The sequence below is a fragment of the Eretmochelys imbricata genome, chromosome 7 (assembly GCF_965152235.1).
Source record: "Eretmochelys imbricata isolate rEreImb1 chromosome 7, rEreImb1.hap1, whole genome shotgun sequence".
Taxonomy (NCBI): domain Eukaryota; kingdom Metazoa; phylum Chordata; order Testudines; family Cheloniidae; genus Eretmochelys; species Eretmochelys imbricata.
Window position 1 is genome coordinate 61,206,280 of NC_135578.1, and position 968,109 is coordinate 62,174,388.

The 968,109-nt window shown below is 42.5% G+C and overlaps 7 protein-coding genes and 2 pseudogenes across 21 annotated transcripts; 5 read left to right on the forward strand and 4 right to left on the reverse strand.

The window, feature by feature from the left end:
- Positions 1–219: 219 nt before the first annotated feature.
- LOC144267747 (uncharacterized) lies at positions 220–96,602 on the reverse strand. 8 transcript variants are annotated; one of them, XM_077821995.1, is made up of 11 exons: positions 96,429–96,602; positions 95,325–95,454; positions 89,030–89,086; positions 73,097–73,163; positions 36,707–36,759; positions 35,785–35,882; positions 35,027–35,207; positions 34,148–34,427; positions 4,356–4,559; positions 2,384–2,990; positions 220–851 (listed from the first exon to the last, which is right to left on the reverse strand). In XM_077821995.1, the coding sequence occupies exons 10-11, from the start codon at positions 2,790–2,792 to the stop codon at positions 331–333; spliced, it is 930 nt and encodes a 309-aa protein (XP_077678121.1). In that variant the 5' UTR covers positions 2,793–2,990; positions 4,356–4,559; positions 34,148–34,427; positions 35,027–35,207; positions 35,785–35,882; positions 36,707–36,759; positions 73,097–73,163; positions 89,030–89,086; positions 95,325–95,454; positions 96,429–96,602; the 3' UTR covers positions 220–330. The 8 variants fall into 8 exon arrangements, with proteins under 8 accessions (XP_077678121.1, XP_077678122.1, XP_077678123.1 ...); XM_077821996.1 differs by lacking the exons at positions 36,707–36,759; positions 73,097–73,163; positions 89,030–89,086; XM_077821997.1 differs by lacking the exons at positions 34,148–34,427; positions 35,027–35,207; positions 35,785–35,882; positions 36,707–36,759.
- On the reverse strand, positions 48,510–48,671 carry LOC144268494 (U2 spliceosomal RNA; annotated as a pseudogene).
- Positions 66,890–78,580, forward strand: PLAU (plasminogen activator, urokinase). The gene is made up of 11 exons (XM_077821994.1): positions 66,890–67,000; positions 68,656–68,772; positions 69,974–70,031; positions 70,194–70,298; positions 70,941–71,115; positions 71,540–71,637; positions 72,111–72,306; positions 73,108–73,253; positions 74,249–74,389; positions 75,784–75,932; positions 77,221–78,580. Exons 2-11 carry the CDS (start codon positions 68,713–68,715, stop codon positions 77,407–77,409), a joined length of 1,317 nt encoding a protein of 438 aa, XP_077678120.1. The 5' UTR covers positions 66,890–67,000; positions 68,656–68,712; the 3' UTR covers positions 77,410–78,580.
- A 30,473-nt stretch (positions 96,603–127,075) lies between the features above and the next one.
- LOC144268177 (SCAN domain-containing protein 3-like) lies at positions 127,076–134,669 on the reverse strand (annotated as a pseudogene).
- A 76,425-nt stretch (positions 134,670–211,094) lies between these two features.
- On the forward strand, positions 211,095–319,800 carry VCL (vinculin). 2 transcript variants are annotated; one of them, XM_077820914.1, is made up of 22 exons: positions 211,095–211,473; positions 258,455–258,525; positions 268,996–269,146; positions 270,975–271,083; positions 276,473–276,595; positions 279,476–279,636; positions 286,960–287,050; positions 288,714–288,861; positions 291,684–291,837; positions 292,755–292,930; positions 293,958–294,148; positions 297,264–297,463; positions 298,114–298,242; positions 299,503–299,652; positions 300,370–300,478; positions 301,514–301,816; positions 302,451–302,578; positions 303,970–304,155; positions 308,703–308,915; positions 311,741–311,944; positions 312,926–313,030; positions 317,103–319,800. In XM_077820914.1, the coding sequence occupies exons 1-22, from the start codon at positions 211,306–211,308 to the stop codon at positions 317,247–317,249; spliced, it is 3,417 nt and encodes a 1,138-aa protein (XP_077677040.1). In that variant the 5' UTR covers positions 211,095–211,305; the 3' UTR covers positions 317,250–319,800. The 2 variants fall into 2 exon arrangements, with proteins under 2 accessions (XP_077677040.1, XP_077677039.1); XM_077820913.1 differs by lacking the exon at positions 308,703–308,915.
- A 6,439-nt stretch (positions 319,801–326,239) lies between these two features.
- AP3M1 (adaptor related protein complex 3 subunit mu 1) lies at positions 326,240–370,749 on the reverse strand. 3 transcript variants are annotated; one of them, XM_077821646.1, is made up of 9 exons: positions 370,654–370,749; positions 339,472–339,747; positions 338,666–338,837; positions 335,784–335,921; positions 332,966–333,051; positions 332,160–332,293; positions 330,989–331,196; positions 328,984–329,128; positions 326,240–327,295 (listed from the first exon to the last, which is right to left on the reverse strand). In XM_077821646.1, exons 1-9 carry the CDS (start codon positions 370,747–370,749, stop codon positions 327,195–327,197), a joined length of 1,356 nt encoding a protein of 451 aa, XP_077677772.1. In that variant the 3' UTR covers positions 326,240–327,194. The 3 variants fall into 3 exon arrangements, with proteins under 3 accessions (XP_077677772.1, XP_077677774.1, XP_077677775.1); XM_077821648.1 differs by lacking the exon at positions 370,654–370,749 and adding an exon at positions 350,811–350,948; XM_077821649.1 differs by lacking the exon at positions 370,654–370,749 and adding an exon at positions 340,816–340,942.
- A 285-nt stretch (positions 370,750–371,034) lies between these two features.
- On the forward strand, positions 371,035–935,216 carry ADK (adenosine kinase). 3 transcript variants are annotated; one of them, XM_077821814.1, is made up of 11 exons: positions 371,072–371,255; positions 403,061–403,135; positions 433,561–433,614; positions 554,420–554,498; positions 650,175–650,347; positions 660,309–660,417; positions 796,661–796,831; positions 846,378–846,413; positions 857,230–857,344; positions 900,429–900,515; positions 930,505–935,216. In XM_077821814.1, exons 1-11 carry the CDS (start codon positions 371,194–371,196, stop codon positions 930,627–930,629), a joined length of 1,086 nt encoding a protein of 361 aa, XP_077677940.1. In that variant the 5' UTR covers positions 371,072–371,193; the 3' UTR covers positions 930,630–935,216. The 3 variants fall into 3 exon arrangements, with proteins under 3 accessions (XP_077677942.1, XP_077677940.1, XP_077677941.1); XM_077821815.1 differs by lacking the exon at positions 371,072–371,255 and adding an exon at positions 389,075–389,208; XM_077821816.1 differs by lacking the exon at positions 796,661–796,831 and having other exon boundaries at positions 371,035–371,255.
- LOC144267724 (uncharacterized) lies at positions 406,835–409,686 on the forward strand. 2 transcript variants are annotated; one of them, XM_077821958.1, is made up of 4 exons: positions 406,835–407,226; positions 407,925–408,048; positions 408,145–408,532; positions 409,110–409,686. In XM_077821958.1, exons 1-4 carry the CDS (start codon positions 407,159–407,161, stop codon positions 409,601–409,603), a joined length of 1,074 nt encoding a protein of 357 aa, XP_077678084.1. In that variant the 5' UTR covers positions 406,835–407,158; the 3' UTR covers positions 409,604–409,686. The 2 variants fall into 2 exon arrangements, with proteins under 2 accessions (XP_077678084.1, XP_077678083.1); XM_077821957.1 differs by having other exon boundaries at positions 407,925–408,532.
- Positions 935,217–940,281: 5,065 nt separating the features above from the next.
- LOC144268103 (uncharacterized) lies at positions 940,282–942,667 on the forward strand. Of its 2 annotated transcripts, none has more exons than XR_013346707.1 (3): positions 940,282–941,151; positions 941,233–941,354; positions 942,161–942,667. XR_013346707.1 is itself a non-coding variant. In XM_077822702.1 (3 exons), the coding sequence occupies exons 1-3, from the start codon at positions 940,911–940,913 to the stop codon at positions 942,332–942,334; spliced, it is 519 nt and encodes a 172-aa protein (XP_077678828.1). In that variant the 5' UTR covers positions 940,282–940,910; the 3' UTR covers positions 942,335–942,667. The 2 variants fall into 2 exon arrangements, 1 of the variants encoding a protein (XP_077678828.1); XM_077822702.1 differs by having other exon boundaries at positions 941,251–941,354.
- The last annotated feature ends 25,442 nt before the right edge of the window (positions 942,668–968,109 follow it).

The window sequence follows — 968,109 nt, forward strand, 5'->3', positions numbered from 1 at the left end:
CCATCAGAGAAGTTTTGAAAACCAGTTTCATAACTGGCCAGGCTATGGTGTGAAAGTTCTGTTTGTTTCTCCTTGATGAAACCCCCGCCCACCTTGGTTCACTCTACTTCCCTGTAAGCTAACCACCCTCCCCTCCTCCCTTGGATCACCGCTTGCAGAGGCAATAAAGTCATTGTTGCTTCACATTCATGCATTCTTTATTAATTCATCACACAAATAGGGGGATAACTACCAGGGTAGCCCAGGAGGGGTGGTGGAAGAGAGAAGCACCAGGAGAGGTGGTGGAAGAGGGAAGGACAAGGCCACACAGCACTTTAAAAGTTTTAAACTTTAAAACTTATTGAATGCCAGCCTTCTGTTGCTTGGGCAATCCTCTGGGGTGGAGTGGCTGGTTGGCCGGAGGCCCCCCAACCGCGTTCTTGGGCGTCTGGATGAGGAGGCTATGGAACTTGGGGCGGAGGGCGGTTGGTTACACAGGGGCTGTAGCGGCGATCTGTGCTCCTGCTGCCTTTCCTGCAGCTCAACCATACACTGGAGCATATTGGTTTGATCCTCCAGCAGCCGCAGCATTGAATCCTGCCTCCTCTCATCACGCTGCTGCCACCTTTCAGCTTCAGCCCTCTCTTCAGCCCTCCACTTACTCTCTTCAGCCTGCCACCTCTCCTCCCTGTCATTTTGTGCTTTCCTGCACTCTGACATTGTCTGCCTCCACGCATTCGTCTGTGCTCTGTCAGTGTGGGAGGACAGCATGAGCTCAGAGAACATTTCATCGCGAGTGCGTTTTTTTCGCCTTCTAGTCTTCGCTAGCCTCTGGGAAGGAGAAGATTCTGTGATCCTTGAAACACATGCAGCTGGTGGAGGGGAAAAAAAAGGGACAGTGGTATTTAAAAGCACACATGTCAAGGTTCCTCCCCCACTCTGAACTCTAGGGTACAGATGTGGGGACCTGCATGAAAAACCTCCTAAGCTTATCTTTACCAGCTTAGGTCAAAACTTCCCCAAGGTACAAAATATTCCACCCGTCGTCCTTGGATTGGCCGCTACCACCACCAAACTAATACTGGTTACTGGGGAAGAGCTGTTTGGACGCGTATTTCCCCCCAAAATACTTCCCAAAACCTTGCACCCCACTTCCTGGACAAGGTTTGGTAAAAAGCCTCACCAATTTGCCTACGTGACTACAGACCCAGACCCTTGGATCTTAAGAACAATGAACAATCCTCCCAACACTTGCACCCCCCCTTTCCTGGGAAATGTTGGATAAAAAGCCTCACCAATTTGCATAGGTGACCACAGACCCAAACCCTTGGATCTGAGAACAATGAAAAAAGCATTCAGTTTTCTTACAAGAAGACTTTTAATAAAAATAGAAGTAAATAGAAATAAAGAAATCCCCCCTGTAAAATCAGGATGGTAGATAGCTTACAGGGTAATTAGATTCAAAAACATAGAGAACCCCTCTAGGCAAAACCTTAAGTTACAAAAAAGATACACAGACAGAAATAGTTATTCTATTCAGCACAATTCTTTTCTCAGCCATTTAAAGAAATCATAATCTAACACATACCTAGCTAGATTACTTACTAAAAGTTCTAAGACTCCATTCCTGGTCTATCCCCTGCAGAAACCAGCATACAGACAGACACACAGACCCTTTGTTTCTCTCCCTCCTCCCAGCTTTTGAAAGTATCTTGTCTCCTCATTGGTCATTTTGGTCAGGTGCCAGCGAGGTTACCTTTAGCTTCTTAACCCTTTACAGGTGAGAGGAGCTTTCCCCTGGCCAGGAGGGATTTCAAAGGGGTTTACCCTTCCCTTTATATTTATGACAACACATTTTATAGAACAATGGGTACACTCTTTCACGGTAAACCTTGCTGTTAACGTTACATACATAGCACATGTGTTTTCGTTCCAAGGTCGCATTTTGCCTCCCCCTACAGCGTGGCTAGCCCCTCATCCCTCCCCCCTCCCCGGGCTAACGTGTCTAACAGCAGGGAACATTTCTGTTCAGCTACAGGCAAACAGCCCAGCAGAAACGGGCACCTCTGAATGTCCCCTTAAGAAAAGCTCCCTATTTCAACCAGGTGACCATGAATGATATCACTCTCCTGAGGATAACACAGAGAGATAAAGAATGGATGTTGTTTGAATGCCAGCAAACATACACCGCAATGCTTTGCTCTACAATGATTCCCGAGTATGTGCTACTGGCCTGGAGTGGTAAAGGGTCCTACCATGGTGGACGGAATAAGGCTGCCCTACCCAGAAACCTTTTGCAAAGGCTTTGGGAGTACATCCAGGAGAGCCGCGAATGCCAGGGCAAATTAATCATTAAACACGCTTGCTTTTAAACCATGTATAGTATTTTAAAAGGTACACTCACCAGAGGTCCCTTCTCCACCTGGTGGGTCCGGGAGGCAGCCTTGGGTGGGTTCGGGGGGTACTGGCTCCAGGTCCAGGGTGAGAAACAGTTCCTGGCTGTCGGGAAAACCGGTTTCTCCACTTGCTTGCTGTGAGCTATCTACAACCTCCTCCTCATCATCATCATCTTCCTCGTCCCCAAAACCTGCTTCCGTATTGCCTCCATCTCCATTGAAGGAGTCAAACAACATGGCTGGGGTAGTGGTGGCTGAACCCCCTAAAATGGCATGCAGCTCATCATAGAAGCGGCATGCTTTGGGCTCTAATGCGGAGTGGCCATTCACCTCTCTGGTTTTCTGGTAGGCTTGCCTCAGCTCCTTAAGTTTCATGCGGCACTGCTTCGGGTCCCTGTTATGGCCTCTGTCCTTCATGCCCTGGGAGATTTTGACAAATGTTTTGGCATTTCAAAAACTGGAACATAGTTCTGATAGCACGGATTCCTCTCTCCATACAGCGATCAGATTCCGTACCTCCTGTTCAGTCCATGCTGGAGCTCTTTTGCGATTCTGGGACTCCATCATGGTCACCTCCGCTGATGAGCTCAGCATGGTCACCTGCAGCTTGCCGCGCTGGCCAAACAGAAAATTGAAATTCAAAAATTCACGGGCCTTTTCCTGTCTACCTGGCCAGTGCATCTGAGTTGAAAGTGCTGTCCAGAGCAGACACAATGGAGCACTCTGGGATAGCTCCTGGAGGCCAATACCATCTAATTGTGTCCACAGTACCCCAAATTCGACCCAGGAAGGCAGATTTCAGCGCTAATCCCCTCGTTGGGGGTGGAGTAAGGAAATCGATTTTAAGAACCCTTTAAGTCGAAAAAAAGGGCTTTGTCATGTGGACGGGTGCAGGGTTAAATTGATTTAATGCTGCTAAATTCAACCTCAACTCCTAGTGTAGACCAAGGCTAAGAAAACAGGAAGACCATGATTATAATACTACATCAATGTCAGCAAAACAATGTCACGCTGTCCCCTAAAAATCCAGATGGCTCTTAATTTGGCAAAGAAGAAGGTATAAACCACACACAGAAGAGAGATTCTTTAGCTGTGTATTGCTTACATCTTAAATTCTTTCCTTGTTTATATGTTACTTTACATATCATGGTTTTGTGTTTAGTTTAGGTTAAACTTGCAACATACTAAACTAAACATATTCTATTGACTGAGCTAGCCAGGCATGTTGCAAGGTTAAACTTGTTCATCCCAGCCACCAATTCTATTAGAAGTAGTAAAATGAAAAAAACCCACTTACACATAATGAGTGGGATATTCAAAAGAATGTATGTGACTTAAGAACACAAGTCCCATAGACTTTCAACAGGATTTGTGTTACGCCTGTGGCTCTCAACCTATGCAGACTACTGTACCCCTTTTAGGAGTCTTGACTTCTCCCAAGTTTCACCTCACTTAAAAACTACTCACTTATAAAATCAGACACAAAAATACAAAAAAGTGTCACAGAACACTATTACTGATAAATTGCTTATTTTCCCATTTTCCCATATAATTATCAAATAAATCAATTGTAATATAAATATTGTATTTACATTTCAGTGTATAGTATATAGAGCAGTATAAACAAGTTATTGTCTGTATGAAATTTTAGTTTGTACTGACTTCGCTAGTGTTTTTATGAAACCTGTTGTACAACTAGACAAATGTCTAGATGAGTTGATGTACCCCCTGGAAGATTTGTGCGCACCCCGAGAAATATACGTATGCCTAGTTGAGAACCACTGTGGAACATCACATAAATGATTTTGAAAATACCAGCCTAGATGTCCTAGCAATTTTATCATCATCCAGTTAATTTAAAAATATTTTGTTTATGGAAATGTTCAGCATTCCATCATGGGTTTGTAAATAATTCCAGGGTAGACTCACAGGAAGAAATGAGTGAGCAGAGATCTGAATGCAAGTTACTTTAGGAATTACCTGTTTTGTTTGATGCTGCTATAGACATGAAATATTCCATCATCCTCTTCATGTCCAATGTGTATACAATAAACAGATGATCCAATAAACTGGAGAGCCCTATATGTAGGTCTTCCTACACCCAACTCCTTCGGACTATAGGAACTGCGTGGTTGTATCAGATCCATTGTCCATCTAGTCGGTTATCTTGTCTCTGACAGTGGCCTGCAACAGAGATATTTCAGTGGAAAATACAGGCAGATGTAGGATAATCTGCCCCCAATGGTAGGTCTCTTCCTGATCACTAACAGAGAATGGTTTAAACCCCAAACCATGAGATTTAATATCCCTTTCAAAATTTTTATCAAAATGAATTATAACTCTGGACTTCCTTAGAAAGAACAAGGAGTACTTGTGGCACCTTAGAGACTAACAAATTTATTTGAGCATAAGCTTTCATGGGCTAAAGCCCACTTCATCAGATGCATGCAGTGGAAAATACAGTAGGAAGATTATATATATAGATACAGAGAACATGAAAAAATGGGGTTGCCATACCAACTCTTAACGAGACCGATCGATTAAGGTGGGCTATTATCAGTAGGAGAAAAAAAACTTTTGTAGTGATAATCAGGATGGCCCATTTCAAACAGTTGACAAGGTGTGAATAACAGCAGAGGGAAAATTAGCATGGGGAAATAGTTTTTAGTTAGTGTAATGACTCAGCCACTCCCAGTCTTTATTCAAGCCTAATTTAATGGTGTCCAGTTTGCAGATTAATTCTAGTTCTGCTGTTTCTTGTTGGAGTCTGTTTTTGAAGTTTTTTTGTTGAATAATTATGACTTTTAGGTCTGTAATTGAGTGTCCAGGGAGGTTGAAGTGTTCTCCGACTGGTTTTTGAACATTATAATTCTTGACGTCAGATTTGTGTCCATTTATTCTTTTGTGTAGGAGACTGTGTGGTTTGGCCAATGTACATGGCAGAGGGACTTCCTTAGTATCTACATACATGTCCAATTGCTTTTGGAATCTTAAATTCTTGGCCTCAATGACATCCTCGGGCAGTGAGTTCCATAGTTTAATAACACGCTGTGTGAAAAGTACATTTCTTTTACTGGTTTTGACCCACCCCCCTTTAATTTAATTGAATGCCCCCTTGTTCTTATGTTATATGACAGGGAGAACAGACATTCCTGATCTACCTTTTCTGGAGCATTCATTATTGTATATACTTTTATCACCTTCCTTCTTATTAATCTTCTTTCTGAAGTCAATAATCCCATTTTTCCAGTCGGAGAGGTTTATTTTATCTCCTTAATCATTTTGTCGCTCTTCTCTGTACACTGAGTTCTGAAATATCCTTTTTGAGATGGTGTGACCAGTCCTGCACACATTATTCCAGATGTAGCTACACACTGATTTATATAAAGACAGTAGAATATTCTCTGTATTGTTCACCATCCCATTCCTTAGGAATTCTAATACTTCGCTTTTTTGACCGAGGCTGCACACTGAACAGAGGTTTTCATTGAGCTGTCCACAATGACAGGTAGATCTCTTTCCTGAGTTGATACAGTTAATAATTTTGAACCCTCTAAGATGTAGGAGTCATTAAAATTTTCCCTCCAATGTGCATTACTTTGCATTTATCAACACTGTATTTCATTTCCCATCATGTTGCCTATTCACCTAGCTTGTCACGTCTGAAGTTTCTCACAGTCCTCTCTGGTCTTAACTAAGTGAAGTAACTTTGTGTCATCTGCAAAGTTTGCTACCTCACTACTCAGCCCCCTTTCTAGATCATTAACAATTATAATAAATAACATAGGATCTAGCCCAGAATGTTGGAGGACCCAGCTGTTAGCCTTTTGCTATAATGAAAATTTGCCATTTGACTCCTCTCTTCTAGACAGTTTTTGATCCATGACAATACTTCACCTCTCAGCCCACGACCACTTAAACTTCTTTAGTGGCCTGTTCTGCAGGACCTTGTCAAAAGCCTTTTAGAAATCTCAATAGTCAACGATTTGCCATTATCCACTAATTTACTGACACATTCAAAGGATTCTAAGAGATTAGGGAGACAATTTTCTGATGCAGAAGCCATGCTGATGAGATTCTCTCAGATCATGATCTTCTAGGTGTTTTGTTGTTCTGTTTTTAATTATAATTTCAATCTATATGTCAGGTACAGACATGAGCCTTACCTGTCTATAATTCCCTGGATCAACCCTACGGCCTTTTTAAAAGAAAGGTACAACATTTACTGCTATCCAATCTTCTGCAACAGTGGCTGTTTTGAATAAGAGACTGCATATTTTTATTAGCAGCTCAGCTTTTAATATTTAAATTTCAGTCACCAAGAGCACCTTGACTTTAATCCTAGAAAAATACAGGTCTAGGGTAGGAATCTCCCCAATCTTCTCCATGGTGAAGTCTAATGGAAAGAAATAATTTAACTCCTCAACATCCTTATCTTCTGAATTGCTCCTTTTAATCCCTAGAGATTCAGTGCACCCATAGATTCTTCATAGGCTTCCTGCTTCTAACATAGTCAAAGTATTTCTTGTTTGTTTTTACACCTTTAGCTAGTTGCTCCTGGAAATCCATTCTGGTCCTTCTAACTTCCCTCTTACTTAATGCCTCCTGTAATTGATATTCCTGTTTATTGGAGTCACTAGGGTCAGATTTCCAAATTTTGAAAGAGATCTGTTTGGTTTGAACAGCTCTTTGAACTTTGCCCTTTAGCCATCATGATTTCCCTCTTGTCTTTCTGATTCCCTTTTTGTTCAGTGGTTCACATATCTTCTGAGTCTTTTTTTTCGGTAACATCCATCCCCCCTCTCAGGATTTTACTTCCTTTCAAAGAAACAAAGTGCAATGAAAATGGGTCAAATTCTGCTCTGTCATACCCAGGCGTTAAGTTCAAAGAGTCGGCACAAATGTAACTGAAAGCAGAATTTGACGCCATAGAAAAGGGGCATTAAAAGAGGGAGAAGAGTAAGTGGGAAGTTATCTGAAATAGGATCATGGCATTCAAAAACGAGACAATTGGGCAAATGATAACCCCATGCAAAGGAAGCATACAGAGGGCATACCAGATATTACACTGATACAACAGAACTTAGCCATAAGAACCAAAGAAATTATGGAATGCAATAGGTAATGATGAACAGATGAGGTCAGAGCACACACTGTATACAGTGTGGTGTTTGGAGGAAATGAATAAAGTGACCTTATGAAGCCAATCGCTCTATCTTAAAAGTTTTTTTTTAAGTCACATCCTAGTTTGTTTGGAAATGCAACCCACAGCTATGTAAAGAAACACTGACTTAGCGTCAGGTCATGATTGCATAAACCTGTTTACAGTAGTTGGGGTTTGGGCAGAAATAAAGGAAGCAGCATGAGAAAGCCATCGTAAACTGTAAGGCTGACTGATGCAAGGTGAGTCTCCTCACTCAAACCAGGACAGTCATTTCCCAGCTGTGGCAATCTGTAAGCTTTCAAAGGGAGAGACAAGATTTAGAAATTGTTCTTCTGCATCAAATTATTTAATATATATTAAAAAAAGCTCACAACCACATTAAGACTGTGATGTTACTTGCACAGGAAACGCATAGGGATTCAGGTGGTGGTGAGCACCTGAAACATTCTTTTGAAACTCTGATTTCAGCTAGGGGCTTTCATCACATCACCATGTGAGATGGCGCAATGTGCTATGCAACTCCACAAGGATACATCAAACATGCTGTGTAGAAGTTGTGCTATTTTCTAGACTTCTGGGCGGACCAAGTTAAGGCTGCAGAGGGGAAGTTTTATTCTGAATGCCCTGATTTTTGTGCAGCCACAATTGTAACTTTAATATTGCATTGATGTAGAATTTTGCAATTTAACGTTCTGTTTTTTATAAAAGGAAAATACATTAAAAATTGAAAAAAAAATTAGGAGAGGATTTCAACAATGTTAAAAATAAAAATTAAAAAAACTGTACAAATTATTTTTTCAAAGAGAGAACAGATTGGAGAGAGACAAATATATAAAGGAGAAGTCATTTCTCATCCTTCACTACAGCATCAGTAGTGCGACTTCACCACATCCCCTTATGCACTTTATTGCTTTACTCATCATGGAGCCTGACTACAAATTGCTGAGCCCCTTACGTTCCCAATAACTTCAACAGGAGTTGAGGGTGCTCAGCAATTGAATGGTGCCCCATGCAGCTGTTTTCTCACCATCCTTATCCACTTCTTCATGGGCCGGCTCCTGCTCCCACAGAAGACCATGGGTTTTGCAGTAGACTTCAGTGGGAAGAGGATTAATCTGATAGCCGAAATGCACATTCCTTGACTTCAATGGGACTTTTGGGTGTACCAGGTACTCTGCAGCAGGGCCTCGCTGTTCATCTAACCCCCTATAAGCTAAAACAAGTTGTTATGCAAATAAATATAAATGATACATTAGAAAGAATGAGGAGGACTTGTGGCACCTTAGAGACTAACAAATTTATTTGAGCATAAGCTTTCATGGGCTAAAGCCCACTTCATCAGATGCATGCAGTGGAAAACACAGTAGGAAGGTATATATACAGAGAACATGAAAAAATGGGGGTTGCCATACCAACTCTTAACAAGACCCTTTGTCTCGTTAAGAGTTGGTATGGCAACCCTCATTTTTTCATGTTCTCTGTGTGTGTGTGTGTGTGTGTGTGTGTGTGTGTGTGTGTGTGTGTGTGTGTATCTTCCTACTGTATTTTCCACTGCATGCATCTGATGAAGTGGGCTTTAGCCCATGAAAGCTCATGCTCAAATAAATTTGTTAGTCTCTAAGTTGCCACAAGTACTCGTTCTTTCTGCTGATACAGACTAACACGGCTACCACTCTGAAATGATACATTATGTCTTCACAAGTATCCACTTTCCCCCACCCAACTCACATCTGCAGCCTTTACTCATGTCAAATTCACATACACTAAAATCCTATTGACTTCTATGTATGCGGGTACGGAATGTTATCCCTTATATGCTATTGCATGGCAAAATTTCATGCAGCTCTTTGAATATAGATACCTGAATGCATTAGTGGATGCCGGTAAGAAGAGAATCGCAAAAGATCAGAGCCTGATGAGGACAGTGCGGAATACAGGCACTTACAATCATTATGTAGGAAAGACAAGTGTGGTCCAGTGGTTAGAATACAGCACTGGGAGCCAGAAATTCCTGAGCTCTAATTCCAGCTTTGTCGGTAACACCCTCTGTGGTGTAGGGCAAATCACTTTAATTGCCCTAAGTCTCAGTTCCCCATACAATGGAGATTACATTGGTACCTACCTCACGTGAGTGTTGTACGGCTTAGTGTGTACAGTTCTCAGAAAGTGTGACGTATTATTGCACATGAACCTGTGCTGCTGTAGGCTAGAAAATGCTAGTGGAATACACAGATTTAAGAGCTTGTTTTCAGTTCTTCACGCTGCACGTTACAGGGGAATCTGTGCTGATATCACCCCTTTCATCTGAGAATTTGCTGTTATAGCTACACTGGCAAACCTTTTCTAGTTTAGAGCAGGCCAAAGGCTGGGACCGTCAGAAGAGCCTAAAAGAGATGAGTGATCAAATTCCATTGAATTTCAACTCCCTTTGGCTCCTTTGAAATGAGCCTAAAGGACTAAGGCGGGAAATACCACAATTTTGGTTTCATCTGCACCTCCTGCTTTAGTGAAGCAAATGTGATTTGAACAAAACTGGAAGTGTCTGTAGCTCAAAATATATCTGCAAAGAGGCAAAGATTGTGTGAACTATTTGACAGGGAAAATATAAAATTAGCAACATTGACTTATCCTCATTCAAAAGAAAAAATGAGTTCACCCTCTCATTATATATACATATTAAATATTGTGACAGGGTCGGGCTAGATGGCTATAGGAGAGTAATTTTTTTTTTGAAGCAAAAAATCTTTTTATTTGCATAACACACTTACAAAGTAAAAACAGCAGCATATGCAATGTGTAACACAGCAACCAATCACAATTGTTTTCTCATTAGCTTCAGGGGAGGGAAGTGTTCAAGTTTGCCTGGGCCCAGAGCAAGGGGGCTTCATTGACTCTCATGGTCTTCCACCCCCTCGAGTTACCTGGCGCCACGCCCGAGTGTCACCAACAATTCCCTCCTCTGAAAGCACCCAACAAGAGGGGCAGGCTGTGGGGTGGACGATCCGGGGGGGGGGAGACGGGGCACGCGTACCCACATGTGAAATGACCCCTCTAAGGTGGTGGTGTGCGCAGCAGCAATGGCTGGGGCTGGGGTCCCTTACTCTCTCCCCTAATCAAAGGGTCAGACAAAGGGATCCGGATAGGGACACCGAGCAGAGAACCTCGGACAGCGCCCACCGCTCCTCAAAAGCATCAAGGGAGTCGGTGGACGCCGCCCAGAGGAACTCCGCCTGGATACTTGAACGGACCGAGGATCAGAAAACAGCCCCACAGTCACAGGAAACTCCATCGGCCAACCTCCTCTCTCTGGTTTTATAGATGGCCGTTTTAGCCAGGGCCAGGAGGAGGTTAACTAGGAGATCCCGCGACTTTGTGAGGCCACGGATGGGGAGTGCATAAATAAAAAGGTGAGGGGAAAAATGGAACCAAAAATGTAATAGGAAATTTGTGAGGAGCTGGAACAGGGGCTGCAGCCTGGCGCACTCCAAATATACGTGTGCCAGGGTTTCCCTCACACCACAAAAGGGAAAAGTATCTGGGATGGGGGTGAACCGCGCCAAGTACGTGCCCGTTCTCAAAGCTCCGTGAAGGAGCTGCCAACTGATGTCCCCGATAGGCCTCGGAACCAAGGTGGAATATAGGCTGGCCCACCGGGGCTGCTCACCCTCCAAAGGTGGCAGAAGGCCTCGCCACTTTGTGTTGGGGCAGGACACTAGGGTGAGGGCGTGAAGGGTGTGGAGCGCGAGCATGTATAGATGTTTCCTTGGCGCAGTTTGGAAGCGTACCGGCTGCACTTCATGCAGCCAGCTCTCAGTGAAGGGGCAAGGGGGTCGATTGGATCGGCGGGGCAAGGGTCCAATTAAAAAGTCCGGCGGGCCTGGGGTAGAGGGTGGGCGGGGCATGCCCTCGAGCAGGACCCGGTCGAGGTAAGCTCAAGCAGTGGGTGGCAAAGTGGCCTTCACCTCCCGAAATACGCGCCGGGGGGTACAAGGTCTGGAGAGCCCCATGCACCAGGCGAGCGTCAGGGGATCCAGCCAGTCTCCCCAGTCATAGTCCAGGAGGTCTCTGACTCTCGTGACTTCTGCCAGGATCAAGCTCTGGCGCACCGAGCGGGACTCCGCCACCTGCACACGGAGCTGGGGGTTGTGTAGCAGGGGCTCCGCGAGGAGATCTACCCCCTCGGTGGCCGCCACGGACCTGGTCGTTAAAAACAGTTTCCAAGTCCGGAGGAGGTCCTGGTAGAAGACCGGCAGCCCAGAGAGGTCTCGCAGAAGACCTCCCGGATGGAGATAAAAGAGCTGCTGGTCGTATCGGAGCCCTCAGATGCGGCGCAGGATGGTGTGCACCAGTGTGCTCCACGCCGAACTGCCTGGACCATAGAGGAGCCTCTGTAGGGCCTGGAGGCGGAAAACACGGACCTGAGTGTGTAGACATTTCAGGCCCTGTCCTCCTTCCTTCAGGGGTAGATGAAGAACCCCTACAGGGGCCCAGTGCGTTCCTGACCAAAAGAACCCCAGAATCGATGTCCAGAGGTTGGTCAGGAAACCCGGGTCCGGGACCAGGGTGTTGAGCCGGTACCAGAGCATGGACAGGATTAGTTGATTAAGCACCAGCACTCTCCCTCGGAGGGAGAGACATCGTAGTAGTCCCATCCATTTCCGGAGCTGCTCTATCACCCCGCCCTCTAAATTTTCCCAGTTCTCCGGCAGAGAGGGATGCGTGGCAGAAAGATAAACGCCGAGGTAGAGCAGCGGACCCGCGCTCCACCGGATGGTCTGAAGCGCGGGTGGGAGGGAGCTCGCCTGCCGCCAGTCTCCTACCACCAAGCCAGAGCTCTTGACCCAGTTGACCCGGGCAGAGGAGGCTGCCGAATAGAGGGCCTGGCAAGCCTCCACCCGCGCCAAGTCGCCGGGGTCCTGGATCAAGAGGAGCATGTCATCAGCGTACGCCGACAGGACCAGCCGCAGCTCCAGCTCCCGCAGCACCAACCCTGTCTACCTCCTGCGGAGGAGAGAGAGGAAGGGCTCGATCGCCAGAGCATACGGCAGCGGTGCCCCCTCTTGGGCCAGCTGTACTCCTCGCCCAAAGTTGACTGGTTAGGTCAGGGTCCAGTTGAGCTTAACCAGACACTCTGCGGAAGCGTATAGCACCCAGAGAAAACCCACAAACTGGGGTCCGAAGCCAAACGCCTGCAGAGTGCTCAGGAGGTACCTGTGGTCCACCCTATCGAACGCCTTCTCCTGATCTAGGGACAGGAGGGCGAACGACAGACCGTCTCTACCCCGAGTTCCAAAAGGTCCCGAACCAGAAATAGGTTATCAAAGATACTGCGGTCCGGGATGGTGTAGGTCTGGTCTGGGTGGATCACATCCGCCAGCACAGACCCTAGCCGCAGCGAGATTGCTTTCACTATGATTTTGTAGTCCGTGCTGAGGAGCGAGACGGGATGCCAATTTCGTAAATCGCGGAGGTCCCCCTTCTTCGGCAATAAGGCGAGCACAGCTCGTCTGCACGAGAGAGGGAGGACCCCGCTCTGCAGAGACTCGGCCCAGACAGTGACTAGGTCTGGGCCGAGGACGTCCCAAAACACGCAGTAGAACTCCATGGTCAGCCCGTCCATGCCTGGAGACTTATTGGTGGGCATACAATGGAGGGCTTCCGAGAACTCGGCCAGAGTGAGAGGCAACTCTAGCCGGTCTCGGTCGCTTGCGCTGACCGTAGGGAGCAGGTGATGTCTTTTTTGGCCCCCTTCATTTTCTCCAGGGCATAGAAGAAGCAGGAGCCACGATCCATCTCCCAAAGGAGGCGGATGCGGGATCGAACAAAGGTGCCCCGGGCCTGATGGTCCTCGAGGGCCCGGAGCTCCTCCCGCTTCTCCCAGCACGCTCCACAGAGGAGCGGGTCTTTGGGGCTGGTGGCCAGACGCCTCTCCAGCTCTAAGACCTCCCGTTCCAACTGCTCTATCGCCGCATTTCTCCATCAGCTGGTGCCCCGGGTGTAGTCACGGCAGAAAAGCCGGGCGCGCACCTTCCCTAGGTCCCACCATCGCCACACCGAGGGAAAGGCACGCCGCTGCCCTTGCCAGGCCAGCCAGAATTCCTGGAAGGACGTCACGGAGCCCTCATCCTCCAACAGGCTGTTGTTAAAATGCCAATAGGCCGGCCCCGGCCTCTCCGCACAGAGGGAGGCTGTCATGGTGGCTAGGTGATGGTCAGAAAATGGGGCCAGCCGAATGCTGGAGGAGTGGGCTCATGAGAGATGGAAGCGTGATAGATAAATGCGGTCCAACCGGGAGTGGCTCGACCGATGGGCTTCCACCCGGACAAAGGTGAACGTGGAAGTGTCATCCGGGTGGTGGTCACGCCGGATGTCCATTAGGGAGTGATGTTCAACTGTCTCCTGGAGGGTGTCCGCGGCGGCCCAGCACTGCTCGGTCCCCGAGCGGGCTCGCTCCTCAAGGGTGGTATTAAAATCCCCTCCCAGGACCAGGCACTCGTGAGAATCTAAGGTACCGAGGAAGGTGGACGCCTGCTGATAGAATTGCAGCCGCTCCAGGCCCGATGTCGGGGCATAGACGTTAATGAGGTTAACCACGAGCCCCTCTATACGGACCCGGAGATGCAGCAGGCAACCCTGCACGGCCTCGGCAACCCCTAGCACCTCGGGCCGTAGGTTGGGGGAGAATAGGGTCGCCACTTCAGCCTGCCGAATCGTGGAATGGCTAAAGTAGACCCTGTCCCCCAACTCCAGCTGCCAACTATCTTCAGCGGTCGGATCCATATGGGTCTCCTGCAGGAAAATCACAGAGTACCCTCCCTCCCGAAGGAGAGCACCTGGGACCCGCGGAGAGCCATCCTACAACCCCGAGTGTTCAACGTTGCGATGGTGAGAGGGTCATGGGGAGGGCCGGGGGGGATCCTCTCTGGCAGGGACGCTCGCATCCCCCAGCAGGCTGCGCAACAGTCCTTGACCCATCCCGTAGGTGAGTAATTGGTCACGGAAGACGCGGACCCGCCAGTAGGCCGCAGCATTCTGCTTCCCCGTCCCTTTACCTTCCCCCATGAGGGCCCTTGTGGCCCGGAGGATTTGAAAAAAATCCCCCCATCGCTGGAGAGCAAGCTGTACCTTGTTGCGGGAGCCATGGACATCCTCTAAAAACTTCCGCAGCTCTCCTCGCAGCTCATGGGGGGGTGGGGTTACGGTTTCCTGGTTGTTCTCCGGCGGGGCCCTTGGTGCAGCCCCGTGGCCCACTAAAACGGGCAAGCAGGGTGCGGACCCCCGACAGGGTGCCTGATGGGCTGGAGCTTCTAGGCCCGCCTCAAGCCCTGGGGCGATACGGGGCGGTGGAGGGAAAATAGCAGCCCCTAAGGGTCGGGGCAGGAGAACACAAAGGCTGCTCCCTGGGGGTCATCGTTTGGAAAAGGGAAGGAGACAGCCCCGGGGGCAGTGATAACATCGCAGGAGGTAGACTGGATAGGGGTAGGGGCAGGGGCAGGGGCAGAGGCGAAGTTCTGGGTTTCGGGAGGCGAGCAGCTGGATGGTGGCACCTCCCGATCAGGCTCGAGGGTTAAGGGGGTGGGGAGGGAGCTCTCAGTGATACCGGGCGCGGGAAGGAAATCAATTGCTCTGCACCAACGGGGGGTGCCCCTGGTGGCTCGTGTCCCGGTCGCGTGGCGCCGGCTGTCACCTGAGCAGGTTCAGTGGTCGTCAGCGGGGTGCCATCAGTGGCCGGGTCAATGGAGGAGTCCAGGGGCTCTTCAGAGGTGGAAGCAGAAGCAGCAGTTAGGAGGAGGGAGCATGGGGAAAAGAGGGGTGGAGTGAGGTCGCCCAAATCGAGGTTTGCTGGCAAAAGGTCGTCCTCCCCCTGGGGTCAGATCTAGGGCCTCAATCTCCTCGAACATGGAGGAGAGGACACTTTCTGTCGCCCCGGGGTTCTCCCCGCTGGCACCTGCCATGCCAGTTGCCTTGGGGTTCACGGGGGCTCAGGGCAGTGTCAGGACAGAAAGGGCTTCCTCGAGGGTCTCGGAGGGGAGGGGAGACACTACCTTCCGGTGCTACCACATCTTTCCCGGCTGACACTGGTGGATGGGACGAACTCGTGGGCAAAGCGGAAGGTTCGGCATCGGTGCCCCCCTTCCTGGTCTTCCAGGGAGCCTCCGCCTCGGGTAGATGAGGCGAAGCTCGAGCCTTCTGCTTGCCTTGCTTCCCCTTGACTAGGGCCCAGCCCTCCATGGCATCATCTGGGGGCTGGTTAGCAGGGGTCGTGTCAGGGGGTAAAGGCGATGGCTCAGGGGCTTGGGGGGGGATGGTGGGGTGGCATAAGGGAGGGAGGATTCTCCCTGGGGCAGGCTCTCTCCCATGCCTGGTGGTATCTTTGCCACACCCTCCTCCATAGGCCCCGCCAGATTGTCAACAGCGAGGGCGGGGCTCTCCCGCTCGTCTGGGCGTTGTAGGGGAGGTGCCCCTTGGGCCTGAGCGGGAGAAGTGGTGGTACCCGATACCCGAATAGGACGGGGTGGAGGTTCGGGTATCGGGAAGCGGCGCAGGAAGGCGTGCGCCAATATGCTCCACTTTGAACTACCTGCACTATAAAGGAGCCTCTGCAGGGCCTGGAGGCGGAAAACGCAGACTTGAGTGTACAGACACTTCAGGCCCTGCCCTCCTTCCTTCAGGGAGAAATGAAGAACTCCAACAGGGGCCCAGTGCACTCCTGACCAAAAAAACTCTAGAATCAATCTCCAGAGGTGGGTCAGGAAACCCGGGGCCGGGGCCAGGGTGTTGAGCCGGTACCAGAGCGTGGACAGGACTAGTTGGTCAAGCACCAGTGCTCTCCCTCGGAGGGAGAGACATCGGAGTAGCCTCGTCCATTTCCGGATCCGCTCTATCACCCCGCCCTCTAAATTTTGCCAGTTCTCCGGCGGGGAAGGGTGCGTGGCAGAAAGGTAAACGCCGAGATAGAGCAGTGGACCCGCACTCCACCGGATGGTCTGAAGTGCGGGTGGGAGGGAGCTTACCTGCCGCCAGTCCCCCACCGCCAAGCCAGAGCTCTTGACCCAGCTGACCCAGGCGGAGGAGGCTGCCGAATAGATGGCCTGGCAAGCCTCCACTCGTGCCAAGACACCCGGGTCCTGGACCACGAGGAGTACGTCATCGGCATACGCCGACAGGACCAGCCGCAGCTCCGGCTCCCGCAGCACCAACCCTTTCAACCTCCTGCGGAGGAGACAGAGGAAAGGCTCAATCACCAGAGCGTACAGCTGGCCCGAGAGGGGGCACCCCTGCCGCACTCCTTGCCCAAAGCTGACCGGTTCGGTCAGGGTCCAGTTGAGCCTAACCAAACACTCCGCGGAGGCATACAGCACCCGGAGAAAACTCACAAACTGAGGTCCAAATCCAAACGCCTGCAGAGTGCTCAGGAGGTACCCATGGTCTACTGTATCGAACGCCTTCTCCTGATCAAGAGACAGGAGGGCGAAAGACAGACCATCTCTCCGCCCGAGTTCCAAAAGGTCTCAGACTAGAAATAGGTTGTCAAAAATGCAGCGACCCGGGACAATATAGGTCTGGTCTGGGTGGATCACGTCCGCCATCACGGACCCTAGTCGCAGCGAGATTGCTTTCACTACGATTTTGTAATCCGTGCTAAGGAGTGAGACGGGACGCCAGTTTCATAAATCGTGGAGGTCCCCCTTCTTCGGCAACAAGGCGAGCACCGCTCGCCTGCATGACAGAGGGAGGACCCCGCTCTGCAAGGACTCAGCCCAGACAGTGACTAGGTCTGGGCCGAGGATGTCCCAGAACGCGCGGTAAAACTCCACGGTCAGCCCGTCCATGCCCGGAGATTTATTGGTGGGCATGCGACGGAGGGCTTCCGAGAACTTGGCCAGGGTGAGAGGCAGCTCTAGTCGGTCTCGGTCGCCCACGCCGACCGTGGGGAGTTCCTCCCAGAGCACCCCGCAAGTGCCAGGATTGGTCGGATCCGGGGAGAAAAGGCTTGTGTAGAAGTCACGGGCCCTCCCACACATCTCCGGATCTGTGAGGGGGGTGCCGTCTTCCGCAAGAAGGCAGGTGACGTGTTTCTTGGCCCCCTCATTTTCTCCAGGGCATAGAAGAAGCGGGAGCCGCGGTCCATCTCCCGAAGGAGGCGGATGCGGGACCGAACGAAGGCACCTCAGGCCCGGTGGTCCTCGAGGGCCCGGAGCTCCTCCCGCTTCTCCCGGCACGCTCCGCAGAGGGACGGGTCCTCGGGATCGGCGGCCAGGCGCCTCTCCATCTCTAAGACCTCCCGTTCCAACTGCTCTATCGCCGCATTTCGCCGTCGGCTGGTGCCCTAAGTGTAATCACGGCAGAAGAGCTTGGTGCGCACCTTCCCGAGATCCCACCATCGCCGCACCGAGGGAAAGGCACGCCACTGCTCTCGCCAGGCCAGCCAAAACTCCCGGAAGGACATCACAAAGCTCTCGTCCTCCAACAGGCTGTTATTAAAGTGCCAATAGGCCGGCCCCGGTCTCTCTGCACGGAGGGAGACCATTACGGTGACTAAATGATGATCAGAGAATGGGGCCGGCCGAATGGCGGAGGAGTGGGCCTGTGAAAGATGGAAATGGGATAAGTAAATACGGTCCAACCGAGAGTGGTGTGACCGATGGGCCTCCACCCGGACAAAGGTGAACGTGGAGGTGTCATCTGGGTGATGGTCACGCCAGACGTCCACTAGGGAGTGATGTTCAACTATCCCTTGGAGAATATTCGCAGCGGCTGGGCTCGGTTCGGCCCCTGAGCGGTCCCATTCCTCGAGGGTGGTGTTAAAGTCCCCTCCCAGGACCAGGCACTCATGCGAATCCAGGGTGCCGAGAAAGTCGGACACCCACTGATAAAATTGTGGCCGCCTGGAGCTCATTTGCGGGGCATAGATGTTAACAAGATTGACCACGAGCCCCTCCATACAGACTCGAAGGTGCAGCAGGTGGCCCAGCACGGCCTCATTGACCCCTAGCACCTCAGGCCGTAGGTTGGGGGAGAACAGGGTCGCCACTCCAGCTTGCCAGGTCGCGAAGTGGCTAAAGTATACCCCGTCCCCCCACTCCAGCCGCCACCCGTCCTCGGCGGCCAGGTCCGTATGGGTCTCCTGCAGGAAAACTACAGAGTACCCCCCTTCCCGAAGGTAAGAGAGCACCTGGGACCTGCGGAGAGCCATCCTACAGCCCCTGGTATTCAGGGTCGCAATAATAAGAGGTGTCATGCGGAGGGCTGGGGAGGTGGGGGTTTCGTGTTGGCGGGGGTGTTCAGGGCCCCTGGTGGGTTGCGCAGCAACCCGTGACCCATCCCGTGGGTGAGTAGATCGCGTCGGAAGCTGCGGGCTCGCTCGTAGGCCGCAGCACCGCGCCTTCCTTGCCCCCTGCCCTCCTTTATAAGGGCCCTTGTAGCCTGGAGGATTTGATCAAAGTCCCCCCATAGCTGAAGAGCCAGCTGTGCCCTATCGCGGGCGCCACGGGTGTGCTCCAGGAACTTCCGTAGTGCATGCCGCAGCTCATGGGGGTTGGGGTTACAATTCCCGAGGTGTTCCCTGGTGGGACTCTTAATACAGCCTCGTGGTCCGCTAAGGCGGGTAGACAGGGTGCGGACCACCGACGGGGTGTCTGACAGGCTGGGGTTATTAAATTCATTTCACGCCTTGGGGTGGAGGGGGATGGCAGGGGAAAAATTGCCACTCCTAATGGGTCGCGGCTAGAAAGTGCAAAGACTGCTCCCTGGCGGAATCTGCGAAAGGTGGAAAGGAAATAACCCCAGGAGCGGCATTAACATTGCAGGAGGAGGGGACTTGGGCAGGGACAGGGGTAAGGCTCTGGGGTTCAGGAGGCAAGCAGCTAAAGGAAAGTGCCTCCTGAGCAGAGTCAAGGGTTAAGGGGTAAGGGAGGGGGCTCCCAATAATGCTAGGCGCTGGCTCCATGGTGGTCTTAGCGGCCATGGCATCAGGTGGTGGACCACCTTCTGCAGGGTGCTCACCCGGGAAGGCAATTAGGGGGAGGGAGCATGGGGAAAGGGAGGCTGGGGTGAGGTTGCCCAGCTCGAGGCCAGCCGGCAGCAGATCATCCCCTCCCTGGGTGACCGGGGTCAAATCTAGGGCCTCAATCTCCGCATACACAGGGGAGAGGCCAGCTCCTGCCACCCCGGGGGCCTCTCCTCTAGGGCCCGCCTTAACGGTCGCCTCGGGGTCCGCGGGGGTTTCGGATGGTATCCAGGCAGAAGGGGCGTCCTCAGAAGTCTCGGAGGGGAGGGTCTCCTGTGGAGGGGGGATTCTGCCCTCCAATGCCAGTCCGTCTTCCCCTCCCGACACCAGCGGATGGATCTCGCTCGTGGCCGTGGCGGGAGGCTCGATAGCAGTGCCCCCTTTCCTGGTCTTCCGGGGGGCTTCCGCATCGGATGGATGCAGCGGAGCTTGAGCCTTCCGCTTGCCTCGCTTCCCCTGGACTAGGGTCCAGCCCTCCATAGCATCATCTGGGAGTTGGTTAGCAGGGGTCGTGTCGGGGGGCGGAGGCGATGGTTCAGGGGTTCGGGGGGGTAGCGGTGAGGCAGCATTAGGGGCGGAGGTTTCTCCTTGGGGCGGGCCCTTTCCTATACCCGGTAATATCCTTGCCACACCCGCCTCCATGGGCTCTGTTGGATTGGTACTAGCAAGGGTGGAACTCCCTTGCTCGCCTGGGTGTTGTAGGGAAGGTATTTCTTGGGCCCGGATGGGAGCAGCGATGGGTTGAGTAGGAGAAGGGTTGGTTTCAGGTGCTGGGCAGCCAGGGGCGTCGGCAGCGATGGGGCCGATGTCCTGCCGGGTCTCGGGGGTTTCGGGTGCCCCTCCCCCCTGGGCCAAAGGGCAGTCTCTGCGGACATGCCCCGCTGAGCGGCAGAGGTAGCACCGGGCCTCTCCGGTAGAGTAAAAGACCCGATAGCGGGCTCCCTGGTAGGGGACTAGAAAAGACCCCTCAAGCGCCTCTTCGTCACGCGCCCCTGCTGGCGGTAGAAGCTGCACTTGCCGGCAGAACGAAAGGACGTGACGGAGGGTGGGGTCCTTGCAGCCCAACGGGAGAGGGCTGATGACAGAGACAAGTTTCCCCAGGGTGCAGAGAGCGGGTAACAGGGCAGCATTGGGTAAAAAGGGAGGAACGGAGGTGAGGATGAGGCGAACGCCCAGGTCTTCTAGCGGCTCTAGGGGGACAAACACCCCCCACCCCCACTGCCAGGCCCTTCTCCACCGCCTCCTGGGAGGCAGCCTCTGAAGCTAAGAAAAAAACGACCTTCCCATACATTTTGGAGGCTGCCACAATAGCCGTGGGTCCTACCACCTTCGCCAACGCCTGCATGTATGTCTCCACGTGGGGCGAGGCGGGCACCAGGAGGCAACGGACACCGTGCCTCCTGGTCAAAGTGGGGAAGGGGCCCCGGCCACTGGTGATGATAGCAGAGGCAGTGGGTGGGCGAGATGACAAGGCAGCAGGCAGGGGGGAGCCTGCCACCACCTGGGCATACGTGCTGGGGGCCGGGGGAGGGACTTTCGCAGAGCTGGTGGAGGGAACAGCAGGGAGGGAAGCCATGGTCGATGACGAGGCCACAGTGGTGGGGGCAGCCCCTGCCATGGAGGGCCTAGTGGTTTTAGCGGGGCCCTTTCCTTTCTTCCCGCCCTGGCCTTTCCGGCCAACTGGGGGGGGGTTCCTAGAATCTGGGGGGGCAGTGGACGTAGCAGCGGCAGTAATCGCCCCGGTACCTCCTGCTGCCGGTGCCCCAGCAGGGGCGGTGGCAGGTGTTTTGACAGTGGTGGTGGGGGGGGGGGGTTGGGGGTTGAGCAGGGGGGTAGGTGGGGGAGGGACAACTGATATTGTTAGAGGGGCCTCGCCCCTCTCATTCCCCGCCATTGTGAGCAGGGAGAGACGTGGAGACACCAGAAGGAGGAGGGGGGAGGGGGAAGCAGATTAACTGCTCCTCCCTACTGGGCTGCAGGCGGGGGCAGGGTACCAAATGGGTTGAACTGAAGGGGGGAAAAACAGAAATCGGGGTCCGGTGATAGGGGCAAGCTGTGGAGTAAACAGTCCGGGGGGGGTGTGGACCCACGCATGTTTGTCCAAAGAGTCTCGTTTGGTCGGCTGTTATGTCCGGTCCGAAAGGCAAAGCTTCAAAGCAAACAGCTGGATCCGAAGGTAGATGGCAGGTTGCCAGCAGGGACGGATGGCGGGGGGCCGTGACAGCTGTAATAATGTTGGGGGGGCACCGATGGATCGGGGGGCAGCTCCGTGCCACACCCCCTGTGCCGCCACAAACGCAATTAAACCACAGTCAAACTCCCCCCCACGAGAGTATAATTCAAAAAATTACTCAGTCTTATGGCCCCCTCCACGATGATTTGTAGCTTCCCTGGGTGATTTCCTCTGTCTTCTATCTTCTTCTCCAGCTTTGTTGGTTGTGTACCAAGGCTTCCGGCAGGCCGAGAATGTTGCAGAGATAAGAAGAAATTCCGAGCTGACAGCAAAACGGCTGGGTCTGGGGGCTTCCACTCCCCCCTCCGGGTAGCGGGTCGGTAATCTTCCCCCCCTCCTCCGGGGGTTTCAGCTAAGGCAAATAGCTGCACCCAAGAGCAGGCGTGGGGGGGGGTGTGTGCTGGAGGCAAGCTGGCAGCCGACCAGCACTCAAACGGCAGCAAAGAAAAACGGCAAAAAATCAAAACAAAACAAAAAAGCGTCTGGCCCGGTCGGCGGGGGGGACTAAGGCAGGGTCAAAAAGTAAGAAAAATCCAGGCCAAGGGGCTTTAGGAAAGAATAGACAGCAGATAGCTGAGGAGCAAGTGAGGGAGGTCCCGTTTCCCAACAGGGAAGGTTTCAGAACAATCAGGAACCTTCTGGAGACAATTAAGACAGGCTGATTAGAACACCTGCAGCCAATCAAGAAGCTGCTAGAATCAATAAAGGCAGGCTAATCAGAGCACCTGGGTTTTAAAAAGGAGCTCACTTCAGTTTGTGGCGTACGTGTGAGGAGCTGGGAGCAAGAGGCACTAGGAGCTGAGAGTAAGAATGTGGACTGTTGGAGGACTGAGGTGTACAAGCATTATCAGACACCAAGAGGAAGGTCCTATAGTGAGGATAAAGAAGGTGTTGGGAGGAGGCCATGGGGAAGTAGCCCAGGGAGCTGTAGCTGTCGCACAGCTGTTGCAGGAGGTATTCAGACAGCTGTATTCCACAGGGCCCTGGGCTGGAACCTGGAGTATAGGGTGGGCCTGGTCTCCCCCCAAATCATCCCAACTCCTGATCAGACACAGGAGGAGTCAACCTGTACTGTGAATTCAGAAAAACGGCCAAGCTGAGGGCTGCCGTGAAGCTCCAAGGTGAGCAAATCTGCCAATAAGCGCAGGACCCATCAAGGTAGAGCAGGAACTTTGTCACAATATATAAATATTAGTCACTGGAAGGAAGAAAGAAAGGAAGGAAGGAAAGCCCTTCTATCAAAGTAGTGAAAACAATGTTCTATTTTTTCTTTTCCTGCTGAATCTGAATATCTCTGGAGGAGTGGACGTCTGATTCAGAATTTCTGCAAGTTTTTAGTGAACCATAGCAGAAATGACTAAAAGCATGAGGAAATGGGAACAGAGACACAAAAAGGTATCAACTTTTTATCTTTCTAAGAATGAACCTCAGTTTACAGAGCCCTTTCTTTGTAGCCGGACTGACACATGCCGTGGTCTTCAGTGCACTGTAAAATGATTCCTGGCGGCCGCACTTTCACAAGCAATACTGATCATCCAAAATATGGCACTTTTTGCATGGACCCACCCTAGAACCACATGAGAATTGAAATTCACCCAAACATTTTTTGGGGGTTAATACTTTGTTCTGTTGAAAACAAAGCTTCATATGGAGTGTGACTGATCACAGAGAGAAAAAAGGGCACACACTTTAACAAGCAGCAGCACCATAACTAAAGCAATGCCCCACTTACCTCCCCAAGTAGAGAGAGAGCTACTTCAGTTGGTGAAGAAAGCAAACAGTATTTACAGTCTCTTGAGTTTGATCATGACCCTAAGTTGAAGGCCACAGTTAATCATGAGGCGCTTGGTTTCCCTGAAGGTTAGCAATGAGCTTTCCAGCTCCACAATATTTGAATGCTTATTCAAAGCTCTAATGCTATCAGAACCCTGTTCGTCCTATCAAGATTGCATTACCATGCTTCCACCCAACAGCCCCTTGATCCTCCATATAGATCCCCTTCCTCCCAACTGGCTTGTGTTCCCTCTAAGGCCCAGTTACCTCACACCCTCCCCAGTAATCCTCAGCGGGATACATTCTCTCATATCTGAGGCATCCTTGAATGTTAACATTCCCTGTTGTCACTCAAGCTAGTTACCTCCCTGAGGCTCATGGTTAGGGTGACCAGACTGCAAATGTGAAAAATCAGGACAGGGGGTGGGGGGTAATAGGAGCCTATATAAGAAAAAGACCTCAAAATTGGGACTGTCCCTATAAAATCGAGACATCTGGTCACCCTACCAATGGTGGAGTGTGCGCCAGCTGGGCATCCTTTGAAGATCAGGGAGGGAATTGCAGGCTTCTGGGCCTACCCTCTAACCCCATTCAAACCTGCCACAGCATGAAAGAGGGGTGAAGAAGGAGAATAGTTGAAATGCCTGCACTTTGCTTTGGATGAAGGTAGATAGGGTAGGAGAGAGGTGTCCATAACTTACTTGTCTTGAACCTCAGAGAGGTTTGATTTTAGGAATGGATGGAGATTTATGGGTAAGGAGAAGGAGCAGGCTTCCATTTTTCCTTCTGAACATGTTTGCCCATCCCTCGCAGAGTCAAGTGGCCAGCCACTGCAAACTCCGGAGGAGACTGACTTTTTCTGCTGGTGACTCAGGGTGGCCACCTACATTTTCTAGGAAAATGCAGAAACTTGTGATTTTTCTGAAATAATTCCCTATTTCCCAGAACATCTGTGCTCTCGGGCAGTCTGCACCACATGTGCTTAAGCTTCAGTTACATTCTATCATCTCACAGTAACAGAATAGATACAAACACTAGAGGTGGTGCAGATCTAGCATGTATTCTGCTACACAGCTTTGTGTTCCCCACAGGTGCTGCTCTCTACCTCCCAGTGCCCTCTTTGGCAGTGAAAGATACTATTGCAGTTGCCAGCCTGAGAGCACTAAGATGATGGAGTTGCTTTGGTTAATTACTCTACTTTTAAAAGTAAACATTGTAGCTTGGCTTCTGAAGCACTGTGCTGTTTGTGATGACTAATGTTTGTATGTCTAACAGTCAGACACAAGTTTTGCCTATATTACTGCGAGCTGACGGTAATGCCATGTGTCAATGAAAAGGTAATTTCCCGTTTTTAAGCTAATGGCTCAAATTTGAAGCTTTCCAAATTGACCCAGCATCTTGAACAGTTATTTGCAAATTCCTAGGCTATTTGGTGATGAACATCATGTCCTATATCAAAGGAAAGGTTATTATATTTTATTGGTGATCTCAGTATGTCAAATTCTGTACATACGTCTATCTCTAGGCTAGATCAACACCCAGGAGTAAGTTTTATTTTTAGAGAATGTATATTTAGATAACTTAAGTGTAAAGTCAGTTCCTCTAAATGACAAGAGGCAGGGTCTTAGGGTTACAGCACTGGAATGGGACTCAGGAACTCTAGATGCCATTGCTGGCCCTGCCACAGCCTCCCTGAGCCTCAGTTCCCTATCTATAAAATGGGGATAATATTTTCTTCCTCCTGTCCTGTGACTGTCTTATCTATCATTGTAGTACCCACCTCCCAATTATTTAAAATCAGAAACACCTACACTGCTCACTCCCCCTTCCTTCCCAGCCTGGAGGTAAACCAGTTTGATTAGTTTTAGATTGGGGCTAGGATTTTAAAAAGTGTGAGCTTGGAGATGGTGAATTTCTGAAGGTTCCACCTGAGATACTTTCGAAAGGGGCCTGGTTTTCAAAAAGTGCTGAGCACCAACTTGAGACACCTTTAAGGAGCTTGATTTTCAGTGGGTTGAACACCCCAAAAGTGAGCCACCCACAATCACCAGCCACTTCTAAAATAGTGGCCCCAATCTATAAACTAACTGGCCTGGGATATTTTATATTTGTGTGTCAGTGTGTTATTGGGTGTATTGCATGTTTGGGTGTGGATGTAGAAATTAGAAGGAAAGAGAAATAGCCCTCCCCCCATCATTTATTATTATCATTAAAGCAGCATGAAAACACAACAATCAAGATAAGGGCCTCACTGTTTTAGATCATGTACAAACATAAAATAAGAAAAGTGTATAAGCTAAATAGGAACAAGAGGCAGTAGAAGAGTACAGAACACAATGGAAGAGGAAATGGGAAAGATAAGGGTGATATTAACAGTAAACACACACAGCACGTACTATTAACTCTTTTTTAAAATGAATTAGGTGGACAAAAGCTATAGATGAATCAGTAACCACTCCCCCATCTCCCGTCAGCCATATTAATCAGGTCTTTCACTGTAAGCATCATGGCAGAGGTGGGTCTTAAGAAGGGACTTGAAGGACGACAGGCTGGAGGCTGTGCAAATTGATTGCGGGAGAACAATTCACACGTAAGGGATAAACTAGTAGAATGTGTAAAGGCGCTTGGTGGGGCAGAAGCAGACAAGTGGGAAAGAGGCTGCTATTACTGGCAAAGCAATGTGAGTGGGTTACAATGCAATGAGGTAAGTAGGAGAAAGTAGCCTGGGAAGGGCCTTGAGAGTGCCGAGCACTGTTGTGCCTCTCATGTGGCAGACTAGGGAGAGTCACCACTGAAGCAACAAGCTAGGAAGATAATTTTGACTTCACTGTAACTCCTAGTTTAGACAGGTTTCAGAGTAGCAGCCATGTTAGTCTGTATCCGCAAAAAAACTGTATTACACTTGCGTCTTCATGAAAAGACATACCCATCCCATGAAGATTCTCTTGAAAAGAAGTCCTTGCAGAAGGCTAGTAGGTAGTGCATTTAGGGCTTTTTAAAACTGTGCCAGATTTAAAACTGTGCCAGATTTAGTGTAAGCAGGTCCAACTCCACTGAAGGCAGTGGCATCGCAGACTCTTAGGGCTTGCCTATATGAACAGTTGATTTGCAGCAAGCTTGGATATAAATCTGCCCTGCATTAGCCTGCCCCACACATAGTGTCTGTGTGGATGCTACTGCTGCATACTAACATTCCCTAGTAGTGCATTTAGATCAGCTTCCATTTCAAAGCAGTGTAGATCAAAGAGCACTATGGAACTTTTGGTGAGTGGTAATACATGAACACTTAATGTGCAGCAGGCTAGAGCAAGCTAGATTTACACCCTCTAGCGTGCCCTAAACTAACTGTTCATATAGACAAGCCTTGATACCAGCTATTATTTTGACCCACAGAGGCAAGTTCCATTCATTTCAATGGATTTACACAAGTAAGTAGCATGACTCATTGCATGTCTAATCCTTTTACACTAGTTTTCCAGCATTATGGTTTAGCAGATAGTGCTTTGCCTTCTTATGCCAAATAAAGACCACTCATTTAGGTCCATTGTGTAATCTTAGAAATTATAGCCCACACCCAAACCAAATAACCTGCCTACCGTGGATGACCGAGAATGTTCTCAATTCCACTTGATAAAAAGTATGATAAGGAATATGATACCTCTACATGTGTGGGAGAATTACATACTTAGTGCTGTCAAAGTAGTGCTTTGACATACTTAGTCATTTACATACTTAGTGCTGTCAAACAAAACCTATATATTCTACCTTCCTGAAACAACAAATCTATTGTAATTAGTAAGCTTCAGGGACTGACGTAGAAGCATGTTCTTCCAAGCTGGAACATTTAAAATGGAAGGAAGGAATCTGACATGTACAATAACAAGTTAATGCAAATGTTTTATTATCTAGTTTAAAATACAACCCCAAATCTCCAGGAACTAGCTGATATGGAACTCCCCAAGTATAACAAGCTGAAAGGGTATTTATTTCAGCCCTGTTTGTTGGGGTTGAAATAAATTGCAAGATCAGTATCCACAAAGCTCATTTGAAGTATCCATCATGCTACTTAAGGCAGTTATTTTCCTCCTTAGCCTCAGTAAAGGCCAAATCTTTGAGGTGCTGTATACCTTCAATTTCCATTGACTTCAACAGAAGCTGAGGGTGCCTTTTTCTTTGCAGGATGAATCGTTTAAAAATGGAAAATATTTACCAAACAAATGTTTTGCACAACTGCAGATTGCCCATGGGATGTTACACAAAGGTGACAAGGTTTTATCTAAAATATTAATAAACAGGGCATTGGACTAGGACTCAGATACCCAGATTGTTGTCCCTGATCTGCCACTGACCTGCAGTGTGCCCATAGGCAAGACACCTCACTTCTCTGTACCTGTACTTCACCTCCAGCCATATGTCTGTCTATTCAGTTTTTCAGCAAAAGGACTGTCTAGCACAATGGGGCCCTGAGTGGAATTAACACAATACAAATAAGTGCCTCAGTCCAGCCGTAACTTTTTGCTATATATTTTAAGTAATAACCACTGAAAAAGAAATACAGGAGCATTTGCTCACACATTCCAGGAGAATATATTTTCCTTTGGTGAAAATTCCTTCCATTTACCAGCAGGATAGCCAAACAGCCCTTTTCAATCAAAGTGAGCCACCCCACTAGAGAAGCACCATAGGCTGACTTGCTATCCAGGTATCAGCAGTGTTTTCTTAGGCTTTAAATCAGAGGAACCCTTTAATTTTCTGACCTTAGTGACAACTTTATTGAAGTTATTTATGAAAAATAACTAGAGACACAGATGGCGGTGCTCAAAGAGGCCTCTCTGCTATGATTAAGGATGACATTATTAAGAGGGACTTAATACAATTTAGCCAACAGACTGAAGGCCAGATCCTCCAATCAATTAAGTCCACTTTGCACTGCTCCTGAGCCAGATGCAGCCCCACACTCCCAGTATAAGTGGAGGGAGGAGGTATGATGGACCAGCACAAAGAAGAATTTATGACAGTGGCCTGAGTGAGAGCTGCTCCCTTGCAGCTCTAATTTGCACCAGGGCCAGGCAGTTCAGCATTAGGGAGTGAGAGTTGAGACTCCATCCCTACATCTTTTCAGATGAGTACTGAATTCCTAAACAGATCGTTGAACAGCTGATCCCAATGTCCACTCCAGATGAACGACCCCAAAAACATCCCTACAGCATTGGAGATGCAGACTAACTAGTGTGTTATATGGGGATTAGAGAGAAATCTCGGATACATTTGAAGGTCATCAAATGCTTCCCTAACAACCTGACCCACAGGCAAATTTAATTTACTGCATGGGAGAAGACACTGTTGTTGGTGCTCAGTTCTGGGCTGCCTGTTTCAACTGGAAAACTTGTCGTCTTGTTGTAAGAAACAAAAGACAAATCAGCACTAGCCGAGGCAAGCACAATGTTATTTTTGCAGAGTCAGGAGGATCAAACAGCTGGGCTCTACCCAACTCATTCCTTCACTGTGATTCTCCTTCTGAACAGAGAGTACCCTCCGGGATCCACAATTATCCATGCACAAGTTAATAATGTGATGTGTGCTAAAGAACTCAATGTGAGAGATTGGCGTTCATAGCACAACACCTACTTAGATCTAAGTAGTAAGAGCAGAGCAGCGGCCACTGTGCTGCTAACACACAGGTGTTGGGAAGGTTGCATATTTCACTGTGAATGTCTTCTACAACTTCGATACCTCAGCTCTCCGTATTAATAGTCACGATTTCCTGAACAAATGTTAGGACAGCAATAACTTGACTTAATTATAACTTTTTAGAGTATCCCAGTCATTCTTTGTGTGTTGCCCAACGTAATACTTATTTAATATGTACATATAAATATACCACTAGGACTAGTGAGTACTGTTAATCCTTTTAAAATCTGTCACACTAAACTGTTCAGTATGACCGGTTGAAAATTTTCAGACAAGTTTTTTTTCCCCATGGAAAACTGGGCTTTTGATGAAATGAGAATTTTCATGAAAACTGTTTGCTTTCCTTGAAATGTTTTTGATTATTTGTTGGAAAACAGGTTTTTCTGGTTGAGAGTGGGTATTGGCTGAAAATTGTTGGTTTTCATTATTTTAAAACGAAAAAAAGTTTTCTGCTAAAAAAACTGAAGACAAAAGGATTTGATAGTTTTTGTCAATTTTGGTCAGGAAAAAAATTTTTGAGGAGCTCTACTGCTCAGAATAGTGTTACTGAATGATATATTTGCTCTGTAATAGACAAAACAATGAAATTATGCAGTGAAGGTCTTTCAAATGGGCTGTTTCAGTCCAAAAAACTTATAATTCCTTTTATTACCAAAATCAAAACCAGAAATCATAAATAAACACGAGGTTTTTAATCTAAATAAGAGTTCAGTATTGAAGTTAAACCAAAAAAAATCAGTTCATTTATTATATAATATATTTCCACACTTTCACTGGAAATAAGCCATTTAGGATACTTTACAAACCCTAACATTTGCTTGGCTGACAAGATGCATTAAAAATGATAAATGTTGTTAGTTACCTCCTTCATTTTAGGAATGAGGCCTATTTTTTGCTAGCTGGGAACATCAGCTTAAAAAATCTTTAAGCTAACGTTAAGGCACTGATTCAGTTTCAACAAGGTATATAAAGATTTGCCTAAGAGCTTGTCTACACAGGGAAATGGATTGTTTGGAAGAACTATACCAGTATAACTATAGTGCTATGGCTACGCTGGTATAATTCCCATGGGGACACTATCTGAGAATAAAATTGACTTTTTCTAGTATAATTACTGCTTATTATACCAGAATCAAGTTGCCTTTATCCTCAAAGTGTCCACATGGGGAGTTATAGCAGCATAGCTATAGCTGTATAATCATAATTATACTCTGTAGTTCTGCTGGTCAATTGCTAGTGTAGACAAGCCCCAACTTTCAGCAAATGAGAAGACTCATGGGCCTCAATGGGGCTACGTGCTTAAATGAAGGCTCAGACTTTAGTACCTTGCTGACATTGGTGAGGCCTCATCTGAAGTAGTGTGTCCAGTTTTGGGCCCCACACTACAAGAAGGATGTGGATAAATTGGAGAGAGTCCAGCGAAGAGCAACAAAAATGATTAGGAGTCTGGAACACATGACTTATGAGGAGAGACTGAGGGAACTGGGATTGTTTAGTCTGTAGAAGAGAAGAATCAGGGGGGATTTGATAGCTGCTTTCAACTACCTGAGAGGTGGTTCCAGAGAGGATGGTTCTAGACTATTCTCAGTGGTAGAAGAGGACAGGACAAGGAGTAATGGTCTCATGTTGCAGTGGGGCAGGTTTAGGTTGGATATTAGGAAAAACTTTTTCACTAGGACGGTGGTGAAACACTGGAATGCGTTACCTAGGGAGGTGGTAGAATCTCCTTCCTTAGAAGTTTTTAAGGTCAGGCTTGACAAAGCCCTGGCTGGGATGATTTAATTGGGGATTGGTCCTGCTTTGAGCAGGGGGTTGGACTAGATGACCTCCTGAGGTCCCTTCCAACCCTGATATTCTATGATTCTATGAATCAAGGCCTAAAGAAATATAAGGCCATATTGCCCCCAGCTCTTACACAGGTGCCTGGGTATAGGGGGTACCTTCCTGAGCACAATCCCTCGCTGAGCTCCCCCTGGGACGAGGGTGCTTGGGCCCCAAGACAGGCCAGTGCTAGAATGACACAATTTGGCCATAGTCCGTAGCTTCCTGAATTTCTCTCTCTATCTCCCCTCCCACCCCCAACACACACACACACCCCTGATGTGGTGTAATGCACATGTTTACAGTCAGCATGAGTTTGGGACGGCTGCATTACTCATAGGAGGCAAAGCAACAAGTGAAATATACCTGTCATCCCACACAAGTACTGATAACAGTTGATATTGCACCACATATGGTCTATATTATAGAACGTTATTCTAAGAATGTTTGAGAGAGTTTTAAAACATTTTAAGGGGACTATTTCTTGTATCCCTCTGCCTGCGAAGCCATGTGCCTCAGTTTTCATGAGGCCAACTGTACAACGCTCAGAGAAAAGGAAAAAAATCAAGCTAAAAATATAATAAAAATAATAAAAAAACTATTCAAATGATCTAAAATAACTTTCCTATAGCTAAAAATTCAATCTCTTGTTTCTGATGTCATCAAAGTGCAGTTGATTTCAGTGAAAGTTGCTGGGTACTGAGAAATTTTAAAAACAATCAGACCACTTATTTAGGTGCTTAAACATGAGATTTTTAGACACCTGTTTTTGCAAATATCAACTCTGCCACAATTTGAACCTGTGGTTTCCACCAGGCTGCTGTGGGTATTTCAAATCGATGATCGCATCACTAAGCCACCACCCCTCCAACGGATGCTGCACCGTGAGGGTTCTGGCATTGCCTCTTTAAAGAAAATAGATGTATTGAAACATACTTTGCATCTTAGATAATTGACAGATTACACAGATTCAATCACTAGTCAGAACATGGACTCAGCACATCATTAGAAAGACATTTTGCTTGCAGCTGACATAGTTTTGGAACCTGATTCTGAGAAGGCTTTGCTGGTACAATAAAAGATCAAAGCAAGCAGAGCTAGTTAGATTGGCCCAGATCCACAAATCAACAGAAGTTAGAAGCCTACGTACCTTTGTGGATCTGGGCCTTTGTATGTGCCAGTCCTGTGCATATCTGGGTTTTATTTTCATTAACAAGTAGCCTGAGCTCAGTTCTTAAAAGGGAGAAACAAGGGCTGACCTAGGAAAACTCAGCCAGATAAAAGTTTTAATGTATTTTTGTTCTTCCTGTAAGAGGAAGGCAAGTTAAATATTGCTCTTGCAAGAGCAATGCCTTCATGTTGTGCTGTAGCACTTGGCATGATTAATTTATCCTAGCACTCTAGCTACCAAAAAGGCTTTTCCAATTCTGAGCTGATAAGTAGTTAACCATCTTCATTACCAAGAAATTAAATAAATAGCATTTCTATTCAGAGTTTCTTCCAGTAAGTTATTTTGGTGCATCCTGGTCCAACAGTGTTACTTCCTCTTATTGGTTCTATTCTTGATATCAGAAGCAGGGCTATTGTGATCGCAGCTAGAATTGTTTATTTAGACAGTAGATAAACATAGCACAGGATGAAGTATAGGACCTTAAGTTTCCTATTCACACCAAATATTGATCACCATGGACACATTTTGAAGATCACAAATTATTAAGTCAGTGGAGTTGCAAGGGTGTAGTCAAAGATAGAACTTGGTCCCCTATTTGTAAGTTATAAAACAATAAATCTGATATAAAGGAGGAAAGATATGGCTAATATACAAAAAAGCTTCTAAATTACACTAGATAAAATCAAACCATTTAAATAGAGATTTAATGCATTAAAAAGGGTACTACCATGCACAGGTAGTTAAACACTAACATATTTCTATAATACACTGAATAATTTATTTTCATTGTAAACAATAATTACTGTTATGGACTTTTAAAAATACCAATATGAACACAAAATCTGATAACAGTATGGCACAGACAGACTGAATGAAGTTGCACCAGGAAGGCTTTAGTTTCAAATTTTCAAACTTGCTGCCAGTTAGAGAGGTAGCACGGTCTACGGCAATGTTTCTCAGACTACGGGGAACAACCTGGAAGTGGGTTGCACACCAGTCCTGATTGGCTGGTGGTTAGAACTGTTTGGAAAAATTATGAAACATTTAACAGTTAAAAAAATTTTTTTTTTCTGTACATTTCCCCCCATTTTTACCCCCATGATGCAAAAGTTTGTTGGAGTGGGTAGACTGTACAACAGTTTTTTTTGGTATTTTGTGGATTGTGGACCAAAAAAGGTAGCGTCTTCTATCGAGAGGAATGAGATCAGGGTTAGGACATAGTCAGGAGTTTCTGGGTTCTAAGCCCAGATGTTACTCTAGCTTGCTGTGTGGCCTGGGGAAAGTCACCTCATGGCTCTGCCTCCATCTCTGCAGCTGTAAAACAGGAATAATAATACTTACCATGCCCAACACACAGGGATATTCACAGATCTTACTTGTTTACTGTCTGTACAGCACTTTGAACATATAAAGTGCTAAGTATTATTAATAATGGAAAGTAATATTCATGGAAAACTTTAACAGTGAATTTCTAATCTTTTGTCCATTTTTTTTATTGTAAATCTTTTATAACTTGAAGGACAAATGGGAATAAGCTGTAAAATGAAAGGCCAAGTGGTGCCTTCTAGACTTCCAGTTTGGATGTCTCACTCTCACAGGCAATACATGCCATGAGCTCAGTGTCTCAGCTGGTGAGCTCCCAATCCCCAGCACAATGCTGGGGAATGAATGAACAGGTAAGGGAACTCCTCATTACAATACAGTGACACTCAGCACTCTCGTCTCTACCAGTGATCTTCCACCTAACTCCACAAAATAGTCCACCTAAAATAACAGTCCATCTAATTAAATAAAAGATTGTCATTATTAACATTTTCAGGCTTAAGTCACATGGAATGTCACAGGCCTCAAGTGCAGCAGAAGGAAGCAAGAGGCAAATCTGAAAGGTTAACTCTCTTCTCAATCTCACCTTCAGCAAGGGAGGAATATTGGGCTGAGTGAAGTTGCCACCTCACTGGTCTCTGCCCCAGTGATGAGATTTGGAAAGCCAATCCGCTTCTTTGGTGAGGGGAAGCAGGCAGGGGAGTGCCATGGGGCAACTGAGTCAGAGGAGACCACATGCTTGCATGTCTATTCCAGCAGAGTGAGAAATCAGCTAGCCCCCTTGGGTCTTTGTGGGCCCAGAGAATGCTCTTGAAAGAAAGGATGGGCAGCATGCATGATGGGCTGGGTACCTCAAAGGGGTGAGGCTGTGAATTATTTGGGAAAACTTGTTAATGTTTATCGATTTATACCAGATGCTATTCCGTAAGCAGCGAGCCCATTCAGTGTTTTGGGAGCCCCAACCACAATTAAAAAGGTCCATTAGCCAGTGTAACAACCGACTTCACTTCATGATAGGTTAATCCCCCCCAAAAAAGCTCCTAGCAAATAATAAAACTTTCCCTCCCCAAAACACAATGGGCTTTGGAGTGGGGCCAGCAGGTTAAAGAGCTCTAGGATCTAGCAGACTATTATGAGAGTTGTGGAGTTGTAAGGCAGTCAAGAGAACACTCTGCTAACAGCTCTCTCACACGTATATCAAGAGGCTTTAGGTCAGCTGACTGCACCTTGGGCAGAACAAGGGTGTCTCCCGGGGCAGAGTTCATGTGTCTCAAGGAGCATCGTGAATAGGGGGGTAGCTACATGAGATAGCTCAGCACCGCATCCAATTGTCTACAGGATGGGGAACTGGGAGAAGGTCAACTAGTCATTGGCATCCTTCCCTTAAAACTCACTGAGAACAGGGCCTGCTCATAACTATCTGGAGTACATGTATCTAGAGCAAATATGACTAATTCAAAGTTACCTTTATCCTCAGGCACCTGCCCTAAGTCAGCTGCTTTACTCACACCTTGCATTGCCTCTCCTCAGTGACTGATTCAGTGGATAATAAGACAACAACTTCCGGTCTGCCAAGTCTCCTCAGTTTGGTATTTAACGATCAATGGCATGAACTATCTCCAAGATGTTATTTGTCTTCCATGTACCTCAGTAAACAAAGAACAGAAGAGTCAGGTAGGGCTTGACTCACTCAGGATAACAACAGAGGTGCCGTGTGAAATGATTAGCATAAAGTACTGATGTACAAAGTATATTTCTGGGACCAGCTCCTCACCTCTGTTTCAGCCCCTTTATGCTGGGGCAACTGAGCAGGTGAGTAAGTTACATTGTTTCAGTCTCCAGCAGATGTACCAAAATCACCACCTTGCTGACACTCATTTACACCCTTGGTGGTGGTATCAGAAGATAGGTCAGGGAGTGTATAGGCAAAACATATTTTGAACTTACATAGTTTATGTAAGGACCAAGTATAACCAACTTTATACCTATTTTACAGGTAGGGAAGTTGAAGCACAAAGACTGAATTATAGTTGCCTCTAGAGATGATCTCACCAAATCAAGCCTTAGGTGCATTGCAAAGACAGCGACATGCAAGCATTCATTGTTGCTCCCTGTGCTGTGCCTGTTCTGGTGATTTTAAAAAGTATTTTAACTCACACAAATGTCTTAAAGCTGCATTAATGGAATATTGTGGTTTGGAGAAAATACACAAAGCATGCTCACCATTGCCTCAAGTTTGCCCCTCCGTGTGTACTATAGACCACATGGAGCACTCTCTGCAGGGTCTGGGAACGGAGAGCTACAGAAGTAGCTGACTTCCCCTTTGCAGAAAAACAAAAAACAGGGAGGATCTGAGTATGGAGGGCCCTTCTGTATATGGATCATGTGTAACTGAGGCCATAGGTCTATTTATTAAATCCCTCTTCCTGTTCCCACTGTGCTAGCTGCGCCGAGTCTGAAAGCAGAACCCTTCCAACCCTCACTGAAAAGATTTGCCCGAGCATAAAGCCCAGTATGGTACAGCACTGGTTTGCCATAACATTTGTGCCTAAAATTTCAGGTTTGGGGTGGGACAAATGTAGAGACTTTTCTCCCTGTCTAGGTTAACAAGTAGGGCATAGACCACCAGTGGCACCTTGGCCTCTCCCTGTGGCACGTCCTGAGGACTGAAATGCTGTGGTCTAACAAAAGTCTTTGTGCTTACTATTATAGTGGCATCTGGGTTAAAATTAATGGCCTATGATATACAGGAGGTCAGACTAGATGATCTAATGGTCCCTTCTGGCCTTAACCTCTATGAAACTAAGTATATGAGCCACCAGTGATTCAGTATAAGACAGCATGGGTTATGTGAGCACTTCACAAAGTGGCCCGTTTTCCTATTACTGCATTGACTTTATAACTGTGCAGCTCATGAGCTGCCATAGTTTTTGTTGTTAAACCCGGTTTCCTGAAATGGATCACTAAACAGAGCAATATCTGGGTATGTATTGGATTGAAAATTGGCAGACAGTCTCCACCTGGGAGGACAACTGCACCAAATATTTAAAAAACAAATCAATACGGGTACTGCTTTTTAATTCAAAGAATTTTTCAATTGGCTTTCGCTGCCATTTTACATTACTCTAATAAAAAGGATTCTGACCTGCAATTTGGGATGTGTGACTGGTCTTGAGGAGAAAACTTCCTGCAGTTGAGCTAGATGCAGTATAATGAAAATAAAAATAGCAATAAATTATTTATGCTCTGTGATCATGACCATATTAAACTATGGGCTAAATCCTACAGTCCTTACTGAGTCGTCAAGGGTCTGGCCCATTGAAATCCACAGGAGTCTTTTCACTGAGTTTAAAGGGCTTTATATCAGACCTTATAGGCAGAGCTCTCATTGACTTCAGTGGGAGTTTTGACTGAGGCAGGAGTGCAATATTTTGTGCTCTCTCTGAATGGGAATCACTTGACCCATTACTAAAGTGCAGTCACCATTCTGATGGAAAGTAGCAGCTAGTTAATAGTGTACTTCTGCATAATGTAGGGCAGGAAGTAAGGGAAAACAGTACACTAAAGTGAAGAAATGTAATTCAGGCAAGCGGAATTTTACTATTCAGGCTAAAAGAAAAGGAGTACTTGTGGCACCTTAGAGACTAACCAATTTATTTGAGCATGAGCTTTCGTGCTGTAGCTCACGAAAGCTCATGCTCAAATAAATTGGTTAGTCTCTAAGGTGCCACAAGTACTCCTTTTCTTTTTGCGAATACAGACTAACACGGCTGTTACTCTGAAACCTATTCAGGCTAAGTTATCATAAACACTTCATGTCCCTTAAAACAAAGCGATTCCATTGACTATGCCAGTTCCAAGAAAACTATTTAACTCACATTATTTACTGGCTAGTATACATCTCCAGAAATCTTATTTCCACTGTTTAGACTGTTCACCATAACAAGATTCTCTTGCAGAATTTCAGAGTGGAGCAGAATCATGGGATTTATAAAGGTGAGGGTACTTTCAGGTTTGTAGAACTTTTTGAAAAGGTAGGTAGAGAGGGCACCTTTGAAAAAACCCCAGACATGCACCTCTTGCTGTAATTAAACTTACTGCAGTATTTCCAATCCTACACACAAGGCAGATAATGCAAACAGCGCAGGGGAGTGTCTGGTGACTCCAGTTTCTGCTGAACGGGAGAAAGCTTGTAAGATCCCTCATAAGAGACATAAGGCCCAATTCCTATTTACACCACTCCAGCAACCACTCCAAGGCCATTTTAAGGCATAGGACTGTAGGTTCAAACCTAGGGTCCCAGCTGCTAGAGACATTTCATGAATCTGAGCTTTCAGTTAGAGGAGGAAAGTAGCATATTGCTCTCATGCTTAAGAAAAGCTTGAAAATGACAGCTGAGGATGCAGTGACACTTACCTTCATCTGCATACAAGCTGAATCAATTGCTTTGGGGGTGTGAACTGCCCAGGCACCTCAATGAGGTGTTACCACTAAGACCCACTGCTTTGGGGGACCCTGCCAATACCACCCCAATGAAGAACACTGTGGAAGGATAAGGAGAGTGCAGTGTAGCTGGCCCGCCCACCTAAGGGATGTAAGAAATGGGGGACTCCCCCCTTCCCCCGCTGCCTATAAGGGAGTAGAGCTTTTGCTGTTGCTCCTGCAAAGACGGGGCAGCCCAGGCAGCTGTCCCTGCCACTCTGGGAAGAGAAGGCGGCACCATGCCAATGACCAAGGGAGTGGGCAGGGCTATAGGTGGAGCGAAATCATGGTGCACCTAGGGTCCCAGATTGCCCCTTTGCAGTGGTAGAGTAAAGGGTGGTGTAAAGGGGCAATAATGTAAATATAAACCAGGCCCTTAGTACCCAACCTTCAGCCTGCTCATTCCCTATTCTACTAAACTACAACAGCTAAAACATTTAAAGTCAGCTGGGACAGAATCAAAATGTGGCTCAACATATCAGGCCACAGCAGGCACAAACTCACTTCTGTTAACATTGAATATGCCTTTACTAATAGGAAAATCAGCTATTAATTATTTGTATTCTCATAGTGCCTAGGAGCCCCACTCATGGACCGAGACCCTACTGTGCTGGGTGAAAAGACGGTCCCCACCCCAAAGGCTACAAATGGCTCAGATTGTAGTAATCATTCACTGTTCTCTTCCTGCAATCTCTGTGCATGGTCCTAGTGAATAAACATTGCTACATGTCTGAGTTCTCCAACAATAAAAACCTGTGTCTGATCCGTTTTGCCTTCACCCTGCAGGTCCAAGGAGAGGGTAGAGTGAGCCTGCCCTTTGAACAGCCCTTGCTCTGAAAGGTGTGGCTGCCATGGCTGTTCGTTCATTCTCTGAGGTTCTCAAATGGCCAGGTACAGGAATGGATGAAAAGCCTTATTCATGAACCAGGCCCAGCTATGCCACAGGAGGTAGGGACAACACCTTTTGTTTGCTCAGGGATTTTTCACCCAGTACCCTGCAAGGAGTCACTCTGAAGCTGAAAGGGATTTCAGCCACCTAATGACTTCAGCGCTGCTCCATGTGAGTAATGGCTTGGCCATGCAAACTACACTGCACATCCCCACAAACTAGAGGGGAAAACCAGAAAGTCACAGGTTATCAGAAGGATCCTTTTGCTGTGACTCTAAACCCATTTTCAGTTCCTCTGCTCAGAACACCTCACTGACAGCACTCGCTCAGAACCATTCCCCCTCCACTCGCAAAGTTTGTCAGGAGACCGGGGTGATTACTACCTGGGAACTAGGTTTGCCAATTTTGGACAGACATATTCCTGGAGGTTTTATCACATGACATGATCTTTAACTAAAGATTAATCTTTACATTCCGGGAGATTCCAGGACAATCCTGGAGGGTTGGCAACCCTACTGGGAACCAACAGACCCTACCTCCTGGCTGGATTCACCATTACCTCCTATAGTCATTTACATTAGTTTGAAGTGGGTATAAAACATAGCCATGCTGATTTAGGAGCCTTTTACTTTTCTCTGCACCATTTAATTATTTACACCAGTGCAAAGTGAATCAGGCTTAAAATACCTGCAGCTGAGTTGTATTGGCTCCTAGTAACTAAATAAGCATGGTTAGAAAGTTTGATACCCAAAAATTAACCTAAGAACAACTGGCTGGGGAAAGACATAAACATGCAAAGGTAAAGAAGTTTAAAGAAAATCTGCTTCGTGGACACCGCTTCTGTCACCAATGGCAATCCCTTTTAGCTCACCTTAAGTCCAGCCATTAACATTTGATGCCTTCTGCAAATGGATCAAAATATGCACAAATGATGTATATCAGTCTAATAATAAGATACCAGTTAACCTTTGGTCATGTTGCTTTGGACATGTCAGAACATGGGCAGCAGCACCGTGCATACACAGGAGTCTGGATAACTGGGAGGGGAAAGCCAGGGTAGAGGAGATGAGGGCATCCGTGTGGATTCCAGCAGGTGTGGAATTGTGGCATACTCCAGCACTGTTACTGAGGCACTGCTGAGATATTGCAGCTGGGGTTTGGTGCTAACTACCTGAATTGCAGGGATGAATGAGAAGGAAATTCAGAACAGGTTGGTATTGCTGACAAAGTATACAGATAGAACCAAGACATACTGCTGATTTCTTTAGTGTTGCATGTTCTAACACTAGTAGCTGGTTGCTGGTTACACCCAATGCTGATGCTGAAGAACTATTGACAGTAATTGTGACTGACTAAATAGTTTTTCCAGGGAGACTGGCCTTATTTGTTTAAAGGTCTCTTTAGCACCCTCTAACACAGATTTCTGCTCTGGAGAGCTACACTCAGGATCTTATTTTTCAGTCATCGCTTCCTTCTCCCCTGCTCTACTTGACTCAGTGGCCCAGCCCTTCCTCTGACTTCCTCTTCCTGGCTGAGCTTCTGTCAGAGTCCCCTCCCTTCCTTCATGATTGAGTGGGGAATTTTATTTTGGGGGAGAGGGGAAGGCAAGGGGATGGACTGGTAACTACCAAACACCTTCCACATGTCACACAGCAGAATCTGAACCTTTTAAATCTTGACAATGGTCTTTTGGAGCCAGATGCTGTCACCTTTCTTCATGCTGAATAATAACCCCACTCCTCACATAGTCCTTTTCATTTCAGTGGGACCACTCAAGGAGTAAGGTGGTACACTCACCGATAGGAAGGATGGCAGAATGGGGCTTTTATTGAATAGTCAAGGAAAAGGAAGACAACCACTGTGAGGACTATTGTACTTAGGCTGATAGCAGAGACCACAGAGGGCTCTTCATGCAAGGATATCCATCTACAGGTATTTGAAGGTCTTTAAATGTCAAAGAGTAAGGGAGTCCGAAAGGCTGGAACTAGGAATAATGAACTTTTAGGCTAGTTGGCACACACTGAAGTCTATGAGAGAGGGAGAATAGTCTGATGGTTAAAGCACCAGACTGGGATGTAGAATATCAGGATTCAGTTCCTAGCTCTGTTACTGACTTCTGGTGTGACCTTTGGCAAGTCACTGAACACCTCATTTCTCCATCTAAAATGGGGATAATCCTTCTCCTTTGGGCTGTCTTCCCTATTCACATTATAAGCTCTTTGAGGAAGGATCTCTCACTACGTGTACAGCATCTAGCACAAGACTCCGAGAAGCGGGGGCCTCTAGGGGCTACTGGAATATAAATAATTATTATTTGTGGGACTATTTTTAAACACTTTTGCAGGTTGCATTTTTTTAAATAAAGAACATTGCTTTCCTTACAACATAAATACTTCTGCATGCACGTGCTGTAACTCCAAAAGCAACAATTGTGTAGGGAAGGTGGATTTTTACTTTTATAAAGGTGTGGAGTTTTTTTTAAAGGTTTATATTACCTTTAAGATATGGATACTGTTGGAGATTTTGTGAGATACATAGCTTATAACAACATCCATAGGCCTAGATGTGCAATGGGATCTGCTCATACAGACCATGTTCTTTTCCACCCCTACAGAAAATTTCTACTCTTTAGCAAAAAACCAAATGCCAAAATCACTTGATTTGGAAATGGTGCTGCAGTGCCTGATGGGAATTGTATAGTCTGGATGCCTCATGCTCTCTCACTCCTCTGGAGGCCAGGTTCCTTCACTGGGCTACATCTCCCCTGATGCACTACAGTCTCCAATCTTGCCTGTGTGTTTAACATTTATGCATGTGCTTAACTTTAATGGGAGTTTTCACGCGCTTAAAATTAAGCATGTGTGTAATTATTTCCAGGAATAACTAGCTGCACTCAAACACAAAACCCCACTAACTCCCACTACAAACAGCTTTATGTTTCACCTAGCCACCTAAAAAAATAGTAAATTTCACAACTCCAGAAATAAAACCAGTTAAAACCCAGAACATTAATTATGGCAGTTAATCAAATGGTCTAAAAGTAGTCCTATTACTATCAAACCCAAACCATTCACATGTAGCTAGACATGATAATTTTAATAATGCTAATGGTTAGCAAAGAACAAACTTTAGAAAGGTTTCAGAGTAGCAGCCGTGTTAGTCTGTATCTGCAAAAAGAAAAGGAGTACTTGTGGCACCTTAGAGACTAACAAATTTATTTGAGCATAAGCTTTCATGAGCTACAGCTCACTTCATCGGATGCATTTAGTGGAAAATACAGTGGGGAGATTTATATACATAGAGAACATGAAACAATGGGTGTTACCATACACACTGTAAGGAGAAAAGGAGTACTTGTGGCACCTTAGAGACTAACCAATTTATTTGAGCATGAGCTTTCGTGAGCTACAGCTCACTTCATCGGATGAAGCTCACGATGTAGCTCACGAAAGCTCATGCTCAAATAAATTGGTTAGTCTCTAAGGTGCCACAAGTACTCCTTTTCTTTTTGCGAATACAGACTAACACGGCTGTTACTCTGAAACTGTAAGGAGAGTGATCACTTAAGATGAGCTATTACCAGCAGGAGAGCGGGGGCTGGGGGGAAGAAAACCTTTTGTAGTGATAATCAAGGTGGACCATTTCCTGCAGTTGACAAGAACGTCTGAGGAACAGTGGGGGGTGGGGGTGGGGGATAAACATGGGGAAATAGTTTTACTTTGTGTAATGACCCATCCACTCCCAGTCTCTATTCAAGCCTAAGTTAATTGTATCCAGTTTGCAAATTAATTCCAATTAAGCAGTCTCTCGCTGGAGTCTGTTTTTGAAGTTTTTTTGTTGAAGTATTGCCACTTTTAGGTCTGTAATCGAGTGACCAGAGAGATTGAAGTGTTCTCCAACTGGTTTTTGAATGTTATAATTCTTGACGTCTGATTTGTGTCCATTTATTCTTTTACATAGAGACTGTCCAGTTTGACCAATGTACATGGCAGAGGGGCATTGCTGGCACATGATGGCATATATCACATTGGTAGATGTGCAGGTGAACGAGCCTCTGATAGTGTGGCTGATGTGATTAGGCCCTATGATGGTGTCCCCTGAATAGATATGTAGACACAGCTGGCAACGGGCTTTGTTGCAAGGATTGATTCCTGGGTTAGTGGTTCTGTTGTGTAGTGTGTGGTTGCTGGTGAGTATTTGCTTCAGCCCCCAACTAAAACCTCTCCAATGCATCATCAAGGATCTACAACCTATCCTGAAGGACATCCCATCACTCTCACAGATCTTGGGAGACGGGCCAGTCCTTGCTTACAGACAGCCCCCCAACCTGAAACCTAATTCTGTCAAGAATTATAACATTCAAAAACCAGTCGGAGAACACTTCAATCTCTCTGGTCACTCGATTACAGACCTAAAAGTGGTAATTCTTCAACAAAAAACTTCAAAAACAGACTCCAAGGAGAGACTGCTGAATTGGAATTAATTTGCAAACTGGATACAATTAACTTAGGCTCGAATAGAGACTGGGAGTGGATGGGTCATTACACAAAGTAAAACTATTTCCCCATGTTTATCCCCCATCCCCACCCCCCACTGTTCCTCAGACGTTCTTGTCAACTGCGGGAAATGGCCCACCTTGATTATCACTACAAAAGGTTTTCTTCCCCACAGCCCCCGCTCTTCAGCTGGTAATAGCTCATCTTAAGTGATCACTCTACTTACAGTGTGTATGGTAACACCCATTGTTTCATGTTCTCTATGTATATAAATCTCCCCACTCTATTTTCCACTGAATGCATCTGATGAAGTGAGCTGTAGCTCACGAAAGCTTATGCTCAAATAAATTTGTTAGTCTCTAAGGTGCCACGAGTACTCCTTTTCTTTTTGCGAAACTTTAGAAAGAATCCCATAAAAGTATTCAAAAGCTAAACCAAATAAATTTCAATTTAAAACTCATAATGGAAATGAAAGCCATCAAAATACCCTAAAGTTTTCTACAAATCCTTTAAATCATGAAAAATCATGACAATTTTCATTTATAAAAAACAAACAACACAAAACCACACCATCGGTGAGGATTTGGGATTTGATCCTAGGATTTTTTGCAGGAGCATTTGGCATAGTTTTGTACAGTTGGATGCCAACATCTGCTATTTCTAACTTATATTTTTGATTAGAGGCATTATTGGCAAAATACATATAATTTTTACATTTTGGGAATTATTTATTTCCAAAGGGAGAACTGAGGAAGCATCTCTACTTAACCTAGACAAAAACACCACAAAACATTGTGTAGGGAACAATTCTGCACTGGCTAAAGGATGAACAAGGTGATTTAGCAGGCATTTTCCACATCTGATTTGCACATTGCACTCCTCAGTGACACTGGTTAGAACAGAGGAAGTCACAATGGCTGAGGAGGTAGCGTATAGTCTTGTACTACTCAAGTTTGTTTGATCAGTTACAACACTTTATAGAGCATAAAGCAAGGTCATCCCAGGAGAGAGCTTTCCTGTGTGATTCTGTTTTAGCACTCAGAACTTGGATTATAAATATCTGTTCCAGACTAGAGAGAGGAAACTTCACTTCACTCCAGCCCTGTCTACATTACAAAATAGAGCTGTTGCAGAAAATGGTTGCAGCTGAACCAGCATTGATCACTATTTAGCTGTCAGTGGAGACAAAGACAATTTATGTTCAGAGCAGTTTCAATGAAATTGCTATTGTATTGACAGGAGCCAATACAAATACTTTCTGGGTACGTCAGCTGGGATATGCACAGCATGGGCTAGATGAAACGTTGCTGACCAGGTCCTCTTGTACGTACTTACAGCTCAACCAAGGCCAGATCCAAGTCCAAGCAGTTTATTTACCAATTCTTTTTTAACGGTCAGCTTGCTGACTCCTGTAAAGAATTCTCATAGGTTGGTAAGGCACTGTTTTTTTTTTTACTGAAGCCATGCTGGTTAATTCCTATCATACCGTGCGCATCCAAGTGTTTTATTGTTTTTGCTAATTTACTTAGTGCTGACGAAAGGTTCAGTAGTATAATTTACTAGGTCACAAGGACAGTTAGCTTAACACATAGGAGGGGGGGTTCTCTTTAAATTCTGGAGATCAACAGCCAAGCCAGTTGGTGCCAGCTGTGAGCAAGCAGTATGGTCCGAGTTTCTCATGCATTGGAGTCAGATATAATTGTACAATGTGGTACAGAGACCCCAGGTGGAACTTTCTAACAAGTACCTTTGTTTCTTGTGGGCTGCTTAAGATATGCACAGTACAAGGCAAATTCATCCCTGGATTCTGTCCATGAATTTGTCCCTATGACTTACATGAAGTTTATCTAGGTCCCACACATGCAACTTCAGAACCAGTGACATTACAGTACAGCTTTTCTATCCAAGGTAGCAGTTCATCTAGTGTAAGTGACCTCCCAGGGCAGAGTAGGAATCAGAGTAGGACTCAGAATGGGATGGTGCATCTAGAAGGGGTATGGCGAGCAGCCACGGCACCACCTACTTCATGTCCACCTTCACGGGAGAAGCAAGAGCAGTTTTCAGGGTCAAGTGAAGTAGGTAGCTCCTTGCACGCCCTTGCTTCCCTGCATACGTATGCAGGTAAGTTCATGTTGGAGCCTCCAGTAATATCAAATCAGGTCTCTAAACACCACAAGCAATTTATGGGCCTAACTGTGCAAACACTGGCTAGCAGGCACAGTGTTTACTCCTGTGAAGTCTCATTGAAATCAATGAAACTATTAATGGGTGTAAGTTCTACTCCTGATACGAAGTCTTTGCAGAACCAGGCTTTATAATACTTAACCACAATACTCCGCTCTCTCATGACATCTTCCATCCAAGGCTCCCAAAGTACTTTATAAAGCTATGCATGAAAAACATGGGAGACAGCTATAATTTTTATCAATATTATGTTTCAGAGTAACAGCCGTGTTAGTCTGTATTCGCAAAAAGAAAAGGAGTCCTTGTGGCACCTTAGAGACTAACCAATTTATTTGAGCATGAGCTTTCGTGAGCTACAGCTCACTTCATCAGATGCATACCGTGGAAACTGCCTTTAAAAAAAATTTTTTTTTTTTTTTTTTTTTGCATCTTAGAGACTAACCAATTTATTTGAGCATGAGCTTTCGTGAGCTACAGCTCACTTCATCAGATGCATACCGTGGAAACTGCAGCAGACTTTATATATACACAGAGAATATGAAACAATACCTCCTCCCACCCCACTGTCCTGCTGGTAATAGCTTATCTAAAGTGAGCATCAGGTTAGGCCATTTCCAGCACAAATCCAGGTTTTCTCACCCTCCACCCCCCTCCAAAAACCCACCCCCCATACACACACAGACTCACTCTTCTGCTGGTAATAGCTCATCCAAACTGACCACTCTCCAAGTTTAAAACCAAGTTAAACCAGAACATCGGGGGGGGGGGGTAGGAAAAAACAAGAGGAAATAGGCTACCTTGCATAATGACTTAGCCACTCCCAGTCTCTATTTAAGCCTAAATTAATAGTATCCAATTTGCAAATGAATTCCAATTCAGCAGTTTCTCGCTGGAGTCTGGATTTGAAGTTTCTTTGTTTTAAGATAGCGACCTTCATGTCTGTGATTGCGTGACCAGAGAGATTGAAGTGTTCTCCGACTGGTTTATGAATGTTATAATTCTTGACATCTGATTTGTGTCCATTTATTCTTTTACGTAGAGACTGTCCAGTTTGACCAATGTACATGGCAGAGGGGCATTGCTGGCACATGATGGCATAAATCACATTGGTGGATGTGCAGGTGAACGAGCCTCTGATAGTGTGGCTGATGTTATTAGGCCCTGTGATGGTGTCCCCTGAATAGATATGTGGGCACAATTGGCAACGGGCAGTTTCCACGGTATGCATCTGATGAAGTGAGCTGTAGCTCACGAAAGCTCATGCTCAAATAAATTGGTTAGTCTCTAAGGTGCCACAAGGACTCCTTTTCTTTTTATCAATATTATGTGTGTCTCTATTTGCTTGATGATTGTAGGGAGGCCTGCTGTATGGAGGGCTAAAGGTTAACTCAGTACTAGCTGGCTTGTAGCCCAGACAGGAAGCCAGACAGTGACTTCAACTCAACTGCTGGTACTCAGATGGACAATGCAGAGGTTAATTCCTTTGAAGATTACCTCCTCCTGGGCCTCTCAAGCAGGAAAAGTGAAACAAAGCACTTGGGAGGGGTTAAAAGCCTCAGCCCAGAGGCTAAGAGGGAGACAAAGAGAGGCAATGACTGCCATGGAGACACTGTCCCTCCACACCCAGACATTAGGGGTTGGGGGAAGTTACACATGCCTAAAGCTGGTAGGTAGGACAAGATGCATGTAGGCCTTTTGTTATTTTCACACTTTTCTTCTCTGTTCTGTCCTTGTGAGTAAATAGGTAATGCTTTGTTCTGAAGAGGCTGGTCTGAGTTACTGCATTTAACTACTGGTCACAAGCCTCTATGGCAGATACCAAAACCAGCTGGACCTGCTAAGGAAACATGGAAGGCAAACTGGTCTGCAGTAACCTGGAGACCCAGTTTAAAAGCGGGGTGAATCATGGGATTCCACCCCAAGAGAAGCTGAGGTGCTGGGCTTGGCACTTAAAGAGGTGCCCGTGAAGAGACAAAGAGGGTCAAAGGTATAGCTTACCCTGAACTGTGACACTAATTCTCACAGTATACCTGGAAGGAAAGTAGTCTCCTGTGTGCTGTAATGTGGTATCCATTCTGCATCAGCAACAGGTTTTAGAAGGGGAAAGAGAAGAATAACTTTCCCAGTAAAGCCATCAGGGGAAAAGAAGGCAGAAAATAATTTTATAAAGATAATGTTGAAGTAAAAAGAAAATGGTACAGAGTTTAAGCATAGAAGTTTCTGGTTATCAGGGAATAAGGTACAGATTATCAAGGGGTGCGAAATCCCGTTTAGGAACAGGTGGCGTAAGGAATACATAATCTGCAATCTCCCCGATTAGGGGTAAAAGTTTAACCGGTCAAAGTACAGACATTGAGATATGGGGGTATGTTGTCCATATAATGGCTATGTTCAGGTGTGGAGTATAATGAATGGATATGATGATGGGGATGAATCTACCCTCATTTGGTGGGATTTAATGTTCAGTGAGTTTATGGTTCCAGTTCATATGGTCCAGTGGAAAAAGTCTCTCAGTCCCTTTCCCATAGTTGATGCACGATGTCGTACTGGCTCACATCTCCTGGTACTGTCGGTGGCCAGTGATGTGTTCGATGTAGATGTCCCTGGACCATCGGATGGTGTCCGAGACCATGAGGCACCACATGAGCCGTGCGTAGCATCGACCAATCCCACAGGTCTGCAGCACACTCTAGTTGCAGGGGTCCCAAGCGCCCAGGGCTCTGATGATCAGGGCATCCATCTGCACCTCGTAGCCCTTTGCTCTCAGGGTGTCGGCCACGGGGGCGTATTTTTCCAGCTTACGAGCTCGGGCTTCGCGGAAGGCCAGGGTCCTGTTCTCGAAGGAGACCGTGATGTCGACGAGGATGATCTTTTTCAACCACAATAGTCTCCCCAAGGGGAGGTGCACCGTTCCTGGAGGTACTGCAATACCAGGTCAATGCGTGGAGTGGATGGAGCAAGCTCCTATTCCATCTCTCTGTTCCAAAAATCCATTTAATATATAGTCCTCAGATAGAGGACGTAATCTACTCCAAGCTGGAATCTGGCCAGAATGTTGTGGCCAATATCTCTGCTGTCATCAGTAGTGTTGATGAATCTGCCAGTGATCACATGTGGACAGGACCTCAGTTTTACATCTTACCCCCCCTAAAACCATACTGGGGCGTTGGTTCAGCACTGACTCAGAGGGCAGAGTGCCATCTACTGAATCACCAACACCACTTCCTGTAGGACTTTGGGTTTTTGGATGTGGTATTTCCAAGTACTGATTAGATTTGTGGCTGTTTAGCTAAGGATATCACAGAAAGGATATGGGTGCAAGACATATAGGTTTTCCATAGGTACAGAAGAAATATTTGAAATGAAATATCCTGTCGTATTACACAAAAAATTTGAAGTGCGTTATGCAAATATATACTGTTTCTCTGTTAGGTGCTGTTCATGTCTTACAGCAAGGAAAACTCAGTCATTTCAAATACAGGAAAGAAGGCAACATTATCTGTCCTTTGTGTCCCATGCCTCCTCCAAGACACTTTAAGGAATGCACTTCTAAGAGAGGCAAAGAGTCCTGATGGCACCTTATAGACTAACAGACGTATTGGAGCATAAGCTTTCGTGGGGGAATACCCACTTCGTCGGATGCATAGCATAAGCTTTCGTGGGTGCATGTATGCATCCGACGAAGTGGGTATTCACCCACGAAAGCTTATGCTCCAATACATCTGTTAGTCTATAAGGTGCCACAGGACTCTTTGCCACTTTTACAGATCCAGACTAACACGGCTACCTCTCTGATACTTCTAAGAGAGTAGTCATCTTACTTAACAGCTAGGCATGGTTATCTCATATTACAAAAAGATTAGCCAAACTTTTCTGGGAGAGTTATACTTTTATCTGTAACTTTGGTTGAAGAAATCTTCTTTTTAAATAACTCCTAGATACACGTGCGCACACACCCATGCCCCAGCTCAAATGTATCTGGTTACTGATGCTGATAAATGTATTTGTCCCTTGATATGAAAAATGAAAGATCACAGCCTCTGGCTCCTTGCATGGTAGGTGGCTGGCTCTAAATAGTTAAACAGCACATTTTCACTGAGGTGGTGCTGGCATGCCAGCACAAACAGCCACAGTTGTACAGGATATATAACTTGTTCCTGCAACCCTGCCAAGTCCAGGCAACCTCCCCTGGAATTTGACTGCTCTTTTATAATTCCTGTGAAGAAAATTTTGCTCATATAAATGTTTGCAAAAAAGCAGCTGGAAAGGATTAGGAACATGTTTGAAATAAAGTTATAAGTTAGGAGTGTTTGAGATCCTTACGTATGAATTTTTGACTGTTTACCCAACTCTAGCTGTTCCCCCTTTGCTGGCTTTTTAAAATCAATTTAACTGTCTCCATAAGAGGTCCTGGTGAAGAATCCAAAACTTCCCCAAACAATCTTCTCTAACTAGTGCTTACTAATTTTTGTGTCCCTAAGCAAGGTCAAGGATTGAAACAGCTGGAGACTGAGCTAATCCAATTTATAACCAAGGCTCCTCACAAATGGAGCTGTGGGATGCCTGGGAGGTCTTACATCAGCCAGCTCATGGCCAGACAAGAAGGCCCAATCCAACCATGACAGTGCATTAAAATTTCCACATTGCAGTTAATGGGAGTTTCTGGTGCACAAGCACTGGAGCATCAGTGATGCTGGAATAACCCTATTAATGAGTTTCTCCAGACAGTGACTGTACTGTGCGTGTGCTCCCTGAACACTCCGTAAACGGAGACTCAAGCCTAAGATGAGCCAAAAGAGCAGGTTCTATGTAAGCCACTTAGAAGCTGTGCCAGGCTTGTCTCAGCCAGAAGCTGCTTTTGCAGAGTGAGAAGTGCTGCAACCTATGATGCAAGCGGTGCGCTGAGGATGTCAGCCATTAGGGAGGTCAATGGGGCATCTTCTATGGCCACTACAATAAAATATTTTAGCCTACAGGAATCCTAAGGACCCAGTATGCATCAAAAGAGTCCACTGCTAGAGAACACAGATTCCACTAAGCAGGATGGTAGTAATACAGTAAAACAATACTCAATCAGGAGTGCACCACTGCATTCAAGAATTCAGTGCACACTGACTATGGATAAGATCCATTATTACTACAATCCCATGTCGGATTGTAAAAACCAAAGCTTTTCCTTGCTAGACCTCACATCCTCAGCACCACTAAAAAGCCTGTGAGAGCATTTGGGACAGACTTCCAAGATGGGGAATGGCAGATAGCTGGGGCTATATCCCAATAAGCTCACATTCCATGGCCAAGAGACTCTGTCATGTTGTAGAAAGATAGGATGATGATGCCTTTCAGCAGCATTTGTAGCACTAGAGCCTGGGAATTTATTGACCTTTGAGTAAACTTTTCCCAGCCATTCTAAACACTTAATGCTTCCAAAGATGTTCTTCCTTATAAGGATTGAATATCAGTCTCCTTTTCTTTGGTCTTTACTCCTTCTCCTGGATTTATATTTCTTTTCTGCTCTTTTAGGAAGCTTTTGTTTCTTCTCAGCTGCCCTACGTGCCCTGACAAGTGTTGATCCTTCAGCGTATTCCCAGAAATATTCCTCTTTGTGAAGAATTGGGAAATGTGGATCAACTCTGTGGAAGACTCTTTTAGTGAGAATGTCTGTAGCATCTTTGCCAAAAGAGTCTAATAAAGGTGGCTTAATTTTTTTATTTTCCTTAATAGAGCAATCTTGCCATCGGCCCCAGAAATGATGGGATTGTTGTCTGCAACATCCTTGTTATCTCCAACCCATATCTCACAGCATCATTCCTGAAAATTTACATATCATACCAACAGGTGTTTACAAACTTCCTGGCAAGCTGCAATTCTTAACTAAACTACAGCTTCTGGACTACATTTGGCTCTAATGGGGTTGTTCGCAATTGCACAAGAGCTGAATTTGGCCTGCTAATGACATTGGAAGTGTACCATCTGGAAACACCTACTTGTAGAGTCACGCATCACCCTGTTTCAAAGCTTCTAATAAATTCTGGAAATGTTCCACAGCCTTTATTAAAAACCTGAATATGATGTATGGTTCCTCCTTTACCTTTCAACTAGGGCTGTCAAGAGATTAAAAATATTAATCATGATGTTAAACAATAATAGAATATCATTTATTTAAATATTTTTGGATGTTTTCTGCATTTTCAAATATATTGATTTCAATTACAACACAGAATACAAAGTGTACAGTGCTCACTTTATATTTATTTTTAATCAGAGGTGAAAGTAACCCAGTACGTTCCGGTACGGCATACTGGCAAGAGCCGGTGCGCTGGACCGGACCGGCTTTCCCAGGCGGTGATTTAAAGGGCCTGGGGCGCCCGGCAGTGGCTGGAGCCCCAGGCCCTTTAAGTTGCTGCCAGAGCCCCACTGCTGGAGCCCCCAGGTAGCGAAGGTGGCCGGGAGCCCTGGGGCTCCCTCAGCGATTTAAAGGGCCCAGGGTTCCGCTGTGGGTAGCAGCAGCCGGGAGCCCCTGGCCCTTCAAATCACCACTGGAGCCCTCAGCCGCCGCTGCTACCCTGTGGCTCCAGCAGCAGGACTCGGACGGCAATTTAAAGGGCCCAGGGCTCTGGAGCCCTGGGCCCTCTAAACAGCTCCCAAGCCCCGGGGCTCCCAGCCGCCTCTGCAGCTGGTAGCTCCAGTGGTGATTTAAAGGGCTGGTGCTCCAAGCTGCCTCTACTGCAGCCAAAGCCCGTAGCCCTCTAAATCTTGATTTAAAGGGCCCGGGGCTCTAAAGGCCCTGCCTCTTCTGGTTGAGGCCCCACCCCTTCCGGTCAAGGCCCCGCCCCTGCTCAGGACTCCAGCGTACAGGTAAGTCCTTTAAGTTACTTTCACCCCTGTTTTTAATACAAATATTTGCACTGTAAAAAACAAAGAAATAGTATTTTTCAATTCACCTAATACTAGTACTGTAGTGCAATCTCTTTATCATGAAAGTTGAACTTACAAATGTAGAATCATGTACAAAAAATAACTGCATTCAAAAATAAAACAATGTAAAACTTTAGAGCCTACAAGCCCACTCAGTCCTACTTCTTGTTCAGCCAATCGCTCAGTCAAACAAGTTTGTTTACATTTGCAGGAGACAATGCTGCCCATTTCTTGTTTACCACCTGAAAGTAAGAACAGGTGTTCACAAGGTGCTGTTGTAGCAGGCATCACAAGATATTTACCTGTCAGATGCGCTAAAGATTCATAGATCCCTTCATGCTTCACCCACCATTTGAGAGGACATGCGTCCATGGTGATGACGGGTTCTGCTCAATAAAGATCCAAAGCAGTGCAGACTGACGCATGTTCATTTTCCATCATCTGAGTCAGATGCTACCAGCAGAAGGTTGATTTTCTTTTTTGGTGGTTTGGGTTCTATAGTTTCCGCATCAGTGTGTTGCTCTTTTAAGACTTCTGAAAACATGTTCCACACCTTATCCCTCTCAGATTTTGGAAGGCACTTCAGGTTCTTAAACCTTGGGTTGAGTGCTGTAGCTATCTTTAGAAATGTCAGATTGGTACCTTCTTTGTGTTTTGTCACATCTGCTGTGAAAGTGTTCTTAAAATGAACATACACTGGGTCATCATCCGAGACTGCTATAATAAGAAATATACGGCAGAATGCAGGTAGAACAGAGTAGGAGACATACAATTCTCCCCCAAGGAGTTCAGTCACAAATTTAATTAACCCATTTTTTTTAATGAGCATCATCAGTCTAGAAGCATGTTCTCTGGAACGGTGGCCAAAGCATGAAGGGGCATACGAATGTTTAGCACATTTGGCATATAAATACCTTACAATGCTGGCTACAACAGTGCCATGCGAATGCCTGTTCTCACTTTCAGGTGACGTAAATAAGAAGCGAGCAGCATTATCTCCAATAAATGTAAACAATCTTGTTTGTCTTAGTGATTGGCTGAATAACAAGTAGGACTGAATGGACTTGTAGGCTCTAAAGTTTTACATTGTTTTGTTTTTGAGTGCAGTTATGTAACAAAAAAAATCTACATTTGTAAGTTGCACTTTCACAATAAAGAGATTGCCCTTCAGTACTTGTATGATTTCTTTTATCATTTTTACCATGCAAATATTTGTAATTAAAAATAGTAATATAAAGTGAGCACTGTACACTTTGAATTCTGCGTTATAATTGAAATCAATATATGTGAAAATGTACAAAAACATCCACAAATATTTAATAAATTTCAATTGGTATTCTATTGTTTAACAGTGCTATTAAAATTGCGATTAATCACAATTAATTTTTTAAATCATGATTAATTTTTTTGAGTTAATCACATGAGTTAACTGCGATTAATTGACAGCCCTACTTTCAACCCATCTATGTTCCAGGTACAGATTTTTTTTGCAGATACTGCCTGCTCTCGAGGACACATTCTCCACCATATCCCAAGTCACTCCAAAAGCTGTGTAAGAGTACCATAATACTTCAGTACTTACAGACAGCTCCATACTCAAAGAACTTCCCAATGTCATTGCTGCCATTTGGCAGGTATGTATAGTGACGTGCAAAGAGGGTAAGCACACAAAAGATACATGCAGTCAGTGACAAAACCAGAAACAGCACCCAGCTGCCCTGACCCTTAGTTCCATGCTCTATTTCCTGGAACCTATTGCTTCCAAAAGCAAAAGGTATATATATTCTTTCTGCTTAATACCTTGAACATGGATTTCCTTTGGTTTTGCAACATGTGTCTGTTTATCCTCTTTTCCTGTGTTTTCTCACTCATTTGGAGTAGGATTAGTTCTTCTCAGTGATTATTTAAGATAGAAAAAAATGTTAGATGATATAAGTTACATCCTGTGTACATCACAAGATCCAAAGACAGTATACATTCCTTTTTAATATGAATTACAGTGGGAAGGACAGAGAAAACACCATTAGACAGTTAACGCCAAGCAGTGCAAGAAAAGCCGATAAGTAAAATTTTCAAAACTGTCCAAGTGCCTTGGAAGCATATGTTCCATTGACTTGAAAATGGTATGTAGCCTTTGAGTGCCTAAGTCACTTCTGAAAATGAGACATTAAGTTCTTTTGAAAAAAATTTACCCAAAGCTCCTGTATTGATTTTGCCATTTCTGTAAAGATAATAGGGGCATAAGGCTATTTGTTCAGGACCAAACCGTAAGTCTGTGAAGTGTTTCTACTGAGTTTTATCATATGCTGCTGCACTTTTAAGTCAACAGAAAATCCTGTAGCCAAATGCCAAAAGCAGCAGTGTTAACTCCTAACCTAAATGAACCTCTTTCACCACAAGGAAGAGAACTCCACAGGGACTGAAATAGTAACATTAGCAAAGAAGCAAAAAGAAAAGGAGTACTTGTGGCACCTTAGAGACTAACCAATTTATTTGAGCATAAGCTTTCGTGAGCTACAGCTCACTTCATCGGATGCATACTGTGGAAACTGCAGAAGACATTATATACACAGAGACCATGAAACAATACCTCCTCCCACCCTACTCTCCTGCTGGTAATGGCTTATCTAAAGTGATCACTCTCCTTACAATGTGTATGATAATCAAGTTGGGCCATTTCCAGCTCAAATCCAGGTTTTCTCACCCTCCGCCCCCCCCCCCACACACACACACAAACTCACTCTCCTGCTGGTAATAGCCCATCCAAAGCGACCACTCTCCCCACAAATGTGCACGATAATCAAGGTGGGCCATTTCCAGCACAAATCCAGGTCTTCTCACCCCCCCCATCCCCCACCAACTCACTCTCCTGCTGGTAATAGCTCATCCAAAGTGACCACTCTCCTTACAATGTGTATGATAATCAAGGTGGGCAAAGAAGGCGAGGTAAGCAGCACTTTTATAAAATGTTGTCTTTGTTCCTGCTCCTCTCCCTCTTCAAAAGGGAACTCTCAGCTAGAAGGGGATTGGGTAAGAGTCCATCACTACATCGCTGTAGCTAGGCATGGGATTAGCTGCCACAGGGGATATATAGACAAGAAAGGCCATGCTAGTGCACTGCGCTCTATCATGTTAGGGGTGGTATGGATTATAAAGGGTTTTTTTATTGTTTGTGGAGGCAGGAAAAGAGGGTTGTAAGTGCCTAGATACCCTAGGTCAGATTCTCATCCTTGTTACACAAGTATAAATAAGTGGAGTGACTGGATTTATAAACAGAGCAACTGAAATCAGCATCTGGGCTTCTAATTCTACCAGATATTTTGGAGACCAATCCTGTTCCATTGAAATCAGTGGCAGCAAGACTAGGACCATCCTGTTCTCATATCTGTTTCAATACTATGTACAACATTTTAATGAGCATAACACAGTAACTTGGAGTTGGTTCTGTATTCCTTATTCACATTCCTGATTCCTGCAAGCGCTTCCATTGAATTGAATTGTGTTTCAAGGGATAGGTAAGAAATAAATATTACAACTACATGAAAATTCTGCTTTTTTTTGTTCACCAGTTTCTATTAGCCTAGCGGCTCTGGCATAGCTTTCCTGTTAGACTGCAACATGAATAACCACCAGTGTGCTGAAGGGGAAAAAATGAAACAGGCAAATTTTCCACTGAAACTGAGGGGAAAATCTCAGCAAATTTTATAATAAAGTTAGGGAAACTCTCTCTTCCTCCCAACCCCCAATCCACAATTTTACAAAACGTTAGTCTCTCCCATCTTAAAAAATACTACCCATGACCCCACTTGCCTCTCCAACTACTGCCCAATCGCCTTCTTCCTTTCATCTCTAAGCTGCTTAAAGACACAGTTTACAATTGCTATTTGGAGTTACTCCCCTCCAATTCCATCTCAAAGCCTCTGGCTGCCACCCCTTGCATTCCATTGAAATTGCTCTTGCCAAAGTCTCCAATGACTTCTTCTAGCCAGAGCTCAGAAGCAGTAATTCATCATCATTCTCCTTGATCTATCAGCTGCCTTTGACCCAATCAACCATGCTCTTCAAATCTGCCCTCCCTTGGCTTCCACAACAGTCCTCTCCTGGGTCTCCTCCTACCTCTGTAATTCCTCCTTCAGAGGATCCTCCTTATCTCTTCTCTAACTTTCTGTAGGGATTCTACAGGGCTATGTCCTTGGTCCCTTCCTCTTCTCCTTTTATACCTTATCTGTGGGTAACCTCATTCAATTACCATCTCTGTTGACAATTCACAGATCTTCCTCTCTACTCCAGACCTGTCTCTTTCCATCCAAGCTAAAAATCTCTGACATCTTGTGGATGTCTAGCAATCAGCTCAAGCTCAATGTCCCTAAAAAATAAACCCATTTAATATTCCCCCTCAAGCCCTGCCCATTATCTCCTCTCTCCGTCACTGAGGACACCACTGCAATCCTGTCCGTCACACAGGCCTATGACATGGTAATTATCTTCTCCTAAAACCTCTCTCTAGGTCCTCACATCCAGGCTCTTTCTAAATCTTGCAGATTCTTTCTGGATAACATCTCTAAGATACAACCTTTCCTATCCATCCACACGGCTAAAACTCCCATCCAAGTTCTAATCACCTTGCATCTTGATTACTGTAGCATCCTTCTCTCTGGACTTGACAAAGGCCATCTTGCCCCATTCATATCCAGTCAGAATGCTGCTGTGAAGATCATTTTCCTCGCCCATTGCTTTGACCATGTTACATGTCTCTTTGCATCCTTCCACTGGCTCCCCCTTCTCTATTGCAACAAACACCTTATTAAATTGCTTTCACAAATACTGCCATGACTCCTGGGAGGTGTGAGGGGAAGGTGTGAGCCTTACTTAATCAACAATATCGGTCTATATTTATTAACTATTTCTGGCTGTTTATTCTGTGCCCCCTTTTCCCCATAATAAAGTGTTCTTTGTTGTACTATGGACTCAGAGCTTGCGCAGGGGCAATATTACTTGTCAAAAGCACCCAGGGGATGGGAGGGATTCAGTTTTCCCAGGTTTCTGGAATGGGGCTTGAGCTGGTATTATTTGTTAAGTTTTTAGAAGCAACCACTAGACAATTGAATCTGCCCTTGTGCTGCCAACAACACTTGGCAGAAGTGGTACACAGGAAGACCTTTGTGCTTTCTCCCATGTTGCCACTGACACTTGGGAGCAGCTCCCTGCCAACCACTGAAAAGCTGCCTCATTATCCTTCTTCAAAAGACTCCTGTTCTGTGATGCCTACAAAATAATCTTTTCCATGTTTAGGGCACTGGTATGCTGAGACAACTGTCAATTGTGCTGAGCAGTATCATCTCATACTTTCCTAGAACATCAACTTGTACTGTATCAACTGCTGTCTCATTTTAGAATTAGATTGCAAGCTCTTTAGGGCAGGAACGGTCTCTGTCTTTTTCGTACAGTGCTTAGCACCACGCAGCCCCGGTCCATGACTAGGGCCCCCACGCACCATCAGGGCCGGCTCTAGGTTTTTTGCCGCCCCAAGAAAAAAATTTGGGGCTGCCCCCCACCCCAGCCCTGGGGTCCCCCCTTCTCCCCTGTTGCCCCAGCCCTGGGCTCTTCCCCACCCCCCCACCGCACCCCCCTGACGCCCCAGCCCTGGATCACTGGTAACTTGCTCCCAGGGCGGGTCATCAGCATCCCGCTCATGACACTAGCAGGGGCGGTGGCTGCATCCACCCGACTCCTTCCTGGCGCTCAGGGGGCCCTGACTCTGCCCGCTCCCCCCTCCCTCCAGCCAGTTCGGCGCTGGCAGGATCGGGGTAAGCAGTGGGACTCCTGGGATGCGCCTCAGCTGGGGCTCCCACCTCCAAGACTGGCTGGGAATCTGGAGGGCAGAGCCAGGGGGACCACCCAGACAGGGCGCTCAGGAGCCAGGGCAGGGCAGCCCCAGAGGGAGCGGCCAGCGGAGCCCCGGAGGGTGGGACGTGGGCCCTGCATGGCAGCACCCCGGGCACCGGTCCCCTCTATGGCCCCGATGTTGCTGCTGCTCCTGGCCACCATGCCACAACCCCTGGGCGGCTCGGGCCATTTCGCCCAGCCATTGCTGCGGTGCTGGGGGGCGGCCGCCCTGCAACACTTGCAGACGGCTCCTCCGTGCGCCCCATGGGGCGGCCCCCAGCCCGGGTGTTCCGCGCTCCACGTGTCGGACCCCGCTGGCAGCACGAACCACAGCGTCTACCTGGGTGAGCGCCTGCAGGGCCGGCCCCCAAGCAAAAAAAAAAAAAAAAAGAAAAAGAAAAAGATGGCCCGAATACCGCCCCTACGAATGTGCCACCCCAAGCACCTGCTTGCTTTGCTGGTGCCTAGAGCCGGCCCTGGGCACCATAGTAATACACATAATACAGACATATTTTTCTGCATACTCTGATTAGAGGTTCTACTTCTTTAGAAGTTTGGATTGGGGCCCATTTCAAAGGCACTTGATTGATTTACAATCAAAATAATCCTTTTACATATCAGGGATACAAATCTAGTTCCAGTCTGCAGCTGTTGACAGAGCTCTGCAGTTCATGGAAGCTGGGAAGAATTAACACACACCAACTCCTGCCCTCAGGGCAGACAAGTCTCCCCTGCAGGCTACTGTTACAACTCTGAATTCCACCTGAGAGGGTGGAGGTGTAAGAGCTAACAACCACACTCTTTCTTCCCCGCAGACCAGCAAAGGCTTCTGAGAGAGGATACTTCTCCAGGTATGGTAGGAACTATTCATACTTGTTAAGCTGCCTCTCCGCCAGGACACCTGCTATGGTGTTGGTACTGCTTGGCTAGGTGGCCCACAAGGTCAGTGCTTCCTTCCCCATGGGCAGACCAACCTAGGTTAGTCTAGGCATTTGTGGTCCTTTGCTGTGTGAGGGCCTGCTGCATGAGCAAGCAGGGAGGAATGGAGTCTCTAATGGCGTCCAGGGTGGGGATCTCTTGAAGAGAATAGTGCCCAGTGGTTGTATAGCATGAACAGCTGGAGTTAGACTGCCTCCCCAGTTATATTACTACTAAGACTTGCCTTATAGATCTCACCCTGGGAGGTTTGTTTGCTTCTCATCTTTCACTAAATCTCTCTTGTTCCTGTTGCAATGGTCTCAGAATGGAGATGCCCCAGCATCAAGAATCTGGGGGATGGGGAAGTAAATTGGCATCTGGTTCTGACCCAATTTGTCATTTTCAGTGCAGGTTACAGCTTTCTGACTGGCTAAAACGCCGCATACACAATGTTCCCTGTCAGCTCTTTCTGCGAAACTCCTGTAAGTTTCCAAATGCTTGGTTTCAGTGTGCTTTTTTCAGAGCAGTATAGGGTATGTGAACATAGCATTCCCTTGAAAAACTGCCTTACAGAGTTTACGGTCAGCATTAGCAGGACAGCTGACTCACCAAAAGACTCTCTGTATGTTTCTGTTTGTCTTGTTTGCCTTCTGGCCTTGGAGAGTCAAAATGAGGTTCTCACCCCCAATGGGCCAGCTGATTTTAAACTTAAGATGGGCCCATGCCTGCACACAAGCAGACATTTTGGGATGTTTTATAACTGGATCCAACATCTGCACCTCAGACTTTAGACATTAATTGACTCATCACAGCATGGCATATTAGTTTGTACAGAAACAAGTGACAGATGACTATCCCAGCTCTGCACATTTTCAGGCATCTACGCAAACCCAATCAACCCCAGAGAGGGTTGGAAGTGTATACAGATGGAATCTGCTTTGGGCATTTGTCACAATTCATGCACCATAGGTTAAAGACAGATATACTGTGCACCAATGTAGCAACCCACCAATGCAGCCACTTCTGGGGCAAAACAGGCAGCAGTGTGAGAGCACACAGCAACTCTATATTGAAAAACAAGGAAGAAAAACCACACCTCAGATACCCACTTTATACACCCAAGCTCCAAAGCAGAATGAATAAGATCAGAATGATGGCTGGGATTTATTTTCAAAGGTTTCCCAAGGAAGTTAGGCACCCAACTTCCTCCAAAGGAACTGGGTTCCTAATCCTTTCAGCCTCTTTCAAAATTCCAGCTGAAGTGTCTAACAACACTGTACTTGAGCAGGATTATATTGTTTTGATTTTTCAAGCTCCGTTCCTATCTGGGCACCACACTAAAATAGCTGAGCAAACAGTTGGTTTCTGGACTTGAGTGAAGCAAGTTTTTAAGACTGATTACACTGGCATTTGTTCAGGGATAAAAAGCAGACTATTACAGCTATTCATGGAGAAACATGCAACCTCAACCAGCTTCCCAAGAGTGGCCAGGGACCTACAGCTGATAAACTCTGATACTTTCACCAACAGGAATAAAAAAGATCACTGAAACAACACTAAACAGGCTAAGTGCAGGACAGGAAGACAGTTAGTTTAAAAAATACAACTTGAGCAGCAGAATTATACCTAAAGGAAATGAGATCATCTTTCACTCCTTGATTAACACCACAAACAACTGACAAGTAACCTGGAGTCATTAAAGCATGAGAATTTTTATGATTCACATTTACTTAAAAATCAACTTCTTTGGAAATTCCTGACAGCCTACAGATGAGCTGTAGTTTGAGTGTAACAGTTAAAAAGGAAAATCACATATATTTGTTTAAGTTATCACCCTCCAGTGTTGCAAACTTTACCAGTTTATTAAAACATAATTGTCCTCCTTGTAAGAGCCAGAAGTGACCCGATTTGAAAAATAAACTTAACTGCTAAAGGGAGAAAACGAAATGGTTTATTGAACAGGTGCCCAAGTGTGTGAACTTTCAGCTAGAATATTCTAAAACAGTGTCTGTAATAGCACATTCCTTTACACATGTACCATTAAGACTACAACTGAGTATCTTGAGATCCATTCCCCTGTATTTTAGCATAACCCATTATCGGTTAGTTTTAAAGTGTAATTCTACAGTCAAAACAGAACAGATTCAGGAAACCTGTTGTCTGCATGTATTTATATGTTCAGTTTTTTACTCCAGTGAATGCTGCAGAGATTACAGTTTAAAGGAGAATAAGCTGGACTCTACCTTGGCTTGCACATCCTCAGAATTGTTGGCTAAATGTCAGATGCCAGGCTATATCCAATGCTCAGTTGCATTCATGTAACTGCGTAGAAGACAGATGAGTTTTACAGATAGCTGATGGAGGGCAAACTTAGACCTGTAGAATTTCTATGGGCCACAAGCAGGGAAGAACCCAGCTTGACTTTCATATTCCAAGTTGAGTTTGAGTTTGTCCAAAACCACAACAAACAACATTTTACTGGTTGTGGGACTGATTCTGATCTCAGTTATACCAGATGTAAATCATGAGCTACTCCATTGAATCAATAGAGTTACACCATCGTAAAGCCAAAATTAGAGAAATCAGAATCAGGCCCATAACAGAGCAAATACGGAGCCGTGGTCCTGCAACTGCATCCATATAGCAAGCCTGCTGCAGCTGTGCAACCCTGCTAGCTTCAATGGGGTCCTGCGGAAGGGTTTGTCCATGCAGCTGCAGTTGCAGGATTGGAGCCCTGATTTGGAATCACTGAGGCTTTGATTCAGCCAAGATCCTAAGAACGTATGTAACTTTAAGGACATTAACTTTAAGGATTTAAGTGTTATTCACTTCACACATGTGCCAAAGTTCCTTACTGAATCAGGGCCTGAGGCGCTAAATCTGGAACTTATGACACCATTTTTAAGAGGCACTTTTCAGGCTAGAACTTCAGTTCCATGGAAAGTTTCTATATTTTAGATAATGCTTAAATTATTTATTTAACTGACTATTTGATAGTTCTATCTATTGGGCTTTAAATAGAGGCCACAAGAACAAGTGTATGGTGAATGCATTTTATTTCTTCCTGATTTTAATATCTGACTATCACTTGTGAAAAAGAACATCCTGAACAAACAATTCCCAGGCTTTCACACAGGGAAATGAAAGCAAATGGAGATCTACTGCCTTTACAATCTCTCAAGCCCATACTGCTAGATAACCGAGCCCATGCTTTTTTAAAAACAGTCAGACATGTAGCACAGATACACACAGTGAACAATGTAGTGTCATATAGGAAGCAGCAGGCCAGAGAGCAAGACTTGCTCACAGGTCACCGATCTCAATTTCCATATAGTACTGTAGATTCCTTCTTCAGCTACATGACTTCTCAGTCTTTAGTCAAAGTCTTTCCTGGGCACATCAGCTCATTGTGGCATTAGTGCTTTGGTGATCTCTTCAGCAGGCCTTTCATTCCCTCAGTAGTGCTCCCAGATATCTCAGCTTTGGAATTCTGAAGGCCTCCCTTATTTTTCTGTCCCATCACAGCTTTTGCATCAGACTTGCCAAGTGAAAAATCAACCCTATGCAGAGGTTGCAGGCAAGGCCTCCCCATCACTTAAGGCAAACGATAATGGAGAAATCCTGCCTCCATAGCTGCAGAAGGTCCCATGGCAGCAGAACAAGTCCAGCCTCTGGGGAACTGTGCACTCCCACCCCCGTGCAACACAGATCCCTACTGTGGGGTTCTCCCTGTGCATCAGCACTTGGGGGCAAAGCCAGAACTGCCATAGTGCACCTCCTCCTGATCTCTGCCCCTTAGCCTGTTGGATAATGGGTGCACAGAGCTACGCCCACCGCAGCCTCATTCCCCAGCACATTTACTCAACCATTCAGGCATGAGGATTTGGTCTGAAGGAGTTGAGAGGGGGTTGTTGTGATGCAGAAAGCCTTGACAAGCCTTTACTGTGGTGAATGTTGCCCAGTATGTCTCAAATGGAGAGACAGTGGGCCAGAACCTCCCCTAGATAAGGCCTCATTGCTGCATCTCCTCAGCCGAGGTTTCCATCCACCTTCATGCCTGTCAACATGCGACAAGCCAGTGTAGCATGGGACAAAACAGCTGAAGTGTGGAATGCTGGGATTCTGCTGCACACTGCATCCAAAGGCAGATTATGAAGGTTTTTAACTCCAGAACATTGATGTCAATATTTTCTCTGAGTGAGAGGATGAGATGTGGCAAACAAGTAGAATTTAGGGGGGAAAGGAAAAAAATCTACAGCATAATTTAGCCCATTTCTGAACTATTTCTAATGACACTGTTACAAGAGGGAAAGGAAACTAATATAACACTACAGAAACATTTAGCCCTTTTTTATCGACGAGAAGAACAGGTGGTTTGGAGTGATGTAGCTGAAGTGTAGTTCACTGCTTGTGGGTAGTTCATGATGTGTGGGCATATGCTATAAGGGGACAAATTCATCCCTCCTGTAATTTCATTGGCCACAGGGGTTTTACACGAGGGATGGATTTAACTCAGGGACTGTAGCAGGGATCTGAAGCAGTCTATCAGATGTGTAATAGTGAAGAAGGCAAAAAGGATTTTATCAAAGGCTTTTAATGAAGGTCCCATTTCTTCCTTTTCCTACTATCTGAGTGATCTGCCTCCAGTCTCAACTGTGCAAATGGCATATTAAAAGTCAGCAAATAAACCAGTCTTCTGGGTTTCCTTAAAAATCTAGAGCAAGGTCTTTGCTGACTTACACCCTATAAAGCCCTGTTGAAGCCAACAGGGTTTCACTGGGATTGCGGCTTGGTAAAATTTGGCCCATTTTCTTCTTGGTAGCTCAGTCATAGATTTCCAAGATGGACGATTCTTCAAATGATTACATTAAATCACCATGCCAAAAAAAATGAGTGGTTCTAATGAAGCTTAAAGGCCGTGGTTGGTTTTCTACTCACCCTCAATTTGGGGCTTCCAAGTTAATCTATTTTCATCCCCCCTTGATACAGTAACCATAAACTCAACTTGCCTTCCTCAAACAAATGACCTGTTCTAATACTAGTAGCCCTGGCTGCATAAACAGAGTATAGGATTTGAGAGCATAAGTAATCCCTTTACGAGCTCCAACCGAGGGGAGAAGGAGATATAGGAGTCAAAGAAGTTCTGTGTCAGTGGTTCTCAAACTTTTCTTTTTGCGGACCACTTGAAAATTGCTGAGGGTCTCGGTGGGCCACTTAATGTTCTTTCCGAATGTTGGTTTCAGAGTAACAGTTGTGTTAGTCTGTATTCGCAAAAAGAAAAGGAGTACTTGTGGGGGGAAATAACCTATTTCCCCTTGTTTTTTCCTACCCCTCCCCCCCCCCGCCCCTCAGACGTTCTTGTTAAACCCTGGATTTGTGCTGGAAATGGCCCACCTTGATTATCATGCACATTATAAGGAGAGTGATCACTTTAGATAAGCTATTACCAGCAGGAGAGTGGGGTAGGGGGAGAGAAAACCTTTTGTAGTGGTAAATACCCATTTTTTCATGCTTTGTGTGTATAAAAAGATCTTCGATACTTTCCACAGTATGCATCCGATGAAGTGAGCTGTAGCTCACGAAAGCTCATACTCACATAAATTGGTTAGTCTCTAAGGTGCCACAAGTACTCCTTTTCTTTTTTCCAAAGGCTGTTTGTACATTTAGCTAACTATTGTAAAGCGCTTTAGATAAAAGCGCTATATAAAAGAAACCTTAATAATAATTAACGTTTTTTTGTTCTACAAATAAAAGCACACAACTCAGATTTGAATATCAGTACTTACACCTTTCTAACGCAATGGATATGCCCTCTCTCCCCTGCCGTGGCAGCCCCAGAGCTGAGTCTAGGAAGGAGGGCGGTCTCTCCCCTGCCACAGCAGCCATAAACCTGAGGCTGGGAAGGATGGCCATCTCTCCCCGGCAGTCACATCCCTGGAGCTGCAGAAAGTCACCTCTTTCTCTGGCCACTGCAACCCTGCATATCCCAAATTCCCCCCCATCCCCTCTTCTCACACCACTGCCCCCTCCCACCTACCCCTATTCCCCCCAAGGCCACCACCTCACCTTACATGTGCATCTTCTCCAGGGTCCAGGCATCTAATTAGTAGAGCCACACCTGCGCAGCTCCACTAATTGGGTGGGTGGCCCTTCATTCTCTCGTGTGCGGCCGTCCAGGCATGCACCTTAGAGGGAACTATCCGCAGACCACCTGAATGGAGCTCGCAGACGACGGGTGGTCCTCAGACCATAGTTTGAGAATCTCTGTTCTATGTTGTTCCATGTCAGTATATTGTTGCACAATATTATTGTGTGCTGATGTTGTTGCCATTCACCATCCCGCTACAAAGTCACAACATAAAGTGGGAAAATATTTGAGAGGGCAATTTTATTCAAAATAGATAATTGGAGAGCCCAAGCCCTCCTCATTATTCCAACCGTTTCCCTGCTGGCACCAAACAACAGCTCTGCCAGGGATGTTCGATCATATATCCTTGACTTCCATCTATCTTTCAGACCAGACATATGTAGGATGTTGCTCAAATTCTACTGGTCAGTTCGTAACAGGCAAGTCCCTTTTCAAGCACAGATGTTCACATGGGCCAGCTTTCTTAGACGCAATATCCTAGGATTCATACCCAGTGTAACACCTAAAGAAATACCCATGTTCTTGCATGCTCTTTCAGACATGACAAAACTGAACCTCTGTAATCCTCTGATTATTAGAAAGATCCCATAGAACATTTCTCAGAAATACACGGTGCCACGTAGTAATGGGCAATTCCAGGGCAAATCACTTTCAGTAGAACAACAATTGATCCCCATTCCCCGAATCCTGTGTTCTAGCCAAATTAAAGCTAGGGTAATATATTCTGCTAATTTAAAATTACCTCGAGTTTCATCTGGAGACAGTATTCTTGATTCACTGTTCTAAAAGCTTGTGTAGTTCTGTTGGTGCACAACACATGCCCTTTATCCCTAAGTGGTGGCTGTTTCACCTGAAAGGAATTATTTCCCTAACATATAGGGTCAAAGTCTGCCCTAGTCTACAGGTGTGCCCTAACGGAACTCAGATGGTAAAGCAGTGGGATCCTTCAGGATAGAAGGTGCTGTATATTTTTACGTAAGTTTATATAACAGTCACTAGGTGCTGTTACAACACAAATAATGCATTTCCTCCCTTATCAAAAGCCTCACCCATATTTCTCCTCCATTTTTAGATACTACTGTAAGCGATTATTGACTGCCAGGAGGACACATTAAGATAAGGAACTCTACAAAGAGATAACTCAGACTACATTTAACTGTTAGATTATAAATGAGTTGCAGTGAAACTACAGTAGGAAGAGATTAGAATCCCCCTCCTGAGTCATTCTGCTCGGTTTTTGTTTGAAAAGAGGTAAGTGACCTCTTTTCTAAAAAAAATTCTCCCAAGGGTGCAAAGCTTGAGACAACCTTAACCGGTATCAATCTTGTCATCGGGCTGGAATGCTAGTTGGAGCCAGCCAATCATCTTTCAAGCTAAGGGTTTATATACAGATGCACTTCCTCTGCAGAACAGTGAGAAACCGAGCACAGGGCTCAGATTGCTAAAGGACCTACAAGACTAAACCTGCTGCTGAGACAGCACAGAACACTGCAAGCCTTCCGCATTGTTAGTGGAGTGGTAAGTGCAATGTCTTTACAATCTAATTGTATTTTATAAACACACATGCAGTGTGCCATGCCAGTTGGAAATGAGTGGCTGCTTTACTAAAACCCACAGGCACAAGTTATATTTTTAGCAATTTGAAAGGTTCATTTCAATTGCTAGTTCCTACTCCAAACATCATATAATGCAACATTAAAACATCTATCACTGCAGCCTGCAAGATTTTATGATTTGGGGTTCTAAAGAACTGAGCTTGGAAAATTAATGTTGGAATATCAATGACTGATGTCCCACTTTAAACTTGTTAAGAATTGCAGTCCACTAGCTCAATACAAATATTGTTTGTAAACAGAACAATAAGTTTTCTGCAATCTAAAATGGATTTGAGAAACATGTATTTGTCTAGCTACCTGAGGAATGATTTATTTCTTGCAGTAGTATACTGGTGCTTCTTATACTTAAGCTACTCTAGACATTTTTAACTTTTAGATATATACCCCCGTTTTGGAATTTGGGGCATGTAATATCTGATTTCAGGGGGGAGGGAAAATATTCCAATTAGCTGCGCTGATTTTCTTTAGAATGGTGAAAACAGCCATTTTATGGACATTTTTTTTCATTCATCCATCACGTTTTGTAAGCAGTTCGTTTGTTTGTTTAACTAGTCACTTATAGGCAGATTACCATTAACATGCTATGCTGCCTTTGCTGCACATGCACAACACCTCTGGCTGTCAGTGGCAACTACATATGCAGAACCAAGGCAGAATATGCCCCAGCGTCTCTTATATGCCAACTTTTTATATTGTAAATAAATGGGGGAGGGTGAAGAAAAAGGCTAGATTTTTAAAAGAATCCCATATAGGCACCTACCTGAAGAATCCGGGTTTTCTAGAGTGCTCAGCAGCTCTGACTGAGAACAAATTAGCTACTTAAATGGGAGCTGAGCTCTCCTGAGACTGCAGCTCCAATTTTGGGTGCCGAGCACTTTGAAAATATGACCACGAACTACTGAATGCCCATTGAGAATAGGCAACCACAGTTGGACAGCAACCGAACAACACTTACACTGAATTCTGTATTGACAGCTCTGCTCTGCAGTTGTGGTTAAAGAGGGGAGCTCTCCACTTCCCGAGCCCTCTACTCTTTTACTTGAGTTTATACAGATGGGTAGTTTTAAATTTGCACAAATGCTTTGAGAAGGATGCAAAATAACATTACTGAACTGACCATGGCTGGGTGATTCGAGGTGAAGGTTGCAACCAAATCCTTAACTGAGAGCAGGATTTGTCCTTGTGTTTCACCCATGAATGTATAAGCGTTCACACACAAGAGTGGGTCTGTTTAGACTTGCCCAGCTTCCAGTTCCAACTGCTATGATAGAGGTCTCAAGAAACAAAAGCTTTCTAGCTCCAGGAAGGGTTTTAAGGAGCATTAGCAAAATAAATCTATAGGGAATCTATCCTTTAAAACGAGTTCGAGACCAGGTTCAGACAACAAGCTCTCTTTTAGTTCATGGGAAAGAAGAGCAAATAGTCCAAGCTAACTTATTCTTTACTCCTTCTCTTAAGCGTACTGTGGTTCATGCTGAAGTTCAAACTGCTGGACGAACAACTGTAACCTAGCACTCCAAGCCACAACACCACTTTAAGTTCCTCTTTTATTTTCAGAAGCAGAAATACTGCAGGTAGAAGAGGAACCAACCAAGTCACGACTTCCCCAACAGCATGAAGTTACTCATCATTATCTCAGTTATGCTGGGGGCACTCGTCACAAGCCTAGAATCTGTAAGTTTCGCAACAAGCACAGCCACTCACTCAGCACAGATCCTGCTTATTTCCATTTTTGACTAGACGATAAAATCTTCCCCTTTGATCACTGAACTAGGCCTATTATTACCGTCCTGCTTTCTGCCACATGTATGCACCAGGCTTTTTTCTGTGACACAACTGTGGTTTGAACCTTCTTTCCTGTAGTTGTCACCTATGGATATAGAAGAAACACTATGGTTTTCTGGAGAGAACTTTGATGGGGATTAGATAGGATGGAGAGAGCAGCAGCCTCTGCCATTTTTGCTCTTACTTTATTTCTTCTTAATTCTAGCGCTATTGCAGGACACCAAGTACTAGGAATTAACAAAGATTTAATGCAGGATATTAGGCTTTATTTGAATGCCTCCCCCGCAATCCCCATGCTGACTTTGGATATTTTGGCTCCTATCAGCTTGTATCACGTAAGGCAATGCTGTCCATACACAAGGATTCAGCAGAAGCTTTCTGTAGCCAAGTCCTGCTTTTGAACTGACCGATCCCCTTCACCCCAAAGGGCAGAGTGCTAGGAATCTAATCCTGTCTTCTCCTGCTTTCGAGCAGAGGCCCCTGCCTGCAGTATAGTTCCAGTGTGCCAGGCAGAGTCAGGATCTGGAACACAGGACAAGTAGAACTACTGCTGTATAGATCCACTGCTGTATAGATCCACTGGCCATCACTACCATAGAGCAAGGATGCACCAGCAGCAGGGTTAACAAAAGCTAAGGACTGTAGTGGTGGATAAGTCCTGTGCCTTTATTCCACTGTCTGGTGTAGGTGAATGGGAAGGAGGTGGATTCCTCCAATGACCCTTTGCTCACTGTCTGGCCATATGGGCTTTGTTTCTGAGGCAACTTTGGCCTTCTTAGCAGAATTGCAAAAGAAATGTCAATTTGGTGCATTGAAGCAGTTGGGTGTTTTCATTCTACTTTATTGCAGTAGACTTTCACTGTATCCCCACTCATCCTACCTGGACTGCACTGAATGCCCCAAGTTCTGCTGTCAGTCGCATGCATATAACACTAACAAAGTCATTAGGGTTGCAGGCATGCAGGAAGGGACAGAGCTAGGGCCTGTCTATGTAAACTCCAGAGACAGACAAAAGTGAGCACATAAATAAAGGAACAATCTGTAAGAAACTTTCCTTAAAAAATAAACAATTTTTATTTTCCCCCCTTAGGCTGTGACCAGGCAGCAGCGACACAAGCTATCAAGCAAACATAAATCAGGACACCAAGGTAAATACTTGCCATTTCTATTTCTGTCTCTCTAAAACAACACATACTAGACAACAAAATTCCTTTGGAATAGTTACATACCAAACATGCGTCAACTATCCTTCAATTTATGGATCTACTGAAAGATTTATAACTTTGGTTATTGGTGTCTTTTGCTTGCAGATTGTAACTGTGTAAATGGAGGAACCTGCATTTCCTATCAACTCTTTTCCCAGATTAACCGTTGCTTATGTCCAAAAGGATACAGTGGACAGCACTGTGAAATAGGTATGATACAGTGGTTCCTATCCCATTCTATATTCCACCTTCCCCCCCACAACTGCCCATTTTCTAAAATTAAGGTGTTTCTAATCTCAGTTTCTATGCACCAATAAAAATGAAAGTACCACTGACAGAATCACAAATGGATATTTCTTAATAACTTGTATTAATGCATAAGGGAAGGCGCAATGCCTAAATATTAGGGCAAAGACAACCAGGACTCCTGGGTTCTATTCTCTACTCTGTCACTAGATGATTTTGAGAAGGTTACAACCTCTCTAATTCAGTTTACTAGTTTGTAAAATACAGTTGGTTTGTTTTACATTCATCTCCAGAAGTATTGTGAGACTTAGGTTGTGAAATATGCCGAGATCCTTACATAAAAGGTAACAGATTTGATTCAAGACATGATTTTTGTGTATTTTCGGGAGAACCAAAACACATATACATTTAGTCTTAGAGCTGCATGTGTCGAACACAGCAATGAAGTGACATTCCAGTCCACATACTGACCTGTTTGTTGGCAAGTGTGTCAGTGACAGGAATCTCATCCTGCTTCTCATTTGAATGGAATCACCTGGCTTCTTTCCACCGTGGCATACGGTGAACAATCCAGAATATGCTGCCAACTGTGTGTTCATATTTCAGACACTGAAAGTCAATGCTATACTGAGAACGGTCAGGACTACAGAGGGACTGTGTCAAAGAATAAGAAAAATGAAGAATGCTTATCCTGGGACTCCCCTTCACTAACAAGGAGAGCTTACCATGCAGGCATGAGAAATGCCCTGCAGCTTGGACTCGGGAAACACAACTACTGCAGGTAATTCCTACAGCTCTCATGCCTGTTGGGCTGGCTATTCCCCAGAGCACCTGGAGTGATAGGATGCATTCCGTGGAGTACCAGGAGTTTCCAAGACTGCTTGCTAAAATTTGGACTTGGTCCTTCAAGGTGTCTAGTTCCATTATTTTTCCACTGAAATTAATGGTATTTGGGTGCTCTCTGTACTTGCTGTCTTGGGCCCTTCAACAGCCTTATAAAGAAATACCAGTGCAGCAAATAATATGGACAAGCTGCAGGCTTTATGCATAAAATATTTGCTTTTGTCCTTCTGCAAATTTACTCCTTTGACATGCTTTGCAATAGAAGACCCCTGACAGCCCTCTTCAGGGGGAATTCAGATTTTATTGAGTCACTAGCACTTAGAAGCACTGTTTACAAAAAACATGTCTCCCTCATTTTCCAGAAACCCAGATGGAAAAGCTAAGCCCTGGTGTTACATTAAGAGGGGATATCTGACTCTGGCAACAGACTGTGACATACAACTGTGTCGCACAGAAAGAGGTAAGCTAGGATTTACTTGAAAATCACTTGGAGATTTGAACTTGACTCTAACCCCCAGACTTCTACAAAAGAATGGTACAAGATATGTTCAGTGCAAAACAGAGGAGCAGGAGAGTTCCTTTAGTTTTTAAGGCACCTTTTCACAGTACACGGTGAATTTCAAACTGGAGTCCTCTAGTACAACTGGGGGCCAAATTCTTCTCCATTGCACTTCTACAGCCCCACTAGCTTCCATAGATTATCTGCAAGTAGAATTCAACCCATAATATCCACCATTTCGAATTATACATGCTCTTAAGGGCTAGATGGTGTGACTGAATGAGAACATCACAACACATTTTCTTGAAGATTTGTTGGACAGAATTAGTGGTATTTAAGCTAGTTTCAGCACCAGGACTGGTGCTTACTTGTAATTCTATGAGTGCACTTTAACTGAGCACACTTCCAACAAGTTTTTTCCTTTCCTTTCACAGAACCCACATGTGGCCAGAGGAGCTCCAGCAAGTACTTCAAGATCGTTAGCGGGAGCATTGCCACTATTGAGTCTCAGCCTTGGATAGCCACCATCTTCCATTATTCAAAAAGAATGGGGCAGGACAAATTTGTGTGTGGTGGAAGCCTCATTGACCCTTGCTGGGTGCTTACCGCTGCACACTGCTTCTCCCAACTGTAAGCACTCATTACCCCTCCCGTGTCTACTGCTGATTTATTTTTGCTTTGCCGCTTTGGGCAATGCCCCATGGCTAAAAACCACACACGTGTAACTCAGCCACAGCAGGACTGTTCTTTTCTTTAAGCAGAGCAGGGAGAAAGTTAAGCCATTAGAAGCCTATATCTTGTACCCTGTAGCAAAAGGGAGATATTTTGCTAGAGAGTGGAGCTCTGAGGGTGAAGTTTAAAACAAATTCAGATAGCAATTTATCCCTCCCTGACAGCCAGGTTTATGTTCTAGCTCAGCTGTTTTCCAAACTCAGAACTTGTTCTCTGACTGGGGTCTGCTTACCTCCTGCACAGAACATTTGGTGATTGTGGAAAGCTGAGTTCCCCCTGAATTCTAACAGTTTCAAGAGGTGTCATTGCCCAGAAAGCCCTGGACACCTATAGAACCAGCTGGAAACAAGACAGCCAGCTAGAAATACATTCTGGCTGAGGTTTTTCTAAGTAACTGAAGGGATTTGGACACCCAGTTTCCATTCATTTTAAACGAGGGAATCAGGACCCCAAATCCATTAGAAAAGTATTTAGGCTCAGACTCTCAAAGCTGCCTAGCTTCACTTTTCTACATGAACAGTTGCTGTAGTTGACACAAGACTTTTGAAACAGGGAATGAGAAGGGAGAAGTTCACAGGACTCTAAGATGTTGTTCACATTATGAACCAAATTATTTTTAAAACAAACAAACAAACAAACCTATCCTTGCTCTCAGAAACCCGAAAGTTTTCATGTCTCCTTTATTTACCTTCTTCTCAGGGGAACGGATTCATCAGGCTACACAGTTTTTCTTGGAAAGTCCAAGCTTGATGCAACTGATGACAAAGAACAAATATTTCAGGTGGAAAGAATCATCAATCATCATGAATATTCAGATGAAAGAGGTGACTTCAACAGTGATATTGGTAAGTGGTGTCCGAAATACATCTATAATCCTGAGCACATATGAAGTACACTGTTATAGTAGGGGCACTGATGCAGAAAGAAGCAATGCCTAGTAGTTGTCGAGTAGGGGGATGCCAGGAGCCAGGCACTCCTGATAACTAGGCCTGGTTTTGGCTAGAATTCCCTCTTGGGCAAGTCAGTGTTTGTAAAGCACTTTGAAGATGTGAAGTGGAATGTAAATGATAAGTATCATTGCATGACACTTTCCCACGCTGTAGATAAAAATTGATTTCATATTGCCCCCTCCCCCCACAAAATACAGACTTTACGTCTCTAATTCCATTGTACGCAATACAGATTTGCTAGTTTTACACCTGCTAACCTCAACCCCATCATCCCTCCACCAGTTACCCATTAGAAAAGACAGAGGCCTTGTTTTCAGAGATCTAGGCTCAAAACACCTGAAGTTTCAACCAATGTTTAGATCTGAAGGCAGCATCTAGTGGCTGAGTGCTGTAGCGCAACACAGCACATCCTCTTCCGCAGACCCTCAGCTGGAGGGACAGTAGATGCCACCCCCACTCACAAGTCACCGAGCTGTGTTCTTACAAAATGCTGAAAGGAGCACCTGGGGATTACAGTCTCACTTAAGAGAAGTTTTTTCATTCACTGTCACTCAGATGGATGAAGTTAAAGGGTGAAAAACTTGCCAATTTCAATTTGTGAATCTGTGTGACTAAAATAATAGTAAAAAGAACAGGAGGACTTGTGGCACCTTAGAGACTTGTGGCACCTTAGAGCATAAGCTTTGTGTGTATAAAAACAAACATCTTCTGTATTTTCCACACTATGCATCCGATGAAGTAAGCTGTAGCTCACGAAAGCTCATGCTCAAATAAATTGATTAGTCTCTAAGGTGCCACAAGTACTCCTTTACTTGTTGGAAAGTTATCATTCCAGCTGATTATTTTCCTACTTTACAATATTAACTGTAACCACTTTGATTTTTATGTAGCTCTCATGAAAATAAAGTCTGCTTCCGGACATTGTGCAGTGGAGTCTGAATATGTCAGAACTATCTGTTTGCCATCTGAAAACCTAGTACTGAGGGACAATACCCAGTGTGAAGTTTCTGGCTATGGGAAAGAAGACAACTGTAAGTGAATATCATCTTAAACTTATACTGATGGAATGAGGCATATACGGCTAGTCAAACTTGGGAATCTTCTATACTTCAGCTTTTCATTATGGCAACTCAAGTCTGCCCAGTATACAAAGCTAGGCACTGTGCTATGGGGGTGGGAATTGACCAAAGTTCATTTTTTACTACAAATTAGAAGCGTAGGTGAGAGGATTTTTTTTGTCTTGAGAATGACAGGACAAGTCGATGTGATCTGAGCATGGTGTATTAAAACTAAGTAGTCTCCAAAACAGATAATTCATGTGTCTGGAACCACAGTCCTTCTGAGTAGTCTGACTTTTCCCCAACAAACAGTCGCATTCTTCTTCACACCCTCTCCTGTTACAGTTATCCATACACTGAGTGATCTCTCCCCTCTACTGCCATATACCAGGATAGGTTTCCCTCCCTCTCCTGAAATCTCTAGCACCAGTTGATCTTGGGCACCTTTATTCTTGGGAGAATCCTTCTTTAAAACCTCAGCAGGAATGAGGAACAAAACATAGGTACTAGAAGAGAAGTATAAAAATCTTAAAACCAGGAGATAGAAGGTGACTTTATGAAGAGCAATGGCTGCGGATTTTCAAAGGGCCTAACTCCCTTGGGCTCCTTTAAATTCCACCCTATAACAACTGCAGCTTGCTGCAGTGCAGAAGAGGCACATGTCTGGGGCAGCACAGCTTGTGCATGTTATAGAAGTTTTAAAAGAAAGCCATGCAGTGCTACCAGTGTCCACTGAGACCCACCAAACTCAGATGAAACAATCACATTTACGCAAGTCAATGAGTCATGCAGATTGGCTGTTTTGATGTGCCCCATCATGCCAACAATTCAAGAGTGTCTTCCTCCTTTTATGCCACACACATTCTTTTGGGACTCTGAATCCCAGCACCATCTCTGACTCTCCATGTCCATTTCCCTTGATATGCCCCAGTTCTAGGAAGAACTCTTACCAAAATTACCTCACACCTCTATAAAACTACACAAATTAATACAAGAGACACAAAGCATGCCCAGTCTTCTGTTCCTGCTGCAGACCAAAGAGCTGAAAGTTAGATTGGTCTTCTGCATGAATAGAGACTGCAGGTTTGGCTCCACTAAGAGAAGTTATCAAGCCCTGTTTCTGTCTGAGAATCAGGTAAGTTTTCTGTTTGAGAATCAGAAAATTCTAATGGAAACAATACATTTTGCACCTTATTCATCTACTAAAAGTAAAAATAAAAACATTTGTTGTATAACAAAGATGTAGTATTCTCAAAACTGATATTTTGTGTGGACAAGTTAACTTCTTCTGCTGCATGAAGAGGGAACATAACAGCATGAGGGTTTGTGGGGGAAAGCCAATCTAATCAAGCTCCTCGTGTTTGCAGGGGACATTTACTATTCCCAAACACTGAAGACAGCCAACGTGAACTTAATATCACAGTCATTGTGCCAGGATGAATACTATGACCAAACCAGGGTGAATGACAACATGGTCTGTGCTGGGGATGTGCAGTGGAAGTCTGATGCATGCAAGGTAGGAATGCTTACATTTTGTTTTAAAACCATTTGTTGACAGAGTTCCTCTAACATAATCCACATGGTTTGTGTTAATGGTAAATCATTGGAATCTTTGAAGTCCACTGGCCTTGCAGAGAGGGACCAGGGTCATTTTTTGAACAAGAACTCAGTTACTCAGTGGAGTTCACCTTACAGTAATCAGGTGTGATACAGAAAATATTCTGCTGGTGATGGAAGAGCAGCAATCTTTCTCCCCACCCCCACCTCCTTCCAGCTTGTGAAGGAACTGCAGTGCTGTTTCATGGCCTAGGGCAGTGGTCCCCAACCTTTCTGTTGCAATAGCATATTCATGTTCCCAGAAGAGTGTGGTGGGTGCTGGATGACCAGCCGCCGAAATGCCACCGAGAAGCGGCGTCATAGAGAAGCGCCGACACCAAAATGTTGCTGAGAAGCGGTGTCATCAAGAAGTGTCGCTGCCGAAATGCCGCCGAGAAGCAGCGGCATTTCGCTGGTGACACTTCTTGCTTCTGGGCGGCATTTCAGCAGCTGGTGGCCATGCTCCTCGGCGGCGGAAGCACTCCCATGTCAGTAGGCAGGCACACATAAATGCCCCAACGGGCGCCATGGCACCTGCGGGCACCGCGTTGGGGACCACTGGCCTAGGGCTATAATAGCTTCTGTAGCTACTGCATGGCCACTCTGTTGGAACAGAAGTGGGTGGGTGTACACAGCAGTGGGTGGATGTACACAGCAGAGGAACTGCCCCTGCTCTTCTCCAGTTTACTCTAGTTTCATTTAACCAGCTGTGCATGGTTGTGAAAAGAACTATAGCAGAGCTGGTCTCCACAGCCTGGAGGAGATGCAGATTCCTTGCACAGGTTCCTCAAATCCATCTCTGTTCCCCTCGACCCTCACACTGTGAACCAGGCCCTGCACGGAGTTGGAGGAGGAGGGAACATGACTTGCAATTAGCACTAAAATTCTCTTAGTGTTAATGGGCAGACACCTGAATATTTATTTCTCTTTTTCCAAGTGAGGATGGAAGGGGAATGGCTTTTGATCCTGCAAGACAATACCTGCCATCCTGGCTTAGGCCTTCTGTAACAAGAATGCTCCATGTACTAATCTAATGATACCAGACAGAGGACTTCATGTAACATAACTCACTCCCTTCTAGCCCATTGAGGGAGGTGCCTTTTCCCTTACAAGTATAATGCTGACCATAAAAGTTACTTGAGCATTCTATCCTAGCTTTCCAGGATCCTCAAAAATCAGATTGTGATCTTTTTTATTTGCTTTGTCAGGGAGATTCTGGTGGACCACTGGTCTGCGAGCACAATGGCAGGATGTCTCTGTATGGGATCGTCAGCTGGGGAGATGGCTGTGCTAAAGAAAAGAGGCCCGGCGTCTACACCAGAGTCACTCAATATCTTTCTTGGATTGAGTCCCACATGAAGGGAGTCAATTTCAAAAGCCGTAGCCTCGCTAAATGAAAGTGACCTTTCCTCAAAGCCTGGACCCAAAGCAGGAAGTCTAGAGCATTCATTTCAAATAACTGGAACTGAGCCACATATTGATGCAGTACATTGAAACCCTGAATGTTAGTTTGGAGTTGATCTGTGCATGTTTGTCTCTCGGGTCTTCATTTTAAATGCCTATATGGTTTGTTTTCAGCATTCATAGCCACGTATCTGACAGATATCTCCATTGGCCACTACGTGGCGTACCTGAAAGTCCTTCCATGGAAGACTCAAATATTTAACACTGAAATCGTTTTTCCAGTCAAGATACTGTACATGTCATGTTATCTCCCTACTTTATATCTGAATCACTATTAGTCACTTTTATAAGTACCTACACAAGTTTTATCAACCATCCAGTTATTGGTTTTAAATTGTAAGTTTTTTTTTAAAAGTGTCTATTTTGTAAATATTTGGCCTAAATGAATAGTTGTTTTATTTTAACATTCTGAGGAATGTTAGGATACAAATCACTAGGCAGCAGGAACCCTATGCAGTGAGTGCCTGGTGCTAGTGAACGAGAAAGAGAATTTTTATCACTGCATTGCCATGAGCTGACTGCAGTTCTGATTAGACAAAACCAAAACAAGAAAAACGCCACACACCACTCATCTTAGAACAAAGGTAGTGAAGCAATTTTTGGCATAGAGGCTCAATCCTGTACTCCTTAGACATGCCGAATGCTCATGGACGTCAACGGGAGTTTTGCCTGGGTGAGGAGCCCTACTAGGGTGCTTTGGTGTAATGAGGTTAAGTAGGGACTGTGCTGCAAGAAAGCAAGTCATTATAAATAATTCAAGTTGACTTTCAGGCCACCTCTCAGGAATGTTTGGTCCCTTCCATAGAGCTTGATCCTGCCATCTCTGCATTTCTGTCATGACTGATGGCAGGATTTAATGATTTACAATCACTCTTTAAATCTGTGACCAAATGCTGCCCCTGAATACATGCCCACTGTATGTTGCAGGGGTGTAAATTCCAGAATTGTGTCCCCACTCTTAAGTCAACGTTTGGGAGCTACCTCTTTTCCCAAGACTCATAGTATGCCAGTGCATTTTATTTGTTAACTAGCTTTTGTTTTTGTATGAGGGCTGGAACCTCAACTGTTATTTAATGATTTTACTTTGTTTAACTTATTGTTTGTATTTTGGGGGTAAAAACTGTCAATAAAAATTGCTATTCCTATGTGGATGTTTCCCCTCTTTTCTCTATGCTACAGTTGCAAGGGCATGATCTGAACACAGGACTGGGAGCTGTGAACTCCCAGTTTTCATCCCATCTCTGGCCTTGAGCAAGTCATGACTTCTGACTCAGTTGCCAAGTATTTTAAGTGGGGATAAACAACTCAGGGTTGTTGGACTTCATGTTTATAATGCACGCAAGAATAAAAAATGCTCAATATTGGATTAGCTGCTTCAGCCATGGGTAATGCTCAGGCTTATGAGTGAAGCAGGAGGGGGGTGGAGTTTTACACAGTAAGGTTCATTAGGGATTCTGTCATTTTTATGATCCTTAGTCACTGAAGCAAAGAGAACCAGCTGTTCTCTAGAAAGCTGTTTGCGGTATGCGGAGGAAGTGTCGGCACAGCAAGTATGAGGCAACAGAAGGTGCTTCGTTCCTGACTCTGCTATATGAGGTTTACTGTAGCTCTTGGCTGTGGGAAGGAAAGAAATGGACCTTAGGAAAAGAGAGGTGGGAAGAAGATGCACCAGCTCTAATAACGGAATTAAAGTGCAATTCAGACACTTAACCCAATCTTGCTCTCCTTTCAAGCTCACATTAGAACCATATGTTCAGACTTTTACCCTTTGGGGCTGCTATAGATGCCAAGGAGTTAGAAAGCAACAGATTCTCTTTCTTATCACCACCACCAAGGTACCAACCAGGGCCAGCTCTAGGATTTTTGCCACCCGAAGCAAAAAATTTTTTGGCTGCTCCCCCTTTTTTTCCTTGCTGTGCCCCGCCCCCCCGACTCCGCCCCTTCCCAACTCCTTCCCCAAATCCCCGGCCCCGCCTTCTCCCCTGGGCGTGCCACATTTTCCCCCCCCACCCATTGTTTCCCACGGCTCCCCCACTGCAACCCCCCGCCCTAGCTCAGCTCCGCTCCGCCTGCTCCCCTGAACACACCGCCACTCCGCTTCTGCCCCCTCCGTCTTAGGTGAGGAGGAGGCAGCATGTTCAGGGGAGCAGGCAGAGCGTAGGTGAGCGGGGGGGAGCGCAAGAAGTAACTGGGGGGTAGAGGAACCGCTCCCCGCCCCAGCTCGCCTCCGCTGCCGCCTCCCCCAAGCGCGCTGCTGCTCGGTTTCTCCTCCCTGCCTCCCAGGCTTGCTGCGCAAAACACCTGTTTTGCATGCGGCAAGCCTGGAAGGGAGAAAGGGGGGAGAAGCGGAGCGGCGGCGGCGTGCTCAGGTGAGCAGGCAGAGGCGGAGCGGAGGCAAGCTGGGGCGGCGGGGGCACATTTCTAGGGGTGGCATGGCCGGCGCCGGAATGCCGCCCCTAGAAATGTGCCGCCCCAAGCACCTGCTTGTTTTGCTGGTGGCTAGAGCCGGCCCTGGTACCAACAGCAGCTTCTGCTAAGTCTGACAGAAAAATAAGGTCTCTTTGGTGCCGGCATCCAGTGAATATGGCCCCTGCATAAGGAGACGGCAGCGTGCACGGGTGTGTGGGAGCCGACCTGCTTTTCCCTGCTGTCCCAGTGGTATCCCAAATTTTCGGGTGCCCTATGCAGCTGCATATGCCTAAAAACGACCCTGACCACCAACCTAGACTAGACTGTAATGCGTAACACAAATATGGAGTGTTCATTAATGAATGCATGGGTCCAAATTTCACCCTGGCATATACACCTTGCAAAGCCATCAGAGCTATTGGGATTGCACAAGGTGTGAAGCAGCACAGAATTTAGCACATCCTGTTTAAATCCTTTGACAGGAGTGGCCAAACAGTGGCTCACGAGCCACATTTTACAGTTAAAGTGCAGCTCGCGGAGCCCCCCCTGCCTCCCTTTCTCCACGTATCAGACTGCAGGGAGGGGAGCTCAGGAATTCTGCCCTGCAATGGGATGGTGGGGCTAGGGGATTCTGCCAAGCGGGGTCGGGGGGGGGGGGCACAGAGGGGAGGTTCTAGGGCTTCAGCCCCAAAGGAGACACCTGCTGGGGCTCTGCTCTTGCTGAAGTCCCAAGCTCCAGCAGGTGCCTCCCACAGGACTGAAGCCTTAGCCCCACCACCCTGCCACAGGGCAGAAGCCCTGGGCCCTGGCAGGTGCCTCAGGCTCTTGAATGTCTGAAGATTATCGTGTGCAGCTCAGAGGGTCAGGAAGTTTGGCCATCCCTGCTCTATGGCATGTCAAGAGCTCCAGCTTTACAAGAGAAAGCTTCAGAAAAAATATGAATCAAGGCAAAAACCTTACGAGTCAAGTACAATTTGCACTTATTTACACAAATTGCAACATTAAGAAAAAAACAAAACATAAACAGTCTCAATGACACAGATGACTAAATTAAAAAAAAAAAGAAAAACATCCCAGATCACAGGGAAGTTTAAAAACTGACTGTGATATTAAGCAACTTTGTATGTAATTGTCTTTTAAAAGCATTTAGGAAAAACTTTTGAAAGAGGCCTTGATTTCAGTCTCTGAATTAACTCTCAGACAAACCTGTTAACGAAAGATTTGTAACTATAAAGAAGAGAGGAGCAAAATTTGGTTCGGAGCCACACAAGCCAATGTTCTAGATGGAATGGGATTCTAATTAATTGCTTCCACCTCGCATTAACTGTGGCTCAAAATTGTTTGAATGCATTGTGTGTGTAATTTACTAGTACTGGATGACAAAGAACGTCCAATAGACTGCTAGGACCTTATTCCTCCATCAAGCGACCAGAAAAATATGTGTGTATGTGTATGTAAAAGAGACTATGACTGGTGTAAGTGTAAATTGCCACAGAAGGATTCAAACTACAAACCTAGAAGTATGAAAGGCGATACATGAGAGGGGCAAAAAGGATCACATGCTCCTCCGCAGATGCCTGGGGAGGGGGCACATTTAGCAGGGAACTCCTGTGGCGAAAGGAGCCAAACGTGCGGCCACTGCTCCCAGGAGCCAGTGCCCCGCGCTGGCAGCTCCTCCAGGGCAGCTGTTCCAGTACCGCCCCCAGCCCTGTCCTCCGGCAGGGCTGTACAGACCCCAGGAGTTGCAGCCGCGTGGAAGGGCTGGGAGCAGTATAGCCATGCCAGAGGAGCTGCCAGTGTGGGGCCCCACATTCTGCTTCTTTTGCCAAGCCCTGCAGTTCAGAAATCTGTATCTGGCACAGTGGGAGGACCAAGGCCCCCCCAGAGGCAAATGTGAGATGGAGAGGGGACGGTGAGAGCATGGGGACCCCGGGCTGGGGGCAGGGAGGAGTCACATGGGGAGGTCACATGCCCCTTTAGCTGGTGCCCCCTTTTGTGTCCCTCCCATGAGTCGCCTAATCTGGGAAGACGTTCCAGAGATTAAACAAACAGCAAGACTCATCAATCATGGACACCCACACTTTTGAATCTGATGCCCTTTCAGTGACATAATTCCAGCAAGACAGCTAGAAGCATTTCCAATTAAATATTCCCATGGGACAATTTCATCATTTATTGAAAATGGAGTGAGGTGTCCATCCTAACCAGATCTAAAATTTTTGGAAAGTAATTTTTGTTTGTTACATTTGTTATTTTCCTCCTCCTCCTATTTCCATTTGTGTTTCAGTACCAACACAAGCTGACCACCAGAAACCAGTCAACCAATATGCAGCATAGAGCCCTTTGCATTGGGAAATGCTGCTGGCCTTCTACCTGTGTTACATAATCTCCCCACATTTCATAGCACAAAGCCTGTTCTGAACTCCTGGTAATCCACAGAGCTAACCTGCAAATCTCTCGCTCTGGGCTCCCTATGTTGAAGGCCTGACAATAGTTTAACCTTACTTAAACTAAAATATCAGAAACAACCAAACCATAATAAATCAAAGTGTCCCTCTAGTTGTGGAATTTGCAGCTGTTCCAAAAAGAGACCTAACATGCAGAGACACCAGTGCTGCTAGCCATGACATTTTTAAAATCCTTGTCATAAATATAAAGGGAAGGGTAAACACCTTTAAAATCCCTCATGGCCAGAGGAAAAACCCTTTCACCTGTAAAGGGTTAAGAAGCTAGGATAACCTCGCTGGCACCTGACCAAAACGACAAGATACTTTCAAAGCTGGAGGGGGGGAGAAACAAAGGCTCTCTCTGTCTGTGTGATGCTTTTGCCGGGAACAGAACAGGAATGGAGTCTTAGAACTTAGTAAGTAACCTAGCTAGATATGTGTTAGATTCTGTTTTGTTTAAATGGCTGATAAAATAAGCTGTGCTGAATGGAATGTATATTCCTGTTTTTGTGTCTTTTTGTAACTTAAGGTTTTGCCTAGAGGGATTCTCTATGTTTTGAATCTGATTACCCTGTAAGGTATTTACCATCCTGATTTTACAGAGGTGATTCTTTCAGTTTTTTTCTTCAATTAAAATTCTTCTTTTAAGAACCTGATTGCTTTTTCATTGTTCTTAAGATCCAAGGGTTTGGTCTGTGTTCACCTATGCAAATTGGTGAGGATTTTTATCAAGCCTTCCTCAGGAAAGGGGATGTCAGGTTTGGGGAGGATTTTGGGGGGAAAGACGTTTCCAAGCAGGCTATTTCCCTGTTATATATTTGTTAGACGCTTGGTGGTGGCAGCAATAAAGTCCAAGGGCAAAAGGTAAAATAGTTTGCACCTTGGGGAAGTTTTAACCTAAGCTGGTAAAAATAAGCTTAGGGGGTTTTCATGCAGGTCCCCACATCTGTACCCTAGAGTTCAGAGCGGGGAAGGAACCTTGACAATCCTAAATTATTCTTCAAACTCCTTTATCCCCGAGAGTGCTGGTCAACTCCGGTGACCCAGGACAAACTACTGTGTATCTATTGTTTTTTAAACACGCTCATATGCAATGGTAATATCCATACAAAACAGCAGAGCCATATGAAAAACTGCATTTCAGTGTGCACCTTTGATCATCTCAGCTGCATTCTGCACAGTAGTTTGTCTCCACCAGGACTAACTCCAAAACAATGAGCTGCTTTAAAACAGCTGCCATTCGTTTATTTAAAATGGATTTGCCACAAAATTTGCTCTGAGTCTATTGGTCAGAAGAACTCGACAAACAATATTCAGACTTGGATCAATTGTAGACTTAGGGTATGGCTAGAATCCCTGGCAGGAAATGAAGGAGGATGGGAGGGTGGCACACATGGAGCTGGTGCAGTAGAACGGATGAATGCAAGGAGCCCCTGGTGTGTGTACTAAGCTCAGCCTACAGAAGCTAGGGAGCGTGCACTCCCCACGTAGTCCAACAACAGAAATGAAATGGGGTCATCAACATCTCCAATTTAAGCGCACATAGCACATTCTGTTCTAATTCGATTAGACTCTCTATGGCTTTGATGTATATGGAGCAGAAAACAGATTCTACATGAGTCCCTTTGGGTGGGTTGACAAAGAGTACATGCCTGGGAGAAGACCACTAAGCAAAGAAAGTGATGCGGTTAATAAGCGTCTCTGCAAACACAACCCCATTTTCTTGTTGAATATAATGCCTCTCTTGAACATAAAATGAAAGATCTGGGGAATTAGCTCAATTTGGAGATTTGTGAACACAAGGGGATACTTTTTTTTTTAAATAAGGGGGAGGGGGTAAAGCCAACATGATGGAAGTTTCCTCCCCACACCCCTGAAGAGCAAAGGTAGCAAGACTGCAAAATAAATCTCATTTCTGGATTTATTCCACTTGGGTAGATGAATCAATCATCTCATTTCTGGATTTATTCCACTTGGGTAGATGATTCAATCAAGTCCCCAGCAGATAGGACTAGTCCTTCCTTAAATTCTGTCAGATTCTTTGTTGAAGGGGAGGCACCTACTTACCATAATTTATGGATCAGAGATTGGCCAAAACCAAAACTGACCCAAATGTAACCAAACTTTGAGGGAATCCCAACTTTTTTATTTAAATCTGTTTCTAGTTTAAGTACACTACAACCTCAGAGTTACAAACACCAGCGTTACAAGCTGATTGGTCAACCACACACCTCATTTGGAACCAGAAGTACACAATCAGGCAGCAGCAGAGACCCCCCGAAAAAGCAAATATAGTACAGTACTGTATTAAATGTAAACTACTAAAAAAGGGAAAAGCAGCATCTTTCTTCTGCATAGTAAAGTTTCAAAGCTGTATTAAGTCAATGTTCCGTTGTAAACTTTCAAAAGAACCAGAACGTTTTGTTCAGCGTTACGGACATTTCAGAGTTATCCATTCCCGAGGTCTGAGTAATTCTGAGGTTCTACTGTAAGTCTGTAACTCTAAGAAACCATGACCTGTCCTAGAGCTTTGGGAGCAACCATATTTCCCCCTGCCTCCCAACTACACTATCAGATTTAAGGAGTTGCCCCTAGGTGGAGCACCAGCCTCAGACAATGAGATGGGTTCCTTCCCCACAGTCAGCGCTAAGAGTGAACTCATTGTGCCTGCAGACATAAATCACAGTCAAGTGTTTATATTTATATTTCACCCTTTGCTCTCCTTTAATTTCAGCATTCAGAAATAAAAGGGCAACAATAGACACTCACTAAACACCGAGTCCCTCCCTTATCATTTACGGCACTCACAAGCTCGGCTTCTGACAGAGGAGAGCAACCGAATCCTCCACGCTTGTTATGATCCTATACCTTTCTGGTTTTGCCTAGATTTACACCCAATTGTAGAAGAATTACCAGAAAAAAACCTGTCACGACAAAATTTCCCATCAACTCAGAATATCACTAAACCAGAAAGCAACCATGTCTGCATACTGACACACTCACAGAAAAGCAGGCAGGCTGGGGAATGAACAGCTGACAGGTGGTTTTATAAACTGTAGGGCTATTGATTTACTCACAGTTAACCCACGCTATTAACTCAAAAAAAGTAATCCTGATTAAAAAAATTAATCGCAATTAATCACAGTTTTAATTGCACGGTTAAGCAATAGAATATCCATTGAACTTTATTAAATATTTCTGGATGTTTTTCTACATTTTAAAAATATATTTCAATTACATCACAGAATACAAAGTGTACACTGCTCACTTTATATTATTATTTTTTATTACAAATATTTGCACAGTAAAAATAATAAAACAGTATTTTTCAATTCACCTCATACAAGTACTGTAGCACAATCTCTACCATGAAAATGTAACCTACAAATGTAGATTTTTTTTTGTTACACAACTGCACTCAAAAACAAAACCATGCAAAACTTTAGAGCCTACAAGTCCACTCAGTCCTACTTCTCGTCCAGCCAATCGCTAAGACAAACAAATGTGTTTACATTTATGGGAGATAATGCTGCCCATTTCTTATTTACAATGTCATCTGAAAGTATGCCCCTTCATGCTTCGGCCACCATTCCAGAGGACATGCTTCCATGCTGATGACGCTCGTTAAAAAAATAATACATTCACTAAATTTGTGACTGAACTCCTGGGTGGGGGGGAGAATTGTATGTCTCCAGCTCTGTTTTACCCACATTCTGCCATATATTTCATGTAATAGTAGTCTTGGATGATAACTCAGCACATGTTGTTCATTTTAAGAACACTTTCACTGCAGATTTGAAAAAACGCAAAGAAGGTACCAATCTGACATTTCTAAAGATAGCTACAGTACTCGACCCAAGGTTTAAGAATCTGAAGTGCCTTCCAAAATCTGAGAGGGATGAGGTTTGGAGCATGCTTTCAGAAGTCTTAAAAGAGCAACACTCCAATGCAGAAACTACAGAACCAGAACCACCAAAAAAGAAAATTAACCTTCTGCAAGTGGCATCTGACTCAGATGATGAAAATGAACATGCATCAGTCCACACTGATTTGGATTGTTATCGAGCAGAACCCGTCATCAGCATGGACGCACGTTCTCTGGAATGGTGGTTGAAGCATGAAGGACATAGGAATCTTTAGCACATAAGGCAAGCAAATATCTTGCGACACTGGCTACAACAGTGACATGTAAACACCTGTTCTCACTTTCAGGTGACACTGTGAACAAGAAGCGGGCATTATCTCCTGCAAATGTAAACAAACCTGTTTGTCTGAGAGACTGGCTGAACAAGAAGTAGGACTGAGTGGACTTGTAGGCTCTAAAGTTTTATATTGTTTTATTTTTGAATGCAGTTTTTTTTGTATGATGATTTTACATTTGTAGATTCAACTTTCATGATAAAGAGATTGCACTACAGTACTTGTATTAGGTGAACTGAAAAATATTTCTTTTGTTTTTTACAGTGCAAATATTTATAATAAAAATAAATATAAAGTGAGCACTGTACACTTTGTATTCTGTGTTATTAATGAAATCAATATATTTGAAAATGTAGAAAACATCAAAAATATTTAAACTGTATTTTATTATTGTTTAACAGTGCGATTAATCGTGATTAATTTTTTTAATCGCTTAACAGCCCTAATAAACTGCATTTATTGCCAAAATACAAATGGCTGGTTTTCCTGCAATGGTTCTTGTCCTTTTCAACCCCTTTTCTAACAAGTGAGCAAGTTACATCTAATAGTGTAAAAAAGTCATTGACATCTAATACTGACCAATAGCTATGGACAGAAATGGAAGGTATATTATTATTTAGAACTGTCTCACTGTTACCTTTTGCTCCTCACATCTATTTACTGGGTTCACCTTGCCTTATAGTTAGACTGTAAGCTCTTTGGGGCAGCAACCACTGTGCATGTTTGGGGGGGGGGGGAGAGAAGGTGGCAATAAATGGGGACTTGGTGCTACCACAATATAATAAATATGTAGACTGTATATATGGTTATGAAAACTAAAACCAAAACTCTTGGTATTTCACAAGTCACAACATTCATCTCAAGCTCTGTGTCTTAAGAAACACACACACTTACTTGTTCTATATAGCTCTTGGGGGGTGGTACTCAGCTCCACACAGGCCAGTGGCATTGTTTGCCATGAACCACTTGGAGGCGCTAGAACATAGCTCGAAGCCAAGAGGATTACTGCAAGGGCGTCAGCAGCATAATTCAGGGGCAGCAGCATGGGAGGAGAGTCCTAGGAGTTCCCTCACCCTGGCCCTCAGGGAGCTACCTGCCAAATTCTGTGAATACATCTAAAAACTTTTAAAAGGAATAAATTGTTCCCCTTGTGCATCCCTTAAAATGCAGCCCATTCAAGGGGCAGAACCTGCCTCTGCTCCCTTCGCAATGTGCAATACCAGCTTCATAAGGGGAAAGCAAAGGGAGTCAAAGGGCTTGTCTACCCTTAAAAGTTCTACCACTTTAACTATAGCCATATAGTTAACACAGTTAACCTCTCTAGTGTGGACACAGTTGTACTGGTTTAGGTCTGCTAATTCCCATATGAGGGAAACTAGAAAGGAACAAGCTATATTTTGTCAAATGCTGCGAAGTTTTACAGCAGCTTGTTTGGGAAGACTTGCATCAAGCACTCACAACACTGTTGCTTGTGTGTAAAATTGGCAGCCCAAACACATGGTAGAAAGAAGCTAATGGCACCCTATACCATGGCATATTCTTCCACTCTCCCTTCAGGTATGTACCAACATGTGCTCAACTCTGCCACCTCACTTCAAAGGAGCTACAGCAAAACTTTCAGTTTGGGTTTTTATTGGTCCAGTCCATTGAATCTGTGTTTGCTTGGACTTTCTGCCTCCAAAAACAGTTCCCGAAGTCAAAACCAGCAAGCCTTGCATGTACTCCAGTACAGGTGAGTGAGCACTACACAACACCACCACCAATATGTGTTCAAGTTTTTTAAAAAAATTATTTCTGCCTTGGACCTTTCTACCAATATTGGGATGGCTGAGTTCTAGTAGTTTGAATATTTGTAAATAAATACACACACTTGAATACTCTGAGAAAGTAAATTTTAAAATTTGTTCCCCACCTGACAAGTCAGATCATCCACAGAGGAACAGAAATGATAGCATGCGAGTTGTGATCACAGACTAAGAAGCTCAAGTTTTGAACAGCAAATGAGAGTAAACTAAATTTGCAGGAGCCATCAAACAGTTTTGCACAGGAAAAATCTCAGTCTATTCAGGGTTTCTGCTTATAGGGAGAAGGCACAATTCATCAATAATTTGTTTACTACAGGTTAGTCTCTACTCCTATTCCCACCCTAAAAGCAACATAGGTGTAACACCAAACCAGGTGACTTTTGCATGGCTGCAGTGCAGCATAGCCATACGGACAATTGCACGTGAGCCTTTCAAAAACTGAAACATTAGCTGCTGTGGAATAGAGACCTGATTTGCCTTGGGTGCTCAGTTTATGGGCAGATTTGTGTAATCCACTGGTCAATGAATGTTATGACTCTCTCTCTCTCTCTCTAGTCTAGATGATCCAGAGGATGTGAATCTGTTACAACCCATGTAGCCACAAAACCTGGCTCTTGAGCTCAAATGGCAGAAACTCAAGCTTTCAGTTATGTAGATTCAATCACCAGCACTGGCCAAGACAGAGATCATACTTTTAGTACCCTTGATGTTCTAGAGTCCAACTGTGTTACTGTCCAGGGGAGGGAAATCTGTTAAGAAAACAGAAAATCTTAGTTCACAGTCACACTAAAGAGCACTTGAGAAAAGATGAATTTCCATAGACATATTTAACCTAATGAACAGAACTCAATGTAGCTTAAAGAAATGAATGCTGCTTGTTACTATCAAATTCTATGTTTGTTCTGTGTCATTCTGGAAAGATAAAATAAATATCCAGGGACATTTCCAGGGATCAATCAGCATGGTTGTGAAGTTCCACATTTCTTCCAGGCTGTTCTCATTAGAAATGGCAATTCTGCATATTTTGAACAGTTTACACTACAAGGATTATTAAACTAGTACAGCAGCATAATGTACAGAAGTTACTGAGCAGCAGCTCACTTCATTGCAAATTGATAACACTTGAAAATAAGGGTCTAATCATTCATTCCTTTGGCACCAGTCAGTTCTGCCGCATGCACATGACATACCATTTAGAGAAAACAATTGAGGATATATTGTAGGGAAAAGCCCTAAGCTAGCAATTGTGGGACAGGACCTTTTCAAACTAATTTCTCAGACTATTATCCTATGCAAAAAGTGATGCTTCAGCTCCCAAGTGCAACTAGTGGAATTCTGCATCACAAGCAGATTACAGCAACAATCAAAGGCAAGATCCATTTTATTCTTGAAGATACTCTGCAACTAAATCCATTAGAAAAATTAAGTAAAGGATAAAATACTAGGTAAGTAATGAATCTTATCCAACTGGACATTAATGACATGTTAACATCGGTTACTGAAGCCCAAGATGACATAACAGACCATGAGAGAGCACAGTGATGTGTGTACTCTACATGTGAAAGGCATCTTTCATGAATGACATGGAAGCTGGAGTAATCTCTCAGTCATGCAGACAATCTCTCCAGGTCATTAGTTCAGAGACATTAAGTAAGTTTTGTGGAGAAGTTTCCACTGTTACTGCCCCTGCTTCACTCTGTATGGATAGAAGACTCCCTCCTCCTGCACCAAATTCTTGTATTCACCATATTTGATAAGAATCTAAGATATGAATAATTTCAGAGAATTTATTGGATGAATTTCACATTTCCAATCACATTTTCTCTGTGAAGAGACAGAAAAACCAAGAACTGGTCATTCAAAATTAGACAATGAATAATCTGCACAAATAAAGCTTAGAATATTTGTAGCTGTTTCCTGAGCAGTTCATTGTAAAATACTGGATACTCAAAATTACTTGAATTTTGAATATGTAGACTCCTGGAATGGCTTCTCTCCTCCGATTGGAAGAGTGACACTATTAGAATCTATTTTCGGAGGCAGTTGTGCTTACCGATTCCAAATTTGCTTTTCATCATTCTTCTGCAATATTTGCTTAAAATTGACAAGACATTCCAGAGTGAATTAGTTTGATGAACTATTGGTAGAAAACAAATGCAAAGGCAATCATGGAAGCTCATTTTTTAAAAAATTCAAACTGTTTGAAGGAGAGTTTTTGAAGTATGTAATCAGCTCTAGCTGCAGTCGAGACTGCTTTTTACAGCTAAGTAATTTACTCCAGGAAATAGGCTTTGTAACAGAAACAATGATGTCCTGAATTAACAAGGTATGAGCAGCTGCACCTCTGTAATATCAGATCTACAGGATGGTTGCCTTTACGGTATAGTGTAAAGCTTTCCTCTAAAGTGTGTGCGCATTAGGAGTGGGTATTCCTTAAAGAGGGCAGCTTTTCCCATAAGGATTTGCATTTACATAGTGTCTAATCAGAACGTTAGAAGCCCTGGAAGTAATTGTGTTATATATACAGTATAGTAAAATGAAGTGCAAGAGATCAAACAGACTTACCGAAAGTCTCACAGAATGACTGAGCAAGATGGTCAAAGAACTAAGAGGTCTAGTTCCTCAGCCTCTGCTACATCACTTGATCACTCTTCCTTCTAAAACACACTCCCATATTGCAATAGAAGCCACAAGAAGACTCAGACAGCAAAGCAAAGCAAAGCAAATACAAGCCTGAATGAAGCCAGACACATGTTAAGAACCTGAGTCCACAGCGACCAGACAGAATTAAATCCCCCAAGGACATAGGGACAAATACACTTCTGGTTTAACCGGTCATTCAACAGAGCTACTTTCTGCAGCATTTTCCATGCAACTCCAGGGTGAATGAGTAAATTAAGGCTGATCCTTTCTGCATTAATTTACCATGTTGCCTTCTAAGGAGTTGCGGGGCAGTGGATTTTGAGAGATTCCCTGGCAGTGCTCCTCTGGTAGGAGCTGTGCTGTCAGGGATCCAACTGGGCATGAGGCCCCTGCTAATCACCTTGGATCTGCTGGTTTTGAAGGTGGAAACCCCTAGCAAACTAGGACAGGCGAACCCCGCAAAGAAAACATTAGAGTTGACAGCCCTCTAAGCTAATAACTCCTTCACAGGAATGTCCTGTTCATAACCTAAGAACTTGGATTCTTCCATTTCAGCAGAGAACTGTCAGCCTGAAGCCACCCCGCACCTCCATATAGGGCAGTCACACAGGAAGAAGCTGTAGCAAAGAGACAAGTTCAAAGTGGATGATTCAGGCTCTGAACTGAGAGTGGAGAAATGGCCTCTCCCAGTACAAGTATGAAACCAGCAATTCCCCACCTTAATGAACATGGATGCTCAACAGTTCCTATAAGCCATTTAATCTATTAACAAGCATGTGTCTTTCACAGTGCACAGATCATATGGCTTTTAAAAGGGGAGGCTGGAACAAGGGAGACCAGACAAAGGTACAGAAACTTAGTAAGTGCCCTGGGGGTGGCAGCTCTGAAAGCCAACCTGTGAGAGAGTCAAATTCCGATTGTTGTATGCAGTGTAGTTGTAGCCATGTCAGTCCCAGAATACTAGAGAGACAAGGTGGGTGAGGTAATATCTTTTATTGAACCAGCTTCTGTTGGTGAGAGAAAGCTTCTCTCTTACCAACAGAAGTTGTTCCACTATGAGATATTACCTCACCCATCTTGTCTCACTCAGCGTGACAAATTTAACAGGGCTCTGCGCAAAGTCAGCCATGTATGACAAGGACTCGTATCTTATGTGATCAATCTGCTAAGGTTGTTTCTGCTGCTGCTCCTTACCTCCTGCTCAGGAGAGAGTCACCAGGAGGATATGGCTCCACAGAAGCTGGGACCAGTAAGATGTGGAAGCTACCTTACTAGGGATTCTGAAAGGCATGGAGTAGTTGGAGACAGTGGGTAAGGATCTGTTTGGGACCCACCAGCTACTAACTAACATCGGAACTTGCCTGGCGGATGGTAGCACACCAGGCATACCAGGGAGTCTTTCAGGACAAAGTCTGTCAACATGCAATACTGCAACTACTCCATGCAGGAAAGACAATCACACGTGGCTGAAGAAACTTATTTCCAGCCATATGTTGGATTTCACCATTCACAAGACATACTACGTTGATTAGCTAGGAAGCAATCAATTCAGAAACAGACATGAGCTCTGAAGCTCACCCCTCCACAAGCTTTGAATACTCACAATGAACTACCTGTATAGAGCAAAATGTATTTAATGAAGAAATTCAGGAATAGATTTTGAATAAGTAAGCTGAAGTACCTGTCTGATCACCATTTATGGACAGAAAATAAGGGCAATTTGAATTCTACTGCTCTTTTTAGTGAAAATTATTCACTCAGCTCCAACAGGTACGGACATGTGCCTGTGCCAAATGGTTGCTGCCTACTCTATAAGAGCTTTTCGAATGAGGGCCACAAATGATACCACAATATCAGCTAAATAAGCCCCTACCACATGCATGTGTGTTGTGTCTTCTACTATAACCATCTGTCATGACTATTTATTTTAGCAAACAAGAACATAAGAACAGCCATAGTGGGTCAGACCAAAGGTCCATCTAGCCCAGTATCCTGTCTACTAACAGTGGCCAATGCCTGGTGCCCCAGGGGGAGTGAACCTACCAGGTAATGATCAAGTGATCTCTCTCCTGCCATCCACCTCCACCCTCTGACAAACAGAGGCTAGGGACACCATTCCTTACCCATCCTGGCTAATAGCCATTAATGGACTTAACCTCCATGAATTTATCCAGTTCTTTTTTAAACCCTGTTATAGTCCTAAACTTCACAACCTCCTCAGACAAGGAGTTCCACAGGTTGACTGTGCGCTGAGTGAAGAAGAACTTCCTTTTATTTGTTTTAAACCTGCTACCCATTAATTTCATTTGGTCGCCCCTAGTTCTTATATTATGGGAACAAGTAAATAACTTTTCCTTATTCACTTTCTCCACACCACTCATAATTTTATAGACCTCTATCATATCCCCCCTTAGTCTCCTCTTCTCCAAGCTGAAAAGTCCTAGCCTCTTAAATCTCGCCTCATCTGGGACCCATTCCAAAACCCTAATCATTTTAGTTGCCCTTTTCTGAACCTTTTCTAATGCCAGTATATCTTTTCTGAGATGAGGAGACCATATCTGTACACAGTATTCAAGATGTGGGTGTACCATGGATTTATATAAGGGCAATAAGATATTCTCCATCTTATTCTCTATCCCTTTTTTAATGATTCCTAACATCCCGTTTGCTTTTTTGACTGCTGCTGCACACTGCATGGACATCTTCAGAGAACTATCCACGATGACTACAAGATCTTTCTCCTGATTAGTTGTAGCTAAATTAGCCCCCATCATATTGTATGTATAGTTGGGGATATTTTTTTCCAATGTGCATTACTTTACATTTATCCACATTAAATTTCATTTGCCATTTTGTTGCCCAATCACTTAGTTTTGTGAGATCTTGTTGAAGTTCTTCACAGTCTGCTTTGGTCTTAACTATCTTGAACAGTTTAGTAACATCTGCAAACTTTTGCCACTTCACTGTTTACCCCTTTCTCCGGATCATTTATGAATAAGTTGAATAGGATTGGTCCTAGGACTGACCCTTGGGAAACACCACTAGTTACCCCTCTCCATTCTGAAAATTTCCCATTTATTCCTACCCTTTGTTCCTACCCTGTCTTTTAACCAATTCTCAGTCCATGAAAGGATCTTACCTCTCATCCCATGACAAATTAATTTACATAAGAGCCTTTGGTGAGGGACCTTGTCAAAGGCTTTCTGGAAATCTAAGTACACTATGTCCACTGGATCCCCCTTGCCCACATGTTTGTTGACCCCCTCAAAGAACTCTAATAGATTAGTAAGACACGATCTCCCTTCACAGAAACCATGTTGACTTTTGCGCAACAATTTATGTTCTTCTATGTGTCTGACAATTTTATTCTTTACTATTGTCTCAACTAATTTGCCCGGTACTGATGTCAGACTTACCGGTGTGTAATTGCCAGGATCACCTCTAGAGCCCTTCTTAAATATTGGCGTTACATTAGCTATCTTCCAGTCATTGGGTACAGTAGCTGATTTAAAGGACAGGTTACAAACCATAGATAATAGTTCCACAATTTCACATTTGAGTTCTTTCAGAACTCTTGGGTGAATGCCATCTGGTCCCGGTGATTTGTTATTGTTAAGTTTCTCAATTAATTCCAAAACCTCCTCTAGTGACACTTCAATCTGTGACAATTCCTCAGATTTGTCACCTACAAAAGATGGCTCAGGTTTGGGAATCTCCCTAACATTCTCAGCCGTGAAGACTGAAGCAAAGAATTCATTTAGTTTCTCCGTGATGACTCTATTGTCTTTAAATGCTCCTTTTGTATCTCGAAAGGGGCCCCACTGGTTGTTTAGCAGGCTTCCTGCTTCTGATGTACTTAAAAAACATTTTGTTATCATCTTTTGAGTTTTTGGCTAGCTATTCTTCTAACTCCTTTTTGGCTTTTTCTTATTACATTTTTACATTTAATTTGGCAGTGTTTATGCACCTTTCTATTTACCTCACTAGGATTTGACTTCCACTTTTTAAAAGATGCCTTTTTATCTCTCACTGCTTCTTTTAAATGGTTGTTAAGCCACTGTGGCTCTTTTTTAGTTCTTTTACTGTGTTTTTTAATTTGGGGTATACATTTAAGTTGAGCCTCTATTACGGTGTCTTAGAAAAGTGTCCATGCAAATTGCAGGGATTTCACTCTAGTCACTGTACCTTTTAATTTCTGTTTAACTAGCCTCCTCATTTTTGCACAGTTCCCCTTTCTGAAATTAAATGCCACAGTTTGGGCTGTTGAGGTGTTCTGCCCACCACAGGAATGTTAAATGTTATTATATTATGGTCACTATTTCCAAGTGGTCCTGTTATAGTTACCTCTTGTACCAGATCCTGCTCTCCACGCAGGAGTAGATCGAGTGTTGCCTCTCCCTTGTGGGTTCCTGTACCAGCTGTTCCAAGAAGCAGTCATTTAAAGTATCGAGAAATTTTGTCTCTGCATTTCGTCCTGAGGTGACATGTACCCAGTCAATATTGGGATAATTGAAATCCCCCACTGTTATTGAGTTCTTTATTTTGATAGCCTCTCTAATCTCCCTTAACATTTCATCGTCACTATAACTGTCCTGGTCAGGGGGTCGATAATAGATCCCTACTGTTATAGTCTTATTAGAGCATGGAATTACTATCCATAGAGATTCAATGGAACATGTGGATTCATTTAAGATTTTTATTTCATTTGATTCTACATTTTCTTTCACATATAGTACCACTCCCTCACCCCTAGCCCCGCACGGCCTGTTCTGTCCTTCCAATATATTTTGTACGCCGGAAAGATTGTGTCCCACTGATTGTCCTCACTCCACCAGGTTTTTGTGATGCCTATTATATCAATATTCTCCTTTAACACGAGGCACTCTAGTTCACCCATCTTATTATTTAGACTTCTAGCATTTGTGTACAAGCACTTTAAAAACTTGTCACTGTTTATTTGTCTGCCCTTTTCTGATGTGTCAGATTCTTTATGGGAATGTTTCTCGTCTGATCTGGCCCACACTTTGTCCTCTTTCATCCCCTCCTCCTGACTAAAACCTAGAGAATCTCTATCAATAGACTCTCCTCTAACAGAAGTCTCTGTCTGATCCACGAGCGCCTCTGCAGCAATTGGCTTTCCCCCATCTCTTAGTTTAAAAACTGCTCTGCAACCTTTTTAATGTTAAGTGCCAGCAGTCTGGATCCACTTTGGTTTAGCTGGAGCCCAGCCTTCCTGTATAGGCAGGGCCATCCTTAGCCATAGGCAGAATAGGCAGCCGCCTAGGGTACTACTCTGCCGGTAGTCCAGACAGAGGGGAAGCAGTGGAGCATGTAAGAGCATGGATGCTAGGTCCTAGAGAGAGCCGAATGCAGCACAGTCTGAGGGAGGGGATTGGCTGCTGGGGTCTCTGGGAAGGGGTGGGGGAAAGGGTGGCGGAAGGAACTGACCTGTGAGTGTGACTCTCTCCCCTGGCGTGAGGTGAGGCAGGCTCGGCAGTTGCAGTATCCTTTGTTGCCCCCCCCCCCCATAAAGTCCATTCTTCTCCCCCTCCTCATGGAGCACCCCCCCTCCCCTCCCACAGGGCTGGGTTGGGTGAGGGGAAGGGGGGGACAGGGGCTGACTGGCTGCAGTGCTGAGGAACGAAAGTGAAAGTAACTCATTCCTGGGCAGCCAGCCAGGATTGGAAGGGTCACAGGCAGCTGGCTGGGCCAGAGAGCATGAGTGAAAAATCAGTCTGCGGTTTGGGGTAGGATCCCACTTTTATAGGGACAGTCCCAATTTTTGGGTCTTTTTCTTATATAGGCTCCTATTGACCCCCACCCCCGTCCAGATTTTTCACACTTGCTGTCTGATCACCCTAGGTGGGGGTAATTGGTGCCTATAAAAGACAAAGCCCCAAATATCGGGACTGGCCTATAAACTCAGGACATCTGGTCACCCTAGCTGGGGAGCGCGTCTCTCCCCTGGGCTGGCAGTGATCCATCACATCTGGGGGGGGAGCTGCGCAGGGCAGGATGAGCTGCTGTGGCTCCGTAGGTGCCCCGTCCCTGAGATCAGATGCTGTGCTAACTTCACCATGGTCCATTGGGCTGGCAGTGGTGCCCACTGGCGTGTGATTGGACCTGAGGGTTTGCTGCTGCTGTTACTACTTTGCCCCCCAAGAGGTGGATTTTGGGGTACTGCAGGTTTCCACCCATCTCCTCCTCTACTGCAGCTGTTGGACCAGCAGGCTGGGGCGTGAGTGAGCCAATCATGAAAGCAGTACTGTGTTGCCATTTAGATTGTCATTTAACACCTTTGTTTGCCAAAAATGCTTGCTAACAATCCTGAATCCAATTTCAATTAAAAAAAATCAATATCTTAGCCAAAAACAGAAAATTAAGTTGTTGACAATTATTTGTGACAAGTTTGGTTTGGGGCAGGGAGTGGGCCAGTTTTCATCAGAGAAACAAAAAATGTTGACTGGCTTTCCTATAGCCCTGTTACCTCTAAATAGAGCCCTCCAACAACTGTAATATGATCATCTTCTTACTAGTGTATAGAGTGACCATATGTTGTACTAAGATTCTCTTGCTTTTTTTTCCCAGTGAGTCAGCATAGCTTTTGCCAGCCCAGAAGTTGGGCAGCCAATGTCTTACGTTTTCACAATGTTTTGTCCAACTTTCATAAAGTAAATACACGGTTAATATGAGTTAAAAACGCCAGGGACACTTCCTTGTGAAGAATCTGTGCAGCAGATCATGCTAGAGTTGCGAAAATGTCAGTTTTTGATGGAATTTTAGAGGCAGTGATTTATCTTGTTGCCCAAAATATGCTGCTAGTGCTAATGTCTTTCCAAACAAAACTAAGGCAGAATAGGACTTCTGTAACAGTTCTGTGCTGCCTTAATCTAGATGAGATGATTCTGTGCTGACTTCATTTTGGTCACTTTGTGCTTTACCGAGGAGTAAAACTAGGGTTATATTTTGCCACTGTTTGGAAACCCAGCTTATTAAACTGGATAATGCCATTGATCTATTTACAGTATAAGGTTGATATAGAGTTGTAACTAACATTAAGACTGATCCCACTATACATTTAAAACTAAAAAGTGGCTTTGTAAAAATGACATGGGTTTCCAACAATGTGTCTCAGTCAGGGAGGAGCGTCTTGTGAGGTGTCTTCACTCTAGCTCAAAGTCACAGACTCACGATTATTATATATTAGTTATTTTAAATAATACTTCTGATAATCTGATAATTTAAACAGTTATTTCTTTAAAAAACACCCTTATAAGTTATGTCGTATCGAAAAAAACTTTCCGGGTCACAAAAAAGAAAACGGAAAGATGAAATAGGATTAGTTGTACAAGCACAGAAGGGTTCTATACTTAAGTTCGTACATTATGAACAAACGAAGTTGATCAAGATCATCAAGTAACTGCCGGAGAAAATATTTATGCAGGCGAAGCTCAAGAAATGCAACAACACACAGAACAATCATTTGAAACAGATGCAGACACAAAACAAGAAATTACAACAGTTGAAACTCTACTAGCATGGGATATAGATGACATTGGCACATGGCCACAATCTTTAAACAATGAATTCCATAGCATTATACTTGAGAAAGGCCCTGGGAGAATAAAAGGTCTTGAATATCCTAAAGACATCAGAGGTAGGAAATTCACAGAAAACAATTACTACAAAAGACTTTCTAATGGTGAAATTGTCAGCAGACGGTGACTTGTGTACTCTAAATGAAAGGATGCTGTATTTTGTTTCCCATGCAAGCTTTTCAATAGTTGCAATTTTAAGATAGCAACCATGGGTATTAATGATTGGAAAAATCTTAGTCACATATTACCGCAACATGAAAAGGCACAACACCACATTGAAAGTATGCACAAATGGCATGAGCTGAGTGTAAGGTTAAAAATTAGACAACTCTTGATGCCCAAAATCAAAGATTGCTGGAGTCAGAGAAGCAGCATTGGCGTCATGTTCTTGAATGTCTATTATCTATTGTAGAATATCTATCAACAAACAATCTTGCTTTTAGAGGAAGCATTGAGAAATTATTCCAGCCCAAAAATGGAAATTTTGGGGGCCTTGTACAACTGCTGGGAAAATTTGACACAGTGATTCATAGATTCATAGATATTTAGGTCAGAAGGGACCATTATGATCATCTAGTCTGACCTCCTGCACAATGCAGGCCACAGACTTTCACCCACCACTCCTGCAAAAAACCTCACACCTATATCTGTGCTATTGAAGTCCTCAAATCGTAGTTTAAAGACTTCAAGGAGCAGAGAATCCTCCAGCAAGTGACCCGTGCCTCATGCTACAGAGGAAGGCGAAAAACCTCCAGGGCCTCTTCCAATCTGCCCTGGAGGAAAATTCCTTCCCGACCCCAAATATGGCGATCAGCTAACCCTGAGCATATGGGCAAGATTCATCAGCCAGATACTACAGAAAATTCTTTCCTGTAACTCAGATCCCACCCCATCTAATATCCCATCATAGGCCATTGGGCCTATTTACCATGAATATTTAATTACCAAAACCATGTTATCCCATCATACCATCTCCTCCATAAACTTATCGAGTTTAATCTTAAAGCCAGATAGATCTTTTGCCCCCACTGCTTTCCTTGGAAGGCTATTCCAAAACTTCACTCCTCTGATGGTTAGAAACCTTCGTCTAATTTCTAGTCTAAATTTTCTGGTGGCCAGTTTATATCCATTTGTTCTTGTGTCCACATTGGTACTCAGCTTAAATAATTCCTCTCCCTCTCTGGTATTTATCCCTCTGATATACTTATAGAGAGCAATCATATCTCCCCTCAACCTTCTTTTAGTTAGGCTAAACAAGCCAAGCTCTTTGAGTCTCCTTTCATAAGACAGGTTTTCCATTCCTCGGATCATCCTAGTAGCCCTTCTCTGTACCTGTTCCAGTTTGAATTCATCCTTCTTAAACATGGGAAACCAGAACTGCACACAGTATTCCAGGTGAGGTCTCACCAGTGCCTTGTATAACGGAACTAAAACCTCCTTATCCCTACTGGAAATACCTCTCCTGATGCATCCCAAGATCGCATTAGCTTTTTTCATGGCCATATCACATAGGTGGCTCATAGTCATCCTATGATCAACCAATACTCCAAGGTCCTTTTCCACCTCCATTACTCCTAATTGATGTGTCCCTAGCTTATAACTAAAATTCTTGTTATTAATCCCTAAATGCATGACCTTACACTTCTCACTATTAAATTTCATCCTATTACTATTACTCCAGTTTACAAGGTTATCCAGATCCTCCTGTAGGATATCCCTGTCCTTCTCTAAATTGGCAATACCTCCCAGCTTTGTATCATCCACAAACTTTATTAGCACACTCCCACTTTTTGTGCCGAGGTCAGAAATAAAAAGATTAAATAAGATTGGTCCCAAAACTGATCCTTGAGGAACTCCACTGGTAACCTCCTTCCAGCCTGACAGTTCACCTTTCAGTAGGACCCATTGTAGTCTCCCCTTTAACCAATTCCTTATCCACCTTTCAATTTTAAGGACACAAATTTGAAAGGACACAGTGATGAGTGAACATCTCTGAAAAGTAACTGAAAATGAAATACATGACCACTATTTAGGACCAAGAATTCAAAATGAACTGATCATGCTAATGAGTGATAAAGTGAGAGATAAAATTGTTTCATTGGTTACTTTGGCAAAATATTTTGCCGTAATTCTAGATTGCACTCCGGACATAAATCATGAAGAACAGATGTCGTTAGTCGTGAGATTTGTCGACATTAACAATTCAGCACAGATTACAGTTAAGGAATCATTTATCACATTTTTAGACGTAGAGGACACTACAGGTTTTGGACTTCTTCAAGCTCTCCTTGATTAACTAAAACGAATGGGGTCATCCGTAATGAACATTAGAGGACAAGGCTATGATAATGGTGCCAATATGAGAGGATGCATTTCTGGCGTGCAAGCTAGATTGCTGGCAGAAAATCCATGAGCCTTTTTTGTTCCGTATGCATGCCACAGCCTTAATTTGATTTTGTGTGATATGGCCAAGTCTTCTGTAGAAGCTATTTCTTTTTTTGGTTTACTGCAATGCGTTTACGTGCTCTTTTTAGCTTCCACTCAACGATGGCAAATATTCAAAGCACAAGTCAATGGTAATACCGTTAAGCCTCTATCTGAGACACGCTGGGAAAGCAGAGTAGAAAATGCAAAAACGTTGAGATATCAATCTGAGGAAGTTTACGAAGCACTGGTTGCTATTTCGGAAGAAGCCAGAGATCCAAAATCGAAAAGTGAAGCACAGTTATTGGCCTCTGAAATATCCAGCTTCAAGTTTCTAACATCTGTCGTAATCTGGTATGACATTCTTGTTAAAATCTCAAGTATAAGCAAAATAATGCAGAGTCCAATGATGCACCTTGATTCAACACTTACCTTACTAAACAACACACAAGACTTTTTAGTGAAATACAGAGAAAATGGATTCAAAGCAGCACAGGTTACAGCAAGAGAGCTTGCACAGGCACTCCGTGTAGAACCAAAATTTCCATGTCCACACGTGACACGAGTCTCAAGGAAAAAACGGCAAGCGGAATATGAAGGCGCAGATGAGCCCATAGACAATCCAAAAAAGAAATTTGAAGTTGAGTTTTTAATGTTGTGATGGATAAAGCAATATCTGCCGTTGATGAAAAGTTTAATACCTTACGAGCACACCATGAACAGTTTGGATTTTTGTATGACAGAACTAAATTCAACGAAATAGGAAAACAAGAGCAGCAAATGACAAAGTGCAAGAACCCAGAGAGCCTCCTGAAGCACGGTGATAGTTTTGATTTAAATGGACTTGAACTGTACGAAGAATTGAGTACATTGTCATCAATGTTGCCACATGCAAAATCGGTGATGGACATTGTACAGTTTATTCATATCAGCAAACTTGTTGACATATATCCTAAAGTGTATATTGCCACTCGTATTCTACTGACAATTCCTGTAACAGTAGCTTCAGGAGAACGGAGTTTCTCAAAACTAAAGCTCATTAAAAACTATCTCCATTCTACGAGTCAGGAACGATTGACTGGTCTTGCTATTCTTGCAATGGAACAAGACATCACTTTGTCTTTGTCATATGATGACATTATTACTGATTTTGCAGCCAAAAAAGCCAGAAAGATCACTTTAATTAAAAACAAATCCTTGTTTCAATACCTCTTCATAGAAATTTCCAATGAAATGTTGACAAATTTAAAAGATTATATTATTTGCATCATTCTGTCAATAAATCAGAATTTTTCTATAGCGCTACTTCTTTAGTGCCAGTCCACCAGCATTACAGTGTGCTTAATGAAGTTAAACTGTTTTTAATAAAGTGCATGTGGCAAGTTTTCCAATACTGTAAGCTTATGTTTGTGTTGCTAAGAGCAAGTCAGGCATTGGGGCACCAGTTTAATAATCCCGCCTAGGGAACCATAAATCTTAAGGACAACCCTGTGTCTAGGCTCCCCCATCCCAAAAGTTTTCCCAAATCCTAATAAATCTAAACCCCTCCTCTCTACACAATCGTCTCATCCACGCATTGAGACTCTGAAGCTCTGCCTGCCTACCTGGCCCTGCGTGTGGAACTGGTAGCATTTCTGAGAATGTTACCAGAGCGGTCGTGGATTTCAGTCTCTTTCCTAGCAGCCTAAATTTGGCCTCCAGGACGTCTCTCCTACCCTTCCCTATGTCATTGGTACCTACATGTACCACGACCACTGGCTCCTCCCCAGCACTACACATAAGTCTATCTAGATGCCTCAAGAGATCTGCAACCTTTGCACAGGGCAGGCAAGTCACCATATGGTTCTCCCAGTCATCACAAACCCAGCTATCTATGCTTCTAATGATAGAATCTCCCATTATTAACACCTGCCTTTTCCTAATGGCTGGAGTTCCCTCCCCTGGAGAGGTAACCTCAGTGCGAGAGGATACCTTATCATTATCTAGGAGGAGGGTCCCAACTATGGGACGGTTTCCCTCTGTTCCCATTGACTGCTCTCTTTCTCTGGGCTTTTCAAGGTGGGTCAAATCTACAGTGCCCCGGAAAGCCTCAACAACATACCTCTTTGCTTCCTTTAGCTCCTCCAGTTCTGCCACCCTGGCCTCCAAAGCCCATACACGGTCTCGAGGGCCAGGAGCTCCTTGCACTGAATGCACACATACGCCACCCACCCACATGGCAGGTAATCATACATGCTACACTGAGTGCAATAAAGCTGCTGGGCTTCTGCCTGCATTTTCTCCTACAGTTACCTAGGTTAATGATAGGGTTTTTGTTTGAATCAAGAAGTTTTGATTATAATTTAGTTAAAAGGCTCTAAAAAATGGTAAGGGTACCTCACCCCCTTCCCAACTCCCTCTCAACTCCCTGTTAGCAGTCGCAAAGCTCCCTGGTCGCTTGCTCACTGCTTTATAAAGCCCTGTCCTTCTTGATAGCCCCGCCCCCTGATGAAGGCTCAGCCAATGAACAGAGGCGTCTAGATTTCAAACCAAGCTTCCAACTGCCGGCCACAGCACACGGTCCTTCAAACAAACAAATAAAATGTTACTGAGTATGTCACTTAATCAATTCTCCGTCATTGCAGTGGCCCCGGGCCCTGGTGCACCTCGGTCCCTCCTGTTTGCTGCCTGTGGCATGCAATAGTTTAGTCTCCTGAGATGTAGGGGCTGCGGAAGCTTCCTAAAAGGAGTGGGGGGGTCCCACTGGAGCCTGAACCATGACCCCACCCCTCTCTGCCGCCCCTTCCCTCCGAGGCTCTGTCCCTGCCCCAACCCCCACCGCTGCACCACCCCTTCCTCCCAAGATCCTGCCACCTGCTCGCTCTTCTCCCACCCACCCCCACTCTCCCTTATAGCCGGTAAAAAGTGAGGGGGCCATGGGCCCTGGCCCCCCGTCTGGTACCCCTGCCTGGGGGCTGTAATACTTTGATTGAATTCTGGTGGTTGGGCTTGAGGTGGAGGTGGCAGGGTGATACTGAGGATCCAGTAATGCACAGAAGGCCTTAACACTGAGCACAAAGCACTAACAAGAGGCAGTGGTTCTGCAATCAAATCTCATTTTCCTTCCAACCTATGCAAACTGTTGCTAGAGGGGAGATTATATGCGGTCTCCTTTTCGTTGGTTTCAAACTGCCAGCCTAAATAGCAATTTGGTTTGAATAATTCCCCACGTCATAATGCAGATGTCAAATACCAGCCTAAAGAGACACTGGCTACAGTCTATATAGCAGCTTTGATTTAAAAATGAAGGCTATTGAATGAGAAGCTAACAGAGCAGGTACTTTTGATTTTTTTTAATCTTGTTTCCAGCAGGAGACTGGAAATTTCGCAGGCGACAGAGTTCTGAATAATTTAGGATGCTTCACGAGTTGGAGGAAATATTTAAGAGGGTAAAAAAAAAAGTACTTACATTTGCTTAATTTGATGTGTTTGATCTACACAGAGTGCATTTTTCTTAGATAAGGATGTCTAATAGCATAGCAGCCAGAGTCAGAAGCCATTATCATGTAAAGCACCACAGCTTGGAAGGATGCATGAATATGGTGCAGTTTCATACAGTTGATCAAGACAAGGGTGACAAGTTCAGTGGTAGGACTTTTCCTTTGTCATCATGACTGAAGAGGAAGAAAGAGCACTGCTGGACTGTAGGACCTATTCTGCTATTCAGAATAGGCAAAGCCCAAGGGGAGATGGAGGAGGGATCAACCAATTATCACTTTCAACAGTTCTCTAGTGGGTTTGAAGCTTACAACATCAGTCAGTTGAGACAAGTTCCACTTAAATGAGCCAAAGTCAATGGTGATACATAAGGTGGGGTAAGTTAGGTGCTGAAAAGTGGGTCTGAAGGAGTCTAACTTATTATTTACCCAGGCCAGAAAGGAGATGTATAGCAGGAAAAGCAACTAGCAGGGAGTGAGTAAATTAAGGTAAGTTTCTCCTTGTATCCTTTTGTGCATCCCCTTCACAGGTGTGTTGCCCCAACTTAGGCCAAATACAGAGCTGGGGTTTGAAATATAAATAAAGCTTGCATACAGATAAGCAGCTGTTTTACCAAGAAACCCCATCACTCTGAAAACTTTGTTTGTCTAGATACTGCAGGCTCAGTCCTGCTCCCATTGAACTCTATGGCAAAGATTTCATCAACTTCATTAGTGTCAGGACCAGGTCTGAAGGGGCCAATCCTGCAATCAGCAACACCTGCATCAGCTCTCATTCAGCTCCACAGGTGCTGGGCATATGTCTCAAAGACAGAATTTGGCTCAGAGGAGCTGTTTTAACCTCACCATGCTTTTAGGTGACCAAGCACTAGAAATGCACATTAACAAGACCAATTGCCTACTCAGCTAGCTATGAAGCACTGTTTTAGTTCTCCACCTGCATGTATTCAAAGCATGTTAATATGTAGGCTTTACAAGCCCATGAACGTGGAGACATTATGCAATTTGTGCTTTGCAAACATTGGCACAACATCTATTTAGAATTGTAGGACTGCACTGTGTCTTTAGCACAGGGTGGTACACAAGCTGCACTGCTTCAGGAGTAGCTCCAAGAGACACTGTTCCTCAGAGGGACCACTCTGAAGCACAATACCTCCATGTGCTCCCTTCATGTGCAGTGTGTGGGATGTAAGATAGAACAGTTGTACCTCTCATCCAGCCAGAAATGCTATACCCACATGGAGAAAGGTCAAGCCAAGGCTAAAACCTGTGCTAGTTTAGGCCACCAGACTTTTGTGATGTATGCGTCTGTCCACTGGGAACCAAACAGACCATTAGCTCTGTGATGCATGGCTAGAAAGGCATATCCTGCAAAATAATCAACCCACAGAAGACATGTGGGGAGATAATGTCTATGTTTTTGTGTATTTACATATGTATGAGTAGGGTTGACAATATGAAGTCCCTGTCTATGCTGTATTCTGATCATTCAGAGGTCAAAAGAAGATCCTAGCATTTAAATGAATTGTAAACACATCTCTCTTTGAAATGAACTGTGAATGGTGAAGGAAAAAGCAAATGGCCTTATGTTAATTTGTATAGCTAAGTATCGGTGATGGACCTCCTTCAAAGTCATCCTAATTACCTTTTGTTCCCTGACGAAATCTCAACTTGTCAAAGAGGACATGAAACTGTATAAAAGATCCTTGGGTCCTGATTCTGTCATCTCAGATCTGCTTCAGCTTCAACAGGGAAGTTTGAGTGGCAAGACTGAGGTCCCAGTTATGCTGGTATGCCCTGAATGTGATATTTGGACATTGGTCTATGACCTATGAACTGAATTCTAAAGGAACTCTTTGCAACTACAAAGCTCACCATCTCTGCTATGAATCTGAACCTCAAGAATTGAACTCATGTCTGTATGTATATTGATCTTTTAACCACACTCGCTCTCTTTTGTTTTTTAATAAATTTTAGTTTAGTTAATCAGAATTGGCTGTAGCGTGTATTTGGGTAAGATCTGAAACATTCATTAACCTGGGAGGTAATGTGTCCTGTCATTTGGGATTGGCAGAACCTTTTCTTTTATATGATGAAGTAAGATTTACAGAAATTCTCATCATATTTGACATGGGTACCTGGATGGAGGCCTAGGGCTGGATCACTTTAAGGGAACTGAAGTACTTGTGGCACCTTAGAGACTAACAAATTTATTTGAGCATAAGCTTTCGGAAGTGAGCTGTAGCTCACGAAAGCTTATGCTCAAATAAATTTGTTAGTCTCTAAGGTGCCACAAGTACTCCTTTTCTTTTTGCGAATACAAACTAACACGGCTGCTACTCTGAAATCTGTCTTTAAGGGAACTGTGTTGTTTAGACTTCTGAGTAACCAGTAAGGTAATAAAGACGCGGTTTTATGCTGGCCTGGTGAATCTAAGTATTGGAATATCCACCAGCTTTTGGGGGTTTGACTGCCCCATTCTTTGCAATTCACTCTAATTGAGTGACCACAGCTGGCTCCCCACTAGGATCCTGGTCACAGTGGCATAGTCATGCTTAGATACATATTACCACAGGTTAATTGGGTTTTTGGATCAGAACCACACTCTTGTCAAAATTTAATTTTGATATTGGAGAGTTTAACGGTTAAAAATCAGTTACAGTCAATGTTCCCTCTATTTTTTGACAGGTCGTGTGCGCAAAAAATTTCTTCTGCGCAAATTTCTGAAGCAGAGTTCAAATTTGTGCGCCATGAGGCAAATGCGCCCAAGCGAGTAAAATGCTTATATATTTAAAAAGTTTTAATTTGCAATTTGTGATAATAATAGTTTTACACCCTGTTATTTTATAAATGTCATTTTTAAATACTTAGAAAAAGGTAATTTAACCTCCTTTCCCTTTCCCCCTCTTGCCAGCTAGTACAATCTGGCTTTGTTGATAGATGGTGGGCGAACAATGTCAAAAGTCACCCGCATATGATATTTCAGCCTGGCTCCGATGTAGTATTTCATTTTTTGTGCGCGTGATGTTTCGCCATGTGCACAGGGTTTGGGATCTGTGTGCGCACGCACACTCGCACAGCTGAGAGGGAACGATGGTTACAGTGAGTGACCCATGATCAAGATCCTGACAGAAAAAGCCTGGAAGAATTGTGCTTTCAGAGAGGGCTGTATTTTAAGCAAAAGGCCCCAGAGCAGGAACTGAAAAATCTGTTAATTGCCAGTGATAAGGAAGCAGACCCAGTGAAAATGGTTGCGGTGAGAAACCAGCAGCTAGAATTTGAACAAAAGCAAAAAATAGCTGGAAGGAGAGGATTCACAGGATTATGAAGGAGAGGCTGCTGAAAGAGAACACCTGCGATTTGAACGTGAACAAAAAATAGCATATATTCGATTGCAGGAACTAGAAGCTAAGGCAAAAGTGGACAGACTTAAGCTCCAACTCAAGAGAATAAAGGAACAACAGGAACTGTATCATCCTGAAAAACCAGCTCCTCTCAACAGCAAAGATGGAGATAGAATCTATCCAGTTTGTAACAATGTTGGTATGTTGTGTGTGTGTAACCAAATTTACCCCAACACGGCCACCTTTTATGTAAATACTTTTACTATGAGCTCAGATGAAGGTAACCCCATAACTTGTGTAGAGAATGTAATAGTCAATGGTAAAAGCTGTTTAGGGCAAATTACAGCTTCTAACATCAGTCTTGTTAAAGCAGATCTTGTCAAAGAGGAAGTTTACTTACCAAATAAGAGTGTGAATATTGTAATCCTCTATGAGTTTACTGTAAGTGTGCCTTTAGCCAGAATCCATCTTGAATAGAATGGTGTTAAACATGAAGTTATAGCTGGTGTAAGGAAGCTATCGCCTAAGGATCTTTTGATTGGTGATATTAACATTTTGTTCAGTCAAGTTGATGACATAAACCAGTCACAGGAAAGAAATAATCCTGAATCTGTGTCTACTGGGAGCAAGGGTTTGCCTATGGAGGGTTTCTCCAAATGTTTGTATGAGAAAGACAGCTGTTTATCTGTACAGAGAAGCAGTGCATATGTGGAAGAAATTTCTGAGTGTCTGTCTGGTATCTCAGAAGTGAATCTGGCATTAGATAGGACTCAGGGAAATGTTTCTCTAGAGCAAATTAAAGTTGGTGAGCAGGTTAAAGCCCTAACTGAAGAAGGAAGGGGTACATTCTTAGTGAGTGATAAATTGTTGGCTAGTAAAGCTTGGGAAAGTAAACCTGACCCAGGTAAAAGTGATGTGCTTAAAGCAGTTTATCTGTTAAGGGCAGGACCAGATTAACCTTTTGTGGGCCCCTATGTAGTCATTGTGGGCTCCAAGTGTGGGCCTGGTGTGCCATTGCTGCCATAGTATACCCGATACTGAATCTCAGAGACATTTTTCATTTTGATCACATATCTTTACATGACCACATGCATTGCCATACACAGCTCCCTCAGCCCCCAGTTTTTCTCATTGAGCTGTACACCCATGTGAGTATACCAGTGTCCACAGTGAGCAGAACTTTCATAGTGATCAAGGAAACTCCCCATAGATTTATCTCCTTCCTCATTCAGACCTTCAATAGCCATGTCTCCAGTACCACCCTATGTCACCAGTCACTGCAGGTGGTCCTACTCTCAGCTCAAAGTTCCAAAGCCAGTAGATACCTGATCAATTCTGACAAATCCCTCCCTCAGCACCCATCCTGCCATTTGAGCAAGCCACTTGCAAGCACCATTTCCCCAAAGTGAGGACTTAGCCCTTGGGAATCTGAAGACGCCAGCCTTTCTTCCTCTGCTCCCTTCTACATGCTAGTCTACTACCTGATCACCACTACCTCTCCCCATACTTGTTTCCTTTCTACTTTGGACATGCTGCCCAACCAGCTGGGGCTATTCTCCTGCTGCAAGCCTGACCTGCTTCCTCTTTCCCTGCTCCCCTTGACATTCCTTTCCTACTGGTGACCTCTGTTCCTTGAGGTTAACTCCAGTTTCTTTATCTGCGCTAGCTTCATGGCCTCCAGTAGTCACAGAGCCACCTGCAGCTTCTCTGGCTATAGCCATGGGGCCAATTGCCAGAGGCCAGCCTCAGATAGCTGCAGCTACTAGTCAAGGGAGGGGTGGCTATTCCAAGGCTGAGCATGCTTGAACCTTGCAATGGCGGCACTAGGGACTCTAAATCCTCAGCGCTGGACCTAGGCAGCTGCAGACTTGCAGTTATGCACTTCCCTTGGCCATGGCTTTAAGTACCTGAGATACCCATCACCTGCAGCAGAGGCCACCAGTTCCCATGCACCCCTCAGCTAGCACAGAGTGCAGAAAGTGCAGCCTGAATGATTTTGGAGGCTGGGGTGCCAGAAGGTTCCCATCCCTGAGCAGCAGCTCTGCAACAAGCTCACATGCTCCCCCTTCGCTGTGGGACCAGGACCCTGTGAAGACAGTGGAGTTACCCTGTGTATAACCAGTTCTGACCAAAGCCTCTTGAAGTGAGTGGGAGTCTTTTCATCATCTCTAATGGGCTGTGTATAGAAGCAAAGGACCTTATTCTAGACTCTAGGAGCAAAGTGCATTCTGTGGTTCCCCGGTTTACTATTGTAACAGGAAGGTCACACATTACCTAGTGAACAAGCAACACCTCCTACAGCACCTAACTTTTTCTGAGAGGCTTCCCACCCAATTACTAAATGTAAACCTGCTTCACTTTCCAGGGCTGAAAATATCAGGGAGTATGGTCACAAAAGCAAGGCACTTCTGAATTCAGTAAGAATTTTGGATGTGCACAGAACACAGACAGGACTGGTTCCCACATGGTTATAGAACTGCAGTAAAGTGGAACAATTTTCAGTTTGTGTGATTGGAGGATATCTGGATCCATATTATAAGACTGTCCTACATAAATGAGGAAAAGTTGAGGTGTCTTTATTATTCTTTTGTTTCACTCTTCGTTTCTATGGGGAATTTGCCAATGCAATATTACTTTCTTCCTTTTAAACAAACAAAACTGAAAAAAAAAAAAGGTAATGGCTGTTGAAAATAGCAATTCCAGTTATAGTTAGCACTGGGAAGACCCCAGCATTTGTTGCTCAATTTTATCCTACTTTTTCTATAGCAAATTACAGTGCATCAGCATATTTGATTTGGGAGAAATGAAGTAACAGCCGCCCAAATTGAGCTTGAGCATCCTGAATTTTGAGGGTGTTCAAATCTGGAAGGCAGGTGCTAGATTCCCTTTCTGAATATTAGGTAAATCTGGAAAGGAAAAGTCAATTTCTATTTTCATGGCTCAGAAGTGGAAATCCTCCTGTACTGTATCTGAAGCTGCCCAGGTCCTCCTCCCCCCCTTACTTTTAATTTTAACTTCTGGTGGGATCCACATACGTCCCTTGCTAGGCTTCAGATAGAGAGGTGCACTGTCCAATTAGTCCACCCAGTTCCTTCTTTGGGGGCTGCCAGGCAACATCACACCAGCATCCCTAATCCAGTCTGGGGAAGTCTTCTGAGGGTGATATCTGGGCCAAAGCCTTCTACTCCTTAGGCATATTTGTTCCCCACTCACATTGCCACCCCCTTCTAGCAGCCAGCTCTCCATTCACAGCAAGCTGCGGTGCATGGGGTCTCACAGCTTCCCCACTCCCTCCCCTCCCCTGTCCTGTTGATAATGGCTAAGGGAATGCAGGAAATGTAGTTCCTTCCCTGCTCCAGGGCCGGCACTATAGGCAGGGAGCTGGCCAAGAAACTACAGTTCCCAGGGCCCTGTGGGTTCTCAGCTCCCAGGCTGGATCCCTGCCGCTCTGAGGCTCCATTTTTGCAGCGCTGCGAGAGGGGAGGAAGTGAGTGTTATGGGCCCCCTTCTGAGCTTGGGCCCAGCACTATGGCACCATTGGCGCCATGGTAAATCCGGTACTGGTTAAGGGAGGGGAAGGCAAAGAAAGTTTAGATTAGCATAAACAACGGGGAGTCCTTGTGGCACCTTAGAGACTAAAATGTATTTGGGCATAAGCTTTCATGGGCTAGAACCCACTTCGTCAGATACATGGAGTGGAAAATACAGTAGCAGGTATAAATACACAGCACATGAAAAGATGGGAGTTGCCTTACCAAGTGGGAGGTCAGTCTAACAAGACAATTCAATTACCAGTAGGATACCAAGGGAGGAAAAATCACTTTTGTAATGGCCATTTCAAACAGTTGACAAGAAGGTGTGAGTAACTGTAGGGGAAAATTAGGTTTTGTAATGACCCAAGCACTCCCAGTCTTTATTCAGGCCTAATTTGATGGTGTCCAGTTTGCAAATTAATTCCAGTTCTTCAGTTTCACGTTGGAGTCTGTTTTTGAAGGATTTTTTTGTTGAAGAATTGCCACTTTTAGGTCTGTCATTGAGTGACCAGGGAGACTGAAGTATTCTTCTACTGGTTTTTGAATGTTATAATTCTTGACATCTGATTTGTGCCCATTTATTCTTTTGCGTAGAGACTGTCCAGTTTGGCCAATGTATATGGCAGAGGGGCATTGCTGGCACATGATGGCATATATCACATTGGTAGATGTGCAGGTGAACAAGCCCCTGATGGTGTGGCTGATGTGATTAGGTCCTATGAAGGTATCCCTTGAATAGATATGTGAGCAATGCTGGCAGTGGGGTTTGGTTCCTGGATTGGTGTTTTTGTTGTGTGATGTGTAGTTGCTGGTGAGTATTTGCTTCAGGTTGGGGGGCTGTCTGTAAGCAAGGACTGACGTGTCTCTCAAGGTCTGTGAGAGTGAGGGATCGTTCTTCAGGATAGGTTGTAGATCCTTGATGATGTGCTGGAGAGGTTTTAATTGGGGGCTGTAGGTGACGGCTAGTGGCATTCTGTTACTTTCTTTGTTGGGCCTGTCTTGTAGTAGGTGACCTCTGGGTACCCTCTGGCTCTGTCAGTCTGTTTCTTCGCTTCACCAGGTGGGTATTGTAGTTTTAAGAATGCTTGGTAGAGATCCTGTAGGTGTTTGTCTCTGTCTGAGGGGATTGGAGCAAATGCGGTTGTATCTTAGAGCGTGGCTATAGACAATGGATCGTGTGGTGTGGTCTGGATGAAAGCTAGAGGCATGTAGGTAAGTATAGCGGTCAGCAGGTTTCCGATATAGATGGTGTTTATGTGATCATCGCTTATTAGCACCATAGTGTCCAGGAAGTGGATCTCTTGTGTGGACTGGTCCAGGCTGAGGTTGATGGTGGAATGGAAATTGTTGAAATACTGCTGGAATTCCTCAAGGGCCTCCTTCCCATGGGTCCAGATGATGAAGATGTCATCAGTGTAGTGCAAGTAGAGTAGGGGCATTAGGGGACGAGAGCTGAGGAAGCGTTGTTCTAAGTCAGCCATAAAAATGTTGGCATACTGTGGGGCCATGCGGGTACCCACAGCAGTCCCGCTGACTTGAAGGTATAAATTGTCCCCAAATCTGAAATAGTTGTGAGTGAGGACAAAGTCACAAAGTTCAGCCACCAGATTTGCCATAATAGTGTCAGGGATCCTCTTCCTGATGAGCATAGGCAGCCTTCTGAGCTGATGGCTTTGTCTAATCAGCAGTTTGGGAAGGCAAGGTTAGTGGAACATGAGTATCCCTATACCTTACCTGTTACCAGTGTGGAGAATTGTGATAGTGAAGGACGTGTTCCTGTGTCTGTTAGGGGTAATGACTTGCCTACGAAGGGAGCTACCCGAATCTCCAAGTAATTGACCATGAACAGCCATGTGTGCTGGGACAAGGCAAATGATATCCCAAGCTGTTTGTCTGTTCAAGGGGAATATTTCTCCAGCTCTTTTCTGTTTGTAGAGCAGACAGAAGAAGGCTGTCAGCCTATGATGGTTGAAAATTTATCAGTTAACCCAGAGCTGATTCTGGATACAACTAAAGCCCAGGAAGGAAGTGGTCCTGAATTTGTGTCTGCTAGGGATGATGACATGGTAACTAGGTTGCATCAGTTGATGTCATAAATAGCTCCCAGAGACCAAGTGATTCTGGTGTTTCTATTTTACTAGTGTGTTGCTGGGTAAAGATATGACAACCTTGTCTGATCAGGGTGCTATCATAGGCCAGGCACAAGGAAACCATGAAGGTGATTGGACTATGTTACTCACTGACAGTGTAGAAACTTGTCACAAGGAAGAGAAGGCTTCTAATCTTGTGACTATGAGTCTACCAGTTTACCTGAAAGGTGGTTTTGTGAAAATCCTCCTGATGGGCCAGAGGTGATTCTGGATGTATGTGAAACTCAGAAGGAGTTTGGTGATTTGTCTGTTGTGCCAAAGTCGGTTCTGGACATAAATAAAGCTCAGAAAGAACCTGTTGCAGTGCATGATATTGCAGAAGGAAAGGAATTTCTTGGTGAAGTCTGTGAAAAGGAATTGTTTCCACTGACTCTTAAAGGGCAATTATTGATAGTAAACAGTCTCTCTTCTGAGGAAAGTGTGTTGGTGCCTAGTGGCCAAAGTCTTTCAAATGAAAATGAATCCACTGAATTTGAATCCACAGATTGCAGAGCAAGGACATGGTCTCTGCTTTTCCCTAATCCCATAAAAGCATCTAAGGCTACATTTACACTTGGAGCTAGGGATGTGATTCCCAGCTCACATTAGACTTACCTGCACTAGCTTTCATTGAGCTGATGCACTAAAGATAGTAGTGTAGCCAGGGTAGCATGGGCAGTGGTGAGCAGAGGAACAGACTAGCCATGCCAGCTACATACCCACAATGTTCAGGTAGGTTTGTGCTCACCATTGCTAGTCCATACCACCACTTGCCACTGCCCATGCTACTCCAGCTATCTTTAGTGTGCTAGCTCAAGAACTGCTAGCTGGGAATCACATCACTAGCTCCTAGTGTAGATATACCCTGACTGTGGTGTACTGAAAACCATGTTAAAATTATAAACTATTGCATCAAGTGGTAAGAGGTTCCTGGTCTTTCTTGCAGGCTAGCAGGCTCTGTCAGGAAGCATGTGATCAGAGTCATCAAATATTTGTCTACAAAACAGCCGATCTGCAACCCTCTGCCTAAGGGAGCAGCCTGCTTTCTCTCTCTGTGTAGTTGGTTGTGTGTCAGATTTCTGAATTCTAATAAAGAAAGCAGTATTATACTCTTCCTAAAAGGTTGCAATATGGGATATTACCATTGTGTGGGTGGGTTTTTTGGTCCTGGGCTTTCATGCTCCCACATTAGCTTAAAGTCTTGCTCAGAGTTAATCAAAATGCGCACTCAGAAAAAGGAAGACTTTAAATTCATACAAGCAGTGTGAATTTATGCATGATCCTGATAAGCACCATACTTTCTTCTTGCACAGAACTTTGCTGTGAGAGATAATTACATTATCAAAGGCTCTAATCGCTGCATTGTTTCTTCATCCCTTATGCGGATTAATTAAAATGGCACATGAAAGCCATCAAAGCATAGTTCTGTTAAGCAAGAAATTTATCAATTTGGCCTAACATTGATGCCTTAATTGAATTTTTTTATAAAACCATACTAACTTCCCAAATGAACAAAATAGCAAAGACTCTTGCTGATCTTCATCCAGGACAGTTGCCTGTATATTCAGAACGACAGTGTGCTCAGTGCTGTACAGAGATGGGAAAGCCCCAAAGAGCTTACAGATTAGCATAGAAAAAGTCCCAAAATACAGTTACGGGGTGTGGTACCTCTTAATCCCTAGGGTTGGTTACTCCAGAACAAGAAGGCAGAACAGTGGTGGGGAAGCTTGCTCTCAGCTACCCATGCTTCTTTGCATAAAGGCCTTCAGTCTTCAGTGATGTCCAGTGATACCAACACTATCTTTTAAGAAATTTAGGAGTCAAAAGCAAAGGCCACCCAAACTGAAAAGCTGATGGAGCTAGAGTTTCTGAGTTCTCAAGCTCATATGGTGTTCAGAAAGTCTCTTATCAGTACATTACCCACTGATTGCTATACACACCAACAGCCCAAGCCATGCCCCATTGGGAAACCTATGTCTTCAGTTAATCTTTTCTCCGACATTGACCCACGCCTGCAGGAACTAGCAAGAGACTATGGATATAGAAGCTTCTGTCAGAGCACACTTCTGTGTTTGCAAAACACACACAGTAGGACTTGTATTAAAAGGTGACCTGCAATAGATGAAATTCTTCATGGGTCTTTTTTCGTTCCTTCAGCAATGTATTTTAAAAAAAAGTCAAAGTATTTCTACCACCCCACCTCACTCCCTGCAATAAAACCATCCATTAACATATCGGGAATTGTCTAGACTGGAAGATTATCATGATCTGAGAATTAGCGAAGTGATGACATCAAAACAGTCAGAGTGAAAGCTGAGCAACTGAGAGGGGAGGGAAATTTCAGAGTACATCTGCACTGCAAATTAAGATGTGACTGCAGTGCAGGTAGGCATACTCATGCTAGCTTTAATCTAGCTGGCACAAGTAACAGTGGTAGTAAGGATGTAGCCTACTAAGTATTCTGGGTATGTATTGGTTGCTCACCCAATCTGGGATCCATATACAGCTCTGTCTTTTACTACCTTAAAACTAGTGCAGGTATGCCTTCACCCATTACAATTACACCTTCATTTGTGGTGTATGTACCCTTAGATTGCTTTTGTTAATATCTATTTAATTTAAATGACTATTTAAAGAGGCATCTTTGTTAGAGATCTCACACACACACTCTTCAATTACGGTAGAAGAGTTCCCTATGCAAACCTGAACACCTCCCCCAAGACTGTCCAGCAAAACCAGAAAGAGCCAATGTTGGCACACTAAATATTTCTAAGATGATATACAAGCAACATTTTATTTTAAAGCTCTTTGGGGCTTCTTTATACATAATGAAGCAACAGAAGAGAAGATAACCCGGTTCTGCCCTGCGGTGGGGTGGTGGGACTAGGGGCTTCTGCCCTGCAGGGATGGAGGGGGGGGGGTCTAAGGACTTTAGCCCCACGGGTGGGCATCAGTGCAGAAGCCCCGCACCCCGACAGACGCCACCCCACGGGGCAGGTTGGGCATGTCTTGCGGTTCTCGAACTTCTGAAGATTGTATGTGCTCGGAGGTCAGTAAGTTTGGCCAATCCTGATCTATAGTTTAAGGTAGCTGTACTGTTATGTTATTGCTAATGCGCAGTATTAAAAAGCAGAACTGAAATACCACTTCCTTGTGATTGCTAAATAAAACCTTAGAGCAGCAAGCATGTCCTAAAATGATTTGTTTCCATAATGTTACAGAAGAGCTAAATTTCCATCATAATACGGGGACGATTATGGCACGGCAGCTAAATATCAACCACAATTATTGTTTCCGCAGCTGGGGCAGTTATATCCAAGACAAAGCAAGTTTAAAACCAGTCTTCCTGTCTCATTTAGCCTTCTCAGGAAATGAAGACATGGAGTCTCATCTTAAGATGTCCTTGGCATCCATCAACTCAGCATCCTTTCATTATTGCATCCCTAAAAAGGGTACTTCTTGAATCATACAACCTGGTGCACACGGTTCATAGATCTCACAATTTAATCCAATTAAATCAATTCATTTTCTCTGAGTTTGTAGCTCCAAAAGTAGCAACTGGAATTAGTGCTGCAGTGCGAGAGAAATGACACCTTTCATCCCAGCTCTTCTGATGTTTTTGTGAGTCTCAAGATAGTTGGTATTTTTCTTAAAGCTCTTGCTTCTGGCGGGATGGGATTGAGGTGAGAATATCAACTATCATTTTTTTTAAAAAAAGGTTTTAGGCAAGAAAGCTTTAAAATATGACTTGACTATGCCCATAGGACTCAAATTCAAGAGGGTATATAAAAAGAGAGCTCCCCATTTTTTTCAGTCTCATGACTTTTAGGGTCCTGACTCATAAATTTTTTGAGTGTTTGGGTTGGCAAAACTGTAAGCTAGGTACCCCAGTTTTCATGCACCGAGCCTTTGGACAGAGAGTGGCAGAAGTATAACCACCACATGAAAGTCTGAAGACAGAAAGTGAAGAAATACTGTAGCCCACTCCAGAAGAACCCAACTAGTCAGAATGGAATGATCAGAGGTTAGAATGTAGCACACACTGTGGGGCTAAACCCCCTTCTTTTACAAGAAGTGCCATGGTAACCCTAAGTGCTTAGAACTGACACTCACTAGAGGATGATAATTCTGATTTGGGTCAACTTTTAAGGTTTCAAATTTTTGAGGTTAAACCTAGGTCTCCCACATCCCAGGCCAGTCCTATAAACACACCACACAGCCTGCTGCCCTTAATTGCCCACTTCAAACCCCTTATGCTGCAGCTGTATCACTGTAGCACTATAGGCTAAAGAGTGCAGAGAGAAGGGATTCTTCCATCACTGTAGTAAATCCACCTGTCTAAAAGGTGGTAACTAGGGCAATGGAAGAATTCTTCCATCCACCTAGCAGCATTTACACCTGGGCTTAGGTCAACTTAACTACATCTCTCAGAGAACTGACTTTTTCACATCCCTGAGCAACATAGCTAGATCAGCCTAACTTTGTAGTGTAGACCAACCCTCAGAAACTGATTTCCTTCCCCAGACCTGAAGAAGAGCTCTGTGTTGCTCAAAAGCTTGTACCTGCCACCAACATAAGTTGGTCCAATAAAAGATATTACTTCACCCACTGTGTCTCTCTAATATCCTGAAACCAAGATGGCTACAACACTGCAAACATCAATTCTTGAGGCAGATTTACTCCATGGGAACTGGGTATTTGTGAATGGGCTGAGATTCTTGAAAAAAAGGCAGTGCTCTGAATGCTGTCTGTGACCACCTCTGTTCCAGGACGAGAGAGAGAGAGAGCGAGAGAGAGAGTGTGTAAATAAAACAGGTTACACTTCGATTATACACCTGGATTCCATATCAATGATTTCTCCTCCACCAGGAAACTGTCCAGCAAGGATCCTGACATCTGCTACTTCTTGACAAAGGGGAGAGGACTAGACGCCACAGCACAATGATGCTAGAGTGTGAAGGAGCACACTTGATTTTGCATCTCATCTGACAGACTGCATCTCCAGCAACACAGAATTCTCAGCACCATCTTTCATATTAGTTAAGTACCAACTCGGGGAAAGAATGCCACCTTCTCCAGGTGATTATCACCTTCCTACAGGACCCTAGCTTTTTCTTGGAAGGTACTGACTCCAACTAACATGCTCAGCTGGCAGGGGTGCTGGAACGATGTATATGGTGGTGGGGCGGGGGGTGCTGAGAACCACTGAACCAAACTGTAAACCCTGTATATAATGGAAACCACATCAAGACAGGGGGTGCGGCAGCCCCCGCGGTACCCCTAGTTCCAGCACCTATGTCAGCTGAATGAAAGTCTTAAGTGATGTTCGGCATTTACTCAAATGTTTTTAAATAGTCATAAACATGAAAGGTTACCTTTAAAGCAAACAAGCAGCCTATCCATTAGTAACCTCAAGGTTTACGATCATTGCTAATGATCTTATAGTGCTTCACTTAAGAAAGCTGGTTAGTGCTGGATCAATAAGGAGATAATTTTGGACCTCCTTCCTTGAAAAACAAAAAAACGATTTCATTGCTTTTAAAATAAACTGACTCATGAAAGCAGGATACATGTATAGTCTGTTGCCTTTAGAAAGATATCATATGAAGTTATGTACTTCATCCACCTCTCTGAATGCTTTATAGTTTTAAAGAGAAAGGGGAATGTAGAGAAGAGATTTGAAGAGTGGGAATTACTCATGATTCAAAGTTAAAGTATTCTAGTTAGATGACAGCACAAAAGGAACATATACAGACAAGGCCATTTTTTCTTGAGTCTTGCTGAGCAAAGCAAGGCTATCTATTAAATGTCTATACTGCCCAGTACTAGTATCCAGGTGCCTCCCTCAATAGATTTCATGGAATTTTCTGCTCTTCTCCTTTCCCTGGGGACAGAAAACTGCTCTTCGGCTAGATACAGAAGACCAGATCCTCAGGTTCAGCATAGCCGAGCTCAGAACACCCGAAGAAGGGGACATAGGAAGGAAGTGGGCGGAAAGCCAATTCCCTGATCCTTGAGATATTTTGGCCCATCTCAAGATTGAACAGCTTCAGGATGGTTCTAACCTGCCCTAGCAGGAATAGGAACCTGGGGCCATTCCACCAGCTGAGAATTATTTCACCCAGACACCCACATGTCTTTCAGCACACCCACTATGCCAGAAGTCTATGTTGTACAGCTTGCTAGTGGATCCAGCAAGAAAGTGCCTTAGCTAACCTCTCTGTGATTCCCTATGCTCAGCCACCATGACTTATAGGGTCCCCAGTGAGACATGTGACATGGTCTCCACAGCCCTGATTTTATAAAAGGCCTCATTTTGACTACCAGTATTTGTGGGTGCATTTTGTAGCGCTTAGTTATTCTAAGCATCCAATTGCACTTGCAAGACATTTTATAAAACACGCTTACAAATATTTGCACCCACTGATACCAGAGGCCATTTGTAGGGTAGCAAGTTAGGCCCCATGTTATTAGGCTCATAGCAAAATCACTGATGTGCTAGAAGTGATTGTTGTGCTTTGTTCCCTAAACCAGCCCTTGCAACTCTCCCATGCATGGAATCAGATGCAGGAGCAGATAATCTGTGCCATTACTGAATGGCCCATACTTCAAATTAACTAGAGAAAATCCTTTTTTGGGGCATAGGGTATGTCTACAAAGCAAAGAAAAACCCACAGCTGACCCAGCTCTAGGACCCGGAAGTCTACACAGCAATAAAACAGCCCAAGACCCACGCACCCCAGTCAGCAGGCATGGGCCAGCCATGGGGTTTTTTTTTTGCTGTGTAGACATACCCTAAGAGGCCAGCATGCTTATCTAGTGCAGCGTCTGCCCCCTCCCCAAATCCCTGGACAGATATTGCCTATGGGCCCTGGTCTAGTACAGTACAGAACTACATGAAAGGGCCAAACTTGTCTGAATTACCATGTTGGGAATATATTTGTGCTTACAATAGGATATAAACTGGAGCCTCTGAGTACCTGGCCTTGACAGAAAGATCTGAAAATTGATACTTTAAGTGACTTTTTAAAAACCTTTCAATCATGGCTCCTTTCAGGGGGTGGAAAATCGCTGGAGGAGATCCCTCCATACTGCTTCCCTCACTGAGTGAAATACAGTCTTCCCTTTGGCTGTCAGCTCAGGGCTGGCATTGGACTCATTGGGGCCCAGGGCAGAAACTAAGGAGTGGCCCCCACCCCTCCTCCCTAACTTGCTCACACGTTGGATTTCTGCAACGTTTCGGTTTTATCAATATCATAATAGTAATATTACTGCTACTACTGCCACTCAAGCCATCATACAGTGTAAAAAGGACTTTTATGCAAGAAAAAAAAGCAATTCAGAATGCATCTCTTAAGGAGTATGAAACACAACAAACTTATCCAAATCACTTAGAAGGGGACCTTCCTAGCTTTGAGGAGGCAAAATCTTCAATTATTTTAGAGAAGTCCAGCTTGTGACGAATTTTGCGTTCAATTGAAATCTCAGCCAGACCATTCGGACGATCTTATGATACTGTTGAATGTAAATAGTTCTTCAGTAAATTTAAGCATAAGAAGCTTCTCTCTCCTGAGGTCATGGTTAGAGGTACAGTCAAAAGGAGATGCAATGCAATGTTTAGGTTTGGATACAGGTCCAACAACTCGACTCAGTGATTGCCTAATTTTACTCTGCTCTCTCTCTCAAACTGGGGCACAGGAACAGGGGGAGCCAGGGAGCCATGGCTCCATCACTTTTTACCAGCCTGAAGGGCGAGTGATGGGGGGAGTTGGAGAGGAGCGAATAGGGGCAGGGCCTCAGGGGGAAGGGGCAACACGAGGGTGGGGCCTTGGAAAGAAGGGTTGGCCCAAGGGCAGGGCCTTGGTTCAGGTGCCGGTGGCCCCACACACACACTTTTAGGGAGCTTCCGTCGCTCCTGCTCTGGAATCCAACACCAATCAACCGTCAGCGATTTGCTCTTTCGAAGTGCAGATGTAACAAATCAAACAAACACAATGGAGCTGCGATTCAGTAAGCAAATGAGTTCACAAAAAATATGCGATATGAATTTGTTCTGCCACAGTTATTTTTTAGACTTTAGTGAGATTTATTTCCAGATTTACAGATTAAATTGCTGTAATACTTGCATTACATTTACCCACATTGACACTGCAGATATGATATAACTCAGTGGTTTTCAAACTATGGGTTGTGATCCAGTACTGGGTCGCAAAATGGAAGGCACTGGGTCATGGTGGCTCTGGTCAGCACGACTGACCGGGCCATTAAAGTCCAGTGGGCGGTGCTGCCCGGCTCAGGCAGGCTAGTCCCTACCTGTTCCGACGCTACGCTGCGCCCCAAAAGCGGCCAGCAGCAGGTCCAGTTCCTAGGCAGGGGGGCCATGGGGCTCCACGCACTGCCCCCAACCCGAGCACCAGCTCCGCATTCCCGTTGGCCGGTTCCTCGACAACGGGAGCTTGGGGTGCAGTGCCTGTGGGCAAGAGCTGTGCGGAGCCACTTGCACTCCTCTGCCTAGGAGCTGGACCTGCTGCTGGCTGCTTCTGGGGCACAGCACAGTCTGCAGTGCCAGGACAGGCGGGAAGCCTGCCTCTACACCCCAGCTGCACCGCTGACCGGGAGCCACCGGAGGTAAGCCTGCACCCCAACCCCACACCCCAATCCCATGCCCCAGCCCTGAGGCCCCCCTCAAACCCAGAGCCCCCTCCTGCACCTCTAGCCAAACCCAAGAGCTTGCACCCCCATCCCAGAGCCCTGACCCCCTCCTGCACCACAACCCCCTGCCCCTCCCCAGAGCTCCCTCCCACACCCTGAACCCCTCATTCCCAGCCTCACCCCACAGCCCTCACCCCTGCACCCCAACCCTCTGCCCCAGCCCTGAGCCCCTCCCAACACCCCAAACCCCTTATCCCCAGCTCCGCTGGGTCACAGGCATCAACAATTTTCTTCAGCTGGGTTGCCAGAAAAAAAGTTTGAAAACCACTGATATAACTTAGCTTTGTGGGGCCCTGGGCAATGGCCCTGTTTACTACCCCCTAATGCCGGCCCTGAGTCTGCCACAGTGATGATGGGGTCTGCAGGAGAGCCATAGTACATTTCCAGGAAATAGAATTTCCAGTGCTGACTGCAACCACAAGAAAAAACTGCCCCAGCAAAGCATGCTCATTTCCTCTGTGGTTTATGCCTCACCAACAGTCTAGAGCCACACCACAGATGCCTACATGGAGATACCAGGAACTAACTCTATAAAGACACAATCTTAGCTGCCCAGGGTCCTTTAGCTGTGGGCGGGCTTGTACGGCGCCCCCCCTCCCCAGAACCCAATAGGACGGGCCTACTAGTTCAGGTGGTCAGTAATGCATCCCTGACATGGGGCTTTGTGATGAGGGTTTTAAAGTGAGAGGTTCCTGGGACCTTCCCCACATAGGCAGCCTGCCAGCCATACACTCTTGCACACTGTAGATCCCTGCTGCTGTGGCTAACATATCCCACAGAACTGGAGATTGTTACCAATGTATAAACAACAAAAGTGAGCCAGAGCACAGACTAAAACCTCTCTAGTCCTGTGGGGCTTTCACTGCTAATAACATTAGTTTTATTTGCTGCCTCCTGGCCTTTATCTACATACTCTGACTAGATGTATATATGTATGTCACGCACACACACCACCCTTTGTCTTTGATTTTCACATCCCCAGTCAGCAGCTGCAGAAGTCAACACATCTCAATTCAGTTCTCAAGGTCTGGAAAACAGTTCTTTAAAGTGATCAGAGGTCAAACCATGTATGTAAAAACCCAGAGCCAAGACAACAGTGCACTCATCTGAACTGACCCACCAACACGACTTTGTATTACTTCAGCTCACAATGTGTAAGTGGGCTCATGTTTCTCCAAAACAGGTCACGCAGCCCTGTTAGCAATAATATCTTCCCCCGGATGATTTGGAAATTGCAGTTTAGAAGGCTCAAAAGCAATTACCATGCAACTTCTGCTTTGATGGAGGAGACAGAAATAACAATGAATTTGCTTTATAATTGGATGGTGCTTACTAATGTACCACGTAAACCCCCCATCATGACACACTTGTTAGCATGCACTGCAAAGTAACCATCAGCCATTCTATGCATGAATTGTGTGCCCTGTAAAGCACTGCTGAAAAAATTCCATCTATTCATAACAGATTCTTAAAGTTTACAGCTCCCAGGCTACAGATGGAGAGTTTGAAGTCCAGAAATTACAAAGAGCAGGAAACACAACTTCTCTAACCCCATTTAAATTCATTCAGAACATGATCATGTAAGATGGGTTGCAATGACACCTACACACCACTATGACTGGTGCATTAAAACCCAGCCACACTGTCCCAGAAGAGCTTGCCACCATGTGTTGCAACAGCTGTAAAACACAGCTCTGTCACAGAGTGCTTCTAACTGTGCAAGAGTGCTGTAAGTGAGATTTCTCAACATCCCCCCTCCATCAACCCTGACTCGCTTCATATGGGGGTGCCAATGCACAGGTACAACAGAATGCAGCTGATCCCACAATCCTATTCAGCACCTATCCTACCCACTCCACCACTCCTCAACCAACAAGACTAGTCTCCTCAAGCAGCAGCATGCAGGTTTGGTGGTGACTGGCAAAACAGAGGCCGAGCATCTGACCCTGAACTTCCTATTTCATTGGCACGGGAGTGGTAGATCATAGCAACAGGAAACAGCAAGGAATTTTTTGTCTACAAACCAGTCCTATCGAAAGCAGCTGATATGCAGAGAAAACCACAGAGAGCAAAGTACCTGCTGCAGGCAATGAAAACTCTTGCCTCATGCGAGACTGCAGTCAGTTAGGTGCTAAACAGGGCCCCATTTGCCCCTGTAGTCTCTTTTTGCAGCTGTGCCCCATCTGCCAATTGCTCTTCTATAACCCTGTAGCCTGGCTGTGTCCCCTCACTATTTTGCCACAAATGTTCTTCAGTTTTGTAAAAATCCATTTGTGCTGGCTGACACTCACTTCTAGCACCATGCAATGCTGCAGTGACAGGAATGACCGATCACAACAGTGGTAAAGGTTAAGGGATTTATTCAGAGCTGTTTCAGAGTGGTAGCCGTGTTAGTCTGTATCAGCAAAAAGAACAAGGAGTACTTGTGGCACCTTAGAGACTAACAAATTTATTTGGGCATAAGCTTTCGTTGGCTAAAACCCACTTCATCTGATGCACGGACTGGAAAATATAGTAGGAAGATATATAGATATAGATAGATATACAGAGAACATGAAAAGATGGGGGTTGCCTTACCAACTCTAAGGAGACAAATCAATTAAAGTGGGCTATGATCAGCAGGAGGAAAAAAATCACTTTTGTAGTGGTAATCAGGGTGGCCCATTTCAAACAGTTGACAAGAAGGTGTAAATAACAGCAGGGGAGAAAATTAGCCTGGGGAAATAGTTTTTAGTTAGTGTAATGACTCATCCACTCCCAGTCTTTATTCAAGCCTAATTTAATGGTGTCCAGTTTGCAGATTAATTCCAGTTCTGTAGTTTCTTGTTGGAGTCTGTTTTTGAAGGTTTTTTTTTTTAAGAATTGCCACTTTTAGGTCTGTAATTGAGTGTCCAGAAAGGTTGAAGTGTTCTCTGACTGGTTTTTGAATGTTATAATTCTTGACATCTGATTTGTGTCCATTTATTCTTTTGTGTAGAGACTGTCCGGTTTAGCCAGTGTACATGGGAGAGGGGCATTGCTGGCACATGATGGCATATATCACATTGGTAGATGTGCAGGTGAACGAGCCTCTGATATTGTGGCTGATGTGATTAGGCCCTATGATGGTGTCCCCTGAATAGATATGTGGACACAGTTGGCAACGGGCTTTGTTGCAAGGATAGGCTCCTGGGTTAGTGGTTCTGTTGTGTGGTGTGTGGTTGCTGGTGAGTATTTGCTTCAGGTTGGGGGGCTGTCTGTAAGCAAGGACTGGCCTGTCTCCCAAGGTCTGTGAGAGTGAGGGATCATCCTTCAGGATAGGTTGTAGATCCTTGATGATGCGCTGGAGAGGTTTTAGTTGGGGGCTGAAGGTGATGGCTAGTGGCGTTCTGTTACTTTCTTTGTTGGGCCTATCCTGTAGTAGGTGACTTCTGGGTACTCTTCTGGCTCTATCAATCTGTTTCTTCACTTCACCAGGTGGGTACTGTAGTTTTAAGAACACTTGGTAGAGATCCTGTAGGTGTTTGTCTCTGTCTGAGGGGATTGGAGCAAATACGGTTGTATCTTAGAGCTTGGCTGTAGACAATGGATCATGTGGTGTGATCTGGATGAAAGCTGGAGGCATGTACGTAAGTATAGCAGTCAGTACGTTTCCAGTATAGGGTGGTGTTTATGTGACCATCGCTTATTTGCACTGTAGTGTCCAGGAAGTGGATCTCTTGTGTGGACTGGTCCAGGCTGAGGTTGATGGGGATGGAAATTGTTGAAATCCCGGTGGAATTCCTCAAGGGTTTCTTTTCCATGGGTTCAGATGATGAAGATGTCATCAACGTAGCGCAAGTAGAGTAGGGGCGTTAGGGGACGAGAGCTGAGGAAGCGTTATTCTAAGTCAGCCATAAAGATGTTGGCATATTGTGGGGCCATGCAGGTACCCATAGCAGTGTCGCTGACTTGAAGGTATACATTGTCCCCAAATATGAAATAGTTGTGGGTGAGGACAAAGTCAGAAAGTTCCTCCACCAGGTTTGCCGTGACATTATCGGGGATACTGTTCCTGATGGCTTGTAGTCCATCTTTGTGTGGAATATTGGTGTAGAGAGCTTCTACCTCCATAGTTGCTAGGATGCTGTTTTCTGGGAGATCACCAATGTGTATAAAATAAAAGGGCTCCTCAGAGTCATCATCATTGTTTTTAAAAAGGCATTTTACCACATCTAATGTGCCACTGCAGCCTGGCCACTAGGGATTGCTAGAGGATGTCACACTGTGTCCCAGGCAACACAGATCTATGTCACACACAGAAGGTGCAAAAGAAAGCAGGGTCCCACTAGCCAAAGTTCTGCTCATGACACTAGTTCAGGTTCTGTGGGAATTGGGATCTCTTCCTACCTGGTTACAGCAAACAGACACCTGAGTTTGACATCTAGAACAGTGCTTCTCAAACTACCTGATGTGGCGGACTGGCAATTTTTTTTCCCCAATGTGCCAGGGACCCAGTACCATATTTGTGCCATATTATTATCGTTTTCGCATAGGCACATAGCACATCAGATCAGAAAAACTAACATTCTTCACTGTATTAATTGGAATGGGAGTGTGGCGTACATGCGGAGATGTTCCCATTTAAATACACTGAAGACTGACTGAAAGGCTGTGCGTCTGTGTGGATAGTATAAAATGACTATTATTCGTTTACAATCCAAGAAAATATTATTTGAGCATTCGTAGTAATATTAATTTAGACTGGAAACAATATAATGAATAAAATAAAAGTTGGCAGACATTTTTTATTTTGTGTTTATTTTGTAAACAAATAATATTACAATACAAATAAAAAAATATTTAAAAAATCAAACCAGCAAAGTCTCCTAATAAAGATATTATAAAAAAAATTATTAACACAGTAATAGGCATGTTAAAACCTTAACCTTTACTAATGTGAAAGGTGAGCCTGCTTCTTCTTTGTCAGATTATCTAGTTGTGGTTCAATTGAGGACAGTGCCACACACAATGGAGAATGACTATCCATACTATTCCTGGACTTTGTCTTCATGACACTCATGGTTGAGAAGCCAGTCTCGCAGAGGTATGTTGAAGGAAATGGGAGAAGAGTTTTCAGAGCAATTTCAGAAAGCTCAGGATATTCTGCTTTCACTTTTATCCAAAAGGAAGCAAGTGATGTTGTAGTTTCGAAACTCATCTTCAATCTTTTGTCAGCAGCCAGCTCCAACAATTTATCCTCCATAGTGACAGTTAAGTCATCTTTCAATGGAATAAACGGATTTCGGATCCATCCAGTCCCTTTCCGTGGATCTTCTTCTGCTGGGAAGTAAAACTCAAAACGTTCTGCTAAATTCGTCAAGTGTTCACTGATGACATTTCATAGAGATGTAACATCAAGGTCTTCACCTGCATCGGTGATGACTGTCGCTAAGTTGTGAAACACGTCATAACAATCTCTTGACACTTGACTCTTCCATGCTTTTAGCTTTCATTTCTGTCCGTCGATCTTGTCTGCCATTGTAAGACACGAAGCCATCCTTCCCTGCATGGAGGTGTTGAGATAATTAAAGATGGCAAAGATATCAGCTAAATAAGCCAGCTTGGCTATCCAAGCCACATCTTGGAACAATTGTGACCAATTTGGTTTTTTGTCCTGAAGAAACTTGGCAACCTTGTTTCGGAGCTCAAATACTCTTGACAGGACTTTTCCCCTCGATAGCCAACGTACATCAGCATGCAATAGGAGCTGTTTATGATCAGCTCCCATATCTCACATAATGCAGCGAATAGTCTCGAATTTAAAGCATTCGCCTTTACATGGTTCAGAATTTTTACGACCTCGCTGAGCACACTGTTTAGTTCTGTTGACATTTTTTTTGTTGTAAGACTTTCTCGGTGAAGGAAGCAGTGCACTGACTTGCATTCGGGTGCAAGCGCCTTAATCTGGGTAACCACTCCAGAATGCCATCCTGTCATTGCGGTGGCGCCAACAGAACATATGCCTACACAAAACTTGAAATCCAACCCACATTTGTTAACAATGTAGACGCTCACAGTCTTGAACACTTCAGAACTAGTTGTTTTTGTTGGTAGTGAAGCAGAAAACAAAAACTCTTCCTTCAAATCACCCTCATGTTCAAAGCGCACATACACCATCAGAATTGCCGTATTAGCAACGTCTGTACATTCATCAAGCTGCAAAGAAAAGTACTTACCTAATTTAATCTGTCCTATGAGCTGATCTTCCATATCATGAGCCAGATCGTGAATTCGTTGAGCTATAGTGTCATTTGAAAGTGGCACCTGAGCCACTTTCTTTGCCGCCGGCTCACCCAGCATTTCCATGCAGACATCTTTAATACAGCCTATCACTAGTGTCTCACCGATTGTGTATGGCTTTTTAGCCTTAGCAATGCGAAGCGTTACTTTATAAGAAGCTCACAGAGCACAAGTATTTATGTGTGACACTTCAAAGATCTGTTTCTGACAGCCTTTTAAATTAACATGCTTTCTTTCGAAGAACTCTTTCGGCTTTGAACTAATTTCATTATGTTTTTTATTTAAATGCCTCTTCAGCTTTGATGCCTTCATTGTGTTGTTAGCCAACACATCGCCACAAATAATGCACTGCGGTTTTGGCACTCCACCATCATTCATGGCTACAAAACCGAACTGAGGAGTCATATTTCCGAGTAAAGCTAGTATGAATTCTTTTTGTTGACAATACTTCGGTTTCATTTACATTGCCGTCATCTGATTCAGAATTACTTGCGTGTTCAGCAACTGGATGTCTCTGCTTGATAAATATGTCGATTGGGCCTCACTTCGCCGTCTGTAAATTAGGCATAAAAATAATTAATATAAATTCCATTACTCCAGGTATGTACTTAATTTATGATATTAGGATGAAAGCCGAATAAATGCAGTGGGAATGCTTTTATTGAGAAATATGTGCGGGAGAACATTGATTAATAGGGTAAGTAATGTTAGGATAAGAAGATAATATACATTTTAAAATTAAATTGCAAACAGGATAATAATTGAAAAGTTAAGATGGTTTGAACATATGGAAAGAATGAATAATGAACGTCAAAAATAAGATTTACCTGTCTGAAAGATATGGAGTGAGAAAGTGAGGAATTTCGAGAACTTCCTGGAAGAAACACGGAGGTTTGATTCTAAAAGAGGGGAAAGCTATAAGTAAGAACAATGAGAGCATGTATGAAACGATATATGGATATGGAGGAAGCGAGGATGTTATGCTCATACAAAGCACACGGGATCTTTTCAGGGGGAAAAGGCAAATACACCGCATTTATTGAAAATACAACAGTTAGCATATGCTTTTCAGTTACACACACACACACACACACACACACACAGAGTCCTGCCAGTTGTTGTTTATAGTCACCAGTCTGTTGTAGCTCGAGTCAATCTAATGGCCAGTTAGATTGAGCACGAGTGAGGAGCTGGGCTCTGTCGGTCGCGATCTGATGCTCCGAGGCTTTGCAGGACTGAACCCAGAGTTCCATGGCAAAACACCCCAGCTTTATAGTTTTAAATTCCCATTTGAGTCCATGCATTTTGCAGTGTCATCCTGTAATCATTAGTCCTTAAGTGGTGTTAATCTTGTGGTTTTCTGCTGTTATCATTTGATGGTTATTGTCGGGCTTCCCATCATTATCTCCTATTTGTTGTCTCGCCTTCGGGGGTGCCTGTCTCACCTCTGAGGTCGTCAATGCTGCTAACATGCTTAGCATCCGATACAATGGATGTTTTCTGATTGTCTCCTGGTCTTTCCAAGTCTCTCACTTTTTCTTTCAGAGTAGCAGCTGTGTTAGTCTGTATCCACAAAAAGAAAAGGAGTACTTGTGGCACCTTAGAGACTAACAAATTTATTTGAGCATAAGCTTTCGTGAGCTACAGCTCACTTCATCGGATGCATGCAGTGGAAAATACAGTAGGGGGATTTTATATACACAGAGAACATGAAACAATGGGTGTTACCATACACACTGAAAGGAGAGTGATCCGGTAAGGTGAGCTATTACCAGCAGGAGAGAAAAAAACCCTTTTGTAGTGATAATCAAGGTGGGCCACTTCTAGCAGTTGACAAGAACGTGTGAGGAACGGTAGGGGGGAAAAATAAGCATGGGGAAATAGTTTTACTTTGTGCAATGACATATCCACTCCCAGTCTTTATTCAAGCCTAAATTAATGGCGTCCAGTTTGCAAATTAATTCCAACGAGAGACTGCTGACACATTCTTGTCAACTGCTCAAAATGGCCCACCTTGATGATCACTACAAAAGGGGTTTTTTCTCTCCTGCTGGTAATAGCTTACCTTACCTGATCACTCTCCTTACAGTGTGTATGGTAACACCCACTGTTTCATGTTCTCTGTGTATATAAAATCCCCCTACTGTATTTTCCACTGCATGCATCCAATGAAGTGAGCTGTAGCTCACGAAAGCTTATGCTCAAATAAATTTGTTAGTCTCTAAGGTGCCACAAGTACTCCTTTTCTTTTTTCACTCTTTCTTGACCATCTGGATATTTGTAATGGCTTTCATACCTTATCTTTTCCTGATGCATTCATTCCTCATTCACACAAACAGTCTCTCACAGAAACCTTCAAAGGTATACAGACAGCAGTATTTTATATTCAGTGGAATATATTGTAAATCAAGCCTTGCTAAATCTTATAACTAAAACAATTCACATTGGGGCTTCAGGCCCTCAACATTTCTCTAATCTATTTATCATAGACACAATACAAAATCCTGTCTCTTACTAACTAAACTTTATAACAGGTCCTAATTGTAATGCATATTGGAAACAGGATCCCTGTCTCAGACGGTCATTCCTTTCTGTTATTCCAGAAGGGTGGCTGGCAGAATGAAATCAAAGTTTACATCAATTCTTATAGTACAATTAGTACAATTATAAAATCATGCTCCTCCAAGGACTGTCTGTCTTTTTGGCTGTAGGTGTGTGGTGTTCAATTGTCTCCATCTACTTCACAAGGGATATGGTGGGATTGGAGAGAAAATAATTATTAAAATTTATAATATTATTAGTACTTTCATTATCAGATCAGTGGGTTCGGATGGGGTCCCAACTGACAAACGCACAGAGATCCATATGACGCTCTTTATTCAACTTCTCGATGGTAACTGCCGGTGGGGCGGGGTCTTTATATGAGAAGGAGTGGGGTAAGCACACGCTCGCACGTCTCATGCAAAACATGCTGTAACACTATGGCATAATTATCAATATTATAATATGTGCTTCTGAAAACATAATATTATTTAATATTGTCAACCTTTATTGACTGATAATTATTCTTGGTGGAATTCCGGTGCCATTTTTAAATTATACTATTATTTCTCTCTTTCTTTCCTGGAAACTCGCCGCGGACCGGCAGCCAATGGCTCACGGACCGGCTGTGGTCCATGGACCACCACTTTGAGTAGCACTGATCTAGAAGGCTGATATGCAATGTGCATTTCTAAGGCACCTCTCACTGGCAGCTAGAAGCCATTTACAGGAGCTTGAGAATGACCCCAGTAAAGAGGAACCACCTCTCCACCTCCCTGACAAGTTGCCTACTTAGGTAGAGTTGCCTGTCACTTACACCACTAGAGAACAACCAGGGACTAAGGCAGGGGAAAGTCTACCGTTACGAAGGAGAAAGATGCACCTAAACAAGCACAATCAATCCAGTAGGTTTCTCCCTTGCCCCCTTGGGGTCTCCCACCCGCTTGGATGGTCAGGATTCCAGTAATAAAGGGCCCCCAAGCAGGCCAGAGGTGTGCAGGGCGAGGGGGTGGGGTGGAGGGCACACTGGTTCTGTTTGAAATTTTTTCAGCAAAAGGAAAGAACTGCTTCACTATCCATCCCCTCGCAGCCAAGATCTTGAGATGAACTGAATGTTACCCTGAGGATGGGGAAGCTACTTGAATACAAAATATTTTAATTTACTAAAAACATCAAGTTAATCAGAATCACCGGCTTGTTGCCACTTCATTAGGCCTAGAAGTGTTAAGATACAGCACAAGGCTTGCAATTATAGCCTATTAACTGTGGGGACACTAGACGATGCATACTGATTCTATCTTAGAAGTTATTCTATGATTCTATCTTAGAAGTTTTTAAGGTCAGGCTTGACAAAGCCCTGGCTGGGATGATTTAATTGGGGATTGGTCCTGCTTTGAGCAGGGGGTTGGAGTAGATGACCTCCTGAGGTCCCTTCCAGCCCTGATATTCCATGATTCTATGATACACAAGTCACATTTAATTATTGAAATTAGGCAGTAGATAGTAACTTAACTGGAACAATGCCAGTACTTTAAACAATTACATTCCTATCATGACAGAGCTTTGTCTTCTGTTGGAAGAGAGACACTGAGTTCATGACTCAATTTTATATTTGCTAAAGAAAGAATTAAAAAGCTGAAGATTAAATTAAGCATTAAAGCTGAAGATTTCATGGTTTCTAAGAATCCTGAGGACCATAGGAAAAAAAAGGAAGTTGTGCAACCAAGAGCAAGTTTGTGGTCAGTTATTTATTTAAATTACCAGTGATGTTAGACAGTTTAATTCACGATGCCTTTAAATTTAACCTGCTAGCATTTATTTCTCCCCCATCTCTGCACTGTGCATTTATGCAATATTACCTGCCAATGCAGTTTGGAAGCACGGAGTGTGAAGGTGTCACAACTGTCTCACAATTATATCTAGGTATGATTAAAACAAGGAGCAGAGTCCTAATAATTAAAGTTTGGCTCTGGGCACCAACTTGGTCTCTGTGGCTGCAGTGTCTCTGGTGTGCACATAACAAAGCTCCATGTCTGTCTCCCATCAACCTGGATTCTGCTGTTTCTGTATTAACTGAAGTTCAGAGCTGCAGGCAAGTGAGCTAGACAAGACAGAAATGATTCTGGTAGGTGAGGGCATTGTGTCTGAACATGCAGCTGGATGGGTGATGCTCCCCTTTTGTAATATGGGCCACACAATCTTACCTCTTGCTGCTTATGCCCCATAAAACCATTTGCCATCTACAGCTGGTCAGGAGATCAAGACCACTTCTTAGGAACATGGCCTCTGCCACAGATTCTATCCAGATCATCATGGATTTCTGTCCTAGAACCCCTGGATCTTAGAGCAGAGACACTGGTCTTTGGAAACACTTTGCTTGCTGCTCCCAACATGCCATTGCAGAGCAGTTACACTGAGTTTTTAAACCTGTGTCAGCAAGTCAAAGGGCCTACAGCAAGCCTGGGTCTACAGATTAGGCTCACGGGGCTACGCTACGGGGTTAAAAACAATTGTCTTAGATGTTCGGACAAGGGCTAGAGATTCGACTTTGAAGCTTAAGGATGGGGCTAAGCTTCAGAGACTGAGCTCCAGCCTAAGGTGCAATGTCTACATGGATGTTTTTAGTGCTGTAGCATGAGTCTGAGTCTGTGGATTCGGACTCAAGGATGTGAGTTTTAAAACACAGTGTAGACACAGGCTGCTCCAGATTTGAATCTCCTTGTTCTTACTTTCAAGGTCCTGCACAATTTAGTGCCTATTTTCCTTTGGTTCAGTCATCTAAGCAGTACATCTAAAATGCCCTCTTTCACTCATCTGTACATCTTCTTCAGTATAGCCTCCTGCACCCAGAACCTCTTCCCTGGCCGAGACTACCTTTTCCTCCTGCAAACACACTTTTCCAACAGCCATAGAAACACAACTCTTAACAAAGTAGATGCATATTTAGCACTTACTAGCATCAGAGCCTGCAACATGTTCGTGGCCTTCCAAGCAGAAGAGGCCTGGCAGTTCTTCGGGGTAGGAACCAATTAGAGCTGTTTGAACACAGGGTTTTTCAGTTGGCCAGCAATTCTGAAAAAAAGAAAAAAGAAAAAAAATTGCAGGGCAACTCAGCAATGAAAATTTTCAAAGTTGTCACTGAACTGAAGTTAAGAAATTGGGACTAAATTAAACATTTTGTTCAACAAGAAATATTTTGTTTTGATTTTGAGCCATTAAGTTTGTTTTTTTAAAAATAAAGTTGAAGGAAAGTTCTCACTGAAGTTGTTTCAAACCAAAAAATTCAAACATTTCATTTGGAAAGAGTGCAAAAAAATAAATAAACTGTTTTCTCAGGTTTGTTTGTTTGTTTTAAAAAGGATGTTGTGGCCCAGACATTTGGCGAAACTGACATGAACTGGCAAAACAGTCTGGTGTTACCAAACCTGCATTTTTGGCCAAAAAAGTTCAGCTGAATTGTTTTGCTCAGCTTTGCTGCCAATCTAAAGGCAACAGAAAAACAATGAAATGACCAGGATGTTTCTAAACATATCAGCTCAGCTCCTCACTGTTCCTCATCCTGTGGATATTTACACTGAGAGCTCTGCGCGGCCAGGACCTGGTCTCGATGCCTGGCTCACTTGGATCTCAACACTTAACACCTGTGCTTTGTACTCTCCATCAACCAGCATGATACTTCCCAGGGGTACGAAGGACTGGGAGGCCCCTCACTATGACCTACCCTTAGCGTGTGGATGCCTTGTCTGTCCTTGCCAGGGATCAGCTCCCTGATGCCACCAGGCACAGGCAGCACAAGCACTGCCCTCCCAGCTGACACAGGCTGGGCTGTTCCTCTACAGGTAAGAGACAGGCCATGTTCCAACCCCCAAGCATCCATCTGCAGTGCCCAGCCCCGGGTCCCCTGGACACTCGCAGAATTTAAGTAAGGCTTTTGGCATAGTCCCACATGATAGTCTCATAAGAAAACTAGGGAAATACGATCTACATGAAATTACCATAGGGTGGGTGCACATAGAGATGCCAGGCGTCCAATTTTTCACCAGATCGCCCAGTCGAAAAGGGACTGTGGTGGCTCTGGTCAGCGGCGCAGCGGGGGCCCGGGGCTAAGGCAGACTCCCTGCCTGCCCTAGCTCTGTGCGGCTCTCAAAAGTGGTCGCCCGGTCCCTGCAGCCCCTAGACACATGGGCAGCCAGGGAGGCTCTGCGTGCTGCCCCTGCCCCGAGGGCCAGTTCCACGGCTTCCACTGGCCGGGAACCATGACCAATGGGAGCTGGTGGCAGCTGTGGGCACAGGGGCAGCGCCTGCGGGGGTGGGGGTCACGCGGAATCTCCTTGGCCGCCCATGTGTCTAGGGCTGCAGAAACCTGGAGGCCTCTTCCTGGCAGCCATGGTAAGTGCCACCAGGACACCACAACCTGAACCATCTCCCGCACCCCAACCCCCTGCCCCAGCTTGGAGTCCCCTCCTGCACCCAAACTCCCTCCCGGAGCCCGCACACACACCCCAACACCCCAACCCTCTGCCCCAGCCACCTCCTGCACTCCAAACCCCTCATCCCCAGCCCCACCCCCACCTCAGAGACCACACCCTCAGCCGGAGCCATCACCCGCCACACACACACAACCCAACCCCCTGCCCCAGCCTGGAGCCCCCTCCTGCAACCCAAACCCCTCATCCCCGGCCCCACCCCAAAGCCTGCACCCCCAGCCGGAGTCCTTCCCCCCCACCCCCCCACACACACCCTGCCCCAGTCCAGAACCCTCTTCCACATCTCAAACCCCTCATCCCTGGCCCCACGCCATAGCCCTCACCCCCGTCCCACACCCCAACTGCCTGCCCCAGCCCGGAGAAAGTCAGTAAGGGTGGGGGAGAGTGAGTGACCAGTGATGGAGGATGGAGCGTGCAAGGGTGGGGACTCAGAGAAGGGGCGGGGCTGGGGCAGGGTGTTCGGTTTTGTGTAGTTAGAAAGTTGGCAACCCTAGGTGCACAACTGGTTGAAAGACTGTACTCAAAAGTAATTATCAATGGTTCACTGTTAAATTGGGTGGGCATAACTAGGGAGGTCCCATAGGGGTCAGTCTTGGGTCCAATACTATTCAATATTTTCATTAAATGACTTGGATAATGGTGTGGAAGATATGCTCATAAAATCTGCAGACAACATCAAGCTGGGAGGGGTTGCAAGGATTTTGGAGGACAGGATTAGGATTCAAAACAACCTTGACAAATTGGAGAGTTGGTCTGGAATCAACAAGATGAAATTCAGTTAAGACAAATGCGAAGTTCTTCAGTTTGGAAGGAAAAAAAATCAAATGCATGACTACAAAATGGGGAGTAACTGGCTCGGTGGTAGTACTGCTGATCAGCATTGGGGATTTATAGTGGATCACAAACTGAATACGAGTCAACAATGTGACGCAGTGGCAAAAAAAAAAGTTAATATTCTGGGGTGTATTAACAGGATCACTATTGGTAAGACACAGGAGGTAACTGTCCATCTCAACTTGGCACTGATGAGGTCTCAGCTCGTGTACTGTGTCTAATTCTGGATGCCACAGTTTAGGAAAGATGTGGAAAAATTGGAGAGAGTCCAGAAGAGGGCAACAAAAGTGATGCAAAGTTTAGAAACCCTAAGCTGTGAGGAAGATTTAAAAAAATTGGGCATGTTTAGTCTTGAGAAAAGAAGACTGGGGCAGTGGGGGACCTGATAACAATTTTCAAACGTGTTAAGGGCTGTTATAAAGAGGACAGTGATCAACTATTCTCCCTGTCCACTGAAGGTAAAACAAGAAGTAATGGACTTAATCTTCAGCAAGAGAGATTTAGGTTAGATGTAAGGGAAAAAAACATTCCTACTATAATAGTAGTTGAGCTCTAGAATAGGCTTCCAAGGAAGGCTTTGGAATTCATCATTGGAAGTTTTTAAAATTTTGTTGGGAAAACACCTATCAGGGATGGTCTAGGTTTACTTGGTCCTGCCTCAGTGCAGGGGGCCAGACTTGATGACTTCGAGGTCCCTTCCAGCCCTTCATTTCTGTGATTCTGTGAATTCCCAGATCCTCTATTCCTAAAGGAACAGTACTCCATGTCTTATTAGTTACACCAAAGAACACAGCTCCACTTAACACACAGCACTTATCCTTGCTTTCTCTACAAACAAATCTAAGTGTATTTAACAAAGAACAGAGATTCAAATGATAGCAAACAAAACAATATTGGAAAAAAATTCTTACTATCAAATAAGATCATAACACACATACTAGAACCTAAACTTACCTAACAAGACAATCCCATCTCAAAGGTTAGCTGACCCAAAGAATCTCTCCCATTGTCAGACAACCAGACATCCTAAGACAAGCCACCTGGCTGCTTGTCTCCTTGGTGAAGGATCTCTGGGCATAGCCCCCCTCCCCACAGCTTGTCTTTTCCTGTCTAGAATCTCCTCGGGAGGTTTTGCCATCACTCGATTAGCATTTTGCTCAGTCTGTAAACAGGTGTTCATTGCATATTGTATACTTCACAATCTGCACATAGCCAGTCAGGTAAACAAACAAGTTTCTTTCAGGGAGAAAATGCTTAACACCTTCTGGTGACCAGCCCCAATTCACAGCTCTTAAGAACATTACATTTTCAGTATATATACACATATAACTCCTTATAGCTTATCTGTACATACATTTCACAATGATCATGATGACCAGAATGACATAGGATTTCAGTAGAGACCTTACGTGACACCCTTTGGCAAACTAGCGTGCAGATATCAGACCCAGGGGACCTCTGTATCCCTTATGCACCCCTGTGCCCTCTGCCAGTTGGCACCAACAGATCCCTAGGTCACAACCAGCAACCCAGTTCCAAATGCAGCTCAAGGTTCTAATGACAGTCTAACATCCATGGAGTATTCTGGGGTTGTCTTAAACAAGCCTGCTACTATAATAGCTGATGTTCCTTAGACCAGTGGTTTTCAAACTGTGGGTCGCGACCCAATACCGGGTCGTAGAATGTAAGGCACTGGGTTGCGGAGGCTCTGGTCAGCACCATCGACTTGGCCATTAAAAGTCCCATCAGTGGTGCTACCCGGCTCAGGCAGACTAGTCCCTACCTGTTCTGATACTGCGCCGCGCCCTAGAAGTGGCCAGCAGCAGGTCTGGCTCCTAGGCAGGGAGGCCATGGGTCAATCTGTGCTGCTCCCACTGTGAGCACTGGCTCCACACTCCCATTGGCCAGGAACCAGACAATGGGAGCTGGGGTGGTGGTGCCTGCGGGCAAGAGCCACGCAGAGCCGCTTGCGTGCCTCCACCTAGGAGCCAGACCTGCTGCTGGCCACTTCCAGGATGCAGAACAGTCCACAGTGCCAGGACAGGCACACCCCTGCTACACCGCTGACTGGGAACCGCCCAAGGTAAGACTGCACCCCAATCCCCTGCCCCGAGGCCCCCCAAAACCCAGAGCCCCTTCCTGTACCCCAAACCCCTCATCCCTGGCCCCACCCCAGAGCCTTCACCCCCAGCCCAGAGCCCTGACCCCCTCTCACACCGCTGCCCCAGCCCAGAGCCTCCCAAACCCAGAGCCCCCTCCTGCACCCCAAACCCCTCATCCCTGGCCCCACCCTAGAGCCTGCACCCCAACCCACAGCCCTGACCCCCTCCCACACCCTGAACCCCTCATTCCTGGCCCCACCCCGCAGCCCTCACCCAGCACCCAATTCTCTTCCCCAGCCCTGAGCCGCTCCCACACCCCGCCCAAACCCCTCATCCCCAGCTCCGTTGGGTCGCAGGCATCAACAATTTTCTTCAAGTAGGATGCCAGAAAAAAAAGTTTGAAAACCATTGCCTTAGACCACATTGGGGTACAGCTAGCCAAACTCCTCTTTCCAGAGGAGGTATTCTCAAATGCAGGCCCTTGCAACTGTGTTTGGAATTTTCCCCCTCTGACTATTCAGTGTCTGAGCTTGGGAGAGAGATTCACCAGTTGCTTGAACATTTTATGTGCTACATGTATCATTATGAAAAATGTTATTTAAATCCTTTACACAGAACTTGGGTGCTTTCCATAATTAAAAGAACTATACAAATTACATCTCTTTGCAACAGTGAAAAAAATGCAACTCAAAGTCTATCACAGGCTGCATTGGACTCCTGCTCACACATATAAGTTTAGATTAATGGTACTAAAATATTTAGACTGTGTAGTTATTAGTGGAGAGCCTAAACATGTAATGCGTACTCAAAAAAAAAAAAAAAGAGTTCTTTTTTTTCAGCCCAAGTGCCAAAAATGGGGGCAGGGGAAGTACTTGGAATCTTCCAAGTTCAGAATTAAAAGGATCCCTACAGAACTCCCAAAAGACAGCTCTACTCACCAAGTGACTGATACAAGAATCATTCTGCAGGACTAGAAGACTAGACAAGATTGATCTGTGGAACTTGGACAGAACTTGCAATGGTCTCTGTCAGTTTGTTTCTTCACTTCAGCAGGTGGCTACTGTAGTTGTAAGAAAGCTTGACAGAGATCTTGTAGGTGTTTGTCTCTGTCTGAGGGGTTGGAGCAAATGCGGTTGTATCGAAGAGCTTGGCTGTAGACAATAGATAGTGTGGTGTGGTCTGGATGAAAGCTGGAGGCATGTAAGGAGGCATAGCAGTCAGTAGGTTTCCAGTATAGGGTGGTGTTTATGTGACCATCACTTATTAGCACAGTAGTGTCCAGGAAGTGGATCTCTTGCATGGACTGGTCCAGGCTGAGGTTGATGGGGATGGAAATTGTTGAAATCATGGTGGAATTCCTCAAGGGCTTCTTTTCCATGGGTCCAGATGATGAAGATGTCATCAATGTAGCGCAAGTAGAGTAGGGGCATTGGGGACGAGAGCTGAGGAAGCGTTATTCTAAGTCAGCCATAAAAATGTTGGCATACTGTAGGGCCCTGCGGGTACCCATAGCAGTGCCGCTGATTTGAAGGTATACATTGTCCCCAAATGTGAAATAGTTATGGGTGAGGACAAGTCACAAAGTTCAGCCACCAGGTTTGCTGTGACATTATCAGGGATACTGTTCCTGACGGCTTGTAGTCCATCTTTGTGTGGAACATGATCCATTGTCTATAGTCAAGCTCTTCGATACAACAGCATTTGCGCCAACCCCTCAGACAGAGACAAACACCTACAATATCTCTATCAAGCGTTCTTACATCTACAATACCCACCTGCTGAAGTGAAGAAACAGATTGACAGAGCCAGAAGAGTACTCAGAAGTTACCTACTACAGGACAGGCCCAACAAAGAAAGTAACAGAACGCCACTAGCCATCACCTTCAGCCCCCAACTAAAACCTCTCCAACGCATCATCAAAGATCTACAACCTATCCTGAAGGACGACCCATCACTCTCACAGATCTTGGGAGACAGGCCAGTCCTTGCTTACAGACAGCCCCCCAACCTGAAGCAAATACTCACCAGCAACCACACACAACACAACAGAACCACTAACCCAGGAACCTATCCTTGCAACAAAGCCCGTTGCCAACTGTGTCCACATATCTATTCAGAGGACACCATCATAGGGCCTAATCACATCAGCCACACTATCAGAGGCTCGTTCACCTGCACAGCTACCAATGTGATATATGCCATCATGTGCCAGCAATGCCCCTCTCCCATGTACATTGGTCAAACTGGACAGTCTCTACGTAAAACAAATCAGACATCAAGAATTATAACATTCAAAAACCAGTCGGAGAACACTTCAGTCTCTTTGGTCACTCGATTACAGACCTAAAAGTTGCAATTCTTCAGCAAAAAAACTGCAAAAACAGACTCCAACGAGAGACTGCTAAATTGGAATTAAGTTGCAAACTGGACACCATTACATTAGGCTTGAATAAAGACTGGGAGTGGATGTGTCATTACACAAAGTAAAACTATTTCCCCATGTTTATTTTTCCCCCTCCCCACTGTTCCTCACACGTTCTTGTCAACTGCTGGAAATGGCCCACCTTGATTATCACTGCAAAAGGCTCCCTCCCCCCCCCCGCTCTCCTGCTGGTAATAGCTCACCTTACCTGATCACTCTCGTTACAGTGTGTATGGTAACACCCATTGTTTCATGTTCTCTATGTATATAAATCTCCCCACTGTATTTTCCACTGAATGCATCTGATGAAGTGAGCTGTAGCTCATGAAAGCTTACGCTCAAATAAATTTGTTAGTCTCTAAGGTGCCACAAGTACTCCTTTTCTTTCATTAGACAGGCTTTCCATTCCTCGAATCATCCTAGTAGCCCTTCTCTGTACCTGTTCCAGTTTGAATTCATCCTTCTTAAACATGGGAGACCAGAACTGCACACAATATTCCAGGTGAGGTCTCACCAGTGCCTTGTATAATGGGAGTGGCTAAGTCATTATGCAAGGTAGCCTATTTCCTCTTGTTATTTCCTACCCCTCCCCCCCAGATGTTCTGGTTTAACTTGGATTTAAATTTGGAGAGTGGTCAGTTTGGATGAGCTATTACCAGCAGGAGAGTGAGTTTGTGTGTGTATGGGGGTGGGTTTTTGGAGGGGGGTGAGGGAGTGAGAGACCCTGGATTTGTGCAGGAAATGGCCCAACTTGATTATCATGCACACTGTGTAAAGAGTTGTCACTTTGGATGGGCTATCACCAGCAGGAGAGTGAATTTGTGTGGGGGGGTGGAGGGTGAGAAAACCTGGATTTGTGCTGGAAATGGCCTAACCTGATGATCACTTTAGATAAGCTATTACCAGCAGGACAGTGGGGTGCGAGGAGGTATTGTTTCATATTCTCTGTGTATATATAAAGTCTGCTGCAGTTTCCACGGTATGCATCCGATGAAGTGAGCTGTAGCTCACGAAAGCTCATGCTCAAATAAATTGGTTAGTCTCTAAGGTGCCACAAGTACTCCTTTTCTTTTTGTATAATGGTACTAACACGTCCTTATCTCTACTGGAAATACCTCGCCTGATGCATCCCCAGACCGCATTAACTTTTTTCATGGCCACATCACACTGGTGACTCATAGTCATCCTGTCAACCAATACTCTGAGCTCTTTCTCCTCCTCCATTACTTCCAGTGATGTGTCCCCAACTTATAACAAAAATTCTTGTTATTAATCCCTAAATGCATGACCTTGCACTTTTCACTATTAAATTTCATCCTATTACTGTTACTCCAGTTTACAAGGTCATCCAGATCTTCCTGTATGATATCCCGATCCTTCTCTATATTGGCAATACCTCCCAGCTTTATGTCATCTGCAAACTTTATTAGCACACTCCCACTTTTTGTGCCGAGGTCAATAATAAAAAGATTAAATAAGATTGGTCCCAAAACAGATCCCTGAGGAACTCCACTGGTAACCTCCCTCCAGCCTGACAGTTCACCTTTCAGTAGAACCCGCTGTAGCCTCCCTGTTAACCAATTCCTTATCCACCTTTCAATTTTCATATTGATCCCCATCTTTTTCAATTTAACTAATAATTCCCCATGTGGCACGGTATCAAACGCCTTACTGAAATCTAGGTAAATTAGATCCACTGTGTTTCCTTTGTCTAAAAAATCTGTTACTTTCTCAGAGAAGGAGATCAGGTTGGTTTGGCATGATCTACCTTTTGTAAAACCATGTTGTATTTTGTCCCATTTACCATTGACCTCAATGTCCTTAACTACTTTCTCCTTCAAAAATTTTTCCAAGACCTTGCATACTACAGATGTCAAACTAAAAGGCCTGTAGTTACCTGGATCACTTTTTTTCCCTTTCTTAAAAATAGGAACTATGTTAGCAATTCTCCAATCATACGGTACAACCCCTGAGTTTACAGATTCATTAAAAATTCTTCCTAATGGGCTTGCAATTTCATGTGCCAATTCCTTTAATATTCTTGGATGAAGGTTATCTGGGCCCCCCGATTTAGTCCCATTAAGCTGTTTGAGTTTCGCTTCTACCTCAGATACGGTAATATCTACCTCCATATCCTCATTCCCATTTATCATGCTACCATTATCCCTAAGATCCTCTTTAGCCTCATTAAAGACTGAGAGAAAGTATTTGTTTAGATATTGGGCCATGACTAGATTATCCTTGACTTCCACTCCATCCTCAGTGTTTAGCGGTCCCACTTCTTCTTTCTTTGTTTTCTTCTGATTTATATGGGCTATAGAACCTTTTACTATTGGTTTTAATTCCCTTTGCAAGGTCCAGCTCTACTTGACTTTTAGCCTGTCTCACTTTATCCCTACATGTTCTGACCTCAATAAGGTAGATTTCCTTGCTGATCCCTTCCATCTTCCACTCTCTGTATGCTTTCTGCTTTTTCTTAATCACCTCTCTGAGATGCTTGCTCATCCAGCTTGCTCTACAATCCTGCCTATGAATTTTTTCCCCTTTCTTGGGATGCAGGCTTCCGATAGCTTCTGCAGCTTTGATTTAAAGTAATCCCAGGCCTCCTCTGCCTTTAGATCCATAAATTCTTCAGTCAGTCCAATCCACTTCCCTAACTAATTTCCTTAATTTTTGAAAATCAGCCCTTTTGAAATCAAAAACCCTAGTTGCAGATTTATTTTTGTTAATCCTTCCGTTCAGTTTGAACTGAATTAGCTCATGATCACTTGAACCAAGATTATCTCCTACAACCACTTCTTCTATGAGGTCCTCACTACTCACCAAAACCAAATCTAAAATGGCATCCCCTTGTCATAAATATAAAGGGAAGGGTAAACCCCTTTGAAATCCCTCCTGGCCAGGGGAAAGCTCCTCTCACCTGTAAAGGGTTAAGAAGCTAAAGGTAACCTCGCTGGCACCTGACCAAAATGACCAATGAGGAGACAAGATACTTTCAAAAGCTGGGAGGAGGGAGAGAAACAAAGGGTCTGTGTGTCTGTCTATATGCTGGTTTCTGCCGGGGATAGACCAGGAATGGAGTCTTAGAACTTTTAGTAAGTAATCTAGCTAGGTATGTGTTAGATTATGATTTCTTTAAATGGCTGAGAAAAGAATTGTGCTGAATAGAATAACTATTTCTGTCTGTGTATCTTTTTTGTAACTTAAGGTTTTGCCTAGAGGGGTTCTCTATGTTTTTGACTCTAATTACCCTGTAAGATATCTACCATCCTGATTTTACAGGGGGGATTTCTTTATTTCTATTTACTTCTATTTTTATTAAAAGTCTTCTTGTAAGAAAACTGAATGCTTTTTTCATTGTTCTCAGATCCAAGGGTTTGGGTCTGTGGTCACCTATGCAAATTGGTGAGGCTTTTTACCCAACATTTCCCAGGAAAGGGGAGGTGCAAGTGTTGGGAGGATTGTTCATTGTTCTTAAGATCCAAGGGTCTGAGTCTGTAGTCACCTAGGCAAATTGGTGAGGCTTTTTACCAAACCTTGTCCAGAAAGTGGGGTGCAAGGTTTTGGGAAGTATTTTGGGGGGAAATACGCGTCCAAACAGCTCTTCCCCAGTAACCAGTATTAGTTTGGTGGTGGTAGCGGCCAATCCAAGGACAACGGGTGGAATATTTTGTACCTTGGGGAAGTTTTGACCTAAGCTGGTAAAGGTAAGCTTAGGAGGTTTTTCATGCAGATCCCCACATCTGTACCCTAAAGTTCAGAGTGGGGGAGGAACCTTGACACCCCTCTAGTCGGTTCAGCAACTACTTGATGAAGGAATCCATCAGCTATCGCATCTAGGAAAATCTGAGCCCTATTATTATTACTAGCCCTTGTCCTCCAGTCTATATCTGGGAAGTTAAAGTCTCCCATGATCACGCAGTTTCCATTAGTATTTACTTCATTAAAAACATTAAAGAGGGCTCTATCCATATCCAAATTAGATCCCAGCAGTCTATAGCACACCCCAAGCACTATCCCAGGGGAGACTCTAATAGTTTTTTTCCCCAATGTAATTTTTGCCCAGACGGACTGTGTCTTATCCATTCCATCGCTTCTTATTTCTTTACATTCTATATCATCATTGATATACAATGCTACTCCACCACCTTTACCTTTATTTCGGTCTTTCCTAAACAGCACATACCCTTCAATACCCGTAGTCCAGTCATGACTACTATTCCACCATGTTTCTGTTATCCCTATAATATCTGGGATCACTTCCTGCACCAGTAGCTCTAGATCCTTTATTTTCTTACCTGGGCTCCTCACATTGGTATACAAACATCTTAATTTTTGCTGTTTGGCCTCGCTCACATTCTGCACCCGATTAGGCACAGTCTTTCTACAGCCAGTATAACCTATTAGACTGGTATCCACACTGCCCTTACTCCTTATATGCATTCTCCTACCCACAGCTATATCCTTTCTTACTTCGTTTTCTTCCCTCTCAATGCTAAAATCCGGCATGGAGATTACCTGGACATCTCCCAACCATCTCCCCCAAATTCCTAGTTTAAAGCTCTCTTAATCAGTTGTGCCAGCCTCCATCCTAGAAGACTATTTCCTTCCCTACTCAGATGAAGTCCATCCCAAGAGAACTGTCCTCTGTCCATGAATACCTCCCAGTAACCATACATCCCTAAGCCCTCCTTATAGCACCACTGCCTAAGCCATCTGTTGATCATCATAATCGTGTCACACCTTTGTTGCCCTTCTCTAGGAACACACAGAATCCCACCGCTGCTATGGCTGTCTGTGCCGCTGCCTGACAGGCTGGCTACCTTTATAGGACCCCTTCTCCTCCAACAGAACTCCCACTGAAACTCCGCTGTTCACAGCTCTGTTTGCTAGCTCCTGTGCCGCTACAGCTGTCTGTCTGAGGCATCACCTATCCTAAAATGTGAGGGATTGTCCTGCTTTCACAGGGCAACCAGCCATGTCCCAGCATGCATTTCAGACCAGTGCAAGATCATGTCCTGACTACGGTGACCATATTTTAGAATGGGAAAGGGAAAAATAGAAATGGATACCAGATAATTGGCTACAATGGAGGTACAGATTTCTTTATTTGAAGAGACTGTACTCAAAAATGTATACAAAGTAATTCATTTAATTGTACCAATCTAAGCACCAGTAGAAAACATACCATCCTGACTGATGCAGCTAACATCTTCATTGGCAATGTTTCCCAGCAGGCCCAGGAGCAGTGTTTTATGTTTTTTTATAACTTCTCGAAAGGCAGCAAGAGCCCTATAAGACAATATTCGCATTTCATCTCTGAAAGGAGAACCAGCCCACAGTGAGGTGCCTAGTTAGACATGGAGCCTTTCTAAACCTAGATCTGAAAAACAATGGGACTGGGCAGTTTCGGGGGTGGGGAGGAATCAGCAGTGAGACACAGACACTTTCACTTCTAGACTCCTATTGTGAATCCATTCAAGTTCAATAGCAACTGAATATCCCTTTAATCTGGAAGTGAGTTTGTGGATCTCAATCCAGTTCCTAGAGGACAACGGTCCACATCACAAAAGCCACTGGTGTACTGTATTCGGCATGCCTCTTGGGGGTCACCGCAAAAAGACCAAGGACTGAATGGACACTGAGCTACTCTCTCACCCGTGCTAGTGAGCTCTCTGCAACACGATGAAGACACAGTAGCTAAGATAATGTAGGGAAAGTTGCACTGTCACTGCTTGTTCTGTGGATAAAAAGAGGATGCATTTATAGTACTATTAACAGAACCTTTCAAAAGGCTTTTAATTAATTCACTTAGAGTGAAGGGGGATTTCAGAGATTCACAATTAAACCTCTCATCTCACAGGTTGATTACCTGTAATCTCATTTATAGCACTTCATGACTGCAATCAGTGAACATAATCAAAGTCTTTCCCTTTGCACAATTTTTCCCCAAGTAATGCTGCCACGTAAGTTGCCAAGCTAAAACCAGAACCCTTTTAGACAGCCGTATTAGACATATGCACTGTGCCTTATTATGAAAGCTCAGCTCTCTGTACATGCTCCAAAGACACCACCAAGCCTGAGCTGCTTTTGCAGACAATGAAACTGAAATCACTCAGGCCTACCTCAAAGCATGGCTAAATCCTAGAGGATATAGCAGAGGCCTAAGCGCGGGTACTCTGCCCAGTTGGAGCTTTGAATTCCATGCTTTGAATTCCATGAACTAGCAGGTCTCATTCTCACTCTAAGGATTAACCTGCCAAGAGAGATATTTTGCCCAGTTCCTGGGACTACCTTCAAGAGGAAAACTTTACCTTCAAGTAACCCATCCTGTTACTACAAGTGAGTATTTCCCAATGGCTGACAGGCAAAGTCCCACACAGGGTCAAAGGGCATGGGGTCAGAGAAGCTTCAGGTGGACAATTCTCCTAAGGAAGGAAGGGAGAAATATTCTCTTTTCCTCATCAGAGACCCTCCGATACTATATAGGAAATGGAGCACAGGCAGCCTACATACAAGCACCTGAAACAATTTGCCTTTTGATCAGTGGCCCCACACAGAGGGATGATTTTTTTCTCCCAGCTGAGGTTTTGTAGGTCTCTCCTCAGGCCAGTGCTTTCTGCAAATGTACAAAATATCCTTTGGGCTCCATATTTTTATGGCCCGTCTCTCACATGCTGTTGTGCCAAAATAATGCTGGGGTTAAAAACAATTATTAACATTATTAACAATTATTAACAATTAAAATAATTTCCTTTGCATAAATTATTCACACACCAAGCACAAATGACAGCACAATTCAGCCTGCTTGCCCATTTTGCTTTCAACACACAGGGACAAAAAGAAGCCAAAAGACTCCAGACATGGGTTTTTTCTGTACATCATAGCATGGTGCATGTGTACCCAGCAGATAAGGCAAACTGTTTTCAAATAACCCTTCCTTGAAGAGTAGAGGGATTCATTTATCTACTGACATTTACACCTGTCAAAAAGTTGAGGGCTCAATAAGCAGGCCCAGCTTGAAAATAACTGCATTTTTCACAAAGGATGTGCTTTATGAACCTGACCCAAGCCTTAATGCAGCCCTCTGAGACGGGCAGATACTAATTCCCCTGCTGGGGGAAGGCTCAGAGATGTTAAGTGACTTGCCTGATATCAGACAGCAGCTCTGTGGTAAAGCTGAGATGAGAACTCAAGCATCCCAACACTCAAGCATCCCAACACCCAATCCTTTATTCTAACCACTAAGAAATGCTGAAAAGCTAGTTATGTTCTGAAGAGTCATTCAGGTGACAAACAGTTTTCACAACAGCATCACACTATTGACTCATTCAATTTGCGACCATTTTGACTCCCAGATCATTTCCTCCAGTACTGCTGCTTAATCAATTATTTCCCATTTTGTATTTGTTCATTTCATTTCCTTCCTAAGTGTAGTACTTTTCACTTGTCTTTATTGAATGTCATCATACTCAAGTGCAGCAAGCTTGTTTCACTAGATGACTCACATGGATACTGACTGTGCAAGTTGCCCTTGTTTCTCTAATATCCTGGGACCAACATGGCTACAACTACACTTCATACAAGTTGCCCTTGGTAACTTTAAGCAGATGCCTCCAGTTTCACACTCAGGGCCAGTTAGACAGGCAGAACTGCAGGGTCTCAATGTGTAGATGAGACGATGGAGTAGGGAAGAGGGTTTTAGGTTTATTAGGAACTGGGGAATGTTTTGGGAAAGGAGGTAGCTATACAGGAAGGTTGGGCTCCACCTAAACCACAATGGAACCAGGTTGCTGGCAAGTAAAAATAAAATCGTTGTAGAGGAGTTTTTAAACGAAGGGCTGGGGGAAAGCCGACATGTGCAGAGGAGAACACTGGTCAAACTCAAACATTCCTTAGGGAAGGATTTATTAAAGGGTATATTCTATACCCTGGTAAAGAGGAGAGGATAGAAGTTGATAAAGTACAAGTAGGAACTGAAGAGGAACAGTCACACACAAAAGAGTCCCATTTAGTCACATCACATGAAGGCAGACAACTAAATTTTGACAAGTTGTATTAGCGCTTGTATACAAATGCTAGAAGTCTAAATACTAAGATGGGTGAACTTGAGTGCCTGGTATTAAATGAGGATATTGATATAATGGGCATCACAGAAACTTGATGGAATCATGACAGTCAATGGGACACCAATACCAGGGTACAAAATATATAGGAATGACAGAATAGGTCATGCTGGTGGGGGAGTAGCACTATATGTGAAAGAAAGCAGAGTGTCAAATACAATCAAAATCTTAAATATAATCAAACTGTACCATAGAATCTCTATGGACAGAAATTTCATGCTTGAATAATAAAAGTATAACAGTAGGAATATACTACTGACCACCTGACCAGGATGGTGATGGTGAAATGCTCAGGGAGATTAGAAAGGCTATAAATATAATATAATATAGTAATTGGGGATTTCAACTATCCCCATGCTGACTAGGTACATGTCACCTCAGGATGGGATGCAGAAGTAAAATTTCTAGACACCATTAATGACTGCTTCTTGGAGCAGCTAGTCCTGGAACCCACAAGGGAAGAGACAATTCCTGATTTAGTCCTAAGTGGAGCACAGGATCTCGTCCAAGAGGTGATTATACCTGAACTGCTCAGTAGCAGCACCCATCATATAATTAAATTTAACATTCTTTTTTTGGCGGGGGGCAGGAGGGATACCAAACAAGCCCACCGCAGTAGCATTTAACATGAGAAGGAGGAAATACACAAAAATGAGGGAAGCTAGTTAAACAGAAATTAAAAGGAATAATCACAAGAGTGAAAGGCCTGCAAGCAGCATGGAAACTTTTAAAAAACCACCCTAATAGAGGTTCAAATTAAATGTGTACTCCAAATTAAAAAGAATAGTAAGAGGATCAAAAACATAGCACCATGGCTAAACAGAATAAAAGAAGTGATTAGAGGGAAAAAGACATCCTTTAAAAAATTGGAAGTTAAATCCTATTGAGGAAAATAGAAAGGAGACTTGCCAGAATTTATGCAAGTGTAAAAACATACTTAGGCAGGCCAAAAAAGAATGTAAAGAGCAACTAGCAAAAGAATCAAAAATTAACAGCAAAAAATATTTTTAAGTAGATCAGAAGCAGGAAGCCTGCCAAAATCTGTGGGACTACTGGACAATTGAGGTATGTAAGGAGCACTCTAGGAAGAGAAGGACATTGTGGAGAAGCTAAATGAACTGTTTGCATCAGTCTTCACTGCAGAGGACATGAGGGAGATTCCCATGCTTGAGCCATTCTTTTTAGGTGAAAGATCTGAGCAACTGTCCCAGACTGAGGTGTGAATAGAGGTGGTTTTTGAACAAATTGATAAATTACTCAGTAATAAGTCACCAGGACCAGATGGTAGTCACCCAAGAGTTCTGAAGAAACTCAAATATGCAATTGCAGAACTACTAACTAGGGTATGTAACCTATCACTTAAATTAGCCTCTGTATTAGATGACTGGAGGATAGCTAAAGTGATACCAATTTTTAAAAGAGGCTCCAGAGGCAATCTGGCAATTACAGACCAGTAAACCTAACCTCAATACCAGGCAAATTTGTTGAAATTATAGTAAAGAACAGAATTGTCAGGCACATAGATGAACATAATTTGTTGGGAAGAGTCAACACAGCTTTTGTAAAGGGAAATCATGCCTCATCAATCTATTAGAATTCTTTGAGAGTGTTAACAAACATGTGGACAAGGGTGATCCAGTGGATATAGTGTACTTGGACTTTCAGAAAGTTTTTGACAAAGTCACTCATCAAAAGCTCTTAAGCAAAGTAAGCAGTCATGGGATAACAGGGAAGGTCCTCTCATGGATCAGTAACTGGTTAAGATAGGAAACAAAGGGTAGGAATAAATAATCAGTTTTCAGAATGCAGAGGGGTAAATAATGGTGTCCCCCAGGGATCTGTACTGGGACCAGTGCTGTTCAACAAATTCATAAATTTATTTGAAAAAAGGAATAAATAGTGAGATGGCAAAGTTTGCAGGTGATACAAAGTTACTGAAGATTGCAGTCAGCTTTGGACTTAACTAAGAGTTACAAAGGGATCTCACAAAACTGGGTGACTATGCAAGAAAATGTCAGATGAAATTTCAGTGTTGACAAATGCAAAGTAATGCACATTAGAAAACATAATCCCAACTATACATACACAGTGATGAGGTCTAAATTAGCTGTTATCACTCAAGAAAGATCTTGGAGTCATAGTGGATAGTTTAAAAACAACCAGTCAATCTGCAGCAGCAGTCAAAAAGCTAACAGAATGTTAGGAACCATTAGGAAAGCGATAGATAATAAGACAGAAAAATATCAGAATGCCGCTACATAAATCAATGGTATGCCCACACCTGGAATACTGTGTGCAGTTCTGGTAACCCTTGTCAAAAAAAAGATATTAGAAATGGAAATGATGCAGAGAAGGGCAACGAAAATTATTAGGGGTATGGAACAGCTTCTGTATGAGGAAAGAGGAAAAAGACTGGGACTGTTCAGTTTGGAAAAGAGATGACTTAGGGGAGATATGTTTTAAAGGTCTAGAAAATCATGAATGGTGTGGAGAAAGTGAATAGGAAAGTGTTACTTATTCCTTCACATACCACAAGGACGAGACATTACCCAATGAAATTAATAGGCAGCAGTTTTAAAACAAACAAAAGGAAGTACTTCACACAGCGCAATCAACCTGTGGAACTTGTTGCCAGGGGATGTTGTGAAGGCCAGAAGTACAACTGGATTAAAAAATAATTAGATAAATTTATGGAGAATAGGTCCATCAGTGGTTATTTGCCAAGATGGTCAGAGATGCAACCCGATGCTCTGGGTGTCCCTAGGCCTTTGACTGTCAAATGCTGGAACTGGATGACAGAGGACAGATCACTTGACGGTTGCCCTATTCTGTTCATTTCCTTTGAAGCATCTAGCATTGGCCACTATCAGAAGACAGGACACTGGGCTAGATGGACCATTGATCGGATCCAGTATGGCCATTCTTATGTTCCTATTTAGTAAAAACTGGAATAATTGGAATGGGGTGAAGTAATGAGATGGCCACACTGGTAGGTAGCACACTTCAGCAATGAGTTATTTACTTAGAGGGATTTCCATTGCCCTCACCTCACAACAGCACTCAGCTACTCTAGTCAGATATGGGGGGGAATATTAATGAAGCAGTAATTAAACCTTACAGCGTCTCTGAAAGCATCCAGGTCCAATTGTACCCTATAAACTTCATCCAGTTCCAGCCACTCTTTTGATATTTCACCATCATTTTATGTTAGCTGGTAGGCTTTTTTTTTTAATTTTTTTTTCCATTTATTGGATTGCACATATATTTTCAACTGAAATTCTCTCTTGTTCCTGTGATTACATGCCTTCCTAGAATCCCCTGGTGTAAATGTTTTTATTAAAAAAAGACATTTCATCATTAGGGATGGAACACTGTTGCATCTGCTGAGAAGCACATTAACATCAGTAACTCTTTGGCAGACACAGCAGCTGCCATTTACCCAAAGGTAACACAGGTGCGTGAGGCGCACTAGAAGGTGCAGACCTGTTTATTATTTTACAGCAGCCAGGAGGAACACTGCCATAGAAATAAATGGCACAAGTCCGATCCCCACTCCGAAGATCTTACAGTCAAATTTCAAACATACAAAGGGGCAACAATAATAGGATCAGCTGGTTACTGAAAAGTGTTTGTGTAACGTGGCTGAAAATGGTTTGGGTTTCGATATATATATAGTTCCCACAAAACACACACCCACCACACACTTTGCTAACTTGAAGGTGAGGTAGCTCAAGAGTATCCTACAACACACTCAGTAAGAATCAGGGAAACTACTAAATAGTATAAAATTTGTCTGTATATCATTCAGACAAAACAAGAGTCCTGTTCTCCATACAGCTTTGTTAGACGCTCAGTGTGCCAAATGAAGGCTGCATGCATGTGTAAGTGGGGGAATGGGCCCACTATTGTGGGGAACTTTCCTGGCTTCTGCACTTATCCCGGTGAAATGGGCTAGCAGAAAGATCTGAGTCCTCGCTCCCACTTCCTTTACCCAGAGGCCTCCCTGCCCTCAAGGACTCCCCTTCCACTCTCCTATCTGGGAGAGTCCTTGTAAACCCAACAAGGCTGGGCCCAGGATTCCTGGGGGGCTCGACCCCCAACCTTGCTGTGGTCACCTAGGACAGGGGCTAGGGTGCCCCCACTCCGGGGTGCTCTCTCTGCACTGGACACTTCCCTGACATACAATTTAAAATAAATACAATTTATTTAATCAGCAATTAATTTTAAAAAGAATAAGGAAAAATGGGAAAGCTTAAAGGAAAACACATCACCCCACTCTGTGTCAGGGAACATCACAAACAGTTTCTCTTGAATGTCAGGGCAGTTCACATTCTGTTCCTTATAGGTCCCAGGCCTTCTTCTCAGGCCCTGGCTGTGCTGCCGGGATGCTGTGGGTTGGATGCTTGCTCTGGTGGTGGCCACACACTTCCGGGCTTTGGGTGATGGGACCCTTCTTCCCAGCCTCAGCCCCCCATCGGGTTAAGATCCCCCTCCCAGTCTGGCTTGCAAGGACCCTTGTCTGGGGGTGTTTTCTGCGCTGGGCCCTTTGCCCAGGGTCCCTCCTAGGCTGGCCCCAGTTGCTCACCGCACCCAGCTCCAGCCCCAGCTCCGCTGTTCTAGCTCCGCCTCCACTCTGCCTCAGCACTGATGCTGCTGCTCTGCCTCCAGCCCCCTGAGCTGCTTCTCTGGCTCTGTGGGTGCAGCCCTGGTCCCAGCACAGGATCTGCTCCCTGGGCTGCTTTTCTGGCTCCTCTGGCTGGCAAGGCTCTGCTCCCCAGCCCAGCTTGGGCCCCTGTTTTCTCCTCAACTCGGTCCCACTCTGTCTGACCCAGCATATTCCAACTCACACAGAGGATAGGACCCCTCTGGCCTCCTGACTCCCTGATTAGCCTGCCCGCCCTGTCAATCAGGATGACCTGGAGCATTGGCCTCTCCCCATTGTTCCTGGGGACTGTCAGTCTCAGGGTCCTGATTTCCCATCAACCCACCCCCTTTCTTTTGGCACTGGGAGTTAGCCCACCAAAAAAAAAACCCTCACTGAGTTTTAGTAAGGGGACAACAGTCCCCTTACACTTGCACACACTAGAGTGACCATATTTCCCAAAGGGAAAATGGGACAGCATGCGGGGCTGGCACGAGCCCTCCCCTGCCTGCACGGGGCTGGCCTGACCCACTCACCTGAGCCCCCGCACCTGTCGGAGCTGGCCTGAGCCACTCACCCGAGCCTTGCCTCCCGCTGAGAGGCTGGGGCCAGTGTTGCTGCTCACCCAAGCCCTGCTTCCTGCACTGTGCGGGGTTGCCATCTCTGCCCCCCCAACGCATTCCTCCACACTGCACCCCACTTTTTTGACAAAAATGGGTATTTGTCCCGTTTGCTCTTGCCAGCTGATCAAATCTGCAAGACAAATGGGACAAATGCTCAATTTTGCCAAAAAAATCGGGACGGCTAGGACAAGGCTTAAAAAAAAAAAGGACTGTCCCAGCCAACACGGGACATAAGGTCACCCTAGCGCATACGCACTCTGCCTTAACTCTGCTCCTTTGTGTGCATACATTTCTCTTCACTCAGTTATAAGAGTGCACCAATACTTGCCTGACTCAGTGCACTGTAGGAGCTTGTGGGTGGGTCACTCATGTTTTTTTGTAACAATTTGAAAGGTCTCCTCTTGTATCAGAAAAAAGAAATTTCAAGACCTCTACTTTTTTTTTGGTAAAACAGATCTGTTCCTTTTTCAGCCAGTCTTAATAATTAGCCCTGTCACCAAACTGAGTTTTTAACAGAGGAAGGCAAAGGTTAATAAGTCTGACACTTTGAAGAGAATGTGGTAAGGCTCTCTAATCTTTCACAGCCAAGTGCTGTGACAGAGCATGTCGGCACACCATGCCCTGGGAAAGTTCCGTTAATAGATTAGACTGCGAGAGACGCAAGCATTATATTCCTGTCAACAGAAGAAAGAAGACAGGAGTGAATCAAGATGGTAAATAGACCTTTCCCCTTTATTATCTCTGGCAGCTATTCCCCACAAGCCTTTGTGGGGGGAGCTTTGCTTAGGCATGTGCCGATTACATAGCTAATGAGGAAGAGAGCTCTCTTACATGCAGCTTTCAAACTTGGATGCATTTTCTACTTGGATGCCCAACTGGTAAGAGAACAAAAGAGCTGCAGGTCTCTTCAGATAAGCATGGCAAAGAAGTTAGAACTATAAATTGGGTTTTCTTTAGATGGTCATATTCCAATCTGCATTGCTTATTTCAGCTCAAGGCAAACAATTTCACAAGTCACTCGGTCAGAATTTAGGCCCTGACCCGGTGAGATACGGAATGCCTACAGCTTCCACTGAAGCCAATGGGAGTTGAGATGCTCAGAACCTCAAGGAGAGATTGAGTCACGTTCAGAGTTGATTCAATTTTATTATTTACTAGCCTTCTGCAGACTTGCTACTTTGGATTCCTTTTCCCATTTCATTTTCCGTTGCTCGCAAATGTTATGTAGGATATCACTGGTAAGTATATCCTGCAGTGGTGCTGCACTGTCCAGTGGTCCTGACCAGGACCGGTAGATAACTCCCAACAACAGCACCCCAGCACATGTTGGGTTTTGCGTGAAACCTGGAACAAGTAATTTAGGCAACTAAGTTAGATCTCTGCATACATCTGGCTGGAACAGAGCCTTTGTTAGAGCTGCTAGTTCTAAAAATTCCAGTAATCGTCACTCTGTACACTGATCCAATAGCCCTATGGGATTTAGGTTACAACAGCTCTTTGCTGCTGATGTTCAGTTTTACACTGCTTCCAGTGAAAACTGTATTGAACTACATTTGTTTGAATGCCCCACAATCAATTTTCTACACAGAGGAGATCTGTATTTGGATCTTAAGAGAGCTGTCATCTCTGACAAATCCCAATTTTTAAAAAATGACCCTTTTTCTTCTACATATCTTCCCCCTGGGTGTATCCAGAACTGTAGCTGCTAACTCTAGTGATCAAAAATTAGCTTTCCCCACTACCCCTACAGAACTCTGAATTCTATTCTGGCTCATTCACTGTCAACAGAATTGCAGGGTCTTTATGTAGGTTTTTATTCCACGCTCATCACCAAGGTACAAGAGCTCCTCATCACAGGCAATGCATGAGTCAGAAACAATACTCAGCTTGGTTTTCACATTCCAGCCAGAGTTTACAGCACTGGCAGTCAAACACCAACAGAAAAGTTTTAACTTGTAAACATATCAGATTGAGATGAACACTCAGACACAAACACAGATCCTTCCAAAGCCACTTACAGTCACTTTAAAACATTGCCTAGTAATACCAGCTTTTACTGAAGAGGTTGCCTTACATAAACAGATGATCTAACAGCCCAAAAGACAGTGTGTCCCATTAAGTTTAATGTTTCCAGAAAATTGCTCATAGTGAAAAAAAGATGTTTATCTCTATGTGCATAATAGCTGGCTTTCTACAGACATATACCCTCTTTCGCCTATGCCCAGTTTAGTAAAAATAAATGAGATGATTTATATCCCCTACTAATTATTATAATTAGTGTAAACATAGCACCCAGAAGCCTTAAACCATGATCAGGGCCCACTGTGCTAGGTGCTGTACATACACATATTAGAAGACAGTCCCTGCCATGCAATCGAAGTTATAGAGGTGCTACTAATGAAGTGCTACATTTGAGCATATTAAGTCACTAAAACAATGAGTGTAACAACTACTTCCTTTGGGAGACTCTTTCTACAGTTTTGTAAACATTATCATAGTTCAGAAATGTTTGAGGTTAAGCAAAGAAAATTCTGGCTGAACTTTACCCCTTTACTCTTACTTACAGGTTTTGGCCACAGAGCAGAATTTAGTGTGGTCCGAACAGGCCACTTGTATGCAATGGAGTGTTTTATGGGTTCAGTGTAGTCAATGCCAAACATTTAAAAAAAAAAACCAAACAACCAAACAAAACAAACAAAAAAGAAAGATTTCAGAGTAGCAGCCGTGTTAGTCTGTATTCGCAAAAAGAAAAGGCGGACTTGTGGCACCTTAGAGACTAACCAGTTTATTTGAGCGTAAGCTTTCGTGAGCTACAGCTCACTTCATCGGATGTATTCAGTGGAAAATACAGTGGGGAGATTTATATACACAGAGAACATGAAACAATGGGTGTTACCATACACACAACTCTACACAAAGGATATTAGGATGCGGCAGTGGAAGGGAATGTCTCTAAAAGAAGCTACACTTTGGATTCTGTTAAGGAGAATCATAACTCAGCTGGCAGCCAGTATTCCAAGGATTCAAGATCCGTAATGCTCCAGATCTTGCCAAAGATGACTCCTGATGGCAAGGCTGCAAGTTCATGTCCCACCCAACAGAGAGCACCTTTGGCAGCACAATGCCTCTTTAACCCCATGCTGGAACAATGGTCAGCACCAGCTCAAAGAGTGTCATCCGCTTCCTACAGCACCAAGGATGGAGCTGTCCTATGTTCACGCTGACTGAGCCAAACTTGCTCCAGCTTGTGAACTAGGAGGCAATCACAGCCCCAGGTGGCATGGTGCATCTTGGAATGTAACATAGGCCAAGATCTTACGAACCACAATACCCAACTCCTGCAAGCCAAGAAGAGTCCATTCAGCGTCTTTCAGAAAGGAAAGAATTGGCTTCCCTATAGTGAATGCTGCAGTTGAGCCAGGTCACAGCACTTTAAGGCAGGGACAACATTTGCCAGACATGAACCATGTCAAGGTTCCTTCCCCACTCTGAACTCTAGGGTACAGATGTGGGGACCTGCATGAAAACCTCCTAAGCTTACTTTTACCAGCTTAGGTTAAAACTTCCCCAAGGTACAAATTATTTTACCCTTTGCCCCTGGACTTCCACTGCCACCACCAAACTTTATCTGGGTTCCTGAGAAAACGTAGTTTGGACACGTCTTTCCCCCCAAAATCCTCCCAACCCTTGCACCCCACTTCCAGGGGAAGTTTTGGTAAAAATCCTCACCAATTTGCATAGGTGACCACAGACCCAAACGCTTGGATCTTAGGACAATGAAAAAGCATTCAGTTTCCTTACAAGAAGACTTTTAATAGAAGTAAAAAAGAATCACTTCTGTAAAATCAGGATGGTAAATACCTTACAGGGTAATTAGATTCAAAACATAGAGAATCCCTCTAGGCAAAACCTTAAGTTACAAAAAAGACACAAAGTCAGGAATATTCATTCTATTCAGCACAGTATACCGAGTGCGTGTCTGGCAAATGTTGTCCCTGCCTTAAAGTGCTGTGACCTGGCTCAACTGCAGCATTCACTATAGGGAAGCCAATTCCTTCCTTTCTGAAAGACGCTGAATGGACTCTTCTTGGCTTGCAGGAGTTGGGTATTGTGGTTCGTAAGATCTTGGCCTATGTTACATTCCAAGATGCACCATGCCACCTGGGGCTGTGATTGCCTCCTAGTTCACAAGCTGGAGCAAGTTTGGCTCAGTCAGTGTGAACATAGGACAGCTCCATCCTTGGTGCTGTAGGAAGCGGATGACACTCTTTGAGCTGGTGCTGACCATTGTTCCAGCATGGGGTTAAAGAGGCATTGTGCTGCCAAAGGTGCTCTCTGTTGGGTGGGACATGAACTTGCAGCCTTGCCATCAGGAGTCATCTTTGGCAAGATCTGGAGCATTACGGATCTTGAATCCTTGGAATACTGGCTGCCAGCTGAGTTATGATTCTCCTTAACAGAATCCAAAGTGTAGCTTCTTTTAGAGACATTCCCTTCCACTGCCGCCTCCTAATATCCTTTGTGTAGAGTTGTGTGTATGGTACCACCCATTGTTTCATGTTCTCTGTGTATATAAATCTCCCCACTGTATTTTCCACTGAATGCATCCGATGAAGTGGGCTGTAGCTCACGAAAGCTTATGCTCAAATAAATTGGTTAGTCTCTAAGGTGCCACAAGTACTCCTTTTCTTTTTAAAAAAGAAAGATTTGATTTTAAAATCATGAGATTTTTTTAAAGATGTTTTGCATCACGTAGGTATCACATTTTCAACATTTCTCCACAATCATGAAGGCAAGAAACTTTCATTTTAAAAAAAGTAAGCAGAGGTTCTCAGCTTGTCACAAGACTGAAGGAAATGGAGCTTTAAGAAAAATACACCAAGTATGGCAACACTTGTGATAAAAATCTTGTGAGCAGACAACTCTGTGGGCTGATCTAGTGAATATCAGAGAAAACCCTGAACTGAGGAGATACAGATGAGTTTGAATCTGAACAGCCTCATTTACGTGATAAGTAAAAGTGATGTAGAGTCTCTTCCATAGAGAGAGAAGGAAAGAACAAATTGCTGTGATAAGGCAGCCTAACCACTAGAAGTTCTGTGGAGAGCTCTCCAGAATGTCTTGGACCAATACCACCACAGCGGAAGAGTAATTAGCTGAGAGGCAGGTAAGGGGCTCTATGATTAGAAAGCTGATGGCACCTGTGCTCTGCTTTGCATTTTTCTTTTTCTCCTCATGCCATTCTTAGGAAGAAAAGAGGGCTATACTTCCAAAGTTTGGGGATTTACAAGGGGGAAGGGAATAAAAGTTTCAGATATTGACCTGAAGAAAGCTACAGTAGCCAATGCATTGAGCCTCAGCAATATAACAGGTACCATCAAAGGGGTCTGTTTTGGCTGCCCCTCAAACAGCCATGAATGATACTTATGGACTAACTGAGTAGTCTAAAGAGGATTAAAGGAGATCATGTTTTTAAAGGAAGTTTTGTGATGGCTTTCTTCCTTATGCAGACCTTCTCTAACTTTTCTGAAACACCTTTACACAATATTAAGTACTTTGTACCAAAAACTCTGTCTGGTTTGCACAGCTGCCTAGGTCACATTCTGGCATGCTTTCCCACCTTGGTGTTTGTGCTCTTCAAATCCTTTGTTAAGTTCACCTGTGTTGCACCATTAATCTTGCTTTCAGCCTTTGGTGTAGCTACACTGATGCAAACCCCTAGTATGCAGAAAGGAAGCAGAGATGTGCATCAGCAGAGTTTAACCCATTGTTGAGCAAAATGCAAATGGCAGTTTTCCTTGCCTACACTAGGGGTTTGCACTGCTGCAGCTACACCAACAGCTCCAATCAGGGCTAATTCCAAGCAAAGATGAGGTCTTCATCACCGTAATTGACACAATACTTTGCAGTGACTTGTCTACTTCTCTGCCCTCCTTTAGCAACTTACACACTACCATAGAAAGCAGGAGAACTTTTCATATTACTAGCTTTCTGAGTGCTGTCTGGCATACTTGGTACAAAGACATTTAGTGCTTCTCCATCTAGACACATCTACATCGATGTGCTGATGGAATGCTGAGGTTGACCCTTGAAGGCTGGCTGCCAAATGCTGCTTCCAAAGAAGTTGCAGCAGAGTGAGCAGCCATAGTTAATTACAGCTGTATTCCATGACAGCTCTCTTACAAGCACAACTGGGAGAATCTTTATAGCATTGCTAGGGGAGAGGGATCTACTACAGCAAAGTTGACAGCCCGACTTTGTACACAGTGACAATCTGCTAAATTGCTAGCAGATGGCCTGCACTGCCATAACAAAAGAAACACTTTATAGCGATGATTTTAAAATGATCAAAGGAATGTTTTGGCCTCTCAGGAAGATATTAATAGCATTTCTGCCCCTTGCTATCCACATTTTTATAGGAATATCCCAAATAATATTGATTGTGCCTCAGAGACCTGTCTGAGTGACCAGAAGCTTCCTGTCATCTCCACTGGTGGATTTAGAGTTAGTGGGGCCCTGTGCTCAGCTTCATTTTGGGGGTCACCTTCGGGACCCAGCCAAGAAAAAGAACATTCTCTCTTATCTCCCCCATCCCTGTTTTTCATTCTTTTTTTTCTTCATCCTCCTCCTATATGATAAATAATAGGAAGTAAATGAAAATAAAGCAAGGTACCTTGATTGTTTTTGTAGTCTAACCTTTTTTCCCACAGACCACTTGAAAATTGCTGAGGGTCTCAGCAGACCACTTAATGATCTTTCCAAATATTGTTTGTACCGCTAGCTAACTATTGTAAAGTGCTTTGGATAAGAGCCCTTTATAAAAAAATGTAAAAAACCATTGGGGTGCGGGGTCTGGCCAGGAGTTAGGATGTGGGAGGGAGCTCAGGGGTGGGGTCTGGGAGAGAGTTAGGGCTCCGGGCTGGGGCAGAGGGTTGGGGTGCAGAGCGCTTACCTGGGGCAGCTTCTGTTTGGTGCGAGGGGTGCACGTGGGGATGGGGGGTGCAGGAGCTCCCATTTGGTGCTCAGGGTGGGGGGAGGATGGGGAGGTGCAGGAATCAGGGCAATGGGGTGTGGGGGGGCTGGGTTTGGGGGGGTGCAGGAGTCAGGGAGGTCAGGGGGCTGGGGCTGTGTGAGGGAGGTGCAGGAGTCAGGGCTGTATGAGCGGCTCAGGGCAGGTGGCTAGGGTGTGGGTGTGGGTGTGTGTAGGGGGCAGTGCGCGGCGGGGGAGCTCGGGGCTGGGGCAGTCCCAGTCGTGGCCGCTGGGTTACCTTACCTGACTGGCTGGATGGTGGACTTGTCCCTGCCCCGCCGCTGCTCCTGTTCGCTGCCAAAGGGAGCTGTGGCGGCAGCAGCATGTGAGAGATGAGACCCCCTGGCCTGCCACTCCCTTCCCCTGGCTTTCTTCCAGGGACCACAAGGAGCAGTGCACGCCAGGGACTGCACCTGCACTGCCCGGCATCCAGAGAAGCAGGGCAGCAGGACAGGCACAGATGGATGCCCCACCAGGGGAGCACACCCGCCTCCCCTACAGCGCGCCCCAAGCTGGCTCCTCACTGCCTGCCTCCCCTGGCTACCTGCAGCAGGAGTCCCAGGAGCCCGGCTCACCAGCTGGGAGAACCCACCACACGCCGCGCCTCCAGCACGGCTCTTAAACCGCCTCCTCCCTGCTCTCCCCAAGAGCTTCTGCCCCAGCAGCGGTCCTGCCCACAGGGGGTGCTGGACGGTGCAGGGCTGCCCGGCCCTGGGGCCCCTAAGGCACTGTGTGTTTAATTGTAAATCCACCTCTGGTCATCTTCCAGGATAAGTTAGTATGACTGATAGCTCTGGTTACACAGAAGCTGATGAAAACTCTTACACTTCCTAGAGCCCCATGACTTGATGGATTTTTCTCTTGATTTCGATCACGAAAACAACAGCCTCAATAAAACCTGCCGATTCCAGTGCTGGTGTTTGCGGATGTACTTTATTCTGGTTGGCTGCAGCCCTTCTGCAATTTGTTACAAGACTTACTTCAGTGCATAAAGGGGAAGCCAGCAGATACTGTGCACTTTATTCTGTCTGGATGGACATTTTTGTTCTAATTCATAGCTGAGCTGGTAGCTGAACATGTTATACAGGAGTGGTTTGTCCACTGTAGTGAGACAGGCTTGATTTTAAAAACAGAAATAATGTTCATAGTGTGTTTATGACCATAAAAACCAAGATCAAATTCTGCTCTGTTTGACTCCCACATTCCCCAGAGGGTACCATTGATTTCAATTGTGTTGCAAGAGTTTAAGTCAGGGATGAATTTATCCACTAAAAAAAGAGAGTGTAAATATACAAACATTTTATCCATTAGTTTTGTGAATTTCAGTGCTCATGAATATGAGGAGCACTGTTGATACTTAGAAAGGTCATAGTTCTTATTCCTGTCAAAAAAGCACCTAAAAAGGTTAGGGGAGAAACCCTGGCCCTGTTAAAGTTAATGGGATTTTTATTTTGCTATTGACTCAGTGGAGCCAGGATTACACCCAAAGTTTAACGCAAACCTCAAGTCCACACAATCAAACTAGAAATCTAGCAATAATAGTCTCATGTGAGTTCCACTGTGTTCTGCTTCCTCTTGTTCAGCCTAACACTCCTGTTTTGCTTTTTGAAAATCAACCCCATCATGAACAGCTTCCCATAGTATTTCAGTATGTTCACTGTTGGTCTCAACAGCATAGGAAAATCAAAGTTAGACAGATTACTTCCTAGTATTACTATTATTAATCATGTTTATTACATTAGTTCCTAAGAAACAACCAAGATCAGGCCCCCGCATTGTGTTAGGGGCTATAGAAACACAGTAGTAGATGGTCCCTGCCTCAGCTTACAGTCTAAATAGACAAGCCAGGCATGGGGGGAGAGGGCGAAGGGTATAAACCCAGCAGAGTGAACAATGTGATGTCAGGAAAGTCATGTTGGTTCCATTATAAAAAAATTTGTCTGGTGGGGGTGGTTAGTTAGGAGGAGCTAACATAAATGGATAGAAAAGTGAGGGGAGAGAGGACATTGAAGCACAGGGAACAAAGGGTAAGAGGGGCAAGTGGAGAGTGAATCTGAGGTAAAGAGATTAAGAGATTTGTAGCCTCTAAAACATCTTGGATTTGGATTAAAAGTTGGTTCTAGTTCTTAGTTTATCCAAATCAGTGTCCCTATGCAGAAATTTTTTTTTTAAATGACGTTTTAGCATTTAAATGATTTCAGTGCTAGTGAGAGGCTCAGGACCACACTGACAGCCTTGGAAACTGAAGATCACTATCCACAGTACAATACAACGCAGACAACAATGAAACAAACTTTCTCACACTACCCTGCCTGAACACTAGGGCTGGTTGGGAAATTTCTGTCACAATATTTCCATAAAAACTGTAGTTTCTGGAAAAACTGATTTTTCCATAAAACAAGGTGGATTTTTTTAAAATTTTTAATTTCAAATTGGGTAGTTAATTTTGGGTCGGCACTGCATGAAGCATAGGAGTCCCATGACCATGGAGCATCATGGGCAATTTAGTCCGCCCAGGAAACCAAGCCCATAGAGGGGTATGGGGGCATGAAACATTCAGACAATTCTCATGCGGCACTGCAGCAGCTCAGGGAAGGGAACACAGACTTACGTCAAACTACATTTAAAAGTTTTTTAAAATTTGGTTTGACAAAGCAAAATGAAACATCTCAATACAGAAATGTAGAAAAGTTTCATTTCAATCAGAAACATCTAAATGATATGTTTTGACATTTCCAAACTGAAATTTTTTTGAACTTACTGTTCTGAAAACAAAAAACCCTAATATTTTGACATTTTATCCTGATTTTGGAACAAAAGAAATGTTTCAAAATACAGAAATTTTCTACAGGACATTGATTTTTTGACCAGTTCTACTGGGTACCTAGGCCGAATTTGTTTACAGAATATTGTAAACATTTTGAAGCATCCCTGCTCAGGCAAACCGAAAAAACAAGAACTCTCTTACCATTTCTGACCATGCATGAAAAGTTTCTCCACCTTCCTAACTATCAGCAAAACCAACCTTGCTTCTGCACTCCAAACCAGCCATGCAAACTCAGGCCACATCTACACTGGCAAGTTTCTGTGCAGTAAAGCACCTTTTTGCGCTATAACTCCCAAGGTGTACACACTGCCAAGCCACCTACTGTGCAGAAACTGCACAGTTGTAGCGCTCTAAAAAAACCACGCCGCTGAGAGGCATAGAGCTTTCTGCACTGGGGCTACAGCGCTGCCATTGGCCTCCTAGAGGTGTCCCACAATGCCTGTTCTCACCTCTCTGGTCATCGTTTTGAACTCTACTGCCCTGCCCTCAGGTGACCAACCATCATCTGCACCCCATACAATCCTTTGCAAATTTGAAAGTCCCCTTCCTGTTCGCTCGGTGATGCGTGCAGTGGTCTCACTGCATCTTTCTAGATGGTCATGCCTGCTCCATGCACCAGAAGATCCTCTGCTTGGAGCAATGTCGAGCTGCTGGACCTCATCAGCATTTGGGGAGAGGAGGCTGTGCAGTCCCAGCTGCGCTCCAGCCATAGGAATTATGATAACACGGACAGATTTCATGATGCATGATAGAAAGGGGCCATGACTGTGACAGATTGCAGTGTAGGGTAAAAGTGAAGGAGCTGTGGAATGCCTACCACGAGGCACGGGAAGGAAACCGTCGCTCTGGCGTTACGCCCACAAGCTGCCAGTTCTACAGAGAGCTGGATGCAATACTTGGTGGCAACCCTACCTCCACTGCGAAGGCCCTTGTGGACACTTCATTGGCTCACGTGTCAGTCAAGAGTGGACCAAGCCAGGAGGAGGAAATCTTGGACAAAGAGGGGGAGGGGGATCCAGAGGCAGAGGATGACTCGGAGGCTAGAGATGCATGCAGTCAGGAGCTCTTTTCTACCCCAGAGGAGCCTAGCCAGTCACAGAAGTTGGATCCTGGAGAAGCGCAAACAGGAGAGGAGGCCCCCGGTAAGTGGATCTGATTTTGGGAATTGCTGATGCAATATGTTGGGGGCAGGAGGGTTGCAGAAAGCAGGTTGTCTCCCACCGCATGCCAAGTCTGAGCAGCGGAACAGGCTGTTGATAAACTCTCTCACTTCACAGGAATCTCCCTCAGATCTCCAGGAAACTCTTGTGGAGATACTGGGCAATCCACTGCTGCTGTGCCGTCATGGGGCGGGGGTGGGGGCAGGAGGACACAGGCAAGCCGCATAGGGGTCAGGGCGGAAGCCGCAGGCTTGGAGAAGACCCTCCCTTGAATCCCTGCTCACACTCAGCAGCGAGATATCTCCCATAATGATCACCTCCTGTGGAAAGTGTGTGGACAGGAATGATTATCAGGCCCCACCCTACAGTGCTGGCTCTTCCCAAGAGCCACATGCCCAGCATACAGCAGGGTCCGGGAAGAGTGATTTACCCTGCCCCTGCGGCTACTCACTGTTTTGGGGGTCTTGTGGCTCATGTATGCTATCCTGGGGTCAGCCAGTTGGAGACAGTTGTGTGAGTACTGGCTGTGTTTTAAAGCACTGAATCAGTGTTGTCTGTGTTGCAAACAATACTGCTTCTGTAAAATGTTGCATTTAAACTTCACAGAAATGACCTTTGGAGCCCAGCCTCCCTCTTTGTTATCAGCAGCAGAACGGCTGCGCAGAATTAGAAAGTGGCCACAAAGAACTAAGGAAGACTTTCTCTGTGAGGTTATGATGTACTCTGTCGCCGAGAAACAGGAATTGAAGGAGTTGCGGGACAGCGAGAAGAGGGACTGAAAGGAGAATGACAGGTTTCAGAGTAACAGCCGTGTTAGTCTGTATTCGCAAAAAGAAAAGGAGTACTTGTGGCACCTTAGAGACTAACCAATTTATTTGAGCATGAGCTTTCGTGAGCTACAGCTCACTTCATCGGATGCATACCGTGGAAACTGCAGCAGACTTTATATATACACAGAGAATATGAAACAATACCTCCTCCCACCCCACTGTCCTGCTGGTAATAGCTTATCTAAAGTGATCATCAGGTTAGGCCATTTCCAGCACAAATCCAGGTTTTCTCACCCTCCACCCCCCCCCACAAATTCACTCTCCTGCTGGTGATAGCCCATCCAAAGTGACAACTCTTTACACAATGTGCATGATAATCAAGTTAGGCCATTTCCTGCACAAATCCAGGTTCTCTCACTCCCTCACCCCCCTCCAAAACCCCACCCCCATACACACACAAACTCACTCTCCTGCTGGTAATAGCTCATCCAAACTGACCACTCTTGTCTCTAAGTCATTATGCAAGGTAGCCTATTTCCTCTTGTTTTTTCCTACCTCCCCCCCCAGATGTTCTGGTTTAACTTGGATTTAAACTTGGAGAGTGGTCAGTTTCAGAGTAACAGCCATGTTAGTCAGTATTCGCAAAAAGAAAAGGAGTACTTGTGGCACCTCAGAGACTAACCAATTTATTTGAGCATAAGCTTTCATGAGCTACAGCTCACTTCATTCAGATGAGCTATTACCAGCAGGACAGCGGGGAGTGGGGGGTGGGGCGGGGTGGCGGCGGGGAGGTGGAACCTTTTGTAGTGATAATCAAGGTGGGCCATTTCCAGCAGTTGACAAGAACGTCTGAGGAACAGTGGGGGTGGGGATAAACATGGGGAGTGAGTTAAATATGTAGTAATCTGGAATGATTACTTTAAGAAGGTTTAAGAGTACATTTAAAATATAGAATCAGCTTAGAAATACTGATTAAGAAAATGTAAAACAGAGAAGAGCTGCATCATGTATTCCATAATATTTAATGTTGTATTCAGCAGGACAGTTGACTTGCCCTTACTACAAAGTTTTTGCCAATAAATCTCTGACAAACTTCAGGGTATGTCAAAAAACCCACGACTGACATTTTTTATTCCCAAATTTAGTGCTTTTAATTAGGTACCTTCTGCATGCCAGTCTCCACCTTCTAGCTTGCAGTGGAAAACATGCTCCATTTTCTTTAGAAAGAAATTGCAGAAGAGTGTTTTTTTCAAATGTCATTTGCTTCATTTGGATTCAGGGATTTGGCTGGAAGGGGGTGATCAGGAAGGGGGAAGGAAGAGAGGAGGGAGAAAGTGGGGAGAGGGCAGAACCTGGACAGAGTGGGGGTGGGGCCTGGGGCAGAACAGGGGTGGAGTATGGGCAGGGCCACAGGCAGAAGAGGTGGACTGGGGAGCTAGCCTCCCCAAAAGGCAGCTTCATCCACCGCTCATTACAGCAGGTAAGAGCGGGTTGGCTCCCACACACCCAGTGAGCACTGCAGTCTCCTTAGGCAGGGGCTGTATTCACAGAGCTGAATGCGCCAGCACCATGGGGTTCTCTGCGGGGAATTGTGACTCTCCACCACCATGAGGTGGGCCAGGCAGCTTGGTAACCTTTGCTGCCTTGGCCCTCCGCCCCAGGCTACGAGTCCGGGCTGCCGTCAGGCATGGGGCACCAGTTTAATAATACTGCATAGGGCCCCATAAATCCTAAGGATAGCCCTGCTCAACAGTCATTCTGCACTTGCTCAGCCTGTTGTTGAACCGCTCCTTGCTGCTGTCAAATTGCCTGGTGTATGGCTTCATAAGCCATGGCATTAAGGGGTAGGCAGGTCTCCCAGGATCACAATGGGCATTTCAACTTCCCCTACAGTGATCTTCTGGTCCGGGAAGAAAGTTCCTGCTTGCAGCTTCTTGAACAGGCCAGCGTTCCAAAAGATGCATGAGTCATGCACCTTTCCTGACCAGCCTGCGTTAATGCCCACAGGGATCCAGAAGCGCCTGGAGAACCATTGAGAAATACCCTTTGCGATTAATATACTCAGTGGCTAGGTTGTCTGGTGCCAGAATTGGAATGTGCATGCCATCTATCGCCCCTCTGCAGTTAGGAAAGCCCATTTGTGCAAAGCCATCCACAATATCATGCACATTGCCCAGAGTCACGGTCTTTTGGAGCAGGATGAGAATAAGGGCCCTGCACACTTCCATCAACATGACTCCAATGGTTGACTTTCCCACTCTGAACTGGTTAGCGACTGATCGGTAGCAGTCTGGAGTGGCCAGCTTCCACAGTGCAATCGCGACGTGCTTCTCAAGCGACAGGGCAGCTCTCATTCTCGTGTCCCTGTGCCCCAGGGCTGGGGCGAGCTCATCACACAGTCCCATGAATGTGGCTTTCCTCATGCAAAAGTTCTGCAGCCACTGCTCGTCATCCCAGACATGCATCACGACGTGATCCCACCACTCAGTGCTTGTTTCCCAAGCCCAAAAGCAGCATTCCACTATGGTCAACACCGCTTTAATTAAATTGCATGTCCATACTAACAGCTCTTGTGTTGGCACAGCGCATCCACACTAGCAGCTTTTGCAATGACACAGAGCGTGGTCCACTGTGGGTAGCTATCCCACTGTGCAACTGGCTGCTGGGTGCTTTGGGAAGGGTTTGAAATGCCTCATGGGGCAGGAAGTGTCATTTGATGCATGTTTCTCGATTGCATCTTTCCATGGGCATCCTACTAGATTGCTAGCTGCTTTGCAACTGAAGTGTATGTGGGGAGGAGGGGGGAGAGTGTGTGTGTTATGGGGGAGACAGAAACTGTATGTGTTGGGGAAGTGTGTGAGAAATTTGGGGGGGGGAGAGTGTATATGTGAGAGAGAGAGTGAGTGCGTGTGTCTGTTGGGGAAGTGTGTGTGTTGGGAGATGCTGTCTCTAAGTTCAGAGAGCAGGCTAAACAACCAATCCTGGGGGAGGGGGACACCCCCACCATCAGCCCCCAGCTCTGTACAGCACAGCTGTCTCCCCCACCACCACCCCGGTGCAGCCTGCCTGCCTATGGTTCTGTGATTCCCTCCAAGTTCTCCCTCAGTCTCCTCAGATACCAGGAGCAGCATCCTCAGCAGCTCTGTGAGCTTTCCAGGCTGAGGAATGTCAAAGCTTCCCAGAGCTTTGAAAGGGGAGGGGCACATACCTGCAGGGCAGTCGAGTTCAAAACAGTGAGCAGAGCGGTCACAGCAGGCACTGTGGGATACCAGGGAGGCCAGGTATGTTGACATAAAAAATGGCAGCATCTACACTGGCACTTTGTCGACAAGACTTTTGTGCAAAAAGCCCTATGTCTCTCATTGAGGCAGTTTTGTTTTGTCATCAAAGTAGCATTGCAATATGTACACCTCCACTGTTTTGCAGCCAAAAGCTGCCTTTTGACAACAAAATTCTGCATTGTAGACAAGGCCTAATCTGGCAATTTACATTCAGGTTAGGCTCAGGAAATAAGTAAACCTTTTTGTAGATCTTGTTCATCAAGAAGCTGCAACCAAGTAGGCATATGTGGCTCAGCCCTTCTGACTACAGGTGTCCTACACAGTAAGCCACATATACTAAGTGCATTCTCATTCCTAAAGCAACTTTTGTTTAGAAAACATGTATGTTTAATCAAAAGACTGACCATTAAAAAAAATCGTTTCCACTTTTTCTTTCAAGCAAATGTTGTTCCATCTGCAATATTCCACACACATTAGCATTATTTAGCACACTAAATTAAACAAATGAACAGAATGTTTTTCAGAAATACAGGCAGTGATGGTGAGATGGGAGTTTTCACTTAACTACAGTAAGAGAATTTGTAAGAGCACTTGCATCCTTTGCCAGTTTATCTGCAGAGAAGTTGCTCAAAAAAATACAAGTTATATTTGATTTGTTTTTTAAAATCTGGTATTTTATCTAAATGTTTCATGCCATTCAGTACCCCCTTCAGATTGCTACTCTCTTCATATTGCTTTTTCCATTACAGTTGACACTCATTGTTGATTGAAAACCCTCTCCATGCAATTAAAGCAATAACACACCAGAACAAAGCTGATAATTTGGGTAGTGTAAGACACTCAGAATGAAATCAGAAGTGACTGGGTTGGGAATTTCCTTACACACACAGAACTCAGGCCAAGTCTGGAAACTTGGGTTGAGTTCTGAGCAAGTCTGAGCCAAGTAGGATGGCCAGACAGCAAGTGTGAAAAATCGGGACAGGAGGTGGGGGGTAATAGGTACCTATATAAGAAAAAGGCCCAAAAATCAGGATTGTCCCTATAAAATCAGGACATCTGGTCACCCTAGGGCCAAGTCATGGTTTGGGTCAAAAACCATGGAAGACTCAGGTCTGGTCTACACACAGTTTTTACACTGTTATAACTCAGTATGTTAGGGGTGTGACTTTTCACAGATATAGACATACTGGTGCAACCCCTAGTGTACATGCAGTCAGTGGTGAGCTGGAGCTGGTTTGCACTGGTTCGCGAGGGACAACCAGTTCTAAAAGGGCTTCTAAATTTAACTGGCCAAAAGTGGCGCCTTAGGCGCCAACTCCATGGGTGCTTCAGCCCTGGAGCACCCAAGGGGGAAATTTGGTGGGTGCAGAGCACCCACCGGCAGCTCCCTGCCCCACCCCCAGCCCCAGCTCACCTCCGCTCCACTTCCTCCCCTGAACGCGCCGCCCCGCTCTGCTTCTCCACCCCCCCGCCCTGCTTCCCACGAATCAGCTGTTTGCGCGGGAAGCCGGGGGGCTGAGAAGCAAGTGGCAGCTTCCTGCTCAGGCCCAGGGAGGCGGAGGTGAGCTCGGGCGGGGGAGGCACGAGGAGGGCCGCCCGCGCTGCAGCAGGTAACCTGTGGGGGGCGCGCGCAGGGGAACCGCTCCCTGCCCCAGCTCACCTCCACCACCCTTGGCCTGAGCGGGAAGCCGCAGCCTGCTTCTCTGCCCTCTCCGGCTTCCCGCCGAACAGCTGATTCGCGGGAAGCCGGGAAGGGGGGGGGCGCAGAGAAGTAGAGCGGGGCGGTGAATTCAGGGGAGGAGGCGGAGCGGAGGTGAGCTGGGGCCGGGCGCAGGGAGGGGAGCTGCCGGTGGGGGCTCTGCACCCACCAATTTTCCCCGTGCATGCTCCAACCCCGGAGCACCCAGGGAGTCGGTGCCTAAGGCGCCACTTTTGATGTGATCAGTGGGGGAGCAGCTGCTCCCCCTGCTCCCCCATAGCTACGCTTCCCCCCCTACGAGCCAGAGGGACCTGCCGGATGCTTCCTGGGAGCTGCCCCAGGTAAGCACTGCCGGGACTCCCCACCCTCGCCCCCCGGCAGGTGCCTCTGGCTCTTAGGGGTGGGGTGGGCACCCACTACGGTGGCCCACGAGACCCTCCTGCCCGGTTCTGGGGGCAGTCAGGGGACAGGGGAGGGGGGTGGATGGGGCAGGGGTCCTGGGGGGGGGCATCAAGGAACGTGGGAGGGTTGGATGGGGCAGGAGTCCCAGGGGGGGGTGGGCAACGACCCCCTCATGGGGTGAGGAGGGAACCCGTTAAGATTTTGGCAGCTCATCACTGCATGCAGTTATATCAATATGGAGACACCTTTACACTGGTATAGCTTAGTTCCATGTGGAAAGTAGAATAAGTGATGCGAGCATAAGCACATTTATATTGGTATAATTCTATCCACACTCAGCAGTTTTTACCACTTCAACTATCCCAGTATGGTTAAAGTAATAAAACTTTTGTGTTTAAACAAGACCTCAGTAATACCACATGGCTCCCATCCAAAACTAATGGCACTTAATTGGGACAGAACCTCAGCTGGTATAAATTATTAAAGCCAATGGATCTATGAAAACTACCTATGGTCACCAAGAGTCAATGGCAGAGCTAGGACTAGGACCAAGGTCTCATCTCCTATTCAGTGCCTTATCCACGGGACTACACTGCGCATTATATAGCTAGTAGAGATTTATACAAAAGAGACCCAATAGCATTAACAATGGACAAGCTAGCCTTACATGTGACCCACTCCCAACGTAGCTGAGAATGCACAAACAATCATACGATCCAAAATCTGATGTGCTGGGCAAAACTGTTGTGTGCAGAACAATCAGAGTCACTGCAGAAGTACCAATAAAAGGAAACGGTTAAAAAAAAAGAGTAGCTGCTCCACTTTGGTGTGAAAAATGCTGCTTAAAGAACAGATTGACTATTGCACTCAAACAAGTGACTTGGTAATTTCCATTGACAGATACAGAGTAAGAATGACTAGTTTGCATTTATTTCAACTTGTACCCCGTTTCATTATTTGTAACACGAAGAAACTGTTACTTGCCTAACTATGCCCAAAGTGGGAGTTGAGGATTAACTAGCTAATGCATGAATTATCCTTTGAAAAGTGTAAAGTGCTAATATAGACAATGACTTATTTGTAGGAAAAAAAACGTGATAAGAATATACTTGGAAGTAAAGAGAACACCCACCCATAAATACCAGGAAGGTGGTCACCCAATAGAGAATGTATGAATTCATGCTAAAAATGCTTTCAGTCACTAAATACTAGGCCATATTGCTCGTAAAATGGAGAAGCCTGTTTAATGCTGATAAGTATCTGTGGTCAGTCTTGACTTCCTACATCTCCCACAGACTTTAATGGGAGGTGTACATGCTCAGCAGCTCTGTCAGACTAATACCGAATGACTCTCCGACTGCATTATTGGTATCACCATGTGAACTATGCCTATAGAGGGGAGTCTACAATGGATGGACTTTTCAGAATGAATGGGATTTGTATTCTTAAATGACTTAAGTGCTTTTAAAAATCCCACTGAGTATCTACATGTTGCTTCATCTCAACGGGTGGAGAGAATGGTTCCTCCTTTCAAGGGAGAAGAAAAAAACCAAAGATATTTTGCAATTAAATGAGAAATATCAATTCAGCTTCTTAATACCATGATACAGTGATATGTGACAGGATAGCAGCTGGGAACCACATTTTTTTCCTACACTTGGTAAGGGCAGGATAAAATGTCAAAATATTGGGGGTTTTTGTTTTCAAAACAGTAAGTTCAAAAAAATTTCAGATTGGAAACAGCAGTGACAGGTGGGCGGCCCCACAGCCAGCCATACTGGTGCAGCTGAAGTGGTCCTGTGGCCAGCTGCACCGGCCACTGCTCGGGTGGCCCCAGGCAGCTGGCCCCCAGGGACTGCCTGAGCAGCAGCTGGTGCAGCTGGACCTGGGGACTGCCTGAGCAGTGGTCCCAGGGGCGGGGGGAGCAGCAGTGAGTGCATGGCCCTGGAGGCAGCTGGAGCAGCTGCTGCTCAGTGGCCCCTGGCAGTTGGTACTGCTGGCCTCAGAGGCCCACAGCAGCTGGTGCCACTGGCCCCTGGACCTCCCCCAGAGCAGTCCCCCACTCCCTAGGTAAGATTTAGTCACGGGTATATAGTATAAGTCATGGACAATCATGGGCCATGAATTTTTGTTTATTGTCTGTGACCTGTCCATGACTATTACTAAAAATACCCATGACTTAATCATAGCCTTACCTGTACTTTGTATATACACATATAAAAGGCCAGATCACCTCCACTGGCACCATGCCACCAGGGACTAAAGGAGGACCCTTGGGACCAAAGTAAAGGAGTATCCCAGCCCATGCCCCCATCCCACCCACTTGCCCCATGTGAATCCCCACCCTGAGAAAGCCAGTTGTGAGGCCCAATGGAAAGGCAGTCAGCCCTTGCCTCCCCTTCTGTTCAGGAGCAGGGAGATCCACATACTGAGATACTGTTTCAGAGTAGCAGCCGTGTTAGTCTTTATCCACAAAAAGAAAAGGAGTACTTGAGGTACCTTAGAGACTACCAAATTTATTTGAGCATAAGCTTTCGGTGGCACAAGTACTCCTTTTCTTTTTGAGATACGAGGAGAGGTGACAATTTCCCCACCCCAATAACATCGTCAACTGCATATTTCTAATTCCCTGGAATGCTTCTGCAGTGCCAGTGCATTCAAGTGAAATTATGGCACCAAGAAGCTTCAACTTAAGATGTATTAAAATGTTTTATCACTAGCATCAAAGATTACTGTGGTCTGTTACCATAATTTTCAAGTTATTCAACTTCTATTGGGATGCACTTTAAGCTATTTCACACTCAGTAGGAAGCAATGATTGCATTTTGGATGACTTTCTCTGCTGACTTTTTTTTCCCCTTATGCAAGCGAAAGGTAGGAGTTGATCCTCTTATTTTTTTAAAAGCTAAAACATATTTTTTTGGGGTAACTGGATAGCCTTAATTTCACTGCATCAGAATGAAGTCTGGGACACCGTGGACAGGTGCTGGGTAAGATGCCTAACATAGCTATTCTATGGCAATGCACTTTAATCCTCGATCTGCATCACCCCTTGCTATTCTAGTCATGGGTTCCCCATGGAGTGCTGGCCTTGCATCTCTTCCATAATCTTCAGCACTCCCTGTTTTTCCAGCTATGGGCTCCTAAAGCTCTGCTAACCTATCACTCCTAATGTTAAGCACTACCAAGCCCTGGGCTTTCCTGAGCAGAGACTTTTGAAGGTTATGGCTACGCTTAAAAAGCTACAGCAGTGCCACTGCAGCACTTCAGAGTAGACACTACCTATGTCAACAGAAGGAGTTTTCCCGTTGGCAGAGCGGACCCACCTCCCCAAGAGGTGGTATCTAGCTCAACAGAAGAATTCTTCCATCAGCTTAGTGCTGACTACCCCGGGGCTTAGGTCAGTATAACTGTCTCTGCGGGGTGTGGATTTTTCACACCTCTGACAGATGGAGCTATACGGATGTACAGCTGTGCTGCTGTAGCATTAAGTGTAGAATAACCTCAGTAACTCTTGTTGCTCTTTCACAAAGGTGAGAGCTGAGCAATTGCTTTAGCAAGTGCAACACTCCCCAGTCACTGCCCTTATTGCTAAAGTTGCCTTTCTGGGATAAAACCTGTAATTTGCACAAATAGGGACGAGGCTGAAGTCTGCTCACTTTTGCAATGTGAATCAGACTTGAACTTATGAATCGAAGGTCTCCTCTCTCTTATCCCTGCACTGCTGCTAGTGGAGTTATTCCCACTTCACACCAAATCAACAAGTCCTAAGAGGTGAAGTCTAGTGTGTTAAGCCCACGATCTCAGCTCTCAGAAAGCATGTCTCATGTGCTGACCTTTATTGACATTAACAAGTGAAGCATGTGGTCTTTGCTGCTGATAAAAATAAGATTACTAAGTGCATTTGAATACTTGATTAAAACTTCCTCCTGGCAGCAAGAGGTTTATTCTCTGGGCACTGGCTTCCTATGCAAGCTTAAGGTAGATAAGTCCACGGTGGGCTTTGTGCTATGGATGCATGAACTACATGGAATTTAAAATTGAAGCACACACACCATGTTTCTATACTCACCCTTGCTCCATGGATGGAATAAAACCCTCCTTCCCCACCCAAAACAAAAATACAACCCAGTGCTAAACTGTCTCGCAGGAGTTCTGTACAGAGTATGTACAGAGTACATTTTCCCATTAGAAATTCTCTCCCATCTCAGCTCTTCATTCAAATCTGGCTGTTTTCCCCCCACCTCATTTTCAAAACTAATTTTCACACTTGTTCTATTTTTTCACTGTTCTTTCTCCCAGTCTCCAGCAGAATTGCAAACCTAATAAAACCCAAATAGAATTTAAGCCTACCACATTAGAGTGGGTTAGGAATTGGGAGAAAATGAGTTGCACAGAGAACTAGGCCATGAACTAGGCCTCTCTATAAAAGGAGGCAGCCACCTTCCAACCATGATCATTTTATCTAAAGTTTCCCCTTACAAATATTCTCTCAGACAGGGCATGGTGGCATGCATCAGGTCCCCCTTTCATTTATTTTCATACCACTACTAATTTGAAGTGTAAACAGCTCTTGTTTTATATGTTATCTCTGCTATAACAGAGGCTAATGCAATTACCCAAGTGCATTCCAAATACTGAGCGGAAGAAAAGCTTGCTCACATGTGGAAAAGGGAGCAGCAGCAACAGAAGATAATAGCTAGTTATTTTCCTGTCACATAGTATCTCCCTAGGGTTTCTTGTTGGCCTGACAGATAAGCAGCCTCTTTCTTGAGAAAATTCAAAACATTTAGCTCATTGTTGTGTTGAGGCATGACCATTTTATACTGGAGAATATAATTGCTTGAGAGCTGAAGTTTCAGTACTCAACCTGTATCTGGGGGGCAACTCCAGTCCCCTCTGCACGTATGGGAGGCCTAGGCTGCAGCAAAAACAATGTGGTTCTGATGGACAGGATTTGAGAAGCCTGACTATGTCCATACTGTGCCAGTGAAGACTGGGGAGCTCAATTCCACAGGTGCCTTCTGCTGTAGATGGAAACCTGGGACCAGGACTTGAAGTCATTCTCTCCCACAAACAAGGGCACATGTGTGGCCTAGACTCTAGACAATAGGGCACCAGACTGGGGGTCAAGACCCAATTCTGTACCCAGCTCTGCACTGACTTGCCTAGGTAAGCTATTTAAGTTCTCTGTGCCTCAGACTTCCCATTTGTAAAATGGGGGTGGATAATAGCTACCCAGCTTCATAAAGCACAGATGAAATGTCTGTATAGTGCAGAAAGTTTGATTATTTTTAGTGCTTTGTAGGTTACGGCAGCCCGGGACCAGGTGTGAATTGAAGGTGGAGGATTTCATCTCATCAGCTCCAAGCTTTCCTCTGGTGCTAGATCCAGCTTGGCCTTGGGGAGGATTCAACCCCTTGTCTGTGCTGGAGACTCCATTTCCATTTTCACAAGAGCACCACTGCTAAGTACAAGGCAGTTTTGCTTTCTGGTGCCAAAAAGACCTATCTAGAGCTTTTCAAGAAACAGGTACAAAAAAAAGCAGCTGCAGAGTCATGTTTAAAGGTTGTGGCCTTCATGAATGCAGGCAATAAAACCAACCATAGACTTTGCTGATTGAGCACCATGCCATACATCCCTAGGGCTCTCTGTTCTGTAGTGGAGAGGCAGGAAAACTTGCTTGGCCCCAGCACATGCAGATTTATGCACACATTAAAGGTCTTTAAAAGGATAAAAAAAAAAGCCACATCCTGTATCTTAGTTTTTAAGCTACAGCTTCTGTTTAGTTTCATTACTTTCCCCTACAGCTTTAAATTGAGGCCAGATCAAAACAAGAGCAGCTGCCATTAACTGTAATTATTTCCCCCATTGGGTTACACGGTGAAGGTGAGGTTAGTAACTAAGAGCTTGTCTACGCTGGCAATTAACAGTGCTGCAACTTTCTCGTTTGGGGTGTGAAAAAAACACCCCCCTGAGCGCAGCAAGTTGCAGTGCTGTAAAGCGCCAGTGTAAACAGCGCCCCAGCGCTCGGAGCTACGCCCCTCGTTGAGGTGGGTTTTTTTAGAGTGCTGCACTGTGCCGCGACCACACAAGGCACATTAAAGCGCTGCTGCTTTAGCGTTGCCAGTGTAGACACTGTTGAAGATACACGGTATGCCTCTGTCGGCAAATGGGGGTGGGGTGGGGGGGAGTCTGAATGGGAATTGTCCACACCCTGCTCTCTCGGTTCAGCATGCACACACAGTGGCCAAAGTTCACCCGCCTGCAAAGTCTGCCTTTAATTGTTAGTTTTAACAAAATACACTCCTCCTCTCTGAGCCATTACAGTAGCATCTGAAGACTTCAAAAAAGACGAGAACCCTATTGTGCTAGATGTTGTACATACCCTCCCAGAGACAGATCCTGCCCTGAAGAGCTTCAGTGTAAATAGCTTTCAGGATCTGGGCCAAAGAGTTTGAGAAGAAAGACAGAGGGAAGTGAAGTCACAGCAGGACAGTGACAGCACCAGGATTAGCAGGGTCGGATTAATCTTTTGTGGGCCCATCTCCAAACATATTTGTGCACCCGTCCCCCCCGCCCCCTTGGGGAACAACTGTATAAGACAGGAGATTGACATAGGAGTGGTCTTTGACACAGCACACAGCTGCACAGGTTTTATTTACAAATTTAAGTTGCAGATGAAGGTGGCTGCCATTAGGGTACCCGCAATGGGAGCCCACTGGAAAAAAGAATACACAGAAGGGCACATAAAATAAATTCTGAAAGAAAGAAAAAATACAAAATAGAACACAGTGGATAAAAACAGCTAACAAAAACCAAAGCTGGCCAAAACAACCAGCCATGTGCTGCTCCCACTAAAAGGGAACTGTCACACTCTCTCACCCTTCATGTTTTTCATATGAGCTACCACAGCTTGAATTAAATTTTTGTATGAAGTTGGGGTGGATTTAAAAAACTGTTTAAAAAGTTTAAAAATTAAAAAATATGAAAAACTTTAATACATTTTATTTACAGCAGCATTATTCACACTAGTCCTGCTAGTCCTTCCCCCCAGGCAGAGAGGCACAGAGACTAGGATCAGAACCAACTGTGCCCCGAAAAGACCGGCCCAACCCTCTAAATCAGACCAGACCTGCATCCCCCCCCAGATTAACCCCCCCCAGCCCCAAATTGGACCAAACCCCCCTCCAGCACAAACTAGATCAGACCCCTCTGTGAACTGACCCCTCTCAACCTGAACCTTCCCACTGCCTACCAGAACAGGGCTCCTCCTGAACCTCTATTCCCAGACCAGACACCCACCCCTCAAACCTCCAGCCAGACCCCTCTCAGGCCCCTACTCCAAAGCCATCCGCTGCTATCGATATGTCCCTGTTCTCTTCTGAACTGAACTGGGCCACGCCTGGGGTGCAGTTGGCCGGGAGCAGCTCCCCACCAGGCCTGCAGCACAGGTGGGCCAGGGGAGCACAGCGGGCTCAAGTCTCCCCCAGGGGCACTGGTGGAGAGAGATGGGTCAGGGGTGCAGGGGAAGGTCCAGTCTCCCCCAGGGGCACTGGTGGAGAGAGATGGGTCAGGGGTGCAGGGGAAGGTCCAGTCTCCCCCAGGGGCACTGGTGGAGAGATAAGGCGATGGGACTCCAGCTGCTCCACCGGGCCCAAGCTGAGGAGGGCTACCTGGAGCAAGAAGTACCCAGTGGTTGGGGAGTGCAACTGCTAGGTGCTGCTGCCACCGCCTCCTGCCCACCATGATCTGGGACCCCCATGTTCCCTGACCTCTGCATTTGAATAATGGCGGGTTGGGCACATGGGGTGGGGGAGCTATCTGTGCAGCACCCTCCCAGCCATGCTGCCCCAGGCCTGGCAGGGGCTCGAGAGTCCAGGAAGGAGGTGGGGGCTGCACTATCCGCATGTAGGCCATGACAGGGGAGCCCAGGTGTCCCCGGAGCAGCCAGAAACCCCTGACTGGAGCCTGGTGAGCCCTCTGCTCCACCAAGTAATATAAGCCGCTGAAGGGAGGCGGGGCCAGATGCTGTGCCACCTCCCACTCACTGCCTGTGCACCCCCAGCCTGGGATTATGGGCTCCTTCCCAAGTGTGGGCCTAGCACCATGGCACCACTCCAAACCCAGTACTGAGGCTTAGAACACAGCTTTCTCGCCTCTCGTCCAGTGCCCTCGTCCTACAGGGCCTCCTCACATTCTTTTTATGCCCCTGCACTGGATCCCTAATAAGGATCTGCTGGTCTGGTGAGTCGGCAAAGCTACGTCTGCATCTTTACAGTGTCCTAGCAACTGACACTGTCATAGTGAAATCAAAATATATTGTTGCAGCACAGCTAGATGAGTTTGGCAAGGATTTGGGCATGCAAGTGAGAAAAATAAGAATTTCATTGCAGAAAGGAAGCATGGTGAACAGCTGTGTCATATAGACTTCAGCTGTTTATATATGAAACAGAAGGAGCTATGGGTGAGGCACACTGCACAGGAATATACAAAGAGCAAGGACCGAACAGGAGAATCACATACTGTATGTCAAGCTGAAATAAATGCGTAGCGCCGTAGATGCCGTTCAAGGTTTGAGTACGTCAGGCATTTGTCTGAGAATTTATGGCATGCGTTGTCAGATTCTAGTGTTTGTAACTGGTTTTCTATTGATTTTATAAGTGAAGCTCGCAGTGGTGTATAGGACCAAAAAAAAAAAACCCCAAAAAACCAACCCCCCCCCCTCCCCCCCCCACAAACCCCAGATAAAGACTCCTGTTGACTTTGATGCTTAATCCTGCACCATTAAAGGATACTTTATATGAGTATGTCAGCAAGCGTAAGACCCTGTATTTCATTTTTTCCCCTATGAGGATTTAAAGGCCCAACTCCTCACTTTACTGACATGAGTAGAAGTCAGATATGGGGTTCATACCCTGGGTTTTGGTTTGGCCCATGACAGAGATATGGATCAGAACATCCCCAAAGTTCAGAGATGTTACAATTTGGGCCCCATCTCCACTTACAGGCAGTGGGCCAGATTCTGCTGTCTAACACTGGTGAAAGTAAGGGCAACTTCCTCTAACTCAGTGGAGTTAGACTTGTGCAAAGCCTGTGGATGAGAAAGCAGGATGAGGTCCAATGTGTACCTTTAATGACACCAGATAAATGCTTGAGGCAGAGGAAGTGCTTAGCACATCTGTTTCCCTTGGAAGGCTGTGCTGCACTGTTGACACACATCTTAGGAAGTGCCTTTTGGTTTTGGGTGCCTGTTTATTAGCTCAACTTGAGACATCTTGAGCAGGAGTGCTGGTCACCAATAGCTCCCATTTCTGGGATGACACGTTGGGCTACCACAGACTAAGGCACCCAAAACCAGAGACCATGTTTGAAAATGTGGAAGCTGCATTTAGTAAGCAGCTCATTAGCAAGGGCTCTCCTACACATCCAGCACTTACCCTTCAGTTAAATGGTACTTTCAGTTTGCTCTACTAGTGATGTGTCATGGGAAATGTTGATCTTTTTTTTGCCCCCAACATTTCCCACAAGTTTCAGCTTTTGCAATGAAAATACAAAAACAAAAGAATTTCAGCTTTTGAAAAACTTTTAGTTTTCAAGCACCTCCCAACATTTTATTTTACCTCTAATGAAAAGGATTTACTGAAAAAACCTTGAATTTTGGTTTCCAGTTTGTCAAAAACAAAAGGGAAACATGTTTACCGTTCTTAAAATTTTCCACAAATGTGTGTGTTTTGTTTACAAACACTTTTTGGGGGTCTAAAAAAATGTTTTGACAAAACAATTCTGATTAGCTCTATCAACCAGTTCATCACCTAGCTGACTCACTAAGCACAATATTTAATTTAGCATTCTGCTCCTTTAAAGTGAAGTTGAATAATGTCAGATGATTAGCTCCGTGCACATTTTATTGCTAATTCGTGATACACAAAGCACTTTTCATACAGCGCCCCATAACACAGAATTTGTCTAAAAATAACTAAGGGCTTCTCTTCACTACACTGTTAGCTCAAGGTATAACCTGAGTGTTGTCCCAGACCTGACTCCTATACACACACACATACACAAAATCTAGCTCAAGCTAAGTAGTTCTTTAAGCTCAAGCTAGCGGTCCCAGAATTGCTACTGATGCTAAAGCTAGTAATGGAGTGGGGACCCAGCTACTCTGTCCTGCAAATTTATGCAATCTGTGCTGCTCAAGTGTTCTGCAACATGATTACGCTCATCTGAGCAAGCTAACTTGAGAGAAGTTGACTTGAGCATAGATAACTTGAGCTAACACTGCAGTGAAGATAAAACCAAAGGAAACAAACTTTTCTCTGTTTAGTTACTGTCTGTACAAGGAGTACATGATTCACTGAGATGACTAAGGCATAAACCTATATGCTTAAATTCTTGTTTCGCGGGGAGGGGAGGGGTGCGGCAGGGAAAAGAGAGAAGAGAACGCAAAATAAAGAGGAAAACTGGGGGGGGAGGGGTTTGGGAAGTACACAGCCTCAAGACAAGCCTGAGAATAAAGAGCTCTTACAGCATATTAATCCCAAACTCACATTGCTACTGCTATTTCAGTATCTATTTATGATTATTATTAAACTGAAGCTTCTTCTTGTGTTCATCTGGGAATCATTAGTCTTTCATCACCCTCCTCAGCTGGATTTCTATGTAATATGAAACACTAGAGACACAGTCTTCTTGCCCAAGAACAGGAAATAGCTTTTTGGCAGATGAAAATGAACTTTTGCTCCAAAAAATCATGCAGTACTAAAATGACATTCTACTGAGCTGAAGTCTTGAAAGGGCATCCTGCCAAGCTGATTGCTCTTAACTGCCTTAGGCCTAGGGTTGCCAACTGTCTAATTGCACAAACCCAAATACCCTTGCCCCGCCCATTCCCTCAGGCTCAGCCCTTGCCCTGCCCCTTCTCCAAGACCCCACCCCCTGCTCACTCCATCCCCCTCGCTCAGTCATTTGCTCTCTCCCCCACTCTCACTCACTTTCACTGGGCTGGGGCAGGGGTTTGGAGTGCAGAAGGGCATACAGAGTGTGGGCTCTGGGAGGGAGTTTGGGTGCAGGAGGGAGTTCAGGGCTGAGTCTGGGGCAGGGAGTTTGGGTGCAGGAAGGGGTGACGAGTGTAGGCTCCAGTCAGGCAGTGCTTACCTCAGGCGGCTCCCAGAAGTGACCAGCATGTCCAGCTCCTCGGCTCGGGACAGCCAGGCAGTTCTATGTGCTGTCACTACCTGGCCATGGTTCCCGGCCAATGGGAGCTGCGGACTCGGCGTTCGAGGCAAGGGCAATGCACAGAGAGCCCTTGGCCACCTCTGTGCCTAGGGGCTGGACATGCTGGTTGCTTCTGGGAGCCACGCAGAGCCAGGGCAGGTTGGGAGCCTGCCTTAGCCCTGCTGCCCCGCCAACCAGACTTTGGCCTCTTAAAATCTCCTGGATCACCTTTAATAGTCACTGGGAGATGGAGGCCGATTCTGGGAGACTCCCAGCCAATCCAGGAGGGTTAGCAACCCTACTTAGGCCATGTCTACACTACAGGGACTATAGCAGCATAGGGGCCTGATCTACACTACAGAGTTAGGTGGACACAAGGCAGCTTACGTCCACCTAACTATGGACGTGTCTACACTTAAATTTCACTCCCACCAATGTAACTGCCCCACTAGGCTGACTTAATAACGCCTCCTCCATGAGCGACATAGAGTGAGCATTGATGTGCTTAGGTTGCCAGTGTCAGTATAGACACTGCATTACTTACATCAACTGAGTGGCCTCCAGAAAGTGTTCCACAATGCCCCACCCTGAACGCTCTGGTCACCATTGTGAACTCTGTTGCCCAGCAGTCAGCTGGCTAGGGAAATGTCCCTCCCCTTTAAAGCCATGTGAATTTTTGAAATTCCACTTCCTGGTTGCCCAGCTTGGAGAGCACACCTACCAACTGCCCAGCTAACCATGCTGGCTACATACTGTAGACACGCTCCTGCCTGGAGTACACAGCAGGTGGTGGATCTCCTGGGTCTGTGGGGAGAAGAGACTATGCAGGCACAGCTCTGATCCATCTGTAGAAACTTCAACATCCACAAGCAGATTGCTTGGGGTATGTAGCCAATCTCCTCCAACAGGGACCAGCAGCAGTGCTGCGTGAAAGCCAAGGAGCTGCGGCAGGTGTACCAGGAGGCAAGGGAGGCCAACAGTCACTCTGGTGCAGAGATACAGACCTGCTGCTTTTACAAAGAGCTGCACGCCATCCTTGGATGAGACCCCATCATCAACCCCAAGAGCCTTGTGGATACTTGGGAGGAGCCAGAGTCAGAAGTCCCTGCCATGAACAACGAGGAGGTGGTGTTGGATGAGGAAGAGGAGGAGTATGGTGGACAGGCAACTGTGGGATCCAGCTGAGCAGCAAGCCAGGACATGTTTGGACTCCAGTGCAGTCAAACCATTCCCTACAGCCCGGCATGGGCAAGCCTGATACAGGGGAAGGAATCGCTGATAATTATGCTGTTTGCTTTGAAATTATAAGGCTAGAAGCTCCAGAGTAGCAGGACATATCTGTTGATTTAATCTTTTTTACTTATGCTAGAAGAGGTAGAAACCACCAACAGAGGTAGAATTATTGGTTTTTTTATCTCCCTGTAGAGTTAGGCAGAGGGGCCCCATGGAACACTCTGTTTATGTGCACCGGGATGTCCTATGAATCCTCCAGAGAGATCTCGATGAAACTTTCATGCAGGTACTTTGCAATCCCCTGCTGGAGATTTTTGGGGAGGGCTGCCTTATTTCTTGTACCATGGTACCACACTTTCCCATGCCACTCAGCAATTATTTCAGCGGGAACCTTTGCAGCACACAAGCTAGTAGCATATGGTCCCAGGCAACAGCCAGATGCCTGCAGGAGCAGTTCCCATTAAGCCTCTGTTACCCTCAGGAGTGAGATATAAGCTAAAAAGCACCCCTGCCTGTGGCAAAACAGTGCCAGTATGCAGTTCAGTTGCTCTATATGCACATATTCAGCTCCATGAGCTATCCTGCCTCATTTCCCCAATTTGCCCCACAGCCCCAGGACCACACTCACCGTGGATGGCATTGACACTGCTGCCATGCAGAAAGGAGAATGCAGCACTTACAACCTCTCGTGAATACACTGACAGTGGTACCTCTGTGCATTGCATCTTCAACAGCTGCAAATGTGGCCTTGAGGGTCTGTCCATCCACACCAGGAGAGCGGCTCAGCCAGATAAGGAGAAGGAGGAAGAGGACTTGGGATGACATGTTCCAAGAGAGCCTGCAAGCCTCCGATGCTTCAGATAACGGAGCACAAGGCTTGGAGGATCGCCCTTGCAGATAGCATAGGCAGGGATAGACTGGAGAGGACAAAGGCACAGGAAAAGGAGAGGTATGGGGAGCAGGAGATGCTTGTGCTTCTCAGGCTGCAAAACAGACATGCTGCAGACTCTGGTGGACCTACAGGTTCAACAATTCCATGCTCACCTCTGTGTGCAGCCCATAGAGAACTGCATATTGGGAACTCCCTACAGCCCCCTCAACATTCCATGTGGCATCAGGGGCCACTGCATGACACCTACCACTCCACCCCTGGGGACATTAAAGTCATTCACAGCTGCACATACACACTAACCTGTGAAAGACACTGTTGGTGTGTGTTTCTGAAATGAAAATGACTGTTCTTTTCCCTTAATTTATTAAGTTACAAATGTTTTACTATTTGCGGAGTTATGGAATAAGTGTTTTTGGAAATGTAATTCATCTTTATTAGATCACAACATATGCTGGGTGGTGTGGACATCATTCACAAACAGTATTAATAGGTGCCTTGGCAATGTTACATTACAACAAACACAGCATCCAAGGGTTCATACAGGGCTGCAAAAGTGCAAGGCCAGTTATAGCACACTACAGTAACACACTCTACTCTGGTTCACTATTAAAATGATCTTTCAAAGCTGAATAGCTCCGCATTGAGCTCTCCTTATAGCCCTCATATCTGGCTGCTCAAAAATCAGCAGACAGCCACTCCACCTTTGCCCTCCAACCCAGTGAAAACTTTTCCTCCTTTGCATCACGGATATTTTGCAGGACACAGCAGGCAGCTATAACCACTGGAATATTTTTTCCACTGAGGTCCAAATCTCATGAGTAGACAGCACGAGCAACCTTTCAAAAAAACAAAAGCACATTCAACAGTCATTCTGCACCTGCTCAGCCTGTGGCTGAATCACTCTTTGGTGCTGTCAAGGTGCCTGGCTTCATGGCCAAGGGAGCAAGGGGTAGGCTGGGTCTACCAGGATCACTACTGGCATTTCAACAACGCCAATGGTAATGTGCCAGTTGGGAAAGAAAGCCCCTGCTTGCAGCTTTCTGAACAGTCCTCCGTGCTTAATGATGCACACACCATGCACCTTCCCTCATGTCAGTAAAGCTTCCCCAGTGATTCACCAGTGCTTGCATTACCATAAAAAGTAGCTCTTTCTGTTGCTGTACTCTGTTGCAAAGTGTCTGGTGCCAAAATAGGGATATGCATGCCATCTATTATCCCATCACAGTTAGGTAACTCCATTGCTGCAAAACCATCCACTATATCCTGCACATTGCCCAGAGTCACTGTCCCTCATAGCAGGAGGTGATAGATGGCCCTGTGCACTTGGATCATAACAGTGGATTCCCCAACTTCCAATTCATTCCTGACTGATCGGTAGCAATCTGGCATTGCAGGTTTCCCCAATGCGATCACCACTCACTTCTACACGGTCAGTGCAGACCTCATTTTGGTATCACTGTGCTGGAGGGCTGGACTGAGTTTGGTACACAGATCCAGGAATGGAGCCTTGCACATCCAAAAGTTCTGCAGCCACAGCTTGTCAACCCAAATGTGCATGACAATGCAATCCCACCAGTCAGTGCTTATTTCTCAGATCCAGAACTGGCTTTCCACAATCTGAAGCTGCTCCGGGAACATTGCCAACAATTTTGAATACAGCAGGATCAGGCAGCCTGTGCTCGCAACACTCATCACAATAGTGCAGAGCTCTGCAAGCTCCATGGACAGTGAGGAAGGATGGGCCTGTTTGTGGGATTTTGAAGAGAGGTGCAACATATTATGGGATGCCGAACCCATGCTCCCAGTCACCCTTGTATGATTTGTTTCAGCCCCATGAGGCATTGCAGAAACTTCCCAAAACACCCTGCGCTGGATGGGAGTGAACTTCACAGTGGGATAGCTACACACGGTGTACTGCACTCGACATCAATACAAGCACTCCTAGTGAGGACACGCACCCCCAATACAAGGGGTGTAGTGTGGACATGCTCAAGCAATGTAATTACTGTGGTGGCTGTATGCCGACGTACGTTAGGTTGACTTAATTTTGTAATGCAGACATGGCCATAGCTACAGCCATGTAACTATGCTGACATAACCCCAATAGTGTGGACACAGACTCCAGTGATGGAAAGGGTTTTCTCATCACTGCAGGAACTCTACCTCCCTGAGCGATGATAGGTAGGAAGCATTCTTTCATCAACATTGCTGTGCACCATAGCAATGCAAACCCAAGTTTGATGTTTAGACCAGGCCTCAAAGTGATATAGCTTCCAAAAGGTGCAACAATGGATAAAACACTAACAAGACAGACAAGCCACTGCACAAGAGCCACCAGACACGTGGAATAAGAGTCAGGCAAACCAGCAGAAAGGATTCGCCTCACTCCCTTTAAAGTAACACACTAACAGTTAGGGAGACTGAGAAGTGTCATCTGTGCTGTATTCCATTCATTTATTTGTTCTACTCCTGTTCTCCGATGACCCTTTGAATAGGTTATGTGTGAAATAAACCAATGCCAACAAATATGGTGTGGAAAAGTCTGATATACTGTGGACATGTCTGATTTCCCCAAGTCCATACTCCTCCTTTTGCTAATTCACACTAAGTATGTGAGAACAATTAGCTAGCTGTATCACCTTACCTTGCATGCCCTGCCTAGGATACCCTTTCCAACTCCAAGTCCAGAAAGACTGCAAGGCCCAATTCCATAGCAATGGCCTCAACAACTAAGTGTCTCAAATCCAAAAGGCAACCATTACTGAAACTGTGGATGATACAGGACACAATTAAAAAACAAACCAAACAAACCCACCACCAACAAAAACCCCTTAAGTCTTTAAATATAGCTTCTACAGACAGAAGTCAGACTGAGCCAGTTCTCATCAATGTCATACCAGCACTTCCAGAGGCATCATTCTGTGCGGAACCCAGAGGTTTTATTTTTAAAAGTTAAGGTTCTGATACCTTGCACCTTGTGTAGAGTAAGTGTCATTTACATCTTTGCAAAATGGGTGTCGGACTTTACCAGACTGTCAGATTCTGATTTGTGTCTTACAATCAAACTCTGCAGAGGTGGAAGGTGCAAGGCAGTGGAGAATCATGCACCATGTTTCAAGCCCTTGTGGTTGTAATAAGTCTTCCAAATTACTGAGTCTGTAGCTGGACAGGAACAATAGCTTTAACAGTGATGCAGACAGCCCCATTTAACATAGTTAGCATTGAAGCCTAATAGCTACAATTTAATGTCAACACCACTAAATACTTAGTTGAACACTTGTCTACTTTGGAATTAGAAGCCTGGTTTAAGGGAGTAGGTGGAGCTTGAGTAGTGCTTGGATTATGGGTAGGTGCAAACCACCACAATTTCTTTCCATTTGCCTCTCGCCTACAACATCAGTTACTTTTGTATTTGGTGGCATAGCAAATTGCTATAGACACAGAGACATAGGTGAACAAGAGAACCTTGGAATCGGAGGAGGGAAATCTTGGTGCACTGTTATGTTTAAAGAATGTTAAGATTGCTAAGTCAAGCACTCAAAAGTCAGGACATGCCAGAATTAAGGTTACCATGCAACTTTAAATCAGCCCCCTTATATCTGTGCATTATGATATAGTCTTTAATGACATGATCATATACTACTATTTCCACAGGATATGGGACAATGTGACAATTTTCCCAGACTAACCTAGTGCCTGGCCATCAGTCTCTTTGTAGGATATTCCTAGGCCTTGGAAATCACTTCCAAATCCTCTGAAATATAAGCACATTGGTATATTTTCCTGTGAAACACCACCACGGTGGTTCAGTGATACACAATGCAATATCATGGCATCACAATGGCTAAAATGGTCATAGGACAAAGTCAGAAGATAGAAACTCAGGACATAGTCTATTTATTAATCATGCTTCTTTTGGCATGCAGCTCTCTTAGATCTTTGTTCTGAATCTGGGAAAGATGGAGACTGAGGCCTGGTCTACACTGGGACGGGGGCGGGAGGGACGGGACGGGAGAAAGAGAGAAAATTGATCTAAGTTACACAATTTCAGCTATGTGAATAACGTAGCTGAAGTCGACATACTTAGATCTACTTACTGTGGTGTCTTCACTGCGCTCTCCCGTTGACTCCGCCTGCACCTCACGCCCTGGTGGAGTACTGGAGTCAATGGGAGAGCGCCCAGCTGGATTGATCTATTGTGTCTAGACTAGATGCGATAAATCGACCCCCGCTGGATTGATGGCTGCCCATCAATCCTGCGGGTAATGTAGACAAGCCTTAAGATAGTGAAAGAGGATGGTTTTCTTGCGGGAGAGAGATTTACATCTGTGCAACAACAACAAATTAACAATCTTGCAACCCCTTTAAAAAAAATTATTTAATGCAGGTTCAACACCGGTGTCAGAGTGACAACACAATAACAGGGCCAATGCCTCATGCCCTAGCTTTGGAAACATCAAAGTCCAAAACCAGCTTCTATTAGCCCAGTCTAGTTAAGAACAAAACGCAAACAGGGTAGCTTCCTTCAATCCAGTCCAAAGGGAAACCCAAAGATAAAACAGTCTGACTTACAGCTACTACAGTTCCTTTAATCAGTAAGTTTCACAACTCTTTTTGAGGGGCTCTGGGCTTGCCCCTCACTCCAGAAAACTCCTACCTATTCCCTCTCACGCGGAGAAGGGAAACAGAAGCTGTTTTTCTTCAAAAGGGCATCCATTCCAGGCTTGCTTTTTTTATGGCTTCTCAGTTTGCGGGGGTAGGAGCGAGGAAAGTTGTTAATTCCACCTCCCAGCAGCCTAATTGGCAACAGCTGCCAGTACTTTCTGTGGGTTAGGTTTATCCTCTCAGCCCAGTTAAAGGGTTTAACCCCTGCTGAGACGCAGTCAGCAGGGGGCCAGAACTGGTTGGTTGTTTTCGCAAACATAGAAACAGCCACCACTCTGCAGCCCTTTGCTCTCAGAGCTGGCTTGCCTTGTCTGCACTCTGCTAGACTGCATGGCACTACTCTGCTGCACATGCCTGACACACAACTATCACTGCTTCTCAAGGCCAGAAAGCTGGCATATCTGAAATAGTTAAATACATGTTAATCAGCCCACGCCTTCTTAGAACCCTTTCCTGCTATTACTCCTCCACTTTCCTGACTATTTTTCTAAAACAGTGACCCTGAAGCTGCTGTGCCTTATGGGCCTGATTCTGTGAAGCCCTTGAACAAGTGTTTGCAAGACTGGGGCCTAAAGCTCATGGGCCTGAATCAGAAAGTCTGTTCTGAATGAGTTTCTGGCCAGGGATGGTAGTAAATACCACCAGTTTTCTCATGTGAGAAGAGAAACTCTTAAGACCTCAAGGCAAGTTGGCAGACTCAAGAGATGGGGATACCTTGGTTGAAGCCTGCACAAGCATCTGAACTTTTGGGGTACATGCACCATTAACACACTAAGACTGGGATGATAATGGGGAAATGTTGATTTTGCCGCTCTAGTGCTTATCCCCGTATGATTAAACCTCCATGGTATTTGCCTTTCCAGGTGCAGAAGCATATTAATTTCATCTCTTATTTTGACTAATGCAAGTAATACAGCAGTCACCTTTCTGAGCCAGTTTGAAGAGGCCCATATATTCCAAGTATTGGGAAGCTCTGAATTTTGCTTCTTGTCATACTAAGGATGGCTTTCTGCACTACTACTGCTGCAGCTGCTTATATGCTCCCATATTTGGAAGTTGGCCTGCAGCTTGGAAATCCCTTGTGGGCTGCTGTTTAAATTCCAAAGTCACTGTTGCACATTACCATTTCCTTGAACCGATGTAAATCAAATACAGTATGAAGGAAAAATGTGAGTCCAGCCTTGACTAACTACTTCACTAAGGAAATTGGAGCTAATGCAGAAAGTTTGCAGGAAAGGAAAAAGTATTTCAAAAACTTGGTGGGCCTGAAATGCTACTGCCTCGCATATTGTGTTGTCATATATGCCTGTGATTCTGGTATGGTAGAATTTTGCCCCCACTTTGCATAGATGTGAATAACACCATAAAATGCAGGGCAGTGGAGGATCTTGCCCTGTGTATGAAGTACAGAGTTGCTATCATATTCTCCACTCACTGGGAAGGTGTTTGTGGCTATGCACAGGAGACATTTGTAACCACACGGAGCACAAGGATCTATATGGAAACTCACTTTCTTCCCTACAGACCTCAGGGATCTGCACAGAGAGCCAGTCCCTCCAGACTTCTCCCCATCCTCCTGCTCCCCTCAGCCAAGTTTTTTTTTTGGTTCCCTCTACACAGCTCTGTAATATGGTGTGGCAGTACAGGCAGAATGACCCAGTGGACTGTGGGTAGCATACATCTGGGAGTCAGGAAACCTGGGTTCTATTTCTAACTTCCACTGTATGTTACATGACCTCAGGCAAGCCACTTAGGGTTTGTCTACACGGTAACTAGACACCTGTGGGTGACCTGTGCCAGCCAACTCGGGCTTGTGGGGATCGGGCTCATGGGGCTGTTTCATTGCTGTGTAGACTTCCAGGGTCAGGCTGGAGCATGGGAGGGTCCCAGAGCGTGGGCTCCCGCCAGAGCCTGGAAGTCCACACAGCAGTGCGACAGCCCTGCAGCCTGAGCCCCGCATGTCTGAGTTGGCTGGCACAAGCCAGCGGCCACCAGCGTCTAGATGCTGTGTAGACACACCCATAGGCTCTCTGTACTTCAGTTTCTCCACTTGTAAAATGTGGGTAGTGAAGTTTGGCAAACATTGTAAAGCTCTTTGAGATCTACAAATAAAAAGCACAATAACAGCCAAATCTGATTATTGTTTTCCTCTCTGAAAATGCAATATTAACTCACCGGGAAACTGGGTATCCACCAAATAAAACCACTGTTGACTGCAGTAGAAGCACGAGTAAGGCCACTAATAGATAAAGGTGAAATAAACAGTAAGGGTATGTCTACACTACAATAACAGATTCGCAGCATGCCATGGCTGGCCCAGGTCATCTGAGTCAGGCTCTGAAACTTGGTGCTGCAGGGTTTTTTTCTATGGTGTAGATGGACCCTAGGACAACTCTCAAGTTCTGTTCTCAAGACTGCGAATTAATTCCAAACAGGCATTGGGAAAAATCACTTCATTTGTCTTTTTTTTATATTACTTGCCTTCCAACAGGGTTTGGGGAGGATTAGCTCATGTTTGTAGAATGCTGTGAGATAAAAAGCTCTGCATAATGTAAGTGCAAAGCATTATAGCCTTGAGTGTCCTTTTGAAAATAAAATTCCCTTAATAATTACTGTAGAAGAGCACATCCAGGCCTGGATTTATGGGCAGGCAACCACCTGAGGTGCCAGGCTTGGGAGGCGCTGGGCTCTGGGTACTATTTTTGTTGTTAGCAACAAAAGGGAAAATAGAATGTTTGAAGTAAAATGTTTCAGGTATTCCGCATGTGGATTCATTTTTCACTAACTTTCTAGAATGTTCTTGACCTTTGTAGAATCTTATGGAACCTTCCAGACTTTCTGAGAACTACACTTTCCTGGAATCTCCTAGAATGTTGTCAGCCATGCCCTCATGGGTATATAAGGGGTAGGTGTCGCCAGTCAGTCAATGAGATATAGGAACAAAATGAAGTGAAGTAAGAGCCCAGCGGCAATATTGTGAACCTTGTTTTATTGTGTAATTATGAAACTATACTTGTGTTTTAAAACTTGAAGAGTGTAAGTAGTGACTAATAAAGGACCTATTTAATGAGATGCTAGAGATATCTATCAAACCCCTATCTACGCCACAATACAAAAGAAATACTGTTACTTCTTTTGCCATACTTAATATGTAATATTTGATGAATTTCTAAGACTTTCAAAGCTCAGGCTCATTAAAACGTATCTTTGATTAATGATAGCCGATGAGAGACGGACATCGCTTGATATTTTATCGCTTGAAAATGCCATTGGCCAGTCTTTGGATCACTCTGACGCTATGCTTCCGTTCGGGAGGGCAAAAGTGAGAAAAGCAACCTTCTGAACTAACGGAGTAGGGTTAGCATTCTAAGGCTGTCACTTATCGCAGCTCTATTTAATACTGGTCCACCTAATCTTGGTGCACAGTTCAGTTTCTTGATGTTAGTACATTCCAGTTATTCTTAAAATTAAAGTTTCTATAAGCATAGAGGAAATGTATTTTTTATTTGCTTATATATGGCATGTATAAATACAGACTTACAGATCTCAGCATGCAAATTTATCATCTTATATGACAGAGAGAAATCATGCATGCAAATCATGCATAAAAGTTGTGAAACGGGCTATAAATGCAAAATAAATAAAGTATTCAAAAGTTTAACAAATGTGTTGGGTGGGGAGCACCAAAGATGCTCCTCACTTGGGGCACCATTTGATCTAGGGACAACCCTGAGCACATTCCATTCCTATATTGCATGTACAGTTTTGCCACACTGTCCTCCTTCAATGTTGTATGTGTCACAATGTGGCTTAAAGTCTTTCTCAGCATGAATTTGGGATCGCCAAAGTACTCACTTATGGTGAAACGATGAGTGTGTACATCCCACATCACTGCCAGTCATGCATATGCTTCATCTTTAACAGAATAAAGCTATTTAGAAATGGTTTTAAAACATTTTACTGGAACTAATTTGTTCAATTCTTCTATCTGAAAAGCCAAGCTTCTTTAGTCACAGAGTCTGAGTGCATCACTCCCAGCACTGAACAGTTACTCATATGAATAGTGCCCCTGAAGTAGATGGGACTATTCTGTGGGCTTGTCTCCACTTACAGGGGATTGATGCGTGGCGATCGATCCACCGGGGGTCGATTTATCAGGTCTAGTGAAGTCCCACTAAATTGACTACTGATTGCTCTTCTGTTGACCCCAGTGTGGTGTAGACACTGCAAAAGGTCAACCTAAGCTACATCAATTCCAGCTACGTTATTCACATAGCTGGAAATGCGTAACTTAGGTCGACTGTGCCCCATTGTGTAGACCTGCCCTGTGAGTAACTGCTCCCCACTGTAAGGAAGTCACAGTCTAAGCCATTGAGTAACACCTATCCCTAGGAATACAGTAAGACAGAGTGAAGTGAATTTCAATATGGGTAAGCGGTTGACACTCTGACCCTTAGTAACCATGCAATTGTACAGCTGTTGCAGGAGACAAAAGAATGTGACCAGTACCTTTAAAAAGAACCTTATAAAATTACTTACCATAGTTCTTGTAAACATAAATGTGATAAATGCAAAATTTTCCCAGGTCTAGAAACATGTGCTGCATGTCCCCATGGAAAACTGGGACTCCCTGGTTTGCAAACTCCCACCTGTAGCCCTGCTGATTCAATAGTTTGCATTTTTTTACACCTGTCAGTGATGCAGCGTTCAATAGTGCCTGTTCTGGGCTTTAGGTCAAATGTAAGGTGACAGTGGATGGGGAAAGAAAATGATACATTAAGGCCCTGATCCTGCAGTGAGCTCCACTGGGCATATTTCCTGTGCTGAGCCTCCTGCCCAGGTTCTGGGGGGCTCTGTGTGAATGGAGGGTCAAGTCACGTAGAGGTGAGGGGAAGACCAAGGCCTAAGGGTAGAAAGAAGACAATATTGTTGTAGTAGCCTATTTTGTTGTTGTTTAATGCAGATGTTTGAAGCTGCTCTGAGGTTTAGTGTTGGAAACAGTGCTTCTGGAGATGAATTAATGAGCAGAGTATAGGTGAGGCTATCAAACATGCATATTCAAAGTAATTTATCACATGGATTTATAGTCACATAGGATCTATGACAGAGTTAAACGGTTCTGAGTCTAGTCAGTAAAGAGAAGTGGAACCCTCTGCCACACGCACACACTTTATTACTAAATATAGTCTGTCATTGTGGTAGTGACATATTGTGCCACAGAAGCCCTGGAAAGTCACAGGTACTGGCTGTGTGGTGAACAAATACATTCACAAAAGTCCAGAGAACCCAGAACCCTCTAACTCCAGAGAACAGATGTACCACAGAGTCCGCAAATCAGCAAAACACTTGAGTTTTATAACTATTCATGTACTTAAACACGTGCTTAAATGGTTTGGTGGATGAACGTCAGAGCGTGGAGGTCCTGGGAAAGGAGCTATGATAGGCAAGCATAAAATGCCACACCAAAGAGAGATTCGCCTTCTCAGCTGCAATTGACTCCCACAAATGCATGTCCCAGGTCAGTAGTCGTTTCTTATAAATACAAGCAAGTTCAGAAGTCTTATCAGCACTCACAACGTTTACTGGAGAGCACACAGCAATGACAGAAATACTTATGCTTTATATGATGTTTAGAAACAATTTGCTGACTTTTGTTGCCATTCCTTCTGGTTGCATGGTAACTGTGTAATTGAACACAGAGTCAAACCACTTGCATTTGCCCACAGTCTCTTGAAAATCAAACTGTGTTGTGTATAAAGAGTAGTAATGTTATAACCACAAAGAGTAAGGAATTTTCTTTGCTTATAGTGTGTATTTTAACAGTATATACATATCCCAGCCCCTAGTTTATAGTTACGCACATAAGAGAAAAGAGAAGAGAAAATATATTTGTTTGAAATTGTTCAAAACAAGAGAGATTGCATTAGACCTTCACCCCAGAGTCTCTACCAGAGGTTATATTTGGCTTTGTCCCCTTTCTTCCCCACAGCATCTGTTTTCTGCCCTTCAAAACATTTCTCTAGCCAATACTTATAAAGACTGTAACAGCAAAGATACTAGCATAATACTCCAACATAACCTGCTGAAGAATGCAATGTGGTTAATAAAGTGTTTTGGACCCAGCGTAGTTGGCACAAAAACTCGGTGGTGGGGGGAAAAAACAACTTAAAACTTGCCCTTGTTTGGGCTTCTCAGTGAATGTTGCCATTGCTGGGTCTGTCTTTAAGAAAGCAAACACCTTCAGGTAGAGATTGAATTTCTGTCCTGTACTGCTCTAAGCACATGAGCCCTATCATCAGGACTAAAGTTTCAATTGCTTTTGCCTCCGATTAATTTGATCTGAAGATAGAAGACTTCTTTCTGCTGGCCATCTGACATCATGGGACTTATCCTCTCTGTGTCTCTGTTTAAGGCACCTATACATTGAGGATAACAATCCAGCACTTTCCTACAAAAGCAAACTCGCTAAAAAATTACTATACGATTTTCAAAGACATCTGCCTACAGGAAAAAAAGTACTGGCATAGCTTCTTAGTTTTGTTTATTAAATTGTATACATCTGCTAGGACCATTCAGTGCTTAACTACTCTTTAGCATAATAAAGTGAAAAGTGACTACAACATAACAGAACACGGTACCATTGTCATAAGGACACTCAGTGGTAACTAGCTAGCCTCCACCCTGCAGTGGAGGATCTCAGAGCTGTGTGTAAATCCAGCTATCATTTTGGAAGCTATTCTGGGGGTGGAGTGAATGGGGTAGGAGGAGTCTGGGAAGGGCATGGAAAGCAGTTCTGTAATGGCTGCAGGGAGAGAAGAGCAGGCATATGTTCTGCCTTGAGTGTGATTAGGAACTTCAGCATCTGTTTGCTCCTCCATCACTTTTATCATCTGCTCCTGGCCCTTTACAGTGCACTTTTCACTATCCTTTCTGTCCTGCCTTTCTATTTTAAATTTTTCCTTCATGGTCTCTCTCCACTCCCTGTGTTCTCTTTTTTCAGACTTTGAGAATTGGTGTACCTCTCAAAACATGCCCTCCTTGCTCTGCCTTGGTTGCTTCCTAATCTGGCAGGGGCACTCCACTGGTGTGTAGGGGGTTCCCCTGAAGGCCACATCTGCAGAAGCACAAGAAACAATACACAGCAGCATGATTGTTAATTCACACAGAGCACTGAATTATAGTAAAATACACCTCTTGTAACATACCATTCACTTTCCCACTGTCTCTTGGCAAACACACATCTAGGTGAACACCCTAAACATGATGAGTTTGGCCCAGGAGGGGTTGGGAGCTCAAGATGGGGCAAAGGGTTGAGGTGTTTTCTAAAGGTGATCACTGCAGGTGACTAGGGACAATATTGTAAATTCTGCCATTATTTTCCACAAGTGGGGTTAATTGAAGCCGATATATCACTCCTGAGGGTAAGCAAGGATGAAACGGTACATCTTCTGCACGTGTGTGGCTTCTGACCCGGTCCCTATGCAGCTCACCTGTGTGCCGCTTTGGTCCCTGCACAAGTAATTGCTGATTGGCATGGGAAAGTTTCCTACAATGGGAGGAAGGAACAAAGCAGCTCTTCCAAGGAACCTTTGGCAGACGATTAGCGAGTACCTCCAGGAGAGTTTCCTAGAGATTTCTCTGGAGGATTCCCTTGAAATCTCAGTGTGCATTAACACACTGTTCCACCGCTCTACAGAACTGCACAGGGGAATGTGGACCACACTCAAACACAGCTAGTCTGGTACATTTCTATCCCTTCACCCACTTCTACAATATATACAGCAAAGCACAGCTCTACCTCATATAACCGAGCAGCCTCAACTCAAAAAGATGACTTACCATGGCTCTGCTCTCCTGCATCATGTGCACCAGACACAGACTGCTGGGACTGGCTAGACCCTTCTGGAGTGGAAGAGAGGTCCTGGCTCTCCACGCCACCAGACGACCCTGCTGTGTGCTCCACATTGTCCTCCAACTCGACCTCCCCATCCACAACTTTGTCCTTGGGGTTTGGTCCACTGTCCACCTCCAGTCCTGCCAAAGTAGCCACGGACCTGTTGGCAGTGGAGGTGGTGTCACTGCCAAGCATGGTGTCCAGTTCCTTATAGAAACTGCAGGTCTTCGGTGCAGCACCAGAGTGACAGTTTGCCGCCTTTGTCTTCTGGTATGCCTGCCTCAGCTCCTTGATCTTCATATGGCACTGATGTGTCCCCCATTCATAGCCCTTATTCAAGAAGCCATGAGAAATCTGCCATAGCTATCAAAGTTCCTATGGCTGGAGTGGAGCTGGGATTGCACAGCCTCCTCTCCCCGCAGTGCCAGCAGATCCAACAACTCACGTGTGCTCCAAGTGGGAAAGTGTTTGCTGAGTGGAGCCACCATGGTCAGCTGGAAAGATGTGATGTGAGCTGTCCATGCTGAGCAATCAGGAAGTAGAATTTCAAAAATTCCCAGGCCTTTAAAGAGGGAGGGGCAGAGGCCTGTGCACCTGGGTACAGGGCAGCGGAGTTTGAAATGCTCACTACAGTGGTCAGCGTGGGCATTGTGGGACACCTTCTGGAGGCTTACAGCAACATAACCAAGTGCAGCGTCTACACTAACACTTTGTCGATATAACTTTGGCACAAAAAAGCTCTACGCCTCTCATCAAGGTGGTTTTATTTTGTTAGCAAAGCAGGAATGTATTGTCAGCAGAAGGAGCACTGCAGTGTTTACACATCCATTGTTTTGTCGATGAAACCTGACTTTTGTCAACAAAACTGTTTAGTGTAGACAAGGCCTTCTGCATGTGTTTAAATCTTTGGAGGATCAGGGCCTTTGTGCAATCCTGCACATGCAGTATTGATACTTATGGTCCAATCCTTGAAACATTTACTGCCATGTGTAGGAACTTACTACCTACTATAAGCAGGCAAACTAACTTCAGTTGGACTTTATGGTAGCAAGAATATCCCTCAACATTAAGCACTTGGAGCAGCAAGCCCCTAGAGATTCTACTCCACTGACCACGGCACTTGCTATTACAGTACACTGCATCCCCACATAATAGCGTGCAATGCAAACAGCCAAGTACAGGTTTCAAAGTAGCAGCCGTATTAGTCTGTATTCGCAAAAAGAAAAGGAGTCCTTGTGGCACCTTAGAGACAAACAAATTTATTTGAGCATAAGCTTTCGTGAGTTACAGCTCACTTCATCGGATGCATTCAGTGGAAAATACAGTGGGGAGATTTATATACACAGAGAACATGAAACAATGGGTGTTACCATACACACTGTAACCAGAGTGATCACTTAAGGTGAGCTATTACCAGCAGGAGAGCGGTGGAGGGGCGGGGGGGAACCTTTTGTAGTGATAATCAAGGTGGGCCATTTCCAGCAGTTGACAAGAACGTCTGAGGAACGGTGGGGGTGGGGAACAAACATGGGGAAATAGTTTTACTTTGTGTAATGACCCATCCACTCCCAGTCTCTATTCAAGCCTAAGTTAATTGTATCCAGTTTGCAAATTAATTCCAATTCAGCAGTCTCTCGTTGGAGTCTGTTTTTGAAGTTTTTTTGTTGAAATATTGCCACTTTTAGGTCTGTAATTCGAGAGACCAGAGAGATTGAAGTGTTCTTTGACTGGTTTTTGAATGTTATAATTCTTGACGTCTGATTTGTGTCCATTTATTCTTTTACGTAGAGACTGTCCAGTTTGACCAATGTACATGGCAGAGGGGCATTGCTGGCACATGCTGGCATATATCACATTGGTAGATGTGCAGGTGAACGAGCCTCTGATAGTGTGGCTGATGTGATTAGGCCCTATGATGGTGTCCCCTGAATAGGTATATGGACACAGTCGGCAACGGGCTTTGTTGCAAGGATAGGTTCCTGGGTTAGTGGTTCTGTTGTGTGGTGTGTGGTTGCTGGTGAGTATTTGTTTTAGGCTGGGGGGGCTGTCTTTAAGCAAGGACTGGCCTGTCTCCCAAGATCAGTGAGAGTGATGGGTCATCCTTCAGGATAGGTTGTAGATCCCTGATGACGCGTTGGAGAGGTTTTAGTTGGGGACTGAAGGTGATTGCTAGTGGCGTTCTGTTGTTTTCTTTGTTGGGCCTGTCCTGTAGTAGGTGACTTCTGGGTACTCTTCTGGCTCTGTCAATCTGTTTCTTCACTTCAGCAGGTAGGTATTGTAGTTGTAAGAATGCTTGATAGAGATCTTATAGATGTTTGTCTCTGTCTGAGGGGTTGGAGCAAATGCGGTTGTATCGAAGAGCTTGGCTGTAGACAATGGATCATGTGGTGTGGACTGGATGAAAGCTGGAGGCATGTACGTAAGTATAGCGGTCAGTAGGTTTCCAGTATAGGGTGGTGTTTATGTGACCATCGCTTATTTGCACTGTAGTGTCCAGGAAGTGGATCTCTTGCGTGGACTGGTCCAGGCTGAGGTTGATGGGGATGGAAATTGTTGAAATCATGGTGGAATTCCTCAAGTGTTTCTTTTCCATGGGTCCAGATGATGAAGATGTCATCAATGCAGCGCAAGTAGAGTAGGGGCATTAGGGAACGAGAGCTGAGGAAGCGTTGTTCTAAGTCAGCCATAAAAATGTTGGCATATTGTGGGGCCATGTGGGTACCCATAGCAGTGCCGCTGATTTGAAGGTATACATTGTCCCCAAATGTGAAATAGTTATGGGTGAGGATAAAGTCACAAAGTTCCTTCACCAGGTTTGCAGTGACATTATCGGGGATACTGTTCCTGATGGCTTGTAGTCCATCTTTGTGTGGAATGTTGGTGTAGAGGGCTTCTACATCCATAGTAGCCAGGATGGTGTTTTCAGGAAGATCATCGATGGATTGTAGTTTCCTCAGGAAGTCAGTGGTGTCTCGAAGATAGCTGGGAGTGCTGGTAGTGTAGGGTCTGAGGAGGGAGTCTACATAGCCAGACAATCCTGCTGTCAGGGTGCCAATGCCTGAGATGATGGGGACTGAGTATCACTAGAGAGGCTGCATTGTAGCTATGTGACTTGTAAATGTGCAATGTTTTTTCTTTTCCACCATGAACAAATTGTGTGAATTCTCACACCAAACTTATTCTACTTTTAGTAAAAGTAACATGTGACTTTGTTATTACTTATTAAAAAGATCCCTAAAGGAAGTGACTAATGGAGGGGAAGAGGGCACCAGCATACAAACCAGTGACCCAGAATATATTTCCAACAAAATTCAGGGCTGCAACTGCTCAGCCAATGTGAATAACAGAACTAAGTAACAGATCAGTACAAGATAGAACTGAGTAATACTCTGGGGACACTGGGATATTTAGGGTTAAAATGATGGGACAGAGTTGCATTAGTATTCATAGGCACCGACTTCCCCACTTTCATGTGGGTGCTCGACCCCCCATTTGCCCCCGGCCCTGCCCCCACTCCACCCCTTCCATGAGGCCCTACCCATGCCCTGCTTCTTTCTACCCTTTCCCTGCCCCCATTCCAACCTCTTCCCCAAAGTCCCCGCCCCAACTCCGCCCCCTCCCTGCCAACATTCCAACTCCTTCCCCAAATCCCTGTCTCGGCCCCACCTCTTCCCCGAGCATGCTTGCTAACATTGCCAAACAGCTGTTTGGCGCTGGCCAGGCAGGAAGTGCTGGGAGACAGGTGGAGGAGCGGGGGACGCAGCGTGCTCAGGGGAGGAGGAAGAAGGGGAGCTTGGCTGCCGGTGGGTGCAGAGCACCCACTAAGTTTTCCCCGTGGGTGCTCCAGCCCTGGAGCACCCACGGAGTCAGCACCTATGTTCGTATTTCCTTACTTCATTATGGGCCTGATCCAACTACCATTATAGTCAGTGGAAAGACTCCCAATGACTTCATTCCAAGTTGGATAAGGCCCTAGGACGGGGCTTAATCATCCCCTTTATCTGGTCTTGTGTTAAGTTTGTTTAAAAAAAAAGACTCTGTTGATACTTGCAGCAACATAGCACCTTTACATCCAAGGAGCTCTGTCTTTATTCAGGTTATTATCCCAATTTTACAGAAGGGCGGACTGTAATAAAGAGTGAGAGAGAGAGAGAGAGAGAGGGGGGTTACGGCCCTGAAGTCAATGAGGCTCCATACAAGTACAAAGGTCTGCCTGTGCTGAAGGCTTAAATGACTTACTCAAATTCTCACTGTGACAGATATTACAGATACATGGAAACTGATTTATTCTGATGGAAAAATGTGAATCTGTTTTCCCTCTCACCTTGTGCTTCTAGGTGTGAAGGGGTTAATTGCTTTCTTCAAACAGGACAAGCAAAGCAGTGACTGCAGGGAAGTCATGTAAGCATGAATGAGCTATCAGGAACTATCAGCCTGAGAACTGAGCTATAGCATCAATGAAATATTCAAAGACCATCACATCAACTTTATAAATGTCATACCTACCTATATGCGCTAGCATTTCTATTTTAGTTCCATGGGGAAGGAGTTTCTTCAGAGTTTCTTGCAGGAACTAAAATTGCCGGAGGGTAATTAATGTAATGTAAATACCTAGGCAGATGAACAAGCCTGGAGAAATCTCACGCCCTGTGAGAAACAGCATAGACTCATTTTACTTGGATGGAGAAGACTGGTAAGCAAAGAACTGTATAAACTGACCAGCCTGATATAGCAGGAGGGTTCACTCTCAACCAGACCAAGAATTGGCATGAGACTGTAATAAGAGAGAAGATCCTACAGAAAGCGGTTGAAGTACTTTGTTCCTATCAGGCTTTCTTTATGGAAGATGGATTGTTGGATCATATTAAAGAAGTTCTGTATTAAAATCACAAATGAGTTTGATTCCCCAGAGTTTAAATTCCAGGGTATTACTAATTAAGAGGTCTCTTGGTTTTTGGTACTGTTTCTTTCCCTGTATGTGTGAAACTTGCAAGCTGCTAATTGTGTTAGTACATTCTAAGACAGAGTCTATTCTCAAAGCAATTCACAGAGAGAGAGACTCAAAGCAATACTCTAACAACAGAAACAGCACCCAGAGACTCCCCACCCTTTTGTTGTATTAACAATTGTGATTAAAATAGAGATAGAGGATGTATGTGGATGGATGCTTGGTGTGGATAATAACTGAATGATCAGGGAGGTGCCAGCCTAAGAATCCAGTGTCCATCGGCTGAAGAAGGCGTCAAGTGGAAATAACCAGAGGACCACCCAGAGGGCAGACTGGAATCCACCCAACAGCCTCAAGAATGGGAGAACCAAAGAACAAGATAACATCTTGGAGCCGTCAGGAATGTGCTATCTGCTGATTGATTCAGCAACAGCATGATGAAGCAATTCCCATAGACTGGCATAGGAAGAAATTCCTATAAAAATAGACTCTAAAAAGTGAGAACTTTGGGGGGGTCTGATTCTACAAACCAACTTCCAGGAGCATCAGATGAGAATCTGACAAGGCCCTGCTCCCTCCTCATGTCCAGGCCACATGGCCAGTGGCTTGGCATGAGCAACTCTAAGGCTGGTAACTATGATAACAACCTTGCAGAATGTGTGTGTGTGTGTGTGTGTGTGTGTATGAATAAATATGAGATTTAATGGAATGTTATAACTATAACTAACTGCTTACTATGATTCTTTCTGTATTCACAGTAAATGTGGTATTTTGCCTTTTTCCCTTTAATAAGATCCTGCTGGTTTTTATTTTATTGGTACAACAGGATGATTGTCTAGTAAGCTAAGACCTGAATATAGGCTATTTATTGTTTTGAAGCTACCTTTTCTCTGCAATGCTTTTGTTCCGAATAAATAATACTTTGCTTTATGAAGGCTAGCTGATCACTGGTTAACCCTGTCTTTGCTCCTGAGAACAGAATGCAGGTGCGGAAGTAAAGTCAGACTTGCTAAGCTGATCACAGTGAATTGCAGGACAAACCACATCCTAAATCCCCAGCCTGGAAGGAAAATCTCCTGCCCTGAGAAAAACGACAAGCTGCCACTTAAGACCTAAGTGAGGTGCCCTCGGGGGCCAAGAAAGGATCAGAAGTACAAGTTACTTCAGGAACTGTGACACTCACCATGAATTAGTAGCAGAGCTGGGAAAAGAGGTTTCCTGACTCTTAAGCCCTTCACTCTAATCACTAGGACCCTGTGGCTGCTAAGCACTACTGTATTGCTAATCATAATAGGTACTGCTTCTAGACTATATGAAATATTTTTGAAGGGTAAAGAAAACTTCATCTTTTTTTTTATTTGGTCTGGGAATAAATTCTTGTATGTCTGTAATACCAGACCAAATACAGACACAAATAAAATAACTCATACTTCCCACCGTGCACTCAATAACCAGAAAATATTATGATAAAAATCCATCATATTCTAGCCAGCTAGGAGCTGGCGAATTAATAAGCCATAAATGCCAGAGAAAGAATCCAACAGGAAGAACATAATTAATTTAAAATTACAAATATTGAATGTTAGACCAAGCAAGAGTCTGATTTAAACAACAACAAGAGACAACTGCAAAATTATTACTCATCTGGAGTCAAGGAGACAGACTTGAACATTGCAAAGTAAAGGAAAAACAATTTAAAGGCAACTTCTGTTTAATATTATATGGAGCACTCAGTACATTACTAGCTGATCTTTTGTTAAGATATGTTAGTTTATAGTCTCAAAATTAGTTGCCCATGGTACTAACTAGCAGAGCATTTAAATGCTGAACCTATAATGTAGCCTTGTAACATAGTCCTGAAAACTGACCAACCGAGGCAAAAAAACTCTTTGCCCACTATTACCATGACCAAGATGCAGCAGCTTACTCAGCCCTTTAAAAAACAACCAACCAATCACTCTGACCTTTTAGGTAAGCATGATTTTAGAAGGATGCTAAAATGGCCATCTGTTCTTTTATATATTATGCATACAGTAGCAGCACCTATTGGAGCCATCTGATGAAGTGAGCTGTAGCTCATGATAGCTTATGCTCAAATAAATTTGTTAGTCTCTAAGGTGCCACAAGTACTCCTTTTCTTTCTGAAAAGTAGTGGTTTAGAATTGCCAAACAAGATTTGTTTTCCGTCCTTTAAAACATATAAATGTATGCATATTTAGGCTAGAACTCACTAAAAAACCCTGAAAGCAATTGGTTTTTTTAAAATCAGATTTTAGCTCATTTTTAATTTCCACAAAAGAGAATTAAGCTGTTCATCAGTTTTGCATATTTCTGCAAAATGGAATTTCGCAGATGATTAGTTCATAATATGGACTAATTGCTTTTTGTAATTCCCAGCTGCTGCACATTTATTTCCAGGAGGATTTTTACTGGGCGCTCATTATTACTGATTTAGAATATGCAAAACTCCACCTGCTGCGCCTTGATGTGGTTGCCAGTCCCAACCACAGATAAAGTGAGGAGGATTGAGCACAAGACCAACCTAGCCTCATAAAAGCATTTCACTGGTTATAGTAATGGAACCAAGCTACCATTCTAGTAAAAATGAACACTGCCAAGCCCTTGTATTGCATGAAGGCTCTGGCAAAAGTCAGTCTCCAGAAGCCAGGATCCCAAAAAGTTTGATGCTGGCAGCAAAAACCCCTCCAAACCTCCACCATCACTTTCAGAAAAGCAGTGATCTCTTTCACAGGTTTTATTTTTCATGGGTCCTCTGGTGACTGAAGAGTCCGATTCTTGAGCCACAGGCAAATTGATAGACATTGCAGGTGGTGTTTGAAGACAGGGTTGATTCCTGTGTGATTGCTTTAACTTTCTTTTCTGGCATTTTTCTGTGACCAGTGCAAGGCGATTTCCCTCAAAAGTGGACTTCCCTCTCTGACAAGTTTTCACCAGTTATCCTTATCCTGCTGTACCCACTGTGCAGTGTTGATGCCACATCTCTTGATGTTTATCTTGAGGGGGTCTTTAAAGCATTTCTTTTGGACTCCTCATTTCCTTTGGTGAGTTGGGCATCCAGCAGTTGTTCTGGTAAGCGTACATCAGGCATGTGCACACAGTGCCCGCTCCACCTCAGCTGGTGCTGGATAATCAGGGCCTCAACACTGAAGATGTTGGCCTCTGTGAGGACACGGATATTAGTGAGATGATCCTCCCACTTTATGTTGAGGATCTTCCAAAGAAAGTGCTAGTCCTGGCATTCCAGGTTTTTCAGGTGTTTTCTGTAGGTCATTCAAGTCTCACGGCCGTAGAGGAGAGTTGGGATTACCACCACTTTGTAAACTAAAAGTTCAGTATGTGTTCTGATGTTGTGATTGTTGAACACCCGGCGAAACAGTCTGCCAAAGGCAAGGCTGGCACAGTGAATTCTGTGCTGAATCCCAATGTCTGTGTCTGCCCTCTGTGAGAGATGGCTGCCAAGATAGGCAAAGTAGTCTACATTTTCCAGTTCTTCTTTGTCAATATGGATCTTCCTTGCTGGGTTTTGATGATTGACAAGGAACTGACTGATGGAGAACTTTTGTTTTGCTGATGTTCAGACTTAGCCCTAAGCTTTTGAGAAGCAATTAAGGCTGTTTGAAGATCCTCCTTTGAGAGTGCAACTACAGAACAATCATCTGCGTACTGGAGTTCAGTTATTGTTGCTGATATTATTTTAGTTCTGGCATGGAGACGAGAAAGGTTGCAAGACGTTTAACACAGTACTGTACTGTATTTGCTTTGGTTTTTTGGTCTCTGCTGCTGCCTGATTGCATACTCCCAGTTCCAAATGAGGAGTGTGGTTAACTGGTTAGTTCGTAACTCTGGTGTTCATAATTCTGATGTTCTACTGTACTGATAGGAAAACTCCTGAATACTAAGACCAACAAGCTATTGGAAAAGGCAAAGGTGGGGTATAAGAAACAAGACAAAGCAGTGAAAAGCAACATAAGGAAAGATAAACAGAGATAAGTTAAAGATCTAGCAGCTGTAGCTATAATAGGAAACCACAGAGCCGTTTACCAAGTGACTAGAACCCTGTGTGAAAATTTCAAAACAGGACATAGGCCAATAAAAAGCAAAAAGATATAAAATGCTTACAACTGAGGTAGAACAGAAAAACAGATGGGCAAAGCATTTCAGGGAAGTCCTCAATAGGCCCAACCCCACCTGAGGGCCAGATATTGATGAAACATGTGAACCTGATCAACTTGACATTAACATTGGTGTTAGAAGTACGGACTGCAATCAAAATAGCTGAAAAAAATAAATCAGCAGGAGATGATCAAATTACAGTAGAAATGCTTACTACCACCATCCTAATTAAAATGACAGCTATTCAATGAAGTTTGGGTGAGAGATCCATCCTGACTAGTGGAAACATGGAATCATTGTCAGAATACCCCAAACGGGCAATCTTACTCACTGTAACTACTGGAGAGACGTTACATTTATCTCGGTTACATGGAAATCTTCTGCAATATGATACTACACAGGATGAAACATGCAGTGGGTGCAAAGCTTGAGCAAGAAAACCTGTGCAGATCAGATAGTCACAGTGAGGACCATCAGAGAAGAATGATCAGAATGGCAAGCTCCCCGCTTCACCAATTTCACTGGTTTTCAAAAGGCATTTGATAGCCACAATGTATGTCTGTGCAGGAATATTCTTCAGTCCCACAGAATCCCTAAAAGTCATCACAGCTAAAGTCATCATCATCAAGGTTGTGTACAAATCTGTAAAGTGGTCTGTAAGGATGTTGTCTGGTTGTCCATAGTGGTTCAACATGGACACTAGTGTAAAACAGGGCTGCATTTTATCTTCACTGTTTGGCATTGCCATAGAGTGGACAATGAAGGAGGGTGTTAGCAACACAAACTCATGACTTGCTTATCAAGAATATCATGGCAAAATGCACAGAGCAACATTATATATAAAGTTATAAGCAGTAATCATGACTGAAGTATGTTTCCCAGATAAGTCTGGGGAGTGGCCAATCCACTTCCTCAGAGACAAAAGGCAAGCTGATGCCTCAGCCAGGTGTCAACAAGGCCGATGGACGATTACCTGCTAAGTGGCCATTCTCTGGCAAGGAACGAAAGGGGGGAAAACCAAAGGGTTACACCTTAGCAAAGAAACAGCATGGAGTTTCCTTTCTTCACTAGAATCCTGTTACCTTGCTCCCAGCTGGAAATGCTCCTCAAAGGGGGGACAGGACTATAAAAAGAAAGGGCAGGGAGTTCAAGACCACCCCACGCCCCATTCTTCACAGCTGAGAAGACAAAAGGAAACTGCCTTTGGACTCTGGGAAAGGGGTCCTGACCTGAGAGTTTGGTCAGTAATCTGCTGGAGCACGTGATGAGAAAGTTTGCTTTGCAGCTAAGATAGTTTCCTAAATAAATGCTAGTAAGCATTTTATCTGTATTTTTCTTGTAACCATTTCTGACTTTTATGCCTCATTACTTGAACTCACTTAAAAAATCTCTTTTTAGTTAATAAACTTGTTTTACTATTTTATTGAATCCAGTATGTTTAAACTGAAGTGTTTTAGTAAATATTTAAGGAAATAAATTGGCATATTATTCCCTTAAGGAATAATGAACTCAATATATTTGTATTGTGCAGGAGAGTGCCGGGCGATACAGGACATCCAGTACAGGATGTATTGGGGATCACCCTGCAGTATAACCAAAGCAGGTGAGAGCCAGGGTGTAACTGGCAGACTGCAGTTACACACAGACACTCAGGGTGTGGCTTGCATGCTGGAAGGCTGTTTGTGAGCAGCCCAGGTTAGAGTTACTACAGCAAGGCATTTAAGGCACTCAAGTTGCAAGGGAGGGGTGACCCAGCCCACAATAGTCTGGATTGTCCCCCAGTATGCCACAGAATTATACGCAAAGTGTGTCATAGCTTAAATCTCAATAACACGCAAGTCATAATTAATGTGCATTTAGAGCCCATACTCAAGAACAAGTGTTCTTACTTATGCTCATAAGTACATTTTTAATGTTACTAGAAAACTCAACTAAAAACTTTATCAAGTGTATTAACATATCTGCTCCCAAACAGCACTGGATCCCATAACATGGAAATAAACTGTCTGACTTCCCCATTATACATTTCTCTCCGTCTTGCTCACACACACATATAATCCCACCATGCTAAAAGAGCTAGTAGTACGCTCTAATCCATCAATAAGATACATACTGGCAACCCATCACCCATACCAGGAACCCTACTGATTTCACTGGGATTCTGTACAGGTGCAGTGGCCCATCTATGCAAATTCCATTGCAGGATCAGGGTTCTAATGGATTCTTTGTTCATGTATTGCCAAGGAAATTTCAACTAAAGAAGCCATCCTGTTTGTACTGAAGTATGTATGAGCTCTCTCAGAGAAAGCCTCCAAACCACTGATTCACAGCACAAAGTAGCACTATTAGGACAAGAAAAAAAAGACAAGACTCCACAAATGTTGTCCAAATTTCATCGCATGGGGGTATAAAAGTCTCAAATCCTTCAAAAGTTGATGCACATGCTCCACTGTATTACTATGAATAGTCTGGATGTCCCAAAGCTCAGTAAAAGCAAAACCTGCGAGGTGGATGAGAGGGGTAGACTATATACAGGAGAGCACATAATAGTTTATTAGGGTTCAGAGGAGTATTGGAGGCCCTGAGCAATCTCATAAATAACAATGATTTCACATGAAGTGGGGCAGCATTTTGCAGACCTTTTCTGGACTGTGCAGTGGTTTTCAAACTTTTTTTCTGGGGACTCAGTTGAAGAAAACTGTTGATGCCCGTGACCCAAAGAAGCTGGGGATGAGGGGTTTGGAGTGTGGGAGGGGGCTCTGGGCTGGGCGTGCAGAAGGGAGTCAGAGCTCTGGGGTGGGGCCAGGGATGAGGGGGTTGATATGCAGGAGGGGGCTCTGAGTTGGGAGGCGAGACTTAGGACTGGGGGAGAGGTGTGGGAGAGGGTCAGGGCTCTAGGTGCAGGCTCTGGGGTGGAGCCAAGGATGAGGGGTTTGGGCTGAATGAAGGGGTTCCAGGTTTGGGGGAAGCTCAGGGCTGGGGCACAGCCTTACCTCTAGCAGCTCCCCATCAATGGTGCAGTTGAGGTACAGAGGCAGGCTTCCTGCCTGTTGTGACACCGTGGATCGCACTGCGCCCCAGAAGTGGCCAGCAGCAGGTCCAGCTCCTAGCCAGAGGTACGCAAGCGGCTCCATATGGCTCTCGCCTGCAGGCACCGCCCCAATGGGAACCGGACAGTGGGAATGTGGAGCCAGCGTTTGGGGCAGGGGCAGCATGTGGAGCCCCGTGGCCCCCCGCCTAGAAGCCGGAGCCACTACTGGCCGCTTCCAGGACTTTTAACGTCCCAGTTGGTGGTACTCATCACAGCAACCTAATACCTTACATGCCGGGACCCAGTACTGGGTTGCGACTCAAACTTTGAAAAACACTGTGCTATAGGCCACTGTGCTACAGAGGATAACCCCTCATCCTTTGTTACTACCACAACCTTAGATGGATGTTTATGAAGCCGCAATAGTTTTAGAAGTCCACTTTACTTATCACTCTATTTAATTTTTGGTTTTCATTCACACAGGACAAAGAAAACCATTTTCGGGTGCCCAATCCTGCTAAAGCTCTAAATAGTGTAGGAGACTATTGAGGCAAATAAATACAATCATTGCTTGGAATAAAGAATATTCCAACAGCAGAAGTGGTTGTTGTAAGTGTCCTATCAGCGAGAAAAGGTGCAATATATATAATATGTTAAAAACATACGTTAAAAACATACGTTAAAAACATTCAAAAGGGATCTCAGGCCACAAATGAAGGATGCAACTGGAATCCTCAGAACAAGGATGGAAAACTACGTTAGCACAACTTTCCTCTGCACCACAATATCTAGGGGACAAAAGTTTCCGTAATAAGAGCATGACATGTAAAGTGCTACCGCTCTATCGTAGAGCACTGTTTCAAGAAGTCATTTCTTCAAAGAAGGATTCTTCGCAAGCGAAACAAGAAGCAGAGAAGTGGTTTGCTAATTACATCCCACACTCCCCCTGCCCGCATTGGGTGGGGTGTTTGGTTAATATGCCTGTATGTAAACACACAGCCCCAGGCGTGGAAGTCATTGCTGAAAAGCGTGTACAGCCTATCAAGCAATCCCAGAAACTAGCATCGAATGATAGTTTTTTGGAACTATTGTGGGAGAAAGAAAGAAGAAAAAAAGCCCACTGAGTCTTACATGATGTACCTAGGGACGAAATGCCAGTTTTTCGCAACAACACCAAGGACTCTGAAATCAAATCGGTAGTTTTCTGACCACTCCACCTTCCCTCCAGGAGTATGGGTTAATCCACCCCCCCGGCTCCCTCGGAAAACCAGCGCCTTACAAGTTGCTGCAAACTACACAGCTGGCAGCACCGTTCGCTGACCCTAGTGGGAGCCCCAGACTCCCCCACACCTATCAGCTGTCCGGGCAGGGCGTTCCCTCACCCTCAAGCTCTTAGACTCCTGCACTCCCATCTCCCCCTCCCGAGTTAGCCTAGCCGTTCTGGCTTTAACCATCTCCTTATATGGACACCAGAATGTCTGACGTCATCCAACTCTGGGAAACCAGGGCCTATGCAACCAAACTTGGTTGGGAAAAGCGGGCCGGAGCTGTTGGAATGTTGATAGACGCGATGCCGCAGCCATTGGGAGCCAGCGGCAGGGCCCCGCCATTGGGCGGGAGTGGCGAGAGGGCGGGGAAGGGGAGGGGTAGGTTGCGCCGGTTGAAAGCCCCTGCTGGGCCCCAAGAGGCGAGGAGTCAGTGGGGCAGGCGCTGCTGAGTGAGGAGTGTGGCGAGTTCGAGTCCCGCGGTTGGCCGAGCTGGGAGTTCCTGGCGGGCCGCTGTAGTTTTTTCGCGGGGTTAGTAGGGGAGCGGCGCCTCCGCCGGAGGGGAGAGGTTCCCTGGGAGTTTGTCCGGAGTTTGGGCCCCGGCCCCCCGCCACGCCGCCGCCATGCCCGTCTTCCACACCCGCACCATCGAGAGCATCCTGGAGCCCGTGGCGCAGCAGATCTCCCACCTGGTCATCATGCACGAGGAGGGGGAGGTGGACGGCAAGGCTATTCCGGACCTGACTGCCCCCGTGGCCGCAGTGCAGGCCGCCGTCAGCAACCTGGTCCGGGTGAGTGTGGGACGAGGCCAGCCGGGCACCCGCCTGGGAAGGGCTCCCCGCGCCAGCCGCTCCCGGGCCCGCCTCCCCTGCCTCGAACTTCCCCCTCCGCTTAATGCCAACCGCTGCTCGGTCCCTGAGCGTGCCTTTGCTCAGCTCCCATCCCCTCACGCTGCTCGTCGCTCCTCCCCTGCCTCTCTTCCCTATTCGGCGCCCAGGGAAGGGAGCTGAGGCTCAAGGATACTCAGTGTGCCCTAGTCACCAGCGAGCTCCCCTCCCCTCAGGGCCTCCAGTCGCTCTCCTCCTGCCCCCGCTCCAGTCTCCTCAGGGTGCGGTGAGAAGTGATAGCACCAACCCCCGGGCCACTCGCTCTGAGCCGGCTCTTCCAGTCCCTCCCTGTCACAGGCCCTCTACAGCTCTCCCCTAGGTAGGGGGACAGCTCCAGTCCCTCTCTGTCTTATTTTCTCTAGCTAGGGTTTATCAAATCTCCCCACCCAAAAACACTTTGTATCTATATTTTATACTCACATACAGTCAACTCCTAATAACTTGCTCCTTTCTGCATGGCAGAAAGATGCTGGCTTCCTAAGTGGTGAAGACTTTTCAGTTCAGAAATAATTAGGTCTAACGTGGAAAAGCTTTTCTTCAGTTTTTATTTTAAGACTACATCAGATTGTTTGTTGTTTGCCCCTTGAGTTGTTTTGTGAGTTCTGCTGATTGTTCAATAGCCCCATATGCAACAGTTGCTTAAGATCTTAATGGCTTAAAAATCTGTTCTTTTTTATTTTATGCACTCTGTTCAGAGGCAGTAATGCACCATAATTATTGGTATCTGCATCATGCTTTCCATATTGGGAAGGATATATTTTGAAACCGCTAATGGATATCTTTGACTTGATGATGCATCATCAATCTCTTTTGTTTTGTCAATAAAGTGTTTACCTCTATTTTGTAAATTGCTTTCTCCGTGAGTGCAAGTGTTGCTTTGATGTGATAAACTGTTTTCTTTTTTTAAGTGTGTAAGTCAGTAATGATATTCGTGTTCGTTTGTAGTGAAGAGGGTTGCATAGTTAGCACAGCTGTTGGTATGTGTGGAGTCAGGACTTCTTGTTTGTTTCAAATAAAAAAGCTGGGATTGTGTTTTTCGACAGTGAGTTACTGCTTCCCAAAATGCTAACCTTACCTAGAGACAATGAAAAGTCAATTTTAATCTCTGATTTTTTTTTTCCTGAGTCTTCCTTTCAGAGCATCACTTTAACAGTTTACCATGTTTTAGTTGCTAACTGACCTTGTGTCCGGGAAGTCCAAAAAACTGGAAAGCATTAAAATGTTTTCATTGGATATTAAAACATTGATACTAAATTATGTCTAAAGAATAACAAATTACAGACAGGCAACAAACATGCACGTTTTGCTTTGTAAATCCTTAGGTTGCTGTGCCATTTCCTATCTCCACAACTCCCTAGAGATTGCACGTATCTTTTCCTTGCACATCTGTGGCTTCCTTTATAGAGAAGGTGAATTACTCCCATATCACATTAAATTCTTTATTTTGGTCATTAATCTTTTAAGATGCTCATAAAAAGCAATTTCTGCATTGTCAATATAAGTTCGTTTAAAAACTGGGACACAACTCTTTCCCACCTTCTAAGCGTTAATCTGCACCAAAAAATCCTGTAGTCTATTTTAGAAAAGATTTTTATGCTACTTTTAATGTGGTATTGCAGCAGGACATAATATCGACTCTGGGAATATTAACTCGACTTCTTTTGCACATACAGATAAATATTGGATGACTGCTGTACTAATGCTTCAGAAAATAAAACAAAATCTATTATTTAGATGGAATGTCATGCCAAACAGGACTGACTTTCAAGCTCAGACAATGGGGCTGCTGGGATATAGGGGAAAAATACATCAGGAATGCCTCTATAAAGGATAAGTGGATTGTGCAATTATAGGCCATCGTAAGGCCCTAGAAGTGCCATACAGTACTGATTACTGTGGTATTAGTAGAGCCCTGCAAATCTGCAGATATCTGCTTGATATCTGTGGACCACGTTTGCGGATTGGATGAGGATACAAATTTTGTATCCTCCCACGGCTCTAGATATTAGTACTCACTTTTAATTTGGAAATTTTGTTAACTTTATTACATTCTTGCAGTACCTGTTAGGGAAAGAATCTCGGGCACAGAGTTTTAACAATAGTGATGTATTGTCTGGAATATCTGTGCTTTTTGCTTAGCTCCCTCTTGGCAAAGGAATTTTATATATAGGCCCTGAGGAGATGAACCCTAGGTGTCTGGGGTAGTTAAACCCAAATTTTCCTTTCAAGGAGAATTTTGTAGTGAAATTTTGTGGTGTTCACTGTGTCAAGCTGGTTTGATTTTACTTCATTATGCAATCATTTTATTCTGGATAAAAGATTTTGTTGGTAAAAAGAAGTCACAAAATGAGATTCTCTTATTCTTGACTATTAACACCACTAAGTTTGTCTTCCATTTTGGGCTGTGGCTATGGGAGGCATCCTAGCTTCATTTAACAAATAGTTGCCTATTAGCTATATGGAAACCACCGGTCAGGGAAATAACCTACTTCCTCCCCTGACGAACCAAGGAATGCACCCCACCCATGTACCTATTTGCTGCATCAATACTGACTTGGACTCTAAATACATTCTATGGGTGGCATACCTGAGATCACTTATTCACTGACGCTTTAAAAACTCCTGCACCCCAATCTGGGTCTATGCTGATTGTGCTATGTATGCATCTTGTGAACCTTGTAACCGATACTTGTAATCTCTCATAACTCAAGCCTGACCCGATATGTACAGTACCTTCCTTCTTAACTTGTGTAAACTTGATTTTAAACATTAGCTTTTATAACAAGTACTGTTTCTTCCCTGTGCCCATGAAGCTTTGGCTTGCTTCAGAAATACAGAGCAGCTACAGGTGGTGTTGAGTCAGAAATGTTCCTGAAAAAAGAAGGTGCTTTAGCTCCGTGTTCTACCAGACCCTGTTGTGGAGAAGGAACTAAGTTGGTTTGAAAACCATTTGGTAGGAGATGCTGCCAGAGGGTAAATATTAAGCGAAGTTTTATGATGGGTATGTTACGGGACAAAGACCAAAAAGAACATATGCCAGAGGGTGCATGGACACACAGAGGCTGGGACTCCTGGAGGGAAGCGCCACCCAAACTGCTCTTTAGGAACTTCGCGGGTTTGAATTTGAAGACTCAGCAGCTGGAAAGAGGGAGCAGATTCATCGGTTGGCTCCTGTGACTGGAAAAAGGAACCTCTTGTGAATGTATACAATCCCTATTACAGTGTGAACTAGGAAGGTTATTGAAAGTTTATTGATCTGTTTGTGGTGTTTACTCAAGTTAAATAAAAGTTTCGTGTTTTGTCAAACATAGAAGATGGAGGCATAGTCAATTGGTAGGTATTGAAGAGATCTGCAGGACCCTTGACATAGTTAAGGAAAAACAGCGAAAAAGCGGCCCAGTATTTACAGTCGAGTGTCCTGAGATGAAGGTGGAGGGATAAAAAGGCTCGACTGATAATCTGGTGACATGGAAGTTGAATAATGTGTGTGCCAAGGAAGGGGCAGGTTGTGCCACTTGTCCTCACTCTGGAACTTCCATTGCTAATGTCAGAATTTTTTGTAAAAATTCTAAGTGTCATGCAACACTCATAAAGAAGTCACTTTGAAGTTGACCTTTGACAGAAGATCCAGTGGGTCACTAGCTGGAAGACTTATGCCATGTACTATCCCAGAGCCCATGTGGATAAAACTAAGACAATGATGGAGAAGCTTCAGTTTTAGCACACAACTGACACAAATTTGAGGCAATACACACCTCTCTATATTAAGCGGTCTCTCTGTCAATTGAAGAAGCCAGTACTATAAGTAGTTTGTTAGAGGGTTTCCTTTGCTGCCAGTGAGCTAAAAACTAGAGTTCCATGAAATCCTTTTTATTTTTGTATAATTTTTCTTTTTCTTTTTTAGGAATTCTTTGTATTATCTATCTTTTTTTTACCAATCCAGGGTTGGGTCCTGCTCCAGTGGGTTATGTGTGGAAGGCCTTGGTGGGGGTGGTGTTGCAGAATGAACCTGCCCCAAATGCACCCAGCAGCGGTCGTATGCAGTTGGGCCCAGCTCCCCGCTTCAGGCATTGCGACCTGGCTCCTGGGGTGATAGCACTGCCCAAGTTTGGCCCAGCCACCTCTCCATCACGATGACTGGGCTGCTGGGCCAAACCTGAGTGGGACCCAAGGAACAGGAACTGCTGCTGCAGGGTAAGGGTTTTTGTTTCATGTTGCTTTAATCACTGGGTTTTGATTTATTTTGGGGCTCTCTTAATAACTGTAAAACGGAAAGCTTAAACTGAGCAGTAACTGGTGTGGTGAGCAGGCGAGTGTATTTGAGAGCCCTATTGAATTAATTGCTTTGTGAAATGAAGTTCAAAATTCTAACTCTGGTCAAACTTGACTGGACAGAGTTTAGCATAATGGTGATGAATAAAATGAGTTTCTAAAACTGAGTCACTAGTTAATTTACTGTTTTAAGAGAAGTTATAGTACTGTGAAAAATTACCAGTAATTGGGAAGTAGTTTAAAAAATAAGCTTTGTGAACTGTCGTGCTGGGAAGTCTTTGGTCCAGGACTGGTCTCTTCATAATTACATACACAGAATTATTGCTAGGCTGTGAATCTGTAAATGTATCTTTCAGAGCTAATAAAACTAAGGTAGGTAAATCGTATGCTCAAACTGAATTTTGTTTAGAAGTGCGTTCAGCTACTAGTTTGTGCTGTGTTCTGGATTTCTGTTAGTAGTTAAGCACAGTGGTTTTTAGATTTAAAATAATTGTTTTGCAGAATTGAGGGAATATCTTTTAGCCTTTCAGCAACAACCCCAAATGAGCATAGAAGGTTATTATTCATCAGTAAATGTCTCATGGGAGGTTGTAGATATCTTGACCTGCAGCTGTGGTAATTTGAATACTTTTACCTTGTACATACTGCATAGTAAAAGAGTAATTATCTAAAATTGGTTAAACCAGTTCTTGCCACAAATAATAATCTGTCATAGACCAATGGAGGTTTTCTTCAGTAAACACGGCCTTTAGATCTGCGAAAGGGATGTGTTTGTTCGCACGTACTCCAGAAAAGACGGTTTTAGGCTTTTAGAATTAAATGACAGCTTCCTTCGTCAACTAATACCTGTCATTGGGGAGATCGAGGGGGAGGGGAATATTCCATGAATAGAACGTGTGTGAGAATGAAAGGTGCTGATATTGCTCATGAGATGTTTTCCCACACTCTAAGATATACCCTTAATAATTAAAATAAAAATAACATTATCTGGATAAAACTGACATTCTCTGGGTAAAGTGGTCCTTCTTGCCCTGTCCCCAACAAAAACCCATCAGTTCTACACTCTTCCTGCTACCTTAGTTCTATCAGTCCTTGCAACCTCTTGCCCACTATTTTTCAAATCATCATGCTTTCCCTTTCCCAGTACCTCATTGAGGGATTGGCTACACTTGGAAGTTGGAGCCCATTAAATCAGCCCCAGGTGCTCTAACTTCTGAGGTGTCCACACTGGCAAGGCATGTAGAGCGCCCGGACTCTGGCTGGAGTGCCCCTGGTAATCCACCTCCACAAGAAGCAATGAGCTTGCTGTACCCTGGCTGGAGCACTGTGGTGCAAGTGTGGATGCCTTGGTCTATTAACGCACTCTGATCAGCCTCCAGGAAGTGTCCCACAATGCCTGTTCTAGCCACTCTGGTCATCACTTTGAAGTCTACTGCCCTGCCCTCAGGGGACCAACCCGTCAGACCCGCCCTTTAAATTCTCTGGGAATTTTGAAAGTCCCCTTCCTGTTTGCTCAGCTAATCGTGGAGTACTCTCAGCGCATCTTTCCAGGTGACCATGCCTCCACATGCCAGGCGATTCCCAGTATGGAGCAATGGTAAGGTGCTGGACCTAATCAGTGTTTGCGGGGGAGGAAGCTGTCCAGTCCCAGCTGTGCTCCAGTAAATCCAGGAATTGTGATACCTATGGGCAGATATCAAGGGCCATGATAGAAAGGGGCCATGATCGGGACGCACTGCAGTGCAGGGTTAAAGTGAAGGAGCTGCGGAATGCGTACCACAAAGTGCAGGAGGCAAACCGCTGCTCTGGTGCTGCCTCCATGACCTGCCCGTTCTACAAAGAGCTGGACGAGATATTTGGGGGTGACCCCACCTCCACTCTGAAGAGCACCATGCACACTTCAGAGGCCATGGCAGCCCAGAGTGCAACAAGGCAGGAGGAGGAAAGTGGGAGTGAGGGTGCTGAGGAGGAGGTGGGCCCAGAGCCAGACGATGGCCTGGCATCCCTAGATGCCTGCAGCCAGGATCTGTTTTCAAGCCAGGAGGACGGTAGCCAGTCGCAGTGGACGGTGCTTGGGGAAGAACAAACAGCAGATGAGGTGCCTGGTAAGCGGCTTTTATTTTGAGAAGGGAGTTGTTGCGTGCAGGCTGTTGAGGAGAGGAGGGTTGCAGAAAGAAGGGTTAGGGCTGCATACATGCTGAGATGCAGAATAGATCATTGATGTACTCTCTCACATTTGTGGTAATCGGCCTCAGTGATCTCATCAAAGGTCTCGTGCAGAAGCTGGGCAATCCGCTTGCAGAGGTTCTGTGGCAGAGCTACTGAGCTCCTTGTCCCAGTAAGGCTAACATATCTGTGCCACTGTGCCGTGAGGGGTGGGGGGACCATTGCTGCATACAGGCAAGCCACATAAGGGCCAGGCCGGAAGCCTCATTGTTGCAGAAGACCCTCCCTTGTTTTCCAGGTTACCCTCAGCTGTGAGATATCTTCCAGGACGAACCCATCCTGTGGAAAATGTGGGGAGAGTGTTGAGTATAGGGGCCCCCTTCAGCTGTTGGCTCTCCCCGAGGCACAGGACCCCAGAGGACAGTATGGCCCTGGAACAATCAGTCCCCCCTGCTCCTGTGGTTACTCACCATTTCGGGGCTCTTGTGGGTTATGTGCGCTCGACTTGGGACAGGCAGTTTGTGCTGTTGTGTGCACTGTGCTTGTCTAGAAGTTCAGCTGAATCATTGTTCTGTCTAGTGTTAACAATGTTGCCTCTCTTAAATGTTGCGTTTTGGCTTTACAGATGCAACCTTCAGATCCCAGCCATCGTTGTTATCAATGGCTGAAAGGCTGCAAAGACTCCAGAAGCGGCTGCAAAGAAGCAAGGAGGACCTTCTGCATGACTTCATGCAGCAATCCTTTACTGAAAATAAAAAAGTACAGGAGTGGTGGGAGACCGAAAGGCGGGTCCGCCAGGAGAATGCAGATTGCCAGCAACAAACCATGGAGCGGCTCCTAAGCATTATGGAGCGGCTCCTAAGCATTATGGAGCGGCTCCTAAGCATTATGGAGCGGCTCCTAAGCATTATGGAGCGGCTCCTAAGCATTATGGAGCGGCTCCTAAGCATTATGGAGCGGCTCCTAAGCATTATGGAGCGGCTCCTAAGCATTATGGAGCGGCTCCTAAGCATTATGGAGCGGCTCCTAAGCATTATGGAGCGGCTCCTAAGCATTATGGAGCGGCTCCTAAGCATTATGGAGCGGCTCCTAAGCATTATGGAGCGGCTCCTAAGCATTATGGAGCGGCTCCTAAGCATTATGGAGCGGCTCCTAAGCATTATGGAGCGGCTCCTAAGCATTATGGAGCGGCTCCTAAGCATTATGGAGCGGCTCCTAAGCATTATGGAGCGGCTCCTAAGCATTATGGAGCGGCTCCTAAGCATTATGGAGCGGCTCCTAAGCATTATGGAGCGGCAAGTGGACTCAGTGCAGGCACTCATAGCACTGCATAGGGAGCAGATCCGTGCCCGCTCCCTCCCTGCAGCCCTTGTCACAAAACTCTTTCCCTTGTGCTCTCATGTCACTGCCAACCCACTTTCCCCAATATCCGGTTTCTTATCAGCACAAGCTGCCTCCAAGACCTGTAGCTTCACCTCCCAGCCCTGCAAACTATGACCTTTATGCACTACACTCAACCCCCATCACCATGCATTTTAGCCAGCCTGAAGTGCAGCACTCATTGCACAGCACTCCAGAAAGGAAGGCTGAATATGATAACAGGACATACGTAAATCTGTGATTGTTCCATTCCCCACCCCTCCCCCTTCCTTCCTCCCACACAGCACAGATGTGTCATGCTGTGTGTGTTTCTCCAGCAGTTGTGTTTCTTTTCAATAAATGAATTTTTTGGTTTTGGAAACATTCTTTATTACATTAAGTAAAAGATGGCATAGCCTAGGGAAGCAACAGGCACTGCTCGTCAGTGCATCATTCATAGCAAACACAGATGTCTACTAGCATTGGAACCACTGCACTTAACTCCTGTGCAGGGCACCAAACATTACTGGTGGCTTTCAGCATCAGATTGCTCCCTCAAGGCATCCCTAATCCTTATGGCCTCACGCTGCGCCCCTCTAATAGTCCTGGTCTCTGGCTGTTCAAATTCAGCCTCTACGCATTCAACCTCAGCAGCCAATGTCTGAGTGAAGCTTTCACCCTTCCCTTCACAAATGTTACAATGGGTACAGCATGTGGCTATAACCGTAGGGATATTGTCAACGGCCAAGTCCAGTTTCCCATACAGACAGCGCAGTGGCCCTTTGCTGTCATTCTGCACCGGCTCAGCCTGTTGTTGAACCGCTCCTTGCTGCTGTCAAGGTTCCCTGTGTATGGTTTCATGAGCCATTGCATTAAAGGGTAGGTGGGGTCTCCAAGGATCACAGTGGGCATATCGACTTCCCCTACAGTGATCTTCTGGTCTGGGAAGAAAGTCCTGGCTTGCAGTTTCCTGAACAGGCCTGTGTTCCGAAAGATGCATGCATAATGCACCTTTCCAGACCAGCTTGCATTAATGTCCGTGAAATATCCACAAGTGCCTGGAGACGCATAGAGAAATACCTCTTCCGATTTCTGTACTCGGAGGCTTGGTGGTCTGGTGCCAGAATTGGAATATGTGTGCCATCTATCGCCCCTTCGCAGTTAGGGAAAACTGTTAGTGCAAAGCCATCCACAATGTCATGCACATTGCCCAGAGTCACGGTTCTGAGCAGGATGCAATTAATGGCCCTGCACACTTGCATCAACACAATTTCAACGATAGACTTTCCCACTCTGAACTGGTTAGTGACTGATTGGTAGCTGTCTGGAGTAGCCAGCTTCCAGATTACAATCGCCATGCGCTTCCCCACTGGCAGGGCAGCTCTCAATCTCATGTCCTTGTGCTGCAGGGTGGGGGTGAGCTCATCCCAAACTTGCATGCTGATGTGATCCCACCATTCAGTGTGTGTTTCCCAAGTCCAAAAGTGGTTTTCCACAGTGGTGAACATGTCCGTGAATGCCACCAGCAATCTCGTGTCATGTGCATTGTGTGTCGACATCATTGTTGGACTCCTCACTGTCACTTTGTAACTTAAGGAGTAACTCGACTGCAATTTGTGACTTGCTGGTGAGATCCGTCAGAATATTCCTCAGAAGTTCGGGATCCATTGCTGCAGACTGAAAGGGAAGACAGAGCGTGCAGTACAAAAAACTTTGAAAGATGGCACCAAATGTGGACAGAAGCACAGGTATTGCTTGGATGCTAAGTGATGCATCATGGGGCATTGGGACAGGACCCAGGATGCCCGGCGCCCCCCACTCCCACTTCCCACGAGCCTCAATGCTAGAATGGGAAGAGGTGATCTGTGGGATAGCTGCCCATAATGCATCACTCCGAATGCTGCTGCAAGTGCCGCATATGTGGCCATGCCACTATGCTTGCAGCTGACAGTGTGAACACACAGCAGCGCTTTCCCTGCTGCTGTCTCCAAGGGCTGGTTTAGCTCCCAGCGCTCTACATCTGCAAGTGTAGCCATAGCCTGAGGCTCCTCTACCTGGCACCTGTTACTTGGAGCAGCAGTGGTAGCAGGTGGGTTGTCTTTCAACTTTGCTGATAATGGTGGCAGACAGTGGTCTCTGGGTGTGCTGTGATTATTTTGGGGGGGGAAGGTGAGGGAGCAGGCCCTCCTATATATGTGCTGGGTAGTTGGGCATTCTGGGTACCCTTTGGTTCTTGGGGTTATCCCTGACTGGCGGAGAGGTCTCCTTCATCTTATCTGTGTGTGTGTGGGGGGAGTGTCTCATTAAGTACATAGATACAGTTTCCCTTGGCTTATTGATGGATGCACAAGGCTCTCTCCCAGTCACAACTTTTCAGACTCTGTACTGGGGCTTAGCAGACAGGAATAAGCAGCAATAAGGGCTACACCTACGGTGGCTGTGAGACTCCCACTCAATAAATGGAACAAATTCATAAACTAAACAGGAATAAGTCTCCAGGACCTCATGGTATTCATCCAAGAGTTCTGAAGGAACTCAAATGTGAAATTTCAGGACTACTAACTGTCATCTGTAACCTATCATTTAAATCAGCTTCTGTACCAAATGACTGGAGGATAGCTAATGTGGCTCCAATTTTTAAAAAGGGCTCCAGAGGTGACCCTGGCAACTTCAGGCCAGTAAGCCTCACTTCAGTACCAGGCAGATTCGTTTAAACTATCATAAAGAAGAACAGGAATACTTGTGGCACCTTAGAGACTAACCAATTTATTTGAGCATGAGCTTTCGTGAGCTACAGCTCACTTCATCAGATGCATACCGTGGAAACTGCAGCAGACTTTATATATACACAGAGAATATGAAACAATACCTCCTCCCACCCCACTGTCCTGCTGGTAATAGCTTATCTAAAGTGAGCATCAGGTTAGGCCATTTCCAGCACAAATCCAGGTTTTCTCACCCTCCACCCCCCTCCAAAAACCCACCCCCCATACACACACAGACTCACTCTCCTGCTGGTAATAGCTCATCCAAACTGACCACTCTCCAAGTTTAAAACCAAGTTAAACCAGAACATCTGGGGGGGGGGTAGGAAAAAACAAGAGGAAATAGGCTACCTTGCATAATGACTTAGCCACTCCCAGTCTCTATTTAAGCCTAAATTAATAGTATCCAATTTGCAAATGAATTCCAATTCAGCAGTTTCTTGCTGGAGTCTGGATTTGAAGTTTTTTTGTTTTAAGATAGCGACCTTCATGTCTGTGATTGCGTGACCAGAGAGATTGAAGTGTTCTCCGACTGGTTTATGAATGTTATAATTCTTGACATCTGATTTGTGTCCATTTATTCTTTTACGTAGAGACTGTCCAGTTTGACCAATGTACATGGCAGAGGGGCATTGCTGGCACATGATGGCATATATCACATTGGTGGATGTGCAGGTGAACGAGCCTCTGATAGTGTGGCTGATGTTATTAGGCCCTGTGATGGTGTCCCCTGAATAGATATGTGGGCACAATTGGCAACGGGCTTTGTTGCAAGGATAAGTTCCTGGGTTAGTGGTTCTGTTGTGTGGTATGTGGATGTTCGTGAGTATTTGCTTCAGGTTGCGGGGCTGTCTGTAGGCAAGGACTGGCCTGTCTCCCAAGATTTGTGAGAGTGTTGGGTCATCCTTTAGGATAGGTTGTAGATCCTTAATAATGCGTTGGAGGGGTTTTAGTTGGGGGCTGAAGGTGACGGCTAGTGGCGTTCTGTTATTTTCTTTGTTAGGCCTGTCCTGTAGTAGGTAACTTCTGGGAACTCTTCTGGCTCTATCAATCTGTTTCTTTACTTCTGCAGGTGGGTATTATAGTTGTAAGAAAGCTTGACAGAGATCTTGTAGGTGTTTGTCTCTGTCTGAGGGGTTGGAGCAAATGCGGTTGTATCGCAGAGCTTGGCTGTAGACGATGGATCGTGTGGTGTGGTCAGGGTGAAAGCTGGAGGCATGCAGGTAGGAATAGCGGTCAGTAGGTTTCCGGTATAGGGTGGTGTTTATGTGACCATTGTTTATTAGCACTGTAGTGTCCAGGAAGTGGATCTCTTGTGTGGACTGGACCAGGCTGAGGTTGGTGGTGGGATGGAAATTGTTGAAATCATGGTGGAATTCCTCAAGGGCTTCTTTTCCATGGGTCCAGATGATGAAGATGTCATCAATATAGCGCAAGTAGAGTAGGGGCTTTAGGGGACGAGAGCTGAGAAAGCGTTGTTCTAAATCAGCCATAAAAGTGTTGGCATACTGTGGGGCCATGCGGGTACCCATAGCAGTGCCGCTGATCTGAAGGTATACATTGTCCCCAAATGTGAAATAGTTATGGGTAAGGACAAAGTCACAAAGTTCAGCCACCAGGTTAGCCGTGACATTATCGGGGATAGTGTTCCTGACGGCTTGTAGTCCATCTTTGTGTGGAATGTTGCTGTAGAGGGCTTCTACATCCATAGTGGCCAGGATGGTGTTATCAGGAAGATCACCGATGGATTGAAGTTTCCTCAGGAAGTCAGTGGTGTCTCGAAGGTAGCTGGGAGTGCTGGTAGTGTAGGGCCTGAGGAGGGAGTCTACATAGCCAGACAATCCTGCTGTCAGGGTGCCAATGCCTGAAATGATGAGGCGCCCAGGATTTCCAGGTTTATGGATTTTGGGTAGTAGATAGAATATCCCAGGTCGGGGTTCCAGGGGTGTGTCTGTGCGGATTTGATCTTGTGCTTTTTCAGGAAGTTTCTTGAGCAAATGCTGTAGTTGCTTTTGGTAACTCTCAGTGGGATCATAGGGTAATGGCTTGTAGAAACTCGTGTTGGAGAGCTGCCGAGCAGCCTCTTGTTCATATTCCGACCTATTCATGATGACAACAGCACCTTCTTTGTCAGCCTTTTTGATTATGATGTCAGAGTTGTTTCTGAGGCTGTGGATGGCATTGCGTGCCGCATGGCTGAGGTTATGGGGCAAGTGATGCTGCTTTTCCACAATTTCAGCCTGCCCCATAACCTCAGCCATGCGGAACGCAATTTCCATCCCACCACCAACCTCAGCCTGGTCCAGTCCACACAAGAGATCCACTTCCTGGACACTACAGTGCTAATAAACAATGGTCACATAAACACCACCCTATACTGGAAACCTACTGACCGCTATTCCTTCCTGCATGCCTCCAGCTTTCACCCTGACCACACCACACGATCCATCGTCTACAGCCAAGCTCTGCGATACAACCGCATTTGCTCCAACCCCTCAGACAGAGACAAACACCTACAAGATCTCTGTCAAGCTTTCTTACAACTACAATACCCACCTGCAGAAGTAAAGAAACAGATTGATAGAGCCAGAAGAGTTCCCAGAAGTTACCTACTACAGGACAGGCCTAACAAAGATAGTTAACAAAGATAGTTAAGTCCCAGGAAGACTGCGAAGAGCTACAAAAGGATCTCACAAAACTGGGAGACTGGGCAACAAAATGGCAGATGAAATTTAATGTTGATAAATGCAAAGTAATGCACATTGGAAAACATAATCATAACTATACATATACAACAATGGGGTCTAAATTAGCTGTTACTACTCAAGAAAAAGATCCTGGAGTCATTGTGGATAGTTCTCTGAAATCATCCACTCAATGTGCAGCGCAATCAAAAAGGTGAACAGAATGTTGGGACTCATCAAGAAAAGGGTAGACAATAAGACAGAAAATACCCTATTGCCTCTATATAAATCCATGGTATGTCCACACCTTGAATACTGCTTGCAGATGTGGTTGTCCCATCTCAGAAAAGATATATTGGAATTGGAAAAGGTTTAGAAAAGGGCAACAAAAAGGATTGGGGTATGGAACGGCTTCCGCACGAGGAGAGATTAATAAGAATGGGACTTTTCAGCTTGGAAAAGAGGTGACTAATGGGGGCTATGATAGAGATCTATAGAATCATGAGTGATATAGAGAAAGTAAATAAAGAAGTGTTATTTACTCCTTCTCATAATACAAGAACAAGGGGCCACCAAACGAAATTAATTGGTAGCAGGTTTAAAACAAACACAAGAGAGTATTTTTTCATGCAACGCATTGTCAACCTCTGGAACTCCTTGCCACAGGGTGTTGTGAAGGCCAATACTATAATTCGGGTTCAAAAGGGAGCTAGATAGCTTCATGGAAGATAAGTCCATCAGTGGCTATTAGCCAGGATGGGCAGGAATGGTGTCCCTAGCCTCTGTTTGCCAGAAGCTGGGATTGGGTGACAGGCCATGGGTCACTTGATGATAACCTGTCTGTTCATTTCCTTTGGGGCAACTGCCATTGGCCTGTGTCAGAGGGCAGGATATTGAGCTTGATGGACTTTTGGTCTGACCCAGTATGACCATTCTTATGTTTTTATAGCTTGTCCCTATCTCCTGTTTTCCTTGTGTGCTTCTGGAGAAATTGGTAGTGCGGGTTGTGAGAACTATATTGTAAGTACGCCTAGAGGCCTTGGTGTGGGACACAAGCAGAGATCTGCAACCATTGTCACAGTAAATAGCAATAGTAGGCACGCTCAGGTCTGAACACTGTTAGTAAACAGAAATGACATAAGTGTTTGGAGGGTTGATTGCAAAACAATTTATTTTCCATTTGTCACCCCTGTCTCTCACAGTTTATTTGATTTGTGTGATTATAACTCCAGTATGCACAAGGCAATCTTAAAGGTTTTTGCAGGGACTTAGTGAAATGATTCATTGGGTTAGCAATTAGTTTGCAATGGTTATCTTTGCAAGGAAAAGGCCTTGAGAATTTTTTAAAAATGGAGGTTCTCCTTTGTGGGTCTTAACAAAAGATGTTTTGGGGTAACAAAGGACTTGTGCATGCGCCTTCCAGGTCATCAGTGCTTAATATTCTTGACTTTTTTTAACTTTGTAGGTGTACAATCTTACATGCTTTAAAAAGTAGGGCCTTGATAAATCTCTGGTACTTGAACATCTCACTAGGATCAAAGAAACCAGTTCTTATGCCAGCCCATCTGGATTATGTTATATTCCTAAAGCTACTGTCAAATGAAAAATAACAGCTTGCTAGCTTACCCTGCCTAGCTAATGAGAAGATAAAAAAAATTCACTGTAGGTTTGTATAGCTTACACTTGTGAAATAAAATATATGATCTAATAATTGTATTTAAGAAGAGAACTTCTACAGGTGCAACTGTCTGTTTGAGTTTTCTATTCAGAAAGGGGTTGAAAACGTCTGTTTTTCTTCAGTGTACCTGCAATTGCTTGATAATTTAGTGATCTTTAGACATTTTCTGTAACAAGTGGTCATCTGTTTTGATCAAGTAAGTTGATATTTTTAGATGAATAGTCAAAAAGAAAGAAACCAGCTTTGTGGTAATGCCGGCATACATCAATAGCTAGTTCCTTGTTTTCATCATTTGGGAGTGATCTGTAAAGGAGATGAATCAATCTTTCATTTGAATGGATGATAATCTTTTGTTTTGTTGATATGTTCTGTGACTTTTCTTACTATTCTCTGCCATCATTTCTGAAAGGAATCTGCCATTTCTTGTTTATGGGTGTAACTGTCTTTAACTATGTTTCAGTTAGCTAAACAATTAGTGATTGTCTCCTCAACTTGTTCTAGGCAGAAAAATTGGGAACATTGATAACCGGTAACCTGAATGTGATTGACTGGACATAGCATATTGTCTGCATTCTGAACTGCTACATACCACCCATGTTACAGAAAATCTATAATTTGCAGCTAGTCTGAGTAGTCATTTGAAAAGCTGTCTTTTAAAACATTTTATTTCTTACCTGTAACTTTACTGTATTGTGGTGAGACCATTTTCAGTCTGACAACTTTTGTGGCCAAATTGCTGCTGATGCAATTTGTGGAAGCAGATACCTATACTTAATTTATAACTCAACCACTGTAGTGGGAGTTCAGTTGTTAGAACCAGGTTATGTTGATGGGTTGAGGAACTGTGTGTGGATTGATGTGGTTTGGTGATAACTTATGGAGCGTCAACATGAGATACGTAGTGCTTTGTAGAAAGCGTGTGGGGTTTTTTAAATTCTGAAGTGCCATCATGCTCTTGCTACATAATTTTTTAAAGAGAATTTATTAAGTTGACTATGCAGGGCCGGACAGAAAACTGTTTGGAATGTCTTGGAAACTGCAGAATACCAGTGTACTACATCAACTTGCCAAGACATAGCAGTTTGTTTTTCAGCTATTTTTCTCCTTATGGCTGGAATTTAGAGTGTGTAGTTGTTCCTTTAGAAGACTGTGTAATCTGGGTGAAAAAATGGTGTTTTTTAACACATGTTGGCCAACACATATTGAGATTTTTAAACACCATGTAGCACCTAATTACTAGAGACTTACGTTAAAAAAATGTTAGTTGGTTCTGGTGAACTCTGGTACATGTTTCTAGTTCTCTTGTGTTCCAAATGTGGTGTTAATTTGGTCTGATATTAAAATGTCCATTTCCCCTGTTAGTCCCTTCTTCAAGGTTCATAGCCCTCATTTGCTTCTGAATGAGAGTTTTTGTGGCCATCCACTTCAGTTCATCTGATGTTGCCGAAGACCACTGGTCTAGGCAACCTTTTTATGCCCAAGATCACTTTTTGAACTTAAGGGCAACCAATGATCTACCCCGCCCCACCCCCCGAAGCCCCACCACACTCACTCCATTCCCCCCCCCCGTCACTCACTCTCCCCCACCTCACTCATGTTCACCAGGCTGGGGCGGGAGTTTGGGGTTCGGGAGGGGGTGCGGGCTCCGAGGTGGGGCCAAGGGGCTCACAGTGTGGGAGGGGGCTCTGGGCTGAGCCTGGGGCAGGGGGTTGGGGTGCAGGAAGGGGCTCCGGGCCGGGGAGGAGTGTTGGGTGCAGGAGGTGGTGCATGGTACAAGCTCTGGGAGGGAATTTGGGTGCACAAGAGGGCCCTGGGCTGGGGCAGAGTGTTTGGGTCCAGGATGGGGTCCAGGGTGCTGGCTCTGGGAGGGGGTCAGGGCTGGGGGTTTGGGTGCGGCCTCCTGATGGGCGGCACTTACCTGGGGCAGCTCCTGGTCGGTGGTGCAGTGAGGCTAAGGCAGGCTCCCTGCTCCCAGAAGGGGCTAACGCACCCCTGAGGAGGTGGCAGGGGGCATGTGGCTCCGTGCACTGCCCCTCTCTGCAGGCACTGCCCCCCGAAGCTCCCATTGGCCGCAGTTCCCTGTTCCCAGCCAATGGGAGCTGCAGGGACGGTGATTGCAGGCAGGAGCAGCACGTCAAGCCCCCTGTTCCACCTTCCCCCGCGCACGGGGCTGCTTCCCCTGCCCTTAGTGGCAGCCCCACTATGCCACCGGAGATCGCGATCGACCAGTTGGTGACCACTGGCCTAGACCATAGCTATAGGTATCTTGTTTAATGTTATCTGTATTTTATATAGTCACATGATTTGCCTGCTTGTCATCTCCTTTCCTGTTACAAAGTTTTTTTATGTGATGTTTCTAAACTGTTGCTTCCAGTTGCATTGAAGTCCATTGTAAATCTTTTCTTTAAGATGCACCTCATTACGTGCAGAGTCACTGTTCCTAAGAATGTTTTTAGTCAGGTAACACTGCATGTCTTATGGCACTCGCTATATTAAGAACATTCATTGTTGAAATGACAGCTGGAACAGAGAACTAGAAATAGACTGAGCCTTATCTCAAACACTGAACAGAAAGCCTCACTTCTCATTATCCCATACTTAATTTATATTTCTCAAACACTATCATTTTTCTCAGACCATTTGTCCTTTTGAGGTGGATATTTGTAAGTCTTTTTCATTTTATAGTGAATTTCCTTCCCCATAAACTTGACATTTCATTCTTCTTGGGGTATAGCCATTGCAGTTATGATGTTGGAGTCATACCACAGGTGCTACTTCTAAATATGAATGTATGCAGAGAGGTAGTTTGGGTCATTTCTCCTCTGACTTAGGGATAGTCATTTTTAAATGTGGAACAGCTTCAGTTTCAAATGTCCTACTAGTTTCAGATATATGGATTTCTTTCACAAAGCCCCAGTTGCTAGACAGCTTCAAGCCTTAGACTATAATGCAGCACAGTTGATGCAGAGCCAGTTACTTGGGTTTTTTGTTACCAAGCTTCAAATATTCAAAAGCATATAGGGGGCTTATTCATCAAAATGACTCAGCATACTAAAAGTTTTGAAGGGGAGGGGAAGTTAACTGGAAAAAATGGAGTAAACTGACTTTTAATGCATTAAGGCCCTAATTTGGTGAAGAATTTATGTATGGTGCTTAAGGCCTGTTGAAGTCAATGAGACTATTCATATGCTTAAGTTGTTGCTGAATCAAGGCCTTAATACACAATAGTCTTTGGTCATGTGGAAGCATGAGGACTGTAAAAATTTAATGCTGGGTTGCCAGTGTTAATCTTCTCCTGCAGTCCCCTGCCCCAAAATAAGGATGGAGAAAGCCAAATAAATACATTATTCCACTGAGGAATTGGAAACTTTTTTCCCCTTAAAGCTACAGACCCTACCCTACCTAATTAAAATGTTTCTGTTGACGTACAAATGAAGTTTAAAAAAAGACCCCACTCATGGATAGTTTCTCTCATGCTCATTTAAACACTGGTAAGCAATCCACTTTGATATAGAGTTCACTCTGGTGCAAGGGGTTTTAATTGCTGCAAAAGGATAATTTCTTCTGGCATTTATTGTTAATTGTAGAAGCACAGGCCCTATTAGGGAGCAATTTAGTATTTTGTTTGGGCAATAAAATTGCTTCTCTGAATGAAGAAAACATTAAAGTGAATTTATTTGGTGTATAAACTGCATTTATAATTTCTTACCTCTTCAATATTCTGTAATATCAATCAGCCCAGGAGTGGATCTGCCCTTATGAATATATTATCTCAGCTTTCTAGTCAAGGTCCAAAATAATGTATTGCTGGTATAGATGTATGGAGTCACAATATAAACGAGCATGTCTTAAAAGTTAGGACCTTCAGTTATAAATGATGTCCTGGAGTCTCATAAGAGTCCTCTTGGACTCTGTGACCAGCACTCTTAACAATGCAAAAATTGACTTTGAAAGTCTCCTTAGGTTTAAAGCTTGGAAACCGCTGCATTAGCTCAACCTTTCTCATGAGCTCAAGTCATAGTTGCTTTGCAAACCCATGAAAAGGCTTTAAACATCTTCTTCCTTGTTTTGGATAGGAATGTCACAGAGGTTGAGCCATTCCTCTAACCATACTCTCCTGTTAAACTTAAAGAAATCTACAGGGTTACCATCAGCAGAGTCAGCTCCCATCCTGAGATGAGAATCCGTGCTGCTCTTGAAAAGGTTATATAGTAAGTTGTCCTAACCTGCCGAACGGTAAAGCTTTGTGCTACCACGGGCTCACAAGGTGCTCCTAATAGGCTCTCCTTTTTTATGTACAGTAGTAGTCGGTGGCATATTACCCTTGGACGTGGCTATCAAACCAGATACCTGCAATGCCTTCACTTGCCTGTGATAATTGTTTTTACTAACTATATGGAATTAGTGATATCAGCTAACATTAATGCCTCCAAATGGGAGGCCTCATACCTGGCATGAACTCATGCAAGAAATTGGTATCACTTTTGTGAAGTCTGACCTTTTTGTGATCTTTGGTGTTTATTTTGCCTTTTTGTGCATCTCCTGTACAGTTACTCATGTGGACTGCTGACCCTTTGATCAGTGTCAGTGTATAATGCAGTCATCAAGGTGTGGCTAAGGAAGTGAAGGGAGGAAATGGAGAAGCCCATAAGGTCTGTCTATACAGCTTTTTGGAGCCCTCGAGATTGATAGACTTAGGCTAGCAAGGCTTCTGCCCATGCTATAAATATAGCTGTGCTTCGAAGTTGCAATTTGGACTGGAGCTCTGGCTCTGAAGTCCATCCCTTTAGGGTTCAGAACCCAAGCTCCAGCCCAAGCTGTAACTTCAAAGCTCAGCCTGTTCAGCTATATTTGGAGTGGAAGTGCCAGCCCTGCTAGCCCACGTCTGTCAACTCGGGCTGCGAGGCTTGGTCCCACAGTCTGCAAAATACTGTTGTAGGCCAGAGGTTCTCAAACTGGGGTGTGTGGAATGTATTCTGGGAGGGTGAGAAGCTTTAAGGGAAAAAAACGGTGCACGTTTTACCCGCAGCAGTGAATAGGGGTCTACTTAAATCGTGGAGAAATCATACGTATTTCACAGGCTGGTCAGAGGATAAAGAGCAAATTTTGTGGATGTGTTCATTCAGTTGTATATTCCATGCCACCCCTACTTCTGAGCTGCTGCTGGTGGAGCCGCTGCCTTCTAAGGTGGTTGCCCGGCGAACAGCTGTTGCTCTCCGGCCACCCAGCTGGGAAGGTAGCACAGAAGTAAGGGTGACAATACTGCGAGCCCTCTCCCATAATCGGTATCTCACTTAAAATACACATTACTATATGCTTAAATTGCTCTGTTTGAATCAATGCCTTACTGTTTTTAACATTTAATGGGAATTGCATGTTGATTTATTTTTTTTATCAGTATATGTACTTGAGTGGTGGGGTGGGAGGCATCAACTACTACCGACACAAAGAAGGGGCGGGGGCACAATCAAATCAGTTTGAGAACCACAGGTGTAAAGTACTGTAAGTGTCCTGGTTGATGAGGTTGGCAGCTGCTTTTGGGGAAGCTTTTAGAGAGGATGATCAGCTCTGTTGCTACCACTGAAGGAACTGACTGTGAATAGAATCACAGAATCATAGAATATCAGGGTTGGAAGGGACCTCAGGAGGTCATCTAGTCCAACCCCCTGCTCAAAAGCAGGACCCATCCCCAATTAAATCATCCCAGCCAGGGCTTTGTCAAGCCTGACCTTAAAAACTTCTAAGGAAGGAGATTCTACCACCTCCCTAGGTAACGCATTCCAGTGTTTCACCACCCTCCTAGTGAAAAAGTTTTTCCTAATATCCAACCTTAACCTGCCCCACTGCAACTTGAGACCATTACTCCTTGTCCTGTCCTCATCTACCACTGAGAATAGTCTAGAACCATCCTCTCTGGAACCACCTCTCAGGTAGTTGAAAGCAGCTATCAAATCCCCCCTCATTCTTCTCTTCTGCAGACTAAACAATCCCAGTTCCCTCAGCCCCTCCTCATAAGTCATATGTTCCAGACCCCTAATCATTTTTGTTGCCCTTTGCTGGACTCTCTCTCCAATTTATCCACATCCTTCTTGTAGTGTGGGGCCCAAAACTGGACACAGTACTCCAGATGAGGCCTCACCAATGTTGAATAGAAGGGGACGATCACGTCCCCCGATCTGCTCGCTATGCCCCTACTTATACATCCCAAAATGCCATTGGCCTTCTTGGCAACAAGGGCACACTGCTGACTCATATCCAGCTTCTCGTCCACTGTCACCCCTAGGTCCTTTTCCGCAGAACTGCTGCTTAGCCATTCGGTCCCTAGTCTGTAGTGGTGCATTGGGTTCTTCCGTCCTAAGTGCAGGACGCTGCACTTATCCTTATTGAACCTCATCAGATTTCTTTTGGCCCAATCCTCCAATTTGTCTAGGTCCCTCTGTATCCTATCCCTGCCCTCCAGCGTATCTACCACTCCTCCCAGTTTAGTATCATCCGCAAATTTGCTGAGAGTGCAATCCACACCATCCTCCAGATCATTTATGAAGATATTGAACAAAACCGGCCCCAGGACCGACCCCTGGGGCACTCCACTTGACACCGGCTGCAGTTCACAAATTTTTGATTTAGATGGACTAGATGGGCCAAAAGTGTTAATATAAACAGTTTTAAACAAGATTCAGGATTTGGCATGCAGACACCTCAGCCTGCTTAGTACCTTGGCAAGTACAACATTGAAAATCTGTGTTAACTTTTTATTAAAGATACAGAAAAGAGGGAAAAACAGCTAAATCACTTGAAATGTAAAGTATTAAGTTAGGCTTTCATTTCAGCAACATCCCTTGTTCTCTTTCCCTTCAGCTGGTGAGAGTTTTTAGAAGGAAACTCCCCTCCCCCCCTTGTTTGACAGTTTTTTAGATAAAAGATGGTAATGACTCCTTTTTTTGGGGAAAAGGGAAGTTAGTAAGATTAGCTGCAGCCGTCATTGTTGCTGTTGTTGAAGTCCGATCCCGTTTCCTATAAGACAAAACCACACACACACACACACACAAGGGAAGAGAAAAAAATAGCAAAGATAGAAAATACAGCTTCTGTCTTTGCTGTTAACTTTCACTTGCAACCTCAGTGCTGGAGAAACATAGGCACAGCACACGTTCCTATCAGAGGTTCCACAAGTAACTTGTACCAACATTGGGCTGTTGAGGGCATTGCTTTTAGTTGCTTTTTTCTGCTCACAGGCTAGCAGTAGTGTTACAGAATATACAGTTTTAGCCTACTAAGCCGGACTCTTATTAGACAGAAGCAAAAAGAAGAGGAATAGGTATGAGAAGAAATAAGGTGGTGAAGAAAAAGGACATATGGGAGTGGGAAGGAAAAGAGACCAAATCTCACGTTCCAGATGGTATTTGGGATTTAGCTGGAGCCAGTGGAGGTGGCTGTGTCATCTGGGTTCCTCTCTCTGGCCTGGTCCGGTCAAGACATTTCTCAGAATTAGGATGAAGAAGGTCCAGGGTCCCGGGAGATGGTGGCAGTCATGATGGTTATGTAACCAGTTTTTCAAAGTCTTCCCTTAAGGACCCCAAAAGGGGGATTGATGGGCAGAGTAGCCTCATTTCCAACACATCCATTTTGGTTCATTGATTTCTGATTGCACACTTCTCTTGTTTACCAGACATGATCTTGACCCAGCCCTTAAAATATATCAGTAGGCCTTTTTGTTTGGACTAATTCAGTTTCTCTGTCTCCCTTTCAGATCTTTCCCCATCAATATTTATTGTTATGGGTTGATGTTTTATTAACTTTTACAGTTAAACTCACAACTGGGTTAAGTTTGTAGGCTGATTTCAGAGTAGCAGCCGTGTTAGTCTGTATCCGCAAAAAGAAAAGGAGTACTTGTGGAACCTTAGAGTCTAACAAATTTATTTGAGCATAAGCTTTCACGAGCTACAGCTCAATTCATCGGATACATGCAGTGGAAAATACAGTAGGAATATTTTATATACACAGAGAACATGAAACAATGGGTGATACCATACACACTGTAATGAGAGTGATCAGGTAAGGTGAGCTATTACCAGCAGGAGAGGAAAAAAAACCTTTTGTAGTGATAATCAAGGTGGGCCATTTCCAGCAGTTGACAAGAACTTCTGAGGAACAGTAGGGGGGAAAAAGAAACGTGGGGAAATAGTTTTACTTTGTGTAATGACACATCCACTCCCAGTCTTTATTCCAGCCTAATTTAATGGTGTCCAGTTTTCAAATTAATTCCAATTCAGCAGTCTCTCATTGGAGTCTGTTTTTGAAGTTTTTTTGTTTTGTTGTAATATTGCGACTTTTAGGTCTGTAATCGAATGACCAGAGAGATTGAAGTGTTCTTCGACTGGTTTTTGAATGTTATAATTCTTGATGTCTGATTTGTGTCCATTTATTCTTTTACGTAGAGACTGTCCAGTTTGGCCAATGTACATAGGAGAGGGGCATTGCTGGCACATGATGGCATATATCACATTGGTAGATGTGCAGGTGAACGAGCCTCTGATAGTGTGGCTGATGTGCTTAGGCCCTATGATGGTGTCCCCTGAATAGATATGTGGACACAGTTGGCAGTGGGCTTTGTTGCAAGGATAGGTTCCTGGGTTGTGAGCTGTAGCTCACAAAAGCTTATGCTCAAATACATTTGTTAGTCTCTAAGGTGCCACAAGTACTCCTTTTCTTTTTGTGAATACAGACTAACACGGCTGCTACTCTGAAACCTGTTGCTGGGTTAGTGTTTTTGTTGTGTGGCCTGTGGTTGTAGGTGAGTATTTGCTTCACGTTGTGGGGGGCTGTCTGTAAGCAAGGACTGACCTGTCTCCCAAGATCTGTGAGAGGGATGGATCATCCTTCAGGATAGGTTGTAGATCCTTGACGACGCGTTGGAGAGGTTTTACTTGGGGGCTGAAGATGATGGCTAGTGGCGTTCTGTTATTTTCTTTGTTGGGCCTGTCCTGTCATAGGTGACTTCTGGGTACTCTTCTGGCTCTGTCAATCTGTTTCTTCGCTTCAGCAGGTGGGTATTGTAGTTGTAAGAACGCTTGATAGAGGTATTGTAGGTGTTTGTCTCTGTCTGAGGGGTTGGAGCAAATGCGGTTGTATCGTAGAGCTTGCCTTTAGACAATAGATCATGTGGTGTGGTCTGGATGAAAGCTGGAGGCATGTAGGTAAGTTGTAGGCTGAATTATCACAACAGTGTGAGTATTGCACACAACAAACATCACAACTTTTATGGCAAGGGTGAGAATTCTGATTCATGTACTGGTCTTCAAATTAAGAGATGGTTCAGTCTTAAAAGGTCTTAAAAATATATAAATAAATGGTTTGATGTGGGCTTCAATTTCCTTGAGAGAGACACTGTATTGAGTGCATGCTATATTCCCTGTCATTGTGTACACAGGGGTGCACAGATCAGCATTCATGTATGACTCCCCGTCAGTACCCAAGTGAGGCTGGGGAAGCCAATGATCCAAGCAGCGGACCAAATTTGGTGATGAATCCTGGTCATGTACCACCTGAGGCACATTGCACATATGCTAAGAAGAAGATTGCATATTCATCCTGACATTATTGCTAAAATATATTATATTATTTTTAATACAAACTTTAGTTGAAATCAGACTCTGAACACTGTTTTCTTTTTCTATTATCTCAGTTTTATTTTTCTATGAAATATTTGTAGTGAACATGCTTCTAGCAAACTACAAAAATTTAAGAAACGTTGAATTGCACATAAACCTTTATGGATCACTTCTATTGAAGCATTTTTGCTTCATGATAGCATTCCAGTTGTAGTTGCTTTTCCCATTCCTTTTAATGTCTATTGGAGCTTTGACACTGGGCTCAAAATAATTGAGACTTTTGTATACAGAACAGCTAATAGGCTCTGCGTGGATGAACAAAAAATGTTTTAAAGCTAGTAGAATGTCTTATAAATATCTCATGGGTTGTGAACTTGTTCTTACACTGGAAGAACGATCCAAATTTCTCATTCCGTACCCACATGTACTGCTTTTTGAGGGGGAGGGGAACATTTGTTATACTGAATTAGTTCAAAAAGGTAATATAACACAATCTAACAAGGTTTGATTTGAGAAAATGTTGTGGTTGTTAATCTCAGTGTTCTGATGTAAACATTGTGCTGTAACAAAGATGAGTAAAAAGAACGAGGAGTACTTGTGGCACCTTAAAGACCTTATGCTCAGATAAATTTGTTAGTCTCTAAGGTGCCACAAAATACGCCTCGTTCTTTTTGCTGATACAGACTAACACGGCTATCACTCTGAAACCTGTCACCATGAAAGATGAGTAAGAGGATTCAGACAGCAAAATATTGCTTTGGCTGGTTTACAATTTCTTTATACTTGAACGTCTTTGTGTTTGCCAGTTTAAATTGTGTGGAGACACAGCAGCTATTCTCTTGTTTCACTGTTCAGCGGGTCAGCCTTCAGTTCAGATAAATACGAGACAGTAAATTGTGTATGGTAATTCCAAAGTTGTCTTGACTCCTTAGTAGTTCAAAAAGGCACAGATTGGTTCAAGGCAGTCTTTAGCTCAGCTTGGCACCAGTTAAACGGTAGAAAGCTTTGTTCTCTAGGGCTAGTAAAGTCTTACAAAATGTACTTTCTATTCATGTAGAATAGTGCTTGGTATTTTTGGATGGTGTTATCCTGCAATGAGCTTTCAAAGAGATGATGGGGAGCTTTTAAATAGTGAAACACTGATGGCATTAGCAGATGATCCGTTCTTCACATTTAGCTTCTGGTTGTGAAAATAGCAAAGTATGATGGTACTCCAACTGGACTGACATCAATATTTTAATTGTAGGGCTCCTGATTTTCAGTTTTAACTGATGAACACTCATAAAACACCCTGGTACGTTAAAAAAAAAATCCAGTGTTTATTAAATAAACATAAATGGCTACTTGTATCTAAGGTCTTGTCTATACAAAGCAGTAATGCATACTCTGTGGGGTGTGATATTTAAAGCACACTAATGCGTTGCATGGTAATTGGTCTGTCCAGACCCTGCTGGCAGTCACTAAAGGTTCCCTATTGTGCTTTAATGTAGTGAAACAGAACCTTGATAAAGCACACTAAGGAACTATACAGAGACATTACTCATTACAATATATACTATTGTAATGCATAATGGATAGACTGTACATTATTTACTACAGTATACATACGAAGAACCCCGAAAACCCTCAATTTTTGGATATGTATATAACACTCAGAAATAAACCCTGAAAAACAGAAGCCCTATTGAATAGTCCAAACTGTGGCTGGCAAGTAATAGAAGTGCAGCTGTGGTCAGAAAAATGAACCTTTTTTGGGGGCTGGGTGGGGCACAGGAAGGGTTTATGTTTTTCCCCTTTGTCACTGTTCATTATTTAGGATAGATTAATAGTAACCGAAGGAGATCCTCTGAAGAAGAGGAAACTCCTGACTAGATAACGGCCTCTAGGAGGGGGACTAGAAGAGAAGCCATTTCAGGTTCCTCCCTCCCACCCTTCCCTTCTTACCCACTCTACTCCTACTTGGAGACTTACACTTGACACCACAGGCCTCACAAATTGTCAGCTTTGGACCAAAGCTGAGGACCACCACTCCTCCCCTCAAAAGGGTTTTGTAATCTGATGAAGACCCAAGCCCTGATAGAGCAGGTATTGTCAGGCATTCTGAGCATCCAGAGAAGTTGGGTAAAGCTTAAATAAGAACAGATCCATGTGGATTGGTATTGGTTATGACTAGAACTAATTTGCTCTTAACAGAGGGTATCTTCAAATTTCCTCACTCTGGCCATGAATTCCCCTGATCAGTACCGTATGGGAGGTAAGAGCAGGACAGGTAATCATTGGTAGACCATCTGTTGCAGATCCACAGGATCAGTGCTGTGTCCCCACCTTTGGAACAGTCTCCTAGAGGATCACGGTCAATGTGCCAGACCTTCCTTCAGGGTACACCAAGCAGCCTCACCACCTGCTGAGACTGAACCTCTAGGCTTTCAGTACTCCTGTTTCACACCGTGAGTGCTGCTCAATGTCTCCAACTGAGGGCAAGCCGACACTACAAAATTAAGTCAACTTAAGTTACATTGATGTACAGCCACTGCAGTAATTAAATTGATTTTGTATGTTCATGCTACCCTCCATCTGTCGGCGATGTGCGTCCTCACCAGGAGCACTTCCACCGATTTAATTGACAGTATTGGGCATGGACCGCTGCCAGGGGCTCCATTGCCCAGGGCTGATAGCTGCTGGGGCTCTGGCCTGTCAGACACCCGGAACAGTAAACAAAGTGTGTACACTGTGACTAAGCACTGTGCTTCTCACAGAGGTGGAATTATTAGGTTGGTGTAGTAAGTGACAGAGGGTATGTCTACACTACCCGCCAGATTGGCGGGCAGCGATAGATCCAGCAGGGATCGATTTATCGCCTCTAGTCTACTCCCGTACTCCACCGCCGCGAGAGGCGCAGGTAGAGTCGATGGGGGAGCAGCAGCAGTCAACTCACCACGGTGAGGACACAACACTAAGTCGATCTAAGTACCTCGTACTTAGATCAATCCCCCCCCCCCGCCCCCCCCCCCGAGTGTAGACCAGGGCTTAGATCAGCAGGAGCAACATTGTAGTGTAGACGCTTACAAACTTAGGTCAGTGTAAACTACCTTATATTGACCAAACTCTGTAGCGTAGACCAGGCCTGAGATACTCCTGGTAGAATCTTGTACAGTCTTCAGGACTAATGCACCTCACCCAGTATTTGCAGTGATGCTGAAGCAGCATTTTCAGAATAGTAGGGTTTATTAGTTAGCTGGAACACAGAACTGGAAGTCCTTAGGTTAACACAGAGAAATAAAGGTTAAAGCATTGTCCATTCTGGACAGTCCAGAGGAATTCACCAGCCAAGCTGTTGTGAACTCTATTTTCAGGCTGTGTTTCTCACTAACTTCCTTCCTTAGTCAGTTCCCAGGTGAGAGAGAGCATCCAAGCTTCTTCCAGAAGCCAACTCTTTATTCTCCTGCCTCCTGCTCCTTTGTTCTCGAGCTGGGAATCTCTGCTCAGCTAGCCTGCTGAGAGGCAGGGAAACCGTCCACCCTTTGGGTCATTGGTTCGTAGGTATCAGTGTTCTGGTGATCGGGTTTTCCATTGTCTTCTCGGATTTTCCATTGATGATGATTGGCCTTGGACAATCTTTTAATTCAGTCTGCTCAGACTGCTAGGGGACGGACAGACCCCCCCCACCCCCGGGCCTCTTGGTATGCCCTTAGAGCAGACTTAGTTCAAGTCTACACTACCGCTTAAGTCAATCTTACAATTTACGTCACTTGGGGTGTGAAAATACACCCCCCGAGGGATGCAGGTTACAGCTATCTAAGTGCTGTCCACACCAGCTCTATGTCCCGTTGACATAGCTTCCATCTCTCAAAGAAATGGAGTATTTAGAGTAGTTGACATAGAGTATTTTCACCAGATACGCTAGAGTCGCATAGAGTGTACGTCTAGAGTGCATAGAGTGCATACTAGACATTTGAATTTTTTTTCACAGTTTGTTATAGCTTTTACTGCTGCTACTTGTAAGTATTCTGCTGTGTGTGCCTTTCCTGATGTATCAATTGTTTCTGTAAGGAAGACATTCCCTTCTTCTGTTGTCACACAAGCACATACGACAGGATCATTGTGGACATTGCTCCACCCATCAAGACTCAGGTTAACAATTTGACCCGCTAGACCTTTTGCACACTGCTCAATTTCTCTTTCATACATTTTATCCAGCAATTTGCTTGTGACATCTGCCCTGTTGTGTGGACTGTATCCTGGTCTTAATGAATGAACCATGTTAATGAAGTGTGGGTTCTCAATCATACGGAAAGGAGAGTTTGTTGCATAAACAAACTGGACAATTTTTTCATCGATTACTTCTTTTTGTAATCTGTTGGTTCTTATCACAAACTTATCTATGGTTATTTCTGGATGATGGAGATTTTCTTTTCCCCTTTGCTACAGGTGATATACTGTGGCTATGTGACATACATGATGTGACTGAAACACTATCATTGGCAGATAACTCTGAAATTATAGAAAATGATGGTGAACTTGAAGGTGGATAGTCTTCAGAGTCCTGTATGTTGAGGATGGATTCTCCTAAACAAAATAAGTCAATGCAGTTATTTAATTATCATTGCCATACTGCTCATTTAGTATTACTCATTGCATTCACTGACACTCAGTACTACTTTAAAGGTGAAATTGTAAAAGGAAGATCTGCCTCTTTCAGCTATTTATTTTTTATCACAACTGCATCTAAAATGATAGTACCATAGAGTAACAACTATATATTTTGCTCAAACATGAGAATTCAAGAATAGTCCAGAAGGAAGACAGGCAGTCCTTAAGAAAGAAGTATGAAATAAAAAAGTTTACCAACCTGAAGATCCTGCATGTTCAGACATGTTCCTTTCATCATCTTAAACACAGCTTCCTCCTGAGAAGGAACAGTTCTCATGATGTTTCATTTGGGTGACCAGGCCTTGCATTTCTTTGTTGCACTGTTTGCATTTTGCACGCATGCCTGTCTTACCCACGGGTAGAGGAACTTCATTTAAATATTGTCAAACTGGGTCTCTCTTATGGCCTACTACCATTATAGGTTTTCCCTTCTATTGGGAGAATGGTATGGTAGATCTCAAATCAATGAAGGCTACACTCAGAAAGACCTCAAGACTTCTTGAATATGGTGCTCAAACAGTTTCACTTTTGTTTCTACTGCCTTTCCGTCTCTTCTCACACTTATCTCCAGTCTTCTTCTCCTTGTCCAGATCTTTTTGATCCCCAACAATCTTCTATTCATTGAACTTTTTGAAACTTTGCACTTCTAGAGAGAGGTAAGGGATTGACTCTGTGTACACAAATTTGCAGAGGGACAATTGGGTTGAGGTCTTTTATTTCTCACCTCTATATATTATTTATTTATTTAAAACATTTTTGTTGTCAACAAGCATGTTATCTCTGGAGACACAAATCCACAGTTTGAGAACTGCAAAACTAAGCATCTCTGATGGTCTCTTCTAGACTTAGCACTGAGTCCTATTGAGTAGATAGAAAGATTAACCAATCTGTACAGAAGCCTCTGGAACCCCATAAGATTGGGTCTCTGATCCATGAACTATTGGAACTCATTTACAAAACTTTTCTTAAAAATTACATGAATATATTGTCTCATACCATAGAATTAGAATTTATGATCCCTATTCCATGATGAGATACATTATAGTTCATTAAAGATATCTTAATTAAAACTATCTCTAGATAGGTGTTTTTTCCTCAAAAAGCATTTTATCAAAAAAATCTGATTTTAAATTAAAAAAATCATTTTTTTTTAAATCATTGATTTTTATCCACCCTGATTCCCAGTTACTTAGTCAAACATTCCTGTAGTGTTACCTCTGCCAGTAGGTAATGCATTTTCCTAGTGGTCTGTGCAGGATTAGTGTGCCTCCTTTGTTAGCAAGTGTCATAAAATCACAGAAGTGTAGGACTGGAAGGGACCTCAATAGGTCATCTAGTCCAGTCCCCTGCACTCAAGGCAGGACTATCTAATAACTAGACCATTTCTGACCGGTGTCTGTCTAACCTGTTATTAACCTGGTACTACATCAGTGACCCTGTACTTCCTCAGCACCTCAAAGAGGTTGGAAGGTGTGGGGGAAACATGTAGTCACTCTACATTCCATCCTCCTCTTTGAGTTGCTGGTAGGTTGGCGTAAAACTACCCATGACATATCCCAGCATTAAACTGTTCCAAATGAAACTTAATTTTGGTGTTAACCTGATTTTCCAGCCTAATGTTGATGATAATTACTATAGCTTCTACCTAAGAACATAAGAATGGCCATACTGGGTCAGACCAATGGTCCATTTAGCTCATCCTGTCTTCTGACAGTGGCCAATGCCAGGTGCTTCAGAAGGAATAAACAGAACAGGCAATAATCGAGTAATCCATCCTCTGTTGTCCACTCCCAACTTCTGGTAAACAGAGGCTAGGGACACTCAGAGGATTGGGTTGCATCCCTGACCATCTTGGCTAATAGACATTGATGGATCTATCCTCCAGGAACTTATCTAGTTCTTTTTTAACCCTGTTGTAGTTTTGGCCTTCACAGCTTCCCCTGACAATGAGTTCCACAGGTTGGTTGTGCGTTGTGCGAAGTACTTCCTTTTGTTTATGTAAAACCTGCTGCCTATTAATTTCATTGCGTGACCCCTGGTTCTTGTGTTATGTGAAGGAGTAAACAACATTTCCTTATTCATTTTCTCTGCACCATTGATGATTTTATAGATCTTTGTCATAGTCCCAATATTTTTAATCTATCCTCGTATAGAAGTTGTTCCACAGCCCTAATAATTTTTCTTGCCCTTCTCTGTATCTTTTCCAATTCTCATACCTTTTTTGAGATGGGGTAACCAGAACTGCACGCAGTATTCAAAGTGTGGGCATACCATGGATTTATATAGAGGCATTCTGATATTTTCTGTCTTACTATCTATCCCTTTCCTAATGGTTCCTAACATTTGTTAGCTTTTTTCACTGCCACTGCACATTAAGCAGATATTTTCTGAGAATATATATAAAAATACACCTATAGAATAAAACTGAAGTCTGTCATAACACTACTTTATTCTGGAGATTATGTCCCAGGTATCTGGATGCTCTCCAGTTACTCCTGACAGTGACACATGAGAAGTTGGCCTTGCCATCTTGGCGGAGCGACTCTTGCTGTTAACTGATATTAAGAGCTGTTGGCTTTGGTTTAAAGCTGCTTCTTGCTCTTTCTCTCACTCTTCCTGAGAACTCTTACTGTGGCTCTTACATTCCACAACTGGCAGAGAATGAGTGCTTCCTGTTCTTATATGGTGCTCATCACGGTAGTTCTGAGTACCTAAACTGGTAAAGGGTTCATAAACATGATGCATTTTGTACCTGCTTTCTTCAAAACAGAGCACTTCCTCTCCTCAAGACCGGCAGACCCAGCTGGCCTGAGAATCAATAGCCCAAGAATTCCTTTATGAATCCGGGTTTCCTGTACAGTATATTGTAGTGCTTTGGTCATCAGTGTGTCATCTGGTCTTCTGTGGTGCAAGTTGCTTGGAATCTGTTCCTCAATTTCCCATCTGTAAAATGGGATTATAATTTTGACTTGTGTTACTGCAGTTATACCTCCAAAGAAATTTAGAATTCAAAATAAACTAACTGCACTAATTTATTCTCTTCCTACCCTCCCCACGCTTCTCAATCCTGTCTTCAGACACAGAACTGCTATTACCTTGATTTTTCAGAAGAAAGGTGCTTGAGATTCACTGGAATTATCACCATGATACTGTTATGAAGTGAGCTGTAGCTCACGAAAGCTTATGCTCAGATAAATTTGTTAGTCTCTAAGGTGCCACAAGTCCTCCTTTTCTTTTTGCGAATACAGACTAACACGGCTGCTACTCTGAAATCTGTTAAAATACTGGCACTCCTGAGAAAGGCAGGGCTGGCTTCACTCTTGCCACTGAAAAGGGATCTCTATGTTTTAAGCAATCTGGCATTTAGAATGTCAGTGCAAGTATTTGCACATAGAATCATAGAATATCAGGGCTGGAAGGGACCTCAGAGGGTCATCTAGTCCAACCTCCTGCTCAAAGCAGGACCAATCCCCAATTTTTGCCCCAGATCCCACATGATGAATGTAAGACCTTAAAATTCAGTATGTGGCAGCTAGCTGCATTTTTATTTGGATATATTAGAGCTCTTTATGCAACTCAAAATTACTGTTAAAAGTTAGCAGTATGTTTCAAGACTGATTGATGTTTATGGCAATGGAGTATAGAAAGCAATTCAGGTTTTTGTAATTAAATGCTGAAGTGAATCTTGGGACATTTAAAAAAAAAAGAAAGCTGTTTATTGTGGTCAAGTGAGGTTATAGACAACAGAGAAAGTTTAAAAAGAGAAAGTGCTTTAGTGTGGGGTCATCTTAGAATCTGGGTGTGATCATTCTGTTTGTCCTGTCTTTAGTCGTTTCTACAAAATGAAGCATCTTGTGCTATCCCTGTTCATTCAGTTATTTAGTGCCATAAATGTACATGACCTTTACTAAATAAACACAAATGGAAAGAGACATCATTAAGTTTGTCTTCAAGATCCAGTTCTTTAATGAAATTTTTGAACTGTCAATGAGTCTTCCCATTTGAGTGGATTAAGTTGACAGTTTCTAGAACCGTTTTTGTAACATTCCCGTACTTGAAGTATCTGCCTGTGAGATGTTCATGATGGATGATGGAATGAACAGGGAGAAACTCTGGAAATTTGGAATTGTTTTTCAAGAGTCAACAGTGACAAATTTATCCAGTGGTACATCGGCATTTGTCAAAGCTTTGTCAAGTGCGTTCTTTATGTCAACACCACGTGTTGTTTCTTTTAACACCACTAAGTCCATCACCTCTTCTTTCACAGTTACATCTGCTGAAACATATATCCGCTGTTACATCTGCTGTTACAGCCGCTGAAACAAATATCACTAGTTGTGTTTTATCTTGTTTATCTGTGGATTTGTTGACAGCTAGGCTGAATGCTAGAGAATTATTTAGATGGCTTTGTATCTTGCTTGCATTGATCTGGAAGGTACACCACTCTGTAGTCTAGTGCAAAATTGGAATTTGCTTTATTAGTCGTTGAAATTTTGTGTTACTTGGATCTAAAATTGCAAGCACTTCTGCAATATTCTTCTTAACAAATTTTCCATCGCTCTATCGACATTTAGCATGAGCAATACTCCAGGACATAACAAAATTAGCTTAGGTTGTATCAGCTTCCTTACTGAATGACTGACCTGTTTAGGCGTAATTTTAATGTGTTTACTTGTGTTTCCTTAATTCTGAATTCAGGAGGGTATTTAGACGAAAAGTTGTTGGGATTTGTTTCATAGTGACGTTTTAAGTTGCTTGCTTTATAATGAATGAGCGACGCATTGCAGGTGAGGCACAGGGGTTTGAAACCTTTAACAGTAAATGAAAAATCTTCCTCCCATTCTGGCTTAAAATTTCTGTTTTCTTGATACTTGCCTTTCTTACAATTTGACGATGTTGTCATTGTCATCCATGAAATAAACGTAGGGTTTACACTTAAGTTGCATTTGAATAGTTTTAGATTTATGAACAGTAAACACAGCCTGTAGTCTGCAGAATGCAGGGAGATGGCGAGCACATGAGGTCTGCACAGCACAATGTCTGAATACAGAACAATGCAATTTCCCGATATAATGCGCATGTGAGAGCTTCTCTTTCTATTGGTCTCACTCTCACGCTGTTGGGTTCACCCAGGCTTAACTTCTCTTAAAGCGTTGCCTGGAGCCCCCTATGCCTTCCCCCATTCTCTGCCTACCAGACTGGAAGTGGGAGCTCGGGGCTTCTGTCCTGCGGGGGTGTGTGTGTGTGCGCGTGCGTGCCGGGGCCTGGGGCTTCAGCCCTGTGGGGGAACCTAAAGCCCCGATACCCCCGCTCTCCACAGGGCAGAAGCCCATTGCCTCCCCCCAACCCCTTCCACGGTCTGGTAGGTGTAGAAGCTAGTAGGTGTAGAAGAAGGGTGTGGAGGACTCCACGAGTCACACACTAACTATAAAAGAGCCATGCAGCCTGCAAGTTTGGTCAGCCCTGCTATATAAATACATAATTTATAGTTGGTATTTAGAGTACTGGGATCTGTGTCACTTGAGTTTGTCATCTTGCTGAAGGGAGAAAACCAGCCATTAACCTTACTGGTTTAGGAGTCATTTTCACGCATCAATAAGTGAGCTCTTTGGACTGGGAGCACAAGTCATACAGGCCACGTCTTCTCCCTTTCAGGGGAGGAAAGCTCTCTTCCCCCATTAGCAGAAGTGTGAACATTTTGTGATGTACTGCTACATTTTAGAGTGCTAAGAAGAAGTTCCTATCTTTCCTTCCCTCTCAAACGTCCCTATTAATACTTTACATATATTTCCATCTCTGCTTCTCCCTGGAAAAAGACCGCTAAACTTTTATTTTTTGTTGGAGTTGGGGTTGTTGACCAACAGTAGGCCATCACTAACAGTGATACAAACATACCTACGTATCATTGATGTACAATATAGTCTGCCCCGCTCTTCAGACTAGTATGTTTCTATTAGATATGCAGAGGGGTTTAGCCCTACAATATCACAATTGCCCTACTTTTCATGAAACTCCCTGGTGGTATGCTTCAGTTCACACGTTGTCTTTCTCCAAATGTTTATGTATGTCTATAGAATTCTGTATCACCTACTGGAGCCACTTTGAGACTTAGAGATCTTTCACAGCCATAGGTGTCTTAAAAATGGGTCAGAGAACAGTTTTTTGGTATCTGCTGTGAAAGGTTTTCCTGTGTCTCCTTCATGTGAGGCAGAGTTAACTTATTGCAATTGTGCATTTTACCGATGAGACAATTGCCATTTTTCTTATGCATATATAAACTTTATCTGGAAAATCTAGGAGGAAAGAGTTAATCTTTGTATGGGCCTGATTAGAGTGGAGCTAGCATATTATAATCTTGAAGTAGTTCTATTCTCAGAAGTATTGCAGCAGGAGAGAAATTTTTCATAATAGTGCTGGAAAAATTCTCCAATTAAAATATTTTGTATTGAACAGTTCACTGTGCCATACCTAATATTTGCTTTTGTGTTTCCTTCATGTTGATTTATGTACCTTGCATTTAATCAGAAACCTTATGGAGTGGACTCATTATCTGCACAGGGTTACTAGGCTTCTGCAGCATCAATAGAAATCAATTTTGCTATCCAAACGATGTCACTCATTCTGGTTTCTGTGTAGTCTTTTTCTGTAATTAAACTGTTTTAGTTGAATTGTAGGTTTTCATTCTAGGATTTCCTTGGCCATGGGCAGTTGGAACTGGTGTTTAAAAATTTCAGTGTAGCAAGTAGACTTGTTGCCTGATGATGGGGACTGATGGCCAAGCTTTAATTTTCTTGATTTATTGCCAGAGGATGTTGGAATGGTGCCTTGAAACTTCTGGAATTCAGTCTCCAATGTAATCGTGAGAAAACCAGCCAAAAAAAGCATATGTAAATGAAAGATAGGGCCTATAGATGGAACTGATTCAGCAAGGTATTTAACATGCCTAACTTACAGTGTGAATAATTCTGTTGACTTTATTGAAACTACTTATGTGCTTAAAGTTAGGTGTGTGCTTAGGTACTTTGCTGAATCAGGCTATACTGAGGTTGGGTCAAGTGTTAATGTTGCAATGATAAAGATTTATTGTGTTAGAGGACCATAAGATACTTGATATGAACTACAGGTAAGAAAGGAAGAGCTTGGTTTCTTGCTGGTTTACTTACGGGTTTATCTTGCAGCTCCTAAGAAGATGTGGCTACTTTTCACAGAAGAAGTGCTGTATATAGGCTTTATCAAAACGTTCATAAAATAGTGCTAGAGTATGCTTTTTAAACATCTGTCAGTGACACCTTTTAATCTCTTCTTTTGAGCTGGTGCAACTGATTTAAGAGTAGAAGTGGAACAATTTGAAGTTCAAGGTGCTAAATGCGACAGGGATGAATTTTGATTGAGAAACATGCACTAGAGCACCGGCTCTCAACCTTTCCAGACTACTGTCCCCCTTTCAGGAGTCTGATTTGTCTTGCGTACCCCCAAGTTCCACCTCACTTAAAAACTACTTGCTTACAAATCAGACATAAAAATAGGAAGCGTCACAACACACTGTTACTGAAAATTTGCTTGCTTTTTCATTTTTACCATATATTTATAAAATCAATTGCAATATAAATATTGTGTATGTATGTGACAAAGTTCCTGCTCTACCTTGGTTGGTCTTGTGCTTATTGGCGGATTTGCTCACCTTGGAGCTTCACGGCAGCCCTCAGCTTGGCTGTTTTTCTGAACCCACAGTCCAGGTCAGCTCCTCCTGTGTCTGACCAGGAGTTGGGAGGATTTGGGGGGAACCTGGGCCTGCCCTCTACTCCGGGTTCCAGCCCAGGGCCCTGTGGAATGCAGCTGTCTAGAGTGCCTCCTGGAACAGCTGTGTGACAGCTATAACTCCCTGGGCTACTTCCCCATGGCCTCCTCCCAACACCTTCTTTATCCTCACCATAGGACCTTCCTCCTGGTGTCTGATAATGCTTGTACACCTCAGGCCTCCAACAGTCCACGTTCTCACTCTCAGCTCCTAGTGCCTCTTGCTCCCAGCTCCTCACACGCACACCACAAACTGAAGTGAGCTCCTTTTTAAAACCCAGGTGCCCTGATTAGCCTGCCTTAATTGATTCTAGCAGCTTCTTAATTGGCTGCAGGTGTTCTAATCAGCCTATCTTAATTGACAGAAGGTTCCTGATTGTTCTGGAACCATGCCTGTTCCCTTACCCAGGGAAAAGGGACCTACTTAGCCTGGGGCTAATATATCTGCCTTCTTTTACTCTCCTATAGCCATCTGGCCCGACCCTGTCACAGTACATTTTAGTGTATAGAGCAGTATAAACAAGTCATTATCTGTATCAAATTTAGTTTGTATTGACTTAACTAGTGCTTTTTATGTAGCCTGTTGTAAAAGTAGGCAAATATCTAGATGAGTTGATGTACTCCCTGGAAGACCTCTGCGTACCCCCAAGGGTATGTGTACCCTTGGCTGAGAACCACCGCACTAGAATAAAGCGGTTAGGCTGTGTTTTTCCTCATTATTCCTAGATTATTTATTAACTAATTTTCAAGATTATTTCAATTTGGATAAATACATTGTAAAATGGCAAGATGTTTCCATTTGCTTTATTAGGACCTTGATTTAACAAATTAGTTTTAAATATGTGAGTAGTCCCACTGACGTCAATGAACTGGAGTAGCGGGCAGGGAGTAGCCTGTAAAACGGGTGTTCTCCTAAAATAGCCTGTTCACGAGTTCTCCATAGTCTTCATTCATTCTTGCTCGTAAAGCATACTACACCTTCTCTATAGGATGCTGAGGTCATCATCCCATCAGACTATTTATTGGGATTGAGGAGTGACAAGTGAAAACTGCATTAAATCTGACAGCTTACATAGAGTTTAGATGGCTCATGAATCTTTATTCAGAAAATTCAGTTTTTTATTGCTAAACCAGAGCGTGTAAAGTAGAGTTGCCCTAGTTTATTCTTCGGTAATTTTTTAAATTAAATCCTGCTGGGTGGCGGTATATGGGGACCGAGTCCCATAGAGCAACTTCGAACTTGAGCCATATTTAAAAAATGCTGTTGATTGCCTATAGGAGCCAAATGTTTTGTCATGTTTCAGTGGCTACTATTGTGTGTGGCTGCTAAATTTGGTCCTGTATTTACATGCTAAATAAATATATAAAATAAACTGCAAATTAAACATTGAGTTTACAGTCTCAGATCAGAGTGATCTGAATAAAGCATCTGATAATCTCACCCAGTGTAGTAAATATTTTCTGTTACCGGACCTCAAACTTAGCAGTTCTATACAAACAGGAGACTGGCATAAATTTATCATAATTGCTGGCTGATTCCAATAGCATTTGACAGATGCTTATTTTTAGCCTTGCAGCGGAGGCCATTTTTTATTGTTTTAGGGCTGACAGAAATGATATTGACCATCAGCTCCTACAGCCTAAATATTTTGCTCTGGATATTGCAGTTTGACATTAATGTGGGTCCTGATATGTGTGTAACCAGGAAGTTGTTTTCCATTTGCCCTTTAATGCTTCAGTGGGTCATTAGTATTTGTTTTCAAGACAAATTCCTAAGAGATGAGGAAGATGAGAAACTGCAGAAGTTGCAGAGGATTTGATTGAGTTGCACAGATAAGTAGATAATTTCTGACATGAGTTTTAACACACAATTGCTAAAACATCTTCTTTTTCACAGTCTGTGTATTCCTTATTGGCTTGCTTTAAAATCTGCAAATATTTTAAAATCCTGTTGCTGGCTTAATGCATATGCATGTGGTTTGGGGTAGTGATGATATATTTCTTGGATATAAACTAGACAAGTTCGGTAGATAAGGTCATTTTCTGCACAAGCCATTCCTAGCATTTGTTATGCTAACTTTGTTTATTTACCTCTTCGCTTTTTATCAGTTATCCAGCTGACAAACCCCTGGCCACACTGGTGTTCAGCTACAGCACCTGAATTTATTTGTTATGGTCTTTAATAGTAAGGATGAAAGTCGACTGCCGCCTCCCCCCCCCCCCCTCTTTTTTTTTTGGTCTTGTTGTTTGACACCGGTGAATAATTTCATGGAAAACAGATCTTGTTTTAAACAAGCTTTTAAGCTGGGGCACAGGGTCCAGGGCTGCTCCACGCAGCTCCTGGAAGCCGTGGCATGGTTCCCCTCCAGCGCGCCAGTGGGAGCAGCAGGGGTGGTGCCTGCGGACGGGGCAGCGTGGAGAGCCATCTGGCTGTGCCTCTGCGTGGGAGCTGGAGAAGGGACATGCCGCTGCTTCCAGGAGCCGCTTGAGGTACACGCCGCCCGGAGCCTGCACCTCTGAGCCTCTCCCCCTGCCCCATCCCCCGCCCCATCCCTGATCCCCCTTCCACTCTCTGAACCCCTTGATCCCAGCCCGGAGCCCACAACCACAGCCAGAGCCTGCACCTCTTCCTGCATCCCAAGCCCCTCCCCCAGCCCTGATTCCCCTCCTGCCCTCCGAACCTCTCGATCCCAGCCCAGAGCACCCTCCTACACCCCAAACTCCTCATCCCCAGCCCCATCCCAGAGCCCACACCCCAGCCAGAGCCCTCCCCCGCCCCGACTCCGAGTCCCCTCCTGCATTCTGAAGTCCTCATTTCTGGCCCCACCCAGGAGCCCGCACCCCCAACTAGAGCCCTCACCCTTCACACACACTCCAACCCCTATTTTCTGAGCATTCATGGCCTGCCATACAATTTCTATTCCCAGGTGTGGTGGGCCGAAAAGTTTGCCCATTCCTGCACCCTGGGCTAGTGAAGGAGAAATAGAGCTCAGGAACAGGTTTGCGGAGTTGAAAAGTGAAGAAGGGGCACAGCAGGTGGTCACTGAAGGTGGGACGGCAAGGAAGAAGAGAAGAGCAGCTAATTCTATAGGAAGAGGGGAAGAGTCAGTGGAGATAACAACACCAAATATGAGCCCCAGGAGGATACAGGATGGGTTGCAGAGGATTGCAAGGGAGAATAGGAATCAAGAGGACTTGCAGCCAGAGGGAACAGGGGATAGACTGGAGAATCGCACCATCACCAGGAAAAGGCAGGTCTACATGATTGGGGACTCCTTACTGAGAAGACTAGACAGGCCTGTAACCAGAGCTGATCCAGAGAGTAGAAGGGTGTGTTGTTTGCCAGGTGCTAAGATATGGGATGTGGACCTGAGGTTGAAAAGGATCCTAATGGGAGCGAGAAAGAATCCACTGATTGTCCTTCATGTGGGAACAAATGATAGGGCTAGATTCTCTCTGGAATGTATCAAGGGAGACTATGCCAGCCTGGGGAAGATGCTTAAGGAAATCGAGGCTCAGTGGGATTCTGCCTATTCCTAGAGAAGGGCAACAAAGGTGTGACAAGATTATGATGATCAACAGATGGCTTAGGCAGTGGTGCTATAAGGAGGGCTTTGGGATGTATGGCCACTGGGAGGCATTCGTGGACAGAGGACTGTTCTCTCGGATGGTCTTCACCTGAGTAGGGAGAGAAATAGACTTCTAAGATGGAAGCTGGCACAACTGATTAAGAGAGCTTTAAACTAGGAATTTGAGGGAGATGGTCGGGAGATGTCCAGGTAATCTCCACACCGGATTTTAACATTGAGAGAGAAGAAAACGAAGTAAGAAAGGATACCGCCGTGGGTAGGAGAATGGACATAAGGAGGAAGGGTAGTGTAGATACCAGTCTAATAGGTGATTCTGGCAGTGGAATGTCTGTGCCTAATCGGGTAAAGAATGTGGGCGAAGCCACACAGCAAAAATTAAGATGTTTGTACACCAATGAGAGGAGTCTAGGTAACAAAATAGAGTAACTAGAACTACTGGTGCAGGAAGTGAAACCAGATATTATAGGGATAACAGAAACATGGTGGAATAGTAGTCATGACTGGAGTACAGGTATTGAAGGGTATGTGCTATTCAGGAAAGACAGGAATAAAGGCAAAGGTGGTGGAGTAGCATTGTATATCAATGATGAGGTAGACTGTAAAGAAATAAGAAGTGATGGAATGGATAAGATAGAGTCTGTGTGGGCAAAAATTACATTGGGGAAGAAAGCTACTGGAGCCTTCCCTGAGATAGTGCTTGGGGTATGATATAGACCACCGGGATCTAATTTGGATATGGATAGAGCCCTCTTCAATGTTTTTAATGAAGTAAATACTAATGGGAATTGTGTGATCATGGGAGACTTTAACTTCCCAGATATTGACTGGAAACAAGTGCTAGTAAAATTAGGGCTCAGATTTTCCTGGATGCGATAGCTGATGGATTCCTTCACCAAGTAGTTGCTGAACCAACAAGAGGGGATGTCATTTTAGATTTGGTTTTGGTGAATAGTGAAGACCTCAGAGAAGAAATGGTTGTAGGGGACAATCTTGGTTCAAGTGATCATGAGCTAATTCAGTTCAAACTGAATGGAAGGATTAACAAAAATAAATCTGCAACTAGGGTTTTTGATTTCAAAAGGGCTGATTTTCAAAACTTAAGGAAATTAGTTAGGGAGGTGGATTGGACTGAAGAACTTGTGGATCTAAAGGCGGAGGAGGCCTGGAATTACTTCAAGTCAAATTTGCAGAAACTATCAGAACCCTGCATCCCAAGAAAGGGGAAAAAATTCATAGGCAGGAGTTGTAGACTAAGCTGGATGAGCAAGCATCTCAGAGAGGTGATTAAGAAAAAGCAGAAAGCCTACAAGGAGTGGAAGATGGGAGGGATCAGCAAGGAAAGCTACCTTATTGAGGTCAGAACATGTAGGGATAAAGTGAGAAAGGGCAAAAGCCATGTAGAGTTGAACCTTGCAAAGGAAATTAAAACCAACAGTAGAAGGTTCTATAGCCATACAAATCAGAAGAAAACAAAGAAAGTGGGACTGCTAAACACTGAGGATGGAGTGGAGGTTAAGGATAATCTAGTCATGGCCCAATATCTAAACAAATACTTTCTCTCAGTCTTTAATGAGGCTAATGAGGAGCTTAGGGATAATGGCAGGATGACAAATGGGAATGAGGATATGGAGGTAGATATTACCACATCCGAGGTAGAAGCCAAACTCGAACATCTTAATGGGACTAAATCGGGGAGCCCAGATAACCTTCTTCCGAGAATATTAAAGCAACTGGCACATGAAATTGCAAGCCCATTAGGAAGAATTTTTAATGAATCTGTAAACTCAGGGGTTGTACCGTATGACTGGAGAATTGCTAACGTTGTTCTTATTTTTGAGAAAGGAAAAAGAGTGATTGTGGTAACTACAGCCCTGTTAGTTTGACATCTGTAGTATGCAAGGTCTTGGAAAAAATTTTGAAGGAGAAAGTAGTTAAGGACATCTATGATTGAGGTCAATGGTAATTGGGACAAAATACAACATGGTTTTACAGAAGGTAGATCATGCCAAACCAACCTGATCTCCTTCTTTGAGAAGGTAACAGATCTTTTAGACAAAGGAAATGCAGGGGATCTAATTTACCTCGATTTCAGTAAGGCATTTGATATGGTTCCACATGGGGAATTATTAGTTAAATTGGAAAAGATGGGGATCAAAATGAAAACTGAAAGGTGGATAAGGAGCTGGTTAAAGGAGAGACTACAATGGGTCATACTGAAAAGTGAACTGTCAGGCTGGAAGGAGGTTACTAGTGGAGTTCCTCAGGGACCGGTTTTGGGCTCAATCTTAATTTAATCTTTTTATTACTGACCTCGGCACAAAAAGTGGGAGTGTGCTAATAAAGTTTGCAGATGACATAAAGCTGGGAGGTATTGCCAATATAGAGAAGGATCGGGATATCATACAGGAAGATCTGGATGACCTTGTAAACTGGAGTAATAGTAATAGGATGAAATTTAATAGTGAAAAGTGCAAGGTCATGCATTTAGGGATTAATAACAAGAATTTTTGTTATAAGTTGGGGACACATCACTGGAAGTAATGGAGGAGGAGAAAGAGCTCAGAGTATTGGTTGACAGGATGACTATGAGTCACCAATGTGATATGGCCATGAAAAAAGCTAATGCGGTCTGGGGATGCATCAGGCGAGGTATTTCCAGTAGAGATAAGGACATGTTAGTACCATTATACAAGGCACTGGTGAGACCTCACCTGGAATATTGTGTGCAGTTCTGGTCTCCAGTGTTTAAGAAGGATGAATTCAAACTGGTACAGAGAAGGACTACTAGGATGATCCGAGGAATGGAAAACTGGTTTTATGAAAGGAGACTCAAAGAGCTGGGCTCGTTTAGCCTAACAAAAGAAGGCTGAGGGGAGATATGATTGCTCTCTATAAATATATCAGAGGGATAAATACTAGGGAGGAAGAGGAATTATTTAAGCTCAGAACCAATGTGGACACAAGAAGAAATGGATATAAACTGGCCATCAGGAAGTTTAGACTTGAAATTAAACAAAGATTTCTAACCATCAGAGGAGTGAAGTTCTGGAACAGCCTTCCAAGGGGAGCAGTGGGGGCAAAAGACATATCTGGCTTCAAGATTAAGCTTGATAAATTTATGGAGGGGATGGTATGATGGGATAGCCTAATTTTGGGAATTAATTGATCTTTGACTATTAGGGGTAAATATGCCCAATGGCCTATAATGGGTTGTTAGATGGGGTGGGATCTGAGTTACTACAGAGAATTCTTTTGTGGGCGTCTGGCTGGTGAGTCTTGTCCACATGCTCAGGGTTTAGCTGATCGCCATATTTGGGGTCAGGAAAGAATTTTCCTCCAGTGCAAATTGGCAGAGACCCTGGGAGTTTTTCGCCTTCCTCTGTAGCGTGGGGCACTGGTCACTTGCTGGAGGATTCTCTGCACCTTGAAGTCTTTAAACCATGATTTGAAGACTTCAATAGCTCAGACATAGGTTAGGGGTTTATTACAGGAGTGGGTGGGTGAGATTCTGTGGCCTGTGTTGTGCAGGAGGTCAGACTAGACGATCATGGTGGTTCCTTCTGACCGTAAAGTCTATGAGTCTATTATGCAGTAGAGCTGTTTGGGAATTTTTCAGAAACATTTTTTTGTCAGATGTCAGAGTGGTAGCCATATTAGTCTGTATTAGCAAAAGCAGCGAGGAGTCCTTGTGGCACCTTAGAGAATAAATAAATTTGTTCGTCTCTAAGTTGCCAGAAGGACTCCTCGTTATTTTTTGTCAGGAAAATGCTGATTCATCAAAACAGTTTGTAGGAATGGGCTGATTTCAACAAATTTCTTGACTTGAATGTTTTTTTAAATTTTCTAATAAAAAATTCTTTTTTCATTCAAAATGACAGTAAAATCATTTTAAAAAAAGCCAAAATCAAACTGAAATGTTTTGAAATTATCTGTATTTCTGTTGACCCAAACAGACTTTTTTTTTCAAGTTTTTGGTTTGAAAAAATTTTGAGATTTCTACTTTTCTCATCCCAGCTAGTGTTTGGAAAAAATTTCAAAATCTCAAATTTTCATGGGATGGGTAAACAGATGACTTCCCAGCTCTATTATACCAACTTTAAATGCAAAAGACACAGATGTTTATAATTTATTTTGACTTGTTATAGTCTGCATATATGCAAAAAAGAAATTGAGAACTACCTCCACATGAAGTATGGATATTCTTTTCTCAAATATTCACACAGCTCTGATGGTCTTCAGTGGGAGTTTCTGTTATGTATCCAAGGGCGGAAATGATTCCTGTACCTTGCAAGTATAGCACTCCTAAGTTACAATATGTATGTTAGTGGTAAACGTGGACTGTTTTTTCGTGTAAGAACTAGAAAATGTCAGGGCTATATTTTCCTGTGTCTTGTCCCTGTAATGTTTAGAACTGTACTGAAAAGGTCAAATGGGGACAGTGCTGGTGAGCAGAGTGTAGCTTGTACTCCTGAAAGACAGTCAAGTGTTGAGGTTTCAGAATAGCAGCCGTGTGCAAGCTGTGTGTGTGTCTTATGGATTCTGACAAAAGTTTTAATAATATGCACCAGCTTTAACATCTCTTTGGTCTGGGAGTATAACTCAGGCAAACCTCTTCGGTTTAATGATTGTATGTTAAAATATATTTGTGGGTACAGTAAAAATTAGGATACAATGTTGTCTTGTCTGTAGCTCAGGCAGTCCTGGAAGCACTTAATACAAACTAGTGTCTGGGTTAAAGACCTTCTGCTTCCCTGGGCCTTGCTGAATGGTTTATTCAGCTGGAAAATACAGTGAACAATGCAACTGGAAATACTCTGTCAAGTTTATGATCTCATAGACCACAGAGAACCAGCTGCTGATTTAAAAGATTTGTGTAACACAAGAGCTATTGTGTATGAAAACAGTGAATGTTGTTACCCTGATCTTAGTTTAGTCCCATAATTGTTAACTGTAAGGGGAAACTTCTGCACCATTATTTTTGCCTGAGGATAATCTATAGTGTGTGTGCGTGTGTTTACTTCCTAATAGGCTAGTCAGGTCGAAGGGTAGAAGAGGTATTTGTTTTGTTTGTTTTTTACCTTGGAGTCTTCTTTCTGATTCACATTTTATTGGCAAGCCTGCAAAGGTTATTGGGGATATAAAGTTCCTTCTCTTTTCTTGCATAATTGTGCAAGAAATTATGATTTTTTTTCTTACAATTTTTGTAGGGGGAAAAACCAAACTAGCTGCTTCTCTGTTTCTGCATTGAGATTTAGTAGAGGTGTCACACAGGACATAAAATGCCTTTATTCATAATACATGATAATGTGACTAGCACCAAGGTCATGTTGATGTACTTACACTAATGATGCAATGTCCAGTTTTATTTGGCTATTAATATGTACTTTTAAAAAGTGCTCTCATTTAGCATATACGCATGCTCACATAAGTGGAACCCCACAAACCCATAAATAAGATTGCTATAAGACTAAATGTGCAACTCATGTTGTTTGCTTTATAAAAATGATTAGCTATTTTTATGGCTCAGTGCTGCAGCTGGTGTTCTTGAAATGCATATTACCTGTAAAAAAAGAATTGTCTTTCAGCAGTAGCGAGAATTGTTTCCTCGAAACTTGACTGCAGCAATTTTGGAAAGCAATGTTTGTATTGGTATTATTAATTTGACCAGATCTGTACAGGGAGCATTACCATACTGCACTCCACAAAACTTGCACAGTGATTAACAAGCTGTTTATTGTCCATGAATTTAATGCTTTCCAAAAAGAGTAAACTTTTTAAAAATTCTACTATTTAGCACCTATATAATGCTTTACATATTCAGAACTCTATACCAAGGATCTGCAATGTTTGGCACGCAGCCCACAAGGGTAAGCCTCCTGGCAGGCCAGGCCAGTTTGTTTACCTGCAGTGTCTGCAGGTTTGGCTGATTGCGGCTCCCACTGGCTGCAGTTCGCCACTCCAGGCTGATGGGGGCTGCGGGAAGCGGTGCAGGCCAAGGGATGTGCTGGCCCCTGCTTTCCGCAGCCCCCACTGGCCTGGAGTGGCGAACCGCGGCCAGTGGGAGCTATGATCGGCCGAACCTGCGGATGCAGCTGGTAAACGAACTGGCCTGGCCCGCTCCGCCAAGGGGGCTTACCCTGGTGGGCTGCATGCCAAAGGTTGCCGATCCCTGCTCTATATAATCATTACCAAAACTAATAAAAGGGCTTGTCAGTTACTAGTTCCTTTTGTTGGTATATGATCTGATTGATGTAAGCATTAAACTGAATCCAAAGCTGAGGGGTTAAATATGACTCTTGGATTTTTCATACAGGTTGGAAAAGAAACAGTGCAGACAACCGAAGACCAGATTTTGAAAAGGGACATGCCACCAGCCTTTATCAAGTAAGTTTATCAACATATTCAAAATGTCTGTCATAGGTACAGGAACCTACATCTAGAAGTAAATGTTTCTTTACAGTGAGGGGGAGGGGGACTTTATTTTTAATGGCCTTTATTTTAATATATCTTTTACTTCCCTGGTCTCATTTACTTGCTCAGGCAATGTCTACACTACCGCGGTAAGTCGGCCTATGCTACGCAACTCTAGCTACGTGAATAACTCTCCCGTCGACTTACCTTACTCTTCTTGTCCGGGGTAGAGTACAGGGGTCGACTGGAGAGCGATCTGCTGTTGATTTTGCAGCCCTTCACTAGACCCACTAAATCGACTGCCGGTGGAACCATCTCAGAGCGTCAGTCCCGGCTGTAGTGTAGGCCTGTCCTTAGGCAGAAACATTGTAGGCTTTTGCTAATAGGAGTAGCCAGATGCCAAATCTCTGCCAGAGATAGCTACTTTGCTAGCCTTTGCTTGTATGGGTAGCTTCCCCCCTTCTTCCCCCCCCCCCCCATGGTACGTTTCTTTCCCTCTGGAGGGACACTGATGGAAGGCGCACAGTATTTCTCCGTGCATTGGTATTAAGCTGTGCTAAAGAGCTTTTTCTGACATTTAGTGCTGTTCTCCCCCAAAGTGTTTTCCATTCTTTTGGCTGGAGGAGGAGTATGTCAGTGACTGCATAACCAGTTGCTGCATAACAGGACTTGGAAATATTTTTAAGACACCTAAAAACTAAGTGACTAAAAACTAACTCACTTCTAATTAAGTTCATGGCTCAGAACTGAAGATAAATGATTTTCTCCTCTGTGGCCTTGAGTCTTAAAAATGAAACATCACTTTTTAGTGGTCATTAAACTGCCACACCTGTCATTGTCAAATGACAAACTCTCATTGAAAAGACTTCCCTTATCCAGCCACCCCCTTGAATTCAGTGTTTTCTTTATTAGCAATTTCTGCTGGCACATGCTAAGTCACTGAATATGCTAATGTTTTCTTGAGAGAGAGAGAGAGAGACAAGATGCTCAAGAACTAGAAGCGGAAACTACTGAACCACATACTAAAATAATAAACAAATGAGTACTGTGTGTGTGTGTGTATGGGAGGAGGGGAACAGAATGGTTCTCAAAGAGAAACATTTTTGAATAATTTTCTAAGATTTTGTGAAGATTTACATGCATGGCAGGGCTATGTTTATTGTTTTGGAGGCTTACATTTTTTGTATTGCTGCTCCTTTAAAGTTATGCAAAATGGTTTATTTTGTTGCCCTTTGCTGTCCAAGATGTATATATAGATAATAAAGTGAAGCCATGGCTTAGTTGATACCCTTTGTTTAGGAGCGTGATAGAAGAAGCAGGTGGAAGAAATTAATAACTTTCCTGGAATTTAGTGAGCCACCACTGCTTTGTGGAAACGTTTTAAGTATCCGTCATTAAGTCAGTATATGTTAGAGTGAAGCGGAATTGTGTTGGAAGTTTTGTGAAGGATATCTAAGCAGTAGATATTGGGTAAACCCTGAACAAATTCATTTTTAAAAATAAATATTTTGCCAAGTATCAAAACAGTTAGCAAAACAGTGTACTTGTATAAGACTGGGCTTTTATATTTTATCTCTGAAATGTTTGTTCATGTAGATGATTATTCCAGCTGGGAACAGAAGTAAAAAATGGACTCAAAACAGGTATCAGACTTACTCGAGTCTTTTAAAATGGACATAAAAAAAATCTGTATGTTTGGGAAACGGGCCTAAGCGGTCAGTGTTCTGAATAAAGCTGCATAATTAGTAGACCTCTGCCCACATGGGTAAACTTGGCTTACACCGAGAGGTGGTTGTGGAGAGATTACTTATGTATTTTGTCAGTACAATATTTGGTTGGTGCTAAAATATAAATTTTTATAGAGTAATGGTTACAGTACAACTTTCTGGTCAAATCCTTTCTTTAGTGTATTTTAATGATTTTGATATGTCCTCTGCGTTTTGCTGTTTCAGCATTTTTGAGGGGCTGCCAAGCTGGGGGAGGAAATGGAAGTAGCATCAATACATAGGTAAAATAGAAGATGGTCACTTTTTTCTAATTGGGAGCACAAAATAAAGCAGTACAGGTGAATAATTTTGTTCCCTTGTCTTAAAATTTGCTTGCAAAGTAGGTGAAAAAGTTCTAGATTTTCTTGTTTTAGATGGTCTACTACAGAGAAACAATAACACAACTTTATATTGTAGAATATGTTTTGTCTGTAGCTTTCTTCAAAAATTTTAGTGTTGTCAGTTAACTTTGATCATTTTGGAAACATGGTTTTAGTGATCTACATAGCTCATTTTGAAAACAAATTTGCTGATGTTAAAGTAATACTGAATAGGTATTTGTGACTGAAGCCAATGTATTTCATCACTATGGCTGCAAAAACAAGTGCAGTCCACAGAAATGAGGTTTGTTAGAATAAAAGTTAAGAGAAATGAAACTATTTATTGCCCGTGTCTTAAATATCTGAAGTGTTTAAGGAAAAATGAGCAAAATGGATTGTGATTTTACAATAACAAAAACATATAATCTTTATAATGTTGTATACCTACTGTAACTTAACTTCTGCTGCCTCAACTGTGTTGTATTCCCTTATCTTTTGCTTGTAAGAAAATAACATGTACTGCCCACAAAAGTTAGTAATTAACGATGCTGAAGTCTAGAATACAGAGTTTACTTTTGCTGGTTAAATGTGCACCATTACATCACATTTCTTTAAGAGACAGTCTGGGTCTCTCAGGTTCTTTTGAGCATTTGATAATTTGATTAGATCATAACAGTGGCTAAAAGTATATTCACAGCTTTTATTATAGACCTTATTCTGTTGTAAGAACAAAAGTAAAACCTTGGTAACAGGAGTGCATGCTTAATTGATATATATGTCTGACGTTGAGTATTGCTGTGATACCTAAAGACCTCCAGACAGTTAATTATTCCACTACAATTGTGTTATTCCTGATTCTTTACAGAATCTAAAGAATTTAATATCTGAACATAAAAATTGTCGTCATAAATATGCAGACTTTCACAGAACCACCATTTTTGATAAGCACTGGTATGCAGTATAATAAGTACAAATATATCAGTTATGTAATTTGGGTTATTTTTGGGGCTATCAATTAATTGCAGTTAATGCCTGTAATTAACTGAAAGCAAAATTAACTTTTTTTTTTTACGTGTTAATCACATAGCTGTGGGTGGGACAGGAGGCATTGGCAGCGGGGGAGTTGGAGCAGCCCCAGCCCGCAGCTCCCTGGGTGGTGGTGGGGTTGGAGCAGCTCCCGAGCAGGGCTGAAGTCCAGAGCCCCAAGCCACGATCTTGTATTTGAAAATATAGAAAACCCCAAAATTATTTAAATAAATGGTATTCTAATATTGTTTAACAGTGTGATTAAAACTGCGATTAATTGTGTTTAATTTTTTTAATCACTTGACAGCTCTAGTTGTAACTTTCTTGAGTTACAAACTAGCTACCACAAATGACATCCTTGTGGATGGGTTATGAACTATTTTAATATCTTTTCACATGGCTAGGTTTGCTTTGGCACACTTACTAATGGTACTAAAATAGAGGATAGTGTTTCACATAGATACCTATGTAGTTAAATAACTGTTCCTTAATTACTAATATTGGAATTGTATACTAAAAAATGATTAGTCTTTACTATTGCTGTGCCCAGAATTTGCAGCAGAGAGGGCTCTTACATTTTATTCTCTTGTTAATAACAAAAATGCTTTTATCAGTAAAGTGACCTGACTTTTTTGTGTGATATGGCAAAACTGTAGAAATTTAAGACCTTGCAAGAAATTGGTACTGTCATTTAAACAATGTTGAAAGTATGTTAGGTACTTGCAGGAATGAAAAAATGCTCCTTGTTATGATGAGTTTATTACAGCTACATTTTAGTGTCTAAAATGCAGTATCTTTCACTTGCTGAATATCCTTATTCTTCTAATGATTTATCATAAGGTTCTATGCTATAGCCCTTCATCATAGTGCCAGGGGATAATCATTCAATTCAGTTCAGGGAACTTGGAGCTTTTTTGTGGAAAATGTGTAGCCACTTTACCTTGGGCTGTGACCCTATCAGATTGGTTAGGCCAGGTCTATATTTGAGCTGGAGATACTCCTTACAGATCTCCTGCTCAGTCTGTTGTAGGCAGTGCTACTAGTGAATTAAATAGATGGCACACTTCCATTGTAGTTGGTATTGAGGGATGCCTTTTATGATGTTAAATGGATCTATCTTGTTAGAGGTTTCATATTTTGTGTGAGACCCGAAAAGGTCATGATTTCTTATGAGGCGTGCCATGGGAATTTTAGTGAAGGCAAGAGAAGAGTCTCTGAATCCTGTGTCCTAGCTGAATGGCACTTAAGTAATTAGTTTCATTTGGACAAAGGGTAGAATTTTCAAAGGCTCCTAACTTCCGAGATACTTTTGGAAGTGAGATTTAGCAGGCTAAGTAATTTTGGATGAAACTTTCAAAAATAACTTGAGTGTTAACTTCCTGCCCTGACGTATTGTTTTGTTTCTACATACTATCAACCAATTGCCCTAGTCCATCTCAGAGGTGGATAAAGAGATCATTGGGTGTAATTTGTTTCACATGGGATCCTTTGGGGTGAGCGCTGCTGTAAAATGATATATTAAGACTGACTCTTGCTGCTCTAACGAGCAGCTTGCAAATAAAACACTTCAGAAGAGGTGCCTATGGGAAATAAGGTTTGATTGGTTATTTGAGGTCATGTTACAGAATATGAGTTAGAAAAGTTGAGCAAACACGCAAGTGACTACAGAATTTCATTGAACCATGGTTTGTATGTGTGTGTTTTCCATATAACTACCAAACCTGGAAAGGATTCAGAAGGCACTACTTACTTTCATGCAGCATTTTTACAGAGCATTTTGGAAACATTGAGGAATTACCTAGCATTCAACAAATGGTATTTAATTTTTCAGGCTTATGTCCTGTTTGATTTTAGGTTTAAATATCTGTTCAGTATGAGGTATTCTATTAAAATATTTGAATGTTATTTTAAAATTATCACTAACTTGACAGCAGTTTGACAATATGTTGGAAAACTTCCACTCTACTAACTAGATTGCTGTTGGTCAACTTTACATTGTGTTCCTTGTGGTAAATGTCACTGTTGCTATAAATTGCAAGTGTACCCTGTGCACTTATGGAAACTAGTTTCTGAAGAAATGATAATTGATTGCCAAGAGTCCTTTAACATTTTTGTAATTATGAGAAAAGCTTGAAACTGCTCTAATGTCAGTAATTCTAACAGAATGATGCAAATGTCATTGACTGTAATGAAATGTAATATAAAATAATTGTACCAGAAGGGAAGTACATCAGAGAATAAAACATGAGAAAGATATATCGGCACACCTGCAGCAATTAAACTTTATCTTTAGCAACTGAGCTTTTGTGCGGGATTTAAAATTAAGGATTGGCTCTGGTGTTTAAAAAATAAATAGACGTTTTGACACATACGGATCCAATTACATCACAAGTCATCCTAATGTTCTGCTCATGTCTATAAACAAGAGTATCAAAGTATATTTATATATAATTAATCTGCCCTATAAATGTGGTGTTGCTGTCTGATGTTACAGCAGAGGTGAGTTGACAAGTCTGGCAGTCAGATTTCTAGAGCTACCATTTTCTGTCTAGTGGCATTTCCATTTCAAATTATTGTCATTAGCATGCATTCTGTATGTTAAAATGAACAAAGCTCCCCCGCCCCCAAACCCTGAAAAATAGCCTTGATGTTAGCAGAGAAGTGTTAAATTAGTATTTTTGCTTTACAGAATGTATAAACTGACATTAATATAGGTTGAGGGGAAACTGCTCTCAAAATCTTTGAGAAAAGAATAAGAAATCTAAACACTAGATGTAAAAAATAAATCCACTCCTCCCCCTGGATTGGTGTTGATAAAATCTTAGCCTACAGTCTTCCCTCAAGTCCCCCAATAATTTTACTGGGTGGGAGAAAATAAATTGAATCATAAGTTGTAATTAGTTCATTACTTAACTATTTATGTAGCATTGAGCATAAAAAAGAATGAGTTTCTAAACATTTTTTGTCCTTTACACCTACCCACAATCTACCTACCTGAAATTCGTGTTGGCGTAGTAATTAATCTTGTCTAGATAATTATGGATCCTCTATTTGACTTTTTACAAAATAAGAGCATAAGATATGAGAGAGTTGTCTTCAGCCAATAACATCTGAATGATTTTGTAGCTTAAAAGCTTTGTGTTCTCTGGTTGAATCCAAATCTAGCCGTTAATTTTTGTTCAATTTTTTTAACATACTCTATATAGATCCTGTTGGAGGAAAAAGCAGTTGAGTGCTGTGATTGTGTTTTTTGAATGTCTTTCAACTCATACTAATTTTTTTTAATTGGGCAATAAATTATTTTGTTCTTTTACAAAACCCCATTCCTGCAGGCAGAGGCACAGAATCCGAAGTTGCAGTATTTTGAGAGGACTTGGAACATTTCACTAAACTGGGCTTCGTACAATTAAAACACAAATCCACCTCTAAATCTTCTCAGTGTTTTTTAAATTAAAACTACATTGCAGCTAAGAAATTCCATTCACATGCTGACATGAAGATTTAAAGAGTTTTTACTTTTACATCAATTGTTCACAAATGGGAAATAAAGTCCTACCTGCATTCAAACTTTTATACAAACGACCATGAAATTCCGCAGTGCAAATCCAGCAGTTTTGAGCCTATTATTTTGATTTGGGTGGATAGGTGACCTGTTTAATGCCTTTCTTAGTGTGGCTGAAAAGAAAAAATATGACACAGTTTAACTCCTTTCAGCAGTGGGAAACTAACTTTAGTGAAGAATGTTGGACTGAAAGCTACAATTACATTTTACACAGCAGAGACCAGATCATTCCTATTTTCTGACTCTTGTTAGTCTTAATGGATTTTCTTATGCAATTGTGACTATTACCCCTAATGAGCTGACCAGATGTTTCATTGTAGACTACATCTTGTGATAAGGTCTGTCTGCTGGCCCATTTAAGTCTACTCAGGGGAACCGCTGGCTGAAAATCTTGTATTGTTCTGACACAACTTTTAAGTATTATGTTTTATTTCTTAGTGGGTTCAGGAATATAGGATGGATTAGTCAATTTTCAATGATTTCACTGCTCTCAGCACTTTGTCTCTAAATGCTTATTAGGAGGAACTCTGGTCATCATGAAGGAAGTTAGGTATCATGATCCAGTTTCTTAGTGTAGTAAATCTTGGTTTATCTCAGAACTGGTGTAGTAAGAGTTTCATGTTTGACTGAACTTTATTCAAGGATAGCTTAAGATTGAATTGATGGATGACACTTAGATTCTCCTTACACTGATCTTATGTCCTGCGCTGTACTTAACTATCTTGTGGGAGGAAGCCAGAAAATGGAGGGAAATCCATGAGCAACATAATCAGTGTCATATCTCCAGGAAGGTCCTGCATCTTAATTTGTATCTGTTACTAGGCCGGCAATGATTACCCAAAAAGCAAGTATGCGTCACTTTAACAGTAGTCTGTTTGATGCTTTTTATAGGCTCCCAAAAGTGGGTAGCTGGGGAGGATAAGTCTTGTAATCTTGATGTCCTCACCCTTCCTTTTGTGAGCTTCAAACACAGAAGGGATCTGTGATCTTCAAGTACTTGTCCAAGTGTATTCCACCATTGGTGCATGTGTACCTCATGTACTCCAGTTTGTACTCTTTTGGCCAACAGTGTCCATTAGGCATGTGAGGATATGTCTACAGAGCAATGTTCATCTAGGGCTAGTGGGACTCGAGTCAATTGACCTGTATCAGGGAACCCTGGGCATGAGCATCTACTCTGCATTTTAACCCTAGGTTAAGGATTTTCTGACCTGTGCTCAAACCTAGGGCTCTGGTGTCCACACTGCAGTGCACGGACCCAAGGGTGCCGAGCATTCTCCCCCCCCTCACCCTCACTCCATTGACACTCTAGCCTTAAGAATGTGTTGCAAGGTGGGAAAACGATACTGTCCACCCTGTTTCCTAACTGTGATGGTGCTATTGATGGGGCTCAGGTGCCCATGAGGGACACATGAGTACATAAATTGCATACTTAGCTCCTTTGGTAGCTGTCTCAATAGAATGATGGCAATGTGAATCCGCTTTATACGGAACTGAAATCTAATCTGAGCACTGGGTTCTCCACCTCTAGGTTGAGTCACATTGGCAGGAAAGGCCCATGCGCACCTGTTCTGTGGATAATTAGGACATCAGTGTCCAGGGCTGTCAACCCGGAATGGGATGTTCAGTGAAAGGGATTTTGTTTAGCTGGTTTTCTATTTATTTTTGTCTGTTTTTGAAGTTTGCCATAAAATGTAGGTTTTAGAGGAAAAGCACACACATCCCCCAGCCGGGCTGCTGCCAGCTGTGGAGCAGTGAAGTGCATCCTCAGCACCACCCCTAGGATCCCTGCCCCCGCTACCCCCAGGAGGCAGGGAGAAGGGATCTGTGGGGAAGTTGTGTGGCTGGCTCCCACTCACTACTCTCACAGTGCACGCTGCCTGGGCACCTCTGCATATGCAACCACAAGAAGCTTTCTTCCTCCCTATGCGGATGCAGAAAGAAGACAGGACATCTTAGAGTTCTTTGTCAGTACACTTAAATGATTTTGTGTTGTAAACAAACTTTGGTACTAGCCTTATTTCTGTCATGTTACCATTGAGTATGTAACCATGTAAAGTTTCCTCTTTAACAGTCTCTTAATGTTCCTTGTCTTATAAATACATTATTGCTTTTCAGTTGCTTTCCTTGCTGCACCTAGTTAACCACAGACAACTCTACTGAATCTTACTTACTCAACTATAGACACATATCTGAGTACAGTTGTAGTGGAGAATTGTGGTACTTTGTAGGGAAGGGACAGTTTAAAATTGTTAATTCTACTCCTTCAGCCCCTCATTGTCTATGCCATTGCACCTAATGTGTAATGTTTTCTGTTTCCTTCTCTCCCCATGCCCCAACTTCAGGATGTGTGTGTTAACTTCTCCCCACTTCTGCAAATCTAATATAAATTCCTCACTTGTGTTGAGTGATGAGTATTCAGAGTTGTGCTGTTAGGCGTTGGTGCCCAGCTGTGATAGCTAAAAGCACAATTATTGTGGAGAAGGAGGAAGGTGGAAGCTCGTTTTTTAAGCTGTTGAGCAAATTTTACAATTGATTTCTTTTTGGTTTTGTCAAATATTTCCTTGGTGGAATTAAATATACAAAAGGTAGTTGGGTGAGCACTTGTTGAAAATATATGCACACCTATACAAATGCCTGTATTGACACTAAGAAGCACCACTTCAAATGCTTCTGTTTGCATGAATGCTCAGGGAAATGTGAACATAGAAGATATGAATACTGTTTGATCAATGAGTTAAACTTGGGAAAATACTCCACTGATAGCTTTGCCCTGCAACAAAATGGTGACAGACCAGATGCTTGCTTGCTAACGTATGTGCCAGGATACTATCCAGATATGAGAGGCCAAGTTAACGGTTGGTTAGTTTGAACTTCTGTGTTAAAGCTTTAGAGTCTGGCTGGAAAGCAAGCTTTTGCTCTGCTACCAGAAAGCTTCTGATTGACTTGTTCAAAGAATACAGCATTTGTGAAAAGTGAAATAGAAATTGATAACTGAAACAGGGTTAACTCCTTAACTCAAAATAGTTTTCTTTAGTGCTGCATTTTAAATAGCTGGATAGAATTAGTTTAATATTAATTTTAAAGCTCATATCAACTGTGTTAAGAGTTACAATAACACTCAGACATTCTGCATTTGGGACCTTCTCTCTTAGACTTCGTATCAGAAGTTGAGAGATCTTGTATTTGCTAACAAGATAGGAGATTCAAACCGTATGCCTATTCACGTGATATTGATGTGCACAAGTAGTAATATATTTTAAAGAGCTGGAAAGCTTCTTCATTAACAAATGAGGATCTGAGGCGCCTCAATACTTTTCACAAAATGTCCTTTTGTTATCTTAACTTACAGCTGTGACTAATTGCCTATTGATGCATTTGCCTGTTGACATTAATAGAACATAATGCAAATGCCAGGATGTTGCACAGTGATTACTTTGACTTTGTGATCCTGTTGGAAAAGCTCCCCTCTGCCTAACCTCCTGGCTTGTTGGAATTAAAAGGGTATTTTGTGACTCATGTCAGTGTCTCTAATCTGTTACCTCAGTGTTGTTATATATCTAGCTCTAAAGACAATGGCTGATTTAATCAGTGATGTGTAAATATTTATATTTGCACATTTAAACCATGAATGTGTGTTTGTTGGGATGGATGAACAGTTTGCTGGCTGTGTTTTGATGGTAACCCCCTACAAGTTTATACAGCTGTTCACCTCCTGGCAGAGTATTCAGAATAAGTATTAATGGCTGTATCTTATTGTTGCACACAGAGTGGAGAATGCCTGCACTAAACTTGTCCAGGCAGCCCAGATGCTGCAAGCAGATCCTTATTCAGTACCTGCTCGTGATTATCTCATTGATGGATCAAGAGGCATCCTCTCTGGTACATCAGACTTGCTTCTGACGTTTGATGAGGCTGAGGTAGGTGTCCTAGTACCAATAACATCAGTATCATGTTATCTCAAATACCCACTTAATTTACATTTGCTAATTTTACAGCGCTTCCCAAAATTCATTATCCGTGACAAAGACTCTGTTTGGATAGGCACAAAGAATGCTTTCAATTTATCTTCCTGCCAAGAAAAGCCTTTTCATGCTGTCTTGTTACTTATAGATTTTTGTGTATTTCTTAAATCCCCTCCTCCTCCCCCCCCCAAAAAAGGGGGGGCACTCAGGACCTTGTGTAAACCCATAGATAGAAGGAAATGTGAGATTGAGGCTTCTACTTCATCTTGTGTATGTTTGTGTGTCTGGTGTTAGTAATGGAACCAATTGGGTTGCTTCACTTTTGTGACCATGTTTCCCCTTCTTAGGAATACGTTATCTCCTGTTTTCTAGCAACTAGTGTCATGCCTTTAAGAGGGAATGAAGTTAAGATAAACATATCCCCTTTGGTTGAGGAAAAATTGATGCTGCTTACAATGTTTACCTATGTCATACCTTTCAACCTGCAAAGTCTCCATATGCTTTCCTTGCCATGGTATGTGAGCACTCTAGTACCAGTATTGCTGCTTCACTGTTAAATCGCTGATTACTGAAACTATTCTCATCATGGCATCCTGAGGTGAGGCTAATGCTTGGAATTACTTTGTGGCACTAGTGATCACAGATATTCTTGCAGGTGATTATAATCAGTACCAAAAAGAGTTATGGGCATGTTCACCTATTCCACCTATAGATCCAATTCAAGAAGAGAACTCTGTTTTTTTTAAGTTAAACTTTTTAAAAAGCTCTCAACCTCAGCTGTGACATACCCAAGTTCAACAAGACACATATATTTGACTCTGGATTTGATTTTCACAAATTTAGCATGTTCCCAACCACTCATATTCATATCTTTCAAAAGAGCCTTGTTCTAATGTTTGCTTATCTACCTTATTTTTAGCAGTAGTAATGAGCTCCTGTTTTTGAGGACAATTTCTAGAAGCATAATTTCAAACTTATCAACACTTGGAGTTTGATTTGAATCCACCACAAGCAGTACTTTCAAAGTTACATCCTCTAAAATAAGATTTCATGGTGCCATGGGATCTGTCTGTTTTGCCATGCTCTGAAGTATGTGGTAGAAGAATTCAAGAGGCAATATTTATATATGTTGGTGTGAATCTTTTTAAAAGCAGTTAAAAACCTAATATGGATTAACAGAGTATTAAACCAAAGTGTACAAAATCCATAGGGAAGTAAAAGGAGAATAAGTACCTCTCTTCAAATATGCATTGTTTTTTGGAAGATGTAAGAAATTGGATCTGCCCTTCAAAAAAGGTTATTGTATATTGTGTTCTGCATGTGGAAAAATGCCTAATGGATAGCCTTCCATAGGGTAGACTTTGGAATATGCTACTCTGATATAGGTTGGCTTAGGTGATTTCTTTTTTTACCAGTTGAATAGCAATAATAAACTGTAAACTATGCTGTCTTCAAACTGACAGCATTTTCTCTAGTGCCATAATAGTTAAATACACTTCTTCACCATTTTACTACTACTTCTCTGATATTCTTTGTCATCATACAGTTGGAAATTGTTAGAAGCAGGATTTTCATTTCTAAGTACAGATACTTTGATTTTGGCTAATGAGGCTTTCTTGAGTAATCAAATGGTGAGCAGCTTATTCAGCATTCCAAACCACATACTTTTCTATAAATTATGCTACCAAATGCTGTACCTGTTCTGTTTCAGTAATAAACAAGCATTTCTAATTTATTGTATTATAGCTTGGTCTTATAAATGCTGGAATGTTTTTTTTCCTAGGTCCGTAAAATCATCCGTGTCTGCAAAGGAATTTTGGAATACCTAACTGTAGCAGAGGTGGTAGAGACTATGGAGGACTTGGTGACATACACAAAGAATCTGGGTCCAGGTTAGACCTTTCCAGTCCTCTGTGACTATATTCTTGCATGCAGCTTTATTTCTCAAGTAGTTCAGAGGCAAGATCTTGGAGAGAGCTAAAGCTGGGGCTTTGAAAACTACTAGAGGCAAACCATTTTTTACCTCTTTCTGCTTGACAGATATTCTTTTCAGTATGTATAGTAGTTCTAATTAGAAAATTGTGCACCATGATTTAATTGACCATTGTTGGTTTACCCATGTTAGAATATCCATAAGAGAGGTTAATGGTATGCACTATAAAGTCTTTTACTTTGATGGAGTAATGTGCTAAAAGTTGGTATTTGCTGTTGTACTTTTGCTGTACATCATAAAATACAGTTGTGGAAGCTGTGCACTCACTAACACAGAGCTGAATCCCATTTGTGGAAATAAACACTGTGTTCTGATTCAGATGGTTTATGTCTTGAAGGCATCTCTTGGGTTGGTATACATTTAAACCACAGTATGAGTTTGACATCTTCAAGTTAGTGAGAATGCAGAAAATAATGTTCTAAAAGGCCAGCTTGGGCCCTACCCCTTTCCCCCTCATTACTCACCATCCCTTCTTTACTTGCCAGCTAGATTGCAGCCTTTTTATGACCTGTTACCTTACTGATGATGTCTTTCTGTTACATGTATTGATGCCTTTGCCCAAGAGTCTGATAAAGCCTGTGTGACTGGCAGAGGTGTTAGTTGTGATGCAGAAAAGTATTAGATATTAAACTTTGATTTGAATAAAAATAAGTATGTCCATGTAAATAAGAATTACCATACAATATCAGACAAATGAGCCATCTCGTCTAGTACCTTGTCTCTGACATTGGCCATTGTCAGCTGCTTCAGAGAGAGAACCAAGAAACCATATCCTGAAATAACTGGCCCACAGGGGAATTTTAAGTAACACCTGTTAGAAGTTGTCCTGTGGCATGAAGCATGTTTGTCCCGTTATATACGGTGTGACAAAGTCAGGCTGGACGGTTGCAAGAGAGTGGTGGAAGGGCAGGTATGTTAGCCCTAGAGTGATGCGCGCTTTTTCCTACAGGCTGAGAGGGGGTTACCTCAGGTCAGTTAGGGACACAAAAACCCTCCTCTGGTGAGAGAAAGGGAAAAGAGACAAGCTGCTGCAGGGCTAGCGGTGGCAGGAAGATAGGCTTTTCTAGAGTGAGAGGCAGCTCTCCTCCCTACAGGGGAAACAACCAAAACTGAATGCCTCTTTAGGGGAAGGACTGACACCCTCCCCCTACCATCCAGCAAAGGAGCAGGGAAAGGTGCATCCCCTTGTTTTGTGTTTATGAATTGGTTTCTTTTGTTTGGTGGAGGAGTACTCCTTGAGCCTGCCCCGAGGCCTACCTTGAAAATACTGATAAATAAACTCAGAGTGGGAAGACAAACACTGTCTAGAGTGGGGTTGATTTACTCCAGGTCCCGCCACCGTCAAAGGGGGAAGTACTAAGCCCGGCAAGATGGAGGCGGTGCCTTGCCACAACGGGTAATCTTTTTCATCCTCCTACACTCCTGGCCTCAGTGTTACCTTGTAGTAATAAGTTCCACAAGTTGGTTATGCATTGTGGTTAAAAAAAAATCCTGTGAGAAATAATGAAATTGAAGGCAATATATTTGGCATCCCCTTGTTGTGCTTAAAAAAATTAAGAACCATTCATTATTTTACATACTTCTTTTTTGTATCCACTTAGTCATCATCTCTAAATCAACAGTCATATTCTTGCCGGTTTCTTCATATGGAAGTCATTCTATAGCTCTAATTGTTTCCACTGGTTTTCTCTGGACTTCCTTTACTTCGGAGATAGCTCAAAAATAAATAATTTTATATAAGGTTACCAGAACTGAACTCTATTTCAGGTGAGGATACACCATTGATTTACAAAATGAGGATAATATTTACCTCCTTGGTAAAGCAATTTGAGATTTACTGATGAAAAGCGCCATATCAGAGCAAGTTGTTGTTTTTTTATACATCCTAACATTTTTGTTTTGACTGCAATGACTTATTAAGCAGATATTTTCATTGAGCTGTGCACAGTAAGCTCAGCTTGGTTTCCTGAGTGCTTACAATTAATTTTGAACCCAATAATGTGTATGAGTAGTTCAAATTATGCCTATCAGTGTTTAGAAACTTTGCATTTTTCAACCCTGAATTTCATCTGCTATGGTATTATGTATTTTATCTAGTGTTGTTAGGTTCCTCTGAAGTTCTTCAGTCTTCTCTAGTTGCGGTATCACCATAAATGTTAGCTTCATAACTTTCCACTTTGTCATTGATCCCCTACTCCAGAATATTAATATGTTAACATTAGCACATATTAAACTCCAGTCCTAGCCCAGGTCATTGATGGGGCAGTACCCTTTCACAGTTAATCTTTTTTGGCATGCTGAAAATTGACTATTCCTTCTGTCTGTCTCTTAAACAGTTTCTAATCAATGACAATCCTTAACTCTTGCTCCTCATAACTAAGATTATTTTATGGCCTGTTGTGAGAGAGTTCTCAAACTAAATATAGCTCTTGTGTTGTTTACTTTGTTGATAGGCTGAAATTTAGAGTGGATTGGAGAGCCATGATTTTGCTTTGCAGGAATCATGCTGGTTTGTCCCAGTGCTGTTTATCTCGGTATTTTATAACTCTCATTTTCCAGCCAGTTCAACTGCCACTGAAACAAATCTCATGGGTCTGTCATTCCCACAATAGTGTCTGCTGTCTTTCATATAGCTAGGTGCAATATTTTCAATCTACCAGTCATATGGTTAGTGTTTAAAGTGGTCTCCAAAAAAGTGTGTGTGTGCCTGTTGTCACCCCCATATCTGCCCAGAAATCAATTCTGCCCCCAGCCCCAAATCAATCCTACTCCTCTAGCCTCATATCTGCAGCATGTGGGGTGAGGGGGCTACAGTGAGGACCTTTCTGCCCAGTTGCAGGGGGGGTGGGAGGAGTAGAGGAGCCTTGCTGTTGCTTGCAGGATGGGAATAGGGAGTGGAGCCATTCTGAGCTGCTGTGTCGTCGTCTCCCCCAACCCCCCCGCTACCTTCTATCCTTTCATTTCCAATGAGAATGATGTTGGTTCCTAAGGGAAGAGAGCTCTCCCTGCTTTTGCCCTAGTTGGCTGTTTCCTTGCTTGCCCATCTTCTGAGGAAGAGCAGCCAATTAGAGGGTGTTTTCCCCAGGTAGCACTAAAAATGTGTATCCCTCAGTGACCTATCTTGCTTTTTGGAAATTTTATTTCCTGAACTGCGACCCAGCACACTTCAAGCATTGTCTCTGGTATAGGTGATTTTACTGAGATTGCATTTTTTCTGCTGTTTTTGGCAGTGTAGTGTCCTAGAGCCTTTCCCTGCTATCTCCCCCTGCCAGAGCCTTTCACTGCTGTGAATAGCTACATGCTGCAGTGTGAACACTACCCGCTTTTCACTGCGGTGTGTAACTACACATACACTACATGCCACCACTGCAAGTTTAGACAAGGCCTTTGATACCTCAGTCGCTGACAGTGCCTTGTCTTCATTACCAGGAAAGAGTGGATCAGTGACATTCTCCTTTGCTCCAATGCAGTCATGTAGACCCACCAGTTATCTCACAGGTTTCTCCTTCTGGTATAATTGTTGCTTATTTTTAGGCATGGCAGAATTGATTTTTTGTGCGTGTGCAATTTTGACGATTAATAGCATTGATAATGGTGCTGCAGGGGGCTCCCTGCTCAGCCCGGGGGACCAACACACCTGGGTGCAAGGTGCAGGGGAGGTTTTGGTTCTGGCCCCGCAGAGCAAAGGGCTGCAAGGGGGAAGATGAGCCCCCCAGCCATGAGGGAGACCACCCTACTGCTGAACAATTCTTGCCTAGGGATGGAGCCATTCTATAGTGGGGTGGCCTCCCTTGTGGTCAGGAAGCTCTTCCTCCTTACCATCCTGGCCAGAGGACTCTGCTCCCCCTGCCAGCACAGCAGCCTTCCCAGAACCTTGCACCTGCAGAGATCAGGTGTCATCGATTGTGCAGGGAGCCTTCTAGAGCTCAGCTGTCATATCCCCAGTGACAGCAAGGCCACAGAGGGCTTCCTGCACTTGCATAGGGCTGGTGACACCCAATCCCTGCAGGTGCAAAGTTAGGAGAGTAGGCTGCACTCTCACAAGCTGTTACTAGTGGATATTTTTTTCATCTATTTCAGTGAGTCAGCTGAAATCGACATTTGCTGGTATCTATCCATTAAAATCGAACCCTGCCAAGCCTACTTATTTTGTATCTCAGGCTCTTTATCTTCAAAATTTCTCCTAGCCCTCCAAATATTTTACATGTCTAAGTTGTGCTTCTTCCTTTTTGGCTTCACTTGGGCTGGATTTTGATTTAGGAAGAACATTTGTTTGGCTCAAATAGTCACTAAACACTTAAAACATAATATTGATAGTAAGTTTTATATAGTCTTAGGCATAATGCTACTACTCCACCTCTCAGGTTTCAGAGTAGCAGCCATGTTAGTCTGTATTCGCAAAAAGAAAGGGAGTACTTGTGGCACCTTAGCGACTAACAAATTTATTTGAGCATAAGCTTTCGTGAGCTAAAGCTCACTTCATCGGATGCATTCAGTGGAAAATGAATGCATCCGATGAAGTGAGCTGTAGCTCACGAAAGCTTATGCTCAAATAAATTTGTTAGTCGCTAAGGTGCCACAAGTACTCCTTTTCTTTTTGCGAATACAGACTAACACGGCTGCTACTCTGAAACCTGTCATTATGTTCCTCATGTAAGTCTTGAAAGTGCATTTACTTCAGAAATCCAAAGTAACACTTGCTTTGATTCTCTTCCTTTCATCACCAATACGATTTTTTTTAGAGAATTAAAATATTCTTATTTAGTTTTTCTAGGACAGTGTAAATTAATACACTCATGTTGAAAGTCTTTGAAGCCAACAAACCTAAACCTGTGTCAGTTCTATTTTCCTATTCTTGTCAACCACCCCATTATTTAGGTGAGAACTGATCAAAGCTAAAGGAGGAAAAAGAGTTCTAAACTACCTTGTCATACATTGCTAAGCTGACTAATTTCCCTGAAGTAGGCTATTTATTACTTTTATATTTTTATAGTTCTTTTCTTAAACTTCTTGATAAATGAACGTCAAAAATATGAGACCTATATTCTAGCTTGAATTAACAACTAGAAACTGGATCTGTGGCTTCCCTGAAACTACTGAAATATGGTTTAATGAAAAGTAGGTGATACAAAGCTTCTTCAGTGGTGTCATAACTCATTACATTTTTTGCGTTCTTGTCTGGAAAGCTAAAAAATAACTGAGCCTAGACATTCTTTGTAAAATGTTAATAAATCTGGGGAAACTCAATATGAACAGTTTTATCACTTGAACTTCGTTGTATGACTTAGGAATGACAAAGATGGCTAAAATGATTGATGAAAGACAGCAGGAATTGACTCATCAGGAACACAGAGTGATGTTGGTGAACTCCATGAACACTGTGAAGGAGCTGTTGCCAGTCCTTATTTCAGGTAGTTTCTGCTGTCCTATTATCTAATACATAATCTGAAATATCAAATCTAAAATATCAATAATCAAAATCTGAAATATCAAATCATAATCTAAAAATCAAATACATAATCTGAATTTGGATGCATGTGTATTATACCATTAAAAATAGAAGCTTTGACATGCCTCTTGGGCTGACTGCAAATATTTAGATGTTTGGCTGATTTGTGGCAAACTGGGAGGGGATGGCAAGTTGTAACGCCAACTCTCCATATGCATACTCTGGGTATTTCCTATTTTAAGTTCTGTGCACCTCCGATTTAAAATGAGCTACATAAACTAGTGATACACTATTTATATCAGATGTATTTGTGTCATGCATACTTGTCACAGTGTAGAGGGGTTAATGAGTATTTTTAAATGGCAGTCTGCATGTGTGCATTCATATGGATAAACTCCCTCATGGTTGTCTTATTTTTTTCAGTATCTGTTCATAACATGTCTCACATTAATACAATCTAGTTGCCATCATGAAGGATTAAGGGGAAGGATCTAAAAAAAATTTTGAGGGTGAGAGCCATTGAAAAGTATACCAAAAAGGGGGCACACTTCTGCTGTATTTCTCACCCTTTTGTCTGGCATGATATGTTTTTTTTTTACCCTGCGAATGAGCAAGAAGAAAGGAGAGCTTAACAGCTGAAGATTGTTCAGGAACAGAACTGCCAGTCCAACAGCTGAAATAGCTTATTCATCTAGCAAAATTCATGTGGTTAGCCAGAGGGAATGCTGGTCTGATTAAACTACAGAGGAAGGAGGAATATCCTCCCCAAGACAAGGGTGAAAGGTGGATTGGGGGAGAGGGAGGCATGTAATAGGACTGAGCACATTTTAGTATGTCAGGGTTTTCACACTTGTGAACATATTAACCCCCTCCCTGGTACTTTGCTGGGTTTTGCCTAGTGGTATAAGCGGTTTAGTACATTAAAGCGTTGCTTTTATTTTAAGAACTGACCATAAAATGAAGTAGAAACTGAAAATGAATTTGACAGTTGATTCTTGCTGCTAAATGAGTGTCATCTTGTATATCATAAAGCACATTTAACCAAATTACCTACTCAGAGGCCCAAACTAGAGTAGCCATCAGTGTTACAGATCAGGACAGAGGATGGAAGCTTGTAAGCAAAGCTGTGTAGGAAGGCTGCACAGAACTCGCCTGCATCTGGTCCATGTGTAATTCCTCTTAAAGCCCTACTTTTGTCCTGCCTTTGATTTTTAAGTGAATTTACTGTCAAAGGGTCACTCAGATTTTGGCCTCTATCTCCAGAAGAATTTACAGCAGTGCTAATGCCCTGCCAACATGCCTCCGTCTTAGTCTGTGGAACTGATTCCAAGAGGTTGGAGGATTAGTTGAGCATTTAAACAGGATCAAACCAGAGTTAAAGCTTGATTCTAACATGGTTTTGTTCTGGGAGGCAAGCTAAACCGACTTGTAATACATATGGCCATGTCTGCATTTAAGGCCAGTGCTAAAATACAAGTACTTGTGGCACTTTAGAGACTAACAAATTTATTAGAGCATAAGCTTTGGTGAGCTACAGCTCATCCGATGAAGTGAGCTGTAGCTCACGAAAGCTCATGCTCTAATAAATTTGTTAGTCTCTAAGGTGCCACAGGTACTCCTTTTCTTTTTACGGATACAGACTAACACGGCTGCTGTTCTGAAACTTGCTAAAATACAGTGGTGTTTGTAATGCAGATGGGGTTTTTTAATTACTGTTGTCCTGGGGTGGATTGTAACTGGCAACATGGGGGAGAAGAGGAAACAAGCTTATAATTCAAATATCAGAAGGGTAGCCGTGTTAGTCTGGATCTGTAAAAGTGGCAAAGAGTCCTGTGGCACCTTATAGATTAACAGAAGTATTGGAGCATAAGCTTTTGTGGGTGAATACCCCACATGCATCCGATGAAGTGGGTATTCACCCACGAAAGCTTATGCTCCAATATGTCTGTTAGTCTATAAGGTGCCACAGAACTCTTACAAGCTTCAAAAGTGGCAAATTGCCTTTGCATTTTTGCTGAATATATGATAAATTGATGTAAATAGAACAGTAGGATAACTTTTCTTTCTCTTTAAATAAGATTTTTTTTTTTTTTTTTTGGTCACCACATGTATCTAGCCTAAGAATGGGACTGTTGTGTAACCGTGGCAGAGCCTGATTGCAAGCAAACACAGTTGAATGCATCCACACAGCACCATTTTTCCCAGCAAAAACTGCACTGACTGTACTGCACAACCATGTTTCTGCATCTGTGCATTCTGTGAAAACCTGGGCAGCTCTCCCTCCTATGTTGCCTCAGCTGCTGCATGGCCTCCACCTCGAGCAGAGTGTTACGGATGTGTTTTGCAGAGTGGAATGCACTTGGTATCATTCTTCACAGAAATGTGGGAGTAATTGTGACACTTGGTTAGCTAGTCTAAGAGGTGTAGTTCGATTGGTCCTAGCTATAGAGCAGAAAACTTGTCAGGTTGTAATCAAATTCTAAGAAATATGTTCTACCCCTTCTCATAAATTAACGAACAGTACAGTTAAAGTGGCAAAAAACCTCTCTAGTGTAGAAACAGTTATCCTAGTGTAAAAGTGTTTATACTACTATAGCTTATTCTTGTTTGAGCTCTAGTGTAGACATATTTATAACTATCAGCAAAAAACCCACACTGTATAAATCAACATAGATTTACCAGTAAAACTTAAGTGTAGACCAGCCTTTAAAGTCTTTATGGTGTTTTCCTGTCCTGTTCAAAACATATAGCTTACTGTTTCTGAGTTTATGCAGGAGGAGGAGATCTTGTATATGAATCATATCTTAGATAGTTTCTCTAATCTAGAGTGCAATGTTCACAGCTATGAAGATTTTTGTAACGACTAAAAGTTCCAAAAGCCAAGGAATAGAAGAGGCCTTGAAAAACCGCAATTTCACAGTAGAGAAGATGAGTGCTGAAATAAATGAGATCATCCGGGTGTTACAGCTCACTTCCTGGGATGAGGATGCCTGGGCTAGCAAGGTATGTTCACTGTTCTTTCTGGAAATAGAAGTCAGATTCTATTTAGCTTCTCACAGCAACTATAAATTGAGGTTTTCAAGAATGTTTGACTAGAGTGTACACAACCTTATCTTGTAACACGATATAGTATTATATCATAAATAGGCTTGGAAAGACTAGATTTTTCAGTAAATGCTCATTTCACTGTATACACACAATGAAAAATGTTTCCATGATGCTGATCAAAATTTACAGATAGGCAATGTAAGAAAAATGCAACTTGAGAACTTACCAGAGTTTGACTTAAGGCTATTTACGTTGTATATTTTGACATTGGTTGAAATTTGTGTTTTAACAGTTAAGAAGCTTTAACTTTTTTTGAATCTGAATGTCTGTCATTAAACTGTCTGCTCCCCATAGTTTCCCACAATTGTGAAAGATTTTAAATGAATAAAAATAAAGTGCTTAAAATAAACCATCAATATTGTCCATCAAAATTATTTTTAAAAAAATTGAATTCTGCCAAGCTAATCACAAGATACCAAGGTACAAAGAATATCTTTGGAGATAATTTGGTCCCAGTTAAAGCTTGTTTTTAAAAGTAACTTGCCTGTCCCATTGCTTAGTCTTTGCTGATTCCTATAATAGAAACAAGTAGGTTAAAATGCATGGCACATGATCCAGCGGCTTATTGGAAGCACTCTGTATTGCCATGTAGGAGATCAGGGTTTTGTGCTCATTTCTGGTCTCTCTCTTTGGTTTGATAGGGAAGTGCTAGACTTTAGTATGCTCTTTTCAAGGAAAGAGTGTGTTTAATCTCAGTCATGTGGTGACCAAATTTTACACTGTGTGGTGTGAGTTAATTGGGCACACAAGCTGTCCCTTGAGGTCTGTACAAAATTTGTCCAACTCAGTACAGTACTTAAACACCCAATCTAGTATTACTTTAAGGCGCTTCTGTATGTGTCAGCAGGCGGTTAGTTTGCATTCATATTATTTCTAGAAACTTGAATTTGTTGCTCGGTGTAAAGACGAGGTGAAGAACTCCATCTTAACTGAGCAAATCTTTTTGTATCAACCTGGGTGTGGGTGGGATTAGTATCAGTATATGTTCTTCTTACCCCTCACCTCCAAAAAGGCTCTATGTTCAAAACAGTCCTTCTGGAGGAGAAGAGGTGTGAAATGAGACCTGAGAAGTTGGAACTTCTACAAAAATGACTCCCAGTCAACCCAATGTATTTGGGTTTTGTTTGCCGCTACTGGCATGCACATGGAGTGTGCAAGGGATGCCATTGCTCTGCTTTACCTGACTGTCCGCTTAGTACAGAAAATGCTGCCATATCAATGCCTGCCTGCTCACATGGGTAGAGCACAGGCCGAATGCAGAGCTACTGCTGTGTGCATTCACGTCCTGTGTAGCTGCAGTTACCAGCAAACACAGCAGCACAACTAGTGGTTGGGATGCCCACTGTGTTTGGATGGCCTTTAAAGTATGCTGCTAACAGGCTTTTTAGGATCAGTGGCAAAGCAGCAAATAACTGAAAAACGATATTTTAAAAAATGTTTAGACATAAAGACAGACTGGTTCCCCCTTAGAAAACCTGTTGTGATAGAGACATTAAAATCACATTAGCCTATGTATTGGTGCCTTGACCCTGATTTTGCATTTCAAGTATTTTACCACTCTACTACTTCTTTATTATGACTACTTTATGCATCTTTGTTTTTGTTCTTCTGTTTATCTTTTCTCACCTTTAGAAGGTAAGATTTCTTCCACACCCCACACCTGTACTTTTGTACTAAAACAAAAAAGCATGTCTGTGGGATTTTGTGCTGTGTGCTGTGTATATTTTTTTCCTGTGTGCCAGTTGTAACACCATACTTATGTATGTAGGTCTAATAGAGGTTTTTAAATGAGCTTAGCTACCCCTGCTCTGCTCTAAGATATCTGAAGTTTGGAGCAGCTTGTTAGGTGTGAGTGATGACAGCCCAGACTATGCAACTCTGCTGTTAAGAGTTTGATGGGAGTCTTCCCAAGTCTTTAGGACAGGTTCCTGTTGAATGTTTTTGTTTAACCTATGTTACTAGCTTCTGGTGCTCATGATCATAGAGTCCAATTATACAGAAGCAGGCTTTCTGTCTGATGGAAAGCTTTATACAGTAATTTTGCCCATCCCATAGTTTGTGGGAAGAATCTCTTGCTTTTCATCAGCACAGCCCCTCAATAAATAAGTTTCCTCAGAGAGCTTGAGCCTTCTATACAGGGCAGGTGGCTTAGGCTCATAACTTAAGTTACTTTTTTACAATTAGTCTTTCCTTATGGATTTAAACATTTCCCCCACTTTCTTTGAAACCCACACAACCTCACTATTCTAGTGCATGGGAAACCCAGGAAGCTTTCACTGTCCTAAGACGAACGCAGGGCAAACAAGATAGTAAGTGAGATTTTCAAAATTCTTAAGATATATGTGAAAAATTTCTGTTAGTAACACAAGTCAAGGAGCTTTTATACAAATGCTTATATTGACAGTATCTGTAAGTGGAAAATTTTGGCCAGTGTGCATAATACATAAGTATGCTTTGTGGTCAGTATTCCAAGTACATCATTGTGCACTCTAGGTAAATTTAGAGTAATATTTCAATTATAAATTATATTTCAACATGCAGGATTATGATAGTCTGCCTGCATTTTAGACATGTTGCATTGGGCATTGCTTGTGTGTTGAACGGTTCATGGTACAAAGGATATTAAATGTTACAACTGAACGCTTGTGAGAAGAAATAAGTCCTGGTATCGCCTGTCTTGCTAGTGGTCCCACACAGCAGACCTTCCTCTATTGATACACGTGGCAAATGCTTGATTTGGGGAGAGAGGAACTATTAATTTACTTATATTTGCTGTACCTGTTGCATGCTTCTCCTTACTGATGGAGACTTCCAATGGAAAGAGATGATTCCTACAGAAAGGAGAGGGAATAAAGTAAGTGGAGGAAAAAATTTAGAGCAGAACTGTTTTTCCTATCAAGTGCACACCATTATTAACTTCATTAAGATAATTCTAACACTGTTTTTTAGACTGGGTGTTAATTTCAAATTTAGACAATATTTATAGTTCTGGCAAACCATGAATTTGCTTAAATATAGATTTTGTTTTGTTTTGTTTTTGATTAAACATAATGTGAGTGTTGGTTTAGAATTTAAATGCTGAATGAATGTTGACAGTTTTTCTGAAGCAAAACTTAATTGTTGAATAGTTTGGTTGCAACAAGTTTTTCATGTGCGCCCCCCCCCCCCCCCCCCCGACGAACAGTTAAATGAAAAATCCCAGTAGATGAGTGGGGATGAAACTACAAATGGAATACATTTGAGTATATAAATGTGTAGTTTCTCCTTTAATTCAAATGTCTACAGGCTGTAACAAAACTAGGAAAAAAGAATCTGCTGCTACAGTGCTCAATTCATATAATTCCCACTGAGGCTGAAGACGAGCAAGCCGGTAGTGAATAAGGAATGGATTCTGCAAGAGACTGAGCATTTCTTGAGAATTGAGGGCTGTTGGGAAGCATCCAGCAGTCTTGTTGGATGCTTCCCAGGCTTGAACCTTGTTTGACTAAGCTAGTTGATATGCCAGAAAACAGGACTTGCTGTACTTTCCCAACATTGCCTTCTTTGGTAAAGAAATGCAGATATTGCACAGCTTCTCTAGACTTAGGGTACTTAATGATTCAGAGATTATAGTTAATATTTAGCAACAAGAGAAAGTGTCAGATTTTGGAGATTCCCTCTGAGGCAGGAAAATTGCCAATATCATTTTTCCAATCTGGGCTAGCTCTGTGGCTGTTCACAAAATTACTACTGATGGCGGAAGCAGCAAAAAGAGGAAAGTAGATCTAGGAGGTACCCTTGCTGGAGGATTGGCTTGTAAAATGCCCATTGCCTCTTCCCAAGTCAGGCAGTGGTAACCCTGATTGTTTTGCCTGTTTTATTTAGGCTCTGTGAAAAAACAGTTTTGTTTCTAGTATCAGGGGGTAGCCGTGTTAGTCTGTATCCACAAAAACAACAAGGAGTCTGGTGGCACTTTAAAGACTAACAGATTTATTTGAGCATAAGCTTACGTGGGTAAAAACCCTACTTCTTCAGATGCATGGAGTGAAAATTACAGATGCAGACATAAATATACTGACACACGGAGAGAAGGGAGTTACCTCACAAGTGGAGAACCATCTGTAATTTTCACTCCATTCATCTGAAGAAGTGGGGTTTTTACCCACGTAAGCTTATGCTCAAATAAATCTGTTAATCTTTAAGGTGCCACTGGACTCAGTTTTGTTTCTGTTGCTCCACCTCCTTTATCTGAGGAAAATTTAGACACCATAAATTTAGCTGCATCAGAAGGGAGACAAATCAATGGAACAGTTTCAGAACTCCAAGAAGATCAAAGTCCAGAAACTGAAACATCTTTTGTTTCTTTTAAAACATCTTTTAATATTTTGGTACTAAAACTGGCTTCCCTGGATACATTTTTAGTTCCAGGTCCCGGCTTGCCAACCTTTATCAATCAACAGGACTGTAGGTTTCAATGATCTCTGCGCTCCAACCCTCTCCCAAAGTCTGACAGTGGGCCAGGCTCTGTCAATGCTGAAGGGATGAAGCATACAACAAGTACAGTATCAGTGTGTCCAGTTAAGGGGCCTGTTCTGATGGAGTGTGTCCACTAGAAATGAATCCTGACTGGATAGAATGAAAATATTAAAACAGGCTAAAAGCTGAGAGCAATCTTATGCGTTGCTGTTCAAAAGAAGATACTCTAGTACCATACAACCATGATTTGGATAGGCTACAACTGTGGAGCTATCTGGGCAGTCCATGGGTTGATGTGAAGCTTGGTAACTATGCTTTTAAAGAAGAGATGCTCTTGAATTGATTGAAACAATTTATTGGCTATGTGAATGAGTTTCCTAGCAGAAATCTGAAATATCCAAGCAGAACAGATCTTGACTTACCACCACAAAAAAAAGAAAAAGAAAAAAAAAAAGGGTGTGTGTGGGGGAGAATGCTGTTCAAATCTGTGCATTATGTCTGTAGCTTTTGGGGAGCCCCAGGAATTGATGTATTTGATACACAGGATGGCAAGACTTAGACAACAGAATGATCAGGAATGGAGCCCCGGTGCCGAGGGGAAAGGTGATAGAAGACAACTTGGCTCTCTTAGATCCCAGGTTGAGTACGTAGTGCTGGCAGTTTTCAAAATAAAAAGTGTAAAAGCTAAAAAAAAATAAAATAAAGTAAAATCATGTTTCCTTGTGTTTACGAAACAAGAGACTCAGTAATATACAGGAAACCTTCAGTGTCATTTTACTGATTATAAATATACAAAGCAATGTAGAGGACTGCAATTAGCATGATCAGATATAATTCTTGGGCATCATCAGTGCACATTACTGAGGAGGAAGATATGGGTTTCTAAAATTTTTAAGTAGACTTAAAGAGGAAAAAAATCAATGAGGTTTTTTTCAGTCTGTCCTCTTGAAACCTCTTCAATACATAGTATAAATCCAAAGCTTGAAAGTGCAGTGTTCTACTGAATGCTTCAGAGATATGGATGTGAAGGACAAACAAACTTTAAAAATCCTTTCATTTATAAACCCCTTTCTCAGTGGTAAAGCCCTGATTCTACAAAGATTTATGCACAAGCTTAACTTTAAGCACTGAGTGATCCCATCAAGTCTCTACAGGGTCAGAGCATTAATATAGAGACTAGTGACTAATATGTATACCTTTTTAAAGCTTCAGTTAATGCTTTTGTTTTTGGATTATTTATGGAGTGGCAGGTTTGCTCTCCACTATCCATTCAGAGCTAAAACTCCTTTAGTCTGGTATGCAATAACTAAAAGCTGCAACCATCATCACAAGTGATAAGTTTATCAGCTTAGTTAAATGTTTAATAGCTTTATGCATGGTGCTTATCGTTTTATCACTTGCCTTACATTAAATACAGAATTCACAAATTATAGAGCTCTAAAGTTAATAAAAACCAGTATATCCTGCCCTATGATGGTTTGAAGTCATTTAAAAGCTGCTCCAAGTACAGATCTTTCACTTACCCCTGAAGCTCATCAATCTCTAGTTCTGACAGACTATAGAGGAAGCAGGTTCTGAGATCTAGGCCTTCTAATGAGCATGTTCTGTCACCGGACTTGGAGAGCTCAAACCTAGCCCCTGACTCCAAGAGCCACCTAGAAGTTGCAATATGGCATGAGGTGACCTTTAAGGAGCTGGGTCCCATACAATATAGGACTGCATAGATTGAAACCAGTCCTTTGAACTATGCTCAGACATGACTCTGTGGCAGGGGCAGCTCATTAACACCATTTAGAATAAACAAATGTAAGTTACTTTTATCACATGCTTATTGAAGAGCTGTTATTCTGGCCCTGTCTCAGACTTCTTATATTTGATTATTCTTGTTTGCTCCTAGTTGGCTAGCAAACTCACAGTGCCCTCTAGTGGAGAGTTAACTGATCAACACTGGCAAGTACACACAGAGAAAGGACTCCATGTTTTCTGCTTTTCTAGGTGAAGGAGTGTTAGTGAGCCAATACCTTTGCTATTGTTAGAATAGAGCTTCTCTGGAAGAGACTCATTGCCATGGGTAGAGAAGATAAAGTTTTTACTTATTAGAAAGGACCTAAAGTGCATGTATGTCTTAGTCTCCATAGATTTAAAAGTTCTGATTATTCTCTGAATCCTAATAGCTGACAGTAAATCTGTATCTTCTTCCATCCTTGTTATTGTTTCCTCAAAAGTGACACTTAGCTAGTGTCTGACTTTAAAGGGCAGATGAATTCCAAAAATGTAGGTGTTCAACAGATTAGGTAGAAAGGGGCATTAAACTTGTCATTGACCTCTTAACTATAAGACGCCACTTCCAGTAGTATCAAGTCATTTCTGAAAAGACCTATAAACCATAATCTTGTTGCTAAATTTACTATAGTTGCTACAGAGTCTTGGTATACACTTAAAAATCCTGATTTCCAAGATACTATGTCTGAAAATTGTTGCAGCTTTTTTCCTGCAGGAATTGTAGCACAGGGAAAATAACTGAACAGAAAAAGTAACTAAAAACTTGCATGTAAGAGTTCTTTGCATTTTGAGTGAAATGAAAACGTCTTTTGGTTTTAATTCTCAAGAAAAGTCTGTGACCTGCTGCTGTCCAGTACATTTTTGAGCTGTTTTAATAGGAGAATCGACTTGTGTTAAGCTTAATTTTCTATCAGCTTTGATTGTGTTTACTATCTGTGCTTTGGCAAAGAGAATGATTGTGAAAGTTTCTCTTTTGTAAAGGACACTGAAGCTATGAAGAGAGCTTTGGCCTTAATAGATTCCAAGATGAACCAGGCAAAGGGCTGGCTAAGGGATCCCAATGCATCACCAGGTAATAATCAAAATACTCCACCCATGCAGTGTTCAGAGTTTATTGTCTAAATGATTGTGGTTTTTTTAGAAAAAATTCTGGTATATTACTAAATTACAGGTGAAGTATTCTGAAAAGAAATGCTTAGATGTTCCTTCCTTCAAATATTAATGTTAAGAAAATAATTTATATGCAAAGTGCTTTGGAAAGCTCTGTTGGTTTTTTATTCATGTTGTTCAAATGATATAGTTTAAACCATGTGAAAACGAATCTTCTCTTTTCCATTCTGTTAGAAAATGTGTTCCATATTTAATGCTGTATTTATCTTCCTTTGCTAGTAAAAAAGTGTAATACATTACAATTAATATGGGAAAACGTGGCTCTGCAGCCCAGAGAATAAAAAAATCCCATAGGCACTTTCATGCTTCATACCTTTAGTTCTATATAGTATTGATCAGGCTGCTATATTTCCATTATTTATTTATTCCCCCCTTTACTAACCCCCCCCCCGTCTTCTCAGATATATCTTTTTCACATATAAAACTGCTATTTATGACACCTTATCTATTTTTTTTTAATTCCTGTAAGACTTTCCTGTGGCTAAACATAACCAATTGGCAGGGTTTTTTTCATTTGTGCATCAAATATTTAAACTAATTTCTTTTTTTTTTTTAAGGTGTAGGTCAATGTACACCTGAGCGGCAATACTGGAAGTGTTTCTTTTTGCTGTGTATGGTGTCACTGTTTTAAACCTCCCTCTCGCTCTCTCTCCCTCCCTCTACATAGTCAATCGTGGCAACTTCAGTTTCCTGTGGCGAAAGGTCATTGAAATGCATCCTACAAAATAACATTTTAATGAATGTGTTTCTAATACAATCCAGTTTTAACTGGGTTGGCAACTTTCCTTTTAAAAGAAATTTTGTATCTTACATTTGGATTTTAATTATTGTATTAACTAGGTGTGTACAGCATTATAGAAAAGCAATAATCAAACTTTAAGAAGCGAGTCAAACAAGTTTTTAGTTTCTAGATTAAAAAAAATAAATCTGTCTTGTAGCACACTAGGTTTAATTGAAGTAACCTCATTAATCCCAAATCTTTTGTCCGTACTGTTTTGTTGCTTGCTTTCATTGAGTCATTCCTAAACTGTAAGCTCTTTGGCACATGAACGTTCTGTGAGTGCTGGAGGTGCCCACAACACCTGGGTGGTTTTTTTTTAAAAGAAAAAGAATCTAGAACTACCATGCTCTTTGTTGAACACCAAGAAAGCTTTGCTGTAGGCTCCAGCTAAGACTTTGAAAGTTAGTCCCTCTTTCCCTTGCCTCCCACCCAAAAAACCCCACAATTCAAAATCATGTTCTTTTAAAATGTTTTTATATTCCTAAAATTTTCTATAGAAGCTTCATCAGTAGAAATGAAACGATCTTTAGGGATTCATTTCATGCTTAATTCATGGGACAGGATATACTATTAAAACAACACTATGCTGTTGCAGGAACATTGTCTTAGTAAAAGGTATTGGATTTCTTGTACTCTGTGTGCCTTTCCAGTCATTTCAGTTAATGTACTTTACTCAGTGAATGAAGTATGATTAGTGCAGCAGGTTATGGTGGAATTAGCAGTTTCCTCTTAATAAGCAATGAGTGTCTTTCAGTGTACTTATTGACTGTCTCCTGCATATTAGGGGATCCTGGTGAGCAAGCTATAAGGCAGATCCTTGATGAAGCCGGAAAAGTGGGAGAACTGTGTGCAGGCAAAGAACGCAGAGAGATTCTGGGAACCTGTAAAATGCTAGGCCAGATGACTGATCAAGTGGCTGATTTCCGAGCTAGGTAAACCTTCTATTATTAATAAAAGAGTGTCTCTGAAGTATATAGCTGTTTAGGCTGTGATGTTCATCACTGTGGTACAACAGGTTACATTTGTAGGAGCATACATATTATCTTGTTTGTTTGTCTTGCCATCTCTTCCAGAAGGATAAAACACATGGTGATGTGAATTCATATTTACCAGTGTTCTTGGGACAAAGCAAACAATATAGTTGAATTAGATCATTCAGACTTCACTCAATTGTAAACATGTAGCGATCTGATTTGCCTTGAAAAATCAACAAGCAGAAATGGGGTCTTCAGCTCAGTATAAATAATTCCACAAACTCAGGTGCCTTTTATAAATCAACACATTTCATATGATTCAGAGTACCCTAGTCCTTTGGGTTGCCAGAGGTGATGTACCAGAAGATAGCAGTTGCTCATCACCCTGATAAATAATGTGGAAGTTAGTCTTCACCTACAAGTTCTTTTTGTTTCTGTTTTCCATTTGGCCTTGATGAGCCTGATTCTTTTGCTTGCACCATTCTTCCATCTGTGTTACTTCATTGACTGCAAGAGTTACTCCAGACTTACACAGTGTTTTGGGAGGAGAATCAGGCCCACTGTCCCATGATGAAATTCTGGTTCTGGGCTGGAAGAGCAATTTTGTAGCAGACAAGGTTCAACATATGGTAGCCTAATGGGATCAATTAGATCATGTTTTATAGGGCACTTTGAACAGGAAAGGCAATGCCAAAGCACTAAGAACTTCTTATACTCTCAAAAGCTCAGGGGGCCTTGTGTTCCTTTGTGAAAGTGGAAAGGCAGGAGGGTTACAAAATACCTCGTAATATGAATTTTGTAATTGAATTTTGGTGGCTGAGGACACAAAATTGATGTGCAGTTGAAGACTGTCAGTCAGTTTCCTAACACTGATCTTACCTCAACAAAACAAACTGTTCCAGTGATCCATTAGGTAGATATGTGGTGGCTTCCTGGCACAATTATTATTTTTTTTGAAATATTAATGCATCTTGCATATTGCCAGGAGTGGCAACAGAAATTGGTAAGAGGAGAGCATGTAAAAGAAAACTTCATAAATACCATGTTTTTCAAACGTACGTAAACCAAATGGCCTCTTCTGGCATAAGCGTTCTAGTGAAATATGGGTGAGAAGTGAACAAAGCCAGAAATTACTTACAAGTTACTTATTTTGAGCTCTCTTTAAAATAAAGCTATTAAATCCTCCGTATGCCAAACTATAAAACATTCTAATCTTATATGCTCATGCTTGGAATACTTCTTTTATATTTAGCTAAATAAGCACTGGCATACATTAACAGTCGTTATCAGTTCACAGTCCTTGTACATCAAAAAGGCACAAATCTGGAGTATGATCCAACTTCCAGAATATTTATTTAGTTGCTTAATGATTCCATCTGTGCAATTCTTAAACCTGAAGCCTTCTCCAAATTATTAGTTGCATTGTCCTCAAAACCAGTTTCAAGGCGTCGATCCATTTCAGCCTTCATGGGAGCAGTGGAAGAAGAAGGTTAAAACTTCACTCTTTAAAAGCTTCTAGCAGATTCATAAAGAAATAATGCAGGATTTGCCTTGAAATTTTACCTGTTCTTTGCAGAGCGTCAAGGACAAATTCAGTCTCAAGGTTGAGTTTTCTTGCTTTCACAAAGCAACAGTTGGTGCCAGTCTTGTATTGGCTTGAGACGTCTAGGAAGATGATGACATCCCACCCCCACCCCCACTCCCACTCCACAGTTAATTTCTGTGCTGGCTAAGTAGTTAAAGGTCCTTGTATCTAATTTCTTAGAGGTTAGGGTTGAAGAAGCATATCTGAAGTTTTGGCCGGACTCAGGAGAGGGGCCCTTAGGCCTACTACTACATGATTATCCACAATCTCCTCATTTGGTGTTTTTTCTCCCCTGTCATCTATGCCTGCTCTATTAAACTAACAATGTATTCTTTTATAAGAAGAGGAAAAATCTCTTTATGAACTCTAGTACTTCAGACACTTAGAACCTGAGATTCCTACAACCACATCTAAAAACCTGTAAGATTCTTGGGCTTTTACTTTAAAGAATGTTCCTCTTCAGTTGTACTTTATTTCTAAATGTTTGAACAGACACCTGTGGTGGTTTCAGTTCTTCTCCTGCAGAGCCCTGCTGATTTCCTATATGTATTTCAATAACCTTCCCTTGGGTTCAAATTTAGTAAGATGTCCTACCAAGAGCCTATGTGTTTTTCAGTATTCTATCTTTTGAACTGGTGTAAATATGGGAACCAAAGCAGAGTGTACCTTTAAATTGCAGTACATAACTCATTTAATCCAGCCCTCCTTGCTGTATGCAGCATAAGATGTGGAAAAGCATTATTCCCCCTAAGTGCCATGGTTTAAACTGTCCTAGGAGTGTTGAGAAGCCTCTGAGGAATGAACAGAGGAAGTGGACACAGGGCCCTGCCACGGGTAATTCAGTTGCACTCTGCCCCCATAACGCTCTTTTCTCTTCTCGTCGTCATACTAGGGAACCTTCAAAAAATTCAGTTCTTGTGCTGATGTTGCATGTAAAACTCTAGTAAGAGACAGGCACCATTTGTGTTTCCTTTTTAAGAGGCACCTGTCCTAGCCAGTGTTCAGATGAGCTGTTGCCTTCTTGTTCCCGCTCCCCTGTGTACGTTTTAAACATGTTTCCTGAACACCTTTGCAATATCATGATTGTGGTAAGAATTGATGAAAACTTCGAAACCACTGTTAGTGCCTCTTGTAATTAAACTAAAAAAAAATTTTGTATGATATTCCTATGATGATCTTTGTGTTTTTTGAGTAGAGGACAAGGTGCTACACCAATGGCCATTCAGAAAGCACAGCAGGTGTCTCAAGGTCTGGATTTGCTTACAGCAAAAGTGGAAAATGCAGCCCGCAAACTGGAGGCCATGACCAACTCTAAGCAGGCGATTGCTAAAAAAATTGATGCTGCTCAGGTATATAGTAATTTTATGAATTCAAAAAATCTCTCACACTGTGCCTTTAAGTCACTGTGCTGAACTATTGCAGGTATCCCCAAACATGGTGATTACTTTACATGAGGTATATATTGGGGACATTTTCTTGAGCATACATAAGTCTCTTCTTTCTGATTTCACTATCTAGTGGGAGCCCAGAAGAGTTCTCTCACAGTCTCTCTCTCTCTCTCAAAATGGAAATTCTTTTAACACAGATGTAAACTGATACATTTCTGAAAATAGAGCGGGAGGTGCAGTCTAATTTTGGCCATAACATTTTTGTTAAAGAATTATGGAGCCAATACTATGAAAGTTTCACAATGTTGAACTCCCTTGGGCTCTCTGTGGGAAGTACAAATGCAGATTGAGTGCTGCTATGTTTTATGCAAATAGTAAAACAGTACATTGCTTGACCAAGAGGGTAGTTTATTCAGCTCTATAATGGAGGAAGGATATGTAGCATCTTCTTCATAACAAGAAAACTTCATCTTCAATTGTTAGGTCATGCACTCCATTAATTCAGTGTTAAAAAAAGAACTATTATCCAACATCCTGTTGTACAACATTTTTAGAAAGATTCCTAAAAAGAACTCTACATTGTCAAATAAATAAATTTAGACTTGTGGGAAACCTAGGTATAAAATAATTGTGAATACTTAAACAGCATCTAGTTAAAGTGAACTTGTGAAAACAGTCTGTGTAAGTGGGACTTGACAATGGTAGCTAAGATGTACATAACTTAGTATGGCTTGCCTCATATAACAAAACACCTAGTAGCCATTAGAATATCAGGGTATGTTATCAATATGAGAATCTTCTGTGAAATGCCCGTGTTCAAAAGATTTTATATAAGTAGGTGACTTAATCTTTATTTGTACCTATTCCTTTATGTGAAGAACTGGCTCGCAGACCCTAATGGGGGAAGTGAAGGGGAAGAACAAATTCGGGGAATTATGGCCGAAGCCAGGAAAATTGCAGAACTGTGTGAGGACCCCAAAGACAGAGATGACATTCTGCGTTCCCTGGGAGAAATCTCTGCTCTGACAGCTAAACTGTCAGATCTACGAAGACAGTATGTATCTATACTGCACACATTGTGGTATCCGAGCATCTTGCAGTTGCAGTCTGAGTGCATGAATTCGATGGATCAGGAAATTCAAAGTAGTTACACAGAGAAATTTGCATCCTGAAAGTGTAATTAGCTGTTCTGTTGAGAATGAATGTCTCATACTGTGGGTTTTCCTCCTGCATGGAGCAAAACATTTTCATGGGACAGAGAATATCATAGTCTTCACACTTCAGATTCACAAGTAACTTGTAGCAAGGGATTCCTTCCTGTCCCATATCTCTACTACAGAAGATCAGATGGCATGAGGTCCCCCTATAAGAAGATATCTATCTCTGCTATAAAAATTCTCCACAGGCAAGGTCTAGCTAGAAACTGGCCTCTTTGCACCACCGGAGCAGTAGAAAGGAGCTGCAGAATAACACAGAATTTTGCCCACAGTCTGTAATACTAACTAAGGTGCACTTATGCATTTACTGATACAGTTGCCTTCCCAAATGATAACTCTGGTCCTTTAAGAAAGTTACTAAACTATCAGATGGTCTTTCAAGCACTTGGATCATTAATCGTTATGCCTATGTTCTAAATCAGATAAAGCTTAGAAAAGCATAGCATTAAAATGGTCCCACAAGGATCTGTGAGCTTTAGTTCAATACTTAGCTAAAGAAAGTGTTTCAGTATCAGATCTGAAAAGAAGGTGCAGGGTGGAAGAGGAAGGTTACACTTATGTGGGTGTCAACAGTGGTCTTTAATATTAAATCTGTCACTTTTTCCATTTGTAGTTAGTGCTTTTAACATAAGATTTTCTTCAGATTTTGCTACCCTACAGTCTGTACATTGGTGTCTTTCTAACCCCGTAAATAAAGTCCTGTATAAGTCATTATTCTTAATTTCTGGTTTTGTACATAATGAACATAGTTATAGTGAACTGATTCATGAGAGTATTACAGTTAAATCTGTTTTCAGAAATATATAATGTCTTGTATTGATTTCAGTTGAGCGTGTGACTTCAACTATCTTTTTTGATTTTCAGTGGGAAAGGAGACTCTCCAGAGGCCCGGGTACTGGCTAAGCAAGTAGCTACATCACTGCAGAATTTACAGTCTAAAACGAACAGGGCAGTAGCAAACACCAGGCCAGTTAAGGCAGCTGTTCATTTGGAGGGCAAGATTGAGCAAGCTCAAAGGTGGATTGACAATCCGACAGTTGATGACCGTGGAGTAGGTGAGCTGTTTGCTGAATAACTGTTTGGCTTCATAATAAATCAGAACAATAAAACTGCATCTCCTGAGATTTTGTTTAGCACATCTGAGACGTTTGGTTTATGTAGAGGTGCATAGTTTATAGCCTGTGGCTCATAGCAGCATTCTGTGCTGCTTCTGCTGGTGAAGTGTGGTGATGGATCCTCCATTTATGAATTTAAGCAGAGGAAAATGAGCATCATATTGAAGATGGGAGAACTTGCAATGTAGAAAGGGCACAAAGGCTAAGAAAACTTTGAGGACCTTTCCAAGGTGATCATCAGATCAGCTGGATTTGTGAATTTAACATGCGTTCACTATCCTAAATAAAAATTGGTATAAAATCACTGTGTTCACAAAAAACTTGATAAGTCAACAAGTGGTACCATACATGCCTTTGAAGTTATTTTCTAATATCCATACATGTAAGTAGGAACAAAACAAAATGCAGTATTTTTTACACTGCTTTGTATTGTTTGTAATTCAAGTACAATGCCTAAAATACACATTTGTATATCGGCTGGCAAATTAGGAAATTAACTCCCATGTAAATAGAAAGTAGATGTTACATTCTGTAAGGGTTTTTCGTAAAGATATGGCTTCACCTCATACAGTTTCTACACAATCTTATGGAACAGCAATATTGTTTTGTTACCAGCAAGCAATGGAAAAAGTGATCAAATAGTCATGGTATGTCACTTGCAGGCATATAGTAACGATGCAGGAGTTGCTTTATTGTTAATAATTGGAAGTGGTGGGAAAATTAATTAAATCTTTTTTACGAAGACAAATGCTGCATCCCCACCGCCTCACATTTGTGGTGTTTTTCTTGTTTTCTGACCAGCTTTCTAGCTGGCAGGGTGACTTTTATCCAAAAAATAGTTTCAATAAAGGTTTTTTTGAAATCTTCATTTTACAATCTCATTCATCATAATAGCGAGGTGCAGACAGCAGAGCTGTGAAAGCTACGAGGAATCCCAACCTGACCCAGCTGTAGTGCAGTTGTAGACCTTCAGTGCCTGCCCTCACCTTTCGGTGCGGTCAGGATTACGTCTGTTGATGTGTGAACAACCTGATTTTTAGATCACTGGTAGGGTTTGCAAGGCTGGCAGTTAAAGAGACCTTTTTATTTTTGAACTTTGCCAATTTTCTCTAGAAGTTGACAATAAACGTGGAACTGTACCATGCAATTTTAGCCATTTTCTGATGCAGGAACTGTACAACAAAGTGTGATAAGACTCCCCAGGCCTTTTGGAAGCTGTGAAAGAGTGTCCCAGGAGGTCTGGTTGCCTTGGTGGGAACTTCTCCAATATCAAACTGCCCCAGAATCCACTGCATCCTACATCAGCATTCAGCTCCTAGAAGCATGAAATGTAAACAGATATGATTGTTCACTCTTTCCCCTTCAAAAGAAAAATAAGCAAAAGTTTAGATGCAAAAAAGATTTATAATTGCATAGTTACATTTGAGATTTTACATGCAAATTATGTAATTTCCATAGGAATTGGAACTCTCCTGCATTGGAAATATGTTAAGGCTTTAGTCAATAGGTACAATAATATATAATGCCAAAAATGTGTGAAGAGCCAGAATAAGTAGTTGTGGGAGCCTTAACTTTGGAATTTAAGTGTTTAAAAATTTGTTGTAATGTTGCATTAATGTGTGTTGTTTTTGACTTTTATTTTATTATGGCTGTCGGTAAGATTCCTCTATGAAGGATTCATTGGGAACACAGTGCTCTGTTAGATCTCTACAGTATTATTGAAAGAATTTGGCCTGGTAAACTTAGTCTTATGAAAATATTTCTGAGCTGTTCTCTGAACAGGGAGTTTGACCATGTCACAAATAACTTTGCATGTTTACACTTCTCCCAGTGTAAAGTTTGGCCCTATAGGATGGATTGATTGAAGTTCTGAACCATAAAACATACGTTGTTCGAAAATGGTGTGGGTCATTTTGCTGGCATCTCCTGCTGTTTGCTTTGTAAACAGCTTCATTATAATCTGCCTCTACTGAGCGATAAATGGATTAAAATCTTTAATTCTCACTGCCAGATTAAAAATTGGGCAGGATAGGGTGAAATATACCAAATGAATGTCTTCATCACCTGCTCCTTGCTTACTCCAAAACAACAACTTGAATAGATATTACTGGATTCCAACAAGACTCTACTTGGCTAAACTAAGAGATGTCACAAAATGTTGCATCTCGTATATTCTGGGGCTGTGACACAATTATTCTCATCTCTCTGTAACCAAATCTGTAAACTTATCTCCTGAGCTCTAAACTTCTCTGTTGCAGAGTCAGCCAAATTTGTGTGTGTTAGACTTAAGTGAAGACAGCCATACTCCATGTAACTTTAAGACTTAAATGTAATAACTCCCATTTAATAGAACTCTGCTGTGCTATTAGAAAAACAAAGAGCACCAGTCTCTAAACAAATGAACACCGCAGATTGTCAAGACTAAATATGGAGATGATTTGCAAGAAAAAAATGGTTGTCATCCCTCTCTCCCCGCCTCCACCCTAACTCTTGGAAACTTAAGTCTCACATCGCAGCTGATAAATCTCTCCTATGTATGAAGTCTGAAGAAAAAGATGCACATCACTACTCTGTTTTCTACCCCTTTTATTTTTTGTCTCTTCCTCCTTGTTGCCTTTGCTTGGTTTAGTTATTGCACCTAGACTTTTTTCCCTAAAATAATTTTGGGGGGATGGAGGCCAATTTACAGTAATCAGAATCGGTGAGTATTGTTAAGGTGGTATCAAGTTCATGGTGATTAGATCAGTGGGAACACAATTAACTAATAATCTGTTCTTGCCAACCCACCCTAGTTAAGGATGGTGAGGCTCGGGCCAAGCATCAGCATATTGCACAAAAGGAGAGTTTGAAGAGACTTTAACTCTCCATTGGGTTTGAAATGCGGTTGAGTGCAAATCTCGTTCTTCAAATACAGCTGAATAATCAGAAGGTTAAGTTTTGAACCAAAAAATAAAATTAGTCCTTAATTGCTACTCACTTGACAGTACAACTGAGTTACTCCCTCTACCTCTGGGGTCTGTGAATTACTGAAGTACTGTACTTCTTTCTATTGTAGGCCAGGCTGCAATCCGGGGACTGGTCGCTGAAGGTCGTCGTTTAGCCAATGTCATGATAGGACCTTATCGTCAAGACCTCCTTGCCAAATGTGATCGCGTAGAACAGCTGGCTGCCCAGCTAGCTGATCTGGCAGCAAGAGGAGAAGGAGAGTCACCTCAGGCTAGGGCGATTGCCACTCAGCTCCAGGATTCTTTGAAGGTAAAACTTCATTATAGGTAGAATGGTCACCATTTTGTAGCAGTTTAAGACCTGAGGAAGCCTCTGCTCATGCTGGTGGGGTGGGTACATAAATACTAAATTCAGTATGAAGTAGCATAGGAAAACTTACAGTGAATACTTGATTGTGGAAGCAGCTTTCACTGGAAGTATAGAGAGCTCCATGCTTCAGTGAGACTTAAAGCACTTGGTTTCATACTTTAGGGACCAAATCTTGGTGTGCTGTAGGAAAGACAGACTAATTTAAAGAGTCTATTCCATCTGCAGTTCCTGATGAGCAGCAGGATGGGTTTTGTACATGGAAAGAGATGCTCCGAAAACTGGCCAAGTATTTAAAGTTTTCTTTTTCACTTACCAAAGATACCACATCAGCAGCAACTTATCTGAGGACCATCTAGGGTCTCACACTATACTGTTCATTCCCTCAATGGTAATTTGGTCTATAATCACTAGTAGCCAAAGGGTTAACATTACAGATAGCTTTAAGAAGCAGTATTTAAAAATACTTGGTAAAGGATATTTCTGTTGGTTGCCATTTTGTGTGGTCCCATGAAGTTTGTTTTTGCAAGAATGCTGTTTCTGGGATTTGAAGGTCCTACAAAATCTTATGATTTTCATGCTATGTTTTTCAGGATCTGAAAACAAGGATGCAAGAAGCTATGACCCAGGAGGTTTCTGATATTTTTAGTGACACTACAACCCCAATTAAACTATTGGCAGTGGCAGCCACTGCACCTCCTGATGCACCCAATAGGGATGAGGTAAGTGTGGTAGGAACAACCAATATTTTCTTACGTTCAGCTTCTAATACTTAACTACACAGTTTTACAAGACAATATTTTTGCCTTTAGTCTTCTGATCCATAATTGCTAATAAAGAATGGATGAGCAGTAGTCTGAACTACTGGGAGTTGAAGGTTATGTCATGATTCACTAGAAAAGTTAGTCCCTAAACATTCAGTAAATCTTAGGATCTTACCAAGGATCTTCTGTCATGATGCTGTTGACATTCTTAAGCTACTTGTATGACAGATGGGTACTTAAACTAGTTAATCCTTTTTATATCTTTATATGTAATAGATGCTGATCATGTTCATCTAAGGACACATCAATCAATGTGTTAGACCTAATTTTTTTCACTGTGAAACTCGCTTTCTGTGCTTCTGATCACTGGCTTTATGCAAAATGTACTAAGTGCTGTACTTGGAAGTTGTATTTGGCCAGCTGGTTGGCACAGGGCCAGAACGATTCCAGATGCCTGAGAATTTGGCTTTGCAGGATAGATTTGTTTAAAAATTTTTTTTTAAAGACTAGAGCACATATTCAGAAAATAAGTGTATCAAACAAAGTGTGTGTGTGTGGAGAGACAGACATTTTTCTATTTAGAATGTTTTAGTTTCTAGAATAAATATCCACTTTATTATAACCTTCCATGGAAAATTCTTTTCTGTTTTATTTCTTACTTTTTAAATTAGATATATTAAAGCCTTTTAGGAAAAATCTGTGAAACTTAATGAATTTAGAAATAATTATATCAAGCATGACAGTCATAACCTTTGGCATGTGCTGCATTCTTCCCATCAACGAAACCTAGTTTTTGGTAGGCAAATTAATTCCTAGGGAGCTATGGGTTCAAAGCTGCTGTGACAAAATGCCTTTTATTATGCAGTGTGAGGAATTTCTGACTAGTTCTACTACAGAATAATGTAAGACATACCATTCATCAGTGGAAGTGTGATAACACACCTTGGCAACAAGCTGTACAGGATGGATTAGCAGTTTAAAATGTCTGTTAATTTGATTAGAAAAACTTGGAAATAACATAAGAATTAAAAAGTAAAACATTGTCCCAAGCACCTGACTAGCAAATAGGAAATCTTGGGTTCAAATTCCCCCAGTGTCTGAAGTAAATCTATTAGTAGGTCAGACAGCATGGTGCAGAGTGTGGTATTACACTTTGAATAGAAAAGAAAGCATCTCTTTGAGAAGGTAATAATGCACTTTTCCCCCACTCTCTTACAGGTGTTTGATGAAAGGGCAGCAAACTTTGAAAACCATGCTGTTAGACTTGGAGCAACAGCAGAAAAAGCAGCTGCTGTTGGAACTGCTAATAAAACCACAGTGGAAGGCATTCAAGCAGCTGTGAAATCAGCAAGAGAACTCACGCCGCAGGTCTCTTTACTCATCTCATAATTATAATAAATTAGTTGGCATTGTTAATCTCCAAAGGAATTTTCTGTATGATCCCAGTCACTAAAGCATGATGTGGGTGATCTTACCGTTGGCATTTGTGTTAAGATGTAACTAACATGAAGAACCCTGTGTGTATTTGTGTTGTGATGTCCACTTCAAGGTGGAACTATAAAAATGAGGATGTGTTTAGCTATTACACACAACAAGGCTGAATAGATGATGGAGACAGTCTCATGCTCTCCAACTTTTGGGCAGTAATTTCGATGAATTTTCCTCCTAACAAAAATGATTTTTAACAAAACATATGAGTAGAAAATAATGAATTTTTCTTTTAAAATGATTTTCTAACTTCATGTAAAAGCATAATTTTGTACAGTCATATAGGTCTATGTTTGATATATACTGCTCGTTTGCTTTAGCTCCTTTGAGCAAAATTTTATCATGAAAGTGGAGCTTTTTGTGTGACACGTGAATTGCAATTTGAGATACCTGGTGTCTAAGGGCAATTTTAAATCCTTTTCACACAGTGGAATTCTTTGTGCAGCTGAAGGCTTTTCATAGTGGAACTAAAATTGACATATGAATATTAAAAGTAAAACTAGAAAACTAGTTGTATTAAAAATAGTGTAGTTTCATGACAATGTATAGTATCCCTGTGTAACAATATTTTTGTATTAAATATTTTACATTTGGCAGGTAATATCAGCTGCTCGTATCCTCTTAAGAAACCCTGGAAATCAAGCTGCTTATGAACATTTTGAGACCATGAAAAACCAATGGATTGATAATGTAGAAAAAATGACAGGTAAAGAATTCTTGTTGAAAGCTTTGTTACTCATTGCTCATTATGGGTATTTTTTCTCCTGTTAAGGTGGATGAAATGTGCACAATATAATGGCTGCACAACTTTTTGTGTCTGAAAGAAATAGCAGGCCTACAGTTTGACCCAGGAAAACACCTATGTTGCAGAGTACTAACAATACTGGTTTCCTCCTTTTATATAGGTGCTAAATTAAACCCACCCATTATTCTCTAGTTTAGGGGTCCTCAAACTTTATTGCACTGCGACCCCCTTCTGACAACAAAAATTACTACAGGACCCCAGGAAGGGGGACCGAAGCCTGAGCCCGCCCCACCCAAGCCCCTCCACCCCAGGGGGAGCCACTGCCCCAGCCTGGGGGGCCAAAGGGCTTGGGCTTTGGCCCTGGGCCCCAGCAAGTCTAAGCCAGCCCTGGCGACCCCATTAAAATGGAGTTACGACACACTTTAGGCTCCCTACCCACAGTTTGAGAACTGCTGCTCTAGTTCAGACTTGCAAAGGCCTTTCTAATGCATTTTCAGCATGGTATTTCTACACTGGGATATCTTGTCAATCAAAACAAATTTCTTCTAAAAGTCATCCTTTCTGATGTGACTTGTCTTGCTGCCACAGAGCAGCAGATTACTGTTGAGCTCTGTTCCACTGTGCATGTTGCTGCTGGCATGCTGTGGATGAGGGCAGGCATGAGTGGATTGTGGATTGTATGCTGTTCATGCAATAACATTTCTAGATAACAGTATTTCTTGTTCCTTCTTTCAAGGTGACATATGACAATGGTTGGGAAAATTTGTTTTAATTTGTTACAACGAACAAATGATGAAGATAATGCTGTATCTTTGTGCTACTGTATGTAACTTTCTCTGGCACACTTTTCTCTAACAATCTAAACTCTGTATCTAAGGAGCCAAACATCCAGGAGAGTAAATACTTCCAAATGTGAACAACCTCCAGAGCCCTAAATACCCATTTCCCTTTCCATACATGGAAGTGGAATGTTAACATGTTCAATTTTTATCCTAGGGTTGGTAGATGAAGCAATTGATACCAAGTCTCTCTTGGACGCATCAGAAGAAGCTATTAAGAAAGACCTAGATAAATGTAAAGTTGCAATGGCCAATATCCAACCTCAGATGCTTGTAGCTGGTGCCACCAGCATTGCTCGGCGAGCAAACCGAATCTTGTTGGTGGCAAAGAAGGAAGTTGAAAATTCAGAGGATCCCAAATTCCGTGAAGCTGTTAAGGCAGCCTCTGACGACCTAAGCAAAACTATATCACCAATGGTAATGGATGCTAAAGCTGTGGCAGGAAACATTTCTGATCCTGGTAAGCATAAAGCAAAGAGCTTCTCTCAAACATTTTTTCCCCTTTTTGATGCTTGAAGCTTTTGCACGTTTGAAACAATTAGTTTTTCTCCTTGTCCATATATCATGACCTCAAAAACCCCAGTATCATGCAATCAAGATGCACACTACTTAATGCTTTTATTAAGTTCAGTGGGAAAACCTCCAGTGAGTTAAAGGGAACAGGATCAGCCTGTAGTTTACTACTTTTGTTACCACCTATGAAGAGACTTGTATCTTGTGATCTTTGTCCCAGGTGAATATCTGAAATGTGCTGGCAAGAGGACATCTGTATTTTTTCTGTAAAATGGCAAGATGTTGTGTATTTGTGCCTGAGTCTACTTTGGCCATTCATAGTGGATTCTTACTCTAGTCATAGCACTAGTTTAAACCCGCTGGCTATTCTACAGTTAACATTCCAAAAATTAAAACTCACTGTACAACATTCTGTCTGTTGTTTAAATACCATTATATTTTGCAACTAAGTGTTGAAAGTACCTAAATTTGAACCAGGTATTGTGCAAACTGCAAATACTCCTGAGAGTAGTGCTTTTTCCCCCTCTAAGCATGCAGGGTGACAAGGGCATATTACATTAAGCATTGGATTTTCTGTTCAGGTTTGCAGAAGAGCTTCCTGGATTCTGGATATAGGATTCTGGGAGCTGTGGCAAAAGTCAGAGAAGCCTTCCAGCCTCAAGAACCTGATTTCCCTCCTCCTCCCCCCCCTGACATTGAGCAGCTTCATGTAAGTACAATTCAGTTTCTCAGTAATGGTACATTTGAGTTGTACTGGTACTGATTGGCTTTAAGATTAAACTCGATAAGTTTATGGAGGAGATGGTATGATGGGATAACATGATTTTGGTAATTAAATGTTCATGGTAAATAGGCCCAATGGCCTGTGATGGGATATTAGATGGGGTAGGATCCGAGTTACCCGGGAAAGAATTTTCTGTAGTATCTGGCTGATGAATCTTGCCCATATGCTCAGGGTTTAGCTGATTGCCATATTTGGGGTCGGGAAGGAATTTTCCTCCAGGGCAGATTGGAAGAGGAGGCCCTGGAGGTTTTTCGCCTTCCTCTGTAGCATGGGGCACGGGTCACTTGCTGGAGGATTCTCTGCTCCTTGAAGTCTTTAAACTACGATTTGAGGACTTCAGTAGCACAGATATAGGTGTGAGGTTTTTTGCAGAAGTGGTGCGTGAAATTCTGTGGCCTGCGTTGTGCAGGAGGTCAGACAAGATGATCATAATGGTCCCTTCTGACCTAAATATCTATGAATCTATGATTGCATCCAGTGACAATAAAGCTTTTATCGGAGACACTTCAGTTCAGGTAGAGTCGTGTTGGGATGTACCGGACTTGTTTTCACTTTAAATAGTTTTGGTGGTCCTTTTTTAGAAGCTAGCATAATTACTTAATTACTTAACTTAAGATTGAAGCACTTCATCAAAGAGCCTGATACAAAGACCAATGGAAGACTTTCATTAACTTCAGTGGACTTTGCATGAAGTGCAAACATCACGGAACTCTTCTTGAAGCAGGTAGAGAGAGAGAGGCAACCTTTGAGACAGCTAGACTCCAGTCCATTGTTTGCTTTATAGATCCACGTTTCTTAAGTGACAGGACTTTCAAACAGGAAATACAGAAGTTAACTGCATCTTCTAAAGAGACTGTCTTTCAGTGCAATGGTTGTAATTTTTGTCTTAGCAAATAAAATGATTAGAAATATCACCTCACTCTTATATGCTTTGTCTCATGATAGTGAGGAGTGGGGAAGCCTCAAATTCTACCCACTAGTTCATACTAGTTATGATCTCCCATACTTTCGCCTGTGATATGGGTTAGTTTAATGTAGAGGAGAAGTATTGATTTTGACCAAATGGAAAACATTTGTTTTATTCTTTAAATAAAAATGTTAGTTGTATTTGGCTGGTCAGCACCACAAACTTAGTGGGCCAGGCTTCAGTGTGCAAAGTCGTAAACTACTGTGAACGTACTTTTCTTGTGATGGAGAGTCCTTTAAATGTGAGACAGCATGAGCTCCTCATTGTCCTACAGATGCCTAACAACCTGGTACCATGTTTTGTGCCAGTATATTTTCAAGTGTACTGAATATATTCCTTTCTTGCTCAGCTGACTGATGAACTTGCACCTCCAAAACCACCCCTTCCAGAGGGTGAAGTTCCACCACCCAGACCACCTCCTCCCGAAGAGAAAGATGAAGAGTTCCCAGAGCAGAAAGCGGGAGAGGTGATTAATCAGCCCATGATGATGGCTGCTAGGCAGCTACATGATGAAGCCCGAAAATGGTCTAGCAAGGTAAGTGAAGTGTATAAAAGGGCTTGTTTCTATTGACTCTAACAACTAACGTAAGAAAGGTGTTTATCTCTGGAAATTAGAAATAACAATCAAAGATCTAGGACTGAAAGAAATCAGAGTCATTGTCCAGGACCAATCATGAGCTTGACAGTCCAAAGTCAGCTGTTGCCATTCCTTTCATTTCCTGGGATAAAACAAAACATTATAGTTGGGACTCTGTGTATACCATGATTAAACAGCTGGATATTTGTCACAGCATTATGCTGAAGATTACAGGCTTTCATTTTTCCAACCTTTATGGCTGTGAAAAAATTGTATACTTCTCAGACTAGGAGTCAATGCAATGATGAGTGTAAATCCCTAAAAAATGGCTCTGTGAGACATGATGTGCTCCATATGCCTCCATGGGGTGTTAATTTTGAAAACTAATGATGCAGATTTCAGTGGCAGTATTGTTAAATGCTAGTGAACTAGTTTACACTCCAAATTAATGTGCTTATCCCACAAACCCAGACGGCCTTCCATAGCTTCTCAGATACTGAAACCACCTCCTATTTTCCCCTACAGCTGCAAAACCTCCTGCTTTCTCCTGACCCCCTTTTATAATAGAATTTATACATTTGTACTGCTAAGCCCCGCTCTACACCTAGAACTTAGGTCGACCTAACTACATTGCTCAGGGCTGTGAAAAATTTTGCACCCTGCGTGATGTAGTTAGGTCAACCTAACTCCCGCTGTACATGCAGCTAGTTCGATGGAAGAATTCTTCCATTGGCCTACCTACTTCCTCTTGAGAGGATAGATTTACTACAGCAATTGGAATAAACACACTGAAGCAACAGAAGGGAAGTGTCTACATTACAGCAGTGTAGCTGCAGCTGCACTTCTGTAGACATACCCTAAGTTCTGGAGTGCGCTGAAAATGTAAATGTTAGGGGCAGAATAAAATATGTGGAATTTAATATCACATGAAACAAAGGGTACAATTATAATTAGTTTTTTTTAAATTAAATATGAAAATGCAGTTGGAAGATACCACAGAATCTCCTCACTGCTATAATGTGGCTGCAGAATGCAAGAGTATTGCCACAGAATTAGGCCAAGCTTGTTGTGAAGTAGACCGGCTCTTGATTATAGCATCCCTGAATTAGTGAAGCCACTCTGTTTGAATGTTTATACCCATCCACTGGATATCTATTCTTGAATCATTGCCTCTGGAGAAATTAGAAGCTTTTTACCTTCAAAACATCGAATAGCAGAACAGCTGTCTCAAGGTCATTCTTATGTGGAGAGCTACTATACTGCACCTTACATTCTGTGTAAGTATGGATTTGCCTTCCATGCTCACTTTGTGTTTGTGGTCATCAAAGCTGGTTAGTGTGTCACAGAACCATGGATATTTTTTGCCCGTTTAAGGTAGGAAACTGACAGCTATGTTAAAACTACTATAAGTAGTTCTGGTAGACATCACAGAAACCAACCAGTCAGGCTAGATTGGGTGACTGTAGGTAGCTCATTCATTGAACTCTTCTCCTCCTGAGCCATCTGTTTCTAGAAGATGTATCATTTTTGTTTAAAAAAACCTCTACCCCTTTGAGCTGTGTGTTCTAGGAAGGTACTATTTGTTCAGACACCTTATTATTAAAAGCCATTGTATGACTTTGGGGTCAAAGATCATTCAATTTAAAGGGTTAAAATTAGCACTGTATTGGGAGATTAATGCTCAGCGCATTAGAATTCCATATGTAGGAAAAGTGAAACTTGTAGCACTTGTGAGCTGGGTTGTGTTAATTCTGGGGAGAGCTTTTCTACAATAGCTGTATAAATGTACTGTGTGGAAATTATTTTAAAGTTTGTAAGGTTTATGGTCAAAGTGACAGTATAAAAATGGGACCACCTCACTCCTTTTTATTCAGTCACACTTACACATACTGACAAAAATATGTCTTTCCTCCTCTTAGCTATATTGACAGGTGCTTTGAGCATCTGGAGTATTCTGGTTTGTATATCAATGTAATTTTTTAGTTATGTTACAGTTATAGAGACAAATTCTGCCTTTGTTTGCAGCTGTACAAAGCCCATTCTAGGCAGAAGGTGTGGGCTTCCACAGGTGTAACTTGTAGGCCAGAATTTTGGTCTGCAAAATTGCCATTGTTTGGGATGATGTGTAAACCAGAAAACAGATCCTGATGAGTTAGGAGCACTGAGTCGGAAAGGCCTCTTTACTTGTAAAATGAGGAAAATTGATCTGGATCATTGATGTAATAAACATGAAACCCTGCAAATCCATTTTGGAGCCACTTTTCCAACTAGAAATGTGTTTTACATGAGAAGTTCAGTATATTTTCTGCTGGGTTTATTGTTACCTGTGTGTGTTTATATCCCAAAAGGAGTACTCCTTTATCTTGTTAATCATCTTAAAAGGTAATTTTGAGGAACAACGGGTTATAATTTCCACTTTTCAGAAAGTGCTTTGTGGTTTGGATTTTAAAGCTGACAATCCAATTAAATACAATAAGTACTTAAATATTTGTTTACCATATGTAGTTTATATGTTAAGTAATATGCCTACTAAAATATTTACCTACCAGAGCAAAACACCAGTACAGCTTAAAAAAATAAAATGTACAACTTCTCCTATATTTAGCATGAGCCTCAACTCTGAAGTCTCTGGATTATAAAACAATATTTTCAGAACCTTTCAAGAAAAGTGATTCAAACCAACCAAACCAGGAAATTGAAGTCTAACCTTTCATCCTTCGTTCATGCTTTTAAAGTTGCATCAGCTGCAAAGCAAGCTGGTCCCATGAGTACAACTGCAGGAAATTGCAATGTCTCATGGTGTGCATCCCCCGCCCCTGCTCTTCCCTGCAGATCATGGATACCATCTTGGATTTAATCTGGGTTCAGTTTTAAAATGCTTTCTTTTGAGCAGTAATGATCCTCAGAGAAGCTATTTAAAAGATGAGTCTTTAACTTTCCACTGCAGCCACAGGAGGTGGCCTTCTCTTATGAAGATAATCTAGCATGGCAGGCACTGAGCGTGATGTGTGGGACTTGACAGATCATGAGACACAAGATCCAGCTCATCCCAAGCCTGCTGGACTTCAGGCTGAGGCAGGCTCTCAGTGCACAAAGCCAGTATTTCATTTTTGTGTTTTCACAATCAGATGCTTTTATAACTTTTTGTATGGGCGGGGGAGGGGAAGGAATGCTTAATATCTTTTTAACAGGCTTTTCCATTGCTCTGTTTTTATAAGACTCAAAAGTTACCAGTTTAATCTTTTTACAAATGTCATTTTTGACTGGGCAAACCCAGGAATTCTCTCACCTCTGTAATGTCTTATGGAGGGTCCATAAGCCCATGTGGGTCAGGTTTCCCAAATACATAGTTTCTGCCTCTGCATTATCTATATCAGGATAACTTTGGCATTAGGGTTTGCCAGTTTTATAAAGTCTATCAATCAAAAGGGGCTAATATTGTGTAATGTCTGGAAGATGCTCTGCATGACTAAGATTTTTTTTAAGATGAGTCACTTATTGAGTTTAAATTGTAGCTTTTCCCTTTCAGTGTTTTTCTGGTGTAGATTTTGTCCATAAAAGGCCTTGCCTTAAAAACAAGGCTCATTAGAAAATACATACCTTCTTGATAAGGATTGTTTGGCTTGTTTCATTCTCTTCGTCTGGTATGAAGAATGTGATTAGTAATTCTGTATAATACAATGGTCCTGGAAGTGTTGGCTATGGTAACATGCCATGCAAAATATGCTGTGACGTTGTTTTCTTACGTATCTCCTCCCCACACTCTGTACTGTAGCCATTATTTGTAACGGCTTAAATCATCATTTTTTCACACAGAAAAGGTAATAACTGCAACATTATGGCAAAACAATATAGTTCTCTTCATAATCCCTTTGTACTCTAATCATTCGTATTCACAGTGCTTTGTTTTACTAAGTCCATTTTCAGTCTGTTAGCAAACACTAATAACTTAATTTCCAAGAATGAGCTCCTTTCCCTTTAATCTTTTTTGTTCTCTGTGTACTCTGGTAGCCCTTCACTTCCAATCCTGCTACTCCTCTGTTGTTAATTCTCTTCTTTACCTCTCTAAGGGAACAGAAAGCAGTATCTGGAATCTATATTACCTCAGCCTATTCTTATCCCAGCCAGACATCCTTATGTGAAACCGCATCCACAAAGTTTGTTTTCACCATTACCAAATTATACCACCATTGTCTTGCCAGAAAATGTTGTTCTGAAATTCTGATTTCCTTGAAATGCATAAGATAAATCATGTGTACTCATCTGAACAATATTTCTTTCCACATCTTTCAAATAATCCTAACTTTTTCTCTCCTTAACTTCTTAGTAATTCTGGTTCACAGGTGAAATGGTTGGCCCCCTTTCTGCTGATCCTTGGATTGCTTTCATTTTCCTTTCATAGACCAAGAGGTTGTTTGATTACTAAACCAGCTCAGCTCTTTTACCAAATTCTGCTTCTAATACTAACTGTCCCTGTTTCTCCAATCTCCCTGCCACCTTCAAAGCCTGATGTGACTGAGGTTAATGAAGCCGCTGAGGCTGATGTAGATGTAGATGAGCAGGAGGATGCAGATGATGTTGAATTCACTCTCCCCTCTGACACTGAAGATGATTACGAGCCTGAGCTGCTGTTAATGCCAACCAGTCAGCCCGTTAACCAGCCCATTCTGGCCGCTGCTCAGTCTCTGCATCGGGAAGCAACCAAGTGGTCTAGTAAGGTACTCCTCAGTTTCCCACTGGCAACCGATCTGTGTGCATCCAGCCATTTGGAATGCTGACACATTTGCATCACTCTTGATACTTGCTGGGCCCCATGAGTCTGAGTGAATAAACTTTTGCCTGCACTTCATTTTAAGGATTGAGAGTGGCTTCACAAGTTTGGTAGGTCTGTCAAGGCCAGATTTCAGCTTGATTTTTGGGTCACTTTTTAGAATAAAAAGGCTTTTTTTCCCTTTGATTGCATCTTCCTATCTTTCTGCGTATGGCAGTATTTAAAAATGTAAAAGACATTTTTCTGATCACCTGTGAAGCCATGGTTGGTTTCTCAATGACTTCCAGATAATAACAGAACCTAAGTCATTCAAGAAGTCATTTAACATGTCTATTGTGCTTTGCCTCTATCAATGGCTTCAGCTAAAATCCGTATGACAAGGAATGGCTTTGTATGGCAGTGTTATCAAGGAGGACTTTCTGCTGACTTGCACTTGGCTGTACTGCAAATGCTGGCTTGGATAAGAGAACTCCTTTTAAAGAACCTGCACTGAATGCATTAGTTGCTGAGATCAAAACTGTTTATATGGTACCAATGGAGAGCAAAGCTGGAGTTCAGACATTTACAAGTACTCTCTTGTGTCTAAACACAAAAAAGTTTTTGCAAGGCTGGTCACTTACTTCATCATGGAACCGGCGTGCTTCAAGATATGTAAGGTTGTTGCTCTCCAGTGAGTTTGTGTGTGTCATATGTGGTCAGTCATTCATTTTTAATAGAAAGGGCTTTCAAAAATATTCCTGCCCTAGTGCTAGATAAACAGAGGGTTTCACAAATGATGTTGTTGAATATTCCGAGCTCCTTTATCCCTCTTTACGAATGAATGGAAAAGTTGCCTGTTCTTCACCGCTTTCTTTAACAGATTGAAAACGGCAGGACCGGGCAGGCTGGTTGAAACTACCGTAAAGAACAGAATTGTCAGACACAGAGATGGACATAATTGGTTGGGAAATAGCTAACATAGTTTTTGACAAGGGAAATCAGGCCTCACTAGTCTACTAGAATTCTTTGAGGGGGTCAACAAGCATGCGGACAAAGGAGATCCAGTGGATATAGTGTGTTGAGATTTTCAGAAAGCCTTTGACAAGGGCCCTCGCCAAAGGCTCTTAAGCAAAGTAAGCAGTCACGGGATACGAGGGAAGGTTCTCTCATGGATTGGTAACTGGTTAAAAGATAGGAAACAAAGGGTGGGAATACATGGTCAGTTTTCAGAATGGAGAGCGGTAAATAGTGGTGTGCCCTAGGGATCTGTACTGGGCCAGTCCTATTCAACATATTCATGAACGATCTGGAAAAAGGGGTAAACAGTGAGATGGCAAAATTTGCAGATGACACAAAACGACTCAAGATAGTTAAGTCCCAGGCAGACTGTGAAGAGCTACAAAAGAATCTCACAAAACTGGGCAACAAACTGGCAGATGAAATTTAATGTTGGTAAATACAAAGTAGTGCACATTGGAAAACATAATCCTAACTATACATTTACAATGATGGGTTCTAAATTAGCTGTTACCACTCAAGAAAGAGATCTTGGAGTCATTGTGGATAGTTCTCTGAAATCATCCACTCAATGTGCAGTGCAGTCAAAAAAGCAAACAGAATGTTGGGACTCATCAAGAAAGGGATAGATAATAAGACAGAAAATACCCTATTGCCTCTGCATAAATCCATGGTACGCCCACACCTTGAATACTGCATGCAGATGTGGTTGTCCCATCTCAAAAAAGATATATTGGAATTGGAAAAGGTTCAGAAAAGGGCAACAAAAATGATTAGGGGTATGGAACAGCTTCCGGATGAGGAGAGATTAATAAGACTGGGATTATTCAGCTTGGAAAAGAGGCGACTAAAGGGGGATATGATAGAGGTCTATAAAATCATGAGTGGTATAGAGAAAGTAAATAAGGAAGTGTTATTTCCTCCTTCTTATAATACGAGAACAAGGGGCCACCAAATGAAATTAATAGGTAGCAGGTTTAAAACAAACACAAGAGAGTATTTTTTCATGCAACGCATTGCCAGTCTCTGGAACTCCTTGCCAGAGGGTGTTGTGAAGGCCAATACTATAACGAGGTTCAAAAGGGAACTAGATAGATTCATGGAAGATAGGGCCATCAGTGGCTATTAGCCAGGATGGGCAGGAATGGTGTCCCTAGCCTCTGTTTGCCAGAAGCTGGGATTGGGTGACAGGCCATGGATCACTTGATGATAACCTGTCTGTTCATTCCCTTTGGGGCACCTGCCATTGGCCACTGTCAGAGGACAGGATACTGGGCTTGGTGGGCCTTTGGTCTGATCCAGTATGGCCGTTCTTATGTTCTTTTGTTCAGAGAATTGGTACTGTTTGATTTAACTTACTTTTTTTTAATTGGCACTTGTGTTTTCAGTAATGCTGCTTTTATTGGGGAAATCTAGTATGTCTATAACACTTGAACACACTTGTTCTTAAAATCCAGGCAGCAGCCTCGTCACTTCCACTTCCATGGACAAACTAACATTTTGGTCATCTTTTTTTTTTTTTTTCTCCAGTTTTGAAACTTTTTCATTGAGTGTTGGAGGGGAAAGTATTTCACAGACATTTGTACAAATCTTCAGTGCTCTTTATGAAGAATCTTTTTCAATAGACTTGAATTGTTCTTCCTTGACTTAATGAAAGGGTTTGCTAGTGAGTGTGGATTATAGTTCAGGTGTAATTATATTATATATGTAATTTTTTGTGACTGCTGGCCTAACACTGCCATGTCTAACATTCATTGTTATATTTGTTCCCTGCAGGGTAATGATATAATTGCTGCTGCGAAGCGAATGGCTCTGCTGATGGCAGAGATGTCCCGCCTAGTGAGAGGTGTCAGTGGAAACAAGCGTGCCCTTATTCAGTGTGCCAAGGATATCGCAAAAGCGTCAGATGAAGTGACTCGATTGGCTAAGGAGGTGGCAAAGCAGTGCACCGACAAGCGCATTCGAACAAACCTCTTGCAGGTAATAACCTGGGCTGACTTTAAAATAATGCACATACCACTTTCCTTCCTGAGTTCTGCTCCTTCAGTATGGCTCAAGGCTGGAAAGTGAGTTTATTTTTGGCTGAGAATCACCTGTGGATCCCCTTGGCTCTCTATCCCAGCTTTTGTGAGTCTTGAGGCCCAAGTATGTGAAATGTTGATTTTCTTCAACTCCCACTTTGTGACTTCAGGTCCTTTTATTCAGATGGGAGAAGACATGTCAGTGTCCTGTAAGAGAGCCTTTGAAAATTCCATGAATGTCAAGAGACCAGTCTAGCAATGTCTATATCACCTTGGCCATCCACATAGTCAGCCTTATCAAGTCATAGGGTATTGGCAATAGCATAAACCAATACATCCCCGAATCCCATCCTCCATTCCTGATGAAACAGACTCTTGAAGGAATACTGGGCAAAGGAAAAGTGAATTCTGCTTTAGCGAATTGCTAGAATGGTCACCCAAGCTTATCAGGAAGGAATGGGAATTAAATTGCAGTGCCTTAGGTCATGTCTACAAGAACACTTAGGGCACAGCAAATCTAAATCTACAGCACTCCAGGGTGCTGCGTACTAACTGTCCGGGTGGTTCCTGCTGCTGCTTGCTAAAAGATCCTGTGTGCACTTTGACGTTGTGCTGTTTAAAACCACAGTACATCAACGCGCTCTAGGGAACTTTCAGTGTGCGGCAGCAGGGTCCACATGGTGAGTTAGTGCATAACATGCTGGAGCGCTGTAGATTTCCAACCCAACTTGCCGTGCAGTAAGTGTTCATATAAACATGTCTTCAGTGACATCATGCAAGGTACCCTTGAAGTTTACATGTACATTGTATGCTTGTACCTGAGCCATCAGCAAAGAGAAACTGCTGTAGAGTGAAGCAAAATCTTAGTTTTACTTTAAAAATGGGATATCAATTGTTTCGAGTTTAAAAACTAAAATGATGCACCTTCCCAACTTCTTAGGTGTGTGAGCGAATCCCAACCATCAGCACCCAACTCAAAATCCTCTCCACTGTTAAAGCTACCATGTTGGGCAGGACAAACATCAGTGATGAGGAGTCAGAACAGGTAAGAGCTGCATAATTGATTTTAATGTAAACTCCTGCTTGCTCACTGATGCGGGAGAGGGAGGTCAGGTGTGTGTGTCAGGTCAGGTCAAAGCCTCCTCTTTCAAGAGTAATCATGGGATCATAGGACTGGAAGGGACCTTGATAGGTCATCTAGTCTAGTCCCATGCACTGAGGCAGGACTAAGTATTATCTAGACTCCCATGAGTGCCTCCTATCCGCTTGGTGAGATGCTGCAATCTTTTCTTCTGGCTACTCAGAGGGGGGAGGGATAGCTCAGTGGTTTGAGCATTGGCCTGCTAAATCCAGGGTTGTGAGTTCAGTCCTTGAGGGGGCCATTTAGGGAATCTAGGGCAAAAATTGGGGCTTGGTCCTGCTTTGAGCAGGGGGTTGGACTAGATGACCTCCTGAGGTCCCTTCCAATCCTGATATTCTGTGTCCTATATATAATCAGATGTGTCCCAGATACTGAGAGTTAGTAAATCTGACCCAGTGTCCAGTAAATGTGTTAATTTCAATACACCTTGGTATATATTCTGCAGTTAACAATAGGACATTGCTCTGTGTCATAGAGAAGACTTAATTTGCTTCTAACCTGATATTGCCTCTTGTTTTAAAACAATCCACAGTCCAAAACAAAAACGTAGAGCTGTTTTTTTGGCATAGGAGATTATTCATCAGCACCCTCTGGTGGTTTCCAATGAATACAAGTTTAAGAATACTGTAACTAAAGCGGGCAATCATTTAAAACCTTTTTAGTTTCAGCTCTCCCTGCTTCTTAACCAGCAACTGCATCTTTGTTTTGTGAAACTTCGACTTCTGCAGCTACCTTCAATGACTCTGGGTACATTTAGTTACGTTTTTGGTCTAGAATTCCTGTAGGTTCTCTAAAGAAAAGGAGGACTTGTGGCACCTTAGAGACTAACCAATGTATTTGAGCATGAGCTTTTGTTTGGTAGATGGATGTGTTAGGAATAGTGAGCTGTTCAGCTTGTGTTCAGGCATTAGCTTGCACTCAGCTTTTCAAAAGGCAGGCCATGAGGAACAGGAGCCAGTGCTGCTCTTCTTTGAGTAGTGTCCCTGTATGTGCTCTTCAGGTGTGCCTGCACCTTGGATCAGGGATTTTTGGGAGTCGCGCCCATTCGGCATGCGCATGCACCCTCATGCCCTGCACCGAGGCTATATGGGACTGCACAGGCCAACAGGACTCAGTTCCTTCTCAGCCGCCTTTGGCCAGAGACTACGTCTACTGTGTGCCTGTTTGCCATAGTATTTGATAATTAGTTAGTTACCTTATAGTGTATGTAGTTGTTGGAACAATTCCCTTTTTTCCCCTTTTCCTTTAACTAAAAAAACCCCCCAACATTTTATTGCTAGGTAGACTTAGATAACAGTTAAGAGCTTTTTCCCTTCTAGGGGTCCTCTTTGTTATATTATGCAGGAATGCCAGGCTTGCTGGGATTCAGAAGGTGTCTCTCCTGTGGTGAGGTGCTTGCCATCAATGATGGACACTCCGTGTGCGTTTGCTATTTGGGAGGTAGACTCATCCCCAGTAAGTGCAAGATCTGTACTTCCTTCAAGGGGAGATCCACAAAAAATAGGGAAATCAAGTTAAAACTCGCGCAGATGGCACAAACTTAACAACCAGCTTCAGCTCCAGGAGTGGAGGACCCCTGTGCACACAGACTTCCAGTACCATTAGTGCCCTGTTCACATCAAGATCTCAGTCACCAGAGATCCTTAAAGAGAGAGGCGGCACCGCAGCAACTAGTACATCTAAGGTGCAGAAGTCCTTCATAGAGGTAACCTCAACATCTGCCTCGAAGCAGAAAGTGGTAAGGAGTAAATTTCCAAGAAAATCTTCATCACCAATGCAGATGACGACTACGGAGACCTCGGGTCCCAATGGAGTTCCATGTAGGCTTTGAGTGATGCTGGTACCACAAAGATGAATAGGAGGCAGTTGTCTAAGACAGACATGGTACTGAATTCAGGTACCCATACCCAGAGTGGCAGAGACACTGGTGAAAAAAGTTCTAAGCCTGTCCCTGAGCAGCACTGAGTACCGGTAGCATGAACGTCAACAAAGACCGCTCGGCTACCTGTGGTACCAATGGAATCTGAGTCGACTCACTCCTATGTTAAATGTTTGGTACCAGCTGCATGGGTAAAGAGCCGTCCTCCACAGGTTCTTGCTCAACCCTCTCTTTTATACCATCAGTACTACAAGGTCATAGGTACCCTAAAGACCTGCTAGTATCTTGGAAGCCAGTGCCTTGTCTCTTAATGAGCATGGGGGGTTTGTCAGCATCAAGACACTCTCTTGGTCACCAGCTCCTGTATCGCCTAGAGTACCATACTTACCCTCATCATCTTTGCAAGCCGGACAGCTGTGTCACTGCCCCTCCACCCCTTTCCCTGCGTTGGAGTACATGGAAGAGGATATTTCCGACTCTTAGATATCAGTGCAGGGTTCCCCAGTCGAGTCTAGGACACATCGCTGTCCCTCCTCCACTGACTTAATACAGGAGAATAAACCTCAGGTGACACCCACATGGCAGGAACACACATGGACGCCTCCACCTATGCTATTTGGCCCCCATCCATGGCTTCATTGCGTCCTGTGGGCATTCTCTTGTCAACAATTTACAAAGAAATTGTCACACCACAGGAGGGAGCAGGAAAGGGCCCATTCTCCCAAACCTCCTATTCTACCACCTATGCCAGAGGAAGAGACCTGTGAGGAGCAGAAAACAAAGGGGGATAAGGAGATGACTCCTCTTAGTAATATTTCTTCCTCATCACCTGATGAAGCTGTGATGCCTCCACCTCCTCCTATGGCAGATGACTTCAGGCAGTTTCAAGAACTGATGAAGTGAATTGCGGGCATGCTGCGGATTCTCTTTAAGGTATTTCAGGTGTCTCACCATAAACTCCTGGATATCTTGCAAACTTTGACATCTGTGAGGCTCACCATTCGAGGCAATGAAGCTCTTATGGAGCCTGCTAAGACTGTTCGGCAAACACTAGGTACAGCACTTCCTACCTGCAAGAGGGCGGAGGGAAAATATTATGTCCCTGCCATGGAACCAGAGTTTCTGTGTTCTCACTCAGCTCCAAACCATTTAGAAGATCTCCTAGACTATTTGTATCCATTGCGGACAGAAACGAGGGTTCGGCAGTTTCAAAACAGGTTATCAGAGAGGATCTCCAGTTGTATTAAGATTTGTTCAGCCCACTTCAAGAGTGATATCACGTTCGACAAGAACACTAACTGTGTCTATAGCCTTACTTAAGGATGTACCAATTGCAGAGATCTATAGAATGACAATATGGTCCTCTGTGTGTGTGTGTTTTCTCAACATTTATGCCATGGTGCCTACAGCTAGGCAGGTCAGTTCTTTTTTCTGTTTTGGACTCTGGTCTGAACCATCCACCTTCTTAGGACACCTTTGGAGTCACCTGAAGTTGAGCATCCACAGAAGAGAAGTTACTACTTGTGCAATAACTGGAGTTCTTCGAGATGTGTGTCCCTGTGAATGCTCTATTACCCACCCTCCTTTCCCTCTGCTTCGGAGTCTCGCTTGTGGGAATTGGTGGTGGTGAAGGAACTGAGGGTGGTACATCCACATAGCCCTATGTAACCTTGGTACGGGGCACAAGTATATGTGGGGTGCATGCACAGGCTGAATAGGCATCCTTACCAAAAATCTGTCAAAGTTGCAGGTCACAGGCACACTTGAAGTGGAGCACCCATAAGGGGACATGTCTCAGAGAACTCCAGTTACGGCATAAGGTGTGTAACCTCTCATTCTTGTGAATGAGAGAATCACTTGCTACTTGGAGTGAGGGGGTAGCCTTCCCAGTTATGGAACAGGTCATTTTTTACATTTGACTATCATGAAACATACATTAGCGAGAATGACGTAACATCATGTTCCTGTTGTGAGGCCCCAGGCAGGGTGGGATTTTATGCTTCTGTGTTAAACAATTGCTCATCTGAATGTGAACACTGTTTTACCACTATGGATATTTAAGAACTTGAAAGAATAACACCTTTCCTTTGTCCGCAGGCTACTGAGATGTTGGTTCACAATGCCCAGAACCTTATGCAATCTGTAAAGGAGACTGTGAGAGAAGCAGAAGCAGCGTCTATTAAGATTAGAACAGATGCTGGATTCACTCTTCGCTGGGTTAGAAAGACTCCTTGGTATCAGTAAACAACTGCCAAATAACAATCTTCTGAAACATAAAAAGCCTTTTTGAAGCAGAAGAGAATTTTTTAACAGCAAAATGTGCTGTTAACATGAGCTTAAAATTAGCTTATGCTAATGCCCCATTGTAAGGGCATTAATTATAAAAATATGCATTTAAACATCTTCGGAAAGCATCTCAGAATTGCTTCCGACACATTGACAATTTTTATTCTTTTTGGTTTTGAAGATTCTCTCTTTTCATTAATTCTGTAATCCCAGAGACACACTTCTCATTTATGCACTGTATATTTCAGTAGTTTCCATATGGTGGTATGACACATGGACTTTGCTCAAGCTTGAACTGGAGGTCTGGAATACTAACCGTGTTACTTAGCTATTTTGGGGAGACAATCAATGACACTGAAAAGGTGAATTGTTTTAATGACATTTTCAGTTAGCTGTTCTCACACCACAAAAGTGTTACAAGGTATATGTAGTGAAGTTCATTTACATCAGAAGTGACCCCTCTTTTTTGGGGGAGGGGGAAATCACATTGCTAAAATAGTCTCTTATGCTGCGGTTACTTTGTCTGGCAATGATATCCTAGGTCAGGAAATACTGAGCTGTCTTCTTTACTTCCCATTGCCACCTGTAGTGATTCCAGAATCTGCATTCTTGTGCTATACTAAAATGGTTGGCGATGGATGTTCGTCACAAATGATGACAGCTTGACTGTTCAAGTTTCAGAGGCCTTAGAAAAGCACAGACTCCCATCCCTGCCCCCCAGTAAAAATTTGGAATCCATTGAGTTAGCTGCATTAGTCAGTCAATCATGTTCAAAGCAACTTTTTGTATGAAAAAAAATGCTCAGATAGAACACAATCAAGCTCCATCTCCTTTTCTTCGAAACCTGGCACACCCACACTCCACCTCTACACACTTCCTTCAGAGTTGTTTTAGGGGAAAATTACACTGTTTAATGATGCTTGTGCCTCACTGCCCTTCATTCTAATGATGGAGCATGTGGGAAAGTAGAGGCACTCAATTTATGGAGTCTGTTGGTGTTCCTAATGTAAATCTGTTGTTCAGATAACTTTAATGAGCCATGAAAATGATTTCTAGACTGAAATTCTATATACACATTTAAAGCTTAGTAGCAATTAACGGAATTAGATAAATTATTTTTTTCCAATCGTGTTAAGAAAACAGACTTGGGATGGTTTTTGTACTTCCATACTTCTTACATGCCTTCATTTTTAACATGCTTATGATAGCTGTTCAATAATATTTTTTGGCATTTAAAATGAAAAGTAATTAGATTGCTAAAATTTTAGAAACGGCCTTTGTGTGCAAAAACCTTTGCTAACTTGATTATGTACGCCAGCATTGACATCATAATGGCTCCTTAGTTTCCGTTCGGTACGGATTGTCACAATGATCATGCTCAAGCCACCTTTGTTAATGTGCTGTTGCTGCCCGTTGATCAGACACACAGTAACAGCAAAGGCAAGCTGTGCAGTACAGCGTCAGACAACAGTTACTCTACACTTCGTTCTTCTCTCGCCTGCATGGTTATCAAAAAGGGAAATTACATATTTAAACTACATTATAATAATCTGCCTCAAACTGATTTTAGCAAGAGAGAGCCCTTGTTCATCCTTAATTCACTCCTTCTCTCCTGATAATGCCAAATACATGGTACTTAGGGTCTTTTCTCAGACTCCTCCAATAACTACCCACACCAGGAAGGATGAAGGAGTGGGACAGAGCCTTAAGCAGAATGTCTTGCCTTTGGTTGGCTTATATTGGACCCTTAACACTATGTAATGTAGTCATTTCTATTTAATAGTAAACACTGAATAGGAGGGGACTCTTGAGGGTCTTCAGAATAGTCTTCCTGTATTTGCTTTCAAAATAGTTCAAGCTTCTCTGTGGGTACATCTACACAGTAACTAGATGCCCACGACTGGCCTATTCCAACCAACTTGGGCTCACAGGGCTTGGGCTGCAGGGCTGTTTTGTTGCTGTGTAGACTTCTGGGCTTGGGCTGTAGCTTGGGCTCAGGACCCTGGGAGGTGAGTCCCCTGAGCCCAACTTTGCTGGCACTGGCCAGCCGCAAGCGTCTAGTTGCTGTGTAGACGTACTCTGAGATTTTTAGCATCACTGTCTAGTTGCTTGACTGATATTAATGCAATATTACTAATGCCTTTAATACATGATTGTTTATGCCAAAGATCACTTTTTGTTTTATTAAGGAATGTTCGGGAAAGTTATGAATCATGTTTGCCTTTGATATTTCTTCAGAATGTTTGCTATTAGTTCTTAAACTGTTTTGTAGGATCTCAAATACTGTACACCTTATGCAATTTGTGCTTTCTTGAAGACTATTGGTCTTCAGACCTAAAATGAAGCAAAATTTTAAAGACCTTGAATGTTGGTTAGAAATGTTTTACCACTAATACTTTGTTTATAAATCAAAATTTGTTGTATAGTCTAATATTTTCAACCTTTTCTTTTTGTTCTGTTAAAACAAAATAAAAATGCATTTGTATAAATGTGACTTTATGAACATTTACAGGGACTGAATAGTAAGAATGTTCTTTAATTGCAGAAAGAACATAAGTCAGCACACCAGAAATATGAATTTAGAGGGTTAATTATTTTCTAAAAAGTTATAAAACAATTGTATGTTGAGTAATAGTTATGCACCCCCAATGTGCTTAAATAGGTAACCTAACAATTTCTATACATTCAGAATAGGAGTAGTGATTCTATCTTTCTATCAGTTACGTGGGCTTCTGGCTCTGATTTGGTACAAGTTATCTGAAAGAGTCAACACTTATGAGTTTAATACATGGAGGACTCTGACATAACTATTATTTGTCGTACAAAGTGAAAAAAGCATTGCAATGAGGGGTGGGGGAGGTTAAATGTTTTGGTACTTTGTGCAGACTGTTCACTTACCTTGTAGGACAAATTTCTGGTGCCCATACAGGAAATAGTTAATAGATTCATAGATATTTAGGTCAGAAGGGACCATTATGATCATCTAGTCTGACCTCCTGCACAACGCAGGCCACAGAATTTCACCCACCACTCCTGCAAAAAACCTCTCACCTATGTCTGTGCTATTGAAGTCCTCAAATCATGGTTTAAAGACTGCAAGGAGGAGAGAATCCTCCAGCAAGTGACCTGTGCCCCATGCTACAGCGGAAGGCAAAAAACCTCCAGGGCCTCTTCCAATCTGCCCTGGAGAAAAATTCCTTCCTGACCTCAAATATGGCAATCAGCTAAGCCCTGACCATATGGGCAAGATTCATCAGCCAGCATTCAGAAGTGCTAAGTCCTGCTTGAACCCTATGATCAAGCAGTTTCTGGGTGCACACCTGTCTAGCCTGAAGAGTCAGAGTGGTTATGTTGGAGGTTGGAGAAGAGACTACTGGGCACAAGGAAACACCATGGAAGTCCTTGCAAATCCCTGTTCCACTCAGCCAGACTACCCCATGGTTTTGGAGGCAGTAGTCACATGGTGGTGGAAGGCTGCTGTCAACTTTCATCAAGCAACCACTGACCGTGCTGGACGTGGCCATCCTGCATGCAAGTGCCAACAGGTCAGTAGGCAGATTTGGAGGTAAGGAAGGTCAACTTTGAGTTTGCTTTCTCTATTATGAGGGAGATCTAGTTCCTGATCAGATTCCAGCTCAGTGCCAGGTAAGTTTGTTAAGGGCCTAGGGAAACTTAGAGTCTGGTAGGGAAGTTTCAAAAGTGTCTAAATTATACCCTCTCTGGGCATAAGAGGAGCTGCCATGTACTCCAAAAATGAGTTAAAACATTCATAGCTACATAGGAACACGCACATCCTATGGGCTTGGCCTTCTCCAAGTAATGCCTTGGGAGAAGTCTAGCAGTTGGTCAGCCTTTCATATTAGCTAACAAAGCCCTATTCCCATGTGACTGCCATTTTGACAGTGGAGTGAGAGATGAAGGGAAAGGACCTTTTTGCCAGCCTTTTTCTGCTGGTAGCTTCATTCACATCAGAAGGTATATAAAAGATACCCTTAAAATAGATGGAAGGGTTTAGGGTGGGGTGTCTTGTGCTTCAGGTACCAAATCCCTCATCATCCTGAAAAATGGTATTCCCATAAAGCTCCACTAGGATTGGTGTGTTAGTGTTGGACCCCTTGAAGTTGCCTGGTAGCCTGACTCACCTTTGCCTTTCCAAGCCTTTGAGTGTGGCTTAGGTCTCAGGATTTTTTTGGAGTTCTGTAGCTGCCTGAAGACACAAGTCGTGCTGGACAGAAAAACAATAGGGAAAAGATGGCGTTGGTGGGCAGCCAGCCAGCCACTCTGCATTTCATTGAACTAGGTGTGAAGCATGTTCATGGTTTAATTAAGTGTGTTCTTTCCAAAATGGCAGGGAAACCTCAGGGAACGTGAGGTGCAATAGCATGGATGTAATCAGACAAGATCCCATTGGAGTAATGTTTTTGTGTGTTGCTCCATACAGCAGGGACAGCCATTAGTGTGTTTACAAAAGGATCTGGTGCACTTGCCTCTCAGTAAGGCCCAACAAGCTTGCTTGGCCTCATGTCGCTTTCTGCCTAGGACGGGACAAGTGCACCAATGATTGTTGCCTAGAATTTTCCTACCCTAGTTGCAGTTGACGTCTTAAACCAGAAGGTGCCCCATAGACAAGATATCATTGCCAGCATTTAGGTGGAATCAAGTGACTTGGGCACCTGAAAAGAGGTCTGTAAATCAGAGTGGCTCTGTTGAAGGGCTGGTGCTGTAAAGCTCTTTCGGTGGTGCAAGGAAAAGGTGTGTCTAGGCTTCCTGTTCAAGCAGAGGGAAGGTTCAGATTGGCAGTTGGAGCAGAGTGGAGGGCAGACCCCTTTAATTTATTTTCAGTCGATTTAAAAATAATCCCTTAAATAAAAAAAATTAACACAGCTTCTGGTTTAGATAAACGGCACAGCTTCCCTCTTTGTACAGGCACTAGGTTGAATTGGAATTTAACTATGGAGCCAGTAGCAGGCGAACAAGAATGAGAGCTTCTAGGAGTGAAGAAGGAATGGCTCTCTGCCTTGGCCCTCAGATCCTAAGAATAGCAACTTCAGCTGGGAGTAGCAGCAGGAGATGGGATTTCTTTGCAAGAGAGTATAGTGGAAAAGTCTGTGCCTTTCTTTAGGAGCTGCCCTCAATCTCCAGCTGAAGCTGGTCTGATGGGAAGGAACCAAGCTCTGAACTGGAATCCACCTGCTGCCAGGAAGCAGCTAATCAATCCTCATTGACTAAAGGTCCATCCCCAGGCTGCATCCACTTGTAAGATATATCTGCTACAGTAAGTCCAGGGCAACTATTTATACTGTACCCATAATAAATGAGACATGCAAGAAGTTTACCTGCCACCTCCACTGTTGTAGCCTCTGCTGTGGGCTGGTAGCTGCTGCTGGAGAAAAGCTTGGGTGGGCTTCACTGAGACAGCCAGGCAATAGGAGTGTGTGAAGAGCAGTGTGCTAACAGAGGGTTAGACTCGTACTGTAGTGACGATACCCACTAAAATAATAGTGCTTTTTACTTATCGCTAAGAGCTAGGTTTGACGTAGATCATTGTTTTAGAGGCAGTCAAGGGTTTGGTTGTCCATGTAAACTTTAAGAGGGGAAAAAACATGGCTTTGAGTAAACCAACAATGCATTGACAGCAGCTAGATTTTCAACAGGACTGGAGGTCAGCTGGAATTTAAGGGATGGAAACCTGCCACTTGGTACTTACAACATAGTGTTGCACATTAAACCTATCAAAGAGGCTTATTTTGTATAGTGCTCATCCATTCTGTGATATTTTTATAGGCTGGAGCAAAGACAAGGTCTGTAGGCAAAGCAGCATGCTGTACGGGCCTTTCTGTGGATCCAAGCCACGACCTGTTGAAGCACACCATGCTGTAACTTCGCCAAGTACTTTAGAGGAAATAGCACATCTTAAGTGCCCTGAAGATCTAATCTAAATCACATTCCCAAACTAATGCTCGTGAGCTATCACTGGCATGCAGAGACTGGGCTGCTGCTGGCTCTTCCTCATTGCTGACAGAGAGAAACCAATGTTTGGAAAGGGAGAGTAAAATGAAGTGTGATTAACAGAGCCAGACAGAGGGCTTGTCTTCATGTACAGCAGCACATTTGCACCGGTGCTGCTGTAGCGCTTCAGTGAAGACACTCCTCTGCTGCTGGGAGAGCTTCTCCTGTTTGCATAGTTAATCCACCTCCCGAGGAGGCAGCAGCTATGTTGATGGGAGAAGCTCTCCCACCCAGGTAGCTCTGCCTACACAGGAGGATTAGGTTGGTGTAACTGGGTCACTCAGGGGTGTAGATTTTTCACAGCCCTGAGTGATGTAGTTATGCTAATAGAGGTCTGTAGTGTAGCCATGGCCTTAGTACACAAGGCATCTAATACTGTTCCATGTACACAATTGCTGCAGCTCAGAAACAAAATGTTCTGTGCAATTGGGAATAAGTTGTCAAAAGGTCCTTAAGATGCACTAAAGCTGTGGTCCTACTTAAATAAACACCTCTGCCTTCCATAAGGAGACAATATCGTTTGACAGTTCAGGAAAGGATCTGGGGGCTACTAATGTGAGAGAGGAACCTGGCTCTCAGTTCATATAGGGTGCTGGAGAAAAGTAGACACTTGGCAGAGGACAGCTCTAGGTACAGTATGACATGAGTCATTCCAGCATTGCCAACCTTGTTCAAAAAATTGTGAGCCATGATTGTAAACAGGTTGTATTCTCCTTTGCCAGCTGAACCTTTTGCTTTCACATCTTCCATTTTTTCTTTGCAAGAATGAGGGCTAGGAACTTTTTGAAAATGAAAGCTGAGCTTCTCAGCTAGGTGAAGTCAGAATTTGGGGCTTGAATACCTCAGAATTTAGATGCTCGTTCCTATTTTTCCATCAGTCTATTGCATAGTGTAGGTTGCTCCTACTGGAATTTTTTTAGATAAATGACATCTTGGGAGAAAATGTGAACAGCAGTCCCTTCAGATGTAGGAGCTTTGCGTACCCTTTTCCTTCAAAATCAGGACTTTACTCTCATAACAGTGCTGAATATGTTCAGTGTTTGAAACTGGACACTATACTCCAGTTTAGGAAAGCAGATCTGGGTATCTGGCCCCTATGAATCTTGCCCATATGCTCAGGGTTCAGCTGATCACCATATTTGGGGTCGGGAAGGAATTTTCCTCCAGGGCAGATTGGAAGAGGCCCTGGCAGTTTTTCGTCTTCCTCTGTAGCATGGGGCACAGGTCACATGCTGGAGGATTCTCTGCTCCTTGAAGTCTTTAAACCATGATTTGAGGACTTCAGACATAGCTCAGACATAAGTGGGAGGTTTTTCGCAGGAGTGGGTAGATGAGATTCTGTGGCCTGCGTTGTGCAGGAGGTCGGACTAGATGATCATAATGGGCCCTTCTGACCTTAGTATCTATGAACTCTGTGTGGCTCATTGCATGACTTTGTGTAAGACACTGAAGTACACTGTCTAGGGTAGCTTTGTTCACAGCGTAGGACATTTCAATAACACTGGAGTATCAAACATGAGCTCCAGTATGGCTAATAGGATTCATTTTTACTTCTAATTCCATGGAGCTACCAGTTTTAAATGAAGCTGCTGCAGCATTTCCAGGCTGCTGCACTGGAGCGATATAGAGTGTGGTGAGGAGAGCCTGTCACAGAACGTACGAGGCCTTGGGTGTAACTAGTGTCTCTCCTATTTTTAAGCTTGTTAAATCTGCTGTTAACTTTAAAGCCCTCAGTAGGATGTTAGTATAACCTGCACTGCGGATGGATTGGATACAGTCATGCGAACAGTTTTCCTTGGGGAATTGAGGGTAGCAGTTACATTTTAACTGGATATTCAAAGATTGTAATGTTCTATAGTTTTGAAGTTCTAGCTGTCCATTGCTTGTACTTGTGAGATCAAAGATTTACAGCACATTTCTTACAGAATGATCGTTTTTTCTAGAGCACTTGGAAATCACTATGCACTTCCAGTGGCCCTTAAGGGAAAATTCTTGTTACCCATAACACCTGACTGAGGAATTATGGGCTGAATTGAAGTTTTTCGTTGCTCAAGGTAACAGAGAGGCGTTACTCTGCTATATAATCAACTAACTCCCGTCCAATGAGAACACATGCAAATATTTAATTCCTCATTGGTTGAAAAGTAGTAATTATTCGGTCTCTCTCAGAATGTTGATTGCGACATTGGTTGTACCTAGAAGATGATCAGTGTTCCAAATATAAGCGTGGATACCAAAAGTTACGCTTCATCCTAAATAAAATTAGCCAGATTTTCAGACAAGCTGAACATCTACAACTTGCACTAATGTCAATGGAAGCTGGAGTTGCTCAGTCAGGCTTTTTTTTTTTGTTAAGTGCTTAAATAAGAATTAAGAAAGCTCGTTTTACTATCCAGGTTTGAAAGTTTAGGCTGCGGACCTTTGCTTTGGTTAATCTTTTCTTCTCAGGTCAGGTCTTAATACCTACTTACCCCTGTTACAGGTAAATAGGCACAAGTCCAGCAGCAAAGTCAGTGGCAAAGTAGGGATACTAACTGCAGTGTCCCGATTCCTTGCTCCTCCTAACAATGAGGCAATGTTGGACTTCAGTCTATTTCATGGCACATTCATTTAACTGGCAGTCCAGACAATGCCAATGCCTAATAAGTGGTTTTGTTCTCAGCTTTAGAGAAGACCCAGTGGTTAGTGTTAGGAAGGTGATTGACAGTTATACATTTCAATATTTTTTAAGCAGCAAAGCTAAATGAAGTGAATGGCTTATCACCTCCATGTCCTGTTAGTGATGGTACTTATTCCTTCACACTGGAGAGGTGAGCAAGTTGGTAAGGGTAGCTGTAACTGGTGGTTGCTTTGTTTGTATAAGAAAGTTTCATGTGCTGTTTGCCAGAGCAGGAGATATGCAGGTCATAAGCAAAAATACATTTTTACAAGCGGAGATATTTGCAGCAAAGTTCCCTTTTATTTTAATTAATTACAATAAAGCATACCATCTTTACGTACATTTTACATTTTCTACTGTGCTACCTAAAAGCTACACTCCAATGTACACATGGCACACAAGTCTGGAGGCATTTGCTTCGAAGAGGAAGTGCCTCTAAATCAAAGCTGAGGCTTTACATAAAAATAGATTTTCCTTTAACTGTATTTCTAAAAAAATACAAAGTAAGGTGAGAAGTGGAAAGAAAGTGGAGTACTGAAGCAACAATCACTCCCAGGTTTGGATGCAGAAGGTTATTTTATCAGCTCATCTGTTGGTGGCACAAATGAAAACTGAGTAAGGCAAACACTTCCTAAGGCAGTATCTTGTAAACATGAGCAAAAGATTTTTCTGTTCATCAGAAAGGGTCTCAAGGCATGTGACAAATCTGACATGTCCCATGGTCACCTGGAAGCCGACCCATTCTTTCTGCTGCATTCTAGTTCTGAAGAGATATCATGCTGCACTGTGAAATGTTAACTCATGGCAGGCTCTGAGAAAGGGTAGTATTCTCTCACCCTGCAGCAGTAAGACCTGCCATCACAAGAGGGTCCTGCTGGGTTGCATGGCCTTTGCCAGTGTGCTTCACCACCTGCAATTCTGGCTTTGGTATCTTATTTGACAGTGTGTTAGCGGCATTCTGTGAATCCTCAAACAATCCTTGTTCAAAAGAATTTATTAAAAGTGTGAAATTATGTTAGAAAAAAAATCAACCTAGTTTAAAGCCATGTTTATAAAAAACAGACTACACTTTCATTTGAATTGCTGCTGTGAACAGAAATGCTTTGATCCCAAATTAATTAGTGTGCATTATTACTCAATTGGCACCTAATAGCAACATATGTCATGAAGTGGTCGCAGTTTCCAAATCTGAAGGAAAAAATAGTACTACTTGCTCTGGCAAATAGAGCATCTTCTCATGTCCGGACTTGGAATTTTCCTGCTTTTGTGATGTACTTGACACCTTTAAAAGGCTTGTATTTCTCTCCAAACATGTCAAGGCGATTTACTTTCAATCCTACACAAAGGGGAACATGAAGAGCAAGAGTTTACATTTTCACACTCGCCTCCCCTTGAAGTCTGGATAATCTGCTTTGGAAATGACGTGAGCAGAGGAGTTTAGTTCTTCCATCTAGCAAGCACTACTGTTCAGTTTGAATTGGTTTCTCTTCTAACCTTTCTTTCTCAGTTGATTTTTATGCCAGAAGGGATGACTGTAATCCTCCTCTAGGCTAGGGCTTCTTAACCTGGCAGTGCGGCCACCCCATCTCTCCTATATTGCTAAGTGAGAGAGAGAGAGATCCTGGTACACAGACCCATTCTGACCTGTTGCATAGCACATTCTGTACAATAGCTACACCTAATAATTCCACCTCTCAGCTAAATAGGCCATTGGACTATAGCAGAGCTTTTACAAAGACATCCACTCTTGCTTTAAAAGTTTTCAACCGATGGAAAAACTACAGCAGCCCTTGGTCAATGCTAGCAATGGTTAGTTACCTTCACAATTATAAGTTTGCACTTATTTCCAAGCTGAAGTTAATCACACCTTTTTGAAAGTCTTTCCTTAGAACTGAGGCCATTAATCCTGATTTGTTCAAGTCTCCAGTTATTCACATAAGCACTATACAGCATGCGGTCATTAGCAAACGCACGTTAGCACAGGTACAAGAGATGGAAAAAAGCTCAAAATAGAGAGGGAACGTGTATGTCTCAAAAGGGCTTTGGCTGGCAACACAAATTTCAGCCGTTCAGTAAGCTTCGAGGTCAGCGCGGTGGAGTCTAGAACGTCCTCCGGATAGGCCAATGCAAGTTGAGCAGCGTTTCAGTAGGTGAGTGGCCTCCGCAACTGCACTGCAGCTCCAGAGGCTGTGCCTGAGTTGCCAGGTTTGGTCATTTGCTATACACCTGACCACCACAGCATTCTGGAACCTCCCGAGGGAGAAGATGCTTACACTACCACTGTCTTCTGCCCTTGCTAACCCACTGCCCTCACTGATCCTCATTCCCACCTCATTAGGTTGTAAGTAATGTTTTCTGCAAGTGTATAATCAAATATATAGAATACGCCTGAGTTAAGGTTGAGGCCCTGTTCCTGCAAACACTTGCTTATGGGAGTAACTTTACACAAATCCAATTGGTTTCACATACTTTGTTTGTAGGACTGGGGCCTGCAGGCTTAATTTTTCACCTCCATGGTTGTATTAACCCTGTAGCCTTCGTGCTCTGAAACTAGGGGAGTTACTCTGAAGCTGATGGAGGCAGTTAAGAACTTTCAATGATTACCAGAGTTAGGAGGAGGAATAATTTCCCAAAATAAAATGGTCACTGATAATCAGGATGGGTTTTTTCTGTGCTAGGCCCACAGAAGTCAAAGACCTAAGGAAAACCATACTGCCGCACACTAAACTCTTCCTCGCCCTGCACCAGAGAAGTTCATGTATGTTCCAGGCAGAAGCCTGTGAAATGCCCACTATTTTGCCCTGGAAAGGCCATGAGAAATGATCCAAATCAAATCATCAAGATTTCACAATCTTCTACTTGCAAGATGAAACTGTTAGTGTTTCAAGGTAACTTCATCTGTTTGAATGAACTCTGCTTTGTGTTCTGCAGATTCACTGGGTCAGCAGCTCCAATTCAATGCTAGGAGACCCCTATTCCTACCTCCTCCAACCGTATTAGTTCTGATTAATGCAGCTATCTCACCTGAAATAGCTAGTTGTTGTATCTTAAACTGAACATTTAGGCTGGGATTCTCCTCTGGCTTGGGGGCTCCAGATTGTAGATTCACTATGCCCTTAAGATTTGGTAGCTTTTGAGGGGTAATTTTGCCAATGTCCCAAGTTAACACCTAAAAAAAAAAAAAAAGTAGTGAGTGAATTTTAGCAAATACTTTGTCAAGTTAATATCTAGCTGCTAGTTTGTGGGTTGGGCAGGGAAGCTAGTCTGTAGAAAAAAATCTGGCAGCTTGACACCAGGTCTGGGCAGGACCCTTGCCTGGATTAAATCCAAAGTGAATCTGCCTTCTTGCTGCCAGATAAGAGCAATGACCAGGGGTCAGGAACCCTTAATGGGACCCATTTCCTTAGCAATGGTGCCTGATAAATAACTCATAAGTCAACAGGGCACGAGAGATAGGAGGGGAAGCAGCATAAAGCTAGCAGGTACCCAGGTAGGAGAGAATTGGAAGGGGTGGAGAGAAGGAAGAGGAGGGATTTGCAGTTAGAAGACCATCTGCATCACCAGGGCTTTATAGGTTCAATTGTTTCACATGACTGTTACTCTTTTAGAAGGAAAGATTAGTACAAAAGCCCTCATTTGGCCCTTCTCTCCATTCCATTAAAGCTTTTAATGTACCAAAATTAACAGGACAAACCATGCTGGCAAAAGGCATCAGACACAAGTCAGCAGAGCTGTAGGAACAGGGTTTTGCGACTGCAGCCTGATCATACATTGAAGTCAACAGGAGGTAGGAATGGACACAATGTGTGCTTGCCTGGCTCTACAGGGGCAGATCAAATGTCCTGTGGTGCATGATAGGCCAGCAGACTATTAAGGTAAATCAAGTTTTGGTTCCAAGCCATACACAGTCCTTTGGACACAATTTCATGTATCTCTGTACTAATACACAACAAGGTGTTACAGTGAGGGGAAGACAGCAAAATTTTCTGTCTTCTTCCCTACTTTTTATTTTGTCTCTTCCCAAATGAGTTTTCCTGAACGAGGGTAGAAAGGGACACTGATCATTTGCATGATTTTACCAACTTGAGAAGAACCAGAAGCTGGATGTGTAAGTAGGTTTTACTTGTGTTTTGGGGCTATTTGTTCCTTCGCCCACCTTCCCTTTCACCTGGGGAAAGTTCTAGTATGTTTTTTCTGCCTTGGGGTCTCTTCACTTTGATTCAGTAGTTTATTTTCATTTTTAATCAGTCTGTTTCTTTGGGGAACTGTTGCTTCTTGCTCAAAGCAAGAGCTAACTGGCAACTTTCTGAGCTTACTGCTGCCCCAGGAAGTGACATGAAACATACAGTAGTGGGCCTTGGCCCAAACCCCATCCTACTACAATTGCTCTTAAGCTTCAAAGAAAACTTTGAGTTCTGGGTGTCAACCCCCATGTGCAAGAGTCATAAGTTTGACTATATCATTCCAACATAGTTCTGAGAAGCAAAATTATAGGTCAACTGTTTTCCATTACACTCCCTGTTTGTTTACAAAAGTTTTTTGGGTGGCATGAGAGCAACAGCAAACATACCCAAATCCACCCCCTCGTCTGCTACTTGCTGACCATTTTGCCTGTTGCAGCTAACGCCCGCCTGGTACTTGCTGTCTTGAGTTTAAAGTTCTGCTGCAGCAGTTACAAGTAAATGTCTTCTCACAGAGGTTGGGGGAAGGGCAGGCACCACCAGTGAAACTGACACAAAGTGCGAACATGCATTAAACGAACTGGAAGTGTGTGGTTCTGTGGTCCCTTTTAGAATTATGGTAACAGATACAAACTGTAGTTTCAAAGAGGACTGTGGCCCTTAAAAATTTACCAGAAAAAATAATGAAACCAGAAGTTTTTTAGATCATCATAAAACTATACTGAATGGTTAAGTTTGTATTTTTGCTAGGGTACGTAAAGCACTCTAGAGTATGAAGCTCTCTCTTGATTTCTTTAATTTTGTCTGCATTGAATTTAAAGACAGAAATAAAACAGTTCAAGACTTACTTTAAGGACGGGATCAAATGTATAGCTGCCTTGCGTGGAAGTAAGGTTCATGTTTAGTACAGCTTTTGGCATATGAACCGTCACAATGACTCCTTCCACTGTCTTCCCCATATTCTGTTTAGGTCCAATTGTAACGTCGAATCTCCCTGAAGAGCTGTTCTCCTTAAAACTGATTATGTGTTTCACATACACAGGAATTGCTACCAAGCTGAAGACAGAAACTGGGAATTAAAAGACTACTTCAGATACATTAGGGCAAATAAAAGTACAGTTTGCAGAGGATTCTTATATCTATCATGGTGTTGGTAGGATAAATCAAAACCAATTTCTCTTGAAAGCAGAAAGTAATACTCTCCTAAAAAAGATCCAAGGGGGGGGGGGGGGGGGGAGAGAATCAAAGTCCTTAAGTTAGTGGTTTGTAATGCAATAGCAAGTTCTAGTGGTGGTGAACAGTTTTACAACAATCATACAAAAAGGTACTTACAGGCAATCTGACTGGACACATTCTCACTTTTGCCTACATTAAAATGAAACCAAGCTTGAAGATAATTGCAGTTTAGTGGAGGTTTGTTTAAAGCCAGTGAAGATCAATGTACTACAGAGAGATAGCGTCTTAATTACAGAGCAGTTTCTAGCAATGGAAACATCAGGAGTTAAATCTTCCGTTACAAGCTAGTGATCTGCCCAGTTGAACAATCACAGCTGAGATGATATCAGCATCTCTGCCAAGAAGGGTTTATTTATGTTAGAAAAACTGTGACAGAGCATCAGATTAAATAAATCTCAGACAGCTACCCATGAACATGCATTTAGCAATAATGAGAATTCTAGTCATTAAATCATAAATCAGAGCAAATTGAGATGTTCATGAGATTATTCCAGGGCTTGTTTAGAGGGTGCATTAGCCCACAAGTGGGGTGTGGATTCTAGTGCGCACTACCATGGTGTGCACTAAATGGCCCATGTGGCACCTGCTGGTGTGTACTAAAAGCTCCCTAGGGAACATTAATAAATCCTGTTTGAAACTTTTAGTGCATGCCAGCAGGGTCCACACAGGCAATTGAGTGCACAACATCCTAGTCTGCACTGGAATTTGCTCCCCTCTTGCATGGGCTAACGCACTGTGCAGACAAGTCCTAAGTGAAGGCTGGATAGCGAACACAAAACTTACTTTTGGGAGCTCACACGGTAGGATATCAGTCTGAAGTTGCCGTCTGGAGGAATAAATGAGAGCACTCTTTCAGACTCCCAACGCTTGAACCGAATACAGGGATGGAAACTGACATCATCCAGAAGCCTTGGGTTCTACAGGAAGCAAGACAGATGTAAGCTTCTCCCACATCTGGTGAAGGTTTGATATCAGTTGGCTTATTCCTTCCTTCCCACTCCAGCCTCCTAGCTTTGCTGCTGCAGAGAGGTGTTAGACCAGAGATGGGCAAACTATCCTGCCCAGCTCCTGAACTCCTGGCCCGTGAGGCTCACCCCTGGCCCCTCCCCTGCTGTTCCCCCGCAGCCTCAGCTCACTGCACCGCCGGTGCCATGCTCTAGGCAGTGAGGCTGTGAGCTCTTCCAGGCAGCGCAGCTGCAGAGCCGGCCTGACCTGGTGCTCTGTGGTGCGCAGTGGCGTGACTGGCTCCAACCGGGTGGTACGGCTGCCTGTCCTGGTGCTCTGGGCGGTGCAGCTGTAGCGTCGCCAGCCACCGGTGCTCCAGGCAGCGTGGTAAGGGGGCAGGGTGGGTTGGATAGAGGGCAGGGGAGTTCAGGGTGGTGGTCAGAGGGCGGGGATGTGTATAGGGATCGGGGTGGTCAGAGGGCAGTGAGTTTAAATGGGGCAGGGGTCTTGGGTGGGGGGTGGGTGAAGTCAGGAAGGAGGGTGGCGGTGGGGGGCAGCCAGGGAGAAGGGGGGCGTTCTAACTCTGCTAGAAATACAACACAAAACAGTTATATTTAGATGGCCAATTGCACTGCTAGGTTTACCATGAATGAAAGAGAAAGATCAGGCATTCCTGACAACTTAATGCAGGAATCAATGACACCTTGAATTTCTGCAAAGACTGTGGAACCTGGAAAAGTAGTGTGAGAGAGATGATTTAGTATACTGTGGTCAGCTTACCAAATATAACAGGAGGTGCACTAAAGAGGACATAAATGCATCATATACAATGGTGCAGATATCACAAGGTTTAGCACCCAGCTATGCAAACAGAAAGTATCATTCTTGTTACATGTGTCACAGAAGGCTTGCTGGGGTATATCAGCTGCAGCAAACAATTGTTCAGGTCCCACCCCAGCTGATTATTGCTTAATCACACAGGATTTGCTACATTGAACATTGCTGTGTCTAAACAGGCATCCTGTCCCTAGCAGTGGCCAATATGTGTTTGAGAATGTTGTGACAATCTATAACCCTATGTTCACCTCTTTTACAAGACTGATAAATTCTGTCTGAAGCATGCCTTCTGAGGTATCATTTGACAACTCATAATTTGCTGATCATAACTGTCCTGGTAAAATGTGTGGCAACACTGTATGTAAAGTTATAAGATTTTACTGTATGATATTACTAAAAGCAGTCACAAACCAGTTCCTCAGTGACAAAAGGCAAACTGATGCCTCAGCCAGATGTCAACAAAATTAAATAGACCATCACCTGGTTAATTGGCCATTTTTGGGCAGGAAAAAGGGTGTGAGCAAGAAATTTACATCTTGGCAAAGAAACAGCTGGAGGTTCCTGTCCCCATAGACTGTCTCCTGAACCCTAGCTGGAGAGGATTCTCAAAGAAAAGGGTAAGTATAAAGAATGGGGAACAGATGCCATGAGCAGAAAGAAAGGGAGAAATGATTTGGGGCAATACCACTACCTGAAAAACAAAGAAACAGCTTTGGATTTAGGGAGGAATCCTGTATGAAATAAATTCAGCCACCAGTCTGATAGAACATGTGAGAAACTTTTTGCTTTGAATTCACTTAGCTTGCTAAAGTTAGATATTAGTTGTGTTCTTACTTTTTATTTTTTTGTAATCAATTCTGGACTTGTATGCCTCATTACTTGTAATCACTTACAAACTATCTTTCTGTAGCCAATAAACTTGTTTTATCTAAACCAGTGTGTTTGGATTGAAGTGTTTGGGAAACTCCATTGGGGATAACAGGATTTGTGAATATCATAGTCTATAAATAAAAATGATGGACTTTAGATGAGCTTGTATCATCCAGGAGAGGGCTGGCTAGTATAAGATGCACATTTCTGGGGAAAGTCTGTGACTGGGAATTAGCTGGTAATTCAAGAGCGGTTGGCTGTAGCACTCAGACAGTATAACTGGGAGTGATTTATTGGCTGGAAGCTGTGTATGAGGAGACCAAGAGTGGTAGCTCTCATAGCGAAACACTGTAAAAGGCGCCAGAGGCTGGAGAATTGATGGGATCAGCTGTTCAACAGTCGAAATTGTACCCTGGGTAATGTCACATATGAAAGCTTCTCCCCCCACCATTCTACTCCTAATAAGTTGTGCAGTGTTGTATATGGAGGCTGAAGCAAGACAAAAAAACATGTGATATGCACAGGTGATCAGCTCTTGTCAGGAAACACTTGCCTGGATTATCCTTGGCTTTCATAGATTGCCATGTTGTGGGTTACTCTCACTGTTTAGTGAAATAAGTCTCTTACATCTGTCATGTCTTGACAGACAAGGCAAGACCATGAGATTTCTTATCTAGCAAGCAACTGCTTCCTTAAATGCCCCACGGGAACAAAAAGGTCTTGAGTCTTTAATGGAATGCTGGGCTTATGTAGCCATAAAACAGAAGAATTAATTGGGGGGTGGCAATGTAGAAGCTACTGTTCACTCATTTTGAAAGGGGCCAGAAGAGAGGCAACTTAAGCTAATATTTACATTAGTGACGTGCCTGAAGAGGAAGAGATACCATTTCAAATGGACATGATTTGAGAGTCTCTGTGTAAAATGAGGCAACGTCCTATGCTATGGGAGGATCCTTATCAGCTGCATACATTTTAATGAAGTCTAGGAGTCTCTCAAGAAAGTGAGATCCTTTGAGGAACTCAAGTCAAATAATCTTGGGGGGGAGGGAATGTGAACTGCTCAGTACCAGTGAAACGACATAGGATTCAAATAGTCTCAGACTTCGCTGGAAGAGGGAGCCATAATGGAAGTACAGATGGCAGTTTTGTTATACCATTACTAACTGGGTATACCTATTATATTTTTTGGATGGTATTGAGCAAATTAGGTGCAATCCATATTATGTATCAAGGTATTCTGACTGTCATGCCCCCGCATTCAATATTTCAGCCTTCATACTGCCTGGCTACTTGGAAAAGAACATTCTCTCAATGTTACACAGAGGCAGATAATGGGGAAGCTGGAGAGTGACAACTTTTGTCCTGCTCATACGATGAGGAGCCTTGAACATAAGGATGAGTTGTTAGCATAAAAGAATAGTGGACATAAAGATCACAGACCAGCTACAGCTTTGGCCTTAAAGAAATATTTTTCCTTTAATAACTGTAAGAAGGTACCAACAGATAAACCATAATTATCTAGATGCAGATACTTCTTTCAAATCAAAAGCTTGCCGAGTAAGTGGCCCAGGCCATATTGCTATTATGAGATTAAAGAAATAGGTTTGTGCATGGTATTTCAAACTGGCAACATAACTTATTTGTTATGTATAAGGCAGCCAGTTAGACTGCTTGAATTCTCTCTAAACAGCACTAGCTAAACAGAATGTTGAAATGTCCTTTGACAAGCACATCTACGTTGACAAGACATCTTACCTGATTTGTCTATAATTGCATCTATTTCTTCAATTACATCAAAATAGGCTTCGTTGTTTGTGTACTTTACCACTGCTCTGCGCCAAGGAATGTTGGACAGCTGTCCAGTGGGAAGTGTTTCACCCATATTGCTACTGCCTGGGAAATGCAGACAATTCAAACAAACAATCCGTTAGAAGGTTTCTTCCAGATCCCACAGTTATGCACCAGAATAAGACAAACCCAGGAACCACAAATTATAAATATCAGGATTTCCTTAATTGGATGATCCAGAGTCACATTTTCTGAAAGAGTCCTTTCTGACAGTGCTCTACTCTGCATTCTTTGCACCTCTAAATATTTGACCTGAGTCAGCAGGAGCTTTTAGGGTGCTAACAACAATGCAGGATTAGTGATTTAGGAGCCAAAGTCGCTTAAGGCACATTTGAATATTTTACCCTCTCGTAGTCAAAATTTGGATAGAAAAATGGTTCTTAACCTTAAAGGTAAATATAGAATAATAGAAGTATAGGACTGTAAGGGACATAGAGAGGTCATCGAGTCCAGTCCCCTGCACTCGAGGCAGGATTAAGTTATAACTAGACCATTTCTGACAGGTGTTTGTCTAACCAGTTCTTAAAAACCTCCGAAGACTGAGATTCCACAACTTCCCTAGGCAATTTGTTCCAGTGCTAACAGTCAGGATAGTTTAGGAAGTTTTTTCCTAAAGTCCAACGTAAACCTCTCTTGCTGCATTTTAAGTCCATTGCTTCTTGTCCTATCCTCAGAGGTTAAGGAAAACAATTTTTCACCCTCCTCCGTGTAACAATCTTCTGTGTACTTAAACTATTATGTCCCTTGTCAATCTTCTCTTCTCCAGACTAAACTCAGTTCATTCAATCTTTCCTCACTGGTTGTGTTTTCTAGACCTTTAATAATTTTTGTTGCTCTTCTCTGGACTTCGTTAAATTTGTTCACATCTTCCCTAAAATGTGGCACCCAGAACTAGGCAACAATACTCCAGCTAAGGCCTAATCAGTATGGAATAGAGCAGAATTACTTCTCGTGTCTTGCTTACAACACTCCTGCTAATACATCCCAGAATGATGTTTGCTTTTTTTGCAATAGTGGTAACAGTATTGACTCATATTTACCTTATGATCCACTAACCCCCAGATCGCTTTCCACAGTACATCCTCCTAGGTAGTCATTTCTCATTTTGTATGTGTGTAACTCAGAGGTTGGCAACCTATGGCACGCATGCCAATTTTTAATGGCATGCTGCTGTCTGTCGGACCTGAGCAGACAGCAGCGTGCCATTAAAAATCCTGCCCGGCCCGCCTTTTTCCACCCCCCCCGCCCCCGCTCTCTCCTTGCAGGGCAGACAAGCTTCCCCCTCCCCCAGCCTCTTCCCCCTCCTTCTCTCCCTCCTTGTGGCCAATCAGCTGATGGCCCTTGCTACAGGGACCTTGGGGAAGAGGGTGGAATCAGGGCATATCCCCTCCAGTCCCCTGCCGTTAGCCGCTCAGGGCAGGGGGCTGGGAGCACCCCCTCACCCCCCTCACACACACCCAGCCTTCTGCCCTGACCCCTTCACCCCCCCCAACCCCAGCCCTGTGCCCTGACTGGCACCCCCCACACATATCCAGCCCTCTCAGCCCCCTGCCCTGACTCCTGCACCCTCCTCACACCCCCAGCCCCCTGCCCTGACTCCTGCACACCCCCTACATACCTCCCCCCACACCCCACGCCCTGACTCTTGCACCCCCCAAATACCCACTCCCACCCTGAGCACTGAACGGGAGCTCCTGCACCCTCCCCCCCCACATTCCCACCTGCACCCCTCACACCAAATGGGAGCTGCCCAGGTAACCGTTCCACACCCAAACCTCCTGCCCCAAACCTGAGCCCCCTCCCTCATTCTAGCTCCTGGCCAGACCCTGCACCCCAACCCCCAGCCTGCTCCTTCACCCCCAGCCCTGTTCTCAGCACACTCCCACCCTCATCTCAGTGCAGAGAGAGAGAGAATGGCTAGAACCAGGGAGAAGGCAGATACCCACTCTATGTGAGCAGGCTGGGATCCCAGACTGGCAGCGGGCTGAGCGGGGCCGACAGCTGGGACCCTGGCTGGCAGGAGCTGGCAGACGGAACCCCAGACTGACAGCAGGCTGAGCCACTCAGCCCACTGCCAGTCTGGGGTCCTGGCCACCGGCCCCGCTCAGCCCACTGCTGGTCTGGGGTTCTGGCTGCCTGCCCCTTGCCAGCCGGGGTCCTCACTGCAGGCCCCGCTCAGCCCGCTGCCGGCTTAGGTGAGCGGAACCCCAGGCCGGCGGCGTAAGATCAGCATTTTAATTTAATTTTAAATGAAGCTTCTTAAACATTTTGAAAACCTTGTTTACATACGACAATAGTTTAGTTATAGAAAATATAGACTTATAGAGAGACCTTCTAAAAAACATTAAAATGTATTATTGGCATGTGAAACCTTAAAGTGAATAAATGAAGACTCGGCACACCACTTCTAAAAGGTTGCCGACCCCTGGTGTAACTGATTGTTCCTTCCTAAATGGAGTATTTTGCATTTGTCCTTATTGAATTTATCCTGTTTACTTCAGACCATTTCTCCAGTTTTTGTCCCGATCATTTTGAATTTTAATCCTATTCTCCAAAACACTTGCAGCCTCTCCCAGCTTGGTATCATCCACAAAGTGTAAGTATATTTTCGATATCATTATCTAAATCATTGATGAAGATATTGAACTGAACTGAACCTAGGAGCAATCCCTGTGGGACCCCACTCGACATGCCCTTCCAGCTTGACTGTGAACCATTGATATTCCCAGAGAGTAGTTAGTTAATTTTATTTAAAAAATTTCAAAGCTAGCTGGCTGTTTTAATCATACCTGTGATGGAATTGACAACAGAGCGCAGAATCGTGGGAGGTTTAATCAACTCTTTTAAGATATTTGATTCCGTTGCCAATGGAAAGCCATTGTCTAACATTTCTTCTAGAAGCTCATACACAATAACCACATTGTCCTTAATTGCAGTCTCAGAGCACTCTCCAAAATAATCCTAAACAAATCAGAGATTACAAAGGGAAAGGATTTTTATTCATAATAAAAACACTTTAAAGTTTATTTTGCTTATAAAACAAACTAATAATAATGCTAGCAAGGGCATTTCTGGACATGTCTTGAATCATAGGACTATTATAGAGTCCAGTGCAAATATGGGTACAGTCTCTGGTTATTGTTCAGTTTTCAGTTCAAGGAATATTCTGAATACACCACCATGTAGGTTCTTCAGTGCTATTCATTGCATCTGTCAAATAGCTTTATGCTGCAACATGGTAAACTGTATTACAAAAATTACAATTGTAACTGGCAGTTTTATTACACCAGATGCATCAGTATAACAAGAATACACAATCTTATCAAAAGGTTGAAGCTTTTGTAAGTCAGTATTTGTTTTGTTTGAAGTGTAAGTTTGCTTCAAGTGAATATCCACAAGTAAAGAAACAAAGCAAACCTTTTGTGACTTTGTGCTTTATTAAGCAAAACTGTGCTTAAAAAAAAAAATCACAGATCACAAGGGGAATCAGATTATTGACAGGGAGGGGTTTGCTACTATTTTTTCCCCCCAACTTGTGCAAGAGACACACACACTTGGCTAAACTGAAAATTCAAAGAATTTATCAGCGACAGACCTGGAATGTATCTGCTACTCGGTGCAGGAATTCAATTACAAAGAGCGGTGGCACTTCTGTCTGTATGACAGACACAAAGAAGATTTTTTCCCGGTAGATGCTGATGAGGTAGTGGTGGGGCGTTGAGATGACAGGAGGCACATTCTCAACATCGGCTGCTTTCTCCTGAGCTTCAAAGAAATAATCACACACAGATTGGCTCACAACGCTCTTCCAGTGCTTCTCCAAGAATATATCACCAGAACAGTTTATAAGAAACAGACTGTGGATCATTTTCTGTTGGAGACACATTCACACATGTTATACAGATGGAAGTGATTTGAAGATTGACATTACCTCTCCTCCCACCTTCCCTTCACTTGGGTGTTGGCTTTGTACCAACATGCACTGTGAATTTTTTTTTTTTTAAAGTTACTGCATCATATTTTGCATTACTGCAGTATTTGCTGCAATTCCTCTACTTAATAAAAGAAAATACCCACAAGGACAGTAAGCTGTCACTGTAGTAAGTACTTAGAATTTTTTTTAATTCAAGGCACCCACACTTTAAGAATAGCTAAGTAAGTTCAAAGTATTAAAGCTACAGTATTTACTCTGTCCAGCTGCACAAACTGTCAACTGATAAAAACATAAAACTGCACTTAAACATGCAGTTAAGTTCAAACTTCAGAAAGTCAAAACAAAGCATCATAGAAATGTAAGACTGGAAAGGTCCTTGATAAGCTTTTCCTAATCTCTAAACTAGATCTCCCTTGCTGCAATTTAATCCCTTTACTTCTTGTCCTGTCCTCAGTGGCTAAGGAGAACAGTTTATCTCCCCCCTCCCTCTTCTCCAGATTAAACAAACCCATTTTCCCCCAGTATTTCCTGGTAGGTCAGGTTTTCTTAGCATTTAATCATTTTTGTTGATCTCCAATTTGTCCACATCTTTCCCAAAGTATGGTGGTCAGAACTGGACACAATACGCCAGTTGAGGCCTTATCAGTGCTCAGTAGGTGGAAGAATTACTTCTTGCGTCTTGTTTAGAACATAACCCTTGGTTCTTCTGTATTGAGTTTTACAAGGGTACTCTGTTGCGAAAAACCAACATAGTTAATCTGTATCAGTTTCTAGGGCATTGGGGATGGAGAGAACAGCAGCTTCATATATCCAGGAAAAGCCACTGAAAAGAAGTATTTTCATTAATCTGGGTGGTTTGTCCAAGATGTGAAATGGCACATCTTATTCCTCTTATTCCTTAAGAAACACAACTCAGCCACAAAAATATTTACATAGACCTGAAACCTCCAGGTTTAATGACTCACCCACAAAGTTGCCCCTCCCTTCCCGTCCTCCCCAACATACCCTATGCTTGAGACTTGTCAGATTACTGGGAAAAGTGTTTAGTTCCAGACACTTTCTGCTGTTCTCAAAACTCAAGCGTCCTCTCACTTCGTTGAGTTTCCAAGTCACTTGCAATGCTCTAACATGGCTTTTAGGTATTGACCAAAAAATGAAAACACAATAGGTTCATCCATCAAACTGGTCAGAAAAGATATACAGTAGTTTTCTAAAGTAAAAGCTGCAATACTAGAAAGCACAAACACTTGAACATTGACTTGTTTGGCCTTTTTTTTTTTAAAAAAAGATATGCTTGCATCTGCACAGCACTGAGGGTTTCTGCATGCCATGGTTTCTTTAGGGTTACTCTTATGGCAGAAGAGCTGTCTTCTCAACAGCCCCCCCCAACAGAACAAAAAACACAAAACACAAGATGTTGTGGCATGTATAGACACTCCTGTACCTGAAAGACAGTTTGAAGAGATCTGTTAAACAGCCACTTTTTTATTTTAGAGAGAGACAAGGTTACTGTTCTGTAAGATTTATTTTATTGAGTAAGATAATTGAGTAAAAGTTGACTGATGTTTCCATCGGAGAGGGGAGTGGGGATAGGGGTGCAAGGGAAGTCAGCACAAAACCCCTCAACCTTGTAGCCAACACATTGGTCTCGTCTTCACTAGGATTTTACTTCGACTTAGCTAACTGAAGTTAAAAACCATCTTTTTTCCTAGTGAAGATGCAAAGAGCAGCAGAAAAACCGGCCACATGTTGTGGCCCTTATACAGGCTAAGAGTCCCATTGACCCAAGATGGAACTTTAGAAGAGGATACTTAGTAATCATCTATGCTACATAGCTGCAGGAGGAGAAGACGACATTGAAGCTAGAAATTAACAGGGTGGATAAGAATGGATTTAAAAAAAAAAACAAATCTAATTTTTGTAATTTAAATTGGATTTTGATTATTATTTTTAAGTTTTTTTCTTTAAAAATAAACCTCTTTAAAATGAAATCTGACTATCCCATAATATATGTTAAATTTATAATCCCCTAAACATTTAAAATGAAATAATGCACTGAATCTTGAGCCTCTATCAAAAACTTTTTATTTCTAACTATTTTCCCCTGATTCTAACTTTTGAGGTCAAGCTGTATATATGGCACAACAGGTCAGCCTATGTAACTTAAACTGTTTCATCTTCAAGATATTTAGATGAGTAGGAACTTAAACTCCAGTCAATTAGCCATATGAATTTTTTTTTCCAAGGTAACCTGAAATCAATTTAATTCAGTGACTACAGTTAATCCATCTGTTTAATAAATCAATTAGTTGTAAATGTGAAAAATGTTTTGATAAGAGAAGTTTATGTATGCAAAACATTTAAGGTTGTTTTGTTAAATAAAAATAAATTGAATATGCTGTGTGTGTAAATAAATTCCAAGTTACCATCATAATGCTTCATGACAAATCATGAGCAGAAAGTTAGTTATCTAGTAAATAAAAAATATTCTGCAACAGTTTCTCATACTAAAAATGTATTTTAATAAGAATCTGAAAATACTGAGCTAGATATTGCTTAAATAAAATGTATATAGTTCTAGTGTACCCCGCTAAGCAGCAAAAAGATGTACCAAATCTAGTATAAAGGTTCTATTTTATTGTAAATCAACATATTTTAATGATTATATCAACCACTGAGAATGTACCCTTTTTAAAGAAAACAAGTATAAATGAAAAAGTTGATTAAAATCGGATTTCAATCAAAGCTTTCCTCTTGAAGTTTTACATTCCCTTGATTTAAATCAATCCATCCTGGAAATTAACACTATTGCAAGTCTTCATTGAGCATACATAGGGTTAACTCATCCAACGTTTAGTTTGTTACTCGAACAGCAACAGAATTTGAAAAAACTGGGCAACTTTTAAAATGAGTTAAGTGTTCTTGAACACAAGAGCCTGGACATAACCACTTGAATCCAGTTTGACCAACCTTGTCTTGAATTTAGCAGGTACTGCACATTAAATCTCTACAAAGTCTCTCAAGATGGCCACACAAGTGCGATAAGTCTAATCAACCACTGTCAGTATTGTTCCACACCAGCACAGGAGACACACATGAAAGTAATCAGCTATGAAATCTTAGAATAGTTCTTGCATGCATTTTAATGTGGATACAATAGCCTCTTTGTTAATAAAGACAACTCCCAATTCACAGCAAATGTAAACAAAGTTGCACAGGAGAGTTTCAATACAAGCAGCTCTGGATCTGGCTACGGAAATAAGAGTTCATCTCTACAAGGGCCTGATTCAAAGCCCAGTGTAGTTTATAAAGATTCCCATGAACTGCAAAAGGTCTTTGGATCAGATGTCTGAATCATGGAGCATTTTTAAACTCTAGAAATTGTCTTGCTGTTAAAGCCCACAGATTCTATGGACCAGCATGTGCTACATTTTTTATAAACATGCATCACTCATACCGAAATGCTGAACTGCTAAACGTTGATTTGTTTAAATTCTGACCCTAGCAAGTGCTCCTGGATCATCCTTCAAATTGACTGTATTACTGCTGTCACAGCTGAGGTAACAAACCCTGGTTATGGACCTTACAACTGCGAACTGGATAGGTGTTTATTTTATTCCATAAATACCGCTGAGTTTTATGACAGCGTTTGCAAATTTCTAAACTTACAATTTCTCTGACTTTCCAAAATAGCTTTACTATTTCAATCCCAGCTTTAGAGTTCCCTTCAAAGGGACATTCTCTCTCACAGCCCCCAGCCCCAATTTAGTCCTCGTGAGAGGTGCATAGGCAATTGTGACCCCACACTCCTGATCTGGAAGAACCACCATGTCTATAAAATGGCAGTTCTGCCTCCCATTCAATCCTAGGCCTCTTTGCTATTACTGTCAACAAAGGAGAGCTAAGGGTGATGTGGACACTTATCTACAACAAACTGGATTAAGAATGATGATTTATTTCACATAGGGCATTGAACAGCTGGCATTTCGATTATCATAAGTTAAAAAGAGGTTAGCAAATTATGTGCTTCCTTCATTAAATATTTACTGCATGGATCATTGGATTGTTATTTTACTGTTTGCTATTTTAGAGCCTTAGTTAGTAGAAATTTACAATAGTCTCTAGTACAGCGGTTCTCAGACTAGGTCAGGACCCTATTTTAATGGGGTTGCCAGGGAGAGCATTAGATTTGCTGGGACCCAGGGCTGAAGCCCAAGCTCCACCCCTACCCAGAGGGGTGGGGCTCAGGCTCTGCACCCCCTGGGTCATATAGTCACTTTGTTGTCAGAAGGGGCTGCGGAGCAGTGAAGTTTGCGAGCCCCTGCTCTGGTATACAAGCTTCATTAGGCCATGCAGCCACCATTTAAATGCTGAATCCTTATCTCTAGTTATTGATCTGTCCAGAATCAGAGCTCAAGTTTTGCAAGGAAAAAAAAAAAAAAAGAGTCAGACCAGGCCTGTTCTACTTGGCAAAGTACTTCTTAACATCAGAGCATAAGTGAAGCCACTAAAAAGCAAGACTGAATTAATCTTTACACCAAAAGGTCAAGTAAATGACACCAGTAGTCACACAGTGCAGAGTATTTTTAGAACTGGGATATTCTGAGGGTAAAGTTCCTGGATCAAAGCCTAGAAATTACACATATACAGCGACCCACCCCATCAAAGAATCATCCGAGTATTTCCACAGCAGCTCATGGATAACCTTCCCAAAGAGCGCTTTGTAAAACACTAGGCCACAGCAGTTAAAGGAGGTAGTAGAAAAGTTCAATATGTAAAGTGTTAAGAGGGTATGCCTGAGAACAATTAGACTGCACAGATCTCCTGGATCTCTACTTTCAGACCTTTATGCAGGAACAGACTGTGGACGTTCATGGATGATTAACTCATGACAATAGCCCAGGGCAAGTCATTCATGCTTATTTTAATAAACTTGCAGCCTTCAACTGGCGGTATTGAAGAATTGTTGACCAGACTGTTGGGGATCATAAAGGGCTTGGGGGAGCAGTTCTTCAGTAAATTCATTTACTCCTTCCTCTCCAAGAGGCTGCAGAGACTATCTGCTCATTTTTTGTCAAAAGCTCAGCTATGTGAGATCCCACTGGGTTCTTTCTGATCACCCTTCCTATACCAAGGGAACGAGGAACCCCCCGCCCTGCCCTCCGGAAACTGACGTGGTTTTGTCCAATGTGTCTTCAATATGCTGATGATAGCGCGCGCTCTCACTCTCTCTCTCAACTTTTGATCAAATCCAGATTCTACAGTTTCACTCTTTTCTTGTTGCCTGGCCACAAGAAAAATCTAGAGGAAAGTCTGAGGAAGTTCACTGGACTGAAGTGGTATGTGTGGCGAGTTCTATGGGCCGTGGTGCCTGGGCACCAGGAATAGTCCTGGCCCAGAGCCAGCTCCAGCAACGTTTGAGGCCAGATCTCTCCCTCGGCCCTGCCTTCTGCCCCTGGGTGCTCCCCCCCATGCATCCTTCAGGCTATTTAAAACGGTCCAGAATGCACGCCCACCACTGGCAGCATAGAGGAGCTGAGCTGCTTCCTGTCTGCTCGCTCCATGTGGCTGCCAGCCCCTGGGCAGGGTGGGTCTAGGTCTACGTGCACTGCTCCCACCCCAAACACCCCTATGGCCAATAGAAAGCTGCGGGGGCAGTGCCTGGGGGTAGCAGCATGTGGAGGCCCTCCAGCCTGCCCTACCTAGGAGCCCCAGGTAAGCGCTACACCCTCTACCCCCTCCCAGAGCCTGCACCCCGACCTCTTTGCCACACACCCCCTCCCACCCCTAAACTCCCTCCCAGAGCCTGCACCACTCCTGCACCACAGTCCCCTGCGCCAGCCCAAGGCCTGCACCCCAGACCTCCTTTCCCCACCCAAACTCCCTCCCAGAGCCTTGGGCAGGTGGGGGTGAAATTTTGGGGGACAGGCTCTGGGCACCACCAAAATTTCTACAAACCTGCTGCCCCTGTGAAGTGGTACTTATTGGTAAGGAAGTAATATAGGGGCAATCACTCAGGGAGCATGCCTATCCTTTGCTGGCATTATCTGCCCCAAAAATGTATTGAGTACAGTGTTACCCAGTGATGCCCTGTGTCCTTCCAGAAAGTTGAGTTCAGCTACACCCAAAAGCAGGAAACCAAGAGTTAAAGTACGCATCACCATCCAACAGTGCTACCTTAGCTCCGCCCTCTGCAGCTGGCACTAACCCCCGGGCAAGGTTTCAGCAAGGGGTCTGCCATAATAAGTACCCATGGATGACTAAAAATATGCCGGTTTGTCCTGTGTTCCACAGATCTCAATTACAGTGTCTACTTGCACACAGTCCAGCTGCAGTATCAGGAGTAGATATTGAATGGTGGGATTAGAAGCAAAGGGCTGGCAGAGGTTTCACTAATATGAGGAAAGATGCAGGTGTAACTCTGGGGAGCAAGTATGCCTCATTTCAGTGAGGAGGTCTGTGTCAGCAGCAGGGCACAGGAGACTTCTTAGGGATTGTCAGCAGTCTGGTGGCATGTATGCATATGTTCCCCAGGGCTCAGTGAAAGCAATCTCAGCAGGAATCTTCAGGGGAAAGGTGAAGAGGTGATAACACTTTGTAAGATTGCATCAGTTTGTGTCAGGTGGAGGTAGCTCCTGTTTGCTCCTCCTAACCTAAATCCTTTTTGCTAAGGCAAAACATAGAAGTGTTAGACTTTGCCCTATGGTGCTCTGCTCCTAGTGTTATGTGCCATCCTGAGACTAGAGTGCTAATATATGTGTTGTTGACATGTTAGGGTATAACCTGAAGAAGGAAAAGCTAAAGTTGTGTTTTGGGCATGGGGTGTTCTTTAACTATAGTTCTTGATATGTGAAGGTTTGAGTGTAGCTGAATTTGACATTTGGGAAGCGCACCAGGCATCAGACAACTTTAACTCTGTGTTACAAACTTTGGGGGGAATTTGATTTCCTTGTAAAAAACAAACAAACAAAAAAAAAACCTCTCTGCATCCCCGTGCTCCTTCACAGTGATTATCTGAGCCACAGAAATCACTGGCTGTATGTCAGCCCCTTCACTGCCCCCACAGCATCTCTGTGCCTGTCCAGCAGCTTGATCCTCCCTCCCCAGCCCTCTTCCCCGAGGGTTGAGAAGCTGGGGAAGAGGATGTAGAAACAGCGCAGAGACTGACAGAGTCAGGGAGGACACAGCTGAACCCATTCTCCTTCCCCACAGCTCTTCTGAACTGCCCTTTCCCTGAGAAGCAGCAGCAGCAAGGGGAAGGCTGTGCCTAGTGTCCCTTCCCTATTACTGGAGGCAGCATGGGAAAGGAAGATTTGGGTTCCTTCTCTTGATCAAGGACTAGTTGAGGCAAGAGGAGGCCCTAAACTCCCTCCTTTGCCCTGGTTGAACAGCCATGGGAAGAAATGTTGAATAAGGGCATGGAGAGAGATAAACTGTAGAACAGTGGCGGATGGTCCAGCTGACTCAATTTCCCTTCCCCTTCAAGTATGTCACAGAACAGGAAGGTACCCCCCTTCCACTGGTTCTGCTCTGTTAGTGCTTTTGAGCTCCCAGAAACCAAAGGTCCCTTGGAAGATGATCCCTTATTCACTAAGAGATTGTAGAAAAGTTACATATTTGGAAATCCAGTTTTTCCATCACAGCGTTAGTCACTGAACCGGGTTTTCAAAACAGTGGTTGGATGATCCCTTACACTTCATTAAGGGTTGTGGTCTCGGGTTCTGCTGGTCCCTCGGAGCACAGCCCTTGGCAGCGAACGTTAGCAAAGGTGTAGAGTTCCCACTCATTCCCTGCACTGCTCCAACCCCTTCCACATCTCTCCTCACTGCTCACCACATTCCCTAGAGCTTCACCAAAAAGTGGTATGAACAGCTCATGCTGCGGGGAAAGGGCAGACACGATGTCAATTAACCCCTTGACCAAGTGATCCAGAGACTTGCTCAGTCCTGCTGCTCAGGAAGCAGGTGAAACCCTGTGACATGGAGAAACTTTCTTCAATTTACAGGTCACAAGAGTGACTTGTCCAGCATCTCAGAAGTCAGTAGTAGCGCTTTGAGCTACTCCCACCCAATCTTACGCTTTTAAGCACGAAAGCTGGTATTATCACAGGAGCTTGAGAGTTAGATTCCCATCTCCTACTGATTTGTGGGATTTGGGTGCTGAATTCCCTTAGGCTACTTTGAAAATCCCACATTTCCACTGAATGGTCAAGCCATCTGACAACTAACTTGCTACCCACAGACAGAGAACACTCCTCTCCCTTACTAACAGCAGAGGGCTCATGAACATGGCCAGTGAAGTCTCACTTCCATCAATGCTGACTAGTGGTTTATTGAAGGGATGTTAAGATCTGGCCAGATGTGGCCTTCTGATTTCATTTATGTCCCAGATTAGCATTAGGTTCTGTAAGGGCTCAGGTGCAGAAGTTCACAAAGCCTCTGTGGTGATGAAGTTTTGGCCCAGTGATGGGGTGTTCACCTGACACTAGCCTAGAAGGGCCAATTAACTGGATAGGCTACATCTGAGGGGAATAAGGTGGCCTAAATAATCCCCTGAATTATAATATGCCCAGTTGAGAAGGAACAGGTGGGGGTAGTAGAGAGCCAGGAAGCTAGCAGCAGAAGGAGAGTGCACTGGAGGAGTCTATAGCCATGCTCTGGCCTTTAGAGAAGGAAGGATGGAAATAAATCTAGGGGAATAGGTATACAAAAAGGCTCAGGAAAATGGAAACAAGGTTTAAGATGGTGCAGACCTTTGCTGCCGATTAGAGGATGCCTGAGGTAGATCATGGAGTAAAGGGCAGACCCAGGTTACCTTACCAGCCACTGGTGAGGTAGCACGGTCTGGGCAATGAGTGGAAAGACTATCAGAGACAGTTTGTACAAAAAGGCTTTGATTCCCTCTTCTGGGGTAAGGACTATACTAACCTGGCTAGAGGGCTAAGCCAGAAAGAAAGAGCACACGGGAGTCACAGAGTTTTGGGGAGAGAAGTGGCAGGGTGCACAACAAGCTGCAGAAGGGGACATGGGACCTGGAAAGAGCTAATCTCCCAGAGCAGCCAGGAGGAGGCGCTCTACCGGTGAGTGAACCGCCATGACCGATCCTTAACTGGAAAAAAAAAGAGATCCCCCCCCGTTCTCTTAATGTTTATCCTGTCTTACAGATGAGTTTTTAATGTTAAACTGCAGGGTGGCTGGTCATGCCGAAGCAAAGGCAGTGTTAAGTGTTTTCTTTTTTGAAGCCCGGACATACTTGAACTTTATGACACTGATGACTCCCAGATCTTTCCTGTTTACTATTCTGACTCCTAGTTTTTCAGTCAAATACCACACACTAATTACAGATGAATATGCTGCTCCTCACAAAGCAGATACGATGGACAATTCTACCACACAGCTTTTGGTTACATTCAATAATAGAGCCAGAGTAACAGATCCTCTGAATTATCAGACATCCTAACAATCAATCATAGACATTGGTACTGATAACACATAAAACTGAACCTCCGATATTTCTAGAAGTTTAACTGCTGCTTCTTCAAGTTACTCCACATGTAGGAGTGTGCCCCAGCACTGGAGTTGGGAACACTTTCACTGGTTCTGTCCAGTAGCAGTTGTGTTCCCTCACAGTCCCTCTTCCCCCAAGGGCATAAAGGACATAGCAATCCCAACAACAGTGTCCTGCTCTGTGGTCTTTTTTTTTTTTTCCCGGTTTTTGTTACTTAGTCATTAGACTAGTAGTTAATGTTTGTAGTTAATGTAATTGTTACTGTTTCATTTGTCTTACTGGCAGTAAGACAATATAAAATAAGAGAGCACAGAATGGAGCTAATGGTGGAGCCTAGATCTCCTGGCTTCAAGCCATGGCCCTCCTTGAGGTTATTCCTCTGACAGACACCCATGGCTATTTGGGGGAGGAGTATAATCTCTAAGTGTGCTTAAACGCAAGTCTGTCAAGAAGCAAAAACACACAAGGAGAGACAGTCCAGACTGACACTTTTTCCTCATGGAAAAAATCCGTAACCGCTTTGGTAAACTCTGAACACAGACCTGGTGGTGAGAGAATACACCCTTGTATTCCCCACCCTTCACGCTATTCTAATCTATGTACAAAGCATGCCTTGTGAGGTATCCTTTTTGCTTGTGAGGTATCCTTTGAAAACTCAATTTGCTGGTATTGTCCTGGTAAAATGTGTGGCAATGTTATATGTGAAGTTATATGATTCCCCTGTATGATATTAAAACAAGTTCCAAACCCCACAGCATTGTCCAGGCAGAAGTCAGGTCTGTCCGAAAGGAAGGAATGTGTGCTTGCCTTAATTTGCATATAAGGAATAAACAGTCATCAAGTAGGGAGAGAAAAGAAGGGAGGTTCAAACAGGTGGGGGAAAAAACCCAGCAGGGACTATCCTACATATATGCTTTGTCTCCTGGGTCTCAGCTGGGAATGATTTTCAAGAGAGGAACTGAAACTATAAAAAAGGGACAAACACCCCCACCCCCTCACCTCATTCTCTGCACCTGAGAAGACAAAATGGTCACTGGACTCTGTGGGAGGGGTTCCGACCTGAAAGCTTGGTCAGTAATCTGTGGGAGCATGGGGTGAAAGTTTGCTTTGCACCTAAAATAATTTAAGTAGATATTACTAAGAATCTTACTTTTTTCTTAACCATTTCTGACTCTTATGCGTCATTACTTATGCTCTCAAAGTCTTAGTTTTACAGTTTTATCTAACCCAGTGTGTATAAATTGAAGTGTCTGGGTAACTATTTAAAGTAATCAACTAGCACATTATTCCCTTAAAACAGTGGTTCTCAAACTTCCTTTTTCGCGGACCACTTGAAATTTGCCGAGGGTCTCGGTGGACCTTTTAATGAGCTTTCCAAATATTTGTACCATTAGCTAACTATTGTAAAGCGCTTTGGATAAAAAATGCTATATAATTTTTTTTGTTCTACAAATAAAAGCACACAATTCATATTTTAGCATCAGTAGTCTTACCTTGCTAATGCGATGGATGTACCCTCTCTCCCCTGTTGCGGCAGCCCCCGAGCTGGGGCTGGGAAGGAGCGAGGGGCCTCTCCACTGCCACGGCCAAGCTGGGGAAAGTAGCCTCTTTCTCTGGCCGCTGCAGCCCTGCACGTCCCAAATTCCTGCCACCCCCACTTCTCAGCCCACTACCGCCTCCCACCTACCTCCTATTCCCCCACAAGGCCACCACCTCCATGTGCATCTTCTCCAAGGTCCAGGCACCTATTTAGTGGAGCCAAGCCTGTGTGGCTCCACTAACTGGATGGGTAGCCCTTCATTCTCTTGTGTGCAGCTACCCAGGTGCGCACCTTAGAGGGAACTATTCATGGACTACCTGAATGGAGCTTACGGACCACAGTTTGAGAACAGCTGCCTTAAAGAAATAATAAACAATATACTTGTAGTGTCTGGAAAAGGGATGGGCAGTTCAAGACATACATTTCTGTGGGAAAATCCAAAACTGGGTATGTTGGGGGGGGAGGTCACCCTGCAGTATCACCAGGGCTGGTCAGAGCCAGGATGTAGAGCTGGCTGGCTGTGGTCACACACAGACTCAAGGTGTGGCTTGCATGCTGGAAGTCTATTTGTGAGCAGCCCATTTGTGAGCAGCCCAGATGGGAGCTACTACAGCAAGACATTGTAAGGCACCCAAGGTTCAAGAGCAGGGAGACAAATCCCCACAAAGTCTGGACTGTACCCTGGCATGTCACACTGGTACAGAGACTTCTTCATTTGATTCATCCTTGCAATGCTCTTGTCACCAGAGATGTAACACTGAGCTCGGGAACAATCAGGAAGCCTAGAGACACTCAAATCCATCAGGACAGTCACAGATCCCTATTGTCCAAGGACACAGGCTCTGACTCCAGTTCAGTTCCCCAGCACTGAGCCATGTCTCCTTTTCCAGGCACAAGGAAGAGCTCTTCAAAGGAGCTGTTGGCACAGGAAAAAGTTGGAGTGGAGTTCTTGGTGTTGCACCATAGCAAGGGGCCAGTACAAATGATATCTTTGCCAAAAAGAGCTCAAGGGCAAGGATGCATCTCTCATCCTATTTCAGTACCAGATTTATCTGCACGGTCCCTCTCAGTTTCCTGAGCACGCTGGTGCTATCTCAGCACCTCCTTTGTCAGCTCTGGCAGCATTAGCTAAATCTTCCTCTACATAAGCAGCTGCAGTCACTGACAAACTGTTAGTATGGAGGGGGTCAGCTACAGCACCCTTAGCACAGATGCTGCTTAACAATAATTTTATAGCTATCAAGAGATCCACAGGGTCTGACCTCTACCCCAGCTGGTGACCAGTCTCTTGAGAATGACCCTTTAATGTGCTGGACCCAGAACCAGTACTAGGCATAAGCAGACTAAGCAATTGCTTAGGCCCTAAGCAGCTCAAGGGGCTAGCACCACCTTTGGTTGGGCCCAAAGGACCTACACAGTCCCACCAGGGTAGGCTTATGGTCTCCAAGATTGGGCCTTTGGCTCCATCAATCCCTGTCCCTTGCTGTAGCTTTCCAACAGCAAACTCCTGTGGGAGGCTTGTACTATTCCCCCTTCAGGGTGCAATGCTCTCAGCAGGTATTTGCAGCAACAGTGTTTTCAAAACAAGGTAATTTTTCCTCCTTTTATTCTCCAGCTCAGTTTGCATATCCCACTGCCAGGTTTTCCTGCTTTTAGGTGTCAACTCTTCAGTCACTGGGGAGGACAGAAAGGGGGTGTTTTGCTGGATCCTTTGTTGATTTGGGTCAGTTTCAGACCGTTCTTTACTGACCCAGCTATTTCACCCAGACAGTTAGCTGACCCATGTACCTCGTGTGTTCTGGGCTGTTCCAAAAGCGGTGTTAACCTTTTTGCCTCCATTGAGTAGCAATGCACAGTACACATGGGAATCATAAGATTACTACAGAAAACTCCCACTTCATCACAAACAGATTCCTTAGTGTCCTGGAATGACCCTGAGGTCTGGTGAGAACCAGAGTCTTCAATCCTGGAAGTCACCTCAGTTTTGGTGCCAGACTGATGCCCTCCTCAGAAAGCAGCAAGGGTTTGTGTGATGAAAAGTTCTCTGAATCAACATTAAAGTACAATTAAGGATGCGAGTCCCATACACATCCTTCAATCTCCTATTATGGCTCCTGCATTAGAGATTTCCTCATCCAAAAGGCTGACTCCTCTTCACCCTCACACAAGTCTTCCACCAAAAAGGAAAGAAAATAAGACTAGAGAGGGATATGGGAAAGACCCTCCTATTGGACCTGAGGATGTTAATTCTCACAACTTTCCTTGGTTTCCTCGGATTTGGTCAAATATCCCTTTCCTGTATGGTCTGCAACCATGGCCATATTGGCCCTCATGGCCACAATGTAAAGGATAAGTTCTCCTGTAACATGTATCACCCATACGCAAGATTCATGAGACCTTGCATATAACCACTCTCCTCATTAAGTTCAGCAAACAGAAGAACAAAAAATTCCAAATGATGTAGAAATACATGTTCACCAGGAGAATTCTTGGATCTTCCACTTGGTTCTTTGGTACCCAGTGAAACCCTTCCACAGGCTACACTAGTGTCAGCTGATTTTAAAAAAAATCACTCGAATGACTGAAGTGCATGGGGGAAAGCACAATCCCGGACATTCTTTTGGATACAATTCAGAAAAAGCCTAGCAGCTGTTTATATTCTATAACCAACGTCCCAAAGCAGAGTTGCTCTACCTATTAGTGAAGGGATACTGGAGGCAGCACAGTTCTTTAGATGATCCTGCCTTCATTTCAGCTACTTCAAAATGTGCTGATTTTATATATATATATATATATATATATATATATATATATATATATATATAAATAAACCAAGTACTGTCAAAGGTTTTGAGTATTTTTATACCCTGGCTCCATCTTCACTGGTGGCAATGCCACCAGTGAGAGATCAAAACAGTCAAGGAAATCAACTCCCACGGAAAAAGCACCCAAAAGCCTGGATCTCTAAGAAAAATCTACTCTTCGGTTGCTCTGCATATCAGAACAGCAAGCTATCAAACCATGCTAACTAAGTAAGGATTATCTGCAATGGGATAGACTGTCAGATTAAGGACAAATTACCCTCCGTTTAAGACAAGTGTAGAATTAAAGTGTTATCTTAAGGAAATGTGTTATAAAGAAAGGCCCTGACTAGCAAGGAGGAGGCAGGCCTCGAAAGTGAGTTATAAGGCCAACAGGAATGGAGTATGGAAGATATCTGTGACACTATACCTCGGGGGAGTGCCCGATAACCCCCCATATTCCTCATCTATATATAATTTTGATATGGCATATAAAACATGCCATGTGAGGTACTGGGGAAAGGTTATGATCTGCTGAAACTCATTGTTCCAGCTAAATGTGTGGATCATTAATGCATATAAAAATAATCATCTTGTATGGTTTTCACTAAAATATGCTGTGGGTTTGGGAAGTGCCCAGATACTAGCTCTCCAGAGACCATGACAAGGGAGGTAACCAACGCCCAGGTGGGTGCTGAACAGACATCACCAGCCATTGTCCAGTAGAGGAGTTACAATTCCATTACTCACTCACAGGATACATACCTGGGTATTGCTTCACCTTGCCCACCAGACATGCCTGGACTTGTTCTCCAAGCACATGGGCTAAGGGTATAAAACAGAACACAGTGGCCTGATGCTTGGCTTTTTCTCCCCCTTTTTCCCCCACCCCAATGCTGCAAGCAACAAGGAGACTGAGAAGACTGAAGCCTCCAACAGGGGAGACAGTACACAGGTTTCAACTTTGAAACCTGTGTACTATGAACTGCAGTATCGAGTGGGGTGAGAAAAACTGCTTAATCTAGATGTTGCCCAGTCTAATGGAGTTCAGAGTTTAGACTGCGTGCTTATATATTTTATTTTGGTAACCACTCTGACTTGTTGCTTATCACTTACAATCTCTCTCTTAGTCAGTAAACTTGCTTTACTGTTTATCTTTAGCAGTGAGTTTGCCTGAAGTGTTTGGTAAATCTGCTCAGGTTTACGAAGGCCAGTGTATATCCACTTTCCACTGATGAAGTGGGGAACCAATGAATAAACCTGCACTGCTTGTCTTGAGCAGTGCAAGACGGTATATTCCTGAGGTACAAGGCTGGGAGCTGGGGGACAGGATTGGCTGGTGCCTTTCTGTGTGATTCATGAGTGGCTTTGGGAGCATGCATTCAATCTAGCTGGGTGTGGGTCTCCACATGCTGTTGTGCTGAGCGATAACAGCGCCTGGAGCGGTTTCCTGCTCGGCACTAGCCTAGTATTGCGAGAGACAACCCAGGCTGGAGAGTTAATGGGGCACAACGGTCCCACAGTCCCAGGCTGCACCTTGGAGATTCTGTTAGTCTGGTTCCCCCCACCGCTCTCCCAAAAAAGCCTCTAACCAGCAGGGGTGTCTGCAAATGGTTTTAAAACAACACAAAGAATCGGTCTTGAAGGAACCAGCTGGATCTTTCCACCACACATGCCAGTGTTATCTTAAAAGTAAAGCTTATGCAAACCCTTTGACGCAAGAAAATCTCTGTTGGTCAGCAGGGAGGAAAGGCCTTGGGGAGAAAGGAGGTTGTAAATATAATCTGGATTAAGATGGGAAATAAGGATGAACTCTCTCAAAATTGGTCGTTAGCTGAAGTCAGTAACTGACAATCACTTGTTTGTTAAAGGATATAAAAATTAAACTCTTGAAGGGTTTGTGGCTAATACCCGCCTGACCACATTGGGGATGACCAACATGAGACTAAGCACCCCTGGGTTTAGAACATTTATAAGCATCTTGATCAAATGCTTATAAATGTTTTGTTACTGGTGGATGTAGTAAATTGCTTATTTAGGCATGTTTAGAACTGCATAAATTCCATTTGGCCTGTGGATTCAATAAAGAAATTTATGGCTAAATTAGTGTTGTGGTACTACCCTATATAAAACACCTCCAACAAGTTTAAATCTGTAAAGAGGATCTACTGAGTGCTAAAATCTCTCTCAGCGGCATTAGATGCTAGTTCAATGGCTCCAAGTGCTGTGACGCAATGCTCACCATGGTTCTTTATAACAATTTTCCTGAGAGAAGTGCAAGCAACCATTGGCTATTTACCATTCAATGGTCAGAATTTATTTAGTATTAAGGCTGATGAGTCTCCTCATTGAGACTCGAGATCCACTCTCAGATCATACGATTTATATAATCCTATGTTCAGAAAAAAACCTTTATCCTCAATCTTCCTTCTCTAGTACAGACAGAGAAACACTCCAATATGAAGAGAAACATTCTCATAACTGAGCAATCCATAAAGATCTAGATGTTAGAAAAAGCCAGTTCCACTACCCTTGGACTAATCTACAATGACTAATCTTATACCCTTCTACTCCACCCTTTGGTTCCCATCTGTTGTATTTCAAGGAGGCTTGCATGGCGATCACCACAGATCAATGAGTCCTTCAAATCAGGGACCATTCAATTTCAAACCTTGCCTCCTTCCTACCCTCTTCCCAAGTACCATTCTAATGCATGGCACTTGTATGAGAAAACACACCACCTAAATCAAGTTAGGTGCAATAGACAGAGTGCCTCAGGAGTATGTTGGGAAAGGTTTCTATTCTCAGTTTCCTCACCCCCTTGCCCCCCCAAAAATGGGGCTTGCATTCAATTCTATATCTCAGGAACCCCAACAACTACATGTCGAATTCTGTATGCTTGCTAACTCCAGTTATTCCTGCTGTAGGTCCCATGGAATGGTTCATTCCCCTCAACTTGCAGGATGCTCATTTTCATGTGTCAAATATATACACACACACTCACACTCTTAACTTTTATGGCTCCACTGCATCGTTAACAGTGTTTCAGAATTTTATCACCCAAGGGTGTTTACAATGTGCCTACCAGTAATAGCAGCTCATCTACACGGACAAGGGTTGCACATTTAACCTCTAACTGGCTTGTGCATGTGCATGGGGAAGGTGTAGGGACAGGAAATCACAAATGCAGGTAATAGCAACCACAAGGAAAGTGATTTCTTCCCCCCTCTGCCATCCTGGATTTGAGGATCAACTTAAAGTTGAATCAGATTCCATCCTGATCTATAAAGTTCATTAAATTCTGCTAGATTCAGCAGCAGTGAGAGCATTCCTCCCACTGGACAGATTCCTCATTTAAAAAACAAACAAACCAACAACAACTAATCCTCCACTTCTGTACTTGGCCTCAAACAAAAAACAGGATATGTCTCAAACTTCTAGGCCACATGGCTTCATATATGGTCATAACTTCATTTGTCAGACTGTGTCTCAGATCACTTCAAGCTAGAATCAAATACAGTTTGCAAATCAAGACTCCACATGTCATTAAATGTGCGGATTCCAGATTCAATTCTAACCTCTATGGAATGGTGAATGATAGGAAATGTATGTGCAGGAATTCAGATTGTCTTCTCTGATTGTGTCCAAAACTCTAATTGATTAATCCAAGATGGGATGGGAAGCATAAATAGATCATTCAGCCTCATGAATTTAGATCTCATCGAGAATACACAATTTATGTGAATGTGCTAGAATTTGCAAGCTAATCTCATGCCTCTTAAAAGCGTTTCTACCTATATTCAAGGATTTTTCAATCCAAGAGGTCTCAGACAATTTCACAGGGGCCTATTCTATAAACAGGCAGGGAAGTGTGATATTAGACCTTCTTTGTCAGGAAGTCATAAACTTTGGGAATGGAGTATTCAGAAGCGTAGACAGCTCTTCACTTCCCAGGAGTCTAGTGGCCGTACTAAGCAGGAAAATATTCTGTCCCATGAGTGGGAATTAAAAAATTGATTGAATTTTCCAATAGGAGGGCTTCCCCACAGAGACTTATTCATGTCAAATCAAAACAGGGAAGTGTCTGATATTTTGTTCTCAAGCAGGAAAGAATCCAGGATCTCTAGCAGTTGCCGTCATTATTTGTTGGTCACACCATCTGATGGATGCTTTCCCTCTGTTTCCACTAAATCAAAGAGTGTTTTGGAAAATAAGGCAAGAAAAAGCTCGAGCTGTATTGGTCGCTCCTACTTTACCCTAATCCATTTTGGTTCTCAGACCTACTGCTATTGTCAAATTTATCATGACCTTTATGAACTGGAAGTGTGATATCACTGTCTAATTCTTTACCCAAACCCAGCCTCATTGAATATCACATCCTGGATAATATCTATATGTCCTTGGTAAAAAGTCCTCTTCAGAACAGGAAGTTATCCACATATACTGCAAAATGCAAACCGTTTTCATTATGGGTGCGATCTTAAGAGGGTTACATTCCACATTGGTGTTTTAGTCCAGTTATTTTAGATTACTTATTTTTAAAGCACTCTGAATTATCGATTGCTTCAGTCAAAGTCACTTGGCTGCTACATCTGCATTTCTTACTCAAACAGAGGGAAGTTCAGTTTTCCCCCCCACCCCAGTCAGTGACTAGATTTGAGAGGGCTTGTTCATATTTTTCCTTCTGTGAGAGAGCTACACCATGGGACTTAAATATAGTCTTTTCTTCACTTACAGATCCTCCCTTTGAGCCTTTATCAAACTGCCCAATTCATCTGTCAATGAAAGTGGCATTCTTGGTAGCAGTTACATCAACTAGTAGAATAATCAATTTGCAAGCCTTATTGATAAATCCTCCTTGCAGAGTTTCATATGGGTAGGGTAAGTATGAGACCATACCTATCTGTTTATTAACTTACTAGCCTTTTTTCCAAAACCTCATACTTCATTGTCTGAATTTAGATTACATACTCCAGGTAAGAGAAGATTGCTATTTTATTTATTTAGACAGATCTTTTCATTAAGCTTAGACTTGACATTGCTAACGGGAATAAATCCAAGGGGATGGCTTTCATCTTAAACTCACAATGGGTATCTATTTGTATTAGAAATGTTTATGACATTAAGTAGTCGTCCTCCAAACATCTGAATCCACTCCACCAGAGCACAAGTCACATCGGTAGCATGTCTAAGACAAATTGCAATATTGGAAATCTGTGGAGCAGCTATCTGGTCTTCAGCTTATACATTTAGGAAACATTTTTTAGCAACCGCTTCAAGATTTGACCCTGTTTCTGAAGGGAAGTTTTGCGATTTTTTTTCCAGATAATTCCTAGCAGGTGACTGCTGGCTCATCACCATATGCGGGATCCAAAATTACAGTGAAGAAACAACAATGATTACTTAACTTTAGAGTAAATTTTGGTTCTTCAAGATGTTCTGCACATGTAGAGCCCATGACCTACCCTCTGTCCCCACAGCTTGGAGTCTTCTAAATGAAGATGCTGGGGGGCAAAGGAATTAAGTGGTGGTTGGAGCTGCTGTGCTATTTAAGCCCTTGGGGCTGGACGGGAGTTCAAGGGCATAAAAGGTACATACACAACTCCTCCTGAACATTACTAGTGAAAACATTCTGAACTCCTGTGTGGGGGTACGTGGATACCATAAGCAGGATCCACATATACAGAATATCCCAAAGAGCCACAGTTCCTACAAAGTAAGGAACCATTCTTTTTTCCAAGATTCAATCTTATAAAAGTACAATTACTCTGTAACCTTATCTTTGTAGCATTGTCATTTTAATTAACATTCCTTATTTCAAAACAGGATTGTTGATATTCAGAAACTTTTAAAAGCCAGAATTCAAGTGTCATTATTAGGACAAATGAATTGACTGCATAATACATAACTGCTTAGTGTCTAGTGACTCATCCCTTTTACTCACCTGAAACTCCCAGAACCAGAATGGGTATAAGTGAGATTAAGAAGGGCTTCTGAGTGAATGACAGCTGCAATAGATTTGAGTCATATGTTTAACCAGCATTGCTTTATACAGTTTTTTTTTTTTAAAGTTCCTGGTTCCCATGTGTTCCTCAACATTTAATTAGCATTTTTTAAAACCCATTGGTAATCACCTTTTGAGATGCTTTAATTTTTTAAATAAATTGTATTTTTAAGGATGCTTTGAAGTTGTTGTTAATCAGTAATTTAGTGTGCAAAACAACCCTTTCCATTATCTGTCTTGTTTTTCCATAATGGAAATCATAACCTGTGTTTGAAGTAGAGATTTGTACAGTATTTCATCTACCAACTGACAGGCCTTTTATAAAGTATTTACATGCAGCCTCAATTCAGTCTGTTTCCAGACCTGATTCACTCCATCACTGGCAAGACTCTACTAACACAATTGCCCGGACCCGAGTAACACAATTACAGAGATCATTACAGTATTAGCAGTGGAATAATCACATTTCCTTTGAGGGCAGAGGATAGAAAGTTTCATCATTAAAGCTGGAAATCCAAGTGACTTATTTGGAAACAGAATTTAAAAAACCTTCATGTCTAATTCCACATTCCTGGAAAATGTGAATGGAACTGCATCGTAAATAGAAGTTACATCCAAGGAAGTCTGGTAAAGAATGCTGTGGGAATGTCTGAGGAAATGTACTATCCAAAAAACAGGTCAGATATTATACTGGAGAACTAACTAGACAGTAGTATTCCCAAGATCTTAACTATCAAACAGATTTTCATATTCTTTGTAGAACTGGGGACCAATCATGCAGCATGCCAAGTAGTGTCAAATTGCACCAGTACCATTGACCATTAAGAGAACTCTGCAGTTAACAAGATTTGGCCATTAGGAAGCCAGAAATCTGGTCTTGTAGCCCTTGGGAGATTCTCCCAACTGCCCAGCTAACACTCAGAAGCCTTAAAAGCACTAGAGCAATGTGGGGCCTATTAGTCAGCCCCACGCTGCTCCCTTCCTAAGGGACATTCTGAGAGCAGGAAGGGATGTGTTTGCACAGTGCCAAAAAGCCACAAAGTATTGAAATGCAGTACAACAGCCTATAGATAGCCATTGGGAGGCTGTGGTAAGTTAGAGCAGCTTTGGGAGTTGCTTTAACTGATGCCAAGAAATAGTGCTGGCCTGCAGCCATCCCAGAATCTGAGCGGTGCAAGGGTGAAATAAAAGCACTTCCACCTCCTTCCTCCATGAGGCACAGCACACGTTGGACCTCTGACCAGTTTCAATGGCACTCCTGCTCACATGAGCAGAGGCAGAAGTACTCGTAGAGCTCTGCGTGGATACAAATTTATATCTGCCCCCAGCCCTGTCCTCTGGCATGGCTGTACAGACCCCAGACAGGAGACACAGACAGCTGTGTGGAAGAGATGGGGGTGGGTCTGGGGGCGGTATAGTCACTTGGGAGAAACTGCCAGTATGGGGTGCTGGCTCCTGGGAGCAGTGGCCCCACGTTCAGCTCCTTTTACTGCTGCGGTTCCCACCAGAGCCCTGTGGTTCAGCAGATACTGATTTATAGCCACAGATATAAATTTGTATCTGCGCAGATATCTAAGCATTGGGCCTGAAATCAAGTTTGCACACCAATAACATCTAGTACTATAGGGCTGCCTGGAAAAGAATTTCAGAGATCTAAAGGACACAGCAACAGAATCCTTACTTTTAAAACCTTTTTAAAAGATTCAGTGTTTAGAAGAGAGATTTGTTAGAAGTATGTGGTTGTTTACCCACTGATACATCCCTTTATTTAAAAAATAAAAACAGAGACATGAAGTGATTGGAAAAAGTATTCCAGGGGAAAGGGTGGGGAAAAGCAGCCAAGAGATCATAAGAAATGCTGATTTAAAGTTAGTCTTCCACAAGTTTCTAGGTTGTAACTGGGAGGCATTTAGGATCTGTTTCTAAGATGTATTCACAAATGAGTCCAAGCAGAAAAACAGTTGAGTTAGGTTACAGTGTCTATTAATACCTAAGAGACCTTCTCAGGTACTGAAAGGACAGGGATGACATCTGTGAAGGAATTTGTTATGGATGTAGTAAAGACAGATCTGTATGAAGGAGTCCTGTTTGGATGGAGATAGAAGGGGATGGATTTTGAACAAAATATGGGGAATAATCCCACAGTCTGCAGAAGCCTAACTAACCTATTCCTTTTTCTCCTCCAAACACAAAAGGAAGGAGAAAAATACAAAATAAAGGAGTAAGTAGTTCTAAAAGGTGATGTGGGTTGCTTGTTTTCTGGGGGAGAAAATGTTCTTGCATATTAAATTGAATGGGATTTAAAACTCATTGAGTTGCAAATAGGTAAAGACTGTGTCTAGGATTTTTAAGATGTATTTTCCTGATCTTGTATTGTAAACAACATTAAACATCTCAAGTCCCAGAGACTAACAGAAATTCCAATATCCATTTGATTCACTTTAATCAGTACTTGTGGCACCTTAGAGACTAACCAATTTATTTGAGCATAAGCTTTCGTGAGCTACACTCACTTCATCGTAGCTCACGAAAGCTTATGCTCAAATAAATTGGTTAGTCTCTAAGGTGCCACAAGTACTCCTTTTCTTTTTGCAAATACAGACTAACATGGCTGTTACTCTGAAACTTTAATCAGTGTCTTTTACCAGAGCCAAAGCTGTTTCAATTTTTTTTAATTAAAGATTTCATCTGCTGCATGCCATTTTCAAGTGTTTAAAAGGAGACCCTGTAAATGATCACTCCATATCTAACCTCTCAGTCCTTGTCCTCAAAGGAAACTTGTGCAACACCTTCAAAAACAAGCCTGGGAGCTTATATTCATAACCAAATATCATTGATTCAATAGAGACAATGATTTTGTGTCTCATTACAAGAACCTGTAACCCACTAACTCTCCTTTGTCCTACAACTGCAGAGGTAGTAATTGCCTGCTTCATTTTGAGTGGTTTCTTGCAACATGTGCTAACTCCTTATGTTCAACACTGTTTCACCTTATATTTAGCCATGAAACACTGATTACCTTTCCCACACCTGAAGAACAACAACTCTGTAGAGTTCAAAAGCTTCCCTTCCACAACAGAATTTGGTCCAGTAAAAGATACTGACTTACCCACCTTGTCCCTCTGTAAATCTGTCAGTCCAAAACCAACTTTGTATTCAACAGGTTCCACTTTGTTTATGTATGGAAGTGAAATCTTGCTGCATATTCTATTAAATGGGCAAGGCTAGGGGTAAAGGGAGAACAAGAGGGAAAACTGCAACATTTTAAATGGGGAAGTTTTAATTCTGGCTTCTACCAGATATTGCTCCTATGAATATCAGCCAATTGCCACACCAGCACTTACTATCTGCCATTCATACTTTTCCATGTGTATGACCCCACCTTCTCTCCCACAAATAGAAATCTCACAATAAGAGTATGTAATTGCTCAGTTATTAGTAAGCATGAAAAGGCTAGAAAGTTAAATGTCTTTGTCAGAGTTTCAGGATAACTGCACCTGTTTTCCCTGGTCAGGTCTCAAGCAGTCACCTGTCTCCAGGCAGGCACCCTGGTCCCACTCCCTTTTGACTGGGGAGTTTTAAAAGGCTGCACAGCTCCCTGCCTTACACTGATCTCCCTGTGACGTTGCACTCCATATGTTTTACGGAAATATGCTTGTGTGAATATGATGTAACACTCATATGCTTTATGCAAAAGATCTCTTGTAAGGCATAACAAAGGTTATAAACTACTGAATATATTCCTCCTATTTGTATACATGTACCATTCTTATAACTGAAGCTAGAAATATGAAGTATAACTCTGAGGTCCTATTATAATTTATGCAAAGTGTGGGCCATTAATGGTGGTTTAGAATCTTGATAGCTCCCAGTGACTCGGACAATTGATTGTAAATGGTTTATTTACCTGCAAGCCTTCCTGTGTACTTGTGGGCCACCCCCAGGAAAAATGGAGACTACGAGTCTTAGTGACATGTGACCATGTCACATGATCTTGGAATCTATCTTAATCCTTGTACTTTTCCATTGATGAGGCAGGGATGGGGACAAGCACAGACAAAAGATTCCTGCCTTGTGCCAAAGCTATAAAAAGGGGTGGAGCACAATGAAAGGGGCAGCCAGTCATATGAGAACCCCTGCTTACCACCTGACAAGTCTGCTGGATCTATCAAAGACTGTACTGGGGAAAGGATTGGGCCCAGACTAGGAAAGAGTCTAGTCTGCAAAAGCAGTTTACTGGAACATCTTTAAGGGTGAGATATTACCTGTAATCAGCTTCTTAATGTATTAGGCTTAGACTTGCAAGTTGGTTTTATTTTGCTTTTGTGACTTACTTCATTCCATCTGTTATTACTTGAAACCACTTAAATCCTACTTTTTATACTTAATAAAATCACTTTTGTTGGTTAATAAATCTAGAGTAAGTGATTGATATCCAGGGGAGCAAACAGCTGTGCATCTCTCTGTATCAGTGTTATAGCGGGCAGACAATTTATGAATTTACCCTGTATAAGCTTTATACAGAGTAAAATGGATTTATTTGGGATTTGGATCCCATTGGGAACTGGATGTCTAGGTGCTGGAGACAAGTAACCTGCTGAGCTGTTTTAACTTAAAGTCTGCAGCTTTGGGGGCATGATCCGGACCCTGGGTCTGTGTTGCAGCAGGCTAATGTGTCTGGCTCAACAAGACCAGATTCTGGAAGTCTCAAGCTGGCAGGGAAAATGGACCCAAAGTTAATTTCAGCACATCAAGTGACAGTCCCAAGGGGATCTCTGTGACCAAACAAGTCACAATCCCCAGCAAGCTAATCTGCCTAAGGCCAACACTTGTGCTTCGCTTTTTCTCTGAGTGCTATGAACAATGTATTGCCAGCAGTTACCACACAGCTCTTTTTAAGCAAACACATTTACTCTTAAGGTAAAAAAGCATTACTGAGACAACACAGTGAGACCCCGATTTAAACACAACAGGAGTTGTTACCCATCGGTCCCTCCAACCCTTTGCAATGGTGGGGGGGAAGGAGGGAGCCCTTGGAGACAAAGTCCCGTCCATTTGCTAAAAGGAAAACTAGGACTCTGTTTAAATACAGCCTTTTATGCCAATAGCCCTTCCTTTGTCTGTTGGTCTATGTGGAATGAAGTTTGAACCAGTACATGCAGCCTCTGCCAGGGGCGGGACCTCTGTGGAGGTGTTTACAACCTAACTGATGCAATTGCCCTTCCCTGTCTCCAGTTCCTGGAGCTGTGATTAAGCCTCCCTTTGGAGATGTATATGTATCACTCTGAGCCAGGGATTGTCAACTTAATACAATATGGTCCTCGAAGATATTGCATGGGATGTAATATGTCAGCATTATTTCCCCCCCCAAATTCTCACTACCTCCATTTTGGGTTCAAAATTACAAGGTCCCTAGTTTCTCCTGCAGAGGTGTTATCCATTCTCAACCATCTTCGGACCCACTTATCAGGGACAGGTCTTTTGTTTCTATCTACCATTCCTCCATAATGCTCCCAGAAGCAGAAAATTAACATTTACCACAAGGAAAAGGTTAGCATCAGGCTCCTCTCAATGCTCAATTGCCCATAGTTTAAGCACTGTATTACAGAATATTTACCATGCACAAACCCACTGGATAAGTGACTATTCTTTCCATAACTTTTTCAGCACATAAACCAGATGTTGCAGAGGCAATGCCAACTATTGGTTTAGGTTTTGTAAATACTTAAACACATTCCCCACCTCCAATGCCAAGCTAGTAGATTCATTTCTTTTAAACATTTACCTACAGTGTTTATAACTGAAACATTGCTGTGTCCTAGCTAGTTCATAAGAACCTGAAATGGACTAGAAACTTATTCATCTAAAGTTAGAATAAATATACAGCTTAAACAGCAATTAGATTTTTAGCAACTTCTCCCACTTTTAATAGCATTACTATCGGTATCAAAGGGACAAGCTTCTGTCACCCTTATTCATGTTGACTAGCACTGTACTCATTACAGACCTATTGATTTTTAGAGGCATTACTCTGTGGATGAAGTCCATTGCTGTGCAGAAAGGACAGTAAAAAGCCACGGTGCCACTGAAGTGAGTTGTCTTTTGAGGGACGAAGTGAAATTCACATGGTGCATAAATCTTGTTCTAGCCCTCCGGACACCAGTGGACTTCACCCAATAGGACTTAGGATCGCAGGATTAAAAATAAAAACACTTTTTCATGCCTATGTGGAATTTTCATGTATCTACGTACAGATAGAATCTGCTTTTGCCACTTTTCCGAGATTGAGTATTTTCAGTGACAAAATACAGAGCATATTACAGATTAAATCCTTGATTTTTAGTAGCCAAAACCATTTGAGTTCTGTTTTGGTAAATGGAACAGGTTGTATACTGTTCTTAGCCTGTTACTGTAATCAAGATTATTTTTCTGTTACATCTCAAGTCTTCCTTTCACTTTGTACAACATCACTCCTATCAGTTTTAGTGGTTGCACTTGTAATTTACTTGTTTTACTTCTATTTTGCATGCAGAGTAGCTTTTCTTTCCTCCAATACTTTACACCACTCTGTATGAACCTATATTTCTATAGGTATCTGCATTTTATTATGTATCCTGCACTCAGCCAGCTTCTTCCTCCATAAGCTTTTTGAGAGAGAGAAAAAGCCTGCCTCTTGAATTGGTTTTTGGCTCTTGGGCTAACCTTGTTGTCTTCATAAAATTCATAGTGCATTGCATTTAAATGGTTAGTAATACAAATGAATTATTAACTTAAAGGTTCCATTTTTCTCTCCATGTACATAATGATTCAGTAAAAAGACTTTCCTTACTGTTAAGTTGCTTTATATTCAACATTTTAAGAGACTTTAGGGCTGGCAAACCATCAATCACGTGATAAATTAATCATGCGATAAACAAGAATACCATTTAAATATTTTTGGATGTTTTCTACATTTTCAAATATATTGATTTCAATTACAACATAGAATACAAAGTGTACAGAGCAAGGTATTTACATGTCAGATGTGCTAAAGATTTATGTGTCCCTTCATGCTTCAGCCACCATTCCAGAGGACATGTCCATGCTGATGATGGGTTCTCCTCGATAATGCTCCAAAGCAGAGCGGACCAACGCATGTTCATTATCATCTCAGTCAGATGCTATCAGCAGAAGGTGGATTTTTCTTTTTTGGTGGTTCGGATTCTGTAGTTTCTGCATCGGAGTGCTGCTCTTTTTAGACTTCTGAAAAGATGCTCCACACCTTGTTGGTCTCAGATTTTGGACAGCACTTCAGATTCTTAAACCTTGGGTCAAGTGCTATAGCTTTTTTTTAGAAATCTCACATTGGTACCTTCTTTGTGTTTTATCAAATCTACTGTGAAAGTGTTCTTAAAACAAACATGTGCTGGATCATCATGTAAGACTGTTGTAAACAAATATATGCATAATGCACGTAAAACAGAGTGGGTAACATACAATTCTCCCCAAAGGAGTATAGTCTAATTTAATTAACGCACTTTAACAAGCATCAGCATGGCAGTAATTCCTCTGGAATGGTGGCCGAAGCATGAAGGGGCAAACGCAAGGTATGTATGCACAAGATATGCTAAACATTCAACACTGGCTACAAAAGTTCCATGTGAACGCCAATTCTCACTTTTAGGTGACATTGTAAATAAGTAGGCAGCAGTATCTCCCATAAATGTATACAAACTTGTTTGTCTTAGCGGTTGACTGGACAAGAAGTAGGACTGAGTAGACTTATAGACTCGGAAGTTTTACATTGTTCCATAACTGCACTCAAAAACAAAACAATCTACAATTGTAAGTTACACTTTCATGATAAAGAGATTGCACTACAGTACTTGTAGAGGTGAACTAAAAATACTATTTTTTCAGTGCAAATTTGTAAAAGATATAAAGTGAGCAGCGTACACTTTGTATTCTGTGTTGAAATAGAAATCAATGTTTGAAAGTATTGAAAAACATCCAAAAATATTTAATAAAATCAATTGGCATTCTATTGTTTAACAGTATAATTAATCGCAATTTTTAAAATCATCATTAATTTGTTAATCATGTGACTTATCTGCGATTAAATTGACAGCCCTACTATTTTGCTACAAGTAACACCTGAGAAACAACAACTGATAAAAATTCTATTAGTCATCTTAATGCATACTTTGCTTACTTTGTGCACAGGGCAGTACTTTGACTAGTAAATTTTTATCTTTATTTGTATGGGCCTAGAAACAGGGGAGATAACTCACTTTAAAACATTACAAAAACTAAAAATTGGCAGGGAGACTCAGGAGCAGGTGTAACTCCTTTTAAAAAACAAAAAACCCAACAAAACAAAAAGACCTAAAGCGACTACATTGCATGCTAATACTGTTCTCTTAATTAGTTAGACCAAGTAAGAGTAACCCCTTAAGTAGATAGCTGGGATGAAAGGTTCACTACCACTTTAAAGATGAGTACTACTGAGAATCACAACTGTGGTGTATTCAGCTCAACATAAGAAGAGGGAGAAAAAAAGTACATGACAAAAAAAAAAAAGTGACAATGGGTTGGCTGTTGTCATATGTTATAGTAACCGACAATAACATGGCTGCTTACTAATACAAGTAACCCTTGTTGAGAGCAAAACGGAGGAAGGACAGTCTTGTGGTTAAGGCTCTGGGATTCAGGAAACACGAGTTCCATTCCCAGACTTTGTTTGATTGTCAGCAAGTCACTTAGTACCTCAGTTATGTATAATATAGGAATCAATCAATCATTTTTCCCCCCTCCTTTTTCTGAGATGGTAAGTTTTATGGATGAGCAACTGTTTCAATAGCTGCACATTCAGCTCAGAGTACAGCAGGTACCCACTCTGAGCTGGAGCCAGTTGGGGCTACTGGGATGGAACACAAATCAATAACAGAAAAGGGACTAAACACAGAGAGCTGACTTTGAAACTAGTATTAAGGCTGTGTACACATGAGGGACTCTTACAAAAAATTCTTACTGATGCTACCACTGGTGAAGACTGCCCTGCTGGGAACACTAATGACAAGGCAAGGTGCTAGCAGCTCTTTTACATCCATCCATTAAATCTTTTCAGAGCAAGCATCTCATGGTCCTGAAAAGGGCTGCTAAAAACTGAGCTGTATATACTAGTGCTCCCAACATCAATGCAATTAAACCAATGTTAGTAAGGATGGGAAACCTTCAGAAAGTTTCCCCAGGCGTATACAAGATCCATTTGCAGTTAAGCTACTTTCAATACTAGTTCAACTGCACCAATTGCTGACAAATTATCAGCAACTGTTAAACTTCCTAGAATAGAAAAAGCTTCAGAGAAACCAAGTGTTACCAACAAGATATTGTTCCCCTGACTGTTCATAAACAATTAAAGGCAAAGCCAAAAAGTTATTTAGAACCACTAAAAAGATGTAACAAACCTAGCTAACCACATGACCATACTATTGTTAACTCCTCTCCCATCTTCCTGTTCTCACGGCATTGCTCAGATCACTTATTCAGATGTATATAAAATTTAGACTAAAACCTTTGCAGGGCCAAGGACATGTATTTAATGATTTATAATGGGCCTAGAAAACTTAGGTGCTTTATAAATAACGATAAAGTAAACTTTCACCATAGATCTTGACATAACGGACCACTTTGCTTAATATAATGTTACATTGCCTTAATATCAAGCTTCTTGATTGCACTGTTTTTGAAAGATTATGTGACTACTTCTGTGAAATACACATGGGTGTGGCTGTTAAAAATAAGTCTTTAAACTGACCCTTTCTCTAAGAAAGTCCTTACTTGAATTCTGAAGACTATTAAAATTGAAAGAATTTGCTTTTCTATACACATTTACTTCTCACTCAGTTAGAATTTGCTTTTCCATGCATTTATTTCTCAGTTCAGACAATAAAAACAAAACACTCCACATAACTCTCAAATGAACTTTTAAGCACACAGTACAAACCAAAATGTACTTCTGTCCCACACAAGTCTAGTGTTTTTATTTCTAACTTAGTTGTTAAAATCAGAGATTCTGAATTTACAGTATGTTAAGAAAATTAACCCCAAATTTAGAGTGTGAATGTGTATATATACACACATACTCCTATTCTCATAGTTTTTAAAATCTATAATAAATGAGAACCTGAATATGATAAAAATTATATCACAGTTAAACTCTGAAACAAGCCTATTCTTGGGGGAAGAGGTTTCATACAATGATTGAAGTAGAAGAGCTAAGACGTATTAGGACAGTAACAACTCATTTTCTCTTACAGCAAAGAAAGCTTCCAAGATCCAAAGCTAAATCAGTACAGTAGTAAAGATAGTTCTTATGAGTAAAATCCAATCTGAAAACCAAAGGCTCAGTACATAGCAAATTAAAACAGAATCAGATATTAGATCTCATTACAGCACAATTTATGGAGAGGAGACCAGAACAGTTACATTAACTGAAATGTATTTTAAACTTTGTAAAGTTAAAGGAGTTGCTTTGTGAAACTTAACTGGGTCTCTGTCAGACTTTGGGTTTTTAGGAATTTTTCATTAAAATGAATTTAACCAGACAGGAACTATTACCTAGCAAGAATGGAAGAACTAGAAACTGACACACACACAACGTAATACACCTTCGATTTCTCCCGAACTCTCTCTTCCCACAAAAAAACCCGCCACCTCAGCACTCCTTATTTGGCTGGACGACAGCCACGATTCTGTTAACATAAATTCTTAGCACTTCATGCACTTCGCAAACATTAACCAACATAAAAGTAATAAATTCTGAGGAACAGGAGTGGGATGAGTGCCTGGGACTTTCACGGTCGCACAAATGTATGCAGAACAAAAAGCCATCAATCTCTTTTCCAGAAGTATCAGCTCCTCCAGCTATCACAATAACATTTTAACTTTAAAAAACCCGGCCGGGACAGTAGACTATCCGCCCCCGAATTCCGGGGCTAAGACATATTCACCTGCCGCTCCCCGAGCCACCGCTCCCACTCAGAACAGGGACCCCGCTCCCCCAGAAACAGTGGCAAATATGGCTGCGAGGACCCCACACAGCCCATGCCTCCTCCCCCAGACACACGCACAGGCGTCTATGCGACTGCCTTCATCCGTGCAAGACTGTACGCCTGTGAATGTGCAAGAAATCTCGCCACGCTGGAGCCGCTTTGAGTTTGGCAAGCCGTGCATGGGCATCTGACCTCGGTGGCCAGTTAATTTAAACCTGGTCATTATTTGCATTACAAAGAAGGAGGGGATTTGTATCAGATGCCCAAGGCAATATGATTCTCCAGCAATAAAGGCTGTTGCACTGATCCAGCAATTGCCACGTTATTTTAAAAGTGGGTACCCCGCTCCTGACCAATTCTTGAATCAGGCGCTCTGTAGCCCACTCAGCTCCGCGCCCCGCTGCTGCTGGCTGCTTGTTGCCCGGGTTGGAAGCTGAGCCGCTGCTACAAGGGGATCGTGACGAGGCCGGGGCTGCGCGCCTGCTGGATACACCGAGCATGAAGATGGCAGCAGAGGAACCACAAGCCAAGAAGCCCAAGCTGGAACAAAACCAACTTAGGTAACAAATAAAAAGAGAGCGAGCGAGAGAGAATGAACGTCAGCTTCACCCCGAGAGCGGGCATGAAAACGGGCAGCAGGGAGAGTTTGCTATTAAAGGGTTCTTTTGTCAATCTCACTCTGCCCCGGCTAAAGGTTAACACGTGCTGCTCAACTAAAGTGCAGCCTGAAAGTCACCCCCAGCAGGGGTGCACAGACCCCGTAGAACAGAACGGCTGTTGTGTTACCGTGTAGCTGGGGGTACTTGGGCAGCCTCTGTGCGACAATACAATCAAACAATTTAATGTGTTTGTGCGTAGTACAGTTACCGGCTTCTCCACAGCCGGCGCACGTTGTCAGTTCCTGGGTTGCTTTCTAGAAAATGCAGTATATCCAGCACAGCACTCTAACCCTGAGGTAGTTTGTAACGGTTGAATATGTCGTTATAGGATTTGTATGTTTTTCTAAGATTCTTTAATTACACCCGTTACCTGTGGCTGCGGACCGGCGTACTCTTGACACTAACCTAGGGTTATGTTGAGATCGTCCCAGGGAGGAGGGTTCAGTAGTTAATGTGTTGCTGGTAGAATATTTAATTCTTTTCCTCCCCCTGTGAGTAGGTACCGGTATGTTGCTGGATTGTTTAGGTTGCTATCGGGGGGAGGGTGTTTCTGCCAAGCCCCCCAAGTCCTTCATTTTATCGCCATTGCATAAAGTATTCCAATCCAGGAGACAAATGTCAGTGAGTTGAAAATCGCAGCATAAAGAACAATGAGAACTTTGTTTTAAGCAGTCGGGTTTATCTTTCGGTACACGGGAGTTGTGGGTTTGCAATATCTTTTCCTACACGTGGTTGTATCATACATGGTGCCTGCAGTCTTGCTCTGAACTCCATGCATTTGGCGGAGAATAGAAAGTCTGTGTCATGTGCCATGAGGGGGAAGAGGATCGTTACACTTTCCTTCTGTCACGTGTAACCGGATTTTATATAGAACCAGATGATGTCCCTCCATGACACGCTTTAGGCATGAGTACCTAGGCACTTAGTAAGGGCACCTAGGTTCTTCCTATCATTTCAGGCCAATCAGTATTTGGAATGGGGGAAAATGGGATGGTTGCAAAGTGCAGATCAAAGAGTACTAAGAATCCAGCAGACAGCAGTGAAAGAAACAGTGTCCTCTTGAGGAAGTTGACAGTAGGAGCTGCAGAGGAGAGGAAAATGCCAGTCCCTGCTAGTTCATTCAATGACTGATAAGGACACAGCTGCTGGGTGCCAGGAAGGAGAGGGCTACTATTAAGCCTCTGAGCGGAGGTAACTTCCTCACGGCTGTGTGGGGAGGTATCAAGTGGAGTGCCCCAGGGGTCGGTCCTTGGGCCGGTTTTGTTTAGTATCTTCATAAATGATCTGGAGGATGGTGTTGATTGCACCCTCAGCAAGTTTGCAGATGACACTAAACTGGGAGGAGAGGTAGATACACTGGAGGGTAGGGATAGGATACAGAGGGCCCTAGTCAAATTAGAGGATTGGGCCAAAAGAAATCTGAGGAGGTTCAACAGGGACAAGTGCAGAGTCCTGCACTTAGGACGGAAGAATCCCATGCACTGCTACAGACTAGGGACCGAATGGCTCGGCAGCAGTTCTGTAGAAAAGGACCTAGGGGTTACAGTGGACGAGAAGCTGGATACGAGTCAACAGTGTGCCCTTGTTGCCAAGAAGGCCAATGGCATTTTGGGATGTATAAGTAGGGTCATTGCCAGCAGATCGAGGGACGTGATCGTTCCCCTCTATTCGACATTGGTGAGGCCTCATCTGGAGTACTGTGTCCAGTTTTGGGCCCCAAACTACAAGAAGGATGTGGAAAAATTGGAAAGAGTCCAGCGGAGGGCAACAAAAATGATTAGGGGACTGGAACACATAACTTATGAGGGGAGGCTGAGGCAACTGGGATTGTTTAGTCTGCGGAAGAGAAGAATGAGGGGGGATTTGATAGCTGCTTTCAACTACCTGAAAGGGGGTTCCAAAGAGGATGGATCTAGACTGTTCTCAGTGGTAGCTGATGACAGAACAAGGAGTAATGGTCTCAAGTTGCAGTGGGGGAGGTTTAGGTTGGATATTAGGAAAAACTTTTTCACTAGGAGGGTCGTAACACATTCCAGTGTTTCACCTAGGGAGGTGGTGGAATCTCCTTCCTTAGAAGTTTTTAAGGTCAGGTTTGACAGAGCCCTGGCTGGGGTGATTTAGTTGGGGATTCGTCCTGCTTTGAGCAGGGGGTTGGACTAGATGAGCTCCTGAGGTCCCTTCCAACCCTGATATTCTATGATTCTATGATTCTATCTGAGGGAAAATGACAGATTTCAGAGCCGTGTTAGTCTGTCTCAGTTTAAAAACAACAAGGAGTCCTTGTGGCACCTTAGAGACTAACACATTTATTTGGGCATAAGCTTTCGTGGGCTATAACCCACTTCATCAGATGCAGGGAGTGGAAAATACAGTAAGCAGGTATAAATATACAGCACATGAAAAGATGGGAGTTGCCTTACCAAGTGGAGGGTCAGTGCTAAGGAGGCCAATTCAGTCGTGCTGGATGTGACCCATTCCCAATAGTTGACAAGAAGGGGTGAATATCAACAGAGGTAAAATTATTTTTTGTAATGACCCCACCACTCCCAGTCTTTATTCAGGCCTAATTTAATGGTGTCAAGTTTGCAAATTAATTCTAGTTCCGCATTTTCTTGTTGAAGTCTGTTTTTGAAGTTTTTTGTTGAAGAATGGTGACTTTTAAGTCTGTTATTGAGTGTCCAGGGAAATTGAGGTGCTCTCTTACTGGTTTTTGAATGTTCTTGATATCTGATTTGTGTCCATTTATTCTTTTGCGTAGAGACTGTCCGGTTTGGCCAATGTACATGGCAGAGGGGCATTGCTGGCACATGACATATCACATTGGTAGATGTGCAGGTGAACAAATTAGTTCAAAGCAGGAAGCATGTTCAAAACAGGAGCATGTAGATAACCACATATGAATAGAATCATCTTGGAATTTGATCTGGTTGCATAAGTGAACATCATAAAGCAATGAACAATTTGAAACATGGCTTGACAGAAGGGGCTTAGAGTCCAATGGTAACTAATCCTTTTTTTAAAAATGCAGCATTAAGCAAAGGTACTTTTAACACTGGGATGAGAACAGTCATGATAAAAAGTCACAGATTAACTATTCCTCCTAAATTAAGCTTGGCATTTTTTTTGTCAGTGCAGAAATCGGTGTATTTCAGTGATTTGTTTTTTTGGCAGATGAATGACTGTTTGAAGTCTAATAATAGGTGATGTTGACAATTGTGGATAATGGAAGAGGAAAAAATATCTGCACTGCAAAAACCAAAACCAACAAGAAAACCACCAAAACCAAGCAAATAAAATATTATTATAAGCAAAAATATAAATTTGTATTAAAAAAAAACTACAGTTAATGCCAGTGTCCTTAAAGTAGTTCTTAGCATGAAGAGAGAGCAGGAATCCAACACTCTGCTCATATAGCCAAACACAGCGAACTGCATCTTAATCAGATCAAGTTCTACCTAAAAAGTTAAAGTAGATACACTTATATTTTAAAATGAACCATAGCACGTGTAATCCAACACTTCAGTAATAAAGTATATTAAAAAAACTGAGGGGGCAATCTATTGTGACTGAGAATCAAAGGATGTAACACAGAACCAAGAAGGGCTGAAAATTTACCAGGCAGCTACTAGCTGGAGGTCAGCAGGAAAGATGGAAACCTCTCCCAGCATGGTCCAAGGCCACTATCAAGTGGGAAGCTCAAAAGGAATGTTGTTGTTTTTTTTCCCCCAAATGGTGCTTTCTCTGGACTCTGGTGCTCCCTCACCTCCCCTTTAACATCCATCTGTGGTTAGTTGTTGTCTATCAAACTTAAAATTTCCCTCCTCAGTCAGTCACTATCAGTCATTATTTTTGCTATCCTTAATTTCCAAAACAGAATTAATTCAAGAGACATATAAAAAGAAATAACTACAGAATAAGCCAAGTAAAGAAACAATGTGGATCATCGTTAATGCTGTCCCAAAACAAGATATAAAGTCCATAATAGTTGTTTCATTGTTTACAATTAAAGGGTGCCTATAGACCTGACTGTTGCATGCTATATGTGGGGTGGTTATACCTTAAACTGAACCAGAAGCTGAAGTTAGGGCATGGCTACACTTGCAAGTTAGAGTGCATTAAAGTAGCCCTGGGTGCCCTAACTCATGACACGTTCACACTGGCAAGGCACGTAGAGCGCTCAGACTCCACGGCTGGAGCGCTCCTGGTAATCCACCTCCACGAGAAGCATAACGCTTGCTGTGCCACGGCTGGAGCACCGCGTCGCCAGTGTGGACGCCCTGGTCTGTTAGTGGGCTCTGATCGGCCTCCAGAAGTGTCGCACAATGCCTGTTCTAGCCACTCTGGTCATCACTTTGAACTCTACTGCCTTGCCCTTAGGTGACCAACCATCAGACCCGCCCTTTAAATCTCTGGGAATTTTGAAAATCCCCTTCCTGTTTACTCAGCAAGGCGTGGAGTGCTCTCAGCGAATCTTTCCAGGTGACCATGCCTCCATGCACCAGGTGATCCCCAGTACGGAGCAGTGGCGAGGTGCTGGACCTCATCAGTGTTTGGTGGGAGAAAGCTGTCCAGTCCCCAGCTGTGCTCCAGCCGTAGGAATTATGATTCCTTTGGGCAGATATCAAGGGACATGATGGAAAGGGGCCATGACCGGGACGCATTGTAGTGCAGGGTTAAAGTGAAGGAGCTCGGAATGCCTACCACAAAGCCTGTGAGGCAAACCGCCGCTCCAGTGCTGCCCCCATGACCTGCCGTTTCTACAGAGAGCTGGACACAATACTTGGGGGTGACCCCACCTCTACTCCGAAAACCAACATGGACACTTCAGAGCTCAGCTCAACAAGGTAGTAGTAGGAGGAAAGCGGAAGCGAGGGTGCTGAGGAGGAAGGAGACAGCCCAGCAACCCCAGATGCATGCAGCCAGGAGCTGTTCTCAAGCCAGGAGGAAGGTAGCCAGTCGCAGCGGCCAGTGCTTGGGCAAGGACAAACAGCAGAGGAGGTGCCCGGTAAGCGGCTTTTATTTTGGGAAGGAAGTTGTTTGGTGTGGGCTCTTGGGGCGAGGAGGGTTAAGGCTGCATGCATGCCTAGACGCCGAATAGCGCGTTGATATGCTCTCTCACATCGTGGTAATCGGCCTCAGTGATCACTTCAAAGATCTCATGCAGAAGCTAGCGCAGGTTCCTTGGCAGAGCTACTGTGCTCCTCGTCCCAGTAAGGCTAACATGTCTGCACCACTGTGCCGTGACAGGTGGGGGGACCATTCCTGCACACAGGCAAGTTGCGTATGGGCCAGGGTGGAAGCCGCATTGTAATAGAAGATCCTCCCTTGCTTCTCAGGGCACCCTCAGCAGCGAGATATATTCCAGGATGAACTCCTGTGGAAAATGTGGGGACAGTGTTGAACATAGGGGCCCCCTACAGCAGCTGGCTCTCTCCAAGGCACAGAACCCCAGAGGACAGTACGCTGTGAAACAATCAGTCGCCCTTTACCTGGTTAGCGACTGGTTAGCGACTGATCGGTAGCCGTCTGGAGTTGCCAGCATCCAGATTGCAATAGCCACCCACTTCTCCACCATCAGGGCAGCTCTCAATCTTGTGTCCTTGTGCCCCAGGGTGCGGGCGAGCTCATCACACAGTCCCATGAAAGTGGCTTTTCTCATCTGAAAGTTCTGCAGCCACTGTTCGTCATCCCAGACTTGCATGATGATGTGATCCCAACTCTCGCTGCTGGTTTCCCGAGCCCAAAAGTGGCAATCCACTCTGGTGAGCATGTCCACGAATGACACAAGCAATCTAGTGTTGTAAGCGTTATGCGAGTCAACATCATCCTCGGACTCCTCACTGTCACTTTGTAGCTTAAGGAGTAACTCGACTGCAAATGTGGACGGAAGCACAGGGATTCCTGGGATACGAAGCGATGCATTACGGGGCATTGGGACAGGACAGCGCCAGAATGGGAAGAGGTGCTCTGCGGGATAGCAGCCCATAATGCACCGCTCCCAGTGCTGCTGCAACTGCTGCAAATGTGGCCATGCCAGTGCAATTGCAGCTGACAGTGTGAACACACTGCAGTGCTTTCCCTGCTGCGGTCTCCGAGGGCTGGTTTAACTCTCAGTGCTCTACAGCTGCAAGTGTAGCCAGGCCCTAATTTACATAAAACAGCAGCTTGCTTGACACACACAGGGCCTGGCTACATTTGCAGATGTAGAGCGCTCTGAGTTAAACCAGCCTTTGTAGAGCGCAGTAGGGAAAGTGCTGAAGTCTGTCCACACTGACAGCTGCAAGCACTCTGGCATGTCCACATTTGCGGCACTTGCAGCGGCATTGGGAGCGGTGCATTGTGGGCAGCCATCCCACAGAGTACCTCTTCCCATTCTGGCACTGTGGCTTATGGGAAGGGTGTGGAGGGTGTGGGGCATTCTGGGTTCTGTCCCAACGCCCCGTGATGCATCAGTTCGTATCCTAGCAATCCCTCTGCTTCCGTCCACAATTGGCGCCATCTTTCAATGTTTTTGTACTGCCCACTCTATCTTTCCTTTCGGTCTGCGGGAATGGAGCCCGAACTGCTGAGGAATATGCTGATGAGTCTCGCCAGCACATCACGTTTGGCAGATACAAAGTGACAGTGAGGACTCCGACGATGATATCGACGCAAGTAACGCATACGACATGAGATTGCGTGTGGCATTCACGGAAATGCCCACCGCTATGGAACGGCGCTTTTGGGCTCGGGATGGTGGTGGGATCACATCATCATGCAAGTCTGGAATGACGAGCAGTGGCTGCAGAACTTTCAGATGAGAAAAGCCACTTTCATGGGACTGTGTGAGGAGCTTGCCCCACCCTGAGGGGCAAGGACACGAGATTGAGAGCTGCCCTGATGGGGGAGAAGCAGGTGGCTATTGCAATCTGGAAGCTGGCAACTTCAGACAGCTACTGATCGGTCGCTAACCAGTTTGGAGTGGGGAAGTTGACCGTTGGAATCGTGTTGATGCAAGTTTGCAGGGCCATTAATCGCATCCTGCTCAGAAGAACTGTGACACCGGGTAACGTGCATGACATTGTGGCTGGCTTTGCACGAATGGGTTTCCCTAAATGCGGAGGGGCGATAGATGGCATGCATATTTCTATTCTGGCACCAGCCCACCTAGCCTCCGACTACGTTAATTGGAAGGGCTATGTCTCCATGGTTCTCCAGGCGCTTGTGGATCACCGTGGGCATTTCATTGACATTAACACAGGCTGGCCCAGAAAGGTGCATGACGCACGCATCTTTCAGAACACTGGTCTGTGCAGGAAGCTGCAAGCCGGGACTTTTTTTCCCAGACCAGAAGATCACCGTAGGGGAAGTCGAAATGCCTATTGTGATCCTTGGAGACCCCGCTTACCCTTTAATGCCGTGGCTCATGAAACCCTACACAGGGAGCATTGACAGCAGCAAGGAGCGGTTCAACAACAGGCTGAGCCGGTGCAGAATGACTGTGGAGTGTGCTTTTGGCCATTTAAAGAGCCACTGGCCTCTCTGTATGGGAAGCTGGACCTGGCCGATAACAGCATCCCTACAGTTATATCTGCGCACCGTACCCTCCATAACATTTGTGAAGGGAAGGGTGAAAGATTCACTCAGGCAGGGAACTTGGAGGTTCAACATCTGGAGGCTGAATTTGAACAGTCAGAGAGCAGGGCTATTAGAGGGGCCCAGTGCAGGGCTGCAAGGATTAGGGATGCCTTGAGGGAGCAATTTGAGGCTGAAAGCCACCAGTAATGTCTGATGCCCTGCACGGGAGTGAAGTGCAGTGGTTTCAATGTTAGTAGGAACATTGTGTTTTTGCTACTTATGATACACCGACTTGCAGTGCTTGTTGCTTTCCTGGGCTAAGGTATCGTTTACTTTATGCAATAATAAAGAATGTTTTCAAAGCAAAAACATCCATTTAATGAAAAGAAAATTCATTTTTTGAAAAGAAACAGAACTGCTTGGGAAACACAAACGGCAAGGGGGTGGGGTGGGAAACGAAACAATTACAGGTTTGCGTATGTCCCGTTATCATACTCAGCCTTCCTGTTTGGAGTACTGTGCAATGAGTGCTGCACTTCAGGCTGGGTAAAATGCATGGTGATGGAGGATAAGTGCAGTGGGTAAGGGTCGTAGTTTTCAGGGCTGGGTGGTGAAGCTACAGGTGTTGGAGGCAGCTGGTGCTGATAAGAACCCGGATGTTGGGGAAAGTGGGTTGGAGGTAACATGGGGGCACGAGGGAAAGAGTTTTGGGACAAGGGCTGCGGGGGAGGAGGGTGCGGTAGTGCTCCGCCTGCATGGCTGTGAGCACCTAGATGGAGTCGGCTTGGCGCTCCATGATGCTTAGCAGCCGCTCTGTGCTTTGGTGCCGGCAATCCACATTCTGCTGGCAGACCCTCTTTTCACTCTCCCGCCACTCCTGCGCTTTTTGATTTTCATGAAGGGAGTGCTGCATGACTTCATGCAGCATGTCCTCTTTGCTTCTACATGGCCTCTTCCTGATTCTTTGCAGCCTCTCGGCCAGTGATAACATGGATGGCTGGGATCTCAGGGTTGCATCTGTAAAGGCAAAATGCAACACTTAACAGAGGCAGAATTGTTCACAACAGAGAGAGGAATGATTCCCCCGTACTTAAGGGCAAGCACAGTCTACACAATAGCATAATTTGCCCGTCCCAAAGCAAGTGCACATAACCCACAGGAGCCCCAAAATGGTGAGTAAGCACAGGGTGAAGGGGGACTGATTCTTTCATGGCTGTACTGTCCTATGGGTTTCTGTGCCTTGGAGAGAGCCAACAGCTGCAAGGGGGGCCCTTTTCTGAACACTGTCCCCACATTTTCCACAGGAGTTCATCCTGGAATATATCTCGCTGCTGAGGGTGACCTGGGAAGCAAGGGAGGGTCTTCTACCTCAATGCGGCTTCTGTCCTGGCCCATCCATATGCAGCTTGCCTGTGTGCAGCAATGGTCCCCCCTGCCCGTCACGGCACAGTGGCACGGACATGTTAGCCTGACTGGGACAAGGACCACAGTGGCTCTCCCATGAAACCTGCACAAGCACATTGCCCAAGTTCTGGATGAGACCTTTGAAGAGATTACTGAGGCCGATTACCATGATGTGAAAGAGCACATCAACCCCCTATTCTGCATCGAGGCATCCATGCAGCCTTAACCCTCCTTGCCCCAAGAGCCTGCACCGAATAACTTACTTCCCAAAATAAAAGCCGCTTACTGGGAACCTCCTCTGGTGTTTGTCCTTCCCCAAGCACCATCTGCCGCGACTGGCTACCTTCCTCCTGGCTTGAGAACAGCTCCTTGTCCGCATGCATCTAGGGATGCTGTGGTGTCTTTCTCCTCCTCAGCACCCTCGCTTCTGCTTTCCGCCTCCTCCTCCTGCCTTGTTGGACTGTGCTCTGAAGTGTCCATGGTGGTACTCAGAGTGGAGGTGGGGTCGCCCCCAAGTATTGTGTCCAGCTCTTTGTAAAAATGGCAGGTCGTGGGGGCAGGACCGGAGTGGCTGTTTGCCTCACGGGCTTTGCGGTAGGCATTCCGCAGCACCTTCACTTTAACCCTGCACTGGAGAGCGTCTTGGTCATGGCCCCTTTCCATCATGTCCCATGATATCCATCATGTCCCTTGAAGGTGTTGTAATTCCTACGGCTGGAGTGCAGCTAGGACTGGACAGCTTCCTCCCCCCAAACACTGATGAGGTCCAGCACTTTGCCATTGCTCCATACTGGGGATCACCTGGCACGTGGAGGCATGGTCACCTGGAAAGATTCGCTGAGAGCACTCCACGCCTTGCTAAGTAAACAGGAAGGGGATCTTCAAAATTCCCAGAGAATTTAAAGGGCGGGTCTGATGGTTGGTCACCTAAGGGCAAGGCAGTAGAGTTCAAAGTGATGGCCAGAGTGGCTAGAACAGGCATTGTGGGACGCTTCTGGAGGCCGATCAGAATGGATTAACATACCAGGGCGTCCACACTGGCGCCGCGGTGCTCCAGCGGGGGTGCATCAAACATCATTTCACTTGTCGAAGTGGAGTAAGAGGAGTGCTCTAGCCACGGAGTCAGAGCGCTTTACGTGCCTTGCTAGTGTGGACACGTCATGAGTTAGAGCACACTGGACTGCTTTAAAGTGCTCTAATTCGTAAGTGTAGCCATGCCCACACAGTATCTTGTGATAAGGATATTGCATTTTTGCCCTGAGATCTCCACTGGGTGCCAATTGACTTCTCAGCAGTGTGTAAAAGGCATTGTTTATGACATAATAAAGTCTTAAATGATCTGGGACCTACTTGAGAGACTCTCTCCCTGTGACATACTGCTGCCATTGTGATTCTTAGTTGGGTCTGGAATGGCTGTGTAGGATTGGAGTTTTAATAGGTCTTCTGACTGAGGAGTGTTTTGTAGGAGATGGGGAGAAGAAAATAACTGCTTGTTTGTTTTTGTTTTATTTTTGGGGTGGTGGTTGGTTTTTTTGTTACATTGTGCTTTTAATTGGTTTCAGGATACCCGGAGCCTGTGATGGATGATGATTTAAGTTGTCTTTTTTGGGGGGAGGGGAGGGAGGAGAGTTTATAGAAAAAACTCAACAAACAAAAACTGTAATTTAGCAAAAAGAAAAGGAGTACTTGTGGCACCTTAGAGACTAACCAATTTATTTGAGCATAAGCTTTCGTGAGCTACAGCTCACTTCATCGGATGCATACTTACTAACACGGCTGTTACTCTGAAACCTGTATTTAGCAGTATTTAGGATCTAACCAGAATGGTTGCTGCAAAGGAAAATCATGTCTCACTAAACTTTAGAATGCTTTGAACTTGTCAGTAACTAGCTGATACCCAAAAATGGATGACATTATTTATTTAGACTCTCCAGTCGTCTGATCTTTGACTAAGCTCCTCCATATCAGATTACTAAAAGAAACACAGTAGTCATAGGGTGAGAGGTAAAATATTGTCAGGGATCAAAAATTGGCTAGGAAACAGAAAACAAATAAATGGTCCATTGCCATCATGGCAGAAAGTTAATGGTGTGGTGCCACATGATTCTATTGTAGGACCAGTGTAGCTTAATATATTTATCAGTGATCTGGAAAAAGGACTGAGCAGTGAGATGGTAAAATGTACAGATGACACAAAATTGTGTAGGTTAGCCAAGTCTACAGAGGACTGTGAGGAACTTCAGAAAGACCTAACCAAGCTAGGTGAATGGGAAGCATGATGGCATGGCAAATTAAACTCAATGTTGATAAATGTAAAGTAGTTTGCATGGGTGGGAAAAATGTGAACTACTCATATACCTTACTGGGTTCTAAATTAACTTTACCAGCTCAGGGAAAGGACGTGGGCATCACTGTGGACAGCTCAAGGAAGAGCTCTGTTCATTGTACAGCTGTGATTTAAAAAAAAAAAAGGGGGCAAACAAAACGGTCGGTTATTTAAGGATAGGGATAGAGGCTAATACAGAAGATGTTATGTCATTGCATAAATTGCAATATATGTCATTGCATAAATTATTGCTAAGATTATAAAATAATTTGAAAATTCCTCTAAAAAAAATCTCTCTATATATGTATATATGGAACAGGCAAATGAACAACTTCCTTGGGAGCTCTTTCTAGCAAATGCCATTTTTTCCTGTTATAAAGTCCTGTCAGCTACATTATCATTTTCCTGTGGATGCTCTGCATCTCTTATATTAATTGGATGGTCATGATGTAGATGGCAGTTTGAAGAAATTGATTTGTCTACATGCAGAATAGGTAAGCATTGAATTTTGGCAGTTGGTGTTTTAAACTAAAAGTACAAAGCACAATATCCTCCTTTCTCTATTAGTATTAGGCAACTTATTCTCCTTAGACTAAGTTATCAAGCACACAATCGTTAATGGTTTTTAGGAAGAGTTGTTGCTCATAATTAAAGTTGAATTTGGGCCCTGGTCTATTTATTGATGTATTAAAAAAAATGCACAGTTTTTTTTATTAATGTTATTTTACAGTTAGCTTCTTTGCTAAGTTACTAGTATTTCATGCATTTTAAAATTATTCCCTTTCCAGACTTCTTTCAAGTAAAGGAAGATTGCACAATTTTAGGGAAGAGGTTTTATTGTGTCTTCTTTCAGCTACCAATCCAAATAAACTCAACTGTAAACTAGATTGGTATCTTAAATAAACTCCAATAAATTTCCCATCTAGAAGTGAGCAATTCACTTTGTTTCATTTCTCTTGCTTTTTCATTTCACCCTACTCTCTTTTATTTCTGTCCTTTGTTTTCACCCCCTCAGATCTGTGCATCTTTTTTCTTCCCAGATCCCCTTGTAGGGCCCAATTATGCAAACAGGTAAGCAGGTACATAACTTTGTTCATATGAGTATTCTCATTGGCCACATGGGAACTGACTTCACTGTGGCTCTATGCAGATGTGTGACTGTATGTATTAGCTTGCAATATTGGGTCCTGAAAGATGGATCAAACCCGAAAGACAGATAAAACCAATAAGTATATTGTTGACAGATGGAAATTTAGGGAGTAATATTTTACAAAACTCTCTCTTTAGAAAGATGAGCAGAGCACAAAGGTGCTTTGGTTTCATTCTATGAGGGAATATGAGCAACAAACTTTCCTCTGGCTGCTGTTGGGACATAAATATATATCTTCCAAAGCAGTTAGTTGACTGGCCAACTGAAAAATGCCAGCATTATAATGATGAAGGATCTGTTTCACCTTATGCAGTTACTTAATTCTATAATTAGTAGTTAGGGCCCCACATGTCATTGCTCAAAACTTGAAGTAATCATGCCTGAGTTGCCAGAACAAAAATTACCCAGTGCAGTTTTTATTCTTGTCCATTATCAGATTGGAACAGAGACCTATTTATTTTGTTGTTTATTTAAATAATGTATTCATTTCATGCAGTGTATGAAGGGGTATACAAGCACTTTGGGGGTCACTGGAAAGAACTCTCTTGGGCTATAACTATCCGTATTTCCCCTCATTGTCTACATTGTCTCTCTGGGTTCACTGTTCCCAGCAAATATGCAGGTTTGATAATGAATTCTGAAATTCAGTTGGATTCTTCGCAGGTCTTTTGTGAGTTCCTTTCTATCCAACTGGTCTGGGACAGAAGGACGGCAGCTGGGTAGCATTACTCATCTAATCAGGTCGGCTGATCTTACCTACAAATAAACTTGTAAGGTAACTGGAAATGGGTGGGGGCGCGAGAATTTCCTCCTCCTCCCCCTTTTGTGTGGAAATTGTTGGAGAGTCAATGTGGACAAGTTGGGAGTGTAAAAGAAACTGTTGGATCTAGGGCTTAATTTTGGTTTACTCTGTTTTTTATTATTTGCTTATAGAGTGTGCATAACTGTATTATGGAGAGTGATAGCTTGTGATTCAGGGTTGTGATATTGAATTTGAGTTACTGGGGGGTGAGGAGGAAACAAATTATGTTTGTGGGGTTTTTGTCCACTTACACAGCGATGGTTCACAGATATCTTCAACTGTCCTTGGAGCCTTCCCACCAGGGTCCTGCTCTGCCCATGTGTAAGGGTCTGCTGTGTGGTTCCAATTCTAGGATTGGGGAATGTATTGCTAACAAAAGCAACTGACATTTCTAGAGAAGTGTAGGAAAACAGTATCCTGTTGAAATTGATTAGTATTAACCTCACTGGAGTATATGAATATTATAAGGCATCCCCTACAAAACTCACTTCCGTATTTTGATTTTTTAATGAAAACCATAAATTAGATACTTTGATACAAGAGTAATTCATATCTTTACAAATGTTGATATAAGGATATGCAGGTTAGGTATGCTTCAAAAATATTTTTTCGTCCTATGCCTGCATGCAACCAAGTAACAAGCTGATTATATGAAGAAAATTCTTTCTGAAGGTTCCCATTCTGTGAAAGTGGTGCATTTGCTTAACTTTATGTATGTGAATAGCCCCCCTGAGTACACACTGTGTGTGTGTAAAGCTGTGTGTGTGTGTGTCTTTATAGGGTTAGGACTTTGGAGACTGATACTTACTTGACCCTCATCACCATAGTATCCTATATAAATGTTGTAGGTTATTTTTCTGTAAGATCAAAGTTTGCATTTTTATTTGTTTGTTTTAATCCTAGATAAAGAGACAAACTATGAAAATTGAGAATAGAGCTAGGTGAAAAAAATTGTGTACACTTTTTTTAGCAAAAAATACAGATTTGGCAAGACTTTCACATTTTTGAAATATCTTTGTTTCAGTACTAATTTCCTTTGTTTTTATTTTAAAAAGGCTCAGTCAAATCAAAGCTTTTTCATTTTTCATCAAACAATGTTTCCTTTAACCTCAAACTGGTTGTTTGTTTGTTTTTTTTTAAAGTGTTAGTGAACCAAAAAAAACCCCCTGTTGTTCACACAATTCTAGTTGAGAGAGATGACTATTCAATTTATCCTTGAAAGAAAGGAAGAGAGGCAGGTGACCCTCTCTCCATTCCTCTCCCCTTTATTGAGTATACCTAAGAAATATGTAAAGGATGCACTTTCTTTTTTTTCTATTCTTTCCCTCTTCTTTTTCTCTATTCCTCTCTTCTTTGGCAATCACTCAGCTTGATAAAATATCATTCACCTCACTGTGGTATCTGAACTGCTATCAGATACTGTAATTAAAGAAATAAAGCACACTTTGGTTTCAGTCGCTCTCCTATTATTCCTGAATAATAATCCACATAAAAAAATCGAGGAGTACTTATGGCACCTTAGAGACTAACAGATTTATTTGGGCATAAGCTTTCGTGCATCCGATAAAGTGGGTTTTAGCCCATGAAAGCTTATGCCCAAATAAATTTGTTAGTCTCTAAGGTGCCACAAGTACTCCTCGTTTTTTTTGTTAACACGGCTACCAGTCTGAAACCAATCCACACAAAGTATTTCTTGGTGTGTAATAGATACTGAACTAACTTTCAAAAGTTGTACCTAAGATGTATATAAGCAACTCATCTCTTCATAAAGAGCCATCAAAACTAAAAAAGATGAATTAGAGAGATGCATTTTGCCTTTTGTAAGAAGGAAAACACAGAATTGTTGCAATTCTAAACAGAAAAAAATTCTATTTGAAGTAATCCACACTTTATATGATAGAGACAGTAACTATGAATAGATAAACTAAGTTTATAAATCTGTATGAAACCACCTCTCAGCTATTTTAGATGGGACGGGAGACTTTAACTGGGTCCTATGCCTGGAGGTGTGAAGGTAGCTGTAAGCCACCTCAGGATTCTGTTTACACAAGGGAACACCCGCCCCCCAGTGGCTGGCTTTCTGGCTGCCTTGCGTAGTCAGAGGCATAAAGTGGGCTCAAGGATTTGGCACTTTGACTTCTAAAGGGAAGAGCAGAATGATAAAAATAGTGTAGACTACTGTCTGCAATTTGATGAAAACTCAACTAGTTGTACAGATTTCCTTTTTATTAGTACAACATGTGGTCCATAAAATTGTTGTCAGAAAAGCAGTGCTGGTAGAACTGCAATGGAAAGTTAGAACACAACATTTTGTAGTTCTCTAATACAGAATTATTGGCAGATAAATGTTATAGCATTTATGATTGGAATAAGAAATATGAACTTCTCCCCAGCGGAGGTAATTTTAGAAGTTGCAAATGCAAATATGCACACAGTCATTTAAAATTCTAAAAGGGCAGTGGGCAGTCTGAATTACTCTCCCTGTTTGAGGGAGGTAGGTTGAGGAGAAATGATTTTGTCACTCTTAGATAGAAAGTACTGCAGAAATACTAAGCAGGACGTTTTTTGGCATAAATAACGTGTGTGACATCAGTGTTCATGACTCAGTATTTCTGGTAGCAGTAACTTCACACAATAAACAAATGCCAAATCTATGTAGGTTATGAGCACTCTTAGCTGTAAAATAAGGAACAATTTGAGAGGTAGATAACGGAGGGGAGAGAAGAACAATAAATTCTGGGGCTATTAATGCCTTTTACTACTGAAAAAGCACTTGTCTAGGCTCATCCCATGTGTGATGAGGGGCACAAGTCATTTTAGATGGCTAAGGCCACTCTTTTGTATCCCCCAAGGTGGTGTCAACCTTAACGTGTGCAGGGCCCCAACTTCCCAGGGGTCAAACAGGGTTGCAAGTAGCCACCACCTCCAGGGTGGTTGTGAAGGGGTGGGTAATCGTGTGGCCATTAGTTTCATCTTAGGGGAGAACGCTAATTACCTCAGCAAGAGGTGACTAAAATACCTCCAGCTCTGAATATGAGTGGGGGTGGGCAGGGCTGTCCCTAGAGGGGTGCGGGGCCCGGGACATAGGCTCCAAGATTCTAATCTGCTTTGGGGTGCTCCACCCAGGCCCTCCCCCCACTACATCCCTTCCTCCAAGGCCCCACCCTGCCTTTTCCCTGCACAGTTCTGCTCCCTCCCCTGAGTGTGCTGTGCCCTCGCTCCCCTCCCCTCTAGCACCTCCTGACTCTGCAAAACATCTGATCTGCGGTGGGGTAGGTGCTGAGAGGGAGGGGGAGGTGCTGATGGGTGGGGCCTGCTGGTGGGCAGGAGGCACTGGGAGAAGGGGGAGGTTCTGGTAGGGGGGCTCCTCCTTGCCCCTCCACCTGTCGCTCTTCTCCTTGCTGTCAACCCTCCCGCCTGCCTCCTCACCTCCCTGCCGCTTGCTTCCCTGTTTGCCTGTTCACCTACTTGCCCTCCCACCTCACCTCCCTGTCCGCCTCCTCACGATTTTATCAAAGTGCGGGAACCCCCAAAGCACAGGGCCCAGGGCGGTTGCCCTGATTCGCCATACCCAAGGGATGGCTCTGGAGCGGGAAATCAGTCTTGCTAACTCTGACAGTATTTGGTGTAGTTTCTTCAAGCCCCAGATCCTGAAATTGCTTGGATGTTTCACTTCTTGATTACCTGCTTGTTGCTGAAAGAAATGAATGTCTCTTGTGGTCACCATTGCAGAGGAAAGCTGGACACTGTGACCTAAGTGCATCTTAAAGGCTTAAAACCCAGCAACTAAATTAAAATAACCCAATCTGTACTGGGGAAAAGAAAAAAAAAATCCATCTGATTATTTTAAGGCCACACTGATGAGTTGTGGGAGGGACCTGCCTCATGATTAGGGAACACTCAGACTTGGCAATTCTGTGGGGCATAAATAGCTTTTGGAAGTAAGGGCAGGACCTCAACAATGCACACAGGTGCAGCTACTGCTATACCTTCCCCCACCACAGCAGTTTGTTTGTGCATGCAGTAGGGCAGCCCCCTGAGGGAAGATGATCAGGCTCAGAGAGTGTAGTGAGGCACAGTAATTGTGAGGGTCCCCTTCAAACACTTTGTGGCCATCTTTAATATGGGCAGAAAGATCGTTGTGAAACAACCCATTTAACATGGTGCACTGGGTGTGGGTTTTAAAGTTGGGTGACAGATTACGTGAGGGTGTGTGTGCCCACAGGAAAGATGGCGGATAGAGGGAGCGAGCATGGCATTCCAGGTCCTGTAACTGCCTGGTCTCGTGCGCCTCAGGGAGCCAAGGCGCGAGCCCTCCACTTGCCTACGGCCGCTTCGCGAATCTCGCTCCCCCTCGCCTCAGTCTCTTCTTCTCGCAGGGGCGACGCCCACCAGCTGGGTGTTAGCCGATCGCGGCGCGCGCGTGTGTGTGTGTGTGGGCGGGGCTACGGGCAGGGTGAGCGGCCGGGCTGCTCAGGGGAGGTAGAGGGAGCTGAGGAGAGGAGCTGAGCGGCGGCTGCGGTGCTGCTGCTGCGGGGGTGTTGTGTACGGCCGCTGCTGCGAGTGGGGACTCCTCCTTCCAGGAGGGTGCGGAGGGAACCATGCCAGTTCTCAGGTAGCGCATAGACGTTGATGCTGCTGTGGCTTGCCCCCCTAGCGCGTCCCCTAAGGCAACGGGTTGCTGTCTGAGCAGTGCATTGACTTACTACCTCTGCCTAGATTTGGGATGGCTTAGTTTTATTGCCTTCTCCGATGGGTCGTGGGCTTGGGGTGGCTCCGTTTCCCCATTCCTTTCCCTCCCCTCCCTTTTCCTCGGGTTCTGGGTGGGAACTGCTGTTTCACCACCCTTTCCCCCCCCTCCGCCCCCTCCATAACCAGTTCATTTGGTGTTTGACATCCATCCCACTGGGACCCCTTCCCTGCAACTTTAACTATGTAAGTGCTATCTTTAAATCAGATGGCAGTTATCTGTAGGTTGCAAAAAATATACAATATTATGGATGCTTATTATTTATGTGGCACCATGAGCGTACTGGATGGTTTACAGACAAGTACCCTGCCCTGAGCTGCTCCCTTGTCTATTACACTCCCACCTATGGTTTAACAGGGTTTGGTTGAAACAAAATTAAAAGCCTGTCCAATATGAAAGCGAATTACCTGCCTCTTTACATCCTTTTGCTCTTTTTCTCTTGGACACTAGCTGGCAAAGTAAAGTGGTTTTTAGTCTGAAATTGCTCTAAATCTTTGCAGTGTTTAATAATGTGTTGCACTAACGTGGGAGGCATGAGGGCATCTGGGTTGAAATGCAAGTCTCAAATTAGGATGTGTGGAGGGATCTGTCTGTCATTGGCCTGCCATGATAAGCATTTCCAGGAAAATCATTTGGGAGTATGTTGACTTTAAAGTGATGGACTATCGAACTGCTGTAATGCGGGGCAAATGTGGGGCAGTGTGAAATTGATGAAGGACGAGAAGTAGATGCATATATTTGTGACAGTTCTAAAATCATTCTTGGTGTATAATGTTGGCAGGACTATCCATTCTAAAGTTTGGTTTGGAGCTAAGCCTTTTTCCTCTCTATGCTACACATTTAATTGTGGGGAAAGAGCAACTACAGTAATATGGCAGTAACTTGCATAATCTTGCAGTAATAGATGAACATTATGATCCAGTTTTAATATTTGCTACATTTTTAAGCTTAGTTTAGATCAATCCCAAATGCTGAGGAGGATAAAATTTAAGACCCTCAACACATTTATTATGCCAGGGTCACAGATGGGTAATGATTACAGTGACTAGATTTAAAATTTATAGCTTAACATGGAGTAGTGTGAATTCTTTTTTTGTATAATTAGTTTTTTCTTAAAGACCCTCCTCTCTTAAATGGACTTGTACTATCAAGTGAACTGGTGACCTTTATCATATATATTTATATACATACTGATCAGTCCAATAGTTCCTGAAGAGCTGTCTAAAGTTGCTGAGTTTAATTATCATTTCAAGTTGCCTCTCCCATTCCCTCCCCCCATGCAGTATATCAGATGCCACCTTGTCTCCAGTTAAGGAGTAGAGACCAGTGACTCTTCCACAACATGATGCTATTCAGCTGCCAGGTTATGCTGAGCTAATGCAACTGCCTTAAAATCTCACTAGTGGTAGAACAGTGTTCATTAGTATGACAGACCTAGTTCCTACAGGCCTTGGCTTTAAAGTGCTTGGAATCTAAAATAAATTACGTCTTTCAGAGGATTGTGAAATGTGTATTGAAGATACTGCATTAACCCTGTGTGTAAATATGCAATGTGTTAGCCAAATGTTAACTTCATTTCTTTAAAGCCCCAATTCAGCAAAGCATATGAATAGCCCTTTGATTTCAGTGGGGCTACTTGCATGCTTAAAGTTAGGCTTAAGTGCTTTACTTAATAGAGATGTAATTGAAATGACCTTTAAACTTTATAGACCTATGGAGTACTAGCACCATAGGTGCTGGAACTAATGTGCTGGGGGTGCTGCTGCACCCCCACTTGAAGTGGTTTCCATCATATACAGGGTTTATAGTTTGGTTCAATGGCTCTCAGTACCCCCACTATACAAATTGTTCCAGCACCCCTAACTAGCACTGAAGTGCCTCTGGTCTCAGATTAATTACAGTGAAGGATAAATGATCTTTGTGTTGTAGAAGTAATTGGGCTGTGAACAGAACTGTACTGGTCAAAAGCTTTCAGCAGTGTTGTTGCTAGCAAGATTTTAAAAGGGTTTCTGTGAATGAATATGCATAGCTGTTTTATTACATCTTGAAACCCTGTCCTAACTGAACAGTGTACAAGTCTGTCTCTATATAGTGGCTTGTTTGGATTTGCTTTTGAGAACGGGTCTTACATAAGTGTTATAGAAATGTTAAACGCCAGTGTTTTTTTCATGAAATATGCTATCTCTTCATAAATTTAAGACTGGGTGTATAGCATGGTTTAGTAGCAAACTTGTAGTATAACTTTAGCTCCACACAGGAACAGGCCAAACCATGTTGTAAGTATTCGGACATTTTTATTTTTGGGAGAGAGAAGGTGGTGAAGTAATACTTTTATTGGACCAACTTCTCTTGGGGGCAGAAGGGGGAGGGAAAGAAAAGCTTTAGAGCTCTGTGGAGCTCTTCTTTGGGTCTGTTCTGTGGAGCTCAGAAGCTTGTCTCTTTCACTAAGATAATTTGGTTCTATAAAAGATATTACCACACCCACTTTGGCTCTCTCTGATATCCTGAAACTAACATGGCTACAACAACAGTGCAAACATTACTTTTCTTGTAAAGCTATCTGGACACTGAAAAGTGAGTGTCCATCTACCGAGGGAAACTTCCGATCTTATACATACTTTACAATGACCAGCAAAGCTGTTTTTGTAGACTTATAAAATACAATGATCAATTAATAGTAAAATAAGTTATTTGCTGCTATTGTCTAGACAGTGTAGGTCAGTAGAACCTCAGAATTGCCAAACACCTTGGGAATTGAGGTTGTTCGTAACTCTGAAATGTTTGTATCTCTGAACAAAATGTTATAGTTCTTTCAAAAGTTTACAACTGAACATTGACTTAATAGAGCTTTGAAACTTTACTATGCAGAAGAAAAATGCTGCTTTCCCTTTTTTAGTACTTTATGTTCAACACAGTACTGTATTTGCCTTTTTGGGGCGGGGGGGAAGGGAGTCTCTGCTTCTGTCTGATTGCATACTTCGGGTTCCAAATGAGGTGTGTGGTTGACTGGTTAGTTTGTAACTCTGAGGTTCTACTGGTTGCTAATGAGCAATGCAGATCGCTGCTTGGATTTGACGTTTCCAAATGGCATAACTGCTGCAAAAATAATCCAGTGTGTATTTTTCAAATATTTTTTAAGCAAAAAGACTGAAGTTTTTTTCCCCCCGTATGTTATTGGACACTGATACACTTCCATTCCTGTTTTGATGTCACTCTTTCACACTGCTGTTGTGCTAAAGTGCAGATAGATGTGTGAGAAGATGAAATACTTTGATTAAAATCAGTGCTACTAGTGTCTGGTTACCAATTTTGGAGTTGCATAGAAAGAAGAAATATTTATCTAATTTTGAAAACAAGTAATATTATGTACTCAAGATTGCATAAAAAGATTAAACGCATATTCGCAAAGTACGGTCGGTTAAGATTAGTTTGACATTTATAAAAATGACTTGAAGTAGAAGTCAATTCAGAAGCAAAAGAGAGGGTTTTTTTGTTTTGTTTTGTTTTTGGTATGTTGGCTGCACCTCATTACTTCTGTTAATTGTGATAATAAGAGAGTAATATCCAAAATGTTTTGGAAAGATCATTGGCTATTTGTGGAAATTTAATCTCTCTAGTGAACAAACCTACCCCCCCAACATGGTTAGCAGAACATGGCTTATATTTAATAATGTACATAACTTAAAAGCTTGTGACTACCAGTTATTTTCACTAGGTTCTGTAGTAATTGCAAAGTCAATAAAATGCCTTGGTCTTTACTATGGACAATTTGATACTTTTTGTTTTTTGTGTGTATGTATGTGAGTGTGTGCACGCGCACATGTACATGTCCATATTCCCTCCTTAGCAATGTCTGTGTCTTCTGGAAAGTAAGCCACTGGTATTTTTGTGATCTTGGCTTTATTTATTTATTTATTTTGGGTGTAAAAAGCATTTTCTGTGGCAAGGGCTTTTTTTTTTTTTTTTTTTTTTTTTTTAATTATTGCATTGTGATACTTGTAATGGTCAGAGATGCATTTCCTATTGTATGGGAGGGATGGACCTCTGTCTGTGGTCTGACAAGCCCAGATGGACTCAATGAAGGGGAACAGTAAAGACGGTTAAATAAATTAAACAAGATTATTCTAAGTCAATATTTAGACTTCAAAAGAAAAAAAATTGTGGAACACACTCATCCTTAATTCACCAGTCTGCACCTTCTATTTCGTATCTTATCCAACCTTTAACTTTTCCTCCTTGAGTGTAAATAATGTGATAACCAAGATGTGAAATTGACCAGTCCAGTTTTGCTGTCCAACATGACTAAAAAGCAAAAACTAAACAGGATATGTGTTATGTTAAAGAGTTTTTTACTGCTTTTAAGGTGGTGGTAATAACACTGGTCAGAGTTGAATGCGTTTCTTTACACTGTCCAGATTTAACTGTTGTCTGACTTCACTAGTAATTTCAAGCATGTAAATATGGCTTTCATTTTATATCTGTACAATATGGCCTACAGAATCTTGTCTTGTTTTACATAGGCCATGTCTACACTACAGAGTTAAGGCGACTTAAGTTATGTCAACGATCATAAACTACTGTCATTACATGGCTTGTACATTTTTAAGAGCTCCATTTTAAGCTGTGCCAAGACTACACAAGCCACATTAAAGCACTGCCGTGGCAGCGCTTTAACATTGCCAGTGAAGACATGCCCTTACTCAGGTTAGATTTAAGATACTAATGTTACTGTTTGAGGAGCAGTGGTATCTAAACAGTTCACGTGTTTCTGTCTTCACTCCTTATGTAGTTCTCAGCAGACCGCTCTGGATGCTAACGGATAAGATATGCAAAGTCTCATGTGGTATTTGAAAATGAAGTGCCAAATGCTGTTGTGTTGTAATTGCCTCTTTATGGAACACCTAAATTGAAGACAGTAGAAACAGTGTTGGTTCCAAATGCTGAACCTACTCTTGCTGGTGTCAGTTACCTTTTTTTTTTTTAAATGTCATGTTAGGTGTGCCCATGGCAATGTAGCCTTTATAATATTGATGGGTTGATATTACCAATGGCATTAAACCTTAGTAACCTATGCCAAAGGTTTGCACTCCCTAAAGGCTACAGTATCAGAATTAGCAAGGTCAGAACAACTATTAGGCTATGTCTACACTTGAGGAGTTTTTGCGTTGTCAGTTTCACCGGTGATAGTGAACCAGTGAAAGCACTTCCATCGCAGATGAGAACAGCGCACTGAGGGCAGCTATCCCACAGTGCAGTTCTCTCCATTTTGACAATAGGTCTTGTGGGAAGGGGGAGGTGATCGTGGAGCATCCTGGGTCCCTACACGGCATCCTCTCCCCAAACACTGATCAGCTCCAGTAGCTCAGCATTGCTCCAAGCAGGGGATTGTTTGCTCTGTGGAGCAGGCATTGTCACCTGGCCAGATAAGTGAGCATTTGCCAAGAAAACAGGAAGGGGAGTTTCAAAGTTCCCAGGGGGTCGGGTGGATGTCAGTTTACCTGGCATCAGAGCAGCAGACCTGCTGGCCAGAGTGGTCATCTAGGCACTGTGGGATATCCTCCGGAGGCTAAAAGCTCTGTAAACAGGAAGAATGTGTCTTCACTTGCACTTCATTGATAAGAGCTGTATGCCTCTTGTGGAGGTGGTTTTCTTTTTGCGGTGAAACTTCTGTCATTGGCAAGTGTAGATGCTCCCATGGTTTTTGCGCAAAAAAGGGACTTCTTCCTCTTTAAATGGCAAGTGTAGACATACCCTTAGAAATATCGTTACATTTGGAGACTCTAGGAGCACACAAGGAACAATAGCAATGACTACAGTAATCCCTTTATTAACAGCTTCATTAAGCAGATGAGCAGAGCCACAACTATTGAAATATACGTAGCGAGAGACAACCTTTAAGATATCTACAAAAAGAAAAGGAGGACTTTTGGCACCTTAGAGACTAACAAATTTATTTGAGCACAAGCTTTCGTGAGCTACAGCTCACTTCATCGGATGCATTCAGATGAAGTGAGCTGTAGCTCACGAAAGCTTGTGCTCAAATAAATTTGTTAGTCTCTAAGGTGCCACTAGTACTCCTTTTCTTTTTGCAGATACAGACTAATACTGCTGCTACTCCTGAAAGCTGTCTTTAAGATATCTAGTGTTACAGTCAGGCTGGACAGCTGCAAGAGGGTCCTGGAAGGCTGATATGTTAGGCCTAGGATGTTAACTTCTTCTCAGCTTGTAGGAAAAACCGCGTTTATCTTGTGTAAGTTAGAGACCCCTGAATCCAATTAAGGGTTGCCTGAGGCCTTTATCAACTCCTCCTCTGGAGAGAGCAAAGAGGGAGAGAGAGAGACAAGCTACTGCAAGGCTAGTGGCAGCAGGGAAACAAGCTTTTTCAGGCTGAGAGCCTGTACTCCTTCCCACAGGGGAACAGCCAAATCTGAGTGCCTGCTAGGGGAAGGACTGACACCCAGGGCAAGAAACAGGGCGACTCCCTGCCCTAGTGAGGAGGCAGGGAAAGTTATTCCCTTCTGTTTTTGTGTTTGATACAGTTTCCTTTTTGTCTGGTGAAAAATCACCCATCAGGCTGACCCTGGGGCCTACCCTGAAAACACAACCAAAGGAGCACAGAAGGGGGAAGGCCAACACTGCCCAGGGTGGGGCTGGTTTACCTCAGGCCTGCCATCACTAGAAGGGGGATGTGGAAAGTCTGGTGAGACGAAGGAGGTGCTTGTCACACTAGCATCAATGATTTCATACATTCATCTCTGTAGTCCCCTTGGAGATGCCAGTATCGCTCAACAGGTCGTCATTTGTGGAAGGCCTACTTATGAATTCCTCCTTCCTTTTTCATACTTTTATTTTGTATTACTCTCATTGATAACTCTTATATGCATGAGGGTTCCAACCCCTTTTTCCTGATCTGGATATCCACACTGCATAAATGTTGGTATTCCCATCTTTTCATAGCCTGTCCTCTTAGTTTCTCTTATCTTCATTAATGCTTATGTCAACAAGTCCAATGGTGACTTGCAGTTATTGAAGAATTTCCCATGATGTTACCATCAGACAGCTTGTGGTAGTGAGGGGCACACTGTGGAATATTTTCCCAAATATCACCTGTATTTGAAAGAGGACTTTGTGAACACGATACTTTTTAGTTTGCATCAGCAGCGTCCACACAGGGGAGTGGTAGTGCAGTACTGTGGGGCCGTGTAGAGAAGCCCTTGGACCATGAGGCGGAGAGAAACTAGTACGTTTAATTGCATTGCACTGAGACTTTTAAAATTTTTTTTGGCATTTTATGTGCGGTTGTTAATATCCCATATACAACACTGACACTTGTCTGTTCATACTTCAGTTTTGATTGAGATGTTAACTGGAAATAGCACGTATCGTGCATTTCGTCTTCAGGGATCCCAAAGTGCATCACGCAGATACTATATGATTGTTATACCTCTCTCTACAGCATATAAGTAGCAGCTGAGTGGACAATAAATGTAGGCATATGGAATCTTAGGCAAACTCATATTCAACACTTTCAAATATTATGGCTTTTCTCCACCGTTTGTATAAATTCAGATTAATCACTGATTTAACACAAAAAAAACCCCTACTTTTTAAAGTCTTTACTATATCTAGCCTTCTACAATAAACAAATCCTCAGACTATAAAATAAATATGGATATTAAAAATATTGTGGCTCAAAAAGTGGTGAAATACCAAAGACCTGGAAGAAAACAAAATCATCTCTGATAAAATTTGCAGATGATACTTAAATTGGGGGAGTGGTAAATAACAAAGAGGATAAGACACTCAGACAGAGCGATCGGGATCACTAGGTAAGCTGATCTCAGGCAAACAATATTTGTTACAATATGGCTAAATGTATACATGTAGGAACAAAGAATGTAGGTCATACTTGCACTATGGGGGACTCTATCCTGGTGAAAAGATGTGGAGGTTGTTGTGGATAATCAGCTGAACATGAGCTCCCAGTGTGATGCTGTGGCCAAAAGAGGTAATGACAGGTTTCAGAGTTAGTGAGCTGTAGCTCACGAAAGCTTATGCTCAAATAAATTGGTTAGTCTCTAAGGTGCCACAAGTACTCCTTTTCTTTCTGCAAAAGGGGTAATGTGATCCTGCAATGCATAAAAGGGAATTTTACCTCTGAATTTGGCACTGGTGTGACTGCTGCTGGAATATTGTGTCCAGTTGTGGTGTGCACATTTTAAAAAGGATGTTGATAAACTGGAGAGGCTCACAGAAAAGCTATTGAGGATGATTAAGGAATTGGAAAGCATGCTTTATAGTGATTGAGCTCCTTGAGTCTGACTATTTAGCTTTAACAAAGAGAAGATATTTGATTACAGTTTAAGTACCTACATGTGAAACAAATATTTAATAATGGGCTCCAGTGGCTGGAAGTTGAAGGTAAACAAGTTCCGATTGCAAATAAAGCATACATTTTTAACAGTGATGGCAATTAACCATTAGAACAGTTTACCAGAGGTCATGGTGGATTCTCCATCACTGGAATTATTAAATCAAGACTGGATATTTTTCTAAAAGATATGCTCAAGGAATTATGTTGGGAAAGTTCTATGGCCTGTATTGTACAAGGGTCAGAGAAGATGATCACAGTGGTCCCGTCTGGTCTTGGAATCTATGAATATTAAGATCTAGTCTGCAAAATTATTTTTGAAACGAGGATTTAGTCCTGTAATGTTCTAAAGATCTAACTGTTTCACTCTCACACAAAATACTCAGTGATTCTTAGTTCCCCTTACTGTAAATTGTCAGTTTCTAGTTGGTCACAACCTGTGATGAAGTGAGAATGTTCTTAATGTTTTCTCTGAATACTGTGTGGGTGCCTCAGTTTCCCTAGGCATTTCTTAAGTATCTAGGTCGTGGGATAAGGGTGTGTGATTGTTGCAGAGCCCCAGAGGGCCAGCGTGATGGTGTCTGCACAGAGAATGGCAGACACCCTGTCTCCTGGCAGCTGATGGCCTGGGCCCCTCCTCTGCAAAGGTGCCAGAGAACAAAGAGATCAGGTGGTCTCCTGGCCTAGGAAAGAGACAAAGGCAAGAGGAGGGGCAGGAGAGTTTTCAGTTTGGAGCTGGCTGGGGAAATGGAGGGAGGCGCAGATGGGGCTCTGAGCTCCCTGCCCCTCAAGGCAGACCTGACTGAGGGGTCCTGTTCTCTGTACCTACAGGCTCTGTTTTAGACCATGTTTCTGTCATCTAATAAACCTTCTGTTTTACTGGCTGACTGAGAGTCACATCTGACTGCGGAGTTGGAGTGCAGGGCCCTTTGGCTTTCCCAGGAGCCTCACCGGTGCAGACTCACTGTGGGAAGCACATGGTGTAAACGGGGATGCTGAATGCTCTGAGGTCAGCCCCAGGAATGCCAAAGTTGTGTAAGCTTCTTACCCTGGAGACAGTCTGCTCACAGAGAGGAGGCATGTTTCCGCAGAGTCCTGACTGGCTTCGTACAGAGTAGTTCCAGAGCATCGCCCGGTGACTCCGTGACACAACCCCATATTTTATTTTGTATTCTTAGTGTTTTTGGTAAATTGAACATTCTTGGCTATTAACTGCCATATTTACTGAAACATACTATAAAACTTCTATTTTATGATTAAGCTGTCATAAAAGAAAGTGAGAAACTTGAAATAGAAGTTTTTCAGTTTATCAGTCAGCTAAAAAGTCAGCAATTCTCATTTGGTTTTTGCTTGCTTAGGGTTATGAATTACCCAAATTCTAATTTAACTTTATATTGGGCCAACTTCTAGCAGAATTTTAGCTCTATCTTGGTAAATTCATTTGTGTGAATTTGATGCTTAAAGATATAAGGGGGGAGGGTTAGCTCAGTGGTTTGAGCATTGGCCTGCTGAACCCAGGGTTGTGAGTTCAATCCTTGAGGGGGCCATTTAGGGATCGGGGCAAAAATTGGGGATTGGTCCTGCTTCAAGCAGGGGGTTGGATTAGATGACCTCCTGAGGTCCCTTCCAACCCTGATAGTCTATGATTCTATGATAAGCTTATGGCCTTTGGTAGTGGGCAAGGGTGATGCATGCAGAAATTTGATACCTGTATACTACGAAAACGTGGTAGTGCATATCTATTCCAGTACTGGGTGCTTCCGCTGAGACTTATTGCTGATTTCCAATAGATTTACTCAAAATGTAGTACAGGAAACCACGGTCTATTTATTTCTTGTACAGATTACAAGGAAAAAAAGACTGGAAAGGGGGAGTAAATTGTCAGGGGCAAATACATAGTCAAGGTGGTAATTGACCATGTTAAATAATATAATTTCATAGCCCCAGAGTTTAAGATGGGAAATGTTAGTGCCTGGATGAGTTTTTAACTGTAGCCTCTTGGTAATGCTTTGGAAGAGGAAATGGTAAGACTTGAATAGCAACTGGATGTGTGAGGCAATGGAGAATAGTCATGATTCCTAGTTTATGGGCTGGAGTGAAAGGGAGGATGCTGGTGGTAATGGTGAAAGAGGAGAGTTAAGCTTGAGTTGATGGCAAGAGACCCAAGAGATGTCTTCATCCAGCCAAACCCATATATCAGCACTTTCCTGATAAGTCAGGAGTGAAAAGGTAGATTTTAGTAATTGAGGTCGAGATGGTGAATGCAGCTGTGAGAGTAGCTAGGATCTCCCAAAGAAAGGGTGTAAAAAGAGGAGTGGAAGGGTGAAAAGTAAGAGACTTATGGGACCTCCATGGATGGTATATGAGGAGGAGGATCTACTGAAAGGGCTGCTAAAGAAGGAGGAGGAGAAATAAGAGAGGATGTTGTTGCAGAAGCCTCAGTTGAATAAAATGTCAAGAAGCAGAAGATGAGGAGTAGGATGAGCCCTGAAATTTGGCCAGGTGAGGGTCAATATAGATCTTGGTGAAAGAGCAGCTTCATAGAATAGGAGGACAGAACATGGATTGGAGGGGATCCAGGGTGGAGGTGAAAGAGAAACTGGGAGTAGTATTTTATAACTGAAAGTACCTTGACCTAAACAGGAATATCAGGGATTATACCCACCATCCAGGCTTTTTTGTATATAGCCAAGGACAAATATACTTCACAGCACAACATACTTAATCTTGGGTCCTATTAAAAACACAACATTTGTCAGCATTTGAAAAATTCTATATTTAAACATGTATATTCATAAACCAAGATAGTGTGGCCCACTGAATGGGGCACTGGACTGAGAGGTGTTTTAGGTTCTCTTCCAGCTCTGCTGTGTGACTTTGTGCAAGTCACTTCTCTCTGCCTGTGTTTCCCCTCCCACCCCTTCTTGTCTTGTGTCCTTGAACTGTAATGTCTTTGGTGTCAGGACCATGTGGTTGTACAGCACTTATTGCAGTGGGGGCTCCATTTTGGTGGGATCCTTTTGGTGCTACTGTAATACAAATAACCACTTACAATGATTGTAGACAACACATTCAAGAGTCTGTAGCTGAAGGGATATGGGGCAGTTGGAGAAGTATTTGGGGACCAGGGTTGGCTTTTTTTGAGGATAGCAAAAGGTGTAAAGCTTGTATTAGGAGAGCTCCAGAGCAGGGAGAGACGTGTTAAGGAGTGTGAGGACAAGGCCAAGAGAGTGGGAGGTAATAGAATTGCTGGAGCAGGTGGAGAGCAAAGCCAGATCAAAACTGGGAAGGCTTTGCCAATATAGCTGCCGTATATACTCATTCATAAGCCAAATTTTTTTGGTAAAAAAGTGAAGCATCAAAAAGCAGGGGTTGGCTTGTCAACGGGTCTACACCAAAATTTGACGATTTTAAGCTCTATTGAATTGAATATCTAATACATTGTTGTTGTAGATCAGGGGTCGGCAGACTTTGGCTCCCGGCCCATCAGGGTAAGCTGCTAGCAGGCCGGGATGTTTTGTTTACCTGGAGTGTCCATAGGCACGGAGACCCTCAGCTCTTAGTGGCCGCGGTTTGCCGTTTCCAGCCAATGGGAGCTGGGGAAGCGGTGCAGGCAGAACAGCTATACCTCCATGCAGGGTCCTAATATCTGACGACCTGTCAAAATGCCATGGAAACTCCTTCACTTGTGACCTAACGCAGAGTTGAAGAAGGGTCTGAAAGCTAAAGACAGCCACATTAAGTTACTTTGTTGCCTGGCTTTGTTTGAGCATTTAGATTTTAAGGCTGAAATCCTGTGGTAGTGCTTTGGAGAATATTGGCCTAATGAAAATCCTTGAAAAATGAGCAGTTGATGGGGAAGAAGGTGTATATTTGATGGCTTCTGTGTTAAATTTTCAGAAATGATTTCAGTCACCAGATGCTATGGGTGTTTAACCTGCCAATTGGAGCCAGCAGGTGTTGGCTTGGTGGGGAATGTGATGGATTTGAATCTAGTATTAGAAAGTCTAGTTGGAACAGCTGCATTCACTACCATTTGCCTCTGTCATGTATTATCTAGTTCTTAATTATTACTGTATCACTGAAGTATGTAAGATAACTGATTGAATATGCTAATTTTTTTTAAATTATTATAAAAATACTTGATCATTAGATAATGCCTTTTGGTAACTTGCTGCTTTGCATCATACATTGCATGTTTAGTAATTTTTTTTCTGAATTAAAAAAGTCAACATTTTATCAGTAAACAAATACTGTTTGGTTTCAGAGTAACAGCCATGTTAGTCTGTCTTTGCAAAAAGAAAAGGAGTACTTGTGGCACCTTAGAGACTAACCAATTTATTTGAGCATGAGCTTTCGTGAGCTACAGCTCACTTCATCAGATGCATACCGTGGAAACTGCAGTAGACATTATATACACACAGAGACCATGAAACAATACCCCCTCCCACCCCACTGTCCTGCTGGTAATAGCTTATCTAAAGTGATCATCAAGTTGGGCCATTTCCAGCACAAATCCAGGTTTTCTCACCCTTCCCCCCCCCCCCCCCCAAACTCACTCTCCTGCTGGTAATAGCCCATCCAAAGTGACCACTCTCTTCACAATGTGTATGATAATCAAGGTGGGCCATTTCCTGCACAAATCCAGGTTCTCTCACCCCCTCACCTCCCTCCAAAAACCACACACACAAACTCAATCTCCTGTTGGTAATAGTGATTATCCAAAAGTGACCACTCTCCCTACAATGTGCATGGTAATCAAGGTGGGTCATTTCCAGCACAGATCTAGGCTTTCTCACCCCCCCCCCCCGGGGGAACACACACACACACACACACACACACACACACACATAAACTCACTCTCCTGCTGGCAATAGCTCATCCAAATACTGTTTGTAAGGATAGTTGAGGGGTGGTGTAGAATTAAATAGTGCTCTTAACAATTACTTTTATAAGGTTATATTTGTGACTGCTCAGATAAACAACAAAATCTGGCTCATGGAACTCTACAATCTCATCCACCATTGCCACTTTATATGACCTGCAAATGCAACCCAAGTGCAACTCTTAGAAACTAGATTATAGCATGCATGGCTCATTCTCTGATTGAAGGGTTGCTTAAATGAATGTGCATGTTTGAGACTTTTGTATTGTACGCAATTCACTGAGAGATAATAAAAGTTTGCATTTTGTTCAAATTAGCTGTGCTGTCTGGATTGCAAGCAAATTGACCATGAAGCCCATGGTTGGGCAAAATTAGTTTTGTCCTAATCTGTTTGTCAATGCAATATAATGTTAGACTAGAAACATTAAACTACATTTGAAAAAACTTTGGTTCTTTTGTAGTGAAAATGTGCTTTTTGGAATGGGAAATCCTCTTCTTGATATTTGTGCGGTAGTGGACAAGGACTTCCTTGACAAGTAAGTATAAAGATATTTTCACATTAATTTCCTAAATATTGCTGATGATTAATTCTAGAAATTTTAGAAAAGCAACAAGGAATTAAGCACCTGCTTAACGCAAGTACTTAACTTTATCCTTTTTAGTATTGCGGTCTCATGCCAAAAGAGATGGCTAATGCATCACTGAGTTGATTCTCCCAGCACCGTGGTGCGGCTTATTTCAGCCCTTGCTGACTGAGAACAATTACAGTGTCCTCTATCACATCTATTTACATATTTGATGGTAACTATCTGTTATCTAATATAGGCTGTACATCCTCTCTTCCCTTAACCTTAAAGTTTTTGTATTTTCCAAACTTCGTCACTTGTTGCTCCCCTCTGATTTCTTCATATTTACCTAAGCAGATAGCTACATGTACAACAAATATTTGTCTTTCTTCATATGTTACCCCTGATATAGTCCAGTATTGCATTTTCATGGATTTTTTCCTCCTCTCTTTGGGAACCAGTTCATATTTTAATGGATTTTTGTTTGGCCCGTTTCTTTAATTTTCTGGCTTGTGGTATTTAATGTAGTTCTGATGTGCTACTTAAGAGCAGAAACTGTTTAATCACATGGATTGTCCTCTTGACGGATTCTGCAGCGCTTACACAACTTCTCCAAACAGGCCTGCCACTTTACCACTAGTGACACCACCTTTGTCCCATTGGTGGCATGAAGCTTCCTCGTGCTGTGAAGTAGCAGATGCAACTTCAGCTCTCCCATTGCCTGGCTTAGAAAGCTTCAGCTATTAATAGTGCTCCAGTCACCAAGCTGTCTCCCTGGATACTTCCACATAAATTCAGCTCCTTCCAGCTGCTGCTGTTTCTCGCTTCTATTTTGTTTCGTTTTTAGTGAGAAGTGAATGGGTTAGTCGTATCGTTCCAAGTAGTCACAATTTATTCTTGACTTCATGTTGTATAAATATGTTTAACATTCAGTGTTATATCCATTCTTTCCCCTCGGTTGTTAATGGAAGTATTGGACTCAGAATCAGAGGAAGAAAAAGAACAATTACAGTTTTATCATTGACTTCTTATCCTCATCTAACTCACTGCTATTTCTCTTGCTTTCCTATGAAACTTTTCTGCCTTTTTTATACTTGTATTCATTTGCTCTGCTAAGATTAAAAACAAAAACAAATTATTCATCTTAATGATAGAAAACAAACATGACAATATGTATTTAAAGCTTTTATAATTTAAAGGTAAGTTTGATTAGGAGCCTGAATGACATAACTTAGAGATAAGACTGCAATAGAATTGGAAGTGAATCACTCAAAGTATGAAATTTTTGAATTCTCCTAAAAGGGTTTCTGAAACTCTTATAAATGTTAAATAAATAAAACTTGCTGCATTCTCGTTTAGTGCAAGCAATAAAGTGTCCATTGTAATACTTGTAAAACCATTCAGAAAATGTTTCGGGTTTTTTTGGTTTATTTTTTTTAAACCCTTTATTAAACTGAGATCCTAAGAATTGTTTTGGGATATATGCCACAGCAGTGAAGTGATGGGAGAGCATTGTACTGGGGCTTGCTTTGGGAAAGCAACACTATTATAAGCGGTTGACTGAACTGCTCATTGGGTTGCAAGAGAATCTAGGGCTTGTCTAGGTGGTGTGTTAGAATTTACATCCCCGTTGTTGCAAACTAATGGGCACCAGCATGATTCTCACTAGCTGGCCCAGGTAATCCTTGCTATTCTTTGTTCTTCATTCATAATTACACCAGTTTCATGTCCAAATTAAGTCATAAGTTTGTAAACACAATCCCCAACCCAAATATTTGTCATCTTGAGCAGATAAGGCTTCATCAGTTCATGCAAACAATGCTATTTAAAAATATTTACTATCTAATCCAAATGATATTTTGTTCTCCCGGGGGGCTGACTCTTTAAGGGGAGTTGGAATTCAGCCTTATCCCTGACTTTTTAAGCTACCTCCCAGCAGAGACTGATCAGCTGATTTGTAAAAGCAGCAAGAAGCCCAGCTGGGAAGATCCTGGGACAGTGGGGAAAGCTAGAGGAAGCAGGTTGGCTCCTATGGCAGGTCATGGAATATGGTAACTCTCAGGCAGGTGGCCTGTAAGAGTACTGGGGAAGAGCTGTTGGGAGTGAGGAGGGTCCAGCAGGAAGTCCCTGAGTCAAAGGAAGAGACAGGCTTGAGATGTGGAATTTGTTACCAGTTTTATACAGAAGGAAAAAATAAAGCTTGAATCTCTGGGAAAAGGCCTGAAATGGACTCTAAGTGTGGTTTTAATTCTTCCTTGGCTGGAGATATGAGCCAGCAGTCTACAACAGGGGTGGGCAAACTTTTTGGCCCGAGGGCCACATCTGGGTGGGGAAATGGTATGCAGGGCTGGGGCAAGGGGCGGGAGTGCAGGGTGTGGGAGGGGGTGCTGTGTGCAGTAAGGGGCTCAGGGCAAGGGATTGGGGCAGAGGAGAGGTGTGGGGTATATGAGGGGGCTCAGGGCAGGGGGTTGGAGTGCGGGAGGGGTGCGGAGTGCTGGAGTGGTTCAGGCTCCAGCCTGGCGCCGCTTACCTAAAGCAGCTCCGGGGTGGTAGTGGCATGCATCGGGGCCAGGGCAGGCTCCCTGCATGCCGGCCCCGGCCCCGGCCCCGGCCCCGGCCCCACACCACTCCGGGGAACGTCTGGCACCAAGTGCCTGTGCGGCACCTGGGGGTGAGGGGGCACAGGGCTCGGAGCGCTGCCCTTGCTGCGCCCTCAGGTACCTCCCCGAAGCTCCCATTGGCCACGGTTCCCCGTTCCCGGCCAATGGGAGCTGCGGGGGGGAGGAGGGGGAGAAGAGAACGGCACAGTGCCTGGAGGCAAGGGCAAAGCACAGAGCCCTCTGCCCCTCCTCCCACAGGGGCTGCAGGGATGTGGTGCCAGCTGCTTCTGAGAGTGGCGCGGGGCCCGCGGCACAACGGGGGGAAGCCCTGAGGAGCCGTAGTTTGCCCACCCCTGGCTTACAATGTAATTTTGTGTCTGGAGCTGTCTTCCTCTTACTGTATGGTGTGCAGAACGTACCAACAGTGCTCAGTAAAAAAGGGAAACTTTTTATTTATGGTTGGCCTAAAAGTTGCGGCCCTTCCTTTTTTGAAGGTGACTTAGATACAGAAAATCCTTTGTCTCTATAATTCCAAAGACAGGCTACTGGATCCCAAAAACACACCCTAGGATCACTTGATTTGGTCCAGGATCTGAGTATCTTAACTAGTAAAGCTTTTATTGTAACCTTTTGTTTTGAGTTGCATCCACTGTGCTAAACTAATTTTAATTAGTGACTTAGCAGACATCACTAAGGGTACGTATTCACTAGCAATGATAAAGCTTCGGCAGCGCTTTATCATGGCGCTGTAGTCGTGGCACCAGTCCTGGGGGAGAGAGCTCTCCCAGGGCTATATTTAAAAAAACAAAAACAAAAAAACACCAAAAAAAACCTCACCACCACGAGAGGAATACTATCAGTGCTGGGAGTGCTGACTACACTGCCACTTTACAGCACTGAAACTTGCAGTGCATAAGGGTGTTGCTTTTTTCACACCCCTGAGTGAGAAAGTTGCAGCGCTGTAAAGTGGCAGTGTAGACAAGGCCTTAGTTACTGATACATTTTCAATCTACTGAATAATGAATGATGGAGTTTGGCACAAGTTTTATTTTCTGCTGGTAGAGGTTAAGGCAATTTTGTTGTATATGACTTTGAATAAGAGAATCCTTCAGCACCAGGGTATTAAATCTTTAAGGTCATCCTGAGGTTACTGAGTATTCATTCTGGGGAAGCTTGTATGTAACTGTATACGCTTTGAAGTCTGGGTAGAATGTTCATGAATGTGAAATGCTCTGTCTTCTATTATTACCTTCCTCTTTACCACTGTTGTCTTAATTATTTTTATTTTTCAGAAATGGTGTGTCCAAATGTTTGCCTAGTAAATATACTATAGATAAATCTTTAAAATGCTACTACTTTCTTTTAATGCTGCATCAGATATGCTGATCTAACCATGTGTGATGGGGTATTCCAGACCCTGAGGCCCCCTGCTGGAGGCCTTGCAGCCCTACCACAAAGGAGGTGAGTCCTCCACGCAGCTGCTCTAGGCACCCTAGAATGCAGCCAGTCAGAAAGAGACTGCTTCCTTGCAGCCTCTCAGGGCCGAGCAGGCTTGTATAAAAGGAGCTGCAGGGACAGAGTAAGTTCAGTCTGCTGGTAGGGACCAGGGGAGCAAGGAAGGTGTTCCTGGCTGGCTGCTGGGACTTGAGGAAGATCGGGGCTGTGGGGAAGTGGCCTAGGGATGCAGTTAATTAAAGGGATGTTCCATGTGACTGCTACTTACAGAATGCCCCCCAAATAGCCACTGGGGAAGTGGCTAAGCCCTGAGCAAGGGAGTTTAAACAGGCCCAGGGAAGGGCTGTATATGGAATTGTTACCCTGAGCCTTGGTCTACACTAGGAGTTGAGGTCGAATTTAGCAGTGTTAAATTGATTTAACCCTGCACCTGTCCACACAACGAAGCCCTTTTTTTCAACTTAAAGGGCTCTTAAAAAAAACAAACAAACCCTCCACCCCTGACAAGGGGATGAGTGCTGAAATCGGCCTTGCCAGCTCTAATTTGGAGTACTGTGGACGCAATTAGACAGTATTCGCCTCCGGGAGCTATCCTAGAGTGCTCCATTGTGACCGCTCTGGACAGCACTCTCAACTCAGATGCACTGGCCAGGTAGACAGGAAAAGGCCTGCGAACTTTTGAATCTCATTTCCTGTTCGGCCAGCGTGGCAAGCTGCAGGGGAGTGCAGAGCTCATCAGCAGAGGTGACCATGCAGAGCTCATCAGCAGAGGTGACCATGATGGAGTCCCAAAATCGCAAAAGAGCTCCAGCATGGACCGAACGGGAGGTATGGGATCTGATCGCTGTATGGGGAGAGGAATCGGTGCTATCAGAATTCTGTTCCAGTTTTCGAAATGCCAAAACCTTTGTCAAAATCTCCCAGGGCATGAAGGACAGAGGCCATAACAGGGACCCAAAGCAGTGCCGCGTGAAACTTAAGGAGCTGAGGCAAGCCTACCAGAAAACCAGAGAGGCGAACGGCCGCTCTGGGTCAGAGCCCAAAGCATGCTGCTTCTGTGATGAGCTGCATGCCATTTTAGGGGATTCAGCCACCACGACCCCAGCCATGTTGTCTCACTCCTTCAATGGAGATGGAGGCAACACGGAAGCAGGTTTTGGGGATGAGGAGGAAGATAGCTCACAGCAAGCAAGCGGAGAAACGGTTTTTCCCGACAGCCAGGAACTGTTTCTCACCCTGGACCTGGAGCCAGTACCCCCCGAACCCACCCAAGGCTGCCTCCCGGACCCTCCAGGTGGAGAAGGGACCTCTGGTGAGTGTACCTTTTAAAATACTATACATGGTTTAAAAGCAAGCATGTTTAATGATTAATTTGCCCTGGCGTTCGCGGCTCTCCTGGATGTACTCCCAAAGCCTTTGCAAAAGGTTTCTGGGTAGAACAGCCTTATTCCGTACCCCATGGTAGGACCCTTTACCACTCCAGGCCAGAAGCACGTACTCGGGAATCATTGTAGAACAAAGCATTGCAGTATATGTTTGCTGGCGTTCAAACAACATCCGTTCTTTATCTCTGTGTTATCCTCAGGAGAGTGATATCATTCATGATCACCTGGTTGAAACAGGGTATTTTTCTTAAGGGACATTCAGAGGTGCCCATTCCTGCTGGGCTGTTTGCCTGTAGCTGAACAGAAATGTTCCCTGCTGTTAGCCACGGGGAGGGATGAGGGGCTAGCCACGCGGTAGGGGGAGGCAAAATGCGACCTTGGAACGAAAGCACATGTGCTATGTATGTAATGTTAACAGCAAAGTTTACCATGAAAGAGTGTACCCATTGTTCTATAAAATGTGTGCTTTTAAATACCACTGTCCCTTTTTTCCCCCTCCACCAGCTGCATGTGTTTCAAGGATTACAGGATCTTCTTCTTCCCAGAGGCTAGCGAAGATTAGAAGGCGAAAAAAACGCATTCGCGATGAAATGTTCTTTGAGCTCATGCTGTCGTCCCACACTGACAGAGCACAGACGAATGCGTGGAGGCAGACAATGTCAGAGTGCAGGAAAGCACAAAATGACCGGGAGGAGAGGTGGTGGGCTGAAGAGAGGGCTGAAGCTGAAAGGTGGCAGCAGCGTGATGAGAGGAGGCAGGATTCAATGCTGAAGCTGCTGGAGGATCAAATTAATATGCTGCAGTGTATGGTTGAGCTGCAGGAAAGGCAGCAGGAGCACAGACCGCCGCTACAGCCCCTGTGTAACCAACCGCCCTCCGCCCCAAGTTCCATAGCCTCCTCACGCAGACGCCCAAGAACGCAGTCGGGGGGGCCTCCGGCCACCCAGCCACTCCACCCCAGAGGATTGCCCAAGCAACAGAAGGCTGGCATTCAATAAGTTTTAAAGTTTAAAACTTTTGAAGTGCTGTGTGGCCTTGTCCTTCCCTCCTCCACCACGCCTCCTGGGCTACCTTGTTAGTTATCCCCCTATTTGTGAGATGAATTAATAAAGAATGCATGAATGTGAAGCAACAATGACTTTATTGCCTCTGCAAGTGGTGATCGAAGGGAGGAGGGGAGGGTGGTTAGCTTATAGGGAAGTAGAGTGAACCAAGGACGGGGGGTTTCATCAAGGAGAAACAAACAGAACTTTCACACCATAGCCTGGCCAGTCATGAAACTGGTTTTCAAAGCTTCTCTGATGTGCACCGCACCCTCTTGTGCTCTTCTAACCGCCCTGGTGTCTGGCTGTGCGTAACCAGCAGCCAGGCGATTTGCCTGAACCTTCCACCCCACCATAAACATCCACCCCTTGCTCTCACAGATATTGTGGAGCGCACAGCAAGCAGTAATAACAGTGGGAATATTGGTTTCGCTGAGGTCTAAGCGAGTCAGTAAACTGTGCCAGCGCGCTTTTAAACGTCCAAATGCACATTCTACCACCATTCTGCACTTGCTCAGCCTGTAGTTGAACAGCTGCTGATTACTGTCCAGGCTGCCTGTGTATGGCTTCATGAGCCCTGGCATTAAGGGGTAGGCTGGGTCCCCAAGGATAACTGTAGGCATTTCAACATCCCCAACAGTTATTTTCTGGTCTGGGAAGAAAGTCCCTTCTTGCAGCTTTTGAAACAGACCAGAGTTCCTGAAGATGCAAGCGTCATATACCTTTCCCAGCCATCCCATGTTGATGTTGGTGAAACGTCCCTTGTGATCCACCAGTGCTTGCGGCACTATTGAAAAGTACCCCTTTCGGTTTATTTACTCACCAGCTTGGTGCTCCGGTGCCAAGATAGGGATATGGGTTCCGTCTATGGCTCCACCACAGTTAGGGAATCCCATTGCAGCAAAGCCATCCGCTATGACCTGCACATTTCCCAGGGTCACTACCCTTGATATCAGCAGATCTTTGATTGCGTTGGCTACTTGGATCACAGCAGCCCCCACAGTAGATTTGCCCACTCCAAATTGATTCCCGACTGATCGGTAGCTGTCTGGTGTTGCAGGCTCCCACAGGGCTATTGCCACTCGCTTCTCAACTGTGAGGGCTGCTCTCATCTTGGTATTCTTGCATGTCAGGGCAGGGGAAAGCAAGTTGCAAAGTTCCATGAAAGTGCCCTTGCGCAAGCAGAAGTTTCGCAGCCCCTGGGAATCGTCCTGCAACACTATGCGGTCCCACCAGTCTGTGCTTGTTTCCTGAGCCCAGAATCAGCGTTCCATCGCATGAACCTGCCCCATTAGCACCATGATGCCCACATTGCCGGGGCCCATGCTTTGAGAGAAGTCTGTGTCCATGTCCTCATCACTCTCGTCACTGGACTGAGGTCGCCTACTCGCCCGGTTTCGCTTTGCCAGGTTCTGGTGCTGCATATACTGCTGAATAATGTGTGTGGTGTTTAATGTGCTCCTAATTGCCAAAGTGATCTAAGTGGGCTCCATGCTTTCTGTGGTATGGTGTCTGCACAGAAAAAAGTAACAGAATGATTGTTTGCCGTTGCTCTGATGCAGGGAGGGGCGACTGCCGACATGGCTTACAGGGTTGGCTTACAGGGAATTAAAATCAACAAAGGGGGTGGCTTTGTGAGAAACAGAATGGCCCCCTCAAGGATAGAACTCAAAACCTCAAGGATAGAACCCAAAACTGGGTTTAGCAGGCCGTTGATTTCACGGAGGGAGGGAGGAGAAAATGAATACAAAACAAATCTGGTCTATTTCTTGTTTTGATCCACTTCATCTATCTTTATACATCTTGCTGGCAGCAGACTGTGCAGTATGACCGCTAGCTCCTCATCTCCTGGGTGCTTGGCAGAAGATCATGCAGTATGTCTGCTGGCCATCGTCTTCTGCTGGCTGCAGATTAGAGGACAGTGCACTGCTGGTAGGACTGAATCGCCATGAAATGAAACTGAAAAGGGAGCTAACTTGGCTGAATCACTCCCATGTTTGCCCAGGCACCCCTGACCTCATCGAGGTCGGTTAAAAAAGCACCCTGGACTACGTCGACGACAGCTACCAGTCATACTGCACTGTCTGCTGCCAAAAGGCAATAAACTGTTGCTGTGTAGCAATGCAGTACCGAGTCTGCCAGCACCCAGGAGATATACGGTGACGGTTAGCTGAGTGGGCTCCATGCTTGCCGTGGTATGGCGTCTGCACAGGTAACTCAAGAAAAAAGGCGCAAAAGGATTGTCTGCCCTTGCTTTCACGGAGGGAGGGAGGGAAGGGGCGCCTGACGATATGTACCCAGAACCACCCGCGACAATATTTTAGCCCCATCAGGCACTGGGATTTCTATCCAGAATTCAAATGGGCGGCGGGAACTGTGGGATAGCTACCCATAGTGCAATGCTCTGGAAGTCGATGGTTGCCTTGGTACTGTGGGCACACTCCACTGACTACATGCACTTAGACCATTTGTGTGGGGTCACACACAATCGACTGTATAAAAATGCTTTCTACAAAACCGACTTCTATAAATTCGACCTAATTTCATAGTGTAGACATACCTTGAGAAGGGGGCTGAACTGAGACTGTGTCTCAGCTGGGGTAAGTGAACTGAGTTTAAGAATAATGGGTCAGTGGGAGAGCTGTAGTCACTGACGACTCAAGTGACGGCAGAGAGTCTCCAGGGAAGAAACCCTGGATGTGCTGCTCCATTCCAGAGCAGGAACCTTTGCCTGGTAGCCAGACCCCAATGGAGGATACTGTGATGGGGCCTGTTGACAGACTGACTAAGGACTGAGTCCAGGGAAGGCTACAGAGATGTTGCCAACAGAAGGGTTTCATGATGGGCCCTGTTGGACTGTTAATGGACTGAGCTGTGGGGAAGGGGCTTCAGGACATTACTGAGGACATTGAGATAGTCTCAGTTGGACCATATACCCCAGAAGGAGTTCTTGGTTTTCACACACAGACTGTGTGTGACTGGGCTGGAGGGCTGAGTCACCAAAGACCCACCTGATGAGTGCAGCAGCCACAGGGGAACCTTGAGCAGAGAAATTGAGAAAAAACTGCAGGCACTCATACACTCCGCTAGCGGGCACTCACCTGAGGTGAGTGTGCTCTGTAACACTACCTGTCAAAGTAGAAAATGGCTGGTTTTGGATTGATAGTTTGAATTTTTTTTTTTACATGGAATCTAAAGCAGCACATGGGTAGTCTAAGCTCACAACTTACTTAAGAGAATTGTTTTCACAAAACTTACGAAAAAATTATTAAACTTCTTGCTTTTCCTGTGGTGGTTTTTCCCCCCAGTACTTGCAAAACAAATGATAGAGCATTGGCTTCTGTAGCATGGGACTTGCCCCTAAACAAGAGAGTGTCTTAATTTGTATTCACATTCAATTCACTGTGAATTAGGATGGCTTGTTCTCCATCCAAAAGATTGATTGTTATGCCCAGTATACCAAGAATATTTGTTTTTGTTTTTTTCTTTTAGACTGAATCTGCTATATATAAACATGACTTTTAGTTTTGGTATAGTTGTAGACATTTCCGACTGTTTAAGACTGGCTTTGTGCTCTTTTCCCTGTCCCCTTTCTAAAACCAGTATTGACGACAACAAAAACAACAACAAATAGGAAAGAATAGAGGGATGATCCTAGTTACTAAGGTAATGAAGTAAACCAGTCTGATTGCTCAGGAATTACCACCGATAGCAATATAATAATAAAGAGGCACATATATGAGAAACTAGGGACATGATGAAATTTTTTATATATATGATTTGTAATTGAAGTTATTTTTAGGGAAAGGTGTTTTTTTTTTTAGCCTTTTTATTTTAGTATTTTGGAATTCAGTTAATTCTTCAAAAAGAGCTTTGAAAATGTGACTATCAGATGGATCAATGTGACACTGCTCCTTAGTCACTCTAGATTGTATATGATTTCAGTTAGGCACCGTATCCTGTGTCATCTTGATGCATGAATTGTGAGGAAGAATAGTTAAAAAATTTGGTTTCTTCCCTCTCTGGTTTCTAAGTTGGAAAACATTTGGAACCTACTACCTTATTTAAAGCTGAACTTTTGTGTCGAGATATTGCAGCAAATGTGTGTACCAATATATCATTAGTTCTGACTTAATAGCATTGGAAGATCTAGCACAATGTTGATAAAAAGGTATACGTGGAAGCTATATTTCAATATTATTTTCCTCTATCCTTCAATATATTTTTATTGCTGCAATTTAATAATGGCATCCTTGGAACAGATCTGCATTCCTGTAAGATACTGTAGAAATAATAATAATTATTAATAATAATAATAAAGAACCAAGCAGGTCTTTCCATTCTTCAATACACAGGCATTTTGACTGGTATATTTCCTACTTGTCATCTGATGGAGACAATGGGCTTGCTATTCCAGAATCCTAAGCTGCTTTGTCTCCTGCATGATAAAATGATACCATTCTCTTCCCTTCCTCCCTTTCTTCCCCTCTCTGAGCGAAAACCATTCAACTTGAAAGAAGGAACAAAAAGATTTAAGATTTCTGTGTTTATATTTAATTTGACTGGACATAAGAATGCCTAATGGGGCCACCTGCAGCAAGATAGGCTCTAGAACCATGAATTTTTAACGTTGTGTTGTGGGCTCCTTTTGGCCTCAATGGCGTGGAGAGTTCCTTTCCCTTCTCTTAAACTGGTATTCTCCCTTGGTAGCAAGGAAGGCAATAATTATTGGAGCTTTGTGGCCAGTCCAGCCAAGAGATACTGGTTCAGCCTTCTTTGTTAGGAGTTACAGCACAGTGGTTCTCAATCCTTAGGGGTACGCAGAGTTCTTCTGGGTGTACATCTAGATATTGGCCTACTTTTACAACAGGCTACATGAAAAGCACTAGCGAAGTCAGTACAAACCAGAATTTCATACAAAAAATGACTTGTTTATACTGCTCTATATACTATTCACTGAAATGTAAGTACAATTTTGTATTCAAACAGATTTATTTTATAATCCTGGTAAAAACGAGGAAGTAAGCAATATTTCAGTTCTAGTGTGCTGTGACACTTCTGTATTTTTATGTCTGATTTTTGTAAGCCAGTATTTTTTCAGTGAGGTGAAACTTGGGGGCATGCAAGACAAATCAGACACTTGAAAGGGGTACAGTAGTCTGGAAAGGTTGAGATCATAAGATCAAAGAAGGCAGCAACTGCTCTATTCCTGGTTGTTAAGACACTGCAGCCCATCAAGGATAGCACTTGGTGGTTATTGAAATGCTTTAATCTTAATGGCTTGTGCTCTTCTTCTCATGCAGCTATTAATTCTTATTGTCCACTCATGATGACACAGCTTTCTTAAAAAAAAAACAAAACAAAAAAAACGAGGAGTCCTTGTGGCACCTTAGAGACTAACAAATTTTTTTGGGCATAAGCTTTCGTGGGCTAGAACCCACTTCTTCTGATGCATGGAGTGGACAATACAGGAGCAGGTGTAAATACATGTATTCATTTCAGCATAACTGTGCTACACCTTCCCCAGTTTTTCAAAAGAGATGCTAGAGTCATGATTCTGCATATTCTCAGTCTCTGCCTATTAAGCATCCAAAGAGATGCAGCAATCTGAGGAAGAGGGACCGGGGTCAAAATTGAGTTGACGCTGCTGGTGATTAAATTTTAGTTTGGAAAGTATGGAGTACAAAATATTATAACTAGTTGGTTGCAGAGTTGGCAATAGAGACCAGGAGACCTCAAATTCTAGCCCTTAGCTTTATCCACTAGAACTCGGTGATTACAAGGATAATATCCCCTCTGGCAGCTCTTTCAAACCTCAAAGGGTCTGACTCAAAAGTGAAAGTGATTTTCTTTTGGGGGTCTTTGCCTTTTTTCTTGTCAGCACTCAAACTGAAAAATATTTTGCAAGAAAATGTGGGGAAAATCCTTCGTAAAATCTGTGATACTTTTGAACAAATGCTGCCAGCATTGAACACAGGTAAATTCCAAACTTAAAAAAAATGATTGAATGATTTACCTTGATCTTCACTTGAGTGCATGCCTCTTGAGTGTTCCTGGCCTGGGAGTAAAAAAAATGGAATTGGAACGGAACCAACTTGGGTTTGTTGAGAGAGATCAAAGTTCTTAATTCCTGCTCCAGAGACACCTTGTTTAAAAGCTGGTTTCAGTTGCATAAAATCAGCGCAACGTTAATTTTCTTCAAGTTTACTTGAAACATATAAAAGAATGACTTCAATAGTAGACATGCACTTACATCTTGGGTAATAAACATGATTGTGCCGGTGTGTAGTTTGGCCTCACCCTCATGACAAACTAGAGAGGCATTTTACTCAATGTATATGACAAGAACATTGCTGCTTGGGAGAAAAAGACAGTCTTTCGTAGGCTGAGTCCCAGTTGTCATTAGATAATGCTGAGCATGAATGTTTTTATTAGAATTCGTATCTTTTGTTAAAAGTTGAATTTTATATTATCAGTTTATGTGCTTGTATGTCTGTTGTATTGGAAACAGAATAGGAGAAAAGAATGCTTTTAATTCATTATTATTACTTGTTGTTTCAACAGATCTTTTTATGTAAGGATTATGCCTGGAGGAATTTCTTTCCTCAGAGAAAATTCAAATGATTAAAAGATGGTTTTAAAATTAAAGCATCATGAATATGGTTTAACATTTAGCTTTTTTTTAATGTATAGGTACACTTGAAGTAAAAATGAGTGAAATTTAATTCTGCTGCTTGTAGAGTCTCATACTTTACACTACATTTTCAAATCTGATTTTAATGCCATGAAAAAACTGATAGTATTTTTCTACAGTTAGAACTCTATTATGTTCTGACCCAGTGGTGTTTTGTCTGCAGTTTACTGTGTTTCCAGTCAATCCAATATGAAACATTAGGCTCAAAGACTTGAAGTCCAGAAGGGACCAGCATGATTATCTAGTGTGACCTGTATGTTGCAGGCCACAGAACCTCACCCCAAACACTCCTGTAAAAGGCCCATAATCTCTGTCTGAGTTACTGAAGTCCTCAAATCTTGATTTTAAAGTCTTCAAGTTACAGAGTCTACCATTCTAGTTAAAACCCTCAAGTGATCAATCTGTGCCCTACGCTGCCAAAGAAGGTGACACCCCCCCACACTCTTCCCTCCCCCCCGCCCCACAGGGTCTCTGCCAATCTGACTTAGAGGAAAATTCCTTCCCAACATTTAGTCACTACTTTTAAAATATCTGTGACATGTATAACATTTTAAAGTTAATACTGAAGCAGGAAGAAGTGAAATTGAAAAGCTGGAGGACCTGTATGAAGACCAGGTCAGAGCTGCAGCCAGAAACGCAGATAACTGCAGATAGTCATAGTTCTTTAAGGTGAATTTTCTCTCTCTGCTATCTTTTCCAGGATCTTGGAGTGCATATTTTCCCTAAGAAATGCTGTGAAATTCTTCTGCTGCATTTCTGATCTTCCTCTTGTCTTAATGCGTCAGGATGTGTTTTCAATTGAAATTATTAGTTGCTGCACTAATGAATTATCCAATTGACAAGTTCTTATCAGTGGGAAATACAGTAACATTTCTAATCTTTTAATTTCAGTATAACTGTTTTCCACATTTTTACTTTGATCTCCTAGAATTTTAATATTGCTTTCAATACACCCAAACAAAACAACATTTTTAGGCATTTGCATCCTGTAGGCTTTGTCACTAAAATTGTTGCATCTTTGTGCTCTCATAGAAGTCAGAGGTGGAAAAGAACATTTAGATCATTAGTCTGTTTCTCTGCCACTGCAGGATTGTTCCTCACACTAAACATTTTAATCTTTTACTGCAACATGCTAAAATTTAATAATCACAACAAAATAGGCTGTTAACTGATCTACATAAAAGAATTCTGTTGTATTTTCCATATCTGTGAACTTAAGAAGTTCAGTGCTACTAGTATTTGGTACTGGAGTTCATCCTCACTCAGACTGTTGCTTACTAGGAGTTTCCCTTTTTCTAAAGGAACCTCGCAATCTCTTTTTGGATGATTTGTCACTTGATTTTTCTTGTAGTGGCTACTGTGGTTGGGGCATGTTTTAACATACACAGTTTATTTCTATAGTTTGGTTTTATTCAGCTGATTTTACTATCTAAAGATTTAAGTTTATTGAAGCTAGGGTGAAAGGGTGAAAGTTAGCTATCTGCTTTGCCTAAAATGTTGACTCCAGATTATTCCCTTGTACAAGAATGTCTGAATGGTTGCTGGCTTTTTTTCCCCTCATTTCTCCAAGCAGGAAATTGCAAGATTTAATATGTATAGATAAAAAGGTCATAATTCCAATCAATACAAAGAGAAATGTGCCATCCTTCCAGATCAGAAGGGTATCATCTATTTCAAACTTATGCTAACTCACGCGAACAAAACTTCTGGAAACAGATAAATATGGATTTCATCCCCTGCATGTATGGTCCCAGCAAGTACAATGTCCAACAGTACCTTCCTTAAGTTCACTTAGCATAGCTGGAATTTCAGGACAGATGAAAATCCTTGTGTTTGGAGGGCTGGTCACTTGCCTACATCAAGGGGGAAATAAATAAAGGCCCATCAACTGCTTGACAATCTTACTTTAAAGTTAGATCAGTTTCCCTTAGAAGTGAAAAAGGTATGCTTGACCTTACTTATGATTAACATGCTCATGAGAGGGTTGGGTTTTCTAGTGCCTCAGGGTTGTTGTTTAGATGGTAATAACATGTGATTAGTGATATCATTACATCACCTGATTAGCCCAAACAACAAAATATACTTTAAATTGTCTAATAGCAAAATTAGTAAAAATTTTAGGCTTTTTAAACCTTGAAACATGTCCTGCTATCTGGCAAGTGAACCTTAGTAAGGGTTTGTCCACATAGGTGGCGAGTTGTTATATGGGCCCGTGGTGCCTGGGCACCAGGAATATTTCTGGCCCAGGGCCTGGCTCCAGCAATGTTTGAGGCCGGGTCTCTCCCTTGGCCCTGCCTTCCACCCCCAGGTGTTCCCCCTGCGTGTTTCCTGGGTGATTTAAAATGGCCCGGGGTACCCACCCACCATCTGCAGGGCGGCGCAGCAGAGCTGAGCGGCTTCCTGCCTGCTAGCTCCACATGGCTGCTGGCCCCTGGGCAGGGTGGGCCTGTGTCTGTGCGCCCTGCTCCCGCCCTAAGTGCCCTTGTAGCCAATAGGAAGCTGCGGGGGCGGTGCCTGGGAATAGCAGCCTATGGAGGCCCCCTGGCACACCCTGCCTAGGAGCCCCAGGTAAGCGCTGCACCCCCACCCCCCCTCCCATAGCCTGCAGCCCCACCCCTTTCCCACGCACCCCCTCTCCTTCCCACACAGCCCCTCCTGCCCTCAAACTCACTCCCAGAGCCTGCACTCCTGCCCCAGCCCGGAGCCTGCTCCCCTCACCCCCTCCTGCCCCAACCCACAGCCTGCACCCAAACTCCATCCCAGAGCCTGCATCCCTCAACCCCTCCTCCTACACCCCCTGATGCAGCCCAGAGCCTGCACCCCTCATCCCCGCCTGCACCCCTCATCCCCTCCTGCACCCAAACTCCATCCCAGAGCCTGCACCCCAGGCCCCCTCCCAGAGCCCAACCTCTCACTCCTGCTGCTCCCAAACTCCCTCCCAGAGCCTGCACTCTTCCCCAGCCCAGGGCCTGCACCCCAGACCACCTCCCACACCCAAACTCCCTCCCAGAGCCTCAGGCAGGTGTGTTGGGGGAGCGCGCTGGTTCTGGGCACCACCAAAATTTCTACAAACCTGCCGCCCCTGCTTGTCCACACTGGGAGTTATTTGTGACTAATTCCATGTGTGGATGCTCCTATTCAAGAATGAGTGCCTTATTCTGAATTAGTTTAATCCATTTGGAAGTGGATTAAGCTAAATTCAGAATAAGGTACTCTTATTCCAGAATAAGAGCATCCACACATGGAGTTAAACTATTCCCGATGATCTGCTCTAAGATCACCCTTTACCTTACTCTAGGTTAACTTTTATGTGTGGACAATCCTTTAGAATCTACAAATACCTAGCTTAAGTTATTTTTCTTCTGTATAACTACAATAGAAACTCTGAGTTATGAACACTTTGGGAATAGAGGTTGTTCATAACTCTGAAATGTTCATATCTGAGCAAAACATTATAGTTCTTTCAAAAATTTACACTGAGCATTGGCTTCATACAACTTTGAAACATTTCTATGCAAAAGAAATATGCTGCTTTCCCTTTATTTTTTTTAGTAGTTTATGTTTAATACTGTACTGCAGGGGTAGGCAACCTATGGCATGTGCGCCTAAGGCAGCACACAAGCTGATTTTCAGTGGCACTCACACTGCCCGGGTCCTGGCCATCGGTCCGGGAGGCTCTGCATTTTAATTTAATTTTAAATGAAGCTTCTTAAACAATTTAAAAACCTTATTTACTTTACATACAACAATAGTTTAGTTATATGTTGTAGACTTATAGAAAGAGACTTGAAAATGTTAAAATGTATTACTGGCACGCAAAACTTAAATTAGAGTGAATAAATGAAGACTCGGCACACCACTTCTAAAAGGTTGCCGACTGCTGCTGTATTAGCTTTTCTTTTTTGGTCTCTGCTGCTGCCTGATTGCATACTTTCAGTTCCAAATGAGGTCTGTGGTTGACTGATCGGTTCGTAACTCTGAGGTTCTACTGCATAAATAATAGAAAGGTCTGTCTTCTGGTTTTGAAAAATAAACAAACAAAAAAACCCCTATTTATAGCAGTGCAATACCAATAGTAATCTTCAAGGTTGTACAGTCAGCACTTCCATTATACAACCTCACTGTGGTTTACTGCTGGAAAATAACTTTCTGGACTGACTTGTGGAATACCAATTTCTGGTTAGGGAGTAGCTACTGGGTTTTTCTCCTATTGTGAACTGACTGCCTTACTTATATTTGTCACTTGACTTGTATAGTGGAGAGGGTTAGTCATGCATTCAGGAACTCTATTTTAATTTTCCTGTTACGGTGGATGGGTAGTAAGCATTAGTTTATATCTAGACAAGGCTCTAATTCCATTTCTAAGATTCTTCTTTTTGATGATGAAGACTATTGTAATGAATTTACTGTACTACAGCATTACTGCCACTCTTAGTTGACTCCTGGCATCAACTCTTGACTTTAACTATAGAGCTATAGTGTATATATTGAGCTGGATCCAATACCTTATGAACATTGCTTTTAAAAAAAACACATGCAAAGTAATGGTATTCCAGGCTTTAAGATGCTCCATGTGTTGACTTGAATGATTAATTAAACTATGGCAGATAAAGAATAGCCATTCAAAATACTCTTCAAGTCTAGCTGGAGGATTCTCAAGATTGCTTCCCGAAAACCCTGCAACCACACTTTTTGGCAAGTAGGCTTTAAGGGAACTTCATCTTGAAGGGAGGGGAGGAAAGTATGTTACAGTCTGAATTCTTATGGAGGAGCAGGATATCTAGCTGGGGAGGATCACTGTCACTTAGCTCCAGATTTTTCAACCACTCCTAGAGAGACAAGTTGCCATTTGTGTTGGCAGACAGAGCCTAACAAAACATTTTTTGCAAATGATGCTGGCAAGTAGATCTGATTAAACAGTGAGAGAGGGGGTTCATGAACATTTCAGCGGTTTCTAAATAGACTCTTGTTTAGGTTTTGTGTACTTAACTTCTCTGTGAATATTTCGGGGAGTACAGTGTGTTGTTTTTATCGGATTTGTTTTGTTTTTGTACTGATGTTTCTAAAATTAACTTTACATCCAAAGCTGAAACTCATTTAACCACAAAACAAGTTTGTTGCTGGTGGAAGCAAAAACAGTGTATAAAGGTTAGTTTATTCTTGAACAGGAACAATACAACAACTTAAATCATTAATGACACAGCTCAGATATTAAATACTCAAAGGAATAATATTCAAAGGAATATGCAAAGAGCTCAAGCTGTCAATAGGCTGAAATTGGCTTGCACAAAACATTAAATGTGTTATAAATATGTTTATACAACTGTTGCACAATTTTTGCATATTGAAAGCCTAACTTGAAGTAAGGTCTAGAAGTGAGGAGAGCGTAGAATCTAGAGCATCTGTTGAAAATTGTGCTAAACATAGTGAATGTGTTTGGTGAATATAAAGTGCATTAGATATAACTTTCTAAGAATGATTCTTAGAAGAGGGGAGGAATCTTGTACAGTTGCATATGCCAACAGTTCAATTTTTCAGCACACTTTCCTTTTCAAATACTTAAAGTGCTTACCTGTCTTATTGTAATTTCTGATCCTCTGGTTTGGTTATAAGAAACTGTTTCTTACTGTATGCTTCAATCCAGAGCGATAGGGCAAATTAAATGCATCATAGCGCGTGCCTCAGTGTGGTGATTAACAAGCTGTGAACTTTTCTTTCTTTTGTAATCCATTTTAATCATTTAAACCTATTATTGTTTCGACTTTAATTTCCAAAGCCCTTTAAATCTGTCTTACAATATTAATAGCTGCTTAACATCCTGGTTTCCAAACACACAGATTCCCCACTGACTGTTTGGTTGAATGGGCTGTTGGAAAACAAAACTATGCAGGATAATGTTGGATCAACAAAAGCCTACCCCCAGCAATGCTTAAATTTATTAGTGGCCATTACCCATGTGAGGATTTGGTATCCTAATTATGCTAAAACAATCCATGGTGTGAGACTTCAGAGACCTCACTGCAAACCGAGGGAACAGATAACTTTCAAATAACAGATGGCGTAGTTTTATAATCCTTAGATTACTACTATGTTAAAATTCAGAATTAGTGATTTTATATTATAAACGAATAACCCACTGAAAAAATGTGCAAAGGACATGAGCTGAAAATATTGGTTGGCCTTTTTCGCTGAGGGAAATTCTAAAAGTTATTTTTTAAGAACGTTTAAATATGTTCTGGGCCTGTTGCAGGCCAAATAAGCCTCCACCCACATTGGCACATAAGAGTTATTAAAAATCTGTGGCTGAAAAAATCAAAGTATGAGAAACTCCTCCAGCCCAGGTACTGAAAAGTGTGTTTACAATTTCTTCAGAACTAAAAGCAGTCATATCCTAAAAGCAACATTTCAAGTCTAGGAATCTTCTTGAGTAAAACTACCTTACTTTGGATTTCTGCCTTGAGTTTAAATGTCTTTATTTATGAAGGTACCTGTTGACAAGCACAAACACTGCTTGAAGATATGGTTCCACTTAATGTACCAAACCCAGCTCACTGCCAGGGGTAGGAGTGCTCCATTTTTTCCTAGTGTGACCACATCATAGTAGAGAGATCATTAACCTCATGGACCACCTTTCGTATCCATTCACAATTGCATAACTTGTCTGAGGCAGCTGCAGCAATTGGTAATGTTGAAAGCGTTAATTTTCAATCCTCTTTAACATGATACAACTTTTTTTAAAGAAGACAAAGATATCCCCTTTCTCCTTTTGCTCTTAATTTCAGATCTCCTTTCTGTCACTCTTACTCCTCTTCCTCTTTCCCCAGCATGTTTCCTTAGCACTTAGCTTTCTTCTCTGTTGGACATATTATTCAGTTACCTGGTTATCTTTTACAGTGGGTTTTTTTTTTTTTTTGGCCAGAAGGGAATGTAAAATCATCTAATCTGACTGCCTACTCGCTTCTCCCCTGTTTACATAACCAAGTATCGCACTGGACCGCTTTACCACAGCCTCACACTGGGAACTCAAGTTGTTTCTTATCCACTGTGATCCTTAAATCCTTTTCAGAATCCACTGCTTTTCAGGGTACAGTCCATTCCCTTCCTGTAGCTATGACTTGCATTCTTTGTACCTAGATTTGTGTGTCTGCACTTAGCTGTATTTAGACATTTTATTTCAATGGGCCAAGGTTACCAAACGATCCAGATAACTCTGTGACTGCTCCATCCACCTCATTATTTACCAGTCTGCCAGACTTGTATCTCCTAAGAAGTTTATCAGAGTGATTTTATATTTAATTCCAGATCACTCATAAAAATGTTGAATAGCATCAGGCCTAGTACTGATTCCTGTGAAACCCATCTAGAAGCAGCCATAACTTTTCCCTAGGTGAATGCCTGGTGCTTTCTTCTGGACACTGACTCCTCTGCTGTAGGTGGCCAGCAGCTATAGCAGGTTGATTGTTGCAGGTTTTGGATTTGCAGAAAGTACACCTTCATTGTTGGGCCTTTTATCACTGTCATGTACAAATTGCCCTGAATCTTTCAGGTTAATGGAAAAGGATACTAGTTTCTGGACTCCGTGCCATCTTTGGCCAATAAGTTTAGTAAATATTTCTTGAATATAATAGCTTCCCTTATTAAATGTGTCATTGTATAGGAATAATAATTTTTTAATTGAAGGAAATAAATTACGTTGACTTGGGTGTGTCATTGTGAACACAATGCACAATTGCTTGGTGAGCTGCACTGACTGATTGTGGCTTTTGAGGTGAATTCTAAGGTGAGAACCTGGTTGTATCATTGTATGATACTGCCACACATTGTATGGCAGATTTTAAAGAGAGGTGCTCTTGAGACTATAGTGTACGAATACCCCTCAGCTTTGGAACCAGAGTCTTATGATGCTTGTGCTTCAATTATTAAAGGCTTCTCATAATCTTTTGGTTTCAGGCTTCCAGCTGGTAAAGATCTTCAAAATGTTTTATGTCCTATTAACAGTAATGGGATTGAAGCCACAGTTGCCCTCCTGTGTCATTTTGAGTTGTCTCTCAGACTGTCCTTAGTTGAGTAGCTCCGATTTTTATCTACAAGGGTTGTATGGGGGCAGACTCAGTCTCTCACTTTTAGTAGGTCTGAAGTCATGCTGCCCTGAAAGGAGGTGGTGATGTATTAGTGTGTGGTCCAGCTGTGAAATGAGATCAAGTAGACAGGGAAGGGGGAGAAGAACGGGAGGATGTGGAAAGAACAGGAGAATGTGGGAGGGCAGGGATACTTACAGGTGGGAATATGGTGTGACAATGAGACTAGATGACTGCACATGGATATACAGTAGGACAGGCAGAGATTTTTGGGGTGCAGGGTAATGAAACCCTGGTTATACTAGTAGGTTTTAATCATGTCTACATGATCAGGTTTTAATTGTATTCAACACTGGTTCAGCTGCATTAGTGAGCAATAGGTAACTTTCATAACGTAGACAACTTTTGAGAAGAAATGGGGGGAGAGTTTGAGGGATCAGAGACAGGGCGATGGGGGCAAGAGGCTATGGGGGCCAAGGGCTTGGAGGGTGGAAGAAGATAATAATGATAAGGGAGGGTATGGGAGCTTCTTAATCCCAGAAGTTAGGAGACAATAAGTGGCATCTCCCTCTAACAACCAGCAAAGTGACCTTCACTTGTTTGTGCAGAGATATGTTTTTGCTTTGTTTCCAAAAAGGCTATAGACCAAAAACCATCTTTTTTTTTTAAATAATTTTTAAAAACCTCATGCATTTTTGAGGGTTTACTCATGATTCTTTTAACTCTCCTAGCCTGAACCAGTGAAACTCTCCTGACTTTAAGAGTCTTAAGATTCAGTATATGGAATTTTCCTTAAAATGTTTAAAAATATCCATCTGTATGCTGACATAAATTTGAATTTTCCTAGAGTCAAAATGATTGCCATTTCCGATTATTCTCAGGGAGAGTAAATACACAGGCTACTTTCAGTTAAGATGGCTGTCATTTCTCCTATGACCTTTGCAGGTGGATGAGGCAGCCCCTAGCAAAGACGTCTCCCATTGTTTCCAGTTGCACTGAAGCCAGGGTGTCATCAAGTAAAATGGTGGTTCCTTCCGTGCTCTCTAATTTCCTGTCTATTTTTCTAACCATCAGAGGTTGAGGTGCTGTAGAGGTATAAGATAGCAGAGGGGGAAGAGTGAGGGGAAAACACAGGCACATGATTGACAGAAAACAGAGAGCATGAAGGCAGAACTTGAGTGGGGCAAGAGATTGTGTGACTTTCAGGATATGCTGCAGAGTCCCTCTTTTTTACTGGGACTTTAATGAACAGAGGTGATGTCCAAGGACTTGTGTTTGGGGTGGATGATGTGTGTATACTTCAAAAAAGACTTTATACTGGTTTAGTTGGTAATGTCTGGCTTAGATGGAGGTTTGCCTACTGGATTTATATTTATGCTGTGTGGTGTGTGGGATGGTTTTTTTGTTTAAAGAAATATCTGGCATATAGAGCCTAGGACAGGCTACTTATTTCTTTTATAGTGCTAAAAATAAAGTGCATGATCTTACATGTTAAGCTTTATGCTAGTGTTCTCTCTCTCTCCCTGCAATGTAGGAGATAACAGACTCTTTCAGAATTTGCAAGTGACTGGCCGTAACAGACAGTGCAGAAATTTTACTTGACATAAGACAATAGTACTTTCGCTGCTGTTAAAGCAGTTCAGTTACTCTCTCTGGTTCCTGTTTTGGTAAACCCCATCTGAAGCAATGGATAAATGGAATTACCAAGCTCAATGGTGCTAAATAGTGTGATAAAGTAACATTTTTGTTAATCTTTGTGTCTGGTAAGTCTAAACTTTTTTTTCTGGACTCCTAAGTCTGATTTGTTTTTGAATATCTATTGGGCTTAACCACATATATTGGTGATAGTCCTCAGCAAATGGGAAGGAGAATGCACCTTTGTAACAGGTTTTCAATATATCTCCGTTAGGCTTTTTAGCATCGAAAAATCCCAGGGGATCTCTAACTGCATCTATTTAAAGAGTAGCTGATGCACTCTTGAAAAAAATGGACAAGCAAGCACAGACATTCCTCATGCTCACTGTCCTAGTCTTTTTAGATTAATTATTGAAAACATATGTAACAAGCCTGATGGTGGGGTGTTTTGAATCAGACCAATAAGGAGAGGCAGAGGCAAGCTAACTACTACAGAGGCCAAATTATGTTTTCTCAGTCAGTTGAGGGTAAAGTAGAAATCACTTAGGTAGAAAAATAAATCACAAGCAAATCAATGAGTTACTTTTAGTAGGAACTACTACTTAAATTTACACTGTAAACTATTGCTGTTACCAACTGTATATTAACTACTGTTAACTAAATAAAACTCACTTTATAGGTAACAGTTTACATTTATGAAATACAGAATTTGGAATTAGAAAATACAATGCATTAGAATAGACCCCACCATTATATATTCCCTTTTCAGTTTCTCAGTTTTCAGCCTCTGGAAGCCCGGAATTTGGAGGAAAAGTTCTTAGGATTTTAGTTTATATGTTAAGCAATTCTCTTGGTAGCATTTGAGTTCCTGCATAAATAAAGACACGTATTCCTTGATTCAATGTATTGGTTTCTTGATTGAACAATTATCCCTCCACTCCTTTCTGGTTTAGTCTCTGCTCTTTTGACACTCTCTATTCGTGTCCCTTCACCTTGTATACCTTGAGATGCTGTCTGGGTGTTTTGTTTTGCAGTCCTTACTATTTTCTTATTTTTACTACAGCTCACATCCTTGTTATTTCTTAAACTGTAATTAAAGAGAAACGGACATATTTTATTACAGTTTATTTCCTTTCTATTTAATTCTTGCTTTACTTTTCTCACTGTTTTCTAGCAATGTTTTTTTTATTTCTTAGATTACTTTGAGATACTTCAGTTATTTTTCCTCTGGTCTAACTGTACTGTTCCTTTAACATTTCCTCTTTCCCCTTATACCACTCTTTTCTTTTTCTAGGTACTGCCTCTTTTGTGACTATCCCTATTGTTCCTACTATCTCCGTCTTTCCCGGCTCCGCTGAACTGGACTTTTTCCCTTTTCAGTTGGGTTCCTGGTGCCCCTACAATGATGCAACTCAGTCACTGAGGCTGCTTGCGCCCCACTTACTGCATCCCTTCTTTTCTGGTGCCAGGTGCTGCCTCACTTGTTACTGGCCACTGTCTCTCAGTGTGGGCAGCCTCCTTCCAGATACCACATGCCAATTCCACTCCTGTCTGTTTGGCATGCTCACAGCAGTGATCTGGAAGGAAAAGCTGCTGCCTGCTCTCTCCTACTATTTTTTTATTTTATTAATTTATCCCCACAAAATTGTCCTGGGCTCAAGCTCACCCACTTCAACTGCCCTGAATCATTAGTTCAAGATCTCCTTCTCCACTCCCCAGAGTAGCAGTTTCAGGCTCCTCTTCTTTTTAAAAAATACAAAATGACATTCTAAACACCAACTTCACTGCTCTCATTGCTCTTGTGACCCAGCAGCCTCCAGTGCAGGTGGGGCATTACATACACACAAAAGTATCTTTTTTTTTTTTTTTTTTTCTTTTTTGCAAGAGACCAAACGTGGCTTTAACATCACTTTAGGAAACACAACTGCATTGAAGAAGGCCAACTCATTCTTTTGGATGACATCTTCTGATAAACCTGAAGCAAGAGCTGTTTGTGGAAATTATTTGGGTTGCTCAGGGACTTTAATGAGAGTTTCTGCAGAGGTGCATGTGCAAAGTTACATTCTAAAAGGCCCCTTTTAATGATTGAAGTAGAGACTAGCACAGTACAGCACTTCTTTAGAAATATTATACCATTAACTCGTATGCTCATCAGTACAGCTGACTTCACTGTACTAACTACTGCTCTAGGTTTCTCATAGGGCATCCTCAAAAAGCGACTTTCCCAGCACCTCGAGGTGGGTGTTTTTTTTTTTTTTTTTTTACTAAGATGGAAGAAACTCTGTCTGAGAAATGTACCCCTTTCTCTCTCATCATTTTAAAATCGGTTTCAGTAATGTAGTTGATATGCTGCTTATTATAGATACAATTTTGTCACGGTAAAATTAAGCAAAATTCACAGAACAGCCACGAGGGAAAAACAGACAGATTCAGGGTATGGTCACAGTGGCGCTGAAGCCAAAGACGGAGCCCCACCGCCTGGGGCTGAGAGCTGGAGACCAAGAAATCAGAGGTCTGTTAAAGTCACAGAATCCATGACCTCCGTGACCAAATTGTATCCTTACTTATTATAATTGCCAGACAATGTAGTAGTTACTATTTTTAAACAAAGCCCCCTGTGCCAGTGTGTATAATGTGGAACTGGCTTGATCAGCTATAGCAGGAGAGTCTGTATGTAACGTGTTCACATCCATATGAACATCAAACAAGGGGGAAAATGACTGCACGGTTGCAATATACACATTTCTTCTTTCATTCATAGCTTTTTGTCTAGTCCACGTTATAAACTAATAGTTTTTTTTTTAAAAAAACTTGCACTGATAGGACTTGTTCTGTTCAGCACCTTATTTCTTCATGATCCCTTTTTTCTGAAATTATAAATTAAATTTTAGTTTTTATACAACTTTTTCTACTTCTGCGCAATTTCAGTGATGGACATTTAGACTTAATCACATATATGTGCACCTTGCTTGGGGGATATATAAAATTTTTAACTTTGATCTCTACACTGGCTTCATATGCTGTATATATCCGAGGTTTCAGAGTAACAGCCGTGTTAGTCTGTATTCGCAAAAAGAAAAGGAGTACTTGTGGCACCTTAGAGACTAACCAGTTGGTTAGTCTCTAAGATGCCACAAGTACTCCTTTTCTTTTTATATATCCAAGGTAACACAACTTTTTTGTTTAATCTCATTAGTGCAATTCACAGGCAGTCATGAAGGGGAAATCCTTTTTACTAGATATTCTGCTAAACTCAGTTTTTATCTATTGGCCCATATCTCCAAATGACACTTATGTATCTTGGGCCTTAGGGCAGTTATGTTTTCTTACCAGCTTTTCAGGAAATTCTGGTTCATGGAACAGGTCTGGGCTTGATGCTAACCTGGAGTTAATTCTCTAATTCAGTGGAGTAAGGTGAAGGCCAGACCAGTGACTTTTTTTCTTTTAACTTTTCCTTGATTAACAATAAGAAAACGCTTAATATCAAAGGGCAAAACAATTCAAATTTGAACTAGTCTTATATAATGTTCAGTTGAAGGATCTTAAAACAAATGATTCTAAAAAATAGATCACATCTTATCTGAATAACACTTGCAGTTTAACTAGCTAGGTTACGATCCAAGACTCCCAAGCTTCAGAGCATAAATTGATAACTGTTACAGTTAAGACACTTTTTCTCACCATGTTAAGTATTGAAAATTGGGAGGAATTGGCCACTATAGGAAATGGAACACTTGATTGTTGGCCTATTTTCATATGCTCATTTTTACAGTGGGTGGAATGCCTGTGGCAGCAGGTAGTAAAACTGTAAAAACATATGATGGAAAGCACTGATGGGCTGCCAAAATCTTAACAACCGGTTCCCTATAAAAAGTTCTGATTTAAGGGATGTGCCTCTGTCCTGCCCCCATCCCCCCGGCTCCATCTTGCCCCCACAGGCTCTGTCCTGCCCCCCTGCCCTCCCCAGGCCCGTTCTCCATCCCAGGTGCCTGCTGGTGGCACAGGAGTCCTGCAGCCCTTGCATCAGTGGGGTTGCTCCCGGCATGTGGGGCGGCGGCTCCCTGCAGGCAAAGACTGCCATCTGCCTGACTCCCCACCGCGGAATGTGAGCGCCCCTGAGTGTTGGAGGCTGGACAGCACCACAGCACAGGAGCGGGAGAGACTGGGCGGGGGGCTCATCCCAGCATGCCCAAGGCAGCCCCCAGCCATGGCACCAGCCGGCCCTGTCCGGCTCCTGGGGCAGAGAAAGCTGCTGCTGCCAGGGGCCTGGCTCCCCGGCCCTACCTCCTTTTTGTCAAGGTGTAAATGCTGCTTGTGGTGCTATTTTTCAGTTGAGGCTTACAACCAATGAGACTACAATTTGACGCATGAAGGGGAATTTGAATGTTTACGTAAATGGCATGTAAATACCTTGCAGCACTGGCTACAACAGTGCTATGCGAACACCTGTTCTTACTTCCAGGAGACACTGTAAATAAAAAGGGGGCAGCATTATCTCCTTGTAAATGTAAACAGACTTGTTTGTCTTAGTGATTGGCTGAACAAGAAGTAGGACTGAGTGAGCTTGTAGGCGCTAAAGTTTTACATTGTTTTGTTTTTTACTGCAGTTATGTAACAAAAAATAAATCTATGACTGTAAGTTGCACTGTAATGATAGAGATTGCACTACAGTACTTGTATGAGGTGAATTAAAATACTATTCTTTTGTTTTTAAAGTGCAAATATTTGTAATAAAAATAATACAAAGTGAGCACTGTACACTTTGTATTCTGTTGTAATTGAAATCAATATATTTGAAAATGTAGAAAAACATCCAAAATGTGTTTAATAAATTTAAATTGTATTCTATTGACAGTATGATTGAAACTATGATTAATCACAACTATTTTTTTAATCTATTCAATTTGTTTTGTGTTAATCGCATACATTAGCTGCTATTGACAGCTTTAGTGTTTGCCCTTTAAGAGGGTTGGAGTTCAGCCTTACTTTTCCTAGATGTAGCCTACTTTCCTAGGTGTAGAGAGTGAGTCCATGGGTTATACAATGGAAGCCTTGACTCAGCACAATCCTTCTGGGGAAAGTAAGTGCAGCCTGAGTTAGTTTGAGGAGGGAGCTTGCAGGGAGGAGAGGAGGTGAAACTCTCCAAGGCTCCCAGGCAAAAGGCCTTGGGGAGATAGACATGTAAGGAGCAGACACTCATGGGGTGAAAAGCCCAATTCTGAGGCCATGTCTACATGATGGGGTAATGTGCAGAATGGGAATAATTTCTAAAGTGCACAAATGTGTTGCATGTTAATTGGTGCGTGTAGATCCGGCTGGTGCACTTTAATGTAGTGCTGTTTGAAACAGTGCTACCGTAAAGAACACTAAGGAACTTCTAATACACGCCAGCAGGGTCTACACGGACCAGTTAGTAAGTGTACTTATGAAATCTCACCCCTGTAGTGCACATTGGTGCTCTGTGTAGAGATATCCTAAAAGGGATGCAGAGGAGTGTGAGCCTGGAGGGAGACCTATAAGGAAGGGGAAAACCTGATAGAAGAATGGAAAGACTTCTGAGCTGAGAGAGGCGGCTAAAGCCCATTTATAAATTGAAAGGACAAACTAAGCCCAAGGGAGCAGGATTGTGAAAACAACAGATGGAATGTTTTGTTCGCATGATGGAAAGGAAACTGTGGTGGTGGGAAGGCCCAAAGTCAGACTAGTTATGTCCCTCCTCCAGTCATTAAAGATCCCATGGTGTATTTCCTGACTGTTTAGTTCTAGTGTCCTGGACAAATTCTGTTTACTGTACATAATTACACAAACTGAATTCCTCCTTTAGTGTGAAGTGAAGAAGTTCCTTTTTCATGTCTTATCTGAAAAGTTATGTGGAGCTATTGGTGAAGCATGGCTATTGTATTATACTTCTGACAAGGTTCCATTTCAGTGGTGGATGAGGTGATCCCTATATATGGAATGTATTGCACAGTAGGTAAAGTATTAAGGATAGGAATATAATTAATGCTGGTCAATATGGAAAATAGGTCTTGTCAAACAAACCTGATTTCATTCTTTGACATTACAAGTTTGGTTGAAATAGGTACACGTTAGATATTTGTAAGGCATTTTAAGTTAGTATTGCATGATATTCTAATTTTAAAAAATCACTGTGCAATATCAATAAAATACATGTTACATGAATTTAAAACTGGCTAATGGATCTCAAAAAGTAGTTGCTAATGGGGAATCATCATCAAATGCGGCTGTTATTAGTGGAGTTCCACAGGGATCAGTGGTAGGCTTGATGCTAGTCAACATTTTGACTGATGTGGAAATAAATATGAAGTCACTGCTGATAAAATTGGTAGATGGCATGAAGATTGGCAGAGTGGTAAATAATGATGAGGATGGCAGCAGCCATACAGAGGTGATCTGTATTGCTTGGTAAACTGGATCCATTCAGACGAAATGCATTGTAATACAGCCAAAAGGAAGGCTATTAATCTAGGCATAAGGAATGCAAGCCATTGCTACAGAGTGGGGGTGCTATCTCATGGAAATTAGTGACTCTGAAGAAGATTTAGGGGATATAGTTGATAAAGAACTAAACATGCGCTCCCAGTGGAATGCTGTAGCAAAAAGGCCCAGTAAAATCCTTGAATGTATAAATGAGGGTATAGGAATAGGACTGTGATTTTTACCTCTGTATCTGGCATTGGTTAGAGTGATACTACAACACTGTGTCCAGTTCTCGTGTCAATATCTTGAAAAAGGATGTTGGGGTGTAGGATATTGCCACAAATGATTCAAGGTCTGGAGAAAATGCTTTAGAGCAACAGATGAGAGCTCAATCTGTTCAGTTAAACAATAAGATTGGGTTCAATACAGAGGTAAGTGGGTGAAATGTAATGACCTCTGAGATAAAGGAGATCATACCATATAATATAATGGTCCCCTCTAGCCTCTAGTTCTATGGATTTATGAACGAAACAAAGTACCATGGAATCCTTCTGGATATAAATAAATACTGCATATTTTAGCATGAAGAATTCCAGGGTTTATGGTCATGATGTATGCAGATCAGTTGGAGCTTCCCTTCCCCAGAAAAGCATGAAGTAATGTAACACTTAAATCAGCCTGAATTTACATGCTGGTACTTTTTTTTCACATCTGCCTCCACTTCCCTCCTGAAGCTTTTAATTGCTGTGGGTTCTCAAAACTTCTGTACAGTTTTTCTCTTGACACCTCACAATATCCATGGGAATTATTTGTTGGCGGTCTTTATTTTTTGTCATGCAAGATGAAGACTTTGTGATGTTAGCTATGTTAACTCTAAAATGCTGTCTATTTTAACAAATATTGCTCTCTAGTTTTAAAATACGTGAAAAGGCTTTCAGTAGACAAAGATTTTAAGATTGTCTACTTTTCAAATGTAAACTGAAAACAAATTTTTTGTTTAAGAACTAAAGTAACTTTTCTCCTGTTTTTTTCCCCCCCCTCCCCCCCATCCCACCCCCTTTAAGGTATGGGCTGAAGCCAAATGACCAAATCTTGGCAGAGGACAAACATAAAGAACTGTAAGTTTTTATATACTCTTGTATTTAGGCTGACAGACACAATTATGTGCATATGAATTTGCTCCTTCTCCTACCCTTTTTAAAAAAGGTTTGAAACAGTTACTGTAAGAAAATGTTTGCTGTTTTTCAAGACAGTGTTTTTTTCCCCTTAGGGCTTGTCTACATGGTGGGGTAAAGCACCCTATGGGCGTGTATGATTTCTAAAGCACACTGATGTATTGCACTTTGATTCATCAGTACACACCACCACGGTCTACACAAACACTTCCTTGAGCATTTTAACGTACAGTACTGCCTTAAAGTGCAGCGGACCTGTAGTGTTCACTGCCAGGGCCTGCAAAGACCAGTGGTTGCGCAACATGTCACTGAGCTTTAGAAATCACATTTCCCGTAGTGCACGTTGCTGCTCCTTATAGACAAGCCCTCAGAGTTCAGTAGTATCTGCTGCTGTGTGTTACTTTACTGTCATCAGTAGCTACATGGTTGAAGAATACCATAATGTAGCTACTGATGACATACCGTAAGCAAACTTATGGGGAAATACACCCCCATCCCGCACTTCCCCTGCTGATTGTGGTAACTCGCGCTAAGCTCTAGTAATGATGACATAATTAGTGAATGTCCACAAGCAGTGTTTTTGATATGAAATCATTATTCATATCTGCTGCAAACTGAAAAAAACAACTATTTCAGGTAATGTCCTTTTATTTAAACTGATAATACTGCACAGTGCTTTTGCATTCTGTTACTTATTGTCAGCTTCCTAATTTCTGTGATCTTAAAATGTTGCCTATTTTAGCTGAGCTGACTTCATTACTCTTTTTACATGAGAACTTATGAACTAACCTGTGGAAGATTTTCTTTATCTACATAGTTATTAATTCATTGTCTTGCAGCACAACTGGCAATAGATATTTTAATCAAATGGTATAACAAAAACATGAATATTTTTTTAAAAGCTTGAAATCCAAATAATGGTTCCAAATAAATCTCAAAGCAGTATGTGAGAAACCTAGAGGAAACTCTAGAGCCATCAGTGGAACTTCTTGAAAAGCCTATTAAGGATACTTCCTCTGTAAATCAGCATATATCTTCTGTGATGCTCTCCTCAGGGAGTCCAGAACTATAAGCCCCAATGTTACTACTTCACCTCAGTAAGAGAGAGCTTTGCTGGAGCTACAATTGTGTGATAGCTCCCTTCCACGCTCGTCTGGCCACCTCACCAGCAAACTCCTCAAGACACTGCCAGTCTAAACCTTGCCTTGCAGGTAACAGTGAACTCCAGCTCCTGAGTGTCCCCCCCATGTTAGATGTGCCCTTTGCAAATTGGCATAAAGGGGCTCTTAATGTCACACCTTCAGTCATATGAATCACTTAATATAAGTGAACATATGGAATGTTTCGACCGCTCAAAACAAACAGCTTGTCGTTGACCCTGCCAAGGAACCACCGGGTTTTGATTTATGTCAGAAAGTCTGGTACAGATTGAATTGCTTCAGGACATCTCATAGGAGATGTGGACAAACCCTCTTTAAATGGAAAATGAGGCAAACACCTGTATGTGACTGGCTGGTCACCAGGCACAAACGATGGAGGACTTCATGGCTGAGTGTCCCCTTCATTCTTTCATCAGGGGCCTGAAGGACATTCACCAGCTCACTACTGAGGCAGTGTGCTGGCTATCAAATCTAGATATAAATTTGTAGTTGTTGCTACCTACCCAAACTATAGAAAAGAAGACTTAATATAAGGAGGAGAATCCTTTTGCATCCAGAATAACATTGATTTTTCCCCCCCATGGCTAAATATAAACAGTAGTATGAAAAGTTTACATTTAACTTTAGTGCAGGTACTGAATCTTTCCCATATGTAGATGGTACTAATGTGCTTCTGGAATATAAATAATGTTGTTAAAATGTCAACAGAAACTATGCAGAATGGCTAAGTTTCTGAATTTTTTGATCTTTGCATGCCTGCTTTCTCAACCTTAATATTGCAATAATAGTAACTTGATATATAATTTAAAAATATCTACAGGTATCATATCCCTTAAGATAACCTAAAGCTTAAAATAATTCTGTGTGCACCCAGGATTCTAAGCTGCATGTGCATAAAATTCTGCGTTGACATGTGTAACGATGCTGGTTCTGGCGGGACCCAACTGAGAGTGCCAGTTCAGGACAAATTGCTTAAAGCAGGGCAGTTACAGCCCAAGGCAGGTGTTCTTTTGCACACCAAGGCAAGGCAAACCAAACCAGCCAAGTAGAGAAGACTTTGGTTTTACCTCACTGGCTAACCACAAGTCACACAAGCAATTCCCTTAGACACTCCAGTTTCCCAGTATCACCACCAGTGCCACTCGTTATGGGGGCAAATGGTTATGAACGCCAATGCCCCACTAAAATAAAAAAGGTTCTCTCGATCCCAAAGGACCAAGCCCCAGACCCATGTCAATATACAAATCAGATCTTAACCACAAATCACACTGTTGCCAATCCTTTAGAATCTAAAATCTAAAGGTTTATTCATGAAAGGAAAAAGAGATAGATGAGAGCTAGAATTGGTTAAATGGAATCAATTACATACAGTAATGGCAAAGTTCTTAGTTCAGGCTTGCAGCCGTGATGGAATAAACTGCAGGTTCAAGTCAAGTCTCTGGAGTACATCCACAACTGGGATGGGTCATCAGTCCTTTGTGTAGAGTTTCTGTTTGTAGCAAAGTCCCTCCAGAGGTATGAAGCAGGATTGAAGACAAGATAGAGAAGCTGCGGCAGCTTTTTATACTTTCTTGCCATGTGGTCTTTCTTTCTTTGTTCCAAAGACAAGCTGTCCATCGCTTGGCATGGAAAAACCTCAGAGTTCTGTCCATAACATGCCTTGCTGAGTCACAAGGTGTGTCTGCCTTCTGTCAATGGGTCAGTTGTATATCTGATGGCCCTTAATGGGCCATCTAGCAGGATAGGCAGAGCTGACACCAACTTGTCTGGTGTGTCACCCAGAAGCATAACATACATTATAGAGCCAATATTCATAACTTCAACTACAAAAATGATACGCACATATAGACAGCATAATCATAACCAGCAAACCATAACGTCTTACGCAACAACCTTTATGCAATATTTGTTGCAAATATATCACAGTGGTTGCAATAGCGATGTATACGGTTACAGATTCTGTTAATAACATCACAACATGCTAAAAATTTTCTTCAAACTAATTGTTTTCCCTTCCTTTGCCAGGGAACAGCCCAAGTCTGAAAATTCTAGCTTAAGCCCTTGGAGATTTTATGAGTGCAAATTTTGTCTTCATGCTTGAGTAACTCAAAAATGTCTGAACGGATTCAGGTCCAACTTAGAAGAAAAAGAAAAAACATTTGTGCTGTGACCAGGGATGGAAAATTTTAGCCTAAGGGGAATTTGTAAGAAATGTAGGGCAACTAAAAAGGGATTAGGATCTGCTAGTCAGTGTTCACTGCCTTTAAAAGCTATAAAGCAACGTTAAAGAACTGCTGTCTGTTTTTGGAGGTTTGGCTGTAATTATCAAACTTAGGTCAATGGAAGGTGGGGTTGTAAAGGGACATTAAGTTTGGGAAGTAAAAGGAGAGGACGGGACTCTAAGGGTATGTCTACACTACCCACGTTACAGCGCGGCCGTAGCAGCGCTGTGACGTGGGCAGTGTAGACGCACTTCATCACCGGAAAAGAGCTCTCCTGGCGATTTAAAAAACAAACAAACCCACCCCTAACGAATGGTGGTAGCTTTATTGCCAGGAGTGTGGCTCCCGGTGATAACGAGCTGTCTACACTGGCGCTTTTCAGCACCAAAACTTTTGTCACTCAGGGTGTGTTTTTTCACACCCCTGAACGATAAAAGTTTTAGCGCTGAAAGTGACAGTGTAGACACAGCCTAAGGCTCAATGTCCTTAGAAAAGCAGAGCCATTCTGGAGTTTAGTCCTAATTGGCTACCTTAAAATTTAAATGTACGAATGAGAACACTTTAAGTGTATTTGAACCATGGAGAGGGAGGAAGTCTTAATGACCAGACTTAGAATTCTTAGGTTCCTTGGAAAGCCTTTTAGTTTTACTGAAACACAACATTTAGCTTTGAAAGATGATAAAAATAATTAACTAAAGCTGCCTTTATAAGACTGCAGTTCCCAGTAATGAAGAAACGTCTTTTCAAAACCCATGAAGTTGGCTTGGTGGTCCATATGCAGGGAATTGGGGATAATCTGAGATATATGCAAATGGAAAAGGGTAAATCCTTGCATACTGCTCAAAACTCTTGGATAGGTGAGATGTATTGTTGAGGCATCTGTGCCCCTGCTTAAGTATGTGAGGACATGCAGTGATACTCTGTTTCTTTGCTCACAAGAAAAGGAGTTAGTGAGTAATATTGGGTCATGATTGTGGGAAAGTATCAGGATATTCAATTTGATAAAGGCAGAGGACCAAAAATAATGTTGGTCATCAGAATAATTGAGATCTAAATGGAAAATCTGGCAGACTTCTGTCAATACTCATAGGTAAAGGCACAATCCCTTGCTGCTCTGAACCTAAAATCCTGAGTTCTCTCCCAAGTTTGTCCAGTTGACAGAGAACAAAGGGGAAGAAATAGAAGGGTTGAAGACAACCTTACAAGAAATATCCTGCTATATACAAAACACGGCTTTCATAGTGATTTGGTCACTTTCCCAGTATAAATAATGTCAGTAAAAAATTATTAGCTGCAGCTTTGGTATACTCAGTTACTTAAATTCTTGTTAGCAAGAATGAGACATCTTGTGGGAGGAAAGTGTATGAAGGACATAAGAAACAAGATGCCAGGGCCTGAGATGTTACTGGGCAAACAGTCTCGAATAACCAGAGTTTGTTGTATATACTCACTCTTTTTATTCACTGCAAATCCATTAGAGTTGATACATATGTAAAAGTGAATTTGAAGCCATAAAAGAAAATGCTTATTTCCACACAATGTTTCCTCTAAGTCTAAAACAAGTGTTTCTGGATTTCAAATGTTATATTAAATCAGTATCTTAGATGTCTGTATACTAATGCGAGAAGTATGGGGATTAAGCAGGAAGAACTTAAGATGCTAGTTAATAAACACAACTATGACATAGCATGCATCACAGAGACTTGGTGGGATGACACACGACTGGAATATTGGTATAGAAGGGTACAGTTTGCTTATGAAGACAGGCAGGGAAGAAAGGGAGGAGGTGCTGCATTATATATTAAAAATGTATACACTTGGACTGAGGTTGAGATGGAAATAGAAGACAGACTTGTTGAAAGTCTCTCTGGGTAAGGATAAAAGGGGCAAAAAAAAATGATGTCATGGTAGGGGGTCTACTGTGGACCACCAACGAAGAAGAAAGAGGTGGATGAGGGTTTTTTTAAACAGCTAACAAAATCATCCAAAGCACAGGACTTGGTGGTGATGGGGGACTTCAACTACCGAGACATCTGTAGGGAAAATAATATGGCAGGGCACAGATTATCCCGCAACTTCTTGGAATGTATTGGAGACATGTATTATTTCAGAAGGTGGAGAAAGCTCCTAGTGGAGAGGCTGTGCTAGATTTGTTTTTTGACAAATAGGAAGGAACTGGTTGAGAATTGAAAGAGGAAGGCTTGGGTGAAAATGATCATTAAAGGGTAGAGTTCAGGATTCTAAGGAATCATAGGAGGGAAAACAGCAAAATAAAGACAATTGATTTCAAGAAGGCAGACTTCAGCAAATTCAGGGAGTTGGAAGGTAAGATCCCATGGGAAGCAAGTCTAAGGGGAAAAACGATTGAAGACAGTTTGCAGTTTTTCAGAGAGAGATTATTAAGGGCACAAGAGCAAACTATCCCACTGTGTAAGAAAGATAGGAAGTATGGCAAGAGACCACCCTGTCTTAACCAGAAGATCTTCAATGATCAAAAAATGGAATCTAGGTCAAATGACAAAGGATGAATGATAAACAAATAACACAAGTATGTAGGGACAAAATGAGAAAGGCCAAGGCACAAAATGAGATTAAACTATCTAGAGACATAAAGGGTAATAATAAAACAATCTACAAATCCATTAGAAGCAAGAGGAAGACCAAGGACAGGGAAGGCCCGTTATTCAATGGTGGGGGTGGGGGGAACGGCAACAGTAACAGAAAATGTGGAAATCTTAGAAGTGCTAAATGACATTTTTTTGTTTTGTTTTCATCAGAAAGGTTGCTAGCTGTTGGACGTCTAACATAGTGAATGCCAGTGAAAATGAGGTAGATATGAGGCTAAAATAGAGAGAGAACTATTTAAAAATTACTTAGACAAGTTAGATGTCTTCAGGTCACCAGAGCCTGATAAAATGCATCCTAGAATACTCAAGGAGCTGACTGAGGAGATATCTGAGCCATTAGCGATTATCTTTGAAAAGTCATGGAAGACCAGAGAGATTCCAGAAGACTGAAAGAGGGCAAATATAGTGCCAATCTATGAAAAGGGGAATAAGTACAACCCAGAGAATTACAGACCAGTCAGCTTAACTTCAGTAACTAGAAAGATAATGGAGCAAATAAATAAACAATCAGTTTGCAAACATTTTAAAAGATAATGTGATAAGTAATAGCATGGATTTGTCAAGAACAAATTGTGTCAAACCAACCTAACTACTTTCTTTGATAGGGTAACAAGCCTTGTAGATGGGGGGGAAGCAGTAGATGTGGCATATCTTGACTTGAGTAAGGCTTTTGATACTCTCTTTCTTGACCTTCTCAGAAACAAACTAGGGAAATACAAGCTAGATGGAGCTACTATAAGGTGGTGCATAACTGGTTGAAAACCATTCCCAGAGAGTAGTTATCAGTGATTTACAGTCAAGCTGGAAGGGCATATCGAGTGGGTTCCCTACAGGGATCAGTTCTGGGTCCGGTTCTGTTCAGTATCTTCATCAATGATTTAGATAATGGCATAGAGAATACATTTATAAAGTTTGTGGAAGATGATACGCTGGTAGCGGTTGCAAGTGCTTTGGAGGATAGGATTAAAATTCAAAATGATCTGGACCAGAAATGGTCTGAAATAAATAAGATGAAATTCAGTGAGGACAAATGCAAAGTATTCCATTTAGGAAGGAATAATCAGTTACACACATACAAAATGGGAAATGACTCCCTAGGAAAGAGTACTGCAGAAAGGGATCTGGAAGGATTATAGTGGATCATAAGCTAAATATGAGTCAACAGTGTAACACTGCAAAAAAATCAAACATCATTCTGGGATATATAAGCAGAAGAGTTTTAAGCAATACATGGGAAGTAGTAATTCTGCTCTATTCTGCACTGATTAGGCCTCCACTGGAGTGCTGTGTCCAGTTCTGGGCATCACATTTCAGGAAAGATGTGGACAAAGTCCAAAGAAGAGCAACAAAAATGATTAAAGGTCTAGAAAATATGACCTATGAGGGAAGATTGAAAAATGTGGGTTTGTTAACTGTGGAGAAGAGAAGTCTGAGAGGGGATATAACAGTTTTCAGCTGCATTAAAAAGTTGTTATAAGGAGGAGAGAGGAAAAAATGTTCTCCTTAACCTCCGAGATAGGACAAGAAACAGTGCGCTTAAATTGCAGCAAGGGCAGTTTAGGTTGGACATGAGGGAAAACTTCCTATCTGTCATGGTAGTTAAGCACTGGAATAAATTGCTAGGGAGGTTGTGAAATCTCCTAAAAGCAGATTAGACAAACACCTGTCAGGCATGGCCTAGATAATACTTAGTCCTGCCATATGTGTAGGGGGCTGGACTAGATGACCTCTCGAGGTCCCTTCCAGTTCTATTATTCTGATTAATTCTCACTGTAAATTTGACCTATTAATAAGTTTGTGCACATTTGGGTTCAAAAGAGTGGTGTATATATTTCAGGAGCGCTGACAGAAAGCCTACTTCCAGGCCTCTTGGCATAGTACTACACACCCCCTTTCTGTGTTGCTCACCAACTTATATTTATGCAAACTTTCATCCAGTTAAACTGTCATTTTTTTCTGGCCAGAATCCCACTTTGTGGGATTACTAGGTTATGATTTCAGTATGGGTGTACAACATTTTTGCTGTGTTTTAAAAAAATAAAAATGTTTTTATTGCATGAAGTGTACAGTCCATGGAGGGCCTTTTTTGTTTTTGTTATTTTGTTTTGGACTAAAGAGGGCAAGTACTGTTTTTCCCTTTAAACATGATTAAGGCTAAGATTTTGTCTCTCTTATTTTTAGTAAAAGTCACTGACAGGTCACTGGCAATAAACAAAATTCACAGGACCCTGTCTTGTCGGTGACTTCACTAAAAATAACCAGGGGCAGAGCTTGGTGGGGGGAGGGAGACTGACAGGGCACAGCCATGGGGGGTGCACAGCCCCTTCTCCAAAGCTGTCCGCAGCTGCAGGACAGGGGTGCGCCAAGCCCCAGCTCGGGGGAGGGGCACATGGCCCTGGGAAACCGTGAGGGGGGCACATGGCCCCTGCTGCAGCCGCAGCCCCCGGTGGAAGCTGTGGAGTAGGGGCGCATGGCCTCCACTGCGGTCCCCACTGCAAGCTGCAGGATCCTGGTTCTGGCCCCAGTTGCAGGGCAGGGGTGCACAGTCCCTCCTCCAGCCCTGGCTTCAGCCCCTGACAGCTGAAGCCGAAGAAATCACATTTATCTGGTAAAGTCACAGAATCCGTGACCTCCAGGCCTAAATTGTAGCCTTAAACATGATGCATAAGATAACACTTTTATTTAATCTGCTGCAGATCCTTTCAAGTCTTAAGAACAGCCTCCACCCTGGAATTCTAATTATATATGAACATTGACGTTCATAACACACTGTTATCTTTTGTGGTTGGTCAGAAGAATATTTAAATTTTTAAGAAGAAAGCAGGAGGCTAAACCATATGAAAATAGTTTACAGATGCTTAGTTTTTTAAAACTGTTCAACAACGTAGTACCTATATAAACAAGATAAAGTTGCATACTAAAAGCTGTTATATGTTGAATTTGAATAGTAAACTAGTATCTGCTTCACAGAATATTGTGAGAATTAGTTGTGTTTGCATAGGGTTTAAAAAATATAAATGTTAAAATGATGAGCTCTTAGGTGGTTTTTAACCATAAATCTCAAAGCTCTTCATAAGAACCCAGCGGGGTTGATGGTATTCCTGTTTTATAGATGGGGAAACTGAACCACAGAGGTCAAGTGGCTTGCCAAGGTTAAGCAGTACAACTGTGGCAGAGCCAAGAATAAAATGCAGGTCTCCTGATTGCCTGTCCAGTGTCCTGTCCATTGGACCGCACTGAGTGGAGATGCATATATTCTGCAAGCTTATTCAGAAGACTTAATGTTTTACTTAAGTAAGCAAGTCTACTTTTTTACCACTTAATTTAGTTCTTAGCAAAGCTGTGTCAGATGGAGTAGTTACTATTAATAGGGAAATGCATTCTTTATAGATTGGTATTATTGAGCGTGATGTGAAACGTCAATTTACAGACAAAAAATGGAGCGACTGGCTTATTGTCTGACAAGTCAGGAAAAGACAGTCAAGAAATCCCTAAAAACCCATTAACATGCCAAAGATCTTTATGCTGCCCAAATGTATGTAAAGAAATGTTGTGCATAATTGATGTCTGTGTAAGTTCAAAGGAATGTTTTAAATGTTGAGTAGGAGGAACCCTATAAACTGAGAGAGAGGCTAATTTTAAATATTCTAATAGTATATGAAGGTTGCTAGACTGAGAGAGGATAGATTGTTCTAGTAACTTCAGACATAAAGGTACTACATAAATAAATTCCTCTTCTCCCCTCCAAGTTTTTCTGTGGTGGTTGTTTTGTTTTTGTTTTTTTGCGGGGAGGGGCGGCACTATGTAAGATGGTAAGATACTGGTTTCTGAACAAACTTTGTCAAACTAACATTCTGTGTAGTGGCATTAAGACTGCTGCAGGGCCTGATAAAATTCATTGAGGCAGTGTGAGAGAACAAGAGAGACTGCTCCATCCTCCTCATGGTAAATCCAAAAGGACATAGCACCCTGGCAGATTGAGTGCCACCCATATCAATCTTTAGGTAGGTCCTTAATGTTGTCTGGCTGGATAATCAGTTTATGTCCCTCAGTCGCAATGTTATCATGCTACAGATCTTGTGGCGGCCACATAATTGCCAGCCATGTGGCAACATTCCTTGGTGAACATGCTATGGAATTTGTTGGTCTTCCATCCTAATAATGGAAAGGCTTGAGTACAAATGACATGACTACAAACATCTCTTATTGGACAATGATAGTCTGCTATTCTGTCTAGAGAGAAGGTGATCTGGAGAAGCTGGAACATAAAAACAGAGAAGAAAAACATCTACAGTTTTTCTTGTGTTGTTTTTTTTAAAGCTATAAAAATTATGAACATGTCCAATTGACCAGTACTTTGCGTTGACTCTTCTTGGTAAAAGATTGTGATGTTGTCATTTTAAATTGGAAGGTTGTTGGAGTTGGAGGTAAATAAACTCTGATGAAATTTAATTTTGCTGTGTTGGTGAAACTATTCAGGAAAAAAAAAATTTCCTTTCAGGAGAGAGGACATTTTACCAATTCATTACCAAATGCAGTCTATAAAATAGTAATGTGATGGTTTTAACAATGCCAAAATTTTAGTTACAGGCCCATCCATATTAGGGCAATAACACATACAGGCAAATGAGTACACAGTTTGCCTGGAGTTTAAGATATGAATGAAATTATTTTCTGACAAGTTGTAAACATTAATGTAACATTTCAAAAGGTGTATATAATACCTTTCTGAAACCATCCCAGAAACTTACATATCAATTACTTGAAACCACCCACTGCTTTTAAAAGGCCTGCTTTGTGTTACAGTGGAATTCCTTGATAGTTGTGGGTATATAGCATGGGGTGTATCTCCCTTGGCTCATATCTGAAGGTTTTTCTCTTTTAAAATCTATTTGATCATATCTTTATTGATTAGTGAGGCAAATTTTTGTCATCCTCTTATGAAATAAATTTTGAAAATGCATGAAACCTTGCTGTTCTTAATCTTTTTCTGAGTGCATTAAAGATCTGTTGATGCCTTCTCAATGGTGGGTAGAGCATTTGTTTCAATCTGATATTGCTTGAAAGGAACTTGTAGGAAAATTCACAAAACATTCTTCCAAATAGGGAGTTTTAAACTGAAATTCTTCACCATTTCACAAGAGTTGCTGAATTACGTGTAGCTTTGAGGGTGCAGGAGCCTTTCTCTGATGACTGAATTGTTGACAAAGTCAGAATCAGTGTAGTGAGGGAAGAAACATATTCACAAAATAGTGTACAATGGTATCCATACATCTTAACTTCACTATAACCTTATATGATGACGCTTCCTTCCAGTGTCCAACACCGTGAGTGACCGTGTATCTTCCTGCCTCCAACAAAAGCGAGTCTGTTTTGTGGTCACTGGATATCTGCTTTGTGACGCTGCCGCCCTTCAGCCACTCAAACACTCTCCTCTGGCCTCTGCCAGCCCTTACTTATGCCTTTCAGGTGCCTCAGTCCCTGAACTTCTCAGAACTATCCCCCTGTAGTGTCCAGTCCCTGTCACTGGACACCCACGGTAATTGCCTTGTTCGCTACTCCCAAGGCAATAGTATACGCATACCAGCTTGAGTCAACTGAATATACACTCCAATATAGCAGCATGGCACTGTAATCTATTCATAGTGAAAACAAGTGTAAGTTTATTAACTAAGGTAAAGATTTAGGAGATGGTGAACAAGAGAAATAAGTACAACAGGTTACAAATAAAACAAAAATATAATGCTTCTACTAGACTAAAACCTAACTCTAACAGGCTAACCTTGTCTAAAGCAGTTTTTCACCTAAGCGCTTTCTTGCAGCATTTCATCCAAGGTTGGTTTAGATCCTGTTTTCATGAGTATAACAGCAGAGCCCGGTTACCCCCACAATGCAGGATGAAGCGGGGTGGTCCTTAAATTCCAAAGTCGACTGTTTTTTGTCCCCAGAGTCAGGATGACACCTTGGTTTCTTTCCTGGGGTGCTGGATCTGAAGTGTGATCCCCCATACTCCTGTTTGTTTCACCTCCCTGCCCTCACTGTCCACCTGATTTTCCTGTTGACTTTCACATATAAATGGGGTTTCGTTTGTGTTTACTTTACAAAGCTTAATTTACATATGTACTGAGGCAGGTGATGCCATACCCTTTGGTCTGGCAAAACTAGCTTGCTAACCCTGCTTGAAACACAGATTCTAAAGCAGGGGTGGGCAAACTACGGCCCGGGGGCTGCATCCGGCCCTTCAGACCTTTTAATCCGACCCTCGAGCTCCTGCTGGGGAGCAGAGTCTGTGGTTTGCCCTGCTCCACGTGTGCCATGGCTCCGCGCGGCTCCTGGAAGCAGCATCCTATCCTCTCCCCGTCTCCGATGCGGAGGGGCAGCCAGGGGACTCTGAAAGCACCACCCCCGTAGCTCCCATTGGCCGACAACTGCAGCCAATGGGAGCTGCAGGGGCGGTGCCTGTGGACGGGGCAGTATGCAGAGCTGCCTGGCCAGGTCGCCCTGTAGGAGCCGGAGGAGGGACATGTTACTGCTTCTGGGAGCTGCTTGAGGTAAGCGTCGCCCAGAGCCTGCACTCTTGGACCCTCTCCAGTGCCCCAACCCCCTGCCCCAGCTCTGATCCCGCCTCCCACACTCCAAACCCCTCGGTCCCACCCTCCCGCACCCCGGACCCCACACTCCCACCCACACCCCAGCACGGAGCCCCCTCCAGCACACTGAACTGTTCATTTCTGCCCCCCTCCACCCCAGAGCCTGCACCCCCAGTCGGAGCCCTCACACCCTACTGCACACCAACCCCTAATTTGGTGAGCATTCATGGCCTGCCATACAATTTCCATATCCAGATGTGGCCGTTGGGCCCAAAAGTTTACCTGCCCCTGTTCTAAAGCCTATTTTCAGAACATACATAAACTTTTTTAAATGTCACCCATATATATATCACTCAAGGACTAAGGATCAGTATGATGTAAGCTTCCATTAGACATCACCTATGACCCTTTTTGGGTAAATGCTATGAAAACAGTATATTGGGTGTAATGAATTTGTCAGACCTGATAGGAGTTGCTGTTAGAGAACAGTGACACCTTTGACAGTTGGCATTGGGCAGTACTTAGAATCACACTCACTTTCTTAGAATCGTGTTAATCATAAATAGTAATAATGTGAGGAAAAACAAAGAACAGCACAACAGGGAGGGGGGAAATGTTTCGGCTTCTTTGTCTATGTATGTACAGAATTGTGCTTATTGCCATCTCATGTATTAAAAAAAGCATAAGATCACCCTGTTCACTTCAGGTTTTAGTTACAAATTTCCCTTTTTGTTTTTTTAAAAATGCTTCATAGTGTGAAGTAATTCTATCTCATGATCCTTGGTGCTTTTTCCATCTCTTTCACGACTGGCCTTCTTTGTTCCATCACAGGTTTCTTCCACTGGCACAAAAGTCTTCTCCAACATGTGGCTGTTCTTACCTCATCCACTTAATCTGTTCTCAGATCTTGCCTGATGATTCTCTTTCAGTTGTCCTTTCTCTCTGCTGCTCAGGGCCCTCCTTCCCTCAGATTACTATGACAGGTTTCAGAGTAGTGTTAGTCTGTATGGGGGGGTGTGAACCTTTTGTAGCGATAATCAAGGTGGGCCATTTCCAGCAGTTTACAAGAACGTCTGAGGAACAGTAGGGGGGAAAAATAAACATGGGGAAATAGTTTTACTTTGTGTAATGACACATCCACTCCCAGTCTTTATTCAAGTCTAATTTAATGGTGTATAATTCTTGAAGTCTGATTTGTGTCCATTTATTCTTTTACATAGAGACTGTCCAGTTTGGCCAATGTACATGGCAGAGGGGCATTGCTGGCACATGATGGCACATGTCACACTGTTAGATGTGCAGGTGAATGAGCCTCTGATAGTGTGGCTGATGTGATTAGGCCCTATGAAGGTGTCCCCTGAATAGATATGTGGACACAGCTGGCAACGGGCTTCGTTGCAGGGATAAGTTCCTGGGTTAGTGGTTCTGTTGTGTGGTTGCTGGTGAGTATTTGCTTTAGGTTGGGGGGCTGTCTGTAAGCAAGAACTGGCCTGTCTCCCAAGATCTGTGAGAGTGCTGGGTCGTCCTTCAGGATAAGCTGTAGATCCTTGATGATGCGTTGGAGAGGTTTTAGTTGGGGGCTGAAGGTGATGGCTAGTGGCGTTCTGTTTTTTTGTTTTTTTTTTTGTTGGGCCTGTCCTGCAGTAGGTAACTTTTGGGTACTCTTCTGGCTCTGTCAATCTGTTTCTTCACTTCAGCAGGTGGGTATTGTTTATATCTTTCACTAAAATAGAGTTATGAATGTTCAACCTCTTCTCCCCCCCCCCCCGCAAGTTTAGTTCTTTCACAGAATTTACCATCTTCCTTATCACTCAAAACCTTACAACATTTTAAAGTGTTAAACAATGTATCTGCATACAAATTAAAGTAACTATCCTTGCCAAGTTGATAGCTCTACCTGTCACTTAAGTTCAATGTTACAGGCTTGGATATTCTTCAAGAAGGCCACAGACTTCAGGCTTCAAAAATAAGTGTTCTTATAGTGAACTAGTTGAGTTCAAATGGAAACTATTATTTGTATAGTGCCTGAAGTGTACTGAGAGCTTTAACAAAAAATGTAACGTTTTATTTTAAAATAGTTGAAGTGTTTTTGCCGAGGATTTAAAAAGGGCATTAAATTTATTTGTATGTCATGGTAATATGCCTCAGACATTAAAACTACTAGTGCTGCAGGCAAAAGATAGGCAGTTAACCTAATATACTAATCAAAGTCATTTACATGTACGACATTAGCTGTGATGACAGAACATGTAAGGACATTTTAGATGTGTTTAACCCACAGTACCCACCGAATACAGTGGAAGTACATCTTTTGAAGTTGTTAGTCTGGAGGTGTGGGAAATGCCACCATTCTAAGGGGTTAAGCCCAAGCTGAAAGGCAATATTGTGTCTACATCAACACACCTTTATTCTGGTCAGTACACATTGTACTGTGTACACAACTTTTATTTGTGTAATATATCTTGACCAAACGTAACATTTAATGTAAGCTTTTCCTTTTGAAATAGTTCAAACTTTATACTAAAGCCTTCACCTTTTCCTGCCCTTTTAAAATGTGAGTTGCACAGTAGTTTATTACAGATAAGTTGTTACTGTGCGAGTAACAGTGCCAAATAGTTGGGGTCAAAATTTAGACTTGAGTACATTGAGATTTTAAAAACAGCAATGAGATAAAGTTCCTGCTTTTACTATTTGCTGTACCAGTGTACCAGATAAAAGACATGCTTTGTAAACAATTGAGAGCATTGCTTAATATTTAACTTATTAATTTTTCAGTACAAAAATTGTGATTTCCCCCCCCCCCCCCCCCCGTAGCCATCAGCCGCAACAGAACCGTACTCTTGGCTCTGTGGTGATATCGTGAGGTATGGCTGGAGCTCCCAAGGTTCAGATATATAAGCCAGTGGCTTTAACAGATGAATTAAGTACTCTGCTCTTGCTGTGGAAATGAGGTGTTCTCCAGTGCCTCAACTATCTGTTCATATCTGACCCTGCTCAGTGGAGGAACTCTCATGGATCAATGTGACAGGCTGCTCCAGTGCAACACAACCCTGCTCATCTTGATGCTTGTAATTAATTTAGTTTTTTGGAAAAACACTTGTTCAAATTAAGAATATCCTATTTGTCTTTTCTGCTAGCTTCCAAACTTCTGCTACTCTTAAATAGACTTCCCATGAAACTGTGCTACCTGTGTTATATGCACTTCCCAAACAGTTTGTCACCTGAGTAATGGAGTTTATTTAGCTCTGAGGCTGTCCCTGCCTCAAAGAGCTTCAGTTCTTGCTACGTTATTGGACTGTGCTCAAATGTTTATACCAACCTTACCTTCCAAGCCTTTGGTTTTGCAAATGATGCAGCCCTGCTACTATTTTTTTTTTTTAAAAGTGTCAGTTGTAAGTGAAGATGCAAAACCTATGTTCCCTTTGGGTGGAGGTGGTGGTGGTGGACTATTATTATCTTGGTTGTGGATCAACACCCAGATGTTGCTATGGGTTGCCAGATCCCAGGCAGTGTCGTTTAACCTTTCTGACATAAGAGTTTTCTATCTTCTACCCAAATGGAATTGGTGGTACTTCACATCCTAAGGGATGGGTGGGGGCTGTTGTTTAATGCCCTCTGTCGCCCACCACCTAGAACTTAGAGGAAAAGCAGGAACAAGCTCATTCTAGAAATATGGAAATGAGTGTTCATCTAATGAGACTTACTTAATATTTATCTTAACATGTATTTTCTTTCTCTTCCAAGAAAGACTCTCAAATGCTTTCTATTCAAAATAGTGACATGACACTTTGCTTTTATTAAATAATTTTTTGTAAATTTTATTTATCTTGACAATGTCCCTCTAAATAATCCTTCTCTTGGCTGGAATTATTCCCATTTTTAATTCTTAGAACTGCACTAATGCTGTTGACACTGAGATCAATTTGAACAAATAGTCCCGTATGCTTTTTTTTCTTTTCCCCCTGATGTCGACTGCTTTTCTGACTATGGTTCAAGATCAAACATATTTTTGTTGGGAAGAAGAAATCAAAACTCATTGCAGTTAGTAATGATGGTGGCCTGGTTCAGCCTGTCTTGGAAGTTAAAGCAGAATGCTATATTGTTTACCCATTTCCAAATGTACTTATGGCTAGAAATGTAGACTCCACCTTTGTGGGCCAAAGAACATTATTTAATGTTCAGACATCGCTAAAATGGTTGCAGCAAAACCCTGAAAATTTGACTGGCTTGAATGAATTTAACGGGGTGGATGATCTGGTGGTGCAAACTGATTCTATGAATAGGGAGCTAAAGTGTATTAAATGAGTGTGTTTAAAGCATTGTTTAAAACTTGGTACCATCTAGTCTGTAACAGTACTTCAAAATGCTAGTTTAATATGTTTGGCTGATGGTCACACAGTATTAACTGTCTGTCTATTCTCAAACCACTTTTAATGATTTTTTGGGGGCCTTAGTTGAAGCAGAAGGAAAGATAAATACGACCTGTGGTGTTCACAACTGGTCATCTTTGCAAACTACAGGTCACAAAGTGATGGAGAAAGAAGAAGGTAAAAGTTGTCCATGAGTTTCCTCTTTTTTCAGTCCCACTGCTGTAAGTGTGCAGTGGGAAGGAAATTGTGCATTTCTGTGAGTTGCAAAGTCTGTATATGATCGAGAGTGGCAGCTTATATTGCTTTTTCCTAATTGTGCCCCTGCCACAAACACCTGCGTTCAGTGAAGTTTAACAGTAAAACATCCAATATGCTGAACATCAGCCCAAGTATCAGTAACGTCAAAATTCCCTAGAATAAATGGCTATTTATGTAAAAAAAATAAAATCAGACATACCCTTACTGAGTCATCAGATGCTTTTTCCATTTCCGGTGTCCAAGTAGTCTTAGTAGACTAGTAGTCAAAATGAATGCCCATGCACACACAGTAACATGTTAAAACAAACAAAACCTTTTAGAAAAGACCTATTGTCAAAACCAAAATTCTCACTAATGGACTTGGACACATAACTGCTGTATGTGAAGCAGTGTCCTAGAAGCATACCCAAGCATGGCATTCTACCCAAGTAATATTTAAAAAAAAAAAAAAAAGTCTAGGCTATTAGCGTGATTTGTTTGCTTAGTTGTCTTTTCTACACTATTCGTTTTTTTAAAAGTTGAATATGCAGCATCATCTTTTATCCTGCTGTCTTTCTTACATCCATATTTTCATGCCTGATATTCTGAACACTATACAAAACCCCGACTGTTAAAGAATGTCAAGGTCCCAGAGTTGAAGCACTTCAAAGGCTGGAAGTCACAAAGTAAAGATTACGTGCACAACTGTAACTGTGCCTGTATTTGTGAGTGTATTATGATAGTCTTTCAATTACATGATCCTATACTACTATTTCTGTAGGACCGACTCCCGCTTCATTCAGCGGACAAAACAGATGATTGTTGAAACAGGCATCTGTCCTTTCTTTAAAAAGCAAAAAAAAACATTGTTCAGTGTTTGGTCCCAAGTCTCATTCACTTGCATACCAACCAAAAGCTGCACTAAATAATATTTGTTTTCTGTATCTCCACCAACCTTGATGACTTTATTATTGTAACACCTTGGTGGAAGTACTGCATCCTCTTTCCATATATAGAACGGAGGCAAAGAGTGTTGAAGGTCCTTTGTTAATATCGCACAGGGAACCTCTGGCAGACGGGAATAGAATCATAGCTCCTGACACCCAGTCCAGTGTCATCACAGGACCACAGTATACTCTTTTTCCTCCAATGCACCTCAGCCTTACTGTGTTCCACAGAACTTGTCCAGAGTTCCCTTGCCTTATTCACTCACCTTAGAACAGTTTGCTACACAGCTTTTCCTCACTGACTGTCCAACATGTGCACTGATTGAAGGAAGTGTCATTGGTGAGGTGAGAAGAGGAAGTATTCAACCACCTTAATGTTCAATTAAAACCAGAAAGCTGCAACACATAGACAATGCCACCAGAGGGTACTGCCTACTCTTAAACTGCATATTGCTTGCAAATTCTTCTGCAGAGTTTACAGCCAGGTATCAATGTGTCCTATTGATTGTTTTGATATTCTCTGATCACCTGTGTTTTTCGGACACATGTTTAAAGGTGACCTGCAAAGAATTAACAGATTGGGCTTGTTCTCCCCCCATTTTTGTTGTTCTGCTTTAAAATGGACAACAAAGGTGGACTTGAAATTATGAGGGATTTTTTCCCTTTAAATGCTAGAAACATCAGGAAAGCCAAGTCTGGGCTTCCCTGCTTTTGTTAAACCACCTGCTGGATGTCTGAGGCTGTATGTTAGGATGGGTGTGGGAGTGTTTGACTCTTGATAAACATCTTGTCTTTCAAAACTATTGGCAGCTATTATTTTGTCTAATTTACCTAATTTTATTTTTGCATGAACCAGTAGTTAATATTTAGTATGATTTGACAGGAAGTTAGTTTGGAGAATAGTTAATGGAATACCATTATTGTATTCTGTCAGAGATTTACAGGGTGCTCCATGCCCCCAACCTTTATACTCCATCTGTTTGAGTTGTCCTTTGTATTGCACTAGTCCTGAGGCCTCCACTTTTTGCAATGACAAGCCCTGTGTTTCTGCTTCTCCAGGACTGGGCATTTGAACTTCAGCACCCTGTTGCTCAGTGTTGCTCTTTGGTGGGTCCAAATGAGTTTTGATCCCTGTGAGATACTTTGCCCCTTTAGGAGCGATGCAATCAGTAGTTATTTGTAGTAATGCAAGACAGCTTTTCAAGACAAGCCAGAATTTATTAGTCAACTGGATTAGTGTTTCAGTGTTCTCAAGTTAGTATGGAAAGGCAAAACTTAATTCACAGTTCGCGTTGGCAGCGTCGCCCACCCCTCTTTTCCAAGCCTTCTGGATTTCATCTCTGTCTCTTCCTCTACACTGGACATAAGGGACCGGTCTGTAGGCAGTCTGGCTTAGTGGTCACAAGTGGGCTGGTGTCCAAACATCAAGGATGCCCACAAGACAGTAGCCTGTGAGCAGGGATTGGAGGAATCACTAGATCAGAGTTCAATAAGCAAGAGTCAGGGTCCGAGTGAGGCTAGGGTCAGAGACGGCAGATCAGAGGTAGTATACCAGGCTGGAATCAGAAGGCAAGAGTCAGGATGGGGTCTGAGATTGGCAATCAGAAGACAAGATATGGATGGAAGTTGCAGCAGGCCAGAAGTCAAGACAACTTTCTGGGGGACCCACCAGGGTTAAATAGTGTACTTGACCACTCAGAGGGCTGCAGTATACTGTCACTTTGAACCCTTTAGGCCAAGGGTTCTTAAACTTCATTGCACCATGACCCCCTTCTGTCAACAAAAATTACTACATGACCCCAGGAGGGGGGATCAAAGCCTGAGCCTACCTGAGTCCTGCACTCCAGGGGAGGGGGAACCCAGTTCCACCAACTAGGGCAGGGGGGCCCAAAGCCTATAACCTGAGCCCCGCCACCCAGAGCTGAAGACCTTGGTCTTTGACTTCGGCCCTGGACAGTGGGGCTCAGGCTTCAGCTTCAGTCCCAGAAAGTCTAACACCAGCTATGGTGACCCCCATTAAAATGGGGTCACGACCCATTTTGGGGTCCGGACCCAGTTTGAGAACTGCTGCTTTAGGCGGTACTTCCTGTGGCACCTGATCTCCACAATGTTCCCTGCAGATGGCTCTGCCTGCCTTTCTGGTGGTAATGTAGCCATGTCAGCCATCTCAGGCTCCTCAAACTTGAGTTCCAGTCCCATGGATCCTTCCACTAGCTAGCTGAGTTCTTATCAGAGTCCTGACACCCCAAGAGCTTTGTTTCAGGTTGCCATCTGGTTTGTTCCATCTGTTCTGCTTCTTTTGGCTGCCAGTCATTAACAATTAATATCCGGTTGTTGGTCCTCTATTGTCTCTCCCAGGCAACTTCATTCATATTTGGACAGTTCATATATATGTGTACACCCCGTCCCTTATTCCCCTGTACCAGAGGTAAAATTAACTCCTTCACACGCAATACAAATACAATACAATACAAAGTAAGTTGGTAAACTGAGTCACACAGTTTCATAAAAATATTAGAAAATGTCCATAATTGTCACACAAGTTTTCTTTGTTTAAAGAGCATATTAATTATGGCATTTTTACAATTTGTGTTTTAATTATCTTGATTTGCTGCTCATGTTTCTCGATTAGACTATCATACTGTCCTTTTCATTGAAAGGACTGCTATATATGGAAGTCTCAGTAGAAAAATGCCCTTTTTGATTTAATATCCAGGGTGACAATTTTTTGTTAATCTTAATTTTTACCTTTTCCAGGTTGTACTAATTCTACACTATTTTTAAATTAATAAACTGTAAAATAGAATTATCGCTCTCTTAAATTGTCAGTTTTCACATGCTAACTATCAACTGATTTGTATTGGTGTGATGGTTTTATGGCATGCTGTCATGTTTAAAAAGGAGACTAAACAATGGCAAAGGCTTCTGTGGCTCAGATAAAATGTGTAAAAGTTTGGAGGCTTTGTGAGTTGCTGGGTAGATCTGCTATTTATTGCTGATAAAATAATGTTGTTTGGACTAAACATTAAAATATTTGGTGGAAAATATGTAAATATGATGAGAGATGGTTCGCCTGGATGAATTTTGCCTACTGCTCTGGAACAAACATGTCAAGCCTTCTTCTTTGGGTTATTGGCTCCCTCTGTAGAACTTTTTTAAAGTTGAAGTTTGGCTTTTTGCCATATGACATTTTAAAATGCTTGCTCATCTCTGTAATAAACTAAGAATTTGCTTATTTGTCTAAATAAACTCTCTTACGGTAGCCTGAAAAATTTCCTCCAACTTGAATTTTTTCATGTACATTTTTTCTAAATGCACCACTGAGCGAAAAATAGGGCCACACAAATTTGTGAAACTTCTGGTATTAGAAAAACACCTAAGTTTTTTTTCCCCCAAAAGTGGGTGCCTCAAGATAGGCTCCTAAATCCTATTTGACTGTGAGGCACCCATTTAAATTTATTTTATCTTGATCCCAGATGAATATCTAAATCTACTCATGAAATGTTTATTAATCTGTTTTACATATTGTATGGTAAATCTAATGTGTAGCTTATTTATAAAGAAGTCAAATATTGCAGATTGATTATGTACATACTTTTTTTTTTAAAAGCAAACTTCCTGACTTGGTATTCTCATTAACATAGTATATATTAAAAATATGACAGGTTTCAGAGTAGCAGCCATGTTAGTCTGTATTCACAAAAAGAAAAGGAGTACTTGTGGCACCTTAGAGACTAACAAATTCATTTGAGCATAAGCTTTCGTGAGCTACAGCTCACTTCATCGGATGCATTCGGTGGAAAATACAGTGGGGAGATTTATATACACAGAGAACATGAAACAATAGTGTTACCATACACACTGTAAGGAGAGTGATCACTTAAGGTGAGCTATTACCAGCAAGAGGGTGGGAGGGTGGGGACATTTTGCCAACATTTTTATGGCTGACTTAGAACAACGCTTCCTCAGCTCTCGTCACCTAATGCCCCTACTCTACTTGCGCTACATTGATGACATCTTCATTATCTGGACCCATGGAAAAGAAGCCCTTGAGGAATTCCACCATGATTTCAACAATTTCCATCCCACCATCAACCTCAGCCTGGACCAGTCCACACAAGAGATCCACTTCGTGGACACTATGGTGCTAATAACTGATGGTCACCCACCCTATACCGGAAACCTACTGACGGCTATTCCTACCTACATGCCTCCAGCTTTCATCCAGACCACCCACACAATCCATTGTCTACAGCCAAGCTCTATGATCCAACCGCATTTGCTCCAACCCCTCAGGCAGGGACAAACACTGACAAGCATTCTTGTCTATCAAGAATTCTTACAACTACAATACCCACCTGCTGAAGTGAAGAAACAGACTGACAGAGCCAGAAGAGTACCCAGAAGTCACCTACTGCAGGACAGGCCCAACAAAAAAAAATGACAGAATGCTGCTAGCCATCACCTTCAGCCCCCAACTAAAACCTTTCCAATGCATCATCAAGGATCTATGACCTATCCTGAAGGACGACCCATCACTCTCACAGCTCTTGGGAGACAGGCCAGTCCTTGCTTACAGACAGCCCCCCAACCTGAAGCAAATACTCACCAGCAACCACACACAACACAACAGAACCACTAACCCAGGAACTTATCCTTGCAACAAAGCCCGTTGCCAACTGTGTCCACATATCTATTCAGGGGACACCATCATAGGGCCTAATCACATCAGCCACACTATCAGAGGCTCATTCACCTGCACATCTACCAATGTGATATATGCCATCATGTGCCAGCAATGCCCCTCTGCCATGTACATTGGTCAAACTGGACTGTCTCTATGTAAAAGAATAAATGGACACAAAGCAGACATCAAGAATTATAACATTCAAAAACCAGTCGGAGAACACTTCAATCTCTTTGGTCACTCAATTACAGACCTAAAAGTGGCAATTCTTCAACAAAAGAAACTTCAAAGCCAGACTCCAACGAGAGACTGCTGAATTGGAATTAATTTGCAAACTGGGTACAATTAACTTAAGCTTGAATAGAGACTGGGAGTGGATGGGTCATTACACAACGTAAAACTATTTCCCCATGTTTATTTTCCCACCCCCCCACTGTTCCTCAGACGTTCTTGTCAACTGCTGGAAATGGCCCACCTTGGTTATCACTACAAAAGGTTCCTCCCCCCGCCCCGTCTCCCCTTCTCCCCCCCCCCGCTCTCCTGCTGGTAATAGCTCACCTTAAGTGATCATTCTCGTTACAGTGTGTATGGTAACACCCATTGTTTCATGTTCTCTATGTATATAAATCTCCCCACTGTATTTTCCACTGAATGCATCTGATGAAGTGAGCTGTAGCTCACGAAAGCTTATGCTCAAATTTGTTGGTCTCTAAGGTGCCACAAGTACTCCTTTTCTTCTAATTATAAATATGAAATTTTGCTGAACTATTCTCCAGCAGTGCTGTGAAGTCAAACACAACAACATGATCCCAATGTGTAAAAACTAGGAAGTGAAAAAGGCTAGTCTAGTTTTGCTTTCATAGATACTAAGGTCATTATGATCATCTAGTCTGACGTCCTGCACAATGCAGGCCACAGAATCTCACCCACCCACTCCAGCGGAAAACCTCACCTATGTCTGAGCTATTGAAGTCCTCAAAGCCTTGAAAGCTAAGTTAAGTGAAAGTGGTAAAGTAATACTACTAATGATTTTCTGGTAAATCATGACTTCTCTGAATAATAATGTTTAAAAAAAGTTCTTTATGAAATACCAAAGTCAGGAAGGAGTTTGGGGTATCTGAAACACTTAATAAAATGGGTTTTCCATTAAAGTAATTTAGTTTAAATTCTGTTGTCTGGAGTGATACAGCTGTCAGTAAGGGTTTTTAAAAATGCTTTTTATCTTAACACGTTTTGAAGATTCTTACGATACCGATTCATAGGTAAATGTTATATTTTGTGAATTTAGCAATCTACCTTAAAACAAACAAACAAAAAAAAACACTCCTGCTCTCTGAAGGTACTGAGCTAGTCTGTTGACTTAATTGTTAATGCTGTTCTATCCCATACAGACCCGTTGGGTGTAGTTTGGTATTAAGGTTAGTAGTACAAGAAATGGCTTGTGAAGAACCAGGAATGCATTGCCAGTACATAGAGAAGAGATAATTAGCTGATTTAAAGTTTTGCTAGGCTAGGAAAGTCTGTGCTTCAAGACGACATCCCCTAAAAGTAGGTATCAGAGTGGTGCTGGATAGTTTTCCTGGAGCTTATTCAGAAGAACCAATGTGTAATGGAGGGTAGGCTCTAAGTCAGTGGTTCTCAAACTTTAGTACTGGTGACCCCTTTCACATAGCAAGCCTCTGAGTGCAACCCCCCCCCCATAAATTAAAAACACTTTTAAATCTATTTAACAGTATTATAAATGCTGGATGTAAAGCAGGGCTTGGGGTGGAGGCTGACAGCTCATGACCCCCCATGTAATAACCTCACGACTCCCTGAGGGGTCCCAACCCCCAGTTTGAGAATCCCTGCTCTAGGGTATCTATCACAGATATGCAGAAGAGCTTTTGCCTATTCATTCTCATGTGAGAGGTGGATTTGGTTAGTTCCAATCCAGGAATAAAAAAGATGTCTGAACTTCTTTCAGAGATGAGGGACAGATGGACCCTTTAGGGAAAATCCCCGGGATCATCTAAACTCAGATTAGATCAAGATTTTGTCTTGTTGGAAACCTCAGGCAGAGAGGAAAAAGGACCTTCTCTTCAGTCGGTATATACTGTAGGGTGAGAACTTAATTTACGGCAAACTATCTCCTTCCCCTGTAACTTCATTGACAGAAGAATTAGCCTCCTAGTCAATCTGGTTTGCTATTTCATCCACCCTGGCCCCAAGAAAAGTTTTGCAACCACCTTTATCCTTTGCTTCCCTTCCTTATACCTCCAAAGTCACAAATGGTCTATTAGACCTATCAACATCTTATTTAAAGATTTACACTTTTGGAAGCTCTCATACCCCATCCTTGGGTTTATAGGAAGTGGCTGCGCAAGAAGATTCTGTACTCTGGAAACCTGTCCTTGTAGCATTGATCTGACTTGTCATTACCTTATGAGCATGGAGCTCCTTAAACCTGGTAAACTAGTGAGATGAGTTGTTGTGGCCTTGCCTGGCCTTGTATTGTGGATCACACACATTCTAAATGGGGTCACTGCCTCTTCAGTTAAAGGAACATGTCAGGTCAACATATGAGCAACACCCCCCCCCCACCCGAATTTTTATAAAAATTGTCTTCTAAATTTAAGACCAATAGAAATATATTTTTATGTAAATTAAACAAAAATTACAGGACTCAATCTTGATAAACATCCACTTACAGTATTCACAAACCAAAACACGGAAGCATTTTGCTAATGCATGAAAATATAAAAGTTGAATTTACTAGAAAAATGATTAAACAATTTTGAAGCAACTTCTCTAGCTATTCAAAGCGAAGAGAATTGTAAATAGTGGGGAGGGGGATGTCTAGATTTTTAAAGGTTTCTATTTCAAGCTTCAGTTACACATGGGAATTCTTTAACTTAGCTGTCTCTTTCACAGAGTGCACAAAGTCTGCAAATCAGTGTAGAATAGGCTTTCATAATTTAGCATTAATTCTAAAATGCAATAAATGTTGTTTGATTTAGCAAGTGAAATTGTCTTCCTTCTCTGTCCAACTCTACTATTCATAATTATCAAATGCTCCATTTAAAAATGGCCAGATCAGGTTTCCTTTGGAGTGTGTAGATATATTTGAGTTTTAAGCATTTGTTTGGCATGCAGTCCAGCACACATTTCAAAGTTAAAGGTTAGAAAGTAATTACTAATTCAGTTGCTAATTAATAATGGCTTCAAACACCACCCTTCTTAAAATTTCACTTGGCAGAAATACATAAAGGATGATTGATTCTTCTATAAGATGGTTCTCTGCCTTGCCTTTTTTCTGCCCACCAGTAAGTACAACTCATTCTGAATTTCTTCCAGTGTGTTTGCCTTGAAAATTACCAAAAGAATGGGTCTCTAGTTTAACTTCATATCAGGATGTGGCTCCTACTTCTCTATTGTATCTTTTTCTTCACTTCAAAAGGTGGCAGTTTCACAGGGAGTATTTCTGCTGGCAGTCCCCTGAAGAGTTCTGCTGCTCCAGGATGAAAAGATTGCTCTGTCTGGCAGGAATAGGGTATGAACAACCTTTCTCCCCAAGGTGCTCATGTGTCAGTGGCCCACCTGGGCCACTTCTGGTTCACCCTGGCTCAGGTAGTGGTCCCTCTCCCTGTCTTCCCCCTCTTAAACAAAAGGGGTGTATGTGTGGTGGGGGAGTGTCTTGAAAGGCACCATCACCCTTTCCTTCCCTGTGGCCCGATAAAACCCCCTGCACTCAGGGTGTGGGAAGCACATTTGGCTATCAGTATCCTGAAGAGTGAGAGACCAGGACTAGAAACTGCCCATGTTTCTCGCAGGTCAATGTAGAAGTGACTCCTGCTTGAATATTTTATAAAATGACATTTAAAAGGAAAACACTTCTGAATCCTCTTCACTCATTTGACAGCTGCTGTGAACTCTATTTCTGTACAAACTTTAATGAAAGAAAATAACAATGGACAAGTCAGCTTTGTTATACTCTACAAAATTCAGATACTTATATTTGCCATTAATATAACTTTGCCACAAGGTGGCAGTTGTTACGCATTTTAGTTGGAAATGAATAAAACACTAGAGGCTACCATAAAATCTGAAGTCTCCAGTCATTGTAAAGTGCTTTGTCATGCACCCAGTAAGTCCGCCCTCTCCCTGCAAGACCCTGCATTTGAATCGAGGATGCTACTTCAATGCAGACTTTTAAAATGGAGTGGAGGGAGAAGTGTGTATGCCATCACAAGTTAAGTCCAAGAAATAACAGTTTTGTTTTATGCTGAGCGTTCCATATACAGCAGTGTAAAATAAGCAGGTTTCATATTTCTTTCTGTAAAGACCACACATGCTTTTGGTGTGGAAGTTCTTTAGGTAAGTACTTCTAGAATCAAAGTCATAATATTTATGAAAATGGTTTCTTATCGCAAGTTATTTTTCTGTTACTAGTATGACCTAGTCCAGACACGATTATTTTAACATCACTTACACTGATTACAGACAATATGATTAACTAGAAACAGGCCACTGCATAATAAGTAGTATAGTTGTGTGGCCAACTTAGTGGAACTAAACCATGAACTTGACATTCATATGTGTGTTTTGCACACACAGAGAAATAGATGGAGAGAAGGAGAGTGTAAAAACTGCTTTTAGATTTTCTGCATTATCACACTTTAATGAAAAAGAAATACTGAAACTGGACTTTAGTGTAAACTTTCCTTTGATGCCTTTTGGATTTAATAGATGATTAAATCCTAAACTGCTGCCAACTAGTGTGTGGCATTTTGAAGTAAACCCATCGAACTGTCTGATACTGGTACCTCTACATGTATTTTTTTTATATCTAATCATTAGTTCCTCCATAATCTCCAGGTAGCTGAGTTATCAAGATATAATTCCTGTTTTTTATAGTGTGTTACTTGTAAATGTATTGGCATTTTAGCAGTAAGAGATGTATTACTGTATGGTCATATTATCCTTGGGTCTTACTTTTCAATGCACAAGATGGTAGAGATTTTTTCCATTTCATGTTAATTAAAAACTTTGAATATGAAAATCTTAATTTTAAATTAGGCTATTTTTAAAGCAAATTTAGTGCAAAAGAAAGGTGCCATATTTATAGCTTTGGAGAGTAAAAGACTCATCTATTCACACCTTTATTATTTTGGTGTAACTCTGTAGACTGATTGCATTTGAATTACTCCTAATTTATTCTGGTATGAAAGCAGATTTTTCACCTGTACTAAATTCACTTAAAAAATTCTTCATTAATATCTTAGACTGTTTATGTGCAGAACAGGTTCAGCTGAGCAGCAGCCATAAAAATTTCCTCACCCTGTCCCACTAACATACCTCAGTTTTCTGGTGGAAGGATGATCTCTGCATCTGAGAGGGTAGGTTAGATTTCATGGCCCACTCGGTCTTCATTTCCTCAGCTGAGCCTGGCCACAAGGGTATTAATTAGTGCTCAGTATGGTGATTTCTTTATCTTAAACAGATGGCCATCTACTAGGGATGCAATTAAGACCAATAACTTATCTATATAATAATATTCCAGGGTTGTCACCTGTCTCTGTCATTCTGAAGCTTAGCATGTCTGAGTCAATGTGAAGTAAATGGAAACAGCGACAGGCATGGTTGAGGGCTCTCTTTTTGTTCAGAATATCACTAGGTTCAGTCATAACTGGGATATGCAATCTGTTCCTGTCCGATTCTGTTACCATTCAGTATAAATTCTTTTGACTTTACAAGTTACACCCATGCGACAGGAAGACATACAGCTATGCCATGCCGAGTGTGAGACCATTGTGATATCAACCAGTTACCACCCTTCCTCTACAGCTAATTTCATACAACAATTTCATTGGTTATATGGAGACTGTACGGCTGGTGAACTACTTCGCAGCATACCCCTTTAAGTCCCTATCTGCACAAATCAGCGCAGTCCCCCAGCATGACACACATTCACCTACCCTCACACTTAACAATAGAACCATAAACTAGTTTAAAAACAATTGAATAGTTTTCGGACAGTTGCCTTTTCTTTCTTGTTTGACGAGAACTCCACAAGCATCAAACTAGAGTTTATGAACCCAAATGTGGATAGAGCTACAGTCTGTTGAGGCATGTTTTTCTAAATACCTTATCTTAAACTTCCACTTCTTCATTATTATGGAGACACCAGTAGCAGCCCCATAGTTAACACTAAGTTCTGAGATTTAAAGAGAGGATTAATTTCTTTTTTTAAACATATGGGAAAATACAGTTTATCCTCAAAATTATGGCCTTTACTCTGAGTATAGAATGAATTTTCTGGAAATTTGCAAGTAAATCCATTAACTAGTTTTGGAGCTGAAATTTATTTTACAGTGGTTCCTTTAGCATCTGGTGTTAGTCTTTGGTTGGTCCCAGATGGTTTTAGCAGAATAAAGCAGATGCTTCAGACCTCCCATATAATTAGGTCAGTGAAATCTTGAGCATAGGCTACATTTGAAAAAGAAATTGGGATGAATGTTCTTCTCTGTCTAATAGCAGGGGAGCACCAGATGAGAGAGAACAGCTTCGCTTCAGTCTCATTAGGAATGATGGAAGGTGATGCCCATTGTGAACGAAGGCGATTCTTTGAGGTTTTTTTTGAAGGAGATTTTATGATTGTGTCTGATGACAGAGAAACTTTGTTACAAGTAAATGCAAAAAATATTCATTAGTACTAAATATTACTGATCAAAAGCTGCCTTTTGTGCCAAATCTAGCCAACAAGGTAAACAGGAAGGAGGGGGAAACTAGTGTGAATCCACATACGTGCCTGCATGCAGGGGATGAGGGAGGAAGAGGGAAACTGGAGGAGATATGTTTGCAGGGCTATGTGGGGTGCAGGAGGAAGGGGGGGATTTGAGGAATTCACCAATACAAAAGCATAGTGGCCAGCTAACTAGGGTTTTCTGCTAATTTGTTTATCCAAAATATCACAAAGCAGCTGGAGGGTATACTCCAAGTTTCCCAGGGACATGGAATTTGGAATGTGTATACAGGTACATAGTGAGAGGTGCAAGAAGGAGGTGAAATTTGGAGGATAGGAAGGAGGGGAAAACTTTAGTGTGTATTCCAGCTATGTTGCATTTTTCTTTCAAACAAAGCAGTTGTAAATCAAGCTTAACTGGCCATTGTGCTCTTCTTCTGGTGAATCAGACTCTAAAAGTTAAATTGCAAAAATGATGTTAAGTTGATGTTAATATCTTCAAATGCTTCAAAATATCATATAACATTCTGTTTGACTTTCATGTTTAGTTTTAGTGGATTTAATTTTAATTGAAAAGGAAATTCCTTGTGACTCCATGAGGGTAGAAGAAAAAAAATCAGATGTCTTTTAAAAATCAAGTTGATCAAATCTGGCACCTCAAGTACTGAAGTGCATGTGCTTAAGGCATATGGTTATTGCATAGTGTCCCTACTGGTTGTTCAGGTGTCCAACTATATATTTCCATATCTTAACACGTTCTAAGCTTAACCATAATTAAATACAGAAAAGAACACTAAACTTACAGTGCCACTTCAACCAAAGCACCAAATACTCCTGTTACTACAAAGCATTAGATTATCAAATGTTAAATCCAAATGAGTCAGCACAATGAGGTATCATGGATTGAGAAGATCAGATAATGAATGGATTGTGTGTGACTAAAATGAGCTTAAAGTGGTAAGTGAATGTCAGGGTCGTGTCACGTGTAGAGAGAGAGATCTGTGTGAAGTGCACATATAGATATAAGCCTGTCCAGAAGGGTGTGTGAACACGTGTCCATTCATGAGAGTGGTGTACCTGGCCGTATAAGTGTATAATACACACTCAGTTAGTGATTGTGTGTGGCTCTATGGAGAGAGGGAAATGTTTGGTAAGGCTGGGGGAATAGACTTTTTGTCTGGCCTCTGAGTACAGCATTGCAAAATTGTTGAAAATAAGTCTTATTCTGTCACTTCTGTGTACTTCTATAGCTCCAATCACCATAGAATCTGAGTGCCTAACAAGCATTAATGTATTTATCCGAGCAACAGCAATTAACGATGAGCCTTGAAGTGGTAGGTTGATCTTCACCTTTACTGTGTGGATGCCCCAGTTAACAGTGCAGAGAAGATCATGCTGTTAAGGTGGTCCAAATCTCTGTTTTAGAGACTGATGCAATTTATGCCAATGTTTCCTAATATGGAGGGATGTGAACCACAGTGTGGGTGCCAAACTGATCCGGGGGTTGAGGCAGAGAGGAGCAGTAGAGTAGAGGTAAACTGCATGACTCCAGATCTAGTTCCCCTGTCCTGTCCCCACATACCCCTTGCAAACATGTTTTAAAGCCAACTTCTTCTAACCCTGCTCTTGAGGTGGTCCTTAATGCTGATGTACATGGGAAGTACTCACATAGAGAGCCTCAGCAGGAGCTCCTCAGCCCCACTTTCTCTTTTCTGCTTTCCTGGTATTCACCTCTGCCGTGTGTGCATGCAGCTGGGTGCCCTGAATGGAGGCCCCCACCCTGATCCCCAAGAGCTTGTAGCCTTCAAAGGAAATAAGAAAGTGAGGCCATCAGAGAGTAAATAGGCAAAAACTGACAACAATAGAAATAAGAAAGATCAGAGGAAAACAGATAGAAAAGCATACCGAGGACCAGGCTTCAGAAGTGTGTTGGTGCATGCACTAAGTAAATACCGGGTTCAGGCTCATAAGAACGGCCATACTGGGTCAGACCAAAGATCCATCAAGCCCAGTATCCTGTCCTCTGACAGTGGGCAATGGCAAATGCCCCAAAGGGAATGAACAGACAGGTTATCATCAAGTGATCCATGCCCTGTCACCCAGTCCCAGCTTCTGGCAAACAGAGGCTAGGGACACCATTCCTGCCCATCCTGGCTAATAGCCATTGATGGCCCTATCTTCCATGAATTTATCTAGCTCCCTTTTGAACCCTGTTATACTACTGGCCTTCACAACACCCTCTGGCAAGGAGTTCTAGAGATTGACAGTGCATTGCATGAAAAAATACTTCCTGGTTTTAAACCTGCTACCTACTAATTTCATTTGGTGGCCCCTTGTTCTTGTATTATAAGAAGGAGGAAATAACACTTCCTTATTTACTTTCTCTATACCACTCATGATTTTATAGACCTCTATCATATCCCCCTTTAGTCGCCTCTTTTCCAAGCTGAAAAGTCCCCGTCTTATTAATCTCTCCTCATACGGAAGCCGTTCCATACCCCTAATCATTTTTGTTGCCCTTTTCTGAACCTTTTCCAATTCCAATATATCTTTTTTGAGATGGGACAACCACATCTGCACGCAGTATTCAAGGTGTGGGCGTACCATGGATTTATGCAGAGGCGATAGGGTATTTTCTGTCTTATTATCTATCCCTTTCTTGATGATTCCCAACATTCTGTTTGCTTTTTTGACTGCCGCTGCACATTGAGTGGATGATTTCAGAGAACTATCCACAATGACTCTAAGATCTCTTTCTTGAGTGGTAACAGCTAATTTAGACCCCATCATTGTATATGTATAGTTAGGATTATGTTTTCCAGGCTGCATTACTTTGCATTTAGCAAAGTAATAACAGTGAAAACAAAACAGGACTGCTGTTTTGGAGAAGGTTCTTGCGTGTGTAGATCAGTAGCTAGATTTTCAGTACTAAAATGGTTTTACACTATAAAGCCTGTAAATATTATGGGTAAATTAGTTAACTCATATCCAGTAGCTAGTTGTAAGTGCTCTATATTTAAGATGCAATTCCTCTCTTCAACTGAGTTGTTTGTTCTACCTTCCCCCTTGGATCCCCCTACTCTCAGAATGTAGATTCCTTGCAGGCCCATCGTGTTTCATATTATTTCTCAGGCATGATCAGAAAATTGAATGGTTCCCTCTTTAAATGAAGAGATTGCCACTAGATGGTGCTATTGTTATGCTGTTTGAATTCTGCTCTTTGATAACATGGACACCATAAGCAACCCCTCCCCTCCGACCCCCGACCCCCCCAAAAAAACCTGTGAAGCCTTGTTAAAAGAAAATTTGGTGTTACTGGGTCACAATACCAATGTGAAAATATTAATCCTTAACCTATACCTTTGAAAAGGTTGGAGCAGAGGGTAACTCTGTCTTGTGTGACCTGTATTTGCGCTTTGCAGATTAATGTTTAATATAAACTTGACAGTGAACCCACTGTTTGATAATACAATTGTTTTTATTGTAGATGATCTTGAGGAAGGAGACACATAAGCCAATCAGCTCTGTAAAATCTGCATATTCATAAAAAGTCTAATTATCCATAAAGAGATGCTGAGTTACTGAAATTGTCACTTGGAATGCTTTTCTAACAAGGGGACTGTCTTTTAAAACGGCAGGGGTTACATAGTTAGCTATCTAATACATTTTTTTAAAAAAAGTTGTGACTGCTTTATGCAAATATAGTGCATTACCCCATATAAATGAGAAGGTAAATTAGCTTTTGAAAGCCCTTCATATTTTTTTTTTAGGTGGGAAAAATGAGTCCTCCATATAAATTTGCATTTCAAGCAGTAAGCAATTGCTTGAAAAAGTGCACCCGCTTTTAAAGATTGCAGTTTAATGATTAGGTTAGAGATGGAGAGTTAAAATGTCTAGAATGTTTTGAAATTTATCTTCAAGTATTGTATGAAGAATTGAAGATGCAATCCAATTTTTCAGATATGCTGAAGTTAAAAATGGTGTTATGATTTTTATATTCTTCCTCCTTTCTCTCTTCCTTTGCTCCCCTTTCACTTGTACTTATTTCATTTGTTTGGATCTGCCCACAGAAGTTGCAGAATAAAACATAGGTTCAATTTAAAAAAAAAAAAAGAAAAGAAATTGAGTGCTACCAATGCCAGTCCTTAATTTAGTGGTACGCATGGAATTAGCGAAGAAGGTAATCTTGTAAACAAGATCCATGTTTCAGAAGAGGTTTACTTGCTTGATGAACTCAGTCATCTCTTACTGAAACCAAAGCTGCTTGTTGGCTCCATTTGCAGTAGGCCAGCCCTTCGGTTCCACTAAATCTGTCCTGTGAATTTAAACTTGCATTTGCTTGGTTATTTTTTGTGTAAATTTACTGTAGAAAAATATATACCTGTGCTGCTTTTGTTTGTTTGTTCTAAAAAGTAACAGTTCCTCTTATGAAGAAATTGGGAAGTATGGTGTGTCCCAAGCCCTCTAGTCTAAAAGGCAAGCTTTTCTGTATAATCGCTTATTTACTCCTCGGGGAATTCTGCATGCCCACAGAATTCATATCCCTCTGCAGAATTTCTTTGCTTCCCTGCAGAAAATGATGGGGAAGCAAAGGGAAGCTGTGTGGGAGTGGGGGTGAGACTGGGGACGCTCTTGGGCATAGTCTGGGGGAAGCATTGCGCCACAAACAGAGGCGAGGCATGCAGGGGGTCATGAAGGGTCATGTGTCGCTGCGCTTCCCTCCCCCCCCCCTTTTTCTGCGAATTTTCAATTTTTTGGCGCAGACTTCCCTCAGGAATAATTGGTATTCACCAATGGATAATAGGAGTAATGGTTTCCTTGGGCACATTTGTTTTGAGGTTTTTTGTAGGATTTTTCCAAAGTAACATTCTCTCTGTTGCATTAAAAAAAGGAGCTAAAATATCTATATAACTTTTTAATAATTTTTATGCCTGTGAATGAACTAAGAATGAAATGTGTTTAAAAAACCCCACTAATTGAAATGAAAATTATAAATTAAGGTGACTAGATAAATGATTCAGGATATACCTTTTCATTTGTTTTCCTCTCCCATTGTTCATGACTACCATCCTGTACGGAGAAAGGATGTGGTTTGTATTAAATCCTCCAGCTTTTTGGTTGAGAGGAAGAATGGTGTGGACAGTCTTAAGAGAGGTAGATGCCCAACCCCTTCATCTCTAGAAATCAATACCTATACAGCGTATCCAGTGTTGGCTGTTGAAAAAAGCATGAACCCCAGATGCATTCCCAAATGTAGTTCTCACATGTTTATTGGATGGGCCCAGCTCATTTAAGTTTTTTACTGTAGTTTTATTTTCTGACTGTTATGAAGCAACACATCCTATACTCATGTTTTAGTCAGTGTGAATGAATAGAGACAGGGTGTTCGACAATCAAGATCTAGCAATATTGTCATATTGCAGCAGTGGCTGTGTAGCATATGCTTTTAAATGTGTAATGTACAGTAGTCGTGATAGATTTCATATAACAAATTTGTTTCAGAGCATTCTACTTCAAATGTGATGAACAAGATAAATTTTAAAGATACCATCTGTTCAGGATTCTCATTCCTGGTGTTTATCTCCTTACTGTGAGACTGATGAAACTGCCGATTGTTAATGTTTTTGTTTTTCCAGTTTGAGCTATTTGTCTCCAATATTTTTTGATATTCATCAATTGTGCTTCACTATCTGCTTTTTTCAGCACAGCTAGTTTTGGTGACTTGGTATCTGCTCTTTGGTTCTCACTGCATTCTGCGTGGTAGTGCCTTGGCATTACCACAATGCTTCAACATCAGTGTTTTCTCAGTATATGAATTTTAATTTATGTTTCTCTCACCCTATCGATGGTTGACTTTGTGTGCTTCATTGCCAAAGTTCTGAAGGGTGTTTCAGTACCCTGTGATTCAGTGCTCTGGTGCTAGGGCTATTTGGAATGTGGTTCTGGGCTTAGTGCCTCAGCACCAAACTTTTTTCATGTTTGATACCATTATGGCTCTCTCCTTAACAGCTTTAGCTCCTGGCAGGATAGAAATCTTTAGGTGTGATGTTTTGGAATGGGTGGTGCTCTTAACGTTTCAAAAGCCATTTACCAGAACGACATACACTTACAAATGGAAGCAGTTTGCAGTGTGGTAAATAAGCCATTGTGGACTTCTGCCCCAAAATTGCTAATCTGTTTATCTTCACTTGACTGGGTTTAACTATTACAGTCTATCATGAAGTAGGTTTTCTCAAGGCAAGGGAATCATCACTCCCTATCTCAATGAGCTTTCCATCACAGATATCCAAAGGCAGCTTCATGGTCCTCTGTCTACACATTTACAAACCATTATTGCTTGGATTCTCCTGGACAGAATTCGGTTTGGTGTTTCTCTCTACTCCCAAACCCATTTCCAGGGTTATAGAGCCCAAACTTTCCAACCCCCTTAACAGATTTTTCTTTGTTTGGGGGGTGTACCTTATTTTCCATTGGACAAGTTCTTCTTTTCTTCCCAGTTACTCATTTGTTCTACAGACTTGAATGTTGATTTATTCAGGTATCGCTAGATAAAACTCTTCCAGCTCACATTTTTGGCATTGGGTTTACTGTTCTTGCATGTTGCAGCTGAGCTTTCATTTTTCTTTAGAGACATCCTTCAAACTTTTTGCTCTGTAGGTATGAGAATCCAGCACAGCTGATATATTTGGAGAGGAAAACTGCAACCCTATTTTCCTGTTTGTATGATGATCTTCTTTTTTTCTTTTTTCTATGCATCCGATGAAATGGGCTGTAGCCCACGAAAGCTTATGCTCTAATAAATTTGTAAGTCTCTAAGGTGCCACAAGTACTCCTGTTCTTCTTTTTCAGGTTGCTCATTCTCCCTCCTCCCCCCATATCCACCTCTCATCATTACTTAGATTTATACTTTTGGAGGTATTTTTCACTTTGCAATTTGATTTTTTTTTTTTTTCAGTTATCTTTGAGGCACATTGTTTTTTGTCCTGTCTTGTTCATTTTGGGATTTGTTTCTCTCTGCGAGAGCTCTGCTTTTTGCTGTGGAGGGCAGCTTTTACATACAGCAGGGGTGATGTGCAATAGCCAATAAAGGCTTCTCTCTCACTCAGTGCTGCTACTGGGATGTGAAAAATCTTTGAGTTAGGGATGTTTTGCCAGCATCATTCTAAGAAGATATTTAGGAATGAGAATTCTACAAAGATAATATCTTGGGAATAGCAGATATACAAGGCAAGCTCATTTTTTACTGTTACATCCTCACTAAATGTTACTCCTGAGAGACCTCTGCACTAAAATATTCTGCAAAATTCTGCTTATTTTATTTGTCAAAGTAACGCAATATAATCACACCATTTTCAAATATTCGCTGAGAAGTATTTTGAAATAAATTACAAAAATAATTGAAAATGGTATGATTATATTGTTGTCGTGTTTCTGTGTTATTTTGACACAATATGCAGAACTGTGAAGAATTTTAATTTTTTAAATTTTTTGACACAGAATTCCCTCAAGAGTACCAGGGTTGCGTGTGGTGGGATCTGGGTGTTGGTAGCTTGGTGTTGGGTCTGTGTGCATGGGGGGAATCTGGATGCACAGGGTCTCGGTGCAGGGTTCTGGATGCAGAGAGAATGGGACTTTGCAGGGGAGTCCAGGTGAAGGTGGTTAGGGCTCGGGGGGTGGGGGGTTAGTTAAAATCCCAAAATCACAATATGATGTAACCTTTTATATTTAAATATACCATATTACGTCATGATTTCTTTCCAAGTGCTTGAAGTTGTTTAAAACAACTTAGTTCAGTTGGTTGAACTTTGATCATAATGAAGAACATTTAATTGTACTGTGAGGAGATTTAACACTATGGTGTTTATCTTGAGGGGAATTTTGTTTGCAAGTAAGCATTGTGTATGTAAATATCTTAGTATCTTAAAACACTGATTTATATAGAATAAAAAATGAGGTAATCTTTGGGTTGACATTCAAATTAGTATTAAACTGAAGAATGTAGTTATTAAAGAGAACAACTTGGAAAGCAGAAACTTGTCAAATATTTTAGATTTCTGCAATTGCTTCAGTTTATTCTAGAATAATGGAAGATATTAACTTTCTAGGCCCACCTCTATCAAATAAGTGCTCATTTGGGTCCTGAACCTCTTGAATTTCCACACAAATTGGTGAGAGTGCAGGGAGCCTGCCCCAATCTGGTGCAGAAATGTTTGCAGTTACTGTGCTCACAATACAGCACTCAGCTAGCAGATTGAATTTCTTTTAGTCCTCTAAAATGTAGCAAATTTGCATTGCTATGTAAATTCTCAGGAGTAGTGGTGAAGTGTTTTAAAAAAGAAAAGAAAGAAATGGGTAAACTATCCTAAACTAAACTCCATATTGTGTAAATGAGAAGTGGGTAAACTCTGTTTACTCGTGTTTACTCTGTGACTACGCTACTGGGGTGGAGCCTCTTTGTACTGTCAAAGTGCAACGGAAGCACTATCTCTGCATGCTTGGGAGCACAGAGGAGAAATGTAAGCTTCTTCGAGGCACAGTTCTTCTAGCTGCCACTTGTATGGTGCAGCTCTGGACCACCCATTATGTGGGTCAGTACCTTACACACAAAGTCTGGTTCTTGATATACGTGAACTTTAAATTGTCCTCAGAAGCAGCTAACAGTAAAGGTCACTAGTATTATCTGCTACAACTCTGATGAATAAAATGAAGGCTGCTGTTCTAAATTTATTTGTAAAATATCCTGGATTTGTGGTGACAGTGCTAGGAAAGGTGTTTTCTTTTGCCCTTTATGCAACCTGTCTGAGCTGTATCGTAAAACAGGCCCCAATGCAAGGACTTGCTAATTATAGCCAATCCAAATGTGGGTTGTGTGGCTTTAGCTCCTTATTTCAGTGTTGAATATTGGTTGCCATTTTACCTGTGCAGTTTTCCTTATTTTGTTCTGGAGATAAGCCATAGCTTCCTTTCCAGTCCAATGTCTCATGCCAGAGAGAGAGAGAGAGAGAGAGAGATGACCTTCTCTCCATAAATGATCTGGAGGATGGTGTGGATTGCACTCTCAGCAAATTTGTGGATGATACTAAACTGGGAGGAGTGGTAGATACGCTGGAGGGGAGGGATAGGATACAGAAGGACCTAGACAAATTGGAGGATTGGGCCAAAAGAAATCTGATGAGGTTCAATAAGGATAAGTGCAGGGTCCTGCACTTAGGACGGAAGAACCCAATGCACAGCTACAGACTAGGGACCGAATGGCTAGGCAGCAGTTCTGCGGAAAAGGACCTAGGGGTGACAGTGGACGAGAAGCTGGATATGAGTCAGCAGTGTGCCCTTGTTGCCAAGAAGGCCAATGGCATTTTGGGATGTATAAGTAGGGGCATAGCGAGCAGATCGAGGGACGTGATCGTTCCCCTCTATTCGACATTGGTGAGGCCTCATCTGGAGTACTGTGTCCAGTTTTGGGCTCCACACTACAAGAAGGATGTGGATAAATTGGAGAGAGTCCAGCGAAGGGCAACAAAAATGATTAGGGGTCTGGAACACATGACTTATGAGGAGAGGCTGAGGGAGCTGGGATTGTTTAGCCTGCAGAAGAGAAGAATGAGGGGGGATTTGATAGCTGCTTTCAACTACCTGAAAGGGGGTTCCAAAGAGGATGGCTCTAGACTGTTCTCAGTGGTAGCAGATGACAGAACGAGGAGTAATGGTCTCAAGTTGCAGTGGGGGAGGTTTAGATTGGATATTAGGAAAAACTTTTTCACTAAGAGGGTGGTGAAACACTGGAATGCGTTACCTAGGGAGGTGGTAGAATCTCCTTCCTTAGAGGTTTTTAAGGTCAGGCTTGACAAAGCCCTGGCTGGGATGATTTAACTGGTTGATAGCTTCAAGCAGGGGGTTGGACTAGCTTCAAGCAGGGGGTTGGACTAGATGACCTTCTGGGGTCCCTTCCAACCCTGATATTCTGTGATTCTATGATTCTATAAATCACAATGCAAATTCTCTACATTTAGAAGACTAAAAGATGAGCCAGCTCATTCTTCAGTTTCCTCACTGTGTACTACCCTCCCTTTCATTACTGCCAAAGTGTCACCATTTTTGTTGGCTCTGTATGTGAGAGTTTGAAATGATCCTCAAACTTGAAACCTCTGGGGGCAAGGAAAAGCACTATCCATAAAGCTGTTTGGTAGTTGCGGTGGTATTGTTAAACCTTGAAATGTTGAACTTCTGTGTCTGAAACTCATGTTGGTTATGGTTAATGTGTATATAAGAAGCTTTTATTTCTTAAGAATAAACAATTGAAGACATAGTGGAGAGTTCAACACTGCACTCTTGGAAAAGAATAACTACTATATTGGGATTTGAAGATATTAAGTATCTTTACAGGACTTGGGCATTACTGTCAGCTAGGACAGGTGCTCATCTGTTAATTATGGAGCCTTTGTTCACTGATAAGGTTCTATCTGAAGATTAAAAAGAAAACACACAAATCTAGAGGAAGTAAGTGATAACTGGCTGTTGTCGGTGATGATATACTATACTTCGATTATTATGTGGAACTTGCTACTAAAAAAAATACTAATGCAGTTTATGAATGTGGCTTTCAATCAGCTTCTGGGTGGCTCTCCATCCTGCAGTTTAAGGTGTTAGTTACATTGGTTCTGGCAACCTCAGAAACCACTTTTCACCTTCTGTGATACTTTGGTGCAGAAGATAAGAGAGGCCGCAATGTCCTTATTGGTTTCTGGATTTGAACAGTGGCTGTGTGACAGCCTCTGGAGAAGAATGTAGGATATATTTATTTGGCTTGGCTATGTTCAGTTTTGGTTTTTGTTTTGGCTATTGCTGCATACAGGAGTTAAGGGGATTTTAATGTCCAAGTAATTTAAATAAAACTTCCTTTACTGTGGAACATGCTGTATGATCAGTGTATTTCATCAGAGATTTCAGTCACATCATGTGTCATGGCAACCACAGCACAACTCTTCTTAAATAGCCTTAATAGTACTGCAGGTTGCTTATATCATTCGTTTTTTAAATTTTGCTTACAATACCTAAATGTCACATTGATTGCTGCTTGCAAAATTAAAAAGTGGTGGTACATGAATCAACATTTTCTTGGTATGAGTAGAAGCAGTACATACAAATTACTCCTGATTTGTCCCACCCAAAATCTGTATGACATGGATATTAGCAGCTCAGTAATGGAACTACAACACTGAAAACTTTTTTGATGCACAGGATGCAAAGTAATTTGGAATACCAGATGCACAATATTGGAGCCCAGTTTAGGCAAGCAAAAAATGCAAATCCCTTTCTGTTCCACCAAGACTGTGGCTATGCAGAGTATCTTATAACTTTTAACATTTGTTAAGTCTTTTACTTCAAGCTACTTTATCTTTTTGTCTTATAAAATTGCCCTCTTATTTTGGGTAAATCAAAATCCACCTCTTACTTCCTAATAGGTAGACCGATTACTCTTCCTTATGTTATACACATCACGGTAAATTGGCCTGCTTTGTGGATCCTCAAGTCAGCCAATGTCTGCTGTTGACTGACTTGCATAGAGATACTATTTATCTTTCACTGTCTGCCTTCCCCATGTAGCCTTCTTAAAATTAAGTGTGGAGGTCCCTGAAAGTGACCTCAGTGCTTTGCAGACATTACCGTTTTCCCTCTCTGAGGTGGGTTTTAGAATCATTTCCTCATCTAGTGGGGAAGATGGGAATGAGGGCAGAAGGGCATCTGATCCAATTGTAGAGCGTTTGTGGGGTGGCAGTGAAGTGTTTTCTGTTTCTTTGTAGCCTGAGATTTTCTGTTTTGTGGGGTTTTTAGCCTCTTTTGGTTTGGTCTGTTTTACCCCGCATTGTTGATCAGAAGCAATGTTTTCCATTAGACAAGATTATGTGGTTATGACATAATTATTGACTACATGGATCAGCTCCTTTGATTTGACCAGATTCTGTTTTTCACAAAGCTTCAGGGAATGGGTGAAAAGGACGCTCAAAGTCACTTTGGCGCTCCCCTAAAACAGTCAGGGGCCAGTTTTGTCCCAAAGGAACTTGCAGCAGCCTTAGGAGAGAGACTCAAAATTCCACTGGCCCACAACAACCCCAACAGATCATTGCTTTAACAGGGGATCACCAGAGCATATAGCACTTTACTAAGTCCCCCATAATATGCCTGTGGGGAGAAAGGGCTGTTGTAGAGCCTGCTGTTCTGGCTTAGGAGTTCCTAAGGGAATGGGGTATGGAGGTGGGGTTTAAGGATCTGGGCTGTTTTGTTTTTAAACTTTTTAGAAATTTTATTCTGGAACTTTGACATTTGAGGCTTATCACATCCATTCGGGAAATCTCTTTTAAAAACTCACGAGACTCTTTGAATTTGTGGTGAGTTCTGTAATATGTGTTTAAACTTCAGAGAGAAATCAGTTAAATTCCTAAACTTTTTTGAAAAAGCACTACCATATATCAAAATGTCAAAAGACTAAACAGTGGAAAACTGACTTACTTTCATGTAACTGGAAAGGTTGATGATTTCTTTGGATCTCTTTGGTGAAGTGTAGCATTTTGACCTTCCCTGTCTCTGCTCATGGGCAAGATTTCCCTAAGGTTCAGTTGTTTTTACTTTATAACTGTATGTTCTAATCTTGCTTAAATTCCTATAGTATTTGTGGTGAAGTCATTGAAAACTCGTTTGTTAGCCTTGCATTGGAAAGACACACATGCTTATCTTAAATTACATGCATCAAATTGATTGGAAATTGGTCCATTAGTTACATTGATTTAAAGTGCCAAAAAATTGATCTAAATTTCATAATTTAAAAACGCAAACAGTTTCTCTTATTTATGGGAGGATGATTTATTTAGAGACCAACTGGAGCATGAGTATATGGATAGTTAAATAGATAATGGAAATACAGTAGTTGACGGGGTAGGACTAAGAGTGCAGTCACAGTGTGTTTATGGAATACTTTCGTTGCAACCCAGTGAAAACCAAGCATACTCTGGATATCTGTGTTTCTTGTCAGAACTTCTAGGTTCATAGCATCACATTTTTAACACTGGCATGTCTTTCACTATCCTTTTTCTAGTGTTTTGAAGATTGTTAGCAAGCATCATGTCTACTTAATGTACCTTTTTAAATAAAAAGCTTTTCAGTTGTAATGGATGAAGTAGTGTGCTTCTGTAATGTATTCAGAAAAGCTGCTGAAATTGTGGACTGGGAGATTTCAAAAGATTAATATACAGGAAAGAGTGGGGAGGTATAAGAAAACGCTGCAGTTATATTGAGACACAGTCGTTTGAAAGAGGAAAACTTTCAAGTCTCAGTTCTTGCTATTAAGCCTCTATCTGCTCACATAACTTCGAGTGCTTGTGTAATACAAATCCCACTTCTAGTTCCATGGAACCAGCAAACCCTGTATGAACATGCAGTAAACTGTTGAATGCCGAGGATGTCCATATATTCACAGAGATTCAAATCATGGAGAAGTTGGATGTATTTTAACATGAATCTTTTAGAACTTCAGGGGTTATGTGAATAGCTCTGAAACAAAGAAATTGGAAACATGTTTCAAACTGAAGTTGAAAGTGTTTGCACATTTGTTTTCCCCCATTTTTTATATAAATTTGAATGAAAAGTCTAAAGGTGACCTTCGTGATGAATTTCTTTAAAAATATACCTTTTCATTTGGACAGACCACTCATTGCTTATGGTTATTCTCTGTATTTGGTACATTCTTACATTAATTAAATGAATTTAAAGCTGTGAATTTTAAATTAATGAAAGGAAATTGAGCATTAATATTCTCACCATAACCATAATCCGTCCCTTTCATGCACAGGTAATGTTTTTTATTTTACTGTATATATTCAAGCATAAATTTATTACTACATTTTGTGCTAAAGCTAAACAATTGTTGTGCAAGTGTTATTACATAAACAGCGAAATACATAAATTTAGGGCATACAGTAAAGTAAAGCAGTGTAAATTATGGATTACATTTGTATGATACTGTCAGAGTTCCTTCCCCATTCTGAACTCTGGGTACAGATGTGGGGACCCGCATGCAAGACCCCCTAAGCTTATTTTTACCAGCTTAGGTTAAAAACTTTCCAAAGGCACAAATTTCACCTTGTCCTTGAACGTATGCTGCCACCACCAGGTGATTTAGACAAAGAATCAGGGAAAAGGACCACTTGGAGTTCCTCTTTCCCCCAAAATCCCCCCAAGCCCCTCCACCCCCTTTCCTGGGGAGGCTTGAGAATAATATCCTAACCAGTTGGTTATAAAATGATCAAAGACCCAAACTCGCGGGTCTTGGAACAATGGAAAAATCAGTCAGGTTCTTAAAAGATGGATTTTATTCAAAAAAGAAAAGTAAAAATCATCTCTATAAAATCAGGATGGAAAATACTTCACAGGGTACTCAGATTCAAGAACACCAAGGATTTCCCTCTGGGCAGAACTTTAACGTTAAGAAAAAAAGCAAATCCCTCTCAGCACAGAGAAAAACACAAGCCAAAACAAAGATAAGCTAACGCGTTCCCTTGCTAGTACTTACGAGTTCTAATGGAGTTGGAGTTCCTGCTTCTTTTGATCGGTCTCCGGCAAGCACACAGAACAGACAGACAAAGAACAGAAAAACAGACCGACAAACGGTCTTTGGTCCTGTTCACCCCAATATGGCCACTAGGATGATCGTGAGCTAAGCTCACGAGCTTTTCCTGATACTTGGCTGGAACTACCAACTGTCTTTTGAGGATGCTAGTCTTCCTGGTATCCACCAGAAAGAGTTTCCTTGTATAAAAGTGCTCTTTCTACAACAAACCTGGATCGATTAGAAGAGCTGAGAGGCGGTGGGTTGCTCTCTGGAGGCTTTCATCTGCTTCCTGTTCAGCCTGGAACTGTTTCCTTGATGCTGGAGACATCAGTTCCTCAATGGATTGTGGACGTGGGCTTGGTCCCTCTGGAAGCGATGCAGGTGATGGTGCTGTTTTCGTTGACTGTGAACCGTTCTCCGCTGGTGCACTGTGTGGTATTTCAGGCTCTGGCTGAGTCTCTAGTGTATCTGCTTACTACTTATACTGTTATCTGCTGCTGCTGCCAGTACAGGCTCGGTGGTGGCCTCGGGTGTTGGAGTTGTAGGTGGTGTTGCAAGCGCTGGACGCAGTGCTGGCAATGGTTCTGGTGCTGTTGCTTCGCCAGTTTCGGTTCGGGGACTGGCTTTGGCTGGATCTCTGGGACTGGGTCTGCTACAGCCATTGCAGTTTTTGTCAGTTCTGGTTCCACCACCTCCATCTGGGTCTCTGGTAACACAGACTGGGCCCTGGTAGAAGGCTCAGGAACAGGGATAGATGTGAAAGCTTGCTTAGCCTGGCTGCAGGTGACCAGCTTCACATGGCTAGCTTCTCATGGTTGGCCAAGTCTTCCCCCAGCAGCATGGGAATGGGATAATCATCATAGACTGCAAAAGTCCACATTCTTGAACAGCCCTTGTACTGGTCAGACAGCTCGGCTGTAAGCAAATCAAAAGGGTTGGACTTGAATGGTTGAATCATCACTTGGACCTCTGGGTTGATTAAGTTGGGGTCCACTAAGGATTGGTGGATAGCTGACACCTGCACTCCAGTGTCCCTCCATGCTATAACCTTCTTCCTGCCCACACTCACAGTTTCCCTTCGCTCTGAGGGTATCTGGGAGGCATCTGGGCCTGAGGACCTTTGGTGTGACCCCGGTGCAATGAACTGTAATCTGTTGGGGTTCATGGTGCAGTTGGCCTTTACATGCCCCAGCTCATTACATTTAAAACATCACCCAGCTGACTGGTCACTGGGGTGAGGTGGGTTGCTGGAGAATGGTGTGGTGCGACGACAAGGGGTCTGGGGTTTTCCTTGGGGTGTAGGTGGGGCCTTGGGCTGCCCCGGTGATGTGGTGTGATCTCAGGGTGTCTCTTCTGGTATCCACCCAAACTGTGACCAGGGTTGTTACTTTTGGCTGCCCCCACCCATTTGGTTCCAATTTTCCTGGCATCCCTGGTGGTCTGGGACTGCTCATATTGATCACCATAAGAAGCAATACTTTCTGTTGAGTCCATTTTCTTATCCCATAACCACTGTTTTACATCATCATTGGTCATAGTCAGGAACTGCTCCTGTATCATTAAATCACCCAGTCCTTCAAAGCTAGTTATATCCCTTCCTTTGACCCATTTATCGAACAGATCCTTCATCTCGTTTATATAAGCCACATTACTTAGTCCAGCCCCTCTCTTAAGGGCTCTAAATTTTACTCTGTAGGTTTCAGGTGTAACCTGAAATTGTTTCAAAACCAAGTCCTTAAATTAACCATAGTTTGAAGCATCATCAATGGGCATCTTATTGAATATGTCCAGAGCTCTGCCAGTCAATTTTGCTACCAATGTGGTCATCTTGTGATCATCAGGAATTGCATGGAGGGTGCACAGTCTCTCAAAGGTGATGAAATATTCAGCAATATCACTGGATTCATCATACTGTGAACATAGTTGCTCCCATTTGTGGATTTTTGGGGAAGGATTGTTAGGGTTATCTGGTGGACCTATCTTAGCCCTTTCCAGATCTAAGCACTTCAGTGCTAACTCTGCCTCCAAGTGGTGCTTCTCTGCCTCTGCCTCCATGCGTTTTGCCTGTTTCCTCTCCTCTGCTTCCAACTCCAAGCTTTTTAAGGCTATCTGTCTGTCGTGTTCTTTTTGTCTCTCTTCAGCTTCAGATTTAGCTAATTCTAGTTTCTGTTGGACATTGCATTTCGCCATCCTAGCTCCTGCTTGCGTAGCTCACCGGAGAGCTAGAAAGAAAAAAAAAAAAAAACCTGCTTGTGAATTTTCTGGCTGTAATCTAACACCTCTGCCTTCAGGCAGAGAAAAAAACTCCAGCTGTTCTCAGCTCCTGCTTTTCCCAAGCAGCTAAAAGAAGAAAAAAACATTTCTAAGGTTTGTGCTTCTAATTCAAAATGATCTCTGGTTCAAAATGATACCACCGCTCTGCCACCATGTCAGGGTTCCTTCCCCACATCTGTAGCCCAGAGTTCAGAGTGACAGATCCAAAAAAATGTCAGTGGTATATTTTTAACCAGTTCAATCAATTTGGTCTATATTTCCCCAAGCTTTTCATTTATTAAGTGGTTACAGGGAGTCAGTCATTCTACTTCTCAACAAATTTTTATCATCTATATTCCTATGGGGGGGTAATAGTCTTTGTTCTATAAACCTCTCCCCCAGATTGTAAATATGCATATTTACATAAGAACGGACATACTTGGTCAGACCAAAGGTCCATCTATCCCAGCACCCTGTCTTCCGACACTGGCCAATGCCAGGTGCCCCACAGGGAATGAACAGAACACCCATTCCCAGCTTCTGGCAAACAGAGGCTAGGGACACCGTCCCTGTCCATCCTGGCTAATAGCCATTGATGGACCTATCCTTTGTGAACTTATCTAGTTCTTTTTTAAACTAGATAAGGAATTTAATTGTATTCCTGCTCTTCACTTGTCTCCTTAGATTGTAAACTCTTCAAAACTGGACTAGGTCTCTGTGTGTACTTTTTAGGCCTAGCAAAAGGGGGACCCTTCTTAATTGGGGTTTCTGGACACTAATATAAAATAAATATTAACTTAAGTAATAATACTAAATAGTGCTTGGTCCTCCAAAACCTAAGGCCTTATGTCAACAGTCAAAAAGCACTATAATAAAAATCGATATGGCAAGTTCACAGTTACTCCCTCTGACAGCAGAGCATGCCCACACTTGGGGCACTAGCATCGACACTGTGAGCAGTGCACTGTGAGTACCTATCCCATAGTCCAGCTTGACACCTTCAGTTGCTTGGTCTTGTGGGAACGCAGAGCAGATCGTGGCACATCTTGGGACTGGGCTCAATGTCCTGTGATGCATTGTTTTCTGTCCCAGCATTTCATGGGCTTTCAGCTTGCTTTTGCAGCATTTTTCAACGGCCCTTCTTTGCTGTGCACCCCGGTGGGATGGAGACGGAATGGATCCTGCACTGCTCTCCTATGCTCTGATAACTGTCATGAAGACATCATGGGTGGCAGTGCAGTTAATCATGAAGTTTCTAACTGAAGAAGACTCCCAGTCGCCTGACATGCTGTGTGATAAGGATAGGAGCAACTTTAGATTGCTTTTGGCATTCACAGAACAGCTGCAGAGGGTGGACTATTGCTTTTGGGCTTGGGAAACAAGCACAAAATGGTGGGATCATATCGTCATGCAGGTATGGGATGATGAGCAGTGGCTACAGAACTTTTGGATGCGGAAGGCCATCTTCCTGGAATTGTATGTGGAGCTCCCCTCAGCACTGTGGCACAAGAATACCAGAATGAGAGCTGCCCTATCATTTGAGAAGTGTGTGGCAATCGCTGTGTGGAAGCTGGTGACTCCAGACTGCTACCAGTCGGTCGTGAATCAATTTGGAATCAGGAAGCCGACGGTTGGGGCTGCATTAATGCAAGTGTGCAGAACAATTAATCACATGCTGCTACAAAGGACTGTGACTCTGGCAAATGTGCGTGAAATAGTGGATGGCTTTGCAGAAATGGGTTTTCCGAACTGTGGAGGGGGATAGATGGGGCACACATTCCAATTTTGGCACCAGACCATCTTGTGATGGAGTACATCAATAAGAAGGGTATTTTTCTATGGTGTTGCAGGTGCTTGTGGATCACCATGGACGTTTCACTGACATCAACACGGGGTGGTCCGAGAAGGTGCATGACCCGCACATCTTCAGGAACATCTGCCTGTATAGAAAGCTACAAGTGGGGACTTTCTTTCCAGACCAAAAGATTAGAGTGGGGGATGTTGAAATGCCCATAGTGATCCTGGGAGACGCAGCATACCCCTTAAAGCCATGGCTCATGAAACTTCACACGGGAAACCTGGACAGTAGTAAGGATCGGTTCAACAACAGGCTGAGTATGTGCCGGATGACAGTTGAATGTGCCTTTGGCAGATTAAAGGCGCACTGGTGATGCCTTTATGGCAGACTAGACCTCAGTGAGGATAATATTCCCTTGGTCATAGCCACATGCTGTATGTTGCATAATCTTTGTGAAGCGAAGGATAAAAGGTTTGCTCAGCGTGGAGGTTGAGGCAGACTGCTTGGCTGCTGATTTTGAGCAGCCAGATACCAGGGCTATCAGAGGGGGGCAATTCGAATCAGGGAGGCTTTGAGGCAACACTTTGAAAATGAGAACGAGTAATGTACATCTCTGTGATTGGTGCTGCATTGTTACATTACATGTAGTTTTCCAAGGAAGCAATAATGACATTTGGGGCCTTACATTCTAGTAAGCAAATGATTAAACTGCCTGTGTATATATTGGTAGTGCCTTCTATCTCAATTTGTAGGAAACAAAGATGAGTTACCATTCAAAAACTTTGCTTTTATTGCACAAGAAACTCCCCCCCCACCCCGTCCCAAGACGCTTGGTGAGAAAGGAAGGGCAGACTTTCAGAGCTGTGTGTATGTCCAGCTATCATTTTCAAAGTTGTTCGGGGGGGTGGACTGAAGGGGAAATGGAGAAGTCCTGGAAAGCGGAAAGGACTGTGTGGGCAGAGTTTGGCGGGGGGCATGGAAGAGAGTTCTGAATGTGCTGCAGGGGAGGGCAGGCACACGTCTGTTCAGTCTGCAGCATTATTTAGGACTTCAGCCTCTGTGTTTGCTCCTCCATGATTTTAATCATCCGCTTAACCAACTTCTGATTTTCTTTTTTGTCCTGCCTTTCGGCTTCCTTCCACTCCTTGTATTCTCTGCATTAGAGAAGTGCAGTACCTCCCGGAATATGTCTTCTTTGCTCCATCTTGGGCTCTTTATTTGGCGGAGAAACTCAGCAGGTGTGTGTGGGGTGTTCCTGAGGGCCACATCTGCCGAAGCAGAAGGAACAATGCACAGAAGCATGATTGTTAAATTCACGCACAGCATTGAAACATTTCAGTAAAATACACATTTTGTAACTATCACTTTTTCACTGACCCTTGGCAAGCACACATATCTGTGAACACACAAAGCATAGTGAGTATTGGCTCGGGGGTATAGGGGGATGTGCTCTACATAGGGAAAAGAGCACCCCGCAAGGGTTGCGGTGCAGCCGACTAGGAAAAAAATTCTAAAATTCTTCCACACTTTTCCACAGGGAGGGGTCATTGTAGCAGATATCTCACTGTTGAGGGTAAGCAGGGAAGTGAGGGTACATCTACTATACGTGGCTTCTGCCATGGTCCCTATACTGCTTGTCTGTGTGCTGCTTTGGTCCCTGCACAAGTGATTGCTGAATGGCATGGGAAAGTTTCCTACAATGGGGGAAGGAACAAAGCATCTCTGCCAAGGAATCTTCGGCAGAGGATTACTGAGTACCTCCAGGAAACTTTCCTAGAGATCTCTCTGGATTCCCGTGAGATCTCAGTGTACATCAACACCCTGTTCCACCATACTGATTAGCTACACAGGGAAATGTCCAGCGCACACAAACACAGCCAGCCGTGTACATTTCTATACCCTGAACCTACCTCTGCACTACACAAACCATAGCTACTTACTAGGTGTCTCCTATCCTACTTCTTGCTCACCAGAGAGCAACTGCTGATACTGGTAGACAACCTCCGGAGTCGTGAACAGTTCCTGGCTGCCTGCCAAACCTGGGTGACCCTGCCGGGAGCTCCACATCATTGTCTAATTCCACCTCTTCATCAGTGACTTCATCCTCCGGGTTGGGTCTTCTTTCCGCTGCCTCCAGGGCTGCTGAAGTATCCACAGGGTTCTTGTTGGTAGACATGGGGTCGCCACAAAGGATAACATCCAGCTCCTTATAGAACTGGCAGGTCTTAGTTGCAGCACCGAAGCAACCGTTTGCATGGTACGCTTGCCTCAGCTCCTTTATCTTTGCTCTGCACTGTGGTGTGTCCCAACTATAGCCCTTTTCACACAAGCCTTGGGAAATCTGCCGGTAGGTATCCCAATTCCTATGGCTCAAGCGCAGCTGGGACTGCACAGCTTCCTCTCCCCATAATATACTGAGCAGATCCAGCAGCTCTGCAGTGGTCCAAGTGGGAGAGCATTTGCTGCGATAACCTGCCATGGTCATCTGAGAAGATGCAATGAGACCTCTTCATGCCGAACAAACAGGAAATGGAATTTCAAAAATTCTTGGGGCTTCTAAGGGGGCGGGGCAGATGATTGTTGACCTGGCTGCAGGGCAGTGGACTCCAAACTGCTGATCGGAGTGGTCAGGATGAGTACTGGGGGACACCTCCTGGAGGCTAATTAAAGCAATAGTATCAAACATGGTGTCTACATTGGCACTTTGTCAACTAAAATTGTGCACAAAAACCTTATGTCTCTTGTTGGGGTGGTTTTATTTGGTCGCCAAAACAGGGCATTTTTGCCATCAAAAGTCACATCACATAAACTGTCCCATTGAGTAAAGGTTTGTAGGACATGGCCCATAATAGTGTAAATCAGTGGTCCCCAACCTTTTTGTGCGAATAGCATATTCCTATTCCCAAAAGACTGTGGCAGGTGCCAGACACCCTATCGCTGAAATGCCGCCAAGAAGCAGCAGCGGCAAGAAGCATCGCCACCGAAATGCTGCCAAGAAACAGCAACGCTTCTCAGCGGCATTTTGGCGGCGCGGTGTCCTGCAGGTGTACACAACTGCCCCGGTGGGTGCCACTGCACCTGCGAGCACCACGTTGGGGACCCCGGTGTAAACTGTTGTCTTTAGACACCAAGGATGAAATCCTGTCCTCAGTGAATACAATTGCAACACTCTCACATTGAATTCAGTGGCTTCAGGATTTCACTACAGTATTCTAAGAAAGTAGACCGATTGTTCAAAGTCACTAAATTAGAATATTTCCCTACCACCATTATAAGAATTTGGGGATATGTATAGAAAGAGCCTTGAAATTACTATTAAGTTGGTTTTCTAACTTCAGGGCAGAAGTCTTTCATTTTGAAAGTTTCCCAGATCATGTAAAGATGATTTCCCCCGTATAATGGCATTTCTTCTAGCTTTTTGCTGTGAACTGTATGTGTATTTTGTTTTGAGACTATCATAACACTGGTAATATCTAATCAGAGTTTTCATGATATCCTTCTGATAACCTGTAAAGACTCGTGGGTTCATTTTCTTTTCCCAACATTACCTCATCTTGCATTGTTAGTAGTGCATGTACTTCTGTAAATATATGTACGTATAATATTCCTATTTTTTTTTCTCATAACTTCATTGGCTGCTGTTTGGAGAACTGCCTCCAGTTAGATATTTTTTTTTTTTAAATAACCTAGGTAAAAGGAATGGAAAAGTCCATTTTCCTAATTTGTTTCCCTTGAATTGTGTGAAATTCTTTAGTGCAATTTTGACAAATTTATCTGTTTTAATCTTGTTTGTGTCCCCTAGTAGCTTTGGTATAATTGGTATAATATATGGGATTTTATATATAGTGATCAGATTTGAAGTATCCCTTGAAAACGCTAGTCCTTCTCTTATTTTTTCATAATTGCAGCACATTAAAAATCCATGGGTTATTTTTTGGTTGACATACGTTGCAACTCTTTCTTTTGGTGATATTAATAACTTGACTATTTTTTTCCAATCTGTAACTCTTTGATCTCGTCTTCTTTGTTCCAAGACCTAATTTGGGTTGCACAATACAATAGCCATTATATTTGACAAGGATAGTCCTCTATTTTTCTGCAAGAGCTATAAAGATTTTTATTTGACTCTTGGTATGTTCCTATTTCATACCATAGAATCATAGAATATCAGGGTTGGAAGGGACCCCAGAAGGTCATTTAGTCCAACCCCCTGCTCGAAGCAGGACCAATTCCCAGTTAAATCATCCCAGCCAGGGCTTTGTCAAGCCTGACCTTAAAAACCTCTAAGGAAGGAGATTCTACCACCTCCCTAGGTAACGCATTCCAGTGTTTCACCACCCTCATAGTGAAAAAGTTTTTCCTAATATCCAATCTAAACCTCCCCCACTGCAACTTGAGACCATTACTCCTCGTTCTGTCATCTGCTACCATTGAGAACAGTCTAGAGCCATTTTCTTTGGAACCCCCTTTCAGGTAGTTGAAAGCAGCTATCAAATCCCCCCTCATTCTTCTCTTCTGCAGGCTAAACAATCCCAGCTCCCTCAGCCTCTCCTCATAAGTCATGTATTCTAGACCCCTAATCATTTTTGTTGCCCTTCGCTGGACTCTCTCCAATTTATCCACATCCTTCTTGTAGTGTGGGGCCCAAAACTGGACACAGTACTCCAGATGAGGCCTCACCAATGTCGAATAGAGGGGAACGATCACGTCCCTCGATCTGCTCGCTATGCCCCTACTTATACATCCCAAAATGCCATTGGCCTTCTTGGCAACAAGGGCACACTGCTGACTCATATCCAGCTTCTCGTCCACTGTCACCCCTAGGTCCTTTTCCGCAGAACTGCTGCCTAGCCATTCGGTCCCTAGTCTGTAGCTGTGCATTGGATTCTTCCATCCTAAGCGCAGGACCCTGCACTTATCCTTATTGAACCTCATCAGATTTCTTTTGGCCCAATCCTCCAATTTGTCTAGGTCCTTCTGTATCCTATCCCTCCCCTCCAGCGTATCTACCACTCCTCCCAGTTTAGTATCATCCGCAAATTTGCTGAGAGTGCAATCCACACCATCCTCCAGATCATTTATGAAGATATTGAACAAAACCGGCCCCAGGACCGACCCTTGGGGCACTCCACTTGATACCGGCTGCCAACTAGACATGGAGCCATTGATCACTACCCGTTGAGCCCGACAATCTAGCCAGCTTTCTACCCACCTTATAGTGCATTCATCCAGCCCATACTTCCTTAACTTGCTGACAAGAATACTGTGGGAGACCGTGTCAAAAGCTTTGCTAAAGTCAAGAAACAATACATCCACTGCTTTCCCTTCATCCACAGAACCAGTAATCTCATCATAAAAGGCGATTAGATTAGTCAGGCATGACTTTCCCTTGGTGAATCCATGCTGGCTGTTCCTGATCACTTTCCTCTCATGCAAGTGCTTCAGGATTGATTATTTGAGGACCTGCTCCATGATTTTTCCAGGGACTGAGGTGAGGCTGACTGGCCTGTAGTTCCCAGGAACCTCCTTCTTCCCTTTTTTAAAGATTGGCACTACATTAGCCTTTTTCCAGTCATCCGGGACTTCCCCGGTTCGCCACGAGTTTTCAAAGATAATGGCCAATGGCTCTGTAATCACAGCCGCCAATTCCTTCAGCACTCTCGGATGCAACTCGTCCGGCCCCATGGACTTGTGCACGTCCAGCTTTTCTAAATAGTCCCTAACCACCTCTATCTCCACAGAGGGCTGGCCATCTCTTCCCCATTTTGTGATGCCCAGCGCAGCAGTCTGGGAGCTGACTTTGTTAGTGAAAACAGAGGCAAAAAAAGCATTGAGTACATTAGCTTTTTCCACATCCTCTGTCACTAGGTTGCCTCCCTCATTCAGTAAGGGGCCCACACTTTCCTTGGCTTTCTTCTTGTTGCCAACATACCTGAAAAAACCCTTCTTGTTACTCTTGACATCTCTCGCTAGCTGCAGCTCCAGGTGCGATTTGGCCCTCCTGATTTCATTCCTACATGCCCGAGCAATATTTTTATACTCTTCCCTGGTCATATGTCCAACCTTCCACTTCTTGTAAGCTTCTTTTTTATGTTTAAGATCCGCTAGGATTTCACCATTAAGCCAAGCTGGTCGCCTGCCATATTTACTATTCTTTCGACTCATCGGGATGGTTTGTCCCTGTAACCTCAACAGGGATTCCTTGAAATACAGCCAGCTCTCCTGGACTCCTTTCCCCTTCAGGTTAGTCCCCCAGGGGATCCTGGCCATCCGTTCCCTGAGGGAGTCAAAGTCTGCTTTCCTGAAGTCCAGGGTCCGTATCCTGCTGCTTACCTTTCGTCCCTGCGTCAGGATCCTGAACTCAACCAACTCATGATCACTGCCTCCCAGATTCCCATCCACTTTTGCTTCCCCCACTAATTCTACCCGGTTTGTGAGCAGCAGGTCAAGAAAAGCGCCCCCCCTAGTTGGCTCCTCTAGCACTTGCGCCAGGAAATTGTCCCCTACGCTTTCCAAAAACTTCCTGGATTGTCTATGCACCGCAGTATTGCTCTCCCAGCAGATATCAGGAAAATTAAAGTCACCCATGAGAATCAGGGCATGCGATCTAGTAGCTTCTGTGAGCTGCCGGAAGAAAGCCTCATCTACCTCATCCCCCTGGTACGGTGGTCTATAGCAGACTCCCACCACTACATCACTCTTGTTGCACACACTTCTAAACTTAATCCAGAGACACTCAGGTTTTTCTACAGTTTCGTACCGGAGCTCTGAGCAGTCATACTGCTCCCTTACATACAGTGCTACTCCCCCACCTTTTCTGCCCTGCCTGTCCTTCCTGAACAGTTTATAACCATCCATGACAGTACTCCAGTCATGTGAGTTATCCCACCAAGTCTCTGTGATTCCAATCACATCATAGTTCCTTGACATCACCAGGACCTCCAGTTCTCCCTGCTTGTTTCCAAGGCTTTGTGCATTCGTATATAAGCACTTGAGATAACCTGTTGATCGCCCCTCATTCCCAGTATGAGGCAGGAGCCCTCCCCTCACAGACATTTCTGCCTGTGCTTCCTCCCGGTATCCCGCTTTCCCACTTACCTCAGGGCTTTGGTCTCCTTCCCCCGAGTTCACATATATTTTGCAACTATGTCAATCTGGTTTTTGGGTATGGATATAAAATATTTTTTAGGACAACATTTATATATTGTTTCTGTTCTGCCTGGTAAGGATAATGTAGAACATCCCACCTATTTAAATCTTACTGGAAATTACTCAAAGTAATTACTTTTACTTTTAGATCTGGCACTTTTTAACTAAGTATATTCATTCTTTTTTTGTTCCTCTTAAGTTTATTCACAGTATTGATATTTTCTGGTCTTTTGTTGACTTGTCATCATCACTTCTTGTTTTTATGTCCTTTATCGTTATCCTGGAGCTAGTAATTGAGCCCTACATGTGTGCAATGTGTCTGCATTAAGGTTATGACGAAAACCTTAATATCTACAGCAAAAAAAAAACAAATTACATATGTACAGGGCATCAGGGCATATCTGTGGGTCACATGGCCACCTCTATCTTCATCCTGGAATAGAGAGAATTTGACAGAGAAAGGGGAATCAAATATATTTTGACTGTATTTACAATTCTTCCTGAGTAGCCACATGTAATTTTTCCTTGCCTGAAATAATTTTCAGGATTTGGACGTTGAGTAACTTGTTGAGGTGGCCATGATCTTCTAATATGATGTGCTAGTGTGGATCCCTGTATACATATGGATACTATTGACTTTGAGGGTGGCGGGGGAGGGATTTGCATGTGGATCATATTGGAGATTCAGGACTATGGTCAGTAAATCTAGTTATAGAGTTTACAAGGACCCAGTTGACCATATTATAAATGGAGATAGATGGAGTCAATTTCTCTGTATATAGCTTAAGGTTTTTTATGATGCTCATTACTACAGTATCAAAGGGTATGTCTATACTGCGACTGGGAGTGAGTCTAGCTAGCCTGCTAAAAATAGCAATGTGGATATGCTGACAGGGACTTTTGAAGCCTTGGGGATCAGGTAGGCTGGATAGCCCGAGCCAGAACAATCCACATTACTGTTTTTGGTGCACTAGCCCTACTAGTGCAAGTCTGTCTACCTGGGCTGGGAGACCTCCCAAAGAGATCAGGCAACTTCTGGATTCTTCAGAGGCCAAGGCTACACTCCCTCGTTAAACAGAATGGAGAGTAATCTCTGTGGTTGCAGGGAAGCCCACAATAGTAGTGTCTCATTTTGTTGAGATCAGGCCCTCAATACTTGATGATTTTATTTGTCCACGTTTATAGTTAACTAGCTGTGACTCTTTCAAGACTTTTGTAATGTGGGTTTGACAATATGTCTTATTAAGTGGAGTTAATGTATTGATTGAGAGACTTTGCTTACGATACATGGAAAATAAAAGAAGCACATGGCTACTGTCTGCAGTAATGATGGTGAGATTCTTCATTACAGATTCCTTATTTCTAAGGACCACCTTCCCACCAATTTCCCCCTCTAATAATTAAAATTACACCAACCTTTCATGTCTGTTGAAAAACAGTATTGGCTGTCACCCATGTTGCTGCAAGATAAACTTTTAATTTACTTCTATATTAGAAACGACTTTTGGAAGAGAGGGTAAATTTTTCTGAGCCAATCAATGCTGAAGTGCAAAAAGAGTGCTATGAGATTTGTACATTATTGTTTGAGATATTGAAATAAGGGTAATCCAGCTGTGTGTTGACACAGAGGATGTAGTAATATGTGTCGGTTGTAAGACAAGTTATGGCAGTTTTCCAGTGGAAACAATCATTTTAAAATGGATTAAAATGCATTCATCTCAAATTTTCTGAGCTAAATGCAGAATGTGTAGTCAAGGAAAACTATAAGAAAATTGGAGACGACTGCAAATTGACAAATTGTGCTGATTTGAATTTGGTAATAGAAGATGCTGTAGATGTTTAATGTATTAGCAACCTAGGTAAGTAGGTCAGTTATATTCATTTGGGTGTATTTTAATTCTGTTATGTTTAGATTTTATACACTTAAAAAGATAGCATGTAGTAAAAATAGGTGGGGCATGTACTCATGTCTTGATAGTGCTTAAAACCCCCCAAATCAATCCATAGAGAAAAACATATAGATGACCTAGTTAAAACTCTCCATCTACCTTGACTCCTCATTTTTGTTGTTAATTTACTATCAGGTTTTACTATCATTTCTGATTCTCCTAGTTCTATGTATTGCATCAGTAAAGTTCGCTCATTGGTCATTTCAGCCCTGCTGGCTTGCCCCAATGTAGAATTCTAATATGAAATTATTTTACTATAACTTCATTAGTAGTTAATGATATTAAATTGTAATTGACTAAACTAAATAGTTCCTGAATGTTTATGCACTAAATTTAAGATGTAAAAAAATCCAGTTTAACTTGTGCTATAAATAAACTGTTAGTAGTGAACATCATAGTGAGACCTGGCAATGCATGAATTATTCACTGCAAGCTTATTATCTCTGTCATTAGCATGAATGGTTATGAACATAATTATTATGGTGGTATGCTCCTGGGAGCGTGGAATTCGTGTCCAAGGTTCTGGGCTTTAGTTACCACTCACAGGAGTATTGAGAAAACTGCAAATACTGCTGCAGTGTGTTGTAGCTGAGATGATGTTTCTCCTTTCTGGATGCCTCTAATAAAATATGCATTCTTTGAAAGCTGTCTGCAATAAATTTCAGTTTTAAGTGTTGTTGATTTTGGTTTCTTAACTTTTTTAGAGACTAGTAATATTTTAAGTGTACATTGACTTCCGCAGTTTTTGGTATGATTGTGGTATTGTATTCAGGCTAAATTGATTTGGTGTTTAATTGTAGTAGCATTGTAGATTTATCCACTTCTGTTAGAAAAGTCTATTACAGTAAATTAGTATAAACAGTCTAATTGCTTAGAAAATCCAGGGTAAAAGGTTAATAAGCAATTTGCCATTCTTAAAGGACTTAAACTAATATGATTTACTAGTCTTAAAGAATTTGGCAAGGCATTAGTTTATATGCCTTTCTAATCTAAAAGGTTGTCCACCTGATCTTATGTTAAGCTTTTGATGAACTTCATCTTGCTTCTATTTTCTATTATGATAATGTAAATTATCTGTAATAAGCCATCCTAATTAAAGTTGGTAAATCTACAACACTACTCCAATTACACACTAATCAATTACACACTAATTTAATTCTACTTAGCTGGATACAGTGCATCATTAATCAGGTTCAGACTTAATACAACAGATTTATTGTATTAACAAAATTTGAAGCATTCAAATGGAGGAAAAATAAAGGAAATCATAATGCCAAATAGTGCACATAAATACTTTCCTATCAACAATGTGATACAAAAGATTTCATTCTTCAGCTCAGAAGAATAACTGAAACCTGTTCATTCTTCTTGAGAAGATTAATGCTATGGGCTGAAACCACTGATGATATAATACATTCAAGCAGCTTGTAGTTCTTATTCAGTGCCCTATTCTTAATTATCTGGTATTGCAAATTGGCTCACTCTTAACAACATTCAAGTGAACAGTTGTAAATGAAATTTACTAAAAGTTACACTGCCCTTGGCAGTTGAGCAGTAATAGCTAGTGGCCAATTAGATTTTATGCTATTAGTACTTTAGCAAAGATTTTTTTCCCCATATGCCTATTTGTAGAATTTTGCACAAACTTCTTACCCGCTCTAATTAGGGGCTCTAATTTAACTTAGTTCATTGTAAAATGAGTGAAGTATTTAGGATGCAAAAACGTGTGGGAAAATGTTGCATCAGCACACTTATTTGAATTTAGAAGGAGGAAATTTTAAAATTAAGGTTAGATAATCACTAAATAACAAGTCCACAAACAAGCACCAAATATTGCTCTGCTTTAAAACCAAACCACAAAAATGTTTGTGCATCCACTGTATGACAATCTGGAATTTATTGGTGCTCCTTCATGGTAATCTGTCAGATTATGACAGAGATGAGATTTTGGGGCTCAATTAATCCACTTCCCTCTTTGAATTCATGAGTTCCCACTATTCTTCTGCTCAGAAAGAACAATTATAGATGAAATCAGTTTTTTTCTTGCTCTGTTGCACTGTCAACTCAGAAAGGTGATCATGGAATGGAAAAAAGAAATATGTTATTGATCTTTAACTCCAGTCAATTATTGCTTGGTCAGAGAGCATGGTCTACTCTGTAGCCTTCTCTTATCCAGATTATGTTGTAACTCTAGATGGCAGCAACAGGTCATACAAGGTGGGAAGGGGATGACAAAGATCGTGAGCAAATTACAGAACATTGTAGTGATCTTATTGCGCAAACACATGTGAAAGAGGAAGTGTTTCTGATACCGCTATTTCTTTGGCTCTCTTGCCTCATCCAGCTCTTTCTGCAGTGAACAGGCACACGTAATAGGGCTCCTGTTATCTTTTAACAACCTGATTGAGAATTTTCCTCTCACAAGCCCACTTCAAGAAAATGTGTATGTGGTGCTACGTACCTGGTGAGTCTGAATTTTCAGGTCATGGAGAATGATCATGGAAAATAGTATCACAAGGGTCTCCATAAGCAAACCCCAGCAAATGGGTCTCTGTTACTCCTTTCCTGACTGGAGAGGTGGTATTTCACATCATTGTAGATAAGAAGCTAGCATCCAGACAAGTCTTAGTTGTCTACGGTGTGGTGGAGTCATTTGCTGAAGAGAAGCGGCGAGAGAAATTTTGAGCTTAACAGACCTTCTAAATTGTAAAAGCTTCTAATGAAGGTTAAAACAAGACAGGGTCTTAAATTATACCCTGCTTTAGGCACCTGCTTCTTTTGAAGAGGGTTGTATCTACAATGGATCCTATTAACAAAAATGTGATGGATCATTAAATTATTTCACATTTAGCTATATTCATGATCGTGAATACTGTACCTTGTGTGTTAGACTTATTGGAAAGTTTAATGTTGAATGAGATACCTAGTAGTTGTCCAACCATTCAGTTCCAGAAATCTCTCCTATCTGGTTACCAGTGTTTCTGTTGCACAACTTCTCTTCTTACTCATGACAAATGTGTAATGCCTCCCACCTGTGGAATTAAAAGGTGGTCCAATATGTTGCTATAGGCTCCAGGACTAAGCCCCAACCTTCAATTCAGGTCACATCAATTTCTAGCTACTGTGGTGGAACAACTCGGTGCTTAGGTTTCCTCTGGCCACTTTTGTTTAATAAATTAATTTTTCTTTTTTTGTGGAGTAGCAACTTCATTTTATCATATAGCTCCATACTCTCTCTCTTTTCAGCTGAGGAGTTATCAGAGCATTGAGGCTCTGAAATTCTGATGGTGCAGTGCCTCTCAAGTGGGCTCCTTCTATGGCCCACCGTAGCAGTGAAGAAGCTCTGCAGCATTGAAGCCTGTGCATGTTCAAGAATTGCTATAAACAGGTTTTTAGAAGCCTCAGCACATGATCTGTGCCCTGCTGCCACAAGCCACTGACCTTTGCTTTGCCAGGGCATGGGGCTTCAGAGGGCAAGCTGTACCTTGTAGTTGTAAGCCACTGACCCTCACTCTGCCAAGGCATGGAGTTTTGAGTTGTACCAATGTGCCAGGGCCTTGCCACCCCTTCCACTCCCCCAAAGTCATAGTTCTGTCATGAGAATGCTTGACCAAGGAACTGAGAACCCATCACTGCCAAATTTGAGACACTGGGTCCCAAAAGACAAAGCAAGAGTCCCCATCATAAGGTAGCAATACATATTGTTAATGAGCAAATGGTGTAAAGATCAGGATTTAACCCTTTTTCTTCGAGTAGCGTCCGTACGGGTGCTCCACTGTAGATGCGCTAGCACCCCCTGTGCCTTTGGAGATTTCTCATAGCAGTGTCCGTTTGGCCCACATATGCATGTTAGTCAGTCTTGTGCCCCCTGTTGCTATCATATGGAATTGAGGGCAGTTACCTACACAGTGCTTTCTCAATCGCCTTGGCCTGAGACAGAGCTGTGGCAATTGTCCAGTTGAGATTTCCTAAACTTTATCCTCTTTTCTTATTAACAGTTAGTTGTAGTATTGGTGTTAGTTTCAATATTTAGTAAATAGTAATAGTATAGCTTTTTTTTTTAAGAAAACGTTTTTTGTTTTATTTTTCCTTATATGACATTAAGATAGATATTAGTTAGTAGCTCTTCTTTACTGGAAGGTTATGCCTGCTTTTCCCAGCTTCAAACCTTGTCTATTGTGCCAGGAGGTGACCCCAGTCAGTGACTGGCACTCCCGTTGCATCTATTGCCTTGGGAAATCATGTTGCCCAGAAGTGCAAATTTTGTCTGGCACTGAAATCAAGAGAAGAAATAAAGCTTCAACTCCTCATGATAGAGCACTCTCTATGCCTGGCTTCTGACCCAAGCAAAGGGACATCTTCCCATCCCCATACGCTGGTCTCTGAGCAAGTCTGCTCCCTCCACAACATTGGAATCCCACACCTCCAGGGCATCTAAGAGGCAGACCCATGACTTCTGTCATAAGCCCTCAAAATGCCCCTGGCTACCAGGTAGAGAATTTATCGCTAAAAAGCCGAGGTCTTTGGTATCTTCAGCTACTCCAGTGCCATTGGATCTCCAATCAGATACCTGTGTGGCACCTGATTCCTCAGGTATCCTGGGCATGGCTAGACTGAAAGAAGACAAAGCCTTGGGCTCGGAGAGATTATTTGTAGTATTAATGGCAATCAGAAAACCACTTACTTTGTTTCCTCGGTACCCAAGAAGCCTGCTTGGGCTGAGCCCACGCTTCCTTCAGAGCTCACAAGACCTACAGTACTATCAATGCCCTTGGCCATGGTCACCTCAGTGCAGACTACAGGTTTAGTATCGATAACACACTCAGTATTGCTTTCCCCAGGACCTTGCTGTATCTGAGACATCTGAGTCTCTGCTGCTCTGTTTTGAGGGGTTGGTTGCGGGCTTGAATTCACATCCTCATCCTCTTCAGCTGCACTAATTCACCAGCTTTCCTCCCTTGGTGACTGCCTTCACCACTTTAGGTGGGCGTGGGAGTCAATCGCTTATAGACAAGTGGGTTTTGGAGATCATCTCCACAGGATACAGCATCCAGCTTACTACACTTCCAACAAACCCTCCATCCCTCTTCAGGGAGCCCTCTCATGAGAGCTTGCTTAGTCAAAAAATGGACGCTCTCTTATGCTTGGTAGCTATAGAACTAGTCCCATCAGTTGGCCATTTGCTGTCCTATCACACTGCTCCTCATCTCCTTTCCCAGAAGGCAAGAAGATTCTTCACCTCAATCTCTCAGTGCTTCATCTGAAAGCAGGATTGGTCAATGGGACACCAGATTAGAGGCAACCTGCTCAGAGGCCGTAAAAAGAGTACTATTACACAGCAGGAAACAATCTACTCTCTGCACATACTCTAAAAAATGGATGAGGTTTGTCAGTTGGTGTGACCTCAGCCATGTTCCATTGATGACCTCATTGCTATCAGGTATACTGGGCTACATCGTAACTCAAAAAACTTCAGACTATTGATGAGATCCATAAGAGTCCACCTGGCAGCCATCATGGCTTTCCACTCCCCAGTAGAGGGTTATTCCATCTTTACCCATCCAACCACAGCAAGATTCCTCAGGAGGCTTGGAAACCTATATCCTCTGGTCTGACACCCTACTCTGGTATGGGTCTTCAATCTGGTCCGTAAATACCTCACAAGACCACAGTTTGAACCAATGTCTACCTGCTCATTGCTCCATTTGTCAGTGAAGACAGCATTCCTGATAGCCATCACGTTGGTGCAACAGGTTGGAGAAATAGAGGCTCTGATGGCATACTATCCTTTCACAGTATTTTTTAAGTACAAGGTCACGCTGAGGCCCCACCCCAAATTCTTGCTGAAGGTTTCTTTGGAGTTTCATTTTAAGCAGCCCATTCACCTGCCTCTCTTCCGTCCCAAACTGCCTCTAGATAACCAGGAGGCACTGCAACACAGCCTTGACATCAGGAGAGCCCTGGCCTTCTATCTGGATAGGACAAAGTCCTCGGAAAGACCCACATGTTATTTGTCTCACTAGCAGATAAACATAAGGTGCAGTTCTAGCAATATGTGTCATGAACAGAAGCACATTCATGGGATTACAGGGATTACCCATGAATAAGGAAACAATTGTCCCAAACTCCACGTGTCCAGATTTACAGGTCTGAGGCTCTTTTGGGAAACACTAAAGAAATTATCTGAGAAAACAAAAGGACCTCAGTTCTCACTGTCAAATCCACGATAGTAGTTTATAATTCCAATGAAACCTAGATACATTTTTCTTCCCAACCCAACAAAATCCTCAATTTCACAGAGGCAAAATGAACTTTTGGGAATGAAACCGTATTGATTTTTATACAAGACTCCTCCTTATGATCTGATCTCTGCACCCAGCTTCTTCAGTGGCCGATAGTAGTCACAGCAAGGCTCAGGTCCCATATATGCCCATTTGTGGAGACTGTCACAATCCATGCCCTGTCAAGAGAAAAGACCACTCATAATTTGTCAGCTGTTGGAAAGAATTCAAACCCAAAAGTTGTTTAAAAAATCAAGAACTTTTTCAATATAATGTAATAAATAAACCCAGGAATCAAGACCGATCAGACTGGCTGCAGAAACCTTTCTGCCCAAGGTAAATTATTTTTTCCATCATTCCGTGTAAATAGTTCTCATTTTGGTCCCATCTTCGGCATACCTTTGGAAAGGTTATGGAATAAGCTTTAAAACTCTAGGAATGCCCACTATCTCATGCATACACGCACCAATAATACACTGTTCATCTCATTCCATCCAAAATGCTCGCATTTTAGGGCTTTAAAGTTGCTGCAGGCAAGATTTTAGATACCTGCAGTAGTTGCCATGTTCAACATCTGGGAAATTATTCATGGGGGGAATCAAAGTTCCTTCTGCTACATCCCTAGTGACACTGTGGGAAGAAAGTGTTCCTCATCTGAGGGATATTCACAAAGTAGGTTTACATTCCTCTGTGGAGGCATCCTTTATTTGGAAATTGCTACTGGGATGGTTCCCAAATAATTCCTTAAATTCAAAGATTTTGCTTTATAAGGAGGAGACATCTAATTATTCTACTATATTAATTAAAAAAATGCTTTATCCTTTCCTCCCCTACTTGTGTGAATCTCTGCTTGCTACTTCCCATTTCTTCTGAATGGGGAGAGAAGTGGTGCACCAGAAAGAGTTTTCTTACCTGATGATTTTCGTTCTGTTATCAGCTTCTCTCCTCATTCAACCTGCCCTAGTAGTCTGGCAAATGATTTGAGTACAATTTGTAACAAATTGACATTTTTCTCTAAAGGAAGACTTAACATAAAATTGCTTTAGTTAATATAATTTCAAGTTATTGTCATAATGCTAATCTTCTGCTGGTGTGTTTCTCTGGCTGTGGGAGGACAGGTTTTAGTTCCTATAGCAACAACAATAGGAGCAATCCCAAATTCCACAAGTGAGTGGCTTTACCCGTTTGTTGTGAATGAGGAGAGAAGCTGCTAGCAAAAAATTCAGGCAAGAAACTTCTTACTCCTTGATATAGAGAGTGATGTTTCTGGGGCTTCCTTGAGAAGTACATAAAACAGCATTGTGCCGGAGAGATTTCTGGCTTGTTAGACAATGTCATCAAAACTCTCATCCAGGTTCTTAAAGATACTATTTTGTCATTTTATGTGAGTAAGTTTCTTTAGTATTTTTTGCACCATCCTCTGAACAATTTAGAAAACAAAATGGGCACTCACTCTTTCACTGTTACGAAATCAGGCAAAATTTATTTTTATTTTTTTAACAGAAGGGACTTAGACTTAAAAATACCAGGTCTTCTTCATTGCACAGATATACTCTGTGTTGAAGGTTCCAAGACTGTTTCCAACATACTGATTTCTTGTGTCTCCTGAGGAGGTCTACCACTTTCCTCCCAGGAAGCGATTGCTTGCTTGACAGTATTTGGGAGCCACAGATAAAATGTGCACACAGTTCCTGTTAGTGATAAACACGGGTAACAGATAGAAAATCTCTCTCCTCTACCTCTGAATTCTGTAAACAAGAAGGAGTCCGATGTACTGTATTGCATCATTGCCACTGGGGAAAGTGATCAAGTGCCCAAAGAAGAACATTTTGAAGTGTTCTGTTTATTACTATTTAAGTTGTCCAAAATTTGAGTAATTAGCTAATTTGACTTAGAATCAGTTTGTAATGCAGAGATATTTCAAGATGCTGATATCTTGTCCAGTGCTCTGGGTGGTCATTCCTGCATGTTATGTTTTTGTGTAAACTTTTTAGAATCCTGCTTCCATATCCCAACAGAACTTCAAATTTATTTATTTTTGTGTATGTGTTTTGATATCTTCTTTACACTCTATGGCCCTGTCATCTTTAATAGAAGTATTGTGGCTTTTGTAATCATCACCACACCAAGCATCTTCACAAAGTCAGTTATTATAAAAGCAGCTCTTCAAAGGCAGTGGAGGTTATTAATTTTTCTTCATCAGGACAGCTGGATGATCCAAGGTCCCTCACTTAATTTAGTTTAGGAAGTTGTTTCCAAGGTGTTTCATGTGTCCCAACATCTGGGTCTGATGACCAATCAGAAGAAAAGTCCTTTTTTCCTATTATAGACCACTCCTCTGGAATTGGACTTCATCATATGTTTCATGGGAATGTTATTTCTTTCTGAAGAAAGAATTGAAAATGTCTAAGGATATTCAGAAACTCATGGAAGCTCAGCTACATGTGTTCCCTGGAGAAAGAGCCTCTGTTATGTCTTTTGGACCTGTTGTTTATTTTTATTTTTTTTAAATGCCTCTGGGTACATGGACAAATTGAAAAAACACAGACCAAATATTAATCCAGGGACATGATTAACCTAAAAACTTCACAGGGTAAGATTTCTATAACTAATGATAAATATATTTCTTAGGTTGTTTAATTTGTGTATTTGACAGTGTTTTGTGTTAGAATCATGCTTTTTCTCCATACACTATACTAATTAGTCTGTTTACTCTTTGTCTTTCACAATAACACAATAACACAATAACCTGGGAGAGAAAAACACTTTAAAAAACAAACAAAAAACCCAAGTGAAATACAACTATAAAGTTGTAAAATTTGGCAGAGGTTGTGCCTTACTACTTGTAATTCCTTAAAAAAAATAATTAATTTGAAATTATCCATGTCTCTTTAATAAAAACAAAAAGCAGGCTGTCCAAATACTAGGTTTGATAATAAATACGTTGCTCTGCAACACTCAAGCAAAAATCTTCATAAACTAATGGCCTAAAGACATACAAAATCTGGCTCTTCAGGCTTGATCGAAACTCCATTGAAGTCAATTAAGGTAAGAAACTTCTTATTCCTTGATATAAAGAAGGATGTTTCTGGGGCTCCCTTGAGAAGTATGTTAAACAGCATAGTGGCTAAAAGGTGTCTGGCCTGTTAAACAATGTCATCAAAACTCACATCCAAGTTTTTAGATACTATTTTGTCATTTTAGGAGGGGAAGCTGCTTTGGGACTTCTTGCATCATGCTCTGAACATGGATTTGAGTGGGTTTTGGATTAAGCCTTTTTGGAATGGAGAAGTGAGATCTGGTCATCTACTCTAATTGCTGAATCGCCCTACCAACAGTATCTGGATATTGAAATCTAGAAACTGTTAATGATAGCACAATAGTTTACCTTAGTTGCCATGGTGGTATGCGACTGAGTAGTGTGTCCCTTTAGGGTAGTGGTGCCTAATGGTCAGCCCACCCTGTCATGTGGCCTGGAGCAGTCATGGGCCTTTAAGAGTTTGGAAGATCCAACGATGTGTATAAGGACTTGGGAGATATTGGGAGAGAGGAAATGGCCCCAGGAGTAAGAATTGTTTGGGAGGAAATCCCATCAAAGAAACAGTAAGTACTCCTGGGGGAATTCTGCACCACTGTGCATGCGCAGAATTAATGTCCCCTGCAGATTTTTTTTATCTGCAGAAAATACATTCTGTTGGAGAGGTGCTACAGTTATGCCTTTTGCCCACCAGGGACCTGCTGTGTCAACAGAACGGAGCACAGCTGCTCACCAGCTCTAACAGCAGATAGGGGAGGGCAGAGGCTGCGTTCCTCACAGTGCCGTGCCTGCAGTGTGTGGCACACATGGCTGCTGGGAGGGATCACAGACTGGGTTTCAGAAGGGCTAGTGTGGTGGACAGACTAGGATGGGGTCTGGATGGGAATGTGGGTGGAGGGTGCAGGGCTACATGGGGACGGGGCAGATGTGTCTTACTAAATGAGATAAGCTAGGGGTCAACCAGGGTCTGCATGTGGGAGGATCACTAACTCCATAACAATTCCACCCCCCTTTCCAAAGCCCTCCCCCCTCCAACCCTGTTCCATATTTCTCCCATCCACACCCAACAACCCCCTAGGTTCATTCCCAGACTTCTTCCCAGCAATTACTTCCCTCTCCCTCAGCTCCTCCATTATCCTTGACTCCCCCAAGTCTTTGCACTGCTTCTGAGGGGTGCGGGAAATACATTCCTGTATTGTAGTTTACATGAATTATTACTCAGAGTTCTGTATTAATATGCCAAGTAAGGAATCTATTTGTCAAAAAAACATTTCCTGAATCTTAAATGTTTTTTTGACAAATAGATTCCTTACTTGGCATATTAATACAGAACTCTGAGTAATAATTTACTAATTTGAAATAATTTAATAATTTGAAATAAATTACTAAAATAATTGAAACTGGCATAACTATAATGTGTTGTTTGGACCAATAAAATATGCAGAATTTTACAGAATTTTAAAATATTGTGTGCAGATTTTTTTTTTTTTTTTTTGGCACAGCATTTTTAAACTTTTGGAGCAGAATTTCCTCAAGAGTAAGTAAGGGCTGGGGTCAGGAGCCTTGCAGAGAGCATGGAGCAAGGCTCTCCCTTACCCCAATCAATTGGGGATGAGCTAGAAGAAGGGGGCCAGCATAAATACTACCTCCTCCCTCATAGCAGACAAAAGAACCGGTGCCCGGTTGAGCACCCTGAAGCCTGACTCAGGAAAAGAAGCCAGCTGAGACAGAAGCTGACAAAGGCCTTACAGTTTGCTAAAATACAAATCAGCTCTAGAGAGGAGAACTGAGGGATCCTTCTTAAGAAGGACTAAGAAATCTGATTAACAGAACTCAGCTTCAAAGAGGAGACCTGGGGAGACTGCAGTTTCAGGAGGAAAAAAATATTAAACAAATGTAGGAGCCTCTTCTTTCCTGTGCCTGTGAATGGTCTCTATTTCTAGAACATCACCCTGTTCATTCATTAGGGGACTAACTAATGTAGCCCAGTTCCAGAGAGGAGAGCTGAGGGTTACTGCTAAAAAAAGGACTGACAGGAGTAGCCCAGAGAATGAACAGGGTGATGTTCTAGAAATAGAGACCATTCACAGGCACAGGAAAGAAGAGGCTCCTACATTTGTTTATGGCTCTTGTTAATAAATGAGACCGTTGAAAAAGAGTGCTGTTTGATTAATAAAGGTCAGTCTGGACTTGTTTATCACCTGAGTGAAGGGAAGTGGGTCAGGGCTTACCTCTGGTGCTGTGCCTGACTGAAAGGGGGTGGTGCACTGCAGTGACTTCCACACCATCACATGATGCCCAGGGAGAGAAGCAGTCACCTAGGGCCTGCTTTCCATGGGATTAATCATGTTCTTACAATTTAACCAAGTGAATGCTATGTTAAGACCTCAGTTTGCTAGAGGCCAAAACATTTTACATCTTAAATACGGTAGAATCTCAGAGTTACAAACACCTCAGGAATGGAGGTAGTTCATAACTCTGAAATGTTCGTAATTCTGAACAAAATGGTTTTTCTTTCAAAAGTTTACAACTGAACATTGACTTAATACAGCTTTGAAACTTTACTATGCAGAAGAAATCCCTTTATTGTTTTAGTAGTTTACGTTTAATACAGTACAATACTGTATTTGATTTTTTTTTTGGTCTCTGCTGCTGCCTGGTTGCATACTTCTGGTTCCAAATGAAATCTGTGGTTGACTGGTCAGTTTGTAACTCTGGTGTTCGTAACTGAGGTTCTACTGTGTATTCAAATGAGTATTCTCTCTCCTTTTACAATGGTTAACTGTTGATCTAAATGGAGTTACTCCTGATTTATACTACATTGAGCACAATCAGGCCCACTGATTATATATTTTTTCAAAATGTAACATACTTACCAATTTAAAGAAGAATATATTACTTATAAAATACATTTAAATAAGTTAAAGTGGTAGCAGAACATTATGCGCTTGCTCTCACTCAAAAAAAAAAAATAATCCCCCCCCACCCCACCCATGTTCCCCTAGTTATCCTGGACTACAGATTTTCTCTCTCAAGGTTTAGTTTCTGAAAGGAATGTTGTTGATGGCCCTGTGCCTGAGTCATATTTTCAGGGGTATCTCATTTTAAAAAAATGAGTATGGTATAATGAAACTTGTTCTTGTGTATGTCCTAGAGATATGAAAGCTAGTTTTCTCTGAGCAAAAATGAGCTGTCTAGCTCTATGTTTTTGGCTCGATTAAATATATATAACGGTACCAGTATGATTTAAGTAGTAATTTTAGATATCAAATGTTGCAAACATTTTCTAGTGAAATCCTTGATTACAGTAAAATACAGATGAAGCTTGCTGATGACTAATGCCATGTTGGACAAATCCGTTAACCTCTCCAAGACTCAATTTCCAGATCTGTGACCCTGACAGCATCCCAGTGCAAAAAGGCAAGGGACTCACTGATATCTGGTGGTAGGTTTCTCCTAGGCTGACCAGTTCAGTGTTCCCCAGCTCACTAATGTCAGAACCTGTATCTAGAAGGCATCATGGACGATACCAATAGAAAGCGGTTAACATACTGATCAATAATATTATTGTGTGATATGTGTCCGGAGGACAAATTCAGAATTACAAACCTACTGGTTTGTTTATTATCCAAATGTGTCTGCAGAGCAGGGCTGATGTTACCCCATCCTAGAGAAAGGAATGTGGTTCTGCCACCAGGAAGGTATTTCCAAGGGACATAAAGAGACAATGGGAATACAATTTACATAGAATGTAAATAGGACTATCAAGCCAACAAGGAGAGGAAGAGGTAACCACTCAGCCTCACAGCAGGGAGATGACATTGCAGGAAACCCATCAATTTGCATTTTAGCGAACACCAGTGGGGAAAGAAACCAACAGAGAACTTCCTTCAACACCAGATTCCATATTGTTTTCCTCACAGCTTGAATGAACTTTGGGGGATAATCTTCAAAAGAATAGGAGTACTTGTGGCACCTTAGAGACTAACCAATTTATTTGAGCATGAGCTTTCGTGAGCTACAGCTCACTTCATCGGATGCATACCGTGGAAACTGCAGCAGACTTTATATATACACAGAGAATATGAAACAATACCTCCTCCCACCCCACTGTCCTGCTGGTAATAGCTTATCTAAAGTAATCATCAGGTTAGGCCATTTCCAGCACAAATCCAGGTTTTCTCACCCTCCACCCCCCCACACAAATTCACTCTCCTGCTGGTGATAGCCCATCCGAAGTGACAACTCTTTACACAATGTGCATGATAATGAAGTTAGGCCATTTCCTGCACAAATCCAGGTTCTCTCACTCCCTCACCCCCCTCCAAAAACCCACCCCCATACACACACAAACTCACTCTCCTGCTGGTAATAGCTCATCCAAACTGACCACTCTCCAAGTTTAAATCCAAGTTAAACCAGAACATCTGGGGGGGGGGGTAGGAAAAAACAAGAGGAAATAGGCTACCTTGCATAATGACTTAGCCACTCCCAGTCTCTATTTAAGCCTAAATTAATAGTATCCAATTTGCAAATGAATTCCAATTCAGCAGTTTCTCGCTGGAGTCTGGATTTGAAGTTTTTTTGTTTTAAGATAGCGACCTTCATGTCTGTGATTGCGTGACCAGAGAGATTGAAGTGTTCTCTGACTGGTTTATGAATGTTATAATTCTTGACATCTGATTTGTGTCCATTTATTCTTTTACGTAGAGACTGTCCAGTTTGACCAATGTACATGGCAGAGGGGCATTGCTGGCACATGATGGCATATATCACATTGGTGGATGTGCAGGTGAACGAGCCTCTGATAGTGTGGCTGATGTTATTAGGCCCTGTGATGGTGTCCCCTGAATAGATATGTGGGCACAATTGGCAACAGGCTTTGTTGCAAGGATAAGTTCCTGGGTTAGTGGTTCTGTTGTGTGGTATGTGGTTGTTGGTGAGTATTTGCTTCAGGTTGCGGGGCTGTCTGTAGGCAAGGACTGGCCTGTCTCCCAAGATTTTGTGAGAGTGTTGGGTCATCCTTTAGGATAGGTTGTAGATCCTTAATAATGCGTTGGAGGGGTTTTAGTTGGGGGCTGAAGGTGACGGCTAGTGGCGTTCTGTTATTTTCTTTGTTAGGCCTGTCCTGTAGTAGGTAACTTCTGGGAACTCTTCTGGCTCTATCAATCTGTTTCTTTACTTCTGCAGGTGGGTATTGTAGTTGTAAGAAAGCTTGACAGAGATCTTGTAGGTGTTTGTCTCTGTCTGAGGGGTTGGAGCAAATGCGGTTGTATTGTGGGAGGAGGTATTGTTCCATATTCTCTGTGTATATATAAAGTCTGCTGCAGTTTCCACGGTATGCATCCGATGAAGTGAGCTGTAGCTCACGAAAGCTCATGCTCAAATAAATTGGTTAGTCTCTAAGGTGCCACAAGTACTCCTTTTCTTTTTGCGAATACAGACTAACACGGCTGTTACTCTGAAACCTTCAAAAGAATTCATTTCAAAGGTTCACTGGACTATAAAAGAAAGGACGCAAATCCCCCAAGTTATCTTTCACATAAGACAAAGGAACTGAGCACTTGGGACTTTGTGGGAGATTCTCACCAGAAGGATGGTCAGCCATCTTTCTGGAAGGTAGATTGATAGGAAGAACTACCTTCAACAAAGGCTGTAGCTTGTTTTGTTAAGTCTTAGCCTCGAGAAAGTGTTTTTCACTTTTATCTGCTTTGTACTTGTGCTGACTTAACATCTTGCCTCCTTTTGTTTTGTTTTAAATTTAATGTAAGCCAACCCAGTGCTGTTTGATGTAAAGTTAATGTGGCAAGCTACTGGGTATTAAAAGAACAAACAAACATTAATATCTCTCTTAATGGTATAGGAGAGATCTGGACATTGCAGAGCACAGTTTTGGGAAAATTTGGGACTGCGTATTGGGACCATCCTGCCAAATGTAACCAAGGCTGGTGGAGGCCAGAGTATGGCAATGGTGTAACAAGCAGGCTGCTGGAATCAGGATGCTGAGCCAGGGTTGCTTAACACAAAGAAACTTGGTGCATGCTTGTATGCTGGGTGAAAATGTCCAGTCAAGAGAGCTACAGCAGCAGAGCATTTTGAGGAACTCTAGGTTACAGGGCAGGCAGCGACACAACCCCTTACTGGTCTGGATTGTACTCCAAAACATGATACCATCTCTTACAAAAATTCTAATCATACTTACCTCAGAGGTATCAGGGTTAATTAATATTTGTAAAAGTGCTTTGAAGTCCTAATTAAAAAGAAAAAAAAGAGGTAGGTATGGATGTAAGTGCAAAGTACATAACTGATGGTTAAATTTCAGCCTATGAGAAGTGTAGCTAGGAAGAGCGGTACTGATTGTTATGGCTTTGTGTGGAGAACTGAGCGCTTGCTTCGAAAATAAAAAAACAGGTTTCATTTGGTTAAAATAGCAGTTTTTATTAACATTTTTCAATTTGATAATGTGTTGGACTATTTTGAAGGGTTGAAATGTGATTTCAGTAGAAACTGCTCTGAGTGTTTTCCGAATCTTTTGGAAAGAGATTTATAAGCCAAGTTAACATTTGTTATGATCCATTGAATTCAGCAAGAACTGTCTTGAACAGTTGAGTCTGTACTCAATACTTAATGTACATGTGAATGACTCCTATTCACTTTCTGTACATTCCAGCTGTTTTGGGCCTTCTCACCTCTCTGTGGGCAGTTACGCTACATGTTCTCCAGTCTGATTCCTAACTCGTTATTGCCTGAGTTTTCCGTCAAGATAGCATTTCGTGTGTCTGTGGTGACCTACTGTGGATGCTGCCCCTGAACTTGATACATTGCATTTATCACTACCCTTTAGTTGTCAACCTTATACTAGTTTTATACCCATGTAATGATGCTCTGTTAAAGCCAACTGAATTAATTTGTTAAACAAGATTTTCTGAGGGACAGTAATCACTTTACTAAACTCCAGATATAAGACAATCCATTCTCTTTATAGTTTGATCAAAAAACTATATATGTAAAGCTGAAAATAGAGAATGAATTAGTTAATGTTTTAACTTTATTTTGTTAAGTTTAAAACACTGCCAGTATAAAGCATAAGTAGATCTTGCTGAATGGGCTCTAAACTGGGTGGCAAAGGTGCTTTTGCTTAAATAGGATACATGGAAACACTAGACATCTGCTACAGGCCACCAGAGATGAGGGAAGTGATAATGGAAAAATACATGGACCAATTCTCAGGGTTATTTAACTGTTCTAGATATTTTAGCTATTCCAACGTATGTTGGGTAAAATATGGGCAGTTTCATCAAAGATGTTTCTAATTTACATAGAAAACAAATCTATGCTTCTTAAAAGTTGAGAAACCAACTTTCTTCTATTTCTTACAAACAGAAAGTAATGGATTTAAAAAAGAAAAATAAGGAAAATTTGAACCCATAACCATGAGTTGTTTGAATTCAACAGAGAAAGGAGTGGTATCATGAAGTACAGCAATAAAAGGATATTAGGGTTTGGGTTTTTTTTATTTTTTTAAAGCAAATAGTTGAAGAATTAAGAAGTCTAGTATTCTGTTGCCTTATATGCACAGTACCATGTGGTACCAGTACTCTGTAGTGCTACGCTGTCCCAGAGGTAGCCCCAGGATTTGGTGCTTCACTGTGCTCCTAGGTATGCAGAGCCTGCACACTGAATGCTGCATCTCTTTATGGTGCAGTTCACATATGATGCATATGGTGGAAATCAGAGCCATGGCCCCATCCCCTTCATGTCCATCTCTGCCTATTGAGGGTCACCGTGAGCCTCCAGGAGAGAAGGGCAGGGTTGGAATTTTGACTGGTCCTTATTGGGGCAGTGCAAATGAGGAGGTTCTTTGCATGCTTCCCTCATCGAATTTGAATAAGGTCCAGTGAGGGGAAGTACTTTACTACAGTCCACCAGTGGGGAATACCCAAAAGATTCTGCAATTTAAAACAAATCAGGCTACAGTTCTACAGAAAATTATGGAAGCAATGAAAAACTAATGTGGTTTTCAAAAACATGCAAATCAAATAAACAAAACAAAGGAAAAATATATTATAAATGGAAAAGGGGGAGACAACCAAACAAAACTACAGAATTGGTGAAGGCCTGTAGAGTAACAATAAGGTCGGGGAAAAAAGTGCATAATTAGCTCAATGCTAGCTAAAGAGGGTAAAGAGAATAAAAGGCTTTTATAAATATTTCATAAAGGAAAATGAGGTACCAGAGTGGTACCTATTAATAAATTAGGAGGTTGAAATTTATAACTCAGAAATAAACAGGAGAGTAGACATCTATTTTAAAACTTCAATAAGAAAAATACAAGGAAAGCAATTAGAAAAAAATAGGAAGTGATGCCACTGTTGTAAAATATTGTTCTTAAAGAACAGGGAAGAGAATACTTTTGAAATTGTAATTTTATTCATATCAGCCATTCTGGATGACATCAGTGCTGGGGTTGTAAATGAACTGGAAAATGAGCTTTCTGTTTGACAGAGAATTTAGGTTTGAAAATGGAAAACTAGGGAGGTTCCAGAATACTGGAGAAAAGCAAATGGTGTACTGATCTTCAGAAAGGAAGTGTCATCCTGGCATTTTATGCTTTTTAAACCTAACATCTACTCCAAGCAAAACGATAGAACAAATATCAGGGGGCGGGGGTGTGTGTATGTGTATGTAAGTAAATCATTAATTTCTAGAAGAGTAAGCTCCTTAAGTTTACAAGAGAAAGATGTGGTCTGAAAAACTTTTGTTTTGTTTTAAAAAAATATGATTAAGGAGTGGCTGACGAGTATTAGATGTAATGTATTTACATAAAATATAACTTTACCCTTTTTATTGTAAACATAACCATCAACACTGTGGTCATGGCTGCCACTCCACTATATTGATGAATGGTGGTAGTAGACATCTGTAATCTGTTATTTGCCCTTGCAGATGGGGAAAATAGGCAGAGATAATTTCAGTTAGGCCTGTTTTTTGCATCCCTCAAACAAAAAGGTATAATGCTATGTGCCAAAGTTTCTGATTCTAGAATCAGTGAGACTGGATAGATACACTGTAGCTCTATAGCTATGTGATCTGAAGTGTGTGAACCTTAAATACTTTAATCTTGTATTACAAATTAAGAAGTTAATACAAGAAAAAGTATTTTAAATGTTTTTAAACATATGATGGTTGTATTGAATTGTAAGGTTGAATGGTATGTCTGAATCTTGCCAGTAATGTTCTTAAGGTAATTCTTGTAGTGAAGAGCCTTTAGAGAAGAGGGGAGGGGTGGGAGGGAGCACTGCTTTTAACTTTGCGTTTTGTTTCTGTGGCTCCCTTGGTTCTGAACAGTAGATCTGACAGAATGGTATTCATGTGGATAAGAGATGTATTGCCTTTATTACTACTTAGGACATGAAAATGGCATTTTAAATGGCTACCTGTATCTGTCATGTCATGTGGAAATACTATTGGTAGAAGTAATGTTTTCAAAAAAATATGGATTTGTGTACTGCTAGGAGTGTCCAAAAGTTTCATTATAAAGGCTGCAAACTCAGACTAGGAAAATCCAGATTACTGCCTTTTAATTAACTATACAAATAAAAGAGCAATAATTTTACTGAAAAAAATACTGTTTTTTGGTTGTCCACTACTTGATTTCAAAGTTGTGGTGCTTTTGGGTTTCTTGAAATGCAGGCATAGGTTAGTGAAGTCTACTTCTACTGTAGGAAACGTTGTTGCACATAGATGTCATTAGCTAATAGATAGAGTTAAGGTAACCCATTTCAAGAAAAGTAGTTTTGTAACTTGTCTAATGGATTTATAAGGCGATTTCATTCCATAATGCTTCCATTCGAAACGCTTTAATTTAGATGCCTAATGTACTAAAGAGTTGGAAATTATCTGAAAGACGACACTTCAGATATTAAGATTGTAAAGTAGTTATTGTCTAGCTTCCAGAAAAATAAAAATAGTTGGAAGATGCTTTTTTCCCCCCAAAGACATTTAGATCAAATCCGTGCTTACTTCTGACTTTGAATTTTAGTTTTACTCATTAAAAGTGACCCACAAAACTTCTTTGAATTTTTCTAATGGCATTTATAGTAGCATATATGTATTTTTTTTAAAGTGGTGATAATTAAAAAAATCTTCTTTGATTTCTTTTTCTGTGTGTGTGTGTGTGTGTGTGTGTGTGTGTACACGTACACATGGTTTACTTTTCTGACACAAATATACTGGTTAAATCCCCGTGTGGACACATTTATGCCAGAATAAATTCAAAATGAAGGATACACGAGTTGAAATCTGGAAATTAAAACAGATAGATTGCTATCTATTTTATATATAGTCTTTTCCCTCACCATCAACACTGACATGTTTCTTGATTCAGCGTTTGTCAATTTACAGTAATTAAAAGTGAGGTAAGAGCAGTTGCTTTGGAAAGAAGTAAAGTTAAGTTTAAATATAGATTATTTTAAGTCAAGAAATTTGAGATGTACTGAGCAGCGTCATGATTGGTTTTTGTAGGTACTTCCTGTTAATTGAGATTTTTTTTTATCTATCTGAACTGTTCTAAGGTTTCTAAAATGTACAAACATTGTAAGGGTTAGTGATTTAGTTCTAAAATTATCTGCATTTTATACTGATTCTTCTTTCATTGTTTGAAATAACGATTGATAGACAAAGGCAGTATTTGTTCTTGTCATAATTTGCAGATTTCACTCAGACAGTATTTTCATAATTAATCAGCATAGGGGAATACAAATTACTTTGAAAAGATAGTAATAAATACATTGAAATGGTAAATGATTCCACTGTTTGGTAGAAGATAAAATGCTTCAGGTTTTTGTGAAGAATAGAAAAAGTTTGACAGGAAGAAAAAAGATGAACAATAAATGTATTGTTTTTGTTTAGTGGTCTTTTTGTTTAAAGGACGAGGAGAGAATGACTTTACTGCTGAAGAACAGATACAGCAACACATACAGTATAGCTAGGGCTTCTGTTTTTTCGGGTTTATTTTTAGCAGTTTTTCAGTTGTGTATATGTCCAGAAATCCACGTTTTTCAGGGCTTTCTCTTTGTATATACTGTGATAAGTAATCTCTCTGTAATCTTCCTTGGTGTGCTTTAAGGTGGTACTGTTTCAAACAGCACTATGTTAAAGGGAACCTTTCGTGCACACCAGCTGGGATCTATGCAGATCAATTAATGTGCATCATGTTAGTGTGCTTTAGAAATCTCATGCTCATAGTCTGCTTTACTGCTCCATGTAGGAAAAACCCTTAGATACAACTAACCGTTTCCAGTGTTTTCCAGTAGGTGTACTTTGACTTCCATATGGGGGGTGAGGGGGGCGCTCCAGTCAGGCCAATAGGGTTGCGTGGAGGGAAGGGGGGTAAATTCTGTGCCTTCCTGAGGCTTGCAGTTTGGGGGTGGGGGAGGGCGTGACACCCCCTGCCCCCGAAACCATACCCATGTGTTTTCCCTGTGTTTATTGGATAAGCACCAATTTCATTTTATTTGTATTGTGGGGGTGTTGTTGGTGTTTATTGGTTAAAACTTAAAATCAGAAGCCCTAAATATACATTTATTTGTATATACTGTAACTTGTTGTTTAAGTTACCATTCATCTTTATGGAGAAATGTTACTTTTATTAACCATGAAAACATTTTGTTTTTTACAATTACTGGAGCATGTACGTGTGAGTGTGTCATTTGTAAAATCTTCTATTCTCTGAAAATTGTCAAAACTTCTCTAATCCATTGAAAATAAAGATCTTTTCTGAAAATGCATACATCTGCATGATGGGCTGTTCCTCAAAATAGTTAAGATTTTTTTTAACCATAGTGTTGTTTTAAAAACTTTAACATATTTCTACATGAATTAACTGCAACAATTGTAGTTCCTTCATATAAAAACCACTTGACTTCGTCACTTCTGTTTGAGTTGCCTGAATGTTGATTAGACAAGCAATGAAAAATACTTGTGCTACTCTATATAAAACAGGAAGAATGTAGCCCCACTGAGATTAAATTACTTACAGGAAATAATATGGGAGGACTCTTGTTCAGAATATACTTTTATGTCATTAGGTGGAGATAATCTGTTCACTATATTTCAAAGTAAATGACATTATTTGCATAAAGGAATAACACTGCGATATCTCTTTAACAATGTGTAGTACGTTGTATAATGAAAATATTTTTCCAAATTGTACTGCTAATATGGTAGTTTTGTTTGAAAGCTGGTACTATGAAAAGTTTCATTTGTCTTTATGTAATTAACACTAATTTTACAGCACAAATGATAAACAGATTTGAAATCAGGTTGTAGATAATGGGCTCTGAAGAAAGGTGATATTTCTGCTTGATCTGATGAGCAAACTATTCTAAATCATTAATATTAGTATTAAAAACACTGTGTATAAAGAAATGTACGCAACATGAAGTGAAGTATTAAATATTAAATCAACTAATGCATAATTTATTCCTAAATCTATATCTCCTCCATTTATTGGTGAAAAGAAGTGTGATATTGGTAAATTAGACAAAAACTGATGCCTCTCAGACTAAATGGTTTTGTGCCTGACGGTCTGACATGGATACTTAGTTTTTCTCCCACTACATTAGGACTAAGGACTCAGTTACATTCAGGTAAACCATGTACATCCTCACTGTTGGAAGTATGGAATAATGGAAGGTAGATTTAGTTCTTAAGGTGCTTAATATTGCTGTAATATTTGTTTTTACTGGAATAAATATAAGCCATTTGCAAGATAGAAAGACTTCTGCTGTTTTCTGTGTGTGCGCCTGCCTACATGTATTAAAATGTTTACCGTGCGGAGATTGAGCCACCGTCTTGCTGTGCTGTTCTTAAGGGTAAGTAGACTCAACTAGTTATCACACTTATGTGGGTAATCTGCACCACTGTGCCTATTATTAAGGCTGTCCAATAGTCCTCTTATAAGACCCATTTTGTCAGTTGCTTATAACTTTACCAAATTTTAACTGTTTGGGCTGAAATTATCCATGCCTCGTGTCTGCTTCAGGCTGATTATTTAAAAAAACAAACAAACACAAAAACCTCCCCAAAATCCACCTTCCTCCATTTCCAAGAATGAGGCTAGGAAAAATGTTTTGTCCATTTAAAAAAATTCTGGCGACCTCCTTGTGGGACCAGGGTCTTGAAATTTGGTAGAGGAGTGGCCTTTGTGTAAGGTTTCTAACCATCAGAGAAGTGATGTTTTGGAACAGCCTTCCAAGGGAAGCAGTGAGGGCAAAAAACCTAATTGGCTTCAAGACTGAACTATGGTCTATTACAGGAATGGGTGGGTGAGGGTCTGTGGCCTGCAGTATGCAGACTAGATCATGATGGTTCCTTCTGGCTTTAAAATCTGAGGTATAACTCCAAGTGTAAACTATGGTATCAGTTGGTCATTCTTTCTGCTCTTAATAGCATAAAGCTCATTATCTGTATTGTCTTTATTTATAGTTGAATTTTGGCACATCCAATAATCATGTAATGTGTCTAATCCTTCATATTATATATTTTCATACATTAGGATGACTACAGTATTAACTAGTGAAGTGGAACAGAGCTGCGAGTTGCAGTTTAGGCCATGCTGCGTGAAAATTAAAACAGTATTTCTTACCAAGGGTATTTTACTTAGAACACATTCATGGTGTATGCACTATATAAATATTCTTTGTGTACAGATACTCTCACAAGATGCAACTAGTTCCTTAGAGGTGGTGATTAAAAAAAAATCTTTATAAGAAGGAAAGATAACAGTGAATTAATGCATATGAGAAGGCTATTGAGTAGAGCATTCTTATGACTTGCAGTGCCAGTCATTGAAAAAGGACATAAAAGCAATATGACATTATTTCCACAGCGTGTATTCATATCAGCATTGTAGTGATGCAGTAGATAAGGCTAGGTTTGCAATTCTTTGCTAAGCTCCTATTTTCTGTGCTTATAACTCTTTCCAAAAACTGTATTTAGATTTCAATTTTCTCTTCATTACTCTTGGTCTATTGGTTACAATGAAGAATATTTATATTGAAAATGTAGGACAGGTGGTAAGCCAATTTTTAGTTACCGTGCTGGGGAAAAAGTTTTATAATATTTTCAAATGCTTTCTTTGCACCTTGATACTCCAAAAACAGTCTTAATTTAAAAACTTCTCACAATAATCTGGCTTGCTAAACTGAAAGAAATTGTTAAAATATAATTGCAAGATTTATAATATACATATATGCACACTTAAAAAATCTAAACACATTAATAACATATCAATTAAAAAAAGTACTCCAGCTAACCCAGTTGCTACATTAATTATCAACCAAAATAAAATCTCCATGTTAACTTTTCATCAAAAAAGGTCTTCAAAAATAGGTGTGCCTTGCTATGTGTCCTGAAAAAAACACCCAACTTGAGTTCTGTTAAATTGAAAGGGGGAGTAAGTTCCAAGTAGAAGACCCTCAGTTGAGAACACTCCGCCTTCTGACTACATGTTTTCTAAAGACTTAGTAGAATTTAACTGCAATATCTTACACTGAATGTATATTCTAGATCAAAAACAATGTTGTATGTATAATTAGTTTTATATAAAACTTAAATTTGTTTGTTCTGTGCCTTGATTTTTTAAAGCCTTAGTATAAACAAAGAGTAAAGAGGTTTTATGAGGCATATTTTACTTCTGAATCCTGTGCTTTTTGTTTTTGACTAGTGCTTTAGATGTTAAAAGATAACATCTTTTACTATTGTCTGGTTACTAGAATGCAGGCTTAAACACAATTTGTGTTTAATCTCTGGTTCTATTTTATCAATAATCTTATGGTTTCTGTTAAAGCAATGTTACTGAAAAAAATCTCTTATTGAACTATGTGATGTTTTTAAAAATGTTTAAGATTTCACATAAAATTTAACTGATCACAGATGAAGCTGTAAATTAATACCTCATGAGTTTTACTGACTGCAGGGCATTGTGTGTGAGTTGCTTTGTTCCTGCACACTAGGGAAAGACCAGGTTCAAACTAACAAATTAAAAATTGTATCATAATAACTATGTACTTCTGAAAATCAAAACACTGTTTGAATCACTTAGTGTGCTATAATATTATAAATAGCTATAAAAATGTAATAATTTCCTTAAACTTAAATCTTTAAGGAATGAAATAAGAGACATAACATTTTATTTCGTTGTCATGTGTAGCTGCCATTGTAGAAATTGTATTCTGTTGCTCGTGAAACTGAGCATGTTAATAGCTACTAATTAAACTTAAAATAACTGATTCGATAATTGAATCAACCACATTTGTTTCCACTGAGTTGTGTGCAGCCCAGCAGTGTATGTATAAAATAGTTTTGGACTTTATTTAAGAAAACACTTCCAATAGCCATATTTCTTCACAAATACTGATAGGTCATTCCAAGCCACAAGCTTAGAAGGAGGCTTTTTATGTTCTAAGTCTTCCGCTTGTCCTGTCTAGGCCCAAGAAGAAACTTGAGGATGGCTTCTTCATACTCTTCCTAATCAATGAGTGAAAATGGATAAAGGCAGATTATACAGCAGCATCTATATTATGAAATTTATTTAAGTAGTCAGATAAATTCTACATGCTGACAAAGTGGTAAGTAGTCAAGGGCCATGTATGGACGTTAGGAAAGCTATACTGAAAACTGTCAGGAACATTGGCCTTCAGATGAATAATAAAGTGAAAGAAATTGTTCCTAAAAGAGGTTTGAAATCACTCAATTGATTTCATGAAACTTTTTTCTTTGGGTTACTGCACATGTGGGATCCCCTTTTTGGTGTCCACGTGCCTCAGCACAGGAGTTTGGAAAGTTTTCAGTAGCCCAATCCAGTAGGACTTTTGCATGTGCTCTGCACCCCCTGTGGTGTAAAGGGCACTGCAGCTGTGCCCATGTAGAACCATAGTATAGATGCTTCCCACATTGATGGAAGGGGTTCTTCGGTTGAACTAGGTAATCCACCTTTCCAAGAGTTAGTTGCGTCTTCCATCGACCTGGTCATATCTATGGTGGGGTTAGGTTGACCTAACTGCAGTGCTCAGGATGTGAAATTTTTCATCACAACACTGAGCAACACAGTCATGTTGAACTGATTTTTAGACAAGGCCTTAGTAATTAGATTTATAGTTGGTACTTAATTTGTTTATACATCGTATTTAGTGGACTTGTTACTGTTTCAATTAGCTTGTTAGCAGTACGTGAAAAAAAAAAAAAGAAAAAGCAGCAGCTTATGGCTGACAGATCTCCAGGATTCAATCCATGTTCCTCCTGTGCAGGGATTATTCCTCTGACTGATACCCACGACAAGTTCCTCACCCAGATAGTAAAGGCATCTATCACTGCCAAGTGTGCAATTTTAAGTCCTTCAGGAAGTAGATACAAAACGTGAGGCAGTCCAGACTAAAGCTTATTCTATGTCCATGAGAGCTACATTGGACTCAGAGTACAGACCTGGAACATAGGCATCTGTTTTCATAATTTATCTCTCCAGTGTTCCTGTCATTGGAAATGTGACCCTTAATTCAAGAGCAATTAAAAATACAGGAGAGACTCATAAAGGTCCACTGGAGCAGTTAGGGACCCCTGCTATCTGAGGGCTGAGTGGCTCTAAGGCTAGGTCTACCCTTAAAAATTAGATTTACCTAGCTGTGTCAATCAGGGCAGTGAGGACAGTTTTGCATCCTGAGTGCTGTAGTTAGGTCCAGTGTAGATGCAGCTAGGTCAATCTAGATTTCATCCATCAACTTAGCTACTACCTCTCAGAAATCTACATTCACGGAAAACCCCTTCCATTGATGTAGGAAGCATTTACACTGCGGTGCTACAGTGACAACTTCAATGCCATAGGTCGGCCACTGTAGAACTGTTGATCTGAATTATCAACATGTTGATTTGAAACTGAATATAACCTTTACACTAAATTTGGTACTTCCTTTTGCTAATTAGGACAATATTTATTTTTAGCAGTTACATAGCTTAACATACACTTATTCAGATTCTTAATTTTTACTTTATTATGTTAGAAAATGGTGAATGTATAATCTTGTACTAGGGTTGCAAGGAGATAATTAAGGTATTGGTATCCTGGTCATTTTTTTTAACTTCACTAAAAAGACCCAAAGCTCAGTTGGAGTCAGCCACCATTGTTCTTTTTCCATTTATATTTTCTTTTACCTCCCCAAACTTTCTGGTGGAAGGTATTGTTTTAAATGTCAGGCTGACGCCTCAGGCTTCTAATTTGTTTCTGGATTCCCTACTTACAGGCCTGTTCCCTAGTTCTGCCTCCAGGGCTCTGGCCTGCAGAGAAAAGCGTGGGAAGAGTGTCTTAAGACACTGAAAGGAATATGAAGAAGATGCCACAGGACTGTGGGAATGTTTAATACTCTATATATTTCTGTCTCTAGGGCAGTGCTAGTAGAAGTCCAAGAACTTTAAAGGCATGTGTACATTAGCATGCTACATTGACGCAGCTGCACCTGCTACTGTAGTGCATCTGGTGAAGACGCGCTGTGTCAGTGGGAGAGCGTCTCCCGCCAGCATAGCGTGGTGTGGACAGTGGTTTAAATTGATGCAACTTATTTTGCTTGGGGGTGTCATTTTCACACCCCTGAATGATGTAAATTACATTGACTTAAGCAGTAGCGTAGACCAGGACTAAGAAGAGAATATTATAAAATGCCATGGTCAAAGACAGTACATTTCCTTACTTAAGAGAAACCTTTTTTTTTTACTCCATTATTTGTATCCTCTTTCTCCTTTGAGTTACTGCATTTGACGGGGTTCGGACTCACCACCGCTGGCGCCTCCCGCTAGTTGCTCCGGGAATTAGCTCTGTCCAGTCATGGAGCACCTTTTGAGCATGGTGCCTTGCCCTTGGTCTGCTCTGCTGCTTTGGGGACCCTCGTTGTTCCCCGCTCAACGGCATCCTCTTCAGGACACAGCCCTCTGGCAGTGCCCACTACTCCGGTCTCACCCCCTTCCGGGAGTTTGGTGTTACCAGCAGTCTTCGATCTACACCAGCTCTAGTGGCTGACTGCAGCCTCAAAGTCTAGTCCCTTTGTCACAGGGGCCAGCCACTGCCTGTATCTGGCCTTGCTCCTCCTTAGCCAGGTGTAGTACAAGAAGGACCCAGGCCCATCTGCTACTCTGGGTCCCAACCAAGGAACCCTCTAGTGGCAGCCTCTCTGCCCTCCTTCTCTCCCCTTGTCAAACTATTGGCCCTGTGCACCTGCTCAGTCCTTTGTAGCAAGGCCTGCAGCCTGCGGTTTTCCTTGGCCGGAGCTCCCCAGCTCTTTCTGCCCTTCCCCAGCACTGCTCCATCCAAGGTGCTACCTTTCCACACAGGAGCCAGTCCTCCTCCCTTGCCAGTCAGGGAGAGACTGCCCTGCTCCCTAGCTGGGCAGCCTTTACATAGGGCCTTGCCCCGTCCTGATTGGCAGCCCCTTCCCCCTCCCTGATTGGCTCTCCCCAGGCCTTCACTGATTGGCTGCTGGTTCGCGAAGCCTCTCTGGACTGGTTCAGCCCTTTTCTCAGGGGGTGGGACTCTGCCTCACCATACTGCAGTAGGTGAGAAGGAGTACTTGTTCTATAATCAGCCAGATTAACAGGTTGACTGCTATGTAAACCACACACAGAATCAGAAAGTCTCAGAATGTTTATATTCTTTACAACAAAAAGGCTTCAGGAATGGGTCAGAAATGCACTGGGAACAAATAGGGTCAGCAGTATGAACCATGTGGGGGATAATTATATTTGGAGCTGGTCATCACTTAGGCAAACAGTAATGCATTTCACTTTATTAATAATCTAGTCAGATCAGCAGGCCCCTAACTACAGTGTTTTTGGAACTTGGTTTAGTAAACACTGAAGCAGTTTGGATAGGGGTCAGTGGGTTCCCCCTTTCCCTGGCACAAGGTAGGGCACTTTGTTACCCTCCAGTTACGCCTTCACCAATGTGAATCAGCTTTGCTTTAGGAAAATATCGAAGAAGTATGAATGCAAAATAAGATTAAAATCAATTATTTAAATCCTGGTTTCCAGGTTGATGATCTAAGTCACTATTTTAAATTGCTTTGATCTAATTCAATCCATACTGGGGCTTCCAAATCTGAAGACAGCTAGGTCACCAAAGAATATACAATGGAATTCCAAATTGCCCATCACTATTTTTTTTTTTAACCACACTTATCTACAAACATCTCCGAACTTGCTCAGATGAGTAAAACATTATCCAATTTACTAGAAATGGGAGCTATTGAACCAGTCTGAATGTAGAATCATTTTATATTTTTCCTAGTTGCAAGATCAAAGCACTGTTAGATCCAAAGGACTGGGAAAAAGTCAGTTAAGAAAATAGAACTCAAGCAGCAACTTTCAAGAATGATTTTTTGACCTCCGTGGATCTAAAAGAAAATATATCAATATGTTCTCAACAGAGAATCTCAAGACCTTCAGGACCATTTTCAGTACAGTGTACTTAGCTTTTCAGAATCCAGGAGGATCTAAGTTTGGATAGCTGCTTCAGACAAAAGGCTATACATATCTACCTGTTGGATTATATCTTCATCGGAGCTCCATCCAGAGAAAAAGCCTACGTGTTGTGGAATTCATTATTAGATTTTTTCATATTCATGGTTGTCTGATCAAATTGAGAAGAAGCCAGCCCATTACTTCATGGAGCATTCAACAGCTGGGAGTTACAACCAATAGAAGACCACAAAGAACGTTTTTTTCCCCTCAGAAATCATGCTCCAAAACCAAAATTACATATAGCAAGTTTTCTGTCAGCCATTATCTTACATCAAGATGCTATCCAGGATCTTAGGAATGATAGCTTCTTGTCCGGACCTCTTGACATGGTTTAACGGGGTGTGACTCCTCTCCTGTTTTCTCCCCACAGAAATGGTACAGACTCCCATGGTTGTGCCTTCACTGTGTCCTTTTATTTTAAGTTCCCTCCACCACTTCTACAACAATCTCCATGCAACAGTCTATTTACAGGGTCAACAATAGTGAGTGCCATCTTGTTTCAGGGAGGGAATAGCTCATTGCACTCAGCGACTGATCAGGAACTATGTCCCTCCACCCCCACCCCTCAAAAAAATTCAACAAGTAGCAATTCACCTGACTGTACTCTCTCTGAGAGAGCAAATATTTCACTATCATAAGATCGTGAGAACATGTGATGAGGAGTATGTAATTAATAAACAAGCAATGGGATATACAGTCATCCAGCATGCACAAGAAAGCCATGTCTCCTTAGGAATTAGACAGTGAAGAACCCAAAACTAGTTGTGCTCTTCACGACAGCTAAAGTCAATGGCAGCTTGACTGAGCAGGCAGGATGGTGGACCCCGGTGGAGTGGAGCTTCCCTCCATCCATCAGCCTTTTGGCAACTAACGGAGAAATTTGGGTTGCCAACAGTGGACCATTTTTGTTTCCAAGAGAAAGCCAGAGTCAGTGGATTATTTTCAATGGAGACACATCTTGGGGAAACTCCAGCCCTAGCTTTCAGTGTCATCTCCGTCTTTGGTCTTGGGGTAATCCTGCATGTCTTCTAAACCGCTTTTTTCCTCCTCCAGAACCCAACATACTACAGAAGATCAAATGGGAGAAGGCACAAGTAATTCTTTTTACTTCATTCTGACTTTGGAGTTAAATTCTGGTTTCTGATATAATGAACATGTTCTCTCAACCGTCACCTACCAAACCAAGAGAACCTTCTTACACAAGGATCTCTGAGTCCCCTTAGACTAGGGAAACCTTGGTTAACGACATGGATATTGAGAAGAGGCAGCTGAAGATATAATGCTATTCCCAATAATAGTAACATATGTTCTTCTGGTTTCTAGTAAGAGGTCCACCAAGTTGGAATACACCAGATTTTAATTTTCAGTTCTCTGCAACAGTGACTAAGCCCCAAATCAGACCAGTTAAAATTTGCTACATGTTGGAATTACTTCAAGACATATTGACCCTGGAGCTTAAAGCCATCACCATATTCAACCATGTCTTGTAGGAATTGATAATCCTAGAATTAACCCCTTCTATTCTTGTATAAAAAGATTTCTAAAATCAGTCGGTTAGCTCCCAGGAAATTCAGATTTGCCCATGGAAACATAATCTAGTTCTGACCCATTCACGAGACCACTTTTTGAACCACCGTTCTATCGCCATTCCATATTGGTTCTTATATGGTGCACATCACTGTTGTATCTGAGCAGTTTCCCATAGTGCTGACTAATATCTGTCATGTGTTTGTTCTCCTATACTCTCCCAAGGGTAGAAGCGTGTGCAGTGAAGTGTTTTGTGTTGGAATTGTTTTTTAGCTGAATGTGCAAGGCCTTCCACTCAACTGGATGGCATTTCTGTGTCTGTCTGTATCCAATGTGATAATTTTTGAAAGCTACATCCAATCAATTCCAAAATTTCAGGGAATGTTTTAGGTATCAGTGGCAGAACCCTATTGAATTTGGGGAAAGCATGAGATACATGGAGCCCCTTCCATCTATTTAGCACAACTACAATTTAAAGCACCTCTGCAGTTTTCTGTAGTTGAAAAAACTGGGTGATGTCACCCATTAATGTGTTTCAGCATAACTGTATCCCTGCCCATCCTCCCAACAGAGTTTAACTGGACTTATCTAACAGACAAATAATAATGGGGGATTTAGGGGAATGGCTATATGAAGGCCACTCATGGCATGAAGGGGAAAATGGGGTGACCCTGGTGTGGTGAGTGGGGAAGTATTAGGGGAGTACACAGAACCCTGGAGGAGAACTGGGGGACTTTGGTATATGGGGCACACAGAGCTCCTAGTGAGGGAAGATGGAAATAAGGGTAGACAGAATCCCTGATATAGGGGCAGTGGGTAATGGGGGGGGGCATGGGAGAAAGGAGAGGAATGGCAGTGAACACACAACCTCTGCCATGGATGTAAATATTGAAGTACTTCACCTAGTGACTGGGGAAGGTGGAAATGGGGTAGACAGACCCCATGGTACAGAGGGAGTAGAGAATGGGGACCCTGGTATAGGTGGAAGAGTGTAGGAGGAAAGAGAATAATGGTGCACACACAGAATATCTGCCATGGGGGGAGACTGGAGAAATTTAATGTGAAGTTAGGGGGCCCACAGAGCCCCAGCCATGGGGCACAGGGTGGGCATGTTGGGGATGGGGAATGGAGGTGCACTTAGTGCTGCTGGTAGGGAGGAAATAATAAGGAACCCTGGTATGGGAGGGTGGAGGGACGGGGGGCACACAAAACCCCAGCATGGGGGAGTTGCAGGGAGTCCCTGAAGTGGAGGGGGATAGGAGGGTGGTGCACAGGGAGATTGTAGGACAGAATGGAGGAAGGATGCAAGGAGCCCCAGGTGTGTGCAATAAACTTGGACTACAGAAGCTACAAAGTGTGCGACACACTAGCAATAGCTACACATGTTGCTGTATCTTTTGCTAGAAAAGGCAAGGTCAAAGAAATGTACTTTGCACTGAGAGCAGAAGGTGGTGAGGTTCATGATAGCCCTTTGTTCCTGCAGGAGTTCATTCTGCAGTTGAAACCAGCCCCCTAGAAAGCTCTGTGTCCTGCACAGATGAGCTTTACCCTTATTGTAGACTTTTTCATTGTGACGGAGGAATGAAATTGTTGACCATAGTCTTTATCCCACAGTTTTAGTCAATCTTTTAGATATCTTCAGCCCAGGGCATTGAGTGCCTTGAAGATAAGGACTGACCTTGAATTTGATTCAATATTCTATGGAAAGCTAACATAGGGAGCAGAGAGGGAAATGGGGTGGTGTGGTGCACAGAACCCCCTGGGAGGGGGCATACTTGGGGTAATTGCAGGGAGTCAGGTTTAATGTGTCCATAGCAGCCAGCGTTGCTCATGACATGTGCTGTAGAGTTCTGTGTCAGTTGGAGTTTCCAAAGTGCTGAAGGCTTCATGCCCAGGCATATTGTATTTGCTGTAATCCAGTGAGGTAATAAACGTGTGAATACCTGAAGCCAGGTCATTGTTTGCCATGATGGAGTGGAATACCCTGGCCAACCAGAGGCAATAGAAGGCATTACTTGTAGATGCTGCTATGTGATAGGCTAGTGTCAATGAAGAATCCAGGTTGCATTTAGAATGCATTCCTAATAGACTAAATTGACTAGTTGTGTGTGTATGTCACCAACCAAGGCTGGCTTCAGTCTCCAAAATGTTTTCCTGTGCTCACCAACATAACCTCTGTCTTACTCAGATTCAGCTTCAACTAGCCATTCTTTACCCATCAGCTGATCTCATCAAAGTACTGGCCCCTCTTGGAGGTAATGATGTGGTGGTATGTGATGGTAGAGCTGTGTTATCTGCATATTGCTGGCACTTGAGTCCATGTTGTCAGATTAGTTCACCTACTGCAGGGGTGGGCAAACATTTTGGCCTGAGGGCCACATCTAGGTGGGGAAATTGCATGCAGGGCCATGAATTTAGGGTTGGGGCAGGAGGTTGGGTGTGGGAGGGGGTTCAGTGTACAGGAAGGGGCTCAGGGCAAGGCATTGGGGTGGAGGAGGGGTACAAGGTGTACGAGAGGGCTCAGGGTAGGGGATTGGGGTGCAGGAGGATTGTGGGGTGCAGCAGGGGGTTGGGATGCAGGAGGGGTGCAGGGTGCAGCAGGGGGCTCAGGTCAGGGGGTTGGGGTGCAGGAGGGGGCTCGGGGAAGGGAATTGAGGTGAGGGATGCACGAGAGGTTCAGGGTGTGGGCTCCGGCCTGGTGCCGTTTACCTTGAGCGTCTTTGGGGTGGCAGCGGCACGCAGCGGGGCTAAGGCAGGCTCCCTGCCTGCTCTGGCCCTGCACCACTCCCAGAAGCGGCCGGCACCATGTCCCTGCGGCCCCTGGGGGAAGAGAGGGCAGAGGGCTCCTTGCCTGCAGGTACCTCCCCCGAAGCTCCCATTGGCCATGGTTCCCCGTTTCCGGCCAATGGGAGCTGCGAGGGGTGGTGCCTGCAGGTGAGGGCAGTGCGTGGAGCCCTCTGGCCCCCCTCTTACCCAGGTGTCACAGGGATGTGGTGGCGGCCAGTTTCGGGAGCGGCACGGGGCCTGCGGTGCCACGGGGGTGGCAATCCTGTGGGCCGGATCCAAAGCCCTGAGGGGCCGTAGTTTGCCCACCACTGACCTAGTGGCTGCATGTGGATGTTGAATTGGACCAGAGAGAGATCCTTATGGGAGACCACAAGTGAGGGGTCTAGGTGGGAGGTGCAGTTTCCTCTCATTGTCTTTCTCTCTTCAGAAAGGACTTAAACTTTGTAGCTGTGTAGCTCCAGAAATCACCTTCTAGTTGCCATTGCTTTTCTTTTAGTCTTGGAACTGGGGATGCTTTCTATGGAATCCCCATGGTTATGTATTCCATAAAGGCAGGGTTGTCTTTCACCTAAGCCCTGTATTCATACCCAAAGTCAAGTTGCCTTTCTTCCTGCCTAAACCCCATTGATCAAAGAGAAAGGAATGGCAAACCTTGGGAATGCTGCATACTAATCCAAACCATACCTGAACAGAAAAAAGCCCTATTCCATCTTTGTGCTATATTACAGTGATAAGGATAAGAAAGCATGAAACTCATCAAAAGCCTGATGAGTTAAGTACTATATGAAAGTAGTATCTAAGCCTACAAAAGGCCTACTTCCTTTATCAAGATCAGAAAAAAAGTTATCTCATGAGCCAGAAAAATCATTTGCTTCCTGTAAGGAAATCTTGCAAAATAAAAATATAAATTGGATATTCAAGTTTTGTGTTTGCCTCCTTTGGCAAATAGGTGCTGCAAACTATAGTACCCCATTGATTTTGTATTATTTTGATATACTCATGCAAATGGGCATTAAGTTAAAATTCCCTCGCAATGAATGAATTCATACTGCTGTTGAAATATAGTTCCAGGAATGTCAAGCGTAGAGAAGTGAGAAAGTTTCTTAGCTGATGATTTTCTTTATTTATAGATCCAGATTCACCATTCCTCCCCATCCTTGTTGGGAGTCGTGAGGAGAAAGGAAAGAATTTTCTACTACTCTGTCCTGAGCCTAGTCTCCATTTTTGTTGGTCTTTCTCCCTCATGGCCAACTCTCTTGGCTGAATCTGCTGCTCTTTGTCATTTGTCCAAGTAGCATCAGCAAGAAATTATCCTGATTCTTGACTATTTCTCTGCTGGCTACAGGGTTCATAATAAAAGTTCTGAAACTGATACAGAGTCTAGCTAAATATACTCAGCTGCTGTTTGCAGTCACTGTGGCTGGGTGTCTGCAGAATCAGGAGGGCAAACGTGCATTGACTTAATGTTCCTAGTATGATCTTTGCAACTATATAAGCATAAAAAACTTGTTTCTTTTAAAAGAAAGCTAAATTATGCAGAAATTTACTTTAGATGGCCTCACTCATCAGAGGAAGCTTCCCACTTGTCACAAGTTAGTGGGTTTTTTTTTCTTTTTTCAATCTAGGGTTATCAATTATGCTGTAGACCTGGCTCCTTAATACTGAGGAATTTGGAACTCACATTTTTATGACTTATGCAGTACCATTCCCCTAAGTTTTTTGTTTCTTTAGAATTTTTTTTGTTATTAATTAAATAGGTTAAATGTCTTTTTTTTTTTTTTTTCAAAAGGTGATCCTCTGAAATTGTGCTGATAGAATAAAGAGATGGACTGAATCATCATAGGCTGTGAGATTGAGTTATTTTTAGCTCTTGGCATTTCAAGCTGGAACACTTCATTCTTTCCTGCCTGTTAATGAGTCATCTGGAGAAAATAAGCCTCTTCTTGCTTTCAGAAAGGGTCTGCAGCAAATAATAACAGGCTAATCTCTACCGGAGACATTCTGTCAAGTGAATGAAACTTCAAATATGAAATATATTTGAAGTAGAGACTTATCACCAATATGTAAACATTATATGTGAAAAAAGGATGCCTGTATTGTAATATATATAAAAATCTCAAATATTAAAAGTGTGGTGAAAAATTTATTGACTATTCTAGTGATAAACACAGTTTAGAGAAGCTTAATTGATGCCCAGCACACCTTTTACAAATACAAGAGAATCAGATACTAAGCATAAAGAAAAGGAGTACTTGTGGCACCTTAGAGACTAACCAATTTATTTGAGCATGAGCTTTCGTGAGCTACAGCTCACTTCATCAGATGCATGCATGCATCTGATGAAGTGAGCTGTAGCTCACGAAAGCTCATGCTCAAATAAATTGGTTAGTCTCTAAGGTGCCACAAGTACTCCTTTTCTTTTTGCGAATACAGACTAACACGGCTGTTACTCTGAAACCTGTCAGATACTAAGCATGTAATTCAAAATGCAGTTGATACCCGAGGGATCTGATTTAGCAAAAAGCACTTGGTTCAGAAGCTAGCAGTAGTTTTCCCTATGCAGAGTGTTAAGTGTAATTTTCTGTTAGGGCTATCAAGCAATTAAAAAAAGTAATTGTGATTAATCGTGCAATTAAAAAAATTACTTGTGATTAATCGCACGATTAATCGCACTGCTAAACGATAATAGAATACCATTTATTTAAATTTTTTTGAATGTTTTCAACATTTTAAAATTTATTGATTTCAATTACAACAGAGAACACAAAGTGTACAGTACTCACTTTATTTTTGATTACAAATATTTCCACTGTAAAAAAACAAAAGAAATAGTATTTTTCAATTCACCCTCATATAAATACTGTAATGCAATCTCTTTATGATGAAAGTTGAACTTACAAATGTACAATTATGTACAAAAAATAACTGCATTCCAAAATAAAACAATGTAAAACTTTATAGCCTACAAGTCCATTCAGTCCTACTTCTTGTTTAGCCAGTCACTCAGACAAACAAATTTATTACATTTGCAGGAGATAATGCTACCTGCTTCTTGTTTACAATGTCACCTGAAAGTGAGAACAAACATTCACATGGCACTGTTGTAGCCAGCATTGCAAGATATTTACATGCCAGACACGCTAAAGATTCATATGTCCCTTCATTCTTCAACCACCATTCCAGAGAACATGCGTCCATGCTGAAAACGGATTCTGCTCAATAACGATCCAAAGCAGTGCAGACCGACGCATTTTCATTTTCATCATCTGAGTCAGATGCCACCAGTAGAAGTTTGATTTCCTTTTTCGGTGGTTCAGGTTCTGTAGTTTCTGCATTGGAGTGTTGCTCTTTTAACACTTCTGAAAATATGCTCCAGACCTCATCCCTCTCAGATTTTGGAAGGCACTTCAGATTCTTAAACCTTGGGTCAAGTCCTGTAGCTATCTTTAGAAATCTCACATTGGTACCTTCTTTGAAAAGATTCTGTGAAATCTGCAGTGAAAGTATTCTTAAAACGAACAACATGTGCTGGGTCATGATCCGAGACTGCTATAATATGAAATACATGGCAGAATGCGGGTGGAACAGAGCAGGAGACATACTATTCTCCCCCAAGGAGTTCAATCAAAATTTAATTAACACATTATTTTTTTAACGAGCATGATCAGCATAGAAGCATGTCCTCTGCAATGGTGGCCGAAGCATGAAGTCACATTGGAAAGTTTAGCATATCTGGCACTTAAATACCTTGCAATGCCGGCTACAAAAGTGCCATGCGAATGCCTGTTCTCACTTTCAGGTGATATTGTAAATAAGAAGAGGGCAGCATTATCTCCCGTAAATGTAAACAAACTTGTTTGTCTTAGGGATTGGCTGAACAAGAAGCAGGACTGAGTGGACTTGTAGGCTCTTAAGTTTTACATTGTTTTGTTTTTGAGTACAGTTATGTAACAAAAAAAAAATCTACATTTCTAAGTTGCACTTTCACAATAAAGCGATTGCATTATGGTACTTGTATGAGGTGAATTGAAAAATATGGTTTCTTTTGGGTTTTTTTTAGAGTGAAAATATTTGTAATAAAAATAATAGAAAGTGAGCGCTGTACACTTTGCATTCTGTGTTGTAATTTAAATCAATATATTTGAAAATGTAGAAAAACATCCAAACATATTTAATAAATTTCAGTTGGTATTCTGTTGTTTAACAGTGTGATTAAAACTGCGATAGCCCTAGTTTCTATCATTGACAGAGATCAAAATTCTGTATGTTTTATCTAAGGCTTATGCAACATCTTAGTTTTGATGGCCTACTGTAGAATTTACATTGTAAAAAGAATTAATTGTTTCTGCAGGAGAATCTACACTTCCTCCATTTGTTTTTTCTTCCTCTTCACCAAGCTTTTTAGGAGTCTGACTGTACACACAAAAAGAAAAGGAGTACTTGTGGCACCTTGGAGACTACTCCTTTTCTTTTTGTGAATACAGACTAACACGGCTGCTACTCTGAAACCTGACTGTATACAATTTGTTTTGTTTGACAGCTATTGATGTAGAAATATGCTTTGTCTCATTGGTATAAAAATCACTTTTATCTATAACTCTCTACTTGGGTGGTAATTGCTCAAAGGTGTTAAACCAATTGCTTCATTTACCTCACTTATTGAGTTCCTGATATTCAATAATGTGAATGATTAGTTTATAAAAATATAGAACCTGAAGGACTACATGAAAGAGGATTCTGTAAATGAGATGAACTGAAAGAATAGTGAGAAATTATCAAGTTGTTGTGTCACATGGAGACTTTTAATGCTGCTTTTTTATGTGATGTTTTTGTTGGAAGAGTTCTCTTAGTTCTTGGGATCAGAGGGTATCTGATTTCAAGCTAATTTCTTTTGCACTGCTTGGTTGATTACTGTTTGGGATTATTGGCCCGCTTCTCATTTATGTTAGGTGACTGAACTCTAAAACTGATTAGAGTTTATTTCAGTGAGTAGTTGTCACAATGCTAAACAATAAGGCTGTTTATAAATTGGTACAATTAGGCTGATGGCTAGTAATTGAGCAATTAAAGACATCCATATAGTGGATTTGTTGAAATATAAGGTACCTTCTATCAGATACAAGCGTAACAAAAAGCCTAGCACTAAGGTTAATTAACTCTTCCTGTATCCATACTGTCCTAAGTCATCTTCCTCACATCAATATTTGGTGATTGACAAGGTGCTCAGACAGTTATATCACTCCTGACTCTATCCATTCAAGGTAATTGTTCAGGCTCCTTCTCTACAAGGTGTCTGAATGGTGCATATCCTAATTCGAGCCTGTACCTCCAATTTACGTTGTCCAAACTAAAACCATAATTTATTGGCATAGAGAAAGTGTAATTTAGATTGTATGTCATGAAAATTGCTGCTAAGTGGGCCACAAGATTTAGTTGTAGGGACTGGGTTAAGTAAGATACAGTAAATACCTTACATATTAAAAACTTCATTTTCTCTCCAGCAGGCAGTTGGTCTCACATTCCCTTAAGTAACAGTGTGTGTATCCAGTCCTGGGAACTCTTTCTGCCAGAATCCAACACGTTCCTGCAGCCCATGGCTTCCCACAGCTCCCATTGGCCAGGAATGGTGAACCGTGGCCACTGGGGGCTGTGAGTGGCCATGACTCTGGATGGTCAATGTAAACAAATGGTCTCGCAGCCTGCCAGCAGATTACCCTGACAGGCCGCATGTGGCCCACGGGCCACAGGTTGCCCACCACTGGCCCAGGTGCTCTGGTTCCTCATTACATCATCTCCCAAAACCAGTTTGGATCTGACTTATGCTTCATCTCAGCCCCCACTTTTCCCCACAGGTATGGACAATAAGCAGTATCTTTGTTAATATGCACTTACAACGTAACATGCAAAGACATTATTCTTAATGATAATGATACTTTCGAGAGGACATTGTTTCCTGTGAACTCCCAGTACCCTTAAATGAAAATGCAAGTTTGGGCATGTTGATTAGGTGCATCTCAGGAATTACTTATCCAAGACAACATGAAGTAAGTACACAAAGATTCAGAAATTGAATGCATAATTAGATGTTTCAAAATAACCATCTGTCACAATGAGTATTGCATTTTGTTTTGAAATAGAAACCTGAACTCAGAACCATCATCAGTAGGTGAAAACTTGTCTTAAATTATCTTTTTTAACCAGCAAATTTTATTGGAAACCTTAGACTTCAGTAAATATGAAGTAAGATTGGTGTTTATCTCATAATGGTGCTTACTCAACTAAGTTTTGCTGTACTTATTTTAATTTTGTTTCTGAGATTTGCCATAGCATTGATACAGTTTACTGCAAATCCAGTAGTAGTAGTGTACCTGTAATAGTTTCTTGGACGTATGTTAATATGCTTTTGATACTGTTTAGTTAAAACCAACATCCTGGATTGATGCTTGATTAAAATGTTTAAAAACAACACAGGTGATAAAGAAGACTGATACGTAACAAATATTGCAGCCATGTAGTTATTGACATTGTTTTTGTGAGTGGAAAAAAATCAACAAATCAGTTTATAGAATATTGATTATTAATATTATCATTAATAATTATTTTGTGCTTACTAATGGAATGGAAATTTTACTTGGGTAGAGTTTTCTTAAATCCAGGAGTGGTACATGGAAGCAATTAGTTTGAGTTGTGTTTAGGCAGACTTATCAGATATTTTATGTGTCTTGAATTAGAAACCAAATTCTTGAATTTGTCCATTTCTAGCTTTGAACAATTTTTGTTTCCAAGTCTGTTATATTGATAGATACAAGTGCAAATTATAAAGTCACTGACTTGTAGATGGTAAATCACCTCATTCTAGCAAGTCGTCGTCTTTTTTTTTTTTTTTAAAGGTATCACCCTTCTGAAGGAGGTTTAGGATATTTTAATCTGCAGCTTTATTTCGTTAATCCAAATTGTAGCAAAGATAAGAGCTAAGATCTCGTGTGTGATGGCTTGATAATTTTAATATTAAACGTTCTTGGCAAATGTTCTGTTAAATTAAACAAATTTTCACTTTAATGTGAACTGGAGTAATTTGAAGCTTGTGAAATTGCAGCTTCAGTTAGCATTTACTGAAAAATTACTGACTGTTAACTTCTGGTCTCTACTATGCCAAATGGGAAACATTTCATGTGATTATTACATAATTAGGGTTATGATCACTAATTTTATTTTTATTTTGTAAAGCAAATATTATTTCTAAAGTGTTCAGTAGTACTTTCCACCCTGCATCTTTACTGAAGAACAGATGACATTTTCAGTATTGAAAAGATTAAAAAGTATACGTTCACTTTTTGATCAGATAAATAGCCTGCCCTTCTGCTTATTCCTTTCAATATAATCTGTGATGAGCAAGGAATATCCACAGATGTATCTGATTTTTAGAATGCTTGTGTTCTCTCCTTTTCTCTTGTGTGCCTATAGTATAGTAGAATATTCTGAAGTAGGAAGGTTTTTCTCAAATAGTTGCACAAATGGAAAACCACTGCCATCAATGATATCAGGCACACGTGCAAATATTTTGTATTACAAATGAGAAATAAATATGATAAAGCAAAGGATGGTCTCTATATCCTCAGGGGCTCAGAATAGATTTTGACACATCTGGAGGGGTGGGGTAGGCAAATGTTTCTTCCATCACCCCGATCTCTGTAGCTACAGAGCACTGCTACAATTTAGGGCAACCTTACGATTGCTCTAATTTGTGTTTGCTTGTAACAGCCTTGTACGCAACAATCCTCCCAGCCTCCCGCATATCCGTGAACCTGGGCTTGGGGAACAGGAAAGAGACTGTGTAGACCGTTTGTACTTCATGGTGCCTAGGGCTTTCTCTACTTTGAAAGCATTAGGAAGGCAAAAAAGAATTTGAAGAACAGCTAGCCGAAGACACAAAAAGTAATAGCAAACTTTTTTTAAGTCCATCAGAAGCAGGAAGCCTTCTAAACAACCAGTGGGGCCACTGGACGATTGAGATGCTAAAGGAGCACTGAAGGACAATAAGGCCATTGCAGAGAAACTAAACAAATTCTTTGCATTGATCTTAATGGCTGAGGATGTGAGGGAGATTCCCAAACCTGAGCCATTCTGTTTAGGTGACTTATCTGAGGAAAAGTCTGTGACTGAGATGTCATTAGAGGAGGTTTTGGAACAAATGGATAAATTTAACAGCAGTAAGTCACCAGGACCAGATGCTATTTACCCAAGAGTTCTGAAGGAACTCAAATGTGAAATTGCAGAACTACTAATGGTTGGTTTGTAACCTATCATTTTAACCAGCTTCTGTACTAAATGAGCTAATATGACACCAATTTTTAAAAAGGGCTCCAGAGGCGATCCCGACAATTACAGATTGGTAAACCTGACTTTTTCGAGTGCTTCCTCATGACCATTCAACTTAGGAGTGTGTGCTCACCACATGCACCGGTGCCGAAAGTTTTCCCCTCAGCAGTATCCATAGGGGACCAGCTCTGGCACCCCCTGTAGTGGCGGGCACATGCCGCAATATATAGGGCGCCACCGGTCCCCCCACCCTCAGTTCCTTCTTGCCGCCAGTGACGGTGCTGGAACTGTTGCTGCTTCAGCTAGCGCTGTTGCATTCTTGTTCGTACTAACTCGTTAATCCTTGTATTTGAACGTGTATAGTTGCCAATTAGTGTTAGTAAATCCCTTAGCTATAGTTAGAGACTTCATAGGTCCTGAGCGGGACTTTGCCACGGGATGGGGAATGCCCTGGTTCCCATGCTTTAAGCCCTGTGGTTACTTCAAGAGGCCCATGCCCATTAGTGAACCACACAGCAGCTGTCTTGGACACATTAGTGAAAAGTGCAAGTCCTTCAAGCCAAGGACTAAGAAGGAGCACGATATTCATTTAAGAGTGCTCCTTATGGAGTCGGCCCACACCCCAGCACCGGAGCAACGCTCCGACTCAGCGCCAAGCACTGTGACCTCGGTACGCAGTTCCCCACCAGGACCGTCCGCTGGCTGGCACCAGTCCCCATGTGTGGCTCCGGCCAAGAAGACGTTGCAAGGTCAGTCTCCAACCTCCTACAAGGGAAAGGATAAGACACGGTGCGAGCAAGGTCCCGTGCGAGGCAACTCGTCACCCTGTCGGGATCTTGGGCCCAAACTCTGGTTGAGCGGTGTAGCCCAGCCCGCTCCCCACCAACCTCCCCGGATATTGGCAGAGGCCTCCGTCAGTTCCGGGTACTGTACATGCCTGAGGCCCTGCAGGTGGCGTAGGAGTTCATGTCCCTCTGGGTGCCGCCCACACCGGCTCCCATGGTTCACTGGTCACGGGGTAAACCCGCGTTCGGACTGCTGTGATCCCCATCTCAGTGTCACCATTCCCTGTCGCGGGGCACATCACGCCAGCGCTCAACCTCCCGTCTCTGCCACGACTGTGAAAGGCAGATGCAGCGCAGCTCCATTCAGTCCCCGGACCTTGGGCATGGGCAGAGAGGCTCAAGGCGCAGCACCCAGTATCTCCAAGATGGTGGTACTGCTCTAGGGACCAATCAAGGGATCAAAGCTACCATCACTGATCCCTTCGGAGGGCATCACCGCGTGAGGGCCCGTACTGGCACCAGGCCTGTTCCGATTCCCCGTCCCGCTCTTCATCCCAGTACCGTTTGTCAAGCGCAAGACATAGATAGCCAACTCTTGGCCATCGCGGATCCATCAAGCGCTGCTGGTCGCCAAGACCCCATTCCAGATTGGACTCCAGGCGGAGTGATCAGTTGCCTGGGAGCAACCGCTCAGGGTCCTGCTCTGGTTTGGAGCAAGGTTCCCTGATGGCAGAACAAGCTCCGGTACCAGCAGTACCAGCTACATTGTTGGCACTGAAACCGGTCCCGTGGCATCCGGCCCAGTGGCCGGCACCATGGTACCCATGAAACCTGTGGAGGTTCACCCAGCCCTCCCAGGCCGCCATCTTGGTGTCCGGAGCCTCAGTGAGACCAGCTGCCTCTCTCTCCCACCCTCCTCCGGTGCACGAAGCCTTGGGCACAAAGATCCTGCAGGTCCAAGAAGGAGTATGGGAACAAGCCACTGGGCCACCAGTGGTTGTGGAGGACCCTACGGCACTGGTATCTTCCTTGTCGTTGCCAGATGAGGCTATAATGGGCCCCCCCCCCCCGGTTCCTCTGGATGATGCTAAAGTGCACCAGGAACTACTGAAGAGGGGCACTGCCAACCTGGGGGTTCAGGCGGAGTTGTTAAAGGAGCCCTCAGACTCTCTCTTTGATGTCCTCTGCTCCACAGCATTGGCCAGGGTGACTTTGCCCCTTCATGAAGGGGTTTGAAAGATCACCAAAGCCCTGTGGCAAACTCCTTCCTCCTTGCTCCCTACCTCCAAGAGGGCTGAGCGCAGGTACGTTGTGCCATCCAAAGGCCACGAGTACCTGTACACCCACCCGGGTCCCAATTCTATAGTGGTGGAGGTGGTTAACCACAGTGAGCGACAGGTTACCCATAAGAATAAAGGCTCCAAGAGACAACACTTGTTTGGGTTTAAGATTTATTCAGCCTCTAGTCTCCAGTTGAGGGTGGCCAACCAACAGGCCCTCTTGGGACGCTGTGACTTTAACATGTGGCAAGCCATGGCCAAGCCTCCTTCCTGAGGCTTCTAGGTAGGAGTTCCGGGCAATTATGGAGGAGGGCACGACACTCCAGGCAATGTCAGATGCAGCGGACACTGCTGCCTGAACCAGGGGCTCAGCCGTCGCTATGTGCCAGGCATCCTGGCTGCTCAACTCTGGTTTGTCCATGGAGGCTCAGCAATCGATGCAAGCCCTTCCCTTCAATGGGCAAGCCCTGTTTGCAGAACAGATAGACAATAAGCTCCATGGCCTCAAGGACTCCCACACGACCCTTAAAATGTTGGGCCTATATGTTCCCAGCCCTGCCTGCAAGCGGTTCAAGCCACAGCAGCCTCATGGCCAAGGGAGCCCCCCTTGCCAGGAGCTTCCCTGTAGGAAAATCCAGAGACTACAAGCGGCGTCCTAGCCACCAGCCTCCTCAGGCTTCTCAGTCGAGCCCAACCAGCAATAAGCAGGTGGGCAAGCGCTCATTTTGAGGTTACGCCCGAGGGCGACCTACCGGTCTGTTCCCAGGATACTTTGTCTCCTATTTTTGCCAACCACTTTTCTCCTTTCCTCCCTGCATGGGTATCTGTAATATTGGACCGATGGGTCCTCCAGTACGGTGGCATGGGGTTACACCCTTCAGTTGCTTTCTACACCTCCTTCCCACCCCCTTTCCCTGTCGCTCTTCAGGGACCCTTCTCACGAGAGTATCCTTGCACAGGAGGCAAAGGGGTTACTGCAGTTTGGTGTGGTGGAGACTCTTTCTCCAGAGTACAGGAACAAGGGGTTCTATTCCCATTACTTTTTAATCCCAAAGGCCAAGGGTGGTCAGCGACCTATCCTGGACCTGCAAGACTTGAGCTGCTTCCTAGCAAAGCTGAAGTTCTGCATGGTCTCCCTGGCCACCATTATCCCCTCCCTGGATCTGGAGGATCTGGGAGACGCCACCCTCGATCAGAAAAATGCATACATCAGATCGCCATCTTCGAGGAATACAGACACTTCCTCCAGTTTATGGTAGGTCCCAACCACTGTCAGTTTGTGGTCCTCCCGTTTGGCCCAGCAACAGCACCACAGTTATTTACCAAGTGCATGTCAGTGGTAGCTGCTTACCTCCGACATCCGGGTCTACAGATCTACCCATACCTCGACGTCTGGCTAGTCAAAGGCAGCTCCAGGTCCCGGGTCCAAGGGATGTCACGATGCTGTTGGCCACTTGCTGTTGTCTCGGCCTGTTGTCTTGTTTTTTGGTAAACAACAAAAAATCCACGTTAGTTCTGGTACAGAGGATAGAGTTCATTGGAGTGGTGCTCAACTTGACCTGCGCCAGGGCATCTCTGCCACTGGAGAGATTCAGGGCATTGATGGACCTCATCACAGAGGTCTCTGCATTCCTCCTGACTACTGCCAGGGTTTGCCTGCACCTCCGAAGTCAGATGGCAGCATGCACATATGTGGTGTGCCACGCCAGGCTACGGAGGCGATCCCTGCGGCAATGACTGGCGACGGTCTACTCCCAGTCTGGGGACCACCTGGAAAAGGTCGTTACCATCCCTGCGTCGATACTTACTTCACTGCAATGGTGGACTGACCCTGGGAAAGTCCTGGAAAGAGTTCCCTTTGTCAGCACTCCTCACTCAGTGGAGTTGGTTTTAGATGCTTCAGACCTGGGCTGGGGGGTGCACCTCAGCACTCTCCAGACCCAGGGTATGTAGTCCCCAGAGGAAATGATGCTACACATAAACATCAAGGAACTCAGGACATCTGGCACAGGGTACCTCACCCGTCAGGCAGAGTGTTCAGAGTCTTGACAGCCAACACAGCCTTGATGTTCTACATCAACGGACAAGGGGGAGCACTATCCTCGGCCGTCTGCCAGGTGGCACTCTGTCTCTGGGGCTTCTGCATCAACCACGGAATCCACCTAGGAGCGTGTCACCTTCTGGGGGTCAAGAACATGCTAGCAGATCATCTAAGCAGGGACTCCTCTCACTGCAATTGGGTGCTCCACCCAGAAGTAGCCGGCATGATCTTCCAGTGGTGGGGAACTCCCCAAGTGGACTTGTTCACCACAAGGCAGAACAGGAGTTGCCACATGTTTTGGTCCAGATGGGGTTTGGGCAAGGGCACCCTCTCCAATGCCTTCCTCCTGTCATGGACAGAAAGCCTGATTTATGCGTTTCCTCTGATTCTGCTCATCAGCAAGGTCCTAGCAAATATCAAGAGCGACAAGGCTCAGGTTATCACGATCGCCCCGGTGTGGCCTTGCCAGCACTGGTTCAGGACGCTGTTGAGCCTGGTAGCTATCCCTCTGTGGCCCCTGCCAAACCGACCGGACCTGCTGTCACAGGATCACGGTCGACTCTTGCATCCCAGCCTCACACCCCTCCTCCTCATGGCATAGATGTTGAGTGGCTGGACCCTGAGGAATAGGCCTGTTCAAAGGGTCCTCTGGAGAGTAGAAAGCTCTTGACTAGACAGACTTACCTGGCAAAGTGGACGAGGTTCTCCTGCTGGGTGGCCGAACGAGGCATCTCCCTTTCTTAGTCTTCTGTGCAGTCGATCTTAGACTACCTGCTTCATTTGAGGAACCAGGGCCTGGCACACTCCTATATCAGGGTGCATCTGGCAGCCATTTCCGCCTTTCATCCACCAATCCAGGGGCAGATGGTGTTCTCCCATGACATAATGGTCAGGTTCCTCAGAGGTCTTGAGACTTTTTCCACAAGTTCGGTCCCTGGTCCCTCAGTGAGATCTCAACTGAGATCTGGGTCTGTCCAGTCTCACAGGCCCACCCTTTGAGCCTTTGGCCTCATGCTCCCTGTCTCACCTATCATGGAAGGTAGCTTTCCTGGTAGGAGTGATGTTGGCGAGGCGAGTCTCCAAGCTGCGAGCCCTGACCTCAGAACCACCATACACAGTCTTCTATAAGGACAAGGTTCAGCTCCGGCCCCACCCGGCCTTCATTCCCAAGGTGGTGTCTACTTTCCACGTAAGCCAGGACATCCTCCTTCCAGTCTTATGCCCCAAGCCCTATGAGACTGGCGAAGAGAGGCGCCTTTATGCTATGGATGTAAGAAGGGTCCTGGCTTTCTACCTAGATCAGATAAAGCCTTTCCGTAAGTCAACTCAGCTTTTCATCTATACAGCTGATAAAATGAAGGGCCTCCCAGTGTCCACACAGAGCATTTCTAACTGGATCATCTCTTGCATTTGCATCTGCTATGAGTTGGCAGGATTGTCAGAGCCCACTTGATGAGAGTGCAGGCATCTTCAGCGGTCTTCCTGGCACACTTCCCAATCCAGGACATCTGTTGAGCCGTGACGTGGTCCTTAGAGGGCCATGAACATGTGCACTATGCCATCACTCAGCAGGCCAGAAACGACACTGGGTTTGGCAGAACTGTGTTGCAATCTACACATCCGTGAACTCCTAACCGCCTCCAAGGGGAACTGCTTGGGAGTCATCTAAGTTGAATCGACATGAGCAAGCACTCAAAGAATAAAAGACAGTTATCTTTTCCATAACTGGTGTTCTTCAACATGTTGCTCATATCCATTCTACAACCCACCATCCTTCCCATTGTCGGAGTTTCTGGCAAGAAGGAACTGAGAGCGGGGGAGCCGGTGGCGAACTATATACTGTGGCATGTGCGCGCCACTCCAGGGGGCTCCAGAGCCCAATGGATACTGCTGAGGGAAAAACTTCTGGCACTGGTGCATCTGGCGAGCACACACACCTAAGTTGAATGGACATGAACACCACATCTCGAAGAACACCAATTACGGAAAAGGTAACGGTCTTTTCAATACCAGGCAAACTGGTTGAAACTATAGTAAAGAATAAAATTGTCAGACACATAGATAAACATAATTTGTTGGGGAAGAGTCCATGGTTTTTGTAAAGGGAAATCATGCCTTGCCAATCCACTAGAATTCTTGGAGGGGGTGATCCAGGGGATGTTGTGTACTTAGATTTTCAGAAAGCCTTTGATAAGGTCCCTCACCAAAGTCTCTTAAGCAAAATAAGCTGTCATAGGATAAGAGGGAAGATCCTCTCATGGATTGGGAACTGGTTAAAAGATGGGAAACAAAGGGTAAGAATAAATGGTCAGTTTTCAGAATGGAGAAAAGTAAATACTGGTATCCCCCAGGGGTCTGTGCTGGGACTAGTACTATTCAACATATTCATAAATGATCTGGAAAAAGGGGTAAGCAGTGAGGTGGCAAAATTTGCAGATACAAAACTACTCAAGATCGTTTTAGTCTCAAGCAGACTGTGAAGAGCCACAAAGGGATCACACAAAACTGGGTGATTGGGCAACAAAATGGCAGAAGAAATTCAATGTTGATAAATGCAAAGTAATGCACATTGGAAAACATAGTCCCAACTATACATATAAAATGATGTGGTCTAAATGAACTGTTACCACTCAAGAAAGAGATCTTGGAGTTGTTGTGGATAGTTTTCTGAAAACATCCACTCTATGGATGTGTAGCGGCAGTCAAAAAAGCTAACAGACTGTTTGGAATCATTAAGAAAGGGATAGATGATGAGACAGAAAATATCATATTCCCTCTGTATAAATCCATGGTACGCCCACATCTTGAATACTGCATGCAGATGTGGTCACCCCATCTCAGAAAAGGTATATTGGAATTGGAAAAGGTTCAGAAAAGGGCAACAAAAATTATTAGGGGTGTGGGACAGCTTCCCTATAAGGAGAGATTAATAGAATGGGGACTTTTCAGCTTTGAAAAGAGATTACTAAGGGCGGATATGATAGAGGTCTATAAAATCATGACTGGGGTGGAGAAAATAAATAGGGAAATGTTATTTACTCCTTCTCATAACACAAGAACTAAGGGTCACCAAATGAAATTAATAGGCAGCAGGTTTAAAACAAACAAAAGGAACTATTTCTTCACACAATGCACAGTCAACCTGTGGAACTCCTTGCCGGAGGATAGGGTGGATTTAATTTAAATCAAATTGATTTGATCACTAGTCAGGAAGACTCTATTTAATCATAAATTTCTACATAAAAGTGCATTCTTGTTGGTTGTTATAACCTTAATACATATTCTTCACAACTCAGAGATAGATACACACTATACATTTTTAAAGTGATGTTCCTTTCATCGTCAACACAGCTTCCTCCTGAGAAGGAACACTTCTCATGATGTTGTTTCATTCGGGCGACCAGGCCTTGCATTTCTTTGTTGTGCTGTTTGCATTTTGCACGCATGCCTGTCTTACCCACAGGTAGAGGAACTTCATTAAAATATTCCCAAACTGGGTCTCTTTTACAGCCTGCTGCCATTATAGGTTTTCCCTTCTAGTGGGAGAATGGTATGGTAGATCTCAAATCAATGAAGGCTACACTCAGAAAGACCTCAATACTTCTGGAATATGATGCTCAAACAGTTTCGCTTTTGTTTCTACTGCCTGTCCCTCCCGCCTCACATTTATCTCCAGACTTCTCCTTGTCCAGATCTATTCTGCCCCAACAATAATCTATTCATTGAACTTTTTGAAACTTTGCACTTTTAGAGAGAGGTAAGGGATTGACTCTGTGTACACAAATTTGCAGAGGGACAGTAGGGTTGAGGTCTGTTATTTCTCACCTCTCTATATTATTTATTTAAAAATATTTTTGCTGTTAACAAGCATGTTATCTCTGGAGAGACAAATCCACGTTTGAGACCTGCAAAACTAAGCATCTCTGATGGTCTCTTCTAGACTGAGCACTATTGAATAGATAGAAAGATTAACCTAAATAATCTATATAGAAGCCCCTGGAACCCCATAAGATTGGGTCCGTAATCCATGAACTATTGGAACTCTTTTACAAAACTTTTCTTAAACATTACATGAATATATGGTCTCATACCATAGAATTAGAATTTATAATCTGTATTCCATGATGAGACATTATAGCTCAAAGATATATCTTAATTAAAACAATCTTTAGATAGGTTTTTTCCACAAAAAGCATTTTATAAAAAAAAATTATCTGATTTAAATAAAAAAAAAATCAGATTTTTTTTTTTAAAAATCATTGATTTTTATCCACCCTGCCAGAGGATGTTGTGAAGGCCAAGACTATAACAAGATTAAAAAAAGAACTAGATAAATTCATGGAGGATAGGTCCATCAATGGCTATAAGCCAGGATGGACAGGGATGGTGTCCCTAGCCTGTTCGCCAGAAGTTGGGAATGGGCGACAGGGCATGGATTACTTGATGATTGTCTGTTTTGTTAATTCCCTCTGGGGCACCTGGCATTGGCCACCTACCTAGATGAACCTTTGGTCTTACCCAGTATGGCCGTTCTATTTTTCTTTGCTTTTTAAAAATTTTTCTTAATCCCTATCTATCTACCTAAAGCAGCTTTAAGTCCTCTTTGTGCTGCCAAGAATGGCAGGGCTGAGAACCAACGGGCTGTTCTGTGCCCAGATGTATTTTTCTAGAGTTCTGTGTACCACTGCCAAGTATGTTTTTTGCTTTGTGTCACACTTGTTCATAAACCCTTAAATAAGAGAACCTTAGAGTTTACATGAACGCTCCTGTTCGATGACCAAAGTCAAATTAACCTAATTCTTCCATGGCCCAATCTCATTGTGAACCAGTTCACATGGTTTGTGCATGTTTGCGTGGAGTTGGCAAGAAATGAAAATGGAACTAGTAGTCATATTAAAAGTACTCAGATAACTTTTTCTAGTGAGCATAGATAATATGTAATACACCAGTGAAAAGGAGCCTAATAGAACAACAACGTTCATATCTAATTTTGACTGTAAGTTCTTAGATGCCAACAAGACTTGAACAAATTACTGTTGATTCATGAATGCAGGTTTAACTTGAACAAAGGTTTATTGCAAATACATTTGAAGTTTGAGTTCAACATTTCACACACCACCTATATTTAATATAGTACAGTTATTTTACTGTTGTATCTTGCCCTAGCCTATTGTTTTAATACTGTAAAATTATAGCCATGTAGGAGGAAATGTTTTGATTAAATAAAGCTTTTGTTTTTACTATTTCTGTTTTACCAAGTATCAGAGGGGTAGCCATGTTAGTCTGTACCCACAAAATGTAAGAGTTATTTCTGAGGCTGTGGATGGCGTTGTGTTCCATGCAGCTGAGGTTATGGGGCAATTTCAGCCTGTGCACGTCTGTGGATGCACTGTCCTTTGATCTTGGGAAAGGTAGTGGTTGTGTATGAGGGAAAGGGTGCACGTCGGTGCTGTGTGTGTTGCTTTTGTGCAAGCAGCATCTCTGACAGATTTAAGGATGTTGTTGATGCATCCCCGTTATTGGAATTATAGCTGTTGTAACATGGGGTCTGTTGGTGGGGTGGATGAGACTCTGAAAAGCATTTGGAAAATCTCCTGAGAGAGAAGAAAGTGTAGGTACTAACTATAGGATTTTAAGCTCCTAGTGAATTCATTAGATACAAGGAAATGCTTCGTTTTCTACTCAGTTGAAGACTTCACCAGAATTTTCACTGTTTTTCATTATTTTGCACAAAGTTAAATTTTCATCCCCTTTATTTCATGTATATTTCTTTCTCAGTTCTGTGGAATATGCACAGGTGAGTAAACTTATAGTTGTCACATGCAATAAAGATTATAGGTTTCTAATGTTCCTGTCCAACAACATTCCCTTAGACCACTTTCTTGTTACTTAGATGCTCCTTAGTTGTATAGTCCATCAACTACAGACTATTTGTTTTTATGAGCATGTATCCCTTTTAACGATTTGTTTCAGATTTAAGAGGGGGAAAGTCAAATGCTATTACTATGGAATGCAAACTATTAATCTAATTACATAGTAGATAGAAGTTCAAGGTGTATGTGTGCATGCCCATGGCCGTGTACTCTATGTATATACAGTATATATTAGTGTGTCTTTTGCAATAAGTAAAAGCAGAAGCCTAATATTTTGATTGTTTTCTGATAACTTGGAAACATAACTGATTTACTTTTTAATTTTTCATCTTGTATAGTGTCAACATCTCAACAATTAATTTTATTTAATTCTACCTGACATTTCTGAGCACAATTCTGTGTATCTTCAAGGATATGTGGTGAATGCATGGGTGGAGCGTGTGTGTGGGAACATTCAAATAGTTTAGAAAAAGAGGCGCCTTCATATTTTAGGGCTTTTCAAGGAACACTTATGTAAAGCTGCCTGACTTTCTACTGAAGAAAGAAAAAAAATTAACTTGGAGAAATGCCTTTAAATCATGATCCTTAAGAGCTGATGTTTTAACCTTACTTTTGAAAGACTGTTACTTTTTTTCATCTTGTTTCACTATGCTTAAATGCAAACATATGTGGAAAATCTTCTTTTGGCTTTTATCAAACTGACATTTAAGTGCATTTTTTTCAACCTTGTGAACATTTGTGGTAAAATATTTCAAAGCTATTAATCTTACAATTTGCCTATGCATTTTTTCTCTTTCTTCTGTTAACATTTGGTATTCATAAGCCTAACCTGTTTGGAATTACTGATTTTATTTATTTATTTATTTTTAATTTGCTGTTTGTTTGGATGAGGTGGTTAGGAAAATACTGAATCTGAAATTCTAGTTTGCAGTAGTAAATACTTCCATGAAGAGTCATTGTTTTTTGAACTTCACTGAAAAAGATCATAGTCAGCTACATTCAACTGTAACTTATCCATCATATTCCTAAAATAAGTTGACTCTTCTATGCTGGTAGCTGAACCCAATGGTAAATCTTTTTATTTTTTTGGTATGTTTGTTTGTTTTGCAACATGAATCTAGGTTTGCTTGGTTTTTTTTTCACTTTAACTCTGGATCAATCTAGTGTATAGAAAAATCAGGAGTTAGTTGCACTGGGTAAAGCCAGTCATAGCCAGCGAAGTACTATGTAAACTTTCCCTTGTAGCTCTGCCATTGCACCTCCGTTCTGAAATGCAACATTTTTGCTGTTTCAGGCCTCTCCTTAAGCAGCGACTGCCAGTTGTGACAAGCTTTGAGATCATTTTGAGATGTGGACAAAAGTCCAGAGAGGATTAGGGATGGACTCATTTAATGTGTTTTAACTTTTTGTCTTAGACAGAATTTAAAATCTGAAACCCAAAGCTGAAAGTTTAATATAGTCATTAACTTCTCTACTTACTTAGAATATAAAAAAAAAAATCAAATGTCCACCTTTCACGGTACAGTAGTATTTTACTTTTAAAAAAGAAAGAAAGAGGAGAAAAAAAGAAGAAACTTCTTAATTATTACCTTGCAGTTAAGGTAATAAACTTTTACCTTGAATTGTAGAACTAGTTTTGGTCCATTGTTATTCATGAACACCATATGGAAAACTGTCTTAGTTGATTTCTTAGTAATCAGTTATTAAAACCAGTGTTCCCTCTAATTTTTCCCATGCATGTGTGGAATGAATTTTGTTATGTGCACATCACCTCCATATTGGTGCACAAAACAAAATTCATGTGGCGGGGGTGAGGCTGAGGGGTTTGGAGTGTAGGAGGGGGCTCGGTGCTGGGGCAAAGGGTTGGGGTACAGCAGGGGTGAGGGCTGTGGCTGGGGGTGCAGGCTCTGGGGTGGGGCCAGGGATGAGGGGTTTGGGATACAGGTTGCCCTGGGGCTACAGCAGGGAAAGAGGACCCCTCCGAGCTCTCTCTCCCCGCTGCATCATCTGGGCTCGGAGGGAGAGGCGCTTCTCCCCGCTGTGACAGCTCCAGGGCTGGGGCCATGGGATAGGCGCCTCTCACTCCGCCGTGGCAGGTCCAGGCCGGGCTGGGTTGGGGCCTGGGAAGGAGTGCCTCTTTCCCGGCTGTGGCAGGTCTGGACTGGGTTGGGGCCAGGTGAGGGTTGCCTCTCCCCGCTGCGGCAGGTCCAGGGCTGGGGGGAGAGGCCTCTCTCCCTGCCACAGCCCTGAACCCCTGCGTGGCGCTTAATAGGCTGCTGTGTGGCGCTTAATAGACTGCTGAGCGGCTGTACAGCTAAGAGGGAACTTAGATAATGACCCTTCATTCCTCTGTGAATTCAGATATTCAACAACACATTAAAATTCTTGTTATTGAAATACTGTATCTGTAAATTTCATTTCCAGTTATTACAATTTATTGATTTTCTATTCTCACAGAAGTGGTAATTACTGATTACTTCTGTCTCCTGTACAGTATGTAAATTATATAGTCTATGTGAGACTCTGGCTGTATTGGACCTGCCTATCCTGAAATTATTAAACTTGGGACACGAATGATGACAGGATCACCAGATGTATGAGTAACTGGAAATACCAAGTATTGACTGAAAAATAGGATGAGTAGATTTTGCAATTGTTTTTAACTAGTTTTTTTTTAACTGGAAATGGTAACACTATCTAAAAGCCACATAATGCCGACTTTCTAGTGGCACTTAAATAGCTCTTGTAGGAATGTTATCTCACTCTGAAGCAATTTTTCTTTGATTTACAATGCTGATTCTTTAGACATTCTGTCACTCATTGCCTCATCTGAAGATTTAAATGGCTTTTAAAAAAAAATCTAAATAGTAAGATTAGACATGAGGACATTGGGACGTTAGTCGGGTTCTCCTTGCTACTATACAGTAAACTGAGATCTGTGTCTAGCATGACCTGTTCTTGCAACTGAAAATGTTAGGCAACTAGAGAAGGTGAGATAAATGTAATATATATTACCCAAACAATTGTTTTACTGTCTTATTAAAGCAGCAAGTTGCAAGGATGTTGAACCTTTAACAAAGATCTTTCCTCCTAACTGCTTGTCAGGCAGTTTGTGTTAACAAAAACAAACAAAAGAATTTGAATAATCTAACTAAAAATCTCCGGGAAAAATAGGTGAGCCAGGACCTGAATTTCTAATATACAAAATAAACAGAAAAAAACATATGAACAAATAAAACACCTTCAGTTGCAAATACACTTTTTCCCTCCTCATCTGCAGCAGCTTTTAGGCAGCTGATCTTTAAAATGTGGCTTCCTGCTGGTGTGTGCTATAGAGTCATCCTGGGTAACAAGGAAATACTTAAGAAAATAGCCAAGAAAACCCATCTTGCTGAAAAACAAGAAACTACATTTCTTTTTACTTCTTGAAGATAAAGTGGCCCTTGACATCTGCATCAACAGTGTCTTTCTCTCAGGCATTTTTTCTCTGTGTGTAACTTGTGTAGAATGGTTTTTAGGTCCGTTTTTTATACTCATTTATACAACTTCAGAGGTCAATAAGACTTGGGCTCCAAAGTGCCTAAATCCCTTTTGAAATGGGATTTAAGCACTTTTGAAAAACGTAACCTTATCTATAAATATCCAGAAGGATATAAATCTATATGCGGTAGGAGGATCATCATTATTCCATGGTTACAATATGTGTGAATAAAGGAAGATGGTTAAATTGTTTTACTGATGGTTAAAAAACTAATTTTACTCATCTAATCCACAAATAATTTTGACTGGAATTCATACCTAAGTGAGTTTGCTATGTTAGATTTACAGGACCTGATTTTGGTCTCACAATAATGTAAATGAAGAGTAATTGTATTAAGGTCAATGGACTGACGCTAGTGCAAGACAGATGTGCATAACAGAATCAAGCCCATATTTAAGCAAAATAAAATTAGGATTTGTGTAGTCATGTTGGCAGCCATATTGTGTGTCTATAACTTCCAAGTCCCATTTTCAAAAGAGACTTCGGAAGTTAATGGGATCTAAGATCCTAAGTCACTTTTGAAAATGGGATTTAGGTTCCAAAGTCACTTAGGACCTTTTGTCTTGTTTGTATTCTTTTAGACACTCCATTCCGGAAAGTTAATGCACTTTAAACTCAACAAGAACACCCCTTTCCATTCAGTCTTACACTTCACTGTGAGGATAGACAGAAGATATGAGACGACAATAAATGGATACCAACTTTGGCTGACTTGCTTTTTGGTTTTGTCACAAGTCGATTTTTAGACTGTAAGATCTTTGTGGCAAGGACTGGCATTTCCCAAATGTTTTTAAAAATGGTACCTTGCACAATGGGGCTGTGATCTGGGTGGCTTCCAGGTGCTAGCTACTGCAATATAAAAATTAAATCTGAATAATTGCAGTACTCTTATTAAGTTGCTTTTTCTGCTTTCCAAGTCTCCTAAAAAGTGAATCTCTTGTTCAGATATACCCTTCAGCATCAGCTTTTATTAGCAGTTCAGTTCTACAAAACAAGTGACAGACGTGCTGTCATTGCCAATGTTGTTTATGAAAACAGTAACATACTTGCATTCTTTTTGGTCAGTGCTATTGTTAATCAGCAGTACCACAGCTAGAAACATGTTTTGCTACTGTTGCAAACATGTTTTCTCTAAAATATGATGATCAAATTTATGGTACCAAACTCATGGCCTTCTGGATGGTGCTGATGGTGAGATTTATTGCATTGTTGAAGGTGATGGTATGTTCAAAGATCGACAAAAGAACCAGGGTTCTCAGATATGCCAGAGACTTCAGAAATATTCAGAAGGATCATCAGTTGCAGAACCAGAAACAGCAATGTTAGTCTAGCTTATAAAGTTCGAATTTTCTTGAATTTGTCCCAGACATGATAACAGTTCACTCAGCGCACACACACAAGGTGCCTTTGGTATCCACTGGCCTGAAAGATCGTTGCTCCAGTTGATTTTTTTCCCCCCTAAAACAAAAATATATAGAAAAGCAAATTTAACGCTCTTGAAAGGTGCTGGCATGGAATTTCCTATTCGTAGGCCAGGTATAGTGCGGACAATGGCACAGCAAGTTTCCCCATGCTCCCTTGATCATGTACTGATTTTTTTTGTCTGTCCAAATGTTAATTTTTAAAAATGAAAATTCAATTTAAAAATGAAATCCAGTTGTCATTCTTAAGTTTCAGGTCAGTAGTTGGTTAATGGACTCTTGTGGATAAATTAACACATTTAATTGATATCAGCCTTACATCATGATATTGAAGACAGTCAGCAAAAGGGATTTCCTTGCATTTTCTTTGAATTGACATATTCACCCAAGGCTCCTGAAGACCTTGTTATATAAAACATGATGAAATGAGGTGTTTTTTTAAAATACTTCTGATTGAAATAGTGAAGGGCAGCAGTCAAAGTCTCACTGTCTACATGCCTAATTCAATGAAATAATTGAAAGTAATTTTTTTACTCTCCGCTGGCTGTCACCTTGAGATTGAAATATTAAAGACAATATTTTATCTGATGCCAGTTACTGCATATTTATTTTAGTTTAGAAGCCATCCTCGTTGTAGCCAAACCTTCATCACACAGACCACAGAATAAAGTGATTAAATGCACTAGAAGTCACAGCTCTAAATAAAGAGAGACAGTAGGGCATCTAGTATATATTAATACAAGTAGTCTTGAGTTACCTCTCAGTCACCAAGGCAGTTGTAGTAGCAGGTATTTTCTGGTAAAGAAGTTAATATTTTAATTGCTATGCTCATAGATACACAAATAAAAATTAACCATACGGATTGGGTACCAAGCGTTTAAACTGATAGAAAATGTAAGATTTAATTTTACAAATTTAATTTTATAAATCTTGCTGAAACATTGTTAGTTCATGTTGTTGTTGCATTTCTTTATTTGTGAAGTGGTTGTTATGAGACATATTGTTGTTGCTTTTTTCCCTCAGCAACTTGATATCAGTAGAGGTTGCAATTGCTTGGTATACAATTGGTAGATAATTACTAGTGTGGATGGCTGTGAAAAGCATATGTAGTAATTTAGTTTGTGATTCTTTCTAATTGCCTGCCTGTCGTTAGTTTGCTAGGATGGGTATCTCATTATTCAAACATTTGAAATGGAGAATCATTGTGGAAAGAAAAAGATCATAACTCTGACCTTTAACAGAGTATTGAAGTACATGAGTAATTATTGGACAATTATGTCCCCTGTCATATGCTATAGAGAAGTATGTGTGTATGTGACAGGATGGATAATATGGTTTAGGTAGTGTTTTCCCTGCCCCCCCCCCATCCTGAAAAATATTGTTTTGATAAGTATTTTAACAGAGACTTCAAAACTGAAACAGAATACGTGAAACCAAAAAAACCTATATATCGGTCGCTAAATTTGAGCTTAACGAGTTGAGGCTTTTGAGTGTAAATATGTAATATTGTAAAGTGAGATGTAAACTTGGACCCAATTAGTGGACTTTAATAGAAGCTTAAATTGTATTCAACTTAGTGTTGAAACTTAACTCCGGTACATGATCTACTATTTGATGATAATGATTGAATTCCACCAGTACTTAATGGTATGTACTATATAACTGGTTGTAAGTATTATAGAATAGGCAGTACTCTTCTCGAATGAAGGGTGGTGGGAGCTACAGTTTTGACTACTTTAATATTAATGAATAACTTTCCATTTCCAGCATTTTCCTTATAATAGTTCTCTTCAGGCTCTTCTCCAGAAAACTGAAATGTGTGATAGCAGATACACTTTGTCAGATAGAAACTCTGCTCAGTCTTTCACTAATCCATCCTCCATACAACTCTTTCAGTTCTCAGTACAATGGCAAAAATGTTGAACTAAACTGTGCTACTTCTCTCCTTTGCCTTTCTCTTGTTGTAGTCCTCCAGCCTCAAACAAGGTAAATGATAGCAAGAAATTAAAAACCTTTAATATTTTAAATTCCACTACTTAACCTATTTGTGAGAGACTGAAGAGATAAGTTACTCAAAGAAAATGCAAGGAAAACAGGACCAAAGGTGCAGAGGTGAGCATTTTTAGATATTTCCTGTGCCCCCACATTGCTAAATTTTGTGTGTGTGTGTGTGTGTGTGTGTGTATATGTATGTGCAAATATAAAATTAAAACAAAACTAGAAAACAAAATTCTTCTATGAAAAGTCAATGTGCCAAATTTTAAAAGTAAGCCTCGGATTTTAGATCTAATGTCCATGTACATCTCAGCTCAACCTTAATAGTCATTGCTGATGCCTCCATTTTCAAAGTAATTTGCAAACGTGACTTAGAGGAAACTATTGTAGAATCATCAAGGTACAACAGCTTATAAAAGTAGTTGTGAATGGATTTCATAACAGAAGCAGCAGCCTCTTAGCAGCACAGATACTAATAATCAAGAGACCCTATTGATGATGATTTATTTATTTAAGGTGACATGGGTCTCTGTCATAGGATAGGAAGTTTCTATTCTGGATATTGTATGATAAAACTGCTGTGCAACAAGGTTTTCCATCTATTATAGGAGATTGTCAACCCAAGAAAATAAATATAATGAACATCCGGAAGCGTAACTTTCATATTAGTATGGCTGTAATAAAATGACATTGTGGGATTCCATATTTGATTATTTACTTGTACAGCAGATTGCTAAGCTGACCATTCAGAATGATGTATTTGAAGTACAGGTCAACTGTACTTCAGCTCTCAAACTAGAGATAATGCTTGTAGCCAATCATAAATGACAGGTTTCAGAGTAGCAGCCGTGTTAGTTGACCTGGGAAGAACTTCCTGTAAGTGAGTTTTACCAGAGTAAGGACTACAGAAGCAGCACCAACGATGTTGGGATTCCCTGTGAGACCTCGTTCCACTCAGCATCCCAAGAACTTAGTTCGACTCCAGACTCCATCACTCAGTGCCACATCCAGCCTCACTTTGGTCAGCCATGACACTTCAGCAGTCTTCTCATGGGGCATCTAGTTCTAGCTGTCAGACCCCAATTACCCCATCAACACCTGAAAACAGATAGAGTACAGGGTGAGAAGGAGTATTTAACGCCTTGAGAAGTCCAGTTGATTTCAGTGGGACTAATTGAGGAATAACTTACTACTAAAAGTAAGTTATGATATTCCTCTTCCTTCCCTGAGATATCCTTATGGGGATAAGAGTCCTGCAGCTTGCTGAGAGCAGTGTGGGTGGAGAGCTAAATGAAGAATACTTTGCTGGTATGCATCCGATGAAGTGAGCTGTAGCTCACAAAAGCTTATGCTCAAATAAATTGGTTAGTCTCTAAGGTGCCACAAGTACTCCTTTTCTTTATGGTTATAGAGCACAAGACAGAATGGAATGTAACTCTTTCTGATAGATATACTGTATCTGGATCATGGTCGTTGGCATTTGTGTTTTGGCATTAGCAAATATGTTGAAAGAAGATGCCTTTTTTTAATAGTTACTTTTCTGGCTGACGTTTATTCCTTTTTCATTGTTGTATTATAGGTAATCTATATTTATATAGTAAGATTTTGTGAGTCACTCTGAAGTCTAAAATGTCCATTGAGTCAGGGTGAAGTGATGGAAACAGCCACAAGCATGGTTGAGAGCTCTTTATGTTGAGAGTAGGTCCAGGTTGACTCATCACTGGGTTTCGTGGTCTGTTACGATCAAATTTTTAAGTTTTCAGCCATTTTGACTTTACAAATTACCCTCATGCAGTGTATAGCTTGTGATAGATCCAGGCCAGTTGGATACAGCAGAGTAGCAGAAGGCAGATATACTGGCCACTAGATTAACAGTTTTCTGTTCCCTGACTGACCAGAGCAAAGGCTGCTCCAGGCTAATGAGAACACCTGACTCCAATTAACTTGCAAATAGTCAGGTGAGGCCATTAAGCTAATGTGACCACCTGACTCTTAAGGCCCCTCTGATACTATAAAAGGGCTCACTCTAGTCAGGCAGGGGAGAGCTAGAGGAGAGGAAGTGCGGCTGAAGGGCTGGTTAATGAAGACACCCTCAAGTCATTGGTAAGGGAGCCCTAAGGTAAGGGTGAAGAGGGGAGAAGCAGGAGAGCTGTGGGGAAGTGGCCCAGGGAAATGTAGCAACTCTGGCAGTGAAAGGTTGGCTGCCAACAGCTCCTACCATTAGGGTCCCTGGGCCGGAACCCAGAGTAGGGGCCCAGGTTCCCCCCAACCCACCTCTACAGAAACACCTCCTGCGGGGGGAGAACAGGCCCCTGTCAGGACCAGGAGGCTAAACTGTTCTGGTATGAGGCCATAGGAGCAACAGAGACTGTGGGAGTTCCCTCACCGACCTCCTTGCTGACTTATGATGAAAAGGGCTCAGTAGACTGTATCCCTGACCCTAGAGAGAGAAGGGCTATGTGGAGGGTTGCAGTGAGCCTCTGAAGCTAGCATAAACTACCTGGAAGTGTGGGACCCACGGGGACAAGGTCAGAGCTCTGCCACAAGCTACAGTAGGCATGTATTTATGCCATGTCTAGATCAATAGTCCCCAAACTGTGGGGCATGCCCCCCAAGGGGGGAGTGGAGGAATGGGGTGTGTGTGGCAGGGCCTGGGGCAGCCCCCACAGGGGGCGGGAAGGAAGCACCACCCAGCTGCAGCTCTGCTCTGCCCCTGCTCTGTGCCCAGCTCTGGCCCCAGCCACAACTCCACTCCACCCCCTTCTCCATCCCCAGTTAAGCTCTGCCCTCATTGCCTCTCAGCACCCCCCCCCCCCCTCTGGCCAGCTCTGTCTCTTGCTCCAGCTTCAGCACAAACTCCTTTGCTGAGCCAACTGTGCAGTAATGGTAGAGGGGGAGTGCGGAAGGATTCCACTAGTAGTAAGGGGGAGGGCATGACAAGTAAAGTTTTGGTACCATTGTCCTAGACCATTGTGATATCAGAGGTAACTCATCCAGTCACCACCCTTAGTCTGCAGCTATTTTGCCTACAACCAGTGAAATGGTTGTGTGAAAGAGACTACACAAATCAACACAACCAGCACACATAATAATCCCCCAAATCACTTTGTAGCCTAGAATGTCAGTTGAGTCAGCGTGAAAAATGGAAACAGCTACAAGCATGGTTGAGAGTTCTTTTTGAATATAATATCATCTTGTTCAATCATCCCTTGGATTCACAGTGTGTTGCCATCCTATTTTTAAATTCTCAGCCATTTTCAGCTTTTTTTACACACTTCACTTAATGAATTACATTCTTGTGACAGCACAGGCTTTCTGCTACTAGTATTTATTGTAAGGTTGGATGGGTGCCTAACTTATTTAAAAATTTTATGTATTAAAACAAGGGGAAAGTGTTTTCTGTTGTATGAACAAGGAGACAATAATGAAAAAACTATCAGGACTGCGACACATGAAAAGTAACATGCATAAGTTGAAATGAAATAAATTTTCATACAGTGTGCAAGAGTAGTGGTTCTCACTTTTGTATTGGTGACCCTTTTCACATGGCAAGCCTCTGAGTGCGACCCCCTTATAAATTAAAAACACATTTTTGTATATTTAACGCTATTATAAATGCTGGAGGAGAAGCTGCGTTTGAGGGTGAAGGCTGACCACCCGTGGCCCCTGGGTAATAACCTCATGACCCCTGGGAGGTCACGTCCCCCAGTTTGAGAACCCCTGTGCAAGAGAATGCACTTATTAGTCAACCTCCTATTTTCAGAGATTATCACAAAGAATCCACAAATGGATAGAATACTATTCTGCTCCATCTTCATTAGAAGACCACTTCTGTTAAACTATTTTAGTTGGTCCCTTAAGACAGGTTTCACTATATTTCTCTTGAATATTGGGATTTTTCTTGATGGTAGTCCAAACCTAATTAGAATTTTACATTACTTTTGTACTGACCATTTATCGATCTTTCTGGAACTTAAACAATTCAACTTGCACTGCATTTTTTAACAAAGTCCCTTTCATTGTTTCAGTGGTAGCTATGCACCAGATCTAACTAGTGGAACCAGACATTATTAACTTATAATTGTTATGTACGTTATGTTAAAAACAGTGACTTTTCCTTTTAAAGTAATCAAGCTGTCTTTATACATATTTTTATATTGTGAAAATAGGTTTTGCTAGTGAAACCAAGTGTTCTTTCAAAACATTTGGACAGCGGAGCTTTTATATTAATTAATTTATTTTTTACACAATGATCCAACTTAGAGGACTAGAAAACTGAAAGAGAACTGGTCTTCCACAATTTACACACATTTTACAATTCTTATTTTTTATATCCGGATTTTCTCAAACTAGCAGTAGATCTATTTATAAAGTTCCAATACCTGACAAATACAAGTTAAAAATTCATGCTTTAAAATATTGTTTAAATTTTGAGTGCACACTATTTGACTAAAGTTTTAAAGCAGATAAAGTATCTTCTTCTTCTTATTATTATTATTATTATTTTATTATTGAACTTTTATGTTACGTATTTAGCTAGAGGAAGTGTGAATCAGCACCTCCTCATTGGTTTCCTTTAATTTTTTTTCTTTTACATGCGAGCATATACTTTAGAAGCTTGAAAGTTAACTATCATCGTGCACAAGCTCCAGATGCTGTATTCCTAAGACATTCTTTAAATGTTCTAGACTTACAATACAACTGTAAGGGAGTGAAATCAAGTTGATATCACTTGCTTTGTCATTGAGCCAGTTGCTTAGTGCGCATACTGTGCATGCATGCTATTTTAGTCTGCGTTTTCTCAGCTAGCACCTTGTAAAAGAGCTAATATGTCTGAATTTCCTGTTTACAAATAACTTGATCTCATACATTTCTAATTTAGATGCTTATATAGTTTTTCACTGTGAAAAATTACAGAATCTGACTGCCTTTCTGTCTCTCTCCTTTTCTCCCCCACCCCCCTACCCCGGTGGTTTCTTACAGGTTTGAAGAACTTGTGAAAAGGTTCAACGTAGAATATCATGCTGGTGGCTCTACTCAAAATTCTGTTAAAGTGGCTCAGGTTTGTTCTTCCTTAAAAGAAATTAACTATAAAATATTCTAAAGGTGTTGACTGTTAAACAACTTCTTGTTCTAAGTTGCTTATCATGTTGCCCAGAGGCATTACTCAGTGAGTGCATGTTAGTCTGTAGCCTAAAATAAGTTGAGCTCTGTACTCTAGAAGTGACTTTAATATTTTTTTTCTTTTTTTTTCTGTTGCACTGTTATTGTTCAAGTTGCAACATTTTAATTATAACCACATTTGTTTGTTAAGGGTTTATAACCTGTGCATAAATGATTGAAGTGAAAATTTTTTTACATGAGGAGAATTTTAGAGATATGAATATCATGAAGTTGGGCTTGCACTGATCCAAGGTAGATTTTGTGCATTTTGATAATGGAGAATGTGTTTTGTTATATACTAGTGAATGAAAGCTAATCTAGTAATACATTTTGTGTGTACAATTGTAGATACACCCACCACACAATCTGAAAGTGTATTGCATAAATCCCATAATTTAAAACGTGCAACTTTTATTTAGAATTCTTTTACTAACTAATGGCTGGTTTGTTGTTCTTCAGACTTCCTATGTAGATAAAACATATTGCCAGATACCTTCAAATGCTCATTTTGAAGACGTTAGATTGTAATTCAGCAAAGTTATTAAGCTTTGTTTTGCTTTACAGTTATATTCACAATTTTCTCTTACTCAAAATAGCTATTTCCCATAATTTACAGTGGGACTCCAGCTACCAAGTGGGATTAAAGGCGTTTATGTCCTAGGTAAAGATGATCGCTACTTTACTATTGGGAGGGATACCCTAATAAAAATAGCATCCATTTTCTAATGTTTCCAACTGGGCTTTGAAGCCATAGACAACCATTAGGAAATATGGCTGCCATTTCACTAAGGCCATCACGCTTTTCAAACCTTAAACCTACCAGTCTTTGACACAAGCAATTGAAAGGTATGACCAATGACTGAAATGTGAACTCCTATGTTTTGCTGTGTGTCACATCATAATTCAGATTATAATAATTTTTTATATAAAACCTGTTTTAAGATCGTTCTTCACTCTGTAAATTAGATGAAACATTTAAAAAAATAGAAAATGAACTGGAAAAATAGGAATTTTATCACGTTCACTTATAAGGACCACTACATGGATCATCGGTAGAGTTTCAACCCAAGACATTCAGATCTTGAGTCCATATCGCTACCACTTGAGCTACGGAAGATGGTGGTAGTAGTAGCATAGGCAGCTGTTCCCTGTGTGGTTCAGCCACCAAAGGGGATTTTTGAATGGATTTCACAACCATTTGCAAGACGTGCTGAATGTCAGGAACCCTGGCTTTGTTCCTAGCTCTGGAACAGTGGTTTACTGATTACAATCACTTATAGAGTTGACAGATTCTTTCTGTGAGTGGCTGAGACTGAAAGTTAATCATAGAAGTACATTGGTTCTATTTTCATTTCTTTTGCAATGTTGCAGATAATTTATTTGTAAAACGGAGTGAGTGATACTTGACTGTCTCTTAATATAGGGGTTGCTCAATAATAGGTCTGTGAAATGTACAGAAATATAAAGAAATATAAATAAGAGCAATCAAAAGAGGTGAAATGTGAACTCCTGGTGTCCTGCCTCCCAGTTCAGTGCACCTTCCACTGTGCTAAAATGTATTTTGTTAGGGAATTTGTCACTCACATAAACTGGAAGTCTGATTCAGCTAAAATGCAGTAGACTTGAGAGCTTTGATGGTCATGTGAAATTGAGGCTGCCCAGTAAAGATGGCCGCCTCTTAGCTCGTCTTTCCAATGGCTTTGAAGCTACAGGCTGCTCTCCGTGAAGTTCCCCTCCATCCTCTCCCCACTATGCTCTAAGGTTAAGAAACTATAAGAAGGTTGTCTATGCTGTAAACCCTGACTGAGTCTGTGGGTGATACCAGCCAGGGTTGCCAGTTGAGAGCTGCTTTGATTTCCAGTGTTGTGAGTTCTTCAGCTTCAATTGAAGTGCTGCATCTTCGACAAAGGGTTCTCCAATCTAGACAGCCATAGCTGGCCCAGTGGAGCAGAGATGGCACTTGACAGATTCCTTTTCTCTCCACGCAAGGTGTTTGGGAGCATTCTAATTAAAATTTTGCATTATACTGTGCTGGAAATAAATGTTATGTCTCCTTATCAGTTGGAGGTATCATCCTTGTGGCGGTGGACTCTGTTGCCCTCAGTGGAAATATGCCCTCTGTGGGCATTAGAGGTGTCCCATAACTGGACATTTCCTTGCTTTCTAGGGTTTGAGTCAGTGGAATATTACATCTATACAGTCTCAATCCCTTTTTAAAGGGTCTTTATTTAGATCATTTATATAGTGCCATTAAAATATGTGCTGTTTCATCAGAGTAAATATAGGGGAAGGGGTCTGCCCCAAGTAGCTTACAGACAAATTAAAGTGAGGTTAGATGAGCTAAGGTAGTTGATCCTGGAGGTAAGTGCTTTCTCCAGAGGCTACAACAGCAAATGAAGGCTAAAATGAAATATTGTAACATCTGAAAGGTGCATAATGAAGAGACACACATACTCATCAGAATGAGGCTTTTGTTGAGTTGGTGCAGAATATTGTCGTGGCCCCTTCTCCCATAAGGGCTTTAAAATCCAGTGGGGTTTGCTGACTGAAGATAGACCAATCAATCTACAAGTTTATAAACAAAGTGTGTAAAACAGTTACGGTTGCTTGTTCCACTGAATAGGCATGCTTTACCAACTAACTGTAAGTAAAAGAACAGTAGTGCAGGAAGCTTTTCCAAGGCCTTATCTATAGAAGCTATAGAGAGGGAATATATACAATTATTAGAGACTGGAGATAGGCCAGTGTCATCAAACTACCAGGCCAACTGAAACAGGCCAGTTAGATGGAGGGCTAAGAAGGTTAGAACAAGCATCTTAAACTTAGTGTGCGGTGCGGGGTTGGTAGGCAGGTGATTGGATAATGTGGGGAGTCATGGCAGAAACATTGTTTGAGTAGGTGGGCAGCAGAATTGTCAACAAGCTAGTTATTTATAGAAAGAGCCAGGAAGATAAGCTAGAAATCAAGGCAGAAGATAACAAAAGCTTAATTGAAGAGAGAGAGATGACTTGTATAAATTTTAAGACAAGGTATAACCCGACACATGGAATCTACAAGGAACGTTTAGAATGGTAGGGCACGAATCCAGATAAAAGTTTAGACGGGAAAAGCATGTGATAAACAGTGTTTCGTCATCAAAAAATTCAGTGAGAATAAAGATAAATGAGAGAAAAGAATATTAAGGGTACATATACACTGTTTAAAAACAAAAAACTCACAGCAGCGAGTCTCAGAGCCCAGGTCAACTGACTCAGGCTCATGGGACTTGGGCCACGGGGCTAAATATAGCAATATAGACATTTCTGCTTGGGCTGGATCCCAGGCTCTGAGACCCATACCCCTCATCAGATTTCAGAGCCTGGGCTTCAGCCTGAGTGGGAATGTCTATGTTGCTATTTCTAGCCCTGTAGCGCAAGCTTCAGTCAGTTGACCTGACCGCTGAGGGTAAGTCTAAACCGCAAAACAGAACCTGCAGCAGTGAGTTTCAGAGCCCAGGTGACCTGACTCAGGCTATGTCTACACGACCAATTTTTGTCAACAAAAGTGATGGTGACACCCAAAACTCGACATAATAAAAATCAGAATCTCATATTCACACTTACTCCCTCTGTTGGCAGAGCATGTCCACAGTGGGGGCACCATCCTTAACAGTGTGAGCATTGCACTGTGGGTACCTATCCCACAGTCCACATCAACACCTTCTGTTGCTAGGTGATGTGGGAAGGCAGAGCAGATTGCAGTGCATCTTGGGCTCTGGCTTAATGTCCTGTGATGCATTGCTTTGTGTCCCAGCAGTCCATGGGCGTCCAGCTTTCTTTTGCGCCATTTTTGCAACAGTCATTCTCTGCTGTGAACCCCAGCATCTTTGTGGGAAGAAATGGATCTCGCACTGCTCTCCAATGCTCTGTTAACTGTCATGAAGAAATTGTGAATGGCAGTTCAGTTAATTGTCAAGTTCCGAACTGAAGAACGCTTTCAGGCACCTGACATAGATTACTTTTGGCATTCACAGAGCAGCTGCATAGGGTAGATCATCACTTTTGGGCTCACCTAACAAGCTGCTCACCTAACTGAATGGTGGGATCGTATTGCGATGCAGGTGTGGGATGAAGAGCAGTGGCAACAGAATTTTTGGATGTGGAAAGCCACTTCCTGGAACTGTGTGTGGAGCTCGCCACAGACCTGTGGCACAAGGACACCAGAATGAGAGCTGCCCTCTCAGTAAAGAAACATGTGGCAATCGCTGTATGGAAGCTGGTGACTCCAGACTGCTACCAATCAGTCGTGAATCAATTTGGAGTCAGGAAGTCGACCATTGGGGCTGCATTAATGCAAGTGTTCAGGGCAATTAATTGCATCCTGCTACGAAGGACCATGACTCTGGGAAATGTGCATGAAATAGTGGACGGCTTTGCAGAAATGGGGTTCCCTAACTGTGGAGGGGTGATAGATGGTGCACACGTTCCAATTTTGGAACCAGACCACCTTGCGATGGAATACATCAATAGGACAGGGTACTTCTCCATGGTGTTGCAAGCGCTTGTGGATCACCGTAGGTGTTTCACTGACGACAACGCGGGGTGGTCCGGGAAGATGCATGAGCCATGCATCTTCAGGAACACTAGCCTGTACAGAAAGCTACAATCGGGGACTTCGTTTCGAGACCAAAAGATTATAGTGGGGGATGTTGAAATGCCCATAGTGATCCCAGAAGACCTGGCATACCCTTTATGGCTGTGGTTCATGAAACCTTATATGGAACACCTGGACAGCAGTAAGGAGAGGTTCAACAACAGGCTGAGTATGTGCCGGATGACAGTTGAATGTGCGTTTGGCAGATTAAAGGCACGCTGGCGATGCCTATATGGCAGGCTAGACCTCAATGAGGATAATATTCCCATGGTCATAGCCGCATGCTGTACGTTGCATAATCTCTGTGAAGCTAAGGGTGAAAGATTTGCTCAGGTGGAGTGCTGAGGCAGACAGCTTAGCTGCTATTTTTGAGCAGCCAGATACTGGGCTGTCAGAGGGGGCCAGTTTGAATCAGGGAGGCTTTGAGGCAGCACTTTGACAATGAGCACCAGTAATGTATATCTCTGTCAGAGGTGCAAGTTTTCCTAGGATGCAATGCTGTCATTTTGGGCCTTGTATTTCCATAAGACAATGATAACAATGCCTGTGCATGTATTGGTGGTACCTGCAATCTCAATTTGTAGGGAAAAAAATAAAGGTGATTCACCATTAAATAACTTTGATTTTATTGAACAAGAAACAGCACACACAAAGACATAGATGCCTGATGGGAAGGAGGAACCAGGGAAGGACAGACTTTCACAACTCTATGTAGATCCAGCTATCATTGTGAAAGCTTTCCTAGGGGGTGGAGTGAAGGGGAAACCAAGAACTCCTGGAAAGTGGAAAGGAATGTGCAAGTGGAGTTTGTGGGGGAAGGGAAAGAAAAGTGTTCTGAATGTGCTGCAGAGGAGGATGAGCATGGATCTGCTCAGTCTGCAGCACTATTAAGGACTGTAGCATCTGCATTTGCTCCTCCATTACTTTAATCATCCTCTCAGTTGCATCCTTAACAAATGCTTCATTCTCTTTTCTGTCCTGCCGTTTGGCTTCCCAGCAGTCCTTACGTTCCCTTTTTTTTTCTGCATTGGAACACTGGAGTACCTCCCAGAACAGGTCGTCTTTGCTGTTTCTTGGGTGCTTTCTTATCTGGTGGAGATGCTTGGCAGGGGTGTGTGGGGTGTTCCTCAAGGCCACTTCTGGTGAAGCACAGGGGACAATGCACAGAAGCGGGATTGTTAAGTTCACACACAGCATTGTAACATTTCAGTTAATACACCTTTTGCAATATTGCCATCACCTTCTTACTGACCCTAGCCAGGCACATATCTCTGCGAACAGCCAAAGCATGGTGAGTGTTGGAGGTGGGGTGGGAGGGCCTGCTCCACATGGGGAAAAGTGCACACACTCTCTGCAAGGGTCATGGTGCAGCTTTCTATGGAAAATTTTTCCACATTTTTCCACTGGTGGGGATCATTCTAGCAGACATCTAACTGCTACAGGTAAGCAGGGAAAGGAGGGTACATCTACTCCATGCTTGTGGCTTCCGCCCTGCTCCATATGCTGTTCGCCAATGTGACGCTTTGGTCCCTGCACAAGTGATTGCCAAATGGTGTGGGAATGTTTCCTACAATGGGGGACGGAACAAAGCTGCTCTGCCACAGAACTTTTGGCATAGGATTACCGAGTACCCCCAGGAAACTTTCCTGGAGATCTTGCTGGAGGATTCCTGTGAGATCTCTGCATGCATCAACACCCTGTTCTGCTGTACAGATTAGCTACACTGGGAAATGTCCACCTCAAAGAAACACAGCCAGCCTCCCACATTTCTATACTCTGAACCCACCTCCGCACTACACAAGCTACAGCCACTTACCAGACTCATCGCCTGCTTCTTTCTCCCGTGATAGCGACTGCTGAGGCAGGCTAGACGCCTCTGGAGTGGAGAACAGTGCCTGGTTGCCTGGCTGACCAGGCGACCCCGCTGGGAGCTGTACATCCTAATCGAATTCCACCTCTTCATCAATAACTTAGTCCTCTGGGTTAGGTCCTCTTTCATCTGCCTCCATTCCCTCGAAGTATCCACGGGGCTCTTGACAGTGGAGGTGGGGGTTGCCACTGAGGATAGCGTCCAGCTCTCTATTGAACTGACAGGTCTTAGGTGAAGCATTGGAGTAATGGTTCGCCTCCCTCGCCTTGTGGTATGCCTGCCTTAGCTCCTTTATCTTCGCTCTGCACTTCAGCGTGTCCCGATCATAGCCCTTTTCACACAAGCTTGAGAAATGTGCCCATAGGTATCCCAATTCCTACGGCTAAAGCGCAGCTGGGACTGCACAGCCTCATCTCTCCGTAATATACTGATCAGATCCAACCGCTCCACAGTGGTCCAAGCAGGAGAATGTTTGGTGCGATAACCCACCATGGTCACCTGGGAAGATGTGATGAGACTTCTCCATGCTGAGCCAGCAGGAAATTAAATTTCAAAAATTCCTGGAGCTTCTAAGGGGGAGGGGCAGATCTTTGTTTACCTGGCTGCAGGACAGTGGAGTTCCAGCTGCTGACTGGAGCGGTAAGGATGGGTATTGTGAGACACCTCCCAGAGGCCAATTAAACCAATGAAATCAAGCGTGGTGTCTGTACTGGCACTTAGTTGAGAAATTGGAGAGGAAAAAGACATAAGTCTCTCATTGGGATGGATGTTATTTTTGTCACCAAAACCGGGCATTTTTCCCGTCAAAAGTCGCATCGCCATGTGTATGCACTATGCACATACTGTTTCTTAGACAAAAAGCAGTTTTTGGTGAAAAAACTTGGTAATGTAGGCAAGGCCTCAGGCGTGCGCTATGGAGCTAAAAATGGTAGTGTCGGTGTTCCTGCCTAGGTTCTGAAACTTGGCGAGGGGGTGGGTGACAGAATCCAGGCTCCAGCCTGAGCAGGAGTGTCTACACTGCTATTTGTAACCATGTAGTGTGAGCCCCATGAGCCCAAGTCAGTTGACCTGGACTAAGACTCAATGTCCTGGCTGTTCTTTGGAAAGTGGACATACCCAAAGACTTGCTGCCTTGGGTCTTTTTTTGGCAGTGCAGACATACCTTTAGAAGACTGACGGGAATTGGAAACTGTGATGGGGTTGAGACTTACCACCACAGCGCCTCCTGCTGTTCAGTCTGGGAATTAGCTCAGTTCATGCGGATCACTCTCTGCCTGTGGTGTCCTGTCCGTCTCTCACCCTCGATTGGCATCTCGACCCGCATTGCTACCAGTGTCCTCTTCAGGACACTGCCCTCCAGCAGTGCCCCCCAAGTCCACACTCGCCCCCTTGCAGGGGCGGGAGTTAACAGCAGTCTTTCCAGTTCACTCCTGCTGCAGTGGCCAACCACAACCCCTTGAGTCTAGCCCCTCTGTTCAAGGGGCAGTTGCAGTTCAAGTGATGGTTGCAGGTCACCCTTCCACAGCCAGGTGCTGTACAAGGAGGAAGCAGGGGGACCCAGGCCCGCCCACTACGCTGGGTCCCAACCCAGGGACCCTCTAGCGGCAGCCTCCCTGTCCTCCTTCTCTCCCCTTGTCTAACTGTCCCTTGTCTAACATGGGCCACTTCCCTTCTGGCCTTCATATCTTCTAGGCCCTTTCTATCAGGGCCTGCATTGTGGCAGGTATTGGGCTGGAGCCCTTCTATGCTCCCCCGAGCCTACCCAGCACTGCTCTGTCTGAGGTGCCTGTCTCCTGCTCAGGAGACAGACCTTCCCCCATGAAGGTCTGGAACAGACTGCTTGCTTCCTTCCTGGGCAGCCTTTATATAGGGCCTACCCTAGCCCTGATTGGCTGGCTGGAATACTGGCCCTGATTGCACACCTCTCTGGCCTACTCTAGCCCTATCTCTCTTAGGGGTGGAGCAGCCGCCCCACCAGAGAAACGCATAACTGTTTGAGTAGATTGGTGAGGGTGAAAGCCTCAATAAAGTGGATAATGGAGGAAGTGATTTCAAAGTCTTTGCTCATCCATTAACCTCCCTTTTTAAAAACTAAAACGTATCCAACATTTAGTTTCAGATAGATACTGATATGAAATTAGGGCTTGGCTACACTTGCAAGTTACAGCGCAATAAAGAAGCCCCAGGTGCACTAGCTCACTACCTGTCCACACTGGCAAGGCACGTAGAGCGTTCTGACTCCGCGGCTACAGCGCTGCTGGGACTCCACCTTGGCGAGTGGAATAACGTTTGCTGCGCCCCCGCTGGAGCACCATGGCGCCAGTGTGAATGAAGTGTTGCATTACTGCACTCTGATCAGCCTCTGGAAACGTCCCATAATCCCGTTAAGTCAAGTGGCCACTCTTGTCATTGTTTTTGAATCACTGCAGGAATGTGCATATGCCCTTTGAAAGCTCCATTTCCAATAGCCGGCTGCTTATCTGCTCCGAGACAAAGCAAGCCATTAGCGTGGAATGCTGTGTGAGAGAGATAGAGGGTGGTGGGGTCTGCTGCTGTCTGAATTTACAAGACAGCATGGTGACATGCTCTCAGCCCCCCAGAAACCCACTCTCTCCCCCCACATATTCACAGCACACTCCCTATCAGACTCCACCCCTCCCCCCATTTGAAAAACACATTGCAGTCACTTGCATGCTGGGATAGCTGCCCATAATGCACTGCTCCCAATCCCGCTGCAAATGTGGCCATGCCAGTGCGCTTGAAGCTGTCAGTGTGGACAGACTGCAGTGCTTTCCCTACTGTGCTCTCCGAAGGCTGGTTTAACTCAAAGTGCTCTACATCTGCAAGTGTAGCCATGCCCTCAGACTCTAACATCACTGAAAACTGCATGATCCAAAACATGATGGAAGGATGTTTCAGGTTTAAAATCTCAAATTCAACACTACTTGCTTCGGTAGATTCTAGATTTTGGATTTGTCCTTTGTGTAGAATTTTTTTCTTTTTGTCTTGAACATTGAAATAATGATGCACATTTACAAAAATAATAAGAATTCTTTAGGATTGCATCTTGCTGTTAATCTCATTTTAATTTATCTCATTAAAACTTGGCTTTATATCTCTCATGATATGTGACATTTGCTCTCATCTGAGATCGCTGCAGTGCCTTCAAACAATTGGATCCATTGTATTCAATCTGCAAAATATGTATGCTAGATAGCTGTATACAGATCATGAATAATGTATTATTGTTTGAGTTCTGCCAACTACCTAAATTCAGATTTGTGAATATAGTATTTCACTACTCATGAACATCTTTCTGCATTTTTTCATTAATATTATATACTTGTCTCATAGCAAACATTGGCTTGAGGGGGCAAAACAATAAAACTCACATCTTTGAGTTTTAGGAATCATGGTGATAGCTGCTTTAAAGGAACCGAAGATAGTTTGTGTGTTCAAAATTAGTTTGTATTGCGGGTCATGCTGTACATAAGAATGGCCATACTGGGTAAGACCAAAGGTCCATCTAGCCCAGTATCCTGTCTTCAGACAGTGGCCAATGCCAGGTGCTCCAGTTGGAATGAACAGGTAATCATCAAGTGGCTCATTCTGGCAAACAGAGGCTAGGGACACCATCCCTGCCCTTCCTGCCTAATAGGTCCATCAATGGCTATCTTTCATGAATTTATCTCGTTCTTTTTTGAACCGTTATAGTCTTGGCCTTCACAACGTCTTCTGGTAAAGAGTTACACAGGTTGACTGTGTGTTCTGTGAAGAAATACTTCCTTTTGTTTGCTTTAAACCTGCTGCCTATTAATTTCATTTGAAATTAGTTTTTGTGTTATGAGAAGGAGTGAATAACACTTCCTTATTTACTTTCTCCGCACCAGTCATGATTTTATAGACCTCAATCATATCCCCCCGTAGTCCTCTCTTTTCCAAGCCGAAAAGTCCCAATCTTATTAATCTCTCCTCATACAGAAGCCATTCCATACCCTAATCATTTTTGTTGCCCTTTTCTGCACTTTTTCCAATTCCAATATACCTTTTTTGAGATGGAGCGACCACATCTGCAGTATTCAAGATGTGGGTATACCATGGATTTATATATAGGGAATATATTTTTTGTCGTCTTATATGTCCCTTTCTTAATGATTCCCAACATTCTGTTCGCTTTTTTGATTGCCGCTGCACATTGAGTGGATGTTTTCAGAGAAGTATCCACATGACTCCAAGATCTCTTTCTTGAGCGGTAACAGCTAATTTAGACCCCATCATTTTCTATACCCACATGTCTCATGACTGTTTTTTTAATGTTGGGGGATGAGAAATACAATCACTTGGTTTATTTTTCTATTTCAATTACTGGTAGTAGTTTACTGTTTCAAACCAAATCTGATGATAATACAGCTGATTTTAAACACTAATGTGGGTAGCCCTGTTAATGAAGAGTTGGTTTGTGGATGAGTGTGCTTTTAGTTTTGGTATTGTGAAAGTGCACTTACGATCGAGAAAGGGACTGTAAAAATAGCACCTCCTTACTCAACAGAATTGTTCTGGGTTGGTGCTCAGTTTCATATCAGCTTACTCTGACTTTAACGCTTCTATTGTTGCTGTGAATCCTAATCCGACTAACAGAGAAAGTGAGCTGTATTCTGTTGTCTCTTGTATTATACAGAGGATTAACTAAATTCTCATTGCAGAGTTTCTATTACTAGTGATGATGCTTGAGCGAGAAAGAACACAGCTTGTCTTTCAGATTTCAAGATGAGTTTGAAGGGCTGGCCGTTATTGGGAAAAAGATCTTTTAAGTTACAATTTTTTGAGCAAATGTGATGCAGATAAATCTGGAACCCACAATGCTGTGTTTACAGTACTCCACAGAATATAACCACACATTAAGTAATCACCTCATATTATTTTGTTCATTGCCTCTCATTACCTAACCTTTAAATTTAACTACATATAGTTGTATAATATTTAACAAGAATGTATTGTATCTAAACTTGTTTCAAAAATATAACAGTCTTATAACTTTATTGCACATGTGCTAGATAGGCTCAAGGTAGTTTTAAAGGTTTGTTGCCTGAAACCATTATTTTCCCCCTAGAAGTGTGTCTCTAGTTTGCACTCCATCCAGGTAGACTTGTGACAAATTCTGTAATCTTGAGTGCTGAAACTAGCTTTGCCACTATCTTGCTTTGTGGCTTTAAGACTTCACCTTTCTGTTTCACTTTTCTCATTTGTAAATCATAGAATCATAGGACTGGAAGGGACCTCGAGAGGTCATCTACTCCAGTCCCCTGCACTCATGGCAGGACTAAGTATTAGCTAGACCATTCCTGACAGGTGTTTGTCTAACCGGCTCTTTAAAATCTCCAGTGATGGAGATTCAGCAACCTCCCTAGGCAATTTATTCCAGTACTTAACCACCCTGACCGTTTGGAAGTTTTTCCGAATGTCCAACCTAAACCTCCAGTGCTGCAATTTAAGCCCATTGCTTCTTGTCTGATCCTCAGAAGTTAAGAAGAACAATTCTTCTCCCTTCTCCTTTTATGTACATGAAAACTGTTATCATGTCCCCTCACAGTCTTCTTTTTTCCAGACTAAACAAACCCAGTTTTTTCAATCTTCCCTCATAGGTCATGTTTTCTAGACCTTTAATCATTTTTAAAAAGAAAAGAAGTACTTGTGGCACCTTAGAGACTAACCAATTTATTTGAGCATAAGCTTTCGTGAGCTTCACAAAAGCTTATGCTCAAATAAATTGGTTAGTCTCTAAAGTGCCACAAGTACTCCTTTTCTTTTTGTGAATACAGACTAACACGGCTGTTACTCTGAAATTAATCATTTTTGTTGCTCTTCCCTAGACTTTCTCCAATTTGTCCACATCTTTCCTGAAATCTGGCGCCCAGAACTGGACACAATACTCCAGTTGAGGCCCAATCAGTGCAGAGTAAAGTGGAAGAATTACATCTTGTCTGTCTTACAATGCTCCTGCTAATACTTCCCAGAATGATGATGCCTTTTTTTTTTTTTTTTGGCAACAGTGTTACACTATTGACTCATATTTAGTTTGTGGTCCACTATGACCCCTATATCTCTTCCTGCAGTACTCCTTCCAAGGCAGTCATTTTCCATTTTGTATGTGTGCAACCGATTGTTCCTTCCTAAGTGGAGTAATTTGCATTTGTCCGTATTTCATTTCATCCTATTTACTTCAGGCCATTTCTCCAGTTTGTTCAGATCATTTTGAATTTTAATCCTGTCCTCTAAAGCACTTGCAACCCCTCCCAGCTTGGTATTGTCTGCTAACTTTATAAGTGTATTCTCTATGCCATTATCTAAATCATTGATGAAGATATTGAATAGAACCGGACCAGAACTGATCCCTGCGGGACCCCACTCATTATGCCCTTCCAACATGACTGTGAATTACTGATAACTACTCTCTGGGAACAGTTTTCCAACTAGTTTTGCACCCACCTTATAGAAGCTCCATCTAGGATGTATTTTCTTAGTTGGTTTATGAGAAGGTCTTGCGAGACAGTATCAAAAGCTTTACTAAAGGCAAGATACACCACATCTACTGCTTCCCCCATCTGCAAGGCTTGTTACCATGTCAAAGTTATCAAGTTGGTGTGACACGATTTGTTCTTGACAAATCCATGTATCTTCTCACCTTATTATCTTCTAGATGTTTGCAAATTGGTTGCTGAATTATTTGCTCCATTATCTTTCCAGGTACAGAAGTTAAGCTGACTGGTCTGTAGTTTCCCAGGTTGTCCTTATTTCCGTTTTTATAGATGGGCACTATATTTGCCCTTTTCCAGTCTTCTGAAATCTCTTTTGTCTTCCATGACTTTTCAAAGATAATTGCTAATGGCTCAGATACCTCCTCAGTCATCTTCTTGGGTATTCTAGGATGTATTTCATCAGGCCCTGGTGACTTGAAGACATCTAATTTGTCGAAGTAATTTTTAACTTGTTCTTTCCCTATTTTAGCCTTTGATCCTACCTCATTTTCACTGGCATTCACTATGTTAGATGTCCAGTCACCACCAACCTTGTTGAAAACTGAAAAAAGCCATTAAGCACCTCTGCCATTTCTACATCTTCTGTTTCTGTTTTTCCCCACTTATTGAGTTACGGGCCTACCCTGTTCTTGGTCTTCCTATTGCTTCTAATGTATCTGTGGAATGTTTTCTTGTTACCCTTTCTGTCTCTAGCTAGTTTAGTCTCTTTTTGTGTCTTGGCCTTTCTAATTTTGTCCCTACATACTTGTGTTGTTTATCTTTATCCTTTGTCATTTGACCTAGTTTCCATTTTTTGTAGGACTCTTTTTGAGTTTTTGATAATTGAAGATCTCTTGGTTAAACCAGGGTGATCTTTTGCCATACTTCCTATCTTTCCTACACAGTGGGATAGTTTGCTCTTGTGCCCTTAATATCTCTTAGAAAAACTGCTAACTGACTTCAATCGGTTTTCCCCTTAGACTTGCTTCCCATGGGAATCTTACCTACTAAATCTCTGAGTTTGCTAAAGTCTGCCTTCTTGAAATCCATTGTCTTTATTTTGCTGTTCTCCTTCCTACCATTCCTCAGAATCATGAACTCTAACATTTCATAATCACTTTCACCCAAGCTACTTTCCATTTCAAATTTTCAATCAGTTCCTTCCTATTTCAATCAGTTACTCCCTAAAATCAAATCTAGCACAGCCTCTCCCCTGGTAGCTTTCTCCAGCTTCTGATATTAAAAAAAATGTTCTCCAATACATTCCAAGAACTTGTTGGATAATCTGTGCCCTGCTGTGTTATTTTCCCAACAGATGTCTGAGTAGTTGAAGTCCCCCATCACCACCAAGTCCTGTGCTTTGGATGATTTTGTTAGTTGTTTAAAAAAACCTTCATCCACTTCTTCTTCCTGGTTAGGTGATCTGTAGTAGACCCCTACTATGTCATCACCCTCGGTTTTTTTATCCCTTTTATCCTTACCGAGAGACTTTCAACAATCTGCTATTTCTACCTTAACCTCAGTTCAAGTGTATACATTTTTAATAAAAAGGCAACACCTCCTCCCTTTTTTCCCTGCCTGTCCTTCCTGAGCAAGCTGTACCCTTCTGTACCAATATTCCAGTCATGCGTATTATCCCACCGAGCCTCTATGATGCCAACTATGTCATAGTTGTGTTTATTTACTAGTATTTCAAATTCTTCCTGGTTATTCCCCATACTTTTCGCATTAGTATACAGACGTCTAAGATACTGATCTGACACCTCCTCCCCCCTCCCCAGTTCTGTCTTGTCTCTCCTTTATCCCTACTGTAACAGACCCTTCTTCCAGGTCTGCATGTTTTTGACTTACCTGTGGGCTTTGGTCACCTGCCCCCTTCGAACCTAGTTTAAAACACTCCTCACTAGGTTATCCAGTCTGTATCTAAATATGCTCTTCCCCTTCTTCAATAGGTGGACCCTCTCTCTGCTTAGCAGTCCTTCTTCCTGGAACAGAATCCTATGGTCAAGGAAGCCAAAGCCCTCCTGGCGACACCATCTTCACAGCCAGTAATTCACCTCCAGAATGCATCTGTCTCTGCCTGGGCCCCTACCCTTGACCGGAAGGATCAAGGAAAACACCACCTGCACTCCCAACTCCTTCACTCTTACTCCCAGAGCCTTGAAGTCACTTCTGATCTGTTGAGGGTCATACCTTGCAGTATCATTTGTGCCCACATGGATGAGTAGCATGGGGTAGTAGTCAGAGGGCTGGATGATCCTCAACCATTCCTCTGTAATGTTTTGGATATGGGCCCCTGGCAGGCAGCATACTTCCCGGGATGCCATGTCAGGGCAACAGATGGGTGCCTCCATCCCCCTCAGAAGAGTCACCAACCACCAGTACCCTACGTTTCCTCCTGGGAGTGGTGGCTGCAATCCTCCCAGCCTTGGGGGTACATAGTTTCTCTTCCTGTAGTTTTGGGGATGATTTCTCATCACTCGTTGCCAGGGCAGCATATCAGTTTTCCATCATCATGCTGGGTGGGTTGGGAGTAGGGGTGGAGCACTGCCTGCTGCCAGAAGTAACCAATAGCCAGTGTCCTCCCTGTGTCAGAACTATATCCTCCTCCCTTGTTGGTGTGACAGCAGTCCTCTGAAGCTGGATAGTTTCCTCATGTCTCCACATGAATATTCTCAAGGAATTTCTTGTGGACATGGATGCTCCTCAGCCTAACCACCACCTCCTCCTTCCCACCTGCCTCTTGAGAGATTCCACCAGCAAGCATCTTTCACACTGCATGGTCCCCCCCAGCCTGGCTTTCTGTGAGTGGGAAATGAAGGCCACAGTCTCTGTGAATTCACAACAGGATATGGGTAGAGGCATCCAGGGTTAGGTTGTCTGTTTGGATAGGGGTGCAGGTGGAGGAGATAGGAACAGCACTGGCACTGACAATGCAGCCCTTCCTAACCACAGCGATTCTGTTACGTCTCCCTCCCACAAACTCCCTCTCAAATTCCCGTTTGTGGTGATGAATGTTTGCTTATTTCACAGGAGGATTGCTGTATTAAAGTTTTCATAGTGTTTTTAAAATGTAGAACATATAATTACTAAGTATTATTAATGAGAGTTTCAAAAACTGCAATGGTATTCTATTCCTATTAAAAAAAAACAACCCACACTGATGATCTCACAGGAATATGGGATTGCCATACCAATCAGATCTGTGATCCATATTTCAATATCTCTGACAGTGGCCTCATATTAGGGCATTTCGTTGTTGTTGTTGTTTTTGGAGTAAGGTACAAGAAATCTTGTTAAAGGCAGTTATGGAATAGTATGCCAATAGGGAAGTTTCTTCCTGAACCCCAGGCAGTTAGTAATTGACTTTTTTTATAACCTGCAACACAAGTGTTTAAATCTGTTTATATATTATTTATCCTGTCTGTTGATGATCTTATTACTCATATACATGTATAATCCTTTTCTGAAACTTATTAAGCTCTTGGCTTCCATGATTCCTTGGAACAGAGTGTCATAAATTAATTTCCCATTATGTAAAACAATATTTGCTTTTTAATTTTGATTTTTTTTCTGCTCGTATTAGATGAGGGCTAAAAGGAGTGCTTTATTGATCCTCTATATACCATTCATTATTTTACATATGTCTATCATGTTCTTTCTTATCATTTTCTCTCTAAACTAAATAGTCCTAATCTTTTCTATGTCCCTTCATATCAAAGTCTTTTTATGCCTCAGTCATTTTCATCATTGATGTCTCTATTTGATAGATCTTTGAGATAGGATAAGAAAACTCAGTATTTGAGATGAGACTACACCATTGCTTGATACAATGGTATTATAATATTTTCCTTGTTGTGGGATTGTACATTTGATAAAAATGAGTTTCCTGTCACTTTCATACCTACCATATATGATTTTTAGGGCTTCCTGCCTTCTGTGTCCTATCTTTTTATTATTTTTATTTTTTGATGTGACTGTTTTTCTGCATTAAAAAGTTTGATAGATATGGGTTACAGGTGTCCCGTTGAGGTATGCCATAGGGATTAAAAAAAAAGAAAAAAGTTTGTGTTCCCTATTACACTCTGAATTTGTAATTCTCCAAATAAGAGCAAGAATGCAGTAATTCTAGTTCCTTTTCTGCCATACTGTGCCAAATGAAAGTAAGCATTGAAAGTAGACAGCATAATGGCATAGTTAAATACCATTTCTGCATTCTGCTCTCAATTATGAGGTGTCTTTTTCAATTATGATACCCAAGTGAGAAAGGTATCATATCATATGTACAACTGTAGCCATCTATTGATCTTTCTACTCACATAAATTGAATAATTAATCATCTATGCATAGTCTGTATAGCAGATTTTTCCACAATTTTAGGACTAACAAAAATCTCCAAAAAATTTTTGAGATGAAATGCCAGTGACAATTCCAATTATTTTCAGAGGAGATTATCAAGGGATTAGGAAAGAAAATATCCTTAAATAGCTGAACCTGGGCATGTCCAGAAAGGATTTTCCTCTTCTTAAGTGCTGCCAATGCTAAGACCACACTGACATATGTAGCATCTGTTATGGCCTCCAGCTCTGTCAAAAAGAGCTTTGATATAAACACTTCCTTGTAAGGGAAGTTTAAGGAGAATTGAAATTGGCTGTCATAGTAGGCAGAACCCAACTGTACTCATCTAGACTATATTTCCTGATGACCTTATAGTTGATCTAATCTACATTTTAGAATTTTGTCCTTTTATAATTATTCAGTCAAATTCTGCAATCTTCAATGAAGCTGAATTTGTCAACCTTAAAGTCAGGTAATCTTTCTCCTTTCCATTTTAGCAGCACCCACACCTGCCGGGTGGCAGAGAGAGAAGGTTGAGCAAACATTTATAATAGGGGTTAAATCCACTGCCCTTAAAAAGTACACCATGGAGTTCCATGTTTATTGTCTCAGTGCTTCCATGTCATTTGTTCAGTTTTTGTTTTTAGTTTTAAATGGGCCACCTTGCAAGCCTAGCCCAGACCCAGAGTCAAGCTGGCTTCTTCTCTCTTCTACATCATCACCATAGTAAACATTCTGCAGGCCAGTTGATGCCCTAAGTTACACCTTGTGAAACATCGTTAGCTTTCAATGACATTTTATAGATGTAATTAAGGAAATCATTTTCCAACATAATCTTTTATTACTAGTGATGATGCATGAAAGGGAAAAAACTCGACTTTACTCAGATGCCAGATAGAACTTGTGGGCCTGGCACATAGAACAACTCTCTTTATTTGTAAATAGAACATATTTGATTTTGAGTCAGAGAGACATCATAAACAGTCTGTGTGATTTTTGTGGAGTTTATTTTCAGAGAAGAAGGGATTCACTTTAAAGAGATAGAGGAGAATATATAGATATACTTCAGCAAATGTGGATTTTTACAAAAAGCAGACAGTCTGAAATCTTATTTGCTTCCATGCCTGAAGTAGTCCAATATTCTATGACATACAGTATCACAAGTTTGAAGAAAACTGTCTTCCCTTTAAAGTTGAATGACGGCTGAAAAGATTGGTAGTATCATGGTCGCAGAGGACATGTGCTTGCTGAGGACTACCATTAACTAATCCTACCCAGTCCTTTGGTTTTGGTATGGCCTTTAAATTGGATCAGCAATAGTCTCTGTTACTCCTCTTGTAGCTGGAACTTTCCCATCTATCCTCTGTTGAAGTATAGTGTGCTTTTTTGCATATATACTATTGTTACACATATGAAATACTAATTTCCTAATGTTCCTTTTTCCTTTCTATAGCTCAGGATGCTCTACTAGTAATTGCATCTTGTAGCAGTATATCAACTTCTAGCCCAGTCTCACTTGTGCTCCTGGTGATTCTAGCAGCAAGGGATGGAACAAGTTCCCTCCACTGGGGAGATCATATTTTGCTCATAGAGTATTGAAATCATGCCTTCTTCAGTGTAGCTGGAAGCAACTTTACTGGCCAGAACTGATGGTTATACAGAAGATCTGAACCTCTCCATGTGAGATTTGGTGGCTTCACTGTTAAAGTAGTGTTTGCAGTTGGAATAATAGTGCTGAGATCTTGGGACCCCATGTTGACAGGTTCACTCACCGGTGGGGCAGCCCTTTGTGGCTGGATCTGGGGTCCACTGTAGGGCCTCTTTCCATCTCTTGCTCGTCTTGTGGCCTTTCTCACTCTCCTGGACTTGGGTGCTCTCTCTTGTGACTTAGCCCTCCTTCTAAGTCACTATATGGTCTTCTCCTTCTGGGCTATCAAAGTCTCACTGGACCAACTGTTGGGATGCTGCTTTCACCAGTCCTGCACCATTTCCCAGTGGCTGGCAGGGGAACTCAGGCCTATGCACTATTCTGGGTCCATAATTAGCAGTCAAGGTCTACACAGTCTCCACCCTCACTGCTCTTTCCTTGGGCTTCTTCCTGCTTTGCCATCCATAGGCTTTCTTCCTCACAACTCCTCTGGGTAAACACCTTCTGTCAGGGACAGGATCCCAGGGATTTTGTTTCCCCCGGGTTTCCTCCTACTGACCTTTTTGTGCCCAGAGAGCAACTGCAGACTCTCTCCCTGCAGCCCACTTCTGCTACAAACTTCCTGGCTTTATACGTTACCCAGCTTCTCCTCCAACAGGGCTTCATCAGCAATTAGTAATTTATCAATCAAGCTTAATTCTCTCCCCAGGTGTCGCCAACCAGATTAATTTACCCCTTCTGAGCTATCTTCACTCCTTCAACGGTGGTGTGGGGTTGAACAGGCCATATCTCACACACAGAAATGGCAGCCCTCTGCAACCCAACCATATCAATTAACTTCAAGGACTTCCTGCTTACAAGTTCAGCAGCTTGTTAGTTTGCCTTTGCCTTTTTCAGCCTTTTGGAAACATAACCATTACTATGTTGTTCCCCCTTTATGCTACTGTATTAGCTTAAATAAGATAAATATAGAAACCATATTTAGTAGGTAACTATTTTCAAATTGATTTTTTTAACTTTAGCATGTCTGTTTTGATCATCAGTTTTATCAAGAAAAAAATGAGATTTCCCTCCTGCTTGCTCTAATGTACAGATTATTCAGCTTCAGCATACACATGTTAGAAGATAAATGTATAAAGTATTTGAAAAGTACATCATAAAAATGGGAATGATTAATTGCTTAAGAAGAAGTAGAAATATAACCTTCAATTATAGGTTTGCTGTGGTGTTTTTCAATAACATTGATGTGCATTTATAGCTATCCCTGTGTGTTTCTTTTGAGTGAACTCAGGTATATGTGTGTGTGTATATGCAAGGTGTGTGAGGTAATATCTTTTACTGGACCAACTAATGCCCCAAAAACAGCTATGTGGATGAAACCAGACAGTCACTACACTCTCACAATTGTTTTGGATATGGATGTGGATCAAGTGGAAGATGTACTTGGTCCACAAATTGATTTCATGTGATCCACTAAACCACTATCAGATAACAACTAATTTCAGATAGTACCCAATCTTACACTTTTTTGTTTTTTTCATGGTATTATTTAAAATGATTAAAGAGCTTTTTTTATTACAAGGCCCTTTTTTATAAATAAGACTTACTGGTAATCGTAAACATTCAGCAATGTATCCGCTTTAGCATGTCAAATATTGGTGTTGTTCAAGTGCTAGTGCAAGTGGAAGTCAAGTCAAAACTGTTTTGAAAATTTTTTCTAAAATCCCCTTAAAGGAACCGAAATACTTTTTATCACTATATAAATATGCGTAAGATCCTAAATTAGCAGAATACTGGGATAGACTTAAGTTAAAAATACATGAAAAAAACAAAACTGGTTGTACCACTGGCTGCTACACTTAAATAGTTAGGTGCTTTAGAGTAAATACTGAATAGTTATTTTCTTTTAATTTTGAGATATGCATCTCAGGTTTTGTTGTATTTTCTTTCCCAGCTCCACTCCCACCTGCTGATTGAAGGCAGGGCCTGGTGGTGCTTTGGCTATGACACTGAAGCTAGAGTTGTATCCTAGAGAAGTAATAACTTCCTACTTTGTCCCTTACGGAGGGTAGTATGGTTGGTGGGGGAAAAAGCATTCCTGGCAACAGGGAGGAAGAGCCCCAAATCCTTCAGTTGCTATGGGAGGGAGTCATAAATCATAGAAGCAAGTAAAGAGAGATGCTTAGAGATGACTTATCAAGAGTTTCATTTCAGGGATAGTGTAGGAAGGAATCCTTTTATCCACTGAGTAGTTCCAACCCTGGCAGCTTGACACAAGTTTCCTAATCCACTACTCTCATATTCCCTGCAAGAATCTTGTATAGTGCTGCATGCCCTTATTTCCCACTGAAGTCATAAGAGTGCTCTGCAACTTGCTGGATTGGGTTCAGAGGTAGCATCTTTACTGGTTAAGGACTAAATGAGGGTAAAAACCCTACTCCTTTTTCTCTTCTAAAGATAGCACTTCCTCATCAAAGATTATGCAAATTGACAGGACATGGGGAAATGGGGTAGAAGGGAAGCTTGCTTTGTTGCTGTCTGTGCCAGACCTCAAGTGTGGGTGGAGAAAGGACTTCAGAATCCAGGACTATAAATCTTGCTTCTCAAAAGAACTAAAATGTCTTTAAATAATATATTATAGTATCATGCAAAGAATTAGTGAACTGGACAAAACATGACCTTTGTAACAGTCTAATTAACACTAGAATTTTGGGAGAAAGTGTTCAAAGAAACTTGTGAAAATCAAAGGCTTGTTAAAATCTCTGAACTTGATCTTTATTTGTGGGAGTGTGCATATATAAAATAAAATAAAAACTCTGACCGTGCTGATCCTTTTGGAGGATCTTTTGTTTACCTGAAAAAATAAGTTAAAGGTTAAATGTTCTTTTAGTAGGTGTTGCTCTGGTAAACAGTGAGAAGGCCAGCTCTGCTTGGATGTTAAAGGAAGAAATGCCACCGATGTGATCACAAGGCACTGTCTGTCCTAATGGTTTACACCTGGAGCAATTGTGGAAATGTCAGCAACACAACTATATTTATAAATATCAGAGCACAATGTAGCAGATGGTGATGCAAAGCAGAGTTCACATCAGACTTTTCTGTCATTAAAAAGTGTGTTGTGGGGAAGGTGCTTTTTTACTGCAATTTTAAGATAGCATCTTTTTTTTTGTTTTCTCATAGGTCAGGTTTTCTAAATCTTTTAACATAGTTGCTCCCTTCTGGGCTCTCTCCAGTTATCCACATCTTTCCTAAAGTGTAGTGCCCAGAATTGGACACAGTACTCTAGCTGAGGCACTAGTGCCAAGCAGAGTGGGACAGTTACCTCCTGTGTCTTTCATGCAAAGCTTCTGTTAATCCATTCCAGAAGATATTAGCCTTTTTTGCAGCTGCATCAAGCTGTTGACTCATATTCAGTTTGTAATCCACTGTAACCCCCAGATCTTTTTCAGCAGTACTACCTCTTACCTGGTTATTCCCCATTTTATAGTTGTGCATTTGACTTTTCCTTCCTAAGTGCTTTTCACTTGTCATTACTGAATTTCATCATTTTTTCAGACAAATTATTTAATTTGTCAAGATTGTTTAGAATTCTAATCCTATCCTCCCAAGTGCTTGCAACCCCTCTCAGCTTGGTATCATCTGCAGATTTTATAAACATACTCTTCACTCCATTATACAAATCATTAATGAAAATATTGAATAGTTTTGGACCCAGGACTGACCCCTGCGGTACCCAATGAGAGACACCCTCCCAGTTTGACAGAGAGCCATTAATAACTATTCTTTCGCTAGGTCTTCCGTGCATACCGCTTGCAGCAGCATGTAGGTACATGTAGCTACACATCGCAGTGAAAAGCGGGTTGCATCCACACTGCAGTTCATAGCTGTGTGTTTCAGTGAAAGGCCCTCCACTGAGGGGGAGGCAGCCTTGCACCGCTGCTTCCCTCTCCACTACCGGAGTCATTCACTGTTGTAAGGAAACTCTCCACTGGCCAAATTCTTTCCCTGCTGCTGGAGCCTTTCCCTCTGGTGGGAGAAGATTCCAGCAGTGGGGAGGGAGAAGGATGCTACACTGCTGAAAATAGCAGTGTAAACAGGGAGAAGCTGCTTGGGCAAGTAGAGTACATACCCAGGTACAGACCCACAGGGTTCAGGTGTGTGTTTACTCTGCTTGCCTAAGCAGTGCTTCACCATCTCCGCTGCTATTTATACACTTCCTAGGAGTGTGTGCAGTGTGTACACTACATGCTGCTGAAAGGAGTGTGTATTGTAGGTGTAACCTTTGAGTACAGTCTTTCAACCTGTTGTGCACCAAACTCATAGTAATTTAATCTAGACCACATTTCCCTAGTTTGCTTATGAGAATGTCATGTAAAACTGTGGCAAAAGCTTTACTAAGATCAAGTTATATCATATCTACTGCTTCTCCCCAGGCCAGTAACAGTGTGAAAGAAGGAAATTAGGTTGATTTGGCATTATTTGTTCTTGACAAAAACCGTGCTGACTATTCCTTATAATCCTATTCTCCTCCAGGTGCATACAAACTGATTGTTTAGTAATTTGTTCCAGTATCTTTACAGGTATAGAAGTTAGAGTGACTGGTCTATAATACCTTGGGTCCTCTTTGTTCAGATAAATACTGTGTTTATCCTCTCCAGTCTTCTAGGACCTCATGAATCCTCCATGAGTTCTCAAAGATAATTACTAACAATTCTGAGATGGCTTCAGATAGTTCCTTAAGTATCCTAGGATGAAATTCATCAGGTCCTGCCAACTTGAATACATCTAACTTTTCTAAATAGTCTTTAACCTCTTCTTTCCTTGTGTTGTTGAATGTTTCTTCCCCTTGTTGATGATGATAATTGTGTTGATATCTGCTCATCATTAATCTTTTTAGTGAAAATTGAAGCAAAATAGTCATTCAACACCTCATCCTTCTTGATCTCATCAGTTATTAGCTCTCCTTCCCCACTAAGTAAAATCTGTATACTGTTCTTTGTTGTTCTTTTGCTCCTAATGTCTTTAAAGAACGTCTTCTTATTGCCTTTTATGTCCCTTGCTAGGTATAACTCATTTTGTGCCTTAGCCTTTCTGTTTTTGTCCCTATGTTGTTGCTATTCTTTTGTATGCCTCCTTAGCACTTTATCTGTGTCTACGATTTGTAGGATTCCGTTTTGATTTTCAGGTCAAAGAACTCCTAATGGAGCCATATTGACCTTTTACTATTTTCCCTACCTTTCTTTCATATTGGGATGGTTTTCAGTTGTCTTTAATATTGTCTCCTTGAGAAACTGAAAGCTCTCTTGAATTCCATTATCGCTTAGATTTTCTTTCCAGGGGACCTTACCTACCAGTTCTCTGTGTTTGTCAAAGTCTACTTTTTTGAAGTCCATTGTCCTTATTCTGCTGTTCTCATTTCTCTTCCTCCTCAGAATCATGAAGTCTATCATTTCATGTCACTTTCACCCAAATTACCTTCCACTTTCAGATTAGTAACTAATTCCTCACTATTCAGAATGAAGTCTAAAACAGCTGTCCTCCTGGTTACTACTACCACTTTCTGAATCAAAAAGTTGTTCCCAAAACATTCCAAGAACTTACTAGAAATTTTGTGTTTTGCTGTATTACTGTTCCAACTGATGTCTATGCAATTAAAGTCCCCTTTACTACCTGGTCTTGTTTTGGATATTTCTGTTGTTTTTTATAGAAGTTCCTCATCCAGCTCCACTTCCTGATTTTGTGGTCTATAGTAGACTCCTATCATGATGTCAACCCTGTTTTTTTTGCAGTGTTTCACCTTTATCCAGGGACTTTCAGGTGGCCTGCCTCTCACCACCTTCTGGACTTCAGAACAAGTGTAAACATTTTTGATGTATAATGCAACAACTCCTCTCCATATAGGCAGTGCCAGCGGGCCTTTAAACAGCCAAAAGCACACTCAACTGTCATTCTGCACTTGTTCAGCCTGTTGAACTGCTCCTTATGGTGAACCTTGACAGCAGCATATGGCTTCATAAGCCATGGCATTAAGGTGCAGGCAGGGTGTTCCAGGATGACAATGGGCATTTCAACTTCCCCTATGATGATCTTCTGGTCTGGGAAGAAAGTTCCGGATTGCAGCTTTCTGAACAGGCCAGTGTTCCCAAAGATTTGTGCATGATGCACCTTTCTGAACCAGCCTGCGGTAATGTCCGTGAAACGCCCACAGTGATCACGAGAACCATCAAGAAATAACCCTTCCAATTAATGTACTCGGTGGCTAGGTGGGCTGGTGCCAGAACTGGAATATGCGTGCCATCATCGCCCCTGCGCAGTTAGGGAAACCCATTTGTGCAAAATCATCCACAATGTCACGCATGTTGCCCAGAGTCATGGTCTTTCGGAGCAGGATGCGATAAATGGCCCTGCACACTTCCGTGAACATAAGTCGAACAGTTGACTTTCTCACTGTGAACTGGTTAGCAACCGATTGGTAGCAGTCTAGAGTAGCCAGGTTCCACCGTGCAGTCACCACATGCTTCTCCAACAACAAGGCAGCTCTCATTCTCATGTTGTTGCACCACAGTGCTGGGGAGAGCTCATCACACAGTCCCATGAATGTGGCTTTCCTCATGAGAAAGTTCTGTAGCCACTGCTCATCATCCTAGACATGCATGACGATGTGATCCCACCAGTCACTGCTTGTTTCCCACTGTGGGCAGCACCTCCATGAATGCCACAAACAATTTCGTGTCATAGCTACTACATGTGGTGAGATTGATGTCGGACACCTCTTGCCTTTGTAGTTTAAGGAATAACTCCACTGCCACTTGTGATGTGTTAGTGAGAGCGAGCAGCATATTGGTCAACAGTGTGGGATCCATTCCTGCAGACCGAAGAGGCAGAGCGCGCAGTACAGGAACTGGTGAAAGATGGCGCCAAATGCGGATGGAAGCACAGGAATTGCTGGGATGTGAAGCAATGCAGCATGGTACATTGGGACAGGACCTAGGGTGCCCCGCAAGCCCCTACACCTTCCCACAACACTTAGCGGCAGAAGAGGAAGAGATGCTCTGTGAGATAGTTGCCCAGAGTGCACTGCTCCGAATGCCGCTGCAAGTGCCGCAAGTATGAACACACTGACAGTGTGAACACACAACAGCAGTTTCCCTTCAGCGCTCTCTGAGCGGCAATGTAACTGCCAGTGAAGAAACTCTACCGTGTATACATACACAATTTCCATAAATCTTAGGGTATCAAGTAAGATGTCAATGGAAAAATTACAATCTATCAAATATGATTATTTGGTTAAATCCATGTATTATTTCTGCATCTGAAATTATGAATATTGGCTGTGTATTCATATTTGAAACCCGTGTTGTATTCCTGGGTGACACCCACCAGATGGATTTACATCAAGGCTACGCAGCTATGTATAGATGGCCCATCAAGGACACTTAGCTCTCTCAGTGAGCCATAGAAGGCACACATCCTGCTCATATAGCTCTTCTTGCGAATGCCTCAGACTCCGAGGGGCCAATAGCCACCCACTGTGTGTTTGCAAGCCATGTAAGGACATGTGATATGTTCATGTGACCCTGGCCTCCATCTTGTACCTGTAACTTTTCACAAACAGGGGTTGTGGGCTTTGTTTGGGACAGTAAGTTTCCATGCACGTGCAGAAGATATAAAAAGACACCTGAGACATCTCCATTTTGTCTTAATTTCCTGCTTTGTTTCTCTGGGCTACATTTCTAACAAGGAAACTGTGAACAAGGACTGATGACTTCCAGTCTGTATGGGTAATTCCAGAGAGACTTTTGCAAGCTAGCAGTTTATTCCATCACTAGTATGATCCTGATCTGTCAACACTGAAAAATCCCTTGTATGTATATGATCTATTAACCATTTATATAACTCTTCTTCTTTTCTTTTATTATTAAACCTTTAAGTTACTAAAGGATTGACATCAGAATGATTATTGGGTAAGATCTAAGATCCATATTGATATGAGGATGTGTGTCTGATCCTCCTGTGATCAGTAAGAACCTCACATATGGTGAAATAGGTTTTCAATAACCCCTCACCATATTAGATCTGTTTATCTGGATGGGAGCCAAGGGCTGCATTGCCTAAGGGGGACTGTGTTTGGCTTCTGGTTAATCAGCATAGTACTGCAGAAGCTATTTTGTTACTGGCTTGGTGAATCTAATTATAGAGTAAACCACTAGTTTTGAGGATTGTCTACCCTATTTCTTGCAGTCTGCCCTGAGTGTGGCATTCTCAGTGAGGCCCATTCCAGGAACTCAGTCACACCTTACAAGGCTGCCCTTCTTCCTTTTAGAGCTAAACCTAGAAAGTTATGATGGACAACTGTATTTTGGCTTCTTGAGATGTTGCATATGGAGTTCCTCAGGGCTCTGTCTTCTTCCCTGTGTTAGTTAACATTTTATGAGAAACCGTCAGGGGAGATCACGAGGCACCGTGTATGTTATCAAATGCCAGCAGTGTGCAAACATCAAATAGCTGTACATTTTTCTTCACATTAAGTGCAGAAAATACCATCTCTTAGCCATATCAAAGCTTTTATGTGAAATCAGTGCATATATGAGAAGTAGGTCACTGAAGCTGAACTCAGTCAATACAGAAGTGATGCTAGTGGAAAGATGAAGCCACCATGAAGAGTTAATTAGTAGTTTTAGACAAATCATTGAGAGAACTGGCCCTCAGTTAAAATGCTGCGCAGTCTTGTAGTCTTCCTGGACGTTTCACGAATCCTGGATGTGGATCTCAGAAGCACCCTTTTAAACTAGGAGTCTGAACTTTATTCTGGCAATTGCAGCCCTAGGGATGGTTTACCAAACTTTTGAGATTTACAGTCTTGATTACTGTAACACTCCAATACCTGGAAAGTACACAATCCCTAAAATAATTCCAAGTGGTCTAGAATATGGCACTTGGCTTGCCCAGCAACACTGGCAGTGGGAGCACGTTATCTTAATGCTCTGACCACTACACTGGTTCCCCATTACATGATGCCAGCTCCACATCACGATACTAGTCTTCAAAGTCCTCCCTGTGTTGGGACTGAGCTACCTGAGAGAGATTTCCCCCTTTCACAACAGTTTTGCTCCTTATGAACAATGGATCTATTAAAAATAAGAGTTAGAGCTGTGAAACCTAGAAACGGAGGGCTGCATTCAGAGACAACGTGTAAGATGGTGTAAGTTAATTTTCTTTTGTAACTTAGACTCCATTTAACAGAGGACTAGGGAATCAAATTTAGTATAAGGGAATTTGTCTTGTGACCATTTCACATCACTGCTGAATGTGGCCCAGAGTTTCCTGTCTCATTCCTGGAGAGATCAGTGACCTCAAATCTTTCTGTCTTCAGACCCATTTGTAAAATCCTCCTCTTTTTCTTAGCTTTCCTTCAACAATAACAATAAAACTGTTGGGGAAGAGGAGCAGAGGGAGAGAGAGGGAGATGACACAAACTGGAGGGGGCGGGGGTGAGAACCACCCATTTAAGATGAACTACTTATTTTATTTAAATACAGGGTGGAGTGTGGGTCTAAATACCTGGGTATATACCAATGGATAATTTTTCTCTTGTAGCACACTGAAGGGGAACTCAATCCAGCCTTTCGATTATCAAGCACAGGTCTGCAGGGCCCCAAGCACTACTTTGCATTGCTCATGACTAAGGTCAGAACTGGCCCCAATTCAAAATTATATCAGAAACAAGAATGTGAGGCAAATACTTACTGGCTGTCTTCCCCTCCCCTGCTTATGCTGCATTCTTACCTGATGAAATTCACTCCATGCAAAGAATTGCCTCTGACCTTGACAGCATTTAAATTTTCTGTATTGTGTAAAGAATATATTATACAGCCTTTCTCCTCTGAGTCAGCAAACATTGCCTTTGATGTTAACTGACTGGTGTAATTGTGGTGAAAAGATGGCCAAAAGACCACTCCAGTAATCAAATTAAACACTTTTAAAGGCAGCTAGTCTGTGCAGATCTATTAAATTAATGCAGGGAAGTTGTCTCTGTAGATTTGGATGCAAATAGAGCAATAGGCTGCAGTGAGATGTGCATTAGTACGCTATTGGTGGACTCCTTGGGTGTGCTGTGCTTTCAGATAAGGTAGAACTTCACTTAAGCACACTAATGCAGACCTCTTCCTGGCTAATGGCTATTAGAGTTATGTGCAAGTTTAAATTTCATTAAGAAAATATTTTAAACCAAATTGTGATGGAAAGAGAGGCTATGCAGTGTGCCTTTCCACTATGAAAAACAATGGTAGAGCAAGAGGAAATAGTAGGTAAAAGGTGATTACAACCTTATTTTATTAGAGTAACCATACATGTTTGTTAAAATAACTTGCTTTAACTCTTCTCTGCATTTTTATGACCATTTCTCCTTCTCAGTCCCCCTGAACTTCAATACCATTTCAGCAACAATTTGTGATCAATGGCCATTTTTAACTCTTATTTTCTATTAAGTAATCTAATATTGGGATCGTAGATCATTTCAGATTTTAAATTTAAAATAAGTTGAAAGTGGTCAAGTGGCCACAAATGGCTGCATAAAAAACAACTGATCTCATAGGGGAAGGGCTTGGCTGCCTCTCTTACTGCTGAGCCTTGTGGTTGGGTTGGAAGATTAAGCAGTTGTTTCTCTTAAGAGTATCTGTTACTCCATCAGGCATTGCCTTCTTTTAACTTGTCCTTTGAGAAGTAAAAAGCTGGTGCTTATCTAGATGACCTCCTGAGGTCTCTTCCAACCCTAATCTTCTTCTATGATCCTATAATTCCAGAACTTGATGTTCAGCTTTTAACTGAGCTAAAAGCTTAAAAACTGAATTGGGAGGTGATTATGAGAAGAGGTCTTCCAATTCAGTTAGATGACAACTGACAGGCAGCTTTTTTTCTGTAATGAATTCATATTGTGGCTAAGGGCCACATTGGCTTTGGATAGTGAGTTACCAAAACATTCTAGTGAAGATTACATTGCAAATGTAAATATATTTGGTCTCATGTGAATCTATATTTGTGTTTAAAAACATATTATTAATTGGGGAAGATTTGCCTTCTGTCATGTGTTGATGGTCTTGAAATGTTCAGAAGTTAGAAATTAGGGCTCAGGTGCAAGGCTGGAGCTGTGTGATTTAAGCTTGTGAAGAAGCAAATGCAAAAACTTAAATTGAAGGAAATAACTTTTGTGCTCCCAAAGCAGTGCCATCTTTTTGGCTACTTTTCAGGGACCTGATCAGTCCTTAATCAGTTCATTGGGATATTTTGCCTCAGTAAGGACTGTAAGATTGACCTTTAGTTTTTATTAATTTTAGAGCTGGTTTGTCTCTAGCTTTTCTCATTGTGGGCCCAGTGTTTTTTCTGTGGAAGTTTGTGGGAGTTTTGGTATTGATTTGAGTGGGGATTTTAATTTTTTTAGCTATATTTATATTTTATTCCTGAAGGCATTAGAATGTTGTCTTTCAAGAAGAGCCAACTGCTGTATAGTAAGTATTCAGAATAAGTGTGGTGGTCTTTCTCTCTACATATATATACTGAAGTAGGTACTTGGTAGCTCCATTGCCATTGGTAATGTAATAGAGCATAATGCAAAGAGGAAAGCATTTCATGAGGCATGTATGTGCAAAACCAAATCCTGTGTGTTCAAATCTAAAGTCTGAGAATAAGATTTAAAAGCATTTTGGAAATGCCAGAGGTCCTGACTACTTTTGGTGTATTTCTGTCTAAATTTTGTCAATATGTACCTTTTTTGTAAAGCTTTTCATCAAGCTCATTCACCAAATTTGTTTACCAGTATACAAACTGAAGGTTCCTAGTTGATGGTTTGATGGAAGATGACTTACTTGGTGATCCAAAACACTAGGGCCAGTTTGTTAGCGGCTAGAGCTGGACAGGGATGACAGTTCTATATCATGACTACAATCAAGGTTGTTTTTGTTCTGCTTTGGAATGAAAACAGAACCTTTTCAGTGTTTTTGAGAAATGGAATTATATCTAAGCATCCATTTATTTTTATTGAAAAGGTCAAGTTTCACTCTCACAAAATGCTTGCAGATACCATCCTGGACCTCAGAAACCTTCTTGTTGAAAATTTCATCAGAATCGATAATCTTTATTAAACATTTTGGTTTTGAAAAAACAGCTTTTCAGACAAAAAATGTTTAATCAAAAACGTTCCGAACAGCTCCACTGGGAGCCCTTGCGTGAATACAAGAACCAAGAAGCCTTCCCCCCCCCACCCCTTTGTGCAATTATGACAAGGACCTCTTATATTTGCAGTTCCTGTCTTCTTGCACTGTGCTAGCCTTCTCTGGGACTCAGGATGGCACAGGTCTGCTTTAAGAACCCAGGAACTGTAACAGTCCCCTGCACTCCCCAAAGCTGTGCCAGGCAGAAACTCTGTGCAGCTGAGAATCCTAGACCACTGTCCCAAGTGCCCTTCTTGTGTTGGAGTGACTTCACTCCATTCCCTATTTTAGGACAGTGTCATAAATTCCACAACATAGCCTTTATTGTATAGAACTAAAAAACCCTGCATACTACTTGTCTGTAGTGAGGTCATACTCCATTAATGAAGAGTCCTTCTTTGTCAAAGACAGAGAAAAGCATTAATATTAACCTATAGTGAGAATTATTAACTTTATTCGTGAACGTTTGTATTTTAGGAATATTTTGACAGTCAATTAAATTCTCTTGAGTCAGGTCCATTTTTTTTATGTCCATTTATATCAAAACCAAAGAATTTTTTCATATATTCAGTTGTCTTTATTAAAGTACTATTTCAGAAAAGTAAAATTCAATTATAGAAATATTACCTTATTCAGAGGAGACTACGTTCAATATCTGTCACCAAAAACTTTTACTGATTACACTTAGGTAGTGGCACATGATAGTGCAAAGACTTTTAAAGAAGAATCTGGGTCCAATTCTCTTTTCACTTGTACTGATGAAATCCCACTAACTTCAGTGCTTTTAGTGCAGACTATGATAAAACCAGTTAAATCAAGTCTTCCCTCTGTATACTTATAACTTATGCTGTCTTGGAAGATGGAATGGAAAACCGAATAGAGATGGAATAGATTTTTTAAAACAATTATATACGTCCTTTGTTCATTCTTGCTTCTTTTCTTAAAAAAAAGTTTGAAATATAGTGTAAGGTCTTGATACCACAGAAGAGGATTTTAGTGTAGGCTTGTGTGCTGTCTTCAATATACCCTGTTGTGTCTAGGTATTGCAGCAGTCTGACAGCAATGACTGATCTTGTATGTGACATGTGGTGCATTACCTAGGTACCCAGCAGGTTAAAATAAGGCCTCCAACTAGGATTTCTTTACTTTTGTTGGCAAAACTCAGACCTTTAATGTTTATGTAGTTTTTCTGTGTGTGAATAAATTGAATTTTTTTTTTTTAATTTCTTCAAAATGACAAAATCATTTAGGATGCCGATTAACCCTCTATGACTTAAAAGTAATAGTATCCAGGAGAGTTTATATGGATATTCTGGATTTGAGCAATGTTTTTCTAATTATAACCGTAAATCAGCATTATCGGAAATTCTTGAGATTCCTCTGGGAAAGAAAATTATAGGGATTGAAAACAATTTTGCAGGATGCAAGGAATTTTATGCTATAAAAACTTTTAGTGGTTGTTAGTATGTGGATGAATAGAAAATTACTGGTTTACAAATATAGTCTGTAACATTATATGAGGCGTTATGCATATGTTATCAGCTCTTGTCATAAATTTCAGGAAAAAAACCCCTTATTTTCACAGAAATAGTGTTTTGGGATTGTAGTTGAGATACAAATCTGCAAACTGTAAAATTGTGTATTCCAAGTAGGAGCCTAATAGATAAAAAAATAAAATGCTTATAATTGCTCCAATCTTTGCTGAAGAAAGTCTTGAATCCAAGATTGTTAAGAATATGCTGTCTGTATTTTAGGGAAAAAAAAAATGGTTATCTGTTAAATGCTAGGAGAGCTTTTTCAGCTTGTTTCTATTTTATGTTCATAGAATCATAGAATATCAGGGTTGGAAGGGACCTCAGGAGGTCATCTAGTCCAACCCCCTGCTCAAAGCAGGACCAAGCCCCAACTAAATCATCCCAGACAGGGCTTTGTCAAGCCTGACCTTAAAAACTTCTAAGGAAGGAGATTCCACCACCTCCCTAGGTAATGCATTCCAGTGTTTCACCACCCTCCTAGTGAAAAGTTTTTCCTAATATCCAATCTAAACCTCCCCCACTGCAACTTGAGACCATTACTCCTCGTTCTGTCATCTGCTACCACTGAGAACAGTCTAGATCCATCTTCTTTGGAACCCCCTTTCAGGTAATTGAAAGCAGCTATCAAATCCCCCCTCATTCTTCTCTTCCGCAGACTAAACAATCCCAGTTCCCTGAGCCTCTTCTCATAAGTCATGTGTTCCAGTCCCCTAATCATTTTTGTTGCCCTCCGCTGGATGTTTTCCAGTTTTTCCATATCCTTCTTGTGGTGTGGGGCCCAAAACTGGACACAGTACTCCAGATGAGGCCTCACCAACGTCGAATAGAGGGGAACGATCACGTCCCTCGATCTGCTGGCAATGCCCCTACATATACATCCCAAAATGCCATTGGTCGTCTTGGCAACAAGGGCACACTGTTGACTCATATCCAGCTTCTCGTCCACTGTAACCCCCAGGTCCTTTTCTGCAGAACTGCTGCCTAGCCATTCGGTCCCTAGTCTGTAGCGGTGCATGGGATTCTTCCGTCCTAAGTGCAGGTCTCTGCACTTGTCCTTGTTGAACCTCCTCAGATTTCTTTTGGCCCAATCCTCTTAATTTGTCTAGATCCCTCTGTATCCTATCCCTACCCTCCAGCGTATCTACCGCTTCTCCCAGTTTAGTGTCATCTGCAAACTTGCTGAGGGTGCAATCCACACCATCCTCCAGATCATTAATGAAGATATTGAACAAACCAGCCCCAGGACCAACCCTTGGGGCTCTCCACTTGATACCGGCTGCCAACTAGACATGGAGCCATTGATCACTAACTGCTGAGCCCGACAATCTAGCCAGCTTTCTATCCACCTTATAGTCCATTCATCCAGCCCATACTTCTTTAACTTGCTGGCAAGAATACTGTGGGAGACCGTGTCAAAAGCTTTGCTAAAGTCAAAGAACAAAACGTCCACTGTTTTCCCCTCATCCACAGAGCCAGTTATCTCGTCATAGAAGGCAATTAGATTAGTCTGGCATGATTTGCCCTTGGTAAATCCATGCTGACGGTTCCTGATCACTTTCCTCTCCTCTAAGTGCTTCAGAATTGATTCCTTGAGGACCTGCTCCATGATTTTTCCAGGGACTGAGGTGAGGCTGAGTGGCCTGTAGTTCCCAGGATCCTCCTTCTTCCCTTTTTTTAAAGCTGGGCACTACATTAGCCTTTTTCCAGTCGTCTGGGACCTCCCCCGATTGCCATGAATTTTCAAAGATAATGGCCAATGGCTCTGCAGTCACATCCGCGAACTCCTTTAGCACTCTCGGGTGCAGCACAACCGGCCCCATGGACTTGTGCTCATCCAGCTTTTCTAAATAGTCCCGAACCACTTCTTTCTCCACAGAGGGCTGGTCACCTCCTCCCCATGCTGTGCTGCCCAGCGCAGCAGTCTGGGAGCTGACCTTGTTCGTGAAGACGGAGGCAAAAAAAGCATTGAGTACATTAGCATTTTCCACATCCTCTGTCACTAGGTTGCCTCCCTCATTCAGTAAGGGGCCCACACTTTCCTTGACTTTCTTCTTGTTGCTAACATACCTGAAGAAACCCTTCTTGTTACTCTTAACATCTCTTGCTAGCTGCAACTCCAGGTGTGATTTGGCCTTCCTGATTTCACTCCTGCATGCCCGAGCCATATTTTTATACTCTTCCCTGGTCATTTGTCCAATCTTCCACTTCTTGTAAGCTTCTTTTTTGTATTTAAGATCATCAAGGATTTCACTGTTAAACCAAGCTGGTCGCCTGCCATATTTACTATTCTTTCTACATATCAGGATGGTTTGTCCCTGTAACCTCAATAAGAATTCTTTAAAATACAGCCAGCACTCCTGGACTCCTTTCCCCCTCATGTTATTCTCCCAGGGATCCTGCCCATCAGTTCCCTGCGGTTGTCAAAGTCTGCTTTTCTGAAGTCCAGGTCCGTATTCTGCTGCTCTCCTTTCTTCTTTGTATCAGGATCCTGAAGTTGACCATCTCATGGTCACTGCCTCCCAGGTTCCCATCCACTTTTGCTTCCCCTACTAATTCTTCCCGGTTTGTGAGCAGAAGGTCAAGAAGAACTCTGCCCCTAGTTGGTTCCTCTAGCACTTGCACCAGGAAATTGTCCCCTACACTTCCCAAAAACTTCCTGGATTGTCTGTGCACCGCTGTATTGTTCTCCCAGGCGATATCAGGGTGATTGAAGTCTCCCATGAGAACCAGGGCCTGCGATCTAGTAACTTCTGTTAGTTGCCGGAAGAAAGCCTTGTCCACCTCATCCCCCTGGTCCGGTGGTCTATAGCAGACTCCCACCACGACATCACCCTTGTTGCTCACACTTCTAAACTTAATCCAGAGACTCTCAGGTTTTTCTGCAGTTTCATACTGGAGCTCTGAGCAGTTATACTGCTCTCTTAGATACAATGCAACTCCCCCACCTTTTCTGCCCTGCCTGTTCTTCCTGAACAGTTTATATCCACCATGACAGTACTGCAGTCATGTGAGTTATCCCACCAAGCCTCTGTTATTCCAATCACATCATAATTCCTTGACTGTGCCAGGACTTTCAGTTCTCCCTGCTTGTTTCCCAGGCTTCTTGCTTTTGTGTATAGGCACTTGAGATAACTTGCTGTTTGTCCTGCTTTCTTGGTATGAGGCAGGAGCACTCCCCTCTTACGCTCTCCTGCTCATGCTTCCTCCCGGTATCCCACTTCCCCACTTACCTCAGGGCTTTGGTCTCCTTCCCCCGGTGAGCGTAGTTTAAAGCCCTCCTCACTAGGTTAGCCAGCCTGCTTGCGAAGATGCTCTTCCCTCTCTTTGTTAGGTGGAGCCCGTCTCTGCCTAGCACTCCTCCTCCTTGGAACACCATCCCATGGACAAAGAATCCAAAGCCTTCTCTCCGATACCACCTGCGTACCCATTTGTTGACTTCCACGATTCGACGGTCTCTACCCAGGCCTTTTCCTTCCATGGAGAGGATGGATGAGAACGCCACTTGCACCTCAAACTCCTTTATCCTTCTTCCCAGAGCCACGTAGTCTGCAGTGATCCGCTCAAGGTCGTTCTTGGCAGTGTCATTGGTGCCACATGGAGAAGCAAGTAGCGATCAGAGGGCTCGATGAGTCTCAGCAGTCTCTCCATCACATCGTGAATCCTAGCTCCTGGCAAGCAGCAGACTTCTCGGTTTTCCCGGTTGGGGCAGCAGATAGATGATTCAGTCCCCCTGAGGAGAGAGTCCCCAACCACCACCACCTGCCTCCTTCTCTTGGGAGCGGTGGTCGTGGAACCCCCATCCCTAGGACAGTGCATCTCATGCCTTCCAATTGGCAGAGTCTCCTTCTGTTCCCTTCCCTCAGATTTATCATCTGATCCACTCTCCACATTAGTACCTGTGGAGAGAACATGAAAACGGTTGCTTACCTGTATCTGCATTGCTAGTACATGGACACTCCCCTTTCTTCTTCTGGAGGTCACGTGCTGCCAAATTTCTTCACCATCCTCCTGTCTCCGCAGCACAGCCTGCTCTGAATCTTCAGAACATTGTGTCCGTAAAAGCATATCCTGACATCTGTCCAGGAAATCTTCAGTTTCTCTTATGCAACGCAGGGTCGATACTTGTTTCTTCAGACCTTGAACCTTCTATTCCAATATGGAGACCAGCTTGCACTTTGTACAGACCAAGTCGCTTCTGTCCTGTGGAAGAAAGACAAACATGGCACATCCAGTGCAGGTCACAACAGCTGAACGCTCCCCGTCCATATTACCTTCCTTCTGTGAGCTTCCTCAGGAGTTGCAGTAACTACTCAGAGAAGCCAGCAAGATGTAAGCCTAAATGGGCTCTCCCCAGGCAAACTCCCTCTGTTAGCCTCTCTGCTGTTCGCCGCTCAGATTCAGATTCAATATTTCTATAAAATCTAAGACTAAACCATCAAGTTGATGGAACAGAAACCACAGGATTATCAAGTATTTAAATATCTTACTGAAACTAATTACTTTAATCATAAATTTGAATTTCATTGCGTTGGAGGGATATTTCAAAGTTAAGGCTACTACAGATCCCATATTTTAGCTCTGCTTTGCTCAGACATCATAGCAAATATGATAATCTATTCTAGAGGTTTCCAGTGCCTGGGGAAAGGTACATATTATGTGTGATTCTTTACAGACTTTTTTTTTTTTTTTTTTTTACAATAATAGTTTCCTTTGTCTATGACTTCCTCGGTTTCTTTGTGCACTTCTCTGAGTCTCCTATTGATATAATACCTGGGGCTTTAATACAGCTTTTGCAGTAGGGGTGCAGGAATTACTCACGGATCTGGCACTGAAACACTGTGTGATGACTATTTCCTTGGGGGAAAATGTGTGTGCCTGGGTGTGGGGTAGAAAAGGAGCGTTTTCATCTTACACCATGTCAGAAATGGTGTTTAACAGGTATTTTGTGGCAACCATTGTAGATACTTGCAGCCCACTTGTTCTTCCTCAGTGTGAAACTGATGTGCACCAGTGCAAAGGTTTTAGATGCAACCTCAACAACTGGGAGCAGCTTAAACTAATTTTCACACTCAGTGGAAATTTTGTATATAAACTGTTATTTACTGGTAATTTACTGACAGTATTTCATTTAAACTATATGTCTGATACATAACCATGCGGTATATATACTAAATAATACTGTAATTTAAAAAAAATGGTTGGCCCCAGCAGGGAGAGTCTGAGTCACAAGATTGCTAGATCTTACTTTCATTCCCTTGACCAACCCTGCTGCCTGTGTCTCTGGAAACCAATCAAAACACTTTACAATGCTCATTTCCTTTGAGTAGTTAACAAAATGGGTAAACAGTAAAATACAATAAAGCTCTAACCCAGCATTAAATTTGATTACTTGTCAAAGTTATGTTTATAATTAATACAACCTTGTCTTGCCAATAACTCAAATCTGCTTCAAACTAATTTTGCCTTGCATTAAGTTGCAATCTAACCACACTACACCAGTGCTAAATAACAGTACTATTATTTATTCTGCTGGTATTACCATTTCCCCCAGTTTTGAGAAACGTGAACAGGTATATTCTGAGCTAATCTTAAACAGAAATTACACAAATATCCCAAACATACCAGACTGGCTCTTTTTGAGGTTTATATATAATTCTGAATATTTAGATTAACAGTGAAATTTACAATAATTCTTCCATAGTTTACCATTGGTGTGCACACTGAAGTTGGTGCTGGGGAAAAGGGGAATGCTTTTCATGTGTTTTCACACTTGTATGAAACAAAAAGCCAGCATTGAGTGAAAGGAAGATAGGACTGTATTCATGGACACTTGAGGCTGCTAGAAAAAACTACTTAGGGCTTGCCTACACTGTACTGCAGTTTGGACTGTGGGGGTGTGTGTGTGACTTAGCAGTATGCTCCAAAATGCTGAGCTGTAACTCCCTCCTGTGTGGACATTGTGGGTGAGAATTTAAAGATTCCTATTTTGTGTTAACGTAGACCTCTTCAAACAGGATTATATTAATGTGAATTACGAACCTTTTAGTTTGCACCCTCAGTGTCCTCACCGGGGAGTTACAGTGCAGAACTTTGGTGTGCACTGCTATTCACATCCCCGTAATGCAGTCTGAGAGTGGTGTAAACATAGCATTGGATGTTAACAGAAAGTGGACCTAATTATAATGAGTTTTATGTACATTGGTCAAATTGTAACTTCTAAATAAGTCCCAGATGACTGAATTTCTGCAGTTATTTCCAGAATGATGCTTGAATTTGTTACCTGCTAGCTTTCCTGTCATGGTATATTGGTTTTGTTTGTTTTAAAGGCATATTGTACATAAAACTTGAATTTTCCTTTATTATTTTTAAATCAAATTCCATTAAAGTTTTAAAAAGGCCATAACAACAAATCCTGCATCTCACAACAAATCCTACATCAATGTGTGATTAGCAGTTTTGCACTATATTAATCCAGCAGCGGATTAAATCATAGAATCATAGAATATCAGGGTTGGAAGGGACCCCTGAAGGTCATCTAGTCCAACCCCTGCTCGAAGCAGGACCAATTCCCAGTTAAATCATCCCAGCCAGGGCTTTGTCAAGCCTGACCTTAAAAACCTCTAAGGAAGGAGATACTACCACCTCCCTAGGTAACGCATTCCAGTGTTTCACCACCCTCTTAGTGAAAAAGTTTTTCCTAATATCCCATCTAAACCTCCCCCACTGCAACTTGAGACCATTACTCCTCGTTCTGTCATCTGCTACCATTGAGAACAGTCTAGAGCCATCCTCTTTGGAACCCCTTTTCAGGTAGTTGAAAGCAGCTATCAAATCCCCCCTCATTCTTCTCTTCTGCAGGCTAAACAATCCCAGCTCCCTCAGCCTCTCCTCATAAGTCATGTGTTCTAGACCCCTAATCATTTTTGTTGCCCTTTGCTGGACTCTCTCCAATTTATCCACATCCTTCTTGTAGTGTGGGGCCCAAAACTGGACACAGTACTCCAGATGAGGCCTCACCAATGTTGAATAGAGGAGAACGATCACGTCCCTCGATCTGCTTGCTATGCCCCTACTTATACATCCCAAAATGCCATTGGCCTTCTTGGCAACAAGGGCACACTGCTGACTCATATCCAGCTTCTCGTCCACTGTCACCCCTAGGTCCTTTTCCGCAGAACTGCTGCCTAGCCATTCGGTCCCTAGTCTGTAGCGGTGCATTGGATTCTTCCATCCTAAGTGCAGGACCCTGCACTTATCCTTACTGAACCTCATCAGATTTCTTTTGGCCCAATCCTCCAATTTGTCTAGGTCCTTCTGTATCCTATCCCTCCCCTCCAGCGTATCTACCACTCCTCCCAGTTTAGTATCATCCGCAAATTTGCTGAGAGTGCAATCCACACCATCCTCCAGATCATTTATGAAGATATTGAACAAAACCGGCCCCAGGACCGACCCTTGGGGCACTCCACTTGATACCGGCTGCCAACTAGACATGGAGCCATTGATCACTACCCGTTGAGCCCGACAATCTAGCCAGCTTTCTACCCACCTTATAGTGCATTCATGCAGCCCATACTTCCTTAACTTGTTGACAAGAATACTGTGGGAGACCGTGTCAAAAGCTTTGCTAAAGTCAAGAAACAATACATCCACTGCTTTCCCTTCATCCACAGAACCAGTAATCTCATCATAAAAGGCGATTAGATTAGTCAGGCATGACCTTTCCTTGGTGAATCCATGCTGGCTGTTCCTGATCACTTTCCTCTCATGCAAGTGCTTCAGGATTGATTCTTTGAGGACCTGCTCCATGATTTTTCCAGGGACTGAGGTGAGGCTGACTGGCCTGTAGTTCGCAGGATCCTCCTTCTTCCCTTTTTTAAAGATTGGCACTACATTAGCCTTTTTCCAGTCATCCGGGACTTCCCCGGTTCGCCACGAGTTTTCAAAGATAATGGCCAATGGCTCTGCAATCACAGCCGCCAATTCCTTCAGCACTCTCGGATGCAACTCGTCTGGCCCCATGGACTTGTGCACGTCCAGCTTTTCTAAATAGTCCCTAACCACCTCTATCTCCACAGAGGGCTGGCCATCTCTTCCCCATTTTGTGATGCCCAGCGCAGCAGTCTGGGAGCTGACCTTGTTAGTGAAAACAGAGGCAAAAAAAGCATTGAGTACATTAGCTTTTTCCACATCCTCTGTCACTAGGTTGCCTCCCTCATTCAGTAAGGGGCCCACACTTTCCTTGGCTTTCTTCTTGTTGCCAACATACCTGAAGAAACCCTTCTTGTTACTCTTGACATCTCTCGCTAGCTGCAGCTCCAGGTGCGATTTGGCCCTCCTGATTTCATTCCTACATGCCCGAGCAATATTTTTATACTCTTCCCTGGTCATATGTCCAACCTTCCACTTCTTGTAAGCTTCTTTTTTATGTTTAAGATCCGCTAGGATTTCACCATTAAGCCAAGCTGGTCGCCTGCCATATTTACTATTCTTTCGACTCATCGGGATGGTTTGTCCCTGTAACCTCAACAGGGATTCCTTGAAATACAGCCAGCTCTCCTGGACTCCTTTCCCCTTCAAGTTAGTCCCCCAGGGGATCCTGGCCATCCGTTCCCTGAGGGAGTCGAAGTCTGCTTTCCTGAAGTCCAGGGTCCGTATCCTGCTGCTTACCTTTCTCCCCTGCGTCAGGATCCTGAACTCAACCAACTCATGGTCACTGCCTCCCAGATTCCCATCCACTTTTGCTTCCCCCACTAATTCTTCCCGGTTTGTGAGCAGCAGGTCAAGAAAAGCGCCCCCCCTAGTTGGGTCCTCTAGCACTTGCGCCAGGAAATTGTCCCCTACGCTTTCCAAAAACTTCCTGGATTGTCTATGCACCGCTGTATTGCTCTCCCAGCAGATATCAGGAAAATTAAAGTCACCCATGAGAATCAGGGCATGCGATCTAGTAGCTTCCGTGAGCTGCCGGAAGAAAGAAATAATGTGTTTGTGATAATGATTTCTAATGTGGTAATGAGAGAAAGTTATTAGCATGACTTTGTTGTCTTTTTATTTCTTAATTGCATGACTGACTGACTGACGGATGGGGTGTACAAACCTCACACTGATGAGCAGGGCTTTAACAAGCAGCTCTGGTTATGGGTGGCTCTGCCCAGCCATGCCTGCTGGGTGTGTTCCCAGTAGAGGTGGAGCTTAAAAGGGGGCAGCATGGCCAAGTCAGGGCAGACAGTGCAAGGGACCAGACATGCACTAGTAGCTCCTGCAGGAATCCAGCAGGTGCCTCACATTGTCCGGAGGCTGACCTCAAGTTACAGTCGCAAGCCAATTCAGCAGAGACAGCAGAGTAGCTGCTTATGAGTGAGGAAGGGAATCTCTTGGACCCCTTCTGTGGCAGACACGTCGCAGGCCATGAGCCAGGGTGATACCCTAGCCAAGGTCTGACACCTGAACTGCCTGCTCCAGGACCCTGAGGTGGAACCCGGGGAGGTGAGAGGGCTTGAATTTCGCTATCGTTAAACCTCCAGACTTGCACCATTAGGCGCTACTGCCGAACACTTGGATTTGCACCAAGTTGTTATGGATAGCCAGTGCTCTGACTACTAGGGGGCATGGTCTGAGGAGACGGTCCCCCACACAGACTATATTGTATGCTGCTCTAACCAATTTTTATAATAGCGCAAAACTAAGTGCATTATGGTGAGACCAGGAACAGACAAATTTATGATTAGTTTCTGGATAGACATCTGTCACTATGTGGTTTCTTTTGGGAATACTGTAATTATTAATGGGAATTTTTTCCACACAGAAAGCACAGTATTAGTATTGGCAAACAGGAGAAGATTCCACCATTTAATATATATCTTTCAGTAATGTTATCTCTCTCACACATTTAGAGTGTGACAAAACTGAAGTCTGATTTGTGTCACAAGCCATGGTGTTCCTGGAGGGCAATGATGTGAAAACATTATAACATCAATGTGATAGCACAGAATAGTAATACCAGAATATTCAAAGTGCAATTAAAGGATAAGCATTAAGATGAAAGCCCTTTCTACCTTAATAACTGATACATTTTTGTAACGCAATACAGTGCAAGCCCAGTGTCAGAAATGAGGCAATACTAAGGCAAGAAAACGTGCATGATGGGCAGATGTATAATAAGCTCAAGATACTGGGGATAAAGGTTGATACTCAATAAACCAGTTAATAAGAAATTGTGTGCCTGATCCTACAGAGTGGTGTGAAATTTAGAAATTAAACAAAACAAAATCTGTCAGATACAGAATCCAAATTTTTCTCCATTATCAATAAAGGTAGTGTATATAGTATGTATTTTTGAAGGAACTTTAATTAGTCCATGAAAGCAATATAGGAGTTGGAAATTTGTCCTAACTTTAAGTTTACCAATTTAAGAGATGACTTGGAACATTGATTGTGAAGGATAGCCAACTGACACATACAAAATTGAAATAAGTTATTCAAGTTCAGTGGTGTCATTCTTCACAAAACCTCTATAGAAAAGCTGGGAATTCATAGGTAGTGTAGAAAAAATGTAGCAGTGAGGATAACTGCATTTGCAGTCATAAAAACGTTATAATCTGAGTTGCATATTAAAAATGTGGCATCTACCAGAGTACATTGTTAACAGGAAACCTTATTACAGCAGGGAGCATGTTGAACATTACACAAAGAGAGCCAGTGTCGGGATAAAAACTGAGCATTAACCCCATGGAAGGTCTGAGCATCAATAATCCAGCCAGTAGAGTAGAACTTCGTTTTGTCTCAACTACCCAAAAACAGATGTTATGTTACTACTAAAAATATGACTAAAATGGATCATAAGTTAAAAAGGTCACTGAAAAGTGCTTGGGTACCTAGAATTTAATAATTGGCTTGATAATCTGCATGTTGATTAAAATGGTATTTTAAAAAGCATTCTGGAAAATGAATCAGTATTTTGGATTATTTTGATGCACTTAAAATTAATTTTGAATGTGAAGTATGCTGACGACCCCAGTGCTGCCGTAAGTTATTATGGTTTGTAATTGGCTCTCTGTGGCTACCTCTGCATTATGAGCGAGGGGTGTGATTACCAGCTCATGGGTACATACTTGAACTAGCATATTTAAAACAGTTACTCCTGGCGGGAATTCTGCACCAAAAAATTAAAAATTCTGCATATTTTATTTGTCAAAATAACACAATATAATCAGGCCAGTTTCAATTATTTTAGTAATTTATTTCGAAATACATGTCAGCAAGTATGTCTGTAACAATACAGACAAAAGAGAGTCAGGAAATGTTATTTTTGACAAATAGATTCCTTACTAGGAATCTTAATACAGAACTTTGAGTAATAATTAATTTAAACTACAATACAGAAATGTATTTCCTGCACCCCTCAGAAGCAGTGCAAAGGCATGGGGTAGTCCAAGGTAACAGAGGAGCTGAGGGAAGTAATTGCTGGGAGCCTGGGAGTGAACGTGGTGGGTTGTTGCGTGTGGGAGGGAGAAGCATGGAACAGTTTTTTTTGGGTGAGGGATTGTTAGTGTGTTGGGGAGCCTCCCCCAGACAGACCCTGGCTGACCCTTAGCCTCTCCCATTCAGTCAGGCACACCTTCCCCTGTTCCCATGTCCCAGCACCCCCACTCAGCCACCCCACTTCCCCATCCCCATATGGCCCTGCGACCCCCATTCCCATTCAGTCCTTGGCTCAATGTTGTCACCCCATGAGCTCCTGTGCCTCCCCCTAGTCTGTCCTCCCACTTCCCCTTCTGAGCCCCAGTCTGTGTGACACCTCCCACCCCCAGCAGCCATTTGTACCCTGCTCTGTCTGTCCCCTCATATCCAGTTCCTCTTTACCTGGTCTCATGGGCAGAGCGCTGTTAGGAAGGCAGCTTCTGCCCCAGCCGTCTCCATATCTGGCTGCTGTGGCCCATGAGCCATCTGCCCCCTCTTCCAGTGCCACATCATCCCCTGGTGGGTAAAAGATGTAATTGCAGCTTCCCTTCACCTCCCTGTTAGAATCAATTATTCTGCAGGAGAAAAAAAAAATCTGTGGAAGATATTAATTCTGCTCTTGCACAGTGGCCCAGAATTTCCCCAGCAGTAAGCAGTGTAGCCACAGTAGTAGGGAAGCGGCGGAATGAGCTAGCCACCCTGATTGCATGCCCACAAGGTTGAGTTGGGTTTGTATGTCAGGCAGCTAGCCTATGCCACTGCTCCCCGTGCTACCACAGCTACACTATTTTTTTTTAGCGCACTGGCTTAATGGGAGTTAGTGAGACAATGTGTATGGGAGCTGGGAATCGCACCCTGAGCTCAGAGTGTAAACTTAGCCTGTGTGTGTGTTGACCGTGCCTTTGACCTACACTGGCATGCTTCCCATTTTGCGGGCAGTGTGAGGGACTGGTGCAGAGCCAGTGGTGAGCAATACTCCAGTCAGAGAACCCTCTTCAATCTGAGGGGGGCTGCTTTGGCCCCTTCAGTGTGTTGGAGCAGCCCTAATGAGACCATTCTATAAAGTACAATCTCTGTGTGTGTCTTTATTTAATACTGATATACTGTGTGGGTATGTGTTACTTTACAAATAATTCTCACAAAATCTCTCATGTAGTGTTTTTTGCAAAAAATAAAATAGAATGATGACTCCACTGCCTTGATGCCTGTCAGGCCTTGGCCTTCTACTTGCGGAGACCAAGATGGATCTGGCAAATGTCCTAGGCTATTTGTCACACTAGGTGAAAGAAGGGTCAGGCAATCTCCCCACAGAAAATCTCAAAGTGGATTTCGGAATGCATTACACTCAGTTATCAGGACTGCCTCCACTCTCTGAGGTGCGGGCCCATTCCACGAGAGCTCAGGCTTTGACCATGGCCTCCTACCATGACGTACCACTCCGGGACGTATGTAGAGCAGCCACGTGGAGTTCAATACACACCTTTGCTCACATTATGCTTTGGTGCAGGACTCAGCAGTGGATACCTTCTTCAGTGCAGCTGTCTTCTGCTGAACCATACCATCTTCATCCTTGCACCCTTCCTCCATCTTAGGTATTGCTTGTTAATCACCCTCAGTGGAATACAATCGGGACCATCACTCAAAGAAGAGGAGGAGGTTACTTACCTGTAACTGGAAATTCTTTGAGATTTGTGATCCCTATCTGTATTTCATTTCCCTCCCTACCCGTCTGCAGCAGATCTGTTGGATTTGCAGTGAAGAAGAAACTAGAGATGCAGTCGGTCTGCCCCGCCCCTTATCACCTCAAACGAAACCACGAGGCGAGACGAGGGCACATGCGCAGACCAACAGATGCTGCTACTTTCAGATTCTCCAGTTCTGGATGCATGGTGTGCATGCATAAACCCTCAGTGGAATATAGTGAGGGACCACACATCTCGAAGAACCTCCAGCTACAGGTAAGTAACCTTCTCATGTTGACTGTTCCTGCTTCAGTTCCTATACGTAGTACAGTACCATTGGATCCAACAGTTAATGTGCCTCCCAGGTCAGTATTGACTAGGGGGAAAACCACCTATGATCTCCCCAGTTCCTCCCACTTCTGGGCTCTTAACCTATCTCCCTGGTACCAACAGGGTCAGCTTCATCCTGGTTGGAAGAAACAGACTCCTCATATTCTGAGGTGGTTACTTATGTATCACAGCTTGGGCACATTCAGAAGCCCCTATGCAGTGTCTCCCCTCCATGGTATTGGCCTCAGTTGCAGTATAACCGTACCACAAAGACCCATTGCACAGACATAGTTGGTGTCCAGCATTATATCAATGGCCTTTCAGGAATGCTTGGGGTTCCTTCCTCAATCCAGGGTTATCGCCACACCCTTCACATCCTCCTTCAACTGTGTGTCATGACCACTTACATTAGCATCAATCCTTTCTCAGTACCCTGCATGAGGATGTTCACTCTTAAGAGCTGCCCCTGGAGGAATTGGAGGAAGCTCAGCCTCACCAACTCTTGGCCTTCTCTTCTTCATCCCCTCATGAGGCAGTGGTAGCAGAGTCTGTTTCTCTGCCTCCTGATTATTACAGAGCCCATCAGAAATTGTTGAAGAGGATGGCTGCAGCTCTTTATATCCAACCAGAGGAGGTCCAGGGAAAGTCTCATAGGCTTGTTCAAGCTATCCTGGAGGCTGTTGGGGTCTGCCATAGCCTTCTGTCTTCCCTGCCCTGTACTGCAGAATGAGCAGAGAGGAGATAATGATGTCCCCTCACAGGGCTTTGAACTTTTCTGTAATCATGCCCCTCGGGGCTCCCTGGTAGTCTTTGCAGCTAATGAATGGGAGAGGGTCACCAGGCATCAATGCCAAAAAGCAAGGAAGAAAAGAAACTTATTTGGAAGCAAGCTTTATTCCACAGAAGGGGGGTTACAGCTTCAAATTGCAAACTAGCAGGCTCTGCTGGATCATTACAATTTTACCCTGTGGGATAACAATTTAAAATTTGACAGGCTTCCAGATGAGCTACAACAGCAATTTACAGCAATGGTGGATGAGAACAAATTAGTTGTCAGAAAGCTTTTTCAGGGAGATCTAGATTGTGGCTGACTCTGCCACTTGAGCCATGGCCTCCACCCTCACTATATAACAGTTTTCATGGCTGCAGTCATCTGGTCTTCCCCCAGAGGTTCAAGAGAGCATCCAAGACCTTCCTTATGAGGGTCCTTTGCTCTTTTCTGGAAACATTGGTGAGAGGCTGCACAGTCTCAACGATTCAAGAGCAACCCTTAAGTTTCTGTATACGTATACACCAGTGACAACTAGACAGCCCTTTTCCTCACAGCACTCCCAAAGGAATCCAAGTTTTGTGACTCATACCCAGGACCTCTCCATAAAGAATGGCAGAGGTTACAGAAAACATGCACCACCTCCTCCTTCCGCTTCAGCGGCTGGACCATCTAGGTAAACTGACCAAAACTCCAAACAAACATTTTGGAGTGTTGGTCAAGGACAGAATACCAGTTCCCAGAATACCATTTTTTCCTCTCCTCCTGTTTGCCAATTGTCTATCCCACTTCCTAAGTACTTGGTCTCACATTACCACAGATCGGTGGGTCTTAAGCATGATGGAATTGGGGGGGCCGTAGAGGAAGTTACTCCATTACTAAAGGGAAGGGGTTTTGTTCCCACTACTTCCAAATCCAAAAAGCAAAACGGGAATCTCAGTCCAATTTTTAGATCTAAGAGAGCACAATAAGATCCTAAAGAAAATAAAATTCCAAGTGGTCACTCTAGCTTCCTTTATTCCTTCTCTGGATCCAGGGGACTGTTATGCTACCCTTGACTCTTAAGATTCATATTTTCACATGGCAGTTTTTGAGAGCCACTGAAAATTGCTAAGATTCATGGCCAGTGCATCCTACTATCAGTTAATGGTGCTGCTCTTTAGCCTGTCAGCTACCCCTTGTGTGTTCATGAAGTGTATGGTAGTGCTAGCAGTGTTGGTGGAGGTCAGGAGTCCATGTGTACCTTACCTACATGATTGGCTGGTGAGAGGCCAGTCCATATCTGAGATGCTGACCACTTTTGATGCACTGGCATTGCTAATCAACACATAGAAGTTGATCCTGTCTGCTGTACCAAAATTAGAATTATTGGAGTTATCCTGGACTTTACAGAGGGCAACATCTTCCCGTCATGATTCAGATTCCAAACATGCAAAACATTGCTCTAGACTTAAAGGCACAGCCAATCACTATAATATGAAACTGCCTCAAGCTTCTAGGACACATGGTGGCATGCACTTACGTAGCACTGTATGCCACACTGCACTTCAGGAAGCTACAAGATTGGATAGCCCCAGAGTATTCACCATTCTGTCATTATATGGACATTGTTGTCCAAGTACCACATAAATTCTTGTCCTTCTTGGACTGATGAACATAATCCTCCAATGTTTGCACAGGCATTCCCTTTGCTCTTTCACAACAGACACTCACCTTTGTCACAGATACATCGGATGTAGGTTGAGCAGCTTGCTTGATACAAGATCTCTGGTCTGCCCAGCATCTAAATGTGAGGGAGTTGCGAGCCATCTATTTAACAGTCATGCTGTACCTTCCAAACAAAACAGGAATGAATTTGTTGGTACCAATATACAATACAGCAGCCATGCTTCATGTGAGCAAGCAACGGGGAGCCCAATGAGACAACTGTTCCAGGATGCTGTTCTGCTTTGAGATTTCTGTACCACCAACTCTATGCACCTGAAAGCAGCTTGCCTTCCAGGAATACAGAATGGTCTGGCAGACTAAGCAGATTGTTGATCATGAGCTATCCTTTTCGTCCAGAAGTGGCAAGATCCATTTTCCAGCTCTAGGGAGCTTCCCAGGTGGACCTGTTAGCAGCAGAGATCAACACAAAATGTCATCAGTTTTGTTCCTGAGCAGGTCACAGCCTGGGTTCTTGGACAGATACCTTCCTACCTCCCAATAACATGCTGTATACCTTCCCTTCCTCTGCTTCCCAAAGTTTTGTGCAAAATCAAGACTGGGCACACCTTATAGCCCCAGTGTCCCCCCATCGACACTGGTTTTCAGCTTTACTAGCCATATTGGCCAGGCGTCCATTGTCACTCCCACTAAACACAGACATGATCTCCCAATACTGCTGCAGCTGCGATCTCCATCCTGTCCTAAAGGGCCTCTGCCTCATGGCCTGGATGGTTCATAGCTGATATCTTTGGAAGAATATTGTTCTTAAAGGAGTACAGGAAGTGCTTCTAAATAGTAGAAAACATTTAAGTAGGAGTATATACGTAGCTAAATGGAAAAGACTCTCCATCGGGCGCTGGCAGAAAAGTGTTTCCAGCTTCTATCCAGCATGTATTGGTCTCTCTCCTTTTCCTGAAACAGCCAAGAGTTAGCCATTAGTTCATTAGTCCATTGGAGGATACTTAGCAGCTAGCTCGGCTTTCTGCCATCCTGTTGATAACAGTTGATTCTTTTCCAAATCGATGTCTATCAGATTTGTAAAAGTCTGGGCAACTATATTTATGGGTATAGAATCCTGTTCCCCTATGGAGCTGGAATCTAGTTTTAGCAAAGCTGATGGCTCCCCTCTCCTTTGAGCTGCTGGTAACCCATTCCCTCCTATACCTTTCATTGAAAGTGCAATTCTTCAGTCAAATTTAACTTGCTCCCCAAATTTATTAGCTATTTCTCTTTCCTCTTATTTTCTTTCTCTCTTCAGTCCGTTGTATTATGCTAATCTTGTAATTCATAGAATTGATTTTCTCCCCTATGCAATGTGCATTACTGGAAGTGGCCACCCCTTTACATTGTTGCCACAAGAGCAGTTAATTTGGACTGGAGTCTGAGCTCACTTAGGCAAGTTTTATACCAATATCCCAAATGGCTTTAATGATTTGAGAGAGATTCAGTACCTTGATATCATGTTGGTTCTTTACCCACCCATTAAATGTCTCCTCTAATCACTTATCTAAAACCTAGATGTGTAACTATATATAAATAGTAACAAGTAGTCTACTTACTCTCCAATGGCTTTCCCACCCAAAATAGCATCTATCTTCAATAGCGCTCATATTTTGACTATCTAGTTCATTAATTGCCTCGGGTCTAATCACAATGGGCAATTTAGTAGAAAACCACTGAACATCTCTTTTTATCTCAATACTCAGACACAGTCTAAACCAGGGATCTCAAACTCAAATCACCACGAGGGCCACATCACTGAAATGTTTTCACACAAAAATACAAAAGCCCCCGGCCCTACCCCCACTCCTCCCCTTCCATGAGACCCCGCCCTGCCCCACCTCTTCCAACCCCTTCCCCAAAGTCTCTGCCCCCTCCCTGTCCCTATTCCAACCCCTTCCCCAAATCCCCGCCCTGGCTCCGCCTCTTCTCTGCCTCCTCCCCCGAGTGTGCTGTGTCCCCGCTCCTCCCCCTTTCCTCCTGGAAAGTCCTAAGCGCCGCCAAACAGTTGGGTGAGGGGAGCTTGGCTGCCAGTGGAGTCGGCGCCTATGGTGGGCCGCAGGAAATAACTCTGTGGTCCACGTGTTTGAGACCCCTGGTCTAAACTGATTATAGAGCAGGGAGAAGCTATACATTATTGTAGCTATAACTGGTTCTTCCCTAGTTTTCATAAATAATATAGCAGCTGTCTCAGACGGTTCCCACCCTTTCCCTCTAGAACACTGATCCTCTGTTAGCTTGGCTTTTGTTTTTGTTCGTTTAATAACATTGATTATTGACAAATCATATCACCAAGTCTCCTGTTGTTGATGATATTTTTTTAACTGTTTCACATTTGTAAGCTTTGTACAATCCCATCCTATAAATTACTCTGTCAAATACTTTTGAATTTGTGGGGCAAGCATCTTACATTCATCCTTTAATAAATTCTTCTATTTCATTGTCACTGTCCTTTATTTCAGACAATTTATCCTCTGTTGTGTGGTGAATGCATGTGTCCTGTACTTTACATAGTTGGTGGTCGTTTGTCATCTCATATTGATCTCCCTGAGTACACCAAAAAATCTTTTAATCTGCTGTACGAAAAATAAAAGTTGAGCAAAAGTGTGGGTTTTTTGGTCTACATCCATCTGCCCTCAGATTCAAAATAATTTCATACTTAAAACACTGCACCACACCAATTTTGAACTTTATATCTGCTTTAAGGGTTACTATATTATTAAAGTATATATCATGTCTGATAGGTTCTACTGATTGGCTCACCTTGTCAATTGCCAAATATTGAACAGTTTACCTTTAAAACTCTAGGTATGTAATCTTTCCTTTGAACCAATCCATGTAGCCATCAGAGCAATAAAGATATATGTGAAGTACAGCTTTAGCAGTAATCCAGCCAGTAAATGTGTAAATCTCACTTGTTTCCTGAAACCTACATTCATTCATCTCCTCAATGACAATGTCCCCCACTCATTCTTACACTTTAACTGTCATTTGAGTATTCTTTGAATTTGGTTCTCAGTTCCTTTGGGGAAGGGACCCTACTTTCATATTTATTTTGTAAAGCACGATGTACATTTATAGCACTATATGAGTAATGTTCAGTTTTCTGTTATAGTATGCATTCTGGTTTGCACTACGTTCATTGAAGAGGTGAGTAATTTTTCAAGACCAGTATTTCTCAGTGTGTTCTTCCTGGTAATTCACCAAGAAAAGGAACTACAGTGTGCATGCATTTTTAAATTAGTTTTTAATCTTTTTTTTCCTTCACCAATTTTTTTTCAAAAGTGGTAAAGCAAAGTATTACTCGTTGAGCACTGCATTCAGCTCGGGTTTAAAGTTTATATTTATTTAGTTTTTTCCAAAACCAATGCTTTAACATACCACTTTAAAAATGTTGTCATCCCAGTATTGTGTATAGACAGAAGATTTCATTTTCTAGCTTCCAGTGGATTTGTAGAATTAGATATTGCATATGGAACACACTAAGTACACTGGATTTGCTGTAAGTGCCCCATGTTTTTAGGTCTCATCATCAGTCTCTAATTTTAACGATTATTAACTTTTGATATCTTGAAACTATATCTTGCTTTACCTTTAATTTTACTTTCACTTTAATTTTACTATACATTAGTTTGTTGCTGTAGGATTGCATGTAAAGAGATTTTACTTATCAGTAACTGTAGTTCTTAGAGTATATTGTCTCTACAGATCTAAACTCTTAGGACATGCCTATCCATAGCGCTACAAACTTAAAACCATGTAGAAGATGGATGGTACTCTGACCCTGAGAGGACACCGCCTCATTCAAATATTTCTAAAATTGTTCCCGTAGGTGTTCCAGAAGAGGCAGATGGTTATGATTATCAGTCTTTCCACTTAGAGTGGCTTGATGGTTAGTGATATGGGGAGCCAAAGTCACAGATTAATAAATATTTTTTTGAGCAAGTTGGAATGCTTGTCAGAAGGTGGGGATCAGACAGATCTGCTTAGCATATTCTTGACCATTGTGAAACTACCATAGTGTGGAGAATGGGGGGGAATGTTTAACTCTTTGTGGGATACCTAATAAAGGCAACTAGCATTTCTCAAAACAGTAGCAAGCAAGTCTTGAGTGAGACAAATGTTAATGAAGGAAAACTTAGGTTAATAGGGAGTGTGGTGTTCTCATCCTTTTTAGGCAGGAGCACACTGAATTAGGGATATGCTTGCTTTAGTTATTTATTTATTTCTTTAAACTTTCATGGTAAATTGAAAGCCTCAGCCATTTTTCTTAGTAATCTTGAAACTGCTGATAATCCTCAAATATGGATGCTGAAGCAACTGTGAAGCTCATCAGGCAAAATTTGAAGATATGGACTTTTCATAGCTACTTTAAGATTAAAAATGCAGAGAATGAATGGTAAGGCATGATTTTTTTCCCCTGTACCTGCCATAAAGAAGGACCTGAGGATGGCTGGGCTCATGGGTATCTTTTATAACCTTGTTCTGAACATGGAGATCTGAGGGGGAGGATTCATGTGGCTTTGGTGGGCACTACTTTATGGTTTTGAACTCTTTGTGCCAATACACATAACTTCCCAAAAATAGGAAGCAACAGAGACTGTTCTGAAAAGAGGTGACATTTGCAGTGTCTCTTTAAATTGTAATGATCAGATGTGCTAAACTACCCAGACACCATTTCACTTGGATTATTAATCTTTATTATTATTTAATTAAAAAGGAATTGTGGTTCTTCTGTTCTTGCTGCTTAATAGCCAAACTGACTTAAGAATTTCTCTACAAGCTTCATAGCTTGCGAGAAGATGAAGCAATCTGACCAAATAAAATACTGTTCTGCATATAATCACACAAGGGATTTCCCCAAATTAATGCTTTTAATACTTGGGCCTTTATAATATCAATCAATGATGAGTAAAAGACTCAGTTGAAAATTAGAGAATAAGAATGGGCATCCTTGACCAGTGCCACAAAACAATAAACAAGGAAATGCCTTAAATTGGAGGCTGCAACTTAGCATCATTATGTAAATTTTTTGCTGGCCAGCAGCACAAGATACAATAGTTCGCAGTTAAACTAACTCATGTTAGGGGGCAGGGTACCCAAATGCCCCATTTCCAAATGGAACATTTTTTAATGTGTCATGGAAGCAGTGTCTCTTGTCATTTAATGTTTTGACCCTAATTATAATATTTAAAAGAAAAGGTGCACCTTCTTGCTGAGCCCTAATGTTGAAAGGTTCACAGGTTAAGAAGCATTTGTCACCGTAGATAAATGTGAAATATATTATTTTCAGTTCTTAATTACAAATAGTATTTCTAAGGCTAGAACTGGAGACTTCTGTTTTGGTAAACATTGATGCCATATAGACACTCAAAGTATGAAAGTATAATGCTAGAGATGGTAAACCAGTTTTGAGCCTGCTTTAGTAACTAGAGGCTGATATAGAAAATTAGGGATTAGGGGTCATCTCAGCAGTAAAGTCCAAGGGCAATATCCTGGGGAGAAGCTGTCTGCTGGAAATGGTGTGTTTGTTCCTAGACCCTGCTTAGATTGGGCTCCATGGCTTGATGTAGAAATTTTTGGTTGAGGTTCTTTGATCTCTGTAATGCAGGAGGTCAGACTAGATTATCAGAATGGTCCTTTCTGGCTTTAAATCTGCAAATCTGTGGGTAGTAAGAGCCTCTATTTGGTTTTTGATAAATAAATTGGTAGCCTACTGGCCGCTAGACTGGAGATCGCCTTTGCTCCCTCTTTCTCTGCACCCATCCCAGGTACTCCTCACTGGAATAGCATCTTTGTTACTTTAGATCTCCTCCCAACTTCCTGACTCTTTGGGAGACCTTTTCTATTCTACCCCTTCCCTTGCCTTAAGAGACAGATGAAGAAAGATTCTCCATCTTTAACTATTCCAAACCATTTGAATCTTTGCAGATTATAAGCAACATCTTAAAATGCTCTCAGAAGTGAATAAACATTTTGTGTAGAACACTGGTTTTTTTTGTACTCATATAGTTTGATGCCTTACCATTGAAATAAATTACATTTAAATGAGAATCTGACCTGATGACCTTTATACTCACTGAGTGCAAGGAGATGACACATGTTTGTCTCAGGTATATCAGAGAATGGAAGTGGGTCCATAGTACCTCAAAGCAGTAAAAGAACTCACCAATTTGAGCCTTGCTCAAATACAGCAGTTCACAAACCTTGAACCATAGAGGACTTGCGAGCATGTCCATGGAAAGTTGGCTGGTCACATTGTGGTGGCTTCTCTTTGTTCCTGTCTGCTACGTTGCGTGAAGAAAGCATTTTAGTGTATTTTAAGCTATCTTCATATTATTTTTTCATGTAACCAATATCTGTAGTGGATGCAGGAGTTTTACGTGAAGGAGTTGAGGTGCCTGTGCAGCTTGGAATGTTTCATATGACTAGAGATAGGAGGGGAGGTCATCCATGTGATAATGAATGAGAGGGGAAGAGTCTAGTTGGGGTCCACCCAGTGAAACAATTTGAGAGCTTCTGCTTGATGTAGAAATCTTGAGGTTCTTTGGTGTGCAGATGTTGCAGATGATCCCAATGAGCCTTTCTGGCCTTACAATCTCTGATGTTTTGGTATTGCTTTATGTTGGAGCAATATTAAGCTCCGAATGCCTCATCCCATTCAGGAGACAGGGCGTTTCATTCTGCATGAGTTGAGGTTTCTAAATATTTCAAGCAGCCTCAAATAGAGTGCATTTTAGTAATTCAGCCTGAAGATTACCAAGACATGGTTACTGTGGCAAGGTCTGCAACAGAGAACAGTTATAACCTTTGGTAGATGGAAAAAAATGCTCTACATGCCACAGCCATCACCTGAGACTCCAGGAGAAATGATAGATCTGATGTGAGCCACAGACTGTGAAATACTTTGACAGATTTTCTAAGAAATTATAATATATGTAAACGATGTATGTACATAAATGTGTATGTGTGTGTGTATATATGTGTGTGTGTGTGTGTATTAGAATATAGTGTTTTAAAATCTTCCAAAAAATTTAAAATCTGAGTGACTGAAGTTAGGTTCTTAGATCCATAGTTAGGTACCTAGTAGAGATGGTTTAAAAATACTTTGATGGAGCCATTTTGTGTCAGAGCATGTGATTCCACTGAAATCAAAATGTTTCAAGAAATTGTCTGTTTCACAGCGGGACGGGGAGTTCCAACAACGTCAAAGCATCCTGTTTTGATATTTCCAGAAAGACATGTTTTGATGTGTCCTTTTAAAAGAATTTTTGTTTTGATTTTTTTTGTTTTGTGTTATACCATAATATAAAATTTAAAAAGTCAAAACCAAAATATTTTGATTCATTCAAAATTAAATTTTTTCAGAATTTTATTTTGCAGAGAATTTCAAATTTTTGAGGTTTTGTTCCTACGTGAAACAAAAAGGAACTTCAAAGTCCTCTGCAAAATGCAATTTCCATTCACCTTAAAGCTCTGGTATCTAGATAGAAGCAGCACAATATACAGAAGTGCCGTGCACTCCTGCTCTCATAGAAAACAGCACTCCTATCTCCCACTAACTTAAGTGGGAGATGGAATTGTCTAGTACTTCTGAAGATTGGGGCCAGTTCCGTTCAGGTGCCTAACTGTGGATTTAGGCACCTAGGTTTAAAAATGTTGACAGCTATTTGCACTTCAGACATTCTGAAATAAATATTTCTAAGTGAAAAAGGTTATCTAAATTCTTCTAAAAAATGAAGTTTGCCTCCTCCCTCTCAGGACTAAAAATGTGGCCATCAAGAATTGAAGTGGGAATGAGAGATTATCAGACACTTAAAATGACAGTTTCTAAATGTCAATTGTCAGAAAAAGATGTTTCTTTTGTTATCAATTCTAGTGAAATATAGCTGTGCAATGGCTTCATGACAGCTAAATATAGCTCTTTCCCCCCTTGCTTGCACTGGGTTTGGGGCCATATCTGTTAAATATTTGCCTTTTTGACAGATTTCCCCTGAAGGATGTTATCAAATCAAGTATTTGATTGAAGGGCAGCTCTGACTACACAAGAGTAAATACCATATCATCTGCAACCAGAGAGCATTCATTTATTCTCCCTTGAACTATATATTATAGCTGATACTTCAGGGTTCTTTTGAAGGTCTCTGTCAAAGGCTTTAATTCTAGTGCAATAAGCATGTAGAAGGGGGAGATTTTTGTAGACCAGAGCACAAACTGTGTTTATATGTAAGGACTACCGGTATGGTAAATAAAATGTCTTCTCTGCATCTTTGGCAAACAAATCTAGAGTCTCCCTGGAATTCCTGTTTTACCACAATTGCATCAGAGCCTCTTTGTTTTATTCTCTGAGGACCATAAATTTCCACCTGATCCTTTTATATTAGATTACAAAAATAATGGATGAGAAATGGCAAAGGATAATACCAGAATTTGTCAAGGAAGTACCTTCTCCTTTCCAAGTTCCAGAAGTTCATTCTCGTTCAGTCTTGTTCATTTTTTGTGGGTTCGCATTCTAAATCTGTTTTATAATTTTTAGTTAAATGGCATAAAAGGATGATGGTAGATCTTTATAGCATGCATTTGGGATACCATCCATTGTTTGGACACATCATAGCCCCAGTAAATTAAAAACAACCTTTTAACGCAATTTGGAAATCATGCTATCTAATAAATTTCTCTGAGACCCTGGATAAGGTGACATTTTGGAAGAATGAATCAATGTATTTGAGTACAAACGATGAATATGCATTCCTTGTAGTAATGTTATGCAAATGATACATTGTGGCCCCAGCTAGATAATGTTTACAAGAGATAAATCAGGTAAATTTCACATACCACACTGCATAATTTTATCAGAATCTGAGTGTCTGCTATTGGGGCAAGAGCCAGTGTAAAAAACTGACCTTATGGTTTACTTATTACAAATATCTTTTATTTTCCACAGAGACGTGATTTAAATTGAGCATAAACTAATGGTTATTACTCTGCACAATACATTTTTCTTTATACATTTATGGAACAACCTGTTAATCTGATACAACTAAATAAAAGTGTGTTACATAGTCAGGGATGCAATCTCATGCTCTGGTTGTCACTAAACCCCTCGCTGCCAGTAGCTGAGACTAGATGATGGAGATGGATCACTCGATAATTGCCCTGTTCTGTTCATTCCCTCTGAAGTCTCTGGCACTGGCAACGGTTGGAAGACAGGGTACTGGGATAGATGGACCACTGGTCCAACCCAGTATGGCCATTCTTATGTTCTTATTTAATCTTGAATAAATGTATGTATTTTAAAATATTTATCCAATAACATGTTTTATTGCTCATTGTCATGAAATCAGTCAGTCAAAGACTATTAAGGTATATGTCTTAGGGCATGGAGACTGGGGTGAAGTGAAAGAAAAGAGACTTAGGGATATTGAACCTCAGAATGAAAGATCAAGGAAGAAGGAAGCTATGTATTTCTTTGAATTTCCCAACTTTTGTGATTGTATTACAGCAGAGCAGGCCACAATTTTTGAAAATGCAGAATTTCAAGAACTGCTCTTGAAAAATATTAGGCTACTCACTTGTTTTATCAAGGTCAGTGTTCTTTTTCTGTTGCATTCACTCTGCTTCTCCTCCATTCTTTAGTTATTTTAGTAAATCTTGTTTGAAAGTGATTACATTTTGTATTATGTCATATTTGCATCATACCAGAACCTTCTTAAATAAACTATTGCACTAAATTCATCTCTCCCTTAATTCCAGTGAATTCAGGATTGTATTTACCATATTCTCTATTTGTGTCTTGTAATGACATTAGCTATTCAGAAAAAGTTCTAAATATTCTGCAATCTGTTATTTTCAATTAATCACTCCAGTGATAGTTTTAAAATAAATACAGGTCGGTCCACCTGTCAGAGTTCCTGGCATTGTTCCCTGGACTCTAGGTGGCATTCCCTGGGATCCCAGCGTCGATCGCTGACTGTCTGGTGCAGATCTGTGGAGGCACGTCAACAGTCCCTGGAGTCCGGACACCAGTCTCTGGAGCAGCAGGGTCAATCTCCAAACTCATGGCACCGCTCCAAAGAGTCCAGACGCTTGTCCCCAGAGTCCTGTCTCCAGATCGCTGGTACGTCAACGGTCTCAGAGACATCGATCCTCTCATTCCCGTTCTTGCTCCTGGTCCACGGAGTGGCACTGCTCTCAAAACATGAGGTGTCGATCACCGGGGTACCATCGCCGATCTGCCAAACACCGCTGCTGGTCACCAAGCTCGCGGCACCAAGAGCCATCATGCTAGTACAGGTGCCCTGCTGAGGTATGCGGAGAGGGCCCACGGGAAGGGGGTAGACGCGGCATTGGTACCATCCTGGTCCCCCAGACAAGTTTCCTCCTCCTCAGGCTCTGAAAGTGAGGAGGAAGACCTGCCTGCAGGCCAAGGCCACCCACTAGGCGCATCGGCATTTCTGTCTGGGCCACCAGTGGCTGCATGGCCTGAGGGCCAGTGGCCAGTCCCCTGGCAATTATGGAACTCCTGGGGGGTTTCACAACCATGGCAAGGGCACCAGTCAGTCTCCGGGGTATCTGAAAGACAGTCAGCAACAGTCTCCTGCACTCGGAAGCGGAGTCAGAGCATGGTCCCGAGGTGCAGCCAGCCTCAGCTGAGGTTCCCCTTGCAGAGGCAGTGGATTTGGCAGACCAGCCTATACCCTCCTCCTCCTCATCTTCGCCTGATGAGGCGATAGCAGGGCCTTCCCACACAGCTCCCCAGGATGATGCAAGGGCCCACCAGGAGCTGTTAGAGAGTGGCACCACACCTGGGGCTGGAAGCGAAGGAATTGGCTGAGCCTTCTGACTCCCTGTTTGTATTAAGTACAGCAGCTCTCTCTAGGGTGGCATTGCCAGTCCACGAGGGAGTAGTAAAACTGATCAAGGCCTTGTGGCAAGCTCCCTGCCCCCCATCTCCAAATGGGCAGAAAGAAAGTACTACGTCCCTGCTAAGGGGTTTGAATATCTGTATACCCACCCCACTCCAAGCTCACTGGTTGTATCAGTAGTCAATGAGGCAATAGATTGGGCCAACCAGGATCGATGCCTAAGAATAAGGAGGCAAAGAGGCTTGATCTCTTTGGCAGAAAGATTTATTCTACGGCCAGCCTCCAGGTGAGGTCTTGGCTGTAATTATTTTAATATTTGGCAGTTCATGGCCAAGTTCTTGGATTTACTGCCAGAGGAGCCCAGGAAGGAGTTCCTGGTGATCCTTGATGGGAGGAGGGCTGTGGCCAAGCCCTCCAAGCAGCCTCCCATGCGGTGGACTCCATGGCCAGACCCATGGCTTTGGCCATTTCGATGAGGCGTGCTTCCTGACTACAGTCATCGGGCCTGTTGGTGGAGGTTCAACAGTCCATCTAGGACCTTCCGTTTGATGGTCTGGCACTGTTCTTGGAACAGACAGTAAATTGCACAGCCTGAAAGACTCTGCGCTCTCTGGGCTTTTATACACCAGGGCCGATGAGGAAGTGGTTCAAGCCGCAGAGTTGCACAGATTTGGGAGCCAATCCTGGTCAGAGCCCTTCAGCAAGAAGGACAAGAGGTACAAGTGTCAGCAAAGCCATCAGCCGACCCCTTCAGCTCACACGAGCTCTACCCACAACCAGACAGGTAACAAGCAGGCCTTTTGAGAGTGCTTTGATCCCTAAGTTCTTTAGCACCCATCAGCCCTTAACTGGGAGAGGGCGTGACTCAGGAAGACATGGGCTTTAAAAAGCCCGCTCCTAAGTGACCAGAGGAGCTGGCGAATAGGAACAGCTAACGGGGGTTTTGCAAGGTAGTTCTCCAGGGGGGAGTATGTGGGGGCTAGATACACTTACTGTTCCTTAAACTTCTTTAAACTTAAAGCCCAAAACACCCCCTGATTAAAAAAGAAAGAACAAAGGAACAAGTTTCAGGAGTTAAAAGACAATGCAGGCAGAAGTCCAGCAACATCATGGGGGCTATGCAGTTTATTGCACCCAATACAGCATGTATGGTTATCTTCCCTATGGGCAAGTGGCATATGTGTGCATTCAGTGCAAGGAGCTCCTGGCCCTCAGAGGCAGTGTACTGACTTTGGAGATCAGAGTGGCTTAACTGGAGGAGCAATGGAGACAGAGAGGTACATAGATGAGACTTTCCGGGACACAGTAGAGTGGTCCCACCCCCGGTCTGACAGCCTCTGTGCTGTTGCGGAAAATAAAAGTCTCAGGGAAGGAGAACATCCAACTGGAGCAGAGGGAAAAGATCCTATGGTTTGGACCCTCCTTCCAGATAATGTTGTGGTATCCTCTCGCACTGAGGATACCTCTCTGGGGGAGGGAACTGCAGTCATTGGAAAGAGACAGGTATTAGTAATGGGCGATTCGATCATCAGAAATATAGATAGCTGGGTTTGCACTGACCAGGCGAACCACATGATGACTTGTCTGCCCGGTGCGATTGTTGTGGATCTCTCAAGACCTCTAGGTAGACTTATGTGTAGTGCTGGGGAGGAGCCGGTGGTCATGTACATGTAGGTACCAGTGACATAGGGAAGGATAGGAGAGAGGTCCTGGAAGCCAAATTTAGTCTGCTAGGTAAGAGATGGAAGTTTATGACCTCATAGCATTCTCTGAAATGCTTCCAGTTCCATGTGCAGAGCCAGTTATACAGGCAGACCTGCAAGGTCTCAATGCATGGATGAGATGATGGTGTAGGGAGGAGGGGTTTAGGTTTATTAGGAACTAGGGAAACTTTTGGGAAAGGGGGAGCCTATACAGGAAGGGTGGGCTCCACCTAAACCAAAATGGAATCAGATTGCTGGCACTTAAAATTAAAAAGCTCGTAGAACAGTTTTTAAACGACATGTGCGGAGGAGCACGGGGTTCAGACAGAGACATCCCTTAGGGGAGGATCTATTAATGGAGATTCTCTATGTCCTAGTAAGGAGGAGAGGATGGAAGATGATAAAATGTGGACAGGATCTGATGAGAAACAGTCAAATGAAAAAAAAAAAAGTCCCATTCAGTTACATCATGTAATGGCAGACAGCTAAACAGTGCCAAGTTTTTAAAGTTCTTATATACCAGTGCTAGAAGTCTAAATAATAAGATGGGTGAACTAGAGTGCCTCATATTAAATGAGGATATTGATATAATAGGCATCACAGAAACTTGGTGGAGTGAGGATAATCAATGGGACACAGTAATACCATGGTACAAAAAATATCGGAAGGACAGAACAGGTTGGGCTGATGGGGGAGTGGCACTATATGTGAAAGAAAGCGTAGAATCAAATGAAGTAAAAATCTTAAATGAACCAAACTGTACCGTAGAATCTCTATGGATAGTAATGCCATGGTCAAATAATAACAATATAGCAATAGAAATATATTACCAACCATCTGACTAGGATGGTGATAGTGACTGTGAAATGCTCAGGGAGATTAGAGAGGCTATAAAATAAAAAACTCAATAATAATGGGGGATTTCAACTATCCCCATATTGCCTGGGTACATGTCACCTCAGGATGGGATGCAGAGATAAAGTTTCTGGACACCTTAAATGACTGCTTCTTGGAGCAGCTAGTCCTGGAACCCACAAGAGGAGAGGCAATTCTTGATTTAGTCCTAAGTGGAGCACAGGATCTGGTCCAAGAGTTGAATATAGCTGGACCGCTTGATAATAGTGACCATAATATAATTAAATTTAATATCCCCATGGTGGGGAAAACACCACAGAAGCCAGCACTGTAGCATTTAATTTCAGAAAGAGTGATTACACAAAAATGAGGAAGTTAGTTAAACAGAAATTAAAAGATACAGCACAAAAAGTGAAATCCCTGCAAGCTGCATGGAAACTTTTTAAACACACCATAATAAAAACTCAACTTAAATGTATTCCCCATATTAAAAAACATAGAGAACCAAAAAAGTGCCCCCATGGCTGAACAACAAAGTAAAAGAAGCAGAGAGAGGCAAAAAGGCATCCTTTAAAAAGTAGAAGTTAAATCCTAGTGAGAAAAATAGAGAGGAGTATAAACTCTGGCAAATGAGGTGTAAAAATGTAATTAGGAAGGCCAAAAAAGAATTTGAAGAACAGCTAGCCAATGACTCAGTAATAGCAAAAAAAAAAGAAAAAAAAAAGTTTAAGTACATCAGAAGCGGGAAGCCTGTTAAACAACCAGTGGAGCCACTGGACGATTGAGATACTAAAGGAGCACTCAAGGACGAGAAGGCCATTGTGGAGAAACTAAATGAATTCTTTGCATCGATCTTCACGGCTGAGGGATGTGAGGGAGATTCCCAAACCTGAGCCATTCTTTTTAGGTGACAAATCTGAGGAACAGTCCTAGATTGAGGTGTCATTAGAGGAGTATTTGGAACAAATTGATAAACTAAGCAGTAATAAGTCACCAGGACCAGATGGTATGCACCCAAGAGTTCTGAAGGAACTCAAATGTGAAATTGCAGAACTATTAACTGTAGTCTGTAACCTATCATTTAAATCAGCTTCTGTACCAAATGACTGGAGGATAGCTAATGTGACTCCAATTTTTAAAAAGGGCTTCAGAGGTGATCCCGGCAAAGGTGATCAGTACTGGGCAAACTGGTTGAAATTATAATAAAGAACAAAATTGTCACACATAGATGAACATAGTTTGTTGGGGAAGAGTTAACATGGTTTTTGTAAAGGGAAATCATCCTTCACCAATCCACTAGAATTCTTTGAGGGGATCAACAAACATATGGACAAGGGGGATCCAGTGGATATACTATACATAGATTTTCAGAAAGCCTTTGACAAGGTTCACCAAAGGCTCTTAAGTAAAGTAAGCTGTCATGGGATAAGAGGGAAGGTCTTCTTATGGATTGGTAACTGGTTAAAACATAGGAAACACAGGGCAGGAATAAATGGTCAGTTTTCAGAATGGAGAGAGGTAAATAGTGGTGTCCCCCCAGGAGTCTGTACTGTGCCCAGTCCTATTTAACATATTCATAAATGATCTGGAAAAAGGGGTAAACAGTGAGGTGGCAAAATTTGCAGATAATACAAAACTACTCAAGATAGTTAATGAGCTACAAAGGAATCTCTCAAAACTGGGTGACTGGTCAACAAAATGGCAGATGAAATTCAATGTTAATAAATGCAACATAATGCATTGTGGTAAACATAATCCCAACTATACATATAAAATGATGGGGTCTAAATTAGCTGTTACCACTCAAAGAATGGAGTCATTGTGGATAGTTCTCTAAAAACATCCATTCAATGTGCAGCAGTAGTCAAAGCTAACAGAATGTTGGGAATGATTAAGAAAGGGATAGATAATAAGACAGAAAATATCATATTGCCTCTATTTAAATCCATGGTACACTCACATCTTGAATACTATGTGCAGATTTGGTCACCCCATCTCAAAAAAGGTATACTGGAATTAGAAAAGGTTCAGAAAAGGACAACAAAAATTATTAGAGGTATGGAATGGCTGCCATTTGAGGAGAGATTAATAAGACTGGGACTTTTCAGCTTGGAAAAGAGATGACTAAGGGGGGATATAATAGAGGTCTATAAAATCATGACTGGTGTGGAGAAAGTAAATAAGGAAGTGTTATTTACTCTTCTCATAACACAAGAACTAGGGGTCACAAAATGAAATTAATAGGCAGAAGGTTTAAAACAAAAGGAAGTATTTTTTCCACACAATGCACAGTCAACCTGTGGAACTCCTTGCCAGAGGATGTTGTGAAAGCCAAGACTATCACAGCGTTCAAAAAAGAATGAGATAAGTTCATGGAGGATAGGTCCATCAATGGCTATTAGCCAGGATGGGCAGGAATGGTGTCCCTAGCCTCTGTTTGCCCAGGATGGCTGTTCTGGCCCAGGTTGGCCATTCTCATGTTCTGAGAACATTGGGATCAGTTTAAGTCCATTATAGAAGAGAATCAGCTGCTAGCAAAGAGATTTGCTCCAGGCCTGCTTGGATGTTGCAGATACGGCAGCACGGTCTGTGTCCATTGCAGTGGTCATGAGAATAGTGTCTTTGCTACAGCTGTTGGGCTTTCCAAGAGAGGTTCAGAGTAATTCCAAAGATTTTCCCTTTGATGGTCGCAAACTATTTGCAGACTCAACAGATTTCTCATATGCAGTGGTGTAGCTGTGTCAGTTCCAGGTTACTAGAGAGACAAGGTGGATGAGATAATATCTTTTATTGGACCAACTTCTGTTGGTGAAAGAGAGAAGCTTTTGAGCTACACAGAGTACTTCCTTATGTCTGGGAACGTTACTCAGAGTGTCACAGCTAAACACAAGACCAAACAGATAGTTCAGTATAAGTAGTGGGAACATATTCTTAGGGACCATTCAAGATGAAGTGGTCTGTTAACACCCCAGTAGTTATAGGACAAAAAGGGGGTTAGTGGGTTACAGATTCTTATAATATGTCATAAAACCAGTGTCTTTATTAACCCCATGATTTTTAGTGTCTAGCAAAGTTATGAATTTAAGCTCCCAGGCTCATCTGTTAAAATTGTTATGCTGATTTCCTTTGAGGATGGGGATTGAGAGATATAGAGTGATCACTTTGTGAAACTTTAGATCACTCAGATATAGAGTGATCACTTTGTGAAAAGTGTTAAGCCACAGGTGATAGTGTTTTTGACTTATCATTTTCCTGTACGAGTTCATTTGAGAATGTAGTGATTGTGTGGTTTCATCCACATAGTTTTTTGAGGGGAATTTAGTGCACTGGATGAGGTACACGACATGTTGTGATGGGCATGCTTAGAACCCATGGATCTTGTGGTGGGTGTTGCTCATTTAGCAGTGGAGATATGTCTGCAGGTTTTGCATCTGTTGTTCTGGCAAGGTCTGGTGCTGCTTTGAGTTGGTGTGCCTTGGTTTGTGGGGGGCTTGCTTCTGCTGGGGAGAGTTTGGGTTGTTTGAAGGCCAGAAGGGGGTGTTTGGGAAAGATTTCTTTCAGGATGGGGTCCCCATCAAGTTTGGGTTGTAGTTGTTTGATGATATCCCTTATGGGTTCCAGTGTGGGTTAGTAGGTGACAACTAGGGGTGTGCAGTCAGAGGGGGTTTATTTCTGTGTTGAAACAGGTTCTCTCAGGATATTTGGGTGGCCTGTTCCATGATGTGGTCTACTTTTCTGGTGAAGTGTCCTTGTTTGATGAAGGCGGACTTGAGTGTGTTAACATGTATGTCCCAGTCTTTCTCCTTGGCGCATATTCCATGGTGTCAGGGTGCCTGGCTGTAGATAACAGATTACTTGGTGTGTTTGGGATGGTTACTGCATCCATGAAGATGAGTGTTTCTGAGAATAACTCACCACACTTGCAGGACATCCAAGATTTTTACTGAAGGTGGCTTAGAATTTCATATTAATCAAACCTTTCATCTTCTAATTTTTTCCCCCAAACTGCACAGAACTAGTCAAGAAGTGGTAACTTGGTCAGCTGTTCATACTTTTTCTAATCATTATGCTGTGGTACCTGCAGCAATGCAGTTATCTCATCTGTATTGGACTCCGATCTGAACCTCCCACCTCCTTAAAGCGGGTAGTGCTTTGGAGTCATTTGAAGTGGAGCCCCCACAGGGACACTAATCCAATGAGAAGGAGAACTTACTCACCTTCTGCAGTACCCACAGTACAACTTTGAGATGTATTCACCTGTGTGTGCTACACTACCTACCCTCTTTCTTTTCTGCTTCAGTGTCTCCCTTGTGGGTCTTTGTGATGGAGAAGGAACTGAGCGTAGTTTGCTCATGCACCCCATATAACATTGATGCGAGGCACGAGGATATATGGGGTGCATGCGTGGGCTGAACAGGCACTGCTATCAGAAATTTCCAATCAAGGGCACAGCAGTAGGACAACCATAGGGGGACACACCTTGAAGAACGTTGGTTTTTGCATGAGGTGAGTAGCCTCTCCTTATGCTGCCAGAGTTTGCTGAAAAGTGACATTTCTGATAATGGCCATCCTCAAATCAGGAAGAGGTTCACATATACTATCACATATGCCAGCTGAAATAAATACATTTCAACTATATTTCACAATTTACTAATAGCCTCTTGATTTATGATCACTAATTTCTGAACCCAAGTGATATTAATCTTAAATAGTCATGTACTGTATATATACACATTATATGTATGTGCATAATTTTAATAATTCTCAAGCTTTTTTGCAATGAAATTTATAGTTTTAGTTTTGACCTTTTTCTAAATGAATCACGCAACACCTTTTGGAAAATTCATTGCTGGAATATTTCCATTTAGAACATCTACTTGCCAAATGTTGTACTAGTATTATAAAGTGGGTGTAACTTCCTTTGCCAATCATATTAGCTATGCTAGCAGAATGGAATGCTTAAGTACAGGCAGCTGTTTGTTCTTTTAGTCACTGTCTCTAATATGCTTTGCTTGGTTGTTAGTACTTGCACAAATATTTAGCAGGTTAATGTGTCAGTTTCATGTCAGCGATAAAAGTAATTTTGGCAGTCTTTCAAATAAACTTTTCTTTTGTGCCTGAAAGAATCCTGAGTTATAGTTAGTGTTTTAAAATATTTCATACATGGATTACACAAAATACATTTCTAAAATTGTACACAGATATCATGTTATGGAGTATTTTAAAAACACTTTAGGTGTTAATTTATATTTGAAAACTGAAAAACTCTAATAGATCTAAAATCGAAGCCCTTTATTTTGGCTATGTTAACTTTGTTTAACTCAGCCTGTTATAACTAGGGCTTCGGATTTCATGCGGTAACAATATCACAAGACAAAGATACAAGTTGCAGGCATGTTTTGTATTAGCCAAATTTTGCAGCTCTAGATTTCTACGTCTAATTTTTGTTTTAGTGTGGGGAATATCTTATGATCTCTTATTCTACGTACTTAGCTACTGTCCCTTTCACATGGTCATTCTCGTAGGCTCTGGCTTCTTTTCCCAAAATGTCTTAGCTTCAGGGAACCTTGCTACTTTTCCTTCCTTCCTTCCTTCATCAGTTGTGTACTGCCTTGTTGATATATTCCTTGGAATTGTACTGTGAGCCCATTGATCTGATAATTTTTGTCCCATCACTTGATGCTTTGTACTATAGTAATATCCTGTGGAGTTCTATAATTTGGTCTCTCAAAAAAGAAAAGGCGTACTTATGGCATGTTAGAGACTAATTTATTTGAGCATAAGCTTTCGTGAGCTACAGCTCACTTCATTGGATGCATGCAGTGGAAAATACAGTGGGGAGATTTTATATACACAGAGAACATGAAACAATGGGTGTTACCATACACACTGTAACAAGAGTGATCAGGTAAGGTGAGCTATTACCAGCAGGAGAGCGGGGCGGGGAACCTTTTGTAGTGATAATCAAGGTGGGCTATTTTCTTGTTACAGTATGTATGGTAACACCCATTGTTTCATGTTCTCTGTGTATATAAAATCTCGCAGTGGAAAATACAGTGGGGAGATTTTATATACACAGAGAACATGAAACAATGGGTGTTACCATACATACTGTAACAAGAAAATAGCCCACCTTGATTATCACTACAAAAGGTTCCCCGCGCCGCTCTCTTGCTGGTAATAGCTCACCTTACCTGATCACTCTTGTTACAGTGTGTATGGTAACACCCATTGTTTCATGTTCTCTGTGTATATAAAATCTCCCCACTGTATTTTCCACTGCATGCATCCGATGAAGTGAGCTGTAGCTCATGAAAGCTTATTCTCAAATAAATTTGTTAGTCTCGAAAGTGCCACAAGTACTCGTTTTCTTTTTGCGGGTACAGACTGACACGGCTGCTACTCTGAAACCTGTTCTCTTAAGGCTCTCAAAATTAGGACAACTGTTTACCTGTTTGTCCATCACCTCGTTAGTCCACTAGCATATAAAAATCCCAAAAGATTAAAAATCTGATACTGTTTTAAAAAAGAAAATATGGAGTGCACAACAGTTGTGACAGATACTCATACTTGTAGTCATTCCGTATATCTCCTCCAGTATGACTACCCTTTCAGAGTAGTCACATTGCGATCAACAGAGGTGTGCACAATCTTTTTTCCATGATGTTGCAGTAGGGAATGCAATATATCATAATAGAAACATTTCACATCCCCAGGTAGGTTGTGCGCTGTACATTCCAAAGAGCTTATTACCACTATGATAAGCATTCATAACTTCCATTAATGTTAATTGGAGTTATCCATGCACATCAAGAGGATAGATCCTTACTGAAGTAATGGGATTAACTGAGCTGTGTTTGGTTCATTAATTACTGAAATGTGGTCATTAGACTCAAAAAAGAAAGAATTGCTGTCACGTACTAGTGGACATTGTATTGCTCATTGATTTGCTGAGGCAGAGGTGATTAGCAGAACAGTTAATTTTTAGAAATTTAATGTAAGAGGTGTGATGAGTGTATGTCTATGAAAAAATCAAAACTCAGTAATTCTGAGAGAAGTGATTTAAAGGGAAATCTAATTTGTATAGTTTAAAAAAATTAAATGTGTGTTTTATCAACGTCTCTGAAGAAAAATCTCACTTATCTGGCAGCCATTTTGGAATCCAAGATTATCATGTCAGTCTAATGGAGAAGTATTCATCAATGTCGTCATCTTTATTTTATTGGTTTAGGGTGCCAGCTGTCACTAAGAAAGCCATTGTGGAGCTTCTACCTAACACCCTCCCACCCCCCCAAAAACCCCTCTTGAGTCTAATGATCTTGCTATCTGTTAACCTTGTGTCCAGATTTCCTTTTCTGTGTAGGTTTATTGAGATAGTTGTGATGGAGTATCCGGAATCCTCAGATATCCTTGTTTTGAGTCAGCCTGCTTTCAGATTTGCGTATGGAGTGTAAGATCTGTACTAATAGGTTAGGTTGCTCAGGGACCCTTTAAGAAAATGCTCTGCCAACAGCCCATCTTTCTATTTGATTGAGGAAAGCATAAGTGTTTCTACTGATTACAACTGTAGCACTTTATTTGAGCATGAGCTTGAGCTGTAGCTCACGAAAGCTCATGCTCAAATAAATTGGTTAGTCTCTAAGGTGCCACAAGTACTCCTTTTCTTTTTGCGAATACAGACTAACACGGCTGTTACTCTGAAAACTGTAGCACTGTCTCTGAGAGAGAGGGGCTCATAGGTAGACTAGTCCCAGGCTATAGAGGACTTTTTAGGTGAAAACTAACATTTTAAATCTGTCTGGGATAGGTAACCAGTGCTTCAAGACGTTGCAGTAGTCCAAACATGAAGTTGCATAGGTGAAAGTAGTAATGTCCGCATCCAAATGAGCATTGCCTTCTGGCCACGCGTAGATGGCCAAATGCCACATTAGTGGTCGTCTTCTATCCTGCACTTCTCCTGGATACTCATTTAGCAGCTGAGAGTAAAACTTGATTTTTCCATCTCCAGTGGGCAAAAAGAAAACACATTTCTTTCACATGTGTATCTTGCTACAATTATACATTTTTTGTCACTAAACTACTGTAATAAACTCTTTTTATGGGGCTCTGCTTTGGTACCATTCAAAAGCAGAAGTTTGGTGCAGAGCACAGCTGCCCCTTGTATTAAACGGTACCTTATTCAGACAGCACAACACACACCAGTGCTCTGTAGTTTTCACTGACTGCCTTGTTTGAGAAGATTTTAAGGGGTTGGTTTTGAGCTGGAAAGGCCTAAATCATTTGGAATCGGTCACTTGAGAGATAAGCTGTCTCTCTTTGTGATATCGCCAGTTGTGATCAGCAGAGGCATTCTTGCTAACACTGTCAGTGTAAAAGGGAGGAGATTAGTGGCTAGGAACATTCTCTGGATCTCAATCCCCACACATTTGGCTGCATTGTTCAACCTTACAAGTACACTTCATAGCTCACTTTTTTCTGAGACTTTTGATAGAGGGATGTATTGAGAGACACTGAGATACTGTATTGATCAGGGCCTTATAAATACTGTTTTAGATAGTTTTGGCTGGTTGGATATGGCAGTTATTACTTATTGTCGGTGAGTATTACTCTAGTTATAGTAGATTTGGCTGAGCATGTTTTTTAAATTTGATGTTATTTGATAGGTACTTTATACTTTATTATAAGTTTAGTTTATTATCGGATATTCTTTTCTGTTTAGAAAAGATTGACTCCAAATGCTTAGAATTACAAATCTTTTCCAAAAGGGAGAGTTATTTTGTAAGTAAGTAAACTCAATTTATTCATGTCTCAATACTGGTGACATCCTAGCAGAATTTTTGGAAGCCTTCTTGATCCATTGCTAACTTTACACGCTCAGCATCAGGAATCAGGGCCTGCAGCAGAGCTAGTATATGGACAGCCTAATGAGCGCAGCTCGCCTATAGTAAGCTGCCTGACTGGCAGAGCTAGTTCTAGGCATAAGCAGACTAAGCAATTGGCTAAGGCTCTGAGCAGCTCAAAGAGGCTCCTATTCACTTTTTATTATGCGTTGTGTCAAGGAGGGGGCCCCAAAATATTTCTACTTAGGCCCCCAATGGGCTAGCACCACCTCTGCTGACTAGCTACATGGTCTGATCGGTTAGAAGAGTCAGCAGACTCGCCATTAAGCCCAGCAGCATAAGCAGCTGCTTAAAGCATTTGCCCATGGCTGCAATAGCTCCTGATTGTTTCCACCATATTTTGTCCTGCTTCTGTCTTGGCCTCAGACTTGTCCCTGCCTTGCCTCTTTCCAGGCTCTGTGCCTCGGTTCTGATTGGTGACTTCTGACTCAGGCTCAGGTGCTTGGCTCTACCATCTGGCTTCTGACTCTGGTTCTGACTCTTAGTTCAAATTTCTGACTCTGGATCTGACCCTTGGCTCTGGCATCTGGCCTCAGACTCAGGCTCTGACCCTTGGCTCTTGTTCCTGGCTACTGACTCCAGCTGTAAGTGCTAGGCTTGATTTCTGCTCCAACTCTCGGCACAACCACCCACATACCAGTCACTGAAACTCAGCAGCTGACCTTCCGGTGATCTTCCACATGCCATCTATCCATCTCTTCACTGCCTGTCCCCTGATTCAAGGACCTGCCACCATTCCTTCCATGATATCTTTCTCAAGGTTATTTCCATCTGTACACCTGATGTGATTCCTGTAATATTTCTAATTTCTGTCCAAGAGCTACTCAAGAGTCTTTCCCAGCACCACATCTGAAAGGCTCCAATTTTCTTCTTGTCAGCAGCATTAATTTCCCAGGATTCTCATCTATAAATCACTAGTCAAACCTTTGTATATTTTGAGATGCCACAATGATTCCACACTTTTGTAAGGGAGACCATGGCTGAAGGAGCCATCCCTAGTTATCCTCCAATTTCTTTAAAACAGTCTCCTTGGTTGAATATGTATGATCCCACGTAATTAAATTAAACAGCTGCCTCTATAGTTTGACGGCTAATCATGATGTCCACTTATGTCCTATTATAATTGATTGTGTCAACATACACACATTTTATTTTTGCCAAGTTCAGGGATAGTCCCTATTCCTCACTGTTTTTGTGGACTCCAACATTTGTTTCACTGCACTGATGTTTGAGGCAAAGAATGTGGCACCCATGGCTGTGAGTTATCCCGTTGCCACCTGTCTCCAGCATGAGGGAGTCTTGCCTTTGCCAGCTGAGTGTAAACTTCCTAAGCCTGTCAGCCACTCAGGTCTTCCGTTGCCCTGAGATGCAATAGATTGACAATAGATGCACCCCAGCTCCCGAGTCCCTTCAAAATGTCCCCCAGAGGAATCCAGCCCTTGATCTCTGGTTACCTGTATAAATCCAGATCATAGAATCATAGAATATCAGGGTTGGAAGGGACCCCAGAAGGTCATCTAGTCCAACCCCCTGCTCGAAGCAGGACCAATTCCCAGTTAAATCATCCCAGCCAGGGCTTTGTCAAACCTGACCTTAAAAACCTCTAAGGAAGGAGATTCTACCACCTCCCTAGGTAACGCATTCCAGTGTTTCACCACCCTCATAGTGAAAAAGTTTTTCCTAATATCCAATCTAAACCTCCCCCACTGTAACTTGAGACCATTACTCCTCGTTCTGTCATCTGCTACCATTGAGAACAGTCTAGAGCCATCCTCTTTGGAACCCCCTTTCAGGTAGTTGAAAGCAGCTATTAAATCCCCCCTCATTCTTCTCTTCTGCAGACTAAACAATCCCAGCTCCCTCAGCCTCTCCTCATAAGTCATGTGTTCTAGACTCCTAATCATTTTTGTTGCCCTTCGCTGGACTCTCTCCAATTTATCCACATCCTTCTTGTAGTGTGGGGCCCAAAACTGGACACAGTACTCCAGATGAGGCCTCACCAATGTCGAATAGATGGGGACGATCACGTCCCTCGATCTGCTCGCTATGCCCCTACTTATACATCCCAAAATGCCATTGGCCTTCTTGGCAACAAGGGCACACTGCTGACTCATATCCAGTTTCTCATCCACTGTCACCCCTAGGTCCTTTTCCGCAGAACTGCTGCCTAGCCATTTGGCCCCTAGATCCTCTGCTCCTAAAGAAACAGTGTACTCCAGCTTACCAGTTTGACCATAGCCTACTACTGCTGTATTACACACAGCTCTTGAGTTCAATTATAGTAAAATAAAAGGAAATTTAGTTAAGAAAGAGTAGAGATTCAAAGAGAAACAAGCGTGAGTGGTGGAAACAAATGATTACATACAAAATAAAATCATAAAATGCAAACTAGGGCGTACCCTTAATAATAGTTACCTTTCCTATCGAATAAAGTAGGTTTTCACTCCAAAGTTCGGTCTTTGCAGCTAGAATCCAGACTGTCATGAAGCACCCCCTCTCATCAAGGTAACTCCCCAGGGAATGGATCCAGAGTGTCTTTCTTCACCCGGTGATATATTGAATAGGTCTTTTGTCTTTATTCACAGACAGGGCGATCCCTGCACTGTTGTATCATTTCTTTTCACTTCCAGGAGGTTTCAGTGTTTGTCTTGGATGATTTTTCATGGACTTTTGTGGGTTGGTGGAAAGGTGGACAGTTGAGCAATACATTACATCATTGGCTAGCTGAGGAGGGGTGACAAGTCCCCCCCACTTGAATGGACCATCACTGAAACATATCATTCCCTGGTGACTCACTTTCATTCCAAGACCCTAAGAGCTTAATTTTCAATATAGTTACAGCATTCCTTAAATATTACCTGTACACACACATCGCAATGATTGAGTATCAATGAGGTACAAGCTTTCAGTAAAGACCTCACATGCTATCCTGTAAGGATAAATATCAAGAAAATGGTGTATTATATGTGGTGAGTTTGCCAAGCCTGAGACAGGAGTTGCTTGTAAAGAACATTTAACCCTTTGCCAGTTGACACCAGTGAGCCTCTGTGTCAAGTCATATCATCAGTATTTCTGAAGTCAGTTAAGAGGTGCCAACAATGTAAATCCTACTTCCTTCCACTTTATCAAAATCTTCCTGGGCTTGTCTCATAATAAATTCTGCATACACGTTGGAAAGACTTGGAAACAGAATGCAGTCTTGTTTCACACTATGCCCAGTGAAAAATCACTCATTGTCACACCTGTTGTTTGCACCATGGTCTATTGCTGACAGTAGAGACTTGCAATGAGCTCAGTTTGATGCTTCAGAATCCACATGTCTGCCAGTATCCTCCAGAGACAGTCATGTCATCCTCCAGAGACAGGTATCATACACTTTGGAGCAGTCAATGAAACGCATAGTCAGTGGGTGATTATATGCCCTGCATTTTTCAATGATTTGGCAGCTTGTTCTGGTGGTAGTTCCGCTTCTATCATTCAATTCATGTGATCTTGAATTATGTAGTGCAGCATTATCAGGGAGATGATATAGTAGTTACTGTACTCTGTGATATCCCCTTTCTTTGGTAAGTTAAAGAGTCCCTTCTTCCCATCCGGTCGATTTTGAGTCATCTATATGTTGTGGCAAATTTTTCACATGAGATCAGTACTGTGGTAACCAATTGCTTTAAGCAGTTCTGCTGATCTGTTTTCTACCCCTGGTGCTTTTCCCAAGCTTCATTATCATATTAGAATGCATCCTTTCTCAGGATTGATGTCTCCGGCCCTGTACTCTCTTTTCTGTGCTACTATATTATAAGCGGCATACAGAATGGCAAGTAATTGCTCCACTTACATTTGATAAAATCACCTTCAGTAAGAACTCTGCCATTTTGATCTTTTATTATTTATTATTACTTCATACCTACACTTTTTGCTCAGCCTCTTTTATACCAAATTTCCTGGGTATACAGAGGACAGTACTTTTGCAGGCTTCAAAGGAAATGTAAAGTTTGTTTATTTTGTTTCAGTGAACATACACAGTGTACTGATATACTGGAAACAATAGCTTAGTTTCTCTCCCAACTTAATTGAATTAGTTTCTGCAGTTGAAGGGCTCATATTTAGTTCAAGGAAGTCTAGCGTTATACCAACAGGATGTTCAGGGGAAGCCCACCAAAGGAATTTCTTGAGGAAGTTGCAGTGTTGCACTACTCCCGGACAGAAGTTCAGGCTTTTAACTGGGAGACCAGCTGACTGAACTCTCTCCACAAGTAGCATGTTATTCAAGGGCCAGCTTTCCCTCTCCAGAATGGCATTGTCTTGCAAGGGCCAGTTATCACAATATGCAAGATATACCTGAGAAATTTAGAGTCATTCTATCTGCAAAGCGATAATGCAATATCTTTAGTGACACTTAATCATATGTGCAGGATACTTATGGTTTTGTGCCCTCCCTATTTGAAGGTTATTTACATCTTATCACAACACCATTTTCTTACATGAAAAGAAGTTCTATGTTCATTATAAAATACTCAGTTCCACAAATCAACTGATTTCAATCGAATCTGATAAAGACTACTGATATACCATACCTGGGCTTCATCTTTACATGCCATGGTTTGCCAGCATTCATCAATGCGCTCGAAGTTCCTGTTCGCTGTTTTTGTTCTTTCTGCATGCACTGGAGTGCAAACTGCTGAGCCTCATTTTTGAATGTAGTGGTGTAGGTTGGCAGTCAATAGGTAGGGGTTTTTTTTGCGGGGAATCTAAGAAACTTCAGGAATAAATTGGGACTCCTGTATTATGATATTCTTTCTTTTAGCACTCAGTAACTTTCTAACATCTGGAGTACACTGTATACTGTATATGATCCCTGTGTGGGTTAGAGGGATTTCTGCATCTGAAATTACAACATAGATACCTTCCTAAATGTGCAGTCCGAAGTTTTGCAAAGCTACCCTCCTGTTTTTACTTGTTTCTGAAAGATCAAGATATCCATGCTGATGTTTTTCTAGTTCTAAGTTTTTAATACTGCTATCCCTTGTTCAACCTTGAGTCATTTATTACAATGGTTAATGGATTAGCAAGGAAATTAGGTACAGTTCTTGGATTAAAGAATGTTACTTTTGGCTTTTACTAAAGAAAAACTTCTTTAAAAAGTTGAAGTTGTTATATTGAATGTCATATTTAATTGTAGGAATGACTGTACCCACATTGTTTTCCTACATATATCTCCATAAGCTTTCTAAAATATTAAAATATTAGTTTAGAGTGGGATTTTAACTAATACATTTTGGAAAGTAAGGTATTTATTTTGGCTTGTTAACCACGTCCCCCCCCACCTCCCCGGTCAAAGGATGAACTTTTAATATCACTGATTCTGGAAGGGTTCCTCACTCTGAGCTGCAGTTTCTCTACCTCTGGAGATCAGTGGTGGGTGAACCTAGAGATGTGGCAAATCTGGATACAGGAGTGTGTTTGGGACTGTGGCTGCCTGGGGCACTGCCTAAAATAAGACAAATAGTGGGGGTGACAAATGTGGTAATATAACTGTAAGAAAAGAATTACAGAAGTGTAGGGCTGGAAGGGATCTCGACAACTCATCAAGTCCAGCCTATTGCATTAAGACAGGACCAAGTACACTTAAACCATCCATGATATATGTTTGTCCAACCTGTTCTTAAAAACTTCCAGTGATGGAAATGCCACAACCTCCCTTGAAAGTTTGTGCTAGTGCTTAACTACCCTTCTAGTTAGAAAGTTTTTCCTAATATCTAACCTAAATCTCCCTTACTGTAGATTAAGGCCATTACTTCTTGTCCTACCTTCAGTGGACAGGAAGAACAAATGGTCACAGTCCTCTTTATAACTTCCCTTAACATATTTGAAGACTGCTATTAGTTCCTCCCTCAGTTGTATTTTCTCAAGACCTTTCGTCAGAGGTTAGGTTTTCTAAACCATTTACCATTTTTGTTGCTGCCCTGTGGACTCTCTCCAGTTTGTCCACATCTTTCCTGAAGTGTGGTGCACAGAATTGGACACAGTTCTCCAACTCAGGCCTCACCAGTACCGAATAGAGCGGTACAATTACCTCACATGTCTTACGTACAAAACTTCTGTTAATATACCCCAGAGTGATATTAGCCTATTTCACAACTGCATCACGTTGACTCACATTCAATTTGTGATCCCCAGATCCTTTTCAGCAGTACTACCATCTGGCTGGTTAGTCCTCACTTTATAATTATGCATTAGATTTTTCCTTCCTAACTGAAGTATTCTGCACTTGTATTTATTGAATTTCAGCTTGTTGAATTCAGACCAATTCTCCAATTTGTCAAGGTCCTCTGAATTCCAGTCCTGTCCTCCAGAATGCTTGCAATCCCTCCCTGTTTGGTATCATTTGCAAATTTTATAAGCATACTCTCCATTTCATTATTGAAATCATTAATGAAAATATTGATTTTTACCAAACATTGGACTGTCCCTTTCTAGATACACCCTCCCAGTTTAACAGTGAACCACAGATAACTACTCTTTGAGTAAGGTCTTTCAACCAGTTGTGCACCCACCTTATAGCAAAATAATCTAGACTGCATTTCCCTAGTTTGCTTATGTAAGTGTCATGTGGGACTGTGTCAAAAGCCTTACTAAAATAAAGATATATCACATCGATTGCTTCCTCCCACCCACTGGGCCAGCAGTTCTATCAAAGAAGGATATTAAGGTGGTTTGGCATGATTTACTCTTGACAAATCCATGCTAGCTATTTCTTATAGCCCTATTTATCCTCCGGGTGCTTACAAATTGATTGTTTAATAATCTGTTCCAGCTCTTTCCAAATATCAGAGTTAGACTGACTGCTCTATAGTTCCCCAGGTCCTCTTTGTTCCACTCTTTAAATATAGGTGCTATGTTTGCCTTTCTCCAGTCTTCTGGGACCATACCCAGCCTCCATGAGTTCTCGAAGATAACTAGCTAACGGTTCCTAGACGACTTCAGCTAGTTCCTTAAGTACCCAATTTCATCATGGCTTGCCAACTTGAATACATCTAACTTATCTAAATATTATTTAACCTGATGTTGTTGTTTTGTTTGCATTCCCTTGTAGTTGATATTAATTGAGTTGACTATCTGGTCACCATTAACCTTTTTTAATGAAGACTGAAGCAAGATAGGCATTTAACCTCAACTGTCTTGATGTCCTGAGTTATTAGTGCTCCTTTTCCACTAAATAGAGGAACTACACTTTCCTTCATCTTTCTCTTGCTCTCAATGTATTTAAAGAACTTCTTCTTATTCCCTTCTATGTCTCTTGCTTGATTTAACTCATGTTTTGGCTTAGACTTTTCGTTTTTGTCCCTCTGTTTGAGATAAAAGTCTGTTATGATCTATGTTTGAGCCTGTTGTCTTTTCTTACAGTTAGATCTGCTGTTCCAAAATGATGGTAAAATGAAACAGTTCATCTGGGGGAACCTGGCAGCAGTTAGAATGATGAGATGGTGAATAGCCACTGGTTTGATACTGCAGTGAGGGGCTGCTACCTCCTCTGTAACTTCCAGACATGATCACTCATTAAAGAGAGAGGACACAGAAATATTTGAATGACCTTTATATAGATCCTAGCTTGTCAATTCCCATCATACTTTAATACAATTGTCATAGGCCACACCTGCGTATCAAATATTAAGATAGTTGTAGGTTGTATTATAAAACTCCAAAGGGTACATTCATGTGGCCCTCAGCAACAGCTTATCCACCCATTTTAGCCCAACTTAAAATTGAGATGGTCACATTAACACATAATTTTAAAAAAATTGTTCTTATTAATCACCAGGTTTGTAGAGGGGAAAAGATGGTTATCAGATAATATATCAAGTCCCAACAGCCTTTTCCTGAATATAGGTTATGTCATGTTAATACGGGATGAAGATTTTAAGCATTTTAAAAATAATTAATCTATCAGTCTATAGAAGTTGTTTTGTTAAGACTTGATGTCTGAAGGATTTGGTGTAATTTCCACATGTTTTTCTTGAGATCCTAGTGCTTGAATTACAAGGAAAGCAATTGCCATAATGGTTTAACTACGTTATTTCTGCATGTGCACTATTGCTACCGAAAAAGTTGATGATACAGAATTTGTCATGCTTCCTTACAAATAGTAAAAAAGATTAAATTGTATGTTTACAAGTGTGTGTGTGTGTGTATATGTGTGTGTGTGTGTGTGTATATATATATATACACACACACTTGTAAACATGCAATTTATATATATGCAATAATATATATATTATTACCATAGCACTAAGTTATTCCATGTTTTTATATATATATATATATATATATATACACACACACACACACTAAAATATGGAATAACTTAGTGCTATGGTAATAATAATAACGCTTAGCATTTATGTAGTGCTTTTTAATTTCAAACTGCATTGCAAGCATTAGTTAATCTCTCCATAGCCCTTTGATATAGGAATGTTTTTATATTCCCAAGTCTTCACTGGTTACCTACTAAGTAGCATAACCTACTGAAGTAAAGACAGAATGCTATAGGGCCAAATTATCATGTCATAGTATATTGTTACATCCCCACTGAAATCAGTGAGATACCACTAGTGTGTATGAGAGGAAAATTTAGCTTTTAGCTTATATGAAAGTGGAATACTCTGAGGTGTCTTCTGGAAAACTGAAGATAAGAGTCTAATTTGCTAACTGTTGTCTTTGTAATCACATAGTTCAATCAAACACAGTGGTGTAGCAAATACAATAATTCTTTAGCAGTCTGCTTCCAGGTTACATGCTAACTTTTATAACAATTTGAGTGTTTTAATACTGGAACGTGTCCTTATCTTTGGCTTGATTTACTGTCAGGATCTCTTTTTAATGCAGTTTAGATGGAGCCTTTAACTTTTTTTATTCCTCAGTTGCTTCAGACTTTCTAATGTCTTAGTATTATTTCATCCATTCAGTGCCTGAAGCTACTTTCCTGCTTCTGTTTTATAATAACATTTACAAATCTTGCATGCTATATTGCAAAAATAAATTTGCATTGGCTGTCATTTTATCATCTTGACAGCTTCTTAATCTACTTCTTTCCTCTGCCTCTATAGAGAATAAATAAATGGAATTACATGTTCTTGGAAAATCATGTAATGATATAATTAACGTATTAGTAGAGTGGTTAACAAAAAACATTACATAAAGCTATGTTTCTGTTTTTAACTATTAAGAAAAAAAGCTACAATTTCTAGACCTTTATCGTTTTAGTTTAGTTTGCAGTTTCTTGTGTTTAAATGTGTTTTTGCTTTGCTTTTAAGTTTAATGAATTTATATCTGTGCAAGTTTTTTATTACCACAGATTTTATGCGGTATAGATGATGACTATATGGAGTACCAAAGACCTACTACAGTATTATGATTTTAGCTCCAAACTAATTTACATAGATTTGGTTAAAAATTCAGGCTGAGTACACATAGCACAAAGCATTGAATTTGCAGGATTTACAATTCGCATATTTTGTAGTCAATGAAAGTAAGATATGTGGTCTTTGGCTTTTCCAGTATGGCTGAAAGCAGTAACTTCCCTCAAAACATTTACTATTAGTAGTTACTGAATTGTGCTGTTGATCATACTATGTTTAAATTTAATTTACCGGTAATTCTATAATAGATTAATTGTTTGAGAAATATATTTAATTTAATGTACTATTGAACATATTATGATTGGGATAATCTATGATGGAATTACTCAAAGGAAGAGGAGACTATTTGTATACTTCGTAATTACTCAAGAAGAGAGAAATTCTCAGATGATGCATCTAATAATAGATCATGCAATTTGAATAGTCTGGATGTATCAACCAGAAGTATTCAGGTTAATTACTTAAAAGTATTGGACTTCTTCCAGTATAAGCACAGATCAAATGAATATCTCACAATTTAACAGAGTTTTGGCAACATAGATTATCATTTTATTTCGGGCACTGTTTGTGGACTGCCACTGATTCTGATAGCCGCAGGAATTTGCACAGCTTTGAGAATTAATTCTTTCTTGGTATTTCCTCTGTGTGATGGGTTTTTCTTTTTCTTTGTTTCTCCCCCTTCTTCCCCCCCCATTTTTGTGTCCGCTTTCAACTCTTATTATTCCTCCTCCCCGTACAGCCACCATCTGATACTTAACCCTTGTATCAGAGTAACAGCCGTGTTAGTCTGTATTCGCAAAAAGAGAAGGAGTACTTGTGGCACCTTAGAGACTAACCAATTTATTTGAGCATGAGCTTTCGTAAGCTACAGCTCACTTCATCAGATGCATCTGATGAAGTGAGCTGTAGCTCACGAAAGCTCATGCTCAAATAAATTGGTTAGCCTCTAAGGTGCCACAAGTACTCCTTTTCTTTTAACCCTTGTAGTACAACTTTTCTCAAGACTGATGCTACTCAGCTATAGTAAAAATGGTCAGGTCAGGAAATCTCAGGTTTGTGAATTTGGAGGTAAGGGCAATCCTGCATTTTCATCAAGACCCTTTTCCTCCTTATGAAAAGGCCTTTTGTTAACCACACCATCTGATCTAGAGGACTGAACTGAAAATTAAAGTTCTATAAATGTCACAATCACGTAACAGGTTTTGCTGTTTGATGATCTGAGATTCACCTTGGTCTCTAGCATCTTGTATTATCAAAAAGAGAAAATGTGGAGGATTGTTCCCACCAGATGACGATTTTTTTTTTGTTGGGGGTCCAAATTAATTAGCATTTTGTAAAATTAAATTCTATATTTAATTTTTTTAATGGAAATGCAATATAGGTTGCTATCCTTATCCCTTTTTTACTGCCTCCCTGAAAACAGGGAGTGAGGGGAAAAGAAAGCTAGTTGAAATATTCCCATTTGAATTTCACAATGGGATGACTTCTGGAAGTTGGGTATTTTATTTTATTTTTTTTTAATATAGAGTAAACCTTGTTTCCATATTTTAAAGAATTCTTCAATTTTATTCTCCAACATGCATAATACATTTCCATAAGTGTAATCTGTACTAAATGCCAAATCCACAACTTTTTCAATGACCATGACAGTTTTTGTGTGTCTTATCATTTATTATCATTATTTAACATTCACATTGTGGTTGTGCCTAGAGGCCATCCAGGTTGAGGCCCTGGTGTGCCTGGTTCTGTTCAAACATATACTTAATGACAATCCCTGTACCAAAGAATTTACAATTTAAAAAAACAATGGGGCCCTATTGAAATATGTTCCTTTAGGATCACCATTAATAAATTACTTTGTGCCAAATGGGAAAGGATGAAATATATAGGGACAGCTACTGGAAATTATTCTTATCTCATTCACATCCTGTATTACTCAAGAGTAACTTTACTAAAGTAAATAGATTTACACCAGTGTAAAACTGGACTAATTGAGATCACAGTCAGGTCTGCTGTGCATTCCAACTTTTCAGGCAAAACTGAAAACTACAGTACATCTTAAAAAGTATCTGACTTCAGATGTTTACCTCACATTGCTGAATTCCATGAACTTCTCAAAAATACTAACTAGATCAGGGATATAAATGTCCACAGAAATATTTTTCTTTGGATCTTCTGTGTTTCTTTCCCATATTATTTGTTCTTTATTTTGAAATGGGCTTTTGTTAATCTTTCTCTTTTTGTAGAGATAAAATGAATCCAGTGATGAGCTGCCAAAATCTTATCCGGTTCCCTCCTCACGGGACCCCTGCCCCATCCATGCCCCTCCTCTGTCCCCTGACTGCCCCCGGAACCTGGCAGGCAGGTCTCGTGGGCCACCGTAGTGGGTGCCCACTACGCCCTGCTCCTAAGAGCCAGAGGGCCTTGGCGGGGGGCGAGGTAACGAGTCCTGGCGGTACTTACCTGGGGCGGCTTCCAGGAAGCATCCAGCAGGTCCCTTTGGCTCCTAGGGGCGGGGTAGTGAATCTGTGGGGGGGGAGAGGAGGAGGAGTGGCTGCTCCCTGCACTGATATCACATCAAAAGTGGCGCCTTAGGCGCTGACTCTGTGGGTGCTCCAGGGCTGAAGCACCCACTGGCAGCTCCCCGCCCCATGCCCGGCCCCAGCTCACCTGCACTCCGCCTCCTCCCCTGAACACGCCGCCCTGCTCTGCTTCTCCGCCCTTCCTGCGAATCAGCTGTTCGCGCGGGAAGCCTGGGAGGGCTGAGAAACAAGTGGCGGCTTCACGCTCAGGCCCAGGGAGGCGGAGGTGAGCTGGGGCGCGGAGCGGTTCCCCTGCATGCCCCCTCCCCCCCCGGTTACCTGCTGCGGCGCGGGGGGCACTCCTCACGTGTGCCCCCACCCCAGCTCACCTCCCCGCCGCCTTCCTGGGCCTGAGCGCAAAGCCGCTGCTTGCTTCTCAGCCCTCCCAGGCTTCCCGCGCAAACAACTGATTTGCGGGAAGCAGGGTGGGGGAGCGGAGAAGCAGAGCGGGGTGGGGTGGAAGCGGAGTGGAGGTGAGCTGGGGCTGGGCATGTTGTGGGGCAGAGAGCTGCCGGTGGGTGCTCTGCATCCACCAAATTTTCCCCTTGGGTGCTCCAGCCCCGGAGCACCCACGGAGTCGGCGCCTAAGGTGCCACTTTTGGCCAGTTGTTAAATTTAGAAGCCCTTTTAGAACCAGTTGTCCCAGGACAACCGGTTCTAAAAGGGCTTCTAAATTTAATAACCAGTTCCAGCGAACCGGTGCAAACTGGCTCCAGCTCACCACTGGATGAATCTGATCAGGCCTGATCCTGGTGTCGCTGTAGTCAGTGGCAAAAGATCTGATCCAACTCCTATTGAAATTCAGTGGGAGTCGTTTTTTACTTCAGTCTGGGTTGGATTATGCCCATAACTTCCACTAACTTCCTTCAGTGCAGGATCAGGTCTGCCATGGTGCAGGATGTGATTATGTGAGGTACTGCGCATCTTCAGCTCCCAATGAAATGAGTTTGTAACTATGAGCAATCAGCAATTGCACAGAAATCCACTGAGAGAGAGGATTCCTGCTAATTTTTTCCATAACAGTTTAGTTATTCTTTCTGTGAAAATGGTTTGAATTTGTCAGAGATTTGATCTGCATGCCAAGGAATTCTGGGAGTCTTAATCATTCCTTTCAAAGGTACATAATTATAGGTCACTTCTTTTGTCAATTTTGTTAAAATTCTTTTTATTAATTTTTAACACACCAATATAATTACTCCAGTGAAGGAATAACAGAAATTAACAGTATGAGCATGAATAATTCTGTTATACTAAACAATTATAGTCTGCTCTTTTCTTGGGTATCTTTGGAAACAGTTATGGCAAATTGCATAGTGAAGAGGTCAGGGTTCAAACAGTTAGCTTCCAAGAGCCATCCATGCTTCAGATTCCTAAGTTGAGGGCTTGATGTGTTTTAGCAATACATATTTCTCATCTCAGTATTTACTGTGTCATTCCTTCAATCTATGGGCTAGGAAGAAGAGAGAGAATCCTTTTCAGGCCTTCTTTAATTCAGAGGCCCTAGCAGCCAAGTCTGTATTTTATGGCAAATAGAAGCATTTTCAAATTACAGATCTTGGGAAAAGATATGGTCTTGTGTGTCCACAGCACTTTTTGAGATGTTAGAGATGAGGTGGGCAACAGGGGAAAGTGAGATAAAATATAATTCCTCCTTATTAGTTGTCTGGGCATCTATAACACATCTCAGTACAATAGAACCTCAGAGTTATGAACACCAGAGTTACGAACTGACTGGTCAACTACACTCCTCATTTGGAACCAGAAGTATGCAATCAGGCAGCAGCAGAGATGGGAAAAACAAACAAAAATGCAAATACAGTACGTAAAATACACGTTTATGGTGTTAAACGTAAACTATTAAAAAAATAAAGGGAAAGTTGAAAAAAGATTTGACAAGGTAAGGAAACTTTCTGTGCTTGTTTCATTTCAATTAAGATGGTTAAAAGCATTATTTTTCTTCTGCATAGTAAAATTGCAAAGTTGTCTTAAGTCAATGTTCAGTTGTTAACTTTTGAAAGAACAAACATAACATTTTGTTCAGAGTTACAAACATTTCAAAGTTATGAACAACCTCCATTCCTGATGTGTTTGTAAGTCTGAGGTTCTACTGTAGTTAGACATACAAGTACTGAATAAATAGACAAATACAGTTCTCACCTTTCAATTGTGCAAAAACTTGACTGGGCCCAACCCAACTCTGCTCATTAATCCATATACTTAAAAAACTAATACCATTTTGTATCTCAGTTAATTATTTGATTTTTTTTAATTTGAGTGGATGATACTAACCACCCTTCATCTGGCTTTGGGGGAGGCGAACACATTACTTTTTTGTTTATTTGGGCAGCATAAGGCATCATAAATCATCCGCTTAAGATGGTAAGTTCTTTTAGGTGGGAGCACAACTGAAGCAGATCAGCATTAGTTTTTAAATATGCAAATAAAATGCTTGTGAAAAGTGTCAGAGAGCCCAGAGGACTAAACATACATCAGTTTTTCGCAATGTCCTCTAAATCTTGCTTTATTGTAAACTCTGTGTATAAATAAACTTGAAGACTTTTTCTTAAAGGAGGCTGATTATTTTAAAATATAGTTATTGTTAAGCAGTGATTAGGCAAATGCTTAAACTGGACAGCATCCTCACTGCCTTCATTCTCTTGTGTATGGAAGAAAAATACACCAGAAATTAGAAACTAGCTTTTCTATAATCCCTCCTCACCCAACAAAACCAATTTTTTTAAAATGGCTAGGCTGGGTGGAGTTGCAAAAGAAGAACTGGATTGTGAGTTCAGACTTAGTACAGTAAAATGTTTTATCTGTGATCTGCAACTTGTTGCTGTGGCAACAAAAATACATGAATTTAAAGAGGAAAATTTTCAGCATATGGGATTGATAAAATTGCAGTGTCTTTCTGCTCTTTCCAGTTCAGGAGTAGGATTATCATTTGCCAAATTCTTATAATTGTCACACATTCTTTCTAAATGAAATGTAAATTGTATATTAAATTGTTATGTTTATGAAAATGTATAATAACTTAAAAATTAGTCAAAAGAATGTTCTCTAATAGTTCAAGCACGCATAAGCGAGGGCTTTGATTTGACAACAAAAATTACTTTTACAAACTATGTTGCTTGAGCTTTACTAAATGGTAAATAGTTTAATGTATTGGGAGTTCTTGACAGCAGATGAAGACCTGCCACTTTAAAGGCTCTGTTGCCTTAAATGCTTTCTAACTCCAGTAGTCAAAGGCTGTTAAGCTTTAAGTGCTCTGTCATACTTACAGGCTTTTATAGCAGAAGCGTACAGCAAACAGCAATGATGATGGAAAATGATGGCAGGTAGACTTAAAACACCATAAAGCATAGAGACAATTGTATGTAATGCCTCAAATTGAATCCGTTTTGAATGAAATGATCAGCCATATGCGCCACCCTTATGGACCCTGTAAGAAGAAGAGAAGAAATGTACCCTATTGCTAACTGTGCATGAAATTGCAGTGTTAGGAGATATTGACCAGATGTTTCAGTCTCAACAAATAGCTTGTTATGTGACTGAGTGAAAATCTCTCTGCTGCTTTGATCACTTACACCTTAAGGGAAGAAGTAATTTAATAGAGGCTGTCAAAGTTCATCAATGTCAATAAATTTTGCCTTGACCTTTGCCATCTGTTTTTGATACTGTTGCTGATAGAAGTTGAGAGGCAGATGTTTACAGTATGAGGGAGTACTGCTCTTTATGAAATCAACGCTACAGAGAGCAATGGAGATTCTTTCACTCAGACTCTTTTGGTGTGATTCAGGTATTGGTATGTGTTCATTCAGACTGCACAGCATTTACTGGAGGTGCAAACATGGCACATTCTTGCATTCTGAAAAGTAAAGATGACTTTTTGGGGGTTATAGGTGTGCTTTTTCATATATTTTGTATCATTTTAATCTGTCACAAAGAAATCCTACATTAAATCGTATTTGTATTTGGCAGCGGTGATACCTGTCCTGGCAGGTTAATTGTCATTTAACTACTTTGTACTTACACAGTGCCTTTCATTGGAGAATTTGAAAGCATTTTTCAGACACTTACCACACTTCGCAATGTCCCTGTGGAGCAAGTATTATACCTTTTGTGCAATGGGTGAGCTGAAGCATGCACAGATTGCAACATGCTGATGGTCAAATAGTGAATCTATGCCAGAACTGGTAATACACCTCAGAACTCTGAAGTCTATACTTGTTCTCTCACCTTTATACCACACTTCTTCCAATAACAGCAGATACATTCTGTAGTTTGCAATTACACTTTACCAGTGGTTCTCAAACTTTTTTTTTCATGGGCTATTTGAAAATTGCTGAGGGTCTTGGCGGACCTTTTAATGATCTTTCCAAATGTTGTTTGTACCATTAGCTAACTATTGTAAAGCGCTTTGGATAAAAGCGCTGTATAAAAAAACCTTAATAATAATTAACCTTTTTTGTTCTACAAATAAAAGCTCACGATTCATATTTTAATATCTGTAGTCTTACCTTTCTAATATGATGGATGTGCCCTCTCTCCCCCACCTCAGCAGCCCCCCAAGCTGGGGCTGGGAAGGAGGGGCGTCTCTCCCGCTCTCCTCTGCAGTAGCAGCCCCCCGAGCTGGGGCTGGGAAAGGGCGGGGCGGGGGTCTCTCCCCCGCCACAGCAGCCACAGAGCTGAGGGTGGGAAGGAGGGCCATCTCTCCCCAGCAGCCGCAGTCCTGGAGCTGGAGAAAGTGGCCTTGTTCTCTGGCCACCGCAGTCCTGCATGTCCCAAATTCCTCCCATCCCCTCTTCTCACTCCACTGCCTCCTCCCACCTATCTCCTATTCCCCCCAAGGCCACCACCTCACCTTACATGTGCGTCTTCTTCAGGGTCCAGGCTCCTAAGTAGTGGAGCCGCACCTGCGCAAGTCAACTAATTAGGTGAGTGGCCCTTCATTCTCTTGTGTGCAGCCACCCAGGTTTGCACCTTAGAGGGAACTGTCCACGGACCACCTGAATGGAGCTTGTGGACCAGAGTTTGAGAACCTCTGCACTACATGGCTAGCTTTATTCCTGTGTTGTATTCACTGCTTTGCTACACAACTGCTGTATGACTTTGGGCATGTCACTTAACATCTTTGCATCTCTTAACGTATCAGTAAAAAGAGTCTACAAGTTAATTCTCTCAAGTAGCTTAGTTAATGTTAATAAAGCTCTTTCAGCTTTCCTTAATGAACACTGGTATACACTATAAATGCCATTTTCTGGTTCCTGCTGTACAGAGGGCTTTGGAGTATTCAATGTATGCATATGTTTTTGCCAGATTCATACAATGGTTTAGTTTTTACTTCAATTTTTTTCCTTACATTAATGGTCTTCTAAGCTGAGTTGTGATAAACCTCCTTCCTACATCCTTCCATTTTAAGTGTTCATAACAAATTATTTTCAAAGGGACTCTCCATATTCTCACTATTGAGAGAGATGCCCAGGGTGCAGCAGGCTGGTGAAACAGTCTGAAAGTAGTGCCTTTTGGGACTCTTTTGGCTCTGAATATTTTGCTGATGAAGGGGCTCTCTAACCTCCTCTGAAATTCTTTTCACATGCAGTTGTGGGTAGACCTGAAACTTCTATCCTGTCTCCATTGACCTTTGTCAGTCTTTCTGTTGATTTATTAAAAAAATGGTAAGTGGTGGTTAAGATAGTTAATGTTAGGTTTTAGTAAACAGGTAATATATTAGCTAGTTTTATAGTTGTCGAGCCCTCTGTGCTCACAGGTGTGATTTGCAGTTCTGACAGGATCAGATATGGCAGATTGCACAGTGAAGAGGTCAGGGTTCAAACAGGGCCTTCCAAGGGCCTTCCATGCTTCAGATTCCTAAGTTCAGGGCCTCACATGTCTTGGTGATACACATTTCCCATATCAGTATTTTCTGTGTCCTTCAACCCATGGACTAGAAAGGAGAGAGAGAATCCTTTTCAGGGCTTCTTTCATTCAGAGGTCCTAGCAGCCAAGTCTGCAGGTTTTAAGCCAGCAGGATCTTTGGGTTTTGTGCAAGGCCCTAAGAGGCAGTCTCCTTTTCTAAGCAGATTCTAAGAAATCAGCTCCAGGATCCCTATTGACCTCTATTTCTGGATTTGGAGCAAAGACAATCATGTTGGGTTTAGTGACTAAGATTCCATTTACTGCTTACTTCAGAGCAGAGGGATACAATGCTCCTAGCCGAGTACATCAGTTTCTAAGAACCCAAGATTCAAAAGTGCAGCACTGAAAATTCCTTCTGCTTAGAAGGAACATCGCACTAAGGAGAAGGCTTCAGATGCTTCATGGTAATGTTGCTAGCATGAGGAGACTTTCAGACCTCTCTCTTCAGCTTTGATATGTAAGTATACTAATAGCTGCAGCTTCAGAAAGATTCAAGAACTCAGTCTGCATTGGCTGATAAAGATCAAAAGATGGATTGCATTGACAAAAAGATGTATTTATCAGTCTCTTTCATCATCAGGATTGCTAATATTTCCCAGATACCAATACCATCTAAGGGACAAGATGGCTATTTGCTCAGAAATTGTCTGAGGATTAGAGTAAACTTGCTAATGCTGTAACTCTGAAGAGCTGTTGGTGCAGTCTGAAAGCACCAGTTGACTATTTAGACTGTTTCTAGAACTGTCTCCTCAAGATGACATTCCTGTGTAAGGTCTTTAAGATTATCTGCTGAGACCCAAGAGCAGAAGACCTTCCTTTTGAAGGCAAAGGTCTCTTCACAATGGAGAAGCTGAGGAAAACCAGTTCAGTTGCTCAATCTCTGGGTCTGTCTTCACCTGAGAAATGGAGGCACTGCTCTCCACTACCAGTGTCAGACGGTAATACCCTGTGCTGTTTGTACCCTCCTCTAAGGTGGCCATACCAACAACAGCAGAGGAAAGCCTTTCAAACAAAGACTAAAGAGATATGATCTGGTTCATCTTTCAACCCAGCATCCTCATTCTGGAGAATTTAGGCCGTATGGGATATTTGAGAGCCACAAACCAATCTTAAACACAACTTTGTTTCCCTTTTCCCTACTTTTAGAGAATAATAGTCTCTGTTGCACGTGGCATGAAGAGGAATTGCTATGGGTCATTGGGCTCTGGAGGTCATTCATAAAAGACTGTGTAATCTAATTTGACTCTATGACACTTCCCGATATGTTTTCAAGGCTCTTTCTTACAAGACAGTGGTGAAAGACAAAGTGCAATCCTTCCCGCAGTTGGGAGCAATAGAAGAAGTCTCTATGGAATTTAGGGGAATAATAAAGGGCACAGGATCCAGAGATGTTTGGGAAAGTTACACATAATCATCTTGGAGCAGTGGATAACGAGTAGGGATGTAAATACCATTTAAAAAGCTAACTGTTCAAACTATTTAAAATATTTTGTTTAAATGGTTAACTGATTAAGCAGCTGGGCGCAATCTGGCTGGTGGCAGTGCTGGCTGGGGCCGATCCAGCTGGTGTGTGGGTTAACGATTAAGGCAGGTAAACCAGTAAGACTAATGCTTACCATTCAATCGGTTAACATTTTACATCCCTAGTAGTGAAATGGGCCCTCAATCCTTCTTCCTCAAGATTCAAGAAGAATTGTTCACATAGTCTGTGATCATATGTACTAAGCAAGGAGGGAGTTGATTCCAAGCAATTCTGCAAAGTGGGAGTAGTTCATTAGAAACTGTATTTATCATGTTTAGCAGGTGGTTTTCCATCTTGCAGGAAGAGACAGTACTCTTACGTGCCAGCTCAACCAAAGTCTTCAAAACCAACATGAGTTGTCTGTGAAACAGTCAGTAGTAGAGTGGATTTTCCACAGTGGGGATGTCCAGCCAAAGACCTTAGTCTGGACACCAAATGCAAAAGATTCTGCTCATCAGGAGGCCTAGAAAATCATTCCAAAACAGGTGTTTTTCTCCTGGACTAGAGAAGAGCCCACCTCTGCACCTTTCCCTCCCATTCCCTTCATATCAAGGAGTCTTTGAAAAATCATAGGAGGTAATACTTATTGCATCAGCATGAGAGGTATTCTGAGTTGCTTCAATTGTCCTGGTTCTTACGAAGTTCACCGCAATTATTGTCTGAGAAGAACAGATAGATAGATCCAGCATCCAACCCAGAGTCTGTTCACCTTGCGGCTTGGGCCATGGGACTTTGACGGCTCCGGGACCATGCTGCTCAAAATCAAGTTCATGAGTTCCTGACGAATTACAAGAAATGATCTTCTCCTGCTTGTTACTTTCACAATTGGAAAAGGCTTTTGCTGTGGATAAACAATAATATTATCTCTCCAATTTCAGTCCCAATGTCATCAATACTAGAAAATTTTCACTCTCCACTACCTTGTCCCTATCCTCTCTAGTAACGTATAGAGGAGCTCTTTCAGCTCATCATCTAGTACAGAGGTCCCCAAACTATGAGGTGTGGATGAACATTCAGGGGGGCGCAGCAGGGCCCGGGGAGGTAGCACCACCAGCCTTGCTCTGGCCCCAGCCCGCCCTTAGTCTTGGCCCCCAGCCGTGGCTTCTGCTTCCAGCACCAGCCACAGCTCTGTTCCTGGTCCCAGGCCCATCCCCAGCTGCGGCCATAACCTCGGCCCCCTTTATCCTGTCCATCCTCCAGCCCCTGCTGCAGCCTGGTTCCTGGAGTGTGGGGGTGGGTATGGACAGGGTAAGGAAGGGGGGCGTGACCGTGAAAAGTTGGGGGACTCCTGATCTAGTAAACAGCAAGAGTGTGTTCAGTCACTCTACAGTGAAAGACCCAACACCAACTTGGGACCTGAACTTAGACCTCATAGGGTTATTGAAGCCCTCTTTGAAACCAATGGCCAATTGCATTCTATTTAATTTCTCTGTGAAAACAGCATTCTTTATTGTCATAACATTTGTAGGAAGGGTCAATGAGCTTCAGGCTCTTATGGGTGACTTTCATTTTACAGTATTTCGTGAAGATGAAATTTTCCTTCACCCTCATCTTTCCCAAAGTGTTGACGATTATTATGAGAATCTGGCAATAAATTTGTCAGCATTCTTTCCAAGACCACTTCCCATTGAAAGAAAGCTCAGTTACATTCATTAAATGTGAATAAAGCATTTCTACTTCACTAGATCCAAAGAATTCAGAAAATCACCCATGTTTTTCACTGTCTATAATAGTGGTTCTCAACCTTTTTACCAGTGTGAGCCACATATGCAGCTCTCTGTGTTTATATTGCCACATCCATACAATATCTATACTTCCTATATGGCCCTGAAGATGTCACATGGGTCCTAGCTGTGTGCTGACTGGGCTGCAAGTGGCCCACAGGCTGAGAATTACTGGCCCAGGGAACTACTTACCCTAATAGTTATCCTATAGCAGGGGTGGCCAACCTGAGCCTGAGAAGGAGCCAGAATTAACCAATGAGAGTTAACAAAGAGCCACAGTAATGTCAGCAGACCCCCATTCACTACCCCCCTTTAGGGTGACCAGATGTCCCGATTTTTGAGCCTTTTTCTTATGTAGGCTCCTATTTCCCCCCACCCCATGTCCTGATTTTTCACATTTGCTGTCTGTTCACCCTACCCCCCTCCCTCCCTTTGCCTCCTGCCCCCTGCAGTCAGCTGTTTTGCAGTGCGCAGGAGGCTCTGGTGGGGCAGGGGGAGGAGCGAGGGCATGGCATGCTCAGGGGAAGGGGCAGGAGCCTTGGGGGAAGGGGAGGAGTGGTGGCAGGACCTGGGGCAGAGCAGGGGGTTGAGCAGTGAGCACCCCACAGCACACTGGAAAGTTAGCATCTGTAGCTCCAGCCTCAAAATCCGTGCCTATGCAAGGAGCCGCATATTAACCTCTGAAGAGCCGCATGCATCTCTGGAGCCACAGGTTGGCCACCCCTGTCCTATAGGGGTAACTATTAGGGAAATGTCATCAGTGCCCAGCACACATCCAAAAGCATCAGGCTTTACATTGGAAGAGTGTTATAAGTTAGCAGTGTTCTTATGCTGGCTCATTGGCGAGATCACCTTAATTGTATGCCATAGACATATTCTTGCCAGACCTATGGCACTCAGTACATATGTTTACTAAGATTTACTCTTTCAACTTGTGTAAATCTGCCACAAAGGCAAAGTAATATTGCAATCCTTATTTAACTAGCACTCCTCAACCCACCATTTTTGGGAGGAATATCACTACTAGTTGAACTCGCCAAAGTGGGAATGTGCAGAGGTCACGCAAAGAAGAAACCTTTCAGTATGTGGAGTTTTTTGGGAAAAGCCTCTGCACAGTCATGCTGCCAGTCCACGGTCCCCTCTTCCTCAGAGTTCTGTTGCTGTGCCAGGCTTTGAAGTTCATGTGGAAGGAACTGAGGCAGTGAGCATGCCCCACCGCCTTTTCATATGCATGCATCTGGAATGTTCAGAGGTGTGCGCAGGCCCCTCGACAGGCACCGTCACCTGAAGAATCTCTGCTGTATCATGGGCACATCTCCCAGTAACAGGAATGCGCAGGCTCATCTCAAAGAACTTCAGTAAGTAACCTTTATTTCTGATACATCAGGACACCTGTACTTAAACTGAAAATGAAGACTGGTATAGACTTGAATCCGTGCAGGACCTAAGTGTTCAGCCACCCAGTCCAGAAAATGTTTTTGACCTCTCCTTCCGAAGCGGATTTACCTGGAGTGAGAGAGAATGACATCCTTGGAAATTGGTCCTCAGTGCAACCACTCTGATCACCTGCCTGCCAAGGCCGGCCTTGATTTGAATATTTGATGGCAAGTTGCATGTTTAAACTCAGTTGACCTGCTGCACATAGTCAAAATTGTGGCATTGTAGCATATATACTTTTTCATAAAGATCTATGATATAGTACATGAGTGGTGTTAATGCTCCAAGTTTGATCAGATGGTATATAAGGATGAAAAAACAGATATGTCGTTTGCTAAAATGTGTTAGATCCTCAAGGGGCAGTTTGTGAAATTCCACAGGGATTTTTGAGGAATTGGCAGGGTTCATAAAGAGCGGATGCTTTAAGTGCTGTCCATAGTATACCCTGCAAATTCTAGTAATCTGTGAGAGTAAGTCACGCTTTTTGGCAGAGAACACAAGATTTGAACCTGTCTCCTCTTATCAACATTGAAACTGGTTTCCTGCATTCCATAAAGGAGCGTATGGTATTCTTAATCTTATAAAATAATCTGTTCTGCTTTCCCCTGCCTTCAAAGATAGTAAACTAATCTGTCTGAAAGAGTTCAACTATTGGTTTTATAAAGTATTCTGTGTAACGTCTCAGTCTCTTACATAAAAAATTCCTTATTCTGTAAAGGTTCAGTTACTTTCTTTATTAATTTAGAATAAGAACAAATAGGTCTGCATAGCTCATCAAAGATACATTTTTGTGTGTGAAAAACTTCTGTTGCTCCAATAAAGATACCACATTTTCAGTTTTGTCCGCTTTTTCCTAATTAATGAAGACTTTTTAATGTGAATAAAGCCCTTTTTTCCTCTGGAACTGAATAATAATGGAGACATGACTAAGACTGTATTTCCAGCTCAGTTACTTGAACTTTCTACAACCCACAGATTTGTAACGGAGACATTATCATTTATTTAAATCTTGATTAGGAAACAATTATAAGTGGGGGTTTAGCATGCAGTAAATTCATGTTGCCTTTAATTCATACTGTAGATTGAGTGGATAAGCTTACTGATTTTAAGTAGGGGGAATTATAATGACTTCAGTTGGTTGACTCATGACTGCTAGGGTAGAGTTTTGTATTGTTTCTTCATGACATTTATTATATTTTTAGGTCACTGCCAGTTTTATCTTGTGGTTAAATTTTATTTTTCCCATTTTAGCACACAACACAGAATCAGTTACAGTTGATTGATATATCTGTCCTTCTTTTGTAAAGAGAAGCTTTGTGAAATAACCCAACAGTTTAGCAGCACTACACAGCTATACTCTTTATTTAAAAATCAATTTGCAGAATTGCTCTGAGTAAAGTTCAGGACAGAGATTTTTACATATAATTTACCAGTGTGGATAGGATAATTCCCTTATTTTGCATATAACTGTTAAATACAAAGGGTTATTTTCAATGCTAGTTGCATTTTTAAAATCTATATTGTGAACATTGTAGACTTTCTATTTTTTTCAAATGTACTGTCTTCCTCTGTTTTGCTCTTCCGTTTGTGTTTTGTTTTCTTCTGTTTTGCAATTACTATTTAAAAAAACCACACAAATCCCTTTTAAGTTCTTTTGAGGGAACACAGATTCACTGATGTATCTGATCTCACAGGCAAGTGATTTTTTTTTTTACAGTACATCATTATATTTGAATATAGTATCAGAAGGACTCATGAGTTTTACTTTAATTTTGAATTATTAAACCCTCAACATTATTCTATGTGAACCCTTTATTAACCTTTCCTGAGTTAATGTATCTAATACTTTTTTTTAAAACCTATGGCACAGAGTATGTGACCTGACTTAGAAAAGAGGTGGAAAAAAGTATATATCAAACATTCTCAGTTATTTGTATTTTTTTTTTCTTTCCATCGGCAGTGGATGATCCAGAGCCCTTACAAAGCAGCAACTTTCTTTGGGTGCATTGGAACAGATAAATTTGGTGAGATCCTGAAGAACAAAACTGAGGAAGCTCACGTGGATGCTCATTACTATGAGCAGAGTGACGAGCCAACAGGAACTTGTGCTGCCTGCATCACTGGTGACAACAGGTCAGATGTCTTTCCCTAGAAGTTTTTCTTGTTCTGAAGGATATGAGTGCAGATAAAATAGAAGTCTACCTTTTGATTTGGAATATATTTGCAATATTTGACCTTGAAAATGTAATATACACAATAAAGATGCAGTATTAACAACAACATTTATTTGGGGAGTTGAGGCAGGCTGGCTCTTCTATTTTTGTTTTCATGTTCTGAGTATATAAGGTGCGTGACAATGGAAGGGTGTTAGTATACTAATCAGGAGTCCGACGGCACCTTAAAGACTAACCGATTTATTTGAGCATAAGCTTTCATGGGTAAAAACCCCACTTCTACAGATGCACATTCTTCTCTCTGCACATTAACTACTCCAGCCTCACCTTAGTCTCGAGAGGCAGGCGAAGCAAAGAGGATACCCCCCTATGCATCTAAGGGAGGTAAAATATAATTACTCAAGCCAGAATTTGGCCAGGACATCAGGGTTAACGCCCCTCCCTCTTGTGCCCGCTGTTAACATTGTAGTGTTTACTATAAGTAAATTCAAGATACAGCTTCAAGGTTGAGACACAGGGCCAGACTCACAGCTGGCGTAGGTGAGAGCAATAATTCCACTGTCTTCAGTGGAGCTGCCCAGTTAGTTACACCAGATCTGAACTCTGTTCAGTGTCTCAGTTCACACCACTTCCACAGCCATGGAAAAAGGAGCAAAATATTTCAGACGGGCAACGTAAGCTGAACTTTGTAGAGTGTTTGGCACCATGGGTGGCCAATAATCGAAAGTAGCTTCTTGTTACTGAGCCTTAAACTCTGTTGTTCTAGACAAAGGACTGTGTACAGGAAAACCTTGGGAGGCAGCAGTTAATCTCAAAGTCTGTCTGTTAATTGTAGATGAAAGTTGATTGGCACATCACTATGAGTGATGAAAAATATTAATGTAATTAGTGTATTTAAAGAGGGTAGATACCAGTTAATCAGTCCAGTGCTGTCACTATATGGAAGGATGAAAAGTGAGATATTGTTTGTCACTGATGTTCACAAGTTAATATGAGAACTGTAACTCAACAGAGGTGAGTGAGACAATGAATGAATGATATCCTGAAATTGTAACTGAACAATTAGAATAAGCATAACATTGAACTATTCACTGCTATGTGTTTTATTTGTATTTGAGATTTTTATTTGTTCTTATTTTAATTGATCTGTATATCATTGAAGTTTCACACTCATGACACATTCATTTGTCTCATCTTGTCTTAAATTAAATAGTAAGTGCTTCATGACAGGGACCATAAATTCCAGTTTGGCTGTACTGAACATTGTGCTATGGGACTCTCATCCTGATTGGAGCATTTTGGGTGATACTGCAATACAACCAGTCAAAAGGAAGAGTTTTGAAGAAGAGAATGAAGATAGAGTAACTCATTCTGAGCATCTTCTTGATTTTCTCTGCACAAAAAGGTTTCCTCTTTACTGTTGCTGACACGTACTGATTTTAATGATGGTTGCTGAAGACTTGAGATGGCTGTTATGCTTTCTGGAGTGACTCACGACCATGAGTGCCAACCTCAGGGCAGACTGTCAAGAAGCAGGGCAGAGATCCCAAACCCGTTATATGGTCTATAATGAGATTTCACCAACGCAGTAACAATTGTGAACTCCTAAAGCACTATGACAGTCTTACTATGGAGTCAGACAGTTTCCTTGGGCATTCCAGTCTATCTTGCCACCCAGGCAAGCTGGACTTAGTGATGATTGCTATATTACCAAAGATCACAAAAGATTCAGGTTCCTTCCAGTCCCAAGAGACCAGTTACTTACCTCAGGGCAATTTGTACCTTAGACCTCTGGCTAAAGATAATGCTTGTAGACAATCCTATAATAAACTAGTTAAAGATTTATTAACTAGGAAAAACAAATAAGTTATTCTTCTTTGAGTGATTGCTCATGTGCATTCCACAATAGGTGTGCGTGCTTGCCATGTGCACCAGTGCCAGAAGCTTTTCCTTTAGCAGTATCCATAGGGGACCGCCTCTAGTGACCTAGAGGGCTCTGCTATGGCGCGGTACAAGGGGAGCTGCGCACTCCCTGCACCCTCCGTTCCTCCTTGCCGCCAGTGAAGGTGCTTCGGAACTGCTCTGCTCCAGCTCTGCTGTTGCTTTCCCTCTTGAACTCTGTTAGTTCATAATTAGTAATGCCTGTAGTTGTGTTTGGTTTTTTTAATGGTAGTTTTAGTTAGAATTAGTTAAGTGCGCCTGTGGTCGGGGCATGCACCGGGCTTTAAATCGTGCAACACTTACAAACAGCCTATGCCCGTGAGTGATTTGCACACAGACTGTTTACGCTGTCTGGGGGAAACCCATCTCAGTGATGGCTGCAAGATTTGCAGTTCCTTCAAACCTCGGACCAAGAAGGAGATAAACATTCGGCTCCGAGCCATTTTGAGGGAGTTGGCCCTAACCCTGATACCTTTGCACTGCTCCGAGTCAGGCCCGAGCATCGTGGCATCGGTGCACAGCAACCCAATGGTCGGTACCGCTCCCTGTCCACGGGACATTCCAAAAAGGCGAAGAAGAGGTCTTCTCTGCCAAGGCACCGGAGCAAGACTCGGGGAGAGACTAGACCCTCGTTCTCAACACCGTTCCCCGCTCAGTGACCCCCCCGTGCGCAATCTACACTGGTTCCCATCGACCCCCACCAGGTTGTCTGGCTGGGTACCAGCCAACAGGGGTTCCAGGCACCACTACACCTCGAGAGAACGTAGATCTCATGAGGAGAGTGTGCCCCGTCGGGACCAGGGCAGATGGCACTGGAGGTCGTTGTCTCTGAGAGGCTACCATAGCCCCTTGCAGTAAGGGCATCAACACCGTTCCCGTTTGTCTCGCTCGAGGTCCCCACCATGGCACCACTCCCGAAGCCCCAGGCGTCAATCGCCAGCACCCCACCATTGCGGATCCGCCCATCGGAGCTGGTCATGGAGCAGCTGCTACCAGCAGTACTCCTGCTCCTCCACGATGGGATCACGGTCTTGTGGTTGGCACCACTCCCAACACCACCACTCGTCCCAGTCCCAGGATAGCGGTCAATTGTATGCCAGCCCGGCCTCCCTTCGAAGTTGTCACTCAATGGGACAGTCTAGTCAGGCTGGACAGCCCACTCCACCAGTGCCACAGCAGGTTGGTGGAACAAACAGACATGAAGTTACACAGTCTGAAGGACTCCCACAAGACATTAAAGACCCTTGGCCTCTATGTCCCAGCCCTGGCCAGGACCAAGTTCAGACCACAACAGGTTCCCGTTCAGGCCACCCACTCCAGATACGAGCCCCTTTATAAAAAGTCAAGGGATTATTGCCTGCAAAGGCAATCCCGGCCTGCACCCCAGTCTGGGACCTCTAAGGGTAAACAGGCAGGAAAGTGCCAGTTTTGACGGGATGCCCTGGGACGATTTACCAGTTCATACCATGTATCCACCTGCAATAAAACTTCCCTTCTCCAACCAGTTGCATGTTTTTCTCCCAGAGTGTTCACGGCTGACCTCGGACTGATGGGTCCTCAACACCATCTCCCAGGGCTACACCCTCTAGTTTACTTCTACCCCACCCTCCATCCCCGTTCCTCCTCAGAAACCCCTCTGACGAGAGCCTACTTGAGCAAGAGGTGAGGTGGCTTCTTGGCTTAGAGGTGGCGCCAACAAAGTTCAGACGCAAAGGGTTCTACTCCCACTATTTCCTTATCCTGAAGGCCAAAGGGAGGCCTGAACCAGTACATGGTAAAGCTCAAGTTTTGCATGATCTCTCTGGGCGCCATCAGCCCCTCCCTTGATCCCGGGGACTGGTATGCTGCTCTCGATCTACAGGACGCGTACTTCCACATTCATACATTCAGGGGATGCAGGCGTTTCCTCTGTTTCACGGCTGGGCTGGAGCACTACCAATTCACTGTCCTCCCGTTTAGCCTGTCCATGGCCCCTAGGGTATTCACAAAGTGTATGTCTGTGGTAGCGGCCTACCTCAGACGTCGGGGGGTCCAGATCTTTCCCTACCTCGACAACTGGCTGGTCAAGGGCAGCTCCAGGTCGCTGGTACAGGATCATGTATCACTCCTCCTGTCCACGTGCACCACACTGGGCCTGTTGATAAACGACAGCCAAGTCCACATTAGTTCTGGTGCAGCGCATAGAGTTCATTGTGGCAATTCGGGACACGACATCAGCCAGAGCCTCCCTCCCACTGGACAAATTTGAAACCCTAAGGGAGCTCATCAGCTCAGTCATGAGGTTCCCCATGACCATAGCCAGAGCGTGTCTCCAACTCCTGGGTCATATGTCGGCATGCACGTAGGTGGTTCGTCATGCAGACTCAGGATGCGGTCCCTCCAGCTCTGATTAACCTCGGTATTCTCCCAGTCCAAAGACAGGATGGACAAAGTCCCCTCCGAGAAACATGCTTCAAGAGGTCCAAGAGGTCCCGTTCAGGGGACTCCCCCTTCTATGAAATTGGTGTCTTCTATGAAATTGACGCATCGGATCTGGGGTGGAGAGCCCATGTGGGAAACCTCCAGACCCAAGGTCTGTGGTCCACACAGGACCTTGCCCTGCACAAAAATGTCAAGGAGCTAAGGGCGGTCCGGCTGGCATGCGTGGTCTTCCGCTTGCACTTGGTAAGCAGAGTGGTCAGGGTTCTCACGGACAACACAGCCTCGATGTTCTACATCAACAGGAAAGGTGGGGCCCATTCCTCAGCCCTCTGCCAGGAAGCCCTCAGACTGTGGGACTTCTGCATAGCCCGCAACATTTACCTGGAAGCCCACCACTTACCGGGCATCTAGAACTCTAGGGCGGATCGGCTGAGCCGAGACTTCTCCTCTCAGCACAAGTGGTCACTGCACTCAGAGGTGGTGCAAACGAGTTTCCGAACGTGGGGCACTCACCAAGTGGACCTGTTCATGACCTGGCAGAACCGCCGGTGTCCCTGCTTCTGCTCCAGGGGAGAGTTGGGCATGGGCGCGATCTCCGACGCCTGCCTTCTGTCCTGGTTAGGCCAACTTTTCTATGCCTTTCCCCCGATTCCACTGATGGGCAAGGTCTTGAAAAAGATAAAAACGGACAGGGCCCAGGTCCTCCTAATCGCCCCGGCATGGCCCAGACAACATTGGTACGGGACTCTCACAAGCCTGGCAGTCGCCCCGCTCTGGCCGTTGCCATCCTGCCCGGACCAGCTCTCCCAGGACCAGTGTCACCTCTTCCACCCCAGCCTCACGGCATGGCCACTCAATGGTTAGGTCGGGAGGAGAGGACTTGCTCGGAAGGGGTTCAGTGCTTCCTCCTGGAGGGCAGGCAGCCCTCCACGTGTCAGGCCTACCGGGCGAAATGGTCTCAGTTTTTCCAGTGGGCCGCTGATCGGGGCATCTTGCTTGTGGCTGCTCTGATCCATTTTATATTAGACTACCTCCTTCATGTTAGAGCCCAGGGCCTAGCACCCTCATCTGTCAAAGTGCACTTGGTGGCCATATCGGCCTTCCACCTGCCAGTGCAGGGTCACATGATATTCTCTCATTTCATGACTGGCCGATTCCTTAAGGGTTTGGATCGCCTCTTCCCGTATGTTAGGCCCCCAGTCCCACAGTGGGACCTGAACTTGGTGCTGGCCAGGTTAACTGAACCTTCATTTGAACCGCTAGATACATGCTCCTGGTAACACCTCTCATGGAAGGCAGCCTTCCTGGTGGTGATCGCGTCCACTATACAGGTCTCAGAGCTCTGGGCCCTAACCTCCGAACCCCCATACATGGTATTCCATAAAGATAAGGTCCAGCTACAACCACATCCTTTGTTCCTCCCTAAGGTGGTCTCCGCCTACCATATGGGCCAGGGCATTTTCCTATTGGTGCTCTATCCCAAACCCCATGCATCCAGCAAGGAGCACCGCTTCCACATGCTGGATGTGAGACGGGCTCTGGCCTTTTACCTGGAATGTACAAAACCGTTCAGGAAGTCTTTGCAACTGTTCATTGCCTCAGCCGAACACATGAGAGGCCAGCCAATCTCCACTCTCCAACTGGATCACCTCATGTATCCATACTTGTTAAGACCTGGCAGGAGTCCCTCTGCCGCCGTTGTGAGGGCACACTCGACCAGGGCACAAGCCTTGTTGGTTGCTTTTCTGGCCCATGTCCCTATTTAGGACATCGGCAGGGCTGCCACATGGTCATCGGTTCACACGTTCACCTCGCATTATGCGATCGTCTCCCAAACCGGGGAGGACACTGGGTTCAGCAGGGCCGTGCTCCGTCCCGAGTGTCTGTGAACTCCTGCCCACCTCCAACAGATACAGCTTGGAATCACCTATTGTGGAATGCACATGAGCAGTCACTCGAAGAAGAAAAGACAGTTACGTTTCCGTAACTGGTGTTCTTCAAGATGTGTTGCTCATGTCCATTCCACTTCCCGCCCTCCTTCCCCTTTGTTGGAGTTGTCTGGCAAGAAGCAACTGAGGGTGGGGGGAGCGCGCAGTGCCCCTTATATCGCGCCATGGTGTCGCCACTCCAGGGGTTGCTATGGGCGCTTCCCTACGGGTACTGCTAAGGGAACAACTTCCGGCACCAGTGCACGTGGTGAGCACACACACCTATAGTGGAATGAACATGAGCAACACATCTCAAAGACAACCAGTTACGGAAAGGTAACTGTCTTTTACAAGGTTAAAGTAGGCACACATATATACACAAATGAGTTACAGTCAGTGGTTTTAAAAGATGACAGAGCTGTAGTAATGTCAGCTCTGAATGTCTTTTAGAGCTAACCCAGGTTGACTCTAGGGATGCCTGCTTGTGTTTGCTAGCTCCAGCCATGTGAGAGTCCAAACACCAAGAGAGATCAAAAATATTATTGTCAGCTACTTTTATTTCCTTCTTCTAGAATTCAAGCTGATGGGACAAGCCTGTTGGCACATAGCCTCTTCATGGGAGTGAAGGGAGAGTTAACAAATATGTGATCTCACACAAAGGCCCATTTAGTTTTGATAGGCCTTCTTGATGAGCAAGAGACGATCCCTCCTGACTTGGTACACAGTTTCAGAGAAAATGTTTTTTACAGTTATAAAGTGAAAACTTAACTATTACCTTATAGCATGTGATAAAGAAATTGTAAGTGATATTAATGCATGCAGCAGCTTTCAAGCATTTCATATAGTCTGAAACTAAACACATTGTTATAAGTTCAATAACCATCTTAACCGTACTAACACACAGGTGAAACAGATTGGTTTCTAGCAACAAATTTGTCAGTGCTCGGCTGAGGCCTGAAGCCTTGGCAAGAGCTGGCACCTGGTCTGCCAGCATCACAATTATATCTTATGCTATAATTTCATGGGATAGAGATCCGTTCAAGTTAGTTCATGCTTTAATGCATAAGTAGGTAGAAGAATTTCTAGATTTAATCATCTGGAATAGCAACTGATACATTTTTCTGAAACTGTTAAATGTTTATTCAGTGGCATTAGTTAGCTTCAGTGGACTCTGCTGAACAGAGTAACCATTTCTCAGAGTCCCTAGCACCCCCCACCATCCCAAAATGTGGCCGCACTAGCCCTAGGACCATGGGTACTTTGGGAAAACTTTACTGCCCGCATAGCACATTATCAAGGAGCAGCTTGCTTTGCAAAAGGCTTGATTGGTTCACTTGCCCTTGAATGCTCTCTGACAGTATACTTGTGGATTGCAGATCAGAAGAGATTTGGTTAATGCTGACCTGAGTTGAGCTGCTGCTGTTTGCAAAAGGGATGTGGATTGCTGTTTGCAAAGGGGATAAAATTGATTGTGGATTGTTGGGATAGAGAGGACTAAGGAAGTTCTTCCCATAGAATTGTAGGACACTTCTGGATGACGCCTGGGACTAGGGTTGCCAGGCATTCGGTTTTCAACTGCAACGCCCAGTCGAAAAGGGACCCTGGCGGCTCCGGTGAGCACTGCTGACTGGGCCATTAAAAGTCCGGTTGGCCACCCGCAGCAGGGCAGGCAAACTGTCTGCATGGCTCCCAGGAAGCTGCTGGCATCTCTCTCTGGCTCCTAGGCATAGAAGCAGCCCCAATGGCTCCACTCACTGCCTGAGCACTGGCTCCGCAGCCCCCATTGGCTGGGAACCATGGCCAATGGAAGCTGTGGGGGCAGTGCCTATTGGCAGGGGCAGCACCCACCAGCAGGGGTAGCACACGGAGCTGCCTGGCCACGCATCCCTCTGCCTAGGAGCCAGAGGGAGATGCCAGCAGCTTCTGGGAGCCACCTGAGGTGAGCGCCGCCCAGAGCCTGCACCCCTCACCCTCTCCTGCACCCAAACTCTCTGCCCGAGCTTTGAGCCCCCTTCTGCAGTCCGAACCTCTTGGCCCCAGTCAGGTGCCCCCTCCTGCATCCCAAACTCCTCATCCCTGGCTCCATCCCAGAGCCTGCACCCCCAGCCAGAGCCCTCACCCCAACCCGGAGCCTGCTCCTGTACTCTGAACCCCTTGGCCCCACCCCCCAGCCAGGAGCCCCCTCATGCATCCCAAATCAGTCATCTCCAGCCCCAGCTGGAGCCGTCACCCCGTCTCACACCCCAACCCTCTCCCCTAGCCTGGTTAAAATGAGAACATGAGCGAGGGTAGGGGAGAGTGAGCGACAGACGGGGTGGATAGAGTGAGCAGTGGGCAGGACCTTGGGAAAGGGCTGAGGCAGAGGACAGGGCAAGGGTATTCAGTTTTCTGCAAATAGAAAGCTGGCAATCCTACTTGGGACCTGAGTCAAGTGGAGCTGCATCTTTGCTGCAAAGAAATAGGGCTCAGCCTCTGGGTCCCAGCTTGTCTCGATCTTGGACCCTTTAGCCCTGCAGGGTCCTGGGACCCTGGGTCCAAACCACGGGTTAGCACAATTGGAGTGTAGACACGATGGGGGTTAGCCTGGAGCCCAGGCTCAAACACAGGCTTACATTGCAGTGTAGACGTATTCACACACACAAAATCCATAATTAGCAATACCCGGTAGTAGCTTGTGCTGTGTTCTGTGGATAAATAGAGCACTGCACTTTCCAGATTTGTTAATCTTGCTCTTTTTATCATCACAAAAATTCAAAAACCACGTTTAAATGTATTCTTAAGAGTTGTTTTTTCATTCTTCATGCAACAGCTTTCTCACAGTGGTACTAATAGTTTGTTCAGCTGCAGACAGAAGTGAATTTGACTTTTCAGCTTATTTAGCCAAGAGCTACTTTCAAGAGTTTGGTTGAATCAAAGCCACGAAAAGGTGGAGGAAAAGGTTATTTATGCTTCCTTATCCTTTTAAATTATACTTTTGCTTCAGTGAATGATGATCTGGCAGAATACATTCATCTCAATTCTTTCTCCTATTGCCCTGTAGTTTTTGGAGTTTTGGGTCATTTCATATTAAATTAATTCGTATTAGTGGAGGTGGTCCCTAGTATCATAAATCTCTGATAGAAAAAAATAACCCTGCGTGCACTGTTCTTGATTTCCCTTTTCCATAGAAAGAAAGTTTTGCTTTTTCTTCCCTTTACAACAATTTTTATTTTAAAATATGCAGAAGGATCTAATGCTTAGAGCAGGGAACTAGGGGCCAGAACTCTCCCCAGGTGTACAGTGTGTTCATGGGCAAGTCTTTTTACACCGGAGTGGTTGTGTTAAATCTTTTCATAGTGGAATTGCATACTAATGACTGTGTATGTGTATGACATACGTTTATAGGTTTTTCCGTAAATGTGGATTTAAAAAAATGTTTCTCAAGTTTTTATGATTTTTCTCTCCGTATATATTTATACATGTTATGTAGATATATTTTATATGGACTATTTAACTATTTTACATTATGGTAGCATTCATACCCTCAGATAGAAGTATTTTTAAAGAATCTTTTTATCTGATGGGGAGAACAATACTAGTGTTAAGAAAAAGGATGTGTCTAATTAATATGTGTTTCTTTGGTCATTTTAGGTCTCTTGTAGCTCACCTTGCTGCCGCCAATTGTTACAATAAGGAAAAACACCTTGATCTGGAGAAGAACTGGAAACTGGTGGAAAAGGCCAAAGTTTATTACATAGCAGTAAGTTTGGCTTATTTTAAAGTTATGAAATGTTTGTGGGTTACTATACTCAATTTCTGTAGCACTGAACTACTAGTGTCCATTTTGCATATGATGCAGGATAACTTTTGTGAATGTTGAGAAATAAAATGTCTGCTTCTGTTGTAACTTGATCAGATTTATTTACCTTGAAGTTTCCATCCTTGTAAATACTGTTAGTTATATGCATTCTTAAAATGAGCACAGGAAGCCATAAGAAAAAAACTCTTAAAATGTATTCTATAATAGTGCATCAAATTTACATTTCACATTTTCTGGCAAATTGTTGTGAAGGATGCATAGATCATGTAGAAAAACAATATTAGCCTAATTATTCACTGCAAACAGTTTGAGTTTATTTGTGAGAACCATCTTAATTGCTATTTATTCCATAGTAATTACCAATGCAACTTACAACTTGATATTTCAGAAACAATGATCATGACAAGTCTCTTGAATATGGGCAGAGGGGGCAAGCTATGATTTCAGTGACTAAATTTTACTTCTGGTACCAAGCTTTGGGGGAAAATGAAAAATAGTAGGTTCACAATTAGTTTTCAGAATAAATATTATTTCTTGGGTTTTTTTTTTAATTTTGGAATTAATGAAACCATATTTGTGTAGATTCCCTTCTGCCTACATATAAGTGGTAAATTTTTCATCTTTCTCTCTTGATATGACCAATGGCAATTAGAGAATGTATAAAACATCTATGATAGATTAAAAACACATAATATGCAGATAATACATGCTTTCTGTATGAAAGCTGCTGTCATTTCGCAACCTGAGCTATTTGGGAACAGCTGGTAAGAAGTGTAAAAAATTGATTATCCAGGAGGAATAAGTACATTGAAAATAGTTATTTCTTTCAGCTAGCGTTAATGTCTCCTACAGCCTGTTAGTGTGCACTGCTGTAGGCTTTACATGGTTGTTATTGATTCTTGCATATGGCCAAGGCTGCCCCTTTATAGCTGTCAAACAAATACTTACACTGAGAAGATTATACAAAGGAAAGACATCCCATTGCTTCTGCTACATATTTAAGGTGTATTTAAAAATATGTATTTCTTCAATAGTCTGCTCATTTTTAATTTATACTTTTAAAAATGGACAGTATTTTAAATTTCAGATGATTATACTGTAGTCTGTTCTGAATGCCAGACTTGGGGCTAAATGCTATAGGGCTAAAAATTGCAGCAAGAATTGAGTATTGTTAAATGAAGAAGAATGACAAATGTTAGCCAAAGCCATACTGAACTAAGCTGTCTGTTTTCTATATTTGATACCTGTATATAATTATCACTGAATCTTTTAATGTGTGATTTGGAATAATTATTCTCAGTTGAAATGGTTCAGGGAAAGTTGGGAAGATCACATAAGGGGAAAAAAGAGATTTTGTTGTATAGAAGTCCACTCTACACTTAATTTTGGTTTTAGAAGCCCATCTTCTGTGTTCAAGCACCGAGCTCAACCACACATTGAGGAGCCAATTTACCATACAGATTTGGGCTTATATTAGAAAGAAATTCCTGAAGTCTAATGGCCATCCAGACTTTATTACCCTCATTGACCAAGAAGCTCAAAAGTTAGGGAATAAGCTTGCAAAACTGAAAATAAAACAGAAGATATGAATAAATTTCAATGGAGAAGAGCTGGGAAATTGTATTGGATATTTGAATATGAAGGGCAGATTCGTGGAACACCAGGTTGATAGTGGGACCCAGAGAATATTCTGACAAGAAGAGGCCAATTGTCATTTTCTCCTCTCTCTTTGTTGCATTCTTCCCTCAGTCCAGTTCTCCATTGCGTATGACAGCTACAAAGGTGCAGTACTGCCACCACTCAAGCCAGTAACTTGGATGATAGACTGCAAAATAGAGTTATAACCCCATCCTTTTTTGTTGATGGTTGCAACATCCCAGTACTGAACAAGGTTAATCAATTGGCATTTCTTCTGGATCCCTGCCATTAATTGTCTGCTGGAAATCGTCTATCTTCTGCTGTCATTGGGACTGAGACACAGAATTTGAGCTCAAACTTTGATGACTCATAGTGACCACTTGGAGTAGATCGTTCATTTCTGACTGAGTTTGATAGTGGTAAACTGAAACAATGCAATATTTTGAGATACACATCATTTCTGGATAGGCCAATTTGGTAAAATTTCATTTGTTCTTTTGGAATGTGCTGCTCTTGATGTGAGAAATAAATTTCTGAAAATAGGAAATGTTTTTCATGTGTCAACTAACTCCCTCCCTACTTCCCGGAAAACTAGATAGCCTTTTCAGAAGAGTCTAAAATTGTCCAGTTCCCACCTGACATTGTTTGTTCAACAGTTCTATATATTAGAACTCTTACTGAATGACTTATTGAGAGCTTTCTGTATCCTCCATACAAGATACCTCTCAAGGTCTCTGGAACACTTCTGACTTTATTAAACAGAGTATCCATTCAACGTTTAGTCTAGTGTTGCACACTCTTTGCAATACTTTATGAAGAAACCTCTTTAAAGTTCTTAACCATTAAGATTATTTTTGAGATAGCAGCGTTAGCTTACGGAACACACACTCTCTTTTCAGTTATCCATAAAGACAACTTAACCAGCGTACTGTGCTATCTTTTATGCCCAAACACTCCATTATTTTTTCACCAGAATCAGGATATTCAGGATCTCCTATCTTAATACCCATTTCCTTCCAAAAAAGCTGAGGCATCTCAAAAACTTAGATATAAAAAATGCCTTACAATTCTATTGAATTGAACAGAAGGCCTTGGAGCTTTAGAATCTGTTCATACACTGGATTATGATAGGCCAAAGAAAAGACATAAAGCCAATAAGTATTCAAATGTATTATTACTGAAGTATACACTGTGACAAAGTTCCTCCTCTACCTTGGTGGGTCTTGCGCTTATTGGCAGATTTGCTTGCCTTGGAGCTTCATGGTAGCCCTCAGCTTGGCCGTTTTTCTGAACCCACAGTCCAGGTCGACGATTCCTGTGTCTGACCAGGAGTTGGGAGGTTTGGGGAGAACCCGGGCCCGCCCTCTACTCCGGGTTCCAGCCCAGGGCCCTGTGGAATGCAGCTGTCTAGAGTGCCTCCTGGAACAGCTGTAAGACAGCTACAACTCCCTGGGCTACTTCCCCATGGCCTGCTCCCAACACCTTCTTTACTCTCACCATAGGACCTTCCTCCTGGTGTCTGATAATGCTTGTACTCCTCAGTCCTCCAACAGTCCGCGTTCTCACTCTCAGCTCCTAGTGCCTATTGCTCCCAGCTCCTCACATGCGCACCGCAAACTGAAGTGAGCTCCTTTTTAAACCCAGATTAGCCTGCCTTAATTGATTCTAGCAGCTTCTTGATTGGCTGCTGGTGTTCTAATCAGCCTGTCTGTCATAATTGTCTCCAGAAGGTTCCCGATTGTTCTGGAATCTTCCCTGTTCCCTTACACAGGGAAAAGGGACCTATTTAACCTGGGGCTAATATATCTGCCTTCTATTACTCTCCTGTAGCCATCCAGCCCAACCCTGTCACAATACGCATGAAAGCCTTGTCCTGAGGATATCAAGCTATTCCATCTTCTAGGTACAGATGGGCAATGCTTCCCTAAGACAGTTCTGAAATATTGTGTGGCCCCCATATATATACTTACTAGAGTAGATGCATATGCCTTTTCAAATGCAGCATTCAGTAGAGCAGCATTCAGATGAAACTCAGCCCTGAAATCTAATCAGTTCACAGAGGGGGAACAGGTCCAAAGAAAAAGAGCAATGGACCTATGGCAGAACCCTGAGAGGGAATTTGTGTTACCGTTTATGAACACAATACATTCATTTTATCCATCTGGCGAAAAGATGTAGACAGATTGGAGAGAAACTACCAAAGAAGAGAACCTTGAAAACCATAGGTTGAAGAAAGATGTAGACCAGGCTGAACCAATCCTCTAAAGTTAGGAAAACTGAAAAAGATGTCAAGGAAAGAAAGAAGAAAACAGAAGACTGATCAATTCTTTTAGCTTTGAAATAATTCCATATTTTAGCAATTTTTCATAATATTTTACAGGTCTTCAAACCCCTCCCTTCCACTCTCCAGTCTTAATTAAACACAGCAGTTTCTTCCATTGGCATTATATCCTACAGATTCTTATCTTCTTTTCATTCTGGATCAGCTGTACTTTTGGTGGCTAATCAGAGTTTCCTGACAGGACTTTGTTTGCTCACGCTTGGGCACTTACGCTTCCTCAAAGTTCCTGTTTAAGAGTTCTTCCTACTCTAAACATCACAGTACTGTCTGTTTCTGTAGTCCATTAATGGGCCGTATCCTGAACTCTGATTTTATTTATGTAAGACTTACGTTTCTTAGTGGTTTTCTTCTATCAATATGTACATTCTTTTGGGACTGGATTTTTAGAAATTGTGGCTAAAATTTTCAAATTAGAGTGACCTAAATCTCTATTTAGACACCTGAATGGTCTGATTTTTTCAGAGACACTGCACTACCATTATTGTGATTATTTAGGCATATAAATAGGAAGTCTGATTGTCAGATGACCATCTGCAATTCTTCTTGTGAACTGCAGGTGCTCACACTTCTGAAAGTCAGAGTACTTATTTAGGTGCCTAATTTAGACACTTATATTTGAAAAAAATTCCAAACATTTGGAATTTAATATAATATAATCTTTATTAATATCTCCTGTGGGAAAAAAGGGCTGCCTATTGAAGAGAGCCATTGAGGAGAGCAGAAAAGGAGGGTCTTATTCAGATGTTTTACTTTTTATTTGACTCTGGTATTCAATAAACACTGTTATATATTGACATGGAATTCTCTGCTTATCCAATGAGAATGGGGAAAAAAAGTGAGAACGGAGGAAGTGCTTGTCTCCATTAAAAGTTGCAGTTAACCAGGTGGGATTTTAATTCAGTTCTGATGATTGATTCTGCTTCCTCATGCAGACAGAATAATATAAACTTTTCCCAATGTGTTGTATCCTGTTCCATATTTTTCCTCATGTCCCAATTAGATATCACCATTTCTCCCAGTTAGTGTTTCTCAGTTTGCTCTTCAGTACTGTACCCATGTTAATTAATGTTTGCTGTTGGAGGTGTAAAGTAGGTGAAGTACCATAACTTGTTGCTGTTAATGCATTAATTCCTTATATCTTTGTAATCTTAGAAATTTCTTTGTTTTGCCTTTAGTTGTTCATCTGCTCATAAACAGTTGCCCCTTACTGAGTGCGTTGAAATTACATGATTGATTACCATTACTGTTCTATTTAATAACTCACATGTTAATGTGGTGGCTTTTAGTGTTGAATAATTGCACAGCTTTTAAGAACGTTAAACCAATCAGATCACTGAATTAGTAGAATATCCAAATGACCCTTTCCTTAAAAGGGAAAATAATAGATTGTTGGTGAGGGAATGTCTTTGAATTACTTTTTAAAGTTAAGGCTTGTAAACAAAAAAAAAAAAACCTTTTAATTTGTGAGTGCTTAAGAGAAAGAGACATCCTTTATTGGACCAACTTTTGTTGATGAGAGAGAAAAAGCTTTCAAACTTAGACAGCTCTTCAGTTCTAGGAAGTTTACTCAGAGTGTCGCGGCTACATACAAGATGGAACAGATTGTTTAACATAAGTGGTTAACATATTAATATATTTCAATGATGTCTCTTTAAAATCTTTGCTATTTTAGTGTCTTCAAGGGCTTTTTGAGTAGCCAGTTGGCAATTAAAGGATATGTCATCATGTGGCTCAGCTCCCTGCAAGACCAATATTTGTTTCTCCTTTAGCATGGGTGCCTGTTTAATGCTTCTGATGCTCAGTTTTTTGCCCTGGCAGTGCTTGAAACTTTCATGTTCCTCAGTACCTATGAATTTGTCAGAAAGGAGATATAGGGCAGTGATACAGTTCTGTGGTGACCTAGAATCCTATTTTCGATGTCTCCGACTCAAGGAATATTTCCAACATACCTCTGAACAGCATACTAACCCACAGAGATCTTCCTACCAACACTACAAAAAGAAGGATTCTGGGTGGACTCCTCCTGAAGGTCAAAACAACAGATTGGACTTCTACATAGAGTGCTTCTGCCGACGTGTACGGGCTGAAATTGTGGAAAAGCAGCATCACTTGCCCCATAACCTCAGGAGTACAGAACACAGTGCCATCCACAGCCTCAGAAACAACTCTGACATCATAATCAAAAAGGCTGACAAAGGAGGTGCTGTCGTCATCATGAATAGATCGGAATATGAACTGCTAGGGAGCTCTCCAACATCTCATTCTACAAGCCATTACCCTCTGATTCCACTGAGGGTTACCAAAAGAAACTAAACCATCTGCTCAAGAAACTCCCTGAAAAAGCACAAGAGCAAATCCGCACAGACACACCCCTAGAATCCCGACCTGGGGTATTCCATCTGCTACCCAAGATCCATAAACCTGGAAATCCTGGACTCCCCATTATCTCAGGCATTATCCTGCACCCTGACAGCAGGATTGTCTGGCTATGTAGACTCCCTCCTCAGGCCCTATGCTACCGGCACTCCCAGCTATCTTCGAGACACCACTGACTTCCTGAGGAAACTACAGTCCATTGGTGATCTTCTGAAAACATCATCCTAGCCACTATGGATGTAGAAGCCCTGTACACCAACATTCCACACAAAGATGGACTACAAGCCGTCAGGAACACTATCCCCGATAATGTCACGGCAAACCTGGTGGGTGAACTTTTGTGACTTTGTCCTCACCCATAACTATTTCACATTTGGGGACAATGTATACCTTCAAATTAGCAGCACTGCTATGGGTACCCGCATGGCCCCACAGTATGCCAACATTTTTATGGCCGACTTAGAACAACGCTTCCTCAGTTCTCATCCCCTAATGCCCCTACTCTACTTGTGCTACATTGATGACAACTTCATCATCTGGATCCATGAAAAAGAAACCCTTGAGGAATTCCACCATGATTTCAACAATTTCCATCCCCCCATCAACCTCAGCCTGGAACAGTCCACACAAGAGATCCACTTCCTGGACACTACGGTGCTAATAAGCGATGGTCACATAAACACCACCCTATACTGGAAACCTACTGACCACTGTTCCTACCTACATGCCTCCAGCTTTCACCCAGACCACACCACACGGTCCACTGTCTACAGCCAAGCTCTACGATACAACCGCATTTGCTCCAACCCCTCAGACAGAGACAAACACCTAGAGGATCTCTATCAAGCATTCTTACAATTACAATACCCACCTGCGGAAGTGAAGAAACAGATTGATAGAGCCAGAAGAGTTCCCAGAAGTCATCTACTACAGGACAGGCCCAACAAAGAAAATAACAGAATGCCACTAGCCGTCACCTTCGGCCCCCAACTAAAACCTCTCCAGTGCATCATCAAGGATCTACAACCTATCCTGAAGGACGACCCATCATTCTCACAGAGCTTGGGAGACAGGCCAGTTCTTGCTTACAGACAGCACCCCAACCTGAAGCAAATACTCACCAGCAACCATACAACAGAACCACTAACCCAGGAACCTATCCTTGCAACAAAGCCCATTGCCAACTGTGTCCACATATCTATTCAGGGGACACCATCATAGGACCTAATCACATCAGCCACACTATCAGAGGCTCGTTCACCTGCACATCTACCAATGTGATATATGCCATCATGTGCCAGCAATGCCCCTCTGCCATGTACCTTGGCCAAACTGGACAGTCTCTACGTAAAAGAATAAATGGACACACATCAGACATTAATAATTATAACATTCAAAAACCAGTTGGAGAACACTTCCATCTCTTTGGTCACTCGATTACAGACCTAAAAGTGGCAATTCTTCAACAAAAAAACTTCAAAAACAGACTCCAATGAGAGACTGCTGAATTGGAATTAATTTGCAAACTGGACACCATTAACTTAGTTTTACTTTGTGTAATGACACATCCACTCCCAGTCTTTATTCAAGCCTATTTCCCCATGTTTATTTTCCCCCCGACTGTTCCTCACATGTTCTTATCAACTGCTGGAAATGGCCCATCTTAATTATCACTACAAAAGGTTTTTTTCTCTCCTGCTGGTAATAGCTCACCTTAACTGATCACTCTCGTTACAGTGTGTATGGTAACACTCATTGTTTCATGTTCTCTGTGTATATAAAATATTCCTGCTGTATTTTCCACTGCATGCATCCGATGAAGTAGGTTTTAGCCCACGAAAGCTTATGCTCAAATAAATTTGTTAGTCTCTAAGGTGCCACAAGTACTCCTGTTCTTTTTGCGGATACAGACTAACACAGCTGCTGCTCTGAAACTTTTCTACTCTTATAATTGTGCTCAGCTGAATTTTTGGTTTGTTCTCTTCGGAATTGCAAGGTAACATCCTGCTTTCATGTGAGGTGATGGTGCCTAGACCTCAGTGTCACATTTCATTCAACCCGTTTGTTCATAAGATGCTAGTTCACCATTATCCATGAGAATCTAAACTTTCCTATGTATTTTCATGTGATGGTAAATCATTCAAATTTTACAACACTGAAGGCTTACTCGTATGAATCTAAAAGATATTCAGTGATCCCAACTGTCTTGTTTGAAGGATGATATGCCACCATATGGCACCCCATACTCCTTGGAAACGTGCTAACATTGTACACTGATTACTGCAGCTGTTCGGAAAAAGTAAGTATTTTTTAAAAAATTGTTAGAAATTTTCTGTGAATTTCTTGTTTTTTCAACAAAAATTTTGTTTTATATGTGGGAAACACTTGCACATCTTATATAGGGGCAAACACTTGCACATCTTATCTTCCTTTCCCCCATTTGTAAAAGGCTGAAGTAAAAAAAATTTGGGATTTTTTTTCTCCCTAACTTTAAATATTTTTACTTTTCCCTCCTTGTTTGATTGTGGAGCGGTGTGGGTGGCAGGGGTACGGTGGGGTGCACAAAGTTACTTTACCTTTCCCTCTCCAATGAAAACAAAATTTGTTGAAAACATTCAGAATTTTTCATTTTGAAAATTTTCATAAAAGATAAACAAACACTTCAGCCAAAATGAAATTTGGCAAACACAATTGGTTTGGTTAAAAAGGTATTTTCCATTTATTAAAACAAAAATGTTTGAAAGAAAATTTTCAATAAGCTCTGTTGCTTACACACACTGTTTCAGTATTTTGATACTTAGAATCTGGGTGACACAGATTATTTAACTGAAATGGATTGGGGTTCTTAGAACAGTTCAAAAGGTATTAACTCTTTGCTCTGCAAGCAAACTGGAGAAGCAGGTTCCCATTCACTACTATTGGTGGCGTATGATGATGGCCTTCAGTGGCCATCACTTAAAAAAGAACAAAGCAAAATATATTTTATGCTACACTGAACAAAAGGGTAGCTTTTGAGTTTTAACCATTCTTTATTTGAGTGTATGATATGTAATACTGTTTTAAATATGCCCATTAAATTAAATAAATTATTAATACTTCAGTACCTCTGTATATTTATAAAACTAATAGCAAGTGCATAATTTTAATGGTAACCACTTTTCAAGATTATGTATTTTGTTTTATAGATTCTGTTTGAAGGACAGAATGTCATGTGTTTTCAGTGGGTGATAATCAATACAGTATAATATGCCTACCTGTTGGAGGAATAGTTCTTAAATCTCCAAAGTCAATGGCATATTTATGAACATATAAAATGTCATTTTTACATTTATTTTCCTACAATGGCTACTTATCTAAGCAGAGAAATACTGTGGTAGTATATGGGCTTGATGGTGGAATTATCTGGTTTCAACATGAGACTGTCAAAACTTTAGCTTGATGTCAGCAATGTGTAGCACATCTTAAATACTACTTCACAGCATTTCGTTCTTTTTACATGGTTTTGGGCTATTCTGCTTTAGAGAAAAAATTCTGATATAACAATGTAAGTATAAATGAAATGTCTTTTGTGCTGTCTCCTCCTTTCAAAGGTATGTTCAATGAAGCCATTTTTATTATAATTTAGTTATATGATGATTGATACATTTAAGATGGATTGTGATCAATATTTTGAGATGTGCTGGTGCTTCCCTATGCATGGGAAACTAGTGGCACTCACAGAGACTGGCAGAAATCAAAATATCCACCAAGTATTTGTAGCTGTGGATAGCTGCACAATACTCATGCCTCCACTGATATTCTTAACCGTAATGGTCCAACATTTCCTAAATAACTGCATCTGGGAATAATTCGTAGATTTGAAGGTTGGAAAGGAACCATTCTTATCTTCTAGTCTGATCTCAAAGATGAGGCCACAGCTAGCAGTGGATGATTGTAATGTTACATCACTGGCACGTTGTATCTTGTCACTTTCAAAACCACCATTTTGTAGGATTGTACTTTTGGGAATTATGGAGGAAACAGGGTGCCAACTACCATGAGCAGGTCCTGTAGCTGTGTAGAAAGGAAAATCCATACATCCTTCACAGGCGTGCAGCACAGTACCCAAATATTTCCTATCTCATAAGCAACTGAGAAATAAAAACAACTTTTCTCTCCCTTTAAAGAAAAGAAAGCTTGATCAAAATGTGAACCAAAGGTCCTGTAAATTTTCAGCACAATGTATTGAGTAATGCCATGATACATACTGCATATTGTGAAGATACACAATGAAGTCTCACCCTGCCATCTCAGAATGTGATTCTATACACAGATGTCTTTGTTACTAACTTCTCAAGTAATTTAACTGGAAAAAAGCTGGGTTGTGTTCTGTTTGCTTTCTGGGGATTTTTGCAAATTGCGATCCACAATGGTCCAGTATGTGAAGATTATTGATGCTTACCTTGTGGAGAAAAAAAAAATCCATCAAACAATATTTCAGAAATGTTACCCACCCTTTTCCCAAATAGCAAATTAACAGGAGCCCATGTAACAGAGAGAATAAAAATGTTTATTTGTAAATATTCACCTTTAAGTTGCCAATGATATTTATTTATATGTGGAATATGCACACTCTTCCCCCACCCTCCCTGCATCCCAGTAGCCTTTAAATTGCAGATAAACTTCCTCAGCACAGTCAGCACAGTAATTAGTGAAGCTTGGTCATTGCTCCTCTTATCATGTGATTTTTAAGAATGCATTATTAGAGCACTTACACAGCCAGTCTAGCTGCAACAGCCAGACAGCAACAGCAGTGCCATTTTTCACAAAGAAAATGTTGAACAGGAGCCAAATGTTTGGTGGCAGAGTCTGTTGCTAGGAAATCAAGTTCCTGAGGCGATTAATGACAAAGCAAGCAATAACAAGAAGGCAGAATTACAGATTTAAAAGAGAAAAAAGTGGTTGGTGTTATAATTACCCAAAGAAATCTGCACTCATTAAATTGGCTGTTTTTATGATTGACTTTAATTGGAGGTTAGCTCAGATATTTAGCTCCTTTCCCACCCCTTTAAACACACACATGAACATAATCTGTAGAACTGCAGACTTGTTTTTCTAAGCATTGAGAGGAGCTTGCCCTGTAATTTGATCCCCACTGACAGATGCATTTTCTATGCTGCCATTTTGAATTAACCTATTGTGCAACAATTTTCCTCTGCTCTGTTGAATAAAACATCAAGTCTTATTACCTCAGATGGATTTGATAGAGTAAAAGAATGTACTTCTAGCTGAAGTAGACTATTTGCAGTGAGTTCAGTGATTGAACTCTGCCAACAAGCACCAATAATTTGTGATATGTACTTAAAGCATGAGGTGAGGGGAAGAAAGAGCCATATGGGGTTCTCTTTGGAAGTATGAAGTTCAGACTGTCACCTCAAAGTAATATTGCTGTTTGCATTAAGGTTGTTGCTCAAGATGAGGACTTCTAGATAAGGTGTGTTAACTAACAGAGTTTTTACCATTATTCAGATTTATTTAATTAGAATGTTCAAAAAAATTAACAGTTTGATGGCTTCTTTGGGGCCATTCTTCCTGGAGATAGTCTTCTTCCCAAATTTGCACTTAATATAAACAGATCTTTTTTTAGAAAGAAAATTTTATTCTCTCATAGGAAAATGAATCTGACATTTAAATCCTGTCTTGTTTCATTGATCATTTTCAAGTCTACAGAAAGAGCTGTTCCTATCTTATACAACTAGTTGTAATTGAGAAATTATCGTGATACACTTACAGTACCTGTAAGTGAACATACAGAAGCTGAACTGTAAGAGCTACATGATGTCACAACTCTCCAAATCCCTAATCTGAAACAATAGAGCTGCAAGTATTCTAGCCAAAAATACGCACATTGCTAATCAGATGCCATTGCCAGGCTGTCTGCTTTGTTAAATACCCAGGTTCCCTGAGGCAAGAAGACAGCTGCTATAACTACTATGAAATTTGGTAGCTCAATCTATTTTTGCTACCCTTGGGCTATCAAGCTACTGTTAATTTAGACCACCCCAATTGGTACACTTCAGGGATTTTTTTTTCAGTGTTTGTAATTAAAATGATAAAACATCATTATTACTCAGAAGACGTTGTGTACATTTTGCAGTTGACAGATACCTACGGAGATAAACCCAGCGTGTAATTTTCGTTGACATAATGGTTGTAATTGCATTTCCCTTTTAAAAATATATTGCTTTTTTTAGAAAAAAATGGGAGGTGGGAAAATGGCATGCTTTTATTTCATTAGCAAAATTTGTAAATCTGCTAGAATACTAAACCAGTCTACTGGTAATGAGCCGCTTCAACTGCAAAACCTGAATCAGCCTTTGTGCAAGACAGGGAGTGAGTGAAAATAGATATTCATCAGCCTGAACACTACCACCAGGGGGAGGAAACCTCAGAGCATATAAATCCACATTGATCTATCTGACTGCAAGCAGATTTTACAACAGAGGCCTGCAAGTGTACTTATCCTGCTCTCCCAGATGACTCTGCCTTTAGGGATGTTGAGTCTCAAATTGTATGTAAAGTCTGGCCAGACTTAACACACTATTTAAATGTAAATTAAAAGAGAAGCTTCCATATTCAAGGGGATGGAGGGAGTCAATCTGAAGGAGATTTTTATTGCTATCCTCTTGCTTGTCAGTCTTATTAGATGCTATCCTTATGAGGATGTAAGATTTTAGTCTCTTACCATGTCACGTTTCTTATGACGAGATCTCAAAAACAAAGCACAGGCAAATTTAGAAGAAGTTTACTGCTGTGAGTGGCATTGCTATTGCTGCTGTATCATACAATATTTGAGGATGTGAGTATTTTCCTAATACACAGGTCTTAAAAAAAAATTAATTCATTCCAGAAAGATTTTAAAACTACTGTAAAGATTCACCTTTGACATTGACATTATCCCCTGTGACAAAGTTCCTGCTCTACCTTGGTGAGTCTTGCGCTTATTGGCGGATTTGCTCACCTTGGAGCTTCACGGCAGCCCTCAGCTTGGCCGTTTTACTGAATTCACAGTGCAGGTCGACTCCTCCTGTGTCTGACCAGGAGTTGGGAGGATTTGGGGAGAACCCGGGCCCGCCCTCTACTCCGGGTTCCAGCCCAGGGCCCTGTGGAATGCAGCTGTCTAGAGTGCCTCCTGGAACAGCTGTACGACACCTACAACTCCCTGGACTACTTCCCCATGGCCTCCTCCCAACACCTTCTTTATCCTCACCATAGGACCTTTCTCCTGGTGTCTGATAATGCTTGTACACCTCAGTCCTCCAACAGTCCACGTTCTCACTCTCAGCTCCTAGTGCCTTTTGCTCCCAGCTCCTCACACGCACACCACAAACTGAAGTGAGCTCCTTTTTAAAACCCAGGTGCCCTGATAAGCCTGCCTTAATTGATTCTAGCAGCTTCTGATTGGCTGCAGGTGTTCTAATCAGCCTGTCTTAACTGTCTGCAGAAGGTTCCTGATTGTTCTGGAACCTTCCCTGTTCCCTTACCCAGGGAAAAGGGACCTATTTAGCCTGCTCTCCTAGTGCTGCCCTCTGGCCTGGGCTTTTCTTGCTTTTTGCCTCTGCTTCGGCTCCCCTCCGACCGGGCCAGACGCTCTCCCCCTTTCTTTTTTTTTGTTTTTTTTTTTTTCTTTCTCTGCTGTTGCTAGAGTGCTGGCCGGCTGCCGGCCAGCTGTTAGCGCCCCCCCTCCCCCCCGCCTTCGGACGCTGCTGCCACTTCAGCTGAATCCCCCCCCTGAGAGAAGGGGGGCCTGCTGACCCGCTCCCCAGAGTTGGGGGAGTAGAAGGACCCAGACCCAGCTGCTTGCTGTTTGTTTGTGGACCCGTCTCTGGCTGAGAGAATTTCTTATCACCTACTTCGGCATCCCTGGAATCTTGGAGCTGCGAAAAAGAAAGCCCGGACAAGGAAGGGAAACAACCGTCTACTGGAGGAACACCTCCCGGAGAATCTACAAATCGCCGTGGAGGGGGCCCATGATTGAGTAACTTTCGAACTGTGCTCTCGTGTGGGGGGAGGCCTTGACTGTGTCATGACTATGTTTGTAGGGACACAGGGGGTGTGGCACGGAGCTGCCCCCGGATCCATCTGTGTGTCGTCCCCCCACACACACTACTATCCTCATCACTGCCCCCTCCATCGTCATTGCTGGCTGTTTAACATCTGCCTCTGGACTTAGCTGCTCGCCCTGATTCCACCGTCTGGGCCAGAAACACCAGCCAACCAAACAGGACTCTCTGGACAAGCGTACGGTGGTTCATGTGCCCCCCACCCCCCGAACTGCCCATCCCACAGTCCGTCCCTTTTTACCTGACCCCAACTCCAGTTAACCACCTGCCACCGCCCCCGCTGGGGCATCGGCAATGGAGGGCACCGGGGTGACCTCCGCTGCTGCTATGCCCACCGCCTCCCCAGACTCTAGAGGAGCCCCCCTAGCCAGCGGGAAAGGCCAGGGCAAGAAGAAGGGGAAGGGCTCCGCTAAAACCACCAGGCCCTCCGTGGCAGGGGCCACCCCCACTGCTGCGGCCCTGCCACCGACCATGGCTTCCCCCCCCGCTGCCCCCTCCACCGGCTCTGCGGGTGTCCCTCCTTCACCCCCAAGGATGTATGCCCGGGCAGCGGCAGCCCCCTTGCCTGCCGCCTCGTCATCTCTCCCGCCCACCGCCTCCGCCACCATCAACAGCGGCCGGGGCCCCTTCCCCACCATGACAAGGAAGCACGGTGTCCGATGCCTCCTGGTGCCCGCCTCGCCCCATGTGGAGACCTACGTGCGTATTGGTGAGGGTGGTGGGGCCCTCGGCCATTGTGGTGGCCTCCAAAATGTACGGGAAAGTTGTCGTCTTCTTAGCATCGGAGGCTGCCGCCCAGGAGGCAGTGGAGAGGGGCCTGGCGGTGGGGGGGGTGTTTGTCCCCCTAGAGCTGCTGGAGGACCTGGGCGTCCACCTGGTCCTGACCTCTGTCCCTCCTTTTCTCCCCAATGCTGCCCTGTTACCCGCCCTTTCCACCCTGGGGAAACCTGTTTCTGTCATCAGCCCTCTCCTGTTGGGCTGCAAGGACCCCACCCTCCATCACATGTTTTCCTTCCACCAGCAAGTGCAGCTTCTACTGCTGTCAGTGGCGCGCGATGGAGAGGCGCTCGAGGGGTCCTTCCTAGTCCCCCACCAGGGGGCCCGTTACCGGGTGTATTTCTCCACGGGGGAAACCCGGTGCTACCTCTGCCGGGCGTCAGGGCATATCCAGAGGGACTGCCCCTTAGCCCGGCAAGGAGGGGCACCTGGGCTCCCCGAGACCCGGCAGGACATCAGCCCCGTCATTGCCGACACCCCTGGCTGCCCGATACCCGAACCCGACCTCCCCTCCTCTTCGGACCACCGCTTCTCCCGCTCAGGCCCAAGGGGCACCTCCCCTACAACACCCAGACGAGAGGGAGAGCCCCACCCTCGCTGCTGACAGTCTGGCGGGGCCTATGGAGGAGGGTGTGGCAGAGATACCACCAGGCATGGGAGCGAGCCTGTCCCAGGGAGAATCCTCCCTCTCTTATGCCGCCCCACCGTCCCCACCCCCCAGGCCCCTGAGCCATCGCCTTTACCCCCTGACACGACCCCTGCTAACCAGCCCCCAGATGATGCCATGGAGGGCTGGGCCCTAGTCCAGGGGAAGCGAGGCAAGCGGAAGGCTCAAGCTCTACCTCATCTATCCGAGGCGGAGGCCCCCCCGGAAGACCAGGAAGGGGGGCACCGATGCCAAGCCTTCCGCTTTGCCCACGAGTGCATCCCATCCACCGGTGTCAGCCGGGAAAGATGTGGTAGCACCGGAAGGTAGAGTCTCCCCTTCACGGGAGACCCTCCCCTCCGAGACCCTCGAGGAAGCCCCTTCTGTCCTGACACTACTCGAAGCCCCCGTGAACCCCGAGGCAACCGTCGTGGCGGGTGCCAGCGAGGAGAACCCTGGGGCGATGGAAAGTGTCCTCTCCTCCATGTTCGAGGAGATCGAGGCCCTAGATCTGACCACGGTCACCCAGGGAGAGGACAACCTTTTGCCAGCAAACCTCGATTTGGGTGACCTCACTCCACCCCTTTTTTCCCCATGTTCCCTCCCCCTAACTGCTGTTTCTGCTCCCACCTCCGAGGAGCCCCTGGACTCCTCCATTGACCTGGCCGCTGATGGCACCTCGCTGACGATCACTGAGCCTGCTCAGGTGACAGCCGGCGCCACGCGGCCGGGGCACGAGCCGCCAGGGGCACCCCCCGTTGGTGCAGAGCAATTGATTTCCTTCCCGGGCTGGGGCCCAACAGAAGATAATCCACCTCCTGATGCTGTGGCCGCTAAATCCACCACAGAGCGCGTGTCCGGTGTCACTAAGAGTTCCCTCCCCACCCTCTTAACCCTTGAGCCTGATCGGGAGGCGCCACCATCCAGCTGCTCGCCTCCCGAAACCCAGAACCTCGCCTCTGCCCCTGCCCCTACCCCTATCCAGTCTACCTCCTGCGATGTTATCGACGCCCCCAGGGCTGTCTCCTTCCCTTTTCCAACTGATGACCCCCAGGGAGCGGCCTTTGCATTCTCCTGCCCCGACCCATTAGGGGCTGCTATTTTCCCTCCACTGCCCCCTATTGTCCCAGAGCTTGAGGCGGGCCTAGAAGCTCCAGCCTATCAGGCACCCCATCAGGGGTCCGCACCCTGCTTGTCTGTTTTAGTGGAACACGGGGCGGCACTAAGGTCCCCGCCGGGGAGCAACCGGGAAACCGTAATCCCACCCCCCCCATGAGCTGCGAGGAGAGCTGCAGAAATTTTTAGAGGATGTCCGTGGCTCCCTCAACAAGGTACAGCTTGCTCTCCAGCGTTGGGGTTTTTTTTTCAAATCCTCTGGGCCGCAAGGGCTCTCATGGGGTAAGGTAAAGGGACGAGGAAACAGGATGCCGCGGCCTACTGGCGGGTCCGCGTCTTCCGTGACCAATTACTCACCTACGGGATGGGTCAAGGACTGTTGCACGACCCGCTAGGGGATGCGAGCGTCCCTGCCAGTGAGGACCCACCCCCAGCCCTCCCCATGACACCTCTCACCATCTCAACGTTGAACACCCGGGGTTGTAGGATGGCTTTCCGCAGGTCCCAGGTGCTCTCCTTCCTTCGGGAGGGAGGGTACTCTGATTTTCCTGCAGGAGACCCATACGGATCCGACCGCCGAAGATAGTTGGTGGCTGGAGTGGGGGGACAGGGTCTACTTTAGCCATTCCATGATTCGGCAGGCTGGAGTGGTCACCCTGTTCTCCCCCACCCTACGGCCCGAGGTGCTAGGGGTCGCCGAGGCCGTGCAGGGTCACCTGCTGCATTTCCGGGTCCGTATAGAGAGGCTCGTGGTTAACCTCGTTAACGTCTATGCCCCGACATCGGGCCTGGAGCGGCTGCAATTCTATCAGCAGGCATCCACCTTCCTCGGCACCTTAGCTTCTCACGAGTGCCTGGTCCTGGGAGGGGATTTCAATACCAACCTCAAGGAGCGAGACCGCTCGGGGACCGAGCAGTGCCCGGCTGCCACGGACACCCTCCGGGAGATAGTTGAACATCACTCCCTAGTGGACATCCGGCGTGACCACCACCCGGATGACACTTCCACGTTCACCTTTGTCCGGGTGGAAGCCCATCGGTCGAGCCACTCCCGGTTGGACCGCATTTATCTATCACGCTTCCATCTCTCATGAGCCCACTCCTCCAGCATTCGGCTGGCCCCATTTTCTGACCATCACCTAGCCACCGTGACAGCCTCCCTCTGTGCGAAGAGGCCGGGGCCGGCCTATTGTCATTTTAACAACAGCTTGTTGGAGGATGAGGGCTTTGTGATGTCCTTCCGGGAATTCTGGCTGGCCTGGCGAAGGCAGCGGCGTGCCTTTCCCTCAGCGCGGCGATGGTGGGACCTGGGGAAGGTGCGCGTCCGGCTTTTCTGCCGCGACTACACCCAGGGCACCAGCCGACGGAGAAATGCGGCGATAGAGCAGTTGGAACGGGAGGTCTTAGAGCTGGAGAGGCGTCTGGCCGCCAGCCCCGAAGACCCGCTCCTCTGCAGAGCGTGCCGGGAGAAGCGGGAGGAACTCTGGGCCCTCGAGGACCATCGGGCTTGGGGCGCCTTTGTTCGATCCCGCATCCGCCTCCTTCGGGAGATGGATTGCGGCTCCCGCTTCTTCTATGCCCTGGAACAAACGAGAGGGGCCAAGAAGCATGTCACCTGCCTCCTGGCAGAAGACGGCACCCCCCTCACGGAACCGGCGGAGATGTGCGGGAGGGCCCGAGCCTTCTACGCAAGTCTTTTCTCCCTGGATCCGACCGACCCTAGCACTTGCAGAGTGCTTTGGGAGGAGCTCCCTACGGTCAGCGCGAGCGACCGAGACCACCTGGAGTTGCCTCTCACTCTGGCCGAGTTCTCGGAAGTCCTCCGTCGTATGCCCACCAATAGGTCTCCAGGCATGGACGGGCTGACCGTGGAGTTCTACCGCGTGTTTTGGGACGTCCTCGGCCCAGACCTAGTCACCATCTGGGCCGAGTTTCTGCAGAGCAGGGTCCTCCCTCTCTCGTGTAGGTGAGCTGTGCTCACCTTATTGCCGAAGAAGGGGGACCTCCGCGATTTACGAAATTGGCGTCCTGTCTCGCTCCCCAGCACGGACTACAAAATCGTAGCGAAAGCAATCTCGCTGCGGCTAGGGTCTGTGCTGGCGGACGTGATCCGACCAGACCAGACCTACACCATCCCGGACCGCAGTATCTTTGATAAACTATTTCTGGTTTGGGACCTTTTGGAACTCGGGCGTAGAGACAGTCTGTTGTTTGCCCTCCTGTCCCTAAATCAGGAGAAGGCGTTCGATAGGGTGGACCACGGGTACCTCCTGAGCACTGTGCAGACGTTTGGCTTCGGACCCCAGTTTGTGGGTTTTCTCTGGGTGCTGTACGCCTCCGCAGAGTGTCTGGTTAAGCTCAACTGGACCCTGACTGAACCGGTCAGCTTTGGGCGAGGAGTACGGCAGGGATGCCCCCTCTCAGGCCAGCTGTACGCTCTGGCGATCGAGCCCTTCCTCTGTCTCCTCCGCAGGAGGTTGACAGGGTTGATGCTGCGGGAGCCGGAGCTGCGGCTGGTCCTGTCGGCGTACGCTGATGACGTGCTCCTCGTGATCCAGGACCCCGGCAACTTGACACAGGTGGAGGCTTGCCAGGCCATCTATTCGGCAGCCTCCTCCACCCGGGTCAACTGGGTCAAGAGCTCTGGCTTAGGAATAGGAGACTGGTGGCAGGCGAGCTCCCTCCCACCCGCGCTTCAGACTATCCGGTGGAGCGCGGGTCCGCTGCTCTACCTCGGCGTTTCTCTTTCTGCCACGCATCCCTCTCCGCCGGAGAACTGGGAAAATTTAGAGGGCGGGGTGATAGAGCGGCTCCGGAAATGGATGGGACTACTCCGATGTCTCTCCCTCTGAGGAAGAGCGCTGGTGCTTAATCAACTAGTCCTGTCCATGCTCTGGTACTGGCTCAACACCCTGGTCCCAGACCCGGGTTTCCTGACCAACCTCCGGACATTGATTCTGGGGTTCTTTTGGTCAGGAACACACTGGGCCCCTTTAGGGGTTCTTCATCTACCCCTGAGAGAAGGAGGACAGGGCCTGAAGTGTCTACACACTCAGGTCCATGTTTTCCGCCTCCAGGCCTACAGAGGCTCCTCTATGGTGCAGGCAGTTCGGCGTGGAGCACACTGGCGCACGCCATCCTGCGCCGCATCCGAGGGCTCCGATACGACTGGCAGCTCTTTTATCTCCATCCGGGAGGTCTTCCGCGAGACCTCTCCGGGCTGCCGGTCTTCTACCAGGACCTCTTCCGGACTTGGAAACTGTTTTTAACGACCAGGTCTATGGCGGCCACCGAGGGGGTAGATCTCCTCGCGTAGCCCCTGCTACACAACCCCCAGCTCCGTGTGCAGATGGCGGAGTCCCGTTCAGTGCGCCAGAGCTTGATCCTGGCAGAAGTCACAAGAGTCGGAGACCTCCTGGACTATGACCGGGGAGACTGGCTGGATCCCCTGATGTTCGCCCGGAGCATGGGGCTCTCCAGACCTCGTATCCCCCCGCGGCGCGTACTTCAGGAGGTGAAGGCCGCTTTGCCGCCCGCTGCTCGAGCTTACCTCAACCGGGTCCTGCTCGAGGGCACTACACGCTCTCAGAAAGACATACCTAGAATAAGGAGCCACATTACATACTGGATAGCATCAGCTACTGCTACCCCCCTTTCCATATCTCAAATGGGGAGATGGATAATATGGATAATATGTGTGATATGTTGTTGGTATTGGTATGCCTGCAGATTTTTTATGCATAGACCAGGCCTTGGACTTCATCCTGAGACTCTAACCATCATTCACTCTCATGTCCCTACGTATTGTACATCTATGCCTGTGTTTCTGTATCTGAGAAATGCTGAGGGAGCCTACACACGTAGAGATCTGTAGATGAAAATGGCTGTATACATTGTAAGTGTTACTGTGTTTTATAACATGGATAATATGTGTGATATGTTGTGAATGCAAATGTTGCTATTGTTTGCAATTAGTTCCATGGCAGTGGAATCTCGCCTGATGCAATGTAGTAATACCTCCCCATTTGAGATATGGAAAGGGGGGTAGCAGTAGCTGATGCTATCCAGTATGTAATGTGGCTCCTTATTCTAGGTATGTCTTTCTGAGAGCGTGTAGTGTACAGCGTGGTCAGGAGGAACATCATGGAAGTGAGCATTTGTGGAGGGCAGAGGCAAGAGGTATGAGTTATCAAGGATTGCAAGGCAGTGGTGGATTAGCCAGTTGGCCAACAGGGCCCGTGCCCAGGGGCCCGGCCGATGGGTGCCCCCTGAAAAATGGGCACCCCTGTGCCCGACCGGCTCTGCCTGCCCAGAGCTCCTGCCGAGGAGCAAGGCAAGCCCCCACGCCCCAACCCCACTCCTCGGCAGGAGCACTGGGCAGATGGGGGAAGTCCCAGCACCCTGAACCCATTTCCCTGACAGAAGCGACTGGGTGGGAGGGTTGAGAGGGACTACAGGCAAAAGGAGTGGTGAGGGGGCCCCCACTTGCTCTGGCCGAGGGCCTCACAAATCCCTAATTTGCCTCTGGTGAAGGGCATAAGGAGTGAGGCATAAAGAAGAAAAAAGGCAGGCAAGTGGATAATGGGATAGTTGGATACCCGTTACTTTTGCTCTATGAACCTATGCAAAGTGTGATCATGGTGAAAAAATGGGTGTAGCCTTGGGGGAGGGAGTGCTGTATTCTGAAGAGATTTCTCTGTAAATCAATATTGGTACTAATGAGCAACTCAGCAAAATAAAGGCACACTGACTGTGTGGGCTTGGAAGATGGTGTGTTAAACAGAGCCAGTAGTGGGAGCTTGAGCAGTGGCTTCCATTGGGGGCACACAAAAAGCGAGCAGCATTCATGGCTATGCTTAATACCATTAATTATGGCGCTCTTTGTGCTAGTAGTTCCTGTAGTACAGGGGTTCTCAAACTGGAGGTTGGGACCCCTCAGGGGGTTGCGAGGTCATTACATGGGGGATCACAAGCTGCCAGCCTCCACCCCAACCCCGCTCTGCATCCAGCATTTATAATGGTGTTAAATATATAAAAAAGTGTTTTTTATTTATAAGGGAAGTCACACTCAGAAGCTTGCTATTTGAAAGGGGTCACCAGTACAAAAGTTTGAGAACCACTGCTGTAGTATGTAATCCCAGTAGGGTAAGGTAAGAATTAGTTTCATCCTTAGGTATTAATTTAGTGCATTTTCTGGGTTGGGGTCTAAACCTTAATGTAATTTTCTTTTGGTTTTATATATATATATATATATATATAACTTCAAACTGAGCATTTCGTATCTTGCTGTAGAGAACTCGTAAAGCAGTGTGCAGTAACTGGAATACCTCATCATTTCTTTGATTTTAAACATTAATTCAATTTTAGAGCAGTGACCCATTGAAGAAATAGATTTATAAACTGCACTGGATTGGAAATATTCAGCTATACTATAGGTCCAATTTTCTTTTGAGAAAAAAAAAGTTTTCAATGGGGGTTGATAAAGGATAGCAAGCATTCATTCCTCAGGACTAGTGCTGTCCCTAAGTACTTCTTTCAACTGCTGAGAATGGGCTGAAGAGATACTCTACTGAGGGCTGTAGATTCTTATCTGCCTAATTGAGCCATCATTTGTTGCCAAGAGTGAAATCATGTGACTTGCCTTAATGCATTTCTCAGTAACAGCAGGTGGCTAGAACGTAGTTCATGTAAGCGTAATGCCAATAGAAATGTTGTTAGAATGTTCATAGTGGCCCAGGATGTGAAATAATTTGAGGGTGGCATTAGAACAATAAAGACAATTGTCTGAACCTTTTCACAGGGTAATTTTTGGAAGGAAAAAAGGTAGTGTGTTGGTCAAATTGTTCAGAGTTTAAACTTTTAGTAACTTTGAAAATACTAAAACATTTATTAGAAAGCCCTGAAAAGATTGGAATATGAAGTTAATTTATATGCTGCTTTGTTTCACTGCCTGCTATACTAATTAATAGCTAATATTAGTAGAGTAGAAAGCTGTTGGCATTTTTTTCTTCAAGCAAAACTGTTATAATATTGTTGTCAGTTGCAGAGTTGTCAATTCATACGTTCATCTTCATGAGGTGATTGTACACCATGGAAGGGGGTGACAGAAACATTCAGCAATATCAGCTCTTAGGTGGATATTGGGAAAGGATGTTTCTAAGTGCCCTATAAGGGTGCATTATTTGCTTTTTTTCAGTTCATGTGATCATATCATCTGCAAGGAATTGCTTTAATTTCAGCCATGTTCCCTAACCAAATTTTGTATAGTATAGAACATAGGTTTATAGACTTACTACTGTCTTCTGGGAGTGAAAAGAGAATCTTTTGGGAAAGATGTCTACTGAACAGAACAGGTTTCTGTACAATATTAGATTACTACAATCTCATTTATGAGAAAATTTACAATCTTTAAACAAATTCTTATTGTGTCATAGATTCCAAAGGCAGAAGTGACCATTATGATAATCTAATATGACCTCCTGCATAACACAGGCAACAGAACTTCCCCAACATAATTCCTAGAGCACATTTTTTTTGAAAAGCATCCAGTCCTAATTTTAAAATTGCCAGTGATGGAGAATCCACTATGACCTTTGGTATATTGTACCAGTAATTAATTTCTCTCTCTCAAAAATTTACACCTTATTTCCAGTCTAAATTTGTCTAGCTTCAATTTCTAGCCATACCTTTCTCTGCTAGATTGAAGAGCCTGTTATCAAATATTTGTTCCTCTTGTATGTACTTACAGACTGTGATCAGGTCACCCCATAATTTCTCATACTTAAGCTGAATTTAGATTAAGCTCCTTGAATCTATCACTCTAAGGCATGTTTTCCAATTCTTTAATAATTTTTGTGGCTCTTCTCTCTGGACACTCTCCAATGTATCTTGAATTGTGGACATCAGAATGCAACACAATATTTCAGTTGCTGTTTCACCAATGTCAAATATAGAGATAAAATAAGCTCTCTACTCCTATTTGAGATTCCCCTGTTTATGAATCTAAGGATCTCATTAGCCTTTTTGGACACGGTGTCACCCTGGGAGCTCAGCTCATGTTCAGCTGCTTATCCATCATGATCCCCAAACATTTTTCAGAGTCCCCCATCCTGTAAGTATGGCCTGCATTCTTTGTTCCTACATGTAGACATATACATTTAGCTGTATTAAACTGCATATTGTTTGCTTGAGCCCATCTTACCAAGTGATGAAGATCGCTCTGTATCAATGACCTGTCCTCTTCATTATTTACCACTCCCCCAATTTTACTGCAAACTTTGTCAGTGATGATTTTATGTTTTCTGCATTGAAAACATTGTTTTCATTGATAAAAATGTTAAACAGCATAGGACCAAATAACCAGTCCATGCAGGACCTGATTAGAAACCCACCCACTCCACGATGATTCCCTATTTACAATTACATGTTGAGACCTATCAGTTGGAAATTTTTAAACCATTTAATGTGTGCCATGTTAATTTTATATTATTCCAGTTTTTAATCAAAATGTTGTGCAGTACCAAGTCAACTGCCTTGCATAAGTCTAATGCAATGTTGTAGCCATGTTGCTCCCAGGATATTAGAGAGACAAGGTGGTTGAGGTAATACCTTCTATTGGACGAGCTTGTGTTGGTGAGAGAGACAAGCTTTTGAGCTTATATAGAGCTCTTCTTCAGGTCTGAGAAATGTACTCAGAGCATCACAGCTTACAGAAGTCTAAGTATATTTCATCAACACTATTCCCTTTATCGACCAAATTTGTAATCTCATAAAAAAGATATCAAGTTAGTTTGACAGGATCTGTTTTCCATAGCACATGTTGATTGGCATGAATTATATTATCCTCCTTTAATTCTTTATTAATCAAGTCCCATATTAGCCGCTCCATTTCCTTTCCTAGGATCAATGTCAGATGGACAGGCCTATAATTACTTTGGTAATTGTTTTAAATATTGTCACAGCATTAGCTTTCTTCCAGTTTCCTGGAACTTCTCTAGTGTTCTAAGATGTACTGAAAAGTCAATGTTAGCGGTCAAGCGAGCGCCTCAGCCACCACCAGCTCTTTTAGAACTCTTGGTTACAAATTATTTGGACCTGCTGATTTATAAGTGTTTCACTTTAATAGCTTGAGTTGGACATCATCCTTAGTTATTGTTGGAGTGGAAAGTATTTCATCATCATCATCATATGGCATGAGTACATTATTTGTGTTTTCCCCAAATACAGAACAGAAATATTTAATGAACACTTCTGCCTTTTATGCATTATTATTGATAATTCTACCATTTCCATCTAGTAATGGACTGATGGTATTTAACAATTTTTTTGTTCCTAACATACTTTAAACACTCCTTATTTTCCTTAACTCTGCTGGCCATAGATTTCTCCTGGTGTCCCTTTGCTTCCCTTATCAGTTTTCTACAATGCCTACCCTCTGATTCATATTCATTAATATCAACTTCCCCTTTCTTCCATTTGTTATATATACATTTATTTTATTTTTTAGAGCTGCCTTCATGTCCTTTCTAAATCAGACGGTTATTTGAACCAGCATGACCTTCTTCCTCGATTGTGGGTTTTGGGGCATCTAGTAAAGCATTCTTAAATCATTTCCAATGATCATTAACATTTTTCTGATTAATTTCTTCCACCAAGCTGATTTGGCTCATTATTGTTTTCAGTTTTGTGAAATTGGCCCTTTTAAAGCATCTAGTGTATATATGTTACTGGTTTGGACTTTATTCTGTTTGCACATTATAAATAGAAAAGGAGTACTTGTGGCACCTTAGAGACTAACCAATTTATTTGAGCATGAGCTTTCGTGAGCTACAGCTCACTTCATCGGATGTAGCTCACAAAAGCTCATGCTCAAATAAATTGGTTAGTCTCTAAGGTGCCACAAGTACTCCTTTTCTTTTTGCGAATACAGACTAACACGGCTGTTACTCTGAAACCTCACATTATAAATGTTATCAAGTCATGATTACTTGTACCTAAGCTACTCTTAATTTTTAGTCATGTGATCAAATTTTCTTTAGCTGTAAAGATAAAGATGTCTAATCTAGAATGCCTCTGTTTTGAATGCAACACTTTTTGAGTTAAAAAATTGTCAGCTATAATATTTAGAAATTCAACGGATGTTTTAGTACTTGCAGCACAGCATCAGACTTTCAGCATATGTCACTCAAACTGAAACTGAAGTCCCGCATGATCACACTTTTTTCCCCTACATATCATAGATGCATGCTTAAAGAACCAGTGTCTCTGTTCCCTACTGTGACTTCTGTAGTCCATAGCAGACACCAGTGAATATGCCATCTTGTGCTTTACCAGTTAAGACAATGATCCATAAGCATTCAAGGTAACTTTCATATTAATTTTCAGTGACTCAGGTAGTGCCATTTTTGATGTAAAATGCTTCATCCCCTCCCCTTATGCCCTCTCGATCCTTTTAAAATAGATTATAACCATTGATTTTAACATTCCAGTGATAGGAATCATCCTACCAGGTTTCACCACTACCAGCTACATTGAATTTATGCTCATAATGAGCAAATCCAAATTCTTTCATTAGTTACTCAGGCTCTTGGCATTGCTGTGTACTCAATTAAAAAAACCAAACCACAACAACTTCTCTTCTTGTCCTTCGGTTCCTTAATTAATTTTGTTCTCAACATCTCAATTTTGTGGTAAATCGGTGCTCATATGTTGCCTCTTTTTACCTACTCCCTTTAATTATTAGTTTAATAAGTTCCTGACTACTCTAGCCAGCCTGTCCCTAAGGAGATTAGCTCCCTTTCTCTTGAAGTGGAGGCCAACCAAACCTTACAGCCCTCACCCTAATAGAAGATGGGCAAATGGTCTACAAAATCAAAACCCTTCATCCTACGTTGCTTACCTTTCTTTGTTCTTGAGACAGGAAGGTTTTCTGAGAAGATCACTTGGACATAATTCTTCAGCACACGTCTGAGCTCCTTGAAACCATCTAAATGTGAGATACCCTGTGAAGCATTGTCATTCGTGCCGATATGGACCAGCACCAGTGGATCCTTGCCTATAAACTTCAGAAGCCTATCCCCCAAGTGACCTTTCATGATTTAGGTCATCCTGTTGCCCACCTGTCCCTTTCAGAATGTTCTTTTGATTCTTCTGAGTATTGAATCATCTCTCTTTCTTGGATGGTTGGAGATGTTTTTGTAGGCAAGCTTGATTTTTCTTACTGGTTGGGCCAAGCTGCCATCCAGAAGTGTGTTCCATGTATCTCTTCGCTCCCATAGACTAGCTGGATCTTGAGAGAGATCTTCCACAGCTTCCATTTTTGAGGACCTGGTATCAGTTGGAAACTTCTAGCTGTGTGGAATTTCTCCTTGTCCTATTCTCTCTGATGGCTGCAGCCTGCCCATCTATATCTCTTTCCAGCTGTGCAGAATGCTGCTGTGACCCTTGTCAAAGTGCCAAACCTCCTCTCTGACTTTTTTTCAGTCTGATTGCTTGATGGCCAACTCCTTTCTTCCTTGAATCCAGGGTACTGATGTTTCCCAAATCTGGCCATCTAGGAACTCCTCAGCTTTTCTGGTTCTCCATAGCATCTCTACTTGCCTCTCAAATCCAAGAATTTTTCTTCCAGCATAGCCAAGACCTTGCATTTTCATGCACATTTCATGCAAGTTGCTTCTGCCTTCAGGCCAGAAAGGAAACATGGCACATCTGTTGCAGATCACCACCAATGTTCCATCACTGTCCATCTTGAAATTGCACATACGCTTCCCTTCTAGGTTCAGCTCTTTCTCATTCCCTCTCCAAACACCTCCCTAAACTCCACTGTTAGCTGCTTCTGTCTGCAGCCCTTGAATTCGCCTAGCAAGTGATCTTTTATACTAAATCTTCCTGCTTAGCACAGCTCAGCTATGCATCTCACCACAAGGGGGCAATTAACCATTCAGAGACTTCAAAGAGTGGGGCTGATCAAAGCTCCAAGGGGCAGAGCTACAGTGATCTTTATCAAGGTACCCAAAACAAACCTGTTTCAATGCTTACTCAGGCCCACAGTTCAGCTGTTCAGCCCATATACAGAGAGCAAGCAAACAGTCAAAACCCCACAGGTGGACCAAACCCATCACTCACCAAGTCCTGCTTCCTCCAAGCACAGAGTTCACAGCTATGCCCTTTAAACTTTCCTGTTAGCTGCATCTGTTCATGGCTTTCTGTTGACAGACTTCTCTGTTGGTATAGCACAGTCACATGCTATAGTCTGGGATATAGTGGTGTGAAAATGAAGTAGGTCTTGTGAAATTGAGAATGGATTGTAGAATTAATATAACTAATGAATGCAGAGAGTGGTGAATCATGTACCACCATTTGCAGGCTAACTTATGACTGGATTTTGGCTGTGAAAACATTTGCTAACTATCAGTACTCCAGCAGAATAGTGTCGGTGATACTGGTATGACTACAGGGAGGGTCAGAGGAATACTTGATTCAGACTGCTTCAGCAGTATGACCTCTTCACACATCATCAGTAAAGATGCATACTTTGCATCTTTCATTTCTCAACTCTGTTTTTTTCTCCAATTTAAATAGCAATACTGTAATTCTGACCCTGTGAGAGAAGGAACGTGGGAGGAAGAGTGATAGGAGAGAGGCAATAATTTAAGAAGTCTTTTCTGATAAATTTAATTCTGTCTCCCTTTCAGAGAGCAACTAATTTTGTCTACGTGAAGATATATTTCAAGAACCCCTTCTTTACCTCTGCAAAAGAAAAAAAAAATGTTCTTGGAGATACTAGATTGCAAAGCATTAATAAATTAATAATAAGACATCCAGATACAACAATGCATTCGTATGTAGATACACGGTGGTGGTTTGCTTAGAGTAAAACACATCCTAAACTTGTGTGAATAATAGTGGAATATTTGTAATATTTTTGGTAAGAATAAAGCCTACCAAAACACTGTTACTAATAACTGTGCTGAATCATGTATTTAAGAGAGTAAAATTTGTGCTTATGCTTGTAGACTCTGATAAGATGTAAATAAACAATGGGTTAGATTTAGACTTTTGTCTTGCCCTATGTAAGGGCAGCACCCCCCAAAGCAAGTCAGGGAAGTAATTGTGACTGGGGGCAGGACCGAAGCCTGGTATAAATTGTCATAGCTCCATTGAAGTCAATGAGGATTTATCCTGGAGAGTAATATTTCTTCCCTGTACTCATCCTTTGCTTCCTAAGGCGGTGGAGTAATTTGTATAACATTTTACGGGGCACATCGTATTCCTGTGCTGACTAACACATTGCATGGGGAAAGCTTCTGCCTGCTCCCCACTCCTGTCTATTCACTTTCCATCCACTTGAGTAGGAAAAGCCCCTCAGAGCTTGCTCTCTCTTTCCCCTTCTTCCCCCACACTCCAACTAAACAGACTAGATAGGTTGTGAAGGGGCACTTTTGGCCTTCATTTCCCTGAGTGGCGTTGTCAGGACCAATTACAGTTTGGCCCAAAATATTTGGTTCAATCACCTTTCACATAGATTTTTTTCCTTCTTGTTAGTACATTCTATACCGTGTTGTTAAAAATAATAATTTGTTTGTAAGTACTTCCCCTTGCTAAAGCAGTGGTTCTCAAACTTTTGTACTGGTGACCCCTTTCACATAGCAAGCCTCTGAGTGCGACCCCCCCCCCCATAAATTAAAAACACATTAACACCATTATAAATGCAGGATGCAAAGCGGGGGTTGGGATGGAGGCTGACAGCTTGCAACCCCCATGTAATAACCTCATGACCCATGAGGGGTCCCGACCTCCAGTTTGAGAACCCCTGTGCTAAAGTAATATACTTTCCTTCTTCGAGTATTTGCTCATGTCAGTTCTGATTAGGTGTGTGCGCGCCATGTGCACGGCAGCGGAAAGATTTTCCCCTAGGAGTACCTGTTGGGTTGATCCAGGCGCCCCCTGGAGTTGCACCTGCATTTTGCCAAATATAGGGTCCTACTGACGTGCCGCCACTTCAGTTCCTTCTTACCACCTGTGACGGTTAGCCAGAATACTTATCTATTGCTTCAGCAAGCCTTCTCTGTCTCTAAGCAGTTTTTTCCTGTAAATAGTTAGTTTGATATAGTTAGTCCTAGCAGTTGTTTATTAGTTAGCTCTCCATAGGAGTTCATTTGGGGGTACTCTTTGTGTCCCTTCTTCTCTCCCATTACCAGGATATGCCTCGGTCCCTGGGGTTTAAACCCTGCACAGCGTGTGGCAAGTCTATGCCCAGGAGTGACCCCCACACTTCCTGCTTGAAGTGTTTGGGGGAAGCCCACCACAAGGAACACTAAAATCTGCAGGGGATTTCACCCTAGAACTCAGAAGGAGAGGGACCAGCGCCTCAAGATCTTTCTGGTGGAAGCTTCCCTCCATTCCCCACTTGAACCCGGGGTCAGCTGAGCCGACACCGAGCACCTCGACATTCGTGCGCAACGCTCCAGCACTGTCGCGGTGTGAGTCAGCAGCGAGGAAGGACTCTGCCAGAGACCCTCAGTACCGGCAAAGTTCCCACATAAGGCAAGTGGGTGGCACCATTCACAGTCCGTGGTGCCCCACAAGAAGAGGAGACTCGAAAAGGGCCACTCCCCCATGCCCAGACTGGCATAGAAGGAGTCTGCCGCCGTGAGACCCATGTCGGGCCACATATGCTTGGCACCGCCCGGTAGGGTTCCATCGATTCCTGCCCCACCATGGGACCAGTCGAGTCTGGGCCCCCAGCACTCCCCTCTCCGGGAAGGTCACAAATTCCTGCAGTTGCTTTTCACACCAGAGACGTTTGAGGCTGCCAGGGATCTCATTGCTTTCACGGTGCCGCCTTCCCCTCCTAGGCACGACAGGACACCGAGCTCCATCTCAGTGGCACCCGAGAGACCCTCGGTGCTGTCTAGAGGCAAGCTGGCAACAGTACCATGCCGATCACCATCCCCTCGGCACCGGTCACCAGTACCTTTCACCAGCGGACGGACAGGGGATCCACACTGGTCCCCAAGTTTCCAGCACCAGTGCCTGGCACTGGTGGCCATGCCCTTCCATGGTCATCCTACAGCAAGTCCTCCCAGTCAGAGTCTGAGTTGGAATCCTGTAGTTCGAGGTAAAGCAGGCAGTCCAGGTCCAATAGACACAGGCAATAGTTTCATCCACCGCCATGGCCAGAACAATGGCAGGCTCTAACTCAGTGGCCTTTCTGGAACCCCTGGATGTTCCACCACAGTCAAGGCCAGAGCGAAGGGTCTTATTCACGGAAGTTGGCATTGGTGCCTTCGCCATAATATGTGCCTCCAGCACCTCACCCGGGGCAGGACCAACCACACTACGCAACACCAGTACCTACCGCACCGGAAGACCAGGCACCGTGTGATCCCCTTGGTGACAAGGGCAGAGAGCAGGACCCACACCCAGCTAGGGCCTCATCCTCATCCTCTCCTGCTGAGGCGGTAGCGGGAATTTCAACATCCCCTGCCCTGGAGGACAGCAGGGTGCTGCAGCAGCTGCTCAGAAGAGTGGCACAGAACCTGGGGATCCAGGTTGAGGAGATCACTGAAGCATCAGATCTGATGGTAGACATCTTTGCCCCCTCTGGCCTCTCCCGTATTGCTCTGCCACTTATAAAAACTATCCAGGGCACCATTAAGACACTGTAGCAGACCCCTGCCTCCATACCATCAACGTTGAAGAGGACTGAAAGAAAGTACTTCGTTCCCTCTAAGGGGTTTGACCATTTTTATACTTATCCCCTGCCAGACTCTCTAGTGGTAGCGGTGGCAAATGAGCGGGAGTGCCAAGGATACCAGGGCCCATCCCCTAAAAATCAGGAGGCTAAGAAGATGGACCTCTTTGGGAGGGAAATTTATTCCCACGGGGGGCTCCAGTTCCGAATTTCCAATCACAAGCTGTCCTCAGCTGGTACAACTACAATTCATGTGGAGCTATGGCCAAGTTCATGGAGCTTCTGCTAGAGGACTCCAGGGCAGAGCTCTCCTCCTTAATAGAGGAGGATAAGCTGATTGCCAGAGCTTTGCTCCAGGCAGTCCTAGATGTGGCTGATTTGGCCACCCGCACCATGGCCTCAGGAGTAGCCATGAGGAGGAGTTCCTGACTGCAAGTATCAGGGCTCCCATATGAGGTCCAGAAGACCATACAGCACCTCCCCTTTAATGGCTCATCCATCTTTTCAGAGAAAACTGATTCGCGGTTTCATAGCCTCAAAGAGTTGAGGGCCACCCTCAAGTCCCTTGGCCTTTACATTCCGGCTACGCAATGGAGGCACTTTAAGCCCCGCCTCGATTCTACCACCCTCAAAACAGGCAGGATTTTTCAAGAAGCCATAACAGGAACAATAGAAAGGGGCCTCCCCCCTCGTCAACCCAGGGCTGTGGGCGGCGAAACAGTCCTCAGGCCAGAAGCAGAACTTTTGAAGGTGTGCCCAGGGGGGACACATGAGTCCAGACTCTGGATCCATCCCCTTACCTTCTTGTGCCAACTATCCCGTTTCTACCCTGTCTGGGCCCGAATTACATCAGATCATTGGGTACTCCGCACGGTAGAAAGGGGATACTACCTCCAGTTCTCCTCCCTCACCCCCTTCTACCTCCCATTTCCGGTCCCTCTTCAGGGACCCTTCTCATGTGCAACTCATCATGCAGGAGGTGCACACACTCCTAATGGTGGGGGCAGTGGAAGAGGTTCTTCAGGAGCTGAAAGAAAGGGGTTCTAGTCCCAATATTTCCTAATACCAAAAGCCAAAGGTGGCCTCAGGCCCATTCTAGAGCTGCGAGACCTCAACAAGTTCATAAAGAAACTGAAGTTCCGCATGGTCTCTTTGGTCTCCATTATCCCGTCCTTGGATCCAGGGGACTGGTATGCCGCCCTTGACTTGAAGGACGCTTACTTTCATATTTCAATAACACCGTCCCACAGAAGGTACCTCAGGTTGTGGTGAACCACAATTGTTATCAGTTTACAGTCCTTCCGTTTGGCCTGTCAGCAGCTCCTCGAGTGTTTACCAAGTGCATGCCAGTTGTGGCTGTGTTCTTGCGCAAGTGTCAGGTACAGGTGTTTCCGTGATGACTGGCTAATCAAGGGCTGCTCTAGGGCTCAAGTGGAGGTGCAAGTGAGCTTCATAAGGGCTACTTTTGTCTACCTGGGCCTTTTACTGAACGTTCAGAAGTCAACCCTATGCGCCGTTCAGCGGATAGAGTTTGTAGGGGCAGTATTGGACTCTGTGCAGGCAAGGGCATGCCTCCTGGAGTCTTGTTTCCAGTCTCATCCAACATCATACGACGTCTCAGGCAGTTCCCTACCACCACAGCAAGGAATTGCCTAAAGCTTCTGGGACACATGGCAGCTTGTACCTATGTATTTCAGCGCACCAGACTGACTCCGACCTCTTCAGGCGTGGCTGGCTTTGGTGTAGCAGCCTATTTGGGACGGTCTAGACAAACTCGTCACTCTATCTCGACCAGTTCTCGAATCCCTCCTATGGTGGCTTGACTTACAAGCGGTGTGTGTGTGTAGCTGTCACCTCGCTGGACCGCAGACTTCCCTTTCACTGGTGATGGACGTGTCAACGATGGGTTGGAGTGCGCACCTGGAAGACCTCAGGACTCAGGGCCTCTGGTCCCAAGCAGAGCTCTCACTTCACATCAACATCAGAGAGCTTAGAGCAGTCCATCTAACCTGCCAGGCATTCCAAGCCCATTTGGAAGGGACATGTGTATCGGTCGCGATGGACAATAGAACACTGATGTTTTACTGATGGGGGTGCACCCTCCTCTTCCTTGTGCCAGGAAGCCCTCAAATTGTGAGACTTTTGCATAGCTCACTCAATACACTGGAGGCGTCGTACCTTCCTGGAGTCCAGATCGAGTTGGCAGACTATCTCAACAAGTCCTTTCACAGCCACGAATGGTCCATCTGGCCGGATGTCACGAACACCATTTTCCAACAGTGGTGGTGGTTTCCCCAGATAGGTTTGTTCACCATGTGACACAACTGGAAGTGTCTACAGTTCTGCTCCTTCCTGAATCACAGCCCAGATTCTGTCACAGATGTTTTCCTCCTTCCCTGGAAAGGACACCTTCTGTACATATTTCCACCCATACCTTTCGTTCATGAGGTACTGCTCAAGGTTTGAAGAGACAAAGCCTTGGTGATATTGATAGGGCCAGGGTGGCCCTATCAGCACTGGTACACGTCTCTCCTGGAAATGTCCGTTGAAAACCCAGTCACCTTACTGCTGCTCCCAGACTTGCTAACCCAGGATCACAGCCATCTCCAGCACCCGAACCTCAAAACTCTTCACCTCATGGCGTGGAAGCTCCATGGCTGAACCCAATGGCGCTTGGCAGTAGGAAATCCGCCACTAGGGCTACCTACCTAGCCAAATAGAAAAAATTCACAATTTGGTTTTTGCAATATCTCCAGTCTCCAACACTCTCGTCCATACCTATGATATTGGACTACCTCTCCACCTAAAGCGGCAAGGGCTTTCTATGTCTTCAATAAAAGTACACTTGGCTGCCATTTCTGCCTTCCATCCAGATGTGGAGGGCTGGTCTGTCTTTGCCATCCTGATAGTAGGCCGTTTTCTTTAAGAACTCGAGAGACCATCGCCTCACATATGACAGCTGATCCCAGCTTGGGACCTTAATCTTGTACTCTCCAGGCTATTGGGGCCACCTTTTGAACCACTTGCAACATGTTGTCTGCTGTACTTCTCATATAAGGTGGCATTCCTGGAAGCGATAACTTTGACCAGGAGGGTGTTTGAGCTCAAGACTCTAACAGCTGAGCCTCCTTACACTGTGTTCTATAAGGACAAGGTTCAGCTTAGACCACATCTGACCTTTCTTTCTAAAGTTGTCTCCCAATTTCATGTTAACCAAGATATCTTTCTTCCAGTTTTCTACCCCAAGCCACACGCATGCAGTATGGAGCAAAAATGTCATTTGTTTGACGTTTGACAGGCATTAGCCTTCAATATTGAGCAGATGAAACTGTTTTGGAAGTCTATTCAGCTGTTTATCACAGTAGCAGACAGAATGAAAGGACTTCCAGTCTCCTCCCAAAGAATTTCGTCATGGATCACATGCTGTATCTGGGCACGCTACAATCTGGCGCAGATACCTGCCCCTCCACTTACAGCGCACTCCATAAGAGCACAGGCATCATCAATGGCATTCCTGGCCTAGGTTCTGACTCAGGAAATCTGCAAAGCTGCTATGTGGTCCTCAATCCACACTTTTACCTCGCATTACACCATTATTCAAGCAGGCTAGAGATAATGCAGCCTTTGGCAGAGCGGTGCTACAGTCAGCAAGCCTTTGAGCTCCAACCCCACCTCCAAAATTTAGGCTTGGTAATCACCTAATTCATAAAGTCGACTTCCCCTCTGCTTAGTGGGGGCTCGACCCACCCCTGGCCCCGGCCCTGCCCTGCCTCTTTCTGCCCTTGCCCCACCCCCATTCCACTCCTTCCCCAAAGTCCCCGTCCCAGTCCACCTTTTCCCACCCCAGCCCCGCCCCCTTCCTGCCTCCATTCCACCCCCTTCTCCCAAGTCCCCGCCCCTGCCCTGCCTCTTTTCCACCTCCTACCCCTGGCGCGCCGCATCCCCGCTCCTCCCTCTCCCTCCCAGAAAGTCCTATATGCTGCCAAACAGCTGTTAAGCAGTGGACAGGAAGCTCTGGGAGGGAGGGGGAGGAGCGGGGACATGGCGCACTGGGAGAGAAGGAGGTGAGGAGATGGGAGCTTGGCTGCCGGTGGGTGCAGAGCACCCGCTAATTTTTCCCTGTGGGTGCTCCAGCCCCGGAGCTCCCACAGAGTTGGCGCCTATGATCTAACTGGAAATGACATGAGCAATCACTCGAAGAAGAATAAATGATTACCTGCCTTTCATAACTCTTGTTCTTCAAGATGTGTTGCCCATGTCCATTCCAATACTCACGCGCTTACCCCTCTGTCAGAGCATGGCCAGCAAGAAGAAACTGGAGTGGCGATGCTTCGGCAGGGCCCTATATTCGGCACCATGGAGGCGCAATGTCAGGGAGCGCCTGGATGATCCGACAGGTACTGCTAGGGGAAAATCTTTCTGGCTGCCATGCACGTGGCGCACACACACATAATTGTAATGAATATGAGCAACACATCTCGAAGAACAACTTCTATGAAAGGTAGGTAACAGTTTTTTCCGTGTCAGTTTCAGAAATCATTGTCTGTTCTTTATGAGTCAGCATGGTTTTCAATTTAAAAATGGTAACAATAACAATAGTTTGAAATTTTTTTTAGATAGTAAAGTATGTATTTTCTTATTGATCACTCTTTACTCAGGCAAAAGTCCCACTGAAGCCGAACACAGTTTTGCATGAGTAAGAAGCACTGACTATGCCCCCTAGGTAGCAAATATGTGTTCTCATTTTTACAAATTCAAAACTTCCAATAGAAATCAATCTATGTTTTTAGTACAACAAGAAAAGAAGTATTGAAATAATATGAACCATGGTTTGTTGATACAGCCACTGGCACAAAATCTGTGTATAATAGGCTTACTCATTTATACTAGAAGGACAACAGTAGCCTGCAGCTAAATACAAAATAAAATTGGAGTTACACTACATATGATTTTATGCTTTGCATATGTGTTTTTCATTATTTTTAATGGAAACACAATTAAATACTTTGTGACAATGGTACAGTTATTGAATATGGACAGTAAGCATTGTGATTTAGGTAAATTCTTAGGCTAGAAATCTTCATAAGGTTACTTAAAGTCTAAGGGATTTTTATAACTCCCTTGAGTTGAAGAGCTCTGGCTGAATATAAAAGTTTTGATGAAAAGCATGAAGTATGCATTGGCACTGTAAATTCTACAGGAGAAATATTTACTTTGGATTTTTCCTTGCCTTCATTGATATGTTTCCCGAGCAATACTTGGAAATGATGATTGCCCTGAAATGGCTGATGGTTCAAAAACAAGCCTTGTGTAAATAAAAGGAAGTTAATATTCGCCAGATCTCACAAATTAGTTGTAAGTTCTAGAGCAGACATAAAAGCAGTTCTCAAATTAGTCTCTTGAGTAAAAAGAATTAAAAGCTTTAAGAAATCCTATGAAACACTTTAGGTCCATCTCTATCTCAATAGAATCATTGCCCCCAAAGAGCTACAATTGCTGAAAATATATTACAGTAGACTACTCAGCACTGTAGATATTAAGGGTTACCACCACTTCCCATTCTGCTGTATGATTGCCATAGTTTTTATGTTTCATTTCCAAAGCTTCTGAGAGGGATTCTTTTTTTTTCTTTTTACATCGAGGTCTCTGTTTTTCATATTGGACTTCATCTTTTTTTTAAAATCATCTAATGCTATATTGATGATTTTGGACTGGCAGTATTTTTTTCCTGAAAGCTCTTTGCTTGTAATCTCAAGAACATAATATCAAGTGTTGAAACTAAATACATTAAGAAAACACCTTTTCAGTCAGTCTGTCTTGTTTTGTATAGACTTATTTGGCATGGTCTTTCTAATAAGCAAATAGTACACAAAGTTTTCCAGTCCCCAAAAAAACTCTTCCCCTTTGGCAATGTTACGACAGCAAAATTAGATTTTGTTCATCTGGCTCTCTCTAACTTGTCATATTAAAAGGAGTGCTCATATACTAATGAGCAACTTCAAGATCTTAGAGTTCATGGACACAGAGTGTTTATGCTACAAAGGTGATTGCTTTGGCGTCCAAAGAGAAAGGCTTACTTAATCTCCCCGTACTTCAGCTGTATCTTCTGACAGGGTTCTATATACTGTCACTTATTTTACATCTAAATTTTCTTGGTGCACACATGCTTTTAGTTTGTTAAAGTAATTTGACACGAAAAATACAAATAAACCTTAATCATTTGAAGATTTCTCCTGTTTGACGATGTACCAGATTTTAAAGTCCACTGTCACACATTTGGGCCTTTGTAGGTTGAGTTATGAACTTCATAAATTACCCAAAGAAGGAAGTGGTACAACCAGGAATTGCTGTTGAGGAAGGTATAACTTTATTTACAACACAGACATGAAACTAAATGATAGGTGGGATGACGAGAATGTTATGGCACAGTTTAGAACTGTATAGGTAAAATAGCTAGTGTGTTTATGGAACATATTTAAGATATTTTACCAGGATATGGGATGGCCCATTTGGTTTACAGTGTGGTTTTGCTGAAAGCACAGCATTGGTTAAGTACAGTAACTAACTAAATAAAATAAAAATAAAATCCCCAGATATGTGGTTAGAGTACCATAAATATTTACTGTTCTGAGCCCTGGCATAGTTGATTCCCCTTGAATTAGCGTATGGTATTGGGGCTCAAATTTAGCATGAAATTCAAGTGTACTAGGATTTTTTTCAGTATATACTTCATAGGTTGTTATAAGAGAGTGTTAAATGCCAGTCACAATACACCATGTAATTCAAAAAACCATAACTTTAGTTACATTATGTAATATATTGACCATAGCCTGCATTTAACAGTAAAAGCTGTTAAATAACTTGATATATTCAGTGTGGATTAAATAGGAAAAAAGTACTCTGTGCACTGTAGTATGTGAGTTTGTTTTTTTAAAATATTAATGTTACAGTTCATTCCTCCTTAAACCTAGTCAGAAGACTGCAGAATTTGTCATCGTATTTAACCAAGGATGTTTTAAAAAAGCAATAACATTAAAGGTAGCTTCATTTCAGAAATTAAGTTTTCTATGTTAATAGCAATCCAGATGTTAAACCAAGCACAATTCCAACTTCCTCTTTTATCAAGATTTATTTAGATATGTGAAATTCCTACAGTTTTAGGCAAGGAAACAGGAAGGAAACAACTTAACTTACTGAGAAAGGTACAGTGATGGCGATTCATGATCATTCTGCAAGCTCATAATAGTAGCTCATTACCCTGTAATAGGCTTGAAAGAAATAGGATTAGTCCTCTTCCAGATGTGGCAATAATGTTTGAGTTGTGACATAACAGGAGTATTGACTGTTGTTACAGCTAAACAAAAGCCAAGCCACTTTCAGTAATGCTTTGTTTAGCACTACTTTGTATTCTGATTGATCTTGATCATTTAGGATGCTCTCCAAAATTGCACCATGGACTTTTAAATCAACAAATGTTCAAGCACAAGTTGGACAGTGGTATGCTACATTTACTGTCATTGGGTTTTTTTTAAAAGTCCAAATAAGGAAATTTAGTTCCTAGACTCTGCTAACTAGTGGATCTAAGGAAGATTATAGTTTTGTTATGTTGTAAGAACTCTATAAGAAAAGGAGTACTTGTGGCACCTTAGAGACTAACAAATTTATTTGAGCATAAGCTTTCGTGAGCTACAGCTCACTTCATCTTTCCACTGAATGCACCTGATGAAGTGAGCTGTAGCTCACGAGAGCTTATGCTCAAATAAATTTGTTAGTCTCTAAGGTGCCACAAGTACTCCTTTTCCTTTTGCGGATACAGACTAACACGGCTGCTGCTCTGAAATCTATATTGAATGTTTGGCAGCACGTCGAGTGAAAAGCAACTTAAATTACTTGTGGGTTTTTCCTGTTACTTTCATTTGTTCATGTCATTAATTACATAATATTGTACTGAACAGCTAGTGAAGGTGATTAATTTAGTTCATGTCAAATGGCAGTTTTTTGTCTTGGTTTTTGTTTGATGTGTGGACCCAGGGGAAAATTGATGTATAACCTAATATATGGTAAATATCTGTCTCACCTTTTATTCCCCTATCAGGTGTCCTGTTACGTTTAATTGTTATACATTATTTCACTTGTGTTGGTGACTATACAGTTCATTATATTACCTTGATGATTGTATTGCACCACTTTGTACAATTGTTTTGTGGTCTAGTGATTAGAACAAAGTACTGGGACTCACGACTTTTATTCCTGACTCTTCCACTAGCTTGTGTGTCCACAAACATACTGAATACAATGTGAATGCACTCTAAAGAAATGATTTTTAAAATGGTACCATGTGGTTATTTCCACCAATGATGCCATATCAAATTTGCTCAGTTTTCACGTTTTTTTATTACTGATATTGACCAACCAGCTGCTTTCTTTCTAGCTGGCACATCGTCAATTATTATTTAAAAAAAATATTAAATTGGAACTTAGTTACCAAATTTACTGAAGTATGAGCCTTAATACAATCCAACTTGCTCTCTTACATCATTACAGGCTCTACATTGTGTTAACTGAAGTAAAAAAGCAGTAAAAACTTATTTTCTCAGAAATGTAAAGCAGTTAACTTTTTTCGAGAAGAGGTCGGAGGAGATGCAGGTAATAGATTAATAAACTATCCTAATTTGGTTTATTTACAATATACACAATTCCTTCAGGAGATGAATATGAAATAGCAAAACACAACTCCACTTAGGTCTATCTGCTCTCACACTGTGGGTAACATACAACACCAAGAACTCCAGAGACCAAGCTAAATGAATGGGCTGCATGATGGCACAAAAAAATAGGAATACAGAAATATAGAATAGCCATGCTGCATCAGTCCAGTGGTACATCTAGTCCAGTAGTCTGTCTTGAACAGGAGTGGCACCAAATGCTTTAATGGAAGTGGACAGTTATGGAATAACCTGCCCTAGAAATGGTTTCTTCCTACCACTCAACAGTGTTTGGTTGTGCCTTGAAACGTGGGCATTCATATCCCTAATTTAAAATATATAATGCCGTATCTCATGTAACTAACTGTGCCTGTTCTTCTTATCCATGTAAACATATAATCTATTTTTGATTCCTACTATGCTCTTGACCTTGATGGTATCTTGTGGTACTGAGTTCCACAGGTTAAATGTGTATTGATAAAAGACCATGAGCTTTTTACACAGTTTTAAATTTGTTGCCTTTAAACGTGGTTGGAGATCTCTTGTATTACTCTGCACCATTCATTATTTGTATATCTCTCACGCATCTCCACTCTAAATTAAACAGTCCCAATCTTCTCATTCTTTCTTCTGACAGATATCTTTCTTTGCATAACATTTTAATCACTCATCTCTGCCCCTTCTGTTTGTGCTATTTCTGTTTTGAGATAGGATTACCAAAACTGAACATAGTATTCCAGTTGAAGGTGTTCCATTTGATTTGTATAATGGCATTTTTAATATTTTCAGTATTATTTTTCTAACCTATTCTTTATACAAGTAAACCTTTTCTTTGCTTTTATAATCATTCCAGCACATTGAGTGGTGTCTCAGGTGGGTAGAGCTTGGGAGAGTGCTTTTTTTTTTTTTTAAATTTGAGCGTTATATACATGAAGAACACAAACAAACTTTTTGCCCAAAGAAAGCGATTACAAGAGTCAATGGCTGTAGAGAAAACAAAGCACAAGGGAGGCCTGTGTAAATATCTTTGTTGGAGAGGGCCAGAGGTTACCAGAACAAAATAACCTGAGTATTACAAGAGGGTGGACTCCAGGAAAAAGAAAGGAAAATGAACAAAGGCAATTGATACAACAGGAGCATTACAGCTACCTCGAGACCTGAGGCTGTCTCTGATGTGCTGCGTGACATACAGAACAAGTTGCAGAAAGAAATCAGAGTTTGCTTCCTTGTTTCCTCACTCTTACTACACAGATGTACATATCTAGATTAGCTTTTGTGAAGTTTAAAATCCCCTGCAAAGGGCTTTATGTTGGTTATGCTTCCCTTCCCCACCTCCCTTTTAAGGTGTATAAGATGGTGTGAAAGGCTTTTTGAAAAAAATTGTTGTTTTCCTTCTTTTTTTATGTTAAACATTCAGGTCTTGCCTGCTCTCAAAGGCTCCTGAGTAACTGGCAAACTAGAGGAATGCTATCATGAACCAAGAGAGGGAAAGCTAAGCTGTTGAGAGAGGAAGGAACTTTTTAGTTAGACTGTTTAAAACTTACTTTTTGTGTTTTTTGTTTTTATTAACTTCTGTTTAACTTGAAATGCCTAACTACCATTTTGGAGAGAGGAAATTTTTCTTAAAAATTCAATAGCCCTGACCTTTCAGTTAAGATGTAAGAGTTCACAGTACACAAGCACATGGAGAAATCCAGAAAATCTTCCTGCAAAACCAGGTTGAGATTGAGACATATAAGCTAAAAAACAACCAGAAAAAAAATTCAAATGTTCCTTATATGCCATAAAGAAGCATAATGCAGGCATAAGCCCAATTTTAAAAATATATCCTCTAAAGGTCAATTTTAAGACTCAGTATGTTATGAAAACATTTATTTAATATGATTTTCTCTGTAAATAACTTGTTCTATTACTAGATGTGCTTTTTAGACTATTTGTTCAAAGAATGTGAAAAACCAGTACAATTTCTATGGGGAACTAATGAAGAAAGGTAATCTGGAGAAGACCCGTGTTGGGAGTCTGTCTAAAAGAGTATGTACTATAACAGCTGTTATGATCAGTTTGCGGGCTTCTGAATACATGGGGACCATCTAGTGTATATGGGTGACAGTCAAAATTGTAGGACTTACGGTAACAGTTATTCATGTCAGTGTTTACATACCACATGATTTGTATCTATGATTGATACTTGTGGTATGTGCATGTAAGGTCAAAGTTGAAGTTTATATTTATTTGCAATACAGAGCTGTCATGCATTTATTTGTAAGTCATATGCCCAGATGTTCTATCGGTCTTGGATTTTTCCATTTCTCTCAAAATACTATAAACTGTGTGTTTAGCAAGGTGAGATGTTCATATACCCATAGGAAGTAGATTCAAAAATGAAATTATAATAAAACAAAGTATGAACACATAATTACCAAGTGTGGGCTGCTAAATGTGGCTTAATGCCAGAGCAGTCAATGATTTCTAAAGGTTGAATAATGTCATGAAAGGAGGCATGTCACCAGATATCATTGTGCACCAATGATGTCCTCCTACACCTAACTCTGACAGCTGCACTGCAGGCAGCTCTGCACAGTGTGAGAAGATTATAAAATTAACCTTATAAATTATAACACATCTTCACAGCCTCAAATGTTCCTATTCCCCTGTATGTTGTACAGACCACTCATAATTTGAAATGTTAATTTTACAGTTGTACACAATGTAGTTTAGGAAGAAATGGAAAAGAACTGTTAGGGTAGAGGAGGATATCACTGGTGTACAATGCTGTTTCGTGACATCCTTTTTTTTACAGTTTCATTGGTGTGTCAAATAATTTGAGCACCTATTCTGTGAGTTCGTGAATCTGCTAAATTCCTACCCAATCCTCAACAGAGTACATAGACTCTGACATAGTGTCATGTTCATTCCCTTCCTGGGGGTTGGCTTTATTGGTGACACAATGTGAACTACAGACTAATCATCCTATCCAGACTGACTGTTCCTATAGCTTTGTGGCTCAGAATAACATACCATTGCCTTTATATCCTGGTTGGAATTAACTGAAGTAGCCTCCATCATGATGTGACAGTAATTATCCCAAATCTTAAAGCACTTGAAGCTAATGTGACTCCCCAGAAGAGCTGTACTTTCCATACAGATACCACTTTCCTGCAGATTTATCTCAAGTTATCTACACGTGAGTTATTTCTCTCAAGTTAGCTTGAGTGAGAAAATTCACACTGCAAAGTAATACTCAATCTATATGTCCACAATGGCACTATGCTCACTTGTGTGTGGTGCTAAGACTTCTGGGGGTACATCCCATGGTGATTTGCTCTTCAGTAAATTCAACTACTGTATGAAGTTTTTCCTCAATGAATTGTGTGCCCTTTCAAGGCACATGGCAGGAATTGTGGAAGGGCATTGGAGGATTAACGGGCACTTCAGTGTTGCCAGACTGCATCCAGGCTATGGAGTGGTCAGTTAACAACTGCTGGGTTAAGCTAAATTGAATTTTAGCCTAGATCACTCTCAGGCCAGTCAATCCAAATTAAAAGCACACCCATTTTCCAAGTAAAGGATTTTATGAGTAGTTGGGACTCAATTTAGGGGCAACACCTGAATTACAACTTGAGTTAAACTTGTAGCAAAGACAAATCCTTAGAGTCTGCCGTCTTGTTCCAGTGCTGTGCTGAGCCCCAAACACGCTGAAAGGTTATATATGAATTCCTAATGGAACACTTAAACAAGGAACAACCCTAAAATAAAAATCTGAGCAAGAGCAATGAGAAGTAATTAACTGTAGTTTCGCTGAGACTTCAAGAAATAGCTTCTCTTTTAGTAAGGGAGTGCAATACAGTTAAATCGGAGTCTGTTTTCAGGGTGGCCCATGCAGTTCAGCCAGTGTCAGGATTCCTAATAAGCTCAGAACCTCTCCATATAAATACTAGTTATCTCTTCTCAAGGACAGTGAGACATAGATAACTTTTTAAACGGAGGGTGTGGATTTTGTCGTATTCCCCAAATTAACCCAACATATTCATTGAATATCCCATTGATCTTCTTTTGAGATGAACACTTCACTAACAAATCTCAAAGACTAGCCCATCAGGAATGTAAATACTAATGTGGATGCATCCTCAGCCTATGTGGGAGAGAAAGCGCCTGTGTTTGAGGGTGAGGTCCTCCAACTCCTTTGGCAACAAATACTGAAACAAGTAGATGAATGGGTGATATCCCTGGAGCCTCCCATGACCATGTGCTCTAGTGTTGTTTTACTCTAGATTTAAAAGGGAGATTAGTGTATTAAGGTGTCTGAAGGAATAAACATTACAATGAAAGATTAAAGAAGTGAAAGATACAGTTTCACATTTACTTATTTTTAATAAAATAACTGCTTTACACACTTGAAATGTTTCTCTTTATTAATTGTAGACCATGCAGTTGGAGAACATCAGTATTTCTGTGGTACTTCCCATAAGACTGAAATCTTGAATTTTTTTCCTGCATGTGGAAATGTAGAAAGAAAATCCATAAACTTTATTTCAGAAAAGATTAAAAATACCCTGCAAACCTTTGCTAGGCATACATAACTATATCAAGGTTCTGACATCAGGAGAACCATTTATAACAGTCTCATTCACTTGTGAATTATTTGTAAGATTGAAGTCTCCCACTGAAATTCTATCAACAGAATGGACCCCATTTCACAAAAGCAATTTAATTGTTCCATAATGATGCTTTCAACTTTGATAAAACATCTGAGTGAAATCTTGAAATATGTCTTTTAGCATTCTAGTGTCTTAAATTTATGTTTTTCATATAGAAGGATTCTAATTGTTTTTAGTTCAAACACATCTATGTAGCACTATATACTCATGGTTTATGTGCAGTCTTCAGCTGATAGTAGCAAGATCAATGTGTGTGCTAATGAATGAGGTATAATAAACCCCACACATTTTCAGAAGTGAAAATAAATGCTGCTGTAACTGAAATGAGGATGTAACAATATTTGTAATTTCATTGAGTTCTCAAGGAAAACTGACACTCTTTGACTACTTCCCTTGTTGATATCCCAAAATACTATGACAGTCCATTTAGGGAATCACAGCTTCAAATGTAAAGTACAAATTGCCTGCTTCTCAAATGTGCTGAGCACCCATAACTCCCATGCAAGTCAGTGGAGAGGGTGAGGTTCAGCACTCTGAAAAATGAGGTCATAAGTTTGAGTGTAATAACTGTTGGACCAGCCTGGTCTGTAAGGTTGAAAAATTGTAACTGGTTTGAAGAGCTAAAGGAAAAACATAATGTCTTCGGATATTGTTTTCAATGCATCAGAAAATCCCACATTATGCTTCTTGTTGGGACAAAGCTCCTACATCACTTCATTATGTAAGGACAGCCATCTGAGAAAGCATCCAAATTCCTGCTTCCAACAGCCATATTGGGAATGATTAATGTTTTAAACAAATTCTAGGAAGCACTGCTGGTAACTAGTATTTGATATTAATGAATGTACACACAATGTTTGATCCTGTAATGAAAGACTCCATAGATAATGTGTGACTGTGACGGATTCCACCTGATATACTGGGGTCCCACTGAGCCTACCTGTTCCACCAGCCTGGACTCCCTCTCTCTTTCTGGGTGAGCCAGGCCCTCAAGCCTCCTCTAGCACACACACAGCTAGCGCCACACCAAGTTGCAAAAGGACACAGACACTGAGATCAGCTCAGTGTGGGAAAACTAAGCTTGGGGATTGCCCTGCACTCAAGTGCACACCCCGTCTAGAGTGTAAGCCAAAAATTTTTATATTGTCTTGTGCTGCACAGAAAACTCTCCAATGTAAGCTCATAAAATTCACTCCCTCTCTCAATTTAGAGGAAGATATGCACAGCTTTTTGTCCTCCTCACTTATGAATGGCACAAACTGGGTTTTAGAAAACAAAAAGGGTTTATTAACTACAAAGGATAGATTTTAACTCATTATAAGGGATAGCAAACGGATCAAAGTAGATTACTGAGCAAATAAAGTAAACATGCAAACTAAGCTTAATACACTAAAGAAACTGGATACAAGTAGTAATTTCTCACCCTAAATATTGTTTTAAGCAGGTTGCAGAGATTCTTGAAGACCAATTTCTTTTGCTTGCAGTTTAGAATTCCAGATATTCCCTTCACAGGCCAGACACCTTCTAGCCTGGGTTCAGCTCTTCCCCAGTTCAATCTTACGTGTTTTTAGCAGTCGTCTTGAGGAGGAATTCAGTGAAGAGTCGACCCCGATTAACCCACTCCCCAGCATTAAATAGGATTTACATATGGCAGGAAGTCTTTGTTTCCCAGTTTGATCTCCACCCCTTTTTGTGGAAAAATACGAGCAGGCCAAGATGGGGTCCAGTACCGGGTGACATGATCACATGCCTCTGCAGTGGCAAAGCAGCATCCCAGGAATCTTCTGAGGAAGGTGGGAGATTAGCATCTTCAAAGTCTTATTGTCCTTCCTAATGGCTCATCCAGGCTGATTGCCTACTGTCTGGTGCGTGTTCCCCAGGTGCAAACACTTTAGTAATTGATACATAGTCAATTTTCCTAACTTCAGTGACAGAAATGATACATGGATACAAATGGGATAATCTTATTCAGTACATCATAATTTTTACAATGATACCTCAGATGACCCATATTGCATAAATTATAGTTATGCCATATGTATATCATAACAATGTTTCTATGAGGAATATGGGGTGTAATGTCACAGTAACCTCATACAAGTTGAGTACAGGTTGCTGTGGAACCTCAACTTTGAAATTCCTGATATCTGTGTGAATTAAACTGCATTCCTAACATTATATTAACATTGTTTTTACAGCACAGTTTAACGGTTCAGTTAGCAAACATTTTGTCTGGGAGGCCAAATACAATACAAAGGATAAAGTAGCACCAATTTATTTGAGCCCTTCAAAGTCTGTCCGGTATTCCTGAACCAAAGAGCCCAGTCCAGATTAAAAGAGAGCAAATTATAGTTTTTCTGAAGGCTGCACAAATCTATATTGCTCTCATCTCTGAATCCAGTTTCATGGGCTTCCACTGTAATTATTTTAAATAGTTTATACAAATAATTGTGCTCCTAATAACAAAGATGGTTTCTATAGTATACATTTCCGTAAAAGCACTGGTGAAAGGATATGACTGTATAAGTCGTAGTGTATCCCTCAGGCTGTTTTTTAATAGAAAATTAAGTATCTGCGACATGACTTCTGAGTAAAAAGATATTGTCCATTACTTGCAGTGGTGTCACTTACATTTTGCTTTGAGGTATTTTGAAACATTATTTGAATATTTTTGGCCTTAGTATAACATGAACTTTAAATTTACAAACAGTGCATAGTCAAACCTTCTCAACAACACTCCTTCTATATCACACTCCCCTTATCAATATACTTCCAAGTATCTTTTATTACATGGAAATCCTATTATTTTCTTACTGCCCTCCTGGAATAGAATTTGGAACTGCTTGAGGGTTAGGAGTTGCTTAAGTAGCTCACCAGGGTGCAGTTCTGGCACCTTTTGCATTACATTCTAGAAAGAAGACTGGGTATGAACTGTCACATCAAGGTAGCTGGTTGTTTGTTTGGAGGGCAGCAGCTTAGTGGGAAAGCTCAATGGAAGGAGCGGAAATTTGGGAATGCATAAATCCTGTTGAGCCAGTTTGGTGCCATTTGCCAACAATGGATTTTGAAGGGAAGGTCTGAGAAATATGTAACAATCTGAGAAGAATAGATTAGCTGAGATACCTTGAACTCTGTGAAAGTGTGAAGGGCATTTACTGTCTCCTGGGGGTGTTTTAAGAACTAAGAGGAAAAGCAACAGAGTCCTTGTGGCATTTAGAGATTAACAAATTTATTTGGTCATAAGCTTTCTAAGGTGCCACAAGGACTCCTCGTTGTTTCTGCTGATACAGACTAACACGGATACCACTCTGAAACCTATAAGAGGAAAGTTTGCTTTCTGATTTATTCTTTACTGTATATTCCTGAATACTGCATGTTATTTCTGTTTATAATGTTTTTGTTTTTAAGAGCTTAGTGCTTGTTCTTTTAATAGTTGTAGATAGATAAATAAATGCATCTATTTATTTTAAATTACAGTTATCTTTCTGTGACCCTTCCTCGCATTGAATAGTACCTTATTCTGTGAGTTGTCCTCTAGAAGTCAATGACCCAGATTGTGGTTAGGCCCTGTGTGGCTGTGCAAAGGCAAAAGGGAAGCAATACCTGTCTTCTCCCCTCTTTTGTGTGGTCTTTCTATCTCCATTACAGGTCTAGGCAGCAAGCAGGAGGCTGCATGCCTGAGTTCCTCACTTCTCTCAATGTATGTGGGCAAGGAGTTGGCATGGAGCAGGGAATGAGTGGAGTCTGGGCTCTGCCTCCTCAATGTGCTGGTCAGTACAGCTGAGCTGGCATGGGAGTTTGTAATCGGCTACTGTTAAGGATCTGCAGGATATTACATTTTTTCCAGGGGTAAGTGAAGAGCAGGGAAGGAATTGCTGCTCGTGGTGTGTCACACTTACCATGCTGTTTGTTACAGGGTACAGGACGTAAAGTGACAATCCAGCTCAATGAGACTAATTGTGCAATTAAGGGTGGTGCCCAGTGTGTTTCATAGATAAACATTAGGTACAAAAAAAGACTAAGTAGGTAAGCTGGTCCACCTGCAAATCATATTAGATTTCAGGAAAGGCATAAGGTGGTCAGAATATAGTACCCGGTCCTTAAGACTCACAACCAAAAAGACAGGTTTCAGAGTAGCAGCCGTGTTAGTCTGTATCCGCAAAAAGAAAAGGAGTACTTGTTGCACCTTAGAGACTAACAAATTTATTTGAACATAAGTTTTCATGAGCTACAGCTCTGATGAAGTAAGCTGTAGCTCACGAAAGCTTATGCTCAAACCAAAAAAAGTGGTGGTAGCAATATTATGATCATTATGAAAGCGCTATGAAGAACTACTACTTACAGATGGATTTTGATTTGTGCAGGTGACAGTTATGACATTCAGAGAAGAACTGGACAACTTTTTTCGTCCAAAAAAGTTGTTTTTTAAGAAAAAATGCAGATTCGGCAATGTTGAAACTTTGTAAATTCATGTCAATTTTGCTGAATTGTTTGTTTTGTGGGAAAAAAATCTTTAAAAAATTAACATTTAATTTCAGTACGTTCTAAATTAAATATTTTGATTTTTCAATTTGTCATGACTTTTTGTTAAAAACTTTCCTGATTTTTTTTAATTCGAAAGCATTTTAAAATGGTTGAAATTTAAACATTATGGTTTTGTTGAAACAAAACATTTAATTTGCACTGAAAGTAAATTTTTCTTAAATTTTGAAAATTTTAATTTTTGATGCTACCTGAAAATGAATTTGTTGCTGACTTTTCAAAATTGCCAGTGAACCAAAAAAATTCATTATTTTCCCAACCCTATTTCTGTACCGTTTCAAAGATGACAACTTTAAATAGACTTACTGACTGTATCATATTAAAAGTTGAGTGATTTTTCCAGTCTTTATCTACCAGATTTTTGAGTACTATATAATTTAGGTAACAAATGGGTATGGGCTAGTTTGCAGATGTTGCCAGTATTACAGTGTGCTGTTAATAGCACAGGCTGATTTGGTTTGGTGTATCAGGTTGTTTCCTGGGAAGAGCAGTAGAATGTGATAGCTAACCATAATTTTTCACTGATCTTTGTAAAATCTAAATTAGCCAAACAAAGAAAAAATGTGGTTTGTTACAGCCTTTGTAGACAGTTAAACAACCATACTCACATTTCAATTTCAGCTAGTTGCTTTGAAATGTGAAAAGCATGCTTTAAGCAGTTTTTCTTTAAATACAGTTAGTCTCATTTCTTTTATGCCTTTTGAGCACTCTCTCACCTCTCACTCATCTTTAGAAAACCTCTATAGTTATTCCCACTGATTAAATTGGTGCTTACAAGTGCATACAGAGCTTAGACCCTGCAGGCTATGCCTCTTATGTCTCTGACATGTTCCACCTTTTGAAGAATGATGATAAATTGTGGACATGTTTTGTTCTTTTTATTTACCTGTTTAATTCTAGAAATAAAGTTCACATCTAGAAACAATGTATGGCTCTGGCGGGTGTCATGGAATCCTGAACCAGAGCACTTACAAGCAATCAACCAACTATACCATTTCTTCCTGGATAATTATTCCAGTTGGATAGTTGTGTTGTAAAGGCTGTTGGATAAGTGTAAGCTACATTCTTGTTTGTTGTTCCAAAGCATATTTTTTGCTTAAAGTCCAAGTGAAGTGTAGAAATAATAGGAGTACTTGTGGCACCTTAGAAACTAACAAAGGTGCCACAAGTACTCCTTTTCTTTTTGCGAATACAGACTAACACGGCTGGTACTCTGAAACCTGTAGAAATAATGGCTCAGCACACAAGATCAGAGCTAGGAACGAATTCTTGGACTTTGCATCTTCAGGGCTAATAGCATTACAGAGGTGATTTTCTATCACCAGGGTGAGGGTAGAGTTGGTTAGTTTCACTCCAAATACGTCTTTAGCCTGCAGCAGGAACATACTGAGAGCATAACAAAAATAAGAAAGAGAAGGAAATGGGATCATAAAACAGAAATATATTGGCCCAGAATAAATGAGCAGTTGAAATCCTAAAGAATTATGTTTAATAAAGAGCCACTACATCTGTGGAGGGGAAGGAGTGAAATGCATATATGCCTGCATTCCCCCAGGCCATGAAAGACAGTATTTACCAGGCATAATAGCTGTAAAGATGCTATTGAAAATGAAGAGGCAATAGGCAAGTGTGCGCACAAAGAGGAGGGTAGAAGGAGTAAGGCATGGGCCTGTGCATATTTGACAATGTTGCTTTCAGGGCCATCCAAAAGCTGGTTTTAAACACAGCAGGGGAGTTGAGAACATTAGAATGCCCATACTGGGTCAGGCCAGTGATCCACCTAGCCCAGAATACTGTCTTCCAACAGTGGCCAGTGCCAGATGCTTCAGGGGGAATCAACAGTACAGTGCAGTTATCAAGTGATCGATCCCCTTTGGTCCAGTCCCAGCATTTGGCAGTCAGAGACCAAGGGACACCCAGAACATCAGGTTCGGTCCCTGACCATCTTGGCTAATAGTCATTGATGGAAGTATCCTCCATGAAATTATCTAATTCTTTTTTTAATCCAGTTACAGTTTTTGCCTTCAGAACATCCCCTAGCAATGAGTTCCACAGGTTAATTGTGTGTTGTGTGAAGTACTTCATTTTGTTTGTTTTAAAACTGCTGCCTCTTAGTTTCATTGCTTGACCCTTGGTTATTCTGTAATATAAAGGGTAAATAACACTTCCTAATTCACTTTCTCCATGCCATTCATGATTTTATAGACCTCTATCATACTCCCCCCAAGTCATCTCTTTTCCAAGCTGAAGAGTCCCAGTCTTTTTAATCTCTCCCCAGGTGGAAGCTGTTCCATAACCTGAATATTTTTTGTTGCCCTTCTCTGCACCTTTTTCATTTCGAATATATCTTTTCTGAGATGGGGTGACCGGAACTGTATGCAGTATTCCAGGTGTGGGCATACCATGGATTTATATAGCGGCATTCTGATATTTTTTGTCTTAATATCTATCCCTTTCCTAATGGTTCCTAACATTGTTAGCTTTTTTCACTGCCTCTGCACATTGAGCAGATGTTTTCAGAGAACTATCCACAATGACTCCAAGATCTTTCTTGAGTGGTAACAGCTGGTTTACACCTCATTATTTTGTATGTATATTTGGGATTGTGTTTTCCAATGTGCATTACTTTGCATTTATCAACATTAAATTTCATCTGCCACTTTGTTGCCCAGTCACCCAGTTTTGTGTGATCCCTTTGTAATGCTTCACAGTCTGCTTTGGACTTAACTGAGTCTTTTTGTGTGTAATTTTGTGTTATCCTCAAACTTTGCCACCTCACTGTTTACCCCTTTTTCCAGATCATTTCTGAATATATTGAATGGCACTGGTCCAAGTACAGATCCTTGGGGGACACTGCTATTTACCTCTCTCCATTCTGAAAACTGGCCATTTATTCCTACTGTTAGTTTCCTGTCTTTTAACCAGTTACTGATCCATGAGAGGATCTTTCCTCTTATCCCATGATTGCTTGCTTTGCTTAAGAGCCTTTGAGGGACCTTGTCAAAGGCTTTCTGAATGTCCAAGTACTTTATGTCTGCTGAATCACCCTTATCTACATGTTTGTTTTAACGCTCTCAAAGGATTCTAATAGATTGGTGAGGCATGATTTCCCTTTACAAAAGCTGTGTTGACTCTTCCCCAACAAATCGTGTTAATCTATCTAATAATTCTGTTCTTTACTATAGTTTCAACCAGTTTGTACTGAAGTTAGGTTTACCAGCCTGCAATTACCAGGATCGCCTTTAGAGCTTTTTTTAAAAAATTGGTGTCACGTTAGCTGTCCTCCTGAAGCGGATTTGATAGGTTACAGACCCCAGTTAGTAGTTCTGCAGCTTCATATTTGAATTTCTTCAAAGATCTTGGGTCAATACCATCGGGTTAAAAAAATACTTTTTTTAAAAAAAGGAATAAAAATAATTAGAATATGTAATTGAAAGGATGTTTTATCAGGAAAAAGATTTTTTTTTATGTAGTGTAATTAAAATAAAGCATTAAAGGGACACTAAATCTGTCTTTTGATTTTACGTAACATCCATGGAGCTGCAAAAGTCTGTCTCTAAGGACCCTTTAATGGGACTACTCATGTAAGTAAAGACTACTTTCCTAAGTAAAGACTTGAAAGATTAGTTTGTTTTAGTAAAGTAGTTCTTATGTAATTCTCTCAGGAGCCAATCATCCATCTAATCTGGTAACCTATTCCAAATATTCTAGAGATGTAAGAAACCAAAAAAATAAAATCCTATAATAATCTACCCAGTCAGGTTTGAGGTACTGTTAAATAGTAGGTTGTGAGAAATGAAAATTATATTCCTGATCTCCTTTGGTGGTCATGTGGAGTGTGGCAAACCAGTTATACTCTAGCCCTTATAATTGTACCCTAGTTGTTATAATTATGCATATGCTACAGTTACTCGTGTATTTAACAGCTTACTTAACTATTTGATTTAATAATATCTTGTGGCAATAAATTCCACAAATTAAATATATATTGCATAAAAAATGGTATCTTGGAGTGACTTCTTGGTATTGTTTTATGGGACAGGGAACATGAGACCATTCAGCTCACTTTCACCATGCTGCTGATGTTCCCTCAGAATTCCCAGACATGTGGCATTAATAATATTTGCATTTTGTATATAGTCAAAGGAAGGGTCTGTTACTGGACATGTGGAATTACTCTTAAGAATGCCTTACATCTTTTATTATAAGGCCGTTTATATATTACAGTAAAGATGTTACTGGATTTGCTGCTTGATGTCCATTTTCAGAGTTGAAATTTAATTCTAGAGTTTGGGATCTGTATTTTTCAAAGTTTGCAGAACTGTAATCCTTCAAAAATATTGTACATAAAATAGCAAGCTGTTTTGTATTTGCTAAAAGCTGAGAAAGTTATTACTTTAGCTTTTGCCAAGTAAGATGACTTAAAAAAGAAAAAGTTTATCAGAAAGGATTATGGAAGGAACAGATTTATGGCAAGTGTCTGATATATACCCAGAATCCTCATGTTCAACTAAACCAGACTAGCCCTAGGCCTTCAGGAGCACAATGCCCTTAGCAAGTAGCTTTCAACAGTTTTTTTCAGGAAGCAACATTTTTCTTCAGAAAGAGGGTCACTCCACTGTTTTTCTTTTTCCTTCTCTCTTGTCTTATCTTTTGAGTTCAGGAAGTACTTTAAATGTGCAGCCAGCTTTGAAGGCATGAAGCAAGTTCAGCCCCAGAAGTATTTCCTGTTATGGCATTAATCTAATTCCATGAAAGTAGAACTGATTTTTCATCTGTAAAGTAGATAACTGCCTCGAGCAGCAGACCATTACTTCTGGGTTATCATGATAAAGAAGCTTAGTTTTGACACTGAAGTGTTTATCTGCCTAACCAGTGGAAAATTTCATCCTTTTTGTTGAAAGAGATATTAATGGATTATAATATTTCTTTACTTCATGAAGACAATATGAGTTCATATTGAAAATGTTGACTTGAAATAACATTGTACCCATAACAAATTATAAGCTAATTTATCAAGTAAATCTACTGGTACCTGGGGAAACAAGGGAAACTGTTTGTAAAATGATATTACAATCAGCAAGTATTTCATACATACACTATAGTGTTGATTTCAAATTTACAAAATAGCTTTAGAATTCTGGCCACAACTAGAGCTTTCTGACCAGCATCGGTGATGCCTATGGTTATATTGTGCAGTGAATCTACTTTGCTTAGTTTTATGTATACTGCAGATTCTATTATATAGTAGCACTCAGGCACTCCAGACTGTGTATTTCAGGGCTATTATTACACTTTATTTTTTTTAAAGATGGCTAAAGTGCCAAAGAATAACAGTGCCAAAATATGCTTTAGTTACCTAGAAATTCAAAGCTCATGTCTTATTGCTTAATTGTAACATTGTCTTTTATATGCAAATAAATAAATAAATAAAGTAGTAGTAATAATATAAATAATAATAATGTGTTAGTACTTACCAAAATATCAGTTGATAATGTTAAAATATTTAAACTTGTCTTCAGAAAACAATTCTGATCTGACACTTTGCATGTACTGTCAGTATACTAGTGTGTGTGTGTATTTATATACCAAGCTTATTTCTGTCCATTAGAATTATGACTGAGAGATTGTTTCATATAATAATTGTTTAATTATAGATACAATTTGACCCCTAACTATCTTGCTACATCTCCTTAGGGTCCAATCCTGCAATTGGGTCTGCACAGGTAGACCCTTTGTGCCCACACAGTGCCTTTACTTTCAGTGAGTTCTGTATCAGTGCACCAGTCTGCCTGTGTTTATCCGATTGCAGGATCAGGGCCTAAGTTATGGACATGGCCTGGATTACTTTTGATGTTTTGGGGAAAGGGGGGGAAAAAGCATGAGACTGTTTAGTGTGGCTAAGCACTAATAGTATGTAATTTAACTTTTTGAAAAGCACTGAGTGGGTTTACAAGACAGGCCATAGTGGCTCCATACAGTGGCTAAAGTGTATTAGATAACTAATACAATGTTATCCTCAAAATTATTTATGCTTATCAGGAGCTTTACCTTTCAAAACTGACCAGAGCTAAATGAATAGGTAGTGCATAAAAAATTGATGGATGTGGTGCATACTTATCCAGTGCTATGCATATTGCCAATACATTTGTACAGTATAATTCTGAATTGTCTAGGTCTATGGAATCATTTCTCATGTGCAATCATGACTGTTTTTAAAAAATACCATTTTTGTGTGTCATAGTTGAGTGTCCACAGGCAAAAATATGATGTAAGTAAAATTTGATACAAAAATTATTCAAATGTAAGTTGTTTTTAAGAATCATGATTGTCAACTGTGACTCTTGCTTTATGGTGTCATGAGGTAAAAATAATAGTTTGCTTTTAAATCTGAATTCCCTTTAATTTCCCATGTCTTTTAGTCTTCAACTCTATCAGCCTATCTATTGTGATGTATAAAATCTGAACATTTGGCTTGTTGACATGATTAGGTTATGGATATTTCCTCTGAAAGTGTCTGCGGAAAATGAGACTATATAGCTGACCTTTTTTTTATTTATTTACGGATATAAACTTTCATATTTCAAGGGCATAAGCCAACTATTAGCTGACAGAGAATTAGGAAGAAACTTCCCCACGGGCAAATTAATTTATAGTCTATGGGGTTTCTTGCACCTTCCTCTAAAGCATCTGGTACTGGCCAATGTCTGAAACAGGAAACTAGACTGGAAGGATCACTGAAATGGCAATTCCTATGACCCCTTAGGCTCTGTCAACATGTTGGGTAAAAATTAATATATTGTATTCCCGTGGATGTGATAAGAAAACTGACAGGAAAGAAAACCAAAGTTATGTTTATAGTGAAATCTTATCTAATCTTTTACAGTATTATACAGATTCCTCAGGGACTCCCTTGTGGCAGCTTAACGGTCATAAAGGACCAAGAAAAGCAACATAACAGGCCCCTAGGGAATTCCTCAGTAACTTCTTGTTCTTTCTCCATGCCCAAAACTCCATGAAGAGGCCTGCTGGGGGTAATTGGGAACTGGAGGGGGAGTAGATAGAGCAGTTTTCACTCTGACTGATTTGGTCTGCTGAGGGCAACCATCATAAGTTACAGCAGTTCCTGGGGCCACTTGAGTCTTTGTCAAGGGCCAAACCAAACCATTCCAGAATATGGGACATGCAAAGGTGACATAAAGTCCTCCTAGGCTCAACTGTATGTACTGTGTCTCCTGAAGTGGCTTTTAATCTGTTTGGCTTCCCCTAGGGTTGCCACGTGTCCAGTTTTCAACTGGAACACCCAGTCGAAAAAGGACTCTGGCAGTGCTGACTGGGCTGTTAAAAGTCCATTTAGCAGCGCAGTAGCGCTGGCAGACTCCATGCCTGGCTTCGCATGGCTCCTGGGAAGCGACAGGCATGTCTGGCTCCTAGGCACAGGGATGGCCATCAGGGCTCCGTGTGCTGGCTCTGCAGCTCCCATTGGCTGGGAACCACAGCCAGTGGAACCTGCGAGGGTGGCCCCTGCGGTCAGGAGCAGCGCACAGAGCCACCTGGCCGCCCATCCACCTAGGAGACCAAGGGACATGTCACCACTTCCCAGGAGCTGCCTAAGGTCAGCCCTGCCTGGAGCCCGAATCCCGTCTTGCGCCTCAACCCCCTGCCCCAGCTTGGAACCCCCTCCCACACCCAAACTCCCACCTGGAGACTGCACTCCCTCCTGCACCTCAGCCCTGAGCCCCCTCGTGTGCTCTGAACCCCTAGGCCCTTGCCCAGAGCCCTCTCCTGCACCCCACTCCCACACCCCCAGTCCCCACCCCCTCTCTCACCTTCAACCCCTCGTTTCTTGCCCCACTCTGGAGCCCACACCCCCAACCCAGGGCCCATATTCCCTCCTGCACCCCAGCCTGGAGCCCCCTCCCACACTCTGAACCCCTCCACCCCAGGCCAGAACCCCCTCCTGCACCTCAAACCTCTCATCCCTGGCCCCAGCCTAGTGCCCACAGCCAGAGTCCAAACCCCCTCCCGAACCCCAACCCCCTGTCCCAACTTGGTGAAAATGAGCGAGTGAGCGAGGGTGGGGGAGAGCAAGCGGTGGAGGGAGGGGGGATAGAGTGAGTGGGAGGCGGGGCCTTGGGGAAGGGCAGGACAAGGGTGTTTGGTTTTCTGCAATTAGAAAGTTGGCAACCCTATTTCTCTCATGTAATTTTCTACCCAATTGTTCCACCAGAAGGTTGGGAATTCCTCTGCTTAATGAGTCACTGGTTCTACCCATGATTAGATGCACAGGATTTAGTTTAAACACCTACCACTAGAGAATTGGTTATGAACATGTTACAATGATTTGGTTTCTGTGGGTTTTTTGGTGTGTGTGGGTGGCGTGGGAGAAGGTGAGGAGGGGTTGGTGTATGACTACAGGAATAGCCTTTCTTGTCCTAAAACTTTGCCTGTGGTTTCAGCTATTGCCAACACCTTTTCACTCCAAAAAAATAACAAATACCTTGAATTTAATTAGCCAATATTTATTTAAATGATCTTCTACGGGCCACTACATCAGTTTTTTTTTTTCAGAACTGTTGTTAAACAATTTGTTAGGAGTTTTTTTAAGTACTAATAATTAATTAATGTTACCCTAAACAGGCGTATTCACTTCTGACTTGCTCAATGGTTTTTAACTGTGTGTAATAAATATCACAGTGCCTTCAGGCTGAACCTTCACAGCAATCTAACATAGCACCTCTGCACTTAACCCGTCTGCCACAAAATGTAAGCCTAATATGTACAAGTAGTAACTAAAAAATAAATGAAATGTTCCCCTCCTGAACTGTGAAGAAGGCTACATACTTTATTCATGCCTATTGGGAATGTTTTCATATTCCTCCCAAATAATTGACCTGTTATGGTTTATTAGAACAGGAAGGAAATTGGCAAACATGCTCAATATGCTGAATGTTTTGTATTCAAATGTAGCTTATGTGTTGGTTGGTTGTTTTCATCTAGTGTTCATCACTTACTTATCTAAGTACTGCACAATATTAAGAATAAAAGCCCAGAGCATAAAGTCTTTTTTTCCCCTCGGTCTTATTCCAGAGAAGTGTTTGTGTGTAAGTTAAGAACATTTTTTGCAAATTCTAATCACAAAGGCTGGGTAAATGTTTCCTCAGATTTCGCCAAATATTTTTAAAATATATTTTATATAGCTTGATTACCAGGATGATCTTCAATGTACATGCAGTTGAAACCATGGACCAGATTCCTTGGTCTTCTGAAACATTAGAAAACCAGGGGAGAATTTCTCCTCTTCAGGGGAACTCTTCACTGAAGTAAAGTTGGCAGAGGCAGCTCTGACACTTATTGCACCATTGGTCACCTGCAACCTCAGTGTAAGGGGAGAGAGGGAGCATACCATTTGTGTGATATGGACAGGACGGAGAGGGGAGAAGGGTGTAGAACTGTGGAGTGGAGCTATGGCTGGTTTAAATTAGAGTAACCCTGAATCGGAGAACTGCAGTGGTTTGCCAGCCTCCACTAGATAGAATGGAGAATCAAGACCCATATGTATTTTTACATACTAAGTACAATTGGTATCAATGGCCTGAGCACCATGTTAAAACCCATCAGTGCTCACCAGCAGGACTGGAAAAATACTTAGCACAGATAAGTTCATTGTAGATTTAACTTTTCTTCAATCTTGCACTGTAGATACGGCAGATCTCTTGACCACCACTCTTTCAGCTTTGAGCAGCTTATACAGAAAAGCCTTATTTCCCAGTATCCTACTAATATTGGTGTTAGAGATGACAGTATCCTGGACAAACCTTATTAAATTAGCTTTAAGTATTTTAAGAGTTCATTGTACTAAAAATGCAAATATTTATATGCTGTTGAGGAATTGTATGTATTTCCATGGGGGAGGGGAACCACAGTCCTCCAGGGACTAAGTGGAGTGGTGTGATTAGGCAAATTCACTCAAACTGTAACAATTCCAGAGAGGTGCCACTACCTGGAAAGAGGCTTACATACATTGGTTCAAACTGGACTCACCTCAGACCAACAGACTGAGGGGCCATGAGTCTCAAATCTGGGCCTGCAGGTCATTAGGCAGTGCTCAGACAATGGCTACCATGCAGCAGCTCACTTGAAGCCATGGAGAAGGGGGCTAGGAAGCTTTAGCTCACAAAAAGCCTTGCTCTCAAAACACCTGATTGCGGGAGATGTCCACCCCGCTGATTGGCTGGGATGCACTACTTAAGCCAGAAACAGGCACAGGAAGTTGTAGGCGCAACTAAGTCACTCCCCGACTGGCTGCTACTACAGATCCTTTCTACTTGCTAGAGCCCTGCCTTCCTACCTGTTCCAGGCCTTCTCATTGCAAACTCTCGTCTGCTCCTGGTCTCTGCTCCACCCCTGTTGCTGACTCAGGCATTGACCCTGTCTTGACTCCTGACTTTGTCTCTGACCTTTGGCTTTGCATCTAGCTCTGACCCTGGCTCTGGTTCCAGGCTCCTGATTCTAGCCATTGGACTTGACCACCCAGGCCCTGGTACCTACACAGACAAAGAGAGGATTTTTGGTTAAATAGCCTGAGTTAAAACTGAATCTAGGCTTTTTTTTTTGCTCCAGCATATGGACAGGACCTCTAATCCAGGGGAGGTCCCAATCCTTAGAGCAGGGTTCAAAGATCTTTGGCTTACTGAGATCCCATAAGACTTGGGTACTTGTTCTGATTGAAGCTGTGATGAACTTGTGACCACAGGGAAAACTCCTGTATGGGATTTGATGTACTAATCACCAATCAGAGCTCTTTTTGGAGAAAGGGGGTGATCTCTGATTATCTTACTAGCATGCATGTAGGTTATTTTATTGTTTTTAATATGTTCTCTCTGGAAGGCTTTTCACCTTACAAACAAATATGCTCCCTTTTAAAGGGTATGTGGTATCCTAACTCCGGCAATTACACTGTGAACTGAGTCTGAGGAGAAGCAAAGCAGGCCTATTTAGATAGTCTGTCTTTTGTTGGGGAATAACACGGTCAAGGCAGGGAACTGTTCAGCCTGGACATACCCCAGCCAGGACGGGGAGAGACATGTGTCTCCATCCAAAAGAGATGACGGCTGAGGAACCTAGAGTAGTGCCCTTCCTGGACCATAAAGGGGGAAAACAGGTGCAGTTTCCTTCAGCTGTGACTAGGGTGACCAGACAGCAAATGTGAAAAATCGGGATGGGGGTGGAGGGTAATAGGAGCCTTTATAAGAAAAAGACCCCAAAATTGGGACTGTCCCTATAAAATCGGGACATCTGGTCATCCTAACTGTGATAATTGGCATTGCTCTTTCACTGCACCCTAATCATCATTCTAAAAATGTGTCTGAGAGTCCAGCAGCTATTCCCAAAGAGTTTTCACAACAGGGAAGCATGGTCACCTCTGCAATATCTGCTAGTGGCCTGCCTTTTCCTTCTTTGGCTGGTCTGTAATACAGACAATCTACAATGGCCAGAAATGATGATAAAATACTCCAAAAACTAAGAATAAGGAATGTTTTGAAAAGTATATTTTCAGTAGCAATTCCACCCTTTGTAGGATTTCATTTATGTATATGCAAAGTTTTCATTGCTTACTGGGGGTACAGCTTATGTTACTTCAGTATCTTTGAGTCACTAGCATCTGGGTCACTCTAGCCCTTTTCTCATGCCGTTTCAAGGCTGCCAAGTCATGTAAAGTGTGGAGAAGAGACTGGATGAGTCACTGCTGATTGTTTTGAGACTATTTGATATGTTTGATTCTTGCAGCCAAACTCTGGGGAAGACAGGATTGGTAGTCCCATGCTTACATCTGTTCTCAGCAAATCAGGATGTCTTTTGCCCAGCACATTCCCCTAGCACAGCTGCTAGCTCCTATTACAATATTTTAATTTTATTTGTACATACGTTGCTGCTGTTGCTTATATGCACACATTATGCTGTTGAGTTCACAATGCTGGACTTAAATTTGTGTTTTTGTTTTCGTTAGATACTGCTTTTTCAGAGGATGATACATTTCATGTAAATGTCATCTCTTCAAGGTCACAGGTCAAGAGCAAATTTCTCTGGAAGATTTGAACACAATCAGTTAGCCATCTGTTAGCTCATTGCTCAATCATGAGTGGAAAAAATCCTTAGAAATTAATTTATAATAAATTAACTACTTCATGTTGCTTTTCCATTACAAACAAGCAATTTAATTATTTTAAAGTGAAGTTTTGCAAAATGTTGGACTGAAATTTGAACAATTTTTTCTATTTGCTTCTCAAAAAATGGAAAAGGGGCAAGTTATTCCCCTTTTTAAGTAATTACAAATATGCACATTAAATCAACCATATTTTGATCACTCAGACTTCCTGAACATTTATCATGTAGAGCTACAGTGAGCATCATTTAAACTCTATCGTCAGTAACTAGATTTACCCCAGCAGTTGCAATACTAACCATTCTATTTACAGTAAAGGAATGCATGTGGTATATGTCCATTTTAAAAATTCTCTTCATTATAGAAACCATATAACAGTTCATGTGGAGGCATAAAAGGAAAACATAATTACTTAACAAACAAGAATATAGAAGCAGATCACTCTGAGGTATCAGAGCCCTATGTCTTTTCACATTTGCAATCCACCAATGGAGAAGAGGAAGCATAATTTCCAGAGCGTAATCCCCTGAAGTTTGAAAGTATTGGTGAAAACCCATTAGCTCATGATGACACTTGCTTTATTACATATTGTCTATTATATGAGATTTTTCTCCATAAGACCTGGAGTTTGCAGCAGTTTCACAGTCCAGGCAAACTTCCAGCAGTGCTCAAAGTTGAATACTTGCCTTTATGCTTGTCAACTATCTAAATGGGCCATCTTGATTATCACTACAAATATTTTTTTCTCCTGCTGATAATAGCTATTAATTAATTAGCCTCTTACAGTTTGCATGGCAACTTCCACCTTCTCTGTATATATATCTTCTTACTGTATGTTCCATTCTATGCATCCAGTGAAGTGGGCTGTAGCCCACAAAAGCTTATGCTCTAATAAATTTGTTAGTCTCTAAGGTGCCACAAGTACTCCTGTTCTTTTTGCCTTTATGCTTGTCTCTTGTATTCCCACTTCCCTTGCCCCATTTGTGCCCTTCTGTGAACTAATAATTTAAAATTAAAGACAGGGAAGAGGAGATTGGGAGACGAGGATGGTGGGGAATGTAAGAAGGGAAAAGTTAAGGTGAGAACATTTTTATATTTAAACATTTAGCCACACCAGAGAGACAAACAGGCCCAAACTTCTAACCTTTTAAAAACCTTTGTTCAGAATTCCTTAAAGCTTTTTTAAATAGTACAAGTTAAGGGTAATAGATAAATGTTCTCTGTTGCTTAGGATGGGGAGTGCCTACAAAGAGGTCAGTAGTTGAAATCAGTGCTTCTCAGTGGTGGTGTTCTTGGACATACACCGGTGGGCAGTATAGAAGTGGCAGGTCATGGCCAATTCCACCAGTTATACAGATTCACTGACTAACATTCTGCATAAGGGAGAATAGTGGCTCACTGTTGCCCCTTCTGGGTACATGGCATCAAGCAGAACCCCACCCCAGCTTATCGGCCACATACATTGGGGCAAGCTTCTGCCAGGTGTAGACCTACACAAAGAAGATACCAGGACTCCCCACTGGCATAACTCCACAGCCCAGCACCCTGATGACCTCACAGCTTACACTGGTCATTGGCTACTACTCCTACTCCTGGAGCCATTGAAACTCTGTGGAAGGGCTGGGTAACCATGGAAGTGGGCCCAACTAGTTGAGTTGAATAACTGTTCAAGGGTTCATATTGGCTTTTTTTTCTTTTTGTTTCTATCTCCTTGCCCCACACACACACCCTACCCCCTCCCCGCCCCCCCGTAAGGTCCTAGTTAGGAATGGGGGATTGAGACATTTGGGGAATAGAAAGGCAGGATGATGAAAAGGTGATGAAGTAACTCAGGTTAGTTATTGGCAGGGGGCTCACTAAGTACAAAAGGGTAACTAAAATAGCAGATGGAAATGTTTTGGGTTTTTTAAGTGCAGTTGAACAATGACTAAGTAATTTGGAGAGACAGCTGAGAGTTTACTAAGAAGGATACAAAAACACCATGAATCTAATAAGATTTTTGCCTATCATCACCTTAATCACTTTGCTTGTATGTTATATCCCTTTCCCCTCACTTTATTCCTTTTTTTAAAAGGTTATAAGCTCTTTGAGACAAAGACTCTGTCTCCCTGTGTGTGTGCAGCACCTAACATAATGATATCACAATCCTGATTGGGGCTTTGGGTTCTGTCACAACATGAATAAATTATAAAAGCTTAATAATAATAAGTAGTTGTTCCAGCTCATCTGCACAGGGACACCCAGTCTCCAGGACTCCTTTCCCCCTCATCCCCCATGTTAGTCCGCTTTGCATAGCCTACTAACTTTGGCTTTCCTGGGATAATACAAATCTCCTCCATGGGAGAAATATACTTACTCAAGTAAAACTCCCATTCGCTGAGTAAGAACCACTTTTAAATGCAAAGGTTGTTTAAAGCAGGAAGAGAAATAACTGAAAATGTGATTCAAGCACAGTTGTTTCTGAACATAAATATGTTTTGTGAGGTAAAAGTCTAGCAGAATTTCATATTATTGATAATATAAATAATTTTCTTCGAGGTTGCACCTCCCTTTCCATTCCTCCTCCTTACTGTTACATTTCAGTTCAACAGGATCAGGCAGATGACAAAGGAAAATCAGCTGTTCATGGACATAGACATCCTAATATGCACTTAGTAAGATACTTAGTGATTAACTGTATGTATTAATTAGTAACAAATGTTTGGTGTCATTAATATATCTATATTTAATTACAATATTAAATACCTTATGTGTCTTATGATTAAATCTGTTGCTAAAGCAAGCATTTACATGTTTATAAATAAGTGGTGATTGCTGAGTAATTATCGTTAAATTGACTAAAATGAATTATTAACTGTATAAGTGCAACCTGCGTCTCTCATTCAGCTTGGGAATGAATGAAACTTTTCCTGGCTTTCTTTCCAACATATTTGCATAGCTGTGTTAGAGATTTCTATATATTAACAATGTGTTTAAGTATATTTTCTCTTTGAGAAAGATAATACAAAACAGACTGTGAAATAGGAGCCCATTCTTGACCATGCCAGTGATGTTCTTGTCTCATAAGCACATTTGTGTGCTTTCGTTTGTGTAGCTTTGTATATTTTTGGAAACAAATGAGAACTGCATCCCTTGTGCATATGTTACAGAACACTGACCATCAGGAGATTACTGTATAGCTCATATGAGGAACAAAAGAGCCCATTACAACATCTCTTAATATTAGAACTGGTTGTGCCAATTTAGTAAAAATCTTAGGGTTCAGTCCTGCTCCTCTTGGGGTTGGCGAAGCTCAGAGTCCTTTCTGCTTTTTGTGAACACTTGCGTAAGAGTGAGGATTTGTGGACATTGCTGCACTGGTGGCAGCTCAGGCGAGCCACTTGAGCCCAAGCCTGCTTGACTTTCTGGGTCTAAGCTTGGGTGGCCAAGCCAAGCCACCACCCTCACCGCAACATAAGCAAAGATTTTAGGCAGGTTTTTCTTTGGCACAGGTCAGCTGTGCCCCCACCGCTGCTACCTGTGCTACCACTGCTACCTTGCTATTTACAGTTGCATTACCTCAATGAGAGCTAGTATGAGTATGTGGACATGAGCTGGGGAATCACACCTTTAGATCCTAGTGTGGACGTAGCATTAATGTGTAGGAAGAGTGTCCATGCTTAGTGTACAGCAGCTGTTATGCTTTAAATTCACACCCTACCTCTCTGCACAATAGCTTCCTGGTGTAGACAAATCCTTACAGTGAGAAAGGGTGACAGAATCAGACTCATGTAATCAATTTGTTAGAACCTCCAAGAGCCTTAGAATTAACCATACTCCTCCAAGGCTCTATTAGGGAAGGAAGGGTACTCATGGTTAAGACACAAGATCTGGAGCCATGAGAAAGGGTTCTATTCCTGGCTCTGCCATAGGCTTCCTGCATAACCTTGGGTTATGGAAACGCTATTTGGCTTTATTCATGAATGGTTGTAAAGTGTTTTGAATTTCTTCAGTGGAAGGTTGCATCTGGTATAAGCACAAAATATTTTTATTAGCCTTGTTGTTGACTACTTGCTTATGGTATAATATGTTACCCAAATACTTTCTTCTGCAGTAGGGTTGCCAGGCTTCCAGTTTTCAACAGGAATGCCCGGTCGAAAAGGGACTGTGGCAGCTCTGGTCAGCACTACTGACTGGGCCGGTTGGCAGCGCAGGCCCAGGGCTAAGGCAGGCTACCTGCCTGCCCTGGCTCCGTGCGGCTCCTGGAAGTGGCCACCAAGTCCCTGCGGCCCCATGATGCGTGGGCAGCCAGGGAGGCTCAGCGCGCTGACCACACCCCGAGTGCTGGCTAAGCAGCTCCCTATGGCCAGGAACCACAATCAATGGGAGTTGGGGTGGGGGCGCCTGCAGGCATGAGGGCAGCAAGCGGAGCCTCACTTGCCGCCCATGCACCTATGGGCCACAGGGACCTGGCGGTCACTTCCTGAGAGCTGTAGAAAGCGCTTCTGGGATCCAGAACCCCAATTCCCTCCCAGAGCCGGCACTCTGCAACCCCCCTCAAACCCTAATCCCCTGCCCCAGCCCTGAGCCCCGTCCTGTACCCCAAACACCTCATCCCCAGCCTCACCCCAAAGCTCAACCCCTAACCGGAGCTCTCCCGCCCCCCGCCCCCTAACCCCGTGCCCAAGCCCAGAGCCCTCTCCCACACCCTGACCCCCTCATTTTTGGCCCTACCCGGAGCCCACTGCCCCACACTCCAACCTCCTGCCCCACCCCAAAGCACTCTCCCACACCCCAAATCCCTCATCCCCGGCCTCACCCCTGAGCCCGCACCCCCAGCTGCGGTCCTCACCCCCCTCCCACACCGAACTCCCTGCCCAAGCCTGATGAAAGTGAATGAGGGTGGGGGAGAATGAGCGACGGGTGGAGTGAGCGGGAGGCGGGGCCTCGGAGAAGGGTGTGCGGGAAGGAGTGTTTGGTTTTGTGCGATTAGAAAGTTGGCAACCCTAGCAATCACTAATATGTAATCACTAATATATGTAGAATATGCCCATAGGTCCCATCTGTACCCATTATGATGGTGATATAATCCGTAAGGAAATTGTGGAGTGTTCAAATAAGAAGCATGTTCTAAGAAAACGAAACTGTCTCTAGTGTCCCATTTTTAATCATGATTATGAATTTACGATGTTACAAAATTGGGATTATATTTTGTTTCATTCATCTTTTGTAGCAATATTTTCAAAATTTATTTGTGCCTTTACATACTTGATACTTTTTTCTGCAATCCTAAAAAATGTTGCTCCATGTAAAGTCAGACCTGACAATGGCTATTTTTTGGATTTTCAAATTTAGTCAAAAGTAAATAGCAAAATCTAGTCCTTTTTAAGATGACTTTGTTTGCTTTTGAATAGGGTGAAAAGACACTCTCTCAGACCCTACAGGACTCTTGAAGAAAATGAACTTGAATTTTTTCTCCTAGTTGCATAACTAACTTGTAATGCATGCTCTAGGTATAGATAAGAAAAGTCAGTGATAATGTACAATATCTGGCTAAGAGAACAATATGACAGGCATTTTTTATCAACTCTGATATTTCAGCATCCAGCAGAACTTACAAAAACCTAATATAGATGTAGAATTGCTGCAAGACATTATCGATTTTTACCATCTCTCATCAGTTGCAAATTAATTTTTCAGCAGTTTATAAAACAATTGTTCTGTTCTAGTTCTTGATTTAATTGTAGATGGGAATCTCTGGTTCAACTAAATTAAACTGTTATAGCAGTAGGGGTTTGAGCCACAAGTGAAATCTGACTCACTTACTCAGATGTTGGAAGTTACGTACTCTGAAACAGGTCTTAAATCTTCCATTATTTTAATTCCCTGTTGTTCTTCAGATAGACAGAGTTCATTATCAAACATCATAATGATACCTCCCTGAGACAAGTAAAAACGTAATATATAATGTTTCTATATTGTTGTTCTTTTCAGTACAAATATTTGTTTTAGGATTAGTGGTTTAGGAGATAAATGTTTCAAAGACTAATTAACTGTGCTATCTTATTATCATCTTAACTTATTAGTAGGTCAGTGGCCTGTTAATGCATGAAAATTGCTTTTTTTCCCACTTCTAATTAAGCATCAGAAAGATGTCAAAAGCGAAAAAGCAAGTGGGTTTCCCTTCTACCTTTTTTCAAGGGTTATGATGTTACAAATCTGCCTGCCTTCTCTGAAACTGCTGTATATATGTGGAGGGAGGTTGCTTTATTGACTTGAAATAACAGTAGACAAAATTCAAGTCCTGTCAAATGAAAGCTCCCTTGCTGGGACAAGAGGTACACCTTCATGCTTGCAGGGAGAATGAATAGAATACCACCTTATGTTTATATAGGACTTTGCAGGTACTCAAGACAGTCTGATGTATTGTAGTAGTGCAGGATGGAATATTATTTAAAAAACTTAATGAACCCTAAAACATTTTGAGTTGTTTTAGCCCTTGAGGAAAAGTGGACAAGATAACTAATTTCATGGCTTTTCTGTGATTTGATTGTGACTGGTATTCTCCTCTCCATCCGTGGTAGGATGTGTGAGGGATGGGGATTTTGACTCTTCTCTACAAACGTATTTTCCAGAAGGCTCTCAAGTTGACATTGCTTTTTCATGTGAAAATCATCAATTTGATTTCAGTTGATTTGAAATCAGTATTGCAAGGTTTTAAGCAACAATAGTGAAATAACAGAGAGAAGTGGCAAATTCTTGCAGGTTATAAACCAGTAGAAACATGGTTTTATTTCTTCCTAACACTTGGATCTACATGGTGAGTGAGCAAGAAAAGTCCCTGAGTTCTTTATAGATTTGATCAACTTTGGATTCAATTCCTGCTGTCCCAAAGACTTCCTGTGTGACCTTGGGTGAGTTTCTCAGCTTCTCTGTACCTTAGTTCCCCCTCCCTCCACTTCATAAGAGTGCTGTGAGGATAAACGCATTAAAGATTGTAAAGTGCTTTGAGAAATCATGATGTAAAGAGCTATGTGAGAGCTAGGTATTATTATTATTATTTTATTTATTATTTATTATTTATTTTATTATACCACCCTAATCACTAGGTAATGGAGCATCTTCCAACAATGCAATGAGCAATGTGAGTTGGTTCCTTTTCCATTTTTCTCTTCGGGGGAAAATCATGTGTGGTCTTTGTTTTGTTGGGGTTTTTAATGTCCTTTCTTTGTGTTTGTTTTTTTATATAATATGTTAGGTTATTTTATTAGTGAAGACTAGGCTGAAGCAATATACTTTGCACTGAAACAGAAAGTGGTGCGGTTTGACATAGTTCTTGGTTCCTGCAGGGATGAATTCCAATGTTGTGTGTCAAAATCATCTCTGGAGGTCAAATTGGCAGTTACCAGGCTCCTAGTAATGTGTCACTCTACAGTAGATGGTTAACTGAGGTAAAAAGAAGCTCATTCTTAGAAAGAATTGGAAAAATATTAACCCTGGCCCACAACTTCCAATAATAATAATAATACCTCGCCCTTTGTAGGGCTTTTCATTAATAGATCTCAAAGCGCTTTACAAAAGAAGTTAATATCACTATCTCCATTTTACAGTTGAGGAAACTGAGGTGCATAGAGGGGAAGTGACAGCCATGGTCACCCAGCAGGCCACTGGCAGAGCTGGGAAAAGAGTCCATATCTCCTAAGTCCCAGTCCAGTGCTCTATCCATTTTGGCCACTCTGCCTCCACACTAGAAGATGGATAAAGCAGTATTTCTCTCCTTGGCAATCTTAGGGTCACTCTAGAACTGAGCATCAGCCCCAGTTCTGCTCAGGGCTCCTACTACAGTACCTACTGAAGGCATAGAAAACAAAAGCATTCACGTGAATGCTCACCACAGATGAAGACCTTAAGGAATGGTAGCTTGCAGGCCCAACTTCCTCAACATCTGCTCCATATACCTCTTCAGCATGTGCATTACTGTGGACAAGAGTGTGTCAGTGTAGGTAGCACATACTGCTCAGAAATTAATGCAGAGAAAATGGTCCACAGAAATAATTTTTGGGCATCAACACCTGGAGGTCTCCGGATCATTTATCACAAATAAACTAAAAATTTACTTCATTAACTTGCCCAATTAAATCTCAGAGTAAAAATCAAGCCTGTAGGTTCTAGATTATCTCTGGTTTTCAATACTAATATTAAGGCACTGAATCGTGCTCATTAATCTATAGAGAACAGTGGAGTTAACAAAGATCAGGCAAAGGTCCTTGAGCTGTTGTGCTGCTTTACTCTGCCATAGCTCCAGGCTCAATAAACATCCTGCATTTGTGAACAGTGCAAATAATTGTAACAGAAGCATCCAGACATCACCTGTCCTATTATGGTCAGATAGCACATTGGTAGTGGCCTACTAAAGTCATCATAAAGGAACCAAATGCCAAAGCTACCTAATTGAAGCATTTCTTCTGCCAATTTTTTCCCATGATTTGATTACAGGGGAAGGCACCAACCCATTACAGCGCTGTCTTGTGCTAAGGTGTGGCTAAAAGTTTTCATGTCACTAAGAAATGCAGAGAGGCTTTAGAACATTCCTTTGGAGCCTTCTAAAAGAGAGAGCAAAGCAGGGCACACAACATTCCTCTTCTTGATTAGCTGCCACTTGTTTAATTGACTGATGAGGATTTGTACCGCCAAGTTACATAAGACTTATAGGGCTGGATTGAGCCATTAAATTCTAGTCTGAATTGGAGACAGTGCAGTCACCCTATGAGCTCCCTTCTGTATCTGGTGAACTGTGCTGGCAGTTGCATATTGGGATGGAGCCCATGGGCCTCCCATCCCCCCACTATTTTATTTGAGAAGTTAGTGCCTATGGAGGCAGTAGCCCTTAGCCAGTCCTTTCATTCACAGTAGTGCAAAGGATACAATTGCAAGTATACAGGTAGCAAAGGGGGAAAGTTCATTGCATCTCATAGGGTCTAGTTATAATCTGGCCATTAGCAGGTAAGAGGAGTAAGGATTTATTTATTTATTTATTTACTTGTTTGCTGGCCTAAAAAAGGGATTGTAGTTTACACTTTTGGAACAATACAAATTTAATCTCAGCATTGGCAGTGAAAAGGACAACATAGGCAGATCCGAAGGTCTGATTATGCCAAACATATATGGTATTTTCTTTGTGATTTTAAGGCAATAGAAACTATTAGTTGCACTAATGAGTAAATATGAAATTTTGTGAATTTGAAAATAAATGAACACACACAGTAAACAAGGATCATTCATACTTCACAATATGTACCTTGTTCATGGATTTTGACAAGTGCAGTACAGCTTTAATTTTTCATCATAATAGCATTATAGTAAATATACAGATGTTGCCATTAAAAATTCACAGCTTTCAGCCTCAGCCAATAGGTGCCATACAGCAGTATTTAGATATCACTGTTTTCTCCACCATTTATAATACCATGTTGTATCTGTTGGCAAATGTTGGCTTTTCAATGTTGAAAACTGTAGTATGGTATATTATATAAAAATAATTAAGTCCTACTAATAAAAGATCTCACTATATCTCTGTGCTATTAAAACTTAGGAGGAATGATGTAAGACTGCTAGAAAAAATCAGACTGGAAATAAGGGATACGTTTTTAACAATGGGAGTAATTAACGATTGGAACATCTTATCAAAGGTCATGGTAGATTCTCCATCACTGACCATTTTTAAAACAAGATTGGATGTTTTTCTAAAAGATCTGCTCTGGGAATTATTTTGGGGACATTCTCTGGCCTGTGTTACACAAAAGGTCAGACTAGATGATCCCAATGATCCCTTCTGGCCTTGAGATCTATGAAACTTACATTGCTGTTGGTGGGGAGGGGTTGTATATTTTGTGATTTATGGGGTTAATGAAGTGAGACTAAGGGAAGGTTTTTGGGGTATATAAAGAAATAAAAAGCTTTATTTTTCCTCTTCCAGTAAAGGTCACAGCGGTGAGTGTGGTGCTGACAGCAATGTGATTGAGAGCAGGCACTTTTTAGGACACTGCCACAGTCTGAATTATAGTTTTTTACTTTGAAGCACTGGTGTTTTCAACCACATTCTGATGGGAAACATTTAATGTAGATAGAAAAAAGAAAATTGATTTTTCAGCCTGGAAATGGCAGAAATGTAGATGTGAAATAGGTGTTGAAGTATTTCAGAGATAATGTACAGATTGAAGGCTTTTTTCCCCCAGTCCCTGCTCTAGTCTATTAGCAGCCATTCGTAAAATACTATGATGATGGGAGCCATACAAGCACCTAGATAGTGGGAAAATTGCACTCATCTAGGATTTTCCATTTATTCTGTCTGTCAAAGCTTCAGTAGTATTAGGACTTAAGCCCAAGTAGCTGTAGTGTGTTGCTTTTCCTGGAAATGTGATGTGCACTGCCATAAAACAATGCCAGGAGTCCAGGAGTAAACTGTAGGGAAGAGTGAATGAACAAAAGAGCCTTCAGGATCCATGTGTTACATACCGCTTTCTTGTAAAGAAGTGTAAGACTTGTGAAGTAGTATTAAGTACAGTCCCCAGCTTTCCTACAGCTGAGGCTGGTGCTTTGAGTTGTGTCACCTGTTGTAAACTAAACAAAGGCCAATACCTCAGAAGCAGACTCGCTCATTACATATTTTAATTTCCTGGTTTTGATTAATTGGATAGAGCAGCTGCAGCTGATTTTTTGTAGAAAACTCTGGGAATTTTATACCGTATGTACGGTACGTGTAGGTGTGAAATAAGAGTAGGGCAGAAGGAATCTCTCTTAGTAGTATTAGTAGATATTGCAGAAGCTTCATGCAAATTAAACTCCATTTGGTAAGACGTATGCTAATATTGTATGTAGAAGAATGCTTTTCCAGGTTAGCTTATTATTATTTCCACAGCATATCCAATACTGAAAAGGCTGGGAAAGTATATTCATCTGTTAAAATTTGCTCCTCTTCTGTGGTTAAAGTAGCATTGATAAGCTGTGCTACATTAGAATCATAGGTTTCAGAGTAACAGCCGTGTTAGTCTGTATTCGCAAAAAGAAAAGGAGTACTTGTGGCACCTTAGAGACTAACCAATTTATTTGAGCATGAGCTTTCGTGAGCTACAGCTCACTTCATCAGATGCATACCGTGGAAACTGCAGCAGGACAGTGGGGTGGGAGGAGGTATTGTTTCATATTCTCTGTGTATATATAAAGTCTGCTGCAGTTTCCACGGTATGCATCTGATGAAGTGAGCTGTAGCTCACGAAAGCTCATGCTCAAATAAATTGGTTAGTCTCTAAGGTGCCACAAGTACTCCTTTTCTTATTAGAATCATAGAATATCAAGGTTGGAGGGGACCTCAGGAGATCATCTAGTCCAACCCCCCTGCTATTAGCCTTTTTTCACTAAAAATTCCCACTGTTGCTACCCAGTTGCTAGCGCAGATCATGCTGTCTAACATTGCTCAGAACAGGACTGGAGGACATGGTGGATAAAATGCTTTTGGTTACCATTTTGTCTACACCTGACCTCTGTTCATCCCTACCCTCCACCCGTATTCCCTTGCCCCACTGGCTTCCCAGTCCCAGTCTCCCTCCTTCGGCTCCTTGTCCATGGGAGGACATACCTACTATCAATATAAGGCCTTCTCAGATTTCCTCCTTCCACCTGCTTCCTAGCTTCTTGTCCCAGCCTCTTTGCACAATGAATGCCAGTTCTTCCTCACAATTCCCTGATTCCTCGTCAGATTTGTCTCCCCTCTCCCTCGTCGTCCTTCCTCCGGCCCCAGAAGGTCCCAGTTCTTCTTTGAGTGCTTGCTCATTTGCATTCTGTTGTAAGTGTGTGTGTTCGCCCACATTGTAGGAGTCAGAGTAGCAGCCGTGTTAGTCTGTATCCGCAAAAAGAAAAGGAGGACTTGTGGCACCTTAGAGATTAACAAATTTATTTGAGCATAAGCTTTCGTGAGCTACAGCTCACTTTATCGGATGTATTCAGTGGAAAATATAGTGGAGAAATTTATATATACAGAGAACATGAAACAATGGGTGTTACCATACACACTGTAATGAGAGTGATGAAGTAAGGTGAGCTATTACCAGCAGGAGAGCAGGGGGGGAAAAGCCTTTTGTAGTGATAATCAAGGTGGGCCATTTCCAGCAGTTGACAAGAACGTCTGAGGAACAGCAGGGGGCGGCATTAAACATGGGGAAATAGTTTTAATTTGTGAAATGACACATCCACTCCAAGTCTTTATTCAAGCCTAATTTAATGGTGTCCAGTTAGCAAATCATTCCAATTCAGCAGTCTCTCGTTGGAGTCTGTTTTTGAGACTTGTAAATGGCAGAGGGGCATTGCTGGCACATGATGGCATATATCACATTGGTAGATATGAAGGTGAACGAGTCTCTGATAGTGTGATACACCACTGACTTCCTGAGGAAATTACAATCCATCGGTGATCTTCCTGAAAACACCATCCTAGCCACTATGGATATAGAAGCCCTCTACACCAACATTCCACACAAAGATGGACTACAAGCCGTCAGGAACAGTATCGCCGATAATGTCATGCCAAACCTGGTGGCTGAACTTTGCGACTTTGTCCTCACCCATAACTATTTAGCATTTGGGGACAATGTATACCTTCAAATCAGCGGCACTGCTATGGATACTCGCATGGCCCCACAGTATGCCAACATTTTTATGGCTGACTTAGAACAACGCTTCCTCAGCTCTCGTCCCCTAATGCCCCTACTCTACTTGCACTAGACTGATGACATTTTCATCATCTGGACCCATGGAAAAGAAGCCCTTGAGGAATTCCACCATGATTTCAACAATTTCCATCCCACCATCAACCTCAGCCTGGACCAGTCCACACAAGAGATCCACTTCCTGGACCCTGCGGTGCTAATAAGCGATGGTCACATAAAAACCACCCTATATCGGAAACCTACTGAGCGCTATGCCTGCCTACATGCCTCCAGCTTTCATCCAGACCACACCACACGATCCATTGTCTACAGCCAAGCTCTACGATCCAACCGCATTTGCTCCAATCCCTCAGACAGAGACAAATACCTACAAGATCTCTATCAAGCATTCTTACAACTACAATACCCACCTGCTGAAGTGAAGAAACAGATTGATAGAGCCAGAAGAGTACCCAGAAGTTACCTACTACAGGACAGGCCCAACAAAGAAAATAACAGAACGCCACTAGCCATCACCTTCAGCCCCCAACTAAAACCTCTCCAACATATCATCAAGGATCTACAACCTATCCTGAAGGATTACCCATCATTCTCACAGAGCTTGGGAGACAGGCCACTCCTTGGTTAGAGACAGCCCCCCAACCAGAAGCAAATACTCACCAGCAACCACACACCACACAACAGAACCACTAACCCAGGAACCTATCCTTGCAACAAAGCCCTTTGCCAACTGTGTACACATATCTATTCAGGGGACACCATCATGGGCCTAATCACATCAGCCACACTATCAGAGGCTCATTCACCTGCACATCTACCAATGTGATACATGCCATCATGTGCCAGCAATGCCCCTCTGCCATGTACATTGGCCAAACTGGACAGTCTCTACTTAAAAGAATTAATGGACACAAATCAGACATCAAGAATTATAACATTCAAAAACCAGTTGGAGAACACTTCAATCTCTTTGGTCACTCGATTACAGACCTAAAAGTGGCAATTCTTCAACAAAAAAACTTCAAAAACAGACTCCAATGAGAGACTGCTGAATTGGAATTAATTTGCAAACTGGATACAATTAACTTAAGCTTGAATAAAGACTGGGAGTGGATGGGTCATCACACAAAGTAAAACTATTTCCCCATGTTTGTTCCCCGCCCCACCCCACCCGCTGTTCCTCAGATGTTCTTGTCAACTGCTGGAAACAGCCCACCTTGATTATCATTACAAAAGGTTCCTCCCACCCCCAGCCTCCGCCGCTTTCCTGCTGGTAATAGCTCACCTTACCTCATCACTCTCCTTACATTATGTATGGTAACACCCATTGTTTCATGTTCTCTGTATATATAAATCTCCCCACTGTATTTTCCACTGAATACATCCGATGAAGTGGGCTGTAGCTCACGAAAGCTTATGCTCAAATAAATTTGTTAATCTCTAAGGTGCCACAACTCCTCCTTTTCTTATTGTAGGTGTGAGTTTTTCCCTCAGTGGTATTCATAGGGGACCAGCTCTAGGACCCTCTGGAGTGGCGTGCGTATGCACCTCTATAAGAGGTGCCGCTGGCTTCCCCTTCCCTCAGTTCCTTCTTAACCATGCTGGAACGTCTCCTACCCTTGACAAGCTTTCCTTCTCAACAGTGTCTAGTTGTGATTCTCTGTATATAGTTCTTAGAAAGTTTGTATCGTTTATTAGTTCCCTTAATGCACAAGTTAGAAATAGTTAGTCCCCTACAGGACAGCCTCGGGACAGGGCATACCCTGATCCCCAGGCTTCAAGTCTTGTGACCGCTGCAAAAACCTATGCTAGTCAGTGATCCCGATCAAAGCTGTCTGAAGTGTTTGGGGGAGATTCAAAAGGAGTGGGACATTTGACTAAGAGCGCGCCTCATGGAGTCTGCCCTCACACCAGCCTCAGAGCCGGCTAGATTGGACTCCTCTCCAAGCACTGCAGCATTGGTGCAGAGCACGCCACCAGCACTGGCCTCCAACCAGCATCGATCCCCAACCCAGGTACCGGCTAAAAAAAAAGAGAGGCTGGGAGAGGGCATTCTCCTATGTCCCATAAAGGGAAGGAGAGAGCCAGAGGAGAGCAAAGACCCATGTGGGGCGGCAACTCCTCTCCAGACGGTGGCCAAGCTCCAGCACCCGTTGCACTGTGAAGCCCCCTTCAAAACCTGCCTGCCACCCTGAGAAGAGGCAGAGGCACTCCGCACATGGCAATGCCATCCACGCTGGAGGCCTTTCAGGCCACTAAGGACATATTGTTCCTTCCAGTGCCGCCTACCTTGGCCAACAAGGTGCCCCCTTCAAGGGGTAAACCCATTCTGGGACCTTTCCAGCAGTCCCCATCAGTGCGGCACCGCACTCAGATGCAGGGGGTGCCCCAGCAGCGCTTGCCTGAGCAGTGCCGCCAGCCCCCAGATACAGGTCAGCTTACCTGTCAGAGTGCCCAGCATCATTCTCCAGACTCTATGCAGCGTTCCCTGGGATCCCAGCGCCAATCGCTGAGTGTCTAGTGCAGACCTATGGAGCCGCATCGCCAGTCCCTGGAGTCCTGGCACCGGTCTCTCATTCACTGCTACAGATCCTCCTGGGCACTTCGATGTTCTCCTCAGCCAAGAAGTCAATTCTCTCACTTCAGGTCCTGGTCCCCAGAGCGGCACTGCTCTCAAAATTTGAGGCATCAATCGCCGGGGTACTGTCACTGATCTGCTGAACGCTGCCACTGGTCACCAGAGGCGCGGCATTGAGAGCCGTCTTCTCGGTACACGTCACCAGTGGAGACCCAAGGAGAAGGTCGACGGGAACGGAATAGAGAGGTGGCTTTCGTACTGGTCTGGTCTCCTAGACGAGTCTCTCTCTCCTCAGGCTCGGAGAAGATCTGCCTGCAGGCCAAGGCCTCCCTTTGGGGGCATCAGCATTCCCATCGGGACCACCGGTGGCCACATGGCCCCAGTGCCAATGGCCAGCTCCCTGGCAGCTATGGAACCCCTGAGGGTTTTTCCAACCGTCGCAGAGGCACCAAAAACTCTCAGGGGCCTCTGAGAAACAGTCTCCCGCCCATCCCCGGACTTGGAAGTGGAATCGGAGCAAGATCCCCAGGGACAGCCAGCCACAACCAAGATTCCCCTGGCAGATGCTATGGAGTTGACAGGCCCACCTATGTCTGCCTCTTCATCCTCTTCGTCTGATAAGGCAATTTCAGGACCTTCCCACAGGGTTCCCCAGGGCGAAGTAAAGGCTCACCAGGAGCTTCTAAAGAGGGTGACATCTAACCTGGGGTTGGTGGCTGAAGGAGTTGGTGGAACCCTTCAACTCCCTGTTTGATCTTTTAAGTGCAGCAGCTCCCTCCAGGGTGGCATTACCCATCCACGAGGGAGTGGTAAAGCTGAACAAGGTGTTGTGGCAAACTCCCTCCTCCCTGCCCCCCATCTCCAAGCATGGAGAGAGAAAGTATTACGTCTCTACTAAGGGATTTGAATACCTATATACACACCACACTCCAAGCTCACTGTTGGTATCAGTGGCCAATGAGCATGACAGACAGGGCCAGCTGGGATCAGCCCCTAAGAATAAGGAGGCGAAGAGGCTCAATCTCTTCGGCAGAAAAATTTATAGCCTCCAGTTAGGGGTGGCCAACCATCAGTCCCTACTTGGCCATTATGATTTTAACATTTGGCAGTCCCGCGAGACCATGCAGAACTTCAACTTGTTGATGCTCCGCAGGTCGAGGATAGGGCATAGACCCCCCCCCGCCCCCCCCCCCATTGGCCTTTGGGATAAAAAAATAGCAGGAGTAAAATGCTTTCTCCCTCAGTGCAGGGGGACTTTCTCCATGGCTCCCACTCGCAGAAAGCCTTGCACTTCCTGAGCAAGCAAATGCTTGTGAGAAGGGTCCCTGAACAGGGTTGGGGATGGCCCAGGATGCAAACCTAATCGAAATGGCCTAAGCCAGGGTTCAGGCCGCGGAGATTGCTGCATCTGAGGCCTCTTAGAGGGCTGCCCTGGCCACAGCTCTGTCATCATCCAGAATAGTCAGGAACTCCTTTCTGGGCTCCTTTGGCAACGAGTCCGTGAACTTGGCCATCCCTTCCCTGGATCTGGGAGACTGGGTACGCTGCCCTCAACCTGAAAGATGCTTACTTTCACATATCAATATATCACAGACATAGACGGTTCTTATGTTTCGTAGTTGGGACCACCCACTACCAATTCGCATTGCTCCCTTTTGGCCTAGCAACAGCGCCAAGGGTGTTTACAAAGTGCATGTTGGTAGTGACAGTCTACCTCAGAAGTCGGGGTATCCAGATCTACTCGTACATCAATGACTGACTCATCAAGGGCCGGTCTAGGTCCAGAGCAGCATTGAGACATTGCGAGCCACTTGTCAAGCTCTGTGCCTGTTGATAAATGAACAAAAATTAACATTGATCCCGGTCCAAAGGGTAGAGTCTATTAGAGTGGTACTTGACTCTACCCTGGCCAGAGCATTCCTGCCAGAGGCCAGGTTCAGGACGTCAGATCTGATTGCCAGCGTCACTGCCTATCCACTCACCACTGCCTGGGGGAGAAAGGGTTTTACTCCCACTACTCCCTCCCCCAGCCCAGGGCTACCGGAGCTGCTGCAGCCCGGGAGAGGCGCCTCTCACCTGATCCCAAGCTGCTGTGTCGAGAGAGGGCTGGGGGGGAGTCTTTTCTCCCCGCTGCAGCCCCGGGGCAGCCTGCACCCCAAACCCCTCATCCCTGGCCTCACCCCAGAGCCCGCACCCCCAGGCAGAGCCCTCATCCCCCCATGCCTCAAACCTCTGCCCTAGCCCTGAACCCCCTTCCACATCTCAATCCCCTCATCCCTGGCCCCACCCCAGAGCCCACACCCCCAGCCAGAGACCTCACCCGCCCTGCACCCCAACCCTGAGCCCCCTCCCACATTCCAAACCCCTCTGCTCCACCCCCACCACACATCACCTCCATATTAGTGCCCATTACAAAATTAATTCCACACATGGATATAAAATATTAGTGGGAACACGGCTCAGCAGGTCCTTCTTCGCTCAGCATGAGTGGTCCCTCCACTCAGAGGTCATCAGAGTACTCTTCCAGAAGTGGGGAGCTCCCCGACAGGACCTATTTGCCACCAGAGAAAACAAAATGTGTCATCAGTTCTGCTCTCTCCAAGGCCTCAGCAGAGGCTCATTTTCCGATGTCTTTCTCCTGTCATGCTCAGGAGCCTTGATGTACGCCTTTCCGCCAATTCTGCTCATCAGCAAAGTCGTCTCAGAAATCAAGAGGGACAAGGCACGGGTCATTATTATCGCCCCAGCCTGGCCTGGCCAGCATTTGTTCGGGATGCTCATGGACTTGGCCGTAGCAGCCCCGTGGCCACTTCCCACCTGCCCAGATCTACTCTTGCAGGATCATAGTTGGCTCCTGCACCCAAACCTTGCCTTTCTCCACCTCACAGCTTGGATGCTGCGTGGCTGAATCCAGGGGAACAAGCCTGCTCAGTCAGGTACGGCAGGTTCTCTTGGAGAGCAGAAAGCCCTCCACCAGAGCTACTTAACTAGCTAAGTGAAAGCATTTCTCCTGCTCAGTATTGGAGGAGAATATCTCCCTGACTCAGTCGTCTCTGCAGTCCATCCTGGATTAGCTGCTTCACTCAAAGCACCAGGGCCTCGCCTTCTCTTCGATCAGGGTGTATATGACAACCATCCTTACATCCAGGGTAGATCAGTATTCTTGCATGAGATGTCGATCAGATTCCTGAAAGGCCTTGAAGGACTCTCTCCGCTAATCTGGGACCCAGCTCCCCAGTGGGACCTGAACCTGGTCCTCTCCAGGCTCAAGGGTCCACCCTTTGAACCTATGGCTTCTTGTTCCCTTTCCCACTCATCGTGGAAGGTTGCATTCCTTATAGCTATTACCTCAGCGAGACGTGTCTCCGAGATTAAAGCCCTCGTTTCTGAGCCCTTGTACATGGTATTCTACAAGGACAAGGTCTAGCTGCGGCCCCATCCAGCCTTCCTGCCTAAGGTGGTGTCGCACTTCCATGTCAACTAGGATATCTTCCTGCCAATGTTCTGTGCAAACCCTCACATGACCAATGAGGAGATGTGGCTGCACACTCTAGATGTCAGGTGTGCCCTGGCTTTCTATCTGGAGCACACCAAGAAGATCAATCCAGCTCTTTTTTGCTATAGCTGACAGGATGAAGGGCCTTCTAGTGTCCTCTCAGAGGGTTTTGAATTGGGTCACCACCTGCATTAGTACTTGTTATGAGTAGGTGCAAGCTGTGCCTCCACTGATAGTGAAGGCTCACTCGACTAGGGCTCAGGCCTCTTCAGCTGCCTTCCTGTCATATGTCATATCCAGGACATCTTCAGGGCCGCGACATGGTCTTTGGTATATATGTTCATGACGCATTAGACCATCACCTAGCAAGTCGGACATGATGCTGGATTTGCAGAGCTGTGTTGCAGTTGACACATCCATGAACTCCTACCCACCTTCAATGGTAATGGTTGGGAGTCATCTACAATGGAATGGACAGGAACAAACACTCGAAGAAAAAAAGATGATTATCTTTCTTAACTGTTGTTCTTTGAGATGTGTTGCTCATATCCATTCCATGACCCACCCGCCTTCCCCTCTGTCGGAGTTCCAGTAAGAAGGATCTAAGGCGGGGGGAACCAGCGGCACCAGCGGCACCAGAGCCAGTCCGCTACGGATACCACTGAGGGAAAAACTCCTGGCATCAGTGTATGTGGAGAGCACACACACCTAAAATGGAATGGACATGAGCAACACATCAAAGAACAACAGTTATGAAAGGTAACCATCTTTTCCAGTCTCCTCTCCCAGTTTCTCAATAATAGGTAGTGCTAACAGCCCAACTTGTAATAATTTGCCCTTTTGGTAAAGATGTAGTTTTTGTGGCTATTGTAAGACTGTAAGACTATATACTAAGAGGAGTATATCTGATTTACAGAGCTGAATTTTGCAACGAGTTTTTGTGTTCCTCAGTAACTCTATACAGCCAAATAGGGATAGCACTTATTGCATCTTGTTTTGAGATTTGGTAATCCAGGCAGGTACCTCCTTGCTGACTAAGCATGGGAGGAGATGCCTACTATCAATATTAGGCCTTCTCAGGTATAGTTAATGGAGGAGAGGGAGTCACTGTGTGAAATCTTAGCATAGCAGGTTGGGCCATTAATGAGGCATAAGCAATTAGATAGTAGATGGAATTCACTAGTGGCACCAGCCCCAGCAGTTGGGTCCCTGTGGTTCATGTAATGGTGTGAATTTCCAGTCCCCATTGATCTGATCCTAATCTGCGAGGATTTACTACCTGGAGGTAGGTTGCTCAGTTTTAATAAAACTGCAGCCAATTTGATTCCACTCCGTTCATCTCGCTTCATTTACAGTCTGGAACTCTGTCATCAGTGTACCCTTACAATAATAGTAAGATGCACGCTATGCAATTCCATTTCAGACAAAAAGCCACCAGAAAAACCAATCTGGAAAATTTTCAATATTTGCAATAATCTTTTTTTAAAGTGTATACGCATTCCTGTTTGTAAAAAAAAAATTAATTACAGGAATGGGCACCTACTAGATTGGATACAAACCTTTAAAAAAAAATAAAAGCACAGCCAACTGGTGAACTGCTAATTCACTCAGTGTAAAACAAAGATGCATTTCTGTGGGGCTAACTACATGCATCCCATCTCCTTGACAACCGCTCTAATTACCTCAGCTTGGACGATCAATATTTGATCTTTTTCCCACCATGCAAGCATGTCACTTTAACTCCATAGCTTTCTTTTAGCTTTTTGATAATTTGCAGCCAAGTGAGAATGGTCCATTCTATTTGTTCTTCCTGGCTTCAGGCCAAGGGTTCTCACTAGTATAATACAGTTCATTCATGTGAATTTGTCAATCTCCTGGGTAGTTTTTCACAAATTTAAGGCAATTAAAAGCCTTTATAAAGGATTTCACTTCAAGTTATTATTAGTTGTTCAATAATTTTGCTTTTAAAAACTACTTCATCATTTTCTTTCCCCTCGTCTGTCCTTGAAACAAATTCAGAAACAAGGAAAAAACCAGCCATTTCATTCACTGGTTTATGTAAAAGATCTTACAGCTTTTAGACTTACAATTTAATGACATTTTAGAAATATCTAAGTTGATTAATTTAATTTTAAAGAGTAAGTTTTGGATGTTTGAAAAGGTAGCTATTCTACTTGTCGTGTAAAATATATTGATGATGAAAGAGGAGACAATTTTAAGAACAGTTGTGGGAATCTCATAAAATGCACTTTAGCAACAATGAAAAAGAATGAAGGAATTTTCAGCTTTTAGTATTTTTATGATCATTAACTGCTTTGTTAGTACAGGGTTGCCTCTATGTTAGACTGTTCTGGGAGATTTTTAGGACTTAAGGCTTGCACACTGTATAGTGAGTTGGTTCTTGGAAACGGAATCCGGGATAGATTTTATGGGAGCACAGAAGCTTTTGACTAGATAGTCTTATTAAATAACGGAATATACTATGCAGCTCCATAATGTCTTTAACTGCCTTTTTAAAGGCCTTCAGGTATTGTCACCCAAACTGGAAACATAACATGTCTCAGTGTGCAACCTAATCCACTTAGTGAATTATTGAATTCCATTTGATGTCTATATATTAATTTAGTCTGGTTTCCCTTGATAAAGGAGGAGGTTTGGAAAAGAAAACCAAGAGATTAATGGTCAGATATAGGTAGAACTCACACACTGCTTTTGGTAAAAATTTGGGTTGAGGTTTTGAGACAGCTTTGTCCCTGTGTAATATACAGTATCTTCCAACATTAAACTAATTCTTCTTCCAAATGTTACTGCAATTAAAAATGTTGTTTATGACAGGTAAAATAAAGAGTAAGATCTCTGGTGAAAATATATTAATCAATCCTCTAAAGACTCTTGTGATTTAAGGATGACTGACAATTGCAGAACTGTTTTCTGAGGGACGATTTGCTGAGATTTCAGACTGCTGCAACTTGACAGAAAGTGATGGGAGGCTGAAAGGCCTTAAGTAGCAGAGCAGTAGCAACCCCTATATTTAGTTGCCTAACACTACAAAAAATGACTGGTTTATTAAGAGCTTGCTCTAACACATCCATGGCTTGCAACAGGAATTTGAAATTTGGCAGTGGGATTATCCTTGGGTTAGGACAGCTCTTTCCAATTTCCAGGAAAATCCATTCAGATTGGGTGGAATTTTAAACTGTCCAAAATCACTATTTCCCATCTGAGGTTTGCTTAAAAGCATTTACTAGAATTTAACCACTCAAATCTCTCACCATCCTATTAGTACTGCATAGGCACTGTCCTGACATCATGCTTCAGCATGTCACACAAAACTGAGCCTATGGAAGGAATTCAAGTAAAATGACTGCTGAAGATGCATATACATATTTCATATGCACATAATAGAATTTGTTTTTTTCTTTAAAAAAAGATAGATACAACATTTCCTAGTACACTTCATCCTGTACTCTGAAGTAGGTAGAGGTCCTCTGAAAGAAATAGTTGTCATACTTAAAGACTGTATCATAATACATATGCACACGGGAACAGAATTAAAGATGTAAGGGGCAATCTAAATTTTGGCATTTCCTAGCTTTTATATACTTCACTTTGCAATCTCCACATTCTACCCTACAAGTCCACACAGTCCTATTTCTTGTTCAGCCAGTTGCTCAGACAAACAGGTTTATTTACATTTATGGGAGATAATTTGGTCTGCTTCTTGTTTACATTTCCTGAAAGTGAGAAAACAGACATGTGCATGGCAGTGATATAGCCAGCGCCGCGAGATATTTACGTGCCAGATGTGCTAAAGATTCATATATCCCTCCATGCTTCAAGCAGCATTCCAGAGGACATACATCCATGCTGATGACGGGTTCTGCTTGATAACAATCTAAAGCAGTGCGGATTGATGCATGTTCACTTTCATCATCTGATTCAGATGTCACCAGCAGAAGGTTGATTTTCTTCTTTGGTGGTTTGGGTTCCATAGTTTCCACATCAGAGTGTTGCTCTTTTAAGATTTCTGAAAGCATGCTCCACACCTCATCCCTCTCAGATTTTGGAAGGCACTTCAGATTCTTAAACGTTGGGTTGAGTGCTGTAGTTATCTTTAGAAATCTCACATTGGTACCTTCTTTGCATTTTGTGAAATCTGCAGTGAAAGTGTTCTTAAAATGAACAACATGTGCTGGGTCATCATCCGAGGCTGCTATGACATGAAATATATGGCAAAATGCAGGTAAAACAGAGCAGGGGACATACAATTCTCCCCCAAGGAGTTCAGTCACAAATTTAATTAACACATTTTTTTTAACAAGCGTCATCAGCATGGAAACATGTCCTCTGGAATGGTGGCCGAGGCATGAAGGGACATAAGAAAGTTCAGCCTATCTAGAACGTAAATACCTTGCAATGTTGGCTACAAAAGTCCCATGCGAACACCTGTTCTCATTTTCTGGTGATGTAAATAAAAAGTGGGCAGTATTATCTCCTGTAAATGTAAACAAACTTATTTGTTTTAACGATTGGCTGAACAAGAAGTGGGATTGAGTGGACTTGTAGGCTCTAAAGTTTTACATTGTTTTGTTTTTGAGTGCAGTTATGTAACAAAAAAAATTTACATTTGCAAGTTGCACTTTCAAGATAGAGATTGCACAACATTACTTGTATAAGGTAAATTGAAAAATGCTGTTTCTTTTTTTATCATTTTACAGTGCAAATATTTTTAATCAAATGTAATATAAAGTGAGCAGAGTACACTTTGTGTTCTGTGTTGTAATTGAAATCAATATATTTGAAAATGTAGAAAAACATCAACAAATATTTAATAAATTTCAGTTGGTATTCTATTTAACAGTGCAATTAATTGACAGCCCTAGTTTTAACGGTTGCAAGATTGTGAAGTCTACTTTATTTCCCAAAATTATTTTTCTGTTTGAGACAACCCAAATCCAAGAGAAAATGTTAAAAACCCAGCCACTGAATGAGGGATACTTCTTGGGTGGATCACTACATTCGGTTCCTGCTTTGTCCCAATAGACTTTTTCCATAACGTGACTTATCACCACAGTTATTTGTTGTTGTTTTTTTACAGTTGTACCTGTACTCCACCTGACATTTCATAAACTTTGCTCATATGTATATATTTATTCCACGTATTGTTGCCTTTAAAAATGATTTGTTACAAAGTCTTAACAAGTTGCAGGTATCACAGACAGTAATTGACATGGTTAAGTTTTTGTAAGCAGAATTGCAGTTGCTTAATTGAGAATTTCATGGTCAAGTGCAGTTTTCCTTTCTGTGAAATGTCTGAAGTATCTTTGGATGTTCTATTTAGGAACTGCTCCATCAACCAAAAGGAGAAGATAATACTTCTCAGGCTTCCCATATGTGAATTTCAGGCAGTCTTCATAGAAAATAATACTGCAGACACCAGAGCTCATTCAACTTTGGTTGCAAACCACTTACTTGTTTTCTTTTTCTCTGGCTACATTTTTTATAAACCAGTTATGTTTTGTTAATTTTTTTCATAATTTGTAATTGTTCACAAAATAGTATTTATGGACCTAGGTTTGAACAGCCTTGGTACTAGTTCCAGTAGCCACCATAATACCATGAATTCTGGGCTGTAAGAATATGGTTTGATATATACTTATTTTAATGAGTGTGGTGATGTTAAAACATTATAGAAAACATTTTTTAAAATTTTCTTATAAAGAGACTCTCTGTATAAAATAACTAATTATTGCTTAGATTAAACTTCTAATACTACAGAAAATATCTAAGTTAATAATAGTTCACCATAATAACACATGCAACTGATTTTGATACTCCAACTCATGCTGAATAGAATTCAATGGGACTACTGGTGTGAAGTACGCTAAAGGAGGAGTAAAGGGTATAAGAATATGGGCCTAGCATTTCATTTGCTGTAAACTACTGTGTTGCAGTAGCGAGGCAAGATGGCAGATGCCTCTTTCCTTTGAAATTTACCTTTTTTATATTGAATAACAATTTAAGACATGTGATGCAATACACATTTTTATAGCCAAGTGGCGTGACTAATTTTTTTTTTTAAACAAATAGCTGTTCTTCTTTTAGGATTCTACTGGCAGTAGAAAAAGACCACAGATATTACTTTTAAATCCTCAAAAATTATAGAAGTGGATCCTGAAAGGTTTTGAGACCACTGGTCTTGATTCAGCAGAACACTTAGGCACATGAATAGATCCATTCATGGGACTTGCAGGATCAAGCCCATAAACTATATGTACAAAGACCTCTGTCCTTTCATCTCCAGATGGAAAAATGTCCTTCATCCAAATACAAAAATTGTTTAAATTGATTGCTAAATAAAGAAAATAATTTTAATTCATTACATTCTTTTCACGAACAAACCTTATTTAACTTCAGATATAATTTGGCAAAACTTCAGTAGGGCATTTTGTTATGAGAGTCAGTGGGAGGCTAGTAGAAGATGGTCCAGTGGCTAGAGCACTACCCCGTGCCGTGGGAGATCAGCTTTCAATTTCTTCTCTGTCACAAACATCCTTGTGATCTTGAACAAGTCACTTAGTTTCCCTGTGCCTCAGTTCCCCATCTATAAAATGGAGATTATACAGTACTTCTCTATCTCATGTGGGTATTCTGAGGATAAATATATTAAAGATTGGAAGGCACTCACATATTACAGTACAATGATGGGGGCCATGTAAGTACCTAAGATAGACAAGACAGATAGACTTTATCCTGACTGCAAGATATTTACCCTCTCTCTGCTGCAGTTTCCAATTTGCAAAATGGGTATAATTCTTATCTCCCTTGCAGAGCTGTTGTGAGGTTGAATTCATTAAAGTATGTAAAAAGCTTTAATCTTCAAATAGAAGACACTGTCCAGTAGAAGTGCAAATAATTGTTAGTATTTGCTCCTGCAAAATAAAATATCCTGGCGGGAACTTAAGGGAATGTTATATATAAGTTAATTTTTTAGTCGTTTTTATCTTTACCAAAAAAACCCAAAAAAACCCCTCCCTTTCCTCTCCCAAAAATAGATTCTGAGTTTTAGCTATAAAGGACCTCTTTAGTCATCTTGACCAGTCTTGTTCCCTCGCGTAAGTAAATAAATAGAAAGAAATGACATGCACAGAAATTGCCATTGGGGTGCATGCTTGTCAAGTTCATTTAGAAAACCAATATCTGATTTAATCATGATGCATCCTGCTGAAGTAAAACTCAGTCTCTTGACACACTGAAGTATCTTCATGATCTATTTCAGTATAAGCATTGTGTGCAAAATGGTCGAATAGTCTTCCTGCACCTTTTAACAGTTTGTTAATTAAAAGTAAACAGGACTCTTAAGTGGAAAATGAAATTATCTCATTGCCTGAAATACCTTGATGCAGTTTTTATTACAGGTTGCATATGGTATCTGTTAGGAATTGGAGCTTGGGTTGGCTGTTGAATTATTGTGTGGATTAGCTGTAGCATTTGAAGGTTCTCGACTTTAAAAGCATGTGTCTGTTTTAAATCCTACATAAATTCCTCACAGTTTTTTAGAACAGTCTGTAACTTTAACCGGGGCATTTTTTAACACCATAGCTTCAAGCCAACAGCAGGAGCAAATCTAAAATATTGCTTTGAATGGTTTCATAACATCATTAAAAGATTTCTTTTTAATTAGATAAATGCCCTCTTTCTTTAACTTTTCAACCTTTTTGTAGTTTGTAGTACAAGACAAATAGTGGAAAGACTAACTGAATTGAATTAAATATTAAAACATAAAAATTGTCATTTTTAGAGCTCACACAAAAAAACCAAAACAAAAGTATTGTAAAACATATGCTTTTTAATGCACATTTAAATTTCTTTTAAGATCCTTCCAAAACTATACAGATTTATCCTAGTAAGAAAAATTATAGACTGTGCTGTCTCACAGGACCACTAAAGTTTCCAAAATGAAGTTCAATATGTAATACATTTTTCATATGTTATTTTAATAAAATCAAATACCATTGTATGTTTCCACCAGTGAATGGGGACACATTGTTTGGTCATGGTTCCATATACCAGCAGCTACGTTAAGGAGGAATAAAGTACACTTATTTTAAAATATGTTGATTGTATTTCTTTCAAATGACAAATACCTAAAGGATTACATCCATGTTACATATGAAAAATGGTCTATTCATATATTGGTGTGTTTAAATTTAGCATGTGCACGTGTGTGTGTATATTTATACATGTATTAAACTGGGGAGATAAACACCATACCAATTTCCCCTCTTATCTGTATTCCTGACTCAGCAGCAAAGAGAAAAATATTGGTACTCAATGATTGTGATCTATAATTAGCAATAAAAGAGAAGTTATATTTACATAGTCTATTCAGTTACCATTTTGCCACAGTAACTTAGAACTTCATACAGGAACCTGTAACTGATATATGGAAAGTATAGCGGAGCTACTCGGTGTTTATAAGCATTGATCTGCATTGTAAAACCAATGGCTGTTTTAGTTTTACCATTTTAGATCATCAGTCTGGTTCATGCCGAAAATATTTTAAAGAGGCTTGCAAACTTTTAAAACCTGTCTACACTATTAATGCATTTCTGCTGGGGACTCTTTATAACCCATTTGTCTCCTAACACTGGTAAAACATGGTTGGTCCTCTGACACTAGTAAACCACTGTATTGTTGATGGAACATAGCTGTATTTTCATCCTGTCTCCAAATTGTGGTAAGCCCTGGATGTCTCCATGCACATAAAACATTATTTGGTCCCATCTACACTGCAAGACTAAACTGTTTTAACAGGGTCAAGGGATAACCATGTTCTAGTTGGCTCTCCTAGCAAAGTTGTATTTGCAGTGTAGGCAGGTCTAATGTAAGCCTTGTGGCCTGAAGCATAAAGGGTAAGGAGCTCCCTGCTCCTTTCTGGTGGTAAACAGGGAAGAAGGGCCAAGGAGCTGCTTCATAAGTTGTTTACCTAGAATGCGAGATGGACAGAAGCTTCAGAGGGGAAGGAGCTTTCTGCTGCTCTCTATTAGTAAACAGAGGAAGTACAGCTACAGAAAGGGCTTCATCTGCATAAGCTTTCTACACAGAATTCCTCCAGTAATTCTTTGGGAGCTTCCATAATGGGACACAAACTCACTTGGTTGGGTAGTGGAATTAAACTGAGGGAGGGAAAGGGCTCCTACCCTGTTGCAAGGCGTGCATGCTCACTGGCAAGAGGTCTGCTCAAAGGTCCTACATGTTACTGGTTCCCCTCCCCTGGGGATTCTGCACTTTTGAAAGGACTTAATGGTGAGAGATGATGCAGACTGAGGCTTTACTGCAAGAGTTGTTGCAGAAGACATTGTGACAGGACATGATGCAGAGGCAGCACTTTGACGGAGATAACACATAAGCAGCTCCTCAACAGGGTGCAACACAGAGAGGCCCTATGCTGAAGCTGAATGACTTTCAGTGAAGCCCCTTTTACCCAGGCACTAAATGAAGCTGAAATCAAAATCTCTGGATTAGGCGATGGAGCCTCAGGACAAGACCAAGTAGTGTTTCCCAAGGGACTAGAGCTATGTCTGTCCGAGTGCACCTCAGGACTCTGGGACTTTGCCACTCCTGACACCAAACCATGTGTGGCAGTTTAGTGGATGGAGAAGGGGGAAGTGATTTGATAAAGGGACATTTGTGTATTGAATGTTAATACTGGTGGGTGGGGAACCAAGCTAAAGGGCTACTGCCAAAGTTACCATGTGGAAGTGTTTTGCTTATCATTCCTTTAGAAATACTGTTGCTGTGTTTTCCCAAGTTTATGCTATGTTCCCTTTTCTCTAATTAAGTTTGCCTTGTTTCATGCCTACACTCAATACTTGAGAGAGGGGAAGTGTTGGTCATTAAGGATGCCCAGGGAAGCTATTTAGTGATCCCAGAAATTCTGGGTACAGACTACAGCTGGTGGTGTGTTAGTTATAAGAGTGACTCAATATAGCTATTTGAACTCAGCCCTTGTTGCTGCTGACAACACCTGGCAGAAGGGTTACACTTAATTACTACATTTTCTCATGTCGGCCTGTATGCAATTATGCAAACTGTACCATCTTCCTGTATAATAAAATGGGTATCCCTAAATTAAGCATTTTATAGTTTTTTTCTGTAGTAAAGACATATTTTTAATTTCTCTTTGCACACTTCTTATGACTGGTTTCTTTCATTTTTCTCTCGTAAAAAGAAAAGATTTATAGGCTAGATTGTGGCAGAATCTGTTGCTCTACATTTCAGTATGGCCTGGCTTTTTAAGTTGGATTCACCAAGATGTCAGTCGGCATGATTTTTCTTTGCAATAAGCTAATAATATAAACAGTTACTGGGTTACCCTGCTTGCCTGTCTGGCTCCAAATCTGAAAATTTAAATAGCAGTAACCCAGATTTACAGTATTCTTACCACTTTTGTGGGAGTTGGCAAGAAAGACTTGAACAATCAAGCACTTCTCCTGTTGCTGTCTCTTACAGAGGAATAAAAGAGATTTGCATTCCCTTGTGTTTATACATTGGTTTGGGGTTTTTAAAATCCTTTTGAGGCTTTTGGATGAGGTGTTGTTTGAGGATCCAGTTTCCTCATTCCTGTGTGAGCTGCTAGAGGGTGAGAGCTTTACAGAGTGATTGACACTGATATGCAGGACACGCTTGTGTTTTTGTCATCTAGAGTTTAAAAAAATTGTAGAGAAGGGTAAGAATTGAGGGAAAAGAGTGCAGGGAAGTACATTTCTCAGCATTGTCAATTCCATTTTGTTTTAAAGTCTGTTAATTGAAGTTTTCACATTTTTCTAAAGTCTAGGTGCAAACTGCAATCTGTGTGAGATATCAAGGTAGCCTTTCTGAAACTATGTTCTGGCTTTATATTTTATGTGGTTTTCATTCTTCACTGGCCTCTGCAAATTGTAAACCAAAATAAACTACTGGTACCTTAGTCTGTATTTTTATTTGTAATAGAAAAGCTGCAATTATGTAGTTTGCATTATTTGTCAGTTGTATAACTGTATACCTCTGATAACTTTATCCTAGAGGATCTCAAAGCACTCTCCAAATTTTATGAACTAGTATATTATTTAAGAATCAATTCCTCTTCCTCTAGAGTGGAATACAGTAGTTGTTTAATAGCATATAGGAGTGTTACATGATAGTTTAGGACAGGAGGTATGGAATGCAATATGCAGTTGAGCCTACAGGGTGAAATTAGAAAGCCAGGAAATAGTTGGCCAAATTGGAGACTAACATATTCTTACTCTCTTACTCCTACTAACACTGTTACTCTTAGAAAACTCCAGGTCTCCATTGTGCTAGGTACTTTACAAGCACAGAATCAGACAGTACCTTCCCTATGGATCTCAAAATCTAAGACAAGAGACAGCAGAGGGATACAGACGGATAGGGGAGCACAAGGAAACAATGAGACCATATTGATCAGCATGATAGGCCCTCTGTACACCAGTACACTAACCATTGTCATGCTGTTTTATGGCCATTGTGGAAAAGGAGAGTTTGAAGGAGGATAGTAAATTAGTTTTGTGGATATGTATGGGGAGCTTCTTCCAAACCTGAGGGGGCAGCATGGAAGAAAGCCTGCAGGTTCTTGTTTGAAAATTTAATAAGTGGGCAATGGAGGCTGGCATCATGGGCCAGTTGGAGACAAGCTTTGACAGCCCAGTAGTGAATGAGGGATAATAAGTAGGATGAGGATAGGCCATGAAGGGCCTTGAAAGTGAAGACAAGTAGCTAATGTTTTATGTGAAAAGAGACCATGGAGCCAGTTGCGGATGCAAAGAGAGGGGTGACATGATCAAAGCAACAGGGAAGGAAAATGATCTTTGCAGCAGCATTCTGAATGGGTATGAGTGGGACAAGATATCATTTGTCAAGACCAGAGAGAAGGATGTTGTAATGACTGAGACACAAGATGATGGATCGGAAAGGCTGTATTTTAGAGATATTATGCAGAAACAATCTGCAAGATTTAGACATAGCATAGACGTGAGGTCTGAGAGAGCTATGAGTCAAAGATGATACCCAAGTTATGGGCCTGAGTGAAAGGCAGGATGGTGGTGGTGTCCACAGTGATTGGGAAAGAAGGCATTAGGGAGGAGTTTGGAGGGAAAATTAAGAGCTTTGTTTAGCTGTGTTGAGCTGGAGCAGATGGCTAGACATCTATGAGGAGATGTCAGTGACAGGCCAAGATTTTAGTATGGACAGAAGAAGATTTCGGTATGGACACATTTTAGTATGGACAGGTCTAGAGTAGTCTGTATAAAAATGGTACTAGAATTTGTGTTTGTGGATGAGATTACCCAGTGTTAAGGTGGATAGCGGGAGAAGAGAAGAGGACCAAGGACAGAGCCTTGTGGAACTGCTGCAGAAAGTTGGTGGGGGATGAGGAGTATCTTCCAAAGGACATGCTGAAGGACCAATTAGAGAGATAGCTTTTATGACTCTGTCCCTCTCCTAAGGGAGGGCAAGATTTCAAGAAGAAGAGTATGGTCAGTTGTGTCAAGCTGACTGATGTGTCAAGGATGGAGGGCGATAGAGTACTGGTTCTGAGCTTTGACTAGGAAGAGGTCATTAGAAACTTCAGTTAGAGTAGTTTGAGTGGAGTGCCAGTGGCAGAAGCCCAATTGGAGAGGGTCTAGGATGGAAATGGAGGAGAGAAATATAGATAATGCATTCTATGATCTTCAAGGTGAAAGGGAGAGGCACCTGAGGTGTCAAGGTGGTTCTATTTCAATATGGAAGAAACTAAAGCATATTTATATTGTGAGAGGAAAGAGCCAGAGGAGAGTGAGAGGTTAAGGAGAAAAGTAAAAGAGGGGATGAGAGTGGGCACAAAGGAGATCAGGAGATCGGATGGTGTCACTGCTGTAAGTGGAGGGGCTAGCAGAGGAGAGCAGATGAGAAATGTCAACATTTGCAAACGGGAGAAGGAGGAAGAGAGTTGTAGGAGAGAAGGGGAAAGGTTACATCATATTTTGTCAATGTTTCTCTTGAAACAAATCAGTAAAATCCTGTGTGGAGAAAGAATTGGAGGCAGGAGAAGGGAAGGGTTTGATGAGTAAGTCAAAGGTTGCAAAAAGGCAGCTAGGATTGCAGGAATGGGACACAGTTACATTGAAGAAATAGAATTGTTCAGCTTAGGAAGATGGCAGTCCTGAAAGAGGAGAGAACAGATTTGTAGTGGAGGAAGTCAGCCTGGTCATGGCTTTTCCACTAACGGCACTCTGCAGAGTGGGAGTGGGAACAGAAGAAGCAGGTATTGGGATCAGGCAGACCTTGAGATGGGAGAGGGGCAAAAGAGGCAAGGGCAGAGGAGACTTTAGCATGGAGAGACTCAACAACCATGTCAGTGGAAGAAAGGACAACATAACAGCTTTCTTTTGATTATATTTATCTAATTTTAGTCCTGTTAAATTATAACATATGTTTTAGAAAGCGCTGCTTAAACCTTAGGAATACTTTCCTTTGTTATCATTTACTCTTTATTATTCTGTTCATTTGTATACCCCTCTCTTTTTTTAATCAGTTGGCAAACCTTTAAGTTGACATGTTCTATATTATGTCATTGAGGCACATGTGTCAGCACACTACATAAACAGAAGCAGCTGGTTTCCTCAGCACTTAAGAGAATACATACACACAACTGAGATCTTCAGATCCTCTGTATGCTTTGGATACAGTTCCAATCCTGAAAAGCCATGCTGTGATTTCAATTAGTGCAGATGTGCAGCAAGCCACCTTGTTGGCTAAAAAAAGAATTCTTTTGTTTCAACACTTGAACTGCTAGATCTGGTTAATGTTACCAAAAGAAAAAAATAACATCACACCTATGGTATTAGGCCTGTACTCCAGTATCTGAAAAAGCCTTGGCAGAAAAAAAATGTTATCATCTCATAGGGAAAAGCTGAATTCATACACAGGAACTGCAAGATTACTTCGACATTTTACTAGTCCCCTGTAACACCAGCAAGTCCCATAAATGCCTAATGGAAAAACAGCAAAAAATGAGATCAGCAGCAAGCCTTTAGAGATCAAATTTATGTTGCTGAACACTTTTTTCAGGTCGAGTTTAAAGGTCAAAAGAAAGTGGATAGATTAAATTTGCTGATTTTTAGCAACTTTAAAGGCCCCATTTAAAGGTGTTCTTTTTCTACAGAAAGCCACCTTTGAAGTAGTTTTTCTATATAAGAGAACCAAAATATGTAGTGTTTCCACTAAATTTGCCATACATGAGAAATGCAGTTATTTAATAATGTTTACACATCTTCCACACTGTTAATAGCATCTGTCTTCAATACAAGTTACATAGTCTTTTGTGAAGTAGTCAGTAGTTTCTAGTGAGAAATGTTTTTCGTGCCTGTGTCCTCCATCCAGACTGACGGGTCATCCCTACCAACATGCGACAGTGGTGTAAATAGTTTAGCTTCATTTTGTCTTCATGCTCATATTGGAATAGTGCTCCTCATTTCTCACACAATGCTTTTCCTCCTTTATCTCAAAGCAGAAAGGCATCCCTTTGGGAACTTCACTGAGTTCTAAATGCCAGGCTTCCTCAAATGTGAGTGGAACAAAGGTTAGAGCTTACACAGTTGAATAGGAAGCAAGGGGTGCATAGTGGTTCGGAGACTCATCAGGGATGGGCACTCTAGATTACCAGTCACAAGAAAATTAAGTGCAATGCTGGTCAGCAAACCCATGATTGAAAACAACTGCTATAAAATATCTTTAGAATGCAAACAAAATTGGCCCTATGGCTCAATATACTGTAGATCCCTTTGGTTCAAACTGTTTTAAAAAAAATCTTCTCTGTTCCACTGAATACATTTTACCCAAAGATTAATTGAATTAAAAATTCAGATTGACATACACAAAGCTTTGAACAGTTAGCATGTTGGTATAAGTGATTCAGCTGCACCACTGTAGTGCTTAGTGAAGACACTACCTATACCTATGGAAGAGATTCTCCCATCATCATAGGTACTCCACTTCCCTGAGAGGTGGTAGCTATGTCTGGGGGTTAGGTTGGTATAACTATGTTTCTCAGAGGTGTTGAAAATCCACACCCCAAGCAATGTAGTTATACCAACGTAAGTTTGTAGTGTAAACCAAGCCTAAGTGTCTGAATATTTCAGTATTTACATATTACAAGATCGTTCAACATTAGCACAGTGTCAACACTAATACTCTTCATTTCACAAAATTGTAATCTTGCCCTCTCAATACACTCTGTCAGAAGAAGCATGAACAAATAGGCAGTGTAAATTTTATATATCTATATACATAAATACACATGTACACACATTTGCAGCCTCAGTTAAATTAGGTTAGGTTTTGGAAAACACTTTGGATTACTGTATTTTTTTACACTTCCCAGTAAAGTAAGAAATATACTGTGACAATCTTAATTTTATATGCAATAATTTTCATGATATTGTTTTCAGTAAACTGCTTCAAAACCACATTGACATCACATATAATGAAGGTCCTGGGCCACTGGATTGACTCTGAAAGGTGGGAATTACTACATAAATCTTTTTAAAGCAATCTCCTCTTTAGGGATGAATTAGTAGACAGTGTACTTAAGGAGATTATGGGAAAATATCATCCCTTTTAACAGCCAAAACTTGTAGCTTGTGGAGCAAATGTTTACTAATATCCATCTCAAAGAATACCTCTTCTAGAAGCATTAATAGTTTTTCAGTTAAAAAAAGAATTTCTTTAATCAGAAAAGTACAAAAACTGAAGGATCTGGTCCTGATTTTTGAGTTCTACAACAAAGCTTCTGTCAGGACATGTATGGCTGGGTCTGGTGAGGATCTTTGTCTCTTGCAAGTAGTTATTTACCATGGGAAAGTTCCATGGCGGAACTCGACTGGCATTTATAATGCTTCTCAAACCCAATTCACAGTTGATGTCAAGATTACAGCTTCAGCCTAGCCAGAAGTTCTCTAAATTAGGGGTTCAAGCATCCAAAGTTTTAAGTGAGATACAGCTACAGGGGCCATCTCTTGAGACTAGGGGCGCAGATGCTAGTTTGTCCCGGCAGGGAACCTACCTGAACTAAAGAATAGTCTGAGGCTTGTGATTGGGCTCAGAGAGAAGGCATCACAAAAATATTCACCAGCTTAGGGTAGTATTCAAAGTTCTCCTGCCCTTCAGGGTGCAGCTAATGGGGCATCTTTTAGTAAAATCAGATAATATGTAATATGTACCATATATCAACCAGCAGACAGACAAAGAAATCGGAATTTATTGGAGGAATCCATTTACTTTTCCTGTGGACAGAGCTACGTCTGTCCTAGCCATTTTTGTGTTTTCTCAAAGTGCCAGCAACTCAAGAGATGTTATATTAGATCTAATTTTTCAAATGGTTCCTTGCCACCTGCATCCTTGGAATATAGGAGTATAATCATAGTGTAGATTTGCTATTCATCAACACTATTCAGCATCTAAATTCTTTAATAATCATTATTAAGGGCTTGTCTTCACGATCGGGGTAAGTCGACCTAAGTTACGCTACTCCAACTACCTTATTCACATAGCTGGAGTCACCATAGCTTAGGTTGACTTACCCCGGTGTCTTCACCATGCTGCGTCGATAGGAGACGCTCTCTGGTTGATTTACCTTATTCTTCTCAGGGAGCTGGAGTACTGGAGTCAACCGGAGAGAGTTCTGTCATTGATTTGCATTGACTGCAGCAGCGTCAATCTCCCTGGTAGTGAAGACAAGCCCTTAGTCTTAGAACATCTTGAGAAGACAAAAATTTTCCACAGGAATATCATCCATAGTGAACATTCTAAAGTTCCTTTACTATGGCATCAGAATGGACAGGGAGAGGATGGCATATGTGAGACCCAGACAGTCAGCTTTCTTAAGCTAGATCTACGCTACGAGTTAGGGATGTAATTCCCCTGCTCATGTACACATAATCGCACTAGCTCTCACTGAGCTACCAGGAGTATAAATAGCCATGTAGGTGCAGTAGCACTGGTAGTGGTAGCCGAGGCACGGCTGAGCTACACTGAGTACAAACCTGCCAGAAACCGAGGGGTACGTACTCGGCATGGCTCAGCCTTGGCTTTGCTACTACTGCCCGTACTACTGTGGCTACGCTGCCGTTTATACTCAGGCTAGCTTTATAGCAGCTAGTGAGTGTGTGTGTGTAAGCAAGCAGGGGGATAACACCCTTAGCTTGTAGTGTAGACATTGCCTTAGATTCCTCTGGGTGCAAGGCTTTTGCAGCTGCGCTGGGATGTGCCTTGGTGCCAGGGCAGGGCACAGACTGGAAAGTGAAGGGGGAGCCAGTACCATGCAGCCCCTCAGGCCCCCTATGACCCTGCTCACCATGGAAAGCCCCAGCAACTGGGCTGTAATCCCCCTGTCAAGGACTCCGGCAGGGGCTCCCATGTTGGATAGGGATGCGGGTACCTGAGCCTGTCCTCTGTTGTGTGGGCAGTAAGTTCCTGGCCACGGGGCTGCCCACACTGTTGTCTCAGGCATGGCCAGGAGGAGAGGTGGCACCTGCTGGTCTCTGCAGCCTCAGAGCTGGCCAAGGGGAGAGTGGGAGCTTGGCCCTCCTGCCCCGTCACCTTGTGGCCCCCTGCCCCTGCCTTCCCTATGGTCAGTGCTAAGGTGTGTGGGGGGGAATCTTTACTGCTTCATAGGCCAAAGGGTCTGAGCATGTACACTGACCATAGTGAGGTTGCTGCCAGTGTCCTCCCTGATTCAAAATGGGGAGGGGCATAAGCATACTATTTGAAAAATTTCTGGGGATGCCCCTACCTTGATATGTCACTGAAGTTCAAGTAAGGGATGAGCTATGCCATCATTTAATTTAATTTTATTATCTCTTAACCCCTTTAATGGATTAATAGTTAAATCCTAAAAAAAATCTGATTCTAGAATCTGGAATTGTATTTCTGTATGTGGCTACAGAAACAGCATCTGGCTCATAGAATTGAAAAGGTTGGACCATTCTGAAATTAGACCTAGGATGAAAGAAGTTTCCCTTCCTTGAAGTTTTAATCTGATGCTAAGATGTCTTTTCCTACCCTTGTCTAACCCCAGTGGTAGTTCCATTTATTCTTATTCACTGAAGATGTTGAGGTGATGCAAAATGTCCTCCTTAGTAATTCTTTGTATCTGGTTTCAGCAAGGAAGATGTGGCACTGAAAAACACACTCCTAAACTTGTACCCACTAAGATTTTTTTCAAGGAATTGCACTCCCTAGTGTCTGACTTAGCTCAGACATAGAGAAATTACTTCACTTGCTGCCTCTAAGGAGAATCCTGACATATGTGCTAAATATCTGATGGATATATTCTTTTAATCATGATAGAAGGGCCTTGAAAGCTTTAAATCATCATGACTTGTGCAATCTAAATGGCATGTTTTCTATACTAGAGAACTGTATTAAATTTTTAAAAGTTGAATGTTCATTCTGTCAGAGCAGTTTTCTCCGTTGGGTGGCCTGAGGGAAGGCTTCCTGCTAAGGCTGTATGTAAAGAAACTAAATGAAGTTCCAGCCACACATTCATGAAGCATTGCAAATTCAGGGCCAAATTCACTGCTGGCATAAATGGGTGGAAATTCATAGAGGCTAACAGAATTGCACATGCTTATGCCATCAGTGAATTTAACCCTGAATTATCGAACAGCTACAAAAGTTTCTCACAAAACTGGGTGACTGGGCAACAAAATGGCAGATGAAATTCAATGTTGATAAATGCAAAGTACTGCACATTGGAAAACATCATCCCAACTATACATATAAGATGATGTGATCTAAATTAGCTGTTACCGCTCAAGAAAGAGATCTTTGGGTCATTGTGGATAGTTCTCTGAAAACATCTACTCAATGTGCAGCGGCAGTCAAAAAAGCAAACAGAATGTTGGAAATCATTAGGAAAAGGATAGATAATAAAACAGAAAAATATAATATTGCCTCTGTATAAATCCATGGTACACCCACTTCTTGAACACTGCATGCAGATGTGGTTGCCCCATCTCAAAAAAGGTACACCTCTACCCTGATATAACGTGACCCGATATAACACTGCATTCGAATATAATGCAGTAAGCAGCGCTCCGGGGGGGCGCACGGGACTGCGTGCTCCGGTGGATCAAAGCAAGGTTAATGTAACGCGGTTTCACCTATAATGTGGTTAGATTTTTTGGCTCCCGAGGACAGCATTATATCGGGGTAGAGGTGTGTATTGGAATTGGAAAAGGTTCAGAAAAGCGCAACAAAAATAATTAGGGGTATGGAACTGCTTCCATATGAGGAGAGATTAATAAGACTGGGACTTTTCAGCCTGGAAAAGAGACGACTAAGGGGATATGACAGAGGTCTATGAAATCATGACTGGTGTGGAGAAAGTGAAAAAGGAAGTGTTATTTACTCCTCATAACAAAAGAACTAGGGGTCACCAAATGAAATTAATAGGCAGCAGGTTTAAAACAAACAAAAGGAAGTATTTTTTCACACAATGCACAGTCAACCTGTGGAACTCTTTGCCAGAGGATGTTGTGAAGACCAACATTCAAAAAAGAACTAGATAAATTCGTTGAGGATAGGTCCATCAATGGTTATTAGCCAGGATGGGCAGGGATGGTGTCTCTAGCCTCCGTTTGCCAGAAACTGGGATTGGACGATGGGGGATGGATCACTTGATGAGTACCTTTTCTGTTCATTCCCTCGGGGGCACCTGGCATTGGCCACTGTCGGAAGACAGGATACTGGGCTAGATGGACCTTTGTTCTGACCCAGTATGGCCCTTCTTATGTTTTTATACAATATGTAACATACATGTTGGCACAACAGAATAATTCTAATAGTACTCAAGCGATAAAATATTACTATATAATTGTGGAAAGATTTGAACATTACAATAGGTTGCTTGTAACTGAGGGACAGATCAGAAGGAATACCTCATTAGTAGGTAGCATCTGGCCACAAAAAAACAATTCACAGGTAAAATACTATTTCTGTGTGTGATGGTAATGAGTCCTGTTATGGACTGTGGACAAAGGAAATCCATGTTATTTTATAAACCTTTTTAGTTATTTTTTTCTCCATTCATATTCAAGAAATAAGATTCCCTTACTACAGAAACACAGAGAGTGAAGGAAAAAGGAGGGAAATGGAGTTTGCACCTTAAATTAGCACATCTAAAGAGAACAAAGACATCCATTGTGTTGCTTTCATATGGCTGTTAGATATTAATTTGATAAGGGCAAAGTATCTTAAAATGGGGACTGAACAAATCTTGAACCTTTTTTTCCCTATGGCTTTATCTTATATTAAAATGTTTATTGTTGAGATAAAGTGCTCTCTATTCAAGCAGTAACAAGTTCCATAGTGGAACAAAAGTAGGCAGCACTCACAAAATTCACCATAACAAAACGTATGAACAGTAAGATATGAAAACTATTGATTATGTTGTCTGTGGTGACATACAAACAAAGTGATAACTGTTCACATCCGTAAAAGTTGAAGAATGGCAATGTCAGACCATATGAAGATTAACATCAGAATCTGACATCTTTGGTGAAAATTTATAATTACATTTGAAGCTTTTGGTAGAGATTGGAAGAAGGGTGGAATTTCCTCAAGCAATTTTTTTATTCGTGTCAATGCTAGCTAGTTAACTCTTTGATTCATAATAATAATTACTATGGGGAAGCGCAACAACTTTAACAGGAGGCTATGAGGAGGGTGAAAGAGTATCGGGAGCAGCAGTATGTTCCCAGTGTAGTAGCTGTATTTGCACTTCTGTGTCAAAAGTGAGCCATCTAAGTTTGGTCTTGACCTGCAGAATACCTTAGTCCTTAATATGGCTGTCATTTAGCATCAATGTACAGGTAGCAGTGTCTATCTTAAGTACTGTGTCTTGAGACAGTCAGAGGACCAAACTGAAAGTGTAGAAGCATAAAATCATAGAATCGTAGGACTGGAAGGGACCTTGAGAAGTCATCTAATCCAGTCCCCTGCACCCGTGACAGGACTAAGTATTATATAGACCGTCCCTGACAGGTGTTTGTCTAACCTGCTCTTAAAAATCAACAATGATGGAGATTCTACAACCTCCCTAGGCAATTTATTCCAGTGCTTAACCACTCCAACAGTTAGGAAGTTTTCCCTAATGTCCAACCTAAACCACCCCTTACTGCAATTTAAGCCTGTTGCTTCTTGTTCTATCCTCAGAGGTTAAGAACAACAATTTTTCTCTCTCCTACTTGTAACAACCTTTTATGTACTTGAAAACTGTTATCATGTCCCCTCTCAGTCGTCTCTTCTCCACACTAAACAAACCCAATTTTTTCAGGTTTCAGAGTAGCAGCCGTGTTAGTCTGTATCCACAAAAAGAAAAGGAGTACTTGTGGCACCTTAGAGACTAACAAATTTATTTGAGCATAAGCTTTCGTGAGCTACAGCTCACTTCATCGGATGCATGCAGTGGAAAATACAGTGGGGAGATATATATATATACAGAGAACATGAAACAATGGGTGTTACCATACACACTGTAACGAGAGTGATCAGGTAAGGTGAGCTATTACCAGCAGGAGAGCGGGGGTGGGGGGAAGCCTTTTGTAGTGATAATCAAGGTGGGCCATTTCCAGCAGTTGACAAGAGAACATGAAACAATGGGTGCTACCATTCCCTCATAGGTCATGTTTTCTAGAGCAAGGGTCAGCAACCTTTGAGAAGTGATGTGCCAAGTCTTCATTAATTTAAGGTTTTGCATACCAGTAATAAATTTTACATTTACAGGGCCCTCCCAATGGAACCTCAGACCGTCAGCTGGCTAAGGGAGCAGACTAAGGGAAAAGAGACGACTCAGCCCACCGCCGGTTTGTGGTTCCTTCTGCTGGCTCCTGCCAGCCGGGAGCCGGGGTCCCGGCCACCGGCCCTGCTCTGCCTGCTGCCAGCCTGGGGTTCCATTCATGCAGACAGACAGTGTGCTGAGTGGGGCCAGCAGCCGGGACCCCGGCTGGCAGCAGCATGCCAGTAAAAATCATCTCACGTGCCGCCTTTGGCATGCGTGCCGCAGGTTGCCGACCCCTGTTCTAAACCTTTAATCATTTTTGTTGCTCTTCTTTGGACTTTCTCCAGTTTGTCCACATCTTTCCTGAAATGTGGCACCCAGAACTTTACACAATACTCCAGTGGAGGCCTAATCAGCACGGAGTAGAGCAGAAGAATTACGTCTTGTGTCTTGCTTACGGCACTCCTGCTAACACATCCCAGAATGATGTTTTTTTGCAACAGTGTTACACTGTTCACTCATATTTAGTTTGTGATCTACTATAACTCCCAGATCCCTTTCTGCAGTACTTTTTCCTAGGCAGTCATTTCCCATTTTGTAAATGTGTAAATGATTGTTCCTTCCTAAATGGAATACTTTGCATTTGTCCTTCTTTAATTTCATCCTATGAGTTCATTCTGAAGAGTTGTTTGTAATTAAAAGTAGAGATTTACTTATAGTTACCACAGATCCGAGATTCCTCAATTATTTCCTCCTCTTGTTATTAGGGGGAAACTGTGGCATCCCTAATAACACTATATGGTAACTGTGGCTAACTTTTGACTATTTAAAGGGATCCCCTGATTTGTTGGGATAATAAATGGAGAAAAAAACAGGTAATGCACAAATGAATCTGAGGTTAAAAGCCACATAGCTCATCTTGGAAAACCCTTTATTCTCCAAGTTATCTGTGTTGCAGGGAAGTTATCGTCCTCAACAGAAGGATCAAGTCAGCATCTAAAAATTAGAGAATCCCATTAACATAAAAACTGTTTAGATCTTGAAAGAGGAGATTGTTGATGTCTCATGGGTACCGTAGGATTTAAATGATTCCACTCTTATGTCCTATTGTGGTTTTATATATTTATTATGAAAATATGCAAGTCATGTGTCACTTCCAAGTGGCCCAATTACTTTCACTCTTTACAATGAGAACGTGGCTATACAGTTAAAACAGGTCCTAATTTGGGTATGGCGAATGATGTCAACATAAAGAATCAATTTACATCCAAAAAAGCAGAGAGTATTCTGAGTGACTTATAATATATATACTATGGCCCCATTTCAAGAAAGCAGATAAACATGTGCTTAAATGCTGTCCTATATAGGACTGCTTTCCTTTTATCCAGTATAACAGCAATTATGCCTTTATACCTGTCCAGTATGGCCAAGTTATAGTTTTATGGGAACTAAAATCTTGAATTTTCTGCCACTTGTATGTTTAAAATCTCAACCATAACATTGAATTAACATGACTTTTGTGTTTAATTTCCTCATTTTGTTTTATTTTCAAAGACAAAAATGGGAAAGTCATAGCCAGAAAAGAGTGGGAGGCAGAAGGGGGATAAAGAGCAGAGGATATGCTTTAATAATTCTTGGTCTCAAGGTGAAATTCACCTCTATACAGAGAGCTCTGTGTACACGAGGCTCAGTACATTGTGTGAATCTCATTTAAGCTCTTAATGTAAGTCTCAGGAGGGCCTAAAGTGGCCCGGATGGTCTCAAGAGGGCCCTGTTCACAGGGGGGCTGTTTCATCCTGAATGCGTTTGTTTCATCTGCAAGGTATAAACAGGCAGTGGTGTTTTTTCATTTTGTGATGATTATATACACATGCACGTATCTCAGGGGTGGGCAAACTTTTTGGCTCGAGGGCCACATTGGGGTGCGAAACTGTATGGAGGGCTGGGTAGGGAAGGCTATGCCTCCCCGAACAGCCTAGCCCCCCGTGCCCCCTCCCACTTCCCACCCCCTGACTGCACCCCTCAGAATCCCCGACCCATCCAACCCCCCCGCCCCCCCGGCTCCATGTCCCCTGACCGCCCCTTCCTAGGACCCCACTCCCTATCCAACCCCCCCTGTTCCCCATCCCCTGACTGCCCCCCCAAAACCCTATCCATACCCCTGACAGGCCCCCCGGGTCTCCCACACCTATCCAACCACCCCCTGCTCCCTGTCTCCAGACCGCCCCCCGCCCTCCCAGAATCTCCGCCCCATCCAACTGCTCCCTGTCCCCTGACTGCCCCACCCCAGGACCTCCTGCCCCTTATCCAACCCCCCCTCCCCTCCTCCTTACCATGCAGCTCAGAGCAGCAGGAGCTCGCAGCCACACTGCCTGCGTGGCGGCATGGTTGCAGGGGACGGGGAACAGCAGGGGAGGGGCCGGGGGATAGCCTCCCCGGCTGGGAGCTCAAGGGCCAGGCAGGATGATCCCGCGGGCCAGATGTGGCCCGCGGTGCGTAGTTTGGCCACCTCTGATGTATCTGGAGCACTGTACTTTAGAATGTTGTGAAAGTGAATAGATAATAGGAGAAGGTTTATTGAGCCCAAATGCTATGTAATTTTTGAAATATCACTAACTCCATTATTTTTCAACCAAACTTCTTCAAGTATGTTACAAGCAAGTTTTAAATGACGGTGAGTTTGAACTTTCAAAAACAAGTAATGTGTGAACAAAAGTACCCTAAAGATATTTTAACTCATATAAACCACTTTTTTGAAATTTTGGCTCCAACATTTCAAAAACAAGCAAATGGAATTATGTCAAACAATAAATTCACCTGGTGGCTGAGAACAACTAGGGGAAATTTCAGGCAAAAAGGTTTTTTAGTTCTAAACTTCTGAAAACAATCGTGTTGGAAGTGTCTTTGTAAATGTAACTACAATTCCATAAAAATAACAGCTTTGGAGCCATAAGGGTTGCCCATGCAATCACAAATGTAGGTTATCATTAAGATACCTAATTTTCACTACTATTCTACATTATTAATCTTAATTTGTAAATTGATGTTAGTGCAATTTACTGAGACTTCTCATTTAAGTGATTTTCATTACTTTGTCATACATAATATTATAAAATACCCATATGTTTCTACAGTTGTAGAAAAATGTGTATAATATTATATAGTATTTATAAGAGAAATAGTATATGGTTTTATAATTAAAAACTGCATCATAATATATACACACAGGGCAGCATAGTTTGGCATTTCCTGAATTCTGAGTACTTAGCCATGAAACATTCACTTTAAGTTTTTTAAGTGGAATTTCCTAGGTTTGTGATTTAAAAAAAAAATGCAGGGGGAAATATTCCTTAATTTGTAACTATTTAGCTAGACACCACTTGAGTGTCTCGTTCCATGCACATTACAATATGTGCAGGAGGGAGACCTCTCCCCAGTGAACCGTAAGGGCCACCCACGCAGGGCATTTTCCGCAGGTTCACAACGGGACCTTTGCCTCAGCCCATGTACATCCAAGTTTAACTAGCTCAGCAGTCTTTAGTTTAGCAATATAATTCTGAAATTTAGTATGAATTTTTAAAGGTTCAAAATTATCTCAAATCAAAACTAGTTTTCATGGGAAAAGTCAAAGGCTCTTTTATTGAACAAGTATTAGCTGTCTGACTAATTTTGACTTTTTATTTCCACCTTTTATGGCTCTAGAACTGTCTTTTTAAAAAAGTGATCTTTTTAATGGAAACAGTGTTTCACTCTTTTGCGCTCATCGAGTTTGAACATGTTTTTATTCAGATTTTGCCGGGGGGGGGGGGGGGCGAGAATCATGCTTGGCAGAGAGGAAGTATGGAAAATGTCCTTCTTGCAAAGTTGGGCACCTAAAATAGGGGCTTAGAATGGAAGCCATTATGCAACCTGTCACTTGTGCAATAATATGACATTATAATAAGCAGTATTTTAGAAAATAGATAACTTTTCAATTAGATTATAGTAGTTGGAAGTAAAAAATCTTGACACTATTCTCTTTGATTAGAGCAGAAGCCGCATGATTTAAAAAAATAAAAAGTATGAGATCACAAATATTTTAGAAGCAGGTATTTAACTGTAAGTGTCATCTGGCTTTAAAAAGTTAGTAGTTAGATTTCCCCCCTCCCCTGAGTCTGAAGAAACGGTATATGTGGATTATAATATTGATACTTAGTACTTACAGTTGATATATCACTTTGTGTTCCAAATGCAGACATTAATTAACGTTCTGTTCCCAAAACTAATTTAAGTGCAAGTATCTATCTTTGGGGTTTAGCAGCTGTCCACATTTCAATTGTATTGCTCAATAATTTATTCGATGTAGTGCTGGTCCCTACCCACATTGTTTTGCGTGTTCACAAACAATGCAAAAGCTGTACATAATGAAAATAAAAAGGCCAGACAAAAACATTTTTCTCTTAAATAATGAATTTTAATGTGGAGAAGTGTTAGTAAGTTTTATAGTAAACCCTGCTGTGCTAATTAATCAAGTGATTAGGACCTAATTGCTTGTTCATGGTAAATATAATATTTACTGTGAAGTAAGGCGATGCAGATTTGAAGTTCGAGGGATAGAGTTGTGAGAGGAATGATAGTTACAAGAGATAGGATTCAAATTATAGCATTTATGCTTCACTGTTGTAATGGTAGAAGAAGTCTCAGACCAATTATTAAAATTATTCTCTTTTTTATTTTATTGATCGTTTTATTCTGATTTTATGATTTTATTATTCTGATTTTCCTATTGTTTTAGTTTTGTGAATGAATGTTCCCTTTGAGTAAAATAAACACAAACTGAAAGTCACATAGATGTTAATGTAAGGAAGAAGTTGGGGCAGAGGAGCCGGGGTTGTAGAGTAAAGGGGACAATAGCATCAACCAGCAGACAGATCCTTCGACACCTTTAACGTTTTCTCCATCTTTGCAAGATGAAACTATGATCCCAGTAGTTACATCTATAGTGGATAATTTCAAGGCATTTTGGGACCTTCTTAAGTGGATGGCCAAACCCTGGAAATAGCACTAGAAGTGGGTCAAGAAAAATCATATAAGCTATTTGACATTTTATACTCTGCCACACAGGGCCATTTAACAGTGCCTATTAATAAGGGTATTTTAGATCCATCCAAAGATCTTTGGCAGACCCCAGCATCCATTTCTGTAGTCCCCAGACAAGTGGATCACAAATATCAAGTCCCATCAAAAGGATTTTTATGCTCACCCTATCCCAGAATCACTTGTTGTTTTGGCTGTAAATGAAGCATTGAGGTAGTCTGGTCCATCAAAGTCTACCCCAAAAGGTAAGGCATCAAAGAAATTAGATCTTTTCAGGAGAAAAATATATCCTTCAGCTATTTTACCAGTCAGAATAGCTAACTGTCAGGCTTTACTAACCAAATTTGACTACTTATTTACAAGAGGACAGAGTTTCCCAATTTTTGGATGAACGTCCAGTGGAATTTAAGGAAGAATTAAAATCTGTGGGGCAATTAATTGCCAGATCAACTTGCAAGTGGCTCTAAATGCTGCTCATACAACTACAAGATCAATATCAACTCTTGCTTGGTTGCATTTGGTATCCCAAAACAAGTCCAGAGAACAATAGGGGGCTTACATTTTGAAAGACGTAGCAGAATTTAAGGACAAGCTCCCTGCAAACGACCATGCCCAGTTCCAGGCCTCAGTAGATATGGGGAAATTGGTGGCAAAGGTGGCTCTATGGTCCATGATGGATGTAGCTGATGCTACATCCTGTTCCCTGGCTACTGGGCTCGTTATGTGCAGAGACTCTTGGCTCCAGTCTTCTGGTTTCCCAAGGGAGGTCCAAAACACCATCAAGGACCTCCCTTTCCATGAAGCCAATCTTTTCAATGATAAGATGGACAGGTCTCTGCAGTCCCTCAATGATTCACGCTCCATTCTGCAGTCCCTGGGGATGTATACCCTGGCTCCCAGGAGGAAGCACCAGAGACAGTCCTTCAGACCATGGCCACCTACTGCCTGGCCACCTACGATCAATGGCCACTGAAACCTCTCTGTAAATGACAGAGGTCCCAGAGAGCCTGGTTTCCAGGCCCAGCCACTGCCACCTCCTCCTCGCTCTCCCAGCTGCAGGTCAAGGGTCACTTTTGACATACGGGTCTAGACCTGTTAACAAGTTTCAATGCCACCTACCTCACCGCCCATCATTTTTGTCAGCCGCCTTTCCCTCTTTGCCCACAGTTTGGACAATTGGATACTGGAGATCATCAAGGATACTCCATAGAGTTTCTTTCCTTCCTGCCGCATCACCCTCCCACAAATTGATTCTTCCACAGGAAGCAGACTCCCTGCTCCTCAGGGGTGTGATTGAGGTTGTCCCGCCTCTCTACCAACAGAGAGGTTTCTACTCACCATATTTTCTCCTACCCATAAAGGGTGGAGGATGGAGACTCATCATGGATCTTCGTCAGCTAAATATATTCATCAGCTGAAATTCTGGATGGTTACATTCACATCAATAATTTCCTCCCTCCAGGAATCATTGGACTGGAAGGAACTTTGAGAGGTCATCTAGTCCAGTCCTCTGCACTCATGGCAGGACTAAGTATTATCTAGACCATCCCTGAGAGGTGGTTGTCTAACCTGCTCTTAAAAATCTCCAGTGATGGAGATTTCACGACCTCCCTAGGGCATTTATTCCAGTGCTTAACTACCCGGACAGGAAGTTTTTTCAAATATCCACCCTAAACCTCCCTTGCTGCAATTTAAGCCCATTGCTTCTTGTCCTTTTCTCGGGGGTGAAGACATAGTAAGGGAAGCCTTTTTGTTTAACTTGGCCAGCAGTCACACTTGTGCAGCACTTGTTTTAGGGCTGAATCTCATAGACTTCAAAGCCACAAGGGACCATTATGATAACCTAATCTTACCTCCAGCACATTGCAGGCCACAGAACCTCACCCACTCACTCACTCCTTTAATAGACCCATAGACCTCAGCACACCATCTGCTTGGGAAGATATCAGGGAGGGATCTGGAGTTTGGGAAGAGTTGTGAGTTGCCCATTAATACATTTCTACTATCAAAAAAATCTACCAAATTGTATAAGAGACCGCACTGCCAGAAAAGGAAGTGTTTCCTTTTCCACCACAACATCACAGCCTGGACTTAGCTAGATGCAGCAAATATGATGTCAAGAGTTCTGGATTAATCTGCAAGGACGTCTACCCTTTCTCCCCTCCTTTCGGTACTCACTTTGTTTTGAGGATGTTTAGACTGGAATTAGGATGGACCAGTGGGTCCTCATAGTCATTCAAGGAAGTTATGTCATCCAGTTCCAGTCTCTGCCTCCTCTCTACCCCCATGCTTCTTCAAGGACCAATCTCAAGAGAATCTGCTTTAACAAGAGGTGGCTTCCGTAATTCTGTAATGTGCGTGCAATGGAAACAGTGTGTCCTGCGTTCCAGGAAAAAGGGTTCTATTCCCTATACTTCCAAATTCTGAAGAAGAATGGAGGTTTGTGACCTATCCTGGACCTCAGGCATCTCAACAGGTTTATCAATAACTTCATATTCCACATGGTAACATTCGCTTTCATTATACTTTCCTTAGGTTCAGAACTCTTGGCTTACAGGACAGTTACTTGTGTGTCTATCCATCCAGCTGATAGGAATTATCTATATTTTGTGGTAACAGGAGTGCTCCCTTTTGGTCTCTGCAGTACCACCAGGGTATTCACAAAATGTTTTTTTTTATAGCTGCTCATCTAAGGAGATACGTCTTATGTTTACCTTTACCTCCACGATTGGCTGATACAGGGAAGGTCAGCTCATCAAGTGACCAAGGCTTAGTTCTTCCATTCTTTACCTCACAGGGTCTCAGGGACAGCCACAGCAAAACTGTTCTTACTCCTACACAATGGTCAGAGTTCAGAGGAGCAATTCTTGATTCGGGGTTCTGTCTTCCCCGGGAAAGATTTTATACTATTCAACACTTCATAGTGGATCTTCAGCCTCATCCATTAACTTTGGTAAAAGTCTGTCTCCAGTTACTTGGTAATATGGCCTTCTGAACCTTTGTAACACTGCATGTCAGACTTCACCTTGCATTCTTTCAGGGGAGATTGTAGTTCTTTGGCATCTTCCATCCCTGTTGATCCCATGACTTCACCCTCTTTCCCTGATTCTGGGTGGCAAAGGTACTGAATGGCAGTTGGAGTCGCTCTGCCCTCAGGAGGGGTAGCATGAGGAAATGTGGGTACATGTGCAGGCCCGGAGAACACTACTTGTTTAAAGATTCTGATCTCCTTCACATGGGGATCATGTGCAACAAAAGTGAGATCCATATATATCCACATAGACAATCTTGAAGAACCTCACTTACTGTAAAGTAAGCAACCATTCTTTCTTCTAGGAGTATCTGTGCACTTGGATCCTGTGCTTGGTGATTAGCTAGCAGTTTAATTCTTACGGTGTGACAGCTCAGCCAAACTGAGCATCAGCTCTAGAGGTTGACACACAGAAACTGTGATTAGTAAATGTATGAACTGTTCTTTACTTACAGCTGTACAAAGTATGTTTTGGATGGTGTCCTCCTCCAAAACTGTTATAAAATACAGACTGTCGACCAGATTATGTTCTCAGCTACCCCAATTGACGTCAGTTCAGAAGAGCTCCAGTGGAGCTATTCTGGATTTTCACTAGTATAATACTAGAATCTAGCACTGGGTTTGTTTGGTTTTTTTTGTTTACAAAATAACATTTTAAAATATTGTGACAGGGTCGGGCCAGATGGCTACAGGAGAGTAATAGAAGGGAGATATATGAGCCCCAGGCTAAGTAGGTCCCTTTTCCCTGGGTAAGGTAACAGGGAAGGTTCCAGAACCATTAGGAACCTTCTGGAGACAATTAAGACATGCTGATTAGAACACCTGCAGCCAATCAAGAAGCTGCTAGACTCAATTAAGTCAGGCTAATCAGGGCACCTGGGTTTTAAAGAGGAGCTCACTTCAGTTTGTGGTGTGCGTGTGAGGAGCTGGGAGCAAGAGGCACTAGGAGCTGAGAGTGAGAATGTGGACTGTTGGAGGATTGAGGTGTACAAGCATTATCAGACACCAGGAGGAAGGTCCTATGGTAAGGATAAAGAAGGTGTTGGGAGGATGCCATGGGGAAGTAGCCCAGGGAGTTGTAGCTGTCGCACAGCTGTTCCAGGAGGCACTCTAGACAGCTGCATTCCAAAGGGCCCTGGGCTGGAACCCGGAGTAGAGGGCAGGCCCGGGTTTCCCCCAAATCCTCCGAACTCCTGGTCAGACACAGGAGGAGTTGACCTGGACTGTGAATTCAGAAAAAGGGCCAAGCTGAGGGCTGCCGTGAAGCTCCAAGGCGAGCAAATCTGCCAATAAGCACAAGACCCACCAAGAGCAGGAACTTTGTCATAATATGTAGTATATGTCTGTGGCTATATATAGGCTACTATTTTGTCCTTTGTGAGTTTGCTTTAGTTAGGCACGAATTCACTTAGAATAGAATATGGCTTGCTTTTGTACAGTACAGTAAGCTTCAGTAATTTTTTTGTTACCTATTCATTTTTTTAACACCTACTATGCTCCATTATCAGAGTGCAGTCCTTTTGATTATGTGATCATTATCAGTGAAATAATATGCTCTTTCTTCAGGGCTCTTGAAATGTGTTCTAAAGATGATGGTAATTGACTTTGATTAATATTTAATCCCCATGCTGCTACATGCTTACAACATCAAGATCTCAAAGGTGTGTTGTTTTTTTAGCTAAAATTTTTCAGTGTCTACCTCACTTGGAAACTATACATGGTATTTTAGTACCCTCTGTACGTTTTATAAACTGAATCCAGATATAACACTGTTTTACACAGTGACCATTTCGTATACATGGAAATTCACATGAAAAAGAGGGCATGGTGCTCACATGAAGTTGATTTATTTTTCTATGGTATTTGATTCATTCTTTTATTTGTTCGTATGGATCAATTGTTTTTGCCTAGAGCTGGTGTCATTTCTCAGCACTCTTCTGAAGCATCAGGGAATCCCAACACTGAAAGTGCCCAATTAATATGCTCTGCATAGAAAGGATGTCTCTTTGATAAATAGGAGGATAGTTTCAGATCAGTTCCTTCTTCTTCCACCAACCCTTCCATTTCCCAAGAAATGTTTAAATACCTACATAGTCACTTGTCCAGTGCTAAAGAATTTTTCAGCTTTTCAAGCCATCAAAATGTCAAGGACAAACAAATGTTGTGTAAGCAAGAATAATATTGTAGTTTTGAATAGCTCTCCAAGACCCTTTAAAATCATGTAAAATTATCCAAGTTTTTACAAGCTCTTTTGATACACAGACAGCCAAGAGTGATTTTGTCTAGTAATGTAGTAATGTATGGGCCAGCCATTTTTTCCCAATCTTTAGTATTTAATCTATATCTATAAAAAGAACCATTGTGCCATTCTAAATCTAAATAATTTAAAATTATTCACATTCCTTCTTTTCTTCTCCACGGCTGTTTGAATAAACAAGGAAGTAGGTTTGTTTTAAATGTTTCCTTATAGATTATAAATATTAGATATTTTAAAACCTCCAAAGAATTAGAAATTTTTCTTTATAGATTCATGATAATATTGATTTTTGTCAATACACAGTTAATACTGTTCTGTAAATAATCTCTTCACCCCAAACTTCGATGAATTCAATATATGGTTGATATTTACATACTTAATGAGATGCTAAATTACATTGATGTTACAAACCACCAAAAAAAATGTTGCACTAACATCAAGGATCCAGTTTAACCCACACAAACTCTCTTATCATGTATTCCTGACTCAACAAAACACCAGTTGCCAGAACAATTACTCTAGGATTAAGCTCAAAATAGAGGAAATTAAAGTTGAAAATCCAGCCTAATGTTCCTAGTCATAGTGGTTGATATCCTTAACTGCACATTTAAATATTCCTACAATAGGAAACATAGAGTGTATGGTCCTGATTTTAGTCTCAATGATTTATGTCCCACTTTTTTTATAGGTGTGCACTGAGCTTCCCTAAATTGAGTAAAGATTCTTTTTTCAAGTGACAGAGGGAGGGGGCAAGAGGCAACTTCTCGTTCTCTCTCTTTTTAACCCACAAAAATTGTTTCAAAGATTAAGAGAAGACTGGTTTCACATTGCTATCCAGATTCTAGATTTTTATCCCAAGGCAGGAATAAAAAATGCAATATATTCTATACAAAAAGTAAAGCACAGTGTTTTGGGGTATAGGAGTGAGGAAGGAAAAGCAGATTGCCTTTTATCTCGTTTGATTTGAAGCTTATATTTTATTGATAATACTCTGCATTCTGTAATACCTTTCAGCATAGCATCTCAAAAGCCTTTACTAGCATTAATTAATTAAACCTCACAACAATTTTGCAAAGGACTTCACAATATTATTATATCAATTTTTCAGTTGAGTAAACGGAGTCACCAAAAGGTTAAATGATTTGATCAAGATTTGGCAGAAAATAACACTCATGAGTTCTTACTCCATCTTATGCCCTAACAACGCTTTTTCATAAATTCTCTGCATATTGAAAAATATTAGGAAAAGCACAATGTTGAAATGACTGATGCAGGCAAAATGCATTTTTGTAACCACAAAATATATTTTGAATGAAAAATCTACAGTATTTCAATAAAAAGCATGTCAAAGCTACTCTTTTCAGTGTAAAGACCATATTTGCTGAAGAAACGTATTTTAATCTTTTGCATGAAACTCTAGAACTGCCAGCTCACTGAATTCATTGAGACAGTTGTTAACTGCAGGAACCCAGGATATAGAGTATAAACCTTTGGGTCAAGGACCATTCCTAATTTTTTGTTTGTGGAACACATAGCATATTGTTGATGCTACAGCAAATAATAATTCTCATGTTTACAATATTTAGATATTGGCCACTGATATTTTTTCTGCGAAACTGACTTTGTTGAGTCAATGAAAGATCAGAAAGATACTGAATTGTCAGAAAGTGGTCAATGGGTGGATATTAGTTATCAGGTTTCAGAGGGGACTTTGTTTTACATTAAATGGCCAACCAGAACTTCTAATATTGGAACAGCTCCTCAATCATATGAATGAAAGTTACTTCAAAGAAAGATCTTTTGAAGCATATTAGTAATTAAATGAACCTACTATAGGTCACCCATGGAAATATGTGGATCTTTGTTCTCTATGTGGATTAAGGCATAAGGCTCAAACTCAGACGTGAGTGTAAATGTAAGAGGCAGCAGTTATTATAAAGGGGAATCAACATGTGGAGAAAGTGCTCGCTTACTCTTTTAATACAGGATGTAGTAGGTTCAATATATAGTGCTGAGTTCTGCCACCTTTACTCACAATGAGTAAGTATCTTACTTTGCAAGTAGTCCCTTTGCCAAGTCTGAATGCACAAGGTGACAGAAAAAGATTTTACTTGTAAAGTGAGCACTTTTGATATGAAATCATTGAGAGAAACTAAACATGGAACCCACACTGCCATTTTTATGGTTATATTTCAGAGTAGAACCACACTTTAAAGGAAATATGTTTATTTTTTACTATACTGTTTGCCTGACCTTTTGTATGCTAAATTCATCCCAAATAAATTTGTAACTTGGTTTATAATGAAAACAATGCTAGACTCTTAACTCTTGCACAGCAAACTTGCTACCATAAAACTATACTGACGGGTAAAAAACTGGGCAATCTCACTGTGGGCTTCAACACTTCCATGGCATGCCTTCTTCTCTGATCTACTTCATTTGTGAATAGATGTGTTCATATTGTATATTGGACGGGCGTCTCTATGAAACACTCTGCTCTTCAATAACTTACCTGCTAGCCTTTGTTACACAAGATAAACAAAGTATATCAAGAGGGCACTGTCCGGGGACTCCTGTGAATTATATGCTCTCTGTCCCACTGGAATCATGTCTGCTGAAAGTGGGCAAATTCCCATGCAGATGGCACATGGTATTTTAGACCTTACAATTTATTGTATATGACTTTTGCTCCCGTTTATTTCATCAGTAGTTAATGTATGCTTAGTTCTTGTACACATATACCCCTCATATGGCATAATAACCTGCTTTCTATTGCTCTGAGCAGCAGAGGTTTATTCAGTCAGGGAATATACAAAAATCTGAAATCAGCTTATTGATGACCATATAAATGTTGAACATGTGGAGACTAGAGGGAAAAATATCTTGGAATCATTACAAGATCCAGTTTCTGGAGCCAGAACAACACAGGGATCCCAGTTCCTGCACCTGGTAAATCTGTTCATTCAGCCCCTTGGAGATGGTGGAGACCTTCTGTAGCTAACTCAGAGACAGACTTAAGGAACTAGCCCTCCTTGCCAAAATGAGGACCATTGTGATACTGAAGCCCTTTGTCTGGGGAGAATGAAGAGGGGAAAAAATGATAGGAACTTCCCTTCATCAGTTTTTTCCCTTATCCCTCTATTGCTTCTCTGTCGATCTGTCTCTTTGTTCTGTAAGTGAATGTGCTCAGATACAATAATTTAACAGATTTCATATGTAAAATCATGTTGCTGTTTTGTCCTAGGTTTGGCTGATAGAAATTCCTGAAGAATGCATATCTTAACCTTTACAGTAATTTTAACTGAAATGCATTTCTAAATTGTTTAAGGAATTAAAACGTTGCTATAATGTGCACAAAACAATTCTATTAATCATCTAATGTCAATATTTGTATGAGTTTTTATGCTACTGTTGCAATCTGATAGATACTAATATGGCAGCAATCAGAGTTTGCTTCAGCAGAAAAAAGCTGTTCAAGTCTGAAAGCAATCCTCTCCTTTTGACATGTTGGCCCCATTTTAGAAGAAAATGTCAGGGTTAATATAAGCATATTTACTGATAGTTAAGCTTTTTCCTTACTGAAAACTGTTTGAAACTTGGCTTTTATCAAAAACAGAAACACTGGCCACTCAGAATGATAAAACAATAGCTTACAGCTTAGTCATTTTCCAGTTATAAAGTGATACTTTCATAAAAATAAACAATGCAAACTGCAGTGAGCCAAAACTATTACTCAGAGAAATTGTTGCGTTTTTGCCATCTTTACTTTCTGATTTAAAACAACTGTTTCCAGTAGGAACTAGTGGAAACCAGTGGTTTATATTTCATTAAATAGCCATTTGCTGATCACTAGAAGATAAAATGTAATTTAAAAGTACAATGAGCACTGTGTAGGTACTTAGTGTTCCTGAGGAAAAGGGCTATAGAGTTTGAACAGCTTTCATGTACTGCAACCATTTTGTATGTATGTAGTGGATGTTCTGTGTAGATTATTTTCTCCTTCTAGGTGAAGTACAAGATATTTTAAAAAAACACCTTCATTAAAAAAGTTGACACTTTTTTAGTGTTGTTTTGTTTAAGTTTTATATTTTAGGGGTTTTTTTTACAACAGCAGTATTTTAATACCTAAGTCATTTGGTTATCTACTATCGGATACCTGTATAATTAAGCTGTAAAAGTTACATTAATGTATTTTTAGATTATTAATTTAAATGGTCATAATTGAGGAAAAAGTTACCTGGTTTATTAAACCCATTTCTTTGGCAATACTGTATGTCCTGAGTAGTACTGTACCCAGACATTTCAAGATTTAAAGATGAGATTTTTCAAATGGTTCTCTCTATCCCTCTTTCTCTCCCCCTACATCCATACACATAACTCAGATACAAGTAAAGGTATTTTACATTAATGTTATAAGAAAATTCACCTCCTGCCTCAGAGCTACCAATGGAAGTTTTAACTCAAAGGAAGAATGTTTTAGAGCTATGATGCGCAGTGGGTGGATTCTGGGCTGCATCAAGCTCATACTCCATGCAGCTCAAATGATGGGAAGCAAAGGTGTTTCTTTGCCCCAGCCGCAAGGTGGCACTGGCCCTTTAAGCAGGAAGAGGCTAGTGCACTTATGACTCATCAGCTGACTCCAGTTGGGCTGGAAAGACAGAAGCTGGGCCCTAGATGGGAGGGATTGATCAGGACAGTGGTAGAGTCAGCAACAGCTCCCTGCGGGAGAGAGATTGGCAGATGAGAGACCAGGTGGTCTCTGAAGGTAGCAGTGGTAGTTCCTGGCGGAAGGGGGGAGGCAGGAGATCAGAAGGTGGGGTTTGCTGGATGACCTCCCTAAGCCAGAGAGCTGAAGGCCAGAGAACAGCAGAGGGAGTTGCCTGCTGATTTCTAAGCCAGCGAGGGCTGAAAGCAGTGGACCAGCAGAGGGGAGAACGGGAGCCAGGAGAACAATGAGAGAGCCCGAGGGAGTGAGAGATGCTCCCCTTGTGAGGACAGACTCCCAGGAGAGAGGTTGTGGGGCCTCCCACTGGTAAGAGCACTCCAACTAAAAGGGTTGGGGTGGTTGTCCTGATAAAAGGCCAGGCCAAGACCAAAGAGGAGGCCATGAGTGGTGGAAGATGCTGTATGTAGTACGTTGATGGATGGGAAGATGTAGAATTTTAAAGACTATGTATAATGGGTATGAGAAATGAACTATATTTGGGACCTTTGTTATGGCTTATTTAAACCATCTTTCAGTAATAAACCAGCCCCAAGGAAGGTATTAGTGAGTTAAGAAATCTTCCAGGAGAGTTACTGGGATCTCTAAAGGAGGGAAATTGAGGCAGATGTGCCTGTTCTGCCACAGCCTTCCATGGGAGAATGCTCCAGGCAGGGCCATCTTTCTACCTTCCACCTTTCTATTTTCTTCAGCCACCTTTCTACCTTCTCCATGGGAGAAGATATACTCATAGGGGCTTGTTCTAATGTATCCTAGCTAGAATGAGTCCCTGAGGGATCATTCTGCAGGCCTAGGATTGCCAGATTGCATTGTTTACCAGCTTTACTCCATTATGCATGCCCCTGATATGCTCACTAGGTTTACAGGGGGAGGAATGGATGGTGCAAGGCTACACTATGATAAGGGACTGTTCATCTATCTGATTAAGGTAGCTTTAAGTCCCCTTTGTGGTATTGGAGTTCAAAGGAGATTTAACCTGAGCGAAAGATCTGACCTAGTGAGTTATGACTCCAGTTCAGCAGAGGACTTAAGCATGTGCTAAACTTTAAGATTTCAGTGGGACTAGTCACATGCTTAGGCTGTGTTTACACTAGAAATGCTACAGGGGCACAGGGACAGTGCTGCTGTAGTGTAGACATTGACCGCAGCAACAGAAGGGGTTCTTCCATCACTGTAGTAAATCCACTTCTTCCGTCAACCTAGTGGTTTCTACACTGGGATTTAGGTTGATTTAACTACTTTGCAAAGGGCATAGGGCCTGAGCAATATAGTTAATCCGGCCTAACTTTAGTGTAGACCAGCCCCAAGTTAAGCAAGTTCTTAAATGCTTTGCTGAATCAGGACTTATATCAGGATTTTCATTACAGCAATGTCCAATTGTCTATATATACAGAAAACTTCCATCCTTTTGATGGATGAGGGTGGTGTAATTGAAATTGCATATTGCTGTAAATGTTTCCCATAAAATAAATTTGGATTAAAGAATTTATTCCTTTCTGTGTTGGCAGAATATAACCTGTTTTAAAAGGCAGCAGGCAGCTTTATATTTGTTTCTGACAGTTAAATATTTTGATTCTCCCTTACAATTTTTCTATATTGTTATCAAATGCTGTTTGAAAATCAGTCCAGACCATCATGAATCAAAATCCATTGGCTCAGATGGCTATGAATTATTTTTATGTAAACTGTTTTAGTTCTGCTTCGAATGATGGTTCCTATTATATTCCACTGAGGGTTATACACGTGCGCCAAGCATCTGGAGTTAGGGATTTTGAAAGTAGTAGTGTCTGTTGGTCTGCTCATGTGCCCTTTCTCCACCTCACGGTTTCATCTGAGGTGATAAAGGGCAGAGCGGACTGACTGCACCCTCAGTTCCTTCTCACTGCTGCATGGTCCGAGTTGGAGCTTCTACTGTTCTCTTGTGACATACTTTCTAAAACACAGAAAAAAGACTTTTATTCTTCGAATGGTATCTTTGTTATTTTTGTAGTAGTTATACTGTGAGTAGTAGTTTTAAGGACTTTGGGATGCTGTTTTGCCAATCTCCCACTCCCTGCACCCTCTCAGCACCCACGCCAGGGTACTAGATTATGCCGAAGATGCTGGGGTTCAAGATCTGCACTTCCTGCCCTTGCTTGTTCTCAGTCAGTGATGAGCAGCAGTGCTGCTGTTACTGCTTGGGGGAAGCCCACATTGCATTCAGGTGCAGTATCTGCCTCTCCTTCCCAAGGTGTACCTAGGAAGGCCGGGCTCTCCGCCTCAAGAAGCACCTCGTGGAGGTTGCCATGAGGCTGCAGTTGGATCCAGGCTGGGAAACCCCCTGTACATTGGCCTGAGCAATCAAGGAGTGCACCTCCTGATGCAGAGTTCCAGTCAGGTTCCACAGGTACCAGTGTTATGGACCCCATGCTGGAATCTATTTGTGAGACAAGGAAGTGTGCACATCAGCATGGCAGTAAGTCTTCCTCCAGACCCAAGAAGGATACTGTTCCATCCCCTAGTTCCAGCCATGGAGAAGCAGCATGTTCCAGTGCTCAAAAGCACAATAAGAAATCGCACAGACCGTCGGCTCTGCCTGTTCTGTCCACCAAGCCGTGTATTTCTTCAGGTCAGTGCTACTGAAGTCAAGGGAACCTTTGGTTCTGAGGCAGTCCTCTGTTCCAGCTCTTGTTCCAACTGTGGAGTGCCTACCACTGATACTGGGGAGACTCAAGTTGGCCCCCAAGCCTCATGACCTCTTTGCCTTGGAGGAGGTGAGATCTCCACATCTTCAAGTGCTGTCACCTCCTAGGTGGGTATGCTTTCCTACATTAGAGTTGCTTCCCTCAGGTCAAGTTACTGCCGGTTTACCTACAGATCCCACAGTTCCAATGTCACTGCCATTCGAACTGGGCTCTGATTTTTCAGCATCGGAGGACTCAGATGGAGCCCAGGGTCCGGTCCTCCCATACCACCAATACGACTAACCTAAGGTCACACCGACTCAATGGCAATACTCTCCCTTTCCTAAGCAATGGAGCCATTGGCACCCTGCTTCTTGGGACACTCTACAGCAACCACCAGATCTGCCTGGTTGACTGTACTGGGGGTCATAACCGCAGTATCTGCCTTTTGAAACCTTCACACGCCACTTGAGAGGAGTCCCGCATCTCTCCTCTTCGACCGCGTAGTCTGACTCTAACAGTACCACAAGAACCAGAGCAGTTCCTTTCATTGTCTGCAGATGCTGCAGTGTCTTCGACTCCCTCCTTGCCCCCAGATGACTACTATCAGTTCCAAGAATTATGTTGGGTGGCTGATGTCCTCTGCATTCCACTGGAGGAAGTACAGGAGAAACAGCACCAGCTGCTTGAAATCTTACCAGCAAGAGTGGCTCTACCAATCAATGGTGCCATTCTTCAACTGGTCCAGAATGTCTGGCACACTCCAGCCACTTGCACACCCACCCTCAAGGGGGCATAGAAGAAGTACTATGTACCTGCAAAAGGGTCCAAGTTTCTGTTCTCTCATTCCCCACCCAATTCCCTCATCATACAGGCAGCAATGGAGCAGGCCCATCAACAACACTCGCACTCCCTCCTGGCAAACAAAGAGGGCAAGCAACTGGATCTTCTGGGTCACACGGTCGTCTTCTCTGCCAGCCTTCAATTTCTCATCTCCAGTCACTTGGCTCTATTCACTACATATAACTGCCTTACCTATGGCAAGTTGGCAGACTTCTCTGACAGATTTCTCCAGCATGATCAAGCCCACTTCCAGGCTATCCTACAGGAGGGAAAACTAGTTGCAAAGACAACTACTCCAGTCTGCGATGCACGCAGCAAACACTTGTCTGCACACTGTGGCTACAAGATTGTCGTGAGGAGGGAGTTGTGGCTGCATTCATCAGGTTTCTCAAAGGAAGTCCAGAACACCATATAGGACCTCCCTTTTAATGAGTCTCATCTCTTCTATCAGAAGACTAATGATTCCCTTCACTTCCTCAAGGACTTCAGAGCCACTCTGCAATCACTGGGTATCTACATACCAGCACTCAAGTGCAAGTTTTACTGCCCACCACTGGTGCAACATTTTAAAGCTCCCCAATTCTTCCACCAATGGTCCTATGGGCCTCCTTGCAAATGCAGAAGACCCAATGGCCCCATCCAAAATGCCTATCCAAAAACCAAGCTCTGAGGTGAAGTCTGTGGATCAGGATGCTGGATCCTGCCGCTGTGTTGCATCAGGAGTTCCAGGAAAGCTGGAAGTGGGGGAACACGCTGACATGTGGAGACGAAGGGGAAACCAGAACTGGCAAGGCCAGAACGGGGTGATCAGAAAACTGCTCTCTTCTGTCTGATCTCGTGTAGGACATGCAGCAGGAGCAGTAGGGGAGGCATGGCATAATTTATCTGATCTGACAAGCGGATGACTTGTGCATTGCCTTGAGAAAGAGTGCCGAGCAGTACTGGTGCATTTGCTGTTGGCATGGGAGGCAAAGACGTCTGAGGTAGGAATCCTGCAGTGGTTGAAAATGTTGGAGACCATGGTGTCGCGGAGCTCCCATTTGTGGTTGGTCACGAATTTCCTGCTGAGGGACTTGCAATTACGTTTTGAATCCCAGGAAGATATGCTGCCATCAACAGGATCATGTGGCCAATGTACCAATCCCAAAGACGAACTGCCTCTGCACAAACCGCAGGTGACCTTGTGCCCCTTGTTTGTTGCTGTAGTAAACAGTGGTTTTGCCTGACATGATGAGAACATGATAGGAATAAATGGATGGGAGAAATGCGCAACATGCTGTCCACACCACCCAGAGTTACATGGTATTGTTTCATATTCTCTGTGTATATATAAAGTCTGCTGCAGTTTCCACGGTATGTATCTGATGAAGTGAGCTGTAGCTCACGAAAGCTCATGCTCAAATAAACTGGTTAGTCTCTAAGGTGCCACAAGTACTCCTTTTCTTTTTATGATATTGATGTGCATCTGGGATTCCTGAGCAGTCCAAATCCCTTGAGTCATGTGCTTACCACTCCATCTGATGATCGTCGCATCTGTGATGATCGTCATGCTTGGGGAGGATGGAAGGAATGGTGTCCCAGTGCAGTCCCCGTCCACCACGGGAAGGAGGAGAGAACCTCGTGGGGAACCATCAGTAAGAAGTCCGTGCTGTGGTGCATGGGAGAATATGTTCTTTTGAGCCACAGTTGTAGGAGGCGAAAGCGTAGAAGATTTAAGGCAGTAATTTATGTGCAAGCTGTCATGTGGCCAAGAAGAGAAAGGTAAGTCCTGACCAGAACAGAAGAACTGGAAATCACCTTGGAAATGAGCTCTTATAGGGCCTGGAACTGTCCTCCTGTAGGTAGAAGCGTGTCAAGATCACGTCAATGCAGCCACCAATAAATTCTAGGGAACATGTGGGATCCAAAGTCAATTTTTCAAAGTTTACACTCACTCCCATGGAGGAGAAGAGCGTGAGAAGCATAGAGGTTGAGGCATGAGCCTCCCCTTTTTATTGCACTGCTAGCAGCCAATTGTCAAGAGAAGGGAACATAAGGACCTCTTGACGCAGGAGGTGGGCTTCCACTACCAACAAAACTTTGGTGAAGACCAATAAAGCAGTGGTGAGTACAAACGATAAAACCCTGTATTGGAGGTGACAAAGGCCCATCATGAATATCAGGAAATGTCTGTGGGTATGACGGATATCCACGTGGAAGTATGTGTCCTGCATATGGAGAGCTGGAAATCACATGCCTCTTTCTAATGAAACTTTGGCTTGCATATGAAGCAGTTGAGACAGCGGAGGTCTAAGATCAGTCTCCACCTGCCCTTCTTGGCAACTAGGAAATAGGTGGAACAGAACCCTGCACCCTGATAGACCTATCACTCCCTCTCAGGGTTCCCTCCCCACTCTGAACTCTAGGGTACAGCTGTGGGGACCCCCATGAAAGACCCCCTAAGCTTTTTCTACCAGCTTAGGTTAAAACTTCCCCAAGGCACAAATTCTTTGCCCTTGGAGGGTATGCTGCCACCACTAAGTGATTTAACAAAGAATCAGGGACAGGACCACTTGGAGTTCCTATTCCCCAAAAATGTCCCCCCAAGCCCTTACACCCCTTTTTCTGGGGAGGCTTGAGAATAATATCCTAACCAATTGGTTACAAAGTGATCACAGACCCAAACCCCTAGGTCTTAGGACAATAGAGAAATCAGTCAGGTTCTTAAAAGAAGGATTTTATTTTAAAAAAGGTAAAAACCACCTCTGTAAAATCAGGATGGAAAATAACTTTACAGGGTAACAAAAGATTGAAAAACACAGCAGAACTTCCTCTAGGCTTAGTTTCAAAGTTACAAAAAACAAGAATAAACCTCCCTCCAGCGGAGGAAAAATTCACAAGCAAAACAAAAGATAATCTATCTCGCCTTGCCTGGCTTTTACTTAAAATTTTTGTAATATGAGAGACTTTTAGGATGGTTTATAGGAGAAGGAGTTTTCTGAGCTGATGCTTCTCTGCTTCCCAAGAGAACACACAAAACAAAGCCTTCCCTCCGCCAAGATTTGAAAGTATCTTCGTTCCCCATTGGTCCTTTTGGTCAGGTGCCAAACAGGTTATTTGAGCTTCTTAACCCCTTACAGGTAAGGAGGAATTCTAGGCTACCCTTATCTGTATGGTTATGACACTCCCCTTTGCAATAGGGAGTCTACTTTTAGGGTGAGAATGCTGTTGTGAGAGTGGTCCCTGAGGCGGGGCCAGGGTGGGGGACGTGGATGAGGTAATGTTGTGAACTCAATCATATAGCCATGTTGAATGACATCCAGGACCCATTTGTCCATTGTTATAGCACTTCAAGCTTGTAAAAAGAGTGCTAGATACTCCCCGAAGGGGGTAGGTCAGGTTTACAGCATGAGGGGGTTGTGGCTCTCTAGATGCTCTCCGAAATATCACTTCTGCGAAGACTAAGCGTAGGAGATGCTAATGGTTGTGAAGATGAACCCAGAACCCAGAGGCATTTTCACTAGAATGGGAATGTTCATGAGCAGTACAAGATATCCTCTCGAGCAGCACAAAAGAGTCCACAAGGCAGTCCTATAGGGCCAAGTGGAAGCATTTCTCCTCATGATCCCAACAAAAGTGTCTTGCTCCTGAAGCGGTGGACATCCCTCTTCTTTTGGACTATCTCCTCTCCCTGAAGGCATCAGGCCTCGCTCTCAAGTCCATCAAGGTGCACATAGCAGCTATCAGTGCTTTCCACCCCCTTGTGGAAGGGCACTCTGTCTTTACTCACCCCTCGACTACCAGGTTTTGGAAGGGCTTCCTACAGGCTTTTCCTCCCGTTCAACCCATTGTTCCCCAATGGAACCTCATCCTTGTCCTCATGGCATTGACGAAATCGCCCTTTGAACCTCTGGCCTCCTGCTTACTGTCTCTCCTCTCCAGGTAGCTCCAGGTAGGCCTTCTTGGTAGCTATTACTTCTGAAAGAAGGGTTGGTGAACTGGGGGCCATGATGGCAGAATCCCCCCTTTACCATGTTCCGTAAAGACATTTTTTCCCCTGTGCTTGCATCCCAAGTTTATGTCAAAGGATTTATCCCGCTTTCATCTCAACCAATCCATATACTTACTTGCTTTTTTTTCAAAAACCTCACTCCTCAGTGGAGGAACAGCACCTTCACTCCCTTGATGTCCGCCAGGCCTTGGCCTTCTATCTGCGGAAGACAAGATCATTCAGAAAGTCCCCTAGACCAGGGGTTCTCAACCTTTTTCTTTCTGAGACTCCCACAAGGTGCTATAAAAAATCCACAGCCCACAATAGCTGTTTTTCTGCATATAAAATCAAGGGCTAATGTTAGTGGGTAGCAAACAGGGCAGTTGCCTGGGGCCCCATGCCACAGAGACCCCCATGAAATTATGTTGCTCAGGCTTCAGCGTCCACCCTGGGTGGCGGGGCTCAGAGCCCTGGACTTCAGTCCCATGCAGGAGGGCTTCAGCTTTCTGCCCTGGGCCCCAGCTACTGTAACACTGGCCCTACTTGATGGATCCCCTGAAACCTGTTTGCGGCCCCCCAAGGGGCTACAGACCTCTGGTTGAGAACCACTGCCCTAGACTTTTTATCACTGTAATGGACCAGGATTAAAGGGCAAGCGATCTCCATTCTAAGTGGGTTTCGGGGTGCATTACACTCTTATCAGTTATCGGGATTGTCTCCACCACTTGGGGTAAGAGCCCACTTCATAAGAGTGTAAGCATTGACTACAGCAGCACCTCACAACGTACCACTTGCAGGCAATAGGTTGGCCACATGGAGTTCAGTACATACCTTCTTTTCCCATTATGCCTTGGTGCAAGATTCTGCAATGTATGCCTCGTTCAGTGTGGATGTTCTCTGTTCCATGATTCCATCATCTTCCTTTCACCCTCAGTGGAATACAATAGGGACCATCACTCAAAGAGAAGAGGTTACTTACCTGTAACTGGAGGTTCTTTGAGATGTGAGGTCCCTATCTGTATTCCAATCCTGCGCTCCTTCCCCTCTGCTGCGGATTTCTTAGTTTGTGGTGGAGAAGGAACTGAAGGCACACTTGGTCCGCCCTACCCATCAGCACCTCGGATGAAATGGCTGTTATGTTGGATCATATTAAAGAAGTTCTGTATTAAAATCACAAATGAGTTTGATTTCCCATAGTTTAAATTCCAGGGTATTACTAATTAAGAGGTCTCTTGGTTTTTTGGTCTTTTATTTTTACTGTTTCTCTCCCTCTCTTTGTGAAACTTGCAAGCTGCTAATTATGTTAGTACATCCTAAAACAGAGTCTGTTCTCAAAGCAATACTTTGTAACAACAACTACTCACACAGAGAGAGACCAAAGTGATACTTTGTAACAACAGAAACAGCACACAGAGACTCCCCGCCCTTTTGTTGTATTCGTCTCGCTTTGTTAACAATTGTGATTAAAATAGAGATAGAGGATGTATGTGGATGAATGCTTGGTGTGGATAATAAATGAATGATCAGGGAGGTGCCAGCCTAAGAATCCAGTGTCAATTGGCTGAAGATAGAGTCAAGTGGAAACAACCAGAGGACCCCCGGAGGGCAGACTGGAATCCACCCAACAGCCTCAAGAATGGGAGAATCAAAGAACAAGATAACATCTGGCAGCAGGGAGCCATCAGGAATGTGCCATCTGCTGATTGATTCAGCAACAGCATGATGAAGCAATTCCCATAGACTGGCATAGGAATACAGTCCTATAAAAATGGACTCTAGAAAGTGAGAACTTTGGGGTCTGATTCTGCAAACCAACTTCCAGGAGCATCAGATGAGCATCTGACAAGGCCCAGCTCCCTCCTCGTGTCCAGGCCACCTGGCCATTGGCTTGGCACGAGCAACTCTAAGGCTAGTAATTATGATGATAACCTTGCAGAACCTGTGTATGTGTGTGTGTGTGTATGAATGAATGTATGAATAAATATGAAATTGAATGGAATGTTATAGCTATAACTAACTGCTTACTATGATTCTTTCTGGATTCACAATAAATGTAGCATTTTGCCTTATTCCCTGCTGGTTTTTATTTTATTGGTATAACACAGTGAAGCAAGGGTGCATGCATGAACTAACAGGCACTACTACTTACAAAATATCCAGCTCCGGATGTATGGCACATGCGTATAACAAGTGAGCTGTAGCTCACGAAAGCTTATGCTTAAATAAATTTGTTAGTCTCTAAGGTGCCCCCAAGTACTCCTTTTCTTTTTGTGGATACAGACTAACACAGCTGCTACTCTGAAAGATAGGGACCACACATTTTGAAGAACCTCAGTTACAGGTAACTAACTTTCTCTTTTTTTCTTGAGTTGTATTTTTTGTTCTCATACAAACATTGTCTGTGTGGTATTCAAGAATCATAAATCCAACAATACATAGTTGCTTGTTGTCTTCTGAGTCTGGGTTTGTCTAAATGAATACTAAGTCACAGATTTCAGCTTTGGGTTTAAAGAAATACTTGTTGGCTTTAGAAAATCTTGGCCCTGATCATGCAAACACTCATGCATGTGAGTAATTTCACTCTTGTGTTATCTTACTGAGTTCAGTGGAACTATGCATGTGAATAAAGTGTCTCATATGCACATGTGATTGCAGGATCAGTGCCTTTGGGTGGAACACCTTATAGAGAAATACCTTCACCACAGGTGGAGTATTCCTGGCTCCAGGAGATGCTTCAACCGTCTCCAGTCCTGTAATGTGGACACTTTTGACACCCTTAATTTGTTTCACTCACATCTGCTATTGCTGGTGCTGCATAGGTTTAGTGTGAGTCAGAAGAAACTCTCTGGGTCTTCATATGATAAAAACAGGAGAGATGACCTCACAAAAGAAATTACTTGTGCAGAAAATTACTAAATGCGTCCAGTCATTCTGATGTCTACGAAAAGGACACCTGAATATGAAAGATGGAAAGGAGCAGGAGGGCCACCTCACACAGCTCTACTGATGGAGGAGGCCTCTCAGGTCCAGTTGACTCAGTCTGGCAATGTGTACCTCCAGCATCAACTTTAGACATCAACTAAGCTAACTGGCTTTGTATCTGGTGGCATCCATGTCTTTGGTCTTATCTGTTGTACCCCAGTGCTAGGGCCCTGTGCTGGCTCTGAGGTTTCTGGATTCCTCCAGGTCAGCCTAATTCAGCACCAAGGTTCTGGTACTGTCAGCTTTGTGCCAAAGTCCTCAGAGCCTTACGGGTCGACTTAATTTGGTGCTGACAGTCAGACACCATAGAAATCCCTTGATCCATACAGATCAACAGAGTGCAGTGTCTAGTATCCAGCACCATGGACCTGGTGAACCACTTGATGCCCATAATTTATAGCATTGAACGTCCAATAACCATCTGAATTTGCTGCCAAGGTTTTGACACTGTTTCCAAATGCACCACTTGCTTGAAGCAGTCCACTGCCAGTATAAGTAAAAAAAAAATCACCCCCCTAAGTAACATAGTTACCTTGGTACCAAAACTGTGTAAACCAAGCCTTAGTGAAATACAGGCCAAATGGCTATTCCTCTATAAACTGAAGTAGGATTTCATTGGTATCCTCTTCTCCATTTCCAGTCTCAAGTCATCTCTGTTTCTGTCTCTTACAGGCCACTAAACTTGTCTGTATTCTCCAAGTCTCTTGTACACCCTTGGTATGATTCACCAGGTTTTCATTCACCTGGATATATATTAAAAGATATTGAGTTAATCTGAAGGCAGCATCCTTTGGGGGCTTAATCTTTTCATGGAATTTGTCAAGTTGTTACTTGAAGCAAAAATGTGTCCCTTACTTAGGTGTGATCAGGGAGAGCAAAATTGTGGCCACCCTCTAATCCTCTCTTGACCTGCCATTCAGAGCTGATGCTCATTTTGGCAGTTCTGCAGTTCTTGTTCATCTAGAACTCCTCAGCCCACCTTCCTATGGAGATGTGCTGCTTGTTAATCTCCCACAAGAGGGAATGTGTAGAGGCCACTGGAAGAAAAAAGAGTTATTTGCCAGTAATAATTGTTCTTTGAGAGTGTTGCCTCTGTGTGTTCGCAGCCCCTGCCCACTTTCCCCACTTCTCTGATGTCTCAGGTAAAGAATTCCAAAATTAGAGAAGACACTGAACAGTGGCTGGGGCCACTGCCCGCTTCATATTCTGGGAATCATCCACAAGTGGAATGGAAGGGAGGGGCAAATGGCCTCAACAGACACTGCTCTCTAGAAGATTCCACTGCTCAATACCAGGAGGTGCCAATCCTGCAAGTTGGAATATGCATAGATAATGCACTCAAATAATAGCTGCTAGTAGGTGACCTCTCGTTATAACTCCCATTAATACTAAATGGCAGTTTCATCCATAAACATCAAGATGAGAGTGTTCTGCTAAGAGAGTTCTCCTGATTAGCTGTTTTATATTCTTCCTCCACTCAAAACATTTCTGTTGCGAGTTCAAAATGTGTTCGTTTGCAGCTTGAGAATAGAGCTGAAGTGGTTTCCATGTGTCCTATACAATAACGAGAGGTTTAAGGCAATAATCAAGTTTTTTAACACTGGTTAATGTGTAACTAGGAAATATAACTTCCAGCCACTTAGGAAGTTGGCAGTGATCGAGGGTATGAGAATCAGAAGGATAATTTGATGTTACTTTGTCCTGTTATGTGTCCGCTTTCCAAAAAACTAATCTTATATTTTTATTACTAAATGTTCACTCCTTGGACCGACAAATATACTTTTGTTGACCTTACGTTATGACTAGATGTTGGTTGTAGCCTACCAATTTGAAAATGCTGCAAGACGCTTGTTTTAAGCATAAGAGAGAAATTTGCATATGGAATTTCAAAGGTTTTGTCTACAGTGGTGATTTGTCCTGATTACAGCTATTGTGGCCAGGCATTCTTGTAGCAACACTGGTGCAAACATCTAGCATAGACAAGGAAAACTGTTATTTGAACTGGTGGAGCTTACTCCTATTTAAAACTATAGTAAGCTACAGTGGTGCAAATCAAAACTTACAATTTTTTTAGTGTGTCCACTAGTTGCATTGGTGCAACTGCGCTGATAGCTGGACAATGATGGCTGAAATGGGAGCCTCAGTAAAAACATGGCCAAAGTCCATTTCAGTTCTTGGAATGCAAACTGGTTGGCTTACTTAAACCCAGCTCTCTGGTTAAAGACCAGTCAAATTTCCCCCTACATTCTTTTTCGGCACTATTGCCTGGAACAAACAGCCGAAAATTACTTCTACAAAGAAAAATTATGGTTGGCAGAGTATTAAAAAAAAAAGCTCTCTCATCTATAATACAGCTGTAATCCCTAAATGTTTTAAGACCAAATTTTCATTTTAAGAAAAATATGAGGGAAAGAAACCTTTTGAAGAGTGGAGTGAAATTAAATTGAGGAGTTTATTTTAAAGAAACCCAAAAGTCAATCTTTCAACTTTGGTGAGTTCATGGCCTTTACTGTGCAAGGTCTGAAATGCAAATTATACTTTGTACATCTCAAATACCCTTATGTTGCATTTCAAAAGAAGAGGGGAAAAAGTTGGACTTAGGCATGACTTAGATCCCAAGGGGATACTATTCTGTACCTTAATTACAATCAGATGGATTTTAGTTCAGATCAAGTTTTCAATCTGAAATTGGTAAGAAGCCTAATTATTTGACCAGGATAATAATTCTAACTGCTCATTAAATGAAACACTAAAAGATGGAAGAGATTGCTATGGAGACAAGATGTTATATCATGTTTGTTTTAATTCTTTGGGATACAAAAATAGAAAGGAGGCAGGTTTGTTGCTTATATGGTTCAATACTGAAAGGTGCTGAGCACCTCAAGGAGATTTAAAGGGTCCTCAACTCCTGTTGCCTTTAATGGGGCGCTCATCTCTTGGCAGGATCCAGTCCAGATTTTGGCAGTGATCGTATATTTGCTAAACTGGAAAGTGTGGAGCAATGGGAAATATTTAGACAATGTTTTCGAAATGATCTTTAATCTGTAAACTCCTTGTTAGACTAAAATTTGTCAATGAGTAGAACTTCCAAGATGATCTTTAGCTGAATTACTTTGAATAAAAATACAGATGTATTCTAATGTGAAGACAGAATAATATGGTGATGAGAACTGGAAAATAGAACCCTTTCATCATTGTTTTTAGAGTGTTGCAGTAGTGTTGCTATAGATAAGACTGAAATGGCGCTTTACTTACAAAACCCTACTTGCAAGTTGCTTGTTATTTTGCAGCACATGTGATTGCTGCCTTTAATTCAGTATGTTTAATCAAATTTGAGAATATTTAGTGAACTCTTTAAGGTTATGGAAATGCAAAACTACTATAATTAAGCAATTATAAAGGTATTATTTTTAATAAGTGAAGCATCTTAGAGTATGTTTAACTTGGTATCCTACTGTGATATTAAACTTTATGGAACTGAAGAATGTTACAGTTTACCATGGTAAAGTCAGTGTGTCACCAGTTTAAAAAAAAAAAAAGTTCCCTTTTTTGGTTGAAACAATGTATAAAAGATGGACTACTATCAATCATCACAACACATTGGGTGTACAAACTGAGATCAGTAATGTTGAGCAGGGACAAAGTCTGCCATTTCACATGGGTGAATTTGAGGTCTTGGATTTTTTCACTTGTAGGAATAAAACCAATTTTATTTATTTGCATAACCAGACTTGGTAAGTGATTGCTCCTTAATGAAGACTCAATCATTTTGCCTGCTTTTAATTATTGATTCTACTAAGTTGCAATTGGTTTTGAAATGATGATTGGTATATGCGCAGTGCAACATTGCATGTTAGATTTTAGTCACAAAGATTCAGAATGTTGAGCTCAAAATGGCAGCCATCACATCTTTTCAATCATGATTCCCATTTTGACGTCAACCTACTAGAAGAAGTAAGTCATTTTACCTATCTATGGAATCAGAAATACAATGATAGTGACACCATGCTAGATGTCAAGCAATGAATATCAAAAGCAGCAAACAACTTTCATAAGCTTGAGAAGATTTGGAAAAGTAGCATGATTGGCCCTGACACGCAACTATGAATTTTGAATACTGGTGTCATGTCTGGAGCGGAGTCATAGAAATCTACAACAGAAATTGATGAGAAGATTAACTCATTCCAAAGCAAATGCCTGTGAAAGATCTTCTGAGTGCATTGAAGACAGTTTCTTGCAACATCAGAAATTCAAAGGAGAGCAAACCATACTGAAGCATCAAATATGCAAGAAGAAAATGATGGACATATTTAGGACACACTTCAAATATGCCAATAACATAACTTCCACAGCAAGTGATAACGTGGGCACCACCTGGAAAGAATAGAAAGAGGACAACCTAGAGAAATATTACTTAGAACAATAGAGAGAGCTAAATTCATCAACATGACATTCAGAAGCCTGAACAGACTAGCCCAAGACCAAAATAAATGGTGGAAAACTGGTGAACGCCATATGCACTTAAGGATGTGAGAGGATAAAATAAAGAGGGGGAAAGAAAGTAAACTGAAATTTAATTAAATGAGATACTGGATTGTTTCTAGTTCAACTCTGTTTATTCAGTATTTCATTTTTGACACTTATTTTATATTTGTCATGTTTTCATCATTTGAGTTCGGAGAGGGAGAAGCTCTTGAAAAAATTATTACTATTATAAAGTATGTACAATCTACAGAGCTTGCAGTAGTTACATTAACTAATATTCCCCACCAATGTGTAGCATCTGCATCAGGGATCGGCAGCCTTTGGCATGCAGTCCGTCAGGGAAATCCGCTGGCGGGCCGGGACAGTTTGTTTACCTGCAGCATCTGCAGGTTTGGCCGATCGCAGCTCCCACTGGCCACTGTTCGCTGTTCCAGGCCAATGGGGGGCTTCAGGAAGCAGCATGAGCTGAGGGATGTGCTGGCTGCTGCTTCCCGCAGCCCCTGTTGGCCTGGGACGGCGAACCACGGGCAGTGGGAGCTGCGATAGGCCAAACCTGTGGATGCTGCTGGTAAAGGCCCGCCATCAGCTTTCCCTGATGGGCCACATGCCAAAGGATGCCGATCCTTGATCTATATAAATATAAAATACCAAAACAGGGATACTGAATAGTAACTAGAAAAGGAGTACTTGTGGCACCTTAGAGACTAACAAATTTATTTGAGCATAAGCTTTCGTGAGCTACAGCTCACTTCATCAGATGCGTTCAGTGGAAAATACAGTGGGGAGATTTATATACACAGAGAATATGAAACAATGGGTGTTACCATACACACTGTAACGAGAGTGATCACTTAAGGTGAGCTATTACCAGCAGGAGGGTGGGGGGGCGGAACCTTTTGTAGGTGGGCCATTTCCAGCAGTTGACAAGAATGTCTGAGGAACAGTGGGGGGTGGGAAAATAAACATGGGGAAATAGTTTTACGTTGTGTAATGACCCATCCACTCCCAGTCTTTATTCAAGCTTAAGTTAATTGTATCCAGTTTGCAAATTAATTCCAATTCAGCAGTCTCTCGTTGGAGTCTGTTTTCGAAGTTTTTTTGTTGAAGAATTGCCACTTTTAGGTCTGTAATCGAGTGACTAAAGAGATTGAAGTGTTCTCCGACTGGTTTTTGAATGTTATAATTCTTGACATCTGATTTGTGTCCATTTATTCTTTTACGTAGAGACTGTCCAGTTTGACCAATGTACATGGCAGAGGGGCATTGCTGGCACATGATGGCATATATCACATTGGTAGATGTGCAGGTGAACGAGCCTCTGATAGTGTGGCTGATGTGATTAGGCCCTATGATGGTGTCCCCTGAATAGATATGTGGACACAGTTGGCAGCGGACTTTGTTGCAAGGATAGGTTCCTGGGTTAGTGGTTCTGTTGTGTGATGTGTGGTTGCTGGTAAGTATTTGCTTCAGGTTGGGGGGCTGTCTGTAAGCAAGGACTGGCCTGTCTCCCAAGATCTGTGAGAGTGATGGGTCGTCCTTCAAGATAGGTTGTAGATCCTTGATGACGCGTTGGAGAGGTTTTAGTTGGGGGCTGAAGGTGATGGCTAGTGGTGTTCTGTTGTTTTCTTTGTTGGGCCTATCCTGTAGTAAGTGACTTCTGGGTACTCTTCTGGCTCTGTCAATCTGTTTCTTCACTCCAGCAGGTGGGTATTGTAGTTGTAAGAATGCTTGATAGAGATCTTGTAGGTGTTTGTCTCTGTCTGAGGGGTTGGAGCAAATGCAGTTATATCGTAGAGCTTGGCTGTAGACAATGGATTGTGTGGTGTGGTCTGGATGAAAGCTGGAGGCATGTAGGTAGGAATAGCGGTCAGTAGGTTTCCGGTTGAGGATGCTGGTTATGTGACCATCGCTTATTAGCACCATAGTGTCCAGGAAGTGGATCTCTTGTGTGGACTGGTCCAGGCTGAGGTTGATGATGGGATGGAAATTGTTGAAATCATGGTGGAATTCCTCAAGGGCTTCTTTTCCATGGGTCCAGATGATGAAGATGTCATCAATGTAGCGCAAGTAGAGTAGGGGCGTTAGGGGACGAGAGCTGAGGAAGCGTTGTTCTAAGTCAGCTGTAAAAATGTTGGCATACTGTGGGGCCATGCGGGTACCCATAGCTATGCCACTGATTTGAAGGTAGACATTGTCCCCAAATGTGAAATAGTTATGCGTGAGGACAAAGTCACAAAGTTCAGCCACCAGGTTTGGCGTGACATTATCGGGGATACTGTTCCTGACAGCTTGTAGTCCATCTTTGTACAGAATTTTGGTGTAGAGGGCTTCTACATCCATAGTGGCCAGAATGGTGTTTTCAGGAAGATCACCGATGGATTGTAGTTTCCTCAGAAAGTCAGTGGTGTCTCGAAGATAGCTGGGAGTGCTGGTAGCGTAGGGCCTGAGGAGGGAGTCTACATAGCCAGACAATCCTGCTGTCAGGGTGCCAATGCCTGAGATGATGGGGCATCCAGGATTTCCAGGTTTATGGATCTTGGGTAGCAGATAGAATACCCCAGGTCGGGATTCCAGGGGTGTGTCTGTGCGGGATTTGTTCTTGTGCTTTTTTAGGGAGTTTCTTGAGCAAATGCTGTAGTTTCTTTTGGTAACCCTCAGTGGGATCAGAGGGTAATGGCTTGTAGAAAGTGGTGTTGGAGAGCTGCCTAGCAGCCTCTTGTTCATATTCCAACCTATTCATGATGACGACAGCACCTCCTTTGTCAGCCTTTTTGATTACGATGTCATAGTTATTTCCCAAAAAGAAAAGGAGTACTTGTGGCACCTTAGAGACTAACCAATTTATTTTAGCATGAGGCTGTGGATCACATTGTGTTCTGCACGGCTGAGGTTATGGGACAAGTGATGCTGCTTTTTCCACAATTTCAGCTCGGGCACGTCGGCAGAAGCACTCTATGTAGAAGTCCAGTCTGTTGTTTCGACCTTCAGGAGGAGTCCACCCAGAATCCTTCTCTTTGTAGTTTTGGTAGGAAGGTCTCTGTGAGTTAGTATGTATTGCAAAGTAACAAGGGTGTATTACAGTTCAAGACTAAAAGGTATATGTGGCCTGTTCTTCTGCTGTCTGGAAACCTTAAAGAAAGTGATAGGGACTACTAATGTCAGGTAATGAAGATTTTCTTTTAGCTTCAATGTGTGAATTTGAACGAGCCTCATATACATTCCAGCAGAGTTGGTTTCCTCAGAAGGGAATCAAGTGAAGTAAAGGCCTGGTCTGATCTTCACTCTTATTACTTTCCTAAACCCTGATCTGCACTCCTTATTCTAAATTAGCTTTTTCTTTGGGAGACCGCACTTAGGTTGCCAGTTTTGGTTGGACGTATTCCTGGAGGTTTCATTACATGACATACTCTTTAATTAAAGATTAATCTTTAATTCCTGGAGACTCCAGGGCAATCCTGGAGGGTTGGCAACCCTAATTTATGTAGTTATTTATTTCAGTTTCCTTTTATTGTTATTGGCTTTATTAACATATAAATGGCTTCATATTTTATATTATAAAATATTATCAATTATGTTGGATGACATCTTTTTCATTGTTTAAATATTATACTGCATTATTAAGAGATCAGGCATAATGGATTAATGTAACTAATTAAATTAAATCAAAGGATGCCATTTATACACAGTTTCACATTCAATAAGTGTGCTTTTCATTTTTTGTCCTACCTGCAAACGACTTATTTAATATGATTCCTAATTTGAAATTAGTAATATATATTTGCTTGCTTGCTTGCAGGGATTTTTTCTTACAGTTTCACCAGAAGCAATATTAAAGGTGGCCAGTCATTCTTCTGCAAACAACAAGATCTTCACTTTGAATCTTTCTGCACCATTTATTAGCCAGGTCTATAAAGAGCCGCTGATGAAAGTCATGCCTTATGTTGACATACTTTTCGGAAATGAGATGGTGAGTCCTACTAAAAATATTTGTTTCTGACAGATGTTTATGTTTAAAATAATCTCTGGGGTTTTTTCTCCATTAACATATATTTTAAGGAACTTTGTGTAAAATGACACTGTAAAATCTAATTTACAGTCTAAGTTTAAAAAGAGAGAATTAAACTAGTGCAGTGTTTCAATGGACTGTTAATGTGTTAACCTGTTAAAAGTTTTCATCTTGATAGCTTTAGCCTTGACGGCCCATTCTGCAATAAAGTAGACACTTTCTTTAAGCAGGAGGAGGAGGACATTAGGAAAACGCAGTTTATAAATTTCTCATTGATCTCTATGGAAGATAGAGTGCCAAACCATCTATGGAAATTCAGTTTTGTTATGCTTTTCTGTGCAAGAGTGGGGTAAACAGATGGGGTGAAATTCTGTGCCCACTGAACTCAATGGCAAAATAGCCATTGACCTCAATGAGGCCAACAGTTTACTGCTTGTATTGATATCACTTTGCATTTTCTTAATTCACAGGGTTCTCTTGTAAGCATTTATATGTTTGCTTATCATGAACGCCTGAGAAAGTCACATAAATAAATGAAATGAGTGAGGGCTTGTCTACACTTGAAATTTTTGCACCAGCATAGGTTACATGCATTATTGAAGCTTGTCTAAGTGTCAGATCAGAGTAAACTGTATTGGGAAAGTGACTTTTTACACTGGTGCAGCATGTCCGCTCTCGGGGTGTACATTGGTGCAGGTACACCAATGCAAAAACTAGCATAGACCAGCCCTGAATACTTTTTTAAAGATTAGAAAATAGAATATTTCTTCAGGTGCAGTACGATAGTGAGAGTCTATTAACCACAGGTAGTTGGATGGGAGGAGTAGTTAACATTGACAGTTCTTCTTTGAATGGTTGCAGACATGTATTCCACTCAGGTGTGTGTGCACCCAGCACATTGAACCCGGAGAACTTGGCCTAGCAGTACCCACAGGGGTAATGCCTGTGCCCTTTGGCCCTTAGCCTCTCCCTTGACTGTTTAAGGGCAGCTCTGCTCTGACACCTCTCAGTTCCTTCTCACTGCCTGCGGCTAGAGTCAGAACATTTTGTGTGGTATTTTACCTCATGCTGCTCTACCTCAGTCTGTTTGGGATTTTATTGTGTATAGTTAATAATTAAAATAGTTAGCGGTACTCTCAGGTTAATTTATTGTAGTAGTTTATGTGGATCATCATCTTGGCTGATGCCATCACCAGAGTTTAAACATTATGCTTTGTGTGAGATGACTGTCCTCAATAGTGACCCCACACATGCTGTTTATTATGCCTGTGTTAGGGACACCTTAAGTAAAGGTGCTGCATCTGTAAGTGAATGCAGAACCTGCATTTGAAACAGCACCTTCTGGAGCAAGCCATATGGCCTGCTTTGGCAATGGGGACCTTCACGGATAGGTAGACCTCCCAGAGGGTATTTGAGGCAGCATGGGCTCTCCCCGGAGGAAGAAAGACCGTTCTCCTTCCTCTGGTCCCCCTAGAAAAAAATCTCATAAAAGAGACTGGAGCTGTTCCAGAGCTAGGAGAGATTCCTCTTTCCCTTCTAAGAGGACTGCAGACAGGTACCGTGATTCATCCTGTACGTGAGAGCAGGGTCATCTACCCGCTTTTTGGCACTGAGGCGAGAGCAAGTGGACTCAGTACTGTTGTCTCCAGTATCATCTGTGGGTCCACCATTGAGTCTGGTACTGGTGGTGTCAGTGTTGGCAGCATCAGACTTGCTTTGCTTGACAGCATACCAGTGCAGGCATATCAGGCAGCATCAGACTTGCTTTGCCTGTCAGTTCCTGAGTCTCCTCAGATTTAAGGGTGCTGAGGTGTGATGGCTTCTTCGTCAGTGCCCTTGGCGCCATCTGTATGGGTTGTTGACTTGTCATTAGTGTAGGCACCAACTTTGGCACCTCTTCTAACTGAGGGTACAGAACTAAAGTTGTCCGCCTTTTGGGCACTGAAAATCAGCACAGGTATTCTCTTTGCTGCTGTTGATGACTCTGGTGCTCACTGCCATGATGGGAATAGTGCTGGCTTCAGCTTCAGTGTTGACATCTGCTCTGGTATAGAATGTAAGTGTGAGGCCCTAGCAGTGCTTGAAGTGTCTAGGGTTTTAACTTTATCATTACCAATGCATCTGATGTGCTGGACTTTGGATGAGGCTGGACATTTGTTGAGTCTGCTGGGGATCGCTCTTTCATTGCATGTGGACTACGTGGAAAGTTTCTCAGTATCGGGCTCAGAGATGTCTTTATCTTCTCCCTCACCTTCTTGTTATCACTCGCAGAAGTCATCAAGACCTCCCGGGGATCACCCATCAGTACCCGGATTGGCACCAATCCTGTAGTAAAGTGAGGCATCCTTGGCCTAGTGCCTACTGGCCACCAATGCAGTACCCTTACCCAGAGTGGCCTCCTTGGAATCTCAGGGATGTTCCAAAGTCAGCATGGTCTCAATCCTTGGTGCAGTCCAGAATGATATTACCGATTCTGCCGGTCGCCTCTCCTCCTGCACATCTGTTGCTGCAGCCACAAATCTTGTTTTCTGACAAAACTAAGGAGATGTTACATTCATGTAAAAACTTGTGAGCTAAATTGCATTCATTTGGGGATTTTTACCCCAGCAGTAAACAGATGTCAGCAGCAGCAATATCGCCCTCAGTGGTTTTTCAGGTCGAATTGTCTCCAAAAAGAGGCACGAGTCTCATAGGATAAGGTCTTCTGGTCCCAATGCCAATCAGTCAGCCCGTCCTCCATCAGCTTCTGCCAAGCAGCCAATTTGACTCTGTCTCTGGGGTCGGCATTCCAGTCATTATGCTTCAAGCCGCCATTTGAGGACAGGCTTTGCAACTTCTACAGGGCTTGAGAGTCAATAATTACAGACAACTGGGTCCGAAGCACTGGGACTGGGTTATGCCATTCAGTTCCTATTTATGCACACTTCTACCCCATCCCATTTCAGGGAACCCTCTTAAGAGTCTGCTTCTTCAGTAGGTGCACACTTTTTGAGCTTTGGGGGTCACAGAGGAGGTTTCCTTTCAGAATCAGGGAAAATAATTCTACTTATGGTACTTCCTGGTCTCCAAGTCCGAGGGAAGATACAAGATTCCTCATGGTTACCTTAATGACTGTTCTCCCTGCTTTGAATCAAAACTGGTTTGCTACCCTTGATTTTCAGGATGCTTACTTTCATGTGGCGATTTTTCCAGGTCACAGGAGGTTTCTGTGATTTGTAATGGCAGGTCAGCATTATCAGTACACCATGTTTCTGTTTAGCCTGTCCTTCATTCCATTGGTATTTACCAACTGCATGACTATGGTAGCAGCATAGCTCAGGAAAAAAGGAGTTAATATCTTCCCATATCTGGATGATTGGTTACTGAGGGGCAAGTTCTCTCACATGTCCAATTCTTTATGTCTCTATAATCGTCTGGGTCTGATTTTGAACAAAGGGAAGTTGTTTAACACTGACTCAAAAAAATGAGTTATTTGGGGGCCCTACTAGACTCTTGAGTTCGAGAGCACTTCTTCCAAATGAACGATTTTAGGCATTTCATCATCTGTGTTTGGCACTTCAGTCTCAACCTTGGACTACAGTCCGTGTATGCGTGAAGTTATTAGGCCATGTGGCTGCGTGCATGTACATAGTCCAGTATGTGAGATTGCCCCTTCGTCTGTAAGTGTGATTGAAGTTGGTCTATTGCCTGAGTTGTCAATTGCCCAAATTCTGTGGGTGTCCCCGGCAATCCTGGTCTCCCTACAGTGGTGGGTAGTTCAGAGCAATGTTTGCCAGGTTGTTCCCTTTGCTCCACCAACCAGAGCTTCTGCAGAAGAGAAGAGTAAGGGGGGGATTTGATAGCAGCCTTCAACTGCCTGAAAGGGGGTTCCAAAGAGGATGGAGCTTGGCTGTTCTCAATGGTGGCAGATGACAGAACAAGGAGCAGTGGTTTCAAGCTGCAGTGGGGGAAGTCTAGGTTGGATATTAGGAAACACTATTTCGCTAGGAGGGTGGTGAAGCACTGGAATGGGTTACCTAGGGATGTAGTGGAATCTCCATCCTTAGAGGTTTTCAAGGCCTGGCTTGACAAAGCTCTGTCGGGGATGTTTTAGTTGGTGTTGGTCCTGCTTTGAGCAGGGGATTGGACTAGATGATCTCCTAAGGTCTCTTCCAACCCAAATCTTCTATGATTCTATGAACTGTAATCACCAATGCCTCTCCAATAGTTTGGGGACCACATCTAGGGGCACTGAAAATTCAGGGCTTGTGATCAGAAGAAGAGTGTCTGTCCATTTCAATGTCCTGGAGCTTCAAGCCATTTACAATGCATACCAAGTCTTTTGAGATCATATCAGGGACACAGCGGTTCACATACTCACAGACAACAACACCGCAATGTATTGCATGAATAAGCAAGGAAGAGCCTGCTCCAACCAGCTTGTCAAGAAGCAGTAAGTTTTGGCAGTTCTTCATTGAGGAAAACATAATTTGCATAGCTTCTCATTTACCCAGGGGTACACAGTCACTTGGTAGATCACTTCAGCCGGATTTTCTCCCAGAATCACGAGTGGTCTCTGAAGTTACAATGTGCTGAGGTCCATCTTCGCAAAATGGAGCATCCCAGCTATTGATCTGTTTGCAACAAAAGACAACAAGTGCGATCAATTTTGCTCTCAGCTTGGTCTTAGTCCAGGAACCTTAACCAATGCCTTCCACCTGAACTGGGAATCAGTGCTAATGTATGCCTTTCCCATGATCCCACTGATTCCTCAACTTATTTTCAAACTAAAACTGAATCATACCAAGCTAATTCTCATTGCAACAATTCGGCTGAGACAGTGTTGGTTCTCTGACCTACTAAGTCTATCTATTCAACCTCCCATCTCTCTTCCTCATTGTCCTGATCTACTGCCTACTGACTCAGCACTATGGTTGAGTTTTGCATCCAACACTGAGCAGTCTGTATCTCGTTGCGTGGATGCTGCATGGCTAGATGAGGAAGAGGAATGCATGATGTTTGAGAAATACCTCTCAATAGCAGAAAACCATCCTCTAGAGCTACGCATTTGGTGAAATGGAAGTGGTTTTCAAATTGATCACTGGCCCTGGGCATTCAACGAGGGCTAGCTTGTATTCAGGAAATTTTGGAGTATCTGCTACATCTCAGTGCTTAGGTCTGTCTCTCTTAGGCCATGTCTACATTACGAAAGTACTCAGATTTTACAGAAGTCGATTTTTGGGAACAGATTGTATAAAGTCGAGTGCATGCGTCCACACTAAGCACATTAATTCGGCGGTGTGTGTCCAAAGTACCGTGGCAAGCGTCAACATTCCGAGCGATGCACTGTGGGTAGCTATCACACAGTTCCCGCAGTCCCCACTGCCCACTGGAATTCTGGGCTGAGCTCCCAATGCCTGATGGGGCCAAAAATTTGTCGTGGGTGGTTATGGGTAAATGTTGTCAGTCAACCCTCCCTCCCTCCGTGAAAACAACAGCAGAAAATCATTTCACACCCTTTTCCCTGGATTGCCTGAGCAGACACCATAGCATGGCAAGCATGGAGACCGTTCAGCTCACCGCAGCAGTTATGGCCATTGTAAACACCTCACGCATTATTGTGCAGTTTACGCAAAACCAGCACCTGAAAAACCAGGCGAGGAGGCGACGGCAGCGCGGTAATGAGGACATGAACACAGATTTCTCTAAAACCGCAGTCCCCGACATTTTGGAGATCATGGTGTTACTGGGGCAGGCTCATGCCATGGAACGCCGATTCGGGACCTGGGAAACCAGCACAGAGTGGTGGGACCGCATAGTGTTACAGGTTTAGGATGATTCCCAGTGGCTCCGAAACTTTCGCATGCCTAAGGCACTTTCATGGAACTTTGTGACTTGCTTTCCCCTGCCCTGAAGCTCAAGAATACCAAGATGAGAGCAGCCCTCACAGTTCACAAGCAAGTGGCAATAGCCCTGTAGAAGCTTGCAATGCCAGACAGCAACTGGTCAGTCGGTAATCAATTTGGAGTGGACAGATCTACTGTGGGGGTTGCTGCGATGCAAGTAGCCAACGCAATCATTGAATTACTGCTATCAAAGGTAGTGATTCTGGGAAATGTGCAGGTCATACTAGATGGCTTTGCTGCAATGGGATTCCCTAACTGTGGTGGGGCTATAGACGGAACGCATTTTCCTATCTTGGGACAGGACCACCAGGACAGCCAGTACATAAACCGCAAGGGGTACTTTTCAATGGTGCTGCAAGCACTGGTAGATCACAAGGGACATTTCACCAACATCAACGTGGGATGGCCGGGAAAGGTTCGTGACGCTCACGTCTTCAGGAACTCTGGTCTGTTTAAATGGCTGCAGGAAGGGATTTACTTCCCAGACCAGAAAATAACTGTTGGGGATGTTGAAATGCCTATAGTTATCCTTGGGGACCTAGCCTACCCCTTAATGCCCTGGCTGATGAAGCCCTGGACAGTAGTAAGGAGCTGTTCAACTATAGGCTGAGCAAGGGCAGAATGGTGGTAGAGTGTGCATTTGGACGTTTAAAGGGTCGCTGGCACAGTTTACTGTCTCGCTCAGACCTCAGCGAAACCAATATTCCCATTGTTATTGCTGCTTGCTGTGTTCTCCACAATCTCTGTGAGAGTAAGGGGGAGACGTTTATGGTGGGGTGGTAGGTTGAGGCAAATCGCCTGGCCGCTGAATACGCACATCCAGACACCAGGGCAGTTAGAAGAGCATAGCAGGAAGTGCTGTGCATCAGAGAAGCTTTGAAAACCAGTTTCATGACTGGCCAGGGTACTGTGTGACACTTCTGTTTGTTTCTCCTTGATGAAAATCCACCCCCTTGGTTGCCTCTAAATTCCCTGCCACCCGCCCTCCCACCTTCGATCACAGCTTGCTTGCAAAGGAAATAAAGTCACTATTGTTTAAAAAGCATGTATTCTTTATTAATTTATTACAAAAATAGGGAGATAACTCACAAAGTTGCCCAGGTGGGATGTGGGAGGGGGGTAGGAGGGAAAGAAAAGGCCACTTCAAAACTTGTTGAATGACAGCCTTCTGTTGCTTGGGCTCTCCACTGGGGTGGAGTGCGAGGGTGCCCAGAGCCTCCCCCGCCAACGTTCTTGGGCGACTGGGTGAGGAGGCTATGGAACTTGGGGAGGAGGGAGGGCGGTTAAACAGGGGCCGCAGCAGCAGTCTGTGATCCTGCTGCCATTCATGAACCTCCACCAGACGCTGGAGGATGTTTGTTTGATACCGCAGTAGCCCCAGTGTTGCATCATGCCTCCTCTGATCTTCCTGCCGCCACCTCTCCTCACGTTCATCGGCCACTTTCCTGTACTCTGATATTGTGCCCCTCCACATATTCTGCTGTGCTCTGTCAGTGCTGGACGACTGCATGAACTCAGAGAACATTTCATCGCGCGTGCGTTTTTTTCGCCTCCTTATCTGAGATAGCCAAATGTGAACAGCTCAGCACCAATGCCCACCCCCACCACCACGTGGCTAACTGTGGGGAGGATTTCTTTTCAGCCACAGGCAAACAGCCCAGTAGGAACGGCCACCTCTGAATGTCCCCTTAATTAAATTCCCCTATTTCAACCAGGTTACCATGAACGATATCACTCTCCTGAGGATAACACAGAGAGATAAAGAATGGATGTTGCTTGAATGCCAGCAAACACCGGGACCATATGCTGCCAGGCTTTGTTATGCAGTGATACCAGATTACTTGCTGCTAGCATGGCGTGGTAAAGTGTCCTACCATGGAGCATGGAATAAGGCTGCTCTCCCCAGAAACCTTCTGCAAAGGCTTTTAGAGTACCTCCAGGACAGCTTCCTGGAGATGTCCCTGGAGGATTTCCGCTACATCCCCAGACACGTTAACAGACTTTTCCAGTGGCTGTACTGGCCATGAATGCATTCCAAGTCCTCAGGGCTACTTAATCATTAAAAACTGCTTGCTTTTATAGTATGTATTATATTTTAAAAGGTACACTCACCAGAGGTCCCTTCTCCAGCTTGGTTGAGTTGGGAGGGTATTTCAGTCAGGGTGATAAAAAGATCATGGCTGTCAGGGAGAACGGTGTGCTGTGTGCTCTCCTCAAGCTCGTCGTCCTCATATTCCCTGTCCGCAAAATCCTCAGGCATGGCGGAGAGTACCCCATCATCGGAGTCCACGGACAGGGGTGGGGTAGTGGTGGTGGCCCCCCCTAGAATTGCATGCAGCTCAGCGTAGAAGCAGCATGTCTGGGGCTCTGTCCCGGAGCATCCGTTTTATTCTTTGGTTTTCTGGTACGCTTGTCTGAGCTCCTTAAATTTCACGCAGCACTGTGTTGCGTCCCTGCTGCAGCCTCTGTCCCTCATGGCCTCGTAGATTTTTTGAAATGTTTTGGCATTTCGTCTTTTGGAACTTAGTTCTGATAGCACGGATTCCTCTCCCCATATAGCGATCAGATCCAGTACCTACCGTTTGGTCCATGCTGGAGCTCTTTTTCGATTCTGGGACTGCATTGTCACCTGTGCTGATGAGCTCGCCTGGCCAAACAGGAAATGAGATTCAAAAGTTCCCAGGGCTTTTCCTGTATACCTGGCCAATGCATCCAAGTTCAGAGTGCTGTCCAAAGCGGTCACAATGGTGCACTGTGGGATAGCTCCCGGAGGCCAATACCTTCAAATTGCGTCCACACTAACCCTAATTCGAAACGGCGATGTCGATTTCAGTGCTAATCCCCTCATTGGGGAGGACTACAGAAATCAGTTTTAAGAGCCCTTTATGTCAAAAAAAATGGCTTTGTTGTGTGGACGGGTGCAGGGTTAATTCGATTTAACGCTGCTAAATCCGACATAAACTCATAGTGTAGACCAGGCCTTAGCGGCAATCTCAGCATTCCATCCGTCCATCCAAGGGAAGCCATTTTCTCAAACTTCGTGATAGTGAGATTTCTGAGATGAGTCATTCATTACCTCCCACCAGTGAAAGAGCCGGTTCCCTTGAAGGACCTTAGTATTGTGTTAACTGCTGTTATGGGGCTTCCATTTGAGCCCCTGGCAACCTGCTCTTTGTCCCTCCTGTGCCAGAAGACAGCCTTGTTGCTATAACATCTGCAAGGAGAGTAACTGAGCTACGGGGCTTAATGGCAGAGCCCCCATATGCGGTTTTTCAAAGACAAAGTAGCCCTACAACCATATCCTAAATTCTTGTTGAAAGTGTTTCCCCATTTCTACCTTAACAAAGTAATATACCTACTGGTGTTCTTTCCTAAACCACACTCAAGTGCAGATGAACAGAGACTTCATACATTGGATGTGAAACGATGCTTGGCGTTTTACCTGGAGAAGACAAAGCCTTGATGTTCATCACGTTGTCATTTTGTCTCCTATGTGGATTGAACTAAGGGTCAGGCGGTCTCTATGTACACGATTTCCAGGTGGATAACTTCCTTCATTACAACACCATATGAAGTATCTCAGACCATGCCTCTGCAAAGATTGCAGGCTCAGTTGATGAGAGCTCAAGCAATGTGTAGCATTTCTCAGTGATGTTTTGATATAGCACATTTTCAGGACTGCTACTCATACGTTAACCAAGCACTATGCTGTTACCACTGCATCTAGGTCAGGTGCAATGTTGGGAAGGCCATTCTGCTGTAGTTGTTTAAATAGACTCTGAATCCCACCTCCTACAACTACTGCTTGTGAGTCACCTGTGTGGAATACACATCTGCAACCACTGAAAGAAGAAAAAATGGTTACCTACCTGTTTTGTAACTGTTGCTCTTCAAGATCTAGGCGAAGATGGGTATTCCATGCCTCATCCTCCATCCCCTCTACATCAGAGTCTCTACTCTTGACATTGGGTGCGGAGGAACTGAAAGGCATCAGGGAAGCACTGCCCTTCAATAGCCAGGGGAGGTGCTAAGGGCTAGAGAGCATGGGCTTTGTCCCTACAGGTACTGCTGGGCAACTTTCTCTGGCTTCCGTGCACTGGGCACGAGCACACCTGAGTGGAATACATATCTGTGCCCACATCTCGAAGGACAACAGTTGCACAACAGATAGGTAACAGTTTTTTCCCCTATCGTTGTCACTATGACAGCCTCATTCTGTCATTTGCATTGTGAAGACCCCACCGAGGTGCTATCATGTATTTCTTTTCAGGAACCATGCAATCTCAGGTGTTGATCTTGTCAGATCTCACAAGTTAGCAGAGTCAGGCCTGGTCAATTCTTGAATGGGAAACCTCCCAGGAAAACCCAGTGTTGTGTTCCTCCTCCTTTTGTGTTGGTACTGCTCCCCTAAACTTTCTGATATAATACATCACTGTGGTGTGTAAGGTGCCATTTTTCAGATGAAATATAAAACAGAAGTTGTGATCACTTGTCATTAGATGTACAACAACATTTCACAAAACTAGATGCAACCAGTTCAATGGAAACTGCATTCTGCCTACTTTAATGCCCCCTGCTGTTTCAATAGGATATGGTATTACTTACTTCTTGTCATAACTTTTTGTGTAATACTGTAATGCATAATGCAGTGTAAAATCCTCCCTGCATTTACTGTATATGGTTTTTGAAGCAGTCTGTTATCTGTTAGGGTAAGAGATACTATTCAAATATAAGCTATCATCATTAAATGTTACCATACTGTTTATGCACTTTAAAGAGTACCAGACATCTTGATCTATGTTGCTTGCAGCCTTGCTAGAGTGGGATTTCCCATTCATTGTAAGCAAAGTTCATCTTTGCTTCTTGCTATGTAACCTACTTATTGCCACTTTAGATTGTTCTTTCTTTAGGATACCTTTCACTGCGGTATATTCTCTTGTTACTCTGTGATTTGAAACCCTTTCTCTTTCCATGGTACACTTCCTAATTATTGGCTTGGGCTGTATCTTCTGGCTCCCAGTGTTTTTGTTCCATGTATCTTGGCTTGTGGTTAAGAGCATGCAAAACCCTTTTAACAAGAAAAGTTTCTCTGGCACAATTCAACTTTCTGAATGCTCCTCTTCTCGTTTCTTCTCCTGGATTCATTTCCCTGATTTTGAGTCTTGTATAATAATGTTTAATTGTCTGTCTATTTATGTATGTCTTCATGTGAAGTGAACCACTTGGCTGAGCCAATTTATACCTAAACACCTATTTTTCCCCATCTATTTTGATCATTCCTTCTGTCTTTATATTTTGTTTTCATTGAGTTTTGCTAATTTATCTATCATAAACAGTAAAGGGACATACATAACTTAAGTATATAAGCTATAAAATGCATACTAGATGGTATAATTATTACTTTATTAGAACAGAGAGTAGCCTCACACAAGATTTTACTCTTCTGTATATTTATCTTCACTTCACATTATAGACCAACACAGTTTTATTGTTGAACATTATTTTTAGAGTAATGCAAAAAGCATCAAAAGAGCAGCAGAATTTCAAATTGATACCATTCTTAAACTAAAAACAATTGGCAAAGAGATTTTAAATTACATCTTGCACTTAAAAATTTACAACTGAATGGAGATTGGTTATTCCAAGTTTCACCTAGATGATAATTAAAATGGGCAAGTTGTAAACCTCACAAAATAAATACTCTAGTTTAGAATGTAAATGCCAACGTACCCTTAACTGCAGTGGTGGTGCTGAACACTGCTATAATAAACTGTAGTAGTTATCAGCTACAACTGAAGCTCAATGGCCATTGGTATGTTGATCATTTGTCTTTGAAATCTCTTTCATACCTATCCAAAACATTTTGGCTTGGATATTTGGCACTTATTAACTAGACTTCACATAATAAATTTAATACAAAACATTCAATATAAAAATAATCATACAGCCAGTGCTACTAACCAATTAAGGCCATTCTGAGGTCATTATCTGGCAATACATGACAAGAGAACCTGATTATTGTCATTGCTTTTAATTTTTATTAAATTAAGTTTTTTTTTAATAGTGTCATTTTGCAAATGGTTCTTAGCAATAATACCTTCCAAACTATCATAATCACTGGATAATTAACCTGCCAGGATTAAGCACACTCTACTTTGCCTCAGGATGCTTAACTCTCAAATAAGGTCAATTATCTCCTGATGATAACTGCTTTGTCACCAGTTGCTGCCTAATTCATCTGTAACAACTCACCTCCTAATACATACTTTTTACAACTCAAGCTAACTTTCAATAACACAACAGTGGTTTGGGTTGTTAGAGATGAAGTCTTTAAAAATTGAATCCAAATCTAAACTCACCTAATAGGCAGATGATTTCTTCTTGCACAAGAGATGCTGTGCAAGCGGAGGAGCACACATAAGAGGATAAGTGAAGGGTGGAGAGCAGTACCACAGCTGTATGCTTGTTCTCCCATTTCTTTGAAAGCTCCATTCTCCCTGGTTTTTGTGATGAGGGTTCCACAACTCTGGTAGGCCTGTTTTGGATCAAAGGAGGATGGATCCAGGAAGCAGTAACTCTGTGTTATCTGTTCCTTCTCAAAACCTGTGTCTATTCACATGGGGAGTATATGCTGGTCTTAGGAGAATGAACCCAAGTTCTATACCTCTCAAAGAGGGTGCAGAAGCCAATGGCCACACCTAAGGGATGGTAATGTATGCTGCAGGGGAAGCTGTCTGCAAACTTTGGGACACACTGTTGAATAAGAGTTTTTTCCTCATAGATCTCTGGGACATGTGGGTTCCCTGCCACTTCAGCACCACATTCCTGCCCCTTGCAAGCCCCTCTGTCCCTGAGAGGACCATTTGTTAGAAAGTTGGCATGGTGAAGCTTGCCGGGTTTCCGGGGTCCTATGTCTATTTCTGTAGAATTTCTCAACAGGAAATTTATTTATTTTCTTTGGACTTGGAATAAGATTTTGAGTACCCTGTCAGTTTTTTAAGTAATAAAGCCACATAAGCAAACAATATGGCTCATAGTTCACAAATCAGTGGAAGTTACAAGGAGGATGTGTAGAACGGTGATCCCAAATGTGAAGGTGAAATCAGTTTTTTGAAGCAACACAATAATATAGACAATAAATTAACAAGCTCCCTTGAAAATCAGAACCCTCTTCTCTTCAGTGTGTGAAGCGGTTACTTCTAAAGGTGTGGTCTCTGAACAAATTAATTACAGAATTCTAAACTGAAGTTCTGCAATTACAGAGTACTGTTGCAACCAGATTGGGAAAGTGATGTGGGTGCAACAACAAAAGTGCTGTTACGAAAGGACTTGTACATTTTGAAAAGCAATAACAATAGCTTTAATAATGGTTCTGGAGTCATGTATCCTGAGCTGTAGAAAGATGGGTACATCTGCATGCAAAAACAATAAAAACAAGCAGGCCTTGTCATCATTGTGTTTAGCAGTTGTATGAAAATGGCATATGGTACCTCCTTAAATTAAAATGTTTGCATATCTTATAAAGTATCAAATAATAACACATAAAAATCCTCACAAAAAGATATTATTTGGACGCAGTATGTACAGATAGCATATTGGAAAGTGTATTATTCAGTGATTCAGTGATTCTACTATTTATTTTGATACTGTCCATCTTGTTTAATATGTGTTTAAGTTGTACATTCTATTGTTACTCCCCTTTCAATGACAAGGAAAAGTCTTAAATCTAAAAGCACTGATAATGATTGCAGTTGTCCTGACTTTGAACTTGCTTTTGTGCACTGGAAGCTGATTTGCTGATTCTTTGTGCTTGTTTTAACTGCAAGAATGGATGTAAATACTTTGTTTTGCAGTCTGAATAGATCCTGCTATCTATTTCCTTTACTTGTGATATTGTATTATGTTGTATACAACTTTGCATTTTGTACTCATTTCTATGTAAAATGCACTGAACATTTGAGTCAAACTGCAGTCCAGCTTCTAAATTAGCTGCTTTAATTTTGGCCCACATATGGCAAGTGGGGAATGAAACAAATGACCTTCCTACAGTAAATCAGGTATGTTCCAATTTTGATTACACTAGTGTAAATCCAGAATAATTCAGTTATCTTCAATGGAGTTACTCTGGATTTACACCAGTTTAACTGAGATGGGACTAAATCCTAGTAGGTGCATTTTAAAGATACAATATTCCAGGCTTCCTGTGTTCATTCCTTTGCCTGAGGAGTGTCTGATACTGGGGAGTGTTTGGTGTAAGCAGTTGCTGCTGAGAGGTTTTGACATAAACAGGCTGTATGGAGGAAGGAAAATGTAGTTGGAGCTATGATAAAAGATGAGAAGGGAACAGAGCCTCATCAGTCTCTCCTCCTCTTCTAAATCATGGTGGGCTCACAAGAGGGGAGAGGTAAGTAGAGAGTGGTTGGTCATGCCATAAACATCATAGGTAGATGCATTTCCTCTTCCTAATTAGTTGGTGTCAATCATAGCAGTATTTCAAATGATTTAGCTGAAGCCAACTATTAGAACTGTATCTGGAATAAAGCTGGATACCTCAGTGAAACCTCATTTTGGTATGACATGAGTATAGTGTATGGAGAAAGAGAGAGATTTCTTTTTCTTTATTTGACTTAGTAGGACTGCTCCTATATATGTTGAGAGGTTATTTCCACTCACTAATTGTTGGTAATCTGTCTCTAAATTCACTTGATAATTTGATTCATTTTGAAGGAAATTTTCAGCAATGCTAACAATCTTAATTTCAATTTTGAATTTACAATTACATCATGCCAATACTTTGCATTTCACAATGCCTTCCATAATCTAAGGATCTCAAAGTGCTTTACCAACACCTACTCCCTGGATGAAGTTAAGTATTATTATCTCGCTTTATAGATGAGACGGGGAATGAATCAGAAAAATTCAGGCTTGCCCAAGTTCACATGGTAATCTGTGGCAGAGCTAAGAATAGCACCCAGATCTCTTAACTCTCTGGTCTGTTTTCTTATTAAACACATACAGGGAAAACCTTTGTAAGAAGACATCTCATCTTCTCTTTCAGTCTAACAGGAACAGACATTTAAGGTCCATAGATGCCGGTGTTTGTTCTTTTGATGGAAAAAGCAAATAGCATTCTGTGTTCTAAAGACTGGATTTTGATTTTTATAAAATCTGTAACTGGAAGAGGGGGATGGGGGAATGGACAGACATTTAAAGAAGGTAATTTTCAATAGAGGAAGAATATTGTTTTTTTACAAAAGCTCTTCTGTTTCTTTGCAGAATTTTGACACTGATTTTCTGGTGAAGGTATTGACTTTTCAATTACAAGAGCTATGGCATCATCATATTACTGCTAAATTCACAGAATTAACTTCCTCAGTATCTCAGTGTCTAATAAATTGTGTTCCACAGAAAAATGAGGTGTTCTATAGCACAAGGTTTATAATGTCAATGGCATGTTGTAAAGATGTGCTTTGGGAAGGATTCTGAAATAGCCCAAGGCTATTTCAGCTGCAGACACTGAATCTCCTTCTCTCTCTCCCCCACTACTCCTCCCCCCCAGTTTTTTTTTTTTTTTTTTTGTGAACTGCAGTGGCTGTCTTTACATGAAATGCTTTTAAATCATTTCCCAGCCTTGCAGCCATCATTGATAAAAGCCCTGTTATTTCAAATAATCTCAATCACGGTGGAGTTAATCATACCTTATACAGCAACATATTTCAGTGTGATTCATTCTGCTTCAGTTAATCTTCCTGTTTATCTACACTATCTCAGCTGCTGCAGTACAAATTCAGGAGTAACAAGCAAGTCATTATTTCAGTATAGTTTACCTAGTATATTATGAATGAAAGAAAAATTGAGAGCCTAATATTTAAGTTGATATTTAGGGCTGCTTTTAACTCATCATTAGCTATTTAAATAATTTGGGAATCTTACCTCAAAAATGTTTTTACCACATGTTGAAAACGAATGAGCATATAAAAAAGGGGACTACATTTTACAGGAAGCTTTGCTTCTTAAAGCTAATGACATTTTCCAGTAGCCTCTCTGACAGAGGAGGAGGCAGTCAGGGCCGGCCCACAACATTTTGGCACCTGAGGCGGGGAGCTCAAATGATGCCTCTGTGCCCCTTCGCGTGGGCCAAAGCTTTGAAAGGTCTCAATTCTGCCTTCTTCCTGTTCTACTCCTCTCATGGTACTGCTCTGCTACCTACCCCAATAAAGAGAACTAACAACTTAAAATTCCTTGTTCAAAAATTTTAAGTAACACTTAACTTTCAAACGCTTGAACAGCAAATGTGACTTTTCTTGTCTGCATAGTTAACACTGGCATTTTTATCTGTTTGAATAATCAAAGTGGTGCTTTTCATGCCTTCTTGGTTGCAAAGATTTGAACTGCTTCCTGCAGGTCCACAGTCTGGGCCAGCTCATGCTCTATTGAGATGGTTGCAAGGCCAACCAGCCTCTCCTGTGTCATTGTGGAGCGTAGATGTGTTTTTATTAATTTCAGCTTGGAGAAGCTGCGTTCTCCACTGGCAACTGTTACAGGAAGTGTAAGAAGTATGCGCAGAGCAACAAAAGCATTTGGAAAGAGGGTGGTCATCTTATTTTCATATTCCAGAACAGCCTTTGGAGTTGATCCTGCTGAAATGTATCTTGAAAGGACTTTCAGGTCATCACCTAAATCACTCGCATCAATATCGCACATGTCATCATGTGTCAACACTGTCTCTAGTGCCCTGCATTGCTGGTGTAGGTCTTCTTCAGGTATAGTGAGGAGATTTGGAATATCATACAACATCCCAAATATACTGCTGTGTTCCTTGAGCTGCATGAAACATTCTTCAACTGATTGTATTGCACAATCTAGCACCTGGTTAAAGAATTCAACTTTGAATTGTTGTTTGGGGTCTCTTATGGGATTATCCCATGCCTCGTAATCAAAATGTCTTCTTCTTTGGTGACACTTGTATTCTTGAATGGGTGGGAAAATAGCTTCAGTGTGAAGTTCCTCTGCCAACTTCTGTGCACGCTTCAGAACGGTTTTAAATCCCTCATCTGACCGGTAAGACTGTAGGTATGACTTTGTTTTGTCCAGTTGTTCCATTGCTCCAGATATATCAAGGTTAACACCTTGGAGTCTCTTGCTTACAACATTTATTTCAAACAGTATGTCATGTCACAACACTAAGCCACACAAAAATTTGAAGTTACGTATGTTTCTGGTGATTCCATTTCCCTCTGCCACTGTTCTCCCACGAACAGTTCTGTCATAGCATTATCCTCCATAATGGCAACTATGGCATCATCTATCTTCCCAATCTGGTGTTTGATAGGCTTTATCGCCTCCACTCGACTTTCCCATCGTGTGGCACTTTGTGGTTTCAGTGTCAGAGAGGATGTTCCCAGATGTTGCTTCAAAATTTGCCATTGATGAGTTGATGCAGAGAAAAATACATAGAATGCTTTGAATTACATTAAAAAATTCAGCAGCCTCACTAGAAGCTGATGTTGCATCACTGACCACCAAGTTCAGTGAATGAGAACTGCATGGGACAAAAAAAGCTCGAGGGTTTAACTCTCAGATCCGTGTCTGCACTCCTCTGTTCTTTCCTCTCATGTTGGCACCATGATTGTACCCCTGACCTCTCATGTCAGCTATCACAATTCCCTTATCTTCCAGCTTTTTAAGAAGCACGTTTGTCATACCAGCTCCTGTAGTATCATCAATGTCAATAAATTCTAGAAAATGCTCTCTGACAGTCACCATTGAAGGGATATTTTCACTAGGTTCTGTTGTTGTTACAAAATGCACCAGTAAAGTCATTTGTTCCTTATGGCTGATGTCAGGTGTGCAGTCCAGAATAACAGAGTAATACCTTGCTGACTTCAGATCTTCTCTTTGACTTTTGTTGCCAGTAACTGTATGATCTCATTTTCAATTGTTTTTCCAAGGTAGTGGTGTGTGTACATTTCTTGGGTGGTGACTCTTCTTAGATGTTCCTGAAGTACAGCATCAAACTCAGCCATCAGCTCCACAATTTTAAGGAAGTTTCTATTGTTTGGCACATACAGCTGGTCTGAAGTTCCACGCAGTGCTAGGTTTTGGGTAGCAAGCATTCTCACAATGGCAATGAGCCTTTTCAGAACATTTGCCCGTAAAGAGACTCTGATGCAATCTTCTCTTGATGCTGATCATCTATGGTGGCCTTTAACCTTAGTCTCATCTCAAGCTCTTTCCACCTATGGAATACTCTCTGGTGATTTGCTGCCTTCTCATGGCATGCCAAATTTCTAGCCAGATTTTTCCAGTCCTTTGTTCCTGTAGAACCCAGTGTGGCTGGAACATTAGACTGGAAGAGTTTGCAACAAAAACAGTATGCCGCATTCTAGGTTTTTGAGTACATAAGCCACGGCCTCTCCACTTTGTCACCATTGGAGATTTCATGCCGGTAATGTGTTGGATGGAAACTTCTATTTTCATTGTCTTTGGGGAACATGAAGTTTTTCACTTGCTGTGGCCCATGCAGTACAAGGAAGTCCCTCAGGCTACTGCTCAAGTGGGTCCACAGTCCTGGATCATCTAGACTTAAGAAACTAAACTCAGCAGCAGCTGTTTCTTGCGCCTCCGTCACACTCTTCTCTGATCTACACTTTTCTTCAGGAATGTGCATGGTTACATCCATTTGAGATGGAGATATGGATGCTGCAGTAGCTGCCAGGTCATCTGCACTCTGACTACCTGGAAGATCAGGCATCTCCTCACTGCTCACATCCTCACTGAGGCCGGTAGGCTCACCATGAACATTCGTGTCTGTGTATCTCAGGAGAGCTCCTTCCTGCTTAGATAGAAAAGCTTCCTTTGCTTTCTTTCTTCTTCTGAATGCTGCCCCAAAGGGGTGTTTTCTTCTTTCATTCATGACTGCTGTTCTGTGCCAGCTGTAGTGGCTCTCAACACTCAATTGAAGGGGACAAATAAGTAGGCTGGTAGCTGGGCCTCAGTGAGAGAAGAGATCAGCGTCTTAACGGCCTAACTGGCTCCTACTACTTCAGTTGACTTCTTGTTCTCCTCAAGTGGGTTCAGGGAAGCAGCAGGAAACAGGAAGCTCCCAGAGAAGCTGGTGTTAATCAGTCCAAGCTCCTGGGGGTGCTAGAGAGGTACATAAGAGGCTCCTCCTCCTCTCTCTCCCTGCAGCTGCTGCTGCTTTCTGTTATTATCTCTCACCTTTTCTCCTGCCTGCCTGTTATGTCTCTTGTGTCCTCCTTCCTGCAGCAAAGCACTCCACCATGAATGCACCATGAATACATATGCACCAGCAGCAGACACAATTTTCTACACTGTGGGTCCTAGTGGCGCCCCCCAGCCCCCAGTCTGGCACCTGAGGCAGCCGCCTCAGTTCACCTCATGGTAAGGCCAGCCCTGGAGACAGATCTTTTATTAATCTGTCCAGGTTTTAGATACTTCTGAGATCAGGAATTAAAAAAGTCAGTGTACTACTGAGTGTAGTACAAGATGGAAGGGTTATTCTAGAGGAGAAGGCAGATTCCATTGTAGCTGAACAGCTTCTCTGTTAGTAATGATGATAATACTTTGCACTGTGTAACGTTTTTCAGATAATCTCGAAACACTTTACAAACATTAAACCTCAAATTATACCAATGGGGTACTGGTGTATTATTGTCCCTTTTTACAAATGGACAAACTGAGCCCAAGGTCATGCAGCAAGTTAGTAACAGAGTTAGGAACAAGCATACTTAAGGATTTCTGGTACTTTCCGTTTCTCTAACTTCTAGAAATGCTGCCTCCACACTGGATCTGTTTTGGCCCAAACTCTGTTAGCTGGAGGTATAAGACATGCAGAATTTGGCTTTTATTTTTTAGTTTATTATTTTAAAGTTGATCTTTGAGGACTTATTAAAGGTAGAGCACATGCAGTAGACAAAAAGCAGGGCACTTACATCATAAAACAGCTGTGATCAGTCAGAATACTAATAAAACTAAATAGTATAATTAATATGAAGCAACAGAGAAGAAAATGGAAATGTTTACAAAAGCTCTTCTGTTTGTATTTCACAAATATTTGCAGATAACTCCACATGCAAAATATGTGGGTATGAATGCAGAGTTCAGTACTCAGCAGCAGCTGAAGTTTGTCCTGTAGCTCCGCAATACTAGGGCTGGTCGGGGTAGATATAGCCTTCAGCATAACTAGGGCTTGCCAGGGACTGTAAGGCCAACCAGGAATACTCCAGCTATGTTCTTTTCCTCTGCCTTACTCCTTATGCCAGGGTGAGCTTAGCCACTGTAGGGTTCCCTCAGAGTGGGCAAAGAGAACATAGTGGGGGCCAGGCTATGGCTCAGAGTTTTTAGGATTTGTATTATGTCAAGGTAAGAACACAGAAATAAGAACTGTGGTGAGATATTGTTCTATATAGACAGTTAGTGAAATATTGCTCTACGCTGATAAAGTCCACATGTAGTTGTAGAGTTCTTGTACACAAGTAGCTGTGAGGCTTTTCATAAAGAACAGTTTGTAGTTTTCCAATCATTATGTATTGATACTTCTTCTGATTGTAAACCTGGGTCTAAACAAGTATGGGATGGAACAGAATGTGGCAGACTTGGGGAGGGACAGTGGCAAAAGGATCTGTAACTAGTAGAGAACACTCCCTACTAATGCTACGACTTACTTCATTAGCTCAAGTGATAGAGAGGTCTGTGCCGTAGATCCAAAGGTTTTGACCCTGCTGATGACCCATGGTTCCAGATGGTGGAATTTGCTTTTTCCATTTTCTTTTAATTTAAGAAATTGTACACACAAAAACATGATGTTAAGAAAAACACTAAGGTTTAAAGGTCAAGCACTCAGAAGATAGGAAATGCCAGAATTAAGGTTGCACATGCAACCTTGAATTTATTTGAGCATAAGCTTTCGTGGGCTACAGCTCACTTCATCGGATGCATGAAGTTGCATCCGATGAAGTGAGCTGTAGCTCACGGAAGCTTATGCTCAAATAAATTGGTTAGTCTCTAAGGTGCCACAAGTACTCCTTTTCTTTTTGCGGTTACAGACTAACACGGCTGCTACTCTGAAACCTTGAATCCTAGTCTATAGGAATTGGGGAGTATCTCTTCAAATAGTTTCTGAGCTGTCTATTGCCCTTCTCTCTCTTCTGTGTTCTAGAAACTGCCAGAACCCTACCAGGACAGAAATGTATATATGTAGGTAGGCCTTGCAAGTTGCATATAGTTAGTCAACAAGATTATTTAGACCCCATTGTGTATGTGTGGTTGCTTCATATTACATAAGTTGTGTAAAAAGTAAAAGACACAATATATAGGGTCTTCAGTTACATGGTCAAATTTCACTATTTTTTCCACAGGAACCCTGCCTCATTCAGTGTACAGAGTTCAGGAAATTAATCAGGGTTGTTCCATGAACGAAGCTGTTGTCTGTAGCACCCCTGCCTCAGTTGTTGCAGAAGTTGGAAGATGTGTAGTGAATGAGATTAGGGACTGCTGGAAAATAAAAAATGGTCTCACAGTTAAGGAAGTTGAATGTCAGTCTTGAGAACTGAATTCTATTCCTGCCTTTGCCACAAAGTGAACGTGACTTTGGACAAGTCACTTAAAGCAGAATTATCACAGGTGCTTGTAATTGTGTGATCCTCATTGTCTGAGTGCCCAGTGTGAGACACCTGGAGCCTGCTTTATAGAAGTGCTGAGTACTCACAGCTGCAACTGACGTAAGTTGGAGCTGTGCTTTGAAAATAGCATTTTAAGCACTTTATAAGTCTTCTAGAAAGTCATCAGGCATTAGACATCCCAAGTTGAACACCCTAAATTATTGGATTCCTTTGACAGTTTTGGTATTATTTGCTCTGTGCCTCAGTTTCCCAATTGTAAAATAAGTATAATAATAGCATCTCACCTCACAGGGCTATTAAGTTCAGTTTATTATTGTTTGTGAAGCACTCAGTTGCTATAGTGATAGGAAAAATATGACACAAAGGGTAGGAATCATAGAATCATAGAATATCAGGGTTGGAAGGGACCCCTGAAGGTCATCTAGTCCAACCCCCTGCTCGAAGCAGGACCAATTCCCAGTTAAATCATCCCAGCCAGGGCTTTGTCAAGCCTGACCTTAAAAACCTCTAAGGAAGGAGATTCTACCACCTCCCTAGGTAACGCATTCCAGTGTTTCACCACCCTCTTAGTGAAAAAGTTTTTCCTAATATCCAATCTAAACCTCCCCCACTGCAACTTGAGACCATTACTCCTTGTTCTGTCATCTGCTACCATTGAGAACAGTCTAGAGCCATCCTCTTTGGAACCCCCTTTCAGGTAGTTGAAAGCAGCTATCAAATCCCCCCTCATTCTTCTCTTCTGCAGGCTAAACAATCCCAGCTCCCTCAGCCTCTCCTCATAAGTCATGTGTTCTAGACCCCTAATAATTTTTGTTGCCCTTCGCTGGACTCTCTCCAATTTATCCACATCCTTCTTGTAGTGTGGGGTCCAAAACTGGACACAGTACTCCAGATGAGGCCTCACCAATGTCGAATAGAGGGGAACGATCACGTCCCTCGATCTGCTCGCTATGCCCCTACTTATACATCCCAAAATGCCATTGGCCTTCTTGGCAACAAGGGCACACTGCTGACTCATATCCAGCTTCTCGTCCACTGTCACCCCTAGGTCCTTTTCCGCAGAACTGCTGCCTAGCCATTCGGTCCCTAGTCTGTAGCGGTGCATTGGATTCTTCCATCCTAAGTGCAGGACCCTGCACTTATCCTTATTGAACCTCATCAGATTTCTTTTGACCCAATCCTCCAATTTGTCTAGGTCCTTCTGTATCCTATCCCTCCCCTCCAGCGTATCTACCACTCCTCCCAGTTTAGTATCATCTGCAAATTTGCTGAGAGTGCAATCCACACCATCCTCCAGATCATTTATGAAGATATTGAACAAAACCGGCCCCAGGACCGACCCTTGGGGCACTCCACTTGATACCGGCTGCCAACTAGACATGGAGCCATTGATCACTACCCGTTGAGCCCGACAATCTAGCCAGCTTTCTACCCACCTTATAGTGCATTCATCCAGCCCATACTTCCTTAACTTGCTGACAAGAATACTGTGGGAGACCGTGTCAAAAGCTTTGCTAAAGTCAAGAAACAATACATCCACTGCTTTCCCTTCATCCACAGAACCAGTAATCTCATGATAAAAGGCGATTAGATTAGTCAGGCATGACCTTCCCTTGGTGAATCCATGCTGGCTGTTCCTGATCACTTTCCTCTCATGCAAGTACTTCAAGATTGATTCTTTGAGGACCTGCTCCATGATTTTTCCAGGGACTGAGGTGAGGCTGACTGGCCTGTAGTTCCCAGGATCCTCCTTCTTCCCTTTTTTAAAGATTGGCACTACATTAGCCTTTTTCCAGTCATCCGGGACTTCCCCGGTTCGCCACGAGTTTTCAAAGATAATGGCCAATGGCTCTGCAATCACAGCCGCCAATTCCTTCAGCACTCTCGGATGCAACTCGTCCGGCCCCATGGACTTGTGCACGTCCAGCTTTTCTAAATAGTCCCTAACCACCTCTATCTCCACAGAGGGCTGGCCATCTCTTCCCCATTTTGTGATGACCAGCGCAGCAGTCTGGGAGCTGACCTTGTTAGTGAAAACAGAGGCAAAAAAAGCATTGAGTACATTAGCTTTTTCCACATCCTCTGTCACTAGGTTGCCTCCCTCATTCAGTAAGGGGCCCACACTTTCCTTGGCTTTCTTCTTGTTGCCAACATACCTGAAAAAACCCTTCTTGTTACTCTTGACATCTCTCGCTAGCTGCAGCTCCAGGTGCGATTTGGCCCTCCTGATTTCATTCCTACATGCCCGAGCAATATTTTTATACTCTTCCCTGGTCATATGTCCAACCTTCCACTTCTTGTAAGCTTCTTTTTTATGTTTAAGATCCGCTAGGATTTCACCATTAAGCCAAGCTGGTCGCCTGCCATATTTACTATTCTTTCGACTCATTGGGATGGTTTGTCCCTGTAACCTCAACAGGGATTCCTTGAAATACAGCCAGCTCTCCTGGACTCCTTTCCCCTTCAAGTTAGTCCCCCAGGGGATAAATGGTCAGTTTTCACAATAAAGAGAGGTAACTAGTGGGGTTCCCCCAGGGATCTGTACTGGGACCTGTGCTGTTCAACATATTCATAAATAGGGTCCTACCAAATTCACAGCCATGAAAAACGCATCACAAACCGTGAAATCTTGTCTCCCCCCGTGAAATCTGTATAGTATAGGGTAAAAGCACACAAAACACCAGATTTAATGGGGGAGATCAGCGTTTCTCAAATGGGGGTCCTGACCCAAAAGGAAGTTGGGGGGGGTCACAAGGTAATTTCAGGTGGGTTGCGGTATTGCCACCCTTACTTCTACACTGCCTTCAGAGCTGGGCAGCCGGAGAACAGCAGCTGTTGGCTAGACGCCCAGCTCCGAAGACAGCACTCCGCCAGCAGCAGTGTAGAAGTAATGGTGGCAATACTGTACCATGCCATCCTTAATTCTCCGCTGCTGCTGGCAACGGCTCCGCCTTCAGAGCTGGGATCCTGGCCAGCAGCCACTGCTCCCCAGCTGCCCAGCTCTGAAGGCAGCCCCACCGTCAGCAGCAGTGCAGAAGAAAGGGTAGCAGTCCTGCAACCCCCCTCTCCCCCCCCTCCCTACAATAACCTTGCAACCGACCCACAACTCCTTTTTGGGTCAGGACCCCTACAATTACAACACCATGAAATTTCAGATTTAAATAGATGAAATCATGAAATTTAGGATTTTTAAAATCCTATGACTGAAATTGGCCAAAATGGACCATGAATTTGGTGGGGCCCTATTCATAAATGATCTAGAAAAAAGGGTAAACAGTGAACTGGCAAAGTGTATAGGCGATCCAAAATTACTCAAGATAGTTATGTTCAAAGCTGACTGCAAAGAGTTACAAAGGGATCTCACAAAACTGGATGACAGGGCAACAAAATGGGAGATGAATTTCAATGTTGATAAGTGCAAAGTAATGCATATTGGAAAACATAATCCCAACTATACATACAAAATGATGGGGTCTAAGTTAGCTGTTAGCACTCCAGAAAGAGATCTTGGAGTCATTGTGGATAGTTCTCTGAAAACATCTGCTCAATGTGCAGTGTCAATCAAAACAACTAGCAGAATTTTGGGAGCCATTAGGAAAGGACTAGATAATAAGACAGAAAATAACACAACGCCACTGTATAAATCTGTGGTACTTCCAAACCTTGAATATTGCATGCAGTTCTGGTCACTCCATCTCAAAAAAAGATATATTAGAATTGAAAAAAGTACAGAGAACGGTAACAAAAATTGTTAGTGATATGGAACAACTTCCATATGAGGAGAGATTAAAAAGACTGGGACTGTTTAGCTTAGAGAAGAGATGGCTGAGGAGGGGATATGATAGAGATCTATAAAGTCATGAATGATGTGGGAAAAGTGAAAAGGATGACCCCTTCACATAACACAAGAACCAGGGGTCATCCAATTAAATTAATAGGCAGCAGGTTTGAAACAAACATAAGTACACCCATTCTATTCCAATTTAAATGTGATAAAAAGTTATTTTAATATCTGCTTTACTTGAGGGAAATAGGTGCTTGTTCTTCTGCGTATTTCTAATTGTACGGAAATATGTTGGAAGCCGATGACAAAGGCTGTTTGGGTTTTCATAACTTGTGTAAGGAATATAGCTTGCTTTTTGGGAAATAACCTTGAAGCTTACTGCAATATGCTTCAGAAATACTGGTGACAATTTCTTTATTATACATCATATATTCCCACACGATCATGTAGTACCATTTCTCTAAAACCACACACCCAACTCCTCTCTCCTCTGCCCCCTCAATCCACCACCCACATATACTCTGTCTCAGTTTCTATATATAGCTTATAGAATACGCTTACCCCAGTGAAGAGGGTTGCACATCCAGATTCTAAACTCAGCAACAACTGTTTAATTTTTTGAATCTGTATGGAGAGGGAGAGCAAATCCTAGGCAGCCTGCATCTCCCATTAACGTTTTCCCCCTCCCCCCCACTTCTATTTCTGTAATCTACTATCAGTAGGAAGAAACCTAAGTTACCAATGACAATATTGAGGCTGTTTGTTAAGGACTGCCCAAGAAGCCTTATGAATAACAGAGAGATTCATCAATTTTTTTTTCCTTCCTGTAAGAGAATGCATTGTTTAAGAACTATGCATTGACTTCTGCTAAACCATGGTCCAAGGACTAAAGTCCATACTGGAATTCTGGGGTCACTCAAGTTGCAGTACAGTGCATTGCCATTAGCCCAATCTACCAACTGTATTTTAACCATATAAAGGGGATTCAAAGGAAGCCTTCATGGCACAGCGTAACATAAGCAAGCTCTCTCATTCATAAAATATCATATGAACAGCTGAGAAAGTATTCTTGACAATCTTTCTCAAAACACCACCACAACATTAGGAAATTAATTGTTGGAAAACGGGATGGGGAAAATCTGAATTATCTAAGCAACTGATCAGCCGTCCGAATGGCAGGTATAAATCTACGGCTTTGTGAGTGTGCGTCCCTAATTGCATATTTGGGGAGTTGGTGGTCAGATTTTGGCTTTTCCACAGAATCGCTTGATCAAATACTAACAAAATCTGAAAGCTGCAGTGGAGGAATAGCTACACTATAGCAGCATCACTTTGCTATTAATTTAACATAATATCTGTATAAGTCATTACACTCACTTGGAATTCTGTGTAGACATGATCTACCAAAACATAACAATTACACGTATACCACCTTTCATTTTAGTGAGAGTTAACTCCCCAGATACATTAAGGTGTGGATTCCATACTCTCTCAGTCCCTGACATATTTAAAGCAAAACATTTGAAGCAGGAAAAGGGTGTGTGTCAAACTGAGATATAGCTCTGTTTCATTTAAGTGAAACTCAGATTAAGATTATAGCATTTGCTGTGCTAGCCTCCTACAACTGTATCCCTGGAATTCTTTCTAGGCCATAGTGGAAGTGACTAACCAAAATAAGTAATCTGCACACATGGTAAATAATATAACACAATCTTAATTCAGGTTTTTCTTCCTTATAACACAATCTTAATTCAAAGTCTACCTATTAAATTCCCGCTTTCTCTTCTGGAGCTATTTTTGTCAGGGGATAAATGTCAATTACCTCTTTTTAATGAACCTTTACCTCTACTATTGTTAAATAAGATTTTATCCTCCTTGTTATTTCAAACTGAAAAATACGCCATGTGGAATACTGCAACATAAACAAGGAGAAACATTGGTTGCTTCAGAAGGCATTTAGATGGATCCAGAGTGAGAAAGGAAAGTGTAATAGGTTATAGAGGGATGATATCACCCCAGGAAGGTGCTTAATTCAGGAGTAAATTATGCAGGCATTCCTTCCTCTCACTATTTTTTAAAATAACAAATTGCAGCAGAAATAGAAGATATGTAATTTACGTTTTTCTTTTATTTTGTAAAACTGTTTAATTTCATCATGCAAATTAAAAAGCCTAAGTTTTCCATTTTAGACTATATATAATTTTATTGGTGTAATAATTCTATATGCTGGATGGGTGGAGAGGATTGGACATTTAGATGGATAATGAGAACATCCACAGTTAAGGGAGATATAAATTCTCATTCTTCAGGGCATAAGCCAGCCATCATCTGATGACAATTGGAGAGAAACATATCATATGAGCAGACTATTCTATAATTGTCCAATATGGGGTTCTTGCCATTTCCTCTGTAGAATCTGTTGCTGAATTGTCAGACAGGATACTGGAGTAGATAGATCACTAGTCTACTCCAATATGGGCAATTCCTATGTTCCTTTTGGAATTATTTTTCTCTCAAGAACGGAGAACTCATAGTTATGTAATCAGAGTTGTTCTCATCACAATTTATGTAATGTTATGACTTTCTATTGCATTTTTTTAAAAATTAGAATTGGACAACTGTTTGTGATGCCACTGGTTTCATCCTCAGTTTCACTCCTTTGAAAGCGTTTAATCGAGCCTCCTAAATGACTCTTGAGGAAAACTCTCACCCCATCTCAAAGAAAGATGCTACCATCGTGGGAGATTAGGAGGACCCTTTACCAAAGAAAATGTGTCTTCTGGGGGAAATGGTAGATTGGCATTTGCCATCTACTGACTTTTATAGTAGCTCCCTATAGACTTAGGGAAATGCCTGCCTGGAGCTTTATGCATGACCAGGGCCCTTTAGAAGGAAGCTGGTGTAAGAATGGGAGAAGGAGAGGACTTACTTCCCAGGGTTGTTCTTTACTCTCTCTCCCATATACCCTGCTCCACAACAAGGAAGAAACAGCACCATGAAAGTGTCCATCTTGCTCAGATGGTATACCCAAAGACAGCATATTTTGATTCTTCCCTCCAAGTCACATTGAAGAACATTTATAACATTTTGCTGGTTCCCTCGAGGCCTCTATGTGAAAATATTGGAATTGATGTAGCACAAAGTTGGTACCTTGATTGTTCTTCCTCCACTCATTCCTTTCTCCCTGTATTGGTGTCTTTGGAAGTAAATGCCACACTTACTGCTCTGCAGGATGAGGTCAGTACAAGGAATATGCTCAGATTTGGACAGAAAAGAAGTTAAAGCTGTGTAATAGTTTAGACCCCAGTCCAACTTCTATTAAAGTCAATGGAAAAACTCCTATCGACTTCAGCAGGAGGCTGGCTCAGGCTTTGAATAAGGTTGTCTAGACTGCAGTCACAGCTGCATGAGATCAGGAGATTAGTGTTCGCAGCAGTAGTTGGGTTTTTGGCTCCAGTTGTTGATGAGCCTTTCTCAAGCCTCCATGTCCACTGTGATTATCACAGAAGGAACAGGGGCTATCTCATAGAATCTTAGCAGGTTTCAAGCTGTCTGTTTCTCACTATAGGAAAGTTATATACTCTGTAACCCTTCTTCACCATTGCATTAAGGAAATCTTCCAGGCAGCAGATTAGCTAATGCCAGTGTCCACTATGGTCTTCTGGAAGGACTCCATAGTAACTGAGCCCAGGGCAGTGATAACACTGACTGGGAGAGAAAAGGTGGAGCCCCTGTTTGTTGTCTTCTCCAGGTCATCCCTTATCTCGCTATATAAGGTGAATGATGACTTCTGGGATGAGCCTGTGTTGCTAGTCTACCTGTGCCGTGATGAAGCCAAGGAAGTTCTTCCTTGGCTTGTAGACCCTGTGTGAAGAGCATCTGTGAGCCAGTGAAAGTTTTGCTCTCCTTTCCCTTACTTGGCTCAACATGTACTAGAATGGTTGGGTGTTGTGCTGTAGCCAGAGATTGCCACAGCTTCCACGCAGGACTGGCAAGCATCTTCCCTAAGGCCTTTTCTTAGTCCTCCCCTGTCCTATACCTGGGCAGTCTAATTGGCTTCCTCTCTCAAATAACCAACCCTGGAGCCCCTTGAAAACTGCTTGCATGTTCACTCTCTCTCACCCATGCTCACCTGACTATTTGTTCAGGGAGAAAGGATAGGATATTTAATTGGTTTGGAGTGAGCATTTTAGCTGTGTAGAGTGCAGAGCAACCTATGAGTGTCTGGTGCCTTAGGCCCAGATCTGCAAAGGTCTTTAGGCACCTAACTGCTCCTGAAATCAATGAGAGTTAGTAGCTTAAATATCTTTGAGGATCTTGGCCCTAATAGTTTAACTAGTATCACACACATTACTGCTGACATGACTAAACGAGCAGCACCTGGCTAAGTACATGTGGGCATCCAGCTACTTCTAAAAATCTTACCTGAGTGGTCAGCCTCTAACTGCAGCCTGTGGCTGAACACTACAAGAGGGAAGGTCCCAAGCACTCAGAGAATTTAGGTGTGGGTAACAAATGGTTATGTTGAGGTTATGTTATGTTATGTTGAGGTTCATTGGGAGCATGCAGCATACCACCAGCACTTGTGTAAGCTTTGAACAAATTCCAGTTTATTGTCTGCTAGCAGAAAAAGTAAAGAAAGTAATTGACTTATGATGATGATAAACTGGTAACCTTCTTGCAGTAAGTGCTTGTTGAGGATAATGAACAAGAGGGAGAGACTGTATATGTAGAGTTCCCAAGTGTAAAAAGAAAACATCCCCAACTCCTCTTACAAAGTATTAAAAGTTGAACTGATTTTATCCATAGTTCCATATGTAACTATAGATGCCAAACTAAACCAAATCCATAAAATGTGATACTTACCTTTTGGAGTAAAAAGAAAAGGAGTACTTGTGGCACCTTAGAGACTAACCAATTTATTTGAGCATAAGCTTTCGTGAGCTACAGCTCACTTGGAGTAGTTCCTTCTAGTGTGGCTTATTAGCAATCAAACATCAAATGTTTTTAAAAAGCAATGCTGAGTATTAACTGAGAATCATTCTTCAGTAGAATCTAGTGACGGTTACTTGGAAATGAAGAATTCTTGTGTTTTTGTAAGCATAGTAAGCTATGCTGTTTTTCTTTAAACTTTAGGGTATGAATTATATTCTTATAATGGCAGCTGCAGAGTGGAATGTTTTAACACACTGGAGTGAGATATATCTTGGACACATTCTTGGTATCTTAAGTTCAACATGCTCCATATGGTGCCACTGAGACAGTGATTTTTTGAAGAAAACAGTCAGACTGCTGAAACAGCGTAAAATGCAAATTAGTCTTTGCTATATAAGTACAAATTCACTGTCAATCATTTTAGTTTCCTTTCTCCACAAATACTTCCAAAGTAGGCACCACATTTTATACCAGCTGTTGAACATCAGTTAAAGAAATGGAAGAGGTGGTGTGCTAAGAAATACTTATGGCTGAGATTGTGTCCTGGTGTAACGCAGTCATGTTGGAGAACAGAGGAAAGCAAGATGCAGCCTTCCTTCCTTATCACATTAGGACTGCCTTTATCATGGCTCCAGGCATTTTGGGAAGAGCCAGGGCTGTGTGCTAGCTCTTCCTCTCCCTGCAAGCAAGTATAAGGTGGTCTGACAGAGGGAGCTGTGGCTTCACCAACACCATGTGCTGGCCAGCAGAACCTCCTCGATAAGGTGGGGGAAGTGTGCGGATCTCCTTTAAGGTCTGTAGCAACGTCATTCCCCATCAGCACAAGAGAGGAGCCACAGAGTTGCCCCAGCTACCACCAAGAGTAGTAATAGTATTTTGCCCTATAGCAGTGCCATGTAACAACCATAGTTAAGATTAAAATATTTTAATGCTTGTGGTCCCAGATTAGATGAGATTAATTTTTAAAGACATGATAGGGTTTTTTTCATATATTTTTCCTCTCAAGGAATTTTCTGGGTTTATAATACTTGGTTTTGGGATACAACATTCTTGTAATGTTTTTGCCCTTAATTAACTGATACATACTCTCAACATTAACTCCACCTTAATATAAGTGTTTTTCTTGGCCTTTTAAAATTATTTAAAATGTCACACATGAGCACTACATGAGAAACCCAAGGAGAATGCTACCTTGTGACATTTTTAAAGATTTGAAGATATGGAATATCAACCTTAACATTTTTTCAAAAAATGATTTACTTTTAAGGCAAGATTCACTGGTACACCAAAGCAACCAGCATGAACTGGCCAGCTAAAATGAATTTACAACTCTTTTGCATCATCAGAGCAGTGCAAAGCAGCCAAAGCAGTCTAGTGAATCTGACCCTGAAATTGCAATTGACTTACTGGTTTAGAGGGTTGTGTTAGTGAGACCGGTGCTCTGTGAAGAGGGAGAGCTCAGTCCCTGAGTCCCAAGTTCTTTGTGAGCTTCTGCCTGATTTGCCCCAACAATGTGAAGTGCAGTGGAACTAAGGGAGCAGTACCATGGGGAACCTTTCAAGCACTAAATGTCATTAAGGACCCAGTTTTTAATTTATGTTGAGACAGAAACTAATTAACAAATGTATTTGTAAATTTGCAGAAAATTCATTCTATACTCAGAGTAAGTGCTGTAAATTTGGGGTCAATATGCTGTCCCATACAAAACAAATGTCAAATCCCTGCTTTGAGTGCAAAACAGAACTCATAGTTAATTGTGGATTCATGACTAGCACTTGTACAATACATTGACTCACATTTTTTCCACATACAAAAAATATAATTTTATCTCAAGATTGTCAGATTTTTTTTTATTTAAAAAAGAACTCTGTGTTCATCCAATCAAATGACACCTCACTGAACATGTACTGGTAGAAGCGTTTATGAGAGCTTTATGCCCCTATAGCTTCTGATATGCAATAACTCTTTTGACCTCCCAGTCTGTACATTGATCCTTACCCCTCTGACATGATGATATAATGATGTCACCCAAGACCACCTCCGATTCCCTCTTTCTCTGCCTATCAATGGCTTTCCATCACTGTGTGTCTCAGTACCATGTACATAAATAAGAAGAGTAAAGATGCCTGTTTAAAAAAAAAAAAAAAAAAAGAGCTGTGTTATAGGTCTGACAGTTGCATTTTGAAGTTTAGCTAGTGAAAAGAGAAGGGACTCACTGGACCAAATATTCTGTTCATCCCCATCCCAAATGAAGAATAGTGTGAAAGAAAGCAAAAAGCCTCACTCCACAATATATAGCCCCCGCCCCTTTTTTTTTAAATAATAAAAAGAGGATGGGGCCCAGGAGCCAGCTGTATTCTCCCTGTACTAAACCCATACCCCCGCCATTCGTGGTCTATGCAAGAAAATTACTCCTACTGTGGAAGGGACAGAATCCAGCCTAAAGGGTTGTGGCACACAGGATGCAGAGAGCTCATTTACAGAAGTTCTACACTCCCAAGCAGCTCTGCACTTCCCAGATGTGGAACAATTTCCCCAGCCTTTCCAACTGTACACAGTATATCAGCCTTTCCCCAGTTAAAATCCACTCATGTGACTAGAAAAGGAGTACTTGTGGCACCTTAGAGACTAACCAATTTATTTGAGCATGAGATTTCGTGAGCTACAGCTACATCGGTGAAGTGAGTTGTAGCTCACGAAAGCTCATGCTCAAATAAATTGGTTAGTCTCTAAGGTGCCACAAGTACTCCTTTTCTTTTTGCAAAGACAGACTAACACGGCTGTTACTCTGAAACCACTCATGTGACTGGCTTTCTGGGTTTTGTATGAGCCATGAGACTGTGAATACATTCTGCTGGCTAGAGCCCTAATAGCATAAATTATTCTTTTGAAAAGTTCATCGAACCTTTTTAGGTGAATGATCATCTCACCTTTATGCACTGTAGGAGGCAAAGGGAAGATTGTCATCTTAGTGAAATAAAGGTACACGGGGAGATACTAATAATTTATGGCTAGATTTAACTATTTTTAAGAGAGTAAATTATTGCAGCTCCAGGGCAACAGTAACTTACATAGTGACAACTTATACAAGTTTTATGTACCTGTTTACTTCAGTGTTCACTACAAAAGTGTAGTTACCATAGCAATGGTCTTATCGTCTGATTCCTATGCTAGTTTTGAAATGCATAACACCCATATGCAACCTGAATTGTGATTGTTTTCTACGGCGGGTAGAACTTGAGAACTTGCCACACACCTTTCTAAATAAACAGCAACACATATAGATTTATAAAACATTTTATGGTGAAAAGTAATTGGTCTGAGTGGATCTCAGGTCTCTATTATTGCTAGTACTGTAAAACCTATGCTACTGAAGTAAAATAAAAGCTTCCCTTATCAGCAGGGTATCTACTACTGTATATTTAACCCAATATCTTGTGCAGCATATCAGTACTTATCTGCAGTATTCCAAGATAAAAATGTATAGCATTCAGGAAGACATTTTCTCTGATTAAGAGGGTGAACTTCCAAACAGAAACATCTTTTGGCTCTCTTATTGCTCCTTTAGAATATGTAAAGATGGCCTCCCAATGCTTTTTCCCCCTTAGTTTGTTTTTCTGCGTGCGAATATATCTGGTCCTGTCTTTTCCTATATTTACTGGAAGACTTTGGTAATCTTCTGGAAGACCTAGGTGATGACTTCACACAGCTCAGAGCTGAAGTGAGGTGCAGCTCCCCTGGCCCCAAGGTGTGGGATTAGGAATCTTGAGTCTTAGGTTCCTAAATTAGTATTACCCCACAGGAGGGTGGCAGACTAATGCAACGGGGCACTAGACAACAGAAGGAAGTGAATAGAGATATGGAGAGCTCTATTACCACAGATCTGCTCTTTCCCCTCCCTTGGCTATGCAAATATGTTCCTAGAGGTGTGTATAAATCTTCATGAGTTCCTTAAAAACTGGCTGTCTTCCCTCTCTGCTCATACAGACAGTTGCGTGCAGATTCATGAGTACAGGGTTACAGGCTCAGGCTGCAGTGTGCTGGCTCAGGTTCCTCACCTTTAACACCTAGCTTAGATGCACGAGCACATTTCACCCAGCCTCTCATAGCCATTAGTGGACAATCTAATTTTTGGTGGGTAAGGAAACTGGCAGGAAGAGCTAAAAACAATCCTACATTGAAAGGTTAGGGACTGTTTAGTTGTAGGGAGTGAGACTATGAAGCTTGACTCAGCATCCCGTAACCCTTCAATCAGGAACTGGGATTGCACGGCTCAGGTTTCAGCCTCATGCTGTGAGGTCACTGTCCAGACCCCTCTAATGATAACCAAAGTGCTCCAGTAAAATGACTGAAGTCAGGACAAGATATTTTTAATTTTTTTTGAAAACACTGTTTATCATAACTCTCAGGCTGCTTACATACTGTGTAAATGGAACTAATGCAACTTTTTTCTCTGCTTTACAGTTCATCATTGACAAGCACTTTAAACTAGTTTTGGATTTCTCAGCTATATTCCTTTCTATGTGAAAGTAAAAAGTTTGCTCTCTCCAAAGGACAGTAGAAGCGGATTGTGCTTAATTGTTTTCTGAGCACCATATTGTATCCACTCTCTGCACAGGTGTACAAACAGGAGAGGATGGAAGAAGCCTCACATCACTTACCATATGGCCACACTTACCACACATGAACTAGCCACAATAAGTCTGGAGAAGGTAGGCCCAAGTGAGGACAAGGCAATGACCACCCACGTTCTTCATCTCTCTGACCAGCAGAGTTGGATGGTTTGGAGTGGTGCACACCTTGCAATCTTCTCTAAGGATAGTCAGTGATAGGTCAGGTATATGGTTGATTTATTGGGTTTACTAGCTTAGTTTGTAAAATCCCATTGGTCCTTTTTCCACTTCCTACTCCTTACATCTATGCATTTCTCATTTTGCCACTTATTGCTTTTATAGCCCATGGTGAGTACATTCCAACTGGTTTCAGAGGGGTAGCTGTGTTAGTCTGTATCAGCAAAAACAACGAGGAGTCCTTGGACTCCATTCCAACTGGTGGCTTTAAAATGCGCAGCCAGACACTGACTTATAGGAAAGTTATGTCATAATATATTTTACCATTGTTGGCAAATGTGAACATAGGAAAGTGCACACTAGCACTATAGAAAGTGAAGGTGCCATATACCCTGGCCCTTACTATATAAACAACAGACTTTGAAGGAATGAACCACATACATTTTCTAAATGAAGGCTGTGCTACTGCTACTAAAATTGTGGTTTCATATTCTTGATCATCTGTTGCTACTTGAATATAGTATTCCTTCCTTACCCTCTGCTGGTGGTCCAGCCACATGGTCTGGGGTGGACTCCCTAGGACATGTTCACACACATGCTCCTCCTCAGCCAGGAGAAGAGGACATAATTTTCTGTCACATGAAAGAGAACTGCTGGTACAGTACATCACCAAATGCTAGACTCATTTCTTGAAGTGGGACCACTGCAGGAGAATCTGGCAAGGAAGATGTGTTTATGTAATGGAACTGAGTGTTGCAATTGCCATCACTTAGTTCCCTGGCTGCTGTGAGCAAGTGGAGGGAGAAAAACAATTGAACCTGAGATATATTCAGACACCAGGGGCAGCTCTAATTGTGTACAAATACTTATTTAAATACTATGGAATATTATTGGAGGCAACTATAGTATTAAGTTCATTGAGAGACCATATGTAGCAGGCTCATTGATGGGGATGGGAAAACCCAGGTCCCCACCCTTTTGTTGGAGATACATCTTCCTCTAGTGTCCTCAGTATATGGCAATATCCCTGGGAGATTCACAACACAAGAATAATTACTGAATTACTTGGCTCTTGTACTTAAAAATTACTTTCCAAGTCCAGCTGTTTGGGGTATAAGTGTTAGGAGAACAGGATCCTTATGATGTAACTTTATGAAATGCAGCTAGTCTTCCATCAAAATGCAGAAAATATAAGTTAGAGCCTAGGACCCTAGTCAAATCTGGCACATAAAATTTTATGGTTATGTTTAATGTTCCATATGTGCTTTGGACAGATGCCAGGTTTGAAAAGAACTGGTTCAATATTATTTACCAAAAAAACAGTATTTTCAATACAGTATCTTCTGTGTAATGTCCAACTGTTGATCATGTGAGCCGGTCAAGTTATGGGTGAAGTGTCTGGGGTGGGGTTGTGTGTTTCTTTTATATAATATAAATCTGTGATCAGGGAAACATTTCTAAAACATGGCACAGCAGACATCATTCAAGACCCTCAGAAAGCATAAATGAGAGGGAAAATAATCTGTTTCTCCTCACTGGAAGCAAAAAAAGATGATGATGATGATGATGAGATTGAAACTTTAACAGATGTCTGGGAAAATGGGAGAGGATCATATTCTTGACTTTTAATGCAGATGCACCGACCTATGCAAGTTCTGCTTTTTTATTTTGTTTTGGTGTTCATTTGTAATATATTTCTGTATTATGTGAGCTCCAAAATTTTTCTCAGCTTTTTTAGGGAGTTTTGAATAGGACAGTTTTAGAACAGAGCGATGCAAACACAAGGAATTTCTATAAATCTATGCCACTCCTATAAAGCAGGCGAAGAGATCCCAACCTGGCTCTCTCTCTCTCTCCCTCACCACCACAAATGAGGCCCTTTTCTCTTTGGGTTCCCAAGGCAGTGTGGCGGTGCTGCTGCTTTGGCAGCGCAGGATTGTCCTTTAAGAATATTCATGATGAGTTACTTTATTTTTGGTGTGTTGCCAAAAGTTTGCTGACAATACAAATGAAAGACATGGGACAAGGAATAGGCAACCCTTTGGTCCCAGGGCTTTCGCCCTGCTAAATTTCAAAGACCTGCTGCAAAAAATGGAGGTAGTACAGCTTCTTAATAAAAGGTCACATGAATCTTTTATAGTGAAAAGTGTCAGGCATCCTAAATATAGGGGTTGCTATCAGGAAAAGAGAGAGAGATTATTTCCATTTTTAAATACTTGGGATGTGCTCAGATGCTATGGTGATGGGGCCATGTAAGTACATAGAGAGACTGAAGGAGCCATTAAATCCAAAGCTAATCTAAAAATTTTAATTTCAGTTTGAAGACGATTTATAGTTTTTCAGTTATCATGTCACCTAGTGAGGGATAAATCTGGAGCAGTGTAAGCATGTCATCTATATGTACTGCAGGACTAATCTGTAAATCCCAGTAATTAAAGAAAAAAGAAAAGAAAATGGAGATAGTATGACAGAGTCTAAAATAAATGGAAGATTTTAAATATAGCAGGGAAGAAACTGAAATGATAAGTGGTTCAAACTTGTAGTGCTGGATCAAATCTGTTATCTGATATTATCATAGCTGACAGGCAAGCTGAAGATATATGTACCAAAATGTCAGAAAGAGTGTTGTTCTGTGAATGTGTTACACTGCTGCAAAGAAAGCGATGCAAGTGACAATTTCAAACAAGTGGTGTTCCTGCAGTTGTTTCCTTACTTCGTAGAGGCTTACAGGTCAGCTTCTGTAATATTGCCAGTCCTCGTCACATCCGAAAATTAAAGAGTTTAATTTGGACTTAAACCAAGTCTCCCCCTTTGTAGCGCATCTGTGCCCATAACTAAGTCATCCTTAATATTTTTATATGAATTAACCCAAACCTTTCATTTTCATCCTAGAGTTAAAAGTTAACCACATAGATTTACAATCTGTGGAATAAGTTAGTGCAATATTCATATTCATTAAACTGTAGGAAAAATATATTTGAACTTTAACATTTTTATGACTAGGTAACACATGAAATGGTATTTTTAACAGAAAAGGTAAACTAATCAATTAAAAGTTTAAAACTATATTAACAAAGCCATTTATAGTTATAATTAGATTATCACTGTCTAAGATTAATGTTGTTTTAACCTAGTGGTCTTTAACGATAGTCCATAGAGAACCAGTGGTCTGCAGAGTTCTTCTTGATGGTCAGCAGAATGCAATATTTTTAATAAGAAAATCTGATCTTTCTCCTAGGAAGTGGTCTGGAGAATGAAAATCCACAGTAAGAATCTGGTGTAGGGGATATGGGCATGAAAATAAAAGTAAAGAATACATCCTATAGGAAAGGGATCTGATGCCCTCATATAAAATTACCTGAAGTTCTCATTTTGTTGAGCTACAAGAAACACTCTGCATTTGGAAAAGTAAAGACAAGGATATCAAATGTTATCAAGGTACTGACATGCAGAAACACTTATGTCAGATATGTTTATTCATATTGCCATATATCTTTAAAAAAATCCAGTACAGCTCTGAGCAGAGTTCCTGAAAAGATCACATCAGGTGAAGGAACACACATTGTACGAAATCACCAATGTGACACTCTTCAAGACTATGTGCCTGTAACTACCCATATCTTTGATAAATTGTACAAATTTTGTTTGCCATGTGAATTACATTACCAAGTATTAGGTGAAACATCACATGCTTATTTATACAGGAAAGTAATTTTAACATGGTTAAGTTTTATTTTTAAAACTTAAAACAAGTTAATTAGTAAGTATACTTTTTTTTCTCCAGACAGTGATTCAGTTTTTTTTGCCTTTTACAGTTTACAGTTTGTTTTTACTGGCAAAAGAGATGTGTCTTCAAATTAGAAAGGGCATGGTGAGAAGTATCCTCATTTCCTTTTCAGCGTAGGAATGCTGAACCCATTCTTTTCCTGAAAATATCCTATTTTCGCATATGAGAGCAGAAAACCAGCTGGCAGAATAGACATTATCTTTTTACCTAAGCCAATTTTTCAAAAAGATAATTAAATTCAAATCATATGAGAAGGTGACTAGGTGTCTGAAGAAATCAGTAATGGGATACAGAGCCTTTTGTTTCTTGTTCAAATCTGTCCACAGTTGGTAGGAACTTAAGGTATATCTACACTGCAATTTGAAACCCACAGTTGCCCGTGCCAGATAACTCAGGCTACCAGGGCTTGGGCTGCAGGGTTGGTTTAACTGCAATGTAGACTTCCTGGCTGAGGCTGCAGTCTGAGCTTTGGGACCCTTCCACCTCTCAGGATCCTAGAGCCTGGGCTCCAGCCCAAGTCCAAACATCTACACTGCAATTAAACTGCTCTGCAGCCCAAGCCCTGCGAGCCCCAGTCAGCTGGCACGGGCCAACCGCAGGTTTTTAATTGCAGTGTAGATGTACCCTTATTGGCCCAGGTGAAATAAATCTGTAGACTGAAGTCCACTTCCTATCAAAACCTTTAGTGCTACTTGTGGGTGTTGTCATTTGGGTTTGACAACCTTTCCACCTTTCTGTCTACAAACATATCATGCTAACCCAGGGCTCAGACTCAGCTTCCCAGGAATCCATGGAGTGAAGGGTCCAAGGCCTGAGTCAAGCTGGAACCCAGGGTTCGAGCCCTATTGCTTTGCAGTGTAGATGCAGCCTCACTGGACTTGTGCTCTGGGAGTTGACCAAAAGTATGCCACAGGCCAACTTTCTTTGTCCTCTGGATAGTCAAGTTTGGTGAACAGTCAAGTTCTCCCACATTGCACCATGAACAAAGGGATAGAATGGCCACGTTTTGGGAGGGTACTAGGAAAGCTGGAATATGTGTGGTTGGACTCAGGCCCACATAATACAGTGCAGACCCTGGAGCCCCAGGTTGGGAGCCAGGGTTCATCAATTCCTAACCTGGGGTTCCAAAATGAGTGTAGAGGCTCAAGCCCTAAGTTAACAAGCCCAGAGTCTGGTAAGTCGAGTGCTACTAATATGAGGCTAAAATTGCAGTGCAGACATACCATGTGTGTCTAGCATAACTGTAGTAGCCAAACCTGTAAAGTGCAACAGAAGCCATGAAATTTAAGTGGGGTTTTCAGAGAGAGCTACAAAAAATGTACAGACTAAGTTAACAGGCACTGGCATAACAAATTCTCTATAATAAGAATGTCTAAGTCAACTGAATTCAAACTAACTTTAAAAAGGTAAAATCAGTACTGTTAATATCAGTAAAAAGTCAGGTCTCTTGCTGACAGATGGGGCGGTCAATTTTATTTTTTTGATAGGAGTTAGCTGAGCAGTTAAACCTAGCACAGAAAGAGAGTTATGTGATCGTTCACCCCCTGTTCTTTATAGGGTTCCTGACGCGATAGCCATTAGTTATAATTCTAAATGGCCACACATGACATCATACAAACAATGTATATCAAACATCTTGCTTTTACTGCTAAAAATCTATTAACCTTTTAGGTGTTCAGTTGACAATATGTGATCTGCAAGTCCTGCTACATCACAGCAGTTTTAGAACTACCTAATCATTTTCCTCAGCTAAGATTGCTGTAATTTCAGGCCAGTGATTTCAGGCCAGTTTGAGTGCCTGCAATCACAGAAGGACTTGTTGAAAGTGATGCAGTCCTTTATTTCTGTTTGTCATCCCTCAGCCAGGAAATAATACAGGAGGTTTCAGATTACAGACTGAGAGAATCCAAGGGCCAGCATTACAGATTTCAAAAGATCCTGGACATCTTTCATTTTTATACATTTATTAATTCCTTATCTCCCCTAATGCCCTATCTACTTGATTTTAACATATTTGTTTCCGTCTTTATTTAGTTTACTTGATCTGTGGATTAAGCAAGGAGGCATTTATCTTTTTCCCCCTTTTGCATTTATTTTTAATTAGAGACAGATGCATTCATATAGACAAATGGACAATTTAAGGTAATATGATGTAGCTAATTTGATATCAGAAGCATACGAGTTGAGATACAGTGAAGAGAGGCATAAATAGTGCTGTTCCTTAGATTAGGATGTAAAGTGGAGATATAAGTAATAGCTCTTTATTCATCATAAAATTTCAAAATGGCTCAGAAGTGTATCACTATTGCAGCTGTTGCAGACCTTGTAATGGCATTAAGCCTCTGACTCTGAGTGACTTTTTTATTATTATTATTATTATTATTAATTATTATTTTGCCAGAAGATTCTGGCAGCCACTACAATTCTAGTAATAACCTGAATAAGAAAACAGTTGATGATGATGCATAGGGAATAAAGATGCTTGAGCCTTGCCAAGGCTGATATGGGAAACAAAGTTTTAATTATTTTCTAAATGAGCCCTCACAAATAACTCCCTCCGGTAGAACACCGCGAAATAACGTGCACATTGCAGCTCTTATCCCACATAGTGTTTTCACATGTTCTAAACTGATTTTTTTTCCCCTCATTTGGTGAAACCCATGTACTTTATGAATTGGTCAGTTTCTGTAGCAGCAGTGGGACAATTTAGGGCATAATGTGGGCATAATGTGCATCCCTGCTAGCCTCTATGAACTAAGATAACTTTGGGATCTGACACTGCTCACAGGAAAGGTAAAAGTTTTCAGTATTTCATCCAGTTAATGCCAGATGTGCTTTAATCTGTAATATATAGTGGTGGGTATGCACTTTTTCAGAGATTATAGTGATGATTCTCAGGCTCTATGCAGGAGCCGCCCAGTCTGTGACCAGCTTTTATTGATCCCTTGTCTGAAAATGTGAACAGTTGTATGCTCCTGACTAGAGAAATCTTTTAGATGAATCTCTCATACTTGTCAAGGAGCAAAATATTTTGAAGCATTGTACTCCCAGGAAGCATCTCCAAGTATGGATCAAACTTTACCAACTGCATGAGAATTTTATCAGATACATATTTGCTTCAAGAAGATATGCTTGATGTTTCCCTTTCTTTCTTTTCCCCTCTGCTCCCAAGCTCTCCGTCTCTCCCTTTCTAAAGAAATTTTTAAAAATTCTGGAACAATATTTCTTTGCTGCTGAGTTCTGAGTACCCTTTATAAATGGGCAATTTTTATAAAGGTTTAGGAGGATGTATTGTTTTGATACAATGGAATGTGGTACTATCTGACCTAAAAGGAATGTCTGCCTAAACCAAATTGCAACCAAGTAAAAGTCTGTATAGAATAGACCAATGTTTTGTGTTGAAAATAACTATTGATAATTGCATTAAACTGGATTGATGTGAAAATACATGTTATTGTCACTATTCACAACAAGTTTACTGCTGCCATTAAAGAAAGTATATAGAGGCAGGTCCTTGGGTCATGTAAATTGTAATAGCGCCATTGAAGTGAATAGAATTATGACAGTTTACACCCAACTGAGGATCTGCCACATAAACTGTACATCTATCCTTTTTTAAATGTCAGGGTGCCGTGTGGACACTGGTGGACACTTCATAGAATTCTTGTTTTAAAATATCTATACCCAGATGCCAAGTAATCACAATGCTCATCTTAATTACGCTAATATCATTAGTATACTTTAAATCTATTTTTATTTGAAATATCAGCTACAACTCAATAATATGTACCTTCCTTAATCAAACATAAATGATCTTAAACATATATCTACTTGCTTATACTTCTTGATTGCTATTACACAGTCATGGCATCGCTCCTAACTACATGATGTAAGGTTAATCGTGGCTCTTGCATCCTATTAATTCATCATATTAAGGTATGTGGTTTGCTGTTACTGCTCCTCATTTGAGAGCAGGACAGGTAATAAAATGAAGACATCATACATATTATGCACATTATAATGTAGCACATTATACAGTGAAGTGAGTTGTAAGAACAGATCATATTATGAAGCTTTTTATGTGCTTTATAGAATAGTCAGGTTTGGTATAAAAAAACCCCTACCAAGAAGTATGTCATGGAGTTGGTGATGTATGTAGGATGCCTTTGTTATATTCCAAAACATAGCAACCAGAAAGCTGTTATCCTTTTTATGCGTTAAGACAGATGCCATTTCTAGGATCGTATTTAATAGTGTGACCTGGTCTGCAGTTGAAAGAGTGGAAAATGTGGCACAGCTTACTGAGGCATTTAATAAAAACTTCACCCCCTACTCAAAGACAAGTTTAACTCCCACACAATGATGCGTCTGTTACAAGAGAGGCACATGTAAGGGACTCTTGGTGCTCTTGATAGCAATATTCTTAAAGACCAGGTTTCTACATAAGTGTGAGGAAAGTTACCACCTTCCATAAAAGGGGAAAAAAGTCTTCAGCAAAAAGGTGCCTGATTTTCAGAAGTGCTGAGCACCCAGATATCCCACTGAAGTCAAAGGCAGGTCAGCACCTTTGAAGTTTGCAGTATACACCAAGGGAGAGGCCAGCTGGATTGCAAACCTGGAAGCTGAGCGTTTGTTTGTTTGTAGTTTGCTTTAATTCATGGAGTGAGGAAAGAGAAAGCAATGCTGTGTGCAATTAAGCATTAATCCATGGGGAAGGGGACTGCTAGCAAGGGTCAGAGAATGATGTAGGAGAGAAAGAGGTGGGCTATTTTTTCCCTAGTTTACAACATCCAGGAGGGACAAATCTTTCTGCGTACACTCATTCTTGTGTAGAGCTTCATGTCTGACACCTCTGTGATGTGTTGTGACCAAAGCATACTCAAATGTGTTTGATTTCTTCTATTTATTTATTTTTTTAAAAAATTTACAGGGATTCTGGGCAAAATAAATGAGTGTCTATATCATGGATATACTTTTTAACCACTTAGCTCAAAGGTAGTGTGTCATTACTACAGCAAAACTTAGACTATCTGAACCATGTCTATCAGAAAAACCCCTGATAGAAAATCCAACTTCCAAAGTGCATCATTTGTTTAAAAACTCTCTCTCTTAACTGCATCCCTATTTATTTATATTACTTTCTTGTCCTCCATTCCATTTAGACAATTAGGGTTTCACTTTAGTAAAACTTTATGCTACTAGCATTTCATTATGGCAGACAAGGTGAGATGTAGAAAAACACGAGAGAATTCAAAGAATACAAAGTTATACAAGGATTAGAGGAGAATTAGTAGGAGAGACTGAGAAGACTAAATGATTATGGTGTAGAAAAAAGAGAAGTCTCTGAGGAGGTGATCATAGTCTTTAATACCCTCAAGGAAACAATATAAATGAAAGAAAATAATAATTCACAACTCTCAGAAGCTGATAGTGCAAAGAGCAATAACCTGAAGGTAAGGAAGGGAAAGTTTAGATTTTAGAAATTTTTAAAAGAAAGAGCAATTTGGCCATGCTATAGATTGCTAGAGAATATGGTAGAGACGTCATTCAAGAAGTGGTTAAATGAGATATTAGTGGGAGTAAAATAGTGAATGAGTGGGTCTGCCAAATGCAGACTCAAACTGCATGATCTTAGTGGTTTTAAGAATCCATTAAAGTTTTGTTGCTCATAATCCACTTGGATTTGGGAAAAGCATTTTAATACTCTAAAACCGTTCTGTGGGGGAGGAGGCTTTAAAATTATTCATGTTCCAGAATCTACTGATATGCTGTTGGTTTGTCTTCCCAAAGGAAATGGAGGGTACCACTTATAAAACTGTAAGCAAATGAAGGCAGAAAATGCTGTATCCATGACCTTCCATGATGGGTGTGCAGATTTACAGGTGTGGCCGTGAGAACTCCCTCATAAATAGTCAGTATTCTACCATGGCAAATTTATGAGAGAAACGTAGGAAAAAGTGACTGGGTTTTATGGTGTTCAGTGAGATATTCCTTCCTTCAAGAAGGATTTTGAGGAAAGGTTAGGTTGTGCATCCCCTGCATTTGTGATCTTGTATAATTATTGAAAACGCATTCATGTGCAAGGTTATTGTTTCCTGCTGTTTTATAATTTATTTATGACATAGTGTTGGTTTTAGCAACAAAATGCAATTTGATTTGCTGTGATATTTTTGCAGGCTTAAAAGTCAAAATGCATAATGTAGATAATACCATTGCTGGCACTTTTTGGAAGGTCTTGTCACTTGATTTCAGCAATACATAGTTTTAAATGCTGTTGAAGAGAATTATATGAGTTTTATATTGGCCTAAATTAATTAAATTTAATCCGGCATGCATTTTGTTACTGTTTTGAGTATAATTTAATCAAGATACCATATAACCTTGGTACCAATAAAAAAAAGAACTCAGTATGCCAAGAAAATGTAATATGTAGTTTACCTAGTGTTTGTTATGGCAAAGAGAACATACAGTCATTGATAGTTGAACCATCTAGCTCTGTAATCATAAAATTCTTGCTGAACAGGGGGTTAAATACCCATAACAAAGTAGAGGTTAATTAAACTTCTGTTTGGAGGATATGTTTCTGTTTATTCATAAACAAATAGTTTTATATTATTGGTTATAAAAAGCCTCGGAATTTTAACAAGCCACGATACAATTAGTTTCAGTCCAGATTATAGACAGCTCCACTTAATAAATACTAGGAAACTAACAGCAATAAAATATATGCAAACGTGTAAATGGTTTTAAGCTAGCAAAAGAGATGTAGTATAATAGCAGTGGTAGGTACTAAAGGAAGTTGTCGTTTTTTATTGTTATCTCTTTAGTTTATCTCCCCTTTCCTGTGTAAACTGTTCAGTGTTAATTTTAGTGATACAGTGTTATTCAAGTTAAACTACCCTGTACACATAGTTTTACAGTGTGAATTTCCATGTACTACTAAGGAATGTTTTTCCCAACTTGATGATGCATTATTGTTAAACCAGTTCTATTTCTAGTTTGGGCTATCCAGTAACAAATCTGCTGTGATAGGCAAATACAAAGATGGTATAAATGAGAGTATGATGATTATAAATATATATCATAGTTTGAATGAGCACACAATGAAGCTTTTATAAAAGTAAGTGTTGTGTTGTGAAAATATGAGTTAGTGAAAGTTTATCAAAAGTGGGAAAAAAACCTATCCAGCCTCCTAAGAAAATTCTGTTTTGTTGCTGTTTTGCTTTATGTTGTCGCATGTCATGCATGAATGAAGATGCTGCATTCTCCAGGGAGCAGTAAAGTCTCTATGTGGGTTGTTTATTTCCTTAATCCTTCCTTCTTTGTGACTCCTGATGTCAGATATAAAATGGAAAGCCTGTAAATATAGTGATTATCATACTGATTATCACCTGCATGAGGGAACGCCCTGACTGGCTATCATAACCCTAGCAGACTCCACATGTTACAGCCACTCTAAGGTTAGATTTTAAACTGACTACTTCATTAGTGATGTGAAGCTCAGTATGAGGCACCCTGAGGCAGCACAGATGGGGACTGCTTGTTTCCTCTTTCACTCTTATTGTGAATAGAAACTAAAGATTGTCCAGCTATACTGAAAGAACAACAAGAGACACTTGATATGGTTTTAATCGGGCTGCAACTTTATTGTTAGATGTCTGGGACTACAGTTACAGTGCAGGTAACTCCATGGTCATTTCAATAGCTATGGGGGCTTACGCCAACCCCCATCTTTTTCCATCCGGGTCCCCCAGCCAACCTTACCTTCCCACCACCTCAAACAAGGGTTAAGATGGACTATAAGGAAAGGGCTCCCTGCCGTGCCAGTCACAGGAGCCCCAAACCTCCCCCCCATTCCGCTCCTTTAACAAACACCTCCTTTCTAAGTCCTTTACCAAGCCATTTCTTTGGTAACTGTAGCCCTTCCCTATGGCGTACCTGCACAGGACATCCACCCCAAACTTACAGAATAAGCTGCGACATCATAACCTAGCTCCCTTCCCTACTCACTGTAATAAAGCCCCCCAGGAAGGCGAAAAAACCCACTCCACCTAAGCCAGTCTGGTGGTGAGGAAAAAATTCCTTCCAAGCCCCCTTAGAAAGGAGCGACTAGTGTGATGCTCACAGCAAGTCCTGACCAAACCTGATATTTTGTCAAGGGGAGGGAGTGTGGGTGCTGCTCAGCCTGATCTGGAAAAAAGGGGCTTCTCCTACTTGGCTTGCCCCTTTTCAACTCCCCAGCCCTTCCAGTCCTGGGGGTGAGTCAGTGTCACCTCACTGACCCACTCCCACTTTTGCAGCAGCTTCTGAGCCCCTCTCCCACCCTCCACTCCTAAAGCACTATTCCCCTTCCCCCGGAAAGCCAGACAATGCCTCTTCCTCTCCTCCCCATTGAGGTATGATGGGGTCATCCTCTGCAGTTCTGTTTGGTTAATTTACTTTGAACTATCCTTAAAACTAATATTTTTCACTCTTCCGCAAACCCAGTCTGCAAATCTTCAGTATTGTCTTTTGAGCTTTACTATTTTCTGTACTATGAGGGCTTTAAGGTTAAGGTTATTTTTAAATGGGTGTGATCCTTCATAGGGAGTTGCATGTGTTGAGCATATCTCAGGATCAAGCCCACAAGACAACTTGTTTTGATGGTTTTGTTGATTGGGGGCTAGGTGGTCAAGGGAGAGACAAACACTGCTGTTGCTCTGTGGTGCTTTCAAACATCTTTAGATCGAAGGTTTATTGTAGAAAAATGTGTGGTTGTATAAACTAGCTACCATCACTTATGTAGCTGTAGAGATAGCAGACCAGCATAAAAGATGAAGCTATAAGAGGGGAAAATCGGAAGATAAGATATGTTTTAAGTGTTGTTCAAGTGCTTACACATTTTTGTGCATGGGCCAGGGCTTTCAAGCTGCATGTGTTATATGAGAATGCCCAATTCCAGAAAATTAAGATGAATTTCCTTAAAGTCTCTCTCCCATATAAGGAAATAAAAATACTGTTAACTGCAATAGTTTGCACTTCACAGATGTAAGAGTGTACTGGTATCCACTTTCCTGTCCAAACAATAGTTTAACACAGATGTTAATGTCTTGTTGCTCTGGGACCTTCTTTAAGGCCCATCGGGATAGATCAGTATAACTTTGTATTTCAATTTTATAACTAAAAACCAAGGTTAAAAATGTAATCTGGCTACAATACATGGTTTTTAGTTCATTTTTATATTCTCTGTGAAGCTTATCATCCCTCTATTTTTCTCATTGTTGCTTTTTCTGTGTCCCAGTCCCATCTAAGCCTTTCCTGATTGTATTGCAGTTCATTGTACATGCATCACTTTATAGTAGAAGCTTGCAGACTCCTTTTTTCATATGAGTATAGGCTTTGTTAATGACATGCTGGTTTAGGAAACACTGCATGATATCTTTGAACCCTACACTCTTCCTTGACAGCCTGGCTAGCAAATGTCATTGACTATGTGATGTACAAGAAGGAATTCTATTGTACGTAAATTGTCAAAGTGGCTAACCTTGCCTGCACCCAATTGTCAGGACCATGATTCAGTTTTTCTGTCAACATCAGCTAAGACTAACCTGGGCAGCCTTATATTTCTGCAGTGAGCAGCCTGAGGAGTTGTGCTTTTCAGCTTATCACATTTTATTAACCTGACCTTACTGTTGTAATCAATTACATCCACTTCAAGTTCTTAAATTGTCAAAAAATTGGCAGGTTATATAGGTTCACAAATGTGTATTTTTCCCTCCCCAGTGTACTGCTTAAAAGTGAAGCATTACCAAAAGCTGTCCTAGAGATACTGATAGTATGTCTAAGCACACTGCCTTAAACGATTTGGTATGGTAGTTGTTTTAATTTAGTTGGCTCATCTTGCTATTCCAGCTCAAGACCCATCCATCTATTAATATCACTTGGCAAAGTTAATTTGGAAGAAGGCAAGTTAAGGTGTAAAGACTCTTGACAATTGTCTGCAATATTTGCTTATGCTAAGTTGGAAAGTGGATAGGAAAATAACATTGCTATCGTTTTCTATGTCTCTGCTTTCATTGAAAAACAAAAGATATGACTGGAGCGATTAACATAGGTAAGAAACAAGGACATTGTGGTTCCCTGATGTTTCTTCTGCTCTTTGGGGAAAGGAACATAGTTACAGCGCCTGACTCTGTGCTTAAGACATCTGAGTATTTACAAATGTTCCTGTGATTCTGCCACAAAGGTTTGATCTCATTTTGTTTAAATAATATCTAATCCTATCTTTTTAATGTGCAGTAGATGACAAATGATTTTTAAAAGGCTTAATGACCTATATATCCTGATGTCTAATAGACAAATAGGGACATGATGCTTTTTAATTAAGAATATATCTTAAAGCCATATGCCTGGGTTGGTTGTTCAAATTACTATAACCAGAAGTGAATTTGCCTGCTTGAAGAAAAACATACGTTGCACCTTCTTCATTGTAACTTGTGAAGTCCATTGATAATACCCTGCTGTCTTGCTGGGGATGGGGCAGGGGGAGCCCTTTAGTGCAAGTATCAAAATTGAGCAACTGTATATGGATATATTGAGATAATTATGTAAAAGAGAAGACGGCCTGAATGAGTTTCAAAATGTATTATTTCTTCATTAGCTAGCACTTTATAATTAACTGTTTTTTATTTTTATTATTTCAGGAAGCTGCCTCTTTAGCCAGAGAGCAAGGCTTTGAGGTGAGTTAACCCACAATTGCACACTAAACAGATCCTAAAGGTTTTTTTCTTGCTGATAATGAAGTTCTTTTGGACAGTGATTGATGTGCTATTATACTCTCCAAGCCTCGCAGTGGTTGCCATGGAAACTTGGCAGTCGTCATGGTTTCTTTGTTCTGCCAGCTCAGTGTTATGACGCACTCTGCTAGGTCTGCACCCAACATCGCCTACAGATGTTATTTATTGAATTTTGAAAAGCCTCTTGGGAAGCCGAGAGGTTGGGCACGGTTTCAAGCTGCCTCTGCAGATATGGGACCTGTCAGTTTGTTCAGTTAAAAAGCTACCTCATTAGCTGCATTACACTCCATAAGGATTCGCTGCTAAAGCAGTGGTGAAGCAAGACTAAACAGTGAAATATAACACCGTTTTAGATAACTTAAACCCTGCCACATGCGGATTATCATTATGCAAATGAATTTTAGAAAGGTTGTAAATAAAATGGTTAGGAACTGATTAATGTGAACCCTGCTTCTACAAACAGCCCCTTTTGGAAGGGTAGTGTAAGTTTTTGTTTTCACACGCACACAAGTTGCTGTTTTCCATCTGTGTTCTCCAAAATGTACAACCTTCACTTAACACCCACTTTCTTGAAGTAAACACTGTTGATTTTACAGTGATTTTTCAGAGCTTTTGATGTCAACTTTATCATCTTGATGTATTTATTTGAATGACTAAGCTTTTTTATAGTTTCTCACTGGCTAAATTCACGTACAATAAATTGATCAGGAGCTTTATCAGCAGTAGGACTATAGTGCCATCTCCAAATGTGCAGTTCTTAAACACTATAATTATTGCGACGACAACTGTACTAATTTTACTGATAGTTAAGTGATCCTACTGAAATGTAAATTGCAGCACAGAGCACATGTAAATCCTTTTCAGCACTTTTAAGTGGGAATCAGACCAACTCAAAGTTGTATGTTCTTAGTACAAATGTATAGATAGAGCTTTGACTCTTCAGCTCCCATTGGCATTAATAAGAGCAGCACAGTTAGAATCCTATAGGTTAATTTGAGAAATGCGACTTTTGTGTGGGTCTGATTGTGTACAAAAGAAGAGGGAAATATTTATATCTTTTGTTCCCCGATTTAGATTTCTTTAGGATCATTCACTAGCAGGTATATTAATGTTTTGGATATTAAAACTGTCCCATTTCAATGTGTGTGTCATAAATTCTTGCAGTTGCTTTGTAGAAATCTAGACATTTTATCACTGTCAGGATTCATTTGTATAATCTGTATTGTTTGCATAAAAATACATTTTCCATTTATTCTGTCAATTAAATGAATTTTGCAGATGCTTCCAAGTATCACATGTAGTGTAACAAATTATTGGGACCCAGTAGTAGCTAGACAATAAAGAAAAAGAGGAAGTAGTGTATTAAGCCAACCCATTATATATTTTTATTGCCACCTTGAGCTAAAGATTTTGAATGTGCCTTGTTTAAATTCAATCCTAGTGACAAACCACTTTTGCTGGTGTCCACTAACCACCATCATATTAACCTTTCCATTAGCGTTTGCTTAGAGATTCTAGCATAGTTTTTTCTGAACATCCTAAATCTGCCACATTTGATTAGAGCACATCGGTAAAGTGCACAGTGATTATGATCTTATCTCCTATTGGCCCCATGCTTGGCAATAACTATCATGTCAAGTTTGCTGACAGTTATATATAAAATTTGATACGTGTCCGCTCTATTGTTTTCTCTTCTGGTTTGAAAAAAAATTCCCAGCACCAAAAAGCGACATCAAGGGAAAGTAGAATAACCTCCGTTAGATGCTTCATAAATAATAAAACATAATGCCTGTGTGAAACTCAAACTGGAAAAAGCTGAGCCAAGCCACTGCTATTTGAGAATGTTTTCAGAGCTTGCTTTGGACAGCACAGAGTAATTTGGAAATGCCTGTTGGAGAGTTTTGTACTTCTGTGAATAAAGCACAGTGTAAACTAACCAGACTTAAAAACAAGTGTAATATAAAAAGAAATGGCTAGACTAGCTGTTTGTAAGCATACCAGAATGTGAGGAGAAATAACCATTGTTTAGGCATGAGGAAAGGTCAGTCCTGAGTCAACTATTACACGACATTCTATTTTTTTGTTTGTTTCTTTGTAAATTTTGCATGATTTTTTTAAAGAAGAACTAAATCTCTAAAATGGATACAGTGATTTGCAGTGAGAAGAGACAGCTTGGAGAGTACTTGAGAGCAAGATAAGAACTGGAGTTGGGCAGAGTAAAAAACAGAATATTTTTCAAGTAGATAATGGATTATTAGAATCATAGAAATGTAGGGCTGAATGGGACCTCAAGAAGGCATCAGGTCCAGCCCCCTGTGATGTGGCAGGACCAAGTAAACCTAGACCATCCCTGACATGTGTTTGTCCAAACAGTTTTTAAAACCTTCTGTGATGGGGTTTCCACAGCCTCCCTTGGAAGCCTGTTCCAGAGCTTAACTACCTTTGTAGTTAGAAAGTTTTTCCTAATATCCAACTTAATCTCCCTTGCTGCAGATGAAGCCCATTACTTCTTGTCCTACCTTCAGTGGACATGGAGAACAATTGATCACATTATTCTTTATAGTAGCTCTCAACATATTGGAAGACTGTTATCAGGTCCTCCCTCAGTCTTCTTTTCTTAAGACTAAACATGCCCCGTTTTTAGTTTTCTAAATGTTTTGTTATTTATTCCATCTCTCCTCTGGACTCTTTCCAATTTGTCCACATCCTTCCTAAAGTGTGGCACCCAGAGTGGGATACAGTACTCCAAGCTGACGCTTCACCAGTGCCAAGTAGAGTGGGACAGTTGCTTCCTGTGTCTTATATACAACACTCCTGTTAAAAACCCCCCACCCCGCAGAATATTAGCTTTTTTCACAACTGCATCAGATTTTTGACTCAGTTTGTGATCCATTTGTAACCCCTAGATCCTTTTCAGCAGTACTACCCTTTAGCTCGTTATTCCATATTTTAGACAGGTTTCAGAGTAACAGCCGTGTTAGTCTGTATTCGCAAAAAGAAAAGGAGTACTTGTGGCACCTTAGAGACTAACCAATTTATTTGAGCATGAGCTTTCGTGAGCTGTGCCACAAGTACTCCTTTTCTTATTCCATATTTTGTAGTTGTGCATTTGATTTTTCCTTCCTAGGTGAAGTACTTTGCGCTTCTCTTCTCTGAATTTCATCTTGTTGATTTCAGACCAGTTTTTCAATTTGTCAAGGTTATTTTGAATTATAATCCTGTCCTCCAAAGTGCTTGCAACCCCTCCCGCTTGGTGTCCTCTGCAAATTTTATAAGCATGCTCTCCACTCTATTATCCAAGTCATTAATGAAAATATTGAATAGGACCATATCTAAGCCTGACCCCTGAGGGACCCCTCAAGATTCACCCTGCCAGTCTGACAGCTAACCACTGATAAATACTCTGGTCTTTCAACCAATTGTGCACCCATCTTATAATAATTTCTTCTAGACCGCATTTCCTTAGTTTGCTTATGAGAATGTCATGTGGGACTCAGTCAAAAGCCTTACTAAAATCAAGATATATCACATCTACTGCTTCCCCCTTATCGACTAGGCCAGTAACTCACTCTGTCAAAAAAGAAAATTAGGTTATTTTGGCATAATCTGTTTTTGAGAAATCCATGCTGGCTATTCCTTATAAACCTACTATCCTCCAGGTGCTTACAAGTTGATTGTTTAATAATTTGTGCCAGTATCTTTCCAGTAGGATGGCTGGTCTATAGTTCCCTGGGTCCTCTTTGTTCTACTTTTTAAAGATAGGTACTATGTTTGCTCTTCTCCAGTCTTCTGGGACCTCACCCATCCCCCAGGAGAAAGATAGTTGCTAATGGTTCTGAGATTGCTTCAGCTAGTTCCTTATGTACTTTCTGATTAATTTCATCAGGAGCTGCCAACTTGAATACATCTAACTTATCTAAATATTATTTAACCTGTTCTTTCCCTTTTTTGGCTTGCATTCTTTCCCCCTTGTTGTTAATATTAATTAACCTTTTTAGTGAAGACTGAAGCAAAATATGCACTAAGCACCGCAGCTTTCTTGATGTCATCAGTTCTTAGCACTCTTTCCCCACTAAGTAGAGAACCTACCCTGTGATTTGTTTTTCTCTTGCTCTTAATGTATTTAAAAACCTCTTCTTATTTCATGTCCCTTGCTAGGCGTAACTCATTTTGTGCCTTACCTTTTTTGATTTTGTTCCCACATATGGTTGAGTACTTGATTTAAATGACAGTCCTGCTAAGAACTTAAAATTAAGATACTTTATCTAAAAGTTTCACAAGCGTGATTTAGCATTGAAAATTAGTTATAACTAGAGTTTTTCATATCTACTGCATTTCTAGCTGCAAATTATTAAAGCCGCTTTATACTTTTAGGACTTGTATTAGACAAAATGCTTCTATAAATATATATTCAATTCCATATGTCTGTAAAGATTTTAAAGGACCAGGTTTAAAGAAAGAGAAAACACAATTTAGTCATTTTCAATAAAGTTATACTTTTACATAGAAATAACTTGTTGCTTTGTGCCAGAGATAGGGGAAAATCTTTAGTTGTATAAAAAAATCACAAAAATGCTGCTAAGAAAGATTCCATTTGAAGGACTCTTTGGATGTACTCCAGCTCCAGTTTATCGAGTTAGATGGTCTTCTGTCTCACTTGAAGGAAATATCAGTGAATTTTCATCCAGCACTGCATTCTAAGGCCACCATTTCCTGCCTTTATCTCCTGCCCCACATTCAGCTATATTAATTGTAGGTGGAACTTAACCTCTAATGTATGGCTTCCTCCAGTGGCACATCAATACCTGCTTACTGCATGAATTTTTTGCCAAGTGCACTGCTAAATGAGTAGTGTGTGCTCCCTCTGAAGTCAATGCTTCATCCCCAGCAATGCATTACAAGGTCTGCGTAGCCACAACTACTTGTTCCAAGCTTACTCTCAGGCCTGGTTCTACCGTGAAGTAGTATAAGGTACTGCTGCTAAGAAACCTGCCTTGCAATAGATCTGTTTTCAAGTAAGTTAAATGGAGAATTAGAATGTGTTACACCAGGCTTTCTGGGTTCGTCCTGTATAATGGCTGATAGCTTTCTGCTAATTTTATCTAGGGATTTAGGAAGTACCATTTTACCTTCATAGAAAATTTAGGGCTCAGTTCTAATCTTAGCGCTTTTTGTGAAAAGCATGTATAGTAAAATAGGATAATATGTGTGGAATAGGACAGCCACCTCCTGAGCTCCCCCTCGTGACCTGAGGTCACTTTGCAGGACTCTTCCTCTATTTCACCTCTTCGGGGTCAATGAATAATTCCACACAGTCTGTCTCATCCAGTAACAGCCCTTCATTATCACAAAGTTCCAAAAAAACAAATACCCAAACTCTTCTACCCATCCTAAGCTGGGCACAGTCTTTCTACCCTGGGAGACTCCCTTTCTGTTCTCTGAGCATGTGGAGAAGATGCAGGACATGTCCTACTTTCTTTGCCTTCTGAAATGGAAAACAAAGAGAGCCACAACTCCCTTCCCTGGGGACCACAGCAGGTGGCTCTCTCCCCCTGCAGCTCTGGCCTGCAGTTGCCCCAGTGACTGATCACAAACCTCTGTTTTCCTTCCCAGAGTCCTGATTTAGTCATGACTTGCTTCAGTCTTTCTACTTGATTAATCAGATTAGTTATGTCACAGGTGGGCTGGACCATTTATAAGGGCCATCCCCCTCATGACTATGTGTATTAGGGGCTAGTAGCGCCTCCACACAAAACTGTTGGTCTCCCAGAATACTGCAGACTTCCAAAAAAATCCCAAACCATTACTTTAGATGTATTGGACCAAATTCAGCCTTGATGTTTGTGGGCACAACTCCATTAATTTCAAGGATTTAAGCCTGTTTAAGCCAGGTCTGAACTAGTCCCATTATATTTAATGGACATATATTCAGAGATAAAGAATTGGAGGTTTTGTTTGACCAACTGTGGGAGGTTTCAACTCTATGTACCTGTTATTCAGCATACATGACATATGTTTCTGAAGTGCAATATGTTCTACTTGTTAGAGTAAATGCAGCCTGTGAGCCTCCTCAGATGCTTTATTCAATAGGGAGCTGCCTGCCCCTGTGTGATTTTTATATCTCCCTAGCTAAATCAGAGCCAAATCCAAATGTAAAATCCAGCATTTCGAGGCATCATGTGCATTTATGACACTCTTTTAGATACTTTGGGACCATAAAGCAATGATATGTTTGCACTCACTCATATATGTAAGGGAGTAAGGGATTCAGAACAGTGCCCTGGATAAGAATTCAAATATAATCCAATGCAAGTTACGAATAAAAGTAGGAAATAATCTTTGCTACAGGTATTTCAAAATAATATATATGGAATAATTTTGCTGAATAGAAATTACTTATTCAAACTTGAGGGAAGGTAGCATCTTACAGGGACTTGAAAGACATGCCACAGCTGAAGCCCTTACTTGTCATTTGTCTTTCACTTCACTGAACCACGTGACACAAAACACCACAACCGCACTTCAGAATATAACAGTGCGTAATGGTCAGACGAAGCTAGACTGTGGAGAGGTGAAGGACTTTCCCACATTAAGATTATAACCATCTTCTGTTATAAGGCCCCATTTTAGTTCCCTTTGTCATTCCCAATGACTTTGGTATGGAAGATTAGTTTGGCCTGAAAATTAACTGATTTATTCACAAGGTAAAAGATAATGTCCAATTTTATTCAAAGGTTGCAGGAACAGTTACAGGACACTAAATTACCCTGGTTTGAAATTCTGACTTTTGTACAATGTTTTTTTGTTTCTGTGTAACTCAAAGACAGCTTATTACTCCTACTTCCCCATATAGTTAAATCTACTTGAAAACTTGTGCTTTATCTTACTGTCTTTCATTTCCTCCTTTACCTTCATCCTCAATTAATCTTTTTTTCCCTTGGGTCTTTCCTCTCTGATTTCAAGGACACCCTTGTAATCCCTCACCCTGAAGAAATCCTCTCTTGATCACACCATTTTCTCAAACTATAGCCCATCATTCTCGTTTCCTTTGACTCTGAAGTCTGAGCAAGTTAGTTTACTCCAAATGTCTTCAAATTCTCTGATTCCTTCATTCTCTTTACTATGAGCTCTCTAACGATTATCACTAGGGACCACCTCCTAGTTAAATCTAATAGCCTCTTTTCTAGCCTTATTTTCCTTGAGCTCTCTGATGCTTTAGTCTCTCCTCCTTCATGGCTCTCTTCACGGCCTCTAAAGGTTCAGGATTTAGATTAAAACATCTAGTAGCCTGGATACTTGTCTCAACCAATGTAGGCCTGCTATTCTCTAGCCCCCAACATCTCCTATTCACCACTTGCAGTTATCTTCTTAAGGAGAGGTACTATAGCATCTTTACAGAAGAAGAGAAGGCCCACTTCCTTCTCTGGGATCTTCATGGTTCATCTCATCCTTCTTTTCCTGGAGAATAGTGCAATGTGGCCTTTCTGTCCTCCTCCCCTCAACCAGGAGAGATGTGGGACTCCTTCCATTTGTCTTTCTGGTAGGGAAGGCTATCTTCCAGTCTCTGTGTTCCCTTCTCCCAGTGTCCATGTATGTAACCTTGCTTCTGTCCTCCCGTCTGGGGAGACCAACCACCACATCTTTTCTCTCTCTCCATATTTATCTTTTATACATTAAGAGGAGCTGGCACTATATGGGCAGGGCAGAAGCAGCTACTGCTTGTCTGGTTGCCTTCTTACTGCCTCATGTGCTTTCTGCCCTGGATCATTTTTGGATACTCCAGCAGACAGCAGAGCAGCTATGGTAAGGAGTTTGGGGAGCAAAGGCAGCCAGAGACCTCCCACCCACTCAGGATGGCACTGTGTGACCTTCCTGTGACATTGTCAGGGACTGTAAACATCTGGAACTAAATTTCAAAAATGCAGGGTAGCCCTGACCAAAATAATGCAGTTGACAAGTATGTAGTAATAATTTTAGTTACGATCCTGGTCTCAATTATGCCCACTACAATCATCTAGGAAGTTAGTTCTGAATTAGAAAGCCAGGACAAGACACATGATAAAACCTGCATAAACTGAGACAATTACATGGTCATGTAGGCATGTCTTAGACACTTACCATAAATGGTAAAACGGAATGGAAACTACCTCTCCTGCTCTCCCTCCTCCCCCACCCCCAGTATGAGTAGCAAAATCTGGCCTAAAGGCTACCCAGTACTAGAGAGACTTGTCTTGTTTAGCCTAACAGGAAGGTTGACAGGAGAGATGATTTCTCTGTATAAATAAATCAGGGATAAATACCGGGGAGGGAGAGGAGTTATTTAAGTTAAGCACCATTGTGGACACAAAAGCAAATGGATATAAATTGGCCATCAACAAGTTTAGGGTCGAAATTAGTTTCTAACCATCAGAAGAGTGAAGTTCTGGAACAGCCTTCCAAGGGGAGCAGTAGGGGCAAAATACCTAACTGGCTTCAAGACTGAGCTTGATAAGTTTATGGAGGGGGTGGTATGATGAGACAGCCTACAATGTCATGTAGCTGATCTGTGACTGCAAGCAGCAAATATTTCCAATCTCTTATGATGGGACACTAGATGGGAAGGGCTCTGAGTTACCACCGAGAATTCTTTCCCAGGTGTTTGCCTACTGGTTCTTATCCAACTGCTCAGGGTCTAACTGATTGCCATATTTGGGGTCAGGAAGGAATTTTTCCCTGGGTCGGATTGGCATAAAATTAGTGTAAATGATGGAGTCTCTGTAACTTGGGGTCTTTAAACCATGGTTTGAGGATGTCAGTAACTCAGCCAGAGGGTAGGGGTCTGTTACAGGAGTGGGTGGGTGAGGTGCTGTGGCCTGTGATGTGCACAAAGTCAGACTACATGATCATGATGATCCCTTCTGGCCTCAAAGTCTATGAGGATATGGACAACTTTGAGGGATCTAACAAAGCTAAGTGAAATTAAATTCACTTTTGACATACAAGATAATGAACATAGGAAGGTATAATTTGAAATACTCGTACACTGCTGGATTCTAAATTAACTGTAACCACTCAAGTAAAAGTCTTGAGGAGCCAATGTGGACAGCTCTATGAAAACCTCTGCTCAATATATAGTGGTGGTTTAAAATAAATAAATAAAAGTTAGAATAAAGAACGGGGCAGAAAATTATTCTGAAAATATTATAATGATATTACATTAACAAACAGTCCACCCTCGCAGACTTGCTGAGTTCAGTTCCAGTCACTTTCATATAAAGGCAGATAGAAAAGACTGAGACTGTTTAGCTTAGAGAGGATATAAATAGGTTTTGGCAGGATTCTTTTCTGAAGCCCGTTATACTTTTGGCCTTCACAACATCCTCTGTCAATGAGTTCCACAGGTTGACTGTGCATTGTGTGAAGAAGTACTTCCTTTTGTTTGTTTTAAACCTGCTGCCTATTTATTTGTTGGGTGATCCCTGGTTCTTGAGTTACATGAAGGAGTAAATAACACTTCCTTATTCACTTTCTTCACACCATTCATGATTTTATAATAAATATACTGTACAGTATAGTACATATCCTTAAATCAAACTCTAATAAGTTCTCAAGCAGCATTTTTCTTACTTTGCCTACCTGTAAATTTCTATTATTATTAATGGCAATATCTTTTCATTGGTTTGTATGTGTATAATGAAATTGACATTTATCGATAGAAATTTAATCCTTGCACACCTAGATATAAATAAGAAGGGACATAGCAAATGGCACAGAGAAAGCATGTTCATTTTGTTATTCATGCTCTTACAATTTAGATGCAAAGGGGCATTCTCAAATTGAATTGAAAGGTAGCATATTTTGTAACTGAAGAAAGGAAATACTTTTAACACACTAACTTGTGGAATTCATTGATGTAGAATATATTTGAGACCAAAAGCTCAGTACTGTAGCATTAAAAAAAAAATGATTAGACCTTTATATGGATAATGAGAACATTTACATTAGGTAAGATTTTTAAAAATAGGAATAGAAACTCTTGTGCTTCAGACCATTGCACAATCACCAACAGATGGGATTAGGAAGGATTCCTAAAGGCTGGTCATTCCATAAGTGTCAGTTACTGGGTGTCTTGCATCTAAATGAAGCATCTTATACTGGCCACTATCAGAGATAGGATACTGGAATGGATGGACCACTAGTCTGATTCAATTTGGCAATTTCTATGTTTCTACATATATACAATATGGTGTGGAAATTTGTAGTCCCTCGGAAGTATTCAGAGAAACAGCAAGGGCCTGATTCTTCTTGAATTACACTGTTGTAAATCAGCAGTAATTCCATTGAATCAGTGCTGTTAAAGCAGCGTAAACCCTCTATATATGGGAAGAGAATCAAGCCCTGAGATTTTCTGAGTTATTCTCTTTCTCATTTTATTTTTAATTTTATGGGGAATAAGGTTAGAATTTAGCCAAAGCACGGAAAATCAATAGAAATTGCCAGTTAGGAAATGCTGTGTAATTCTTTCATTAGGCTCTGCATTGTGGCTATTGGTATAGCTCCAGTATCACTTCCAAGATTATAGCCAATGGCCTCTTGGTACTACATAAACCTTTAAGAGAATGAAGTATTCTTCCTCTTAAAAATCTTTCTCAACACACAATAAAGTCTATTTTATTATCTAGTCATAAGAGGATAAATCTTTGATCTGCTAATAAAGTCTTAATCTTTCACTGCTCTGCTATGCTGGTTACAAGAATTTTTTCTCCCTTGCTATTAATAGACTGAAGATATTAAAGAGATAGCCCAGAAGGCACAAGCCCTGCCAAAGGTGAACCCTAAAAGGCAACGAATTGTAGTCTTCACCCAAGGGAAAGATGACACTATAATGGCTACAGGTACCTTTTTAAAGCTGTATTGTTATACAGAATACATACGCGTTAAATCATGTATTAGTTTTACAAATAATAACTGTGAAATTGTATTCAAAGTACTTGTCTTTCCCTGATTTTATCTTAATAAATGTTTCTCATGTTTTTAACCCCTTAAATGTCCTAAACATCAGAAGTTAATATTTCACAGGAAAGTTCAACAACTTAGTTATGGATATCTTAAGTTATTTTTATAACATAGATCTAAAATATTTCTCCAATTGGTTTTACTCTGCTTTTTATGACTTCAGATTTTATCTGCAAAGCCATCTTTGCTGCAAACAAGAACACACTATACTTGTTGGGAACAGCTGCAGCAACAGTAGAGTACATTTAAGCATTTGTGAAAATGAGGAAGTGAAATCCAGCACGAAGTGAATTTCCAGTCTTTTTTGATTTGAACAGAAAGTCTCACTTCTAGCTTTTCTCAGCTGTCTGCTCTTCCGTTCTCAAAGGAATAAGTGGAAAAAAGGTGATCTTAGCTGGGATATGAGTGGCTTCTGCTGTTTGAAATAATGATGTGTGGCACACAGATTTAAGCATGACAAACATGGGCTGCCTGCCTCTGGGCAGGCGCTTTAATTTGTCCACCTATAATTCCCAGATTAAATAATACAATTACTGCCATGTGCTGCTGCAAGCCGTTTTAGTCATTAATTCCTGCACAAGGTAAGGTATTAATTAAGGGTCTGGTTCTGTTAGGTGCGGAGTGCCTCCTGTGAGGCTAGGACTTCAGGGTTGGGCTCCAAGTAAATATGTCACTACCTTACCATTTGTTCTTAGGAGAAATCTAAATTATTTCTGTTCTTTAGATTTTCTTCCCATAATTTGTTCGCCACAAACGGCTTTCAAACAACACGGGTTCAGAGTTGGATACGTCTGTCTTGTCTTGCAAGCATGACAGCTTTGCTTCCAGAAAATCACTGCAATATTTGAATGGTCCATATGGAGATGCTCCACTTGAGCTTTGTACAGTTGGCTGAAAAAATAGTAGTAAAAATGTTTTTATACATGAGTTAGTAATAATGGTGGTAAACCTAAATCTTACATGTAACCCTCCTGTGCTCTTATTTAATTTTCACTGTGTATTTATTTTATTCTTTAAACTGGAGTTGTTAACAAATCCATTAATCCATTCTTTGATATTTTTCCAACTGGGAGCTTATTTGAGAACTGACACTTGCTAATCTTAGCTGTTTGTTCCCTATGAAAACGAACTTAAATTAGAGAATGCACTTTGTATGCATGATAAATGCAAGATGGATAGAGAGGGTATGCAGTGGTGTCAGCTACAAAAGCAAACATGATAAATGTTAAGGCAGTTTTGAGCCCTGGGATAAACTATTCAGTGCACAAGCATAGCTGAATCTCTTTGCTATGTTGTTATTCATGGCAGCCAAATAAATGTCAATAATAAAAGAGAATTAAAGATTTTCATTTCCCAGAGGCAGTCCTCTAATACAGCTTGATCTTTCATTTCATTTGTAATTCGTTCTCATGTCAGGATGCAATCATTTGCCAGGCTCTGTGTGTCATGTTAAGTCATTTAATAATGATTAAGAACATAAAAATGCTTGGCCTGTGGGGCAATTCTCAAAAGAGATACCAATTTGTTATTGTTCTCCACCCCCTCCTCTCTTCTTGAATATGGATCAGCCTTTTCCCACCTCCTAGCTTTAAACTACTAATGAAGAATAGAAGGAAAATGTGTCCCTTGATTTAGCATATAGTGACACCACAGACTGGCATAGGGCAGTGCTAACACAGTTATTTCAACACTAATTAGGGCTTGTTGTGTTTTAAACCCTGCATTGTAAAGTGTTTGTAAAAGGTCATTGGAAAGATGGCTGCACTGAGCAATATCTGAGTGTACAAATTAAGCCTCTCTTCTTTACTGCATAAAAGACAATTAATACATGTTCACAGGGACCAGTTGTGGTGCAGTTTATTCTAATGCCTTTCTGAAGAGATCAGATATTCAGGAAGAGTTTGATCAGAGATTAAAAGAATACTTGCAAGGAAAAGGAGGCAGTTAGCCAGCCATGGGTTTGAGCATGCTAGTGGGGAGCTCCTACTTTAGACTGCAATTAAATAACCTTTTGTCCGGTTTTGACCAGCTGAACATGACAAAAGGAACTTCCTGGTTACTAGGTCAAAGAGAGATGTCTAAAAAAGCAATATAAACATGAATAATTTAATTTCTCCCACCCTATCTCAGGGATTCAGCATCTATGCAACAGACTCTACTACTTCTGTCCCTTCTTCCCTTGCTGCCATTAACTGTCCTGAAACAGTTATTGAACAGATCACTTAAAGTCTCCTTGAATTCTCTTTATGCCAACCTGGGAAAAATTAACCACCTCCATCTACAGGAGCTTTGGGGGGCACCTGCTATCAGTTCTAGTCTCGTTTGCCACAATGGACTCCAGCTGCCAGCCTGGCAGGAGCAATTGCAGGGAATGTTCTGTTGAGCTCTGGCCTGCAGCATGCTCAGGGCACTGTGTGAGGGTGAAGCAGACTGAATTGAGATGCCAGCCTCTAACAACACTCTATTGAGCACGTGCAAATGACAATTTTCATTGGCTTCTCACTTGGCTGTAATATGGTTGCACTTTCATGGGGGACAACAAAAGGTGTCTCTGTTGAAAGGGGAAACAACTCCACCAAATTTCACATTTGCTCCAAAATATGGAGCTTCTCAACATGATGAATGTAAGAATTAACCTTGGCAAAACACCATTTTTACCCCTAACGTTCTCAGAAACAACGGAACCATTTTTGCTGAAACTTTCAAAGGAAATAAATACACTGAGGCAGACATCTGGCCCAAGAAAAATCTCAGCCAAAATTGTTCAAGTTAGGCAAAGTTATAAGCAAATGAACACAGGGACTTAGGGATTGTGTACTTGGGGAAATTTACCAGAAGAACTATACTATACCAGCATAGTACTGCCAGTAAATGTCATCATATTAGACAAGCCCTTATTTTGGAAAGTGCAAGGCAACTTTAACTATAGGTATCACTGCAAGCTTCCACGCATAATAACAAGACATTCAGTGATACCTTTCGGTAGTGATCACACCATGAAAAGTAGACCAAAATGAAAGCAGAAAGTTGATTAAACAAAATTGTGGCCTCTAGAAAAACCAAGTTGTTCATAGTCACCATTTGCTGTCCATAAATAAAAAAAAAAAGTTGGGGATATACAAATGGCTTTACTAGGTATTTCTGTGAAGGTAATTATTGTACAATGTGTTTTGGGTTTTTTGTCATAAATATTTGTGGGAATGGTTTGATGTTTTTTTCAGCATTTGGTTTATTTGAAAGTTCTCCCACCTGAGAACAGAGGAGGCAATGCTCTTGATTTAGTTGAGCTATCAGATTGCATCCATTAACATATAGTTGAGTAATTTTTTGTACATACTATCATATGAGCTAGTGCAGCGAATCCTGACAGTGAAAATGGTCCAGGTTGCCTCCGTTTGCTAACGCAGGTATTGATCCAGAAGTATGCCTGATTCAATCAAAATGAGCCTTTTAGTAGTTGCCCAAAGAAAGCTCTGCAGCTGTGGAGGTTGCCTTTTTGACTGAAGAAAAGAAATGCTACCTTATCTTTTAGCAGAGGTCTCTTTCCAGGGGGCAACTATCAGACCTCTCTCAACCTAATCAATGTATATGGGAAGGGCGCTCTTGGAAATGTTGCTTAGCGAGTCCCAAGATATCCTAATGCAGGGGAAGGACCCGGTAGTGACCACTGCCCACATGCACTTCTTGCTTGAGACTTGTGCCGGCGAGCAACGTGCACAATAGCTGCCTGAAGTGCTTGGGGGAAGCTCACACAAAGGACCAGTGCCAGATTTGCAGGGAGTTCAAGCCTAGAGTGAAGAAGGATAGGGAGGCGAGGCTGAAATTCCTGCTGATGGAGGCAGCACTTAGGCTACCACTGGAGTCATCCCTGTCTGACTCAGTGCCAAGAGGTGCAACTTCAGTGAGAAGCGCACCTCCAGCTTTAGCATAATCCTGGCACCATTATCCCTTGCCTGTACTGAGGAAGAAATACAAAACTTCCATAGAAGCCCGACTAGGGCAAGCTCTTCAGTCTCTAAGTCTGGTAAGAGGAGCAAGAAGGAGTCACGGAGAGTGCACCTGAAACCTAGGCATTACTCCAAATCAGTGCCTAAATTGGCTCAGTCAGCTCCAGTGCCACAACGAGCACTGTTGAGACCAGTGCTGTAAGTGGCACCATCAACTTCTTCAGCACCAAGACAAGAGACCATCTCAGGGCCGACTACTCCAGAGGAGTTTGCAGCGGCAAGAAATCTGTCTCTTGGTACCTGTGTCTCTTTCCTTACAGGAGTCTGATCCCTCAGCACCACTGCCCTGTCCACCAGCGACTCAAACACCGATACTCAGTTGGCTGCTTCTTGGACAGGGAGGGCTCGGTCCCACCCAGGGCCAAACCAGCAATGATGGCATCACTCTGCCCATTGTCAGGCTCTTGGCACCGGGCCCCGCCCCTGACTAGATCAGCCCCACCATGGTCAGAGAGCCCACCTGGGTTCTCTACAGATGCAGGGTCTGTGATCCTCAAAGGACTTAGCTTTACACATCAGTGTCAGAGAACTGAAAGCTGTCAGACTGGTGTGCCAATTATTTCTATCGCTGATGAGGGGAAGCAGCCTATTAGTCTTCACAGACAACATGGTGGCAATGTTTCACCTCAACAAGCAGGACTGTACTCTGGGAGCTCTTCAATGCCAGCACGATAGAGCTAGAACAGTGGTTCCCAAACTTGTTCCACCGCTTGTGCAGGGAAAGCTGTGCCGGGCCAGGCCGGTTTGTTTACCTGCTGCATCCGCAGGTGCGGCCAATCGTGGCTCCCAGTGGCCGCAGTTCGCTGCTCCAGGCCAATAGGAGCTGCAGAAAGCTGCGGCCAGTACGTCCCTCGGCCTACGCCACTTCCAGAAGCTTCCATTGGTCTGGAGCAGCGAACCGCGGCCACTGGGAGCCACTGTCGGCCGAACCTGTGGACGCAGCAGGTAAACAAACCAGCCCGGCCCGCCACAGGCTTTCCCTGCACAAGCGGCTGAACAAGTTTGGAAACCACTGATCTAGAAGCATCTTACTTGCCAGGTTACAGAATGACTTAGCAGACCACCTGAGCAGATCATTTATGAGTTGTTTCTTCGCCCAGATGTGGCTAGATACATATTCCAGTGGTGGGGGTTTCCCCAAGTTGACCTGTTTTGGGACAAAGTCCAACAAAAAGTGTCAGCAATTCTGCTCCCTAGGGAGTCACAGCCAAGGTTCTATAGTAGATGCCTTTTTACTGATGTGGTCAAGTAGGCTCCTCTATGTTTTCTCCCAGATCAGCATATTCACAGGGTATTACTAAACATAAGACAGGACCGTGCCAAAGTCCGACTTATAGCCCCAGCATGGGCCCATCAGCACTGGTTCTCCACTTTCCTGGAACTGTCAGTGAAACTTCCAATTTCACTTCCAGTAGACTTGAACCTAATCTCTCAGGATCATGGTCGCATAATCCACCCAAGCCTACAATCCCTTCACTTAACTGCATGGATGCTCCGTGGCTAGACACTAGAGAGTAGACCTGATCAAAAGTTGGTCAAGAGATCCTGCTAAATAGTAAAAAGCCTTCTACAAGAGCTACTTACTTATCTAAATGGAAACATTTTTTCCATATGGTCTTACCAGGACAGTGTCACTGATCAGTTCTTCAGTTAAACATATTCTGGACTACTTATATACTTGAAACATCAAGGTTTAGCAGTTCATTCAATCAAGGTACATCTGGCAGCTACTTCAGCATTCTACCCTAAAATGGACAGTCGCTCTATTTTGTCCAATCCATAAGGTTTTTTAAAGGCTTTGTTAAATTATACCCACTGGTGCAAGACTCAGTTTCCCCATGGGATCAACACTCAGTATTGTCAAGACTTATCGGTTCCCAGATTGAACCGTTGGCTACCTGCTGTCTGCTGCATCTGTCAATGAAGGTGAAATTTTTGGTGGCTATTGCCTCTGCCAGAAGAGATGGGGAGCTGCAGGCATTAATGTTGTGGCCTCCATACACGATCCCTTTTAAGGACGCAGTTTACCTATGTCCTCATCCAAAGTTCATCCCAAAGGTGTTTTTTTCTTTCCACATCAACCAGACAACTTATTTGCCAGTATTTTATCCAAAGCCACATATGAGCAGGGAAGAAGAGCGATTCCATACCTTTGACATCAGGAGAGCCTTAGTGTTTTGTCTAGCAGAACCAGGCACTTTTGTAAATCCTCCCAGCTGGTCATAGGTCTAGGTCTGGGATTATTATTTTTTAAATATCTGATTTGCTTCTGCACATATTTGTACATTGTGGGACAGCTAATATAAAATGACCTCGCTTCATTGAAGTCAATGGAACTAGGCCTCTATACATCAGCTGAAGGTCTTGGTACTACCTCTTTTAGTTGAATAGTAAAAATAAGGCCCTGACTCTTTGAGCTTATTAAAGATACTGTAGCACATCCAACTTGGGGAATTACATGGTGTGATAGGGTCAGGCCAGATGGCTACAGGAGAGTAATAGAAGGCAGATATATTAGCCCCAGGTTAAGTAGGTCCCTTTTCCCTGTGTAAGGGAACAGGGAAGATTCCAGAACAATCGGGAACCTTCTGGAGACAATTAAGACAGACAGGCTGATTAGAACACCTGCAGCCAATCAAGAAGCTGCTAGAATCAATTAAGGCAGGCTAATCAGGACACCTGGGTTTTAAAAAGGAGCTCACTTCAGTTTGTGGTGCGCGTGTGAGGAGCTGGGAGCAAGAGGCACTAGGAGCTGAGAGTGAGAACGCGGACAGTTGGAGGACTGAGGAGTACAAGCATTATCAGACACCAGGAGGAAGGTCCTATGGTGAGGATAAAGAAGGTGTTGGGGAAGTAGCCCAGGGAGTCGTAGCTGTCGCACAGCTGTTCCAGGAGGCACTCTAGACAGCTGCATTCCACAGGGCCCTGGGCTGGAACCCAGAGTAGAGGGCAGGCCTGGGTTCCCCCCAAACCTCCCAACTCCTGCTTGGGACACAGGAGTTGACCTGGACTGTGGGTTCACGAAAACGGCCAAACTAAGGGCTGCCATGAAGCTCCAAGGCGAGCAAATCCGCCAATAAGCGCAAGACCCACCAAGGTAGAGGAGGAACTTTGTCACAATGGATACTTGCCTAAATGGAATTTTTTTCCTGCCGATGCACAATTGGCTATATGTACTCTGTGTAATATTTTTGTTTGTTTGTTTGTTTGCCTTCCTCTAAAGCATCAGAGATTGGCTGTAGCTGGAGATGGGACAGTAGACAGGATTGACTGGTACTCTAAAGTACTACTGAGAATCTTCTTTCTAGGTGTCCGGCTGGTGTGTTTTGCTCATATGCTTAAGTTCACAGTTACTGACAGATGTGGGGTCAGGAAGAATTTTCCCCCAGTTCAGACTGACTGGGACCTTGGGGGATTTTCACCTTCTTCTGCAGCATGGGGCATGGCTCACCTGTTGGGATCATCTGGGCATAACTCACCTAATCAATTCCCTGCCAGTGCAGGGGCCTTGGGCTTTGCTGGCACCTTGGTTTCTTCTATTCTCTGCCGGCGGTATACAGGTTAGTCTCCTGAATACTGAAATGCTTTACTCAAACTAAGGTCTTTGGGTTTACTAAAGGGGCATCTGAGTGAAAATCGATGGCCTGTGATATAGAGGAAATCAGGCTAGATGATCTAATGGTCACTTCTAGCCTTAAACTCTATGAAACATCTATAAAACCATGAAATTCCTCCTGCAGTTCCACTGGATATGTTGTTCTTCACTTCCTGTCCTAAAATGGTTGCTTATCATTATTATTTATCAGGTTTACTCTTACTTATAAACTACCGTATGGTAAGTGTGATCGCACTTACCAGAGCTTTAGACAGGTCCCTGCCTCGAGAATCTTATAATTTAAGATCCATCCCTCAAGAAGTTTACAATTGATATTGGATGGTTGCAATACAACAAAGTAAAGGATGGGTCAAGAGAGTATGAGCAGGCAGAGTTGTTGTTGGTCATGAATGGAAAGCTAGGCAAAAGAGTGTTTTAAGGTCGGGATGGTCTGTAAGAAAAAGATTGTTGATGGTAGGGAGGTAGTATGGGGAAAAAGTAGAGAGCCAAGAGAAATAGAAGGGAACACGGAGAACTAAGAAAAAAGGACTGGAATGGGTATAGAGTCTGGGAGAGGTTTATGAGAAAATGAGTAGGCAGAAAAGGGCTGTCGGGGTTAAATTAGATGTATCAAAGTAGATGAAGCAGGTACAGAGCAAGGAGAGAGTGGTGATTTTTAGCAGCAGTATTTTGACATTATGTATTGTTCCTGTGCCCTATTTAAACAACTACTGTATCACATTTTCATGAATAGTTCATTGGAGGGTGATGTGATTTGTGTATGTACATTAATTTCTTATGGGTATGGATATATGTCATAGCTATATGTGCACTGTAACATTTGTCAGTATCAAATGCTGTGAAATGTACCTCCTTTTCAGGGCTGCTCATGACACTTTTAAACAAATTGCTTTTGGTCAGATACATTTTATGTCTGGGCTGGGCCCAAGGGAAAATCTTTTGGAAAATCTGAGCACAATCAGTTTAGCAGTGGAAAACACACTTTTCTCTTGAAATATTTGCATAATTAAAAAACAGCTGAAGCTACAAACTTTAAACTTGTCTTGTTTTATGGTTTTAATAGAGGAAAGAAAAACAATCCCAGTTTGAAGAAAGTCACTTCAGTATTTTTAAAGTTATGAATGATGAAATTTGGCATATTCAGGCATGCATATTAGAATTTTCCATTCATTTTTCCCAGTGTTTTTAAGACCACCTCTGTTAAGGGCATGTTGCTTATGGGCTCCTTTATTAGGAACATGGCAGTTAAGGTTGGATGTGTTTTTAAAGATTTAAGCATTTAGACCACCTTAGGCAAGCCCTGTTGTGTTAATGATGCTTCAGTTAAGGCCACTTCATTTTGGACTGAATGCATCAGTAAAGAATGTGTTCCCAAGAGCAGTAGAAACATCAAGGAGTATTTAAATTTTGATAGGTGCGCTAAGGCATCTTTAAAGCAATTTAGCAGAGCTTTTTCCTCTTAAAAAGCTTATGTAAATTAAATGGAAAAGCTGGTATTTATGCAACATTAAGATTAAGATACCAAGTGCTCCAAAGTCAGGAAATTCCATTTGTTAACTCTGTCACATTGTAAATATGTAATAATTTCTATTCCTGTTTTCCTTGTTAAATGTGACCCTTTATATTAGTACTTGTTAGTTAATCTATATCATAAAATAAGCCAGATATGCTATGTGGCCATGTTAACATTTTGGCAGTTAAACCTTTCAGCATTTCCTGATTTGAGTGCTTTCCCAATCTTTAATGTTACAGTAAGACTAGGTTTTACATGTAGGCCCCAATCCTGAACCATTTATCCATGTAAGTAACTTTTATACATGCTAGTAGTCTCACTGAGTTAATATAGATAAGAAAATAAGGAACTGAATCTAAAATATTTAGTTTTAATGCATAAATGTGTTTATAATTCATAAGTCTAAATATATGTTTGGTTTGGGCCAGATCTTGATCCTTTTTGAAGTCAATCACAAATATGGATAGTATTAACTTATGAATCATGGAACTCCCTCCATTTTAGAAGGATGTGTTGCAGCCTTTAATATTTTCAGAAGGTTTTTTTTTATTTTAATGTAATGTCTTAGAAATCTTATAGAAATTTTGCAAGATAGGGAATTGAAGGAACAGTTGTTACTTAATCACAATGTTATGATACAATAAGCTTTAATTGGGAATCAAGAGGAGTTGCTGGTGTTCAAGCATGCAATGAGCTCTTGGGGCATGGCTACACTTGCAGATGTAGAGCGCTTTGAGTTAAACCCGCCTTCGGAGAGCGCAGTAGGGAAAGCGCAGCAGTCTATTCACACTGACAGCTGCAATCGCACTGGTGTGGTCACATTTGCGGCACTTGCAGCAGCACTGGGAATGGTGCATTATGGGCAGCTATCCCACAGAGCACTTCTTCCCATTCTGGCGCTGTGGCTTGTGGGAAGGGGGTGCAGGGCATTCTGGGTCCTGTCCCAACACCCTGTGATGCATCGGTTCGCATCCCAGCAATCCCTCTGCTTCCATCTGAATTTGGCGCAATCTTTCAACATTTTTTGTACTGCGCGCTCTGTCTTCCCTTTCGGTCTGTGGGAATGGAGCCCGAACTGCTGAGGAGTATGCTGACGAGTCTTGCCAACATGTCACATTTGGCAGTCAAGTTATTCCTTTTGATCCAAAGTGACAGTGAGGGCTCCAACAATGATATCGACTCAAGTAACGCATATGACACGAGTTTGCGTGTGGGATTCACAGACATGCTGACCACCGTGGAACGCTGCTTCTGGGCTTGGGAAACAAGCACTGAGTGGTGGGATCACATCGTCATGCAAGTCTGGGATGAGGAGCAGTGGCTGCAGAACTTTTGGATGAGAAAAGCCACTTTCACTGGACTATGTGATGAGCTTGCCCCCACCCTGCGGCGCAAGGACACGAGATTGAGAGTTGTCCTGATGGTGGAGAAGTGGGTGGCTATTGCAATCTGGAAGCTGGCAACTTCAGACAGCTACCGATCAGTCGCTAACCAGTTTGGAGTGGGAAAGTCTACCATTGGTATCGTGTTGATGCAAGTTTGCAGGGCCATTAATCGCATCCTGCTCAGAAGAACTGTGACACCGGGTAACGTGTATGACACTGTGGCTGGCTTTGCACGAATGGGTTTCCCTAAATGTGGAGGGGCGATAGATGGCACGCATATTCCAATTCTGGCACCAGCCCATCTAGCCTCCAAGGATGTTAATTGGAGGGGGCATTTCTCTATGGTTCTCCAGGTGCTTGTGGATCACCGTGGGCATTTCATTGACATTAATGCAGGCTAGCCCGGAAAGGTGCATGACGAATGCATCTTTCAGAACACTGACCTATTCAGGGATCTGCAAGCTGGGACGCTTTTCCCAGACCAGAAGATCACCGTAGGGGAAGTTGAATGCCCATTGTTATCCTTGGAGACCGCGCTTACCCTTAGTGCCGTGGCTCATGAAACCCTACACAGGGAGCCTTGACAGCAGCAAGGAGTGGTTCAAAAACAGGCTGAGCCGGTGAAGAATGACTGTGGAGTGTGCTTTTGGCCGTTTAAAGCAGGGGCAGGCAAACTTTTTGGCCTGAGGGCGACATCGGGTTTCCAAAATTGTATGGAGGACTGGTTAGGATAGGCTGTGTCTCCCCAAACAGCCAGGTATGGCCCGGTCCCTGCCTCCTATCTGACCCCGCCCCACTTCTCGCCCCCAATGGCTTCCCTGGGACTCCTGCCTCATCCACCACCCCCTGCTCCCTGTCCCCTGACCACCCCCGGACCCCTTCACCCCTGATTGCCCCCTACTGCCCCATCCAACCCCCCCTCTCATTTCTGACTTGCCCCCTGGGATCCCTGCACCATCCAACCACCCCTTTTCCCTGTCCCCTGACCACCCCCGGAACTCCTGCCCCTGACTGCCCTCCACCACCCCATTGAACCCCCCCTCTCCTTCCTGACTGCCCCCCTAAGATCCCTGCTCCATCCAACCCCCCTGTTCCCCGCCCTCTGACCACCCCGACCCCTATCCATACCCCCACCCCCTGGTCACCCCCTCTAATTCCCCTGCCCTCTATCCAACACCCCGCTCCTTCCCCCTTACTGCACTCCTGGAGCACCAGTGGCTGGCGGTGCTACAGCTGCACTGCCTGCAGCACTGGGTCAGGCCGTGGCTCTGCGACTGAGCTGCCCGGCCGCCCAGAGCATTGCGCCAGCAGTGCGGCGCGCTGAGGCTGTGCGGGAGGGGGGACAGCGGGGAAGGGGCCGGGGCGAGCCTCCCAGGCCAGGAGCTCAGGGGCTGGGCAGGAGTGTCCCGCAGGCTGGATGCGGCCCGTGAGCCGTAGCTTGCCCACCTCTGGTTTAAAGGGCCGATGGCACTCTCTGTATGGGATGCTGGACCTGGCCGATGACAGCATCCCCTCAGTTATATCTGCGTGCTGTACCCTCCATAACATTTGTGAAGGGAAGGGTGAACGATTCACTCAGGCATGGAACTCGGAGGTTCAACACCTGGAGGCTGAATTTGAGGGGCCTAGTGCAGGGCTGCAAGGATTAGGGATGCCTTGAGGGAGCAATTTGAGGCTGAAAGCCACCAGTAATGTCTGGTGCCCTGCACGGGAGTGAAGTGCAGTGGTTCCAATGTTAGTAGGAATCTGTGTTTGCTACGCTAACTTGCAGTGCCTGTTTCTTTCCTGGGCTAAGGTATCGTTTACTTTATGCAATAATAAAGAATGTTTTTAAAGCCAAAAAATCCATTTATTGAAAAGAAAATTCATTTATTAAAAAGAAACACAACTGCTTGGGAAACAGAAAGGGCAAAGGGGTGGGGTGGGGAACAGTACAATCACAGATTTGCGTATGTCCTGTTATCATACTCAACCTTCCTGTCTGGAGTGCTGTGCAATGAGTGCTACACTTCAGGATGGCTATACTGCATGGTGATAGGGGTTGAGTGCAGAGGGTAAGGGTCATAGTTTTCAGGGCTGGGTGGTGAAGCTACAGGAGTTGGAGGCAGCTGATGGTAGTTAGAACCCAGATGTTGGGGAAAGTGGGATGGGGGTAACATGGGGGCATAAGGGAAAGAGTTTTGGGACAAGAGCTGCCGGGGGGAGGAGAGGGGGTGCAGTAGTGTTCCGCCTGCATGGCTACAAGTGCCTGGATAGAGTCCGCTTGGCGCTCCATTATGCTTATCAGCCGATCCGTGCTTGGCTGCCAGAGCACCACGCTTTTGTGCCGGCACTCCTCATTCTGCTGGCGGATCCTCCTTTCACTGTCCCACCACTCCTGCACTTTTTTATTTTTATTACTTGAATGCCGCATTACTTCATGTAACGTCTTCCTTGCTTTTACGTAGCCTCTTTCTGATTCTTTGGAGTCTTTTGACCGGTGATAACACGGACGGCTGGGATCTCAGGGTTGCATCTGTAAAGGCAAAATGCAACACTTAACAGAGGCAGAATTGTTCACAACAGACAGAGGAATGATCCCCCGTACTTAAGGGCAAGCACAGTCTACACAATAGCGTAATTTGCCCTTCCCAAAGCGAGTGCACCACGGGAGCCCCAAAATGGTGAGTAAGCACAGGGTCAAGCCTGACTGATTGTTTCATGGCTGTACTCTCCTCTGGGTTTCTGTGCGTTGGGGAGAGCCAACAGTGGCAGGGGACCCTATACTGAACACTGTCCCCACATTTTCCACAGGAGTTCGTCCTGGAAGATATCTCGCTGCTGAGGGTGACCTGGGAAGCAAGGGAGGGTCTTCTACTGCCATGCGGCTTCCACCCTGGCCCATATGCAGCTTGCCTGTGTGCAGCAATGGTCCCCCACGCCCCGCACGGCACAGCGGTGTGGACAAGTTAGCCTTACTGGGACAAGGACCACAGTGGCTCTCCCGAGAAACCTGCGCAAGCATATTGCCCAAGTTTTGGATAAGACCTTTGAAGAGATCACTGAGGCTGATTACCACAATGTCAGAGAGCACATCAACCCGCATTCCACATCTAGGCATGCATGCAGCACTAACCCTCTTCGCCCCAAGAGCCTGCACCGAATAACTTACTTCCAGGGGTGAAACTAAGTCGAGTGACTTACCAGTACTCTGGGGCCAACTCTGGCCCCCGAAAGGGGCAGGGCCTAGGGCGGAAGGGGCGGGGTTGAGGGGGTCAGAGCCAGCCCACCCTGTAAGGTAAGTGCCCCCCCACCAGGGTAGCAGCAGCAGCCCAGGGCTCCGGGGGCTATTTAAAGGGCCCAGGGCTCCCCTCTTCTACTGCCCTGGCACTTTAAATAGCCACTGGAGCCCTGGGGAAGCGGCGTGGCTCCAGCGGTTATTTAAAGGACCAGGACGGTGGAGGCTCCAGCTGCCAGCACCGTCCTGGTCTTTAAATAACCGCTGGAGCCAGCTGGAGCCCCGGCCCTTTAAATAGCCCCCGGAGCCCCCGCTACCCCAGGGCTCTGGGGGCTATTTAAAGGGCCTGTGGCTCCCCTGCTTCAACCACCCCGGTCCTTTAAATAGCCACCGGAGCCCTGGAGTAGCGGCGGTGGGGCTCCAGTGGCTATTTAAAGGTCCCGGGCAGTAGAAGCAGGGGAGCCCCAGGACATTTAAATAGCTGCCGGAGCCCTGCAGCTGCTACCCCAGGGCTCCAGCAGCGGGGCTCTGGAGGCAATTTAAAGGGCCTGAGGCTCCAGCCACTGCTGGGAGCCCTAGGGCCTTTAAATTGCCCCCTGGGGAAGCCGGGCTGCCCCAATACGGTGCACTGGCTCTTGCCGGTACGCCATACTGGGGCATACCGGCTTACTTTCACCTCTGCTTACTTCCCAAAATAAAAGCCGCTTACCGGGAACCTCCTCTGGTGTTTGTCTTTCCCCAAGCACCAGCCACCGCTACTGTGTACCTTCCTCCTGGCTTGAGAACAGCTCCTGGCTGCATGGATCTAGGGATTCCAGGGTGTCTTCCTCCGCCTCAGCACCCTCGCTCCTGCTTTGCTGCTCCTCCTCCTCATTGCACTGGGCTCTGAAGTTGGTCCATGTTGGTCCTCGGAATTGAGGTGGGGTTGCCCCCAAGTATCGCGTCCAGCTCTTTATAGAAATGGCAGGTCACAGGGGCAGCACCGGAGTGGCAGTTTGCCTTGCGGGCTTTGCGGTAGGCATTCCGCAGCTCCTTCACTTTAACCCTGCACTGCAGAGCATCCTGGTCATGGCCCCTTTCCATCATGTCCCTTGATATCTGCCCAAAGGTATTGTAATTCCTACAGCTGGAGCGCAGCTGGGACTGGACAGCTTCCTCCCCCCAAACACTGATGAGGTCCAGCACCTCTCCATTGCTCCATACTGGGGATCGCCTTGCGTGTGGAGGCATGGTCACCTGGAAAGATTCGCTGAGAGCACTCCACACCTGGCTGAGCAAACAGGAAGGGGATTTTCAAAATTCCCAAAGAATTTAAAGAGCGGGTCTGACAGTTGGTCACCTGAGGGCAAGGCAATAGAGTTCAAAGTGATGACCAGAGTGGCTAGAACAGGCATTGTGGGACACTTCTGGAGGCTGATCAGAGCGCATTAACATACCAGGGTGTCCACACTGGCGCCTCGGCGCTCCAGCGGGAGCGCACCAAACATTATTCCACTCACCGAGGTGGAGTACCAGGAGCGCTCTAGCCACAGAGTCGGAGCGCTCTACGTGCCTTGCTAGTGTGGACGAGTCGTGAGCAGGTGCACCCGGGGCTCCTTTAACGCACTCTAACTTGCAAGTTTAGCCAAGCTTTTACTAGAGGTCAGTAGGTTTTCTTTGACAGATAATACTATAAACATTGCCCAGCATGTTGCTTGTAAGCTTATCTATAAAACACAGAGGCATTTATCACTTGATATTTTTGCCATTTTGTGCTGGGTCTGTTTTTAGCCCATCGTTCCATAGGTTACTATGGATTTGGTGTTCTGAACTCAAATAGTGAACCAAAGGTTTTCTCTTCAGTTATGGTGGATTTCATGCTCGGCCTTCGGGAAAGCAGGAAAATCCCAATTAACCAATATGCTATTCAGTTTTGCTATATTTGGGTTGCACACAATTGGGAGATTTGTTGGTTTTAGGAAATGTTGAATGTTCAAAGTGTTCTGTTTAGGATTATATTACAGTGTACCTGTTTTTCCAGAGGATTGTTTTTCCTATTCACAAATACAGTGACAAGTTTCCAGTACTTTGTGTATAGCAACGCAAAATAAAGATCGAGTTAACTGTTATTCTGATCTGAAAAACAGAAAACTTTGAGCATACAATGAATAGTCGGTAAAGAGACATAAAACACCATCCATGCTCCAGAGGTCCTATTCTAATTTTATTTGAATTACTTTGTCTTTCAATTTTTCTAAAATACTGTTGTTCAGTAAAACATCAAGCACAAGTTAATGATGGAAGTCCGCAATTATGTGTAAATGAATGACAAGGCTGGCAGTACGTGTGTGTGATTGGCGCTCACCAGGATGCTCTGTGGGAGAGGCTGCTTACGAATATTTCTAGGAAGCACAAACTGATACATTATTAAACCTTAAGTTTCTGGACACTGATATCGTCTTTGACTAATAATTATGTTTCAAAGAATGCATACCTAATCATTTTTTGAATTTTTCTAGCAACTTCCAAAGTATTCAGAGGTTTACAGTCATGAATTAGGCATCAAAACAACCTTGTGAGGTAGAAAGGTATTATTAGCCCCATTTTACCAAAGTAGAAACTGAAGCACAGGGAGGTGAAACTGTAGTTCTCCGCTTGCAGAGAGGATGAGAGAACAAATGACGTGACAGATATTAGTCATGTTACTTAATGCACTGCTGGAAGGTGTTCAGATACTGCGGTGAGGAGTGCAGTATAAGCACCTATATAGAATAGGTTTCAGAGTAACAGCCGTGTTAGTCTGTATTTGCAAAAAGAATAGTAGTACTTGTGGCACCTTAGAGACTAACCAATTTATTTGAGCATGAGCTTTCGTGAGCTATAGCTCACTTCATCGGATGCATACCGTGGAAACTGCAGCAGACTTTATATATACACAGAGAATATGAAACAATACCTCCTCCCACCCCACTGTCCTGCTGGTAATAGCTTATCTAAAGTGATCAACAGGTTAGGCCATTTCCAGCACAAATCCAGGTTTTCTCACCCTCCACCCCCCCACACAAATTCACTCTCCTGCTGGTGATAGCCCATCCAAAGTGCACATTGTGTAAAGAGTTGTCACTTTGGATGGGCTATCACCAGCAGGAGAGTGAATTTGTGTGGGGGGGTGGAGGGTGAGAAAACCTGGATTTGTGCTGGAAATGGCCTAACCTGTTGATCACTTTAGATAAGCTATTACCAGCAGGACAGTGGGGTGGGAGGAGGTATTGTTTCATATTCTCTGTGTATATATAAAGTCTGCTGCAGTTTCCACGGTATGCATCCGATGAAGTGAGCTATAGCTCACGAAAGCTCATGCTCAAATAAATTGGTTAGTCTCTAAGGTGCCACAAGTACTCCTTTTTATATAGAATAGAATACTTTTACCCTGAAAAAAGGCTCTGTGGGACCTCCCATGTTAGTTGTCTCTGAATGATTCCATATCAAATTTGCTCAGGTTAAATCAATGGTATCTTTTTCTAACTGTCAGCCCTGCCTATTTAACCTAACAACTGAGAATCAAACTGGGAACTTTCCTTTTCACACATTATCACTAAGGCTAAGATTTTGTCACTGTTATTTTTAATAAAAGTCACGGACTGGTCACAAGCAATAAACAAAAATTCACAGAGCCCATGACCTGTCCGTGACTTTACTAAAAATAACCAGGGGGCAGGGCTAGGTAGGAGGGAGGAATGGAGTCCCATGGGTGTGGGACTGACAGGCCAAGCCCCCCGCCATGGTGGGGGCACAGCCCCCGTTCCAGAGCTAGTAGCAGCTGCAGGAAAGGGCTGCAGCGCCCACCAAGTCCTGGCCACAACCAGGGTGGGGCACGCACAGCCCTGGGAAGCCATGAAGGGGGTGCATGGCCCCCACTGCAGCAGCCGGGGAGGGTCATACGGCTCCAACTGCAGCCCCTTGCGAAAGCACGGCGCTGGCTGCAGCCCCTGCCAAGCCCAGGACACCACAGGTTTGGAGCATGCAGCCCTGGAAGAAGCTGCAGGGCTGGCGCTGCAGGGTCCTGGTTCCAGCCAGCCCCAGTTGCAGGGCAGGGGCGCATAGTCCCACCTCCACCTCCTGAAGCCGTGAAGTCACAGAGCTCCAGTAAAGTCACAGAATCCGTGACTGCCGTGACCTCTGTGACTAAATCGTGGCCTTAATCATCACTCGTAATAAGGAACCTAAAAGGCCCTCAATTAAATCTACTTTGACTTTCAGATCCTAGGGTGAATTTGCAGGGCTGGTATTTAGGGAAAAGTACCCTTTTAAACTGAGTAAATTTTTTGCAATCAGTGAGAGACAATAAACATGGGATTCCACAAACACCATTTTTATAGTCACTGCTCAGAGTAAAACTCCACTTGAGTAACTTGCTCAGAGTCAACACAGAAAGTCTACGGCAAAGCTGAGAGTTAGCACCCATTCTTACTCCACTGGATAGCGTTTCTTCTCATGAATTACTCCGAGTAACACTTAAAGTTGTTTCCCACATACAAATTTCATTTAGATATAGAAAAGGAGTACTTGTGGCACCTTAGAGACTAACCAATTTATTTGAGCATGAGCTTTCGTGAGCTACAGCGAAGTGAGCTGTAGCTCACGAAAGCTCATGCTCAAATAAATTGGTTAGTCTCTAAGGTGCCACAAGTACTCATTTTCTTTTTGCGAATACAGACTAACACGGCTGTTACTCTGAAACCTGTCATTTAGATATAGTAAGTCAAATATTGTACCATAATAAAATAATCACCAGAACCATACCTGTTAATGCTCAACTGTATCATTTCTGTAGTAGGTATCAGAGACTTTTGGAGGTCCAATACTGAAAGAGTAAGAGCAGGTGAACTGAAATGAATGTTAAGAGGGGACAAGTTGCACACCAGAGGCCCACCACAGCAGTGGCATGCTCTCTTGCCCAAGTGGACATGATGAGTTTCCTAAAAGACAGGCATCAGAACACAGTTACCCATCAAAACTTTGTAGTTATAAAGATATGCACTGCTGTTGTGAGACCATCACGGAAAATATAAAGGTAGAGCCAGTGCACATTGTACATGTTGCTTTCCACAGAAGAAGTATGGTTGAAAATGATCCCAAGATTCTTAACCTGGCTTATTACTTCAAAACAAATTATTCTTTACTAGTTGGGACATGGAGGAATAATCCTCCTCTTATTTACAATCCCTTTTTGGAATAAGGTGACTGACACCTTTTGCTTATTTTTTTTAGGCTGCCTGTAGATATTAGGGGGCAGGGACTAGCAGCATGCTATTGAATTTGAAGTGTAAGCTTGAATACATGCAAAAAATATGAAATTGTTTGAAAACTTCATTGACGTCAATGGAAATCCCATTAACTTTAGTGGGGATTGTTTATGGTGGTAAAGAACTTACAACAAAATGTTCATTTGTACTTAATTACTGCTAGTGCTCCATGTTCACAAGATTGAGAGGAACATATGCAGCTGACAATATTGTATAGGCATGCCTGCAAACCAAAGATCAAAGCTGAAAGATACAGGGCCAAGAGGTTTAGAGTGGTGTATCTTCAGCATAGAAATGATCTCTTCAAAGTCTTACTCTGTAATATGATATTTTTTAATAAAAGGCCATTTTAAAATAATTCAAAATGTGCAAAATCAAAAGTTATGAAATGCCTCAATTAATTGCAACCTTGCAACTTGTGCATATGTATTACAATACAGATTTTAATGACATGATTACCTACTATTTTTTTCCACAGGACACTTGCCTCAATCAGTGCACAGGACACTTTATTTCTGGCATTTCCTAACTTTTGAGTTCCTGAATTAGCAACCATAATGTTATCTCAATGTAGGGTTTTTTTGTACATAATTTTCTATGTTTTTAAGCAAACTGAAAAAAAACAGAAATTCCATCAAATGGAATCACATTGACCTTCACACTGGTTAATCGGGGTTGGAACATTTAGAGCTACAGAGCAACTGGTAACATTAATATGATGTTATCCTCTATGTAATCTTGCCATTAGAGGGGGATAAGACATGCTCTTGGCCAGTGGGTTTCATAACTATTTGCTAGACATCAGCGGAATATTGGGATTTAGGAAACCTGAGTTCTATTCCTAGTTCTGGCGGGAAGTATCCTCTAGTGATTAAAGACCTTTCTGCCCTTTTTCTCCACTTCTGCCCCTGTCCCAGCATGTTTCTGCTAGCATACCTCCCTCTACCCCGTCCATCCCCTAGCCTGCCCCTGTCTACCACCCTTCTGTCCCTCACCACTCTACATTTGAGTTTGGCTGCATTCTCGTACTGCTGCATCGTCCATGCTGCCTGGGCTCCTTCATGGGAAGGAATGGAAGTTGAAGTGGGGCAGTCTCCTCCCAGTTCTGGTGTCTGGTGCCATAGTGTCCCCAAGAAGCGGGAAGAGCAATTGCAGGGAAAATCCTGTTAAACCCCTGAAGCCCGGGGCTGGAGCATGTTCAGTGCAGACAATATCTTCAAAGAAATTAGCTGCCATCTCTAATAAACCTTTACCTGAACACATGCAAAAGGCAGTGTTGCCAATTCTCGTGATTTTATCATGTCTTGTGATATTTAGTGTTTGTCTGTAAAGCCCAAGCACCTAGAGGCATGTGATTAGGGGGGAATCTCAGCTTTCATTTTTTTAAAAAAGTAATGCCCTAGCCTAGGTGGTTGCAGAGAAAAGCTTGAAAACATGATTCAAGTGTACTCCAAAGTGTCAGAAACCAGAAGGCAACTATAAAACTGTATTTTTTAAAAAGAACTCATGAATTTCATGATTTTCTGAGGCTTAACTCATGTTTGAGCTCTTGAGACCGGTAATACTGAAATGGATTTCGGGGGCTTAAAACTTTCCCAAATTGGGATGGATTTTCATAGGAATAGCAAAAAGCATCTGTCTGACCCTAGGGCAAAATCCCTTGCCAAATAGTAATTCCCTGCTCCAAAGCATGGGGATACAAAAGTTTCTTAGGGAAACGGTTGTCAGAATTTTTTGAAATTGGCAAAACAGCATACTTTTCCTTAACCTTGTTCTTGGAAATGGTTGAGCTGTTTTTGCTGAAACAGACTCCTGGTATGAAAAATTGCAGCCTGGATGCTTAAAGTTTGGCAAAGTTATGAGCAACTGAAAACAAGGTCTTATAATGGAAAGACCTGTTAAAGTAGCTATAAGCGCCACTGCCAGCTCAGCTTATAACTGAACAATATGGTGGCCGGGATAGATCTTTGAAGAGTGCCATTTTTCAAATTGCATAATAGATCGATAACATTACTGACAACACAGTTGTCAACCACTGCCAACCAACTCCCTTTAGACATCCTCAAAATGAACCAACATGAATTCAGTTGAGGGGATAGCACATCAGGAACCCACAGCTCTTGTGGTTGAAAGATCCATAGAGATCATTCTGGAGCTTATCTGTCTTTCCTGTAAAAACTTAACACAGTAATTGCAAAGTTTATTTGAAAAGACTGTTAATAGGGAGAGACAATCTACATGAATCAGAAGGGCACTGCCCAATAGAGTTCAGCTGAATGGTTCTTCACCTTGTCTTTGGCTTAGGGCAAGTAGGTACGTGGGCCTCAGTCATAGCTTTCCTGTATGCCTGCATAAAATCTTTATTCAAAAGAAAATATTTATTTGATACATATGCAATGCACAATAGTTCTTTTATAAACTTTTCATTAAATGTGTGTTTCAAAATTTAAATTCAGTGTTCTAATAATTCATATGCATATTTTATTCTACTGTAACATTCAGCGTTTGATACAGCTTGTTTCTCTTTGAACAGCCAATGCCGTTTAATAAGGTGATACACAGGGCAGGTGATTGAGAGTTATAGTGCACTAGTCTTTCACCTCCCAACCTTTGGGTTCAAATCATAGCTCAAGCAACAAATGAAAACCTCTGGTATGGTATCCACTTTTATGTCACATAAATTAATCTGGTGATTATTTTGTGAGATTAATCTGATGTCATGCTTATTACCCTAAATTCTACTACAGATCTTTTAGAAATCTATTTTAGTTTTACCCTAATTATGTGTGATTATTTTTTTCATTGTATGGGATTAAAGAGCCAACTACTTCAGCAAGTTTCATAATAGATCATAATAATAAGTTGGCTTTAACATTTTTTCTTGTGGGGATGCAGAAAGATCAATGTCTGTGGTGCCCTAGGTCATGATCAATACTTTTAATAAAACTTCCTTTTTTAACCTTTGTATGGTTTTGCTTTTATTAATGAGCTTGTGTTTCAGTTTCAGACCATTAATGGCTTTCTGATAATGTCATACTGCCCAAGATGAAGGCCAATTTGAACTTATAACTCTAGTATCAGTGAGTAAATCCGTTGTCTGTGTGGGCTTAGATGTGTTAGAAGACATGAGTCTGAACACATCATGAAGCACTGCACTCTTGAGCTCAAAGTTAAAAACCTTTTGGGAGGATGGCAAATTAGATTTTTACAAATCTTATGGATCTTGTACTCTAGTATTGTTGGTAACATCGCAAGTAACTACTGCAGCCTTGACCACTCTTCAGTTAAGTAAGGGTATTAAACTTTCCACAATGACATTGTGTGACATTATACTATGCATTTTCTAAGTTCTTTTTGGAATAAGGTGACTGACACCTTTTGCTCATTTTTTCTTGGCTGCCTGTAGATGTTAGGGGGCAGGGTCTAGCAGCATGCTATTGAAGTTTGAAGTGTAGGCTGGAATACATGCAAAAAATATGAAATTCTTTGAAAACTTCATTGACGTCAATGGAAATCCCATTAACTTTAGTGGGGATTGTTTATGGTGGTAAAGAACTGACAACAAAATGTTCATTTGTACTTAATTACTGCAACTGCTGCATTCATCTTTGTATGTATTGTATCTTGTCTGCATCCTCTGGTTCACTTCTCATATTCACCTGCAAGTTCATCAGTAGAGAACTTTCTATATATTCAAAGGTTTGGTAACACATTTTACCTTAGGGTATATGCTTTGTAGTCTCTTACAAATGAGGTGGAGAGAGAACTGGACACTTAGACCAGTGGCACCTTGGGAGCACATTTTATGTAGAGGAGTCTTTTTTCCAGAATTTTGGAAGTCTTAGCCTTGTTATATTTGATAGCAGATCACTTCATAACAAATCATCACAAAGGAGTTAGAACAGCAGTCTCTGCTGGAAGTTGCCCTACAGACTCCAATTTAGAGGCTTAAGTTCCCATCTTGTGATTATAGTTGAGTGAGCATTGTAGGAAAGTTCAAATTGTAGCTATTTGTGTCGTGCTTTTGCTGTAGATGACAGAACTTACATTGTCAGTCCTCTAATCTTCACAAGCTCAAATAGTCACCATAAAATTATTGTACAAAATAAGGATGTGTGGGTAGGAGGCATGTCTGTGACTCTCGGGGGAAACCCGCTGCAGGAAGTAGCCATCTGATCAGATGTTTCTGTACTGGAGAGGCCGTTCCCAGGAGGTACAGGCTTTCGGAGGAGGGTGCCCAGACAGACAATGGATTTTTAGTGCTAGGAAGGACAAGACAGAGATGGGTGGCTGGTAGAAAAAAATGAAAAAGATGGAGGAAATAGAGAAAGGAAATAGTTGGAGGGGACTTGCTTGACTGATTTTTGGGTCAGGAGTCTAGAGATAATTATTTGTATAGGGCACCAACATACCTAGGAGCTGGCATGAATATAAAAATAGTCAAGTGAGGGTTCACTCTACAAAGGGGAAATTGTCTAAAAGTGGACTGGTGAGATTCTGTGGTTAGTGTGACTTAAAAGTTTCAATAGTAAATTTTCTTCTTTTCAAATAAAAGAGTGGGAATGACTTTAACTCCAATATTTGGAAATCAAACTCTGACCTTTGTTGTTCACGCAGCATCATCAATAACCTTGAAACTGATGAGGTATATTTAAAGTACAATTTAGGTGTACACATGAATACCACAAGGAGAAGAATCTGCAGTTGATAATTAACATTTTGGTTGATCCTTTGTGAACCAAAGTAGATTCTTGCTCACTCTCTCCTATCTGTATGCATTCTACATTGCTCAGAGGAGTAAAATAAAGACTTATTTGTGTCAGTAAAGTAAGCAGATCTGTTAAATAAGAAGGACAAGAGACAAGGTGGGTGAGGTAATATCTTTTTATTGAAGCAACTTCTGTTTGTGAAAGAGACAAGTTTTCGAGCTCCACAGAACTTTTCTTCAGGTCTGGGAAAGGTATTCACAGTGTCACGGCTAAATACAAGGTGGAACAGATTATTTAGCATAAGTAGTTAACACATACTGTCTCTTGATTTCAGCAATAGAAGTTGGTCCAATAAAAACGATTACCTCACCCACCTTGTGTCTCAAATACCTGGGACAAACACGACTATGACAACACTGCAAACAACTGTTTGTATACAGTTAGTTTTATGGCCATACATGCAAGGTGATATAACAATATAATAATACTGATTGTTTTAAAAAGATACATCCAGTCATCCTGATGAGATTTAAAGTTACAGACATATTCATGTTGAGTTTACTTGACTTGATGTTTTTAGTTTTGTTCACTGCCCATTAACTGGGGGAGGGCAGCAAAAAGATGTTCTGTGAAGCCAAATATTTGTAGCACTTAAACTCTGACACTGTGATATTGCACTGTGAACCTGCATTGATGCTGGGCCAGGCATTGTGGCTAATAGCAATTGATCACAGGATGAAACTGCAGAACTCCATTCCAAATTGTTGGCTTTAGAAATTTGATGAGTACCTTTTCTGATGGAATAAAACAAGTGCCACAAGCAATATCTCCTCCTCCATGCCTTCCCCCCCACTTCGCAAGTTTCAGAATAGTGTTTGTACAATGTATTGTTGTCAGTGACAACTGGACAAGAATTTTTAGGAGCAGTTGGCTATCAAAGAATGGCAAATTTAAAGGTTATGCAAATTGTGCCAGTACAGCCCAGCTTGTTTCAGACCTCTTTTCTCTATTATCATATCAATCGAGGCAGCTCATAGTAGACAAAGCAAGGTTATGGGAACCACCTAGAGCATCATGCATCATTAAACATCAATGCAGCATACATGAACATCTGCAATGTCGATTTTATTAACGGAGGGTATAGGGGAAGGCGATAAACAGCTTCCTTAGTCACTTAATTGTAAGAAATTTAATATCCTAATGCTTGCATTGTTTATCAACAGCATGTACATCAATAATTATGTAAATATAGTAGGCTAGATTACAATACCTATTGCTCACTGTTAATCACTACACAAATATGAACTTCCATCTGTGAGCACTTAAACACGTCAGTTGCACTAATAGTGCAGTTCTCTTTTAATGTTCCTTGGCTTGTGGGATGGAAGTATTTATGAGTCTCTTACATTGACATTTTTCTAGCTGGTGCATGAAGATTGTTTCTTGGATGTCCTATTAGCCTGGGCATCTTAGAAACTTCAAAAATCATGCAAGGATTTTTATTTAAGATTTAATAAAGGTGGGAAAGAGAGGGGGAAGCCATTAAGGAGTCCCTGTGTGTGCACCCAAAATTTGGAAACATGAAACAAAAAGTGTCAAACTTTGTACTAGAAATCTATAGATTGTGGGGCAGGTTTTTAGGATAGGGGATAGAAAATGAAAGCAAGTGAGGCTGTGGCCCCAAATGACTTGGAGGAAACTGGTATAGCAATTAAAATCTATTAGAGAGCAAAGAGTACAGTAAAGAGGGGGAAAGAAGTTGGCTACTTAAACCCAGATTGCAAGGCAATGGCCAGAGATTGGAACCACACCCCTAGATGGCACAACAGTGGCAGCTGGCAGCCCTGTTTTGTTAGAAAGGCTGTCATTGGTGAAATTCCCTATGCTTCTTACAAATGCTGGAGTTGTTTAGCCAGGTGACAAGAGGCCTGCCCATAAAAGGGTAAAGGTGGGTGGAAGTACTCCTCTTCCTGTTTTGTCCTGCATTCCACTGAAAGCGAAACAACTATTTAACCAATAAAATCAGAAAAAGGAAGCTGGTGAATGGAGGAGTAAAGTAATACAAGCTCAAAGATCAGGTCCAACAAGTTCACTCAGCAGAAAAATGGTCTAAACTTATCCTGTTTCCAAGAAGCCTTGTTCTTTCCTCAGCACCTTGTACTAGCCCTAAGTTACTGCTCACAGTGAGTAGCAGGCTCCTGTTACATTTGCTTTTTATATGGAAAAACAAAAAAGTCTTCAAAGTTTTTGTTGGCATAAAAATCCAAAATATGTGCTCAAAATGTAGGCTACATTCAGCTGCAGGGAAACCTACAGATGAATGCAGAGTCAACAGTAGTTGTCTCTGCGGTCAGTAGAATTCAACTGGTGGCAAAGAAAGGTGAAAAGAAATATGTTAGAAAAAGAAAGGTGAGTCAAATTATGAACAGGGTTGGATGAAAACTGTGTGCAAATGTAAACTTGGCAATTTGATAGTTCATTTTGTTTCCATACCCTAAAGGATAGTTTTTATTAGTTTAAAGTGCGTGTTTGACATATTTAAATTCAAAGATTCAGAGTTCATTTCAGTTGTTTTTTAAAATTAGATACTGTTCATAAATAATCATCAAATACATCCTCTATGATGGATGGATTAAAAAGCAACACATAATTGTCTTTTTCCACCATCCTTTCCTCATCTCAAGATGTAAGTGATATGTTCTATTTCCTTCCACAGGTATGAAAACAAAAAATTTGGCCCTGTAGCAGTCCATGAAGTAATATTCTGCTTTAAACAGCAGACTTTGTTTCCTATCTTTTTTCCTTTTCATTCAGAATAACTAGTAGTTGCAACAGAACAGGGTCTGTAATCCAAAAAGAGTTGTATTTATTTTTATCGTTTTTGCTAGAATGGTCACAACTCGAGCTTTCTTTAATATGCTCGTGAAAGTTGTGATTTTGGGGTGTTTTTAAAGCTCAAAATACATGATCAAAGGGTTAAAAAGATTTTTTTTTATTTTTTTTTTTAAATATAAAACTCTAGGATGCAGCTAATAGTATGGTAGTAAAACCCTGAAGGAAGAGTGAGTAAAAGTGACAGGCTGTGGTACAAACTCGACACGGTTCTGTAAATGTGGATGATGGAGATTTTTAATTTATGCCTTCTAACTTGATTATTGTGGTTTTGTCAAGCAGCCTGTTTTTATAGCTTCAGGTTTTACTGTAAATGACAGTGGTGCGTGCACTATAAATCCTGTTGTGTTACCTTTATGAGTGCGTATATCCTACAGCCATGCTTTAAAGAGCTTGCTATGCAAACATACGATTCAAGTGCTCTTGCTAGAAACTGTCTGTCAAACTGTTGTTATAATAACTGCATCATAATGAGTCCTGTTCACTATGTAGGAAATAATTTATAAACTAAATTTATAGTGTTGCATAATTTACATTAAACTGTATGTGTAATTATTTTGAACTGAGTAAATCCTATACATTCAGTTTACAGCCGTAATTAAGTAATATCATTTTGATACTAATTAGGTGATTCCAAAAGGATCATAGTTTTGTGTATTTAATTATCAAAAGAACAATAAACAACTAATTTAGGGTGAAAAAAACCTCCTTCATTTTGCACCAGATTCTGCTCTTAGTTACCATGGTGTAAATGTAGAGTATTTCCACCGAAGATAATGGAGTTGCTCCTGATTTTTATTGGGTGTATCTGAGAGCAGAATTTGGCCCTTTGAGATTAGCACAAATCTCAGCCCACACTGCACTTGCATCTTCTAATAGATATATAAAAGCTGTGAAAGCCTAGGAGAATCCACTTAATAAGCAAACTCCCATTCTGTTAAAAAAAAAATCAGTCTAGAGAGATCTTAATTAAAGGCAACAGAGAATTTATAAATACAGAATGAGAGCAACAAAAATAGTAATTAAAAACCCTAGATCTAGCTTCTAAACAAAACTAGGAGAAATTAAAATCTCCAGGTAGAAATTAGGTATTTAAAGGCACTAATAGAGGGTCACTCAAATTTTTCTCTCTTCTTCCTGAACTTTGTCCAAGAGAATGAAGTCTAATGAATAAAAAATTAGTCATGTGCTGGGGAAGTCTTTCTCTGATGCACTGATCATATTTATAAAATTAAATGTAAAATCTTCCAGAAGAAAAAGCTCCTTCAAGAGTGCTCTGTAGTGACCAAGGGCTCACTCCTTCCCTATTCAGTCTCAGTCATGCTCAAATAAAACAGAAATGCCTTGGGCCCATTTCTGCCTCTCCTGATGACCTGTGTTTCTCAGATTATCATGTAACATAAACGAAACTGTCGTCTAACATGGCCTCATTTAAATTATGTGATTTCTGTATTCTCCACTCTGAAATTGAGGTGTAGCTGAGGAAACTTGCAAGTCTCATGGTGGGGGTCTGCACATAACCCATGGGAAAATGAAGCTATGGGTATGTCTACTCTACGAAATTAGGTCGAATTTATAGAGGTCGGTTTTGTAGAAAGCGTTTTTATACAGTCGATTGTGTGTGACCCCACACAAATGCTCTAAGTGCATGTAGTTGGCGGAGTGTGTCCACAGTACCAAGGCAACCATCGACTTCCGGAGCGTTGCACTGTGGGTGGCTATCCCACAGTTCCCGCAGTCTCCACCGCCCATTTGAATTCTGGGTAGAAATCCCAGTGCCTGATGTGACTAAAACATTGTTGCGGGTGGTTCTGGGTACATATCGCCCCCATTCCCTCCCTCCCTCCGTGAAAGCAAGGGCAGACAATCGTTTTGCGCCTTTTTTCTTGAGTTACCTGTGCAGACTCCATACCACGGCAAGCATGGAGCCCGCCCAGCTAACCGTCACCGTATGTCTCCTGGGTGCTGGCAGACGTGGTAATGCATTGCTACACAGCCACAGTTTATTGCCTTTTGGCAGCAGACAGTGCAGTATGACTGGTAGCTGTCATCGACGTAGTCCTAGGTGCTCTTTTAACCGGGTGCCTGGGCAAACATGGGAGTGACTCAGCCAGGTCATTTCCCTTGTTTCGTCTCGTGCCGATTGAGTCCTACCGGCAGTACACTGTCTTTTAACGTGCAGCTAGCAGAAGATGATGGCTAGTTGTCATACTGCACCGTCTTCTGCCGAGCACCCAGGTGTTGATGATGGCTAGCGGTCGTTCTGCACAGTCTGCTGCCAGCAAGATGTATAAAGATAGATGAAGTGGATCAAAACAAGAAATAGACCAGATTTGTTTTGTATTCATTTTCTCCTCCCTCCCTCCCTCTGTGAAATCAACGGCCTGCTAAACCCAGTTCTGAGTTCTATCCTTGAGGTTTTGAGTTCTGTCCTTGAGGGGGCCATTCAGTTTCTCGCAAAGCCACCCCCTTTGTTGATTTTAATTCCCTGTAAGCCATGTCGTCAGTCGTCCCTCCCTCCATCAGGGCAAAGGTGCACAATCGTTCCGCGCCTTTTTTCTGTGCAGACGCCATACCACGGCAAGCATGGAGCCCGCTTAGATCACTTTGGCAATTAGGAGCACATTAAAGACCACACGCATTATCCAGCAGTATATGCATCACCAGAACCTGGCAAAGCGATACCGGGCAAGTAGGCGACGTCAGCATGGTGATGTGAATGATGAGGACATGGACACAGACTTCTCTCAAAGCACGGGCCCTGGCAGTGTGGGCATCATGGTGCTAATGAGGCAGGTTCATGTGGTGGAACGCCGATTCTGGGCTTGGGAAACAAGCACAGACTGGTGGGACGATTCCCAGTGGTTGCGAAACTTTCGCATGCGTAAGGGCATTTTCATGGAACTTTGTGACTTGCTGTCCCCTGCCTTGAGGCGCAAGAATACCAAGATGAGAGCAGTCCTCACAGTTGAGAAGCGAGTGGCAATAGCCCTGTGGAAGCTTGCAAAGCCAGACAGCTACCTGTCAGTCAGGAATCAATTTGAAGTGGGCAAATCTACTGTGGAGGCTGCTGTGATGCAAGTAGCCAACGCAATCAAAGATCTGCTGATATCAAGGGTAGTGACCCTGGGAAATGTGCAGGTCAGAGTGGATGGCTTTGCTGCAATGGGATTCCCTAACTGTGGTGGGGCCATAGACAGAACCCATATCCCTATCTTGGCACCAGAGCACCAAGCCGACGAGTACATAAACCACAAGGGGTACTTTTCAATAGTGCTGCAAGCACTGGTGGATCACAAGGGACATTTCACCAACATCAACGTGGGATGGCCAGGAAAGGTACATGACATTCGCATCTTCAGGAACTCTCATTTGCTTCAAAAGCTGCAGGAAGGGACTTTCTTCCCAGACCAGAAAATAACCGTTGGGGATGTTGAAATGCCTACAGTTATCCTTGGGGACCCAGCCTACCCCTTAATACCATGGCTCATGAAGCCATACACAGGCAGCCTGGACAGTAGTCAGGAGCTGTTCAACTACAGGCTGAGCAAGTGCAGAATGGTGGTAGAATGTGCATTTGGACGTTTAAAAGCGCGCTGGTGCAGTTTACTGACTCGCTTAGACCTCAGCGAAACCAATGTCCCCACTGTTATTACTGCTTGCTGTGCGCTCCACAATATCTGTGAGAGTAAGGGGGAGATGTTTATGGCGGGGTGGGAGGTTGAGGCAAATCGCCTGGCTGCTGGTTACACACAGCCAGACACCAGGGCGGTTCGAAGAGCACAGGAGGGCGCGGTGCACATCAGAGAAGCTTTGAAAACCAGTTTCATGACTGGCCAGGCTACGGTGTGAAAGTTCTGTTTGTTTCTCCTTGATGAAACCCCCCACCCTTTGTTCACTCTACTTCCCTGTAAGCTAACCACCCTCCCCTCTTCCCTTCGATCACCACTTGCAGAGGGAGTAAAGTCATTGTTGCTTCACGTTCATACATTCTTTATTCATTCATCACACAAATAGGGGGATAACTACCAAGGTAACCCAGGAGGGGTGGTGGAGGAGGGAAGGACAAGGCCACACAGCACTTTAAAAGTTTAAAACTTATTGAATGCCAGCCTTCTGTTGCTTGGGCCATCCTCTGGGGTGGAGTGGCTGGGTGGCCGGAGGCCCCCCCACCGCGTTCTTGGGCGTCTGGGTGAGGAGGCTATGGAACTTGGGGCGGAGGGCGGTTGGTTACACAGGGGCTGTAGCAGCGGTCTGTGCTCCTGCTGCCTTTCCTGCAGCTCAACCATACACTGGAGCATATTGGTTTGATCCTCCAGCAGCCTCAGCATTGAATCCTGCCTCCTCTCATCACGCTGCCGCCACCTTTCAGCTTCAGCCCTCTCTTCAGCCTGCCACTTACTCTCTTCAGCCCACCACCTCTCCTCCCTGTCATTTTGTGCTTTCCTGCACTCTGACATTGTCTGCCTCCATGCATTCGTCTGTGCTCTGTCAGTGTGGAAGGACAGCATGAGCTCAGAGAACATTTCATCACGAGTGCGTTTTTTTCGCCTTTTAATCTTCACTAGCCTCTGGGAAGGAGAAGATCCTGTGATCCTTGAAACACATGCAGCTGGTGGAGAAAAAAAAAAGAGACAGTGGTATTTAAAAAGACACATTTTCTAGAACAATGGGTACACTCTTTCATCGTAAACCTTGCTGTTAACATTATATACACAGCACATGTGCTTTCATTACAAGGTCGCATTTTGCCTCCCCCCACCACGTGGCTAGCCCCTCATCCCTCCCCGTGGCTAACAGCGGGGAACATTTCTGTTCAGCTACAGGCAAACAGCCCAGCAGGAACAGGCACCTCTGCATGTCCCCTTAAGAAAAGCACCCTATTTCAACCAGGTGACCATGAATGATATCACTCTCCTGAGGATAACACAGAGAGATAAAGAACGGATGTTGTTTGAATGCCAGCAAACATACACTGCAATGCTTTGTTGTACAATGATTCCTGAGTATGTGCTACTGGCCTGGTGTGGTAAAGTGTCCTACCATGGTGGGTGGAATAAGGCTGCCCTCCCCAGAAACCTTTTGCAGCGGCTTTGGGAGTACATCCAGGAGAGCCGCGAATGCCAGGGCAAATTAATCATTAAACATGCTTGCTTTTAAACCATGTATAGTATTTTAAAAGGTACACTCATCAGAGGTCCCTTCTCCGCCTGGCGGGTCCGGGAGGCAGCCTTGGGTGGGTTCAGGGGGTACTGGCTCCAGGTCCAGGGTGAGCAACAGTTCCTGGCTGTCGGGAAAACCGGTTTCTCCGCTTGCTTGCTGTGAGCTATCTACAACTTCTTCATCATCATCTTCCTCATCCCCAAAACCTTCTTCCGTGTTGTCTCCATCTCCATTGAAGGAGTCAAACAACACGGCTGGGGTAGTGGTGGCTGAACCCCCCTAAAATGGCATGCAGCTCATCATAGAAGCGGCATGTTTGGGGCTCTGACCCGCAGCGGCCGTTTGCCTCTCTGGTTTTCTGGTTGGCTTGCCTCAGCTCCTTAAGTTTCATGCGGCATTGCTTTGGGTCCCTGTTATGGCCTCTGTCCTTCATGCCCTGGAAAATTTTGACAAATGTTTTGGCATTTCGAAAACTGGAACAGAGTTCTGATAGCACGGATTCCTCTTCCCATACAGCGATCAGATCCCATACCTCCCGTTCGGTCCATGCTGGAGCTCTTTTGCGATTCTGGGACTCCATCATGGTCACCTCTGCTGATGAGCTCTGGCCAGCATGGCAAGCTGCAGGTGACCATTCAAACAGGAAATTGAAATTCAAAAGTTTGTGGGCCTTTTCCTGTCTACTTGGCCAGTGCATCTGAGTTGAGAGTGCTGTCCAGAGCGGTCACAATAGAGCACTCTGGGATAGCTCCCGGAGGCCAATACCGTCTAATTGCATCCACTGTACCCCAAATTCGACCCGGCAAGGCCGATTTAAGCGCTAATCCCCTTGTCGAGGGTGGAGTAAGGAAATTGATTTTAAGAGCCCTTTAAGTCAAAAAAAAGGGCTTCGTCGTGTGGACAGGTGCAGGGTTAAATCGATTTAACATTGCTAAATTCGACTTCAACTCCTAGTATAGACCAGGGCTATGTGTAAATGGGAGCAACCTGGTGAAAATATGAGGGAAAACATAATTCTCTTCCTTTTCAAAATTAAATTACACTCAATTTTTTTTTTTTAATTTTGAGTTTCTCCCATTGATCCGGTGTAGACACTGCAAAAGGTCGACCTAAGCTATGTTGACTCCAGCTATGTGAATAACATAGCTGGAGTTGTGTAACTTAGGTTGACTGAGCCCCGTAGTGTCGACCTGCCCATAGCATCATACACTAATACCAGCAATCAGGCACACTTACAACAATAAACAAAAGAAAGACTGGCAAAAAGACTAAACTAGTCAATAAAAAACAAATGAAGGTTTTGGTTTTCTGCTTAGTAAACAGTAATTCTTTCCTGGCGGTCAGCTATGTCTTCTTTTCCTAGCTTGCACCGCCATGCCTCTGAAACAAACAGGCTCTGGTTTTGTAGGTGACAAATAAGTAAATAAATAACCTAATTTGTTTTTTAAAAACTAAAAGGTAAAAATTGGAAATCTTTTTATTTATGGTGGTTGAAATCATTGTGCTCTGAAGTTTCTATGTGTGCATATTTACAAATATAAGGTCTGTCCACATAAATGTCTAAGGCCAGATTCACCACTATGTTACACTAGTTTTATGCTGGTGTTGCTTGACTGATTTCAGTGAAGCTACACTGTGGTAAAACTGGAGTAATGCAGTGGAAAATCAAGCCCTACATGTCTGAGCAGGGCTTGGCAAAGTGTATTTTGGGTCTTGGGTTGCTGTGACCCATCCATTCTCTCTTCAGGCCTGATTATGATCATACACTGGTATAATTCAGGAGTAACTCTATTATAGTCATTTGAGTTACTGTAGTGTAAAAACTGTACAAGTTCAGAATCAAGCTCTTCTTCTTTCATGTGTGATGCTTAAATCTTAACACACTTTGCCTTTCCTCAGCCTCCAACCCCTTTCCTTGCTCAGACAGAGATCACAGGAAAGTGGTTTAATTCTGAATGCTACCTTATGTCTTTAGCAGCCATGCTGAATTAGGGGAATTAGTTTTCTGGCAGTTCAGTGGATGCAGTTTCAGCTCCCACTGAAAAGCATGCCTAGCAGGCAAATGGTAGTTCTCTTGTGAACTTGGAAGGGCTTTTTCAACAGAATTCACTGCAGTTCTAAACTTTAAACATTGTGACACATGCCAGAAAAATTCCTCAGCCAGTTCTTCAGGGCACTTTTTCTTAGGAATATATATGTTTATATAGGTATATATTTCATCAGAGCCAGAATAAAGATAAAACTTTAGCATCTTCTGCTACCCTCCCCTGCTCCTCTGTCTGATATACATAATTATAGTGTTTTCTGTACCAGTCTAAACAAAACATAATAAGATTTAAAAAATGAAACAGAACTTCAGCTGTTGGCATCAGCAGTGAACTGGACAGAGAATGCCAAAGGGGAAGGAGCTCCCATACCTCCTGTAAAGAAAACACTTTGGGGTCTATAAAAAACATTCAAGACTGAGTCATTCATTAGTGCTGTTAAGTTTTGCAGTTCTTGCAACTAGATAGATTCTGAGGCCATGTCTACACTACAAAGTTAAGTCGACTTAATGTAAGTCGACACTGAGTCTCCGATTTAAGCAAGTTGATCTTGCATGTTCACACTAGACTCATTGTGTCGGCCGAGTGCATCCTCACTAGCAGGGCTCTTATCGACACATGGAGCACTGCACTGCAGGTAGCTATCCCACAGTGCACGTAGCCAAGTGGAATTTTGGGTTGGGTTTACAATGCCTTATGGGAGCAAAATCTTGGCGTGGGTAGTTATGGGAACATAATGTTAGCCTCCCATGATGCACTTACCTCCCTCCCTGAAATCAATGGCAGACAAACCAAGCCTTTTTTGTAAGCCTTGGTTACCTGCACGGATGCTATAGCACGATAGGCCTGGACCCCACTCAGGTGTAAACTGTTGTTGTGAGCATTACAAACACCTCATACCTTATCCTGCAATATTTACACAGCCAATACAGGAGCCGCCACGTGGAACAGTGTGATGCCATGCAAGCAGCCCTGCTGGAAGACATAGAGCAGAGCAATTTGCAGTTGCTGGCGACAGTCACACATCACCTTGACACGGTTGAGTGCCGTTTCTGGGCCTGGGAAACAAGCACTGACTGGTGGAACCACATTGTTATGCAGCTATGGGATGATGTGCAGTAGCTGCAGAACTTTTGAATGTGTTATGCCACTTTCCAGGAACTGTGTGAAGAGTTTTCCCCAGCCCTGAAGTGAAGCAATACTAAAATGAGAGTTGCTCTGACAGTGGAGAAGCAAATGGTGATAGCTCTGTAGAAGTTTGCAATGCCAAACTGCTACCGGTTAATGGGGCATCAATTTGGAGTGAGTAAATCTACCCTGGGATCTGTTGTGATCCACCATTGCAGGGCCATCAACGGACTTCTGCTAAGAAGGATAGTGACTCTGGGCAACGTGCAGGACATAGTAGATGGTTTTCCCACAATTGCATTCCCTAGTTGTGGTGGGGCAACAGGCGGAATGCATATCCCAATTTTGATACCACACCACCCTGCGAAAGAATACATAAACTGAAAAAGGTTACTCTCAATGGTGTTGCAAGCGCTGGTGGATCACAGGGGCCATTTCACCGACATCAACATGGGATGGTTTGGAAAGCTGCATGATGCGCACATCTCTAGGAACACAGGTCTGTTCAGAAAGCTGCAAGCAGGGACTTTCTTTCCAGACTTCAAAATAACCATTGGTGATGTTGAAATGCCAGTTGTGATCCTGGGAGATGCAGCCTGCCCCTTGCTCCCATGGCTCATGAAGCCATACACAGGCATTCTGGAAAGCAGTAAGGACCTGTTCAACTGTAGGCTGAGCAACTGCAGAATGGTGGTGGAATGTGCCTTTGGACATTTAAAAGGTCACTGGCGTTGTTCGCTTACTAGGTTAGACCTCAGTGAAAGCAATATCCCCATTGTTATTGCTGCCTGCTGTGTGCTCCATAATATCTGTGAAACAAAGGGAGAAAAGTTTACAGTGGGAGTGGGGAGTTTAGGTGGATCGCCTGGCAGCCTATTTTGAGCAGCCAGGCACCAGAGCAATAAGCAATGAGCCAGAGTAATGTGACACTTACGTATACTGTTCCTTACCAAACTGTCCCCTCCAGTGCATTTTCGCCCCTGTAAACACCACCCCCACCAACCACTGTGCTGAATGAATAAAGAGCCTTTTCTCCTCAATCTGTTCAGTTTTTTTATGCGCGCACACACAGAGATGGCAAAAAAAAAAAAAGTAAGATAACCTGGGGTAAAAGGGCTGATAACATTCTGGGCGGGAGAAACAAGGAAAGCTTGCTTACAGATGCACTGCAATAACAATCAAAGGTGTGGGAATGGGTGCCTTCTAGTCCTTTTACCCTCCCCTGGTGTTGAGTGAAAGGGATACCGAATTCTTTCCCCTTCCCCCTATACGATGTTTGGGGAGTTGGATGTAGAACTGGGCGATGATGGCAGCAGGTTCAGCATAGGCTGCAGAGGGACTCTGGCATCCAACTGCCTTTCTTGAACCTCAATCAGATGTCTCAACATATCTGATTGCTCTTTCGTAATCTGTAGCATCTCTTCCTGCATGGCATGCTTGTGTTCCCTGAATGCTCTCCTGTCCTCCCTGTCCATGTCCAGGTTCTTGGACAGTGTAATACTCCATGCTCTGAGCTCCATCTTGTCACTCTCGGAGGCATGCATTAACTCACTGAACATGTCTTCCTGAGTCTTCTTTTTCCACCTTCTAATCTGGGAAAGTCTCTGTCCCAGTGTGGAGGATGCACCAACGGACAAGGTTTCAGCTGCAAGGAATACAAAGCACAAGGGTAGCATTGACAGTGCATACATCGTTTCTGGTGCAAGGTTAATTATTTTCTTTAAAAAAAAACCCACGTCACAATACACTTCACTGCAAGCCACAATGACATCACAACTGGTGGCTATTGCAAGAGTCAGTTTTCTACTCCAGCCATGGTGAGCAAGGCCATGAGGCATGGGTAAGACATCTTGTGGTGCTGCTTTTGTGAAGACATCATTTGGATCACAGGTTGGAACTTGAGAAAAGCCCCCTGTCCCCTAGCAATCTGAATGGTCCTTGAGGACAGGCACCAGTGTAAAGCCCCACAAATATTTTTTTACAAAAGTGGCACCGGGTGAGGGGGGGAAGAGGGAGACAAACAGGAAGCCTCCACCCCCCCCCCTTTTTTACAGTGCTGCTTGCAATACACGGAGATCTCTTACAACCACGGCATGTTTGGGAAAGCATGGTTGTGTGACCCAGATGTCCCCAAATGGGGGACGGACTATTTATTGAATTGTTTGCAGTTTAAGGGCTAGCATTCAAAACTCTCCCCGTTTCCCCTAGGTGACCCTATGCGATATCACTCTCATGAGGGTAACAGAGGTGGCAAGGGAGCAAATGCTGCAAGCGTCTGGGAATAGACCCAGTCCTTATGCTGCAGTGCTGTGTGCTGCAGTGATGCCAGCAGAGTTAATACTGGAGTGGTGTGGGAAAGTGTCCTATAGTGGTGGACGAAATAAGGCAGCCCTCCCCAGAAACCTTCTACAAAGGATTGCAGAGTACCTTCATGAAAGCTTCCTAGAGAGCTCCATGGAGGATTCCCAGACCATTGCCATGCACATAAAAAGTCTTTTTCGGAGAGCATCCTCTGTGTAGCTGGAGTGGCCACCGATACCCACTACCCCTACTTTTTTTGTTCATATTAAACATAAAAAAATAGCAGCATGAAATCCCTAAGGTTTGTTTGGAAATGTGTACTCACCAGAGATGCCTTCCCTGGCGTCGCGTTCTGCCCACCAACTCGTCCTGTTAAGGGATGGGCTCCAGGGTTAAAAACAGTTCTTGGCTGTTGGGGAGAATGGATCCTCCGCATGCCAGCCTCACATTCTCCTCCTTCTCCTCCTCCCCTTCCTCTTCAACAATGTTGTCCTTTTTGTTGCTCAGGGTCACCTGGGGCTCCTGGGACGTATCCACGGAGAGTTCTGGCATGGGGTGGGGTCGCCGCGGAGAATTGCATGCAGCTCTTCATAAAAGAGGCATGTCTGTGGGACAGAACCAGAACAACTGTTCACCTCCCTTGTCTTCTGGTACGCTTGCTGAAACTCCTTTATTTTCATGCAGCACTGCTGCGTGTCCCTAATGTAGCCCTTCTCCCCCGTGCCCTGTGCAATCTTGGCATAGATGTCAGCGTTTCTTCTGCTGGATCGGAGCTCTGCCTGCATAGGCTCTTCTCCCCACACAGCAATAAGATCCACCACCTCCTTTATATTCCATGCTGGAGCACGTTTGCAGCCTTGAGTCTCCATGACCAGCTGTGCTGTGCTGGCTCTCCACACTGATCAAACAGGAAATGAAAAGCCAAAAGTTCCTGGGGCTTTAACAGGGGACTGGCTGTTTCCTGTGTACCTGGCTGATGTGCAGTGGAGTTGAAAGTGCTCTCCCGAGCAGTCACAGTGGAGCATTATGGGACACCTCCTGAAGGCCAATTTATTCAATTTACACAATGCAGTGTCTACACTATCCCCATGTCGACCTGTGGAGGTAGAGTACAGAATGCCAAGGGACGTGCTGGCCGCCCTTCGCGCAACCTCCATTGGCCTGGAGCAGCGAACCGCGGCCTGTGGGAGCCATGATCAGCCAAACTTGCGGACGCGGCAGGTAAACAAACTGGTCCAGCCCGCCAGGGGCTTTTCCTGAACAAGCGGCCGACGGCTTTGAGAACCACTGCACTACACCATCCCTGTGGATTCTTTATAGCTTTGGGCATCTCTGGGCTGATATTGATATTGGTATGACAGTATCTACTTAATGTACATGATACTGGTTTCCTTTTTTCCTTTTGTGGAATACAGCAGTGACATTGGTGCCTACAGCACTAAAAACAAGAAAAAACATTATTACTGTACTACTTTAAAGGGTTTTTTAATTACCTCGATGTAAGGATGATGTGGAAGCCTAAACACTGTTAGGTTCTTTTTCACCCTTCTTTGGAGTGGGTTAAGAATTCAGGTTCTGCTCTGCTGACTTGGAGTTGATTCCGAATACTTCTCTCACTTCTCCCCACCACAGCGGCCCAGAACCATTTATATATTTCTGGGCTTAAGTTAATATCTTCTTTCTATTTTTTTTCTGTCCTTTCTTTTCCTCTCCTTTCCTTTCCATCTGGATTTGGGCCCTGATCTAAAGAAAATTGTGTGGGGGGTTGCAGGTGGGTTCTGTTTCACAGTTATTGTTTTATAAAAAGTTCAGCTTACGAATGAAAAATGAATGTGTCCCAGCTTGTCAGCATCTGTATAATCAATATCTGCCCATGTATCTAAAGATTATTATTTTAGGAAGCAGCTAGACAATACTATGGCATTTTAAACTCCCTTTTTTAAAAAATGAGAAGTTAAGGGCACTTGGACATGTTGCCTTTAAGAGTTCTGTTACAGGTAATTAAATATAAGTTTACACATTTAATTTACCTCTAAGAGCAAGAGAGACTAGTAAATGACCCAGTTAAGAAAAGTACTCAGCCTAATTGGATGTAATGATTGTTTGCTAGTGTTTATTACTGTACTACTACAAGCAGACGTATAATCTGTGATTCTAATTTGGTTTAGAGGCAGACCTGTGGCACTCGAAGCTACCATCAGTGTTTCAGCTAGCATCATGAAACTGGCTATATTTATTTGGCAACTTTAATTTCTGTGTGTATTAGGGTGGGAGGAAGGATGTTTTTCTGTCAATATTGTTCTGCAGCATTACCTCCAGGCTCTGTTTTACCTGCAAAAATATTGTTTGGGTGGATACATTAGTGTACATATTTTCTAAGGAAAAAAGATAGGTCCTATATGCATAATGCAACAATTAATAACAGCTAGGATTTACCACTGAACTGACTTTGACTAAGGTTGTGTGTTATAAAGGTGTCTTAAGCACAGGAGGCCACTACATTAGAGCCTGATTCTGGTCATGCTTACATCAGTGTAAATCAAGTGTTGAAGTTAATGGAACTTTATCAGTGTGAAACTAGTGTGAGATCAAGCCCTAAGACTCTAGCTTTCAGTGATATTCATTACCAAATTTTGCTTAATTATTTACACCTGCTGTAACTCTCACTCACACACAATCCTTAGCTTCCAAGAAGCAACATAGAGAGGGTGCCCTGTATTTGAATGTGTTTACCATAGAAGAGGTTTGTTGCTTAAAAATAGCACGCTGGATTTTATGCCCAGAGGAGTAGCACTTGGATTTCAAAATACTTATGTAATTATTCTTTATTTCATAAGCTGTCAGAATGATAAATGAAATCAGAACTGACTTTGAAAAGCAAGGTCATTTGATGACCAGTGCACTTAGCCAAGGTGTCCCTGTGTTCACTATGATGGATTTGGGAGGTTTATAATATAATATATCACACATGAAAACGAAGTTAAAGTAACATTAAACTCACAATAGCAAGGAAATTCAGAGTGGAGGCTTCTGGTTCATCCTTAATTCACCCCATTGTTCCTGGTTATTACAGGACCTGCACAGTGGTGGATGATGTTAGATATCACATATCCTGCTGCATGGGCATAGCAAAGTGAATTAAGCCTATTGACTTCATTTTGTGTGAGTTAAAGATAGATCCTTAATGTTACTTTAGTGTATTTTAAATGTGTGTTATTGTTATCTGCCGATGGTAACAAAAGTAGTCTGATACTGATCAGAAGTAGTCTGATACTGTAGGTCCAAAAGAGTGATTAAATTCTGTTGTGGCAACAGACATTTGCACAGAGAAAGTTTTATAATTTGCTGTATTGAACATGTGCAGTATGTAAGAATATCGACTTCTTTTCAAAGTAGTACATGCTGCAAAACCAGACAAACTGTTTCTGAACCCTCAGCATCCTGACTCACCCCACTTGAAAACATATAAAGTTATAGAAGCAGGAAGAACAGACTGGATGACCCATTTAAAACTGAAAATTGTGAGAGTAAAGCAGGTTTATATCATATCAGCTGAAGTCATTGGTGCATTTATTTTTTAAAATAATTCAGAGTTTCCTACTATTATATCTGATACAGAATGAATAGCATAGAAATGTATAAGTCCAGTACTTAAGAGTACTACAGGCAGCTTAGGGAAGGACTCAGGAGGAGAGAAGTGAGGAGAAAGAGAAGATGGTGGTGGGAGTTCTTTCATTCACGTGAGTTTGCTTGAATACAGAATCCTGTTTAATCTTGATCCTTGCCTGTTTAGCTTATTCAAGTACAACATTTGTGCATTATGTCTTTTCTGTGCACATACATATACATTCATACACATACACAAACAGCTGTGTATGCACATATACTTTATATGGTACATCTGTGTGTGTATACCTGTTAGGGGAAAGGAAATCTGCAGAAGGCCACAACAACAAAACAAACTTCTTCATTGTAATGTGTCTTTTAACAGGTTTGTCATTTTATGGATTGTTTTTGCATAAGCTAGAACAAAATATGTTATACTTCCTTATCAGATGGTTGACTGCACTCTGCTCTCCCTGCAGAGTTCAATACAAAACCTGTATTCCTTGATTTTCAGTTCAAATGAATCCTGTTAAAGTACTGTCGGGGTGAAACGCTTAGCTCTTGAATACCATAATGCAACAGCATTTAAGTCACGTTTCTAAATAGCTTTATAAATGAAATAGAGAGGATGCACAGAGTACTGACTAAAACCTGTTCTTTAACTGGAATATTCTTAGATTTTTTTCGTTACCCTTTTCCTTTTTTCCTTTGCCTCTCACTGATGGTTGTTGATAACACTCCCTCCCTTTCTGGTGGGCCAGCCAACAGTTCCCTCTGGAGGTACCATCATTATATCTGCCTGGTTTACTTAATAGCAGATGGCGAAGAGCAGTAGAGCTGGTACACTGCACTTCACAGAAACCAGGATCCTTCTGGTACCTCTGTAACACACACACACACACAGGCTCCTGGTTTGAGACAGTTAATTCTGTGTTTGCTTCCCAACCTGAGATGCTTTGTTCATGACTGTGTATTGGACAAGTACTCTGTGTATGAACCATTTTATGATCTGCTGTGTAGCTGGGTAATGAAAAGACTAAACACCTGAAATTTTTACGTATTGCAGGGACTATTTGTCATGTTACTTCTATTTTTATCAAAAATTAAAGGGTGAAGACAGCTCTGATAGTTTTCAGTGTTGCTGGCTGACAGGCAATTTTTTTAACTATCTGCCAAAGGAAATCCATTTGCTGAGACCATTTTAATGCACACTGAATACCAGAGGCAGAACTTCCATTGGCTCTATTACAGGGGTAATTTACACTTTAACAAGGTATTGTGACAAAGTAGTCATTATCTTTTTATCACGTCATTATGACATTACCACCTGGAAAGCCCTAGCTGATTAATTAGTGGCATATATTAAATTTATAACCCTAGATTGCTAAAGTTATCATATGTAAGTGGTGTAATTATGTTCAGTTGTAGTGTGTTGGTGAATTGGAGGTGCAGATGCTCTAGATCCATCTGTTGAAATAGTTTTTATGGGTGCCAGTAGAGGATAGAGAGCTTCAGGGGAGAGAGACTAAAAAAAACCACTAAGGAAGAAGGCTGAGGTCACTGGACATTTTGAAACCACATCTACTTTGGCTGCAAATTCCTAGGGTCCATCCTCAGACACATTTTCAAATGAGATGCAGTTTCAAAGTATTTTACTACCCCAAAACGTATTAGCTTTCCCCTTGTATCTTACATTTTTATTATTTCACATTTATTTTGGCTTTTCTTACGCAGATACTTGTAGGTCCTCCCTATTGGGCTTGTTACTTCCTGAGGCCTTGACTATCTAGTCTAGAGGTTGCATCAGCTGTCTGCAGCTGACAGGAGGTCCTGGTTTTGGCAGGATGGATTTTTCTCCATCTCTCTTTTCATCTGTCTCTGCATCTTCTTCTGTTTTTGTGTCAGTTAGTTTGACCACCCATACACACGTGTCCATATGGTATATAAATTGACATGTAAACTAAATGTGTGATCCTTTTGGTCCAAATTGAGTTGTTGAGCACTGACATTCACATGTTGATTGTTTTATTTGGCAGTGAGGTGTTTCAAATTTGTTTCCCAAATTACTAATGTTTTCTTTTCCCCTACTCTTATAGAAAATGAAGTGACTGCTTTCCCAGTCTTAGACAGTGACCAGAGTGAAATCATTGATACCAATGGAGCTGGTGATGCTTTTGTTGGAGGTACTAATTGCTTTCTTTATTCTCTTATTTGGAGGTTAGACTTTTTTCCCCCTATTCTTGATGGAATATGCATTTTTCATTCTAGAATTTCAGATTGTTCTTTAGAGTAAATTTTGTTCTTTTCAAGCTTTCGTTTACATCCTGAGATTGTGTTTTAATTAAGTGTTAATTCTCACAGGAAAAAATGTGTTCTATGACTTTAAAGATAATATGCTATTACATTATCCTGTGGTCGTTTTCACGAGATTAATTGTATCTGTCAGAATGTTGCATAAACAAGCTGCATCAAATACATTTTATAGTGTACTCAGATCCCTCCTGGCTTAAATTTTAACACATTGTTGTTCTTTAAAACAGGTTGTGGTGAATATTAAATAGCATTTTAATAATTGAGTGTAATGTCTTCTGATCATGTTGTTTTGTTCTAGAACATCTGTTTCCAGTCTAGTTGTTTGGAGATCAGAAAATAATATAAAGGGTTAACTTTTTAAAACTAGACTAGAATATTATCTGGCACTGCTTAATATTCATTTGCAAATTGACTAATCTTTGGCATAAGCCCTCAAAAAAAGAGGATGTTATGTCTGTGCCTGGTTCAAAATGACTCAATATAAGCCAATAAAAAATCCAATCCAAAAATTCCCTAGCTGGTTGTAGCATTTATGTAGTGCAGTGGCATGCTATTGCATCTTGAAGGCCACACTGGAAACTCTAGAATGGCACAGTTGCAGTGCTAAAGCTGTGCTGCTGTAGTATACACACTCGCTACAGCGATGGAATGTGTTCTTCTATCACTGTAGTAAATCAAGCTCTCCAAGAGCTGGTAGCTAAATTGATGGAAGAATTCTTCCATTGACTTAGCAGTGTCTATGCCAGGGCTTAGGTCAGCTTAAATACATTGCAGAGGGAGTGAAATTTTTCACAGCCCTGAGCAATGTAGTTAAGCCAACCTAACTTTCTAGAGTAGACTAGCCCTGATTAATAGCAGCAAGTGTCCCATTAGACCTTAATTTACTGGAAGCACAGACTAAGATAGAGATTCTCAAACATTTTTTTGTTGACTGACCCCTTTTTAAATGCAATGTTAATCATGCACCCCCCAACTGAGAAACTGATTGACAAAAGTATCTGTGTACTTTGTATAAACACATACTGTTAGTGATGCTTTAAGAAAAAGAGTAGAAGAGTACTTATAGATATCAGTGCGATGGGTGGGCCTGTTTCTTACTGCAGAGTCTATCAATCCTTTGTGTGATGGTTGACAAGCAAACTCGTAAATCACTCTCCACTTCCAGTCGAGACCCGAACTTTGTCTTCATAGCTGGCATGGCAGAAATGGTGCTTCACAAATATGTATTGTTGGGAAAGGTAGCCACACTTTCATTGCTTCTGTAACTAAAACTGGGTACTCTGTAGCAATAGTTGGCCAAAACTGGCAAGGTCTCTGTTCCTGAAACTTAATTTTCAGTGTGTGGGCACAGGTAGTTCGAGCAGCTCCTGTTCAGCTTTTGCACTCAAATGGCGAGATGACATAGCAAAAGTTGAGAACGGATCCCAAACCCAATCATATTCCTCCGTGTTGATATTTTTAAAGTAAACCGTGAAGTGCTCGGCTAAAGTTGAAAGGTGACCAACGATCCTGTTTCTCTCACAGCCAATTGTCATTCTGTGAATATCCAGAAATTCTGTCAAAAGCAGAAACAGATCTGATGTTTCACTGCTCAGCCTGGTTTTCCAAATCTCTACTTTCTTCTGAAATGCTGCACTCTTGTCACTCACCTCAAGTATGATTGTACTGCCCCCTTGTGTAGACAGGTTCAGCGCATTCAACAGGTTAAAAATGTCTGTGAGGTATGAAAGCTGTGCGATCCATATTGGGTCAGAAAAGTTTGTGGCGATCTTGGGATTGTGCACAGAAAGAAAACCCAGCAGCTCTTTGCGAAGCTCAAAAACTCTTTCCAACACTCTGTCGCAAGGTATCCAACACACTTCTGTATGAAACAATAATTTGTCATGTCCAGCACCCATTTCTTAGCAAAGCTTTGCAAAAAGGCATGAATTCAAAGGCCAGGACTTTACAAAATTCACAACTGTCACAGCTCCATTTAGCATATCATGTAATTTGGGTTCCATTTTCTTTGAATGTAAGGGCCTAGCGATGCAACATACAGCCTGTTACAATTACCTGTGGGTTTATGGCTCATAGTCTTTCTACAACACCACTCTATTGCCTCTCATAGCAGCAGCACCATCCATGCAAACAGCAGCACAGTTCTCCCAGTTCAGCAAATCAACTTTCACAAAATCATCCAATAATTTAATATTTCCTGACCTGTTCAACATCCTCAGCCAAGGAATTGTACCCAAACTAGCCCAGGGCCATTAAACTCTAAAAAGAGGACTTCAGAAAATATGAGCCTAAGCCAAGAAGTAAAAATAGAGTTAGATGGTAAAGTTCACATGCTTTTTTGAGCCAAAAATGGAAATCCAACCCTAGGAGACTAACAGAATGGAGCATCTCTCGTGACAGGTAAAATCTAAGAAGGAAACTAGGAAATTACCAGAGAAATACAATTAAATAAGAAATTATTTAAATAAATCAGAAGCTGAAAATCTGAGAGGAATTGGTGTCTGCTGGATTACCGGAGAATAAAGGAAGCAAATAAGGAGGATACGGGCATTCCAGAGAAGCTGAGTTATTACTTTTCCTCATTCTTCACCACAGAGAGTAGTAGGGAAAAACCTTTCCTGGGCCAGTCTTTTTCTGGTAGTAAAGATGAGATATCAGCGATTGAGGCATCAAAAGAGAAGGTGCTGGAACAAACTGATAAATTAAAGAATAAGAAATCCACATGTCCTGAAGGAACTTAAGCATGAAGTGGCTGATCTGCTAACACATGTATACTGTCTCTCATTAAAATCATTTAATATACTGGGCCCTCAGGAGTAGCAAATGTTATATGTATCTTTAATGGCAACACTAGGATTGATGCCGGGAATTACATAACAATAATTCTTTCTTCTGTTCCAGGGACATTCAGTGCCCCTGAAAGGTCCCCACATAGAATTGTGTACTTTTTAGTCAATGGAACTCATTGCCACAAGATATTGAGACTGAGCACTTAGTAGGTTCAAAAGTGAACTAAAATTTTATATAAAGAGAACATCCACATTAGAGAGGATAAAAACATTAAGAAGAGTCCTTCCCTCTTCAAGGCATGAGCCAACCGCTCATTAATGGGGATTAGGAAGAAACTTCCCCTTTTGGCAATTACACTATAATTGTCCACAACATTGTTTCTTTCACTTTCATCTGAAGCCTCTGATACTGGCCATCCTCAGAGATGGGAAAGTGGACTATATTGATTACAGGACTGATCTGATCTGTGTTCCACTGGAAACAATCTCCGTGTTATCTATTAAAAAAAATTCTTCCCTTTAAAAAATTATATTTGTGGAAGATACAGCCTTCTATGATCTATTCACAAGAGATGATCCTATATTATGGTGGTGGTGGTAGTAGTTGTATTTTTTGACATTTATAATCCCTACTCAAGCCATGGAGCCAGATGTTGAATTACTGTCCTACCCAATTTTTTTTATAAGGGAAAGTTTTTATTCTGTCTTTTCAATACTCCTTGCTTTAAAAGGTCATGTGTATTGATATGCCTGACACCTCAGTATACAATTTTGATTCAGCTTTTAGTTTCCTTATAGCAAAATGCTTCAAATCCCATCTGTTGACTCATAAAATGCACTCATGGTTGTATTAGAGACTGGAAAACATGGCTGGTTTTTCAAATTAAAGGAAGCAAAATCCTCTCAGCAGAGCTTACCATACTTCTCTGGGAGTGGTAAATTAGCATGGCTGAGTTGTGGGCTGCTGGATCAAAGGCCTTTGCTTCAGCAAGTGGCTGAGACAGGGTCGTATCAGCCCTGCTGGAAACTAAAGACTGCATTCAGGGAGTCTATTTTTTTTCCCAAGTGGTCAGGGTGATAGAATGCATCATGTGGCTTGAAAACCTTTGAGCTAAGCCACTCATGTCCACAGGCATGGGAAACTGAGGTGGAATCTAGTTCTGGGGCCCACAAGATTGCAAGAAAAAGTTGGCCTCAGTGAATAACCGGAAATGCAAGGTTGGAAGGCTGTTCCTCCCAAATAGCTTTAGGGACAAGAAAGACGGGAAAAGGCAAAAATAAGAAATGTATTTTTTTTCCTCTATAAAGAATCTAACTACTAAAGTTCAGTAAATTTTAAAATCATTGAGAAGAAAGATTTTTTAAAAGTTTCTGAGCACCTGTAGCTCACATTGGCTTCAACTGGCATTCTGGGTGTGAAGCACCTCTAAAAATGAGGCCTCAAGTCTCCTAGTGTCAGTAGCTCAAAGCTCTGCTCAGCCAAGCAACTAGAGACAAAAAATGAACTGGATTCTTTAAGTGGAGCTTATCTTGATAGGGTTTGACATCAAACATTTCATTGAATTCCCTGCTTCCATCTGCAGGCAGAAAACCACGTTACCCATTGTCCAGACTGTCCCATAAGAAACTGAATTTTAAAAGCTTCTAAAATGTATCATTATTTTGAAACACTTCTCTGAACACTACCGTCAGTTCTGCTGCCTCCAGTGGTTTTCAGCAGCACCACATCCTTTTACCAGCTTAAGCAACGATAAGCAGCTTTACAGTAATTCAGCACCTCTAGTGGTTTGCAGAAGCACACCAGATTTCCATTTCTAATATTAAATGAATCCCTGAAACACCCGCAAAGTAAAGCTGTAATTCCACCTCGGGTTCTGGTGACATTGACAAATCACTTGAGCTTTGCTAACATGGTTTATGTCACCAGGGCCCCCGGAATGAAATTACAGCCTGATTCTGTAGCGCTTGGAGAGGTTTCCTTATTATTTAGCCAGTCCCATCTTGAACAGCCCTAATCGTGTGTTGCAAAGCCTATGTAATGGCAGTGCACATTGGAAATAGGAACAGTTATATCATTTTGAGCTCAATGTGCCTTCCTAATTTCCTAGATCAAGAGAGAACTCCTTTTTGCTGTCCTGCTGTTTTGTCAGAGTAGGTCTGTCTGCCATTTGGAATCCTCTTTGACATTGTCACAGTAACAAATGAAAACAGTGAGAATATTTTGTGACAATCACTGTCATTGTTCCCTGCAAAACCTCTCCGCTAGTCTCGTCCACTAAATGGAACTGGGAAAAAAAATCATAACAAATGGACAGAAAAAGGTGCAAAATCAATATGTTCTACAGGTTCTCTAACAAATGTTGTAGCTAATCTAATGTGATTTCATTGTATGCTGTAAGAAAAGTGTTAGAGTATGAACTATAACTGCAAATCATTTTTAAAGAGTTTAATGCAGCAGTGACAGAATATATGCAGTAACATTATAGCCATGTGATAAAAAATCTTATGCCACTTGCAAGGGCCAACATTCTTGAGATAAAAGCAGCTCCTCATTAAGTGCTGTGAGGTGCCAAGTACTAGCCAGAGCATTTTACTTCTGTCGGTATCAAAGCTGTAGTCATCAGCTCCCACCCGTTGTCATTTTCAAAATCCAATTGATAGCTTTAACATAGAGACAGATCCTAGGAAGAAGTTACCTATAGTTTAAAAACTACAAAGAGAAATCCTGCTTCGGTGTACATGCTTGCAGAATAAACAATTATCTCTCCCCTTTTAATGAAACATAGCATCAGTCTTGCTCAGTGACAGCTACTGTATCAGCCATCAGAACACAATTCATATCGAAGTTAGTACTTGACACAACAGGAATAGTCTGTCCTCCTACGTATCTTCTGTGTGCCTCATTGAATCTTGCTTTAGCTTATCATTTTGAGATACACAGGATTTATTAGATATATTTTCCTGTCTTTTGTTATATTCTTGTTGCCACATGGGCCAAAATAAAGCCAAATCCCTCAACTTTAATATAGAGGTAAGGCCTGTGGAGAATGCAGGTCCCAGTTTGTGATCATCCCCCTTGATCAGAATGCCTTTACAAATTACATCTGGCCTTTGAACTTCTGGCAAGTTGCCAAGTGTCCCTCAACAATGCAAAGATTGGCCTCTTTCTTGTGGCAAATGCAAATGATTCTCTGTAGGTTAACATCCAGATATGATTTCAGAACAATGTAATATTTTGTATATTTGTAGTAAGGCTGTCAAGCAATTAAAAAAAGTATTCCTATTAATCACGATTTTAAACAATAGAATGCAATTTATTAATATATTTTTGGATTTTTTTACATTTTCAAATATATTGATTTCAATTACAACACAGAATACAAAATGTACAGTGCTCACTTGATATTTATTTTTATTACAAATATTTGCACTGTAAAAAAAAAAAAAGAAATAGTATTTTTCAATTCCCCCATTAGAAGTACTGTAGTGCAATCTCTTTATCATGAATGTCTAACTTAACAAATGTAGAATTATGTACAAAAAAACCTGCATTCAAAAATAAAACAATGTAAAACTTTACAGCCTACAAGTCCATTCAGTCCTACTTCTTATTCAGCCAATCGCTGAGACAAACAAGTTTGTTTACATTCGCAGAAGATAATGTTGCCTGCTTCTTGTTCACAATGTCACCTGAAAGTGAGAACAGGCGTTCCCGTGGCACTGTTGTAGCTGGCATCGCAAGATACTTATGTGCCAGATGCGCTAAAGATTCATATGTCCCTTCCTGCTTCAACCACCATTCCAGGGGACATATGTCCATGCTGATGACGGGTTCTGCTCGATAACAATCCAAAGCAGTGCGGACTGACATATGTTCATTTTCATTATCTGAGTCAGATGCCACCAGCAGAAGGTTGATGTTCTTTTTTGGTGGTTCGGGTTCTGTAGTTTCCGCATTGGAGTGTTGCTCCTTTAAGACTTCTGAAAGCATGCTCCACACCTCGTCCCTCTCAGATTTTGGAAGGCACTTCAGATTCTTAAACCTTGGGTTGAGTGCTGTAGCTATCTTTAGAAATCTCAGATTGGTACCCTCTTTGTGTTTTGTCAAATCTGCAGCGAAAGTGTTCTTAAAATGAACAACATGTGCTGATTTCAGAGTAGAAGCCGTGTTAGTCTGTATCCACAAAAAGAAAAGGAGTACTTGTGGCACCTTAGAGACTAACAAATTTATTTGGGCATAAACTTCCGTGAGCTCACTTCATCGGATGTGCTGAATTATCATCCGAGACTACTATTACATGAAATATGTGGCAGAATGTGAGTAAAACAGGGCTGGAGACGTACAATTCTCCCCCCCCAGAAGTTCAGTCACAAATTTAACGAATGCATTATTTTTTTAACGAGCGTCATCAGCATGGAAGCATGTCTTCTGGAATGGTGGCCGAGGCATGAAGGGCCATACGAATGGTTAGCATATCTAGAACGTAAATACCTTGCAATGCCAGCTACAAAAGAGCTATGTAAATGCCTGTTCTCACTCTCTGGTGACAGTGTAAATAAGAAGAGGGCAGCATTATCTCCTGTAAACAAACTTGTTTGTCTTAGCGATTGGCTGAACAAGAAGTAGAACTGGACTTGTAGACTCTGAAGTTTTACATTGTTTTGTTTTTGAGTGCAGTTATGTAACAACAACAAAATCTACATTTTGAAGTTGAACTTTTACGACAAAGAGATTCCACTACAGTACTTGTATGAGGTGAATTGAAAAATATGGTTTCTTTTGTTTATTATTTTTACTGTCCAATTATTTGTAATCAAAAATAATATACACTTTGATTTCAATTACAGCTCAGAATATAATATATATGAAAATGTAGAAAAACATCAAAAATATTTAATAAATTTCAATTGGTATTCAATTTAACAGTGCGATTAAAACTGATTAATTGCTATTAATTTTTTTATCACGATTAATTTTTTGAGTTAATCGCGTGAGTTAACTGCGATTAATCGACAGCATTAATTTGTACATTATTGACTTTTTTTTAAATTGCTCTGAATATGTAAAATACATCAGATGTATAAACAGGCTTATGCAGACCACATAATCCCTTCGAGGGGATAGCTTTAGCACATCATTACTTCAATGGTATAAATGTTGCTCCAAGAAGTTGTTTAACATAAAACCAAAGGGATTGATTGTAATAAACCAGTGTAAATCAGGAATAACTTCACTGAAATCAGTAGTTTCACCATTAGTGTAAGTGAAAGCAGAATGAAATCCAACATTTTTAAAGATGCTGCCATAGAGTCATAGAACCATCGGGTTAGAAGGGACCACAAGGGTCATCTAGTTTAACCCCCTGCTAAGATGCAGGATTTGTTTTGTCTAAACCATCCATGACAGATGGTTATCCAGCCTCCTTTTGAAAAGCTCCAGTGAAGGAGATTTCATGACTTTCCTAAGCAATTTGTTCCATTGTCCTACTGTTCTTACAGTTGGGAAGTTTTTCCTAAAATTTAATCTATGCTATGCTGTAGTTTGAACCCATTGTCTCTTGTCCTGCCCTCTGTGGTAAAAGAGAACACTTTTTCTCCATCTTTCTTATGGCAGCCTTTCAAGTATTTGAATACTGCTATCATGTCCCCCCTTCATCTCCACTTTTCCAAACTAAACATACACAATTCCTTCAGCCTTTGCTCATATGGCTTGGATTCCATCTCTTTGATCTTTTTTCTCTCTCGGCCTCTGGATCCTGTCCAGTTTCTCTATATCCTTTCTATATAGCAGTGACCAGAATTGGACACGGTACTCCAGCTGAGGCCTAATCAGCACCAAGTAGAGTGGTATTATCCGCTCCTGTGATTTGTATGCTGTGCCTCAGTTAATGCAACCCAAAATTGCATTTGCTTTTTTTTTCAAGAGCATTGCATTGTTGACTCATGTTGAGATTGTGAGCAACACAGCAACCAGATCCTTCTCAGCAGTGCTGCTGCCAAACCAGTTATCCCCCATCCTGAATTTGTGCATTTTTTTTCTTCCCTAAGTGTAGCACCTTACATTTGTATTTGTTGAATTTTATTGTCTATAGCCCAGTTCTCCTATTTGTCAACATCCCTTTGAATTTTAGCTCTATCCTCCAGAGTGCTTGCAACTCACCCCCAGCTTTGTATCTTCTGCAAATTTGATCAGTATGGTCTCTATTCCTACAGCCAGGTCATTAATAAAAATGTTAAATAACACTGGACCCAGAACAGATACCTGTGGGACCCCACTTGAGACCTCCATCCAATATGACATCATTCCATTAATAGTCTTTGTGGTTGTTTAACCCATTATGTATCTACTTAATGATAGTTCTACTGAACCTGCATTTCTCCAGCTTACTTATGAGAATGTCATGCGGGACTATGTCAAAAGCCATGCTAAAGGCCAGGTGTATTATGTCCACCGCATTCCCCCTAGCCACCTGTCAAGGTTCCTTCCCCACTCTGAACTCTGGGGTACAGATGTGGGGACCTGCATGAAAGACCCCCTAAGCTTATTCTTACCAGCTTAGGTTAAAAACTTCCCCAAGGTACAAACTTTGCCTTGTCCTTGAACAGTATGCTGCCACCAAGAAGCGTTTTAAACAAAGAACAGGGAAAGAGACTACTTGGAGACGTCTTCCCCCAAAATATCCCCCCCCAACCCTACACCCCCTTTCCTGGGGAAGGCTTGATAATAATCCTCACCAATTGGTAAAGGTGAACACAGACCCAAACACTTGAATCTTAAGAACAATGAAAAATCAATCAGGTTCTTAAAAGAAGAATTTTAATTAAAGAAAAGGTAAAAGAATCACCTCTGTAAAATCAGGATGGTAAATACCTTATAGGGTAATCAGATTCAAAACATAGATATTCCCTCTAGGCAAAACCTTAAGTTACAAAAAGACACAAAAACAGGAATATACATTTCCTCCAGCACAGCTCATTTTACAAGCCATTAAACAATCTAGCTAGATTACTTACTAACTTTACAGGAGTTGTAAGGCTGCATTCCTGATCTGTTCTCGGTAAAAGCATCACACAGACAGCCCAAACCCTTTGTCCCCCCCGCTCCAGATTTGAAAGAATCTTGTCCCCTCGTTGGACATTTTGTGTCAGGTGCCAGCGAGGTTACTTTAGCTTCTTAACCCTTTACAGGTGAAAGGATGTTGCCTCTGGCCAGGAGGGATTTTATAGCACTGTATACAGAAAGGTGGTTACCCTTCCCTTTGTATTTATGACACCACCAAAACAGTTTCTTTGTCAAAGAAGGTAATCAAGCTGGTTTGGCATGATTTGTTCCTGGCAAATTCATGCTGGCTGCTAGTGATCACCCTTTCATCCTCCAGGTATTTGCAAATGGAATGTTTTATACATTGCTCAGTAGCTTCCCAGGTATTGAGGTCAGGCTGACTGGTCTACAGTTCCCCAACTCCTCCTTTCCCCCCTTTTTAAAGATGGGCACTACATTAGCCCTACTCCAGTCTTCTGGGACCTCTCTTGTCATCTATGAATTTGCAAATATCACCAGTGGCTCTGAAATTTCTTCAACTAATTCCTTCAGCACTCTGGAGTGAATAGCATCAGGCTATTCATTCATCATTTAGAATTCATTCAAATTAGTCAGAAAATCTCTTATGAGCTCTTCATTTATTCCAATCTGCATCCCTTCCCCTTTATTGTCCATGGCTCCGGGCATTCCCTCCTGCACGGAGAATCCAAGAAGCTTGAAAAATTTAGTTCGAATTCCAGCAGGATTTTCAAAGAAGTTTAAGGAAGTTAGGTGCGCAAATCTTACTGAAAGTCCATGGAAGTTGGGCACCTAACTCCTTTAAGCCCCTTTGAAAATCCCAGCCTCCACCATTTTCTGAGAGCTCTTAGGATGGTTTAGAAACTGACTGAACCAAAAGTGAAGCTTTCACAAGCAGCCATGGAAATTCCCTCCTTCCCTAGTAATTTCGACATGGTGCATGAATGTGCATCATCTTGAAGAGACCCACACATCCTTCCTGCTTTTAAAGAGATGGCATTTTGTGTGCACATACATATATACTGTAGAGAGTGCTGCACAGGAGAGCTGTGAGATTACACATCAGAAAGTTCTTTTGGCATGGTCAACAAACAGTAGTTTCGGTGGTTTGTGATATAAAAACTCTGAGATGAATGAGTTTATGGCCTTATTCAAAAGTTCCTGTACTTATTATATTTGTATGATATTACAAAGTTATAAACAAAAAACATGTTTTTACTAAAATTGTAGCGAGCACAGCATATCCTTTTGCTTCTTATGTGTTTGTTTCTGTAACGTAGACAGACATACAAGAAAAACAGTTCTAGATGTCATGAAATCAAGTTTCAGAAACTAGGAACAATTCATTGTTGAGTGGCAGAACTGTGACATCAGAGACTACTTAATCACTATACAGTGGCATTTAGTTCATCTGTGTATAGCTATTTTAATTGGTTAAAATACCATGGAAAGTTGTCACAGTTTTTCCAAACACATTTTAAAAAGAGACATTTCATGGATATAATATCACAACCATAAAATACAGCCCTCTGATGCTACCATAGCCCTAAGATACGACTTTATTTGCCAGCTGGCAGTATGATTGTTGTGATAGCAATTAAATATATATTGATATGTAACATGCAATGGCTTATTTCTGTTATAAAATGTATCTTCATAAGGAAAGAGATGAGGGGACACTACTTGTGCATTATTCTGTCTTTCCTTCCAAGTGAAGATAAATGTTTTAACAAAGATCAGTGCCCATGTTGTCTTCATTTATACAACATGGGCGACTAATTGCCTCTGAGCAATCCTGTCGTTGAAATCATAGTTGATGAAAAATAAAGTGTTGAAATAAAAATACTCTTTTAATATTATAAGCATTTTGACTGACAACCCATTTTCCACATCTTTAGCACTGCTGTTGTATAAACAGCACACACTAGTATAATAACTCAGCTGTAGATAGGGCATCAGTCTTCACTTCCATGGGGATGACTTGTCAGAACTCTCAACTTGTTCATTACTGTACTGCTCATGTGTTCTGATGTCATCCTTAACTCACAAAGATAAATGCCACATCTAAAACGAGGCTATTAGATGCCCCCTCTGTCTCTTTAACTGACCTTCCGTAAACTAGAATATTGTCAAATTATGCCTTCATAGTGGATTTTTCTCTGTCACTGCTGGAGGTGCACTATTATTCTGATAAATGTTGTAGTCAGCCACCAGTATGCACTTTCCACATTGGAATTGGCACAATTTAGAAATTTGCCATACTGTTTGAATTGCCGCCACTTTTTTAAAAAGCATAATATAAAAATAAACACGTCACTCAGAAAAAACACTGCATATTTCCCTTTTCTATTTACCTCACTGTTTCAGACTGTACAAATTCCTAAATATTAATTATAATGAAAACTAATCAGATGTTTGCAATCATGAAAGCTTTATTTGGAAGTAATACATTATACTTTATTGGTATATGTACACGGCCAAATGCAATTTCAGTACAGTTCTATCTGTTTTTCTTACTTATCACCTTTCCGCTGGGATCCAGGTATTCAACTCTTTGGTTTTACTGTCTTGTCTGTATTTCATCTTATTAAAATACAGTAAATTAAAAATTTTAATTTCCAATTACACAAAACACATATGCTTTAGAAAACAATGTAAAGAAATAAGTGCAAGATAAACTAAATGCTAATTCATCTGCTCTCATTTTGAAAGTAACATTTAATTTTTCAATGCATTAAAAGGAATGTGTGTATGGAATAAAATGCCCCACAGTTCTTGGTTTGGCAGAATTAGGGCCTGATCTATCAAGGTACTGAGCATTGTCAGTTCTCATTGATATCAACAGCATTGTAGAACGCTCATTACCTTGCAGAATTAGGCCTTAAAGGACAGATATTATTCTTAATGACTTTCTAGACAGACTTGATGGGAAACAAAAACTGAATATGTGTTATGTATGTTTAAAAATATTTTGCATTAGAAGTAGATTTTCATAACAAATTATAAGGTTCCAGTTTTTGCTCTGTTAGTTCTGGGACACAATGTGACTTAAAGTCTGAAAGCAAATCATCACTGTTTAAAAATATTTTGTCACGCCTACTGTCAGTGTAACATTTTATTTTATGTTAATGTGGCATCCATTAGAAAATCATGTAATGATGAAGAAAATGTTGTATGGAAGGTTAGAGCAGTGACTTTAATGAGTTATTATCTCTCACTCAGAATATTGGTAATATTTTTGCACTGGTTTAATGTATTCTGAGTAGAAATACGGCACTAGTCAAACTAGATCATTGAGCAGATTCCTCTGGGAGACACGGCAGGATATAGTCCCCTGAGAAATGATAAAATTAAGCTGATATTATATTATCATAAAATATAAAACATATTGAAGTATAAAATACTTGAAATATATTAGCTATCTCATATCTGACAGGTCCCCCAATTTTATATCGTGTATATCACCTTCCCCAGCACTGAAATGCACCCACTTTTTGGGTGGGAATATAACTAGGGTGAAATCCTGGCACAGGTGAAGTTGATAGAAAACCCCCCATTCGCTTCATTGGAACTAGGATTTCACCCAGAGATGTGCTGGGGTGAAAATTACTACAAAATATTTAAACACGTGGGCACCGATTCTGCAAATATTTTTATGCACATGCTTAGCTTTACTACTGTGGGTAGTGTCACTGAAATCAGTAGAGCTTGTTAGGGGGCTTATTCCTTCACCCACTTACTTCCCTGGTCCTTCTCGCATGAACAGAGAGCAACAATACCCAAAGTCCAAAGGTGCAAACAATTCGATGTTTATTGGGGTGAACTTCCAGCAAGCATGATTCCAGTTTCCTTCCTTAGTGTCCCCCTTCCCAGCTCTGACGCCACAGAGTCTTACCTTTGTCCCTGTTCCCATTCCCCCCATTAGCAAAACATTATTCCAATTTCCCCACCCCCATTCCCTGTTCCCATTTCCTCCCACCCACTCACTTCCTGATTGCAGACTATATAGTGAAACTTGAGTTCTGCTTAGCTATACCTTAACCAATCATTTTACTGAAATTTAACTAACCAATCCTAACATATTGAACATGATTATTTAACCAATTATATCCCACCACCTTAATTAGTTTACACCCAGCAAAATTAATTATACAGCAGACAGGAACAATCACAGAACCAGACAGAGACCATGCAAATAAACAATAGCAAAGTGGGACTATAATGACAAAACAATACAGAAGTGAGGATTTCACATCCCAACTATTGATAAGTGAGTTCTTGCCAGACAGGATGCTATCAAACTAAGTTTCCTTTTACATCTTCTAGGTACTTCCCTTTCTCTGGAGGCAATAGGCATTATCAGGACAGGATTGTATTCGTAATAGCCCAATAGCACCTTATTTCAATGTGACTAGGTTGGAATGTGTGGATGTGACCGTTTGCTTCCCAGCTTATGGCTGCCTCTGCTGCTTAGCCAAAGGCCTTAGCCTAAGAACAGGGCCTCAGACTGTCACAGTAAGAGAAGGCTCTTACACCGGCAGACAGTGATTTTGATTCTCTCTTTATACATCTATAACTAGCTAAGTGATAAGAATACACCTAAATTCTTAGAGTATAGGCCTTTACAGACAGGCCTGAATATCTATATCCTAACAGAGCTACTCACAATATCAAAGTTAAGCGTATGCAAAAGTGTTTGCAGGATCAGGGCCACAAAGAGTAAAATATTGTGTGCAGTTGAGAAGTTGCCTTACCTTGCTTTCCTACCGTACTTAATAAACACTACTGTCATTGACACTTCTTAGTAATTGACAAGAGGTTTTTTCCTGGCCATGTCAATTTAGCATAGGAGTAGTTATTAAAAAAAAAAAGACATTAAATATGACCCTTCTGAATTCATTGCATAGAAGCTCTATTAATATAGTGCTGTGGTAGAGAATTTCAGCCCACAAAAGTCATCCCCCTTGCACAAAGGTTTTATTTTGTTACACTCTGCATGCTTTAATGTCTGGCAATGTATTTGCAAACTGCAGTGTGGCTGACTTATGGTTGCTGTGGGAACTATAACTTCGAATTTCCTGGCTTTCGTGCATGTGAAATCTCAACCATAATGTTACATTCATGCAACCTCTTTGCATTTCATTTCCTCAAGCAGATGATAGGAGCATCATCCCCCCCACCCCAAAAAGTGTTTAAAAACTGAACAGAAAGTAGCATTTTGCATTCTATTTCGTAATGTTATAACTTTATCTTTTTTACATGAAATGAACCAAATTCTCTTCTAGTCATTATTTTTATAGCATGCCCATTGCCATGGTATCTGGACCCAGGTGCCATCTTTGGGTTATTGAAGCAGATAAATAGCACCTGAAAATTTTCTGAACTGTTAGAAATCCACTTGTCTTCATTCTGATATCTCAAAAATGGTGAAAGAGAACTTTATCCAACTTCCCAGAAACAATTCACTTGTGTGCTAAGAAAAAGTCAGACAAATATCAGCTTGGAAATAATTTTTTTTCAGATAGCCAGAAAATGTACTTCAGATGAAAGTATCCAAGTTTTAATGTAACTGATGTAATGCTCAGCTTACCTTTTGGAAGTCTGGAGACAGTGAAATACATTTCCCTCAAATTGTTTTCCCTTATCCTGGTTAAGCAGGGCCAGATCCAAATGTGAACTTCTTCAAAGATCAGTAGGTAGAAAATAAATGAAAAGTTTGATGGGACAATCACCATTTAGGACTTATCAATATCCTTCCATCACACATTTCTGAGAGGAGATTTTAGGTTCATCTGACAGGTTTCAGGGTAACAGCCGTGTTAATCAGTATTCGCAAAAAGAAAAGGAGTACTTGTGGCACCTTAGAGACTAACGAATTTATTTGAGCATAAGCTTTCGTGAGCTACAGCTCACTTCATTGGATGCATACTGTGGAAAATACAAAAGATATACACACAGACCATGAAAAAATGGGTGTTTATCACTACAAAAGGTTTTCTCTCCCCACACCCCTCTCTCCTGCTGGTAATAGCTTATTTAAAGTGATCACTCGCCTTACAATGACAGGTTTCAGAGTAACAGCCGTGTTACTCTGTATTCGCAAAAAGAAAAGGAGTACTTGTGGCACCTTAGAGACTAACCAATTTGTTTGAGCATAAGCTTTCGATGCATCTGAAATGCATATGCATCCGATGAAGTGAGCTGTAGCTCACGAAAGCTTATGCTCAAATAAATTGGTTAGTCTCTAAGGTGCCACAAGTACTCCTTTTCTCCTTACAATGTGTATGATAATCAAGGTGGGCCATTTCCAGCACAAATCCAGGTTTTCTCCCCCCCACCCCACCCCAAAACCCACGCTCCTGTTGGTAATAGCTTATCTAAAGTGATCACTCTCCTTACAATGTGTATGATAATCAAGGTGGGCCATTTCTAGCACAAATCCAGGTTTTCTCCCCCCCAACCCCACCCCACTCTCCTGTTGGTAATAGCTTATCTAAAGTGATCACTCTCCTTTCAATGTGTATGATAATCAAGGTGGGCCATTTCCAGCAAAAATCCAGGGTTTAACAAGAACGTCTGAGGAACAGTGGGAGGGGGAAAGGAATAAACAAGGGGAAATAGGTTACTTTTTATAATGAATCAACCATTCCCAGTCTCTATTCAAGCCTTAGTTAATTGTATCCAATTTGCAAATTAATTCCAATTCAGCAGTCTCTCATTGGAGTCTGTTTTCGAAGTTCTTTTGTTGAAGGATAGTCACTTTGAGATCAGAAATCGAATGACCAGAGAGATTGAAGTGTTCTCCGACTGGTTTATGAATGTTATGATTCTTGACATCTGATTTGTGTCCATTTATTCTTTTACGTAGAGACTGGCCAGTTTGCCCAATGTACATGGCAGAGGGGCATTGCTGGCACATGATGGCATATATCACATTGGTAGATGTGCAGATGAACAAGCCTCTGATAGTTTGGCTGATGTTATTAGGCCCTGTGATGGTGTCCCCTGAATAGATGTGTGGGCACAGTTGGCAACGGGCTTTGTTGCAAGGATAGGTTCCTGGGTTAGTGCTTCTGTTGTGTGGTATGTGGTTGCTGGTGAGTATTCGCTTCAGGTTGGGGGGCTGTCTGTAGGCAAGGACTGGCCTGTCTCCCAAGATTTGTGAGAGTGTTGGGTCATCCTTCAGGATAGGTTGTAGATCCTTTATTGGAGGTGTTTTAGTTGGGGGCTGAAGGTGACGGCTAATGGCGTTCTGTTATTTTCTTTGTTAGGCCTGTCCTGTAGTAGGTGACTTCTGGGAACTCTTCTGGCTCTATCAATCTGTTTCTTCACTTCCGCAGGTGGGTATTGTAGTTGTAAGAATGCTTGATAGAGATCTTGTAAGTGTTTGTCTCTGTCTGAGGGGTTGGAGCAAATGCGGTTGTATCACAGAGGTTGGCTGTAGACAATGGATGGTGTGGTGTGGTCAGGGTGAAAGCTGGAGGCATGTAGGTAGGAATAGCGGTCAGTAGGTTTCTGGTATAGGGTGGTGTTTATGTGACCATCGCTTATTAGCACTGTAGTATCCAGGAAGTAGATCTCTTGTGTGGACTGGACCAGGCTGAGGTTGATGGTGGGATAGAAATTGTTAAAATCATGGTGGAATTCCTCAAGGGCTTCTTTTCAATGGGTCCAGATGATGAAAGATGGGGAAAGTTGTTTCTGAGGCCACTTTCTATAAGCCATTACTCTCTGATCCCACTGAGAGTTACCAAAAGAAACTACAGCATTTGCTCAAGAAACTCCCTGAAAAAGCACAAGATCAAATCTGCACAGACACACCCCTGGAACCCCAACCTGGGATATTCTATCTACTACCCAAGATCCATAAACCTGGAAATCCTGGGCGCCCCATCATCTCAGGCATTGGCACCCTGACAGCAGGATTGTCTGGCTATGAAGACTCCCTCCTCAGGCCCTATGCTACATAATCCACAGAGACCTCCCTACCAAGACTACAAAAAGAAGGATTCTAGGTGGACTCCTCCTGAAGGTCGACACAGCAGACTGGACTTCTACATAGAGTGCTTCCGCTGATGGTGCACGGGCTGAAATTGTGGAAAAGCAGCATCACTTGCCCCATAACCTCAGCCGTGCAGAACACAATGCCATCCACAGCCTCAGAAACAACTCTGACATCATAATCAAAAAGGCTGACAAAGGAGGTGCTGTTGTCATCATGAATAGGTCGGAATATGAACAAGAGGCTGCTCGGCAGCTCTCCAACACCACTTTTATAAGACATTACCCTCTGATCCCACTGAGAGTTACCAAAAGAAACTACAGCATTTGCTCAAGAAACTCCCTGAAAAAGCACAAGATCAAATCCGCACAGACACACCCCTGGAACCCCGACCTGGGGTATTCTGTCTGCTACCCAAGATCCATAAACGTGGAAATCCTGGGCGCCCCATCATCTAGGGCATTGGCACCCTGACAGCAGGATTGTCTGGCTATGTAGACTCCCTCCTCAGGCCCTACGCTACCAGCACTCCCAGCTACTTTCGAGACACCACTGACTTCCTGAGGAAACTACAATCCATCGGTGATCTTCCTGATAACACCATCCTGGCCACTATGGATGTAGAAGCCCTCTACACCAACATTCCACACAAAGATGGACTACAAGCTGTCAAGAACACTATCCCCAATAATGTCACGGCTAACCTGGTGGCTGACCTTTGTGACTTTGTCCTTACCCATAACTATTTTACATTTGGGGACAATGTATACTTTCAAATCAGCGGCACTGCTATGGGTACCCGCATGGCCCCACAGTATGCCAACATTTTTATGGCTGACTAGAACAACGCTTCCTCAGCTCTTGTCCCCTAACGCCCCTACTCTACTTGCGCTATATTGATAACATCTTCGTCATCTGGACCCATGGAAAAGAAGCCCTTGAGGAATTCCACCATGATTTTAACAATTTCCATCCCACCATCAACCTCAGCCTGGTCCAGTCCACACAAGAGATCCGCTTCCTGGACACCACAGTGCTAATAAGCGATGGTCACATAAACACCAACCTATACCGGAAACCTCTGACCACTATTTCTACCTACATGCCTCCAGCTTTCACCCTGACCACACCACACCATCCATTGTCTACAGGCAAGCTCTACAATACAACCGCATTTGCTCCAACCCCTCAAACAGAGACAAACACCTACAAGATCTCTATCAAGCATTCTTACAACTACAATACCCACCTGCTGGAGTGAAGAAACAGATTGACAGAGCCAGAAGAGTTCCCAGAAGTCACCTACTACAGGACAGGCCTAACAAAGAAAATAACAGAAAGCCACTAGCCATCACCTTCAACCCCCAACTAAAACCCCTCCAATCAAGGATCTACAACCTATCCTGAAGGATGACCCAACACTCTCACAAATCTTGGGAGACAGGCCAGTCCATGCCTACAGACAGCCCCCCAACCTGAAGCAGATACTCACCAGCAACTACATACCACACAACAGAACCACTAACCCAGGAACCTATCCTTGCAACAAAGCCCGTTGCCAGCTGTGCCATCACAGGGCCTAATCACATCAGCCACACTATCAGAGACTCATTCACCTGCACATCTACCAATGTGATATATGCCATCATGTGCCAGCAATGCCCCTCTGCCATGTACATTGGGCAAACTGGCCAGTCTCTACGTAAAAGAATAAATGGACACAAATCAGATGTCAAGAATCATAACATTCATAAACCAGTCGGAGAACACTTCAATCTCTCTGGTCACTTGATTTCTGATCTCAAAGTGACTATTCTTCAACGAAAAAACTTCGAAAACAGACTCCAACGAGAGACTGCTGAATTGTAATTAATTTGCAAATTGGATACAATTAACTAAGGCTTGAATAGAGACTGGGAATGGTTAATTCATTATAAAAAGTAACCTATTTCCCCTTGTTTATTCCTTTCCCCCTCCCACTGTTCCTCAGACGTTCTTGTTAAACCCTGGATTTGTGTTGGAAATGGCTCGCCTTGATTATCATACACGTTGTAAGGAGAGTGATCTCTTTAGATAAGCTATGACCAGGAGGAGAGTGTGGTGGGGGGAGAGAAAACCTTTTGTAGTGATAAACACCCATTTTTTCACGGTCTGTGTCTATAAAAACATCTTCTGTATTTTCCACAGTATGCATCCGATGAAGTGGGCTGTAGCTCACAAAAGCTTATGCTCAAATAAATTGGTTAGTCTCTAAGGTGCCACAAGTACTCCTTTTCTTTTTAGGTTCATCTGGTTTTTGTACATTGCAAATTGTAGAGCTGTGAAACCCAGGCAGGGGGATGGTTTCAGAGTCCAAGCTCCAGCCCAAACCTGAACATCTACACAGCTGTTTTTAGTACTGTAGTGTGAGCCCGGGTCTGAAGATGGAGGCTCTGAGATTTCCTGCCATGGTTTTAAAATGCAGTGTAGGTATACCCTAAGTGGCTAGATTCACTACTGGGTCTCTACACTGGCATAAAAAAGCATAGACGCAAACAGAGTCCTCTGATTATGGAAACTTTACCAGGAGAGGAGGCTGTATCACTGGAAAATGCCGCATCCTCCCCTCTACCCTGGGTTTCATATGGGCATATTGCTAATCACAGAGGTGGGTGGTAATCACTAGGCATGTGCAGGGCAGCCAAGGTATGAGCTGATTAAGGGGCTCATGCAAAGCACCTTGAAGTTAATGAAAGGACTCCCATTGACTTCACTGGGCTTTGACAGAGGCCATATGTGCATCCTTTGAACAACCTTCAGCAGCAGAGCTCCTGTAGAGTTCCAGCTGCAGTTTACGCTTGCTGGCCCACAACACAAGCATCAAGGTGGGAGATGATGTGGCAACACTAAAATCCCTGTAGGGCACAAGCATCCTGGCTGGCACTGAGAAGTATGATTATGCCTCACGCCACCAGCATTAGTGAACTGCTCAGTAAACTTACTGATGATATTAATAGTACAAACATGCTTTGCAATGAAAAAAATACTTCGTAAACATTAACTGATTCATTGCTGAGATAACAGGGATGATGTGTGGCTTATTCTGTCCTTTGCTCTTGTAGACTTGTTTCACAGGTATTCTTTTATAGTTTTTTTTTAGTTCTTTTTGCTCGAGAGCATAGCTGCACACAGCACCTTCATTTCAGCAGGAAATGACTACTAAAGCAATGCGAAACCGCCCCCATCGCTTACCCACATCATCCAGTCAGTGCAAAGTTGCATTGTTTGTGTGAGTGTCCACCCATAAACGATTGTATAAACTCAGGCTGAGGAAAATGCACACACAACTGAGTGATCCTTAAGGAAATTGAGTGCACTAAATATAAAGGAAACAAGAGGAATGGAGATAGCAATAACAGCACTGCTACTCTTGAGTGCGTACTTGTTTTAGCCTTCATGTTGGCGATTAGAAAATAAGAAGCTTTGTAACAAGGTTTTTTATATAGTCAGTGAAAAGTATTCACCATTTAGCACGTGAAACATTTTATAATCAGAGTGAAAATAGACTTCCCAAACCTTTTATTCATGATCTCATGGTTTTGTCATTCTGTGGAAGTAAAAATATTGACATTTACCAGGCTGCTTGTTCCAGCTTTCTGATCTCCTGCAGTTTATTTTTATAACAACCTTATTGATGGGCCTCTTACCCAGCTCTCTAGGTTTAACTGAGTTGAGTCGATTTGTTACCAGGGCTTCAAGTAGCTGTTACAGAACAAGCAAGACATCCTAATAAAGCTGTAAACATGTTTACTCAAACGTGGTATTGATTTTACTTGGAGAGGGAGAAGCTAGTGCTTAGCATGGTGTCAGGATGGATGAATTTAACTGCAGTTTTTCATTGTCATCTGTCATGGTTGTGAAACACTAAGTAAAGCCGCGAGAGGATAATTAGAATTGCTAGAAATTTAGCCCCTAAAATCAGTTAACCGTTTGGGATTTTAGTAGTTTAATTAGTTTTTATTAAAACTTTCCTTTAGTGGTATAATCAGAAAGGCACTTCTAATGTGCTTTCAGCTACAGTGAGAATGCAAGGTTGCCACTTCATTAGATCTACGTTTTAAACAAATGATTTTGTTGAGAGGGATGAGTAACTTTTTTTCTTTCACTTGTAATTAGCCCAGCACTGGTTTGTCTTACGCATTGTAACAGTGTGCCAAGCTGCATTGCTAAAATTCTACCTGTGTTGCCTGATCTAATGATTGTGCATTGATTGTTTAAGAATTCCCAATTGATTCCCTCAGATTAACACTCTGAGGTTTGACAGGTTTCAGTTCCAAGATTAGACCCAGAGTTATTAGAGTTAGGGTTAAATTGGAAACCCCAACGTGCACAATTGCAACACTCACACTTAGGAAAAAGCTTTTGAATTTGAAGTAGTTTTATTAACACAATTTGTAAACACACAAAAGTTCCAAGCCAAACAAGAATGTAACAGTAATCCAATAGTAACTCACTATTACTCAATAATAATACTCAATAGTAACTGTCATATGCATACTCACACAATTCTTGTGGAGACCTAGGGCAGGGAGACAGGTGGTGGCCCACGAGATCCTAACCTGGTTCATGAGGTCCTAACCTATCTGTGGCATTCCAAAAGACTCCAATGATCGAGGTCTTACCTGTCTAAGCCAGGGGTCGGCAACATTTCAGAAGTGGTGTGCCGTGTCTTCATTTATTCACTCTAATTTAAGGTTTTGCGTGCCAGTAATACATTTTAATGTTTTAGAAGGTCTCTTTCTATAAGTCTATAATATATAACTAAACTATTGTTGTATGTAAAGTAAATAAGGTTTTTAAAATGTTTAAGAAGCTTCATTTAAAATTAAATTAAAATGCAGAGCCCCCCCAGACCGGTGGCCAGGACCCGGGCAGTGTTCGTGCCACTGAGAGGCGGTACGCATGCCATAGGTTGCCCACCCCTGGTCTAAGCCATGGTTAGCCCCGTTGTAGTATCTGATGGCTGCAATGAATATTCATGTGAGCATTTGCGCTCCTTTGCTCGTAACTAAGTTCCTCACCATCATATTGTTGGGGTATCCTTATTCTACATGTTAGTATATTAATTACATTAAATTTATACATCCATTGGTTACTATAGCAATCCTGCAGTTAAGCGTTTGCTAATTTTCCTATCCTAAAATACCCAAACTGGAATCAACTGACTTTTTGCAGTTACCTGTTAGCATTTTATACAGCGTTTCAGTAGAACTGTTTATTGGAAAATTATCTCTTATGCCATCTTGTGACTTAGGGTCACTGTTGGTCAACTTACTTGTGCTAAGGTTTATAGGCCTAATTTCCTTCTACTAAATGCTTAAGCTAGTATCTTACAGGTTTGTGCCTGTAGGCTTCTTGCATTACTGCCTTATACCTATATCAGGGATCGGCAACCTTTGGCCCATGGCCCGCCAGGGTAAGCCCCCTGGCGGGCCGAGCCGGTTTGTTTACCTGCCGCATCCGCAGGTTCAGATGATCACAGCTCCCACTGGCCGCGATTTGCCACTCCAAGCCAATGGGGGCTGCCGAAAGCGGCAGGCAGCACGTCCCTTGGCCCACGCCGCTTCCCGCAGCCCCCATTGGCCTGGAGTGGCGAATCGCAGCCAGTGGGAGCTGCGATTGTCTGAACCTGCGGATGTGGCAGGTAAACAAACCGGCCCGGCCCGCCAGGGGGCTTACCCTGGTGGGCCGCAGGCCAAAGATTGCCGATCCCTGACCTATATCTTACTTTTAGGTTTAAAAGTAAACTTTAAACTTATACTTTAACCCATAGATGACACCTTTAATAAAAAATATTTCTATTTAGAATAGCCGACTATCAGTTTGATAGATGGGCAGGGCTTCTGGCTTACCGCAATTCTTGGCTGTAATATTCACCATTTGCCACAGAAATAAAAGAGGAGAACCACAGCATGTCTAAGTACAGTTGTTCAGCGACTACATTGCAGAAACATCTGATGCCAATGTCTTTTACAGAATCTAGGTTGGCTGGCTGATTTCTTGGCACCAGCTTTGCTAACCAGCTGATCACAATTGACCAGATTTATGTTACCATAACATTATCCCACACCAGTAGCACTAACAGACTTACAGAAAAGTGCAGCAGTATTGGCTAAAAGATTGTAAATGGTTTGATGCTAGAGTACTACTTCCTTAAAACTACATGCTCCCTAATTCTTTTTGTCATTGCTGGCCTGAACGGCTAGTGGAATCATATAAGAATAGATTTTTATTTTAGATTGATTTGGAGGTGGAGAAACATCTGGGAGGATCAGGATGCAGACTTTTTTTTAAGGATCATGCTGCTCTTGTGTAGGGTTTGTTAGTCTTCCAGTTGACACATCTGATAACTGCTTTTTCTGTCTACCTTTTTTATTTAAAGGAAAAAATTCACTTTGCTTTGGGCATTTTATTAAAGTTTTCACGGTGCGAGGAGGAATAAAATGTGACATACTTGTGGGGGAACCCATCTCAAAAATAGTGTTCTTATAAGAATGGCAACCCAGGAGCTCCCTGTCAAAGACTTTAAGCCAGTTTCCAGCCAACTTTAGTAATTAACAGTCATTAAAATTAATTGTCAAGTTTACAATTTGAAATTAAATGTTAGGCTTTAAATATAAGCTGGTTTTAAGTGTTGTTAAACCATTACTAAAGCAGAGCAAAACTGTTTTAAAATCTCAGCTCTAGCTGATGTCATTGCACTAGCACTAGACCCTTATTCAGAGATGTCAATGGTAATTTTGGAACAAAACCTTTTTAAAATACATTGATTATAGTGACAATTGCTCCTGACACAGTGGGTTTGGAACTTCCATATAGCTGACCACAGTAAAATGAATGCAGTTTTCCTTTAATGATGCTGAAGTTCAGTTCTGCTCTCAAAAGTAACTAAGTAAAAACAGCTATTGCTCCCTCAGTCTTTTCAGAGTTGTATTAATAAAGCTGTGGTGGAGTAAACTGGATTTTATTCCTGCTTGTGATCATCAAGAGCATGATTTTCTAGGTTCCAGTCAGTTATACCCATGCAAAACCATTTGACGACAGTTGGGAGTATGACATCACAGGTGTCACTGAGGGCATAAATGGTAGACAATAATATTATGCTGGTTCCATTGAGGGCCTAATTTGGCCTGCAGAAGCTTTATGTCTGATGACGATGTGCCAGGAGGAAAGAAACCAACTTGACTTTCATATCCCATGTTGAGCCTGCAGGGCTGGAAGTTAGAAAAACTGTCTTAATACTTGTAAAATTGAGTACAGACAGCATGGAAATCATTGAGAGACAATAAAGATAGTACTCAGTGATATCAGAGACACTTTTCAGAGCCAAACTGCATTTTAGCTCCTGGGTAGATAGAAGCCCTGCAATTCTCTTTAGGAAATAAAATTGGGCCGTTAAAGCTGTTGATGTTTTCCCATAACCGTTTCCATTGGCTGAGAATTTGTGCACAGCTTTGTTTTGTACCCTTGTGAGGTACAAAATTTGGTTTTTCAAACACCATTTTATTGAACACAATTCCAACTGAGTTGCTGTAATGAATAAGGGTAAGATTGTCACTTGTTCAGCATGTCTGTGTGGGTGTGGTGGGGAGAAAGAGGGGTGCAGGGGAAAAGGCACCTCTTACTCCCCTGCATGAGCTACCCAGATCACTGATTATAGTAGGGAGGCAGAGCAATCACCATGGATCTGCTATTCCCACCTCCTCCACACACACTCCAAAGAGAGGTGGTAGAGCAGGGGCAAGCAATGAGTGGGGCCTTGACTCTGGTTCTTCCCCCAACACTCTGGCCAGCAGAGGTTTGTATTAAAGTGTGCGACGTATTCATGTGTTTGGACTCTGGAAAAATGCTACTGGCAATATCATCCGCACAGTGGCGCTGGAACATGTTTAGTAGTAGGGGTGCTGAAAGGCACCCCCCCTTACTCCTGTCCGTGCCTCTCCCCTTCCCCCAAAGCTGAGACTGAGAGCAGAGCTGTGTCTCCGGGCAGGGAGACCCGGACAGAGGTAAGGGGGGCTGAGACTATGGCCGCAGCTGGGGGCGGGTGTGGGGCCAGGAGCAGAGCCTGGGAGTGGAGGCATGTGAGCGGGAGGTGGGGCTGGGCTTGGGACCCCAGGCACTCGGCCAGCGGCGGTAGTTGGGAAGCGGAGTCCTGGGCGGAGGGCCAAGAGCAGGGCCCCAGGCATAAAGCAAGTGGCTGGGGAGCAGGGCTAGCCCCCGGGACCTGAGCCGGGGAGTGGAGTTCTGGGCGTGGGGCCAGTGGCCCCAAATAAAACCTGGGGGTGCTGAAGCCCGCATCCTCCTTCCCGCGCCTATCAACAATATTTAGACAAAGATGCATTGTATTCCCTAAGGCTGATTTGATAGAATATACAAGGCCAGATTCTCAGGTCTAGCTGAGCTTTTCTTGATTAGGGAGTTGTGCCACCTTTGCACTGCACTGAGCGTGAGGGAAGCCAAGAAACTGGCTCTGCCCTGGCATAAGTTAGAATAGTTGCTCGCGCCTTAGAGGCCAGAATCACAGAAGGATAACCATGCCCATTATGCCCATGTGGGACTAAGAGCAAGTGACACATAATCAGTATATAGGGGATGGAGAGAGGCTGAGGATACGGGCCAAGGTTGGAGTCATGCTGGAATGCTCCGGAATGCTGTGCTTGCACTTTTGGGGGGAACTAATGGTGTTCCAGTACTATCACATACTGGAAGTACATTCTTGCACTTCTTTTTCTAGGACTGGAGTACTGGATAGGTCCCACAGTATTTGCAGTACAGAACATATCACACTGGAGAACCCAAACCCAGAATTATATTTGAATTTGATTGCCTTTTATTGAGTATACTTAAAAGGCCACTCTGCAGCTAAAGCAGTCTGCCTGACTGAGTTCTTTGTTTTTCTACTAAACCAAGAGTGCTTTCTGGTGTTTCCCTAGGGTCTACTTTGCTAACTGCCTATGTTTAGTATGTGCTATACTTATATGCTTGTGATTTATGTGTTTGCATTATTACTTGATGCGATATTACTTCTGATGCTGCGCCATTCTCCTTTGTCAATCCTATAAAAAATAAATAATTTTTAAAAGAAACTTTCAAGATTAGATATTGATCTGGGGCAAACTTTCCACAGCAGATTCTACACATTACACAAGTAGCAGTTGAACTAGGACCTTGAGTCTGCTCTCAGTCACTTCAGTGTGAATCAGGAGTAGCTCCATTGAAGTCAGTGGAAATACACTGGTCTAAAACTTGTGGTAAGCTGAAAGGCAGTCAGGCCCTAGAGGTAGTTCGTATTAAATGATATTTCATTTCTTAAGATCCTTCACATACCTTGGGTTCCTTATTTTCATAAATATTCAAAGTATTGATCTTCAACAAAGAGTATGATTTTCTTTTTTATATAAAACCCTTTCTGGACTTATGCTCTTTACAAAGCTGAGAGTTGTATGTATTTTTCAAGGCCTGCACAATACATTTCTTAGGCTTACTGATTTAGAAATGAACATTCTTAATTGCCTAATTTTACATATGGACACACTAGCACTCAAGTTTTAACCACCCAGAAACTCACTGGCAAGCTCATGCGTCCCAGGCAGTTCAGATGTAGTGACTGACATTCCCTGTGTATCCAGGACGGGTTCTACTAAGAGTACAAGCGAATTTAATGGAGAGCAGACTATTTTAATTGCGTTATTCAGAAACCATCTGATTTCTACCAGACATGCGTTTTGAATTTCAGAACTATTGTCCAAACCTGGTTGCTGGTTGGACCCTCCTGCCACCAGTCAGGGGGTATGTCAGCCTCAGGCTGGCATTGCTCATGGCACAATTCCTCTTCACTTGTTAAGGCTCTCATCCTGATGTATTGAAGACTTCTGACTTTCACTTACATTTATGGCCTCAGAGTTTGTCAGTGACGTCATATCTGTGAAACTGTAGCTAACTTATGGCTCAGGTTTCCCTGGAAAAATACTGGTTTTAAAACACACCCAGAATCTTTCATGGTTGTCAAGCTGTCAACCAAAACACCTACGTTCCAGCATCTCATCACGCATTCCATTGGAAAATCTGTGGTATCTGACTAATAGAACCTGTGGCTTTTATATAAAAAGCCCTGCTTTTCTCCATGTCAGTGGCATTTAGAGATGACATTGAGGATCAGTTAAGCCTTTTTTCACGGTTGGTTATGATGGGGAGAGGTTAGAACCTACTTAGTCATTGACAGTGGTCTTTTTGGCTCATTGGTATTGTCCACAGTTCTTGAGATTCTTTGTGTTTCATGTTTTATGTGTTTTTTGTATTATAAATTGATCTCTAAATTACTAACAGGCATCATTACACAAGATAGAATGTTTCTTTTTTTTGTGTTCTAAAATAGGGTTGAACATCCCAAGAGGAGTAAATATTTAATACAGGTTAAATGAAAACAATCTTCCTTTAGGGCTTTAGAGTATTGTACTAAAATGTAGGTAGTTTATTTTCATAGTAACCAAGCTGAATATAGAAAACATATAGGGTTCTCTCAAAAGAGAACTAGTGGAATGTGTTATTCTCTTTGAACCAGAATTTCTGATAAGTCGGAAGATGGTAGATTTGAGCTACTTTTATGAGATGTGATTTGAGACTAATCTTGCACTGTTGAAACACAGAGGCAGCCTGAATGTGACATGGGGACTTTAAAGAGTGAAAATGGAGGTCAAGAGTAAAAGGATGGGTGAAAGCCTTACAGAATCTGTTTGTGTTTACCTTAATTCCGGACCTGACTGGCTGAGGGTGGTTTTGCTCCTGTGCTTGGATGGGAAAGGGAGAACCCAACCTGTGACATCTGAGATGCTTTTTAAAAAAGGTCAAACTACTTGGTAAGAGTAGAAAATGTTTACCAAATATTGTGGGGTTGGTTCTGATTATTTGATTTATTTCTTCCCATTTCAAGCCATGTTGAATTCTAGTTTTCAAATGTATTTTATTTCCTATCTGCAGTAAGTATTGTCAGTCTGTTAACCATGGTGTTGCTTTGTGCTGATGCATGTATGCAGATCACGGACAAGAGTTTCCAAAATGAAGCTGGGATTTTCACAGCACCTAAGGGAGTTATTCACCTAATTCCCACTGGCGCCTAGCTCTTTTAGGCTCCTTTGGAAAAACCCCAACCAAGGAGATTAAAGTTAGGCTTTTGAGTCCACATAGAGGCACTTAAACAGGTGGAGCTGATTTTCAAAAGTGCTGAACTCCTCTTGCTTTCAGGTTTTGTAGGCAGTGGTTATGGTAGTTGGTAGCCATTGGTAGCTAGTTAAGTGTCCTGATTGGTCAACATTCTGGAAAATGGGGCCACTTATTTTAGATGCCTAAGTTCAAACTACAGAGTTCAATTTAAGGCACCCAGTTTTTAAAATCTTGATTCCTCTTTCCCTAATGAGTAGGGAACAACAGCTGCCATCTGAATTTTCTGATCAGTTTAAAATTTCTCATTTGATTTTGCTTTGGACACCTACATCTATGAATATAGTTAACATTTATGCTCTTAAGCAGTTTGCTTTCTCAAAAGGAACACATTGTCCAGAGGTAAGTTGGTGGGCCTGTAAATGCAGCCGATATGAACAGTAGAAACTCTCCAATAGGAAGAGTTGCTTCTACTTTTTTAAATGGGATTAGAGGTACCAGCAGCTCCCCCTGAAAGAAGGGGAGAACGAGGAGTGTGATCCTTTTTGTTTGAGGTCACTAATAAAAAAAACAACCTTGATAGTTATACCATTTGCTTGAAGCCACCAGGTGGAAGCTTTAAATAAAAATAAGTAAGGCCCCAGTTTAGCAAGTTACTTAAACATGGGCCTGAGTTCAAATTTAACTTCAGTGGGACTACTGATATGCTTAGAATTAAGCATATGTTCAGTGCTTTGCCAAATTAGGGACTATATGATATACTCAAAATCTAACTATTTTCTTCACTCTCTCTCCATTCTTTTGTTCTGTAGGCTTTCTCTCTCAGCTTGTCTATGACCGACTGCTGACAGAGTGCATCCGAGCCGGACATTATGCAGCCAGCGTGATCATAAAGCGTTCTGGTTGTACTTTCCCAGAAAAGCCTGACTTCCACTGATACCAATGAATCGGAGGGATCAAGGGAAACTCTTATGTTTATGGGATTGCTGCCTAAATATTTCCTACTTCCCCTTTCTCACCCTCCCAATTACCTGCATCAAGGCTTCTGTACTTCTGTTCACTTTATGCTATACAAAACATATATTGCTATGGTATTTTCCTATTCATACTACCATAATGTCTCACTAGTCTTAATTTAGGGATTACAGTGCTATGTGACGCTTATTCTCTTATCAACTTGGAAAAGTTGTATTATTTACATAGGTTACAAGAGAAGTCTCATGTAGATGCCACAGCTGATTAACTCTGTTAAAACACTTCTACAGAAACCTCTAGTTTGTGTTTCATCATCGCCAAATCCTGCTCATCTTATTCATATGTAAAATCAGCAGGCCTGACATTCATCTCACAATGGTGTAAATCAATAATAACTCTTCCTAAATCAATGGTGATTGTCCAGTGTTAAAAGTAGTGTAAGTTTGAAGAGAATCAGGCCCAAGGGATCTACTTGTGTAAGTATAACATGCAAGATCTGCTCAGTCCTGTTTCCAATCAAGTTAATAGATGTTTTGCCAGTAATTCAAAGGCCTCATCCAAAGTCCATGTTTAAGTCCATTATTAAGAGTCTTTCCACTGATGTCTGTGGGTTTGGATCAGGCAGTATTTTCTAGCAGGATCTGACCCTTAATTTGTAAATTCATTTGCATCTCTCAGACTGGCCAGTAAGACAGGCACTCTCAGTGATTTTGAGGCAGAGACATGATCTCATGATAGGATCTAGCTGTACATTTTATATCTGTCTCCTCAGTGTAAGCTTTTTAAAGGCTGAATTTAATTAAGATACAAACACATAGTGAAAATGAGGTACAGAAATATTTATGCAGGATGTCTTGTCAGGATATGCCAAATGGAATCTCTTAAACGCACACTTTTAAACTTGTAATTTACTTTGGATAATGAAACAATATGCCGGATTTTATTTGTATTACAGTATTCAAAAGAGATTGTCTGACACTTGCCTTCATTACTTTGCTATGTAATTTGGTATTGATGAATAAAAAATTGTCATATAGTAATTCCCTGGCCTTTTGTTGCCAAGAACACAGTGAGAGTAGTGCAGTGTGCCCTCAGCCTTCCTGCACAGATCTTATTAAACCAGGGGCCAGGAAGCAGGTGCTCAACCCACATTATATGATGGAGCTTGAGATTTTATTTGCAACTTGAAGTGTCCAGGCTGACACAGGGTTCAGTCTCAGGAATTTGCTCATCATTAAGGAAGGAAGTGGTTGTGTGTTTTCTCATCAGTGTAGTGTTCTCACCACAGAAGAGATGAGAAGTTAGTAGCTAAGGTTCAATGAACCACCAAAGGGCGTCACAAACAGATGCAGTCTTGCATTCTCCTGAGCTCAGAGACTACTCTCTGCTAGCACATGCTGGGGTGCTATGCACCCCAAAGAGAGTGGGGAGGAGGCAAGATCCTGTGCATGGGCCAAGGAAGCTGGTTGGCTGCAGAGGAGAGCAGGCTCCACCTTCAAAACAGATGGTACAGAGGGCACTTCTGCCTACACACCAGGGAACTCCAGGAGGCACAGTACTTCCCAAAGCACCCTTTTCAATCGTGACTTGGGAGGGAGGGATAGCTCAGTGGTTTGAGCATTGGCCTGCTAAACTTAGGGTTGTGAGTTCAGTCCTTCAGGGGGCCATTTAGGGATCTGGGGAGTTGGGGATTGGTCCTGCTTTGAGCAGGGGGTTGGACTAGATGACCTCCTGAGGTCCCTTCCAACCCTGATATTCTATGATTCTGTGACTCCACTGTCCCCAGTGAGTTGGTGCCAAATGAGCACAATCTATACTTAAAGGATTTAGTGAGGCTTAAGAAATGGACAGGGTAGAGGCAGGCTCTCTTCAGTTCTGTTAATACAGCTATGTGTATTTACAATTGACACCTTCTGACTTCACAGCTTCTAATCTTCCACTGTTAACTCATAAGATTTCACACTTAGGGCTTGTCTACACTTGGTGCTATTCCTAAATAACTCCATGAGGGGACACTCTCATTCTGGAATGAGAGTAGCTTGTTGCTGTGTAGCTTAACACAGATATCATCTTGTAACCAGGAATTTGTGTGGCAGTTGGGAAAATGGTTAAATCTGACATTGCTATTACTCGGCACTCAGTGACATGTTCCATTCCCTTTTGTAACACCTTCATTCCATGTTATCCCTGTTCCACCCAGAGAATTATGATTCATTTAAAACAACAGAATTTACAATGGATATGCTCCCCATTTCATATTAATTACATTCAGTTTCAATGGTGAAAGAGGTCTGGTCTATTAAGATCCACAGGATATGGAATATATTTTACATTTCATATATATATAGCGTGAGTTTCTTCATTTTAGTACAAAGAGCAGAGGAGTTCGGGTCTTAGGTTCTATTCTCAGTTCTGGCACTGAGCTACTGTGAGAGCTTGGACTGTTGACACTTTAACTGTTTTTGTCAATCCAGCTAACGAGACTAGCTTGAAACCATTGGGACCAAAGCCAGCTACGTCGTCAGAATCTGACCCAGTATGTTTAGTTCCTCAATATCTGGAAATTATAGGACGATGCATGAATACTTAGAAATAGCTTGCCAAGCTATGCTAAGTAACTTCCAAAGGTACTGTCAGCTGTTTTCCTTCAGAATTCCTTTCAGCATCTGTTTCTTTTTTTGCTTACCTCCGCTGGAAGATTTTTGTCCATATAATGGTTACTGGTGCCATCCCTGGCCTGTCGCTATAAGTATTCTTTTTCTCCAGTTTGTCCTCTACTGACCACCTCCATGTAAGAATGGGCTTCCTGAAAAACATGCCATCAAAGACTTGTCAAGCTCTGACATGTGCAATTGTCTGAAATCCCAGCTCTGCCAGATGAACTCAGGTGAGTCTGACTCTGAACTTGAACCATCATTCAAAGCCAGAGTCCTCAGATCAGGACAGTGTCAGGAGGGTACCCCTTTGAAACGCACCACTTATTAACCATTGGCCCCAGTGCTTACCCAGCTAAAACTCCCATTGACTGCAAATAATTTTACTCAACATTACACAATTTGGGCTTCAACTGATACCATTGAAGTTAATGGGAGTTATGCCATTGAGCTCAATGGTCCATTATTCAGAGAAGCAGCATAATCCATGTACTCCACTGGTTTGGGAGTAGGACTAGGAATCAGGCTACCTGGGTCCTGTTTCCATCTCAGCCATTGATTCAGCGTGTGATCTTGGACAAGTCACTTCACCACTCTATACCCCAGTATCCCCAATGGATAAAGTAGTGCACCCTTGAGTACAATAGTATTGGCAATATCATTCATTGTATCTTGACTTGCCTTTTATAGTTATAATTGCTTTTTCTTGTAGCAGCTATGTGCCCCATATATTTTTAAAGAGAGGATAGTGTTAAGTGTTACACCTTGTTTTGGGGGAAGAATAAAGCTTCATCTTCAAATATTCTAGCTGGAAATTACAATAGAAATACAAGCTATTGAAATATGATAAGTTTGGGAACAATGTTTAATGTAGAGTGTCTTAACCACAGTTTTAGCAGAGAAATGTTAATTAAAAGTGTGATGCCATGTTCGGGATTTAAATGAAATCACCCTGCAAAAAATTTATAGCAATCAGCGCTCATGAGCATTAGGATTATGGCTTCTTGTGCTGTTCCTTTTCAGTGATCATGTGATTGGCCTGTTGTTAAATATAGCTTCCATGTAGTGAATTGAGACAGGCATGGGAAAGGTAGGAATACTTCCCTTTAACCCGATGGAGTTCAGAGGTGTTAGAGATTATACAATTCATTAGTCTTTACAAAAGATCAAAGGGAAAGAGTATCTTAATTTGGGCACTGACTGCTACTGTCTGAGCGTTTTACATAGATTAAATGGAAAATGAACATGTGCAGTACTAACTGCGTGTATTAAGGCAGGAGCCTATTGTTTTATATCTCTCTAACTCACTGTGCACTTCCTGGAGATAATTCTCACACTTAAGACCTTTTGAGATAGTTATTTCTATTGTGACTAGTTCAGCAACCAAATGACTCAGAGGTTAGTGCCTAAGCATCTTCCTCTTGGTCTAATCCCTTTCAAGGGCTTCTCTGAACACTATTGTTAATCTAAAAAGAATGCTAACTGACTTCTATGGCAAACATTATTCAGTTTATGCTTTAAATATTTCCTGCAGAGGCCAACAAAAATTCTGCTTTTTAAATGCGGACCTTTGGGTGCCCCTTGTGTAGTATCTTTTTTTAAAGATTAGAACAAAAATGACAGAGTTAAAATGCTGAAAATCTGTATTTAAAACAAAGCTGCACCATCTAACCCTGAGGGCCACACAAAGTGGACAGCTAAAAACCGCCGCACCAGTAGAGTTAATTCTGTGTTAATAACAGTGAATGTTACACAGACCCTGTTCCTATTAGATGCACAATGTATCATTGCATGGCAGGGATTCAGAGATGGAGGTGAAATATTCTCTTATCAAGACATGTAATAACCAGGCTCATTACAAAATGAAAACCAAATAAACATACTTTTAAAAAGCAGCAAGTCTTTTGTGTCCTATTTTTGTCAGGTCTCACCAGAGTTGGTGAGAAAACTCTTGTTTGTGTCAATGGCCTTGACAGGCCTTGCATGCTTAATGACAGGATGGGAAGAGAGATGGACAGATAGATCTGAATAGCAGTATGGTGGGTTTCTTTTCAGTGTGATTAGAGCATGGGATTCCTGTGTGCTGAGATGAAGTATAGCCCTGCTGCACAGTCCAAATATTTAATGCTGTTCTAACTATCCCCTGGTTATTGGATTGTGACAGTTAATAGCCATCAGCTGCCAAACCCGCTGAACAGTTTGGTTCCCTAAAAAGAAAATGAAAAGTTAAAAATGAAGCCAAGTCAGACCAGACACCTACAAATCAGAAATGTGCTATAGCTTAGCAGGCAAATCATCTCCAAAGTTCAGCCTGCTGTCGACCTGAGCTGCTGCTCAAATCAGAGACAGAGGGCTGGGAATCAATCATGCCTAGCTTCCATTCCCAACTTTGTGATGGACTGCTGTACACCCTTCAACAAAATGCTTCACCGCTCTGTGCCTCCGTTTCCCTATCTGTAAAAGTGGGATACTGCTACTTACCTCTTAGTGCTCTCTGTAAAGCACTTTAAGATCTTCTTATTAAAGGCTGTAAAGAAACACCAGCGATGATCGTTCTAAACATCCCAAGTGATTGGTTCGGTATAAATGCATAGCTATATGGAAGCATCACTAGATTAAGTTTAAAAGGCCAAATTGTGCACTGACTAAACCCTGCAACCCATGGAGTTGCATGAGATGTAAATCAGTGTAGAATTTTTCCCAAAAAGAAGTTCTGTATGGCTGCGGTTAAATAAAAACAACATCTGGTGGAATGCTTAAAAGGGACACAGTCAGCTTGAAAAAAGCACACTTCACTATGAACAGTATTTTACCTACTGTTGTTACAAGTAACATGGAATTTTATGAAAAAGATTATTCAGAGAAATTTTATATATTGAACATATTACTTTGCGCATTTACTGCACTTTGTGGAGAGTGAATGTCACTGTTTTTCCTATATAGTCACTGAGTTTTTGGTTTTTATGGGGTTTCATACAGGAACAGTGGAGAGAGAAACATTAAAAACAAACAGATAAATGCAACTGTAAACCCACAAAACATTGGTAGAGGGACTCAGTGGCAGGCGGTAGCACCTACTCTGAAATCTGTTTTTAAAATCAATTGGGTTGGAAACTGAGGGTGGCTCTTTTCAACACCCATCTTGTTATTAACATACCCACTGGAGAGTGCACCAAACTCTCCCATCTATCACTAAGCTGTCATTTAGGCAGCAGTTATAATGCTACTAAATAATTTTTTATTTCCATTTATAGTGTTGGCACCTCCACAGCAGAGGTAAGCCCCTCTAATTGAATATATTTTACAGAGCAAGTTGTTTCTTTCCAATCACAATGGTCCTCCCAGACATGAAGGCTATTGGAATCGCTGCCTGTGGATCAGCAGAGTATAAATGGAATGACGAATACAAGTGCAATAGAGAATTGTGTGATATAACTCCAAAGGCACCATCTACCTGTGGGATTATACCAGATGGAAGTATTTATTTTAGAAATTGCATTGCTTGAAAACATAATTTATAATCACTGTGCTGGGCCGGGGAACCATAGGGGTGCTTGCTGTGTAAAGCTCTAACTCGGGGAGGTAGTGTAAAAACCTACGACTTGCGTACGCAAGATGTGGCTTAGAGGGCCTCAAAAGCAGCCAGCTGCTGCTGCTGCTTTCCTGCAGGGTAAAGACAAAGCTGATCTTCTTTTGTTGGTGGAGAATGTCAGCGACCAATGATTCCATGTCATCTACAAGGGATGGTACACACACACACACAAATAATAGGGCTGCTGGTGTTTGTGTCAGATAGTGAAATGTACAGTAGAACCTCAGAGTTACAAACTGACCAGTCAACCACACACCTGATCTGGAACTGTAAGTACACAATCAGATAGCAGCAGCGACCCGCCCCCTCCCCCCCTAAAAGCAAATACAGGAGAGTGCTGTGGTAAACATAAACTACTAAAAAAATAAAGGGAAAGTAGCATTTTTCTTCTGCATACTGAAATTTCAAAGCTGTATTAAGTCAGTTGTAAACTTTTGAAAGACCAACCATAACATTTTGTTCAGAGTTACAAGGTGTTCGTAACTTCTGAGGTTCTACTGTACATTTATTGGTGCAACCTTTGGATTCCATCAACGGTCAGAGACGTCCCCACACTGCACAGTTTAGGTGGCCTGGCCTTAGGGAAGGCTGTGCCCTGGATGCACATTGCCTTAAAAACGCATTTATACTCTAAAAAAAGAAAAAAAAATACTATACAGTGCCTCCTGAAGGTCCATGTTTATTGAATCCCAGTGCTTTCCAGATTAATGAACGCTCCTCCGTATGCATGTAAGAAGATTTTTCTTAACTGCCAACTCTGTAAATTTAACTTCGTTTCCAGCAGCTGAGGATCAGCCTCTCAATTCCTATCAGTGCTCCACTGGATGTGCTCTTTTGAATGCAGGTGGTTTCCTTTCTTCTTGTGCACCATAACCCACGATCTTGTGTGGCTCAAAATGGGATCGCCTAGAGCATATTTTGTTTTATCTGATCCTCAGAAATAGTTCTCCCCTGAGAAGAGGCCTCTGGAGCTTGCCTTCACTTAAAAAACAAAAAAAGTCATGATGAGTTTGAGGAGTTGTGCTAACTAACAGTTTTATCCTACTGGAGCTACAGCTTTACCCACAGCCAGCTGACACAATGTTAAACACACCCCTAACTGCAAATCCATGTTTAATACCATTTTGGTTACCTCAATGCCTCACGTGTTTTAACATGATCTCATTTTCCCTGAGAAGCTCTGGTCTTCTCTGATACTCGAGATGGAGACGTTTTTCCGGTGTCCAACTAATTTCCCTTGACACTGTCTGCCTCTCACTCTTTACTGGTCCAGGTATCATACTGGACTATCAAGGAATGCTGAAATTAGACAACCCTGGCAAAAAGGCCAATGAGATTTTTAATGACAAGTTCATCATCACACAATGCCTCTTAAAACTATAGTGATCCATTGGCTCAGTACTGTCTGAGTGCAACCCAGCAAATTACTAGCCTCACTTCCTACCGTATTGTAATTGTCCCTTCGAGGTCATGTACTGAGCCAGCCTAACACTGTGGTGTCTAATGGGATCAGAGCACAAGGTGTATTTCCCTATATCCCTGCTTTACAGCGTGATGATGTTTAGTACAAGCAGCAGAGTCACCTATTTCCCCCAAAATTCTGCTGATGAAAGGAAACAACAGACCACTATGCACAAATCTCATGCCTCCCAATTCTGCTAGTAACCTGGCTGAACATTTTATTTCCTTTATTATTTGCTTCCGCTCTATAAAACCATAGTTACTAATATTCAGTTTTAAAGGTGAGCCACACAAGAATTGGGCCTTCACACAGGACTCTTACTGGCTGCCGTTCCTGCTGACAGAAAAGACGGCAAGAGTCAAGATTTTGAATAAAGGACAAATGTCACATATGCCAAGTGCTACAGAGGACAAATGTGGAATACAAAATATGTTTAATTGCTGAGTTAATTATCTCACTAAAGTCTAAATGTTGTTTTTGGCACTTCCTTCCCCCTACCCGTACTCAGTTGTTTGATTTTTTAAAAAATTTTCTGATAAAAGTAATGTCAAGAAAAACGTAATTATATTCATACTAATCTGAAGTGTTTTCTCATTTGTGTACTGCAGTCTGATATGTTTTATCACTTTCTTTCCAATTATAGCACTGGAAATTGCTTGCTAAATCTAGGACTTAAGAGCAAAAGGAAGAAAGAAAGAAAGAAAACCAAATAAAAAAAACCAAAACATGCTTTTCACCAAACAAGAATTATTCCTAATGACAAAACTTCTGAAATTTCCTTTTAGATAATACATGAATAGCCAGGAATGAATTGGGTCAACAAGAACTTCATTAAAATCCAACAGAGAAAACAAGATCTTTCATGTGAATAATTTGGAATGATTGGGTAAAGATGAGGCATTATTATAAGATTGCTTTCTGCTCCACAAGCCAGAAATATCCAGGCTCTTCCTTGCTGAAGTGTGAAAGCATTTTGTAAACAGTTCTAGTTAGTCCTGAGTGTCAGATGATTGTGCTACTTAATGAACTGCTGCTCATTCTGAGTTAAATTCATCCCTTCCCTTCACAAAGGCCTGGTAATTGGGCTTGGTCTGAGGCACTTTGAGCAGCGGAAACGTCTCCTCACTCGAACTCACACAGGTTATAGTGCTGCACCGTAAGCCACCTGCAGTCACTGCTTCAGCATATGGGTACGGCTACACTGCAATCGAATAGTGGAGCACCCACAGGGGGACACAGCTCAATTAACCTCAGTTACTGCACAGGGTGAGTAACCCGCTCTTGCAGTTTGCCGAAGCATACCTGTGCTAGCTTTCATCTAACGAGCATGGCTAAAAACAGTCGCAGAGCATGGGCTTCACTGTGTGCTAGAAGCACAAATATGCACCCAGGGTTCTGAGTGGCTTGTACAGCTCATGCTGAAGCCCGTGCTACCACAGTTTCACTGCTATCATTAGCCTTGCTAGCTAGAGCATGGGTCTGAATACCTGAGCTGCAGTCACACCTCCACTTGCAGTGTACACATATCCTGTGGGCTGGAAGGGCAACTCCATGACCTCTGCACAGCATTTTGGGCCACTGGATACACAGAAGCACAGATCCTATAGCAATTGCCCTGCTCCATGGTCTTTATGCTTCCTTGTCTGCAGTTGAGACCTCTACAGAACATAAGGTGTGGGTGTATCAGACTCCGCTCCCAGAGTGGCCATTCTGTCTATATGCTGTCCCACTGAGCACAAGTGAGATGGAAGGTTTTGCATGAGATCTCCCCATCTCAGTGAATTCCATCCATAAGACACTGAACTGCATTCACTTTCCCTAGCAGATGGGTTGCATATTGGTGCATTGTCCTACTTTCCCTTTGCATTGCTAAGGCCTGGTCTACACTACAAATGTAGGTTGACAGAAGCCGCCTTAAGTCAACCTAATAATGTATGCATCTTAACTACCAGGTCCCTTCCGCCGACCTAACTCGCCTGTAATGTCAACTTAATTACTCCACCTCCACGAGCAGCGTGATGCTTAATTCGATGTTGTTGGGTCAACAGAGGCAGTGTAGATGCACTGTTGTGTAGGTCGACTGAATTGGTTGCCAGGAGATGTCCCACAATGCTTTGCTTTGACCGCTCTGGAGAACATTTTCACCTCTGCTACACAGCAGCCAGGGACATAGGAAACAGCCCCTCCCCTGTTAAAGTCCCATGAACTTTTGAATTCCCATTTCCTGTTTGATCGGCACAGAGAGTTTGCCAGCCCAGCTGATCATGGTGACTCAATGTCCCAAATGCGCTCCAGCCTGGAGTATACAGGAAGTGGTGGATCTTATTCATCTGTGGGGAGAAGAGTCTGTGCAGGCACAGCTTCTATCCAGCCAAAGAAATGTAGCCTCTATGCAAAGATTGCCCAGGACATGGTGGAGAAGGGCTACAGCAGGGACATGCAACAGTGCCACGTGAAATCAAAGAACTTCAGCAGGCATACCAGACGAGACAGGAGGTGAACAGTCGTTCTGGTTCTGCATCACAGACATGCGGCATGCAATTCTTCGTGGTGACTGCACCACTACTGCCAAACGCAGCGTGGATACCTCCCAGGAGTCTGGGTCACGGGCCACCTCAGGCAACAACAAGGATGACGTTCTGGCCAACGAAAAGGAGGAGAGGAATGGAAGGAGAGCAATGGATCCATTCTCCCCAGGAGCTATTTTTAACCCCAGAGCCCAGCCAGTCGCTGGAGAGCATGGTGGTTGAATGTGATGCCGGGGCAGGCACCTCTGGTAAGTATGCAATTCCAATCAATTGGTAGGGGTTTTGTGCTCTTTTTTGTTTAATCTGGAAAAAATAAAAATGAGGTGCAGTGGGTATTTATTTCCCAGGGGCTGCTCCAGCTACACCAAGGGTCCCCCCGGAAAAGACTGTTTATGTGCACCAGGATGGCCCAGGAATCCTCCATGGAGATCTCAAGGAAACTATCATGAAGGTACTCTGCAATCCTTTGCACAAGGTTTCTGGGGAGGGCTGCCTTATTTCTTCCACCATGGTAGGATACTTTCCTGTGCCACTCCAGTATCAACTCTGCTGGCATCATTACGGTACACAGCATAGCAGCTTAAGGACCAGGTCTGGACTCAGATACTTGCAGCATCTGCTCCCTTGCCGCCTCTCTTACACTCAGGAGACTGATATCACATAGGGTCACCTAGGGGGGACAGTGGAAGTTTTCATTACAAGTGCACGTACCACAAACAATACAGCATGTGATCCCCCACCCATGGTGATTTCCAGGTCCCTCAACCACGGTTTCCCTAACATGCCGGTGGTTTCGGTGGCAGGAATCGGTGTTGACCTCAGAATCTGCAAGCCTAGGGCGACTGCTACTAGCAGTGTTAAAGAGATGGGAGGAGGGGTTTCCTGTGTTCTCTCGTGGCCGCAAACACACCTCCCCCCCCACCCCTTTCAGAGCTGCCTCAGACAAAGACCACAATTTTGGAGACTTAATGCTGGTCCCTGATCTCAAAGCAACATCCATGTTGCTAGGGGGAGGGGGCATTGTCCACCTCTGCTCCTGATGCGAGTTCCCCACAAGTTACAGCACAAGGCTCATCACTCATGCCCCTGGGCCCCAACTTACCATGGCTGGTACTGGAAACATTGAATAGCCAGGGATTCTCATTGTGGTCTGGCTTGCACTTGACTGTAATAAGGGGAGAGACTTTAAATAGCAACCTTGTACCAGACCCAGGGAATGCACTGACAATGTTGCCTTCTGCTTTGCATGCCTTACAGTGGAAAGCTTGGCCTTCAGCACAGCAGATTAGAAGATGGAAAAAGATAACACATGATGACACGTTCAGTGAGATAATGAACGCCTCCGGGACAGCTGACACAGAGCTGAGAGCCTGGAGGATTTCATTGTCTGAAAATCTGAACATGGACATTAAGAGCATCCCAGAAGCATGAGTGGGCTACACAGGATGAGATGCTGTGGATTATGAAGGACCAATCAGACATGCTGAGGCATCTGGCTGAGCTTTAAAAAAAAAAAACAGCTGGAGGCTAGACTCCCTCTACAGCCCCTACACAATGACCTGCAACCATCGACCTGTTCCCAATCCCCCTCCCCCAAAGTTCCAGGAGGAGGGAAGGAAGGTGCAGTATCCCTTCCACTCAACACCAGGGGAGGGTACTAAGAACAAGAGATGGCCATTTGAAGACCTTTGATGGACAAGACTTCTATGATTTCACAGACAGTCTGACTTGGTTTCTCCTCTCCCAGTTTTATCATACCATTTGTCCAAGGTTAAATTATTTTCCTGATCTTCAGTTTCTTGGTTTGTGCAGTAAAAGTCAACTTTGTGAGAATTAAACACTCTTTATTCCAGGCATGGGGGTTTGGAGGGTGAAGGGGAGATACAGGGAAACTGATGCAATGGAGGGGATGGTATGGGAAGGCACAATGCAGATAAGTAGTGCACATTACTGAAAAGGGTTTTCAAAGCCTCCTGGAGATGCAGAGCTCCTCACTGGGCTCTTCTTATTGCCCTGGTATCTGGCTGCTCAAAATTAGCTACCAGTCTATGCACCTCCAAGCCCCACCCCTGTGGAAACTTCTCTCCCTTTGCCTTCCAAATATTATGTAGCACACAGCAGGCAGCAATAACAATGGGGATATTGCTTTCATTGAGGTCTAACCTAGTAAGCAAACAGCGCCAGCAACCCTTTAAACATCCAAAGGCACATTCCACCACCATTCTGCACTTGTTCAGCCTACTGTTGAAGCACTCCTTACTGCTGTCCGGTGTACAGCTTCATGAGCCATGGGAGGAAGGGATAGGCTGGGTCTCCCAGGATCACTATTGGCATTTCAACATCATCAATGGTTATTTTGCGATCTAGAAAAAAAGTCCCTGATTGCAGCATTTTGAACAGACCTGTGTTCCTAAAGATGGGTGCATCATGCACCTTTCCTGACCATCCCACACTGATGTCGGTGAAACACCTGTGATCCACCAGCACTTGCAACATCATTGAAAAGTATCCCTTTTGGTTTATGTACACTTTGGCAAGGTGGTCTGGTGCCAAGATGGCACGCGTATCCCTATCTATCGCACCACCTGCAGTTAGGGAACCCCATTGCGGCAAACCATCCACTATGTCCTATAGGTTGCCCAGAGTCACTACCCTTCTTAACGGAAGTCGATTAATGGCCCTGCACACCTGAATCACAACAGCTCCCAAGGTGGATTTAGCAATTCTGAATTGATTCCACATTGACCGGTAGCAGTCTGGCGGTACAAGCTTCCACCGAGCGATTCCAACTTGCTCCTCCACTGTCAGAGCAGATCTCAGTCAGGGCTGGGGAAAGCTCTGTACAAGATTCCTGGAAAGAGCCCTTCTGCATTTAAAAGCTCTGCAGGCACTGCTAGTCATCCGATAACTGCATAATAATGCGATCCCACTAGTGTTAGTTTCCCGGGACCAGAAACAGTGCTCAACCGTGTTCAGCTGCTGCGTGACTGCCCTCAGCAACTGGGAATTGTTTCATTCTGTGGCTTGCAACAGGGCTGCGTGAATGCATGGGCAGCGGGTATAATAGGCCAGGGAAGGTTCTACCTCCCGTGGTGCTGCTGCTGGACACCTAGTTGTGGGTTTGTCTAAGGAAGTTTTTGCTTTATTATGCCCCATGCAGGAGCAGCTGAGGTGGTGCTATGTGCTATTCAGCTCCCCGGGTTCATCCGTAATCTCCCTAGACTCTAGAGAGATTACTGATAAACCCAGAAAGCTAAGTAGCAGATACCGCCTCCTCAGCCGTCTCAGAACCTGCATGGAGCATAGCGAAGTAGCAGATACCGTCTTCTTCTTCAGGAAGAGATGCTGTCACACTGTGGTTTTCTCGGGCGGCTTGGGGTCTGGGGAGGGGAGGTGTGGCTGGCCCGGGGGCTCCTCCCGGCAGTGGCGGGGAATGGGGCTCCTCCTGCTAGGGGGGGGTGGCCTCGCTTGGGCCGAGGAGGGTGGTGCGCAGGGCTTCTCTGGGTGTGTGGGGTGGCGGCTCGTTGCTCCATCTGTGGGGGTGGGAGGGCAGGGGGTGTCAGGGCTCCAGCTGCAGGAGGGAGTTGGGGGGGGCTCAGGGCTCCAGCCCAGGCGGGTGGAGCTGGGGGGCTAGCCTCCACCCACCACCCATGCTTGAATGACATTGCAATGTTCTGTGTGGCAGCTCCTATCTCAGCCCTGGAAATACTGCAGGATACGGTGTGCGGCATTTGTAATGTTCACAACAAGAATGCACAGCTGAGCAGGGTTCATGCTTCTTGGACTATGCCGTATGCATGGCTAAGCCAGGCTTTTGAAAAAAGGAGCAAAAAAACATGAGTTGTTTGCTGTTGATTTCAGGGCAGGGTGGGAGGAAACTGCATCATGGGAGGTCAAAGCCAGGTTTCCATTCCTCCTTGCAACAATGTTTTGGTTGCATGAGGCATTGCAAGCGCATCCCAAAACCACTAGTGGTGCACTGCTATACCCATTGATGCAAGTGCTGCGAGTGAGGACACACTCCACCGACACAATGTGTGGGGTGTGGACATGCATGATTGACTTAATTAATGCGGAGACTGGATGTCGACTTACATTAAGTCAACTTCACTTTGTAGCGTAGACATGCCCTAAGTGAGCTCTCAGAGCAAATTCCTCTCTCTGCAGCTGCCATTGTGACAGCTATGCAGCCGGGAAGCACAATGTAGCAGTGCCTGTTAGCAAACCAGACAGAGGCATAGATATCATCTTCCTGGCCAATGAAGCAAATTCAAAGGAAGTAGAAATGAGCTCGATTTTTAACAGCTGGAGCCGGGGGGAGCAGTTCAGATCCAGGATATTGGTTTGACTCAGTATAAAGATAGGGTCCATTTGCTAACTTTGGTCTGGATCTGGATCCAGCTACCTATGAAGTTCATCGTTGTTTGGATCCAGGGTTTTGATTTGGGCCTATTAACCTACCTTACCAGTCTCTCCCTATGGCTTTGCTTTGGCACCATCACTGGAAGAGGGCCAGGGATTTGGTGTGTGGTCTCCTAAACTGAATTAATATAGCCTTGGATTTTAACATATTCACGTTATTTTAAAGGAAAGAACACTTACATTGTTTACACTGTAATAACAGATACCTCAACTCACATGAAAATCATTGAAAAATTCTGGCAGCCCTTGGGCAACAGTGTAGCCTGACTGCATCTGGTTTTAGATGTATGTGATGCCATAATACTGAATCACTGTGGACAAGCTCAGAATTAGGGAGGACATTTCCTTATTATTGCTACTGAGAACAATGAAGCCATCTCTAGTATGTCTTCATTAGGGAGCCATTTACCCAGTTAAAAACTAAGACTGACGGTATTAAAATGCCATTCCACAGATAATTGTTTGGGGTTGGTTTGAAATCGTGGGAGGGCTGTTTATTACAGTAATGTAAACACATTTGGGGAAATTTCAGAGAATTGGTGATGGGAATTAGAATCTGATCAGAGCTAATTAAGATGTGATGGCTGTTTGGTGACCTATGTATGAAATGCGTTTGATAGGATTCAGTTTGGCTCTTAATAAGCAAGCACCCACAGTGCAAAAACCGCCACCACAATTAGTCCCTTCTCTGGTCATTTCAGCAGAACAGCCCACAACTGAAAGAGGAATGTCTGATCAGATAACCCTTCATCCCTGGCACACGCAAGGTCAAAGCACATTGAAGGAGTGCTGTGGGAAAATTTACACTGGCTAAACAGAGGCCATCATCTTCCAATCCTGCGAATTTAATTTAGCAGCAAATTCACTTTTAAAAGGGGAGAAAGGGAACCTATACTGCAGTATATTGTAGCTAAAGGCCATATTGTGCCATCACTTTTTAAATAGATGCCTGTAGTGAATTCAGTACAGAGGTTTGCTGATAGATTAATGACGTGCTCCAGCCCTACCTTAACTCTGTCTAAATTTTAAAGATTTGTTTGCAGATGTGTAGCCTCTTTAATCTCGTCCATCTACCTATTAGTAAATATTGTGTGTCATCTTTGAATAGTCGACATACCTTAGACAGAATAATTCCAGCCAGCACCGAAAATTATCATGATACATTTGTTTGAATCTCAGGCCAGACTCTAGCTGGTGTCTGGGAACAGATGTGACTGGCCTCTGCTCTAAGCAGCAGCACTAATATATTGCAAAAGCAGCACTGACATGCACCTGCATCCTGGCTGAAGCCACCATATCAACTGCCCTGCCTTGTGTATATTCTATTCCTGGTACTAGGAGTTATTGGTGAGGGGGTTAAGAGGAAGGGGGGGAGGCCAGGGTGGCAATACTTGCTAAAAGTCACCATATATGGGTATGTGGACAAAAGGTGAACCATCCCGTTACATTGTTTTTTGTTGCAAACCACAGAAGACCGGTAGAAGGCAGAAAACAGGAGGTCCATTTTCACCCTGTACTTTCACTTTGGCTGCAGTTTTGCTGGCTTATACATGCGCACAGCACTAGCCAGAATTTGGCCACTCCACAGATTAACCCTGCATTAAATTATACACCAACAAGCCTTGTTAAATATGTGGCTGCTATTCTAGGCAGTGAAAAAAGAAAGCTTCTAGGGCCCAATCCTTAGCTAATGGAAAGTCAGAGGTGCCATGCCAATTCACACCAGCTGAGGATTTGGTACATAGGCTGGGGATGTTTACTGCCGGTTAACTAACAAGGAGATGTTATTTTCATATGCTAGGGCCCTATTCTACAAACACTTTTGCACAAAAGTGACATTACCCATGTGAGCAGTCCCACTGAACTCAACAGACTTACTCACTTGAGTAAAAAGTTACCATGCATATGTTTGAAAGACTGAGGCCTTAGGTTTTCCCCTGAAATCTTCAGTATAAGAGAATCCTGGTTCTAAGATAGTTCTGTGTTTGGAGAGTCCATTTGCATTTGTTCTTATGACAAACAAAACATGGACTTTGCTTATTTTCATGCCATTATATCCCACTTTTCAACAGACCCCTTTTCCTTACTTGTGCTAGCAACAGTGAGTAACAATTCATATGAACAACTCTGCCATTCATAATGAATGAATATTTTTACTATGGCAGCTCTGTGCTGCTGAGTAAATGAGCAACCTGAGGAAATAAACTCATGTACAGATGTAGTGTTATATTAATTCTCTGCTTTACAAGGGAGGGGGAAGTGTGTTGTAATCAGCAGACACTTGTTTCCATTTTTAATGAAGAGTATTAATGGATTAATCTCTGACAACCAGCTCCTCTTTTTTCCCCTTCCACTTCACAATTCAATGGTGTTGGGAGAAAGAAGGCTTATGTTTAGCTGAAGGGGCGATGTCTCCATGTAGAATGCGCATGCAGGCATATGAGGGCCATAGGGATAAGAGAAAGGCAGCCACTGTTACTTGTACCATCCCTTTATTGCTGGCATGGAAAAAGTAACAATAATTGCAGCCTGGATGCTTCAGGAGTAGAATTCTCACCTGCCATTTGGGAGGTCTGGGTTAAATTCCTGGCCAATGCAAAGCCTTTGTCATTATCCTTATCACAAAGGCAGATGTCTGTGCTTGGAGCCTGGAGGGGAGGGTCTCTGAAAGCTTTGGAGCATTTTAGACATCCGTATGTTTGTCTAAAAAATATGCTATTGCTCAGCCACAAAACTACTGGGCTCAATGGAGGACCCCCTGGGTGGAATTCTCTGACCTGTGATATGCAAGAGGCCAGGCTTGAAGATCAGTGTCTCTTCTGGCTTTATAGTCAATGAATTCCCCTGTCCTGATTTCAGTCCTGCCCAACATATATGCGATTTGCTGCCTACATATCAGTTTGTTTCATGGGCCAAAAAGGATCTTTCCCAAGGCCTGGAGATGGGTTTAAGTTTTTTAACCCAATCTCTGCTTTCAACCAAGACCCAAACCTGTGGGTTGCTGAGAACCTCCTGGGAATTGCTGAGCACACTCATTGCCCATTGAATCAGGCCCCAGTTCAGAAATGTACTTTTGGACAAGGCAAACTTTAAGCCTGTGAGTTGATCTGTTGACCCGAATTGGACTGCTCATGTGATTCAAGTTCTGCACATACTAGAGTTAGTAGCTACATCTGGGCCTTAACTGGGAACTCAGCACTTCACAGCACATCAAATTGTGCACAGTAAAACAAACCTCAGTGCAGTTTGGCTCGGCGAGTTTCCCCAGTGGACAGTCACTTTCCACGAGTGAGACCTGCACTTTTCCTTTGATTTGTGCACTGTAAAATACATTTATTACACTACAAAGGATGTATGGGACACCTATAGCTGTCAGGCTTTTCACACTCTTCAGCAAAGGAATGTTTTGTCTATCTTCTTCTCTTTACTGCATTAGTTATTCATGCATTAACACAATTTACAGTCACTTTCATTTCTGGTGGTGTTGCATTATGACCTTGTGCATTACTTTATTTATTAATCTCTTCCTGCTGGTTTGCCTAAAGAAATCATAAAAACTAGAGCAATGATATGGCTTAGCTCTGTACAAACACTGCCTCATTAACCTCACAACGTTCCTGGGAGGAAGATCAGAGTCATCATCCCCATTTTACAGATGGGAAAACTGAGACACAGAGAGCTTAACAGCCATATCGTGCCATCAGTTTAAATGGGTAGTTCTGCTAACAATCAGTGACACATGCCCCTAAGGGTATGTCTATGCTGCACAGTTAACCTGGGCCTTTACCCAGATTTTAGCCTTACCTGCACTACCGTCCATGCAGAAAAACCTTTGACGCTGGTTTGGAGATACTTTAAGCCTAAACTAGTTTACCTGGGCAGAAGTATGGATTTGAGACCAGATTCCATTTGAACTTGGACTGGAACCTGCCCACTTTGCAGTGGGGAAGCATGCTAAGCCACTCAAGTATTGATAGTCTTCCAATACCTTCCCACAATTCCCCTGAAGGACAGACCAGTTTTTCTGCAATTGACACAGCTGACTGAGAAAGAAGTCTAGAACGAGTGAGGACACAGCAATATGGGCAGGGATTTGCAGTGGCAATGCTCACATCCAGGAAAGACTAACCCACGTGCTCAGACCTGGGTGCCACACAAACGGTAAACCGTGCAGTATAGACATTGCTTGAAGGCAGGTCTACACTTCGAGCTGGAGTGTGTAATTCCCAGCTCAAAGAGACATACCTGCACTAGCTCTAATCTAGTGCAATACAAATAGAATGAAGCTATGGCAGTGGGAGGGGCTTGTACTTGCTATATGAGCACATACTTGGGGCAGCTAGCCAGTCCTGCTGCTCGTGCTATGTGCTCTTTTTAGCACGCTAGCATGATCAGAGCTAGTGCAAGGATGTCTTCGCAAGCTGGGAATCACAAGTCCAGCTCAAAGTGCAACACATCCATAGTGACTTGACAAGGGACACAGAGAGAGTTATTGGCGGAACAGTTATTTGAAATCAGTAGTTTTTACCTTCCTGTCCCACATGCAGATTAAGTAACAAAAACAAAAAAGATACTTGCACAAAATTTGCTTCCCCACCTGAGCCAACTAGATCCAACATCCATTTGATTGGATTAGAAATTATCCATGGTCATTAATGTGTTAAGAAAATTACTTTCACATACAAAATAATGAAATAACCTGAATTTTGGAGGACCAGAACAAATTGTCTTCCAACCAAGGTAAAGCCACTCTGCTTATTCTCAATTTGGAAATTAGATATTTAAAAAAACAAAAAAAACCCTGAAAGCATATTGTCACCTATGAGCATGGGACTGCAGCGTGAAAGCTGAAATGCTGTATGGACTAAAGAAATTAATTCCGCCTTATTTTCTGCATTACTATTTTTCTTGTGACCTCCTCATTTGGTGCACCTCAGCCCACACATAGACCTAACCAGGTTGAGAGCTGCATTTACATCATTTTACCTATCAGAGGTATTACGATGCTTAGGGTACAATCCCTGCATTGCTGTACTCTGCAACCCCTTTGCATTATCTGTGTATATTAGCGCAGCTCTCAGCCTGCCAAGGACCAAATATGAGACAAAGATCAAAATGGGCAACACAAGAAAAAAATACCAGAATAGAAACGTTAATGCAATGAGCCATTCATGCTTTTAGCCAGTAACATTTTCCAACACATTCCATTTCATGATTCTGCATTTTAAATCTAAATTATACATGACAAAATAACTGAGCGCACCTCAGAGTGGAGGTAACATTGGTTCTGTAATGAGATGCTGTTGAAAGGTCTATTCAATAGGGAGACTTTTGAGAGTATAGTCTTAACGATACTTTCTTGGGGCTTTGATTTTGGTCTAGACGAGGGGTGGCCAAACTTACTGGCCCTCTGAGCTGCATACAACAATCTTCAGAAGTTCGAGAGCCAAAACACACCTGCCAGGAGCTGGGGCTTCAGCCCCACTCCTGCTGAATCCCCGAGCACTGGCAGGGTTGAAACCACAGGGCTGAAATCCCAAGACCCTCTTCCCCGCTGGACAGAAGTTCCTACCCCACCACCGCACTGCAAGGCAGACATCCCAAGCTCAGCCCTCCCTGCCTGGTAGGTGGAGAATGCAGGAGCAGAGGGGGCTTGCAAGCCGCACTTTAATGGTAAAAGAGCTGCATGTGGCTTGCGAGCCACAGTTTGGCTACCCCGGTCTAGTCCTTATCCTTAGCTGTAGTTTTTGTATATTATTTAACTTGGTTGCATGTTAAAAACAAAATCAGCTGAATGAAAGAATGTTCTCTCTTTGAAAGGGAGAAAAAAGGCAAACTATTTAATTCCTTTACCTCCCTATCTGGGGCTGCGATTTAGGAAAGCACATTCTTAAGTGCTTTCCTAAATAAGAGCCTGAATCCCTTCTGGTTTTCTTTGAAGTGCTTCTGTGTGCCATAACTTAAAGCCACTCAGTCCTCTTGCCTTACTCACCTAAACAACTGTTTTGATATCAGTGGGGTTGCATGAGTGTGGAACTGAAGACAGAATTTGGCCTTTAAGATCTAGTTCAGCAAAGCATCTAACCTTGAGCATGTGCTGGGATTTTTGAAGGCATAAGACAGTTCTGAACTCAGTCACAACTGAACATCAATCAAAGTTGGGTGCCAAGCTCCTTTGAAAATGCCAGCTGAAGTGCTTTGCTGATTCAGGCCCTTAGGGTCTGTAAAATTTAACCTGTACTTATGGGATGGAAGAAAATTCAAAACAACCTTGAATTATTAAATATATATTGCCTTCTTAGCTCTTAAAAATGGCTTAACTAGTTTAGTAAATGGAGGAAAATATTGAGTTGGAGGTTTGGGAAAATTCTTGCCCACTAACACAAAATAGAGCAAGAAATGTGAAATGTAAGTATAGCACCCCCTATTCACCCGGTTATCTCCTTAAGAGTTTTGATGGATAGGCCTGAGTTCTTCTGGATCCTGCCACCCACTCAGTAGGGTTGTAAATATCGGTTTAAAAAGTTAACCAGTTAAATTATTAAAATTATATTGTTTAACCAGTTAACTGTTAACCAAGGTCACTCCAGCCGGCCTGGCATGGGTCGGGCAGGGCCAGGGTCCCTCTGGCCGGGGCAGGGTGGCCAGGGTCACTGCGGTGCGGTTGGGGTCCCTCCAGCTGGTGTGGGGCCACTGGGGTTAATGGTTAAGGTCAGTTAACGGTAAGCCTAATGCTTACCAGTTTACTATTTAACCTTTTACATCCCTACTACTCAGCAGGGTGTAGCTTCTTTTTCTTCCCCTATGAATTTAGTTGGCCGTGCCTCCACCCCCCTTGCTCCTTCCTGGCAGTGTCACCCGGGCAGTCTGGGAAGAAAATTCTAACCACAGGATAAACCCCTCCCCGCCTTACTTGCCAGATAGTTGGAGACATCCAATAAATAAAACAAGCACCCAAGAGTGCTGGAACAATTTTTATAGTGGGGATGCTGCTGAATGGAAACCAGGTATTTGGTGTTTGTTATTACTACTTCAAGCCAGGGGGTATGGCAGCACCACCAATTCCAGCACTACTGCAAACACATTAATATAATTACTATGTAAAATATATTAAATATAACATAACTTGGTAAAACACTATTCTCAGGGTCATCGGTGCCCACGCTAATACCTGCGAATTTCCCCAGTAACATGACCTGATATAGCAAGCTTAAAATTAGTGTCCCATTGGTATGCATACTTTGCAGGGGCCTTTGATGACCTGTGACCATGATATCTTCTGTGCAGCAGTTAGCAACTTGGCTGACTGGGTTCAGTACAGCCCAGAAGACTCTCAAGTGGGATAAGATGTTAAGTCCTCCAAAGGTAATAGGCAGTAGGTAATAAAATCCCCAAACCCGTTCCCCTTGTCTTTAGAACACCATGCAGGTAGTATGGGGTCTCCCAAACAATCTCTCTGACTAGCTACCTGAAAGGATGGCACACTCACAACTCCGCCATGGCTCCTCAGGTTCAAAGAAGGCTGTGGACTCCTCCGTCACTGCAGAGGGGCTGATGACCGCTGCTGGCATGTGCCCTTTTCATGCAGGAGTCAGACTGCTTCTGGTCCCAGGATTTCCCCTCACTACAAAGGGGTGCAGGGCCCAAGGTGCCAATTACAAAACTATACTAAAAATCCAAACTTTAGTCTCCTACCCTAGGGCTCAGACACTCCCAGCAGGTAGCAGCCCTGGACTAGAAGCCAGAGCAGAGCTGGTCATGTGGTGACTGATTTTCCTTAGGCAGTTGGAGGGTTAACTCAGCCTGGCTAGGTGGGAGTTTTCCTAACAAAACTCTACAAACTGGGAGTCATCTTGGAGAGGGATAGGGCCAAACTGAGGGCTCATCTTGCTTCCAGGTCCCCAGAGCCCAGTTCTCAGGGAGAACCTCCTGTATACAGACTTGGGGCTCCAAGGTTAATCCGGCCCTGAGTGTGCCTCTCCCTGAGCTACCAGGACATAAAGCCCCAGGGACCTAGGTGAGCTCCAGGGGGTTACGTAAGATACAGTAGTGTTTCATGATTCCTGATCTTTATTGCCTTTAAAAAAAAAAACCTCTGAAACACATGTATATCTGAGATCAACACAAGTTAGAGCTACCATACAGACAACCATAACTGTAAGTATAGAGAATGTGGCAGTGTGTAAAATCTACTAAAAAGATGGGCAAAGATACAACAAATAATGAATGCAACTGAAGAAAATGAAAATGTTCTACTGAAGCCAAGGTTGTTCGCTCAAGGAGTCCTTTGAAGACTTGGGGCTCCCCAGCCAGCCCTGCCCTTTCTGTGGCAGGCTCCAGACTGCTCCAAAATGGTTTCTCCGCCTTCCCTCCCCAGTGCTCCTAGGAGAGGGCATTTCACTTCCTATTGGTCAGGCTAGCTCTTCTTCTTGGGCTTTCCCCTTGTCAGTCATTTGACTCTGCCCTCTCCTCCCAGCAGGCACATCTGCTATCCTTCCCCTAGCCAACAGGGGCCGTGTTTGTTCTAAATCAGAGGTTTCCAAACTGTGGAGCACGCCCCCTATGGAGGTGCTGAGGAACATTCAAGGGGGGGTGCCAGGCCAGCCCCCATGGGTGGCGTAGAGGGAATGCTACCCAGCTCTGCTCCTGGCACCGGATGCCAGTCCCATGCCTGGGGCTCCATGCCCAGGGCCCCAGCTGCTGGACCCATGCCAGGAGCTCCGGCTGTTGGCCTCAGCCCCCAGCCGAGGCCCCCTAACCCTGTTCTCCCCTCCTGGACCCCACGGCCCCACTCCTGGTCCCAGCTCAGGGAGGGCGAGGTAAAAAGTTTAGGGAACTCTCTAAATAGTGGCTCTCCTTGCTCCTCCTCGGTTGCCTAGCAGACTCTCATCTGCCCTTGGCTCCCCCTCCCTACGGGGACAGTGTGCCCAGTGCTGGATTTACAATGGCTCCAGTGGCTCCATGGAGCCTGGCCCATGCTCAGAAGGGGCCCCGACCTGCTCCATTTGCACTGCACCCTGAGACCCCGCTGGCTCCCTCCACCCACCACTTGCTCCTCTCCACCCCTGGCCCCACCCAGCAACTCCTCTCTGCCCCTTGGTTGGACCTCACTGCACTTCTGGCTCTGGGCAGTCTTCTGCTTCCTACCAGCTGTGGGGCCCTGCCTGTCTCCCCGGAGCTGAGCCGCCTGGGGCTAGTGCAGAAGCCTAGCCAGGTGGTGGAGGGAGACAGTGGGGGGGCTTGGCTGGGCCCCTCCAAGCAAGTCAGTCGTGAGGGAGCCCGGTTGGGGCTGGCCCTGGCCTGGCTGTTCGTGCCACTCCCGAGGGGCCGGAGAGATTCCCCATCCCGGGACGATCCCTGGCTGCACTGCTGGCTGAGCCCAGCAGACACAGTCGCCTCCCAGCAGGGCTGGTGAGTGCAGCCGGGAGGCAGGGTGTGGGGGAGTGAGGGTCTCTGGCGGGGGTGCTGGGCTGTGAGGGGGTGGGAAAGATGTGTGTGTTGGGGCACTAGGGAGTGGGGGTTCTGTGTGGGGTGCTGGGCAGTTGTGGTGGGGCTGTGGGAAGGGTGTGCTGGGCAAGGGTGGTGGTGTGCAGGGTGCTGTGCATTTGTGGGGAGAATTTAGGGGCACTGGGCATAGTGGGTTTGGGAGGGGCTCTGGCCATGGGGAATCAGGGGGGTGTTGGGCAGGGGAGCTGTGTGGCATCACATGGGCCCGCCCCTGAGGCAAAGGGGCACGCTGGCAGCACAGGGCCAGTCAGCCCATTGTGTGTCTGGCAACTGCCGGTTTGTAAATAGTGCCCTCGAACTGGGCTTGGCAGAGCGGGGCTGCCCCTGCCCTGCCATGCCCCGTTACCTTTGACTGGCCTCTTGCTCTGGGGACTGACCTCCCCACACCATGCTCCACTGCCTCCATGGGGACCCACAAATATGTTTGGCACCGGGCCCACAGAAGGTTAATCCAGCCCTGAGTGTGCCTCTCCCTGAGCTACCAGGACATAAAGCCCCAAGGACCTAGGTGAGCTCCAGGGGGGTTACGTAAGATACAGTAGGATTTCATGATTCCTGATCTTTATTGGCCTTTAAAAAAAAAAACCTCTGAAACACATGTATATCTGAGATCAACACAAGTTAGAGCTACCATACAGACAACCATAACTGTAAGTATAGAGAATGTGGCAGTGTGTAAAATCTACTAAAAAGATGGGCAAGGATACAACAAATAGTGAATGCAACTGAAGAAAATGAAAACGTTCTACTGAAGCCAAGGTTGTTCGCTCAAGGAGTCCTCTGAAGATGATTCTACTTCTCACAGCCATTTTGTGTATCAAACAACAATGGGCATTGAAAAAGGTCTGGATGGTACATGACAGGATTTCATGGTGAGCTCCCAATGAACAATTGGGTTATAGACTGAGAAATAATTGAGACCTTTCATTGTGCTCCCTCTAGCACCAATCCAGCATTTTCACTGGTGAGTAGTGACTTCAATAATACTACACGTGGGCATATAAGCATGTTCAGGATTGGAGCTTTAGTAATATACCTTTGAGTTCAATAGGACTTCTAATGTATGTAAAGTTAGGCTGTGGCCGTGCAGAATTTTTTTTTTTTTTTGGCGTTACATCAGTGCAAAATATGCAGGTGTGCTGCACGAATGTAAAACAGTGCTTGAAGGGGTGTGGCATATGCTAATTTGAAACCATAGTGACATCGTATCATGAGTGCAAAAAACCCCACCTCTGTGTAGATAGGGCCTTATTCACACCTATGTGTGTTTGCAAGATGAGGGCCACACTGTAACATCAAAGTCCATGTAGCAGCCATCGCTATGACACTCTTGTACTCATTTCAGTAAGGAGATGTTTTAAAAAAATATATCTAGTCTGACAAACACAGTATGTGTCCGGTGGCAGCATGATGAGGTTAAGGAGTTGAGTTACACCACTGTAATCTGTATTTCTATATTTTGCTAGCTCTCAAATCAGGGGAAATCAAAGTACCATGTTCCAAGTCCCAGCAGCTCAATTGCCACGGTTCTCAATCTAACACCTTTAAATGTGCACGTGTGCACACACACACAACACAGAAGAGTCAGGCTTCTGACTATGCTAATAGAATGTAATATGTTTTATACTAAGCACAACATCCATTGAGCTGTAGATTTTGGAATAACTGAATGTGCTGGACCTTAGAATCTTCCAGTATAAAAAAAGTTTAAAATGGGGCTGACATGAGCTGCTTCTGAGGAACAGAAACAAGTGGTTATAGCTTGGTTAAATGATGCCTGGGGAGGGATGTGGCAACTGCGTGCATAGAATAACTGTCTACAGATAAACACCAGGAAAGGAAAGGAATTGTTTAGAGGCTATAATTAGGAGCATAGTAAGGTGAAAAGAAAAGAAAAAATGTAAGCTGAATATCAGGGAAAAAGTCCTGATGGCATGTTCTACAGACTGTGGAATGATCTCTCAGGGGAGTGGTAGGAGCCCCACTGTTTGGGTCAAATTAAGGTGACTTGCAGAGGAAAGCTCAAAATTGAGTTAAGCGTTCATTACTTAATTCTGAATTTTCATTTGCAGGTCACCTTTAAAGCTAGGCTGAACAAAGCACAAATATACTACAAATAGCTATCATGAGTAAATTAGTAAAATGCTTTGCCCACCCTTGGCCCCGGGAAAATGGACATGACAATCCATTTTCCATTGTTTATTTCTATGATTCAATACTGGGGAGGGTTTTAAATTTTTAAGAACAGCTTAAAAGGGGGGAGGAGAAGCAGGGGAAAGAAAGATTTTTAAACTGAAAAACCCGAAGACATTCAAAATGGAAGCAGGCCCACCACCTTTAGCATTATTTATTTGTTATTTATTTGTTACAGTAGCACCTAGAAGCCTCAGCTGAGATTGGGGCTCCCTTGTTTTTCAATCTAAACAGACAAGATAGATGAAGGGAGTAGTAATGTCCCCATTTTACAGATGGGAAACTGAGGCCCAGAGAGATCAGGGCACTAGGTCATGCAGGGAGTCTGTGGCAGAGCCAGGAGGTGAAGCCAGATCTCCTGAGTTCCGGTCCGGTGCCTTAACACCAAAACCATCCTTCCTTTCTATCAGTCTGTCTTGCTCTTGTAGGCCTCTGAGTGGTTGCAAAACTACCTGACAAATTCATTGCAACCTAAGCAAAATGGGATGTGCATCTTCTTGATTGGGTGGGCTTGAGTCACAAATTAGTGCTATTAAACATGGCTGGCTGTGAGTTAATTCTTTTTAAAATGAGATTGGTTTTCATGTGTGTTATACAGCTGTGCTCAAGGGACCCTACTCTGATTGCTTCTGTTACCTACCAGCTGGGAAGTAGAAGATTGTAATTTTAGAAGCAAAAGGAGAAATGCAATTTCCTTGACTGTAGACATTTTTAAAGCAATTATCCATTGTGTATAAATTCAACATGTAAACTCACTGCTGATTCTTTTATAAGAGGTTAATTGTTATAACAGAAAAATGTATGCAGCAATTGAAATAGAGTGGGGTGTTCTCTGTGCTCAGGAAACCCTGTCCTTTGCTGAGCGTGTTCTGTGTAATAATACTCAGTACTTGCATAGGGAGTATCACTTTTCAGCTTCAAAGTGTTTCATTGTGAAGTAGGTTAATACTGTCCCTATTTCACAAATGGGGAAACTGAGGCAAGGGGGTTAAGGCAAGACTAGTGAGGGGCTTTTGTGTCAAAGCTATGTTTAGAACTCAGAAGTTCCTGCTGCCCAGTACTGTGCTCAGACCATTAGGCTCTGCTACTTCCCATTATTCCACAGGTCTCTGGTGGTTATGGGAATGTTTTGCAGGAAAACAGGGAAGAACAATAAAGAGTTAGCCTCTGAAATAGATTAAGAATGTGAGAGCAGGGTCAGTGAAGAAATGGAATCTGGGCAAGAATGCCTTCTTCGATTGCTGTGTTCATAATAATAATTTGATCCAACCTAACATTTTCATCTCAAAGCACTTTACAAATATCAATGGATTGGATTTCACAACATCCCACTGTAGAAAGTGAATCATAGAAGGGACCACAAAGGTCATCTAGTCTAGAGGTTCTCAAACTGGGGGGGTGCCCTTCCAGGTGGGCATGGAATGCATTCTGCGGGGACGTGAGAAGCTTTAGGGGGAAAAAAAACGTACTGCACACATTTTACCCACAGCAATGAATAGGGGTCTACTTAAATTGTGGAGAAATCACATATTTTTCATAGGTTGGTCAGGGCATAAAGAGCAAATTTCACAGATGTGTTCATACAATTGTATATTCCATCCCACCCTTACTTCTGCACCGCTGCTGATGGCAGTGCTGCCTTCAAAGCGGGGCACCCGGCCATTAGCCGCTGCTCTCCTACCACCCAGCTCTGAAAGCAGTCCCACGGCCAGCAGCAGCAAAGAAGGGTGAGATGGAATGGTATTGCCACTCTTACTTCTCTGGTGGTGGCACTGTGTTCAGAGCTGGGCACCTGGCCACCCATTGCTCTCCAGCCGCCCAGCTCTGAAGGCAGCACAGAAGTAAGGGTGGCAATACCACAACCCCCCTACAATAGGTATCTCTCTTAAAATTTACATTACGATATACTTAAATAGCTCTGTTTGACTCAGTGACTTAACTGTTTTTGATATTTAGTGAGAGTTGCATGTTGTTTTTTTATCAGTATATGTACTTGCGGGGTGGAGGCATAAACTACTACAGGTATAAAGAAGGGGGTGTGATTCAGTAAGTTTGATAACCACTGTCTAACCCCCTGCCAAGATGCAGGATTTTTGTGTCTAAACCATCCAAGATAGATGGCTATCCAGCCTCCTTTTGAAAACCTTCAGTGAAGAAGCTTCCACAACCTACCAAGGCAGTCTTTTCCATTGTCCTATTGTTCTTACAGTTAGGAAGTTTTTCCTGAGATTTAATATAAATCTGCTGTGCTGTAGTTTGAACTCATTGCCTCTTGTCTTGCCCACTGTGGTAAGAGAGAACAACTTTTAATAATAGCCCCTCTGGGACTTTGTAGTTGGGGAAATGAAGGTAGAAAGAAATTATGGGCCTGATTTTCAGATGTGTTGGCAACCTGTAAATCCCATTAAAATCAATAAAATCCAGATTAAAACCCAAGTTTTCTGACTCCCAGTACTGCTAAATAAAGCCACAAGACCATTTACCCTTCTCTTGTGTTTAATGTAACACAGAATGGAGGAGGGAATATTTTTATCCTTTTCCTGGGTGTTCTAAATGTACAATTGAGGACAATATATTTCTGAATTGGTTTTAAAATAAGCTACAGAGGTTGCCATTAAAAAAGTCAACATTTGCTAATAGAAAGCATACAGTTTATTAAGTAGTATTATTTTGTATTTACATATTATGGTTGAGCCTAAAGACTCCAGTCAAGTATTGTGAAGCTGAAGCATCATTATACAAAACACTGTCTATAACATAATGAAAGAATAGTCTCTGCATGGAAAAATCTAAGTAGTATTTCCAATTCTACCTGATCCAAGTTTTAATACAGGGAAAACCTGTGGTATCTCAGATAATCTGGTAATTGTTGGAATATGCTGTCTTTTTAAAGGCAAACAGGGAAACCATAGTACAAGGAAAACTAATATGTTCAGTGTAAATCATTTCTTATTTACTTATCAGTTTTTACCACTGATTGAATGTTCTCTCATGCTTCTTAGCATTCATAGTGGCATTTGTAAGGTAGTTCTATTTATGATGTAATGTGGGAATTTATTACATATGTTTGTAGATTTCCTTCCTGTTAGATAACGCTGTATCTGTTTTCTTTATGATCCACAAATGTACCCTTTGCCTCCCAGTAAGAGCAAGAGCTAGGGGTCACAGATGTACTTCTTATTTCTGAATGGAATTTCTTTTGGCCAAGATTTAAAAAAATGACTTATTTTGGGGTGCCCAATCTCACACAGCATAAGTAGGGTTGCCAATTTGGTAATATTTAAAAACTGGACACTCCAGCAGGAGTGCCAGAACCTCCACTGCCCCGCCTCTTATCTCCAGGGCCCCACCCCTGCCTTGCTTCTTCATCCAAGGCTCCGCACCCATCCACTCCTCTTCCTCCCTCCACTCTGTCGCTCGCTGCTTTTCCTCTCCCACCCCTCCACGCAGGTCAGGAGGGACTTGCCTACTTTGCTGGGGCTAGGAGCTGAAGCAGCCCGATGCAGATAGGAGGTGGCACCGGCTGAGTAGGGGCTGGCGCGGGTGATGACCCAGTGCCTTCTCCGCTTGCAGTAACTGGACTTTGGGGTCCAGTAAGTAGAGCTGACCGGACACTGTCAGGTCCCCTTTTCAGTTGGACTTTCTGGTCAAAAACCAAGCAGCTGGCCACCCTAAGAAAGATGTTTGATTATCAAAGGGCAAATGTTCATCCCTTTCAGAAAATCAGGCCCCATTAAGGTGTCTCAAGTTGGGCACCCAAAATCACTAGTCATTTCTGAAAATGTTGACCTTTATGTGGAACAATTAGTATACAAAATTTTGAAACCTATATTTATACTGTGTTGTTCCACACTGTATTTTTATTTTCTTGTTTTATAGTTATATTAATTCAGCCTCACAAAATTAGGCCCTGATCATGCAAACACATAGGGTGAGATTCAAAGTTCATGGAACTAAATCGGAGTCTTTCCATTGACTTCAGTGACCTTTGGATCAGGCCCTTAAGCAGGTGCATAATTTTATTCACATGAGCAAAGCCATTGAAATCTTTAAGATTACTCAGATGAGTAAAATTACACATGTCCTTAAGAGTTTGCAGGACTGAGGCCTATATACGCTCAGGGAAAATATACATTTTGATCGTAAGCATTTCCATTTTATAATCATCGAAGAAAAGGATGGGTGAAGAGAGTTTGAATCTGGGCAGGTAAGGCCCTATGGCAGTTTTGCAAGGCTGTATTAAAGAGTTGTATGAGGTAGATGCTTCACTTCATTAATTGTGCTTTTACTATACAGTTACATAGACCATTGGGATCCTTCGGAATACAAGGCACAATGTAAGTCTAAGTTGTTACAGGCCCCAATTCTGCACTAAAATTTGCTAGCAATGATGCTTGCAAACTCCTATTGCCTTCAAAAGGACTGCTCATGTGAGTAAGACAAGCTAGAATTAAGAGGAGATTTTGACTGGCACAGATGGGAGTTAGGCACCCAATTCCCACTGAAAGTCAATTAATTGCCTAGCTCCCATCTGTGCTTTGAAAATATTCCCCTTTGCTCTCAGGCACCTTCAGTTGCTGATATGGAGAACACTGGTTTTTGCATCAGGGAAGATATTCATGTTCCTTATAACCACAGGAGATAAAATCTAAATAGCTGGCAATAAGCAACGTGAAAAGGTATTAAATAAAAATGTTTGGTGGCCCAAAATTAATGGGGAGGGAGGACATCCTGAAAAAGCAAGTGAAACAGGGATGGATGTTGGGGAAAAGCTCAGGGCCTGATTACCCAGGCATCAAGGGGGATCAAAAATGAGAGAGGATGTTCTGTAGCTTAATTAACGGAAAGAGGCCTGTGTGTCTGACAGCAGCGCCTCTGCAAGGTGAATTCTTTCATAAAAGGCCGCATTCATGAGTTGCCAAGACATCCATGACCTATTCGTGAATTCACACAAAAATTAAAATAAAAACAACTGACTGGCTAATTTAGCAACTTGCAGGATGCAGCTGGTGCTACTGTTTTCATTAAAAAAAAAAATAAAAAAAAAATTATTGGCCTTTCCCTTTCACCTTCCACCCATTCTGATTTTTCCCCCTCAGCTATTTTGTATCCTACAGTACCAGTGCTGAGTGTGACAACTCACTGACTTAGCTGGCACTGTGGGATACAAAATAACAAAGGGAAAAAACATCAGGGTAGTTGAGGGGGTGATGGCTAGCACCACAAAAATACATGCAACCACTGCACTCCCTGCCCTGATCTTGCTTCTGCTTCTATCAGCTGAGAGAATTGGAATTTCCCCCTTTTAAAATAAAACAATATTTTTCTATGAATTAAACAAAAGGGTTAATGATGCCAGACTGTGAGTCCCCCACCCCAGCATCGTGATGAGTCACTATCTACCTAGCCATGACAGAGAACATAAGGGATAGCTTGTGCCACAGGGCTCTGCAGCTGAATATTTAAAGAGGATTACTTTATGTTTCTAGCACTGATAATTTACCTTAGCTTTACAGCAGTTCCTAGCTTCTCTGGTCATTAACGCTCTCAAATACCAGAGGCAGATCAGTTGATCAATTGATTGATCCATCAGGTACCTTTCCAAAAATTCTCTTTACACACAGTTCTTTCCTCCACAAGAGATGTTTTAAAAACATGTTGCTCTGTTTGTAACACTGGTTCGGCTTCAGCAGTGTTAAACTGACTGCTGGCTGATGACACCGTGCTGATTAGATCAGCTCTGAGCAAGGTTAGAACACACCATGTTTGAAGTGGTCTGGGCAGTGGACTTCCCATCTATGTTGCAAAGATGAGTGGAGCTGAGCTGGTGTTAGCAGTCATGGGAAGTGGTTGACTAGGGCATCCACAGCTAAAGCAGTCAATGCATTTTAAATAAAACATTAAATATACAAATAACAATAAACAAGTAAATATATCCAGTTAAAATCCCAGCAGGAGATAGCAGCCACAATCCTGGTGTCTGGCTGAGCTCCACATGGCACAACTTCACAAGACGTAAAAAGGAGGGACCACAAAGGAAGTTATTCAGCTTCCAGAGTAACTCAGAACAGACTCAGGGCTGCTCTATACTATGCTGGCTTGTAATGCACTGATAGGGCCATTTCAGTTTCCTCATCTGGTAAATGGGGATACAGCTAGTTAAAAAATGCAGGAGGGGTGAGAGGGGAATGGAATTGATGAAAATGTGGTCAAACGTCCCCTCCCACACATTCTATTCTTCTTGACAACATCTGACAAGAACAACTAATAGAAAAATCAAAATCTGGAAAATTTCAACCAGCTATAACTGGATAACAATGTTCTATAACTACCTCCCAGTAGGAAGTTGTGAGGCTTCATTCATTAACTATTGGGGTCCTTAGATTTAGAGTGCTTCAGAAGCTCAGAATATTGTTATTTATTAAATCTGCCTATCCAGTTTCTCCCAGTGGCTCAGCTGCGGGCAAGGATGGTCTTGTTTTTTCCTGGTGTGCTCAGCAAGGGGAGAGGTATTTTCTCCCTCATCGTCTCCAAATGGGTCTGGAGAAGGTTGTGAATGTAAAATTAAAAGAGTGAGCGAGAGCCCTCCAGCAGCTGTTGGGAAGCCATGAAAAGGATTTCATGTGAACTCTAAAGAGAATCCCATCCTCTCAACAAGTGACAACTCAATATCCCCAAAGAAAACAGCAGGAGGGAAACCTGAACCTGTGGGCAAGTCAACCGATAACAATTGGAGAGTTAATTACTTTAATGCTAACAAAGACAAGCTGAGGTGTTAAACTGGTTCCTGCAAACACCATCCTCCTCCTGTTTCATCTAGACTAACAAAACCTAGAACAATCTGTGGATGAAGGGCCTGTACAGACCCCTGATTATGGCCGCTTTCACTAGTTCTGAGAAAACAGATCTCTGTTCATTTTCAGTTCCATCCTTCATCTCATCAACTGCCTTAACAAAGTATCATGGTAAATATTTGTAAAAACACAAAGCTGTGCCAAGTTCAGTGATACTGCCTGACACAGAGAGCTGGAATTTAAAAGGACAATCTTTCCTCTTGAGATTAGACAGCAAAATACTACTTTTGCACCCAGCAGTCAAACTCCATCTGCCATAGAGATACATTTTACACGGGGGGGGGGGGGGGAAATCCCTTAAAACAAATATAAATATGACAAAATTTACTGCAGATTGGATGACCAGAGGCTACTGTTTTTTCTTTATCAGAATAGTTTTGGATCATGCTTTACATTATGGTTCCATTTATAAAGGGTTAATAAATGATTAACAGGCGTTATAAGCATGTTGCAGACATGAGCAGTAGGTGTTATAGAGGTTTATAAGCACATTGATCGATGTTATAGAGGATTATAAGTCAAGGTTATAAGCATCCTGTTGACCTGTTGGGAGTCATAACAATTGATTAACCATTTGTTAAAACAGCTATTAATCACTTATTAACCCTTTATTAACTATTTATAAATGGAATCTGTTAGTATGCAGTCTGACCTTGATTTGGTTATGCATTGCACAGGGCTTTGGGATAATGTGCATAAGAAAGGCACTATATGATATAAACCTCACATTTCATTCTTCTGCTTTGTTTTAGGGAATTTTTGTTTGTTTCCTTGTTTGTTTTGTGGGAGGCCTGCTTCTTTAAAGCTGTGGAAACCCATTTCTCTTGATGAGGTACATGAGGTGAATCTGCTTTGAACTGTAGTTACTGTGGCAAAAGAACAAGGTTTCAATATGTGTATTTACAAGCAAGTGGTTTTGCTCTCTTTGGCTAACAGTTATTCTCTAACTGGACGTGGAAAGATGTTCTAAGGGCATGTCTACATTACAATAAAACACCCATGGCTGGCCCATGTCAGCTGACTCAGGATCGCAAGGCACAGGCTGCGGAGCTATAAAATTGCTGAGAATATGTTCAGGCTCTGGCTGTGAGGTTCCCAGGGTCCAAAAGCCTGGGCACCAGCCTGAATCTGAATGTCTACACTGCAATTTTATGGCCCCTCAGCCAGAGTCCCACGAGCCCAAGTCAGCTGTCACAGGCCAGCTGTGGGTGTTTTATTACAGTGTAGTCAGACCCTAAGGGGTTTGAACAGGGGACTAACTATCATAATGGCTGGGTTGTCTTCTCAGCTCTAGCACTCACTACAAGCTACTCTACTCTGTGCCTCAGTTTCTCTATCTGTAAAACAGGGATAATAATACGCACTTGCCAAACAGGGCTGTTGTGAGGCTTAATTAATTAATGTTTGTAAATGAGATCCTTGGATTAAACAAGTTACAGAAGTGTGATTTATTATGAAGTCACTCTTTATCCCAATGGGATGGCAATTGATCCAGCACAAACATTGTTATTTTCGTATTATAGCATCACACCAATTATAATTCTTGAGCTAAGGCTGTGTCAGCATTTCTCCTGTAAACCCTTAGTTTCAGGGATTTAGAAATAAAACAAAAGAACTAAATAAGGTATCAGCAGGTGATTATTTATACTATCATCTAGGTTCTTTAAGTATAATGGCTGAGCTAGCTGATGTTGAGAAGTGAGTACTGCACATGCCCAGAATATACTTTCATAAATATTTCACTAGGCATATTTATTACTATTTATTAATTACTTGTGTGAGGTGAAACCTCAAGGCTGGGATCGGAGTTCCATTATGCTATAGTGCATATAATAAAGCATATCATAGATTCTCATACATAAGACAAGAAATGTAAAATCCACATTCAAAGGGATTGTCTCATATGTATGGATCACTCTTTCAGGTTCAGTTACAATGCAAGTAACAGGCTGCAGAAAAGGCAGAGGTGAGATGACGAAGGGATGTTATTCCAGGCCAGAAAGAAATCTATTTCGGGGCTAAAGGCCACAGTGAGAGACACAGCCTAGCTGTTGAGCTCGGGCAGTGAAGCAGACCAGAAGATGAGATGTAGCTACAGAATCTGTGTATCTGACAGATCCATGGAGACACTTACACTTACAAGACCCCTGGACAGAGAGGTAACTTACTGAGCTCTTATAGCTAGCTTTATCCCCAAGGTCACTACAGCCAACGGTCTGAGTCAGGGACAGGAGAGTTTCAGGTAGAATTTGCTGATATGTGTATATGTATGGTCATTACACAATAAGTCTTGGGTGATGTGGCTAAATTTAAGTCAATGGGACTTTTGCCATTTACTTCAGTGGGGTCTAGATTTCACCCCTTAACAGCTCCAGAAGAGCTAAATGGAGGTCTATTGTTAAAATGACGAAACCTCCCCCGCAGTTTTTTTTCTAAATTCATATAAAAATAATGGACAATAATGACTCCACAGAAGAGAAACAAACTCGGTGAAGGACATGCCTTTTGCAAATTGGCAGCATGTGTATTTAGCTGATAGAGACCTCACATGTCAGAACTGTTGCTAATTTGTTAGCCTTTAGCTGATGTTTGTTTGTTTGACACAAATAAAGTAAAGAGGTTTAAAGTGAAGGTTGAAACTTCAGCTTCATCTTGTTTCTCTGGTTCCCTGAGCCCTGTTGCATGAATCCATCCTGGTGTAACCCTACTGATCTTAATGGAGTTACACCACGGATTAAGGCCCTGATCCTACTTACATATGGGAATAACTTTACACACAGGAGTAGCCCCACTGACTTCAAGGAGTAGCCCCTACATAGATTGCAGGATCAGGCCCTAATTTATTATTATTGTATAATCCCCAACACATGCCTCACACACAGGTCTGAACACAAGTATTGTAGCGCTTCAGATGAAGCTCTGAGATCAAATGTCTATAACTCTGTGGTTACAAGGATAATATTTCAGCCTGAAGGGCTTGATTGTCAGACATGCTGAGCATCCACAGCTCCAACTAAAGTATGTGGCCCCTGAGAATGCTCAGCACTTCTAAAAATCAGGCCCTGGCTACATCTTTGTTTGCATTGGCGTGTGTCCCCAACGTGGGCAGTGTGTCTGGATTTCTGCACTAACCCTAAAGACATACGGTACATAAAACATGTAGATATGTGTAAACAGATGTGTCTAATGGGACAAATGTGAAGTTTTACCTATATTTTCCGACAGAAAAACAAAAGTATTAGGATTATCATAATTAAGGGAAGGAAATTGACACAGTACGGTGAATTGAACCATAATATTTCCTTATCGATGCAGGTGCAATAGTATGCTTTTGATCTTGGATAGTATTTATTAGAGGCTCTCTGATAAGTAGGGGGAATAATATAGTACATTTCTCCCTGAGGTGTCTAGACATCTCTCAATGCTTAGGGGCACTATTTGGGATTGTAGCTCATTAGTGTTAAGAGACAAGAGGGGGATAGTGTACTATCTTTTATTGGAGCAACTTCTGTTAGTGAAAGAGACAAGCTTTCAAGCTCTTCTACTCTGTGGAGCTCAAAAGCTTGTCTCTTTCACCAACAGAAGCTGATCCAATAAAAGATATTACCCCACCTACCTTGTCTATCTCATATCCTGGGGCCAACACAGCAACAACAACACTGCAAATAGTAGTTGTAGGAATGTAAATCCCCCACCGTTAGATGGGGGAAAACATTTCTTTACTATTACTTTTACTGGCTTCTGTCACATTCTTAATGTCCTTGGAATTTATATATATCAATTTTAAAAAATTGTTTTTAATTAAGATATGGTTTGCTTTGATTAGATCAAATATAATACAACATAGGGATCCCATATTTAGCTCACAGACTAAAATACATCTGAGTGGGAAAAATTATGTGCAAAATAACAGTACAGCAAACACGTACTAAGTTGGGCCCCAAACCTTCCAACACTTACGAATCATGTGAACCATCCTCAAGTTCATAAATCTGACTCCTTTAGGAACTTTCGCCCAATTAAATATTCCTGGACATGGATATTTTTATAAAATAGTTTTGAATGCTCCTTCTTTTCAAGTGCTAAAAAACTAGAACAGAACATTTAATGGTCTAGAATTCTGAAAAATTTCCTTTTAGAGAAGCCCTTCTAGATAGAAAAGAATTGGGGTGTGGTAAGGGGGGTGAAGGAGGAATATCTGAAAACAATAGCAGTCCTGTTTTTTATGTC

What these genes read in the sequence shown, in the direction of transcription:
- LOC144267724 (XM_077821957.1), top strand. Translation starts at nt 407,159, where the DNA reads ATGTGTGATGGGGTATTCCAGACCCTGAGGCCCCCTGCTGGAGGCCTT. An exon ending in GCAGCCCTACCACAAAGGAG is followed by an intron (nt 407,227 to 407,924) that starts GTGAGTCCTCCA and finishes CTGTTCGGCCAG; the next exon opens with CGTGGCAAGCTGCAGGGGAG. An exon ending in AGGTGGAGAAGGGACCTCTG is followed by an intron (nt 408,533 to 409,109) that starts GTGAGTGTACCT and finishes CCCCTCCACCAG; the next exon opens with CTGCATGTGTTTCAAGGATT.
- PLAU (XM_077821994.1), top strand. Translation starts at nt 68,713, where the DNA reads ATGAAGTTACTCATCATTATCTCAGTTATGCTGGGGGCACTCGTCACA. An exon ending in TCGTCACAAGCCTAGAATCT is followed by an intron (nt 68,773 to 69,973) that starts GTAAGTTTCGCA and finishes TTCCCCCCTTAG; the next exon opens with GCTGTGACCAGGCAGCAGCG. An exon ending in GCACACTGCTTCTCCCAACT is followed by an intron (nt 72,307 to 73,107) that starts GTAAGCACTCAT and finishes CCTTCTTCTCAG; the next exon opens with GGGAACGGATTCATCAGGCT.
- VCL (XM_077820914.1), top strand. Translation starts at nt 211,306, where the DNA reads ATGCCCGTCTTCCACACCCGCACCATCGAGAGCATCCTGGAGCCCGTG. An exon ending in CCGTCAGCAACCTGGTCCGG is followed by an intron (nt 211,474 to 258,454) that starts GTGAGTGTGGGA and finishes TTTTTCATACAG; the next exon opens with GTTGGAAAAGAAACAGTGCA. An exon ending in GTTGCCAGTCCTTATTTCAG is followed by an intron (nt 276,596 to 279,475) that starts GTAGTTTCTGCT and finishes CAATGTTCACAG; the next exon opens with CTATGAAGATTTTTGTAACG.
- LOC144267747 (XM_077822002.1), bottom strand. Translation starts at nt 2,792, where the DNA reads ATGAAGGACAGAGGCCATAACAGGGACCCGAAGCAGTGCCGCATGAAA. An exon ending in AGGTGGAGAAGGGACCTCTG is followed by an intron (nt 852 to 2,383) that starts GTGAGTGTACCT and finishes CCCCTCCACCAG; the next exon opens with CTGCATGTGTTTCAAGGATC.
- LOC144268103 (XM_077822702.1), top strand. Translation starts at nt 940,911, where the DNA reads ATGCAATTCTTCGTGGTGACTGCACCACTACTGCCAAACGCAGCGTGG. An exon ending in TGCCGGGGCAGGCACCTCTG is followed by an intron (nt 941,152 to 941,250) that starts GTAAGTATGCAA and finishes TTTATTTCCCAG; the next exon opens with GGGCTGCTCCAGCTACACCA. An exon ending in TCAAGGAAACTATCATGAAG is followed by an intron (nt 941,355 to 942,160) that starts GTACTCTGCAAT and finishes CATGCCTTACAG; the next exon opens with TGGAAAGCTTGGCCTTCAGC.
- AP3M1 (XM_077821646.1), bottom strand. Translation starts at nt 370,749, where the DNA reads ATGGGCTGTGTGGGGTCCTCGCAGCCATATTTGCCACTGTTTCTGGGG. An exon ending in GAGTAGCAGATACATTCCAG is followed by an intron (nt 338,838 to 339,471) that starts GTCTGTCGCTGA and finishes TGATTTGTTTAG; the next exon opens with GATTATTTTGGAGAGTGCTC. An exon ending in ACAACAACTAGCTATTTCAG is followed by an intron (nt 327,296 to 328,983) that starts GTGAGATAGCTG and finishes CCCTTTGTGTAG; the next exon opens with GATTGAAAGTAAATCGCCTT.
- ADK (XM_077821814.1), top strand. Translation starts at nt 371,194, where the DNA reads ATGAAGATGGCAGCAGAGGAACCACAAGCCAAGAAGCCCAAGCTGGAA. An exon ending in ATTCTGTTAAAGTGGCTCAG is followed by an intron (nt 554,499 to 650,174) that starts GTTTGTTCTTCC and finishes TTCCATCGGCAG; the next exon opens with TGGATGATCCAGAGCCCTTA. An exon ending in TGCATCACTGGTGACAACAG is followed by an intron (nt 650,348 to 660,308) that starts GTCAGATGTCTT and finishes TGGTCATTTTAG; the next exon opens with GTCTCTTGTAGCTCACCTTG.